Genomic DNA, 1153433 nt, shown 5'->3' with positions numbered 1-1153433 from the left:
GGTTTTGGTCAACCCCAAAGGTCCATAGACCGCACTTTGACGACTGCTATTATAGAAGGTAACTATTCCCTCACGAGGAATCCTTGATATTTGAAACAGAATGCTTAAGTAGATCACTGATTATGATTTTACGACCTTTTAAATAGAATTGTTGTTAGTTGCTCTTCAGTTGATTCCAGCCCCATGTGTGCAGAATAGAACTGTTCCATAGAGTTTTCAAGGCTGCGACCTTTTGGAAGCAGATCGCCAGGCCTGTCTTCTGGGGTGCTCTGAGTAGGTTCAAATCACCAACCTTTCAGGTTGTAGTCGAGTGCTTAACCACCTGTGCCACCCAGGGTTATGGTTGTTGTTGTTAGGTGTCGTAGGGTAGATTTTGAACTCATAGTGACCCCGTATGACACAGTAGAACTGCCCCATATGGTTTTCTAGGCTGCAGTCTTTATGGGAACAGATAGGTCTTTCTGCCTCAGAGTTGCTGGGTGTGTTCGAACCACCAACCTTTCAGTTAGTACTGAGCACTTAACTGTTGTGCCACCAGGACTCTTCATGAGGAAACAAATGCGTTAGTGCTAATTTAGCTTTTCTTTTTTTTTTTTTTAATGAATGTGCTTGAAAACAAACAGGGTCAAAAGGTCAAAAAATGGTTATTTTTACTTTTGTTTTCAAGTATGAACCAAAAAACAAAAACAAAAACCTCATTGCAATAGAGATGATTCCAACCCATGTGACCCTGTAGGACAGAGTAGAATTGGCCCATGGGGTTTCCAAGGAAGGTTTTAAGGAAGCAGACTGCCACATCTTCCTCCAGGGGAGTGACTGGTGGGTTTGAACTGCCGACCTTTCAGTTAGAAGCTGAGCACTTTAACCACTGTGCCACCAAGGCTCCTTTTAAGCATTAGAAGATCTATTAGTGGATAGGTTTGGGTTTTTTCCTCCTTTTTTTCTAAAAATTAATGACTTTATAGCAAAAATGAACTGTGAAAAGGATTTAGAGAGATCACCTTATGGATGGGAAGACAGAAGCCCCAGTGAGATGAGGGGACAGATCTGAAGTCACGCGGAAGTTAGCCAAGCTCCCAGGTTTCGGGTGCCTGCAGCAGGGTTCATTTCATCCCTCAGAGCAGCATCACAATACCCCTTTCACTTCTGAGCGGAGAATCCCAACGATCATACCAAATGCATTCAAACCAGAGTCAGCCTAAGAGGTAGAAGGAAAGCGTCTGCAAGAAAAGTACTTCATCTGCTATTCTCCTTTGAACAGTGTCACTTTTGTGGAAAGAAAGGGAAAACTGCAGAAAAGCTGAGCAGACCAAGAGAGGAGCAAGAGGCTTCACCTTTTTGCTTTTAACACTGAACTGCTTATGGGCAGGTTTATGAAGGCAGTCACACCAGTCGGCTTTTGTTGACTCCTTTTAAGATTGCTGTTAATGAAAGCGGTAAACGCAAAATCAAGCAGAAACATTTTGGTAAGTCCATTGGGCTAGTAAATATCAGACCCATGCATGGTCAAACATACTGTAGCGGACAGCTGAAACTGTTCTGAGAAATGCTTTGGCTCCAATGCAAGGAAAAAATTATAGTAATGCCTCCAATTTTTGACTTTCAACCTGCCTTCACATCATTTCATATCTGAAGCTCAGATCCACCCTGGGAAATCAGTAGGGTAGGTATTATTAGCCCCATTTTGCAGATGGGAAACTATTTTTAGGTAAGTAGGACAAGGTATTATTATCAGCCCCATTTTATGAATGAGGAGACTTATTTTACACAAGCAGTATGATATAAATAGTTGCTGGTGAGGACTTAAACTTGTAGCTGGCACATGAAATTATGGAAGCTATTTAAAACTGGAGAACAAGGGAACAGAGTGTGCAGTAGGCATAATCATGGGAATTACAGATTTATGGCACCTTTACGTTTATTACGCTTCCATAAACTGCTTCTAGGTAGGCTAGATTCTGGACCTCCAAGCCCTGGTATGCTAGACAATGATTGATAGGGTTGCCCCCTTGGACAACTCTCAGGGGCACCATTCACATGGAAGAGATCCTATTCCCATAGCATACGATGTGAATGGGGGGCGTCCCCTGGGATTGGCGAAATGGAGTCTATGTAGCCAGAGATACTACACAAGTACCACAGGCGTAAGTCAGACAAATCTCAAGGCCCATCGCAAATCCTACCTACTCCACAAAATCTTCTCCAACAATTTCTCCTGTTCTAACAGTCCACTGGGGCAACAGTCCATTAAGGAGCTTTGGTGGTGCAATGGTTAAGCCCTCAGCTTAAAAAGTTGGCAGTTCGAACCCACCCAGTAGCTATGTGGGAGAAAGACCTAGTGATCTGCTCCCGTAAAGATTATAGCTTAAGAAACCCTATGGGACAGTTCTACTCCATCACATTGGGTTACTATGAGTGCAAATATACTCAACAGCACCTCACAACAACAACATAGCCCATTATCTGCATTATATATCTTGGTATTTGTTTATATTCTATTTATAACTATATCATTTTATAGTATTCTTTTGTGCTTTGTTATAACTTGCATAAACCTTATAGCCTTCAAAAGATTGTAACTCTTTGAAAGGCAGAAGCCATGCTATTAACTGCTTTTTTATACTGCAAAGTTTCTTACGGATAGTGATAAGTACCAAAAAAAACCCAAACCAAACCCATTACCGTTGAATCGATTCCAACCCATAGCACCCTATAGGACAGAACAGAACTGCCCCTTAGGGTTTCCAAGGAGCGCCTGGTGGATTCAAACTGCTGACCTTTTGGTCAGCAGCCGTAGCTCTTAACCACTACACCACCAGGGTTTCCAGTGTTAAGTACATAAAAAAAATATATATATATAGTAGTCAATAATTCAATCGAATTTAGTCAATTTGCCTTCTACAATTTGAGTCATTTGGCATTATAAATGCAGTAAAAGTATAAAAAAAGTAAGTCTAGAAATATCAGTTCATTCATGAATAGTATTTCCCTGCGAACTTATATTTCATATACATAGTTTTAAAAAATTTTTTTGTAAATTTTATTTTTGTATGTAGTTTTTTTGGTGTTGTATCATTGTCTTAATCTTTGCCTTGATTTTGTGGATCATATGGACACGTTTGAATTCTGTTAATTAATGCTATTAAATTTCAAGAGCCAAAAATATTGATAGAGGAAATAGTCATTCAAAGCCATATCCAGCTTGCATTTTCTAAAGAAGGTAGTAGGCAGCTCATAATTCCAAATAGCTCATCTAAAAGTCAGGTCTTTAAGAAAGAGCCTAAATTAATTCAAAATACTTGAATTTTAAAACAAATAACTTTAAAAAAAATTACATTTTGGCGTGTTTTCGGTGAAAGTTTACACAGCAAATTAGATTCCCATTTAACAGTTTCTACACAAATTGTTCAGTGACGTTAGTTACATCTTTCACAATGTGTCAGAATTCTTTTTAATTGCGTTCTAGTTGTTCCATTTCCAGTACTCTAGTTTCTCTACCCCCTTGTCCTGTCATCTTTGCATTAGAGCAATTATTGACCTTTCTGTCTCATATAGATGGTTTTTTAACAGAGCACCGTACTCGTGGGTAACAGCCTTTATTTTCTGCACCAGTCTGTTATTTCAAAACAAATACATTTTAAAAAGTGAATCAGGGATTAAATTCAATTGCATGTGATAGAAACTTGACTACAACAGCAGTTTAACCAAATATTGTTTTATTGTTGTCAAATAACAAGAGTCTAGAATCAGGTAGGGTTGACAGATTTACCCAAAACCAAACCCAGTGCCATCGAGTTGATTCTGACTTGTAGAGACCCTATAGGACAGAGTAGAACTGCCCCATAGAGTTTCCAAGGAGTGCCTGGCAGATTCGAACTGCCAATCCTTTGGTTCATAGCCGTAGCACTTAACCACTACGCCACCAGTGTTTCCGATTTAGCAAATAAAAATGCAAGACACCGAGTTAAATTTGAATTGCAGATAAACAATGAATACTTTTTATTATAACTATGTCCCATGTACAAATTTATCTGGCAACCTTTGAAACAGGCTGGCCAGGGCTGGTGCAGCTGTTCAAGATTGCCTGCTAGCTCCGTCTAGCTTCCTACCCACCATCCATTTCTGTGTGGCTTTTGTCATCATTGGTTGCAAGATGGATTCTCTATATCTAAGCATCATATCCACGTTCCAGGCAGGAAGGGTGGCGAAAGAGAAATGGGAAAAGACTAAGAGGCCTAAGCCAGCTAAGACTGACCCTTGTAGTCAGGAAAACAGTAGTTTCTCTGAAATCTCCATCCAGTAGACTTCCGCTTACATTTTATCTGCCAGAACAATGTTGCATGGCCACCGTTGGCTGCCAAGGTGAACAGGTAGATGAGTATTTTTAATTGGATACTTTGCCAGTCTGAACAAACTGGGTTTTCATTCAGAAGGAAAGAGAGACGAGGAGACACAGGATAGGCCAACTTGCAAGATCTGATGAAAGGCAAAAGTAATTTTCAATGCCCATTTCAAATTTTATGTTGATCACATAAATATGCACTGTGAATTTGGTAGGTGAAAGAAACCCCAAAGATAGAACTTCCCAACGTTAATCTTAACTACCCTTAGAACCTTCTACCTTCCAGAGAAGTTGTTGCCCATAGTTCTAAGTATAGCCTTGATCCTAGAAATGAATGGGGAAAGCTAAAGATCTGCTGATTGTTATGACCCCAAAGTGGAAATGGGCTCCCCGAAATCATACATCAAAAAGACTGTTAGTGAGAAGGTATGTCTCTTGGCTAGATACCAATAATGCCTAAGTTAATTTGACAGAGCCCTGGTGGTGCAGTGGTTAAGAGCTCAGCTGCTAACTAAAAGATTGGCTCCTTGGAAACTCTATGAGGCAGTTCTATTCTGTTTTATAGGGTTGCTATAAGTCAGAATCAACTTGAAAGCAATGGGTTGGATTTAGGGTATAAAAGAAAATTTATTAAAAATATCGATGGTGAATCTCATCTCCACAGGCCAAAAGCTCCTGGACCTAAAGAAACCAATGCCCTCCTATCCTCATTTTACAATATAAATCTATTAGGCAAGAGGCCATTTACTAACACCGGACATCAGCACCTCTCTCTACCTTCTCGCAACAATTAGCATCACATTATCATCTTTTTTCTTGTGGAAATTGAAGAGGAAACCACTAAAAAATGGTACCCAATTGTAAGATTGTTTTTTCTCTTTAATAGCGGTCTTATGAACACTATTGGTTCTTTTTTGTTGTTGTTGTTCCCCCTAGTTAAACCATCAGGAGTTTCACAATTTTGATGGAACGTTTTCCATCAATAACAAAACCAGCGGTTCATCTATTTTGCCACCATCGAAAGCTGTATCATGAGGCAACATTAGCCGGTTTCCTTTTTCTATACCAGGAGGGAAGTATATGTAAAATGAGAATATAATTTCCACCATGATGAATACATTTCCAGTACTAGTACTATAAAGATCAATTCTCGAAGCAAAAGAGAGATAGAGTTTTGCTAAGCTTTCTTCAGCTTGTTTTGTTTTTACAACCTGGCTGCCTGTCTGTCTTTACTAAGGCAATACGTATTTGGTCTCGAGTTAAAATAAAAGATTTATGTCTAACTGAATAAGCAGGGGAATTATTTTGTCAGCGGGTACATTTCCTCCATTTTTGGTATGGGAGAGTTTTTACAAGCTCTCAAGAAGATATCATTCAGATAAGGTCACACCACATAGAAGTTTTGCTCATTGGATTAAAAATAGATCAGCTCAGTGACTCAGCAGGTAGCTTATTACAGTTGCCTCCTGAGACTATCCTAATTCTTCCTTGTAGTACATCACAGTGGAGTACTCATGTGGCTTTATTAGGATTAGCTTATTCAGCTCTTAGAAATAAGATCACAGTATATCTAGGACATTCTGTGAGGTACAACGGCACTGAGAGTATTATAGGTCAAATTCTGGTTAAGGATATGCAAGCACGTATTCAAAATAACAAGTTCCTTTTACAGAGAGTATATTATGGGTCAAATTCTGGTTAAGTCTATGTAAGCACATTTGCAAGTTAACAATTCAAGTTCTCTTACATAAATTTCCAGTAATATTACGGCTACATTGAAAATGCATAAGAGAACCAGGTTACAGAGAATACAGGACTCTGCTCTGATTTCTAGAGCAATGCGTGCATTTTTCTTCCATGAACCTTCCTACCTGACTGCCCCTCCCCCTGTCACGTGGGAAACCTCAGGGGGATCCTTAATGTGGCTCCCTTCTTTATTACCCACATTCAGGCAGTGGCCAAACATTTCTCCTCCATCTCCAGGACAATCAGTGATGGTCTTTCACACCAATGGAGTTGGTAGCTCTCCTGGAAGGAGCCATGAGGAGTAGAAGGCACGCTTTCCCCCTTCTCCCTCAGAAACCCCCGAAAAACAGTTGTCATGGAGTTGGCTCCAACTCCTGTAACCCCATGTGTGTCAGAGGAGAACTGCAGTCTGTAGGGCTTTCAGTGGATCTTCACACCTTTCTTCTGAGGTGCCCCTGGGTGGACTTGAGCCTCAAACCTTTTGGTGAGCAGCTGAGCACGTTAACCATTTGCACCACCCAGGGACTCCTCTCCAAAAACATCTCCCTCCAAATTGTTGGCAATCTTTAGGGCAACACCTTAAGCTAGTATCTCCCATCAGCATCTTAGTATATCCAGCATCTACCCGAAATGCCCTCTTGTACAATCATTGTATGGTAGGTGTTGGAGATACAAAGATGAATAAAATTAGGTCTTGACCCTTTATGAGCTTCATTTAGCTCCTGTTGGAAGGTTCCATCCAACTGTAAAATTATATGATTTATCAGATCCCTGAGTAAATAGACAGGTGAGTTGTGATGTGAGGAAAAGGAAAAAGAGGAAAGTGGGAAGGTGGGAGAATGTAAGCCTTGCCCTGGGAGTCAGCTGGGGCCACAGGTCTGGAGAAGAGAGGCTTCAGTGCTTGAGGGCCTTTGACGGTGGGAAAAATCAAGGCAAGGACTCTAAGAGGTGCAGAAAACAGGCTTCATTCTCATAAAAACTTGGCCTAGATCTAACCTTGGAAGTGCTGGTTGGTTCAGCCCATTTCTTTTTAGGTTGAGCCTAAGCAACAGTGGTTGCTGAGATTTACCTTTGGCAGGCAGTCTATTTTTCTTACACTGGTTTGTCCAATCACAACTCACAGCGACCCTAGAGGACAGAGTAGAACTGCCCCATAGGGTTTCCAAGGCTACCATCTTTACAGACTCAGACTGCCACATCTTTCTCTAATGGAGAGGCTGGTAGGTTCGAACTGCCAACCTTTCGGTTAGCAGCCCAGGGCTTAACCACTGCACCACCAGGGCTCCCCATTTTCCTTATAGGGTGGTTATTTTTCCTCTAGAACTACTAGATTTACCACCATCTCCCCACACGCCCTTTCATCTGGGGTCCTTGCATCCCTGATAAAGCTTGATTATCACTTGATATCACTTGATAATGAAAAATTAAGGAAAACTTAATTGATAAAGGCTAAAAGTGAGATTCTTGCTAATAATATTTGCATTTTAACACAGGAGCCTAGAATGCTCTTAAGAGTGTTCAAATCAGACAACTAAACTGCAATCCAAAGATGCAAACAGTTAATGCGCTCACTGCTAACCAAAAGGTTGGAGGTTCGAGTCCACCCAGACGTGCCTCAGAAGAAAGACCTGATGATCTACTGAAAAATCAGCCGTTGAAAACCATATGGAGCACAGTTCTACTCTGACACACATGGGGCCACCATGAGTCTGAACTGGCTTGATGAGAACTGGTGGTAAGGTTAACTTACAAGGTTATTCCTATTCAGTATTTCAAGTCTCTTTTAGAGTAATTTTACTTCTTTCACTTAAGGGTCAGTTACCCTTCTGAACGGCTTTTCATCCATTTTTTTTTTTTTTTTTTTTACAATAAATACTATTTTTCAGTCAATTATTAATTCAAATGAGAACACTTGAAAGAAGTATACTTCCTCTAGGAGTAGAGCAGAGTGTAAAAAAAATAAGTGGGTTGATAATTTTCTAAGCGTTATTTAAACGTTTATTAGCTAGCTTGTGAGCCAGTATCAAGGTAGCTTTGACTATATCCTCTATTCACATATTCCTTCTACACAGATCTTTCTAGATATCTAAATTTAATTTTTTTCCTCTCCTAAGATTATACTCTCTTTATATATAGTTAGCAATCTACTTTTAAGACCTAACAATATATCATTGATACATTTTACATCAGACGATATAGCTCAACTTCATTCTTTATGGGTATATGATATTTGGCAGGATGAGTGTGCCTTGATTTATTTACCCATTCCCTTATTGGGGAATATTAGATTATTTCCTATTTTTTGCTATTGTAAACCATGCTACTGTATGCCTTGGGGGAGCTTTTCTGTATTACATTTTCCAATGAGGAGCGTTTGAGAACATTTTCATACACACCCACAATGTATGAAGGTCATGTCCCTCCATAACATTGCCAACACACAATATTTTCAGTTATTCTAATTGCTGCCAGTTGTACAGACCAATAGTTCCTCCTAATTTTAGAAGTTTACATTTCTTTGATTCTTCGTGATTTAGACTCTTTTCATAGGTGTTTTGGTCATTTGTGTTTATTCTGTGAAATGGCTATTCATATCCTTTGCCTCTTTCCCCATATAATTTATCTGTCTATTTCTTGTTGATTATGTCAGATTCTCTATATAAGATATCATTGACAGGTTCTATACCCTTTAGCTGTATTTTTGAAATCTTTAGCTCCGTTGACTTTGGATCAGTTCTCACCCCCATAACTTTGCAACCTGCTTTTCATTTCCATTCTTTCCTGTTTTTCACCTCTTGGACTCATTTAGGGCAACCCTCTTATCAATTTCTACTGCCGATCTGACCCTTGGACTTCTCCCACTGAGAGCTGCAAAGAAGGAGAAAAATAGAGTGAGATTAAAGGAGGCAGAGATGGGGCACAAGGGAGGTGGTGCACAAGGCGGAGATTTCTTACCTCTGTGCCTTGTTCATGCTGCTTCCGTTTCTGGGCTTGCCCTTCCCCAGGCTGTGTGCCTGATAAACTTGTACTTCGCTTTCAGTGTTCAGCTTGGGCATCACTTCCTCTTTGAAGTCTTTTCTGGCCCTTGCACTTCCTCCTCCATCGACTTGGCCATTTGCTCCTTTGGCTAGCCTACTTTCTCTGTGCCTAGATTCATGGCACCCTGAACCCCTATTGCACCCAGACGTCAGCCTGAACTCCTTCACTTGCAAACTAACCTTCAACTAACATTCATCCTTCAAATATTTCCTAAAAGCCTACTCTCTACCAGGCACTGTACTAGGTACTGGGGATACGGTAGTGGGCAAAAGCAGACATGACCCCTACCCTCCGGAAGCTTACACTCTATCGGGGGAGACAGACATTTATAAAGCGAGCACCTCCCGTGCCACCTTAAACCTCATGCAACAAATGTAAGATTTTAACTCAGAAAAATACAATGAAGGAGAGGTACACTGTACTAAGAGAATACTAGAGGAATCTGGAAAAGCCACTCATTCATTCAACAAATGTATACTGACAGCCTACTATTTGCCAGGACCTATAACCTGGGTCATAGTCAGTGAATAAAATAGATGCAGATCTCACAGATCTTACAGGGTAATGGGGACGGTGGGGGAGATAGACACGAAACAAATAAATGCATATATCAGGCAGTAAAAACGGCTAAGAATAAAAATTAAGTAGGGGAGGGGGAGAGAAGGTGATTAAAAACCCAAAACCAAATCTGTTGCCATGGAGTCAGTTCCAACCCATGGCAACCCCATGAGTTTCAGAGTAGCACTATGCTCTATAAGGTTTTCAATGGCTGTGTGTGGCCCTTTGGAAATAAATTGCCAGGACTTTCTTCAAAGGCACCTCTGGGTGAATTCAAACCACCAATCTTTTTGTTAGTAGCTGAGTACTTAACTGTTTGCATCACGCAGGGACTTTGAGGGTAATGGTTGTTGTGTGCGATTGAGTCATTTTCAACTCATAATGACCACATGTGAGAGTAGAATTGCCCAGAGGGTTTACTAGGCTGCAATCTCTTTTTTTTTAGAATGGATATTTTATTGTATTGTAGTTTAAATGAGGGTTTACAGAGCAAATTAGTTTCTCATTAAGCAATTAATACACATATTGTTTTGTGATGTTGGTTGCCAGCCCCATGACATATCAACACTCTCCCCTTTTTGACCTTGGGTTCCCTGTTACCAGTTTTCCCAACCCTTCCTGTCTGCTCATCCTTGCCCCTGGGCTGGTGTGCCCATTTAGTCTTATTTTGTTTTATGGGCATATCTAATCTTTGGCTGAAGGGTGAACCTCAGGAGTGACTTCAGCACTGAGTTAAAAGGATGTCTGGGGGCCATACTCTTAGGGTTTCTCCAATCTTTATCAGACCAGTAAGTCTGATCTTTTTTTTTTCTTTTTTCGCGTTTGAATTTTGTTCTACATTTTTCTCCAGCTGTCTGGGATCCTCTATTGTGATCCCTGTCAGAGCAGTCAGTGGTGGTAGCTGGGCACCATCTAGTTGTGTTGGACTCAGCCTGGTAGAGGCTGTGGTGCTTGTGGTCTGTTAGTCCTTTGGACTAATCTTTCCCTTGTGTCTTTAGTTTTCTTCATTCTCCCTTGTTCCAGACAGGGTGAGACCAATGGGATACCTTACATGGCCACTTGCAAGCTTTTAAGGCCCGAGACGCTACTCACCGAAGCAGGATATAGAACATTTTCTTTATAAACTATGCTATGTCAATTGAGCTAGATGTTCCCCGAGATCATGGTCCCTGCTTTCACAGGCTTCAGTCTTTATGGGAGCAGATCACCAGTTCTTTTCCCCTGAGGAGCCACTGGGTGGGTTCAAATTGGCAACCTTTAGGTTAGCAGCTGAGTGTGATGGAGAAAGTGCTATTTTAGATAGGACAGGCAGGGAAAACCTCAATGAGAAGGTGCATTTGATCCAATACTTGGAAAGAAATGAAACAAACCCTTAGTCTGTGTCAGAAATAGCATTCTAAGCAAAGAAAACAGCAAGTAGAAAAGTCTGCAAGTATGCTTGTTGAGTTCACCCAATACCGAGGAGCCAAGTGTGACTGGAGCAGAGTGAGCAAGGGGCAGAGTAGCCAGAGAAGGTAAGAGGGGCCAATGCATGTAGAACTTTGAGGCTATGTTGCGTATAAACCTATTGCCATCGAGTCAATTCCTACTCATAGCAAGCCTATAGGACAAAGTAGAACTGCCTCATAGGGTTTCCAAGGGGCAGCTGGTGGATTCGAACTGCTGATCCTTTCAGTTAGAAGCCGAACTCTTAACCACTGTGCCACCAGGGCTCCATGATGCATATAATACATTGAATTATTTGACATCTATTCCTTCTCCTTCTGGTATGTCTTCCTGGATTGAAAAGGCTAGAAAAACTAAAAACCTAATTTCTCAGGTTCCTTGCAGCTTGGGTTCTAGTTGTCGTTTAGATTTCTGCAATCAGACATAGTCATGTAAAACTTGAATCTGGAACTGAGTTGAGTGGGGGGGAGAGGTGATGTGACAGCGTCAGGTTTGGTGGCCCAGATGGTAATAGAAACAATGGGCTCCAGCACCAATAGCTCTGGAGGTGGCTTTCTGATACTCAAGTCATAGCTGTGTTCCTAGAACCAACGGCTGTAGCAGTAGCTTCCTGGTCCCGGGGCCCCAGATTATTATTGAGGTAGTGTGATCCTGGAGCCAGTAGTTGGGAAAAATGGCTTCTTACCTCCCCAGCTCTTCATCGTGGCAACCCCTTAGTGGACCAATTCTGTGGTGTTGTCTGGAACTCTTTCCTAGAATCTGCACCACCAGCCCTTCGAGTAGCTTTGTAAGCACCTATTTCCCTGTATTATATTCCATTCTACTTACTAGCCACTTACTACCACTTACTAACAGAGTGGCCTGAGTTATCTGCAAACAAACCTCAGTGTATTCATAGGCAGTGGTAAGAATTCCAGGTTTTATTTAGTCAGAGGAAGACTTTAATGGAGGAAGCTTCTCTGAGGAAGTGATGTTTGAGCTGAGTTATAAAAGATACATACATGTAAGATAGAAGAAAGGAGGGAGAGTACCGTAGGTAGGGAATATAGCGTGTGCAAAGGCCCTGCTGTTTTAGCAGGGAGCTCGAAGAGAAATGAATGACTTCAAGAAGACTTACATGACTGGAGCATAGAGAGCGAGGGGGAGAGTGTTACACAATAATGCTGAGAAATAGGATGCAATTAGTAAGGTATATGATTTGAGTAGCAGCATCAGAACTTGTCTAACCTCAGGGGGGATAATGAGAATCACCATTCGCACGAAGTTGATTCCTGTGAGGAAGAGGTCAGACATACCTCCACTCTCCAACCTTTTTACCAGTTCTGACACCAGCCTTTTCTTTTTCTCTACTTTTCTTCTGAGTTTGATCATTCATTGCAATGGCCACACAGAACTCATAGACCATGCTTATGGTTAAGTGGTTTATTAAGAAAGTAACAGGTTATAACTCAGGATCAGGATCAGGATCAGGAAGCACGCAGGCAAAGTCTGGAAGGCTCCCCTGAAGAGGAGAGGACATGCTTTCCTTTTTCAGTGAAGGACAGATCCCTCAGCTCCTCTCCGCTATGTAAACAAGCAAGCCCTTTTCTCTGCTGTGCATGCCCCCTCTTAGCGGTACAGGCCTCCTCTCAGCCCCCTGAGGACAGGCCTCCTCTTGGCCCCCTGAGGACAGGCCCTCAGGACTGGCTCCTCTGACCCTCTGTGGACAGGCTATTTTTGGTCCTCTCAGACAGGCCTCTCTGCTGCGGGCTTCCCTGCCGTCAGCCTCTCCACTGCTAACTAACTCAGCTCACAGCCAGTGTAGTGGTTTCGTTCAACTCTCTCAGCTGCATTCCTAGCAGGTTTCTGTTGTCACCACTGACTCTGCTGCTGGGCCCCTTCTGGGACTGTTGCGGCTGGCTCTGTCACTGGGCCCCTTCCTGGCCTCTCATTGTCTTCAGTGTTACAGCCCTTGGCCCGTGTTACAGCCTTTGGCCCATGTTACAGCTCTTTTAGGAGGTTCCTCACCTCCTCTCTCTCCGCTTCTTCTCTCTCCTTGCCTCTTCGCCTTTTTTCCTTTCTGCTTCCTTCTTCTTCCATCTGCTTCCTGGCTGAAAAACCTCTGTGGGATTGACTGTATATGTCCACAAACTCCTTATCAATTTCAAGGTCTGGCTTCCCACCAGGGCCACGAATTGACCAATCCCTTCTCCGTAAGCCACAGACATTTCATTTGCATAGTCTATATTCACTTCATTTGCACAGTATATTGACCAACCCCCACAAGGTGCACACCAATCACAGGGCAGGCTGCAGCTCAGGACTTGATAAAAAGCATCAAACTAAGTTGTTCAAGGCTTACCCAGGAAATGTAACAAATCCTGTGCAGTAGAAAACGAGGGCAAAGTTAATTCCTCAAGGCTTAGGAGAAAAATCTCTCAAGCTGTTTTTCTAAAGAACCAAGGCAAAAGGCCACGTAAAGGAACTCATTTCACCACATAAATAAATGACGAGATTTTGGCCTAGCCATCACTAGCAAGTGATGAGAGAGATGTATTCTTGAGGTATTTTGACAAGACCTGGTGATGAACTAGACGTGCAGGTGAGGGAGAGAGAAGTGTTTAGGATAATTCCTTGGTTTTGAGTTTGCCAGCTAGATGGAGCATGGTGGCATTCATTGAGACAGAAATCCCTGGAAGAGAACCAGGTTAGATCCAAAAAGGAACTTTAGATTTACGTAACTAAGAATTCCAGGATGTCTTAGTTATTTAGTGCCGCTATAACAGAAGCAGGTGTTATTTCTCACAGTTTAGGAGGCTAGAAGTCTGAATTCAGGGTACCAGCTCTACGGGAAGGCTCTCTCTCTCTCTGTGTCCACTCTGGAAGAAGGTCCTTGGCAGTCATGTGGCATATATCTTATCCTCCGTTTGTGTTTGCTTGCTTGCTTGCTTAATCTGCTATTTTATGCCTCAGAAGTGATTGACTTAAAACCCACTCTACACTAATACTTCCTTATTAACATAACAGAGAAAACCCATTCTCAAATAAGATTATAACCACAGGTTTAGAGGTTAGAATTTGCAACACGTGCTTGGGGGTATACAATTCAGTCCGTAATACAGGCGGTAAATTTGGAATTTGCTTCAGGACTGACTGAATGAAGAGGCTCAAAGAATTACATCAGGACACTCTCTCTCTCCATTCCTAGGACAGGCTATCTCTCCACGTGGCAGGGACTAATGTTACCACATGTCCAAGAGAGTCTAACAGTTTGGTAACCTCAGTATACAGCTGAAAAGCTCAAGGTTTGCTTTCTGATTGGTCTGCCTTGGGTCACATGCCTATCTCTGAACCAATTATAACCAGAGAGATGGAGTCATTGATTGATCCAGCCTGGGTTATGGGCTCATCCCTTTGGTTTTGGAAGACATAGGAGCTGGGGAAAGTCAGTCCTACCTGAACCTCATGGAAAGGATCCCCACAACCTTTAAAAAAAAAAGGGGGGGGGGGGCTGTGTTACTGGGAGAAGTGGGAGGGAATGCTAGGCAGGCCATTAACAACTGATGTTCAGACCCATTGTTAATCTCTCACCCCTTGATGCTTAGCTCTTTAAGGAATGGCGCCATGTCTTACTTTATAGCATTAGTGTCTGACACAGTATTTGGTACTTAATAAGTGCTCAATGGAAACCCTGGTGGCATAGTGGTTAAGAGCTACAGCTGCTAACCAAAAGGTTGGCAGTTCAAGTCCACCAGGCACTCCTTGGAAGTTCTATGGGACAGTTCTACTTTGTCCTACAGGGTCACTATGAGTCGGAATTGACTTGACGACAATGGATTTGGTATGCGGTTTTAAGTGCTCAGCAAGTGCTTGTTGAATGAATGAAGAGTGAATGTATAAATATCATAAGCAAAATTCAGTGGTCACAAAAGCTGGAACAAGGAGTATAGAGTGTAACAGTAGGAAATATAACTGTAATGTCGTTAGGACCACATAGTAAGCAGTTGCCATCAAGTTGATCCCAACTCGTGGTGTGTCAGAATACAACTGTCCTCCATAGGGTTTTCAATGGCTGATTTTTTGGAAATGGATCACCAGGCTTTTCTTTTAATGAGCCTCTGGGTGGACTGTAACCACCAACCTTGCAGTTTGCAGCTAAGCTGGTTAATCATTCGCACTACCTAGGGACTCTCTGCCATCAAGTTGATTCCTACTCATAGCGACCCTATAGGTCAGAGTAGAACTGCCCCATAGGGTTTCGAAAGAGTGGTTGGTGGATTTGAACTGCCAACCTTTTGGTTAATGGCTGAGATCTTAACCACCAGGCCACCAGAGCTCAGGAAGTCTTAAAAGCTAAGCTGAGGAATTTGTGCAAACCACCAAAAGTTTATAGGCAGAGACATAATATGATTAATGCTACACCTTAGGAAGACTAAACCAGTGTCTGGAATGAATTGGTGTTGGGACCCCTAGTAGATGGGAAGATCTTTCTAATAGAAGGCTACAGCTGTCATTTAGGTTAGATCAGTGGTTCTCAGCCCAGGGAACGTTTGGCAATGCCTGGAGACATTTTTGGTTGTCATGACTTGGGAAGGGGAGGTTTGCTACTGGCATCTAGTGGGTAGAGGCCAAGATGCTGCTAAACATCCTACAGCGAACAGGGCAGCTCCCCACAATAAAGAGTTTTCCAGTCCAAAATGTCAAAATGTTGAGAAACCTTGGTTTAAAGGCAATTAGAATAAATGAGAAGGGAAAGAATGAGGCAGACATGAGAGGCATTGTGGAAGCAGAATAAACAGGATTTTGAAAACGACTAAATATATAGGGCAGGAAGAAGGGGGGACTAAAAAACTATTTCTAGGTTTAGAGCAGATAACTGGGAAAATGATGGTGTCAAGAACAGTAACAGAGTAGAAGGAGGACCAGATTTTAAGGGCAAGTGGTGAATATGTTTTGAGTTTGAAATGTCAACTATATACCTTAATGAAATTCCAGAAGTAATTGAAAATTTATGCTGAGACCAGAGGTGTAGCTTTTGGGAGATATTTGCATTGAGTTATTGGTTAAAGACTCCTTAGAAGCAAGAATGGCGAGACTTCGTCTCATTTACTTTGGACACGTTATCAGAAGATGTTCATCGCTGGAGAGGACGTTGACTTAGTTATCTAGCTGTGCTGTAATAGAAATGCCACAAGTGGGTGGCTTTAACAAAGGGAAATTTATTCTCTCACAGTCTAGGAGGCTAGAAGTCCAAATTCAGGGTGCCAGCTGCAGGGAAAAGCTTTCTCTGTCGGCTCTGAGGGAAGGTCCTTGTCATCAATCTTCCCCTGGTCTAGGATCTTCTCAGTGCAGGGACCCCAGGTCCAAAAGATGCACCCTTCTCCTGGTTCTTCATTCGTGGTGGCATGAGGTCCCCCTGTCTCTCTACTGGCTTCTCTCTTTTATATCTTAAAAGAGATTGACTCAAGAAACAACCTAATTGTAATGTATTGAATTGTGTCCCCCCAAAAATGTGTCAACTGATTAGGCCATGATTCCCAGAATTGTGTGGATGCCCTCCATTTTGTGATTGTAATTTTATGTTAAGAGGATTAGGGCGGGATTGTAATACCACTCTTAGGTCACCTCCCTGACCAGTGTAAAAGGAGTTCCCCTGGGGTGTGGCCTGCACCACCTTTTATCTCTCAAGAGATAAAAAGGAAAGGGAAGCAAGTAGAGAGTTGGGGACCTCATACCACCAAGAAAGAAGCACCGGGAGTAGACTTCGTCCTTTGGGGTTCCTGCATGAAGGAGCCCCTAGTCCGGGAGAACGTTGACGAGAAGGCCAACAGAGAGAATGTCTTCCCCTGGAGCTGATGCCCTGAATTAGGACTTTTAGCCTACTTTACTGTGAGGAAATAAATTCTCTTTATTAAAACCATTCACTCATGGTATTTCTGTTATAGCAGCACTAGATGACTAAAACACTAATCTTGTAGACTGAGTCCTGTCTCATTAACATAACTGCCTCTAATCCTGCCTCATTAACATCGTAGAGGTAAGATTTACAGCACTTAGGAAAATCACATCAGATGACAAAATGATGGACAACCACACAATACTGTGTATCCTGGCCCAGCCAAGTTGACACACATTTTGGGGGGACAGAACTCAATCCATAACAGACATCATGCTTGGTAAAGTAGAGGGTCAGCAGAAAGAGAGGGAGACCTTTGATGAGATGGATTAACACAGTGGCTGCAACAATGGGCTCAAATATAGCAAGGACCTGGCAATGTTTCGCTCTGTTGCACATAGGGTCGCTATGCGTAGAAGCCAACTCGATGGCACCTAACAACAACGTTGGTTAAAGAGAGGGGAGAAGAGAAAAATGGTGAAAAAAAGCAAAGAGGAGAAGAGGCCTGAGAACAGAGTTTTGAAAGACTTGGGAAAGAAATGCAAAAGTCTATTACTACAAGACTTAGTGACTTTTGAGGCCTCGGTGTCCCAGTGGTTAAGAGCTACCGAAATGTTGCAGTTCAAATTCATCAGCTGCTCCTTGGAAACTCTATGGAGCAGTTCTACTCTGTCCTTTAGGGTCACTATGGGTTGGAATCGACTTGACAACAATGGGTTCTAGTGACTTTTATAAAATCATATTAATTTTCAGACTATTTCTGCATGTTAGCAATTAATTCCTTCCCCTTCCCCTTCCCCATAAATCCAACACATTAATTAGACTACTTGGAAGTGAGTTCTTCCTCACTGTTTCTAAAGTCTTATTAAATCCATATCAAAGAGCCTCTTGTTCTCTTGTTTTTAAATAACTGTTTTATTAAATTCCTCAAATTCTATTATAAATCCTAAACATTCTCAAGCTTGACTCAATAGAACAGTATTTTTAAAACTTTCTTTTTCTTTTATTCTGTGACAATCTTTAGCATTTAAGAATCACTGAGAAATTACTTTCAAGGTAGGCGCTCTGCAATATTGTTAAGTAGGTTATTTGATTTTAGAGCAGAGCAAGCCTCCAGCTTTTTTGTTTTCCATAGGGGGGTGTGAGCATGAGAGTTTATATCCCAGCTCTGCCACTAGTAAGCTATGTGAACTTTAGTGGTTTTCTTTCTCCCTTTCTTTCATTTTTTAAGCTTTTTATTGAATTATACCATACCTACAAAAAGTTACACGAGTTTTGTCAGAGACTAACATAAACATTTAGCGTGATGGTTACCCACAGACCCATCCCAATATAATTTATCTCCCATTCCATCAGTATAAATTTGAAAGACTTCCTAGGCACAATTAAAAAATGTTACTGCTTTTTAAAAATTTTCCCAAATTTTTATTTTGAAAATTCCAAACCTACAAAAAGTTGAAAAATACTGCAACGAACTCATGTATAGTCTTCACCTAGGTTCATTCACCTACCATTAACGTTTTCAACATTCGCTGGCTTGCTCTTTCTCTCTCCTTCTCTACCTACCTTTATTTTTAACTAAACCATTTAAACGTAAGTTGTAGATAAGAACTGCCCCCATAGGGTTTCCAAGGAGTGGCTTGGTGGAGTCAAACTGCCGATATTTTCGTTAGCAGCCGAGCTCTTAACCACTGCGCCACTAGAGCAAAACATACACCAATTCAACCATTTCTATATTTACAATTCAGTGACACCGATTATATTTTTCAAGTTGTGCAACCATTCTCACCCTCCTTTTCTGAGTTGCTCCTCCCTCATTAACACAAACTCACTGCCCCGAAAGGTTCCTAGCTAGCCTTTCAAGTTGCCATTGTCACTTTGAGCCCATATAGATAGTTCTTAAAAGAGCTTAATGCTCAAGGCAGACATTTTTTACTAGTTAAACTGAACTGCTGTTTGATTTTAAGAAGACTTCAAGGGATATTTTTGGTATAAGGTTTAAAGATTATCTCAGGGCAATAGTTTAAGGGGTTCATCCATTCTCCATGGCTCCAGAAAGTCTGGAGTCCATGAGAATTTGCAATCCTGCTCTGCATTTCCTCCCTTCTGATCAGGATTCTTCTATAGCAACTTCAATCAAAAAGTTCAGTAATGGTAGCCAGGCACCATCCAGTTCTTCTGGTCTCATGGCCGTTGTTCGTGGAGGCAATTAGCCACATATTATGTATCCTCCTCTTATACCTGGATCTTGTTCTTCCTCTGTTGCTCCAGATAAATAGAGACCAATTGTCATGCCTTGGATGGCCGATTGCAAGCTTTTAAGAACCCAGGCAGCACACAATGAACTAGGAGATAGAACAGAAACTCTACATGCATTATTAGGCCAGTTAACTGGGATGTCCCATGAAACTATTGCCCTAAACCTCCAAACCAAGGAACCAAATCCCATGAGGTTTTTCGTTGTATATGAGCAGCCTCAGGGGCTACTGTTTTTGTTCTTATTATAAATGTATCTATAACACAATTTTTGCCAGTTCAACTTTTTACACGTGTACAGCATACTGATGGTAATTACAGTAATCAGTTGTGCAACCCTACCCTTCACCCAAACCAAACCCATTGCTGTCGAGTTGATTCTGACTCATAGCAACCCTAAAGGACAGAGTAGAACTGCCCCATAGGATTTCCAAGGCTGTAAATCTTTATGGAAGCAGACTGCCACATCTTTCTCCCACAGAACAGCTGGTGAGTTGGAACCGCCAACCTTTTGAATAGTTATTGAGTGCTTAATCACTGGGCCGCTGGCGTTCCTCCACCCTACCCTTAATCAATGCAATTTTTCCATCACCATTAACACACCTTTCCCTCCTGCACCTAGTAACCACTGATAAACTTTGGTCTCCATACCTTTGCCTTTCCTTGCCTTTTATTTAAGTGAGGTCATACAATGTTTGTCCTTTGTGTCTGACTTATTTTGTAATGTCTTCGAGCTCCATCCATATTTATCATGTATCAAGACTTTCTTCTACTGGCTGAGTAGTTTTTCACTGTATGTTTTATGGATTGAATTGTGTACCCCAAAAATTGTGTGTCAATTTGCATCCAAACACTTTGAGGGACAGAGTGGCTGGGTCTGGGGTATGGGGGCCATCGTTTCAGGGGACATATAGGTCAATTGGCAGAACAAAGTTTATTAAGAAAATGTTCTGCATCACTTTGGTGAGTGGCGTCTGGGGTCTTTTTAAAAGCCTGTGAGCAGCAATCTAAAATGCATCAATTGGTCCCATCCCACTTGGAGCAAAGGAGAATGAAGAAAACCAAAGACATAGTAAAATATTAGCCCAAGAGACTAAAGGGCCACATAAACCAGAGAATCCACCAGCATGAGACCAGAAGAACTAGATGGTACCTGGCTACCACCAATGATTTCCCTGACGGGGAACACAACAGAGTCCCGGATGGAGCGGGAGAAAAGTGTAGAGCAGAACTCAAATTCACGTAAAAAGACCAGGCTTAATGGTTTGACAGAGACTGGAGGAACTCCCAAATTTTAGTCCCCAGATGCTCTTTTAACCCAGAACTGAAAACATTCCCGAAGCACACTCTTCAGACAAAGATTAGACAGGACTGTAAAACAAAAAATAATACACGTGAGGATGATGCTTCTTAGTTCAATCAGATACAAGAGTCCAAAAGGGCAGCTTCTGTCTGGAGGCAGGATGAGAAGGCAGGAAGGGACAGAAACTGGTTGAACGGACACAGGGAACAGGGGGTGGAAAGAGGGAGTGTGCTGTCACATTGTGAGGGTTGCAAACTAATGTCACAAAACAATATGTGTATAAATTTTTGTAGGAGAAATTAACTTGAGCTGTAAACTTTCACCTAAAGCACCATAAAAAACAAAAACTCTGTCAGTTTTGCTAAGCCATGATTTCCACTTTTGTGTGGTTGTCCTCCATTTGGTAATCTGATGTAATCATCCTATGTGCTGTAAATCCTAACCTTTATGATGTTAATGAGGCAGGATTAGAGTCAATTATGTTAGTGAGGAAGGACACAATCTACAGAATTAGGTTGTACCTTGAGTCAATCTCTTTTGAGGTATGAAAGAGAGAACAGCGGAGAGAAGAGGGACCTCCTACCACCAAGAAAGAAGAGTACAGGATCAAAGTGTGTCCTTTGGACCCAGGGTCCCTACGCTGAGAAACTCCTAGGCGAGGGGGAAGATTGATGCCAAGACCTTTCCCCAGAGCTGAGAGGGAAAGAAAGCCTTCCCCTAGAGCTGGCTCCCTGAATTCGGACTTCTGGCTTCCTAAACTGTGTGAGAATAAATTTCTGTTTGTTAAAGCCATCCTCTTGTGGTATTTCTGTTATAGCAGCACGAGACAACTATAACTAATGTATATACCGTATTTTGCTTATCCATTCATTTGTTGGTGAGCATTTAGGTTGTTTCCACCTCTTGGCTATTATGAATAGTGCTGCAATGAACATCGGTGTACAAGTCTCTGTTCCAATCTCCACTTTCAAGTCTTTTGCATACATACCTAGGAGCAGGGGCAAATCAACTAGTAAGCAAGTTATACGCAGGCTTACTTGTGTTTACTTACTAATCTGTAGTGAACAATTTCACATGAGTTTCACCACGTGTTTGACCACAGTGAAAAACAGGTAAAGTTGTGCACAAATTAGCAATAAGCCTGTGCATACCATGCTTATTGGATAATCTATCCTTGCCTAGGAATGAAATTGCTGGGTCATATAGTAGTTCTATTTTTAGTTTTTTTTAGGGATCGCCACACTGCTTCCTCATGGCTGTACCATTTTGCATTCCCACCAGCAATGGATAAGGGTTCCCATGTCCCCACATGCTTGTCAACATTTGTTCTTTTCTTTTTTTTTTTGTCTTAGCTGTCTTAGTGGGAGTAATATGGTATCTCATTACGGATTTGATTTGCTTCTCTCTGATGGCTAATAACATTGAGCATTTTTTCAAGTGTTTGGTTGCCATTTGAATGTCCTCTTTGGTGATAGGTCTATTCAAGTCCTTTGCTCATTTTATGATTGAGTTGTCTTTTTGTTGTTAAGTTGTCCAAGTTTTATATATTTTTTAGTTATTAAATTTTTGTTGGGTTTATGGTTTTTGAAGATATTCTCCCAGTTGGTAGCTTGTCTTTTCACTTTTTTGGTATAGGCTTTTGATGAATAGAAGTTTTTAATTTTTATGAGGTCCTATTTATTTATTTTGTCTTTCCTGTTTGTGCTTTTGTTATTATATTAGATAATCCCTTGTTAAAAGCTAGACCTGACAATGTTGCTCCTGCATTTTCTTCTACAATTTTCATGGTTTTAGCTTGCATGTTTCGATCCTTAATCCATTTTGAAGTTTTTGTTGTGTGTGGTGTGAGGGATGGGTCCTGTTTCATTTTTATGCATGTGGAAATCCAAATTTCCCAGAATCATGTATTGAAGAGACTCTTCTTTCCCCATAGAATGGACTTCGCACTCTTCTCAAAAATCAGTTGACCATAGATGTTTGGGGTTATTTCTGGACCATCAATTTTATTCCATTGGACACGACACTAATATTTTTGAAGATTACAAGCAAGTTGTCTTGTAGAATGTCCCACAATACAGATTTGCCTGAGTGTTTCTTCCTGATTACTTTTAAGTTAAATATTTGGGCAAATACACTACACAGGTGATGTTGTATCCTTCAGGAGGCACACAGTGGGAATTTGTCCCCTTATTAGTGATATTAAGTTTGATTACTTAGTTAAGATGATGTCTGCCAGATTCTTCCTTTGTAAAAGTAGCTTTCCCCTTTTTAATTAATCCATGGGGTCATACTTTGAGACATTTAACTTGCCTTTTCCCCAACAACTATTTACCCAATAGTTGTAACATTCATCGATGACCCCTGTCTGTACTAATTATAATATTGGTGGTTGCAAAATGGTGATTATGTAAGTCTACCATTCTTTCCACATTTATTAGATGACACTTTTTTAAAATTTTAAACTAATTTATTTTGTTTTTGTTGTTGTTGAGAATATACACAGCAGAACATACACCAATTCAACAATTTCTACACATACAATTCAGTGACATTGATTACATTCTTCAAGTTGTGCACCCAATCTCACTCTCCTTTTCCAAATTGTTCCATAAACTTACTACCCCCTAAGATTTCCATCTAATCTTTCAGGTTGTTGTTGTCACCTTGATCTCATATAGATAGATCTAAAAAGAACACAATACCCAAAGGAAAAAACATTTTTTTATTAGTAAGCTAATCTATTGCTTGGTTTTAAGACTTCAGAGATATTTTTGGTATAAGGTTTAAGGTTTAGAGATTATCTCAGTGTAATAGTTTCGGGAGTTCATTCAGCCACCATGGGTCCAAAAAGGCTGAATTCTGTGAGAATTTGAAATTCTCTTCTGCATCTTCCCTCTTTTGATCAGGATTCTTCTATAGAATCTTTGATCAAAATGTTCAGTAATGGTAGTTGGGCACCATCCACTTCTGGTCTTATGGCCCAGGTGGCAGTTGTTCCTGGATGCAATTAGCCACACATTCCATTTCCTCCTCCTATTCATGACTCTTCTTGCTCCTTTGCCCCAGGCAAATAGAGACTAATTGTTGTAACTTGGATGGCCACTTGCAAGGTTTTAAGACCCCAGGCACTAAGCAACAAACTAGGAGGTAGAACAGAGGCACTAAACATGTTGTTAGGCCATTAACTGGAATGTCTCGTGAAACCATGACCCTAAACTTCCAACCCAAGAAACCAAATCACATCAAGTCTTTGGTTGTACATAAGCAGCCTGAACAGCTAGTCTTTTTTATTTTTTGTCATTGTAAATGTAACTACCACAAAGAACTTTTGCCAATTCAGGTTTTGACAGATGTACAATTCACTGAGATTAGCTGACATTCTTCTAAAAAAAGAGCTTTTATTTTCTCCATTCTCTTGTCTTTCTTTTTTTTTTTTTTTTAATTAGTATCACTAAAGACTCATGGACTTAAAAAAAAAAAGTTCAATATGTTTATTCCATTATAGTCTTTTTGATACACTGAATTTCCTCCCTTTGACTTATGGTGTTGGCAAAGAATATTGAACATACTATGGACTGCTAGAAGAGCCAACAAATCCATCTTGGAAGAAGTATAGCCAAAATGCTCCTTAGAGGCAAGGATGATGAGACTTCATCTCATGTACTTTAGAGATCTTAACAGGGGGGACAAGTGTCTGGAAAAGGACATCATGCTTGGTAAAGTAGAGGATGTCATGGATTGAATTGTGCCCCCCAAAGTATCTGTCCACTTGGCTAGGCCATGATTCCCTTATATGATTGTATAATTGTCTATCATTTTATCTTCTGATATGATTTCTCTATGTGTTGTAAATCCTATCACTATGATGCAATAAGATGGATTAGTGGCAGTTATACTGACGAGGTCTACAAGATCAGATAGTGTCTTAAGCCAATCTCTTTTGAGATATAAAAGACAGAAGCAAGCAGAGAGACATGGGGACCTCATACCACCAAGAAAGCAGTGCCGGGAGCAGAGTGTGTCCTTCGGACCTGAGGTTCCCGTGCTGAGATGCTCCCAGACCAAGGGAAGACTGATGCATCACAAGGCTCTTCCTCCAGAGCAGACACAGAGAGAAAGCCTTCCCCTGGACCTGGCACCATGAATTTGGACTTGCAGCCTACTAGACTATAAGAGAATAAATTTGTCTTTGTTAAAGCCATCCACTTGTGGTATTTCTGTTATACAGCACTGGATGACTAAGACAGAGGGTCATGGAAAAAGAGGACGATCCTTAACAAGATGGGTTGACACAGTGGCTGAAACAATGAGATCAAGCATAACAATGACTTTGAGTATGGTGCAGGACCGTGCAGTGTTTCATTCTGTTGTACACAGGATCTCTATGAGTTGGAACAAACTCTGTGACACCTGAGAACAACAACAAATTGTCCCAGTCTGAGCAGAGGGAGCCTCCTCAATCCTGTCCCTTTGCCTTTGAGCACTTGCTTGCTGGCACTATGAGATGCTCCGTGCTCACCCTGTACCTTCTCTGCCCCAGACTTGGAATGGGCCATTTCCCCAAGGAGCTCTGTTTTCTTTCAACGGGCAATGATGTTTAGAAACCAGGTTATGGACACTGTTATTGTTTGCTACTAGGACATCATTGCTTCTACCCCCTTTCAGTGGACAGCAAATATATATATGTACTAGAGCTATCCACTGAAAGGGACAAATCAGGGCAATTTATTATCAATTCTGTTCCTCTCTGTCCTACTTCTGTCCTGACACCAGCTGCACAAGCAGAACCTCTTCCTCTGGCCCTAACCACCTGGAGCCACGTCAGCCCTCACAGGTTAAAGGGCATAGTCCTCCAGATTGCTAAATCTGCCCAAGATCTCAGATGCCAGTTACTGCTGGGAGTCCCCGAGACAACCTCACTTCTGACCTGCTGGCTGTAAATTCTGGGTTTTCCCACTGCCCCTTCAGTATGCCAGCCATAAGCTTAGGGGTCCCTGGGGCTCCCCTTACTTCTGACCTGGTGGCTTTCACTACTCCCTTGAGTTCAATAATTTGCTAGAATGACTCACAGAGCTCATGGAAAGTGCTACACTTACAACTATAGTTTTATTATAGCAAAAAGGATACAAATCAACAGATGCAAAGGGTGAGGCCTGGAAGGGTTCCTAACGAGAAGTTGCCATGTCCCAAAGGACACACTGTCCTCCCACATGCACCGATGTCTGGAGCCTTTATTGGGAATGTCAAAAAAAAAAAATTTTTTTTTTTTTTTAAGGCCCCTCTATATCACAAGATGATCACAAGGTTTATATCACAAGATGATCACAAGGTTGATATCACTAGGTGTGGGTCAGGCCCCACCCAGCATGAGTCATAAGCTCCTGGGTGTGGCTGGAGTTGTCATCAAAGACACTACAACCACTGGGGAAAGTCCAAGGCTTTACAGGTTATCTCGAAGGAACCAAGCACAAAGTCCAAATTCTTTGGGTCAAGTTCACCCCTTACCCTCCATAGGGGGAATTTACAAGAGAGTGCTTATTGTCAGGAAATTCACTGCGTGGTTTTCTTAACCTCCCCGATTCACAGCTTCTATTTGTGAAATGAAAATAATTGTTTCCACCTCATAAGGTTGTTGTGTGAACCCACTGAAATAATATACCTATAATTACATAATTATATATAATAATATATATAAGGTACCTGGTGTATAGAAAACACTTAAGCTTTAGGCTACAAGTTCCCCCTTTCCCTCTCAGGCTACCACTGACCTCTTGGCCTCTGACATACTATTGTACCTAAAATTAGTCTACACTTAAGCATATACGATTAACAGTAGTTTTAATTGCGTCCCTCCAAGGTTTTTTCAAAAAAGGAATTGCGGCCTACACCAAAGGCGAATATCTGTTTGGAAGAATTTGTCAGCAAGGTGTGGTAGATTAGGGATTAAGAAAAGACTTTTTATACGAGTCTTCACACAAACAGATATATGCACACCCATGTTTATTGCAGCTCTGTTTACAATAGCAAAAAGCTGGAAGCAACCAAGGTGTCCATCAACGGATGAATGGTTAAATAAATTGTAGTATATTCACACAATGGAATACTACGCATCAATAAAGAACAGTGACAAATCTGTGAAACATTTCATAACATGGAGGAACCTGGAAGGCATTATGCTGAGCGAAATTAGAGGCAAAAGGACAAATATTGTATAAGACCACTATTATAAGATCTTGAGAAATAGTATAAACTGAGAAGAACACATACTTTTGTGGTTACGAGGGGGGGAGGGAGGGAGGGTGGGAGAGGGTTTTTTACTGATTAGTTAGTAGATAAGAACTACTTTAGGTGAGGGGAAGGACAATACTCAATACATGGAAGGTCAGCTCAACTGGACTGGACCAAAAGCAAAGAAGTTTCTGGGATAAACGGAATGCTTCAAAGGTCAGCGAAGCAAGGGCGGGGGTCTGGGGAACATGGTTTAACGGGACTTCTAAGTCAACTGGCAAAATAATTCTATTATGAAAACATTCTGCATCCCACTTTGAAATGTTGCGTCTGGGGTCTTAAATGCTAACAAGCGGCCATCTAAGATGCATCAATTGGTCTCAACCCACCTGGATCAAAGGAGAATGAAGAACACCAAGGTCACACGATAACTATGAGCCCAAGAGACAGAAAGGGCCACATGAACCAGAGACTTACATCATCCTGAGACCAGAAGAACTAGTTGGTGCCCGGCCACAACTGATGACTGCCCTGACAGGGAGCACAACAGAGAACCCCTGAGGGAGCAGGAGATCAGTGGGATGCAGACCCCAAGTTCTCACAAAAAGACCGTACTTAAAGGTCTGACTGAGGCTAGAGGAATATCGGTCGTCATGGTCCCCAAACCTTCTGTTGGCCCAGGACAGGAACCATTCCCGAAGACAACTCATCAGACATGGAAGGGACTGGACAGTGGGTAGGAGAGAGATGCTGATGAAGAGTGAGCTATTTGTAACAGGTGGACACTTGAGACTGTGTTGGCATCTCCTGTCTGGAGTGGGGATGGGAGGGTAGAAAGGGTTGGAAACTGGCAAAATTGTCACGAAAGGAGAGACTGGAAGGGCTGACTCATTAGGGGGAGAGTAAGTGGGAGTATGGAGTAAGGCATGTATAAACTTATATGTGACAGACTGACTTGATTTGTAAACGTTCACTTGAAGCTCAATAAAAATTAAAAAAAAAAAGAAAAGACATTTTAAATCAGAAAGTCATTGAGATAATGCTTAATATAGAAATATGATGTAAGTTTATCCTACTTCGACATTAATTTTTATTGGTATTTTCACTATTGCAAATCAAATGTACTCTCTCAGTGAAAGTGTCCCTGTATGAATCGGCATAGACTTAATGACAATGGATTTGTTTTTTTTTTTTTTTTTGGCTTATTTTCTTTTATACCCTCAAAGTTAAGAGAACCTCAGGAAATGGTGAGGGCCAGATGTCACAAACTGCCCTACCCAGACTATTGTTGGAAGGGCCCCCAAGCATTTGAAATGGTTGTAAACATTTAGAATGCAGGAAATTTCACAAGAAAATCCAGATTTTTTGCTACATTTGAGAAGGTCGAAGGCCTGAGGCGCTGGGCTTCATTAGCACATGGCTTCAATAGCACGCGGCCGACAGGCCCTGACTTCAGGGCTGCAGTGTACATGGTCTTCTTGGTCACCACCCCCACCTGTTCTCACTTATTTATTTTACAATCTGCCCTCTATCCCAAGGCATTTGCAACCCCTGATCTAAGTAGTGGATTTCTAACTTCAGTGTACTTAACTTTGGGGAATTTGTTTGAATCACCAATTCCTGGGCTCCAATCCCAGAGGGTCACTATAGGTCAGAATCGACTGGACGGCAATTTTTTTTTTTAAATCCCAGAGGTTCTTGCCCGGTATATAGAGATTGGGGTCCAGGAATCTGGGTTTTATTTAGAAGTCCTCCTTATTCTTCAAGAGGTAGTCAGAAAAGCGTACGAATTCCTAAATGTGACATGAGAGTCACCTGGAGAACTTTTAATATATATGTATAGATTCCTGGACCCATGTCTTAGTCATCTAGTGCTGCTATAACAGAAATACCACAAGTGGATGGCTTTAACAAAGAGAAATTTATATTTAAATTAAGATTATGTTTAAGTAGTCTGAAGTATTTCCAGAGAAATTGCCATTGGAGAGTCTGGCTTTGGCTAAGATAGAACAGATGCCTGTCCACTTCTACGAGAGGACTGGTTGTAGAAAAGGCTCACAGCCTCCCCTTTCAAATCTTGTTTTCTGACATCTGAAATTCTACTTTCAGCCCCTCAGTGTGAGGTTATCCTATCTGTTAAAGTGCAAACACCCCATAGGAAGCAGTTAGCATTGAATTGTTTCCAGTCAATGTTATCAAATCATTTCCTGGTTGGAAGAGGAGACTCTGAGGAGGGAAGGAGGTGGCTGGGCTACAGAAGCAGGGACAGTGGCAGAAGGTCACCAACAGAGGAGGAAAAGAGGGCTGAGCAGGAGGTTGGAGGCAGAGAGAGGTTTACTGACCGCTCAGGGCTCCTTTCAGCAGCATAGTCCAGGACAAACTATCAGGAATAAGAGCACAACATAGTTTACTCACTGCACAACCTTTCTGGAAAAAATTACTTGAGAATATGCCCCAGCAAAAGGAAAAAACAAAGGAGTCACACACAAAAAAAAAAGAAAAGCAAACTTACATTTCTTGTGATACAAGGAACAGTGATAAAACAAAACAAATACAGTAAAATACATTGTTAAATTAATACATTGTTGGAAATTTGTTTAAATTAATGAAATTGCTAAGAAACAAGTAGAGGCATAATGTAAAATGAAGTCTCATAACAATCTGGAACTAAAATGCTAGATGATTTTCACAAAATGTGGGGAGGGGTCAGGAAAAAGAAACAAAATCATGCCTAAAGGTCCAGCCTTGTTTGGGTGATTCTAGACATTAATTACCTTTGTTGATAGAAAAATCTGCTTAAATGCAAATGTTAAAAATATAAGACTAAAAAAAAAATAAATAAAGCTTATGAATTCATACACAAATTAAAAAAATGTATATATAAGACTAATGATAGAAATAGAATTTCAATTTCCAAACCACCAGAGAAGGGGGAACAGAAAATTTGATCAGTTCAACAAAAGGCAGAAATGGAAAAACAAGAAATTGTTAGAAATAGAAAGCATAAAATAAGATGGCAGGAACATGTCCAGACATAACAAAAATTGTTATAATTGTGAATGCGCTGTAAAACCAAAACTAAACCCATCACTATTGAGTTGATTCTGACTCATAGCAACCCTATAGGACAGAGTAGAACTGGCCCATAGGGTTTCCAAGGAGCAGCTGATGGATTCGAACTGCTGACTTTTGGTTGGCAGCCAAGCTCTTAACCACTGCGTCCCCAGGGCACCAAATCAGCTATACTACCCTATTAAAAGACAGACTCTCAGACTGGGTAAATAAATAAAACCAACTAATAAGATGTTTATAAGAAATACACTTAAATCAAATGACATAAAAATGTAAACATAATGGAATAGACAAAGGTAAACCAGGCAAACAGAAAAGAAAACTAGAATGGTAATATTACCATGAGATAGAAAAGAATTAAAGGATAGGGGAATTAAGTGGGACAGAGAGGGGTGTTTTATATTAATTGAAAAAAATCAACTAAGAAGATATAAAAACCAGTTTACCTCTGAACAAGAGAGCACCAAAACACATAAAGCAAAGTCTGGTGATATTGGCTATCTATTGGGATTTAAGAACAAGATACGAAAGAGCTGCTTGAAAGCCCTGCATGCAAAGCTGGGGAACTTCAACAAGTGGGATACACGTGGGACAGTTGGTGGTCATGGTGGTGGCGGTGGGGGTGGGGGTTTTAAATATCAACATCTAGAGGTCTTTTCACTGTGGAGATTTAACTTCTTCTGAGTTTCCTGCCTAGAGACTATAACCCTGACAATAGCATTTTGGAGTTGGGGGCCTCAAAGTTCAGTATGCAAACTCTTACTTCATTCTCTGCTTTCAGTACAGCTTACCCTTCTCACTATCCGGTTCCTGAGACCAGAGTCTTTCTGGTTCCATTTCTTCCAAAAGATTCTATTCCTGAGAATATTTGAGACCATGGGTTTTTAATAAGAGAAAGGAGTGTGCAGGGTGGTGCAAGGGGAAGACGAGCCTGGAGAAGGTGTGTAGTGATGTTAAAGGGACGTGGAGACATGGAGAGGTTTTCAGCAGCTGTCCTGAGTAGAAAATGATGGGCAGAGGGACCAATATCTGTGGTGGACATTTGTGTGTTGTAGTGTGTGAGAGACTGAATGTGTGTATGTGTGAGTAGGCATCCCCAATATTTGAAAAAAAAAAATCAAGCCTTGAATTGCAGTATTGAAGAATTCTACAGGGAAAATATTAAACGATGTAGGAAGCATCAAAAGAAGATGGAAGGAATACACAGAGTCACTGTACCAAAGAGAATTTGTTGGCATTCAACTACTTCAGGAGGTAGCATATGATCAGGAACCAATGGTACTGAAGGAAGAGGTCCAAGCCACCTGAAGGCATTGGTGAAAAACAAGGAATTGATGGGATACCAGTTGAGATGTTACAACAAACGAATGCCGCGCTGGAAGTGCTCACTCGTCTATGCCAAGAAATTTGGAAGACAGCTACCTGGCCAAACGACTGGAAGAGATCCATATTTATGCCCATTCCAAAGAAAGGTGATCCAACTGAATGTAAAAATTATCAAACAATATCATTAAGTTCACACGCAAGTAAGATTTTGCTGAAGATCATTCAAAAGCAGCTGCAGCAGTATATCGTCAGGGAACTGCCAGAAATTCAAGCTGGATTCAGAAGAGGACGTGGAACCAGGGATATCACTGCTGATGTCAGATGGATCCTAGTTGAAAGCAGAGAATACCAGAAAGACGTTTACCTGTCTTTTATTGACTCTGCAAAGGCATTTGACTGTGTGGATCATAACAAATTATGGATAACATTGCAAAGAATGGGAATTCCAGAACATTTGATTGTGCTCATGAAGAACCTGTACATAGATCAAGAGGCAGTGATTAGAACACAAGGGAATACTGCATGGTTTAAAGTCAGGAAAGGTATGCGTCAGGGTTGTATCATTTCACCATACTTATTCAATCTGTATGCTGAGCAAATAATCCGAGAAACTGGGCGATATGAAGAAGAAGGGGGCATCAAGTTTGGAGGAAGACTCATTAACAACCTGCATTATGCAGATGACACAACCTTGCTTGCTGAATGGGAAGAAGGCTTGAAGCACTGACTGATAAAGATTAAAGACCACAGCCTTCAATATGGATAACATTTCAACGTAAAGAAAACAAAAATTCTCACACCTGGACCAATAAACAACATCATGATAAACAGAGAGAAGATTGAAGTTGTCAAAGATTTCATTTTACTTGGACCCACAATCAACACCCATGGAAGCAGCAGTCAAGAAATCAAAAGACCCATTGCATTGGGCAAATCTGCTGCACAGGATGTCTTTAAAGTGTTAAAAACCAAAAATGTCACCTTGAAAAATAAGGTGCACTTGACCCAAGCCATGGTGTTTTCTTTTTTTAAATAATTTTTATTGAGCTTCAAGTGAACGTTTACAAATCAAGTCAGTCTGTCACGTATAAGCTTATATACACCTTACTCCATACTCCCACTTACTCTCCCCTAATGACTCAACGCTTCCAGTCTCTCCTTTCGTGACAATTTTGCCAGTTTCTAACCCTCTCTACCCTCCCATCTCCCCTCCAGACAGGAGATGCCAACACAGTCTCAAGTGTCCACCTGATACAAGTAGCTCACTCTTCATCAACATCTCTCTCCAACCCATTGTCCAGTCCCTTCCATGTCTGATGAGTTGTCTTCGGGAATGGTTCTTGTCCTGGGCCAACAGAAGGTTTGGGGACCATGACTGCCGGGATTCCTCTAGTCTCAGTCAGACCATTAAGTATGGTCTTTTTATGAGAACTTGGGGTCTGCATCCCACTGATCTCCTGCTCCCTCAGGGGTTCTCTGTTGTGCTCCCTGTCAGGGCAGTCATCAGTTGTGGCTGGACACCATCTAGTTCTTCTGGTCTCAGGATGATGTAAGTCTCTGGTTCATGTGGCCCTTTCTGTCTCTTGGGCTCATAGTTGTCGTGTGACCTTGGTGTTCTTCATTCTCCTTTGATCCAGGTGGGTTGAGACCAACTGATGCATCTTAGATGGCCGCTTGTTAGCATTTAAGACCCCAGATGCCACATTTCAAAGTAGGATGCAGAATGTTTTCATAATAGAATTATTTTGCCAGTTGACTTAGAAGTCCCCTTAAGCCATGGTCCCCAACCCCCCACCCTTGCTTCGCTGACCTTTGAAGCATTCAGTTTATCCCAGAAACTTCTTTGCTTTTGGTCCAGTCCATTTGAGCTGACCTTCTGTGTATGGAGTATTGTCCTTCCCCTCACCTAAAGTAGTTCTTATCTACTAACTAATCAGTAAAAAACCCTCTCCCACCCTCCCTCCCTCCCCCCCTCGTAACCACAAAAGTATGTGTTCTTCTCAGTTTATACTATTTCTCAAGATCTTATAATAGTGGTCTTATACAATATTTGTCGCCATGGTGTTTTCAATCACCTTACGTGCATGTGAAAGGCAGCCAATGAATAAGGAAAACCGAAGAAGAATTGACACCTTCAAATTATGGAATTGGTAAGGAATATTAAATATATGATGGACTGCCAAAAGAACGAACAAATCCATCTTGGAAGAAGTACAGCCAGAATGCTCCTTAGAAGCAAGGATGGTGAGACTACACCTTGCATACTTTAGACATGTTATCAGGAGGGATCAATCCCTGGAGAAAGACATCATGCTTGGTAAATTAGAGGGTCAGCAAAAAAGAGGAAGACCCTGAATGAGATAGACTAACACAGTGGCTGCAACAATGGGCTGAAGCATGACAATGATTGTGAGGACGGTGCAGGACCGGACAGTGTTTTGTTCTGTTGTGCATGGGGTTGCTGTGAGTTGGAACAGACTTGACGGCACCTAAAAAAAAAAAAAAAAAGACAACATATTTGAAAACTCTTCTTGGGGAAAATTCCGTTACAGAATCTGAAGGAGGACAGATAGTCTCCTTCCCCATTATCTGGAATCTAAAGATGAGCCTGTGACTCAGGCTGAACCAAATTTGGATACTCCTTCCCACAATTTTGAATTTTGAAGAAGAATGCAAAGATGCATGGGCCATGAAAGTTTATCCACTTCCAGCAATGCGGAGTCAGTGTTGCCTCGAGAGCATGACCAGTGGAGAGGCCATGAGAACATGTTGTGAACCCTACGTTGTGGTCTTGGTGGAGTTCTCACCTGTCCTAAAAAAAAATTTATTTATTTATTTTTTGCCCTCTGTAATTCCTGCCAGTTTTTTAAAGTATGGTTCATCAGCATTTTTTTTTAAGTTAGTTAACTACTCAATATTATTCCAATAAATTAGTTTCTTTTTGTTGTTGTTGTTGCTAGAATCGGTTTTTAACCAAAATTGGTTTCTGTTATTTTTCTACCAAGTACCATGACCCCTACAATGTGAGAAAGCACTGTAAAATTTCTGCCTTGCTCCATTAGGAAAACCTAGAGTGAAAATGAACATTATCTTCAGGGATTCTAGGGACCAGAATGTGGTTTTTTGAATGTTACTATAATATACTACACAAAACCTGATCCATGTGGAACCTCTAGATTTACTCAGGTTACACAGAGAGAGAGAAAAAAAAAAAAATCAGTATGTGTAACAGCCATGGCTCCTGGCTAAACTTACTTAGCTCAACCCCTCCTAGGCTTCATGGATAAATAATTACATACACCCATGGATCATTGTTACCAATTTGAGGTAAGACTGTGCGTTTGTGATGCTTAGCCATTATCATAATCAATAGGCGATGTAGGGAGATGAAACTAGTGACAGAGTACAACATTTTATCCAAATCCTAGCTACTAGATGCAGGTGACTTGGCTTGCTAAAGGCAGGTATTAGGCAACTTTGCTGGAATTTCAGGGTGATGCAAATTGTATTTGTTAATATAATAGCTGTGGGGATAGAAAATCTCAGTGATTTAATTTGTTACCCTTGACCTAAATAGTATGTCACCCACTTTTTATGCCTTTGGACCTCAGAGATAAGGCATTATTCAGGCATTTAGGGAAAACCTGGTGGCTTGGTGGTTAAGTGCTACAGCTGTTGAGCATGAGGTCAGCAGATCAAATCCACTAGGTGCTCCTTAGAAACTCTGTGGGGCAGTTCTACCCTGTCCTATAGAGTCACTAAGAGATGGAATCGACTCAACTGCAGTGGGCTTATTTATTATTATTATTTTTTTTGTTAACGCATTTAGCATCAAGGTAGGTCCCTTTTGAAATTCATGAAGCTCAGCAGACCAGAGTTGGAGCCTCATTGTCTTGTAGGTTGAATGTTTTATTAGGTGATGCTTCTTGGATATATTAGTTTTGTAAACTTTTGCCTTTTTTTCCTTTATTTCTGTGAGTTAAGGCTTGCAAGCACAATTATGGCTTTCCTGGGTGATAGTTAGGGAGCCCTGATGGGTTTGTTTTGGTTTTTCTGTGTCATGCTTAGAAAACCAGAGCTTCCCCATGTAATCTAATGGGAAGATGCCAGCAATAAGTTATCTACCTAGTTCTCAGTGGCATATTATCATACCACAGATCTGTGACACCAAAGTGCCACTCACCTCACTGGTGGATTATATTGTCAGATCATATTTCTCAAAATCCATGTTACCAACCAAAAATTTAAACACACTCAATTAGTAAGGATGCATTCCAATACTGAAAACACAAGCCATCAAAAAAAAAAAAAAAAAATTAAAACATAAAATAAATGTTTAGCAACAAAAGAGTTAATACAATAGAAATTTAATTTATCCCTCTGTTGAATTCCAACAGGTGCTTGGTAAAAGGCCTTCCATATGACAACTCAGGCTTCTAGGTGTTTTCCATTTTGTGGTCTGCCATCCTTTGGAGCCTTGGAGTCCTTTGCTTCTAGTGGCAGAAGGGAAAGATCATGCAGAAAGTATGTTTTTTGAATTGCATGGTTTATTGACTCAATTTTAAACACTTAGCAAGAAGCAAGAGGGAAAGAGATTGGGGCAGATTACCACACTTAAGATAAGGTGTCAGCAGAGTGGACAGATCATCGAATCCTGTGTTATGCACCAGCATTCATATGTCCTGTCTCTCTCTGCCTCATCAGTCTTCCCTGCTGATTGAGCAAAGAAGATCTGCAGGCGGAAGAAGCTGACACGTGCTGCCACTCTTAGACAGATGCAGAGGCAAGTACACCCGGCTGGTAGCTGTTGCTTACCAACAACTACACGGGAAGTTTTCCTGGACCAAGCTGGCCTACATTCCATTAGCCAGAACTCAGACCACACCTACCTGCAAAGGAAATTTACTGCATAGAAAACAGGGCCTGGCTGTGCGCCCAAAAAGAAAGTGACACAGGTTTTGTGACCAGCCAACCATTCTCTCCCACAGAGACTATAAGAGGCTTGGTAAACCCTGACTTGGGGCTATGTGCAATGCTGTGAGGAACTATGAATACTAGGGACATTGCAGTCACTAAACACCCCAACCCAGTGTTCTCTGTTGTCTTTGACTAGTTTGGGCTCACTGCTGCAAACTTTTACTTGCTTTTAAATATATGTTGATGAGGGCTAGATTTCACTGTGCCTCAAACTCAAACTCAAACTCTGCAGGATTACTTCAATAACTTAGAAGCATGGTCAACGTTAAAGACATCTGTAGATAGTCATCTAATTGCAGAGAATGTGTGATCAGTTTTATGAAGAAGCTGAGCTCAGCAAGTGTAAGCATGGAAGTCATTCTATTCTTCACCTACAGCTTCAGTTAAACTTCCCTTCACTGGGTAAAAACTCCGTCATTACATCCAGTTACTCCCAGGCAACAAAAGTCCTCCCGTCTTCTCTGGTCTAGGATTCCAGAAGTCTGAGTACCCAGTAGGAAAGCAAAACAGGTTGGATTAGCAGACAATTATTTTCCATCATGGGGGCTGTAAGGGGCTCAGTAAAACCTCCACCTGGGGTTTTATCTGAAATAAATTATTGAAAAACAATTTTTATTTTTAAATGTGTTGCTGACCAGCATATTATAAAGGAAACTACTGAGACCTAAAGTGAAGTGAAAGCAGGAATCCTAAGAGCAAAGTGAGCACCAAAGCTGGCTTGGCCCTAAGGCTTCTGAAGACCTTGGAGCTTCTGGAGACCTAAGCTTCCACTCTGATGACTGCACAGGGTTTGGGGGACAGGAGATAAACACCTAGAGAAGACCAAAGGTACAAGGCCTCAAAAAGCTAGGACCCTCAGGATCTCAAAAAGAAATAAACTCATCACTCAGGAGATATCAAGAAAACTTGCCTGTCTTGAACTTGACTCTGGGTGAAGGGAGTAAGATAGAAAAATCTCCCCTGAGAATTTATTAGTACAAGCTGCCCACCTCCCCACCCCCAGTAGATTTTCAGTCCAAAATCATGCTCCCTGTGACATCTGAATTCAGCCCCGCGACATCTGAAAACCTCAAATGATCATTTAATTTGGAGTGGTCCCAGGCTGGTAGTTCCCCCAGTTAACAGGCAGGAGCAAGTATTTGTCTTGTTCATAGGACTACAGTTGCATTCTGGACGTCAAAGAATTCCCACTGATAAAATTCTGAGACCAATGATTCAGCCCACAGTGAAAAACCTAACAACATGAGGGGATAAGACACTGTCAACAAGAATAAAACAGCAGTGTGCTTGTCCACCCCACAAAGACTTCAGGTATTGGCAATTATCAGACCCAAAATAAAATTACTATGTTTAATATATTAAAAGAAACAAAAGTAGCTTGAAAATCTGAGCGACAAACAAAAGACTACAAAAACGATTAAGCAGATGTGATCAAGAGCCAAACAGAATTTCTAGAAATGAAAATTTTAATAAGTGAAATGGAAAACTCAACGAGCAGATGAAACATCAAAATAGAAACAGCCGAAGAGAGAATCAGTGGAAGAATCCAGTCCAGGTTTATAATCACATAACACCAGTCTTGTTGAGGGCAATTTCGAAATTCCAGAAGAGTTCAAAGCTAAACCTCTCAGCTTCCTCAGCTCAGGCCTGCTTCTGACTTGAGGGCCTGCGGTGGGGGAGGCGGCTTGGTCAGCTGCTTCTCTCCTCCCACACTGCCTCCCCTACTTGCTAAGGGCAGTTTCTGACCTCTCTGTGGCTGTGCCAGGAGGAAAAGAGGATTAGAGGGAAAGGGAAACAGTCTTCTATGCCTAGTACTGTGTCATCTGGGGTCAGGATCCCTCTGGGTATGAAGAATATCCAGAGCTGGCTCTTTCTCTCCAGATTTTTCCCAGAAGTCCCCACATTTCCCTCCACATGCCCTGACTGAAGCTCCCTGAACACTTCTTCACTGGCTGTCTGCTTTTCATAACTCCAACTCCCTCAAACCTAGGCCTTTGGTGTTTTCTCCACCCCTTGGGGGTTAGGAGCAAGATTCCTTTCAGATGATCCTAGGTCAACCTCCTTTTGTAGGTTGCATTTGGTTTCCTGGGACATTGCTTTGCATTCTGTAAGTGAAAGACCAGCTGACGCTGAATGTGGCTCCAGAGGCAGGTGGAACTTCAACAATACACTCTCCAGCCTTCACACTTACTGAGGTTCAGACCCAAGTCCTTGTTCCTGAAACTCCAGGGGGAGCATATTCTGGGAGGTCTCCTTGAACATCTCTCATTTGGCTTAAGGTGAGAGGGACACACCCTCCTCTCTGGCCCCATGTAAAGGTTGGGGTAGGGGAAAGCACTTTCCAAAGAAATCCTCACTCTCCAGTCTTTTCTACATTGACCTCCTTATAGTTTTTTTCAAGGTCAATGGTGGGTTCATGAAAACCAGAAGTGTTTACACTCTCTTAGCGGGTCCAGAGTTACTGTGGGAATACTGGTTGCCCATTGTATTATTTTTATCTGGGGCGGGGGCCCAGATGAAACCAGACAGAGAGTTCCAGTTGTGCATCTTGTTTCATTTAATTTTATCTCAAATAATGAAATCATTATGTTTTCAAACAATGCAGAAAATGTGAATAAAATGCTACAATTTCTTTTACGTAAAAAACTCAAGGCTGAACATGTAAACCACGGAGAGATAGAAGATATTTACAGGGCATATTACAAAGGACTTATACTCAGAATATATAAAGAACTCCTATAAAGCAAAGAAAAATGGGCAAAATCTTGAACAGGCCCTTCACAAAAGAGGACATTCAAATGGACAATAAGCATAAAAACATGCTCTATAGCCTTAGTTATCAGGGCAATACAAATTAAAACCACAATGACATATACCATTACACACTCATCAGAATGGTTTAAAATTAAAGACAGAAAATATCAAGAGTTGCTGGGAATTTTCCGGTACCAGTAGGATGGGGTTGTAAACTAACAGAACCACAGTTGGAAAACTGCTTAGCAGTAGCTATTAAATCTAAACTTTTGAGCCAGCAATTTCATTCCTAGGTATTTACCCAATAGGGCATATATATGGTTACCTAAAAGATATGTTCATGAATGCTCATAGAAGCATTGTCTGTTACAGCCAAAAACTGGAGACAATCTAAATACCTATAAATAACAGGATGGATAAATAAATTGTGATGTATTCATAAAATGCAATACGATACAGGAATGGAAATGAATGAACTACCATTACATGCAATATGGATGAATCTCAAGTGAGTAAGAGAAGCCAGATATAAAAGTATTCACAATGTATGATTCCATTCATAGGAAGTTCAAAAACAGGCTCATCTAAGATGTTATAAGTCAGGAGAGTGATTCCCTTTGGGGAGAAGGGAAGGAACAGTGATTGGCAGGGTTGCTGGTGTCCAATTTTATGCCCTTTGTGGTGGTCATCAAGTGTGTTCACTTTGAAATAATTCTTTGAGCTATACACTTATGGGAAACCCTGTTGGTGTAGTGGTTAAGTGCTACGGCTGCTAACCAAAAGGTCAGTAGTTTGAATTCACCAGGCGTTCCTCAGAAACTCTAAGGGGCAGTTCTACTCTGTCCTATAGGGTTGGTATGAGTCAGAGCCGACTCAACGGCAACGGGCTTATACACTTATGATTTGTGTGTTTCTTATACACATTTTATACTTCAATAGAAAAATGAGTTTGTAAGGTCAAAACAAAAAACCAACACACATATACACACAAAACTCTGTATAAGAAGACAAAGACCAAACATGGGCCAGGAGTATGTAAAGAATACTGGTTTTAAGTCTGTGTCATATCCTTCTTAGATTTTTGACACTGAATAAATAATTTGATCTGAGTCTCAGTTTCTTCATCTATGAAGTAGGAAAGATATCATAATACTTTCTCAAGGGGATTGGTGTGAAGGACAAATGACAGAATGTGTGTAAAATTGCTTTGAAAACTTTAACAAGTGTCAGTTACAATAACTGACGTATATTGAAAGACCAAAAAAAAAAAAATTAAGACCAATTTTCCTTCATGAACGGTTCTCTTTCTAGAAATCATGTAACACTCAACTGAGAATCAGATAACAGAGGCCCCCCATACTATTTAATCCTCATGAGTCACCAACAGATGTACTGGATAGCCACACAGATACATGAATCTACAAGATAAATTTAGAAGCTTTTTATGGCAGCAAAATATTGGCATCCTAACGTGGCTGACTGTCTCAATGGGCAAGTATAGAAAAGACTCTTACTTTTAATCTGGATGTCTCACTTCCAACTATTTTGGTTACAAATAACAGAAACCAACTAAAGCTAACTTAAGCAAAAAAGAATGTGGAGATGTCACACAGAACTCAAAGTAAAGTAGCTGGGCTTCTGGGATCACAAACTATTTAGTCTTGAGGAGCCCAGGCAGAGCTTGCTCCCTTCTCTCAGCTCTGTGTCTTCAAGGATGTTTCATTCTTCTCTCACAACAGACTGGCTCTCTCTCCTTCTTTGGACACAGAATGGGGAAAAATGGCCCCTACACAGTTCTGAGTTGATAGTCTTTCCTCCCAAAAGACCAGCCTGGGATGCTGAGTAATTTCTCAGATTTCCAGGAGAAAACCAGTTTGGCCTGGCTTGGGAAGAGTGACTACCTCTGTCTGGCTAACTGGCCAGAGGTACAGTGTCATTTACTACAATGTGTCTGTCGGTGGCTCACCCCACTGGTCATAGAATGAAGTTCTCCTTCGTTCTAATTTGTTCCGGACAAGTATTGTGACCAATAGTTGTATCTTAAACGGCTGCTCACAAGTTTTTAAGACCCCAGGTGCTACTCATTAACTTAGAATGTAGGACGTTATCTTTATGAACTACGTTAAACCAGTAGACTGAGTTGTCTCGTAAGACTATGGTCCCAACACTTCAAACCCAGTAAACCAGTCCTGTAAGGTGTTTGATTATGTCTAGGAAGTATCCCTAGACATATGCCCCCTCTGTAAAATGGGTATTTTTCCTTCAATCTTTAGTATTTTCTTTAATTTTTCCACTTCAAAGATAATCAGTTATTTGCTTTTATTATTTATTTCAGGAAATTAGAATTGTATGTGTTATATACATCTTTAATTTTTGGGAATTAACTTATGTCATAGATTTATTGATTCATTAATAAGAATCCAGTAAGATAGTAAAGCTTGTTCAAAGTATATCTCTTTAATATTTTTTCTTTAATTGCAGTAAAATATATGTAACATAAATTTGCTATTTTAACCAGTTTTATATATACAATTTAGTGGCATTAATTATATTCACTGTATTGTGCAACCATCACCAGTATTTTCTTCTGAAACTTCTCCATTTCCCCAAGTAGAAACTCTGTGCCCATTAAGCAATAACTTCCCATTTCCCACTCCCACCCACTCCTGGTAACCACTAATAAGCTTTGGTCTCTATGCATTTGTCTATACTAGATATTGTGTAGAAGTGGACCAACCAAAAAAATCGGTGGTTCAAACCCACCACCAACTCTGCAGGAGAAAGACATGCCAATCTGCTTCCATAAAGATTACAGACTTGAAACCCCCATAGGGTGGGTCTACTCTGTCCTATAAGGTCACTATGAGTCAGAATCGGCTTGATGGCAGCAAGTTTAGTTTTGGGTTAGGTTTGGGGTCATCCAATATATGTTCTTTTCTGTCTGACATTTCATTAGAATAATGTTTTCTAGGTGTCATAGATTGAATTGTGTCCCCCTAAAATATCTGTCAATTTGGCTGGGTCATGATTCCCAGTATTATATGATTGTCTACCATTTTGTCATCTGATGTGATTTCCCTATGTGTTGTAAATCTTATCACTATGATGTAATGAGATGGATTAGTGAGTTATATTGATGAGATCTACAAGATTAGATAGTGTCTTAAGCTGATCTATTTTGAGATATAAAAGAGAGAAGCAAGCAGAGAAACAGGGGACCTCATACGACCAAGAAAGCACTACTGGGAGCAGAGTATGTCATTTGGACCCGAGATTCTGCACTGAGATGCTCCCAGACCAAGGCAAGACTGATGACAAGGACCTTCCCGCAGAGCCGACAGAGAGAGAAAGCCTTCCCCTGGAGCCGGCACCCTGAATTCGGACTTCTAGCCTACTGGACTGTGAGAGAATAAACTTCTTTGTTAAAGCCACACACTTGTGGTATTTCTGGTATAGCAGCACTAGATGACTAAGACACAAAGTTCATCCATGTCATGGTATGTATCAACTTCATTTCTCTTTACGGCTGAATAATATTCCATTGAATGGATATACCACCTTTTGTTTATCCATTATCTATTGATGGACACTTGACTTGTTTTCACCGTTTGGCTATTACGAATAACAATACAATGAACATTGGTGTACAAGTATCTGTTTGAGTTTCTGCTTTCAGTTCTGTTGGATATATACCTAGGAGTGGAATGACTTGGTTATATGGAAATCCTATGCTTAGCTTTTTGAGGAATCAACAAACTCTTTCCACAGTGGCTGTACCATATTACATTCCCATCATCAGTGGGTAAGGGTCCCAATTTTTCTGCATTCTTGCTGACACTTATTATTTTCTGTTTTTCTGATCATAGCCATCCTACTGGGCGTGAAGTGGTATTTCATTGTGGTTTTGATTTGAATTCCCCTAAAGATTAATGATGCTGAGTGTCTTTTCTTGCGCTTACTGTTTGTATATCTTCATTGAATAAATGTTTATCCAAGTCCTTTTCCTATTTTTAAATTAAATTGCTTGTCTTTTTATTGTTGAGTTGTAGGAATTTTTTATGTGTTTTGGATATTAAACTCTTATCATAAATACGGTTCCCAAATATTTTCCTGCATTTTATAGTTTGTTTCTTCACTGTCTTAATAAAGTTCTTCAATGCACAAAAGTTTTTAGTTTTGATGAAGTATAATTTATCTATCTCTTCTTTTGTTGCTTGAGATTTTGGTATCATACATAAGAATTCATTGTCAAAAATTAGGTCTTGAAGCATTATTCCCATATTTTATTCTAAAATTATATAGTTTTAGTTCTTATGCTTAGGCTATTAGTCCATTTTGAATTAATTTTCACATAAGGTGTGAAGTATGGGCTCAACTTCATTCTTTTACATGTGGAGATACAGTTGTCCCAACACCATTTATTGAAGAAACTATTTTTTCCTCATTGAGTGGACTTTGCATCTTTGTCAAAAATCAGTTGGCCATAGATATATAGGCTTATTTCTGACGTCTCAATTTCATTCCATTGATCTACATGTCTATCCTTATACTAGTATCAGATGGTTTTGATTACTACAGCTTTATATTACCTCTTGAAATTGGGAAGCGTGAGTCGTTCTACTTTGTTTTTCCTTCTCAAGACTGTTATGCCTATTTTGTGCCCCTTGCCATTTCATGTGGATTTTTTTTCTTATTTTCAGATTGTTCATTTCTTATATTTTAAAAAATAGTTCTACTAGAATGGTGTCCTTGCCTTCATGCAAGTAATTTGGTATTGTATTTTATTATTTTTAAATATCCCATTTTAAAGCTGTAATGCTGGTAGACGTATAATCTCAAGGACACTGAAAACAGTTTGATTAAAATACTCATTTAAAATAGTAACGATTTTGTCTTGTCATTTTTAAAAGTGATTTTTACAGGACATCTTACATAATAAGCTCAAAGTGAAGGTGCATGAATATTTCTTTCAAAAAACAACTCAAAATCCATAAATAACTTTCTTTTTTGCCATGAAAGCAGAAGAACTAGATGGTGCCCAGCTACCATTATTGAACACTTTGATCAAAGATTCTATAGAAGAATCATGATCAAAAGAGGAACAAAGCATTTCAAATTCTTATGGAATCCAGATTTTCTGGAGCAAGGGCTGGGTGAATCCCTAAAAGTATTGTTTGAAATAATCTTTAAAGCTTAAACCTTAATTCAAAAATATTCCCTGAATGCAACTGAAATAAAAAGGGTCATAAAAGAATATTAGGAAAAACTATACTCCAACAAATTTGAAAACCTAGAGGAAATGAATGAATTTCAAGAAACACACTACCTACCCAAACTAACACAAAATGATGTTGAAAATCTGAACAGACCCATAAAAGAGAAGAGATGGGAAAGGTAATTAAAAAAAAAAAAAAACTCCCAACGAGAAAAGCCCTGCCCCAGTTGGCTTCACTGGAGAATTCTACCAAACATTCAGAGAAGAGCTTACGCCGGCACTACTCAAACTATTTCAGAACATAAGAAAGGAAGCAATACTTCTGAATTCACTCTATGAAGCCAGCATAACCCTGATACCAAAACCAGGCAAAGACACCACAAAAAAAGAAAACTACAGACCAATAGCTTTCATGAATATAGATGAAAAAATTCTCAACAAAATTCCAGCCAATAGAATTCAGCATCATATCAAAAAAATAATACATCATGACCAAGTAAGATTCATACCAGGTACGTAAGGATGATTCAACTTTAGAAAATCAATCAACATAATCCACCACATAAATAAAAGGAAAGAAAAGAATCACATGATCATCTCAAGCGACACAGAAAAGGCACTCAACAAAGTCCAACAGCTATTCCTGATAAAAACTCTCAATAAAATAGGTGTAGAAGGGAAATATGTCAACGTAATAAAGGGTATCTATGCAAAACCAACAGCCAACATCATTCTTAATGGAGAGAGGCTTAAAATGTTCCCCTTGAGAACAGGAACAAGACAAGGATGCCCTTTATCACTACTCTTTTTTTTGACATTGTGCTGGAAGTTGAACCTAGAGCAATAAGGCAAGAAACAGAAACAAAGGGCATCCAAATTGGCAATGAAGAAGTAAAACTGTCCTTATTTGTGGAGGATATGACACTATACATAGAAAACCCAAAAGACTGGATGAGAAAACTACTGTAACTAATAGAAAGATTCAGCAAAGCAGCAGGATGTGAGATAAAAATACAAAAATCAGTTGGCTTCCTATACACCAATGGAGAGAATGATGAAAAGGAAATCAGGAAAACAATACCATTTATAATGTGGGTGGGTGTATTTATAAAAAAAAAAAAAAATTTTTTTTTTTGTTTTATTATAGCACCTAAGAAATAAAATAAAATTAGGAATAAATCTAACCAGGGATGTAAAAGACCTATACAAAGGAAACTACAAAACACTACTGCAAGAAACTACAAGAGATCTACATAAATGGAAGAACATACCACGTTCATGGATAGGTGGACTCAGCATTGTGAAAATGGCAATTCTACCCAAAGCAATTTACAAATGCAATGCAATACTGATCCAAATACCAATGACCTTCTTTAAAGAGATGAAAAAACCGATTATTAAATGTATGTGGAAAGGGGAGAGGTCCCAGATAAGTAAAGCACTACTGAAGAAGAATAAAGTAGGAGTACTCACAGTACCTGACCTCAGAACCTGCTATACAGCTATGGTAGTCAAAACAGCCTGGTACTGGTGCAACGACAGATGCATCAACCAGTGGAACAGAATTGAGAATCTGACGTAAATCCATCCACCTACAGTCACCTGATCTTTGACAAGGCCCTAAAGTCCACCAAATGGGGAAAAGACGGTCTTTTTAACAAATGGTGCTGGTGAAAATGACTGTCCATCTGCAAAAAAATGAAACAGGACCCATGCCTCACACCATACACAAAAACCAATTCAAAATGGATCAAAGATCTAAATATAAAGCCAAAAAGTATAAAGTTCATTGAAGAAAAAATAGGATCAACACTAGAGGACCCAATACACAGCATTAACAGGATACAAACCATATCCAACAACACACAAACTCCAGAAGATAAGCTAGATAACTGGTATCTTCTAAAAATTAAACACTTATGCTCATCAAAAGACTTCACCAAAAGAGTAAAAAGAGAAACTACAGACTGGGAAAAAAATTTTGGCTATTACAAAATCCGACAAAGGCCTAATCTCTAAAATCTACACAAAAATCCAACATCTCTACAACAAAAAGACAAATAATGCAATTAAAAAATGGACTAAGGAAATCAACAGACACTTCACCAAAGAAGACTTTCAAGCAGCCAACGGACGCATGAGGAAACGCTTGTGATCACTAGCCGTTAAGAAAAAAAAAAAATTAGAGAAAGGCAAATCAAAACCACAATGATGCAACCGTTTTGGAAACATTATAATGCTTCCTTAGAAAGCTAGAAATAGAAATACCATATGATCCAGCAATGCCACTCTTAGGAATATATCCTAGAGAAATAAGAGTTGTTGCATGAATAGACATATGCACGCCCATGTTCATTGCTGCACTGTTCACAATAGCAAAAAGATGGAAACAACCTAGATGCCCATCAACAGATGAATGGATAAACAAACTACGGAACATACACACAATGGAGTATTACACAATGATAAAAACAATGATGAATCTGTGAAGTATCTCATAACATGAATGAATCTGGAGGGCATCACGCTGAGTGAAATAAGTCAAACACAAAAGGACAAACACTGTGTGAGACCACTATTATAAAAACTCATGGAGAGGTTTACACACAAAAAGAAGCAATCTCTGATGGTTACGAGAGAGGGGAAGGGTGGGGATGGAAAAACGCTAAATACACAATAGACAAGACGAAACCTTGGTGAAGGGTAAGACAGTACACGATACTGGGGAAGCCAGCATAACTTGTACAAGACAAGGTCATGGAAGCTCCATAGACACATTCAAACTCTCCGAGGGACCAAATTGCTGGGCTAAGGGCTGTGGGGACCATGGTCTCGGGGAACACCTAGCTCAAGTGGCATAACATAGTTTATGAAGAAAATGTTCTACGTTCTAGTTTAATGAGTAGCATCTAGAGTCTAAAAGCCTATGAATGGCCACCTAAGATACTCCACTGGTCTCATTCCTTCGGAAGCAAGGGAGAATGAGGAAAACTAAAGACACAAGAGAAAGATTAGTCCAAAGGACTAATGGACCACAAGTACCACGGCCTTCACCAGACTGAGTCCAGTACAACTAGATGGTGCCCAGCTGCCACCACTGCCTGCTCTGACAGGGATCACAATAGAGGATCCCAGACAGACAGAGCTGGAGAAAAATGTAGAACAAAAGTCTAACTCACAAAGAGTGCCCCTGGACATTCTTTTAGCTCATTAATGAAGTCACTCCAGAGGTTCACCCTTCAGCCAAAGATTAGACAGGTCCATAAAATAAAACAAAACTAAAGGGAAACACCAGTCCAGGGGCAAGGACTGGGCGGGGAGGGGGGGGTCAGGAAAACTGGTAATAGGGAACCTAAGTTCAAGAAGGGAGAGTGTTGACATGTCGTGGGGTTGTTACGCAATGTCATAAAACAATACGTGTACTAACTGTTTAACGAGAAACTAATTCGTTCTATAAACCTTCATCTAAAATACAATTAAAAAAAGAAAAAAAATACATTCCCTGAAATTTTCTTAAAACCAAACAATAGTTTAGCTTAATTAGTAAAGAATGTCTGCCTTGAGCATCGTGCTCTTTTAAGATCTGCCTATAAGGGATAAAACTGACAACAGAAACTCAAAAGATTAGATAGGAAACTTAGGGGGCCATGACTTTATGTTAATGGAGGAGGAACAACTCAGAAAAAGAGGGTGAGAATGGTTGCACAACTTGAAGGATGTAATCAACGTCACTGAATTGTGCACGTAGAAACTGTTGAATTGGTGTATGTTCTGCTGCATATATTCTCAAAACAGCAATAAAACTAAAAGAAACTATTTTAAAAAACCCGAAAGCAAACCAAGGTAAATATAATGTAAAACCACAGCCTGGACTTTTTAATGTTTTGTAATTGATTTGGCAACAAAATTATACTTGGGAAAGTTTACCTCTCTGAAAAGCATGCCATTCTTTGGAAAAAAGAAAGGGGAGAAAAATTTAGGGGAAGAAAACCAGCATTTAATAAGTTTCTACTCTATGCTAGACATTTATGTAAATGTTGCATATTAATCTTTGCTTACTCCCTCAGAGTAGGTGTGCTCTCTTTCTTATGTTACAGAAAATAAACCTCATAGCAGCCAAGTAACTTGCCCAAGGGGTTGTAACTGGTGGTTGCTGGAACCCTTTCATTATCCCGTGAATTCACACTTTTGTCTTCACCCTGTACTGCCTGTTTTATTTGGAACCATATAAACTGATTAGGTTAAATCTGAAAATTTTATAGAAGCTCAGAACAGGAAGTTCTTTTCATAAACAAGGGAAACTGGAAAATGTTCTTTCTGCATTAAAATTGTGTTTCTACAACCATTTCGTTGAAAAGTCAATGTCTTAAGAAAAAAAAAAAGGAGGGACTGTTTTAGATTAAAAGTGTGTAAAGAAATATGAAATCCAAATGCAAAGCATGAAACTTTATTGGATCCTGGTCAGCAAAAGAAAAAAAAATATATATATATATATAATATATATATATATGACATTTTTGGGACCATTGGGGGAAAGTTGAATAAGGACAGGCTATTAGATGTCATTACGGAATTGTTATTAATTTGGGGGGTACAACAATGGTATTATAATTATGTAAGAGAAGGTCCTCATTCTTAGAGATGCATGCTAAAGTAGTCAGAGGTTAAGTGTTAAGGTTTCTACAACTTCCTTTCAAATGGCTCAGCAACAATTAAAACATGGATAGGCAGTTCACTGGAGAGTAATGAAACAAATATGGCAAAAGGAAAACAATTGTGGCCTCTAGGTGAAGGGATTACAGATGTTTATTGTCATTTTCTTTCAACTGCTGTGTATGAAAATGTTCGTAATAAAAAGTTTGAGGAAATAAATGTACCGTATAGATTTATGCTTAGCTTTTTTTTTTTGATGACACTGTAAAAATCATGGAAACTAAATAGATAAACTCTCCTACAAATTCCAATCAGTTCCTTTCAAAAGTGAGTGAGTTTCGGCTTTATAGGTTGTTACAAATTGAATTGTGACCCCCCAGAATGTGTGTGGACTTGGCTAGACCACGATTTCCAGGACTGTGTGGTTGTCCTCCATTTTGTGATCTAATGTAATATTCTATGTTTTGTAAATCCTAATCTCCATGATATTAGTGACACAAGATTAGAGGCAGTTAGATTCACAGGATTAGGTTGTATATTGAGTCAATCTCTTTTTAGATATAAAAGAGAGGAGTGAACAGAGAGGAGACAGCCCTCATTACCTCTAAGCAAGAAGAGCCAGGAGTGGAGCATATCCTCTGGACCTGGGATCCCTAAACTACAAAGACCCGATGCATACACTGCTCCCATAGCACATATGCATATATGGCTCGTAGAAATTCCTGAAAAGTTCAAGACAGACACTTTTGTTATCAGTGCTTCATCAGTACACGTATTCCTCATTTATTGACTATCTTGTTATCCAACATTTGGCATTTATGACAATAATAAAAAAAAACCCTACTATCTGATTATTTTGCACATTAACAGCTTACATCTGGTCGTAACAAACACTGAGGTACAAGGTGAGAGAAACACTGGCTGTGATGGTTAAGGTTGTGAGTCAATTTGGCTTGTCCATGATTCTCAGTGGTTTGGCAGTTATGTCATGATGTAATTTGGCAGTTATGTAATGATAAAATTTGGCAGTTATGTAATAATGTAGTCATCCTCCATTTTGTGTTCTCATGTGATCACCCTCCCTCTTTGCATAATGCCAATTTTAGATATAACGACCTGGTCTTTTGAATCTAACCATGTCGATAAGTGAGGAGTGGGTGTATTGTTTTAGGTTGGTCGTGGTTTGCAAAAGTTGCTGTTCTTACTGTCCATACTCAGTTAAGCTTAGTCATTATCAGTTCACTCCAGGGTTTTGTTACCATAAATATTATAAGCTGTGTGGTAGTATATATTTTCATCAGTAGTGTTTTAGTGTGAAATTTTCTGATATTTAGACTTTAAGATATGTACACATTATTCAAATATAAATAAGCCATACTAGAATTGCAAAACTAGATGCGTATGTAATCATCCCACATTCGCCCATACAGTGACACTTCACTGTTATCCCCAGTTCTTTTTCCATTGGAAAAGGAGAATGAGTAGTTAGGAAAGCAGATTGTTGTTGTTGTCGTCAGTTTGCATGGAGTCGGCTCTGACTCATGGCAACCTTATGTATAACAGAAAGAAACGATGCTTTGTCCTATGCCGCCTTCCCGGTTGTTGGTATATTTGAGTCCATTGATGTGGATATTATGCCAATCCATCTCATTGAGGGTTTCCCTTGTTTTTGCTGGCCTTCTACTTTACCAACCATGATGTGCTTTCCTAGTGATTGGTCTTTCCAAAGTAAGTGAGCGGAAGTCTCACCATTCTCGTTTCTAAGGAGCATACTGGTTGTATTTTTTCTAAGGCTGGTTTGTTCATTCTAGAATTTTTTTCGACCTGCCTAAAGCAACCATTGGCAAAAATAGTTTGAGGCCAATTGTTCCACTTCAATTACTATTAACAAATGCCTGTTTTTCCCCTTTTTTGACAAAATAGTGAAGTCTGAATTAGGAGGATAAGTTTGACAAATACTATGATCTGTTAAAATATTCATCTGTTTACAGTCGCCACTATAGTAGAAGATTATCTGAGAACCAAGACTCTGATGGCATCTGGACAACACAGTTTTTCTAAAAAAATTATTTTAACAATGAATAGTTTTAAAAAATCAAACCATTAGAAAATGTAAGAATTATTTGCTATAGTGATGGTTAGAAATGATGGTATCATCTACTTAGAATACAAAGGATGGCTTAATTTTTCTGAGTCACAATTGTTTAAAAGTGTTAAATTCTATTTTTTATCTGAACATACATAAATAAGTAAAAATATATAAATATTTTTCCTGTATTCATATATACGGATAAAATAGTAAAATATCTTTTTATTTATTATGCTTTTAGAATACCTAAACTTTAGAAAGTTCTTTGTTCTAGAATAGTCCACAAATGTCCAGGATGAGTGATCTCTCACTGCTCAAGGTAATCTGAACTTACGACTGTTTATACAGTTATGAAGATGGGCCTTAAGTGATGCTCTTGGTTTAAAACTGACAGACCAAGAGTGTTGTTGTTGTTGTTAGGCGCCATCAGGTTGGTTCCAACTCATAGCGACCCTATGCACAACAGAACGAAACACTGCCTGGTCCTGTGCCATCCTCACTATTGTTGCTATACAGGAGCCCATGGTTTCAGCCACTGTGTCAATCCATCTCATTGAAAGTCTCCTTTTTTGCTGGCCCCCTACTTTACCAAGCATGATGTCCTTCTTCAGGGAATACCGTTCCCTGATAACACGTCCAAAGTATATGAGACGAAGTCTCGCCATTCTTGCTTGTAAAGAGCATTCTGGCTGTATTTCCTCCGAGACAGATTTGTTTGTTCTCTGGCAGTCCATAGTATATTCAATATTCTTTGCCAACACCACAATTCAAAGGCATCAATTCTTCAGTCTTCCTTATTCATTGTCCAGCTTTCACATGCATGTGGAGCAGTTGAAAACCCTAAGCGCACCTTAGTCCTTAAAGTGACATCTCTGCTTTTTAACACTTTAGAGAGTTCTTTTGCAGCAGATTTGCACAATGCAATGCACTATATGATTTCTTGACTGCTGCTTCCATGGGCATTGATTGTGGATCCAAGTAAAATGAAATCCTGGACAACTTCAATATTTTCTGTTTCTCATGATGTTTATCACGTTTTCTCCATTTATCAAGAGTGTGTTTGGACCATATAATATTTCTTGAAAATTTGAATAAGTTCCCAACATTTAAAAGCTAGAAAATTTATATAAAAACCAGATTTTAGACCTCTTAAAAAAAAAAAAAAAGGAATGGTTTTGCCACATTGGGCCTACAATCACTGTTCAGTCGGAATCTGACTCAGATGGCTCTTTAGCTGGGTACCCATTATTTCTTCTCATTGATACTGAGGATGAATTGTCATTTAGTATCATGCTAGTATTGTACGATTGTTTTATATTTATCTGCTTTATTCATTTGCTTCCTGGCCTCTGTAGGCATATAAGCTTGTGAGTTCTAGAATAACTTACAGAAGCCCTGGAATGTTCATGGAATTTCATCTACTGTACCATCATGTAGTCTCAGTGCCATATAAAAATATGTTTTAGCTTCAGAATACTGCACCTATAGTTTTGAGAAAATCCAGTCAAATTTTAATTCTATTCATGTACAATTTCATTTGCTAGTTAATGATCATAGAAAAATATATTGCCTTAGCATTTCCCCAACTATGCTCTGAAGAACTTCGGAAGATTTTGCCTAGAGAACAAATGATTCTCTGGTCAATTAAGCTTGGGTAGGACTGAATAATAGAGTACTCTCTTGAAGATACTTAATATGTGGTAACATATTTAAGGCTCTGAGAAGCCCTAAAGCAACTTTGTTTAGTGCTTAATCAATAAACAAACTTATTGGACAGAGGAAGATTTCTTTCTCTGAAAATTTACTCCCTGAAAAATCTGCACTTGGGAATGCCTTATCCATCCATCCAGCCATCCATCCATTCAACTGTTCATCCACTCACTCAACAAATATTTATTGAGTGCCTACTATGTGCTATGTGCTGCATTCTGTAAAGAAGACAAAGATGACCATGACCAATACTTTCAGCTTATATGAGCCCTACATTTCTCATGAGGGCTATTTCAAGGCATTAGCTGCAATTCTTTTTTTTTTCTTTTTTGCCACTAATGGTAACTTTGATGATACAGAGGAAGAAAAGTTGGGAAGAAGCAGTGAAAAAATTCACTGGTATGGGAAATTATAAAGAAGGTTAAACCCGAATGGGGGAAATTATGATGCCTCGACAAAGGCAATAAACTTGAGTAAGATTTAAGAGAGAAGAAATTTGGTTTGTTGCAGTTAGGTGCTGTCAAATTGGTTCCAACTCACAGCTACCCTATATACAATAGAATGAAACACTGTCCGGTCCTGCACCATCCTCACAATCATTGTCATGCTTGAGCCCATTGTTGCAGCCACTGTGTCAATCCATTTCTTTGAGGGTCTTCCTCTTTTTCACTGACCCTCTACTTTACCAAACATGATGTTCTTCTCCAGGGACTGCTCCCTCCGGAAAACATGTCCAAAGTATGTGAGACGAAGTCTTTCCATTCTTGCCTCTAAGGAGCATCCTGGTTGTACTTCTTCCAAAACAGATTTTATTCATTCTTCGGACAGTCCATGGTATATTCAACACTCAACATTCACCAACACCATAATTCAAAGGCATCAGTTCTTCTTCAGCCTTCCATATTCATTGTCCTGCTTTTGTATGCATATAAGGTGACTGAGAACACCATGGCTTAGGTCAGGCGCCCCAAATTTGATTTGGGGCAGAGATAGCAAACAGGATGCTTTTGACTGCAAGTAATAGAAAATCCAACAACAACAATAACAACAAAAAGACATAATGTTAGAAGAAAAGTTAACTCAATGAGAAACTCAGGGGCAGAGTGGTTCCAGAGTTGTTTGAGTAGCCTGACAACATCATCGAGTAAGGTCCTTTTCATATTTCTACTCTTCCATGTATATTACAGTGCATTGATCTCTGTCCTCCAGCTTGCCGTTTCATGGTCCTAAGATGACTGCCACAGCTCCAAGCATCATATCTTTACAAAATAATAATAGCTAAAATTTATATAGCTAGACACTGTTCTAATCACTTTACATGTATTAACTGAAGTTCTCATAACAACCCTATGAGTTGGTTCTATTATCCCCATTTTATAGATGAGGTAACTGAGGTGCAAGGAAGTTAAGTAGCTTGTCTAGAGCAACCTAGCTAGTAAGCAGCATAAATGAGATACGACTGTATGCAATCTGGCTCTAAAAGAGGAAGAAAGTGGATTCCTTTATAAGAATAAGGAAAACTTCAGAAGTCCCCACCCTCAACAGATTTCCCCTCAAGTGTCATTTGCATCACATGCCTATTGTAAATGAATCACCCAAAAGGGAAAATGAAGTTACCACGCATAGCTCACACTACTCATGATTTCTGGGGCTGGGAAACAGCTTAGCCTTCCCCATGGCATGTGCCCCCCATACAGCAATTTACGTAAGCTTCTATAGCAGGACACAAGATTGAGGAGGGGAGGCTACCAGGAGGGCAACCAACAGCGTCTGCCACAGGCTGAAGTGCCATGGGACATTGGATGGACGAGACCAGTAAGCAACTGAGTACACATGAAACGATGAGGCTGGTCCTCCCATATTTGGGGCTCAGATGCATTGAAGCAGTAGTTGGAATAGTGAGACTCAGGTAGATGTTTCCAAGGAAGATGGCATGGAAATCAGAGAGCTAAAAACTGAACCTTAAAAAAACTGGTAGGGGGGATGGTTGAAGTGATAGAGGTGAAATGTTAAGAATTGGATGAGCCGTGTGATAGGCACATGCAGTTCGTTATGTAATACTACTGTCTCTACTTTTGTGTATGTCTGAAAATTTCTCTAACAAAAAGTTTAGAAAGAAAATAACCAACCATGGAGTCTTTGGAAACTCTCACTGTGAAGGAGCTACCTGTCCTTGCTCCCCATTGCTTCTGCAGCCTTATTACTCAACCTTTGCTTAAGGTTTAAATCCTATCCCATATTTTGGGACAAGTTCTGGCCCAGCAGGGACACAATAAAAAGTCCTAGGTTGGCCCCTCACTGGTTCTTTTCCCAGGCATTCTTGCTGCTGGTCTGCTCTGGCTGTTCTGCTGGGAAGTAAATGTGTCTCTGACTTCCTTTCCTATCACCGTTTCTGCTTGGCCCCGGAGCCTGAAGTTCTCAAATGTCTTAGTTTCCTAGGGCTGCCATAATAAAATCCAACATAAAGGGTGCCTTTAAAGAACAGAAATTTACTTTCTCACAGTTTTGGGGGTTCAAAGTCTGAAGTCAAGGTGTTGGCTGTAGGGGGCAGGTCCGTCTTTGTCTCTGTTAGCTTCTGGTAGCTGCTCACAATCCTTGGCCTTTCTGGGCTTATAGATGGATCTGTCTCCATTTTCACCTGGTGTCTTCACCCTGTGTGTATTTCTGTCTGGGTCTGTATTTCCATTTACAGGACACCACTCAAAAGGATTAGGTTTAGGACTCACCCTATACCAGTATGACCTCAATAACATAGCAAAAGCAAACCCTACTTCCAAACAGAATCACATTCAACAGGGGTTAGGACTTCAACATATATTTTGAGTGGGCAATTCAATCCATAATATCAACCCTGAGATCCAATTTTTTTGTGGTCTAATCTTGCCTCCAGATCAGTTATCTAACTGCTGAGGTCTCTGCTATTTGCCAGAAACATAAGGCCTTTATCTAAGGGATGTTAAATATGGACCTTATTATGAAACCTTCTAAACTAATAGAGCACAAGTCCTGCATGCCCCGTTCACCATGAATTTTTCGTTTTACAGTTTTCTCACAACTATATTCTTCATACTTGTTCTTAGAAAAATCAACCTGTGACTTTACTCCTACGTTCGTCTTCTTACGTTTGCTCATTCCGACAGTCGGTTTGCACTCTTAAGATCAGCATTCAATAGCAGCAGAAGAAAGAGTGTTCAGACAAGCAAACAGGAAAGGAGTGGTTGCAGATGTGGAAGGAAAATAAGGGAAAAGCAGTGCAATGTTTCCTTTAGGTTCCTGAAGCGTAAATAAACCACCATATCGCAGGAACAAATAGCAAGTCTACTAAGAAGCCAAAGATGAAGAGTTTGCAGAAATGTATGGTTTATTGTAAAAAGCAAACAAAACACAACTTAGTGGATGAAAATGCAGATGACCTTGGGAATAAATGCTAAACTGCTTATATAAATGATTGCTTTTAGAGTTTTCCACAGCCAAGCATATTTAAATATTCTGTTAGCTTTCCAGAATTTATAGTTGGGCGCCACATGAGAAGTTTTTCTAATACCACCTACTGTGTTGTAGACGTAATTTCAGCCATCTCATGGACATAACACTCATTTTAAAACACAAAGGCTGACCTGGCTCTGCGGCAGCCAGCTTTGGCCCCCAAGGCCTGCGGATTGCATGCAGGATGGTGATAGCTTGATCAACTTCCTCTCTTAGGAGGAAGTGGGGTTTGGGTTTGGGTCTAGCCTTAGGGTAGTGGCACTGAAGGAAGGGAAATCATCCAGTGAGTGACATGAAGGCCTACTAATTAAATTCAATAAATATTTATTGAACATCTACCATGTTCCATGCCTAATAGGAGAAATAATGTCCTTGAGGAACTGGAAATTACTGTCTAGAACAGGGGCTATTATTCTTCACCCCCTTTTTTGCCAAGGATCCCTTTGGTGGATCCTGTGGATTCCTTGTCAGAAAAATGTTTTTAAATACATAGAGTACATTAAGTAAAGTTCATAAGATTGCAAAGGAAACTAATTATATTGAAATACAATTATCAACCTATTAAACACATTTGTGATATAATAATGTATGTGCTTCTTTATTAATGTGTTAAACAAGATAGTGATCTAGTAATTCCTGTAATTTCAAAATAGTGATGAGTGTAAATGATATTTTGAGAGACCTGTAACAACTCTAATGCGATATGAAAATATGTTATCTATAAAAAAAAAAAAAAAATTTTTTTTTTTTTTTTCTATATTGGTGATAAAATCACCGGTACTGCTAATGCTACTGTGGTCTATCGTCTGCATATATATTTGAAAGAAATGCTAAATTTCAGGTAAAAAAAAAAGATGCTGTCCAGTAGATTCCACTCATGATAACCCATGTGTCAGAGCAGAACTGTACTCCATAGGGTTTTCAATGGCTGATTTTTCAGAAGCTTTTCTTTTTTTCTTAGGAGATAACCTCTGTGTGGACTTGAACTGTTAATCTTTGGGTTAGCAGTCAAGTGCTTAACCGTTTCCTCAACAAGTAGAGGTTAGCAAAAATAGATGAGCAATTTTTTCCCATTTGTCTTAGTTCTCTAGTGCCGTTATAAGAGAAAAACCACAAGTGGATGGCTTTAACAAACAGAAGTTTATTCTCTCACAGTTAAGGAGGCTAAAAGCCTGAATTCAGAGCACCAGCTCTAGGGGAAGTCTTCCTCTTTCTACTTGTTCTGGGGAAAGGTCCTTGTCCTCAATCTTCCCCTGGTCTAGGAGATTCTCAGTGCTGGGACTCCAGGTCCATAGGATGTGCTTCACTCCCAGCTCTTCTTTCTTGGTCCCATGAGGTCTCCCTCCTCTCTTCTCCTGTTTATATCTCAAAGGAGATTGACTCAATATACAATCTAATCCTGTTGATTGTGTCCACATTCATTAACATAACTGCCTCTAATCCTGCCTCATTAACATCATAGAAGTTAAGATTTACAACACGTAGGAAAATTACATCAGATCACAAAATGGAAGACAACCACACAATACTGGGAATCATGGCCTAACTGAGTTGACACACTTTTTGGGGGGACACAATTCAATCCATAATACCATCCAAGTTTATAATCCCCTGAATTTAATTTATAGATCCCTTCGGACTCTGTGCACCCCAAGCTAAGAACTTCCCATCGTGTGTTTATGCATGTGCAGAGGAAATAAAAAGTTGGAACAATAAAATTACCTAAATAATTAAAATATGAGGTAGAACAGGAGAAGTGATCTAGAATTGGAATAGCAAAGTGCTATCGAGATTCACAGAAACCCTGGTGGTGTAGTGATTAAGTGCTATGGCTGCTAACCAAAGGGTTAGCAGTTCGAATTCACCAGGTGCTCTTTGGAAACTCTAGGAGGCAGTTCTACTCTGTCGTATACAGTCGCTATGAGTTGGAATCGATTCAATGGCACTGGGTTTGGTTTTTGGTTTGATGGGGATTCACAAGACAGGACATCAGAAAAGGCTTAAAAGGAGGTAAAGGGGAAGAATAGGGAGTAGAGATAAGAAAGGCAGACATTTTCCTTCTGATTCATCTTTCACTTTCCATTTCCCTTCTTCCCACTTCATTAAAATGACTGAAACTGGTTTAGCTTTGGAGCTAGCCTTGGGTGGATTGTGATTTAGAGCACTTCTCAAGTGTTTGGGTCTGCGAAGTCCTTTACACTCTTTTATGAATTATTAAAGACCCCAAAGAGTCTTTGTTTATGTTTTTTATACCTATAAACATGTATTGTATTAGAAATTAAAACTGAGAAATTTTAATATATTCCTTAATTCATAAAATAACAATAATATACCCATTACATGTTCATATAAATAACTTTTTTTTTTTTTGGTGAAACATAACTGTATTTTCCAAACTAAAAATAAAGTAGTGAGGAAGGAGGCGTTGTTTACATTTTTGCAAATCTCTTTAATGTCTGGCTTAGTTGAAGACAGTTGGGGTCTCATATCCCATTTTTTACAATAGCTTATGTTATATAGCCTACTTAACAAAAAAGTTAAGTTCTACTGTCTACTTGTAAGAGAATGAGCTTGAAATAGGGAATGTTTTAGTATTATTGTGAAAATAGCTTTGATTTTGTGGACTCTCAGGGGTCTCCAGACCATACTTTGAGAACTGTTAATTTAGTGATCTCTTCTAAATATTTTTCTTCTTTCCTTTTGCAACTTGAAATTTCTTTAACTACAGAAAAAGATTAACTCTATAGTTAGAAATAAATGATTTAAAATTCAAATATATGTGTTCTGGATATCTCTTACTGTCCCTTCAAACGTCCGGCTGTCCCTCTACCCTTCTCCTTCCTGTTCTGTGACCTGTATGACAAGATCGACAGGCTCTCTAGCCTTCTGGCTTCCAGTGGGGTTTGGCAGTGGGTAGCAAAAGAGTGAAGGGAGGGAGGAGCGTGAGGTTGGGGTATTTATTGCACAGAGTTCTTGTCAGGGAACCTCTGAACGCCACACTATCTACAGGTTTCTGCAATCCTTTCCTCCCCTCATCCCTTCAGTAACAGGGGTGATAACATACGTCCCCTCCCCGCCCCCGTACTCTACTAGACCTTACAGTTTCTCTCTACCCCGCCTGCTCCTTTGTAAATGGCCCCTTTATTAGCCTCTTCAGAGTTTCCGTTTCCCACGGGACCCTGACTAATACAACCTGAGGGAGTTATATGACCTTAAAGATAAAGTTCAGTTAAAGTATTATCAATGGCATCAGGTCCTCTTGATTTTGGTGAAAGTTAGAAAGCTGCAAAGCCCTGGTGTCTCAGAGCCTAAGGTCATTAATGGCCCTGGAAATAGATGCCTGGGTGCATTAAAGACCTACTTGTCTCCTGATGGCTCAGTGGTTAAGTGTTCGGCTGCTAACCAAAAGGTCGACAGTTTGAATCCATCGGCCACTCCTTGGAAACCCTATGGGGCAGTTCTACTCTGTCCTATAGGGTTGCTGTGAGTTGGAATATACTAGACAGCAGTGGGTTTAGTTTTGGTTTTTGTGTCTGTAAAGAACTCATGATTTTGCTTCTGCTTGGGTTCATTTTCATTTGTGCGTGGAAAAAACAGAAACATAGCTGCAAAAGTATTATAAGTATCAGTGTGGCCATTTGGCTTGGTGGTTAAGTGCTATGGCTGCTAACCAAAGGGTTGGCAGATTGAATCCACCAGCGCTCCTTGGAAACTCTGTGGGGCAGTTCTACTCTGTCCTATAGGGTCGCTATGAGTCGGAATCGACTCGATGGCACTGGATTTGGTTTTTGGTTTTGTGGCCATTTGGCTGCTAACCCAACAGTTGGTGGTTTGAATCCACCCAGCAGCCCCATGGGAGAAAGACCTGGTGATCTGCTCCTGTAAAGATAACAGCCGAGAAAACCCTATGAGGTAGTTCTTGGATCCCCAGTGGCGCAGTGGTTAAGAGTTCGGTTGCTAACCGAAAGGTCAGCTGTTCGAATCCATCAGCTGCGCCTTGGAAAGCCTATGGGGCAGCTCTACTCTGTCCTATAGGATTGCTATGAGTCAGAATTGACTTGACAGCAGCAGGTGTTTTTTTTTTTTGGAACGTGGCCATGCTTCTGAACAGCAGATGGATCATGACTGGCTTAAGCCTGTGCTTCTCAAAGGGTGGTCCTCAGACCAGAAGCATCAGACTCAGTTGCGAATCTGTTAGAAATGCAAATTATTTGGCCCCATCTGGGATCTACTGAATCAGAAACTCTAGAGGTGGCCCCAGCAATCCATGTTTTAACAAGTTCTCCAGGTGCTTCTGATGCTTGGAGCAGTTCCAGAACCTCTGCTCTAAGCAACACATGACATCACAGTTCCCTAATTTCCTGGCCTCCCTTGCAGCTAGGGATGGTCATGCGATTCCCTCAAACTCTACTGCCTTGAACATACCTGAAACTGCAGCAACCATCCTGCAATCTAGGACAATAAGATAATTGTAGAAGCACAGACCGAGACATCGCACTGCTTGTCTCTAGACTTCCTGTTATATGGGAAAATGCCACTGTATAGGTTTTCTGTTAGAGGTAGCCAAAATATTTCTAATTAATATGACATTTTTTTAAAAAAGATTTTCCCCTACTCTATATTTTAAACATTACTTAAATATTGAAATAAGTAGTAACAAATAGGGAGCAGAGGGCAAAATTCTTATGGATTTTTAGGTAATTTTCAGCATGTGTGTCTGACTTCTTGTTAATACCAGGATATTCTGGGATAAAGAATTAGTCTTCTCAGTCCTAAGGGGTTTTCTTCACAAAAGGTTTGAGAGGCACTTTTAAGAGAAACTATGTTGTGATTTCATGAAAGTCCAGGTTGAACATTTCTGAGAAATTAGTAATGCTCAATTAATTTCACAGGCAAAGTGTCTACTATCTACCACAGTACCTAGCTCATGGTGGATGCTTAATGAATCTTCGTAGATTTTGTACTTGCGATTTTTTTTTTTAATGAGGAAAACAAGTTTATTAGTGGAACATCTGCAGTGGTTAAGAAGGGAGTGGATGAATCAGAATTTGAATTAGATTACTTGCAGTCTGACACTGAATCTCCTTGTAGTCAAGAGTGCAGTGATCTGTATGTCACAGGTACATAATATGTTGCATAAATAAATGAAATTTCTAGTATATGACATATAAACATTCAGATGCAACTATGACAGACATTGTATTAGGTGGTCTGATGTATGTACAATCTGCAATTAATCTTTGAAATAATTGTGTGAACTAGGTAACACTGTAGTATTTATGACCAGGTATGAGTTAAAAAAAAAAAAAAAAAACACCACCAGCAAAACTGGGGCATCCAAAGTTGTTGGTTAAAAAAGAGTTTTTTTTTTTTTTTTTTTGAAGAATATCAAGGTACTGTAGGCAACATGGGAAAAATGAGAACTTTGCCCTACAAATTATTTAGCATCGTTTCAATTTTAAATTACATATTGGTCAGTGGTTAGCATTGCTAAGAGCCTCTAAAGCTCTTCATCTGACTCTGGAGGAAGAAGGTGTTATGATCCCCATTTTACAGAAGAAGAAACCAAGGCTCAGAGAGGTTAGTTTCAAGCTTAAGCCACAAAGCTAGTTAGTAGCAGAGCCTACTATGATGGCATTCAATAATGTTTATGACTCATTATATGTTTTTGATGGTACTCCACAATAATAGATTAGAGTATCAATGATGGTACTCAGTAAACATTTATGATCAAGATGAATAAATAAGTGAAGCAAGCAGTTGAATAAAAATATTTTCAAGATTAGGTGAATAAATCAAGGAAGAAGGAGAGACAGAATATTTTGGGTAAGAATGAAGTGGTAGGTGTAAGAAATAGTCTCCAGTGGTTGAGAAAACAATGGGTTCATGGGAATAGGTGGGAGATTTAGCCTAGTGGTTCTCAAACTTTAGCACACCAGAGCCACCTGAAGGGCTTGTTAAAACACAGATGGAAATGATTCGGATTCAACAGGTCTGGGGTGAGGCTGAGAATTTGCACTTCTAACAGGTTCCCAGGTGATGGTGATGCTGCCGATCTTAGGACCACACTTTGAGAAAGCTATAAGGAGTAAGCCTGGAGGAGATGCAGAAGCTGCACTGTAGACTGAGCGTTGGGAGAGTAGATGGTTGGGATTGCAGCCTAGAGAAGAGAGAGGAGGGGGTGTGAAAGTCCAGGCCTATTTACATCCTTCCGCACCAGTTTTCCTTTCAGAGTTAGCATGGTTGATTTTGTTGGGCCTTCTTTAACGGTTTAGTGTTTTAATCAAATACAGCATATAACAAAGTTAAGCTAATTGGTCTCTGTTGTATTCTTAGCATCTAGAACTGTACTCAATATATCTTTTTGTTTTTAATGAATGAATTGAAAAAAATGAATGATATGCAATCATTAGTGTTCTGCATAGTAATTAAGCACAAACAGAAAATAGTCCCCCTAAATGACTGAGCTTTTTATTATTTTCAGATCAACCAAGGAAAAGGGAGAAGGAAATTAAGCAAGCCAAGAAACTACTCTGATGTCCTTATGAGGTTTCTTGGATTTGCAAGACAATGGTCCCCAGGTATTTCTACTTTTCTGATCTTTATCATAGTTCCAATTTGAAGTAGGGACCCCAGAGTTCCTTCCCTTTATGTAAGGTGTGTCAGTCAAAGGAGTGTGATTTAAGGAAATGTATTCTACAAGTCATTTAAGAAACATTTCCCGAGAACTATATGATCCAATGGAAACCCTGGTGGTATAGTGGTTAAGAGCTAAGGCTGACCAAAAGGTCGGCAGTTGGAATCCAGCAGGCGCTCCTTGGAAACTCTATGGGGCAGCTCTACTCTGTATAGGGTTGCAATGAGTCAGAATCGACTCGATGGCAAAGGGTTGGTTTTTTTGGTTTATATAATCCCATACTGATAACAAAGGCGTCAAGGGAAAGTGAGATGCATATGTTGTTTTTAGGTGTCATCCAGTGGGTTCCGACTCAAAGCGACAGTATACGGGCGAGTAGCACGGCCCCATAGGGTTTCCAAGGACTGGCTGGTGGATTCGAACTGCTTACCTTTTGGTTAGCAGCCGAGCTCTCAAACACTTTTCTTTTTCTTCTTTATTGTTTTTCATCTCAACATGAGAAAGGTAACATAGAAGTAGAAAAACTGAATTTTTGTTTAGGGTTGCCTCCGTTACCCAATGCCAAAACGGAAACCAAACCCACTGCCTTCGAGTCCATCCCAGATCATAGCAACCCTAAAGGACAGAGTAGAACTGCCCCATAGAGTTTCCAAGGCTGTAAATCTTTATGGGAGCAGACTGCCACATCTCTCTTCAGGTGGGGCAGCTGGTGGATTGGAACCACTCAATTTATGGTTAGCAGCCGAGCTCTGTAACCAGTGCGCCAAGAGGGCTCCTTTACCCCATGACAGAGAATCTCAAACATCGGTGTGCACAAAAATCATGTGGAGAACTAGTTAATAATTCATCGTTCTGAGCCTTGTCCCCAGAGTCCTTAATTTTGTAGGTATGACTAGGTGATTCCGGTGCTGGTCGTCTAGCCGCTACGATGTGAGAAATGCCATCCTTAGGCAAACTTTAAAAGTAGGTTAAAAAAATCTGAATTGGAATCAAGTCTTTATTTCTGCCATCCTCACCAGGCCTGGGCAATCGTCCTATTCCTAAATTTTCCCTTCTCCCCAAAAGGTTGACAGCCCCTAAACTGAATAGCAGCACTGTCTTGGGTCTTCGCTTACATCATCTGCCACAACAAATTTACACCGAAGTATGAATGAGGCTTAAATCTTTTTTCAGGTCACTTGCATTTTAAAAAGTGTATCCTAAAGTAAGTATTAGAATGCCTCCGTTTCATTTTAGTTTTCTATTTTGGGGCATTAACCTCGCAGCCCCTTCTAGTCTAATTCGATTGCTGGAGGAATCAAGTCCACTTCCTTAATCTGCCTGTTGAACTCCTGTCACTCATTCAAGACTCACCTTGTGTCTTCATGAAGCCTTCATCGGTAAACCTATCCACAGGGAATATCCTTTATGTCACCACCATCCCTTGCACATGTTTCAATTATAGAACCTCTCGTTTTGAATTGGGATTGCCTAATTTGTTTTTCTATCCCCGGTTCTACGTGCAGTGCCTGGCAATTAGCAGGTGCTCAAAACTGTGGAATGAACGAATGAACATCAGACACGAGGCCGGGAATTTTGTTTTGTTTTCATCAATGATGACTGAGAAACAAAACGCGGAAATGTCAAGGGCTAGATGCCAGGCAGTGAGGGCCTAAAAGGAATTTAAAAAGTCCCTAACAGCACAGAATCCTTCTGAAGGGACCACCTGTTCCGTTTTCTCACATGGCTTTTCGGCCATTTCTGACACCCTAATTTCCCGCCCACTCCTTCATTCTCTCGCCTTCTGGAGACAGGTCAGGCAGGTAGATCAGCTCAGCAGCTCTGATTGGTCCGCGATGATTTCATTGTTAAAGAACATCCGGGCTTTTTCCCCCCCGCAACACCTCCCCCAAAGCTTTGCGCTCCGAGTTTCCCACTCCCGTGTGCGCCCCACCCGTTGGTGAAAGCAAAACAACCGCCCCTCCCTAGAAGGCTTCTGGTCTTCGCCTGTGCTATCCCTTGCAGTCTCCACGCCTCAGAGAGGCGTTTATATCCCTCAATGAGGGCCGAGGAAGGTTTCGTTAGCCAATCACTAGCCATCTCCCTGCAATTCTGGTGAGATTAGGCCTCGGCACCTATAACTGGACAACCCATTGACTCTTTTATGGCACTTGCTTTACGCAAGGCTTATTGGTAAAACAAAATAAAGGGGCACGATCCTCGCAGACCAGGAAGGATCCGCACAGACTCTCCGGGTTTGACCGTTTTCGGAGACTAGCCAATCGCATTTCGGCTGCTTCCCCGCCTTTTGCGCGCTCATTTAAAAAAAGCCGGTGTGACGGACTTGGAAATTAGTTCAGTGACAGACACTTAGAGGGAGCCAATGACTGAGGGTTCGGTTCACCATTTAGACCAATAAGAAAAGGGAATTGCTAGGGTTCGGCCTTTGCGAGGCGGGACGCAGGCGGGTGTTTTTTTGATTGACGGAGGCCTCTACTTATGGGTGGTAGGGTGGGTTGGTCCAAGGCGTCCTGGAGACAGTGTATAGCAGAGGAGGGCTGAATGAAGTAAATGCTAATAAAAGGTTGGGTCTCGCTCAGTGGGCGGTGTTTGATGGATAGATGACCTTACCAATTGAAGGTGATCATTTGTGCCCAATGGGAGGTTAGGAAGTTAGAGGCGGGGCAGTGTGGGCGGGGAAAACTAAGTACCGAGGTGGAGAGGGCAGCCGAACTGGGCGGGAGATCGGTGATTGACAGGCCCTTCAGCAAACCCTGTACCGCGAGAAGACGCGCGGCCTCCCAATGGGTGGAAGCTGGGGGCGGGGCTCCCCGAGGGGCGGGGAAGAACGGGGTGCGGGGAGGGGGTTGCAGAAGGAGCTGAGCGGCTGCTGCTCAATGGCGGAAAAGCCGCCGGTGTTCTGACCGACTCGTCCCCCAAGCAGTTGCGGGGGAGTTTCCTGCCGGCGCGGCTGGAGTCTCTCTCTCAGGGTTCGGTGGCTGGAAAATGTTCCAGAGAGACGAGGCTGCGGCGGAGGAGGTGGCGGCGGCGGAATCGGCAACGGCGCTAGAGTGGAGAGAAGGCGGCGGCGGCGGCGTGAGGGGCCCGACGGTGTAAACAGCCCCGAAGGCGGCGGCGGAGGCGGCCGGGACCCCGAGGGGGCGGCGGCGGCTGAGGCAGGGTCGCGCCTCCGTTGGAAACCTGGGCTGAGAGCAGCAGGGGGGCCGTGCGCCGGGCGCGAGCGAGACGCCCTCGACCTCGCCTCCCTCCCTCGCCTCAGGTAAGGCCGCTCGGCGCCCGGGCGGAGGGCAGACGGCTCGCGGCACCCCGGAGGCCGGGGACCCCTTCGGGGAGCCGCCGAGCTGCGGTCGGGGCCTCTGACCCTGCGAGCCTCGCCCGTTTCCCCCGCCGCGGCGGAGGCAGGGGCCGCGCGCGGGACGGCGGCCTGGCTCCCGGGTAGGCCCCTTCCCCAGCCGCGGGCCGCCGCCGCTCGGCCGGGGACTGGGAGGCCCGGGGCGGCTGAGGAGTTGGCTCGGCCGCCTGCGGACACACGGCTGCTGCCCTCGCTCCGCCGCAGCCCGCGGGCATCGCCTTCCCGCCGGAGCAGCGGGGCTGCCGGGGCCGGGGCTCTTGCCTGCCTGGTGCCTGCTGGTTTGCAGACCCTGCCGCCTTCCTAGGGGTTTCCTCATCGGCTTCTGCCCCGGTCTGCGCTTCGCCTCACTTCCTTGTTAAATCTTCTCTCTCCTTCGTGTGTCTGTACGTCTCAACGTCTCCTTCCTCCTTGGTGGCTTTAAATCGTTTCTCTTTCTCTTTGGGTCAGACTCCGGGCTTTCCTTCCCTGCCTCCCCCAGCACCGTCCTCGTCGGATGTCATCCCTTTAATCAGTGAACTTAGATGGAAGTGGCCGTGACCTGACTGTCCATGACGGACGTAGCACCCCAAATCTGTCAGAGGCTCGTGACGAGCAGGCCGACCAGCTTCATAGGGCACAGCGGTTGCTTTAGTAATTTAACTGTGCTTACCGTCTTTAACAAAAAAAAAAAAAAGATTGTGTTATTAAAAGTAGAATGTGAAAGTCACACTGAAATAGTTTTGAAAGTGGAGGACTCAGTGAGGGTTGGAAAGTGTTATTTCTTCAGTTTTGAAGTTGCGTGACCTCTGGTGTCAGAATTAGCAGATCTAGAACGTTTGCCCATTAAATTTTGGCAAAAATGCTGCTCAAGCATTTGATAGCGGCCCAAATTCATCAGTATTCATTTTGGCCTAAAACCAGCTTGAGAACTTTTAAAAAGAAAACGTAGGAGCAACTAGAAAGCTGTTTTGGTGACGTCCCAGTGAAAGAGCTTTTAAAATAGGCTCCACATGTTTAACGTATCAAAATAAAGTTGGCAGGAGTCTTGTAAAAGGCTTGTTTGGGAATTTGAGTAGTCTTAGTGTTACGTAGCTATTTTGGGAAAAAAATTTTTTTTTTCTCAACGTTTACAACTCCTGTGATGTGAGCATTATTGCGGTTTTATGGTGGGATTAACACAGGAACTTACTTGAGCCGCCGCATGGATGCAGAGTGGTCGGTTGTTCAGTGTAGACAGTGTAAGTCACAGTATGTTCTAGGAGAGATGACCATCGACACTGAATGGTAATAGACATTTCATTTACTTTCTCTGTTGTGTAATAGCAAAGTTCCTATTGTTGGCCTACTTTTAAATAGAGCATTTCTCAATAAATAATGAGACAACTTATTCTAATTATTATAATAGTCTTTTCCAAGAGTACAGGTTTTTTTGTGTACTACAAGTTATATTATTACAATTTAAAGAAATGTTTTTCTGTAGGCCTCCCAAATGGGTACTGTGAGGTTTTAAAGAGAACTTTTAAGATTTAGTATTTAGAACAGATTTTTTAGTCAAAAGATTTTCTTTCAGGGATAATCCTGTTTTTCTGTGTGCTTCTGACCTTTCAATGCCGTCTTTGTCTTTTTGTTTTTTAATGGTCGTTTGTGTTTTTTTCTGCTCATTTGTTTTATTTCTCTTAGAGGGTTATCACAGTTTCTGCAGCAGTTCTTTATACTGTAGCATTAGTGTTATGGAGTAGTATTTTTATATGATTTTTCCTACTCCCTAGTTAAGATTTCCCCCATTTTTTGTACATTATCCTTTTCATTTGTTGATGTGGTGATTATTTTCTTAGAAGTGACCTGCAGCGCTTTCAACACCTGTTTTCTTACACTGGGTGTCTGATTTCCATGAAGACTCCAGGAATAGGTGAAAGCCTTTTCAGTTTGTTTGATAGACATGTCAGTAAGTACTGCTTTATGCCAGTAATTCACATGTTATAATTACTAAGTCCTTAAGATTACATCATCTGAAGAGATGGTGTAGTGACTAAATAGTGCTTCTAAGAGCAACTGATTCACAAGTTGACAAGGTCAGAAAAAACTGGCTCTTGTTGAAAGTTACAATATTTTCCTATAATGTACATTTTTTATAGTCTTTCGAATTAAAATGTGGTGCTGACTTGGAAGAGTCATTATGAGTCAGAATCGACTCAACGGCAACGGGTTTTTTTCAGTGTTTTGGCCAGGTAGTTGGATCAGTGTTACGATAATAGAAAAACCATTTACTAAATTCTTGATAATGTTACGAAGTTTTCCAAAAGTGTTGTCTATGTAGTTTCATTTCTCAGATTATTTGAAGATTTTGCAGTTTAGTCCTTAGTAGCATCTAGCAGCAAAAGGTTGGCAGTTCGAATCCACTAGCCACTCCTTGGAAGCCCTGTGGGGCAGTTCCTGCTCTCTCCTGTAAGGTGACTATGAGTCGGAATCTACTCAGTGGCAACATTTGTTTGTTTAGCACCCTAAGAAACAAATACCATATGGTCCTCATACCTATTTTTTAAAGTTTTCATTCACATTTCAGGGTGCTTTATTTCTTCCCTTCAATTTAATTTTAATAGCAGACACTTCGTTTCCAAATTGTGGTAAGTTGTGACACAGAAGAGTTTACACTCAGTTTTCATCTTTTTCTTTTACTACAGCTAACTTGTGAACACATCTGCAGTATCTTGTTATTGCGTGGTATAACATATCTTTTATGATGATATTTCTGGTAATAACTTGTTTAGCTTCAAGAATGCGGTAGCTCTGTAGCCAATTGTATTTTAATTAGACATACATTTAACATAGGGTGTAGCATTTAAAACATAGTTTACAAATTTAAAGATTTTTTTGACTTAATAAATAGTTTAATATTAACTTGCTAAAAATGGATTCAAAGTTTTCTTTTGAAGTATATGGAAATATTAAGATTATATTTATTGGCTTTAAAAATTTTCAAGTTACTTGAAAAATTAAACTTCTTGAAGGTTAGAAACATCACTAGTTGGAAAACTTGTTTTGCATCCTTGGGAATAAAAGATCTAGTAAAACATGTGATATTAGGGGAGAGTGGAAGATTTCTATTGAATATTAAGGAACTTGTTTTACTCTTAGACATGGGAACCGTTATTGGTGAGACTGTAGAAAGGATAAGACCTGTCTCTAGTATTGCTGCGGTTTTTATTTAGAATGGCTTCCACCTCAAAATAGGTTGTAAGTATAAAGTATATCTGTATAGTTGAAATATGAAAAACCTTTTCCTTCATGGGAAACTGTTTTTAAACGTGCTTTATGTTATCAGGTATAATTAAATTTGTAATGTAAAAGAAAATAAAACAAGTGAATAGGTTTTGTTTCATAAGGGGTACATACTTGAGAAGAAGCAGGTATGATAAGGGTGAAAAGAAAACCAACCCTATTGCCATTGGGTTGATTCCGACTCATAGTGACCCTGTAGAACAGAGTAGAACTGCCCCAAAGGGTTTCCAAGGCTGTAATCTTTACAGAAGCAGACTGCCACATCTTTGTCCCACGGAGTAGCTGGTGAGTTTGAACCACTGACCTTTTGGTTAGCAGCCAAGCGCTTAACCACTGTGCCACCAGAGCTCCTCTTGATAAGGCTAGTAGAGTCGTTTGTGAAATTCTGAAGGATTTCAAAAGAACTTTTAAGCTTGGCACAGTAGTTAAGAGTGTGGCTGCTAACCAGAAGATCAGCAGTTTGAATCCACCAGCTGCTCCTTGGAAACCCTACAGGGCAGTTTGACTCTGTCCTGTAGAGTCACTATGAGTTAGAATTGACTTGATGGCAGCATGTTTTTTTTTAAGCTCGAGAGTAATGTCACTGATTCTTAAATCTAATTGCATTTTATCTTGCTGTAAGTTTGTGAGAATGCTCCTAACACTGAGAAGGGATAATTAATAGATGTTCTTGTGAGTTGGAGCCATAGTGGCACAGTGGCTAAGAGCTTGACTGCTAACAAAAAGGTTGGCAGTTCAAATCCACCAGCCGCTCCTTGGAAATCCTATGGGGCACTTCTGCCTTGTCCTGTAGAGTCACTATGAGTCAGAATTGACTCAACGGCAGTGGGTCTTGTGAGTAGGCGTCTAGGAGTGTCCATGGGTGCTTAACCTATCTTAGCAAAAGGTTTTTCTTTTTCTTCTTCTGATTAACGTGGTCAGCTCTGAGTTAAGGGAACATAAGTGGCCCTTTTTAGTCCCTTCCAAGGAGGAAATAACCCAAAGCAACTCCAAATGACAGAATGAATGGGAGATCAAGTTTAGATATGGAAGACTTTGTTCTTTTTAAATTAATCTGGACTACCAACCCACTGAGAAGTAAACAACTCAATATAGTTAATAGCATTTAGTCTGTAGCTACCCAACCATTGTGCAAGGCACCATTCCCGGCTGGAATCTGAATAAAACAGACAAAATCCAGTCGGAATTGACGTGATAGCAATGGGTTTGGCTTTTCCTTTTTTTTTTTAAATAGAGCTTACCTTCTGATGGAAACCCTGGTGGTGTAGTGGTTAAGTGCTGTGGCTGCTAACCAAAGGGTCGGCAGTTCGAATCTGCCAGGTGCTCCTTGGAAATTATGGGGGCAGTTCTGCTCTGTCCTGTAGAGTCGCTATGAGTTGGAATTAACTTGACGGTACTGGGTTTGTTTTTTTTTTTTTTTGGTTCACCTTCTGATAACATACTCTGTTTTTCAAATTACATTACAGCTGTGCTTCCTTTGTGGATGGCTTAAAAAAAATTGAGTGGAATATCTGAGATGGGTGGTGTTTTCTATACTATGCTTAGAAGCTGTGATTGGAGTTTTACTATTTTTAACAAATGGAAGGGAAAAGTTTTTTTTAAAATTTTTTTTTTATAACTTGACAAAAACTGGAATATGAACAGAGATGAAAGAAAGAGGAGGAAATATGATAGCACCTGAGAGACACTGAGTTAAGATTGAAAGGTGAGCCAAAGAGAGAGAAGAGATCCCTACCTTAGATATGAGGGCATCTGGGAGCACTGGGTGTTTCCACTTACCATCCAACCCTAGGCAGATGGTTTCTAGAAGGGAGGGTAGGAGAAATGATAGGATCACAGGAGGGAGAACAGGAATTTTAGCTAAGTCTCCTGTAAGCAACTTGGGATGTGCCTGTAAAATATATCTTATCATTTGTGTTTGAAAAAGACCCAGCTGCTGTTTCTATTCTTACGTGAATAGAGCTGAAATGTTAGCGGTTGACCAGTAGTGCCTGCTAACACTGTTACTGATTCGTGACTGCTACCCTGGTGGCCTAGTGGTTGAGTGCTACAGCTGCTAACCAAAGGGTCGGCAGTTCACATCCACCAGGCGCTCCTTGGAAACTCTTTGGGGCAGTTCTACTCTGTCCTATAGGGTCGCTATGAGTCGGAATCGACTCGGTGGCACTGGGTTTGGTTTTTTGGGTTACTTCTATTCTCTGGTTATTTGACAACTCTGCTGAAAATGGCTGATGGAACCAGTACATCTGTTGATTTAATCGTGCCGTATTGGCCTGTACTCATCACCACTTCCCATGATACGATGTATTACTTGAAGTTGTGCCTTTGTTTTTTCTGCATGAGGTTGTCCTCTTACACTTAGATATGATGCAGGTGTTTAGTTTTCTGCTTTTTGTTCTGTGGCTTTCTTAGTGATGATCCAGTTTGTAAAGATGTATTTTCCAGAATTTGTACAAACATTACACACTTAAGCACTTAAGATGTATATAAGGTATCTTTGATCTTTTTGGCTTTTGGGTTTAACAGGTCCTTTGTTTTCATTTGAGAGTCACTGAACCAGAGTCTTATGTGATTCTGATTGCTGCTTTGACTAGAGATTTAAAAATTTTTTTAATTAAATTGCCGTATGTTTATTTCAGTGCCTCAGTATAAAATGATCATAGTTTCACCCATGACCTCAGAGACCTCATTTATTGCACTCGAATGGGCCTTCGGATTACTAATTTTACTTTTAATATATTTTTATAACTATTTCATCACTTTATCGGAATACTGATATGTAAGATAACATGAACTTTTTGAGTTTATTAAATTTAGTGCAGTAATTAAGACCAGATTCATTAAACTTTTCAACATCTGGCCATCTTTAAGTGCCTACAGTTTAGATTAAAAAATTTAAAAATCCTACAGAAACAATCTTACTTCTGTTTCTTAAATGATATCTCATAACTGGTTTTGTTTATATAATTAAAAAATTGATTAAAGCTTTCGTGGTTGTTGGCCCTAAATTTAAGGAAACTGAGTTTCTTTCTATCCAACTGTGCTGGAGTGCTTTGAAACAAAATGTAAAAATGAAATAACTTTTATCTAAATACGTGATAATTTTCAATTATACTTTCCTTTTTTTTTAATCTATAGCTGGTTTGGAAGTATTCGTGATGATTTAGATTGTATTACTGCTCTTATCCTGTATCTTGAATTTTTTTTCTCAGTGATAGGTTTGTTTTTTAGTTCAGGTGAATTTGCTCTTGTGTGCTTTTGGTTTGCATTGCTTTTCCTGCCTCTGCCTTTACTTTCTTGGCTTTAATTTAAATACAGGGTAGCCACCAACTCTGAAAACACAGGTTGATAAATAAGAATGGTTTATCGATGTCTTATTATAGGATATGTTAAAATACCATGTTAAAATAATGTCTGTTTTCAGACTTTATGACCACCTCATAGAATGAATTCATGTAGGTGTGTCTTTTTGTTCAGATTTATGTTATCATGGAGTCAAGTATAAGGCACATAAAACAAAAAAATCCAAACCCGTTGCTGTTGAGTTGATTCCGACTCATAGCAGCCCTATGGACCAGAGTAGAACTGCCCCATAGGGCTTCCAAGTGGTTAAGAGCTTGGCTGCTAACCAAAAGGTCAGCAGTTGGTATCTACCGGCCACTCCTTGGAAACCCTAGGGGGCAGTTCTACACTTCCCGCTAGGGTTGCTATGAGTTGGAATCGACTCGTTGGCAACCGGTTTGGTTTTTTGGATAGGACGCTCAGCACTGTTTGCTTATATGTGTTTATAAATGTATGTTTATACTTGGAGTAGGTTATTATGCTTCTGGAAAAAGCTTCAAAAGGAGTGTAGTGATGGGAGTGCATTGACTCTAAAGTCAGGCTGCTTAGACTTGAATCCCTACTCCACCACTCCATAGATAGGTAACTTAAAGTAAGTTCCTTAATGTTTCTAAATCTCTGTTTCCTCATTTGTAAAGTGAGGATGACGATACTGTATTTCATAAGGTTGTTGGATTGAGATAATCCCTGTAAAACTGTTTATGGGGCCTGGCACGCTATAACTGCTAACATTTATTAAGTGTTCTCTGTTACTGCTGCTGCTACTTAAATTTTGTGACTTACTTATTCCTTTAGGATTCAGTAGCCTTAATCTGTAATGTCACACTTTTCCTGATTTTGGGCAGAGAACTAACCTAATGATATCGTGAGGTCCTTTTGACTCTTAAAATCAGGAGTTCTGTTCTAAGTTTCTCATTTTCTCCAGCGTATAAGCCACTAAGGGCAACAGCTAAGTTAGTTTTATGTACCAACTTACCTGTGTATCTGTGTTGTAGTCTGTAAATATTTAATGAATTTCTTCATGGAAACGGCACCTTTTAGGGGGAGGAGAGGAGTGGGGGGAAAAAAGAATAGCAGTTTTAATTCCTTACGAAGGACTCGATGCTTAATTTGTTAAAGAGTTGATAAAATTTTTTCCATTTGTTTTTATTTAGTCAATAAAAATTGTCTACCAGCACTAGGCACTTTGAGGAACAAAGATTATTTGAGTCTGCCATCTGGGGAGTGAGGGTAATAAAACAGATACATGAATAATTATGCAGGTAAAAAGTAAAATATGCTAAAATGGAAGTATCCAAAACCATTGCTGTGTTGTCGATTCTGACTCATAGGGAAACTGTGGGATAGAGTTGAACTGCCCCATAGGGTTTTCAAGGTTGTAATTTTTTTTTTCAGTTGTGCTTTAAGTGAAAATTTACAATTGGTTAGTTTCTGATACAAAAATTTGTACACACATGGTTATGTGACCCTAGTTGCTCTCCCTACAACATAACAGCACACTTCTCTCCACCCCAGATTTCCCATCTCCATTTAACTGCCTCATGTCCTTTTTTACCTTTGCATCTCGCCTCTGGACAGGAGCTGCCCATTTAGTCTCATATGTCTATTTGAGCTAAGAAGCACTTTCTTCATGAGTATCGTTTTATATGTCTTATAGTCCAGTCTAATCTTTGTATGAAGAGTTGGCTTTGGGAATGGTTTCAGTTCTGGGCTAACAGAAATTCTGGGGGCCATGTCTTCCAGGGTCCTTCCAGTCTCAGTCAGACCATTAAGTCTGGTCTTTTTACTAGGATTTGAGTTCTGCACCCCACTTTTTTCCTGCTCTGTCAGGGCCTCTCTGTTGTGTTCCCTGTCGGGGCAGCCATTGGTGGTAGCTGGGCATCATCTAGTTCTGGTATCAAGCTAATGGGCTCTCTGGTTTATGTGGCCCTTTCTGTCTCTTGGGCTCATATTTTCCTTGTGTCTTTGGAGTTTTTCTTTCTCCTTTTCCTCCAGGTGGGTTGGGACCAATTGATGTATCTTAGATGGCTGGCTGCTCGCTAGCTTTTAACACCCCAGATGCCACTCGTCGAAGTGGGATGCAGAACATATTTTTAATAAACCTTGTTATGCCAGTTGACCTAGATGTCCCCTGAAGCCATGGTTCCCCAGATCCCCACCCCTGCTGCTCAGTCCCTCAGAGTGTTTGGTTGTATTCAGGAAACTTCTTAGCTTTTGGTTTATTCCAGTTGTGCTGACTTCCCCTGTGTTGTATGTTGTCCTTCCCTCTGCCTGAGGTAATTCTTACCTACTCTCTAGTTTTCTCTAGTTAGCGAATACCTGTCTACCTCGGTCCCCACCCTCATAACCACCAAAGAATGTTTTCTTTTGTGCTTAAACCACTTTTTGAGTTCTTATAATGGTGGTCTCATACGATAGTTGGCCTTTTGCGACTAATTTCACTTAGCATAATACCTTTCAGATTCATCCATGTTATGAGATGTTTCTCAGATTCATCATTGTTCTTTATTGTTGCATAGTATTCCATTGTGTGAATATACCATGATTTGTTTATCGATTCATTTGTTGATGGGCACCTAGGTTGTTTACATTTTTTTGCTATTGTGAACAGTTCTGCGATGAACATGGGTGTGCAGGTATCTATTTGTGTGATGGCTCTTAGGATATATTCCAAGGAATGGGATTGCTGGATTGTATGGTACTTCTATTTCTAGCTCTTTAAGGAAGTGCCAAATCAATTTCCGAAGTGGTTGTATCATCTTACATTCTCAACAGCAGTGTATAAGTGTTGCAGTCTCTCTACAACCTCTCCAACATTTACTATTTTGCGTTTTTTTTTGGATTAATGCTAGCCTTATTGGAGTGAGCTAAGGCGGTAATTTTTATGGAAGCAGACTGCCACATGTTTCTCCCAGTGAGCAGCTGGTGGGTTACAGCTGAGTGCTTTAACCACTGTACCAGCAATATTTTATATATTAAAAATTCTTCTAAAATACATAAAAATCAATCAGATGGTGGTGTAATTAATAAGAGTGTCTGATGTTTTAATTTTTGCCTGTTCTCAGTTTTAGAAATCAAATGGTTAAAAGACATCAGGGTCATGAACTTCAGGAGTGTTTCACTTGGATAAATTATGATATGTAACTCTGAAGACTTGGGGGGAGCTTTGGGACTAAAAATTTTTTTCGGAAGAGTGACGAGTATAATTTAGTAAACTAAATTAAAAATCATCTTATATTTTTCCTATTTATGAAAATTTTTAATCTTAAAAAACATTAGAAAGAAGAGTACACTGAGTATATACCCACCACCTAAATCAACAGTTTATATTTTTGCTATATTTTCTTCATCTATATAAATGTAACTCTTTGCTGAAGCATTTAAAAATATATGTATCATGTCACTTCACACCTAAATACTTAAGTATGAATCTCCAAAAATGACATTTTTCTTCTCTATACCTATGATATTATTAGCATATCTAACAAAATGAATAATTTCCTAATATTATCACTCCTTGGAAACCCTATGAGGCAGTTCTACTCTGTCCTGTAGGGTCGCTATGAGTCAGGATCGACTCAATGGCAATGGTTATTAATATCATCTAACCCTCAATTCATATTCACATTTCCCCAATGGTATTAAAAATGATTTCTGTAGCCCTTGCCCCCAACCAGGGTCCCGTGAAGGGTTATACGTTACATTGCATTTGTTATGTCTTAGTTTTCTTTCTTTTTTATTGTAAAGAGAGAAAGAGCGAGAGAGCACAACATTTGCCAATTCAGCGTTTTTCACATGTACCATTTAGTGATATCAATTATGTTAGTCGTGTTGTGCTACCGTCACCCATAATCCTTGCCAGATTTTCCATCACAGTAAACAGAAACCTGCTTCCCAAACAATGCTTCTTCCTTTTTCCCTTCCAGTCCTCGTAACCACTAATAGAACTTTGGTCTCTACGTTATTGTTGTTAGGTGCCGTCAAGTCAGTTCCGACTCACAGCAACCCTGTGTACAACAGAATGAAACATTGCCTGGTCCTGCACCATCCTCACAGTTGTTGCTATGTTTGAGCCCATTATTGCAGCCACTGTTAGTCCATCTCGTTGACGGTCTTCATCTCTTTTGCTGACGCTCTACCTTACCAAGCGTGATGTCCTTCTCCGGGGACTGATCCCTCCTGATAACATGTTCAAAGCATGTGAGACAAAGTCTCACCATCCTTGCTTCTAAGGAGCATTCTGGCTATACTTCTTCCAAGACAGATTGGTTCATTCTTCTGGCAGTCCATAATATATTCAGTATTCTTTGCCAAGACCATAATTCAAAGGCATCAATTCTTCTTCGTTGGTCTCTATACCGTTGCCTATTCTAGATATTTCATATCAGTGAGATCACATAATATTTGTCCTCTTGTGATCGACTCATTTCACTCAGTATAATGTTTTCAAGGTTCATCCATGTTGTGGCATGTATCAGGACTTCATTTCTCTTTATGGTCGAGTAGTAGTCCACTGTATGTATGTACCACATTTTGTTTGTCCGTTCATCTGTTGATGGGCATTTAGGTTGTTTCTACCTTTCAGTTATTGTAGTTAGTGCTGCAGTGAACATTGGTATACATGAGTCTGTGTCACAGCTTTCAAATCTCTTGGGTATATACCTAGAGTGGCATTGCTGGTTATATTGTTCTACATTTAACTTTTTGAGAAACCGCTAAAGTGTTTTCCACAGCATCTCATTTTTAAATTAAAACCCCTACTATTTTTTTTGAAGAGTGACTTTTTCCTTTTGAAGAGATGAGGCCAATTATCTTGTAGAACGTTGTCTTAGTTATCTTGTGCCATGGTAACAGAAATATCACAAGTGGATTGCTTAAGCAAACAAACTTATTTTCTCACAGTTCAGGAGGGTAGAAGTACAAAGTCAGGGCTCTGGCTCTAGGGGAAGGCTTTTGCTCTCTGTCACCTCTGGGGGAAGGTCTTGTCTTGTCACTTGCTGTTTCCTGGTTCCCTGGAGATCTCCATGTGGCTTGGCATCAGTCTTCCCTGATCTCTCCACTGCTTGCTTGTTGAATCTTTTATATCTCAAAAGAGATTGACTCAGGATACGCCCTATGCTAATCATGTCTCATTAACATAACGGGCAGCCCATTCCAAAATAAGGTTAGAATCACAGGCATAGAGGTTAGGATTTACAGCACATATTTTGGGGGGACATAATTCAATCCATAACACACGTCCTGTATTCTGAAGTTGCATAATTGTTTCTTTTAAGTCTTGTTTAAAATGTATTCTTTGTGTAAACCGTTAAGTTAGATCTAAAGACTTCGTTAAATTAAGGTTAAATATTTTGGCCAGGATACCTCACAGGTAATGTTGTTTCACGTTACATCGCATCAGGAGTTACAGGATGCCCCACTGTCACAGTATTAGTGGTGCTACGTTTGACCAACTGGGTTAAGGTGGTACTGCTAGATGTCTCTGTAGAGAAGGAACGCTTTCACCTTATGATTACCAGATAACCCATGACATGATATATTGTTACTATGCAAGTCAATTTCCCCTTCAAACTTTCACTTAATGGGTTTACTGACTTGTTTTTTAAAGATGGATCTAGACAGGGGTTAGCAGACTAGAGCCTATTGGCCTGTTGCCTGTTTTTGTGAATAAAGTTTTATTGGAACACAGCCACTCTTATCCATTTACATGTCGTCTATGGCTGCCTTACTGCCATTACAGCTGAGTTGAGTACTTGTGACAGAAACCATAGGGCCCCGCAAGGCCCAAAATATTTACTCTTTGGCTCTTTAAAGAATAATTTCCTTGACCTCTGATCTTGGATGTATGTTTTGCTCCCTTTTTCTCATTGTAATGGTATAAAATTGGTGTTTTTATAATTGTTTCTATGTAGCTTCTCCTGAACCCTGATGTTATTCAAGGTATATCTGCTTTTAACATGGTTAAAACTGTTTAGTTATTGCTTTGTTATGTTACAGAAGACGATAAAGTATACTGAGTTAATGCTATAAGTGGTATATAAAATCATGTGTTAAAAACAGAAATATCTCAGACATAAAGAGTTACGAAGAGTAATGAACACCACAGTACCCACTACTCATCTTAATTTAGGATCTCTAGAACATTACCAGTACAATTAAAGTCCTCTGTAATGTTCTTGGATTCCATCTCCCTGCCCCCCGCCACTGTTGTGAGTTTGTGCTTACTGCCTTTTATGTATGTATATATTTGCATGTGTGTATGTACATACATATACACACATACATATATATGCACATGTCTATGTGATCTCTGTATGTATCTGTCTCTAAATAACATTGTTTTAAGTGACTTTATACTTTGTTTACATGGTCCTATACTAACTAAATGTTTAATACAATTTGCTTTGTTTACTTAGCATGTTTTCACAGTTCTTCCTTTTTGATACTCTATTTCTTTTTTCCCTCCTGTTGCAAAGCATTCTATTGTGTGGTTATGATACAGTTTTTCTAGTCTCTTTTGGACAGACATCTGTATTACTTTTCTTATTATACACAATGGTGCTAAAACATAATTTTACATGTCTTATGCATTTTTTTTTTTATGCATATGTCCAAAAGCCTCTTTGGGGCACGTACCTAGGAGTATGGTTGCTGAATTATAGGCAGTTTCCATCTTGTGACCTACCTTGGGATTTCCAGAATTCTTTCCACAGTGGCTGTACCAGTTTATACTTCTGCTAGTGTTAGGTAGAAGCTGTAGTTGCTCTGTGTCAGTGCTAGCCAGTATAAATGTAATGTGGATCATGTATGTGTGTGATTTTAAATTTTCTAGTAGCCACATTAAAAAAGGCAAAAAAAAAACAGGTGAAATTAATTTTAGTGATATATTTTATTTAATCTAGTGTTGAAATGTAGTCGTTTTAATACCTCATCAGTACAGAATTAATGAGCTATTTTACATTCTTTTTTCCATATTAACTCTTTGAAATCCAGTGTTTATTTTCCACTCAGAGCAGCTCTCTGTTTGGACTAGCCACATTTCAAATGCCGCTGGGTTGGATAGCACAGCTCTAATGTTCTTGCTTACGTTTGGTATTGAGAGTCTTTCTTTTCCTAAGGAGGGAGACCTGGTATTTCGTTGTTGACTTTAATTTTGCATTCTTCTGTTACTAGTGAGGGTGAACATCTTTTCATATGTTTATTGGCTATTTGAATTTCTGCTTTTGAGTATTAACCGTTATCGATTGCCCTACTTTCTATTTCCCTGTTTTTTTCTTAATGACAAGATAAATTTTGTAGGCATAAATATGAATTTACTTTGTCATTAGAAAGCTGGTGTTTCTTTTTGTAAATGGTATTTGTTTTTAGGGGTTAATTAGATGGTGTGTCTGTAAAATGACATTAATTAAAAATTTTAATCTAAAATGAGTGCTAAAACAATCCCCAAAATAGTAGGATTGAATTGAATTCTTGAAAGGTTAGTACTTGAATGGTAATTTTGGGGGCAGGCGGGGCGGAGAAGGGTGGTTGCTTTAAGTTATAGTAAACAATCTCTTGACTATTTTCTTTTCCTCTATACATTCCTCCCTTTGCTCGGCTTAGTCTAGCTCCTTTCTTTAAGCCCAAGGACCTCTAGAGAGAGCTGGGCTGAAGGATTCTCGCATAGAGCCAAGAGGTGTTCTCAAAAAGGGCCGTGGGGCTAGACTGAGGTGGGGAGCTGGGGATGCTCTATGCGAGGTGTCTGTCTGCTCCAAATAGCCTCTGTCTGCTGTAAGTAGGTGTGATTGTCTTGGTCCTTTAAATATGAATCACCAAAGGTAAAATTGCTGGAAATGAAGCACTGCTTGGATTTCATACATGTTACAATAGATGATAGAGGTTAATCAGTGTTGCAGGAAATTTTTAGATCTTTGCCGATGTAAAATTTCTGGGAACATTGGAGTGACTGACTAGGATATCTTTTCTTGAGGAGATGTCTTTTAACTTAACATGTATCTTATTCAGTACCTGCTAGGAGCTAAGGGCACAAGCTAACGGTATGAGGGGATAACCAGTTGCCCTGGGTTGATTGTGACTCATGGCTACCCCACGTGTGTCTGAGTGGAACTGTGCCCCGTAGGATTTTCAATGTCCGATTTTTTGGAAGGGATATAAGGACAGCAAAAATATTAAAAAGAACATGGATAATTGTAGAGGAGCAGTGAGAGTGGGATAAAAGGTTAGAGATGGCATCAAGGAGGAGATGGAACATACAGATTTAGAATGCAGTGGTTGGATTTATATCAAAGAAAACTTATGGTTTTTAGCCTTGGTTATTAGATGCTGTTATTAACAAAAATGGGCAGATTGAGCTATGAGTGGTTTGGGTATAGAGATGAAAATTTTGAATATGTTTGAAGAAAAATCTAGAGCCACAAAAAAAATTTTTTTTTTTTTGAGAGCAGGCAAGTTTAATTTTAAAATCTAGATCAAAATTCCCACTATGGGTCCAAATCAACTCGACGGCAGTGGTTTTAGTGGGTTTAGATTAAAATTCATCTGAGAAGTCGGTATGTAATATGTAGATGATAGCTGAATCAATGAGATTGGATCAGAAGGCAGAGACTGTTTTGAGTTGAAGGCTAATTACTATTCAGAGGACTGCACCCTCCGCCCCCCTTGAATTTAGGAAGGGAATAAGGGTGAATGGTTGTGAGTACTTTGGAAGTCGTCGGCATAGTGTAAAGAGCTTTAGGAAGGGAGGAGTTATCAGTAGTGTGAGGTGCCACGAAGTAAGTACCTTATCTTGAGAAGCAAATTCTAGCAGACATCGGTGTCTGAGTTGTTTGGCCAGTCATAGTGATGATTTTTGTGCTGAACTGGCTGTACACTATGTTATGAGAAACCTTCTTCCTACACATGTTGGACATACAAGACCATGTTCCAAGGTAAAGTTAATTCACTTTTGTGGTTATTAGGACTGTGATTATGTATTAACCATATTTTAATGCAAATAGCACATACCTTCTCTAATTGTTTGCCAACCGGGCACCCCCACTCCCGCCCCAAGGTGTTTTTGTCAGTGTGTTGTGCTCATTTTTTTACAGCAGTGTTTAAAACAAATTGGCATGATGGCTCTTATGAAAATACCTTGCAGGGGGAGGGCGTGGTTGGCAACAAACATAGGAGGCATGTGTTATTTAGTAAAAGTACAATAGTCATGTTCTGTCTAATTTCACTAACTGCTGATAAACATAATACTAAAATGATTAGACATTCAAATCTACAGATAAATTTCCTCAAAAAGCCTTATGAAACCTCTGCTGTCTGATTCCTTTTTTTAAACAATTTTATTTATTTTGTTGTTGAGAATATACATAGCAAAACATACACCAATTCAGCAGTTTCTACATGTACCATTTCATGACATTGATTTCATGACATTGATTACATTCCTCGAGTTGTGTAACCATTCTCACCCTCCTTTTCTGAGTTATATCCCCCCCATTAACATTAATTCATTGCCCCCTAAGATTCCTGTATAATTCAAGTTGCTGTTGTCAGTTTGATCCCATATAGATAGTTCTTAAAAGAGCATAATGCTCAAGGCAGACGTTATTTACTAATTAAGCTAAACTATTGTTTGGTTTTAAGAAAACTTCAGGGGATATTTTTGGTTTAATGTTTAAAGATTACCTCGGGGCAATAGTTTCAGGTGTTTACCCAGCCTTCATGGCTCCAGGAGTCTGGAGTCCTTGAGAATTTGTAATTCTGTTCTGCATTTTCCCCCTTTTGATCAGGATTCTTCTATAGAATCTTTGATCAAAATGTTCAGTAGTGATAGCTGGGCACCATCTAGTTCTTCTGGTCTCATGGCCAAGGAGGCAGTTGTTCATGGAGGCGGTTAGCCACACATTCCATATCCTCCTCCTATTCCCGACTCTCCTTCCTCTGTTGCTCCATGTGAATAGAGACCAGTTGTTGTCCCTTGGATGGCAGCTTGCAATCTTTTAAGACCCCAGGTGCTATGAAATGAACTAGGGGGTAGAACAGAAGCGCTGAACAAATTATTAGACCAATTAACTGGGTGTTCCTCCAAATCCCATGAGGATTTTGGTTGTACATAGGTAGCCTCAGCAGCTACTTTTTGTTGTTGTCGTATGAATCTTAGTTTACTTTTTGTAATCAGGAGCTGTGTATTTGGTAGTGGGGAGAGGTCAGTGAACAACTAGAAGTCAAGCCACATATCCTTGGACCTACTTCATTCACACTGCTAATTGGAAAACTGCTGAGATTAGAGAGTGCAGTTATTTTCTTCCTGGGGTTCTTAGCTGATGTTAAAAAGGTGATCTCTGTGTATATGTTTGAAATCATTCATGTCAAGCAACCAAGCATAAAATCATGACAAAGTCCAGGGTAGCTCTAGCCCTCGTTTCATCATCTGGGTGGTCAGATACAAATAGGAACATGAAATACCTCTGATTTCAGCAACATTTCACTGAAAAAACTTAGTGTTGTGGCCAAGGGAAAAAAAAAAAAAAATCCACTATGGATAAGGGACACATGCGGGTAGCTAATGATACAGTCTTTACATAGGCCTAAACCAGTTTCTTTAGGCATTTACCTCAGTCTTGGTCCAAATTTACTTTTAAGATCCAAAGTTTAGAAAAGCCATGGAAGCAATTAAAAGGAACAAACTAATGCCAACATGGATGGATCTCAGAAGCATTATGCTAAGTGAAAGAAGCCAGACACAAAGGGGTACGAAGGGTCTGACTCCATTTACTTGAAATTCTAGAAAAGGCAAAACTGCTGGCAGAAAGCAGGTCAGTGGTTGCCTAAGTCTGGAGGGGGCTGGAGGGAGAATGACTTCAGAGGGGCACAAAGGAACTTTCTGAAGTGATGGAAATGGTCTGTATCTTGATTGTGCTGGTGGTTACACAGGTGTATACAATTGTCACAACTCATCAAACTATATACATAAAAGGGTGCATTTTATTGTATGTAAAAAGATAAAAGCTGGGGGGGGGTTTCAGCAACAGGGACAAATTGGACCAAGGATGGAACTCTGCAGATTGGGCTCACATCTTATAATCTGAGGTTTTTGTAGTGAATTGCTCTCTTTTTTAATAGTAGAGCTGCCTCACGCTGGTGATAACACCTTAATGTCTCTGCCAGGGAGTTATACCTAAGAGGGTGATCCAGACAAATGAAATGATTTTACTGCATTTGAAATTTAAGCACACGTGTGTGTATATGTATGTGTATGTGTATATGTATATGTATGTTTTGTTGTTAGGTGCCCATAGTGACCCTAACATACAACAACAAAATGCCGCCCTGTCCTGTGCCGTCCTCACAATTGTCACTGTTTTTGAGCTCACTCTTACAGCTACTGTATCAATCCATCTCTTCGAGGGTCTTCCTCTTTTTTGCTGACCCTCTGCTTTACCAAGCATGGTGTCCTTCTCCAGGGACTGGTCCCTCCTGATAACATGCGCAAAGTAACCGAGACAAAGTCTCACCATCTTTGCTTCCAAGGAGCATTCTGGCTGTACTTAACAAGACAGGTTTCTTCGTTCTTCTGGCAGTCTATGGTATATTCAGTGTTCTTCACAAACACCACAATTCAAGTGCATCAGTTCTTCATTCTTCCTTATTCATTGTCCAGCTTTTGCATGCATAAGAGGCAATTGAAAATACCCTGGCTTGGAATGTATGTAAATATAAGTATAAATATATTATCAACTAAAATGTTCTGATAATACCTAGTTAAATAAGCTTTGAGTTTCTTTTTCTGGTTGCAGAAATTGTTGAAAGGACTTGTGAAATGAACTTTTTGTTAAAAGAATATTTAAATGTAGTTGAGCCTAATCAGAGAAAGTCCAACATGATGTTATATCCCTTTGGGTAACCATTCTAAACATCAGATATTTTATTGTCTGTCAGTTTATATATGTGAAGTTGATCTTGGGACATAAACTGTCTTTTTTTCTGTTTGGATAAGTAATTTTATTAATATATTGGATTGTTATTATAGACTAAGGTATGATCTAGGGATTATAATGGTAATGATAGCTAATACTTTTTTTTTTTTTAATACTTTTTATCGTGCTTTAAGTGAAAGTTTACAAACCAAGTCAGTCTCTCACACAAAAACCCATATATACCTTGCTACACACTCCCAATTACTCTGTCCCTCCACTCTCTCTTTGTGTGTCCATTTCGCCAGCTTCTAACCCCCTCTATCCTCTCATCTCCCCTCCAGGCAGGAGTTGCCAACATAGACTCAAGTGTCCACCTGATCCAAGAAGCTCACTCCTGACCCGCATCCCTCTCCATCCCATTGTCCAGTACAATCCATGTCTGAAGAGTTGGCTTCGGGAATGGTTCCTGTCCTGGGCCAACAGAAGGTCTGGGGGCCATGACCACCAGGGTCCTTCTAGTCTCAGTCAGACCATTAAGTCTGATCCTATGAGAATTTGGGGTCTGGATCCCATTGCTCTCCTGCTCCCTCAGGGGTTCTCTGTTGTGTTCCCTGTCAGAGCAGTCATCAGTTGTAGCTGGGCACCATCTAGTTCTTCTGGTCTCAGGATGATGTAGTCTCTGGTTCATGTGGTCCTTTCTGTCTCTTGGGATAGCTAATACTTTTAAAGCACTTATTTTATACCAGTCGCTGACCTAAGCAGTTAACCTGTGCTGTCTCATTCAGTTACTCCTAGAAACTGCAATATAGGGGCTTTTATTATTCCCATCTTTAAAATGAATACATTGAGGCTTTGAAAAATTAAAAATTAGGCCAGGGTGATCCAGTAAGTGGTAGAGCTGGCATTTGAATCCAAGTCTTTTTCTTTTACTTTTTTAAAATTGTGGTTTTATAGGATACCCTGGTGGCATAGTAGTTAAATGCTATGGCTGCTAACCAAAGGGTCGGCAGTTCGAATCCGCCAGGCACTCCTTGGAAACCCTATGGGGCAGTTCTACTCTGTCCTGTAGGGTCACTGTGAGTCAGAATCGACTTAACAGCACTGGGTTTCGTTTTGGTTTTTATATAGATATATATGAATATATACATATAACAAAACATTTGTCATTTTGACCATTTTTATATGTACAATTCAGTGACATTAATTAAAGTTTATCAGGTCATGCAACCATCACCACTCTCCATTTCCAAATTTTTTCCTCACCTTTAACAAACTCAGTGCACCTTTAGCAATAACTACTTACTTCCCACTCCCATCTACTCCTGGTAACCGCTAATAAACTTGGGTCTTTATACATTTGACTATACTAGATATTTGTTATAAACGGGATCATACAGTATTTGTCCTTTTGTGTCTGACTTAATTAGTCAATGTTTTCAAGATTCTTCCATGTCATGGCACGTATCGACGTCATTTCTCTTCATGGCTGAATAATATTGAATGGATATATCACATTTTATTAATCCTCTCATCTGTTGATGGACACTTAGATTGTTTCTACCTTCTGGCTATTGTGAGTAATGCTGCAGTGAACATTGGCGTCAAGTGTCTCTTTGAGACCCTGCTTTCAAGACTTGTGTATATAGGCACTTGACTACTAACTGAAAGGTTGGTGGTTCAGACCTACCCAATGGCATCTAGAAAGAAGGCCTAGGAAGGCCTTATGACCTACTTCCAAAAGGTTACAGCCTTGAAAACCCTATGGAGTGCAGCTCTTTCTGCAATACATGGGTGGCCATGAGTAGGAATCAATTCTATGATAACAGGTCTTTTTTTTTTTTTTTTAGTAATTCTATGTTTAACTTTTTGAGGAACTGCCAGACTTTTTCACAGTGCATTACCATTTTACAGCCCTGCCAGCAACAGGTGGAGGTTCTTATTTCTCCACACTTTTTGCCAATACTTAAACTATTTTCCATTTTTCTGATAGTAGCCATCCTAGTGGGGATGAAGTGGTACCTCATTATGGTTTTGGCTTGCATTTTCCTAATGACTAATGACATTGAACATCTTTTCACATGCTTATTGGCCATTTGTATATCTTCTTTTGAGAAATGTCTATTCAGGTGCTTTGTGCATTTTTTTTTCATTGGGTCATCTTTTCGTTGTTGAGTTGTAGGAGTTCTTTATGTATTCTGGGTGGTTATTAAACCCTTATCTGATATATGGCTCCCAAATATTTTCTCCCATTCTGTAGCTTGTCTCTTGATTTTCTTGATAAAGTCCTTTGATGTACCAAAATTTTTAATTTTGATGAAGTCAAATTCATTTTGTCTTTTGTTGCTCGTGCTTTTGGTGACATATCTCAAAATCCGTTGTCCAAAACTAGATCCTGAAGCAATAGCCTTGTGTTTTGTTTTAGGAGTTTTATGGTTTTACTTCTTAACATTTAGGTCACTGATCCCTTTTGAGTTAATTTTCGTACATTATATGAGCTATGAGGAATGGATTCAACTTCGTTGTTTTGCGTCTGGAGGTCCAGTTGTCCCAGCATCATTTGTTGAAGAGATTTTTATTTATTTTTTATTTTTAATATTTTGTTCCTTTCCATCTTATGAGGCGTTATTGGTTGTGTTTTTTGTTCTTGTGCTCTTTTCTAGTTTTATTTTTTTTGTGAAATGATCGTTTGAATTTTTTCTTGAGTTCTTTAACTCTTTTCAGTTTTTGCTTGTTTACCTAATTTCTAAGTTTCTAGTTCAGATTTTTCTTTCGGAACTTGGTATTGCTTTCTTCATTTCTTTCTTTTGAAATATTAAGTTACAGATTCATCTGTTTAGTAGACTCCCCCTGCTTTCTTTGTAGGGACTTTATTTTCTCCCTCTTTTTTTTTTTCTTATAATTACTTTGTATAGCAAAAAACCGATTGCCATCGAGTCAATTCCAACTCATAGTGACCCCGTAGGACAGAGTAGAACTGCCCCATAGGGTTTCCAGGGAGTGGCTGAAGGGTTTGAACTGCATACCTTTTGGTTAGCAGCCATAGCTCTTAACCACTGTGCCACCAGGATTCCTACTTTGTATAGAATTAGAAAATATTTTCTGCTGCTCATTTTTATGGAAAATTAGTTTTCTTGAACTTTTAGGAAGCCCTATCTTTTGCAATTTGGATTCTCTTCCTAGTAGTTTCTCCTTAGAGTAGGGCTTTGTTTAGCAAGGGAGCTGTTATTTGTTAGTTTTTAGTTTATAGGACCCTGATGGCTGCAGTGCTATCAAACCTTATTGTTATGTGGTCCCCTTGCACTAACACACCAATTGGATCTTGCAAAATCCTCTCCCTGTTATTAAATTGGTCTGCTACCCTTTCTGGTGCTTAGCTGTTGATGATGTTTGGGTTTCTGTCATCTCAGGATCTGCAGGAGCTTGTTTGCTTTCTTTCTGCTGCTTCTTGCAGAGATACTGATACCACGTGGGTCTTGTAACTATTTGTGATGTGGGGGAAATACCTTGTCACCTGACCTAAACCCAACCCATTGCCGTCAAGTGGATTCCAACTCACAGCGACCCTACAGAACAGAGTAAAACTGCCTCGTAGGGCTTCCAAGGAATGGCTGGTGGATTCAAACTGCTGACCTCTTAGTTAGCAGCCAAACTCTTAACCAGTGCACCACCAGGGCTCCTAGTTGTGGTAAATATTGTACATCAGTCTTTGTTTTTTGGGGGGAATATTAAAAAACGGTAACTACCATGACCACCATTGTCTCAGAATTGTCCCTGTCTGCATGTTCTTAACCACTGTGTTTCCTGCCAGGTAATATGATGAAATCAGGCCATCTTCAGTGAAGAATATCCAAATTCTATCTTAGAATATCCTTTCCATGAGGTTCTGGAAGCCTCATGGAAATATCTGTGTAGAGTAGGATAAGTAAGATAAAATAACATGTAATTATTGGTTGAAGACTTGGCCTTCAGAATCAAGTACAGCTGGATATTGAAGATAAGTTTTACACAAATTAGGTGGGCATGAATGGCCTAGAACCAAAGGAGACCCAAGGGCCTGCTTTCTCCACTACCACCCCCTAAAAACCCAAAGTTAGTTTCTTTACCACTTAAGTATAACAAAGACCATATCTGCCAGCCCCAGAAGAAGGAGAAGTAGCCAGAGAGCTTTTTGAGCAGCTATGAGAGGCAGGCACTAGGCGATGGTGGTTGAGCCAGCTGGCTTTGGAATGAGACTGTATTAGTATCTTAGTTTCACTACTTAATAGCTGTGTCCTTGACAAGTTTGTTAACCTCTCTGTTTCGTCAGCAGTAAAATGGAGATTCTATCATTACCTTCTTCATAGGATTACTGTGAGGATCAAATGAGTTAATGCATGTAGATGTCTGCTGCTCTAATGATTATCTAGTGGTTATTTTCTGTGATAGGACATTGACTTATTACCAACATTTGACACAGTTAATTACTTCCAGCTCTGTAAAACTTTTTTTTTTTTGTCTTTAAGGGTACCACACTTTTGGTTTTCCTCTTACAACTTCAGTTGCTGTTTCTTATCTCCTTTATTACTGTTTTCTTATCATTTCCTGACCTTTCAGTTTTGGAGTGCTCTAGAGCTTATTTCTTCAACATCTTTTTTAATTACACGTACTCCTGTCTTCAGGGTTTAATTGCCACTAAATGCTCCCAAATTTATGTCTCCAGCTTTGATCTCTCTTCTGAACTCCAGGCTCCTATATCCAACTGCCTATGGTATCTCCACTTGGATGTCTAATACGTTATTTGTGTGAACCAGTCCAGAGAGACTAAGACCACCCACTTGTAACACCAGATTATGTAGTGGATAGTAGATACCACTCCACATACCAGTTGCGTCCTATGCAAATCACAGCTTCCCTTCTCTGTTCGGTTCAGACCCCAGCTGCCAACCCAGCCCTTTTCTGTCTCATCCCCAGCCACCTGAGGCTGGGTCAGCGGGCACTAGCCACAAGCTGGGGTATCCACGTGACTCCCTACACTTCAGATCAGCCAGCCGCCACTACTCCTTTGGGATGTTGGAACGACTCACAGAATTCGCAGAGAGCATACCATACTTACTCCAGATTTATTATAACCAAGAAGGATACAAATGGAGACACGCAAGATGAGGTCTGGGAGGGAGTCACAGTGCCAAGTTTCCAAGTCCCAAAGAGGGACGTGGTGCGTTCTCCGGTGCATGGCCACCAAACAGGAAGCTCCCTGAGCCTTTGTCTTCCAAAGCCTTTATTGGCCTCCTTATGTGGACGTGATAGGTTACATCATGCCTCTTGAGGTTTAGTCAGTATCAGGACCCTAGGTGATCCCTCTTGGGCTAGTCAGCCCCCACCATTGGCCTCAGGTGTTGGTCCGACTCTCAGGAACCAAGACCATAGGCCAGATGGCTTTCTGCAAGGGGATTCCACACATATTTTGGGAGGGACACAATTCAATCTATGATACATGTAGTTTAAAATTATATGCACATGGTAAAAAGGGTAGAGGCATATCATAATCTTGTAGAATTTGAAAAAACTCCATATGTGATGTTAAATTAATTCTTTCGTATGATGCCTTGCCACATGTTAAGAAATACTGATTTAAAATTTAATTAATGGTAATTTTACATTTCTGATATAGTCTGAATACATATTGGTCATGGATTGAATTATGTCCCCCCAAAAATGTGTGTATCAATTTGGCTGGGCCATGATTCCCGGTATTGTGTGATCTTCCTATATGTTGTAAACCCTGCCTCTATGATGTTAATAAGGGAGGATGGGGAGCAGATGTGTTAGTGAGGCAGGACTGAATCTATAAGATTGGATTGTGTCTTGAGGCAATCTCTTGAGACATAAAAGAAAGAAGCGAGCAGAGAGACAGGGGGACCTCATACCACCAAGAAGGCAGTGCTGAGAGCAGAGCATGTCCTTTGGACCAAGGGTCCCTATGCGACAAAGCCGCTAGTCTGGGGGAACATTGATGGGAAGGTCGACAGAGAGAGAAAGCCTTCCCCTGGAGCTGACACCCTGAATTTGGACTTTTAGTCTACTTTACTGTGAGAAAATAAACTTCTCTTTGTTAAAGCCATCCACTTGTGGTATTTCTGTTAAAGCAGCCCTAGGTGACTAAGGCGATATTCTTCACAGCTTAGATATGCATATAGTCCAAAATTTAGAACACAGTGTACACATCCAAACAGTGATGAACCAAAAAAAAAAAAAAAAAAACCCAAACCCACTGCCGTCGAGTTGATGCCAACTCATAGCTAGCCTGTAGGACAAAGTAGAACTGCCCCACAGAGTTTCCAAGGAGCGCCGGGTGGATTCGAACTCCTGACCTTTTGATGAGCAGTCGTAGCACTTAACCACTACGCCACCAGGGTTTCCCAAACAGTGGTAGTTTTTTAATTCCTTCCCAAACCCTTCAATAAGGAAAAGGTAGGTCATAAAATGGAAATAGCTTGTTCTGGGTTTGTTTGTAGTGAGATTTTGCTTTAACTGTATGTTTATTCTGAGAAAAAAAAAAAACTATCACTGTTTGTTAGTTTATTAATTTTCTCAGAATAAACATACAGCTAAAGCAAAATCTCACTACAAAACAAACCCAGAACAAGCTATTTCCATTTTATGACCTACCTTTTCCTTGTTGAAGGGTTTGGGAAGGAATTAAAAAGTGGAACTATTGCTCTGAACTTGAAATTCCTAGTTAATCTCCAGTACGCTGCTCCTGCGCAGGACCCCACGGATGCTATGTCTGCCTCATCCAGTTGAGTCGAGACACGGTGGCAATAGTGAAAGCCATTTTAATTATTTGAAGCTGTTTTAATTATTAAAGTAGATAGTAAACAGTAAATAACAGCTTTACAATGGAAAGTAGCTAGCAAACAACTAGCAATCAGTGTTCACTCTTAAATAACAGTTTCATGGTGAGAAATCGATGTTCACTCTCTCATCACTGGGAGGGCATGTCTAGGTACCGGGTTTTCTTTTTCTCACTCTGTGCCTCCTCTTGGCTGGCTCTGCCACCTGTCGCTGCTGGTCCAGCTCTCAAACAGCAGCATGGGACAGCCCCGAGCTGGTGTCATGACAGCTCTCCAAGCAGACCTGCTCTGAGGGCAACCCCTGCTTGGGCCCCTGTGCTCCGGGAGGGGTTTCTGCCGCTGCAGGGCCCACTCCTGGTCGCTTCTGCTTCTGGTGCTGTGGTAGCCCTAAGCGCATTATAGCTCTCAGCCCACTGCTCTCAGACAGCTCTGCTGCCACTTCTCTGGTCAATGGACTCCAGCTTCTGCTTTCTTCTGGCCTTTGCTGCTGTTCTCCCAGTTCTGCACTCTTACTGGGTATAGGGTTTCTGCTGTTAATGGTGCTGGTCTCTGCTGAAGTTTCCAGTCTTTTATGGCCTGGGCTGATGTCTCTACCCTGTGACAAGGATTGGGAAGGGAGTTCTTCAGCACAGAGCTTCCATGTCCCCAGGGGACGTACTCACCCCCTCCTCTGAGAGCGGAATGTTTGAACCTGCTAATCTAGGAAGCTCAGTGAGCCTCTGTCTTCCCAGGCTTTTATGGGCCTCATCATGGGCCTCATGAGGCTTAGTCAGCATCAGGCCCCCAGGTGATCCCTCTCAACTCACTGGCCTCAGGTGTGGTCCTACTTTAAGAACCAGGACCAACAGCCAAATTGTCCACTGCAAAGTGGTTCCATAGCTCACATTGAGCTATAGTGTGTAGCCTTTTGGGGCTTCTTTGAGTTTCCCAGCATATCAGTAACATTTCTTTATTAATGGAGTTGGGTGTGATCAATGCATAGATTTCCAACTATTATGATAAAAACTGTTAAGTATCAATTTAGTAATTATACAAACCCTTTTGAACCTTCCATATCAGTTACTATTTCAAATCCATATTCAAGTAAATGCTACTGATATTACCATTACCAGAATTTGGAAGAAGAGAAGACTGGATTTAGTTCTGAAAGCATTAGGAGTTTGAGAGTTAAGGAGGAGAGTCAAATGTTCTGTTTCTGTGAATTTAATGAGGGGGGAGCATGTTCATTTAAAACTAGTGTTTACTCTGTTGTCAGTTTGATCCCGTATAGATGGATCTTAAAAAGAGCACAGTGCTCAAGGCACACATTAATTTCCAGTTAGGCTAGTGTTTGGTTTTAAGGAGATTTCAGGGCATATTTTTTGTTTATGGTTTAAAGATTATCTCAGAGCAATAGTTCTAGGGGTTCATCCAGCCTCCCTGGCTCCAAAGTCTGGATTCCATGAGAATTTGAAATGTCTGCTAATTTCTTTTGTTTTTGTTGTTGTTCTCTGTTTCTGGAATACTTTCTGGTTGAATGTTGCTTTTCCTAAGTTGAACCTTGATGATGTTCACCCTTTCTTTGTATTTCTTGCACAGTCCGGGAGATTGATTTGACTAAAACTTCAAAAAAGTATCCAGCAAAGTTTTTTTGCAGGTATGAAAGGGCATTCATATGTTTAAATTGGAAGAGATATTTAATGTGTGTTCTGTTTTCATAGTTTCCTGCTCTTGTTTTATGGGAGGAAAATGAAATCTTTTTTAATCTCTGAGGATTCTGATTACTGATTTTTTAAATGTTGTCTTTTGTTGAAATTCCCCTTATGATAGGCTCCGCCCACCTTTCCTCCTGTGTAACATGGTCTTTGCCTTTTGCCTTCAGGCTGCTGGGTTTCCTCCTCATATGTCTGGCTATTCTTGGCCCTCCGTCCATACTTAATTATGAATAGAAAATTTGGCAGCTCTGCATTCTGGGAGGGTTAAATTTTGCTTTAGGGTGAGTGATCAGAGAAGTAGAATTTTTAAATGCTAGACTGGGGAGGGCTTTGGTCTGCCAACACCCACATTAGCTTCCTTAGTTCTGCCCAGAGAATTTTTTAAATTTTTTGAGAAAAGAACTTTTGGTTCTTTGGGGGGGGGGGTGGGAAGAGGTTTGGGGGCAAGAATCTGCATTTGGCTTTCTGTATATGGGATAGGTATGAGGGAAGGGGTAGGTTGACGGTTCTGCGTAACTTTCGGTAGCTGCCTCTGTTTCATTCCAACTTTTTACTCCTGCCAGTGTACTTGCTGTGTCTGAGTTCTGAAACTGGTCTAGGATGCCCTCCTTGGTTCTAATTTGCTACTTGTCTGTGCTAAACTGCTGATCCTTCCATTCTGTTTCATTAATTAGCGTAGCTCCATCTGCTTTACCTCTTCCAGAGGTTTTTGGTAGCTATAGCCCGTTGATGGTGTACCTCTTATCTCCCTCTTTTTGCTTCTAACTTTTCATTGTTGTGTATTTTATACCTTTCTAAAGATTCCTTTACTTACATTTTAATGGAGTCTTGGGAGAGATTTTTTTTTTTTTTGGGGGGGGGAGAGATTAGAGGTAAATGACTGTGTTCCATCTTTCTTAAATTGGAAACCCTTTTATTACGTGGGTTATGTTATATCAGTGTGGATGATTTTCATTTTAAATACTTCATAAAAGATTAAGCTACCCTAGCACATTTACTTGTATAGATTGTTATTTGACGAGTGTAAACGTGATTATCTTCAACGAACTCTTTGGATTTTGAGAAAAATGTTGAAATGTAAAAGTCTCATGTCTTATTTTCTGTAGCACTTTTGAAGCTTTTCTTCCCTTTGTTCCTATTTTTTTATTACTTTATTTTTGTTGTTGAGAATATGCACAGCAGAACATATACTATTTCAACAATTTCTACATGTACAATTCAGTGACATTGATTGCTTTTTTGAGATGTGCAGCCATTCTCGCCGTCCTTCTCCAAATTGTTCCCCCTCCATTAACGTAAACTCTCAGCCCCCTAAGTTACCTATCTAATCTTTTGAGTTGCTATTTTCAATTTGATCGCATATGAATAGATTTTAAAAGAGCACAGTGCTCAAGGCAGACATTCTTTGTTAGTTGAGCTAAATTATTGTTTGGTTTTAAGAAGACTTCAGAGGATATTTTTGGTTTAAGGTTTAAAGATTATCTCAGGACAATAGTTTTAGGGGTTTATCCAGCTGCTTTGACTCCAAAAGTCTGGATTCTGTGAAAACTTGAAACTCTCTTCTGCCTTTTCCCCCTTTTGATGAGGATTCTTCTGTAGAATCTTTGATCAAAATGCTTAGTAATGATAGCCAGGTACCATCTAGTTCTTCTAGTCTTATGGCCAAGGAGGCAGTTGTTCTTGGAGGCAATTAGCCACATATTCCATATCCTCCACCTATTTCTCGCTCTCCCTCTTCCCTTTTTGCTCCAGGTGAATAAAGACCAATTATTGTACCTTGGATGGCCTCTTGCCAATCTTTTAAGACCCCAGGCACTACACAACAAACTCTGAGGTAGAACAGAAGCACTAAACACAGTATTAGGCCAGTTCACTGGGATGTCCAATGAAACCATGACCCTAAACCTCCAAACCAAGGAACCATATCCTGTGAGGTATTTGGTTGTACCTAAGCAAACTAAGCAGCTTTTTTTTTTGGTTATTTTTGTAAGTGTATCTACCACACAACTTTTGCCAGTTCAGCTTTTTACAGGTTGTTGTACAACTTGCTGACAGCAATTACTTTAATCAGCTGTACAACCCTACCCTTAATGTGATTTTTCCATCACTGTACACCAAAACTCAGTACTCTGTGAGCAATAACCCTCCTTTACCCCTTTCTTCCTGCCCCTGGTAACCATTAATGAACTTTGGTTTCTATATTTTCGTGTTCTTGTCTTTTTATTTTGTTGTGTTTTTTTCATTTTTTAGTAATCTCAAAGAGCTCTCAGAAAATTTAGTAGGCAGATAAATTTAAATGAGTTGATCTTTTATTTGTAAGTGTTAGACCAGGCGTCTGTTAAAACAGAAGTGACATTTATTTTGGCTAAACAGTTTCTGCTCTACATATGTATTTACATAGCATTTTCACACTCCATAAATTGAACAGAGCAAGTGCCCATATTTTTGGGTTCACAAAGTTTTTACTGTAATATTTGTCAAGGAAATGGGTATTAATGACCATTAATAATAACAGAAGTTTGTGCAGAATTACTGTGTTGAATTGAAATTCTGTTGTGACATGAATTTTTGTACCAGTGCATGCAGCTTATTTGAATAGTCTTGCAGCATGAAAATTTAAGTTGAGTCTTGACGTAAGAATCCATGTACCTGTCACCAGTGTTTAACAGACATTAACATTTTGCCACGTTTGCTCCAAACTGCTCTCAAAAAGACAGAATATTACCAATGTTTCCTGAAATCTTTGTTTTGCAAATTTTATTTAAATGGCAACACTATGTATATATTTTCTAACTAGCTTTGTTCTTCAACATTGTTTTGGGGATTTATTCATGGTAACTGATATGTTTTGACTTCCTTAGAGTATTACATTGAATTAGCATCACTGTATACCTCTGTTTTTGTATGTATGAGGCTTTCTCTAGGGTAAATATTCTCTGACAACAATTCTGCTGAAAGTTTTGTGCATCTCCACTTTATCAGGTATTACCCTTGAGGTTTCTGAGGCTGTTCTGGTTTCCGATGATCTCCTATGACCTGTTTTTCTCCTCTGGAAATTTCAGGGCTTTATCTTATATCATCTCCCCATAAAACCCGCTGTCATCGAGTCAGTTCTAACTCATAATGACCGGTAGGACAGAGTAGAACTGCTCCGTTGGGTTTCCAAGGCTGAAATCTTTAGGGAAGCCGACTGCCACATCTTTTTCCCACGGGGCTGCTGGTGGGTTCTAACCACCAGCCTTTCGGTTAGCAGCTGACAGCTTCAACCACTACATCACCAGGGTGCCGTTATGTCACCACTGCTTTGAAATTTCAGTTATGGATTTTGTTGTGGGTCTACTTTGATCAATTTTGCTCAGCACTTTGAATGTTGAAACTCATGTTTTTTTTAGTTCTGGGAAACTTTCCTGAATCATTACTTTGATAAATTCCTTCTTTCGTTTTCCTCTTCTCTCTGGGATATCTGTTAGTTGGATATTGGGCACTGGAATGATTCTGAAATTTTCTTATTTTTATTCTCTTATTGAGTCTCTTTATTTTTTGGAGGAGGAAGGGTGGGAAATTCTAATTTTGGGTAGTTTTCCAACCTGATTTTCTAAACTTTTTTTGAATTTTAAAAATTGCTGTCATCATTTTTAATTTCTAAGTGCTTTCTTTGTTTCTCTGAATGTTCTTTTTTATAGCATCTTATTCTTATTTTCAGGCTCTGGTGACGCAGTGATTAAGGGCTTGGCTGCTAACCAAAAGGTTGGCTGTTGGAATCCACACCCCTTCCTTGGAAACCCTATGGGGCTGTTCTAGTCTATCCTATGGACTCGACTCCATGGCAACGAGTTCGGTTTTTTGGTTTGGTTTATTCTTATTTCATGAATACAAATACTCTTATTTCTCTTAGTAACAGTTTTTTTTTTTTCACTTTCTGCACTGTTTTTTTTTTTTTTCTGACACCTTTTCGTTTGTCTCTTTGATTTATTCTCTTTTTCATGTTAGACATTTTCTTTCAACCTCTGGTGATCCTGGGATGCCTATTCATACTTAAGTTTGGAGGCCTATGTGAATGGACAGGAACTGTCATTAAGTAGGATGATTGTGGAGGCCTGACCATTTTGTGGAGTGTTCCTGTGTGTTAGTACTCTGTAGGTATTTTCTCTGGGACTGTTGAATTTGCCCAGATTGAAATCTAACTGTTGCTTGCCTGAGGGTTGTAAGATTTCAGGGAGTTAAGTTGGGAAAGAAGGCTGAAGATTTCAGTATCTATTATGCAGATTTACAGCTTAATGCCCTGTTTTCAGTAAGGCTCTTTGCCCTTGCTCTCAGCTAAATCTGATGTCTCTAAATCCAGAACTATAGAGGTATAGTTCAACTTTTTCAGAGTCAACCTCCAGTCTTTTTAACGTATGTGGTGGTTTTAATACGTATAGCAAATTTTTTTTTTTAATTTTCTCTTTGAGAGGTGTGCTATATGTCCACTTCCCTTGTATCTTAACTAACTTTAATAGCTAGCTTGTAACCAATATGCAGCAGAAGTAACACTTTGTGACTCCTGAGGCCAGGTCAGAAGAGGCCATGTAGCATCTGCCAGCTTCCCTTGGGACATTCTCATTAAGGGAAATGAGCTGCCATGTAAGAAGTCTGACTATCCTGAGGTGGTCATGTTGTCGTAGGTGTTCTCAGCTGGATTCCCAGCCAGCTACCAGCATCGCCTACTACTGCAATTGAGCTTTTGCATGACTTACTGCCCAAGGCAATACTGTGTGCAATAAGAGAAACCGCAAGTGAGAGCTGCTGAGTTGAGCCCTTCCTGTATTGCAGAATCACAAAATCATGAGCAAAATATGATTGTTTCAAGCCACTAAATTTTGGGATAATTTATTATGTAGCAATAATGTAGTAACCGGAAATACCGGGGCAGGGTAGGGGAAAAGCAGTTGCCAAGCTGTCTTAAGAAGGTGAGGTGATGAGATCTGTAAACATACTTTCACTCACTTCTACTGTTTTCAGCCCTAGCCTGCACCCACAACTTCACAGGTGTTTGATGCTTCTAATTCCTGGGACTTTCCAAGGTACTGTGTCACAAATTGCCAGTTACCATTTGGGTATATGTTTTCCAATTCTGAAAATTGTTTTGACGTCTCATCTGCTGTCCTCTTCTCTTAGTCTTTGTTGTTTATAATTTTAATTTTTTTTAATACTTTTAGTGTGGTTTTGTAAGGGAGCAGAGAGGAATTCATGTGTTGAAGCACATGGGCACTGCTTTATACTTGGTTTTTCTCCTCCAAATTAAATATCCTTTGGAGTAAAGATTTGCCAAATGTTTTCTGTTTATGATATTTTGAGATATATTATCTACAACGCATGTTTATTTTGAGAAAAGGACATTTTGAAATTGTTTTTCATGTTAAAAGTGTACTTTTTTCTGATTATTTAGCAATGTGGGTTTACTCAGTAAATTTACCAGTGACTTTGAATATTTTTTTGTCAGTATTTGATAGTTTTTTAAAAGTTTCTTAGGGTCATTAAACAAACTGTAGTGTATCCAAAGGAATGAACTGTTGATACACACAACTTGGATGAATCTCCAGGGAATTACGCTAAATGAAAAAAAAACAGTCCCAAAAGATTGCATATTGCATGATTCCATTTATATAACATTTTAAAATAAGAAATGATAGATTAGTGGTTATCTGGGGTTAGGGAGAAGGTGAGGATAGGAAGGAAGTATGTATGGTGCATGGCTATAAAAAAACAACAGAAGTGATCCTTGTCGTGATGGGAATGTTCTGTCTTGACTGTCAATATCGATATCCTGGTTGTGATGTTGTGCTGTAGTTTTGCAACTTTATAGCTTCCCTATTTGGGGCAACTGGTTAGAGGAAACACAGTGTTATCTCTTAAAAATGTACGCAAATCTGTAATTATCTCAAAATTAAGAGTTTAATTAAAAAATACGATGCTGTAAAAATAGTTTCTTAGACATCTTTATTTCAAAATTCATTATTTAAAAATTATATTCTGGTTATTGAAGTTAATATGGAATCATGTAGAAAATTTGGAAGGTATAGGACAGCATCAAAAAGAAAATGAAAACCCACAACCTTGCCAATCAAAGATAACTAACTAGGAGCTCTGGTAATGCAGTGGTTAAGCATTTGGCTGCTAACCAAAAGGTTGGTGGTTTGAATCCACCAGCTGCACCGTGGGAGAAATATGTGGAGGTCTCTTCCATAAAGATTACAGCCCTAGAAAACTATGGGGCAGCTCTGTTCTGTCCTGTAGGGTTGATATGAGTCGGAATGGGCTTGACAGCAACAGGTTTGGTTTTCGTTTAAACTAGGGTTCTAAATAAGCAAATACCTATTCTGTGATAAACATTTTGCCAGTTTGCCTATTAATGTTCCAGTTACAGAGAGGTATATAAAATATATGGTTCTTTTTCTAAAAGATGAGTTTAGCAATTTATTGGCAAAGGTAAATAAACCAACAGGATACACTTTAGTTAAGTTTTATGGTTGGGTATAATTTCCATCTTCTATCTTATACTTGCCTTGCTCACCATTCCAGAGCCTATCGTGATACTAACAGCTTTCTTTTCATTAGTGTTTTTATATCTGTAGGTATTATCTACATCTATCTATATCTTTTTCCGTTTTATTACTTTTAACCTATATGTGTCTTTACATTTAAAAATGTCTTTCTTGTATGCAGCATATAGTTGGATCTTGCTTTTTTATCCAGACTGACAGTCTCTTCCATTTCATTCAGTTGTTTAGACTACTTATATTTAACATGATTGTTGATATGGTTAGGTTTAAATCCTCTTGCCTTTTTTTTCCTCCTCTCATCTGTGCTTGGTTCCTGTTTTTCTCTTTTTCTACCTTCTTTTGGATTAATGTAATTTTTTTATGTTTTTGTTTTATCTCCTTTGTTGACTTATTAGCTACAATTCTTTCTTTTAGTGCTTGCTTAAGGGTTTAAAGTACACATCTTTAATTTCTCCAGTTTACCGTCATGTGATATTTTCCCCCTTCACACAACGCATAAGAATTTTAGAAGAATACTCTTCCTTTTTCCTCTCCTGACCTTTGTGATATTGCTGTCATGTATTTTACTTACAGATATTTTAAAAGTCTTTTTTTCGCTTCTCTGCCTGCTTTTATGATTTTTCTATTTATCACTGGATTCTAACAATTTGATTATGATGTGCCTTGGTGTAGTTTTCTCCATGTTTCTTGTGATTGGGGCCTGAGTAGTTTCTTGGATCTATACATGTATGTTGTTGCTGTTTGGTAGTTGCCATTGAGTTGATTCTGACTCATGGTGACCCCATGTGTTCCAGAGTAGAACTCCTCCATAAGGTTTTCTTGGCTGTAATCTTAACGGAAAGAGATCATGAGGCCTTTTCCTCAGAGGTATGTCTTGCATCCAGTGCATTTTTCATTTTGTACAATGTAGTTTTTATATCTTGAAGTTTGCTATGAGTTCTTTTATATCTTCTGTGTATCTTACATGGAGCCCTGGTGGTGCAGTGGTTAAGAGCTTGGCTGCTAACCAGGAAGTGGGCAGTTCACATCCACCAGCTGCTCTTTGGAAAACCTATGGGGCAGTCCTACTCTGACCTATAGGGCTGCTTTGAGTCAGAACAGACTGGACGGCATTGGGTTTGGTTTTCTTTTTGGTGGGCTATGTATCTGCTTAATTTTTTGGTCATTTGGAATACAGCAGGAGTTGGGAAATTTCTTCTGTAAAGGGTCAGATACTAAATATTTTTGGCTTTATGGGCCATATTGCCTCTGTAGGGAATGCTCAGTTCTGCTGTGGCAGTGCCAATGCAGCCACGGACAATACGTAAGTGAACTTGCATGGCTATGCTGTAAGAAAACTTAATTTATAAAAATAGGCAGTGGGCTAAATTTGACAAATAAACTATAGTTTGCTGACCCCTAGAATACAATCGTAATAACTTTTTAATGTCCTTGCCTGCTTATTCTAACATGTGTATCATTTCTGGATTGGTTTTGGTTATTTGACTTTTTTATCTTTCCTTTGTTGTTAGCATGTGTATTTTTTTCTATAATTTAGACTTTTTATAGTCATTTTATTTCTCTAGTGATTTAGTGATTACCTTTATCACTATAATAAACTGAATTTCTATATCATAATGATACCTGAGAGATGAGATTAGTTACTTCTAATATTTCCCCACTTTATCTACTACCAGCTGGTTTTTATTCTTTGTTTCTCTAATAGCTTTAAACAAATCTGACCCTCTTCCTCTATGAAAGAAATTCACATGCTAATGCTACCTCTCAATTGCACTTCTTTGCTGTACCTTCTAGTGTTGCTATTTTACTTGTTAGTTATTTTACTTAATGGTGATTTGTGTTTACTGGCAGTTATTTGCTATTCATTTCTTGTTTAGCTGAAATTTTCCTATTATATTTTTCCAAAAGGGCCTAGGAGAATAAAATTGCATTTTTGTATGTTTGAAAGAATAAAAGTTTAGTTAAGAGAGAAAATACTTGTCACATTTTGCTTCCTTGAAGTCTTTGGCACTGCTCCACTTCCTTCTGCATCGCAGTTTAGGAAGACTGAGATTAGCCTGACGGATCTACTCCTCTTTTCCTCCTTTAAGTGACCTTATTTAGGTGGAGTGGAAGGACTGGAGGGATCGTATTCCCATGGGGTTCTTTATTTGCCTTTAAAGTCCAATAACTTGAATGCTTTTCCTTAACCAATACTGTAAATATGCTTTTCCTGAAGCCTTTTTAAGTGGCTGTATAATATTTCATCCTGTAGGTTGGGTTACCAACCTTGGCAGTATTGACATTTTGAACCATTACTTATTTGTTATGGAGACTGTCCAGTGCCTTGTAGGATGTTTGGCAGCATCCCTGGCCTCTACTGACTAGATTCCAGTAACAACCCCCTGCCCTCCGTTGTGACAGTCAGAATGTCTCCAGACATCGTGAAATGTCCCCTGAGGGTCAGCATAATCCCCAGTGGAGAACCACTGCTGTAGATTTGCTCCATTCTTCTATTGACGGGAATGCAAGTTATTTTTCAGTTTACGTAACACTGTAGTGAACGTTATTGTACTCAAAGGTTTTTCTTTTTTGATTTGCTATCATGGCAAATTACTGATTTCCAAATATAGACCCATTTCTCTATTCCTGTTTTGTTACAGAGGGTTATTTTTTAATATGCTGATAGAGTCTATTTGTTGGTATTTTTAATATTTTAAAATAAGCAATTTTGCATGCAATTTGGGTCATTTCTTTAAGATAACGTCTCAGTAATAGAATCACTAGGCCAACAATCCAAACCAAACCCATGGCCATCGAGTCGATTCCGATTCATAGTGACCTTACAGGACAGCACAGAACTGCGCCATAGGGTTTCCAAGGAGTGGCTGGTGGATTCAAACTGCTGACCTTTTGGTTAGCAGCCTGAACTCTTAATTATTATATCATCTTGGTAATTTTAGGATGTATTTCTAAGTCACTGTAGCCTGATTGCCAGAATCACAGATGCAGAGATTTTTCCATAGCCAGCCTAATCCTTGCTTTAGCCGACACTTGTGTTTGGAATGAGGTATCTACTTAACTGAGGCTTACCTCTGACTTTTAATTTTTTAAATAAACCTTTAATTTTAGAATAATTTTAGAGTTAAAGTTACAAAGATAGTACGGCGAGTTCCCACATTCTCCTTAACCAGTTTCCTCTAATGTTATCTATTTGTCAAAACTAAGAAACCAACCCTGGCACTATCTTATTAACTGAACTTGAGACTTTTTCAGGTCTCACCAGTTTTTCCAGTCATGTCCTTTTCCAGTCCCAGGATTCAAACCAGGACACCACACTGCATTTAGTATTCTCCTTGCCTTTGGAGCATCCAAACACTTATATAACTATTTTTGACTTTAAAAAAACAAACAAAAAAAAATGCATTAGACACTAAAACCTAGCATTTAAGGATGCGAGCTGTAGGCTGGTTTGCTTTTACTTGAACCTGACTTGCCACGTAAGTTGTATAGTCCGGATACACTAGGTGTCTCAGTTTTCTCAGCTGTAAAATGAGACTATTGTGTCGTTAACCTTACTAAGTTATTAGAGTTAAATAATATAGTGCATATTAATCTGTTAGCCATAGTGTCTGGCATCTAGAACTCATACATATGTGTGTGTGCGTGCAAACCCTAGGTATTATTATTTTACTTTTTTAGTCAAAAGAACAGCATACTAGTTTTCAGAAACCCTTGGGAAGAAATCTTCTCCATGGGCCTAAGACACCCTTGACACCACCTCCTCCTTTTGATAGGAAGCAGATGGGTTTGACAGATTGTGCTATTCTTAAGCAAGGCTTGCCAAGGTCTGTGTGCCACTTCTGAGAAATGGCGTGCCAACTGTAGTGAGAGAATTTTGCTGTGTCTGGATATCCTTTGTTGAAATTTTATGACTTTCTCTAAAGATTTTTGGTCAAAGCTCTCTTTGGGAATTGTTTCCTTTTTTGAAACTTGTTTTTCTAAAAGGTAGTATTTAAATGAGTTAATGTTTGTAATAGCACTTAAAATAGTACCTGGCACATAAGCACTATAGGAATATTTGCTTAGCCCTCTGTGTTCCAAATAAGATCAAAGAATATCCTGATCAGGTGTTATAATAGTGCAGAACTAAATGAAATGATAGGCGGTAGGAGGGCCATTAACTCTATCAGATTAGTCCCCTGGTTGTCTCTGCAGCACCTTGCTTTCACACCAAGTGTCTCTGCAGTCTGCCCCATCATGTTGTTGAGACAGCTGAAGATTCCTGCCTTTGAGCAAAGCGCTAGTGAAAGTTCGAGTCATACCTGGCATTTGTAATTATTAGGAAATAAAGGGAGAATAAAATTGTTTAAGCATTTTCTTTCTCTACATGTACTGCAATTTAAATTTCGTTGCAATTGAATGTATCCAAGTATGGTTGTTCAGGGAGAGGTGGTCATAATTTTGGTAGAACCAAGAGAGACAGCAGTAATTTTTTTTTTAAACTTCTTGTTATGGAAAATTTCAAATGTACACAAAGGGAGAGAGAATAGAATATTGAACTGCCATGCACCCATTACTCAATTTCAACAATTATTAACATAGACCCAATTAAAGATAGTATTTTTAAGTCTGGGTAAACGGCCATAACATTATTAGGCTTAACAGCAACCATTTTTATTTTTGTATGTTTTCTTTTATATGTGTAAATTTTACATTTTAAATAAGAGTACTGATATTTTTGTTTTTGTTGGTATTATGTTCTGCTATTTGCCTCTGCATATCTTTTTAAAAATCATAAGGGACAATGTTTATACAGCTTTTTACATTTTATTTTTCAGGTATTTAACTCTCCTGTCTGTATCTATCTTCCTTCTCTCCATCCTCCCAATCTATTTATATCAAACATTAATTAAAATTATGTAAATATGGTTTATGTATGAGTCATATAGAGTGCTAAGACCCTTTTTCCTTTCTCCCTAGTTAAAAATTGCCTTTTTTTTTTTTTTTTTTTTAACTCTTGTTTGTTCTTCCTTTTCCTGAATCGTCCGTTCTGGAGGGCAGCCTCTACCTACTTTATGTGGGACTGGTCACTAAGTAGGTCTGCTGCACAGGTGTCATCCATTCACCACCAACCTCAGAATCCCATTTGCTCCTGTTTTAAGTCCCTTGTCTTCCTCTTTCTTACACGCCAGTTTGGATGCGGCGTTCTCCTGTAACTGCTTAAGAAAGAGTGCTTTTTGAAGCCTTGCACACCTAAAAACTATTTATCCTTCTATTCATTTGATTGGTAGTTTGAATACAGAATTCTAGAATAGAAATAAATTTCCCTCAATCCTGAAGATATTATTCTGTTGTTTTCTGATTTCCCATATTGTTGAGAAATCTGGTGGCATTTTTATTCATATCCTTTGTATGTGATCTGTTTTTTCTCTGAAAGTTATTAGGATTTTTTTATTCCCAGGATGTTGAAATTTCACGATGAAATGCTTACATCTGGCTCTTTTTTTTAATTCATTATATTTTATAGTTCCTGAAATTCATGACTTTCTGGAAATTTCTTGAATTATTTTTGTTTTAGTTTGGTTTCTGTAGAGGAGAAAACCAGTGAGACGTATGGAGAGAAAGAGATCGAGATTTACTTCAAGGGATTTGCTCACACAATTGTGGGGCTGGCAGGTCCAAGATCCGTAGGTCAGGTAGCAGGTCAGAGACTTCGGCAGGCTTAGGTCCCAGGATCCATAGATCAGCAGCAGGCTGGACACTTCTGCAAGCTTATGTCCCAAGATATGTAGGTCAGGCAATGAGAAGAGTGCATGGGCAAAAGAGATAAAGCCTTGCCCTGGAACTGGTACCCTGAATTTGGACTTCTAGCTTCTTAAACTGTGAGAAAACAAATTTCGATTTGTTAAAGCCACCTACTTGTGGTATTTCTTTGATAGCAGCACTAAGAAACTAAGACAGAGTTTAGTACTGAGAAGTTGGGTAAATGTAGAAGGGGTTTTGGAATTGAATAATGAGTAGCATATGGAGGAATTTTGATGTGCTTGATAGTAAGGCCTTGGTTTTGTCTTGAAGAGACTGTTGGTAGAATGGTGGGCATTAAGGGCAATTCTAATGAGAAACAATTGAGAGCTATGGGTAAAGTGGCTGTTGCTGTGAAGAGAATGTGGCTAGAAATGTGGACGTTAAGTGTGCTTCTGGTGAGGCTTTAAAAGGAAATGGTGAGCATGTGATTGGACACTGGAGGGAAGACGATGCTTTTTAGGCAGTGGCAAAGAACTTGTGTGAATTACATTCTGATGTTTGGTGGAAGGTAGAACTTGTAAGTGATGAATTTGGCTGTTTGGCTGATGAGATTTCTAAGCAATATTTTAAAACAGGCAGTGTGGTTTCTCCTTGCCACTTAACAATAAAATGCGAGAGGAAAGAGACTTAAAATGAACTGTGCAAAAGGAAACCAGAACATAAAGATTTGGAAAATTCTCTTGTACAAAATAAAGAACTGTGCCCTGGAATAACTCACCAAGGCCTTGGCTACTCATACTCAGTCTTTTGTCCAAGAGATGAAGCCTGTGACTGATGGATCTAATTAATCACCACAACAGAGATTCTGTCAGCTTAGACTGAAAGGGACAGAGATGATACAAAATGAAGAAATGATGCCTAAGCCAAACCAGACCCACTGCGGTCGAGTTGTTTCTGACTCATAGCGACCCTATAGGACAGAGTAGAACTACCCCATAGAGTTTCCGAGGAGCGCCTGGCAGATTTGAACTGCCAGCCTCTTGGTTAGCAGCCGTAGCACTTAACCACTACCCCACCAGGGTTTCTGAAATGATGCCTGCTTCCTGGAATTCTACAGGCAGGAAATGGGCCAGTGGGGCAACATGGTTGCAAACATCTGTTCTGACATCAGAACTGTTGAAGGGACTGTGCTGGTCAGGGCTGCCTCCATTTCAAAGGTTGGAACCATTACTTTCCTTTAAAAAGGTAAAACCACCTCCTGAGACTCAATGACAACTAACAATAACAAATTTTAAAGAGTCAGATCTCCACCATCTGCCAGCACTAAGAAGTTAAGACAATTTTTTGATGATTTTCTCTTCTGTTTTTTTCTGGAATTGCTACTAGTTGAATCTTCTATTTTCTACATGGATTCTATAGTTTTCTTTTTCATTTTCTGTCTTTTACTTGTGTTTTTAATTCCAGTAGATAGTTATTTATGAAACATTTCTATGTCAGATAATTACTTCTGGAGTTTTTCTTGCCCTCTTATATATTTAACATATACATATAATAGTACATATCTTTGTGTATTTTGTGTACACCACCTGTGTATGTGCATATAGATAATGACATTTATATGCTTTAAAATGGAAAAGGCAGAAAATAGTATATAATGGAAAGTCTCTTTTTCATTCCAGTCTCCCAACCTCTTGATTTCTCTCTCTTCCAGCAAGTTTCCGGTTCTTATGTATACTTCAGAGATTATAAATTTTTGCTGCTTGTATTTATATGTTTGTACATATATACATATACGCACGCACACATATGTATATACTCATACACACACGTACTCCTCACTTATCGACATAGTTAGGTGCCAGAGACCATGTCATTATGCGAAAATGGAGGATGACCATATCAGATCACAAAATGGAGGATGACTACATCATTACATAACTGCCATCATAGCCAGTGTTATTCCAGCCTTACGTCTTGGTGTTCATTACTGACAGATGTGCATAGTTAATGTACAAAATAGTTGGATAGTAGATTTTTCACCTTTGTTGTAGATGCAGAATGTCAGGTGAGATAGTATGTGAGGAGTAGGTGTTATATATATATATATATATGTAAGCAAAACCATATATACTTTTGAAAAAATTTTTCTTTGAAAAATTGTAGGATATTATATTTCCACATCTTGTTTCTTCACTTAGCAATTTTTTATGAAACCGTTCCGTGTTAGTAGATGACTTCTTCATTCTCTTTTTTACTACTCTACAATATTTCATTGTTGGCAAGTATCGTTTTATCATTAAATATGTATCATAATTCATCCTAGTAAATAAAATAATCCATCTCCAATAAGGGATATTAAGATTGGTTGGTGTATTTTACTTTTGCCAACACTGCATAGTGAATAATCATTTCTTCCAGGCAGGAGTAAATCTGTAGGTGGATTCTTAGAATTTGGCTAAGAAGTATGTACAAATGTAATTTTGATAGATATTATCAAATTGTCTGTCACTGAAATTGTGCCAGGCTATACTGGTACCAGTAATACGAGTATTTTCTGCACGATCATGCCAAGAGTGTGATTTACCAAACCTTTGATCTTTACCAATCTGATATGTGAAAGATGATACCGCATTGTAATTTTCATTTCCATTTCCCTTTTGAATCTAAGATTGGACGTAGTTTACGATCCATTTGTGTTTTCTTTGTCCAGTTTTCTATAATAGTGGTCTTTTTCTTGCTGAATTATCGTTACTTGCCGTTGAGTCAGCTCCGTGACTTTATGTATAACAGAACAAAACTGCACTGCACGCTTAAAAAAATTTTTTTTTTGGTTGCCTTAAAAGCTGTCACTGGATCCCAAGTATCTACCAGACTACTGGCATGAGAATTCCACTCAGTGGCACCAAGTACTCTATGGGTGCTATGTCCATCCAGTATGGTCGAGCCGTACATACGAGACACTTACACAGTGTTGGCAGATGAAAGGCATTATTACTCATAGAAAGCAAACGATAACAGGAACAGATTGATGGTAAGCCAGCCACCCCCAACGTGTGCTCCACTTTGTGCTATAGGAGAGGGGCCCGCTTACGTCTCAGAGGGGACCTGCTTACTCTTCCCAAAAAACCGATGTCTGTTCTTAGATTGTTGGTCAGGCACGCTGTGGCTGAAGTGTCAGAAGGTGTGCTGTGTGTGGTGTAGGTGCTAGGTTCACCTCATCAGCTCAGATGTGGCATGGCTGCAGTCATTCTCTCTGTCTCTCGGTGGCCCCTTTCGCCTGGCTCTGCCCTCTTCACTGACTGGTCCAGCTCTCAACCAGCAGCTCTGGGCCAGCCCTGGGCCAGCCCCAGTTCTCAGAGCAAAAGTGTTTTGTGGGCGACCGCTGCACCAGGTCTCCCAGGCCTCTGCTGGCCTCACGCAGCCGCTCTGCTCTGCCACTGGGCCCCTCTCGGCCTCTCTTGGGCATTGGTGTTACTGGCTCAGTGTTCCTTTACGTATATACAGCTCTTTGATCTGGGTTTAGGAGATTCTCAGCTCAGGGAGCTCATGTCCAAAGGGTGCAGTCCCTTCCAGGCTCTTTTTATGAGGAGGTCCCTAAAACCGCTGTGGTATTGGCCATTTATATAGGAAAATTCCTTGCCAATTTCAGGGTAAGGGCTTTCCTACCAGGTTCGAACCTTGATCAGTCCTCATAGGCATCCTGCAAATCCAGGGTCAGAAAGGCCACATAAAGGATCCATTGCACCCCAGAAACGTTGCCCGGTCACATGCCGTCTTCACGTCCTTTGGTATGTTTGAGTGCATTGCGGTGACCATTTTGTCAGTCCATCTCACGGAGGGTTTTCCTTGTTTTGCTGACTCTACTTTACCATGCCTGATGTTCTTTTCTAGTGATCGGTCTTTCCTGGTGATGTGTCCAAAGTAAGCAAGCAGAAGTTTTGCCATCTTCACTTCTAAGGAAAACTCTGACTGTATTTCTTCTAAGACTGATTTGTTCATTTTTCTGTAAGTCCATAATATATTCAGTATTCTTTGCCAGCACCACTATTCAAAGGCATTAATTGTTCTGTCTTCCTTTTTCATTGTCCAATTTTCACATGTATGTGAGATGACTAAAAAAGACCGCAGCTGCTTTTTAACAACTTTAAAGATTTAAAGCAGTTTTTAAATAGGTTTTATTAAAAACTTTAAAGCAGATTTGTCCAGTGCAATACAATATTTGATTTCTTGACAGCTGTATCCGTGGACGTCAATGTTGATCCATGTAGAATGAAATTATTGACAGCTTCAGTTTTTTTCTCCATTTATTATGATGTTTATTGGTCCAGTTGTTACGATTTTTGTTTTCTTCATTTTCAGGCGTAAGCCGTGGTGAAGATTGTGGTCCTTGACCTTCCTCAGTGCTTCAAGTCCCGTTCACTTTCGGCAAGCAAGGTTGTGTCATCTATGTGTTGTGGGTTCTTAATGAGACTTCCTTCAGTCCCGATGCTGAGTTATTGATACAGTCCAGCTTCTCATTAGGGAAATTAGCTTGTGATCTGAAGTGCAACTCCTAGTTCTTTTCAAATAATGTGCTGTTGCTTTACTTGATACTTTTTTTTTTAATTAAACATATACATTTAAATAGTTTAAAGAAGCAGTTAGTTCTATAAGCTTTGTTAAGAAAAATTGAGTTCCCCAGAAGTAACCATTTTGAACTCTTACAGTTGATTCTTTTGGAATTTATCTTCACAAATTCAAATGATGTACTTCAACTGCTACTTCCTGATTTTTCAGTTTTGTTTGGGATAGGAAATATTTATTGATCTCCCATTATGCAAGTGAGATTTTGCTCTTTGTCTACACGTTCCTCCCCCCTAGCTTGCTGTCCGTCCTCACCCTTTCAAGATGGGATTACTTTTTAACTCTTGTATAACTTTTTGTTTTCTCTAAAGTTAATAACTTTTGTTCAATGTTTGATGTACTAGTCACTAATTCAATCCCAAAATATCCCCCTAGTCCAGACCAGTGCCATTCTTATTTTTGAGTTTTTGTACGAAAGCTTTTTCCGCCTCTGAAAGCTTATCAGCTCTTCTCCCTATTGCTGGTGTCCTGAAATTTTGGCTACTGTGCTTCGGTATATGTCTGTTTTCATCTGTCATGCTTGCCAAAGGGTGGGCCTTTTTAATCCTGAAACTTAGGCCCTTCACTTTGCGACTTTTCTTAAGATTATTTTTTGAAATTATTTTTTTGCTCTAGCTTGCCATGTATTTTGGCTTTTGAAGCTCCTGTGCTGCTCATCTCCCAGTTTACCATCTCTGTTTTGTACTCTAATATCTGGGAGTTTTTTTTTCAAATTTTATTTTCCCAACTTTCTCTTCTACAATTATATTTTTACTTTTCAAGAGCTCTTTTGTTCTCTGAATGTTCTTTTTTTCCTTTTCATAGCATCCTCTTATCTAATGGATTCAAAAACTTATCTTTCTGAAAGGACTTTTCGTGCTTGCTTTCTTCTTTACTCCCTTCTTTCCTTAAAAATTCTTCTCTTTCTCTTCCAGGAAGCCCTTTTCTGCTTGCTTTGGTCTCTGTCTTTGATATTAGGAAAATTCTTCCATGTCTGACCATGGACTACCCACCTATATTTAAAAAAAAAAAAATTTTTTTTTTTTTAGTTTTAAATTTTAAAGTGGGTATTAAATAGCTAATTGAAGCGCTGTGCCTGTCAGTGGGATTTGTTGGCCAGGGGGTTTACTACAGGGTGATTTAGCTGGGCCTCTTTTTTGGGGGAGGGAGGGGACCTCCAGTGTTAGTACTTTTCAATCTTTCACCTAGACCTGGTGAGATTCTCTCAACTCTTCTCATTTTTTGTTTGTTATTAGGTGCTGTTGAGTTGATACTTGACTCATAGCAACCCAGTATGATAGAGTAGAACTGTCCCGTATGATTTCCTAGGCTGTAATCTTTACTGAAGCAGATCACCAGGTCTTCCCTGTGGAGCCATTGGCAGGATTCAAACTGCCAACCTTTTGGTTAGTGTTTAACTATTGGGCCACCAGGGCCACCAGGGCTTCTTAGAGGGTATAAATCTGGTTTGCCAATATTTAGAGAGCTGAGTGCCTGAAAAGGATAGTATATGTAACAGTAAGTACATAAACTTAATTCCATATTTTAAGTTTAGCCTTTTGCCCTCATCTTTGCATGATGTTCACAGTTCAGAGGCCCTGTTTTACCTTCTTCAGAAAATAAGCCTTTAGGGAATAAAGGAGCAGCATTCATTTGTTGTCATTAGGTGCTGTCCAGTCAGTTCCGACCCATACTGACCCTGTATACAAGAGGGTGTGCCACTGTGTGCCCAGTCCTGTGCCATCTTCACAACCTTTTGCTGTGTTTGAGCCCGTTGTTGCAGCCACTGTGTCAGTCCATCTCGTTAAGCATCATCTTCTTTTTCTCTGACCCACTACTTTACCAAGTGTAATGTTCTTCTGTAGGGACTGGTGCCCTGCTGATAAATGTCCAGAGTACGTAGGATTGAAGTTGTGTCATCCTTGCTTCTAAGGAGCATTCTGGCTGTGCTTTTTTCAAAACAGATTTGTTTGTACTTCTGGCAGTCCCAGGTAGATTCAGTATTCTTCACCAGCACCAAATTCAAAAATATAAGTTCTTTAACCTTATTACGCATTCACTTAGCCAAGCTGAATTGCTGAGGTGAGTTGAGGGAGGGGAGATCTACTTTTTAAACAGACTTTCAATCTGCATTTAGCCCCAGTTTCACTTCCACTTCTAGAAAAAAAAACAGAGGTGCCCCTAAAAGCTGAGCCTTTTGGTGTGGTCAGGCAGTTTAAGCCAGGCTGCTTCTTGCTTTCCTCACAACTTGTTTAGTATTCCGCTAAGTCAGTTAGTACTGGTTCTTCTGCTTTCTGGCCTCCAAAATTCAGTTCTATTGTCTCCTCTCTCATTTTTATTTTTGAGGATTTAAATATTCCCTTTTTCATAGTGTACTGGGATTTTCAGACACATAAGAGACAAATACGTTCAGCCTTTCATTTTGACCGATGCATCTTTAGGTATTTTAGCTCATTTAGAGGTAAGCTTGGATTAGGTAAAACTTAAATGATTCTGGGCCTTTAGGTTGACTGTTTTTCTTCTGTTTTTGCTGTTAAGTTACTTGAGAATCTGATTTACTTTGATCCCCTCTAAGAAAAAATGTATATAATAGATAGGTAGGTAGGTAGATAGATGCCTTCGAGTCAACTCTGACTCATGGTGATCCCATGTACCACAGAATGAAAAGCTGGATTTTTGTTTAAGCCAAGGTTTACTTAAGCCAACGTCTCCCCTTAGGGAGATTCTACTCCTTATTCCCACTGCTCTCTAATACCTGCTTCAGGGAGGTGGAGAATATTCAGTTTTACCTTTGATACCTTATCTTGACATGGGCATGAGACTTTTTCCCCTTAATTTCAAGTAAGATATTTGAGACAAGGTAAGAATCTCTAAACTTTTTCGAAGGGTAGAGGACATCCAAAGGGAAGTAAACGTAAAGCATAGTAATCAAATACATAATATCATTTGTGCCTTGTATTCTGAGCATAGCTTCTTCATATAGTATAGCTCCTGGACTACCTGCATGTGGCGGATACCGTTTTAGCATCCATTGACCTAGATCTCATTCCTAGATGATCCCCCCCCCCGCCCGCAAGTCTTGATCTAAAAGAATAAAGTCCTTACACCACACTGAAGTGATGAGTTGTTTTTGCCTTAGGCCTTTGTCTTTCCAGTATGGTAGAAGGAATGTTCTTCCACCCCAGCTCTAGAGAAGTGTGGCCTTATGGTAAAGGCCAGATAGCAAATACCACATTTAGCGGGGAGGGAAGTGTTGCTTTGTTGAATCATATCACTCGATCTTTTTTTTTTTTTTTAATCATCAAACATTTATTCAGTACTTGTTTTGGCAGGGACCCAAACATAAATTACTATTTGGGAATACGTAGGGCATCCTCAGAGGGTCATCAGTTATGCAGAGTAGCATGTGCTGAGCGTTAATGGAGGATGAAGAAGTAAATGGTAATGACGTTCACTAGAAGGAACATCTGGAGAGGATTTCTGGAGAAGGTAAGACCTGAACCTGGCTCTTCAGGAAGGATATATCACTTAGCAGAGCTGGAAGATAGTTAAGGAGAGAGGGCATAGTTCAAAAAGAAATAAATGTGCACATCCTGCTAGACAAAAATAGTTCTTCTGTTGATTTTGGGTCACAGTAGCAGTTACTATAAATGCTTAGTACAATAAATTTTTTTTCACTTTTATATGTATAAGTGACTTCCTATTTTGAAAAATATCAAACTATTCTCTGATGACCTGTTGACTGTTTTCTACTGTGCTGTCAATTTAGTTCATAAATGAGATATATGGTTGGGCTTGATTGTAAACCGAGGGCAGTCTCATGGTGAGGATGCCCCACTCACGATGTGATTGGTGAGAATAAATCAGCCACATCTTTGCTGACAGAGGCAAGGGGCTTGAAACTGTAAGTTTAAATTCAAAATAAGTTTTTATTTTAAACAAGGCTTCATATTATTTTTGTTGTTCTTTTTCAGAGAATTTACTGTCATAGTCACAGTATTAACAGAATACACTATATTTAATGTTTTTAGGAAGAATAGACAATTTTTCCATTGAATTTTGGTCTTTTTTTTTTTTTTTTCTTTAAGTTGGAGATTAGCCTTTTATCTTCTCCAGCAACCAAGAACTTTAGATGAAATTCTATTGCCTAGATATGTTTCAGGGGAAAGAGAAAACATAGTTGCTTTCTAGTCTCTGTGATGTGGATCCATTTGACCTAAAGAGTAGAAATGAGTTTCTGAGGAAATTACTTAGCCTTTAAAAAATTGAGTGAGCTAAAGAAGGATTTAGGAATAAGGGAACCCGAAATGCTGCTTTATAGTCAGTTTTGCAAGTGTTTTAACAATCCAGTAGTGAGTGGTGTTAGTGTCTTCTGAATATGTACCTTTGTGTGTATTTGACCTTATTTTGGACATTGTAGCAGAATTTCAATTTTAGTATTTGTACCTTTTAGCTGTGTTTTGACTGCTCCCTCTTCAGAGTTAGCTTGTAAGCAAACTCGAGGATATCAGGGTTTTTTGTATGAAGGCCTGTTCTGGAGAAGAAGAGTTTAGACTGTAGAGACCTGTCTAAATTCTAGGGCCTCTAGAACTTTTCTTCCGGATTTGTTGTTCTCAAGGAAGAGCACAATTGTCCTCAGTTGGGTTTGCTTACTCTTAGGTTATGCTTGCCCAGGCAAGAAGGGAGTGAAATGTTGTTGAGTTCCCAAATCCGTGATTCCAAGATAAGTAGATAATGGACATCTCAGCAGGAAATAATGTTATTCTTAGAATATATTTCAGTACTAGTGCTTTGCCCCTCAAAACACATGTTAACAGCCAGATCCAATTAAGTGGAACCATGTAACTGTGCCTGTACTTTTCTAAGTCTTTGTATATGCTGCTTAATTCCTTCTTCTGCTCTCTCAGGTATCAGCTTGGTTTCTGCCTTTGAAAAAATTTTTAACTATGCAGGGCTTTTTTTGGCACCTCTTCTGGGCATACCTATACTTATTCCATGGTACGTCATATCACAGTGTGCTGTTATAACCTGTTTACTATTCTATGTCTTCCACCATAAGACTATGTAGTAGGTGCTCAGAAAATACTTGAATGAATGACTATTGTTATATGCATTTTTAATTTAATTGAAACATCAAAAGTATGTGTAATTTATTTTTGTGTTTTATGACACTGGTTATAAATGAAAAAAAAATTTTAAAAGAATTCAGTGCTATATGAACACTTGAAATCTTTTAAGTGATTTTTATAGTGTGATTGGGAGCTCCCTGGTTGGCACAAATGGTTTGTGCTCAACAACTAAACTAAAGGTTGATGGTTTGAACACCCCCCCCCCCCCAGTGACACCATGGAAGAAAAGCCTGGCGATCTGCTTCTGTAAAGATTACAGAGAAATCCTATGGAGCAGTTCTGCTCTGAAACACATGGGGTTATCATGAGTCTGAACTGACTTAAAGTAATCACTTAAAGTGATTTAAGTAAATTACTTAAATAAAAAATGGTCCTCAAGCTTTTCAGGTATAAAAAACCAAAACCAAACCCATTGCCGTTGAGTCGATTCTGACTTATAGCGATCCTATAGGACAGAGTAGAACTGCCCCATAGGGTTTCCAAGGCTGTAATCTTTACGGAAGCAGACTGCCACTTCCTGCTCCCACTTGCAGATATAAAAAAAAAACAAAAAAAACAAAACCCAAACCCGTTGCCATCGAGTTGATTCCAACTCATAGCGACCCTAGAGGACAGAGTAGAACTGCCTCCTGGGGTTTCTAAGGAGCGCCTGGTGAATTTGAACTGCCGACCTTTTGGTTAGCAGCCGAACTGAACTCTTAACCACTGTGCCACCAGGGTTTCCACTTTCAGATAAAAGGACCCCTGTTAAGGTATAATTTCTCAGATTGTTACTTCATAGTACAATTACTATATAATTTTTTTTTATTGATTAAAAGTAAATAGTAGGAAAGGAGGGCGAGAATGTTTTCACAACTCAGGTTAATCAATGTCACTGAATTGTACTTGTAGAAATTGTTGAATTGGCATATGTTCTGTGTATATTCTCAACAAAAACAAAAATAAATTATATATAAAAAAGTGAATAATAATATGCCCCTGTGTGTACAATAATGTGTTTTTCTTAAATAAGGCAATGGAAAAGGAGACACGTGTAGAGGACATTGTTTGTTCAGTCTTCAGACAATGCTTCCTGTGTACGTATTCTCAGCCTTGTAAAAACTCTGAAGCCCACAGAGTTGTATAGACCAGTGATCTCTAAAGTGGGTGTGCGGAACGATCTATTTGTGTTCATTTTAAAAACAACAACAACAACAAAAAACCCAGAACTTCTCTTTATTGTCTTTTGTCTTGGAAAAGGTGATTAAACTACTTTTAACATAGTAACTGACTTTGTCTTCTCCACCCTGGTAGTATGTCCAATGGTCTGGTAGAGTCTTCACTCCCTGATTTGTATTAATTGGTATATCATAGGAAACCCTGGTGGGGTAGCAGTTAAGAATTACAGCTGCTAACCAAAAGGCTGGCAGTTTGAATCCACCAGGCACTGCTTGGAAACCCTATGGGGGCAGTTCTACTCTGTCCTGTAGGGTCGCTGTGAGTCGGGCTATGAGTCGAGATCGACTGGACTACAACGGGTTTGGTATATCATATTGCAATTTACATGTGATTACATTGATTTTTAAATGATCTAATTTTAATTAAACTATCTTCAAAAAATGGATAAGTGACTGTAAAAGAGAATTATAAAATTCAGATTGAATGTAATTCTAATAAAGCACACATGGGTATACAACACAAAAAATGTTAGAATTGATAGGTCTCCTAATTCGAGTATGAGCTCTTATTATGGCATAAAAACTATGATATAAAAAAAATAGTCAGACCTAACAAATACGTCCTTGAGAAAATCTGAGGTTGTTAAGAAGACTGTTTGAAATAGGGGTCTGTATTTGCTATTAGAAGAACTGTAACCTTGCCTAAGTGTACTTGTATCTTGAAATAAAGCTAAATGATAGTAGGAAATCATAAAAAATTAGCAGAACACTTAAAAACTAAGCATTCTGCGGATAAAGAGTAACCTTTAGGAGTTTTTTCAGAGAGGTCTGATAAATCCATACAACTCTTACTCCAGTACTTTACAAAATTTCACTATGAATGTTTAGAAAGTCCTTTGAGGTTTCTCACTTAATAGTAAGACAAGAAAGCTGTACCTCTGGGAAAACCCTTGTTTTTCCCTACTTAGATCAAAATGACTGAAATAGTACATGAAACATATGGCAAAAAGTTAAAATGCATTCCTCCGTCAGCAAATGCCTTTGCAGTAGGCCTAGTAAACTTTGCTGATGTGAAGAAATCAGTGTCAGAACAGATAGACACAGTGTGGAAGATTTGCTTCGAGGCTGGTAAAAGTATAGGTATTTCTAACATACCTTACCCGGGGTGTTCATTCGCTCATTGTGTTTCAGTAATAAAGACTACTTTTTTGTGTGAATAGTAAAGCAAAGAGATGCTAGACAAATATTTATCACTAGAAAAGCAATTTTGATTTCAATACATGTTTTGGAAGTCTTTCTAAAATATGTTAGCATACTTGCCTCCTTTAGTATATTAAACAAGATGATGCACCGTTCTGAATATTCTCATTGTTCAGGCTCATATAAGATGAGGCTGGAGTTTATGTCAATCTTAGATTTATTGTTTAAGTGGAATTAAAAAAAAAATTCTTAACCAAGCTTATTATCTTGGCTTTTCTTTCTCCTAGAATAGTAGTTCTTAACCTTGGCTGGACCTTGAAATCACCAGAGATCCACTGCCGTCAAGTTGATTACGACTCAAAGTGACCCTATAGGACAGAGTGGAACTGCTCCACAGGGTATCCAAGGAGCACCTGGTGGATTTGAACTGCCAACCTGTTGGTTAGCAGCTGTAGCTCTTGACCACTATGCCACCAGCGTTTCTGAAATCATCAGAGGGGCTTTTAAAAAACTGCAGATATCTGTGTTCCGCTCTTAGAGATTCTGATTTGATTGTCTGGTGATTCTAAGGTACTAGGATTAAGAAACCACTGCGCTAAAAGAGGAAACCCTGGTGGCATGGTGGTTAAGTGCTACGGCTGCTAACTAAAGGGTCAGCAGTTCGAATCTACCAGGCGCTCCTTGGAAACTCTATGGGGCAGTTCTACTCTGTCCTATAGGGTCGCTATGAGTCGGAATCGACTTGACGGCACTGGGTTTTGGGTATGCTAAAAGAAAGATGCACGGGGAAAATTTCTTTTGTTTTGCATTTCAATAAATTAGGATGTTACTGTAATTAAGAGGTAATATATATTGAGATAGGAATTACTAGAGAGTAGGTGGAATATTGTAGGTACATATTGTATTGAATTTAAACATTTAACACCTACAATTTTTTTTTTTCTTTCAGATTCATTACTAAACATGGGTGCCTTTTTGGATAAGCCCAAAACTGAGAAACATAATGCTCACGGTGCTGGGAATGGTTTACGCTACGGCCTGAGTAGCATGCAAGGATGGAGAGTGGAAATGGAAGACGCCCACACAGCTGTCGTGGGTATTCCTCACGGCTTGGAAGACTGGTCATTTTTTGCTGTTTATGATGGTCATGCCGGATCCCGAGTGGCAAATTACTGCTCCACGCATTTATTAGAACACATTACTAATAATGAAGACTTTAGGGCAGCGGGAAAATCAGGATCTGCTTTTGAGCCTTCAGTGGAAAATGTCAAGAATGGTATCAGAACTGGCTTCTTGAAAATTGATGAATACATGCGTAACTTTTCAGACCTCAGAAATGGGATGGATAGGAGTGGTTCAACGGCAGTGGGAGTTATGATTTCTCCTAAACATATTTACTTTATCAACTGTGGTGATTCACGTGCTGTGCTGTATAGGAATGGACAAGTCTGCTTTTCTACCCAGGATCACAAACCTTGCAATCCAAGGGAGAAGGAGCGAATCCAAAATGCAGGAGGCAGTGTCATGATACAGCGTGTTAATGGTTCATTAGCAGTGTCTCGTGCTCTGGGGGACTATGATTACAAGTGTGTCGATGGCAAGGGCCCAACAGAACAACTTGTTTCTCCAGAGCCTGAGGTTTACGAAATTTTAAGAGCAGAAGAGGATGAATTTATCATCTTGGCTTGCGATGGGATCTGGGATGTTATGAGTAACGAGGAGCTCTGTGAATTTGTTAAATCTAGGCTTGAGGTATCTGATGACCTGGAAAATGTGTGCAATTGGGTAGTGGATACTTGTTTACATAAGGTATGTACATTTTTTTGTTATAATTAAAATGCCCTGTTGATTTTGAATAGCATGGGTAAGTAAAATAAACAATCTTAAATTTAAAAAGAATTTTAGGGTTTGATTAGGGAAGACCTGTATATTTTCATATACTTTCTTCCCCAGAATTGGTTTTGCTGTTTCCTGCCATCCCTGTTCTCCCAAACCTTCTATTTGAAAATTAAGTTTAATGAGATTGTAGCATTTTTCGTTACTTAAGTACTTAATGGTTTGTTGGTATTCAGAATTATGGAGTTTGATTTAATTCCTCGACATTGGCAATAGCCTTCTTGTGCCTCTTGGGAAGCAGTTTGTTAAAATATGTATATAGTAGAATTCTGTACTAGATATACTAAAAGATCAATAAAAAAAAGATCAATAGCCACATAAAATATTGCAAGATATGCCAGAAACCTAGGCTAAGTATAGTTTTGCAATTTAGTTCCGAGCTTCCTAGCAGCCAAGACAGAAACTAAAGTGAAAGCATGAGTCGTGTATTTCTCATTGTCTCAGAAAAGAAGCTTTTCCTGGCAATAAAATCTACAAGAGACTTACACGTGACACTGTGTGTAAGTAATATTATATGACATGGTGAGTAATATGTAGTACTTTTGTAGAAGATAGAAAAATTCTTTTCCTCTATAGATTTTTTTTTTTAATCATTAACAATGAAAAAAAAAAATGTAATATTGTGAAAAATTCCTGTGGAACATTGAATTTTCTATGAGTCTTGATACAGTGATAGAAAAAAAAAATGCAGAGTGATTTGCACTTGGCTTTTATGTGTTTAAAATATTCAGTTGTTTACAGTAGGTTTTCTGACAGCACCTGCTATGTAGCAGTCAATTAAAATTTGAGTTATTTGGCCGGTGCCTGGAGTGTGCAAGTGTTTTATGGCTCTAGTTGAAAAGATACCAAGGCAAAACTGACTTTTTGCTATATGAGTCTGACTTATCTATCCTGTGTAGATGGAGAACCATTCTGTTTTCCCATCAGGTGAGTTGCTTTGGAAGCTACAAGTATAGCCAAAAATGTTTCTCAAGAAGGATCTTTAAAAAATACCTGTTGCTTTCGAGTCGATTCCAACTCATAGCAACCCTATATGATGAGTAGAACTGCCCCATAAGGTTTCCAGGGAGTGGCTGGTGGATTCAAACTACCTACCGACCTTTGGTTAGCAGCCAGGCTGTTAACCGCTGTGCCACCTGGAGGATCTTTGAGTCTATGCAAATGTCCAGATTTCGATGAAGGATGTACTACTTCTCCATAGGTTGCAAAGAGAGAGCTTCAAATAGAGCAATTTAAGAGCTGGTGTTACCATTGGACAGCTTTTTTCCTGAAAGGTTCTCGTGATGGTACCTCTGGCTCCTCTTAATTTTTTTTTTTTCCCACAAGAGTACTGTATCCTTTTACTTCTCAGGATGAGTTAAGTACAGAAGTACTGATCGTTGTCAGTGATCAGATTGCAAGTGGTATTAGAAATTTCTTTCTCCTTGGACTCTAAATGAGATGATTCTGACTAGTAGCTTTTTGAGATGCAAGCAGACATAAGTTGTTTTGCCCGACTATCAAATGAAAACAGCATTTTCTCCCTTCCATTATAACAATATATGCTTGTTAAAAAAAAAAAAATACCGAAAATATAAAGAAACCCTCAAAATTATGCTACCCACTCAGGTTGGCTTTCATTGTTTTGGGGTGTATCTTTCCAGTCTTATCTGCCGGTAAACGTGTACTTTCTTTAAACATTGTGCTTGGTATTCTGCAACCAGCTTTTTCATTCAGCAGTAATTTTGTAGTGAGATCTCCATGTCTGTAAGTATTGATCTATATAACTTTACTTGGCTGCATTGCATTCTATAGAATTAATGACATTTAGTTTTGAGGGATGTGGGTATTGGTGATTCAGCGATAGAATTCTTACCGTCCACGCTGTAGACCAAGGTTCTCTTCTTGGCGGGCACACCTCATGCACAACCATCACCTGTCGGCGAAGGGGATTGCATCTCGCTCTGATGCTGAATGGGTTTCAGCAAAGCTTCAGACTGAGACAGAGTAGGAAGAAAAATCTGGCGAACTACTTCTGAAAATCAACCAGTGAAAACCGTATGTATCACAACGGTCAGATCCACAACCCATCATGGAGATGGTGCAGGACTTGGCAGCTTTTCGTTCTGTTGCTCAGGGGGTCGCCCGGAGTCTGGCTTGACTCATTGCAGTTAACAACAACAGTTTTGAGAGAATTGCCAAAAGCCTATTAGGTCTGTAATTTGGAGTAAGGAAACAAGTTTGTAAAGTAGACAAGTGGATGAGTTTTCAGGAATTTTGACCCCACCTCTCTGACTAGTATTTAAATGAATCTGGTGATGTATCTTCACTGGATAGCTTTATCAGTTTAAGGTGATTAAGTATTCACTGTTGATGGTGTTAAAAAGTTTTAGATAGAGTTTTGGCCTCTCTGAAATGAGGAATGATAGTGTCAGGGATAAGAGGTTGGGGCGCATGAATCATTCAGTTTTAGTGGGAGTGGGTCATCACAGCTCCTCTGGAAGAAGCTGCCTTCAAACTGTACCAGTTTTCAGAAGCTAGTTAGCTATTTTGTATAGAAGCATAACAGACTTAGGAATTCTTTAACCACTGAAAGTTACTTATGGAATTAAGCCTTTCTGTTTCTGCTTTTTTAATGCCATAATTTTGTCGTTTCAGTTGTTTATAAGATCAAGGGATAGCAATATTACAAACAGAATGTATTTAAAATAGAAGGTAATTAATTTTAATTCCATCTGAAAGATTGAATTAAAAAAAAAGATTTAAAAATCCACATAAAGCATTGAGCCCAGTGCTTTACACGTGGCTTTGCTCCGTAGATGTTAGCTGTTTAAGGGGAGAGAGAGGAGATCCAGTCCTTGAATAGGTGTTTTCTGATAGGAGATTTAAATGAAGTCTTAACGTTTTCTCACACTTCTAACACTTGTCAAGCCTTAGCAGTTTACAGAGCACTTTGATTGGTTAGTTTATGGAATCTTGGTAGACTGTGATAATCATCATGGTCATAATCACAACCATATTGATAAGTTAATGCTTTCTGTGAGCCAGAGGCTGTTCTCAGCACTTTGCACATAGTTTAACTCATTTAGTTTTTACAACAACCGTGCCAGGTATAGCCAGCATCATTATTGTTGATGATGATAATTTTTCAGATATGTAGTTTAACAATATTAAGCTGTAAGTATGGATGACTCTGGTTAAGTGTTGTCCTATTTAAGTATTTAACTCTAGAGGAGAATGGTCCCTAAGAAAGCAGCCTTCTCATTTTATTGCCAAATTCATGGTGTTTAATGCCAACTAACTTAAGGTTGTATAGAATATGTAATTGATATTTGCATAGCCCTTCATAGCTTGTAAATCATGCTCATATTTTTTTTCAAACCTTATGGTAACCTGAGCTGAAGAAAATGAACTTTTTTATTTCCAGTATGCCAGTAAGGAAATAGAGGGTGTTGGACATTAAAAGATAGCCCTAAGTTATGTACTTGGTGAGTGTGGAAGCTGAGACTAGAATCCAAGTTTTCTGATTCACACTTGGTATTTCTGTTACCAATGTTTCCCAGAAGAGTTTGCTAAAGAATCTTTTTTTTGGTCTGAATTTTTTTTTCCCCAAGGGAAACGTTAAGACTCTTCTTCTTCTTTTTTTTTTTTCAATTAGTATTTTTTGTAACAAATGCAAAGATGTTTGAAGTAAAGTTGTTAGTCTTTATTTTCCTCATTTCTAGTCTCATCCCCCTTAGGTAAGCACTATTAACAGTTTGCTCTGTGAACTTCCAAATGTTTTTCTATGTTTATTCAACATACATAAGCATAAAAATAGAGCTTTCTTTCAAGACTTTTTTTCTTTGCTTGCATTTTACAGAAATGGGTAGTACTGTGCATGTTACCATACCGCTTTGTTTTTCTTATGTAAATTGTAAGTCAAGTCAATATTTCTTTAATTTATTCTTTTAAAATACTGATTTCCCTGAATTTAGTTTATATACCAGCTATCAGAAGTTTATGTTAGAACATGAGCTAGTACTCAATAGTTAGGTAAAAACGAAGGAAAATAATGATTTCTTTTCCAAAGGTACTATCAATGCAGATTTTTGATAACAACATGGAAAATGTGCTTATATATCCTTCAGAAATAACTGTTTAGCTCTGAACTTAGGTCCTTTCCAATGTAATGTTCAGAAAATGTAATCTCAAGTAATGCGAAAGTAGACGTAGAATGGGGCGCGTTCAGTGTTTTGAGGTTGCAGAAGGACTGATATAAAGCAGTGCAGTGTAATGCAGAGGTTCCCAACCTTTCTTGGTTCGTAGAGCCCTTAGTATCTCAGTGTTTTCACAGCACTACTTGACCAAACTTAGTAAGTAGATCCAAACAACTTAATGAGTGTATATGTACCAACAAAATTATACATATACATTGAAGAAAAAATACATTTTTATTCATTCTTTTAAAACCCAATTATTAGTGGGACGTGTGCATCAGCTGGGCATTGCATACCTTCTCAAACCTTGGAATCATTGGACATCACCACCCTCATTTCCTGTTTCACAGTTGATTTTTGCGGGGACTTTTTATCACTGCAGCCCCCAGAGTCTCAGCTTTGCAAAGATATATCATTGAGAGGAATGTAGCATTATTTAATGTTGAAACTGTGAGTTACCTTGAGCTAGGTTGAGCCAGTTTGCAGTGTCCACAGATGTTGACTATCTCTGTGTTTCCCCTTCATTTAAAGTAGCCCCCCCTGCTTCTGCGAGTGTGCTGTGGTATCCCAGAGCTTCTTGGTGCACTTTTTGCACATTGAGTTTAGTGTTAAGAACATAGGCTCTGGAACCAGAAAGCTGGGTTTTAAGTTCTGGTATGCCACTTAGTGTGAATTTGGGCAAAGCCTCAGTTTCTTCATATTTATAAAATAGGGATGATGTCTTCCTCATGGGATTGTTGGGACCAAAGCTCTTGGTGAGTTTTTGAACAGTATCTGCTTTACAGACCTCCATAAATTTTAGTTCTGTTGATGGTAGTTATGAAACAAAGAGGTAAATTTATATAAAGGAGAAGAAATATGGGCTGAAAGAATAAGGTAATGGTGGGAGAAGTGAATATTCTTTGAAAAAAAGTAATTATAGTCTTCATCTTTTCATGGATGGGTGCAACTGGTCTATTCTTCACCTTGGCTGTTGCTTTGGTAATCGTAGTATATGCCAGGGAAAGTGTTAAAAATTTTTTTGACTTAAAAAAAATGAAGAATATTGGTGGTTCACTTAGCAGATATTCTTTTACTTACTGACCATGGCAGTTATGAAGATTGTGCTCACAACCTAGTACCTATGCTAAGACTTGGTTCTGTGGCGCTGGCTACTTTAACCTATCTATTAACGTTCTCATTCCTTAACATGGTACTGCTGTACTGGTGTCAAGTAGCCAGTCTTTAAATATTTGAATAACTGCTTTAGTTCTCCAAGATGTGTCTTTTGTTTTTAAAACATGTTCATTTAATTCTCGGGACTTAATGAAAAGTGTATACTCAATCATGCAAGGATGATTTGTCTCTAGAAGACAATACACACAAAGGGGAGGGCCTTTTAAAAGCATACTTTGTGTTTGAAGAAAATGACCTTTATATAGAATAGAAGGAGCATCACTGAAGTCACAAATGCCCAAGATATAAATGTGAGTTATTTCCTTTAGATATCTTGGCGAGGGGTGGGGAGGAGTAAACTTCTCGAAACTATCTTTTGGTTTATCTTCCAACTGGTTAGATCTGTATTCTATAACTTATAAAATCTAATGGAAATTTTATATATATATATATATATATATATATATATATATATATATATATATATATATATATATAATGAAATTGATGAAGTTTTCATGTTATTGTTACCGAAATAGAAAATGGTTAGGAAAAACTAGATATCTAAAAATCTATGGTGTTAATTCTGCTTATTAATGAAACTGCTTTTTAAAAAATCATTAGTGTTATAGTAATGCTTGACTCTTGAATAAGATCCATGGTACAGTTTTAAATTTTTGTTTGACCTGAACTTCTATGGTAAATGCCTGATTCCTGTGCCATATATTGAATCCTTTTTTGTTGTTCAAAACTATACATCTTCATACACTATTTTTAATATTAAGCCATTATGGACTTTTTGGTGGGTTTCATGAAAGAATGAGATTAGTTTGGCCCAGTTTGGAAATTCTGATTTTCCAGGTATTGGGAATCTGATTGTAGACTCATGACAGTTCTTCCTATCAAAACGCTAGAGTCTGTGGATAGAGATACTTCTTTTGAAGGCTTCTTAGACTTAACCTCTACTGTTTTCGAACTTTGCTCCATTGACCTAGGAGATGGTGGCAGAAGTCCTCCAAGGTCTGCCTGTCCTTTTGGCTGCATGCTGGATTGTTTAATATGGGTTCTGGAAAGGTGGCAAGTCTGAACCAAGCAGTGCCTGCCTAGATTAGGCCGAAATAACCGGGTGTGTCCTTGGCTTCTTTCACTGGCACTGGCAAACCCCACTATCAGACAAAATAGCCTACCCTCCTCATTGACACAGTTTTCAGGGGTGGTAAACAGAAAAAAAATATCTGGGGAAAAAAAATCACTGTTTTTAGAAACGTAAAGTAATATGCCTATAGAAAAGTAAGAAGAAGATGTTTTTAATTTATTGCTCATAGTCTCATGGTAATAGAGAAGTAATATACTGTGCTTCCTTTAACATAGATCATTTATGAGGGTGTGGTTTAAAAGACAGCAGGAAAATATATCCTTAAAAATCAGCATTTTTAATTGTTCTCTAAAGACCCTGAAACTCTTCGTGATTCTGTACAACAGCCTGAAGTCTTTTCTTTGAAAGTTATACATCTGACCACGGTTGTATCTCAGCCTCCTAAGTTAAATGGCACTGTTTGATGCTGCATCCTCAGAACAGCTTCAGACTGAATGTTTTCTTTGCTTATAGTTTCACAGTTTAACTCGAGTACTGTGCTGATCTGCATTTTTTAGCTGTGTCTGAGATTTCAGGAGAGTTGTGATGGCATTGTTCTGATATGAGCTGATTAGGTAGAAAAAATTTGCACATGTGTTTGGGAGGGTAATTGTTGGGCTTAAGCCACTTTGGGAATATAGGAATAAGATTTTGAGTGGGAACCAGTTTAGGAGGTTTAATATATGTGAAGCTTTCTTCATTTTTCAGGCTTTGGAATGGTGGTGGATAAGAAGAATAGCTACACAGAATAAAAAATCCAAAAATATAGATCTTCCCATACCTAGAGACTTTGTTCTTCAGACTGTGCTTAAAATTGTTCTTTGGAATAAAAATTGTGTTGAATGTATACGTTTTAGGTGATTAAATACACTATAATTGCTTAAGGTAATTAACTCTTTAGAAGTAAATAATGGAAAGTTGGTAGAATATAAAATATAATTTTTTCATTTTCCTTCTTCAATATACAGGGAAGTCGAGATAACATGAGTATTGTGCTAGTTTGCTTTTCAAATGCCCCCAAGGTCTCAGATGAAGCGATGAAAAAAGATTCAGAGTTGGATAAGCACTTGGAATCAAGGGTGGAAGGTAAGAAAGGAGCTTTTTATTTAGAAGGAAAGATAAGTATTCTTCCATGTTTATCAAATAATTCTTTTCTAATTTCCTTAGAAAAAATGCAATTAAGTATTCCAAAACAAAGCCTAATATCCACACATCTATCTCCCTAAGATTTACTACCACATCTGTAGGGATTTACCAACAGAGAGAAGATGTACGCGGATTAAACCAACCAAGAGAAACGATTTGAAAATAGTCTGTTAAAGCTTGTGTTTTTTTTTTTTCCCCCTTTCTTTTCCTGATTACATTCCTAGTAGTAAGAAGGGAAGATTCTAGTGGAACTTGCCTCAGGGTATCATAAGCACTAAGTGCTGTATTTCATTCTCCTTTCCCAAGTTAATCCTTAGAATTTATTGCCATATGTGTTTTCATCTTACTGATAGAGTTAGCATTTGTGTTGCCAGAGATTATTGATTTTGCTTTTTTTTTAAAACTGTTTTGCAGTAATTTCAAACTTTGCAGGAAAGTTGCAAAAATATTACAGAGAGCTTCCACGTACATGTACCTGAGTTACCCATTTGTTTACATTATACTTCATTTGACCTTTCGATGTGCTTTCTATTATATACACGTACACTCTGTTCCTATTACTAATGTTTTTTCTGAGCCAGTTGAGAGAACATTGCAGATATGATGCCTCACTATCCATTAATATTAGTCCCTTACGTAACTACAGTATGTCCATCAAAATTAGGAAATTCACATTGATACAGTATTACCATCTAATCCACAGACCCATCCAGATGTCCCCATTTGTCTCAGTACCGGCTTTAGAGGACCAGGATCCATCCAGTATCGTGCACTACATTTAGCTGTTATGCCTCTTTAGTCTCCTTCAGTTTGAAACAGTGCCATGGTCTTCTGTTGTCTTTACTGACTCACATTTTTCAAGAGTACAAGTTAGGGGCAGAAAAAAAGGTTACAGGTTAGTTACTTTGTAGAAATGTCCCTCAATTTGGGCTGGCTGATGTTGCCTTTTGATAAGATTCAGATTATACGTTGGCAAGAAAACCCCGGAAGTGATGCTTATTCTTACTGCATCATATTAGGAGGATACAATATTTACTTGTCATTAGTGGTAGTGTTAACTTTTATCACTTGGTTGAAATGTTGTCTTTCAGGCTCCTCCGTTGAAAAGTTAATAAGTATGTTGTAATTAATGTATTTATTTTGTGGAGAGATACTTGGAGATAATATTAGTAAACTATTCCTCATCTGATTTTCACCTACCAGTTTAGTATCCATTCATGATTTGTGCCTGAATCGGTTATTACTGGTGTAGTCATAGTGATTTTCTAGTTCAGTCTTTCCTTCTGTTTTTACTAGTTGGCATTTTATTGTATGAAAAAGTGTTCTCTTCAGCCCATTTATTTCTTCATATAAGCATGGACTCATAGATTCCTATTTTATTCAATGTGTTATAATCTGTTTTTATTTATTTTAATGTTCCTTTTGGTTAGTGAAAGCCCCTTTAAGTTTGCTCCAGTCTTTTTGACCAGTCCCCATCATTCTTTGAGCACTTCCTTACTTTCTGGTATAGTGAGTGTTCTGGGATTCATGTTGTATTTTCCCTGTTCCAATCCTTTAATTAGCCATTCCTCCTGATTACTTTCGGTTTAGTGGAGAATGGCACTTAGGAATTAGGATTTGGACATTGTGTGTGAATGGTATGTCTGTGTGCATTGCACATGCAGGCAACTGTAAGACTGCTAGGAATGAGGCATGGACATCCGCTCACATCAGCCATTCCAAGGGTGTGCTGCGTTTGTCAGTGATGGAGCTGGACACATGAGATACTTACACAGTTTTGGCAAAGTGAAAGCCATTATTATTATTTATAGAAAGCAAACAGTAAACAATAACAATGGATTCTGAAAGGCGAACTGCTTACCCTTCCCCAAATTACCCATGTCCATTGTTCTGTTGTTGGGCCAACGCATTGTGGTTCAGGTCAGATGCTGTGTTCATGTCACCACTGCCTCTGGCTACCACCACGCTGCCGGGAGGACTGCACAGCTCCCAAGGCTTCTGCACTGCCACTGACCCTCACTGGACCTTGCCTTACTGCCGGGAAGACCCTTGCACAGGATCTCCCCAACCTCTGCTACTCGGTCTTTCTAGGCTGCTGCCAGTGGCTCCTACCACACTACCCAGGTGTACGTGGTTCTCTCTCATGCCATCAGGCTTCCTGGTGCTGCGCTACCTGAGGGCCAGCTTAGTTCCCACCATACTGCCAGGGGGTGGGGGTGGAGCGTGTTGCACAGGGCACACTCAGGCCTCTGCCCTGCATGAGCAAGTGTTACAGCTCTTTAGCAGCAGGCAAACTTCCTGCATGGAGGTGCCCAGCTGTCTCTGTCTGGGCCAACAAGCTCGTAGCTGCTGTATCTGTCAGTGGGCGTACCAGCTCACCTCCACTGTCCCTCTCCATGGGCTGACAGTCCACTGCCTCTCCATTTTCTGTGTTGTAGCTCTCCCTTTTGGGTTTAGACGGTTCTCAGTACAGGGACTCGGGGTTCAAAGGGTGCACTCCACTCTAGACTCTTCTTAATGGTAGTGAGGTCCCCCTAGCTGGAGTACAAGGACCTCAGTCCTATTGGCTGTATTTTTATTTGCATAGTAAATCAACCAATTCCTTGCAAGGTTGTGACCCAGCAGTCAATTTTTGGAAGTTCCAAGACCACGGCTAGGAAGGTAATGTAAGAGTGATTGGTTGCACCACAGTGTGCTTTTGGGGTGTAATGCTCCCAGACTGTCTTAGGATAGAGGTATACACATACACATTTTTGTCCTTCCTTCTTTCATCATTTTATCTTTCGTATCAGTTGTTCCCGTCAATAACTCCAAGCCCATTCTAACACTACTGGGTCCGTTCCCTTTTCTCTCTTTTCATATTTGTAACTCCCTTCCACCGTGAGGAATCTGGCTTCTACTGACCAGTCAGACACTTCTAACCTGCTAACCCCTGGGCAGGTGCACTCCTTGCTTCATGTTGGCATTGATTGCCCATTGTTGGCTCTCATCTCCACTCCTAAAACTTTGCTTGCTGCGTTTGGGCTTGGACGCCCCATGCTGGGCCGTGCTGCTGTCACTGTCACCCCCTGCCTGACAGACTTACCTTGGGGGACCTTAGCTAATGGCTTTCCCACTACATTATTCAGGATTGAAGGAGGGAAGTGTTGGGGTTTCAATCACCATCTCATTTGTTTTCCGTATGTTTCATCTATTCTTGGATCCTTTTTTCTCCTTTCTTGCCTTCTTTTGGATTAATCCAATATTTTCTATTCCAGTTATCCCTGCGTTTGCTTATTAGTTGTATATTCTTTTGAAAATTCATTTATTGTTTACTCTGATAGGCTGAAAATACATGTGTTGTAATCTTGAGGCTCTGGAGAGTATGACGGGATCCTTGAATTAATACTACCTTTTGATTTTATGTGCACTGTTTTTTTTTAGAATTACTTTTACTTTTTATGAAGTTTTATCTGTCCAATTTTTGGTTTTGCTCTTTTTTAAAATTTTTTCCCTTGACGTCATGCTTACAAAGTTCTTTTCCTTCCCCAACTCAAGGTTATATATTGACCTATATTATCTCTTAACACTTTTATGACTTGATTATTTTTTATAGTAAATATATTTGAATAATATAAATTATGATTATAGTATAATAGGCTTATTGAATTTGGCCTATTAGAGTCATATTTTGGATATAGTAGCCAAGAAATTGTTGAGAGTTTTGAAATACAAAGATTTGCAATTTAAAAGGTGTAATGAACATTTTTTTTTTTTTTTTTTTAATGAACATAAGAAAACTCCATTCTTTTGCAAGTTTTGGGAGAAATTCATCTTTTCTAATTTTATGCTTATTCAGCTATGGATGCTAAACAAGGTGCTTAAAGCCTTTTTTTTTGGCCTGCAAATTCCTCAGCAATTTCCTGAACCAGTCCTACTTTTAGGGTGATGGGAAGATAAGGAAATATATGAAAACACCACGTTGGGGCACTCGCTTTCATGTTTCTAGGGTCATAATTAAGAGGAGTTGTTTATAGGAATTGTTAATAATAACACATTTTCTGATGATTTATAGTGTATTGGGGTGATGGATTGCTGGCCAAATTCTATCCAAAGGCAAGAAGATTTTTCTTATTGTCCTGCTTCCTCATTCATAAAGAAACTGGGTCGTTTTTATTTTGGGAAGAGTTTTCGAGTTTGGTTAATTACTTGTTATATGCTCTCAGCCAACTTGTCCAGCCTCTCAAGGCTCCAGTTTCTTTACTGTGAAATGAAGATAAAAACATGAACCATGCAAGTTGTTTTGATAAATAAACAGGATAATGTTTGTTAAGCACCTAGTACAGTGCCTAGCACACAAATACCCAACAAACCACAGTTGCTCTTAACTTCTGCAGACAGGCGTGGCCAAATTCAGTTCAACATGGCTTGTTACTATGTAACATTAATTTTCTCTTGTATAGTTTGTAATTTTCTCAAGTATATCTTATATGGCAGAGATGGCAAATATGTAGTATCCTGATCTTCTGTGCTCGATTATAATTATACAGTCAAAAGACTTCAATCCTTGACAAGGCAAAAAGGCAGCCACTGCAAATCAGTTTGAGCTGGCACTCAACATGTAACTTCCTTGTTATAAGACAGTGTTCTTTGAGCTCATTCTGTTTATTACGATCTTAAATCCTGTAACCCGACATTAAATTTTGAGGTAAAAGCATTCTGGTGCGTTGGGCAGGTCAGTGTCTGTTTTTAGTGGGGGTAGGCAGTTAGAGGAACTGTGGTGCTGCAGGCAGTAGTATTTACGACTCCATAACCCTGGAGGGCAGAGTAGAACTGCCTCATAGGGTTTCTAAGGCTGTAATCTTTATGGAAGCAGACTTTCTCTCCCACACCTTTTTCCCACAGAGCAGCTGGTGGGTTCAGACCACCTTTTGGTTAGCAGCCAAGTGCTTAACCACTGCACCACCGGGGCCCCTTTAAATAATCTAAATTGGTCAATTAGATATTTAATACTGTCTTCATATATTCCTTTATTCAGTGTTTGTTGAGCTTGTGTGTAATGAGGGACATAGCAGAAAACAAAATAAGTCCTTGATTTTGTGGCGTTTACATTCTAATAGAGACCAATAATGTAAAAATAATATATGTTATAATGACACATAGTAATGAATGCTGTGAAAAAAATAAAACAGGATAAGCAGACGGTAATAAGGAATGTTGGTCAGGAAGGCCTCTCTGTGAGGAAGGACATTTGAGCAGAGACCTGTATGTGGGAGAAAGTGGGTATCCGGGGGAGGAGCATTCGAAGCAAAAGGGGCAGCAGTGACTGAGGAGAGAATATGCGTAGCAAGCGTAGGGGGATTAGAATGAGCCCTGTACAAAAGTGGGAGAAGGTTAAGTAAGAGATTGCTAGGAAGCAGATCATGTACCGTTCTTTAGGCCAAAATGAGGACTTTGAGCTTCGTTCAAATTGTGATGGGAAGTCATCGGAAAATTTTGATTGCGAGAATAACTTGATCTGACTTTTTTCCAAACGACCTCTCTTAGTTTGTATGTGGAAAAGAGATTGTAAAGGGGGGACAAGAGAGGAATCCAAGAGACCAATTAGGAATCTTGAGTTAATACAGGTGGTAGATCATAATGGTGAATTGGACTAGAGTAGCACTAGTGGAGGGTTGTGAGAATTGGGCAGTCAAGTACTAAATTGCAGTGGTTTTGCTCCTGTACCCCCAGGGGACGTTTGGCAGTGTGTCACACCTGAGGAGTGCCACTGGCATCTAGTGAATTGGATGCTACTTAATGTCCTGCAGTGCACAGGACAGTCCCCACAACAAAGAATTGTCTGGCCCAAAATGTCAGTAGTGCCAAGGTTGAGAAACCCTGTGCTATACAGATACAAGTGTAAGATAGAAAAATTACAGTCCTGCCTTCATGAAGTTTGCAGTCTGTGATATACTAAACGTTGTGTATAATGGGAGTATAGAGCAGTGTGCCTACTGTAGGTCTGAATCAGAGAAGGGTTCCTTGCGAAAGTTAGGTTTAAAGTTGAAACCTGAAGGATGACTAGGTGTTAACCATATGAAGGAGAGTTGGTTGGATTGGAGTGAAGTGTTCCAAACCAACGGAAGAGGACATGTGAAGATCTAGAAGCTGGCAAGTCTTTGAATAGAGCCTCTGGAAATGTGGGAGTTAGGGGCAGGGGAGTGGTGAAAGTTGAGTGTAGAATAAGGACCATGTGACACATGGTAAACAGTTTTGACTTTGCATCTTAAGAGCTGCTTACTGTATTTTTTTTTTTTTGCAAATAACACACCCACACGTATAATGCCCAACATAACTCGCTTGGGAAAGTTCCATGGTTGGTAAAAAACATAAGACACATGTTATTTGTGTAAAAATACGGCGGGAACTGCTTTTTGTTTTGTTGTTGCCTTAAAAGCAAGTTGCCATTGTTTGAATTTGAGTTTGTCTTCACACATTGTTCAGATAACCATGCTTTAAAAATCTGTTTTCCATAAATTGTAAATAGAAAAGTGTAGGGGCTTTTTTGTTTGTTTTTGAGCATTAGCAGTGTTTTGATTTATTTTCCTTTTTTATTTTTAGTAAATTATTGTTGAACATAACCATTTAGTTACCATAGAAACCTATGAAAGTGATCTTTAATTTTCCCCCTTTTTCTTTATAATCCCTATCTACCCATTGCTTTTATTTTCTTGTAATTATAGTATAAATAGTTTTTGTATTTCCTTAAAATTAGATCAATGGTGTTTTTCTGTATAGCTGTATGTAGTCTGTTCTCTGGGATCACTTTTAGTGGTTGCAAACCATTTCACTCAGTGACTATATCAACATTTTCTTAACTGTCCCTCTATTTTTGGATATTTCTTTTGTTCCATTTTTACTTCTTTGAATAGTGCTGGAATGAACATATATATGTGCAAACAACTTTTTATGTTTTTCTTGTTTCTTGTGTGACTGTGGAATGTTTATTTTTACATTTTAGAATAAGTACCACCAACTTGTACCAATGTTTTTGCTTCTTTGTGGATACTGAGTTATCACATTAATTTAGGAATTTTTTTTTAACTTATAGAAATTATGGAGAAGTCTGGTGAAGAAGGAATGCCTGATCTTGCCCATGTCATGCGCATCTTATCTGCAGAAAATATCCCAAATTTGCCTCCTGGAGGAGGCCTTGCTGGCAAGTAAGTAGAACAAAGAGCTAATTTTGAGGTCATTTATAATTAGATAATCTTGGACATGAAAACTTAAATGAGAAGTACATCGATTCTCTAAAGATGAAATAGATTGATGGTTTTTCTACTAAAGTAGAGCTCTAAAACTTCATCCTAAAAAGATTTTTAGAAAAGGAATTATTTGTTGTATTCTCTGAGGATAAAGATCTTCTTTCCTTGTTAAATGAGAAGAAATAGATTTTGCAAGATCAAATTCTGAGCGAAATCTAGAAACTGTTCTCATGTAAGTATTTAATGTGGCAGTGACTTTTTGCTTGTAGTCAAGGTGAAGTATTATTTAAAATACTTATGAGTTTAATAATTATATGTACTTTAATAAAACTAAAACATAATTTTTTTTAGGCGCAACGTTATTGAAGCTGTTTATAGTAGACTGAATCCACACAGAGAAAATGACGGGGTAAGTTTTACTTTATTTCTTAAACATACTAAATAATTTTACAATACTAATATTAAATATGGATACATTCACATAATGAAATCTGTAATAAATTTTTACTGCTTTTAATGTTAAGTAATCACTTAAATTCTAAGGAAATGTTTTGAAATGGAGGTAGAAATATCGTCACTTTCTGGGCATCAGGTGACCTCAGTTGGGTTATCCTTATTTCCTCCCTGTATGTCTCTTTCCTTTTCTTTCTCCCTTAAATCTTAATTATAAGTCAAGAATATGCTTTTAAATATCTCAATTTCTTCTCCAGCTGGCTGCTACCATCAGTAGAAGTTAGTGATAGGAAATGAGTTAACTGTTTTAAAGACTAGAGCTTTCAGTGTCCCTGTGTGCCCAGTTGAATACCAAAGGTTAATTTCTTTCTGGTATTATTGAAATAAAAATATTTTCTAAAATTATTGTGAGTACGTGAGTAGTGAACTGAGGTCACCGTTTTTGTTGTCCTCTGCTGTGCTTCATCCCATCCCCTTGCCTTTATTAAGCGCTCCATCCCATCCCCTTGCCTTTATTACATGGCCCTTAGAAACCCTGATGAGCTGCCCAGCTGCACATCTGTGTAGGTTTTGTTCTAGTGGCAGTACTAGGAGACAATACAGTGGCTTTTTTTTTCTCTCTTTTTATTTATTGCCTTAAATTCCAAAGTCAGTAATTCAGTTAAGTTTTTCCTCTTAGAGGTTTCAAGTTTTTGGACCTCTGTAAATGAATAACTTAATTTTTAACATGTATGCTACAAAGCTTGAAGGGAGCAAAACTTAGTGATAGAATTCTATGAGAAGAAAGAGGCTCACCATCCAAGTCCTCAGCTCCTTTGGCAGCTTTTGAGAGAGATAGCAGCCACGGGGTAGAAATTATATATCATCTGAATTGCATTGTCTTCCAAGATGTGTTATTGCATAGCAATACCAAATAATTTTTTTTTTCTTAAGAACAAAAAAAAAAAAATATCCTGATGAAAAGGAAAATTTTTTAAGTAATACCGTTTTAGTGAGTTGAATAAAAGTGATACTGTATATTGCTAATAACTTCTGTCTTGGTCTGGAGCAGTGATTCTGAGTCTCTTGTGTCAGGTCCCTCACAATATTAGGAATTATATCCAAGGCTATGAAAATTAATTAAAAATAAATACATGATACATTCAGAGGACCCTAAGTCTCAAACAGTGGGATATTGATGTGACTGAAAAGGCGATGGTGACTTGGGAGATAAAATGAGGAGTGTTTTGCCTCTTCTGCTAGGTTATGGGTTCCACTTAGCATTCAGCACCACAGTTGGAGGAAATAAGATGAGAAGGTAGTTATTGAATGATTGTTAGTAATCCATTTCCTTATGTATTTCAAAATGCAACCCTATATCTCATTATACCTTGCTGAATTTCTTGGTTTCTCAAGAAAGTGGATTGCTTTTATACCAAATAAGATTTTGAAATTTTTTAATTACCCTAAATTTCTGTTTAACGTATATAGCAAGGATGACTTTTAAACTTTCTTTAATAGAAAATAATTACACATAGTAGCTACATGAACAGTGGATAAGTAGGCAACAGCACCATGAAAAGGAAGGAAAATGCTCAGGATATAAACTTGCCTAAATATTATTATATGGCTATATAAATTAAGGATATGTATACCTGTGTGTGTGTGAGTGTGTGTGTGTGTGTGTGTGTGTGTGTGTATGTATAATGGAGCCTTGGTGGAGTAATGGTTATGAGCTTGGCTGCTAACCAAAAATGGTTGGCAGTTCAAATCCCCCAGCTGCTCCTTAGAAACCCTATGGGCAGTTCTACTTTGTCATATAAGGTCACTATGAGTCAGAATCAACTTGATGGCAGTGGGTTTTTTAATATTTAATTACCTTTATATGTAAGCTTTGTATTAATGTCAGCAGTCGAGCATTGACAACCTACCATGTAGTGAATTGATGGAGGGAAGAGACTACAAAACATAGGACATATGGTCCCTCCTTACTCTCACTGCAGCTTACAGTGTGGTTGTAAACATAAGTTTAATAAAAATGCTCCACATAGTTTATTAAAGAACAGAAGAAATCAGAGAATGTAGAATGTGGCCCGTTGACATGTGAATTTACAGTGATCACTGTGCAAACTCAGCTAAAGAGGGAAAGGCTAGGAAAGATTTTCAGAGAAAAGATGGGAATTGAAGAGTAATGGAATGGTAGAGGAAAATGACATTTCAAGTGGATGGGAGAGGCAAGGACAAAGTATAAGATGTATTTGAAAGAACATCATTTTGGCTGGAGCAGAAAACTGCTGTGAAAAATAAGAATTTAGATTGCAGAAGTATTTGTGAAGAGACCGGAGAGATCTTTTGAACTTTAAAGCGAGAAACTGCTACATGTTTTGAACCTAAGAGTGACAGAATTGAAGCAGTATCTGTGGCATTTTAATGTTTAGAAACGTGCAGCATTAGAGAAATGCCGGAGGTCAAGTAGTTGTGAGATAATGCAGACATAAAACGACATGTTTATTATTATTATTTATTAGTAGAGAGATATGTAGATCAGAGACACTGCCCTATTTATTATAAAAAATGACTTTGGAGCACAGAATCCTACTCTGGGAAACGTTACTGAACTCCTTCAGTATAATCAGTGTCTGAGAAAGATGGTGAACTGTCATCACAAGTAGCAGAAATGTTCTTTAAAAAATGCTAAAGAAGCAGAAAGAATGAAGAAAAAAAACATTTAATTAAGCTCTTAGCTCTTAACTAGACTCACTATAGCAAGGAATTAGGCACAGATGTGCTCCATAAGTGCTCCTTGATTTTGTCAGCTCTGACAGTGCAGGAGGTGTTGCCAGGAAATAGAGTGGCAGGAGCTGATAGTTCACTTGTGGAATGGGAGGGACAGAAGTGTTGAAATGGAGAAGAGGAAAAAGTTGAGAAGTACAATAAAAATTAGGTAATGTTAACTTAGATATAAAACACAACAAAACAAAGCGATAGTCAGTGTTAATCAGAGATTTATTTAGAACCCTAAAACATCCACTTCATGTTGGAGGATAAATAGAGGTGGTTCTCCTATAAGTGCTTGTAAGTAATTAAATGAAATCGGGATTCATTCATTTTTCTTATATTTAAAACAAAATATTTTGGTTAATGAATGTATTTTTAAAAACTGAGTTGATTCAAGTTAGAAATTAACTCACTTTCAGTATATCCAGGAAATTCAGTATTTAGGGGACTCGTCTTAGTTGTTTTCACTAGGTTTGTTTTTTTTTCATTCGACTTTTGGGAATGTGTTCAGTTGTCTTAGTGCAGGCAATATCAGTAATTTCCCAACTTTTAAAATCAAAATGGAGAAGAATCTAGCAGAGATTCTTATTTCAGGAAGCTCTTGAATCCTCAGAAATTATTTGAAAATTTGTTCATGGGTATACCTTTGCATTCTTTAGTGATAAAGGGGTCTGTGACCCCAAAAGAATAATGGCCTGGAAACCTCCATCTACCATAAAATCTCCAGAAAAAAGTAAAAAGGTGTATTACTGTAAGTAGTTCTTACGTTAGGCAGGACTTTGAGAACACATTCCACTCCTTCTAAAATACTAGTGTGTGTTTTATAACGAGAATATAAATTCTGTGAAAACTGGGACTTCCTCAGATCGATTTATAGCTATAGTCCTAGCACCTGCAATGATGCTTTGCAGTGTATGGTGAGAGCTCAGTAAATATGTGTTAAATAAGAAATGCTTATCCATTTGCTAGTAGTTTTCTTAAAACTATCCTCAAGTCAGAATTAAAATAATTTAAGGCCGTTAATTGTTATGAAAGCTTGTATTTTTAGAGCTTTATGTTTTCCAGGCAACAATGTTAAGTTCTTCCCTCAAAGGAGACGCATAATGCTTTTGAATTAGTATACCACTCGTCAGTAACTGTGTAAGTAGATGATTTTCCATGGGAAAAAGAGGAACTTGTATTTATCCAGCTCTTGCTTGTGCCAAGCCCTTTATGTATATTATCACCTCAACACCCTTTACAGATGAAACTAAGAATCAGAGACATGAAGTAGGTTGCCCAGGTCACAAAGTTAAATCACTCAACCAGAATTTGAATACAGGTCAGGGTGACTCCAACACCTATTTTCTTTATACTGTTCAATGCTGCGTCACTAAGATGTTTAGAGATTATATACGTATCTGTACCCTATCTGTCTCTGCCATCCAAAACAGTTTTCCATTAATTTGTGAATCCCATGTTCAGTAGTCTTAGGATATACTGGTTTTGATGGAAAATTTTTTATAAAGTTGTTGAAACTAAATAATCAAGCCCACATCCTTATCAGTTGTTTTTCATTTAAATATAAAAAAAAAAATTTTTTTTTAATTTATACTAATCTAAAAAAGTTTTTTTTGGAGACATTGGATTTTTGAGAAGGGGAGGAAAGACAGGACAGATTGGACTCTTCTTAAGCTGGATATAATCTTCATATACTGTTTTCATTATTAGTGCAACATTATTAAATTGTATATATTTATTCTTTTTTATTTTTACTCCTAACAGATACATACAGTAGATACAGCTGCTTTTACATTTTTATACCACAGTTTTAGGACTGTGTGAATACTAGTTTTTATAAGTTGTTTTCACGTTTAGTTTTTATTCGCTTGTCAAAGCATTCTTATAGAGAAGACCTACACTGTGAACTTGCACTAACTTTAGTCACTGTTATTTAAGATATAATTTGGCGTACCACTTCTAACAGCTGTATGATCCTGACCGTTTCAATGATTGTCAAATTATTTTCAGATTCACTAAATTTTATACGATCCGGCGATCCTTGCAAATGACCTCTAATTTATTGGATTCTGCATGAATCATTAAGTGTCTCATGAAGTCATATATGAGAAGTTTTAGTTCTAAAAATTATTTTAAGCCGAAAGGCAGGACAGCAGTACTCCATAAAAAACACAATGCATATTTATATTAGCATTCCTTACTTTTTCTCCACTGGTTTAACTAACCATTTGCAGATTTTAGCTTATGTGGCAGCCATATTTAAAAAAAATTATTGCTACAAATAAATATTAACTGATTAAATTTGACTTTTTAAATGTACTTAAGCTGTGTTAGTATAGAGGATAATAGAAACTTTAGGACTTTTTCTCTAGTTTTTTATTTGTTTTTAATAATTTCTTTAGATTTATTTTTTAAATTTTTTGTTGTTGAGACTATACACAGCAAAACATATACCAATTCAACAGTTTCGACATGTACAGTGTAATGACATTGATTACTTTCTCTGAGTTGCGCAGTCATTCTTACTCTCCTCTTCTGAGTTGTTCCTCCCTCATTAACATAAATTTACTGCCCCTTAAGGTTCCCATATAATCTGTTCAAGTTGCTTTTGTGATTTTGATCTCATATAGTTTTTTTTTTTTTTGCAGATTTTATTTACTCATTTATTGTACTTTAAATGAAGGTTTACAGAGCAAATTAACTTCTCATTAAACAACACATGGACTGTTGTGTAACATTTGTTGCCAGTCCCACGCCGCATCAACACTCTCCCCCTCTTGACCTCAGGTTCCCCATTACCAGCTTTCCTGTTCCCTCCTGCCTTCTAGTCTTTGCCCTGGGCTGGTTGCCCGTTTAGTCTTGTTTTGTTATATGGGCCTGTGTAATTTTTGACTAAAGGGTGAACCTCAGGAGTGACTTCAGTACTGAGTTAAAAGGGTGTCTGGGGGCCATACTCTCTCAGGTTTTCTCCAGTCTGTGTCAGACCAGTAAGTCTGGTGTTTTTTTGTGAATTAGAATTTTATTCTACATTTTTCTCAAACTCCATCTGAGACCCTCTATTGTGATCCCTGTCAGAGCAGTTTGTGATGGTAGCCAAGCACCATATAGTCGTGCTGGACTCAGTCTGGTGGAGGCTATGGTAGTTGTGGCCCATTAGTCCTTTGGACTAATCTTTCCTTTGTGTCTTTGGTTTTCTTCATTCTTCCTTGCACCAGATGGGGTGGGACCAGTGGAGTATCTTAAATGGCTGTTTGCAAGCTTTTAAGACCCATGTTCATTGTACCATTGTTCGCAATAGCAAAAAGATGGAAACAACCTAAGTGCCCATCAACAGATGAATAGATAAACTATGGTACCTACACACAGTGGAATACTATGCAACAGTAAAGAACAATGATGAATCTGCAAAACAACACATGTAGATAGTTCTTAAAGGGGCATAGTGTTCAAGGCAGATCTTTTTTACTAGTTGAGCTAACCCACTGTTCAGTTTTAAAATGAATTCAGGGGATATTTTTGGTTTAAGGTTTGAAGATTATCTCAGGGCAATAGTTTCAGGGATTTGTTCACCTTCCATAGCTCCAGAAAGTCTAGCATCCATGAGAATTTGAAACTCTGTTCTGCATTTTTCCCGTTTTAATCAGGATTCTTCTATGGAATCTTCAGTCAAAGTGTTCAGTAATGGTAGCCAGACACCATCCAGTTCTCCTGGTCTCATGGCAAAGGAGGCAGTTGTTCATGGAGGCAATTAGCCACACATTCCATATCCTCCTGCTGTTCCTCATTCTTCCTTCTTCCTTTGTTGCTCCAGGTGAATAGAGACCAATGGTTGAACCTTGGAGGGTCGCTTGCAAGCTTTTAAAACCCGAGGCACTACACCAAGAACTAGGAGGCACTAAACACAATATTAGGCCAATTAACCGGGATGTCCCATGAAACCATGATCCTAAACTTCCAAACCAAGGAACCGAATCCCATGAGGTGTTTGGTTATACATAAGCAGCCTCAGCAGCTCCTCTTCTTTTTGTTTGTTACTGTAAATATATCTATCACAGAACTTCTACCAGTTCAGCTGTTTACAAGCGTACAGTTTATTGCCAGTGATTACAATAATTGGCTGTGCCACCCTACTTTTAATCGTGGCTATTTTCTATCACTGCTAACCCTCCTTTTCCCTCTCCCTCCTGCCCTGGTAACGCTAATAACCTTTTTCTCTATACTTTTGAGTTTTCTTGTCTTTTTATACAAGTGAGGTCATAATAATATTTGTCCTTTTGTGATTGGTGTATTTTGCACAACATAGTGACTTTAAGATCCATCCATATATTAGGACTTCATTCCTCCGACGGGCTGAGTGGTATTCCATTGTATGTATGCACCACGTTTTGTTCATCTGTTCATCTCTTGATGGATGTTTAGGTGGTTTCTACTTTTTGGCTATTGTGAATAGTGTTGCAGTGAACGTTGGTGTACACATCTCTTTTTGAGTTTCTGCTTTCAAGCCTTTTGGGTGTATACCTAGGAGTGGAATTGCTGGGTCATGTGGTAGTTGTATTCTTCAGTTTTTTTGAGGAACTGCCACACTGTTTTCCACAACGGCTGTACCATTTTGCATTCCCACCAGCAATAGATAAGGGTTCCAGTTTCCCCGCATCCTTGCCAACATTTGTTTTTTTATTTTTAATCTTAGCCGTCCTAGTGGGAGTAAAATGGTATCTCATTGTGGTTTTGGTTTGATGGCTAGTGATGCTGAACATCTTTTCATGTGTTTGATGGCCATTTGAATGTCCTACCCCTGTTTGGTGAAATGTCTATTCAAGTCCTTGGCCTATTTTATGATTGGATTATTTATCTTTTTGTTGTTAAGTTTCCTTAGATTTATTTTGAATAATTTTAAACACCCCATCTAATATGAATTTTATCAATATGACTAGTGTCCTATAATTTTATTAATGTTTACTATAGCAAGGAAATACATTACAGATACTCCAATATGAAATAATTTCTCAGTATAAAATAATTATTTCTTCAGTAAATGTCTATTTATATGGGGCACTTCTGTGAAAAAATGTTAGTACCATAAAAACCCATCGTCGCCGACAATAAAATTTAATTAAAAAAAAAAACCCATCGTCGTCGAGTTGATTCCGACTCATAGTAACCCTATAGGACAGAGTAGAACTACCTCATAGGGTTTCCAAGGAGCACCTGGTGAATTCAAACTGCTAACCTTTTGGTTAACAAACTCTTAACCACTACGCCACCAGGGTTTCCGTTAGTACCATAATGTATTCAAAAGAACGTTTGGATGGGCATCGATGTTAACTACACCTGCACACAGAAATCTGAGCTCTGACACCTTCTGAGCCTTGCCACTATGACAAATTACTAAAATCTCTCTGATCCTTAGTTTCGTCACTTATAAAATGTGGGTTGCGGTACCTATTTCATAGAGTACCGATTAGGATTAAAAAGGATTATATGTATAAAGCTCTGAGCACAAACAGTACTTTTCCTTTCGTAGGTGGTAGGAGAGTATAGAGAGGAATAGGAAATTATCTTCACTCTTTTGAGGAGTTTATGGTCTAATTGGAGAGACTTGTGAGCAGTAGGATGGTGGAATTGATTGCTATGATAGATGTGTAAACATGGTGTGCTGTATCACCTGTTTGAGTTCAAGTGAGAAATTTCAGCTAGAAAATAGGTTCCTCTTACTGGTATTAATGAATATCCATGAAATAGTTGTATCAACAACACTATTCTGAACAATCAAATGAAATGGCTGGGGAAGAAGTTCCATCGTCTGTCCCGCAAACATGAGGCAAAATAAAATTTTCCATAAGATAAAACAACTTCAATGTGAGATCTTTAGCAAAATTCCTTTTCAACTCACTGGCTCTGTGATGTCAGCCACTGTAAATCTACCCCTACTTGATTCATAATTTTGGTCTAAGTGTATTTTTTTAGTAAGTGTATGTTTAGAAAGCAGACACTTCTCCCTAACCACCACTACTACAGCACTTCACAGAAGTATAGATGGTTCCTGTAGTAATAAAGGTGTCAAATAGAGAGTGAGAGGTGCCTTCTCTATTGGGCCAGCCAAAATTTACTGAAATATAACTGTTGATCCAGCTTTATCAATAACCCCAAGCAAGTAGAGATATGCAATTTAGTTTATGTGTCAGTGGTTCTGATAAACAGATTTAAAAATAAATAAAGCTATGAAAAAGCAGCGTAGACTTGCTGAATATATAGGTCTTGGAGTGGAACTTTGCCGTCTGTATGTTTAAAAAGCTCCACTGGTGATTGTGATAGAAAACCACGGTTGATAACATTTCTCTCTGTGTAAGTCCACCTGCCCATTTGAAGCAGATTTTGTTGCAGTGTCCTAGAATTTTTTTCTTACGGGAGGGATTTTTTGTTCTTGCTTTTTATTAGGATTTTTTTTTCTTAAGGAATAGGTTTTTTGTTATTGTTTTTTTATTGATTTAGTTGGTGTTAGGCCCTCCATTAAAAGGTTTTTGCAGTGTATCATAAAGCAGAACATTTACTTCTAGAAGACCTGATTAAAGACTGGCAAGGTTTATGAATAGACTGCACTTATCTCATTGTTCATGTTAGCCCTTCCTGAATAGATAAAAATAAGAAATGTTATTTAGAAAAAATGTTTATTTAGTACAGGGGGAAAAGGTAAGGAAAAAGAATAAGAAAATTCTTAAACAGAGAGCACGTTATTACTGTTCTCCCTAGATAAATTCATGACTTGTGCAAATTTCATAAAGTTTTGTTTGTTTTTGGTCAGTTAACATGCTTATTGCAGAAAATTGGAAAATACAAAAAATACAAAGAAAATAAAACATTTATAACACTACTACCCACTATCACTGTTAATATTTTACTGTATTTCCTTTCTAGGCATTTTACGTACAAAATCCTAAAATGAACTGATACGCAGATATATACATACCCCCAAATCTCGTGTTTGTTATATGCAGTATATCACCTCTTTCTTTTTATCAAAAAGGGTACTTTTTTTTTTTTAGTATTCAGGTGCTCTCATTTTTCTAATAAACATTGCACTTTTTATGTGGCTACCTTTACCTATGTTGCAGAATAATAGGATTATTAATTATAGGATAATTACAGGATAATAGTCTCCAAAGGTGGTTAAGACTTTGTGTTAAAAAAAAAAAAAAAAGACTGCGTTAGGCCATCTAAATCATTAACTTTTTTTGTATTTTATTTTTCCAACATTTTATGTTGAAAACTTCTGAACATATACAAAAGTTGAAACGGTCATAGTGAACTGTCTACCTTCTATCTAGATTGAATAGTTGTTAACATTTGGCCAGATCACTTTATATAAATATATGTGCATGTGTATACACACTTTTTTCTTTTTTGGCTAAAGCGTTTTAAAGCTAATTGCAGACATCATCGTATTTCACCTATCGATTGGCATGCAGCTCTTTAGAAGGAGATAAGGACATTTTCCTGCATAACCATAATAAATTAATAGTAAATTTAATATCTAATTTCAAGACCCTGTTTCCTCAATTTTCCCTAGAATGAGTGTTCAAATTGCTATTTTGAACCATGGTCTAATCAGTTTGTTGTGTTTTTAGTCCGTCTTTAATCAAGCACCTTGCCCAGCCTCCCTTCTTCCTTGACACTAACTTTTCGAAGAGCCTGACCCAGTTTTTTATTGGACGTCCACATCCTAGATTCATATGATTGTTTCTTCATGGCATTCTTTAACGTGATCCTCTGTTCCCTGTTTTTTTTTTTTTACTGTAAACTGAGGCCTAGCTGTATTAGTTCATTAAAAATTTTGGGCCAGGATGCCGTACATGGCTCTGCACTTCACAGTGTATCCTGTCAGGAGGCACATAGTGTAAGATTATCTCATTTTTTTAGTCTATCAGCTGTGATCAGCTTGGATGATTAAAGCTTGTTCAAGATTAAATAACTACTATTAGATTTTCTAAAAATCAATCAAATATAAAAGGATCAAGGCATTTACTATTTATAACTTATTCTGATGTTTAAAATAATTTATCTTTATTATATCTAGAATTGCTTTTATTAAAATATTTGAAGACAAAAAAAATTTTTTATCCACAAAAGCTTTAAAATAGCCTAGAAAACTACCATTTAAATTTATATTGTTTTATATTTTTTATATCTCTTTTCCCAACTATCATTTAGCAGAAATGATTATGAAACTAAGATTGAGATGGCCTGCTTTTCTGTCTTTTTCCTATTGCTTCAAACACTAATTGCCTTTTCTACTAAACCATTACAGCCAATTATTATTTGAGTAATTTGGGTTTAGAAAATGCTTATGTTGCTGTTGAATTCTAAGAGAAGAGTAAATTTTAGACTAAACTTCAAATGAAAATATGAAAAAAGATGTAAACTAGTTAATGGTAATTTGTTTGCTAAAGTAACTTATTGAGTTATTACAATATAGGAATTTTATTAACTGACACAGGTAAGATTGGTTACTTATTTAATTAAATGTTCTCATGCTTCGAGTATATTACTCATAGTAGATAAATGAGTGTTTTGCTGTAATATGTTATGAAATACATGTGATATCCTAGTTTGTCTACTGACACTGGGGTCTTGAATCTTAAAAAAAGGCCTCCGATGAAGCAGAGGAAGGTGGATCACAGGGGAAATTGGTGGAAGCTCTCAGGCAAATGAGAATTAATCATAGGGGAAACTACCGACAACTTCTGGAGGAGATGCTGACTAGTTACAGGCTAGTTAAAGTAGAGGGAGAAGAAAGCCCTGCTGAACCAGCTGCTACAGCTTCTTCTTCGAACAGTGATGCTGGAAACCCAGTGACAATGCAGGAAAGCCATACTGAATCAAAAAGTGATCTTGCTGACTTAGAGAGCTCTAATGAAGATGCAGGGACAAAGATGAGTGATGAAAAAATATGACTTTCCTTTTTGGTAACATTTTTGTGATCCTTGATTTGATGGTTTTTACTTAGGAAGTATAATGTATGCATTTATATAACCGTTTTGTTATTTGAATCCTGGAAAACTAGTTTATTATATTCATATAGCCCTGTTTTTTTAAGAAGGCCTTCTTTGCATACATCTTTATCAGACAGTTTAAAATTAACTATTTATAGTACTTGGAATTTAATAAAATTATATATAATTTCATACTGTATGCCAGAAATTAGGCTACTATAGTTATTAAAGCCAGTTGTTAAATGAAATTCATACTAGAAAGGATTAGAGATTACTGATTAGAGAGTATATTATATTGTATAAAAAATTTGTTAATGTAGAATTATATTGCCTCACACATTACATATTAGTACACTCATAATTAACTTTGTAATAAATTTATGTTTCCTTTAAGTAATTTTGGTTCTTCAGAGAATGGCTGATGCTAGGCTGTGATTCCTTCAAGGATGACAATTTTGTGTTGTTGACTTGTTTATATTTTACATCTCTGTAGTTTCATTTTTAGAAGTTGGGAGATATTGGATGTGTGGTTATTTTTCCTTTCTCTGTATTCTTTATGAACAGTTTTTGAAAAACCTATGTATTATTCATACAGCTTTGGTTTGTATTATCTGTATAGCCTGACTACACACATCAAAATGTATGTCAATCAAGTGTTTAGAATGAAATGATAAGTGTTTAAGTCCAAATAAAGCATGTGATGTGGAATAATCTATGCATGTTGTACTTATTTTTAAGTTTTTTTTTTTTTTTTTAAACAACCAGGTTTGGTACATTGGGAAAATTGCCCCTTAGAAATTCATTTGTATTTATGTAGAATTTTGAAAACTTTTGACTTAGCATATTTCTTTAACTAAGAGGAAAGCTTTTATATAAAAATACAAAACTTACATTGATATTATTTAAATGCATACCCAAAGTAAACCTATTCCGTTTCTCCTCTGCTTTTGTGGGGATGATCACAGAACGTTAATTTTTAGGCAGTACGGACACACGTAAACGTTTGAGGCAGTTGCCACCACGAGCATTTTATTTTAGAGATTGCAGCATCATCAATTTTGCCGTAGGTATTCATCACTCACTAATAAATTAACTTTGTGGGTATTTTAAAAAGCGGCAGATTTGTTTTAGTTAAAATTGGAATGTTAAATACAGATGACTGTTAGTCACATGGGAAAATTTTTTTTAAACAACAATTTTGTGACTGTAGAACATGGATTCTTCATATTTATATCGTGTGTCTAAAGTTAAAGTGTACCATAATTTGAAACATACGTAGCTCCTATGACCTGCTTTTCCAAAGCCAGAATATTGTTAAGTGATTTAAGAAAGAGGAAGGCATTTGGTGGAGAGGGGAGAGTAAAACCAACCAGTTACCTGTATAGATAGATACATCTATACCCTCACAGTATACAGTATACACACCTCTCTGTAAAAGTGCCATTTGCAAACAAAGGAAGGTAATTTTGTTCCTCTAGTTTTGTTTTCTTTTGAAAGTCATTCCAGCCTGGAGGTAGTACAGGTAAATAATAACAACGTTCTTCCTTTTCTCTTCCTGTAGGGTGCTGGAGACCTAGAAGACCCATGGTAGCCTTATAAGCCTTCTAAAATGCTTTTGATTCTGAAAATTGGGGGAAAAAACTTTTAATCACAGTTTTCTTCAATACAAGGGAAAAATATTCTTGTGGATTCCCAACGTTTTGTGATACGAGCAGAAAATCATTAGCATTTCCCATCATTTGTTCATATTTGCGTTTTCTGATAATTGCCACTCGTAGCATTTCCTGTACTACAGTATTTTTGCCAGCCTCAGGCGTACAGGTTACATCTGTATTGAACTTTTGGCCCTAGAAACCCATGGAGTTATTTCACCACAGATCAACAAATGTGCCTGAGGCATGGGAATATAGCTAGCTGTACTCTGAAGATATGTTATTATTCTTATTTTTTTAAAAAACAAAACACACAGCATATAAGCATGTAAGAGTAAAGAGTTGTATGAGATGTTCCTTTTTCAGCTCACCAAGCTGGAAACCTTTTGCGGCTCTGTGGCTTGGAATTTCATTTGAGCAATTTACTATAGGATATATGTATTTATTATTAATTGTTATTTAATTTTTTCCAATTTTACCTGTATTACCAACTGGGTTCTCCAATAATGTTCAAATTGTATTGTTGCCTTGTTTCAAGATAAAGTGTATTTGGCAATAATAATATAAACCCTTATGAATTTTATGCATGTGTCTACCACATCCTTCAACTTTCACTAGAAAATCTTTTGAAACCAAATAGATTAATTTATGGCTATTTATAATTTGCCTTGACATCTCACTGCTGCAGATTTTTTAAAAGATGAAATTTGCCTTTATAATGTAAATTGTGATTTTGGTTTTACATGTGGGTTTCTATAGTTTTAATTTTTTCAGCTTTTAAGAGACAAACAAGTTTGTGTAATTTGGTATAATTTTTAATTGTACGTTATTTTAAAGGCTCAAAATACCACATTGAAATTCTTATAAATACAGTTAAAATGATCTATTTTAGGTCTAAGAAAATATTACAGAGGTATTTTCATGGGTTCAGTGACCTTTCATTTTATAACATTGGGCACGGTACAGAGTGGCTGTCACATAGGTACTTGACGATTTTTCCTTTAATTCTATTTTTACAATAACCTTGATTTCTTGAATTCCTTTGAGTTTTGCATGTATTAAATCCGATTGATGCAGAACACGAAGAGCAAAATATTTATTGAAAGAAGCAGTTGGGGTAGGAGAAACAATGAATGTATCCATTTGTACCTGGTTTACATGTTGTGAATGCTTCCTAAACATTTTTCTACATGTTTAAACTGTGTTGCAGCAGGATGTAATTGCCCTTGTGTGTGGTTAAAGTAATGAGTCATCATCTGGTCCTGTGTGAAATGGAATTCATGGTATTTTCTATAACATTTTTCTGAAGCTGTTTCCGGAGAGCCACACATTTGAATACAGACAGCTTTCCTGATCATTTGATTCATTTTGTGCACCGGATTTTTGGTCTAAAAGAAATTATTGCCACAATATATTTTATTTATTCTTTAGATTTTAGCTTTGTAAGTTAAAGTGCTTTACATGATGATGTTAAAAGCTATTTGTCCCTTTACTGGGTTTGGGGGGGTTGTTGAAAGATAGGGAATGAAGAATGCAAAATGGTTTATTGTTCATATTGTCTACTCTGCGCCAACCCTGTACTGATAGTACCTTTCCAGTATGATATTGTGATGTTTCATACAATGCAGTGAACATAACCAACTTGTTACCTAAATAAAGAATTGATAAAAACAGTGTGACATTTTACTATGTGGTATGATTTTCAAAAATAAAAATCTAGTTTCGAATGTTATTTTAAGCATTTTATATAGTTAACATACTGTGAGATTTTTTTATACAAAGCCGTGTAGACGAGTGACAACTTCAAGGATGAATTTGGTGGTACTAATTAACCCCTTCTCCACTCCAAAACATTTTTTACACCACTTTTTAAATACCTGTCTTTTTCAGGGTGATGAGTGTCTCTTGATATACAAGTAATTATTAATTAACAAAAGAAAAACCCATGTTCAGTGCTTACTAATCTGAATTTCCTAGCTAGGTGTCCTGAAGCATTTTGGTCTCAGGACCTGTTTATACTCTTAAAAATCGAGGACCCCAAAGAACTTCTGTTTACATGAGTTACACTATGGATATTTACTTTATTAGAAATTAAACATGAGAAATTTTACGCATCTGTTTTAATTCATTAAACATAATAAACCCATTACGTGTTAACATGGTTTATGAAAACAGTTATTTTTCACAACAAAAATTTAGTTGGAGAAGTGGCATTGGTTTACATTTTTATAAATCTCTTTGAACTGGATTCTCATGTCTGCTTCTGCGTTCAGTGTGTTGCGGTGTGGCACTTTGGTTGCGGTATACGAAGAAAATCTGGCCTCCCACAGATAAGTAATTGCAAAAGAGTACTTTAATAGCTTCAGGTAATTGCAGATATTCCTTTTTGATACAGTCTCAACAAGTACTGGCTTCTTGGAGATGAGTTGTGATGTGAAATCCGAAACCTTATCAATAGACTTCTTACTCTTCCATTAAAATTCATTGGTTTATCTCACATTTTGAGTGGAGTTTTTGCCTATGTGACATCCTGTGTCGGTCATTTGGGAAATACTGGTTCACTGAATTGCACAATACCTCTGAATATTGACACATGTTATATTGCACAATATTTTTTGTTAACAAGACTGATCTCATAGGGACAGTCTGAAGTATTGGGAACCTCAAGGTCACAGTGACAGATACAGAGTTTACAATTTTTCATTGTCCTCTGAAAGCTGAAATTTCATCATTGGCGACAAATACTGTCTGTTGTGTTCCTTAAGTGATAGGCTTACTTCATTTTAGAGAAAATGTCTGCTGAATAACCATAGTCTGTCAGCCATTCTTTCAAGTAAAAATGGCATTTCATGAAAAAAGCGGCTACTTCAACGTGCACATCCATAGCAAAGGTGCTCTCCTGGAGACAGCCGTCACACTAACGCGCAGCAGAACCTCTACTTCCCGTTTCATCCTATAGGATCTTAAAAAGATGTGTACTTCAGGGGAGTTGTTCGATGAAACTCGTTTTTAAGGCTTCATCAAGGACGTTGTTAAGAGAAGGTAGTTTTTTCTTTTTCCTTTGAGTGTGTGACTCACAATTTGGTGCCACCGCCTTGATTCATGCTTAAGTGCCAGCAGCTTTGCCCGCCATTTCTTTTGCACAACAAATGTCAACATGTTGAAAAAGAATTAAGTATTAGTGTTATTTTGAAAAGAGTTTTGACTTCCCAGACCCCCTGAATGGTTCCTGGGGGCCCCCAGACTCAGAACTGCTGCCCGAGTCCTTTTGGACAGCTTCATATAGTGTTCATTTATTCCAATGTTGTGTGTCCGGTATACCGATATAATAGTAAATGAACCAAGACGTACAGGTCTGACAAAACGTACTTGAGGGGATGGTGGGATGATCACGGAAACCTTGAAAGCCAGATAAGATGGAATCTTTAATATTGTACTTTTTTTCTTCTGGAACATGCCTGTGATGTGTTTCGACGTAGGAAACCACAATTTAAGGTTCAACTTCACAATTGAGTTTGATTTTCACATGGGATATATTAAATAAAATCACTTTACTATGACGGAGATGCCACATCAGGTTGGACCCATAGAGAGAGACACGACTGTGACTTTTTTTTTTAATGATAGTTAAGTAGATCAGAACTTTATGCTGATGTGGGTTTTTGTTTGTTTTTTTAACATTCAACAGGGTTGGGGAAAGGTTGTTGTTATTAGTTGTCATCGAGGTGGAGCCGACTCACGGCGACCTTATATGTCCCGTCCTGCACAAATTTCATGATTGCTGGTATGTTTGAGTTCATGCTGGAGCTGTTGTGTCAGTCCATCTCACTGAGGGTTTCTCGTGTTTTCGTTGGCCCTCTACTTTCCCAAGATGTCTTTTACTAGCAGTTGGTCTTTCCTTATGATGTGTCCAAAGTAAGTAGGTCAGAGTCTCACCATCCTCACTTCTAAGGAACGTTCTGGTTGTATTTTTTTCTGAGACCGATTTTTTCATTTCTCTGGCAGTCCATGGTATATTCAGTATTCTCGGCCAACACCATAGTTCGAATGCACCACTTTTTCTGTCTTCCTTTTTTATTAAGGACTCAATTTCTGTCACATGTAGTTGTTTTTTTGCCCAGTTATAAGGATCGGCAATTATAATACTTAAGGTATTTATTGAGTTTTTTGTTTTAAATATTTTTGAATAGCCAAAAGTGACTGCAACTCTAATTTCTTCTAAAGTCCTTGAGTCAGTTTTATGGGATTCTTTTGGGTTTGATTTATTTTCATAGTGCTGCAGACTCTCAGACCAGCTAACTAGACACTTAAATCCTCCTAAGAAACTGTCACAAAATTTAAAACCAAGATGAAGTTTGCCAGTATACAAACAAAGCATGAATACACCTATCTAAGTTTAGTTTGAGCTCTTTTAATAGTTAATGTGGTAGACATTAAATATCAAGTTGTATATTTTCTGGGATTTGTTTTTAAAATAATACCTCATTTTGATTGAAAAGCAAATAATTTAAGTAATAAATGCTTCTAGGTTTCTGCACCATTAGTTTATTAACCTGAGTACAGTTTATGGTCAGGAGTGAATGATTGCTTAATGCTAAGTGTAGAAGTACTTTGGGAGCTGTATTGCCATTGATAAAAAATAATGATGAACTGACCTTCTATGAAAATAACGATGCTGGCATGCTCCTCGAAACCTTTTTTCTAGCAAGGCATCAAAAGGCCTTTTAATAACAAGGGAAGTAGTATCAGTTGGGGAAAGATCTATGATAATGTTAGACTTAACATTTGAGGCAAACATTACAAAGAGCCTCACTAGTTTATATGCCAAGCCCTTCCAAACGGAGCTGCCTGAAATGTTTGATGAAATGAGACAATGTATAAACAAGGATTCTGATATTTATTTTGAACCTAGCTTTTGATCCCAAACCAACTAGTCATCCAAAAAATAAATGTGTGTGTTTTCTAAAACATTTAAATATGTACGCTGAAACCAGACCATCAAGATATGTTGCCTCAGTTAAACTGAGTTTTTATTTGGCTTCTGTCCTGAAACTAATCTAAGGGTGTCTGTCAAGTTTCATTTGCTGGCCAAATTTTACTCTTTCTTGTCTTGAATTTAAAGAGCCCTGGTGGCACAGTGGTTAAAGCAGCCGAGTGGTAACTGAAAGGCCGGCAGGTAGAAACCACCAGCAACTCCGCAGAATAAAGATGTGGCAGTCTGCGCCCCTCGAGCTTTACAGCCTGGGAAACCAAATGGGGTTCTTGTGAGTTAGAAGCGACTAGATGGCAGTGGGTTCAGTTGTCATGAATTTAGATTACATGTTTACAGTGACTTCTCAAATTCACATTTTCTCTTCCAAATTGCCTTTGTTTGTATTTTTTAATTAATCTGGTTTAAATAATTAGGGAAAATATTTGATGAAAGTGTCTTTTGGAATATATATTTTTTTTCATGTAGCTAAATAGTAATTCAGCAAATCATTTGCTTTTACAATTTGTAGTGGGCATATTTTATAACAGTGTGTGTTTAGTTAATTTTATGCTGAGTTAAGTAAATTTAATTAAACAGGTCATTTTTTTCTATTCAACTTTGGGGATTGTTCTGTAAACCAAAAAACAAAGTTAAGGGTTTATTTTTGTCCATTATTTTGGTTCTTTGTATGTTGCATCATGGTCTAGAAATAAGACAGTCTAGCTACTAATACAGAAAAAGTTGCTTTTTTAGGCAGTATCACCACTGTATCTCAGTTGTTGTTGGTCTTTCCTGGCTGTGGTATCTTTTTACCCTTACTTTCTGTTTCAGTTTATTCTACCTGATGAACGCTTCTGTTAGCTATATACATCATTTCACACTCAGATTCAACCAGTAGATATGTTCTTCTAATGCAGGGGTGAGGGGTGGATGGATAATCTTGGTGTTAGGAAGTTAGTATTATTTCTGCTAACTCATAATATTATTCTGAACTGTAGTAGGACACAAAAGAACCGTAATATATGTATGGGTAGAATCAGAGGTTTAGGATTACCTCTTTTCTCGACTAATAACCCCTGTCTATAATATAAACGGTGCCCTGGTGGCACAATGGGTAAACACTTGGCTGCTAACCGAAAGGTTGGAGGTTCGAACCCATCAGCTGCTCCTTGGGAGAAAGATGTGGTGGTCCGCTTACGTAAACATTACAGCCCAGGAAACCCTATGGGATAGTTCTGCTCTGCCTTACAGGGTTGCTACGAGTCAGAAATGACTCAAAGGCAACAGATTTGGGTTTAGTATAATGCAACAGTGATTTCTTAAGGGAGTAAATACGTACGACAAATGTCTTCTTTGATTCTTTCCATGTAGTATCTATAGTGAAAATACTCAGGCATGCATTTGAAGTGAAGACAACCAGTACAATTCAAGACTTATTCCAATTTGTGAGTCTGATACCTTCTTTCTGTCTCCTGGGTCCTTTGTACTTCTTTTTATTTGTGTAATCATTGTGAAGCGGTGGTTTTGCTTCATTCCTGAGTCTTGAAGGCAAGAAGTGCGGCTTATCGTGAACAAATTCCATTGTAACATGGAGTTTATTTTAATGAGATTTTGTCTATGAATAAGTGTCTTAGTGTAAAGCTATAGTGATGTTGTATCAAGCTTATTTTAAATACCTGTATTTAATATTTGGTATTAAAATTGATCTTAGGTAAGATGGTTATAATTATTAAAGCAGTTTGGTTCTATTGAATTGAAAGTTTATGGATTTAATTAATTCCTGGAGTTACAGGTTCTTTAGGAACCTACAAAACTTCATTAGAAGTTCAAAATTACCCATGTTGTTAGTTGCTGTCAAGTCAGTGCCAACTCATGGCTACTCATGTATAAGCTAACAGTTGAAGAATTTTATATAGTTCAGGCTTTTTCTCCTTCAAATTGTATATCAGAGGAAGTTGCTGGAGTACCAGTTCTCAACCTCCTATTACCCGGAGCAGTTCTGCATTTTTCTTTTTTATATGTTGGAGTTGCATCTAAGGTATCATTGGAATAAAGGTCCTTTGAAAAGTTTGAAAATCCCTAGGCTATAAGAGCATGTGTATGACTAGGCAAAAAAAACTAGGGCAGTTACTCTTCTCCAAGAATGGGAACAGTATGAGTAGACAGCGCAGCTCCTGCTGTGAACAATATTTACAGGTTTTTATTTGGTGATCTACCCAAGTTTGTGCTTTAGTTACATTTGGAATACCAGGAAGGGGAAATGGACTGAGGCAATAATCCAGATCAAATCCTTACCTACCATACGTGATCAATTACCGTCTCAGTTGCTTACACATGCACACCTACCCATCATGTTTGGTTGTTTTTTATTTTGGCAAGGGGTCTTACTGGGAGGGGAGAATGTTATTCCCAGCCTCAGGGTCCAACTTCGTAGCTCACATTATTACCACTTACACTTCCATCTTCCTTAGAACAAGTTGTTCTTGTTGTTAGAGGCCATTGAGGTGGTTTTGACTCATAGTGACCCTATATGTATAACAGAACAAAACACTGCCTGGTCCTGTGCCATCCTCACAGTCCTTGTTGCAACCACTGTCAGTCCGTCTCACTGAGGACCCTCCTCTTTTTCGCTGACCCTCTACCGAGCATGATGTCCTTCTTTAGGGACTGGTCCCTCCTGATAACATGTCCAAAGTGCGTGAGACAAAGTCTTGCCATCCTTGCTTCTAAGGAGCATTATGGCTGTACTTTTTCCAAGTTAGCAGTTAAACAAAGAAAAAATAAACTAGTACTTTATCATATGACTACACAATGTATTTATTTCCCCACTGAGGGACATTTAGGCTGTTTGCAACCTTTTACTATTACAAAAAAGAATGCTGCAATGCACATCCTGGCTTGTGCCCTGTCTTAGTTATCTAGTGCTGATATAATAGAAATATCACAGGTGGATGGCTTTAACAAACAAATTTATTTTCTCACAGGTTAGAAGGCTAGAAGTCCAAATTAAAAGCACCAGCTATAATGGAAGCCTTTCTCTGTTTGCTCTGGAGAAAGGTCCTTGTCTCTTCAGCTCCTGCTTCCTGGTTCCTTGTAGATCTCCACATGTCTTGGCATCTAACCCCATCTCTGCTTCTTAGCTTGCTAGTGTAATCTCTTTTATATCTAAAAAAATATTGATTCAACTAAGTGGGCGGCTCTTGCCCAGAGGCAAGATGAGATGGCAGAGAGGGACAGGAGCTGGTTGAATGGACACGAGAAATACAGGGTGGAGAGGAGGAGTGCTGTCAACTAGGGTCAAATAACAATGTGTGTATAAGTTTTTGTATGAGGAACTGACTTGAATTGTAAACTCACTTAAAGCACAATAAAAAATAAAAAGGTACTCAAGATACAGACTGTACTAACCCTGCCTCATTAACATAGCAAAGATAGCACATTCCCAAAGGGGATTATAACCATAGGCATAGAAGTTAAGATTTACAACATATTTTTTGGGTACACAATCCATAACATTCCACCCTACAGCCCCCCCAAATTTATGTCCTTGCCACATGCAAAACGCATCCACCCCATCACATCACCAGCTGCACATTAGATCAACTCCCAAGTCCTAAGTCTTATCTGAATCATCTCAATCAGATATGGGTGAGACTTTAGGTGTACTGCATCCTGGGGCACAACTCATCTGTGAACCTGTGAAATCTGCAAGTTACCTGCTCCCAGAGTGCAGCGGTAGGACAGGTACAAGGTAGACATTTCCATGAGAAACAGTAGGAACTGGAGGGGAAAAAAGGGATAACAGGTACCAAGCAAGTCCAAAACGTAGCAGAACACATAACATTAGGCTTGTAAATGATCCTCTCTTCTCTGAGACCATTAGGGAAATGGCATCTCCCTCCAGCCTCTGGGTGTTGACCACGCTCTGTAGATTCTGGGTGGAGGTCCTTCAGCCCAGTGCTTCAGCTCTGCCTTCCAGGCCCTCTGGGATGGCAACTCTGCTCCTTCCGCTTTAGGTGGCCCCATTCTCCTAGCCCATCTCAATGGTGATCTTGCCCCTGGCAGGCACTCTTTTTCTGCCTCTTTGTGTATGGCAGCCCCGCCCCCTCAGCTTTGGGCAGCAGCCCTATCCTGGTGGCACACCTTAATGGCAGCCCAACACTACTGAACCGAATTGGCAAAGATCCAACTCTTTGAAACCTAGGAGGCTGTGGCCCCACCCTTTGAGGTCCAAGAGACCATGTCCCCACCCTTTGAAACTGAGAAGGCCCTGCCTCCCATGGTCCTTCCAACAGTTCTACTGATCTCTGAGCTGCTCCAGGGGTGGTCCTTTTTTTGGAGGACAAGAGACGTAGCTCCTTTGGCCTGTTTCCTGCCTGTAGAATTCCAAGAGTCAGAGAGCATTCTTTCCCTTCCTCCTTTGTTCCCTTCAGTCTAAGGTAGTGGGTTTTCTGCTGCACTGTTTGGTTAGATCCATCAGTCACAGGTTTAACATCTGTAACAAAAGATTGTGTAGCCACATCCTTGGTAAACGTTCTAGGACATGTGTCCTTAGTTTGTACAACAGAATTTCCCAAATCTTTGTTTTGTTTTGATTTTTAAGTTCGTCTCTTTCCTCTCGCATTTTACTGTAAGCAGCAAGGAGAAACAATGCGACCCCTTTAAGATCTTGCTTAGAAATCTCCTTAGCCAGATATCCAAGTTCATCGGTTCCAAGTTCTACCTTCCACCAAACATTTGAACATAATTCAGACAAGTTCTTTGCACTGCATAAAAGGTATCACCCTTTTTCTACTGCCCAATCATGTGTTCATCACTTTCTTTTAAAGCCTTACTGGAAGAAGCATATTTAATGTCTACATTTATGGCAACATTCTGTTGCTGGTGCCATATATATTCTCTAAGATGGTAGACTTTATAACTCTCCTCACTCCCTTCTGGGCCCTCACTAGAATTGCCTTTGACGTCCATAATTCTGTCAGAAGTCTCTATCTTTAAGGCGGTCTAGGCTTTTACTACTTGGCCCCTTAAAACTTTTCCATGTACAAGTGTTTCTCTAGACCAGTATTTGCCTAGAAACAAAATTACTGGGTTATAGGATATGTTACAAAATACCCTATTATTATATCAACTTTATATTAAAGGCATGATATTAAAGGTGTAATATTTTACACTTCTGTAGTATATGGAAGTTCTTTTCCTCCTCCCCCATCCTCTATAACACATGTTACTGTAAGACTTTAAATTTGCCAGCCAGATGAGTGGGAAATAGTACCTCATTAATTTGCATTTCTGATTACATGTGAGGAGAAGATATTTTCCTATGTGTACCAGCCACTTGAGTTTCCTCATTTCTGAATCGAACGTTTATATCCTTTGCTCATTTTTCCGTTGAGTTTGTCTTTTTCTCATTTGTGATTTTTTATGTAGTTTGACTACTAATTAATTCTTTGGTAGTTAAATGTGTTGCAAAAACTTTGCAGTCTGTTTTTCATTTGGTTGGTTCCTTGATTTTTTTTTTTTACTTTGCTTATAGAATCTTGTTACTTACCAATATTTTCTTTATGGGTTGTGTTAGTTCTTTTTTTTAAGAAATCATTCCTGTTCCAAGTTCCTATGTTTTCTAATGCTTTCTTCCATTAGTTTTAAAATTTTCTTCCTACCTCACAAGCACGCATATTTAGGTTTTTAGTCCATCTTGAATTTACTGTTATATATATTATGAAGTCAGGACTCTGTTATTTTCATGCTGATACTTGTACTAACACCATGCCACTCCTGTCAAATACAAATTTCACACGTGTGATCCATTTCTAGTTTTTTAATTCTGTTGTATTTCTTCTTGTGTAACCTTATGCAAACATCCCACCATTTTAATTACTACAGCCTCAGAAGTGTTGATACCTGGTAGGCAAACATTGTCTTCATGATATATAAATCTGGTTCCTTTCAGTTATTGTTGTTGTGTGCCGTCGAGTAGATTCGACTCATAGCAGCCTGTGTGACAGAGTAGAACCGCCCCTTAGGGCTTCCAAGGCTGTAATCTTTATGGAAGCAGACTGCCACATCTTTGTCTGTGGAGCTGCTGGTGGATTTGAACTGCCAACCTTTCAGCTAGCAGCCGAGTGCTTAACCATTGTGCCTCCAGGACTCCTTTTATTTTTTAAAAAAACAATAACTTACATCCTTTCTAATTCTTAACCTGCATCCATTTTTACATCCAATAATGAAAATTCTTCCCCCCCATGATAATTTTGTATATTCCTGTTGCACATTTACTTTTTAAGCTGTAGTGTTGTACCACATCACTAGTTTTAGACTAATCTGTAACTCCCTTCCCTTTCCCACAAAGCTGAATCTGTAACAGCGCCATGGCAAGCTGTGTTGGAGCCTAAAGCAAAAAGACAATTTAGCAATAACAATTGTCTTTATTTAAAATTTCTTCTTTGTGGTTTTTTTGCTTTTTTTTTTTTTTTTTAATGCTATATCAAACTCTTGATTGCTGAGCTCTTTTCCTCCAGCTTAAATCTTGTCCCTAAAGCAAGTGCCTCTTTCACCTCACCCTAGTTTCTGCCGGTAAGTATGTGAATTCCTGGCCTTTGAGGTGACTCCCTGTCTTTAGACAGTTCTCTGATTTAAGGCAGTTGTTCCCAAGGAGGACTAACACCTTATCCTACTAGTATCTTATAGCATAAAACAGTTTTTTCCCCTCTTCAGCCAGCTTAGTGAAATGGAGGAAGGGTTGGGCCAAGAAAGGAGTTCTCTGCTCCAGCAGCAACTCAGTTGCTATTGGCCTTGCTGCCTTATGCTGGGAGCCATCTTTTAAAACTTTAAAAACATAATGCCAAGAGAAAGCAAGTTGCAAAAAAGATGCCATTCATGTAAAAATTTAAAGCCCCCAAATCTGTTCCAAAATGCACTTTTCCTGCTCACATTTTAATGTCTTTGACGTTGGGACGCATCTCAGATCAATGGCATCTTATCATGCCTGTTGGCTAGATGGCCATCATGGCATAGTTACACCAACTTGGTCATAGCTGTTTATATTTCAATTCCATAATTGGGATTTGTACATTGATGGGAGTATATGTGTTAAGATTTAATGCCGTTTAAAAGTGTCTTCAAACTCACTATGATTTAGCAAAGGACAAAAAGTTAGTGTTAGCAAAAAGCACAGAAACAGGGCAGCATAGTATAAGATTTTAAAAGAATGTCCAGATCATAAAAACCTGTTTCAATAAGTAAAATAATTCTAAATGTTGATCAAGCATTGTTTTATAGTTTAATTTGCAGCATTCTTTCTCAATGATGCATAAAAGAATGGTATATATAAGTAACCCACCCACCCACTGCCATCGAGTCGATTCCGACTCAGCGACCCTATAGGACAGAGTTGAACTGCCCATAGAGTTTCCAAGGAGTGCCTGGCGGATTTGAACTGCTGACCTCTTGGTTAGCAGCCATAACACTTAACCACTATGCCACCAGGGTTTCCATATAAGCAACAGTATCTTAGAATTGCTGAAGTATGATATGTGTAATTTATCTATATGCATAGAACATGCATAGAAATAGTTCACATTAAACTTAGGACAGTGGTTATTTCGGAGGTGTTGGGAGAAGTGAGATTTTTAAGAAAAGGGGTGGGGTAAAGAAGGCAAAATGTTAATATCTGTTGAATCGGGAGAGTAGGTAATGGTATCTGTCATATTTTCTGCAATGTTTTATATGTTTAAATTTTTCATAAAATTTTGAATTAAATGAATTTGGTGATTCTGAATTGCCTTCCATTAAGATGGTATGGCATAGTGGTTAAGTGCTACGGCTGCTAACCAAAAGGTCGGCAGTTCGAATCGGCCAGGCGCTCCTTGGGTACTCTATGGGGCAGTTCTACTCTGTCCTCTAGGGTCACTATGAGTCGGAATCGACTCGATGGCAGTGGGTAGTGGGTAAGATGGTATCAATTTATACTCCTGACAATATTAAAAAATACCCTTTTTTTCCTGTCTCACCAGTGTTGCACTTTGCCAATCTGATGAGCAAACTAGAATAACTTATGTTACTTTCTTTATTTAACTCCCCTGGTAGCACAGTAGTTAAGAGCTCAGCTGCTAAGCAAAAGGTCAGCAGTTCGAATCTACCAGCTGCTCCTTGGAAACCCTATGGGGTGGTTCTACTGTGTCCTATAGGGCTGCTATGAGTCAGAATTGACTCGATGGCAACAGATTTGGGGTTTTTTTTTTGGTATTTGATTATTAGTGAAACTGAACATTTTCTTCTTATTAATCGGCTAGTTATGTGTATTTTATTAAAGCCTGCCCATATACATTGCTTATTTTTCTATAGCACATTTATCTTTTCCTACTGATTTGTCAGAGCTCTTTAATATTTAGGAACTTAACTATTTTTTGTCACATTGTAATATAACGTATCACAAATTATTTTTCCCAATTCACTATTTCCCCTTCAATGTTTTGGGGTTTTTTATTGTTGTTGCTTGTTTTATTTTTCAGCAAATGATGTTGAGGTATGTGGGTAAGAACAAAGAGCAGCTAATCCTACTGAAATGACCTAATTCCTTAAAAAAAAGCCACAAACTCACATTGCAAATCTCTTCTCCCCAAATCTTTTATCGTGCTACTCTGTTTCTGTGCTTTTTGCTCACACAATAACTTTTTGTTTTTCTATTTACTGTGATTAGAGTGATACTAGAGAGGGCCCAGATGCTCTGATCTGAAGAGTATTATAGAGTTCTCCTTGGTTAACTGTACTTCCTTTTATCTTCCATATACCCTCCTAACATGGTGAGTTGTTCCATTTTACTTTTTTAAAACAATCGTGGTGAAATTTACATACAGTAAACTGCTAATATCTTTAAGTGTAAAATTTGGTGAGCTTTGAAAATTGTTCTGTTTCTTTACATTCAAAAGTTTTACAATTTTATCGTTTTCTTTAACAGCTTCAACTTTTAGTTGCATTCATAGTTTTTTTTCACATTTTGAGTAAATAAATATTCCCCCATGTTTCCTTTTACTACTTTGGTCTTGTATTTATAAATACCTAATACTACTGAAACTTACTTTGGGTATTACTGTGGGGCAAATGTCCAATGTAGTGCTTTCCTGTAATATTTCCAGTATCTCGTCACAATGGCTATTACATATGCCAGTCTTTTCTCGTTCATTTGAAATGCCCTTTTTAATGTATTCTTGTATATGCTTGCTTTTACATCAGCATTTTATTTCAACACTTTGTATTGGACATCAATATATTTTAATTTTAGAGTTTTATTATATATTTTATTGTCTGATAGGGAAAGTACTCCCTTATTACTCTACTTTTTCCAACATTGAATGTGTTTATTCTTCCAGATAAACTTTTTAATAATTTGGCCAAGATTTCCTTGCTAAATAAAAATCCTGTGAATATGTTGATTGAATTGTTAACATGTGTAGACTAAACCGGCAGTCATTGTTACCTTTGGCAGAGATAAGCTGCATTCCAGGAGCATGTTATGTCTTTCTATTATACTAGCCTTTATTATGTTCCCAGTAAAGTTTTGTAGTTTTGTCCATATGGTCTACACATTGCTTAAGTTAATCTCTTAGTTATTTTGTATTTTTTATTGCTGTTATTAATGGACTATTTTTCCCCCAATATGTTTTTAATTTATATCTTCAACCAAACCCATTGCCCTCAAGTTGATTCTGACTCATAGCGACCCCATAGGACAGAGTAGAGCTGCCCCGTGGGGTTTCCAAGACAGTAAATCTTTACAGAGGTAGAGCGCCATGGCTTTCTCCCACAGAGTGGCTGGTGGGTTTGAACCACCAACCTTTTGGTTAGCAGCCGAGTGCTTTAACCACTGTGCGTGCCACTAAAAAAAATGCCACTAGGGTCCCTCAATTTCTATATCCTGTAAAAAAAACTCGTTGCTATCTAGTTGATTCCAACTCGTAGTGACCCTATAGGACAGAGTAGACCTACCCCCTAGGATTTCCAAGGGGCGGCTGGTGGATTTGAACTGCTGACCTTTTAGTTAGCAGCCAAGCTCTTAATCACTGAGCCACCAGGGCTCCAATTTATACCAAACAAGCAAACAAACAAACAAACAAAAAACCCAAACCTGCTGCTGTCGAGCCGATTCAGACTCATAGTGACCCTGTAGGACAGAGTAGAACTGCCCCATAGGGTTTCCATGGAGCGACTGGTAGATTTGAACAGCTGACTTGTTGGTTAGCAGCTGTACCTCTCAACCTCTGCACCACCAGGGCTCCCCTCATAGCGACCAAACCTGTTGCTGTCGAGCCGATTCCAACTAATAGCAACCCTGTAGGACAGAGTAGAACTGCCCCATAGGGTTTCTAAGGAGCGGCTGGTGGATTTGAACTGCTGATATTTTGGTTAGCAGCCTAGCTCTTAACCACTGTCACCAGGGCTCCATGAAGGTATTTATTCACTTCCAAAAAAGTCCTTTCAATTTCTACCAATTCCACTAGATGGCAGGCTTGGGCATGTCCCTTTGTAAACCTGCTGAGAGCGCTGGGGACAAGAAAGGCTGGGACTTGGTAGACTTCCCAAGCCCGCAAAAGTGCAAGGACACAAAGGGTTTTTTTTTTTTTTTTTTGATTTGTTTGTTTTTTTAATATGTAAGAAAATAAACCCAACATTATGTAATGATACTATGAGAAGCCCTTTGGCGCAGTGGTTAAAGTGCTCGGCTGCCAAGCAAAATGTCGGCAGTTCAAACCCACCAGGCAATCCATGGGAAAAAAGACCTGGTGATCTGCTCCCATAGGAAACCCTGTGGGGCAGTTCTGCTCTGTCCTGTAGGGTTACTAGGAGTCAGCATCGGTTCTATGCCACGCAACACATCTGTGTGAACCTTTAGTCCTATAACTCACTAGTGGAGGTAGAGAAGAACTCACTGAATCCTTCAAAATCGTAGTTGCCTTGTCCATGTGCTAAACACCTGTGCCTTCTTGGCAGTGCTTTTGGTTTTATTCCAGCGACCCTTCCTGGTTAAAGAAGGCTTTAATCTGTCATTATGGTTTTCCTTCTCCCAAAAGCACATTTAAGTCAGAAGTTACTGGCTTTCTAAACATTTGCATATGAGCATCTTGTGACTCTGAGTTTTATGATTTCCAGATCTCTCCTGAAAGGAGGTGTGTACTGTTTATAGTTACTGTAAAGGGAAACATGTTTATAACGACTATTCCACATGAATGCAAATCCTGATAGCCCCTTGAATGAGATACTTTTTAGCTTAATTTTGGTGGCTTCAAAGACCTGTGGTTACAAATATGGAAGGTATTTGAATTTTTTTGTTTGAACAAGGAATTGGCTCAAGTATTTCTTATAGATACTGTCTTAGTCATCTAGTGCTGCTATAACAGAAAGACCACAGTAGATGGCTTTAACAAACAGAAATTTATTCTCTCACTGTCTAGTAGGCTACAGGTCCAAATTCAGGGCATCAGCTCCAGGGGAAGGCTTTCTCTCTCTGTTGGCTCTGGAGGAAAGTCCTTGTCGTCAGTCTTCCCTTGGTCTGGGAGCATCTCCGCACAGGAACCTCAGGTCCAAAGGACACACTCTCTCCTGGAGCTGCTTTCTTGGTGCTATGAGGATCCCAGCTCTCTTGAGAGATACAAGGTGGTGCAGGCCACACCCCAGAGAAACTCCCTTTACATTGGATCAGGGGTGTGGCCTGGTAAAGGTGTTACAGTCCCACCCTAATCCTCTTTAACACAAAATTACTATCACAAAATGGAGGACAACCACACAATACTGGGAATCATGGCCTAACCAAGCTGATACACACATTTTGGGAGGGGGACATAATTCAATCCATGACATACTTTTTTCCAGTAGCCAAAAAAAATACAAAACAAACCAAAAAACACTACTTAGCGCAAAGAATACAGCACCTGCGTAAGCTCCCCTAGTGTACCTTTCATTACATTTGTCAATCAATTGTTTCATAACCAGGGGGTAGTTAGTAGTAGTTGCTGGGTGCTGTCAAGTTGGTTCCGACTCATAGCAACTCTGTGTACAACAGAATTAAACACTGTCTGGTCCTGCACTATCCTCAGAGTTGTTGGTATGTTTGAGCCCATTGTTGCAGCCACTCTGTCAGTCCATCTCATTGAGGGTCATCCCCTCTGTTGCTGACCCTCTACCAAGCATGATATCCCTCTCCAGGGACTTGTCCCTCCTGAAAGCATGTCCAAAGTAAGTGCAACAGAGTCTCACCATCCTTGCTTCCAAGGAGCACTCCGGCTGTACTTCTTCCAAGACAGACTTGTTTATTCTTCTGGCGGCCCATGGTATATTCAGTATTCTTCACCAGCACCACAATTCAAAGGCATCAGTTCTTCGGTCTTCCTTATTCATTGTCCAGCTTTCATGTGCCTGTGAGGCAATTGAAAATATGATGGCTTGGGTCAGGTGCACCTTAGTCCTCAAAGTAATATTACTGCTTTTCAACACTTTAAAGAGGTCTTCTGCAGTAGATTTGCCCAGTGCAATACATGTTTGATTTCTTGACTGCTGCTTCCATGGGTGTTGATAACCAAAACCAAACCCAGTGCCGACGAGTCAATTCTGACTCATAGGTGTTGATAGGGAGTAGTGAACAGCTGTAATTGTACAGTCACTGTGTACATTCCCTTTCTGAGAGATGACATCTCCACTCGGAGACTGAAAAGTGCAAGGAAATATGGTAAGAAAAAGGGAGTACGTGCTTGGCCCTTGAGCATGGAGGTATGCCAAGGTTAATTCTCAATTTTTCGAAGAGAACTGATATAAATATTCGAGGGAGTGATGTAGCAAAAATCCTCAAGGATAGTAGGTCATCTGTTTTAGGGAAAGCCATGGAAAAGTTTCCTCATATTTTTGGATCTCTGGATAATTCTATGGTGTAGTTATGTGGAATAGCAAATTTCCTTAATGTGTTGCATGGGTATATTCATGTTTTGTTTAATCTCTGAGGATAAATATTGAAATAGATTTACCAGAATCTCAGCTATGTAGTGGTTATGTCCATAGCTTGCTTGAAGTGTACTAACACATTCCTTTAAAACAAAGTTGAATTTGGTTAGAATTAGGTTCATGCCATATGTTTCAGAATAATGAAGGGCAACCTAAATTTTTATCAATAAAACCCTAGATTAAATGCACCCAAAAGTTTAGCTACATAAAATTACTCTTTGAAAAGGAAAGAATTCCTTTTTCTTAATCCATGTTCATATATGTTATTTTAATATATGTTTTTAGCACTTTTGGGTTTTTCCAGGTAAGACAAGCATGATTCTGTCTGTTAAGGCAGAATTTTGCCTGTCGTAGTGTTACAGAGTGTACCATGCTACACTATCAAAATGTCCTTTGCCACTGGCTGAATGGACACGGAAAGAGAGAGTGGAGGGAAGGAGTGTGCTGTCTCATTAGGGGGAGAGCAATTAGGAGTATATAGCAAGGTGTACATAAATTTTTGTATGAGAGACTGACTTGATTTGTAAACATTCACTTAAAGCACAATAAAAAAAAAAAAACCTTTGCCATCAAAAATTTCTGTGTCAATGCTGATGGCTGTAACACTAGGGAAAAAAACAATAAACTACATTTTCTGGACTGATTTCACATCAGACATCAACATACACAGCTGTTTACTCATTTGAGGGATTAAACAGCACCCGATAAACTAAGCTCTTTGAAGGATTTGTAGTTTTACACCTCTAAAAGTTTTAATGTAGATGTCCTGAAGAATTGTCATGTGTATATTCTTCAAACATAGAGTAATAAATTTTATACCTGAACAAATCTTTAAGCGTATATTTATGAAATCTCAGAGTTGAAAAAAACTTAAATGCCAGATGGTCCTTTAGCAGCCTCTGGTCAACTGTGGAGCCCACTTCCAGCTTTGGTCAGCTCTGCCTGTCGTAACTGGTTCTCTCTGTTTTTACCCCCTCATTCGTCTTATTAACTTTTCGGACCAAACATTTAACCACAGCTTTTATGATGACTTCTAGTATCTTTTTTCTATCCCCAGTTATTTCCTCATCATACATCATGGCTTCAACTGTTTTTACCAAATAGGGCCCCTTTGTCCAAATGTGCTCTGGTTTTCTAGCTCTTTCTTAAAGTATACAACTCAGAACTGAACACTTAAAGATAGGAGAATTGTCCCGTCATTTTTTCTAGTTAATACTCTTCTATTCTTCTATTTAACACCCAAATACTGGACTAGTTTTTCTCACACCCACATGCTATTGTTTAAATCCTTTGAGGTTACTTCTGCTGCATTTAAGCAGTCATTCCCCACCCCACGCTTACGCAGTTGGTATTTCGTTTGTTTAACCTACTTTGAAGGACCTTCATTTACTCCAATTAAGTTTTCTTTTCTTAAGATTCATTAACCTTTTGAGATCTTTTTGGATTCATCTAAAATATACTCACTTTTTTCCATCACTCCCAAATTTGATATGCAAACTTCTACATTGATAAATACATTGAATGCACCAAGTCTGAGGACAAGTCCCTACAGTAGGCCTCAGAAACTTCTCTTCAGATTGGTGCAAAATTGACCAACCTATTAGGAGCCCCAGTGATGCAGTGGCTGAAGCGCTCGGCTGTGAACCCAAATGGCAGCACTTCAAACCCACCAGCTGTTTCACAGGAAAAAGATGTGGCAGCCTGCGGCTATAAAGATTGGAAGCCCTATGGGGCAGTTCTACCCTGTCCTATAGGGTTGCTATGAGTCAGAATCAACTCAAGGGCAGTGTGTTTGGTTTCTGTCTGTTAATCAAATTGGGTAAGAATTTCAGCAACTTACTGATCTACCTAGCAGCCCGTATCTCCAGGTTATCTACAGAGATATTTTGGGATTTTACACTGTTCAAGTGCTGCATTTTCCAAATGTGTCAGTCAAGGAACTCTCCCAGAAGTTTATGAGGTTAGTCCAACCTGCTCATTCTCTGTGATTGTTTTCTTTCAGAAGAGCTTAAACAACATTATCATTACAGCAAGGATCTATTCTCAAGCCTTTCCTGGGGTCATTATCAAGCTGTTGCCATCTTTTGTCTCTTCCAAAAATTGGAATGACTTTTACCCTTCTCTGTTCTTCTGGCCTGTCCCTCTTGGTACACTTTTGTGTAACTTAGAGTGGGCTGCTCAGAAATAGATTTTCTTGTTTCCCTTCAGCATAAAATAGGAAGCAAAGTTTTTATTGGCCCTACTTAACTCTTTTTTGGAGTTTTTACTTTGACCCTACTCCTATGGGTTCATGCAGATTTCTTGGGTTTGTTTTTGCTTGTGGCATTTCTTTTTTTTTTTTTTTTAATTGTGCTTTAGGTGAAATTTTACAGCTCAAGTTAATTTCTCATACCAAAATTTATACACATATTGTTATGTGACACTAGTTGTAATCCCTGTAATGTGACAGCACACTCCTCCTTTCCACACCGGGTTTCCCGTGTCCATCCAACCAGCTCCTGTCCCTTTCTGCTTTCTCATCGTGCCTCCAGACAGGAGCCACCCATTTGGTCTCGTGTATCTGCTTGAACTAAGAAGCACACTAGTCACAAGTATTACGTTTTATAGTCCAGTCTGATCTTTGTCTGAAGCGTGGACCTCGGGAATGGTTTCAGTTCTGGGTTAACAGAGTGTCCCGGGGCCGTGGCTTCGGGGGTTCCTGTAGTCAAATCACTAAGCCTGGTCTTTTTGTGTGAATTTGAGTTCTGCTACACACTTTTCTCTGGCTTCATCACGGGCTCTCTGTTGTGTTACCTTTCAGGGTGGTCATTCCTGGTAGCTGGGCACCATCTAGTTCTTGCATCATTTATGCATTTTAAAAATTCTGAGCTCATTACATTTTCTTCCTGTACAAACTGTTTTCTTGGTGATGGTTATGTGTATATATACGCACACACTTTTTTTTTAAGGTATGTCTCCCTTTTTTATCCTGTATGTATATTATACTTAAGTAGAAAAAGTATTTAAAAAAAAATCACAACTACGACTTGATCTATAACCTGAGGGCCCAGTGTAGCAGTGTGGATTATACAATGCAGAGCAGGACATTATCCAAGAGGACAAGCTGTCACAGCATCGACACTGTGGACTTAAATGTTACAGCAGTTTCCCAGCAAGTGGCAGGAAGGTGCATTTATTCTAATAAAATTGTTGTTATTAGGTGCCGTTGTGTTGGTTGCGATTCACAGTGACTGCATATACAACAGAATGAAACACTGCCGGTCCAGCACCACGCTCACAATCGTTATATTTGAGCCCATTGTTACAGCCACTGTGTCAGTCCATCTCTTTTTCACTGCCCCTCTACTTTACCAAGCATGATGTCCCTCTCCAGGGACTGGTCCCTCCTCCTATAAAATGTTCAAAGTACATGAGACGAAGTCTTGCCATCCTCACTTCTAAGGAGCATTCTGGCTGTACTTCCTCCAAGACAGACTTGTTTGTTCTTTTGACAGCCCACCTCTACTGATTTTAAACTGTACAGTATCCCCTTGTTCTGTTCAAACGACTGCCACTTGGTCTATGTACCGGTTCTACGTGAGCACAATTAAGTGTTCTGGAATTCCCATTCTTTGTCCGTAATTTCATATGATTTACGTAGTCAAATGCCTTTCTGTAGTCACTAAAACACCAGTAAACATCTTTCTGGCATCCTCTGCTTTCAGCCAGGATCCATCTGACATCGGCAATGATACCCCTGGTTCCATGTCCTCTTCTGCATCTGGCTTGAATTTCTGGCAGTTCCCTGTCGATATACTGCTGTAACCACTTTTTAATTATTTTCAGCATATTTTACTTGTATGTGATATTAATGATATTGCTCAATAATTTCGGCATTCTCTTGGCTCACCTTTCTGTGGAATAGGCATGCATATGGATCTCTTCCAGTCGGTTGGCCAGGTAGCTGTCCTCCAAATTTCTTGGCATAGATGAGTGAGCCCTTCCAGCATTGCATCCATTTGTTGAAACAACTCAATTGGTATTCTGTCCGTTCTTGAAGCCTTGTTTTTTTGCCAATTCCTTCAGTGCAGATTGGACTTCTTCCTTCAGTACTATTGATTCTTGATCATATGCTACCTCCTAAAACGGTTGAACATCAACCATTTCCTTTTGATACAGTGACTCTGTGTATTCTTATACTAAAATTAGTACAGTTATATCAAAACAAATGGAGGACAAGTGGAAATAAAGTCACTTGAAAAAAGTACTTTTTGGGGGATGCCATGTGGGCTGGCAGCACCTCTATGAGTCTTGAATTTGGTCTGCAAAAGGAGACTATGTAGCTTCTTTCTTTATATTCTTTACTGGTTTTTTATCTTCTTTCCCTTAAAAAATGTAAAGAGGCATTACTACAGGAGTGTGGTAGAGGAATTGAGTAGCATATAGGCACCCTTGGCTTTCTAGCCTGAGTTCAGACTTCTTAGAAGGGCTGCTCTCTGCCCTTTTCACTCTCGCTCACTTGTTCTAAATTACTGGGGCCCAAAAAATACCAAGTAAGAAAGAAACAGTGGAAAGGAAGGGAATACCCACATACAGATAGCTTTGTAAAACTCTGCAGATATGTATTTTATATAGTGTGCATATAGATACTACATTTATTTATATGCATTTCCATATGTATGTTAGTATGTTATACTTCAATGAAAATTTATTTTAAAAAGAACTTTGATGTAGTAACTTTTGTGTATTTATATTTGTATGAAGTTTCTTTTTATTAGCGCCTTGTCTTCGTCTGTATCCAACAAGCAGAAGGGGAAGAGCAAGAGAAAGGCATCCATGCCTAAAAGCCTCATCCTGAAGGTAGTGCACTTCACTTCTGTTCACATTTAATTGGTGAAAACTAGTCACATGGCTACACGGGGAGACATTTTTTTGACCTTAGAAATTGTAATCCCAGGTTGGATAGCTACCTCCCAGCTATAACTCAATTACTATGGAAGATATGAAGCACTACTTTGAGGACAACTGGCCATCTCTGTCATAGGCAGCTATTCTCCAAAGCAGTAAAACTGGGGTTCTGCTGTTTGGGAGAGGTATAGCATACATATTAAGACACTATGGACAGAGAAAACCAGCAATGATTTCAAACCCAAACTTCAACGATGAGATATGCTCAGACACCCACCAGAATTGCTAAAATTAAAAGTTGGCAATACCAGATGTTAGTGAGGGTATGTAACAACATCAGTGAGGGTAAAGTAAATGATACAACCACTTTGGAAAAAGTTCTGGGAGTTTCTTATAAAACTAAACATAAACCTTATGGCTCAGCAATTATACTGCTAGGTATTTACATAAGATAATTGAAAATATAAGTCCACAAAAAGACTTGTACAAGGATGTTCATAGCAGCTCTACTTATAATAGCCTCAAATGAGAAACAGCTCACATATCCATCAGCAGGAGAATGGATAAACTGGAATGATACAATAGACTGCTACTCATCAATAAGAAGGAAAGAACTACTGATACATGCAACAACATGTGTGTCTTAGTTTCTTAGTGCTACTGTAACCAAAAATACCACAAGTGGGTGGCTTTAAAGGACACAAATATATTTTCTCTCAGTTCTGGAATCTTAGAAGTCCAAAGGAGGATCTCAGCCATGTTGATTTCATCTGTGAGTCTCTCTCATAGTTTCTGCCAGCAATCCTTGGCATTCCTTTGCCACTTGTAGAGGCATCCGTGCCATCTTTCCCTGTGTGTGTCTGTGTCTATTCTGCTCTTTTTCGAAGACACCACTCTGAAGGGATTAGGTTTAGGACCCAACCTACTCTAGTGTGACCACATTAACATAAAAGAAAACTGGTATTTCCAAACAGGGTTACACTCAGAAGTACAGGGGTTAGGACTTCAACATAACTCTTTGGAGACAACTCATAACAATGAATAAATCTAAGAATATGCTGAGTTGAAGCCACATGCAAAAGAATGAAGTTGAACCCCTACCTCACACCATATGCAAAAATTAACTAAAATGGATCAAACACCTAAATTTAAGAGCTAGAATTATAAAACTCTTAGAAGAAAACATAGAAGTGAATCTTCATGACCTTAGATTTGGCAAAGGATTCTCAGATATGACATCAAAAGCACAAGCAACAAAAGAAAGAAAATAGCTAAATTGGACTTTATAAAAATTAAAAATTTTGTGCTTCTAAGGACACCATTAAGAAAGTGAAAAGACAACCCACAGAACGGGAAAAAAAATTACAAATTATATATCTGATAAGAGACTTGTATCTAGAACTTATAAAGAACTCTTACAACTCAGTCATAAAAAGACAAATAACCCAATTAAGAATGGGCAAAGTCTCTAAATAGATATTTCTCCAAGGAAAATATACAAATGGCCAATAAGCACATGGAAAGACTCTTGGCATCATTAGTCATCAGAAGAATGCAAATTAAAACCGCAATGAGATATCACTTTGCACCCACTAGAATGGCTAGAATAAAAAAAAAAGATAACAAGGTGAAAATGTGGAGAAATAGGAACCCTCATACACTGCTGGTGAGAACATAAAATGGTGCAGCCACTTTAGAAAACAGTCCGGCAGTTCCGCAAATGATTAAAAATAGAGTTATCATATGACCTAGCAATTCCATTCCTAGGTGTATATTCAAAGAACTGAAAACATGCTCATACACAAAAACTTTGACACAAATGTTTGTAGCAGCATTATTCATAATAGTCAGAAGGTGGAAACAACCTAAATGTCCATTAATGTACAAATGAATGAATAAAATGTGGTATAGCCATACAATGGAAATTGTTCAACTATAAAAAAAAAGAGATGCAGACCCCAAATTCTCATAAAAAGACCATACTTAATGGTCTGACTGAGACTAGAGGAATCCCGGTGGTCACGGCCCTCAAACCTGTTGGCCCAGGACAGGAACCATTCCCGAAGACAACTCATCAGACATGGAAGGGACTGGACAGTGGGTAGGAGAGAGATGCTGATGAAGAGTGAGCTAATTGTATCAGGTGGACACTTGAGACTGTGTTGGCATCTCCTGTCTGGAGGGGGGATGGGAGGATAGAGAGAGTTGGAAGCTGGCAAAATTGTCACGAGAGACTGGAAGGGCTGACTCATTAGGGGGAGAGCAAGTGGGAGTATGGAGTAAGGTGTATATAAACTTATATGTGACAGTCTGACTTGATTTGTAAACGTTTACTTGAAGCTCAATAAAAGTTAAAAAAAAAAAAAAAGAAATACTGATACATGCTACAACATGGATGAACCTGGAAAACATTATGCTAAATGAAAGAAGCCAGTCACGTAAGTCCACACGCAAGTCCCGTAAGTCCACATGTAAGTCATATAAGTCACATGACTCTGTTCATATGAAAGTCCAGAATTGGGAACTACAGAGAGACAGAAAGTAGATTAGCAGCTGCTTAAAGCAGGAAGGGTTGCAAGACAGCATTTCATTGTATTTGAATTTCACTTTAAAAGAAAAAAATTATAAACAAATATCAAACTATAATCATATGTACGCTGAGCAAATAATCCGAGAAGCTGGACTATATGAAGAACAGGGCTTCAGGATTGGTGGGAGGCTTATTAACAACTTATGTTATGCAAAAGACACAACCTTGCTTGCTGAAAGTGAAGCAGATGTGAAGCACTTACTGATGAAGATCGAAGACTGCAGCCTTCAGTGTGGATTACACCTCAACATGAAGAAAACAAAAATCCTCACAACTGGACAAATAAGCAACATCATGATAAACAGAGAAAAGATTGAAGTTTGCCAAGGATTTCATTTTACTCGAGTCTGCAATCAACACCCGTGGAAGCAGCAGTCAGGAAATCAAACAATGCATTGCATTGGGAAAATCTGCAAAAGACCTCTTTAAAACATTAAAAAGCAAAAATGTCACCTCAAAGACTGAAGTGTGCCTGATCCAGGCCATGGTGTTTTTAATCACCTCATACACATGCAAAAGCTGGACAGTGGATAAGGAAAACCAAAGATGAATTGATGCCTTTGAATTATGGTGTTAGCAAAGAATATTAAATATACCATGTACTGCCAAAAGAACAAATCTGTCTCGAAAGAAGTATAGCCATAACGCTCCTTAGAAGTGAGGATGGCGAGATTACATCTCATATACGTCAGACATGTTATCACAAGGGATCAGTCCCTGGAGAAGGACATCATGCTTGGTAAAGTAGAAGGTCAGAGAAAAAGAGGAAGATGCTGAAAGAGATGGACACAGTGGCTACAACGGGCTCAAACATGACGATGATTATGAGGATGATGCAGGACCAGGCAGTGTATCATTCTGTTATACGTAGGGTCACTATTAGTCAAAACTGACCTGACACCTAACTACAGCCATATGTTAAAATATTTAGAGGGAAATGTAATCTTATTTTCAATTTATTTTTAAATACAAAAATAAATAAGATGAATTAATGGATGAATAGAAGGCTGGATACTTGGGTACATATGTGATAAAGCAAGTATAATAAAAAATGTTTTTAGACATTGGACTATGGGCAGCATAGAAATGAGATTTTGAGTGAAGAGAAACTAATGAGGTGTACCCTATGACTGGATCAACTTACCGCCTGGAAGCAGTTTTCAGGCCACAACACAGGGAGTGAGAAACCAAACTGAACCTGGTAGTCTCGATGAGTTGAGGTGACAGATACCTAAATTTGGGGAGGCTGTGGTGCTAGAATTTACTGAGCAGAGTACCCCAGAGGAGGGAGCAACACAGAAAGAGAGGGCTTTAGAAAAGAAGAATGCTTCTCCCAAGACTTCAGCTGAGAACTGACCTGTTCATGTCACAGAAAACTACCTGAGACCTGGGAAACAACCACTGGAAGGGATAGGCAGAACAATTCCTGAGACTCACACATATCTAGGTATAGCTTGTGTTCCCACAAGCCAGAGTGAAACAATTTTACAATATATGGGCATCAAGTGGAACACTTAGAAGAATGTTGCCATATCTGTAAGACTAAATTAGCCTTGAACTACAGGCTCCCTGGACCCACCCTAACAAATCTTAAAACCAAATCTCAAAAAGGTGCAACTTAGCTGTCAGCCAGAACCAAATCCAACACTATTTAAAGGAATACAACATAAAATTCACAATGTCCCGCAGTCAGTAAAAAGCTACCAGGTGTGCAAAGATGCAGAAAAATATTATCTATAAGCAGGAGATAAGTCAGTCTGTAGAAACAGACTCAGGAGTGCTAAAGATGATGAAGCTAACATATAAGCTGACACAGCTATTATAAATATGATCTAAATGTTCAAGAAGGTAAAGGAAAACATGAAGCATAAGCATAATGAAAGAAGCACAAGCATAATGAAGAGAGAAATGGAAAATATAAAAAAATACACAAATGGGAATTCTAGAGACGAAAAGGTATCATCTAAAAAAAAAAAAAAGCCACTGGAAAGGCTTAGATACTATAGAACAAAAGACCACTGAACACAGAAAGAGAAATTATCCAAATGAAGCACCGAGAGAAAAGCTATAGCAAAAACAAACAAATGAACAGAACATTAGTAACCAGTGGGAAAATATCAAGTCATCTAACATATAGGTGACTGGAGCTTCAGAAGAAAAGATGGTGAAGTAATAACGGCTAATTTTTTTCAAAGTGGATGAAAACTATAAACCCTCAAATGCAAGAAGCTCGAAGAACCCCAAGCAGGATAAACATAAAGACCATACTAAATCACGTCATAATCAAGTTGCTAAAAACTAATGATAAAGAGAATATCTTAAAAACAGTCAAAGAAAAAAGGACAAATGTGTAGAGAAAGATAACAATGAGAGCAGAATTCTCATCAGAAGCTACGTAAACGCGAAGACAATGGAGAGACATCTTTAAAGTACTGGGGGGAAAAATGTCTGTTGGCCTGGAATTTATTACCCGGCAAAAATAATTTTCAGAAGTGAAGACAAAATACTTTTTCAGACAAACAAAAGCTTAGAGAATCTATTACCAGAAGATCTACCTTATAAAAAAAGTTAAAGGAAGTTCTTCAGGCAGAAGGAAAATGGTACTGCATAGAAGCTTATATCTAACACAAGAAAGAATATAACCACAATTGATAAATATATTATTAAATTAAAAAAACCCACTTGAAAATTTACTTTAAAGATAATTCACTGTTCAAAGCAAAATAATAATATACTGTGGGGTTTATGGCATCTGTAAACCTAACCTGTTGCAGTCGAGTCTATTCTAACTCATAGTGACCCTATAGGACAGAGTAGAACTGCTCCATAGAGTTTCCAAGGAGTGCCTGGTGGATTTGAACTGCCGACCTTTTGGTTAGCAGCCATAGGACTTAACCACTATGCCACCAGGGTTTCCACGGCATATATAGAGGTACAGTTTATGAAAACTATGACATAAAGGATAGGAAAGAGCTCATGGAAGTACAAGGTTCTCACACTATCCGTAAAGTGTTATAGTATTGTTTGAAGGAGGAGAATGATAAGGTAAAGATGTATACTGTAAAACCCAGAGCAACCAATTATTTAAAAAAAAAAAAAAAAGAGGTCTAGCTATAAAGGCATGTAATGGAGAAAAAATAAAACAATAAAAATAATCCAAAAGAAGTCAGAAAAAGAGAGGAAAAGGAACAGAGGAGGCACAACAAATAGAAAACAAATGGAAAGATAGTAGATTTGAAGTCAACCATATCAATGATTATATTAAATGTAAATGGTTTAAGAATTTCAATTACAAGACAGAGATTATCAGATTAGATTAAAAAGTAATACTCAACTATATGTTGTCTACAAAAAAACCTCTTTGAGTCTAAAGACAGGTGTGATTGTTAAGGTTGTGTGTCAACTTTTCTGGCCATGATTCTCAGTTATTTGACAGTTATGGTGTAGTTTGGCAGCTCTCTAATGATGTGATGACTTCCATAATGAGATTTGATATAATGTTATCACCTTCATGATGGGATCTGCTGTGAGTAGCCAATGAGCTGAAAGGGAGTTTCCTTAGGGGTGTGGTCTGCATCCAATATAGGTAGGCTTTCTGGCATGGCTTGGGGATTTTTGCTTGCTCTGGATCCTGCAGCTGGCTCCTGTTCGTCTGACCTCCAGTTCTTGGGATTTGAGCTAGCATCTTACCTGCTGTCTTGCCTGACAATCTTGAGATTCATCAGTCTCCACAGGCCATGAGCAAGATCCCTGCTGTCTGACCTGCAGGTCTTGGTTTGCCAACCCCTGTGGCCTGTGTAAATCAGAAGACGCCTCCAGTCTGGCCCATGGATGTGGACGTTCCAACCTCTACAACTGCACAAGCCATTTCCTTGATATAAATCTCTCTATACATACATTATATGCTTTACTGGTTTTGCTTCTCTAGAGGACTCATCCAAAGACAACAGGTTAAAAATAAAAAGTTGTTAAAAGATATACCATAAAAACACTAATCAAAAGAAAACTAGAGTGGTTAATCTCAGACAAGGCAGATTTTAGAACAAGGACTATTATCAAGGACAAAGAGGAACATTTCATAATGATTAAAAAAAGGTCAATTAATCAAGAGTTCGTAATAATAAATAAGCATGTATGTACCTAATAGCAGAGCATCAAAATACACAGGGAAAAAACAACTAAAAAGAGAATTGAATAAATCCACAGTTCTCTCAGTAATTGATAGGACAAGTAGACAATCAGTAAGGTTACAGAAGACTTAAACAACACTACAAACTAACTTAACTAAAATGGCATCTATAGAATACCAACAAAGCAGAATACATATTCTTTTCAAGTACACACAGAACATTCACCAAGGTAAATTATATTCTGTGCCTTAAAACAAGTCTAACTAAATTTAAGAGGGATTTAAATTATACAAGTTATGGTCTTTGACAATGATAGAATCAACCTGGAAAACAATAGCAGAAAGATACCTGGAAAATCCCTCAGGAACAGCACACTTCTAAACAACCCATGTGCCAAAGAATAACTTACAATATAAATTAGAAAATGTCTTGGAGTGAAAACCATGACATATCAAAATTTGTGGGCTACGGCTAAGGCAGTGTTTACAAGGAAATTTGTAGCTATAAACACTTAGAAAAGAAGTAAGGTCTCAAATTAATAATTTAACTTGCCAGCTTAAGGAATAAGTACAAGAAATGAAGGAAATAACAGGAGCAGAAATCAATGAAATAGAAAACAGAAAAATAATAGAGAAAAATCAACCAACCAAACTGAAAAGTGATTCTTTGAAAATATCAGCAAAATCATCAGGAAAAAACAAAAAAGACACAAGTTATCAGTATCAAAAATGAAAGGAACAATGTCACCACAGACGTTGTTGTTGCTACCTGCTATGGTGTTGGCCCCAGACTCATGGTGACCCTAGTGTAATGAAGCAAAATGCTACCTGGTTCCTACACCATCCCTTTGTGGATTTAACAGTTGTGATCCATAAGGTTTTCAATGGCTGATTTTCAAAATTAGATCACGAGGCCTTTCTTCCTAGCCTTAGTCTGCTGAAACCTGTTTAGCATTATAGGAACAACAATTGTATTTCTATATACTACGAACAAAAAATTAAAATTATAAAAACATTTACAATAGTATCAAAAGCCACGAAATACTTGCAGATAAATTAAACAAAATATGTGCAAGACCTGAATGCTGGAAACTACAATCTATTCTAAGAGCAATTAAAGAACAATTAAAGAAGACCTAAATAAATGGTTTGTCATGCTGTGATGGCTTGCGTGTTGCTGTGATGCTGGAAGTTATGCCATCGGTATTTCAGATACCAACAGGGTCACCCATTGTGGACAGATTTCAGTAGAGCTTCCAGAATAAGCTAGGAAGAAGGACTTGACAATCTACTTAAAAACATTTGTCCAGTGAAAACCCTATGAATAGCAGTGAAACATTGTCTGCTACAGTGCCAAAAGATCAGCCCCTCCGGTTGGAAGGCACTCAAAATATGAATAGGGAAAAAGCTGCCTCCTCAAAGTAGAGTTGTCCTTAATGATGTAGATGGAGTAAAGCTTTCAGGACCTTCATTTGCTGATGTGGCAGGACTCAAAATGAGAAGAAATAGCTGTAAGCATTCATTAATAATTGAAACATGGATGTACAAAGTATGAACCTAGGAAAATTCTAATGAATCAAAAATGAAATGAATAAAGATCGATATCCTAGGCATTAGTGAGCTGAAATGGGCTGGTATTGGCCATTTTGAATCAGACAATCACATGGTATACTTTACCAGGAATGACAAATTGAAGAGGAATGGCATCACATTCATCGTTAAAAATAACATTTCAAGATCTATACTGAAGTACGGATATCCATATGCCTACAAGAAGATCAGTTAATACAACTATCGTTTAAATTTATGTACCAACCACTAATGCCAAAGATGAAGAAATTGAAGATTTTTACCAACTTCTGAAGTGTGAAATTGATCAAACATGCAATCAAAATGCATTGATAATTACTGGTGATTGGAAAGTGAAAGTTGGAAACAAAGAAGAAGGATCAGGAGTTGGAAAATAAGGTCTTGGTGATAGAAATGACACCGGAGATTGCATGATAGAATTTTGTAAGACCAATGTCCTATTCATTGCAAATACCCTTTTTTCAACAACATAAATGGAAACTACACAGGGACCTCACCAGATGGTATACACAGGAATAAAATCGACTACATGTGTGAAAAGAGACAATGGAGTAGCTCAATATCACCAGTCAGAACAATGCCAGGGGCCAACTGCAGAACAGACCATCAATTGCTCATATGCAAGTTCAAGTCAAAGCTGAAGAAAATTAAAACAAGTCCAGGAGAGCCAAAGTACATGTCTTGGTTATCTAGCGTTGCTATGACAAAAATACTACAAGTGGATGGCATTAACAAAGAGAAATTTGTTCTCTCACAGTTCTGGTTTTTTCACAGTCTAGTAGGCTTAGTAGGCTACCAGTCCAAATTCAGGGCATCAGCTCCAGGGGAAGGCTTTCTCTCTCTGTTGGCTCTAGAAGAAGGTCCTTGTCATCAGCCTTCACCCAGTCTAGGAGTTTCTCAGTGGAGGGACCCCAGATCCAAAGGATATGCTATTCTCCTGGCTCTTGTTTCTTGGTTTTGTGAGGTCCCCCATTCTCTACTCACTTCCTGTTCCTTTTATCTCTTGTAAGATTAAAGGTGATGCAGGCCACGCCCCAGGGAAACTCTTTTTACATTGGATCAGGAATGTGACTTGAGTAAGGGTGTTATATTCCATTCTAATCCTCTTCAACATAATCTAATCTTACCTAATTAATCACGGGCAGAGATTAGGATTTACAATACATAGGAAAAGTATATTAATCACAAAGTGGAGGACAACCACACAATCCTAGGAATTATGGCTTAACCAAATTGACACATATTTTGGAGGGACACAATTCAATCCATGGCAGTATGACCTTGAGTATATCCCTACTGAATTTAGAGACTTTTCGTGAATAGATCTGATGCACTGAACACTAATGACCAAAGGCCAGACAAGTTGTGGGATGACATCAAGGACATCATACATGAAGAAAGCAAAAGGTCATTAAAAACACAGGAAATGGCTCCATATGCATGAGAAAGCTGCACAGTGAATAAGGAAGACTGAAGAATTGATGCCTTTGAATGACGGTGTTGTCAAAGAATATTGAATATACCATGGACTTCCAGAAGAATGAACACATCTGTCTTGGAAGAAGTACAGCCAGAGTATTCCTTAGAAGTGAGGATGATGAGACTTCATGTCACATGATATGGATGTTATCAGGAGGGACCAGTCCCTGGAGGATATCATGGTTGATAAAGTCAAGGGTCAGTGAAAAAAAGGAAGAACCTCAACGAGGTGGATTGACACAGTGGCTGCAACAATGACCTCAAACATAGCAATGATTGTGTGGATGGTGCAGGACCAGGCAATTTTTCATTCTGTAGTACATAGGGTCACTATGAGTTGGAACCAACCAGATGGCACCTAACAACAAGGAAATAAATGGAGAGTGATATATCATGTTCTTGGATTGGAGGGCTCAATTTTGTAAGATGCTAATTATTCCCAAATTGATTTACAGATTAAATGCAATTCTAGTAAATATTTTAGCAGTGATTTTTTTGTAGAATTTGACAATCTGTGTCTAAAATTTATATAGAAATGCAACTGACCTAGAATAGTCAAAGCAACTTCGATCAAGAAGGATAATGTTGGAGGATTCATACTGTCTGATTGCAAGACTTGCTATAAAGCTACAGTAATCAAGCCAGTGTAGTTTGATGTCAATCTGTGTATGTCAGTGGAACAGATTATTGATGAATTGGACTTCAATGAAATTAAAAACTTCTGTTCTCAAGAGAGAGCAGAGGTGGTTTAGTGGTAGACTTCTCACCTTCCAAGCAGGAGACCCTTGTTCGATTCCTGGCCAATGCCTATTCAGCATCACAGCAACACAAAAGTCTCCACCCATTTGTCCATGGAGAGCTCTGTGTTGCTGCCATGCCGAGTGGGTTTCCACAGAGCTTTCAGACTAAGACAGATGAGGAAGAGAGGTCTGGTGATCTATTTCCAAAAATCAGCCAATGGGAAAGCTAGGAATCACAGTGGTCAGATCTCGTTGTACCAGAGGACTCCATGAGTCAGGGACCGACTCGATGGCAGCTGACAACAACTCTGAAGAGACACTTGTTCAGAAAATGAGAACGAAAGCCTTAGGCAAAACACATCTGATAATGGTCTCACATTTAGAATACACAAAGAACCCTTACAACCCAATTATAAAAAGCAAATGACTCAATTAAAAATAGGTAAAAAAGTGAATGGGTATTTCACTAAGGAATATATATAAATGTAAGCAAGTAGTAAAGCTTAAAACCTTTAGTCTTTAAAGAAATGCAAATTGTAACACCACTATATATTCAGACTAAAGTTATAAAGACTGGGATCGCCAAGCCAGTGAGAGTGTGGAGCAAACAGAACCCTTATACATTGTTCATGGGAATATAAAAAGGTCCAGCTGCTTTAGAAAACACTTTGGCAGTTTCTTATAAACTTAAATATTTATAACCATATTACCCAGCAATTTCACTCCTTGGTATTTACCTCAGAGAAATGAAACCATGTCTATGCAAAAACCTGTGCGTGAATGTTCGCAATAGTCCCAAACTGGAAACAACCCAAAAATCCGTCAACTGGTGAATGGGTAAACCACATCCATGCAATGAATGCTACTCAGCAATAAAAACCAAAACCCAAACCCATTGCCGTCCAGTCAATTCTAACTCATAGCGACCCTATAGGACAGAGTAGAACTGCCCCACAGTGTTTCCAAGGAGCGCCTGGTGGATTCAAACTGCCAAACTTTTGGTTAGCAGCTGTAGCACTTAACCACTACGCCACCAGGGTTTCCACTCAGCAATAGAAAGGAAAAAAAAAAAAAAACACTAATTAATGCAACATCATGGGTGAATCTCAAAGCATTATGCTAAATGAAAGCAGCAGACACAAAAGATTACACACGTGTATGATTCCATTTTTATGAAATAGTAGAAAAGGCAAAATTATAGGGACAGAAAGCAAAGCAGTCTTTATGAGGGGCTGGATTTGGGATAGAGGATTGACTGCAAAGGGGCACGAGGGAAACTTTTGGGGTGTTGGAGCTATTCTGTATCATGATTTTGTTGGTGATTACATTACTGTATAAAAAAATTACTGTATACGTTTATCAAAACTCAATAATAAATTATACATTTAAAACTGGTGAGTTTTTACATATGTATTTACTACTTCAGGTTAAAAAAACCACTACCATCAACCCATTCTGACTCATAGCGACCCTACAGGATGGAGTAGAACTGTCCCCATAGGGTTTCCAAGGAGTGGCTGGTGGATTTAAACTACTGACTTTTTGGTTAGCAGCCAAGCTCTTTAACCACTTCATCACCAGGGCTCGGTAAGGTGATGAAAACACACACATAAAAAATGTTATTTTAGATGGTAGATTTATGAATATTCATTGTAAAATTCTATCAACTCTGCTTAATATTTTACATTTTTCATTTGAAAATATTCCAAATATGAACTTGGAATGAAAGTCACCAGAAAAGATGCTCCAAATTTTATGCCTTGAGTCACTTTTCACATGGGTGCCTCTTAATGACCTGTTCTAGGTAAATGGCATCAGGGATTTACTATTTATGTATTTACATGTGTAGGTATTAATTTGTTGTCTGATTAATTTAATTATTCAATGATTCTCCTGGGATGATGGTGGGGTTGGAACGAGGAGAAAAACTAGCATAAAATTATTTGCAAAATAATCCCCTTACATGAGCTGGATGTAAAGTGATCGAGGCCACTTAACTTCATAATCCCTATCTGCGGCTCTAGCCCAGCAATCGGGAAGACCTATTAATGAAACATAATTTTAAAATGTTGTAAAAGTAATTAATATTGAAACCCAGCTACAGAAGATGCACATGGCTGATTTTCTCTTCATAAGAACCATGGTTCCATAACCTTGTAGAACAGTCCCTTTTGCATGGCATCCCCACTAATGCAGCGTCGTCAAAACCAAACACACTTTCATTTGCTTCATTTAAGGATTAAAGTGCCTCCATTTTAACTGTGATTTTCATTTTGATATTGCCTCAACTTTAAAATAGTGGGATTCTACCTTTTAAGCCCCCCACATGTCTGTCAGTTTGTCATACTGTGGGGGCTTGTGTGTTGCTGTGATGCTGGAAGCTATCTATGCCACTGGAATTCAGATACCAGCAGGTCACCCATGGAGGACAGGTTTCAGCTGAGCTTCCAGACTAAGACAGAGTAGGAAGAAGTACCCGGCAGCCTACTTCTGAAAAGCATTAACCAGTGAAAACCTTATGAATAGCAGCAGAACATTGTCTGATATAGTGCTAGAAGATGAGCCCCCCAGGTTGGAAGGCACTCAAAAGATGACTGGGATAGAGCTGCCTCCTCAAAGTAGAGTCGATCTTAATGATGTGGATGGAGTAAAGCTTTCGGGGCCTTCATTTGCTGATGTGGCATGACTCAAAATGAGAAGAAACAGCTTTAAACATCCATTAATAATTGAAGCCTGAAATGTACAAAGTATGAATCCAGGAAAATTGGAAATCGTCAAAAATGAAATGCAATGCATAAACATCGATATCCTAGGCATTAATGAGCTGAAATGGACTGGTATTGGCCATTTTGAATCGGACAATCATATAGTCTACTATGCTGGGAATGACAACTCAAAGAGGAATGGTGTTGCATTGTTGTCAAAAAGAACATTTCAAGATCTATCCTGAAGCACAACGCTGTCAGTGATAGGATAATATCCATACGCCTACAAGGAAGAAGAGTTAATACGACTGTTGTTCAAATTTAATCACCAACCACTAAGGCCAAAGGTGAAGAAATAGAAGATTTTTATCAGCTGCTACAGTCTGAAATTGATCAAACATGCAATCAAGATGCATTGATAATTACTGGTGATTGGAATGTAAAAGTTGGAAACAAAGAAGAAGGATCAATAGTTGGAAGATATGGCCTTGCTGATAGAAACAATGATGAAGATCGAATGATAGAATTTTGCAAGACCAATGACTTCTTCATGGCAAATACCTTCTTTCACCAACATAAACGGCAACTATACACAGGGACCTCGCCAGATGGAGCACATAGGAATCAAATTGACTACATCTGTGGAAGACTACATCTGTGGAAAGAGACGGTGGAAAAGCTCAATATCATCAGTCAGAACAAGGTCAGTGGCCGACTGTGGAACAGACCATCGATTGCTCATATGCGAGTCCAAGCTGAAACTGAAGGAAATCAGAGCAAGCTCACGAGAGCCAAAATATGGCCTTGAGTATATCCCTCCTGAATTTAGAGACCATCTGAAGAATAGATTTGATGCACTGAACACTAGTGACCAAAGACTAGACAAGTTGTGGAATGACATCATACATGAAGAAAGCAAGAGGTCATTGAAAAGACACAAAAGAAAGCAAAGACCAAGATGGATGTCAGAGGAGACTCTGAAACTTGCTCTTGAACGTCGAGCAGCTAAAGCAAAAGGAAGAAATGATGAAGTAAAAGAACTGAACAGAAGATTTCAAAGGGCGGCTCGTGAAGACAAGAAAAGTATTATAATGATGTGCAAAGAGCTGGAGATGGAAAACCAAAAGGGAAGAACATGCTTGAAGTTTCTCAGGATGAAAGAACTGAGGAAAAATTCAAGCCTCGAGTTGCAATAGTGAAGGGTTCTATGCAGAAAATATTAAACAGTGCAGGAAGCATTGAAAGAAGATGGAAGGAATACACAAAGTCATTTTACCACAAAGAATTAGTCAACGTTCAACCATTTGAAGAGATAGCATATGATCAGGAACCAGTGGTGCTGAAGGAAGAAGTCCAAGCTGCTCTGAAGGCATTGGCGAAAAACAAGGCTCCAGGAATTGATGGAATATCAATTGAGATGTTTCAACAAATGGGTGCAGTGCTGGAGGTGCTCACTCATCTATGCCAAGAAATATGGAAGACAGCCTCCCAGCCAACTGACTGGAAGAGATCCATATTTATGCCTATTCCCAAGAAAGGTGATCCAACTGAATGTGGAAATTATAGAACAATATCATTAATATCACACACAAGCAAAATTTTGCTGAAGATCACTCAAGAACTGCTGCAGCAGTGTATAGACAGGGAACTGCCAGAAATTCAGGCTGGTTTTGGAAGAGGACGTGGAACCAGGGATATCACTGCTGATGTCAGATGGATCCTGGCTGAAAGCAGAAAATACCAGAAGGATGTTTACCTGTGTTTTATTGACTATGCAAAGGCATTCAACTGTGTGGAACATAACAAATTATGGATAACATTGCAAAGAATGGGAATTCCAGAACACTTAGTTGTGCTCATGAGGAATCTTTTCATAGAACAAGAGGCAGTTGTTCGGACAAAACAAGGGGATACTGATTGGTTTAAAGTCAGGAAAGGCGTGCATCAGGGTTGTATTCTTTCACCATACCTATTCAATCTGTATGCTGAGCAAATAGTACCAGAAGCTGGACTATATGAAGAATGGGGCATCAGGATTGGAGGAAGACTCGTTAACAACCTGCGTTATGCGGATGACACAACCTTGCTTGCTGAAAGTGAAGAGGACTTGAAGCACTAATGAAGATCAAAGACCACAGCCTTCAGTATGGGTTGCACCTCAACATAAAGAAAACAAAAATCCTCACAACTGGACCAATGAGCAACATCGAGATAAATGGAGAAAAGATTGAAGTTGCCAAGGATTTCATTTTACTTGGATCCACAATCAACAGCCATGGAAGCAGCAGTCAAGAAATCAAGAGATGCTTTGCATTGGGTAAATCTGCTGCTTCAAAGGACCTCTTTAAAGTGTTGAAGAGCAAAGATGTCACCTTGAAGACTAAGGTGCACCTGATCCAAGCCATGGTATTTTCAATCACATCATATGCATGTGAAAGCTGGACAATGAATAAGGAAGACCGAAGAAGAGTTGACGCCTTTGAATTGTGGTGTTGGTGAACAACATTGAATATATCATAGACTGCCAAAAGAATGAACAAATCTGTCTTAGAAGAAGTACAACCAGAATGCTCCTTAGAAGCAAGGATGGCGAGAGTGCATCTTACATACTTTGGATGTGTTGTCAGGAAGGATCAGTCCCTGGAGAGGGACATCATGCTTGGCAAAGTACAGGGTCAGCGGAAGAGAGGAAGACCCTCAACGAGGCGGATTGACACGGTGACTGCAGCAATGAGCTCAAGCGTTAACAACCATTGTAAGGATGGCTCAGGACTGGGCAGTGTTTCATTCTGTTGTACACAGAGTCACTATGAGTCGGAACTGACTCGACAGCAGCTAACAACAACAACAACAACCTTTTAAGCAAAGATTATTTACTGCCTTTTGAATAAAAGGTACATAGCTTTAGAGTGACATCCTTTGAGGCTTTTGGGGTGATAACTTATTGGAAATGATCCCTTTGTGTATTTGGTTGCTGACAAATTTTTCAATAAAGAAACGGGGTAAATATTTTAACTTTTGAGGGCCACATGGTCTCTCTCAGATCTGCTATTGTGGCAGTCATAGATAACACATAAATAAATGAAAGTGGCTCTGTTCCAATAAAACTTTATTTATAAAAACAGGTATTAGGCTGAATTTTGCCCATGGGCCAAAATTTGTTTACCCCACTTATGGACTATAAACATTACCCAAAATAAATATGCTACTCGTTATGAGAGAATGTATACTCAAACAACATAGGTACTATGAAAAGAAGTAATACTAAATGATAATGAAGTGTTCATCAGGAAGGCTTCATATCAGAAAACCAGGACATGCGTATTCTGGGGCTCTGTAGGATTAACTGATGTACAAAAGTCTCTAACTTTTGGTAAGTATAAAGATTTTTATCCAATATAGTTTATGAAATGTTTCACATGTTAGATGATGACTTTCGTTGATAATCGAAGTGTACTTCAGTTACAAATGTGAAGTTCAGACAGGAGGTTTCACTTTTAGTTTGTTTCTCCTTCTGTAAGATAATAACACTTTTTTATTTTTAGCAAGTAATCTAAGATGACTATTACTCTTGTTAAAACATTCCAACAAATCAAGCTCACTCCTTGTTCAGAATTTAGTTCCACAATTTTTTATTCTTGGTTTTAAGGAGTGGATAGGACACAACTTACATCAATAAGTAGAATTTATGCAATTTGTGACGCCCTTTGTATTTAGATCTTTTACCCTGATGTAAAGCAGTATTACCAATTAAGGACTTCCGTATTATCAGGTATGATTAGATGAACGTGGAAGAGCTAACGGTCCTTGCCCTCATGGTCTTATTGTTCATATTAAACAAATGTGTTTTAAAAGGTAGAAATAGAAGAAACAGAAACAAAAAGGATATTATGGCAGATATTATTATACTCTGCTGCTTCCAGTCTATTCCTACTCAGTGTTTACTGTCAAGGAGAGCTAATCTTTATTTCTTATTTAACGAGAAAACTTTCTAGTTGCCTCTTGGAGAAAATTACTTCCAAGCAGACCATTCTGGTTTTGTGAAGACTAATTTGGGAAGTTCTCTTTAGTTACGTCAATGTAATGAATAGACCCCATTGTCCTGAGAAATGGACCTTAATAATAATAGTAATTATTATAATCATAATATTAATAATATCAACTTTAATCAGTGACATAGGCCTTGATATGCAAAGCTCTTTACTGGAGAGGAAGCTGACCGATTTTTACGAGAGGGGAGCCTGTTACCACCGGTAGGTAGTTTTTATATGCTATTTTATTTAATCCTCATAACAAGCGTATGAAATAACTGTAAGAGATGGAAAGTTTGAGATCCAAAGAGGCTGAGTAACTTATCCAAGACCACACAGCTCCAAAGTTGCTGATCTGGAATTTAAACCCACATCTACCTGGCCCCAGGCCTGTACTTTTCCACCTCGCCATGCTGAGCCAAGACGAGTTACTATGGGATTGTAACTCCATCAGCAAAAGGTGGCAGAGAGCACTGGGCTGTGCTCCCAATGCATGAAACAACGAGCAAGTCATGTAGTTGTCTGCATCTTAGTTTCCTCACTTATAAACCGAAGGAATTAAGAAGCCCTGGTGACTCAATGGTTAAGCACTTGGCTGCTAACCAAAAGGTGAGCAGTTTGAACCCACCCAGCAGCTCCATGGAAGCACAGACCTGGCAATATGCTCCGGTAAAGACTAAACCAAACCTGTTGCCATCAAATCGATTCCGACTTATAGCGACCCTATAGGACAGAGTAGAACTGCCCCCATAGAGTTTCCAAGAAGCACCTGGTGGATTCGAACTGCCGACCTTTTGGGTTAGCAGCCGTAGCACTTAACCACTATGCCACCAGGGTTTCCCCCATGAAGATTACAGCCTGGGAAATCCTATGGGGCGGTTCTACTCTGTCCTATAGTGTTACTAACACAAAGTTAGAAAAAAAAAAGGACAAAGTCACTTTCCCATAAAGCTACAACTTATTTTACTTAAAGAACTATCCTTTGATCTAAAATTATGCTCTTTTTTTGGTGTCACATTGATCTTCGTATAATAAAAAGATATTGGGAGTAGATGGTAGATATTTTCTATTATCCTCACTGAGCAAAATAAAATGTTAGTGTTCTATTTTGGTTTCCAAAACTTTTGGGGGGGTGGATTTTTCTTTCCTATAAAACCCCAGAGTTTGGAAACCTTTGTTTTAGTTATATGCAAACTTTCTTGTTAGGTGCCATCGAGTCAGTTCCGACTCATAGTGACCCTATGTACAACAGAACGAAGTACAAATCGGCATGTTGAATATTGCTTGGGCCACAGATTTTTTTTAAATTAAAAAGTTGTTTTTTCCATTTAAAGAGTCTGGTCTAGAGATAAAGCCTAGTATAGAAATAAAGCTGAGATGTAACTGTACAAGCTTTTGTTAAGACCTCAGAAAGAGCAAAGAATCGGAGTGTTATTCAGTCCCATGAACCACAAAAAAATCAAACCCGTTTCCATGGAGTTGATTCCGACTCATAGTGACCCTATAGGACAGAGTAGAACTGCCCTATGGGGTTGCCAAGGCACGGCTGGTGGATTCGAAATGCCGATCTTTTGATTAGCAGCTACAGCTCTTAACCACTGCACCGCCAGGGCTCCTCAGTCACACAAAGGAGCCTTTGAAGAGATTATGGGTGTGTCGTACAGATCCTCTCAATCAAACATGGATTTGAATTGTCAACATTCAAGATTTGAGAAATTTTGCATATTAATACAGCTTTCCAGCTTCTCCAGAAAAATTAGACCTGGCAATACTGGTCCTGCGTTGTTACTGGAGCTGAGTGGCTGCTGCCCCAGTAGGCAGGGCATGAACCTTCTAGTTTACCACCATCCCCACCATTTACTATTTTTTTAGAATTACAGGGTATTTCCCAAATTATTCTTCACAAAACCAAAATGACCTGCTTGGAGGTAATTTTTCTCTGAGAGGCAGCTAGAAAGTTCTTTCACAAAATAAGAAATAAATATTAGTTCTCTTGGAGCGTAAACACTGAGTAAGAAGAGACTAGAAGCAGCAGCGGGATCTCAAGCAAGTGTAGTCCAGGGACCTAGGCATTGTTCTCAGCTGGGCGCTTGTTAGAAATGGAGACTCTCAGGCTAAATCTACCGAATCAGATCCTGCATTTTAACAGGATCTCTAGGAAATTTATATGCACATTCAAGTGTGGGAAGGCCTGCTTGAGATGATCTCCAAGGCTCTTTCACCAACATGATTTTGAATGTTGAACATGGGCAAAGCCCTGGTCTATTCACTGTGGTAATAGGTACAATTCTCAGTGTCCGGGAGAAGCAGACAGAATAAAACCATGTGTTAACGCAGTGAAACCTGTGAGAGCTCAATGGGGCAGCCCTGATTTTCCAGGTCTTGCAAGTTTTCTGCCTTTGATACAGTGCAGTCTTACAGTCTTCTCTCCCTCTCTATTAGTGGAAAATATTTGAATTTTCCTTCTCTTACAGGTTTCCACCTTACACAGATCCTGGTTTTCACAGGTTTTACTATATAACCACCATTAAAAGGATAAAGAGGACGTTCGTGGTTCAGTGGTAGAATTCTCACCTTCCATGTGTGCTTGGTAAAGTAGAAGGTCAGCAAAAAAGATGAAGACCCTTGACGAGATGGATGGACACAGTGACTGCAACAAGAGGCTCAAACGTAATGATTGTGAGGATGGTGTAAGACAAGGCAATGTTTCATTCTGTTGAACGATAGGGTTGCTATGAGCCTGAACCGACTCTATGGCACCTAACAACTACAACATGTAGGAGACCCGGATTAGATTCCAGGCCTATGCACCTGAAGTGCAGCCACCAAGACCTGTCTGTCAGTGTAGGCTTGCGTGTTGCTGTGATGCTGAACAGCTTTCAGCGGAACCTCCAGACTGAGATGGACTAGAGAAAAAGGCCTGGTGACCTACTTCCAAAGATCAGCCAATGAAAATGGATCACAGCAGTCTGATTCCATTGTGCATGGGGTCACCATGAGTTGGGGGCTGACCACTGCAGATGACAACAACAACACAAGGATGAATATACACATGAATAACGCAGACAAGAGTAGCAGGGGTTCTGGGAAGGGTATGTCAGAGTGGGCTGGAGTGATGGTGGTGGTGGGGTAAGGGAATAAAGGATGGAACTGGGCCTCAGAAAGAGGCAGGAACAAGTATCCAGACCAGGCATTCATAGTCTGCAGTGAGAAGACTGGCTGACTGACTGGAGCAGAGGACCTGATCTGGAGACGGTGATGGTTAAGATTGTGTGTCGCCTTGGCTGGGCTGTGATTCTTAGTATTTTGGCAGTTGTATAATGTTGTGATCACTTTCCTGTTGAAATTTGATATGTGATCACCCCCATGATGGAATCTGCTGAGTGGTACCAGTGGGGGTGGGGCCTGTGATGGCTCACGGCTCCCTCAGCCTTCATCTCTCTGCCTTCTGCCCCTACTTCCTTCCTGCTCGCCTTGCAAAAGTTGTTGGCTTGTTCCGGATCCAGCAGCTGTCTCTTGTCTGACTTCTGGTTCTTGGGACTTGAGCTAGCAGCTTACCTGTCCATCTTGGGATTCGCCGATCTTCCTGGCCTGCGAACAAGAGTCCCGCTCGCTGATCTGCCTGTCTTGGGTTCACCAGCCCCTGCAGTTTCAGGAGAAACATGGTGGTCTTGCCTGACGACCTTGGGGATTCCTTGACCATCACAACCTGTGAGCGGGATCCCTGCTTTTCCACCTGCACATCTTGGGTTCAACAGCTTCTGCGGCTCTGCGAATTGGGAAAGTACTCTATGCAGATCCAAGGACTTGGGATGTTTCAACCCCTTCAATTGCATGAGCTGTTTCCTTAATATAAATCTCTATATGTATATTTATATGCATTACTGGTTTTGCTTCTCTGGAGAACCCAGCCTAAGACAGAGATATTAAAAGAAACATTCGATTAGAAATGGTGTTTAGGCCTAGATTATAACTTAGACTCCTATTGTTGTTGTCTGTCATCTAGTCAACCTTGACTTGTAGCTACCCTATAAGACAGAGCAGAACTGTCCCATAGGGTTTGCAAGGCTGTAATTTTTATGAAAGCAGACTGCCACATCTTTTGCCTTTGAAGCAGCTGGTGGGCTTGAACTGCTGACCTTTCAGTTACCTTTTAATTCCAGCCCTTTTTCTCTCTATGCTTCAGTTAAGATAGTTTCCACTGCTAGTCATCAAATCCATTGATCATTTACTTTGAAGTGATTAATTTGTTGTTGAGCCCACCTAGAGATTTTTTTTGTATTGTATTTTATTTTCCATATCCAGAAGTTCCATTTGATTCTTTTTTATATCTTCCATTATACCACTCATGGTGTTCCTGTTTTTCTTTAAATCTTTGAGCATGTTTATAATAAAAAAAATTTTTTTTTTTTTTAGCTGTTTTTAAATTTGTGTTTGTGAATTCCATCATTTATATCATTTCTGGGTTTGTTTTTATGTATGGATTTCTTTCCTGAATTTGGATTACCTTTTGAAGCTTCTTTGCATGTCTAGTAATTTTTTATTGGATGCCAGGCATTGTGATGTTAAGTGTTGAGTGTTGGATTGGTTGTTTTCCTTTAAAAAATGTCATTTTGTTTTGGTTGATCTAACTAAGAAAAACTTTAGACCAAGTGTTAGAGGGACTGTCTGGATCCAGGAATTTCTGATTTGAATATAAAACTCTCATTCCTAGCTTCTTCATGATTCCCAAATTCAGGTATGCAGACAAAGGCCCCTCTAAGGATATTAACGACATGCATGCCTCACAGATTCTGTCTAAAAAAAAAAAATATATATATATATATATATATATTTAATGTATATATTGAGACTTCTAAGCAGCCTCAAAAGACCAGTTTCTAGAAAAGGACATCATGGTTGGTAAAGCAGAGGATCAGCAAAAATGAGGGGAACCCTCAATGAGATGAATTGACACAAGAGCCACAACAATGGACTCAAACATATCAATCATGAAGATGGCACAGGACCAGGCAATGTTTTGTTTAGTTATACGTAAGATTGCCATGAGTTGAAAGTGACTCGATGACAACTAACAACAACGACACTCATCTATTAGAATGGCTAAAATTAAACAGACTGAACGTAGCAAATGCTGGCAAGGGTGTGGAGGAACTGGAACTCTCGTACACTGCTGATGGTAATATAAAATGGTTCCTATTTCACTTCCTAATATAATTTTGGCAGTTTCTCAAAATGTTAAACATACACCTACCATATAAGATGTCACTTTGATGACTAAGGTGTGCCTGACCCAAGCCATGATCTTTTCAATCGCCTCATATGCATGCAAAAGCTGGACAATGAAAAAGGAAAACAGAAGAAGAATTGATGCATTTGAATTGTGGCATTGGTGAAGAATATACTGTAGACTGCCAGAAGAATAAACAAGTCAGCCTTAAAAGAAATACAACCAGAATACTCCTTAGAATGGAGAGATTTCAGTCCATTTACCTTGGGCACTTCATCAGGAAAGACCAGTCACTAGAAAAGCACATTATGATTGGTAAAGCAGGGGACCAACGAAAATGACAGAAGCCCTCAATGAGGCTGATTAACACAATAACTACAACCATGGGCTCAGACATACCAGTGATCGTTAAGATGGTACAGGACCTGATGGCACAGGGCTGGGCAACCTTTTATTCTGTTACACATAAGGTCACCGTGAGTCAGAGCTGACTTGATGGCAGCGAACAACAACAACCGTATGTTCCAGCCATTCTACTCCTAGGCATTCAGCCAAGAGAAGAGAAAGCTATGTCCTTACAAAGACTTGAATGTGAATGTTCACAGCGGTTTTATTTGTAATAGCCAATAACTGAAAAAGAAAACAGAAACAAATGCCTGCTTAAAAACTTTGGTATATCTTTGTATTGGAATACTACTCAGCAATAAAAAATAATGAACTATTGATATGCACAACGTGGATAAATCTCAAAATAATAATTATGTTTCATAAAAGAAACTAGACCAAAAAAAAAAAAAACAGTACATACTCTGTTATGATTCCATTTATATGAAATTCTAGAAAATGCAAACTAATCTATAGTAATTATCCTGGGGTTGCCTAGGAATGGAAGGCGGTTTTGGTGGTGCTGGGAAGGAGAATAGGAGAGAGAGATTTCAAAGGGGCAAGAGGAAACTTTTGAGGGTGATGGGCATGTTCATTATTTTAGTTGTGATGATGGTTTCATGGATCTATAACTTATTAAATTGCATACTTGAAATGTACTTTTAATACTATTTTTAAAAAGCCAAAAGCAAAAGAAACCCAACCATTTATTATTTTTCATGGTATGGTAGTTGTTGATTGGCTGGTTCTGTGGATCTGGGCTAGGCTCAGTTGATCTCAGCAGGGCTTGCTCCTGCATCTGTCGTCAGCTGGAGGGCTGGCTAGTCTAGAAAGACCCTGGCTGGGGAGACTCAGCACTCCTTCACATGTCTCCCACATCCCTCCGGCAGGTTAACCTGGGCATGCTGGTATGATGACGACGGGGGAGGTTCAAAAGAGAAGAGAAATGCACAAGTACTTTTGTTTAAGCCTTTGTTGGTGTCACATTTATTATTGTCCCATTGGCCAAAGCGGGTGACATGGCCAAGCCCAGATTCAGTCTGCCAAGGGGTTAAGAAGTTATGAGGGGAAACGGCATGGATACAGGAAGACCATTAACTGGGTTATTAGTGCAATTAATCTATAGTGCACCTTATCAAGTTTTTTATTCCATCAAGAAGGTGCTTTTATGTGATGACTTATCACGTGTTACATTCTTACATATAACTTAACATATCTTTTCATCTCTTATTGAATGTGATTTGGCTATTGATTTTGTATATTTGCATGAATTCTTTATATGTGCAGAATAGTAAGATTTTGTGGTGACATTTGTCACATTTTCATGTTCTGGTACGTTTCTTCTTTTGCTATTTGTTTTGTTTCATTTGGCTATAAAAAGTTTTAAAAATAGCCTCTATTTTTTTCAGTTGTTGTATGAATTTAACTTTCCTCTCTAGCTGGGATAAATCTATCCTTCCCCTTTCTTTCTCGTTAGAATGGTTTTAAAAAACACCTTACTGTGGTCTATATTTATAATGTTAACTCTGTAGCCAAATTACGTTTTACAGCTGAGGTAACAGCACCTTAGAGAAGCTGGCAAGTTTGTTTAAGATCATGCCGTGAGCAAATGGTGGAGGCAGGACTTGATTCTCGCTGAGGTCTTTGAACTTAAAATTCTACTCAGTACACAGTACCATGACAAGAACACATGGCTAAGAGAAATGATAAAAATCTACATTTTTGTGCAGAATGTACTTTCTATTTCCCCTCTCTCTACACCCATTCCCTCCCCCACAAAGGTTAGCATTAGGTTCATCCATCTTTATGTAAATATTTTTATTTTTAATAATATATCAGGCGCTGCACTAGATGCCGGGAACTTGAAGATGACTGTTATGGATCCTACCCACAGCTCACAGTGTCCGTGAATCAGTCTGGTGAACAGGTAAAAAATATGGAAAACCCTTCGGTTTGGAATCTTTACCAATCTGACAGATTATATGCCTCGGGTTTGCTGTTGAATGGGACTCTTTACGATGTGATGGCCTTGAAATTCGTCTTTTTTCCCCCTTGATTACTTTTATTCTCTGTTTCTTTATTTACATTTCAGTGAGTTTTCTGGCTCCTCCATTGTTCTGTCACCTGTTTCGTAGGTATTTCATCTGTGCTTTATTATCGGTTTTGAGTAACTCTCCTGAGATTTGAATTCGCTGAGGTAATTTATGTTTGTTATCTCGGATTCCTTATTCTGATCATCTGAGTAAGCTGTTAAAGCTTCCTTTGTGTTTTTGTTCCTTACTCATTTTTACAGACTGTCGTTGGTTTCCACAATTATTATTTCCTTTTTAATCCTGTTTAAAGTAAATAGTAGTTTGTACTTGCTTGGAATTCTTAGCTTTGTAGATATCTTCTCGGGCTTACTGCCAACTTTCTCTTCCTTTCCAAGCGCTTCAAAACTTGTTAATTGGATCTTGTGTTTTCCTTCTGCTTTTTAAATTTGCTTTTATATCTTTCGTTTAGGTATTAGTAAGGGGTGTTTGTGAATTTTAGGTGGCAGTTGTCAGGAGGAATCACCTTATACTGAACTCTTTATCACCTACCTGGAAGTTCTAGGTAGACTCCCAAATCAGGATACCCTAGCTTAGTTTTTTTTTTTCCAATTTCAAGAGCAATGCACATTTATTATAGAAAAATCAGAAAACCCAGAAAATTTAAAGAACAAAGTATCATCCATAATTTTACAGTCCGGAAATAAACACTCTAAACATATTTTTTAGTCAGGCTTTATATATATACATGAGTTTGTTTGTTTTTTTCCCACATAATTGGGATACTTTCTTCCATTCAACAGGAGACTTTTAAGAGCTGTTTTTCCTCTCAACACGTTGTGAAATGTTTTCCATGTCACTAAAAAGTCTTTGAGAATATGTTCAATAACTATCACAAGAATGTACAATAATTTATTAAGCTAGTCTCTTATCATTAAGCTCTTAGGTTGTTTTCAATGTTTGCTATTATAAATACCACTATAATTAATAAAACATTTTATACATAAATTTTTGGCTCCATCTCATTGAGATAGATTTTTGGAAGTGGATTATTGAATTAAAAGATATAACCTTTATTTATTACAAAAGTCACATATGCTGAGGACAAAAAATTTAGTCAGGGTAAAAGTGAAATGTAAAAGTCCAGTGACCCTCATCTTTATCCAGTTATTCTTAGTCTCCGGTCAACCACTAGTTGAAAATTTAATCTGCATGTATGACTGTGTGTGTCATTTTTTCTGCACAATTATGATTATACATACCGTTCTAAATTTTTTCCCACTTCACACTATATTTTGGACATTTTTTAAATCAGCCTAGACCAACGCATTCTGTAGTATACAGGTGGTATTCTACTGTGTGGATTTGACATAATTTATTTAAATGATTCCCCCATTGATGGATAGTTAGGTTGTTTCCAGTTTTGTTGCAGTGAATATCCTTACACCAGCAAGATAAATTTTTAGCAGTGAAACTTCTAGGTCAAAGGTTATGAGATTTACCATTTTGACATATACTCCCAAATTCTCCCACACAAAGGTTGTACTAGTTTACAGTCCTATCATGAGTTTATGAGAGTGCTGATTACCTGTATATTTTTTGACACTGAGTATTATCAAACTTGCTCATTTTTGCCAAAAAAAGCCTAAAAATGTTATATCCCTCTTATTTTGGTTTCTGTTTACTTTTGAGTGAAATTTGAATTTTGTGTTTTTAACCACTTGTATTTCTGATTATTTTTGTATTAATTTATAAATCAATTTCTATATTATGAAAAATAACTTGCCGTATGTCTTAAAATATTTTTTTCTAGTTTGTCATTTGTTGTCTTCTAGCTTTGTGGATTGTTCTGTTTGTTTTTAATTTGTGGAATCGAATTTTTTGATCTTTTCTTTCCTGGGATGTAGATTTTGTATTTTATTGGAAAGGCTTCCCAACTCTAAGATTATTTTTTTTAAGTAGATACATTTCTGTCTAGCATTTTACAGGTTTTATATTTTACTTTTATATCTGATCTGCATAGAACTTATTTTGGTATAAGGAATAAGGTAGGCTGTATAGCTTTATTATTTTTTCCCAATAGCTAGCCAGCTGTCCAGCACTTTTTCAATAATCATTTTCTCCCTGATTCAAAATGTTGCCTTTTCACATTCTAAAATTTCCTTATGTATACAAAAGAAAAAAAAAAAGCAAACTCATTGCCATTGAGTTGATTCCAACTCATAGCGACCCTATAGGACAGAGTAGAACTGTCCCATAGGGTTTCCAAGGAGCGCCTGGTGGATATGAACTGCCAACCTTTTGGTTAGCAGCCGTAGCCCTTAACCACTATGCCACCGAGGTTTCCGCCTTATGTATAGGGGTCCATTTTTGGTGACTCCAATCTATTCCATTGATCTTGTGGCCTATCTCTTCTTTACTATCAATTCCTTTTTTTGTTTTAAAATCTGGTAAGGCTAGCCCCATTTTATTACCTTGAAAAATGTTAAAGCTTATCATACACATTGCCAAATTGCTTTCTAGAATGATTACGTCAATTTGTACTGGATCCTTGCCAGCACTATTATCTTCTAAAAATTCTTTACAAATGTGATTGAAAATGCTTGTTTATTTGCCTGATATTTGTGCGTTTATTTGTGTGAATTATCTGCTTATTTTTTCCAAGTTTTCTACAGATATTTATGTTTTTAATTGATATTAAGAAATGATATATATGTGTCTAACAATATATTTTTGTTGTTGTGTGCCAACAACAACCTCCTCGCAACCTTATAGGATGGAGTAGAACTGCCCCCATAGGTTTTCCTAGGCTGTAATCAACTGTTTTAGGCTGCGTTCAGTAGAGAAGCAAAACTGTGGAAGGGTACATATAAATATATACATATATATATAGACAGAGAGAGATTTATTTCAAGGAAATGGCTCACACAATTGTGGAGGGTGACAAGTCCCAAATCCGTAGTTCACGTGGCAGGCAGGAGGTGCACATCCCAGGACCAGATGTCAGAGGATGACAAGGAGATCACCAGGCCTTTTTTCTCACAGATCAGCCAGGGGGTTTGAACCACCGATCTTTCAGTCAGCAACCCAGCGCTTAAACATTACGCGACCAGGGCTCTTTCAGTATATACATATCTTTAATGTTAAACATTTTTTTGGCATATTTATCACAAATATATTTCCCAGTTAGTCATATTTTTTCAATTAGTATGCTTTGTGATATAACAAATTCAAAAATTTTATTCTGTCAATTCAAGCAATCTTCTTTTGTAATTTCTTTTACTGTTCGAAAAGTCCTTCCTCCAGAGACCAGAGAGTTATCCCAGGTTATTTTTTAAAAGCTTCCAGTTTGTGTGCCCTGGAAGTTCAAAGTATTGTTGCTGTTATTGTTATTTTTCAATAAAATGTAAAGAAGCCTGGATGGAATGGTTCTGTCACGAAGGCATTTCGTGATGATGTAGTTTTTCTTTGCACTTACATGATTGCACATATAGAATTTAAGGTTTTATGATTAAAACTTGCTTTTATAATTTGAGAAATTGTAAAAATTATGGCTGCTTTTGCACCTTGTTTTTTCCCCAGATGGTAACTGAATTTCAAGAATCAGTTCCTATTGTGAAAATTACCACTCTGTGTTTGAGAGATAATGCAGCGTTGAGACACAAAAGTCAAATTTCTTTGCTTTTTAAATACACGATATACATAATAATGATGAGCGATGTCACCTGTTGGATGCTTTCAGTGAGCCAGGTGTTCAATTTTATTCATTAAAAAATTAATAATAACTTGGCCATGATCAAATAGCTCATTTGTCTCTACCATTGCTCCTAAGTTACTTTATAAAAAGTCAGTAATATTATGGACCCAGATAGCTTTCCTCATTTAAAAAAAAAAAAAAAAAGTTTTGTTATCTGGCAAATGATTCATGGGTGTGTATAAATGCCCCTGATTAAATGAAACCATAAATCATTTCAGGCTTTTAAGGCTTGGAGCCTTCTTAGGAAAGCACAGCTAATTTTCCTCAAGATTGCAAATATATTTTTCTCTTGTCAATGATTAAATGACTTGGCAATATTAAGCACAGTTTACCTATACAGTAAAGCACTTGAACATGCTAGACGTGGAATCTTTTTTCCCCCTCCAACCTTCTGAAAGTGCTTCCAAGAATAGGCAGCCACTTCCTTTTCTGAAAATAGGAAACAAGGCTGAAGGCACCTAGGGTAGAACTGAGATAACAGAAAAGCCTTGATAACAAAGAGCTGTGGTTCACTGCCTTCGGACCCTCTTCAGGCTGCTATATTGGCTTTTCTCTTGGATTTGAGGGAAGAGACCCTCAAAAACAAAACAAAAACCAAGCACCTTTGCCGTGCAAAATCCGGCATTTCTTTCTTTTTCTTATACCTTGCTGAAAAGAGATTTTTTTTAAAGCCCCTTTCACCTTTACTCTTTATTCCTTGGCTGGACTTTGTTATTTATAAACCAAGCAAAGCTAATTATACTACAAAGCAGTTTAGCAAGCCACCTTTCCACCTTTGTTACTTCAGGAAGGCACTCGGAAGGGACAAGACGTGAGACATGGCTAAGGATGAAGACAAGACAGACTCCCTCCAAATGAGTATGAAGGGATGCCAGACAAACAATGGGTTTGTCCAAAATGAAGACATCCTGGAGTGGGAGCCAGACCCAGGCAGCCCAGCAGACAACCTGCAGACCTGCGCCGCGGACACCTGCGCCGTGGACATCCATGGCCCCGAGGCACCTGTGAAGCCCTTCGCAGGGATGCCCAAGGAGGTGCTGCTCCAGTTCTCGGGCCAGGCCCGCTACCGGGTCCCCCGGGAGGTCTTCTTCTGGCTCACCGTGGCTTCGGTGGTCGTGCTCGTTGGCATCACTATAGCCATCATTGCCATCTCTCCAAAGTGCCTGGACTGGTGGCAGGTGGGACCCATGTACCAGATCTACCCGAGGTCTTTCAAGGACAGTGACAAGGATGGGAATGGAGATCTGAAAGGTGCGTGTGGGAAATCGCTCGATAAGGGAGGAAGGATGAGGATGGTTTATGGTTCTCTCATTCCCTGAAACCCAATTATGGCCTGAATTGTGTGGTAAGCACATTCTTCCATGACTCCTCAGGCCGAGATTCTCCTTGTTCACGATATTAAAAAAACCACTCAGCAGCACCCAGCAATTCTTCCCTATGATGAAGGCTATTTGCTGGAGGCCTTTGAGCCAAAAGAGTTGTTTGATTTACTCCCTACTAATGAGTTGGAATCCACTTGAGGGCAGCGGGTTTTGATTTAAGGGCATGTGCTTGTTTGCTGATTAATTCTAACTTCTGACATGGGACAGGTTTCCTCCTACAGTGGCTTCCTGCTTCTTTGCACTTTATAGTTGAATATCTTAGAGTGACAGTTTACTTTCTCAGTGTATGATGTGGCCAGTGTGGCAAGCTGAGAATTTATTAATAAATCAAGTGTAAATAATGTTTTAGAAAAAAGTTAAGCAATGTTTTAAAAAGTGTAGACTGGGCCTTTACAGGTCGTTGTTATTGTTAGCTGCTGTCCAGTCAGGCTCTGACTCATGGAGATCCCATGCACCATTCCCCTGATTGGTTGTAGGTCATACTGTTGTGCTCCATAGGATTTTCAGTGGCTGGTTTTCAGAAGTAAATTGCCAGGCCTTTCTTCTAAGTCTAAGTCATGAGAATCAAAAGGAAGGAAAAAAGGCATAGCAATGTGTTGGTCGCTATTTGAGTCAAGGATTATTTCAAACAGTATTCATACTAGTGGAAAAATAGATGTGAATGATTACAATTTTAAGTTAAGCTAATGATTTCCTGCTGAGTTATGTGAGGAGCGTCCTTATAATCTACCTTTCAAACTAAGACACTTTCAAGAGTGAAATTTTGCCAGACAGCAAGCATAAACTGGGACTGTGTCGGGCAGATGGGGACATAGATTCACCCTAGTTATGGGCAACAATATAGAAATAAATAAGTGGACTAACAAAGTAATTTTTAATAATTGATTTCAAGAAAGTAAAACAGGTGGTGATGGATGTGGGAAGTAGGGGTGGGATTAGTCCTGAAGCTGTTACAAATGGATTCTTGAAATCACTAACTTCGCTTAATAACAAATAAAAGGCTTTTCTTTTTCACGCTCCTATCATCTTCTCTTCTTATTTTTTTTAATCTTCCTACATCTTCAGTAAGTGAAATACCATCAGTCCTTCAAGGTGCATCTCAAGCCCATTTCCTTTACTAATCTTTACTTAACCTCCCTATTCAGAAAGGGCTCTCTCCTCCCCCTGCTTTATAGGACTTTCTTACCACCTGTAGCGCCCTTTGCTTTTCGCACACTACCCACAAAAAACCCTACTAAGAGCTTAGCAAAAATGATGCATTGAATAAGTAGAGCTATTGTTGCTGTTAGGTACCATTGAGTTGATTTCGACTCATAGTGACCCCATGTGACTGAGTAGAACTGCCCCATAGGGTTTTCTGGGCTGTAATTTTTATGGAAGCAGATCGCTAGGTCTTTTCTCCTGTGAAGCAGCTGGGTGGGTCTGAACCACCAACATTTTGGTTAGCAGCTGAGGAGCTCTTAACTGTTGCACCACCAGGGCTGTAAAACTCCTAAATCTGGAGATAGACTCCCCGCTTCCTGGCCCTCTCTTTGTAATCTTCTTCTAGATATACCTAAACTTCCAGTAAGCATAAGCATGGCCATTTCTAACCAGCTCTTCCATTTGTCTTTCCCGGTAACTTTTTCTTGAGAGCTTGGTTGCTATAATCAATAGGCGTTTTTCCTGTTTTGCTGTTACTGTTATCAGGAAACCACTCCAGGTTCTGGTTTGTTTTTGATGATTGCCTTCTGCCCCCTGGAGCCTGGGGCTGGGATCCCTTGTTTACTCTGGGACTGTCCAGCCCCTTTGTTTTTATCATCATATTCCTTTTCCGTATTCTTAAGATATCAGTATAGCTGTGCTGGCTTAAATGAAAGCCCTTTGTTGGCTGTCAACACTCTATGAAGTCCTGCGGTCACCCATATGGGGGAACTGGGGCCCAAAGAGGCCATAAATAAGCAGCCTGTTATAGAAGAGCCCAGATCTGAGTAGTTAGGTGACTTTGCAGTTTGGTCTCAGTGACCTCCAGCCTGCTGTGTGGCCTTTGCTTCTAGGAAGCCACAATGGGGATCACACAGGAAGTTAAAAGGAAGTGAACACTAGACTCAAGTCTCTGAGTCTGCATTTAGGACTCTGAACTAGAAGCAAAAACACCCTCTCTGCTAATTTTCCTGCAAGGCTCAAAGTACAGAGTTTCATTTCCATATCTCTCCTCAGCCACGTCTAGAATTCTCTTCTGTATAAATTCTTGGCTTTCTGTTTAAGTGCACAAGGAAAAAGGTCCAAATTTAGCTAGTTCAAAGCAGTCTGAACAACAAAAAAAGACCCCTCAAATTTTGGCAAGAATCTACCCTACCACCTCACCTCCTGTACTCCCTCCCCACACCCTACTCTCCATGCAAAATTTCTTACCCTTTTCTAGATACACCCTGTCTGTGTCTGCTCACTCAGTTTCCTTTGCTTTGAAACTTTTCTCTTTTCCCTCCATTGCCCACCTGCTCCTGTGACTTCCTCCATCCCTGTCCTCAGGGGCCACAGCCTCCAGCCTTCATCAGCAGTCTCTGCTCCACCCAGTCAAGGGCTAACACCTTGGTGCTCTTACGGCACTTTCTATAGCTCTTCTGTGGAAACCCTGGTGGCGGAGTGGTTAAGTGCTGGCAGTTTGAATCCACCAGGTGCTTCTTGGAAACTCTATGGGGCAGTTCTCCTCTGTCCTGTAGGGTCATTATGAGTTGGAACCAACTCCACGGCAGTGGGTTATGGCTCTTCTGTAGCCCTCTAGTCCTTCATATCCTGGTCCTGCTGCTTACACTTCCTAAACCAACATTGTCCAAAGGAAATACAATGCAAGCCAAATATGTAAAAAGAAACAGGTGAAGTTAATTTAAAAAATGTTTTGTTTAATCGAATACATCCAAAATATAATCATTTCAACATAGTTTTTTTTTTTTATATAAAAAATATTAAGGAAATATTTTACATCCTTTTTTACTACCGAACCAGTTGTCGTTGACTCCAACTCATGGTGACCCCGTGTGTGTCAGAGAAGAACTGTGCAATGACTGATTGTTTGGAAGTAGACCATATCAGGCCTTTCTTCTAAGGCACCTCTGGGTGGACTCGAACCACCAACCTTTCAGTTAGTAGCTGAGTGAGTTAACTATTTGCACCCCCCAGGGACTTCTCTTTGTATTGTTGCTGTTGTTGTGTGCCGTTGAGTCAATTCCAACTCACAGTGACCCTAGAAGACAGAGCAGAACTGGCCCATAGAGTTTCCAAGGTTGTAATCTTTACAGGAGCAGATTGCCACATCTTTCTCCTGCAGAGCAGGGGTGGATTCCAACCTAACTACTCAACCATTGCGCCACCAGGGCTCCTTTCTTTTGTACTGAAAACCAAACCCACTTCTGTCGAGTCGATTCCGACTCATAGCGACCCTGTGGAACAGAGTAGAACTGCCTTATGGGGTTTCCAAGGAGCACCTGATGAATTCGAACTGCCGACCTTTTGGTTAGCAGCCATAGCTCTTAACCACTGTGCCACCAGGGCACCTTCTTTTGTACAAGGCATTCAAAATTCTGTGTGTGTTTTGTACTTACAGCCCATTGCAATTCAGACTAGTCACACTTCAAGAGCTCAATAGCCATGTGTGGCTAGTGGCTGCTGTACTTAGACCCTGTGCCCAGTGAGGGCAGGGGCTGGGTGTGATTCTTTTTTTGTACCTTGACTCTTAGCCTAGCACCTGGCCTGGAATAGGTACTTAAAAACCATGTGTATAATAAATTAGTTTTGTAAGCCGCCATCTAAGATACTCCACTGGTCCCACCCTGTCTGGAGCAAGGGAGAATCAAAAAAACCCAAGACACAAGGGAAAGATTAGTCCAAAGGACTAATAGACCACAAGCACCACAGCCTCTACCAGACTGAGTCCAGCACAACTGGATGGTGCCTTGCTACCACCACCGACTGCTCTGACAGGGATCACAATAGAGGGTCCCAGACAGAGCTGGGGAAAAATGTAGACAAAATTCTAACTCACCAAAAAAAAAAAAAAAAAAATACTTACTGGCCTGACAGAGACTGGAGAAACTCCGAGAGTATGGCCCCGGAACACCCTTTAGCTCGGTAATGAAGTCACTCCTGAGGTTCACCCTTCAGACAAAGATTAGACAGGCCCAAAAAACAAAATGAGACTAAATGGGCACACCAACCGTGGGGCTAGGACGAGAAGGCAGGAGGGAACAGGAAAGCTGGTAATGGGGAACCCAAGGTTGAGAAGGAGAGAGTATTGACATGCTGTGGGGTTGGTAAAAAAAAAAAAAAAAAAAGAAGAAAAAAATACATTATACTGTAGTGTTGCTTTTAAATATAAAATTTGAACAAATCACTGATAGATTTTTTGAATGTTATATATCTATATTAAAAAGGAGCCCTGGTGGTGCAGTGGTTAAGCACTCAGCTCATAACCAAAAGGTCAGTGGTTTGAATCCACCAGCCAGTCTGTGGGAAAAAGATGGTGGCAGTCTGCTTCCATAAAGATTACAGCCTTGGGAACCCTATGGGGCAGTTCTACTCTGTCCTATAGGGTCTACAATGATTCGGAATTGACTCAACTGCAACGGGTTTTGTTATTTTGGTTTGATCTATGTTAAAGGTCAAAAGTTATTGCTAGAAGAATAATTCGATGTTATTTGTAGAGTTAGAACTTGCTATTTGAATTTTACTCAGTTCGAACAAAGTTCCACATATTTCTGGTTTCCATATAAATACCTCCGTCATGGACGTATTAGTTTTATTTTTAATCTTTCAGCCCTGGTGGCACAGTGGTTAAAAGCTTGGCTGCTAACCAAAAGGTTGGTGCTTTGAATCCACCAGCCACTCCTTGAAAACCCTAGGGGACAGTTCTATTCTGTCCTACAGGGTCGCTATGAGTTGGAATTGATGACAACGAATTTGGTTTTGGTTTAGTTTCATTAAGAAAACAAAAAAACTAGAGATTTATCCGTGGCCTTGACTTTTTTCTTCAGGTATTCAAGATAAACTGGACTACATCAGAGATTTAAATATAAAAACCGTTTGGATTACTTCATTTTATAAATCATCCCTTAAAGATTTCCGACATGGTGTTGAAGATTTCCAAGAAATTGACCCCATGTTTGGAACAATGGAAGAGTTTGAGAATCTGGTTGCAGCCATACATGATAAAGGTAAATTAAATGGTGGTCGGGGGGTGGGAGTTGAGAAAAGCACTTCTCCAAATGCTTATTTAAAGCTTTTTTTTTTTTTCTTAACTGTCAGGTATTGTTTTAACATAACCTTTTCCTAACGTTTGCAATGTTTTCATTTATAAGGCTTAAAATTAATCATTGATTTCATACCAAACCACACCAGTGATAAACATACTTGGTTTCAATTGAGTCGGAACTGGACGGAAAAATATACTGATTATTATATCTGGCATAACTGTACCCACATAAATGGTGTGACCACACCACCCAACAACTGGGTAAGTACAAAGAAAAAATGGGCAGATCTTAAGTGATTAGCCTGGTTGTTTATAAAGTCCTTTTAAGGTAAAAAAATTAATGGATATAGCTTATGGCAAAGGAAAAATTTCCCGGAGAAATAGAAATAAGATACCCAAGCCTCCTCATGTCATTTAGAGTTCTGCTTTCACTGTAGCACTGATGTGTTCTGGAAAATCAAAACCTATACTCTTCATTAGCCTCTCCTTTCCTCACCTCCCTCTCTGACCAGCTTAGATTCCATGTCCCATCAGTTCAATAACTGTCTTGCTACTCTCCGAATCCCTTTGCCTTTCTGACTTCTTGACCCCCCTGTCCAACAAAGCCCAACCACCCACCTTCTCTTTGCCTGACCCTTGGCATCTGAGCCACTGGAGACGTCACACATTCACTGTCCCCACCTGGACTCAGCCCTCCACTCTTGGGAATTTTACTAAATCCAACTTGTCTCTCTTCTCTCCAAGCTTCCTACCTGCCTCCTCCCCCATCTTATCATGTTCAGTAGCAAGCTCTACTTTACAGAGAAGAGAAGCTACCAAACCTGTCGCCGCCTTTCCTCCCCTCCCTCTTCCGACCCACTTCCTTTACAATAGAGCCCGCTGCCCTTCTGCGGAGGGTTGCCAGATGTCGCCAATAAAAATTCAGGATGCCTGGTTAAATCTGAATTTTACATAAACAGTGAATAAGTTTTAGTATAAAATATTGCATGGGCCATACTTTTACTAAACAAATGTTTCTTGTTTGTCTGAAATTCAGATTTACCTGGCTGTCCTGTATTTGATCTGGTACCTCTGGCCCCAGGCCAGTCTCCACACCTGCTCTAGTTCGAGCTCCAGCCTGCTTTCTGCAGAGCCTTTTACTCTGGGTCATCTCTCCCAACTCCAGTCCCTCTTCTTGCCCTTCTCCACAAACATTTAAACATGCTGACGCCAGGGCATCAACTTTTAAATGGTCCAAGGACACTCCAAATCAAGACATTTCAAAATGTGATCTTATCCCTCCAACCTCCTGTATCCAGCCCAGCAAACAGGCCATCGCCAGGTCTTTGGGAGTTATACCACTTTAATTTTTTTTCTCTCCAGTCCACCCATTTGTTAAAATAGTAGTGATGATAATAGCAAACATTTACTAACTGCTTACTATATGCCAGAATCTGTGCTGTGAGTTAGGTTTTAATCCCTATTTTACAGTTGAGCAGGCTAAGGCACAAAACCGTCAAGCACCTTGCCCAAAGTTACACAGCTAGTCAATGATGAAAGGTCTAAGAACTGGATCTACTAGTCAGTCCAGCTTCGTAGTCTGCTCTTAAAACTGTTGTCCATGCTCAAACCATGCCATTTCTTGCCTCTGTGACTGCAGCAGCTGTGTCTCTGGGCATCCAGCTTTCCCATTCTTCCATCAATTTACTGCTGTAGCCAAGGGTTTTTTTTTTTTAATGTATATTTGATGCATACAAAAATATATGTAATATGTGATGAATGGATCAGCACCTTGTGAGATAACCTACACCAGAATACTACTCAACAATAAAAATGAATGAACTATTGCTATACACAACGGTATGCATGAATCTGAAAATAATTTTGCAGAGTGAAAGAAGCCAGACAAAAGACAGTACATACTGAGTCCATTTATATGAAATTCTCGAAATGCAAGCTAATCTATACTGACAAGAAGCAATTAGTGGTTGTTTAGTGTTGAGGGGGGTGGGGAGAGGTGGGAGAAACAGATTACAAAGGGGCACGAGAACCCTTTTGGGGGGGATGGATACGTTCACTCTCTTGATTGTGGTAATGGTTTCACAAGTGTATACATATGCCAAAAGTCATCAAACTGTGCACTTTGTGTGTAGTTTATTGTATATCAATTGTATTTCAATAAAGCTGTTTAAAAATATATGTATATAAAAATATATGTATATCTAAGCTAGGAAAGATAAGAATATAGTGAGCACCAAATGAACTCACCTCCAAATTAAGAATTTGAGTGTTGCCAACACTGCTGAAATCACCTGGGGGCTCCTCCCATGCCTCCCCCACTACCTTGAATTTTGTCTTTCTCCAAGTCCTTGCTTTTATGTTTGGTTTATACCACATATGCTAGACATATTTTAACAATTTATTATGTCATTTCCCCTGTTTTGAACTTTATATGAGAAGTGTCACGCTATGCGGAGCCTTCCGTAATAGGATTTTTCACTCTTTGTTTCTAAGATTCATTCATGTAGTTTTGGGTAGCTATAGTCCATACATTTTCCCTGTTGTATAATATTTCATTGTGTGAGTGTTCCATGATTTATTTATCCATTCTTTGGTTGATGGACATTTGGGCTCTTTCCAGTTTTTTACTATTACTAACAATGCTGTAAGGAACACTCCGCTGTTAAATCTTTCTCCTGGGGCTTCTTTAAGGTAAATAACTAGGTATGGAATTGCTGGGTGTGGGATATTACATGTTCATCTCTACAAGGTAATGCCGAACTGATGTTCAAAGTGGCTATACCAATTTATGTCCCTCCAGCAGTATTTTTTAGCAGTATAAAAATTATATTCTCGTTGATTCCTGGTACTTCCTTTTTGCCATTCAATTGAATAGAATATAGTATCACAATGAAGTCCTGATTTTACCTTTATCTAGTTACTAATGATGTCAAAGATCTTTTCATGCCTTTATTGGCTTGTGCTTCCATTTCTGTGAAACACCTCTTTATGGTTTCTCTCCTTGATTTTCTTTTGGATTCTTTGTCCCTTGGGAGTTGCTTCATGGAGTTCATTTTATATTCTGGATACCAAGGCTTTGTTGATAGTACACACTGAAATACCTTAACCTGGTTTGTATCCAGGTGGGACACGCATGGAACTGGCCAGAGTGTTTCCTTTAAAAGCAGCAGTTGCTACTCAGCTTCAATCAGTTATTGCCATGTAGAAATGCGGGGCCAGTGTGACCATGTCTTCCAATTAAAAAAAAAAAAAAAGATTCATAGAAAATCCCTCAGTTTCATGCTTTGAAGGCCAGCGTAGCAGGGCAGGAGTCTGGGGACCATGGTTTCAGGGGACATCTAAGTCAATTGGCATAATAAAATCTATTAGGAAAACATCCTGCATCCCACTTTGAAGAGTGGCATCTGGGGTCTTAAACGCTAGCAAGCAGCCATCTAAGATTCATTAATTGGTCTCAACCCACCTGGATCAAAGGAGAATGAAGAACACCAAGGACACAAGGTGATTACGAGCCCAAGAGACAGAAAGGGCCACATGAACCAGAGACTACATCATCCTGAGACCAGAAGAACTAGATGGTACCTGGCTACAACCGATGTGTTCCTGAGAGGGAACACAACAGAGAACCTCTGAGGGAGCAGGAGAGCAGTGGGATGCAGGCCCTAAATTCTCATAAGACCAGACTTAATGGTCTGACTGAGACTGGAAGGACCCTGGTGGTCATGGTCCCCAGACCTTCTGTTGGCCTGAGACAGGAACCATTCCTGAAGCCAACTCTTCAGACATGGATTGGACTGGACAATGGGTTGGAGAGGGATGCTGGTGAGGAGTGAGCTTCTTGAATCAGGTGGACGCTTGAGACTATATTGGCATCTCCTGCCTGGAGGAGAGATGAGAGGGTGGAGGGGGTTAGAAACTGGCGAAATGGACATGAAAAGAGAAAGTGGAGGGAGAGAGCGGGCTGTCTCATTAGGGGGAAAGTAATTGGGAGTGTGTAGCAAGGTGTATATGGGTTTTTGTGTGAGAGACTGACTTGATTTGTAAACTTTCACTTAAAGCACAACAAAAATTATAAAAAAAAAAAATCCCTCAGTTTTAAAATGTTGCCCAGATACTGTCTTTAGCATGAAATAAGCAAAAGGCCTATGATGGAATCCCAAGGAAGTCTCAGATTTAAGGAACTGCAGAGGAGACTGAGGAGTGGCGACCAGAGACATGTGAGGACAAGCAGAAGTGCTGTGTCCAGAGCATAGGTGTGAGTGTAGAAAAAGAAACTCAGCAACAGTGTCAAACACCACAAAGAAACCATCACCAGGCCTTAGTTTAGTGGTTTTTATTCTACTACTATGGGTAGCAATACTTGAAGTTCCTAGATTTTTTTCCCTTTTTTTATTCCAGAGAATTAATAGAGTTTTAAACTTATTGTAATCACATTCTGAGGATACAGTTGAAATATTCATTCAATTTGGATTCAAGTTCCAAGACCAACAGAATGTATCTTTCTCCCAAATTGACCCTCCTTGGCTTTTCTTCACAAATGGGAGTCCAACACCAGGCAGGAAGCTCGAGAAAACACGTTAGGAACGTGTACTCCTTGAGTTGGCCTCGTCCTGATTTTGAGAGCACTGTTTTTGTCCATAACACATGATTGACTGCTGTGAACAAGATCTATGTACAAACATATCACAGCCAAGTTTGTGGGCCATCAGGCCAGCAGGTGGCATCTTGGGGGTTAGTTTAGCCTCGTGTTCTCCTTAGAAGGAACACTCTCAGGATTTATGCACCCTTCTTGCACGGGTCCAGGGACACTCATCCTTTCTTAGTGGGCAGTACCATCTCATGAAGAATGCTAAGTGACTGGTGTGCTGTTTTCTTTGTTTGCTAGTTAAGTGTATATGGGGACTCCAGTTGGCACTTTGATGAAGTGAGAAAGCAATGTTATTTTCACCAGTTTATGAAAGAGCAACCCGATTTGAATTTCCGCAATCCTGTCGTTCAAGAAGAAATAAAAGTGAGTATAAACACCCACACAGACTTCTCCATTACATGGAGTCTTAAGTGGTTATTTGAAACACTTCTTCATGTTGAAATATAAATGTGCAGGCAAAATCAAGTAGTGTAATTAAATTCCAGGATTAAGGCGTCTGACGCAAATATAGACACTTGGACATGTCGGCTCCTTCCTCAATCTCACCCAGAATAATCTCAGTGGGAGAGGGGCTGAAACCCCTGCTACCTTAGCTCCAAGTTGCCCCTCTGCCCCTGACAAGGGGCTGGTGCAGTGAAGTGGGTCTTTCCATGGGATCCAGGGTCTGGCTCTGTGTCCGGGCCAAGCCCGAACTCTGGCTGCTGCAGGCCTCTGGGGGAGTTACTTGGCTTTTCTGCATCTCAGATCCCTCACCTATGAAACATAGTTGATGGCAGTATGTATTTCATAGGGCTGTTTTGAAGGCTAAATGAAATAATCCTTGCATAACACTTCTTACTCATTCAGTATTCATTCAATAAATATTAACTTATTTCCTGCTCTGTGCCAGGCCCTGTTCTAAGCACTGGGAATGGAGCAGAGAATAAAAGAAGCCCTGCTCTCAAGGAGTTTCCAATATACTGAGGGAAAGGCTGACAATTGACTAAAAATATAGTAAGTCAGGTGGTGTTGAGTGCTAAAGGTGAGGGGTGTTGGATTGCCAGGGGGAAGTAGCTCTTTTGTACAGGAGGGGAGTTAAGAGGGACCCTGTGATGAGGTAGGTTGTTTGAATAAAGACTTGAACTTTGAAAGAGAACACGTGAATATCTGGGGGAAGAGAAGGTCAGGTAGAGGGAAAAGCAATTGCAAAAGTCTCTAAGCCACTCTGTGTTTTGTGCATTTGAGGACAAACATGGAGGATAGCCTATAGGGTTACCAGATTTAGCAAATAAAAATACAAGACATTCACTTAATTTGGATTTCAGATGAACAACGAATACTGCAATATTTGTGACATTCTCATACTAAAAATTATCATCGCTTATCTGAAATTCAGATTTCGCTAGGCGACCTGTGCTTTATCTGGCAATCCTGCTGGTGTGGCTAGAGGGAAACGAGGAGGAGAGTCAGGGAGCTGAGGTCTGAGAAGTAAGGGGTTATCGGGGACTTGAATACTATTGTGAGGAATACAGGCTGAGCCTCTAAAGACCTCTCTGTGCCTCTGTGGCTCTCGGGGGAGGAGATTGCTGGTGGTCCCAGTGGGAAGGAGAGAGGTGAGTAAGAGGCCACCACGGTAACCCAGGTGAGATCTGATGGGGCTTGTCCTATGTGGTGACATTTATTATACCTGACACATGATTCGTAGTAAATTTGAGCCATTGTCATTTTTCCCCTTCTTGTGGTACTGTGGCTATCAGGGACAAGAGTTCAGGTAATAGGGAGTGCTCTGAGGTGGGTAGGCAGGGAGGAGGGCTGAACAGAATAGAGCTGTGGGCTCATTTCTACAGTTCGTGATGCCAACCAAACAGAGAAGCTGCAGGCTGCCACTCCAGACTCACTAAGGACATCTGGGCCCCTTAGTTTGTTTTCTTGATTGCTTTTTAAAAAAACGACTTTATTGCAATGAAATTCACATACCATAAAATTAACCCTTTTACAGTGTACATTTCAGTGCTTTTTAGTATATTCAGAGTTGCGCAACTGTATCACAAGTTCCAGAACATTTTCGTCACTCCTCAAGAAACCCCCTACCCATTGGCTATCACTTCCCATGACCCCCTTCCTCCCCCCACCTTCCCCCAGCTCCCTGGCAACCGTTAATCTACCTTCTGTCTCTATGGATTTGCTTATTCCCGACATTTCATATAAATGGAATCGTACAAGATGTGACTTTTTGTGATGGCTTCTTTTACTTAGCATAATGTTTTCAAGATTCATCCATGTCATAGCATGTATCGGGACTTCATTTCTATTTATGGACAAATAAAATTTCGTTGTACAGGTATAAAAAAAAATTTTTTTTTAATTTTTTTTATTTACCCTTTTTCATCAATTGATGGCCACTTGGGGTTTTTCCACTCTTTGGCTTTTATGAACATAATGCTCTGAACTTTTGTATACAAGTTTTTGTGTGGCTATGTTTTCAATTTTCTTGGGTCTATACCTAGAATTGGAATTGCTGGGTGATATGGTAACTATGGAAACCCTGGTGGTGTAGTGGTTAAGTACTATTGCTGCTAACTCAAGGGTCAGCAGTTCGTAAACTGCCAGGCACTCCTTGGAAACTCTATGGGGCAGTTCTGCTCTGTCCTGTAGGGTCACTATGAGTTGGAATTGACTTGATGGCACTGGGTTTGGTTTTTGGTTTTGGATGGTAACTATGACTATTTGAGGAACTGCCAAACTTTTCTAAAGCAGCTGCACCATTTTACAGTTTCACCAGTAATGTATGAAGGTCCCATACATTATTTCCACATCCTCGCCAGCACTCGTTATGTCTTTTTGAGTATAGCCATCCTAGTGAGTGCGAAGTGTTCTCTTTTTGTGGCTTTGATTTTCATTTCCTGTGGCTAATGATGTTGAGTATCTTTATGTGTGCTTGTTGGCCATGTGTATGTCTTTTTTTTTGAATAATGTCTATTCAAATTCTTTGCCCAATTTTTAATTGGGTTATTTGTCTTTTTATTGTTGAGTTGTAAGAGTATACTCCAGACACATGATTTGTAAGTATTTTCTCCCGTTCTGTGATTTCTCATTTCACTTTCTTGATGGCGTCCTTTGAAGTACAAAAGTTTTCAATTTTGATAAAGTCCAGTTTATCTATTTTTTCTTTATTGCTAATGGTTTTAGTGTCATCTTTAAGAAACCATTGCCTAATCCAAGGTTATGAAGATTAACTCCTATGTTTTCTTTTAAGAATTTTATAGTTTTAGCTCTTACAATTAGCTCTCAGATCCTCTTGGCATTAATTTTTATATATGATGTGAGGTAGGGGCCCAACTTCCTTCTTTTGCATGTGGATATCCAGTTATCTCAGCATCATTTGTTAAAAAGACTATTCTTTCTGACCATAAATGTATGGGTTTATTTCTGGACTCTCAATTCTATTCCATTCATGTCTGTGTCAGTACCACAGTGTCTTGATTTATGTGGATTTGCAGTAAGTTTTTAAATTGGGAAGTGTTAAATCTTTCAACTTTATTCTTTCTCAAGATTGTGTTAGATGTTCTGAGGTCTGGCATTTTCGTATGAATTTTAGGCTCAGCTTGGCAATTTCTGCAAAGAAGCCAGCTAGGGTTTTGTTAGGATTGTTTGAATACGTGGATCTTTTGAGGGAGTATTGTCATCTTAATAATATTAAGTCTTCTGATCCATGACCTCAGACTATCTTTGTTTTTGTTTGTTGTTGCTATGTTTTGTATTTTTCAGTGCACAGGCTTGCACTTCTTTTGTTAAATTCATTCAGGCGCTCCTTGGAAACTCTATGGGGCAGTTCTACTCTGTCCTATAGGGTCACTATGAGTCAGAATCGACTTGACGGCACTGGGTTTTTATAGACTCCTTAGTCTTAAGACCGTTTTTACTGTGTATGTTTGATGTTCTCCAGAATTTAGATGAATTGCATTGGCATCTGTTATACAAGTAGGCACATTTGAGTCAGGTGGCTTTGTTTTGGGGGGTGAGGAGGAGACAAGGTCAGCAGACTAACTAAGGGTTGCTATAAACTTCACCAGTGAAGTTGTGGACTCTTCTCCATCACCAAAGACCATTTATACATCCACCCTCCCTACACACACACACACACTTATTAGGCACTTACTTTGTGCCAAGTGCTTTACCTGGATCATATCATATAACTCTTGGAACAAGCCTAACCTATGAGCTTTTATGACCATTTTACAGAGAAGGAAATGGATGCTTAGAGAGGTGAAGTGACCCACCTTGGGAGTGATAGAGCAAGATTCAAACCCAGGCGTTGGCACTCCAGAGTCCATACTCTTAATCACAACTCCACACCTGCTTTGAAGCAAACCGTTTCTCTCTCTGTGCTTCCCTTTTCCTGCACACTTTTTTAGGAAGTTTTCAGTTGGAAATTCATAAGTGTGCATTTAAACTAGGAGGTTTATCAGACTCCCTGTGGGAATGGTGATGGCTTGTCTAGAGATGTTTAGATAAGTGTGATAAATTTTGCCAAAATGTGCCAGGCAATAAATTAATTATTTTTTGACTAGCTCAACTGTTCCCCTACAGGCTTGCCAAAAGTGCAATGTGTGAATAGGAGCCTTATTTACTGGTCCCCCAGGATGGAATTGCTCTTGGGATAACTCATTAGACATTATTTGTAGGGCTGGTTTAGTAGATTTACTATTAGAAGTAAACATGGAAGACTTAGAAGCTGGGCGGGAAGGCTCTTTGCTCTTGGAAAGGGGTTTTCCGCATGAAGGAGACTTCTGATTCCTTCCTCCCCCCAGCAGTGCTTATCTGTGCAGTAGAGTTAAGCAGGTTAATAATTTGCCACCCAGAGAGTTTGGGCCGGAGGTGGCACATTTGGAATGATTCTTGCTCACCGAGCCTGAACTTCGACCTCTTTGCTCCCGTCAGATGTCAGTTCATCCGCACAGAGAAGACTGGGTCTTCTCTGCGGGGGGCGAGGCACACACAGGGCACCCAACACATGCCACCCTCCTCTCTCCTTCCTCTCCTCTCCTGAGCAGGGCTTGAGTGCTTTCAGCTGGAGAAGCCAGGAAGCGTTCTCGAAGGTGGGGGGGCTGGCATTTGTATAGATGTTTGTACTTTTCCAATCACTTTGGCTTTTACTTGCCTCCCAAATGCCTGATTTGACAAATGAGGAAATTGAGGCCCAGAGAGATGAAAGTGACCCAGTGGGCCTGCAGCCTAGCAGAAAAGAGACTCTGGGGAGCCTGACCCCTTGACTGGGACTCAGTGTGATCCTGGCCCCACCATGGGGGAATGATGAGCTCTGGGGTTCACGGCAGTTGGGGATGAGAACATGCTGTCCCAGAGCACAAGCGATGGCTCACCCCACCCCTACTAAGTATAGTATTGCTGGAGACAAATGTAATTAAAAATGTAATTCTCTCACTACTTCCTTTATAAACCGGCTTTGTGTTTAATGATAATAATTGCACCATTTATGAAGCAGCTCCTATATGCCTGATGCTTTATTATGAATCATTCATTTAGTAACATAATATGTATTGCAAGTTGACCATGTGCTAGGGATATGGTGGCTGGTAAATTACACACATAGTCCCTGAGCAGTGCAAATGGTTAATACGCTCAGCTCCTAACCAAAAGGTTAAAGTCCACACGGAGGCACCTCGGAAGAAAGGCCTGGCCATCCACTCCCAAAAGGTCACAACCATTGAAAGTCCTTTGGAGCAACAACTAGAACAGAATAACAAGAATGTTGACACAATGTGAAGAATTTAACCCATGTCACTGATCATCATGTCTAGAAAATACGGAACGACAGCAGGTTTTGCTGTGTTTATTTCCACACACACACAAAAAAAACAACTTTTGAAACACAATCCTACTCTGAGATACATGGGGTCACCATGAGTTGGAATCTACTCAAGGACAAATGGTTTGGTCTTTTGGTTAGGTTCGTTTAAAAATGAAATGGGTTAACATTTGTAAAGCACTTATATAAGTAATCGTTAAATTATCCATAAATGGACAGGTGAATAATGAATAAAAGGTGTAAGATAACCTCCCAGAGGAGCACTAACTTTTAAAGGCCCTTAAAGTAGACTGAAGAAGCCCTGCTGGCGTAATGGTTAAGCGGTCGGCTGCTAACCAGAAGGTTGGCAGTTCAAACCCACTTAGCTGCTCCTCTGGAGAAAGACCTGGTGATCTGCTTCCGTAAAGATTACAGCTAAGAAAACCCTATGGGGCCATTCTACTCTGCCACACGGGGTCACTGTGAGTTCAAATCGGCTTGACAGCACCCAACAACAGCAAGAAAGTATGCTGAGAGGGAGTGGCATGCCAGGAATGGGGTGTCATGGAGCTAAGGGTTATAAGTTTTTCCTGAAGAGAGAATAGTCAACAGTGTCAAACGTTTCAGAGAGGTTAGGTTACATAAAGAATAGAGTGCCAATTGACTCATTTAATCCTCACAGAAACCCTGCAAGGTGAGTATAAATTTATTGAAGAGGAAACCGAGGTTTAAGGAGGTCAAGCAGACAACCTAACTCATGCAGCTGGACAGTGGGGAGATGAGATGAGCCCCGGACGAGTCAGATTCCAAGGCCTGTGCTTCTTTCTCTATGCCCTGCTCCTGGGGGGGATAGCAAAAAATTTTACCTAGGATCTGAACACCAGTAGGGGCCGTTCTCTCTGCACTTTTGAAATATCCTATACTCTCTCATTCCTCCCTCAGGTGGACAACCTGGGGTTTGTGTCATTATCAAGAGGATCTCTTATATATCATCACATGTCAGAGCAGACCATTTCGACTTCCCAAACTTGCCGTTTTAGGTAAACAGGCCCAGCAGCTTTAGCTGTCTTAAAAGGACAGGCTTGTCTCCCGTGGTTTTGTGAATTTGGATATCGTTAATGTTGAATTGATTAGTTTCTTTTAAAAAATAATACATATTTTTTGTTGTTGTTGAGAATATGCACAGCAAAACGTAATACCAATTCAACAGTTTCCACATGTACATTTCAGTAACACCGATTACATTCTTCTAATTGTGCAACCATTCTCACCCCCTTTTCTGAGCTGTTCTTCCCTTATTAACATAAACTCACTGCTCCCTAAGATTCCTGTCTAATCTTTTGAGTTGCTGTTGTTGGTTTGATCCCATTATAGATAGATCTTAAAAGAGCCTAATGTTCAAGGCAGACATTGTTTACTAGTTAAGCTAAACTGTTGTTTGGATTTAAGATGACTTCAGAGTATATTTTGGTTTCAAGTTTAAAGATTATGACAGGGCAGTAGTTTCAGGGGTTCCTGAATCTAGATTCCATGAAAATTTGAAATTCTGTTCTGCATTTTCCCCCTTTTGATCAGACTCTTCTGTAGAATCTTTGATCAAAATGTTCAGTAATGGTAGCCAGGAACCATCCGGTTCTTCCGGTCTCCTGGCATAGGAGGCAGTTGTTCATGCAGGCAGTTAGCTACATATTCTATTTCCTCCTGTTTCCAACTCTCCTTCTTCTGCTGTTGCTCCAGTGAATAAAGACCAATCGTTGTACCTTAGATAGACACTTCCAAGTTTTTAAGACCCCAGGGGCCACACAAAGAACTAGGTGGTAGAACAGAAGCACTGAACACATTAGGCCAGTTAACTGGAATGTCCCACGAAACTGTGACCTTAAACCTCCAAACCTAGGAACCAAATCCCATGAAGTGTTTGGTTGTACACAAGCAGACTTAGCAGCTACTCTTTTTTTTAAAATCATTTTTGTAAATACGTCTGTCATACAACTTTTGCAAATGACTTCTTTTTGACTCAGGCAGCAGGTTGTTTAAGGAGAAAAGAATGAAAAGGTAGAAAAACCAGGACTGTGTGATGTTTTGGGAGATAGACAAGAATTGCGAACGCAGTGTTCTGTCCCCAGAGTCCCATTGTGCCCATGTGAGTCACCCAGACGTGGCACGACCAGGCTCTGTGCCCACTTCCACATCAGCACCCTGGGAGAGCTTCTTTGGAGTAAGAGGGGATTAGTGATTAAAATCTAGGCTTTCTTTGTCTTACCTGGCTGAGAGAATAAATAATGTGAAGCAAATATTTTTCAAGAGCAAACTTTGGATTATCTGGGTGAAAACCTCAGCATTTAAACTGACTCTCAGAAAATAACCATCCAGCTTTTTGTCCCATCAAACAATGGTATTGTCTCTACCTGGACTAAAGAGAAAACCCCTACCAAGCTCATAAACCTTCATTGGGGTATACGTTTCTCATCCTTTAATGTTGGGTCCATATTTAGCAATGCTGAGACCCAAAGTGAGTAAGGACCCCATGAAGGAAACGACTAGTTTTATTCTAGAAAATCAGTGTCCCAAAGCTTAGTGTTTATAACAGCGTGGTGTTTAATGGTTTTTCCACATTTTTATCACAGGCTATTTGGATGGTTTACAGCTATTTTCATCCTGCCTCCATCCAGTGTTCACTCTTGCAAAGAACAGTACCCTCTGGGGGTGGTCCAATTTGTTTGGGGGTCTGACAGCTTATAAAAATTAGAGGCCCTCCTTAAAATAAAAAGAGTACAGAATTAGGTATAGAAAAATAAGCATTTATTTAGAACAAGAAAAGAAGGGGATTTGGAAGGGGTCCATGCAAGCGAGGGACTCTGAAACTGAAGCTTGGTTAGCTCTGTGGAACGTCCACCTCTGTAGTCCCTGGGTGGTGCCAACAGCTAACACACTCCACTGAAAGGGTGGGGGTTCCATGGCCTGGTGATCCATTTCTAAAAAACCAACCATTGAGAACTCTATGAGGTGCAGTTCTACTCTGACGCTCATGGAATCTCCATGCGTTGGGGTCAGCTCAATGACAACTGGCTTAATTTGGCCTCTGGTGCCACCAAGATCGGGTTCTGCAAATGAGGCGTCTTTACGTGCCCCACCAGGCCCTGCCTGCTTAGGACCTAACAACTTCTCCAGCTGAATCTCCAACCAACTTCCTTCTCTCCTGGTGCTCTGACTTCTCCGAGGGCAAATCCTGCTGTTTTACGATCTTGTATTATCATGCTCCTCTTTTTCTTGAAAGCTTTTACCATTGCTGTGATGTAAGTATTTTTTATTACTATTTGATTGCCTAGCTGAAGATTCTAAAATCCTTGAGAACCAGGACTGTGTCTGTTGTATTTTGCCCATCATGGTAGTTCCAATGCTTAGCTAAATGCCTGGCACGTAGTAAGAACTCAAACATTGAAAGAAGGAATTTGGTAAGAAGTAAAGATCTTAGTATGAACAAATTTGTGGTTTTATGCCCCAAAGAAAATTCCACTGGGTAGAACCAGCTTAGGGTGATTTGGGCCAACCGTGTCTACTGTTTCCAGAATGGGCAGCCGCAAGTCCTGCTGTCATAGTTGAAAAGAATTTGTTCAAGCTTTGCCTTTCAAAATCTCTGCCTTACCTCATGGGAATTGACGTTGACAGCATTCAGCCTTGCATCCAGCTTATGGAAACCTTTGGGACCCTGGATTGCTTGCTTGCCCAGCACACCGTTGTCGTCAGTTGCTGCTGAGTTAGTTCTGACTCACAGGGACCCCCGACCCCCGACGTGCACAGAAGAATTGCTCCATAGGGCTTTCAAGGCTGTGACCTTCCGGAAGCAGATTGTTGGGCCTGAGACACCTCTGGGTGGATTTGAACTGCCAATGTTTTGGCTAACAGTCAAGCACTTAACCCTTTGTGCTACCCTGGGACTCCTCCCCAACACATTCCAAATCTTTGCTGTCAAGTCGACTCCACTTCATAGCGACTCATCGATTTGCAAATTCACATGTAGATACAAAAAAAAAAAAAAAAACACACTTCAAATCAAACAAGTGGTTTTGGGGATAGTTGCCATTTTGGATGACCTGTGCTCTGTTCCCCCACAGGTGAAATTTTGGCTGCTTAATGCTAGTATGTTCAGTTATAGGCGGTTCCGCTCTAACATGACAGACGTATTCCTGAAACACCTTCCACTCAGCAGAATCATGCAATAAAAATAACAAGGCTTATGAGAAAAAGAGATAGGGTTGCCAGATTACAATCAATCAATAACAATGCTCAGTTAAATTCAAATTTCTGATCAAAAGAATAATTTTTCCTACTTGGACGTCATTATACTAAAAAATTACATGTACTGTATACTGTGCTGTTGTTGTTAGGTGCCTCAATTTGATTTTCGGCTCATAGCGACCCTGTGTGACAGAGTAGATCTGCCCCCGTAGGGCTTTCTTGGCCGTAATTTATAAAAAACCCAAAACCCACTGCCACTGAGTCAAATCCAACTCATAGCCACACTATAGGACAGGGCAGAACTGCCCCACAGGGTTTCCAAGGCTTGTAAATCTTTACAGAAGCAGACTGCCACATCCTGTCCTGCAGAGCGGCTCGTGGGTTCGAACCGCTGACCTTTGGGTTAGCACACAAGAGCTTTAACAACTGCACTATTAGTGCTCCTTCTGTAATCTATGCTTATATTAAAAATTATTTGTTGTTGATCTGATACTCAATTTAACTGGGCACCTGGTATTTTATCTGGCAACCCTAAAAATAAGTGTAAAGGCAGCTCACTTCAAATCCTGTGCAACTTTGTAACCAAAGCACTAATAAAAATAATTGGTCCCTGGAGAGAGAATTTGGACAATTCAGGTGAGCAACTCAGTATGGCTGAAGACTTACACAGTGGATATTAAAAATGCAAAACCAAAAGCAAACAAAACCCACAATGGTACAGAAATGCTTGCAGCCCTTTAGGAAGAGCAGGGCTGGAGGGTGCTAAAATAATACAGGTATAGCAATGAAGCTGAAGGCTCTTGCCTTTCTTGATTAAGGTTCTAATGCCTTTGTACTCTCCCCTAACCCTCCTTGCCTAGGTAAGATCACCAACAACCAGTGTGACTTCTGTTTAAATCACATGTGGGCTTATTTACATCACAGAGATACCTGGTATAAAAAAAAAAAAAAAAATAGCAGAACCTTAATTGATGCAATTATTTTGCAATGGCTGGTCACTCCCAGGCTGGGTACCACTCCCCTGCCCACCCTGCCCCCCTGCCTGGAGCTTATTCTGAAGGGGCCTCCTCTTGGCAGGGTGACCCATCTTACAGGTTTTGGCAGTCTCAGGTAGGGATGAGCCCAGGGGAGAAAAGGGAGAGCCATTGTTCCTTCGCAGAGGCGCAGTGTGTGGTCAGGTGCAAGAGTAGCCCAGCTGGGAGGGGGCTGGTTGAGGGGGAAGCTGAGACCCAGGACCTCTGCTTTTCCTGGTCACCTGCGCCTCCTCATTCCCCCTGCCTCCATTCTTGGCTCATGCTGCCCTGGTTCCTGCTCTGATGAAATACCACCAGGCCATCCAGGCCAAGTTCAGGCTCTAACTCTTCCCCTTCTGACAGTGCCCACTCATGTTAATCTTGACCTTCTTGGAGCTCCTTCAGGCGGAGGAACCTCCAACGGTTGTGAAGTTGAACGAGGCATTGCCTTACACTATTAGGTAGCCCTCTCGTGGCTCAAGTGTTCCCAGTTGTTCTGTAAACTGTGGAAGCCAGGGAACGTTCTGTACTTCTGCAGTGTCCCTGCAGTATCACGTCTTGTTTGACTCATTCAGGCCCAATGCTTCATTCCTTCATTCCACAATTGGTTCATTAAGTTCCAGGTACATGAGGCAAGAGAAACAAATAACAGGGGTGGAAGGGCCCTTCATGACCTGAGTGCTTCCTGGTTTGATTTAAACTGAGGTGGCAGGTGTGAATATATGTGCTTTGTTCACGCTGCAATTGCCCACATTGCAAAAACCAGGTGAAAACTACTTCGTAAATGCTGCTTTAGGCTGATGACTCCTCAGCGTCTAGCCACAATCTCTGCCCTAAACTCCAGATTTAACAAACCAACAGCATAGTCAGGACTTAGACATTCAATCGATAACTCAAACTTAACGACCTCCTGCTCATCTCAGGGAGCGGCCCAGTCACACAGGCCTAGACCTAGGGATTAGCCTTAGCCCCTCCTTCTTTAACACCCACATCCACCCTCAGAACAGATTCAACATCTGCCCACTTCTCTCCACCTCCACCACTGTCTCCCATTCCAAGCCACTGTCACTTCTGGCCTCGACCAATGTGGTAGTCTCTTAACTGGGCCTCAATTCATTCTTCTTTTTATTTTGAAATAGCTTTATTGAGATATAATTCACATGCCATAAAATTCACCCTTTTATAGTGTACAACTCAATGTTTTTAGTAAATCTACAGGGTATGCAACCATGGTCACTACCTAACTTTAGAACATTTTTTATTACCCCCAAAAGAAGCTCTATATGCTTGAGCCATCATCCTCCAATGGCAACCACTAATCTTTTTATATAATTTCATATAAATGGAATCATACAACATGTGGTCTTTTGTGACTGGTTTCTTTCACTTAGTAAAATGTTTTCCAGGCTCATTCCCTTTTGTGGTTGAATAATACACCGTTGCATGGATACACCTCATTTAACTTTTCCACTCTTCAGTGGATGAACAACTGGGCCGTTTCCCCTTTTTGGCTATATGACTAATGCTGCTACGAGCATCCATGTACACGTTTTTGTGTAGACACAGGCTTTTGTTACTCTTGGGTATACCTAGGAGTGGGATTTCTGGGTCATATGGTAACTCTGTTTAACCTTTTGAGGAACAGCTAGACTATATAGTTTATTCTTTGTACATCAGATCTTTTCAATACAAATCAGACCACAGCTTTCCCATCAGGGGCTTTAAACCCTTCAGGGGCTTCTCATCACCCATACACAAAATCCAAGTCTTTTCCATTAACTACAAATCTCGACATGATGAGGCCAACCTCATCTCTTTCTACCCTTGTCTTTGCCTCACTAGCCACACTGCCCACCTCTTTTTATTCCACAGTTGATTTCCACAGCTATTCTCTCTGCCTAGAGAGCCCTTCTAACTGACCTTCTCATACCTCACTCTCTTATTTCTTATTTTCTCTGTTGCAATGTTACCTCCTCAATCCAATCCAGCTTCCCACCTTTCATTACCATATGCCATCACTCTCTGTCCCTTTACCCTGAGTTGTTTATCTACATGGTTCCTGTGCACAACCAGTTCCATAATTTTCATGGCCCCCTGCGAAATGAAAATGTGGGGCTCTTTGTTAAAAAAATTAGCAAGAATTTCAAGACAGTGAAGCAAAGGGCAGAGCGTTAAACCAAATGTGGGCCCGTCCCTTCTGAGCATGAGGCCCGTGCAACTGCACTGGTCACACACCCAAGAAGCTCTGCTCCTGTGATGCATGTGATGCATCTGTGATGACCGAACGTAAAGGAAATATGATTCCAACCCTCCTTTTCTTCTCCCATTTTCTCACACCCAGAAGCTGTCTCGTCATCACCCCTTCTATGTCTCTCACTTTTACTTCTCTCTCCCCAAAATCCTTCTCTGGAGGTCCCTAGTCTTTCGATCCACTTCCCCCTTCTAACCACTTCTTCAGAACAGCCATCATCTACTCACTCTTTGGATTCAACACTTTAAAACTTGGGGACAAGGGAGCCCAGAACATTTCTCTTTGTAGCAGATGGCACAGGGAGAGACTGAGCAGGCAACAACTAACTTTCCTCTAGCAAAGGTGGGTTGGAAGAGTGGGCCAAGAGGGGAGAGAAAGCCAGGGACATTCACACAATAATTTTGGTCCCCATCACACACCTTTGGAAGAACTCTATCATCAAAGAATAAAATAAAATGTAAAGGACTTGGGTTTTTAGGTTTAACTATTTTAGCATGGGAGCAATTTCTTTCTGAAGCTAAAACCAGTAGAATAGTGGCTTTTGGAATAATATACAGTAAATCTTTTATTAACTGAGTGTTTTCATGATTACACTTGCTTCTGAGTGTAACTGCCATGTCTTCACTGTTCTTCATTATTTGCTTTGTTGATGGTTCATTATTTCTGTTTTGTCTTGTGTTCCTTCCATATCACTCCCAACAGGAAATTCTTTATCACCTAAGCACTTCACCCCTCATTTGCCTTTCTGGTAAGGAATGAAATATTTAACTATCTAACAATTATTGTATCTCAGTTAGAGTGAACTTTTTAAGAATGAGTTGGGCCTGGGAGAGATACGATACTTTCTCAGTTTCTCCCGAGTCATATCTTTCAGTGTGATTTTATTCTTTTATTTTGAGTGGGTTCTCTAAACTTTGGAAACTTGCTCGTAACATCAATTACAAATGTAGCATTCTAAATTCAAATATGAATGAGACTAACCTTCAAAAATGAAGAAGAAATTAAAACATCCACAGATGAATAAAAGCTGAGGGAGTTCATTGTTAGTATGCCTGCCTATAGAAAATGTTAGAGAGTTCTTTGGGCTGAAACTTAGGGAGGCTAGATAGTAACTTGAAGTCACAGGAAGATATAAAGAACACTGATAAAAGTATCCACATAATATTATAAAATATAAAAGCCAATATTATTGTATTTTTAGTTTGTAACTTCTCTTTTTTCCTATGTGATTTAAAAGACAAATGCATAAAACAATAATTGTAAATCTATATTAATGGTCACACGATGTATGAAGATGTCATTTGTGACAATAACAACAAAAAAAGGGAGGAACAGAGCCATATAGGAGTAGAATTTTTGTATATTAGTGAAGTTAAGTTGATATTGATTCAAACTGAGTTGTTATAAGCTTAAGATATTAATTGTGGTCCCCAAACTAACCACTAAGAAAATAACCAGAAAACAAATAGAAAAGTTCATCTGTATGCTGTCTGTAAGAGACTCACTTTAGATCTAAAGACACAAAGAGGTAAAAGTAAAAGGATGGAAAAAGGTATTCCATGCAGATAGTAACCAAAAGAGAGCTGGGGTGTTTAGTGGTTATATTATTGTCAGAAAGATAGACTTTAAGTCAAAAAAGGTTACTAGAGAAAAAGACATTACGTATTGATAAGAGGGGAGTGTCAGTCCATCAAGAAGAAGATAAAGTGATTATAACCTATCAACAGAGCCCCAAAATGTATGAAGCAAAAACTAACAAAAATGGAGAAATAGTCACTTCTACAATAATAGTTGAAGACCTTAAAAGCCTGCTTTCAATAATGGATAAAACAACTAGACAGAAGGCCTACTAAGGAAATAGAGGACTTGAACAACACTATAAACCAATTAGACCTAACAGACATATACAAAACGTTCCGCCCAACAACAGCAGAACACACGTTCTTCTCGAGTGTGCAGGAACATTCTCCAGGCAAGGCCATGTGTTAGGCCACAAAGCAAGTCTCAAATTTAAAAAGATTAAAGTCATACAAAGTATCTCCTTTGACCACAGTAGACTGAAGCCAGAAATTAATAACAAAAGGAAAGGTGGAAAATTTACGAATTTGTGGAAATTAAACAATATATTCTTAAATAACCAATGAGTCAAAGGAGAAATCACAAGGAAAATTAGAAAATACTTTGAGACAAATGAAAACAAAAACAATATACCAAACTTACGGAATGCAGTGAAAGTAGGACTCAGAGGGAAATCTGTAGGTGTCCACCAACAAATTAGATTGTCTACCTGGATGAAATCAACAAATTTCCTAGAAACACAAATTTTTGGTAATAACTTATAACAAAGAGATTGAATCAGTAATAAAATGCTTCCCAATGGTAGCTTTACAGGCCCAGATAGCTTTACTGGTGAATTTTACCAAGAATTTAAAGAATTAACACTGATCCTTCTCAAACTCTTCAAACAGTAGAAGAGGAGGGAATACTTCCTAACTATTCTATGAGGCCAGCATTATTACCCTGATGGCAAAGCCAGACAAAGACATCACAAGAAAAAATTGTAGACCAATGTTCCTTATGAACACAGTTGCAAAAATCCTCAACAAAATACTAGCAAGCTGAATCCAGCAGCATATAAAAAGAATTATACACAATAACCAAGTAGGATTTATCCCAAGAATACAAGAGTGGTTCAACACAGAAATATCAATCAATGTAATACCCCACATTAATAGAAAGAGGGAAAGAAACCACACAATCGTCTCCACTGATGCAGAAAAAGCCTTTCACGAAATCCAACACTCTTTCTTTATGAAAACATTCAACAAACTAGAAATAGAAAAGAACTTCCTCATCATGATAAAGGGCATAAATGAAAAACCCACGGCAGTATGATATTCAGTGATGAAAGATTGAAAGCTTTCCCCGTAAAATCAAGACAAGAATGACTACTCTTGTCACTTCGATTCAGGATTGCACTGGAAGATCTAGCTAGAGCAATGAAATCAGGCAAGAAAAATAAAGGCTCCAAGTAGGAAAAGAAGAATTAAAACTATCTCTATTTACAGATGCCATAAACTTATATATAGAAAAATCCCTAACAACAACTATTAGAGCTAATAAATTCAGCAAAGTTGTAGGATAAAAAATCAACACAAAAATCAGTTGTATTTCTATACACTAGCAGTGAACGATACAAAAACAAAATTAAGAAAACAATTCCATTTATAGTAGCATCGAAACGAATAAAATGCATAGGAATAAATGTAACCAACGAGGTACAAGACTTATACACTGAAACTTTAAAACACTGCTGAAAGAAATTAAAAAACCCAACCCATTGTTGTCGAGTAGATTCTGACTCATAGTGACCTTATAGGGCAGAGTAGAACTGCGCCATAGAGTTTCCAAGGAGTGGCCGGTGGATTCAAACTGCCAGCCTTTTGGTTAGCAGCCACAGCTCTTAACCACTGCGCCACCAGTGCTCCAAATGGATGAGAAAAAAAGAAGTGGTATCTAATTGTGGTTTTAATTTGCATTTTCTTAGTGACTAACAATGCTAAACATCTTTTCATGTGCTTACTGACAATTTGTGTATCTTCTCAAGATAAATATCTATTTAAGTCCTTTTTTTTTTGAGTTGTTTCTTTTTGTTGTTGAGTTGTAGGATTTCTTTATATATTCTGGATATTAAACCCTTTTCCTATATGTAGTTCTCAAGTATTGTCTCCCATTCTATATGTAGGTTGTCTTTTCACTTTCTTGATAATGTCTTTTTTTTTTTTTTTCAACTTTGAAACAAAAGCTTTTAAAATGAGATGAATGATTCCGTCAGAGAAGGACAAAGGCAAAACAACTTAGTTAGCAAAAAATCTTTTCCAAAGTGTTTCTGGTAATAAAGAGGATATTCTTACAATGTTAAAAGGAAAATAACCAGGATATAAATTTATATATTTAGTATAATTTCAACAGAAAAAGAACTGGAGTGATTTAGTGCAACATGGGAACAGTGGTTATCAACAGATCCTAGAGTTAAGGTGATTTTAACTTTCTTCTTGGTACTTGTCAGTGTTTTCCAAAAATCCTCGAAATAATCCATGTTTCTTTTATCCTTTGTCATTATTTTGTTAGAAAACAGACAAAGATAGAAGTTCTTGCTCCTCCAAGGCAGTGGCCATGTGTTAGACAACCTACTGGGCTTAGTTCTATGCCAGATGAAAACATTCACTAAGTATAAATTGAATAATTATAGAAAGAAAATGATTGGGACTATCACTTTTTTTTCTTTCGTTGTTATTACTGTTGTTGCAAAATTGTATACCCCAATGAATTTCTTTTTCTTTACTATGGTTGTGCTGTGCTCACTGCTTCCACACTCAGAGCCATGTTTCCCATCACCGAAAGTAACAAGCCTCTAAGTTCTAAAGCATACTTACCCCTGCCCCTCTTCTCCTGGTAACCACCAATAAACATTGGTCTCTCTATATTTATCTGTTCTTGTCTTCTTATAAAAGAGGAACCATACAGTATTTGTCCTTATATGCTTGGTTTATTTCCTTTTATGCCCTCCAGGTCCATCCATGTTATGTTTCCGGAACTCATCATTGTTCTTTATGGTAGTATAGTATTCCATGTGCGTATACCACAATTTGCTTATCCATTCCTCTGTTGATGGGCATTTCAGTTGTTTCTGTGGTTTTGCTATTACGAATAAAGCTGCAATGAGCGTCCAAAAAACCAAACCTGTTGCCATTAGGTCGATTTGGACTCACAGAGACCTTACACGATGGATTAAAACTGCCCCATAGGGTTTCTAAGGAGCAACTGGTGAATTCGAACTACCACCCTTTTGGTTAGCAGCCAAGATCTTAACCTCTACACCACCAGGGCTGGTGGCACAGTGTTTAAAGTGCTCGGCTGCTAACTGAAAGATTGGTGGTTCGAACTTACCTAGTGGCTCACAGGAGAAAGATGTAGCAGTCTGCTTCCAGGCAGATTGCAGCCTAGAAAACCCTATGGGGCAGTTATACTGTGTCCTGTAGGGTTGCTAAGGAGTTTGCAATGAATGTAGGAGTGCATGTATCTGGTTGTGTCGGTTGTTTTGGGTCCCTACCTCACTCTTTTTGTGACTTGTTTTTTGAGTGTTTTGTGTCTTATTTATTATATTGATTTTTCTGTTTTTGTATTTGAGTACTTTCTGGTGATGAGCTTTTTTTTTTTTTAACTTTCTTCTTTTCTCCTGAGTGTTTCTTCTTAATGACTTCTTAGTGGTTACCACATGTTACTTTATATGACTTACAATTACTACAGTGTTTAGCATGTGAATGACTATTAACATACAACGTTAATATGATAGATCTATTCTTGATATGCTCCTTCCTCCCCCATTTCTGTTGGTGTGTCTCCACTAACATCAACATACAAACTATATTTGATAGGTTTAGTTTGTACTTGTTTCTTAATGTTCTGCCTTTCCCTTTGGAGTACTCCCTTGAGTAATACTTGCAAAGCTGGTCTGGTAGTGGCAAATTCCCAGAGATTCTGTTTGTTTGGGAATGTCTTGATTAGCCCTTTGTTTTTCAATGACAACTTTGCTGGGTAAAGTATTCTCATTTAGCAGTTGTTTTGGTTCAGTATTTTATATATGTCACTCCATTGTCTTCTGGCCTCTAGAGTTTCTGGGGAGAAATCCGCATTGATTCTCATGAAAGACACTTGGTACGTTAAATTGCATTTTTCTCCTGTCAAAATTCTCTCCTGTCTTTGGTTTTCAAGAATTATATTAAGGTATGTTGCACAGTTGATCTTTTTGCATCTCTTCTGATTGGGATTTGGGTAGCTTCCTGTATTTCCAGGCTTGGTTCTCTGCTCAGGCCTGGGAAATTCTCTCTAATTATCTCTTGGAAAATGGTTTCTATGCCTTTATTGTTGTCATGGTGCTTTGGGATTCTAGTGATTCTAATATTAGATTTTTTAATTGAATCCCACATTTCTTTTTGGGTTTGTTTGCTTTTCTTGGTTCTTTTATCTCATTTCTCTTGAGACTTGATAAGTTCAGTTATTTTGTCTTCTAATTCAAATATTTTGTCTTCTACTTGTTTGACTATTGTTGGTGTTTCTCTTACTTTTTCTAATTCAGATGTTTTATTCTTCAGTAGTTCTTTTTGGTTTTCTTTTATGTTTTCAGATTCCTTGTTGAATCTCTCATTTTGTTCCTCCATTTGCTTCCTAAACTCCACTAGTTTGTTTACTGTGTGTTTTTTGCTTTCCTTAAACATATTTAGCACCAAAAACCCATAGTCTGAAAATTATCAATTCTTTGTGTTATTCTGGCCTCCAGAGGAGAGATTTCCTCTTCTTCATGTTTTGTTTTTGAGTATTCCTTCTCTCGTGCTTTTGTGTTTTTTACTAGTTTTTGTTGAACTTGAGCTGTTTTGTTATCTTTTCTTTAAATTTTTTATTCTGTTGACCATGGGAAAATTTTCTGGTTGGGTGCCTTGGAGGGGAAGTGTCTAACTGTCCAGTTGCTAACCAAAAGGCTGGGGCCCACACCCAGCCACTCCATGGGAGAAAGATATAGCAGACCACTCTCCCCAAGATTCACAGGAACCCCAGGATGCAGTACACCTCAGCCCCCACAGGTTCCCTGTTGTATAGAATGTCTCGGCAGATTGGTATCTTCTCCTGTGAACCACTAGATGGCACTCTTATCCTTAGGTTCTTCTCCTTCCCACCCTGCCCCCTGGTCCCCCAGAACTGATTCAAGAGATCTTGGTTTCTGGACTTTAATGCATATGCAAAGGGGTGGGGGTCACTGGACACCTCAACTGTTACGTGCAGTGGGGATCGACTTTACTGTGGTGATAATAGTGAGGGTTTTTTAAGCCTTTCCTCACTGGTGCCCCTGCATGGGCACATCCACTACCCACAGTGTCTCACTGGGGGCTGTCTTCTCCTTGTCTGTTAGTCTAGACTGTTTCCCTCACTGTATTGCCCTTGAAGCCCATCCCAGACCTAGAGCCTGTTCATCTGGAGCTTCATTGAGGTTCACCAGTACTCTCACACAGCATTAAGGTCTTCTTTCACCCCCTCCCACTTGCATGGCCTGCAAACTCCCACAGCATATTTGTGCCACCTTAAAAACCATCTGGCTAGAGCTTCCTCAGATAAACTCCCTTTCTGTGTCCCTCCTTGGGGAGTCACCCAGTCCCATCCCCAAATGGCTGGGAGGAGCCTGTGCTCCTAGTGGGTAGGATCTCTCAGGTTCTGTGCTCATCCTGCTCCTCCTCTCTTCTGCTTCTGTACTCACTCCGATTCTTCAATTCTCCAGCTACCACCTAGGGTTTCAGATCTCAGTCTGTGCTTTTTTTTATCCTTTGTTCAGTGAGTTAGTTGCTGGAGGAGTAAATGGGGGTGTCCACTCACTTTGCCATCTTGCTCCACCTCTCTCCGATGGCCTTTTTTTTTTTTTGCAGAAATGGAAAAACTGAGCTTAAAATTCACTTGGAATTGCAAGGGACCCAAACAATATTGAAAAAGAAGGACAAAATTGGGGGATTCATACTTTTCCATTTCAAAATTTACCATAAAACTACCGTGCTTAAAACAGTATGATACTGGCATGAGGATAGCCATATAGACCAATGGAGTAGAACTGAAAGTCCAGATATAAACCCATATATCTATGGCCAATTGATTTTTGACCAGAGTGCCAACAGCATTTAATAAGAAAAGAATACTCTCTTCAACAAATGGTGCCAGGACCAGTGGATGTCCACTTGCAAAAGAATGAAGTTGGATCTTAGCACACACTGTGTACAAAAATTAACTCACAATGGATTGAATACCGAAACTGAAGTGCAGTGGTTAAGCGCTTGGCTGCTAACCAAAAGGTTGGTGATTCGAACCCATCAGCTGCTCTGTGGGAGAAAAGATCTGGTGATCTGCTCCTGTAAAGATTTCAGTCTGTCAGTGGACATCTAGGTCAATTGGCATAACATACTTCATAAATAAAATATTCTACATCCTACTTTGGTGAGTAGCATCTGGAGTCTTAAAAGCTTGCGAGTGACCACCTAAGATACATCTATTTGGTCTCATCACATTTAGAGCAAAGGAGAATGAAGAAAACCAAAGATACAAGGAAAATATCAGCCCAGAGGACTAACGGGCCACTTGAACCACAGCCTCCACCAGCCTGAGCCCAGAAGAACTAGATGGTGCCCGACTACCACCACTGACCTCTCTGACAAGGATCATAATAGAGGGTCCCAGACAGAGCGAGAAAAAAATGTAGAGCAAAATTCAAGTTCACAACTGTCAGACTTACTGGTATGACAGAAACTGGAGGAATCCCTGAGACCATGGCCCCTGGACACCTTGCTTACTGAGAATGGAAGCCACTCTCAAAGTCCACCGAAGATTAGACAGGACTATAAAACAAACAATAACACACGTGAGGAACACGTCTCTTAGTTCAATCAAGTATACAAGACCAAATGGGTAACACCTGCCCGAAAGCAAAGATGAGAAGGCAGGAAGGGACAGGAAAACTGGACAAATGGACACAGAGAACCCAGGGTGGAAAGGGAAAGGGGTAGAATGCTGACACATTGTGGGGATTGCAACCAATGCCACAAAACAACTCCTGTATAAATTTTTGAATGACAAACTAATTTGCACTATAAACTTTCACCTAAAACGCAATTAAAAAAATTTTTTTTCAGCCTAGGAAACCCTATGGGGCAGTTCTACTCTGTCATACAGGATTGCCATGAGTCGGAATTGACTCCATAGCACACAACAACAACAAAGCTATAAAACTTTTAAAAGGAAATATAGAGGTAAATCTTCATGATCTTGGATTTGTCAGTGGCTTCTTAGATGGGATACCAAATGCAGAGGTAACAAAAGAAAAGAGATAAATTGGACTTCCCAAAATGAAAAATGTTTGTGCAAAAAGGGTACTAACAAGAGAGTGGAAAGAAAACCCATAAAGTAGAAGAAAATACTTTCATATCATACACCTGATGAAGGTTTAGTATCTAGAATATATCAAGAACTTCTATGACTCAATAACAAAAAGACAAACAACTCAATTAAATAATGGGCAAAGAACTTAAATAGACCTTTCTCCAAAGAAGATATACAAATGGCCAATAAGCATATGAAAAGGTGTTCAACATAATCTGTCATTTGTTGTTGTTATTAGGTGCCGTCATTAGAGAAATGCAAATCAGAATCACAATTAGATACTACTTAATAAAAAATAATAATGAGAGAAAATGCCAAGTGTTGATGAGAACACGAAGAAACTGGAACACTCGCACCTTGTTGGTGGGAATGTAAGATGGCGTAGCCATGGTGGAAGAAGTTTGGAGGTTCCTCAACAAGTTAAACGTGGGATGGCCGTGTGATACAGCAATTGTACTATGCCCAAAAGAATTTAAAACAAGTGTTCAAACAGAAACTTGTCCACAAATGTTCTTTGCAGCAGTATTCACGATAACTAAAAGGTGGAAGCAACCCCACTGTTCACGGACAGGTGAATACATTATAAAGATGTAAGAATCTACACACAATGGACTGTTACTCAGTCATAAGAAGGAATGAAGTACTCATACATCCTACAACACGGATGAATCTTGAAAACATTATGCTGAGTGAAAGAAGCCAGATGCAAAAGGTCACAGTATGATTCCATTTATATGAAATATCAAGAATAAGCAAATTCATAGAGACAGAAAGCAGATGTATGGTTACCAGGGACTGGGGGGGACAGGGGGATGGGGAATGACTGCTTAATGGGCACAGGTTTATGTGGAGGGTGATGAAAATTGGCTGGAACTAGATAAAGGTGATGGATACACAACATTGTGAATGTACTTAATGCCACTACATTGTTCACCGTGGCTAAGATGACAAATTTTATGGATGAGATGTAGAAGTCTATAAATGCAGTTGTTGCTTTATACTAAGTTAGTCATGATACTAAGACACACCACACACACACACCCGTTGCCGTCGAGTCGATTCCGATTCATAGCGACCCTGTAAGACAGAGTAGAACTGCCCCATAGAGTTTCCAAGGGGCGCCTGGTGGATTTGAACTACTGACCTTTAGGTTAGCAGCTGTAGCACTTAACCACTACGCCACCAGGGTTTCCACTAAGACACTGTTGGGCTAAAGAGATAAAAATATACTATATGGACACTGTGCTTGTTTTGTATGTGGAGAAGATAAAAAGTCATTAACAGACAAAGCTTTTATTAAAAATTATGATAAAAATGTGTAGCTAATGTAACCAAGTCTTTTGCTTCTTTCTATTTAGAAAATTATACAGTACTGGCTCGAAAAGGGTGTCGATGGCTTTAGTTTCGATGCTGTTAAATTTCTTCTAGAAGCAAGAAGTCTGAGAAATGAGATCCAAGTGAATAAGAGCCAAAGTTCGGTAAAGTTTTGTTTTAAACTTTTTTTTTCTTCTTCCTCTGAAAATGTCATCGGATTGCTTTCTTTTTTAGCTTGAGATGAGGGATGAGCTCTGATCTGTCTATAGATTGAGCTTTGAACCATTTTCTTTAGGAAATACAGAGGAGATTGAAATGCGTACGCCCAGGTGCTTCCTTCCATAAGTTCCCTCCAGAGCGAGGGCTCCTTTGAAGAGTCCTTCAGATGACAAGGGTTCTGAGAACACGGACAGTGTGGACAACGAGAAGGACATCTACTCACTGTGATTTTACTATCTCTCTCAAACTGAGTTGAGGAGGCCTTAATTTCCAGACTCTTTTCTGGTCATTAAAGAATGCATAGATGGAAGAGAAGGGAACTCATATTTGTTTGTTTGTTTTTTTAATTGTGTGCTATGTGCTGTTTACTTATGATATTTCATTTAACCCTCTCTACATTTTGGGTTACATTCTATGAGACAGGTTTTATTATCCCCATTTAGCAAATCTTAGAGATGTTATCTTATCAGGGGTTAAAGAGATGCTAAGTAGAATTCCAAACCAAGCCTGTTTAGCTACAGAATTTGAGTTCTTTGTACTTCCACACCAGTGGTTCTTAACCTTTCCCCCATGTCACACATGGGAGATGATATTCACATGCCGGCCTATTTCTCTGGTTGTCCACGATTCTATATTCACTTTGTCTCCAAGGCCAAACTGATAGTAGTCCTAAAATGTGTTCCAAAATGATGGATTTATATATTCACACAGTGGGATTTTATACATCCGTCACAATAAATGAACTACAGTGACACACAACAGTATGGGTGGATCTTCACAATACAAGGTTTAGTGAAAAAAAAAATCCAAAAATATTACAATAGCATGACACCCTTTTTACAAAGTTAAGCAAATAAATGAATGCCACAGTTTATCACCAAGCTCCTGGCTTTTGGCCTGCATAGTAGATTCATGGGTGCATATAACTTCATTAAAACCGATGAGTTAATTAACTTACTAAAGAGAGGTCGGTTGTGCATGGGCCAATGATAAAAGTATATCATGAAATGAAGGTTGTGATTAAGCCAATTTTTTTTTGCGCAGGATTTCCACTAAAAAGGAAAATTGAAGGGAAAGACAGGTAATGTATTAGTCTATTGTGTCAAGGTAGTTCAAACCCACCCAGACGTGTCTCAGAAGAGAGGCCTGGTGATCTACTTCTGAAAGGTCACAGCCTTGAACACCTATAGAGCACAGTTCTACTCTGAGGTCCCCATGAGTTGGCACTGACTCAACGACAACTGGGTTGGTTTGGTTTATGTTTATATACATCATCCAATAGAATCAATAGAAAAGGAACCTTGCAATAGCCTTGGTAATTATAATGAGCTGCTGTCAGGCAGGCCTGAGTTTCCAGTCCTGACATGTGAAGTGATGGTAACTGTGCTGCTATGTTTCTAAAGGACACGGTCACACACTACTCAGAGCTGTACCATGACTTCACCACCACTCAGGTGGGAATGCATGACATTCTCCGGAGCTTCCGGCAGACTATGGACACCTACAGCACGGAGCCTGGGAGGTACAGGTAAGCATGCAACACGTTTACTCTTCCCAGCTGCTGTGTGTGATCTGTAGTTATCTTTTACAACCACTCGTTGTTGTTGGGTGCTGTTGAGTCAATTCCAACCCGTAGAGACCCCATGTTGCTGAGTAGAACTGCCCCATAGGATTCTTTTGGCGGTGATCTTTATGGAAGCAGATCGCCAGGTCTTTCTCCTACAGAGCTGCTGAGCGGGTTCGAGCCACCGACCTGTCGGCTAGCAGCTGAGCACTTTAATTGTTGCGCCACTACAACCAGTCATACTCAAGAGGCTAAAATTATGATTTAACAAGCCTGCAAAAATATAGTTTCCTACAGCTTAGGTAAAGAGCCCTGGTGGCACAGTGGTTAAGTGCTCGGCTGCTAACTAAAAGGTTGGCGGTTTGAACCCACCTGCGGAAGAAAGATGCGGCAGTCTGCTTCTGTGAGGATTACAGCCTTGAAAACCCTATGGGTCAGTTCTGCTCTGTCCTGTGGGGTCTCTATGAGTTGGAATCGACTCAATGGAGGTGGGTTTCATTTGGAGTATAGCTTGTATATGCCAGGATCTGGTATATTGTCTCATGTTTCTTCACTTTGTTAATTTTCAGCTTCCTTTTTTGTAAAATGGTACTAATCACAGTATTTACTTCGGGGTGGGGGTTGTGAAAACTAAATTATTTGAAAAGATAATGTATCAGGTAAATGCTAGCCATTAACTATTATTATTGTTATTGTTAATATCTGACCTTGTAGTGCCCTTGTACAGTATGAATGTAAATGGTTCAGCTAAATTGTCGGCGGAGCACAATGATTACAGACACAGTTTTAGGGTCACATGGGCCTGAGCTGCTGTCCTGCTCTACAGCTTCGTGACCTTGGCCTGGGTGGTTAACATAAACCTCAGTTTTCTCATTAAAGAAAAGATAATAATGATATCCCTGTAAGGCTATTTTGAAATTAAATGAGATAATGTAATAAAGCTCTTATTAAACAGTGCATGGCACATAATAAACACTCAATAAATTTAACTATGACTATGTTTATATCGAAGTCCCTAGGTGGCACAGATGGTTAAGTGCTCATCTGCTAACCGAAAGGCTGGTGGTTCCAACCCACCCAGAAGTGCCTCAGAAGAGAGGCCTGGTGACCTGCTTCTGAAAGGTCGCAGCCTTGAATACCTATAGAGCACAGCTCTACTCTGAGGTCCCCATGAGTTGGTAATGACTCAGCGATAACCGGGTTGGTTTGGTTTATGTTTATGTAGATCACCCGATAGAATCAATAGAAAAGGAGTTTAAGAAATTCTTCCCCACCTTAAAGTAGATGCTCTGATTAGTCTTCCCATTTTACAGATGAGGAAACTGAGCCTCTGAGCATGCAGGTAATGGTCACTCAAGTAGTAATTGCAGAGATGGGATTTGAGTAGAGGCAGTTGGGTTCCAGAGACTGTGCACTTATCCATTATTACGCTGCTTCAGTGGGGGCCATTTCAGGTGAATGTTTCCCCCAAAGAGTATTTGATTTTCAGTAATTGAGAGTGCACCCCAATAATAAGATGAAACTTTATAAGGACTCAAATTCACAGGGAAATTTTGCCGGGAGACTCCTCACCTTATATGCAGACATGTACTGTAAATTCCCAGAGGAGTGATGTGAATTGCTGAAGAAAGCCTTCGTGGAAGTTACTGAGGTGTTTTTTTTAGCTTTAATAAACTAGCTTCAAATTTTATTTATTGCGAGGTGACCTGTTTGCGATGTCTTTTTTTTTTTTCAATCGTATTGTGTTTTAGCTGAGAGTTTACAGCACACATTGGTTTTTCATTCAGAGATTTATACACATACTGTTTTGTGACATTGGTTGCAATCCCTACAAAGTGTCAGCACTCTCCCCCTTTGCCTTTTCACCCCAGGTTCCCTGCGTCCTTAAGTTCAGAAGTTACTGAGTTTTAAGCAGGTTTAGAAAGAAGAGAGCAATATTGATTGAGATCCAAACTTGCTTCTTAATTCTTAGGCATTCGACCTTGTATTGGGCCAGCCTTTGTATTTACTTCACAGAGAAATTGTCCAAGGGCCCAACGTGATGTTTCTTGGTCATCTGACTTGACATTCTTTCCAGCGAGCCCCAGCCTGATATGCTTACTAGTGTGTATCCAGCCCCCACATGCTGTGGGCCAGATATAAACAGCTGCGAGTGCTTTCCCAGCCTCCTCACAGACACTGAAGACATCAAACTCTTACAGGTTCATGGGGGCTGAAGCCAATGGGGAAAGTGTTGACAGGACCATGATGTACTACGGGCTGCCTTTTATCCAAGAAGCAGATTTTCCCTTCAACAGTTACCTCACCGAGCTAGACACTCCTGGGAACAGTCTATTTAATACAGTCATCATGTCCTGGATGGAAAACATGCCAGAAGGAAAATGGCCTAACTGGATGGTAAGTCCTCCTGCCCAGCTCGGCGTACCTTGTGCTGACGTGCTTGTTGAAGAGTCACCTCAAGAACGAGATGAATACTTGTCTCTAATGACCTTCAACTCCCCCTCCATCGATGGCTATTTAGTGAGCCAGGTGTGTCCCGGCTTCCCACCAGGTTCCTGTCATTAAGGGGGAGATGGTCCACTCAATTGAAGGAATGTTTAATGACGACTGGTGCTCCTTGGAAACCCTACGGGCAGTTCTCCTCTGTCCTAGAGCATTGTTATGAGCAAAAGGTTTGGTTTTTTGGTTATGGGTCTGTGCTTAGAATGCTAGGGGAGCATCTTGTGGGGAATAGATATCAAGCTATAATTCTTCTCCACATATCCCAGAGTTGATGATCTCAGTGGGAAGAAAGAGGATTTCGGATGTGGGTGGGTAAACAGCAACACAGAATATACATAAAACAGTGACAAAACACCCTTCTGTGGGGGAAGAATGTAGTGCAAACACATTTAAACTGCTGAGACTCTACCGTGCCCTTCAAGATGGAGGCTGAGTGCAACTTCCATGTTGACTGAGGAAGGCCTAACCTGTTTGAAGACTGATAATAGGTTGCTTAGTGAAGAATAAAAGATATAGAAAATATTACCTGTGGTAATAAACCAACCTTTTCACTTCCACGCCTTTCAAGGCTCCTTACCCTTATCTGATTTTTCTGTCTTTGGGATTGGAACTTTGGGTTAGGAAGGGGTTAGTACCTGACTCCTTAGTAAGATACCTGCATTCGTTTAGATATGGGTTCTGCTTAAGAGTCTCAAGGTAACAGCTTAAACAAGATGGAAGTTTCTTTCTCATATAAAAGACAAATCCCCTTTCTTTTGTATTAACCAAACCAGATGCCATCAAGTTGTTTCTGACTCACAGCGACCCCAGGTATCTCTCAGTGAACTGTGCTCCATGGGGTTTTCAATGGCTGATTTTTCAGAAGTAGATTGCCAGGTCTTCCTTCCAAGGCATCTCTGATGGACTCGAACCTCTAACATTCTGGTTAGCAGCCAAGTGTGTAAACTATTTGTACCACCCAGGGACTCCTCCCTTTATATTACAAGCCCTAAACTCCTGAAGAGGACAGTGGTGGTTTGGTGGTAGGATTCTCACCCTCCATGCAGGAGACCTGGGTTCGATTCCCTGCCAATGCATCTCAAGTGCAGCTACCAACTGTCTGACAGCGGAGGCTTGTGCGATGCTTGTGTTCAGCAGATACTGCCGAACAGGTTTCAGCAGAGTTTCCAACTAAGACAGCCTAGGAAGAAAGGCCTGGCAATCTACCTCTGAAGAAATTGGCCAGTGAAAATCCCATGGATCACTAGGATCCAGTCCTGTCATTCATGGGATTGCCGTGAGTCAGGGGCCAATTTGATGGCAGTGAACAGCAAAGTCCTGAACAACTCTTCAGTGTCTTGAATCTCCCGTTTCTCTGCATCTCTACCATCTTAGGCTGCTACTGTGATACCATGTCATTCTCTGATTCTCAGCTAAGTGATGCAACAGGAAGCCTTCTGGAAACCCCAGGGTCTACCTGTTATATGCTCCCACAGCACCCCTTCACTCCCTTCCCTAAAACCCCACACAGTTGGACACTGCCTGCTTTCCCTACTAGACTGTTAATTCCTTGAGGACAGGAGCATCCTAGCAGCCAGCATCGCGGCACCCAGCATGGTGCGCCTTCCCACTGGGTGCTCAGTGAAGACCATGGAAAGCATCAGGTGCTTGTTTGCTGGCAGTGCTGTGACTCTCATGTAGTTCAATGATTTACCAAAGACATGGCTTCTCATTGCAAGCTTTTGCATTAAAGGCTGCCCTCCTCCCAAATATCTATGCATTTGACCTGGGCCCTTTAAAGATGGGGAAATTTTGAGACAGTCTGCACAGATACTTGCCAGCTCTTGCTGCTGCTTGTTCCTTGATCAAAAGCTGAAAGAATAAAGATGGAAAAAATACCACATAGTCAAAAAATAGGATCTGTAAACCACAATTAAGCTTATTTTAATCTTTTCTGAAATGCTAATTGGCAGGAATGTGTGTTATTATTGACAGAGACTTCCTCAGGATGAAAGAGACTCAAATTTAAGACTTAAGATATTATCCCTAAATGAAGTTATACATACAGTCAAAGAGACACAGTGACAGAAATTCAAAACCAAAGGCATTCATCACACAACTTTAGATTTGTTCCCCTTTCCTGGATTATACAGCTATGGGGCACTATAAAAATGGGTGGGTAGCTGTTACAAATCCTATAAATTATCATATCAACAGAAATTTTTTTTGGTTGCAATTTTAATGTGCTGAAAGCTAAAACTAAAAGATTTAATTAGTTGAATATAAATATTAAAAATATACCTACTTAAAAAAAAACAGCTTAATTAAGATATGATTCACCCTTTTAAAGTATATAATTCAGTCTGTTTGTTTGTCTTTTTGTATATTCACAGAGTTCTACAATCATACCAATGTCAAATTTCATAACATTTTCATCACCCCAAAAAGAAACCCCTTACCCATTGGCAGTCACTCCCCATGGCCCACTCCCTTCCTGCCCCGAGCCCTTGGCAATCACCAGTGTACTTTCTGGCTCTATTGTTATGTTGTTAGCTCCTGTCAAGTTGGTTTGGACTCATACATACATACCCTAGGTATGGTTTTATAGGCCTGTCTAATCTTTGGCTGATAGGTGAATTCAGGAGTGGCTTCAGTTCTCAGCAGGGTGTCTGGGGCCAGTCTCAGTGGTTCCTTCAGTCTCTGTCAGACCAGTAAGTCTGGTCTTTTTTTTTTTCGTGTGAGTTTGAATTTTGTTTTACATTTTTCTCCCAGTCTGTCTGGGACCCTCTATTGTGATCCCAGTCAGAGCAGTTGGTGGAGGTAGCCAGGCACCATCTAGTTCTTCTGGGCTCAGGCTGGTGGAGGCTTCGGTTCATATGGTCCATTAGTCCTTTGACTGTTATTTTCCTTGTGTCATTGGTTTTCTTCATTTTCCTTTGGTGTGAATGTTATGGGACCAATAGATGCATTTTGGATGGCCACTTGCAAGCTTTTAAGACCCCAGACGCTACTCACCAAAGTAGGATGTAGAACATTTTCTTTATGAACTGTATTATGTCAGTTGACCTAGATGTCCCCCAAGACCATGGTCCCCAGCCCTCATAACTGGGTCCCTCAAGGTGTTTGGATATGTCTAGGAAGCTTCTATGACTTTACCCTAGTCAAGTTGTGCTGACTTCCCCAGTATTATGTAATGTCTCAACCATTACCAAAATTACCATTTATCTGCTATCTAGTTAGTGTTTTTCCCTCCCCATCCCTTCCCTCCCTCATAACCACCAAAGATTGTTTTTTTCTGTGTGTAAACCTTTTCTTGTGTTTTTATAATACTGGTGTCATACAATATTTGTCATTTTGTGATTGACTTATTCACTCAACGTGTTGCCCTCCAGATTCATCCATGCTGTGAGGTTTTTTGAGGATTCATCATTGTTCTTTGTTATGTAGTATTCCATCATGTGTATGTACCATAATTTGTTTATAGGTTCATCTGTTGATGGGCACTGTCATGGATTGAATTGTGTCCCCCAAAAATATGTGTCAATTTGGTTAGGCCATGATTCCCAGTATTGTGTGGTTGTCCTCCATTTTGTGATTGTAATTGTATGTTAAAGAGGATTAGGGTGGGATTGTAACACCCTTACCTAGGTCACATCCCAGATTCAAAGTAAAGGGAAAGGGAAGTGAGCAGAGAGCTGGGACCTCATACCCCCAAGAAAGCAGTGCCGGGAGCAGAGCAAGTCCTTTGGACCTGGGGTCCCTGCTCAGAGAAGCTACTAGTCCGGGGGAAGATTGATGAGAAAGCCGACAGAGACAGAAAGCCTTTCCTTGGAGCTGGTGCACTGAATTTGGACTTCTAGCTTACTAGACTGTGAGAAAATTAATTTCTCTTTGTTAAAGCCGTTCACTTGTGATATTTCTGTTATAGCAGCGCTAGATGACCAAGACAGGCACTTAGGTTGTTTTCATCTTTTTGCTATTGTGAATAATGCTGCAATGAACATGGGCGTACATATGCCTATTCGTGTGACGGTTCTTATTTCTCTAGGATATATTCCTAGGAGTAGGATTGCTGGATCTGATGGTACTTCTATTTCTAGCTTTTTGAGGAGGTGCCATATTGTTTTCCATGGTGGTTGTAGCATTTTACTTTTCCACCCGTAGTGCATCAGAGTTCCGACCTCCCCACAATCTCTCCAACATTTGTTATTTTCTGCTTTCTTGATTCGTGCCAGTAATGTTGGGGTGAGGTGATATTTCATTGTAATTTTGATTTGCATTTTTCTAAAGGCTAATGATCGCAAGCATTTCCTCATGTATCTGTTAGCTGCCTGAACATCTTCTTAGGTGAAATGTCTATTCCTATCCTTTGCCCATTTTTTAATTGGATTATTTGTCTTTTATTATTGAGGTATTGAAATATTCTGTAGATTTTAGAGATTAGCCTCTTGTTGGATATATCTTAGCCAAAATCTTCTTTCCAGTCTGTAGATTCTTTTTTACTCTTGGTGAAGTCTTTTGATGAATGTAAGTATTTAATTTTTAAGAGCTAGTTATCTAATTTATCTTCTGGCATTTGTGCATTGTTAGTTATGGCTTGTATTGAATTTATGCCATGTAGTAGGACCCCTAGCATTGTCCCTATTTTTTCTTCCATGGCTTTATCCTTTTAGGTTTTATATTTAGGTAGATTGTTTATATTTTTATTATTCGGTTTTAAGTGTTCTTTTTATAGTCTGGATATGTGATTTGCAAGTATTTTCTCCCATTCTATGTGTTGTCTTCTCACTTTGTTGATGGTTGATTTGTACTTTTAAGCACAAATGTTTTAATTTTGATGAAGTTCAATTTATTTATTTTTCTTCTGTTGCTTGTGCTTTTACTGTCATATTTGAGAAACCATCGCCCAATCTAGTTATCCCAGTACCATATGCTAAAAGGCTATTCTTTCCCCATTGACTTGTCTTGAACCCTTGTTGAAAATCAGTTGATCCTACATGTATGCTTAATTTCTGGACTCTCAATTCTGTTCCATTCGTCTATGTGCCTGTCTTTATGTCAGTACAACGTTGTCTTGCTTATAGCTTTGTAGTAAGTTTTGAAATTGGCAAGTGTGATTCCTCCAGTTTTTGTTCTTTTTTCAAGTTTGTTTCAGCTATTCTCAGCCCCTAGCATTTGCATTAGTTTAGATATATATGAATTTTAGGATTAGCTCATCAAATTCTGCAAAAAAGCCAGCAGGGATTTTGATAGGGATCGTGTTGAATCTGTAGATCACTTTGGTGAGTAATGCCCTTTTAACAATGTTAAATCTTCCAATCCAGGAACATGGGCTGTCTCTTCATTTATTTGGGTCTTTTTTAAATTTCTTTCAGCAACGATTGGTATTCTTCTTTCTTTTTTGTTTTTACAATAATTTGTACTTTTCAGTGTACTAGCTTTGCACTTGTTTTGTTAAATTTACTCCTAAGTATTTTATTCTTTTTGATATTATTATAAATGGAATTATTTTCTTAATTTTATTTTGAGATCGTTCATTCTTAGGGTACAGAAATACAATTGATTTTTGTGTATTGCTTTTGTATCCTGCAAATTCAGTGAACTTGTTTATTAGTTTCTAACAGTTTATTTTGGATTCCTTAGGATTTTTAACTGTAAGATCAAGTCATCTGTGAATATAGATGGTTTTACTTCTGTTCAATCTGGATTTCTTTTATTTTATTTTCTTGCCTAATTTCTCTGGCTAAAATCTCTAGTAAATGTTGAATACAAGTGGTAAGAGAAGACACTGTCTTATCACTGACCTTAGGGGGGAAGCATCTGGGCTTTCACTATTAAGTATATTGTTAGCTATGGGTTTTTTGTAGATACCGTTTATCAGATTGAGGAAATTCCCTTCTGGTCCTAGTTTGTTGTTTTTGTCATGAAAATGTATTGGGATTTGTCAAATGCTTTTTCTGTACCTTTTGAGATGATAATGTGGTTTTTGTCTTTTATTCTATTTACATGTTATATTACATTGATTGATATTTATATGTTGAACCAATCTTTAATTCCTGGGATAAACCGCACCTAGTGTCGGTGTATAATCTTATATACATGTGGTGCTGGCTTCTGTTTGATGGTTATTTTGTCTATATTCATAAAAGATATCGGTATGTAGTTCTGCTGTGATATTTTTGTCTGGTTTTGGTATTAGGGTAATACTGGCCTTAAAAAACGAGTTGGAAAGTGTTCCCTTCTCTTCTGTTTTTATATATATATATATATATATATATATATATTTTTTATTATACTTTAGATGAAGGTTTATAGAACAAACTAGCTTCTCATTAAACAATTAATACACACATTGTTTTGTGACACGGGTTGCCAACCCCACAACATGTCAACACTCTCCCCTTCATGACCTTGGGTTTTCTATTGCCGGCTTTCTTGTCCCCTCCTGCCTTCTTGTCCTTGTGCCTGGGCTGGTGTACCCATTTAGTCTTGTTTTGTTTTATGGGCCTGTGTAATCCTTGGCTGAAGGGTGAACCTCAGGAGTGACTTCACTACTGAGCTAAAAGCATGTCCAGGGGCAATACTCGGGATTTCTGCAGTCCCTGTTTGACCAGTAAGTCTGGTCTTTTTGTGTATGTGTGTGTGTGTGAGTTAGAACTTTGTGATCCCTGTCAGAGCAGTCAGTGGTGGTAGCAGGCACCATCTAGTTGTACTGGACTCGGTCTGGTGGAGGCCATGGTAGTTGTGGCCCATTAGTCTATCCCTTGTGTCTTTGGTGTTCTTCGTCCTCCCTTGCTTCAGACAGGATGAGACCAGTGGAGTATCATAGATGGCTGCTCACAAGCTTTTCAGACCCCAGACGCTACTCACCAAAGTAGAATGTAAAACATTTTCTTTATAAACCATACTATGCTAACTGAGCTAGATGTTCCTGGAGACCATGGTCCCCACAGCCCTCAGCCTAGCAATTTGGTCCCTCAGGGACTTTAGATGTAGCTATGGAGCTTCCATGAGCTTGCCTTGGACAAGTTGCGCTGGTTTCCCCAGTATTGTGTACTGTCTTGCCCTTCACCAAAGTTTCCACTTATCTATTGTCTATTTAGTGTTTTTCCATCCCAGTCCCTCCCCTCCCTCATAACCATCAAAGATGGTTTCTTTTTGTGTGTAAATCTTTTCATGAATTTTTATAGTAGTCATCTCATACAATATTTGTCCTTTTGTGATTGACTTATTTCACTGAGCATAATGCTGTCCGGATTCATCCATGTTGTGAGATGCCTTGCAGATTCATCATTGTTCTTTATCATTGTGTAGTACTCCATCGTGTGTATGTACCATAGTTTGTTTATCCCCTGATCTGTTGATGGGCATCTAGGTTGTTTCCATCTTTTTGCCATTGTGACCAATGCTGCAATGAACATGGGTGTGCATATGTCTATTCATGTGATGGCTCTTTTTTCTCTAGGATATATTCCTAGATGGGATTGCTGGATCATATGGTATTTCTATTTCTAGCTTCTTAAGGAAGTGCCATATTGTTTTCCAAAATGGTTGTACTATTTTGCCTTCCTACCAGCAGTGCATGAGAGCTCCAATCTCCCCACATCCTCTCCAAGATTTGTTATTTTCTGTTTTTTTGATTTGTGCCAGTAATGTGGGGGTGAGATGGCATCTCATTGTAATTTTGATTTGCATGTCTGTAATGGCTAGTGATCTTGAACATTTTCTCATGTGTCCGTTAGCCGCTTGAATATCTTCTTGGTGAAGTGTCTATTCATATCCTTTGCCCATTTTTTAATTGGATTATTTGTCTTTTTTTTTTTTTTTTGTAGAGGTGTTGGATTTTAGAAATTAGACCTTTGTTGGGTTTGTCATAGCCCCAATTTTTTTCCCAGTCTGTAGGTTCTCTTTTTACCCTTGGTGAAGTCTTTTGATGAGCATAAGTGTTTAATTTTTAGAAGATCCCAGTTATCGCTATGGGGACCATGGTCTTGGGGAACCTCTAGCTCAATTGACATAACATAGTTTGGTAAAGAAATTGTTCTACATTCTACTTTGGTGAGTAGCATCTGGGGCCTTAAAAGCCTGTGTGTGGCTATCTAAGATTCTCCACTGGTCTCACCCCTTCAGAAACAAGGGAGAATGAAGAAAACTGAAGACACAAGGCAAAGATTAGTCCAGAGCACTAATGGACCACAATTACCACAGCATCCACCAGACTGAATCCAGTACAAGGAGATGGTGCCCGGCTACCACCACTGACTGTTCTGACAGGGATCACAATTGAGGATCCTGGACAGAGCTGGAGAAAAGTGTAGAACAAAGTTCTAACTCACATGCTCAGAAAAAAGACCGGACTTCCTGGCCTGACAGAGATTGGAGAAACCCTGACAGTATGACCCTCCCTGCCCCAACACCCTTTTAGCTCAGTAATGAAGTCACTCTTGAGGCACACCAGCCCAGGGGCAAGGACTAGAATGCAGGAGGGAACAGGAAAGCTGGTAATAGGGGACCAAAGTTGAGAAGGGAGAGAATTGACATGTCATTGTGTTGTTAACCAATGTCGTAAAACAATATGTGTACTAAATGTTTAAGGAGAAGCTAGTTCTGTAAACCTTCATCTAAAGTACAATAAAAAAGAAAAAAAAAAAAAAAGAAGATCCCACTTATCTAGCTTATCTTCTGGACTTGTGTGTTGTTAGTTATGGTTTGTATCCTATTAGTGCTGTGTATTAGAGTCCTCTTCTATTTTTTAAAATTACTCTAGGGATTGCAGCCATAAATTTCCCTCTAAGCACTACTTTAGCTGTGTCCCATAGTTTTAGTACATTATGTTTCCATTTTCATCCATCTCAAAGTATTTTCTAATTTTTGTTGTAATGTCTGTGTGCACTTAAGCAGAAGGTATATTTTCCTGTTGGGCAACGTGTTCTATAGATGTCTGTTAGGTCTAATTGGTTAACAGTTGCTTTAGTCTTTTATTCCCTTGTTGCACTTCTACCTAGTTGTTTTATTCATTATCGAAAGTAGTATATTGAAGTCTCTAACTATTATTGTTGATTGCCTATTTCTCCTTTCAATTCTGTTAGTTTTTGCTTCATGCATTTTGAGGTTCTGTTGTTAGATGCATATATATTTATAATTTTTATGTCTTCCTGATCCATTGACTCTGTTATCATTATAAAATGTCCTTCTTTGTATTTAGGAACAGCTTTTGTCTTAAAGTCTATTTTGTCTGATATTAATATAGCCACTTTAGCTCTCTTCGTTTTGGGTACTGTTTGCATGGTATTACTTTTCCCATCCTCTTACTTTCAACCCGTTTGTGTCTTTGAATCTAAATGATGTGTTTTATAGACAGCATATAGCTGGATCATGTTTTGTTTTTATAATCCATTCTGTCTTTTAATTGAAGTGCGTAGTCCATTTACATTTAATGTAATTACCAGTAAGGTAAGACTTACATCTACCATTTTGGTATTTGTTTGCTGCATAACTCTTACCTTTTTTGTTCCTCTCTTCCTCTATTACAGTCTTCTTTTGTGTTAAATAGATATTTTCTAGCATACCATTTTAATTCCTTTTTTTTTTTACTGTATATTTTTTGTGTTTTTTCTTAGTTGGTACTCTGGAGATTACAATTAGCATATTAGTTTAAAACAATCTAGTTTGGATTAATACCAGCTTTATTTCAATCTAGTACAAAATTTTTGTTTCAATACAGTTCTGTCTCTCCCCACTTCTTTGTACTATTACTGTTATACACATTAATCTTTATACATTATTAGCCCATCAGTATAGTTTTATAAGCATTGATTTTTTTTTATGTAGCTGCCTTTTAAATCAGATAGAATTACAAACAATAATAAATTTATATTGTATTTTATATTTGCCTATTTATTTACATTTATTGATATAATTTATTTCTTCATGTGGATTCATGTTATTGTCTAGTGTCCCTTCATTTTTGCCAGAAGGACTCCCTTTTGTATTTCTATAGGGCAGGTCTACTAGCAAATAATTCTGTCTCTCTCAATCTTTTTTTTGAATCTGGGAATGTCTTAATTTTTCCCTTTTTTTTTTTTTTTGAAGGATAGTTTTGCTGGATATAAAAGTCTTTTTCTTTCAGCACTTTGAATATACCCTCCTGTCTTTTGCTTTTCATCTTTTCTCATGAGAAATCAGCTGTTAATCTTAGCGAGGATCCTTTGTATATGATGTGCTGCTTTTCTCTTGCTGCTTTCATGATTCTCTGTCTTTTGACCACTTTTTAAAATTGTGGTAAATACATGTGTATCAAAATATTTGCCATTTCAACATTTTTCACATGTACAATTTGGTGACATTGTGTTGATCATGTTGTGCAACCATTGCCATTATCCATTCTCAGATTTTTCCATCACCCTTAACAGAAGCTCAGCGTCTCCTAAGCAGTGATCCCTTTTTCCCCTTGATGCCTGATAACTTAGGTCTGCATGCACTTGCCTATTCTAGATATTTTATATAAGTGGAATCATACAACATTTGTCCTTTTTTGACTGACTTATTTCACTTAGCAAGATGTTTTCTAGGTTCATTCATGTTGCACCATTTACCAGAACTTTGTTTCTCTTTATGGATAAGTAATATTCCATTCTCTATACGTGACACATTTAGTATATCCATTCATCATTTGATGGAGATTTAGGTTGTTTCCATCTTTTGGCTATTGTGGATAGTGCTGCAATGAACATTGGTGTACATGTATCTGTTTGTGTTCCTGCTTTCAATCCTTTTGGTCATATACCTAAAAGTGGAATTGTTGGGTTGTATGGTAATTCTGTGTTTAACATTTTGAAGAACGCCAGACTGTTTTCCACAGTAGCTGTACCATCTTTTGACATGTGGGTGTGTCTTAGGTGTGGCTCTTTATCAATTTCTCCTGTTTGGAGTTTGTTGAGCTTCTTGGATGTACAGGTTAATGTTTTTCAACAAATTTGGGAAGCTTTGGGCTATTTTTTTTCTTCAAATATTCTTTCTGGCCCTTTCTTTCTCGACTGTCTTTCTAGGACTCTTGTTATGTGTATGTTGGTATGCTCGATGGTGTCCTGTAGGTTTCTGAGACTCTGCTCATTTTTCTTCATTCTTTTTTTTCTCTTCCTCAGGCTGATTAGTCTCTATTGACCTGTCTTCAAGTTCACTGATCCTTTCTTTTTCCAGTTCCAATCTGTTGAGCCCTTATAGTAAATTTTTCATTTCTATTATTGTACTTTCCAACTCTAAAATTTCTACTTGGTTCTTTTATATATATATTTTTTAATTTCTTTACTGATATTGTCTATTCGATGAGGCATTGTTCACATACTTTTTGAAAGTTTTTTAGGCATTGTTTCCTTTAGTTTTTTGAACATATTTATAATAGCTGATTGTCTAGTAAGTCCAATGTTTGGGCTTCTTCTGCAGCAATTTCTACTGAATGCTTTCTTTTTTTCTTGTCTATGAGCCATACTTTCCTGTTTCTTTTTATGTCTTGTAATTTATTGTTGAAAACTGGATAAGTACTATAATATAATGTGGCAACTCTGGAAATCATATTCTCCGCTCCCCAGAGCTAGTTGTTTGTTTAGTGACTTTCTTGGACTGATTTTTTAGTCTGTATATATATATATATATATATATATATATATATATATTTGTTGTGCAGGGCCATTGAATCTCTGGCTAGTTTAGTGGTAAGCTAATGATTGGAGATTTCCTTAGATGTCATGAACTAATAAGACTCTCAGTCTTTGCTATGGCAGGCAGTTTACAACTCTGCCTTAGTCTTCACTTCCTGCTTGCGTAGAGCCTCAATGTTAGCCAGAGGTGAGAGATTAGGGCTTTCTCAGGTCTTTTCTGGACATCACAGTCCTTAGCATGCACACAGCCTTGTGAACAAGTGTGGCCTTCTTGGTTCCCAGGAATATGTGGGAACTTTCAAAGCCCTTATGGGCATTTCGTTCTCCAGTTTTTCTTTTTAGCTTTTTGGTCAGACTGGTTGGACCTGATTGGTAACACCAGCTCAGGCAGGTGCGTTAAGCAATTGCCATTTATTGTTTTCTATAAATGCCCTGGGGATGGTGCTGTTTACCCAGAATCATCTCTAAGTCAGGTCAAATAAAGAGAAAGCTTTGAGAACGGAGCTTTTTAGCAAGTTGCCAGAAAGGTTATCCATAGTGATAGTTATCTAGGGATGGAGCATTTGGTGAGCTCTAAACCCATCTGGTCTCTCTAGTGGCTTCTAGGCTGCCGGTATTCACAGCTATTAGTTGGAAGGCTGTTGGTTTTTAAGGCTATCATGGTCTGAGAAAGGAGAATGGGACTAGGGCAAGTTAAAATGACACAAATTTTTTTTTTTTTTTTTACTGAGGTCCAGCTGTTTTTTTTTTTTAATTAAACACTCCTCAGATTGTTGTAAGCCTTTAGTTAATTTCCAGAGTTCCGAAAAATTGCATTTAAACTATTTATTTTATTATTTTTTTCTTTTTATTGTATTGTAGATGAAGGTTTACAGAATAAACTAGCTTCTCATTAAACAGTACACATATTATGACATTGGTTAACAACCCCACAACATGTCAACATCTCCCTTCTTGACCTTGGTTCCCTATTACCAGCTTTTCTGTCCCCTCCTGCCTTCTAGTCCTTGCCTCTGGGCTTGTGTACCCCTTTAGTCTAGTTTTGTTGTATGGGCCTGTCTAATCTTTGGCTGAAGGGTGAACATCAACAATGACTTCGTTACTGAGCTAAAAGTGTGTCTGGTGGCCATACTCTCAGAGTTTCTCCAATCTCTGTCAGGCCAGTCTTTTTTTTTTTTTTTTGGTGAGTTAGCATGTTGTTCTACATTTTTCTCCAGCTCTGTCCAGGACCCACTATTGTGATCCCTGTCAGAACAGTCAGTGTTGGTGGCCGGGCACCAACTCCTTGTACTGGACTCAGTCTGGTGGATGCCGTGGTAGTAGTGGTCCATTGGTCCTTAGGACTGCTCTTTGTCTTGTGTCTTCAGTTTTCTTTATCCTCCCTTGCTCCCGAAGGGGTGAGACCAGTGGAGTATCTTAGATGGTCACTCACAGGCTTTTAAGACTCTAGATGCTACTCACCAAAGTAGAATGTAGAACATTTTCTTTATAAACTATGTTATGCCAGTTGAGCTGGATGATCCCCAAGACCATGGTCCCCACAGCCCTCAGCGCAGCAATTCTGTCCCTTAGGGAATTTGGGTGTGTCTGTGGAGCTTTCATGACCTTGCCTTGTACAAGTTGTCCTGGCTTCCCCAGAATTGTGTACTGTCTTACCCTTCACCACAGTTCACTGTTTTCCCATTCCTACCCCTCCCCTCCCTTGTAACCATCAAAGATTGTTCCTTTTTGTGTGTAAACCTTTTCATGAGTTTTTACAGTAATGGTCTTATACAATATTTGTCCTTTTGTGATTGACTTATTTCACTTAGCATAATGCCCTCCAGAGTCATCCATGTTGTGAAATGCTTACCTGATTCATCATTGTTCTTTATGGTTGTGTAATACTCCGTTGTGTGTATGTACCATAGTTTGTTTATCCATTAATCTGTTGATGGTCATCTAGGTTGTTTCCATCTTTTTCCTATTGTGAACAATGCTGCAGTGAAAATGGGTGTGGATATGTCTATTCATGTGATGACTCTTATTTCTCTAGGGTTTTTTCCTGGGAGTGGGATTGCTGGATCATATGGTATTTCTATTTCTAGCTTTCTAAGGAAGTGCCGTATCGTTTTCCAAAATGGTTGTATCATTTTGCATTCCCACCAGCAGTGCGTAAGAGCTCTCATCTCTTTGCAGCCTCTTCAACATTTGTTATTTTCTTTTTTTTAATTTGTGCCAGTAATGCTGAGGGGAGATGGTATCTCACTGTGGTTTTGATGTGCATTTCTCTAATTGCTAGTGATCTTGAGCATTTCCTCATGAGTCTGTTAGCCACTTTAATATCTTTTTTGGTGAAGCACCTGTTCATTTCCTTTGCCCATGGAAAAAGTAGATTTTGACAGTTTTTGCCAGCATTCTCACTGATTTTATGGAGGAGCAGACTTTTAAAGACCCTTATTCCACCATTCTAGAGGTGCCCCCATACCACAAATTTTATAATGTAGTTTTGGCATTTTTTTTAATGTACTGAAAGTCTCAGAAATTATAGGTGACCACGACCTCTCTCAGCCTGTGAGAGGCCTTGACCCATGTCCATTGCTGTGAACTCACCACCTGTGGAAATGTTTCCTGATTTTAATTCTGAAACAGAAAGTGCTCTATGTCCAGAAGGCTTGAGGAATCATAGGGTTTCTTGTCAGATGCTCTCAAGAGAATGAGATGAATGAAAGAATATAGGCAAATTTTGACCTAATTATCTGCACATAAAAAGACATAGAAAGATACTATACAATAGTCTATAAAAATATAAGTGTAAAGATAGTATTAGTACATGAGGAACAAAACAAAACAACCTCTCATTTCCTGAATTGTAACAATCAAGTTCCCATTCTCAGACCCAAATTCAAAGGCTGGTTCTGCCTCATACCGTGAAGTTATGAAATTTCTCAGTTTATCATTTGTAACATGTAGATAATATCTGACAGCACTGTAGTGGAGAGAGAAATAACATATAATGTAAGTATGAAAGTCTTTTTTAAACATTCAAGTGCTGCGCTCAGCATACGCACACGAGATTGACTTACGGTGATATGGAAGGAGTCGTCAGGTGATGTAAATAAGCTTTTAAATAAAGACTATGTTTTCTAATGTAATATGTAATTAGAGGATTTAACATAGAAATATACTTACAGATTTATAAAGCATATTTCAGAATTTCCTTTTGGACTATGTAAATTTCTTTTTAACAAGTTGATTTATCTTTTACTATAAAATTTGTTCCGAATAGTTTTGAGAGTTAAAACAATAAAAAAAGGGGTACATCAGAAGTCTTTCTCCCACCTGTCTCTTCCATCTTGTTCCCTTGCCCTGATCTCTATAGAGCATTGTTGCATCTTTTCCTGTCAATATCCTTTTATCCAAATGTGAGCAAATATGAATATACACACTCACAAATTTGATCATATTTGGCACATCATTGTGAGGTAAGTTGTTATCACTACTTTGTAGGTGATCAGTGGCCAAGGCAGTAAATTGGTTACTTACATGGCAGGTGGCAGGCCTGGGGTTGAAATGCAGGCTTGCTGATACACGGCTACCTTGTTTGTCTATGTGGTGAACTTTTTGTTAAGTAAATCTTCCAGAAAACTGTGTATACAGCCATGTTCTTAAAAATTTCTGTCTTTCACATTAATCCAAGGAACACAAAATAATAAATGTTGGAGAGGCTGTGGAGAGATTGGGACACTTATACACTGCTGGTGGGAATGTAAAATGGTACAAGCACTTTAGAAATCGATTTGGCGCTTCCTTAAAAAGCTAGAAATAGAACTACCATACGATCCAGCAATCCCACTCCTTGGAATATATCCTAGAGAAATGAGCCTTTACATGAACAGATATATGCACACTCATGTTTATTGCAGCACTGTTTACAATAGCAAAAAGTTGGAAGCAACCAAGGTGCCCATCGACGGATGAATGGATAAATTATGGTATATTCACACAATGGAATACTACCCATCGATAAAGAACAGTGAGGAATCTGTGAAACATTTTATAATATGGAGGAACCTGGAAGGCATTATGCTGAGTGAAATCAGTCAGTTGCAAAAGGACAAATATTGTATAAGACCACTATTATAAGAACTTGAGAAATAGTTTAAACTGAGAAGAAAACATTCTTTTGTGGTTACGAGGGTGGGAGGGAGGGTGGGAGAGGAGTATTCACTAATTAGATACTAGATAAGAACTACTTTAGGTGAAGGGAAAGATGACACACAATACAGGGGAGGTCAGCACAACTGGACTAAACCAAAAACAAGTTTCCTGAATAAAATGAACGCTTCGAAGGCCAGTGTAGCAGGGGCAGGGGTTTGGGGAGCATGGTTCCAGGGGACATCTAAGTCAATTGGCATAATAAAATCTATTAAGAAAACATTCTGCATCCCTCTTTGAAGAGTGGCATCTGGGGTCTTAAATGCTAGCAAGTAGCCATCTAAGATGCATCAGTTGGTCTCAACCCACCTGGATCAAAGGAGAATGAACACCAAGGACACAAGGCAATTACAAGCCCAAGAGACAGAAAGGGCCACATGAACCAGAGACTTACATCACCCTGAGACCAGAAGAACTAGATGGTGCGTGGCTACAACTGATGACTGCCCTGACAGGAGAGCAGTGGGATGCAGACCCCAAATTCTCATAAAAAGACCAGACTTAATGGTCTGACTGAGAATGGAAGGACCCTGGTGGTCATGGCCCCCAGAACTTCTGTTGGCCCAGGACAGAAACCATTCCCAAAGCCAACCCTTCAGACATGGATTGGACAATGGGTTGGAGAGGGATGCTGGTGAGGAGTGGACACTTGAGACTATGTTGGCATCTCCTACCTGGAGGGGAAATGAGAGGGTGGAGGGGGTTAGAAGCTGGCGAAAAGGACACGAAAACAGAGAGTGGAGGGAGAGAGCGGGCTGTCTCATTAGGGGGAGAGTAATTGGGAGTATGTAGCAAGGTGTATGTAAGTTTTTGTGGGAGAGACTGCCTTGATTTGTAAACTTTCTCTGAAATCACAATAAAAATTAAAAAAAAAAAAAAATTTCTGCCTTTCAGACTGGTGGACCGGATAACTCTCGGTTGACTTCTCGTTTGGGGAAAGAATATGTCAACGTCATGAATATGCTCATTTTAACACTCCCCGGCACTCCCATAACTTACTATGGAGAAGAAATAGGAATGGAAAATATTTTAGCCACAAGTCTCGATGAAATCTACGATGCTGTAAGTTTAATACAACTTAGCCATGCACCACAGCTGTAAAACTAAGTACTTGTTTTTTTTTTTTGCAAATCAGAGAATTTATAATTTTTATTCCATTGCTGAAAATTTTGCTAACTTTGCTTTTCTTTCTTATTATTACATGGTAAGAATTGATAGCTTTCCTGGTAGTGGGAATATTAACCCACAACTGAATTTCTAGGGTAGAGGCCAGGAATCTGGATTCTAAAGATGCTTTCCTGCTGATTCTTGTACGTTCCAAAATTTGAGAACCAGCATTCTGAGTTCAGAATATTATTCGGTGCCCTCTCTCTGAAGGATGGAGGGTTAAGAACATTCGTCTCCTTAGTCTTGTCTTTCCTGAGCTAGATCTTATTTGACCATTGCAAAAAGACTCTTCTCTTCATGTTATCCAATGCAGCGTACAGCCTCAGACTTGAGTGGTTTTTTTGTTTGAGGCTATGGATCTCACAATTACGTTACTGGGTAGATGACTGATGTTGAATATTTCATTTGTATGGGTAGCTTCCAAGCGTATGAGATCCAATTTCCCTAATACGTGGTCAAGGCGAAACTTTTTCTATTTCAGCTCCTAAATTTGTGTGTGTGCACTCGTGCACAGCAACCAGGCTGGGTACATGTAGGCTGAAGTCAGGCTCCTTGTACAGTGTCTTAAATTCATCACCACTGTATCGTGGTTGAATGAGTAACCTGAGAAGAACTGGTAATGGCATATTCTGAAATTCTGCGTTATTTTTTAGGGAAAAAAGCAGCAAAGATTCCAAGCATGTATCTAAGCTCAGTTATTATAGTCTATTTAAACCCAAGATGTTATTAGGTATTTTCCAATTAAAAGTATGAAACTGGCTTCTTTATTGAATGTTAAGGTCTTTTCATTATGCATGCTATGAACACAAGCACTAGCTAACAGATAATAGGTAATTAAATAATTTTGAAGTGTATCAGGCCAAGTTACATTTAACAACCAGACTACTGTTTTCTTTTTATGGTCTCTTGACACAGAACACTCTTCTCTCAAAGTCACCAATGCAGTGGGACAACAGCTCAAATGCTGGATTTTCTGAAGGCAATCACACCTGGTTACCGATCAATTCAGATTACCACACTGTGAACGTTGATGTAAGTATCCATGAAAAATTTATGCCAATGCTAGACACATAAATGGGTTTCTGTACTGAGAACATATACTGTGTGTCTAAACCTTAACAGATACTCTTTGAATCACATAGATTTCTCTTGCAATTTTGTTTGCAAATCATGTTTTTGTGAAAATACAAACTGGCACACAGGTTTACCAATTGAAGCATCATGCAAAATATGCACTCTTCATTGAAATGACCCTTACTAAGACCTCTGAGCTACGAAGATGAAAATATGACAAAATCTTTTGGCAAGCCTAGCTACCCACTGCTCCCCTCTTCCCCTCAAAAGGAAAGGAGAGGGAGGAAGGAAAGGAGAAAATCAATCAATCCAGGGTCTTGTGCACTTGATGGAGAGGCTGTTTATCTGAAAAAAACTAAAGATACAAATGACCCCTAAAGGAGTAGTTCTGGAAAAGAATGGCCCTTTGGCTTTGCCTGTACTATTTTCTGTTCTTGTGGTAACCAAGTTTCAGCAAACAAATTTCTTAAGCAGAAATGCTGAAATTCCAGCCAAGTACTAAGTACATCCCCTTAAAAAAAAAAAAAAACTTAAGACCAGGAAAACAAAACAAAAAAAAAAGGCTTCAGGTGAGTACAGTGATTCCATTGTCATGCGATCATGAAAATTCCACTGGGAAACACAATCTAAGCTGATTTAGGGGAAGAGAAATTACTGGCATCACCTCAACCTGCTAAGTATTTCGAAAAACTCTCCAGGTTTTCTGATAGACTTCCACGTAAATCCTCCTATTGGTGCCGCAGTTCCCCGCCCCAGGCAGCACTGGGGATTTTTTTTCTTTTTTTTTTATGAGCTCATTGTTTTATACAGTTGTAAGTCCTTGACAGCACACAATATATATGTAACGCTTGTGTTTTGGAGTAAACACATCTGTTGAATCTCAGTATGTCCAAAATATTCTCATAGACCGATGTGAGTCGAATATGTAAGAAATCCTCATAAAAATGTGTCTCACCAAAGCTGAACAACGTACAGGCAGACTAAAATGTGCATTCCCTAGGCAAATGACAGTTACAAAAAGTTGGTGTGGAAATATTTAATAGCAGACAAAAGAGAATTCAATATGAAAAGCATTATATGAGACAAAGGCAATATCAAAAAACTGAGAAAAGAACATTCCACTAAAAATTATCAATCTATGCATCTAACAATAGCTTCAAAATATATAAAACAAATGCTCTGCGAAATGCAAGGAGAAACTGACAAATCCACAATGACAGAGAAAGACTTCAACACACTTCAAGTAGACAAAAATAAGAGCTAACACTGGGCACTTCTTATGTGAGCGGCACTCAAGTATGTACTTTACATGCATTATCTAAGGCTACAGAAAATATTAATAACAACTTTGACAAGTCATATACAGGTACCATAAATACCGCCGTAACTGATCAACACAGAATAAACATTCTTCCAGACATCCATTAGATACTCAATAAAGACCACACATTAGGCGCCCACCCACAATCACCACCCCCCCTCCCCCAGACACATGGCTGGCAAGAGTACAATGAAATGAACATTACCACTGGCTTGGCAACAGCTCTTCTGCAGAATAATGTGGCACTGTGTACCTGTCCATACTCTGACTTTTCTGTCTTTTTAAAAATTGTTTTTGTGATAATCTATTCAATAGAAATAATCCAAAATGTGTGTGTGGGGGGGTCACATTAAAAATACACAAAAATATTAGACATTTGCTGTTGAAATGGAAGGGAATTGTTAAGTATGGTATAAACATTTAGCAATATTATTGTTATTAAAATGACATTTATAGAGGGTACAGAACAGGGGAAATGCTTGCAAGTGTTAAGGGAGGAAAGAAAGAAAAATATAACACTAAATTATATTTTATAAAGCTGTAAAATAAACCCAAATCTCCTTTAATGGACATTACTTTTATGGCAAAAAAATCTGTAATTTCTTTTACTGTAGGCAGCTTTTTGCTTTGCATTCTTTTTTGCAACTTTTCTCCCTTCATTAGCTATGCAAGACATACATGGCTGAAGAAGTTACGTGATCTTTGCCAGCAGCAACCTACATATTATCCTACAGAGAACAGAAGCACGAACTCATCAGAAATTCTCAGAGTCCCTGGACACGTGGCTGCTTTTCAGCCAGGCATATGGCAGTATAAGATAGCACGAAGTGACTTCACTTAGGCAAGCTAAATATCCATCACCTCCGATATGGACATCTCGGGATTCCCCGTGGAGTCAGATTTGGTTCTGCAGCTGCTCTGGCTGAGGTGCAGCAGGGCGCCGCACACCGCAGTGGCTCCTGGACAAGCAGAAACCCCGATCTGCAACTTCCATCAGTATTGACCTAAATGATTCATATCTGTTTATGAACAGTTATAATTTGGTATTTATTTTAAGGGGCAAAATTTATGCACGGTTTTGGGGAAATAATTTCTTTATTAGATCCTAAATATATTTTTTAAAACATTCTTTGAATCAAACCCGTTAAACCCGTTGCCATCGATTCCGACTCACAGTGACCCTATAGGACTGAGTAGAACTGCCCCACAGAGTTTCCAAGGAATGTCTGGTGGATTTGAACTGGTGACCTTTTGGTTAGCAGCCACAGCACTTAACCACTATGCCACCGGGGTTTCCCCTTTGAATCAAACGTCTATGTAAATAACTTTTTTTTTTTTTTTCCAATAGGTCCAGAAGACTCAGTACAGGTCAGCTTTGAAGTTATATCAAACATTAGCTTCACTTCATGCCAACGAGCTGCTTCTCAGCAGGGGCTGGTTTTGCCATGTGGGGAGTGTGGGGGATGACAGCCAAGTCGTCGTGTACACAAGAGAGCTGGATGGCATCGACAGAGTCTTTACCATGGTTCTGAATTTTGGAGAATCAACATCCACGGTAAATCTAGCAGAAATGATTTCAGGACTTCCGGCTGCTGTGAGCGTAAGGTTAAGTACCAATTCAGCCTACAACGGCGGTACCGTTGAAACCAGTGCCATTGTGCTGGACAAGGGGGAAGGACTTATCCTTGAATACAAGACAGAGAATCCCCTTCACGGCCAAACGGCTCTCAGGGACAAGTGTTTTGTTTCCAGTCGGGCGTGCTACTCCAGTGGATTACACATATTACACAGCCTGTGTTAGGCACCTCTGTGAACCAGAGGCCAAGACGGGGCACACGTTTTTATGACGAGCATTCGCAGTAACTTCCACGTACAGCTTGCTGCTGGGTAACTGTTAGGAAGAATTGTCATGAATCTTAGCTATTTCTGTAGTGTGACTATGACCACTTTAGGAAAGGTTCTCAAATGTTGTTCAAGAATAATAAAATATTTAAAAGAAAATGATTGCTTGCAGAACTTGTAACTTCACCAAGATAGCATCAATAAGAGATGATCAGAACCACTTAGGAGCCCATATTATTTGAAAGATCTAATTGATTTTAATGTGAAGAATGTTATCTTTTTCCTTAAAATGCAGCCATAGAAACTAGAAGATGACCCACTGCTAGTGTCTAAAAACATTCAGGGTAAAGAGGCGGGGTGCTGATTTGTGAACTGTTCAAGAAAACCTTATTAAAACAGACAACGCAAAGCTGTTCTGACTGGAGGAGGCACCGAGAGCCCTGTTGTCACCAGTCCCTCCCTTGCTCCCTATTTCATGCCCTTTGAAGGGGCACCATTTGATCTGAAAGCCGCTTTCCTAGGCTAAGGGGCCTATGCTTAACGGATCGAACTGTACGAAAAAGCGAGAAGTCGACTAAGCACAATTTGGATGGAGAAGCAAATTTTTAGAAAATTATTGAATAACTGAAAAAAAAAATCTCACTTTTCCTAACCCAAGTGAAAGTAAGACTATGAAATATTTCAGTGTGTTTCCCATTCCCAGTTGAATGTGGCGCTTCAGATTTTTAAGTATTTCTTAAGATTCTCAAAAACGTTGGTGCTGTCAAGTCCAAGCTCTTCGTACAGGAATTTAATTTGGGCTGTAATCTAGAAGAAACACATTTAAAAATTAGATAGATGGCCTATGGGGTCAAACCCCAGTGTCTAAGTCTTTGTCTATCCATCTCCATTTAGCCCTCAGCCAGCCATTTATGGCCAGGGTACTTTTATTCAGGGCAGAGGCTCCCAACAGCTAATGTTCAATTCTTTTAAGAGAGCTCACTTATCAAGTACATGCCTTTTCTCTTGGTTGACTCGGTTTTCCTCCTTCGCTCCCCCCGGGTCTCAGACACAGGCCTGACAGTTAAGCAGCACTGCTGCCATAAACCCTGTTGCAACCCCTGAAATGTTAGGTACCACACATCCCTATTGGGGATCTGTCACCTGAAGGGGGCTTCATAACGTACCTTTCTGTGACAATCCTCAATCACATGATTGCCTCCAGGCTGAATGTCTAAAACAATATTGGGGACCTGATAACCTGCAACAGTTACATATAAAACAATCAGAAGGTCCCTGGTTCAAGACGGCCATACTCTACTAAAATAACAGTAAAAGAATAAAAGCATAAACCACAACCACCAAGAAAGGGGAGAGAGGACAAGCAGCAGAAGACACATTTCTGAAAAACGGAAAACAGGAGGATGACCAGTGACTGAGTGAACAGGAGAGAGGAGACTATAGCCCACAGAAAACTGTGGAGGAGGTTGAGACCTATGAGGCAGATGACTGGGCCTATGGAATGTCAGAGTCTTGGGACCTGGAGACACCAACTACAGCACAGTGGGTGGGAGTAAGACATGGACCTGAACACAAGACAGCTGTCTGAAAACTTGTACGTGGATCCCTTCCATCCCTGAGCCCAGAATGTCTTGGCATGCAGTTAAAAAGAGAGAATTCTTGTCCAGTGAAACTGAAAGAACTATCTGGAGAAAACTAAAGCAGCAGGTTTGAGGTACTGAGGCTCCAGTGGAAAAATCTTACACTGTTTTAAAGCTTTCCAAGAATAGTGGCGCAATGAACATTGTTCAATGAATGAATGTGAGATAGTACCATCTCCAAGTTTAATATTTATAATTTACTTTTTTCTAATTTGTGCTCTGCCTACCTGTCCTTTGAGGCAGTTGTAATTACTCTATATGCTGCAAGTGGGCAGTCAATACAGCGAAATCAACGATACGTCCTAACTCACGGGCCGATCATTTGGTTTGTAGCTAAACGATATCACTCTAAGCAGTGTGCTAAGGGTACCAGTTCATTAGCACGTTCCCTGCTTCTAGGCGGTCTCCTACCTTCGCCTTTGTCCTTAGCATGCTCTTTGATGGCTTCCTTGAGTTTCTCAGTATAGTTTACAATTCCTTTCAGAGGTACACGTTCATCGTTTTCATAAGCTGTGATGTGAATCGAAGGATAATGCTAAAGGAAAAGAGATGCACAGAGTTTACATTATTCCCTGTTGGTCCCTTTTCATCTTACAGATCATGGAAGGTAATTGCTGCCAATTTTTCCCCTAAGAGCTAGTTTTTCTCATTTGACATTCTTCAGAGATCCACAGCATCACAGTACCAGAATACTTGTTACTTAGAATAGTCTTTTTTCTTGAGCGCCCCTGACCTGATCTAATTTTGTAGCTAAGGCACAATAACTCTACTCCCCTGAGGTATTAAATGGAAAAACACAGAGTATGAGCCGAGATGCTGTTGAAAGAAGTTTGGGTATTACAGGTAGAAATATCCTAAAACCCAACTAATCCCTGCTTTAGCTCAAGTAAGTATCCTTCTGATGAACTTTCTGTGGATAGTATATCCTGTCTTTTACTACCTGAGGTTTAATATTTTGATAGGGGCAGTAACGTTTTATGTAATTCTTGTGTTTTTCATCAGATGAAGGGTTCCCCCATTCTTCTAATTCTTCCAAAGTCAGAGGAAGTGTAGTGTCCATCATGGTGTTGAGAACATCCAAGAAAGGTGCCTAAAAAAAGAGCCAAAGAAACTTAAACATTGACTAAGAAGGTGGTAAAATAAGTGTCAGAAAAACGTACTACTTCATGAATACACACGCCAACATGGGAGAAGAGAGCTCAGGGAGCCATGCTGATTCCCAGGAGCCGGACTAACTAACTACTCAGTCCTTAACCAGGGCCTGTGCTTCATAACTAGCTTTTATATGCTTAAGGAGCCCTGGGGGCACAGTGGTTAAAGTGCTTGGCTGCTAATCAAAAGGTTGGCGGTTGGATTCCGCCAGCTGCTCCACCGGTGGAAGGTGTGGCAGTCTTCTTCCTTAAAGACTGACAGCCTTGGAAACCCTAGAAGGCAGTTCTACTTCCCTCCTATAGGATTGCTATAAGTTGGAATCGACTCGATGGCGGTGGGTTTGGTTTTTTATGTGTTTAGAATCCTCAAATTACATTTATATGAGAAAGGGTTTATCTCCTAATTTCACAATTTTTTCAGATTGCTTTTCAGTCCTGTAATTTTTTTCTTATATAAAATGAATAAATCCTAATTGAAAAAAATCTAGAAAATATCCAAGTCAAAGAAAGAAAAAAACCACCCATTAGCCCGTGGGTGGTTGTTGGTGGGTGGTGTTGTTTTTCACTCACAGTGAACCCATGTGACAGAGCAGAACTGCCCAACAGGTTTCCGGGCTGTAATCTTTACGACAGCAGATCACTAGGTCTTTCTCCCACGGAGGAGCGGGGTGGGTTTGAATCGCCAACCTTTTGGTTAGCAGCTGAGTGCTTAACACCTGTGCCACCAGGGCTTCTCCACTAGTCCATAAACGGTGTTAGATAAAATTTAATAAAATAGAGGCTGCTCTTTCACTTTGCCTTATATTCCTCTGTTAACATGCTTTTTGGTTCTCCCTCATGTTAATGTTAACCTAATGGATGTCTGCCATTGTTTGTTGTTTGGACTGGACTCTTTGATTTGGAAAGTCCCCAACCTAATGAGACAGAGCCCGACACTTGCTGACACAGCGTTAAATGTCAAAGACTACCCTTCCCAGCTTTCCCTGCAGTTTGGGAGGTGCCGCATGGAGTAGGTCTGCCAGTCAGAGACAAGTGCTCCAAACTCTGAATGGGAAGTTCTCGATTCAAAGAAAGTAGGGACCAGAGAATTTATTCTGGCAACAGTGCTGCAGCTATGGCTAGGCTCTAGAAGCGGCAGTGGCAGTGTGAGATGTCTTGTGCTCAGTGGTGGCACTTCACTCGGCTGGTTTTATGATGTAGTTTGCACATGTTTCTGGCTGTGCATCCTCTAAGCCTGGCTGTATACCTAGCCTTACCGAACTTTGTTTTGAGTTGCTACTGAGTCAACTCTGACACATGGCAACCCCACATGTGCAGTACAGAACTGCTCCACAGGGTTTTCAAGGCTTTGACCTTTCAGAAGCAGATCACCAGGCCTGTCTTCCAAGGTGCCTGTGGGTAGGTTTGAATTGCCAACCTTTTGGCTAGTAGTGCTTCACTGTTTGCACCACCCAATAAATCCCTTTTCTTCTTAAGTTAGCCAGAGCTGGTGTTCGGTGCGCTTAACTAGGAACTCCGACTGATACAGGAATCCATATTGCTGGCCATTTGGGCTGTCTCCTGTTCTTCACTACTACAAACAACCTGGAAGAAACATCCTTACAGATACATTTCTGATTACTCTCCTTTGGCGAAATTCTCCAAGTATGATTTCTAAAGGTCAAAGGTTAATTCCATTTTTTTCTACTGTAAATAATTCTGCCATTATTATTTTTATGCACGAGGGTTTTTTTTTTTCTCTCCATCCTTAGTATTTCTATTTCTTTGTAATAGATTTACAAGAGTAGGATTATTCAAAACCGTTTCCTTAATAAAGACTCACAGTGTATATCCCTCTCCCTCAAAATAAAAAAACCTGAAAATGATTTCCTCTGTCCTATCTCAGGCACTACCTCCCACAGCAGCTAACCAGGAAGCAGGAGAATGAATGGTGGAGGTGACATCAGCTGCTATAATCTAACTTCATAATCTCAGACAGTGTTTTTAAAAAAGGATATTTCAATTAAAGTTTAGGAAATTACCAACAAAGATCATTAAGAGTGGAGAACCTAAAAATAGAGCCCCAAATCCAGGCCCGAAGTGTTGATGGGCAGTAGACTGTCCAACTGACAAAGATCAGAGGGTTCTGTGCATCCCAGAGCCACAGTATGCTCGACCTGACTTCCTGGAACTGTGAGTCACATGTGCTTCGTCTCTCTTCCTACCAGTGCTAAGTGTTCTTACAAGTGAAAAGCGATCCATGGGGTTAGTCATTAATATCTTTCAGTGGAAATCTTTAAAAATTAATAAAGAAAAATGTCAGGGAAGAATAAGTGAAGGGTAAAGAATTGGATTATGTAACTTTAGAAGTTGCACTGGCATTACAGCTGGGTTTTTTAAAAGCTTTGTTACACCCCAAGCCAGGTTAAAACTGTAAGAGAACATTTTTTCTTAGAGCGGCCTTTGGCTTCAAGCCTTCCCCTATATAAACAGTAGATTCCAGATGTACTCACCTCCAAAGTCACAGCTCTCAGGAGCCCTGGCTTAGAGTTACACAAGGCTCCCGCTAGCACCCCTCCAGCACTGAAAGCAGCCAGGGCTGTTAGGCTTGGCTGAGAAAAGCCTTGGCCATGAAGCGTCTTAATGCAAGCCTCTATGTCTGCAAGGCCATTGAGCTTTTTAGTTAGACGGCCATCAGCGTGCCACTGGAGGCCTAACTCACCACCACCCCTGAAATGAAAGGGCAAAAAAGTTTTAGTGGGGAAAATACATACATTAATAATGTAGATCAGGGTCAAAAAATGACAGCCTATGGGCCAAATCCATCCAGACGCCTGTTTTTGTATGGTCCTTGAGCTGAGGATTGTTTTTACATTTTTATACTCATTGCCACTGAGTTGATTCCAACTCATAGCGACCCTATAGGACAGAGTAGAACTGCCCCATAGGGTCTCCAAAGAGTGGCTGGCGGATTCGAACTGAGGTTGGGAGAAGAAAAAAAAAAACCCTACCACAAATAAGTGATAGAGCCCATATGTGGCCTGAAAGCCTACAATGTTTACTTTCTAGCCCTTTACAGAAAAAGTGTGCCAATTCCTGATATATGTAGCTAACCAAAAATTGATTTAACAAATATGTTTTGAGTGCCTGCCTACTATTGCTCATTGTGCTAAGTCCTTAAAAATATAAACGAGCGAAATTCCACTGCCCTGGAAAAGATTATCATTTCGTAGGGAAAGAAAACCAAGAAAGAGTGACCAAGCAATGTGGTCACTGCTTGTACTATTTCTAACACTCTAAAAATGAGTATATTTCAGGTATTACAGAAGCAGAGGAAAGAACAGCCAACTGTCAAGCTGGGGGCAGGTACACGAGTCAGGCTCATGAATGCCTAAGAGGGAGATGATACCTAAGCTGGGTCTGGAAGGGGGAATATGAGTTCCTTGAAGAGCAAGGAAAGGGAAGGCAACACGACGACGAAGAAGACACAGCATGTATGTGTGAGGGCACAGGGGTGAAAGAGATGCCATCTGAAAAGGAGGTAGTGAGGCCGGAGGTGTAGGCTGTGTATGGCTGGAGGGAGGGACATGTCTGGGGAAGTGACGATAGATGCTACCACAGGGGTCAGCCAGGCCATAAGGAGGCTGAACGCTACACTAAGAAATTTGGGTCTTATCGTGAAGACAGGGAAGGTGGTGAAGGACTTTAAGCAGGAACATAAAATAAAATCTGTGTTGCGGAAACAGTTCAAACACAAAGGAAGTTAGACTAGAAAAAAGAAGACCAGCTTTAAGAGGCTATTTTAGAAAAACCTAAACTCAGGTAGAGTTAAATGGAAATAGTAATGTTACTAAGTAACCACAGAGGCTGAGGCATCTACTCTGAAATCCCAATAACCTTTGCTTTCTGGATTAACCAGTCAACCACCAGCACAGGTTCAGACGTACATAAACTCCACAATACAAATGAGAACGTAAGCTCTTGCTCCCCAGTCCACTGTCACCCTAGACATCTGTCGCAAAGCCTACCACTCCTGTACCAGGTGCTGACTCACCGGACATGGCAATATGCTAATATCCATCCATCGTCAACCAACACCCGCCTCTCAGGTCGGAAATTCATTTTCAAATCCATTCCATAAGCTCCATACACGTGTACCAGGAGGGGTTTCCTCTGCAAGTCCTCAGAATCCGTTTTGTGGAAAACGGTCATTGGCACTAATTTTCCATCCTGGAAATGAAGAATTACTACATATGTAAAGAAGAGTCTTTAAAAACAGTTTTACCCCAAATTTAAATACAATGAAGTGCACTTTTTTTCCTTCTCTCTCTTCTGAGTATTGATGTTGAACACAAACTTCATTTAAGACAAAAGAATTATGGTCGCTACAAATGTCACGGTCCTTGTTTTTAGCTGTTTTGCTGACCTACAGTACTAAAACCATACCAAATCTATTGCCATTGAGTCGATTCTGACTCATGGCGACCCTGCAGGGCAGGGCAGAACTGCTCCTTAGGGTTTCCCAAGCTGTAGTCTTTACAGAAGCAGACTACCACACCTTTCGCCTGTAGAGCGGCTAGTGGGTTTTGAACCACTGACCCTTTGTTTAACTGTCTAGCGCTTAACCACTGTGCCACCAGGGTTCCTTCTGACCTAGATCACTAACTAAAAAAGAATGGCAAGATTCTGGCTTGAAAACGTTTTATTAAACACAGCTTTTCATGACAGCAAAGTGATTTTAAAGAGTTCTTCACCACCTGTTATTACTATAAATTTTTTCTTTTAGAACAAGCGAAAATATTTTTCAAGTTCAGAAGCTCTAGCAAAGCATTCTTCCTATGCCTAGGGCTAGAAACTGTCAATTTTCATCTTTGAATATTTACAGATATACTGACTGACGAAGTCTTAGCTCACTGTCCGTCTGCTTTAGTTAGGATTTTCAACCCTTGGAACCTGAAACTTCTTACTGCCCTTGTAACATCCACCCACATCTTCTTCAAGGCCTGTTTAACAGTAGTTTCTAAAAGTCTCAAAGTGGTTTAAGTAAATTACTTCATTACACTTATTTTTAGGGTATGTAACTATTCCCCAATTCAGCTCCAACACATTAACCCCCAAATGATTGAAACCAGGTACCATCTGGACATACAAAACCCAGACACCTTGAACTATTCCTGATCTTCCTTTGATAGAAAAAGGATGGAGAAGCTGGTTCTACCCCTGCTTAAAGAAACGAAACAAACAGCACCAGCTGACATTTATTTTGGGGCATTAGTTTTATATAAGGAAAATAATATAACCAAGTCCGATTTTTTCCATTCTCATTTTGAAAACTTCACTTCTAAGCAATAAATGGAGACGATGGAGTGTCCTCAGATAAAGCAAGCTTCCTTTCATTATTCTTTATGATATGCAACTTGTCATGACAGCGTAACTTAATTTTCACTTCTCAGTGTAGATTCACTCAAAAAACTTGATGTAAATTAATTCTAGAAAATAATCTTAGACTTTTCATTTCCCTGTTTCCTCCCCAACTTCAATTATACAATCAGAGAAAAACTTACTGGTTGAGAACTGGTGAAATGGAAGCGGTAAAGATGGCTGCAAGCCCTGCGAGGAGCTGGAACCCCAGCGGCCATGCAAAAGGGCCCGTGGAAAGTCACAGCAGCTTCCACCTAGCAGTTCCCAGGTAGCGCAAACCGTTAATGCACTTGGCTGCCAACCAAAAGGTTGGAGGTTCAAGTCTACCCAGAAGCATTTCAAAAGAAAAGCCTGGCAATCTACTTTTGAAAAATCAGCCACTGAAAACCCTATGAAGCAAAGTTCTACTCTGACCACATGAGGCTGCCGTGAGTCAAAGACAACTCAATGGCAACTGTTTTTTCTCTCCCTTCTTCCCTTAAGGCTTCTCTCCTTAAATCTCCAATAACTTGGCTTCATTATTCTTTCCATTTGGGGTACAATAATTATAAGATTTTGATAAGGCTGATATAATCCCGTATTTGTGAAACAAAACCTAAAAATGTACATGCTTGTTAACAAAAATAACCTGAACGGTGCTACACTAAATGGCTCACGATGATTATTTCTAGGGGTGCAGCAAATGAAACTGAAAAGTAGTATTTTAAACTTTATACATTTCTGCATTGGTTTATACATTTTTGCGCTGGTTCCAACAAGCATGTATTGCTTTCGTAATATTAAAATACTATTAATATTTGCTTAAAGATATTTAAAAAAAATCAATGAATTCAAAAAAAGAATTCGTAAGGGAAAAAAGGCACGTGGAAATTCACTGTCCGCACACGTGACGGTATCTGAGAATATGCTTATTTCAAAAAATTCTTTAAATTCAAGGCCACGATATATATACACAATTCTGCATATTGAGTATACCTGGAATACAGACATCTGTTGTTATTCCTTCTCTGCTTCTTCTTACTTACCCCCCAAATCTTCCCTCTTTTACTGTATACTTTGGCCATACTGGACTTCTTTAGACTTCTAGAATGCACCATTTCCCTCAGTTCAGGGCCTCTGCACAAATGATATCCTCATGCCCCCTTTCTAACTTAACCCGTACTCATCCTGGAAGTCTTCCCTGAGACATGACTTCCTCAGTGAGGCCTTCCCTGACCTCTCCAGACTAGGTAAGGTCCCTCTGCTATACACTCCATCACTGCACTTAGCACCTCTTTCTTTTGCAGGACTCAGGACACTAGTAATTACACCTTCAACAGCGGTCATCTTCCCTGCTAGATTTACACTCCATGAGGGCAGGGCTTAGTTCACTTTAGACAACTGCTTGCCATCTTCACAATTTTTGTCCTAACTGCATATCATCTTTGACCATTTACTTAATTTTTCCTTTAACTTTTTACTCAAATATAAACAACATGTGAAATTAAGAGCTTGGTGTGCTACTTATACATTTTCTAATGCGTGTTAAAATAAGTACATATTAAAGTTTAAAAAAAAAAACCTAAAAAAAAAAAAAATTAATGTGTTCCCTAAAGTCACTTTGGGGCCCTGGTGGCACAGTGGTTAAGTGACACGGCTGCTAACCAAAAGGCTGGCAGTTCAAATTCACCCGTCGCTCCTTGGAAACTCTACAGGGCAGTTCTACTCTGTCCTCTAGGGTCACTATGGGTCAGAATCGACTTGATGGCAACAGGTTTTAAAGGCATTGGGGTCTTACTGTGGTATACGAAATACACTGGAAAATACCTGGCAAACAATGTGTTTTCGGCAAATTTGTATTACATGTGGAGATTACAAAAACTTACCTTACTTTTGGCTTCTAGACGTAAAACACGACTAGTCTTGGTGATTGGGTCTTCGTGCCCAGTTTCCTCAAAAAGTTTGCCCTCTGCAAACTTATATGTGTAATATTTTGGGGGACGTATTGGAGAGCAAAGCTGAAAGGGGCAGTTCTTTGGGTCAGAATTTGTATCTATTATGAATCCACAGGCCCAGGGAGGGAGCTAAAGAGAGAAAACAGTTATTTTTACTCTTTATCTAGACTCTGAGTATCATTCATTACTTTCCTAAGTCTGCTCCAGACAAGACGATGTGGACAGTAAGTTTACTTTTATCCAAATAACACAATGTCTCAGTTAAGGATTACTTCATCACAATAAAATATATCTGAAGTAAAAAACAAACAAAAACTCCACATTAATGACCAATAAAATAAAGAAAAATTAAAGGAAAAGTTTATAACGATTGTAGGTTTATATGAAATCTCCTTTAACAAAAAAGTTTGAGGTACACCAAGGTCACACGATAACTAAGAGCCCAAGAGACAGATAGGGCCACATGAACCAGAGACCTACATCATCCTGAGACCAGAAGAACTAGTTGGTGCCCGGCCACAACCAATGACTGCCCTGACAGGGAGCACAACAGAGAACCCCAGAGGGAGCAGGAGATCAGTGGGATGCAGACCCCAAATTCTCACAAAAAGACCATACTTAATGGTCTGACTGAGACTAGAGGAATCCCGGCGGTCATGGTCCCCAAACCTTCTGTTGGGCCAGGACAGGAACCATTCCATCAAATATGAAAGGGAGTGGACAGTGGGTAAGAGAGAGATGCTGATGTAGAGTGAGCTATTTGTATCAAGTGGACACTTGAGTCTGTGTTGGCATCTCCTGTCTGGAGGGGGGATGGGAGGATAGAGAGAGTTGGAAGCTGGCAAAATTGTCATGAGAGACTGGAAGGGCTGACTCATTAGGGGGAGAGCAAGTGGGAGTACGGAGTAAGGTGTATATAAACTTATATGTGACAGTTTGACTTGATTTGTAAACTTTCACTTGAAGCTCAATAAAAGTTAATAAAAAAAAAAAGTTTGAGGTACAAACTTGGGCAATGTAGTAGCAAAACAGTTTAAGAATAAGCACAAATCAAATGGTAATTATGGAACCCAGAGACATCTCAAAGACCTCTGTTCTCATGGACCATGAAATCCCCCACGTGCTTTTTTCATAACTGACCCACAGGCCGTTCCTGATGCCGGGACAGCCACAGTGATGACTGTTATTATTCCAGGACTACGGACCCGCTCAGCAGCCTAAAGCATTCATAGTCTGCTTCTAACTTTAGCTCCCAGGCTAACCATTGTGCAGAACAAAACCCTTCCCGGCACATCCACCCTGAAAGACGCACAGCTATTACGCTTAAGATTCTTAACTTTAAGGAAAAGAATCAAAATTTATTCTCTTCGAGCAGCAGGGTCCAGCTTCAAGCCTTCCACTAACATCCCTCTTACACCTTTTAAAGAACTCTGGTAAGCAGGCTGACAGAGTGCTAGAAATGGTACTGAGGATTAGGACATTAAAAGAAAATTGCTTTCCTTTTCCTGAGTAATTGTAGGAACAGCAAATTCCTTAGAAAATCAGAGGTCTTGGTACAGCAATGTCGCTATGGGCACTATTCAAAAAGGGTAGCTAGGGGATGTGTGTGTCAGGAGTGCATCGTTTTACCTACAGAAACTACAGCCAAAGACCTTATGTTCACAGCAAATTTCTTCTAAGTAATCTAAGGAATCTGTTTTCCCGTAACACTGATAAAGACACATTTTTGCGAAGTCTCTCTAAAAGAGTTCCTAATTTATTCTCCTCAGATTGGGGATTATTTTAAGGGATAACTTGTCTATATACACACAAGCCATAACTGGAGAGAAACAAGTGGGCAATTGGGACCTTGGTGGGAAAAAAGTGAGAAGCCTGGCTATGAGCTGCGTAACCAGGCCTTGGAGTGAGGGCGCTAAGTTCCTCAGCCCACACAGGCACACAGTGTTCTGCCCTTTGGTGAGGCTTTCAGACAGCTTCTATGTGACCTATGTGGTAAGTTGTCTTAGCATGAGACCACGTAGTTCCAATAAATCAGCGAGGTTTTTGGGTGTATTTCTAAAACTCATGGGATTGAGGTTAAAGTTTCAATCCCAACAAAGAGTGTTCCAGGGCTATGGACTTTTTCCAAGTTTGTCCGGCTGATGCAAGAATAAGCTGATGTAGGAATAAGCATTAACTATCTTAAGGGTACCTGAAGATACACCTCCTACTGAGATAAGCCTGCAGTACCATCTGTGAATAATCATGGCCAACATCTGCGAATCCTAAGTTGGCCAGGTGACGTACCAGGCAGAAAAAGGGCTGAGCGTTAGCACTCTACTACCAACTACAGTCACGTCTTAATGATTCCGACATTATGTGTTGAAAGAAAACTGACTCAGGCATATGGACTCCTCCTCCAAATGAAACTGATGTTGGCGTGAATCGAAACATTTTCCAACTTCTTTAGACGTTAAATATCATAACTCTTTTTGTTGGGGAAAAAGATCACTCCCGGGAAATACTGATGACATGATGACCATGAACAGGAGGCAAGTATACGAAGGGTCTTACGTTCCTATTGCTGAGACTGAGTTTAAAAACTTCTGCTAGTCCAGTACACAGAAACACGCTGTAACCCACTCATGGCCTGGCTAATGTCCTGTGTGTGTGGCATGTTAATCAGTGTGATCCCGTTCATGAGAGACAGGGCTTGATCTATACGTCTCTTTAAGTAGCACCTGGTACATAATACTTAACTCGTTTTGATGATGACCCAGAATGCTATGTAGCACAAGGTGTAATGAGCCCTACAAGCTGGGAAGGGGCAGGGAATGAAGGGACAGAGGATATGGGATAAATTTAAAGACATGCTTGTTCTAGTGGAAGTTAAAACCACGGAAGAAGAGGCATATCTTAAAAGTAGAAATACTTACAAAAAAATTAAAGATCATTTTTACTTAGAAGTCAAATATTGTTAAACTCTACAGACATCCCTAATCCTCACTGACAGAGAACTCTGTTGTCATAAATACATTGCTAAAAACTACATATTCTCTCCCATCCTTATTGATACAGGTTGCAATAAGAACAGACGTCTGAATTTGGCATCAATTAGCAAGTGGAAAGAAACGGTTTGAACCCAGGAGATGAAAGCAATGAGGAAATCCCTAAAGTTAATCACTATCTTCATTTTACGACCTTTAGGACACCTATATCGTCTTCTTAGAGATGACACATTACATCTGATAATTGATTTTATGGAATAGCTGGAGATTTTTAGTGGTTTTTATTTATACTGCTATAACCAATCTCAAAACTAATCTCTCTCCTTGCTTCAGTCTACCCTAACGTGGCTGCCCATAGTGTCATAAAGTATACAGCTCAACTCCTCAAATCACGCCCCTGGCTCAAAAAAAGGGGCCCCTTTCTTCATAATCTATGCATAAATTCCTCACAAAGAACTTCAAATCATAGCTTCGTCCCCCAGAAATTCGTTTTGCTTCAATAAAACGAAATTATTAGCAGTTTCCCAAACATCTTCCGAACTTCTCCAGCTTAGAGCTGTTTTGTGGACTTTTTCATTCTAGAATTCCATCCCTCTCCCCGCCTGTCAAAATCCTAACTATCCTCTTTGGTAGAAATCTCAAATACTACTTACTCCATGAAAACTTCCCCAAGTCCTCTTGCTCTCCCTTGAGCCCCACAACACATTTTCTGGTTTTGATATCACATACTTACACCCACCTTATACGTAATCTTTGCATACTAGTCTCATCTCCCATGCTGTACCGTACCCTTCTCAAGGCCAGATATTTTGTCCTGCCATCTCGCCCCCGCCCCCAAAACGTCCAACACAGCACATATAGAAGGCGTTCAACAAACATCTACTGAATTCACTGGACTGCATTTTAGCGGCAGTTGTGACCATCCTGGAGCCAGGGAGGTCTAAGCAGTCTTTGCTGCTTGCTGGTCAATTGGCTCAATAACTCTTTCCACTAGCAAGCAAAGCAGCAGCAGATCCTCTTCCTTTCAGTGCCTCCTACTTCAACTCACATGCTAATGTTGCTTTAAAACTGTGCACTCACGTTGCCATCTCCTATTTCAGCAGAATCTTTCTTGGCCACAGTGAGTCAGCCTGCAGGGGAGGCGTGCCACCACCACCCACCCCTCTGTACCCTGTGGACACCACTGCATCCCCCTCGGATAAGGAAACTGGCAAACACAAGGTGATGCACATGCAAGCATACAGTGGCAGAAACAGTGGGCACAAACTGTCCCTACTGGGTTTGTGGGATGGGGGAGCAGCAGCCAGTGGCAGACACTAGGTGCCAGGTTGACTTGAGTTACCGAAAGTTGTTGTGGTATTAGATACACAGTTACATATGTAGACAGAAAACTCTAACAGCCCTTGACTCTACCTCTGAAGTCCATGTTACAAGACAGTATTTTAAGTAAAACTGCATTAAAAGCAAGGTTCCCCGAGCCCTTCTAAAATAAACCTCCTTAATCTGATACAGACCCAGATGCTCAATTCTATTTAAATTAAGTTCCTTTTAAGAAAAAGTACACCGCTATGATTCAAAGTTTAATACTGTGTTAAGATAAACTGCGGACGTATTTGCATTAACAGTATTGCCTTTTGAAAATTAAACATACCTTTAGAGACCGAACTGAATCATCAGCCAGACCAATGACATTGACATAAAGTAGATTGCTGTACTTCAGGAACAAAACACAATGATCCTTAAACATGTCCAAGTCTATGACTTTGGTATTTTTCTTCATTGTGAAAAATAAATCCCAATTCATAATGGCAGGACTATCAGCTGCTGTTCTCATTAGCTGTTAGAAGAAAGTTAGAAGAGGTAACCAAACACGAAGCTTAGAGAATCCAGAGACTAAACTACTCAAACCCAGCCCACAAATGCCCCTCTTCACTGTTATATGAACAGCTGAAGGAACTAACCCTGCATTGGGGTAAGTGTGACCAGCTCCACGCAAAAGAGCTCAAGCTAACCTGCTGGATGGTAAGAAAGTGGAGTCCCATGCCTCGCTGACAGCCAACCAACGAACATATACGACTACCAGCTGACTGCAGATGTGTTACTGAGTCTAGCTGACAAAAGTGGAAATGCTCAGCTGAGAAGAGTCCAAACTGCCAACTCACAAAATCATAAGTTTGTAAATTTGTTTTTCTAAGCCACTAAGGTTGGCTTCAATAACGGATATAATCACTTACTCACCTTTTCAGGCATGATTAAAATACATAGAGGCCTTGCCTCTACAGGAAGAGAAATGGGATTGATTATTCACAGGGAAGTAGCATCAATTTCTACACTTTCCCAGAAGCCTACAAAACGGCTCTCAGAACAAACGGTGTTGATAGAAGTGTGACATTCTCAACAGCCCACATGGGAGGGAACAAGGAGAATCCAGGATTACCTTGAACTCTGTAGGCTCACCAACGTTAGTGAGAATGTATAGTTCATCCTCTCTGTGTTCAATGTAGTAAAGGACACCAGCAATTCGCTTCTGGATAAGGACTGGTGGGTCCCAAGGGCTCAGGCCATCTATCAACCACACTTCAGAAGTGGTCTTGTTTATAATATTTATGGTGAGGAAGCGACTGTCTTTTGTGAGGTAAAGGAAAACAAAATAGCTATATAAAAAGAGACAGAAAATGGAACATGAAAATCCAGTAAATTTCAAATGCATGCTACCTTGTTAATAACTGTATCTCAGAGGTGATCAGTATACATGTTAATTTATAATGCAGACAGAAAATGAACACAGTCTCTTGGTGAATATTGCTTATAAATTAAGATGCTGGATATTGTTTTTTTCATTTTCCCCTCAAAAACATTCAAAATAATTTTTTCTCTAACATTTTATTATGAATATTTTCAAACATATGGAAAAGCTGAAAAGATAGTAAAGCCAAGGCCAGAGCCGTCAAATCGATTCTGACTTAAGTGAACACCAATATACCTACCACGTAAATTCTATTGCTGGTAACATTTTGCTTTATTTCCTTTATCACATATCTATGCACCCATCAACCCATTCTCCATTTTCAAATGGGGGTGTTTTAAGTCTTTAAAGTCCTTTTCAGCTCTGAGGCTTTATGAAATGAAGGGTTAGTTTTTTCTGTTTTGGGTATCAACTTCATCGTCATAGATACGGGTTTTAATTTCATTTTTCTTCTTGGAAAATTTATTCATACATTGTCCAAACTATACCATTAAACAAGAGCCCTGGTGGTGCAGCAATTAAGCACTTGGCTGATAACCTAAAGGGTGGTGGTGTGAACCCGCCAGCTGTTCCACCAGAGGAGGATGTGGCAGTCTGGTTCCATAAAGATTTACAGCCTTGGAGATCCTAAGGGGCAGTTCTACTCTGTCCTATAGGGTCACTATGAGTTGGGATCAACTCAATGCCAGTGGGTTTTGGACACTGTTATATGGCTTCTGAGGTGATAGGACCTTAGTGTTAAGGCAAAATCTGTTTTCTATAAATCATCTGGAAAAGTGTATCTGGGTTAAGAGTCAAGGGCTTTTAACAGACAAATTTACCGCCATTTCCTCCTAAGCATAGTCAAGTTGTACTGGAGATTACAGGGAATTAGAGACAAGAACTAGCCGTAAGGAGGAATTACTAAAGTGCTAGAGAAAGCAAATTTTAAAGACCAATGGACATCTTGGCTCAAAGCAACATAAAAATTAGGGAATCTACATGAAATGAGTAGAAAATTTTGTGCTGACACTGTAATGTTGTAGTTACAACTGACACGATATTTACTATTGCTGTATAGCATCTGTCAAATGTTTTTTTTTTTTTTTTGGTGAAAACATACCCAGAAAAACCTACCCCTGTTCCATATAGTTTCTAGACATAATGGCCAGTGACACTGGTCATATTCTTCACATTGTGTCGACATTCTTATTTCTGCTCTAGTTGTCTCACTTCCATCTAAACTCTCTGCCCCAGCCTTCTCACCTACGCTTTAAAATAGCTGCTGACCTTTTCATCTTATATAGATGCTTTTTTTTTTCTTTTAAGTAAGGTAATACTCAAGGGCAATCTTTACTCTTTGGGCTAAACTGTTACTTAGTTTAAAGGTGACTTCAGGAAACAGTTTCAACTCAAGGTCTGAAGAGTAACTCTGGGCCATAATCTCAGGGACTCCTCCATACTCAATAGCTCAAGGCTGGACTCCTCAAGAACTTGAAGTTCTGTTCCACGTTTTTCTCGCTTTTACTCAGGATTATGCTCCTGATCAAAGCGTTCCGCAGTGGTAGCCGGGCACCATCTAGTTCTTCTATTCTCAAGGTGGAGGAGGCAAACTCTGTTAAATGTTTAAATAACAACTCAGCATTTGCAATCTAATGACGTATGTGAATGCAACCAGACTCCGATTTTGAACACAAACAACAATAAAACAATGGTTATGGTCATTTTAACCTTTTTATACCTGGTTCCTGCCAAAATCAACATTTTAAGTCGACCAAGACCAGCACTTTAAAGATTTGATACTTACCCCATCTAAGGTTACTGTATTTTTTCACAAATAACACGTCCATATAAATAACGCGCCCACACACATAACGTCCCGCACAGCTCACTTATGAAGATGGGCGGGGGGAGGTGCGTGGTTGGAAAAAAGAACTTGTAAAACGTGTGTTACTTGTATAACAATACGGTAGCCAGGCCACAGAAAGAGAATCCAGCATAGCAGAACAGAGAGGGAGGGAGAGTGATTCTATTTAAAGAGAAATCTTCTTTTCCTCATATGACATCTGAGGCACTGTCTATGGTAAACTGTTATGCAAAGGCTTTTTAGAAACACAGGACACATTTAAGTAGTGGAAAGGAAATAATCGTCAGGTAACTTGGCCTCTATTCTTAGCTCTGCTACTAAATGACTATGTAACCTCAGGTAAGTCACTTAAATCCAAGCCTCAGCGTCTTCATTTATAAACCAGGTCAGCACTGTCCAAAAGAAGTATCATGTGAGTCATGTGTAATTTTTAAATTTTCCAGGAGGCACGTTAAAAAAATTAAAAAGAAATATATTTTATTTAATCTAATATACCTATAAAAACTTAAACCTGTAATCAATATAAAAATCATTCACAATGAGATATTTTATATCCCTTTTTTGGTACTAAGTCCTCAAATTCTGGTGTGTAGTTTACATTTACAGCACATCTTTGATCAGACTAACCACAATTCAAGGGCTCAACAGGCACGTGTGACTTAGGGGACCTTGCTTTGGGCAGTGCGGAATAAAATAATCTGTGATTTCTTCAAATTTTCACTGAAATAAATTTTTCAGAGCCAAAGATTAACAGTCAGGGCATGCTGGATGTTATAAAGGTTGTATTTTCAAAAGGTAGCTTTATATTTACAGAAAAAAATAATTTAAGATCAAATCAGAGCACAAAAAGCAAGTGTACAGTTCAAAAGTTACTGAGATATAGAATGTATACTCTGGATTAAAAAGATTAAAGCACATTATTCCAGTACCTTGGGTCTTTTTCTGTGTAAAAACGTTCATTGCGCTTGTTATCACCAAAAGTGGCTCGATACACATCATGACAGCGGAGGTTCCTCTGGAAGGTGTAGAACAAAACATCTTCCTCTTCTTCATCCTTTACCCATTCTAAAAGACAGTGACTGAAGAATTACACACAGCCACCTTCTCACAGTTTAAAAAAAAAAAAAAAGACACCACATACCCTATTTTCAAGTGCCAAAGAGAAGTGCAAATTTATCTCTGGAAATTCAATATAAGATAGGTTCAACTGTATCTAATCTGTGTTATGCATAAGCCAGAGAATTTTCCAGAGAATAAAATAATATTTCATTGATTCCAAGTTTTCAAGTAGTTAACAGCCTCAGGGTAATTAAGTTTCCAAAAAGAGCTGTATATTCAATATTTAGGAAAGACTTTGGCAAAGTCACATCTGCTTTCCGGATATGAATTCTTTTTAAACCTACAGCCTCTAAGTCTGAAAGAAATAACAGATATTTCTTTTCATGCCTAAATCTTTTCTGTGTGCCTTCAGGCCACAGGACATCTGAAGCTGCTTTCATGATGGTGCTTTCTTGATCTCACCAGAAGTTTTCACAGTTACACCATGACTGCCACCTGGCTGACGGTGACTGTAAGACATCATTATATAACATCCACCCTGATTTCAGAGGTTAAAATGCACAAAATGTATCAATTAGGCAGGGTATAATGTCGATTTATTGCAAAAGTATTTGGTTAAATGATGGGGAAAAGGTTATGATGTAATTTATATGCAAACATTTACTCTAAGTAATAAAATTTGCAAAGAATTACTGATCTAGCAAGATACCGTACGCTGTGCAGATCATGATCCTTTTAAAAACATGGACGTTATTTTACAATTAATCCATCCATTCCTATCCGTAGTTAAAGAACGCACGGTCTTCTGAATCAGAGGCTCACAGGGAGATGTGGAATCCAGAGGTAAGTGGATCAGGCACACGCCTTCTTATTCGCTCACACGACAACTAAAAAGGTTTCAAAAGTGGGGGCAATCCTCCTACCATTGCCTTTTCAACACTGAAGACTATTTTGGTTAGTGGCTTACCAAAACTGGACACATTTGGGAAAGAAGCTTCCATCACAGGCTGATCGCTCAGCTTCACGACTATACAGGTAGATGCTTCAGAATCCTCGGTTCTTATCTTGGCGGCCACATATTTTTCATCTGGAGCTACTCTGATACTGTCAATGAAGGGCTGGTCTAATTTAAGTTGCTCCATATTGAATAAAACTTCGTAATTATCATTGTCTGCTACATAGAGAAAAGTATAAAAGAGATAACTCACAAGATGCCCTTTAAATATTTACCAATTGTGTTTCATTGTTTTAAATTAGCATTCCTCTTCAGCAGCTGGAGTTGTACATGAACTAGCATTAGTTATTTAATACTGTCCCGTGCCAATATTCCGTATGACTCTGTGCATCAACTTAACGCTGTATTATTTGATACTATTGTAGTCCAGTATTTTTAGACCATACAGAACCGAGAAAGTAAGAGAATATAAATAACCTTGAATGATGTATGTAAAGTGCTTGGCATAGTACCTGAGACACACCAGAGGCTCCAAAATGCTGGTTCTTACCTCTATTCTCCCTACTGAAGCTAGTAAATGTAGCCATTAACTATACCTTAAGCAAGGCTAGATATTAAAAATTAGTCATTAAAAAAAGAAAATTTAGAAATAATCTTAAAAAAATATTTTCTATACCTAAGGAATTAATGTCATACTTCTTATGAAAAATGCAGAATCTGAAAAATCAGAGCATGTTAAAAGGAAAAACTGTGGTATACCTTCTTCATCTTTTGAACGAACCAAGCAGCAACCTTCTTGATAGTAAACGAAACCACCATGTTTAACCTGATAATGAAAAGAGACAAATGACTTATTTAATAATTGATTTAACAGAATTTAATTCGAATATAACTTTTTAATGGTCTGACTATTCAGTATGAAGGAGAAATGAAACCTCTTATAAAAAGCAGACTGGCTGAAGTATGTGAATGAACACATATGAAAAACAAAATGAACCACCTTTTACAACATAATGGTTAAGACACAGTTTTCATAGGTTCACATCACTGGAGGAATCTAATACATAAATGCAAGAGGGAATTAAGAAAAGGCATAACGAATCCATGTCATGACTGCACAAACCACGTTAGCTACATACTGGGAACATCTGGTGTCTCTATAATAGACTACAGCTCAGGAACTACTGATTTGACTCAACAGAGTTCAAGTGGCATCTTTAAAATAATCCAAAATGATTCAGAACGAATATTAGCAATCTAAGAACAGTGCTCTAGCCTAACACCTACACATTAAACGCAATTCATTGATATGATTTTACATGGCCTAATACTCATTTGTTATCTGCCAGTTAGTAGCCCAGGAGCCCTGGTGGCGCAGTGGTTAAAAAGCACCTGGCTGCTAACCAAAAAGTTCAAACTCACCAGCAGCTCCAGAGGAGAAAGGTGTGGCAGTCTGCTTCTGTGAAGACTGACAGACAGCCTTGGAAACCCTATAACGTAGCTCTACTCTGATCTATAGGGTCGCTATGAGTCAGAATTGACTCGACGGCAGTGGATATGGTTTTTGGCAGTTAGTGGCACAATTTAAATCTGGAATTCCTGGTTCTTATTAACCCACTGTTATTTCTGTTCTATGTATGCAACTTTCGTTTATAATCTGTGGTTCTATTTTCCAATCTTACTGAAAATTTTCAACATGTATGTTTAATCTATGTTTCAACTGAATATTTAAGACTGTGGCAACCATAAAATAGTTAAATAATTGGCTTTCATAGTATTACTACTTAAAATCAATCTTCTTTTATAAAAATGTGCAGACAGCAAATGAATTCTTTTCAGATAATAAAGAAATATGAATTAGTGCCACATGAATTTCTTAGAATTACTTAAGATTTTTTACAAAATCAGAACCCGTTGCTTCCAAAACCCGGAATTAATGTATTACACTCGGGCATTCATCCTAGTTTTGATCTTTACAATTTATTTTAAGGACTATACTTTCTCTTTGCTCTAAGTTTCTCAGCATATTTTTTAGGCCAAAAGCAGTACAAGTTTGATGTGGGCTTAGCTCTGCAAATCCCAAGGGATTTCATTTGCATCTTGACTGGCAAAAAAACTGGTAGTATCTGATTTTTCACAAAGCGACATGAAATATGTACCTCGGCATTGACGATTTCGTATTCTTCTTGTGGCTGTGTTTCTAATTTTGTTCTCACTTTTTCAAATGTATCCATGTTTCCTGAAGGGGATTTTTCGTTTTCTTGTTTAATAGGCGGAAGATCCTGGAAAAAGTTTTATCGGTGTAATCAAAATATTTCAAACTAGGGAAAAAAACCTTTGCTTCTTAAAAATGATTTTTTCCTTTTCGTGTAAGTACTACAATATTGGGTCTATACTTAAGGTCTATACTTAAAATAGTAAGTGCCTCACTGATCTCAAAGTTCTTTCCTAAGCTCATCGATAAAACAACCTCTTTTCAATTTAAAAATGTAAACAAAGAAAATAGGGTGGGTACTTAATGTCTGTACTGTAATTTTAGATGGATTACGTTCTTAAGATGGCCAAGTACTAAGCAGCTCTTTGGAATGTTCAGAAATACAGCGGGAAAGGTTTAGACAAAACCAAGCAGAAAAAGAAATCCTATTAACTTTGCATATTTAATAGTCAGGGGTGACAGGCAGAGAAAGAGAAAAAAACAGCCTACTGCGTTTTTACAAGTACTGCAATACTTTCTAAAAAGAGGGAGATGTCAAAGTCAGAGAAAGACACTATCTTTACCGATAAATATTCACTATTATTTGATTCACAGCAAGAATTATAAGAACTTTGTCCTAATTTACATCCTCATTAACCATAACTTTCTTCTCTTGGGATAAGTAGCCCCCAAAACAGAACAATTTATTAGATCAAAAGGTAAATGAATGCCTTACAAAAGAACTTCCTGTTCAGCTTCTTTAAGGAAAAAATAATGTATTCACCTTATGAAAGTAAGAAAAGAAAAAAATAAGGGAAAATTAATGAACATGATTGAACTATGGATGGAAGCTAAATAAGCATTCACTTGTCTTACTGGAAGTATCTAATAAGCTACGAGTTTAGTCATCTTCAGTGAGAATAAAAACACCGTATCAATCATTAAAATTTAGATAAGGCAAAACCTCAATTGTCAAATTAAGAAAAAGTGTTCAGTACTTCAACATCCTACTGGTGTGCCTTGTTCAAGCAAAAGAATTCTAAACAGCATTTTCAGAGTCAGCTCTCTGCCAAAGGTGACAACTGTACAGGGATTTGTGCCAGAGAGAGCACTAGGCCTTTGGTGAGGACCTCCAACAGCTGGCGACGATCTACTGCACAGACAAGTGTGCCCGTGACACTCTACCGATGCCACAGAAGTAAGCTATAAATATAGTCTATCTCACAAAGAGTTTACAATCTAAAATTAAACACAACAAGAATAAAATAGAAAACCACCATCACGGATTAAGTGAAAAAGCAATCATTTTCACAAAGCGTTTTCTTTCAGACTGTGATGCTTCATGATTTGGTTCAGATTCAAATTAGGTGCAATGGCTGTTCTGGTAGTCTCAAATATTCAGCCTCCATTTCAATCATATAATTAATTTTTTTAGCAATTATTTGAAGTTCAGGCTCCAGCTCCAAATACTGGTGGCTCGTGTTTATTTTTCACTCATTTTTTAGTATTTCTATAAACCAAAGGGTTGATCTTAAAGCAGTGAGCCAAAATATCTATATCAGTAATGCCCTAGCATTACCCAAAAGAAACATGAAATTACAAACCAGAGGATCACTGGAAATCTATCACGAAACTATTACAGAGCAATTAAAAAAAACCAAATTAGTTGCCCATCAAGTTGATTCCAACCCATGGCGACCCCATGTGTGTTACAGCAGAACTGTGCTCCACAGAGTTTTCAATGGCTGACTTTTTGGAAGGCCTTTCTTCCAAGGGCTGACATTAACCACCAATCTTTCAGTAAAGCTGTCTGCACCACCCAAGGATTCCAACAAAGCAATAGGAGCTGCCTTTTCATTTCCAGGTGTAGGCCTGCCTCTTTGGTAAGATCCATAAAACTTCTGAAGTAAAGATAGCTATGAAAGTACCTCTCTCTGCCATCCTGTAGCTCATGGCACTTTCTAGGTTAGAGAATGAGCAATACTTGTCCTCTTAGTTAAATTTACTTTACAGTCTTGATTAACTTTTTTCTGTCATAAATCCAAATAAATTGAGTTTATTTGAAACAAGATAATCCTGAAAGCAATATGATGCAAGTAGCTTTAAGATTTAAGAGCTTTAAAAATAATTCCTCGAAAGGAATTACTCTCAGGGAAACAGATTTCATCTAATATTAATAAAGTACTCCAAGTTTTTTTTTTTTTTTGGTCTCAACAACACCCACTGAGTGTTTTAAGCTTTCACTTCAGTCCCTGCTAGTATTATCAGTAGGTTACAAAGCTAAAACCTACCCATTTTAGCCAAGTATCTTAATACTTTAATAGTCTACTTGTTTCAAAGGCCTATGCTACCTAATTGAGCTGTGGTGAGGAAGGCTTTAACTTTACCCTAAATTTTAAGAAGGTTACACACACAGTATCACTCCATTAGTGGAAAAACTGATCACACCTGGCTACCTTTCAGGCAATCCGTCAAAAACTCATTTTGAGAATGAAAGCTGTCATAAAATAGGAGAAGGACAGAATATATAAACTTTATTAAGGCAAAAAAGTTGAACCCTAAAAACAGAAAAATGGTGACGTAGAAAGGCCCTGGACAAATGTATGTCACGACGGTGCCATTCCATTAATAAACGGCAAATTCCAAGTCTGGGTAGGGGGAGTACAAAGCAGGCTTGGGACAGCTTGTGCTGGAAGGCAAGGAAGTGCTCAAACATGAATGGAGATGTGTCAAAAGGACATTCGTCAGTTGGAAGGGGTTCCCACTGGCCACATTTGGGACAACTTGAGCATCAAAAACAATAATGACCATAACTGATTATAATACACTTTAAAAAAAATCCACAAGTAACCTGGTGGTTAAAGTGGTTGCCTGCTGACCAAAAGGTCAGCAGTTCGAAACTACCAGCAGCTCTGTGGGGAAAAGATGTGAGATTTACAGCCTTGGGAACCCCATGGGGTCACTATGACAGGGAAATGTCTCAACAGCAGTGGGTAATAACGATTAAAAAACAATTAAAAAAGCCAGAACCAGATAGAAATAAGAAGGACAAACAAAGTAAGGAAAGAGAAAACTCTTCTTCGCAGAATAATACCAGCTAACAAATGTAGGAAGGATAATAGAATTAGAAAATCACTGTTTAGCAACTCCCAACGAAACAACTGATTTGGATAAAGATCACTGGTGGTTGCTAAACTCATTAGATGAAAGAATGTTGGGTAATACAACATTTGCACAGTGCCAAAACTCTACGGCTTACTAACTAACTGCAAAGAGAATAACGCCCCATTAACAACGGAGAGAGCTAGCAGTTATTACCTTGATCAAAATTATTTACTACCTGTAATCTTGCCCAAAGAAAATTTATTAACTGCGGTATAAAGAATAGTACAGCCCTGGTGGCAGAGTAGTTAAGGAGCTCAGCTGCTAATCAAAAGGTCGGCAGTTCAAATCCACCGCCCGCTCCTTGGAAACCCTAGGGGGCAGTTCTACTCTGTCCTACAGGGTTGCTGTGAGTGAGAATTAACTTGAAGGCAACTTTTTTTTTTTAATACAATACACAACACTTACAATAAACAATCTACAGATACATGTTATTAATGGAGAATCTGAAATTCATGTTGAGTAAAAAAGCAAGTTATACAATTATACATACTTTATATTATTTATAAAATCAACTTTATTATATAAAGTTTCAAAACATGCAAAAAAACACTACATATTATCTGTGGATACAAATACATGTACAATTTCTATAAAAACGTCCATAGAAAGGTAGGTTACGGATAATGATTACCACTGGGCAGGTAAAGCAAGGTGATCGGGTGGGGTGGAGTGGTACATAGGAGTTTTCAAATTTTTTTAGTTAAGAAAAAAGTCACGTTGAGTCGTGGGTACATGGGCATTTGTATTATGGTATTCTCCATGACTTTGTATATATTTGTAATAATTTATAACAAAAGGCATGAAAAAAGAAAGGCACTGAGATCAGGTTACCTGGAGTCTAGTTCTGACTCCCCTAATTTTGTTAGGAAACCTTAGGCTCTGCGGCTTTGGTTTTCTTCATTTGTAAAAAAACAGATCACACACTTCCCAATTTCAAAACTTACTACAAAGCTACTTATTACCTGACAAGTAATCAAGATAGTGTGGTACTGGTGTAAGGCTACAGATATACAGATAGATCAATGTAATAGAATTGAGAGTCCAGAAATAAACCTTCACATTTACAGTTAATTGGTTTTTGAGAATGGTGCCAAGACAATTCAACGGGGAAAAAATTGTCTTTTCAACAAACGGTGCTGCGAACAGTGGATATTCACATGTAAAGAACGAAGGTGGACCCCTACACCTCACACCATATGCAAAAATGAGCTCAAAATGGATCAGAGACCTAAATAAAGTGCTCAGACTGGATAATTTCTGGGATGTTTTCAGCAATAAAATTTACGGTTACACGGAAAGAATAAATTCACTCATTGAACCATCATCCCACAAACATCTATTGCTTATCTATGATGTGGCAGGTGCCAGGCTAGGTGCTGGGAAGACAAAGATGCACATTAGAGAATTCCTGTCTTTAAGAACTTCCCAGTCTAATATAGGTGATACAAAAAGTTTAAGATGATGTAATAAGTAATCTCATTTGGGTAGATAATAATGTTATGCCTTCATCTACTACTTCTAGGTAGACAAATCTTCTCAAATTCCAGACTCATATATAAAAACAAGTGCCTACTGGAATCTCACCCACAGTAGGACAAACTGGAAATTGTCAAAAATGAAATGGAACACATAAACATCAATATCCTAGGCATTAGTGAGCTGAAATGGACTGGTATTGGCCATTTTGAATCGGACAATCATATAGTCTGCTATGCTGGGAATGACAACTCGAAGAGGAATGGTGTTGCATTCATCATCAAAAAGAACGTTTTAAGATCCATCCTGAAGTACAACGCTGTCAATGATAGGATAATATCAATACGCCTACAAGGAAGACCAGTTAATACGACTATTATTCAAATTTACGCACCAACCACTAGGGCCAAAGATGAAGAAATAGATTTTTATCAGCTGCTGCAGTCTGAAATTGATCGAACATGCAATCAAAACGCATTAGTAATTACTGGCGATTGGAATGCGAAAGTTGGAAACAAAGAAGAAGGATCAGTAGTTGCAAAATATGGCCTTGGTGACAGAAACAACGCCGGAGATCGAATGATAGAATTTTGCAAGACCAATGACTTCCTCATTGCAAATACTTTCTTTCACCAACATAAACGGCGACTATACACATGGACTTTTTTTTTTTTTTTATACACATGTACCTTGCCAGATGGAACACACAGAAATCAAACTGACTACATCTGTGGAAAGAGACGATGGAAAAGCTCAATATCATCAGTCAGAACAAGGCCAGGGGCCAACTGTGGAACAGACCATCAATTGCTCATATGCAAGTTCAAGCAGAAACGGAAGAAAATCACAACAAGTCCATGACAGCCAAAATATGACCTTGAGTATATCCCACCTGAATTTAGAGACCATCTGAAGAATAGATTTGACACATTGAACACCAGTGACCGAAGACCAGACGAGTTGTGGAATGACATCAAGGACATCACCCATGAAGAAAGCAAGAGGTCAATGAAAAGACAGGAAAGAAAGAAAAGACCAAGATGGATGTCAGAGGAGACTCTGAAACTTGCTCTTGAACGTCGAGCAGCTAAAGGAAAAGGAAGAATTGATGAAGTAAAAGAACTGAACAGAAGATTTCAAAGGGCCTCTCGAGAAGACAAAATAAAGTATTATAATGACACGTGCAAAGAGCTGGAGAAGCAAAACCAAAAGGGAAGAACATGCTCGGCGTTTCTCAAGCTGAAAGAACTGAAGAAAAAATTCAAGCCTCGAGTTGCAACAGTGAATGATTCCATGGGGAAAATATTAAATGATGCAGGAAGCATCAAAAAAAGATGAAAGATTGGTCGATATCCATTTCAAGAGGCAGCATATGATCAGGAACCAATGGTACCGAAGGAAGAAGTCCAAGGTGCTTTGAAGGCATTGGCGAAAAATAAGGCTCCAGGAATTGATGGAATATCAATTGAGATGTTTCAACAAACAGATGCAGCGCTGGAGGTGCTCACTCGTCTATGCCAAGAAATATGGAAGACAGCTTCCTGGCCAAGTGACTGGAAGAGATCCATATTTATGCCTATTCCCAAGAAAGGTGATCCAACCAAATGTGGAAATTATAGAACAATATCATTAATATCACATGCAAGCAAAATTCTGCTGAAGATCATTCAAAAATGGCTGCAGCCGTATATCGTCAGGGAACTGCCAGAAATTCAGGTCTGTTTCAGAAGAGGACATGGAACCAGAGGTATCATTGCTGATGTCAGATGGATCTGGCTGAAAGCAGAGAATATCAGAAGGATGTTTACCTGTGTTTTATTGATTACGCAAACGCATATGACTGTGTGGATCATAACAAACTATGGATAACACTGCAAAGAATGGGAATTCCAGAACACTTAATTGTGCTCATGAGGAGTCTTTACATAGATCAAGAGGCAGTTGTTCAGACAGAACAAGGGGATACTGATTGGTTTAAAGTCAGGCAAGGTGTGTGTCAGGGTTGTATTCTTTCACCATACCTATTTAATCTGTATGCTGAACAAATAATACGAGAAGCTGGACTATATGAAGAAGAACGGGGCATCAGAATTGGAGGAAGACTCATTAACAACCTGCGTTATGCAGATGACACAGCCTTGCTTGCTGAAGGTGAAGAGGACTTGAAGCACTTACTAATGAAGATCAAAGACCACAGACTTCAGTATGGATTACACCTCAACATAAAGAAAACAAAAATCCTCACAACTGGAGCAATGAGCAACATCATGATAAACAGAGAAGACTGAAGTTGTCAAGGATTTCATTTTATTTGGATCCACAATCAACAGCCATGGAAGCAGCAGTCAAGAAATCAAAAGACACATTGCATTGGGCAAATCTGCTACAAAGGACCTCTTCAAAGTGTTGAAGAGCAAAGATGTCACCCTGAAGACTAAGGTATGCCTGACCCAAGCCATGGTATTTTCAATCACATCATACGCATGTGAAAGCTGGACAATGAATAAGGAAGACCGAAGAAGAAATGATGCCTTTGAATTGTGGTGGTGGCGAAGAATATTGAATATACCATGGACTGCCAAAAGAACGAACAAATCTGTTTTAGAAGAAGTACAACCAGAATGTTCCTCAGAAGCAAAGGTGACGAGACTGTGTCTTACATACTTTGGACATGTTGTCAGGAAGGTTCAGTCCCTGGAGAAGGACAACATGCTTGGCAGAGTACAGGGTCAGCGGAAAAGTGGAAGACCCTCAACGAGGTGGATTGACACAGTGGCTGCAACAATGGGCTCAAGCATAACAACGATTGTAAGGATGGCTCAGGACCGAGCAGTGTTTCGTTCTGTTGTGCGCAAGGTCGCTATAGTCAGAACCAACTCGACAGCACCTAACAACAACAACATTGGAATCTCCACCTCAGCAGTGAGTTATACTTATTCCTTCTCCTTCCTCACCTTTAAAACCTGAGTAACAGTAAGGCCAGATGTGTGACTGTGAAATAACGATCTGAAACATAAAGATGATCTAGACCGTTTTGAAATCATTCGATTTTGTAAAGTTAATATGCTGCCTATTCCAATGAGGGAGATACCACCCTATAATCATGCATAGTAAGATTTTACAGCAAAGTAGTAAGTAAATAAAGATTATAATAGTCTTTTATGTCAGGCTTTGCAAAAAATAAATTAATTTAAAAAACTTGTTTGTAAGAGCCTTTTAAATTTTTGAATTCAAATAGATAAGGGATTATGACCCTATACTCTCTTTCCTTTCATTAGGATGTCTTAAATGAAATGCATCTCCCTGTGATTACCAAATACAATTGGTTCTCTCTGAAGCCTTCTCTTAGATCTTCTACTTCTCTCCATTCCCACAGCTGTGACCTTGGTTCAGGCTCTCATCCTCACTCATCTGAGCTGTTGACAAGGCTTCCTATTTCCAAACTATTCTCTGCAATTCTGCCTGATTGATTTTCTAAAATAAAAACCTCATTACACCTACATTTTTCAATGTCTTTCCATTGCTTCTAGGATGCAGTTCAAAATTCTAGCAAGATTTACAAAGCTACTTAAACGTGATCTGGCCCCCGCTTACTTCTTTTATCTCATCTTGAACCATTCTGGCTACACTACCTGTAGTGATGCCCACTCTGGATTTTACCCTCTTATACACGCTGCTCCGTCTGCCCAGTACAACCTCAGCCATACCCTGAGCCAACTCTTTTTTGTCCAGCTTAACTCCGTCCTTTTGTATTTTTGGACTTAGGTTTAGAATTATATTGCAATCCGCAGAATAGCACTCAGTATAAAACACAAGGACACTCATTCATTCACCAATATTTATTACCAAGTCATGGTCTGCCTCAAGCAGTGGGAATGCAAAGGTGAACAAGACAGATACAGACTCTGCTCTTAGGGAGTCCGCATTTCAGTTGGGAAGACAAAGCAAAAAAAAAGAAGGAAACTGAGAAATTACATAACTGTAGTAAAGCGGCAGAAAGGAAACAAGGGTAAGGTAATGAACAACAGAGTGAAGGCCAGCTACTTCGGTTGCCACGACCGGAAATGGGCCTTTCTCAGGGAATAACATTTAATCAAGACCTAAAATAGAAGGAGCTATATGTAGCAGGAGGAGCCCTGGTGGTACAATGGTTAAGCTTGGCAGCTAACCAAAAGTTTGGCAGTTCAAACCTACCTAAAGGCGTCATGGAAGAAAGACTGGGCAATCTGTCCTAGTAAAGATTACAGTCTAGAAAACCTTATGGGGCAGTTCTACTCTGTCACTTAGAGTCAGTGTGAATCAGAACTGACTCCATGGCACCTAAGAACAACACACAGTAGGGGTGAATAGTTAGGGAATTGCATGTAAAGGTGCTGAGATGGATGGGAAAGAGCTGTGTTCCTCTGTCTGAGAGATGGCCATGTGGCTTGATCAAAGTGAATGGAAAACAAAATGGCAAGAAATGAGATGGGGCCTAGATCTTGCAGGGCTTTGGGGGACATGATTAAGAACCTGGATTGTATGTTATTGTAATAAGATTTGGAAGGGTTTTAGTGAGTGGTGCAATTTAATTTATATTTTAAGATCACTCATCCTGTTACATGGAAAATGGGTTGGAGGGGAACAAGAGGGCAAGCAACAAGCCTGGTTGGGATGTTTTATCAGCAGTCCAGTCGGGCAATGACAGAACCCCAGACTAGAGTGATGACGGTGGAGATGGAGAAATGTGGACAGATTAAATACATATTCTGAAGGCTAGTGCACTGCTCCCCCAAGAGTATCATACAATCACCCATACCACCAGTGATACACATGCTTTGGGGTACCTAAGCATTTTATAGACAGAAGAGATCTAGTGCATCGAACCTGTCATTTACTGAATACTATCCTTTGGTTGAGACAAACTGATTAGAGTAAAATAATTAACAACAGCCTAGGTGGTATGGAGATACGGCAAAAATCACCAGTCTGGTTTAGGATATACTGTTAATGGATATGATGGCAGGGTAAAAGAACAGGAAGAACAAAAAAAATGATTTCCAGTGTTCTGGCTTGAACAACTGAGTACACAGCAATGAGATCAGGAAGAGCTGAGCTGAGGCTAATTGTAGACAGTTTGTTTGAGAAGTCAGTGTAATGTCCAACTGGAGACTATCAAGTAGGCAGCAGAATACTAAATTTGTAGCTCAGAGGACAGTCCGGCCTGATGATACTAACTGGTAGCGTAACTGAAATCCACAGGAATGTATAAAATTACTCAGGGAGAAATGAAGGAGAGAAAAAGGGCCAGGACCAAGCCCTGAGAAACCCTAATATTTAGAGGTTATTTAGAAGGCTGGCAAAGGAGGCTGAAGAGGATCGGACTGGAAGACAGGAGGGAAACTAGGAAAATGTACAGTCGAGAAGCCAAAAGAAAGGTGTTTCAAAAAGGAAATGGTCAAGTGTGTCCAAACTGCCAAGAAGGCCCTAAGAGGAAGAAAAAGGAATGTCCACTGGGCTGAAACATGCTGTCTCTGGTGACAGTGACAGAGGTTTCAATGGAGGGTTAAAGAGTAAACGGAATGTGAAGAAATAACCACATAATGAAGAAGCTGTGCCTACTAAGCCGTCCCTTACTATGGTTACGTATACTTACACACACACACACACGCACACACACACAGAATTACTGTGAGCATAAAATTTTTTCTTTCCTTTTTGGCCTTCCCAAATTTTCCTTTTTTCTTTTTCTTGTTCTTTCCTGACAAAGCTTTGAACCTGTTAGTAACAACCAGTGAGTCTTACTAACCGCTGATCTAGGGGTGCCCGTGAGGGGTGTCTGCCAGCCTGTTAGTCTTAACCAGTGACTCTTACTAACCGCTGATTTAGGAGTGCCCGTGAGGGGTATCTGCCAGCCTGTTAGTCTTAACCAGTGACTCTTACTAACCGCTGATTTAGGAGTGCCCGTGAGGGGTGTCTGCCAGCCTGTTAGTCTTAACCAGTGACTCTTACTAACCGCTGATTTAGGAGTGCCCGTGAGGGGTGTCTGCCAGCCTGTTAGTCTTAACCAGTGACTCTTACTAACCGCTGATTTAGGAGTGCCCGTGAGGGGTGTCCGCCAGCCTGTTAGTCTTAACCAGTGACTCTTACTAACCGCTGATTTAGGAGTGCCCGTGAGGGGTGTCCGCCAGCCTGTTAGTCTTAACCAGTGACTCTTACTAACCGCTGATTTAGGAGTGCCCGTGAGGGGTGTCTGCCAGCCTGTTAGTCTTAACCAGTAACTCTTACTAACCGCTGATTTAGGAGTGCCCGTGAGGGGTGTCTGCCAGCCTGTTAGTCTTAACCAGTGACTCTTACTAACCGCTGACTTAGGCGTGCCCGTGAGGGGTGTTTGCCAGCCTGTTAGTCTTAACCAGTGACTCTTACTAACCGCTAATTTAGGAGTGCCCGTGAGGGGTATCTGCCAGCCTGTTAGTCTTAAGCAGTGCCTCTTACTAACCGCTAATTTAGGAGTGCCCGTGAGGGGTGTCTGCCAGCCTGTTAGTCTTAACCAGTGACTCTTACTAACCGCTGACTTAGGAGTGCCCGTGAGGGGTGTCTGCCAGCCTGTTAGTCTTAACCAGCGACTCTTACTAACCGCTGATTTAGGAGTGCCCGTGAGGGGTATCTGCCAGCCTGTTAGTCTTAACCAGTGACTCTTACTAACCGCTGATTTAGGAGTGCCCTTGAGGGGTATTTGCCAGCCTGTTAGTCTTAACCAGTGACTCTTACTAACCGCTGATTTAGGAGTGCCCATGAGGGGTATCTGCCAGCCTGTTAGTCTTAACCAGTGACTCTTACTAACCGCTGACTTAGGAGTGCCCGTGAGGGGATATCTGCCAATCTGTCAGTCTCAACCTGTGACTCTTACTAACCGCTGATCTAGGAGTGCCCATGAGGGGTGTCTGCCAGCCTGTTAGTCTTAACCAGTGACTCTTACTAACCGCTGATTTAGGAGTGCCCGTCAGGGGTGTCTGCCAGCCTGTTAGTCTTAACCAGTGACTCTTACTAACCGCTGATTTAGGAGTGCCCGTGAGGGGTGTCTGCCAGCCTGTTAGTCTTAACCAGTGACTCTTACTAACCGCTGATTTAGGAGTACCCGTGAGGGGTGTCTGCCAGCCTGTTAGTCTTAACCAGTGACTCTTACTAACCGCTGATTTAGGAGTGCCCGTGAGGGGCGTCTGCCAGCCTGTCTGTCTTAGGAACTACTTCAAGAACTGCTAATCTGCATTGCAAAAACAGGCGACTGACACATGTTTAATCTCTTAACTTTTTCTATTTCTTAGGTTTTTTGTATCTTGTTCAAACTATTACTGTCAGTTTAGGAAAGGTTTTGTAGGCAGAGCAGAACAGGATAATGTGAAAGATCACCACATGTCCTAATAAAGAAATGTGATATCTGGCTCAATGCTAGTGTCTGAGTATCACTAGGTGGCTTGTGAGTGTAATGTAGTAAGTTCACCTTGCCATCTGGCTCGTGTATAATGGAAAGCTAAGGTGGACTTGTCAGTAAGAACTTCAGAACAGAATGACTTCAGCTCGGTTAAGGTCAGCAACACTTGATCACCAAGTATCTCCAGTTCCTGAATGCAGGTCTGCCATCAGGGGCAGGCTGGGAATGCCAGAGTCACCTGGGGACCCATAAAGACTCTGATCTGGCAGAACTGGTGTGGGATCCAGGAATCGGCATTTTTAAAAAGCTCCTTATTTTTTCAGTCAAGAACATTAGGGTTCTAATTAGCTCATGGGCACACTAGTCAGAGCTAGATCTCTTGCCTGCCAACATATCTATAGCATACACTGCCTTCTCTTGTTCTTAGGTTAACTTGTATAAATATGTTTTACTCTAAGTATAAAAAAGAACCCAGTGGCGTTGAGTCGATAAGTATATACGTTTTAATTTGCCTAAAGGCACGAATTACTTTTTCTACTTTATTGTACTGTAAGAGCAGACAAAGGGGGACTCAGTGGATGTTTTCAGAAGGAAATGTGTACTCTTGTGTACAGGTCTCTTCACAGTTGCAGCAGTATCTTTATAAAGCTTCCCCACGTCCCAGTGATCATAAAGGATAGAGACTACAGCTTTTAGGTCATCTCATTTCTCATAGAGGAAATGGGTGATATGTGACGTGTGAAAGCCAGACTACTTTATCAGGTAAATGAACTATTTTTCTTGGAGTCACCAAGTCAGGTTAAAGTTCCTAAGTGGTGGGAATCCATGAAAGAGAACTGAAACGTTGCTTCAGGGGCAAATGGAGGAAAAAATAATAGTCAATCTCCTGTTTAGGATATGAGCTATTCTCACAGCTGTCACTCCAATGATAATTCCTCCCTGCTATTTATAAACTAGGACTTAGGATAAAAGCACAAGGTACAAGATAAAACAAACCTGAGTTCTAATGTGTAGTTCACTGGGTAAAATTAAAAATTTTACGTGTTAAAGTAGGATTAGGCTGCAGAAATAAAAAAAGTAAAAACGAAATAAAAGGAAGGCATAAGGAAATTTTAAGTGGGTAAAGCAGGAATCAAAGCACCAAACTAAACCATGACACTAAAAACAGGAAAATGATTTCAAAGACTAAAATATAAAGGCGTAGGGACTAAAAGAGATCAAAAGCAAAAAAAAAAAAAAGAAAAACACACATACACACACAAAAATCCCCACAACAAACAAGTATAAGCTAAGAGATGAATAAAGATGAAATAAAAATGGGAAAAACTGAGTAAAATAAGATTTTAAAAAGAGGCAGCCAAACAGGCTTCAAAAACAACTACCAAAAAAGGATGCAACAAAACAATTAAAACCAGAAATTAAAATATCAAAATTAAAAAAAAAAAATGCTAAAACAGTGTAAAAATATCACCCTCCAATATAACTGGAGAAACCTAAGGAATGTAACAAGTAAAACATAGGGGAGGCATGTCAAAGAGGCAGCAGGGTAAGTAGATGGCTTAATCTCAAGTAAGTAGGATGGCCACATAACTGATCACCCTGCCCAAGACCTTTCTGAGAGGAAAGGGGGCACTATTAATAATTACACAGGGACAACAGGTGTAGACTGGGACTGCCCCAAGCAAACTGGAATGTGCGGTCACTCTACATATAAAGGCAATCAACTCCTCAAGGTTGAGGCCAAGGTCACGCCCACAGCTTAGGGCCTGGTAGAAGTACTACGGTCTGAGACTATCTTCCTGAAGGACTCAAGCGATCAAAAATGCACACCTTTTTTATTTTTAACAGCAAAATAACATACATGACCTTTACTGAAGTTTACTAATTTGGGATTCATAAAACTATTAGCATATTAGATTTTATTAAGAGCAATAATATGGTATTGTAGGAAATTTAGAAAGCTGAATTAAGCTTTGAAATGTACTGGCAGGCACACTAAGGCAAATCATTGTTTATAAATCTACATTTTTATATATTACATTAGAGCTGTGTGTGTATTACACTTACTTGACTACAGAATACTGAGTCTGAATGTTTCAAAAATCAAATAAGAATTACTGAGAAAACGAGTAACCTTGATGTGCCATCCCTCCTTAAGTTTTTAACTAAATCATCTTAATGACCTAAAAAGAGGTTAAGTTAAACAGTCCATACCTTAGAGGAGAAGCTCCGACTTGGGACGTGTCTTGCTAACTCTGTTATCTTGTTTTTATTCTGCAGACACTTGGTTACGTGACAGTTTCTCAATCTTATTCTACCATAACAATGATCAGCGAAGTGACAGTGATTCAAACGCTGTCTCTCCAAGCATTTCCCAAGGTGAGGAATACTATACTTCAGAGCCTGGAGAAATAATCGGGTCTTCTGCTGCATGATAGCAAAGTCCCTGGTTTATGCTCCCTTTGGGGCCGTCAGCACATGAACGATTTCATAGGTTTCGAATACACACAGTAGTGGGTTCTCAGAGCATCTAAGATTGCCAGTTCTTATCCCTCCCTTTCAGGGCCATGCACCCCTTAGGTTAAGAATTACTGCAGACAGCTGATAATTTAGGTTAAATAAACCTGAAAATGTGTACAAGTTAAAGTTTCATTCAAATCACACTCTCAGCCGATGTGACTTAAAAGTCTCATTTGTAAAATCAATCCTATCAGGCTCAAGCTATGCAGCACTGATTCTGGTACACAAAGGGCCAAACTAAAACAGAAAACAAAAAACAAAATGAAAATCTGCAAATAAGTACATAGACTTAATGGGGCATCTGAGGAACTCTGAGGGCTTTAAATGGCTTTGATCTTACATAATTCTGAGCATGACTTTGGTTATGTGTGTGGAGAGGATGAACTTAAAAAAGCCTAACTGCTTAATAAGGCTGGGGAGGAGGAAGAGGATGGCTAATATTTGTTGGGAGTTTGCTATGTGCCAGGTGCTTTTATTTAATTTAAACTTCATAAGGACTTGATAAAGTAGCTATTACTATGCTCATTTTTACAAGTGAGGAAACTGTAGCTCTGGCTGCTTGAAGCAACTGCTCCAGGTCACTTTTTAAAGACAGTAAGGACTATAGCAAAAAGTCCAATCTGGTTTGTTTCCAAATCTTAGATATAACAGACTATTAGACTGTAATATTAAAAATGTATGTGGCTCTTTAATTAAAAAAAAAAGGGGGGAGCATTTCAGGATGCACAGATAAAACGTGAGACCGTCTCAGGTTTCTGCTGGGCAGCTGGTTCTTATCAACCCTGATAGCTAGTAAGTAAGCCTCAGTTCAGGTCTTGGTTCTTGCAGTTACTACCTGTCCCTGGGCCTCAGTTTCTTCATCTGCAAAACTGAAAATAATAGCACCATTTACCTTATGAGATTGTTGCTGTAAGAATAAAATGTAACAAATTAGGTTAAGCCTTTAACACAGTGCCCGGCATGTAGCAACCATTCAATAAATGGTGGCTACTATTTCTGTTTTTTACTATTTCTGGGCACGTTACGCGCTGCTGCATGTCATCATGAGAGTCTTCCATAAAATGCCCCTCGGTATCAAAGAATACTGCGTCAGGCTTACAAGCGACCTCATCCGCTACGACGCCCCCCTCCTCCCCTTTATCTCCTATGTCGCAGCAAAATCATGGACAGATAGGGATGAGAAAGCAGCAGTAGAGATTAACCAAAAAAAAAAAAAAAGGCTCCGAATAACAGGGGCCTGCAAGCCTCTACATCACCATTACCTATCCCCGCAGCTCAGTCCCTTCATCTTCTATTCGCAGGAAGAAGACTGTAAGCAAAGCTAGGGATGGGGTGGAGTGGGTAAATGGGTTTCCAGGAGAATCTTTTTATTTTCCCTGTGAAACGATCTGAGTGCGAGAGGCAGTGGTACCAAGTACCACGCAATGAAGGGACAAAAAAAAAAAAAAATAGTAATAATAAATAGTGCTATGAGACCAAAAAACGAAGACCAAGGGACTGAAGGTGGCTGGGTGGCAGCAGGAAACCGAGAATGAAGAGACTCCCCCCCCCGACCCCAGCACCAACCCATACGTACGCAAATTGAAAGAGAAGTCCGGCTCTGGACACAGAAACGAGAGGAGGCAGGCCGGAGAACCCCAGCTTCTAGAAAGGAGCGCAAGCGACACCTCAGCCCCGTCCAGAAGGAGTCTGCGTCTGCAGCCCGCAGGACTGCAACCTACTCAGAGCCGCCCAGAGCTGGTTTGCAGCACGCCGTTCTACGTAACCCCACTCTAGCACGAGTGTTAAGCATTTTTCGCCATCTTTATTGTGGTCAAGAAAGGGTCTTTCTCCTCCTAGCGTCTATAACCATCAAGGAATGAACCTTTTGGTCCCTTTATAGTTTTCGGAGTTAAAGGTGAGACGAGAACAAAAAGAGGCAGCGTCGCACCAGCTCTGTTACAGCCCCTTCACCCTCCTCTCTGCCCTTACTCAAAATGGCCGCCAGAAAAATGCTGCAATGATGCGATCAGCGCGGTCCTGGTTGCCAAGGAGACGAGAATACCGGAAATGCGGAATTCGGGGAGGGCCAGCTAGCTGAGGCAGTGGGAGGGAGGCTGGGAGCCACAGGTCCTGAAAGGGAAGAAGTGGGCAGGTCCTGGTAGGGGAGACCTGTGGCGGCGGCAGCTCCGGTTACTGGCTGCTTCAGCGGGATGGAGCCGCAATTCGCGGACGTCGGGGTGGGCGAAGCTGAGCAAGTTGCAGGCGGGGGCCCGGCTAGCGGCAGTGCCGCTCGGGGGTCCGCAGTTTCGGCGACCTTGGCAGCCTCCCGCTGGAAGCTCCTTCGACAGGTAAGGGAGGACACGCTCACCTTACCTTTGCTTCTGGCCGGGGCTCTTTACCTTCAGCATCTTCGGGAGTTTCCTCAGTTTTGCCTGGAGCCACCTAAGAAGCACCCCCTTGCTTCACCTAAGCATCCGTTTCCTTTCCCCGTTTCTTTTCTTTTCTTTTTTAATCCTTATAAGGATAAACCAACTAAAAGGGAAGGATCAGGTGGGGCTGAGGGCAGCCATGGCTGAGTTCCTGGGAAAGTCAGATCGAAGTAGAAGATCCCTTTCTAGGTATTTGTCATCTGGGGGACTTTTCCCATTGCTTGTCAGTCTGATTGGTGGGACCACAGCTCCCCACCCTATACTGTCCTTCTTTCCTGCTTCTGTTTTGCTGCCTGCCTTAAGTTTCTTCTTGCCTCCTAACTCCCAATCCCATTCTACTTACCGACTCCAAGTCTGCACCCTCTGGCCCTAAGGCTGTTAAATACCCACGTGTTTGGATCTGTGAAGCTGCCGGGCCGCCTCGGATTCTTTGTACAACGAAGCATGACCCCAGTAGGAAAACCTGCCTCTGTGAAAGTTAAATGTTTAGCTTGTAGTTTGAAGTGATCAGAGAGATTTTTGGTACCTTACCTAGGTGGACTAGTCAGTGTGTGGGATTGTTAGTTTTTTGAATGATGGTATTTTCCGGTACTGCTACAGAGTTGGTGCTGTTGTTGATAGCCTCACTCGTGTGCGTGTTTTACTGAATTCTGATTTGTGATCGCTGACTCGATCACCTGATGGATCCCTGCTTGAAGTGAAGTCTGTTTATTGTTTTTACACATCAGTGTCACGCCTTTGCCCTAGGCTGCCGGCTGACAACTTACTTAAGGGAGCATTTTCTGTTTCTGACTATTAAGTTTGGAGAGGAGTTTCTGCCACGTTAGTTGAGGTTGTACCGTTTGTATTTGGGGAGCTAACTTTGCAGTTGTCCTAAGTCAGCTTTTCGTACAGTCGCCTTCTAGTGCTGTCATGATATAACTCATCAAAGTTAAGTAAGATTTCTTCGCTGATGTATTGACAGTCTTTTCAGGGCATTAATGATCTGGTTTTGCTATTGTTACAATTAGTACTATAGTGTAATCAAATGCATATTTTTATAGGTCACTATCACAGTAATTTTTTTTTATCACAGGGACTGTCTAGTGAAGTAAACAGATCAGTTAAAGTTCAATTATCAAAGTAGTAAATTAGGGCCTTAGATTAATCAAATCGTATTGAACAGTATCTATTGGGATACACACTACCCTTTTCTGCTGTTCTGTGACATAACTTCACACATAGCCGTGACGTTCTTAGTACAGTAATAACTCTAGCTGGCCAGCACTTTTGTTCATTCTGAATCTCCGTCTAAATCAGAACAGGGACAAGTGTCAGCTCTGGCTGCCATTTGAACTTTGTACAGTTTTTGACATTCTAATGCTTTGGGACACAAGTGCCCTCTGCTTAGTCGTCTTCTTCTTTTTTATAATTTATTTTATTTTGTTTTTGCCGTTAAGAATATATGTAGGGGAACATGCACCAATTCCACAATTTCTACACGTATAACTCAGTGATGTTCTTCACGTTGTGTAACTATTGTCACCCTCCTTTTCTGAATTGTTCCTCCCCTGTTAACATCAACTCACTGCCTCTCAGCTTGCTGTCTAGTCTTTTGAGCTGCTGTTGGCAATTTGATCCAATAGAACCAAAACCAAACCTGTTGCCGTCGAGTCAATTCTGTCTCATAGTGACCTTATGGGACAGAGTTTAACTGCCCCATAGGGCTCCAAGGAGCAGCTGGTGAATTTGAACTGCAGACTTTTTGTTAGCAGCACCAGGGTTCCTGTTTTCAATTTGATCCCATATAGATGGTTCTTAAAAGAGCACACTGCTCAGGCAGACATTCTTTACTAGTTATCTGCTTAGTCTTCTTACCTTCTTCTGTAGTTGGTGAACAACTGCCCATTCTTCAGACCTCTATTTCAGTCTTCTTTTATGTGATGTCTCCCCTAACTTCTCTGGGCTGAGGTAGACCCTCAGCTCACTCTACCAGTGAATGCTTTATCATACTGATTCATGATCATTTGATCAGAGTCTCTCTTTCTCACTAGGATGGGAGTTCTTCCTAGAAAAAGATCATGTTTTATCAATCGGTAGCCTTTACACTTAGCCCAGGGCCTTCCTGGCAGTTGACTGACATAAGCTGTGATTAGCTAATGGCTCTATGCTGCAGGTTTGGTCAGTTCTGCTGTAAATGTCTCACATCATCCTTGGACCAGTTGGCTGACGTGTTCTCATGGTGGTGGCAGAGGTGCAAGACAGCAAGCCAAACCAGAAACACATTTTAAGCCTCTGCTTGCAGCGTGTCTGCTAACATCCTATTGGCCAGTGTAAGACACTCGATCAAGTCCAAAGTCAAAGAGTAGTAATGTATACTCTCCTTGGAGGTAGAAAGAGATTATTATTTATAATAATCTAATATACCATGCATGTTAAACATTTGCAGGCTCTCAGTAAACGCATCCAGAATTGGAAAACTATGAGGAATCTAAGGAGTCCTAGAAAAAAATGATGCTGTCTTTTGCGGGCTGTCGTTCAAGCCAGCTGCTTCTCTCTGCTTGTTTTCTCCCTCACAATTCTGTCTTTCCACTAGCCCGTAGGCTCTGATGCTATCTCATGGCTCTTCTCTTTATGTGAACTGTTCGATGTTTTCTACGTTTTGTAGTTCACATTTTTGAGAGAAAACCTGGTTGATCCAGCTCATCGTTTGGTACAAGGTCTTATGATAAGTTGCTGACTTTTAAGTCTAGTGCCCACTTTGATCAGATAAACTCTAGAGGGCTGTAGATCAATATCCGTAGAGGCTCTTAATGTCGCTCTGTTTTCCTCTTTGTTTGGGTCTCATTAGCTGAGCAAAGAAGGCCATTGGCAACTACAGGCTTTTATTATCCCCCCAGCTTGTGATCCAAAAGAAATGACTTTTCCCCCTCAAGGTCCAAATTATTTCCTCCAAGGGACTCTGATAGACCAAGCTTGGACCAACTGCTGCGTCCAGGAGGATGAGGTATTTTGGCTCACCTGGGTCGTTAGCCCACCCTGTGGCATGGGAGGTAACCATCCCAGCAAAGTCAGTGTATTAGGGGGAGGGGGAAGGTTCTTAAAAGGAAGGGATGTGTGGCAGATGAGAAAGTGGCAGATGCGTGTTACTCACTTGCACACACATTCACAAACACCACAGAATGAAAAATCTTGCCCAGAAGTCTGAATACTTGGCTGAGGAATGTGATTAAGGGAGTATTTCACAGTATATTTTAAATGCAGAGCAAGATGCTATATGTTCGAGAATTCCAGAGCTTAAAGAGACAGCGTGATTTTTGGAGTAGAATTTAATAGACCTTGATTTTAGGCTCATGTCTGTCCTTAACTATTTGTATGACAGTGACCAACCTCTTTGGGCCTCAGTTGTCTCATTCGTAAATGAGGGAATGGGACTAAATTTCTTTATGACCTCTTCCAGCCATAATTATTTTAAGGTGAAATTATTTTCCAGGGCTAGAAATAACTTTATTTTCTATTTTCTAATCGTATTTTTTGTGTTTTCCTAACAAAGATCTTATACAGTTATTTTTAATATTTATAAGCAGATTGCCTAACTAGATAAATATGCAAAAAGTATATGCCAGTAAGATCATCGCAGCACTCTTTAGAGTATCAAAAACTAGAAGCAATCTAAAACACAGGATATAAACAGTATGGGTGTTGTTGTTGTAGTTACTGTGAGCCATTAAAATTTACTCATAGCTTTAAAAATTGATACTCGTAGCCGTTTGCCTATGTATGTATAGATGGGTGTTTAACAGTGTGTTCTCCCTGCCTGGTGGAATTTTGGGTGAGTTTTTGGCTCTCTTTTGTACTTAAAATTCTTTTACAGTGAACGTGATTATTTTCAAACCATTTTTTATCTATTCTAAAATGCACACTCTAACATTTTAAAACTGGGATATGTCATATGGCATGCTGTGGCCCATTGTCAGCCTATTCTATAAACCACCAGAGGGAAGAAAAACATGTTGCGTTTCATAGTCAATGGTGTCTTAGTACTTTAAGTGGGTAGATGTGTATGTAGCATACTTTGTTTTAGCTTTATTTATCCTTGACTTTGTTTTATATCCCTACCCTTGCTTTTCCTTTTTCTTTCTCATCACTTCTCATGAATGTTGCCTCGTAGTATTGCACATATTTGTAAACCACCTTTAACCCGAGTCTTGTGTAAACTGCGAATTTGGACAACTTATATTACTCTCTAAGCCTCAGTTTCCTCCTTATTAAATGGGAATAATAACACATACTTAGAGGGATTGCTTTGAGGATTGGAGATAATGTATGTGAAATGCTTAGCTCAGAGTCTGCCATATCAGATTCACAGTAACTCCCCCAAATTACTAGCAGTTATTATTATCATCGTTATGACTATTCCTGGTTACATTGAGTCCTCATTGGGATTTTTCTGGTTTAGCTTGGATGGTGGGCCCTTTCTCTTGCCAGAGATGGTAGACCTTTCCTCTTGTTTTCTTTCCCTCTTCTCATCCTGATTGTGAGGGAAAGGGCTATTGATCAGAACAAAGAGCATGTCACTCCACTCTAAGCTTTTGTGTGATGTTAAAGACCAGATCTTGTGTGATTCATCTTCTCCAGAAGTTTACCTTTGAGCATTCCACTGTGAAGAGGAAGGGTAGTTACCTGGCATCCCCCTTGGAATCAGAGGATCTAGCCACTCCCTTAAAGATTTTCAACCAATACTTCCGTGTTTAGCCTTACTTCTACATCCTGGCCTTCATAAGTACCTAGTGCTTGCAATAACAGTCTTCCTTGAGTGTGTTAGGACTTTGTTTTTGCTTGGCTTCCCCACTGCTGACACTTAGATTTCAGTTTTCTCCAACCTGTCAAATTTGTTGTTGTTGTTGTTGTTAGTTGCCATCAAGTTGGTTCTGACTCATAGCAACCCTGTGTACAGCAGAACAAAACGTTGCCTTGTCCTGTGCCGTCCTCACAATTGTTGCTACTTTTGAGCCCATTTTTGCAACCACTGTGTCAATCCATCTTGTTAAGAGTCTTCCTCTTTTTTGGCTGACCCTCTACTTTACCAAGCATGGTGTCCTTCTCCAGGACTGATCCCTCTGGATAACATGTCCAAAGTGTGTGAGACGAAGTCTTGCCATCCTCGCTTCTAGAGAGCATTCTGGCCGTACTTCTTCCAGGACAGATTTTTTGTTCTTTTGGCAGTCCATGGTATATTTGATATTCTTTGCCAGCCTCATACTTACCACTCATGATTTCCCCTCCCAGTCTCATTGTCCTTTCGGATTTTCTGTTTTTTACACATTAACTGGTATTTTAGTGGGGCGTTAGGAAGGATGGGAGATAATTGTATGTATTCTGTCTGCCTTGTTTTAACCAGAAGTTAGTTAACTATTTATTATCTACTCTGAGCAAGACACTTTCCATATAGCATATATTGAATTTTTTGATTTTCATGAAAGTTCTGCAATTGGTCTATTGTGTGCCAGGGACTGTATCAAAAGCTGCAAGTGTAGGCATTAATATTCTTGTCTTATAAGGGAAGAGATAGAGTTCAAAAGATGTAAAGGTTCTCACACTCACGTAACTATTGAGAGATAGGTTCTCCTCACTGCAATACCCATGCTAATTTTCTGAGTGACACTGCTTCTAGAAGAATATTGGTTATTAGGGTACCTGCATAGTTACACTCAATGTGGTGGTTAAGATTGTATGCCAGCTTGGCTAGGTCATGATTCTCAGTGGTTTGGCAATTATGATGTAGTTTGGCAGTTATGTAATGATGTAGTTAGTCATCCTCCATTTTGTGATCTGATATAGTCATTCCCCATTTTGTGATCTGATGTGAGCAGCCAATCAGCTGAAAAGGGTGTTTCCTTAGGGGTGTGGTCTACATCCAATATATATATGAGTGTTCTGGCAAAGCTTACTTGCACTGGATCCTGCAGCAGGCTTATCATCATCTGACCTCTGGTTCTTGGGACTTGAGTCAGTGTCCTGCTGTATTGCCTGCTACCAATCTTGGGGTTTGTCAGCCTCTGCAGCCTGCGAGCCAGTGGCCTACTGTCTGACTTGCTGATCTTGGGTTTGTCAGCCCCTGCAGCTGTGTGAGTCAGGAGAAGCCTCCAGCCTGATGCCTGACCCATGGACTTGGGACTTGCCAGCCTCTACGAACCTGTGAACCGTTCCCTTGAAATAATCTTTCTCTCTCTCTCTCTGGTTTTACTTCTCTAGAGAACCTAGCCTAAGACACTCAACTTAGTTGGTTCTGGAGTAAATAGACATTTCAGGTTTATAAATAAGTCTTTGCCTAGGACTTAATGCTTTTTTTTTCCTTTGGATATTTAATATTTTGATATGAACTTTTTTGTTACAGTACTGGTCTTTGATTAAATAGCTCATTGATCTAGGGGAGTGAGAAAATGCTTTGACTTTGAGCATTTTCCTTTACTCCAAATAATTTGATCTGAGTATTATACAATTAAATACATAGGGGTTGGAAGGAGATATTCTAAAAGTGGTCAATGATAAAGTTATACCTTGATGGGAGATTTGAGTATCTTTCCTGATAACAAAGCTATAAATATTATTGATGACCTTGAAATAACTTAATCTATTAACTAAAAAGAAATGCCAAAAGTAAATTTGACTTGATCTCCTGTTATAATTCTTTTTCCTGAATGTAGACTACATAAAGAAATATTTTATTATTTCCTTATTTCTTTCATTGAGTATCACCTTGTTGTCATATTGTGGATCATGAAATTTACTAAACTATAAAAGCTCCTTCCAGTATTATACATATGGTAACTTAAATAATTTTTTACCTTAGTGATTTATAGTTACCTTGACATCAGAATAATTTAATTAATATACAAAGCTATTTTTCTTTTTGGACTTTCATTGGACAAGATCCAGAACAATTTATAATATTTATGTTTTATACTTATTTGATTAATTTGTTTTTTCTTAAGAGTAAGCTCTGTTAAGCGGTTTGTTTACCTTTCTGATGACCATTAGATAATGGTAGAAGACGCTGATTTTGGTAAAGATTTTTAAAACAATTCATCTTTTCTTTTAATGAAAGTTTCAACTAAATCAAATAGGCAAACTTTTCTGATCTTCCATTTAAAAAACTGTTCTTTTAAACATTCTACGTAGTCCACAAATCTTAAACAGATATTTTCCTGTTAAACTATATTCATACTGGTGTGTTTTCTTGCTTGGTTCTAACCTCGGTTTGCCCTTCTCCGTGTAAAGTTTATGGCATTGTTAGGGTCAGGGTTCTTCAGGGTTCCTTTTCGGGCATTAGAAACCACTCTAGCCAATTAAACAGAAGGGGTTTAATGTAGTGAAGTAAGTGCTTATAAAATCATTGGAGAGATTGCAGGAGCAGGTCAAGAATCAGTTCTGGGACAACACGGAATCCCTGAATAGTACAAAGCTGGCCTGCCAAGGGAAATGCCACCTCTGCCTCACTGAAGAACCTGCAACTGGCCCCAGTGTTACATCACCTTAGCGGTGGTCCGGAAGCTGCCGTGACAACTGTGGGCTCCAGAAGCACAGCCTGCTTGCTGGATGTGTACCAGCAAAGGTGATGTCACTTGTGCTCTCAGTCCCCATTCAACTGGAGAGTGAACGGTGGGACCTCTGCTAAAGCTGTTGCAGGAGAACTAAATGTCTTTACAGCTATACTTACTGGCAAAAATTGGAGAAATGTGATCGCCACCTTCTTTCCTTCTTTCAAATCTCCTGTGAGTGCATCCGATTGGCTAACCCAGGATCACATTGGGAATCCGGCTGCTGGGAGTCTGGGAAATGGAGTTTCTAGCTTTTTAGCTCTAAAATATAGGAAAGTACCTGAGAAAAAAGTTAGAACCGATGTTTGATGCCAGTCTACTGTAATAGCCACATGCAGAGGTGTTTAGAGTTCAGCTTCTGGAGTCAGACTGCCTGGATTTATACTCCGGCTTCACTGCTTCCAAGCTCCCTGACAACGGGCAAATTACTTACCCTCCCTGTTCCTCAGTTTCATCCCCTCTGTAGTGGGTATCTATCCATAGCATTGTGTGAGGATCTAATAAAGAGATTGAGTAAGACTTACGTTAGTTCTTAGACATTTGGTGTAATTTACTGGTGAGCGGTCTGGGCCTGAAATTTTCTTTGTGGTAAGGTTTTTATTTATGGATTCATTAAAAAAAAAATAATTTAGAGCCATTTAGATTTTCTACTCTTTCTTGTGTCAATTTTGATAATTGTATTTTTCTAAGAATTTGTCCGTTTCATTTAAATTTTCAAAGTTTTTTTTTTTTCATAATATCCCCATACGATTATTTTTTAACATCTGTGGGAGAAAATATTGAAGTTGTCAAGGATTTCATTTTACTTGAATCCACAATCAGCACCCATGGAAGCAGCAGTCAAGAAATCAAACATATTGCATTGGGCAAAGCTGCTGCAAAAGGCTCCTTTAAAGTGTTCAAAAGCAAGGATGTCACGTTGAGGACGAAGGTGCACTTGGCCCAAGCCATGGTATTTTCAATTGCCTCATATGGATGTGAAAGCTGCAGAGTGAATAAGGAAGACTGAACAAAGAATTGATGCCTTTGAATTATGGTGTTTGCAAAGAACATTGACTATAACATGGACTACCGAAAGAACGAACAAATCTGTCTTGGAAAAAGTACAGCCAGAATGCTCCTTATAAGTGAGGATGGTGAGACTTTGTCTCACGTACTTTAGACGTGTTGTTAAGAGGGACCAGTCCCTGGAGAGGGACATTATGCTTAATGGAGCAGTTAATATGTTTAGTGGAATTACTGATAGATTTGTGTTTAAATCCACTATTTTTTTATGCTTTCAGTATGTCCAACTAACTTTGTATTCCCTTTTCTGCTTTTATTGCTGTCTTCCGGATTTATATTTTTTCTCAGAATTTCCCCCCTGTGATGGATTGAATTGTGTCCCTAAAAATATCTGTCAACTTGACTGGGCCGTGATTCCCAGTATTGTATGATTGTCCACCATTCTGTAATCTGATGTGATTTTCCTATGTGCTGTAAATCCGATTTCTATGATGTTGATGAGATGGGATTAGCGGCAGTTATGTTAATGTGGCAGGACTTAATCTACGAGATTAGATTGTGTCTTGAGCCAATCTCTTTTGAATATAAAAGAGAGTAGCGAGCAGAGAGACTTGGGGACCTCTTACCACCAAGAAAGCAGTGCTAGGAGCAGAGCTCATCCTTTGGACCTGAGGTTCTTGCACAGAGAAGCTCCTTGACCAGGGAAGATTGTCAGCTTCCCCGAGAGCTGACACAGAGAGGAAGCCTTCCCCTGGAGGTGGCACCCTGAATTTGGACTTCTAGCCTACTTGGCAGGGAGAGAATAAATTCTGTTTGTTAAAACCATCCACATGTAGTATTTCTGTTATAGCAGCACAAGATGACTAAGACACGCCCTTTAGAACTGAAGCTACACATTCTATTACTATATATTTTTTTTTAATTTCATTGTGCTTTAGGCGAAAGTTTACAGTGCAGATTATTTTCTTATTCAAAAATTTATACACACACAAATTGTTTTGTGACATTGGTTGCAATTCTGGCTTTGTTGTCAGCACTCTCCCCCTTTCCCTTTCCACCCTGGGTTCCCCACGTCCATTTGTGCAGTTTTCCAGCCTTCTCGTCTTTGCTTTTGGGCAGGTGTTGCCCATTTGGTTGCATATACTTGACTGACCTAAGAGGCATGTTCCTCACATATATTATTGTTGTTTTATAGGCCTGTCTAATATTTGGATGAAAGCTAGACTTTGAGAGTGACTTCAATTCTGAGTTAGCAGGGTGTCCAGGGGCCATGGTCTCAGGAGTTCCTCCAGTCTCTGTCAGACCAGTTAAGTCTGGTCTTTTTTTGTGTGTGTAAATTTAAGAGTTGTTCTATGTTTTTCTCCCACTCTCTGCGGGACCCTCAATCCCTGTCAGAGCAGTCGGGGGTGATGGTCAGGCACCATCTAGTTCTAGGTCTTGGCTTAGGCTGGTGGAGGCGGTGGTTCAAGAGGTCCATTAGTCCTTTGGACCAATATTTTCCTTGTGTCTTTGTTTTTCTTTCTCCTTTGCTCCAGACAGGGTAGGACCAATAGGTACATCTTAGGTGGCTGCTCACCAGCTTTTAAGACCCCAGGTGCTACTCACCAAAGCAGAATGTAGAACATTGACCTCAGTGTCCCACTAGACCATGGACCCCAGCGATTAGTCCCAGTAACACGATCCCTCAAGTTGTTCGGATGTGTATAGGAAGCTTCTATGACTTTGCCTTGGTCAGGTTGTGCTGACTTCCCCTACATTGTGTGTTGTCTATACCTTTACCAAAGTTAACACCTGTCCACTATCTAGTTGGAAACCCTGGTGGCATAGTGGTTAAGCGCTACAGCTGCTAACCAAAAGGTTGACAGTTCAAATCCACCAGGTACTCCTTGGAAACTCTATGGGGCAGTTCTGCTCTGACCTATGGGGTTGCTAGGAGTCGAAATCGACTCCACGGTAACAGGTTTGGTTTTTTGGTTTTTGGTACTATCTAGTTAGTGATTTCCTCTGTCCATGCTTCCCCTCCCTTGTAAACATAAAATATTTTTTTTCTTTTACTATTCTTTTTGTTAATAATGAAAATACAGGAACATTTACATCCTTTAACATCATAAACTACCTCCCAGTTTAGGGGGACAGTAAGTGGGAGTATAGAGTAAGGTGTGTATAAGCTTATATGTGACAGACTGACTTGATTTGTAAACTCTCACTTAAAGCACAATAAAAATTATTTTTTTTTTTTTAAAAAAAGACCAGACTTGTTGGCCTGACAGAGACTGGAGAAACCCCTAGAGTATGGCCCCTGGACACCCTTTTTAGTTCAGTAACAAAGTTATTCCTGAGGTTCATCTTTCAGCCAAAGATTAGATAGGCGCAGAAAACAAACCAGACTAAAGGGGCTCACCAGCCCAGGGGCAAGGACCTGAAGGCAGGAGGGGTCAGGAAAGCTGGTAATAGGGAACCCAAGGTCCAGAAGGGAGAGTGTTGACATACTGTGGAGTTGTTAACCAATGTCATAAAACAATATGTGTACTGTTTAGTGAGAGGCTAGTTTGTTCCGTAAACCTTCATGTAAAATACAATTAAAAAAAAAAGTGCATATAACTCCTAGGTGTCAGTCAGGTCGCTGCATGTACCTGTGGGTCAGTTTCTATCTTCTCAAATTTTTTTTGGTTGTTTTTGTTTGTGAGTTAGAGAGTGATTTGAAACGTTGTTCGTAGAAGTAATCTGAGGCCTAGGAGGAGTTTGCTTCTATTGGGCACTTGGAGATGTAGCAGCAATCTGTGATTACCTTTATTCAGTTCCAGAGATTGAGATGGTATGTAACTGGTCTACCTCCTATTCTTTCTTACTGGTAAGGGTAGAACCTTTCAGGGTCTTAACTCAAAGCATGTGAGATTAGCAGAGCCTTTCTCTGCCCCTGGCTTGGTAGGCTTTGACCTTTCTCTCCCTATCTCCATAGGGTGTTAAAACTGCTGCTTCTCTTCTGAGCTCTTTTAGAATTGACAAATGTCCCCAGCAGAAAAATGGTGGCAAAAGCCGAGCTCACTTCTGTAGATGGCCATCTTCTTTTAGCTATTAGACTGGTACATCTTCACTATCTTCTCTGCTTTTTGATGCCTTCAAGTAATGTTTGAAAATATTTTGCCCATCTCTTCTAGCTGTCTTCAGTAGGAGGGTTGGCCTGAATTATTTAATCTGTTATTATTGGAAGTGCGAGTCCCATACCATTTAAATTTTGAACACTTATCATGTGTTTATATAATATGACCATAATATTTGGTTTTATTTAAAAGGTTCTGAAGCAAAACCACCTGGATGATTGTCTCCGACGCATGTCAGTAAGAAGATTTGAATCATTTAATCTGTTCTCAGTAACAGAAGATGAAGAAGGGAAAACTGAAGAGGAGGTTGGTACATGGGTCCAGTACACAAGTGTCTTGTATCCTGAATACAGTGTCTTCTTAAGGTAACCATCATTCTAGTCATTTTTTAAAATTATTTTTCTCCAGTAGAAGAAAAACAGCCTAATCAGAATATCGTCATTCTATTGATTTTGCTGGAAAACCTGGTGGCGTAGTGGTTAAGTGCTATGGCTGCTAACCAAAGGGTTGGCAGTTCAAATCTGCCAGGCGCTCCTTGGAAACTCTGTGGGGCAGTTCTACTCTGTCCTATAGGGTCGCTATGAGTCGGAATCGACTTGACGGCACTGGGTTTGGTTTTGGTTCGGTTATTGATTTTGCAGGCAATCTTTATCAGAACTTAGGTTTTACAACTTGGTATTAGGATATCTTGCTGCTTTAACTGGGTATTGCTATATTGTCAGTACCAATGAAAAATTTCTCTTGACCATAGTGACATTTGAGATACCCCCAAACCCCTTGGCGTCGAGTCGATTCCGACTCATAGTGACCCTATAGGACAGGGTAGAACTGCCTCATAGAGTTTCCATGGAACGGCTGGTGGATTTGAACTGCTGACCTTTAGGTTAGCAGCCATAGCACTTAACCACTACGCCACCAGGGTTTCCATTTGAGATACAGTGGATTGTAAATCAAAGAATTCATTTAATCATTTGATCATGGCACAAAGTTCTTTTTGAGGCACAGAAGGCTGAAAGTGAAAACAGAGTTTTCCCACACTACTCTAAGCAGTAGTTATCTGAAAAATCAAGCTTTGGTGTTTTTCCCATTCTTTTCTTGTTACTTTCGGAACAGAATCGTAAGAATAAGGATAGGAGGAGAAAATTTTGCTAAAAACACTGATTTTGTGAGAAGCACGTGGACTTTTCTGGCTTTAAAAATCATTAGAAAAGAGGTAAGAGAGTTGCAGACTGCAGTAACAAGATGCCACGGTAGCTGAATTAATTTCCTATCACAGTTATGGCCTAGCATGTTGCAATATTTCTGTAGATGTAGAAGCCTGGTCTTTTTTTGTGAGTTAGAATTTTGTTCTACATTCTTCTCCAGCTGTGTCTGGAACCCTCTACTGTGATCCCTATCAGAGCAGTTGGTGGTGGTAGCCAGGCACCATCTAGTTGTGCTGGACTCAGTCTGGTGGAGGCAGTGGTAGATGTGGTCCATTAGTCCTTTGGACTAACCTTTCCTTTGTATCTTTAGTTTTCTTCATTCTCCCTTGCTCCCGAAGGGGTTAAACCAGTGGAATGTCCTAGATGGCCACTCAAAGGCTTTTAAGACCCCAGACGCTAGCCACCAGAGTAGACCGTAGAACATTTTCTTTATAAACTGTGTTATGCCAATTGAGCTAGATGTTCCTCGAGACCGTGGTCCCCACAGCACCAGCCCAGTAACTTAGTCCTTCACGGAGCTTGGATGTGTCTATGGAGCTTCCATAACCTTGCCTTATACGAGTTGTGCTGGCTTCCCCAGGATTGTGTAGTGTCTTATTCTTCACCAAAGTTACCACTTATCTCTTGTCTATTTAGTGGTTTGGCTTCCTTTTAAACTCTCATTTCAACTTCTTCGTACCTTTAGGCTTCAAATATTTCCTCTAGCAGCTTTTTTCCCTCTTCAAATAATCATCTGCCCCAAAGGCTTGCTTCTTAGTCCTTACCCTATAGGCTACTCTTGGGAAGAAACTCAGAGACCCTCAGTTTTAGGATAGCTTTAGGTGCTTATAAAAGAAATTGGTCGGCCTTGGGGAGAACATTCTGGCTATCGGTAATTAAAGCCTTGGAAAACAACTTAAAGCTTTGGAGTTTAGGAAAAAGATGGCATGAACCTTTAGTACTGTCGATATGCTGGCAAAAAGTTTGCATTGTCATATAGCATTAGTTACCAGTTACATGCCAAGACGAAGTTTGTAAGGTTGTAGTTTTGAAAAAGCTCCTTCTGGCATTTCTGTCTAACTACATGGTACAGGCAACACTTCGGCAAAACAATTGAACGATCAAAGACAGACAAGATCTTAGAGTTTACACTTAAAAAAAGGAGATGACGCAGTAAAGAAAGACTAGTTCTTAAGTTTGGACTAACAGAAGGCAACTTGAAGCCAAATAATCAAACTGAATCTTTTCACACCAGTATTCATGGCAATTTTTCTGTAATTATCACTGATTCTTACACTGTTGAAAACAGTGACTGTAACATTATTCTTTTATTATTTACCACCTTTTAGGGTTTCTAGACTTCATTTTCATCAGTATTTTAGAGGTATGGGATTAGTTTTCCTGTTTCCCTGCCCCCACCCAGGGTATACTTTCTGGTTCCTTGCTTTCAGAAATCATGTTCTGAAGAATGACAAAGTCTGTTTCAACAATACCTCTGAACGTCACACTTTCAATTTTGAATAATGCTTTTAATTTTTTCAACACACATTTCATGCCTATTATCTCGGTTTCTATTTTTTAGAAATATGTAACTTTTTGGAAAATGTATGCACTTTTTCTCTACTCCTGTCTCAGATTGAATTTCAGCTATTTAGCTTGTCCTGATTTGTGCGTGTGTGTGTGTGTGTGTGTGTATCTGCATGGGATAGAGGGGGAGGAAAGAGAAGGAGGGGGAGAAGGAGGAGGGAGAGGGAGTGGGGAGGGACTGAGAGTACACATAAGCAAGTGTGCAACAAAGATAATGTCCTTATTTAAATGATCAAGGCCATAAAGCAATTCTACTTTTAGGAGTTTATCTTAAGGAAATAATCAGAAATGGGCTTAATGATGTTTCCCAAGAATGTTCATTGAAATAATATATATATAATAGCACAAAGCTGGGACACTCTAAAAATCTAACATCAAGTGTTGGTTCAGTAAATTATGGTACATTGAACTACTTGACAGACATTAAGATTATGTTACTGGACAATACTTAACAATGTGGGAAATTTTTTATGTTAAATAATAAAACAAGTTTTAAAACAGCGTGGACAATGTGCTTTTGTTTATTTAATGAAAGGAATATGCGGATAGAATAAGATTTGAAGGCTATGTGCAAAAAATATTAACTGTGGATATCGCTGCATGTTAGGATTATGAACAGTTTTTTGTGTTTGTGTGTGTGTGCTTTTATGCATTTTTAGATTTTTCTTGAACCATATGTTGCTTTTATATTTAGGGAAAAGTTTTTTTTTTTTTAGTTCTATGCTGACCATTTTAATAGTATCTTGCATTTCAAATGTTACTTTGTGCCTTTTCTTCTCTTATCTCCCACGTACACTATAGTTTCCCATTATATTAGAGTGAATAGCCTCATCTATTCCTAGAACCTTGTGTGCACAGAGAAGTTACAGAATCATTTTATTATGATGACAAAGGTTTGGTTTGTGGTTGGTGACTTTGTTTGATTAGCTTATGATACTGTTAAGCTTCTTTGGCTGGTTGTGATCGCAGAGAACTTTATGCAGTCTCAGTCTGTCTCTCAAAGAACTGGGTCTCTATGGTGGAAATAAAAAGCTCATTTTTTCCGGAAATGCTAATACAGTTTACATGTATTCTGCTATTATATTTATTATTTATAATGACAAAATTCAAGTAGTGTTGATGCAAGCAAATTTTATTGTGAATTATTAATGGCTGTTAGAAACTATTTAACATCCTAAAGAACTACAGATGTAAGTTATGTGGGGGAGAACGTAAAAGAGTGTAGGTAGAGTAGCACCAGTTTTTCATCATCATTGGAAAAATAACTCAAACTCTGTAAACCTGTTGTTGACCATTGGGTCCATTCATATATGAAAAATAATATCTTTCATAAGTATTAATAAAGTGTCAGCAATCAAATTAAATACTTAAGGGGCTGTCAAGTGAAGAGGGAGTAGAATTAAAGGATGGCATAATTAAGATTAGTGGGGGAAAGTTGTAAAAACTCTGCCCACTAAGAGAACTGCCTGGAGATGGAATGCCTAGACCTTCAGATTGGTTAGTGCTTTGTGACTGAAGGTTTGAATTCGTCCCTTCTACAGAGTGATAGAGTGATTGTTTATCTTTCTTTTGACCTTGACATTCTTGAAGTGTTAGTTGTTGTTGGATTTTTTTTTTTCATTAGAAAGGTTAAGAATTTACCTCACCTTTATGTAACTGAAACAACAATGAAACGAACAATTTGTTAATACTTGAAAACGTAGGTTAATCATCAAGAACTGCCATTACATTTAATATTCAGAGGACTATGTTATTTCTTTTCCTTCTCCCTCTAGTGGGCAGGAAATGTTTTTAAAACATAACATTGGAAGGGTTTTTTAGTATCGGCTGTATACCAATGCACAGTCTCATCTTTTCTAAAATTTCAGAAATGTTAATGTTTCCGAATCATTGAAGAAAATGCTGTGTTCCTTTCTAGGCATCGTAATGGAGCCTTGAATGTTGAAGATGTTCTTACCAGCTTTGACAATACAGGAAATGTTTGTAAGTTATATGCTTAAAAAAAAATGTATAAAAATATATTTGGTGTTTTAAAAAGTGAACTTATAATTTTTTTCTCACTTCTGTTTATTGTACTTACCAATGTGTGGATGTATTAATATCAACATATTTAACTTTTTAAAGAAACTTACTGTCTTTAGTTGCAAAATAAGATGCACCTACTAAATGGCGTCAGGCAGTTTTTATACTTTGTAGTTGTGTGTGTGTGTGACAGAATGTAGGTCAGAAGGAACACTAGACTCTTCAGTACCTCCCTTTTGTGATTTGTTTCCATTTTCACTCTCTCAGTTCATCCAGCAGAGGGACTATCTCTTCCTCTTTGCTATGTTAAGGATGCTTACTTTTCCGATCCCTGCTTCTTCCCTCTTTCACTACGGAATAACCCCAGAACATGTTTCTTTGGTGCTAGTATTCTTTAACACAGGAGTGTTTTTGTTTTATGCAATATTACAGTATTATAAAATTTATTGACTTTTCATCTAAGCTTCAGATTAAATGGGGATAGGTTGCTGCACTGGTTATGTAATTTTAACCTATTGCTGTATTTATTATTTAATGGAGGTTTAATTCTTAGTTCAGTTCAACAGATTTTTTTTGTGTGCTGTGTTAGATACAAAGATGCATGCTGTATAGACAGTTTACAGAGACACATCACAGTTAATTATAAAATGATGTTATACAATGAAAGAAGTCAGCTAGGAATAGCTTTATGTCACTGAGTTGAACAACACACCATGATAGGAGTTGTGCACTCTTTCATATTCGGCTGCATAGGATATTTCTCTTAAGACAGTTAATTTTTAGTGAAAAATGACAATTTTAAATGTGAAAATAGTACTCAAATACTTTGTTCTCAAAGGAAAATTTAGAATTGTAAATATTTATTGTCTTAATATAAAATACTTTACTACCAATACTACTTTATCAAAACCCAAAACCCGTGCCCTTGAGTCCAACTCTTAGAGATCCTATAGGACAGAGTAGAATTGCCCGTAGAGTTTCCAAGGCTGTAAATCTTTATGGAAGCAGACTGCCCCATTTTTCTCCCATGGAGCGGCTTGTGGGTTCCAACTGCTGACCTTTCGTTTAGGAGCCGAGCACTTAACCACTGTGCCACCAGGGCTCCTTCACTTTATCAAATGCTCTCTAATTTTAGATCTACATAGAATAACGTTCAGTAATACTCAGGCAATAATTTTGTTCTTAGGTCCACATTATGCCAAACAATTGCATAGAAAAATATTTATGTATTTTTGTCACTAAGGAATCTATAAATGTCCTAAAATTATCCTAAAGTGCATAAAATTATGTAGGCTTCTTTATATGAATAGAGAGAGGTGTACTTTTTCATTTCTGTGCACAGGCAATTACTGAATTTTTTCCCACTTAGGCATAGCTCGTTTTTATTGGGAACCAGGGCAAGGACTGGACAAGGATGCTGACGGTGGTTGAGGAGACGTTCTCCTTTAGTTCTGGGGTTAAATGTCATTAAGTCAGGCTTATGCCGGCATAGTTTAGGAACATGATCCTAAAATGTAAAATGTAGAATTTTTGACTTAGTAATGTAAAAATCAAGCACTGCTCCCAGTGGCTCAGTATGAAATAGGGCCACTAGCTGGCAGCATTATGTAAAATAAAAACAATTTCCTAAAGGTCTGAGTCATTCCCTTAAACATGAATAACTGTCTTACCATGTCCTTCTCTAACACCCAGCAACTGGTCTCACACCCCAAGTTGTTGTTGCTTATTAAGAGTATTTTTTCACAGCTGTCTATTGTTTGGTAGAAAGGTTTCAGACTTTGGAATGAGGCCTGCCTACATTTGAATCTATCTTTAAAAGTCACCTTAAGCAACTTATGTCATCTCCATGAGCCTCCATTTTTTTTCACGTCTTAGGACTGGATATGATGTGTAAGAAGTATGTAACACACTGTAGTCCTTACATCTGACGCTCAGTAAATGCAAGCTTTTTGTTAATTATTACTGGTGATGGTTGTTGCTGTGTGCTGTCGAGTCAATTCTGACTCACAGGATAGCGACCCTGTAGGACAGAGTAGAATTGCCCCATAGGGTTTCCAAGGAGCAGCTGGTGGATTCGAACTGCCGACCTTTGGTGAGCAGCTGAGCTCTTTAACCATTGCGTCACCAGGGCTCCGTTACTGGTAATGCGTAACCCCAAAATGTCCTGCAGTTTTTTTCTGAGGAGGAAAATAATATTATTAAGGATTATTCTGAGGTTTTAAAATAAATTATTTTAATTGAACTAATTAAAACAAGGCCGGAAGAGTACTCAGGTCAAATTGTCAAGATGGTAATTTATTAAAATGACTTGTCATAAGTATGATATTAAAAACCTAGATGTATTGCCAAGCTGTAGAAGTGGTGGCAGAAATAAGGAAGACCTTTTAAAACATGTTTGGTATAATGTGTATATTTTACTGATTTTATTTTAAAAGAAAAATCTATACTGATGTTTCATTTAATGATAAATTGGTAAAGCTCTACTCCAATAAAGTAAATATTGATTATTACTCTTATGTAATCCGTGCCTGAAGTGATTCAGGGTTGCAAAGTGATGTTTTCACTTGATGCCCCAAGTTTTTGATTTTGACCTAATAGTGGTATTAGGTTGACTTTGTAACTAGGAACCCCAGCAGAGGGCGCCACAATCATTAGTCTATCTACAGCACAATGTAACTGGAATAAACAACCTGAACTACAACCATGAGCCTTCACCGCTTAAAACAGATAAAGATGTGTGTTTAAACGTTTCCATTTATCTCTAATATGTTCAACAGTTTGTTAATATGAGGGATAGATTTTCCTGGCTGATTTTTTGAGCGTATTTAGTTTTGTTTTAATACCGGTTTAATTTTTGTACTTCTTGCTTTAAATAAAGGAATACCTTTGGTCTTTTTAACCTTGATGTTTAGTGAAAGTTCTACACATGAGTATGAAGCTCTTCAGTGGCCACCATGGTACCAAACCAAAACCAAACCCAGTGCCGTGGAGTCCATTCCGACTCATAGCGACCCTATAGGACAGAGTAGAGCTGCCCCATAGAGTTTCCAAGGAGCGCCTGGTGGATTCAAACCGCGACTCTTTGGTTAGCAGCCGTAGCACTTAGCCACTACACCACCAGGGTTTTCGGCCACCGTGGTAGTATATTAAAAGATATTTGGAATTAGGAAAAAAAAAAAATTCTCACATCTATTTAGGGAGCTGATAGATGAAATTAGCCCTTTTTTTCAGGCATTAGTTTCTAGCTTAATATTACTTCCTGATGATAGAAAAAATAACAATAAAAATATTTGGTAATTACAAAAACCTGATGTATGTACATGTAACCTGAACCCATTTGCCGTCAAGTTGATTCTGACTCACAGCGACCCTATAGGACACAGTAGAACTGCGCCACTGGATTTCCAAGGAGGGGCTGGTGGATTTGAACTGCCTACCTTTTAGTTGGCAAATGTAGCACACTGTAGCTCATAACCATTGCGCCACCAGGGCCTTCTGTATGTATAGCAAACATAGTCATAGTTTAGTGGGACCATTGATGTCAATTTTAAGTTAATTTTAAAAATCAAGTAATGATTGTATTCAGTGTAAATTTCCAAAGATGAGAGGGTCCACCTTCCTGAAATACTTCATGATGAAACCAAAAAGTTATGGACAAATCTGTTTAATTTTTGAAAATAAATGGAACCTCTAAATAGTTTAATTCCTGATGTAATAGAAAATAAAATATTCTTTATATTTGCTTTTATTGTTTAGAAGTGTTGTGTGTTTTTAAATGCATACCCTGCTAAGTGTTTTATATTTTTGAGATATAGTCCTTTCACTGCTGGAATTCCTTTGAATATGTAGGAAGAAATTAAATTGAACCTCACACAGAATTAATCCTTTCTGTGTAATGATGCATTGCTGCACAGTTTATGATCACACCTTCTTATACATTTATATTGGTATTGTGAAAAACAAATTATTTTGAAAACCATGCTCCCTTTCTGCTGACCTTTACCTAGGGATTTCACTCATTGTTTCTACTAGTTGAGAACCTGCTTCCTTCTAAGGTATCCAGGCTGCTCTCTGGACAGGTTGTGCCTGCTGGCGACTCATCATGCTTGGAAAGAGACGCTGTCAGGCTACTCGGGGAAGAGCACAGGATGACATCGTTCACGCATGCGAGGTGCTAGCTGCTTCTGTGTTTCATGTAACATGCCACTCCATTAGATATCTTGGATAGCAAGGGAGTACTCTGTGAGCATTACAGCAGATCTTCTCCTGCTTCTGTCTTTTCCGGGGGCAGGAAGGGACTCCTTCCCAGCCAGCCTCTGACCTCTAGTCAAGAGAAGCCCCGCCACGCCTTGTGTCTTCCAAAGTCATGTACTCTTTTTCCAGAGTTGTCTCTTTCCTCTACTCAAATTGAATTTTTAAAATGAGATTCTCCTCAGGGCTTAATTTATCCAAATTTGGATATCATAGTCTACAGCATAATTACTTGGTATTTATAAAGTCTCATTGGGGATATAATAGCTTTATTTACGCTTTGTAGCGCAGCACGTGTTGTTTGGTAGCATGAACAGATCAGTTAATACTTCTTATATAATATATGCAATATAATGTGTATACGCCTTTAAAGGATAGCGAGTCAGTAGTTATTATATATCATTACAATAACCTAGTGTGATCAGGATTCTTGGCTTATGATACAGTTTAGGGAATGTATTGGTAAGACCCCTTGTGCCAGCCTTTGAATTTTTTTTTTCCTCCTGGCTGGGCTGTATGATAGGACCCTGTGGTAGCTGGTATTTCATGGTCTCACGGAGACACCGATAGATCCTCTGCCTGTTCTTTTGTGTCGCACACTGCTACATTTCTAGTAAAGCCTAGGGCTGCCTGGACTTTTAACGCACACAATGGTCTTCTGTTTCTGGATCCTTCTCAGTGGTCTGATAGGTAGCAAGACTGTTTTGTGAGGTATCCAAAGCTAATTTCTTTTGGGCTAGTAATCAAATATTACTTAAGGAAAGATTCTTGTTAAAATTAAAAAAATATATGTTTCCACTTTCTACCTGTGTTTGGGAAGGGTAAGGTAACACTTAGGTCTCCTAGCAAATATAGTCCAAATTTTTAGTTTTTCTGTATCGTGTTATTGTGTCACATAATTAGGGTCCATAATCTAGAGGAATTATCAAAGCTATAGGAATGTCAACTTGGATTTAAAAATAGTTTCCTCATTTCAAGTATATATTGCATATAATACATATGTAATGTGCATATGTGTGTGTACACACACTTAGTAGTTTGATTACAAAATGAGAAATTTGGGACATTTTCTTTGTGGGGTCATGGAAGGAGGATGGTAAGTTCAGGTTTTAGCTCTGCCAGTTAGTAGCTGTGTGATCACAGGCAAGTCTTTGAACAAATCTTAACTCCTTATGTAAAATTACATAAGAAACAAAAACTACCTTCAGTGTTGGGGAACATATCAGATAATGTAAAAGCAACATGTAAACTGTAAACCATATTTGCATTAGTTATTATTGTTAATATCATCTGTCTGACTTTTTCTTCTTGAACTTTTCCAATACCTTTAATATTGGGAGATAACACATGATAGGAAGTATTTCTGGGTGTGTGCCATGCTGTTTTAATATTTTTCATTACTTTGTTATGTGAAAACAGCACAACACAAAGCCACCCAATTAAAACAGTGCAGTACCAGTGCAGAAATACGCACACAAACCAATGCTTTCGAGTAGAGGGTTCAGACAGGCCTAAATATATGTGGAGATTTATCATATGATGAAGATGGCATTTCAGTAAGATAGGAAAGGATGGGTTCTTGCCTAAACAGTACTGGGACCATTGTCTAGGAATTCAGAAAAAAGTAATAAAGCTGACTCCCTCCTTTATACTATATACAAAAGTAAATTTAAATTGGGTTAAAAATTTAATGAAGTCATAATACTCCTAGATACTTCAGATTAATAATTTTATAATTGTGCTAAAAAAAGCAAAACCAAACCAAACCCATTGCTGTCAGGCCAATTCCGACTCATAGCAACTCTGTAGGACTGCCCCATAGGGTTTCCAAGGTGTGGCTGGTAGATTCGAACTGCCAGCCTTATGGTTAGTGGCCTAATGCTTAACCACTGCACCACTAGGTCTCCTCTGAGATCATAGGGCCTCAAAGACAGTGGGGAGCTTGTGGTATGCAGCACTGGCTTGAGATATGGCTCTTTACCCCTCTTGAGAATCACAGCGTACATGTAGCCTTTGATTCCTAGCTCTATGTTGGAGAACATTTCTGGAGGTTAGATTAGGCTGTGGAGGGTAATTTCCTCAGGCAAGTATCTTCAGCTGTCTGACTTCCTTATTCCACAGTTGTCAGGGCAATTTTTCTTATGGCACAATATTGGGTAAGCGTGTCTCTAAGCCACGAACAGAGTCCTTTCTGCTATGTCACATTTGTTAAGGAGCTCTGGTGCCACAGTGGTTAAGGCCTGGCTGCAAACCGAAAGGTGAGTTGTTTGAACCCCACCCAGTGAAAAGACCTGGGGATCTGCACTAGTAAAGATTAAAGCCTAGGAAACCCTATGGGACAGTTCTACTCTGTTCCATAGACTTACTATAGGAATCAACTTGCCGGCACACAACAATGCATTTGTTGTTACTATTTACTAGGGTAGAAACAATTAGAAGACAGACATTTAGAAGGTGACTCTTTTCAATTCATTACAAAAAAATGAATTGAAATAAGAAATTTTGAAGTTGGAATGGTTGTCTTTGATAATAGGAGTTTTTGCTATTGTGAGGAAAGGCTGAGATAAACTCTATAGTCCTTTTTAGATTCATAACATGTATTAATGATTTAATCAATGCAATAATTCTGGAAGGTAGCTCATGTCTTTGTCATAACCTTGCTGGTTTGTCCCTCCTTTAATATCTGAGAGGAACCCTGGTGGCACAGTGGTTAAGAGCTCAGTCTGGGCTGCTAACCAAAAGATCGACAGTTTGAATGCACCAACCACTCCTTGGAAACTCTATGGGGCAGTTCTGCTTTGTCCTATAGGGTTGCTATGAGTCAGGATGGACTCAATGGCAATGGGTGTTTTCAGAAACTCTGGCGGCATAGTGATTAAGAGCTATGGCTGCTAACCAAACTTTCAGCAGTTTGAATACACCAGCTGCTCCTTGGAAACCCTATGGGGCAGTTCTACTCTGTCCTATAGGGTCGCTATGAGTCAGAATTGACTCGACGGCAACAGATTTTTTTTTTTTAATGTCTGAAATGTTCCTAATTTAGGTGCCTCTAAGCTTTTTTTTTTTAAGCTTTAGCAGAAGATCTGTTTAGCAAGTTTTTTTTTCCTTCTCAGCCAGTACTGCGTACTCTGTTTTCTTTTAAATAGCTACCATTTCTTTTGCATCGCCTACAACATTTGCCATGAACTTTGTGAATATTATCCCATTTAATCCTCTTAGCAGCTTTGCAAGGGGTAAAGAAACTGATACTCGGAGAGGTAAGGCTAACTTGCCTAAAGATTCATATTTAGTAAGTGGTTGCACAGGAATTTATAACTAGTCTACTATATTTCTTGAAGCTAGCATTTCCCCAATATAATGAGAAATGAATTTTGAGAAGTTCAGGTAGAAATTGAAACTAAAAGTGGTAACTTGGAGTGCTAGGAAATAACTTTGCCAAATGGAAAAGCATTCTGTCCTGCGGATTGTGGCTCAGAGGAGATGATTAAGGGTCACTGGAAAATGGGTTCTCTAGGGTTTCTGAAAGGTAGTTGACAGTCTAATGGAGTAGAGATTTAGGGAGTGAAGGTGGATGAAAAAGAACGCATTTTCTTTTAATAGCTTTAAACCAGATGTGAGTTTTGTTGTATTTCAGGGTTTTTTTTAACGAAGTGCTTTTTGCAAAATAAGACAATAGTAATTGCGATCTGTGTTTTTACGTAGTCCTTTCTGTAAGGTACTCAACGTGTTTCTTAGTTCCCATAGTTATGGTGATGCTTAAAAATTGCTTACATAAACATAAGCCACAGAAAAATCTCAACCACAAGGGTATTCTTGTCTTTCAGAGGATTGTTTGGACAGTGGACAGCTTTTCCACAGAGGATTGTTGTAGATTTTTGGGCAAATTGTATCGTCTACGTATTGCACTACTCTTATGAGTGCTTGATGCTTGATGTGATCGTAATATTTGATGATGGAGTAGATTTAGTGTTTGTGTATATGTACCCTGTCTTTTTTATATTCTCCCCCGACCCTTCACCCTCCATCCACTCCCAGCCCTAAATCTGAACATTTACATTATATCCTGGGGAGGTAGGGACTGTTCACGGAAGGAATGGGGGAATTTTCAGATGATTTTATCTGTGTGTATGATTCTGAAAACATAGGTGTATTATGTAGATTGTAGATGCTTGACATGTTTACAACCCGTTTGTTCTAGTTTGCTGGGTAGGGGAAGTCTTCGCTCCTGGTGGTAAATTCATGGTTTGTCTGAGCCCTTTGCCCATCCAGGTTGCTAGAGGCCAGGCTTCTGTGTCATTGCCGTTTCCCAGGAGTCCCTGACAATTGGCATCATTTAGTATTAGACTGAAAGGTGTGGTAGAAAGCAGACTTACAACTTTAAAGAAATAAAGTATTGTTTTTATTTGTGGGGTAGTAAAAGAATGACAAATAGACTTTTGAGTAATGCTGGACTTTGGTTTTATTTTGATATTGGGCAGTTTGATCAATGAAATGGGCACTGGTTGGGCAACCATTATGTACAATTGAGAAATGACATGTATTTATGTAAACCACAGATTCTCTGCTTTTCCCCTAGATTCCTTTAAAAAAAAAAAACTTGTTAAAATAACATGGAATTGAAGAGGAAATTTATTCATATTGCCCTCTTTGAGCTTTCTCTCTTAAGTCCTACATATTTGTAGTTTATATTCTGCAATTTAACACTCAATTATGTACCATATTGTAGTAACGGTTCATCTTTTTTCCCCAAAATAAAATTTAACCCCTCTGATTGCAGGGACTACGTCTCTTACTTCTTCAGTATTTCTAAAGCCATGAACCCTGTGGGTCACTCTCAGAGGTATCAGTCTAAAGTCTATGCCACAAAAAGTATTTCAGATAACTTGAATCTTTTCTTTCTGTTGATTAAATGTCACAAGGGCCACACAGTCTTCAGTGATTGCTCTTAACATTTCCTTTTTTCCTTCTCCCATCCACTACCATTTTACATTGCTGCTGTGCCTGTATCTCTTCATTACAAAACAATCAAAAACTTCAGAAAAGTCTAACTCTTGAATTTATCATTACAGGAGTCTTGTCGTGTCCCTGTCCCTTCCCCGTCCCCCCCCATCCCCCGCCTTCTGACCCTCCTTCACAGTAGGACCTTCCTTGGAGGGTGTGAGCATGTAGGAGGCAGACTCAGGGGAGGGGGAAGGTCCGAAGGGTGACTCCATTGCCTTGCTTGTCTGGTTTGGTCCCAGTTTGTACCAATTTTTCTTAGAATAATTATTAGTAGTACCTCCTTTTACTCTCAAAAGCGTCCCGTTTTGAATAATAAATTATATGTCTATCTTTAGAAGACAAGGAAAGAAAAATTGGAAGTGTGCATTAATTATCTATATCCAGCCATAGCTTTTTATCCCACCATGGTACCTTGTACAAGACCTGACCCACGTGGCATTCAGTACGTATGTACTGATTTATTTGAATCTGTATTCACGCTCAAACGAATGCATTGATTTTGCACAAGTTTATTTGTATTTGATATATTATTCTGCACAACAAAAGGTAAATCTAGGCCTCAGTTTTAGAGGGCATATACCACGGGCCCCATAAACTAATAGATTTGGAGACTGAATTCAGAACACACACGTTTTGTTTAGCTAATGCGGTGACTTGGGGAAAAACACTGAATTACTGCCAAGATCTTAATATAAAGAAAAGTCATATAAAAACCTAGATTTCCATTTTCCCTTAGGGAAAAAAAAGATCAGCCCAAGTCTGAGCTCAAATGATAATCATTGTCCGCAGCTGAGCCAGGGTCTCTGTTTTGCTTCCATCCTCACCTTTCCACCCCTGGACGTTTGAATTTGCAGCCCCTGGTGTTTGGAAGCAGTTAAGGCATGCTTGCCTTTGCATATTTTTCAGATTTATTTAGTTACCTACTTAAGAGTCAACTCTGATTAGTCATTTTCTTTATCAAAGCTAATTAAATAAAATGCTTGTAAATTCTTTTGAAGGTAGGCCATTTTTTTTAATTCAACAGGTTAATCACTAACCTTTGGAAAATATTTTTTCCCTGTACTAGCTAAGGATGGCAACAACTACTAACAAATATTTATATTGTTCTATTTAATAAAAAATGAGCTGACAGTATTTAAAATATGTTTCAACGGCCAATATCTTTCAGAAAACATCTTTTTGAGAGTTAATCATTTGAGTTAAAATTGTGAAGTGTATTAAAAATGAAGTCGAAAACCAATATAAAACCAAAACCAAAAACTACAGGAGAAAAATTAAAATATTTGCGAGTATACGTATGTTTGTACATGCATGTGTATGTATGTGTGTGTATGAAATATATAGTTAACTTGACCTTCATCTGCTTCTTCTCATTTATTTATAGATTGGAAAAGAAAGAGCAATCTCAGCAAGTGTTTAAGTGACTGTTAGGTGCTGTCCTGCTTTTTCAATTCCCAAATGATTTCTCAGCTTTGACTGAACTACTAAAAAAAAAAAAAAAATTTTTTTTTTTTATACTACAAAGGAATAAATCATTCTTTCTACAGGTGTTCGAAGAAACTACTGTTGTGTTAAAATCTGGATAAATATCTCAGTGTCTGATGTATCCAGGTACCTGGATGATGTCTATGGACGCTGCCTTAAATTTCAACAGCAAATATCTTTTAAAAATAACTTCACTTCCTTCAAAAATGTTTGTCAGGACTTTAGAATGCCCGTATACCCATGTCAGTTGCCATTGCTTCCGCAATGAAGAATTCACCCTGATAACAAATTTTAGACTATTGTCAAGACAATGGCTTGGTGTACAGTAACTACATTAAATATCATTTTGATGGCATGAATACATTATCTCAGGACATGATTTTATATGTATATTTTTAAGACAACATAATTTCAGCTAAAATTATCTATATGTAGATCATGGATTTCATGGTATTAACGTGTTTTCTGAAGCCTTCAGACCTATTCCAGTTTGATCTCTCTAGGCCTGCTACGTACCTTTCATCTTGTGATCTCTCTTTTCTATCATCCTGGAAATTCTCTTCATCTTTCTTTTGTGTTGAATCTCATTTCTCAAATACCATAACTACTTCTTTTTTTTTTTTTTACTGCATTATTTTGGAAGATTATAAGTTCTGGTACCTCCCTGAGAAAATAAGCACACATTTTTTGAGAACTTGTGATACTTTGGTTGGATATACAATGATAGGATTTGAAATAATTTCCTCTTCAGAATTTTACAGCAATGATTTCTATCCTCTAGTGTTGCTTTTGAGAAGTCCAGTGCTATTCTAACTCTTATCCTTTCTATGAAAGTTGTGATTTCTGTTTGGAACTTGTTAGAATCTTTTCTTGTTCCCAATGTTCTAAATTTTTATGATACAATATCTTGCTGTGGCTCTATTTTCAACCATCGTGCTGGACCTTTGGTGGAAACTTTCAATTTAGAAAGTCATATTTTCAGTTCTGGAAAGTTTATTTGAATTATCTATTCAATGATATCCTCCTCTCTGTGTTTTATTTCTGGAAATTTGTTTTTTTTTGAACGTTGGCCCTCCTGGATGGCTTCTTTAATTATCTTTTCATCTTCTGTTTTACATCTTTTTTACTCTCAGGTATATTTCTACCACTTTATCTTTCAGCCTTTCTGTTGCAGTTTTCATGCTTTTGAATGTTCAAAATTTCTTTTTTCTTATCTTAGTATTTTTTTCCATAACATTCTTTTAATATTCCCTAAACGCATCTTTTAAATTATTGAGGCTATTGCTGAAAGTTTGTTTTTTTCTTCTCTCTTTGTTGACTGTTTCCTCCAAGTTACTTTTTTCTGTTTGTTTTCTTTCGTCTGTCTTTTATAGTAGAGGCTTTCATCAGATTTTTGGTGATCCTTAAAGGTTGTATGCTGCACAACCGATTTAAAGCTACAGTGATAATCCCAGCTTTTTGGTGACGGGTTTCAATGTGGGGTTATCTGGTTGCGTTGTTTCTTGAGGAACCCTGGATGTCCATGTTTTTAGGTATTTACTTTGGGCTGTTCAGTTTTCCAGAGAAAACTCTTCCGAGTGTTGCCCTTTGGGGAGAGTGTACCTTAGCTGCTAGCATTTTGGGAGGTGGGTGGGAAGAAGAGTCTCAACGTTCTGTTACTCAATCCCCTTTAAAATGTCATTTTACCTTCCCCAACACCACCCTCCCTGAACTGCACTGTTGTCCCCCAGTCTACTGACCCTCCGATTTTTTAGAAACTAAGCCAGAAGACACCTGATAGGTGGAGGAAGGTTAGTTGCCCAGTAGTTTGGAGTGGGAGATGCGATTTCAAGGTCTAACTGCTTCTTAAATAGATTTTCCCCAAATTCTTCTTTGTTTAGCCCAGCCTCAGCCTGAACCACAGAAATATAAATATGGTTGCTTCTTAGCTTCCCACTGCTGATTTAGGATTCAGCTTTTTGCTGTTATCTTCTTGTGCCTTTATGAACTCGCGTTTTGTTTTTAAATCCTTTTCGCTTTTCTTTTAATGGACTGTCAGGAGGGGAGTAAATGCTAATGTGTAGATGCAGTCTATTATCTTTAACTGGAAGTATACATATACATATATTCGCATACACCCATACTTCAATTTCACATAAATGCCATGAAAAATAATTTATCAAAATCTAAAAATTTTATTTAAGTAGACCACATATGGTTCTTGTCAAATTACACTAGAAAAGTATTTCCATTGAAATGTATTGAGATGAATCAGTAAGCTTTGCCCAAACATTATGAATTCTTTCTCCACTCATTCTGTTTGCTGAGTTCTTCTTGAACCTTCAGTATTTAACTCAAATGCTACTTCCTCTATAAAGCTTCTCCTGACCCTCCTAAGATGCAATTCAGTGGTCCTTCCTATGCTTACCTATAGACTTTAAAAATATACACTATTAAAACATATGACATTGTATTATACAACAACAACAACGACAACAAAAAAACAACATTGCTGTTGAGTCTATTTCAACTCATGTTGTTGTTATTGTTAGGTGCCGTCCAGTTGGTTCTGACTTATAGTGACTCTGTGTCTTACTGAGCGAGACACTGCCTGGTCTTTCTCCATGCTCACAGTCATCGTTATGCTTACCATATGGTTGTTTCTTAGCTTCTTGTTTCAACTCATAGTGACCCTTATAGTGTCTAAATCACTCACTAGACTCTAAGTTCATGAAGAGCAGGAGAGGTGTTTTGTTTGTCTTGTATGTATAGTGCCTGGCATATAGTGAATTCTCAATAAGTGCTTTTTGGATTAGGGAAGTTAATATTTAAAAATGGAAATCACACTTTAAGTAAATAAATTAGGATATGGTTATTTTTTAAAAGAATTGTTTAAAAAATATTTTAGAATCCCTTTAGATTTACATTTTATTACATGCTTCCCGCCCACCCCCCCGAACACATTTACATCTAGTCTCCCTTTTGCATATATGTATTCATATGTCTACATATATACACATTCTATATTGTTCCTCTTTAGTAGGGATGTTAATCATATTTAAAAAGAAATAAATGTTATTGTGTTACATATTGGTGATGTTTTTCCCTCCAGATACCTTTTTCTGGGAGACCTTTAAGTGGCTATTCACCTAGCTTTTTGATGAGTGCAATATCTTTTAAGCAGCTAGTTCCAAAATACATTCAAATAACATGCCCTGGTCCTTGTGAATTGCCATTTCTTTGCTTAAATTTTCCTCTCGGACCACCAGCAATCCCTTAAGTACTTTTCCTACCAGCTAATGCTAGCTTTTAAAAATCTACTTAATGTTACTCTTTTCTTTCCTTTTGTTGCCTCTGTCACTTAATATACCTCCGTGCCTGCCTGATATTGTTCTTTCTCAAGCTCTTTTTATGCTTTTAGGGTGATCTTTCCTAGTCTCTTTTTCGACTGTCTTAGATGCTTTGATTCTGGTGTTTCTCCATTGCAAAGGGCTTAGTGGGAGAAGGAAATGAGTATTCTGGATGGCTTTTTTATTTTTTTTAACTTGTCAAGCACAATATTTAAGAGAATACAAATGCTCCTGCTTATTATATAACTAGTATTCCACAAAGGATTTTGACAAACTTTTAGAGCAGTTCATGGAGGCAAATACTGAAATAGGATTTGTTTCAATTTCATAGATAAGGACAAAAAGGGAGCATTGAAGTTTGGCATTTGTCGAAGATGAGTGATGGGTAAATGGGAGTTCATTATTTTCTATTCCCTTTATTTTTTCTATATACATTAAAATGTTTCCAAATACGAAGTTTTCAAGAATTAGAGTATCATTTTCCATCCTTTTGACCCAGCAATCCCACTTTTTGGTATCTGCCTCAGCATACGCAGGCAAGGATGTTAATTACAGCCTCATTTGCACTGGGAAGTAAGTAAGCTGCAAACAGTCTGGCAGCTCTGTCCCCATCATTTACAGGATTGTTGGCTAAATTATGGTCTGTCCATACAATGGATTATTATGTAGCAATTAAAAAGAATGAGTTGAGTTATATGCTGTATTCTGAAGGGATGTCCAGGATGTATTGGTAGGTGAAAAGAAGCAAGTTGTCTATTTTATATAACGAGATGTCATTTTTATAAAATAACTGTGCGAATATGTAAAAAGCATATATATAATTGTCAGCATTGGGTACTTCAGGAAAGTGGGATCTAAAGGGGATGCAGTAGAGGAAAAATTAACTTTTTCTTTACTCATCTTTGTATTGTTTGTTTCAAGTATGTATTACTTACGGGGAAAATGTAATAAATACTTTTTTAAATAAATGTAAAGTATTTAAAAAGTGAGTATCACTTTATCTATGATAATAAAAATCTGTTTTTAAAGTTTAAGGGAAACGGAAAGTAATATAAATAGGAAACCAAATGATGAGTTAGATTATCATTTGTCTTCAGGAAGAAAAATAAACTAATGAATAACTCATGCCTAGCCCCATTGCCGTCAATCAGTTCTGACTCACAGCAATCCTATAGGACAGACTGGAACTGTCCCATAAGGTTTCCACAGAGACGCTGGTGGATGCGAACTGCCAACCTTTTGGTTAGCAGCTGAGCTCTTAACCACTGCACCATGAACTCTGACTTGATTCCCAAATTTTGAACAGAAATTGCTGAGTGACAATTAGAAGTCAGACTCTGGCCTTTTATATGTATTAATTCTGTAGCCCTTAAAAATTTGTGCCTAAAATGTAAGCATTTTTGTTATGGTAAAGGAGCCGATCGGTTTCATAAGATGCTCAATTTTCAACAGGCCACATATAACAAATAGCTGAGGCACCTCATTGCGATCAACATAAAATGTCATTGGCTGACTTAGGCAAAAGAGAAATGGATTGGAAGGGTATTCAGCAGAATTCAAGATTCACTTGACGATTGGGCGCTTCACTTTGTGCTTTGGTATGCCTCTAACTACATTTCCTGTTTAACCGTGAGAGCATTGCACTGAAACTTCCTAGCTAAGCACCTTGGAAATCTTGCATTATATCAGTTAAATTTAGTTAAGGCTTTTTGAAAAAACTAGCATTTTTAAAAAGGGAAACTTACGTAGTATCTAATTTTAAAGTTTTATTCTAATAAGTGGTGATTTTGAAATTATAACTTCTTTTGATTTCTTATAAAATATATACTCATTCAAATACTTATGGATAATCTCAACCTACGTATATTATTTTAGAATTGTTACCTTCGAATTTCTCTTATTAGTTGATCTGAACATCACACCAGTGTCTTTTTATGCATGTGTGTGTTTACAAGAGTTTTGGGGTCCTTCCTGGATTTATCTTTTCTGTTTCTTGTTTTAATGATAAATTTCCCAGGGAGATTGTATTGTAAATGCTTTTTAATGTTAGATTACAATTTTTTTACCTGTGCTATTCTTTGTAATTTTTGTCTACTTAACTGAAACATGCTGGCTTCACATTCTTATGATCCTTTTAAATCTGTGCAGCAAATTCTTCCAGAGATTTCTCGCCTATCTTTAGAATCAGCGTGTTAATTTTGGCCACATTTTTCAAATTATTTGTCTGTGTTGTACAATAGATTCTTCTAAGAGCCGTAACACCATTTTTATTATAATAATAAATGCTAGTTTAAATTAGTGTCTCATCCTGGGGAACCTAAAAATCTTCCTCTTGTACCAGATAGAGAATACACTTGTACTTATACAAGGGACTTTGTACTTATAATAAAATCTGGCTCCTTTTCCTCATTTGGGACCAAGTTTTTCACTTGTGGTGGTGGTGGGGATATAAATGGTGTGTCCAGGGCCAAGCTTTTCAAATGGCCCTTCTTCCTTCCCTCTTCTCCTTTTGTTGGGGCCAAGCTTGTGATCTGCATACTCAGAAGGGGGTGGGCTCATCTGAGGTTGAGTTTTCTGCTGTGCAGCTGGTAATTTGTTTGCATACCAAGGGGTGGAATGATTGAACAAATGTGTAAATGAATTGAGGATAATGAGAACCAAGTTTCTCAGTATCAGCAAAGTGAATTACAAATGTGGAAACGGGGAAGACTAGAATAAACCCTGTGGTGTTGGCTTGGAATCAGAAGTATTCACATGAACTCATTGTTTTTGATAGATAGTTATGGATGTGTGTGTATATACATGTATTTTCTGTCGGGGTCTGGTAGCCACGAGCACAGCTATCACTCAGATCTTTATTTCTAAATATCATTCTCCACTAAAAAGAACTAGGGCTCCCTGGAGAAAAGGGCAACTTTAGGGCTGGACATTTTATACCAGAAAGTAAGGAAGTTACCAAAGACTGATGGGCACATGCCCAAAGGACACAGGAGCTGGCTTGAAGGGGTTCCCATTGGTCAAGTCTGAGACAGTTGGAGCATCAAAATAAATAATGATAGAAACAGATTGTAACCCTTTGAGTAAGATAAGAATCCACCAGGCACAGTGGTTAAGAGCTACAGCTGCTAACCAAAAGGTGTCGGCAGTTCGAATCCACCAGCCTCTCCTTGGAAATCCTGTGGGGCAGTTCTGCTCTGTCCTTTAGGGTTGTTATGAGTTGGAATTGACTTGATGGCAAGGGGTTTTGTTTTTGTTTTTTGTAGTATTAATAAATATACAAACGGGGGGGGAGGCTCTACCTTATATTAGAATGTTATTTAATAAATCTAGAACAAGCACTAGATAAATCTGGAACCTTGGCAACAATGATATCTTGTCATCAGAGCCTTGAGGAAAATGGTACCTCTTGGAGGTGGGAGGTAGATTCAGGAAAAGCTTTTAAGAATGATGTCATGAATAATCTTCAGTGGGGCACTTGAACTAATAAGAGAACGACATACCATATTTAAATTTAAGTGTAAAATTGTGTGTACCATATTTAAATTTAAGTGTAAAAGTGTAAAATTTAAGTGTAAAATTGTGTGTACCTGGTATACTGGAATGACAGAACGAAGAGGCAAAAGCAGGAATTGAAGCTAAAACACTTGACTACAAGCCACGGTTCATCCGTTTCTTGTCAGGGTGGTCTTAGCCAAGTCACTTGCATTTCTGGCATCAACTTCACTTGGTTATACATTTTATGTATTGCTGGCTTTGATTTGCTAGTATTTTATTAAGGATTGTGCATGTGTGTGTTCATGAAGGATATTGGCCTGTATTTTTTTTTCACGTAATGTCTTTTTGCTTGGTTTTAGTTATCAGGGCAATGCTGGCCCCATGAGTTGCAACGTGTTTCCTAGAGTTTGTGTTGAATTATTTTTATTTTCTCCTTAAATGGTTGGTGGAATTCACTGCTGAAGTCATCTGGGCCTGGAGTTTTCTTTGTGAGAAGGCTTATAACAACAAATTTAATTTATTCCTTCTTGAGTGAGCTTTGGTAGTTTGCATCTTTCAAGAAATTTGTCCATCTCATCAAAGCCCATTTTTTTGGCCTAGCATTATTCGTACTATTCCCTTATTGAGACTTGTTTTATGGCCCATCCTGTATGGTCTATCTTGATGAATGTTCTGTGTGCATTTGTAAAGGTTTATCCTGCTGTTGTTGGATGGAATGTTCTATAGATGTCACTTTGGTCCAGTTGGTTGATAACGTTGTTCAAGTCTTCTCTACACCTTCTCCTCACTTACCGAATATGTCATTATCTGACATTTTACATTTGCAATAGTAAAAAAATCTACCATCAGACTATTTTGCACAATAATGATGAACAAATGACAGTAACAACCAGTAATGAACACCAAGGTGCAAGGCAAAAGTAGCGCTGGCTTTGATGGCTAAAGTTATTTGTCAGCTTGGCTAGGCCATGATTCTCAGTGTTTGGCAGTTATGTAATGATGTAATTTGGCAACTGTGTAATGATGTAATTTGGCAGTTTTGTAACAATGTAATTTGGCAGTTATGTAATAATATAGTCATCCTCCATTTTGTGATCCGATGTGGTCATCCTCCACCTTTGTGTAATACAGATTTCGTGTAACGTCCTGGTCTTTAAAACCTAACCATGTTGGTCAATGAGGAGAGGATGCATTCTTATTGCTTTTTCTGTGTAGTTGTTCTATCAGTTATTGAGAGAGGGTTGTTGAAGTCTTCAGCTATAATTGTGAATTCATTTATTTCTCCTTTCAGTTCTGTTAGCTTTTGCCTAATTTACTTTGAAGCTGTGTTGTTAGGTACATATACACTCACGCTTATTTTATCTTCTTGATGAATTAATCCTTTTATCATTGTGAAATGTCCCTCTTTATACAATAGAATATTCCTTGTTTTGAAGTCTAAAAATTGCTTGAGTGTCTATACAAATAGACATACTATTGTGATGTTAGTACAGACACTCAAGCCATTTTTTCTGTTTGGCTGCTTTTAAGATTTTCTCTTTATCACAGGTTTTTAGCAGCTTGATTATGAAGCCTTAGTGTGCTTTCCTTTAGGTTTACTCTGTTTGGGCTTGTTGAGCTTTTTGTATCTGTAGGTTTATAGTTTTCATCAAATTTGGGAAAAATTCCACCATATTTCTTCAGATATTTTTCTATTCAGGACTGCACTCCAACTATGTATGTGTTAGAATGCTCGATGTTGTTCCGAAGTTTACTGATAGCTTGCTTGTCCATTTTTTCCAGCCTTTTTTCTCTATGTGCTTAATTTTGGGTAGTTTCTATTGCTATGCCTTTAAGTTTGATGGTATTTTCTTCTGTAGTTTCTAATCTGCAGTTATTCACACTCAGGATATTTTTCATTTCAGATACTATATTTTTTATTTCTAGAAATTCCATTTGGAACTTTCATATACCTTCTACATGTCTCCTCATAATGCTCATGCTTTCCTCTACCTTCTTGAACATGGGAGCATATTTACTATAGCTGTTTTAACATCTGTGTCTGCTTGTCTCATCATCTCCGTCATTTCTGGTTCTATTGATTGATTTTTTTTTTTCTCCTGGTTATAGGTCATATGTTTCTGCTTCTTTGCATGCCCAGTGATCTTTTTTTATGAGAATGTCAGATAGTATGAATTTTATGCCTTTGCATGCTGGATTTTGTCATACTCCCTTACATTGTGTTAGATTTTGTTTCAACACAACTGGCATGTAGTAAGTTAATTAGAATCAGTTGGATCCTTTTGAGGCTTGCATTTAAGATCTGTTAGGGTGGGATCCATAAATAGCAGCCTTTAATTCTAGGGCTAATTTAGGCCCATTTCTAAGGCGATACCCTTCTGAAGAGCCTGGTCAATGTCCCATGTATTACAAGGTCTTTTCACTGTGGCTGGTGTCAGTATGAACTATTCTCAGACCTGTGTGAACCTTTGTAGTTGTTCTGCACACTCTTTTCTGGTGTGGTTTTTTTTTTTTTTTTTTTTTTTTACCCCCTCTGTCTTTGAACCGTTTCCTCTCATGTATCACAGATCATTTCCCAGCCAAAGATTTCATAAGACCCCTCTGCAGATTTCTAGAGCTCTCTTTCTCTGTGCAGCTACCTCCTCTCTGATAATTTTGTTGCACAGATTCAAGCTGCTTTGGCCTCCTCAAATGCTAATACCTGTCTCCTCAACTCAGCAAGACTGTTGAGTTCTGTTTGGGTCATGTTATGGTAAACTGTGTACGTAAGCATGTATACATGTACACATTCATGCAGATTATATTCTAAATCCCAAGCATCGTTCTAAGTATGTATTGTCTTACCTAGAGAATACCTTACCTAGGTTTGCATTTGACCACCCAGAGGCAACCATGACCTATTGGTCACGTCCAGTGGGACATTTCTTATATTCCTATGGCTCAGGAACATTTAAACTTTCATCAAATTAGGTATTGGCCCATTTTTATCTCCTTGTAATTTCACTTGAACCTTGGTTTGATTTTAAAAGTGTATGTTCAATGTAATTACAAATAGGTAGTTTGGAATTTTGTCAAATATTTACTTTTTCTTTTTTTGTCCCAGAACACACCTTAAAACTATTTTATATGACAAGGCTAGTAGGTACTCAGTGGCAGATTTGGGTGGCTAAATATTTAAAAGCACAAATAGACTTGTTCATGTTGTTGTAAAGCATAAGATTATACGTTACGTTTTACGGCTATAGCAATTTGCATAAAGTAATCCATGTGTAAAAATCACTTTTTTTTTTTTTCCTTTGTTGTCAAAATGCAAAGAAGTGATCTGATGAAGGTATATGTAAGGGGTTGGTTCGTTCATTCATTCATTCATTCATTCAATTCAATATTTACTTTGCTACTCTGGTAGATCCTGGCATATAAAGAAAAATAATATCTAGCCCCTGTTCTCATATGGTTTATAGTTTAATGGAGGAAGCAGTTGACTTGATGAATTATATAATGTCATGATCTTGTAACAGATGACTGAGAGAACCACCATGGAAGGACAGAGAAGAGCTGAGAATTGTGTATATTTCTGAGTACATTTTTTTTTTACATAGCTTTGGGGTTTTTTTTTTTGTCTTGTTTTTGTTTTATACAAAATTCTGTAATAAAGTCTGAAAGTGTTAGGCAGTGTGTTTCAGCAGTTTCTCCTCATGTGCTGTCAAAGAAGCGAGGATATAAGAAGCCAGGAATCCAGAAATAACCCGTATATCCTGACCAGTTTAAGTGATTCGTGTAGCGTGATCTGTGCCTGGGAATGTTTTCAGTCCCAGAAACAAGCGCATACCACTCAGATATCTGTACGTTTCATGAGCCTCTTTAGTTGATATATAAGGATTGAAGCGCATGAAAATGTGGGGGATCCTCTTAACAGCGAAAGCTGCAATCGAGTCTGAAGTTCCAAGTCTATCAAAGCTCGAGGCAGACTTTTAGGGACCATACTGTAATGTATTCAAAGCTGTATTTCAGTTGCCTACTCTTTAATATGCCAAAAGACTAGTACAGCAAGTTGGAGAAATAACTTCATAACAAGTGGAGGATTGCCGAAGCACGGAGTAATTGTCTGATACTAATGAGGCGGCAATATACCCAGAGATTAAAGCGAGTTTTAAGAGATTAAAACAGGAGCTGTGTTTAAGGATTAGGGAATTTTAGCTCATTCCCAGAAAATGAAGCAATTACTTTTTTGTGAAATGTATCATTATGTTAATTTTAAGAAGAAATTGATAGTTCCAAAGTACTAAAGAACTTTTGGCTCAGATACTCCTATTGGGGTTATACACCTTTACAAAGAAAACCTAGTTTTCTGAATACCTACCTTGAATATTGAGTTCTCAGGTTGTCTTTACCGTCAGACTCATTAGTTTCTACTTGTTGGAACTTCTGAAAGTAGAAAATTTTCTCTGTATGTAATAAAAATTGACAGCAGCAACTTGGAAAGGAGAGATGAGAAGCTTAAGTGGGCAATGAGATTGTGTTAACGATGGTGAAATAGTTTGGAAAAGTTTGTTGAGACAGGTGGTACAACTTGAAGAATGTAACCAGCGTCACTGAGTTGTGCATGTTGAAATCGTTGAAGTGGTATCCGTTTTATTGAGGATACTTTTACCAAAAAAATAAGTTAAAAAAAAAGTTTCACTAAATTTCAAAGACCGAAATCACAGAACAACTTTTTTCTGACCACAATCAAATTGAATCATAATCAATAATAAGAAGATAAAAAATCCCTGAATATGCGGGAATTAAAACATTATACTTTAACCCATGAATTATAGGGGGAAAGTATAAAATATTCTGAACTGAATTATAAAAAGATATATATATATATAAAATAAAAGTAGGAAATTGGATCGTTTTGTTTTAAAAAATGCTTCTCTTGTTTGAATGTAGTTTGCAATTCTCTGCAGATAGTTTGTGTACATAGTATTCCTGGGCATCCGGATTTGTCCATGATTTATGTAATATCCTGGCTGGAATTTCTTTCATTCATTTATCCGTTGATAGGTTACTGTGTGCCAAGTACTAGGGTAGGCACTGAGGATGTACAGGTTAAAAAGACTATCTTACCGAAAAGTCACATGTGGTTTTTGAAGTTTCTGAAAACTGAGACTCCAAGGAAACACACATTTTATACTCATAGTAGACATAATAGACTTTTTTAGATGATTTGAGTTTCAGCGTATTATTTCATTTTTCTGGATTTCAATTTTCTCATCTCTAGAGTGAATGCATTAGGGTTATACAAGCTGCACATTCTCTAATGTGATTTTATAAGATCCTTAATAGTCTTTCAGTGCCTCGCGATTTTGAGTATGTGTTAAAATTTAAAAAAATAAATCCTGGAGTAGCAGATAAATTTTTTGGAATTCACTTTTATTCATTAGCATATCCAATATGCTAATGAATGAAACCTTCGACAATGTAATATGGCTACCTTTCTGTTCTATATTGTATCCACCCCGGAACAGACTTCCCCCAAGTTTTTAAAATTTTAGTTCTATTTATTCAACTATTTCTTATTGTTTCTGCTAGGAGACTTTGTCTTTTTTAATTTTCATCATTTAAAATCATCTTTAATTTTTTTTTATCAACATCCTAACCTCTTCTTCAATTTCAGCTTACTCTTTTAATCTTGTTGCTTTCATTGTTGATATACTGCGCAGAGTGTCATTAATGTTATTAAGAAATTTTGACTTTGATTTGCCTGAAGCAAGAGAAGAAGAAAGAGAGTTAGGAGCAGGAAGATGAAATGTGTGGCTAATTGCCTTCATGAACGACTATCTCCTTTGCCAGGAGACCAGAAGAACTGGATGGTGCCTGGCTACCATTACTGAACATTTTGATCAAACATTCTGTAAAAGATTCCTGATCAAAAGGGATAAAATGCAGAACAGAATTTCAAATTCTCTTGGAATCCAGATTTTCTGGAGCCATGGAGGTTGCATGAATCCCTGAAACTATTGCCCTGAGATAATCTTTAAACCTTAAATAAAAAATATCCCCTCAAGTCTTCTTGAAACCAAACAATAGTTTAGCTTAACTAGTAAAGAATGTCTGCCTTGAATATTGTGCTCTTTTAAGAACCCTCTGTCTGTATGAGATCATATTGACAACAGCAACTTGAAATATCAGATAGGAATCTTAGGGGGCAGTGAGTTTATGTGAATGGGGGAGGAACAACGTGGAAAATGAGGGTGAGAATGGTTGCCCAACTCGAAGAATGTAATCAATGTCACCGAATTATACATGTAGTAATTGCTGAATTGACATATGTTCTGCTATGTCTGTTCTCAACAAGAAAAATAAAATAATATGTTAAAAAAAAAGCTTCGGTTTTGGATACATGGCAAAACAAGACTTACATGAGCATTCTTTTTAAAAATGCTTTGTTCAATAGAAGAGTAGATTCCTACCTTGTTGTAGTTTTGCTGGTTGGTGAAATACTGATATTTAATTGGGGAACTGAGATTCATGACTCCTAGACTTAATATAAAAAGAGACCCCTGCCATGTAACTTAAATCTCCTTTATTAGACAAGTGAGAGAATTGATTCTAGTATAGTGCAGTGGTTACAGATGCATGCTGTAGACCTACCTGACCTTGATTGGAATCCAGGCCCCACCACATCTTAGCTGTGTCACCTGAAGGAAACTGCTTGGCTTCTCTAAGCCTCAGTTTGCTCATTTGTTACATAAGGATAACGGCTGTTATTTCATAGAGCTGTCATGAGAATTAAATAAGACCGTGCTATAAAGTGCTCTGTCTGAGACCGCTCATTAAATTTTGACTGTTTCTATCTTACATTTAAACTCAAACGCTTAGTTTTTTTTTTTTTTTTTTTTAATTTCCCTCTCTATTAGATGACTAAGGAGCCCTAGTGGTGCAGTGGTTAAGTGCTTGGCTGCCAATCAAAAAGTCCGTGGTTTGAACCCACCATCTGCTCTGCAGGAGAAAGATACGGCAATTTGCTTCCATAAAGATTTACAGCCTTGGAAACCCAATGGGGCAGTTCTACCCCGTTCTGTAGGGTCGCTGTGATTTGGAATTGACTGGATAGCAGTAGGTTTGGTTTTTTGGTTTTGTTAGATGACTCTTTTGAATTAGTACCTTTCATGTAATTACTTAAAAATCCCCTAAAACTATTTTGACACTGAAGTTAAAAACAAACACTAACTGAAAAATAAGACTTTCAAAATACCTTAAAAGGGAGGCGGGGCCAAGATGGCGGACTAGGTGGACGCTACCGCGGATCCCTCTTGCAACAAAGACTCGGAATAACAAGGGAATCGATCACATACATAACAATCTACGAGCTCTGAACAAAAAGCACAGACTTAGAGACGGAAAACGAACAAATACGGGCAGACAGCGACCGTTTTCAGAACTAGGAGCCAGCGTACCAGGCAGGTGACCTTCGGAGCCCGATCTGGGGCAGAGCCCAGGGGGGCAGACAGCACAGAAGGGGGGCCCAGCCCTTCCCCCCCAAACCCATCCTGGGAGGAAGTCTAGGTGGTTGGCACGGGCGGCATAGCGGCGCAGCCGGAGGGAGAAGCACCCGGGAGGCAGTGACTGATCTGGGAGTGGGGAGAACAGCGTCCCAGCCGGGAAGCCGTCCCGCCGGGAGTTTGGCGGGAAGCGGGCGGGGTGCGAGCGGGGGTGAGGGGTCAGCTATATTTCCCTAAAGTGACCCTGGGGCGGGGCCCACACGTTCGTGCGGGGGGACGCACACCCAGTCTGCGCGTGTGGCGCGGCGCACCGGAGGGAGAAGTCCCCGGGAGGAAGTGACTGGTCTCGGAGTGGGGAAAGTAGCATCCCAGCCAGGGTGCCGTCCCGCTGGGATTTGGGCGCGCCTGCGGGCGGGGCATGAGCGCGGGGTCCAATTTTATTACCCTGAATTGACCCAGGGGGCAGGCCCACCTGGTCGTGCGGGTGATGCCCACCCAGTTCGCGCGAGAGGTGTGGCGCACCGGAAGGATAAGTCCCCGGGAGGAAGTGACTGGTCTCGGAGCGCGGAAAGCAGCGCCCCAACAGGGGAGCCATCCCGCTGGGATTTGGGTGCCCGCGCGGGCGGGGCGTGAACGCGGGGTCCAATTATATTCCCCTGAATTGACCCAGGGGGCGGGCCCACCTGGTCGTGCGGGTGACGCCCACCCAATTCGCGTGTGTGGTGCGGCGCTCCGGAAGGGGAAGTCCCCAGGAGGAAGTGACTGGTCCCAGAGCGGGGAAAGCAGCATCCCAGCTGGGAAGTTGTCCCACTGGGATTTGGGCGCGTGCGCCGGCGGGGCGTGACCGCGGGGCCCAATTATATTCGCCTGAATAGACCCTGGGGGCGGGACCACCCGTTCGAGCGGGAAACGCCCACCCAGTTCACGCGAGCAGTGCCGCCCACCGGAGGGAGAAGTCCCCGGGAGGAAGTGATTGGTCTCGGAGTGGGGAAAGCAGCGTCCCAGCCAGGGACCCGTCCCGCCCGGATTTTGGTGGATGGGGGCGGAGCGTGAACGCGGTGTTCAGCTCTATATTCTGTGGTGCTACACTCCTAGCTCTCTGATCCCTCCCCCACCCTCCCCAGGCGGCTCCATTAACATCCGAATACCCGGAGCCAGAGGGAGAATTCAGATAGGGATCTGACTGCATTTTTTTTAGCTGATTACCTGGAAAATCTAGTTTCCCAGTGATGGCTCGGAGACAGCAGTCCATATCAAACCACATAAAGAAACAGACCATGACAGCTTCTCCAACCCCCCAAACAAAAGAATCAAAATCTTTCCCAAATGAAGATACAATCCTGGAATTATCAGATACAGAATATAAAAAACTAATTTACAGAATGCTTAAAGATATCACAAATGAAATTAGGATAAATGCAGAAAAAGCCAAGGAACACACTGATAAAACTGTTGAAGAACTCAAAAAGATTATTCAAGAACATAGTGGAAAAATTAATAAGTTGCAAGAATCCATAGAGAGACAGCATGTAGAAATCCAAAAGATTAACAATAAATTACAGAATTTGACAACGCAATAGAAAGTCAGAGGAGCAGACTCGAGCAATTAGAATGTAGACTGGGACTTTTGGAGGACCAGGGAAACAACACCAACATAGCTGAAAAAAAATCAGATAAAAGAATTAAAAAAAATGAAGAAACCCTAAGAATCATGTGGGACTCTATCAAGAAGGATAACTTGCGAGTGATTGGAGTCCCAGAACAGGGAGGGGGGACAGAAAACACAGAGAAAATAGTTGAAGAACTCCTGACACAAAACTTCCCTGAGATCATGAAAGATGAAAGGATATCTATCCAAGATGCTCATCAAACCCCATTTAAGATTGATCCAAAAAGAAAAACACCAAGACATATTATCATCAAACTTGCCAAAACCGAAGACAAACAGAAAATTTTAAAAGCAGCCAGGGAGAAAAGAAAGGTTTCCTTCAAGGGAGAATCAATAAGAATAAGTTCAGAGTACTCAGCAGAAACCATGCAGACAAGAAGGGAATGGGACGACGTATACAGAGCACTGAAGGAGAAAAACTGCCAACCAAGGACCATATATCCAGCAAAACTCTCCCTGAAATATGAAGGAGAAATTAAGATATTTACAGATAAACACAAGTTTAGAGAATTTGCAAAAACTGAACCAAGACTGCAAGAAATGCTAAAGGAGATTGTTTGGCCAGATGACCAATAATATCAGTTACCAGCACAATACAAGGTCACAAAACAGAACATCCTGATATCAACGCAACTCAAATAGGGAAAGCACAAAAACAAACAAATTAAGACTAATTCTAAAAAAAAAATAAATAAACAAAATAATACACATAACAGGAAATCATGGAAATCAATAGATAAACGATCACAATAATCAAAAAGAGGGACTAAATATAGGAGGCATTGAACTGCCAGATGGAGAGTGATACAAGGCGATATAGAAGGATACAAGTTAGGTTTTTACTTAGAAAAATAGGGGTAAATAATAAGGTAACCACAAAAAGGAATATCAATTCCATAACTCAAGAAAAAAGCCAAGAAAAACGTAACGACTCAACAAACACAAAGTTAAACATTATGAAAATGAGGATCTCACAAGCTACTAAGAAAACGTCTCAGCACAAAAAAGCATGTGGAAAAATGAAATGGCCAACAACACACATGAAAAGGCATCAAAATGAGAGCACTAAAAACTTATTTATCTATAATTACGCTGAATGTAAATGGACTAAATGCACCAATAAAGAGACAGAGAGTCACGGACTGGATAAAGAAACACGATCCATCTATATGCTGCCTACAAGAGACACACCTTAGACTTAGAGACACAAACAAACTAAAACTCAAAGGATGGAAAAAAATATATCAAGCAAACAATAAGCAAAAAAGAAGAGGAGTAGCAATATTAATTTCTGATGAAATAGACTTTAGACTTAAATCCGCCACAAAGGATAAAGAAGGACACTATATAATGATAAAAGGGACAATTGATCAGGAAGACATAACCATATTAAATATTTACGCACCTAATGACAGGGCTGCAAGATACATAAATCAAATTTTAACAGAATTGAAAAGTGAGATAGACACCTCCACATTTATAGTAGGAGACTTCAACACACCACTTTCGGAGAAGGACAGGACATCCAGTAAGAAGCTCAATAGAGACACGGAAGACCTACTTACAACAATCAACCAACTTGACCTCATTGACTTATACAGAACTCTCCACCCAACTGCTGCAAAGTATACTTTTTTTTCTAGTGCACATGGAACATTCTCTACAATAGACCACATATTAGGTCATAAAACAAATCTTTGCAGAATCCAAAACATCGAAATATTACAAAGCATCTTCTCAGACCAAAGGCAATGAAGCTAGAAATCAATAACAGAAAAACTAGGGAAAAGAAATCAAATACTTGGAAAATGAACAATACCCTCCTGAAAAAAGACTGGGTTATAGAAGACATCAAGGAGGGAATAAGGAAATTCTTAGAAAGCAACGAGAATGAAAATACTTCCTATCAAAACCTCTGGGACACAGCAAAAGCAGTGCTCAGAGGCCAATTTATATTGATAAATGCACACATACAAAAAGAAGAAAGAGCCAAAAGCAGAGAACTGTCCCGACAACTTGAACAAATAGAAAGTGAGCAACAAAAGAACCCATCAGGCACCAGAAGAAAACAAATAATAAAAATTAGAGCTGAACTAAACGAATTAGAGAACAGAAAAACAATTGAAAGAATTAACAAAGCCAAAAGCTGGTTCTTTGAAAAAATTAACCAAATTGATAAACCATTGGCTAGACTGACTAAAGAAAAACAGGAAAGGAAACAAATAACCCGAATAAGAAACGAGAAGGACCACATCACAACAGAACCAAATGAAATTAAAAGAATCATTTCAGATTACTACGTAAAATTGTACTCTAACAAATTTGAAAACCTAGAAGAAATGGATAAATTCTTGGAACAATACTACCTTCCTAAACTAACACATTCAGAAGTAGAACAACTAAATAGACCCATAACAAAAAAAGAGATTGAAACGGTAATCAAAAAACTTCCAACAAAAAAAAGTCCTGGCCCAGACGGCTTCACTGCAGAGTTCTACCAAACCTTCAGAGAAGACTTAACACCATTACTATTGAAGGTATTTCAAAGCATAGAAAAAGACGGAATACTACCCAACTCATTCTATGAAGCTACCATCTCCCTGATACCAAAACCAGGTAAAGACATTACAAAAAAAGAAAATTTTAGACCTATATCCCTCATGAACATAGATGCAAAAATCCTCAACAAAATTCTAGCCAATAGAATCCAACAACACATCAAAAAAATAATTCACCCTGATCAAGTGGGATTTATACCAGGTATGCAAGGCTGGTTTAATATCAGAAAAACCATGAATGTAATCCATCACATAAATAAAACAAAAGATAAAAACCACATGATCTTATCAATAGATGCAGAAAAGGCATTTGACAAAGTTCAACACCCATTTATGATAAAAACTCTTACCAAAATAGGAACAGAAGGAAAATTCCTCAACATAATAAAGGGCATCTATGCAAAGCCAACAGCCAATATCACTCTAAATGGAGAGAACCTGAAAGCATTTCCCTTGAGAACGGGAACCAGACAAGGATGCCCTTTATCACCGCTCTTATTCAACATCGTACTTGAAGTCCTAGCCAGGGCAATTAGGCTAGACAAAGAAATAAAGGGTATCCAGATTGGTAAGGAGGAAGTAAAGCTATCACTATTTGCAGATGACATGATCGTAAACATGGAAAACCCTAAGGAATCCTCCAGAAAACTACTGAAACTAATAGAAGAGTTTGGCAGAGTCTCAGGTTATAAAATAAACATACAAAAATCACTTGGATTCCTCTACATCAACAAAAAGAACACCGAAGAGGAAATAACCAAATCAATACCATTCACAGTAGCCCCCAAGAAGATAAAATACTTAGGAATAAATCTTACCAAGGATGTAAAAGACCTATACAAAGAAAACTATAAAACTCTGCTACAAGAAATTCAAAAGGACATACTTAAGTGGAAAAACATACCTTGCTCATGGATAGGAAGACTTAACATAGTAAAAATGTCTATTCTACCAAAAGCCATCTATACATATAACGTACTTCCAATCCAAATCCCAATGTCATACTTTAAGGGGATAGAGAAACAAATCACTAATTTCATATGGAAGGGAAAGAACCCCTGGATAAGCAAAGCATTACTGAAAAAGAAGAAGAAAGTGGGAGGCCTCACCCTACCTGATTTGAGAACCTATTATATAGCTACATTAGTCAAAACAGCCTGGTACTGGTACAACAACAGGCACATAGACCAATGGAACAGAATTGAGAACCCAGATATAAATCCATGCACGTATGAGCAGCTGATATTTGACAAAGGACCAGTGTCAGTCAATTGGGGAAATAATAGTCTTTTTAACAAATGGTGCTGGCATACCTGGATATCCATTTGCAAAAGAATGAAACAGGACCCATACCCTCACACCATGCACAAAAACTAACTCCAAGTGGATCAAAGACCTAAACATAAAGACTAAAACAATAAAGATCATGGAAGAAAAAATAGGATCAACACTAGGAGCCCTAATACAGGGCATAAACAGAATACAAAACATTACCAAAAATGACGAAGAGAAACCAGATAACTGGGAGCTCCTAAAAATCAAACACCTATGCTCATCTAAAGACTTCACCAAAAGAGTAAAAAGACCACCTACAGACTGGGAAAGAATATTCAGCTATGACATCTAAGACCAGCGCCTGATCTCTAAAATCTACATGATTCTGTCAAAACTCAACCACAAAAAACAAACAACCCAATCAAGAAGTGGGCAAAGGATATGAACACACATTTCACCAAAGAAGATATTCAGGCAGCCAACAGATACATGAGAAAATGCTCCCGATCATTAGCCATTAGAGAAATGCAAATTAAAACTACGATGAGATTCCATCTCACACCAACTAGACTGGCATTAATCCAAAAAACACAAAATAATAAATGTTGGAGAGGCTACGGAGAGATTGGAACTCTCATACACTGCTGGTGGGATTGTAAAATGGTACAACCACTTTGGAAATCCATCTGGCGTTATCTTAAACAGTTAGAAATAGAACTACCATACAACCCAGAAATCCCACTCCTCGGAATATACCCTAGAGATACAAGAGCCTTCACACAAACAGATATATGCACACCCATGTTTATTGCAGCTCTATTTACAATAGCAAAAAGCTGGAAGCAACCAAGATGTCCGTCAACGGATGAATGGGTAAATAAATTGTGGTATATTCACACAATGGAATACTACGCATCGATAAAGAACAGTGACGAATCTCTGAAACATTTCATAACGTGGAGGAATCTGGAAGGCATTATGCTGAGCGAAATGAGTCAGTTGTAAAAGGACAAATATTGTATAAGACCACTATTATAAGATCTTGAGAAATAGAAAAAACGGAGAAGAACACATACTTATGTGGTTACAAAGGGGGGAGGGAGGGAGGGAGGGAGAGGGCTTTTTATTGATCAATCTGTAGATAAGAACTGCTTTGGGTGAAGGGAAAGACAACACTCAATACAAGGAAGGTCAGCCTAATTGGACTGGATTAAAAGCAAAGAGGTTTCCGGGATAAAATGAAAGCTTCAAAGGTCAGCGGAGCAGGGGCTGGGGTCTGGGGAACGTGGTTTGAGGGGACTTCTAAGTCAATGGGCAAAATAATTCTATTATGAAAACACTCTGCATCCCACTTTGAATTGTGGCGCCTGGGGTCCTAAATGCCAACAAGCGGCCATCTAAGATACATCAATTGGTCTCAACCCACCTGGAGCAAAGGCAAAGGAAGAACACCAAGGTCACACGACAACTAAGAACCCAAGAGACGGAAAGGGCCACATGAACCAGAGACCTACATTATCCTGAGACCAGAAGAACTAGTTGGTGCCTGGCCACAATCGATGTCTGCCCTGTCAGGGAGCACAACAGACAACTCCTGAGGGAGCAGGAGACCAATGGGATACAGACCCCAAATTCTCATGAAAAGACCATACCTAATGGTATGATTGCGAATAGAGGAATCCCAGAGACAATGCTCCCCAGAACTTCCGATGGCACAGGACAGGAACCATCCCCGAAGACAAATCATCAGGCATGAAAAGGACTGGTCAGTGGGGGGGGAGAGAGATGCTGATGAAGAGTGAGCAAATTAACTCAGGTGGACACTGGAGAGTGTGTTGGCAACTGTTGACTGGAGGGGGGATGGGAAGATAGAGAGAGAGGGAAGATTGCAAAATTGGCACGAAACGAGAGACTGTAAGGGCCGACTCAATAGGGGGAGAGCAAGTGGGAGAAGGGAGTAAGATGTATGTAAACCTACATGTGACAGACTGATTGGAATGGTAAATGTTCACTTGAAGCTTAATAATAAAAAAAAAATACCTTAAAAGTCTAATTTAAAAAGTAGTTTAAAAACAATTTAGGAAAACTAGTGGTGCTATCCATTCCATGAAGTTCTTTGGGGGCTTGTTAGAGCTACAGAATATTGATATAGTCTGTGGTGTTTTTCACTTTAGAGTAATCGTGTGCCTGGAATTCATAATGAACATTGCTTCTCAGCTTGATTTCTGCCTCATCTCAAAGCATAAATTTAAAGAAAAATAATAGGTGGCTATTTAGAGAAGAGCATTTTGACCTAACTGTGATCATAATCTTCTATTAGTAAAGAAATTAAGAAATGGATTCATGGGGAATAAATACCTTTATTGAAATGAAAATTGTAGCGCCCAACTCAAATCCACTGTGTGGTTCATTCAAAGAGCAGGTAAAAGAAAGATGATGGTTTAAAAGAGTTATAGTTAGAAAGGTGGAACCACTGTGGCGTTCCAAAAGACTTGATCTAATATTTGGTCAGTTGCACAGTTCACAAAATTTAGACCTCATTCAATATATTTCTGTGTGTGTCTGATTTATCCCTGATTGGGAACCGGGTATGGGAACCCAGTACAGGGTCATAGTGATATTTTGGTTTTTCAGGCACAGAATATTTAGGAGCCAGGCTTAGGGTGGCATTGTGTTGGTAGGCTTTTCCACTATTTGTTGGCAGGATAACTTAAATGACCCAACCTCCCCCCCGCCTGCCCCCCGCCATATGTCTCGGGCAACTCTGTTTTAGAGTAGTTAGCCAGAAGTGAGAGCCTACAGAGGAATATCAAGGCAATTTTTCTGGTTGTCCTCTAGGAAAGAAAATGTTTTCTACATGTATGAGTTATCTAAGGAGCCCTGATGGTGCAGTGTTAAGCACTTGGCTGCTACCTGGAAGGTCACTGGTTCAAATCTACAAGCTGTTCTTAGAGAGAAAGGTGTGGTAGTCTGCGTCTGTAAAGATTACATCCTTGGAAACTAGGGGACAGTTCTACTCTGAACTATAGGGTTGCTCTGAGTTGGAATCGACTGGACGGGAACTGGCTTTTTTATTGGTTATCTACTGCTACGTAACAAATTACCCCGAAGTTTAGCAGCTTAAAACAACACATGCTTATTATCTATAAATTCCTGATTCCTGAGAGTTAAGCATCTGGGAGTTGTTGATTCAGTTCTGGTGGTTCTGGCCCCGAGTCTCTCGCATGGTTGTAGTCAAGCTGTCAGCCAGGACTTCAGTCATCTAACGCTTGACTGGGACTGGAAAATCTACTTCCAAGCTCACCCGCATGGTTATTTGCAGACCTCAGTCCCTCACTGACTGTTGGCCATAGACTCCAGTTATTTACAACATGGGCCTCTCCATAGCGCTACTCACAGCATGGAAGCTTGTTTCCCCAGAGTGAGAGATATGAGAGAGAAAGCAGACTCCTAACTTTAAGTCTCTGAAAAAAAAAAAAAAAAAAAATTGAATTGTCTAACATTTATATTAAGCTAGGTAGAGGAGGTGAGTTTGAGTGAAGAAATTCTGGGTATCATGTTTATTTTAGATATTTTTCTGCTCATCAAATCATTTGAGTTACTAGAAGGTTTCATCATGTTGGGAAGAAGTATTTAGCAAGAGTACTTAATTTAAAGAAAATGACTTATGTGTGAATCTCCTCTCTTTATAGGGTTCATGTCCTATTTATTTTACATGAGTTGATACAGTCACCACCGAGAGTAATTGTCTCAGTTTGCTTTGCAAGATAGCTAGACTAGACATTTCATTTCATTTTTTGACAGTTACTAATCAGCCTTGCCAATCCTGTATTAATTAGCTATTCCCCTTATCTCCAGACTATGGTAACAGTGGTACAAACTGAGAGAATGACATGGATAAATTAGTGGTTATACTTTCTAACTTTGACCTTATTTTCTTTCACCTTTAAACTGGTCACTTGGCATTACGTATATGAATTTCTAATGTAAACAGAGAGAGCAAATTGTGTGTGTGTGTGTATATATGCATATGTGTGAAATCTATAATGAAATCACCGTTTAGAGAAGGAATTATACGTTTAAAGTCTTCAATTTTGTGAAAACAATGATTCCACGTTTCTTCAAGAGGCTGCCATAGAATGGAAATTGAAATCCCTGGGTGGGAAGTGTGCTCGAAATCATAGTATTCCTTTCAAAGTATTTTGCATCCCCTTATACATATATTCAGTACTTCATTTCTAACCGCTACACACCAAATCATGCTGTGATTCATAATACTGTGTTATGTTTTAAATTCAAATATTGTTTTTAAAGGGAAATTGCTACTAATATTGGCTAAGCTGCACATAATAGTTCAGTAAATGGTTGTAGGTTTGATTCTTCTCATGTCAATCTAAATTGAACTAATATTATTCAAAAACCTTTCAAGACATTGAATAATTATTTCAGTTAACTAAAATGCTTTACCAAATAATATTACTTATGAAGTATAGTTGAGTTTAGTGCATTTATTATAAAGAAAAAGCAATAGGTACATCTCTACATAATTAAATGTTAATAGATCAATTTTGAGTGCCCCTGTATTTGGAGAAAGTGAGGCAGTTCAATAACTTAACAGAATAATTCAATTATAGGTCACTGAAATTTTTGAGAAGTAATGTGTAAGACTTAGTTTGCTTTCTTTATTTGTTTAATTTTTTTAAAAAATCAACTTTATTAAAGTATAATTGACATCAATAAAATGCACCCATTTTAAGTGTACATTGTCATGAGTTTCGAAAATTTTGTACACTCACGTAACCACTGTTACAATCAAGATAAAGAGCAATTCCATCACCCTAAAAGACGTAAGTCTCTTTATTCCTTTTCCCAGTCAATTCACATTTCTCTATCCCAGGGAAGCACTTCATCTACTTTTTGTTGCTCTCGATTAGTCTTCTCATAAAAAAATATACTCTTATAGTATGTATTTTTTCTTTTCCCTCTAGCTTCTTTCACTTAGCATTTTTTAGATTAGTCCATGTTGTTGTGTATATCTGTTATTCATTTCATTTTTATTGCTGAGTAATATCGCTTTGTATGAATATTCCCAAGTTTATCTATTCATATGTCTTGATGGACATTTAGGTTGTTTCCAGTTTTTTGGGTTATTTGAATAAAACTTCTGTGAACATTTATGTACAAGTTTTTGTGTGGATATGTTTTCATTTCTCTTGGGTAAATATCTAGGAGTGGAATTGCTGGCTTGTATAAGCATATGTTTAACTTTTTAAGATATTACCAAACTGTTTTCCATAGTGGTTGTACCATTTTACATTGCTCCCAGCAATGTATGAGACTTTCAGTTGCTTCACTTCCTCATCAACAGTTGGTATTGTCAACCGTTTTAGCCATTCTACTGAGTTCCCCTCTACTGAGTATCTCGTTGTGATTTTATGATTATGATGCCGAGGATCATTTCATATGCTTATTAGCTATTTGTATATCTTTATATATGAAGTATACGTCAAACCTTGTGCTCATTTTTAAATTGAGTTGTTTGTCTTCCTATTAATAAGTTGTTCAGTATATACGCTGGATACAAGTCCTCCGTCAAATATATATTACTTTTTCATTTTCTTAGTGGCATCTTTCAAAGAGCAGTTTTAAATTTTCATAAAGTCCAATTTATTAACTTTTTCTTTTATGGTTCATGCTTTTTGTGTCCTATCTAAGAAATCTTTGCTTATCTTGAGGTCATGAAAAATATCTCCTATGTTGTCTTCTAGAAGTTATATAGTTTTGGCTCTTATGTTTTGGTTTATGGCCCATTTCTAGTTAATATTTATATATGGCATGAGATAGGGGCCAAAGTTCTTTAGTTTGTTTTTGCACAGGAATATTCAGTTGTTTTGGCACAATTTATTTAAAAGACTATTCTTCCTCCGCTAAATTACAGTTGCATCCTTTTTGAAAGTCAGTTGGCCGTATATGTATAGTCTGTCTTAACTCTGTATCCTGTTCCACTGATCTGTCACCATGCCAATACTATATGGTCTTAGTTATTGTAGCTTGGTGGTAAGTCTGGAAATTGGGTAATGTAAGTTTACCAAATTTGTTTTATCTTGTTTTTTCAAAATTGTTTTGGCTATTCTGAGTTCTTTGCATTTCCATATAAATTTTAGAATCAACTTGTCAATTTCTGCTAAGAAACCTACTAGAATTTTGATGAGCTGGTGCTGAATCTATAGATGGTTTGGGGAGAATTCATATTTTAACAACATTAAGTCATCCAATCCATGAACATGGTATGGCTTTCCCTTTATGTAGATATTCCTTAATTTAGCTAAAGAACATTTTCTAGTTTTTTTTTTATAAGTCGCATATGTTTTGTTAAATTTATTCTTAAATGTTGCACTTTAATATTTTAAATCTTTTTACATTTCAATTTTAAGATGTTTATTGCTAGAAATTGTTTTATTGTAATCAGGAAATACATCTTAAATATAATAAAATAAATTGATAGGAAAAGCCATCTTGATTAAAAGTAGATGGTATTGATGAGATCTGCAGATTTTGATCAAATCAAACAAATTTTGCCAGTTTTAAGTTGTCGTTAACTTAAAAATTGAAGATAATTTATTTTTTGAAGATAATTTTTAAGAGGTTAAATTTACCACCATTTTATGGTACATGCTTTTAATAGATACATTATTTTTGAATCTGTGTATATTGAATGTAATACCAGCTAACATATTTAAAATGAGGCTATTATTTATTTTTGTAACTTTTGTAATCAGTAACTCTGACTCTTAAGTACATTGTTGTTTTTAGCACATGTAGTATGAGCTCTTGATTTTTTTTTTCTTTTCTGCTATAAACCATATAATATGTTGGCCTGATCTCTTCCAAAGTAAATGAAAGTGTATAATTATAAAATACTGTAAGTTCTAACAAATCACTTCCGGGAACATACCAATATCTTCAATAATAGTAAATTCTGTACATATACTTGAATATAATGTTAGTAAATATCCCATGGTTACATATTAAGTCTAATAACAAAATTAGATTATATATGAAAATCATTAGTATAGCATCTAATAATGATAACTAAACGTTAGCTCCCCCTTCCTTTCCCTTATTAGACATTTTTAACCTGAAAATACCAAACCAGTTGCTGTGAAGTTGATCCCGACTCATAGTGACCCTATAGCACAGAGTAGAACTGACCCATAGCGTTTCCAAGGAGTGGCTGGTGGATTTGAACTGTTGACCTTTTGGTTAGCAGCCAAGCTCTTAACCACAGCACCACCAAACGAACAAACAAAAACACTGCACCACCAGTAGATCTTAAATGGATCTCTAGTCTTTAGTGAATGTATCTATATAAATAACAGCATGGTTTCATATAACAGTACTTGGTTTTTTAAAATTCTTTGCTATTTATATTTGAAGTCCGTTTCTAGAATTTGAGTGAATATAAAGAGCTGAGGATTGTCCCTTCAGTGTTTAATCTCTTACCTTGTATTAATTGGCCTTGATAGCTCATTGACTAAAAGCCTTTGAACCAAGCCCAGTATTGTCTGGACTCATTTTGATTTTAGCATACACTCTGCAAGGTAAACTAATAGCTCACAAATGTTCCTGTTTAATTTTAACTGATCGATTATTACTGTAACTGTCAACTTACTATGAGGACATTAGTATCGCTTTTTTTTTGCTTTAGTAAAAAAATCATCTGAACAAAAACTGCGTTTAAGTAACAGCTGGACTGGCCAAATGTATGGAGAGAGAATATTGAATCCCTTCCATGAGAGTTAAGGTGTTACCACATCAGAGTTTAGAAATGGTATATTTTAATTCCATAACGATTATAGAAATATTAATATATGGATAAAATGTATTACATTAGTTACTTATTTAAAAATAGAAATGTAGTTATTGCTTTTCCAGATAACACATTCTGATCGGGAAAAAAAAAAATCAGTGATACGAAAAATTGTAAAGTCTCCTTGAAAGCCTATTCTGTAGAGATAACTATTGTTAGCTAATGCCCAAACAACCCAAATGTTCTGTGTGGTGGAAAGAATCCATTATTCGCACTTGGCCCAAAGGGTTCAGTTGGTAGATTCCTCCAGCAAGACAGGGTTACGGCAATAGTGGTTACAAGAGACGATCTTCCGAAGCGGAAGGAAGGGACAGGGTCAGGCTGTGAGGTACCTGTATGTGTACAACATAAGGTAAGGAACATGCTGCTAGTTGGCTTTTATCATGCCTAGAAGGCGACACTCTTTTATATGAGAACTGTTACTAACACAAAATGTACCTTGGAAGAAAAATTTGTAGATTTGTAGAATAATAAATGCGTCACAGAATCAACAGAGGTATTTCTAAACAGATAGCAACTGATAAATAATCTTTGTCTACTATGGAATCCCTTTAGCAAGGGTTTATTAAAAAACATAGACATTCATTTGCTGGCCTCTGTTAGTCTAATGTGACAGTTTCGTTAGAGCCTCTTTTTCCATGTTTTACTGATGTTGAAACAGCTAGACACTTTTGTGAATGAGGAGGTCTATCCATTTCTGTTTTAGTTTTCTTACTGAATTTGTAAATCTTTCAAAAATTTCCAAGGCTTACATGCAGGTACATGAAATGAAAAAGAGATGTGTTCACTCCCATATGATTATGCAAGTCAAGTCTTACACCATTTTCTAATTAATGTTCATTATGGCTTTCATGATTTTTTCTTTTTTTAGTCAAGATCCAACTGGCACTTCTTCAGTTGTAAAAGGGGAAATAGATATGTAAGGAAAAGAATATAGAAAACCTGGGAGCAGTAAGGTCCACCCACGACATTGCCTGGGTTACTACGAGGCACTTGAAGGTAGTGTGGAGAATTGAGAGCTAAAAGCATATAATTAGATTTTAAAAAGATATTAATTCCATGAGGTGGTACCCAGGCCTATCATTCAGGGTAGATTAGCACCTGTATCATAGCCTGCATTCTGCTGGTAGAAACTTACCTTTTTTTTCCCCTTTGGATACAGTTTTTTAAAAAAATTGTCTAAGGGATTAATTGTCACCTCATTACCTTGGTTAATCACCTCCAGAGCTTTTTGCTATTATCCATCACAGTGGTTAAGAGGATCAAAAAGTGCTAAATCTGTATTTACAAAGAAAGTTGATGGTCAGCTGTTGCCTATGTCTGCTCTATATTTCCTTTGAACATGTGTGGGGTGGTAATGGTTAGAATTAAATATTTCTTGAAAAATAACTTTAAATGTGTCTGTAGGAGACATTCAATATCAAATAAATAAACCCATAGAAAATAGACCATCAATAGCTGAAATATATGACTAAAGTTTTCTCTGAACAGTTTAGAATACTCCCAATACATATAGTTCTTTTAAGCAGTTTTCTCAAAAGCTTTGAAGAAAGAAGGTTGCATTGTTTCAAAACTTTAAAAATTTTGGCAGTATGAAGAAATTTTGTTTCTGTGTTTGATAAGAATACCCATGACTTTCTTTCAAAGATAAATGATAAAAAATTGAAGTTATAAAATGAGAGTGCTCTCTCAGCTAAGAATATCTTTCTAGAAAGATATAAATGTAATCGCCCTTTGATAAATAAGCACATCTTCAAATTTCCTCAGTAACGTGTCACTGAAAAGCTTAAAAGATGACATTGCTACTCACAAATAATACAAAATGAGAAAAATGAAACAGATCAAGGATATTAGAGATGGATGAAAAAAATTACCTTGCTTTTTATTAGTTTGCTCATTTAATATTCATAATAGGTTTGTGGACTTTTTATTGTCTCAGTTGAAGTGTTTTTGCTTTGCTTTGAAAGCATTTTATTTATTTACTTGTTTTTTGTTATATCAAAACCAGAGGAAAAGCAAATGACTCAGTTGTATATATTTCTGGAATAACAGTAGTTAAGAATGTTTTAAAGATTTTGGGATCCTTTAGGCTCTCTGACTTTTCATTGTACCGTTTCTGTATCATCAATTTTTGGTTGCATAATTTTAGGACCTGACGTTGACTAGCTTGAGTAAAATGAAATTTACTGGAAGGATGTTGGTGGGCAATTCTCAGCATCTGTGGGGAAGGAAACCGGAAAACCGAGCGTGGGAAATGAACGGGAACTAAGGCAGCTGGGCCCAGGAACCTCTGCCCAGATGAGCCTGCAGGATGAGTCTAGTTCGGCCTCTGATTTCAGACACACACCACTGCTGCCACCACGGGATCCTAGATGCTGCCTCTGCTGTTGCTGCCGCTGCAAGCGATTGTCACCTGTGCCTGTACCTTCTCTTACTTCTTTAAGGTTCACAGTTCAGGATTGGTATATCCCATTGGCTGAGGGTGCCCAGGTGCAGCACCGAGTGAGAGTAGTCTAGAGTTTTAGGGTCATGAGGTGTGTTGTAGGAGGCCACCCTTACTTCTATTCCTTGGTTCCCAGGCTTGTGTATTTTGGCACAATTTTTATCTTTTAGGTCAGTGTCTTACTCCCATAAAGTATTGTCTCCCAGCTGACACTGTAATGGAGTTTTCAATTTGACCTTTCTAAGATGTGGACTTTATTTGGTAGAGGGACACATGTTGTTGTTGTTGTTAGTTGTTGAGTTGATTCTGACCCATAGCGACCTCATGCATGCAGAGTAGAACAGCTCCATAAGGTTTTCAAGGCTGTGACCTTTCGGAAGTAGATTGCCAGGCCTGTCTTCCAAGGCACCAATGGGTGGATTTGAACCACCAACCTTTGAGTGCTTAACTGTTTGTACCACCTAGGAACTGCAAAGGGATACGTGAAAACCCAAACCAATCCCAGTGCTGTCGAGTTGATTCCAACTCATGGTGACTCCATAGGGTTTTCAAGGCTGTAAATCTCTACGGAAGCAGACTGCCACATCTTTCTCCCATGGAGCTACTGGTGGTTTTCGAACCACTGACCTTTCAGTTAGCAGTCAATTGCTTTAACCACTTTGCTACCAGGCCTCCTTAAAGGGATACAGAGCAGCAGAGAATTCCCTGAGCTTTATACCATTTTCACTGTAAAGTGAGCTTCTTTTCTAGAATCAGTGTGATGTAGCATACCAAATGTCTGTTACACCTTCAGTCTCTTCTTTATATCCTCAACCTTTAGTAGTAATAAAAGTATCATAGTAAATTTTGCTAGCATTCCTAAAAAGGAATAGTGTTTCTTCTACTGGTTATTCTGGTTTTAATGAAATCATCCTAAGGATGATCCTAAATGTATGGACAAGTAATAGTATGCTCACATTAAGACTCAGTGACCTTTTAACACTCTTAGCTCAACTAGCATTTCAAATGTCAGTTCCCTAACTCCTTCCTTCCTCTGTTTTCCTGTCTTGCAGAGATACCATTTTGTGAAGAATACTGTAAGCGTAATTATGACACTGAATTGTAATTTTTGTTTTACATAGCTGTCTTCCCCACTGACTATGAACTCCTTTAGGGCAAGAAACATGCTTAATTTGTGTTTGTATTTTCTGCACCTAACATTCTGTTTGGGAAACAGTGAGGACTTAGTTTTTAAAATCAAAGTGACAGAAACATAGGGTTACAGTCAAATAGTTTGAAGGGCTTATAAAGAAGCTCAACCATTCATTTTGCTATCCTGTCCTACCCCTGTCTTACTTCTCGGAGGCCAACATTTTTAACTTTTCTAAGTATTTCTTCTCCCCACGCATCTGTCAGTTTGCTGTACTGTGGGGGAGAAGAAATATTTAGAAAAGTTAAAAATGTTGGCCTCTGAGAAGCAAGACAGGAGTAGGACAGGATAGCAAAGCAAACTATTGCATCTACAGTCAACACCCCTGGAAGCAGCAGTAAGGAAATCAAAAGACACATTGCATTGGGCAGATGGACTGGAAAAGACTCTTTAAAGTGTTGAAAAGCAAAGATGTCACCTTGAGGACTAAGGTGTGCCTGACCCAAGCCATGGTGTTTTCAATCGCCTCATATGCATGCGAAAGCTGGACAATGAATAAGGAAGACCAAAGAAGAATTGATGCCTTTGAATTGTGGTGTTGGCAAAGAATATTGAATACACCATGGACTGCCAAAACAATGAACAAATCTATATTGGAAGAAGTACAACCAGAATGTTCCTTAGAAGCAAGGGTGGTGAGACTTCATCTCACATACTTTGGACATGTTATTAGGAGGGATCAGTCCCTGGAGAAGGACATTATGCTTGGTAAAGTAGAGGGTCAGCGAAAAAGAGGAAGACTCAGCAAGATAGATTGACACAGTGGCTGCAACAGTGGGCTCAAGCATAACAGCAATTGTGAGGATGACACAGGATGGCTGTGATTAGGGTTGCTATGAGTCAGAACCAACTGATGGTAGCTAACGACGACGACAACAACAACAAATATTTCTTCTGGTAGTAGTTTCCACATTTCTTTTAAAAAATGCATATACTAACATATATATACGTATATATTTTTTTAATTGAGTTAAGTATATGCATAACAAAACATTTGTCATTTCGACACTCTTTTTCACGTATAATTTAGTGACATTAAGTTCATCATGTTGTGCAAACATCACCACTATCCATTTGCAGATTTTTCCATGGTCTTTAACGGAAGCTCAATGCCACCCAAGCAATGTCTCCCTCTTTCCCCCTTCCCACCATCACTAGAAACCACTAATAAACTTAGGTCTGTATGCTTTTGCCTATTTTAGATATTTCATGTAAATGGCTTCATACAATATTTGTCCTTTTGTGACTGACTTATTTCACTCAGCATAACGTGTTTAAGGTTCATCTAAGCTGTAGCATGTGTCCAAACTTCATTTCTTTTTATGGCTGAGTGATATTCCACTGTATGTATGTACCACATTTTGTTTACCCATTCATTTATATCCTAACATTTCTCAATTCATCAGTTTTAGACAGCTTGTTGACCATCCTCCAACAGCGGAGATTATACACCAAAGTCCTTGTTTTCTTCTTCCTGGGACCACAACTGAACTGTAATTTCCCAACTTCCCTTGCAGTTTGATGTAGCCCTGTGACTAAGGTCTAGCCAATTGAATGTGAGTAGAAGTGATACGTGCCATTTCTGAGCTATGGCTTTTAATGAGCGGACATGTCTTCTCTTCTCCCCTGCCACCAGAATAATACAGAAAATAATGAGGTCTCTAGAGGGTGGTAAAACCACAAAATAGAAGGAACCTGAGCCCATAAACCACTGCCTGAATTAAAGCAGCTCACTGACTAGTATTACGTGCTTTAAACTGTTACATGGGTGAGAAATGAACTTCTGTTGTATTTGATCTATTGTACTCTCTCGTGTCTGCAGCGACATTACCTGGTACACATATGCAGTCATTTCTCTGCTTTCTTTTTTATCTATTTATTTTTTATCTTTATCTTCTAGGCTTTCCAGAAAATTATTGATTTCTAAAATCTGATTCTTGTCCTGTATTTTTTTTCTTTTCATGCATTTTTTATTTATCCATGCAGTATCTTCTTGAATCTCTCTGAAGGTATCAGAACGATGATTTTTTAAAAAATCTGTTTCTTAAATTCTTCTATCTTTACCCAGCTTAATTTTTTGTTGTTGTTGTTTATTGTCTTGGTCTTTCTCTTTTACGTTTCAGCTTTTTGCTCAACCGTTTGTTGAGCCTTAGTTGTCCAGTTATGTATAAGAATGAGACAACAGAAACCACTTGAGAACCCTGTGGCCATGTGGGTAGGGCTTTACTTTACAGCGATCAGATGGAGAACCCCTAATGGCTGAATGGTGGGGTCTTTCCTCTGTGGGCTGTTCAGTTTACTTTTCTGTTGCGTAGACACATGACTATTAGGGGATCAACTACCCTGTATACAGACTTTTAGTTGGTCCCTCTTTTCAGCTCTGGTCTTATTCTTTGTATCTGGTACTTCCAAGCCTGGAACCTCTCTAGTTCTAATGGTACATTGTCTCCATTCTCTGTTTTATTGCCTCCACAGCCTCTCTCTAACTGTGGGTTGCCCTGCCTTGCTTCGCCAGTTGTCACTCTTCCGTCTGCTTCCCATCTTCTAGAAACCTACAGTAGTCTTTTGCCCTATCTTGTAAACGCCCTCTTTCTCTTTGCTATTGAGTACTTTTTAACTCCTCTATTTTCATTGTAGCAGAGCCTTTGGAGGGAGAGGAGGTAAACGTGTGCTCTCGTACCAAATTCTGCTGTGGACTCCTGCTGCACTTCCCTGGGTGAGCTTGTTGTGTGATTCTGTCAGCGCCACTGAAAAGGCTGAGGGTAGAAGAGGGATAACGCTCAGCTTACAGGGATTTGGTTTTTAAAAATTAGTGATATAGAACATTTTTTTTAAACCCTTTAATTAAAAGTACCCACTTTGATAAATAGTAAACGCTCATACCCTCCTGTTCAAAATTAGAACACATATAAAATCATGACTCAAAGTTCAGGCACAAAGTACTGCTTTGTCTCTAAACTGCACAGACCCCGTTAGAGATCTGATTCAGAATTTGCTCCCTACTCTCATCCCCTCCTATCCTTAGAGAATCACTCATTTAAAGACTAAATTGAATGTGATGGCCCTTGATTTAAAGAAATAAATGTTTAGTTACATCTAGTGTGAAAAATTCAGCATAAATTTCGGGGGAAGTTTTAAACAATATTTCTAGTCAAATGATAACTGCGGTATAAAAATAGGTAAAGGACACTTGCATTTCAATTTTTTAATGATCCTAGAAAGCTATCAGTTATTTATATATGTGTGTGTATACACACACATACATTGTAGTTATAAAAAAACATTGTAGTTATAGATACATTATATATTATATACACACACATATAAAAAAATTTTTTTTTCTGTTAAATCTGCTGATGTGCTATACAATCATCAGAGAAAATCCTGCCTTATGTATACATTCCTTTCTTTTGTACCTTTGTCTACCATAACTTAAATACCATTTTCGTTTTCAATGTTAGCTGCCTTCTGGGAACAGAAATGCTTTTTAAAAACCAACATCAAAAATTATTTTGCTTGAAGAATCTTTAATCCATTCTAACTGCTTTAAAACTAATTTTTTTTCTTTTATTACAGCTGTTGACTTTGATTTACTGTCTCTTTATTTGCTCTCTCCTTTTCTGTCCCCTTTATAAAGTTAACAGTCATAATAATGCTGACGTCAGCACCATATACCGGCTCTCATAAAAGGGAATTCAAGCTAAAGTTGATAAAGAATATAATACTTGTATTTTTATAATGACTTAAATAGAAATTCATATGAGTTATAAAAATAAAGAATAATTTAAAATAAAGGAAAACTATAAATAATGGCCAGATTTTAAAATGGATACAGCTCTGTCGTACTAAAAGGGTACATATGTCAAATGTAGCTAAGAAGAGACTAATGACCTGCCTATCTGGTATCTACTAACCATTGTTAGAACATCCGTTTTGCTGGAGAAGATTTGCTTACATTGTGAGAAGAAGAATATCATGACCAAAAGAAGAGAACATAGATTGCAAATTATCATAAAGGACATAAGGACGAGGTCATTACAGACTCTTTGATAGTTAATAGAGCAATCAGAAAACAATGACATTTGATATGAACTATTTTGATTACAGAGAAGCCTATACTCATTTTTACATTCATGTATCTACAAGAAAACGTTCAGGTTCATAAGATTGACCCGTCAATTACTCTTTTTTTTTTTTTGGAACATAAAATGAGTAAGTGGTATTACATTTTTCAAAGGGCAAAAGAATTGTTAAATCAAAAGCCATATGTATAAAATGAAGAGTATTTCAGGGAGACTGATTTAATTCCCTCTCTGGTTCTATCTAGGATTGAATCCATTAAGCAGGAAACTTAATAGCTTTGCCCAGGACTTGAAAAAACACAGGAATTATTTTACCAAGTAATTTGCTTTACAAGCACAATTTGAAATTATGGTAACCTGAAAATATAGTTTAAAATTTAAAAAAATAATAATAATGTTGGTACAAAATAGAATTAGGTAAAAAAAAAATTTTTTTAAAGCAAAGGTAAATCTGCATAATTGGTAGAGGAAAATCTACATAGTGGAAGTATTGCTTGACTGTAAGTAAAGAAAATATTATTTGAGTTTCAATACAAATATAACCTTGTAGTTATACCATTGAGAATGATTAGTTAGCTAGCAATTAAGGAAGTCTAATTACCTAACAATTAACAGTGTCTGGCTGTCCTGGAGGATTTTATCTTAACAATAAATAGATGCTTAGGTTTGTCCTACATTAACACTTGTTCAGTTTTTTTACGGAAGTCATGGCAAGGCGTGCAAGAAGACCTCAAGACATTCAGTTAGCATTGGAGAATCAGAATGAAAAATTACAGTGTTAGTTTAAATGTGAGAGTCCAAATCTGTAGACTTCAGGCTTTTACCTTTAACCAGTGGTCTCAGGAAGGAGACTTGACCACCCCTCGAACTCAGAGGAAGTGCCCCGTCGCTAGGGTCCAAGATCGGTTGTGGCCAGCAGTATCTCAGCATGCTTCTCAGTCTTCAAACAGACTTCGGCTTCTGTCTTCTCTGAAAATGAGCTAAAATCCATGGGTTTATATACCCTGTGCGTTGCCATGTTCAACTATAATTGGTATGTTTTATTGCCAGTTAAAGAATTGTTGTATGGCATATTTATGTTTTGTTAATTTATATTATGCTTTATTGCCAGTTAGGGAATTATTGTATGACATATTTATATTCTTGGTCACTGCATGTTTCAAGGCCAAGTTAATTAATTAAAAATTATGGGAATTGTTTAGTGACATATTTATGCTTTGTTAATTTATAGAAATTCGATTAATGTTACATTCCATTGTCACAGAATGCACGTGCATAGCCCAATTTCAAAACGTTATTTACAACCTACTTCACAAACTTCTGTTATCCATTTTCAAGGTTAGAACAACTTGCTAAGAACTTATAGTTAATGGTTAAAGAGTCCATTTCTAAGTTCAGAAATTCTCTATTTCTAACTTCACATTATAAGTAACTTAGACATAGGTGTTTAAAAGCTTATAGAAACATCAACACAGAGTAAAAAGTATTATAGAAGTATCCATGATAGTGACTTACACATATGTGTTTTAAGAACATCCCAGAATCAAGTGTGCTTTCAGAGCATACAGAAAGCATACATAACACTGGCAAAATATTCAGTGTGGGGGAAAATGCTACGCATTTATGTTAGTAGAGATTATACATTCACAAGATCAGTTGTCTGGTGAGACTAAAGAGTATTTGTGATTCAGGTAGTCAGATTACCACCAATCATCACCAGGTTGAGATACTTAAGGAAATTTTGGTGATGCGTTCCAGACATAGATGCCTAGGAAACAAATGAACTATACTTTGGCATAAAAATGTTGCCTAGAAAATACTAACAGCCAGGCTTCAACTATAAATTAACATGGAGCCCAAGAAGTCAACGAATAGTTACCACAAAATATACTAGATTTGTATTATGCCAAATGTGAGTAAAATATGATAGGGTTTATACCAAACCAAACCAAACCCACTGGCACTGAGTTGATTCCAACTCATAGCGACCCTATAGGACAGAGTAGAACTGCCCCGTAGATTTTCCAAGGAGCACCTGGTGGATTTGAACTGCCGACCTCTTGGTTAGCAGCTGTAGCACTTAACCACTACGCCACCAGGGTTTCTGATACAGTTTATAGATGAGGCTAATTTGCTTTGTAAATACAGTCCAAGATTTTCTTCCAGAATTCTTGCCTAAATACATGTAACCCAATTTTCTCAGGCTTCACACGAGTTTAGAGGTATGGAGTCACATTTAACCATACTAACTCTAATCACACTGGCTCTTTTAACTTCCTGCTGTTGCAGGACCTCAATCGTGCCCTTGAGATATTTCTGAGAGCCCCTAGGGGTATCACACATGCTCACACACAAGGCCTGTTCTACCTGGTATTCCTCTACCTGTCAGGAATTTTGGGCATCTTAGTTGCTCTTTCAAGTACTGTAGTCTCTTGATTGGTTCCTTCTGGGCTGTATGCTAGATAACTATATTGTGATGGTATAAACCACGTAGCAGGTGAGCATGCTTTTCTCTCTTTTGTATTTCTCTTTGTTAGAGGGTTCCAAAATAGTGCTGCTTGTGTCTCTGTTCTACAGAATCTTTCGTAAAATAGCTCTTTCAATTTTTTTTCAACATGGACATGAGCCCTTTGGAGGATGCTCAATAACCATTGTACTATATTCAGTTACTTCCCATCCAGAAACTCTTTACTGGGTCCCATCAGTGTGCCTGGTTTCTTCTTTCATACTTCTTTTTATTTGTCTGTTTACTTGGAGGGTGAATTTCTTCTCAGAAGTTTCCTCAGCAACCTCCTCAACTCCTCACACGTTTGCTGGCTCCATCTCACAAGACATGACAATAGCAGTCAGAACTTGAGTTCTTTCCCAAGAGGCTCCTCAGGATATAGGTTATATAGGTTCTAGAGGGCATTCTGCCCTTGTGATTGGACCAGATATAATTCCCTTCACTCCCTCCAGGAGGAAAAATTCTGTTAGCCCACAAAATGGCTGAGCCAGTCCTGTGTGCCTGTTCCCCCTGTTAAAGCCAATTTGGTTTTGTGCAATTTTGCTCTTATTTACTATCGTCTACTTAATTGTTTGTATTGGTTTCCCTTTCTCAAAATAGATCTAATGGCTTTGGCTGGCATAGGGGAGCCAGGAATTTGGGGGGGATATGGCTCCGGATGGAAGTTTGTCATGACTCTGTTAGTTTGTAAAATAATACAGACTTTCAATTTGTCATGACTCTGTTAGTTTGTAAAATAATACAGACTTTCAAGGATCTCAAAGCATGGATAGCAGATGAATAGGAGGTTACTCATCTTTGTGTAATTTGCCTTGTTTATGCCTCTTCTTTATTCACTGGGGCTTTGAGAGTGTTTTGAATCCAAGGGTTGGATTTGAATACAGGTTGTGAGAATCTTTGTCTCAGCCATGTAGAACATAAGGTTCAAGTCAAAGTACCTAAATTCTAATAGGGCCCTTTGAATCCTGCTACCAGAATGGGTCTTGTCAGATGGGTTCACCTGACCAGCCCCCAAAATACTTGAATCCCACTTAGACTCAAGCGAGCATCCCAACCATGCGAACTGTGCAGCTGACTTTGAATCCAGGTTAGCAATGTTCTAGTAAAAATGCTAGACTGATGTTCCACCAGAAATTATAACAAAGAATTTTATTGAAGGGAAAAGACAAATAAGATCATTTCGCAAAATGGAGGCTCACATGGGCACTCAAACAAAAGGCACCGTGTGCTCTGGTTTGCAGGGAGAGCAGTGAGGTATTTATCAGGCAGAGCAAACAAAGGCAAAATGGGGAAGGTACAGGGGAAGGAAGGAAAATTTACAAGGAATTGTCAGCATCAATTTCTAGCCTAACATCAAATCTCTTATTTCCCAATTCAGACTGACTAAGGCAATATTTCTAAAGCAAACCTGATGTGAGGGGTTAGTGATTGATCCTAGGCAGGTTCAACTCTAGGTGGAGTCCTTGAAATGTAAAAGTTGACCATTTGGTTGGAAAGGAGATTAAATCAGCTCCTAACTTGAAGCCTTTTAAAATGTAAACATTGCCCATCTGGCTAGGAGGGAGTACAGTTAGGGCCTAGGCAGTCACTGGCTGCAGTCACCGGCTGCATTGCCTAAGAGCTGTTAAAATAGCAGGATTATTTACTTGAGCTAAGGCCCAGATCTTTACACTGTGTGTCAAAAGCAAATAAAACTTTCACAGGAAGCCAATTTTGTCTTTAGTTGAAGGCAGAGGCAGGCTTCAAACCGACCTGTTGGGTAGCAGCTGAGCTCTTAACCATGGTGCCACCAGGGCTCCATAATTAGGTAGGCTCTTATTCTGATGATCTTGTTACAGGGCTTGTGGTAGATACCATGTAAGATATGTGTGTATGTGTATATGTAAAGATAAAATTCTCTAAATAATAAAGACAGTAATAAAGCACCAAAGGGAGAAGCTCTGTATAAAACATGAACATTGTTTTGGGAATTGTGACTTTATTATAACGGAGTGGGCTTTTAGCTATGAATGTTTGAGATGCCCCTGTTGTCAGATCAAATCAAAGTATTCCACCTAGAACAAAGGGACTCTTGGTGGAGCCGAAGGAATAACCTGCCTGTCATCGCTGACGTTACAAAGGAATCTGCTCAAATATATGATCTCCATCAAATGTAAAGTTAAGGTCTGGAATCACACCGTTCATTTTCTTTTTGTCCCCTTTAGCAGCCCTGAAGAGTTTTCACCAAATTACAAACTGGAGTCAGGTAATAATGTTTGTTTCTGAGCTTTCAGAGGAAGCTGTTTATTTTAGTAGGCAATTTTCATGTGTGATGAAGTGAAATGTTGAGAAGGCAGCCTCTCATCAGTGGAGAAACAATGCCTAAGAATTTAGCTAATGGCCCCCCTTCAGCGCAGAGAATAGATGGCAGCAATTGTCCTTGCAGACTAGACCCAGAGCTACTCGTTTGGCTGCTAGGTGTTAATGCAAATTTGTTCTTCAGCTCATTCAGCCCTGGGGCTCCCATCCTTTGATTTAATTAAATGTAATTGGTTACATTGCTCCTCCCAGGCCCCTGAGGTGTTTTTGTTTATTGCTTACTCTTTGCAGTAAAGCTTCAATTCATGGTACAAAATGCTGGATAAATAAGAGTCTTTCTTTCCTATGTTGGATCTGCAGGGAGGTTATTCTCTTCAAATAGTTTGCCTTTACTGTTAAAAGCAAATGACCAGTGAAATAAACTCATTGAGTGGCAAATGTTGCATATCCAGAAGCAAGGGATTAAGTAGGGTAAATGACATGAGATTAGGAAAAGATATGAAGTTGTAATGTTAAATTAGTAAAGATTTGCAAGAGTGTTGTAAGAGCTGTCAACACTGTAAATAAATAAGGCTTTAATAAGTAAGATTATTGTTGCTGTAGCATACTATTAAAAAAAGTAACTTTAAAACCCCGGTTATGAAACAGTCTGTAAATGCATTTTTTAATCATGCAGAAATCTCTTACTCATAAATATGCGAGTGACAATGTTGGGGACAAAAGCAAGAATGATACTGACTTAAATTAGGCCAGCATAATTAACCTCCTTTTTAATGACAGATTTTTTTTTTCCTTCTACATAAGTGTATGTTTTTTTCCTACTGAAGATATCTTAAATAACAGCTTTTTATGAAGTGATACATTTTTTCCTTTCAAGTTTTCGTTTTGAGAAATGGGATAGATTGTCTTTGTGTTAACTTCTGAGCAACAGCTCAGAAACTTAGGAAAATTAAAGAAATACCATTCAAAATCCAAAACCAAACCCATTGCTGCCACGTAGGTTCTGACGCAGTGACCCCATAGGACGGAGTAGAACTGCCCCATAGGGTTTCCAAGACTGCCACATCTTTCTCCCGCAGAGCGGCTGGTGGGTTCAAAACAGGGATCTGTTGGCTAGCACTGTAACCACTGAGCCAGCAGGGCATGTCTGGAAATACCATCAGCACCTCCCAATTCATCTCTAAGTACTGGACTGTATAAATGACATTTCCCCTTTTTGTCTCTGTCAGTTGGCTAAAATGGCTGAAAGTGGTATTGTATTATGGTGTTGCCTGGTTAGTTCCTTTATTGCTTTCTTTTTTTCCTGGTCTTTTTTACTGCTGAGGTATAAAATACTGCATCAGTGAGCTTTTCATTAATGCAACAGGCTTTCTAAGGAGCACTGATAGTGCAGTGGTTAAGCCGTGGGCTGTTAACGGGGAGGCCAGAGATTCCCACCCACCAGCCCCTCTGCAGAGAAAGATGTGGCAGTCTGTTTCCGTAAATGTTTACAGCCTCGGAAACTCTAAGGAGCAGTTCTAGTTCTACTCTCTTATAGGGTTGCTATGAGTCAAAATCAACTCCACGACAATGGGTTTAGGTAATAATAGGTAATAGGCTTTCTAAATCTTGCTGTGTCGTTGGCCTAACTCGTATCTCTTCTGATGAAAGAAAAGCAAAATCTGTGATAAGAACACAGGTTTTCTCAGTGCAATATAAAGCTTCAATTTCTCACAATAGGATTTTTAAAAAAAAATTTATAATTTTTTTTCATTGTGCTTTAGATGAAAATTTACAGAGCAAATTAGTTTCCCGTTCAGTAGTTTGTACATAAAGCGTTCCATAACCTTGATTCATTCCTCACAATGTGTCAGCACTCCCTTATTTCTGCTCTGGGATCCCTGTTTCTTTTCATCAGGATTTTCTACCCTTTTCTGCCTTCTCATCTTTGCTTCTGGGCAACTCTTGTCCTTTTGGTCTTGTATACTTGATTTTTCTAAGGAAAACATTCTTATTGGGCGTATTGTTTATTTTTATGGGCCTATCTATTGTTTTGGAAACACTGGTGGCATAGTGGTTAATTGCTACGGCTGCTAACCAAGAGGTCGGCAGTTCGAATCCACCTAGGCAGTCCTTGGAAACTCTATCAGGCAGTTCTACTCTGTCCTATAGGGTCGCTATGAGTCGGAATCAACTTGACAGAAATGGGTTTGGTTTTGGTTTTTGGTCTATTGTTTGGCTGAAAGGTGGTCTCCAGGAATGGCATCAGTTCTAGGTGTTTTAGGGCCATACTCTCAGGGATTCCTCCAGTAAGACCAAGTAAGTTTGGTCTTTTTTATGAATTTGATTTTTTGTTCTATATTTATTTCCCGCTGTGTCTGAAACCCTTTGTTGTGATCAATGTCAGAGCAGTCAGTAATGGTAGCCAGGCACCATGTAGCTCTTCTGGTCTTGGGGTCATATAGGCTGTGGTTCATGTGGTCCGTTAGTCCTTAAGACTGATTGCTCCCTTGAGTCTTTGGTTTTCTTAACTCTCCTTTGCCCTATATGAGAAGAGACCAGTAGTTGTGTCTTAGATAGCCACTGGAAAGCTTTTAAGACCCCAGATGCTACTCACCAAAGTTGGATGTAGAACATTGTCTTTATGAACTATGTCGTGCCAACTGATGTCCCGAGTCTGTGGTCCTTTGCCTTTGAGACAAGAACTTTATTCACAAGGCATTTGCTTATATCTAAGAAGTTTCTATGATGGTGCCCCTTGTGTGCTCTGTTGTCTGTATTAATATACATGCAGCACCTACAATGTGTATGTAGAAATATCCACAGCCAAACCTGTATCTGCAGGTGGGTGTGTTCACTTATACCCTCTCACACCTCTTTAGTATACCTGTCTACTGAGTATCCATTTATAAATTATCATTTAATACTGTTGTTGCAGAATTGTCTATGTTATAGCAATTTCCATAGTTGCCCTTTATTCCTTCGTTCCTCTCCTCTCAGTGTCTTCCTTTGCCTTGGTAACATTGTGCTGACTTCCCCCATATCGTGCATTGCATTTCCCTTCACCAATAGTAATGTATCTTCTATCTAGCTAGTAATTTTTCCTTTCTGCCCCCATCCCTGGTAACTATCAGAGATTTTTTTTTTTTCTGTGTGAAACCTTTTCTTGTTTTTTTTTTTTTTTATATCATAGTGGTCTCATAATATTTGTTCTTTTGTGATTGACTTATTTCACTCAGCTTAATGTCCTCCAAATTCATCCATGTTGTGAGATGTTTTGTTGTTAGTCTTTATCGTTGTGTAGTATTCCATTGCGTGTATGTACCACAGTTTTTTTTATCCGTTCATCTGTTGATGGGCACTTAGGTTGTTTCCATCTTTTTGCTGTTGAGAATAATGCTGCAATGAAATGGGTGCGTGTGTCTATTTGTATAACCAGTCTTATTTCTTTAGGGTATATACGTACGAGTAGGATTGCTAGGTCATGTGGTATTTCTATTTCTAGCTTTTTAAGGAATTGCGATAGCATTTTCCATAGTGGTTGTACCATTTTACATTCCCACCAGCAGTATTTAAGAATTCCAGTCTCCCTACAACCTCGCCAACTTTTGTTATTTTCTGTTTTTTTTTTTTTTTAATTATTGTTGGAGTGAGATGGTATCTCATTGTAGTTTTGATTTGTATCTTTCTAATGGCTAATGACTGCAAGTATTTCTTAATGTGTTTGTTAGCCACCTGAATGTCTTCTTTGGTGAAGTGTCTGTTCATGTCCTTTGCCCATTTTTAATCATATTGTTGTCTTTTTGTTGTTGAGGTGTTGAAGTAATCTATCAGTTTTAGAGATTAGACTCTTGTCAGATATGTTGTATCCAAAAAATTTTTCCCAGTCTGTTGGTTCCTTTTTTCTCTTTTGGAGAAGTCTTTTGATGAGCATAAGTGTTTAATTTTTAGGAGGTCCCATTTATCCAGTTTATCTTCTGCTGTTTATGTATTTTTAGTTATATTTGGTGTTCTTTTATGCCATATATTTGGGTTCCTAGTGTTGTCCCTCTTTTTTCTTCCATGATCTTTATTGTTTTAGGTTTTATATTTAGGTCCTTAATCCATTTTGAATTAGTTTTTGTGTATGGTGTGAGGTATGGGTCCTATTTCATTTTTCTACAGAAAGACATTGAGTTTTGCCAGCAACATTTGTTAAAGAGACTGTCTCTTTCATATTTAATGGACTTTGGTCCTTTGTCAAAGATCAGCTATCCACAAGTGGATAAGTTTATGTTTGTGTTCTCAATTCTGTTCCATAGGTCTATGTGTCTGTCATTGTACCGGTATTAGGCTGTTTTGACTATTATGGCTGTATAATAGATTCTGAGATCAGGTAGTATGAGGCCTCTTACTTTGTTCTTCTTGAATAATGCTTTTCTTATCCAGGCCCTCTTTCCTTTCCATGTAAAGTTGGTGATTAGTTTTCCATCTTATTAAAGAATGCCGTTGGAATTTGGATCGAGATTGCATTGTATCTATAGATTGCTTTGGGTATGACATTTTGACAATGTTGAGTCTTCCTATCTATAAGCACGTTATGTTTTTCTATTTATGTAGGTCTCTTTTGGTTTCTTGCTGTAGAGTTTTGTAGTTTTCTTTGTATAGGTCTTTTACATGTCCTGTTAGATTTATTCCTAAATATTTTATCTTTTGGGGGACTATTGTAAATGGTATTAATTTCCTGATTTCCTTTTTGAAGTTCTCTTTGTCAGTGTACCGGAATCCAGCTGATTTCTGTATGTTGATCTTGTATCCAGCTACTTTGCTGAATCCTTCTATTAGTTCCAGTAGATTTCTTGTGGAATCTTGAAGATTTTTTATGTATAGGATTATATCATCTGTGAATAGGGATACTTTTACTCTTTCGTTACCAATTTGCATGCCCTTTATTTCCTTTCCTTGTGTCATTGCTCTAGCTAGAACTTCCAGTACAATGTCTAATAAGAGTGATGATAAAGGGCATCCTTGTCTGGTTCTCATTCTCAAGGGGAATGCTTTTAGTCTCTCTCCCCTGAGAATAATGTCACCTATTGCTTTTGTATAAATGCCCATTATTATGTTGAAGAATTTCCCTTGTATTCCTATTTTGCTGAGAGTTTTTATCAGGAATAGGTATTGGACTTTTTCAAATGCCTTTTCTGTGTCAATTGAGATGATCGTGTGATTGTTTTGTTTTATTTATGTGGTGGAAAATGTTGATTAATTGTCTAATGTTGACCCATCTTTGCAAAACTGGTATGAATCCCACTTGGTCATGTGTGTTATTTTATGCTGTTGAGTTCTATTGGCTAGAATTGTTGTGAATTTTTGTGTCTATATTCATGAGGAATATTTGTCTGTAATTTTCTTTTTTGGTGGTATCTTTGCCTGGCTTTGGTATTAGGGTTATGCTGGCCTCATAGAATGAATTTGGGATATTTCTTCCTTTTCTTTGTTCTGAAATAATTTGAATAGTATTGGTGTGAGCTCTTCTCTGAATGTTTGGTAGAATTCTCCAGTGAATTTGTCCGGGCCAGGGCTTTGTTGTTGTTGTTGGAAGTGTTTTTTTATTTTTATTTTTTTATTACCTCTTCAATGTGTTCTTTTGTTATGGGTCTGTTTAGTTTTTCTAAGACAGTTTGTAGAAATTTGTCCATTGTCTCTAGGTTTTCAAATTTGAAGAAGAACAGTTTTTCATAGTATATCTGTTATGATCCTTTTTATTTCAGTTGGTTCTGTTGTAATGTCGCCCATCTCATTTCTTATTTATGTCATTAGCTGCTTCTCCTGCTTTTGTCAGTTTGGCCAGTGGTTTGTTGATTTTATTGACTCTTTCAAAGAACCAACTTCTAGTCTTGTTTATTCTTTCTTTTGTTTTTCTGTTCTGTTTCATTTATTTCTGCCCTAGTCTTTATTATTTTCTTTTTTTCTGGAGACTATGGGCTTCTTTTGCTGCTGTCTTTCTATTTGTTTGAATTGCAAGGTTAATGTTTTGATTTTAGCCTTTTCTTCTTTTTCGCGGGTGCGTTTATTGCTGTAAATTGACCTCTGAGCAATGCTTTTGCCATGTCCGAAAGGTTTTGGTTTGCTGTGTTTTCATTTGATTCTAGGAATTTTTTTTTTTTATTTCATCTTTGATTTCTTTTATTACGCAGTGATTTTTTATTTTATTAGTTTCCATGTATTTGATTTTTTTTTCCCCTTGCGCTTCCTGTCACTGATTTCTACTTTTATAGTGTGATCAGAGAAAATACTTTGTATAATTTCGATGTTTTGGGTTTTATTGAGGCTTGCTTTGTAGTCTAAAATGTTGTCTTAGGCGGGATTCTCTGGGAAGCAAAACCAGTGAAGCATATAAATATGTACATAGATTTATATCAAGGAAATGAATGGCTGACACAGTTGTAGAGGCTGGAAAGTCCATGGGTCAGGCTGGAGGCTTCTGATTCACATAGCTGCAGGGGCTGCTAAACCCAAAATCGGCAGGTCAGATAGCAGGCCTCTTGGTCACAGGCTTAAAAGGCTGACGCATCCCAGGATCAGCAGGTAAGCTGCTAGCTCAAGTCCCGAGAACTGAAGGTCAGATGAATAGGAGCTAGCTGCAGGATCCAGAGCAAGCAAAAGCCCGTGTCCTTGAGCCCCTGATGCAGTTGGCTGGGTGGAAGGGGGGATTGCATCTGGTCCCTGGGCCACCAGTGCTGGCAGCAAAGCAGAGAAGTGAATGCCGCCAGTTTGTGGGCCCTGGCTCAAGTGGCTGGGCTTATGACCAGGTGTTTGTTGATGGTCTGTGGGCCTTCAGGATGGGTGGGTGGGTGGGCAGAAGAGGGAATACTACCACTCTATGTGCTCCTGGTGTGGGTGGCTGGGCAGAGAAGTGGGCCCCACTGGATTGCAAGTCCCTGGCATGGTTGGGTGAGCAGAAGAGGGGATGCTGGTTGTCCACAGGCCCCTGGTGCAGGTGGCTAGGCGGGGAAGTGGGCACAGCCATTCTGTTGGCCCTGGTGCCGGTGGCTGGGTTGAAAGGCAGGCCGGCTGCCTGCCTGTGGGTCCCTGGCACTAGTGGCTGAGCACAGGGGTGGGCACTGCCAGTCTGTGCTCCCCAGCTCAGGGGGTGGAGCAGTGGTGGTTGCCTCCAGAAGACAATCGTCTGTGTGGGAGATGGAGGGGTGATGGATGAAGTGGGTGGGGAAGCTGCAGGTCCACGGGCCTCTAGCATGGGGACCTGGGGGGAGCGTAGTGGGCAAAGTGAGTGTAGTTAGGTTTCACAGAGCAGGGAGCACTTCTACCTGTCTCTGGACAGGGTGCAGAGTCGCTGCTACTTGGCTGCACCAGGTGATGGGGGTTGGCTGGGAATGCTGATTGCTTTGTGTCAATATGGCTGCGTTGTGCTGGTTCAGTTGGCAGGGTACCAGCAATCTGTATAAGTCCTGTGTCTGCAGTTTTTGTACAGTCTCTCCTTCCACTTCGCACTCGATCCGAAAATTCAGCCTTGCCATTGATGTTCAGGGTTCCAAAGTTGTCATCTATATCTGATTCACTTGTTTTCTCAGGTCTTTGTCGTAAAAAGGAGGGTATGAGGCATCTGACTATGCTGCCATTTTGGACCTCCTTCATAACAGGATTGTTTGGAGGAATTTCTTCCTAGGTTCCTCTCACAAGCTATTGCTGAAGTAGTGGGGTTTTAGGCTTCTTATGTCATGCTAGCAGAAGGTTCGGCCGTTCTTCTGGTGGATGCTCCTGATGAAAACCAAGTGGGTAATTAAAATAGAAAGCACTCCCCTTGGGAAGTGGGAAACTGGCCCAGATGTCAGGTCAGTGGTCAGTGTTCAGAGAAGAAATCAAGTACCATATTTACTTCTTGGAAATACTGTTTAAAAAGCTAGATTTTACTTTCAGAACGGGCTTTAGTTAGCCCCAGGGCTTCAAAGGGGTTCATTCCTGTTCAAACCCCTGCTGAGAATTTGCATCTCTAACAAGTTCCCAGGTGATGCTAATACTGCTGGTTAGGGACCAATTCTGAGAACCACTAGTAGAGCCCTGGTTTTCAGAATTTATTATACATAAAAATCACCTGGGGATTTGCTAAAATGTAGCTTCTGATTCAGTATCTCGGGGGTGGAAATGCAGCTTCTCAGCAGGGGTTTCAACTGGACCCAACCCGTGTGAAGCTCTGGTTAGCCTGCATCAGTTAAGGTGTGGCAGAAAAATCCAATTGTGGTCCTATGTCCAATAAGCTTGGATGGAAAGTACAGGTTTTCTTTGTCAGCTGGGTTCAGGACGATTTAACTCCTTGTTTAGTTTTTTTTTTTTTTTAGTTTAGAGGAAGGAGTCACAGTTCAAAATAACTCTCAATCCACATATAGGCAAAATAACATATTATTGTGTGGTGGATGCTGAGGACTTTTTTTTAAAACAGAAATGTAATGTTGTAGATGGAAGAGAGGGAAGTATTCCTGTTGTCTTTTAGATAAAGCCAGATACTCATCTCTTGTACTTGAGTGATTTTCCTCCCCGTGCTCTGGTAATAATAAGCCCATTGCCTGTCCCCTGACTGTGACTCTCCTGAATCCGCAGCTTTGATTGGAAACTCTCAACCCCTGACCGGCCTGGGAGCACTGATTACGGAGGCACCCCACACACTTCGCTCGTAAACATTTGGCAGATCAGAACGTGCTGAAAAGCGATGCCCCTGGCTCTCAGAAGAGGGTACTGGTGGGAGAAGAAATGGAACATTTTCCCTCTTGCAGCTGTCAGAGAGTGATTATGTCAAATGGGTTTTCAAGGAGCCACAAAGTAATTACAGGGTAACTTCTTGACATTATTTTCCAATGTTTGACTCAGCAGATGATGATGATTAATTGATGTGTATTATTTTATGGCTCTTTGAAACTTTGTTCGATACTTTAGATGGAGGTCTGGCGAAGTCTTCATTTAGACTAATTTAAACAAATTTGCCTTCAAGTTTAACATGTTAACTCGCCCTGCATAGAGACTCCGACGATTTCCGGAACTACTTTGGTCTTCTGGAGACTATGGTCGGGCTGCCTTATTCATGTAGATTATTTTTCTTTATCAAAGTAGTATTTTATTCTTTTACTAAGGTGTAAATGTTGATTACTGGGACTATTGTGAGAGTTAAATGAGTTAAATCATGAAGTGCTTAATACCTGGCACATTGGTAAATACACAGTCAATGTCAGCTGTATTAAAACATGACACAGTTATCATTAAACTTCAAAAAGGCATTTCTCTTTTATGCACTCTCTCTAGGAGTGTGGTCTGTTTAGCAGGGAGGATTGTGTGAACCTGCTCATTTTCTTCTGTAGTTAGGTGTGTTAAATTAGGGCTGGGCTATCTGTGGGTTTATATCTCTTTATTAATTTTAGTTTAATTTCAAATAGTTGGAAATATTTCACTGCAGGGGACTCAAAATCCATTTATATTTACGTGTCATTTTACAAGGGATATTTTATGCGTGAATATCTGTATTAATTCCCAGCAAATAATCAATTCAGGTAGACCAAAATCTGGACATTCATGACTAATGAAGTCAAAGTGAAGAAAGATTAATTTACAAAAATAAGTAATAGATACAGTGGCAATTTTATCATTTTACCGAGTTTATAAAATTTACATTTTTTTCCCCAAGGTTGTCAGTGATCTGAGAAGTGTTTAGTGATCTTAAGATTTTATAAGCTTATGTAGTAAAACATGTTTCATAGGCAGAATGTTTCTTATGAGAAAAATGAAGGTGTCTGATATTCTGAGAATTCATAACCCTCGATATTTAATATAACCCCAAAACCAAACCCATTGCGATCGAGTCAATTCAGACTCGTATAGATTAAAAAAAATTAAGTCTTAAGTTTCATTCCTGCCTTTGTTTCATATAAAATAATTTCTGTTTGCTGACTTCAAATTTTTCATGAAAAAATAATTCTACTCTCCATCCGAATGTCGTATGAATGGTTTGGTAGGGCATAAACACTAATATTTGATTAACTTTTGAAAGCAAAATATACTATTTTTATATAAATTATCCATCCAATTGCAAAGTAAATAAGCAGTGTGCATGCTTGAATATAGTTTATATAAATACAGTGCTTTTGAGTAAAAATTAAAAAAATATATTTTTCCAGTATCAATACTTAATTAAAAAGTATCCTTTCCATAAATTTAAGGGAAACATCTTAGAATCAAATATTTTGCCATAGTGGGACCCTGCCATGTCCTTTTTCACACCGAACACATTCATTTGCAAGGTGGTGTGTCCGTGTGCTGTGTGTGTATGTTTTGTAAATAAATGAAGTAGGTGTGCTGTTTATCGGCCATGCTGCTTCTGCCTGCTAACTATATATTTCGCCAACATTGCAGGTACAAAAGATGTTTAACCAGTTCAACTGAATAGTCCTGCTTTGTCTCTACATGTGTTTCACAAAGAAAAGATGCTGCTCTCATAGTAACAGAAGGGTGGCGATCTAGGGTTTGCAGTGCCATCTTTATTATGTGTATGCTGAATGAAAAGAAACCCAGTATTCAACTGTGTGCTCTGCTGTTGTGAGGGTTTTTTTTTGGTGTTGGTTGAGGTCTCCATTGATAGGATATTTTAGACTTTTAAAATACCATCTGTGTATAGGAAGCACAGGGGATGCAGCCAGCTGTCTGTTGAATTTAATATGCATATTGCACTGGGTTGTTTTTTTTGGATTGCAAATAACAAGTGGCTAGGCAGTAGATGTACCCTTTTGTAGGAATTTGTTGCTTCTAAGAGTAACAAGTCTTTGTCTTTCAATATTAACACATCTTAGGACATTTTGACTGAGGTTTGCTTTCCTTCTAAATAATGCTGTCATTGGCAGCCTGCTCTGTAGACCTCTCAGGAACCTATTAACTTGCCTGGTCGCTCTGCTTCCTCTCTCTACTCAAGCCCCAATACAGAATATTTTATTCTCTACCAGAATTATTATCTGGAGAAATTAAATGCCCAGTACTGTGCCAAATCCTAAGATTTGATGTATTTATTTCAATGATTGCAGTCATAGAAAATTGACATGGACTACTTATAAAAAGATTATGATACGTAACCAAAACCAAACCCATTGCCGTCGAGTCGATTTTGACTCAAAGCAACCCGATAGGACAGAGTAGAACTGCCCCATAGGGTTTTTGAGGAGCAGTTGGTGGATTCAAACCGCCGACCTTTTGGTTCGAAGCCCAAGCTCTTAACCACTGTGCCACCGGGGCCCCAGGCATCTCTATATTATTGTATAACTAACCCAGCTTAACAGTGTTTTCTTTATTTAAATTTTCTGCAGTTCTCGTGTTCCCTTGAATTTTTTTTTTTTTCTTGTGCTGTAGGGTCTTTGAGAATGGTACCCTGCTTCCTTTTCTCTCTATAAACTTGTTTAAACATATTGTTTTTATTTAGATGGTGAATAGATGTAAAATAATATTTCTAATATATGTAAAAGATAAAGATTAGCAGAGCAACATATACCCATGATCCACTACACTGAGTAAGTGGATTATCCAAAGCAGGAAGAAGGAGGTATATATATGGATAATTGAGGGGTAAGTGGATTATGTGTCCAACTGGGCTGAGCCCAGAAAAACCTTTCGTGGAAATTGATAATAGTCCCAAGTGCAGCTAGTGCAGCTGCCGCAAGGAGCATCCCCTTTCTTTGCACAAAGTTTTTGGTCATGGCAACTGGGCAGCAGGTTCTCAGGTAAAAACAATGGCTACAGGCTAGCTAGCCAACGCTTCAGACATTGAACAAAACGCAAGCACTCTCCATGTCATTCTACATATCCAGATGAGTGTTCAGTAAAAGCTCTTTGTTGTTTTGATGGTGACATAACTGTGTGGTAATTGTAATCCCTGTTTCTCTAGCTCTGGACTCTGTAAACTTTTTATATGTACATTTTTAATGCATACTCTAATTCCCTCAAGCCCTTGTTTCTTCCATCACATCTTATCCTAGCATTTCGCAGAGTTTTAAAGCAAAAAATAACATAGTTTAATTCATGTGCTTTATATTCTAGATTCATTCCAGGCTCATCTAGAGGTATCTGAAATTCTTGCTTTTCTATCGTGAATATTTCTAAGACCTATATATATTTGGACCTGAATTGCTTAACCCTTTTTTAATTTAAATTCCATGTTTAATAAGGTAAAGCAAGTTTTCATTCTTATTCTATTTTTTTTTCTTCTTTGTGTTCTTCTCTTGCATTTACTGAACACAAATGCAAGTTATTAACATTAGCTTCTATACAAAAATATTTAACCTAATTCAAGGAGGCCTCACTTTTTTAAAGTCGCACTTAGTTTAGATGCAATTTGAGTCTTTTTTTTTTTTTAACCAGAGGAATATATAGATATCTACAGAACTATAGATTTTACCACGTTTTCCCCATCCTCTCCTCTCACTGTTCCCTGCACGTCATGCCTTCTTCTCAGCTGACAGGAACTGTAAATCGTCACTTCTTTTGTGAGGCTTCTCCAGTGTCCTCTAGCAGAGCTGGTGGCTGGCTTCTCTGTGGCCAGAATACTCTATTCATACCTTAATTGTAACACTTGTCCTATTATAACTATATCTGCTTACTCATCAGTTTCCCTACCAGGCAGGACAGGGACTTTGTCTTATTCATTTTTCTCCCCAAGCTCAATAAACACAAACTTGTAGAATGAAGTGTGTCATGTCATGTGTCGTGTGTCGTGTGTCGTGTGTCGTGTGTCGTGTGTCGTGTGTCGTGTGTGTGTGTGTGTGTGTTAAAATTCATCAGAAGACACCCAGAGATGCTCTTAATCCCAGTCGTTTCAGGATATGGTGAATTTCAGCTATTCAGTGAAAGCGCTCCTCCCCGTTTTAGATGAAGATTGCTAATAGGTTTCCAACAAAAATGACAAACCTAGACTGCTAATTTGCTATTTACTGTTATGTTTGCATATATTAAAACAGAACCTCAAATGAAGACATTAGAGTAGGACGTTAATCACAATTTGAGGTCAAATCAATTAGAAAACATTGTAAGTAAGTTTGCCGTTTTTTCCAATTCCCATAATGGCATCATATTGTTTTTGGGGCATGTATGTTTTGGAAAATCAGCATCCTTAGGTTCTTTTGAATAACTGTACACCATCTAATGAATTTACATGCATAAATACTACTAATTCACATTTGTTTATTATTTTGCATTTCACTGCTATTTACTAACAGATTTCGAGACAATAGACAATTTTGTAACCTCCGTTTTATAAAAACACTAGTATTTTTGGTCCCTAGCAACCATTTAGTATGTAAATTAGGCATTCTCAGGCTTAATGTACTTCATTTTTATAAAACAAATACATCATTAATCTGATTAAGTTCTTGGATGGGAGTGCTGTCGTCAGATCATTGTGGATCATTTATTGTTGGGCACACATCCAAAAAAAATTCAAGCATGGCACTTACAGTCTAGGTTTAGGAGAATGGTTGAATCCTCCTAAATGACATTTTCCAGAAGAATAGAAAGGCACTGCTTACTTACAATTGCAAGCATTACCTGAAACTTAATGACGTTCTTATCCTTAATTGCAACTCAGTTTGATGATGATTCAGTGCCTGAAATTATGCCATGTTTTGCTCTGATGTTATAAAATGTGTAATGAAATAAAGGTGATCCAAGTGAATCAGAAATAGATTCTGGATTTCCAGTAGCGGCTTAATCACTATGTTCCTGGATTCAGAAGTTGCTTGACTGTCGTGGCTACTGTTTGGTTTGTCTTTTAGTTTTCAGTCAGATTTACTACTTAAGAATTGAGAATGTTTAAGATTAAGGTTAAAGAAAGTTCAAGGTGTTTTCATTCATATAGCAGAAGGACCTTTTTTAGAAGATTTAAAACAAAATTACTTGAATTCTACCTTCTTAGTTCAGTTTACGAAATTGTATATCTTTCTTTTGGAGATAGTCTTTAACGAACCTAAAACCAAACTAAAGCCACTGCCGTAGAGTTGATTCTGACTCATAGCGACCCCATAGGGTTTCCAAGGCTGTAAATACCTACGGAGGCAGACTGCCACCTCTTTCTGCCGTGGAGCTGGTGGTGGTTTCGAATCCCTGTCCTTTTGGTTAGGGAATGTCTACCATACTATGGTTTATTGAATGTCTACCATACTATCTCATTCATTTGCCCAGCAATCCTGTGAAGTTGTATGTTTATTCCCATTTTACAGATGATAAAGGCTCAGAGGGGTTAAGTGGCCAAGGACATACAGATAGCATGTGGTTAATCTGGAACGCAATCCGTTTCTCACTCCAAAGCTTTTGCCTCTTCAGATAGGGAGAGAAAGAAAGAGGACATGATGACTTATAAGGCCCATTCATTAGACCTGGATCTTTTCAGACAGAGGTCAGCAGACTTTACCCGTAAAGGACCAGATAATAAATACTTTAGGCTTTGAAGGCCACATAGGATGTTTATTGCATATTTTTGGTTTTAATGTTTATTTTTGCTGTGTAAAAACCGTTCTTAGCTAGAGGGCCATATAAAAACAGACCAAGGGTCAGATTTGGCCAAAAGTCCTTAGTTCGCCAGCCTCAGATTTAGGAGAATGTTAAAAAGTCCATATATGTTCTTAGGACTATATAATGTAAAATTATTCATATCCGTAATGATGAATTTTAAACATCAAGCAGATGAACAAGTTATGTTATTTATACCCTATTTAAGAAAACATGAAAGCCCGACATCTTAGATTTTCATCAATGAAATAAAAATAAAGTTTTGGTATTTATAGAGATGTTTTAGGTATTGGAAGACTCAACTTTTTGAAACTCATCATTCCCTAACAGATCAAATGAAAGGTTATGTTATAAGCGCATTTTGACAGTTACAGAATTTATAAAATGCCATTTCGATTTCATACGTGTGTTTAATTTTATTTAAAAATTATCTTACCTCCTTGATATTTGAGTTTTAACCATTCAGTCCCTATATTTTTGAGACGGCAGACTACTGACCCCCCCCCTCCTTTTTTTCCCTCACAGTAATTATCTTATTGAGGAATACCAAGGAATAGCTGAGAATATGGGTCTTTATCCTTCTAAGAAAAAAGCATCTCGTAACAGTGTTGTTGCTGTTATGTCCTGTGAAGTCTCTTCTGACTCAGTGACCCTATATGGCAGAGCGGAACTGCCCCATAGGGTTTCCTAGGCTGTAATCTTTTTGGGAGCAGATTCTCAGGTCTTTCTCCTGCAGAGCTGCTGATGGGTTCGAACCATCAACCTTTCGGTTAGCAGCCAAGCACTTAACCAGTGTGCCACCAGAGCTCTTTATTGTAACAGCAGGTGCCAGGTACCTGAGATTTTTGTTAATAGGCTAACATTTACCAAGATATGAATGTTTCTTTCTCCAACTCCTAAATTCATTAACAGTCTAGTTTCACCTAGCTAAAGAGACTTAGATTCCTGCTCTAGTTCCTTTCCTAAAGAGACCCCAAGCAAGGTCACTGGGTGTGTGCGTGGGGAGGTGGGGGGCAGTTATCCTGCTGCTGAGGCATGGGATATGGTGGGGGACTGGAACTGCCCAATCTATGGCAGGAAATTTGTTTTTATTTAACTTCCTTGTGTCCATGTTTTATGTTTCTTCAAGCCATTAGTAATTTTTTTCCCCCTTCAAAACCTCAGTATTGTTCTGGCCAGACTAAGAGGGGAAAAAGATATTTGTATCTCTTTTCAGACTGGAGACACTGAACTCCACCTAGATGTGTTTTATTGGTCTCTGTGCCATTTTTTAGTGCCATAGCTCAGTTGTCACACCTTTGCGTAGAATAAACTTACCCCTACTCCCAAACCCCCTTGGCTAACTGAGATAAGATGCTGGAAGACTGGCATGGCATCTCCTCAGCCCCTCCCTGAGCTAGGTTAAAAAGGTGCCCCTTTTTGTTCTATGTACCCCTCTACCATTTTGTTCACCAAATTGTTTATAATTATGCTCTGCATATTTTCCATTAGACTGGTAACTCTTTGAGCATAGGGACTGGAGCTGAATGAATGACTAATTAAAGGTAACCATACTTTCTTGGACCAACTGGCTTCATTTCCCTGAAGCTACCGTTCTTTTTTTCTAACTGCCTCTTGGAGCCCCAAATTGAAACCACTACCAGCTGTCGCTGAAGCATTAAAAACTCTCATTGGGGCCCAGTTTACTATACATTATTTCTTTATGCCTAGATCATCCTCTTACCTTCCTAATGACTTCATTCTGCAATTAACCCTCTCTTTCCTTCATTCTTCGGTTCTCCTGTATAGAATTATTCCATCAGCAAACAAACATGCTTTACTATGTCCTTTGTTAAAAATAAGTCTCATGTGACTCCATTTCCATTCTAACTACAGTTCCATTCCCCTGCCACCCACCTCTTTTTTGGGTTCCTTTTCATTGAAAAACTTCTAAGGTTGAATTGGTTCTAGTTGTTTTCCCTCTATTGGTGCTGAATTCAAGAAATGCTAATATGCTGACAGTACCTAGAACCATCTGAAAACCTTTCCAAGGCTCATAATTGCTATAGACCAGAAAGTGTCAGGAGCCAGCAACAAGGTTACCAAATGAAACACCTGAGGGTAAACATTTTCTAATTGGAGGCAAAGGTCTCATTGGTAGGCTCAAGCTTCCTATCTTTTCTGATAATGCCTCCATCGTATGCACCATCTTATGGTGCAGGTCAGAGTATGAGAACGAGGGGATGGTTGGAGGTGAAGGGGGCTGAACTGGCAGGAAATAGAAAAGGATTTTTGAATTGTATTATCAAAATGTACTCCTTTGAACTAGACTTCAGTTATTGGGTTCGTTCTTCCCATGATTCTAGTGAAACCCATGATTTCCTTGAGGTTTTCTCAGATTCTGAGTGTCTAAGATACCCCAGGGCCTCTGGGAAGTCATAGTTAGAGAGGATCTTGTTAGCAGTGAAGGAAAATATTATACTATTATTCTAATTTTTCGAATGAAGAAACTGACGTTCAGATTACCTCAAAGTCAAAAAATTAGAGACCTAGCCTAAAGCTACTTAATGCTAGTAAATGCCAATGCTGGGGTTTGACATTTCCCCACTGTTCTATCTACTTGTGAAATAATAAGCCGTCGGGTCTTAAGCTGCATTGTCCAATATGGTAGCCACTAGCCCCTTAGCTTTTAACTAAAATAAAATTAAGTTTAAGTATATTAAATTAAAAATTCATTTCCTTAGTTCACTAGCAATATTTCAACTGCTCAATAGCCACATTTGGCTAGTGGCTACCATATTGGACAGGACACATACAGAATATTTCTATCATAAAGATATATTAGACAAAGGCTGCTTCTAAGACAGTCATTTTCCTCAGAAGTATTCCAAACTCTTCAAATTCTATACTTTTGGAACTGATCCTAATTATAGAAACTGTTCCCTTACTTGCTTTTTCCCATAATCCATTTTGAATATCTTGGCATTATTTTTCGCAGAATTTCTTTTTTCCTTGGGGTAGTCAGACTTCTCCATTTAGTCTTTTTACCCTGTACTTTTCCTTTTCTCAAAAGGGGCTGTCTCACATTAGCCTTGTCACTTCCATTAATTTGAATTCCACATCATGAGATGCATGTTAGCATTACACTTTGTGCTTACGTTGTCAGTACCTCAGGGATTTACTTACTAGGTTATCTTCTCCCCTTTTATATAGGCTTTAGGTTCTATTTCCTTAAATTTTTGCTTTCGCTTATTTGCTTCCTCTTGAATATCAGACCATCTTTCTTGTATCTCAATACATGTTTATATTCAGATCTCTTTTTCATTTTGAGGTGCCTGGATACTTGAAGTTTATGCCTTTTGATTTGACTTACTGAAAAACAATTACTCTTTCTGTACATTATGAGTGTTTAGGATTAGAAAGTTCTTTGACCTTTAAACCATGACCAGTAATTTGCATAAATCATTGTTATTGGGTGATAAGATCCAGACTAAGTAACAAGTGGGTTATAAGATCAGAATGATGACTGTGAGGTTTTAATCCTCAGCTTTGTGTCATCCAGGCTTCCAAATAGAGGAGCCTTGAGAACTAAGAATCTATCTTTGCGTTCTCCCATGGTTCATGGCATGGGACCAAGCATATCATCTTCTTTACTCAATAAATATAGATGCTTAACTCTATGAAAGGAAACCCTGGTGGCATAATGGTTAAGAGCTACGGCTGCTAACCAAAAGGTGGCTGTTTGAATCCACTAGGTGCTCCTTGGAAACTCTCTGGGGCAGTTCAGCTCTGAAAAAGGCAGGTTGTAAGATTTATCATTTCTTGCTATTTTTTTCTCTTCTTTCTTTTCTTTAACACAACATGGAAAGAGTTAGTATTCTTTTGTATACCTTTTAAATTTAGTAAATTGATAGACATAATTCAAATTTAGAACATTCTAGGTCTTCTGCCTTATAAATTCTGTAGCCTCCAATTTCTGAAGAAGTTGATTTGGGGACTTACAGCTACAAACCATTCTTGCCTTTCTGTACCTATTGTATATTCAGCCACGGTTTTCTGTGCATTTTGACATGGGAACTTTTATACTTGAAATAACATAAAGGCAAGGAAAAATATCTTCCTTTATTTGGACTTCTGAGATCTAAGCTAAAGTTGTGATCCCCCCCCCCTTTTATTTTTTTAGCGACTTGCTGTGTACAACTGTATACAAGGTTGATAGGGGAGCAGAAGAGGTTGCCCCATAGCTCTTTAGAGATTAGATGTTGGGCTGGCCTTGAAGTTGGCCTGTGAGAAGCCGGGAGATTCCTCCTTGCTGAGTGGATGTGCTGGTAGCAACTTGGGAATAAAGAATATCAGCAGAATCTGACCTGAAAATTGATCTTTTCCCAAGGCAGACGCCAACCTGAGAAGGAACTGTGTGACCCAGCTTTTCCAGTTGCCTTGTAAAAGCAGCAGTGGCCCAAACAGAGGGCAGACCAGAAGCCAAATAACATTGGTTATAATTTCCCATAGAGTTGCTGTATTGTGTATATTTGTTCATTTTGCTTTGATTAGTCTAGGGCCAAGGTTTTCATGATTACGGCAACCTTGGAAACTCTTCGCAGAACAGACTTGGAACCTATGCCTTCTAGCCCCTCAGTGTCATGTCTTGCCACTAAGCCATACTGCATATCTCAACACTCCCTGAGCAGGTCAGACCCTCTGACAGCCCCTTGCAGTTCAGTATGATGTTACTTCTGCCTTGAAGATTCTTCTCTCAATTCTCTAACAAACTTATGCTCTCTTTCTATATACAACTGCGATGCCACCTTCTTGTTAAAGCCTTTCCAAGTTCCATCAGGCCAGTGGCTCCTTCCCTTTTACTCCCATAAAGTGCAGTGTTTATCCTTGTATTATAGCACTTGGCACGTTGTGTAACTACCACTCTGTGTTCGTCACCCCTCTGTCTGGCATGCTTCTGGGGCAGGGGTGGCTCTTCTATCCTCAACATCTAGCGCAGACCTTGACTTACAGCAGGCGCTCAATAAATGTTTGAATGAGTGACAGAACAAATGAATGGATAAATAGACCACCTCATGTTTGAAAAGTGCTTGTGTTCTTCCCACCACTCTTTTCTTTTGAGCTGCTTTTCTTTATCCTCTCGCCTACTACATGTTCATCTGTCCTACCTGGTAGATTTTAGAGCTCAGGAAACATGTGTTTGAAGGTTTAAAATATAGTGCTTCAAACTCCTTGGAGGAAAAGTCTATGAATAAATAATTAGACTCATTTCACATCAAAATCTAACGTGTGAAAAAATGTTCGCTATCATTTGGTGCTTTATTCACTTGTATGGTAATCTAATGGCATATCCATTGTTATCACTGAACTATACTGAAATATTTTACTCTCGGGACTTTTCATCTGGCAAAAGGAGGCTTTTTGAAAAAAAAAAAAAAAAAAAACATAGTTCCTGTCCCTGGTACGCCAAGGGGCAATTTATTAGTTTTGTAACGCGTGGGTTAATATTACCATGTTTTTTTTTTAAGTGAACATTACTTGAAAAATTCCTATTAAGATCACTGCAGCACGTATGTATATAAGTCCTGTCATCTTTGGGGTATGTAAATCAGGAATGTTGCTGAAGAACTACTTAGCATTTTCTTGGGGGTGATGTGCTTAGTTTTGGAATTTAATTGTAGGTTTTACATTTAAGCTGTTCAGTATTACTCTTATAAAGGTTCTATAAATTTCTTGCTTTGTAGTTTAACAGATTTAGTCACCACAGTTGAAGGCCTCCTCCTCATAATGAAGCCAGAAAAGAATAAAGGTTGATCACGCAGGGCTGGCTGGCTGTGACATTGAACAATAGAGCTTGACTTCTTCATGTCTGTTAAATTAGACTATGGGGTGTGCTTATCTGGCTGCAATGATATTGAATTGTAACGAGAAAATGTTATGTTGTACAGCTCTGCACTGGGGGTGTGCGTCTATTCTCACTTCATATGTATGGCAAAAGCTCTAAAACACCACTGAAGCTGCCTGGAGGGCTTTGGAGTCTAATGGCAGGGACTGGGCATAATGCTGAAACAAAAATCAATGAAGAAAAACTGCAAAAGCTTTTTAGTATCCTGTAAAGTTTTATCTATGGCCTTCTGTCTGTAAAGGGCTTAAGCAGCTCAGGAAGGGTATGCTGGAAAATTTCGATTTTGGAGAGGTCTTTGAGGAAGATAAAGGATATGACCTGAGGGTGAAATAAGAGGATATTAGGTTGCAGAGGTAGCAGATGTAGTCTCAACTTTTCTGCATTTGTACTTGATACAGTTTATCTCCCATCTCCAAATGCTGATGAAATGCCTACTACGTTCCCAACACCATGCTGTGTACTAAGGTTTGGAAAAACATGGGGTTTAATCCTGCCCTCCAGGAATTTAGTATCTATATTTGAGGAGGCAAAAATTAAATCCACGAAATAATTTCTCAGAATTGTTGAATGTATGAATGACAGTATTGTAAGCTGTCAAGATAATTTAAAATTTTGATTCTGTTATTATATGTATCATTCCCAGATGTGTCACATGAGCATTTGATAGGCACCCCCTTAAGTGAATGCTAAAAATATTGAAAAGTCAAAGGCAAAGATGTTAGGGGCAAGAAAGAGCTTGTTGTCTTCTGTTGAGTGCTACGTTATTTTCTAAACGTGTATATACCACCTATTTAATAATCTATTATAGAATTTTATCATGGATGTTAAGCTACTGTTAAAATTTTTTATTATATACTCATTTCCCTCTTCCAAAAAAGTCAAAATAGCATTTTCATGTTCTCGTTTCATTTTTCTCTCCTATTTGCCATGATTCCTCGTTGTGATTACTGAAAGAGGATGTCAGATACTATTTTTAAATTTAGTTAGCATGGTGGTATGCAAATTGCCCTGTCTAGAGATTAAACTCTCTTAAAACAGCTACTAGACCTTCCATTATCTCCTTATTTAATGCAGGTTGCGTTTCCTTCTTTATATTGTTGATCTCTCTCTTCCTGTTTGAAGACCTTTTTCTTCCTGGAGAAGACTGTAAAGTTGAGTCGTTGCCTACCTACTTCCATTTTCTCTCCCTTGGTCCTTAATAACAGAACTCAGGTTTCGCTTAGGGAAGGAATGTGCCTGGTGAAAATACTGTCTAGACTCTCTTACAGCTGTGGGTGGTCTTGTGATACATTCTGGCCAAGGAGATGTAAGGAGAAGTTGTTGGGTGGATTGTGATAGTTACCTGTTGCTGTGTAACAAATTACTCCAAAACTTGGAGGCTTTAAACAGCAATAAATGTTTATTATCTCACAATTTTTCTGGGTCAGTAACTCAAAAACAGCTCAGCAGGGTGGTTTTGACTCAGGATCTCTCGTGAGGTAGCAATCAAGTTGTTGGGTGGGCCAACAGTCATCTGAAGGCTTTACTAGGAGGACTGTTAACCACTATGTTTTACTGCTTTTCTATAATATTAAGGAGCCCTGGTTGAGCAGTGATTAAGCACTTGATTGCTAACCGGAAGGTCGGCAGTTGGAATCCACCAGCCGCTCCACAGGAAGAAGATGTGGCGATCTGCTTCCGTAAAGCTTACTGCCTTGGGAACCCTATAGGGTGGTTCTACTCTGTCCTGTAGGGTTGCTATGAGTCAGAATTGACCCAAAGGCCATGAGTTTTGGCAAGAAAGTAAAGCTAAAATGTGTAGAGCACTATTACAGGCCAAATGCAGCTATGAATTAGCTTCAAGATGTTGATTAGAATTAAGACCATATTAATGGTCCCCTTCACTGGTTCCTCTACTTTGAAATGTTACAATATTTAAAAGCCTCTCTCACACCTATAACTTGCTTTTTTTTTTTGTAAAGCCTTTATAATCTGTCTGAGAAAAACATTCTCCATCTGACTTAATAGCCATTGTATACTCTTGTACTTTGACATAAAGCAAACAAAAATGGTAGAGGATAATATAAAAAATTAAGTGCTAAATTGATGATCATTGAATGTAAGCCCATGCAAACAAATGCTACATACACAGGAATGAGAGAAATCAATGATGACTAGAGGCCAAAGAAAGAACAGGAGATAACAGAATGTCCATTATCATGTGTAGCTTTAGAGAAGAATTGATCTTGCTGGACTGAATAAGAGCTTAATATGCACAGATTTCTCTTACTTCAAGCAATATGTCTCATCCACAAATTGCTACCCATATGAATGTATTAAGATGCTGCTAAACATGGCATGTAACTAGCAGAGCTATGGGTTAGGATGGGGGATGGCGTGGGCCATCAGCAAGAGGAGATGATGGGCATATGAGGTCTTGCATGGCTTCCGGCATAGTAATAAGTAGCTTGTTCCTCATCTCATGCCGTTCTTTGCCTAGTGATGGAAAAGCCTAAAAATAGCCTTTTGCGGGGTATTAATCTCACAGGAGGTGATGTTTACCTGAAGAGAGAGGGTCTTGGCAATAACGATTATGTGGAGCTGATTCCTCTTCAGGTTTGGTTTGTGAATATTTGAGAAAAGTACAGTTTCTTGGTTGAAAGGTTGTAGGATCTCAATTCAACCAACAGATATTTATTGAATGTCAATTTTGTGTCAAGGTCAGTGGTGTTGATTCTTTATTCTCGGAGCCTCCTAGATTTGTTCTTTTCCTTATATTCTCATTTACTTCAACAGCCCAAGTTCAGACCAGGTGAGAGTAGTGGCCTACCTCCACCTCTGTCCTCCACTCCTCTGTGTACCCTGTAGTGCCGCATGTGGGATTAAATTCATACGTCTTTGTCCAGCATCGAGGCCTTTCATCAATCACAATTTTTGCCCTAAAGTTTATCTTCTGTCGTTGCCCAATGTAATCACTAGGTATGGTCACACCTGTGTCTTTACCTTCAGTGTCATACACACTGATGATTCTCACATCTTGGCTTTTACTTACCCCTTTTCCACTTAGCACTTATGAAGGGAGTCTGTACTTAATTACGTAGCTATTATTTATTTAATGCAACTCATATGCCTAACAATTTTATGTGGACAAAATTTTGGTACATCGAACCATTTAAGAATAAATGACCAATTCTAATTTATCTTCATTTAGAGTTGGATTTTTATTGAGTGGATATATGACACATCTATATATTATTTAGGAGCCCTGGTGGCACAGTAGTTAAGAGGTATGGCTGCTAACCAAAAGGTCAGTGGTTCGAATCCACCAGCTGCTCCTTGGAAACCCTATGGGGCAGTTCTACTCTGTCCTATAGGGTTTCTATGAGTCAGAATCAACTCAACACGAACAAGTTTGGTGTTTTTTTTTTTTTTTTGTATATATTATTTTGTTATAGAAATATGGAACCTCAGAATTGGAAAAAAAGGCTTAGAGTATACCTTCTTTCCCTAATTTTCAGATAAGAAAACTTAGAATCAGAGTAGTTTAGAGATTTGGTTAGGGCATTTGGCTAATATGTAGGAAGACTAGGACTAAAACCTGTATCTTCTAATTCATCATTGAATGTACTTTCCACTAGAGTAATTGATTTCTCTTCTCTGCTTTTTTTTATGTAACTCTTTGATAATATCCCTAAGGGCAAGAGTTGTATTTTCTATACAACTCCAAATATCTATAAATATCTATACCCCTCCAAATATCCATAACATTAGTGCCATACAGTGGTTTTGGATAAATCACCTGGGAAGAGATTGAATTACCATGTGAGGTATGTAAATGTACCAGTCATGTTGGAATAGGTAATGCTGTAATAACCAACAACTTACCCTAACCTCAGTGGCTTACAACACCGAAGTTATTTCTATGTTGCATGTTTATCTTGGGCTTGTTCTGGCTTGATTCCTTCATCATGTCGCCTTTTATCTGGGACCCAGGATGCTGATGCAGCTTCTGGAACAGTTGTGGCAGGTGGAAAAGAGACACAGCAAACTATGTACTGGATCTTAAAAGCTTCTGTTTTCATCTTATTGGCCAGAGCAATTTACATGGCCAAGCCCATTACCAGTAGGGTGGAAAAGTATAATGCTTCTCCAGGTTGTTGTTGTTAGGTCCCATTGAGTCAGTTCCGACTCATAGTGACGCTGTGTATAACAGAATGAAACACTGCCCCATCCTGTGCGATCCTCGTAATCGTTCTATGTTTGAGCCCATTGTTGCACCACTGTGTCAGTCCATCTCATTGAGGGTCGTCCTGTCTTTTCTTGACCCTCTGCTTCATCAAGCATGATTATCCTTCTCCAGGGACTGGTCCATCCACATAATATGTCCAAAGTACGTGAGAGAAAGTCTCACCGCCCTCGCTTCTAAGCAGCGTTCTGGCTATACTTTTTCCAAAACGGGTTTGCTCGTTCTTCTGGCAGTCCATGATATGTTCAATATTCTTTACTAAGACCATAATTCAAGTATATCAATTCTTCTTTGGTCTTCCTTATTCATCGTCCAGCTTTCACATGCATATGGGGCTATTGAAAACACCATGGCTTGGGTCAGGCACACCTTAGTCCTCAAGGTGACATCTTTCCTTTTTAACACTTTAAAGAGGTCTTTTGCTGCAGATTTGCTCAGTACAATACATAATTTGGTTCCTTGATTCCTGCTTCCGTACTGTTGATTGTGGATCCAAGAAAAATGAAATCCTTGACAACTTCAGTCTTTTCTCCATTTATCATGATATTGGTTATTGATCTAGTTGTGAGGATTTTTGTTTTTATGTTGAGGTGTAATCCATCTTGAAGGCTGTAGTCTAATCCATATTGAAGGCTGTAGTCTTTGATCTTCATAAGTAAGTGCTTCAAGTCCTCTTCACTTCCAGCGGGTAAGTTGGTGTCATCTGCATATTACAGGTTGTTAATAAGTCTTACTCCAATCCTGATGCCATGTTCTTCTTCATATAGTCCAGTTTCTTGGATTATTTGCTCAGCATATGGATTGAATAAATACGGTGAAAGGATACCACCCTGATGCGTACCTTTCCTGATTTTAAACCATGCAGCATACCCATGTTCTGTTTGAAAAACTGCCTCTTGGTCTATATACAGGTTCAGCATAAGCGCAATTAAGTGTTCTGGAATTCCCATTCCTCACAATGTTATCTGTAATTTTTTATTATCCACACAGTCAAATGCCTTTGCATAGTCAATAAAGCACAGGTAAACATCTTTCTGGTATTCTCTGCTTTCAGCCAAGATCCATCTGACATCAGCAATGATCTCCTTTGTTCTGCATCCTCTTCTGAATCTGGATTGAATTTCTGGCAGTTCCCTGTTGATGTGCTGCTGCACTCATTTTTGAATTATCTTCAGCATAATTTTACTTGGCATGTGATATTAATGATATTGTTCGATAATCTTCACATTCCGTTGGATCATCTTTCTTTGGAATGGGCACAAATATGGATCTCTTCCTTTCAGTTGGTCAGGTAGCTGTCTTCCAAATTTCTTGGCATAGACAAGGGAGCGCTTCCAGCATTGCTTCTGTTTGTTGAAACATCTCAATTGGTATTCTGTCGATTCCTGGAGCCTTGTTTTTTGCCAGTGCCTTCAGTGCAGCTTGAATTTCTTCCTTCAGTACCATCGGCTCTTAATCATATGCTGCCTCCTGAAATGACTGAACGTCAACCAATTCTTTTTGGTATAGTGACTCTGTGTATTTCTCCCATCTTCTTTGAAAGCTTCCTGGGTTGTTCAATTTTTTACCCATAGAATCCTTCAGTAGTACAACTCGAGGCTTGCATTTTTTCTTCAGTTCTTTCAACTTGAGAAATGGCAAGCGCGTTCTTCCCTTTTGGTTTTCTAACTTCAGGTCTTTGCACTGTTCATTATAATACTTTATTTTGCATTCTTACGCTGCCCTTTGAAATTTTCTTTTCAACTTTTATTTCATCATTTCTTCCTTTAGCTTTAGCTACTCTGTGTTCAAGAGCAAGTTTCACAGTCTCTTCTGACATCCATTTTGGTCTTTTCTTTCTCTCTTGTCTTTTTAATAGCTTTTTACTATCTTCATGTATGATATTCTCAATATCATCCCACAACTCGTCTGGTCTTTGGTCATTAGTGTTCAATGCATCAAGTCTATTCTTGAGATGGTCTCTAAATTCAGGTGGGATATACTCGAGGTTATATTTTGACTCTTGTAGACTTGTTTTAATTTTCTTCAGCTTCCACTTTAACTTGTATATGAGTAACTGATAGCCTGTTCTGCAGCTGGGGCCTGGCCTTATTCTGACTGATGATATCGAATTCTTCATTGTCTCTTTCTACGGATGTAGTCAATTTGATTCCTTTGTATTACTTCTGGCGAGGTCCATGTGTTTAGTCGTCATTCATGTTGTTAAAAAAGAAGTATTTCCAGTGAATTATTGTTGGTTTTGCAAACTTTATCATGGGATCTCCAGTGTCATTTCTATCACCAAGGCCATATTTTCCAACTACTGATTCTTCTTTGTTTCCAGCTTTTGCATTCCAATCACCAGTAATTGTCAATGAATCTTGATTGCATGTTTGATTAATTTCAAACTGCAGAAGTTGGTAAAGATCTTGAGTTTCTTCATTTTTGGCATTAGTGGTTGGTGCATAAATTTGAATAATAATCATTTTAACTGGCCCTCCTTGTAGACCTATGGATATTATCCTATCACTGACAGCATTGTATTTCAGAACAGATCTTGAGATGTTCTTCTTTGATAATGAGTGCCATGCTGTTTCTCTTCAATTTGTCAATCCTGGCATAGTAGACCATATTATTGTCTGATTCAAAATGGCCAATACAAGTCCACTTCTACTCACTAATGCCTCGAATATCAGTCTTCAAGCATTCCATTTCATTTTTGACAACTTCCCATTTTCCTTGCTTCATAGTTTATACATCCATATTCCAATTATTAATGAATGTTTGCAGCTGTTTCTGCTCATTTTAAGTTGTTCTGTTCAAAGCTCTTCTCTAGTTGTATTTTGAGTGCCTTCCAACCTGAGGGGCTCATCTTCTGGCACTGTATTAGACAGTGTTATACTGCTATACATAAGGTTTTCACTGGTCAATTTTTTCAGAAGTAGGTTGCCAGATCCTTCTTCCTTATCTCTCTTAGTCTGGAAGCTCCACTGAAACCTGTTCAGAATGTGTGACTCTGCTGGTATTTGAAATACCAACACGCAAGCCACCACAGTACAACAAACTGACAGACGAATGTAGGGACAGCAGATGTTTTTGAAAAATAATACTGAAAAAAAAATCTATCATGATCTCAGATGCAGAGTGTTGAGTAACTCATACTTTTCAGTTTGTGGCGTACTGTCATCATGACCTAAGCCATGGTGTTTTCAATTGCCTCATAGGCATGTGAAAAAACTGGACAATGAATAAGGAAGACCAGAGAAAATTTGATGCCCTTGAATTATGGTGTGGGTGAAGAATGTGAGATATACCCTGGACTGCCAGAAGGATGAACAAATCTGTCTTGGAAGAAGTACAGCCAGAATGTTCCTTGGAAGCAGGGATAGCGAGACTTCATCTCATGTCCTTTGGACATGTTATTAGGAGGGACCAGTCCCTGGAGAAAAGGACATCTTTCTTGGTAAAGTAGAGGGTCAGCGAAAGAGAGGAAGACCCTCAGTAAGATGGATTTACACATGGCTGCAACAATAGGCTCAAGTATAGCAACAATTGTGAGGATGGTGCAGGACCAGGCAGTGTTTCAGTCTTTTGTACGCAGGGTCACTGTGAGTCAGAACTGACCCTACCTCATCTAACTACATCATCATTGGTCCCTCTCTGGCCAGTTTTTTTTTTTTTTTTTACTTGTAAGTTTGTTGTTGAGTGTTCTCATAAAATGCATGCTGTTGTTTGGGGTATATATATTTTAGATTCATATAGATGGTATTATATAGAGAGCATATTCTGCTTCTTGATTTTTTTCTCTCAACATTATATTTAAGGATTTATGCACATTGCTGTATGTACAGCCAGTTTGTTGCATCTGATGAGTACATAGTATTTTATAATGAATATCCATCGTTCTTCACTTATCTCCTCCCCGAGGTTGCCTTTAGTTCTCTGCCACTATCAATGATGTTTTGTGGGAATTTCTTTGGAATATATACCCAGGAGTAGGATGTCTGGGTCATGGGGCATACATATATTTAATTTCACTAATTAAGTATTGCTCTGTGAACATTTTCACTAATTATTCAGATCTGTTAATTCTTTGTGTTGTTGGAGTTGAGCAAGTACACATTACATCTTGTAAATCAATGTTACTAACTGTAAATCAATCAAGTTCACTGAACTAAGAAACACATGTAACTGATGTAAGCTGCAATTCACATCTGTAAGGAGATATTTATTAATGTTACCTACAAGCATATGTTATAAGGTATTGTTCTCAGGTATTATCTGGTATTGCCATAAAACTTGATCAGTGAGTGGATAAACAAAATGCGGTCTATTCATTCAGTGGAATATTATTTGGCAACAAAAAGGGATGAAGTACTGACACATGGTACAACCTGAATGAGCCTCAAAAACATTATGCCAAGTGTGAAAAGCCAGTCACAAAAGACCACATATTATATGATACTATTTTTATTACATTTATATCATATGATACATATATTGTGTGAAACAGAACAGGCAAAGCTATAGAGACAGGAAGTCTCTATAGATTCAGTGGTTGCCTGGGGTTGAGGATTGGGGAGGATGGGCAGAAAGGGAGGTGACTGCTAACTGGGCTAACATTTTAGAGTGATGAAAAATGTTCTAGAATTGGTTGTGGTGATGGTTGCCCAACTCTGTTAATATGCTTAAGAGCACTGAATTATATGTATACTTTAAATGGGTGAACTTTACGGTTTATAAATTATATCTCAATGAAGCTGTTAAAAAACAATGGAAAATGAAACAAAACCTCAACCAGATCATTTTGCAAGAAACAGTTTGGAAGTGAGACCAAGGCTGACCCCTTAGTTTCCTTCTTTCCTTGTGGAAACACTAAGGGGAAGATTTTCTCCCTGCTGTGGGAAGCTGAACCTGAAGAACCAGGATAGTTTAGTCTCCACGGCACTATCTTCCAGTTATCTGAAAATGAACCCAGGCATGTTATTTTAGCTGACAATCTGCACTGATAGACACCCCCAACCCCAATCTTTTGTTTAATGGTTTACAACTATCTTCAGTCTATTTCTACTTGTATAACCCAATACCTGTTCCTTCCGAAATATCCAATTTCTGCTGTACCCTCAGTTTTTAAATCCAGTGATTAGAAGTCTTAGACATTTTTCTCTCTTTTCCTCATTTACCTTATGAATCTAACCTTTTATCATGTTATATCCTATCATCTTAAAATTATTTTTCTGGCAGGGCTTCCTTTTATTCATTAGACCTTACCCTGGCCAAAAGGAGAAAATAATTTCTTTCTTTAAAACTTTAGAGGTAATAGGATTAGAAGATTTCTGTTAATTATCTTATTCAAAAACAGCAAGAATTTTTTTTTTCCTTTAACAAGTATTAGCAAATATCTGGCATAAAATACCACTTTTGCGAGTAAGGGAATGTTGCTACTTTATGTTTCTTAATATATCTTAGGATGGGCTTTTCTACTGATAATCTTTCTCCTTTGGGGGACTGGAAAATTCAGTTTTCAATTTACTGATATCATTTCATAGTCATCGCAACATTTATTTTTGTCAAATAACTACCATAAAACTATGGTTGTGTTTAAGTAAAGTATCAAAATCTGTGATAACTAAGAGGGTGCTCAGGTGACTTGAATGCTTCAGCCTGAGACGGGTCAGCTTAGGGGTCAAGTTGTGAAGAGAAAGCCATCACACACACTTCATCAACACTGTGGAATGAGAGACCGATGCATTTACTGAGCAGTGGATTTCCAGTGAGCATATAAACTAATTGGTGGGTGAACATGCCCCAGGAGCAATGATTTTAAGGTCATAGCAGGCTCAGTGAATAATGCTGACTTACACTGTGTCTCACTGATAACTGATCTTACCAATGAGCAGTTTAGAGGCATTCAAGCCTGAACTCTCTTCCATGTGCCTTGAATGGCATGTCAGTGGTCACTGTTTTTGACATCCTTTATATTTGTCCAGTCAGCTCTAAATCTTTAGGTTGGGCTTCAGAGTACTCAGGAAAGAAAAGAGAGAAGCAATTATTTTCAGTCATTGAGTTTTGAAGATCTTAGCATTAATTATGCCAAACATTGTTGGTTCATCAACAAATAAAAACGTTAAAAGGGAATACTAAACATTCCAAACTTGCTTGAACATAGTTTATAATGATTAAGAATGTCTTGTGCACACTAACATTTTTTGGTACACTTTCATCCCTGCATTTTCATGTATAGTTTCAATGCTAATATCTTCAAATGAAGTTATTTTCAATGTTAGAGGATACTGAAAAGCATATTCACTTTTAATTAGTATACACTTTCTTATCATTTGAAAAGAAGGGACTATAAAGTGCAGTTCACTGTTTCTATGTGGAGCTCAGAACAATTTGGGGGTATGGAAAATATTTCAGTAAAACCAAAACACAGTGTTATAGCGCCAGTAATACTTTAAAAAAAAATTGAAATAAAAGTGGGCTTTGAGATTTGGGGATTTTTCTCCCTTACATCTTTAATTTATAAAAAATTATTTGAGCATTAAAAATGTGCTTTGCCTATTTTTCATCTGCTTGTGCTCTCTGACCTGTTGAAGTTTTGTAGGAAGTGCCCAATCAAAGGGTTTGAGGAAGCAGTATTGAACATTCTTTACAAGTGTTATCTGAGAAAAGGAAAGTTAGAGGCTAGACTGGTATTCTTGATTGTGACTAAAATTGCAAAGCTTATTTCCCATGTAAGTAACATAAGCGAAAGCAGAAAGGATGTAAATTCCCTAAATCTGCTGGAATCTGAAGTGTGTGTTAATAAGAAACTAATTTTAATTGAGCAAAAGAAACACATTTAGTTCCTAGAGAGAGTACCACGGGTGGTATTCTTTTGTTGAAGGAGAGATTTGGGTAGAATTGTGGTTTTTCATAACTTACCGGTATTATAATAGACACAATGTAGAATCGAATAGTCTGAGTTTCGGATACATCAATGATTAGAAAAATCCTGACCCTAATTCTAGTGGTGTAACTCAAAAACAAACTGAAAAGGTTTTTATTTCTTGGAGGTTCATATTCTTTCAAGTGACTGAGGAAATTTGTGCTACAGTTACTGTCACAGCCTTGCCTTGGAGATTAACATGTAATAATCAGTCATGATCTGATAAAGAATTTAGATTCAATTGTCTCTATTAAAACAAAGCAATGGATGGTTTTTAAAAAATGGAGGTTATCATTTATAAGACTCTGGTTGCAATCAAAAGCTGTAACTATCATCCTTTTAAGTTTATTATTCAGTAAAGCAGTATCCTCTTTTTGCTTATTTTTTATTGAATTCTTATAAAATATGCTTATCTCTTATTAAAACTGTTTTAGATGGATACATGGTACAATGAGCATGGTAGAATGTTAGTGATGGAATCTAGGTTGTGGATATTTGGGTGTTCTCTGTAAAATTCTTTCAAGTTTGCTGTATATTTGAAATTTTTTATAGTAAAATTTTGGGGAAAACCTTTTTATTTTGATTGGCACAGCCAATAGCCGAAAGAACTTTATTTTACTTAATTTAAGCATAACAGTACAAATAAAATATAATTTACATATTGATACTATCACACATGTAACTAGTAAGTAAAACACAAAACTGATTGTTAACTGTAAAGAATCAGTTTACACGTTATCTCATTCATATTTTACCTCTGCATACTTTAACTCATTCATATTTTGATTAGTGGTTTAAAAAGTTGATTTTGGACGTTTTTTAATATATCAAAACAATTACATCTAAAGTAAAATTTTAGCCTGATATCATCTGAAGAGACCTTTTCGTTTTCCATTTTGTTAAAGAGGCCATTATTAAATGAAGTGTTTGGAGAATTTTAGGAATAAAATGTAGATGTGTATCAGGACCTGTGTTAAGTTGAAATAGAATATATTTTCCTTCCATTTGTTTCTCTTCAGTGACCTCCAAGTGTGAAGAGCACTGAGACATGTTTATTAAGCGCCTGACAAAGCAGAGTGCTGATGAGCTGAGGTTTTAGAGATTTTTGTCCTTAAAGTAAATGAATACAACAGCTGCATCTTTCGCAGGCTTTCCTTACTTTTTTCAATCAGCTGTTTGCCTTACATGTTTCTGAAGTATTGATGACTCCCAGAAGCAATGTTGAAAGGTAATGTATGTGGCCTCTTCCTTTTTGGACAGATTTTTTTAAAATCAGCATTTCTGTTGTTTTTGCCCTGACATCTTTCTTGGCAAACTTGGCTCACAGAGTTTTAATCTTGCTGGGGAACTGAAATTTATTTTACCTTCACCAACATTGGAATCTATTATACTTTTGATATTTCAAGGTAGGAATCTGGAGATGGCTTTTTTTTTTTTTTTTTAAGTAAAATTTATTTTTAACCTGAGGAGTATTATGTCTTTTCACATGACCCTATGAGTAACCTGTGTTTATTAATAAAGCTAAAGATTAGAGAAAACAAAAAATCATTAACCTGGCCCTTGCATTCATTAGATATATTTACAAGTCATCTGTGATCAGTTGAGTTACTGTCTCTTTGACATCCTGTAGCAGTTTTACATGCCGGTGGGGGTTATGATATCATGCTGGGGGAGAACGGTTCGGCTGCAGGTTTTATGTGCCTTTTCGTAGTTGTTCATCAGTTAGTTCAAAAGATGTCTAATTGATTTACTATGCTAACCTATCAAAGCCTATATGCTGTAGAAATGATGCTTCCAGTTAACAACCTATCATGTATTCATGGGGGCGACAATGCCTGCTCACATATTGACAGTGTTATCTAATTTGGTGTGCCCTGTGTTATAATTCAATCATCTATTATTAAAAATAGATATGACTGGGGAGCGAAGCCACATATAAACCATAAACATAGATTGTGCCTGCTCACTTAAATTCACATATATATTCAATGAGTTTTTTTGTCTTACCTGCTATTAATGCTTGCACTAGTGAGTCATAAATGGAAAAGATGTATTAGCTTTAAGGTAAAATCAAATAGGTTTTGATTTAGTTCAAGTGAACCATCTCATTTAAAATTAGCCCAGGGGTCTTGTAAAGATGCAAGTAATCTAAACATAATAACGCACATTGCCCAATTGCTTCTGTGTGTGATACAGGTTCAGTGCTGTACTGCTTTGACAGCCCATTACTGAATGTAATGAACAGCTATTTTTAAACAGAAGAAATTCAAGTTGACAGCTTGGCAATGAAATTCAGCTAGTGGGATAATTTTTGTCATTTTTAGTATAGAGAATGGATTGAGTTTGGTTTAAGAAAATTTGTATCATGTAGCTTATAGGGCGAATGCTTTTATTAAAAGATAATTTTGTTGCCCATTTTTGAGGTAGATAGGTACTCTTAGAGCTTTTGGTGCATATTTTAATGAATTACTGAAATACCGTCTCTAGAACCTGGATTATTTAAAATCAAACTTCCCCTTTTTCTTTCCTGCCATGGGTGAAATATTCAGTCTAGTAAGATGCCTTTACGACTGACTATAAGAGGTGTTTTTCTATACTGCTGTTTAGTCTTTCAGAGTGTAAAGAAAGTAGCTTTTCAGAAATAAGGGAGTCTTTGGAAAGGAACATAAAGCTTGAGGCAGTTTTGTCTTAATGGAAATAAGAATCAGACAAAATAGCATGAAGGGAGAGGAAGAAAATATTTTAGAGAAATTTTTTTTTACCAGGAATAAGGAGATGATAATATCTAATTTTGACAATTTTTGGAAAAATAACGTGGAGAAACCTATTCTGCAAATCTTTACAGTATTTATTTTTTAAACTCATACTGTAAAAAATGATGAGGCACAGCAGAGTGAATTATTTCCTTTTTTTTCTGTTCACAGCAAAAGTTGTCTAAGAAATACAATCACTGTTTTTTCTAAGCCCAGCTATTTACTAGGACTTTTAAGATAGAGACCTTAGATTTAACATGGAGGATCTGGGTTGAATTTGGTCTGAATAAAGCAGCAATACAGTGTTTGTTTAGTAAACAATGAAATTTGGGTAAATTAAGTAAAAAAAAAAAATGAGAAGTATTTTACCTAATATTCAATCATGGTTCAGGCTCAAGCAATTAAAAAACCAAAAACCAAAAAAAACCTTTATAGCAGGGGTAGAAATCTAAAAATCGTCGGTATACCCTTCCCAAACCATTGGAAGAAGCCTCCATTTGTGAGTTTTCATTACCCTCACTGCTTGCAGAGCATCTGCTCTGAGTTTCTAAGGGGCTGGCCCCACTTGAGTGGTAGTTTTGCTTGGTGACTGTGCCTTTGCTTGGAAATCAGTTTTGGTAGCCCATAGACTTCTCTCTTCCTGATCTCTTCTCTATTTTACTTCTCTCTTGGAAGACATAATGGCCCCAAACATAACGTAGCAATGAATCTGTGTACAAGTCAAGCATTTTTGGAGAGGCTTTCATGTTCAGGTCACTACTGTACTCTTTAGAATTGCATTGTATCAATAAATCAAAAGAACTTCTTGACATGAAAGAATTGATGTAGCTCTATAAACATTTTATTTGAACTTTGAGAGTATATTGTTCATCTAACAGACTCTAGCTTATCTCTAGCAACAGTGCCATGAGTTTGTAGCCTGAACTTTGAGCTCTTGATTTTGTTATGAAGTGACCCTCTTCAAGTCCTGATTTACCTATGGATGGAGGACCTTGTATGAGGCAGAAGGGCATTATCACATTTGCCCTGCTTCTCTATGGCCTCATGGAGGCTAGTCTAAGTACCTGAAGGGCGTTTTCACTTTCTTGATCACTGAATAATTTGAGAAGGCACCCATGATGCCAAAACCAAGCTTAGACATACATTTTTTAGAAGGAGGCTTGTCTCTGAAGATGGGCAAGATGAAAGACATCACCAGTAAATCCACTGGATGCTCTGTGTATTATTTGGCTTCATTTTTCTTTCTACTCACACTTTAAGCTATTTTCAGGCCTGAGCAGTGCAGAGAAAGGGGAAGAAATTGTGTTGCCACGATACACTATAGAAGGCTTGAGGAAAATGTGATACGGCATTGAATTGCAAGATACTGAAAAGGCTTCCAACCCAATTATCATCCATCAGACCTGGAAGAATTTTAATGGGATCTGGTCCAATGAAACACACCTGTTGGAAAGTTCTTAAACTCTAGTGTCTTGAGTGTCTGTACTGTATTGTATGGTAGTTAAGAATATTCTGTCTGCCTGGGATTGAGTCTCAACCCCATCACTTACTAGCTGTGTAACTTTGAGCAAGTTATTTAACCACTTTGTGCCACAATTTCCTTATCTGTAAAATGACAAAACTCACACCTAACGCTTAGGGTTAGTATAGGGATCAAATGAGTCAATACATTTAAAATTCTTAGAACAATGTTTGGCCTGTAGAAAGCGCTTAATAAACATAATCTCTTTTTGTCGTTTCAAAATTCATCTTCCAATTCCATTTTGTAAATATGTTTTGTTAATTTCAGAATCCATTATATCTGCAGTGCACTATATTAAAGACCTGGGTTCTTCCTTGAAGATTAAAATTATCAGGAATCCTAACTTTGAAAAAGAAGTGAGAATTCACTTCAATTTGATTAATATTTATCAATCATAAGTGTTTAGCTGCATGGGATGGGATTTATAAAATACTGAAATCATAGCTTCTGTCCTTTTAATAAACTCCTTAGAATATGGGACATGCTATATGCTGTTATTTTTGTAACCTAAATGGTGACTTGAATCATTCAACTATTTGTTAAATGAAAGTCGGGTCAGTATACATCCTAATATATTAGGACACTTGACAAGTACAACTTGAATGAAAGGATATGGATCTTTATGTATAGATGTGTGTGTATGAAAACAGATATTCACTATTTTTACTGATGAAAGAGTTAAATTGTGATAGAAGAGTTTTAGGTTAGATATTCTTAGAAACATCCTAATATAGGGCTGGGAAATATTTTATTCCCATACTAAGAGATAAGGAGCCCTGGCGGCACAGTGGTTAAAAGGATGGCTGCTAACCAAAACGTCGGCCGTTGGAATCCACCAGCCACTTCTTGGAAACCCTATGGGGTAATTCTCCTCTATCCTATAGGGAGGGTTGCTATGAGTCAGAATTGACTCGAGGGCAATGGGTTTGGTTTTTGGTTTTAAGAGAGATAATAGAACTATATAATTTTAAAAGATATTGGTTGATACGTAACTGTATTTTGCTGTAGCCAATTTTGCTTATGTGGTAAATTTACCTGTGGAAATGGGATACATAAGAAAAATTAATATTTTGGCCAAGACAGCCTACCTGTCCTTGCCTTCATGATCTTGTATAATGGAGCAGAAATCCTCGTGGTAAATGCTTGTCTTTCCCTCTTTTTCTGGAAGACTAGTAATCAGTCATCCTACTTTAAGACTTACCTTTCACCAGCCCGTTCAGCTAGTGTCTGAGATGCTAACTCTAACTCATTCTAGCAAGCTTCTCTGCTACCTCATTAGAATGAATTCTATTTAAAATACTTAGTGAAGTACAGTATTCATATGCCTATTATTGTTTTGGGTTACAGTGCAGCAACAATTGAGATTTGCCATAAAGACAATTGAATGTGATTTATTTATAAACCCTGGTGGTGTAGTGGTTAAGAGCTACGGCTACTAACCAAAAGGTCACCAGTTCGAATCTACCAGGTGCTCCTTGGAAACCCCATGGGGCAGTTCTACTCTGTCCTATAGGGTTGCTCTGAGTCAGAATTGACTTGATGGCAATGGGTTTGTTTGTTTTTTTTTTTTAATGTTTTGAGTAGGTGGTACACTCATGTGATTCAAAGTTCAGAATGTCCAAAAAAGTATATAAGTCTCCGTCCCTCCGCTTCATCAACCCAGTTCCCCTCCTTGGAGGGGATCACAATGATCAGTTTCTTTTGTGTCCTTCCAAAGACATTTTATGCATGCAAATACAAACATATATATGGTTGAATATATTTTTGTGTACTGGAACAATAGAGATGACTTTCCTTTTGTTAATGTATCACTTTCTGCAAGGCCAGGAGATGATCATAAACTCCTGCTGAGAGTACCAACCTGCTTCAAGTTATACTTCTTAAAAGTGCATAGTGTATAAGAGTCTTTGAAAATAGAAACAAATAAGGAGAAAAAACAAAGATGAATTAGAGAGTCTCAGTAATTATTTTTATCTTTTGAAAATTCTGTTCCCAAGATCAAAATTCCTGATGCTACAAAGTTGAGATAGCTAGCTTCTGTATGACTTGATAAAGGATAGCCCAGTCTTCTTAGAAAAAAACCAGTGGACCCCAACATTCCCTTGGAAGCATGGAGGGAAGCCTGCCCAGTGGTAGATTAGAGTCAGGTTAATCTGGGTCTGAAGAACAGCATGAGATTTAGTGGCTTTGTGATCCTGAGTTACCTCATGAGACTGTAAACTAGGAGCAATCAAACCTTGTGGTGCATTTCAGAAGATTAAATGAGATAATGTAAGTGACATAGTACCTGAGAGAAGGTAGGTACTTGAAGGGGCTGCTTTCAGGGAGTTGTGGTGTTCAGTCTTACTGTCTTCTCAGGATTGAAAACAGCATTTAGGCGGAAGATTTTTTATGGTCATTCATCTTGTAAGGATGCAACTGGCAGAATATTTTTTAACCAAACAACAACGAGCTCTTGTGTAGTGCTTTCACAGTTTATGGAAGTGAACTTTCCATTCTCTTCAGTCTCCCTGAGAGAGATGAGAGAAATGGATGAAGGAGATGACAGATGAACACTTCTATAGCAATATTGAGGACTGTGTAGAACCACCCTATAGGGTTTCCAAGGAGTGGCTGGTGGATTCAAACTGCTGACCTTTTCGTTACCAGCGAGTTCTTAAGCACTACACAACCAGGGCTCCATAGTTATATCTGATAGATTAAGTTATTTGAAAGCTTTTGTTTTCTTCCTTTTCTCCGCAGTCGGAGTAGTAGGAGTGTCCCAGAGGCCACAGTGAGGGACACAAAGAGGAAGAATCTCAGTCTGGGTAATAATTTCCTGAGAATCAAAATAAGACAAATAACGAGGCAAAAAATATCACATCCTGAATTTTAAGTGACAGAAAAACAGATGGAAAATTCACCACCAACTCTGAGTCGTCATCACACTAACTCACTGTGGGATCTGGCCTAGTCACTGCACCTTTGTAGCTCTTATATTCCTTCTCAGCAAAAAACGGTCGGGAATAGTACCCTTTTCAGATTCCCTCAGAATTACAGCTCTAAGCACTATGTAAATTCATACAAAATAGTTTTGAAGACCACCTTTAGAATTTCAATAGTTATTGTATATTCAAAACAGCTACAGAAGCACTTTATTTTCATTTAAAAGATTTACAATTAAAGTGATTTTATGTATACTTCACATGCCTGATTATATACAAACCCATTACAGGGTTTATGCACACATTAAATCCCTCCTTATTATGGGGTTTTGTGCACATGAAATGCCTGGTTGTTACAGATTGTTGTTTTTCTTGTTACCATTAAATGGAACATTTCCCTAGGTGATGAAATGTGTTATTATTGGGAACATTTATTTTAGTGTGTGTTCGGTATTTTAAAAGAGAAAGGTATTTAAACAGCAAAGACGTAGCTGTTATGAAATTTATTTTTATAAATAGCTTTCAGCAGAAATCAGAGCATTGCTTTAAAATTACAGTTAAAAAAAATCGTTTAATCATCACACTCCTTGTTGGCTAATAGGGTACTAAGTGACTTTTTCCCCCTGCAATAGGGTGTTCTCCATATGCTCACTAAGTGGACCTAAAAGTACTAGTATATTTTATGTTAGCAAGCCTTGATTGCAAAGTGCTGAAAGTTCAGGGGGCATTGGTCTCCTTTTTCACAAATTCATTTAAGTACCAGTCTTGCTAGAGCTTTAACTGGGGCAGACAACCATACCAATGACTTGAGATAAAATGAAAATAATGGACTGAGCCCGGAGCTGGGGATGGTAGTTTCTGCTGAACGCACATCAATAAGCTTCGAGTGTGATTCTATGCTAATGTAAGCCTGATGGATCAGCTTTCTCTTTTAGCCTGGAGGACCATTAAGCTCTGGAAGCTGGGTCAAATGGATAGAGTCGGCAAATACAGCCCATTGGTTAGCAGCAGTAGTTAACTAACTGTGATTCCTAATGTGTGAAACTAACATTGCTTCAAAACCCTCCAGGATCAGGAAAGAGATAATAGATTCTGCTTTAATTTGCATTATCAAAGCTGCTCATTTTTCCACCTATGGATAATAAGAGGGGAAAAAACACAAAAACAAAACCCCCCTGTGATGACTTCCCTTATGTTGTTAATCTTGAATCACTGCAAACAATTTCCATAAAAATGTAAATAACTTGTTTCAAAAGAAGAGTATAATTGAAAGATTTTCTGTTATTTCTTTGATATTAAACTGCAGGCACAGTTACCCAGGCTAGGTAGTAAGGATCTTGGGGATATGAAATATAAAAAAAAAAAGTTTTATAAAAAATTGTGAGTCTTTTTAGTGATTTGATTCAAACACTAAAACTTTGTTGCCTGTGTTAAGACAGATTTCATTTAATGTGTGAGCTTTGAAATGGAAATTTTATACTTATGGCCAAAATGACAGGGCACTTGGTCATTTTCTCTTAAACAGGAGAAAATGAAATAATTTCTTTATAATAAAAATTAAAATAAAACAACACCAGAATATAAAGATCCAGTTTACATAGGCCTCTGGTGAAGAGTGTCTTCCACCCACATTCTCCAGTCTATTCCTTTTCTCCATTTTTGCACCTAAACATACTACAACCACTGGGTTTTTTTTTATACTACAACCTTGGAAAACGGTCCTGTTCTTGACTAATGATTATTTTCATATATAAATTTTGCAAGTTCTGAACTTTTTACGTGAGGATATCAGCTTTGCAGACTTATCAAAAACGTTTATTTCAAGTTCTATTGAATTCTCTTTTCTGTTGTTGTCGAGACTCTTCACTCATTTAAAAAATATTTCCATTGAGCACCCACGTATTTCTGGCACTGGTGGTGTGGGTGTTCTCTTGGAGGACACAGAATAGACAAGTAAACAAAGGCAAACTTCAATTTCAGAGAGTGATACGTTCTTTAAGGGGAGCTTCTTTAGTTGAGGAGGCCTGGTGGCACAGTGGTTAAGTGCTCAGCTGCTAACCCAAAGGTTGGGAGTTCGAGTCTACCAGCTGCTCCTTGGGGTGGCTCTACTCTGTCTTATAGGGTCGCTATGAGTCAGAATCGACTCAATGGCAGTGGGTTTTTTTTTTTTTTTCCTGGGAGTCTAGTCTGACCATGTTTCTGCCAAATAGACCCAGGTATCAGATATAATTCTATTTTTGCAACCACAGATATTTACTGACTGCCTCAAAGCTTTCTGAATATGAAGAAAAATGATAAGGAAACTTTTTATTGGAGAAAATTAAGTGCTTTTGTGTACCTTGTTGTGATGCAGACCAGCATCTCTGTGAAAACCCTAATGAAGTTCTGTAAGCATGCATTTGTTTTCTGAGTGCTTCGTGTGTGCCAGCTCTCTCCTAAGCACTTTACTTCTTTGTTAACTTTTTAAAACAGCTCTAAGAGAAGGTACTATTCGTTTTGCCAGGTGAAGGAACTGGGGCAAAGAATGTTAAATAACTTGCCCAAAGGTATATAGCTAGTAAATAGATGAGACAGGATTAAAACGTAGGCAGTTTGGCTCTAGGGTCAGTGTTCTTAATCACTATTGCTGTGTGGCAATGTGAAGGATATTGTTTAGCTGAAAATCGGTTGCTAGATAAAAATGCAGGTCCTAGCCTTCCATGCGGGAGCTCCAGGTTCAATTCCCAACGAATGCATCTCATGTTTGATGTTGCTATGGTGCTGAACAGGTTTCAGTAGAGCTTCTGGACTAAGACTAGGAAGAAAGGCCTGGTATTTACTTCAGAAAATCACAACAGTCCAATCCACATCCGATCGTGGGGATGGCTCAGGATCAGGCAGTATTTTGTTCTTTTGTGCATGGGGGTCAGCATGAGTTGGGGCTGACTCCAGGGTAGCTAACAACGACAATAACAAGGATAGGTTAAGGATAGGGCCAGAACTCCTTGGCCTGTGATTGGCTGTGGCTGGGTGCTTTGGTGCTCAGTTTGTTACCCTGACAGCCTGAGGTGTGTGTGATTTCTCAGTGGGTTGCATCAGAATGAACTCCGACTGTGTCCTTGAATAATACTTGCTACCCTTATGTTCTGAATGGGTTAATTCATTTCTGAAAGGTGAGCAGTTTTCTTCTAAAAGTGTGAATTGACTAATTGGTAGAATGTAATCTGACTCCCAAAATGTTTTTAGTGGAGTGTGGTAGCAGAGCCTTGCCTATCTTCTCTTCCAGTTGTGTTTCCTTTCTCCCGTTGTCTTTGGAGAAGACATCTAATAACATTACTCCAGAAGTATCAAATTGATATTAAATGAATGAATGACAGGCTTCTCATATTCCATAGTTTCTTCTTAGAAGATTAAAAACAAACAAACAAATTTTCTAAATATACTACAAAAAAAAAAAATTGCCATTGAGTCAATTCCAACTTTCCAACTCATAGGTGACCGTATAAGAGTAGAACTGCCCCATAGGGTTTCCAAGGAATGGCTGGCAAGTTGAACTGCTGACCCTTTGATTAGCAGCCAAGCCCTTAACCATTGTGCTACCAGGACAAATTTGAACAATAAAAGGATAAATGATAAAATAAAAATATTTTCATATTCTCATCCACCCAAAACAATCTATCTTATCATTGAAAGGCATTAATTCTTTGTTAACATTTTTATAAATATCCTTCTAGATAACTCTCTATGTATATATAGGCATTTATGTATGATTTTTAAATATATGAGTTTATATCATGCATATCATTCGGTAACCTGCATCTTTTCACTCAACAATACATCTTGGAGATTTTTTTTGGCAGTGAACTGTTTATGGCAGTGAACATTATATGAACATCATTATTTTTAATGAGTAAATAGCATTCTATTGTTTAGATTTAATTGATCTCTCTATATACATACATGCATGCATATAATTGCTAGATCAAAGATTTTTTATTATAGTATAATCTGGAAATTGAAGTTTAAAATTATATAATAACTTGGTAAAGCTCTTGTATGTATTGCTTATGAAATATCTTTGTGCAAGAAGAACATTACATGAGTGGATAAAATATGACTTAGGTATTTTAAAAAATGCTCCTCAGGTCTCTCAATCTATAGGTTTCTGTTTTGTTTTGTTCCCCAACTCCTTTTGTTTTTTTCCCCTTGCCGTTTGTTTGTTGAAGAAACTGAGTTGTTTTGTAGATTTTCCTACGGTGTTTGAATTTTGCCGATTACATCCCTACTTTAGCATTTAACATGAACCGCTGTCTTCTTGTCCCTGTAAACTGAGAGTTGGATCTAGAGATATGAGCTGATTCGTCTTCTCTTCCCTCTTCCTTCCTTTCTTTCCTTTTTTATTGCAAGGCTCTTTCATAGAGAGTGTTGCTCTCCTCTGCCAGGAAGCACACAATGCCTGGTTGAATGTCTTTGTGATATTCACAGCCACTGTTGAATAATGCCACCAGTCCCTATGCTAGTATGTTTTGGTGGTTATTCCAGTTCCTGCATCTGCATAACAAACTATCCCAAAACATAATGGCTTAACAACAACTTTTGTGTGTATCTCATAGGGTCTGCCGGTCAAGGATTCGGGCAGGGCTCAGCTGCTTCTCTTCTGCTCCTTCTGGTGTTGACTGAGGGTATTCAGTGGTACTCAGCTAGTGGGTGGTGTGATCTGGCTTCTCACATGTGCGATGCCTTGGTTGGAAGCTGGGAAGTTGAACTTAGCTGGGACTATTAGCCTCAGTGCCTACATGTGTTCTCTTTTTCGTGATGCTGCTCAGGCCAGTCAGACCTCTTACATAGTTGGTGGCATCCCCAAGAACAAGCATTCCAAGAGAACCAGGTGAAAACTGCACGGTCTTTTCTAGCATAGCCTCTGCAGTCTCACAGAATCACTTTCACAGCTTTCTATTGATTATAGTGGGTCTTAAGGTCAGATCAGATTCAAGGAGACTACATTTGCACCTAAATGGGGAAGGGTAAGGCTACATTGGATCATGTGGGATGGAAATCGTTGCAGTCATCTTTGGAAAATTCACACTTTGGCCACAGTTATCTAACGCTCATTTTCTAATAGTTTCCTCAGGGAAGAGTTCCCGGAACCATTACCCGCTGAGTTCTTAAACGTCTTTAACAGTTTGAAGTCTTTATATTTGAAAGTTATTTTGGCTAGGTATAAAATCATTAGCTTAGTTTTCACTGACTGTAGCAAATATGTTACTCATTGTTTTCTGGCATAAAACTTTACTACTGAAGTGGGATGACAATATGATTTTCTTTCCCTTATAAATAATTTGGTCAAAGAATACGTATTTGGAGTGTCCTTTCAATATGTAGTTTTATGTGTGTTTTTAAATTTCTGGAACATTTTCTTGGATTATAGTTTTAGCATTTGTTTTTGTCCTTTAGTTTTGTTTTCTGATTTAGGCACTCCTGTAATATGAATGTTAGATTTTCTTTGGGTCTTCTATACGTGTTACTTTGTTTCAGTCCTTATTATTTCTTTTCGACCTTAAGAAAAAAATTTCTTCTTTTCTGCTTTGTATTTATCGTAAGGCATCATAAGTTATGTTTTTATGCTTTTGTGCTCCTTCTGGTTTAGTTTTCATTTTTGGAAATTATTTTTTCCTTTTATTTCTAATTTTTTCTTGCATTTTATCACCTTATTTCTGCTTTCTAATCTGATTTATGTTCTTTAATATCTTTTATCATTTTCTTAATTTCTTTTAGTTTGTTTCAAAGTATTAGAGTTTCTATTTATTTTGTGGTCATGCCTTTCTGTCCTGCTTTTATTATCTGTAGATTTTGTTTTTCTCTCTCTCTACTAGGAACTTTCCATGGGATTCGACTGCAATATATATATATTTTTTTCTGTCTTTCAACTGCAGTATTTTCTGTGGCTCTTTTTTTTTTTTTATATAATTTTTATTGTGCTTTAAGTGAAAGTTTACAAATCAAGTCAGTCTCTCCCACAAAAACTTATATACACCTTGCTACACACTCCCAATTACTCTCCCCCTAATGAGACAGGCCGCTCCCTCCCTCCACTCTCTCTTTTCGTGTCCATTTCGCCAGCTTCTAACCCCCTCCACCCTCTCATTTCCCCTCCAGGTAGGAGATGCCATCATAGTCTCAAGTGTCCACCTGAGCCAAGAAGCTCACTCCTCACCAGCATCCCTCTCCAACCCATTGTCCAGTCCAATCCATGTCTGAAGAGTTGGCTTCGGGAATGGTTCCTCTGTGGCTCATTTTTATGTGAAAGTAGTTATTGTGAACATTTGGGCGAGAGGGTTGGGTTAGAATAACTTTTCTAGCTTCGTAGTTTAGAACTCTCAATTCTTTGTTAAAAAAAAAAAGAATTGCCTCATGCTTACGAGATTTTCTGGTTTTTCTCCTTCCCTTGGCTCTATTGCCCCATCCTTCTCAGTTTAGATCCCAGCCGTTTCTCTGCCATATGAGCAGTTGCAGGCCTTACTGAGAACCCCTTGCACTCTTACATTCAAATTGAAGTAGGCAACAGTCTTTCTCATTTTCTGTTGCTATTCTCAAATTAGGAGTCCTGATGGTGCAGTGGTTAAGAGCTACGGTTGCTTACCAAAAGGTCAGCAGTTCAAATCCACCAGTCACTCCTTGAAAACCCTATGGGGCAGTTCTACTCTGTCCTCTAGGGTTGCAATGGGTTGGAATCACCTTTATGGCAATGGGTTTAGTTTCAGGTTTTATTCTCAAAATGACCCTCTGTGTTTTCCAAGGAGTATCTGTTAACATTTTGAAGGTATTAATGGTTTGTCCCCATCTGTTTGTATTTTTTCATTCATGGAGCTACAATGTCAGTTAGCTTTGTTGTAGATGTGTGCATGAACTTCTAGGTTTTCTATTTAAAAAGTATGCCACTGCCAGTGCCATGATTTAAGGAACTAGTTGTTGAATTTGATGTATATTACTAAAGTGATGTCTAGAAAAAATTATTGCTATGTACATATAGTATATATAAGTATATATACATGTCTGTTTTTCCCTTTTCTCAACAACTTTAGGTATTATCTGCCTTTTGAAATTGTGAATTGACAAAAAGTAATACATTATTGAGTTTTTATTTACACTTTATTGATTACTGGTGGGGTTAACGTCTTTTCATGTGTTTATGTTCTATTCACATTTTTCTTTTGTGAGTTGTTCTTTTGTCCATTTCCCATTACTATGTTTATCTTTTTCTTATTGATTTATGAGAGCTCTTTGTATATTAGGGATATTAACCTTTTGTTTATCATGAATTATAAATGTTTCTTCCCACCTACTTGTCTTTCAGACTTAAAAAAATTGTTTTAAAATTTTATCTAGTTAAACGTGTTGATATTTTCCATGATGTGGCAATATTATATATTATTAAATTACTTTTGAAATGCTTTAAATCAGTAAAGTTCAAAGATCAACTAAAATATTGGTCTTGGAAATTCCTGAACCATTGAGGCTTAGAAAATTATAAAGAGAATTAAGGATGGGCAACAGCGTATATATACTTAAAGGTAATAAGCAATAACCAGAAGCAATTAGAGATCCTAGGTGAAGGCAATGATTAAAAGGTAACTGCAGGAACAGAGACATTATGGGATGATACACGTGGATAGAGTGCTTGTGGTACAGTGTATAGGCTTTTCAGGGGAGGTTAGCAAGGTAAATGGGTCTTCTTCTTAGCAGCCTTAACAGTGCTTTAGAGAGTATGCATACACATGCATACATGGTAGGTATTTGTTAGGTATTAGAGATCTTCAAAGCAAGGGGATCATTTGAGTGATTAAAGGAAGAAAATGAATATACATGGTTACTCTGGGTACCAAAAACTGTTGCCATCGAGTCGATTCTGACCTGTAGTGACCCTATAGGACAGAGTAGAACTGCCCCATAGAGTTTCAAAGGAGAGCCTGGTGGATCTGAACCGCTGACCTTTTAATTAGCAGCTGTACCATTTAACCACTACATTACCAGGGTTTCCTTACTCTGGGTAGCTATTATATTTTCACCTATATTTTTTAAAAGAACCCATTATAACAACCCTATGTGGTAGGTATTATTATCTCTATTTTTTAGGCATTAGGGAAAATTTCAGTCAAAACCATGCATGATCTCATTTTCATTTCGAATTACTAGGAGCATATGGTGGGCATATCAACAGTGTTTCAAATGAAAAAGCAAAATCGTTTATAGGTGGAAGAACCTTCTGAAGGCAAAGTAGTCTATGAACGCAGTCTCAGGGAACCATCTGCTCACCTACCTACGTCCTTTAGAATTTAAGCTCCAGGGCGCCCTACGAAACCTTTTCTTTGTTTCTTACCATGTAGTGTGTGGTGACTTAAATGTTATTGCACTGACTTTTATGTAAAATAGGATTAGTAAATCGCTGTTAAAAAAAAAGAATGGGATTACTTTGCTTGATGATATAAAGAAAAAGCTTCTTCATAATATATTTAAGATATCTAAATGCCTTTTGTCCTCAGGGTAGCACTGTAGTTCTTTGGTGCTTGAGTCGATATTGTAATTTAATGCTGCACCTACAAAGAAAATTACAGTTTTTAAACTGTTTATTCCAAGTGCTTTCAAAATGAAGACACAAAAGTGGTAAAAGTATGTTGTTGGGAAAAAAATGAAGTAGGAGATTGACAATTCTTTAAAGGTCAAGAACATTGCAAATTCAAATGATCCTACTCATTATCAATATGGGGTCCCCCGACAGGTTTTGCATATGGTAATATGTTCTTAAACTGCAACAGATAATGACTTTGTAGCTTTAACTGTTTATACTTTCTAGCTGCCGAATCCTTTTCTTGCTGTGAAGTGTGTTCACTTTATTGCATGGTGATATTAATGTATATTAAGAATATAAGTGAAATTTTAAACCCCGTCACAACGAGGTTTTTAATGCATTTTAATAGCAATTTTATTTGCTTTTTCAAATGCATTTTGAAGTTTTTAAATGACCTAATTTTATAAGATAAATTCTCTTGTAGAAAAAATGCTTAGCGTCACGTGTTCCATGTAACAGTTGCTCAAAAAAATTTTTTGGAATTGAATTATATCTACAGTTGCTAAATGGAACAAACACTTATTGTGTAACCCATAGACCTGGCGTCCTTAGGCAAGTCACTTAATTTCCCTGTCCTTCAGCTTCTTTGTCTGTGAAGTGGTCATAATACTCACAGGGCTGGTTTAAGATCAACACTTATGAATAAAAAACACCTAGCACATGATGCATGGTGGTTACCAACTATATTGTAGCTGTTATTATTGTCCCAGTGCTTATGACCCAAATAATAAAAGAAATTTTTTCTAAAATTACGTCCTATCAAAGGTTGTTCTGTGTCATAGACCCTGAGAAAGCATTATAGCGAAGGTATAGAATATTTAGGAAAATTTTAAAAATTATGTAAATGAAATTTGAAAAGCATCGTGGAAATGTGTTGCCATATACAATTATATCTATGTAGCCAGCTATCTAATAGCTATCTTTTTAAGACATGCAATGAAAGTCCAGATTGACATAGTTCATTAGTGAGTTAATGAGAGTTTAGAAATTTGACCTAATAAATACACATATACTTGGTAGTGGAGCAAACCCACCATGTTGTCATATTATTTGGAGAAGTTCAGGATTAGGGTGTACATATCATCTTCTCTGAGAGCCAAGGGGCATTTGTAGGACCAGTGGTATTTATTTCAGTACAGTAATGTTGTTTACGTGTGTGTATATTTAATATATATGTAATAAATTTGCTTAACTCTTATTAACAAATACAAACTCCTTTACAACTAGGTTTCCTTAACCTGGTTTGAAAATTGAAAAAATAAATAAATGAGATTGAGAAGCCTAAACTCTAATGATGCAATAAACAATTTTACGAATAGCTTGTATAGGTTTCAGGGAGCAAAAAAAATAAATGTCATAAAAACTCTACCAGCACTCATCTGCCTCTAAAGGATAGATTTAAGATAAAGCTCAGTCATCTAGAATTCTTAGGTCCTGCTGCATTTTTGCTTGAGCATATTTATCTTCTTCTCTTTCTCCACTTTGCCTAGCTGCCATTTCCCTGACTAAGGGATTAAAAGTTTATTGGAGCTTTTGACGGTAGCACAGAATAGTCATTTGAAGAAGACTGTGACAGACCAGACATGCAAAGACGTATAAAGAAAAAAATTCAGGTGATAGGCCTAAATTTAGGACTATCAGCGTATTCACGATGGTGGAGGTTTGGGCTAAGCCTTGTCACAGGTGAAAGCCAGTAGTGTGAGAGCACAGAATTAACCAGACACCTCACACAAAGAGAGGGGTAATACTTCCTCTACCTACAGTGCTAAATGGCAAATGCAGCCAATCTATGAGGCTGCTGTGACAATTTATTTCAATGGCCTTTAAAAAATGTAGATGCACCATAAATTTAACACATAAAATTAAAAGCAGTTAGTAAATATCTCAGAATATATGATTTTGTATATGTGACTAAAGACCTGAATGATACTGAGAAACAAACCCTAAGTGTTTTTTGACAGAACCATGATAAACATCTCAATATTTTGCTAAACTGTTCAATATTCACCTGTAAAATATTTCAGGAATAGTCAACATTTCAAATGCTTTTTCATAGCTTTGGATTTGGTATTGTTTTGTTTCATTGCTTTATCCAGAGCGTATATTTTTTTCTTGCCATTTGCTGTAATTACAGATAGAGGTTTGGAGGTTAGCATTTGCAATATCTTGCCGTCGAAGTCAATTCATCAGTTGATAGCAAGCCTACAGCAGTATAATGGAAAATATTTATTTATGTTTGTAGTACGACTGGTACTTGACTCTGACTAAATGGTTTTCTGTTAAAAGATTTCCTTTGGTATATAAACCTACTTTGTCTTGGCTTCCGAATATGCTGAAATCCTTTACTTCTGCCCTAGGTTATAACACTTTTTTTTATTTGTTCACATTTAAAATGCTGTCAAATCCTTAAGAGTAATAAATGCATTGGTTATTTTAATTAATTTGTGGGGACAGAGTAAAAACAAAGGGAAACTATTTTGTCATTCGATGGTTACAATAAAAGATATCAAAGGTAATTGGTTTTCTTTTCCAAGAAAATTTTGCTGGCATTTTTGGTACATGTTGCCATCCTGAACAACAAACATCTTTAAAAATGTATTTTACCTTGCTTAAAATTACTTGAGAATGCCACAAGAAAATGACAGTGTTACGGTTTTTTCATTATTAACAAAAAGCAAACCAAACCTGTTGCCATCTTGTCAGTTCCAACTGATGGCAATGCTATTGGTCAGAGTAGAACTGGCCCTGTAGGGTTTCCAAGGCTGTAAATCTTTACCGAAGCAGACTGCCACATCTTTCTCACATGGGGCGACTGGTGGATTCTACTGCCCATCTTTCAGTTAGCAGCCAAGCACTTTTAACCACTTCAGCACCAGGGCTCCTTTATTTTTATAGAGTTTTATAAATTCTGGGAAGGCTGGACTAATTGTGGTATCTTGCATTTTACACTCAATAAACGCTCTCCTTAATTTGGTCCCTTTGCCGTGAGTCTCAGCAGAGCACCTCTCTCTTTTGTGTCCTTGTTAGTGCAGCATGGCCCTGAGCGACACCAGATTAGCAACTGGGGAGCCACTTTGCCCAACGGTGTTTGTGGCAGGGAATTAGCAGAGTTCAAGGCAGTATTTTTTCTATCTCAAATCACCCAGCAACTTTAGATTCTGGCAGAAGTTGGGAGTTTATTTTAGAAAACAGGAAAAAGCTTTTAAACCAACATCTTTGAGGTACATCTGTAGCAAAAGTGAGGCCACCTGCTGTTAGGAAAAGTGCTTACACACTCAGCACATTTCTGTCCCCAATAGAGGGTACTGTTGAGTAAAACATCGCCATTATTGTTCAGCTCCTATAGGTGGCAGCAATTACTGCAATTTTGGAGCATAACAATGGCTTGATGTGCGAGTCTAAGAATAAAGCTGTCATGAACTCATGGGTTCTTTATACTGTAAGGGCTCTTCTTTGAAATGTGATACATGAGAAAATTACCATTAGTTTTTAGTTTCCTTTTTAAGATTTAAGTAGCTTATCTTTCTTATAAGTTCCATTTTGTATTTTAACTCTTTTTTTTTTTTTTACCCTAACAAGTGTTAAAAGCCATATTTCATGGTGTTACCTTATGAAGTATAAATCTTTAGGTATCTGAGGGAAAGACAGGATGGAAACTTTTTCCTTCTCTCCCCTTCCGCCCTGTTAGAATACTGATCCACTGTTAATTGTGACTCCCGCCCGCTGCAATTTGGGGAGGAAATCCTAGTTGCTCTACAGGCATAATTTTACTTATGTTCAGGAGGTGGAGTGTTTAACGGTTTGAGCATGGACATTCAGCTTCTAGAAGGCTTTGAACCAAATTGTAACACACCTCTAAAAGGGTGATTTTGTAACTGTCTTTAATAAACAGAAATTTTGAATATTATTGTGGTGTCCTGTGAGTCAACTCAGAACTAAGTACTCCCAGGAATGACTCAATCACTGTGCCTCCTAGGAGAAACAGAGCTCTTGTTAGTGTCGCCGGTCACTTGCTCTCCTACACACACACACACACACACCAACACACACGCGCACGCGCGCACACGCACACACACACCAACACACACACACGCGCACACACGCACACACACACCAAACTCTGCCACATTCATTCAACTTTGATGGTCGAAGTGAGTATTTAAAATTTGTTTTCCCCTGACAGTTGTTTTGTTGAATTCAGAAAGTTCCAAAATCCTAAGTGAAACTTTTATTTTGATTTAAGTCAAAATAGAGTCAGCCCTACCTCTGGAATGTTTAGGCAGAAATTCAGAGACTCGTATTGTTCAAATTAGCTATCCAGGAACTTGAAAATGATAATTTATTCAAATGAATTTGAAAATATGATTATCCTATCTTTCCTTTTTTTAATTCTAGAAAGAGTAGGTTCTTCTTATCCAGGTATAATTTGAGATAACAGAGAAGTAAATTAACTGCCGTATATAAATGTCCTAATATGTTTTCAAGGAAATAGGTTAAACTATTGTCCTTTTGCAGCTAATCTATTTTTTTAAGTAAATATACATTTTTTTTAACTCTATAGAATCTTAATTTTTGGAACAAATCTAATTCTATCAAGTAAATACATTATTGAACCCTATTTCGGATGAAAACATGCATATTTGTATCATTATACGTATCATACACGAACGTTTCTTGCAGATAAAGGAAACGTAGCTTATTGAGCTGTGGAACATTTGGGTCATAGAAGTACAAGATCTGTGCCTGGATCTCTCTGTCATCCACACATCATAGCATTTATTCAACCATGTGTTCAGAACGGTGCTTTTCAAAAAGAATGAGGAGTATCACAGATACCTCCAAATCCCATTTGCCGGATAGGAAAGGAAACAGAATTTAAAACACAGAATGGTTTGCTAGGAGCCTTCCGTCCTCTTAATAATTATATTGTGCATTGTTTGCTACTTAATACATCTTTGCTATTTTTAAAGCAGCTACTAGAAAGAAAAATACAGATCAATTTATTTTTTAATACTTTTAGTATAAGTTCATCTGAAATCTATTTTTGATGGCATAATGAAAATTTAATTATGTGCAAATATGCTTCTTTATCCTTGCTGTTGTCTTTAGCACTGGGGGGTTGGCGGGTATCCTGTCCTCTTTTTAAAAACGTTTCAGCTAGCTGCAAACCAAGATACCACAAGATAAATTCCATATTTTTTTCCGCAATTTCCTTCCAGAATCATGTTAAAATTAGCCCCAATTTACATAGTTTGTTACATAAATTGTAAGAATGATCACTTAGCTCTAGTTGGTAAATTTTGTAAATATTTGAATAAAGTGACCTATATCCTTCGGTGAATTTATATTGCAATTTAACAAAATACTCCTTAATGTTAAAGTTGACTTCACATTCTGTAAGGAAAATCTTTTTGATGAAAGAGAATGCTTCCCATGAATCAGATACTATGAATCCTTGGAGTTGTTTTTAGCAATGGAAATGTATGTAGGTTTAAAAAATAAAGTAAAAAATATTTTTGCCATCATAAATGCAGAAAAAGAAAATGAGATACTTGGTTAGGCTGGAATGGTTTAGATTTATTTAAACCCAAGTTTTAGTATTTCTTTTCAATTAAAATTTTTGCTGATCTATTTAGAAATTATTGTGTATTTTATTCTTCCATATTTAATATTAGTGAACTTTTATATTAGTAAGATAGTACTTACACGATGTTCACAGAAACTGTTAGTGTGTTTGAAAGGACAGGATGAGATTGACTGGCATATTTGGAAGGGAATTTTAGGGCTTAGAGACAATATAATAGACAAATAAGGAAAGACTTTCAAAAGACAGAGCACAGTGTCTGATATGTTTGAATTTGTGAAAGCGGCAGATACAACAAACCTTTGATTCTGTGTAATGGTTAGTCAGTGGAATTTTCTGTTTAAGTGATTATCCATATATCCATATTATACATGTGACCAGTTTTATAAGCATTAGAATATCATAAGATAAACTTAGCTTTAAACATATACTAAAAATAATCACTTTAAAAAAATATTGAGAAGGCCCATTCATTGGAACCTTTAGTCTAAATGATTTTCGTCATGAACATCTATTTCTGTTTTAAAGTCCTGCTTATGGGGAAAAAATAATTTCATAATAATTGACCTTTCTGGTCGCTTGGGCTTCAAACGAATGAGTATTTTTTAACATTAATTCTGTAAATTTAAGTAAGGGTATTTCCTTAAGGAACTCAAGTTATACAAGCATTTAGCTGAAAGACTATTATATAAACATAGTTCTAGTCTGCATAATATAATTTAACATACTAGGACCTGGTAGCATAGTGGTTAAGTGCTATGGCTGCTAACCAAAGGGTCAGCAGTTTGAATCCGCCAGGTGCTCCCTGGAAACTCTATGGGGCAGTTCTACTCTGTCCTATAGGGTCGTGATGAGTCGGAATCGACTCGACGGGCCTGGGTTTTAGGACCTTAAGCAATTTATGTGTCTGAGCAGCCTTCTACAAATTCCTGGAGCCTAGAAGTGATCTTATTCTTTATAGGAGGGCCCTGCTCTTTGCGCAGGCCTGAAACACAGTAGAGTCCACGTTGGGTGTTATTAAATGAGCAGGTTTCTTTCTGCAGAGGGGAGAACAATGATTGGAGAGGTAAACGGGTAACATAAAGAATCTAGGTATTGCTGCATATGGGGAAGAATTGCCTTTCCCTTCATGGAGTGCGTATTGTCTTCATGTGCATCTGGTCCATGATCCACAGAAGGGGCCTTCTTAGCTGCAGGAACATAAAATCATCTTTTCCCACAAAGTTATCATTTCCCACAAAGGCACCAGCTGTATCCTGGAGTATTATGAGTGCTCTCAGATCAAATCAACAAGTATATCTAATATGCATGCTGTGGACAAGACGTGTGCCTGGCACTGTATGAAAATACACTGCAGGCTTCTGTGACTGACATTTTCCCCTTCAAGCCTGACTGAGCAGCCCCGTCTGCTCTCACCTGAAGAGATACGTCACCCTCAGTCAGCATGGGAAGAACAAAGCTGGTCGTGTCATTGAGTCTCCTTAACATTTCAAGTCAACTTCCTATTCAACTGGAGTACTTTTTCTTAGTCTCTCTTTCTTATAGCCTTTCAGAGAAATAATGATGAGGTCTAATTAATTGCTCATGTTTTCAACCACAACTATTATCCTTTACTATTTTCAAAGTATAGGAATCGACCAGTTCCTGGCCTAAGGCCCTTACAGTCTAATGGTCTCTACTAGCCTTGAAGTCCTAATTAATACAATATATGGCACATAGACCAAACGCCAAACCCATTGCCATCGAGTTGATTCGGACTCATAGTGACCCTATAGGACAGAGAAGGACTGCCCCATTGGGTTTCCAAGGAGCGGCTGGTGGATTCGAACTGGCGACCTTTTGGTTAGCAGCTGAACACTTAGCCACTGTACCACAAGGACGCCATATGAAACATAGGCAGTATAATTGCTCTTTGATGTTTAGAAGGCTGTATGAGTAGTTATAATTAGCTGATGACACAACCCAAACTGGAACCCTGAATTCTTCTGATTTTATTTTTTTTCTCATTCAGCATTTTATGTTTTAATTTTATTGTGTTGATTTCTAACTTTAGACCATTGTACTTCTAACCTTTGCTTGTAAGTTGATTGTTAAGAACTCAAAACGCTAAAACATGTGAAAGCCACAGTGGAGCCAAAATTCTAAGGGAAAATAATGCTGTCTCTGTTCTTATAATAATAAAAAACAAAAACGGTTAATAGATTGGCTTACAAAATAGACAGTACCACCCGTGAGGAATATGCCCCCTTAAACAATCAACCATTTGAGACCAAATGGTCAGCATTTACCCAAAAGCAAAGACGAAGGCACAGAGGGGCAGGGAAGCTAGATTAATGAAAATAGAGTCAACAGAGTGGAAATAATGAGAATGCTGACAGATTGCCAAAATTGTAACCAGTGTCATGGAACAATTCGTACGAAAATTGTTAAATGGGAACCTCATTTGTTGTATAAACTTTCACCTAAAACACAATAAAATATTAAAAAAAAAACCCAAAGACAAAAATGATAATGAGAAATTATTCATTTAACAAAAAACTGATATTCAAGTAAAATTCAGAAGAGAAATAATCTCTGAAGACACTTTACATTCAAAAATCCTAATAATTTTATGATTCCCCTTTTATTCTTATAGGTGATATGAAGGGAACTTCTGAATATTCTCTGCGACTTTAGAAATACATGATGCCGGCAATTATCACAAATATACATTTCGAGAGAAGCCTAAATAATTGCCTCCTCTAAGTTGCCTCTGCAAAATCTAAGGGACTGAAGCAAGTTTCTAAGAATCAAGGGCTTGCTCCTCCAGCAGTGCCACAAGCTTTCAACCTGAAACACCTCATACCAATACCCAGTGCATTCTCTGGAGAAATCCGTGCCACTGATTACACAAAATTCTAATGGGTAGAAACATACTCCAGAGTGATCTGGGGTTACTGGGGGAGATGGAGGAGATACACTTAGCTGGGCAGAAACAAAAAGAGATATGTAGGACCAAAGGTTTTTTGGTGGAAACTGAGTCTCATATTTATGTGAAAATGCAAAGGAGCAGTAACAGTCAAGATAATCTCAAAGAAAAAGAAGAAAGTTGGAAGATTTACATTACCAGATATCAAGGCTTATTGTAAAACTACAGTAATTAAGAGAATGTGGTATTGGTATGAGGATTGATAAAAGTAATGGAACAGCATAGATTTCAAAAAATTGGCCCACATATATATGGAAACTTGACTTTATGACATAGGTGGCACTGCAGATCAATTGGGATGGATGATATTGTCAATAGAAGATTCTGAGCCTTATAAAAATCATGGCACCCTACCCCCCCACCTCACACCATACATAAATATCAATTCCAAGTAGATTGTGTATCCAAATGTGAAATATGAAACAGTAAAGCTTCTAAAAGAAATATGAAAAAAGAAGAGAACCTGAGATAGCCTTTTAACCTGGAACTGAAGCCACTCTTAGAGTTCACCTTTCAGCCAAATAATAGATTAGCCTATAAGATAACAATAATACCTGTGAGGAATGTGCTCCTTTAAGCAGTCAACTCTAGGAGACCGAACAGTCAACATTTACCCAAAAGCAAAGATAAGAAGGCAAGGAGGGCCAGGAAAACTGGATGGACACATTGTGGGGACTGTAACCAATGTTACTGAGCAATTTGTGTATGAATTGTTGAATGAAAATCTAATTCACAGTGTAAACTTTCATCTAACGCACAATAAAATGTTAAAAAAAATTACCAAAGCTGAACATACATGTACCCTGTTACTTGGCAATTCTACTCTTAGGTATAGTAGATCCTACAGAAATGTGTGTGTATATGTGAACCAAAAGACATATACAAGAATGTTCATAGTAGTCTTCATCATAGCTAAGAACTAGACTAATCCAATGTCCATCAACATTAGAATAGATATATTAATGGCCCTGGTGGCGCAGTGGTTAAAACCTATGGCTGCTAACCCAAAGGTTGGCAGTTCAAATCTACCAGCTGCTCTTTGCAAACTCTATGGGACAGTTCTGCTCTGTGTATAGGGTCACTATGAGTCTGAATTGACTCGACAGCAATGGGGTTTATTTTTATATATGTATATACAGGTATGTAAGTGTATTTACATAAAGGAATACTATAAAAGCAAGGAAAATGAATCAACTATTTCTACACACAACATCTTGGATGAATCTCACAGACATAATGCTGAGCAAAAGATGCCAGATTCTAAGTAATAATTATACAGCAGTATAATTCCATTTATGGTGTTAGAGTGCAGGATAATGGTTACATCTAGGGAGGAGAGAGAGGGACAAGGTATCTTCAGGGGCTGCTAATAATCCATTTCTTAAACTGGGTGGTGATTTCGTGTGTGTGTTCATTTTGTGATAATTCTTTCAGTGATGGTATTATTTCTTCACTTTTCTGTACGTATGTCATACTTAAGCAAAAAAGTTTAATAGAAAAGACAGGCGATAGGCATTTCTTTCAAGCTTTTCAAGCAGTGAGCAGGGGAAAAACAGGCTGGAAAATGGATAAGGAACTCTGGAAGGTTTTTCTGATTTGAGGGAGGTAGTTCACAAATGAGAAAAATACTATCTTTCGTGTAGCCACAAACTCCTAGCATGCACTGATGTTGTTCACAGAACGCTGCAGTGCCGCAAGGTTCTGTGGGCTGTCGTTACTTCCATGGGGCGGGGGGTGTTTATGCGCGAACGTTGTTAAAGATCAGGAGCTGTAGTCATAGAGCTTAAAGCTGTGGTTCTTTGACACGTGTTGCTCAGCATAGACCTCGCTTTCTCCAGAAAGTCTTCCCTGACCCCTCAGTTTGGGCTAACTGCTCTTGCTCTGTGCTTCCAGAGTACTGATCTTTGGCTTATTACTCAAGACACTGTAAGCTTCTTGCTGGAGTGTCTTTGTCTTGTTTATAATTCAAATCCTAGTGCCCAGCACAGGGCCTGGTACTGAATAAATGCATGAATAAATGTAAGTCGGATGTTCATGTATGAGGGGAGCTTGTGTTTAACTATTTTATGCATAGGTTTGATCTTTTGGAAACACATAATTCCCATTGACCCTGAAAATTAGGATGAGGGATTTGGGACTCTTTTTTCAGACACTTGCCTTTTGTTGTTAGAAAGTTTTAATGTAAAGTAGAAATTTGAGGCCTGGTGTTCCTGGTTCTAGAATAAATCCCTTTTCTCAAAGTTAACAGTGTGCTGTTCTTGAAAGTCTATGGTTACTCTATAAAAATGTGAAAGCAATTATTTTTTTCTGATACTGTAGAGCTTAGTGATATTTTGAAATTGCTCTTGAATCCGTTACAACTGAAAGAAGATCTTTATGGCAAAGTCATGACAGATAATAGTTTCAGAAATGTTTTGAGTTGTTGGTGTTTCCTTCATTATACAAAGTTGAGATATGAATTATAGTTATAATCCAATAGAGAAGCCAAGCTTGAATTTTGCATTTTTTCCATTGATATGTTTTCTGCCAATTTAGCTGTGTTTTTGAAAAATGAAGATTTGACATTGAAGTCGTAAGAACAGATGTCTGTGTCTTACCACAAGTATAAACTGTTTAATGACAATGCCAAAATCATAACTAGAGTGAAAACAAGTGAAATTCTTCCTTTTGTATTGATCGTTGTGTGAAGGCAATCGTAGCACAATCTGTGTCCTGGTGTAAGATATGTGAAATGGGTGCAAGTCCTCAAATTAATCATTTGTGTGTTCAGATGGATTGATAGAAGACCATGTTGTTGTTGTTGGGTGCTACCAGGTCAGTTCCAACTCAGAGTGGTGCTGTGTACGATAGAACGAAATACTGCCTGGTTCTGCACCACCCTCATAATCACTACTATGTTTGAGCCCATTTTTGCAGCTGCTGTGCCAGTCCATCTCGCTGAGGGTCTCCCTCTTTTTCGCTGACCTTGTCCTTTACCAAGCGTGATGCCCTTCAGGGATTGGTCCCTCCTGGTAACATGTCCAAAGTAGGGATGAAGTCTCACCATCCTCACTTCTAAGGAGCAGTCTGAGTGTACTTTTTCCAAGACATAGAAGACTATACCAAACCACACCTGCTGCCACGGAGTCAATTCCAAGGCTGTAAATCTCCACGGAAACAGACTCCCACATCTTTCTCCCTTGGAGCGGCTAGTGGGTTTGAACTGCCAACCCTAGTGGTTAGCAGCCGAGCTCTTTAACCACTGTGCCACCAGGGCTCCTTAGAAGACCATAACCTGATACCATCGAGTCGATTCTAACTCATAGTGTCCCTGTAGGACAGAGTAGAACTGCCCCACAGGGTTTCCAAGGAGTAGCTGGTGAATTTGAACTGCCGACCTTTTGGTTAGCAGCCTGAGCTCTTAACCACTGTGCCACCAGGACTCCAAGAAGACCATAATGCCCTTTAATTTAGAAATCCTCACTATTCTCAATACAGTGGCTCTCCCTGGGTTTCACTTGTCACCTTCTCTGAAGGCTTTGACATCACGTCTTCCTCAATAAAGTAATTCTGCTTCAGCCGGTAGGTTTTCATATTCATGGCCTACAGGCCAGATTCTAAATGCTCTCTGGTACTTTCCTTTTGTATCATGGCACACTTGGCTTTTGGATGACTTCTGCCTCATATTCACAGTAGCTTTGTAAAGGTTTCTATAGTACGTATGAGAGCTCTAAAAGTGAAGCTTTCCAGATGATTTTATGAGAAATATTTTAGACATGGAAGAATGGCATGAAATGTATTTCTCATACCAGTATTAATGGCGTTGTTGCTGTTGTTCGGTGCCATAGAGTCAACTCATAGCGACCATATAGGACAGAGGAGAACTGCCTCATAGGGTTTTTAATGAGCTGCTTGTAGGTTTGAACTGATGACCTTTTTGGTTAACAGCTGAGCTCTTGTCCACCACTCCACCTGGACTCCATTAATGGCATTAAAATGGCATTAGGTCTCCAAAAAACACATTTCTCCCCATATGTAACAGTCTTTTTTAATCTTTAGGGTGATTAAATGTATGAGTTTGCCAGTGTATAATTCAGTAATATTTGACTGTTATTTTAATAACTTATTTTAAAGGTGGTATCCAACTATGATGTTATAAAAGATGGAGTGAGGCCATTTTGAAAGCTCAGAGATATTTATTACAAATAGAAAATCTTAGTTTTATTAGGTGCATAAGTATTTCTTAATATCTCATATATTTTGGTTTGTTTTTCTAAATTTACATTGATTTCACTAGGTAGTGTTTTCTCATTTTGCTGAATTACTTAACTTTGGAAGTTTTTTTTACTCTTCCTGTGGTTCAGTTGTCTCCCAATTTATCTGTGGAATACTTTTTATATTATGATGTTATAGCAGAACTGCAAAATTAATTCATGAAATTTAACTGTGGGTTTTAGTGTTTGGATTAAAAGTGACAGGAATACACACTAACAAAAACTTTACAAATGAATTAATTGTGTGAAGTAGCAGTTGTGATTCTTATGCTTTTAAAAGTTTATAACAGAATAGGAAAAATAGTTGTATCAATTAAATGAATTGGGTCATTCTACAAGGAACAAGAAAAATCTAAGAAGACGTTTCAAAAGGCTTTCACTGAGAACAGTGTTTTTCTGTCTTACCACATGTTCACTTACTTTAAGGGCAATATTGCTTAGGTAGATCTGCATACCAGGTACACGATCTGGTCGTATTATTATAATTTGTTTTTGACGCAGAGAAACGTAACAATTCTTTTTCACGCAGATATGTTGTATGAAAAGAAAAAGAAAATGCAGGCTATTTTCCAATGGTTTGTTGCTCTTGAATCAGATTGTTTCTAAAAGTATTTAATTATTTAATTTCCAGCAGCTCACTTCTCATTTTTTTTTTTTTGTAGAAATTAAAGGCTCTATTTTCATTTTGAAGTATTTGATTTTTTGTTCAGTTGAGTTCAAATATTATTCTTTAGAACTGCAAGTTTTATTTAAGATTTCCTCTTTCAGCCCTAGATTCATGAGGAATAAGTTGTGTGGTATATTATACTATGTAGTAAGCTTTGACTAATAATATGAGTATATGATGCAATTATAAGGTAAGGTATATAACCTGTGGTAGGAGCCCAGAAGGAGCCCTGGTGGTGCAGTGGTTAAGAGCTCGGCTGCTAACCAAAATGTCGGCAACTAGAATCCACTAGCCACTCCTTGGAAACTCTACGGGGCAGTTCTACTCTGTCCTGTAGGGTCGCTATGAGTCCAAATTGACTTGACAACAATGAGTGTAGGAGCCTAGAAGAGACAAAATGCATCCATACAGCAGGCAAATACCAGTGCTGATCGTGCTTGATATGCAAGGCTATGCCATGGCTTCCTGCACTAGGATCTCAGGGACCTTCAGGAACTTTGGGGTATAGTTCTTTCTTAGAGAAAGATTATGTCATAATAATAACAATCACATAAATGTTTTCAGATGAGGTGATATAGCATAGTGATTTAAGAAAATGAACTCTGGAACCATATTGCTAATGGGCAAGTTACTTAAGCGCTCTGTACACAACTTCCTCAACTTAAAAAATGGAATTGTTATAAGGATTCATTGAAATAACATATTTCAGGTACATACAGCCATGCCTTGCACACAGTAAACACTATGTAAATGCTTGCCGTTATCATTATTGTTCAATATGTGTCTCATGCATATTTAAAAATTAAATTTCAGTTGAAAAATATTGCTTCCATTTAAAATTTTTTCCTTGGGTCCCATATTAATTAATAGCTCTCATGGCATGAGTGGTCTAACTTGTGTTCTAAGAGCAGTAATTTAGTAGCTGAACAATATTTTACTAGGTGAACAGTATTTTAGGTTTGTTTCTCCCAATTTCAGCCCAATAATTTAATAAGATCTAAATTCAGCTTCATTATCTCCTTTGTAAAAATGCTTAAAATTGAGCAAAATAGGAGGAGGTAGAGGAAGAGAAGAAAATGATGAAGTCACTTAGGAATGATAAGTGAAAGCAGAAAGAATGGCAGAGATTGTGACAAGATCTGAGCTAGTTCCAGTTTTTTTCCAGGGATAATTCTGGAGGCAGAGTGGGTGTGGTCCACTCTTGGGCAATAAGGAGTGTTGAGAATTTTTTTTTTAATGATAAATGGACTGAAAATTGAGCTGCTTTTTACCATTGCCAGCAATGTTTTAAAATGCCAGTAATAAAATATTTCCCTAGGGAGGTAACCTTCTCCTACCATGCCTTGACCCCTTGGTACACTTTTGGTTTCCAGTATGTTGAAAAAATGAAGAAAATGCCTAAACAGGGTTATAAATAAACATTGTGGAATACTTTAGATATTTTCACTTAGTAAATTAACTCTTTTAGCACAAAAAGCAATTTGAGCTATTCATAGGATAATTGTATAATTCCTGAAACTATCAATTCACAGTGCACTATAGGTGATACAGCCTGATAACGGGACAGAAATTGAAAGTGGTATGCCGATGGTCATCATCTTTCAGCCCTGTCAGTGTATCTTTTGTGACTCTCCATATGATCTCTTTTAGGTGTTCTTTGTGCCTCTGAAGCCTGGCTCATACACCTTTCCTGTTGCGGTGCTTTTACCCATTCCACCCTCCGCCCCCACTCAAACCCCAGCTCGTCCTGTTTCATTGGTAATTAATTACCTTAAAGGTACCTTGAGAGTAAAGCATTCTTTAAAACTATTAACAAATTTATAACAAATTTGGAGAACATGAAATTCAGAACATGCTTTCTTTTATCATTTTTTAATCAATAAAATGCCCAGACTTGGTCTACTAGGATTATTGCTTCATTTTAAATCCAGATTCCAGCTGACCAACTCTTTGAAATGCAAGGCCCCAGTTAGTAGTTTGAGTACTACACATGTGAGGCTGTTATCATCTAGATCTTAATTATGACTTTGTCGTTGACTTGATTTTGAAGGGCAGGGGGAAAAAGGCAGGAATAAGACATAAACCTCAGAAAGACTATATGAAGATTAATGAAATCATGTCTTTAAAGCATTCTTGTTTGTCTTCAGGACACTGGCATCTGAGAATAAAGGAGGCTGTTCACCACTATCTTCTAACATTTATTCGAACTGTTTACAGAAGCAGATCATATTGGAAAATAAAGATCAGTTTATGGTTAATAGTTTTATTTCTTCTTAAAATAGCTATCAGCTTCCATAATCTTATAAAATTTTTTTTTCATTTCCTATTTTTTGATGGTCAGTACTTGTATCCAACGCATGTAACATTACATTGTAAAGTTTCTAAGACTCTACATTTCTAAATGACTCCTATTTCCGGATAAGAATGACAATATAAGAATAAATGTGTTAGAAATTAAAAAAAAAACAAATCATGGCAGCAGTTTAACTGATGTGTAAATTTGATCAGCATAACTGAGAGCAAAGGCAACAGTTGACTATTTCAGTGACTCTTGACTCATCTTCCTTGGATCCAGTCTCCCCGCTGCTGTTTGTTGGTGGGTTGACCCTTCTTCAACCACTTAGTCCATTTTCAATGCCAATCAGTGATGATGATGTAATTCATTCACAAAATATTTTTTTATTTGATATTAATCAGCTGTCACAATGGAATACGGCTCTTTACAGAGTACATAAAGAAATGGTCTTTCCTGTACAACACTTGTCCTTATGGATTGTTATATCAGAACATGTTTCTTTGATTTGATTTATTAGGGCTAAGTTATCTGATCTTTTTGAGGCATACTGTGTTTTAAATTTTTTGCCACATTAAGCATTGAAACAAAAAACCAAGCCCGTTGCCATCGAATCGATTCCAACTCATACTGACCCTATAGGACAGAGTAGAACTGCCCTTTGGGGTTTCCAAGGTGCTGCTGGTGGATTCGACCTACCAGCTTTTTGGTTAATAGCCTAGCTATTAACCACTGTGCCACTAGGGCTCCACGTTAAGCAACGATCAACATAAAATAATGATTTTTACTTTGAGTCCTGAGTAGGTTACAGAAGAAAGTAACTAATGTCAGGCTTAAGAAACAAATACCTTTTAATATATTGTGTATTTAAAAACAGATAAAACTTTTTTATTTCTAAGTTTTAATTTTCAACTCCTCTTCCAACCACGTTTGAAAACCTCTCATTTTTGAGGCTAAACAATTCAAGAGCGTGTACTCTTTCTTTCATTTGTTTTGCAAAGCACAAATCAAACTATCAATAGTAAAATATGTATAGATATATATTTAATAATGATAATTTTTGCTTTTTTGTTGATGTTCTTCAATGAGATTTTTTTTCCCAGGGCAAGTTGAGGAGGACATTTTGACCACCTGATTTTTACCTGCTGTCATTGACTTTTCCTTTTAGAAGTGTGAGTAAGCTTTGACAGCTCTTTCTTTGGAAATTGATAGAAGAAAAAGCCTTCAGCAAAAAATATTTGTACTTGATTTTTAAGGGATAACGAAATTTCTTTGTTGTTTGTTTTTTGGAATTGTGTTAAAGAAAATTGTGAAATTGGAATGACTAAGTGCCTATTTTTGAAGGTTTTTACTTTGTTTATTTCCTTCATCAAAAAAAAAAAAAAAAAAAACAAGCAAACCAGTAACTGTTAACCCTCATTTATTTTTACTCTTCAAGTGACATTACTTTTAACTGGCTGCATTTGGATAATAAAAGCCGTGGATTTTAAACCACTTAGTAATTTGGTTTATTTTTTAACACAAATAACACCTTTTCATCCATTTTATATAAACTTCAAACAACGTATGTTTTAACTTACTGCCAAATAAGAAATGTGTTACATTAAACTGCATGTTGTTTGCTTGCGCATTGGAAATACCATTCATTTTATAGCAATTTTGAGTTATTTTTCTGTCACTTTGTATTCCTATTCAAAGAAACCCTCACTCAAAACAACTCCCTTAGGGTTTACTCCTGGATGTCAGTAGACATAAGCGAGAGGTACCTTATCCAACAAGCTTGGGTCACGGAAATGTCAAGTCTTGGTGACTTGCATTTATTATTATCCTTTGAATTGTGTCCCTGGAAATTTTCTGAGTAATATTTTAACATAGTTCCTTGATAGTTAGGTGGGCAAGAGAGAGATACCACTCCAGTTTTTTTCTTCCCTCTGTGTTTATAAAAAATTGAGATAAAAACTCTCATTTTCTAGATTTGGTCTAAAATTTTAAGATGTGAATTGCCAAGGGATAATGGTCATGTAGAACATGAAATGTTGATGACATAAAAGACTAGACCTAGGAAAGTATTGGATTGATTTTAAATGAATGAATGAAGTGAAACTTGGATGTCAGAGAAATTCTGAGCAACATAGATTTTATTGTGTTCTTGTTCTTACCTTTGGGGACCAGAGAGTTTTTTTGTTTGTTTGTTTTTGTTTTTTTGGTTGAGAATTGTGAGAATTAAAGTCACTGGACCAAGGGATTAGGAGACATAGATACTAATACCTATTTTGCCTCTAATTAGCTGTGTGACCTTGAGCAAAGCATTTTACCTTCTGAGCCGCAGGTGCTCAGGTTCTTTCTAACCATCAAAGTCTATGTTCTGATAGAGACAGTACAGGAGCACTCCAGGACGTGTTGGTAATCTGGGGGTGCCAGGGAGGTGACCTACTTAAATGCTACCTCAGATTTAGTCTGTTTGGGGAGCATAAAATATCTTGTGGAAAGAGAGTAATCAAACAGCTGATGATACGGATTTTTTTTTTCCTTTACATCACTTGTAAGCCGCAACAACTCAAATTTAGTAGCCATCATCAGAAAGTGGGTTCATATTTTCATCAGACAAAGGAAAAACCACATAACGGTTATATTGGCAGGTGTACCACTGTGTCATTATTAATCTTTTAATGGTAGTTTCTCTATTTCCCTACAATTTGAAAAGCTCATTAGTGAGTGATTCAATTTTTTTTTTTTTTAGTGCTTTGCAGCAGATGTTTCCCAGATGGTTATGTGGCAAGCTCTTTGGGAAGTGTATGAGGTGTTTTGTAGCCCAAGTGGCCAGTTTACCAATTTGGTCTCCATATTGCCTACTTGTCTCTCTTCCTCTTTACTTAAAATTGAAAAGCATCACAGGATAAGATGTGGAGGGACAATAGAAAACAGCTCTTCTGGAGCCTCTCTGTGGTTCTAAGACGGTAGTGCACTGAAAGTTCAGAAGGGATCACTTCTGGCAAAAACTTAGACATAATTTAAAAGTCCTTTTCCTTTAGACCTTAAATATACCAAGAGAATGTGTTTTCTTTTAAAAGACTACCGACTAGAGTTACCTGTTGTTGTTAGTTGTCATTGAGTCTCTTTTGACTCATGGCAACTCCAGGTATGCAGAATAGAACTGCTCCATAGGGTTTTCAAGGCCGTGATCTTTTGGAAGCAGATCGCCAGGCCTGTCTTCTAAGGCGCTTCTGGGTGCATTCAAGCCATCAACCTTTTGGCTAGTAGTGGAGCACTTAACTGTTTGTGCCACCCAGAGACTCCAACAGTTACCTAAAACATAGTAATGAGTAAAGGAAAAGGAGCTCCTTCATGACAGACAAGATTTAGATAAAATTCAGTCAGAAATGTAAAGAAAACATCCCCCAGGAAGCTTTTTAAATACCCACCCACCTCTGCTGGGCTAGGTGCTCCTCTGTGAAGTTCTTGCGATCAGTACTGTGTTTATCTCCGTCACTGCACTTAACACATCGTTACTAGATGGTGAGCTACTTGAAGGCAAGGATTGTCTCTTACCTGACTTAGTTTTCTCATCACACAGTAGTTGTTCAGAAATATCTATTGAATGAATGTTAGGTGTAGAGTGATGTTGGATAGACTCTGTGACTGGACCATGACATTTAGTGGTTTGGCAGTTTTGATGTAGTTTGGCAGTTATGTAATGATGTAGTCATCTTCCATTTTGTGATCTCATGTAATCATCCCCCATTTTATGATATAATGTGAATAACCTATCAGTTGAAAGGGTAGTTTCTTTGGGGGTATGGCCTGCATCCAACATATATATCAACGTTTTGGTAAAGCTCTCTTGCTCTAGACCCTGCATCCAGCTGATCATTATCTGACCTCCAGTTCTTGGGACTTGAGCCAGTGGCCTACTGTATTGCCTGCCAATCTTGGGATTTGACAGCCTCCACAGTCCATGAGCCAGTAGCCTGCTGTCTGAGCTGCTGATCTTGGGTTTGTCAGCCTTTGCAGCTACGTGAGTCAGGAGAAGCCTCCAGCCTAACACCTGACCCACACAGACTTGGGACTTCTCAGTCTCTACAACTGCATGAGATACTTTCTTGAGATAAATCTCTGCCTTTCTCTCTCTCTCTCCATATATGTTCTTCTCTAGTTTCACTTCTCTAGAGAACCCAGCCTTAGACAGACCCCAATTTCCATATCCATGTTGTTGTTGTTAAGTGCTGTGAGTCAGTTCCGACTCATAAGGACCCTATGTACAACAGAACAAAACACAGTCCAGTCCTGCACCATTTTCACAACCATTGCTATGTTTAAGCCCATTGTTGCAGCCACTGTGTCAAGCCATCTTGTTGAGGGTCTCCTTCTTTTTGGCTGACCCTCTACTTTACCAAGCATGATATCTTTCTTCAGGGACTGCATCCCTCTTGATAACATGTCCAAGGTATTTGAGATGAAGTCTCGCCACCTTCACTTCTAAGGAGCATTCTGTCTGTACTTCTTCCAAGATAGATTTGTTTGTTCTTCTGACAGTCCATGGTATATTCAATATTCTTTGCTGACACCATAATTCAAAGGCAATAATTCTTCCTCAGTCTTACTTAGTCATTGTCCAGCTTTGGTAGGCATATGAGGTGATTGAAAATACCATGGCTTGGGTCAGGTGCATCTTAGTCCTCAAAGTGACATCTAACACTTTAAAGAGGTATTTTGCAACCGATTTGCCCAATGCAATACATGGTTTGATTTCTTGACTGCTACTTCCATGGGCACATTTTGCTCAGCATACAGATGGAATAAATATGGTGAAAGGACACAGCCCTTACACACACCCTTCCTGACTTTTAACCGTGCAGTATCCCTTTGTTTTATTTGAACAACTTCCTGTTGTTCTGTGTGCAGACTCCTCAAGAGCACAGTTAAGCGTTGTGGGATTCCCGTTCTTTTAATGTTATCCATAATTTATTATGATCCGTGCAGTCCAATGCCTTTGCATAGTCAATAAAACAGAGGTGAAAAATCTTTCTGGTATTCTCTACTTTCAGCCAAGGTCCTTCTGACATCAGCAACGATATCCCTCATTTTCCAGATCCTTTTCTGAATCCAGCTTGAATTTCTGGCAGTTCCATGTTGATGTACTGCTGCAACAATTTTTGCGTTATGTTCAGGACAATTTTACTTGTGTGTGATATTAATGGTATCGTTTGATAATTTCCGCATTCTGCTGGGTCACCTTTCTGTGGAATGGGCACAAATATGGATCCAATCCAGTCGGTTGGCCAGGTAGCTGTTTTCCAAATTTCTTGGCATAAACGCATGAGCACCTCCAGTGCTGCCTGAATTTGTTGAAACATCTCAGTTGGTATTCCACCAATTCCTGGAGCCTTGTCCTTCACCGATACCTTCAATATAGCTTGGACTTCTTCCATCAGTACCAGTGGTTCTTTATCATATTGCTACCTCCTGAAATGGTTGAATGCCAACCAGTCCTTTTTGGTACAGTGACTCTGTGTATTCCTTCCAACTGCTTTTGATGCTTCCTGTGTTGTTCAATATTTTGTTTGTAGAATCCTTCAGTATTGCAACTCTAGGCTTGAATTTTTTCTTCAGTTCTTTCAGCTTGAGAAATGGTGAGCATGTTCTTCCCTTTTGGTTTTCTATCTCCAGGTGTTTGCACATTTCATTGTAATACTTTGTCTTCTCGAACTGCCCTTTGAAGCCTCCCGTTTAGCTCTTTTACTTTGTCATTTCTTCCATTCCCTTTAGCTTCCAGAACAAGTTTCGCAGTCTCTTCTGACATCCATTTTGGTCTTTCTTTCCTGTCTTTTTAATCACCTTTTGCTTTCTTCATGTATTTGTCCTTCCATATCCATCCAAAGTCAAAATGAGCAAAATATTTAAGTTTGGAAATAATCTCACTATGTTTTCATTAAGAAATTAATGCTTTTGGCAGTCTTCCAAAAGAGTTGGTGTTTATTGTTTTTGAGGACTGAGTAGAAGAAAGTACATATTAAAGGTTTTTTTTTGCTGCTAAAAAGATGTTTTTGACTCTTACTGACCCCATACCGTAGAGTAGAACTGCTCCATAGGGTTTTCGAGGCTGTAGTGTTTATGGATGTAGATCACCAGGACCTTCTCCCACGGAGCCATTGGGTGGATTCAGACTGCAGACAAATTCTTAACCATTGCGCCCCCCACCCAGGGCTTCTTATATTAGAGGTTACAATTTTAAAAATTAAATGTAAACTTTTAAAAATTAAAATTTTATTTTATAGATTTATAATAGGTAGAAAATGGTAAAAATTGTTGTTATTTTGAGTCTGGTAACTTGAATTTGCTTTTGGGATTTTTAAAAAGCCTTCGTAGTGTCAGTTTTGACACTATCCTTTGTTGGTAGCAGTTCTTACTACAAGTTACTATCCTGTTACATCAGCAAGGCGTATTGGACCCAGGTGGAAACACTCAGTCAGGCTTTATTCTTTATCAGCTGTCACAATGTAGTTCAAGTGGTGTAGATATTTCCCATCCCACATTAGTTGTAAGCAAACAAAGAAAGCCACCAGTGAACAGGACCAGGCAAAAGTTTTACTTGCATTCTATTGGCTGCTGTTGAATAGATTCAGTTTTACTTTCTGTTAATGATTAATTTGGATTTCTTTCACGTGTGATCACATGTTCTTGGGCAGAATCTCTTACTTTCTTCTATAACCTATTGTGTAGCGACTCAAAGTAATAAAAACAAATAATCTTACACTTCAAATTCAGCAAGTATATTTTCCTCCTGCCTTCAGGTTAAAGCCATGGTTCCACTGGGCCATAATCAAGTTTGTAATTTTTAAAAGCTTTTGAGGTTTTTCAGATTTCTGTTGTAAAAGTCCTCAGTACGATTTTACACTATCCTTTCTATTGACTGATCTAAAGATTCAACTGTTAATTTAACCAACAGTATTGTGTTTTTTCCTGTAGAATAAATCAAGGCTCTTTAAAGGAATTGATCTCGTACTGTCCTATAACAATGAAGAGTATTCAGGAGTCATATTTTTCAGACACTATTGCACAGTATTGTCAATATTTGCAGAGAAGAACAGCTGTTGTCTATTGAGTAAGGGTGAAAGGTAAACACACCCTACGGATTCAAAGAAGCACAGGCCCGCTCCTTTATTATGTATGTACAGGTGTAAGTAGAGCCTAGAGGAAAATATGGTTAGATTTTATATATATTTCATAGAGTAACAGCATTTTCCACTCTTGACTAATACAGCCTTTGGAGCCCACCCTTGGAGGTGACTTGTACATTGCCATATGCCCTGCAGGCACTCAGTCAATATTACCTGATGATGAGAGGTGAATAGCCTTGCTTTTCAGTTCTACAAATGACATAACCAAGCCTTTTAGGTCGATTTAATTAATATCTGGTGGTCTTCCACATCCCTAAGGGAACATGACTTTGGATTATCTCTCTTCATCATAGATAAATTTATAAAGTCACAAAACATATTGTCCCAGTTTGGGATTTGTGAAGTGGCATTGGAATGAATAATGGTAACCCATAGTAATGTAAATGCTTAGTTCTACTTGCCATTGAAGTCTACTGTGTAGGCATCCAGGGACTCTGATGTACTGATTTCCATGTAAATGAGAACCTTAGATGCCCCTGGCGGTATTATTTGTTGTATTATTAATGCAGCAGTGGACTGAGAAGCTTAGTGTCTGCCTGTGGCCAGAAGTATTTGCTAGCCAAAGACCTTTAGCCATTTTCAGGTTTAGGATTTTTCAACAGGAAGGGGGAGAACATCCCCATTTGTTATTTATAACTACAGTTTATTTATTATGATTTCTTTATTAAAAATGGTATGAAAATTAAAGCCAAGTACAGTTTTAAAGTCTCCAGGGTAAATTAGAGGGCTGGTTTCATACATCTCGAAAAATTACGGTTTTAAAATTTTATTAGCTAATTGCGTATTTCTCCTCAGTTAATTTTGAGGATGTTGACAAATGATTCAGCATCTCGGTTTTACTGGGAATTCTTTGTCTCTGTTTATTTTTTATAGTCAGAAAAATAAATGATATTGTATTTGACACTGTTCATTTTCTATAATTGGGTAAAGACATGGTATAATACTGGCCAAGAATAGAAAAAATACTTGAGAGAAGAAATAAAAAGTGGATGTGTATAGCTCAGTGTGGGAGATGAGATGGATTCAGGGAATTATTTCTTTCGTATTTAATATGTTTACTTAATTTTCCCCATGTATGCGTGGCAAAGGGTAAGAGTGTAACGAGGTCCTATTTTTGTGAAAAAAAAAATATATATATAGATGTAGAGAAAAATGTATATGAAAGTTGCACACCAAATTAGTAACAGCGATTACCTTTGAGGAACAGGCCTAGGGCAGGGCTGTAGGGCCTTTTATTGTTTATTTTATATATCTCTCTATATTTAAATTTATTTTGAAGAACATGCACTATATTATTCCTGCAATTAAAAAAAAAGGAGAGAGATACAGAGAGAACATGGAAGGCCAAAGACCAACAGAGAAGGGCGAGAAAGGAGAAGACTCTGGGCATCAGAACTGGATCCTGACATATAGATCAATTGAGATACTTGTCAACAGTGAGGGCAGGGTGGAGTCTTCTTGCCAGAAGAGAAATCTGAAGCCCTTGTTAGGGGTGAAGATGTGGGGCCTGTATGAGGAAGGGAGTGGAGTAGAACTCCAGAAGTGGAGTGGTGTGATGGCATAACATTGGAAAGGCGTGTGGTGATTTGTTGTGGAGATAGTTTGAAATAAAGACATCAGCAATCATGGGAGTGTAGTTAGGTTATAAGCATTTTGTGGCAAGAGTTTGACATTTGTTTCCTTTATGATAAATTTTTACTCTGGGAGCCCTTGGCAGTTTCAGTATTTGTCTCTATTGAGAGAGATCAGTCATAGTGAGCTTGACTTGCTGTTATTAATCAGAATATGAGCCACGCTTAACCTCTCTAGAACAGCTTTAATACAGTGACATGGCTTCGGGTTGTAAAGTTGGCCTGATTATAGGAACATTTAGAAATGTAGCTGCTCATTTTCCCAATTTTTGTGATGATCCATGTAAAATATTTTTAAATTGACTAATATGAGGTTAGGCTCTTACACCTAGAAATGGAAGTCTTAGAAGCTATTCATTAGCTATTGGAGTAGGTTGATTAGTCCTTTGCCAAGCTAGAGACCAGAACTACATTAATATACCTAGACAGAACATACATATACATTCTCTATCTAAGGTTGAGCTCTATATAGATAAATATAATTACCATTTAGGAGATGCTCTCTCTTTTGTTGTGTTTCTTTGGCAAAAGCTAGCAGTGCTGTTAGCAGTGGTTTTGATGATAAAATCCTGTATTTCAAGAGGTTGGCTGATTCAGCTGAACAACTGCTACCTCGGACAACTGGACCGACTACGAAGGGTCTGTTTTCTTGAGACCTGGAAAGCCGTTCTGTTTGCTAAACAAAGGAATTGTTGATTTCAGTGATTTAATTCCCCTTTTGGCTAAAGGCTGCTGAATGAAAACAGTGCTTTATTTGGGAAGGAATCTGTTGCTAAGGCAACTGATATCGCCTTAATTATTGGCCAATATTCCCATATGAGGTTGGTCTTTTTTGATTGTTGCAAATAACCAAATTGCCTTGAGCATTTTCAAGTCTTGAATTTGGTGGTAATGATGAGGAGTGGGGGAACATTTTCTCTGAAGCATATCATCAGAAATCTCTTATTTGAGTGGGCATAGTGAAGGTACTGTGGTGTGGGGGCAGGGAAATACAGGCAACTACATGGTAGTTACAAAATCTCCTGTGTTGTAAGAGAGCTTATTACTCAAGACCAGTTACAGCTTTGATTAATAACCTACGTTCAATCTTTTTTTTTAAATGGAATTCTCTGATGTCTATAAGAAAATATAATATCTATCATCGGTCATTTATCCTCAGGAATGGGCAGATTTAATGAGAAACGTGTAAGTATTATATGGGTGATTATGTTAACAAGGACTATCTGCAGAGCTGTCTGCAGCCATTTGTGTGCAGTTCTTTCCTTGAATGTGTCTAGTGGCACATATGCTGGCCTTGGAGCGTGCCCTCTTTCTGCCTGTGACTGCGTAGGATCATGTAAAAGACCTATGATTTCTTGACTTATGGAAACACAGTTGTTTGATCATTTAAAGTTAATTGAAGCTTTAAACGTAGTCAGGCTTAAGTTCTAGTGTATTCATATCATCTTAGTAATTGTTTTCCTCTAGTGTGAAGGGCATACTAAGAAATTAGTACACTCCTTAGAAAATGGGAGTTTGTCTTGAAAATTTTATTGTATTTCTTTTAAATACTTACTGTGGATCAGAGATCACACATTATCTTATGTCCTTACAACAAAATGGGAATTTACTGTTCTTTGGTGCTTGTCCTCTGACAAGCCTGGTGAGCGCTGATGAAATTGTTCTAATATTACTCAGGGTGTCCCAGGTCTTCCAGTTGAGTGAACGTGAGGTTCTGAAATGTGACTGTTCGTGCTTTTTGTGCTGTGGAACCATGTGGATTGTACAAGATTCTCATATGAAAGGCTTTTGGCACAATAAAAAATACTGGGTAAAACCTGTTTTGTGATACTTTGGGTGGTTATAGTTCTTACTCAGGCTTAGTCTTTCCACTTTTCATTCACAGGGATGACATTGGCTTTATACCTTGGGTTGAACTGAATATAAAAAGCTTTTTACTATGTATTGGAACAGTACTGCGTTGGATTTCATGTACATATTTATTATCTATTCTAGACATTGTAAAATTTCACTCTTCATTTTAAATAGCTTCAAGAAGTAAATACAAATAAGATTCACTTGAAGAAAATATTAAAATACATTAACAGGGACAGTAGCCTACATCACTGTTGACTAAAACATAAACATAAAGCCACGGAATGTAGGTTTAAAGTGGTTGCTGTCCCTACCTGTCTCTTCGACATCAATAATCTACTTATAAGTCGGTTTTGCAGTATCTGTTGAAGTTCTTCCGTTTAATGTTCAAAATTTTAGCACACAGTTAGCCATTAGACATTTGAATTAGCCTTTGAAAAAAAATAACTCTTTTGAACATTTGTCTTGTTGAAAATATGTCAGAGTCTGAACTACCAGACATTGTTCTTTGAAAAACATTTTTGTGCTTTATTTTTCAATTCCATACTATTTACAGATTTTTCAAAAGATATTTGTTTTATACATCCAGCATCTCAAATTACTTTTTCAGAATTATTATAGGAATTTTTTTTTCTAAGATTATACAAGGAGAATTTTATTCAGTATGTTGATTAGATCATGAAACTGGACCCAGGTTATTGTACATGTTAAATTCTATGCATATCAATCCATTAGTTTGTTTTGTCACTTAATAGTCAATTTTGTTTTCCAATAAAAACATAGCATTTCACTATTTTCTCAAATTTAGTGGAGATCGAAAATACAGTGAGAATATTTTGTTAGCATTTTCTTAGCTTTTTTTTGAAGTTGAATTTTTTTTTTTTTTATAATAACTTTTATTAAGCTTCAAGTGAACGTTTACAAATCCAATCAGTCTGTCACATATAAGTTTACATACATCTCACTCCCTACTCCCACTTACTCTCCCCGTCTTGAGTCAGCCCTTTCAGTCTCTCCTTTCTTGACAATTTTGCCGGCTTCCCTCTCTCTCTATCCTCCCATCCCCCCTCCAGACAAGAGTTGCCAACACAATCTCAAGTGTACACCTGATATAATTAGCTCACTCTTCATCAGCGTCTCTCTCCCACCCGCTGACCAGTCCCTTTCATGTCTGATGAGTTGTCTTCAGGGATGGTTCCTGTCCTGTGTCAACAGAAGGTCTGGAGAGCATGACCGCCGGGATTCCTCCAGTCTCAGTCAGACCATTAAGTTTGGTCTTCTTATGAGAATTTGGGGTCTGCATCCCACTGCTCTCCTGCTCCCTCAGGGGTCCTCTGCTGAGCTCCCTGTCAGGGCAGTCATCGATTGTGGCCGGGCACCAACTAGTTCTTCTGGTCTCAGGATGATGTAGGTCTCTGGTTCATGTGGCCCTTTCTGTCTCTTGGGCTCTTAGTTGTCATGTGGGCTTGGTGTTCTTCATTTTCCTTTGCTCCAGGTGGGTTGAGACCAATTGCTGCATCTTAGATGGCTGCTTGTTAGCATTTAAGACCCCAGACGCCACATTTCAAAGTGGGATGCAGAATGATTTCATAATAGAATTATTTTGCCAATTGACTTAGAAGTCCCCGCAAACCATGTTCCCCAGACCCCCGCGCTTGCTCCGCTGAGCTTTGAAGCATTCATTTTATCCCGGAAACTTCTTTGCTTTTGGTCCAGTCCAATTGAGCTGACCTTCCATGTATTGAGTGTTGTCTTTCCCTTCACCTAAAGCAGTTCTTATCTACTGATTAATCAATAAAAAAACCCTCTCCCACCCTCCCTCCCTCCCCCCCTCGTAACCACAAAAGTATGTGTTCTTCTCAGGTTTACTATTTCTCAAGATCTTATAATAGTGGTCTTATACAGTATTTGTCCTTTTGCCTCTGACTCATTTCGCTCAGCATAATGCCTTCCAGGTTCCTCCATGTTATGAAATGTTTCAGAGATTCGTCACTGTTCTTTATCGATGCGTAGTATTCCATTGTGTGAATATACCACAATTTATTTACCCATTCATCCGTTGATGGACACCTTGGTTGCTTCCAACTTTTTGCTATTGTAAACAGAGCTGCAATAAACATGGGTGTGCATATATCTGTTTGTATGAAGGCTCTTGTATCTCTAGGGTATATTCCTAGGAGTGGGATTTCTGGGTTGTATGGTAGTTCTATTTCTAACTGTTTAAGATAACGCCAGATAGATTTCCAAAGTGGTTGTACCATTTTACATTCCCACCAGCAGTGTATGAGAGTTCCAATCTCTCCGCATCCTCTCCAACATTTATTATTTTGTGTTTTTTGGATTAATGCCAGCCTTGCTGGTGTGAGATGGAATCTCATCGTAGTTTTAATTTGCATTTCTCTAATGGCTAATGATCGAGAGCATTTTCTCATGTATCTGTTGGCTGCCTGAATATCTTCTTTAGAGAAATGTGTGTTCATATCCTTTGCCCACTTCTTGATTGGGTTGTTTGTCTTTTTGTGGTTGAGTTTTGACAGAATCATGTAGATTTTAGAGATCAGGCGCTGGTCGGAGATGTCATAGCTGAAAATTCTTTCCCAATCTGTAGGTGGTCTTTTTACTCTTTTGGTGAAGTCTTTAGATGAGCATAGGTGTTTGATTTTTAGGAGCTCCCAATTATCGGGTTTCTCTTCATCATTTTTGGTAATGTTTTGTATTCTGTTTATACCTTGTATTAGGGCTCCTAGGGTTGTCCCAATTTTTTCTTCCATGATCTTTATCGTTTTAGTCTTTATGTTTAGGTCTTTGATCCACTTGGAGTTAGTTTTTGTGCATGGTGTGAGGTATGGGTCCTGTTTCATTTTTTTGCAAATGGATATCCAGTTATGCCAGCACCATTTGTTAAAAAGGCTGTCTTTTCCCCAGTTAATTGACACTGGTCCTTTGTCAAATATCAGCTGCTCATACGTGGATGGATCTATGTCTGGGTTCTCAATTCTGTTCCATTGGTCTATGTGTCTGTTGTTGTACCAATACCAGGCTGTTTTGACTACTGTGGCTGTATAATAGGTTCTGAAGTCAGGTAAGGTGAGGCCTCCCACTTTCTTCTTCTTTTTCAGTAGTGCTTTGCTTATCCGGGGCTTTTTTCCCTTCCATATGAAATTGGTGATTTGTTTCTCTATCCCCTTAAAATATGACATTGGAATTTGGATCGGAAGTGCGTTAAATGTATAGATGGCTTTTGGTAGAATAGACATTTTTACTATGTTAAGTCTTCCTATCCATGAGCAAGGTATGTTTTTCCACTTAAGTATGTCCTTTTGAATTTCTTGTAGTAGAGCTTTGTAGTTTTCTTTGTATAGGTCTTTTACATCCTTGGTAAGATTTATTCCTAAGTATCTTATCTTCTTGGGGGCTACCGTGAATGGTATTGATTTGGTTATTTCCTCTTCGGTGTTCTTTTTGTTGATGTAGAGGAATCCAAGTGATTTTTGTATGTTTATTTTATAACCTGAGACTCTGCCAAACTCTTCTATTAGTTTCAGTAGTTTTCTGGAGGATTCCTTAGGGTTTTCTGTGTATATAATCATGTCATCTGCAAATAGTGATAACTTTACTTCTTCCTTGCCAATCCGGATACCTTTTATTTCTTTGTCTAGCCTGATTGCCCTGGCTAAGACTTCCAACACGATGTTGAATAAGAGCGGTGATAAAGGGCATCCTTGTCTGGTTCCCGTTCTCAAGGGAAATGCTTTCAGGTTCTCTCCATTTAGAGTGATATTGGCTGTTGGCTTTGCATAGATGCCCTTTATTATGTTGAGGAATTTTCCTTCAATTCCTATTTTGGTAAGAGTTTTTATCATAAATGGGTGTTGGACTTTGTCAAATGCCTTTTCTGCATCAATTGATAAGATCATGTGGTTTTTGTCTTTTGTTTTATTTATGTGATGGATTACATTAATGGTTTTTCTGATATTAAACCAGCCTTGCATACCTGGTATAAATCCCACTTGATCAGGGTGAATTATTTTTTTGATGTGTTGTTGGATTCTATTGGCTAGAATTTTGTTGAGGATTTTTGCATCAATGTTCATGAGGGATATAGGTCTATAATTTTCTTTTTTTGTAATGTCTTTACCTGGTTTTGGTATCAGGGAGATGGTGGCTTCATAGAATGAGTTGGGTAGTATTCCGTCATTTTCTATGCTTTGGAATACCTTTAGTAGTAGTGGTGTTAACTCTTCTCTGAAAATTTGGTAGAACTCTGCAGTGAAGCCGTCCGGGCCAGGACTTTTTTTTGTTGGGAGTTTTTTGATTACCGTTTCAATCTCTTTTTTTGTTATGGGTCTATTTAGTTGTTCTGCTTCTGAATGTGTTAGTTTAGGTAGGTAGTGTTTTTCAAGGAATTCATCCATTTCTTCTAGGTTTTCAAATTTGTTAGAGTACAATTTTTCATAATAATCTGAAATGATTCTTTTAATTTCATTTGGTTCTGTTGTGATGTGGTCCTTCTCATTTCTTATTCGGGTTATTTGTTTCCTTTCCTGTATTTCTTTAGTCAGTCTAGCCAATGGTTTATCAATTTTGTTAATTTTTTCAAAGAACCAGCTTTTGGCTTTGTTAATTCTTTCAATTGTTTTTCTGTTCTCTAATTCATTTAGTTCAGCTCTAATTTTTATTATTTGTTTTCTTCTGGTGCCTGATGGATTCTTTTGTTGCTCACTTTCTATTTGTTCAAGTTGTAGGGACAGTTCTCTGATTTTGGCTCTTTCTTCTTTTTGTATGTGTGCATTTATTGATATAAATTGACCTCTGAGCACTGCTTTTGCTGTGTCCCAGTGAATTTTTTTTTAATATTTACTTTTTATTGTTGTTTGGGTGAAACTGTGCAGAGCGAATTAGTTTCCCATTCAACAATTTATACACATTTTGATTCATGACATTTGTTACAAACCTCTCAATGTGACAACACTCTATCCACTTCCTCCTGGGGTTTCCAGTTCCATTCACCCATCTTTCCTGCACCTGCCTGCCCTCTGAACTTTGTTCTTGGGCAAATGTTGCCCTTTTTTGGCCTTGTATGGTTGATTGTTCCGAGGAGCATCTATGCACAGGTGTTATCGTTCATTTTTTAGGCCTGTCTTATTGTCTGGCTGAAAGGTGATCTCCAGGAGTGGGTTTAGTTCCCGCCAGTCTCTATCAGACCAGTAAGTCTGGTCTTTTTTATGAATTTCAGTTTTGTTCTGCATTCTTCTGCCACTCTGTCCAGGATCTTCTATTGTGTTCTCGATCAGAGTGGTGGGTAATGGTAGATGGTCACCATCTAGTGCCAATTGATCTAGGTATTCCCAGAGACCATGGTCCTAAGCTCTCAAGCCCAGTGACTCAGTCCCTCAAGGTGTTTGGCTATGGCCAAGAAGTTTTCATAACTTTGCCTCCTGTGTGCTGTACCATATACATGGATATATTTGCAGCACATACAAATATCCTCTGCTAGACCTATATACTTGTAGGTGTTCTTCCATACGCCATCCCATACCTGTTCAGCTTACATATGCATCTACTCGTAAATTATTGTTTGGTATTACTGTTATTGCAGGGTTGTGTATGTAATGGCATTTGGTAAATACCTCCTAATGTCCCCCTTTTCCTTGGTTTTGTTGTGCTGACATTCCCCTTATTGTGTATTGCCTTTCTCTTCACCCAAGTTGATATGTGTCTCCTGTTAGTTAGTGGAAACCCTGGTGGCATAGTTTTTAAGAGCTAAAGGTCAGCAGTTCGAATCTACCAGGCACTCTTGGAAACCCTATGGGGCAGTTCTACTCTGTCCTATAGGGTCGGTATGAGTTGGAATCAACTCGACAGCAGTGGGTTTTTTTTGGTTTTGTTAGTTATTTTCCCTCCTTCCCGCTCCCATCCCTGCTGACCACCTAAGAATGTTTCTTTCTGTGTGTAAACCTTTTCTTAACTTTTTATATTAGTGATCCCATACAGTGTTTGTCCTTTTGTGATTGACTTATTTCACTCAGCATAATGTCCTCCAGGTTCATCTATGCTGTGAGATGTTTAATGGATTCATTGTCATTCTTTAACATTGCACAGTATTCCGTTGTATGTATGTACCCTAGTTTAATCCATTCATCCCTTGATGGGCACTTAGATTGTTTCCATCTTTTTGCTATTGTGAATAATACTGTGATGAACCTGGGTGTGCATATATCTATTGGTGTCATAGCTCTTATTTCTCTAAGATATATACCTAGTCGTGAAATTGCTGGATCATGTGGTATCTCTATTTCTAACTCTTTAAGGAAGGAGTGTTTTTATTATTTTACAATCCCACCAGCAGTATGTCAGAGTTCCAGTCCCCCCATATCCTCGCCAGCATTTATTGTTCTCTGTTTTTTTGTTCATTGCCGTTATTTTGGGGGTGAGATGATACCTCATTGTTATTTTGATTTGCATTGCTCTAAATGAGTCTAAATGAGTCGGAATCGACTCTATGGCAATGGGTTAATGGCTAATGATCATGAGCTTCTCTTCATGTATTTGTCAGCTGCCTGAATGTCTTCTTTGGTGAAGTGTCTGTTCATGTCCTTTACCCATTTTTTAATTGGATTGTTTGTCTTTTTGTTGTTGAGGTGTTGAAGTTTTCTATAAATTTTAGAGTTTAGCCCCTTAGTTTTTTTTTTTTTTTTAATCTTATACGTTTGTTTTGTCTTCTGGGGACTTATACTTAGTACTAACTTTCAATTTACATTATATATATTTATAGATTCAGTGTAAAATTATATACATACTTGATGAACCTTTACATATATAAAACAATGTTCTTTTTTCTTTCTGCCAAAGTTTTTTTTTTTAATCTAAGCTCAGTTAATTCTTTGATCGGTATCTTTGTTTTTAATCATGTGTGAGATCTTTTTTGAGAAAGGATTGACGTCCTTTTGCTACCAGCCACTTCTATTGCGTGAGATAGATCTGTTGACTGTGCATATGTATGTGTGTGCCCCTATATGCACCCCATCAGAGGATGTAAAAGGACAAAGGGAAAGATTCCATACAATTTCGAAACGGTTTACTTAAAACCAAACCCAGTGCCTTCGAGTGGATTCTGACTCATAGCGACCCTATAGGACAGAGCAGAACTCCCCCATAGAGTTTCCAAGGAGTGCCTGGCAGATTCGAACTGCCAACCCTTTGGTTAGCAGCCGTAGCCCTTAACCGCTATGCCACCAGGGTTTCCAGATTTAAAGTGCCGCATACTTCTAGTAGAACCTAAAACTATTATTTGGAGCAGTAATGAAGAAAGAGACTTGTAGAATTTAAGTTTCCTATCCCCTGGTCAATATGGCACACCTTATTCCATCTTTCTTGATGCTTTCTCCAATTGCTGAATAACCTGTACTTAAGCTTTAGCTCACCCAAGGACTTGGACAGATTGAAAAAAGCGGTTCTAGTCAGAAAATATTTATATAACACAGTCCACATTGGATGAATTAGGTCACGCATTAGAAAATGTAAAGATTATAGAAGGCTTGCCTCGGGCAAAGATCATCAAATACATATACACTGATCTTTTGTATTTTTCAATTTACCAGTTATACCTCATCATTAGAATTGTCTTTTCCTTCCCATCAACCCTGCCCAGTACTCTTATGTACCCTCTGACTGACCAGGATCCTCCTCTGTCACTCCCCGTGGCCTGCTTTCCTTCTCCTAGTCACCTTTTGCACTACATGCCTTTTTCTGTTTCTCATGTCCTTCCACCCTTTCCTCTTCCTTAAAAACACTCCAGTCCTTTATTTCACTTCTTCTGTATTCCAGTCTCTAGAAATTTAACCAGATGCACTAAATCACTGTTAAACTGATAAAAGATGATAATGTGTTTCTCTTTTCTGGTTGCCCATGTTAATTAGAATTTTAATTTACTTAGTTTTTTGGTGAAGAACCTTTCAAATCTTGGAGGCTGGACCTGGGTTTAGATACTATTATTGCAAGCCAGTTTCTTAGTTTTTTTTTTAAGGGAAAAGAATACTGATAGCCTAAAATGCATATCGACTTGTAAGATTTAATTATTTAAATATGAGATTTCATGTGTCCCTTTTTAAAAAATGATTTCAGGAGAAGGTAAAACTTTATTCAATAAGAAAATATAATCTAGTTCCCTATCATTAGCCACTTAAATTATTTAAATGAAAATATTGTATATTAATGGGATACACAATTTGGGGGGCTATAAAGCATTTCTTTTTTTATTCATCTGATTATTTCTAGTTTTTGTCATGATGACTGCTGATTTGCACTGCCCCATAATTCTCTGTCAAAGTTGGTTAGCATATCTCATATGTAGATACACGTTTGTTAAAATATGAAGGGCACATGTTTTATTCTGTTCATGTTATTTTTCTTATGAGAAATGCAACAAAAAAAGAACTGAAATCTGTGCATAAAAAGAATATTTTATTATTTAAAAAACTTCTTTCCCACAGTCTATATTTCTGTTTGTTAGTGAATGACCAAAATGTTTTTTCAGGTGTTTACTTGCCTTAGCCCACACACCTCAGGTCATTTAGGTTTGGCTCAGGAGCAAGCACTTGGAAATACTTCAGAGCTGCCGTTGATAGAAACTTTGTATATCAAAATCAATACTTGCAGGAGTATGACAAGAGAAAACAAGGCTAAAGAGCATGTAAAATATAAGATCGAGTACTTTTCCTAAGACATGTATGTTCTGTTGGGAAATCGGATTACCGTGAATGAAGCAACCTATTAGGACGCTAGGGTAATTTTAAGTTCTAAGGTATTGTGAAAAAATCAACAGTATCAGGCTTCAGAGGGAAAAGAGAAATTACAGCAGGCTTGAGATGTCAGAAAAGTTTTAGGCTGAACTTTGATGGACAGGTAAAAGAGAAGAGGACTTTTGAGATGACAATGTTAAAATACTCCTTTCAGAATTCTCAGCTCAAAGAACTGAGGAAAAGAGAGAGAAAGAGAGAGAGAGAAAAAAAAAAGAAGCTTTTGGGCTTCCTCGTTGGACCACACCAAGCCTGTCAAACCCAGTGGACTGGTACTTCCTATTTTTCGGCACCTTAGAGCTCATACATGTTACATTTAGTCAGTTCCATCCTTCCTGTGGTTCCCTGTCTTCCACCAATATCCTTCACAATAGGATACGCTGCCCATAGGACCCTAAGATTTAGTCCAAACTTAATTTAGGGCCCTACCTTTAGGTTCATAGGAGCCCTGGCAGCACAGTGGTTAAGCACTCAGTTGCTAACTGAAAGGTTGGCAGTTCAAATTCACCATTGCCTCTGTGGAAGAAGGATGTGATAATCTGTTTCTGTAAAGATTTACAGCCTTGAAAACCCTATGGGGCAGTTCTACCCTGTCCTACAGGGTCGGTATAAGTCAGAATAGACTCAATGGCAGTGGGTTTGGTGTTGGGTTTTTTAGGTTCGTTTAATAGGTATGGTGGTATTAATTCAGATTTCAGGTATTTATAAATGTTTTTACATTTATGTTGGACTCTTCTCAAAATTAGTTTTAAAAAAATTAGCTTACCTTTTGACTTCATAAAGGTAAATATTTGGCTTTTATGTGTTTGGTTTGTTTATTTAACAACCATTTAATGGATACTTTTATGTGTTTCTAATTTTTGGTTTAGGAGTTTGTTCAATTTCCTGTTGCTATACTTCTCGCTGTTGTTGTTAGGTGCCATTGAATCAGCCCCTACTCATGGCATCCTTATGTATAACAGAATAAAACATTGCCCAGTCTTGTACCATCTTCATAATCGTCCACTGTTGTGACTATTACGTCAATCCATCTCATTGATGGTTTCCTTCATTTTTGCTGACTTTAACAGCCATGATGTCCTTTTCTAGCAATTGGTCTTTCCTGATGACATGTCCAAAGTAAGCAAACTTGCCATCCTTACTTCTAAGGAGCATTCTGGTTGTATTTCTTTTAAAACTGATTTGTTCATTCCAGCATTCTTCACAAATATCACAATTGAAATGTATCAATTCTTCCTTCATCTTCCTTTTCCATTGTCCAGCTTTTGCATGCATATAAGGTGATTGAAAAGACCCTGGCTTGGGTCAGGTACACCTAGTCCTCAAAGTGACATCTTTGCTCTTTAGAATGTTAAAGATGGCTTTTGCTATAGATTTGCCCATTGCAACACATTGTTTGATTTCTTAACTGTTGCTTCAATAAATTAGATTGCCCTGGGACTGGGTAGAAAGCAGAGAGCAGTAGCTTAAGAACAGAGCCTTGGCAAACCATCAACGTTTAGGGAACAGACGGGGAAGATAACCTCAAGAAGAAGTCAGAGAGATGGGAGAGATTTAGTGGAGAGCATTGTCAGAGTAGCCAAGTGTACTTACCAGGGTACTTTGAGACTAAGCCGCAATAACAACAAAAATCACAAATAACTAAGAAACACTGAAATCTCAATGGCTAAACACAAGTAGTGTTTAGTGAATGTTTCAAGAGACAGATATGCTGATATGACACAACCTTGGTTACTGAAAGTGAAGAGGACTTGAAGCACTTACTGATGAAGATCAAAGACTACAGCCTTCAGTATGGACTACACCTCAATATATGTTGTTCTATATATATATATAAAAGAAAAATCCCATCATGATAAGCGGAAAAAATATTGAAGTTGTCAAATGATTTCATTTTACTTGGATCCACAATCAATGCCCATGGAAGCAGCAGTCAAGAAATCAAACAACATATTGCATTGGGCAAATCTGCTGCAAAAGATCTCTTTAGAGTTCTAAAGAGCAAAGATGTTACCTTGAGGACTACGGTGTGCCTGACCCAAGCCATGGTATTTTCAATCACCTCATATGCATGCTAATGCTGGACAATGAATAAGAAAGACCAAAGAAGAATTGATGCATTTGAATTATGGTGTTGGTGAAGAATGTTGAATATACCTTGGACTGCCAAAAGAACGAACAAACCTGTCTCGGAAGAAGTACAGCCAGAATGCTCCTTAGAAACGAGGGTGTATTTTGGATGCATTATCAGGAAGGACCAGTCTCTGAAGAAGGACATCGTGCTTGGTAAAGTAGAGGGTCAGCAAAAAAAAAACAAGACCCTCAACAAGATGTATTGATACAGTGGCTGCAACAATGGACTCAAGTATAGCAGTGATTGCGAGGATGGTGCAGGACTGGGCAGTGTTTTGTTCTATTGTACACAGGGTCACTATAGTCAGAACCAACTTGACAGCACCTAAAAACAACAAACACACACATAAAAATTATTTCTTTTCACTCAGAGTCCTGTACAAATCTGGATAATCACCTCCATCCTTTAGCTACACCGTCTGGAGCTTGTGGGTTTTAAGTTTGCCCTGGAAACATTGGAAGGTCTGAACTGCCTGGACCAGAGCTAGTCACGTGGTCCCAAGCTAAATGCAAAGGGAGGCTGGGAAGTTCGGAAGACTAGGGGAGCCCTTACAGTCTCTGTCTTATCTGGAAATGAATGAGTTTCAAAAAGTGGTGGATAGTCAGCTGTATCAACACAGTGGAGAGCTTCGTCTAAGGAAAGAACTCAACAGATTTTAAGAAATGTGATAATGTTTCAGATAGGGATGCCACTAATGTTTCCAGAACCATTTCTATTTCCAAAGGAGAATTCATGATACTTCCTTCCATTTAGTCTATGAGAGCATCTCTGGAAAATTTTGTTTTCCAAAATTCTTTTTGTTTTTCTAGTAAGCACCTCTGTTTTTCCTGTGATGCTTCTTGTTATGTCAGAGGGAGCTTTGTGAATAGAAGAAACAGGAGAGAGGGATGATCTTACCACTCAAATGGCAACCTGCTCTGCTCTGCTCTGCCCTGCTTAGACAATGGAAGGTGATTTCTAAGGTTAAAATTTTAGATTGTCACCATCTATCCTTCCTCCCCTATGGAACAGGTTTAAATGTGAAACCAGGAAAATGATCAATAAGATGATGGGAATTTTGTTTTTCTGCAGTGTAATAGTTATAATGTCCAATTTGTTTAAAAAACAGAATCTCTTATAAGGTAGCCAAAAGATTAGGTTATACTGAGGCTACATGCAATAGAAGAAACTAAGAGAAAATATCAGAGTCTATCACACGTAGTTAAGGGGTTAAGGGTAAGCGTTGTTTCTTGAAACTTTCCTTTCAATTACGTGTGTGTGTGTCTTTGTTCTTGATATAAAACACATTTCTAACTGCAGGTCATGGACAAAAAAAGTTGAAAAACAGTAGACTAGATATCTTGCTGGAAAGAGCTCAGCTGGTCAGTGAAGATGGCTCTTCGCTGACATGTCAAATGCCTTGGTGTTCTCTGGCCACTCTCTGACAACACATGTCTTGTCATCCTTCAGAGTCTGTCCACATGGCCTGGCCGTCTTTTCTGGTAGCATGGTGATTTCTGGGTAGTCATATCTCTTACATGGCAGCTGACTCCCAACAGTGAATGTTTTAAGAGACAGAAAGTGAAAGCTGTTAGAGCCTGGGCACAGAAAGTGATGCACAGTGTCACACTGTAATCTATTGTCAAAAGAGTCATAGAGCCTGCTAGATTCAAGGGAGGGGAAATAGACCCCACCTCTCATTGGGACCAATATCTAAGAATTTGAGGGGATCTTTAATGTGCTAGGAGTCCTGGTGGTGCAGTGGTTAAGAGCTACGCCTGCTAACCAAAAGGTTGGCAGTTCGAAACCACCAGCCACTCCTTGGAAGTTCTGCAGGGCCATTCTACTCTGTCCTATAGGGTCGCTATGAGTCAGAATCCACTCGACAGCAACCTCACCAGCCACTATTTTTTATTTTATCCATTTTGATGGGTGTGTAGCGGTATCTCATTGTGGTTTTAGTTTACATTTCCCTAATGACGTCGAAGATCTTTGCATGTGCTTGTTTGCAATCTGTATATCTTTGGCGAAATGTTTGTTCATGTCTTTTGCCCATTTTCTACCTGGGATTGTGTTTTTTTTTTACTGTTGAGTTTTAAGAATTCTTTACTTATTCTACGTACTAGTCTTTTGTTAAATAAGTGGTTTACAAATATTTTCTCCCAGCCTGTAGCTTATCTTTTCATCCTCTTGAGTCTTGAGTCTTCTGCAGGACAAAAATTTTTAATTTTGACAAGGTCTAATTTATCCATTTTTCTTTGTGGATGGTGGTTTTGGCATCAAGTCTAAGAACTCTTCTCCTGACCTTAAATCCTGAAAAATTTCTCTTATTTTTTTCGTAAAAGTTTTACATTTTACATTAAGTCTGTGATCCATTTTGAGTTAATTTTTGATATGAACTGTGAGGTTTTGGATGAGTTTTTTTTTTTTTTTTGCTGGTGGATGTACAATTGCTCCTTTAAGTTATTAAATATAGTTGCTTTTTAAATTTTGCTTATCTCTGTTAAATTAAGGAGAAGGAAAGAACTTTAATCTGTCCTTGGGCCAAGAATGAAGAGGGAGCAAAAAATGACCAGTCATTAAGTGGTAGTGATATAAAGGTGAAATATCTGAATAAGGAAGTTGGAATTCAAAGAGAAAGAGTTGAGGACAACTTGTACACTTCATTCCTTCTGCAGTATATATTTCTATTCAAGAATTTTTCTTACTTTTTTTTAGGGATGTGAGACACTTTTTCAGAGATATTTAGGTATAGTAAATTGTTCTCATTTGTTCCTGATTCTACTTGCGTTTTGACATTTGGGAGTAATAGGGGTTGGTTTTAGTCAATATCTGTGTAATTTGTTCTTTGTTTGTTGTGGTTGAAATTATGTTAAAATTATGATTGTGATCTGGTCAGGAATGAGCCCCAAGTCTCTCTGCAGGAAGACTGTACATACAGATACCCATACCCAGAATTTTCATGCTAATAGTGAATAACAAGATGAGATATTTCTCATAGTATAAATGTAGTTTAAAAAAAATCCATCTCGTTATGCCAAATTGGATTTCTGTAATAAGTATGCTTTACTGACTAATTTTCCTCCAAGATTAACTCTGCTTAAACCATTCTTGCTTTTTGTCATATTTCAAAATGTGTTAGCTAATATTACTTCAAATAATCAAGGTATCATTTTTATCTTGCAAATTTATGCTGATCAAAAAAAGTCTTCATTTGAAATGTTTATAAAAAATGACTATGTGACAGAACGGCAAACATACTCTTGAAAATGTTTTAATTTTAAAAGCTTTAATTTGAAAAGCTAGTACCCGCAAGAAAAGCATCACCTTCAATATTATTTACCTGTTCATTTTGGAATTCATAAAATTTGTTCTTTTTTGCAATTTGAATATGCAGATCTTTATCATCAGAAAGAAGGCCTGGCGGTGTAGTGGTTAAGCATTCAGCTGCTAGCCAAAAAGGTTGGCGGTTTGAACTTACCAGCCACTGGATGGGAGAAGGATGTGACAGCCTGGTTTACAGCCTTGGAAAACCTACAGGGCAGCTCTACTCTGTCCTGTAGGGTCGCTGTGAGTCAGAAGAATCAGCTCAGCAGGCAGTGGGTTTTATCATCAGAAAGGAAGAGAAAAAATGAAGGCAGTTTGGAGCTGAATAGAAGTTATTAATGAGCTTAGCTTTGACTAAAATGACAGATTAATGGCTAAATTTTCTTCTATAGAAAGTCTGTTAAAACTTCTAGCTTGCTTCAGTAAGTTCTTTTTGTCATTACAAATTGAAGGCAAAAGGCAAAGTAGTTTTAATTTCAATTTTGAAATTCAGTCCTTAAATCTTTGGTGACCTTCACTTGGAACCAGAACTGAAAGTACTTCTTTGGAGCAGTTTATTTCCTTATTTTTAATTTTATGGACACGAATATTATGTAACACAGTACATTTTCTTCTTTTTGTTGACTGCAAAAAAAAAAAAGCACTGACCCCAATTTGTGGCCTATCTCTAATTGATATACTATAACCATGTGGCGTGCCTCTTTTTTTGTACCTACCTTGACTTTATCTCAAAGGCCTGGCGATCTGCTTTTGTAAAGATTACAGCTAAGAAAACCCTGTGGAGCAGTTCTACTCTATAATACATGGGTCACCATGAGTCAGAATTGACTTGACAGCCATGGATTTAATTTTTTTGGTGTATTTTCTCTTTACCCTAATGTCTTCATCATTTTAGAAATCTTGTTGTAATAATAGTAAGAATAATAATAATAATTCACATTTATTTGTGTGCTTATTATAAGCACTCTACAGCAGTTAAACTTTAAGCTTAATATTTAACAACCCTTTGAGGTACTCTCATCATCCCGGTCTTACTGATGAAGTGTAGCACAGTGTTACTCAAAGTCTGCAGTGAGATAGGAAACTTGTACCAGAATTAAATCAACGTACTACGTCCTTCCTCGAGAAAATCATGCTATGAAAAAAATGTCAGCTGAACTGAACAGTGTGCTTACTGACAGTTGATTTACATTCTGATGCAAGAAACTTAACTAGTCAAAGACAGGTAACAGTTGTAGGACCTAATAGTGACAAAGTCAAGGGCAGAGCTCAGGCTAAATGTTCCTATGATCTAATTCTTCTTCTTTTTTAACTTCTAATTTTGAAATAATTTTAGACTTATAGAAAAGTTGCAGAAAGAGTCAAGTTTCCGAATACCCTTCCGTCAGCTTCCCTTATTGTTAACATCTTACATTACCACAGAATAATTATCCAAACCATGAAAATTAACATTGATACAGTACTACTGACCTACAGACCTTATTCACATTTCAGTTTTCCTGCTAATGTCCTTTTTCTAGTCAAGGATCCAATCCAGGACTGTATATTACATTTTAGTTGTCACGTTTCTTTGGTCTCTTCAAATCTGTGACTGTTCCTTAGCCTTCCCTGTCCCTTTCACAACTGTCTTAGTTATCTAGTGCTGCTATAACAGAAATACCACAAGTTGATGGCTTTAACAAACAGAATTTATTCTCTCACAGTTTAGGAGGCTAGAAGCCCAAATTCTGGTAGCCAGCTCCAGCAGAAGTCTTTCTCTCTCTGTTGGCTCTGGAGGAAGTTCCTTGTTGTCTATCTTCCCCAGGTCTAGAAGCTTCTCAGTGCAGGGACCCCTGGTCCAAAGAACATGCCCCACTCCTGGCTCTTCTTGCTTGGTGGTAATGAGGTCCCTATCCTCTCTGCTCACTTTTCTCTTTTGTATCTCAAAGAGATTGACTCAGAATATAGCCTAATCCTGTAGATTGTGTCCTGCCTCATTAATATAACTGCCTCTAATCCTGCCTCGTTAACATCATAGAGGTTAGGATTTACATCACACAGGACAATTACATCAGATCACAAAATGGAGGACAACCACACAATACTGGGAATCATGGCCTAGCCAAGTCGACACATTTTTGGGGGACACGATTTAATCCATAACGATGACCTTGACAATTTGGAGAGTACTAGTCAGTTATTTTATAGACTATCCCTTGAGCGTGTCTGATATTTTCTCATAGTTACACTGGGAGTGAAATTTTTGCTAGAATACCACAAAGTAATGTGCCCCTTCACAGTGCATCATATCATGGGTACATACTATCAGTGTAACTTACTACTGGCAATATTAACTTTGATCACTTGGCTAAGGTGGTTTCTTAGGCTTCTCCACTGTAAAGCTACTGGTTTTCCCTTTGTAATTAATAAGTATCTCATGGGCAAATACTTTAAACCAAAAAAAAACCCATTGCTATCAATTCCAAATCATAGTGACCCCATAGGACAGAGTAGAACTGCCCTATAGGGTTTCCAAGGAGCAACTAGTGGATTCGAACTGCCGACCTTTTGGTTAGCAGCTGAACTCTTAACCCCTGCACCACGAGGGCTCCAAGCAGATACTTTGAGGCTATGCAAATATCCTGTCTCTCATTATACTTCCCCTCTCTGATTTTAATATCTACCAATTCCATGGCCTTCCTTCATAATTATTACATTGTAAGTTGTCTCAAGGCAAAAAGACACTTCAACTGAGGGCCCAGAGATCTGCCTCCTAAACCCTCCTGGGGCTCTTGCTCCAGCTGTCCCCTCGTCCTGGACTGCTCTTCCCCCAGATAGCACTTGGCTGGCTCTCTCGCTTCAAGTCTTTGCACCAGTTTGACCTTCTCACTGAAACCTCCTCGATCATCCTGTTTAATAATACTGCAAACCACCCTCTCCAACCTCTTCACTCCGCCACCCACCCTCCTCGGCCCCCTTGTCTTGCTCGTCTTTTTCTTGTTTACATAGCACTTGTCTTTTGACATTACTACACAATTTGCTTTCTTAGACTGTGCTTCGTGTAGCTTCTTTCAATTTCAGACTTTAGAACAGTGTGATACAAAGGACAATATTCTGAGAACTTTCTCTGCTTGTGAACAGAGGAAGGAGTGCCCAGGGAAGTTGTTCTTACCCCCAGGCCTTTCTTAGGTCAGCCATCACTCCGTGGCAACTGTGCCACCATGTCCCAGGGAACTCAGATTCTAGGCTGGACTACCCTGCATGACAGAACCGTTCAAGGCTTGACCATTTCTGTGTAATTTTATATATCAAACAAAAATTCTTCCTGTTGATCTTTCTATGTTTTCTTTCCCCTCTTTGGGAAGGCACTATAGTGTAAGTGGTTAAAAACAGGGCCATAAAGTTACTCGCTCCTCCCCTAAACCAACACTTTGATTTTGGACAAATAAACCACTTTCCGTCTCATTTTCTTTATAAAATGAGGCTAGTAAATTCTAGGTTTGCTGTAGGGATGAAATAAGAAAACACACATGGAGGGCTTAGCATGGCACCTGGCATGTTGTGAGCACTCAGTGAGTGGCAGCTATTATTATCATTATCTAACTTTTATATATACATTTTAAACATGGAACAAAATTGTACTTTCATTTTTTTCTTTTTGACAGTATACCCCTTCTTTTGACCTACATGTACCTAAATTTGAAGAACATTCTTCCTACTCTTTCATTATAATAGCTTCTCAAGAGTTCTCTACCTTTTTGCACTGTCTCAGTTCCTGGGATATGATGTATATGAACTACAGTGAAAATAAGGTTTCTATGTTGGAAGGCCAATTGATTAAAGAAACTATAAAAGATAGCTATCCTGAAATTTATGTCCATGTAAAATTTTGAGAGGCACATCATATAGCCAATTTAAAATGGGTTTCATTATACTTGCTTAAAATTTAAAAAATTTTTTATTTTATTTGTATTTAATTTTTTTTTTTTAAGATAAATGCCAACAAACATGCTTCCTTCCTCAAAGCAAATAAAATAAATGTCAATATTCGTAAGATCTCCTAAGAGACTTGGAATGCTGTGATACACACTATTCCCTCATCTGCATGTGTGGAAAAAGTTCACAGAAAAATAAACAACTGTTCAGTTGCATTTAGTGTTAAAATATTATTCGCACATTCACAAGAAATCATGCATTTCGGGGGAATCAGAAAACATTCTGACGATTGCTCATGTGTTTATTTTCACGGTTGATGCTGGCCATTGGTCATTTCCAAGCCATGCGGGGAGACAAACGCCCTCCGGCAGCTCTTCTGTGTGGCCCACAACAGGCATCCAGCTCACCCAACTGTCAGGCCCTGCATGACTCCTACTGAGTTTAATGGGGGTGAAGAGAGGAGGACTGGAACATAGAAGTATGACCAGTATGTGCTCAGTGCATTAAGTCAGTAGTGACTCAATGATTGTTGTTGAGTGAATGAATGAAGACCTGATCAGGCTATTCCAGTGTCCACTATGACTGCTGGAAAGGTCAGAGCTAAATTCACTACTCAGTTGTGGCAACTAGGGCAGGTGTCTAATACATCTTATAGCTATTCTTAATTGTTTTCTAATTTTAATTATCCTGTTATGTGGATGTTTTAATACCATAAGCCCCCTCTCATATCTGGACTATGAGACTTAAAAAAGATTGGCTTCAAGTGTATGGTACTCACTCAAGGGGAGCGCCTATTGGGACTATGGACCAGTTCCAACGGTACCTTCTTCCAGTAGTGGCCCCCAGTGCTCTCCCTCTCCTCCTTCCTGGGTGGGAGCGCAGGGAAGAACATATTCTGATCACTGTGAACCTCAACTTATTCTGGGAGTAAAGAGCAGATATCATAAAAGCTGAGACAGATATTTCCCCCAGATTCAAGACCAAAACCAAAGAACCAAACCCGCTGCCATCGAGTCGATTCAGTTCTACTCTGCCCTGTAGGGTCGCTATGACAGATTCAAGACAGAAAAGATTAAAAAGAAACCCCTCAGCACTTAGAGAAATCAGAGGGTGAACGAACATGTAAAGGCCCCGGGAAAGCTTCACTAGAGGAGGTGAAGAAGCTGGATTAGTTGTCCAGGACTGGGACCACATCCAACACTTAATGTTTGTGCCAGGCGAGGTACCAAAAGTACTTTTGGCTGGACCTTGGCGTCTGACTAGATAGAGATGGTGACAGAAGTGAGCCTAGTGAAATGAAGCGTTTTTTTTGCGTAGCATGTCGTAGAGACCCAGAATGTCCAATTATTTCCGAGGTCTCTCCTCTCTAAGAACTAACCTGGCCTCATGCTGCCTTCCACTGAGGACGGGCGGACCTTGGTTTATAGAGTTGCTAGTTTGTACTAGGTAGAAAGGCAAAAGAGGGAGTACTGTACAGTTAGTCAAAGGTGTTTAATTCCAAAATGAAAGATGCCAAGATAATTAGAAAGCCAAAGGAAGAACTAATGAGGTTGTAAGTGCCATGAGAGCAGGCACCTTTTCTTTCTTATTCACTGCTTTGTCTCCTGTTCTGACACAGGGTAGATGTTCAGTGAATAGTTTTGAATGACTGTATTCACAGGAGAAGCTTCTGATAGTTTAAGGTCAATTATGCTGAAGGGCTATTGCTAGAACAAAGATATTTATGCCTAGATTTCTCTGCATATCCTTCCTGAACATTTTGAATTAATTATATATTAAAGGAATATGCTGGATAATCATAAATCATGGGATATCATTGCTATGACTCATGGGGTGGGACAAGGAATGGCTGAGTATATTTACAGGAGTAGGAACTATTGGGCGTGAGGACTGCACAGCCTCTGAGAAGTTGGGTAGCCTGTGTAGACTGCTCACTTATCTGTACAAGGCCAAGAGGGCAATAAAGCTGACCCAATGTATTTTTATGTCTCAATCTCTATGTAACTCTGAGGGGTGGGAGAAGGGAGTAGCCAGGGAAAGAAAAAGGTCCTAGGATTAATATCCTAACATCATCTGCAAAGATCATAAAGGAAAACAAAACCTCGATTCTGACTCATGGCAACCCCACGTGTGTTAGTGTAGAACTGGGCACCGTAGGATTTTTAATGGCTGAGTTTTTACAAGTAGGTGGCCAGATTTTTCTGCAGAGGCACCTCTGGTGGATTCGAACCTCCAATCTTTTGGTTGGCAGCTGAGCACATTTAACTGCTTGCAATGCTCAGGGACTCCCAAATATCATTCATAGCTAGAAGAAAATAGGACCTCACTTCGTGTTCACATTTCTACGAGAGGAAATTTGATTTGATTCTTCAGATACTGGTTCTGGTGTCAGAAAAGCTTTTTGGGAGAAAAGTTCTGGTCACTAGTAGAGGTTTTCCAGGGAGCTGGGAGGGGTTAGAAGGAACTTTGGGTTTTGAGTATAAAGAGACTTAGGACTTTGAGTCAAAATGCTCAGCACCTGACAAAAGTGGCCCTTCAGGATCTGGTGAGGGATGTCTGTAACCTCCATGGAACACAGTAGAACATGTGGAATTAGGGGAGGTAAATGACCAGTAAAACAGGCAATTAACTTACCTGTCAGTCACAGAGGTCTTACTTATCTCAAGGGAAAACCTGAAATTGAGGGACCTACTCTGTCCCATGAGTCAAAGACATGACCCTGAAAAATCGGGGGAATACTGTACCAATGACTGAGTCAGTGAGTTTGTGAGGGCAAACTGATTTGGGAGCGAAGATGGTCATTTTGGTTTTAGAAATTCTGAGTTTAAAGTGACAGCTTGAGATGTTGAAATGTGCAGTAGATCTCTGGGAAGAACAGATGGAGTCTTAACTGAGAAGACAAGTTAGGGGTAGTTGGCTCTGTTTTATTTTACGTCCAACACAACTGGGAAAGCACTGAACTAGGGATCCCAGGCTTAGCCTTTGGCTACATGGGTCTTTAGGCCCTTCGCCTGTGTGTAGCCCAACAGCATTACAACATGGATTACAAGACATGAAAGGATAAATAATAGCATAAAGCAGTGGCTGCTATTTATTAGAAACATCTAAAGAACATATATTTTTTTTTAAAGAACAAGAGTCAGAGATAAGCAAGTTTCCTTTGCTATTTTATTTTTCTTGAGAATTTCTCATTATTACCAAGGTTCTATCAGGAAATATATGCTCGAAGCCAAACAGAAATCTTTCATTGCTTACGGTGAAATGCACCAGGGTGACTGATGGGTGAAAAACAGAGCCTCATACGAAGCATCAAATGTGCCAGTAATCCTGCTCCACACCATTGCGGTTTACTTAAAATGTCTTTCACAGTTCTCGTTAGACTCATGCAGTAAATAAATTAAGTACCTTTCCCACTGGGAGTTTTTTAGAAACACTTAATGAAGTAAATGCCACAGTGTTAGGTCAGAGGGGAGCCATGGTATTGAATTATTTTTAGCATGCATTTCGAGTTTAATTTTTGTTGGTTCCTTTTGATCTGGGCTTGAGTCTTAGCCAAAAGCTACGGTTCAGGGGACAGAGAACATGGGTAAGGGAGAGATTTGGATTTAGCGTCTAGTGCACATAACCAAGGGAAGCCTCTTTTTTTTCTCAAAGGTTAAAAATTTTAGTTTGGAAAGATTGCCTCTCTAAATATCTAAATAGTTGTATTTGGGAGAATTAAAGAGACATACTGTTAACTCATCCCCCTTGAATGTTTGGAAAATTTCTACATTTAAGTCTAAATACATTGCTTTTCAGGAAAAGAATCCTAAAGGCACTATTTAAAAAATAAATCAGCATACTTAACAGTAATAAATTATTTTAAATATAATCTTTACGATTAAGAAAGCCCTTTGGGATCTTAAAGGGCCTTGAATCATCATTACGAGAGTCAATTACTATTACATCATAAATGTGCCTAAGTGTTTGTTAACTGAATTTCAGATTAATAGAATTCCTTAAAAAAAAAAAAAAAGCAAACAACTGTGACCACATCCTTTTAAATAACTAAAAGCAGTTGCTAAAGCAACCAAAAATAAATTAAAAAAAATATTTTTTTTTGAGTGAAAGCAGTACAGAAATGCACCACAGACAATGCGTTGTGTCTGGAAACCATCTGTGTCTGGAAGGAAGTCTACAAATGTGATTAGTATACTTTCTGAGTGATTTAAGAATTAATGAAATGCAAAACTAGATAAATGACAGCAATAATTTTCTACCACCAATGTGTTCAACAGGCTCTTGTAATTTTCCAGTGGTGTACTTTCGGGTGTCCAGTGTTTTATTCTGGAGAAAACAACAAAACCAAACCAAAAAGATGGCTTTCTTTTTGCACAGAACTCTGTGCACTGTCTCGACAGGAAGTGATGCTCCTCACTTGAACTTGCAGCCTATAGTGAGTGCTGTCTGGCCTTTTGTGGAAACCCTGGTGGTGTAGTGGTTAAGGAATACAGCCGCTAACTAAAAGGTTGGCAATTCGAATCTACCAGGCGCTCCTTGGAAACCCTATGGGGCAGTTCTACTCTGTCCTAGAGGGTCACTCCGAGTCGGACTCACCAGCAGCAGGTTTGGTTTTGATAGGTAATCAGAAAGTATTGAAAGGTGTAATGAGGAACAAAGTAGAAAAGACAGTATCCCAATTACAGGCCAAATGGGTACCCCTAAGAGAAAGATTTTGACAGCCATTAAATATCTCATCTCTCAAGGCCCTGATGCTACTGTGTGAGACCAATTTAGCTGGAAAGATCATCAACAATTAGGTGACACCTCCCTCACACCTATTACTGCGTTGAAATTTCACTGACATGAATAATGAAGGGTCTTGTTTGACATTTAACAGTTTAATTAATTTGTTTCCTAAAGTGAATGATGTTTTACACCATGATTTTTCAATACTCCATCTCTATACACTGAAACATTTTTTTCTGTGTTTTTCTTAGGGAAACCACTTAGTTTTCCTTTTCACGTAACAAATGATCTAGCCATCATGGCTCTGGTGCCAGCTGGTGTTTTGTGGAGTGGGGGTATGATTGGAAAAATTGGGAAAGTGCTATGGATCGTCCTCCACTCTTCAGTTTTGGAGGAGAGAGAATATAGAAGTATGGAAAAGGAAAAATAAAGCCCTTTTTTTTCTTCTTCTTTTTTGGGTTGTTGTTAGACAACGTACGAGTCTTCATTCACTCTGGTCATGGAGGATCATCAAGGGGCCATTCTGTGTAGTCATGCCTGTCATGTTGCATAACTATTTGCACTATTCCCCATATGTTACCAACTTTATTGGTTTCTGCACTCCTTCCAGGTGTATTGTATAGTAATGTGCTGTCTGCAGTGCTATTTTTGAAAATAAAACACATAATGTTTGCTAAAGGTCACTTCTAAAACAGCCGCTGTCAAAGTGGGAGGGATAACCCAGTGTGACAACAGAAAGCATGAGTCTACTATGTATTCTTAAAGGCAGAAATAGACTTTTGAAAAATTAGTCAACTCAATTATTTACTCTAATTGCCCCTATACAAACCTCACAATCCTCTACCTTAAACTACTCCCCTTTGCAAAGAGTTTTTAAAAATCAAAAGATATGTGGGAAAGCTACTTCTCTCCCACTCGAACCTGTGGAACATGGAAAGTAAATGATACCTGGGTGTACTCCAGAGGACACGTGTCCCGAACAGTCTGATGATGTACGTTTCTGATGGATGGAGTTTAGCTAGGTAGACATGGCCAGATGAAATCGACTGCGTGAGTGGGTATTGGTGACAAACATGAGTGGGAGAATGTCTTAGAACATGTCATGCTGAAGAGATGGCGCTGAAGTGCTGCAGGTTGAATACTGAAAGGGGAAAACAGGCTCCGACTCTGGGGGGAAGGTAGTCTCTTCCTGAGTTATCTATTCTTGTTTTATAATGGTGTTTAAAAAACGAAAAAGGAGCCCTTGTGGTGCTACGGCTTCCAACCAAATGGTACACAGCTTGAATCTACCAGGCACTCCTTGGAAACTCTTTGGGAAAGTTCTACTCTGTCCTGTAGGGTGGCTATGGGTCAGAATCGACTTGATGGCAATGGTTTGTTTGTTTGTTTGTTTGTTTGTTTGTTTTTTGTGCTGCAACAGTTAAGCACTTGGCTCCTAACCGAAAGGTTGATGGTTCAAACCCACCCAGCGACTATGCAGGAGAAAAGGTCTGGCAATCTGCTCCATAAAGATTACAGCCTAGGAAACCTTATGGAGCAGTTCTGCTTTGTCACATGGGGTTGCTATGAGTCTGAAACTGAACCGATAGCACCAAAACAACAGCAACAAAAAAGAGAAGCAGGTGCCACCATTTTTCTGAGCTGTTTTAGGACCAACTATGATGCAAGTGGTATGGAACTGATTTTTAACTATTAAACCTCTAGGATGGGTAAACTTTTAATACTATCACAAAGCACCACGAGATGCTTCAGCATGATAGAGTGCTAGGAAAGTTGAGGTTGCTGCATTGTGAATCTCAGACTTGTTAAAACTGTTCCAGACCCATGGTGAAATAGGTTGCTTCCTTCCACTGAAAGAAATTGAACTGTTCTTTTTTTCTCCTGTACATGTGTTTATAAATAAGCTGGGTCATAAACTCTTCCCTAGGGACATATTTGGAAGCAGAGATGTATGTTTGTAGAGAGTATTCTATGCATCACTTCAGTGTTTCTTTTTTCAAAACAGCTTGTTTACAGTTCTTTTTTTTTTATTATTGTACTTTAGATGAAGGTTTACAGAACAAACTAGCTTCTCATTAAACTATGATACACATATTGCTTTATGACATTGATTAACAACCCCACAACATGTCAACACTTTCCCTTCTTGACCTTGGGTTCCGTATTACGTGCTTTCCTGCCCCTCCTGCCTTCTGGTCCTTGCTCCTGGGCTGGTATGCCCCTTTAGTCTCGTTTTGTTTTATGGGCCTCTCTAATCTTTGGATGAAGGGTGAACCTCAGGAGTGACTTCATTACTGAGCTAAAAGGGTGTCCAGGGGGGCCATACCCTTGGGGTTTCTCCAGTCTCTGTCAGGCCAGTAAGTCTGGTCTTTTTTTGTCAGTTAGAATTTTGTGCTACATTTCTCTCCAGGTCTGTCTGGGACCCTCTATTGTGATCCCTGTCAGAGCAGTCAGTGGTGGTAGCCAGGCACCATCTAGTTGTACTGGACTCAGTCTGGTGGAGGCCATGGTAGTTGTGGTTCATTAGTCCTTTGGACTAGTCTTTTTCTTGTATCTTTAGTTTTCTTTATTCTCCCTTTCTCCCGAAGGGGTGAGACCAATGGAGCATCTTAGATGGCCACTCACAGGCTTTTAAGGCCCCAGACGCTACTCACCAAAGTAGAATGTAGAATATTTTCTTTATAAACTATGTTATGCCAATTGAACTAGATGTTCCCTGAGAAGATGGTCCACACAGCCCTCAGCCCAGTATTTCAGTCCTTCTGGGAGTTTGGATGTATCTATGGAGCTTCCATGACCTTGCCTTGTACAAGTTATGCTGGCTTCCCCAGTATTGTGTACTGTCTTACTCTTCCAAAGTTACCACTTATCTATTATCTGTTTAGTATTTTTCCATCCCGACCCCTCCCCACCCTTGTAGCCATCAAAGATTGTTTCTTTTTGTGCATAAACCTTTTCATGGTTTTTTATAGTAGTGGTCTCAGGCAATATTTGTCCTTTTGTGATTGATTTATTTCACTCAGCATAATGCCCTCCAGATTCATCCATGTTGTGAGATGCTTTGCAGATTCATCGTTGTGTAGTACACCGTTGTGTGTATGTACCATAGTTCGTTTATCCATTCATCTGTTGATGGGCATCTAGGTTATTCACATCTTTTGGTTTCCAGTTCTTAATTTTGAACCTGTATATAAATCATCACGATTTTCTCCTCCTCTGAACTGAAATGCCATCTAATAGATCAAAACTAATATTAATTTTTATTAAGAACTTTTTCTCTGTGTCTTAGTATGTGCATAACAAAGGGTTAAAAATAATTTCCTCAAGTTAACCACAAGCCTTGAGTGACTTCCTTCTACCACAAACACTACAGAAATAAAGGTTGAATCAGCACGGTGTGATTAAAAAAACAACAACAAAACTTTAGCGTAGGGCGCATGAGTTTTACATTGACTAAATACTTTTACTGTGTCCCAGGTACTGTGCTTAGGACTCAACACGCATTATCTGATTTGGTTCCAATGACCCAGTGAGGTAGTTACTATTATATTATCTTCATTTCATATACAAGAGGCAATTTTAATCAGTATGCAGTATTTCCTTTCATCAACACTCTATCATTAACTGTATCATTAATTGATTATTTTTTTATCATTATAGATGAGCTACTTAGACTTTTTGGGAAGCAGTTTCTTTATCTATTAAGTGATGGTCGTAGCACCTGCTCTTAGTTCAAATACAACATGATACAGTGGAAAAAACATTGAACGTAGAGGCCATAAGTATGATCCCATAACTGATTCTATTACTTATTAGCTATATAACCCTGGATTATTCACTTTGTCCTTCTACACTTGTTTCCTCTGCAGGTACCACGGGAATAATAATACCAGTGCAGCTTATCTCCAGAGGGTGCGTGAGGTCCAAACTGAAAGTGAGATAATGTAGGTGTATGTGCTTTTTGGTAAACTATATAGATCTACATTTACTTGATGCTCATCCAATTAGGAGGTATGGTTAAAAGCATTTCACACTTTATCTCACTTATGTCTCTCAACAACCTTATCTGATATGTAGTATTATTATCCCAATTTTGTTGATGAGGATACTGAGACATACAGCGGCTAGGCAACTTGCCTAGGGTTACACAGCTAATAAGTGGCAGATCCAAGTGATTTGAATTTAGTGATCTGTTTCCAGAGCCCATGCTGTCACCCACTTCTTACATAGCCTTCAATAAAGACAGAGTGTGTAGGAATAGCTTTTTCTAATTGAAATGAGTGGCTGAAGTAATGTGGGACTCCTTTAGAGGGAAGAAGAGGATGCTTAGGGAAGAAAAGGAAGGGAGGAAAGCCAAAGTCAGTGATTCTTGGGGTATGATTCCTCTCAGATGGGCTAGCTCAGTGGTCCACCACCCTTCCCCATGTTCTGTAGGGAACCTTGTTATGTAGCCCTTAGAAGGTCATCACTGAAGAGAGCCACTGGGGAGGTAACTTGTCCTCAGGTGAGCTGAGGACAGAAAAATGTTGAGAACCACTAGTAAATGTACCTTCTCTGTGTTTATTTCCTGTGTGTTATTCCCAAATCTCAGTAGAGTTATATTTGTTATTTGTTTCTATGGCTTCTAATCTTGTCTTAGCTGTGCTTTGAGAAGCAAGGGAAGCATTTTTTAGTTTTGAACCTAAACCAGAGTTTTTAAGAGGAAGCAGTTTCCACCAAGGCAGGGTGGGCATGGCAGCAGTATTGGGGGCAGGAGGTGTTACTCCTCATTATCTTTGTGATTAATAAAAAAAAAAAAAAAATGTGATTAATAAAGCACCCCAAATTTAATGATGTAAAACCATAATCACTTTATTATGCTCAGGGATTCTATGGGTCAGGAATTTTGGGAGGGTACAGTGAGGAGGGCTCTAGTTGTACTGGACTCAATCTGGTGGAGGCCGTGGTAACTGTGGTCCATGATTTCTGGGCTCTCCCAGTTAGGAAGACTGAAATGAAGGAGCTAAAACACCTGGGGCTGACAGTTTCATTTCCAAGATGGTTTCTTCACCCACGTGCTTGGCATCTGCTCTGGGATGACTTGAAGGCTAGCAAACTGGACTGCAAACCGGAACACTTACATGTGGCTTGGGCTTCTCACAGCATGGCATTCTGTGGGAGAACATCCAAAGAGGGAGCCTCTGGAAAGCAACCATTCCAAGAGGACAAGGCAGAAGCTATGGCCTTTTCTGACTCCACCTCGACAGCCACATAGCATTGCTTCCAAAGTAGTCATAAGCCTATCCAGATTCAAGAGGAGGACATGTAGATCTCACCTCATATCGTAGAATTTCAGGGTCATGTTTAAAAGCCAGCAGGATTTTCCCTGTACCCACGAATTACATATAGTCTCCCCTCAAGCAAAATACATTCAGGCTGTTCTCCTATGCTCCCTCTCTTGTACTTTATCTGCCCCTTACAGTCTAAACTAATACAAGTCCTTTAAAAACTTTGTAGGCTTACTATATATGAATTTTGCAATCCATTACAGTAGAGAAAGTAGAAGGAAAATGTGGCAGTCTGCTCCCATAAAAATTACATCCTTGGTATCTGGCATTTTCTTAAAAATTTAGAAATAGAACTACCATACAACCCAGAAATCCCACTCCTCAGAATATACCCTAGAGAAATAAGAGCCATTACACAAACAGATATATGCACACCCATGTTTATTGCAGCTCTGTTTACAATAGCAAAAAGCTGGAAGCAACCAAGGTGTCCATCAGCGGATGAATGGTTAAATAAATTATGGTATAGTCACACAAAATGGAATACTACGCATCTATAAAGAACAGTGAGGAATCTGTGAAACATTTCATAACATGGATGAACCTGGAAGGCATTATGCTGAGTGAAATCAGTCAGAGGCAAAAGGACAAATATTGTATAAGACCACTGTTATAAAATCTTGAGAAATAGTATAAACTGAGAAGAACACATACGTTTGTGGTTATGAGGGGGGGAGGGAGGGTGGGAGAGTGTTATTTACTGACTAGTTAGTAGATAAGAACTACTTTAGGTGAAGGGAAGGACAATACTCAATACATGGAACAGAAGGTCAGCTCAACTGGACTGGACCAAAAGCAAAGAAGTTTCCGGGATAAACTGAATGCTTCCAAGGTCAGCGGAGCAAGGCGGGGTTTGGGGACTATGGCTTAAGGGGACTTCTAAGTCAATTGGCAAAATAATTCTATTATGAAAACATTCTGCATCCCACTTTGAAATGTGGCATCTGGGGTCTTAAATGCTAACAAGTGGCCATCTAAGATGCATCAATTGGTCTCAACCCACCTGGATCAAAGGAGAATGAAGAACACCAAGGTCACACGATAACTATGAGCCCAAGAGACAGAAAGGGCCACATGAACCAGAGACTTACATCATCCTGAGACCAGAAGAACTAGTTGGTGCCCGGCCACAACTGATGACTGCCCTGACAGGGAGCACAACAGAGAACCCCTGAGGGAGCAGGAGATCAGTGGGTTGCAGACCCCAAATTCTCATAAAAAGACCAGACTTAATGGTCTGACTGAGACTAGAAGAATCCCAGCGGTCATGGTCCCCAAACCTTCTGTTGGCCCAGGACAGGAACCATTCCCGAAGACAACTCATCGGACATGGAAGGGACTGGACAATGGGTTGGAGAGAGATGCTGATGAAGAGTGAGCTACTTGTATTGGGTGGACACTTGGGTCTGTGTTGGCATCTCCTGTCTGGAGGGGAGATGGGAGGGTAGAGAGGGTTAGAAACTGGCAAAATCGTCATGAAAGGAGAGACTGGAAGGAGGGAGCGGGCTGACTCATTAGGGGGAGAGTAAGTGGGACTATGGAGTAAGGTGTATATAAGCCTGTATGTGACAGACTGACTTGATTCGTAAACTTTCACTTAAAGCACAATAAAAATTATTTAAAAAAAAATTACATCCTTGGAAACCCTATGGGGCAATTCTGCTCTGTCCTATAAGGTTGCTATGAATCGGAATTGATTTGGTGGCAATGGGTTTTTTACAGTAGAGAAGAGCCATACTCACTAATAAAGCCCTTCTCTCCCTTGTGACGATGCTATGAGACAACACCCTCAAGATCCTTAGCAGCCCTATTGTTTATAAGAGAAGGTCTTCTAGGCATAGCCTTAATATTTCTAGAAGTCCTTGTGTCTGTCTGAAAGAGTTGAAGATGCATCACTTTAAATCCTTTTGAGGTCTTAACAAAGGGTTTTACAGTCATAGCCTGGGCTTCATCTCTACCTTGAGATATTTTCTTGATAGCAACTTAGGTTTGATCTTTATGTGGAAGGCATTTCTTAATGTTATTTGGAAAGGCTTGAAATGAGAAACAGATTTAGTTTTTCAACGAGCAAATCCTAGCTTCTTTATAGTCCCTGGATGGTGCTCAGCTGCTAACTAAAAGGATGGGGATTCAAGGCACCTCAGAAGAAAGTCTGGTGGTCTACTTCTGAAAAATCAGCTATTGAAATCCCTGTGGAGCACAGTTCTGCTCTGACACCTGGGTAGCCATGTCAGAATCTACTCCACAGTGACTGGTTTTTGTTTTTTATTTCCTCTAAATTTTGCTTGAAAACTGAACAATTCATTCTTTAGTTTATATCTCTCCTCACATTAAATCATAGGCAGCAAGGAGAAGCCAGGTAGCACTTTTCAATATTCTGCCTGGAGATCTCCTTGGCTAGGTCATCAAATTCATTATGTACATTTCTTATTGTCCATGCTACCGCAGGTCACAGTATTGCCAAACTTTAAGTCACTTCATAGCAAGAGTCTTCTTTCCTCCAGATTCTGGTAACATCTTTCTTACATTCTTCCTTTAAGTTCTCAGTGTTAGCCTCTAGCACCCTGTTGCAAAACCAGTGCCATGGTTTTAGGTTTTGATACAGCAGCACCACACTTCCAATAATCAAATTTGTCCTAGTTGTCTTTTCTACATTAAAAAAATCATAGCAACTTCAGTGTTGTAAGACCACAACCCTTTTTATTATGCTCACAGATTCTTTGGGTCAAGAATTTAGGAAAGGAATAGCAGGGATGGTTCTCCTCTACTCCTTGATGTCTGGGGCCTCAGCTGTTTAAGACTTGAATGAGTGGAGGCTGGAAGATCCATTTCTAAAATGGTTTCTTTAACCATATGTCTGGTACCCTGGCTGGATTGACTCAAAGCCTAGCTTAATTGGGACTGTTGATGGGAGCACCTTTATGTGGCCTTTCTCTGTGGCTTGGGTTTCTCACAACATTATGGGTGGGTTCTGAGAAGGAGTGCCTTAAGAGGGGGCTTCCAGAGAGCAAGCATTCCAAGAGGATGAAGCAGAAGTTGTATATAACCTTTTCTGACGTAGCCTCGAAAGTGACATAGCATTACTTTCACCAAGCTCTGTTGGTTGAAGCACTCAGAGTCTTCAAGAATTGTGAGTCTGCCCAGACACAAGGGAAGTTGTTGTTAGGTGCCATCAAGTTGGTTCTGACTCATAGCAACCCTGTGTACAACAGAACGGAAAACTGTGCCATCCTCACAATCATTATGCTTGAGCCCGTTGTTGCAGTCACTGTGTCAATCCATCTTATTGAGGGTCTTCCTCTTTTCTGCTGACCTTCTACTTTGCCAAGCATGGTGTCCTTCTCTGGGGACTGATGCCTCCTGATAATATGTCCAAAGTATGTGAGACGAAGTCTAGCCATCCTCGCTTCTAAGGAGCATTCTGGCTGTACTTCTTCCAAGACAAATTTGTTCATTCTTTTCGCGATCCATGATATATTCAATATTCGTTGCCAAGACCATAATTCAAAGGCATCAACTCTTATTTGGTCTTCCTTATTCATTGCCCAGCTTTTGCATGCATATGAGGCGATCGAAAACACGATGGCTTAAGTCAGGCACCCCTTACTCTTTAAAGTCACATATTTGCTTTTTAACGCTTAAAGAGGTCTTTTGCAGTAGATTTGCCCAATGCATTGTGTCGTTTTATCTTGATTGCTGCTGTCATAGGTGTTGATTGTGGATCCAAGTAAAATGAAACTATTGACAACTTCAATCTTTTCTCCATTTATCATGATATTGCTTATTGGTCCAGTTGTGAGGATTTTTGTTTTCTTTATGTTGAGGTGCAATCCATACTGAAGGCTGTAGTCTTTGGTCTTTATCAGTAAGTATTTCAAGTCCTCTTTGCTTTCAGCAAGGAAGGCTGTGTCATTTGCATAATACAGGTTGTTAAGGAGTCTTCCTCCAATTCTGATGCCGTGTCCTTCATACAGTCCAGCTCCTCAGATTATTTGCTCAGCATACAGATTAAATAAATATGGTGAAATGATACAGTCCTGACGCATGCCTTTCCTGATTTTAAACCATGCAGTATCCCCTTGTTCTGTTCGAACAACTGCCTCTTGATCTATGTAGTTTCCTCATGAGCACAATTAAGTGTTCCAGAATTCCCATTCTTTGCAACGTTATCCATAATTTGTTATGATCCATACAGTAGAATGCCTTTGCATAGTCAATAAAACACAGGTAAACATCTCTCTGATATTCACTTCTTTCAGCCAAGATCCATCAGACATCAGTGATGATATCCCTCATTCCACATCCTCTTCTGAATCTGGCTTGAATTTCTGGCAGTTCCCTGTTGATGTACTGCTTTTGAATGATTTTCAGGAAAATTTTACTTGGATGTAATATTAATGATATTGTTCAATAATTTCTGCATTCTGTTGGATCACCTTTCTTTGGAATAGGCATAAATATGGATCTTTTCCAGTCAGTTGGCCAGGTAAGCTGTCTTCCAAATTTCTTGGCACAGAAGAATGAGTACTTCCAGCACCGTATCTGTTTGTTGTAACATCTGTAACGTTGGTATTCTGTCAACTCCTGGAGCCTTGTTTTTCACCAATGTCTTCAGTTCAGCTTGCACTTCTTCCTTCAGTACCATCAGTTCTCGATCATGTGCTACTTCCTGAAATGATTGAATGTCGACCAATTCTTTTTGGTCGACTGTGTATTCCTTCCATCTTCTTTTGATGCTTCCTGCATCGTTCGGTATTTTGCCCATAGAATCCTTTGATATTGTAACTTTAGTTTTGAATTTTCTCTTAAGTTCTTTCAGCTTGAGAAATGCCAAGTGTGTTCTTCCCTTTTGGTTTTCTAACTCTGGGTCTTTGCACATGTCATTATAATACTTTACTTTCTCTTCTTGAGCTGCTCTTTGAAATCTTCTGTTGAGTTATTTTACTTCATCGTTTGTTCTGTTCACTTTAGCTACTCAATGTTCAAGAGCAAGTTTCAGAGTCTCTTCTGACATCCATTTTGGTCTATTCTTTCATTCCTGTCTTTTTAATGACCTCTTGCTTTCTTCATGTATGATATCCTTGATGTCATCCCACACCTCTTCTGTTCTTCAGTCATTAGTGTTCAATGCTTCAAATCTATTCTTGAGATGGTCTCTAAATTCAGGTGGGATATACTCAAGTTTGTACTTTGGCTCTCGTGGACTTTTTCTAATTTTCTTCAGGTTCAACTTGAACTTGCACATGGACAATTGATGTTCTATTCTACTTTCAGCCCCTGGCCTTGTTCTGACTGATGATATTGAGCTTTTCCATCATCACTTTGCACAGATACAGTTGATTTTGTTCCTCCAAATTCCATCTGTTGAAGTCCACGTGTATAGTCATCATTTGTTGTTGAAAAATAGTATTTGCAACTAAAAAGTCGTTGACCTTGCACAATTCTATCATGCTATCTCCAGCATTGTTTCTGTCACCAAGGTCATATTTTCCAACTACCAATCCCTCTTTGTTTCCAACTTTCGTATTCCAATTACCAGTGATTATCAATACATCCTGATTGCATCTTCGATCACTTTCAGACTGCAAAAATTGGTAAAAATCTCCAATTCGTTCATCTTTGGCCTTAGTGGTTGGTGTATAAATTTGAATAATAGTTGTATTAACTGGTCTTCCTTATAGGCGTATGGATATTATTCTATCGCTGACAATGTTGTTCTTCAGGCTAGATCTTAAAATGTTCTTTTTGACAATTAATGTATCGCCATTCCTTTTCAATTTGTCATTCCCACCATAGTAGACCATGATTGTCTGATTCAAAATGGCCAATAGCAGTCCATTTCAGCTCACTAATGACTATGATATTAATGGGGGTTTATGTGTTCTCTTTCATTTTTACAATTTCCAATTTTCCTAGATCCATACTTCATACATTTCATGTTCCTATTATTAATGGATGTTTGCAACTGTTTCTTCTGATTTTGAGTCATGCCAAATCAGCAAGCGAAGGTCCCGAAAGCTTCGCTCCAACCACATCGTTAAGGTTGACTCTGCTTTAAGGAGGCAGCTCTTCCCTAGTCATCTTTTGGGTGCCTTCTAACCTGAGGGGCTCCTCTTCTAGCATTATAACAGTGTTCTGTTGCTATTCATAAGGTTTTCACTAGCTAATTCTTTTCGGAAGTAGATCACCGAGTCCTTATTTCTGGTCTGTCTTAGTCTGGAAGCTCAGCTCCACAGGTGACCTTGCTGATATTTGAGTACCGGTGGCATAGCTTCCAGGATCACAGCAACATGTATGCTACTACAGTACGACAAACTGACAGACGTGTAGGGGACAAGGGAAGGGGGCATAGAGTTCACCTCTTTGTGGGAAGAGATTTAAAAAAGTTTAGGGTTCCTTTTTGAAACCATCACCAAAATCCAGTTGCTGCTGAGTTGATGCTGACTTATGATGACCTCCTATGTGTCAAAGTAGAACTGTGCTCCATAGGGTTTTCAGTGGCTGATTTTTGAAATTAGACTGCCAGACCTTTCTTTCCAGGTGCCTCTGGGTGGACTTCAACTGTCAACCTTCCGGTTAACAGCTAAACAGTTTAACTGTTTGTGCCACCCACGGTGTCCAAAACCACCACCAGAAAACCTGTTGCCATTGAGTCAATTCTGACTCGTGGCTCATACAATCTGACTCTGTGGTCCATTAATTTCTCCCCAGTCCTTCATCCCACATCCAGGAGTTTCTCCTTCCGGGACCAACCTTGGAGATTTTAAGATGTTATTTTATTAAGGATAAGAGCATTTTATCCAAAGGTGATATTATTATTATTGTCTTACTGTTAGCTAATGATCTTCTCTTCCTTCTTGTTTTTCTCTTCTTCCTCTTCTTTCTTCTTCTCTTTTCCTCCACCTCCTCCTCCTTTCCCTCCCTCCTCCCTCTTCTTTATGTACACTGAGCATCCCTTAGTGTCTGTTTTCATTTTGCTGTTGTTGTTAGCGCTAAAGACAATGTGAAACCATAACATATTTCAAGCTGCAAAATCTGAAAAGAGGACAAGAACGCAATGGTGAAAATAAATAGAATAAAAAGCTAAATTGAATGTTAGAGAGCATTTTCATCCCATGAGTACACTGTATCAGTAAGAAGTAGACTTAACGGAAATTCTTATAAAACAATATATAGTCAGTTGTCTTAGCTTCCAGGGAGATAAAGTATGAGAAGCTCTTTGGACTCTCCAGTTCCCCAAGGGTAGTCAGTACACAGTATTTCTGTTACAAATGAAGAGAAGGAGACCGCTAACCTCACACAGATCTTCTTGCACTCTCAGTGGAAGTCACTTAAGGTATGAATGGAATTGGGCGAGGTGTATGGATCAGAAGACTCTGTGAATATTACATGAGTATAGAAAAAAAAATGTTTTAGTACCCACTCCCTGAGCTTTTAATCAGGTCAGTTGTCAATCATGCAGGCTAATGGAGGAGCATAAGGATATGTTGTCGTTAGGTGCCTTGGGGTTGGCTCTGACTCATGACAACCTTATGTGTAACAGAATGAAAGGTTACCCAGTCCTACCCCATCCTGTGCCATCTTCATGATCTTTTATATATTTGAGGCCATTGTTGAGGCTATTGTGTTAATCCATCTCATGAAGGGTTTTCCTCGTTTTCACTGACCCTCTACTTTACCAAACATGTTGCCCTCTTCTAGCAATTGGTCTTTAACATCATTGTTTTAGACTTTATGAAGATAATGCTTTGCTGCTTAATATTACTTGAACCCACACCAATTTATAGTGTAAGGACTAAACTAGGACCCACCTAGATAAAAAAATAAATCAAGTAAGTAATCAGTAATCAACTTAATATTTAAAACTTTAAACAGACAGCCCATGAAATGAACAATGACTTTGTAAAAAATGTGGGGAAATTTGAAGTTTGGAAATGAAATAGCTGAGTCAGGATGGCTCAAGTGAAATTGAACAAGAATTTTAAAATAGCATTTTTTTTGTAACTAAAATGTCTTGTCTCAGATTTACTCACAGAAATTCACAGTAATTCAAAGTGTCAGTGCAAATCTAATACCTTGAGGTCCTTGTGCCACATGCTCCCATTAACACCCATTACGTGTTCTACTCTGACACTTTGAAGACATTAATGTGATCACTTACATTGTCTACTTTCCCCGTCAGACTGGAAGCTCCATGGGGACGTTAGGTCTATCTTGTTTACATCTGTCTCCTCAACACCTGTACATATTTGGTTAATAAATGAACTAGACCCCCAGGGCTTGAGAATTCTACATATTACCTAGTCATTGCCACTCTGTGTTACTGAAAGAGTTCTTATTTTTGCAGTTAGCCATGCCTTACTTTATTCTCCAGAAATACTTTATATATCCTTCGGCAAGCACTTGTTTCAGTCTATTGAAACTATTTGCTTACTTACCTGTGTATGATCATAGACTGGAAACTCCTATGGCCATGTCCTATTCTTCATTAATCCACCAGTCCTGCCTCAGTGTTTGAAATTCAGCAAATGTTTGTGAAATGGCTAAGTGAACACAAGCAGTATCTGGTTTACTAACCAGATGCGTTCCTAAGCCTGTCTTTAAGTCAAATTTGTAGGTAAGTCGGAAAAGGTACATACAGTTTTTATTTAGCTTCAGTTAGTCAAATGTTTGTCTTAGTACAGTATATAGTATATATTTTACCTTTCTATGGATATAAAGGAAACCCTGGTGGCATAGTGATTAAGTGCTACTGCTGCTAACCAAAGGGTCGGCAGTTCGAATCCTCCAGGCGCTCCTTGGAAACTCTATTGGGCAGTTCTACTCTGTCCTATAGGGTCGCTATGAGTTGGAATCGAATCGATGGCACTGGGTTTGGCTTTTGGTTTTATGCATATAAAACACTTAAGAAACTCTCCCAAACTGTACAGTGTTTTCACGAGCATCACAAGGTAGGACATGTGTTCGTTATTATGAACCATTGTATTTAACTCATATTTTTAGTGTAATAGGCTTCATGGTAATCTGTTCTTAAGTATGAGTTGTCCATAAGTTGGACGTTTGTAACCCAGAAACTGCCTGTAAATGAATTTTTTTCTGCCTTTCTTCTAAACAATAGACATTATGTCTCCTAAGATCTTTTCTTTTTGCTTTAAGCAGTTTAAGAGCCTCTGCATGAGTGCAAAGTATCATGATAAAAATAACCAATTTAGCTTGTTAAACATCCCTTTGTGTTATTTTCATTAACTATTCATTTAAAACCTTTTATTTTATATAAGAATAAGTGAGATTAAGATATTCAGCATACATTAGTAGTTATGGTAATAGTAGTACTAGTAGTACTGGAAATATTTTTAGGCATTTATACAAATGTCTCAGTTAGATGACACAAAAATATATATATTATTAGAGTATTATTAAAACTGTCCATGTTTAGCTTGTTGGTGACAGAAATCCAACTGCAGCCATTCAAAATTGTCCTCTTAAATACTAAAAAGATATCTCCTCTTTTTGAAAAAATTATATTTATATCCATTTTTTAGCATTTATACTTTTATCAATTTTTTAGCATCCATCTATGTCATGTAATCTTTATCATAATCTTATTAGTTAGGACTTATTGTACTCATTTTATATATGAGAAGTTGAGAAAGGGAGAGAATAATTCATTTGTCTGAGACCAACAGCTTAATAAGTAGCAGAACTAGGATTCAAAACTGAGACTATCAAACCCCAGAGCCTGTAGTCTTAAGCAATCTGCCTCTTCCCCAAGATTGCAAAGTGAAATTTTGTCCCAGTATATTAAATACAAATAATCTTATGTAATTAATAGCTACTGCCAGTTTTTTTTTTTTTTTTTTTTTTGCCTTAGAAAATATATAATGCTAAGGACATGCACAGGTAATTTACTATTTTTTTTCTATATGTGAATATAAAACCCCCCCAATTTTTTTAAAATGACAGCTTTATTAAGATATAATTCACGTACCACACAGTTCACCCACTTAAAGTATATGATTCTTTGGTTTCTAGTATATTCACGGGGTTATGCTACCATTGCTACAACCAGTTTTGGAACTTTTTAAAAAATATTTTTTATTGTGCTTTAGGTGAAGGTTTACAGAATAAATTAGTTTCTCATTCAATAGTTTATACACAAATTGTTCTATGACATTGGTTTTTATCCCCATGATATGTCAGCACTCTCCCCATTACCACCCTGAGTTCTCAATTTCCATTTGCCTGGTTTTCCTGCCCCTTTCTGCCTTCTCATCTTTTCTTTTGGGCAACTGTTGCCCTTTTGGTCTCATATAGATGATTGTTCTAAGGAGCACTTTCCTCATGGGGGATATTTCTTTTATAGGTCTCTCTATTTGGCTGGAAGGTGATCTCCCAGAATGGTTCTAGTTCCAAGTTAGGAGGATGTCTAAGAGCCATAGTCTTAGGAGTTCCTGCAGTCTCTCTCAAGCCAGTAAATCTGGTCTTTTTAACGAATTTGAATTTTGTTCAACGTTTTTTTTCTCACTCTAACGGGGACTTTCTATTGTGATCCTGGTCCAATTTTGGAACATTTTTATCACTCCGAAAAGAGATCTCAAGCCTATTAGCAATCAATCCCGTTTCCTCCCAACCTCCCCACCCCCAGACCTAGGCAACCGCGTCAAATCTTTTCAATGACCTAAAATATTTTAAGATTATTTGTACTTGGAGACAATCATAAACCAAAAAACCAGACCCGTTGCTGTCGAGTCGATTCCAACTCATAGCGACCCTATAGGACAGAGCAGAACTACTGCATAGGGTTTCCAAGGAGCGGCTTGTAGATTTGAAATGCTGACCTTTTGGTTAGCGTCTAAACACTTAACCACTGCACCACCAGGGCTCCACAATCACAGAAAGTAAAAAAAAGCAGCAGTATTCTGATTTTGTGCAATATGTTCTTGAGTGTTTTATAATTCTTTTTAAAACTGTAAAATTATAGAAATTTACAGTAGAAAGGGGTTTAAACAAACAAACAAACAAAAAAACCATTGCCGTGGAGTCATTTCTGACTCATAGTGACCCTACAGGACAGAGTAGAACTGCCCCGCGGGGTGTCCAAGGAGAGCCTGGGGGTTCCAACGGCTGACCTTTTGGTTAGCAGCCATAGCACTTAACCACTATGCCACCAGGGTTTCAGAAAGGATTTAGATATTATTTATTGCAGCCATCCAGTTGGGAAGGATGTAGTAAGAATTGTTAGTCTCTTTAGCTGAATTTATTCTTTACTTTCATGCTGACTCTCATAGTTATAAGCATTTTCATTTATTGTAGTTTTTTTTCCCTTCTTACCACAAATGGTCATTTACAATTTACAGCTGGCCAGACAATAAATTTTAGAATTTAAAAATAAAAGCTTCCTTAGTTCTTATTTTATGTATAATTTAAAAAAAGATTGTAAGAGAATATTCCAAAACTACACAACTTTTTTTTACACAACAGTATAAGGCATTCCATTGCCACCCCCACAAATGAATTACTTCAAAACAACTCACGGACATCATATTTTATCCGTATGTATTTGAGTATATATTTTAAAAAGATACAGACTTAAAAAAAACTAATACACCATTATCATCCATTCTGTGGGAAAAGGATGTGGCAGTCTGCTTCATAAAGATTTACAGCCTTGGAAACCCTATGGTGCAGTTCCACATTGTCCTATAGGGTTGCTGTGGGTCAGAATCGACTTGATGTCAATGGTTTTTTTTTTTTTTTAACTCATTAGAAATTGCCAAAATTTTTTAATATCGTCAAATATCTAAACTGTTCACATTTCCTTAAATGTCTCCTGTTTGTTTGTTTTACTATCTATTTGATTGAATTAGGATGTAAACCAAGTCCACAGATTGCATATTGTCTCTTTGACTCTATAATTTTGTCTCCCTTATCTCCCCCTCCCCCTCCCCTTTAGGTCTTATTTGTTGTGGATACTGGGTTGTTGTTTCTCACATTCAAGTTTGCTCATTGTATGCTTGTGGTATTGTTTAATACGTTTTTCTCTTGTCAACTGGTAGTTAGCGCAAGAAATTTGGTCTGATTCAGGTTCATTGGGGGTGGGGGTGGGAATGTTTCATTGGTGGTACTGTGCTTTTTCATTTCAACAAAGTCTCTTATGGTCTCTGTTTTATGATGTTAAAAAGCCAAAACCTGTTGCCATCAAGTGGATTTCCAGCTGATAGCTACCCTGTAGGACACAGTGGAAATGCCCCTTAGGGTTTCCAAGGTGCTCCTGGTGGGTTCGATCTGCCGACCTCTTGGTTAGCAGCGGAGCTCTTAACCATTATGGCATTAAAATGGCATTAGTGGCCATTATTTCATTAGGGGTTTTCAAAATGGTGATATTCTAATGCATTTATTATTTTTTCATTTATAAGTTTGAATACTTCTATAAAGAGAAACTTTCCCATATTGGTAACCTGAAGTATAATTCATGCAGGAAAGACAGATTAAATGGTTGATATTTTTCCCCTGTGTTTACCAGTTTTCAGAATAAAGAATTGGTTCCAAACACTCCAGAGGAGACCGAAGAGGTTTTTTTTTTTTTTTTTTAGTATCATTATGAACTTACAGATTTTTACCGCATTTGATTGTTTCAATCTATTACAGTAAATTATTGGTGCTCAAACTTGAAAATGAACAGAAAATTTTTAAATTGCATCAGTTAAGGGTGATTACATTATAGATGGTTTCCCCATAGAACTATTTAAATAGTTGGCTTGCCTGTGTAGCTACATGTGCGTTCTCGGTTTACTAACAAGATTCGTTCCTAAGTCTGTCTTTAAGTCAAATTTGTAGGTAAGTCAGAACAGGTACATATGGTTCTTATTTAGCATCAATTAGGCTACTATTTGTCTAAGTACGGTATATAGTATATATTTTACCCTTTTTTATGTATATAAAGCATATAAAAGGAGCCCTAGTGGTGCAGTGGTTAAGAGCGTGGCTGCTAACCAAAAGGTTGGCAGTTCCAATCCCTCAGCCGCTCTTTGGAAACCCTTTGAGGCAGCTCTACTCTGTCCTGTAGCATTGCTATGAGTCAGAATCGAGTTGACAACGGATTTGGTTTTATGCATATGGAACACTTAAGATACACTTCCAAATCTCGCAGTGTTTTCCTGAGCATCACAAAGTAGTGTGTGTATTCATTATTAGGAACCACTGTTCTTAACTCAAATTTTTAATATACTAGACTTTATGGTTAGACTTTATGGTGGACTGTTGTTAGTACATTCCAGCTCTAAGTTGGACATTCCTAACCACGGGACTGCCCGTATATCTAAAACGTAAAGTGGGTTGAACCTGCCCAGGGGCTTTATGCATATATACTGTGAATCTCTAAAATTGTATATGATATCTTAAGATTTCATGTTCATATTTAACCTTTATAGAAGAGATCCCAAGTCATCTGCTTTGGGGTAGGGTTGTTCTGTGGTGGCAGCCATTTCATGGCTGCCTTTCTGGACCTTAAAAAAAACGAGCACAGCCTCCTTCGAATAAGTTGTTCAGCTCTGGTCACGGGAGGGTAGCCTGGCTAAGGCACAGTGATTTGTTAGGCTTGCCTGCATTTTCATAGTGTTCCTCTCAAGGAAATTTGTCCTAAGTGTCAAATTGCTGATTTTTCCAGTGACTGAAAGGTTTCACGGGGACCTCTGTTGTTATTTACATGTATATGGAGAAAATTGCAATCTGTGAGTAATTTGAGAAATTTCAACATTTTCAGCAGTAGTGATCTAGAAATTGAATGGGTTTCAGATACAATATTCCAGTGCAGTGCTGCATATATAATGTATGTGTAGCGAATGCTGAGGTCTTTTTCAAAACATTTACATTAAACCTGTCAGGTATTTATGAATAGCAAAAATTAATTTCCCCTAGTTCTGTCATCAGTTAGAGAAATGGATTTTAGCATAGAAGACTGTCAGTGTTTCCTGCATAACAGAGTGGCTCACTTCAATGTCACAGTATTACACCAGGTGGCCTTCTAAGAGTCAGCTTAATGTGATTTCAAATGATAGGGTAGAGAATGTGAGGGAAATTAAAATAGTATCATACTTATGATTTAAAAGCAAGTTAATTACAAGGGCTTGTTAATAAACAAAGAAAAATTCAGAATGTATTATCTGCTGCATAGCGTATCAATAACAAGTGTGAGGCTTTGAAAACAACAACAACAAAAAATCCACCACTATGTGACTTTGAGATGACTTAAAAATATTTAATTAAACTGTTGACAAATGTGCTAGTCTACTAATGGCCTTATGGCATTTTGAAAGAATTTTTAGATATCCATTTTAGCTCTTAAGGCAGTTCTAAAAGCATTGTTTAACTGAAAAGATTAGCTATATTGTTGACATTTTATCTAGAAAATCACTGTTGATGTGTTCGATGTGAATGATTCTAACACCCCTCTACTTTGTTGACAACGTTCAGGCAATACATTTTTCCCCAACTGGAGAATTTTTGTAGTTCTTCAAGGGACAAGGCACAGGCACTCTCACTGTTTAATTACTAAAATAAGACACATTTTATTTGATGAATGATTTGATATTTTTTGATGGCCATGGGTGCCATACTTTCCCCAATGCTTCTGTCTTATGTATTGGAGAAAAAGATAGAGATGGTGTTACTGCATTAAAAAAAAAAAAAATTAAATTCTAATTAAAGAAAAATCCTTCTGAAATTTTAACATGTAGAAAGTATGAAAAATGTTGACTATTTATTAACCTCTGACAATCTTAGAATATTTCCAGGTCTAGGTTTTTTTTTTTTTAATTATTATTAATAGCTTCAAAGTGTGATGGCCTTAGAGGAGACAAAAAATGAAAACAAGGACCTTCACCATTTTGCATTATCAGCTTACTGGGAGCACAATATAAGAATTAGTATAAAGAACAGGCTGATATTTTAAATACATGGCTTATGTAAATCTCATTTTCTAGTCATAAGACATACTGAGGATAGATTCTTCCCTCTCTGGATTAGTCTATTAGGTAGTTAATAAACCTATTCTTTTAAAGATTATTCTAAGGAATTTTAATAGCTTTTGTTCCACTCTGTTTTGGGTTAAGAATTAAGTCCAGTTCTTAACAGGCTTTCTTTTGAGTAACAGGTCCAACACAACAGGGTTACACGGAGTTCAGATCCTAGAAATATACGGCTCTACTTACACAATGTTTTATGTGGTTTTCCTTTTTAAAATTGCCCTGTTTAATATACCATGGAATAATTTGAGACTGTACAACCTCGTTATAAAGGATTTCTTTGTACAATCCAGCTGTTTTAAGGATCTTAAATGTGCTGGCTGACAGCCCACAACTAGCACTGCTGTGCTGATGTGGATACAAGGAGTTTCATTTGAATGAGAAAGACAGCCGACGTTACATTCAAACATAATTTTATCAGAGGCCATAGCATTGTTAGGTACAGGAGCTAGTGCTTAGGTCCCAGTCAGTATCCCTTTTCCCATCCGGCTTCCCATTTTATTTTATGATTATCGTTTATTAACATCATGTATATCTGTTTTATGCAAAATAAATAATAACACCAAGTCTCTTTGGTACAAATTGGCGTCTATTTTTTTGAGGTTTGCCCGTAAGATACCAGTTTTGATACACCTTTGAGTCCCATGGTGTTACGCTTGAGTCCTTAGTTACATACAGGCTCCCTTCAAGAAAAATAAACCAAACGCTCCCCGCCTCCCCGTCCTAGCTATATAATCTTTAATGAATTGCTTAAAGGAGTCCCTGGCTGGTGCCACTGGTTAAGCACTTGGCTACTAACTGAACGGTCAGAGGTTCGAACCCACCCAGAGGTGCCTTGGAAGACAGGGCTGGTGATCTGCTTCCATAGCCATTGAAAACCCCATGGAAAACACTCGTACTCGGAGACACATGGGGTTGCCATTAGTCGGAATCAACTCGATGGCAGGTGATTAAAAGTAGGACACAAATAGAATATATCTCATATGACTTTGTATGTTCAATGTGAACAAAAAGCATTTGTCTTAAAGCCTAGCACACAGTAAGCACTTAAATATTAGCTATTATTCTCAATAGTTTAGGAAACAGCAACTTGTCCTTTAGGCTTCAATATTACCCATCTTGGAATCTATCCTTTCCGCTCAGGTTTGGTGAGAAACTCTGACCTATTAGCCCTTCCTGACTTCTCTTTTCCTATCGTGTGTGTGTGTGTGTGTGTGTGTGTGAGTGTGAGTGTGTGTGTGTGAGTGCGTGCATGCTTTAGGTGAAAGTTTACAGTACTTAGTTTTTCTCATTCAAAAATTTATACACAAGTTGTTTTGTGGCATTGGTTGCAATTCCTGGGATGTGACAGCACTCTCCTACTTTCCACCCTGGCTTCCCCATGTCCATTCTCTAGTTTTCCTGTCCCTTCCTGTCTTCTCATCTTTGCTTTTGGGCAGGTGTTGCCCATTGTTCTCATATACTTGATTGAACTAAGAAGCACATTCTTCCGATGTGTTATTGTTTGTTTTCTAGGCCTGTCTAATCTTTGGTTGAAAGGTGGACCTCAGGAGTGGCTTCAGTTCTGAGTTAGCAGGGTGGCTGGGGGCCGTAGTTTCAGGAGTCCCTCCAGTCTCTGTCAGACCAGTAAGTCTGGTCTTTTTTTTTAATTTGAATTTCGTTCTACATTTTTCTCTTGCTCTGTCTGGGACCCTCTACTGTTATCTCTGTCAGAGCCATTGGTGGTGGTAGCTGGGCACCATCTAGTTCTTCTGGGCTCAAGCTGGTGGAAGCTGTGGTTCATGTGGTCCACTAGTGCTTGTGTCTTTGGTTTTCTTCATTCTCTTTTGCTCCAGACAGGATGGGACCCATAGGTATGTGTTGGATGGCCGCTCGCAAGCTTTTAAGGTCCCAGATGCTACTCATCAAAGTAGGATGTAGAACATTTTCTTTATGAATTATGTTATGCCAATTATATAGATGTCTCCCAAAACCATGATCCCCAGCCCTCAGCCCTAATAACTCAGTCCATCAAGGTGTTTGGATATGTCTAGCAACTTTCTGTGACTTTGCCCTGGTCAAGTTGTGCTGACTTCCCCCATATTATGTGTTGTCTTTACCTTCACCGAAGTTACCATTTGTCAACTGTCTAGTTAGTGATTTCTTTCCCCTTCTTACCCCTTCCCTCCCTTGTAACCATTAAAGATTGTTTTTCTCTGTGTGTAGACCTTTTCTTGGCTTTTTATAATAATCATCTCACACAATATTTGTCATTTTGTGATTGACTTATTTCACTCAGGATGACTTCTAGATTCCTCCATGTTGTAAGATGTTTCACAGATTCATCATTGTTCTTTTTATTTATTTATTATTGTGCTTTAGGTGACAGTTTACAGCTTAAGTTAATTTTTTTGTACAAAAATTTATACACATGTTGTTGTGACATTAGTTGCAATCCCTATAATGTGATAGCACACTCCACCTTTCCCACCTCAACTTTCCTGTGTCCATTCAGCCAGTTACTGTCCCTTCTCATCCTGCCTCCAGACAGGAGGAGCTCAACATTTTTTTTATTGTTGCATATTTAGTATTCCATTGTCTGTATATACCATAATTTGTTTATTCATTCATCTGTTGATGGACACTTAGATTTTTTCCATCATTTTGCTATAGTGAATAATGCTGTAATGAACATGGGTATGCATATGTCTATTTGTATAATGGCTGTTATTTCTCTAGGATATATTCCTAGGAGTGGGATTGCTGGATCATATGGTATTTCTATTTGTAGCTTTCTAAGGAGGTGCCATATCATTTTCCATAGTGGTTGTACCATTTTACATTACCACCAGCAGTGCATAAAGGAGTTCCATTCTCTCTGCAACCTCTCCAACATTTGTTATTTTCTGTTTTTTTTTTTTTTTTTTGGTTAGTGCCAGTAATGTCAGGGTGAGATTAAATCAAATGTTTTTAAGTACATTAAAAATGCAAACAAACATAATTTCTAACATTTGGGTTTTTTTTTTGTTTGTTTTATCACAGGGTTAAAATACTATGTCATAGTTCGAAGGCACCTTTTAGAGGAGGTTATGCATTGGAAAATAAAAGGCAGAAAGGATCTTTTTAGGAACTATTAAACTAAGTTCAAACAAATGTTGTTCCATAATAATTGAGGATTAGGACCCTTGATTCTATTTCTTTGTAGTGCTCTCCTATGTGCTATGTACAGTATGCAGTACATACATACGTTTTCTGACATGGCTGCTCAGGGATCTAGTGTCATTTTTATGAACATTTTAATCAATTAGTCACTGAAAATGCTGCTTTACGTTGTAGAGAGGGGCTAGCTATTTGTTTTTGAAGTGGTATTCTGGAACAATACAATGTCTTGTTCATCAAAGTTAGAATGCACAAATGTCTAAGAGATCCCAATTATTAATATTACCACATATAGATTATGTTGACAAGTACACTGGCATGTGAATTCAAAAGGAAGTAAACCCAATGATCTGTTGATCTAGAAGCAGAAAATAGTTAATAATATTGGAACCTTAGATTGGAAGGAATCCATAAATCCATTGGTCATAAGCAAACCGGGAAGAATGTAGTGAATGACAAGCTTTCCCAATCAAGATTCCTTCCTCTTTTAATCCTCTTTGGTGGAGTAAACTGCTAAACATTAATATAATATTTAGTAAATATTCATATTCAGGTATAAATGGTTAGAAGTTTGAGTAAGTTGCTTTAAAAAAAAAAAAACCCAGTTGCTGTCCAGTCGATTCTGACTCATGGTGACCCCATGTGTTGCAGAGTAGAACTAAGCAGATTGCCAGGCCTGTCTTCCAAGGTGCCTCTGAGTGGGTTTGAACCGCCCGTCTTTCTGTTAGTAGTTGAGTGCTTAACTGTTTGTGCCACTCAGAGACTTCTAAGTTACTTTTTGTAAGTGTATTATCTGTGAATTTATGGCTTATTTCCTAAATGGTCTGTTCCGTATTATATTCCTGGCTCCTGACTTGATAAGTATTATGAGTAAATCAGTATTCTCGTGAAAAATGCCATTGCACTCTATTTAAAACCTCAGGGTGCATGTGCTGTAACTAGAGTTTTAATTTTAAAAACAAAGTTTGAGTATTTGTTTGTGTGCTACAAACCGAAACCAAACCTGTTGAGGCTGAGTCAATTCCAACTCATAGCAACCCTGTATGACAGAGTGGAACTGCCCCATAGGGTTTCCAAGGCTGTGAATCTTTATGGAAGCAGACTACCACGTCTTTCTCCTGCAGAGCAGCTGGTGAATTCAAACCACTGACCTTTTGGTTAGCAGCTGAGCACTTAACAACTGTGCCGCCAGGGCTCCTTCTTTTATACTACAGAACGAGAAAAACCCGTTGCAGTGGAGTCGATTCTGACTCATAGCGACCCTGAAGTTGGGATATAGTTAGACCTGTGCCACAAACATTTATTAAGTTCCTGCTACATATTAGGTTCTGTATTTGCTGCATGATATGAACCTGGCAAATTGCCTGCCTTTATGGAGCTTAAAGGGGCCTTGTTGATGCAGTGGTTAAAGCACTTGGCTGGTAACCAAAAGGTCAGCAGTTCGAACCCACCAGCCACTCCACAGGAGAAAGATGCGACACACCTGCTTCTGTAAAGATTTACAGCCTTGGAAACCCTATGGGCGATTCTACTCTGCCCTATAGGGTCACTATGAGTTGGAATCGACTCAACAGCAGTGTGTTTTGCTTTGTTTATGGAGTTTGAAGTATACTGGAGAAAACTGGCGTGCAAATATACAATGACAATGAATAATAATGGGATGCATACTTTCCAAATGGAACACAAAAGGCAAATTTATTTCTCTACAGGGAAGGCATCACTATAAAGACACATTGGTAGCTTGGACAAAGAATGGGAGTAATGAAGTTGAAAATTTTATATAAGATTTATAAAGAATTTTGATTTTTTCCTAAAAATTAATCGAATGCCGTAATTAGCGTGAAATCTTGAGAAGCAGAGAACGTGGGCCGAAGCACATTATAGGAACGCGGCATTCAGGAAGGTGGAGTAGAGGAGAAAGACTATATTGTGAACAGACTTACAGTACTAACTTTATTTGAATCAGAGGAAGGGAAAGGATCAGAGAATTTACTCAATCTTATGTCATAAGGGAAGCCCTGGTGACACAGTGGTTAAGAGCTATGGCTGCTAACCAAAAGGTTGGCAGTTGAAATCCACCAGCTGCTTGTTGAAAACCCTATAGGGCAATTCTAGTCTGTTCTATAGGGTCGCTATGAGTTGGAATCAACTCGACGGCAATGAGTTTGTTTTTTTTTTTTTGGCTTTATGTCATAAGGAGAAAGCCTAAGAGCCTAATAGTATGGACTTTGGCTCTACCCAACATGAACCTCATGCAAATATCTCATCCTGGAAAAATTCACTCATTCAAGGATAAGTATAATTAAAAACGACAACAACAATGAGTAAGCAGGATTAATAGGAAAGACTACAAGAAAAATGAAGGAAAGAAACAAGAAAAACAAATGTCAAACAAACACCAGAAAAGAGCAGACTAGAGGCAGGAAAAAGGCAAGAAACCAAAACAAACAGAAAAAACCTTAACAATGTAGTTGTGCATAAAATAAGATCAGAAATTATAGAAATAAGAAATCAGGGAGGATATGGTGATTGAACTGGAAGAAATGAAATATGAGTTGGAAAGTCTCAGAAAAGAGGAAGGAATAAATAAAAAATATAAACTAAAAAACCAGTACAAAATGTAAAGTCATATTGGAAGAAGCAAAAAGGAAAATAGACATGTTGAAAGTACAGTCAGAGAAGAAGATAAAGAAAAGTAAGTAAAATGAAATAGAAATGAACAAATACTTAGAGACAAAATGATAGATACGGAAGACAGTCCAAAGTCATCCAATATACATATATTTGGTGTCTCTTCTCCCAAAAGAACAGAATAATTGTATAGTAAAACGTTTTGAGGCATTATATCGGTCATCGATTGCTGTATAACAAATTACCCCAAAATAGTTTTGAGGGTCTGGAATTTGGAAGTGGCTTACCTGGGTGATTCTAGCTCAAGGTCTGTCATGAGGTTGCAGTCAAGAGGCTGGCATTGGCCAGGGCTGCAATCATCTGAAGAGTTGACTAGGACTGGAAGACCCAACATGATTTACCCACATGACACAGATGACAGGCAGGAGGCCTCAGTTACTCCTCTTACAGGCCTTTTCAGGGGGTGTATGTCCAGAGGACGTGGTAGCTGGCTTCCCCCAGAGTAGTATTAAAATGTTAATTTTTTCCCCAGTCTCTCATCCCCTTATGCATGTTTTGTGTCTACTGTCTTGCCCTTCTCCTACCCAACCCCGCCCATTATAATGTAAACTCTTTGAGGATAGAGATTTTATGTCAGTACACATTAGATTTCTTTTATCATATTTTATATGTGTGTGTATATATGAACCCATAGCCATCAACTTGATTCTGACTCATAGCAACCCTATAGGACATAGTAGAACTGCCCCATAGAGTTTCCAAGGAGCACCTTGTGGATTCAAACTACTGACCTTTTGGTTAGCAGCTGTAGCACTTAACCACTCTGCCACCAGGGTTTCCATACAGTAGGTAATAATTAAATATTAATGGATGAATTAGTGGAGACTTCAAAATTTAGGAAAATATAGACGAATTGTCTTAGTTATCTAATGTTAGTGTAACAGAAATACCACAAGTGGGTGACTTTAACGGAAATTTTTTTTCTCACTGTTTAGGAGGCTGGAAGTCCAAATTCAAAGTGTTAGCTCCAGGGGAAGGCTTTCTACCTCTGTCAGCTGTGGAGGAAGACCATTGTCTCTTTTGAGCTTCTGTTCCTCGGGGATCTTCATGTGGCTTGGCCTCTGTCTTCCCCATCTCTGCTTCCTTGCTGCTTGCTTAATCTGCTCTTTTAAATCTCAAAAGGGATTGATTTAAAACATACCCTGCACTAATACTGCCTCATTAACATAACAAAGAAAACCCTATTCCAAAGTGGGATTAAAACCACAGGTATAGGAGTTAGGATTTACAACACATATTTTGGGGGGACACCATTCAACCCATAACACAAACCATTTAACTTTCAGACTTTAGGCTTTTTCAATTAGAGAGGGGAGAGTCAGAGGAGAAGAACATATGAGCAGGAACGTTCTTAGAGGGTCCCTTTTAGGAAATTACAACAAAAGGAAGGCAGAAATTAGAGGAGATAATAATAGTTCATTATTTCAGGATGATCATATAATTTATCAACCAAACTCGGATACTTTTTATTTCTATTAATAACATGCCAGAATAACAGGTATAGATCACAATGTCCTCCAAAAAGTGAGATCCATGATTACTTATTTTTTCTCACATCTTAGAGTTCCTGTGATATTTCCTTCCCTTTCTGTTAAGCTGTTTTCATCTTACAGAAAAGGACTCTAGTAATGACTGATGCTCTGTCTGCAGGCTACTTGGTCTCTGGGGTTTTCATTAGCTGTTTTTTTTACACACTAAGGTGATAAATATACTCTATATATTCTTATGACTTCTTTTCCCTGGGAATAGATTGGACTTTCTTTCAAAGTTGTCGTCTATCTAATCCTTAGTCCCCTTGCTGGGAAATGATCATTGTCTGTGATAACCTCCCCAGGGAAGTCCTTTGTGGACCATGTTTTCACACACACACACACACACACACACACACGTATGAATTATATATTTATGTACATATATACTTTTTTAAATTTTAACTGCAAATTTACAGAAAAGTTGCATACCCTTCACTTATGTACACTTCACTCATATACATCAATTATATTTTGACCCATTTATCATTCTCTCACTCTCCAATGTACATATTTTTAATTTACATGTATAATTTTTTTTTTTTTTCTCAGCCATTTGAGAGTAAGCTGCAGACATGGTATCCTTTTACCCTTAAGGACTTCAGTATGAATTTTCTAAGAACAAAGATACTCTCTTGTATAATCACAGTACAATTATCAAAATCAGGAAATTTAACATTGGTACAAACCTATTATCTAATCCACAGTCCATATTCAGATTTCATCAATTCACAATAGTATCCTTTTTATCTACTTTTCCCACTCCAATATCCGATCTAGGATTATTTATTTCATTTCCTTGTTATGTCCATTTAGTTCCTTTTAATCTGGAACAGTTCCTCAGCCTTTTTTTGTCGCTTTTGATCTTGACATTTTGAAGGATATAGTCAACTGTTTTGTAGAGTGTCCTTCAAAGTGGAGTTATCTTCTGTTTCCTCATGATCGGCTTCAGGTTATGTGTTTTTGGCAGGCATATCATGAAGTGAGGATATCCTTATCAGTGGTTCGTCCCATTATTGGTGACGTTGACGCTGATCGCTTAGTGATGACAAAAATGATGACTTTACCATTTTTCCTCTCTACAGTTACTGTTTTTCCTTTTGTGGGGAGACACTTTGAGACAATTTAAATATACTGTTCCTCATCATTCTTTCACCCACTGGTTTTAGCATCATTGATAAATCTTGCTTGAATCAATTATTATGATCATGGTTGCCAAATGATAATTGTTTACCTCCATCATTCCTTCTACATTTATTAATTGGCATTCTATTGTAAGGGAAAGCTTCCCCTTTCCCCCTCTTATGTATGTATTTATGTATATACGTGTATCCAAATGAAAACCCCACTGCTGTTGAGTCGATTTCAACTCATAGTGACCCTATAGGACAGAGTAGAACTGCCCCATAGGGTATCCAAGGAGCAACTGGTGGATTGAACTGCCTACCTTTGGGCTAGTGGCTGCTCTCTTTAACCCCTGGGCCACCAGGGCTCCATATATGTGTATATATGCACATATATATGGATGTATATATTTTAGTATGGGCTCATACATCTTATTGTTTGGGTTAAAATCTATTGCTTTCATTATTTATTCTGATGTTCAAATTGTCCCAGATTTGGCCAATGGAACCCCCTTCAAACTGACTCCTTTGTCCTTTTGACATATCTATATCATTCTTTGTACACTTTTTTACCTTCTGACACAACAAGGTATTCCAGGCTCATCCTGTACTTCTCTTACCCCAGCCGTGGAACCAGTCATTCCTCCAAAGAATACTTTTTCATTTTAGTGGAAAATCTGTTTAGAAACACAGCTACGGGTCTAGATGTGCTCGTGGCTACTAGGATGTTTTGCTTTGGGCCCTCTCAGGGGACAGAGCTAAAAACGTATAATTTATATATATACAAATATATATATAAATTTTAGCTCTATAAATTCGTATATATATTTATGAGCTCATACAGATGTCCCCAATTCCAATCCAACAACACAGTGTTTATTCTTGTTTTTCTCCTTTCTATATTTGCAACTCTCTCCTTGATAGTATAAAACCTGGCTCCTATTACACTCGACATACCTACTCATCTACTGAATCTAGACCATACAGAAAGTGGTTTCGTAATTGCTAACCCACAAACACTTGCAAAACACAAACCTATCAACTAAAGATCAGTATTTACTTACAGTTTTTGTCCACAGGGTTGCTGTGAGTCAGAATCGGCTCCATGGCAATGGGTTTGGGGTTTTTTGTCTTTAGACTGAGGATATAAAGTTAAAATATCGTGTCCAAGAGTTACTTGAATTAGTTCCCCACCACCATCACCTTGAATGTGGTTATGTTGGTTTTATGGTATTTCACTTTTTGTAGTATATAAAGCACTATCATGGTTCCAAAGGTCAAGATTTTATAAAAAGGCATACTCAGAGAAGTGCATTCTCTATTCATACCACCGCCCTTCCCTCCTATCCCCACCCACCCTTTCCAGGTAGCCTATCTCATTGGTCTCTGATTTATCTTTCCTGTATTTCTTTTGGAAACCCTGGTGGTGCAGTGGTTAAGAGCTACGGCTGCTAACCAAAGGGTCGGCAGTTTGAATCTGCCAGGTGCTCCTTGGAAACTCTATGGGGCAGTTCTACCCTGTCCTATAGGGTCGCTATGAGTCAGAATAGACTCGATGGCACTGGCTTTGGTTTTTTGTTTTTTGGTATTTATTTTGAAAAATTAAGCATATATTATATATACTTGCCTGTTTTATCTTTTTTCTTACACAAAAGGTACCATGCTATACATACTACTACACTTTGTTTTTTTTTAACTTAACGATATATCTCAGAAATAATTCCATAGCAGTTTATAGAGATATTTTTTCTAGACAAACTGTATTAACAATCTAATTAGTTCTATAAAAAATTGTTATTTTTATTGAGATTGTGTTAGATGTGTAAATTGAACTAAAGAGAACACATATCTTTATAAAGTTGAGTCCTTCTAGCCAAGAACAGGAGATGGCCTGCCATTTGTTCAAGTCTACTCTTGGGTTTTTCAGTAGTGTTTTAAAGTTTTTCCTATATTTTAAATTGCACAGTTTTTGTAAACTTTATCCGTATTTTATCTTCCTTGTTGTTATTGAAAATGGGCTTTCCTCTACCATGATATCCTTTAACTGGTGATCATGTGTGTACGAAAAGCTGTTAATATGGTTTTATACTCTGCTACCATACTGAATTCTTTAACTGTCTAAAAAAAAATCTTTATATCTATGTATCTCCCCATTGCCATTGAGTCGATTCCAACTCATAGCAACCCTAGAGGACAGAGTAGAATTGCCCCATAGGGTTTCTAAGGAGCGGCTGGTGAATCCGAACTGCCAACCATTTCTTTAGCAGCCAAGTTCTTAACCACTACGCCACCAGAGTTCCATATCTCTGTCTCTATCTATATATATATGGAGTAAGAATAAGTTAAGACTAAGACTATATGCTTACTAAGACTGTTGCTTTGGGACAGCTACTGAAATAGCCATACTTTTATCTCTGATTATAATCAGCTCAAACCTGAGTCTCCCCCGTATGCATGAATCATTCTCAGATACTGTTCGGTATCCAGAAGGTAGGTACGTAATTTCTTTCAAGTTATTTGGTGTATATTCACCAAACATAGGGCAGTCATAATGCCAAGTGTCTCTTACTAATTGGTAAATAGGGAACTGAAGTAGGAATGACCCATGGAAATTGTGTTGGCTTATATGTGATTTTTCCATGTTTTTGCTAATGTTTTGAAGCAATCAGGGGCAGGCTTTCTCCCAATTAAAGAGAAAATCTTAGCACCTTATGAAGACCTTAAGAAAAAAGCTGAAAATCTACACAAGTGCTTTCCTTTAGTGAAAATGGTGGTTTTAAGAATCTCTATTTCTTCCTCTATCATGAACCATCTGGTGTAGTTCCGAGTGCAGATGAAGACGCTACGAAGACATTCCTCCTGTATTGAAACAATAAATTAATAAAGGCTACACTCTGTATCATTCATACTTTTTAATGAAAATGATCTCTTTAGAATCAGATGCCCTTCCTGCCTATGTATAGAAGGAGAAGCATGAATCTCAGATTTAAGGCTACAAAGAGTTGGTTGATTGTGGGGCTCAGTGTAAATATCAGTACAGATTAACTATACTAGGGTTTTTACTAGGATTGTTATTATTTTCATTTATGCTCTGGTTAAAAAGTTTTGAGTGATCTGACCTTACCCTATTTTTTCTCATAAACCCTATTATTTTTTAGTGCGTAATTCTGTAAAGATTTTCAGGAAAGACTATGTGGTTGGTTTTATAAGGCAGCAAATCCTAACATTGACCAAATATTTACAGACCGTAGTTGATCTAAGGCGGTAATCAAGTGCTTTCTCTTAAAACTGTGTCCTCACTTATGAGAATTCAGAGTGCTGTTTTATTCTAGAGCCTGATTAATTAACTTTCATTATTTGTGGGCTGATGTGTTTTAAAATGAACATCAATGTCGGGTAATAATCTGGTCTAGTTAGCATTTACTGTACTTTCTGTTCAGAGGTTGGAGTATATTGGTCAAATCAAAGCTGAGAGGCCAAAATAGGCCAAATGAAGTTGATGAGATCCCATAACCTCCCTAAACTCAATCTATTACACTAGGTTAAAAAAAAATTGAAATAGATACGTTTTGGTCAAGACATAATGTTTTGTTTTGTTTTTTAATTTTAGTGGCCCCAAAAAAGGAGAGGTAAGAGAAAAGTTTCAATTTACGTGAAATACGTACCATGCTTGTTCCTAAAATAGTCAATAAGATTCTCTTCTTATTTAAAAGATGGTTTTATGATTACCTGGACATTTGGGAAATTTAGCACTTAATGTTAAGGGTTATTTATTCTATCGCTGGTTCAGAAATGCCTGTTTGTACCAATCAAGAGGGATTTCCAGCAGCTTGAGCCCTTTTTTTTTTTTTTTCCTTTTTAAGCTGGCAGAGTCAATGGTTAAAGGACAAAAATTCTAAATTGATTGAGTTACAAATGAATACGGTGTTAATGAAGCCAGGCCATTGTCTTTAAAGCGTAGTCGGTACATTGGAAGTCAGATTTCTCTCAACTGCCTAGGGCTGCAAACTGCTTCCTTATTAGCTTACTGGCTATAGGGAGATGTCATTGTTTGCGGCTGTAGCCAGGCTTTCTGTTAAAAATCACAGCATGAGGCTTAAACTGCTGCAACCATTATCCAGTGCTAACGTGTCACTAAAGGTCTGCTAATAGAACAAGAGGAAAAATATCAGTCTTTAATTTTAGAACAGCTGAGTAACCTGTAGCACCTGTTCATTTTCTCTTATCAACCCATTTAAAACAAGGCTTGAGTGATCCTTTGATGGGCAGGCTATAAGATCCTAATACCATTTTTTCCCCCCTTTCTCACTTTTTTCACCAGAGGAAAATTTCCGATTTAATTAAGAGCGAAGAAAAGAAAAAAGTAAACTATAAATAAATTTCTCTTCAAGTTTTGTTTAAAAGGCAGGATGATCTTGTGTAATCCATTGATGACTAGCCTAAGAATATTTTTGTTTAATTTTCTGAAATGCATTTTGTAAATAAGAGCTAATCCATGGTGATATACTACAGTGGTCAAAAGAGCAAATTTTCTGTAAGAGTGGAAACTCTTTTTTAGGCTTTAGATGACAACCAACTTACGTTTAAAAACTTACGTTTACCTATTCATATATAATAAACAGAATTAGAATGTAGCAGCTGCCAGCTTTCCCTTCTGCAGAGCTAAAGGCTCAGTCACAGTATGGGGCAAAATTAAAGAAGGCCTTGTGGCCTGCTCTTCCGAGAGAGAAGCAAAAGCAAGGTATGGCTCTGCACACCCCCATTAGCAATGCGAGCTCTAAAACCTTGCCGGGAATGGAAGACCAAATACTACATATTTAACCAATAAGCATACAGTAGTAAAAGCAACGTGCAATTTAGTATGCCTATCTTTTATTTAATTAAATTAAAAAATGAATTACTGCTCTGAACTTGTCACTTTCATCGGTGTAGAAAATATACAGATGAATAGTAATACGTGTACCCTGGTCTCCCTCGTGGACCTTGCCATCTAGTATTGGTTCTGTAGATAAAAAAAACACTTTTTTTTTTTTAGTACGCATATAGTTTTTGTTTGTTTTTACAGGTGAGGAAATTGAGACACAGGAAGGCTGTGACTTGCCTAAGACCACAAGATAAGGGTTCTAAGAACCCAGTGTACTGATTTCTAGTCTAGGGCTTAAAAAAAAAAATTATATACACACACACACACACACACACACATATATCAAGATGAAGTCACTAGAAGGGGTGGGGGAGTTATGAAGGCCCAGTTTTAATGGGCATCTGGTGAAATAATATGAGAATGGAGTAAAAATATGGAAGCATGTGGTTCAAATATTAATTCTAATGCTGCAAATCTAGATATAACTTAAGTATCTTCAAAAAGAGATGTCAGTAAAATAACAAATTACATCTTTTATATAAAGAGTTATCTTTTGTCTGTAACAATCATTGACATCTGGTCACATTCTTCCAAATTTGGGTATGGGAAATACCTTAGACTGCCTGGACACACACACACACACACTCACACACTCACACCTTTGTCCCAGCTATGACATTTAGCCCTAAAATCTCCTTCCTATCCCAAAGCTCCTCTTGTCCTTGTCCTGGGCATTCCAGTTTCCAGCATTTTCCTCAGTGGTCACTTGTGTGAGGCGTCTCTCCTGAGGTCTACATCAGAGCCGGCTCAGCCTCATTCTGCCATGACCATTTCCATCATCACAAGTACTTGATCTGTTTCACGTTTTATGCAATCAATAAATCCCATCCCTAACGAGTCCAGCAGGCCTTTGATTCCTGACCTGACATTTGCTAATGCTATTCCTGATGACCTGCCACGACGGATCTGCAGCACTGCACTCTGTGTTTGACAACACTCATAATATGAATCAATATTCAGCATTCAGTAAGTGAGCTGGGGAGTCATTTCAGTGCTGCAAAAGGCTGCACTGCCCCTGGGCAGCTGTCAGAAATAGGTAGTTATTAATAGTCCTCTCTTTTCACTTAGCATAGTCAGTAGGGCTCAGGCATGAAATGATTTAATCAGTTTATGATATCTGTGACAGAGAGCACTTAAACTGTAATCACAAAATTTAGGTAGAAGTGTCCCTGGGCTGTTGTAATGTTTTTCTCACTTAATTTTCCCTAATACCGATACAGTGCAGTGCACACGGAGAGACTGACCATACAACAAAATGATGCGTGACTTGGTGTTGCTTTCATTTCTCCCCTTTTCATGGGATTTTTCACTTCAAAACACAGACTGTAAATCCCCAAGGGTAAGCCAGGGTAAATCCCTTGGGTTGTCTTGCCTGACTGTGCAAAATATGCCTGGTGTTGAGGGGTCCTATGGATGGAGAAATGAGAACCTGATTGGGCAGAAGAGGCTCAAGCTCATGAGTCTCTCTCTCTCTGTTTCCCAAAGAAAATGTTAATGCCTGGAATTCAGAGGACATTACCACGGTATGAACGACTTCACTAGGACACTATGAGTAATCTTATCGGGTCCTTAGACAGCCACTAGGAAATTAGCTCAGCAGAATAAGAGTAAAGGCTATTCTAGGATGGTGGTTGGGAGGACAGTGCTTTGGCAGGGATTGGGAAGTTAGGAATTCAGGGTTGAAGTAAGAATAGTGAGTGAAGAACAGGGTAGATGAAAGGTTAACCTAAAACATGAAAGACAGCGAATGAAATCACTACAGGTATAATGGATAGAATAGATGGAACAAGATTGGTACAGTGATTAGGCCTTGGAGTCACAAAAGTCCAGGTTCAAATCCCACCTCTGCACCTCACTTTCTTAATTTGAAATAGTACCTACTTCAGAGAGTTGTTATGAGAATTAAGAGTTTATGTGAAATGTCCGGCACATCAGAGGTGTTCAGCAGGTATTCCCCTTCTCTCCTTCTCTCTTTCATTCCCTCTAAAAGCCTAAATTCGGATTAATTATAACACAACAGGGAGGACAATTTTAAACTGAAGTTCAGGTGGAAATGAATCATCTCCACGGCCATTCTGAAATGTCCTTCCTGCAGTACTGTCCCTGCCATTAGCATGCTTGACCATCAGATGCACACTGATCATTTCTTCTTTACCCATCACTCCTTGCTGTTGAGACATTTCTAACTCATAGCAACCCTATAGGACAGAGTAGAACTGCCCCATAGGGTTTGTAAGGAGCAGCTGGTGGATTGGAACTGCTGACCTTTCAGTTAGCAGCCAAATGCTTAACCACTGCACCACCACGGGGGGCGGGGGGGGGGAAGCCTTAGCTCAGGACATTATCCTGCAAATTTAAGGAACGTGGAAGAAAGGTGAAAGCATAGAACTACGCGTTTAGATTTGTGATTCTAACCTTAATTAATGTTTGCCCCCAAATGAGGTTAGTCCTTTCATTCAACAAATATTTACTTAGCACCCTACTGTGTGCTTCTTATGTGTTGGCATACTTTATGGGGACAACTAGCTCCAGTTCCCCTCCTGCCTCATTTCTGACTTTGGATATGACAGAATGAACGTTAGATAAACACATGCCACTTTTAGTTCCATTCTAGGGTTCGAGAATCCAGAGTCTTAAAAGCTCTACCATTGCCCAAGAGTCATTTCTCCCTAAGTGCTTTGGTTTGCACTGGTTCTTTGCCTTTTTTTCTAAGCTAGTAAGCCATGGACTTAGAAGAAATCACAAGCCCTGAGCACAGGTGTCTCCTGTGGTAGACAGAATTCTAAGATGGCCCCCAAGATTTCAGGCCCCTGATGTACACACATACCTAGTCTGAGTACTGCTGTGAAGGGATTTTGCAGATGTAGTTACGGTTACCTTAAGCAGTTGACCTTAAGGCAGAGAAATTAACCAGGTGGACCTGACCAAATTGTATGGATCCTTTAAATCTGGGTGTAGAGGTCAGAGATAGAAAAAGTCAGAGAATCAAAGCACCAGAAGAACCTGACAGCATCATTGGCGCGAAGATGGAGAGAGCCACATGGCAGAAGAATATGGGCAAACTGTAGGAGCTGAGAGTGGCTCCTGGATGACAGCCAGCAAGGAAATAGGGACCTTAGTCCCACAGATGAAAAGAACGGAATTCTGCCAACAAGAATGAGTTTGAAAGCAAGTTTTTCCCCAGAACCTCCAAGTGAGAACTTAGTCTGGCCAACATCTTGATTCAGCCTTCTGATGCCTTCAGCAGACAACCTAGCCATGCCTTGCTGAACTTCTGACCTACAGAACTATGAGCTAATAATTGGGTGCTATTTTAAGCAGCTAAATTCATGGTAATTTTTTACACAGCCATAAAAAAACCAACACTCTCTCTTTGGCTTTTGCCTTTTCTACGTTAGTTTCCTCCTTGGGCAGAAGAAAATATAATCTCCTTTTTCTTTTTTCACATTCTGTGTGAAAAGTTCTAAGTTCTTTTTTCTGTTGGAGAAAAATGTTTTCAGTTCTTTTGCCAAAAGAGATAATTGCAATTTTCTAAAGCTATTGAATAACTAAGGCTTTCTCACGTCAGTTTTACCAGCTCTGTCCACTTCTTTGGGTTCTCTTTGATGACTAATCACTCAGGCACCCCCAGAGGAATTCTCTCCCAGAGTACTACGATTATAGTTTTATGATTCTAAAAACACTGCAAATGTACTTTGAGTAGCAAACATAATTCACCCCAAGAGAAAAGAGGTGTCCTTCTCTCATGGTAGGAAGACTCAGTTTTTTCCTATTGAGCCACCTGCCATGACCTCATGAACTTCCCGTATATCTTAAAAACCTTTCTGGGTCAAGGATTATTATGCTTTTGCTTATTGGCTTAAGTATACCAAAAGCCTCAAACTTCAGTGAATCCATGTCTGATGTGATGTCCATCAACCCCACCTCCTCCAGGGCTTTCACCCTAGAAGGACAGAATGAACCTTCTTGAACTTTTTGAGCTCTGGTCATACTTTTTTGTCCCAGTCCCAGCTCTGCCATGTTAAAAGTCCTGGTCTTACGTGGAGAGCATTTTTATATCATCCTTCCCTGCCTAGATGTGATTAGCTTTACATTTGAGGGTGTTTAAAATATGAGATATTTATTTTGATCTGCCTCAACTGGAAGCAGCATTAGAACGTAGACAGGGAATGGGGGAGGGAGCTATATAGAAAGGGAGTATGGAGGTGTCATATTCACAGAAATGCCCTGCTAAAGACAATATCAGTACAGAGAACATCAGCATCTAAATTTTTAAGACTGACAGCTGTGTAAAAGTACATTCGCATACAAGCTGTATATATATGGAAAATTTTATATGGTAAACGATTGAAATCAATTATGGAATGTCTTGGAGGCTAGTGGCTCAGTGGTTAAGAGCTCAGCTGCTAACCAAACGGTCAGCAGTTCAAATCTACCAGCTGTCCTTGGAAACCCTATGGGGCAGTTCTACTCTGTCCTCTAGGGTCACCGTGAATTGGAATCAACTCGACGGCAACGGGTTTGGTTTGGTTTTTTGGTTTACTGTAAGGTTAACACTAAGCTGGACTCTTGGCAGAACACTGAACAGAGAGTGCTTGCAGGGTCCTCTTCCATCTTTTTTCTATCTGTATGTGGATATAGAAGTCAGAGTTACCAAATATCTGTTGAGCATCTAATCACTGTCTTCTGAACCAAAGGAGTTCCCTAAGAGCTTGCAATGTCAATTCTGTCATTCTGTCTCTTCCACTTGTCTTGTACATTGAGATTAAGTCCATGATGCATTGCCTCATACGTTGATTGAAGAGGCACTCAATGAATACTTGGTTAAAGTGAGGAGTGTTGCAAGACATAAACGGAACTGTGGGTGTTCTATTTATTCTCTATATAGCTTCACAGGGACTGCCAAGAATGGGGTAGAGGCTAAAGTTTTAAACTATCTTTTAGTGAATATCCATCTACCTACATTCCTGTATATATTATATGATAACTTGCAAGACCTGAAAGTCAATTATATTTGAAGGTACACAATCCTAGGTGGTGTTCCGGGGTTTAGGCAGAGTATGTGGCAGTAATCTAATCATGAGACTACATAGTCCTATTTAATTGGGGCAGAAACGCACATCTGCAAGACCTTTATTCCCTCTTAGATGGCTGAGACAAGGACCTGGATGCCGGGCTTTGCACAGTGCCATGCAGTTGGTGGGCATGCCTTATATGTCAAATTAATTGAATTCACAAGTTTACTCCAGAAGCCTGAGCACGAAGACCTTACGTCCCCATTGTCCAGGTGACTCTAAGCAGATAGCTTATGCGAAGTATTGGAAGGGCTGGAAGCTCTACAGTGAATCGTGGATGTGGCCCTTTGTGTCCCCCTAGCCATTACAGATGGGTCTTGAAGCTCCTTGGAGTTTTATGCATAAGAAAGAAAGATGTCAAATGTGCCTTCTTAAGTAGTTTTATCAGGGTCACATGTGATCTGTATTTAACATTCAGTTGCAAGAGAGAGTTCCCAACAAAAAGATGCTGGAACACAGCCAGTCCATTAGCATTGAGGCCATGCTTTCTTCAAAATATCCTAGCTGGGCTCTAAACCAAAGAATGCTTTTTAAATGGCAGCAGTGAACAAGGTTTGTTGAAATCTCCTGTCACTATAGATGAATTTGTATGGTAGCATAGAGATCATTATCAGCACAGAAAACTTTGGGACATCACAGGGAGGCACTGTGCTAAGTACTTCTGTGCTTGTTACTTCATTTAATCTTCACAACAGCCCTGGGTATCACATGATATTATTCCCACTTTACATAAGAGGAAACTGAGGCCTATAAAGAACTTTCCTTAATGGTATGTTAGCATGTATATCAGAACTTACTTTTTAAGTCAAGCTTACTCAGGACAAACTGTAATGAGTTTCTAACATACAGTGTGGGTATATGTTCACAGTGATACACATTGTTGTGTCTATACCAAAACCAACAACAAACCCGTTGCCGTCGCATCAATGCCGACTCATAGCAACCCTATAGGACAGAGTACAACTGCCCCATAGAGTTGCCAAGGAGCGGCTGGTGGATTCGAACTGCCGACCTTTTGGTAACTGTCAACCGCTTAACCACTGTGCCACCGGGGCTCCATTTTGTTTATAGTAATTACTATTTCTGAATCTTTTTGATGAAATTCAGAAGAACAAGTGAAAAGAACTCAAATTTTACATCTTTCTCATTAACAATCCATGCAGACTAAGGTAAGTCACTTACCTATCTAGGGCTTGACATTGTTCTCTAGAAACGGAGGATTTTACTTAGTGATCTTTACGGTTCATAACAACTCTAAAATTCTGGTATTCAAGGCAACTGGGATACTTCCGCACAAAATATTGTAGCAGTGCTCAGATTTTGTGTGAGGTCTGAGGCAACTACTTACCTTTATATTTTCATATTGAGCTCTTATTATGTGCTAGGAGTCATACTAAGCAATTTACATATATGATCTCATTTAATTTGCCCAACTCTCCTGCTGATGTTATTCCCATTTTATAGATGAGGAAACTGAGGCACAGAGAGACTAAGTAGTTTGTCCAAGACCACATAGTGTATGGTGAGATGTGAGAACAGGTTGGTTTGAGCACAAAGCCTATCTCTTAACTATCCCGTTATTTGGCCTTAGGTACAGAATACCTTTATGAGGTTCAGGCAGGGTCATGTTTCTCAAATAGCCAATCGATAAATTGGCAATGATTTTAGAAGAAAGGGATAAATATCTTAGAGGAAGGGACTAGGGGAGTTGGAAAGAAGGGAAGAGAAGACTGCTTTTTTAAGGCTACATTTTCCTTGTTGTGTGTTGTCAGGTGCCGTCAAGTCGATTGTGACTCATAGCGACCCCATATCACAGAGCAGAACTGCCCCAGAGGATTTCCTAGGATATAATCTGTATGGAAGCAGATCTCCAGGTCTTTCTCCTGCAAAGCTACTGACTGGGTTCGAACTGCCAGCCTTTTGGTTAGCAGCCGAGTGCTTAACCATTGTACCACCAGGGCTTCCTCTAAGGTGCCTCTGAGTGGGTTTGAACTGCCAACCTTTAGTTAGTAGCTGAGTGCTTCATTGTTTTCACCACTCCTGAGAGTGAAAGAGGCTGCTATTAATAATTATGCTAGGACAACAGGCATAAACCAGGACTGTCCCAGGCACAACAGGCCGTATAGTCATCCTGGGCTTTTAAACATAGGTTTGTGATTTTTAATTTGGTTGACAGGACAGAGGGTTTCAGACGTTTAGCCTAAAAATGAAAGTCCTCTTTAGAACTCATTCAGATTGAGTAAATCATCATGGTAGACATTTGATGGGCAACATCCACATGCCAGGTTCTGCTTGTCTTTAATAACCCATGGGGTAAAGTGATGCCCAGCCAAAGAGTTCCGAGTTAGAATGCTCCCCTGTCACAGAAATTAAATACTAACATGTGCTCTGATTTCAAGTTTCATGGCACATCAAAGTCTTTTGTTCAAAACTCTGTAGTATCTTCAGAAGTAGCAGGCACTATTCAAGTCCTTGTAATTGACCAATACAATACTATACTACTGGCACTTTGTTGACCATTGACCCAGGAGGTCACATGTGTAGACAGCACGCAAACCTTCTTCATTTTATACTCTGTTCTCTAACACAAATGCTGTGATTTGGTGGTAACTACCTGTAAGTACTCCTGATAAAAGGCAGGTTGATTTTTAACCTCCATTATGTGGTTTTATCCATTAAAAGGATAACAAAGGGTGAAACAGCTTTTTTATTTTTTAAATTTTTTGTAAGTTAGATGTGCACTCAGAGTGCTGTTTCCTCTCTATGGCTTACCGAAGTTGGATGGCAAGATACTCAACAGTTTTATCCTTTTTTCTTTCTATTCTTATAAATGGTACACTTATTCTCACAGCTCTGGTACTGTTTCTAACTGTAATTTTACACTAAAATAAAAGAATAATTTAACAAATGAAGGTAATGAGTGTACAATTTAAGACATCCCTCTTACAAAGTAGTTTTCATTTAATAGCAAATTGGTTTCTTTCATTGATTAGGTATTCTGGCTCTGTAAAACACAACATTTAAAAAAAAGAGATTCTAGGCGTTAATATGAAGTGACTTGCAAATAAAGAAGAACTCTAGCAAATCTTAAGAAATGAATAACCTGCTTATCTCTTTCAGAAATAAGTTTTAGAAATGTTTGCTTATCCCTTGTGATCTTGCTGCTACCTCATTCATCCATTGAACCAGTATTTAGTATTTGTATACTCAGTACCAGTTACTGGGATAAGCAAGAGACTTTCAAAAATAAATAAAATGCAATTTCAGCCTTCAAGAAATTGACTATTGTGGGGGAGATGGACAAGTGAGCAGAAAAATACAACAGTGTGTTAAACATTTTGATAAAGGCATGCAGTGGGTGGTGTAGGAACACAAAAGTCTTCCTAGTGGTTAAGTGTATGGAAGCTGGACTAAGACCACCTGGGTTTCGACCCTGGCTTTGTCACTTCTTTACTGTGTGGCATTCGACAAGTTACTTGACATTTTTTTTTTTTGTCTCGTTTATTCATCTGTAAAAATGAGGGTAATAACAGTACCTAACACATAGGGTTGTTATGAGGACTAAGTGAGTTAATATTTATATTTATGAGGACTAAGTGAGTTACAACCATTCCTAACACGTAGGAAGTGCTACGTTGGGGTGGGGGTGTCTGTTAAATAAGATAGTTAGAACAGATGAGTAGGAATTAATCAAATGAGGGGAGTTTGGGTTAGGGTGGGAGAATAGGGGCTGTTCCAGTAGAAGAAATCACATATATATATAAGGACTTTGTGGGAGTATGGTCCTGGAACTGCAGAACAGAGTGGAAAGGGGGCAGCAGTAAGAGAAGTTGGAGAGGTAAGCAAGAACCAGCTTACACAAAGTCTTGTTGAAAGCATGGCAATGGTTTACATTCACATTTTTTTAAAAGATTTTCATGGACAATAGATCACAAGTGGGGATAATCTGGAGGCAGGGAGGCCAGTTAGAGATTGTTGACATAGTTCAGATAAAAACATGGAGGACTTAAACTAAGGGTATTTTGGTAGTGGGAATGGAGTGAAAGGGAATTGATTAGAGAGAAGTTAAGAAAGTAGAAACTTTCTGGAGCCATGGAGGCTAGATAAACCCCTGAAATTATTGCCCTGAGATAATCTTTAAACCTTAAACCAAAAATATCCCCTGAAGTCTTCTTAAAACCAGACAATAGTTTAGCTTAAGCAGTAAAGAATATCCCCCTTGAGCATTGTGCTGTGTCTAGATCTATCTATACGGGATCAAATAGACAGCAGCAACTTGAAAGACTAGATAGGAAACTTAGGAGGCAGTGAGTTAATAGGGGAAGTACAACTCAGAAAAGGAGGGTGAGAAGGGTTGCACAACTCAAAGAATATAATCAATGTCAGCAGATTGTAAATGCTGAAACTGTTGAATTGGTGTGTTTTGCTGTGTATATTTTCAACAACAACAATAAAACAAATAAAGAAAAAGAGAAAATAGAGTTGTTAGGACTCGGTGGTTGAATGTGTAGAATAGGCAGCAAGGAGGAATCAGGTGTGACACCCCCCCACCCCCCACCAGGTTTCTGGCCTGTTTGATAGGTAACGCCAAAACAGGGAGTGGGGAAGGAGAGTGTGTTCAGTTTTAGGTATGTTTAACGTGTGGTGTCTGTGGGACAGCTAGAAGAGCTGCCCCAATACGCCCAAAAGGCCTTTGGCTGTTCAGAGGTCTGGAGGTCAAGAGAGAGGTCTCAGGTGGAAAAATGGACTTGGGAGCCTTCTTCAGTGAATGTGAGTTGAAGCCACGAGAATAGGTAAGAATGCTTAAGAACAGGAATAAGGAATAGAGCTTAAGATGGATTCTTGAACATCACTAATTTGAAGGGTGGGTAGTAGCAAAAAAAAAAAAGTGGAAATTAGACTAAGAAGTAATGCCAGAGACGAGGAGAACCAAGAAAAGGTGTTGTCATAGAAACCAAGGGAGGAGAACCTTTCAAGAGGGAGAGAGTGGTCAACCATGTCAAATCCTGCAGAGCTGTTGGGCAGGATAAGGACAGAGAAGTGTCCATTGAATTTAGCAACAAAGAGGTCATTATTGATTTTGGCCAGAGAGGCTTCCAGGGGGTAGTAAGGAGTGGCAGCCAGATTGTAGTGGGCTGAGGAGTGAATAGAAGGAAAGGAAGTCTAGCTTGTCTGTAAAGGAAAATCAAGACATGGGGTGGCAGAAAGGGGAGGGCAGGATTACGCCTGTCTGGGTCGTAGGTGGCATCTTCACTGCAAAGTAAAAGGCCATTAAAAAATAGATACACATTAGGAGGTTGTAACTTTATTTCAAGAAGAAAATGTACAAAAAATACTTTCCCTAAGCCCCTTAATGAATGCAACAGCATGCAAAAGTTAGTCTTTTTTGACTCTGGCTTATATGGTTTGCTCTGCCTCTTTTCAATGGAGGAAATGCCTTGTTTATAACATATCTAGACATAGAATTAGCTCAAAGTTCATTATAATGTGGTTTGCAAGTATTATCGGTCATAGAAATGTCCAGTAGAAGTGATAATAGTAATCGTTGGTATTGCATCCTCTTTCTGGCCCCAGCTCAGTCTCATTCTGAGAGAAGATAGCATTAAAAGGTAAACATTGAGTGTGTTCTGGGTTTGTTTCCGGTTTTTTTTTTTTTTTTGCTTGTGTTTAAGTGCCAGTGCATTTTCTCATTTGGGGAAACAAAACTAACACCAGAAACAAAGAGGAAGCAAAACCAAATGGTGCTGTTAAGGAACTTAATTTTGTGGTAGTGACTCTGAGAGCTATCCCGTTTTGAAGAAGGAGAGTATTAGTGGGATGGTCTGGCGGTGTTGCTCCTGACCTTGAGCTGACCTGCCGCAGCGCCTTAAGCAAGTCACTTGTTTTTACTCTCCCTTTCTCTCTCCCTCCCTTCAGCCCTTCCTTTTTTCCTTTCTTCCTTCCTGTGTATAAAATATAAACAATAACAATAATAATCATCTTTTTAGGACATGCGTGTAAAATTCATCCAGATAGAAACATTTCTAAATAGTGAAAAGGATGACTGCAGCTATTGTTCATTTGCTTGTTATCAGCAGGTGACCACTTTATGTAGAGACTGGGTTTTTTTTTAGGCACTATTTTTTTTTTTTTAATTGGTGGGGGGAGTCCTAGTGGCACAGTGGTTAAGAGCTATGGCTGCTAACCAAAAGGTAGGCAGTTCGAGTCCACCAGCCGCTCCTTGGAAACCCTATAGGTCAGTTCTACTCTGTCCTCTAGAGTCACTTGATGGCAGCGAGTTTGGTTTCTAATTGTTTTTTAGATTATGTGGAGAGATCATTTTTAAGGTACTTCTAACTCTTCTAGATTTTTCTCTCTAATGTTGCTGTTTTTAAAATATGAGGGAAGGACAAAGGAGGAAGTTTAAGAATTAGATTAGCCATTGCTGTCTGCTCTGTAGCAATTTAGGTTGCTCCCCCACATGTCAGTCAACTTAGAATACCTGTTCGCAAGACACAGGCATTACTGGAAACCGTGTGTGACGAGTTTTTCTCCTTGACGGGATCATCTCCAGTAGCATTGTCAGTTGTTTTTTTTTTTTTTTTTTTAAAGCTCTCTTGTGCTGTCCCATCTTCCTTGGTGCTTGCTAAGTTTAGGCTGTGGGGTGAGCCGACTGTATATATATGGAAGGATATAGGGAATATACTTTTATCTTCAGTTGTAGCCTCAAAGGATGTTTCCTCAGGCAGAAGCCAGCCTTCAATAGGCAAGGCTCGGAGAGACTCGTGATTAATTCCCAGGATTTACAACAGGTGATTCTTCAAAGACTTAGCCATCCAGGTCAAGAACTGTTTGATTAGAGGCACAACCTGGTGAGGGCGTTGCTCTGAATAGGAATATGCTTTTCACAGAATCAAGGAATGACGGTGTTGAAAGGGGCTGTACAGTTGCCTATTCTGGCTTCCCCGCAAGGCAGGAATCCCTTGTACAGCATTTCCGTCAGATTTAGGAGCATCTTCACTAAGTAAGAGGAAGTATACTCCTTTTGAGATAGTTCCCCTTGAGCTGTTAAAGGAGTGAGGAGGCGTCCCTTCTCACGAGCCTAAATGTGCCTCTCTGCTCTAAAACACGCTCTTTCCTCTGCTCTCCTGGTCACCACCCTGTTTTTATGAGAGTCCTTTAAGTATTTGGTGGCAACTCATGGCTTTTCTAAGTCTCTGTTTCTTCAGACTTTAAGAATTTCTATTTTGTGTAACCACTTTTTTTTAAACATGGCCTTGGGACTTTTCACTCTCTTCTAAATGCTATCGGATCTGTCATCCCTTCGTGAGACATGTCTTGCGCAGAGCTCAGCATAGCAGACGATTATCTCTGTGGATCTGGCCCCTCTATTACTTCTCTCACTGAAGCCTAATTGAGGAGTAGGTGAAGGAGTCTACCACAGTGCCTGAAATAGCAAAGGTACTCAGTAGATGTTGACTGAATTAGACTTACATAATTGGTCCATGATAAAGCACTTTATGGCTGTTGAAAACTACTTTCTTTTTCACTTGAACTGCTAGCAAACTAGGTCTGGTCTCTGATTTGAACATGGTACTTGATTTTTTATTGTTGTTGTTTGCCTCTTTTAAAATAAATAGCTTCTTTATATTTCTATCTGCTAGATATCATTTGAATACCATTGGTTTTAAGCTCATGTTTTAGCTAATCAAAATCAATTCAAATCCTTATTCATCATCCATGTTATTAACTAGCCCTTCCCACACTGGCTGTTGAAAAATGTGGTAAGTTTGCTTTTGAAGTCTCTTTCCAAGTTGTTAAAAAAAAATTTTGAATGAGCACACCATCTGAGAGGCTCCACTAGAACAAGTTGACATCTATCAGCTCTCTTGGCTGGTTGTTCTTGATCTTTTCCATAAGGATCTTCCTGAGCCTCAGTTAAATGCCTTCTCGAAATTAAGAGAGACTGTGGCATTCTCCTCAGGGATCCCTGGTGGCAAGGTGGTTAAGGCAATGGGCTGCTAACTCAAAGTTTGACGGTTTGAAACCACCAGCAGCTCCGCAGGAGAAAGATGTGGCAGTCTGCTTCTGTAGAGATTAACAGCCTTGGGGGTCTCTATGAGTTGGAATTGACTCAGTGGCAGTGGGTTTGGTTAGGTTTTGGTAGCGTTCTCCTAATGACAGCCTGATAAATCTGTCAAAATAGAAAAAAAAAAAAAGGGCATGAGGTGTGTTTGGCATACTTTTATTTATTAATACCTACAGTTTCTTTCTGGGGGTGAGTTATAATCTCTGGGTTCTAGTTCTGCCTACTCTAAAAATTTGAACAATGTCCCTGCTCATCTCCATTCTCCTGCCACCTCCCTTGTTCTTTGGGATGTCTCAAAGTTACTAATATTGGTTCTGTACACTTGCCCTCAAGTTCTTTCAGTTCCCTGGGGTGTAATTTGTCTAAGCTTGCAAACCTGAAGTCACTTAGTGTTTCTTCATGCTACTTTCTTACTATCTTACATCTTAGATGGGACTTTGAGTCCTTTTTTTTTTTTTTCTTTTTTTGATTCCTGTTCTATGCTTTCCAGAGCAAAAATCAGAGCAAAAAAAAAAGGAATTGATAAGTACTTCATTTTTCCTATCACCCTTATGCCATATACCCTAGACACTGGTTCTGTGACATTCTTGTTTATCTTTTTGTTCCAAACAACTTTTTTGCGATCTTTGTCATTTTTTTCTTTCTTCTTGCAAGCATTAGCATTTGGGAATTTAGCCTTTTTAACATTGTTTTATAGGTTCCTACCGCCCTTTAGAACCCCTTGTGGTGTAGTGGCTAAGACCTATGGCTGCTAACCAAAAAGGTCAGCAGTTTGAATCCACCAGGTACTCCTTGGAAACTCTATGGGTCTGTTCTACTCTGTCCTACAGGGTCACTACGAGTTGGAATAGACTCAACGGCAACGGGTTTGGTTTGTTTGGTTACCACCCTTCCAGCATAAGTTTGGCAAGGTGAAGCTCCTCATCACTATTACATCTTACCAAAATGTCAATTTCATGCCTAGATTTAGAAATGGATTATTTTTCTTTTCCATCTGGCTGGGTGGTTTATAGTCCCGCAAGACTACCATTGCTGTTTTCCTTTCTTAATGCCTTATTTAGTTTTTCCTTTTTTGTGTTAGATTTTCATTTAGATGAATAACTTTTTAACATATAATTTAATTATTACCAATCTCTAGGAATTGGTATATAGAATTTTAGCCTTCTCTTTCCTGTTATTTTCTCTTGAGATGACCTCGTGACCTCTCCCAATATAATTCTTCTGTTTGAGTCATACCTATAGTTCTGGTATTTAATTTCAAAGTATTACTTTTTTTTTTTAATTCACCTTTATTAATATTTCCATTTTCTCTTAATCAACTCAGTCAGTTTTCTGTCAAACATATTCAGCCCCCCTTCTCAGGAGGTACATTATATCCCTCATCAGGCATTTTTCAATCTGCTAGCTTAAGCTATAGACAGTAAGCAATGTATGGGTCTAGGGCACATGGCAACTTAGGCATTGATGAGCACCGTAAGATCTGGTCATATTGGGTCCCTTCACGCATTTGTGGTGGAGAAAGTAAAGTAGATATGATGCTGCTAAATGTACAAAGAGGTAGAATTGTCTGATGAGAGGCCTCAGGGCCGTGGATTAGTTGAGAAAAGTCTAGGAAATCACCAGGCAAGGACCAAGTAGGGAAGTGAACCCTGGACAAGGGCTGGAGAGTATAAGAGGGACTAACAGCCCAGCCTCCATACAGAGTAGTGGTGGTGGTGGCGGGGAGGTGAAGTTGCAGTGGTGCTGGAGGTACTTATTACAAGTGGTAAGGTTATACAGAATGACAATAAGCATTGAGTTGGTGCTTGGAAACTGAGTAGGAGATTTAGATAGGGGTGTTTACTGAGGGCTTTGTAACTTGCTACATAGCTACTGTCTTTCAGTCAAGAGTCCTCTGAAGCATTGAGCTAGTGAGGAGCTAACACCCCTCCATCCTTTCCCACTCCTCCTTGTGTTTTACGTTAGAATTTCAGATGCAGGGCGTTTGTACAACAAACTAATTCTGTTTTTCTTGACACTACCCACAGTCTCTGTCCTACTTTCTTTTCTAATCCATTTGCCTAAGAGTGTAATTAGAATTATTCAACAACAGTAGCATAACCATTAACAACAACAGTACTAACATTTCTGAGCTTCCATCCCATGCCGATTACAAGTATTGACTCATTTAATCCTCACAGCAGCCCTGTGAGGTAGGTACTGTTATTATTTCTGTTTTGCGGATGAGGAGACTGAGCTTAGAGAAGTTGGAGGACTAGTCCAAGGTCACCTAGCTAGTAAGCCAGAATGTGCACCTGTTTCTCCAAAGCTATGCTCTTAATATCATAGTTCAACCTGCCGAAGAGGACCAACAGAAACCCTGGTGGCGTAGTGGTTAAGTGCTACGGCTGCTAACCAAAGGGTCGGCAGTTCAGATCTGCCAGGCGCTCCTCAGAAACTCTATGGGGCAGTTCTACTCTGCTATATAGGGTCACTATGAGTCTGAATCAACTCGACGGCACTGGGTTTGGTTTGGGTTTTGGTGAGAGGACCAACATCTGTGAGCACTGACAGTTGTGGTGTCAGTGGTGGTACCTTGGATAACGTGATAACCAAGTATGCATATCACAGCTTACAAAGTTTTTTTTTTTCCTGTCAAAAAAATTACATCATTTGACCTAAACAACAATCCTGTGCATTAATTATTATTCCTGTTTTACAGAAGAGAAATATTGAATTAAACCACACAAATATTTCCCTTTATCGAATTTTAAAATACTTTTTTTTTCTTATCATAAAAATAATTCTATAATCCTACCACTTAGAATACCCACTTTTAATTCTTTGGGATGTATTTCCTACAGTTACATATCAAAATGTATACCCCCACTCCTCACTTACCAACATAGTTAGGTTCCAAAGACCAGGTTGTTATGTGAAAATCAACATTATGTGAAAATGGAGGTGACCACATCAGATCACAAAATGGAGGATGATCACATCATTGCATAACTGCCAAATTACATCATTACATATCTGTGAAATTCCATCATTACATAACTGCCAAACCACTGAGAATCATGACTCAGCCAAATTGACATATAACCTTAACCATCATAGCCAGCATTACTCTCGCCTCGCACCTCAGCATTCATTATTGCCAGATATATGTCGTTAATGCTCAAAATAATTGGATAGTAGATTTTTTATGATTGTCTTAAATGCAAAATGTCATAATGAGATAGCTAATAAGTGTGAAGTAGGTATATTTCTTTAAAGAAAAAAGATTATGCTACATGTACTGTTTTATAATCTGACTTTTTTTTTATTGTGCTTTAAGTAAAAGTTTACAAATCAAGTCAGTCTGTCATACAAAAACTTATACACACCTTGCTATGTACCCATAGCTATTCTCCCCCTAATGAAACAGCACACTCCTCCTTTCCTCCCTGTTTTCCCTGTGTCCATTCAACCAGCTCCTGTCCCCCTCTGCCTTCTCATCTTACCTCCAGGCAGGAGTTGCGCACATAGTCTCATGTGTCTACCTGAGCCAAGAAGCTCGCTCCTCACCAGTATCATTTTCTGTCTTATAGTCCAGTCCAATCCCTGTAATCTGACTTTTTTAACTTCAAAGTATACTGTAAACATTTTCAGTATGATTAAATATTTCTCTATAATATCATTTTGATATTTATATTCTTTTTCACTGTGTGGATATTTTCCTTTCTGCTCCTGATATTGTCTCATAGGTAAAAAAAAAAAAAAAAACTCAAATAAAGGTAATAATATAATTATATACATTGATGGGAAATCAGTGTTTTCACATTATTAATACATCAGAAGTTCGAAGTGTGTTAGTTGATTAGAACTTTGTTCAGAGTGAATAAAAGCCTACATTCCTATTACTTATCAGGATCATAACACTTTATGATCCTGATAAATAATAGGATATAATTGTAAAGCTTTGCCATGAAGTTGCTCAAGTTGGTTGACTTCTCTGGGCCTCGATCTCCCCTTCTTGAAAATGAAGCTATTACATGAAACGAGTTTTTGGTAGGATCTTGTAGTAGTATGGTGCCATTACTTCTATGCAAGTATTCACCATTATCTGTAAGCATCTTAGGAACTAAGCCACTTCACCAATTGCTCTTAGTGCTGTGTAAGATGGAATAATGATCCAGGAGGACTGTCCCAGGGCTATCCATTTTTTCCTCTCTATGTCTGCCTAGTATCAAAGCCATGTATCCTCTTTTCTTAACATCTTCTGCTAGAGTGTAGGTTCTTCACAGAAGGCAGCATCTTTCTTGTCTTTGTATCGCTTACATTTTCTAGCATAATACTGCTCAAGGAGACCCCTCCAAGTTCTTTAACTTTATATTCACCTAATGTGGCAGCGGTGGCATAATGGCAATGGCTTCAAACATCTTTTATTCATAAAAACTTAAACAAAAAAAGTAAAAGTCACTAACAAGGCAATGTGGCATATTAGAATTGGAGTAAGAAGATATAATTGTAAAGCTTTGCCATGAAGTTGCTCAAGTCGGTTGACTTCTCTGGGTCTCAGATGCCCCTTCTTGTAAATGAAGCTATTACATAAAATGTGTTTTTACCTGATTTTCAGAACTGATGTGTGAAGATTCTGTAAATTAATATTCCCTGAGCTTATATTTAAGAAAAAAAAATTTTTTTTTTTTTTACCTTACATAAAAAAGAAAGAAAATAGAAAAAGGTTCTTCAGGAATAAACAAATTCTAAACTCATTCTTCTGAAATTTGGCTGCATTAGAATAACCTGGAGCACTTTTAAAATGGGGGGTGGGATGCTTATTGCAGCCTTATTCACAATAACTCAAAATATGGAAACAACCCAAGTGTCCATCCACAGATGAATGGATAAAACAAATGTGATATATCTGTGCAATGGATATGTTGCAGTGGGATTAAAAGGAATGAAGTTCTGATACATGCTACAACATGGATGAACCTTAAAAACATTATGCTGAGTAAAATAAACCAGACACAGAAAGACAAATATTATATGATTCCACTTATATGAAATGGAGCCCTGGTGGAGCAGTGATCAAGAGCTCGGCTACTAACCAAAAGGTCAGCAGTTTGAATCCATCAGCCTCTCCTTGGAAACTATGGGGCAGTCCTACTCTGTCCTATAGGGTTGCTGTGAGTTGGAATTGATTCAACGGCAACAGGTTTGGTTTTTGATTTATATGAAATATCTAGAACAGGGAAGTGCGTAGAGACAGAAAGTAGATTAGCAGCTACCAGGGGCTGCAGGGGTGGGGGAGGGAACAGGCAGTTATTAATGAGTAGAGTTTCTGTTTGGGGTGATGAAATGAAAAAGTTTTGGAAATCTATCATGGTGATGGCTGCACAACATTGTGAATGTTATTGATACCACTGAAATGCACAATTAAAAGAGTTAAAATGGCAAACTTTGTTAAACGTATTTTACCACAATAAAATGAAAAAAAAAAAAAAAAATTGGTGCCGAGATCTCACCCCAGCGAATGTGATTTATCTGAGCCGGAATGTGACCTAGCTATGGAAATTTTTAAAAACTTCCCCAGTGATTCTAACATACGACAAAACCGCTTGTTTTAAAAGATCTCCCTAACGTCTTATTAATAAATGATCAATTGCTGGACATGCCACGAGTGTTACTATTTTAACCGTAAAATAAATAGGAAGGCTGGGGTCTCTAAAGCTGATGATCCTATTTCAGCACTTCGCAGAGAAGTGGTCTGTCCTACGGCAGCATGTGTTTGTGGGTGAATGCGCACGTGTGTATATGTATGTGGCTTGTAAACCTGTTGAGTAGATGGCGCTAAAAAGGAAATGAGGATTACAAATTATCTCCACCGGATGTTGGATATTTCACATCAATTAAACATTCGCAAAACTTAGTACTATGATCCACTCATAACCATTACAAGGCTGGCACATCTCCATATAGCAGGAGCCATTGCTGAGGCTATAGTACTACTCTGGCATGAATCATAATAAATGGGGATCCCCCTGGACATAATGAACAGTAATATAATTTGGTAGGTATTCTCCTGGCATGATGAAGCAGCAACCCAAATTGAGTTTCTAGATAAATTTTGGCATATGGGTCTTATTCCTTCAGAAAAAGAGCTTTTGTTGCTCTGGCTTTCTTCCAGAATTCTGCAGAAATCCACATGGTAGCTTATTGTTGTATTACAAAAAGGTACTACAGTATTTTTTTTTTTTTTTTTAAGAAAAAGAAAAATTGCTAAGTTCAATGAGTTGTTTGGGGCAGAATTTGGGATTTCTTTTCAGTCTGGCTGCTGAATCCTGTGTGAGCTATTTGACTCACGTAGGGGCAGTCTTAAAGGCCTGTGACCCACAAGGCCACTGTCGGGGCATCTAGTTGATGGTGGAATAATCAAATGGCTCTCTTCACCATAACAGCAAAACATGATGTTAACATCATTTTGAAAAGAATTTTTTTTTATATTCCATATTCCAGTCACTTTTTTTAATCACTTAATGTGACATTCTGCGGGTATATATCCTTTTTTTTTTTTAATTGTCCTTTAGGTGAAAGTTTACAGCTCGCGTTAATTTCTCATACAAAATTTTATACATATATTGTTATGTGATACTGGTTGCAATCCCTATAATGTGACAGCACACTCCCCCTTTCCCCCTCGGGTTTCCCGTGTCCATCCAACAAGCTTCTGTCACTTCCAGCCTTCTCATCCTGTTTCCAGACAGGAGCCGCCCATGTGGTCTCGTGTATCTGCTTGACCTAAGAAGAACACTCTTCATGAGTTTTATTTTATGTTTTATAGTCCAGTCTAATCTTTCTCTGAAGAGTGGGCTTTGGGAATGGTTTTCGTTCTGCGTTAACAGAGCATTTGGGGGCCATGGCCTCGGGGGTTCCCTCAGTCTCAGTCAGACCATGAAGTCTGGTCTTTTTACTAGAATTTGAGTTCGGCACCTCACTTTTCTCCTGCTCTGTCAGGGACTCTGTTGAGTTCCCTATCAGAGTGGTCATTGGTGGGTAGCCGGGCACCATCTAGTTCTTCTGGTCTCAGGCTGATGGAGTCCCTGGTTTTTGTGGCCCTTTTGTCTCTTGGGCTAATATTTTCCTTGGGTCTTTGGTGTTCTTCATTCTCCTTTGTTCCAGGTGGGTTGAGACCAATTGATGTATCCTAGATGGCTGCCCGCAACCTTTTAAGACCCCAGATGCCACTCATCAAATTGGGATGTAGAACATTTTCTTAATAAACTTTGTTATGCCAATTGACCTAGATGTACACTGAAACCATGGCTCCCAGACCCCAGCCTCAGCTACTCTGTCCCTCAGGTGTTTTGTTTTGTTCAGGAACATTCTTAGCTTTTGGTTTAGTCCAGTTGTGTTAACTTCCCCTGTATTGTATGTTGTCCTTCCCTTTGTCTAAGATGATTCTTGTCTACTATTTAGTTAGTGAATTCTTCTCTCCCTCTCTCCCCATCCTTGTAACCATCAAAGGATGTTTTCTTCTGTGTTTAAACCTTTTCATGAGTTCTCATAATAGTGAGCTTATACAATATTTGTCCTTTTGCAACTAATTTCACTCAGCATAATGCCCTCCAGATTCATCCATGTTGTCAGATGTCTTTTGAATTCTTCATTGTTCTTTTTCTTTGTATAGTATTCCATTGTGTGTCTGTTCCGTAATTTGTTTATCCATTCGTCTGTTGATGGGCACCTAGGTTGTTTCCATCTTTTTGCTGTTGTGAACAGTGCTGCAGTGAACATGGGTGTGCATATATCTATTTGTGTGAGGCTCTTATTTCTCTAGGATGTATTCCAAGGAGTAGGTTTGCTAGGTGGTATGGTACTTCTATTTCTAGCTTTTTAAGGAAGCGCCAAATCGATATCCAAAGTGGTTGTACCATTTTACATTCTCACCAGCAGTGCCTAAGTGTTCCAGTTTTTCCACCACCTCTCCATCATTTATTAGTTCGTGTTTTTTGGATTAGTGCCAGTCTTGTGGGGGTAAAGTGGTATCTCATTGTAGTTTTGATTTGCATTTTTCTAATGGCTAATGATTGTGGGCATTTCCTTAAGTATCTGTTAGCTGCCTGAATGTCTTCTTTGGTGAAATGTCTGTTCATATCCTTTGCCCATTTTTTAATTGGTTTATTTGTCTTTTTATTGCTGAGGTGTTGTAGTATCTTGTAGATTTTAGAGATTAGACCCTGATTGGATATGTCATAGCCAAAAATATTTTTCCCAGTGTGTAGGTTGTCTTTTTACTCTTTCAATGATGTCTTTTGATGAGCATAGGTGTTTGATTTTTAGGAGCTCCCAGTTATCTAGTTTCTCTTCTGGTGTTTGTGCATTGTTAGTTACATTTTGTATTCTGTTTATGCCACATATTAGGGTTCCTAGCATTGTCCCTATTTTTTCTTCCATGATCTTTATCGTTTCAGATTTTATATTTAGGCCTTCGATCCATTTTGAGTTTGTTTTTGTACATGGTGTGAGGGAGGGTCTTGTTTCATTTTTTTGCAGATGGATATCCAGTTATGCCAGCACCATTTGTCAAATATCAGCTGCTCATAGGTGGATGAATTTACATCTGGATTCTCAATTCCATTTCATTGGTCTCTGTATCCGTTGTACCAGTTCCAGGCTGTTTTGACTACCATGTCGGTATAATATGTTCTAAAACCAAGTAGAGTGAGGCCTCCCATTTTGTTCTTCTTCTTCAGTAATGTTTTACTTATCTGGGGCCTCTTCCCTTTCCATATGAAATTGGTGATTTATTTTTCCATCTCATTGATGATGTTAACATTGTTTTTGTGAAGAAAAAAAAAAATCAGCCATGAATAGCTGGTCAGGAAGTTATGGCAGAATCAAAACAAGTTGAGACCTTTCAACTGGCTGTCTGAGAACTCGGCTTGATATTTATGAGTGGATTCACAATTTGGTTTGGGGAATTGTGTAAGGATAATCAGTTAAAGGATGGTTTCAATACGCACACACACACAAATTAAGATAAACTGAAAACATAATGCAAAAACATCTTGGTTAGCTCTGTCTTTTATGCTTATAAAAAGGATGAAGATAATCCTTATATTAAGAGTCAGGTACTGATCTATAAGTATTTCTCAGGGAGACAAGGTTCTAAGGTTAAACACCTAGTGGTAGCAGAAAGCAGAATTAAAGTGTCATTGCAGAGCCAAATACAGAAGCTTGAGAGAGAAGAACAGCTCAGCCACCATAGGAAACTGTGGTCCAGAAGCAAATTCTGCTTATAGGAATTACCAGTTGTCTGAAAGCCTTCATCGCGGGTTTTAAGAATGTGAAACCTTGTGTTCTCAACATGGACTTACTGGGGTATGTGATGGATGAACAGAAATTTTAGCTCGTTTGTTTCCCTGTAGCCCTTTTAGTAGTACTGGGTTTGTTCAGCCTTGGATTTCCAAAGAACTCTCAGATTGTCCTAATTAACATTAATTCAGCCCTTTTGTCAGGCTTATGACATATGCAATCCAACCATCAGTCAGTGGCATATTAAAATGCTCTCCACAGGACCACAGACAGAGCTGTGGATCACCTCTGTGTACACATGATGTTTGCCTAGCAGGAATACTCGTATTTCTGCTCTAAGCTCTACACGGAGAAACAGCTATCAACTGTGATGGAAAAATTAGGTTCATTGGGGAAAGTCTTGAAATATCCAGCTTCTCTCCCATGTAAATCCTTTGTAATAGAGTAAGGAAAAGAATACAACACACATACACTTTTGAGTAAGTTTCCATGCAGGTACACTGATGGAAGTTGGGTCTCCTTTGGAGGAAGCTTAATTTAGGGCTCAGCTTGTTTTCTGGAAGGAAAAGATTGCTGTTAGAGACAGACATGGGAAAGGTGAGACCTGAAAGAAGATAAAAAGAGAAGCTTTCCCATGTCAGGTTTTTTCTGCAGTTATGCCTGTTGTCCTAGCATACCCAGCTGGCACTATTTGTCAGAATTCACAATTTGGGAGCCAGACCAGACAGGAACAGTGTTTCTTCAACAGCACAACCACAGAAGCTGATTTCAAAGTTGGCAGTCACTGCTCCCTGGATATAGAGTTATTCATTCTATGTCTTTATTAGGTCTTTATTAAGTACTTACTTGGCACTGGGGGAACCAGTGAATGAGACAAAATACCTTTCCTGCCCTTGAGGAGCCTACAAGCAAGCCAGGTAGACCAAGGGTAGTTAATCGTTTAATTTCAATTGTGATAAAGCTTGCTGTTAGAGCTTATATTCGGGAGCTCTAACTTTGCTGGAGGAGGGATGAGCTGATCAAGGAGCCCATCCCTGAGGAAATGATGATTAAATTTAAATCTAAAGGGTGCATTGGTGAAAGGCATGAGGGCAGTGTTCTGGACAGCAGGAAGGGCATGTGCAAAGTCCTTGAGGTCACAAGGGCTCGATTCTCAACAAATTAGAAGTCTAGAAAGGTCACCAAGGCTGGAGCAGGCAAGTGAAACAGGAGAGGAAGGAAAAGGGGCCAGATTGTACAGGGCTTTATGGGTCATGGCAACGGTGTTTTGTCTTTATCCTAAAAGCAACAAAGGGCGTGGAAGGGCATAAATGTGGGGACATGACATGCGCAGCCTGGTACTTTTAAAGAACCTCTGATTACAGATAGCTTAAAGGGCTGGGGCCAGAATGCGAGCATGGATTCTGGGAGGCCACAGGAAGGCTACTTGTAGAAGTCCAGATCTAGAAAACTAAAACCAAACCCATCACCATTGAGTCAATTCCAACTCATAGTGACACTCTAGGACAGAGTAGAGCTGCCCCATAGGGTTTCCAAGGCTGTAGTCTTTATGGAAGCAGACTGCCACATCTTTCTCTAGCAGAGCTGCTGGTGGGTTCAAAAAGCCGAACTTTTCAGTGGGTAGCCAAGCACCTTATCCACTGCGCCACCAGCGTTCCCAAGCCCAGACCAGAGACCTTGAACTGGGGATGGTAGTAGATGAGAGAAGTGGAAGCACTCAAGATGTATTTATGTGATAGAAGGGCACATCTTGGCTTAGATTCAATAGTGGTGGTAGAAATGCCAGTCTACAGGGAAGTCTCCAAATACCACCTGACTGCTCTGCCATCTTACCTTGGTTTCTAGATTGCGTGGGATAATATTAGACAAGTAGAGCCTCAAGCTAAGTCTCTGCCCTGAGAGACTCAGCCTCGTGAATAAAAATCATACTCTCCTGTGCTTTTTATTCATGGAACAATTGTACCTAGAGACAATAGGGAAACTATTAATAACTGGTGATAATATCATCTCATTGCTTCAAATAAGTGTTTTTCATTTTCTAAAGTTCTTAGTTTGGTTACTTGCAATATTTCTGCTTACATGCTAAAGGTCTATAAATCAAGATGCAAATATCATAGGCTTCTTACAGCTTATTATAGGAATGGCTGTTTTAAAGTTATTTCTCTAAATTTGCATATGTCATGGAATATATTCATTTCAAAGGATTCTGAGAATCATGTTCTTTTTTTTCCTATTTTAAAAATGGGGTTGGTTTAATAATCTTACATTCCCAACCTGTATACTATTACTATTATTACTGTCCCTCTGTAGTTCTGTAAAATCCCTTCCAACTCTAAAATTCCATGATTTTCCTTTTTTTCTGTTTTTGTTCTCTCTCATCTCCTCTCTGTTCTCAGTTCCCCCTCTGTCTTTCTTTGTAAGGGTGGTAACTGGCACCATAGATGTGTGTTAAAATGTTCAAGGAGTGTCATTATCAGGGGAGGTTAGAAGCTTGTGTCCCAAACACCCACCCATTACCACTGAGCCAATTCCAACTCATAGCAACCCTATAGGACAGAGTGGAACTGCCCCATAGAGTTTCCAAGGAGCACCTGGTAGATTTGGACTGCCGACCTTTTGGTTAGCAGCCGTAGCACTAAACAACTACGCCACCAGGGTTTCCACTTGCATCCCAGTTATGGCCAGTTCTCTTTCCTCAATTTCATCTCTGTTCATTAACTTGAAGTGCAGTCATCACTCATTTAGTCCTCAAATAAAATGCTCTCTGTAGCAAAGACAATTTTTCTCTGGTATAAGGCAAGATAGCATCTCAGCCAGATGATATGGATTTCATAACAATTGGCAGATTTTACTTGTGTGTGGAATTTTTATAGTTGTTGGTTACCTTTTTTTTTTTCCTAAGTTGCCATTTGGATCAGGGAGGATTTTATTTCTTAACTAGGATTATTCCTTTATCAAATATTAATTTAGAAGCATTTTTTCTCTAAATATCAAATTCATAGCAATGCTATGTAGTTAATTTTTTTCTTTTATCCTCATATGAGGTATTTCACAAAGCCAGGATAAATGTTTTTAAGGGAAAATGCCCATCTTGTAAGTAATATTTCCCCCAAATACAATGAGCCCCATTTAAGTGAATACCTGAAATAAAAAATAATCCTAATGATACATCTGATGTACTTTGTATCAGACCTATTGAGTTCCTTTAAACCCTATTATTTATTAATCAATGCCTGATTAATAAATAATCCCGTTACGTGAATAAAACCCCAGTGTACCAAATGGGGACATACAAAGCAATCATGATCAGACTTGTTATGGGAGAATGATAGACGAATAAATCTACTGTGCAATTAATTTAAGACTGAACTAAGATGAAATCCCTGTGGCAATACAAAATCTCCTAGAGGAATAGATTTATCATCTTTTAAACAGTTGCATTCTAGGAATTAAACAAAATACTATTATCTGAGGCCCATCATAACAGAGCTATTTATTGATTTATAAGGAAGAAGAAAGTTCCTTCTGTGCAGTCAAAGCTAAATAAATGTTTATTGTTATTGATACTAACCACAACAGGAGTAATGGATTATGGGAACAAATAATGCTGTTAGCTATGCTTATCTGCTTCTTCAAACTTGATCAAGGTTGTCTAATTTTAAAATAGTTGTGTAGAAAATTCTACTTTTTAAAAGGTTAATAAGTAAACCAACAAAAACAAGCCACAGGCTATTTTGAAAACATCTGTAGTACTGCATAATGTGGTCCCACTTAGGCTATGAAGCACAAATTTGGGGACCATGTTCTAAGAAGATCATCAGGGATTGGTAGAATATCAGAGTGCCCTTGCATATTTCAGCTTCAAAAGAAAGCCTACAGTATTTTGGTGCTGTTTGTATTTTACATAGGCACATATTGACACAAATAAAAACCATTATGAGCTAGAAGATAGATAATCTGAGGTTCGTGAGTGCTCAGATTCAGAGCATGGGAAGGCTTCAGGATTTTAGAATCAATAAACAAAACAATGTTCAATGCAATCTTTCTTTTGTTTTGGGAGAACTAGAGCTGATATGGAAACCCTGGCGGCGTAGTGGTTAAGAGCTATGGCTACTAACCAAAAGGCTGGCAAAGTTTAAATCCACCAGGTGCTCCTTGGAAACCATATGGGGCAGTTCTACTCTGTCCTATAGGGTCACTATGAGTTAGCATTGACTCCATGGCAATGGGTTTGGTATTTTTTTTTTAGAGCTGATATGGAGCCCTGGTGTTGCAGTGGTTAACAAGTACACAAGAGTCAATATATGACCTTCAGTGTATCCCACCTGGATTTAGAGAACATCTCAAGAATAGATTTAAAGCATTGAGCACTAATGACCAAAAACCAAACGAGTTGTGGTCTGACATCAAGGGCATCATATATGAAGAAAGCAAAAGGTCATTAAAAAGACAGGAAAAAAAGAAAGGCTCAAAATGGATGTCAGAAGAAACTCTGAAGCTTGCTCTTGAATGTAAAGTAGCTAAAGCAAAAGGAAGAAATAATGAAGTAAAAGCTGAACAGAAGACTTCAAAGGGCAACTTGAGAAGACAAAGTATTACAATGAGGTATGCAAAGACCTGGAGTTAGAAAACCAAAAGTGAAGAACACGCTCAGCATTTCTTGAGCCTGAAAGAACTGAAGAAAAAACTCAAGCCTTCAGTTATAATATTGAAGGACTCTACCAGGAAAATATTGAATAATGCAGGAAGCAGCAAAGGAAAATGGAAGGAATACAGAGAGTCACTGTACCAAAAAGAATTGGTCAGCGTTCAACCATTTCAGGAGATAGTATATAATCAAGAACTGATGGTACTGAAAGAAGTCCAAGCTGCACTGAGGGAAATGGTGAAAAACAAGGCTCCAGGAATTGTTGGAATGTCAGTTGAGATGTTTCGACAAACAATTGCAGCACTGGAAGTGTTACTTGTCTTTGCCAAGCAATTTGGAAGGCAGCTTCCTGGCCAACCAACTAGAAGAGATGCATATTTGTACCCATTCCAAAGAAAGGTGATCCAACAGAATGAGGAAGTTATTGAACAATATCATTAATATTGCATGCAAGTAAAATTTTGCTGAAGATTATTCAAAAGCAGTTGCAGCAGTACATCGACAGGGAACTGCCAGAAATTCAAGCTGGATTCAGAAGAGGACATGGAATGAGGGATATCATTGCTGATGTCAGATGGATCTTGGCTGAAAGCAGAGAATACCAGAAAAATGCTCACCTGTGTTTTATTGACTATGTAAAGGCATTTGACTGTGTGGATCATAACAAATTATGGATAACATTGCAAAGAATGTGCTCGTGAGGAAGCTGTACCCTAGACCAAGAGACAGTTGTTCAAACAGAACAAGGGAATACTGCATGGTTCAGTCTGGAAAGGTGTGCATCAGGGTAGTATCCTTTCACCATACTTATTCAATCTGTATGCTGAGCAAAAAATTCAAGAAGCTGTATGAAGAAGAGCACATCATTTTTGGAAGAAGACTCATTATCAACCATTTTGTATAGATGACACAGCCTTGCTTGCAGAAAGTGAAGAGGACTTGAAGCACTTACTGATGATGATCAAAGACCACAACCTTCAATATGGATTATACTTCAACATAAAGAAAAAAAAAAAAACAGTCCTCACAACTGGACCAATAAGCAACATCATGATAAATGGAGAAAAGATTGAATTTGTCCAGGATTTCATTTTGTGTGGATCCACAATCAACACCCATGGGAACAGAGGTCAGGAAATCAAAGAATGTGTTGCATTCAACAAAATTTCTCCAAAAGACCTCTTTAAATTAAGTGTTGAAAAGCAGATATGTCACTTTGAGGACTAAGATGCCCCTGACCCAAACCATGATATTTTCAGTCACCTCATATACATGTGAAAGCTAGACGCCTTTGAATTATGGTGTTGGTGAAGAATATTGATTATACCATGGACTGCCAGATGAATGACCAAACCTGTCTTAGAAGAAGTGTAGCCAGAATGTTCCTTAGAAGCAAGGATGACGAAACTTCATCTCACATACTTTGGACATGTTATCAGGAGGGATCAGTCCCTGGAGAAGGACACCATGCTTGGTAAAGAAGAGGGTCAGTGAAAAAGAGAAAGACTGTCAACAAGATGGATTGACACAGTGGCTGCAACAATGAGCTCAATCATAGCAACAATTGTGAGGATGGCACAAGATTGGACAGCATTTCATTCTGTTGTACATAGGGTTGCTATGATTCAGAACCGACTAGATGGCACCTAACAACAACAGATGAAGGGAAAGTATAACGGATGTTTAGCAAGTGGCCAGCTTAATCCACCCTGACTAAAATAAGGGAATCTGTTGCCGTCGAGTAACAGTAGGAAATAAAACATGGAGGGCCATGGAAGCTCATGCTACGCTTGTCATATAAGCTTCAAATTTTTCTCCCCATCTAGTTTTTCTCTTACTGTTCTTTATGGAGAAACCCTGGTTGCATAGTGGTTAAGTGCTATGGCTGCTGACCTAAAGGTCAGCAGTTCAAATCTGCCAGGCACTCCTTGGAAACTCTATGGGGCAGTTCTTCTCTGTCCTATAGGATCATTATGAGTCAGAATTGACTTGATGGCAATGGTATGGTTCTTTATGGTGTCTTCTGCTAAGGCTTCTGGCTCTTGTGTCTTCTTTGAAAAGGCTGTCTCTACCATCCAAAAACCAAACTCATAGCCGTTGAGTCGATTCTGACTTAGCAACCCTATAGGATAGAGTAGAACTGCCCCATAGGGTTTCCAAGGAGCCCCTGGTGGATTCGAACTGCTGACCTTTTGGTTTACAGCCCCAGCTCTAGAGTTCTTAACCGTTGCGCCGCCAGGGCGCCATACCATAAGATCGTAAAAATATTCTCTTAAACTTTCTTTAAATACTCTTATAATTTTTCCAACATTTGGTTCTGTAATCCCATCTGGAATTTAGTTTTGCATATATGAAGTATGATTCCAAATTGATTTTTTCTATATGCTCAGCCATTTGTTCAAACAAGTATATATTGAATAGTTGATCTTATCCTCACTGTTTTGAAATATAACCTTTATCATATATATATATGTTTGTGTCTATTATCATATACTCTATATGTGTGTCTATTTTTGTCTGCTCTAGTCTTTTTTACTGGTTTATTTGCCAGTTTCTGCTTTAATTACTATACATTTATAGTATGTTAATTTCTGGTAGGGCAGGTCACTCCTTCCTTATTCTTCTATTTAAATTTTTTCTGTACGATTCTTATTCATTTTTCGAGGTGAACAGTTGAATCTGCTTGTCAAGTAAAAATTTAAAAATCCAGTTATAATTTTGATCAAAACTGCATTGATTCATAGATTAATTTAGTAGCGAATTGCCATTATTACAATATTGAATTCTCCCATCTAAGAACATGGTATGACTCTCTATTTACTTAGGCCTTCTTTTATGTCTTCAATAATATTTTGTATTTTTCTTCACATAGGTCTTCCTGTTATTGTTAGATTTATTCTTACAAATATTCCTATAATTTTTGTGTCTATTTATTTTTCTCCATGGCTCCACGTAGCGTGAGACTCTTACAGGGCATTGTTCCGTATTCGTTTATTCATTCATTCATTTTTCAAAAAAATATGTTGTGTATCTATAAAGTATGCATGAGACTCTAAGGAAGCCCTTGGTAGCCATCTTCCTGGGGACTTGCTATACCCAGAACAGGGAGATCTGAGCATTCCTGTGGAGACATTGAACACAGAAGAGGCACAGGTGGTGGAGCAGATCCCAGAGAAGATGAGATCAAGAGCATAGATAGGAGAAGGGAGGGACAGAAGCAAAGGAAGACATAGGGAATGTGAAGCAAAGAGGTTGGACGTTATGGGACCTAGTGCCCAGTGACCTCAATAAAAAAGAAAAAAGATACATTTCAATAAATTGGGTAGCAGTCACCTGCTGAAAGTAAGGGAGCAGAGTGAGTTTGAATGGTGGAGAATATTTGTTGTGAGAAAAATAGAAAGCTTGTTGGATTACCTGAGAAGGTGCAGCCTGAGTGTGATCACTGGTCAAAGTCAATGTGATTTTGTGACTGACTTTGATAGCGCTTATCGACGATTGGAGAGATGAGGAGAATGTGTTGGTGAGATTATCCAGGCTTGAGGAGTAGCATGTTAGGATTAGTGAGGGAGGGGATCAGGTATAATACTGAGTGCACTGTTAAAGCTAGAGAGTGCTGATGATTTGCTCAGAAATAGCCTTACATTTACAGCTTTAAAAATGCAATTCAAAAGATAATCATTGACACATAAATACTCTCACAGCTTAAGCACTAATCATAGACAGACAAAAATATTGCAAAGTTTCTGTAGAAAAAAAAAAAGCCAAGTACTGTCATTAGACACTGGACCTGTTTCAAAGAGTTTATTTCTAAAAGATTTACTTTCTTGGACCATTTCTTAATACCATTTCTTCAAAGGTGTACGTTATTCAAGTCTGCAATGTCTTCTGTAAGCATTCTGGTTAAATGATTCCTCAGGGTGGGCAAATCGCTTTGATGTTGATTGTACCAGGGAAATGCCATGAATTTCAATTTTTTTTTTTAAAGGAAATATTTTTTTTACTTGTAGTATAAGTTTTGGGTTTTTATAAGTTTTAAGTCCACTAAATTATTCTTTTTAAACATATTATTTGCTTTAGGTGAAAGTTTGCATAGTACATTAGTTTCCCGTTCAATAATTCATACACATATTGTTCCGTGACATTGGTTGCTGTCCCTGCAATGTACCAGCATTCTCCCCATTTCCACTCTGGGGTCCTTGTTTCCATTTATCTGTTTCCCGTCCCCTTCTGGCCTTCTCACCTTTGCTTTTGGGCGAATGTTGCCCTTCTGGTATCATAGCTGATTGATCTAAGGAGCACATTCCTCACAGGTGTTATTGTTTATTTTATAGGCCTGTCCACTATTTGGCTGAATGGTGATCTCTGGGAGTGGCTTCAGTTCCATGTTAGAAGGGTGTCTAAGGGCTAGAGTCTTGGTGGTTCCTCCAGTCTCTATCAGACCAGTAAGTCTAGTCTTTGTTATGAATTTGAATTTTTTTCAACGTTTCTACCACCCTAAGTGGTCAGAGTGGTCAGTAGTTGTAGCCAGGCACCATCTAGTTCTTCTGGTCCCAGGCTAGTGGGGACTGTGGTTGCTTTGCTCATTAGACCTTTGGACTAATTGCTTCCTAGAGTCTTTGGTTTTCTCCACTCTCCTTTGCTCCAGATGGGAAGAGAGCAATAGTTGAATCTTAAATGGCTGCTCGAAAGCTTTTAAGACCTCGAGATGCTACTTACCACGGCAGGATGTAGAACAATATCTTTATGAACTCTGTTATGCCAATCGACCTCCATATTCCTGGAGACTATGGTCCTAAGCCTTAAATCTCAGTATTTCAGTCCTGTGAGGTATTTGGTTGTGTCTAAGGAGCTCCCATAACTGTATCGCCTATGTGCTCTATTATTTACATGAATTTACATGCAAAAAAATTTACATGAATTTACATGCAGTACATGTAGAAATATCCACAACCATACCTATTTATGAACATGGGTATACTCTCACACGACCGCCTACATCTATTTAGCATACATATCTATGGTGGCACAGTGGTTGAGAGCTTGGCTGCCAACCAAAAGGTCAGCAGTTTGAATCTCCCAACTGCTCCTTTGAAACCCTATGGGACAGCTCTATTCTGTCCTATAGGGTCGCTACGAGTTGGAATCAACTTGACAGCAATGAGTTTGGTTTTTTAGCTACTTGTAAATTATTGTTTGTTGTTACACGATTGTATATACTATAGTATTTACCATTGTTGTTGTTGATATCATTAGGTGGTCTAGTCGGTTCTGACTCATAGCGACCCTGTGAGCAACAGAACGAAACACTGACCAGTCCTGTGCCATCCTCACAATCTTTGCTATGTTCGAGCCCATCGTTGCAGCCACTATGTCAGTCCATCTCGTTGAGGGTCTTCCTCTTTTTCTCTGACCCTCTACATTACCAAGCATGATGTCATTTTCCAGGGACTGGCCCCTCCTGATAACATGTCCAAAGTACATGAGATGAAGTCTCACTATTCTTGCTTCTAAGAAGCATTCTGGCTGTATTTCTTCCAAGACAGATTTGTTCATTCTTCTGGCAGTCCATGCTATATTCACTATTCTTCACTAGTACCGTAATTCAAAGTCATCAATTCTTCTTGGATCTTTCTTATTTATTGTCCAGCATTAGCATGCATATGAGCTGATTGAAATTACCATGGCTTGGATCAGGAGCACCTTAGTCCTCAAAGTGACATTTTTGCTTTTGAACATTTTAAAGAGGACTTTTGCAGCAGATTTGCCTAATATAATACATTGTTTGGTTTCTTGACTGCTGCTTCCATGGGTGTTGATTGTGGATCCATGTAAAATGAAATCCTTGACAACTTCCATCTTTTCTCCGTTTATTATGATGTTGCTTCTTGGTCCAGTTGTGAGGATTTTTGTTTTCTTTATGTTGAGGTGTAATCCGTATTAAAGGCTGTCATCTTTAATCTTTACCAGTAAGTGCTTCAAGTCCTCTTCACTTTCAGCAAGCAAGGTTGTGTCACCTGCATATTGCAGGTTAATGAGCCTTACTCCAATCCTGATACCACATTTTTCTTCATATAATCCAGCTTCTTGGATTATTTGCTCAGCATACAGATTGAATAAGAAAGGTGAAAGGATACAACCCTGATGTACACCTTGCCTGCTTTTAAACCACACACTATCCCTTTGTTCTATTCAAACAACTGCTTCTTGATCTATGTACAGGTTCTGCATGAGCACAATCAAGCTTTCTGGAATTCCATTCTTTGCAACGTTGTCCATAATTTGTTATGATCCACATAGTCAAATGACTTTGCATAGTCAATAAAATACAGGTAAACATCTTTCTGCTATTCTCTGCTTTCAGCCAAGATCCATTTGACATCAGCAATGATATCCCTGGTTCCACATCGGCTTCTGAATCTGGCTTGAATTTCTGGCAATTCCCTGTCGGTGTACTGCTGCAACTGTTTTTGAATGATCTTCAGCAAAATTTTGCTTGCCTTTGATATTAGTTATACTGTTCGATAATTTCCTCACTCTGCTATATTACTTTTTTTTGGAATTGGCACAAATATGGATCTCTTCCAGTCCACTGGCCAGGAAACTATCTTCCAAATTTCTTGGCATAGACGATTAAGCATTTCCAGCATTGCATCTGTTTATTGAAACATCTCAGCTGGTATTCTGTCAATTCCTAGAGCCCTGTTTTTCACCAATACCTTCAGTACAGCTCGGACTTTTTCCCGTCAATACCTTCGGTTCTTGATTATGTGCCACCTCCTGAAATGGCTGAACATCATTTTTTTTTTGGGTACAGTGATGCCGTGTAGGAAATGCTGCCTGTTTCTGTGACATCCTTCACAATCATCATCATGCTGAAGCCCATTGCTGCAGCCACTGTGTCAGTTCATCTCACTGAGGGTCTTCCTCTTTTTCACTGATCCTCTATTTTACCAAGCATGATATCCTTCTTCAGGGACTGGTCCCTCCTGATAACAAGTGCAAAGTACGTGAGATGAAGTCTCGCCGTCCTTGCTTCTAACAAGTATTCTGGCTGTACTTCCGAGAGAGATTTAGTCATTCTTCTGGCAGTCCGTGTTATATTCAATATTCTTTACCAAAACCATAAATCAAAGTCATCAATTCTTCATGGAACTTTCTTATTCATTGTTCAGCTTTCACATGTATATGAGGGGATTTAAAATGCTATGGCTTGGGTCAGGAGCACCTTAGTCCTCAAAGTGACATCTTTGCTTTTGAACGTTTTAAAGAGGTCTTTTGCAGCAGATTCGCCTAATACAATGTTGTTTGATTTCTTGACTGCTGCTTCCATGGGCGTTGATTGTAGACCCATGTAAAATGAAATCCTTGACAACTTCACTCTTTGCTCTGTTGATCATGATGTTGCTTATTGGTCCGGTTGTGAGGATTTTTGTTTTCTTTATGTTGAGGCGTAATCCGTACAAAAGGCTGTCATCTTTGATCTTCATCAATAAGTGCTTCAAGTCCTCTTTGCTTTTAGCAAGCAAGGTTGTGTCATCTGCATATTGTAGGTTGTTAATGAATCTTCCTTCCATCCTGATGCCTCATTCTTCATATATTCCAGCTTCTTGGATTACTTGCTTGGCATACAGATTGCATAAGTATAGTGAAAGAATACAACCCTAACGAATGCTTTTCTGTCTTTAAATCACACAGTATCCCCTTGTTCTGTTCAAATGACTGCCTCTTGATCTAGGTACGGATTCCTCATGAACACAATTAAGTGTTCTGGGATTCACATTCTTCGCAATGTTATCCATAATTATTATGATCCACACAGTCGAATGCCTTTGTATAGTCAGTAAAACACAGGTAATCATCTTTATGGTATTTTCTGCTTTCGGTCAGGATCCATCTGACATCAGCACTGACATCCCTTGTTCCACATCCTTTTCTGACTCTGGCTTGAATTTCTGGCAGTTCCCTGCCGATGTAATGCTGCAACCACTTTCAAATGGTCTTTAGCAACATTTTACTTGTGTTTAATATTAATGATATTGTTTGATAATTTCCACATTCTGTTGGATCACCTTTCTTTGGAATAGGTGCAAATATGGATCTCTTCCAGTCGACTGGCCAAGTAGCTGTCTTCCAAATTCCTTGGCATAGATGAGTGAGTGCTTTGTTTTTCACCAATACCTTCAGTGCATCTTGGAGCTCTTCCTTCAGTACTATCGGTTCATCATAGGCTACCTCCTGAAATGGTTGAACATTGACCAAATCTTTTTGGTACAGTGACTCTGTGTATTCATTCCATCTTCTTTGGATGCTTCCTGGGTCATTCAGTATTTTCCCCGTAGAATCCTTCAGTATTGCAACTCAAGATTTGAATTTTTTCTTCAGTTCTTTCAGCTTAAGAAATACCAAGCATGTTCTTCACTTTTGGTTTTCTACATCCAGGCCTTTGCACAGTTCATTATAATACTTTGTCTTCTCAAGCTGCTCTTTCAAATCTTCCTTTCAGTTCTTTCACATGATCCTTTCTTCCTTTCACTTTAGCTACTCTATGTTCAAGAGCAAGTTTCAGAGTCTCTTCTGACACCCATTTTGGTCTATTCTTTCTTTCCTGTCTTTTTAATGACCTTTTGCTTTTTTCATGTATGATGTCCTTGATGTCACATTCCACAATTCTTCTGGACTTCAATCATTAGTTTTCAATGCGTTAGGATAGTCTCTAAATTCAGGTGGGATATACTCAAGGCCGTCCTTTTGATCTCGTGGGCTTGTTTTAGTTTTCTTCAGCTTCAACTTGGACTTGCATGTGAACACTTGATGGTCTACTCCACAGTCAGCCACTAGCCTTGTTCTGACTGATGATATTGAGCTACTGCATTGTCTCTGTCCACAATTTTATTCCTACATGTTCCATCCGGCAAGGTGCATGTATATATTTGCCGGATATGTTGTTGAAAAGGTATTTGCAGTGAGTAAGTCGTTGATCTTGCAAAACATGCAATCTCTGGCATTGTTTCTGTCTCCAAGGCCATATTTTCCAACTATTGATCCTTCTTCATTTCCAACTTTCACATTCCAATCACCAGTAATTATCAGTCTGTCTTGAATTTTTTTTTTTCTTGATTGCATGTTTGGTCAATTTCAGGCTACAGAAGTTGGTAAAAATCTTAATTTCTTTGTCTTTGGCATTAGTGGTTGGTGCGTAAATTTGAATAATTTTCATATTAAGTGGTCTTCTTTGTAGGCATGTAGATGTTATCCTATCACTGACAGTATTGTACTTCAGGATAGATCTTGAAATGTTCTTTTTGATGATGAATGTGATGCCGTTCCTCTTCAATTTGTCATTCCTGGCATAATAGACCATATGATTATCTAATTTGAAATGGCCAATACTAGTCCATTTTAGCTCACTGACTCCTCGGATATTGATCTTTATGCATTCCTTTTCATTTTTGATGACTTCCAATTTTCCTAGATTCATACTTTGTACATTCCATGTTTTGATTATGTATGTTTTCAGCTGTTTGTTCTTCTTTTGAGTCTTGCCACATCAGCAAATGAAGGTCCCAAAAGCTTGACTCCATCCACATCATTAAGGTCAACTGTACTTTGAGGAGGCAGCTCTCATCCAGTCATATTTTGAGTGCCTTCCAACCTGAGGGGTTCATCATCTGGCACTATATCAGACAATGTTCAGCTACTGTTTATAAGGTTTTCACTGGCCAATTTTTTTTTTTTCTAAGAATTAGATTACCAGGTCCTTCTTCCTAGTCTGTCTTATCTGGAAGCTCTGCTGAAACCTGTCCACCATGAGTGACCCTGCTGGCAGTTGAGATACTGGTGGCATACCTTCCAGCATCACAGCAACATGCAAGCCACCCAGTATGACAAAGTGACAGATGAGTAGTGGAGTATTTACCGTAATTGCCCTTTTTTTCTTGGGTACCTCTCAGTGCCTTCCTTTGCCTTGATTGTACTGTCTGACTTCCCCCGTATTGTGTATTGTCTTTCCTTTCACCAAAAGTAACACGTGTCTTCTATCTAGTTAGTGATTTCCACTCTCGGCCCCTCTCTTCCCTTGGTAACCATCAAATGACGTTTCTTTCTGTGTGTAAACCTTTTCTTGATTTTTCATAGTAGTAGTCTCCTACATTATTTGTCCTTTTGTGACTGACTTTATTTCACTCAGCATAATGTCCTCCAAAGTCATCCTTGTTGTAAGATATTTCACAGATTCATCATTATTCTTTATCATTGTGTAGTATTCTATCATGTGTATGTACCACAATTTGTTTATCCATTCATCACTGATGGGCACTTAGGTTGTTTCCATCTCCTTGCTATTGTGAATAATGCTGCAGTGAACGTGGGTGTACGTATGTCCATGTCATGGCTCTTATTTCTCTAGGGTATATACCCAGGAGTGGGATTGTTGTATCATATATTTCCATTTCTAGCTTGTTAAGAAAGCGCCATACCATTTTGCATAGTGGCTGTACCATTTTACATTCCCACTAGCAGCATATAAGAATTCCAGGCTCCCTACAACCTTGCCAGCATTTGTTGTTTCTGGTTTTTTTTTTTTTTTTTTGATCAGTATCGTTATTGCTGGGTGAGATGGTATCTCATTATAGTTTTGATTTCCATCTCTCTAATGGCTAATGGTTACAAGAATTTTTTCTTGTGTTAGCTGCCTGATTGTCTTCTTTGGTGAAGTACCTGTTCATGTCTTTTGCTCATGTTTTAATTGGATTTTGGTCTTTCTGTTGTTGAGGTCCAAATACTTTTTCAATACAAGTGAGTTATAATGATAAAAGTAATGAGATTTTTTGAATGTCTCATTTTTTATTACAGCTTTGTATAAATTCAGTATATGAATAATGCTTGAAGTTAAATTAACATTGTTCAGAAGGATATACCATAATATAAAGCACTTTAACATTTGTAATACAAAAGAGACCGATTGTCAAAGAAAATACCATTATATAATAATGAGTCTAATAATTTCATATGGAAATAATACTGTATTAATTTGATGTATTCACACTAACAGTGAACATGATATTTTAAATTTTGCTGTCACATAATTATGCTGCTACTTTATGAAATGTTATACTGTCACCTAGAAAAACCCTTCTTTGAGTGTAGATCTGTGATCTTCAGCTTTGGATGGCAGATTGTAATGTGTCACTGAAGTATTTTTAAGTAAAGAGGTGGGAACAACTCCTGGCTGAGTCATAAAGGTGAGGATTTTTTTCCCCCTGAAATTTCTGCCTAGAGCAAAGCTCTCAAGGATAACACTGGCCCTTAGCAAAGAACTGGAACTCCTTCCTCGTTCCACAGGCAAATTAGGTAATTAGGTGTGGTGATAGGCTTGGACTCACACCTCAAGGTTATGAGTTATGGTCTGTATAGTTGTATTAAAAAAAAAAAAAAGCATTCAAAGGGAAAATGAGAGCTAAAAGAATTTGAAGACCAAATAATTCTCTACCAGTCAGCAAACAGTGGCATAAATGGCTATACATGACTATTTGATACAAATCTCTTAACTCCTAAGTTGGTTATTATACCGTTTTAAGAAGAGTGTTCATATAAGAAAAGTGAATGCTTACATGAACACAACTGATTAAAAGAAAAGAGTTGATGGTTGGTGCTTTGGAATAAATAATGCCTGAAAGTTTATGTACTCATTGGTGGAAATGAAACCAAAATTTCAAGCTACATCTTTAACTGAAGTTTGCTAATATTTGAGGAAGTGGGTTGAAGTGAGGGTGGGATAGTGATATAAAGGAGAAGACATATTTCTCACCGTGATATTTTACAGCTGTCACTGGCAGTGTGTCTTCTTAAAACTGATATCAGCTACTATTTATACAGTTATAATTTCTGGTCAGATTAGGGTGGAAGGTTGTGGTACTCACGTATATAAAATAGTATAATAATGTTCCATTCTTTTTGGGACAAATTTGTTACATGAAATGTCAGATGAGTCATTTTGCTCATGTCAGATATTTGAAAGTAATGGAAAGATGCTAACGTGGAAGCCCAGTAATTCATGCGCTGGTGTAATGGAGCAAATGAAATGCAAAGCTCTTGTACAGGTCCAATTTCAGCACCAAATGCTTACCTGTCAGTCAGCAAAATTGTCCCTGAATAAAAATGAACCCCATCTGAGAGGCAAAGCATTTTAATATACATCACATTCTTTGACTCTATTGCGAGGTAGAAGCTACGTAGAAAGAAAGAGAATGCTGCTGAAAAAGACATTTAAAAGCAACCCCTGAGCCTGCTGAAAATCTTGCTCTCACTACTGCCCACAAAAGGTTTTGGGTTCGTGCTTTCTCTCCTGAGCTATTGACAAACTCTTTAGCATTGCTCCCCTCCCCTCAGTATCTTTTATCTACAGGGAAAGGCATCTGATTTACCCCAGACCAGGAGAGATTTGGCCACTCAGGGATGTGGACACCAAGTTTTAGACAGGTAACTTTATTGCTGTCTGGGTGCAGCTGGGGGATGTGTTTATGGAAGTGACAATTAAAAATGTGTGTCACACAAACCGGAAGTCAGACATACCCTCGTAGAAATGATTATTATGGCCCCAAGTGACTGCTGTTCTTTTTGAAAAGCCTTTCGTTTGGAATCTCTTCCCACCTTTCTGTATGAGCAAGCATCTTACGGAAATGAGGTGTCCTACTTTTCTTAGACCCAATTCCTTGTGGTTTTTAAAAAGCAAATGGGAAAGTTAAGAATTTGTGTGCTTCAGTGCCCACGCACCTAGGGCTTCTTGTACCTTTCGTCCAGGAGCATGGTTGGTTCTACCTTTGAAATGTCTGTTTTCCATTTCTGTGTTTTAAGACCCTAAGTGCTTATAGGAACCCAAGCAGCTATTGAAAACCAGTAATGACTAGTTCTTCTAAATGTTAATGACTGAGAATGAACTAGCAATCAGGGCTCAAAAATAAAATAAAATGTGCTGTATTAGAAACGATAATAATTAAATCAAACCAAGGTGCCCTATACTTATGACTGCAGTAATGCTTGAAAAATTATGAGTATGGAGAAAATTTACATAAATCCTCTTTAAATGATGTATGTGGGGAAAAAAAGAGAGAGAGAGAGAAAGAAAAACCTTGGTCAGAGGACTGAATTTATTTTAATCCCCTGATTGAAGTGGTCCTAGAAATAATCATACTTGTATCAATCTATATTGCATGACTTTTGTAAGATGTGAAAATAGTGTTTTTCACTAAATTGTCACTTATTATTTTTCATTTAGGGCCACTAACATAGAAAAATTTCTCAGCTACAGTGTCAAAAGAATAGGGACAATTTGATGTTTTCTTTGGATGCTGTTTGTTGATATCTAGACCACTGCAGCTTGATTGCCTAACATTAAACCTATAATAACATTGCAATCATAGCTGTATCATCATGAATGTTGTTATAATAGAAACAACATTTACACGGCTTCAGAATGGTAATTATCAAACTTTTTGTCATAAAGTGCTTATTTGCTAGCATTGATCTGCCCCGGTCAGTTGTTAGCTCTTCTCATCTGAGGTGTATTGATTGTATAATCAGTAGATAGAGGCTGTGGGCAGATGAAATTCAGTGTTGTTGGGCAAATTATCGACTGCTTGCCTGTTGACCTGGACCCCGCTGGTTGTACCTTAGATGCCGGTGGGATTATTACCCATTTCAGTGACTCAACTTTACAACAGAGCACTCTGTATTATTATAAAAGATAAATGCCATCCTGCTTGCTGGGGTGGTGCTTGACTACACAAATGTCGGAATAGAGCGAGTCTGAAAACTAGGCAGTACAAGTATATTTCAGATGAGATTAATGGGAGAAATTTTCAAGGACTTTACTCTTTCTGTATTTATCTCTTCATATGAATATAATGGTAAAAAGCCTGTGTGTATCTAGTTGATGATAACAATGACCTTACGTGTAAAAAACAAAATATGGCACTTTATCAAATACAAAGGGGTGGCCCATCAGTTAAGATGGTAGGACCGATATCCTTGGTTTGCCACTAGGAACACAGAGGCCTAAATTAATCTAAACACTGGGCTGAGGTCACACAGTCAATGAGCTACGGGGCTAGGAATTAAATCTATTTCCTCTGAAGGTAAGTTGTGTTTATTCTATTGTTCTGCCTAATTAGGTTATCAGACCTGACCATTAAATATGTGTGAGCTGAAAGATCTGAGGCTTCATCTAGATGAATTATATTAAAAAAAAAAAAAAAAAACCTCAATGTTATTTAAATAAATTATTGCATTGAGTAACCTTTGAGACTGTCACCTCTTAAATATTTACATTTCAAAAGCCAAGGTCTAATATTAGACTTTGTTTTTATTGTGCTTTAGGTGAAAGTTTATAGCTCAAGTTAATTTTTCATACAAAAATTTATACACATATTGTTATGTGATACTAGTTGCAATCCCAGTCACGTGACAGCACACTTCCCTTCTCCACCCCAGGCCTCCTGGGTCCATCCAACCAGCTCCTGTCCCCTCCTGACTTATCATCCTGCCTCCGGACAGGAGCTGCCCATTTGGTCTCGTGTATCTCCTTGAACTAAGAAGCACGCTCTTCACAAGCATTATTTTGTGTTTTATAGTCCAGTCCAATCTTTGTCTGAAGAGTGGGTAGGCTGTTTTTAAGAACAAATGATTTTATATAAAGGTTGTCCAAAGACCAATGTGAATTTTATAGATGGCGGCTGTTGTTTCAAGTCCAGATGTTTCTAGTAGGAAGTTTTGCTTGTTTGGGTAAATTCTTCAAAATTGTTTCCTTTGCCATTTCTTATTTTCCCTGGTCTGCCTTCTATTGTGCTTTGGGATCATTCCCATCTTAGATAACTATGGCATGACATCACACCTCAATACCTAGACTGGGTCTTTGAGACATTGTGTGGAAGCACAGAAAGAGATGTCCTTAGCCTATTTTGATATTCAAGTCACCCCACAAATATATTTTTAAACCCTGAAAGTGTTCACAATGGAATAGTCACCCTTTTTCTCTAAAAAGAAAAGGGCATATAAAGGTAATATCTGATTAGGAATGCAGTGCCATAAACATATTATGCTAACTACTGGAACTGATAATTCGAATCTCTTATTAGCAATATAGATGAAGGGACATTTTACACAGTTCTCCATCTCTGAATGCACCGGGTTGTGCCTGGTAAGCTGTCTCACTCTTTCCTTCTGCCAACTACTCGGCCATTGTATTATAAAGGTCGGTTGTTACCTGCTCATTGTATTTAAAGGCACGCTCACAGGAAGTAGTCCTACAAGCTTGGCCTTGGGTACTTGGTCTTCAGTTTTACAGCTGTTGAATCATGACTGTGAATGATTTTTTCCTCCTTGGAAACTATTTTATATTCTTACTTTTAAAAGACCAAATGACTGATCTCTTACCCAAAATATTGTGAGGGTAATGGGTGAAGTGTGAAAGTTACATGCAGAGGTGACTTGGAGTTGAGATATTTAGTAGTTTATAAATCTGTGAGCACCAAAGAAAACAGCTGTTTGAGTACCCCTTTTAACAGATTTCTTACCTAAACTAGGCAAATAGCTAAAAAATAACTCCCAGTTTCTGGAATTTCAGTCCTTTGAAGAGAAACCTGAATTTGTGTGCATATTCCTTTCCTGAAATACACACTGAATACCAGAGTAATAAGGAGCCCTGGTGGTGCAATGGTTAAACACTTGGCTGCTAACTGAAAGGGCTGCTGACCAAAAGGTCAGCAGTTCAAACTCACCAGCCGCTCTGTGGGAGAAAGATGTGACAGTCTGCTTCTGTAAAGGTTACAGCCATAGGAAAATCTATGGGGGCAGTTCTACTGTCTTGTAGTGTCACTATGAGTCAGAATTGACTCAAAGACAACAACCAGATTAATATTTAAAAGAAAGTAGTTAATTTTGTCAAAAATCCTAGTAGTCCTGACTTCTCCCAAAAAGCTGAGACACGTGTAATACCTGTATAGTTATTAATTATGTACTTACCCTGTTGTATTTTTAGCTCTTCGTGTCTAACTTATTCTAATATCTCCTGTATTGCTTAATATTATGCTTTGTATATAAAAGGAACTTAACAAATATTGATTGAAATGGACTGGACATCCATTCAGCAAGTATTTACTGAGCGCGTACTATGTATGAGGCACAATGGAAGGAATTAGATGTAGCAGTCAGTGAACAAGACACAGAATTCTTGCTCTCAAAGCGCTCCTGATGGGAGGGGTTGAGACAGACATTAAGCAACTAATTATATAAGTAATTAATATAATTGGCACTAATTATATGCCTAACAAAATTCAAGACATTGGAGGCTTTTCCAAGAACAAATAAGATCAATTTTATGTTGCTCTAATTTTTTTTTTATTACAGGAATCTTTTAAAATAAATTTTTTTGAGGTAAAATTTGCATAAAGTAAAATTCACAGATTGTAAATGTATTTCAACGAGTATGGTCAAGTGTATACACCCATATAAATGCATACAGCGTCCAGTTGATTTCTCCGTATAGAGAATCCATGAGTAGAACTGCCCTATAGGTCGAAACCTCCGGGCTGTTTCAAACTGCCAGCCTTTCGATTAGCAGTCGAACACTTAACCATTGCACTACCATGGCTCCTTATAGAACATTTGTGTCACCCCAAAATGCTTCCTTTGTGCCCTTTCCTAGTGAATCCCCAGGCCCCCAAGCCCCATCCCTAGGCCATTAGCCTCGTCTTTAGGCAACCACAGATCTTTCTATCACTATAAAAAAAACCAAAAAACCCGTTACCCTTGAGTCGATTCCGACTCATACCGACCCTGTAGGTTAGAGTTTCCAAGGAGCGACTGCCCCATAGAGTTTCCAAGGAGCGACTGGTGGATTTGAACTGCCGATCTTTTGGTTAGTAGCTGTAGCACTTAACCACTACACCACCAGGGTTTCTATACATTAGAGTTGTCTTTCTTAGCATTTCAGGTACAGGCAGTCCTCCGTTATAAACAAGATCCGTTTCTAAGTTTGTCTTTAAGTTAAAATTGAAGGTAAGCTGGAACAGATACATACAGTTCTTACTTAGCATCAGTTAGTCAAATGTTTATCTTAGTATATAATATATATTTTACTTTTCTATGCATATAAAGGAGCCCTGGTGGCATAGTGGTTAAGAGTTCGGCTGCTAACCAAAAGGTCAGCTGTTTGAATCCACCAGCTGCTCCTTGGAAACCCTATGTGGCAGCTCTACTGTGTCCTATCTAGTCGCTGAGTCAGAATCTACTTGAAGGTAATGGGTTTGGTATTAGTTCATGCATTTAAAACACTTAAGAAACACTTCCAAACTTGTAATGTTTTCATAAGTGTCCCAAAATAGTGGTTCATTATTACAAACTATTGTATTTAACTCAGATTTTTAATATAATAGGTTTTATGCAGTCCCTTCTTAAGTACGAGTTGTCCGTAACTTGGATGTTCATAAGCCAGGCACTGCCTGTCAATTAAATCATACAGCATTCATTCTGTGTCTGTCTGCTTTTGCTCAGCCTAGTGTTTTTTAGATTCACCCATGTTGTGTATATCAGTACTGTTTTCTAAGCTATGGTGTGTTCTAGGAAATTTAAGAAGTTTTGATTGATGGGAGAGGGAGGAGAGAAGAAGAATGAGAGGGAGAGACTGGGAGAAGAAAAGCAGATAGAGGTGTAGATGTAGGCTTGAGTTATAGTGTGCAGATTTGGGTATTGCTCTGTTACATGGCTGGACTTCAAAGGCAATGAAAGTATTTTTAATTAATGGAGGGTCAAATCAAATTTATGTTTTAGAAAGCTGCTGATGAATTTATGGTTGGTTGTGTATGTATTTGAGAGTTTATGCGAGGGTAATGTGACTCATGACTTGAGACTCAATCTTAGCTTTTTTCCTCTCTTTTCTCCATTTCTTAGAAATTTCACTGGCTCACTGACTTCATCCATTACCTCTGGGTGAATGACTTGGAAAGTTCCAGTCTTCACCTCTTAGTTATACTATATATTCCCAATCACTTGCTGGCATATTCTCTTAAATGCCCTATCTTTACCTACAAGCCAATATATCAAAAAGGAAAAAAAAAGAGCAGTCATCATTTCTGTTCACCTTCCTGCACTACCGTTTCCATAACTACTCTTCTAGTGCCGAAGCCAGAAGCCTTGGAATTATCTTTGCTTTATCGTCTTTATCTAATTTTTCACTTTGTTTGGGTTTGTTTGTTTGTTGTTTTTTTCCCTTTAAGAATATCTCTTGAGTTTGGTTTCTCTCACTTCTCACTACCACAGTTTCATCATCTTAACCTGCATTTCTGCACCAATTTCCTAGCTTGTTTCCCCACCACCCCCACCACCTCAATCTCTTCTCTCAATTTTCTCTGTGCCTGCCAGATAAATCCTCTGGTATCTCATTTTCTTTCTAACTCCTTTGAAAAGAAAAAAATCTAGCCCTGACTGAGGGCACTGTGGTAGGCACTTTCATATATTATCTCACTTAATTCTGTGATATAAGTGTCATTTAACCCCATTCTTACAATCAGCAAAAACTAAGGCTTCCTAAGAGCCAGAAAGGACCACATAAACCAGAGACTACATCAGCCTGAGACCAGAAGAACTAGACGGTGCCCAGCCACAACCGATGACTGCCCTGACAGGCAACTCAACAGAGAAACCCTGAGGGAGTAGGGGAGCAGTGGGATGCAGACCCCAGGTTCTCGTAAAAAGACCAGACTTAATGGTCAGACTGGGACTGGAGGGACTCCGGAGGCCATGGACCCCAGAACTTCTGTTAGCCCAGGGCAGGAACCATTCCCAAAGCCAACTCTTCAGACAGGGATTGGGCTGGAATAGGGGATGGAAAATGATACTGGTGAAGAACGAGCTTCTTGGATCAAGTGGACACATGAGACTATGTTGGCATCTCCTGTCCGGAGGGGAGATGAGAGGGCGGGGGGGGGGAGCGGGCCAGAAGCTACCCAAATGGATCCGAGGAGAGACAGTAGAGGGAAATACTGCACTATCTCATTAGAGGAAGAGCAATTAGGAGTGTCTAGCGATGTTTTTTTTTTTTAGCAAGGTGTAGGAAACCCTGGTGGCATAGTGGTTAAGTGCTATGGCTGCTAACCAAAGGGACGGCAGTTTGAATCCCCCGGGCACTCCTTGGAAACTCTATGGGGCAGTTCTACTCTGTCCTATAGGATCTCTATGAATCGGAATTGACTCAACGGCACTGCATTTGGTTTTTCATTTTAGCAAGGTGTATGTAAATTTTTATATGAGAGACTGACCTGATTTGTAAACTTTCACTTAAAGCACAATAAAAATTAATCTGAAAAAAGAACTAAGGCTTCCAACAGTAGAAGTAAAATTTGTTATTAGTTCTATCTATTCCAAAGTCCATAATCTTCCCTTTGTTCTGCTTTGCAAAAACCTACGGCCGGTCCCTCTGCTCAATGACATTAAGTCCCAACATTTCTGGTCTTCCAAAACCAAAAAACCAAACCCACTGCCATTGAGTCTATTCTGACCCATAGTAACAGTATAAGACAGAGTAGGACTGCCTCATACGGTTTCCAAGGCTGTAAATCTTTACAGAAGCAGACTGCCACGTCTTTCTCCCAGGGAGTGGCTGGTGGGTTCGAATTGCTGACCTTCTGGTTAGCACCCCAACACTTTAGACACTGCAGCACCAGGGCTCCTCTTCTAGTCTTCAAAGCCCTGCAAAATTTGTTCCTTTCCCTCAAACCGTGCCTTTTCATCTTACCCTACCCTTCTGGCTAAACTCTTATATTTCCAAATGTTTGGTATTAAGTCCCAACTCTTCCATTAGACATGTCATCTCAAAAACTCTGGAAGCTGCCAGTGAAGTTTTGTCTGTGGCTTTTCACATGTTGTTTTTCCTCTAGAGCTGCCTCACTTCTGCCTGGGCAGCACTCTGATTCTTAATACTGTCCCAAACTGAAGTTGGCTCAAGCAATTTTACAAGGCCTCACCAAACTTTAATTTGGGGATAAATTCAGAATTGAAAAGCAGAAAAAAATCTATTTCTAAAAAACAAAATTTAGCCCTAACTTCAGTTTGGGGAGTTAACGGACAAAAAATACAAGATTAACCACCCGTAAGATTAAAATTTAGAAAATTTCATTTTACAATAGAAATTAAGGAAACACAGGAAATTGTCCTCATCAAAATTTCTGTTAGATTCCTGCCTTCCTGAATGGGCTATGTAGACAGGTCTTGGTGGCTTGAGTATATGTCAGGAATCGGCTATACCGTAAAGCGTCAATGGGAATAGAACATTCCAAAAAGAAATAATAAAAAGGAAAGTAAACTTTTTTTCTTCACCTAATCAGCTTTGGTATCAACATAGGCTCCATGAGAGCAGTAAAAAAAGAAAGTTTGTGGAGAAAGAGTTGGCCTCTAACACCTTGTTAGCACTTTCCTAATACCTTGTTCTTACTCTTTGAGTAAACTCACTGCCAGAAGTCCTTGAGATTCCTGTATTTTTTTAATTAAGAATTTCAGACATTTGAGCAACAATTCTTCAGACTACACAGACAGCGTTGTCTAATTCAGAGCTGAGATATGCATATGAAAGAGAAAGACCTTTGGTTAAATGAGCAGTGAAGGTGAATGAGAATATGAAATTAAGGAAAAGTTAGAATTAACCATCTCTTTTTTTTTTTTTTTTTTTTTTAAGGAAATATCTTCTCATTGGGAATTTGTTAGAGAGCCTCACAAGGGTTGGGCAAGAATCTCTAGCACACTCGTATCTATATAAACCAAGAGAGAAAGAGCCCTTCATGATGCATGGATTAGAGAGCTAATTTTTAGAGAGGGGGCAATGACAGCAAAAAACCTTGCAATGCACCATCCCTCACCCCTCAAATGTCAGATCCTTGAGGACTAGGACTGTTTCTACTTTATCTTTCTCTCTCAGTATCTGGAGCCTTGCTTGGCACTTAGTAGGCCATCAGAGTGCCAGTACAGTGTAGTGAATAAGAGGTCAGGCTCTATAGTAAGGCAGTACTTTGCTGCAGTATTAGCCAACTTTTTACCTGTAATTTCATCCTCTGAGTCTCCGTTTCTTTGTGTGTAAAATGGAGATAATTATATTGTCTTACATCATAGGGTTGTGAGGATTGAAATACTGGTGTTCGTTGCAGCCTTATTCACAATAGCTAAAAGGTGGAAACAGCCTAAAATAAATGTTCATCAACAGGTGAATGAAATGGATAAACAAAATGGGGTACATACACACAATGGAATATTACTCAGCCATAAAGACAAATGAAGTCTTGATACATGTAACAACACGCATGAATCTTAAAAACATTATATTAAGTGAAATAAGTCAGTCACAAAAGGACAAATATTGTATGATCCCACTTACGAAATATCGAGAACAGCCAAGTGTATAAAGTTCAAAGTTTACTGGTGGTTATGAGACTCATTGCTTAGGGGACGTTGAGCTTCCGTTAAGGGTGATGGGAAAATTTGGAAATGGATTATGCTGATGGTTGGTTTAACAACATGCTGAATATAATTAATGTCACTAAACTGTATGAGTAAAAAATGTTAAAGTGGGAAATATTTTGTTCTATATTTACCACAATTAAAAAAAAAAAGCTAAGGGGTGTAAAGAATTTGGCAACATGCTTGGTACATAAATTCTCAATAAATATTAACTATTATTTTTTTTATTGATAGTTTGTGAAATGTTTAGTTAAGCTGACCTCAGATAATTGCTTAAAGTATCATCAGTGATGCTTGTATCTTACTTGAATATTTGATAAAGTGCATAACCTCACCCAATTATATTATGGGTTGAGATGCCCCTTCTTATCCTACCGCCCACAGAGTAAGAGGAAATACCCCATACTACCCATTGCCATCGAGTCGATTCTGACTCATGGTGACCCTATAGGACAGAGTAAAATTGCCCTGTAGGTATATTTTTACTTGTGAGCTGTACATATGTACTGGGGGAACTGGAATATTACCTTATATTCACTACATGTAAATAGTGTCAGCCCACACTAAAATCATTTTTATCCCCAAATGAAAGTCTAAGATAAAGACAAGTCCTACCTCTAGAAACATTGTTTCACTGATAATTTATGGATAAAATTAAATGCTCTGTAAATATGTGGAGTAGAATGCTGAACTCAGATGCATATTAAATTAAAATTGACCTGATATTGTACGTTGTGAAGCGCTTGTGGAACAAAACAATAATTTTTAGACTTCACATTCAAGTCAACAAATATTTATGAGCCTCTGCTAGACTGGAAGCATAGTATTCGATTCTAGAAGGCAATCAAAGATAAGTAAGATGGAGTTCCTTCCCTGGAGGCCCTGTGGTCTAAAGTGGAAAATTGGGTATCTGTATAAAATGATTAAAAAAAGAAAGAAAGAAAGAAACCAGCTAAGAAGGCTTGTTGATTAGAACAGAGCAGTTTTAGTGTCCAGCTTTTTAAAAGGGAGTGAATTATACCTCCTCTCAGCCAGTCAGGTTAATTTTGATACCTTTAAAGATTCCGTGCTAGATGAAATCATTGAATAATCAATTCGTCACCACATAGGAGAGCATCAGGCACTGAGTAGTCGCTATCTTGACTTCGCAAAGAGCAAATTGTACCAGATCAATTTAATTTCCTTCCTCAAGAGATTGACAGCTTATACAGACATTTAGGAAACAGGATATGTAATTTATCTGAACTTCAGTGAGGATTTTGATTCAGTCGCACACACATGACGTTTCAGCGTGAACTCGTAGGATGTGGTCCAGGCCAGACCACACTCCTGTAGGAAGAGGGCCTACTTCACTGACAGCTCAGGTTAGGAAAAAAGGGTTATCAAGGGCTGGATGCCAACACTGAATCTTATTCTACAAATGCATACCCAATTGCTGGTGTTATTCTGAGTGGCTCTCTGTGTCATGGATACAAAACTGAAGATGAACTCATGTTGACAGAGGAAACCATCTCTTGATCCAAATACTTGAAAGATTGTTATAGAATAAATGAAGTGATCTTAAACCATAAAAACAAACCATTATATTCTCTATGAAAACCTATAGGACCAAGTCCAAAATAACATGTCATGGTGATCATGGGCAGTACCAAAGACAGATAAAAGACGGGAGCAGCTTGGCTCTAAATACAACAAAAAAAGGGCAACCCAATCCATGTACAAATGAGCAACTGTGTGTTATGATTTATAAGCACCACGTAATACTAGGGTGTTGTAAAGTGAAATATGCTTTGCAGGCATGAAGGGCCCAGAAGTCATAACTCTGCTATCATCAGTTTTAATCACAACTCTCAGATTATTCTAATTTTACACTGCAGGAAAGCAAGAGGGTCCAGAAAAAAGCATTTTCGATATATAAGAAGAGGAATGTATGTTTAAGGTTCAGACTAGAGAAGTCAGACTATTGTTCAGATTGTATCAAGGCGTCATTTATTTCATAGCCGTTTATTGAGTAACAGGTAAATACCAGATTAAGTTTGTTGAACAATGGTTTGTTTTTAATTTTCACAGGGAAGAAAATAAGCTTAAGTATAGCCGGAGTTTGCTTAGGTAAAGGAAGAACTTTTTTTATTATTGAGGCTTTAAACAATGAAACATGTTAACAAAGAGATTCTGAAATATTTTTCCTTGAAAGTTGTTGGGAAACAGAATAAGCCTTTTGCCTGACATGGCAGTAGGTTGAAGGCTTTGGTTTAGTCCCGTGGTTCCCAAACCTGCCAGCGTCAGGTTTACCTGGTTAGGATATAAAACAAATAAACAAAAATCGCTTTGCTGAGGTATAATTGACCTGTTATACATTGCATAGGAGCCCCGGTAGCACAATGGTTAAGAGCTACAGCAAGCTATGGCTGCTAACCAAAAGGTCAGCAGTTCGAATCCACGAGCCTCTCCTTGGAAACCCTGTGAGGCACGTTTACTCTGTGCTGTAGGGTTGCTATGACTCAGAATCGACTCGATGGCAATGGGTACCGTATACGTTGCATGTATTTCAAGTATACAATTTGATAAGTTTTCACGTATGTATGCACCACTCACGAAACCACCATTACAATCAAGATAATGAACATATTCATCACCCCCAGTTTTCTTATGCTCATTTGTAATCTCTGGTCTGATCTCTCCCTTGACAACTATCATCCGCTTTCTGTTACTATAATTTTCATTTTCTAGAATTTTGTGCAAACAGAATCAATTTGTACTCTTTTCATCTGATTTCTTTCACCCAATGTAATTAAAGTATTTTTACACAAATAATGCGAGCCTTCTACGTTTGTTTGCCAACCTCTCCCTCCCCCCACGAGGTATTTTCATAAAAGCAGCTGTGCCAATTTTTTTACATGTTGCTGTAAAAAAAAAATTAGCATAGCACGCTTACAAAAATACCTGGCAGGGGCAGGAGGTGGTTGGCAAACAATTATAGGAGTGTGTTATTTGCGTAAAACACGGTTATTTTGAGATTCATCCATACTGTAGTGTTTTTAGTATTTCCTTCCTTCTATTGCTGAGTAGTATTCCATTGTATGGGTATATGCAGTTTGTGTATTCATTTACCCATGATGGACCTTTGGGTTTTTTCCAGTCTTTGGTCGTTACAAATAAAGCTATTATAAACATTCATATACAGGCCTTTGTACGCCCATATGCTTTTATTTATCTTGGGTAAACACCTGGGAGTGGAATGGATGAATTATATGGTAGGTACATGCTTAAATTTTTTTTTTTTAAATTATCAGCTGTTTTCCAGATTGGTTGTTCCATTTTATATTCCCATAAACAGTATAGGAGAGTTCTGCTAACAATTGATATGATGAGTCTTTTTAATTTTAGCTATTTTAATATATGTATAGTGGCAACTCATTGTGGTTTTATTTTGAACTTCCTAAATGACCACTGATGTTGAATATCTTTTCATGTACTTATTTGCCATTCATATAACTTCTTTGGTGAAGTGTCTTGATTTTTTGCACATTTTTTTAATTGAATCATTTATTTTCCTATAATTGAGTTTTGAAATCAAGTAGCATTAATCCTCCAACCCTGATCTTTTTAAAACATCTTTCGGGTATCCTAGGTCTTTTGCATTTCCATGTGAATTCTCAAATCATCTTGTCAATTTCTATGAATTTACCATAGAATTCTCTGTATAGATTATCAGGTTGTTTGTTAATAATTCAGTTTTATTCCTTCTTTTCTCATCAAGAGTGCCCTTTACTTCTTTTTCTTGCCCTACTACACGGGCTAATTGAATATAAATGCTAACAGTAGGTATCTGTATTCAGGAGGTATGTTAATCTGTAGTTGTCTCATAATGTCTTTGTCTGGCTTTTGTATGAGGGTAATACTGTTCTTATACAGTGTATTGAGAAATATTCTTTCTCTTCAATTTTCTGGAAGAGTTTAAGGAAAACTAGTATTATTCCTTCTTCAGTTTTTGGTAGAATTCACCAGTAAAGCCATCTGTCCTGGAGTTTTCTTGTGGGAAGGTTTTTAACTAAAAATTAATTTTTTTCGATAGGTAAGGGGCTATTCAGTTTATCCATTTCTTTTTGGGTGAGCTTTGGTGGTTTGTTTCTTTCAAGGAATTTGTCCATTCATCTGACTTGTTGAATATACCCACTGGCAAAATTGTTCATAATATTTATTTTTTATCCTTTGAATATCTAGAGAATCGGTAATGGTATTATTCCTTTTCACTCCTAATATTTGTAATTTGAAGCTTCTCGAATTAAAAGTTGCTTGATAGTGTTGTTCAGGTCTTCTTGTCCTTACTGATTTCCGTCTACTTGTTATTATCAATTATTAACATGTTGAAATCTATATAATGTAACTATAATTACAGATTTGTTTACATCCCCTTTTATTCTATCAGCTTTTATTTCATGTATTTTGAATCCCTGTTATCAGGTGCTTAAACATTTAGGATTGTTAAACCCTCTCAATGAATCCACCCCTTTCTTATTATGAAATGACTCTCTGTATCCCTGGTAGTAGTCTCGGCTCTGAAATCTACTTTGTCTTGTATTAATATAACCATTTCAGTTTTCTTTGGATAATATTGTTGTAGTTATTGTTAGGTGCTGTTGAGTAGGTTCTGACTCACAGCAGTCCCATGAACAACAGAATGAAACACCGCCTAGTCTGGCACCATCTTCACAATCATTGCTATGTTTGACCCCATTGTTGCAGCCACTGAGTCAATCCATCTCCTTGAGGGTCTTCCTCTTTTTTTGCCGACCCTCTGCTTTAGCGAACATGATGTCCTTCTCCAGAAACTGGTCTCTGCTGATGACATGTCCAAAGTACATGAGAGGAAGCCTCATCGTCCTCGCTTCTAAGGAGGATTCTGGCTATACTTCTTCCAAGACAGATTTGTTCGTTCTTCTGGTAGTCCGTGGAATATTCTATATTCTATGAATATTGAATATTCCACTGAACACCACAATTCAAAGGTATCAGTTTTCCTTTGGTCTTCCTTATTCACTGCCCAGCTTTCACACACATATAAGGTGATTGAAAATACCATGGCCTGGGTCAGACATACCTTAATACTCAAAGTGACATCTTTAATTTTTAACACTTTAAAGAGGACTTTTGCAGCAGATTTGTGCAACGAAATGCATTGTTTGATTTCTTGACTGCTTCTTCCACGGACATCAATTGTGGATCCAAGTAAAGCAAATTTGTTGACAACTTCAATCTTTTCTCTGTTTATCATGATGTTGCTTATTGGCCCAGTTATGAGGGTTTTTGTTTTCTTTATGTTAAGGCGCAATCCATACTGAAGGGTGTAGTCTTTGATCTACATCATTAAGTACTTCAAGTCCTCTTCACTTTCAGCAAGCATGGTTGTATCAACTGTGTATCACAGGTTGTTAATGAGTCTTCTTCTAATTCTGATGCCCCGTTCTTCTTCATATAGTCCAACTTCTCAGATTATTTGTTCAGCATACAGATTGATGCACACCTTTCCTGACTTAAACCACGCAATATCCCCTTGTTTTGTTGAAACTACTGCCTCTTGGTCTAGTTACAGGTTCTGCATGAACACAATTAAGTGTTCTGGATTCACATTCTTAGCAATGTTATCCATAATTTGTTGTGATCCACACAGTTGAATGCTTTTGCATAGTCAGTAAAACACAGTTAAAAGGACAAATATTGTATAAGACCACTATTATAAGATCTTGAGAAATAGTTTAAACTGAGAAGAACACATTCTTTTGTGGTTATGAGAGGAGGGAGGGAGGGAGGGCAGGAGAGGGTTATTTACTGATTAGATAGTAAATAAGAACTACTTTAGGTGAAGGGAAGGACAACACTCAATACAGGGGAGGTCAGCACCACTGGACTGGACCAAAAGCAAAGAAGTTTCTGGGATAAACTGAATTCTTCAAAGGTCAGCGGAGCAAGGGTGGGGGCTTGGGGACTATGGCTTCAGGGGACATCTAAGTCAATTGGCAAAATAAATTCTATTAAGAAAACATTCTGTATCCCACTTTGAAGTGTGGCATCTGGGGTCTTAAATGCTAACAAGCGGCCATTTAAGATGCATCAATTGGTCTCAACCCACCTGGATCAAAGCAGAATGAAGAACACCAAGGTCACAAGATAATTATGAGCCCAAGAGACAGAAAGAGCTACATGAGCTAGAGCCTTACATCATCCTGAGACCAGAAGAACTAGATGGTGCCTGGCCACAACCGATGACTGCCCTGACAGGGAGCACAACAGAGAACCCCTGAGGGAGCAGGAGAACCGTGGGATGCAGACCCCAAATTCTCATAAAAAGACCAGACTTAATGGTCTGACTGAGACTAGAAGAATCCCAGCGGTCATGGTCCCCAAACCTTCTGTTGGCCCAGAACAGGAACCATTCCCAAAACAACTCATCAGACATGGATTGGACTGGACATTGGGTTGGAGAGAGATGCCGATGAGGAGTGAGCTACTTGTATCAGGTGGACTCTTGAGACTGTGTTGGCATCTCCTATCTAGAGGGGAGATGGGAGGGTAGAGAGGGTTAGAAACTGGCAAAACGGTCACGAAAGGAGAGACTGGAAGGAGAAAGCGGACTGACTCATTAAGGGGAGAGTAAATGGGAGTATGTGGTAAGGTATATATAAGTTTATATGTGACAGACTGACTTGATTTGTAACCTTTCACTTAAAGCACAATAAAAATTATTATAAAAAAAAAACACACACACAGTTAAACATTTTTCTGGTATTCTCTGCTTTCAGCCAAGATCCATCTGATATCAGCAATGACATCTCTTGTTCAATATCCTCTTCTGAATCCAGTTTGAATTTCCAGCATTTCCCTGTCAATGCACTGCTGCAACCATTTTTGAATTGATAACAGGTTGTAACTTTTTCCATTCTTTTACTTTTAATCTATTTATGTCTTTATATTTAAGGAAACATATATCTGAGGCTTTCTTTTTCATTCAATCTGACAGTCTCTGCCTCTTAATTGGAGTGTTTTGGCTATTTATAGAGTTTTTTAAATCAACATCTTGCAATTCGTTTTGTATTTGTCCCATTTGTTCTTTGTGTCATTTTTTTTTCTTTTCTGCCTTTTTTGATTAATTGAATATTTTTATGATTCAAATTTTATCTCTGTTGTCTTTTTAGTTACAATTCTGTGTCCTATTATTTTAATGATTGTTTTAGCATTTATAGTATGTATCTTTGACTTATAACTGTCTACCTTCTGACAGTATTATACCCTTTAACATATAGTGGTATAAGATATAAGAACCTTACAATAGTATACTTTCATTTCCCACCTGTAGACCTTTGTGCTATTTTTGTCATACATTTTCTCTCTCTCTCTCTTTCTCTCTGTGTATGTTATAAAGCTTAAGCTTACCCTATATTTTTCTTGTACTTGTTTAAACATTCAGTTGTCTTTTAAAGATTTGAAAACTATAAACAATATATTCTATACTACATTTCCTGTGCTCCTCATTTTTTGTATTGGTATTTTCATCAGGCTTCTTTTTGCTTGAAGAACCTCCATTAATATTTCTTGCAGCATGGCTTTGCTGCTGATGAATTCTTTTCACTTTTGTACGTCTAGAAAAGTTTTTATTTCACCTTCCTTTTTGAGAGATATTTTCACTGGGTATAAAATTTTAGGTTGGCAATTTTTTGCTGTTGTTTTTTCTTACAATACTTTAAATATGTTGATCTATTCTCTTTGTGCTTACAATTTTTTGGCAGGAAGTATGCTGGCATCCTTATCTTTCTTCATCTGTACATAATGGGTCTTTCTTTGTACTATTTTAAGATTTTCTCTTTAAAATCTTAAAACTTAAAAAGTTTTGAGCTATTTGTTTATGAATTGTCATGTTGTAGTTTTCTTCATGTTTCTTGTGCTTGGGTTTTGTTGAGCTTCTGGGATCTGTGGGTATACAGTTTTCATCAAATTTGAAAAAAAAAAATTGCCATTTTCTTCAAATATTTTTTTCTGTCTCCTTTCTGTGTTCTTCTCTTTAGGGACTCCAGTTACATGTGTATTAGGCCACTTGAAGTTGTCCCATAGCTCATACATGTTCTTTTCAGTTTTTTAAATTCTATTTTCTTTACAGCTTTCATTTTGGAAAATTTCTGTTGCCATATACTCAAATTCTTTTATCGTTTCTTCTGTAATATCTAAACTGCTATTAATCCCAACCAGTGTGTTTTTCATCTCAGACTTTGTATTTTTCATCTCCAGATGTTTGATTTGCATCTTTTTCAATTTTCCGTGTCTCCAACTTAGTCTGTACCATCTTTCCTCTAGCTTTTAGGACATATGAAATAGTTATAATAACTGTTTAATGTCCTTTTTTGCTAATTCTACCAGCTGTGTCAGTCTTAATTTGTTGATTTTTTTCCTCCTCATTATAGGTCATATTTCCTGTGTTTTTGCATACCTGGTAATTTTTTATTGAATGACACATATTGTGGATTTTACCCTGTTTGTATTCCTATAAGTATTCTTGAGCTTTGTTTCGAGATGCAATCAAGTTACTTGGAAGCAGCTTGATCCTTTCAAGTCTTGTTTTTAAGATTTGTCAGATGGGAATAGATCAATGGTTAATGTAGGGGTAAATTTTTTGCTCTACTGAGGTAAGACTCTTTCATGTACTCTATCCAATGTTCCATGAATTATGAGGTCTTTCTCCTCAGGCTAGTAGAAACAGGCACAATTATCAGCTCTGCGTGAGTGTTCTCTCCTCTTCTCTATAATCCTTTCAGATGAGAATTTCCCTGGCCTTGGGTAGTTTTCTCACACGCAAGTGTTGATTAATACTCTGATGAATACTCAAAGAATGCCCTGTGCAGATCTTCTGGGTTCTCTCTGTGTGTAGCTCTATACTCTCTGGCACTCTGTCGTACAAACTCTAGTCTATCTGCTTTTCCCAGACTTTAGCTCCATCTTCTCAGCTCAGGAACTCTGCTGGGCTCCATCTAGGTTCTGTTTCCCTGCTCCACAGCCTAGAAACTCCCTTAAAGCATAAAGCAGTGAGCTGAGGCAATTGTTGAATTCGCTTCATTTTTTTCTGTCCTCAGGGATCACTGTTCTTTATGCCTGATGACGAGTGTCTTGAGTATTGCTCTTTCATTTATTTTATCTGATTTTTAGTTCTTCAGGTAGGGAATTAATGTTACTCCATCTTGATTGAACGCAAAAGTCTCCCTGGAAAACTTTTTAAATAGACAAATTCCTGAGCCCCACCACAGACTTACTGCATCTCAATCTGTGGTTGAATTCAGAGATTTGTTAGCAACAAGCTCCGCATCTGATTCCGCAGTACATCCACATTTTGGGATCACTGGTTAGATAAAATTTGATCTCTTAGAGTTCAATCCAATCATCAGAGCAGCTGGGAAAGTGACATTTCTCAAGAGGCAGTAGGGTCATGATCAGCCTGTGAGTCTCAGCTTTGAACCGCACTTGCACAATCACAGACCTGCATCAAGATGAAGCCTGCCTCAAGAAAATTCCCATGCAGGAAGTTGTTAGATGTCTATCTGTTGTAAGAGTTCTAAAGCTTACTCGGTAATTAGAATCAAGTGTATAGATTCCTTTCTATTTCCGTGTTGTTGTTGTTGTTGTTAGGTGCCAGTGAGTGGGTTCTGACTCATAGCAACCATGTCTGTGTACAATAGAATGAAACACTGCCTAGTCTTGCGCCATCTTCACAATTGTTGCTATGTTTGAGCCTATTGTTGTAGTCACTATATCAATCCATCTGGTTGAGGGTCTTCCACTTTTTTATTGACTCTCTACTTTACCAAACATGATGTCCTTCTCCAGGGACTGGTCTCTTCTGATAGCATGTCCAAAGTATGTGAGATAAAGTCTTGCCTTCCTTGCTTCTAAGGAGGATTTTGCATGTACTTCTTCCAAGATAGATGTGTTTGTTCTCCTGGCAGTCTATGGTATATTCATATACCATATTCCGTAGTTCTATTCCACAGTCAACAGAAAATTGAACACTTGATTCAAACTACCATGAAATCAAACTTTTTAGAGAAAATTATATTTTTAGAAGAAAAAATGAGTTGTCCCATGTTAGGTCTTTGCTCTGTTAAAGTTTAGAATGATTAAAATCATTTTCAGTAATTGTGAAATATTTCCTGATAAAAGTAACCTTATTTACTATGTAGTAGTTCCAAATTGCATACAAAAGCTGGTTTATAAATAAGGAAGACTGAAGAACTGATGCCTTTGAATTATGGTGTTGGCAAAGAATACAGAAGAATATACCGTGGACTGCCAGAAAAATGAACAAATCTGTCTCGGAAGAAGTACAGCCAGAGTGCTCCTTGGAAGCACGGATGGAGAGACTCTGTCTCACGTACTTTGGACATGTTATCTGGGGGGATCTGTCCCTGGAGAAGGACATCATGCTTGGTAAAGTAAAGCATTAGCGGAAAAGAGGAAGACCCTCAATGAGATGGATTGACACAGTGGCCACAACAATGGGCTCAAGCATAATAATGATTGTGAGGATAGTGCAGGACCGGGCAGTGTTTGGTTCTGTTGTGCATAGGGTCACTATGAGTTGGAACCAACTGGATGGCACCTAACAACAGTTTCAAATGAAGGAGCGCTTGTGGCCCAGTTGTTGAAGTGCTTGGCTGCTAACTGAAAGGTCAGCAGTTCAAACCCCCAGTGGCTTCGTGAAAGAAAAGACCTGAAGATCTGTTCCCGTAAAGATTACAGCCTAGGAAACCCTATGGGGCAGTTCTTCTCTGTCATATGTGTCACTTTGAGTCAGAATCGATTTGACAGCATACACATCAGTTTCAAATTAGTCATTTTCTTTTAGTTTACCAAATTTTTTTTTAATTTCATTGTGGTAAAATACATATAACATATAATTTGCCATTTTAACCATTTCTAAGTGTACATTTGAGGGGCATTAACAATGTTGTGTAACCATTACCACTACTTCCAAAAGTTTTTCATCATCCCAAACAGAAACTTTCCATCTATTAGGTAATAACTGCCCATTCCCTGCTTGTAGCCCCTGGTAACCTTTAATTTACTTTCAGTCTACATGAATTTGCCTATTCTAGGCATTTCATATAAGCAGAATCATACAATATTTTTTCTTTAGTGTCTTATTTCATTTAGCATAATATTTTAAAGCTTTATTTAAGTTGTAGCATGTATCAGAATTTCATTTGTCTCTATGGTTGAATCAGTCATATTCCATCGTATGTATATATCATGTATTTTAAATCTATTCACCTCTTTGCGGACACTTGATTGTTTCTGCCTTTTGGCTATTGTGATTAATACTGCAACGAACATTGCTTTTCAAGTATCTGTTTGAGTCTTTGTTTTTAATTCTTTTGGGTATATACCTAAGAGTAGGGGTGAACTTGACCAAAGCCATGGTATTTTCAATCACATCATATGCATGTGAAAGCTGGACAGTGAATAAGGAAGACCAAAAAAGAATTGATGCCTTTGAATTGTGGTGTTGGTGAAGAATATTGAATAACACAGACTTCCAAAGGAATGAACAAATCTGTCTTGGAAGAAGTACAACCAGAATGCTCCTTAGAAGCAAGGATGGCAAGACTGGGTCTTACATACTTTGGACATATTGTCGGGAGGGATCAGTCCCTGGAGAAGGATATCATGCTTGGCAAAGTACAGGGTCAGGGGAAAAGAGGAAGACCCTCAATGAAGTGGATTGACACAGTGGCTGCAACAATGAGCTCAAGCATAACAACGATTGTAAGGATGGTGCATGACCAGGCAGTGTTTGGTTCTGTTGTGCATAGGGTCTCTATAAGTCGGAACCAACTCGATGGCACCTAACAACAGCAACAGAGTTGCTGGGTCATATGGTAATTGTCGGTTTAACTTTTTGAAGAACTACCAAGCTGTGTTACATAGTGGCTGCACCATTTTACTTTCTCACCGGCAATGCACGAGGGTTCCAATTTCTCCGCATCCTGTCCAACACTTGCTATTTTCTATTTTTCTGGTAACAGCCATCCTAGTGGTTGTGAAGTGGTATCTCATTGTAGTTTTGATTTGCATTTCCCTAATGATTCAATGATGTTGAACATCTTTTCATATGCTTACTGACCATTTGTATATCTTCTTTGGTGAAATGTCTATTCAAGTCCTTTGCCCATTTTAAAATTGGGTTGCTTGTCTTTTTGTCGTAGAATTGTAAGAGTTCTTTATTCTGGATAGGAAACTGTTATCAAATATATGATTTGCAAATTTTTCTACCATTCTGTAGGTTGTGTTTTTTTTTTATTGCAGTTTTTTTTTTAATAACTTTTATTAAGCTTCAAGTGAACGTTTACAAATCCAATCAGTCTGTCACATATAAGTTTACATACATCTCACTCCCTACTCCCACTTACTCTCCCCCTCTTGAGTCAGCCCTTTCAGTCTCTCCTTTCTTGACAGTTTTGTCTGCTTCCCTCTTTCTCTATCCTCCCATCCCCCCTCCAGACAAGAGTTGCCAACACAATCTCAAGTGTCCACCTGATATAATTAGCTCACACTTCATCAGCGTCTCTCTCCCACCCGCTGACCAGTCCCTTTCATTTCTGATGAGTTGTCTTCGGGGATGGTTCCTGTCCTGTGTCAACAGAAGGTCTGGGGAGCATGGCCGCCGGGATTCCTCCAGTCTCAGTCAGACCATTAAGTTTGGTCTTTTTATGAGAATTTGGGGTCTGCATCCCACTGATCTCCTGCTCCCTCAGGGGTCCTCTGCTGTGCTCCCTGTCAGGGCAGTCATCGATTGTGGCCGGGCACCAACTAGTTCTTCTGGTCTCAGGATGATGTAGGTCTCTGGTTCATGTGGCCCTTTCTGTCTCTTGGGCTCTTAGTTGTCGTGTGGCCTTGGTGTTCTTCATTTTCCTTTGCTCCAGGTGGGTTGAGACCAATTGCTGAATCGTAGATGGCCGCTTGTTAGCATTTAAGACCCCAGACGCCACATTTCAAAGTGGGATGCAGAGTGATTTCATAATAGAATTATTTTGCCAATTGACTTAGAAGTCCCTGCAAACCATGTTCCCCAGACCCCCGCGCTTGCTCCGCTGACCTTTGAAGCATTCACTTTATCCCGGAAACTTCTTTGCTTTTGGTCCAGTCCAATTGAGCTGACCTTCCATGTATTGAGTGTTGTCTTTCCCTTCACCTAAAGCAGTTCTTATCTACTGATTAATCAATAAAAAACCCTCTCCCACCCTCCCTCCCTCCCCGCCTCGTAACCACAAAAGTATGTGTTCTTCTCAGGTTTACTATTTCTCAAGATCTTATAATAGTGGTCTTATACAATATTTGTCCTTTTGCCTCTGACTAATTTCGCTCAGCATAATGCCTTCCAGGTTCCTCCATGTTATGAAATGTTTCACAGATTCGTCACTGTTCTTTATCGATGCGTAGTATTCCATTGTGTGAATATACCACAATTTATTTACCCATTCATCCGTTGATGGACACCTTGGTTGCTTCCAACTTTTTGCTATTGTAAACAGAGCTGCAATAAACATGGGTGTGCATATATCTGTTTGTATGAAGGCTCTTGTATCTCTAGGGTATATTCCTAGGAGTGGGATTTCTGGGTTGTATGGTAGTTCTATTTCTAACTGTTTAAGATAACGCCAGATAGATTTCCAAAGTGGTTGTACCATTTTACATTCCCACCAGCAGTGTATGAGAGTTCCAATCTCTCCGCATCCTCTCCAACATTTATTATTTTGTGTTTTTTGGATTAATGCCAGCCTTGCTGGTGTGAGATGGAATCTCATCGTAGTTTTAATTTGCATTTCTCTAATGGCTAATGATCGAGAGCATTTTCTCATGTATCTGTTGGCTGCCTGAATATCTTCTTTGGTGAAATGTGTGTTCATATCCTTTGCCCACTTCTTGATTGGGTTGTTTGTCTTTTTGTGGTTGAGTTTTGACAGAATCATGTAGATTTTAGAGATCAGGCGCTGGTCGGAGATGTCATAGCTGAAAATTCTTTCCAAATCTGTAGGTGGTCTTTTTACTCTTTTGGTGAAGTCTTTAGATGAGCATAGGTGTTTGATTTTTAGGAGCTCCCAGTTATCGGGTTTCTCTTCATTATTTTTGGTAATGTTTTGTATTCTGTTTATACCTTGTATTAGGGCTCCTAGGGTTGACCCAATTTTTTCTTCCTTGATCTTTATCGTTTTAGTCTTTATGTTTAGGTCCTTGATCCACTTGGAGTTAGTTTTTGTCCATGGTGTGAGGTATGGGTCCTGTTTCATTTTTTTGCAAATGGATATCCAGTTATGCCAGCACCATTTGTTAAAAAGGCTATCTTTTCCCCAGTTAATTGACACTGGTCCTTTGTCAAATATCAGCTGCTCATACGTGGATGGATCTATGTCTGGGTTCTCAATTCTGTTCCATTGGTCTATGTGTCTCTTGTTGTACCAATACCAGGCTGTTTTGACTACTGTGGCTGTATAATAGGTTCTGAAGTCAGGTAAGGTGAGGCCTCCCACTTTCTTCTTCTTTTTCAGTAGTGCTTTGCTTATCCGGGGCTTCTTTCCCTTCCATATGAAATTGGTGATTTGTTTCTCTATCCCCTTAAAATATGACATTGGAATTTGGATCGGAAGTGCGTTAAATGTATAGATGGCTTTTGGCAGAATAGACATTTTTACTATGTTAAGTCTTCCTATCCATGAGCAAGGTATGTTTTTCCACTTAAGTATGTCCTTTTGAATTTCTTGTAGTAGAGCTTTGTAGTTTTCTTTGTATAGGTCTTTTACATCCTTGGTAAGACTTATTCCTAAGTATTTTATCTTCTTGGGGGCTACTGTGAATGATATTGATTTGGTTATTTCCTCTTCGGTGTTCTTTTTGTTGATGTAGAGGAATCCAAGTGATTTTTGTATGTTTATTTTATAACCTGAGACTCTGCCAAACTCTTCTATTAGTTTCAGTAGTTTTCTGGAGGATTCCTTAGGGTTTTCTGTGTATATAATCATGTCATCTGTAAATAGTGATAACTTTACTTCTTCCTTGCCAATCCGGATACCTTTTATTTCTTTGTCTAGCCTAATTGCCCTGGCTAAGACTTCCAACACGATGTTGAATAAGAGCGGTGATAAAGGGCATCCTTGTCTGGTTCCCGTTCTCAAAGGAAATGCTTTCAGGTTCTCTCCATTTAGAGTGATATTGGCTGTTGGCTTTGCATAGATGCCCTTTATTATGTTGAGGAATTTTCCTTCAATTCCTATTTTGGTAAGAGTTTTTATCATGAATGGGTGTTGGACTTTGTCAAATGCCTTTTCTGCATCTATTGATAAGATCATGTGGTTTTTGTCTTTTGTTTTATTTATGTGATGGATTACATTAATGGTTTTTCTGATATTAAACCAGCCTTGCATACCTGGTATAAATCCCACTTGATCAGGGTGAATTATTTTTTTGATGTGTTGTTGGATTCTATTGGCTAGAATTTTGTTGAGGATTTTTGCATCAATGTTCATGAGGGATATAGGTCTATAATTTTCTTTTTTTGTAATGTCTTTACCTGGTTTTGGTATCAGGGAGATGGTGGCTTCATAGAATGAGTTGGGTAGTATTCCGTCATTTTCTATGCTTTGGAATACCTTTAGTAGTAGTGGTGTTAACTCTTCTCTGAAAGTTTGGTAGAACTCTGCAGTGAAGCCGTCCGGGCCAGGGCTTTTTTTTGTTGGGAGTTTTTTGATTACCGTTTCAATCTCTTTTTTTGTTATGGGTCTATTTAGTTGTTCTACTTCTGAATGTGTTAGTTTAGGTAGGTAGTGTTTTTCCAGGAATTCATCCATTTCTTCTAGGTTTTCAAATTTGTTAGAGTACAATTTTTCATAATAATCTGAAATGATTCTTTTAATTTCATTTGGTTCTGTTGTGATGTGGTCCTTCTCACTTCTTATTCGGGTTATTTGTTTCCTTTCCTGTATTTCTTTAGTCAGTCTAGCCAATGGTTTATCAATTTTGTTAATTTTTTCAAAGAACCAGCTTTTGGCTTTGTTAATTCTTTCGATTGTTTTTCTGTTCTCTAATTCATTTAGTTCAGCTCTAATTTTTATTATTTGTTTTCTTCTGGTGCCTGATGGATTCTTTTGTTGCTCACTTTCTATTTGTTCAAGTTGTAGGGACAGTTCTTTGATTTTGGCTCTTTCTTCTTTTTGTATGTGTGCATTTATTGATATAAATTGACCTCTGAGCACTGCTTTTGCTGTGTCCCAGAGGTTTTGATAGGAAGTATTTTCATTCTCGTTGCTTTCTATGAATTTCCTTATTCCCTCCTTGATGTCTTCTATAACCCAGTCTTTTTTCAGGAGGGTATTGTTCAGTTTCCAAGTATTTGATTTCTTTTCCCTAGTTTTTCTGTTATTGATCTCTAGTTTTATTGCCTTGTGGTCTGAGAAGATGCTTTGTAATATTTCGATGTTTTGGACTCTGCAAAGGTTTGTTTTATGACCTAATATGTGGTCTATTCTAGAGAACGTTCCATGTGCGCTAGAAAAAAAAGTATATTTTGCAGCAATTGGGTGGAGAGTTCTGTATAAGTCAATGAGGTCAAGTTGGTTGATTGTTGTAATTAGATCTTCCGTGTCTCTGTTGAGCTTCTTACTGGATGTCCTGTCCTTCTCCGAAAGTGGTGTGTTGAAGTCTCCTACTGTAATTGTGGAGGTATCTATCTCGCTTTTCAATTCTGTAAGATTTGATTTATGTATCTTGCAGCCCTGTCATTGGGTGCGTAAATATTTAATATGGTTATGTCTTCCTGATCAATTGTCCCTTTTATCATTATATAGTGTCCTTCTTTATCCTTTGTGGTGGATTTAAGTCTAAAGTCTATTTTGTCAGAAATTAATATTGCTACTCCTCTTCTTTTTTGCTTATTGTTTGCTTGATATACTTTTTTCCATCCTTTGAGTTTTAGTTTGTTTGTGTCTCTAAGTCTAAGGTGTGTCTCTTGTAGGCAGCATATAGATGGATCGTGTTTCTTTATCCAGTCTGTGACTCTCTGTCTCTTTATTGGTGCATTTAGTCCATTTACACTCAGGGTAATTATAGATAAATAAGTTTTTAGTGCTGTCATTTTGATGCCTTTTTATGTGTGTTGTTGACAATTTCATTTTTCCACATACTTTTTTGTGCTGAGGTGTTTTTCTTAGTAAATTGTGAGATCCTAATTTTCATAGTGCTTGACTTTATGTTAGTTGAGTCGTTACGTTTTTCTTGCTTTTTATCTTGATTTATAGAGTTGTTATACCTTTTTGTGGTTACCTTATTATTTACCCCTATTTTTCTAAGTAAAAACCTAACTTGTATTGTTCTATATCGCCTTGTATCACTCTCCATATGGCAGTTCAATGCCTCCTGTATTTAGTCCCTCTTTTTGATTATTGTGATCTTTTACCTATTGACTTCCATGATTCCCTGTTATGTGTATTTTTTTTTAAATTAATCTTAATTTGTTTGTTTTTGTGATTTCCCTATTTGAGTTGATAGCAGGACGTTCTGTTTTGTGACCTTGTGTTGTGCTGATATCTGATATTATTGGTTCTCTGACCAAACAATATCCTTTAGTATTTCTTGTAGCTTTGGTTTGGTTTTTGCAAATTCTCTAAACTTGTGTTTGTCTGTAAATATCTTAATTTCACCTTTATATTTCAGAGAGAGTTTTGCTGGATATATGATCCTTGGCTGGCAGTTTTTCTCCTTCAGTGTTCTGTATATGTCATCCCATTCCCTTCTTGCCTGCATGGTTTCTGCTGAGTAGTCAGAACATATTCTTATTGATTCTCCCTTGAAGGAAACCTTTCTTTTCTCCCTGGCTGCTTTTAAAATTTTCTGTTTATCTTTGGTTTTGGTGAGTTTGATGATAATATGTCTTGGTGTTTTTCTTTTTGTATCAATCTTAAATGGGGTTCGATGAGCATCTTGGATAGCTATCCTTTCGTCTTTCATGATGTCAGGGAAGTTTTGTGTCAGGAGTTCTTCAACTATTTTCTCTGTGTTTTCTGTCCCCCCTCCCTGTTCTGGGACTCCAATCACCCGCAGGTTATCCTTCTTGATAGAGTCCCACATAATTCTTAGGGTTTCTTCATTTTTTTAAATTCTTTTATCTGATTTTTTTTTCAGCTATGTTGGTGTTGATTCCCTGGTCCTCCAGATGTCCCAGTCTGCATTCTAATTGCTCGAGTCTGCTCCTGTGACTTCCTAGTGCATTGTCTAATTCTGTTATTTTATTGTTAATCTTTTGGATTTCTACATGTTGTCTCTCTATGGATTCTTGCAACTTATTAATTTTTCCAGTATGTTCTTGAATAATCTTTTTGAGTTCTTCAACAGTTTTATCAATGTGTTCCTTGGCTTTTTCTGCAGTTATCCTAATTTCATTTGTGATATCATTAAGCATTCTGTAAATTAGTTTTTTATATTCTGTATCTGATAATTCCAAGATTGTATCTTCATTTGGGAAAGGTTTTGATTCTTTTGTTTGGGGGGTTGGAGAAGCTGTCATGGTCTGCTTCTTTAAGTGGTTTGATATGGATTGTTGTCTCCGAGCCATCACTGGGAAACTAGTTTTTCCAGAAAATCCGCTGCGTCCAGTCCAAATCCCTGCGGGACGGTTCCCCGGCTCGGATGCTGCTCTTTCTGCTCCAAGACCAGTCACTGCCTCCTGGGGACTTCTCCTACCGGCTGCGTCCCACGCCGCCCGTGGAACCGGCTGGTTCCCCTCCCGGGGTTAGTTCAGGGGGGTGGAGCAGGTCTCTGTGTTTGTGCCGTACCTGACTGGTGCGCTGGCTCCAGGCTCTGGAAACAATCGTTGCTTCCCTGTATTAGTTCGTTCTCCGTCTCTAAATCTGTGTTTGTTGTTCAGGGTTCGTAGATTGTTATGTATGTGATCAATTCACTTGTTTTTCCGTGTCTTTGTTGTAAGAGGGATCCGAGGTAGCGTCTGCCTAGTCCGCCATCTTAGCTCCGCCCAGGTTGTGTTTTTATTTTCTTAATAATGTCCTTTGGTGTACAAAAGTTTCTGTTTCTGTTTTTTGTTTTGTTGCTCATGCTTTTGGGGCCATGTTTTATAATCCTTTGCCAAATCCAGGGTCCTGAATATTTGTCCTTATCCTTTCTTTTAAGAGTTTTATAGTTTTAATTTTTATATTTAAGTCGTTGATCCATTTTGAGTTAATTTTTGTATACGGTGTGAGGTAGTGTTCGACTTCATTCTTCTGCATGTGGAAAACTTACTGTCCCCACACCATTTGTTGAGGAGACTATTCTTTCCCCCATTGAATGGTCTGGGTACCCTTGTTGAAAATCAACTGGCTGTAGCTGTATAGGTTTATTTATGGACTCTGAATTCTATTCTCTTGGTGTATATATCTGTCTTTGTGCCAACATCACACTGTTTTGATTACTATAGCTTTGTACTAAGTTTTGAAATTGGGAAGTATGAGTCCTTCAAATTGTTCTTTTTCAAGATTATATCAGCTATTTGAGGCCTCGTTTTCTCTTCTTGAGAACAGCTTTCTTTCTGGGCATGTCAGTATTGGTGGCAATTCCTTAAGTGCATATTAACTAACTGGTCGATTTATCTGTAATGTATTTGGTGGTCTGTGGTCTGACTGTTTTCACAAAGGTCCAGCTTTGACATAGGCTAGTTTACCTACCTGTTTAACCAGGCTCTGATCCTAGACAGGTGGTACTAATTTGTGGATAATAAAATTTCCATAACTCTCTGAATACTTTATTTTTGTTGACTAAATAAATATAGAATCTTTACCAAAAAATTTAATGCCTGTTGCAGTAAATCTGAAATCAATAATATCACCAGCCAGAGATAGCACCACCTTACATAGGAAGCATGTAGCTGACTAAGTAATTTGTTAATCCTAGCTCACATTTAGGTAAAAAATGGAAACATCATGTGGTATGTGGTATATAAGTGTACATGTTATAATTGCTCTAACCCAGAGGTTCTTAACCATTTTTTTGCCATGGGGCTCTCTGGTATCTGGTAATGCCCATGGATCCTTTCTCAAAATAATGTTTCACATGTATTAAATTAAAAATGTAGGAAAGAAAATAAACCAATTGCATAGAAATACAGTTATCAAAATATGTTTAAAACACAATCATGTATAGTAATATATGTGCCTCCTTATTAATGCAATAAAATAATAAGATACAGTTGCAGGCCTAATCACTATTGTAATATTTCATAAGAATGTGCTTTTAAATGACATTTCGAAATTACTGCAATGGCTGTAGTACTATACGAAAATATCATTGTTGATAGCCTCCTTTCATGATCGGAGGAAATCCTAAATTTCAGTAATGTGGTTAAAAAAAAAAAGTTTTTTTCTTCTAAGTTTATGAACCCCCTGAATTCTACCCATGAATCCTAAGAACCCCTGACTAGCTATGTTCATTTTTAATAAAAATTTAGTTTTTAATAACAAAAACCAAGTTATAAAAAATAAATTATATTAAGAGAATGAAAAGACATACCACAGGATAGGAGAAAGTATATGCAAAACACATATCTGATAAAAGACTCATGTATAAAATATGCAAAGAACTCTTAAAACTCAACAATAAGCAAACTAACAACTCAATTGCAAAATGGACAAAAGATCTCAACAGTCACCTCACCAAAGATATAGAGATATCAGATAAGCATATGAGAAGATGCTCAACATCACATGTCATTGAAAAAACACGATGCTGTTGAGTTTATTCTGACTCATAGCCACCATGTAGGATAGAGTAGAGCTGCCCCATAGGGCTTCCAAGAAGCGGCTTCCAAAGGAGCGACCTTTGGGTTAGCAGCCATAGCTTTTAAACACTTCACCACCAGAGCTCCAAAATATGTAATTAGGGATTTGCAAATTAAAACCACCATGAAATACCACTATACACTGACAATACCTAATGCTGAAGAGACTGTGTAGCAATCGGAATTCTCATTCATTGCTGGTGGGAATGCAAAGTGGTACAGCCACTTTGGAAGACAGTTAGGTAGTTTTTTACAAAGCTATGTGATCCAGCAATTATGCTTCTTAGGATTGACCCAAATAAATTGAAAACTCATATCCACACAAAAGCATGCACATGAATGTTTATAGCAGCTTTATTCATACCAAACCAAAAACCAAACCCAGTGCTGTCGAGTCGATTCCGACTCATAGTGACCCTATAGGACAGAGTAGAACTGCCCCATAGAGTTTCCAAGGAGCACCTGGTGGATTCGAACTGCTAACCCTTTGGTTAGGAGCCGTAGCACTTAACCACTATGCTACCAGGGTTTCCACTTTATTCATAATTGCCAAAAATTGGACACGAGCAAGATGTCCTTCAATAGGTGAATGGATAAACAAATAGTGGTACATCCATACAATGGAATATTATTCAGCAATAAAAATAAATGAGCATTAGGCTAGACAAAGAAATAAAGGGTATCCAGATTGGCAAGGAGGAAGTAAAGTTATCACTATTTGCAGATGACATGATCTTATACACAGAAAACCCTAAGGAATCCTCCAGAAAACTACTGAAACTAATAGAAGAGTTTGGCAGAGTCTCAGGTTATAAAATAAACATACAAAAATCACTTGGATTCCTCTACATCAACAAAAAGAACACCGAAGAGGAAATAACCAAATCAATATCATTCACAGTAGCCCCCAAGAAGATAAAATACTTAGGAATAAGTCTTACCAAGGATGTAAAAGACCTATACAAAGAAAACTACAAAGCTCTACTACAAGAAATTCAAAAGGACATACTTAAGTGGAAAAACATACCTTGCTCATGGATAGGAAGACTTAACATAGTAAAAATGTCTATTCTACCAAAAGCCATCTATACATATAACGCACTTCCGATCCAAATTCCAATGTCATATTTTAAGGGGATAGAGAAACAAATCACCAATTTCATATGGAAGGGAAAGAAGCCCCGGATAAGCAAAGCGCTATTGAAAAAGAAGAAGAAAGTGGGAGGCCTCACTCTACCTGATTTCAGAACCTATTATACAGCCACAGTAGTCAAAACAGCCTGGTACTGGTACAACAACAGGCACATAGACCAATGGAACAGAATTGAGAACCCAGATATAAATCCATCCACATATGAGCAGCTGATATTTGACAAAGGCCCAGTGTCAGTTAATTGGGGGAAAGATAGTCTTTTTAACAAATGGTGCTGGCATAACTGGATATCCATTTGCAAAAGAATGAAACAGGACCCATACCTCACACCATGCACAAAAACTAACTCCAAGTGGATCAAAGACCTAAACATAAAGACTAAAACGATAAAGATCATGGAAAAAAAATAGGGACAACCCTAGGAGCCGTAATACAAGGCATAAACAGAATACAAAACATTACCAAAAATAATGAAGAGAAACCCAATAACTGGGAGCTCCTGAAAATGAAACACCTGTGCTCATCTAAAGACTTCACCAAAAGAGTAAAAGACCACCTACAGACTGGGAAAGAATTTTCAGCTATGACATCTCCGACCAGCACCTGATCTCTAAAATCTACATGATTCTGTCAAAACTCAACCACAAAAAGACAAACAACCCAATCAAGAAGTGGGCAAAGGATATGAACACACATTTCACCAAAGAAGATATTCAGGCAGCCAACAGATACATGAGAAAATGCTCTCGATCATTAGCCATTAGAGAAATGCAAATTAAAACTATGATGAGATTCCATCTCACACCAACAAGGCTGGCATTAATCCAAAAAACACAAAATAATAAATGTTGGAGAGGCTGCAGAGAGATTGGAACTCCTATACACTGCTGATGGGAATGTGAAATGGTACAACCACTTTGGAAATCTATCTGGCGTTATCTTAAACAGTTAGAAATAGAACTACCATACAACCCAGAAAGCCCACTCCTCGGAATATACCCTAGAGATACAAGAGCCTTCATACAAACAGATATATGCACACCCATGTTTATTGCAGCACTGTTTACAATAGCAAAAAGCTGGAAGCAACCAAGGTGTCCGTCAACGGATGAATGGGTAAATAAATTGTGGTATATTCACACAATGGAATACTATGCATCGATAAAGAACAGTGACGAATCTGTGAAACATTTCATAACATGGAGGAACCTGGAAGGCATTATGCTGAGCGAAATTAATCAGAGGCAAAAGGACAAATATTGTATAAGACCACTATTATAAGATCTTGAGAAATAGTCAAAACTGAGAAGAACACATACTTTTGTGGTTACGAAGGGGGGAGGGAGGGAGGGAGGGAGAGGGTTTTTTATTGATTAATCAGTAGATAAGAACTGCTTTGGGTGAAGGGAAAGACAACACTCAATACATGGAAGATCAGCTCAATTGGACTGGACCAAAAGCAAAGAAGTTTCCGGGATAAAATGAATGCTTCAAAGGTCAGCGGAGCAGGGGCGGGGGTCTGGGGAACATGGTTTGAGGGGACTTCTAAGTCAATTGGCAAAATAATTCTATTATGAAAACATTCTGCATCCCACTTTGAAATGTGGCGTCTGGGGTCTTAAATGCTAACAAGAGGCCATCTAAGATACATCAATTGGTCTCAACCCACCTGGATCAAAGGAGAATGAAGAACACCAAGGTCACACGACAACTAGGAGCCCAAGAGACAGAAAAGGCCACATGAACCAGAGACCTACATCATCCTGAGACCAGAAGAACTAGTTGGTGCCCGGCCACAATCGATGTCTGCCCTGATAAGGAGCACAACAGAGAACTCCTGAGGGAACAGGAGATCAGTGGGATGCAGACCCCAAATTCTCATAAAAAGACCAAACTTAATGGTCTGACTGAGACTAGAGGAATCCCGGCGGCCATGCTCCACAGACCTTCTGTGGGCACAGGACAGGAATCATCCCCGAAGACAACTCATCAGACATGAAAGGGACTGGTCAGCGGGTGGGAGAGAGATGCTGATGAAGAGTGAGCTAATTATATCAGGTGGACACTTAAGAGTGTGTTGGCAACTCTTGTCTGGAGGGGGGATGGGAGGATAGAGAGAGAGGGAAGCTGGCAAAATTGTCACGAAAGGAGAGACTGAAAGGGCTGACTCAGTAGGGGAAGAGCAAGTGGGAGTACGGAGTAAGATGTATGTAAACTTATATGTGACAGGCTGATTGGATTTGTAAATGTTCACTTGAAGCTTTATAAAAGTTAATAAATAAATAAATAAATAAATGAGCTATCAAGCTAGAAAATACATGGAGGAAACTTAAATGCATATTGCTGCATGAAAGAAGCCACTCCGAAAAAGCTACATGACATTCTGGAAAAGGCAAAACTATAGAGACAGTCAATAAATCGGTAGTTACCAACGGTTCAGGCAGAGAGAGAGAGAAGGATGAATAGGTGGAGTGGAGCACAGGAGAGTTTTAGAACAGTGAAACTATTCTGTATGGTACTGTAACGGTGGATACATGACATTACATACTTGTCATGCTTTTTTTTTTTTTTTTGACATACTTTATGTCAAAACCCATAGAACTATACCACACAAAGAACGAACCCTCATGTAAACTACGGACTCAGTTAATAATAACGCATTAATATTGGTTCATCAATTGTAACAAATGACCTACACTAATTAATACAAGATGTTAACAATAGGGGAAACTGTGCTGGGCGAGAATGGGAACTTTCTGCTCAATTTTTTTATAAACCTAGAACTGTTCTAAAAATAATCTATTAATTAAAAAAATACATTATGAAGAAATATGAAGGGAAAAAAATGAGGTCCAGCTTCCTTGGGGAAGCGGTTGAAAGGCTTTATTCAACATTATGATATACATTTTTTTACATTCCATTACTTCCTGCTGGAATTAGCATTGTCCTCTTCAAGGAACCACTAATGAACAGCCTGACAAGTCTGACTTAATCATACAGCTTTTAATCCATGAAACCTATTTAGAAGGTTAGCACAAAATAGAAGTATAATGATATAAGGAAAGAATTATATACCACACTGAGCTCAGAAGAACCTAACTGGCAGCAAACTGGGAACCCTTAAAAATCAGAAATCGTGTGAGTCTCGCCTTAGAAACTTCCTGGTTAAAAGGCTCTGTCAGGTGGTGTGGCGAGATGGTAGTAAGGGGTTATAACAAGATAAAAAGAAGGAATTAATAAAGTCATGTTTTCCAAATATGAAGTCAGAAAAGGCACACCGTATTCACAGGTCTTCAGTAGCTATGCCAAACCTCCTATTCGCAAGTTGCTCACTGGCATTGCGTGATCAGATTGAGTAATTGTATGTGTCAGTAAAAAGCCATAATTACCTAAGAAAAATGTACGCATTTTCTCTGTGTAGGGTTCACCCATTTCGTGTGTCTTTAAAGTTTTGGCCAATTATAAATCTGTGAGAAATGTCAAGAGTAAAATAATATATATATATTTTGTGGTTCCTGACACATGCGGGTTCTTGATCATTGTTTACTTAACAATGAGCTTTTACATTTAAGATGGGGCAGTAAAAACACTTCTAGTGAGAATTGCCAGCTATGAGAAGCTTTGGGACTTTGTGAGAAACTACTGTTGTTCTCCATTTCTCGGACAATGTGACAGTAACTCATAGTTTATTTACAAACGAAAGTCACACTTCTTACTACCTGGCAGCTTTCAAAGCTAGATTATATCTGCCCTTGTCTGAAGGGCTCCAGAAACACTATTGTAAGATATTTTCTTCTGACCATCTGGCGCTTCTTAGGAACCAATCTCTCTCAACATTTAATAGCCACTGCACTGGTCACAGCTAATCCTTTCAATGAATGAGCTGGAAAATGCAGATACATCAATATCATATTCTTTTAGAGCCCATTTAATCCATGCCCTATTATTATTTCGTTTAATAGGGCCATTATCTTCTGTGGAAATGAAAAGTAATTTGTCAGAATCATTTCTTAAAATTTAAAGATCAATCTATGGAAATTTTTTTAAATAAAGGAAACCATATTTTTTTTTTTTTTTTTTAAGAATCTCAAACATACTCATTAAAAATCTCAGAAATGGGAAGCTAGGGAATAGATTCCACACAAATTTGTAGGTATTATTTTCGAACGTGGGTTCTAAAATGTTTACTCTAATAGCCAAGCTTGGGTTGGGAAGACAGTGTCCCTGAGAAGGAGTTTGTCTTAAGGTGTAGTTGATGCCTCATGAAGGTTAATAAAATGGCAATTTGTATGCATCTCTTATTGCTTAAGAAACTGGAAAAAGGCTGAGTCCAGTATGGAAATTTTATGAATTTTTGTTTGAAAAAAATTTGATGCTATATGGATTTTGAGTAATTAATGTTTTCTTTTTTAGTTTGCAAATTATGAATAAAAATCATGGAAGGTTTCTAAAATTCTCCTTTTAACCTATGTTCCCTTTCATGACAAACCCATATGGGTTGAAGAATTTTTGTTAGGTTACTACTTATTTTTATATTATGAAATTTACATTTCTCATTGAATTGATGTGAAAAAAAAAAAGACATCAACCCTCTTTTCAGCTTCAGAATTTAAAACTCTGCTCACAGTATTCCATTCCCACCCTCACCATTCCCCTGCATTCCACCACCATCACGAGACCAAGTTTTTGACAGAAACCTTCCCTCCTTAAATGTTTTGTGTTTTCGTACTTGGATACTTCATTTTGGGCAGATTTTCTCCCTGTTGTTTAGTTAAAATCCATACACACACACACACACAAGCTCTCCCTAGGTTAAAGGATGAAAGTGATTTGTATTCCCATAATTTTTTGGCATCAAAATTAATTTTTTAAAAAAATCTCTTTAGAGTGTTTTATGGTGATCATTGAGAAATCTTTTCTTTTTGCTTTCTGTCAAATGGGAATTACAACTACCCCAATTACAGTATAATGTTGAATAGACTCAGGAATTTTTGTAAGGTTTGTTTGGCAATTGAGCTCACTCACTCTGTAGATTACAGTCTCTCAGGACCATAAGCCTCCTTCTCTGATACTCTCTTTTCTTTTTTTAGTTACCAGCTTTCTGTCATATCTTAAATTGAGAGGAAATTGATATCCATGTCCAAATTAAGTACAACATCTGTCTGTGTTTTGATACTCTGAATATAAATACTAGCTATGCCGTTAACTTTTTTAAAGAAAGTCAAAACGTCAAGGGCTCAAGGGTTCACCAATGTAGTTTCCTTTCTTGGAGAGAGTATGTTTCCCAGAAGAGGAAAGCTAGTCTCTGCTCTAGCACCTAGTTACTTTTATTGTCAATATAATACTTCCGTGTAGCTAAACAAATTCTTTTCAGGTTCTACAAATTCTGTTCTCCTCGTGTCATTTTTTTTCTTGCCCTAAACCATTGAATGACTTTGTTAAAAAAAAAAGTTCCTTTCCAAACTAAAAGACTTAAACTCACAAGTAAACTTTCCCCCCATTCTTTTAGTTGCTTTTTAAGTTTTCCTAATTAAGTAGGACAGTTTAAAAACACACAAAGCTAAGAGGAAAAGAAAACCCATGATCTCGCGTACCGAGGTAATAACTTCGTGTGTGTCCTTTGATTCTTTTCTCTCTACATCTGTAGTTTTTAATTTGATTTTTTGCAAAAATTGTATTATACTGCACATACTATTTTTCTTTAATTTTTATTGTGCTTTAAGTGAAAGTTTGCAAATCAAGTTAGTCTCTCATACAAAAATTTATATACACCTACTTGCTCTCCCTCTAATGAGACAGCACACTCCTTCCCTCCACTCTCTATCTTCATGTTGATTCAGCCAGCTTCTGGTCCCCTCTGCCCTCTTATCTCCTCTCCAGACAGAGGCTGCCCACATAGTCTCATGTGTCTACTTGATCCAAGGAGCTCACTCTTCACCAGTATCATTTTCTATCCCATAGTCCTGTCCAATCCCTGTCTGAAGAGTTGGCTTTGGGAATGGTTCCTGTCTTGGGCTAACAGAAGGTCTGGGGACCGTGACCTCTGGGGTCCTTCTAGTTTTAGTCAGTCTGGTCTTTTTACAAGAATTTGAGGTCTGCATCCCACTGCTCTCCTGCTCCCTCAGGGGTTCTCTATTGTGTTCCCTGTCAGGGCAGTCATCAGGTGTAGCTGGGCACCATCTAGTTCTTCTGGTCTCAGGCTGATGTAGTCTCTGGCTTATGTACACACTATTTTGTACTTTGCTTTTTTCATACTTAGCAGCCACTTCTGATAATAAACACCCTTCCACCCATTATTTTTAATGACTATATAATATTCCATAATGTGAATGTACCATAAGTTACCCAGCCTATTTTTCCAACATTCTTTATTAAGAAAACAAATACAAAAAATTTGAAATAATTTTACACTGAGCACACATACATCCCCCTACCCGCACTTAGATTCTACAAGTGACATTTTATTATACTTGCTTTATCTCATATTTTTCCAACTAGGTGTCTCTCTATACGTCTATCAATCTACATGATTTTATTTTTAAAGAATGCATTTCAAGGTAAGTTTCAGCCATTAGTATATTTCTCTCTAAATATTTCAGCATTATTAACCAGATATCAATATTTACATAAAACCTGTGTTTTTAAAATTGTTTTACGTTTAAATTGTTGTCTAAGTTTTCATTCATTTTATTGGATCAGTTATATGTTGCCACATAGTAAAACATCCCAAAACATAGTGGGTTAAAACAACAAACATTTTATTTGATCATGGTTCTGTGAATTGGCAATGTAGGTTGAGCTTAGCTGGGTGGTTTTTCTGCTGGTCTCTACAGAGGTCATTCATGTAGCTACAGTTATTTGGCAGCTCTGCTGGGGCTGGATGATGCAAGATGGCCTCACTCAATACATTTCTACAATTGGAGTCACTTTGTATAAAGTTATACATACACATAACCAAATTGCCCTCTTTAATTATTTAAAATATGTTTCTTCTCACAGTTTCTCTTTGCATTTATAAAATACAAAATCGTTTTAATTCAGAGTAATTGTTTCAGATGCTGGCTGAATTCATTTGAGTGAATATTTATTGAATACCTATTGGCTAGACATTGAGAAGGATACAAAAGTAAGAATACAAGATATGGTCTTTGCTCTTCAAGAATCGATAATCTCGTTTAGAAGACACCACCAACACTTATAAAAGAGTCAATTTATATGACTCTGTGTGGTTGTCAAATTGCTTACCTCTTTCCTCTTTCTGAACTACAGGCTGTGTGTAATGACATGACTTCTATTAAATAGTCAGCAGATAATTACTTAGTGACTGCTGTTGCATTTTGGAGAAGGTCTGAGTGAAAATCCTCTAGATTAGGGAAGATTTTGTTAATGAGGCATGGGCCTTGATTTGGGCCTTGAATTAAGTACCATTTATAGAGTTTAAAGAAAAGTATATGGGTTTAGTAATCATTTACTTGAAATTTGTTTTACTTTATACTATTCAAAAATTTATGGCTAAAAATTAACTTCTTGTTTGTTATCATGACCACAATATATCATCTGCTAAAATATTTGTCTACTGAGCCCCTGGCCGGGATTGCCAAAGCACTTGTTTTGCTACCCCCGTTTTATTTTTGACCATCCTTTATCATACAAGATGTGGCTAGAGGGGAAACAACCAATTTTTGCAAGCACATTTAGAAATCCTTTTTTATCTGAAAACCCCTGTAGTCAGAGGATTCGGGGTTGGAAGACTCGCAACATGCTGGAGTGAATGTGGTTTGGGGATTATGTAGGCGTAAACAAACCTATGAAAACCTGTCTAAAAATTGTTTTACACACACTAAAATAGAATATTAATTTCAGCATCCTAAGTATGCATGAGTCAAAATCAACTCGATGGCAACAGGTTTGGGTTTTTGTTTGTTTGTTTGTTTAAGTATGCATATTAAGGTAGTTACAGTGAGATTCTGAGCAATTAGTATTCATTTACAATCCTTTGCTCTCCATCAACTTTTCAGGCTCTCCATCCTCCTTGATTTCAACTCTATGCTTATAAATTCAATTTGCCATGTTGCAAAGGCTTCTCAAACTGAGGTTTTTGTTTTGTTTTGTTTTATATTTTTGTTTTTCTGAGTGTAATTGTTGATCTTCCAGCAAATTTTATGATACAGAGTTGTTGAATTCTACCATATGATCCCCGCCATGGTCCCAGAGACAGAGAAAACTGGACATATAAACTATTTGTGGCTCATTTTGTTTAACTTATTTGCCTGAACAGGTATTTTTTCCCCCTTCATTATGGCTCGGTGGTTAAGAGCTATAGCTGCTAGCCAAAGGTCAGCAGTTCGAATCCACCAGTCGTTCCTTGGAAACCCTATGGGGCAGTTCTACTCTGCCCTGTAGGGTCACTATGAGTCAGAATTGACTGGATGGCATCAGGTTTGGTTTTTGTTTTTTTTCTTTCAGCATGAGCATTCCATCGCCTAAACTGAGTGCCTTCAGCCCCTGATAAACTTAGCTGCCTCATCTTAACATACACAAAGTATATTTCCAAGGCCCTGGTATACTTTTTCTCAGCTTCCTGTTCTTCTCCCAACAAATTCATGGTAGCAGTTCTCTTCTCCTCTGCTTTATTTCCCTTGTACCCTCCCATCCCTCCTTCTTAATTTTTTTGTGGTATAAACCACTAAACCCACTGCTGTCCAGTCAATTCTGACTCACAATGACTCTATAGGACAGAGTAGAACTGCCCCATAGAGTTTCCAAGGCGCACCTGGGGGATTTGAACTGCCACCTCTTGGTTAGTAGCTATAGCTCTTAATCAGTATGCCACCAGGGTTTCCTTTCGTGGTATAAACAAAAAAAAAACCACTGCCATCGAGTCGATTCCAACTCATAGCGACCATAGGGAGACTAAAATTCTCGAGGATGAAGAAGCCATAATTGAAATTGAATTTCACTTATGGGGGACTCAAGGTTGAGAAATGATTATCATGTCATAGCACTTATGCATATAGATGAGTGTTGCCCTCCTCAGGCTTGGTATGCTTAGCACAACCCTGCTGTTATTGCTCAGAGTATTTTTATTGTGATATGTAGCATGCTCTTTTGAACATACTTGGTGTTGGAAAATCTTCTTTCTTTAGGGACGGGTTTTGCTTTCTGAACCACCAGTTGCCCAGTGGGAATGAACTCATGGCTGGCTATTTACAACACGTATTGATGATTTTAGTTGGATGGAATGGTGCTGGGTGTATGTCTTTGTACGTATACACACATAGGTATACAATTACACATATATAAAGTAATAAGTCTAATTAAAATGTGGTCTATAAGGAGCCCTAGTGGTGTAGTGGTTAACTTGGCTGCTAAACAAAAGATTGGCAGTTCGAATCCACTAGCCGCTCCTTGGAAACCCTATGGAACAGCTCTACTCTGTCCTGTAGGGTCGCTATGAGTTGGAATTGACTCTACGGCAACAGGTTTGTTCTGTTCTGTTATCATTGGAAAAGCATAGTTTCCAAAGGTGATGTTGTGTTTGGGGATAACATTTTTTTTAAGAGTCAAAATGTCATAACTAAAAGAACCTGGGAAATACTTGGATACCCTGAGGAAACCACCGCAAAGAAAGGTAAAGTGATTTGTCTGAGGCCTCATGTCGGTGACTAAGAACCACTGAGATATCAGTTTCTCCCGCTATGATTCCACATCTTGTTTGTGTCTTAATTCCCTAACGTGAGAGTGAGTTCTGAGGAAATACAAAGTACAGAGTCTTGTAGTAGGTTCTTAAGAAATTATAACGTCAGTGATAGAAAACAGCCACTTTTAGGCATAGAGCATCTTTAAAATATTTTTAATAGCTCCAAATGCTATTGATAATTATAATTATCTGGTGGTGTGGTGGTTAAGTGCTACGGCTGCTAACCAAAGGGTCGGCAGTTCAAATCTGCCAGGCGCTCCTTGGAAACTCTATGGGGCAGTTCTACTCCGTCCTATAGGGCTGCTGTGAGTCGGAATCAACTCGAGAGCACTGGGTGTCTGGTTATAGGCAAATTTTCCTTTTAACCAGAAAAATATTAAAGGGTGTAAGATTTCCATGTAACTCATGGAACATTTTAAGAATTTGAAGCTATGCATAGCTTAATAGTTGCCATGAGTATTGTTCAAGTAAACTACTCCAGAAAAATCAAATTTTTTGTGTGTGTGTTTTATGTTTGGATTTACCTTCTCAAGCATATTTCTTTGACAAAATGTACTATGTACTACCTTCCCAAATATGAACTTTTAAAATAGCCCCTGAAGTATCAGCAAAGAGTGATCCTCGTTACTATCGTAAATTATCCGTATGAAATACCTACTTTGTTTTAGAAAGGAAGACAACTTGTGAGAAAATTAGATGATAATACATGATCAGAGAAATAGATGGGCTGAAAAAACGGCCTCTCAAAATGACAAATACTCTTTTTTGTTTAAATAACCTAGAAGATCAGTTTCTCTAACATGTACAGAGTCAAAAGTTCTTAGACTCTGATTCTCAGTCAATATTGGAAAGACTAGGGGGTAATGACATTCAAATTCCAGTCCACAGACGGGTACCAGTTTATGACAAGCAGCCTGTGACAAGATTTTAGCTTGTCAGTAGTGAAATGAGAAAAAGAAGGATTATGCAATAAGTTTATTACACAGCTAAATATATGCAGCTTTTTAGTGCTGAAATGTCATTTATGCAATGGTAGGGATAATAGATCTCTGCTGTTATTGTTTGCTTTTATAATGTTCATGCTTATTAGCACAGTTGGGATCCCCAAACTTTTTAAAAATTGAACCTCTCAGGGAATTACAAAAGTCTGGAAACCATTGTCTCAAAGGTCATCCAGTTCAATTGTGTACCCTTTTAGAATATAAAGTGCCAGTTATAGAACTTCAGTTATATTATGAAAGTGAAGTAAACTACTTAGGGGTTTCTTAATTTGACCCCCAAGATTACTCTGAGACTCTGGTCTTGTTTAGTTTATCTTTGATAGTTGACCACAACTGTTTCTAAGCCACGATTTCTTTCTTTCTTTTTTAATTTTCAGGACCGTCCTGAATCTTTCATTGAAGCTCAGCCTACTACATAAACTCTGAATTGTTTGTCAGTATTAGCAGCTCATAATTAAAATTGTGACCTGTCATGCAGCCCTTTTTACTGTTCTTATAACTGGTCTGTGGTTTCCAAAAGGTATTTTAGTAACAGTTCCTTTATGATCAGAAGGGACAGTTTGCTTCAATTGGAAATTCAGTCTGTGCAGACAGGCTGCAAATTCCCATGACGTGGCAGGCTCATCTGTCAAAGAATATTTTTTATTCCCATTTATCTCTTTGATTACATTCAGAATGCCTCAGTAATGCTGATGAGATCATTCTAACTCTTAAGAACACTCTCCTCATGCTTCCCATCATCTCCAAAAACATAAATACGTTTAATTCATCACAATGGAAATGGCGGAGGAGTCTCTATTTTTCTCTTTGGGAAGCGAATTTTGGAACAGGAGGCTGATATATGAATCTTTAAAAGTGTTTCAAAATAGGGAGTACCTGTGTTAATTACTTAACTGAACTCCTAGTTGCTTTTGCGTGTTTCACATGTGCGTATACTATGTATGGGATCTAGTATCAAGTCAGACAAAAGCTCCAGAAATTTACACAAAGAAGATATTTTCTGTTTATTGTCAATTCTACCTATAATTTATTGAAGGAAAAGAAAATATTATGAATTATTGATACATTTTTTAGTGAAATGTGGTGTTTTATTTGCCATAATGGGAATCAAAATAGGTAAACACTTGGCTGTGGTGATTTAAGTACAGAAATGTGTAATTGAGGTAATTAGATGTCTAATTGGCATTTTAAATGAAGGCTGTATTTGTGCATATGTAAAAAAAAAAAAATTTGTAAGGTAATTATAATTTGAAAATATTCTCATCTTGCACTCTCCATTTTATCAAATTATATTACTATATAGATACTCATATATACTCAGTATTTTTTCTTATTTAAAAAAACTTTTTATTATAAAGAATTTAAAACATTTACAAAAGTAAAGAGGAAAATGTAATGAACCCATCTTACCCATTGTCCAGTTCAATAATCAAAGCAAGACCAATTTGATTTCATTCGTATCTCCATTCACCACCCTCCCCTTACCACTGGATAATACCAAATCAAACCCCAGACATCTTACCATTTCATCCTTAAATACCTTCCTTCATAGATTGTATACCAATAATATGTCAAAAGAAACTATTCCCCTAATATCATCAAATACATAAAGAGCTCAAATTTCTCTTCCTCTGGATTGTCACATATTATTATTTCTTACAGTTCACTTGACTCTAGATCCAGATTCCACACATTGCATTTGGTTAATAGATTTCCTTACCTTCTCTCTTTTGTCTTCTTGCCAATCATTTGTCAAAGAAACTGGGTCATTTTTTTTCTATGGAGTTTTCCATATTCTGGATTTTGCTGATTGCACCCCCTCACGGGTGTTGTCTACCAGGTGCCTCTAGACTGTTAGTTTCAGTATTTTAAGATAATCTTCCATCTTTGCCTTTGAATATAAATCTCAACATGTCTTCATTTCTGTATTCAAGTAAAGCCCATTCCCTAAATCTAACATTTTCTGTCTTACCATACCAGCCAATTGCACAGACCCGTATTTTAGAAGAGAAAATTACTTAAAAGAACTTTCCCACTTGTTTCTAGACCTCAAAAACAGGATTAATCAACTAAGAATTTTGTTTATTCTTACTTGTGGGTAGCATAGAGTACTACTGAGGTGTACGAAGTCCATTTTAAGCCCTGGGGGTGATAGTCTTAGTGTGTGACTCCTTATATGGTCATAAATTCTTAATTAATAAGTGCTTGCCGACCATTGAGATTTTATAGAATTCATTTTCTGGAATGACAAAATTTCATCTGATGGACAAATTCCCTTCTCCTCCATCCTGTTCTGATTTGGTGTTTCTCTGCTTGCTGGGGAGGAATGGGAGAGAAAGGGCTCATTTCCAGAGGGGTGGACCAGAATCACCTATAGAGCTCTTAACCACCAGCCAGCCCTCCAGCCCCTTCTCCCCACCCCTGCTGAATTAAGAATTATTGTTGTAGCGAACCACTGTCACTGATGATGCCATTAAATATCGCTCAGCTGTGCTGAGGTGAAAAAAAAGCTGAGAGCCACTGTCAACAGCTTATGTATGTAGAACCCTCATGATAAAGTTGCTATATAAATTTGTAATGCACCTAGTTCACTTTCAGAGATACTCTATCTTAAGATTTTGACTGTCAAGAAAACAAAGAGGTCAAAATCAGTAATAGGCCTCTCTTCTACCACTAAGGAAACAGACTTATTGGGTATATGTATATATATATGTACACTAGCTGAAAGGTTGGAACTTTGAACATACCCAGTGGTACATCGGAAGACATGCCTGGTCATCTGTGTCCAAAAGGTCACAGCCTTGAAACTTGAAAACCCTATGGAGCAGTTCTACTCTGCACAAACGGAGTCGCTGTGAGTCAGAATCGACTATGGCAACTAACAACAACAAATGTGTATATATATATATATATATATATAACCTATTGTCATCGAGTCCTCTTACTTGAAGTGCTTACAGCCTTCAGTATGGATTACACCTCAACATAAAGAAAACAAAAAGCCTTACAACTGGACCAATAAGCAACACCATGATCAATGGAGAAAATATTGAAGTTGTCAAGGACCCACAATCAACACCCATGGAATCACAGTCAAGATACCAAACGATGCATTGCTTTGGGCAAATCTGCTGCAAAAGACCTCTTTAAAGTGTTAAAAAAAACAAAGATGTCACTTTAAGGACTAAGCTGCTCCTGACCCAAGCCGTGGTATTTTGCATCGCCTCATATGCATGTGAAAGCTGAACAGTGAATAAAGGTAGGCCAAAGAAGAATTGACACCTTTGAGTTACAGTATTGGCAAAGAATGTTGAATATACTGTGGACTGCCAGAAAAACAAACACATTTGTCTTGGAAATACACCCAGAATGCTCCTTAGAAGCGAGCATGGTGAGCCTTCATCTCACATACTTTGGACATATTATGGGGGGCCGGGGGGGTGGGCATGCCCTGGAGAAGGACATCATGCTTGGTAAAGTAGAGGGTCAGCTAAAAAGAGGAAGACCTTCAACGACATGGATCAACATGGTGGCTGCAACAGTGGGCTCAAGCATAACAACAATCATGAGGATGGCACAGAATAGGGCAGTGTTTCGTTCTGTTGTACATGGGGTCACTTTGAGGCTGTAACTCAAAACTGACTCGACGGCACCTAACAACACCTGCACCAAAACCAAAACCAAACCCATTGTCATCGAGTCAATTTCGACTCATAATGATCCTATAGGATAGTGTAGAACTGCCCCATTGGGTTTCCAAGGAGCAGCTGGTAGATTTGAACTGCTAACCTTTTGGTCGGCAGCTGTAGCTCATCATAGCTCTTAACCACTGTGCCACCAGGGCTCCAACAACAACTTTCAAATAAACTGTATATGTGCTGCCTCAATAAGGCCATATGAAATTTAAAAAATCTTTTATTTAACTTCTATGCTCTAGAATTGTGTTTGAAACCTAACAGGAAGCTGTTGTCATTAGAATGATCAAAAACTGATAATATTAGACAAAAGGAAAAGTTAACTCATGGGAGTGATCATTCAGAAAATAGAATAACCAACATGTATTGCTTCTTTATAGGAGAATAGCTGTCAAATGTGTTAACTGTAATTAAAGGTTTCCAGAAAATTTCTAATATGTTCCCTGCCAATCAATAAAGATAGCATGGCATTCATCATCATAGCTTTAGTTGTCAGAAATGATGTGTTTATTGACAAAATGCAGTACTTTGAAAAAGTAAAAAGGAGACTTAACTTTGAGGAAGTACTGATTATGGGAAGAATTTTAGTAGTAGTAATTTCCTCTTACTGTGAATAATATTATAGTTATATTTTTAGGACCAAATACTAATTTAGTGGTTGATCAGATTTGGAAGTACAATACCAAATGGCTTACTTGCAACTGGACCAGTCTACCAAAAACTCAATAGCATTGGTTAAGTGTAGACGAAAAGTTGATTCTGGAGTTCAAACTCAAAGTTAACTAAGCAACATGTTTATCGAGATCATTAAAAAACCAAACCAGTTGCCATCGAGTCAATTCCAACTCATGTCAACACCATCCATTGTGGAGTAGAACTGTACTCCATAGGGTTTGCGAAGCTGTGACCTTTTGGTAGCAGATCACCAGGTCTTTCTTTTCAGTTGCCTCTGGGTGGGCGTGAACTGCTAGCCTCTTGGTTAGTAGTCAAGCCCTTAACCATTTCGCCACCCAGGGACTCCATTGAGATCATTATAGAGATTCAAAAGTGATATTGAATTGATTTGATAATTAGTAAGACTATTTTGATTATTGCTGAGCTCACTTCTCACACTCTTCCTCCCCTTATCTCCCACACTCAGTAATTAACTTCGTTTTTTTTTTTTAGAGAGATGTACATGTGATAACCAAAACCAAACCTGTTGCTGTCCAGTCAATTCTGACTCATTGCAACCCTATAGGACAGAGTAGAACAGCCCCGTAGGATTTCCAAGGAGCAGCTGGTGGAGTCAAACTGCTGACCTTTTGGTTAGCAGCCGAGCTCTTAACCACTGCTCCACCAGGGCTCCACATACAATAAAACATACAATGTTTTGTCGATTTCTACATGTACACTTCAGTGACATTGATTATATTCTTCGAGTTGTGCAACCATTCTCACTATCTTTTCCCAAACAATCCCACCACCATTAACATACATTCAGTGCAGTCTAAGCAAAACCTACCACTTACTCGCTCCCCGCCGCCCCTGGTAATCGCTGATTAATTATGGCTTCTATATATTTTTTTCTATATATATTTAGAAAAAAAAAATTTTTTTTTATTTCATGTAGGTGATATCATACCGTATTTGTCCTTTTGTGTCTGACTTATTTCACCCAGTTAATGTCCTGTAGGTTCATCCATGTTGTGGCATGCATCAAGACTTCCACTGTATACTCCACTGTACGCATATACCACATTTTGTTAATCCATTCATCTGTTGATGGACATTTCTCTTGTTTCCACATTTGGCTGTTGTGGGTAGCGCTACAGTGAACATTAGTATGCATACATTTGTTTGCTTTACTGCTTTCAGGTTTTTTGAGTACGTGCCAAAGAGTGGAATTGATAGGTCATATAGTAGTTCTTCATAGTTTGTTTTTTTGCTATAGTAGTTCTTGGAGCCCTGGTGGTACAGTGGTTAAGCATTCAGCTGCTAACCAAAAGGTCCACAGTTCGAAACCACCAGCCGCTCCTCAGAAACCCTATTGGGCTGTTCTGCTCTGTCCTGTTGGATCACTATGAGTCAGAATCAACTCGACAGCGATGGGTTCTAGTAGTTCTACATTCACCTTTTTGAGGAACAGCCAAACTATCTTCCGCAATAGCTGTACCATTACTTCATTGTCTTTTAAAGCTTGAATCAAAGTTTTCTCTTTATATGAATAGGTCTTCTTTGCAATCTGCTATCTCTGCTGCTTGCATATAAATTTTTCTAGGCACGTTACGTGGCGTTAGGGGTAATGGTGACAGAAAAGATGGGTGGGTATAAGGATATAAAGAATCCATAGTTTTTTAAATTTATTAAAATCCTCAGGGAGACTGTTTAGGAGCAATATTTCCGTATTTGACATTATTTTAGTAACACAGCAGCGTCACTGATATGAAATTTTAACTCGTGCATTTGTTTTTTATTTATGCAATTAGCATTAGACTGTCTGCTGTAAACAGTGCAGCCTGCTGGTACATGGCCAAACAAACATACCAGTTGTTAAAATATTGAAATATTTCTACCCTGGTTGGTAAATAGCATGCTTGGGGCGCCATACCCCACTCCTCGTGCTCTGGAAGTAGCAGACCTTCTTCCAGAAACTTCCAGATCTCCCTGTGATCCAGCAAATAAAAGGAAAGAAAAAAAATCATGCACAACAGGGGGCTTTTAAGACTCTAATCTAGTACCAGGGACGGCATCCATCCTGGGCCACACCAGTTGTTAAAATATTTTTAATATCGCCTTTGGCTATACACAAGACACTAGCTTAACTCGGCAGGGAACAAACAGGTGAGTAATTCATACCCCTGCTCTCCAGGAGCTTACAGGTGAATCAGTAGCAACAATTACAACAAAGCCGACATTTATTGAATACTTAATAGAAGCTAGGCATTGTTCTAAACACTTTTCATATATTATTTCACTTAACCCTTATGATAACTTGTTGTTATTGTTAGGTGCTGTCAAGTTGGTTCCAACTCATAGCGACCCTATGTACAACAGAATGAAACACTGCCCAGTCCTGCGCCATCCTCACAATCGTCGTTATGCTTGAGCCCACTGTTGCAGCCACTGTGTCAATCCATCTCATTGAGGGTCTTCCTCTTTTTCACTGACATTCTACTTTACCAAGCATGATGTCCATCTCCAGGGGTTGATCCCTCCTAATAACATGTCCGGAGTATGTGATATGTAGTCTTGCCATCTTTGCTTCTAAGGAGCATTCTGGTTGTACTTCTCCTTAGGGGTTTATTTTCTGTTTTTTAAAGATGAAAAAACTGAAGCATAGAGTGATTAAGCAATTTTCCCAAGGTCCTACAAAAAAATAAATGGTGGGACTGTAATACATATCAGACTGTCTGACTCCTTAAAGGGCACTGGAAAATGCATTTAGAATTCTAACAGTCTCCAGCCATGTAATCCCCCTGGGCCTCAGGTCCAACATTTGTAGAAAGAGGAGAGTGGATTACATATCTCTAACAGTCTAAAAAATCTATGATTCTGTAGAGGTAGTAAGACAAATATAAGCATAATCGTAACCCAAAGCAGAATATGGAAAACCCTCTACAAAAGAGAAATGCAAAGTGTAATAGGGTCTATGCATAGTCTACTTCCAGAAAATGTGTAATGCTCTACTTTCTCCTATCTTTCCTTTCCAATTAAAATAATTCTGAGTGAGAAGATATCATAGATGTCTCCTTTAAAAAGAAAAAGCATTTGAACTAGATCTTGAAGGTGAAAAAATGGAAGAGAGGGCATTTTTGGCAAAGAGGACAGCATGGACAAGTGTTCCACAGGGAAGTGTGAGGTGGGTTTAGGGAAATGAGTGTCTCCTCTGTGCCGGGGACTGTTTTAAGTGGTAGGAACATAAAGTTAGCTAAAATATGGACCCTGTCTAGTAAGGATAATAGAGAAGTAAATGAACAATAGTAATATTGTGATGAAGAAAAGGGTGCATTGCAGTCATTCATCCGTTTAAAAAATATTTATTGAACACCTACTGCTTGCTGGGCTCATTCAAAATGCTGCAATATACCGGAGAACAAGATAGACCCAGCACCTCTGCCTTCATGTAGCCTATATTCTTATGGCCAGATAAGCAGAACATAAATAAAATATTTAAAAAAAAAATTTTTTTTTTTTTTATAGCACGTGATAAATGGCAGTAAGTGCAGTGGAGAAAAAAAAGGCAGGGAAGGGAACAGGATCTGCTAGAGTTGGAAAACATAGCTTACAACTTTAAATAGGGTAAGAAAAGCTCCACTGAGGAGGTATTTGAATAAAATGCTGAAAGCCATGAAGGGCCCAAGCTCTATGATTCTCTACAGTGGAAGAATGTTTCAGGCAGAACGAGTCCCAAATGCAAACTCCCTGAGGTGAAAGTCGCCTGGAACGTTCAAAGAACAGCAAGGAGACCAGATTGGAGTGGAGTGAGCAAGGGGCCAGTAGTACCAGACTGATGATGTAAAAGAAAGAGGGACAAATTGTTGGTGCATGTGGAGACACTCTGAGAGGTGATTCTGAAGAGGCTACAGGGACCAGATCATGAAAGGTCTTGCACATCATTTTAAGGAGCTGGATTTTATAGTGATGGCAGTGGGAAACCACTGAAGTGACATCTGGCTGTCATATGGGAGAATGAATTAGAAAGATGTAAGCCCAAAGTCAGGGAGACTGCTGGGGAGAAGGCAGCAATCAAGGTGAGAGATGATGAGCACCTGAACTAGAGCTGTGGCCAAGAGAATGGAGCAAAGTAGACAGATGAGAGGAAAAATCACCAGAACTTGGTGATTGCTTGGATGTGGCAACCAAGGTTAAATACTCCAGATAACTCCCAGGATGGATGATGCTGCTGCTAACTGAGAAAGACAAAGTTCTGGAGGTGTGTAGAGGAGATGATGAATATGGTTTGGGACCTACTATGTTTGAGGGGCAATGGGCATGGTCTGGACAAGGTATATAGATTGGGAGTCCTTACCAATAGATTAAGGAGATAATGTCCGCTTCAATTCTTGCCTGTATTTAAAAGTGCTTTCATGTATTTTTACAAACATGCCCTGGGATACCTAGTCACCTACTAACTTATTTTAGACTTTAAAAGAAAAAAAAATGGCTTTATCTGCCAAGCAGTAGCTTCCCATGGAAGATCCCTTGTAACTACTTTATTCATTTATTGTCTCTAATTCTAACATTCTATAACTCACATAATTTTTTTTTTTACTATTGTCATTTGATTTAGATGACTTCAAGCTTTTCTATCACAAGTCAGTGGATCATATATACATTAATAGAAGCAACCCTCGACAATATTTTCTTTTAATTCACCAGAAAAGGTGATGATTTCTTGATCACACGTGGTTATGTTTCTTGTCCTCAGCTCAACCTTGTTATAACTCAACATTTGAGCAAACTAAGATATCCTCTGAAATGAGTCACCTCATCCCAGGGTTCAACTGACATGAAGAATTACCTTATTTTGGTCGGAAAACCTTAATTAGATTAGGGTGGCCTTTCTGGACTTTGTGTGTTGCTGCACACAGTAGTAAAAACCTTAATCTATGCACATCACACGATTCAGGAGAAAACAAATGAAAGCAGAAAGGAACTCATGTTTCCGTATGCCGCTGCTTTGATGAAGACATTTCAAATAGAAACCAGAAAACCAGCAGGATAAAACTAAGGAGATAATAGCCAAGGAAGGGGAGAAGTGATTAATTCAGATCAGGACAAAGCTGCAGAGTTCAAAGAGACTATGATGAAATTATTAGGGGCTGTTGGAGGTGTAATCCATATCTCCTTGTCACATGTCTCCTGTGTGATAGTACTGCGAATGCCATGGGAGAAAATGAACGCCTCACAAAATAAATATGTTTAAACTTCATGAAAAATACCCGCGCAAGAGACTGATGTATGCACATTCAAAGGTGGACACGTTTGTCTCTACAGGGATCCTGGTCTGCTGCCTGGTGAGAGCAGCTGCCAATCAGAAAACCCGAAGTCACATTCTCCCAGAACCCTTTGATTAATACTGACCCATAATTGTGGCTCTGTAGAAGTTTTTATCTTATTCTATTTCTATCATGGCATTTGAAATACGATGATACATCTCAATTATTATCTTTGAGCTGAAAACAAAACCTATCCTAAACATACACTCCTAATGTAAGGGAAAAGGCCCAAGGCATGCTGTCTTCTGCACTAGGAAAAAAGTAAAAAAGGGTTGTGTAATCTTCTTTTTCTTAAATAAAACAAAACAAAGCCTTTACTAGCTGTATTTTTTAGTTGAATTATTTTGGAATTCTTTATTACTATAATACTTTTCAACATGGGAGGCTTGAGTGTGGGATATAAATATAAATGTTTCTCTAATTTTCCCCAAGAACTTATATCGCTCCCTGGGCTCAATGAGCTACATGCTTAACTTTGCAGTTACCTGGAGTTCCACATAGTCATAGTCTTAGCTGCTGCATGTGAGTAGGTGAGGGAAACCACTTAAATAAAAAAGGCTGTTGTGGCTTTAAAGAATGCAATGCGTTTTCCCCTGAAGGAAGCGTTCATGATTTTCTGCAGGACGGTAGATGACATGGGACAACGGGATTACTTTAGTTTGATTGAGGATTAAATGAATGTTAGAAATACCAATGCCTTGTCTGTACACAGGCTACAAATAAATAAATGTGTGATACTAAGATGCAAAAACGGGATAAAGGCAGTTTATATAAGAACCGAACATACCAGAAGCATACAAATATCAAACTTTTCTTTATTGGACTTCAAGGAAGCCTCATCTCAACTGTTCTTTTTATCTCTGTCCTGTTTCTCTTGTGCGATGCTTTATATATGCTTCTAATAGTTAAACTGCTTTTAATGGCTGGAGTTGCATTTAAAAGGGAAAAAAAAGGATGTTCTCTGCTTCAAGCAGCAGGTGTGTTTTTAATCTTTAATAGGTGACCTTCCCAAGTGCAAGCAGGCAAGCTGTTATTGATCAGAGCGGTTTTGTTGGGGAGCTCTCAGATTATTGAGTGACAAACTTTATTGAATTTGACTTAACAGAAGTCAGAAGACAGCTGAAGCATAAGAGCTGGCACTGCCATCAGAGTCATTTTACGACAGCCAGGGAGCAAAGCTCAGAGATGGATACTGAGCTCTTTGCTGGCCCTTGGAGATTAACTGAACAGCCTTCCTACCAATTCCCAAGCCTGTCAGCAGAACCAATTAGATTTTCAACCAGTAGACAAGAAGGGTGGCACTTGGGGACCTTTTTGCTTTAGGTCGAAGGCTTTTCAGACTGCGATGAGATGACATTGATGATGACACGTTGAGCATTGGTTGGTTTTAAGACAAGTTAAATTAGCAGTCTTGAAATGATTCCAACTGTCTCCTGGCTTCTCACTGTTGCCATATTCAGTGGATCCTGTCAGGAGCAAGTTGATGACTTAATAGTCTTTCTTGAGTGGATTTGAGCACTTTGGCTGTGTGTTTATGTGTAGTTGTCATGCTTAAAATATTCATATGAAGGTTTGAAATATTTATTTGAAGGCGCCTTCTGCAGAGTTCAGCAGTAAAGCTCTCAGTGCTTCTACCTACTCTGCTTTCTTTCTTCTTTTTGCTTCTCTAAGCAGTTATTTTGTACAACTACCTTTTATTCTATTGCATGTATAATTGATGGCAATGTTTCACATAGGTATTGATAACTTCATTTAAGATAAAGTTAAAGAGTGTTTTTGACATCCTGCTTCTCTCACAAACTGCTATAATTCAGATTTCCTTCTCATAATAGTTGTGGAACCACTGGGGATTAGGAAGGGCACCGATATGTTCATTCCATGACCTTCGATCCACGAAGACTGAGGTAGCTCTTAACGCAAGAGATATAAACACAAGGATGGAAACACGGATGTAATACAAATGCAATTAAGATTGTCATAAATGATGGAAGCACGATATCTTTGAGAAGCTTCATTTTTTGACCTTGAAAAAGTTATAGAGGGCACTTATTTAAGGTAATGAAAATATTATTACTTAAGTCTGTATTTGCACTTAAAGATTACTGAATAGTCTTAACATCTGTCAGCCACAGAAAATTATTATGGGTATACTTCTATATTATATAGGTAACTGAGATTTCAAATTTATAATAATTTGCAATTTTTTGTACTGAACTCTGGCATTTTTGTGACAGTGATTTTAGCTTATTGTGTTTTGGTAGTTGTGTATACATGTATGTATGCATCTGCGTATGTGTTTTTAGCAAAGTTCAATAATTTCTACTGTTATATCCTCGTGCTATCGATAATGGCAAATCCCTTAGAAAAGGTGAAAATTAAAATATTTTAGATGTACAAATTCATTCAGGTTAAAAGAGAATTCTTTTTGCTGAACTGGAATTAAAATGCTGTAGCTATCACACCCCAAGGAAACTCCCTTTACATTGGATCAGGATGTGACCTTAGTAAGGGTGTTACAATCCCACCCTAATCCTCTTTAACATAAAATTACAGTCACAAAATGGAGGACAACCACACAACACTGGGAATCATGGCCCAGCCAAATTGATACACACATTTTTGGGGGGACGTAATTCAATCCATGACAACCACTTACTTGTTCTCTTGAATTATTTTGAAGCAAACCCAAAATATCACATTATTTCATCCATAAATATTTCAGTATATATCTCTAATATATAACATAACCACTGTACCATTAACACATCTAAAAAGATTTAGTAATAATTTCTTAATATCATCATAGATTTAGTTTTCAGATGCTGTTGTTATCTAGAATTGCTAATGGTTAACCTTTTGATACATTTCTTTACTTTTTTCTAAATGCACATATTTTTTTCCCTCAAAATTATTATCATATTATCCTTTGATACTTACGCTTGACTGTTTCTATTCCGCCCAGCCATGACCCCATAGTTGGGGATTTCAGTACACTCTCATCAGTATCTTTAATTCTTTTACCCCCTGACCCTCTTTATGCTAACTTATCCAATCACCAAACCTACACACAGCTAACAGTTGGCTTTTCCAGCTGCTGGGTCACCAAATGCTACTGAAGAAAGATTCATAACTGTATTGATGATGCCATTACACATTTTTTATTTTCAGCCTTAGGTTGCCCCGTGGTACCACCTGGAGGCCGTTTTACCCATTCCCCATAGGTACTATATTAAATCCATTCCTCTTTCCTCAATTTCCCAACCTTGCCTCTAGCCATTAGTATCAGGAACAGTAGATGACTTCTGTTTGGACTTCCAAGTCTTTTTGTTGTTGTTAGGTGTTGTTGAGTTGATTTTCAACTAATAGTGACCCCATGTGACATAGTAGAACTGCCCCAGAGGGCTTTCTAGGCTGTAATCTTTACAGGAACAGATTGCCAGGTCTTTCTTCTGTGGAGCCTCTGGGTGGGTTCGAACTGCCAACCTTTCGGTTAGCAGCCAAGCACTTAACCATTGTGCCACCAGGGATCCTCCCCATTTCTCTAAGAAAAGACAATAGTCATGAGTTGTTTCAAACTTCCTTCCCTCATTCTAATTTAAACCTGTCTTTATTCATCTTTAATTCCTCCCCACTGGAGGTTCCTCTTTCCAACAAGATTAATGTTTAAGACCATGGACTCTGGAGCCATATTGCCTGGTTTAGAATTCAAGATCCACCCCTGGTTCGCACTGTGTTCTTGGGCAAGTTATTCAACTCCTCTGTGCTTCAGTTTCCTCATCCGTAAAATGAGAATTATAAGAGTTCTTGCCTTGTAGGTTTGCTAAGATGATGAAGTGGCTTGATATATGTAAAGTTCTTAGAACAGAGCCTGGCATATAAGGAAGCACAATGGATGTGTTATTGTTGTTATCTTTCCAAGGTTCTACCTGTGTTCCTGCCTCCACCACTGACTTACAGACTTGTACCTATAGTATCTCCTTCTCTTCTAGATTCTTCCCTTAATACACAGCTATTTTCCTCAGTTTTCAAAAATGTTCTTTTGTCCTTGTACTCCTGCCCAAACTTAGGTGTCTGACCCACTTGGGTTTGTGTTCCACAATTTACTGTTGTGTGACTTTGGTGAAGTGGCTTAACTCCTGTTCTTTAGTTGCCTCCTCTTTAAAATGAGAATAATGCTAGTACCTTCCTCCTAAGGTTTTTGTGAAAATTAAATGAGATAAGGCAAGCAAAACACTTAGAATGGTGACATTAAATAGACTGTTATTATTTTTATTTAATACAAAGTTTTACACCATTTGTAATCTCTGCTTTCCTTTCTTCATTTCCACTGATATTATCCTCATCAACTTTTTTTTTTTCTTTTTTCATTTTCATCTCTTGCTTAGGCAACTAGATCCCTTTTTCTAACATAGATAGGATTATGTCAGTCCTCTTTTTTGGAAACCTTGATGGCCCATGATTGCTCACAGAATAAATGTCCCAACTCTTTAGCATGGCATCTAAGCCACTTGACAAATGAATCTGTCTTTTTAGCTTCATCTCTTGAAGTTTCCCTCCTTCTTTCTCAAGCAATTGGTATAACAGCCCCCAACTAGTAGTCATTCCCCAGACATGCCATGTACTTTCATAGCACTTGGTATATACTCCATTATAGCAGTTATTGCCTTGTATGGAATTGTTTATACTCCCTGAAGACAGCAACCATGTCATACTCATGTCAGTTTCTTAGTGTCAAAAGAATACTTCAGTAGGTATTAGTAGGCGCTCGAATTTTTCTTGTGAGTAAAGAAAACTAAAACAAAAACAAAAACTTTCAAGTTATTCTTAATATGAGTTTTAACTCTTTATAGTTCAGGATACTGAAGCCAATGGCCACTTTATTTATACTTCCACTTCCCTTATATTAGTATACTATGGATGTGAATTCAGGAATCTTGAATTCAGACATGACACAAGAAATTGTCAATGGCATAAGGAAAGAGAATAATGAATATACATTTAGAATCTGGACGTACCTCAGGTTCAGAAGACTTGAATTCATAATCTAGATCCTTGGTCTATGATTTACATTATCCTCAGCATTCACTGAGTGTCTTCTATGTTTCCAGCATTGTTAAAGTCTAGGATACAACAGTAAACAAGATCTACCCTCAGACAGTTTACAATCTCATAGGAAGACAGAAAACTTTAAAAGTAAATAAATAATAAAATAATTATGGATTGTGATAAGTAATACAAGAGAAATGAACAAGAGGAGCCTTCTTTACATAGTGTGGTCTGGGAAGACCTCTCTGAGGAAGTGACACATCAGCTGAGATCTAAACAATGGGAAAGAGCCAGTCAAGAGAACAGCTGGGGAAAATGTATTCTAGAGAGGAAACTAGTGCAAATGCTCTGAAAGAAAATTGGTCTTTTTTCTGGGGTTGGGGTTGGGGGGCTGGTTAAGGCTGAAGTGTAGCAAGAAGGGTGAGACTGGCTCAAGATGAAGTTGGGGAAACAGACAGGGGTTGTAATCATATAAGGCCTTATAGGCCACAGTAAAGGATGTGGATTTTGTTTTAAGGGCAATGGGAGGCCACTGGACAGTTTTAACCGGAGGAATGACATGGTCTGATTTGTATCTTATAAAGATTACTCTTTTTGATCAGTGGAAAATAGATCTTTACAAGAGCAAGAAAGGAATAGAGAAAGATTGATAAAAGGCTATTGTATTATTCTAAATGAGAGATGATAGTGATTTGAATTAGGGTGGTAGCAGTACAATGGAATGAAATAGATGAATTCAAGGTGTATTTTGAAGATAAAAGTCAGTACACAGTACATGGTGATAGGTTGAATGTGAGGGTTGGTGAAGGAAGAACAAGAATCAAGTATGACTTATAAGTTACTGGCTTGAGCAATAGGGTAGATGGGAAGGTTATTTACTTAAGTTATTCTCTAGTAGAGTCAACAATCTCTAAGCAGAATAAGAAAAGATAAGGAATAACTCAAAGTCAACAATAAGGTTTATTGATTTTGGTTTCAAAATGGCTTTGGTTTCTCATTCCTCATACATAGTATGGTAGATGGTACAGGAAAACTTCTACCTGTTTGCATCTAGTGCCTTTTTTTTTTTACTTTTAAAAATCAACTTTATAGAAGTATAATTTGCATACAATAAAATGTACCCATTTTAAGCTTACATTTCAATGAGTTTTGATAAATGTATACCCTTTGCAACCAGTACTCCAATCAAGTTTTTAAAATGTTTCTATCATTCCAAAAAGTTCCTTTATGTCTCGTTGTGGTCAACGTCCACCCCCAGCTCCAGGAAACTACAGATCTGTATATTGTCATTTTAGATTAGTATTGCCTGTTCTGGAATCCCATATAAATGGAATTATACAGTATATGGAGCCCTGGTGGCACAGTGGTTAAGAGCTATGGCTAAACCAAAAATCAGCAGTTTGAATCTACTAGCTGCTCCTTGGTAACCCTATGGGGCAGTTCTACTCTGTCCTATAGGGTTGCTATGAGTCAGAATTAACAGCAATGTGTTTTTTTTTTTTTTTTTTTCTGGATACAGTACATAATCTTTTGTGGATGCCTTTTTTATCAACAACATTGTTTTTTTTGAAATTCATCCATGTTATATATATCAGTAATTAGGGTCTTTTTTATTTTGAAGTAGTATTCCCTGGTATGAGTATACCACCATAGTTTTTTCATCCATTTACATGTTGATAGATATTTGGGTTGTTTCCAGTTTGAGGCTATTATGGATTGAATTTTGTGTCCCCCCGCCCCCAAAATGTGTATCTTCTTGGCCAGGCCATGATTCCCAGTATTCTTTAATAGTCCACCATTTTGTTATCTGATGTGATTATCCTATGTGTTGTAAATCCTAACCTCTATGGTGTTAATAAGGCAGGATTGGAGGAAGTTATGTTAACGAGACAGGACTCAACCTACAGGGTTAGGTTGTATCTTGAGTCAATCTCTTTTGAGATATAAAAACGAGAAGTGAGCAGAGGTGCTAGGCACTTCATTTCCACAATGCATGAATAGCCAGGAGTGGGACAAATATTGTATAAGACCTCTACTATGAAAACTCATGAAAAGATTTGCACACAGGAAGAAACAATCTTTGATGGTTATGAGGGAGGATTGGGTAGGGAAGGAAAAACACTAAATAGACAATAGATAAGTGGTAACTTTGATGAAGGGTAAGACAGAACACAACACTGGGGAAGCCAGCACAACTTGATAAAGGTAAGGTTATGAAAGCTCCATAGACACATCCAAACTCCGAGAGACTGAATTACTGGGCTGGGGGCTGTGGGGACCATGGTCTCAGGGAACATCTAACTCAATTGGCATAACATAGTTTATAAAGAAAATGTTCTACGTTCTGCTTTGGTGAGTAGTGTCTGTGGTCTTAAAAGCCTGTGAGTGGCCATCTAAGATATTGTACTGGTGTCACCCCATCTGGAGGAAGGGAGAATGAAGAAAACCAAAGACACAAGGGAAGATTAGTCCAAAGGACTAAGGGACCACAACTACCACAGCCCCCACCGGACTGAGTCCAGCATAAGTAGATGGTGCCACCACTGCCTGCTCTGACAGGGATCACAATAGAGGGTCCCAGACAGAGCTGGAGAAAAATGTAGAATAAAATTCTAACAGAAAAAAAAAAGACCAGACTTACTGGCCTGACAGAGACTGGAGAAACCCTGAGAATATGGACCCAGACACCCTTTTAGCTCAATAATGAAATCACTCCTGAGGTTCACCCTTCAGCCAAAGATTAGACAGGCCCATGAAGCAAAACGAGACTAGGTGGGCACACCAGACCAGGAGCAAGGACGGGAAAGCAAGAGGGGACAGGAAAGCTGATAATGGGGAACCTAAGTTTGAGAAGGGGGAAGTGTTGACATGTCATGGGGTTGGCAACCAATGTCACCAAACAGTAAGTATGTTCATTATTTAATGAGAAGTTAGTTTGCTCTGTAAACCTTCATGGAAAGTACAATTTAAAAATTCTAACTCACGAAAAAAGACCAGACTTACTGGTCTGACAGAGACTGGAGAAACCCTTTTATGTGTATTAATTGTTTAATGAGAAACTAATTTGCTCTGTAAACCTTCATCTAAAGCACAATTAAAAAGAAAGAAAAAGAAGAAGAGCTGGGAGTGGAGCATGTCCTTTGGGCCTGGGGTCCGTATGCTGAGAAGCTCCTAGACCAGGGGAAAATTGATGACAAGGACTTTCCCCCCAGATTCAACGAGAGAGAGAAAGCCTTCCTTTCGAGCTGGTGTCCTGAATTTGGACTTCCAGCCTCCACTGTGAGAGCATAAATTTCCACTTGAGGTATTTCTGTTATAACAGCGCTAGATAACTAAAACAGAAGCTATTGTGACTATAAACCTGTTTGAGCATATGTATACAAGATTTTTTATGAACATAAGTTTCCGTTACTCTTGGGTAAAAATCTAGGAGCCCTTGGGTGGCACAAACAATTAAATGCCCTACCACTAGCTGAAAGGTTGGCAGTTTGAACCAACCCAGAGGTGCCTCAGAAGACAATCCTGGACATCCGCTTCCAAAAGATCACAGCCTTGAAAACCCGATGGAGCAGTTTTACTCTGCACGCACAAGGTTGCCGTGAGTCGAATGGCAACTAACAACAACAGAAGTGGTGAGAATGTCTTGTTTCTCTTCTTAAGGGAAAGTATCCAATCTTTCACCATTAATTATAATGTCAGTTACAGATTTTTCGTAGATGCCAGTTCTCAAAACGAGGAAGTCCCCTTTTATTCCTACTTTGTTGAGAGATTTTTGTCATGAAAGTATGTTGAATTTTGTCAAATTATTTTTCTGTATCAATTGAGATGATTTTCTCATTTATTCTGTTAATATGGTAAATTATACTGGTTTTCTAATGTTAGCTTAATCTTTCATCCTGGGGATAAACCCCATCTTGTCATAAGGTGTTATCCTTTTGGAATATTGTCAGTTGTGATTTGCTAGTATTTTGTTAAGAATCATTTCATCTATGTTCTTACTAGCCAAAATGGTTTCTATTTTTCTTGAAGTTTTGTTGTAGTTTCTTTGTCTCATTTTTATATCAGGGCTCTGCTGAATTCATAAAATGAGTTGGGAAGTACTCTTTCCGCTTCTCTTTTCTGAAAGAGTTTGCCTAATATTGATAGCAATTTTTCCCTAAATGATTGCTAAAATTAACCAGTGAAGCCATGTGGTCCTGGAATATTCTTAGTGAAAATGTTTTATTTACAGATTCAATTAATAGACATAGGGATCTTCATATTTTTTATTTCTTCTGTTATTTTTGACAATTTGTGTCTTTCAAGGAATTTGTCTATTATATGTCATTGGTCAAATTTATCAGCATAAACTTATATTATTCCCTTATTATCCTTTCAGTGCCTGTAGAATCTGTAGCAATGTCCCCTATTTCATTCCCAACATTGTTAATTCATATTTTATCTCTTTTTCCTTGACAATTTTACTGATTTTTTTCACCAAAGAGCTGGCTTTTGATTTCATTGATTTTCTCTATTATGTGTCTGTTTTTCTATTTCATTGCTTTTAACTTTTTTCTATATTATTTTCTTAATTCTAATTACTTTGAGTTGAATATGCTCTTCTTTTTCTAGCTTCTTTAGGTAGAAGTTTAGGTCACTGATTTTTAAATCTTTTTTTTTGTTTGTTTTTAATGTAAGCATTCAAAGCTGCAAATTTCCCTCTAAGCACTACGTATTTCACAAATTTTGATATATTTTAATTATCATTCAGCTAAAATATTTTTAAAGTTTTTCTTGCAATTGTTGTTGGCCTGTAAATTATTTATCATTGTGTTAATTAATTTCCAAAAATTTGGAGATTTTCCAGATCTATTTTGGTTCTTTATTTCTAACTGACTTTTAGTTTTATCAGAGGATAGATTCTGGATGATTTCACTCTTTTAAATTCCTGGAGACTTTTTTCCTGGCCCATCATATAATCCATGTTGGTGAATGTTCCATGTACAGTTGGAAAAAAAAAAAAAAGTGTATTCTGCCATTGTTTAATGTACTGTTCTACATTTGTAGTTAAATCAAGTTGATTGATAGTGTTATTCTTCTCTTCTATATTCTTATTAATTTCCGTCTACTTGTTCTATCAATTACTGAGAGAGGAGTGGTGAAATATGTGATTATAATTGCATATTTGTCTATTTTTCCTTTTATTTCTGTCAGTTTTGGCTTCATGTATTTTGAAGCTCTTGTATTAGTTGCATATACATGTGTGCTTATGCCTTTTTTATGAGTTGACCCCTTCATATTATGAAATATCCCTTTTTATCCTGGTAATAGTCCTTTTCTGAAGTGTTCTTTGTCTGATATTAATAGTCACTCCAACTTTCTTCTGATTAGTGCTTTCATGGTATATCTTTTCCCATCCTCTTACTTTTAACCTGTCTATGTCATCATATTTTATGTGAATTTCTTCTGGACAGTTGTATAGTTGGGTCTTGGATTTTGAGCAAGTCTTACAGTCTTTTTAATTGGAATGTTTAATTGGACTAGATTTAATTATTAACATGGTTGTGCATGAGTTTACGGTCTTGCTATTTGTTTTCTATTTGTCCCATTTGTTCTCTGTTCCTGCCTTCTTTTAGATTTATTATATTTTAGAATTCCATTTTCTCCACTATTAACTTACTAGTGATACCTCTTTGTTTAATTTTTAGTGGTTTCTCTAAGGCTTAAACTATATAGCTTTAGCATTTCATAATCACCTTCAAATAGTATTATACCATGTCACACACAATGTTAGAACCTTCAAGAATATACTTCTACTCCCTCCACACTCTCTCTTATGCTATTTTCATACATTTTGTTTCTACACATGTCATAATCCTCACAATTCATTGTATTCTTTTTTCTTTAAAGAGTTAATTATCTTTTAAAGCAACTTAAAAGCTAGAAAAAATGTTTGTATTTATCCACATATTTACCATTTCCAATGCCCTTCATTCTTTTATGAAGATCTGAGTTTCTACATAGTATCACTTTCTTTTACCTGAAGACCTTTTCTCATTTCTTGTTGTGCAGGTCTGCTAGCACATCTTTTATTTGTCAGGAAAAGTCTTTATTCTTCCATCATTATTGAAGTATACTTTCACTGCATACAGAATTTTAAGTGATGGCTTTTTTTTTTTTCTTTAATCCTTTCATCTGGATAAAGAATTTTGCGTTAGTGGAGTTTTTTCGTTACCATTTTACAAATGGCATTTCATTGTCCCCTGGTTCGTATAGTTTTGATGAGAAGTCAACGGTAATTCTTATATATGTTCTCTTGAATATACTATGTCTTTTTTCTTGGCTGATTCTAAGATTTTCTCTTTAATCACTGGTTTTTGATAATTTGATTATGATGTACCTTTGTGGGATTTTCTATGTGCCTATCCTATTTGGGGTTCACTAGCTTCATGTATCTGTGGGTTTATAATTTTCATCACACTTTTGGCTTATTATTTCTTTGAATATATTTCTACCCCTTACCTCTCTCCTCCTTTTGGGGAGCTTCAAGTACTTGCGTGTTGTCGTTGTTAGCTTCTATCAGGTCAGCCCCTGACTCATACTGCTTGATATTGTCCTGCATGGCAATGAGGCTCTGCTCTTTTATCTCTCTCCCTCTCTCATTCCTTTAGTTTGGTTGGTTTCTATTACTGTGCCTTTCGTTGACTAATCTTTTCATCTGCACTGTCTAATCTGATGTTAAGCCTATCTAGGGACTTTTTCATCTCAGGTATTATATTTTCGGATGTCTAGAAGTTCATTTGGTTCCTTTTTATAGTTTCCATTTCTGTCCTCATTATGTTTTTCTTTACTTCTTGGATATACTTTTAGTATCTTTTTATAACTTCTTGTCCTGCTAATTCATCTTTATGTTTCTGGATCCGTTTCTGATGAGTTTTCCTCCAACGTTAAGTCATATTTTTCTCCGGTTTTGCAAGGCTAGTAATTTTTTGTGGATGCAAGATTTTGTGAACAATATGTTGTTGAAGGTCTGAATTTCATTTTCTCTTGGTAGGCAATTAAGCTGCTTGTGGATCAGCTTGATTCTTTAAGGCTTGCTTTTTTAAGCTTTGTTGGGGCATGTCTAGGGTAGCCTTTACTTTGTAACTAATTTAGCCCTATTTTTACTAAGGCTTTACCTTTGAGATTTACACTGGATGCCTCTAGTATTCAATGGTGTCTCTTCACTGTGGCTAGTGAAACTGAAACATCTTCCAGCCTGGTGTTCTTTGCCTGGCTTCAAGGTGTCTCACTCTATAGAGCCACAGCTTAGTAACTGGTCAAAGATTCAAGGAGAACCCTTGGCAAATTTCTGAAGCATGACTGCCTCCTCTCTGATATTCTGCCCTCCAAATTCCAGCTACCTAAGCCTTCTCTAACTTCATCTCTACCTCCTCAATGCAGCATATCAGCCATTTTCTGTCTGGAGTGATCTTAAGGCTCATCTCATTTATTTCCCTCTTTTCAGAGATTTTAGTCCCGTGCTGCCTGTTGTCCAATAGCTGAAAACTGTTTTTGTCCAGTTTTCTAGTTGTCTATGATTGGATGTCAAGTCTGGTACCAGTTTTCACTCTTTGCTAGAAGTAGGAGCATCCCAATGCCTTTTAAAGATCAATAGCATATCGTCTTGAAACTCACTTATACATCATCCTACAGTGATTTGTTGAACACCTGAAATGTGCTAGATGCCATGCCAGGATTTGGTGAGACAGAGGAATAAATCTTGCTTTCTGTACTCAAGAAACTCACAGTCTGTTAGAGAAGACAAACATGTAATGTAAACAATTCCAAAAGTATATGGGAGTCCAAAATAGGGCAAACATAACTACATGGTGTGGAGGTAGAGGTGTTAGTGAAGAGATTTGCAGGTGTTCCTGAGGTTGGAGGATGGCAGAAGGAGCATTCCAAGCAGAGAGAGCAATACATACAAAGGTACAGAAGTATGAAATAGCACAGGGTGTTTATGAAGCTAGTTTCATTATCCAATCATTCATTTAATAAAAATACCTTGAGTGACTATTAGATGCTATGCAATGAGCTGAGTGTTGGGAATCCAAAATGTGAACAAGCTGTGTATGATTCCTGCCTCCTTAGAGTTTAGAGTCTAGCAGTGGGTACCTACATATAGGTAGTATTTGTGGGCGAGACGGCAGGAATAGCAGGTTGAGGGAAGATTGTGGCTGCCTTCAATGCTGCGCTAATGGGTTAGTTATTGTCCTAAAAGTCACTGGCCTCTAAATGTTTTTTGATTGTGCATCTCATCTGTAAAAAAAATTTCATATTTACTCCCAACATATGTGTATTTATTTATTTACGAACTATATACCTGTACTACTATGCTGATATATACATCATAAAGTGTACCAAAAAGGAGATGTGAATGGGGTAATGTAACTATAAATAGATGTTGTAGTATCCTCTTCCTGCGTTCCACGTTTTGTCTTACACATCATGGGTTCACATACCCCCTTTGTCGGCCAGCAGGCAATGGAAAGCTTTCAGGATTTTTTTTGCAGGAAAACAAAGTTGGTTAGAATCTGGTTTATAGATTCTGAGCGTGCATTTTATTGTAGTTGTACTGAATGATGCTGTTAAAAGCAGAGGAAAAGCTGGACTAATGTGATTCCTTCTATCTCCAGGATTGTATACCTGGGGCCACTCCTTAGAAGAGGGAAGAAATCTAATCTACTGCTGTTCATTTGTTACATTATCAAGACGCAGTACATTAGACTAGCCAAAATAACTTAAAGTAATAGAACATCCAAGGCCGAGATGGCATTCCCTGAGTTAGTGACATCCAACCATAACTTTGCACACAAGAGTCACAGTGCGTACAATCCAACCAAAGTTTCCTGTATAGATATTTTGGTGAGATAGGCCTAGCTTTCGTAGATAGGCTGTACTTTTTACATTAAAAAAAAAAAAAAAAAGTTGATTTGTATATGTAATTGCCTTCCAAATAAAGTGATAAATCTGACAGTATTTTAATCTGGAAAATTACTTTTTACTTCACTTTATTTCCGGAGTAGAAAAATAAAGACTGGGCATACTAGACAAGAAGCTGGAGCAAGCAAGAAGAACTAGGGAGTATCGGAGGTGGCAGAAATTAGTGGTTCAGACTACTAGGCAAACCGGAGTTGGGAGACTGAAGACAACAGGCCAGAATGAAAAGCCAGATGCTTTAGAAGGATAATAACAAGGAAGGCAGAATTACTAGAGTCAAGAGCTAGAGATTCTGCAAGAGCTTATAGAAAGGATCCAAAGAGCCAGTGCCAAGGAAAATCTTACTGACTAAAGAGATTGCTTGCTTAGATCCGGCAGATTCTCTATGCGACTTATGACTGAGCGGGAGCTGAAAAGGCTGACGGAAAGATTTTTTGGAAGTAGTCTCTGTGCCCCAAAGTTCTCCTCTTGGTGAAACATTTCTATTACTTATTTCAGAGCTCTCAACAGTTTTAAAAAATGTTATTTTATAGAATAAGGGAAAGAGTTTTTCCTAAATTGTGTGAGGATATATGGACCATCTCCAATTCCGACTCACAGCAACCCTACAGGACAGAGTAGAACTGCCCCATAGGATTTCCAAGGCTGTAAATCTTTGCAGAAGCAGACTACCACATCTTTTTCTCATGGAGCGGCTGCTGGGTACAAATCACCAACTTTTCAGGTAGCAGCCCAGTGCTTTAACCACTGTGCCACCAGGACTCCTATATATATATGTATATATACTTCCTATATAGCTTAAGAGCAAAAATATATAAGCTCCTTTAATGAATTGGGAAACTCTGCCCAGAAAATTTATTTCTGTCAATTAGGAAAGAATTCCAGGGGCAGTGGTAGTTCAGTAGTAGAATTCTCCCCTTCCACACTGGAGACCTAAACTTGATTCCCAGCTAATGCATCTCACTCACAGCCACATCTATTTGTCAGTGGGCTTGTGTGTTGCTATGATGCTCAACAGGTTTCAACAGAGCTTCCAGACTAAGATGGACTAGGAAGAAAGGTCTAGTGATCTACTTCTAAACGTCAGCCAGTGAAAACCCTACGGTTCAATTTGTAACCAACTTATCATGGGGATGATGCAGGATCAGGCAGCGTTGTGTTCCATTGTCCATGGGGACACCATGTGTCGGGGGCCCCCTTCACAGCAGTTAACAACAACAGCAGGCAAGAGTTCATCTGCCTTCTCCAACTTTTTTCCAGCTTTGAGTTTGTTCCCTGCCTAAATAATTGTTTTATAGCAAATGTGCCTTTCTCTTGCTCTGTTTTATCTAACCTATCTCAAACAACACTCGTCACATCTCTCCCAAAACAAAAGAACATTCTCTATTGTGAGTTCACTTGGCAGTAGACAGAGCAGCACTCCAAGTTGACAGGCATCGTGGCAGGTGAGAGGGGAAAATGGAGTTACCAAAGTATCTGACACACCGCTGCTGAAGCTGTCCTTAAGGCTGGTGGGTGTTCCCTCAAACCAAAATGGGCCATGGCCAGGGGCACCTGTCGACCAGTTAATGGCAGTCATTTATCTGTCATTCATGTTTCAGCTCAAATTATTGTAAAATACTTTGTTAGTTCAGAATGTGTTTGCTTAAGTCATTTCAGTAGTAATACTTTTCTCCAGGAGGCAATTAGGTATTCTTCATTTTACAGCTCTTGCATAAAAGCTGGGAAACTGCAATTGCACAAGCAAAATGCAGATAAACACCAGATTATCATATTAAAGTCCTTATTAGTCTGTCAGAAGAGGTTTTTTTTTTCCCCACTGAATACTTTTTGGTTTTTTATTATCCGCTTTTTTCTTTAGATCAGGATTTTTTCAATGTTAGGTTAGTTTTAAAGAAATCTTTCTGGTCTCTATTTTCATCAGAGAGCTAGTCTTTATTCTGTTCAATCCACCACCATGTCAACTTCAATATAAAGTAGCTCAAATAGCAAATTTCCCTTTTAAAATGGTAAAACATGTGTAACTGTTTTAATTTATTTTTCTGAGCTTTTTATCCACATGCTCTCTTTACTTCATGCCGTATTAAAAAAGGTAGACCTATTTCTACTGCAAATGGTTAATGGTGCTTGGCTGCCAACTGAAAGGTTAGAGGGTCAAGTCTACCCAGAGGTGCCTTGGAAGAAAGACCTGGCAATCTACTTTCAAAAAATCAGCCATTGAACAGCCTATGGAGCACAGTTCTACTCTGACACACATGGAATCGCCGTGAGCCAGAATCTACTCAATGACACCTGGTTTTTTTTTTTCCTGCTTAAGATTTGACTGCAGCGTTAAGAAGCCTATTTATTAATAATCCCAAACCAGAATGGCAGCAGTTATTTTAAAAAATACTAAGTCTTCTATTTATTTACAGTTTCTTTTTTTGTATTTGAAAAGCCACCAAATTATAAAGTGTTCCTAGATTTGCCTAGGTATTTTCGTGTGTAACTGTATGTATTTTCATTTCAACTATGATTTCATCTCTGGAAGTGAGAAACCATATCTGTGGTGGGCATTTCTCTTCTGTTTCTTTCAGAATTCAGGGCAGTGTTTTGAAATCTAGGCACTCAGTTAATATTGTTCAATTTCTATTGGAAATAGGATGTTTCTTCCAAGATTTGAGAAGGCACAGAATGGGCCTCCCTATGAAATCTAAAAGGCTACCTTCCCTCTATTGCAGTCATTATTGCAGGTTAAAAACAGGATGAAAGAAACTGAACTTACTTCAGTGTCTCATGAGGAATCACTGAGAAGTATAAAATGCTGCCATCTGTTTCACTGGAAAACTCCGCCAGTGAGAATCCAAGGCAAAAAAACTGTTGTGTTCTAATTCCTCACAGACAGAGTGTTTGTTGTCTTTCAAAGGGAGCTAAGACCTCTCAAGGGAAAGGAAATAAAATCATAGTGTGCAATATAATCTGTGATTTCTTTTTCCTTTGATAAAAAAAATTATGCGCATCTTGGCAGCTTGGCTGCCCGTTTATTAACAGTGTAAGTCCTCCCATGAGGAATGCTATTTGGTCCACTAGAAAAGGAGGCAAGGAGGAGACATGTTCCACTCTTCCAGATACCGTCTGATTAATTGCTTCTGACATCCCCTGACCTTTGCCTGCTCCAGCACATGTGATCATTGACAGAAGCCTGGGACTGCCAGTTTTGCTTTCTTAGCTGGCAGAAAGGTAGCACCGACACATTTGTAGCCCCTGGCAAGAGGAAGCCCTCAAGTGGTGGAGAATGTTATCTCTGGATTGTCTGTACTGTCAAGTTAGCTCCCCAAATGGTTTCTTCCACAGCCGTTTGGCTCTTTTCATTACACTCCTTTGGCTTTTTGTCATGGAGAAAATAAGAAACGAGAAAACTAAGACTAGTTGTTTGGTGTTTAAGAAATACTCCAATCAAAACTAGATAGGCTGGGTGTATGGACAAAGCTCATTTGCAACATTAACAAAGCTAATTCAGGTCAGAGTAAAACTGGTTGCCATCAAGTTGATTCCAACTCATGGCAACCCTTTGTGTGTCCGAGTACAATTGTGCTCCGTGGAACATTCCATGGCTGATTTTTTTAAATTGATAAGGCAACTTTCTTCTGGGGAACCTCTGGGTACACTTGAACTGCCAGCCTCTTGGTTAGCAGCTGAGGGCCATTAACTGATCACACCACCCAGGGACTCCTCAGGTTGGGGTATCTGACTGAAATGACTAGCAGGTAGGCAAGCACATAGTACATTGTGATCACCTGAACTCCCGGTAATAGAATGCCTGTGTGTAATCAAAGTAATAGATATAACCAGATTGTGGTTTGCCTGGTGCACAGAGAGCAAATACACCTAATCCTCACTTATGGAGCGTCTCATTAGCTGACATTTTGCATTTGTGACAATAGTAAAAAATCCACTGTTCAACTGTTTTGCACATTGACGACGTATGTCTGGCAGTGATGAATGCCGAGGTGCAAGGCAAGGGTAATGCTGGTTAAGGTTATGTGTCAACTTGGCTGAGCCATGATTCTCAGTGGTTTGGCAGTTATGCAATGATGTAGTCATCCTCCATTTTCATATAATGCTGATTTTCATATTATGATCTGGTCTTTGGAACTTAACCACGTCGACAAGTGAGGAATGGGTTTACCATCTTTCAGACTTTCTAAGGGGTTATATTCCATTCTTATGGACAGTTTAGCATAATGGTTAAAAGCACAGACACTAGAGCCAGACTGCATGGCTTTAAATTGCAACTTTGCCACTTCCTAGCTGGGTAACTGAGCCAATTACTTCTCAGTGCTTCAATTTTCTCATCTGTAAAATTGGGATAATAATGGTACCTGCTTCATAAGGTTGTAATGGGTTATAATAGATGACTCGATAGATGTAAAATCACTTAGACTAGTGCCTGACACATAGAAAGCACTCTACAAGTATAGTTGTAGCAGTGGTATGGTTTATGTATGACATAACTTGGCCTTAGGACAACTTTCAACACCAGTTCCTATCTTCTGCAGTTAAATATTTGGATACTGATGGTTTCCTGTTGTTGTTGTTGTTAGGTGCCATTGAGTCAGTTCCAACTCATAGCGACCCTCTGCACAGCAGAACAAAACACTGCCCGGTCCTGGGCCATCCTAAGGACACCAGCATAACCTAAAAGCACATAATACATTTGTAATTATTTGGGGTGGATTTGTGTTTTGTATGATCTGAACTACTTTCACCTTTCCTCCCTCTTGTTATCCCAGGGCTGGCATGTGGAGGTATTGCAGTCTTGGCTTTGTGCCATGCAGGAGCTGCCTACCAGGAACCCAGTGAGCACCCATTTCCCTCCTGCTTGAAAACTGAGCTTTCCTGGTGGAACACACATCCATCCCTCCACTTAATACCTGGGTTCTGAATATTCACATTAAACAACGGACAATTTAAAAGTCATTTTACTGTTGATGTGTCATCAAACAGGAATATGACTATCAATAATATGACTTTTGATAAAATGGAACAGAGATAGTACTTTAAATAGAAGCATCATAAGTGAAACGAACAGTGGTTCTTAATATTTTTAAAAATACTGCTTATAACAATGTAATATAAAGAAAAATCTCCTATGATTTCATTCCCTCTTTATCTTGAGTTTTGTTTTGAAAGATGCCATTATGAGTATCCAAGAGCCTGAACTCCTCTGCCTGTTCATTCCTACAGTATGTAGGAATGTAAGAAAATACACTTGTGAAGAAAATGGGCTTTGGAGTTATGTCGACTGGTGTGATATCCTGGCATAAGTACTCACTAGCTCTATGACTAAGAAGCCCTGGTGGCACAATGGTTAAGTGCTCAACAGCTAACCAAAAGATTGGTGGGTCAAACCCACCTAGTGGCTCCACAGGAGAAAGACCTGGCAATCTGCTTCCATAAAGATTAAAACAGCCTAGGAAATCCTATGAGGCAGTTCTGCTCCGTCACATGGGGTCGCTATGAGTCAGAATCAACTCAACGGCACCTAATACCAACAGCCCTATGACTAGGCAGTTACCTAATAACCTCTGTAAACCTCAGTTGTGAAGTGTTATGTTGTGAGGAAGTTAAATTAATAATATAAATAAAGCACACCACACAAATGCTTCTCACTAAATGTTAGCTGCTACTACTACTATTATTACCGCTAATATTAATTCCATTATTCAGCCCAAGTCTGTGTCCCTAACAGAATCACCAAGAAGTATGGTGAGGAGAGCATGGTTGCCCCCGTGACATTAATATTGAAAAGATTAGAGATATCCCCAAGCTTCCTTCGATAACCCAATATTGATCCATCAGGCATGAATTATCCCAAAGCCTTTTGGAACTTCTGAACATGTCCAGCCAGTGTCACCTCTTGGAGTAACGAGCTCCATAAGCCTAAGCCGTGATGCATAAAGCTGGCACGAGGTGATGGAGGGCTACCTTCTTTTTTTTTCTTTTTTTAATGTTGTAGATTTGGAAAACATACCACTTTTGATCTCCTTCAAACACACTGATAATGAATTCTATATGTTCTAGTTGTCCCCTTTATCTCATATGTTACCTTTCAACTCTAAAAAGTCTTTCCAATAATAGTATGAAAATATAAATATCTTCTTAAGTACCAACTTTCCCCCTAGTAAGACTACATTCAAGAGTAAAACTACTATCTTCCTCTAGATTCCAGCATGGCCAATATTCTTTTCTTCTAAGGTTAACCCTCTTAAGCTTCTTTCAAGGAATTATTGAGGAAAATGGTCTGATGAGACCCTTCACTCTAATCCCTTACTTTGGACAAAAATACCTTTCCATATATTTTAGAGCAGCAGGTCTTCTTGGCTGAGATGATCACATAGCCTTAGTCTTGTAAAAACAACCCCAGTCCTAAGCCAGGTGACTCAAAAAATGTACCTGACAATCATTTATTGTTGTTATGGAATCAAGTTATGTTGTTCAGAATTTTTATATTATATTTTTATCTGATCCGAGACATGAACCAAGGCTTTAGAATAGAAAAGCCATCTTTGAGCCAATATTAACTATAACTTTTCCTGGCATCTAAGGAGCCCTGATAACACAGTAGTTAAAGCACTCAGCTGCTAACCAAAAGGTTGGTGGTTCAAAACCACCAACTGCTCTGTGGGAGAAAGATGTGGCAGTCTGCTTCTGTAAAGATTGACAGCCTTGGAAACCCTTTGGGGCAGTTCTACTCTGTCTTATAGGGTCACTATGAGTCTGAATCAACTCAACTCAACAGCAATGAGTTTTGTCTGGCATCTACTGAGCTATACTTACCCATCTTGCCATCTGGCAGCCTGAAATTTGGGTGAAAGACTTAAGGGCCAACTATTCTTGAAGGCTTGTGTTGTTTTCAGGCATCTTACTTTAATAGTTCATGTTTTATCATGCATAGTATCATGATAATGATACACTATTTTGTATGTTTTCTGCCACCTATACAAAAATATAGCCCTGGCGGTTTAGTGGTTAAGAACTCGGTTTGAAACCTCCAGCCACTCCTTGGAAACCCTATGGGGCACTTCTACTCTGTCCTAAAGGGTCACCATGAGTTGGAATTGACTCAATAGCAACAGGTTTGGTTTGATTTTATACAAAAATAATTAAAGGAAAAGGGAAGATACTTTTGCCTTTGTTGGTTAAAAATCATCTTGAGTGCCAGTCTGAATAATACCCACGGGTGATACAGGCAGGCCTTGGAAATAGAGGGAAACAAATATAAAGGACATAAGGGTAGAAAGAAACTAAGGCGTAGAGCAAATAGGGGCTCATCTGGTGGGAAGGAATAAAGTGCCCTTTGAATTGTCTCAAGTGCTTCCTAGAGGCACTGGTGCCATAAGGCAGCTGCATGGAGTCTAAGCTGAGTGTCTTCCTGATCTTCACTGTTTCCTGGGGCTGAAAAGGGTACAGGCCTTTCATACACATTTGTTGTGATTTGGGGAATGAGCGCGATCTAGGTATTTGAAACGAAAACTGGTCTTAAGAAAGCATCCCTTCTGCTTGCCTGCATTGTGTGTCTGCAATTATGTGTGTGAATTTGTGAGAAGTGTCTGACCTTTCTACACAAAGTCCCTTGTTTGTGAAATAAGGCGTGCCCTGATCAGGGTGTTGGCAAGCCTGATAAATGTGTCTGAAGTACTCTGAGGGTAGGAATGCTGGGGTGGGGAAGGTGGGTTGGCAGCCTTGGGCACAGTCTTCCCAGAGCACAAAAGAAAGTGTGCTCTGCTGCTTTGAGGCTTAGAGGGACCTTGGTGAAGGACTTCATTCAGTGCCTAAAACAGTTCATTTTCTTTGCCTAAATAAACATAGAATACCCATGGATAACTCTCAAACAAAAGGCTCGTGTTGAGCATCTGCTGTGTTCATGACATGGTTGTAGGTCTATTGGGTCGTAAGGTAAGAATACCTAAGCCTTACTCTGAAGGCTTGGGTGGTAAAATGAGCAGAGGACGCAGGCTGGCAGAAAACACACATGGAATCCTATGGATGTAAATGACTATCATATATCAGTCAGCAACATGGCTTATTACTTTATCTTTGCTTACCATCTGTCTTAGTCGTCTAGTACTGCTATAGTAAAAATACCACAAGTGATGGCTTTAACAAAGACAAGTTTATTTTCTCAGAGTCAAGTAGGCTACAAGTCCAAATTCGGGGTGTCGGCTCCAGGGAAAATCTTCCTCTCTCTGTGGGCTCTGGAGGAAGGTCGTTGTGCATCAGTATTCTCTTGGTCTGGGAGGATCTCAGTGCAGGAACCTCAGGCCCAAAGGACTCACTTGGCTCCTGGTGCTGCTCTCCTGGTGGTATGAGGTCCACAACCCTCTGCTTGCTTCCCTTTCCTTTTATCTCTTGAGAGATAAAAGGTGGTGCAGGCTACACCCCAGGGAAACTCCCTTTACTTTGGATCAGGGATGTAACCTGGTAAGGGTGTTACCATCCCATCCTAATCCTCTTTAATATAAAATTACAATCACAAAATGGAGAACAACCACAGAATACTATAGCCAAACCAAGGGAGGACTTAATTCAATCCATGACACCATCCATCATACTTTTCAAAGCCCTTTCTCATGAGTATGTTGAAGTTTACAAATCTTAGGCTATTTAATATCCCTTAGAAACAATAGTGAAAAGAAGATATTTCAGTCAAGTAGATTTTGGGGCACTGTATAAGGCATAGAGAATGTGAGAGATGAGGGAGCTTAAATTACTGAGTGTACTCAGAAGTCAAAGACACATTATGAAGCAGTTACCAAATAATACCGGATGTAGAGTTATATGCTAATATAAGGAATGGACTCTATTGGAGTTATTCGAAGAGAAATATTGTTTTTAGAGAAGTGAGGGAGGGCTTGATGGAGGAAAGATAGCAGAGCTACTTCGTAAAAGACGGGTAGGAGATAGATGAGTAAAATTGAGATAAGTTTTCCAGCTAAAGGAAATAACTGTCATGGATTGAATTATGTCCCCCCAAAAATGTGTGTATCAATTTGGCTGGGCCATGATTTCTGGTATTGTGTGAGCTTCCTCTATGTTATAAATCCTGCCTCTATATGTTAATGAGGGAGGATGGGCAGCAGTAGCAGTAGCTTTCTTTGCTATGAAGAAATACATTTCTCTTTGTTAAAGCCATCCACTTGTGGTATTTCTGTTGTAGCAGCACTAGATGACTAAGACAATAGCTAACTCCCAAAATTGTTTTAGAATTTTTAATGGAGAAAGCCACCCATTCTTATCTACTACCTGTTGGGAAGGAATAAAATATTTCCAAAAGAATTTTTAAAATCATAGAAGTTTTATTTTGTATTTTTCTCAGAAAGAGTTAAAGATCCTTCTAGTTTAAAGTAACCTTTAGCCCTTCTGTTGTGATTCAGAACTGTATCTGCTTTTAAACATCCTTGTGACACTGTAGTCACACCTTTTTTCCATGAGCCTGCAAAGGTAAGATACTAATATCATACCTGAGATCGGTTAACATTTCCATGTTGTATAGATATGATTGATGGTAATACCACATGACAGAATAGACTAACTACAGATAGTGACAAAGCAATGAGTTAGTGGTATTGGTGAAATATTATCTCTGCCCGTTGCAGGAGAGTTGTAGCTCTCGTCTCACATAGTGAATACCCCTTGTGACAAAAGGGAGCGTCTTCATATTTTAAGGCAAAGCACAAATGTAGGCAGAGTTGTTTTTAACTGCCGCGATCATCTACATGACATTGTTTAACTGTTCATAGAGATCAAATGGTACGAGTGCAGAAGCATCTGAATCGCATCGCCAGCTGTCAGCGGAGAACGTCAGTCATTGTCAGTAAATCGCCCCCTTCGTGTCATGATGTAAGCTCTTTAATTTTAGGCCTGGAAAACTATGAAAGAAATACTGTGCAAATTTTACAAAAAAAAGAACTGTCCCGTTTAATACACTTTATATAGATGTAGGAAATAAAAATGGACCCCGCAACATGTAAGTCCGTACATTGATCCTATCAAGATACTCAGATGGGATGGGGGCCGTTCTTTAAGAAAGAATGTGTTCTTTAAAAAATTATCACATGTTTTCAAATTATGCGTTTACTTTTACCTATCTTAACACATGGAAGTTTTAATGTCATTTCCTTTCTCAGTCAGTTCCAAAGAGTCAAAAGCGGTTATCAACGCTGAAAAGGCTTTTTGTATTTTCTTCAAATATTGGAGCTATGTATGTGAACAACAAGGCTGATGAATTTGCTGTTTTATTTAGTTGACATTTTAATTCAAAACGTAAGCTGAAGTTTCTTTTCATTTCTTTACACTATTAATATTATTCTGGTTTTGGTTAGCTTGGGTAACACCATTCACTGGTGTCATTTTTGATAATTAGCCTTTTCTATCTTGGGGTTTTGGGTAAGCAAATAAACATTTTAAATATAATTGGTACAATTACTGTATGTGCATTGAACAACTTTATATTGAGCATCATGTCATGTCACATTTTTTGCTAGTGGTTTTTTTTTATGATTTTTTTAATTGTATGCAGTATTCTTCTGAAATATATAATTACCAGCTCAGCCCTGAGTTGGAGAAGCAAGAATTCTGTCGTTCCCTCAAACAGACTTCTATTGAAAGATATAGAAAAGCTCGCTTTCTTCTAACAGTCTTTCTCTGGCGACAGAAGTAGTTCATGTCTGAATGTGAACGTTATTTTTACATCTAGTGCAATACCAGCATCACATCGGTTTCATAGGAGTCCAGGCAAATGGTCCAAGCTTAATCCACTTTTTTTCAAAGATGGTATGAAATTCTATAATGGTTTTGAAGGTCACCTCAGTAGAAGGGCACAATGTGGGCTGGTTCGTGTTGCAGGTGAAAGAACAGTAACGACCAATGGGTCTGTACCATCAGCTCTCTAGCTGGAAGGTGAAAGCCACATGAAAAGACTATTAGGGAGAATACTTCTCCTGGCACAAACTAGAAAGTTGGAGGCAGGGGTGGAGGGGCGGAAGGTGGTGGTGATTAGGAGGTCAAGAGCAAAAACCAGAGGACGCAAGGCAACCATTAGCTCAGTATTAACTTCTAACCCTGGTCCAGCTTTCATGACATCAGTTAATATGGAGAATTTTTAAGATGACAGATTTGCTCCAGCCCTACCTTTTCTCAAATGCTAGGCGGCATCATATTCAGGCCACAAATAAACCACAGCATAGAGGCACAGGACAAGGACTAGAGTAAAAGGGAGCAGGAGACGGAGAAAATAATATAGCCGTTGGCCCCAGGAAGTTTAGGAGAAGCTTTGGAATGGTTAAACAAAAGTGTTAAACAAAAACCAAGGTGAGTGGGAAAAGATCCTTCACACAATCCATTAGCCAAAAAAAAAAAAATCTAAAAGGAGTTAAAATGGAGATTCAGTTGAAAAGAGAAAAAACATTTTGCACTCCTTACTACTCCTCTCTTCCAAAGGGTAGGAAGACTGACTGGGACAAAGGACAGTGCATTACTGAAGGGCTAGAAAAAGAAACTATCTTTACTCAGTGTCAGACTGTTCTGTTATACAGCATTGTAAACCTTATGGCAACACTTGTGACTATTATAACCCTCCATGTGTTCCCATTGCGTGTTTAAGATTTTTTTCTACTTTAAAAAGAGATTGAGAACCAGGCTGAAAAGAAAACTGATTGTAGAATAGTTAGAAGTCTTCATGCTGATGAACATCAGTCGTGATATTACATTCTGCCTAAAGTAGGATGATACCTTCGGAGGCATCAGAGCAAAAAGCAGATCATGGGGAAGCTCTGAGCAGTCTAACATTTCCAGTTTGTGTGAGAATATGGGTTCCATCTACCAAAGGGTGTGATTCAGTTCAGATTAGTTCTGACTGTCATGGATTTCTGCTTTGTTTTTTCGTGTGCCTGTAACCTTACAAAGTTAGGTGTTGCCAGAAGTTATTTTTTTCCTAAGACAATATTAAATTCTATAATGGTTCTGAAGGTCACCTCACTAGAATGGCTACTTCACCTGTCTCACAACCTTATAGAAAAATAGAGACTGAGGGAAAGAGAACAGCACCAAATTTCCAATAATCCCATCTAGGGATTTCTGAAGCTGAATCTGGTGCTGACTGCAATAATCCCCAGCACCCAGAAACTCTGGTGCCGTCGAGTCGATTCTGATCCCCGGTAGATAAGTTCAAGTCATCACTACCTAGATCTGTGAAGTCCTGTAAGAATCCCTACCCCAAGTCTGTGTGTTAAGCTAGCCTAGAACCTTTCCATGGGACACGTTCTATCTTTTTTTTTTTCTAAAACCATGGAATATCAGTTGTTGTTAGGTACCGTCAAGTCACTTTCAACTCATAGTGACCCCATGTGTCTTAGTTATCTAGTGCTGCTGTAACAGAAATACCACAAGTGGGTGGCTTTAACAAACAGAAATTTATTTTCCAACAGTTTAGGAGAGTAGAAGTCTGAATTCAGGGTGCTGGCTCTAGGGGAAGGCTTTCTTTCTCTTTTTAGCTTCTGCTTCCTGGTTCCTTGGAGATCTCCATGTGTCTTGGCATCTATTTTACCCCTTCTATGTTTTAATCTCTTTTATATCTGTAAATTGACTCAAGATACACCCTACACTAATCCTGCCTCATTAACAAAGAAACCCATTCCCAAATGGAATTATAACCACAGGCATAGAGGCTAGGATTTACAGCACATGTTTTTGAGGGATATAATTCAACGCATAACACCATGTGACAGAGCAGAACTGCCCCATAGGGCTTTCTAGATTGTAATCTTTATGGGAACAGAGTGCCAGGTCTTTCTCCTGCAGAGCTGCTGGGTGGGTTTGAACTCCCAACCCTTCAGTTAGCAGCTAACCATTTAACTGTTGTGCCACCAGGAATCTCAATAACCTTACATTTATTGTAACTGGAAGGAACTTTATTCAAATTTCCTTAAATGAAGCCAACACCAAAGGCCAAGTTTCCTTAATAAAGCCGAAGACTTTAGAGATACTAGGTTCTTGGGGAAGGTATAGTTGTGCTTTTTAAAAAGCTCTGTATTGTCTCTTATTGGCACACTACGTGGATGGTTAGTGTTGTAGACAAAAGAAGGGTGAGGACCAAAGAGTCTGTAGTATCAGCTCTCCAACTGAAAAGTGAGAGTCACATGAAAAGATTATCAGGGAAAATATCTTCTCTGGTTACTTTCCTTACAAATGGCATATTTTAAAAATATTTCTCAATTTTTTTTTTAATACTTAATCACAATGAAAAGTTTACCTGCACTTATCAAACTGCTGCTTCATGCCTCTTACTGTAAAAGTAAATGATATTTGCAGTTAGGTTTTAGGCCAAGAGGATGTATTACAGCTTTTACCTTGATAGAAAGAGTCCAAGCACTAGGGTCAGACAGACCTGAGTCTGAGCGCCACAGCTGCATTTTACAAGCACAGCTGACCTTGAACAAACGGCTCATCTCTCACAGTGTTATATTCTTCATCTATCAAAAGGAGAAAATCATACTAGCTCAAATGTTGTTTAGAGCTTTAAACTAAATAATACATACATATACATGTTTTTGTTGTCAGGTGCGTTGAGTTGGTTCTGAATCATAGTGACCCCATGCACAACAGAATGAAATGTTGCCAGGTCCTGCGCCATCCTCACACCCATTGCTATGTTTGAACCCATTGTCGCAGCCACTGTGTCAGTTCATCTTGTTAAGGGTCTTCCTCTTTTTTTGCTGACCCTCTTTTTTACCAAGTATGATGTCCTTCTCCAGGGGCTGGTCTCCCCTGATATTATGTCCAAAGTATGTGAGATAGTCTCACCATCCTCGCTTCCAAGGAGCACTCTGGCCATACTTCTTCCAAGACAGACTTCTTCATTCTCCTGACAGTCCATGGTATATTCAATATTCTTTGCCATCACCATAACTCAGATGCGTCAGTGCTTCCTCGATCTTCCTTATTCATTGTCCAGCTTTTGCACTCATATGAGGCGATTGAAAATACCATGGCTTGGGTCAGGTGCACCTTAGTCCTTAAAGTGACATCTTTGCTTATTAACACTTTAAAGAGGTCTTTTGCAGCATATTTGCTCAATGCAATGCATTGTTGATTGTGGAACCAAGTAAAATGAAATCCTTGACAACTTCAATATTTTCTCTGTTTATCATGGTGTTGGTTATTGGTCCAGTTGTGAGGATTTTTGTTTTCTTTATGTTGAAGTGTAATCCATACTGAAGGCTGTAGTCTTTGATCTTCATCAGTGAGTGCTTCATGTCCTCTTGCTTTCAGCAAGTAAGGTTGTGTCATCCGTGTATCGCAGGTTGTTAATGAGTCTTATTCCAATCCTGATGCCACGTTCTTCTTCATATAGTCCAGCTTCTTGGATAATTTGCTCAGCATACAGATTGACTAAGTATGGTGAAAAGATACAACCCTAATGCATATCCTCCCTGATTTTAAACCACTCAGCATCCCTTTGTTCCGTTCAAGTGGCTACTTCTTGATCTATGTACAGTTTCCACATAAGCACAATTAAGTATTCTGAAATTCTCATACTTCTCAATGTTATCCATAATTTATTATGATCTACACAATTGAATACCTTTGCATAGTCTGTAAAACACAGGTAATCATCTTTCTGGTATTCTCTGCTTTCAGCCAAGATCCATCTGACATCAGCAATGATATCCCTCATTCCACAACCTCTTCTGAATCCAGCTTGAATTTCTGGCAGTTCCCTGTCGATGTACTGCTGCAATTGTTTCTGAATTATCTTCAGCAAAATTTTACTTGCATATGATATTAATAATATTATTTGATAACTTCCGCATTCTCTTGGATCACCCTTCCTTGTAATGGGCATGAATATGGATCTCTTCCAGTCAGTTGGCCAGATAGCTTTCTTCCAAATTTCTTGACATTGCTGAATGAACACTTCCAGCATTGCATTTGTTTGTTGAAGCATCTCAGTTGGTATTCTGCAAATTCCTGGAGGCTTGTTTTTTTCCAGTGCCTTCAGTGCAGCTTGAACTTCTTCCTTTCAGTACTATGGGTTCTTGACTGTATATGTACTAGTATGCGTATACACCCAACACAGTGCCTGACTCAATAGATAGTGATTTTCTTCCTTCCTTTTTATTCATTCCACTGACATTATTAAGAACTACTCAGTGCCAAACACTTTACTAGACACTGGATATTGGAAAAAGCAGATAATCCAGCCCCCTAGGAACTCTTAATACAGTGTGGAAAGTGCTGCTACCGAGCAACATACAAAGGACCACGTTAGCACAAAGGAGGATGCAGTCTCTTTTACCTGAAAAATTGAAGGAAACTACATTGAGGTGGTAGATGGACTGGGTTTTAAAGGGATGAGTAGGTGGAAAAAGGAAGAAAGATAAAGTCATAGACTCAGGAGAGATCAGTTCAGTTGAGGCTAAATCATATTGTTTAGGTAGAGAAGTAGCATAGGGTGCATCTGAGAAGTGATGTTTGCACCTTGGATGCCATGGATTTTCAAATAGTGAAGTGACATGGCCAGGTTCATACTTAGAAATCTCCCTCCATCAGACACATGGAGGACAGACAACAAGGAAGCCCAGCAAGAGGGAGGCTCTTGCCTGACCCCAGAGCAGAGGCTGAGACCTGAGCTAAGGCAGGAGAGATGGGAATGGGAAGAGGAGAGTAGGTGGTCGAGAGTCAGAGGCAGAGTCTGTAGAGCTTGGTGACTGGTTAGGTGTGGTTGGATGAGAAGGATGTGGGAGTCATAGATGACAGCAACTTGGTGGATAGTGATGACATTAGTTTTTGTTACAAAGAGAATATAGGAAGGAGGCAGACTATGAGGGGAAGATGAGTTCAGTTTTGAACTAGTTAAATTTGAGGAATTTAGGATACACTGGTAGAGATGTCTTATAATCAACTGGAAGCTTTTGCTTAGGGCTAGAGACATAGCTTTGGCCCTCACTGATGTATAAATCATAGTCAAATCTTTGAGAAAGAATGTCTTTATTCAGGGAAAGTGTATGCATTGAGAAAGACAGAATCCTGGGAAGCACACCTAGGAGACCAGCAGAGAAAGAAGAGGAGATTGACATGGTAACACCTAAAAGGTGAGAGGACTACACGTCTGGAACAAAAGAGAATGAAGGAAACCAAGGTCTCAAAGGAGAAACTAGTCCACAGGACTCAGAGCCCATGTGAACCATGGCCTCATCTAGACTGAGACCAGAAGAACTAGATGGTGCCCAGCTACTACTACCGGCTGTTTTGAACAGGGACACAGCAGAAGATCCTGGATAGAAAGGGAGAAAAATGTAGAACAAAACTCAAATTCCTAAAAAAAGGCCAGACTTACTGGACCCATAGAGACTAGAGGAACCCCAGAGACTAACGCTCTAATTTACCTTTTGAATTTGGAACTGAAGCCACTCCCAATGGCCACCTTTCATCTAAATAATAGACTGGCTTATAAAATAAACAATATCACCAGTGAATACTGTGTCCCCTTAAGTAATCAACTATAAGGGACCCAATGGTCACCATTTACCCTAAAACAAAGATGAGAAGCTAAGGGGCAAGGAAGCTAGATTAATGGAAACAGAAAAAGAATGAAAACGTTGACACCTTGTGAAGACTATAACCAATGTCATGGAGCAAGCTATGTAAAAATTGTTAAAATGGAAACTAATTTGCTATGTAAACTTTCACCTCAAACACAATATTAAAAATAAATAAATAAAAGGTGAGAGGAGAATCAGGGGATTATCTCAGATGTAAAGGAGAGGGGACTTCTAAGCTAGAAGGAGTAGAGAGCAACGTCAAGGGCTGCAAACAATTCAAGAAGAAAGAAGACTAAAAAGTGGCCGTTGGATCTGTCCTGTGGGAGATTATTGGTGATCTTAGGAAGAGGTGTTTGGGCAGAAGTGAGGGTAGAAAGCATTCCTTTGAGTGAATTAGGAAGTTCAGGCAGCTGTGTGATAGCTGAGCCAATGTGAGCTGTCTTTAGAAACATCTTTAAGAAATCATGGAGCATGGAAGAGATGCCCCAACTCTAGAAATGGACAAATGCCTTTTCAATTTTTGACAGCTTAAATTTCACAGCCCTTCCCAGGGCCTTAGAAGGGGCCTGTGCTTGTGAAGGCCTTGAAGCTTAAGTGTCATTTAACCAGTTGCCATTGAGTTGACACAACTCATGGCAATCTCATGTGTGTCGCAGTAGAACTGTGCTCCATAGGATTTTCAATCCCTGATTTTTTCAGAAGTAGATCACCAAGTCTTTCGTCTGAGGTGCCCCTGGGTGGATTCGACCCTCCAGCCTTTCTGTTAGCAGAGCCAAGCATGTGAACCATTTGTATCACGTAAGGTTCATTTGCTTCAGGATAAGTCCAGCTCCATTTGAGAGAATTAGATCCATATCTGCTTAGTACAGTGGTTCAAGTGCAGTTCTGGAGATAGATCTGTGTTCATAACTGGATTTAACCTCTTTCTAGCTGTAGAACTTTAATTAGAGTTACTTAATCTCTTTGGGCTTTAGTTTTCTCATCTGTAAAATAAAAATAGTAAAAGCAACTCTTTCATAGAATCGTTGTAAAGATTAAATCAGACAGTACCCCCAAAACCCTTAGGACATTACCTGGCACATCGAAAGTATTGAGGAAATGGTAGCCACAATGGTAATTTTATTATTTATTTTTATATCATTTATTAATTACCATACTCATAGATGCTGAAGAGAGGGTTGTAGCATTGTGTGTTACTACTGTCTTAAGTCCTCTTCTATTTAGTTTTTTAAAATAATGACTTAATAAAAAAAAAATATTCAGGCATTCCCATGAAATAGACAATGAGAAAATTCTTTGGTGGACAGAATCAGAATCCCAGATTAGACAGTGCAGCTAAGGGCTAAATATAATAAGATTAAGTTTAAGAACTATAAATGTGAAGTCTGAAATTAGCTGCTCCGGAACTGACTGTCCTAGTACAGGATAAGTATGATACAGTTTCACAGCAACGTTGGTAAATATATTTAGGGGGTTTGGGTGACTGTGCAAGCGAAAGATGCTTTCGTAGGTACATTAATCCAAGTATTAATCTCACAATCCTCCTTTGCTACTTCACTACTTTGCCTGGGTTAGATCACTCTTACAGCATTGTCTTCAGTTCTGAGGGCCACACCTTAAGAGAGATACTGATAAGGACTTTTCCAGGTTGCTTTATTTGAGTAGTTGTTGTTGTTGTTATGTGCCACCGAGTCCATTCGGACTTACAGTGACCCTGTGCACAGCAGAACAAAACACTGCCCAGTCCTGCACCATCCTCACATTGTTGCTATGCTTGAGCCCATTATTGCAGCCACTGTGTCATTCCATCTCTTTGAGGGTCTTCCTCTTTTTCGCTGACCCTCTACTTTACCAAACATGATGTCCTTCTCCAGGGACTGATCCCTTCTGAGAACACGTCCAAAATATGTGAAATGTAGTCTCGCCATCCTTGCTTCTAAGGAACCTTCTGTCTCTACTTCTTCCAAGACAGATTTGTTCGTTCTTTTGGCAGTCCACGGCATATTCAATATTCTGCGCCAGCACCACAATTCAAAGGCATCAATTCTTCTTCGGACTTTCTTATTCATTGCTCAGCTTTCGCATGTATATGAGGCGATTGAAAACACCATAGTAGGGTCAGGCATACCTTAGTCCTCAAAGTGACATGCCACATGGATTTATTACTGGGAGACAAGGAGGCAACAAAACTAGATGCTTTTTCGGTCTGTATGTGAACTAAATAACAGATGTGCGGTGATCAATCACTGACAGACTTTGAAGGAAGTGATGTGATTAGTCACTGATGATAATACACTTGTGTTATTCATACAGTGAAACCTGTGAGAGCCAAGACTCAACGAGACTGCCTTGTTTTTCCAGGTCTCACAAGCTTTCCATTTTGACAGGGTGTAGTCTCACCGCTTTTCCATCACTCATTTTAGTGGGCAATATTTGAATTTTCCTTCTCTGACAGGCTTCCACTTTATTGGTTCTGGCTTTCACAGGTTATACTGTATAGTGATTTGTGACCCAATGAACTAGCAGAGAAGTATATACTTTATGAAATTACTCGTGGTTAGCATACTGTGGTAACTGAAACTTGAACTGTGTTGCTGGGGGATTGGTGTTATTTAAGTAAACTGCAGTAACTGAAATTTATGCGTATCAGAGCCATGAAAAACAAAGATTGCCTGTACAAAAATGTTTGCTACACCATTGTTTGTAATAGGCAAATATGGAGACAAACAGCTTGAATAAAGACATCGTTAGTAAATGTTAACAACACATTCACACTATGCTACTGTTAAAAAGAATGAAGTAAATCGCATATGATTGACATGGAAGAATATCCATGACATATTGTTGAGTGAAAAAAAACTAGTTGTAGAACATTATGTATAGTATAATCCCATGTATATAAAAAATAAATGTTTATATATTTCAATTTATATATGATAGAAAAAGCTCTGGAAGGCCCACCTAATTATCAGCAACTGTTAGTCCTAAAGAGTAAGAATTGGAGACTGGGGTTTGGTGATGGGAAGACTTTCATGATTTACACTCATACTCTATACCATTTTTTTTTTTTCCATAAACGCATGGTACTTGTGTTAATTTTCCAAATGAAAATTAAAAATTTTAAATCTGATTTGAAGAATAATTTAAAATATTTAGCTTATCCAAATACTATCCCTAGGAGAACATGACCGTAGTCTTTAAATGTTTGAAGGGCTGCCATTGGCAGAAGGACTAGACTTGTTATGAAATATATCAAAGGGTAGAAATAGGACCAATGGGTGCAATAAAAAGACAAAACTTGAAACTATAAAAAAATAATTTCTAAGGACCTGATGGAGTAGGCCTGGAGTCATTTTAGATGACACCAGTTTTCATGACCATACTTTATGTATGGCGCCCTGCTGACAGAACCCAGCCCCTTCCCCGTACTTTGTTGTGAGGGGCTTTCATGAGAGTTTGGAATCAATCTACCATATTTTTATACAAATTACATGGACGGTCTATGTTTATTTGCCAGCCGCACTCCCCCTACCAGGTGTTTTCATAAGCACCATGAAAATACCTCGCAGTGGTGGGGAGGGAGGATGCGGTTGGCAAACAAACATAGAATGCACGCTTTGTTTGCTTAAAGAGTACTTCAGCACAATGTGTATAGGAGTTAAAAGCAGGGCTGTAGAGTCAGACTGCCTGAGTCTAACCCCTGTACTACCATTGCTTACTAACCTTGGGTGTGTTCCTTAACCTTTCTAGGTCTCAGCTTTCACATCTGTGAAATGAAGTAATAAAAATAACACTACCTTCGAGAGCAGTGGTATCTTCAAGGTGGGATTAGGATTGCTTCCTACCTTCCCCCAGCATAATTTTCGTCATCTTGCTCCCCTTGTTGTTAGTGGCCTTGGGTCCAATCCGACTCATGGCCACCCCATGTATACAGAGTAGAACTGTTTTGTAGGAGTTTCAAGGCTGTGACCTTTCAGAAACAGACCACCAGGTTTGTCTTCCGAGGCACTTCTGGGTGGGTTTGAACTGCCAACTTTTCAGCTAGTAGTCCAGCACTTAACCGTCTTACTCCCCTAAAAACCCTAGATCTCCCTAAATAAATATTCAGTCTAGTTGTATGTACATGTCTATGTATTTGCATTGCACATGCGCACAGGCTGTGCCTCAAACTTCCAGGCAGCCATTAGACTGCTAAGGATGAGACCCATACCCACTGGCACCAACCATCCCATGGGTGCTACACTCGCCTGTGATCGAACCGGATACCCAAGACACACAGTGTTGGCAAAGTGAAAGCCATAATTATTATTTATAGGAAGTAAACATTAAACAATAGCAACAGATTTTCATGGGGAAACACCCTTCCCCAAATTACACATGTCCATTTTTAGGTCACTGGGCAGGCATGCCATGGTTCAGGTCAGATGCTGTGTTCATGTCATCACTGCTTCCAGCTACCACCACGCTGCCCAGGGGCCTGCACAGCTCCTGAGGCTTCTGCTCTCCCACTGGGTCTTGCTGGCCCTTGCTCCCAGCTGGAAGACCCCTGCACAGGATCTCCTGAGTCTCTGCTGCTGGGCCCTTCTAAGCCTCTGCCACTGGCCCCTGTTACACTATCTGGGCTGACCTGCAGGGCACTCTTGCCACCATACTCTCTGGGCCCCTGCTTCCCAGTTGGGGAGGTGTGCAACCCCTCCACAGGGCACACTCAGGCCTCTCTTGCCCTGTATAAGCAAATATTACAGCTCTTTTAGCTCTGCCAGCAGCCCTCCTGCCCAAAGGTGCTCAGTTCTTGCTCCGTGGGCCAGGCGGGCACACCACGGCTGTCTCTCTCCGTCTTTGGCATTTAGTTTTTCTTCTGGGTCTAAGAGGCTCTGAACACAGGGACCCTGGGTCCTTGGTCCAAAAGATGCACTCTGCTCCACACTCCTCTTCTTGATGGTAGTGAGTTCAGCTTCACCTCTTGGGGTTAGCCCTGATAAGCCTAGCAGGATGACAAAACTGACCAATCCCCTTGGTAGGCCTCAGTCACCTTATTTACATAGTAAACTGTCCAATCTCTGCAAGAGTTTTACTCACCTTATTTGTAAAGTCTCACCCAACCATTTTGTGGAAGTCACAAGACCATGGCTAGAAAGGCCATATGCAAGCAATTCATTGCACCACACCAAGTGAAAAACAGTAGGCCAGCCAGGCAAACACAGTTTTCAGACAGGTATGTTAGTCTTCCACTTCTAACCAAATTGTTACTTCCAACCCTTTCTAGAAATTCGTTTAGAGCCACCATTGTCTCAGAGGGTTGTTGAGAGGATTACATGAGACAATTAATGTAAAAGTTTTACCACAATGCCTAGCACATAGTAAATATTCAGTGAAATAAAATTATACACACATTTATATCCCCCTAACTCATAATGTTATTGTAAGTTAGATGATCCTTTAAAGGTTCTGGGAGTACATCTGTCAAGTTTTCCTTTCGGTGAGTGGAAAAAAATGGTTTTATAATTAAAGCCTGGCACACTCTTGGTGCCCTTGGGCCCCATTTCCTTCCAGTTCCCTTGTTTTAAGATGATAAAACAGGGACTCTACACTCAGGGAGCTAGCTCCTAGTTAGAAGGAAGATATTCAGACAGTGGCAATATGATGTGATATGGATTAAAATAAAGGTACGTAACTGATATAAATGGAGCAAGAAGAGAGGTGTGCTGAAATCTGGGGAAGCTGGAAAAGCTTCATAAAGGAGGAATGCCCTGAGTTGAAACTTGAAGGGAAGACCAGAGTCTGCTGGTAGAAATTCTCTCTAGCAGGACACGTGATGCCACTGCTTGATGTTCGATGTGCAGTTTCCCATCACTGCTTGTGAAACTGAAATGACAATAAGCTTGGCTTCTCTGTTTCCCAACATCTGTCTGTAGTAACAGAAAACCCCAGAAGTAATGATTGAAACAAGTTAGGGCTGTAGGATCTGATGACAGGCTCTATCTTCCTGCTCCACCATCCTTACCACATGACTTTCATTCTCAGGGTCAGATGGGCAGCTACCATCAGACCAAAGCCTTCTCCTTGTGGGGCTTTGTATTTTTATCAGGAAGTGAAGTTCTTCCAAAAATTTACCGTGTATATCTCATTAAACAGAATGATGTCACCCAGCCGCCAGTTAGAAGGGAGGCTGAACAAGGCAAGGAAAAGGGAGACTGTGAATGGCATTTGGTAGCCAATTTACAGTATCTGCCGCACCAAGAAATACATTTTCATCAGTAGTAGGTGGTTTGATCTTGTTTTTTATAATTGTTGCCATTGTATTTAGTGTATAAATAAGAAATGCTGTACTTCCAAGTTATATTTGTGAAACTGAAATGACAATAAGCTAGGTTTTATAATGGATGTTTAGAAGCCTCTTTTTTTTTTGGAAGTGTCCTTTCCTATTCCTTAATGTTGACAGATATTAAACTGCATTTTTTAAAAATATTTATTGTGCTTTAAGTAAAAGTTTACAAATCAAGTCAGCCTCTCATACAAAAAGTTTTTCATGTTGTTATGCCCTCCCAGCTGCTCTCCTCTTAATGAGACAGCACACTCCTCCTCTCCTCCCTGTGTTCCCCGTGTCCATTCAACCAGCTCCTGTCCCCCTCTTCTCATCTCACCTCCAGACAGGAGTTGCCCACATAGTCTCATGTGTTTCCTTGAGCCAAGAAGCTCACTTATCACCAGTATCATTACCTATCTTATAGTCCTATCCAATCCCTGTCTGTAGAGTTGGCTTTAGGAATGATTCCAACCTTGGGCTATCAAAGGGCCCGGGGACCATGACCGTCAGGGTCTCTCTGGTCTCAGTCAGACCATTAAGCCTGGTCTTTGTATGAGAATTTGAGATCGGCATCTCACTGTTCTCCTGCTTCATCAGGGCCTCTCTGTTGTGTTCCTTGGTCGGGGCAGTGATCGGTGGTAGCTGGGCACCATCTAGCTCTTCCGGTCTCAGTAAAAGCCTCTTTTTATTTCTGGTTTGAAATACAATTGTTTTGATTATAAACTGTGGCAACATGAAAGATTACTTGATAAAAGTATTCAAATAACGGTTAGAAAGTTAAAGAGGAAAAATCATTAAAAAATCCATACCTAATTTTTTTTTAATATGTATGTTAAAACAAATTACAATTAGGTTAAAGAGTTAAATATTTCATAACCCGCAAAAAAATCAAAGAGTCTTGTCTTTGGAATCTCTTTAAGCATTTATAAGAAACAGTAGAGATCATAGAGGAAAAGATTAATAAGTTCTATCTATATAAAAATATATGTAAAATCTTTTTGTGCAAGACAAAACCTGATAGAAAAATGACAGACTGGAAAACTGCAGCGAATAATTCAGACAAATAGTTAATATAAACATGAACAACGTGTTACATAAACAATTCATACAACTTCTAACACCCCAATAGATAGATGGCCTAAGGGTGTGAACAGACAATATATAAAAATGCCATGTGTTTGTCAAGCAAACATATGGGGTAATGTTTAAAAAAAAAAAAGTAATCATTAAAAAGTACACTTTAAACTGCAGTACGCTGATACATTATTACATTCCTGATGGTGATATAAATTGATAAATCCCTTTGGAAAGAACCTTGGCAAATACATCCAGAGCCCTAAAAATGTTCAGGCAATGAATATTTCTGGAAACTTAGCCTAATAGTCCAAAAGAAGGAGAAAGCTGTGTTTGTAAAGCTATTAATTACAGAATTATTTGTAATAGGGAAAAATTGGGGGCAATCTGTCTGAGAGTAGAATGGTTGACAGAATTACGATGCAGCCTCTTGTTCAAATACTCAGCCATCAAAAGTATAACACTGAACCCCAGTACCCCAGTGTCCTCAGTTGCAAATACTTAGGCTTTAAACTTAAAATGTGTGTTTTTTTTTAAGTGGTATATATGATTAAACTGGAGCCCTCATGGCACAGTGGTTAAGCTGCTCAGCTGCTAACCAAAAGGTCAGCGATTCAATCAAACCCACCAATCACTCTGCAGGTGAAAGATGTGGCAGTCTGCTTCCATAACGATTACAGCCTTGGAAACTCAATGGGGCAGTTCTGCTCTGTCCTATAGGGTTGCTTTGAGTTGGAATTGAGTCGAAAGCAACGGGCTGGGTTTTGGGTTATGTATGATTGCAAGGAGCCCTGGTGGTACTACACTTAAGCACTCAGCTAGTAGCCAAAAGGTCTGTGGTTCGAACCCACTAGCTGCTCCAAGGAAGAAAGATCTGGCAATCTGCTCCTGTAAAGATTACAGCCTTGGAAACCTTATAGGGTAGTTCTACTTTGTCATAGAGGGTCACCGTGAGTTGGAATCGACTGGACAGCAAGGATTTTTATGATTGCAATTATGTAAAAACTAAACAGCGTGGAAAAAGTCAGCAACAGTGACAGTAGAACATGGGCAGAAGGCGTTAGAGAGCGTGGAGTTGTTTTAAGGTGATAAGATTATGAGTTATTTCTCTCATAATTTTCCAAACTTTTTTACAATTTAAAAAATATTTAAACATATTCAACTTACTATTTGATTTAAAATCATCCTGTACTTCTTGCATGTTAATGAAACCATTAGAAGCAAAGGAGAATTTAATGAGCTTTCTTGGGTTCGTAGTGGGGACTGCACACAGTAGTATTGTAAATCATACCATATGTTTTTCTTTCATAACTATGTCTGGTACTAAGTGGTAGCATTATTCCAATAGGAAAAAGTAACATTTGAAGAAAACTTTTTAATGTATGTGCATGGTACGATTAATGGCGATCTTTTTGGACTGGAGAAGTAATTATTTTAATCCCATCTCATCATTCCCTTTAATTTTGGTTTCATGGCTGAGATTTTAAAGCCACGTTTTCCAAGCAAATAACTTACCTATAGGCTGGAGAAGAATACTTTTCCTCTCATCATGATGAATGATCTCTCCTGACTTTGTATGTAAGACTTAATTGTGTGGGTTTAATGCCAGGCGATCAATGCAGTTGATACTATTTTAGCAATCTCTTTATTTGCATTCTTGTAAAGCAGATTTGCTTCTCCCCTATCAGAGGCAGAGTTCATAAGAACTGCAAAAACCTGGTTATTAGCCCTGCTTCCTGTTCGCGATGAGGGAGGCGCACCGAGGCTTGCCCAACTGCACACTATCCCTGAGGGAACACAGGTACAGACTCTCTTTGGGGGTGTGAGAAATAACCAGGAATGACAACCCCTCTGGGCCCTCCACTGCCAAGGCATGATTAGATTATTCCTCTATGGTTGACTAAGCTTTGAATTCACTAGGCTGACTTCACTATCTGAAGATTCAAGTTGGATAGTAGTGCATCTCACCTGCCCCCACTTCCAAAATAATACACAAGCATATGTGTACAAGCATGCATGAGCACACACACACATACACAAGATTATATGTGAAACAACCTAACTTAAGAGAAAAGAAGGGGTCTGGTGGGGTAGGTGCAAAAGTGATGATGGAAAAGAGTTAATCACTGTCTCCAAAGTACGCTAGACAATGGGGATCCATGCAAGGCAGTGCTGGAAAATTGACATCTATTGGCTCCCTAGTGAAACACAGCCCACCCTCGGTTATGCAGGGGCCAATCATCCAAAGTGTGGGTTAGCCAGGCCACATGCTTCTCCTCCTTTGCCATCTGGCTGGTTGCCTGCTTCCCTTCTTATTAACTGGGAAAATACTCAGAATACCTCAGTCCATTTCTACCGAACTGCTTCCTTTCCCTGTATCAAACCTTCTTAATTCAGTGCTTACTCAGTGTACAATATGCTGATCAATGTTACTGAAATCTGGTCACTTGGCATGTTCTGATTCCTCACAGGACACAGGGGCTAGTTTCCAATGCACAGTCTTGTGCTTGTTGATCCTTGCTTCGTAAGAGTACTTTAGTCATCTCTTGTATTTATGATTTACCACTTCAACGAGCAAGTGAGTTCCTTTAAGGCAAGGAACACCTCCTTTGGCTTTAATATCCTCTTCAACTGGCCCAGAGTGCTACTCTTCACAAGCTGGGTGTGGGACAAGTACTGTTCATCATCAGTTCAGCCAGGTAAGTCACGAGAAGTCATAATAGTATGGAGTAGTACGTAGAAATGCCATTTGCTATAAAAATGAACCAGAAGAGAATCCTAGACGTTAGAATTAGAGGAACATCAGAGAGCATTTTACTTCGGTGATAAGGCAACATGGGCCCAGAGAAGTAAAGTAACTTGTCTTGGGTGGCCCAGAGTATTTCTAGCAGAGCCAGAACTAGAATTCAGGTCTCTTACAGCTCATTTCTTTTATATTGCAGGTTTCTAAGTGTTATTTAGAAGTGGAGGTATCCAGAAAGCCAGCAGAAAAAGAATGGCTTAGATTAGATTGCGCGGTGGAGGAGGAGCCTTGCATATTAGTAACACGTAACCAAGACTAAAGAAAACTTTTAATCCCCCTTTTGTATAAATTAATATTTTTAAGTTATAGATATTATAGGAAAAGAGCAATTATTTGGAGTTATTCATTTTAAAGATTGATCTGTAACCAAAATTTGAAAAAAATTCATCCAGGTGTCTTGAACAAAACTGACCCATGGTAGGAACTCAATCAATATTTGTTGAATCAAAGGATAAACCTAAAACTTTCTCATTTTCTAAGGACTGGGAGTATTCTTTAGTGTCAGTATTATTAAGCCCATTTATGAAAAATTTTTGAGTCTTTCTCTGAGTCAAAAGTCTCTTGGTTTTGCCATGTATTTTAATTGACCCTGGACAAATAGGTCAGCCACAAATTACAGTGAACTTATTAAGCACCTGTTTGTGATATCATAAACTACCAGAGAAAGCTAGTGCCCTGTCACTTACAAATGAAATGTCCATTGAATATTTAATGATCTCAGCCTGAACATTTCATATATGTTCAATGTCCATTTCCAAAGTGAATCTCAGATTAGATTTTCCATTCCAGTAAGGCGGGGAGGATATAATTTTTCAGAGTATTTAGGTTTAGAATTTTCTAATTCGTGAAACTTTCCATGAAGGCAAATTAATTTACATTGCTTTCTTTAAATTTTTTTTATATTACTCAAATAATTCATATTCATTATAAAAAAATTAGAAAAGACAGGTAATCATAAAGAAGAAAAAAAATCTACCATTACCCCGGAGTCAATGATTAACTGTTAGTAATACCCTTCTAGACCTTATTTCTAAGCATATTTTAAAAATCAAACACTACACATTGTTTTCAAACTGATTTTCTTTTTCCACATCTCGTGAATATTTCTCACTATCAACAAATATTTCTAGGAACAATTCTTCATAGTTGCAGAGTATTCCAATATGTACATGTCTCATAATTTGCTTAACTAATCCCTTGTTTATGGATATTTAGGTTATTTCACATTTTTCGCTATTATAGGGAATGCTGTGATGAACTTCCTTATTTATATATCTTGACTTATGTTCAATGATATTCTTAGAATGGATTCTTAGGAGTACAATTACTGAATTAAAAATATACTCCATTTTCTGCCTTACACAATATTGTACACCATCATGGGAAAGCCAGCACAACTTGACCAAGGCAAGGTCATGGAAGCTCCATAGACACACCCAAACTCCCTGAGGGACCGAATTACTGGGCTGAGGGCTTTGGGAACCATGGTCTTGGGTGTACATCTAGCTCAATAGGCATAACATAGTTTATAAAGAAAATGTTCTACATTCCACTTTGGAGAGTAGCATCAGGGGCCTTAAAAACTTGTAAACTGCCATTTAAGATACTCCATTGATGTCACCCCATTGGGAGCAAAGGAGAATGAAGAAAACTAAAGATACAAGGGAAAGATTAGTCCAAAGGACTAATGGACCACAACTAGCACAGCCTCCACCAGACTGAGTCCAGTACAACTAGATGGTGCCTGGCTACCACCACTGACTACTCTGACAGGGATCACAGTAGAGGGTCCTGAAAAGAGCTGGAGGAAAATGTAGAACAAAATTCTAACTCACAAAAATGACCAGACTTACTGGTCTGACAGAGACTAGATGAACCCCGAGCGTATGGCTCCTGACACCCTTTTAGCCCAGTAATGAAGTCACTTCTGAAGTTCACCTTTCAACCAAAGATTAAACAGGCCCATAAAACAAAACGAGACTAAAGGAGCACACTAGCCCAGAGGTGAGGACTAGAAGTCAGGAGGGGACGTGAAAGCTGGTAATAGGAAACCCAGGTTTGAGAAGGAAGAGTGTTGACATGTCGTGGGTTTGGTAACCAGTGTCACAAAACTATATGTGTACTCGCTAAATCTTCATCTAAAGTACAAAAAACTCAGTTTTAAGGGTGGAAAATGTTAATTTTTAGGTGCCAAAAATATTACCTTAATATAGACTTTGAAATCCTAATTTTAGAAACTTAAGATTAAGATGTTCTTAGAGACTTAGTACTTAATTTTGATTCTTCATGTCAATGATAAATTTTTTATTTTACATTAGTTCAATGGTATTAGACAAATGACAAATTCTCAAGCACATTGTTTTAGATGATTTTTAGATATTTAAATGCTTTAAATGGTGATGTTCTCTTAGTAGTAGTAGTTGTCGTTGTTAGGTGCCATCGAGTAAGTTCTGACTCATAGCAACCCTATTCAACAGAGTAGAACTGCCCCTTACAGTTTCCAAGGAGTGGCAGGTGGATTTGAACTGCTGACCTTTTGGTTAGCAGTGGAGCTTTTAACCACTATGCCATAATAATAATAAATCATGCTGATTGGCTTTCTCCTCATTATTTTCCAAGCCTGGACGCTTTGTTTGGCTGGTTGACAGGAAGCAGTATCTTGCTGGAGGCAAAGTGTCATTGGACCATGCGCTAATCTTTTTTCCCCTCTGACTTTACCCATTTCCAGGCTGATTATATAAACAAAAGGTGTTGCCTTTTTAATTAAGTGAAAGTGACACATTACAGGTGCTTTTCAGCAATCTGAACTTATCTCCTAAATAATTTGTATTATCTATACCCAAATGAGAATAGGATTGTTCAGGCAAGGCCACTCCAGACAAGTACGTAAAGTAAGGGGCAGGAGAGTCTTCCCAGTTTTGCATGCAATGGGATGCTTGAGCCGAGCTGTCAATTAGGACAAGAGGAAACACAAGGGAAAGCAGGGGAGAGAGGCCATGCTTACTGAGCTTGTTCAACTTGATGACATGATGGTTTTCATGATAAAGCCTGCAGTAACCTTTATCTTTTTATGCTTAAGTTAATGGCCTTGGAATCTGGCAAAACCAGCAGGCCTCATTTATCACGTGGCAAACATCAGCCTCTTCTGGTACAATTTTGTGTGTGTGTGTGTGCTAACTAAGAGACATAAAATTAAAAATAGACCGAAATGGTTTTCCATCTCAGTTTTATTGATTTAAGTGGAGGGGAAGGCAGGCAAATATTAGTTTATTTTAAGTGATATTATGGAGAAAATAAGGAGCCCTGGTGGTTCCATGGTATAATGGTGAGTGAGCACTCTGGACTCTGAATCCATCGATCTGAGTTCCAGTTTTGGTGGGACCTTAGTGTTCGGAGCCATGGTTGTGCAGTGGTTAAGCCTTTGGTGGCTAACCACAAAATGTTGGCAGTTCGAATCTACCAGCCATTCCTTGGAAACCCTATGGGGCAGTTCTACCCTATCCCGTAGGATCACTATGATTCAGAATTGACTCAACTGCAACAGGTGTTTTAGTGGGTGGAACAAATGTTTAAGCATTGGACTGCTACCCAAAAAGTTGGCAATTCAAACCCAGCCAGCAGCTCCAGACCTGGTGATCTGCTCCCATAAAGATTACAGCCTAAGAAACCCTATGGGTCAGTTCTACTCTGTCACGTTGGGTCACTATGAGTGGAAATCAACTCAACGGCGTCTACCAAGAACAACAACATGGAGAAAATAATCTGTTAATGAACAAAGAGAGATTAGAGCAATGTGAAAACACTAAAAACTATTTTTGTGGAATGAGTTCTTTCTAAAGCATTGTAGTATATGTATATGTACACATATGCTTAGAGAAGTATAATTATAAGAATGATTTCCAGTTCCCTACAAGTGGTTTTTTCGCTTGAGGAAAGTTGATGTGAAATATTTTCATTTGTCTTTTTGTGCAGCTGTGATGGAAGACATGAATGTGTGTTTTCCTGAATTATTCACTCATTCACAGAACAATTAATTTAAATCGTATGAGAAACTTTTCTCAAAAGGAATTATTATTTTTTTCAAAAAAAAAAAAAGCTGAACAACAACAATGACACCTCTAAAGGTATGTCTGGAAGGCGCTTGCTTATTATCACTAAGAGTGGGTAATGAATGTAGACTCGGAGACATTACAACTTTTCTTAAAAAGAAGTTTTATTCTGGGGAAAAAAGAAGCTGAACAAAAGCAATAGTTCCTCTGTAGGTGTCTCTGGAAGTCCTGTGCTTAACAATAAGAGTTGATAATAAATGTAAATTCCCGGACTTCGTTGCCCATGGCTGCGTGACAGCAGTGAGATGAATTACAGAACGCAAATGGCTGTTGAAATCAAGGGGAGCTATTTCTCCCCTCTCCATTCCACGAGGACAATCTCTCTGAGTTTCACCGAGCTCTCTCCGAAATCCATTATGCGCTCTAATTATTATGCTAAAGATGGCCTCCAGAAAAGACCTTTTTTTTTTTTTTGCCACTAAGCCTCCTCCCCCTCCCTCATCATTAACCCCCAAAATAAGAAAGAAAAATTTAAAAGAATCAGAGTGGACAAAAAAAGAAATTCCTCTTTTAGATGATATAAAACACTTAATTTTCTTGTTATTAGGTGCCATCAAGTCAATTTCAACTCATAGTGACCTCATATGACAGGGTAGGATTGCCCCATAGGGTTTTCTAGGCTGTAATCTTTATGGAGGGGCCCTGGTGGTACAGTGGTTAAGAGCTATGACTGCTACCCAGAATGTCAGCAGTTTATATCCACCAGCCGCTCCTTGGAAACTCTATGGGGGCAGTTCTACTGTGTCCTATAGGGTCACTATGAGTTGGGATTGACTTGACTGCAACGGGTTTGGTTTTATTTTTGGGTTTAATATTTACGGAGGCAGATTGCTGGGTGGGCTCAAGCCACCAGCCTTCTGCCTAGCAGCCGAGCACTTGGCTGTTGTGCCACCAGGGCTTCCTCACTTTATAGCCAAACAATTTGATCACTTTCAAATGCACTGGATAAATGGTTTTCTGTCACAGCAAGCAGGAAGGTGAGCATCTATTATACTAATGCCACAAATGGTCCTCAGGACCCATTGAAACATTTTTGACCAGTTATTATCAGAAACCCTGGTGGCATAGTGGTTAAGTGCTATGGCTGCTAACCAAAGGGTCAGCAGTTTGAATTTGCCAGGTGCCCCTTGGAAGCTCTGTGGGGCAGTTCTACTCTGTCCTATAGGGTCACTATTAGTCAGAATGGAGTTTTTTGTTTGCTTGTTTGTTTAGTTTCAGAAAAAAAAAAAAATACAAAGCTGAAGTGATTTTGACAGCGTCATGACATCCAGTTGGGTAACAATGTATTTGACAGGTTGACTCTTTCAGATACCTGATCCTATAAGGTCATCCTGTAGTAGAGGTCAGGACCTCTCCGAGTAGCGTTTTAGAGGAAGACTCAGTCTCCTTCTGTGTTTTGAGGCTTCTGGTACATCAAAGAACTGAAGAAATGACAAAAGAGGATTGCAGAAATTGTTGATTTGTTTTGCAGGTGTACATGTAACAAATCAATGATTTAAACATGCACACACAAAATGCAATGACTTCATGTCTAATCTAACTCCTTTGGAGAGACTTTTAAAAGTCTTAAAGTTGAGGCCCTTCATGAATATCATGAATCTGAAATCCGGACCAAAAATAACTCCTCTACCCTCCCTATGTAAGGATCGGACAGATTAGAAAATTGGTTACATATGCCCTCAAGATATTTCTGGCCATGCTTTACGCTTTATAATGCGTAAGTTTGAAACTTAAACCAAGTCCTTCAGCACATGAATAGGTGAACATGGAGTTTTTTTTCTGAACAAGTCATGCCCCTGACGACAGGTGTTCCTGGAATCACTTCTGAAAAGTACATGACCACTTCATTAAATTAGGAAAGCAAGTCTATTTCCATTGTTCAAAGTACATCTGTGTTAACTACGTGCTTACTACTCTGCAGATCCTTATTTCAGTAACATGGAATAAACGACTCTAGTGGATTCTCAAGCATTTTTACTAACCAAAGAAAGAAAATGAACTTGGACCCTTTAGAGTCAGAGACCAAAATAGCATAGCAAACTCAGCATTTCTTTGAGGTCTTAGGTTTTTGTTTTAAAATTCATATAAATATTGCATTCCTGTCTATATTCTGTTTGATCTCATATATCTTATTGAACTAAGAAACATGTTCCCCACATGTATTATTTTTTGTTTTATAGTCCTGTCTAACTTTTGTCTGAAGAGTGGGCTTTGGGAGTGGCTTCAGTTCTAGGTTAACAGAGGATCTGGGAGCCATAGTTTCAGGGGTTCCTCCAGTCTCTGTCTGACCGTTAAGTCTGGTCTTTTTACATGAACTTGAATTCTGTGCTACATTTTTCTCCTGCTCTGTCTAGGACTCTGTTGTGTTCCCTTTTGGGATAGTCATTGGTGGTAGCCAGACCCATCTCGTTCTTCTGGTCTCAGGCTGATGGGTCAGGTCTTTCTTCATAGTCCGTCTTAGTCTGAAAGCTCCACTGACACCTGTTCAGCATCATAGCAACATGCAAGCCTCCACTGATGGATGTTGGCTGCACTTGAGGTGCATTGGCTGGGAATCGAACCTGGGTCTTCCACATGGAAGCTGAGAATTCTACCCCCGAACCACCACTGCCCTCTAAAACACCTATATCATTCATTGTATTCAGGGTGATTCTACATATAGGTACTAGCATCTGACTACTTCCTTCAGTCTTCTAGTGTTGTTGAGCATGAGTATCTACATATTAATATATGCATTATTTATTATGAATTATTTTCATAATAATGTTTAGGCATTAAAAAGATTTTTGTATATAGGTGATATTTTAGAATTTCATTTTAGGAGCACAAGGGAAAGCGCAAAATAGTTTTTACAAAAAAGTGGCATTTGTTGTGTTAGAAGCTCAGCTGGCTGTGTGTTAGAGCTGCCTCTTTGCACAGTTTCCTGCCAACCCTCTGAGGAATTTATTTACAAAAATGTGATTTCCTGTGAAATTACTGTTAGGTGCTGTTGAGTGAATTCTGACTCACTGCAGCCCCATGTGACAGAATAAAACTGCCCCATAGGCAGGGACGGATTACTCAATAAGCATGGTAGACATGGGCTTAATTGTGCTTACTTACTCATCCATGGTACACAAAGTGAAATTGTGCACTGTTGTTGTTATTGTTAGGTGCCGTAGAGTTGGTTCTGACTCATAGTGGCCCTATGCACAACAGAACGAAACACTGTGCGGTTCTGTGCCACCCCCACAATCATTGTTATGCTTGAGCTCATTGTTACAGTTACTGTGTCAATCCACCTCGCTGAGCGTCCTCCTCTTTTTCACTGACCCTCTGCTTTACCAAGCGTGATGTCCTTCTCCAGGGACTGATCCCTCCTGACAACATGTCCAAAGTATGTAAGACGTAGTCTTGCCATCCTTGCTTCTAAGGAGCATTCTGGTTGTACTTCTTCCAAGACGGATTTGTTCATTCTTCTGGCAGTCCATGGTGTATTCAATATTCTTTGCCAACACCACAAATTCAAAGGCATCAGTTCTTCTTCAGTCTTCCTTATTCATTGTCCAGCTTTTACACGCATATGATGTGATTGAAAATACCATGGTTTGGGTCAGGCGCACCTTAGTCTTCAAGGTGGCATCTTTGCTTTTCAACACTTTAAAGAGGTCCTTTGCAGCAGATTTACCCAATGCAATGGCTGCTGCTTCCATGGCTGTTGATTGTGGATCCAAGTAAAATGAAATCCTTGACAACTTCAGTCTTTTCTCCGTTTATCATGATGTTGCTCATTGGTCCAGTTGTGAGGATTTTTGTTTTCTTTATGTTGAGGTGCAGTGCATACTGAAGGCTGTGGCCTTTGATCTTCATCAGTAAGTGGTTCAAGTCTTTTTCACTTTCAGCAAGCAAGGTTGTATCATCTGCATAACGCAGGTTGTTAATGAGTCTTCCTCCAGTCTTGATGCCCCGTTCTTCTTCATTTAGTCCGGCTTCTCGGATTATTTGCTCAGCATACAGGTAGAATAGATATGGTGACAGGATACAACCCCGACGCACACCTTTCCTGACTTTAAACCAATCAGTATCCCCTTGTTCTGTCTGAACAACTACCTCTTGATCTATGTCAAGCTTCCTCAGAAGCACAAATAAGTTTCTGGAATTTCCATTGTTCGCAATGTTATCCATAATTTGTTATGATCCACACAGTTGAGTGCTTTTTCATAGTCAATAAAATACAGGTAAACATCCTTCTGGTATTCTCTGCTTTCAGCCAGGATCCATCTGACATCAGCAGTGATATCCCTGGTTCCATGTCCTCTTCTGAAACCGGCCTGAATTTCTGGCAGTTCCCTGTTGATATACTGCTGCAGCCGTTTTTGGATGATCTTCAGCAAAATTTTGCTTGTGTGTGATATTAATGATATTGTATAATTTCCACATTCGGTTGGATCATCTTTCTTGGGAATAGGCATAAATATGGATCTCTTCCAGTCAGTTGGCCAGGAAGCTGTCTTCCATATTTCTTGGCGTAGACAAGTGAGCACCTCCAGCGCTGCATCCATTTGTTGAAAGATCTCAGTTGATATTCCATCAATTCCTGGAACCTTGTTTTTCGCCAGTGACTTCAGAGCAGCTTAGACTTCTTCCTTCAGTACCATCGGTTCCTGATCATATGCCACCTCTTGAAATGGTTGAACATCGACTAATTCTTTTTGGTATAATGACTCTGTATATTCCTTCCATCTTCTTTTGGTGCTTCATGCATCATTTAATATTTTCCCCATAGAATCCTTCACTATTGCAACTTGAGGCTTAAATTTTTTCTTCAGTTTGTTCAGCTTGAGAAACGCCAAGCGTGTTCCTCCCTTTTGGTTTTCCATCTCCAGCTCTTTGCACATGTCATCATAATACTTTACTTTGTCTTCTCAAGCCCCCCTTTGAAATCTTCTGTTCAGTTCTTTTACTTCATCATTTCTTCCTTTTGCTTTAGATGCTCGACAAAGTGAAATTGTGCACTGTAGACTAGTAAACAGGCACAATTAAGGCAGTGTGTGTCTTGGTTACTAAAAGCCGGTACAGACCGTGTCTGCTGGTTAATCGGCCCCTGCACAGAGTTTTCGTCACTACAGTCTTTATAGAAGCAGATCACCCGGTCTTTCTCTGGAGGAGCCACCGAAAGGGTTTGAACTGCCTGTCTTTTCGTGAGCAGCCCAGCGCTTAACCGTTTGTACCACGAGGGCTCTTTAATATGAAGGCTTTGACAGGATTAGGAAGATGTCTAAGGTGCATACTCTGAAGTGAGACAGACTTTAATTCACATCTTGGTTTTGATACTTATATCTGATGACCTCAACAGTCTATTTACCTTCTAGTAGACTCTGTGTCCTCAATTATGAAATAAAATAACTTTTGAAACTCCTTCAACAAGGTTACTATTGCTTTTGTTCCCCTCCTCACTCTTGAGGAAAAGAGTTTCATGACAGATTACTGTCTTCAGAATCCCGGTCCTGGAGAAAGAGTATGCATTCTAAAGAGCTAGTCTGTTTCTTTCTAGACAGTGGGCACCATTTCATTCATGCCATTTTACTCTTTACTTTGGCTGCTAGGGAACATGGAGCTAACTACACATGCTCGATTGTTGTGGCTGTCCTAAAATTAAAAAAAAAAAAAACCAAACCCATTGTGTCAAGTGGACAGTGACTCACAGTGACCCTATAGGGCACTATAGGGTAGAACTGCCCCATAGGTTTCCAGGGAGCGGCTGGTGGATTCAAACTGCCAACCTTTTGGTTAGCAGCCATAGCTCTTAACCTCTATGCCATCAGAGTTTACTTTCCACAATTAGGGCTTCTTAATACAGTTTGCCCCCTTCATTCCCTCCTCTATACTACCCCTTACTACTAAATTTTGGCCTTTCATCCTCTATTGTCCATTGTTGGTCTTCCTGTGTTTTTACTGTAAGTTGACTCAAATTGTTTTGAAAGTAAGTGGGAAATAAATAAGAAATAATAAGGCACCAGTTTCTTTCTGGCACTTTATAGTAGTTTTGCTTTGTTTTTTAAATAAGTGGCTAAGTTCCTTTTTCCTTTAATATACAGTGTCTGTTCATGACGGAGGATACCTGTGGTGTGGTGGTTAAGAGCATGGTTGCTAACCAAAAGGTCAGCAGTTTGAATCCACCAGCTGCTTCTTGGAAACTCTGTGGGGCAGTTCTACTCTGTCGTATAGGGTTGCTGTGAGTTGGAATCCACTCAACAGCAGTGGGTTTGGTTTGGTCTTTTGGTTCATGATAGTATCAGTCAGATTTTTATTGTATCACTTACTTGGGAAAATATGACAGTACCGAGGATGACATTTTATTCAAAATACCCATCTATAGTTAGTTCAAGGAGCCCTGGTGATGCAGTGGTTAAGAGCTGTGGCTGCTAACCAAAACGTTGGCAGTTTGAATCCACTAACCACTCTTTGGAAACCCCAGTGGGACAGCTCTACTCTCTCCTATAGGGTCCCTATGAGCCAGAATCCACTCAATGGCAATGGGTTAGTTAGTTCAATGTAAATTATTTTAGTTCTGTTTTCTTAGCAAAAATCTTAAGAATAACCATCATTACTGTATCTCACCATATGTTACTAAAGAACAGTGGTTCTCAAAAATTTTGGTCTCAGAACCCCTTTGCACTCTTAAAAATTATTGAGGCCTGAAAGAGCTTTTGTTTATGTGAGTTCTATCTGTCAATATTTATGATATTAGAAAGTAAAACTGAGAAATTTTAAAAATATTTACTTATTTATTTAAAATAACAATATGAAAACCATGATATGTTAACATAACACTTTTATGATAAATATATTTTCCAAAATAACAACATCCACCCAAAAAATTTTTTAGCCAGAAGAGTGACATTGTTTTTGCAAAACTTTTAAATATCTGTCTTAATGGAAGACAGCTGTATTCTCATATCTGCTTCTGCATTCAGTCTGTTGTACTATCATATGCCATGTAGCCTCATGAGAGAATAACAATGAAAAAGGCAAATAGGTATTATTATTATTAAAATAGCTTAGATGTTACAGACCTCCTGTAAGGGTCTCAGAGACCCTCAGGGAACCTGGACCATGCTTTGAGAACTGCTGCTATAGATATAAACCCAAAACCATTGCTGTCAAGTTGATTCCAACTCATCACGACCCTAAAGGACAGAGTAGAACTGCCCCATCGGGTTTCCAAGGAGCTCCTGGTGGATTCAAACTGCCGACATTTTGGTTAGCGGCCACAGCTCTTAACCGCTATGCCACCAGGGTTTCCGCTGTAGAATATAGCCAATGAAAATGACAGTATAAGAACTAGGAATAAAGTTGACACACATTTTAATTTTTAGTGTTTTCAGTGAGCTACTAAGTGTTTAAAAAACGTGCCTCTTGCCCTTAGCCCAGACTTTACAGAAACATTAAGGTAAAACAGTGGTTTACAGGAATGTTTGGATTTTTTAATTCAAGATCGGGTCCATGTATCTCAAAACTCACAGCAATTTATGAAATCAATGATATGTTTTTGGCAATAGATTTTTTAAAATACAGATATTGAACAGGGGTGACCTTTTTAGTTGTAGCATACAGGTTTTTTTTACCTTCCCAATCTATAACAGTAAAGCTAGTTTTATTAAACCATTATTTTTATTCGTATGTGTTGCTTGTTATATCGTCTTTATGTTATTCAACAACTAGAGTAGAGCAAATCGATTTCTCTTATTCCTGCCATGAGGTAGTTCGTAGTGAAAGGTAGATGTCTTGCCTAATTTGCAGAGTGGCATTAAGTTCAGAATGAGTTAGCACAGAAGAACAACACATTTTATTTTATTTTATTCTATTTAATTTTATTTTTCTTTATTTAGGTAATAACAAAAATAGTTTTGAGCAGCCTTTAAGCCTTGATATTAAAAAATTGCTATAAGGATACCTAAGCTTTGCTTTCAAACATTGTGATGGAATCTCACAGAGTTTTCTAATTCCCGTGGTTATTTGGGTTTTTTTTTGTTTTTCTTTCCATGAAAGAAAGGATCTTAAACATTCAACCATTTCAACAGGAGAGAATGGAGGCTGCCTACATATAACCTTCCCAACAGTGACATTAGAATTAATTTTGGGCTGTATTGAAGTGGCAGAGGTGATAAACAGAGTTTTTGCTTATGAAACATAATCTAAATTTCTTTAGGATTTGGATGGGCTGTGGCAAAATAAGAAAAGTCAAAAAGTGTCAACTACCGCCTGCAAAGACCAGCAGTACTCCCTGCTAGGCCCTGTGAATCACCTTCATATCACCAAAGCCAAACCAAACGCGATGTCATCGAGTTGATCCCAACTCATAGTGACCTTATAGCCACCCTGTTGAACAGAGTAGAACTGCCCCATAGGGTTTCCAAGGAGCGCCTGGTAGATTCGAACTGCCAACCTTTTGGTTAGCAGCCATAGCTCTTAACCACTATGCCATCAGGGTTTCCCTGCGTATTACAGCACCATAGTTTTGTTTTTTAATTTTTATTGTGCTTTAAATGAAAGTTTACAAATCAAGTCAGTCTCTCATACAAAAATTTATACACACCTTGCTATATACTCCTAGCTGCTCTCCCCCTAATGAGACAGCACACTCCTTCCTCCACTCTCCCTTTTCCTGTCCATTCGGCCAGCTTCTGACCTCCTCTGCCCTCTCATCTCCCCTCCAGACAGGAGCTGCCCACATAGTCTCCTGTGTCTACTGGATCCAAGAAGCTCACTCTTCACCAGTATCATTTTCTATCCCATTGTCCAGTCCAATCCCTGTGAAGAGTTTGCTTTGGGAATGGTTCCTGTCTTGGACTAACAGAAGGTCTGGGGACCACTAGGGCCCCTCTAGCCTCAGTCAGACCATTAAGTCTGGTCTTTTTACTAAAATTTGGAGTCTGCATCCCAGCACCATATTTTTTGTGGAAAATCTGATTATGCTTTTGCCTAGAAAATGCCTTGCATGTATCTCTTACTTTCCCAAAGTTTTTGAAAACTGTCATTTCAGTAGCATAGGCTTTCAAGATTGAAAAGAGTTTTAAAGATGATCTATGTGGTTGTTCCAGCTTAGCCTGAATACTCCCAACAATAGAGACCTCTTTTCGATTCCTAAGGCATATTCTTGTGATTTCGGACAACTCCAATTATTAGAAACCTCTTTCCCGACTTGACCTGAGACATGTTTCCCTGGCGCTTCCATCCAAGCTGGAATTAACCAGACAATACCGTTTTCCACACTATAGCACTTCCAGTGAAGATAATGGCCGTGTCTCCCTTTTGCATCTGCGTAAGGCTTCTCTTCTCCAGACTCAACTCAATTCTTTATCTGAAAATCTTGTCAGCCCCTTTCCTACCTTTATTCTGTCTCCTGTTGCCCTGCTCCAGTTTTCAGTGCCCATCTTAAAAGTAGGATACCCAGAATAGAACTCAGCACTCTGGATGGTGAATGACCATTTTAGAGGAGAGTGGGGACCATTGTTCCCTTGTTGCCATTAATGGAGACAAAGATCTTCTAGCTTCTTTGGCAGTTGAATCACATGGACTCATACCATTGCTTACTATAAATGCAAAATATGAGTCTTAGTGACATTAACTACTGTTAAGCTATGTTTTCCTCATCTTGGCATTTGTGCAACTAGACATGAACACTCAAAACTCAATCCGTTTAGGTTGAGAGGAAGGTGATTGTCTTAGTTATCTAGTGCTGCTATAACAGAAATACCACAAGTGGAAGGTTTCAACAAAGAGAAATTTATTTCTTCACAGTAAAGCAGGCTAAAAGTCCAAATGCAAGGTGGCAGCTCCAGGGGAAGTCTTTCTCTCTCTGTTGGCCTTCTCATTAATCTTGCTGCACAGACTAGGAGCCTCTCTGCATAGGATCCCCAGGTCCAAATGACATGCTCTGCTCCTAGCACTGCTTTCTTGGTGGTATGAGGTCCCCTTGTCTTTCTGCTTGCTTCTATCTTAAGATATTGGCTCAAGACACAATCTAATCCTGTATGTTGAGTCCTGCCTCACTAACACAACTGCTGCCCATCCTCCCTCATTAACATCATAGAGGCAGGATTTACAACATACAGGAAAATCACACAATACCAAAAATCATGGCCCAGCCCAATTGATACACACATTTTGGAAGGACATAATTCAATCCATGACAGTGGTCATTTTTTCGGGGGGAGGCATTGGGGGTTAACTTTTTATTTCTATATAATATTAAGCCTACAGAAAGATTTTTTTAATACTTCAAAGGATTCCCATATATCCTTTGCCTAGATTCACCAATTGTTAACATTTTACCCCATTTGCTTTATTATCTTCTAGATAGATTGATATACAGATATAGATACAGTTATGTATTAATTTTTTCGTGAGTAATTTGGAGTAAATTTCAGACATCATGCCTCTTCACTCTAAATATTTCAGTGTGTATTTACCAAGAACAAGGACATAGTTACAAAATCAGGAAATTTAACATTGATATAATACTATTATTTAATCCATAGTCCAAATTCAAATTTCACCAATTATTCTTTATACCTATTTTTGGGCGGGGAGGGGACTATGTCCAAGGTCCAATCCAGGGTCATGCATTTCACTAAGGTACCAGCTAGGTTTCTTCTCCTTAGAAGAGATGTCCTTATGCTTCAGAAATTAGATGGTAACTGTGGAGATTTCCTTAGGCCTTTGCCCATAATTGCCATGTCATTGATTCGCAAACATTCAACTACCATCTTCAGGCAAAAGAAAATTAAATGATCTGTTAATCTTTGAGCTTCCTCATCCATCAGATATCTCAATGTAGATGTTAGAGGGTAATAACTTTCTAAAGGTTCTTCAATCTCTCTGCTCACGTTCGTTTTCATAAGCTTTTCATTCAATGAAACTTTCTTTTCCTTGATGCATGATCGTTAGGTTGGTCTTTCTTCTTGCTCCCAGGCATATCATGAGCATTGTTGCCCCCATGTTTATACTCATGGGGATTTGCTTGCTGTGAATCGTATCCTTCACCCTCGCTAGTCATCGAAACTCCAAATACCATCTTGTTCATGAATGTTTCCATTCATTCATGTAACAAATGTATATTGATCACCTTCTACGTGACAGGCATTTTTCTTAGGGGTTGAGTGTAGAGCAATGAGCACAACAGACAAATATCTTTCTTTTATGAAGCTTATATTCTAGTGAGGGGAGGCAGTCAATAAATAAGATAAATAAAATTTACAGTAAGTTAGATGGTGATAACGCTAAAGATAAAAAAAAAAATGGGCAAGGGATATAAGGAGTGGTGGCGGGAAGTGCAGTGTAAGGAGGATGGCCAGGGAAGGTCATGCATATCATTTTTGTTGTTGTTAGATGCCATCGAGCCGGTTCCAACTATAGTGACCTCACATACAACAGAACAAAACACTATCCAGTCCTGCATCATCCTCACAATCGTTGCTCTGTTTGAGCCCATTGTTGCAGCCGCTATGTCAGTCTATCTCAAGACAGTCTTCCTCTTTTTCACTGACTCTCTATTTAACCAAGCATGATGTCCTTCTCCAGGAATTGGTCCCTCCTGACAACATGTTCAAAGTATGTGAGATGTAATCTCACCATCCTCGCTTCTAAGGAGCATCTTGGCTGTACTTCTTCTAAGACAGATTTGTTTGTTCTTGTGGCAGCCCATGGTATTTTCAACATTCTTCACCAACACCATAATTCAAAGGTGTCCATTCTTCTTTGGTCTTCCTTATTCATTGTCTAGCTTTTGCATGCCTATGAGGCGATTGAAAATTCCATGCCTTGGGTCAGGCACACCTTAGTCCTCAAAGTGACACCTTTGCTTTTTAACACTTTAAAGAGGTCCTATATGTCACTACTGCCCCAAAACCTCTGAACTCTGTTTTCTCTAAATTCTTCAGTCCGTAAATAGTTTATCTCAATCAAGCAATTGGGTCCTAATTTTTTCATTATAGGCTGTTTATTAAAAATAGAAGCATACATAATATGGGCTCTGAAATTAGAGACATAGTTTTGAGTCTGGATTCAGTTGCCAAGTGAACCTGGATAAATTCTGTTGTTGTTGTTGTTGATTGTGACTCATGGCAACCCCATGTGTGCAGAATAGAGCTTTTCCCTGTGGTATTCAAGGCTGGGATCTTTCAGAAGCAGAAAGCCAGGTCTGTCTTCCAAGGTGCCTCTGGGTGGGTTTGAACTGCCAACCTTCTGGCTAGTAGTTGAGCACTTAACCATTTGTACCACCCAGGGACTCCTGGAAAAATTATATAACCTCTTCAAGGCTATAATTTTGTGATCTAATTTAAACTCATTCTCTACCTTCCCCTAAGGGACCATGTTGACTAATTTCATCTTGACTCATATCCCTATTTACCTCCATCACCAGCGGAAGACCAAGCCTCCCAAGTCATTGTCACTTGGTTTCTTATTCCCGTCTAGCTCTAGCTTGAGGACATTGGTTCTCTCATCAGCTGTCCCAGAAATTGGAGGTTGTTTCTCTTCATCCTTCCTAACACTCCTCCACATTGCCACTGTCTACTTACTCCATATTGCCACTTTTCACCCATCTGTCCCCCTTCTTCATCAAAAACTGTAGCTCTTTTGAAGCACATGTTGTTATTATCCGCTGATCTCTCAGTCATGTCCCCTTATTCGCTGAAGATTTTAGAACTTGGCTCATTATCTTCCTCTTTGTCATTATTCTCAAAGTCTTCAACATCCAGGTAGATGATCTATCCCTAGTTTATCTATTCTTCAATCTCATCTCCTCTGTAGTTCTTTTCCTCCACACCATCTTAGCTACCAACTCCTGTAGTCATACCCTAAACCTTATCATCACCAATAACTGCCCTACTTCTGAAATCTCCAGTGCAAGCATCCCATTTCCTGATCCCCACCTTCTTCTCCTACAGCTCAATCACTGTGCTCGCTTCACTCCAACAATGTGCAGTTTCTTTCTCCACCCCTTTGACTCTGTATACTTTTCATTGTCTATGACTCCCTACCCCCTCCAAAAGAAAAGCTGATTCTCATTTCTCTTCTTACCTATTTATGTTCCATGTCCCTCACTGTCTAATTTATCCTGGACATACCTCCTTCACATTCCTTCCTTTCTTGTCAACAAACTCACCTACCCCTAATTAAATTTGGGGCCTGCACCTGAGCAGCTGAACATGGTAATCAACCATGATGACTGCCTGCTTTGAATTTATGGCCACAGATCTCAAACAAGCACTTGAGAAATCCTGCTACGTTTCCCTGGTCTTATCAAACCTCCAACATTTTGTTTCCTGTCATTTATAACTGATAACCTGACCGATATGTCAACTGAGAAAATAGAAGCAGTTCCATTAGAGCTACTTCATCTTGTCATGAGCGAGTCCACCTGCCCACCTGTGTTCTCTTCCTTCCCTTTGGTACAAGTGGGTGAACTGCTCTGCTCCTTTCTGAAGCTAGCCACTCCACTTAAGTTCTGAAGCCCTGCTCTCCTCACCAGCTTAAGTATTTGGCTCCCACAATTATTCTCTTTCCCTCATTACCAAATGCCCTCCTCTGCTGATTGACTCCCATTAGCATAAAAAAAAAAAGCATGTGGCAATATCACTTATTTTAAGAAAAAGGGAAAGAAAAAAAGACCTCTCTTGACTCCATAGCCCCCTCTAGCTTCTTATTTCTCTGCTCCCCTTCACAATCAAAACGCCTCAGAAGAACTGTCCCTACTGTTCTCCTACCTGAGGCTTTGGTGATTCAGTGTAGCATTCTCGCCTCCCATGAGCAAGACCTGAGTTTGATTCCCAGCCAGTGCACCTCACGTGCAGCCACCACCCACCTGCCAGAGGAGGCTTAGGTGTTGCGGTGATGCCGCGCAGACTCCAGCAGAGCTTCCAGGCTAATATAGACTAGGAAGAAAGGCCTGGGGATCTACTTCTGAAAATCAGCCAGTGATAACCCTCTGGATCAGACTACTCCAATCCCCAGCCAATTGTGGGGATGCCACAGGACCCGGAAGCTTTTCATTCTGTCGTCCCCATGAGTTGGGGGGCTGACTCCACGGCAGCTAACAAACCTCACCTCTGATTCACTCCTATTGCGCTTTTTTACATTTTAAGTTTAAAATGCTTATAAAAAAGAGCATATCCAATGTGTATGTGTACTTTAAAGAGAAATAAAGTTGCCACCTGAAATAGAATGTTACTGGTATTTTTAACACCAACTCTGCGTCCTTCCTCAAGCACATGACCCTCCCACCACTGTTGAAGTAACCACTACCCTGAATTTTGTGCCATCATTTTCTTGCCTTTCTTTAGTTTTATCATATATGCATAATCCCTAAATAAAATTTGCTTTGCTTGTTTTTTAACTTTATTCCAATGAAATCTTAGTATGTATTCTTCTATGACTTTTGGCACTTATCTTAGATTTTTAAGAAATGTTATCCATATCATGGGCAGTTTATTCATGTTCACTGCAATGTAGTATTCTGCTGCATGATCATATAACAGTTTAGCTTTGTATTTTACTATTGGTAGACACTTGGGTCATTTCTGGATTTTTTGCTGTTGCAGATGGGTAGTAGGGATACAGAATAAAATTTAAATAAAAACAGTTAAATCTTCCTTCTAGTTTATTTAGGTCAGGGTTTCTCAACAGTGACACTATTAACTTATAGGGCCAGATAATTCTTTGTTGTGAGGAGCTTCCCTGTGCTTCTGTTCACTAGAAGTACCTTCCCAACCCAATCGTGACAACCGAAAATGTCTCCAGATGTTGTCCAATGTTCCTGGGGGCAAAATTGCCTGTAGTTGAGAACCACTAATTTAGAGACATCTTATGCTTAGCTTGAGTTTTCACGTATTTTTTGTTTGGTTGGGGGTGTGTGTGTGTGTGTATGAGAGAGAGAAATATCATCCACATGTTTGGACCTTTAAGTTTCAACTCCCAAACATTTTTAGCTGTTTCCATTTCTTTCAGTCCTGTGTCTCTTGGATTTTGCAGCTAAAGGGGGAGGAGGGGTGACCTTTTCATGATTATTCTTCACTGATCCTCAGCCCCATTTCTCCAAGACAAAAGACAGCTCCCACCAAACACACGGAGGCAGACACCAAGACAGACTTGAGATTCTTTTCCTGTCCTCCTGCAAGTATTAATCTCACCATAGGATGGTGATAGTTACTGTGATTAATATACTTTTAACTGTGATGCGATTGTAAAGAAAATCGTGCCAAAATTGCTAGAGCTAAAACTTGACCTGGCCTGACAGGATGATGAAAACTCAATAACATTCTCCCTGACCTGCCCCACCCCCCACGCTCCCCAAATACTCTTGCTTGTTAATGAGTAAGAGTAGTTTAAGCTGCAATTATTTCCTCTTACACTGACTGTCCTTTTCACCCTGATTACTCTTTGGATGTATAATGGGGAGATAGCTGCTTGCAGGCTAGCAAGGAGGTCTGGTGAATGGCAGCAATACACACTTACTCGGAAAGAGTGCATTCCACTCTGAGAACAACCTGCCCAAACTGAATGCAGCCTGCAAGTGGAGTGGGTAGAGCTTTTACAATTTGGATTTGAAATGCCACTTTTCTAGTTTCCATGGCTAAACCAGTAAATAATTTTGTGGGTTTTCTTTTTTTCCCCCAGCTGCTTTTAGCTTGACATTTGCTGAGCCGCTCTTGAGCTGGCTTCTGCAGAACAGGCAGCCATTTGTACCATTAGGCCACTGCTCCTTTTGAGTTGAGCTCAGGGACCTTCTTTGGTTCAATCTCTTTTTACACGAGCAGAGTGCCTATTCATTCAGAGGGAACACCATGACACAGCCGGAGAGGATGCCTCGGAGTACAGAGGGCATCGTGTCTATGTTTCCCAATTTCAGAAACTCATGGTTGCTTCATGTGCTAGCCTATCAACCAAACTCTGGGTTACTGGCTACTTTTGTACATTTATATAGTTGTTGTTATTGTTAACTGAGATAAATAATAAGAACCCTGAAGCTTTGTAAGATCTACAAGGTACCTTGTGAGTCATCTTCCCCGCCTCCAAAAAAAAAAAAAAAAAAAAGACTAAATAATAACTATGCTTTGTATAGTTTGAGAGTTAGATGAATTCTATTTGTAGCCACAATTTTTAAAAAGTAATTGTCCTTGTAAATAGATATTTCATAGCCCTAAAGAAGAATCAATGCCTTTGAATTATGGTGTTGGCAAAGAATATTGAATATACTGCCAGAAGAATGAACAAATCTGTCTTGGAAGAAGTACAGCCAGGATGCTCCTTAGAAGTGAGGATGGCAAGACTTCATCTCACGTACTTTGGGCATGTTATCAGGAGGGACCAGTCCCTGGAGAAGGACATCATACTTGGTAAAGTAGAAGATCAGTGAAAAAGAAGAATACCCTCAATGAGATGGATTGACACAATGGCTGCAACAATGGGCTGAAGCATAGCAATGAGAGTGAGGATGGCACGGGAGTGGGCAGGATTTTGTTCTGTTACTCATAGGGTCACTATGAGTTGGAACTGACTCATGATACCTAACAACAATAACAACAAAAATCAAAATAAACCAGCATCTCAGTTATCTGTAGCTTTCTCTTATAGCATCCAAGACACTTGGAACAGCATTGAAACAAGGAATAATGATCTCAACTGATTTTATGTTTCTTTGTAGAGGACAGAGCACCTACTTGTATATGATCTTGTTCGATTTTTTCTTTTTTTTTCAAAATGGCACCATGGGCAAAAACAGCCAAGTTCCTAAAAATTATGCCTGGTCAATGTGATTGGTTGGTTTGCCAATCAAAAGGATAAGGGGGCTTCTGATTAAATGGTGGTAGCTATGAAAACCAAGTTACTTGCTGCAAAACCTAGAAACATCAGAGAAGGACATATACACGAGCTTGGCAAGATAAGAGGGAAGGAAAGGGGGAAGCAGAAGGAATAGGAAGGGGGACAGAAGGACAATGGAGGTCTTTAGAAAGGGAAGCAAAGACTTAAAAAATGATGTGAGAAAATGAGAGCATGAGTTACAAAGAAATTGAGAAAGAGACTATTTGTTCTGGCAGGAGGCCAATAGCTATCTGAGTAGCCTCGGGTCAAGCACCCCTCGAGGCACCAAGAGCTAGACAATCCAATGCCTGGTTGGCTCCAGGCACCTCAGAGCTCCTTCTGCCAGCCCAGCACAGTAACTGATCTTCATAATGAATCCCCTTCATAATGGATGAAGAAAAGTTTGAATCATGTTTGCTACTCTTTGGTAAAACATTTAAACACCAAAATCTTAAGTGTTACCTTGAGAAAAAAAAAAAGTTAACTGAATTTTCCCAGTAATGGAGAGCTATGTGGAAGCATTCTCTGGCAGGACTCCCTAAATTTGACATTACTGTCCTAGATGTATGGTCCCTGGGTGGTGCGAACGGTTTCCATTATAATCCACCCAGTGGTACTGTGGAAGAAAAGCCTGGTGATCTACTTCTGTAAGATTACAGCCATTAAAAACACTATGGAGTAGCTGACTCAATAGTAGCTAACAACAGCAACAACAACATCAAACCAAAAAAATAAATAAAAATACAGAAATAGAGTGGATACTGAGACTGATAATAGGGCTGCAGCTGTCATTCGCAGCCCATGAATTAATCTTTCTGTGTGTTCACAAAATTGTTTAATTTTTCCTCATTGATTAAGTGACACAAATTTGAATGTGAAATAAATAAACAAATTAAAAAAACACTGTGGAGTGCAGTTCTGCTGTGACACACATGGGTTGCCATGAGTTAGAATTGACTCCAAGGCGATGGGTTTGTTTTTTTGTTGTTATTGTTTTGTTTTGCTTTTTTTGGTATCCTGGATTTAGGGACTTTCTGGGCGGCACAAACGATTGAGTACTCAGCTACTAACTGAAAGTTTGATGGTTTGAATCCACCCAGAGGCACCTCAGAAGAAGGCCTGGAGATCTACTTTCGAAAGGTGATAGCCGTTGAAAACCCTATGCACAGTTCTACTGTGAAACCCACGGAGTCGCCATGAGCTGGAATTGACTCAAGGGCAGCTGGTTGGTATCCTGGCTTTACCAGGATAAACAGAAGGGAAAAAATTATCCTGGTAAACCCAGGATACCTCATTACTCTACTGTGCTGTACATAAAAGTCACTAAAATATAGTCTACTGGTTACTTTTTGAACTATTTAAAGTGGAGGGAAAGGTTGATAATCCAAAATGGTATATAAGCTACTGTGATTTACTTTACATTTGTATGTATTTGTATTTTGATACTTTACACTTACTCCTTTGTATTGTAATGATCTGTTTACGCCTCTGTCTCTTCTGTTAGACTATTGGCACCTTGACCTCAGGGACCACCATGTCACTATCCAAAAACCAGAGGACAATCTCTGAGACATAGTTGGTGTTCAATAAATGTTCAATAAATGTAGTTGCATTGATGGAGAAGTAGGTATATCTGACATCAGAAAGCACTGTGAACAAAGTAATGAAAAGACATTCAGTAACATCTGGAAAGCTTAACTGCTCATCTCTCAGAGTGGTAGGAAGCCCCCAACCTCAACCAAAGTGCCCTGCTGTAAATCTTTCCCCACAACAACGGAAGTGGTTAAGTGCTCAGGTGTCAAAACGCTACCCTGCTGGGCCGCAGGCTGCATACAAAGTTATATTACATTGAGTTTGAAATGCTAACAAAGCAAGTAATTAAGCTGAGTAAGTGCTAACTTGCTTGAAAGCAAGATTTGAAGCTGATAAACCAAAATGCTGATAATTAAGAGTTGATTATACAGCTTTGTTGTTTCTCTACCCTGCTAACAGCCTCTCATTCTTGGCATGTAATGATGTCTTCACCACAAGGGGGAAAAAAAAAACAACCCTCAGTCTTCTTCACTTCTTCTCTCCCATCCTGAGTAAGGTGTGACTCCCTCCTTTCCTAAACGAAATCTTCCACCTGTGGTCTTAATCCCATTCTCTCCTATCTCTCGCATCTTTTACCTCTCTGTCCTCAGTAATTTCTTCACTTCTGTTTGCAAACATGCTCAGGGGTTACCTCCTTTAAAGAAATAGGAAAAAAAGAACAGAAAAAGGCAACCAGTAACTGAGAGTGTGAGAATCTTTCTTTATTCTCCCCTTCTTTTAAGCCTCTACCGCCTTTCTCCCCTGCATTCCTTAACCTCTTGGAAAAGGATAATTTCTTGCTTCCTCACCTTGATTGCCAATTACTTCCTATTCCCTTAAACTCTCTTTATGGTTCCAACACTCTAATGAAGCTCTTTCAGAAGTTATCAATATATTGTTGTCCAATCCCACAGTCTTCATTTTCCTTGATCTCCACAGCAAGTTGCATTGTTGACTTGCCCTTTTCTAGAAATTAATCCTTTTGTGACTTCCCTGAGAGTTTAGCCTTCTGGTTTTCTTCTGGAGTCTCTCATTTTTGTTCTGTCTCGTCCTCCCTTTCTTCTTTCTGTTTTTATTTTCTCCCTTTCTGGTAAGAGAAGAGAAGAAAGAAACTGAAGTTTAATGACTTTTTTTTTAATTTCATTGTGCTTTAGGAGAAAGTTTATAACGCAAACTAGTTTCTCATTCAAAAATTTATATGCAAATTATTTTGTGATATTCGTTGCCATCCCCACATTGTGTCGGCACTCTCCCCCTTTCCCTGTGTCCAGTTGTCCAGTTTCCCTGTCCCTTCCTATCTTCTCGTCTTTGCTTTGGGGCAAGTGTTGCCCATTTGGTCTCGTATACTTGATTTATTGACATTTAAAATGAATAATATGCAAATAAACAATATGTTTTCAAACATCATCTCCTTTCATCATCATATCAACCTTAGGATATAAATGTTATTATCTCCATTGTGTAAATAGTCAAACAGTGGTTCATTCAAGGTCACACAGCTAATAAGTAACTTCTTTTCCTTTTCCCTGTGGGGAAGCATTCTCCTAGATTCTATCCTTAGCCTTATTTCCTCTCACAATTTCAGTTATAATCTCCATGTGGAGGTTTCTCAAACTTATATCCTAAATTTAACCTTGGGCTGAATCTGGTTTCAGATTTCCAGTAGATCCACCAGAGTATCTCTTCAATACCTTTGACTCACCAGTAACAAAAATAAGCCCGTCATCATTTCACCTTCAAAATAGGGTTGTTCTTCTGACAACCTATTGTTAAGGACACCACAGATTTCCCAGTTACGTGGACCCTAAACATCTGAGTCATCTTTGAGCCTCTTTCTCCCACACCTCCCAAATTCAGTAAGTTATAAAGCCTGTCAGTTGTGCTTTCTAGTGCTTTTAATACCTGTTCCAGCATTGCTCTCCCTATAGAAGAGGTCCTGTAGTGAGGTGGATCCAAGGCTTGGGCTGGGCTCAAACTCCAGCTAGGCCACGTGCTGGCTGGGGTGAGGGGGTCTGAGCAAGTCGCCTGAGTGACTGACTGAGCCTCAGTTTCCTCATCTGTGATAGAGAGCCTACTGTGCAAAGTATTTTGATTATTAAATAAATTAATATTTATAAATAGCCCAGCACGGTACCCAGCCTTTAGTAGGTACTAAGAAAATTGTCATTCTTTCTTCTTTCTTTTTTAAATTGTCTTTCTACCTCTCGAGTTCACTAGCCTTCTTCCCTCTAATAAGGATTTTTCTCCCTCAGAATTTGGTCGCTTGCAGGAAACAAACCACTGTATTTAGCATTATTTTCTTTTACAGTGCCTTTGATTCTGTATACCAGTCAGAGGACAGTGATCGTACTCAGGGTTGACCCTGCAGGTTCGTGTTTGGGATTTGATTTGACATTTAGAATTCCTAAAAAATCTTGGAGGGCATTTCCATCTCCTGAACCACCTCATCAAAAGGGCCTTAATCAAAACATTTGTAACCTGCGACATTTATCGAGCCAACCCTCGTTTTCAAAAGAACTACTATGAAATCAGTGAAGTGACCATCCTATGATTAAGAGCAGTTGGAGGGATTAATGGAAAGGTGGAATGCACTTATTGGTAACTTTATTTTGAATGAGTTAAGAGTTTCGACTGGGATAAGTTAACAACCCCCCTACCTCCAACCCCTCCCACGCACACAGAAGTACTATTTGGGAAGAAAACAGATGAACTTGTGTATTTTCAGGGGAAGGGACACATGGGTAGAAGGTTGTCTTCAGTTCGTGGAATAAGGGCATGCAGGCAAATTAAATTCCAACTTCCTCATCAGCAGTCTGCATGCCAGGGAGCTGTCCAGAGTAGCCAGCCCACGTCCAGCTGCATTGAAGACAGAAATTCCATGTATGGATTCTGCGCTAACTGTGTTCTTTACCTAGTTAGGTTGCTGAGTCTCAGAAAACCCATTACCAAACCAAAAGCAAATAGATAAAAATCCTTGTGAGTGTTTGGAGAAAGGTTCTAATAACAGCTAGGCATGGAAAAATTAGACTTGTGGTAGAGCACTTCAGGATGATCCTTTAACATTTTGGAGGAGTAAGTAAATATGAAGTGAGAACAGGGACGCTGTTAGTCCCCCATTTTGTATTGGACATCCAGGTATAGCCACATGTATGGTCCTCTAAACCCTACGGAGCACTCCCTGAGATTGCTGCAAAGCCTACCTGCTATCATGCGATCACGTGGCAGCTTGCTTATCAGTGAACAGCATGACTACCCTTGGGCCTATACTCCAGTTTCGAGCTAATGGTTCAGGCAGGTCTAAGATGTCCAATCTATGCAAGCACTTCGGTTGGATTCATTATTCCCGTCTCTTTCTTGAAGTACATAATCAAATTCATAAGATGGATTGCTTGGGTGTTCTCATTTTTCTTTCCCACAGCAGGCTTTACTCAGCAAATACCGACAACACTTCTCAATGGGTCACAGCAGTTTATGAGCTACTTCTGACGTTTTGTGCTTGTTTTATTTTTCTCTCATGAGGAAGACTGTAAGTGTGAGTGTTTGTATATTGTCTTCGGAGAGTTTTCTTCTCCTGAGAGCTTCCTTTCCTATCTCTTCTCAGCCTTTCTCTTGGGAGCCCTAAAAGATGGCTGTCTCCGGTATTTCATGTTCATGTTTTGTGGAAATGGTGGATTTTGCTCCTTACCCTTTATTAAATATCTTGTATCAAATCCCTTTTCTCTCATTCTGCTTGAGAATTTTGGCTCCCTGGTTTCTGCTACGAGTTGAAACCCCCCGGGAATCCAGTAGCAGACTATTTTTTTAAGTTGACTTGACCCTAATAGAACCTTGGTAGCTTCCCCCTTCCATTATTTTATGAACTGGATCCCTCAAACTCTTCTGAATAAACCATCTGGCTTCCTCTAAGCTGGCCATTAGAATTGGGTTATGGATCTCAGGCTGAAAGTATCTCAAAAAATTGAACTCAAGCTTTTTTTTTTTTTGTGGAGAGGTGGCGAATAAACTCATTAAGGCTATTTTAACTGTGTATTTGAATATTCTCTTTTGTCCCCTGCCCCAGCATCCTAACACAATAAAATTAAATTTCTCAAATGTGGCTCAAAATTTGGCAATTACCACATTTCGTATGGAACTTCTGCCACACTCTCAGCCATCCATCCCTCTCCTTCTTCCACTCTGTGCACAGGCCTGAAAGCAGAGGGTTCAAGAATAAGAGTGTTACTAGAATGAAGGGAACCAGTCTTTGAACTTGAGAGGGAAGGATATGTAAAGTGACCAACACTCTGATTACCAGTCAGGCTTCTAGATGGCCTATTAATGGAGCAATGCCTTACCCACGAGGGGAAAGAAATGCCATTAGTATTATACTTGAGGCACAGGAGTTCCTATTTAAGAAAAAAGTAAATGCATAGCATGCGCCATGTCAGAAAACTAATTTTAATGTTAACAATGAGTTGAGCAGGCTCGTAGCGAGGAAAAAATATTCCAGCCATCATTGCCTTCCACAAATAAGTTGTTGGAAGTAAATGAGATGTGCTATTTCAGTACCAATTTAGCAATAGCTCCGCTCTCTTATCAGCAACATGCACAGTTAGCCCTGGCAGAATGCAAGCCACTCTTGTCTGTGAATAAGCATCAGGCTGACTGTGCAGGATGATAATTGCCCGGCCCGCACTTCCTCTGGCAACTCCTGATCTCTGCTAAGTGGTTAGTAAAACACGTTTTTGAAGGAATGTCAAGCACTTCTGAAATTTTGAAGGACTTAGTTTTTTGATTGTTCCTCTCCGTATATTTAAGTGTAAGGAAACTTCGTGCAAAGCCATCCCACCGCCGCCATTACCCCTAGCAAATGTCTTCGATCGCAGGGTGCCAGTGTGTCTGTGCTGGGCATTTTTTAATCAGTTGTGCTTTCTTCTGTGTTATACTCTGACACTGGCCGGATGTGTCGGGATATCAAGTGGCCAACTTCAAATGGATGGCAAATTCACTAAAGTGAAAATGAGTGTGATAGGTGCCTCATTTCCCCCCACCGTGTATGTAAAACTGACTTTTAAAGTGTTTAGTGGATAATGGATCATGTAAGGTCAGTACTAGCCATGGTGGCCATGGCTATTATTTTCCCTTTTCATGGGAGGGTGCTCAGCAAAATGAGATTGTCACACTCTTTTTTTGAGAGGACAGCGACAGACGGTTAAAAGCCTTTTCGTGTAAGGATGTTATTTCATAAAGACACCAGCACTGGATTATCCCCTTCACTTTAAACTTCTGCCAGCTTGTACAAAGAGATAAAACAAAATAGCCCTGGTCCCAGGGGTGGGGAAGTGCTGGCCAGCTCAGCCTGGGTCCACAAGCTTTCATTTTGATTAGTCACATGTGAGGAAGATTCACTTAGGCTGAGAGGTAAATTTAATACCAGTTATGCCCATGCTGTTCATATCACAACCATTTTCACATAATGCCACTTAATTCCCTAAGAAGCAGAAAGGTAAATCGGTGTCCGGCCAGCCAAGGTGTCACAATGCATTAAGACCAGGGCTCGCTGCAGGGGATAATGGTTCTGATTGCTGTTGACTCATGTCTTCACCAACTGTCTCATGTAAAATAAGTGACATTTAAAAGACATCAAGATGTGAGAAGAGGGAAGGGAGAGAAAAAGAGAGAGAGAGAGGAGGGTAAAAAGTAGGCGCCGGTAAACTTGCCACCTAAGCGTGCGGTTGCTTTTCCACCCTAAGTGGTAGGAAATGATAACGCGACATGCCATGGGCGACCTGCGCTAGGCTTTTAACTTCCTGTCTTGTGTTTTTAGAGGGAAAAATCTGTAAAATTGCTTCTGGGAACTGCTCCAACATGTTATCATTTATTTCCAATTTTTTTTTTTTTAACTTTTATTCTTTTGCCCTGGGATATCAGTCTATTCATCTCTTTAAAAGCTTTAGGCTGAATCAAGTTAGGCGGAGGTAGACCACAAGAGGCAGTCTACTTTCTGAAGGCCCATTTATGTCTATTTTTATAAAGAGAATCAAATTCCCGTTTACAGTAAGCATATGCTCCAGTTGACATCTGTTTCTAAGACCTGGATGCTTTGTTTGCGTGACAGTCGCCAATAAATGGCCTTGTTTTAAGTCTGCTCACTGAGTTGTGTGTGGGTTGTTCACCTGGGGATTTTAGTTACGGCTGATCCCCTACCGCTCATAGCTGATAGGAAAAAGGGGGAAAATCCGAGAAGCCCAGTCCTATTTATTAATGCAGATTTTAACATTCTCAATGAACCACTTATCCAGTGTGATTCGGGAACCAAATCCTTATTTGCTCAGGCAGAGGAGGGGGTGTTCTTCAAAGTGCTGAATTAAAGCTTCGGCTTTTGGCGGGGAGTAGAGGGGTGGACAGGGAGGAGAAAAAGAGAGGAAGGAGACAGAGCAAGGCCCTTTCTTTGGCCAGTCTCTGATAATTCTGAGTTCAATGAGATTGAATCTTTTAACAGGACCTCATCAACCAAGCTTCTCTTTAGTGAATTTATTGAAAACTAACAGTATCAACCGTAGGCCTTTGGTGCACAGTCTTCATGATTCTTAGTCCCTACTACTTAAATCTCACTTCAGAGTCTGAGAGTACAGGGTTGTGTTTCCTTCAGTCATTGGGTTTTGTTTCATTTTAAAGTCTATCTTGTTCCACAGGCCTGGGAAATAGGCGGAATATTCAAATACTTCAAAATGGACATGTGACTGTCTGTAGGATTGTTACTGCTAATTAAAGACGTTGCTGTCTGTGCTAAGCTGCTTCACATACAAAGCTAATCCCAGATCTCCAGGAGTCTGCCCGTTCTTTCCCTGCCCCCTGAAATCCATGCCAGCAGTTAAAAATATTAAAAGTCCGAGGATGAGGGTCCCTGTGGCCTAGAAGGTAAACTTGATTAATGGAAGCTTTTCTTTAATCTGCATTTTCACAGAGAGGAGATCTAGCTTTAATGTTTTTGAAAATACAGTGTTCGCTGACTGTAACATACTCAACTTTTTCCTGTGAATTATTGTATAATCTTCAGGAATCGTTTATGAAATATGTAACATTTTTTCAAGGGGATTTACATATCAACGTTTCCTCGTGGAACCAACAACAGTAGCATGAAATGTATCTACTCCATTTACTCTTACCCAATGCTCCTACTTTCTTTTTCCCTTTAATTTTTATATATGGTAAAAATTTCATTGAGGAGAGATTTTAGATGACAGGGCTGTAATTTTAAACCCAATAGAAGAGGTGTAAGCAATTTGAGCTTAGCTGAAGCATAATCTTAGGTTGTCAAGAAGAAACCCACTCTCCCTATGCTAATCAATCAGTGTATCAACCAACCAATCATCTCTTCAGCTTAGCATATATCCTAAGGTTTGATATATCTATTAACTGCCCATCATGCAGCCAGTCTTGGGATGATGAGATTCCCCCTATCTTGGCATTTGGCGGAGTTCTCACAGCCTCAGATAAATACCAAAGTGGAGATTTCAGTCCTTTTCCTGAGTGCGCAGACAACCCAGAAATGGTGCAAATGTTCTTACAAGAGAATACACAAGAAATTACATTTCTCACACTATGGTGTGTGTGAAAATTGTATATATTACCTGATTGGCCCTCCCTAGACACAACAATGCAAAATAAAATCGCTCTTTTATTATGATTGGAATGCTGGTAATCAAAAGAATTGTTGGAATGTGCCACGAACTCTTAGTTGCAAGACCAATTACATGGTAGACATTTGAATAACCAAGAATAACAACCGTTTAGATGATCGATGTCCTGAAAACAAATAGAAACCCAATTATAGAAAGCAAGACACATGATGATTGTAATTCTGGGGAAAGGGGTCACTATTTGTGAAGATTGTATGTTGCTGCCTGGCCTAATTTCAGAGGTTCTGATATTAGGTGGGCTGCAGCTGAATGCCTCTCTGGCCTCTTCCACCAGCCAGTGTGTGGGGGCATGGTCTGGGGGCCGTGAGTGTTTCTGTGATACTGTTTATTGAGCAACAGAAACCAAAGAGGGCTTAAATTTAATTGCTAAGAATCTGTGAATATTCTGATACTGGAAGCAATATGATTCATTTCTTCAAACATTGATTTCCACCTGGGGGGCTAAAATCTCTCCAGAAGTAATGATGCAAACATAAATCATGATGTTTTCTCAACACTACTGTTCAAGTCCCTCACTCTGAAAAGAAAACTGAGGTGAGGCATCAGGGAGCTAAGGCTCTAGTCCCAGTGCAGCCTCTAACTAATTATGGGCTAACCAAGTCCGTTAAATATTTCGGTCTTCCTTTCTTCATTTATTGGGGCCTGGTGGCACAGTGGTTAAGAGCTCAGCTGCTAACCAAGAGGTCAGCAGTTCGAATCCACCAGCCACTCCTTGGAAACCCTATGGGGCAGTTCCACTGTGTCCTATAGGGTTGCTATGAGTCGGAATCGACTCAATGGCAATGAGTTTGGGTTTGGATTTCTTCATATATAAACTGAAATTTCCCTGGAGCACCCATGAAAAATACCTAGTTTCGTGATACGTAAACATGTTCATATTCTTTTATGACACGTGATCATTATGACAATTATGACACATATGAACATAGCCTTCTACTATAATTATTTGCTCAGGCGGAACCTTACAGGTTCTGCAGGGCAACATAAACAGATGAAAAATGTCTTCTTGCCTAAATAAAACACTCTGGGTTTGAAGGCACTGTTTCAATCATTTGTTGAGGTGGGACCAAGGAGGAAGAGGATGGCGTTCACAATAACATGAACTCTTTGCTGCTGGAGAGAGGAGAAAATCTGTTTTCTGTCCCCAGAAGTCCAGCATGAGTCTAGAGAGTCCATGATGACTTTTCTGCTCTCAATAACTCAGCGCGTGCACTTTGCTCTCAACTTAAGAACACCTGTGTGTCCTGGTGTGAAAGGGCTGATAACAATATAACAACTCTAGAATTTTTGTATTTTTCCCAACAGAAGGATAATTGTGGAGTCAAGTTCAGAGAAATAGTTCAGTTTAAAAAGAGTATTTGGAAGGCCCTTCTTGGGGAGCGGTGATTCTCAGAGAAAATTCTTTGCTATGTGAGTCTAGCTTACAAGTTTTATCATAGCAAAAAGAAGGAGACAATAATAATAATAAATTAAAAAAAGCCACACAGAGAATCATTTTCTCTATCTCAAGTCACTCAAAGGACCCATTCTGGGCCTCATTCCAGGCTCCTATGATTAGAGACCTGCATGTTTGTAAATATCCACAGATAAGCCCCAGATATGAACACCCGTGACACAGGCTTTGCTGAAGGAGGCAGAAGGATCAATTTAGAGAAAGATGGCATATTGAATGTGGCATCTTTGTTGCTGGCCTAGAAGCTTGTAAGCACGCATCTTTCAGGCCCAGGACAGCCTTACTCCCCAGAGGATCTAACCTGTCTTCTGACCATAATTGTCCCTACCAGCTCTGCAGATTGTGGATACAGATAAGAAAGCCAGTGAAAGTGGATTGAGTGAGATTAGAAACTCATCCACACACAAATTGACCTGGGATTGCATTTACAGGGAGAATCGGGTCCTGAGTAGATACAACATATAAAGCTCAGCAAATAGATCTTGCCAAAGGAGAGAGATTCTTTTTTGTTGTTGTTAGTTCCAGGGTTAGAACACAGCATGCTAAGAGCACAACATGCCTTCACATGCACCATGTAAACATACCAAAAAGAAGTGACAGAAGCAGTGAGCTTTCTGCCCTCAAGGAGTTTATGCTCAAAGGCGATACAAAGAAACAGATCAGCATATGTTTATGAAATCTTAATGGTGGTATCAGCAACAGTCTCTTTATCAGAGTATGATTAGTTTTTGCCTTTTAAAAGAAAAGTTTGCTTTTCTGTTATGAATTCTTTAAACAGAAAAGGGGGGCTAAAACTGGGGTGAAAAAGAGTATAGTAAAAAGTCAGAGAGAAGATGGCATGAATAGAGAGAGAAATGAAGGAATCAATGGAGAGAAGAAAGTAGTAGACAAAGTTAGGGGCCCTGTTGGGGCTATTGCTGGGCCGTGTATGTCCTGTGGGCCCAGTCCACATTTTAGGGAGGGGGTTCTTTCAGCTTACAGTGTCTTGGGCCTGGAGAAGGAGTATTGACCCAAGGTGCCAAAGGCCTGCTACCAGGGGTGAGTCCATTTGGAGAGAACCTCCCCAAAGGCATCTTTCCCAACTTGCTGTTGGAGAGACCACCCTTAATCAGTACATAGCCTATGTGTCTCTACAGGATTCTGGAAGCACTGTGTCCTGCCATTAAAGGGTGGAGCAGAGGAATGAAGGAAGTGGGCTCTGAGGGGAGAGGGCAAAATAGTGAATGCTTTATAAATGCTCTAAATGGGTGAAAAATAATGACGTTCTTCCACAAGACTGGTTATGAGGTCCATATCACAGTGTGATCTGAAAGTATTAATTGAATAGAGGCAATTGAAATTTCTACGTGAATGATTTAGAAATTATATTCTGCCCAGTCCAACAATGGAGTAGAGAACCAAGGCTGTACTTGGCTACTCTGTATTTACGCATTCTCTTAATGGGGTCTTTTTTTTTTTTTTTTTAAACCCTGAGGTGTATGCCTTTTGTGTCCTGTTTGAACTCTTAAATCTTCTATGAATTTCTTTGGGGTAGCTTAAGAAGAAGGAAGAAAATTAAGAGGAGGAAAGATATCATAGATGTTACTATTGTCCTTCAGGTTCTGTTTGTGACTTTCTGGCAGACACCTTCAACAACCCTCATCTTGAATAGTAACCCTTCCATTAACAGCAAACCCTTGAGTTCAGTTAACAGTGACGTACCCATGTCAGTTGCTTAGTTTTGACAAATGTAAGATGTTAACAACAGAAGAAATTTGGTGAGAGATTTTTGGGGACTCTGCACTATCTTTGCAACTTTTCTGGAATCTAATAGTATTCCAAAATAAGTTCTTTTTTTTTTAATGTATATGTGTGTGAAAGAAACATGTTTAAATCAAGAAAGCCCTTGGCTCCTCATCTATGGAGGCATTTTCTCAACATTTTTGCAAATGAATGCTCGATTATTTTGATATCCTGAGAAGCTGCTAGTTAATACTACGTTCACTATACCATCAGACAGGTTCCTAGTTGATCAGGTTGAGATACACATGTATCCCATGTTGAATCAGAAAAGTAGGAGGATTTAGAATGATCTGACTTCTTGGAATGCCACCCAGCACTAAAATAAAATAATCTCTTAGCTTGTTTGCTAACCAAACAAGGTTGTTTGCGTACCGTATCACACTCTAAGTTGGTTTAAAGTTTGTATTTTCCGGTAGGCTTGCTATGTGGTGTGTGTGTGATCCTGTAAAAGCATCTAACGGTTACTGTAAAATTAGAGGCTGTCCAAACAAAACTTAAAATCCTCAAACTTTCTCTCCAAAGTGTAATAATTCTGGGTGATACCAGTAAACAGTTTGACATGTGTTTAAACATGATTCAATTTTTTTTTATTAGATCGTCTTTTCTTAAAGGTGTGTCTAATGAAGTGTGTGACTGTATAATAGAGGAGACAGTGCTTGATTTTTAATTTTTATGTTAAATAGTTTCCACTGTGTTCCATGCCCATTTGAATTTTTTAAATAAAAAGGTAATTGAGAAATGCGTGTTTGTATCACTATGCTTATCACATTGTTTTACTTCTGCGTTTATGCTTTTGTATCCATCTTTCCCCTGAAGCAGTGAACTGTTTGAGAGTAGGAACCACGGCCCCAGTCCCTAGCCCAGTGCCGTATACAGTACAGACTCGGTGAATATTGGTATGGATGAATGAATGGATGGAACCACATCCAAATGAATTACTTCCATTTTGAAGGGAACCAAACAACTGCCTCTTGATATGCTGTCTTCACTGCCCTTGTTTTAAGATGGTCTCACATTTGGACTGGTTTTTATCATTGCTATCGTTCAGCTCTGTATATTAACCTTTCAAATCTGTAAAAAAAAAAAAAAAAAAAGTATTTAAAAGAAGCAGAAATGGTTAGTGCCTCAAAACCTATTATAATGCATTTTCAAATATGTCAGACACATCTTTGTTAAAATTAAACCAGGGATTGGTTTTGAGCGAATAGCCCTATATCCTTACAGGTGCTGTGGATGCGTGCATCTAAGCTGCTTATTATATTGATGGGTTTTGCTGCTCTGCAGCAAATGAAAACAGGCAGCTGCTTCCTCCATGAAAGCAAAAAGCAGCCTGAGTTTTTATTAACCGAGTGTTCATTTCTTCTATTGCCAAAATTCTTACACAAAACAAAAGAGCAGTTTTAGCACATTATTGCTTAACTGGACATGAACAACTGACAGCAAGTGATAAGCCCGTCTGCTTTTCACAACTGGTAATCATTTTTGGAATAGATGTTTTAATATAGTTGAATATAAATTCTGTAATTTACATCTACAATGGTACGTAAATTTATAGATCCAGTTTGTTGCAGTAGAATGGAAGCTACAATCACAAAAGGCTTTTCCCAGTGTTGTTTAATTTTTAATGACTGTTTGAAAAACTGGGGAAGGAAAATGAAATCAAATTCATTTCGTTTTAAAAGAAAAAAAAGGGGGGAGTGTTAAAGACAATCGTACGAGTCGGCTGGAGCCATTTGTAGATGGCCCTGACAGAGCAAGATGGCTGTGTTTACAGTCAGGACGTGCTCAGTGCTACATTTCCATATTAGCTGCAGTGAGCTGCCCAAGTCTGTACAGCAAAAGAAACTTCTGGAGAGCAGATCGTCCTGTTTCCTTCGTATCAATGAATAACGACGAGTGGGAAGATGGGAAGGACAGAGCCCTGGCCATTTTGCACAGCTGAGATTCTCAGCCAGCTCTCATACTTTTCTTTCTTTTTTTTTTTTTTTTTTAGCAACGTGAACATCCTACGTTTACTCTGAGATGGAATAGCAGAGAAGGGTTTGTTTAAAGTGGGTTTAAAGTGAACCTCAGTGAGATGCTTTATTTACCAAGTCAGTTTGCTGAGCGGTGTTTTATCTTTTGGAACTTGCGAACGGCAATTCCTGTTGTAGGAAAAGTCCTTCTCCTCCTCCTCACCACCTCCCCATGTGGAAATCTCTCTTTTTCTCAAAGCCTCAGATGGGGAACTTGGCCTGGAAACAGTTTTGAAACGCTGAGACGTGCACCTTCCAAACGACACTGCTAAATTAGTGCTGATACCTAACAAGCCTGATGTCAGGACCGTTTGATGAATGTACCCTGGTTTTGCACCTGTAACATGCACCAGCTGAATACTGTTTGTTCTTCAGGGGAGCTTTCATGAATGTGCAGAACATGCACGCCACGTGGAACACATGGCCGTTCAATTTGTTTGGAATCCAGCCACAGTGTTTACCTAGAAGTGAGATAAGATTGGACTCGAAGGCAGGAAGCTGCTTTACAAATCAAATTCGTAAATCATAGTTAATTCAGGGGAGGAGCCTTGCTCTTCTTATTTTGGTGTGCCATGTAACAAGTATATGTCTGTTACATGACAGTGGCTCAGTACTTAAAATAAGGGGCCAGAACAGTGATTTGTAATACTTTCTTCTTTGCTCCACTGCATTGGTTCTGCTAGCTAGACTACTGTGGTTGGGGTCGGCCCCAGGATGATCAGGTTAGCAAGAGCATGATACATTATTGCTCTTACATGATTTCTCAAGACACAACCCAGTTCTACTTTAAAAGGAAAAAAGATGATTCACTAAAGTGCTGGCCTGATCACCCCAGCCCTGAAGACACTCAAGTACAGCAAGACGTTGCGAAGGTACTACTTGGAATAAAGCTGTCAGCGAAAGCCTTTCTTTCTTGCATGCTCTCCCTCTCTCTTTCTTTGGGAAGGATATGCTATGTTTCTGGAGAAACTTAGGCCATTTTTTTCCTCCTCCTAGGAGCTCTCTAAGGAGCCCTGGTGGTGCAATGGTTAAGCACTCAGCTGCTAACCAGAAGGTTGGTGGTTGGAACGCACCCAGTGGATCTGTGGGAAAAAGACCTAGCAATCTGCTTCCATAAAGATTACAGCCTAGGAAGCCCTATGGGGCAATTCTACTGTGTCACGTGGGGTCACTATGAGTAGGCAGCACCTAAAAACAAAGCAGCTGTCTGGCATGATTGTCCAAGTCCATCTGGATTCTTCTCATTTTCTGGTGTCTCTCTGCCCAATGGAGAGGGAGTATTTTCTCATCTAGGCGGTGAGAGCTCACATCACATTTCTCTCTGTGCTTTGAAACCTTGGGAAAATTCCTTCTTTTCAAAAGGTAGTTTGCTACCCTGGGGAAGAGGGAATAAGTTTGAGGCTAAAAAAAAAAAAAATACAGCACACATCTGAGAAGTGTGCTCAATATTGGAGAGGGGAATCGTACTTAAGGAGGTTGTCTGTTATTAATACACTTTCTCTTCACTCATTGACTATCTTGTTATGCAACATTTCACATTTATGACAACAGTAAAAAAGCTACTATCCGACAATTTTGTGCATTAGCATACATCTGGCAGTAATGCACACCGAGGTGGGAGGCGAGAGTAACATTGGCTGGATGGTTAAGGTTAGGTTGTGTGTCAACTTGGCTGGGCCATGATCTCAGTGGTTTGGCAGTTATGTAACGATGTAGCCATCCTCCATTTTGTGATCTGATGTGGTCATCCTCCATGTTTGCATAATGCCGATTTTCACATAATGACCTGGTCTTTGGAACCTAACCATGTGAGAAAAGTGAGGAGAAGATGTATGCTGAATTAACTAAATTAAAGGCTATTACATGATAATATATAGATGCAGAGCAGTTCCTTTCTGAAATCGTGAGATTTAATTAACAAAGGCAGTTCTAAGTCAATTAATATAGATGTGTAAATGAAGATTTGAATTCTGGGACCATTTTGAATCCCATCTATAATATTTCTTAGAAGAGGCTTAAGAATGAGTTATAATATAACTAAACGTTTTTATTGTGGTAAATATATATACAACAAAAACATTTGCCAATTCAACAATTTTATGTACAATTCAGTGACATTGATTACATTCATCATGTTACACAAACATAACCACTGTCCTTTTCTAAATTATCCCACCACCATTAACATGAACTAGAAACCCTCATGGTGTACTGATTAAGTGCTATGGCTGCTAATCAAAAGGTCAGCCTTTCGAATCTACCAGGCGCTCCTTGGAAACTCTGTGGGGCAGTTCTACTCTGTTCTGTAAGGTCGCTATGAGTCAGAATTGACTTGATGGCAATAGTTTTTTTTTGTTGTTTTTTTTTTTTCATTTTTATTGTGCTGTAAGTGAAAGGTTACAAATCAAGTCAGTCACTCTTACAAAAACTTATGTACACCTTGCTATGTACTCCTAGTTGCTCTCTCCCTAATGAAACAGCACACTCCTTCTCTCCACTATTTTCGTATCCATTCGGCCAGTGTCTGACCCTCTCTGCCCTCCCATCTCCCCGCCAGACAAGAGCTACCCACATAGTCTCATGTGTTTACTTGAGCCAAGAAGCTCACTCCTCACCAGTATCGTTTTGTATCCCATAGTCCAGTCCAATCCCTGTCTGAAGAGTTGGCTTTAGAATGATTCCTATCTTGGGCTAACAGAAGGTCTGGGGACCATGACCTCCGGGGTCCTTCTAGTCTTAGTCAGACCATTAAGTCTGGTCTTTTTATGAGAATTTGAGGTCTGCATCCCACTGCTCTCCTGCTCCCTCAGGGGTTCTCTGTTGTGTTCCCTGTCAGGGCAGTCATCAGTTGTAGCTGGGCACCATATAGTTCTTCTGGCCTCAGGCTGATGTAGTCTCTGGTTTATGTGGCCCTTTCTGTCTCTTGGGCTCATAATTACCTTGTGCCTTTGATGTTTTTCATTCTCCTTTGCTCCAGGTGGATTGAGAACAATTGATGCATCTTAGATGGCTGCTTGCTAGAGTTTAAGACTCTAGACGCCACTCTTCAAAGTGGGATGCAGAATGTTTTCTTAATAGATTTTATTATGCCAGTTGACCTAGATGTCCCTTGAAACCATGGTCCCCAAACCCCCACCCCTGCTACGCTGGCCTTCGAAGTGTTCAGTTTATTCAGGAAACTTCTTTGTTTTTGGTTTAGTCCAGTTGTGGTGACTTCTCCTGTATTGTGTGTTATCTTTCCCTTCACCTAAAGTAGTTCTTGTCTACTATCTAATTAGTGAATACCCCTCTCCCCCCCTCCACTCTCATAACCATCAAAGAATATTTTCTTCTCTGTTTAAACTATTTCTCAAGTTCTTATAATAGTGGTCTCATACAATATTTGTCGTTTTGCAACTAACTAATTTCACTTAGCATAATGCCTTCCAGATTCCTCCATGTTATGAGATGTTTCATGGATTCATCATTGTTCTGTATCGGTGCGTAGTATTCCACTGTGTGAATATATCCATTCATCTGTTGATGGGCACCTTGGTTGCTTCCATCTTTTTGCTATTGTAAACAGTGCTTCAAGGAACATGGGTGTGTATGTATCTGTTCGTGTAAAGGCTCTTATTTCTTTAGGCTATATTCCAAGGAGTGAGATTGCTGGATCCTATGGTAAGTCTATTTCTAGCTTTTTAAGGAAGTGCCAAATCAATTTTCAAAGTGGTTGTACCATTTTATATTCCCATCAGCAGTGTGTAAGTATTCCAGTCTCTCCAAGACCTCTCAAATATTTATTATTTTGTGTTTTTTGGATTAATGCCAGCCTTGTTGGAGTGAGAGGGAATCTCATTGTAGTTTTGATTTGGATTTCTCTAATGGCTAATGATCGTGAGCATTTCCTCACGTATCTGTTAGCTACCTGAACGTCTTCTTTAGTGAAGTACCTGTTCATATCCCTTGCCCATTTTTTAATTGGGTTATTTGTCTTTTTGTTGTTGAGTTTTTGCAGTATCACGTAGATTTTAGAGATCAGATGCTAATCGGAAATGTCATAGCTAAAAACTTTTTCCCGGTCTGTAAGTAATCTTTTCATTCTTTTGGTGAAGTCTTTGGATGAGCACAGGTGTTTGATTTTTAGGAGCTCCCAGTTATCCAGTTTCCCTCCTGGTGTTTGTGGGTTGTTATTAATGTTTTGTATACTGTTTATGCCATGTATTAGGGCCCTAGTGTTATCCCTATTTTGTCTTCCATGATCTTTATCATTTCAGATTTTACATTTAGGTCTTTGATCCATTTTGAGTTCATTTTTGTGCATGGTGTGAGGTATGGGTCTTGTTTCATTTTTTTGCAAATGGATATCCAGTTATGCCAGCACCATTTGTTAAAAAGAATGCCTTTTCCCCATTTAACAGACTTTGGGCCTTTGTCAAATATCAGCTGCTCATATGTGGTTGGATTTATATCTGGATTCTCAATTCTGTTTCATTGGTCTATGCCTCTGTTCTTGTACCAGTACCAGGGTGTTTTGACTACTGTGGCGGTATGATAGGTTCTAAAATCAGGTAGAGTGAGGCCTCCCACCTTTTTTCTTCTTTTTCAGTAATGCTTTACTTACCCAGGGCCTCTTTCCCTTCCATGTGAAGTTGGTGATTTGCTTCTCTGTCTCATTAAAAATGTCGTTGGAATTTGGATCAGAACTGCATTGTATCTATAGGTGGCTTTTGGTAGAATAGATGTTTTTACAATATTAAGTCTTCTATCCATGAGCAAGGTATGTTTTTCCACTTATGTAGATCTCTTTTGGTTTCTTGCAGTAATGTCTTGTAGTTTTCTTTGTATAGGTCTTTTACGTCTCTGGTAAGATTTATTCCTAAGTATTTTATCTTCTCGGGGAATAATGTAAATGGTATTGATTTGGTGACTTCCTCTTCAATGTTCTTTTTGTTGGTGTAGAGGAATCCAACTGATTTTTGTATGTTTATCTTGTATCCTGATACTGTGCTGAGCTCTTCTATTAGTTTCAGTAGTTTTCTTAAGGATTCTTTAGGGTTTTCTGTGTATAAGATCATGTCATCTGCAAATAGAGATACTTTTACTTCTTCCTTACCAATCTGGATGCCCTTTATTTCTTTATCTAGTCTAATTGCTCTGGCTAGGACCTCCAGCACAATGTTGATAAGAGTGGTGATAAAGGGCATCCTTGTCTGGCTCCCAGTCTCAAGAGGAATGCTTTCAGACTGTCTCCATTTTGGATGATGTTGGCTGTTGGCTTTGTATAAATGCCCTTTATTGTGTTGAAAGATGGCAACAGGTTTGGTTTTGGTTTTTTATTAACAGAAACTTAGTACCCTCTAAGCAATGAATCCACCTTTTCCCCTCCCACCCAACCCTGTTAAGCATTAATAAACTTTAGTCTCTGTATATTTGCCTATTTCATGTAAGTGGAATCATACAATATTTGTTTCTTTGTGATTGACTTATTTCACTCATCACATTTTCAAGGTCCATCCATGTTGTCGCATGTATCAGGACTTCACTTCTCTTTATGGATAAGTAATATTCCATTGTGTGTATATACCACATTTGGTTTATGCATTCATCTGTGGATGGACATTTAGGTTGTTTTCACCTTTTGCCTATTGTGCACATTATTGCAATGAACATTAGTGTACAAGTTTCTGTTTGGGTTCCTGCTTTCAGTTCTTGTGAGGATATACTCAGGATCAGGATTCCTGGGTTATCTGGTAGTTCTATGTTTAACTTTTTGAGGAACCACCACCAAACTGTTTTCCACAGTGGTTATACCATTTTGCATTCGCACCAGCAATGGATAAAGGTTCCAATTTCTCCACATCTTGCCAACTCCTGTTATTTTATTTTAAGCATAGCCATCCTAGTGGTGGTGAAATGAAGTCTTATTGTGGTTTTGATTTGTAGCTCACTAATGACGTTGAGAATCTATTCATGTGCTTGTTGGCCATTTGTAGATCCTCTTTGGTGAAATGTCTCTTCAAGTCCTTTGCCCATTTTTTGACTAGGCTCTTTGTCTTTTTGCTATTTAGTTGTAGGAGTTCTTCATATATTATGAATATTAAATCCTTATCAGATATATGGTTCCAAAATTTTTCTTCTGTTTTGTAGATTGTCTCTTCACTTTGTTGATAAAGTCCTTTGATGCACAAAAGTTTTTAATCTTGACGTAGTCCAGTTTATCTGTTTTGTTTTTTGCTGCTTGTGTTTTTAGTGTGATATCTAAGAATCCATTGTCGAATAAAAAGTTTTAACCAATATAATTTCTTTAAAATGTCAAAGGCCTAGAGACAGCCAATGTTATAACTCCTGTTCAGAAACGCACCAATGTAATGATCTATAGCCATTGGATTTAGATTTGAAAGAGATTTTAGAGTTAGAGATCAATTGAAACTTTCCATTTATTCTTAAAGAACCCAAGTATGATTTGTCCAAAGTTCCAAAATTAGTTATTGGCAGAGTTAACAAACTAGAACTACCATAGTCTCATGGGACATCTCAGTCACCTGGTATATTTCACAAAGTTCACGATCTGCATCTTAGTGAAGTGAGTAGTGTCTGGGGTCTTAAAAGCCTGTGAGCAGCCATCTAAGATAAAATTATTGATCTCTACTCAACAGGAGTTAGAAGGTAACCAGAATGTCAGGGAAGAAAAAAATATATAAGCCTGATAGCCTACTCGAGACATGGCCTCATCCGCCCTGAGACTAGAAGAACTAGATGGTGCCCTGTTACCTCCACTGAGCTTTCTGACCACGATCACAATAGATGATCCCAGATGGAATTGGAGAAAAATGTAAAACAAAACTCAGATTCTTAAAAAAGGCCAGACTAATTGGACCAGTTGAGACTAGAGGACTCCCTGAGACCATCACCCAGAGATACTCTCTAAACCTTGAACTGAAACTATCCATTGTGGTAAACTTTTAATAAAATAGCAGAGTGGCACACAAAATAAAGGATATTACCTATAAAAATGGTGCTCTGTTAACAAACCATCTGTATGAGACCAGAAGGTCAACATTTACTCTAAAGCAAAGATGAGAAGATAAAGGAGCAGGGAGACTAGAGTACTAGAAACGGAAGAGCCAGAATACAATTAAAGAGAATGTTGACACATTGTGAAAAATGTAATTAATGTCATTGAGCAATTTCTGTAAACTTGAACAATTTGTCAAATGGGAACTTAACTTGTTGTGTAAACTTTCACCAAAAACACAATAAAATATTATTTTTAAAAAACAGAGAGGGAGAACTAGAACCTAGTTCTCTTGATTCCAGGACCAGCTACCAGGATTGGGGCAATATACTGTAATGATTAAAAGACTAGGCTCTGGAAACAGAGTATGAGACTCAACTCCTGGCTATGCCACTTAAGGTCTCTGTGCTTCTGTGTACCTAGGTGCCCCTTCACTGGTCAGAATGATAGTACATATCTGATAGGGCTCTTTTAAGGATAAATGAGAAGCACAAAATCTGCCAAGTAGTAAGTGTTCAATAAGTAATGCTGATAATAATAATAATATTAATAAAAAAAAATAGCAACCAACAATAGAGTACTTACTAGGTATTCTTCTCATTCATGTAATCCTCACATCTATACTATGAGGTAGATAGTATTATTACTTCCAGATGAGAGAATTGCAGCAAGGAGAGGTTCAGTGACTTGCTAAGGCCACGAAGCTAATAAGTGTCAGAGCTGACTTCGAGTTCAAGTCCTCACCATCATGCAGTGCCATTAGAGCTGTGCAGCGACGGTGGTCACTGCAGTGTGTTCCTTTTTCTCAGTGATGCTTCAGCATCCTTCCTGGACTATCTCTGTTTCACACCTCTCAGTCAGTTGTTTTCGGAGTGTGGGCTCTAAAGCTGACCATCAGGCCCAAGGGCAGGGCTCTGTCCTCACATCAGGCAGAGCTGGGCTCCTTTCATCTTCCCCTTACCTTACAGTCATCAGATTATTAGGTATCCAAATTAAACTTTAAATGAAAAAAATCTTTAATGCATTTTTAATAAAATCACAACCATAAACTGACCATCTAGTAATCCTAGAAGAATTTGTTGGAAAAAGAGTCCATGAATGTTAAATTCCTGCTTGTTGAAAGACTTGGTTAATTTTTTGTACTCTTTCACCTCTCCTCCGTCCACGTTCTCATCAGCTGCTGTTCTCTTAGTGCATTTGACTTCTCCAGGAACAGGGGGAAAGTGATTCATTTGGACCCTTGTTTTTATAGTCTAGGGGAAGAAGTATATATAGCACCAAGATTAAAAACAAGGGCTCTAGAGTCAGATTTCTGTTGGTGTTGTTGTGTGCGGTCAAGTTGATTGGACTCATAGTGACCCCATGTGACAGAGTAGAACTGCCCCAGAGGGTCTCCTAGGCTGTAATCTTTAAGGGAGCAGATCAGCAGGTCTTCTCTCCCACAGAGCGGCTGGTGGGTTCCAACCGCTGACCTTTTGGTTAGCAGTCAAGCACATAGCTATTGTGCCGCCAGGGCTCCTTAGAACCAGATTACCTGAGTTCTAATCCCAGCTCTTCAATGAAATATCTGTGTGATTTGGGGAAGATTACTTAACCTCTATGCCTCAAATTCCTCATCTACCTCATAGCACCTGGGCAGCAGTCAGCATTCAATAAATGTTAGAAAGTCACAGAGCAAGCTTCTCCTTGTTCACCGTTCTGGGCTACGCAGCTATCTCCCTGTACCCTGATGTACCCGTGTTCTCTGTGATCTGAATCCACCAACGTGGGGTGGCCTGCACTTAATACACCAGCCTCACCTTATCTGTGGCTTCTCTTTCTGCGGTTTCCAGTTACCCATGGTCAACCACGGTTGGAAAATGTTAAATGAGTACGTAACATGATGAAATCTAATGCCGTCCCATGCCATCATTCAAATAACGTTTGTTACAGTATATTTGTTATAAATGTTCTAATTTTATTATTAGTTATTGTTGTTAATCTCTTACTCTGCTTAATTTATAAATTAAACTTTATCATAGGTTTATGATAAAGGTCGGCAGTGGGTTTGGTTTTTGATGTGCGTATAGGACAAAAAAAAATTTTTTTTCCTATAAAAAAATTTTATTTTTATAGGACAAATTGTAGCATGTGTGTATATATCTATAGATATTTGTTGTTGTTAGGTGCCATCAAGTCACTTCCAACTCATAGCGACCCTATCTATGTACAACAGAATGAAACACTGCCCCATCCTGCATCATGCTCGTGATGGTTATTATACCTGAGCCCAAGTCACCATCAGCTCTCACCTAGATAATTGTATTAGCCGCCTACCTAATCTCCCCTGCCTCTTCTTGCTCCTTTTCCAACTATTCTGTTTGGAGTAGCCAGAATTATCTTCTAAAATGTAAATCTGATCATGCCACTGTGCTGCTTAAAACATTTATTTTAAAATATGTCACAGCCCTGGCAGCACAAAAGGCTAAGTGCTTGGCTACTAAGTGAAAAGTTGGTGGTTCGAACCCACCCAGAGGGGCCTTGGAGGAAAGACCTGGTGATCTGTTTCCAAAAGGTTACAGCCATGAAAACTCTATGGAGCACAGTTCTACTCTGAAAGACATGAGGGCCCCATGAGTCAGAACGGACTCAGTGGCAGCTGGTACCTGGTTATTTTAAAGCACAATTTAAAGTTCTTGACATGGCCTTTGTGCCTGAGGCACCTGGCCTCCAGCCACCCCTCCAGTCTCATCTGGTGCTACTCTCTTCCTCTCTCATTTATCTGCAGCTCCACTGGCCTTATTTCCATTCCTAAAACGGTAAGCTCTTCTCCTCTTCAAAGCTTTATTTCATGGGGTTCCCTTTCTGTGGACCACTCTTTCTACTTCTACCCTTCTTTCTCCTGCGCTTGGCTCCTCTTCTGGGTCTTAGCTTAAATACCATTTATGCAGTGAAGTGTTCCCTCATAGATGCCTCCTATCTTTCCTCAGTCAGGTCAGCTCCTCCATGATATCCTCTCATAAGTACCTTCTATTTTTCCTATATATCATTTATCAAAATTATAATTAGGCACATTATTTGGTAGTTATTTATTTAAAGTCTTCTTCCTCAACTAAAATGTTAGGGACCATGCTGTCTCATTCCCCGCTGATGCACAGGGCCTGAAACATAGTAGATGCACAATAAATATTTGTGGAGTGTTCTGTAGTTCTCTTACGGATTTCACTTTAGGTCTGCATGTCAGTGACAAAGCAGAACGTGAGATGGGTTTAAAGAAAATGAGACAGACTGCAAATACTGAAAATGGTCCAAGAGGATTACCTACCCGTTCTAGCATGAGCAGCTTTTCATTTTAGAAACACCCAGCAATGCATTTCTTCTTCCAGAAGCTTCAACCACTTAGCTTGGAATATGCTGTCCTCTCCACTTGAGTCTTCTATCTGAGAGAGGCCTTAAGTCTGACTTCCGCATGATGGACACGCTCATTTAGCTTGAGGAGGGCAGAGAACGGTGCAGCTTGGGTGTGGTGTTACATGTGTTTTCATCATGGGCAAGTAGAAGCAATTAGGGCAAGAGAAGAACCAGCTGTTCTGCCTGCTGCATGCTGCCTGTTCAAAGGCTTAGGACTTTCCTCTAAGATAGAACTATGAGGAAGCAGAAAGCTCTCAGATGGAAGTGATCTAAAAAACCCTATGCTTAGCTTGAGACTCCCATCTCTTAACCCCCACAAATAGTCACTCAAGTTCAGGATTTACTTAGCCTTCAGGTCAATAATGAAAATGTTGTTTTCACGTTGGCCACAGAATGTGGCATTAAAAATAATTCTAAACCAGCTACTTCACTAACAACAATAGCAAAAAAGTGGGTGCATACATTAAATAGATCACATTGCCAACTTTCCCCCTCGCTATTATAACATAGGAGTCCCTGGACGGTGTAAACAGTAAAGCACTTGACAACTAACCAAAAGATTGTTGGTTCAAACCTACCTAGAGGCACCTTGGCAGAAAGCCCTGGTGATCTCTTTCCAAAAGGTCACAATCTTGAGAGCCCTATGGAGCAAGGTCCTACTCTGCACACATGAGGTCGCCATGAGTTGCAGTTGACTTGATGGCAACTGGTTTAGTTTTTTTATTGTAACATAGGCAGCTAGTTTTCCATATTTTCACGTTGGCTAACTATGGTTTCCTGAAGTCTAGCAAGTTCAGTGGGCCCAGCTCTCACAGAAGCGTCTGAGCAGGGAACTAAGCCTTTGATCGAAAGAAAGCAGGATGAAACCACATACCCATAGAAACACAAGTAGAATATAGTATTCTTCTCTTTCTAAGTAGAATTCTTGTTTTGCTAATGCTTTTATGGAGGCCCAATGGATGGAGATCTTTTCTCCTATGAGATAAACACATTTGAATTATACAGAAGCAGTAAGGAATAGGAAGCTATGTGTCTTGGAATGATTTTTAAAGGAGTCCCTTAATTCATGACATGTGTTTTAGAGAACAAGTTATCTAGAATAAACCGTTGATTAAAATGCTTTGTGATGCTTCTTTTGGGCCAGTTATTCACTCTAAATGCCACTTCAGGCATTTTGCTCTGCCCCATGTGGTGATGGCAAGAATGTTCCAGAAATACCTTTGACTGATTGATAAAGCCTTGCAAAGTTATTAACGGAGCATAAAAATCTCAGGTCCTCACCATTAGTGTCTTTGGCTTGTATGTTCTTCTAAAAATATTTCTCATCATTTTTTTCAATGAGTTTCCCTCTTTTCCACGAAGCCCTGCTAGTTATTCTCTTTCTGAAGTGTGTACTGAAATCCTACCACTCAGAGCTTAAAGTTTCTGTGCTAAAATGTACTCTGTGCAAGGTAAGTATGCTTACTGTAGGTTTTGGATTCCAGAACTGCCCCACGAGCAGCTATTTTCAGAAGGCCGTACGTCTCTGGGTTTCAGGTAAAGATGGAGATTAAGCACATGTACTTAATTTAGTATCTACCACCAGCTACCGTTGAGTCAGTTCCAACTCAGGGTGACCCCGTGTGTGTCCGAGTAGAACTGGGCTCCGCAGGGTTTTCAATGACTGATTTTTCAGAAGCAGATCACCACGTCTTTCCTCTGAGGTGCCTCGGAGTGGACTGGAAGCTCCAAATTTTCTGTTAGCAGCTGAATGTGTTAACCGTTTGTACCACCCAAGGACTCCATCTAATTTAATACCCTCCAGAAACACCACTAACCCACTCTCTAACTGGGTGTTTTAAAGGCATAAACCCACAAGGATGAGAGACTGGGAGAGTATATAACATAACTTCGAAAGCAAGAAAGAAAATAAATGAGAAATCACTGACTTTGCCAATGTAAGAAAGCTGAATTCCAAGCCAGCAGTTGGGAAAGTTGAGAACCAACCCAATTTATATTTCTGAAACCACAAAAGGCTTGGAAATTGGTGTCACCAGGTACTTTTAAAAGTAAGATTTAAAGGGGCTAACCTAAAGAGAATTAATAGGAAGTTGTTTTTTTGTTTAAGAAGCAGTTATATCCCCATTTCAGGCTACTCTCCTAATAGAAGATTGAAGATTTATTCTCTGGAGATGGTTACACTGGGGGTTTTTGAATTGGGGGACACTAGGCACAGTTGAAATCAGAGAGTGTACCAAAAGTAGGGGGGAAGGATTAAGTGAGTATATGCAGACTGAATGCTGAGACACACTCCCCCCACACACAATCCATTCCTAGCCTTCTTCACCTCCACTCAGCTTTTTATCTTCCTATAGTTACATTTAAGCAAACAAGGAATTATTAGATATCTGAGGAAAGCTGTTTAATGTGACAGATACCAAAACTCAAAAAAAAAAAAAAAAGACTATGTAAAGAAAGGAAAATTTAAATCAAACTTTGATTAATATCCTCAAAGAATTTAAAAAGATACTACATTCATGAAACAGGAATGGGATACTCTAAAAAAAATTCAGAGAATCACCACCAACAAAAACAGCATAAATGAAAAGAACACTGGAAGTATTGGGAGATAAAGTTGAGGAAATCTCCAAGACAACAGAAAGAAAGAAAAGTAATGATGAGAGAGATAGAAAGCAGGAGAGAAAAGGTAAGAAAACTAGAGGGTGATTTCAGGAGACGCAGCATCCAAATAATAAGAGTTTTAGAGAAAGAGAAGAGAGAAAAATGGAAGGAAGGAAATAATCAGTGAAATAATTCAAGAAACTTCCCAAGAACTGAAGAACATGGAGTTTCCATATTAAAATTACTCACTGAGTCATGCAAGGTCTCAAATATTTATCTCCCACACACTCCTTCTCCAGAAGCTACTGGAGAATGTGCTGCACTAAAATAAGGGAGTAAATCAAGAAAGAGGAAGTTATAGGATTGTCATGGATTGGATTATGTTCCCCCCTCCCCCCAAATGTATGTATCAACTGGGCTGGGCCATGATTCCTGGTATTGTGTGATTTTCCTATGTGTTATAAATCCTGCCTCTACGATGTTAATGAGGGAGGATGGGGGGCAATTGTGTTAGTGAGGCAGGACTTAACCTACAAGACTGGATTGTGTCTTGAGGCAATGTCTTGAGATATAAAAGAGAGAAGTGAGCAGAGAGACAGGGGGACCTCATACCACCAAGAAGGCAGTGCTGGGAGCAGAATGCATCCTTTGAACCCGGGATCCCTGCATAGAGAAGCTCCTAGTCTGGGAAACATTGACGGGAAAGCCAACAGAGAGAGAAAGCCTTCCCCTGGAGCTGACACCCTGAATTTGGACTTTTAGCCTACTTTACTGTGAGGAAGGAAACCCTGGTGGCGTAGTGGTTAAGTGCTACGGCTGCTAACCAAAGGGTCAGCAGTTTGAATCCACCAGGCGCTCCTTGGAAACTCTATGGGGCAGCTCTACTCTGTCCTATAGGGTCGCTATGAGTCGGAATTGACGGCTCGGGGTTTGGTTTTCTTTGGTTTACTGTGAGGAAATGAATTTCTCTTTGTTAAAGCCATCCAGTTGTGGTATTTCTGTTATAACAGCACTAGATGACTAAGACAAGGATATAGGAAACAAGAGATTCAATATAGGAGAGGGGCAGAGGGAAGCCTGGGAAGGTAGTGGAAATTGATTCCAGGATATCACTGTGCACTAGGCATAGAGGGCCTTCAGTCCAGCTAAGCCAGGTCAGAAGGTACCAGAAGAAATGATGTGAATGAATGTCCCGAAAGGAGAATTATACAACATGGCAAAGTTTGGGATTTAATAAAAGCCTTAGCAAAAAGGGGGAAGGGGAAGACAATTATAAACTCCAGGGAAAACAAAAACTTATACACAGAAGAAAAAGAAATCATTGTTTATTGCATAACTCCATTTTATTTCATGATCATCATCGATACAGTGATATTGATCTTACCAAAGTTACAATGTATCTGCCTTAGGAAGATGGAGGGGAGAGGAGATAAGGAGTGTCATTCATAGGTGTGATGTGGAGAGGGAAGTAGAGAAAAAAGCACAAAATGTTTCTCTCCCGTAGTGGGTGTCAGGGTGTGAATAGATTTTGCCAAAAGCAGAAAAATCAAGAAGTAGCAATACAAACATATTATGTAGCAATATAGAGGTAATTACCAGAAGACTCAGCTAAGAGCTGAAAGCAAAAGGTCGTGTAAGGAAGGAGAAAGTAGGGAGCAGGGGCTGGTTTCTGCTGTGTCTTAACTGTCCCCGTAGAACTCAATGACTCTTTAAACTATGTGTACGTATAACTTCTTTGAAAATAAAAACTCAGTGGGAACCCCAGTGGCATAGTTTTTAAGAGCTACGGCTGCTAACCAAAAGGTCAGCAGTTCGAATCCACCAGGCACTCCTTGGAAACCATATGGGCAGTTCAGCTCTGTCCTATAGGGTCGCTATGAGTTGGAATTGACTGACGGCAATGGCTTTGTTGGTTTGTTTGTTTTTTATATTTCCAAAGTGAGATAACTTTTTAAAATTACAACTTTCTTGAGATATAATTCACATACCATACGATCCACCCAGTGGCTTGTAGTTTTGCAACCATCACCATAAACAACTTTAGAACATTTTCATGACCCCAAAAAGAAACTCCATACTCATTAGCAGTCACTTCCCATTTCCCCTCAACCTTCCCAGCCCTAGACAACCACCAGCCTACTTTCTGTCTTGATGGGTTCGCCTATTCTGGACATTTCAGATAAATGGAATCATACAATCCTTTGTGACTGGCTTCTTTCATTTAACATAATAATTTCAAGTTCCATCCATGTTGGGCATGTATCAGTATTTCATTTCTTTTTCCTGATAATTAATATTCCATTGCATTTTTCTTATCCATTCATCAGTTGATGAACACTGGGTTGTTTCTACTTTTTGACTACCATGAATAATGCTGCTAAGATCGTTTGAATACAAGTTTTAGTGTGGACATATGTTTTTATATCTTTTAGATATATACCTAGGAATGGAATTGCTGAGTCACGTGGTAACTCTATGTTTAACTTTTTAAGAAACTTCCAGGGTGTTTTACAAAGTGGCCGTACCATTTTACTTCCCACCAGCAGTGCGTGAGGGTTCCAGTTTCTCCACATTCTCACCAACGTTTCTTATTATCTTTTGATTATGGCCATCCTACTGGGTATGGATTATACTTTAACATAAAGAAAACAAAAATCCTCACAACTTGACCAATAAGCAATATCGTCACAGAGGAAAAATTGAAGTTGTCAAGGATTTCATTTTACTTGGATCCACAATCAACGCCCATGGAAGCAGCAGTCAAAAAATCAAACGACGTATTGCATTGGACAAATCTGCTGCAAAAGACCTCTTTAAAGTGCTAAAAAGCAAAGATGTCACCTTGAGGACTGAGGTGTCCCTGACCCAAGCTATGGTATTTTCAATCACTGTATATGCATGTGAAAGCTGGACAATGGATAAGGAAGATCGAAGAAGAATTGATGCCTTTAAATTACGGTGTTGGCAAAGAATATTGAATATACCACGCACTGCCAGAAAGGTGAGCAAATCTGTCTCGGAAGAAGTACAGCCAGAATGCTCCTTAGAAGCAGGGATGGCGAGACTTGTCTCACACACTCTGGACATGTTATCAGGAGAGACCTATCCCTGGAGAAGGACATCATGTTTGGTAGAGTAGGGGGTCAGTGAAAAAGAGGAAGACCTTCAACCAGATTGATTGAAACAATGGCTGCAACAGTGAACTCGAATATGGCAACAATCGTGAGGATGGCGCAAGGCCAGGCGGTGTTTCATTCTGTTGTACATAGGGTTGCGATGAGTTGGAACTGACTTGATGGCACCTAACAACAGCAACAACAGGGGTATGAAGTAATATTACGGTTTTGATTTGCATTGAAATAACTTTTCTTGAACTTAATACCCAGTGCAAAAATAAAATTGACAAAGCCCCATCTTTGAGGAAATGAACACTCTTACCGTGGTGTAGCTTGGTACAAATTTTATGGAGAAGTTTTGTAGTGTATATAAAAATGTAAAATTTGCTTATCCTTTAATCAGATATCCTATGTCTAGGTATTTGACCTAAGGAGAAAATATATGGGGAAAGATGTATCTTCATTGCACCACTCTTTACAACCTCATAATATCAAAAAATTAGAAACCAAAATATCTATTGTGGGGAACCTGGTTAAGTAAATTATGGTGCAAACATGGAATACTTAGGCAGTCATTAAAAATAATGATGCAGGTATATTTTTATTGTCATGCAAAGCTACTCACCACATACTGACTGGGGCAAAATCAGATTACACCTTCTCCATACTTATCAAGTATCTTGTTATCTGACTTTTCACATTTACAGTAGTAAAAAATCTACTATCTTGTGCTATCTACTGTTCTGTGCATTAACGATGTGAGTCTGGCAGTAATGAATGCTGAGGTGCAAGGTAAGTGTAATGCTGGCTTCGATGGTTAAGATTATGTGTCAAGTTGGCTGGGCCACGGTTCTCAGTGGTTTGGCAGTTATGTAATGATGTAATTTGGCAATTAGGTAACTATCCTCCATTTTGTGGTCTGCTGTGGCCATCGTCCATTTTCATATAACACCGATTTCCCATAATGACCTGGTCTTTGGATCCTAACCATGTCGATAAGTAAGGAGAGGGTGTATTGAGTATTTGCATGATAAGATCCCATCTGTGTAAAATCCTTTATGCCTAGAAATATCTTTGTAATGATGTTGTCCAAAATGTTAACAGTAGCCTCTATCTTAGTGGTGGAATTTTAGGTAATTTTTTTTTTTTTACTTCATTCTTTTAATTTTTTTTTTTTGTATTTAATTTATTTTAAAAAATCAACTTATGTAATTTTTTTGAGAAAATTATAGAATTCTTTTTAAAAGACAATGCATGTTGAGGTCACATTTTTGTACTTAACCAAGGCTTAAATTTTAGTAAAATACTCTTCCACATTATTACTTTTCAAAACCTCAAAACCATCTACTAAAGCCGTAAAGACATTCATCATTATGGTTATTATATCCACTTGATGTAGAACACTGTGTTACACTCTTCCTTCAGGGAATTTATTAGGTACTTTTTAGTTTTATAGAGTTCTTTTTGTGTGGAGGTATGCCAGGTATTCGGATTTTGGAGGCATGCCAAAGCTCGTGGATAGGAGGAGGTCAAAATGGTTCTCCGTATGTTCTAGTTGCTGAGATAATTATTTTGGGCTCGTGTTTTCTCTCTTCAACTCTTCCATCTCCCTTTCAGGGGAACAAAAATAACAGTGATTGTCAACATCAACAGTAACAGTTAATTTTCTTTTTGTTTGAGCTCGTTAGGAGTTAGGAATTATTCTAAACATATTGCATGTATATTATTAATTTAATACTCACAATAATTTTGTGAGATTGATACTATTATCATATTTTACAGATGAGGAGCCTGAGGTACAGAGAGGTTAAATAACCTGTCTAAGATCACTCAGCTAGGGAACGGCAGAGCTGGGACTGGAGCCCAATAAGCCTAAATCAAAGTACCTCTGGTTCACTGCCTCCCTGACTTTCCTTCTGAATCTAATTCCAAACCTTTCTTGCTGGTTTTTCTTGTTTTTTCCCCAAGCTGTCATTTCTACCAGAAATGCCGCAAAGGTTGGAGTAATGAGTACACCTGATTAGACTTCTCTGTAGGAAACATTCAATGAAGTAAACTCTTTGCTTATTCATGTATCTACCCGTCGAATCTGGGGATTTTACTTACCATTTTAACATCTTCTTCTCTGAAATGTTTGGTTTTTCTATTCCTTGAAGTTGAAAATGCATCTTTCGGGGGCGTGGGGGGCAGGTAATAAACCTTTCAGGTGTTTTTACACCAAGACCCATCGGCAGAATGCTTAGTGCTAAGGCCGAGAACATTTGTTGCTCTTTCTCAGGAATGCATGATATTCTCAACCTTGACCAGTGGAGACTGCCTGGTGGGCTGATCTTTTGGTCTGACCACTTGGGAAAAACATCGTTTTTATAACCCTAGTTTATGCAGCGCCCTGGTGGAGCCGTGGTTAAGCACTTGGCTGCTAACGGAAATGTCAGCAGTTGGAACCCACCAGCCACTCTGCAAGAGAAAGATGTGGCTGTCTGCTCCCATAATGATGACTGCCTTGGAAACCCTGTGGGGCAGTTCTACTCTGTGCTGTAGGGTCACTATGAGTCCGAATCGACTTTACAGCAACAGGTTTTGTTTTGTTTTTGGTTTTTGGTATAGTTTATTCTGATTATAGGCGTAATACATGATCATTGTACAAGTTTTGGAAAATATAAAAAGGCATAAACAAAAAAATTAAAAGCACTCATAATCCTACCATCTCGTGATAATCTCTAGAAACTACAGTTTCCAAATAGGTTTGTCTTCTCCTTAAGCAATTCATATCCATTCATGAAGACCATGTAAATGTTCTAAATAGATGAGTTGTGGGTGACAAGTTTAAAAAATGCCCCTTCGTGGAATTTCATGCACTAGGATTATTGTGAAAGTCAAAGATGTGCCAAAGTTGATGAAATTAAAATTTCTTGATTTTATGCTTCAATTTGACTTTTTTTGTTGAAGAAAGGAAATAATTTTGCATATTAAAAACATTAGTATGGATTCAACCCAAAAGGCATTACGTTAGTGGTTTTATTTGTTTCTGCAAGTGATTTTTTTTTTCATTTAGTTTTACCTAACATGGGCTGAATACATAGTAGGTCTTCATCTGGTGCCTAGTAATTGGCTGAAAAGGTTCATATACTGCAAGATTAAGATCTACCTGAAATATTATTCGAGCTTAACTTTTGGTATTTGTAATTTTGGTTGTCATGGTTTTTGCTGTGATTGAAATTCAGTAAAATTTAGTTAGGGTCGCTTAGGATTTTCCTGGGGAAAAAGGGTTATACATCTCTCGAGTATAAAACAACAGCGACAGGAGAAATGGAGATGGTATGAAATATAAGAAGTAATGTGAAGTTTGTTTCAAGTTGAATTACCTTGAACTCAATATTATTTTTACAAGCCATTTCTTAAGAGAAGGACTTCTATAATCAAAAGGTCTATCCTCTTGTATTTTCTAGGCATCTGGCCGTCTGAAGAAGTCTTAGCTTACTATACCCTCAAGCACAAGGATATATTCAGGTACAGAGCTACATTTAAAAATACTTTTTAACCCATTATGAGTATTGTGTCTGCAGATTAAAGAGCCCTGTGATTGCGTTCAGAAACCCTGGTGGCATAGTGGTTAAGTGCTACGGCTACTAACCAAAGGGTCGCAGTTCAAATCCACCAGGCGCTCCTTGGAAATTCTATGGGGCAGTTCTACTCTGTCCTATAGGGTCACTATGAGTCAGAATCGACTCGACGGCACTGGGTTTGGTTTTGTTTTGGTTTATGATTGCATTCTTCAAATTAAGTTGTTTAAAAAAAAGAAGAAGAAGAAGGATGGAGGAAAAGAAAGAAGAAAATGTTCACAGTGCAAACATGTTGCTTCTGAAAAAGAAATCTGAATTGCCTTTGGGTACTAATATTGCACGGCAAGCTTTTTGCTATATGTCAAAGGCTTTTGATTTCCACTCAAGGCATTTTGTTTCCCTTTGATTTGGGGGAAACAAAAGTGAAGCTCCAATCAATCCTTACTGATTGTGAAGGTAAAAAAAAAAAAAACAATAAAGATGTTCTTTAAACTTCTGCTAGCAAAGTCACTACAAAATATTTGATAAACAAATACCCCACAGCTATTATTTAAAGGTGCCATCCCACCCTTGGTTTTAAAGGTATGTTTATGTACCTAACAACTTGTATTTATAAAATATAAATTACTATTACAGATTCATGCTACAGAAATAAATGTTTTCAACTGTTAGTGTGCATTATAGATCAAGCCCCTGAATGGAATTTAGGGGGAAAAAAGAAACTCCTTTTTTATTTGAAAACTCTCAAGATGTTTGGTAGACCCAGAAAATACAGGTTTTTTATTTTAATTCTCATTTTATAAAAGTCATCCAATGTATAAAAAAATGTATACCTCCTGAATAACCTCCTGAATAGCGCATTATAATTCCAGATGAGCCATTAAGGGCCATGGTGTGTGTTTTAACAATAGGTATTTAAAGTTGGGTCAATAGTAATGTATAATAATATGTATTTTTTGAAGCTCCGCGGGTCCATATTTACCAACCAGTCTATAATTGTTATGAATAACTAAATACTCATTAAGTGCATTTCAAAATATGAATATCCTTGCTTGGCTTCTGCCCCGCACTCCCCCCCACCCTTTTTTTTTTTAGTCCTGCTTTTTTCTCCTCCTGAGAGAAGAAACTTCCCAAACTTCGAATAAGAAACAACCTTCAGAGCCTAAGCATATAAAATAAGAACAGAGCAATTTTGAATTTAGGCTGCAGACCTGCCCTGGAAGGCTGGCGTTTGCTCGTCTCACCGGGCTTCAGCTTGGCTGGAGCTCCAGTCAGTGAGCTGTGGGCCAGGGTGAGAACGCCCCACGTTGAGGGCTGATATTCAGGCACAAAGGGGAAGGTAAGCGCAGAGTGCCACGCCAGACTGTCAGCCTTCACTCTGAGCCGCTTTACTTTTGAGAGGCGAAGTCAGAGCCCAGTCATTACGTTAGCCTGGGTTTGCTGGCTTAACCATATCCTGCGCCTGCCTTGTTTATTCACTGTGTTGTATTGGGGTCAATTGTGATTTAAGTGTTAATTGCTAAATGCTCTTTGCTGTGATTGTGCTTTGTGAAGGTGTTTCAGCTTTCCAAAATGCTTAAGTTTGTTTTAGAATTAAAAAAAAAAAATTCAAGATTGCATTTATTTGCATGTGTGTGTTGTGTGTATGTGACTATAATATAGCTATATACACACTCATATATATTCTTCATTTACTTGTCTAACTGTTTTTGAAGGAATGAATGTGGATTAACACTGTTATCCTCCCTAACAATTATCTTTCGCTACTCTAGCTAGTTTAGTTCTAAAAGACAGCGCCATTGACAAGGGAAAAAAAGGGAACCTTCTCAGATTTTTCAGCTCAGTGGTAGTAATGTTGCAGTGAACACTAATGAGGGAACCCCCACTGGTTTGCCTGCTTTGTGACTTTTCTATTTCATAATTATTTTTAAAACGCAAAACGACATGAGGTAGCCTAGTCGTGTCCCTACAACTTCCTGGTAGCGCCGTTCTTACTGCAGATGGCAGTTTGTTCTTGTAACATAGATATCTCTCTGACCATTTTCATCTAATTTGTATGGGTTCTATCATTTCTTTTCTCTCTTTCAGAGACCTTGCTGTGTGTGAGCTAGGGGGTGGCATGACATGCTTGGCTGGGCTCATGGTAGGTCTTTTCTCAATTCCAATCCCATTCAGAGGGAGGAACAAAAGGAAAAACGTTCCAGGGCCTCCAACTGCTGGGTCAGAGAACCGTCAACAGCATCAGCTGCGGTCAAGCTGCCGGGTCTTCAGAGACCTTCTAGATTGACTTACTTTCGGATCATATTGATTTTATGGTTGCCTCGATGAGCAGAAACATTTTACCTCAGTGTAGTCAATATCGCTTGTTGTGACATTCCAGGCCTCGCACAGTCTTTCTTTGCCTTAGCAAAAGCTTTTTTTTTTTTCAGATTATAGTCCCATTTGCTAAGATACAGGAATAGCCTGGCGAATCACAGTTGGAGCACCATGATATAGCTGCTAATGTTTTGCCTGCATTATTACACCAACAAACATGATCCAGAGCGCTCAGTAATTAGATTCTTTTGAATTAGATTGGCCATTCAGGAACGTCGTTCCCCATTCTCTGGGTTCTGAGTCATGTATTCAGGAGATATTATGTAGCAGCACAGTGCATTAGACAAGTTTTTATGTCTCTACAAATAAAAGCATATTGTTACACTGATTGGCATTTGACAAACCTGTCGCTCTTATACAATGTGTCGAGGTTACAGCCCAATGTGCGAGCATGTCAAAGCTCACAAAAAAATTACCCTCACAAAGCCATCTGCCTGCAATGCAAAGTTATATGAAGGGCATCAGGCAGTCAGACAGAAGCAAGCTGAAAGGCAGAGTGACAGCCTTGTATGATGGCTCTACTAGATAAACAGAAGCCCACAAATGAAAGCCTCTCAGAATACCATCATCCGCTGTCACAATGCAATTACCGAACAGAATGATAGCAAGATAGAGGCTCCCGCAAATGGAATGATAAAAGTATTGACTGATTTGATTGAATGATTAAAATAATGCAGACATAAAATGAAAAAAGATTGAAGATTGTTACAGAGAAATAGGTGAGGAAGCATGATACTGAAGGCTTGTCACTCCTGTCTTCACTTCCACACAGACAAGCATATTTGCTCATTGTTTGCTGTGCTCTCTCTCTCTCTCTTTTTTTTTTCAGGTTGCTATATCTGCAGATGTCAAAGAAGTTCTGTTAACTGATGGGAATGAAAAGGCCATCAGAAGTATCCTTATTCAGATAGAAAATGGGTTTGTTGTGCTCATTCCTTTTTCCTGGCTGAGTAACAATTGATATAAAGAAAGACAGCATGGGGTATTAAAAAAGAGTTTCCCCCTCACCATAAGTAATTAAGAAGAAGTAGAAATATATGGAATTTGTTGCATAAAACTACATTTTTTTTTTCCCTAGTCAATTCTCATTAAAGGGGCCTACGTTTTGTGGGCCACGCAAGGCATAAGAAATTATTTCAGTCATCATTTTCATGCATTGCAATTTGTTGGTATAAAATAAATGGTTTAATATGTATTGTATTGGATAATGCTTGCAAAAACTAACTTCCGGCTTGGTTTCCCATATTATCTGTTATGCATGTGATATTGTATCTACCAGGTAGTGTTGTAGGTACTTGAATGGCTACATCCCCCACTGGAAACAGCTATCTGTTTTTCATATTTCTTTTCATTTAGGATTATAAAACCTATCCCCCCCCCGCCCCCGCTTTGTGATTACAGTTCAGTCTCGACCCCATTATGTTGGATTATGCTTTACTAAGATATACGCAGAGATCATGGAAATGGAACTGTGAATAAGAACCCAAGGCCATCGAGTCCATTCCGACTCATAGCGACCCTATAGGACAGAGTAGAACTGCCCCATAGAGTTTCCGAGGAGCGCCTGGCGGATATGAACTGCCGACCTCTTGGTTAGCAGCCGCAGCACTTAACCACTAAGCCACCAGGGTAATTAAGAAAGCAAGCATAATTTGTGGCTACTTTAGCAATCGAGCTGATGCATTAGAAATTGAAATGGGAAAGTGGAGGATGTTTGTTTGGGGTTTTTTGATGTGCCTTCGATTTACATTATGAAGTAGGCTGTCGACTGACTTGAATTTTAGCCCCCCAAAATGCCAAGGCAGTTGTGATTTGTGTGGCCTCTGACATACAATCTATCTTGGGTTTTCTTTTTCTGACTCTCCTATGTAGTTCTTTGCAAATAAAATTTGCAGCAGCCCCATCAGGCTGCTCCAACAGGAGAAAGGAGGTTGGAGAAGCACAGTAGCTAATATTGTTCAGCGGCACTTGTGTGTGCCACGGAGCCCCACCCAGCTAATTGCCTGACAGACTTGAAAAAAATTCAGGGAGGAAAAACAGCCAATCACAAGCTTGGCCTCTCACACAAGGGAAAGAGATCACAAAAGGTGCTTCCTTTTTTAAAAGGCAGGATTTTAATCATGATCTCGAGACTGTCGCAAGTTTTTCAAAATATTCCTGCAGATGAACCGATGTTGTTCCCTTCTCTCTGCTTTGTTCTGAGTTACTCCTGCACTGTATCATTTCCTTGTGCTCCTCCTCCACGTGGCAGGGGGAAAACAGAGAGCAAGAGGAAGTCAGGTACGCCTGCACGGCTCAAAGGGAGGCTTGGGGGTGAGAAAAAAGGCAGGGTTATTGGGCAAGAGAAGGCCACTTTGGCCACCAAAACTTTCAGATTGGACCCAGTAGCCTGAGGTTTTTCTCAGGTCAGCGGGTGTCTTACTTAATAGCCACAGAAACCAATTAGAACTTTTATCAAACTATGGGAAGCATCCATAGTCAGTATGGAAATTTCATTGCACTAAAATGACTGTTGAGCCAAACTACAGAGCTCCCAAAGACAGGAAGAAACGCTAATGTCATTAATGAATACACGTTTGCTTTAAACAGCCAAGATGCTGTGCCAGCTCTTGAAATCAGAGAGGAAAATCTCAGATTCTGTATTCACTCTGCTGGCCTTTCAAAGAAATGATTGGTACAGCCCCCTCCCAAGAAAATGGATTTTTAACATTTGGTCCTCAGAAGCTCAGCCTTGAGAGTGCTTTATTGTGCTGGGTTTTACAATGGGTTTAATATAGCGGGGTGCCAAAGGGCAGGAGGGGAAGAACTTTACAATGTAGATAAAGTAGGTCCTTTCAGGCTGCAGACCAAAACTGGTAGTGCGTTTTATTTCATCTCTTAGGACTTTCCTGATGGAGCTCAGTTTTTATCAGGCGGTTGTTCTATGTTTGCGTGCCTTTTTTCTGTTGTAACTAGATCTCATTTTTTTAATTAAGAGAAAAAAGCCTGCCTACAGCCTTAAAAACTAGCAATGTGTTTTTCCTGCTTTTAATACTGTTATTCTTGACTTGCTAACGGAGCTTATAATTGACATTCGTCGTAATCTGTTTTCTTGAGTAGCGTTAATACAAATGGAATTTTTTTTTCTATTTGTATGCCCACTTTCTGTAAGAATAACTAATTCGCTGATTCACACATTGTTGATGCGTATAGATAGAAACAAACTCATTTAAAAATTACTGTTTACATCTTTCCTTTAAAATTTTAGGAAGCCTAAATTATATAGCAGTTGTAGGATATTATCCAAAAATTACTTTCTAAAAAGTAAAAGTGGATGTCAACAAAAAAAAAGAGGGGAAACATTGCCAGAAACCAGAAAAATCTCTAAGCAAAGCTGCTAATTATTCTTAATGGGCAAGATGAGCACATTAAGAAACAAATGACTACATCAGTGAAATGTAATTGAAAATCGACCTGGCAGTCGTACATCACATCTGAGTGTTGGCCTGTATGTTAGTCTTGTCATTTAAAAAATTAGTTTTGTTGTTCTTGGCATCTGAATTTAATGAATCCAACTGAGTCTTACTTCCTAGCCTCTTAAGCTTGTAAGATTCTGATTTTGACCTTTTTTTTTTTTTTAAGGCATTTTCTGATATTTTCTTTTTATCTTCTCTGTTATTGTTATTTTTTCATATGTGAGGCGATAGTGGATAAATTCTGAATCTTTATGCCATAGAAGCATATCAGCCAGTTGTGAGGTTATTTATCATCTCCATAAAATGTTCCCGATGGATTGGCTATGTCTTGCAGAGCCCCTCTTGACTCTGGAAAGCTAGATGTTGAGCTGAAATTTATTAAACAGAGATAGAAAAGAGATTACTAAGACTTGACGTATAAATGATTGTTGTAAGTCCTAAATATTTTCTCAGACTTATGGGTAGTTTTCCTTCAAGGAGCCCTGGTGGTGCAATGGTGAAAGCACTCAGCTGCTAACCAAAAGGTCAGTGTTTCGAACCCACCAGCTGCTCTGAGATTTTCTTTGGTCCTTAAAATGCATTGCTGGGTCTAACCCAGGAGTGTCTTAGAGCCCTCCTACCTGGCAGCTACCTTTCACCAATGACACCATTTTATCTGTACCCTGAGAGAACAAAGGATAGATTTGAAACTGGGATCCTTTGGTTCATCCAGTTCTCAAATTTACCCTAAAACAGTACGAAACATGTTCGCTTTGCTTTGGCACTGCCCTTTAAAGAAAGGAATCCCCAAGTGTCCACAGATGATCACCACTGAAAAAGGGTCTGTAGCTGGTGATGACAATGAAGTACAAATAAGGGAGGGAATTCCTATGCCGAGTTATTATGGGTGCTATACCTCTTCCAAAATATAATGAATAAAAGTACACCTGAAGGTGAGTGGTCCCTTTGTGGTTACAATCACTAATTCACTCAGTGCAAGCACGCTGCCTTGCCCCAAGCTTAGTGAGCATCAAGTGTGTTGTCTGCAAAATATCCCAGTGCTCCGTGGTCCGTTTATTTGTGCTCATCCCCACAGTAAGCACAGTCTGGGGTCATGATCTGGAGCTCAGAATTCTCCCCAAAATTGGTAAATCTCTTGTACTTTTAGGAGGCGACACCCCTGCCTTAGCATTATCTTATCTGACAGAATCCGTGACTTGAGTAATGCATGAATTAAGCTTCATGTGGACCATGTACCTTATGCTGTGGATGGTTCAGAACTTGGAAAACCCAGGCCAGCACCCTGTTTCCAGGCATGTCCTCCAATAGTGATGCCAGCTGTTCTTATGTCTACTAGATGAGCCATAAATGAACTCCCTGTGCCTTGCATTGAGTAGGAGCTCAACAAATATCTTTTAAAGTTAATTTGCACCATTTCAGGCGCTAAATATGTGTTAGTGGACAAGGCAGGCATGGTCCCTGTTCTCGTGTAGCTGACATTCCAGAGAGGGAATTGGTTAGCAACTGTTATGGATCAGTCATTGCCAATTGTGAAAATGTCATTTTGATGTCTATCCCTAAACCATTGAGTAAGGAATAAAAAAACCAAACCCACTGCCATCAAGTCGATTCTGGCTCATGGTGATCTATAGCAACTCTATAGAACAACGTAGAACTGCCCCATAGGGTTTCCAAAGCTATAATCTTTATGGAAGCAGATTGCCACATCTTGCTCCCAAAGAGTGGCAGGTGGGTTCGAACTGATAACCTTTTGGTTAGCAGCCAAGCCCTTAACCACTGTGCCACCAAGGCTCCTTGAGTAAGGAATAAACCTAAACCAAACTCATTGCTATCAAGTTGATTCCAACTCATAGCGACCCCATAGGCATCACTTTGGATGTAGAGTTGTAAGTGTACCTTTAAGAAGTTTTTGTATCTCCAAAAGTGATTTTGTTATCCAGAAACCAAGCGTTTAGTCTAAAACATATCTCTGAATTTATAACAAGTAATTGAAAACAGAGACTTTGCCTTGGCCAGATCACGTTATACACGTGAAAGACTTTGGGAAACTCGGGGGCAGAAGTCCTCTGATTCCGTCCAGGTATTTAAGTTCTACAGTATAAATATTCATATAGTTCTGAGCAGCAGGCAAAGAAAATAAAGCTTAACTGCCAAACCTCTATCCCACCAAAGCCTTTGCCTGAACTATTAAAAAAAAAAGATAATAAATTAACATGCATTAGGCTAACTGAAAGGTCTGTGGTTCAAATTCACAATGGGTCTTCAGGAGAAAAGACTGGCAATCTGCTCCCATAAAGATTACAGCCTAGGAAACCCTATGGGGCAGTCCTCTACTCTGTCACATGGGGTCACTATGAGTCTAATCAACTCGATGGCACACAACAGCAACAAAGAACCTACTATGTGCCAGACACGTTGTATGTGATACTCCACCAAGCCTTACAACAACCCTCTAAAATGTGTGTTATTGTTCCTATTTTAGAGATGTAGCTCACAGAGATTAATTGACCCAAGGTCAGTCACACAGTTACTGGAAGAATCCAGACTAGAAGCCAGGTTCATTTGACTTCAAAGCTTATGTGTTTTTTTTCCCTCACCGAACCATCCTGTTTCACCAAAAACTAGAATGATTTGGTTAGCGTCGTCTCGTATTTCCTCGGCACCCTCTGGAAGAAGAGGCCTCCTGTCCATAAATGAAACAGTCAGTGTTAACAGAGTTCACAGTACTGCCGTATCATCCTCTTGATTCATTTGAGTCATAAGCACATTTAAGAAGACTTCGTAAACTTAGGGGCCCTGTTGGCACAGTAGTTAAGAGCTCAGCTGCTAACCACAAGGTTGGCAGTTCGAATCCACCAGCTGCACCTTGGAAACCCTATGGGGCAGTTCTACTCTGTCCCATAGGGTAGCTATGTGTTGGAACCAACTCGATGGCAACAAGTTTTATAAACTTAAATTAGCAAATATTGCAACAGCAAACGGTTTCCAAAATGTTTGGAGATCAAAATGAATAGGATTTATATTATAATCGCATAGTTTCATTCCCTCACTATTGATGCTATAATGAAAATAAACCCAGAACATTATGTTATTATTTTTAAAATAATTTCTTGCTTAAAGAATGGTACGAACTCTCAGAGTGTATATGCAGCTACTGGTAAAAGATAACAATACTAATTGCAGAGGAAGCTTATATTTTAAAGACTACTTTCTACATACACATATTAAGCTGCCTAACAGAATTTGTGCTTAAATGACCATTACTAGTTTCAGTTTAAATGACTGTTACTACAACATCTTTTCAATAGTATGTATACAAAAATATATATTTTTTTTTAAGAATAAAAATCAGCTGAAACAAAATTGACATAGAGTCTCACCCCTGAACTGTGCTTTATTTAAGAAGAAAATCTAGAATCCTGGTTTCCTTTTAGCCACAAGCACATACCCTGTAGCTCTCAAAATCCAGCTGCCCAGACAAGGGGATTGGAGGTGACTGCTTTGTATCCATTTAATCAGAAATCACATTAAGGTTTCTTTGCACCCAGCACCTCCCACTGAAGTCTTGGAGAAGCTGGGTGCAGTTCAGAGAACACGATTTGGTCCATCATGTTGAACACCATCCCGGACATATTGACTCAATTTGATTGGATGTCTTTTATTTCCCTGAGAGTGACAGAGAAGAATGATAAAATCTATTATTGGACACCCTGCCATCTGGAAGAACCACCTCAAAATCTGACCTAAAGTAAATGACAGGGAGGGGGGTAAACGATCAGAATATACCTATTAAAGTGATATTTTTAAAACATGGCTATTGTCATGTTTTCTCCTTGCACTTGTTTTAATATAAAAAAACACCCTCCTAAACCACAAAATATATTTCCTGCCTAGTTCTAAAAATAAAGTAGCTAAATACTGCTGTGATTTTTTTTCATTAAAAAAAATTACCTCTGGAATATAAGAATATATGCTTGCTTCAGCCTGACCACCTGGAGTCACAGGATCATAAATCATATGAAAGTATACAGTGTTAAGATGTTTACTAAAAATTATTAATAGGTTTCCTGAGTTATATAATTTAACTTCCCTGTGACTATTTTATAAAAAGTATTACCTCCACTAACAAAATAATATGTTTTGCTTGATAGATTAGTCATGTACTCATACAGCGCTACAGGTGTACCGCGTACATTATGGCGTGTGACTGGGTACCATGGAAACGCTGAGCCGGGTGTGGCCGGAGTGTGGGGGAGCTGAATCAGACACAGTTGTCAGTTGACGCTCTATTAATTTTGTTCTCCTCAGAATAAAGATGTCAGCTGTCCTTTTCTGCAAGACATTTCATTTAGAAGACTTTCCTGAAATACTTTCTTCCTGAAATAGACAGAACTGTAGGTCGATTGTGTCATTTTAGTTAATCAAAACAAGTAGGCAAATTAGTCTCTTTTATTTTTGTAATGAATGTAATTTAACGGTATTTAATTTGCATACAGGAGAAAGTTCACCCAGAAAAAAAAAAAAAAAAGTCTACATTATAGCACTTCTGTAAACCTCAACAAAGCCCTTCATTAGGAGACCTAATTGATTTTTCCTACCCACTCCTGGGGGAAGAAAGCTATCACAGTACCTGCTTATTCACTCAGAGAAGAAGTGGGTGTGCCTAGTGGTTCAAGCCGAGATTTGGGTTAAAAAGTCCTGTGGCTCTGCTCTTGTGGGGAGACCTTGGCCAATGCTTGCTTTGAGCACTCAGGAAATCTACTTTTCTGAGCAATAGGAGAACATCGCTTGTCTGCTTGGTTTCCTCCCCATGGGCCCAATTTAGTTCAGCTTGCAGCCTTCACTGGAATTATTTTATTGCTTGTTTATTTAAACCTACCTTATTCCAAAAGAGGGATTTTGAGGCTTCTTACAGTGACACAGAATGTGCCATATAAAAAAGAAAATTTATACCGTATAAACTTTAAAATGAGGGCAAGTGAAAATTAAAAAGCCGGGAAAATATGAAACCAAGAATAGAGGCCAGTACAGAAAATACGAACCATGGGAGCTCTTGTGGTTGTAAGAGGTAGGTCATACATTTGTCTCTGAGCTACACAGGGGCCAGAACAAAGAGGGGAAAAGGAAGTTACACGATTTATGGTGTTCAGAAGTTGAAGCAAAAACAGTTGATCTGAAGTCCAGCTTTTCCTGACATGATTTCTCTCACAGGGCCTCATGAAGATGGCACTGTATGATATAATGGGCCAACTCCTCAACAACATCTTTTCAATAAACATGGCTCGTTGGTACAAGACCTTACATTCCTACAGATGGCCAAAGGCTACAGCATAGGTCTGTACAGGCAGTTCTTCAAGGGGCCTTCCATTGGATTGACTTTCTTCTTCGGTAATTTATTTTCTCTCAAGGATTCTCTAAGCTTTTCTCCATCTTCTTCTTCTCATTTCTTCCCATTTCTCTCCCTGCTGCTCACGCCCACCCTCCCTACTAGCATTTAGAAGATCGGAAATACTTCCATTTGAAACATCTCCAAAAACTGCCATTGGCCTCCCCACTGACTGAAAGAGGCTTGCCTTTGGACACATGACTTTTAAGTGAGTGGGGCATGGTACCTACAAACAGTCACCTCCCCACAGCCAGCACCCACAACCCTGGCCTTGCTATGATGTCACCTGAATATGCATTTCACAGGTAACAAAACTGAGCCCAGGGAAGTAAAATAGCTTGCCCATGGTAGGTAATTCAGCAGCATTTGGTGGAAGAGCCAGGGTTAGATGCTTCTCCTCCTGTCTCATACCCCACAGCTCTTCCCTTTTCACCATGCCGATCCCGTGTGCAAGAAGATTACCATGTTTGTAGGTCTTTTTTTGCTTTGTTTTTCAAAGCAGTTGATAATCACTGCAAAAGCTTTCTTAACCATGTCCAATAGATGTGAGAGACATCATCACAAGGAATCAGAAGGCTGGTGTGTTTAAGACTCGGAAGATATCGAGCCGGTAAGATACCTTTCTACATTAAAACATACTCCAGTTGAAGTTATTTTTCTTGGTATCATAGATGATTGTCAAAAATAATCATAGCTAATGTTTATTGAGCACTTACTATGCTCCAGGCTCTGTTCTAAGCACTTTATAGGTATTATCTCAGTTAAGGCTCATAAGAACTCTATGTGGCAGGTACTTTCATTATCCTCAGTTAATAGATAAGGAAACTGGAGGTAAGTATATTAAATACTCAGTTGGGAATGATTTAAGACCTGAGATCGTACAGTATGAGGTTGGAAGAGGTCCAGCCATAGGCCTTGCGACTGTCTCTATTTCGGTGGTTCTTAGCCCAGGGGGATTTTGGCAGTGTCTGGAGATATTGTGGAAACCTTGTTGGCACAGTGGTTAAGAGCTATAGCTGCTAACCAAAAGGTCAGCCGTTCAAATCTACCAGTTGCTCCTTGGAGACCATATGGGGCAGCTCTACTGTGTCCTGTAGGATTACTATGAGCCGGAATCAACTCAACAGCAATGGGTTTGGGGTTTTGTTTTGTTTTGTTTTGCTGGTTGGAGATATTGTTGGCTTTTATAACTGCAGGAGGGTGGTGGTACTACCTGCATGTAGTAGGTAGAGGCCAGGGATGCTGTTAAACACCCTACAATGCACAGGGAAGCCTCCCACAACAATGAATTATCTGGCCCAAAATGTCAATAGGGCTGAAATCAAGAACCTGTGCTCTTCCCGTGATTTAAAAATAGCCTGAGTATCCATTCCCTCTGAGATTCTGTTAATTCGTACTCAACCTAGGAGAAACACTTACCCTCAGCACAGACAATGGTGCTTTCTGTTGTGCTGCTTTTGTTTTTGCCCTGTTGGGATGGACATAAAAGAATGAGTAGTTTTCACATAAAATATCTTTATTTTTTTTCTTTTATGTGTTTAACCACAGGCATTAGTAGAAGAAAATTTCGATTTTTTAATTATTTTATTTACTTCTCACTGTTCATCTGCCATCCTTTGATATTTTGAGCCTTACCTATGTTCAGGACACTCCCCTTACCCTAACTGCCCAGTTTGGGGTTAGAAGAAAAAAAAAAGATGAACAGCTATTGTGCTTAAAAACTAAAACTATTGTCAGACTGGGATAAGGCTATAGAATAAAAAATAGTGATGATTTTTTCTTCTCTTACATTAGTGAGTGAATACAATGAAGTGTCTATTGCATTTGAATGTTCAGAGGAGCCTGATGGCACGGGGGCAGTGTGCTCTGCGTTTCTCACATAAATGAACAAGCCAGTTCTGCCCCCCAGCAAACCTGCAGTGGTCCTGAGAAAGAGCAGGGCCTGCCCTCACCTGCGTCCTTCATTCTCAGGACAGGTCTTATTCAACAAAGCAGACCGCCAGACCCTGCTGGCGAGGACTTCCCTTTTGCCTGTGATTTTCAACCTGGTCTTTTAGTTATCAATCAAAACCGCATTTTCCATGTGGTCCTCATTTACATTTATTTAATGCTTAAGGTCATTCGTGACCATTTGAGTGTACTTCAGCATATGGAATGAGGGAATAATAGATTGCAGCTTCACGCTGTGAAGAGAGATTGTGTTTTTAGGAGACAGAATGTTGTTTACTGGGTGTTAATAATCACTAATTAATAAACATATCTAGACTTCTAAAATGTTGCATTTCGAGGAAGCAAAATGTCAAGTGTTTCACTTATGGAGTAGAAGAGTATTTTCTAGCATCTCTGCCTAAAATACTTAAGTTACACAAAGAAGCAAAATGTCCTTGTTCAACACAGAACGTATCCAAAATGCTTAATACATGGCCTTTGCTTCTGTCGTTGTGTTCTCGAAACTGCGATTTCTCAACACGTTGTTCTGATAGTGTACCTGGATATATCGCCTATATGTCAGTCATCGTACAGCAATCTCCAGGTTAAGGGGGTTTTCTGTCTTTATCTCATATTAATTGTGGTCAGTTTCTTCTCTTTAAACCACTGCAAGCTTTTTTGTCCAAAGTCTACTGAAGCACTTGCCCAGAACACAGGTGGATGAGTCAGCCCTTGAAATGCCTTTATCTTACATTAAGGAGCTACTTGACCACTTAACCTTCAAGAAGCTAAAAGGAGACTGCTGTCTAGTGATGTCATAATCATCCTTCCTCTTCTATCCTCTGCTTTTCCAGCCATAACCAGCACAAGGTGATGAAAGCATTAGCAATAAAATTAGAAATAAAAGGAAACTGTTCACAAAAGAGCTCAAATGTAGTCCAATGTTCTTTTTCAGTGCCTCAATGCATCTGCAGAATTTCTCCTCCAAATTGGAGGTGTAGAATAACAGCAGCGACAGATAACTGAGAGCTATTTACCATAGCTACAAAGCCCACACGTGAGCCAAATATTTCTGCTATTAAAAAGCGCTTCAAAGCTTGACATGAAGTTTGTAACAGCTGAACGTCTCCTGTGACTTCATTTGTGGAGAAGATGTAAAAGCAGAAAGGGAAGTCGTGATACGAGAACTGTGAACCTAGGAAATGGTGTTTTAAAAAGAACAGGAGCTGCTCAGAATTCTGACTGGCACCCCCAAACGCCCACTGCTCTCATAATGTTCTCAGTAACTCTCAAATCCCTCGTGATGCCAACCCCTTCCTACCTCTCAGACAGGGCAGACTCAGGTTTTGTGGGGCATGAAACTTATATGAGGGAACTCTTCATAAAGATGAATTCAATTGTAGCTTACTTTGGCAATACTTACAGAAACATATGACCCATGTGGACACTTGGGGCTCCACACAGGGCCTTGGAAGGGACCTCTGTAGGTGAGGTGACCTGATGCTTCAGTGTCATTAGCTTCTTAGTAAACCCTCCTCTGCTTTCATAACCATTACCATCCTTGCCAAGAACACATTTCCTCCCTTACATCCCAAACTTTCTTGCTTCCTCTATTGCATTTGAATCCCAGTCCTGATCGTCGCTAGATGTAGAAGACATGTTTATGAAATCCTGGAAGGTTTAATCCTGGCCAATATCTAGGATCCACATATATGCAGCATCATACCCATTACACCCCAAAGATCTTAATACAATCATTCCATGGTTTATTCGTTTGTCCATCCAGCCATCCATTTGACTAATATGTCCAAAGTACTCTGCCTCTGAGAACCTGTAGTTATCAGAGGAACTCTTGAACAAAGGAAACCGTGCTACTAAATATAGCTAGAGATTGGTGAAAGAGCAAGGATATTTACAGAATCTCAATTGCTGGGTTTGTCTGAAGCTGTCTTCAAAATTGTGACTCTTTAATAAAGAATCATTTGAAGCTTTTGATGTCTCCATATTTCCAGGTCTTCCAGAATTAGTGGATGGCGTCACTCTCTGCTTATTAGTTAAAAGTTACAGTTTAAAAACGTCAATTAAATCTTCCTTGCTGGGATGTTAAAAGCGAGTTTCTACTTAAGAAAAGAGTTATCTTTGTGTGAAAATTGCTAGTGACATTTAGACCTATGACTTTTATTATTCTTCGATAAACTATTAATTTTAGTAAACTATGGAATTTACTGGAGTCTCTGAGTGGTGCAGTTTACACGCTCAGCTGCAAACCCAAAGGTTGGAAGTTTGTGCCCACATAGATATACCTTGGAAGAAAGACCTGCTGATCTACATCCAAAAAACTCTAAGGAGGACAGTTCTACTCCGATACACGTGGGGTCTCCATGAGTTGGAATCAACTAAATGGCAATTGGTTTCTGGTTTATGAAACTTACTACAGCTTTTAACACTTTGTTATAACTCAAATTTTACCTATCTATGGGCCCACAAACCCTGGTGGTGCAGTGGTTAAGAGCTGGTCTGCTAACCTAAAGGTTGGTGGTTCAAATCCACCAGCCGCTCCATGGAAAATGTATGGGGCAGTTCTTCTCTGTCCTGTAGGGTCGCTATGAGTCGGAATTGATTCAAGTGCAACAGCTCTGGTTTTTGGTTTGGGGATGGGTCCACAGGACTGGCTTTTGGTCCCATTACCCTACTGTTTTTTAAGATTTATGCCTTCTCTGAGGCTCAGTTTCCTTTAGAGCTTAAATTGGGGATGTGGAAAATGATTGAAAAGTGCTCATGCCAACCAAGTAGGATCCAATTGCTGATTTCCCAGGTCTTCTGCAGTCTGGCTTCACTTTCCTCATCCAATCTGGCCTCCACTGCTCCCCACTACACACCGCTCTTTCGTCACCCAGGCCTGTTCACTCTGCTCTTAAACACATTTGATCTTTCCCATCTCAGGTCTTTGGTAGTCCTGTTCCCCATCTCTTCGTGCATCTAAATCTTTCCTTCTAGGATGACTCAATTACCATTTCCTCCTGCTGTCTCAGATTACTTCAGCCTATCCTAATCTTTTCTTTCTCTTAACTTCTATTGGCCTTAGAACAGTACCACAGTTTAACATGCCATATTCTTATTGTTCAAAGCATGGTGGCTTTGTTTCCATGTTCGTTCATCCATTGGGTCATTCATTTGTTGGACAAGTATTTTGGTCACCTGCTGTTTGCCAAGTACTATTTAGGTGCTGAAGATATAGTGATGAACAAGACTAAGAAAGTCCATGCCTTCCTGGAGTTTACATTCTATAGTGAGGGAGACAGATAATTTTATGGAGGCAAAGATTCTGTTTAACATATTTTTAAATTTCCCTGAAGCAATTTATCCCTGATATATGAAAGCTTTTAAGATTTGTATTTGGAGTAAATTTTGAAAGACATGAAACTGTAAGGCTTATGGAACCAAACAATTTTTAGTAGAAGAGTTTATATATCAGATAACTGACTTTCATTTCAGGCATGGACATGCAGTGTCTGTAGACAAACTGACAGTGTGAGTAGGCATTTATCTGTCCTTTGTCAGGTTGAAGAGGAAGGTTAGTGGAAGGTAACTGAGATAAGGAAGCCGGGCGCTCTTTAAGGAATTTTCTGATCAAATATACCTGTTGGTAAGTTTTGCTAGAAATACGGTAACAGAATCTTGAGAACCACAGAGAATTCCAGAAACGCCACAGTTCTGTTTCCTTCCGTTACTATCTGGGATATGAGAAAATGAAATTGCTATGTATACTCTCTATTATAACAACATTGTTGATTTGCTTGACAAGTTTATAGAAGGGCTCATGTCTCTAAAATTTAGTGTTTTGCAATATAGAAGCCAACTCCCACAGGAATGTTATCTAATTTTAGATACTTTGATGAAGAACTCTCTTTTTTGTACACGTACTCCTCACTTATCAACATGGTTAGATTCTAAAGACCAGGTTGTTATGTGAATATTGTCATTATGTGAAAATGGAGGATGTCTACATCAGATCACAAAATGGAGGATGACTACATCATTATATAACTGCCAAATTACCTCGTTACATAACTGCCAAACCACTGAGAATCACCACCCAGACAAGTTGACGCATAACCTTAACCATCACAGCCAGCATTACTCTCTCCTCACACTTTGATGTTCGTTACTGCCAGATGTATGTCATTAATGTGCAAAATAGTCAGATAGTAGATTTTTTGTTATTGTCATAAATGTGAAATGTCGGATGACAAGATAGTTGATAAGTGAGGAGTAAGTGTATTAAAATAAGCCAGATTTTAAGTTTCGGAGATGTGCTACTTTTGCAATCCATAGGGTTTTCATTGGCAGATTTTCAGAAGCAGATTACCAGGCCTTACTTCCTAGTCTGTCTTACTTTGGAAGCTCCGCTGAAACCTGTTCAGCATCATAGCAGCGCGCAAGCCTCCACTGACAGACAGGTGGTAGCCGTGCATGGGATGCACTGGCCAGGAATCCAACCGGATCTCTGGCATGAAAGGTGAAAATTTTGCTACTGAACCTCCAGTGGTCTCTGTGTTGTTTTAGGGGCCCTCTTAAACCACAGCAAATGGAAAATTAAGGTTTTGGCTTCTAAGATAACATGATATTGACTCTTTCGACATGCCAATTCCTGCTGTTTACCAAGGTCAAAATCTTACTACCAAAAATAGGCTAGGTTCTATATTGATGGAACAGGCCTGCATGTAAGAATTCTCTGGAAATGTCTTCTGATTTTTAAGAGAAAAATCCTTCTTTCATAGAGTTTTATATCACAGAAGTTACGTATCAAATAGCGTTCTTGTTTCCGAAGGAGTTGTTAGGTGTTGTCGAGCGGGTTCTGACTCATAGCGACCCCATGTACAACAGAATGAAGCACTGTCTGGTCGTGTGCCATCCTCACAATTGTTGTTGTGCTTGAGCTCGTTGTTGCCGCCATTGTGTTAGTCCATCTCGTTGAGGGTCTTCCCTTTTTTGCTGACCCTCTACTTTACCAAGAATGATGTCCTTCTCCAGGGTCTGGTCCCTTCTGATAACATGTCCAAGGTATACGAGTTGAAGTCTCGCCATCCTTGCTTCTAAAGAGCATTCTGGCTGTACTGCTCCCAAGATAGATTTGTTCATTCTTCTGACAGTCCGTGGTATATTCAATATTCTTCGTCAACACCATAATTCAAAGGCATCAATTCTTCTTTGGTCTTCTTTACTCATTGTCCAGCTTTCGCACGCATATCAGGCGACTGAAAACACCATGGCTTAGGTCAGGGGCACCTTAGTCCTTAGAGTGACTCCAAAGGAGCACTTGGCTTAAAAATGGACAAGGGCAATCTTAAGATTTTCTAGAGTATGGCTACATAACAATCCATTGCTAAACCATGATTGATATTTTTTTTACTTTAATAATGAGCATTAGTTTGTTCTCAGAATTTTGCTATTACCAACAATGCTTCAATGAACACATCTGTATACAAATTTTACATTTGCAAATATGTCTACGGAACAAATTTTCAGAGGTAGATTTTGTCTATTCATACGCCCCTACCAAACTGTATAAAGAACTGTAGCTTTGTAATGTCTCTTCGTTTCAGTTAAGACTAGGCCTTTGCCGTTATTTTTTCTCTAAAATTTCCTAAAATTCTGTTGATATTTTTATTATATTGGCATTTTCATTATGATTGAAGTAAATTTACAAATTTATTTACTGACTTGACGTTTTTATCACTGAGTCTTCCTGTTTTTATTTTTACTTTAGTTTTCTTTTTAAGTTTTTTTTTTTTTTTAGGTGTTTCAGTAGCACTTTAAATTTTCTTTCATTTCTCTTGTTTATTTTTAGAAACTTCTTTATTTTTTGTTTCTCTTATAAATGGGATCTTTTCATTTTCTTACTGGTTGTTATTTGTATGTAAAAAAAAGCTACAAGGTAAATGTTAACTAGCCACCTCAATGAGTAATTATTGTTCTAACAGTTTGCCAGTTTACCCTCTTGGGTTTTCTAATAATCACATCAAAGCAAAAACGATGACAATTTTGCTTTCTTTCCAATTTTTATACCTCTTTTTTCTTTTATATAATTTCATTGTTTTGAATTTTCAGAATGATATTAAATAATGGGCTTTTCAATTCTGACTTCGTTGGGAATCCCAAATGTCCCGCCATTGACTTCTGAGTTGCAATATATATTTTTTATCTTGTTATGGAATTTTTTATTGGTCCATATTTTTTAAGAGATTTTATCCTAGAGAAATGTGGAACTTTAGCAGATGCCTTTTCAGCATTTATGGAGATGATCACTTGCTTTTGTCACTTCACCTATTACTGTGACAAGTCATAAATACAGGTTTCCTAATATTAACATCTGTGTGCTCCTGCTATGAACCCCAATTGGTCATGGTGTTGTAATAATTCTTTTAACATGCTGCTATATTCTAATAACGTGTGATCTGATTTTTTTAACAGCTTTATTGAGATGTAATTCACACACCAAACCATTCAGCCATTAAAGTGTACAATTCAGTGGCTGTTAGTGTCTTCACAGAGTTGTGCAACCATCACCGCATCAATTTTAGAACATTTTCATCACCCCAAAAAGAAACCCTGAACCCAATAGCAGTCACTCCCCATAACCCATAACCCTATTTTCCTCCCTCCCCCCAGAGCTAGGAAGCCACTAATCTACTTTCTTTTTCTCTGGATTTGCCTGTTCTGGACAATTCATATACATGAAATTGTATATAATATGCGATCTTCTGTATCAAGCTTTTTCTACTTAGTATAGTGTTTTCAAGATTCATCCATGTTACAGCATATATCACTACTTCATTCCTTTTTGTGAATGAATAATATTCCATGGTACAAATATACCAAACCAAACTCACTGGTGTCAAGTTGATTCTGATTCATAGCGATCCTATAGGACAGAGTAGAGCTGCCCCATAAGGTCTCCAAGGCTATAAACCTTTATGGAAGCAGGCTGCCACATCTTTCTCCCGTGGGGTGGCTGGTGGGTTTGAACCGCCGACATTTCATTTAGCAACTGAGCAGTTTAACCACTGTGCCACCAAGACTCTTGTATGAATAGACTGTATTTTATTTATCTTTTCCTCACTGATGAGTACTGGGTTGTTTCCACCTTGGCTATTATGAACAATACTGCTATGAACATCCGTGTACTAGTTTTTGTGTGAACACGTATTTGCATATATCTTGGGTATATGTGGTCATATGGTAATTCTATGTTTAACCTTTTGAGGAACTTCCAGACTGTTTTCCAAAGCAGCTGCGCCATTTTACATTCCCACCAGCAGTAGGTGATATTATCTGGGCTTTTTGCATTGATATTCATTAGTAAAATTGGACCACAGTGTTCTTTTAGTATGCAATCTTTGTCAGATTCAATATCACTGATACGCTGGCATCTTAAAAGAAGTTGAAGGCTTTTCTTATCTCTTGAACCACCTCTTATATGGGTCACCCTAACTTGCTACTGTAATGCTGGATAAAAACAATTTTTACCCCTTAATTTGTAAGTGATCGTTTCAGTTGTCAAAAAGTAGTGAAATTCGTGTATTAAAATGCACAGTGCTTAAATATATCATAAGTTTGGGGAAAAAAGAAGAAAAAGAAATGAAAACACCAAAAAGCAATGGTTAATTTTGTGATTTCCTGTCAAAAGGCACATGGTTGTAAATTCCAATCCATTAGTTCTAACTTTTTTGTTGTCTCTTTGTTTTGCTACCATGTAAGTTAATCAGCTGCCATAATCACAGAATCAAAAGTATTTGAGATGGAAAATATAATCAGTAAAATAATTAGCACCTTTCATTCCAAGATCTGAAAACCCTTTACCAGTTTTCCTTACCCGGTGTAGAATATATTGATCACCAACATGAGAGAGTCCAAATGTTAGACAAAGCTGTCTTCCCTTTGGACTCCAAAATAATTTTTATTTTAGATAACTTACGGACAAAAACACAGAGCCAAAGTGTGGCATCAGCTTTAAAGTCTGTCCAGAAACACGTAAGCGACAAGCTGGTGCAATGGTACTCGAGGTTTAGCTTCAGAATTACCTGGAAGACTTGTTACAACACAGATTGTTGCTCCCACCTCCACGTCCAGAGACCGAGGGCTAGCCCTGAATTTTTGTGTTTCTAACAGGTTGTCAGAAACCCTGGTAACATAATGGTTAAGAGCTATGGCTGCTAACCAAAAGGTCAGGAATTCGAATCCACCAGATGCTCCTTGGAAGCTCTATGGGGCAATTCTACTCTGTCCTATAGGGTCGCTATGAGTCAGAATCGATTCGATGGCAATGGGTCGGGAACAGGTTGTCGGGTGACACTGATGCTGTTGGTCTGGAGACCACACTTAGGGAACCGCTGAAATAGAGCTCTCTGAGTTTTCATTAAACTGTAATTTTTCATTGCTTTAAAGTGGTCCAGATTTCTATCCATTAAAAGAGCCCCATACACACATATAATCTGTTTATTTTATAGACATTGTGTACTTACAATGAGCCCTGGTGGCACAGTGGTTAAATTGCTCGGCTGCTAACCAAAAGGTCAGCAGTTCAAACCCACCAGCCACTCTGCGGGAGAAAGATGTGTTAGTCTCCTTCTGTAAGATTTACAGCCTTGGAAACCTTATGGGGACTTGACGGCAGTGGGTTTAAGGTTTTTGGAAGTACTTACCAAGAAAGGAAAGGACATAACTTAGAGTCAGTTCTTGTTAATCTTGTAGTTCTTCTGAGGTTTAAAAAAAAATCATTTAGGCCCAACTTTACGGAGGAGCCCTGGAAATCCTATGGAGCAGGTCTACTCTGTCCTATAGAGTCACTGTGATTCAGAATTGACTCGACAGCTATGGGTGGGTAATGAGTTTACTTCCTCTGGTCTGTCTCCAAGCCTTAGATTTAGTCAGGAAATGTACATTAATTTTATTTCAGGATAAAAACAAGAAAGTTGGTCAGGTAATCTGTTTCATGCAATTCATATAGATGAAACCCTGTTTGGTTACTTGGCGCTGTTGCTCCCTTCCCTTAGCAATGCAAAGGGGACAGTTGTTATGGCCATTGTTCCTTCTCTGTAATAGCACCCTCTTTAAAATTCCTCTTTTGAAAAGAACTATCTGTATGGGATCAAATCGAGAGCAGCAACTGGAAAGGTTAGATAGGAAGGGGCCAGTGAGTTTATGTTAATAGAGGAGGAACGATTCGGAAAAAGGAGGGTGAGAATGGTTGCACAACTTGAAGAATATAATCAAAGTCACTGAATTGAACTTGTAGAAATTGTTGCACTGGTATATGTGCTGCTGTGTGTATTTTCAACAAAAAATACAATAAATTATTATTATTTTTAATTCTCTTTTGAAAATAAATTTGATGAGTGGAACTGAAGTCTAGACCTATGGTTAAGTTGTATTCTAACCCCAAACCCATACAGGTAGAGATCTTCTGGAACCAGGTGTTCCAAAGTGGTCCATGACTCATCCTCATTGGAATCACCTGTGGTGTTTGTTGAAAAAACATTGATTCCCAAGCTTCACCTCAACCTTGCTGAATCAGATTCCCTGGGGTTGAGGCTCATAAATCTGACAGTTTAACAACCTCCTCAGGTGATTTTAATATATCTGGGCCACAGACTACACCTTGATAAGCCCTGCTCAGTTTGGTGCACCAACTGAAAGCACAAAGGTGAATCTGTGGATATCCTGTTTGCCCTTAAAACCAAAAAATCCAAACCCGTTGCCATCGAGGTTATTCCGACTCATAGTGACCCTATAGGATAGAGTAGAGCTGCCCCATAGGGTTTCCAAGGAGCAGCTGGTGGGTTCAAACTGCCGAACTTTTGGTTAGCAGCTAAGCTCTTAAACACTGCGCCACCGGGTCTCCATTAGGAGAGGTATTTTTTACCTTCCATGTAAGGGCTTTATTCTTCACTTTGGCCTCTGAATTGCTGTGGTGTCCTCTAGGTGGTGGAAAGGGAAAAGTTACACAAATACAAGAACGATTCTGATTGATTCCTTGTCCACCTCACAGCCTTTAGTTTTACATTCTTTAAATAAGGACATGGAATTAATTTTGTTAATGAAAAACACTCTTTGCCTAAAATATTTCACCAAGTTAGCCACTGTTCTAGTCCAATTTGTTCAGTTCAATGCAACAAAATGTGAATTTAGTGTCTATTATGTGTGCAGCACTGTGATGAGCTCTCTAGGGGTTACAAAGAGGAATAAGTGGAGGCTTCTGCCTTTTTTTTTTTTTTGCAAGAAACTCAGAGGAGAAATAGACACCCACCTACGCAGATACAAGACAGGGTCTGCTCTAGTTGAGTTAATCATGCTATGTGAGTGAAAAGAAAAGATCACCCAATTCTAGGGTCTGCAAAAGCCTCAAGAAGGGGTAGTCCTTGAGCTGTGTTTTAGCAAATGAAATTCAAGGAAGGAAGCAGTTCAAAGTGGGCATTGCCGATGTACAGAGCAAAGGGAAAGTAATCAAAGACATAGAAGTAGAGAAGATGTATTCAGGCAAAGTGAGTTATCTGATGTGATGAGCAGGGGGAAGCTAGAGGCAGAAGACCAGTTAAGAAGCCATCGTATTGAGGAGGAGAGGGGGTAAATGGGATAGAACACATGATGGGACTCCTGAGGTGTCAGGCAAAGTTCCATTTCTTGATTGAGGTGGTGGATACAAGGGTGTTTGCCTCCTAATAATTCGTTAAGCCATAAGTTTGTTTTGTGTGGTTTTCTGCCTCTGTGTTTTATTTTATTATAAAAAGGTTTTTTATTAAAAAAAAAAAAAGCCATCCCCTTGTGACCATAATCTCATGGGATAACTCAGTCAATTGGCATAACATAGTTCACAAAGATAATGTTCTACATCCTAGTTTGGGAAGTAGCGTTTGAGGTCTTAAAAGCTTACAAGCAGCCACCTAAGATACAACTATTGTTCTCGTCCCGTCTGGAGCAAAAGTGAATGAAGGAAACCAAAGAGTCAAAAAAGAAACTAGTCCACAGGACTAATAGCCCACACAAACCATAGCCTCTTCTAGCCTGAGACCAGAAAAACTAGATGGTACCTGGCTTTCACTACTGACCCTTCTGACCAAGGACAAAATAGAAGGTCCCCGATAGAATGGGAGAAAAATGTAGCACAAAACTCAAATTCCTAAAAAAAGACCAGACTTACTGAACTGTTAGAGACTAGAGGAACTCCCAAGACTGTCGCCCTAAGATACCCTTTTAACTCGGAACTGAAGGGACTACTGGAGCTCACCTTTCAGCCAAATAATAGATAGGCCTATAAAATAAACAATACCACCTGTGAAGAACGTGCTCCCTTAAACAATCAACTATATGAGACCAAACAGTCAACATTTACCCAAAAGCAAAGATGAGAAGGTAAAGAGAGGCAGGAAAGCTCAATAAATGAAAACAGAATAAACAGAATGGAAATAATGAGAATGCTAACACATTGCAAAAATTGTAACCAATATCACAGAACAATTTGTATAAAAATTGTTAAATAGAAACCTAATTTGCTGTGTAAACTTTTGCCTAACACACAATAAAATATTAAAAAAAAAAAAAAAGAAGCCATCTTAGTGGTTCCAGAGAGTGGGAAAGAAGTAGTCCAGCCCTGAATGAGAGTAGAAAATATTGAGCAAGTTGGTAACAGTTCTCAGTGACTGTATGTAGAATATAAAGAAAAGAAGGAAGAAGTGAGAAAGATTTCTGAGGTTTGGGGCCTAGGCAGTTGAGATGATGGTGACACGTGCTGATATAGTGACCACAAAAGTGTGTTTGGGGAAAAGGGCAGGATGGGTGATGCTTTCAGTTTGGGACATGCTAAGTTCAAGGTAGCTGCAGAACATCTTTGTGATGATACCTAGCAAGAGTTTAGGAACAGAAGTTCAAATTTCAGGAGTGTGTTTTGCTAGAAGAAGATTTGGAGATCAAAATCAAGGGATAAGAGCAGAACTACAGATTTTGGGAAGTCAGAAGAGAAGATGGCCAAACTCAAAAAACACCTACATTTCAGGAGCAATAAAAGGGGCGAATAAGAGATACTGAGAAGGACTGGAGAGCAGGATGGATGGATTGGGTGGTGTGGATAATACCACTCATTCCTGGAAGCAGGTCCTGGAGGGAATTTCAGTGAGAGGGTGATCAACAGCATCAGTTGCTGCAGATTGCTGAAGGTCAAGCAGATTGATGAGCAATTCCAGTGACTCTTGCGAGAAAGGTCACATGGCAAGGGCGGATAAAGCAATGAGCATAGCCTACCTCTGCAAGAACGCTGGTGGCAAAGGGAAAGAGTGATGTATTATCCATACGGACAGGAAGCAGACTTGGGGGATGATTTGAGTACGTTGTCTCTGCAGGCCAATACAGCCAAGGAAGAAGAAATAACTGAAGATATGAAAAGGAGGATATGTGATGGGGTAAGCGCCTAGAAAGGAGCCCTGGTGGCACAGTGATGAAGCATTTGGCTGCTGATCGAAAGGTCAGCTGTTTGAACCCACCAGCCACTCTACGGGAGAAAAATGTGGTAGTCTGCTTCTGTAAAGATTATAGCCTTGGAAACCCTATGGGACAGTTCTACTCTGTCCTGTAGGGTCTGTGAGTTGGAACAGGTTTGAGGGGTGTCATGGAATGAATTATGCCCCCTCAAAAATGTGTGTATCAGTTGGGCTGGGCCATGATTCCCGGTATTGTGTGATTTTCCTATACGTTGTAAATCCTGCCTCTATGATGTTAAGGAGAGAGGATGGGCAGCAGTTGTGTTAGTGAGGCAGGACAACCCACAGGATTGGATAGTATCTAAGACAATCTCTTGAGATATAAAAGATAGATGCAAGCAGAGAGACGGGGGACCTCATACCACCAAGAAAGCAGTGCCAAGAGCAGAGCGTGTCCTTTGGACTCAGGGTCCCTGCGCAGAGAAGCTCCTAGTCTCGGGGAAGATGGATGAGAAGGCCGACAGAGAAAGAAACCTTCCCCTGGAGCTGACACTCTGAATTTGGACTTTTAGCCTACTTTGCTGTGAGAAAATAAATTTCTTTTTGTTAAAGCCATCCACTTTAGGTATTTCTGTTATAGCAGCACTAGATGACTAACACAAGGGCCTAGAGCAGTGCTTCTAGAAGTGTGGCCCTTATACCATCAGCATCACTTGGGACTGTGTTTGAAATGCAGATTCTCAGGACCCACCCCAGGCACACTGAGTCAGAAATTCTGGGGTTAACAAACTGTCCTGATGATTCTGAGGCATGCTCAAGTTTGAAAACCACTGACAAAGAGGAAAGAGTGGTTTTATCCAGCCCACGTAAGGAGATTCTCCGTGAAAAGAAGTGCAAGCCTATTTCCTTCAGACAAGGGGAAAGGAGAAAAAGATGATATCAGATAGCCTCAGGCTCTCAGTAAGGTCATCTGCTGACAATAAAACCTGGGATGTTTTGGAAGCTTAAAACATGGAAACATCCTTGCGTCCAAACCCTTGCCTCTCTTTTAGCCTTTGTGGAAGATGACTGCCTCCGTACTCATTTCCAGTCCAGTGTTTACTCCGTTATCGGTACTTTACTTACATACAGCGTCTGTAATTCTGTTGCATCACTGGAGTGTCTTGTCATCCAAATAAGACTTTATGTTCCCTTTGGTTATGATAATTTTGTTACCCTAGAATCGTGTCCTGTTTGTGCAACCCTTCACAGCATCCAGTGAGGTGCTCAACGCTTTATAGATGGACTGACTCACAAGTTAGGAACTAAACAGATTGGTATTCCCTCTTTCTCAGTTTTTAGTTCTAGATTTAGGTGATGTCCTCTTCCCCAAATGTCCGAAATACTTTATTATAGATGTTTCTAGTAGATGACCTTTTAAAATTCTAAAAACTATAAGGGAAAATGGAAGAAATGGAAGGGTAAGTAGCAAATAGAGAATAGTTTAAAAGGAGAAAAATGATTCCTCAATTTAGGTATCGGTAAGGAGTCCTCTGTAAGGGTGAACTATGCCAACATGCCCACTGCGACCCTATAGGACAGAGCAGAACTGCCCCATAGGGTCTCCAAGGAGTGGCTGGTGGATTTGAACTGCCAACATTTTGGTTAGTACCTGAGCTTTTAACCACTGCACCATCAAGGCTCCATGCCAACATAGACTTTGAGAAATGAGATGAAAGAAACTAGGAAAGACTACTAGAGTTTACTGCAAAGACAACTTCCGCCTTTCCTACCACTAGTGAGATACCTTGTTTTTGAACAATACTAAGTTCATTACACTTAGCAAGCATGATCAAGAATTGTATTAGTACTCTTTCACAAATATATAAGAAATGTCCTTCTTGAAAGCTGAGTTAAAAACTGGCCCATAAACTACAGTTAAGGGGTCTGCAAATAGAATGGTAAATACGGAAATATTAACCGTAGGAGAATGAGAAATGTTCTACACATCTATATGGAGAGTTATCTGTGATCACCACAATGAAATACAAATGAGGTTGAACCTGTCTGACATGAGGTTTTATTACAAACTTGAAACACAGACTTTCTTTTTGAGAAATGGTTTTGCTGTGAGTTTTGAATCACCAGGTAGGAATCGTATTGTCGTATGTCCACACAGTGGATGGATAAAAATTGACTTGGTTTTGTGTTCCAGGTTGAAACCCCAAATTCAAGACCAGAATGATGAGACAGGAGTTGGTGCTAGAGTAAAGGAAGGGAAACTAACCTTTATTGAGCACCTATAGTGTGCTTCTGGAAACCTTGGTGGTGTAGTAGTTAAGAGCTACGGCTGCTAACCAAAAGGTTGGCAGTTCAATTCCACCAGGTGCTCCTTGGAAACTCTGTGGGGCAGTTCTACTCTGTCCTATAGGATCGTCATGAGTCAGAATCGACTCAGCGGCAACCGATTTGGTTTGGTGCGCTTCCAAATACTCTATTTCATTCAGTTCTTAATCAAGCCTACAATCTAACAATTACTGTCTATTTTCAGACAATGATATTTATAATTGATGGAGCTAGTATATGAACTCAGCTATTTAGCTGCAAAGCCTTTGCATTCTTTCTGCTATACTACACTTGTTAAACTTGTCAGGTTTGTAGCTATTAAGATTTTTCTAAAGCATGAGGAGTTCATAATGATTATTGACTTTATAATATTTTTATCTGTAAACTTGTACTTTACTTTGTAACAAATTTCAAAGGGAAATAAGGATTTTGACGTCATGATGAGATAAAATGAAGACAAGATAATTTTTACCTTGGTGTCAATATAATCACAAGCAACATGTTGACATGATTTGAGTGTTTGGCAGGGCTATCCTTTAACATTTTCCCTATGAGTGTTATGCCTTAGGTTGAAAACTTATATAGGTCAGAGGTCTCACTGGGTGTATACCCAAAACCCGCTGCCCTCAAGTCGATTCCAACTGATAGCGACCCTATAGGACAGAGTAGAACTGCCCTGTAGAATTTCCAAGGAGCGCCTGGTGGATTCGAACTGCTGACATTTTGGTTAGCAGCTGTAGCATTTTAACTGCTACGCCACCAGGGTTTCCCACTGTGTGTATACATAAAATATACATACACATATATATGTGTATATGTATATATGTTGTTATGTGCCATCGGGGCGATTCCAACTCATAGCAGCCCTATGCACAACGGAACGAAACACTGCCTGGTCCTGCACCATGCTCACAATTGTTGATATGCTTGAGCCCATCGTTGCAGCCACTGTGTCAGTCCATCTCGTTGAGGGTCTTCCTCTTTTTCGCTGACCCTATACTTTACTAAGCATGATGTCCGTCTCCGGGGACTGATCCCTCCTGATAACATGTCCAAAGTATGTGAGATGAAGTCTCACCGTCCTTGTTGCTAAGGAGCATTCTGGTTGTACTTCTTCCAAGACAGACTGGTTCGTTCTTTTGGCAGTTCACGCTATATTCAATATTCTTCACCAGCTTTTTTTCACCAGCACCACAATTCAAAGGTGTCAATTCTTCTTCGGTCTTCCTTATTCATTGTCCAGCTTTCACATGCATATGAGGCGATTGAAAACACCATGGCTTGGGTCAAGCCCACCTTAGTCCTCAAGGTGACATCTTTGCTTTTTTAACACTTTAAAGAGATCTCTTGCGGACGATTTGCCCAATACAATGTGTCTTTTGATTTCTTGACTGTTGCTTCCATGGGTGTTGATTATGGATCCAATAAAATGAAATCCTTAACAACCTCAATCTTTTCTCCATTTATCATGATGTTGCTTATTGGTCCAGTTGTGAGGATTTTTGTTTTCTTTATGTTGAGGTGTAATCCATACTGAAGGCTGTGGTCTTTGATCTTCATCAGTAAGTGCTTCAAGTCCTCTTCACTTTCAGCAAGTAAGGTTGTGTCATCTGCATAACACAGGTTGTTAATGAGTCTTCTTCCTATCCTGATGCCCCGTTCTTCTTCATATAGTCCAGCTTTTTGGATTATTTGCTCAGCATACAGATTGAATAGGTATAGTGAAAAGATACAACCCTGACACACACCTTTCCTGACTTTAAACCATGCAGTATCCCCTTGTTTTGTTCAAACGACTGCCTCTTGATCCATGTACAGATTTCTCATGAGCACAATTAAGTGTTCGGGAATTCCCGTTCTCCACAATGTTATCCATAATTTGTTAGGATCCACACAGTTGCACACCTTAGCATAGTCAGTAAAACTCAGGTAAGCATCTTTCTGGTATTCTCTGCTTTCAACCAGGATCCATCTGACATCAGCAATGATATCCCTGGTTCCACATCCTCTTCTAAATCCGGCGTAAATTTCTGGCTGTTTCCTGTTGATATACAGCTGCAGCCGCTTTTGAATGCTCTTCAGCAATATTTTGCTTGCATGTGATATTAATGATATTGTTTGATAATTTCCTCATTCAGTTGGATCACCTTTCCTGGGTGCAGTCAGTTGGCCAGGTAGCTGTCTTCCAAATTTCTTGGCATAGAAGAATGAATACTTCCAGTGCTGCATCCATTTGTTGAAACATCTCAATTGGTATTCTGTCAATTCCTGGAGCCTTGTTTTTCGCCAATGCCTTCAGTGCAGCTTGGTCTTTTTCCTTCAGTACCATCGGTTCCTGATCATATGTTACTTCCTGAAATGGTTGAACGTCGACCAGTTCTTTTTGGTATAGTGACTCTGTGTATTTCCTCCATCTTCTTTTGATGCTTCCTGTGCCCTTTAATATTTTCCCCATAGAATCTTTCACCGTTGCAACTTGAGGCTTGAATTTTTTCTCCAGTTCTTTCAGCTTGAGAAATGCTGAGTGTGTTCTTCCCTTTTGGTTTTCTATCTCCAGGTCTTTGCACATGTCATCATAATACTTTACTTTGTCTTCTCAAGCCACCCTTTGAAATCTTCTGTTCCCTTTTTTACTTCATCGTATTTTCCTTTTGCTTTAGCTATTAGATGTTCATATTAGATGTTCAAGAGCAACGTTCAGAGTCTCTTCTGACATCCATTTAGGTGTTTTCTTTCTCTCCTGTCTTTTTAGTGACCTCTTGCTTTCTTCACATACGATGTCATTCTACAACTCATCTGGTCTTTGATCATTAGTGTTCAACACGTCAAATCTGTTCTTGAGATGGTCTCTAATTTCAGGTGGGATATGCTTAAGGTGGCTCTCGTGGACTTGTTCTAATTTTCTTCAGTTTCAACTTGAACTTGCATATGCGTAACTGATGGTCTGATGTGCGGTCTGCCCCTGGTCTTGTTCTGACTGATGATATTGAGCTTTTCCATAGTCTCTTTCCACAGATGTAGTAGATATGATTCCTGTGTCTTCCACTTGGGACGGTCCATGTGTAAGTCACAATTTATATTGGTGAAAAAAATGTATTTGCAATGAAGAAGTCGTTGGTCTTGCAAAATTCAATGATGTGATGTCCAGCATCATTTCTATCACCAAGGCCGTATTTTCCAACTACTGATCCTTCTTTGTTTCCAACTTTCGCATTCCAATCACCAGTAATTATCAGTGCATCCTGATTGCATGTTCAATCAATTTCAGCCTGCAGAAGCTGGTAAAAATCTTCAATTTCTTTATCTTTGGCCTTAGTGGTTAGTGCATAAATTTGAATAATAGTTGTATTAACTGGTCTTTCTTGTAGGTGTGTGAATATTATCCTATCACTGGTAGCACTGTACTTCAGGACAGATCTTGAAATGTTCTTTTTGGCGTTAAATGCAACACTGCTCCTTTTCAAGTTGTCATTCCCAGTGTAGTAGACCATATGATTGTCTGATTCCAAATGGCCAATACCAGTCCGTTTCAGCTCGCTAATGCCTAGGATATCGATGTTTATGCGTTCCATTTCATTTTTGATGATTTCCAGTTTTCCTAGATTCATACTTCATACATTCCAGGTTCTGATTTTTAATGGATGTTTGCAGCTGTTCTCATTTTGAGCCACACACATAATATATACATGCACATATATGTGGGTATGTATCCTGTACTTTCAGAAACTTTTTCTTTTTTAGCTTTGTTGAGGTAAAATTGATATTCAGTAAACTGTATGTATAATTTGATACGCTTTAAATTTTGCATACACCCTTGAAACTATCACCACAATCAGGATAGTGAACATATCCGTCACTCCCAAAAGTTTCCCCTTTGTAATCCCTCCTTTCTGGCTCCTCCCCTTCCCCAGGAAACCACTGATCTGCTTTCTGTCGCCACTATAGATTAATTTGTATTTTCTAGCATTTTAAATAAATGGAATTGTACTGTATGTGCTTTTTTAGTCAATGTCCTTTTAGTCAGCAAAATTATTTTGAAAGTCACCCGTGTTGTTGCATGTATCAATGGTCCATTACTTTTTATTCCTGAGTAGCATTTCATTGTATGGATATACCACAATTTGTTTATTCAGTCACCCATTGATGGACTTTTGGATGGTTTCCAGTTTTTTACTATTAGAAATAAAGCTGTCATGAACATTTACGTCCAAGCCTTTGTATGGACATATGCTCTCATTTCTTGAGGTAAATACCTAAGAGTGGAATGGCTGGATCACATAGTAGACATATGTTTAACTTTCGAAAGAAACCATAGAACTATTTCCCAAAGTGGCCGTACCATTTTACATTCCCATCAGCAGTGCTGGAAAGTTCCACGTCCTCCTCACTAGTGCTCAATATGGTTAATCTTTTTAATTATAGCCATTCCAGTAGGCATGTAGTAGTATCTCATTGGGGCTTTAATTTGCATTTGTTGAATGACTAAAGATGTTCGGTATCTTTTCATGTGCTTATTTGCTATTTATGTACAGGCATACCTCAGAGATATTGTGGGTTCAGTTCCAGACCACTGCAATAAAGCAAATATGGCAATAAAGCAAGTCACATAAATCTTTTGGTTTCCCAGTGCATATAAAAGTTATGTTTACTGTAGTCTATTAAGGGTGCAATAGCATTATGTCTGAAAAAACAATGTACATACCTTAATTTAAAAATACTTTATTGCTAAAAAATGCTAACCATCATCTGAGCCTTCAGCAAGTTGTGGTCTTTTTGCTGGTGAAGGTTCTTGCCTCGATCTTGATGGCTGCTGACTGATCAGGATGGTGGTTGCTGAAGATTAGGGTAGCTGCGGCAATTTCTTAAAAGAAGGTAACAATGAAATTTGTCACCTTGATTGACTTTCACAAAAGATTTCTCTGTAGCATGAGATGCTGTTTGATAGCATTTTTCCCACAGTAGAACTTCTTTCAAATTGGAGCCAATCCTCTCAAACCCCACCACTGCTTTATCAACTAAGTTTATGTAATATTTTACATCCTTTGTTGTCATTCACAGTGTTCACAGAATCTTCACCAGGAGTAGATATTGTCTCAAGAAACTACTTTCTTTGCTCATCTATAAGAAGCAGCTCCTTATCCATTAAAGTTTTATCATGAGATTGCAACAATTCACTCGTTCAGGCTCCACCTCTAATTTTAGTTCTCTTACAGTTTCTACCACATCTGCCATTACTTCCTCCACGGAAGTCTTGAATCCCTCAAAGTCATCCATGAGGGTTGGAATCAACTTCCTCCAAACTCCTGTTAATGTTGGTATTTTGACCTCCTCCCATGAATCACAAATGTTCTTAATGGCATCTGGATGGTGAATCCTTTCCAGAAGGTTTTCAATTTACTTTGTCAAGATCTATCAGAGGAATCGCTACCTATGGCAGCTGTAAAAAACCAAAGGTGTTGCCATCGAGTTGATTCCGACTCATAGCGACCCTACAGGACAGAGTAGAACTGCCCCACAGAGTTTCCAAGGAGCGCCTGGCGGATTCAAACTGCTGACCTTTTGGTTGGTAGCTGTACCACTTAGCCACTATGCCGCCAGGGTTCCCATGGCAGCTATAGCCTTATGAAATGTATTTCTTAAACAATAAGACTTGAAAGTCAAAATTACTCCTTGATCCATGGGCTGCAGAATGGCTGTTGTGTTAGCAGGCGTGAAAACAACATTAATCCCCTTGTACATCTCCATCAGAGCTCTTGGGTGCCCAGGTGCATTGTCAACGAGCAGTAATATTTTGAAAGGAATCTTTTTTTTTTTTTTTTCTCCAAGCAGTGGATCTCAACAGTGTGCTTAAAATATTCAGTAAACCCATGTTGTAAACAGATGTGCTGTCATCCAGCCTTTGTTGTTCCATTTATAGAGTACAGACAGAGTAGATTTAGCATAATTCTTAAGAGCCCTAGGATTTTCGGAATGGTAAATGAGCAGTGTAGAGGGTCAAAGTGAAGAAGAGGAAGACTCTCAATGAGATGGATTGGCACAGTGGCTGCAACAATGGGCTCAAGCATAACAATTGTGAGAATGGCAAAGGACCAGGCAGTGTTTTGTTCCATTGTACGTGGGTCACTATGAGTTGAAACTGACTCGAGGGCACCGACGAACAACAACAAATGAGCACTGGCTTCAACTTAAAGTCACTGGCTGCATTAGCCCCTAACAAGAGAGTCAGCTTGTCCTTAGGAGCCTTGCAGCCAAGCACTGACTTTTCCTCTGCAGCTATGAAAGTCCTAAATGGCGTCTTCTTGCAATATGAAGCTGTTTCATTTCCGCTGAAAATCTGTGGTTTATCTTCTGGATAACTTCCTGCAGCTTCTACATTACCACTAGCTGCTTCACTTTGCCCTTTTATGTCATGCAGATGGCTTCTTTCCTTAGACCTCATGAACCAACCTCTGCTAGCTTCAAACTTTTCTTCTGCAATTTCCTCACCTCTCTCAGCCTTCATAGAATTGAAGAGAGTTAGGGCTTTCCTCCGGGTTAGGTCTTAACTTAAGGGAATGTTGTGGCTGGTTTGATCTTCTGTCCAGACCTTTAAAACTTTCTTCATATCCACAATAAGGCTATTTCATTTTCTTATCATTCATGTGTTCACTGGAATAGCATTTTTAATTTCCTTCAAGAGCTATTTTTTTGATTCACAACTTGGCTAACCATTTGGTGCAAGAAGCCAAGCTTGCAGCTTATCTCCTCTTTTGATATGCCTTCCTCATTAAGCTTAATCATTTCTAGCTTTTGATTTAAAGTGAGAGACACGTGACTCTTTCTCTTGAACACTTAGAGGCCATTGTAGGGTTATCAATTGGCCTAATTTCAATAATATTGCTGTGTCTCAGGGGATAGGGAGGCCCAAGGAGAGAAGGAGAGACTGGGAAACAGCCAGTCAGTGAAGCAGTCAGAACATACACAACATTTATTGATTAAGTTGACCATCTTATATGGGCGTGGTTCGTGGCACCCCAACACAATTACAATAGTAACATCAAAGATCACTGATCACAGATCACCATAACAGCTATAGTAATAATGAAAAAGTTTGGAATATTGCAAGAATTACCAAAATGGGACACGTGCTGTTGGAAAAAATGGCGACAATGCAGAGTTGCCATAAACCTTCAATTTGTAAAAAATGGAATATCTGTGAAGTGCAATGCCTGTGTCTTCTTTGGTGAAGCATCAGTTTAAATGCTTTGCCCATTTTTGTTTTTTAATTGGGTTGTTTGTTTTCTTATTATTAACATACTCTGAGAGGTCTTTAAACGTTCTGAATATAAGTCCTTTATCATATACATGCTTTGCAAATATTTTCCCTCAGTCTGTGGCTTGTCTTTTCATCCTTCTAACGGTGTCTTTCAAAGTGCAGAAGTTTTTAATTTTGATGAAGTCTAATTTATCAGTTTGTTCTTTTATGGATCATGGTTCTTATGTCATATCTAAGAAATCTTCGCTCAATTCAAGGTTACAGAGATTTTCTCTTGAATTTTTGTCTAGAAGTTTTATAGTTTCAGGTTTTACATTTTGGTTTACAATCCATTTTGAATTAATTTTTGTATCTGGTATGAGATACAGACTGAATTTAATTTTTTTTTTTTTTTTTTTGCATATGGATATGCAATTAACTCCAACACCATTTGTGGAAAATGTTATCCTTTCTCCACTGAATTGCCTCTGTACTTTTCTCAAAAATCAGTTGTTCCTATATGTGGGGTCAATATCTGAATTCTCTATTCTGTTCCATTGAGCTACTTATCTGTCTTGATGCCAGCACCACACTGACTTGATCACTGTAGCATTATAAGTCTTGAATCAGGTGGCATGACCCTCCAACTTTGTTCTTCTTTTCCAAAGTTATTTTGGTTTTTCTGGATTTGAATCAGTTTGTAAATTTCTAAAAAAAAGAAGAAAGAAACTTTCTGGGATTTTGATTGAGATTGCGTTTTATCCATAGATTAATTTTGGAAGAATTGCCGTCTTAACATTATTGAGTTTTCTTACCCATTAACAAGGTGTGTAACCTTTATCCCTAAGTATTTCATAATTTGTAATGCTATTTGCCTTAGTTTCTTAGTGCTGCTCTAACAGAAATACCAGAAGTGGGTGGCTTTAATGAACAGAATTTAATTTTCTCACAGTTTAGGAGGCTAGAAGTCTGAATGAATTCAGGGCACCAGTTCTAGGGGAAGGCTTTCTTTCTCAGCTCTGGGGGAAGGTCCTTGTCTCTTTTCAGGTTCTGTTCTTTAATTTCCTTGGTGATCTTCATGCTGCCTAGCATCTATCTTACCTCATCTATGCTTCCTTTCTTCTGTGTTTGATCTGCTCTTTTATATCTCAGATAGTGACTAGCTTAAGACATACCCTACACTGACACGGCCTCATTAACATAACAAAGAAATCCCTATTTCCAAATGTATCCACAGGTATAAGGGTGAGGATTTAAAATACATCATTTTGAAGGGACACAATTCATTCCATAACACTGTTGTAAATGGTTTTTTAAAAATTCCAATTTCCAGTTGTTTGTTGCTTCGATAAAGAAATGCAATTAGTTTTTGTATATTGGTATTATATTCCATAATCTTGCCATAGTCATTTTTTAGTTGTAGCTTTTTTGTAGATCCCATTGGATAGTCTACATAGGTGATCATGTTGTCCGCTAATAAAAACAATTTTACTTCTTCCTTTGCAATCTGGATACCCTTTCTTTTTGTTGCACTGGCTAGAACATCTAGTACAACATCAAATGGAAGTAGTAAGAGACAACACCCTTTTCTTGTTCCCGATGTTAGGGGGAAAGCATCTAGTCTTTCATCATTTAGTATGATATTAGCTGTAGGTTTTTCATAGATGCTTTTTATCAGGTTGAGGAAGTGCCCTTCTAGTCATAGATTGCTGAGAGTTTTTATCAGATATAGATGTTGAACTTTGTCATTTGCATTTTCTGTGTCTTTCGAGATGACCATATTGTTTTTCTGTTTTAGTTTGTTAATATGGTGAATTACATCGATTGATTTTTGAGTGTTAAACCAATCTGGCATTCCTAGGATAAGCCTCATTTAATCATGATGCATTTTCTTTTTTATATATTGTTAGATTAATTTGGCAAAATTTTGTTGAGGGTGTTTGTATCTGTGTTTCATGTGGGATATTAAATTGAAGTTTTCTTTCTTACGATGTCTTCGTCTGATGTTAGTATCAGAGTAATAGTTGGCCTCCAGTAATGAATTGCAAAGCAGTGCCTCTTCTTCAATTTCCTGGAAGATTTGAGTAGAATTGGTATTATTTCTTCCTTAAGTGTTGGGTAGAATTCACCAGCAAATCTGTCTGTGCCTGGAGTTTTCTTTGTGGTAAAGTTTTCATCTACAAATTAAATTTTATTAAGTAGATACAGTGCTATTCAGAAGTTATCTATCTCTGCTTGAGTGGGCTTTGATAGCTTGAGTTTCAAGCATTTATCCATTTCATCTAAGTTGTCAAATTTATTGACCATTCTTCATAATATTTCCTTGTTATTTTTTTTATACTCATAGTATCTGTAGAACCTGTAGTGATACTATACTTTCGTTCATGATATTGGTGATTTATGTCTTCTCCCTCTTATTTCTGATCAATCTGGTTAGAAGTTTATCAATTTTATTGATTTTCTCAAAGGGCCAGAGTTTGGATTCATTGATTTTTATTATTTCATTGATTTCAATATTTTTCCATTTTCTATTTCATTTGTTTCTGCTTAAATCTTTGTTACTTCCTTTCTTCTGGTTATGTTGTGTTTAACTTAGACTTCTTGTTCATTTAGCTGGAAGCTTAGTTCATTGATTTGGGACTTTTTTTTTTTTCCCTAAAACAGGCATTTAGTGCTATTAATTTCCCTCTAAGTACTCTCACAAATTTTGATATGTTGTATATTCATTTTCATTCAGTTCAAAATACTTTCCAGTTTCTATTTTGGTTTCCTCATTGGCTCACGACTTATTTAGAAGTGTATTATTTATTTTCTAAGTATTTGGGAGATTTTCCAGATTATTAATTTGTAATTTAACTTCATTGAGGTCAAAGCACTTTTTTTTTTTTTTTTAATATGGCTTGAATCCTTTTAAATTTACTGAATTTATTTTGTGACCCATAATAGGTATATCTTGGCAAATGCTCTGTATCTATTCAAAAAGAATGTATATTCTCCTATTTTGGAATGGAGTGTTCTGTAAATGTCAATGAAGTCAAGCTGATTGATAGTATTGCTAAAGCCACCTTAGCCTTATTTATTTTCTGTCTACTTCTCCTATCAATTATTGGAGGAGGAGCACTGAAATCTCTGACTATAATTGTGGTTTTGTCTATTTTTTCTTTCAGACCTATCTGTTTTTGCTTTATGTATTTTAAAGCTCTGTTATTTGTTGCATAATTATTTAGGATTATTATGTCTACTTCGTGAATTGATCCTTTAACATTATGAAATGATCTTCTTTGTCCCTGGTAATATTCTTTCTTCTAAAATCTACTATATCTGATGCTAATATAGCCACTCCAACTTTGTCTTGACTGGTGTTAGCTTGGTATATCTTTTTCTGTGTTTTTATTTTTAACTCACTTGTGTCTTGATATGTAAAATGCACTCATTGCATATACTTGGGTCTTGCTATCCAATCTGATACTCCTTGCCTTTTAATTGGGGTGTTCAGGCTATTTTCATTTAATGCAATTATTGATATGGTTAGATTTAAATCTGTCATACTGCTATTTGTTTTCTGTTTATCCCATCTGTTCTTTATTCTCCTTTCTTCCTTCTTTTGAATAAAATGAGTATATTTTATTATTTATTCTATCTCCTTTGTTGACTTATGGAGTCCTGCTGGGCAGTGGGTAAAAGCTGCAGGTGCTAACCGAAAGGTCAGCAGTTCCAATCCACCAGCCACTCCTTGGAAAATGTATGGGGCAGTTCTACACTGTCCTATAGGGTCACTAAAAGTTGGAATCCATTCAACGGCAACAGGCTTGGGTTTTTTGTTGTTGTTGTTGACTTATTAGCTATAACTCTTCATTTTGTTATTTTAGTAGTTGCTTTAGGTTTTATAGTATAGATCTTTATCATAACCTACCTTTGAATGAGATTATACCACTTTATGTAGAGTGTAAGAACCTTCCAATAGTATGTTTCCATTTTCCCTTTTCTGGTATTTGTACTATTGTTGTCATATATTTTACTTATGCATATGTTATAAGCCCCATAATACTTGTTATTTTGTTTAACCAGTTAATTATGTTTCAGAGAGATTTAAATAATAAGAAAAATGTCTTGCGTATTTACCTTGTAATCATCGTATCCTGTGCTCATCGTTCCTTTGTGTAGACCCATATTTTCCTTCTGCCTGAAGGACTTCCTTTAACATTTCTTGTAGTGCAGATCTGCTGGGATGAATTCTTTCAGCTTTTGTATGTCAGAAAACATTTTTTCACCTTCTTTCTTGAAAGACTTATTTGGGTATGCAATTCTAGATTGACAGGTTGTTTGTTTTTTCTTTCAGTACTGTAAAGATGTTACTCCACTGTTTTCTGACTTGCAGTTTTTCCAGTGATAAATAGGTTGTCATCCTTGTCTTTGTTTCTCTGTACATAACCATTTTTTTCCTCTTATTGCTTTTAAGATTTTTTGTTTATCACTGCTCTTGAGCAGTTTAATTATTATGTACCTTATAGTTTTCTTCATGTTTTTTGTGCTTTGTGGTTGGTTGGAATTATTGTATCTGTGGAAACCTGTTAAGTTTTAATTAAATTTGGAATATTTTCAGCCATGTTTCTTCAAATATGTTTTTCTGTCTCCTCCTCTCTCTTATCCTTCAGGAACTCTAGTTGCCCATATATTACTTAAAGTAGTTTCAGAGCTGATTAATCCTCTTTTTATTTATTTATTTATTTGTATTCTTTTTTCTCTGTGTATTTCATTTTTGATAGTTTTTCTATTGCTATATCTTCAAGTTCACTAATCTTTTCTTCTCTAGTATTTAATCTGCTGTTAATACCATCTGATTATTTTTCTCTCAGATATTGTAGCTGACATCTCTGGGAGCTTAAATTGGGTCTTTTATTCTTTAACCTCCCATGTCTCTACTTGACTTTTTGAATCTATAGAATACCATTACAATGACTGCTGTTGTTGTCATTGATGATAATGATGACTGTTTTAATGTCCTTGTCTGCTAATTCTAATACCTGTGGAAACCCTGGTGGCATAGCGCTTAACTGCTACGGCTGCTAACCAAAGGGTCGGCAGTTCGAATCCACCAGGCACTCCTTGGAAACTCTACGGGGCAGTTCTACTCTGTCCTGTAGGGTCGCTATGAGTCAGAATCAACTCGATGGCACTGGTTTGGTTTTTTTTTGGGGGGGGGGCTTGGTGTCAGTTTTAGATCGGATTTAAAATTTTCTCGTTATGGTTTGTATTATTTTGATTCTTTGTATGTCTGCTAATCTTTAATTAGATGCCAGACATTTTTAATTTTACCTTGTTAGGATCAGAATGTGTTCGTATTCCTGTAAATATTCTTGAGCTTTGTTCAGGAGCCGTTAAGTTACTTCGAAATAGTTTGATCTTTTTGGGTTTTGCTTTTAAGATTGATTAGTTATAACCAGAACAGCATTTATTCTAGGGCTAATTACTCCCCACTACTGAGACAAGACCCTTCTGAGGACTCTACCAGATGCTTTGTGAATCACGAGGTTTTCTAAGTCTGGCTGCTGGGAACAGCCACTAGTCCTGACCCTGTGTGAGTACTGGGCCCAGTCCCCTTCACTCCTCTCAGATGGATGATTCTTTTCCCAACCTCGAGTAGTTTTCTCACCCACATGTGCCAACCAGTACTCCGTGGAGTACTCCAGGGGGAGTACTCCATCTGCAGATCTTGGAAGTTCCTTCTCTGTACAGCTCTCCCCTCTTCATCTGGGGAACTGTAGATGTCTTGGTTTCCTTGAACTTTCAGCTCTAGCTCCTCAACTCAGGGAGTCCACCTAGTTCCACCTCAGTTACCCTTCCCTACACTGTAGCCTGGAAAGTCTCTCACTGGAGAAAGTTGGGGTAATGTTAGAGCTCACTTTGTTTCCCCTCTCTCAGGGACCACTGTCCTTTGTTGCCAATGTTCAATGCCTTGAAAAGTGTTGTTTTATATATATATATTGTCCAATTTTTTAAAATTGTTCCATCTTTGCTGAGAGAAGAAGTCCTAGGAAAGTATTTTAAGTGGCCTCCGTATCTAGTAATCTATATATTCTATTCATAGAACAGCATAATTATAGGAATCTCTATGTCTTGCATACCTTCTATGTGCCAGGCAGTGTACATTCATACACAATTCATTCACATAATAAATATTTATAGAGCAGCTACCGTGTACTAGGGATGGTTCTAGGCATTGGAAATACATGATTATACGAAACAAATAAAAAATAAGTATGCCTATGGAGTCGGAATCAACGGCAACGGGTAAAGATTATGGTGTTTACACACTAATAGAGAAGAGAGTAAACTAAATTAATGATTCAGTTATATGTAAAAAACCAAACCAAACTAATTGCCATCAAGTTGATTCCAACTCATAGAGACCCTTTAGGACAGAGTAGAACTGCCCCATAGGGCTTCCAAGGAGCAGCTGGTGGATTTGAACTGCCAACCTTTTGGTTAATAGCTGTGCTCTTAACCACTGCGCCACCAGGGTTATGTAGCACATTAAAGAAAGAAAAAGTTATTGAGGAGTTGATTCTGACTCATAGCAACCTCGGGTGTGTCAGAGTAGAATTGTGCTCTGTAAGGTTTTCAGTGGCTGATTTTTTGAAAGTAGATATTAGGCCTTTCTTCCAAGGCACCTCTGGGTAGACTCAAACTGCCAACTTTTTGGTTAGGAGTTGACCATGTTAACCGTTTGTGCCACTCAGGCACTCCATATAGCACATTAAAGGGTAACAAGTACTATAGAAAAAAATGGCAAAATAAGGAGGTTCATGAGGACTGGGATGGAAAGGGAATGGTTGCAATTTTAAATAGGATGGTTATAGGAGGCCTTTCTCAGAAGGTAAGTCTTGTGAGCAAAAACTTGGAGGTGAGGGAGTGAGTCATAGGGACATCTGGAGGATAAGCATCCTAGACAGAGGGAGCAGCTAGTATAAAGGGCCCAGGGCAGAAGCATGCATGGTGTATTCAAGAAATCATAAGAAGGCCAGTGATTCTAGAGCAGAGAGAACAAGGGGGAGAGTAATAGGAGGTGAGGTCAGATTGTATAAGATCATGGTAAAGACTTTGGCTTTTACTCTGAGTGAAAAGAGTTGTTACAGGGTATTAAATAGAGAAGATGTGATATATGCTTTGAGTGGATCACTCTGGCTACTCCCTTGAGCATTGTAGAGTGGAAGCAAAGAATTAGAAGACTATGAAATAGTTCAAATAAGAGATGATGGCATCTTAGACCAGGATGGGAGCAGTGGAAGTGGAGAGAAGTGGTTGGATTTTGATATATTTCAAAGGTAGAACTAACAGCATTTCATGCCATATTTTATGTGGGGTGGGGTGTTAGAGAAAGAATAGTTAGGGATGTATTCAAGGTTTTCGGTCTGAGCAACTAGAAAGATGGAATTACCATTGACTGAGGTGAAAAAGATCGCAAATAAAGTGGATTTTGGAAAAAGTGATCATAAATTCAATTTGAGCATGTTAACGTTGTGATGTCTATTAGATGTGCAACTGGAAATATTAAAGTAGGAAGTTGGATGTATGAATCTGGAGTTCATGGGAGAAGTCTGTTAGGTCAAGTAAGATAAAAACTAAGAACTGACCTGAATTTAGCAACCTGGAAATCATTGGTGAGTTTGAAAAGAACATTTTTTTGTGGGATAATGATGATAAAAGTCTGAAGTGGATTTAAAGGCACATGGGAGGAGAGAAATTGGAAACAAAGAGTTGAGACAACTTTCTAAAGGATTTTGGCTGCAAACAGGGAGTAGGGAGATGGGCAATAGCTAGAGTGGAAAGCAGAGTCAAGAGAGGATATTTTAAGACGGGGAAAATAACTACATGTTTGAACACTGATGGAAATGATCCAGTAGAAAGGAAAAAACTGATAATATAGAGAAGGAAGAATTGCCAGAGCCATGTCCTAGAGTAGCTGAAAAGGGATGAATCGAGGCCATATGCAGAGGAACTGGCTTTAGACAGGAGTTCATCTATGATAACAGGCAGACAGAGTGTGTAGGTGCCAACACTGTTAGGAGCTTAAGTATGGTGGTGGGAGTTTATAGAAGTTCTCATCTGATTGCTGTAATTTTGACAGTGAAGCAGGAAGCAAGATCATCAGCTGAAAGTGAGAATGTAGAAGGAGGTGTTAGAATTTTGAAAACAGAGAAGGTACAAACTAATGACCTAGGAGAGTGGGAGAGTAAGTGGACAAGGGAAATGTAAGTATAATTGCCAGGCACAGAGCAAGCGGAGAGCTGAATTTAACACATATGAAGAAGTAGGCAGGATAACAGAGTTGAGGGTGTATGCAAGACAGTAATTATTGGCCAAGGAATTCAATATGGGCAAAGAGGGAAGGTAAACACTAGTGAAGAGAGAATAACACAGTGATAGGATCAGTGGATCATAGGCCATTGGGACTGAAGAATGGTTGTAATCACACCTACAGAAGGGGTAATCTGTGAAGATAGGAGAAGGCGGTCAGCGAGTGGATTGGGGTGCAGCTATTGGTAAAGACAAGGTCCAGAACAGAGCTACTCAATGAGCAGACCATGTACAGGTGCCAGTCTGTGAACTGTCTGTCCCCAGTGAAGCAAACTCAGAAACTGAAAGTAAATGTGGAGAAACACTGCTATGACATATAAGCACATGATCAGTGGACTCGTATTTGAATGTCTTCATTTTTTAAATCTCATTTTTCTATGAATTATTATTGTATTTTATAAAAGCATTGGCCTACAACAGATCAAATACAAACAACAAAACTATGATCCTTTCCACGGCTGAAGCACTGCTCCAGCGTGACCATTCATGAGAATAGCTGAGGAGGGGGGAGAGCAAGATCATCGGAAGGAAGGAGTTTAAGGAACTGAGAGGCCCCAGGGTTGGAAGGGCCAGCTCCTTGAATACTGAAATCACCATCATCTCTAACCTTCCAAGGTAGAAGGCCACCTGGTTGCATGACCTTAGGGGCCGCCATTCTCACCGTATGTTATGTGAACAGTACAACTCCAAAATACAGCCTGAATGGTGCCCCTAATGTGTTCAAATGGGTGGCCATTTTTATCCCCATTTTACAGGTGAGAAAACAAACTTGAAGGTTAAGTCGTTGCCCAAGTTCACACAGCTAGTAGGGAGGGAACCAAGATCCGAACCTAGGTTAGTCTGTTGCTCCAATGCCATATACACTCTGTCAACAACACCACGCCCTCTCTATCACATGCTTATGGTTGTGGGAACAATATAGCCCTACGCCTTGTGAGAGCTGGGGAAAAATGCCTCTGGGAATGTGTTGTGCCTTACGTGACCAAGCTGAGCATTTCAACTTCTTTTGGAATTACGACTTGTTAAAAAGGCTGCGGTAATCCACAGCCAATTGCTGCCTAGACCCTGGTCTCTTCAGTTTGTCTTTGTTGCACCAAGAAGCTGAAGCACCTCAGGAATCCAATATCCAACACCACCACAGACTTTCCAGCACTTTCTGTTCTTGTACTTCAGTAATTACCACCATCACCAGTTGCCATAAGTCGATTCCAATTCATGGTGACCCCGTGCGTGTCAGAGTGTAACTGTGCACCACAGAGTTCTCAACGGCCGACTTTTCAGAAGTAGATTAACAGGCCTTTCTTTCAAGGCACCTCTGGGTGGGCTTGAGCCTCCAACCTTTTGGTTAGTACCTAAGCATGTAAGCCATTTGCATCACTGAATTATAAGTGTACTAAAAGCATCTTCTTAATAATTGCTCTTGGAATGGTAAGATTATGAGTAATTTTAATGTGTTTCTCTGTTTCCCAAAATTTGTGTGGTAAACACATTAGTTTTACGATCTAAGAGAGTCTAGTATAGATCTGTATGTTAAACTACCTTGTTCACGTCAGAAACTCTTCAAGACGCCTTGCCTCTGATGAGGGCGGAGCAGGCTGCTGTCCCATTGTGTGAGGCCTAGCTGCACTGGAAGCCTCGGTGTTTCCAGAAATTTGGTGTTGGTTGTTCCCTACCCTCCCCAACTGTGTAGAGTTTCTAAGGAATCCAAAGCAAGCCTTAATTCCTTCAAGATTTCTTACTTTCCTCTGGGAAGACTTCCTCAGTGCTCCGAGACTGTGTACTTCCAGCGCACATAGGATGCTGCATTGGAATGACTTGTGTAAGTGTCTGTATGGCCTGCTGAAGGAGCCTTGGTGACGTAGTGGTTAAGCGCTCAGCTGCTAACTCAAAGGTTGGCAGTTCTAATCCACCAGTCCTTATGAGGGAGAAAGATGTGGCAGTTTTCTCTGGTAAAGATTACCAAAAAAAAAAAAACTCATTACCATTCAGTCGATTCAATTCCAACTCATAGCAACCCTACCGGACAGAGTAGAACTACCGGGTAGGGTTTCCAAGGAACAGCCATTGGATTCACGCTGCCGACCTTTTGGCTAGCAGCTGACCCCCTAACCGCTATACCACCAGGGCTCCTCGCAAAGATTACAGCCTTGGAAACCTTGTGAGTTAGTTCTACCCTGCCCTGTAGGGTCACTATGAGTCAGAATTGACTTGATGGCAATGGTGTGTGGCCTGCCGGGCTGCCGCCCTGAAGGCACCGTCGTGATACAGCGCAGGGCCTGGCACATAGTAGGTGCTCAGTACAAATAAGTTAAATGAGCTCATGAGCAACAGACGCGCAGTCTGCCCAGGCATTTTCATGGCGATGTGTGTTGTCTTTCCACCTTAAGAAATTCACGAGCTCTGATGTGCGTTAATGTATACGCACATTTTGCATATACTTTTTGTACTTATTAAAAGAAGACTTATTTTCACATTCAAACATGTGACTTTTCACTCAAGGAAGATGAAGAGAAATAAAGAATTCAGCAGGGTAAGTTAACTGTAACTGGACAGGGTAGACTCGGATCGCTCAATTTAGCTTTAAGTAACAAAACAGAAAATAAGAGCAGAATTTTGGTTTGAAAAACAGTGCTATAAATCATGGTTTTGGCATGATGGAGAGAGGAATCATTAAAACACATTAATGTAAAATGCTAATCATCACAGTTCTTAATTGAAAGTGACTTGAAATCTCTGTTGGCTTCATAAATATGACTGGAGTTTTCAAATAGATGTTATTAATGATTGTTATTAATGTAAAGTTTAAAACACCCTCTTTTGGAGACTAAGTGTTAGAATGGGTGAAATTTGGTCATATTTTAAAATATGCCTATAAACTGAGAACTACCAAATGAAAATTGGCTGTTCTTTTATTCTCTTTCTCCATCTTGCTAAATTGCTCATTTCATAAGTAAGAAATGCAACTGACATGCCCGGCAGGCTGGATATACACTAAATCTCACATGGTTTATTTTTATAAATTTGTATTCCAGTCAGATGGGAAATACTTCGATTTCAATATTATCTCATTGGTCTTAAGCGTCTAGAGTCATTCTAACAACTATGGTAAAGATATTTCTCCCGAGCTTGCCTACAAAAACCTACAAAAACTAACACAAGCTTAACTATTGTATTTAAATAGAGAATTCTTCTTTTAGATTTGAAGACTAAGTAAAATATAGAACAGTTTTTTCTTATTATGCCTTTTGAAATAATTTGTATATATCTTTTAAGTGATTTCAAATGCCACAAAAAATAATGTTAATAGCTCGAAATCAAAAGTTAAAAAAAAACCTGAGTATAATTTTTAAAATCTTTTTTCCTCAAGCGTTTTACGATGGGATAACGAGACAGATGTCTCTCAACTGGAAGGACATTTTGACATTGTTATGTGTGCTGACTGGTAAGTACATAAAAATCATAAAACTGTTAGAAAAAAAATAGCTTTGCTAGAGTAATTGGGCTGTGCTGCTTCGCTGATGGCTAAGCAAAGTCAACAAATGAAGCACAAAGCCACCTTAACCTCAGCAAATTAATATTCATCTCAATGTGACAGTTATAAGGTAGTCTTCTATCACACAGTAACTTCTACCACATTATTTCCCAAAGATTGATTTTGAGAAGCATTTCCATTTTCTGGAATTGCCTCTCTTTCATGCTTGATGTATCAGTAAATGGACGACTTAGGCAAATTGCAAATAATTATGGCTCAGAGAGGAATAGTCTGGAGAAAAAGGAGTTTATCAACACAAACAGCTCAATTAGCTTACTTCTTTGGAAAGATCTGACTATTGACATAAGGGAACATATATGTGTGTACACACGCTCATCTGCACTCCAGCAAATAAACATGGCTATGGAATGTCTTTGAAGACATGTCTTTTCTTAAAAATGTATGTTTGCTACCTAATATTTTCAGTGTCTTCAGTTATGATACTTAATTATCCATAAAACAAAAATGATAGAATTATGTTTTTATTCTTATGCAAATAATAGTCTTGAAATCTGTCAGATGCCTGCTTTTTAAAAAATAATTTACATTAGATATTAGTCTTCTCTTTTAACCCAATCTATTTATTTGTTAATGCAAGTCTGATCCTAAGTTATAGGATAACTGTGCTTCAGACCTTAATAATGATTTCAACTGATTTATGTATTTTCTTTCCACGTGTTGAATAATAATCGTTTCATCATGTGGGAAATGTTGACAGTTGACAAGTACTCTCCATATTGTTAGGAGGACGATCTTATTCATAGTTTCATCTTGATGGTTCTTATGACACCCTCGATATGAATACGTGGGTGCAGATTCTAGGGAAGTTCTATTACATTGTTAAGCCCAATTGTCAGATCCAGAACCCAGGCACTTTCCCCAAGGAGAGTCAAATGAATGGAATTGAATTTTTCACGAAGGAAACTTTTTATTTTAAAAAGATTTTCAATGGGTAACTTTTCCACCAAAGTCAATGAAATTAAATTCTTCTAAAAACTACTCGACAAGAAGTAAATGTTTTGTTTTTAGCTGAGATTTTCTCTTGCTTCCTGGCTCTTTCAGCCTCTTTGCACTGAGTTTCAGAAAACCTTGTTGCAAATACAGGCAAAATGTAGTTTTCTGACGCATCATTGATATTATGCTTCATTGTGACATCCCTCATCTAATCAAAAATAAGGAGCTAAAACCTCACCATATGATTTGAGCAAGTAATTTAGTAAATGCCTTTCCTCACCAAATCTGAGAAAGGAGCCTCCAGGTCTCATTGCACAGATGAAGATAATGCTGGCAGGATTAGATCAGATTAAGCATGAAAGTCAGATCAGAGAGCACCAGAAGGAAGGAAGGAGGGCAGTATCTTCTGGAGGTTTAGGCAAGGGTCGAACACGAATGGGCTCCCGATTATGTGGGGAAAGTCAGGTCTGGCCAAGAGATTTAGAGTTATTTGTCCTTCACACAAATATCAAAACAGCCTGGCTCTGTCATATCTGGTATTATGGTCACTCACACCATGTCATCCTATTTGTACCAGAGAGACAAGCAGAGGAAGTAAGATTTAAGCTCTTTTCTGATTAATGTTCTCAGTCACGTTAAAAATAGCCACACAACATGTTTGAAAATAGTCTTTTTTTTTTTTTCTCTTTTCCCCTAGCCAACAACAGGGTCACGTCCAACTGAAATACATAATGCATACTCAGTTTAAGGCTTTCATTAAAAATACATAACATAATACAATTTTACATGTATACACACACACACACACAGAGAGCTGTGTGAGAATTTATGGATACAAACAAAGTAAGTTTTATAAATGGCTTTTCTATGCATGAATTGTTGAGTTTGTTTGTTTTTCCCGGTGTTTTAAGTGCCAGAAAGTCAGTCTGTTTATCATTTCCTGTTGGTAAATGTGAAACATTAAGCTACTGTCACTGCTATTTTTTTTGGAAAGAAATGCTTGGGTAATGGCCTCTGTCCATATTCACAGGGATGGGTAAGCTGGTTAGAAACTTAGAAAGCAAAGTAATGTTTATAATACGCTCGTTGTGCCTAGAGCAATGAAATGCAGGATTTCACGAGTGCTTTGTGTCCTGTTGGCTCACCGTTTCTCTGTCAGAGTCGCGGCATGGTTGCTGCTTCCAGGGGCAGGCAGGCTGACCATGCTACGTTCTTTTTTTTTTTTAAGACTGTCACAGAAGAGCAAAAGAAAGCTCTCTTAAAACACCACCTCAAGACGAAACCTCAGATACTCTGTGCCAGAAATAGGTGCCACACATACATAAAAAAAAAAAATTTTTTTTTTTTTTTTAGATCAGGTTTAATCTCACACCATCCTTTAGTCATTGACAGTCAATAAGATCTGGATTAGGCGACAGGAATATGAAGGAAGAGTCTGAGTTCAGATACCAGGTACATGGAGATTAAATTCTTCTTGAAGCATTTCCAGCAAGGGTGGCATTGTCTGATTCTCTGAATAACTAACCAGCGGTGCTGCTTGATCCCATTTACATGAAAACAAGCTGTATTCACAAACCTATTCCAGACCTTTTTTTTTTTTATTCCAGACCCACATTGTGGTTCAAGTAAAATGTACATGGTTACAACAAGCGGTGGTATGTTTATGTTCTTAAATCATTCGTATATTCATATATTTACATTCAAACATTCATAAACCTGTGGGCAGTGAGGGAAAGAACTGATTTATCAGAAGAGACAGTCTCTTGGTTCACATCTACATTTCAGAGCTCAACTAAATTATAAAATAAAGAGGGCTAGCAGTGAAAGCTGGCCATTATGTCCCCGTTCAGCATTTTTGATAATGAAAAATCGTTTCGTGGTTCAAGAGTTCCTAAATAACTTGTAAAATGTCAACTTTGAAATAAGCAGAAGGAAAAGTCAAGTACAACCACACCTGCAAAAGGATGCTGTTGACAAACATCAAAATATTAGAAATATTTCGCCACAGGTGTAGGAAAAAAAGCCTGCTTATTAAGTCCTTCAATGGACTTGTTTAAATTTGAATTTAATATACAGATTCCTTTCTGCTGGTACACAGTCCAGCCCGGTCCTTGGCACGCTTCGAACAGCGAGTGATGGTCGATTTTAAGCCTGCCTTTCCAGACTCCTGTTCAATCACAGTAAAATCTCAGGGTCTGGAAGTGAGCTGTTTGTTATCCAATGAACGCTTTCATTCAGTGTTTGACGGCTCTCCAGTTCATTGTAGCTCTGCAAAAATAGAAATGTCTCTGTACGTTTGGGTGCTTAAAGGCTGGGAAGCACCTCTGAAATGCCACCCATAACCTGGCCCATTGAGGTATGCAGGACCGTCAGCACAACCGCACACAGGTGGCTGGAGACTTTGGAAGAAATAGGGGAAAATACGTCGGCCTGTAGCACCCCACTTTGTTTGCTGTCTCAGTGTTTTCACCCTGGCTATACGTTGGATTGTTTCTTTTTTCCATCCTTTTTACTTTATTCTAAATGATGAGAAAAGTTTAATTTTAAAGCTGTTTTGTGAAAATGTTATTTTCTTTCTCAAAGCAGAAATGCTATAGGCTGTAGAATTTCTTTGTTTTCTTTCGGATGCTGTGATCATAATGAAAACACCAGAACCCATTGCCATCGAGTAGATTCTGACTCATAGGGTAGAACTGCACCGTAGGTCATCCAAGGAGCACCTGTTGGATTTGAACCACTGACCTTTTGGTTAGCAGTCATAGCTCTTAACCACTATGCTGTCAGGGTTTCCGCTGTAATTATGGGCAACTCTAAATCACAACTCACAGAACTCTACACCTGAAAAGCTCTTTAACCCAAACGCAGTCAACCCTTCCAACTCACACCTGAGGAGATTCAGTCCCAAAAATGATATACACAAATTGCCCAGGAATTCACAACTAAAGGGGTAGAACCCAAGTAAGATTAAAACCCAGCGTCAGTCCCAACTCCCACAGCAATCGGCTGGCAAACGTTGAAAGAGGTCATTCCACTGCCGAAAGTTAAGTCTAAAACAGAGACTTTAACTCAGCACGTTGCACCTTGCAAATTACATGGGGGTCTTCCTTTCTGTGGATACTGACAGAAGACCTGCCTCCTTGTTCTCTGTGAGAATTAATTTCCCAGTGAGAGGAATCATGGATGCTCTGTGCTCTGCATAAAACTCTGAGTCTAAGGGAGGCGATGAAAATGGTCCAGCACCTTTCCTTTGTCCTAAAACCTGCGCTTCAGATCGGTGGAATGAAGCTAGAGTTGATTCCACAAGTGAATTACATAGAGCGTTGTGAGAGTGCATGTGTGCGCATGTGTGTGTTAATGGCCAAACTATACTGACTGCGGTGTCGCGCTGCATTTTGCTCAGTAACTGGAGGGAGAGTTGAAATGGTATCTCCATACCAATCACTGACCCACTCAGCCTTTTTAAATAGATCCACTTAAGCTACTGCTGTTCTCTGAGCCCATTAGGACTTATTGAAGGGGTGAATTTTCAGGAGATTATATATGGCTCCCACTAAAGCACACTGAAATTGCTCATAGGATGTTTCCTACAAATTGTTATAAATTCTGCTTCAGAGCTGAGTAGAAGAGTGAGCTTGCTTAGAATAAAGATCTATTAGAGAACCACGAGAGTTGGTTATGGGAGATTTGATTTGGAGTGATGGAGTAGATAGGATTACCCTTCAAATAACAACGTTTGGAGTGGGTGCCGTGTCTTAAACTGCATTTTCCAGTGAGCTGTGATGTTAGTATCTTTGTCATCACTGCCAATGTTAAATAGAGAGAGTATTTGATACAGCATGTTTGTAAGGTCAGCTTTCAAGGTGCTGTTTATTTTTTCTAATGATCTTACTTGCTCTTAGGATGCACAGGTATAAACTGAACAGTGTGCTTTGCTTAATGCTGTGTATCCAAAAGCTAGGACTCTTATAGGCCTGAGTAACAGCTATTTTCCCCGAGTGATAGCCTCCTTAAAAAAAAAAAAAAAAAAGGCATAATTATTAAAATTCAAGGTACTATTACCCTGCTTAAAAATAAAGTGGATAGTCCTACAGAGCAAACTTTTAAAAAGACTTAGTTACCATGTGATTCTTTTCTTATCAGTCCTTAATGGTTATTAATCACTGTTTAACATGACTTAATGATGAATCTTTATAGAGTTTGAATTAGATACATTGTGTGCACCAAGATTTAATTGTATAGTTTTATGGAAAGATACCAACGTCCTCCCATGAGCCACAACCAGGTAATTCTGAGTGATATTCTTAGATAGAATGGGATAAGGTTCCCATTCTAGACATGGTTTCTAGCTCATCTGAACAGAATTCTTTTTTCCATTGCTCAAAGCATCCTTCCATAAAAAAAAAAAAAAAAAAAACCTTCCACTGAACATATCATGGTGACCAAAGAAAACCAAGCCCTGATTTCTTGGAGACTTCTCATTAAATGCTCTTCCAGCTCCTTGTTGCCAAAAAGGGAGTCAATCGGATGAGAAACGAGCCCTGTCCAGTTGATACATCCTACCTAAATGTTGATTCATCCTTAACAAGCGTACCTATAAGCCATTTTAGGATTATTGAAAGTAACCCCCTAAGTGCCTCAATTTCAAGAACTGTCTTGATCAATCAGTCAGGCAGTAAGTGAATATCCATGGAGCTCTGCCTATGTGTGTATACTATGCTGGGGCTAGTGGTGCATAAATGAATACAGAACAGAAGCTCCTTGAGGATGGGAACTTTGTCTTATTTATAGCTTATCTCCAGTGCCTAAAACAGTACCTAGCATGTAGTAGGTGCTCCACAAATATTTTTCAACTAACATGTATTATTAATTTGACGCTCTCAACAGCCACATAGGTGGGCCTTTATGGACAAGGAAACCAAGGCCTCATTGAAGTGACTTGCCCAAAGTCACATAGCAAAAAAGTCAGAGCCAGTGCACTATTAAACGTTGAACTACACTCTTCTCTTGTCTGAAGTGTAGCTCCACACAGCAGCCCCCCTGAAGGAGGACAATAGCCCTCCTACTGACAGCTGATAGTCACCCCGAGTTTGGACAAGGGTAAGGCAGGGCCCTGGCATAGGTGGCACTTACTGATGCTATGTGAAGAGTAGGGAGGCAAAATCAGAGGGGCCCACAGCAACTTGTAGCATTAGAAATGGGAACAGGGGCCTTGCTTAGGCCCTGATGGGATGGCTGATGCATAGGCTGCCGGGTATTCTAGCCTAAGTTGTGAGGAGCCACCCACAAGAGGGGAATTCCAAGTTGTAAATGGTAGGGTCTTCCACATTACTCTCCAAATAAATGCATTTGGAATTGTGGTATGGACTAAGATGCTGTCATGAATTGAATTGCATCTCCCCAAAATATGTGTTCATCTGGCTAGGCTATGATTCCCAGTATTGTCTAGTTGTCCTTTATTTTGTGATCCTATGTAATTTTCCTATGTGTTATAAAACCTAACCTCTATGATGTTAATGAGGCAGGACACAATCTACAGGATTAGGTTGTATCTTGAGTTAATCTCTTGAGATAGAGAAGAGAGCAGAGAGGAGAGGGATGTCCTACCACCAAGAAAGAAGAGATGGGAAAAGAGCATATCCTTTGGACCCAGGGTCCCTGTGCTGAGCAGCTTCTAGACTAGGGGAAGATTGGTGACAAGGACCTTCCCCCAGAACCAACAGAGAAAGAAAGCCTTCCCCTGGAGCTGGCACCCTGAATTCGGACTTCTAGCCTCCTAAACTGTGAGATAATATATTTATCTTTGTTAGCAATACACTTGTGGTATTTCTGTTATAGCAGCACTAGATAACTAAGACAGATTTCTTTTCAAAAACAGTTCTGCTTTCCCTGCTTTTTTCTAAAACTGTCATTGTGAATTTTTATTACATGGAAGATAGTCTTTTTTTTTTTTTTTTTTTGCTTTGCTTTGCAAAAGCACAGCCTAGAGGTAATCACTCTAAAGCTGAAGATCTATGTGTCACCCTTGTTAAGCCTTGACTACCTCTGTGCCACTGCTCATCTTCTATGACTTCTAGCCTTCCAGGAATCCATCATGGTCTACCATGTTCTCAGCCCTTTTCCAAGTGTGGAAGAGGTGAAGAAACATAAGAGCTGCTTCTTGCCTTCAAGTTTAGAGTCTGGGTGGGAGGTAATTCTGGAACATAAGACCTGGAAGAACATTCAAATGCTCTACTGTGTGATACTGAACTTGGAGAACAAAGAGGTCACCATGAACTGAAGGAACCAAGGAAGGCTTTCTAGACAAACCTTGCCTACCTCCAGCCATCTAACGACCTGCTTCTCCTACCTAAATCTGTCTGTCACCTGCCCCTCTTCCACTCATTACTTTGTGTTTAGGAGTAATTGGAATCAAGTGTGAGAGACAGTATGGCGCACAGACCCTGAAGCCAAACCGCGTAGACGTGAACCCCAGCTTTGCCACTCAGCAGTTGTGTGACTCTGAGCCAGTTACTGAACTTCTCTATGCCTCAGTCTCCTTAGCTGTAAAAAATGAATAATAGTAATAACTACCTCATAGGGAATAACATGAGGATTAAATGAGCTAATCCGTGAAAAACTCCTAGAAGGATGCTTGCACCTAGTACAGAGCTCAATAAGTATTAACTGTTTTGTTATTAAGAAGCCTGAATGGAGAGTTAATATACATCTATTTAGAGTAAGAAAACGAGTTTAAAACTCATGCATTAAAAAAAAAAACATAAGCACTCAGCTGCTAACCAAAAGATCAGCAGTTCGAACCCACCAGCCACTCCATGAGAGGAAGATGTGGCAGTCTGCTTCTGTAAAGATTACAACCTTGGAAACCCTATGGGGCAGTTCTACTCTGTCCTATAGGGTTGATAGGAATTGGAGTCGACTCAATGGTAATGAGTTGTTGGCTTTGTAATTAAAATTTGTGTTGGTCTCTGACATTTATGTCTAATCTATATACACTTGTACCTGGCTCGTGATAGTGTAAGCTCCAGAAGGACAGGTTGTACCTCATCTCCGTTACCTTTTCCCCCTGTTTAATGCTGTTGGAGTCCCATGACTTTGGCAACCAGATATCCTGGATTTTCCAGGACTGTTCAGATTTCACAGACTCAGCTCCATTTTCTGAGCTCCAAACTTCATAATTATCAGAGTTATGAGTATCCTAATATGGAATTCAGAAGAAAAGTGGTTCCATCCAATGGGTGGTGACAGACTTTAGCAAATTTGTTTTCACTTGACAGAGTGCTCTGGGGCCTTCTCTAGATGCTGTAAGACTCACATGGTATTTGACAGCTAACTCTTCACCACCTAGTACCAAGTAAACCAAACTCAGAGATCTAAGACCTGTAAGTCTCAGATAAGGAAACTCTATCCCAAGATTCCAAGACGAGGCCTGGAAGACAGAGTCAGAATAACCCAACCAAAAGTTGACAGAGCAAAAGCAGAAATTCTCCAAAGGCCAGAGGGGGAAAATGAAAAACCACAGTTAACTGGGGGGAAAATGAACATACAGGTCAATGGGAAAAAATCCAGAGCAGCCATGGTTTCTGTTTTGCAACGCCTAAGCCTGTTTTTTGTTTTTGGAGCCTGTTTTTTTGTTTTTGGAGCCATTTACTCCTAGGTCACTAGGTGAGTCTAACCTCAGTGTGATTCCTAGTCACCAGAACTGCTACCACCTGAGACCTGTTGTGTGGTTTGAGTGTGATGGGTCTTGGGGTTTGTTTTGGGGGGGAGGCAGCCTCAAAGCACCCTCTGTGGGAAGAGGGCCAGGTCTATGAGCCTGGGCTCTGATGACCAGAAGTGCCGGGAGTACTTCATCTCACCAGATGGTTTCCCCCACACAGCGGTTTAGAAATTGTCCCTTCAGCATTTACACGTGCCCAGTCATGTGTGAATCCTGGCCCCTTGCATGTTGACAACTTGGCTTTAGTTAGATAACACAATATCTTTTCTGTTTTTTTTTTTTTTTCAATGGGACACTTGAATGGAAGGAAACAATTTCTCTTTTTTAGCTTTGGGTAAACATGTGTAATTAGCCTTGTACTTATCTCCATTAGTATCATTAGAATTGAAAACCCAGTTTAATCTGGATTCTGCTCTCTTCTCAATGTCAGCCTGTTTCTGGACCAGTACAGAGCCAGCCTTGTTGATGCAATAAAGAGATTACTCCAGCCCAGGGTAAGTATGTTTCTATTTTCTCCCTAACACTGGCTTCAGAATAATTAGTTTGTGCACAAAGATGGAGAGAGTAATGGAATGGCAGGATTAATGTCATGTAATACTTTAATACTTATTATGTCCAACTTCAATTGGGCCTTCTGATCTATCAGATTCTTCCCTAATCATAACTAGGAAACTTCTTACCCTTGGCCTTCTGATAAGAAACACAGTGGGTAGTAAAATGGATAAAACCGCTTCAAAGATACTGTGAGGTTATTTTTATCAAAGCATTTCTTGAGTCTTTTCCTTTGATAAAAATATCTCCATATTAAAGTAGAAGTATGATATTGAAAGTTTTCTGTTGACTTCTGTCATTTTTAATCCCTTCAATGGGTGCCTTTATCAATGGGTATTTATTTATTGAGAAAGAATTTTTTTTCCTTTTTATTTCTGTTTATGTTCAAGTAAAAGAACTTTAGATTAATCTGTATATTAAAAGTTCTATGCTTGAAAAGGAAGCCATTATTTACATATTATAAACATTAGGTCACAATGAAGCCAAGCATGGCATAAAATATTGTGCACATTTTTACATTTATATATCCATTTATGCCTGTGAGTAAATTACAGAGTTTGTATCCACTCTTATTTTGTTGGGCTGTTAGACTAAGCTAGGAGGTCCTGCAGCCTAAATGGAGAGTTAATATACATCTATTTAAAGTAAGAAAACGAGTTTAAAGCTCATGCATTTAAAAAAAAAAAAATCTTATAAGTATATAAGACTCTTGCTGTGTTATAGGAATTTAAAAGAAGTTAACATATTAATGTAATCTAAGGCATGAATTCACATTTATCTGAGAAAAGTCTGCAAAGATAGGCAGGTAGGTAGGTAGATAGACAGACAGACAGATACATAGATAAACAAGCAGATAGGTAGGTAGGTAGGCAGATAGGTAGATAGATGAGATAGATAATAGATACTTATACAAGCAGATAGATAGGTAGGTAGGTGGATAGGTAGATAGGCAGGCGGGCAGACGGACAGAAGGATAGATAGATTGATAGATAATAGATACATATACAAGCAGATAGGTAGGTAGGTGGGTAGGTAGATAGGTAGGTAAATTGGATGGATGGATGGATGGATGGATGGATGGATGGATGGATGGATGGATGGATGGATGGATGGATGGATGGATGGATGGATGGATGGATGGATGGATGGATGGATGGATGGATGGATGGATGGATGGATGGATGGATGGATGGATGGATGGATGGATGGGTGGGTGGGTGGGTGGGTGGGTGGATGGATGGATGATAGATTGATAGATGATAGATATACAAGCAGATAGGTATGTAGGTAGGTAGGTGGGTAGATAGGTAGGTAGATAGATGATAGAGAGATAGGTAGGTAGATAGGTAGATAGAGGTAGGTAGATAGGTAGGTGGGTAGATAGGTAGATATGTGTATACATGTACATATAAAAGTATTTTCTGAAGTTTTGTTTCTAAAATCTTTTTTACAAAGAAAGCTTGCTGTCATCTTCTGACCTTTGCAAGACTTACAGACTAACACCTTACAATCTTTCTTTTCTATCTTCTTCACACTGAAGCTTCCCAGAGCAATTTGATAATCACCCTTTGCTTTACACTGTTGCTTCTTATTTTGTTATGTCTGTATAGCTCAGAGACTTTACACAGGCCTCTCAGAGGAATAACCACAGCTTTGCAAGTGGTAATCAATTAAGTTAAATTGGCCTCAGTTCCCCCTGCAATGTGGGTAGTAGGCCTTGAGGTAGGGAAGGGGCATGCTCCAAGCTATTGACAGCTGCTGCCATGGCTGTGTGAGCAGCCCAAGTTGAGGGTAGAAAAAGGAACTTGGGGCCTCTTCATCCCCACCCTGGAAGGAGCCCTGGTGGTGCATTGCTTAAAGCATTTGGCTGCTAACCAAAAAGTTTGGCAGTTCGAACTCAACAGCTGTTCCACGAGAGAAAGATGTGACACTCTGCTTCCGTAAAGATTTACAGCCTTGGAAACCCTAGGGGCAGTTCTACTCTGTCCTATAGGGTCACTATGAGTCGGAATGGACTCCATGGCAGTGGGTTAGTGGGTTCATCCCCCCGCCACCCCCTCCCTCTCCCACCCTACTCTAACCCCCAAACCCCCAGTTAACCTTGAGTGATTCTTATGAGCATTTGGAAGTTCAGGGTTTTCAGGGAGGCCGCTGGGATTCTTGGAAGGAAAGGCCTGTCTGAAAATGTATCTACCTAGATACAATGCTTTCAAGGACTCCTGGATCTCACACTGCACAAACAGCACTTCACTCTCGCCAACACCCCTTCAAAGCCTATTTGTGGCGGATACTCTCTGCTCTGCAGAGGATTCGCTTGATTTACAATAGAAAACTGCCCAAGCTATGAATAGACCTAAATGCAGATTGGACTGGAGTCTCCAGCAGCAATCCCGTACCCTCTATTAAACCCTGAACCACACCCTACCCCTGTCTGAAGAGCAGCTCCACAGAGTAGCCCCCTCTGAAGATAAACAGCAGCCCTCCTACTGACAGCTGATACTCACCCTGAGCTCCTACAAGGGTGGGACAGGGCCCTGCAGTGGGTGGCACTTACTGATGCTATCTATGTGACGAGCAGGGAGTGAAATTTCGACTGGCCCACAGGAACCTGCAGTGTTAGAAATGAGAGCAGGAGCCTTGCTTTGGCCCTGATGGGATGGCTGATGCACAGGCTGCCAGGTGTTCTAGCCTAAGGTGTGAGGGGCCACCCACGTGAGGGGGAAATCCAAGTTAGAGATGGTAGCACCAAAATGACCACCCAGGAATCTCATCCTCGTGCAGAGGTCTGGGGAGCCAGGACATTTGGACTCCCTGGGCTTCTACCCAGATGGACCTTGGCAGTGAACAGCACAGTCCACATCCTGTGCTAGTGGGCAGGAAGAGTTCCACACCTTGGTGGGAACTAGAGGGAAAACTGGACCCTCTCCTTTTTAAATCTCAGTGCTGGCTGTCCTGCTTCCAAAGGACCTCCCTTGGCTGAGTATAGAAGCCACAGTCCAAGACTAATACCATGTTAAAGATTTTATGACATTATAGTTAGAGCTGGTTTTAATGTTCTCTTGAGCCCAGCTGCTCCTCCATGATTTTGTGGCCCCAGTACTGAAGGTGGCACAAGAGGCCCAAAAGAAACGACATGGAGGACTGCACTGGGGGGGTCCTGTGTTCTCAGTAATTCAAGGCTCAGCAAATTCAGTGCAAAACACAGTGGATGAGGTCTCAGGGCGTTCAGCAAAACCCACACTTCAGCCAAATGCCTTAAATTCAGAGAAGGACGCCAGTTTCTGAAGATGAGGTATAGTGGGTGGAAAGAGTCAGAAAAAAACTGCATACAAGACTCAAGTCTCCTCTTAATGACCACTTGCCTCTCTGAGCCTGAGTTTCCTCACCTGTAAAAAGGCAGAAATGATTCCTACCTTGGGCATTGGGTAAGACCTACGCAAGATGCCTAGCACAGCGCCTGGCATACAGGGGGTGTTCCATAATGATAGCTAGTTCTAGTTTACTGCTGTATCAGCTCGTCCAGGTTAGTATACGTGAGACACTGGCCTGGCTAATGGGAGGCCTGAACTCCAGGCCCAGTTTAGCACTAACAGACTCTGGCATCGCTTCTCTCTTGCCTGGCTTCCTGTAGTAAGGGGAAAGTAAGGGAATCCACCCAGGCTCTGTAGGGTTCTGTCAGCTCTAAAATCCTCAGTCCTTCTTCCGGAGAGAAGATATATTTGTTCCCTGGAGGCAGAAAGCTTAGGTTCCAATCTGGGCTCTGCCATTTACTAGATCTATCTCTAAGCTTCAGTTTCACGTCTAGAAAATGGGGAGTGAACAAGCTTTGAGCACATGCTTGGCTTGAATAATCACTAGCTCTTGTTACCTTGCAGAAAAACTAAAGAGGCTTTCTGACCATTGTGAATACTGAGTATAGGGGACTCTGTGTACACATCTTCCTTGGAGTAATGCTGTTGGGAGGGGGAATATATACCATTTTCTTGAGCTGGACTTTGAATGTTTCTGCACACACCTGGGGCACACGGCATCTTCCCTACACATGTGTCCTGAACACCTGCAGCAGGCCCTCCACTGGACCCGAGAGGACCGTCTACCGTTTTTACTCCAAACAGCTCCCACAAGAGGACAAGAGAGATTACTGCTGGATGGCAAGAATGAAACCATGGCAACATGAAGGTTCAGGTGTCAAGCTGTGGGAAGAGAATCAGTTCTGCCCTTGTTGGGAAGTGGGTCTGTGACTTCTGTTGTTGTTGTTGTTGTGTACTGTTGAGTCTATTCTGACTCATAGTGATCCTATGTGACAGAGTAGAGCTGTCCAATAGGGTATCCATGGCAGATATTTTTATGTAGAACAGCTGGTGGGTTTGAACTGCTGACATTTTGGTTAACAGCCGAGCGCTGTGCCACCAGGGCTCCTTCCCTTGATTTCTAAGTCAGGTAAATCACCTGTCTGGGGCCCGAGGGTCCAGATGCAAGGAAAGGAGAGAGAGGGGAGGAATTTCTCTGCTTTTCAGCTTTTATAATGGGGCCGTGAATGAGGGGAGACAGGCCTCTGGAGAGAGCTTAGCCACCAGGGCGGCCCTAGCTTGGCCCAGGGGTGATGTCAAATCACAAGACCAAGCTTTGGTCCTCAACCAGACAGACACCTGTGCCTGGAAAGATCTTCACAGGAAGCCTCAAATGTCAGCAGGAAATGTCTGTCACCTGCCCAAAATGGAAGCTTTCCTCAACTTGCTGGCCTAAAGGAACTGTCAAGACAGTTGAATCCCACCAGAAAAACCATAAGGGACTCTAGCAAACTTAACAGAGAAAAAGAATAGAATTGATATTAAAAAGGGAATGAAATCGGCAACTTTTACACATTCCGAGAAGCAACCCCTCCCCCTTATTTTCCCTCCAGCAATGGCTTCTTGTTGCTGATGGTTGATAGGGTGACCCCTGTTGACCTGTTCCTTAAAGTCCACAACAACAGCAATGTCTGATATCAGAGGACCCAAATGTAATTTAAAGACAGCCACAGCAGTCTGCAAGTTGAACTTTAGTCCAGAAATGACAACCAACAAGTGGTATCTCCTAATAGTCCCCAGAAATGGCTTTGGGTACAGGGAGGGGTGCCAAGGCAGCTAGACAGTGTGGCTTTACTTAGCCAGGACCACAAGGAGGTAGATGGAGATGCAATACTGACAGCTCTCCAGCTAGTTATTGCTGCTGAGCAATTGTCAAGAATTCAAAAATATCACTGTGGAATTCATTTAACCTGCTTCAGAACCCAGCCCTCACCTACTGCTGGATTCCTGGAGACCCGCCTGTGTCTAAACACTGGAAATGTAAATCACAGACTCTCATTTTTGAGGAGCGACTTCTTTTTCCTGACAGATTTCCTCATCTGTTTTTTGTTTTTTTTAATCTAACATCTCTATACACATCTGTACATACATCTGTTTTTACTTGTCTCAGGGAAATTGCCTTCTGAGTGTGGGCTCAGCGCATGAGCTGACAGGGTGCTAAAGAACGCCTGGGTTCCTTGCTGCTGGCCAGCTCTGAGGCCCAGCGAATCCTTACCCATTCTCTGGGAAAAGCTGTGTTCAGCCATATCTCGGTCAGCGAGCTGTAGGAGTGCTCTTGAAACATCAATTGTAGGAATACAGTGCCCCAGATGGCTTCAAGACCCTCAGAGCCCAGAACCCAATCACAAGGAGCTCTTTTCTAAAGCCCACCTAGGTACTTCAGCATGTGCAGTGCTGGGTGCCCAGGAGAGCATACCAAGACATGAGGTGCAGTCTCTGCCCTCAAGGAATCTATCACCTGATTGTGGAGATGCAGCTGATACATGCGTGGAACGACAGGGGACGGAGGAAAATGGCAGATCACAGGCCACTGCTTGGTCACATATGGTCTGGTGCTCTTTGTATATGTTTTGTGAATCTTTCTAATTTACACCTTCAACAAAACGTGAGACACTCAAGGGTTTGGACTCTGTCTTTAGTCAGCAAACATTTATTGAGCAACTACTATCTGCCTGGCACTGTGCTGATGACTGTAGGGGTAAAAAAAAAAAAACAGTTGCTGTTGAGTGGATTCCCACTCATAGTGACCCTAAAGGACAGAGTAGAACTGCCCCATTGGATTTCCAAGGAATACCTGGTGGATTCGAACTGCCGACCTTGTGGTTAGCAGCCATAGCTCTTAACCACTACACCACCAAGGTTTAGGGGTATAAATATGGATCAGGAGCACTGTGAGGATCTCATAGCCTAGCAGGGTGGATTCACACATTAGTTACTAGGGATTACAGTGCAACATGGTGGGTTCTGGAAAAGAGGTAACCACAATGGAAAGAGAGAGACTGCCTGAGTAAGTTAGGGAAGGTTTCCCTAAAGGCAGTGGTATTTGAATCTGGCCTTGAATAGTAAGAACAGCATGCTAAGCCTCAGAGGAAAGGGTCAAGAAGATAGCATCCCTCCAAGACAGAACAGTGCTCACATGTGTGGAGTGCAAAAAAGCATGTGTGTTTGGGGACCAACAAGAAATTTCTCTGGCTGGAGTGTAAGAGTGTGCAGTTTGGGGGTTAGAATCAAGGAGGAGCAGGAGATGAGGTTAAAGAGTTGGGGGTACCAGTTTACGAAAGGCCTAGAACACCACGATGAGGAGACTGGGCCTTATCATGTGTATAGTGGAGAGTTGAAGGTTTTCAAGCAGGGCCGTGATGTGGTCACATGTGGATTCTAGAAAGATCATTCTGGCCACAGCATAAAGGCTGGAATGGAGTAAAGGAGAGCCAGAAAATGGCACAACTCCTCAGAGGTCCAGCCTAGACCAACTTCTACCTGGATGTTGAGTTAGGAGTTGGCAAAGACCTGAAGACAGAGAAGAGGGAACTGAATGGACATTTACTGGGGGCGTCTTTCAGCAAACATTTACTGAGTGTCTCTCAGATGCCAAGCACTGTGATAAGGAACTGGGGCTAGAGTAAGATACAACATAATCCTGCTCTGAAGGAGATCACAGTCCTGCGGGAGAGACAAGCACATGAGCAATTGTCTGACGGTGTTAAGGGTAGAGGTACGGGTGACCCATGGAAGCAGGGGGTGGGAGTGCCTAAGTCGGGGAGGAAGCACTGTATGAGGCCAGGAGAGGTCAGCAAAGGCATTACAGAGTTGGTGGGGTCTAAGCTGGGTTCTGAAGGTTGAGTTAAGAGTTCACCACGCAGGCAATGAACTGGAAGTAAGAGAGGCATTCCACACAAACAGAATATTTGCATGTTTGAAGATATAGGAAGACATGAAAGAGCATATCAGGGGACTGTAATTAGATTGGTCTGACTAGAACCCAAGGTGAGTATGCGGAAGCAGCAGATACAGACATGGGTCACGTCATGTTGGGCTTTGCCTGCCATGCCAAGAGGGTGGGACCTATGCCAGTTTTTTCAAACTCTTCCTTAAATGGTAGAACCCTTTGGTCAAAAAATTTTTAGCCAGCATCCCAATTTTAGAACAGTTAAAAGTGAAGTGGCTTTAGCTAAATTGGAGGTGAGAAAACTCAAGCCTGGTCTCTCTTGGTCTCCCTTTTACCCCTCCATGTCGCCCTGAAGCAACTCAGAGCATAGCTTGAGAACCACCTGTGGCAAGTGACAGCGACAGGGTGGTGGGGCGGGGGAGCTACCATTGAAGCGTTTTAGCAAGAAATGCCATGGTCGCCAGGTTTCCAGCTTCAGTTTGAAAGTGATGGGTATAGAAGTGCTTGGTACGTAGTAGGCACTCAGCTTTTGTATCTGAGTGTGTGTATGACTATGTGTGATGGGTAATGATCTGGGAACAGTAGGGATACGGGGCCAAGGATATTGAGTTCCATATTTAGACAGAATGAGTTTAAGGTGCTCTTCAGAACATGCCCATGGAGAAGTCTAGTAGGTACTTGAAAATATGGGTGTGGAACCTGGACAATGGTGAATGCTGAAATTGAACACTTGAGAATTATTGACATGTAAGTGGTAGTTGAAGTCCTAGACTTGGGGACAATTGCCTGGTGTTGTACAGAACATGAAGGAAAAGTAGGCAGAGTCCTGGGGACCACTGACAATGAAGGGACAGGTGGGAGAAGAAAAGCCAGGGAAGAAGTCTGAGAGAAATGGTAGGGAAGCAGAAGGCAAAGGCAGTGTCTCAGAAACTGGTAAAAAAATGCTTAGAAAATAAGCATATGTTTAAACATGTAATCGGTATTTAATAGTCGGCTGCCTGGAAATGAAAAAGGAATAAAGGCATTTTGTTGGCATAGCATATTCATTTTAAAATAAATCTGAAGCATACATATTTCTTCTAGAAGCACATGCCCTTACTATATTACTATAGGAGTGTAGATTATTCTAGCAAAATGACAACTGAGCTCACGACATGAAAATGTCATTGCTGTTTTATGGAATTTCTCCTCTCTCCAGAGGTAACCAAATTCTCTCAAATTTCTGCTCATCAGTCAAAATTTTACATCCAATTGAGCGTTCATTCTGACTTTAATCCGTGGCCATGAATGCTCCGAAAGTTGTGCTTTGGTAAATTGAAAATTATTTTTCTAAAATGATGGACTAAATATGAAATCTAGATCCTTTTCCTTGATGGGATTTTTGCAGCCTAAATTGTAGGGCATATTCCTCAGATTGTCAGACGAAGTGTCCTGCGCCATTGGCGCTAGTGGGCGGGCTTGTAAAACCACCCATTACAGGTGGACGCTGGCGCCCAGGATCGCTCACAGGTGTTTACTGAATGAATGGATGCTGTACTATGTCCCCCCCCCAAATATTAATACCCATCTCAAAACCATTTAAAACTCATAACTGAGTGACTAGAGATTAAAATCACTGCTCCCTTTTACTCTCGTGAGTACAGTAGTTTGTGTACCAAATGGTGACCCCAGAAATCCCATCTTAGCCAGTGACTCTGTACAAACTTCTTGGAGAAAATCTTTTCCAAAAATAAGTAAATGAACAATAGAATGTGGCCTTTAAACTCCCAAAGACTTGTGTTTTTCAGATAATTCAACATCTGGATTGGGTTTATTCTCTCAGCACACATTTATTGAGTGCCTACTATATGCTTGGCACCGAGAGGAGACAGCGAATTAAACGTTGGAAGAGCCCGTTGTCATGGAGCATAGGTAACAGCTGGAGGAGGCGGGCAATAGCAAATAAGGGTATGATGTGTGTCAGTAGTGAGAACTGCCAAGAACAAAAATAAAGCGAGAGAGGGGTGCAGAGTGATGGTGGAGGGGTGCTGTTTTAGGTAGGGTAGTTTGAGGACAGGTAAGCAGAGACCTGAAGGAAGAAAGAGAAGTCTGGCGGGAGAGTGCTGCCTCGTGGATAGTAACAGTCTCTTACAGCTCACCCCACTCAACGGGGAGCAGATATGTGCTTTGTGAATGCAAACATCAGCCCAACCAAGAAACCCGTAGTCCTGTAAACATTTGTGATCCATAGCATAGACAATAGCTGTTAAAAATCGACTCCTCCGTTGTAACTGCAAGACCATTTTTACAGGTGACTTTAAAATAAAACAGCTTGGACTATTCAAAGCTCCAGAAAGACAACCAGCTCTTAGAAGTGACTAAAATGACCTACTGGTATTCCCTTTTTTTTTTTTTTTTATGGAGACTTTTGCTCCCCTGTGGAGACCAGGTATTATACCTAGTTTCACATCAAAATGAATTTTTGCTGCTAAGTTTGAATAGCAATTAATATTGGAAAAGCTGACAGGACCTTAAGTGTAGTGGCATGATTGTCACTGTTATAATTATGTGCCCGAGTGTGTCCATGTCTGTGTAAACACGCTATGAAAACACACTTGATGTCCAGGACAGTGTTAACAGTGTTTTTTCTTGCAGGTAAGTGGGGGAGAAAGGAGGGGAGGGAGAGAGAACTGATTGCATTTTTATAGCACTGTTAGGTGGTGTGGGTTTTTCTCATTTTACATCTGTATAACCTTGTTCTTCAAATTACTTTCCCATCAATCACTTCATTTAGTCCTCAAAACTTGCTGGTTAAAAACAAAGAAACAACTAAACAAACAAAAAGAAAACCAGGGCAGGCTTTATTCTTCCCATTTGATGGATGAGAAAACTCAACGGGTCAGCTAAGATGACTTAAGGTTCTTACCTATAAAGTGGGGAGATTGGACCACATCATCTCCAAGGTCCTTTCTAGCTCAACAGTTCTATGATTTTTTTTTTTTTCCTTTTTCTGATTTTCCTGAGTTGACACAGCTGCTTAATGGTGGAGACACCCTTGAAGTCCAGAAGGCTTTCCACCACACAGTTCCTCCTTATGCTCCTAGCAGCCTTCTCTGCATGTGTAAAATGTAATGCCTGCCTTACAAGGTTGAGGGAATTAAAGGGGCAGGGGTTTGTGAAGCACCTAGCACAGTGGTAGCTATTATTATTATTATCGTCATTATTACTAACAAGGAGACCATGTAGTGTAGTGGAAGGAGCACTGGCATTGTATTCAGGTAGATAAGCTTCGTATCATTTACAGTTGTGTCACCTTGGGTCAATTATTCAACCTCTCAGCTTCCACCCTGTATGATGAAGTTGATACCTACATCACAGGGCGGTTCAAAGATTAAAGACTGTGATGTATATGGAGCACCTAGCCCAACATCTGACACATCCCAGATGCTCAGTAAATGGTTGGCAGGTGTGGATGATAAACCACCTTTCATAAGAAACTGAGATATATTTTCACGGTTGCCTCAAAACCTGAAGCGTCATTTCGTACAGGTGAAGTGTAACCTTGAAATAAACTGGAGCACATAGGTATCATTACAAAAAGAGAAAAAGAAGAAGGTTCTGAGTTTGGCTAGTCTGTGCACATGTGGGACGGGGAGGGAAAGTCCACATGTACCCAGCGGTTAGATCATTGTGGAGTTTCGTGTTGGATGGTCTTCTGAAATCAAGTATGTATATTTGATTCAAGTTCTCCCATTCTGCCTACTGCAGCAATCTCCTAAGACTGTGTGGTTTATTTAGAAAGACCTATTTACTCTCATTAGACCACTTTCTTTGAAAAGCAGTCGTTTGAGTACTATGAGGAGCTGTTTTGCTGTAGCAATGGCCATTATGAGAGGTTCAGTGAAGTGGAAAACCAAGCTCCTGTAGCTTGTCTTGGACAGCATGGTTCCGAAAAGGCTGGCGGCTGTACTGAAACGTGACAACCCTCCATTAGGGATGGTGGTTACTTGTCTCTTTGAGGATCCCTTGGTGTTGAGTTTTCAGGGTACGACAAACTAACATTTACAGGCATCTCTTGCCACATACTCTAAAGCTGTGCTCTGCTTGGATCTGTCAGCAGCTGCTAAGGAGTCACAAGGTGGGTGGTTCTGCCCTGGACCGGGTACCCTAAAATCCAGTCAGAGCTTTAAACCAACCAGTGGACTCCAGAGAGGTGTGTACAGAACACCAGCTTCCAGTCACATTTTTTTTATTGTTGTGTGCGTTATTTGAAAAGGATGAAACAGCAACTGGCCATTTGAATGTGAAATATATATTTCCTTATTTGATGTACATCTCTCCATGAAGTGAATCCCTAGACTGTACGGATGCCTCAAGAACCACTGTGCTTTTCTACCTGAGCACAGGACACTAAATGCCTTGACCAACGTCTGTTATGTGTGGTTGACTTCCAGTTTTTAAATGTCTGTCTGCATTTCCTTTTTAATGTTCTAGGGGAAAGCAATGGTGTTTGCCCCACGCCGAGGGAATACCGTAAACCAGTTTTGCAATCTAGCTGAAAAAGCGGGTTTCTCTATCCAAAGACATGAAAATTATGATGAACACATTTCAGACTTCCACTCCAAGGTTAGTTTTCTGCTTGCGTTAGATAATACTTTAATCCGAGCTGCATTTTGAAGAGATCATGGTCTTTTGGGCAGGTAACCTAAATATTTGATTAAAGTACTCCTTAGGTGTTCCGCTTCTGACTGGCTATTTGTGTCTGATTATTTTGCGTGGGAAAGCCATCTTTTATCTTTGCATGTCTGGGAGGATTTTACAGAAGCCATCCTTGTTTACTCCCTTCTCTAAAACAAAGTAATCTTTTCATTCATAACGGACTAATTCGTAGGAGGCAGGGGAGGTGGTGTAGAACGATCGAGAAACCAGTATTTATATTTTAATGAAAAACCTTCAGGTTTTAAGGAGGTTAACCGCTTAGCTGTACTCAAATAAATAGAAGGTGAATGTCTAATTGTATCATGTTGGACTGTAAATCTTTTATCTCTGCTTGCTTTATGGCTGGGTCACTTGGCAGTTTGAGACTGTTAAATCTCATACAGAATTTCACAGTTGTGGGGTTATATGTCAGATCAAGGCGCTACAAGATTTAGGTCAAAAGCACTTATCTGAGAGTGATTTCTAAGCTTGCTTACATAAAGCGATGTCATCAGCCTTTTTATTATTTAGAGGTGTAGAGCAATATAGGACACCGAGAGGCAAGCGTTCCACTGAAAACTTTTTCGGCATCTCACATTTGTTAATGCATGTCACAGTTACTAGTGTACCATGTATTCTGTAATTTTGTGCCTTCCAGAAATCTCCCTTTGCTGAGCTAATCTGACCTTGGCAGGAGACTGTGACTTGTCATGATCTTGCAAGTTGCAACTGCAGAAAAGTAAAGGCCCCACCAGAATTTATTTTCTCCTGGGAAAATGTTAATGGCATTCTTTATTGCCCAGGATTGTGATGCAACGGAGAAGTGTGTTGACCATTGAAAAGTTACAGGCAAAACGGATCTGATCTTCTAAGCGAGAGAGGAAATTCTCATCTTCTGGGAATATGTTCATTTCTTTGGGTCTTCAGGGTTCCAGTTAGCCCCTGGGGGGACACATGGTGCTTTATGAACTGAAAGAGTTAAATCACTGTCTCTCACAGGTGGATTCTGGCCCATTGCTTACAATCAGAAAAGTAAATATAGAATGGCATGATATTCAAAGCTTACCTGCTTCTCTTTGTAAACTCTTCCCTAGAAAAAAAGGACTGGCTCTCAGGGCTTTACCTGGTGGGAGGAAGGGTCTCTCCTGGCCCCCTGGGCTCCTCCATCCCAAGGGATAACATGGCCCTCTGTTCAGGGTCAGGCTGGAGCTCCAGGGATCAGCTGATGGCCGCTTCAATGTCCTGCCATTCACTTTCTCCCTAAAACAACAAATACTTTCAGTTGCTCAGCCACAGCTCAGGAGAGCAAAGGCCTGGGTTGTCCCACCAGCAGACGTTCAGCCTTGTGCCTGATAGCCTGGGTCTCCTCCCTGCAAGGTCTGAAGTGCCTTGGGACTCGTGAGGCATTCCAGCCTTTGTCTAGAACTTTCCATAGCCAGCCCCTAGTGGACAACAACTTTGCCTTTTTACTTCCAACTTTGTACTCCACCCTGCTAAGCCTAGAGCATGGCCATAAATTGCTAAACACACCATTTTATTTGTGTTGTGCACATTACTCACAGGTACTACTCCAGAAATAATCACTGACAGATTCATTATTGGGCACATTGATTATTCCCACAAAAATAAATTTCCTTAAATAGCTAAGTGCCCTTAGTTTGTAATCTCTTCATAATTGCTTACAAGTCAAAGTCTACACCTTATAAATTGGGCTAAGAAATAGGTCTCTCTCAGTTATTTCCTTAGTGTGTGTGTGGTGGGGGGAAGTTTAGCCTGCTCCTTTCTCAGGCTAGTGGAATATTCTGTAGAGTTGGGGCACCCTGGGTAAAAGGTATGGCTCCTAAGTGTGCACCCACAATATATATTTTTAGTATTTTCAAGAGTAGAATGGCGCAGTGGTTAAGAGTTTGTCTGCTAGTCAAAAGGTCTGCAGTTGGACTCCATCAGCTGCTCCTTGGAAGCCCAATGGGACAGATCTACTCTGTCCTATAGGGTTGCTATGAGTCGGAATCTACTCCAGAGCAATGGGTTTGGAGTTTGAGTTCAGAGCTATTTCACGGGGGTTGCTATTCTGCTTCTAGCAAAAGCGCCCAGGCTTTCCTGCCCCAGCAGCAGAGGTGACTGCGCTGGCTGCCCAGAGCCTGGCCCCAGAGACCCAACCCCAGCTCGCAGGTGGAGGGCTCCTTTGCAGGAAGGGTGTCCTGAAAAGATCATCCCATCGGCGCAGTGGTGAGCAAAGCTGGAGGGAGTGAGGAGGGTCCAGCTCCTGACCAGGCCCCTGCGCACTCCACCGGGGCCCAGCGCGGAGGCAGCGCCCGCACCAGGTCCCCTGCGGCCCCGCCCGGGGACCCAGGGGACGCAGAGAGGCCCGCCGCACCGCCCGGAACCTCCACCCCGGCGTCTTTTGTTTGCCGTGTGCTAATTGCCAAGGCTTAAAAGTTTTCCATCTTGAGCAGCAATCGGCTTTCTTCGTCTCCATCTCTGGGCAAAGCCCCAGCGTCCCTGGGCCCAGCCTGCGCCCCGATGGAGGAGCGGCGTTTTCCTTCGGGCTGCGTGTTATCCTCTTAGCCCTACAGTGTTGGACTAGAGCGTAACCAGCTGGAGGACTGTAAAACGACTGATAATGCTGCTCCTTTCCGCTGTCCCGTCTTAATCTTGTTACACAAATGGTTGTGAAGAGATTCATGAATTTTAATTTTGCCCTCTACCTTCCTGCCTCACGTCACTCACACACAGCTGCCTTCTCGGCCCGAGCTTTTCACCCCTCCTGTTACAACAGGGGGAAAAAATGAGTTACAATCTTGGCAGTCAGTGCAAGGTAAAAAAAAAACTACAGATTTAGGCAACCACCCATGAAGCTGATTAAGTGATCAGGAGGAATGGCTTTGCCTCTTAAACTTTTCACCTCTCATTGTTAACTGTGAAATTTTACTTCCGTTAAAAAGCAAGCCTGTAATCAAAACGGTGCCATTCTGCACTTTTCTGCCAGTGTCTTTGTTCAACTGTGCCCACCCCAGGCAACCAGCGCTTAGGAACCAGGCAGCCAAAGGTGTAGTAGTTTTTGTTTTTTTCTGTTCATCCAGGCAACAGGAATTGAAATAAAATTCTTCCCTCTCCTCTCCAACCTCTTGGTCCTCTCCAGGCTAGGGAATCAAACGCAGTGCTTGATGGTGTGGCTCCAAACCTTTAGGATATTAAGACAGCAAATTGTTCAGTAAGGCAGAATGACAGAGAGATGACAGTTGGCTTGAAATTAGTTGATAAAAGTACTCTCATTCATGCAAATAGTCTTTAACCCATAATTTGACAGGCCATGTTTCTTTTCCTTTATTTTATTTTATTTTTTCACTTTTGCAAAACCACTGGAGTGTTTGTGTTCTCTATTTTTGTAGTCAGTAGTGAAAACAGGCTTGGGCTTGGCTGGGAAGTCAGTACATTGCGTTAAAAGCTCGGCCATATTGCATTTCTGCTTATCTATTCAAAATACCACATTACAAGTGGCTGGTGCTTATAAGCTGTGTGGTGTGCTGTTGATAATTGTGGATACTGTAAAGGGTAAACAGTCTGAACTCGGCTCCCGCTGCTGCTGTTTGCACCGTAAGGCTGAGCGTGTTACATCCAATTATGAAGTAAAGCATAATGCTACTAATAGCAGCTATATAATTTAGTTCGGTCCTCAAAGACCCTGTTTTAACCTACAAAATTGAAAAATTGTTTTATTCACAATTTGCTGTGTTCATTTTTCCCAAGGTGCTTTATTATTTCTTTAAATTATAATTATTAATTGGGCAAAGAAGTATAGCCTTGGTAAATGGAATTATTTTTCAACCACATAACATTCCCCCATCGAAGCAAGTATTTCCTAACAGCTTTGTGTGTGTTCAAGTGCCTTCACATAACAGACTTGATTCAGAAGGGACCTGGTGGTGGGCTGTGGCATTGCCTCGAAGGTCTGTCAGCTTTTCCCCGTTACCATTAACAGGAAGGGCTCACAGTCAAGACGGGGCTGGCCCCTGGCCCCTTCCAGCAATGAAGCCTCTGCTTTGGCCTCCAGAGGTCAGCCTAGAATCCAAGTTAAAAGTGGTTTCTAACCCATATTTACAAAAGAATTATTTATCCGCCATATTACCTCAGGGACTTTCTAAAGAGCTCATTTGAGTCTGTATATGAGTACATTGTGAGTGAGGAGGTCAGCTGACTCACGCTGAGGAATCAACTTTCCCTGATCTCCAATCCCTGAGGAAAGAATTTAGCTAGCTCAGCCCCTTCTGCCATCTATAAAATATTTCAGTGAGCTCCCTCTATCGCTAGGGCAACTACCAACTAAGGTATTTACAGTTAGTAGGTCCCCAGTTAGTGGGTTTGAATCAGGAGGTTGTAAAGCCATTTTCTCTGCTTTTTTTCCCCCAGATAAAAGAGTGATGTTGAGGGACTTAGGATTAACAGGGTCGCTACTTTGGTGGCAACAAAAATCCATGAGGATCTTTCTAAATAGACAACTAATCATCTGTAAACAGAGCCAACGCCAGCTAAGAAAAGAGAATGAGGTTACTTCAGTGATTGCCCCACACCAGCTCTGAGGAAAGTGAATTAGAAAATAAAGACTGAGTTAGCTTTGTGTTCCCCGTTGGAAGAGGAAAAGCGGGGTCATTGCTCCTGTCCTTAATAGTGAGGACACGTCAGTTTGGGAATGTGATTTCGAAGGAACACTTTGAGAATACTCACGTTAACATGCCCCAAACCGACTAACCCATAAAGCTGTGACGTGGGAGCCATTTATTTAGCTTGGGGTGGGGGGATGCTTGTCCCATTTGAAACAATATATAAAGGAATTGGGTCCATGTACAATTAAAAGAAATAGTTATTTCCAATCCTTAGAAATTAAAAAAAAAAGTGAATTAACAAATGGCTCAAAAACACTAACTTCAAAAATAACAATTTCTCTTTGTAATTTGCCGTTTGCTAAATAAAGGTGACTGTCAAAATTACTCTAACCAAACGAGGAAAAGTGTCACTTTAGATTTGAGGGCTCTGGTTGACTTTTAAAACCTGTCATGAAAAGCTCCTCAGAACTTCACCTGAGCAGTATATCAAATGTTGCTGCCCTGATGGTTGGACTGTGTTCTCCTCAGAGGAAAGAAATTTTGAATGGTATTTCATAACTATTCAAATGGCTAAGAAGCAGCTGGAAAGCCATCAAAATGTCTTAGGCCCCACAAACCGATTCCTTGTGCCCAGGTGTTGCCAGGGCCTCCACACAGTTGCTGATCTGAAATGCTTGCCTGCCCGAATACTGGGGTGCCAGCAGGGCAGAGGGGCCTGAGAGCAGAAACTCTGTGCCAAATGACTGGCCTGCTGAAGTGAATGGGTTCCTAGCTTTCTCTTCCGTGAGGTGCCTCACAGCTCAGAGAGGTCACAAATGCAGTTTAGGTATTTATGAAAAAACAAAACAAAAACAAACCCTATCCCACACCAAAAAAAAAAGTTCCCTTCCTGTTGCACAATATTGTAATATCAACACCACTAAGAATCATTTGGAGTTGCTGCCTTTGAGATTTTTCCCCCAAAAACAATGTAAGTAAAAAAGTTGTCACTGTGCTCAAAATTAATTGACAGGTAAAATTTCATAATCTAAATCCCCGACTTTATTTTTCTATTATTCTTTTCAGTTGAAAAAGGAAAACCAGGACGTATATGAAGAAAACCTTCATTACCCACTTCTGCTTATTTTAACCAAAAATGGATAGGAGATTAAGCTCCTCGAGAGAAGACGGAAACACCAAGCTCACAATGGAAGATTTTTCACCTAAACAGAAACCTGTACTGAGTATTATATTCAACAAGCCGCTGGCTCCTGGGTTTGAAAGCCCCTAGGACTCGGGCCCCCACCCCTCAGCAACAGGGTGGGTTATGGGGTCCACTTGTCTTCGCCCACGTTGTTCCCCAGCCGTCCTCACCCGCCTCCCGCCATCCCCCTTTCCTCAGCCTGCTTGTTGCTTTCTTGCACCAAACCTTTGTTGTGTCCTTAAAAATGTATAAGCAGTCTGTCTGAGATTTGAATTCGACCTGTGAGTAACCTAAATATTTCTCCCTCTTATTGACACAGAATTTGTTTTGACCTTCCCCCCTCCTTTTTTTTTTTAATTTACCTCTTTGTCCTATTTTTGGTGGTGGTAGTTTTTAATCTGTAAAACACAGCCAACATCCTGATTCTTTCCTGGCTAAAAAAATAAAACACATCTTGCCAATCTCCCTCAAATTAATTGTATTAAATCTACCATCTCTTTCTCATTCTTTTTTCCTGTTTTAAACAGGATGTTTTTTCCCCCCCAATAGATGTATGAGAAATGACTACATCAGCCCCAAGCTTCATAAACTGACCGTTTGTCCCCTGGACACAATAGTGTGGCCAGCCCTCTGCTCCTCCTCTCTAATTATGTGTGATTAGTCTCAGTGTGTTGTGTCAAGGAGGGGGAGTGTGCTGAGTGCTTATTATCTGTTTAGGTACAAGAAGAGCACATTTAGGCTCCATGAATGAAAAGTGAGCCTTTATCAGGGCTCAAATCTAACTGCTGCTATTCTCCAGGCTTCTTTCAAAACAGGTCCTTCCCAGAGAAATTTTGAACCCATGGTTGACAAACTAGATTGCAGCCAGGGGGATTTTTTTTTTTTAACTCAATCACACAATTATCTTATTTAAAATAAGTATATATTGTTATTCACGGTGATTCAAGTGGACAGTAAACATTTAATAGGCAAAAAAAAAATTTTTTTTCTTTTTTTTTACCTAGGATTAAAAGAGAATGACTTTTCTGCAGGGAACCCAAGCATATTCTTGTCTAGTGCATCCATGAGATGCTTTAATGCCTTTTGTGGAAATGCAGATGTTTATCTGTAAGGAATCATCTGTGCCCACTTTAGCAGTAACGTCATTAGCAGGTTAGCTCTATAGCCTCGGATCTTTCATAGAGGCAAAGCCTGTATTTCGTGGGATACAATTAAAGAGGTGGGAGACTAGGGACGAAGCCTTTTGCATGTTAAACAAACTTAGCTGTCATAAAAACAGCGACTCTCAAATGTCTTCTCTGCTCACTTCTATCATCAAACAAATTTTTCACCATCAGTTTGCATGTCCTTGTATTCACCACTTTTTCTGCTCCATTAGAACACCTAGATGGATCTCGGAAGGCATAGGTCAAGTCGCAGTTAGATCATACATTTCTTTCTCACAAAAACTTGAATTGCAATGCCAAGTGATGGGCTAACATCACAATAACAGCAATTTATTCCTCTTTGGATAAAACAGCAGTCTATTCTCCGTGCTAGATAAAGACCAGGGCAATGCAAACCAGCCATTTAGCTGAGTAGTTCAGCTAGTGGCAGCTCTCCTTTGGCGACTGTATCAGGTTGCACACTGGCTTCATATTTTCTTGTTTAAAAATTAGAATCTGGAATGTTTTAAAAGGCAGGACAGGTAGTTCTGTTTATACTGGTGAAGATACAGCAAAAATTTTCTTCTGTAAAACCTGCAACTAAATTTGCCAGACAAAGGAAATCCATGGCTGTAGTTAACACCTAAGATGGTCTATTCTTTTTTTTTTTCTTCTTCTTTTAAAATATACAACAGCAGACCATGAGAATATTCCATTTTTCCTCGTGAAAATACATGAGTTGCCAAGAACTCAGTTTGCATTTGTGTGTTATGGGTGTAGAAATCTAGTGTTTTACTTCTCTGGAGAGAAATTGTGTCTTAAAAAATAAACTAATAATGTGGTATTTTTTAAATCATGGAAATGAAGTTGTACAGTTACCTGATTGAGACAGGGTTTTGGAATTCAGCTATTTTTACCAAGTCATGTCTAGGAAAGAAATCTGCTGATTGTGTGATTAAAACCTTAGAGAATCTCCTGTAAAATGCTAAGGGTTTCATAGATCTTCTCTTGATGGCATCATCACCTGGAAATAGCTCTAATTCAGGCTCTTTGGAAGTTTATAAGAAGCTAATGTCGTGGCTGATTGAATAACTGAAAAGTGCTATTTCTTTTTTTTTTTCACATTTTAATGAAATGTGAATATTGAGAAGAAGAAATCCTGGTGGCTTTAAAAAGTTTATACGTTTACATTCCATGTGAACTTTGTGATTAAGAATTGTTTTTATGCAATTGCCGTCTATGCACCATTCCTTAATCGTCTAATAATTGTGTATGTGTTTATTTCAAAGGGAAGCCCACGTGCTTATGTAGTCTTAAGAATTATGATATGCCTTTTCCCTGTGTATCTGTATCTTCTGATACCCTTTGTCAGGCTAAGTCGATTTGGTTGGATGTAAGAACATTTCTAATATCATCCGTGGTCGATTCTAATGCTATGTTATGAACAGCCACATACGAATTGGTTATAAGAAATATATTTTATTTTATAGCAAGACATAGGCTGTGAATCAGGATAAAAGTGCTAGAAAAGACTACCTAAGAGGTTGATGCTATTTTGTATAAATTGTGTATTTTGTTGGCTTTTTGACTGAGCATGAAAATGTAACTTCCATTAGGGAAGGGTAATTTAGGTGCTCAGTATTCAGCAGAAAACTTGTCGGGGCCATAAAAGCTTTTCTGGCTGGTTCCTCGGGTGTTTGCCAGAAGAGCTGCCCGCCCCTTGCTGATTTTCCCTTTGGCTTCAGGAGGGCTGAATTTATCACCGCATACCTGTTGAATCCATTTGGGGGATCCAGCAGTTAACTGAGTGAATGGAAGGATTAGTGGCCCTCTGGAGCCCTGTTTCAACAGCCAGGTGTCTGTTCTAAACTAGTTAACTGCTTTTGACAGTTGAAGAACCTGGTTTATTACCATAGGCAGGAGGTTTTCTTCTTTCTTTCTTTTTTTTTCTTCCCCACTCCCCACGACCCAAGTGGGGCATGCCTTCTGCTAAGGGTTAGGGTTTGTTTTTTTTTTTTCCCTTAGGAATGGATGGTCCCCTTCCTTCAAGCCAGCTTCCACAGAGTTTGTCTTTGTGCTTAGTCAGCATTTGACTTGTTTCCAATCTATACCAGGCAATTCACTGGCATTGTCTGGCAGGATCCTTTCAGGGGCTCTGGGGGAAAGGCAGGATGCCCACACAGGGGGCAGAATCAAAGCCTGTGTAGACACACACACATACATACTCACAGGGAAGCTGCTGTTTAGATCCTAGATCTGGGTTCCAGTTCCCAGATTCCAGGTATCCCCTCCCCCAGGTCAAAATCATCTGAGTTCAGAGGGTCTGAAACATGGTGATGAGCTAGAGTATACCCCACAGAGGAAAGACAGATTTGAAAGTCAGACTGGCTCTCCTTAGATACTGAATTTAGACGGAGGGTGGATATGTTTTCCTGGAGGATGCTTTCCAGGTTTGGAAGGACCCAGTTGGTGTTTAACGGAGCTCATTAAGGCTGAAATGCCACTTTTAATTCTCAGATTCCCTTTTACTCAGAGAGGTTGCTGCCCAGGCAGTGACTAAATGCTCACTGTGTTCTCTGTCCTGGAAGCCTGTGCTTTCGGAGTCCCTGTTTTGCCTTTTTTTTTTTTTTTTTTGGTCCCCCTGACTTTTCAATTAATATATTTTTTAATAGATAAAACAGATCATACTGTGACTTTTAAAATGTCAACAAGCTGGTAAACAGAACTGTAATAAAACGGCTAATAGGAGATTCAATAGTTAATAGCGGGCCTGAAGTGTGAGCAAATACGGTAGCTGTATATTGGAAACCAGGCAAGTGAAGATGGCTTTAGTATTGCAAACTGAGGAAGAAAATTGTTTTTAATTAGCACCTTTCTAAGAACTGCTGATTAATACTGTTTTGTTTGGTGAAAAGCTTTCAGCTGAGTAATTTGTAAGCCATTACAACAGTTTTGTTAGAGCGGGACTCCTGTTGTTAAACACAAACAGCAGATGATAATGGTGGAAGATGAGTTTGTCATGTAACAATTTACCTTATTGAAAGAAGCTTTATATAAAACCCAATACAGTAGGTACCAGCAGAAATCACATATTTTAAATCCTTCCAAAATTGTGGCGTGCCATGCTTGCAGGTTTTTTTTTTTTTTCAGGGCCTAGAAGCAGATTTTATATCATTTATAAAATTATATACACAATTTAAAGGTGGTACGGACAGACCGCTGTCTCAGCAGCGGTTTACGTCAGAGCAGTAAAGTGGCTGTGTATTCAAACCCTTTCTAACTACACAAAAGCAGGTTGGAAAATGGAAGCCTAATTAAGTAATGTTACTCAGATACAAATTTGCATTGGGACTGGGTATAGGAAAATAAGAATTGGTGTTGCTGACTTCGGTGGGTTTATCACACACGGGATCTTAAAAAACAAAAAAACTCTCTTTCTCAAGGGAAGTTTAATTAACCTTTTTTTTTCCGCCAGGGAGTGTTTTGAGCAACCAGGGAAAACAGTCCACATTCAATAAGACCTAACCAGGGAATAAGAGTCTGTTTTTCAGTGAACACCCACCAAACAGATATTGCGCTAGCCAGAAGCATGGGAACTTTTTTAAAAAAAATAAAATGCAGTGCTAAAGCATATTTGCATTAAAATATTACATGAACCAATGCTGATAAGGACTGTAAATTACTGGAGTGGCGTAATACAGCATGAGATTTTTTTTTTTTTTTTTAAGACAGGCCTTTGGGGTAATAACAAGGGTTGAGGCTCACGGCAGTGCCAAATAAGCTTTAGACAGCATAATAGTCTCCAAAGAAAGCCAGAGAGCACTAATGTGAAGGAAGAGCTGTCCACCACATGCAGCAAAAATCACCAAAGGTCATTTTATGGTAGCAATTGTGACATAAAATTGGTGGTCATGCTACATGTCTAATACGCAGCCCAGCTTTATAAATGCTGGGCCCCTAGCGATGGCTGTCATTAAGTGCTTTCATCATAATAAACTTTAAACTGTTGGCTTTATGAATCGCCAGCTAGCTTCAGCTGTTCGTTGGATGGAGCTTGCAGCGCCTTAAGTGTGACAAGACCTATTAGGAATTGCAACCATGTTTCAAGCCTACTTGGCTTTCCCACTCCTGGGGTGATTGCTGTCTATTAAACGGCCTCTGGGTAGATTTTCCTCCAGCAATCTCTGATCAAGAGCTTTTTTGGGCTTTGACCTGCATTTCCTTCAAGACTTTCTCTGAGGAGTTTTATAAGAGCAAAACTCCAGAGGATTTATAGCCACTTCTGATTAATACCTTCGCAGTTTTTCCAGCAACTCTCCCACTGCTGCATAGAGAAAAGCTTTCATTGTTCTCGAGGTGCTTATTTGTGACCTTTTGCTTCCTGATTCCCTCTAACGTGTGCTCTCAGTGAAATCCTCGGGGTGGAACCGAGACAGTCGGTGAAGTTGTTACAGCTGGAGAGACAGGGAGGGAAAGAGGGAGGCTTTTCTATTTTGAAAGAATTGCCTGCAGAGCAGCCTGGCCCGGCTCATTTAAATGCCCGCTGTGACGTCAGCCGCCACCCGCCCGCCCGCGGTACCCAGCGCATCCTTAATAAGCCCTGGGTGTAAACTGAGCCGACACACAAAGATTTCATGATTCGAATTACACTTTCATTAACCTTTAGCATGGGAAGTCTTTTCGTTTCTGTAAATCCTACAGTGGTTTACCGTCTGTCCCACTGATGGGAATAATAGATGTTTGGTGCCTCGCTTTAAAAAAAAAAAAAAAAACCAGGGTATTTCATTTACAAGGGCTAAATACATATTTCCAGAAGCCTGGTGGCGCAGCGGTTAAGCGCTCCGCTGTTAATCGAAAGGTCGGCGGTTCCAACCGACCAGCCGCCTCCACTGGGAGAAAGAGGTGGCAGTCTGCTTCCAGAAAGATTACAGCCTGGGAGACCCTATGGGGGACGGCTCTACTCTGTCCTCTAGGGTCGCCATGAGTCGGAATGGACTCGATGGCAAGAGGGAAATCTGTGTTTCAGGCTCACTTCGCAAGAACTTTAAACACTTCTTGTTGCCTTTTCAAACTTGGAGGTCGTCCTCCCCCCACCCCTCCCAGCTGTCTTCTGCTTGACTGAGGTGTTTTGGAGATGGTAAAAGCTTTCAATGTCTAAGTCCCTGTCTTAATACTCTTAGTCTTTCTTTTAAGCTAAATAAGGTCCTCAAGAGCGTTAAGGGAATGTCTCAGGTGTGGACCATTACACAATTAAATGACCAGCCCCCAGAAGGATTGGATTAGCGCTCAGCGCAGAGTCTGAATGGCAGGGGCTCTGGCCGCGGATGGTGAGGGGCTGCCCACCTCGTGGTCTCAGTCACAAGCTTGTCCTGCGGCATAAAGTATTGCAGGCTCCACTCTTCCTTCTGGGGAGCAGGTTTCCGTGGCTGTCGGGGTGAACAGGACAACCAGGAGAGAATGTGTCAAGCCCAAGGGAGAAGGAGAGGTGGAGGACCTGGGGCTTTTCGCTTACAAAGGCCAAGCCGCCAGCCAAGGGTGGGCAAGTGCAAGGGATGGGGGCGGGGCGGGCTGCGGAATGCCCTAGAACAAAGGCGCCTCCAGGGGCCTGTGCACAGGTCACCTGCCGCCTCCAGGGCAGATTACGGAGGACGGAGAGGGCATTTGGAGGAAATGGCGCTGGGCTTCTCTGGGAAATCAATTCGTCCCACCCTTACTAGGGCATTTTGCCCTCCCTCTTTGGGCGTCCAAGGCAAATATAATTCCAGGTCTCTCAAACGCAGCTATCCACAGGCTCCTGTTTGAAGAGGCCGCACCTTGCCTTTCCTGTGCGCCTCAATAGCTCATGGCCTCTGAGGCTCTTTCTGCAACGTCCTGCTTCCCTTTTTTCCTTCTGCGGGCTCCCCCGCCCCTCTCTACCCAGCCTTCCTTCATAATTAGGCTGAAAGTGGAACTTTCCCCCACTCCCTTACTTTGAGATTTCTTTTTTCCCAGTGACCTGGGCTGCACTTTGCCCCTGCTCCCTGCCTGCCAATCTCTGCAGGGTTAGGGCCTCCCTGGCTCCATTCTTCCAGGATCCCCCTCCTCAAGACTCCCGGAGGCCCAGCCTCCCAGAATCTGATCTCCTTCCAACACAGAAGCCCCCTGCGGAGGGAGGAAGAGGTCTCCTCAGAATGAATGACGGGGTAAGGAGGTTTTTAATTTGTCTGGAGCTCGGAGAGCAATGCCTCAGGGCAGCGTCTCTCCCTCACCTCGTTTGGCAGCCCCTCTGCTGCTGGGACCAGAGAGCTCTGCCTCCCCAGTGGGATTTGTCACCTCACCACCCTAGCCCTGGTCCATGGTGGAAATCTGGCCCAGGGATCTGAAAATGTTGGTTTGTTATGTGAAATTCACCTATTCAATCTATAAGTGCACTACTTTGTAAATTAAATTCTAATAATTTGATAGTTTGCAGCCCACCAATGTGAGAAAAGTGGAAGTTCAGCATGATGTTTCTGTCAGAAAGGGAGCCCAGTCCATCACTGCCTTGATCTGCAACAGAGCTGTCTGATGGCCAAGCTCTCCTTGATCTTGGGAGAATGTCATCGCGCTGTTCTCAACACAGAAGACAGAAATTTAAAAGCTTTACCCACCTGACCTCTGGGCTCACCTCCACGTGCATTAGCCTACATTTTCCTTCACAGGCTTCATTTTTAGGAGGAGAGGCCACAGGCCTGACTTGGCCTGTGTTTTGCGCGGAAGGCTCTCTCTCTTTTTAATCTATCCCAAATCACTTAAATAATCAGCATGATGCCAAAAGAGAATAAGACTAAAGCAGCTCACAGCTTCTGAGTTGTCCAAGGTCTTCCCTCTCTTTACAGGTCCTCCTTGGTCAGACCACTTCAGGCCTGTAAGACCTGAGCCCCAGGACCTGAATTGGTTGACAAAGGTCTCAGGGTCTCTGGCTTATATTCCCCCTGGCTGTTAGTGTTTCCTTCCCTTCACAGCCAGGTGCTACTTCTGCGGCATCCCCTTAGCCCCTCCCCCCAACAAATTAGGTAAACCATCAGATGGTTATAGTGTTCTTAATATGAATATGATACTGAAGGGTTGTATCTAGCTCTGCTGCTCTGGTAGATTGAGAGAAAAAAATGGCAACGATCTTTTGCAGCTCCTCTCATCAAGAATTGGTTTTCTCATCAAGAAGTAGGTTCTTTTTCTCTACTCCTTGAATCTGAGCTCTGTCAGAGACTTGCTTTGGCCCATGAAACATTAGTAAATGTGAGTATAGGTAGAGCTTGGAAAGTCACTTACACATTGGGGTTTGGCCAATGCTTTGGAAGCCAGCTACCCTGTGAAAGAACCCAGGCTATCCTGCTAGGTACTGGGGACATGTGGCCCAGTCATCACCATTATTCCAGCCATGTGAGTGAAAGCATCCAGGACCAAACAGCCTCTGGCAGACCTAGCTACTGACTGTAGCAGCATGAGTGAACCAGTTAAGACCAGCAGAAGAAACACCCAGCTGAGCCAAGCTCAAATTGCCTATTCACAGAATTGTGAGCTAATAAATGGCTATTATTTTAAGCAACTAAGTTTTGGGATTGGGGTGTGTTACACAGCCATGGATAACTAATACAGGCCTTAATCTCTTGTCTCTAAGGTACTTTTCTGCATCCTTAAGTGTACCTTGAGATACCAAAACTCTTGCCTAAAATATGTTGAATTCCATAAAGACTAACATTTTGAAAACATAAAAATAGTGTGCAGATCCCACAGGCCTCACTCAGTCCTCTGAAAACCAGCCTATTGCCAAGGCAAATCACTCTCAGGGAAGCCAGAAAAACCATTGCGGGAGAAAGAACAATGGACTAGTAATCAGAATGCCTTGATTCTACCTATTATACCGACACGGTAGTCAAAACAGCCTGGTACTAGTACAACAGATACACAGACCAATGGAACAGAATTGAGAATCCAGACATAAATCCAACCACATATGAGCAGCTGATATTTGACAAAGACCCAAAATCTGTTAAATGGGGAAAAGACAGTCTCTTTAACAAATGGTGCTGCCATAACTGGATATCCATTTGCAAAAAAATGAAACAAGACCCATACCTCACACCATGCACAAAAACGAGCTCAAAATGCATCGAAGACCTAAATATAAAATCTAAAAGGATAAAGATCATGGAAGAAAAAATAGGAACAATGCTAGGAGCCCTAATACATGGCATGAACAGTATACAAAACATTACTAACAATCCACAAACACCAGAAGAGAAACTAGATAACTGGGAGCTTCTAAAAATCAAACACCTATGCTCATCCAAAGACTTCACCAAAAGAGTAAAAAGATTACCTGCAGACTGGGGAAAAGTTTTTAGCTATGACATTTCCTATCAGCATCTGATCTCTACAATTTACATGATACTGCAAAAACTCCAGAAAGACAAATAACCCAATTAAAAAATGGGAAAAGGATATGAACAGGCACTTCACTAAAGAAGACATTCAGGCGGCTAACAGATACATGAGAAAACGCTCATGATCATTCGCCGTTAGAGAAATGCAAACCAAAACTACAATGAGATTCCATCTCACTCCAACAAGGCTGGCACTAACCCAAAAAACACAAGATAATAAATGTTGGAGAGGTTGTAGAGGGTCTGGAACGCTTACACACTGCTGGTGGGAATGTAAAATGGTACAACCACTTTGGAAATCAATTTGGCACTCCCTTAAAAAGCTAGAAATTGAACTACCATATGATCCAGCAATCCCACTCCTTGGAATATATACTAGAGAAATAAGAGCCTTTACATGAATAGATATACACACACCCATGTTCATTGCAGCACTGTTTACAATGGCAAAAAGATGGAAGCAACCAAGGTGCCCATCAATGCATGAATGGCTAAATAAATTATGGTATATTTACATAACGGAATACTATGCATGGATAAAAAATAAGGACGAATCCATGAAACATTTCATAACATGGAGGAATCTGGAAGGCATTATGCTGAGTGAAATTATTTGCAAAAGGACAAATATTGCATGAGACCACTATTATAAGAACTCAAGAAATAGTTTAAACACAGAAGAAAATATTCTTTGATGGTTATGAGGATGGGGAGGGAGGGAGAGGGGTATTCACTAATTAGGTAGTAGACTAGAACTCTTTTAGGTGAAGGGAAAGACAACACTCAATACAGGAGAGGTCAGCACAACTGGACTAAACCAAAAGCAAAGAAATTTCCGGAATAAACCAAACACTTTGAAGCCCAGAGTAGCAGGGGCAGGGATCTGGGAGCCATGGTTTCGGGGGACATCTAGGTCAGTTGGCATAATAAAATCTCTTAGGAAAACATTCTGCATCCCACTTTGGAGAGTGGCATCTGGGGTCTTAAATGCTAGCAAGCGGCATCAAAGATGCATAAATTGGTCCTAAACCACCTGGAGCAAAGGAGAATGAAGAACATCAAAGACACAGGTAACTATGAACCCAAGAGACAGAAAGGGTCACATGAAACAGAGACTACTTTAGTCTGAGGCCAGAAGAACTAGATGGTGCCTAGCTACACCCGATGACTGCCTTGACAGGGAACACAACAGAGAATCCCTGAGGGAGGAGGAGAGCAGTGGGATGCAGACCTCAAATTCTCATAAAAAGACCAGACTTAATGATCTGACTGAGACTAGAAGCACTCCGGAGTTCATGGTCCCCAGACCTTCTGTTAACCCTAGACTGGAACCATTCCCAAAGCCAACTCTTCAGACAGGGATTGGACTGGACTATAAGATAGAAAATGATACTGTTGAGGAGTGAGCTTCTTGGCTCAAGTAGCACATGTGACTTTGTGAGCAGCTTCTGTCTGGAGGGGAGATGAGAAGGCAGATGGGGACAGAAGCTGGCTGAATGGACATGGGGAATACAGGGTAGAGAGAAGGAGTGTGCTGTCTCACTGGGGGAGAGGAACTAGGAGTACATAGCAAAAAAAAAAAACATAGCAAGGTGTATATAAATTTCTGTATGAGAGACTGACTTGATTTGTAAACTTTCACTTAAAGCACAATTTGAAAAAAAAATTCAGTTGAAGATGTGGTTGGTCAACCTAAAGGTTTGAAACTCACTGAATTAAAGCTCGTTCCTTCCAATTACTTGCCTTATCCAACCCCACCTGTAAGTTCTGGGATATATAGAGGTGTTGGAGGGCGAACCATAGAAAGGATGGAACCTCATACACTTCCACTTTTAACGTCACAGTCTGCAAGCTTATGGGCACTTGGCCATGGAGGTCTTTGTGTCCTAATGTCTCTTGGCTCCCCAGACTGGCCCTGCCTAGCATCTTATCCTCTCAGGGAAGAAGGGGGCCATGGCTAGATAGGACCAGACTGTAGGAGGAGAGGCTCATTTCTATTTGTTTTGTGAATATAACCTGGAGCCTTACATTCACACCCTTTTTCTAGGCATCCAGTATTGCGGCAAAATGTCTGCTCTTAGGGATACTCAGCGGAAGACCCAAGGAGGTCAGAAGCTGGCCTCTGTCACGGTCATGGTGTTCCATGGAGCTTACTAGAGTCAGGGCAAGTAATCACTTGTGTGGTAAGATTTAAAGAGCACAAGATTTAAAGAGCACAGGAAAACTCTTAGTTGGGGAAAAATGGGTTATTGATACTTGAAATTCTACCAACAAAACAGCTTACCCTCAGCTCAAGGCAGGGATTGCTGTTAAAAGGAGGCTCCCTTGGGAGAGGTAATACTCTCATGATTCTTGGTGTGTAACAAAGGTGTGCAAAAAGGCCTGAGTGGGGAATGGCATGAGTAGAGGACACTGGGAATCTGGAGGAAGTAAAGAGCCCCAAGAAGTGGGGAAAGGAACCGAAACAGGAGACTCCAAGTGTCAAAAAACCACTTGTCAGCTTTCCAGTGTTATTTGGGTCAGGAGTGTGGCCCCCATTCAGCACTGCACACAGCTGACTGCATGTGTTCTCTGTGCACAGAAGTAGAATGAGGCAGGGGGGTTCTGCTAGCACAGTGCTTATTACTGAGGATGGGAGCCAGGATGTGTCCTCCAGCCAGACGGATCCATGGAACAGGACTGGCAAAGGGTTGTTGGAGTTCAAAAGAAGGAGCACTTACTTCATGGAAGAGGAGGCAGCATTTGAAGTAGGCCCTGAAAGTCAAGGAAGTGGAAGGGGAAGACCTCCTCGGGGCATGAAGGTCATGAGCCAAGACTCAGAGGAGATTGCAGGAATGTTTGGTTAAGTGAAGTAAAGATTCATTCATTCGCTCATCTCACAGACATGCATTGAAGGCCCAACGGGTGCCACACACTCAAGGACAACAGTGAACAAGGTTCCTGATCTCATAGAGTGGCATTCTAGTTGGGGGAGAAAGCCATAAACATGTAAACAAATTAAAAAAAAAAAAAAAGATTGGTTCAAATTGCGATAAGTGCAGTGAAGATAATAAAACATGCTTACATGTTAGAGAGTGACTGGACTTCCTGTAGATATGAAGTCAAGGAAGGCCTGTCTAAGGAAGCAGCATTTTAGTTGAAACCTAAGTGACAAGAAAGATCCAACCTTTGAGGACTGAAGAGAAGAGCATTCCAGACAGAGGCAACAGCAAGTGGAAAGGCCAGGGGACAGGAGAAAACCTGGAAAGCCAGGGTGGGTGGAGCACAGTGAGCCAGCAGAGTGTAGTACCGGTACAGGCCTGACTGATCCCGCAGGACCTTGTAGGCCATGGGGGCAGGTTGGGCTTTATTTCTGTGGGAAGCTACTGGAGGATCCTAAGAAGAAGAATGACATGGTCTGTTTAGAAGATCGCTCCGGCTGCTGTGAGGAGAATTGGGGGTGGGGGTGGGGTGCAAGAGTGAAAGTAGGAGATTGTCTTACTCATCTAGTGCTGCTATAACAGAAATACCACAAGCGGATGGCTTTAACAAAGAGAAGTTTATTCTCTCACGGTCCAGTAGGTTAGAAGTCTGAATTCAGGGCGCCGGCTCCAGGAGAAGGCTTTCTCTTTCTGTTGGCTTTGGAGGAAGGTCCTTGTCATCAGTCTTCCCTTGGTCTGGGAGCATCTCAGCTCAGGATACTCAGGTCCAAAGGATGCACTCTGCTCCTGGCGCTGCTTTCTTGGTGGTATGAGGTCCCCCCCTCTGCTTGCACATCCCTTTTCCATTTTATCTCTTGACAAAATGGAAACTCCCTTTACATTAGATTAGGGATGTGACCTGGGTAAGGGTGGTATTACAATCCCACCCTAATCCTCTTAACATAAAATTACAATCACAAAATGGAGGACAACCACACAATACTGGGAATCATAGCCTAACCAAGTTGTTGCTGTTAGGTGCCATCAAGTCAGTTCCGACTCATAGCAACCCTATGCACAACAGAATGAAACACTGCCCGGTCCTGCGCCATCCTTACAATCGTTGTTATGCTTGAGCCCATTGTTGCAGCCACTGTGTCAATCCACCTCGATGAGTGTCTTCCTCTTTTCCGCTGACCCTGTACTCTGCCAAGCATGATGTCCTTTTCCAGGGACTGTCCCTCCTGACAACATGTTCAAAGTATGTAAGACGCAGTCTCGCCATCCTTGCCTCTAAGTAGCATTCTGGCTGCACTTCCAAGACAGATTTTTTCATTCTTTTGGCAGTCCCTGGTATATTCAATATTCTTCACCAACACCACAATTCAAAGGCATCAATTCTTCTTCAGTCTTCCTTATTCATTGTCCAGCTTTCACATGCATATGATGTGATTGAAAATACTATGGCCTGGGTCAGGTGCACCTTAGTCTTCAGGGTGACATCTTTGCTCTTCAACACTTTGAAGAGGTCCTTTGCAGCAGATTTGCCCAATGCAATGTGTCTTTTGATTTCTTGACTGCTGCTTCCATGGCTGTTGATTGTGGATCCAAGTAAAATGAAATCCTTGACAACATCAGTCTTTTCTCCATTTATCATGATGTTGCTCATTGGTCCTGTTGTGAGGACTTTTGTTTTCTTTATGTTGAGGTGCAGTCCATAGTGAGGGCTGTGGTCTTTGATCTTCATCAGTAAGTGCTTCAAATCCTCTTCACTTTCAGCAAGCAAGGTTGTATCATCTGCATAACGCAGGTTGTTAATGAGTCTTCCTCCAATCCTGATGCCCCGTTCTTCTTCATATAGTCCAGCTGCTCGTGTTATTTGTTCAGCATACAGATTAAATAGGTATGGGGAAAGAATACAACCCTGATGCACGCCTTTCCTGACTTTAAACCAAGCAGCATCCCCTTGTTCTGTGCAAACAACTGCCTCTTGATCTATGTAAAGGTTCCTCATGAGCACAATTAATGTTCTGGAATTCCCATTCTTCACAGTGTTCTCCATAGTTTGTTATGATCCACATAGTCGAAAGCCTTTGCATAGTTAATAAAACACAGGTAAACCTCCTTCTGGTATTCTCTGCTTTCAGCCAGGATCCATCTGACATCAGCAATGATATCCCTGGTTCCATGTCCTCTTCTGAAACCGGCCAGAATTTCTGGCAATTCCCTGTCGATATACTGCTGCAGACATTTTTGAATGATCTTCAGCAAAATTTTGCTTGCGTGTGATATTAATGATATTGTTCTATAATTTCCACATTCGGTTGGATCACTTTCTTGGGAATAGGCATAAATATGGATCTCTTCCAGTCAGTTGGCCAGGAAGCTGTCTTCCGTATTTCTTGGCATAGACGAGTGAGCACTGCCAGTGCTGCATCTGTTTGTTGAAACATCTCAGTTGATATTCCATCAATTCCTGGAGCCTTGTTTTTTGCCACTGCCTTCAGAGCAGCTTGGACTTCTTCGTCAGCACCATCAGTTCCTGATCATATGCCACCTCTTGAAATGGTTGAATATTGACTAATTCTTTTTGGTATAATGACTGTGTATTCCTTCCATCTTCTTTTGATGCTTCCTGCATCGTTTAATATTTTCCCCATGGAATCCTTCACTATTGCAACTTGAGGCTTCAATTTTTTCTTCAATTCTTTCAGCTTGAGAAGTGCCGAGCATGTTCTTCCCTTTTGGTTTTCCATCTCCAGCTCTTTGCACATGTCATTGTAATACTTTACTTTGTCTTCTTTAGAGGCCTTTTGAAATCTTCTGTTCAGTTCTTTTACTTCAATTCTTCCTTTTGCTTTACCTGCTCGACACTCAAGAGCACGTTTCAGAGTCTCCTCTGACATCCATCTTGGTCTTTTCTTTCTTTCCTGTCTTTTCAGTGACCTCTTGCTTTTTTCATGTATAATCTCCTTGATGTCATTCCACAACTGTCTGGTCTTCAGTCACTAGTGCTCAATGTGTCAAATCTATTCTTGAGATGGTCTCTAAATTCAGGTGGGATATACTCAAGGTCATATTTTGGCTCTCATGGACTTGCTCTGATTTTCTTCAGTTTCAGCTTGAACTTGCATATGAGCAATTGATGATCCGTTCCACAGTTGGCCCCTGGCCTTGTTCTGACTGATGATATTGAGCTTTTCCATCGTCCCTTTCCACAGATGTAGTCAATTTGATTTCTGTGTGTTCCATCTGGCGAGGTCCATGTGTATAGTCACTGTTTATGTTGGTGAAAGAAGGTATTTGCAATGAAGAAGTCGTTGGTCTTGCAAAATTATATCATTTGATCCCCAGCATTGTTTCTATCACCAAGGCCATATTTTGCAACTACTGATCCTTCTTCTTTGTTTTCAACTTTTGCATTCTAATCACCACTAATTATCAATGCATCTTGATTGCATGTTCGATCAATTTCAGACTGCAGCAGCTGATAAAAATCTTCTATTCATTTTTGGCCCTAGCAGTTGGTGTATAAATTTGAAAAATAGTCACATTAACTGGTCTTCCTTGTAGTAATATGGATATTATCCTATCACTGACAGCATTGTACTTCAGGATAGATCTTGAAACGTTCTTTTTGACGATGAATGCAACACCATTCCTCTTTGAGTTGTCATTCCCAGCATAGTAGACCACGTGATTGTCCAATTCAAAATGGCCAATACCAGTCCATTTCAGCTCAGTAATGCCTAGGATATCGATGTTTATGTGTTCCATTTCATTTTTGACGATTTCCAATTTTCCTAGATTCATACTTCATACATTCCAGGTTCCAATTATTAATGGATGTTTGCAGCTGTTTCTTCTCATTTTAAGTCGTGCCACATCAGCTTTACTCCATCCCCATCATTAAGGTCGACTCTACTTTGAGGAGGCAGCTCTTCCCCAGTCATCTTTTGCGTGCCTTCCAACCTGGGGGGCTCATCTTCCAGCACTATATCAGACAGTGTTCTGCTGGTATTCATAAGGTTTTCACTGACTAATGCTTTTCAGAAATAGACTGCCAGGTCCTTCTTCCTAGTCTGTCTTAGCCTGGAAGCTTAGCCGAAACCTGTCCTCTATGGGTGACCCTGCTGATATCTGAATACTGGTGGCATAGCTCCCAGCATCACAGCAACATGCAAGCCCCCACAGTACGACAAACTGACAGACATTTGGGGGCCTAACCAAGTAGACACATATTTTTCAGGACACAGTTCAATCCATGACATTCCACCCTTTGGCAACCCAAAAATTCATATCCTTGCAACATGCAAAATATATTCACCCCATCATATCATAGCAAAGGCCTTAACTCCAAGTCCAGAACCCCAAAATTCCTCTTCGTCATGAAATCTAGAATACAAGTTGTTTGCTTCCAAAGGTACAATGGCAGGACAGGCACAGGCTAGGTAGCAATACCTTGTAGGGTTGGGGCAATGTTCTCCAGGAGGCTGTATATGCTCTAAACCAGCATCCAATATATGATGCTGTTTCTCCCATACCCAGGACTCATGGGCCCAGGAATCAAGGGGTAGAAATGGAAGTGGCACTACTCACTATTGCCCCTAGTGACCCACTTGCAAGATTTTTGCTTCCTGTCCCTGCAACCTTATGCTCTGCAGGCCTAGAGGTCTTAGTTCCAAAAGGAGGAATGCTCCCACCTGGAAACACATCACTGATTCCATTGAACTGGAGTCTAAGAATGCTACCTGGCCACTTTGGGCTCCTTATGCCTCTGGATCAATAGGCAAAGAAGGGAGTTAGCATACTGGTTCGTGTGATTGATCTAGTTATGAAGAGGAAATCAAATTGATATTACATAATGGAGGTAAAGAAGAGTATGTCTGGAATGCAGGAGATCCCTTAGGGCGTCTCTTACTACTGCCATGTCCTGTGGTTAAAGTCAGTGGAAAACTACAACAACCCAATTCTGACTTGACTACTAATGGCCCAGAATGAAAGTCTGGGTCACCCCACCACGCAAAGAACCACAACCAGCTGAGGTGCTTACTGAGGGAAAGGGTATACGGAATGGGTGGTGGAAGAAGGTAGTTCTAAATACCAGTTACGGCCACAGGACCAGTTGCAGAAACGAGGACTGTAATTGTTATGAGTATTTCTGCTTTATATGTGTGCATCAGATAGTTTTGTTTTCTTCACATAAAATATAAGATGTAAACAGGGCTAGTGCATTTTCAGTTGTACGTGTGTTAGTTGTATCATGTTAGGCACAAGTATGACTTTTTAATTGTGTTTATTCAGAGATTATGCATGGTTTGGGAAGATGTGTACAGATGCCAAGTTGACAAGGGGTGGACTGTGATGGTTAAAATTGTATGTCAATTTGGCTGGGCCATGATACTCAGTGTTTTGGCAATTGTATAATGTGATCACTTCCCTGTTGAATTCTGATATGTGATCACCCCCATGATGGAATCTGCTGAGTGGTACTGGTGGGGGTGAGGCCTGTGGCAGCTCACCACACCCTCAGCCTTCATCTCTCTGCCTTCTGCCACCTACTTCCTTCCTGCTTGCCTTGCCAAAGTTGTTGGCTTGTTCTGGATCCAGCAGCTGTCTCTTGTCTGACCTCCAGTTCTTGGGACTTGAGCTAGCAGCTTACCTGTCCTTCTTGGGATCCATCGATCTTCACAGCCTACAAGCAAGAGTCCTGCTGCCCAACCTGCTGATCTTGGGTTCGCCAGACCCTGCAGCTATGTGAATCAGGAGAAACCTTGCGGTCTTGCCTGCCAACTGTGGGGATTCTTTGACCTTCGCAGCCTGTGAGCTAGAGCCCTGCTCTCTGACACGCTGATCTTGGGTTCACCAACTCCTGCAGTTCCATGAATTGGGAAAAGCCTCTATCCTGATCCAAGGACTTGGGACATTCCAACCTCTACTGTCGCCAGAGCTGTTTCCTTGATATAAATCTCTCTCTATATATTTATACACTTTACTGGTTTTCCTTCTCTAGAGAACCCAGACTAAGAGACCCAGTGAGAGGCTCTAACAGGTGTTCAGGTGGAGGTAATGCAGGAGGGGAAGAGAACACAGGGAGCCAAGTGAGGACCATCTATCCAGCTGAGAGGGCTGAACTTCACAGGGAGCAGTGAGGATACTGCTGACCCAACCTGACCCAATCCCACCTTTTAAAAGAACTGAAGAGAAAGTGCTCCTGAAATGGAGGTTGTGGCCATGGAAGCAGAGTCCCAGGTCCCCTTTGGTGTGTGTCAACTGCAGGACTTTATCTATGGCTTTGCCGGGGCTCTGGGGCACCAGCCTGTCCATTCGGATGGACCAGTGCCAATGAGGGTGAGGTGGTTCCTCAGTCACTGAGACCGCCCAGCACCTGGCAATAGTGGGCATTTGGTATGTTTGGATGGATGGAAGGGAAGGCCGGGGGGAGGTGGCCAGACAAGAGCTGGCCCAGGATGTCTCTCTGGCCCCACCTCTACCCTTTTTCAGAGCTGCATGCAGTAATTGGCAGAAGTGTCACAAGCCTCCCAACAGAAGCTCTAAAAGATGTCTTCAGAGGTTACATTTCCTACTATCATGAGGCCACGTAAAGGACAGAAAACCCCAGCTGAGGACTGGAAAGACCCAAAGGGAAACCCAGTAGCAGCTGCTCACATTCATTGAATGCTTACTGTGTGCTTGGCAGTTTGCTAAGCTCTTTACATGTATTCATTCTTTTAATCTTCACAACAGCCCTGTGATGTTGCTGCTGTTAATATTCCCCTTATTACAGATGGGAGACCTGACTGATAATCAAAAGGCTAGTGGTTTGAGCCCACCCAGAGGTGCATTAGAAGAAAAGCCTGGAGATCTACTCCAAAAGGTCACAGGCATGAAAACCCTATGGAGCACAGTTTACTTTGACACACATGGGGTTGTCAGAATCAACTTGAAGGCAATTGTTTTTATTACAGATAAGGAAAATGAGGCTCAGAGAGGGGAAATGACTTGCCCAAGGAGAGACCAGCTGACTGGCTGATGATCTCGTCCCTGGCACCATTTTTGCTGAGCAAATTATGTACCAGAAGAACCCTGGCCACCCTGCCTGTGACTCCCTTGCTCAGAGAAAGTCTCAACTAGAAAGAAGGTTGATAGGTTAATCTGAGTACAACAGAAAGGAAGGGGTGACATCACCAGTTCTTGGTGTTAGACTGGTAGAGTTGTTCAAGCAAATGAACAGGTGAGAGCTGGGTCTGAGTAAAGAGCCCTTAACATTGTGGCGGTGATGCTTATGAGTTGGCCAGATGCCAGAGAGTCCACTCCACCAGATGCAGAAACATCTGAGCCACAGCCATAGATAGATTGGGGGTCAGCCACCTGTCTAAAGTTGTGTGCCAAGCCTTCATTCCCTGCCTCACACATGGTGCACACCCCCCCTCCCCCCCACACACACAGGGTTGGCCTGAGAAGGAGCTTTCCCTGAACTTTAGACTTCTGGTCTCCCAGGACCTCAGGTGGTAGGTGACGGTTCCATGGTCCTGGAGGATGTGCTACTAACATCACCTTAGACGCTACCTTGCCTTGAGATTTGGTTGTCAGCCCCTGGAATGAATGTTGGAGACTTGGTTAGAATTTCTGAGGTGCTATCAAGCACTCTGGGGCCCTGTGGCACAGTGGTTGAGAGCTATGGCTGCTAACCAAAAAGTCGACAGTTCGAATCCACCAGCTGCTGTTGGAAACCCTATGGGGCAGTTCTACTCTGTTCTGTAGGGTCACTATGAGTCAGAATCAACCCAACAGCAATGGGTTTGGCTATCAAGCACTCTGGCCACACTAGCTACTCCCACATGGGGTCACTGTGGCCTCTTCAATTTGGGCTCAAGGGCCACCAGGACAGCAATGCCAGAAGACATTCCTTCTCAGTGTTCTATTCCCTTTCTCATTGGCAAGGTAGAAACCAGGTTTTTGACAGAGAACTCAAGCGTGTCAGTATGATTCACCCCCTTATGGGTGTAATTAAGCTGCTTCTGTTCATCTCCACTCTATGTAAAGACTATAAAAATTAGAGAAAAGAGAAAAAATAAGGACAGAGCCAGCACACAAACACGTTAGGATTGATTACCATCTTTGGGAAAACAGAACAAAAGAAGCAAGGGGTAAAAAGGAGACCAAGAATTAGCTGACGTCCTCTGAGTAGGGACAAGAAAACTGTACAAATGATCCGAGAGGGGATTATTCTTGGGTAATTCTGACTCTCAGTGCTGACGAGCCCACACACAACTCCATCTCACAGGTGCCTGTTGCCTGGCTGCCTGGTTGCCAGGTAGAGGAGGAAGATACAGAAAATTATGTTCCCTTACAGGGCATTTGACGTCACCATAGGCATTTTTTTTTTTTTTTAATCAGGCATATTTAGACATTTTTTTCTTTTAGAGATTTTCTTTAAAGAAACAAAAGGGGGAATCTGGGCTGAGTTTGAGGCAGTGCACAGTTCTCAGAGGACTTTGGGTTGTGGTCACGGGTGGGCAGCCCCCATCCTAAAGGCCTCTGTTACTTACAAGCTCACAACAGATAGACCTTAACTGGTTGCTTATGTGATCAGCACCCACTTCTGGAACCTTTTTTTTTTTTTTTTTAGCTTAGGGCTAAATAGCATTTTCTAATGTCGATTGAATATGAACGATTTAGATTTTTCCACCTTTGGTGCTGGTAGCAACAGCTGCTAACCTGACATCAACAACTCCTCCTCGGTAAATCTTCCTCAGATTTGCTGCCAGAGGTCTTTGGGAAGGGGCCGAAGGGAGAGAGGTGTTTACTCAGCTCCTACCACCCCAAATTAAATATTCAAATTGGGTTTGTTCTGAGGCATTGTGAAGGCTTGAGCTTTAATTTAATGGAAATGGCATTGTCCCCGGAATAAAGGTTTCATTAGGCAAGCCCACAAACTTTTCCCATTATCCTCTGGAGGAAACAATCTGGGTGACAGCCTACCCGTCATAATCCCCCGCTTCAGATTTATGGTGACAAAAGACTCTTAATACAGAAAATGTTCGGGGGGAGGAGAAACACTTCCCAAACAAGGAGTCTCTCCCTTCCAGGGCAGGTAACAAAGGGTCAGGAGGAATTTGGTGGAGGCCTTCTGGCCACCTGCCGATTAAGCCTGTGGTCAGTAGATTAACTGCAGCTCTGATTGAGTGTTTAGAAAGGCAAGTTACATGGCAGAGCAAACAAAATTCAGACTGTGCTTTACACATGGTAATCCCAAATTTAATAAGGGCCTCACCACTGGAAAGCCGGAGCAGAAAGGTAGCTGAGATGTGGGGGGCTATTGTTCCCAGCCAGGGACACTGCCATTGGTCATCAGGCCAGCCTCTGGGCCCACCCCCCAGGGTCTGCGGCTACAGTTGAGAAAATCCCTTCTTGTCCCTTAGGTGAGTCTGCTGCTTTCCTTTCCTCCAGGCTTTAAGGGTCTTCTCCAGACACAAGTCACAACTTTGCCTGTCCCCAACGGTCACTGCAGAAGGCCATATGAGCCTCAAGCACTGTAGGCTGTACCAGATCAGGCCCCCTGACCATTGGGTTCTCCATGGGTGGAGCTGAGCCTTCAGACAAGAGGCTGTGGGAAGCCTGTGACACAGACCTGGGGCAATGCTGAGGAGGACCTGTGTTTTTGTGCCGAGATAGAGATCAGACCTTAAAGGTGGGGCATGTGTGGGGTTGCACTTCGGACGTGTGTGAGTTATTCCTCAAACTATAATTAGCTGAAGGCCTGTTTCTTTTTTGGTCATCTTCTTGACTAGTTATTCATTCAACAGATATTTATTGAGCACCTACTATGCACCAGCCACTATGCTTAAGTGCATGGGACAGCAAAGCAGACAAATACCAGATATAGTCCTGCTCCACAAATATGACAAACTGAGATAAGTGCTATAAAGGAGAGAAAAACTGTTCCATGAGCCCACAACTGAGGAACTTGACTGAGTCAGGGGAGAAAAGAAGGCTTTTCTGAGGAAGTGATACTGAAGCTGAGATCTGAAGGGTGAGTGGGGCTAAGTCCGGCTGAGAGTCAGGCTGAGGGTGGGAGTGGATGGACAGGAGTGAGGGACGGAGGGGTCAGCCAGCTGTATTTCTGGCCCTGTGCTGAGGGAGAGGATGGTGCATACACGGAAACAGGCCTCCCTTATCCGACTTCCTTGGGACCACAAACCTGCGCAAAGAGAAATTGGGAAAAACCAGGCCCTAGTTTATTGGCTTGCTTACTTTGGACACGTCATCAGGAAAGACAAATTGGTAGAGAAGGACATCATGTTTGGTAAAGCAGAGGGCCAGTGAAAACAAAGGAAGCCCCCAACGAGATGGATTGGCACGACAGCCGCAACAATGGACTCAAGCCTACCAAAGGTCATGAAGATGGCGCAGGACTTAGCAACGTTTCATTCTGAGTTGGAGCTAACTCAACAGCAACTAGCAGTAATAGTTCATGTGCACCATTATAAGAGAGAGGGTGATGAGAGGCCAAAACTCTGAAAACAACACCTTCCTGAGGAGACACTATGTCTTACGGCCACCAAGCTGCTGAAAGAAAGAGCAATTAAAATTGAAAAAAAAAAAAAGTAAAGGAAAATATTCTGAATTTCTTTTTCGGTTCAAGACGGTGAACCCAGCACATACATTTGCCTCCCATTCTTTGAGAAATTTTGCTGAAATAAAGTTTTCGAATTCGAAAATGACATAAATCCACAATATTAAAGACAGGAGAAAGAAGGCCACCAACAGATAAGAGATTTAAACAAGTTTCTGAAATATAGAAAGTATGGTATCAGTTATTGGAGTAAGAACCACTGAAGAAAGCCTACATAGAGTGCTCTATGAGGGGGCGACATAGGAGGTGAGAGCCAGTTCCGGGAACCTCAGAAAAGTTCAAGGAAACCCATTCTGGAAAGGTATGTACACAATTTACAGTAAATCCATGCCTTCTACCAGTCCTTTTGTATTCTATCAACATCAAGAGACAACCAAGGAGGTGTATGAGAAGAATGAGGAGAACCCTCAGCATGAAAGAAATATACAAAAATAAATAAGCAGAAAAATCTCTGGGGAAATAATTCAGGAAACAGGAGATAACTTTTCATTTTTTAAGAAATCTCAGACAGGGTCAGGAAAATATCGAGAACAAGAATGAGTTCTTGAAAATTAAAAATGCAGTTTTTGAAATAAACTATTCAGTAGAAGAACTAAAAAGTTGTTGAAAATTCCCAAAGCATAGAACAGAAAGAGGCAGAAAATATGACAGAAAAAAAAAAAAAACATAGAGAGCCAACCCAATATTCAACTAATAGGAATACTAGAAAGAAACAACAGAAAAATTAAAAGGAGAAGAATTATCAAAGAAAGTACAGAAGGGAATTTCCCAGGGCTGAAGAAATAGACCTAACATTAAAAGGGCCACTGAGTGAAAAAGACCCTTTACTAGATATAACCTAGTAAAATTTCAAAATACTAAGTATAAAGAATGTATTATATAAGTATTCAAAGAAAGGATCAGGTCACCTACGAATAAACAGCAGTCAGAATGGCATCAGACTTCTCCTTACCAACACTAGATGACAGAAGATAATGGAATAATATTTTCCAAATTTTGATGAAAAAGTATTTTTAGTCTAGACTCCTATACTCAAACATAAGACTTCAGAACGTTTATCTCCAACATGCCCTTTCTTAGTAAGTTACTTGGGGTTATAGTGCAGCAAAACTAGGACGTAGATGGAAAAAGGAAGAGAATCTGGGCATGCACAGCTACCACCTGTCCATCAGTGGAGGCTTGCATTGCTGTGATGCTGAGAAGGTTTCAGAGGGTCTTCTAGATTAAGACAAACTAGGAAGAAAGTCCTGGTGAGCTGCTTCCAAAAATCAGCCAGTGAAAATCCTGTGGATCACAAAATCCTGTGGATCACAAAATCCTGTGGATCACAATGGTCTGATCCACCGCCAATCATGGGAATGGCACAGGACAAAGCAGCACTTTATCCCATTGTGCATGGGGTCACCATGAGTCGGGGGCTGACTCTACAGCCGCTGCTACCAACAACAACAACCTAGGAGGGCAGTAAAAGGAAGCCTCAAGATAACAGTTTTGCAGTAGCCTGGAGAGCAACTACCCCATATTGGAACAGGATCACAGAAGACTCCAGGGAAGAAGGAAAAAGGAGGTTCTCAATAGATTTGAAAATATAAGTGATAGATTTAAAAGAAGAATATGATAAAAGCAAGTAATACAAGAAAAAAAAAAAGGCAAGTGGAAACTTCAAGGTGGAAAATGGTCAAGAAAATCAAGATCTGAATATGAAGCAAACTAAAAGTAACATGATGTTACGCAAATGGTAACCTGTTGACGTCAAGTCGATTCTGCCTCATAGCGACCCTATAGGACAAGGTAGAACTGCCCCATAGGGTTTCCAAGGAGCGGCTAGTGGATTTGAACTGCCAACCTTTTGGTTAGTAGCTAAACTCTTAACCACTATGCTACAAGGACTCCTAAGCAAACGGTAGAAGATACGAAATAAGAAACCAATTGACTTGTTGCTAGAAACATCCTCCTTTGAAAGGCTCAGGGATCGTAACAGTGGACTTATAGAGCAGGAAGTGTAATTCTAATATTGCTACTATCATTAGACAATAATCATATAATTTCTTATTAGGTGCCTTCAGGTTGATTCTGACTCATAGTGACCCTATGTGCAACAGAAGGAAACACTGCCCAGTCCTGCACCATCTTCACAATTGTTGCTGTTTGAGTCCATTGTTGCAGCCACGGTGTCAGTCCGTATCATTTATGGTCTTCCTCTTTTTCACTAACCCTCTACTTTACCAAACATGATGCCCTTCTCTAGGGACCTGTCCCTTCTGATAACATGCCCAAAGTACATGAGACAAAGTCTCACCATCTTTGCTTCTAAGGAGCATTCTGGCTGCACTTCTTCCAAGACAGGATGGTTCTTCTTCTGGCAGTCCATGGTATATTTAATATTTTTGGCCAACACCATCATTCAAAGACATCAATTCTTCTTCAGTCTTCCTTATTCATTATCCAGGTTTTGCATGCTTATGAAACCCCCCAAAAGACTCGTTGCCATCAAGTCGATTCCAACTCATAGCAAGCCTATAGGACACAGTAGAACTGCCCCACAGGTGGATTCAAACTGCTGACCTTTTGGTTAGCTGCTGAACACTTAGCCACTATACTAAGAGGCAATTGAAAATACCATGGATTTTGTCAGGCACACCTCAGTTCTCAAAGTGCCATCTTTGCTTTTCAACAGATTAAAAAGGTCTTTTGCAGCAGATTTGCCCAATGCAATATGTTGTTTGATTTCTTGACTGCTGCTTCCATGGGTATTGATTGTGGATCCAAGTAAAATGAAATCCTTGACAACATCAATGTTTTCTCTGTTTATCAGGATGTTGCTTATTGGTCCAGTTGCGAGGATTTTTGTTTTCTTTATATTGAGGTTCAATCCATACTGAAGGCTATAGTCTTTGATCTTCATCACTAAGTGTTTCAAGTCTTCCTCACTTTCAGCAAGCGAGATTGTATCATCTACATATCACAGGTTGTTTGTGAGTCTTCCTCCAATCCTTATGCCACATTCTTCTTCATATAGTCCAGAGGCTCAAATTATTTACTCAGCACACAGATTGAATAAGTATGGTGAAAGGATACAACTCTGACACATACCTTTCCTGATTTTAAACCACTCGGTATCCCCTTGTTCTGTCCGAACAACTGCCTCTTGATCTATGTATTGTTTCCCCATGAGCACAATTAAGTGTTCTGGAATTCCCATTCTTTACAATGTTATCCATAATTTGTTATGGTCCACACAGTCAAATGCCTTTGCATAGTCAATAAAACACAGGTAAACATCTTTCTGGGATTCTCTGCTTATCTGACACTAGCAATGATATCCTTTGTTCCACATCCTCTTCTGAATCTGGCTCAAATTTCTGGCAGTTCCCTGTTGATACACTGCTGCAACCATTTTTTAGTTATCTTCAGCAAAATTTTACTTGTGTGTGATATTAATGATATTGTTTGATAAATTTCCATGTTCTGTGGGATCACTTTTCTTCGAAATTGAGCACAAATACGGATCTCTTCTAGTGGGTTGACCGGGTAGCTGTCTCCAAATTTCTTGGCATTAACAAGTGAGTGCTTCCAGCTTCACATTCATTTGCTGAAACACCTCAGTTGGTATTCCGTCAATTCCTGGGGCTTTGTTTTCCTCCAATGCTTTCTTCCTTCAGTACCATCAGTTCTTGACCATACGCTACCTCCTGAAATGGTTGAACATCGACCAAGTCTTTTTGGTACAGTGAGTCTGTGCATTCCTTCTTTTTTCTTTTGATGCTTCTTGGTGTAGTTCAATATTTGGCTTATCTTCCAGCACTGTATCAGTCTTCTGCTGCCATTCCTAAGCTTTTCACTGGCCAGTTTTTTAGAAGTAGATTGCAGGTCCTTCTTCCTAGCCTATCTTAGTCTAGAAGCTCTGCTGAAGCCTGTCCACCGGGTTTCAAATATCACCCTGCTGGTATTTGAAGTACTGGTAGAATAGCTTCCAGAATCTCAGCAACACACAAGCCACCACAGTATGACAATCTAACAATCAGTTCAATTATAACGATAATAACAACAATAAAGTAACTATGACCAGTTTTCCATTTTAAGAGTTAACCTTAGACAAAGCTTGGAAGACTAGGTTGTATGGTGGACAATGTAAATGTAAAAGTATAGTGGCAGAAGGTAGGACATTGAAAGGGGAAGAAAACATACAGGAAAGGGTAGGATACAAGTAAAAGTATTCTCAACTTATAAAGTGGGTAGTCAAGAGGCACTGCTGAAAGCTGATGGATTAATAAGCATAGGCTGAAGCATTTTATTAACATTACAAAGCAAACAGTAAAAGAATGGGAAATAATATAAGTAGTGAATGCTGAAATTCTTTCACGCTGGGAATTCTACAGAAGTGACTGTCTAAAAGGTCGGTAAATGAAGAAATAGAGACATAGGTACATTAGGGTTGTAATGTATATAACTCTGTGCATTACATGGGGGAACTACCTACGGTTGCCAGATAAAATACAATATTATGCAATATTTGGGACATATTCATTCATTATGTATTTTTTCCTCTGCAATTCAAATTTAACTGGGCATCTGTTTTGTTTTTTTTTCCCCTAAATCTGACAACCAGAAGAACTAAAAACCAAACAGATCAAAGAGGTTGCCTCTGAGCAGTGAGCTGAGAGTTGGAGAAGCAGTAGCATTATTATCACAAGTGCATATGTACAATTTGATCTGTAACTGTGTGTGCGGGGTATTTCCATAAGCATAAAAAAATGCTTCCAATGTGTTCAGTGCATATAATAAATCAATCCCTTTATTTTGAATATGTATAGAAAGAGACATACAATTTTCTTAACAGCAAATCAGTGTTGCCCTGCCCCACTCAATAAATATTAAATAAGTATTTAAAGAACTTTGGTTTGGGAGAATTCCATATTGTAAGTCTGTCAGGCACCTAGATGTCTTGGATACTTGGACCAAGTATGTGCCAGATGCCGAGGGGCTCCTATCCTTTAAAAACTTGGAATTTAGTTGAAGAGTTCTTGTCGTTAGGTGCTGTCAAGTTGCTTCCAACTCATAGCGACCCTATGTACAACAGAATGAAACACTGTCTAGTCCTGTGCCATCCTCACAATTGTTGTTATGCTTAAGCCCATTGTTGCAGCCACTGTGTCAGTCCATGTCGTTGAGGGATTTCCTCTTTTTGGTGACCCTCTACTTTATGAGGAACCTGTACATAGACTAAGAGGCAGTCATTCAAACAGAACAAGGGGACACTGCGTGGTTTAAAGTCAAGAAAGTTGTGTGTCAGGGTTGTATCCTTTCACCTTACTTATTCAGTCTGTATGCTGAGAAAATAATTCAAGAAGATGGACTATATGAAGAAGAACATGGCATCAGGATTGGAAGAAGACTCATTAACAACTTGGGATATACAGATGACACAACCTTGCTTGCTGAAAGTGAAAGGACTTGAAGCACTTACTGATGAAGATCAAAGACCACAGCCTTCAGTATGGATTACACCTCAACATAAAGAAAACAAAAATCCTCACAACTCGACCAATGAACAACATGATAAACAGAGAAAACACTGACATCATTTTACTTGGATCCACAATCGACGCCCGTGAAACCAGGAGTCAAGAAATCAAATGACATATTGCATTGGGCAAATATACTACAAAAGACCTTTTTAAAATGTTAAAAAGCAAAGATGTCAGTTTGAGGACTAAGGTGCACCTGATCCAAGCCTTGGTATTTTCAGTCATTTCATGTGCGTGCGAAAACTGGACAATGAATAAGAAAGGCTGAAAAAGAACTGAAACTTTTGAGTTGTGCATTGGTGAAGAATATTGAATATACCATGGACTGCCAGAAGAATGAACAAATCTCTCTTAGAAGAAATACAGCCAGAATTCTCCTTAGAAGGAAGGATGGCAAGACTTTGTCTGATGTACTTTGGACATGTTATCAGGAGGGATCAGTCCCTGGAGAAGGACATCATGCTTGGAAAAGTAGAGCTAGTTGAAGAGACAAGATATATATTGTGTGCATCACAGCTAGCCTTGTAAGGAAGCAGTAATAGAAGCCAAATGATGAAAAAGGTTGTGGGTTCCTTGAAAAGTTAAACATAAAACTACCCTATGACCCAGCAATCCCACACCTGGGTATATACCAGAAGAATTGAAAGCAGCAACATGAACAGACACATGTACACCAATGTTCATTGCAGTGCTATCCACAATAGCCAAAAGGTAGAAACAACCTAATGCCCGTCAACAGATGAATGGATAAACAAAATGTGGTACATACATAAAATACAATGGAATAATACTCGGCCACAAAGAGAAATGAAGCCCTGATACATGCTACAACAAGGATAAACCTTGAAAACATTATGCTGAGTGAAAGAAGTCAATCACAAAAGGACAAATATTATTTGATCTCACTCACATGAAATAGGCAAATGTATAAAAACCAAGGTTTATTATTGGCTCCAGGGGTAGGAAGGAGAGGGTGGGGGGGGGTCGTTATTTAGGGGGCACTGGCATCAGGATTGGAGAAAGACTCATTAACAACCTGTGTTATGCAGATGACACAACCTTGCTTGCTGAAAGTGAAGAGGACTTGACGCACTTACTGGTGCAGATCAAAGACTACAGCCTTCAGTATGGATTACACCTCAACATAAAGAAAACAAAAATCCTCACAACTGGACCAATAAGCCATGTCATGATAAACGGAGAAAAGATTGAAGTTGTCAAGGATTTCATTTTACTTGGATCCGCAATCGACACCCCTGGAAGCATCAGTCAAGAAATCAAAAGACACATTGCATTGGGCAAATCTGCTTCAAAGGACCTCTTTAAAGTGTTGAAAAGTAAAGATGTCACCTTGAAGACTAAGGTGCGCCTGGCCCAAGCCATGGTATTTTCAGGTGCATCATATGCATGTGTAAGCTGAACAATGAATAAGGAAGACCGAAGAAGAATTGATGCCTTTGAATTGTGGTGTTGGCGAAGAATATTGAATATACCATGGACTGCCAAAAGAATGAACAAATCTGTCTTGGAAGAAGTACAACCAGAATGCTCCTTAGAAGCAAGGATGGCGAGGCTGCATCTTACATACTTTGGACATGTTGTCAGGAGGGATCAGTCCCTGGAGAAGGACATCATGATTGGCAAAGTACAGGGTCAGTGGAAAAGAGGAAGACCCTCAGTGAGGTGGATTGACACAGTGGCTGCAACAATGGGCTCAAGCATAACAATGATTGTGAGGATGGCACAGGACAGGGCAGTGCTTTGTTCTGTGGTACACAGGGTGGCTATGAGTTGGAACCGACTCAACGGCACCTAACAACAACAAGCTTCTATCAATGGTGGGAAATCATTTGGAAATGGACAGTGGTGAAGGTTGTACAACATGACGCACATAATCGATGTCACTGAATTGTACGAGTAAAAATTGTTGAATTAACAAACGTTTTGTTATATATACTTCTACCACAATAAAACAATTTTTAAAATAAGTAGTGGGTGCTAAATTCTTCAGGGACTTAGCTGAGGAGGCAGACTGGAGGCAGGGCAAGTGATACAGATGGAATTTAAAGGAGGAAGAGTTGGATTTGGGAAAGGAAGTGGCAGGAATTCCAGTGCCTGCTTTTAAAGTCTCTGTTTGAAAGTATACCTTAGCAGAGGAGCTAGTGTCTGCCCTCCAGACACCCCAAAGAACACCACAGAATCACTCTTCTATTGTAGGTCCCCAAACTTTAGAAGAGCTACCCAACCAGTTGTTGAATATCTAAGAACCCTTCCAAAAGGATGAATCAATGGTCCAAAGACAATTGGGAACCACTGCCCTGGTTGGCTCCAGTCAAACCCTGGGCCAAAGACTCTCAACCTCCATGGGCTGGGGTCAAAGTTTAGGCTTTGTTCAGATCCTGATTTGAAAGACCATCTGTAAAAGTCTACTTATGAGACAAATGAGGAAATTTGAACAGCGGCTCAGTATTTGATGTCATTTTTTTATAGTGATAGTGTCACTATATTGAGGTGTGATAACAGAATTACGGTTATGTTTTCAAAAGTCTTTATCTTTTAGAAATATACCTGAAATACTTAGGGATGAAATGGTACGCTGTCTGAGATTTGCTTTAGTATAATCCAGTAGAGTCGTGGCGATAGGGAATGGGGAAAGGTGAAACAGTATGGTCTCTGAAATGATATTAGTTGAAGCTGGTTGATAGGAACTTGGGGGTTCATTATAACCTCTCCAGTATATGTTTGGAAACCCTGGTGGCGTAGTGGTTAAGTGCTACGGCTGCTAACCAAAGGGTCGGCAGTTTGAATCCACCAGGTGCTCCTTGGAAACTCTGTGGGGCAGTTCTACTCTGTCCTATAGGGTCGCTATGAGTTGGAATTGACTCGATGGCACTGGGTTTTGTTTTTTTTTAGTATTTGTTTGCAATTTTCAATAATAAAAATCCTTGCTGAATATTCTTTGTTCTCTCTAGAAAACCAAACCCATTGCCATAGAGTCGATTCCAGCTCATAGTGACCCTATAGGACAGAGCAGAACTGCCTCAAATGGTTTCCAGGGAGCAGCTAGTAGATTCAAACTGCCGACCTTTTAGTTGAGTTCTTAACCACTGTGCCACCAGTAATCCCTTAGATTTATTTAATGGTCCCTGAGTAGCACAAATGGTTAAACGGTCAACTACTAGCCGAAAGGTTGGTGGTTCAAACCCCCTCCCAGAGGCTTGTCAGAAGACAGTCCTGGTGACCTGCTTCCAAAAGGTCACAGCCTTGAAAACTTTACGGAGCAGTTCGACCCGGGACACGTGGAGTTGTAATGAGTATGAGTTGACTCAACGGCAAATAACGATAACAGATTTCTTTAACATGTCTGGTTTACATTTGTATCAAATAGCTCTTTTGATCTCTACAATACCCCAGCTGAGCAGTTGGGAAATTTTACTGATGAGGAAATAGAGAGGGACAAAGGCCCATGGAAACTTTAACTTGGAGAGAACTTCTTTTCTGGTCTTTCATGAATGTAGGTGGCAGGAAATGCCCCTTTGCTCATGGCTTGCAAAAGATTTTACCTTTTTGAGTATTCAGTAACTACTTCTAGGACGCCCTTCGTTCATTTATTCAGCATATATGTTGAACATCTGCCATTTATAACACCTTGAGGGAGTGGCAGGGATATTTTTCCCACTTCCAGTTCCTCAGCTAATTTTCTAAAATCAGAGGGGATGTTTCTCCCCAAATCTTAAGACCTTTTAACTGGAAAATCCCTAAACTAGAGATGTAGAAACCACAGGTGGGGCATACCCACCCCCAGTACCCAAGAGCTTTTTGGCCCATCCCTGGAGACCAAATCATAGAACGGGGCCTCCAGTGATTCAGCTCACGGCAATTCTTGTCCTTCCCTCTAGGGAAAGAGTCAGCAAATCAGGGAACCCCTGCTTGGAATGAGGGCAACTTCCCCATGATCTTTGCTGGAGAACCTCCAAACCAGAAGCCTAAGCACCCCCAATGCCTGCCACTGTCTTCCATGAGTCAGTGACCCTATTGCTAGAGGGCAGCGAAAGCTCCAGGATCTGGAGCCTAGGTAACCTGGTAAGCAGCTGTTGCAATGACCCTAACTTCTCCTTAGCTACCCTCCCTTCCTTAGGATGCTGGACTCTTCCTTCAACTAGGTAACCCTCTCCAAACCCCACAGACACACCTCTCCAGGTGTCTCTCTTGGTCAGCCTACTGTCAACCAGGCATTTTGTGCTTCCTCTTCACCATTCAGCATCTCATATTACCCTTTTTCCTCCCTTCTCCCCATAGGAGAGAAGCAGCCATTGCTCAAGTCTCTAGGGAGCACCACTGTGAAGATGACCCTCAATCATTCCTTAGTTTGTTCAGCAAGAGTTGGTACCAAGTATTATGGGCTAAATGCTGAGGTAGTCAATTTTCTTGTTCTGGCCTTCCCCAGCCTATTTTCCTCCAGCTTCTCTTTCTCTCTCTCTCCCTCAGTCAGTACTTCCCCTCTGCCCCTCAGACTTGCCAATGATTTCAGTGTACCCTCTCCTCAGGACTCACTCCAGAAGACGCTTCACTGCCTGAGGGGACTGCCCTCAGAGTCCTCTACAACCGGTGGGCTCTGGCCCTCTTCCCAGCCATGCTTCAGTCCCTTATCTAGCCCTTGTCTTTTCCTTGAGCTTTGGGTAACTCACTGAGTAGGGACAGCCACGTCCTTGTCAGGGCCTCTCCGCTGTTCATGCTGCTTTTCCTGTATTCTGCATTTTAAATTTGAGGTGGATTTATTGAGCATTTACCATGTGCCGGGAACTATTTACTTAAGTGCATTGTTTCATTTATTATCTTAGGCTTAGTGAGGTTAAGGGACTTGCCTGGGATTTAAACCAAGGCAGCCTATCTCCAGATAGAGCTGAAGGCTTGGTAAAATGAGTAATAAAACCAAAACCAAACCTGTTGCCACTGAGTCAATTCCAACTCATAGTGACCCTATAGGACAGGGTAGAACAGCCCCATAGGGTTTCCAAGGAGCAGCTGGTGGATTTGAACTGCCAACCTTTCAATTAGCAGCCAAGCTTTTAACACTGCGCCACCAGGGCTCCAAAATGAGTAGTAATTATATTATAAATAGAACTACCACTGGGCGTAAAGAGAGCTAAACTCTATTCTGAGCCCTGCCATCAAACAGATACATGATATTGGGCAAGTCATTCTCTGAGCTTCACTTTTATCATCTTAAAAATGTGAGTGGGAGAGGTAGGGATAATAACACAGTCTTTCATGGGAAGCAGTATAAGCACAGTGATTAAGTATGTGGGCTCCAGTGCCAGGTTGCCTGGATTCAAATGCTAATTAGGGCATTTGTGAACTATGTGACCGTGACCAAATTGCTTAATGGCCTTATGTCTCAGTTTCCTCATCTGTAAAATGGGTATAATGATAACAGTATCTATCTAATCAAGTTGTGGTGAGGACTAATTGGTACATGTCAACACTGTCTGGCATATAAGTGACATGAGCCATTATTAGTATCTTTTTCAGTATTACTAATGGTCTCTTTCATCAAAATTCTATGATTTAAGGATGTACTAGAACTTTTAGCACCATTGTTAATGTAGCCAAGATATTTATGTTTAGGAATTAGGAGCTAAGGGTTCTTGTCTTTAATGATAAGAACAATCCCTCCACTTACTTGTATAGTAATTCATTCCTTTTAAAACTCATACACATATCTTCTTATATTTTCCGTTGCCATCTAGTCGATGCTGACTGACAGCGACCCTATAGGACAGAATAGAACTGCCCCATAGGGTTTCCAAGGGGTACCTGGTGGATTCGAGCTGCCGACTTTTTGGTTAGCAGCTGTAGCTCTTAACCACTACACCACCAGGGTTTCCCTTCTTGTATTCGGACCTCGTAAGTCTGGGAAATTGATAATAAACCCATACATCTCAACAGTCCTTCACACTGATCAACGCATTTGAACCTACATCAGCTTATTTTGTCCTCCCTTCCGCCATGAGGCAGGCAGGATAAGGAAATCTTCACTCAGAGGTAGTAGGTGACCTGCTCAAGGTCACACAGTGGTGGTAGCAGAGCCAGCAATGAAAGATCTAGATTCCCAATCTAGAAATCTTGCCAAAAGGAAACCTCTCTGTATTCTGCAAAGTGCTTTGGGCTTACACATGTGTTGGGTACCCATAAAACTGAACCCAGAACTTGGTGTGGAATCCCCCAGGTGGCAAAAAGACCTCCTCCCTCATTACCAAGGACATAACCGGTCTCTGTAATGAAATTCTCTTCTTCCTGTGATCGTAGGTATCTAGGTTCACTGCTACTTCAGAGGGCGAGAAAGGAGAGGGCCCTGGCGTCAGAGAGGCTCAAGTTCTTATCCCCACTCTGCACTTGACTAGCTTTGTGACCTTGGGAAAAATCACTTACTGCACTCTGGAAACCCTTCTCAAAAATGGGGATAAGCATAACCACACTGCAGGGGAGCTGTCAGAATTAGTAATAACATATATAGATGTCAAATAGGCATTCAAAAGATGGTAGCTTTAAAAAAAAAAAACAAAAAACAAAACTCCTTTCTCCAAAAGGCCAGTATGGCCGCCAGACTCAGCTTCTGGTTTCCCTTCTGTTTCTCAAGGATGCTGACAGGCAGCAGGGAAAGCAGACAGGTGACCTTAAATCAGAAAACATATATTCTCACCTTGGGCACCTGCTGTTTTTAATGACTAAATTTTTTTCCTGATACAGCCACCATTTAGCAAATACCAGGGCTAGTTATTAATTTAAAAACATGTTCAGCCTGTGCTTACAGAAACTGCCATTTCTCCCCTTGGGAATGAGTTTTTAGTTATGTTTTTAAAATTAGCTGGCGCTTGAATTTCATTTTCTATCCAAGCTTTGCTGTTATCTGTAAGGTCACAGAAACACGTAGGCCACGGACAGTCCAATCCCAGATATTAGGCTCTTGGAATTAAAAACCGAAATAAGTAAATAAAGAGAGACTGTCCAGGGATTTTTTGCAGGAGAAAGCTGGTCCCCAGTGTGATGCAGAAGCCAGGTTTCCTCCTTATGTGGCTCTTCCCTTTCATGTTGAGAGGAAGGGCTGAGGAAGAAGAGGAGGAAGAGAAGGGGAAAGGCCTGTGACCTATATCCTCAAGGTCAGTTTCTTCTCAGCTCAGCAACAGGAAAGAATCAGAATGCATTCTGGAGGAAAGAAGAAAAAACCCATGTGCTGATTGTCCTCTAAGCCATTCCAATCACAGGCTCGCAGTTAAAATACTGCTCACCTACCGCGTTTCCAACTGGGCCATCTACCTTTTTCGCTGGCGGGGTCAGGCCCAGTCAGGCCTGATGAGGCTCCGCCACAGGCCTGGCTACACCTGTTTATCACCGAGTCACTTCATTTCCCTTCCCCTCCTCCCTGCTTGAAAAGGAGCCTTAATTAAACCGGTAAACAAGCCGGCTCCCATTCTAAATCAGAGCTGCAGGCAACGGAGAGATAACTTGGGCTCCAGAGAAGAGGGATTTTCACTTAATTTATGGAATCCATCGTCACTCTCTCTCCGAGCAGCCAGCTCCCCGCTTAACGGGGAAATTGAAGCAGACAGCCTTTGTCTAAACACTTCTTTTGCCCAGAATATCTTAATTTTTCTATTTGAATGTTTAATAAGGTTTGGGGTGCTTCTTCGTCTTCTTTTTCATTTTAACGGTGCAGACGTTTGGGTGTTACCACTTGGCTGGTGGCTCTGGGCGCCCGTCCTCCAGGGGCGCTGAGGGAAGGCCCAGGCTGCTTCAAGCTGGGCCCTGAGAGCCGGCGAAAGAGGCAGGCTGCGGTTAGGGAGAAATCTGGGGGACCCCGAAGCCAGAGCAGCCCAGAATCTCTTTGCCCACAGGCACCGCCCTTTCCTCTCTTATTTTTCCAAACAGCAGCCGTGCCTGCAGGCGCCCGGGGAAGGCGGCCCCAGCCTCAGGCGCTCGCTTTCTTTCTCTCCCACCTCTGGGAGCCCCCGGGGCGGGATGCCGGGCCGCTCCCTGACCACCCCGAGCGGGTTCAGCCGCGGCCGCGTCTTGGGGGAGCCCCCAGTTTCGGTCAAAGGGCCGGGCCACGACTAATTTCCGGCCACCGCAGCGAGAACGCGGCGCTGCCTAATTAATTTCTCCAAGAAGGGGCTTGTGTGTGTTTGATTCCCAACTGATAGCTGGAATTCCTGGTTGAAGTGGGAAACACATGGAAATTGTAGTTTTCATCAAATTATAGACAGTCCAAGAAAAAAGCCTCTGTAAATCTTTGTCATTTCCTATGTAAACCTTCGTCAAAAAACCCAGGAAGGTCTTATACATATTTCAAGTCAGCCGGCTTTTCGGGGTGGCGTATCCAGTAATCATGTTGACAAATTAATGGTAGAGAATTAGTTGTACATTAAAGATTGAAATTATATTATGCAGCACATTGTCATAAAGTGATATAAAACAATAGGAAAATAAATGTAAATTAATTCAAGCTACTGACATGTAAAACACCAGACTGACATCTGTACACTGAACAACTTGCTCAGCCGCGGGGGTTCAGCGCCGAAGGCGAACGTCCTTCCCCCCAAAACGCGGGGCGGAGGCCGGGCAGGTCCGGGGGAGGCGCGGACGGCGCCCGTAGGGGCGGCCCCTTCTCCCGGGCGGCTCGGCGTGCCAAGGGTTAAGTGGCGCCAGTAACCGCTCTCCGCCGGCTCCCCTCCCAGTGGTGATTTTCAGGCCCACCCGAGCAGCCCTAGAAAGTTCTCAATTCGACGAGGCTGGAGCATTTCAGGGGCCGAGCTCCTTAGAAAGCTGCAGGGCCCCCCCGAGGCCTATGTGCGGGGAGGGGGCGGCCTGCCCCGTTCTGGACCCACTAATTATAAGGATTCGGTTTCCCCGGTATGAAGGAATGCATTACCTGCCGCAAAGGAGGCACGGACTCTCAGGAAGGCCCCGAGAGGCAGCTGAATGCCCCAGTGAATTCAAGGCCCATCCCTAGGTTTATACCCACAGCCCCAGCCCATGCTGAGAGACTAATCGCTGGGCCATTGTCAGGGCTGTTGTCCAATCAGCCCCTGAATAGCAAAACTTCACAATGCCGAGTATGAATTAGAGGGGAACAAACGTGGATGCAGACTTTTTTTTGCAACAATACCTAACTGAGCCTTTCAGACAGGACAACGGATGCACAAAAGCAGGACGGAAATTGGAGTAACTTTTGGAGGCCCTTGCGGCTCCCCCGGCAATGAGCGTCAGCTCCATAATGGCGGCTCCGGCCTCCTCTATCAAACCCCCTCTTTGTGTGTGTGTGGCGGGGGGGTGTGAGATGGTGCAATTGTTTTGGGGGTGGGGGAAAACTATCATAAAAATTGGGTATTTTTGTTTTCCTGGTCTTGGAAACGGTGGCTGTCTGTTGAACACGGCCAAATAGGTTTGTCTCCTTTTTATGTGAATTGCAGATTTGGTCATTATTTAGTCCACCGTTAAGTCCCGACAGGGCCCCCTCCCTCCTCCTGGCCACCCCCAAAAGAGCAGAATAGCTTCTTGAGCTATACAAATGTCAGGTCTCTGTTTTAAAATTTAGCTATGTTTACCCAACAGAATGGAATTCATTACTGGGTAAAAGTGGTTCCATTTTCTGATCTTTTTATTCAAAATGTTGAGAGTATCAAAAAGCTCATTTGAAGGTCACAGGTTTGTGTATCTGTTCTCTTAAGTGTTTTAGAAATTCATATGGAGGACACAAAAGGTGGAAATGTGAAAACATACTGTTCATTGTTTATCCTAACCTTGCCATGGTTATTAGATAAATGAGGGGTGGGGTGGGGGGATGGCATTAAAAGCCATTGTGAACTGGGATTTTTTTTTTTCCCCCTGAAGACTGTTAATTTTAGCCCTTGATCTGTAAAGGTCAATTTCTAATTCTTTTTACTGTGCAGTTTATATAACTTCTGCATTTCAAGTCTATAAAAAGCTTTTGCAGACTTTCATAATGTAAGTAGCAATTTATTTCATTACCGCTTGAATTTTTTATGTAATTCCTATGGACGTTTTGATGAAATTGTCAGGCTTAAAAGCCGTAGTGCTTTTCATGGGGGGCGGGGGGTGTGGACTTTTTCTTGTTTTTGCTCCGATCCATTCTTGCTGGATAATTTAAAATTAGGAAGATTAATCAGTTCAGTGATTTAAAAGACCAGACTTTAGTGGGAACAAGGACTGAGACAAAACCATTTTATTTATTTATTTTTATTAGTAAATGATTTAAAAGGCCTTTTCAACTAGTTATCTGAAGCCAATATTTAACTGTTACTTATTCCACGAAAATAAAATAAATGTTGTATCTTTTGTTAAAAGAACTTTCCAGCCTGAATCTCCTCGCTCCGTCCCATGCTAATTGCAGCTTACATTATATAAATGGCTTTGTAAAGAAAACTATAACTCCGAGCCTTGAAAGTTGCGTGTTTCTATTTGCTCAAACTTGATGCACTTGTTTGAAGAGGGTCATTGCAGGGAAAGCTGTGTAGCCTTGTAAGAATGTCCTGGATAACAAGCTTAAACAGAACCTTTTGTTGTGCCTAGTATTCTCAGGACTCAAAATGAGGCCTCCTTTTTCTAACTGCAGGCTGAAGTGGTTCATTACTGCTGTTTCCTCCGCCAGGCCAGGGCCCAACCATTCCCACTACTGAAGGTCTGTAACTTCCTTAAAAAGGAAGAAGGAAAACATGGCCCAGAAAGGTCTTGTTAGCACTTCCTATGTGAAATTAGCAGCTTTCTAAAAGGTACAACTCCAATTACCTCACATTGTGGAGGCGAGCACAAACTCAACAATATGCACTGCCTAGCGAGTGACATTCTGTCTTTCTAGAGTTACTTCCCTAATTAGGAATGAAGAAGCTCTATTCTGCTGAGGGCATCTATTTACAGTGGCCACAATGCTTTAACTTGAGCATCCTTCTCAAAGACCAGTGTTAAAAAACACAAGTGCTCTTTTCGCCGAGCTGGCTATGGTGAGGCGACACATTCCTAACAGTTACGCCCTCAGGAAAAAAAAAAAAAAAAAGTGTAGCCGCTGTGGCAGTATTGTTAACACTTCAGGATTCGTTTTCCACAATAACGCCCCTGCCCAGAGAGCCCTGGGAATTACATTGGACAATGGGGAGGCATTCTTAGGAGGGTCTAATGATGGAATAAAAAGAAAAATATTTATTGCTTTTGACAGTTCCACAAGGGGCAAAAATCCTTGTCGTAGCTAAAGTTTCCCTAGCTGTTGGAGGAAGGCGGCTCACGGGACTCAAACAGTTCCAATTCCTTTGTTAGCAGGGCCAAGCTGAGAAATTAAAGATTAAGTTCATTAAGGTAAGATAATTGTGTGGAGGCATTGTTGTTGATACAGGTGGAGCGATGGGGGCTGGGGTGGGAATCCCGTTTACATGTAGGGACGACCCATTAAATAGGCTTAACAGACGTACAATGCAAATATGTTTATTATTTGCCTGATGGCTGACCTATGATTTTACTGTTTCATTAGTCAACAGGCCCCCAAAGGAAGGGCAGGGCTCCCTGCCGGGAACCAGGTGGAAGAGAAGGCAAAGCAGTCTTCAGCGAGGGAAGGTTCAGTCCTGTGGGCCCAGGACAAAGGTTGGCCTGCACTATTCCTCACCTCTGTCCCCGCCTCTAAGTTCCTTCCTGCCCCCAGCCCTACCTGAGAGGACCAGCCCTCCTTGGCTGGGGAGAGGGGATGAAGATCTCCCACCTGAGGTGTGTCTTTGGGTCTTTCTGGACGTTGACTGGAGAGGTTTAGGCAGAAGAGCACATTGGATGCCCTTTTTAAAGGAGGCATCTTGCTCTCTCAGAAGGATCCGGTGATTTGAGTTTTTAACCTGAGAGCTTTTCAAAACACTTTTCTTCCCCATGGTTACTTAACCTCCTCAGAAAGTGACTACTGTGGAAATCCCGGCTGCCTATCTTTTAATTCTTTCTTCTGAAAAAACAAACCAGACATGATGCTCCCCTCTACTCCCCAGCCTATCCTACACACAGATACACCCTCTCTGTTTTGTTGCTGCAAGCTAAGTTTGTCTTTGTTAGGAAGAGTTTCTCTCCGCCTCCTCCCCATTTTGGAGACCCATAAGTACTAAGAACTTAAAAAAAAAAAAAATTAAGGCAGTATAGTTGAATTCTTGCGGGCAAATCCATCCTTGGGATTTATCTAAAAGGAGAAAGTAGAGAGAGAGGTGCCCAGATTGTGGTCCAACGGCTGAGAATGTATCTTGGGCAGGTCTGAGGAGAGAGGCCTGTGTTTACTTTTGGTGGGGTCAGTAGTTCGTCATCTCTGGTGCTTCCACTCATTTTTCTATTTCTGGTGGGGAGTTGAGGAAAAGCAGTTCAAGTTGGTGATGTTTTTTCCTGAAAGAGAAGCGCTTGTTTATTTGCGTGATAGGGTCAGGGACTACACAAAAAATCACCTGCTTTCTGTTCTTTTCCCTCTTGCCCTCCTTCCAGCCCCCCATCTGAGGAAAATGAACAGTGTCATAATGATTTTGGTAAATAGAATTCTTTTTAAAACCACCTGACCATGGGAAGGCATTCTGAGAAGACCCTGGGATTTAGTTAGTATTGGTGTGTGGAAAAAGACTCAGTTTTAGAGATTAAAAAAATATATATATGTATACAATCACAGGGTAAGAAGATGTTTAGGAGTTAAGAATAAACATGTTTTGATTCATTCAGTCATGTTGCTGTGCTTGCTATTTTCTTTGAAGGAAAGGTTACATAGGATTGTTGAATTCCTTTCTCCTGCCAGGCGTCTATAATGTATGATGAAATGGAGAGTCCTTTAGTTATTCTCATAGATTATATCAAAGAAGCTTTCAAATAAAGCATTTTCAGTATAATGGGCTTATGGGTTTGGGCAGAACTTGAAATAATTCCAAAGTAAGCAAGCAACATTTACCAGACTTCTCGGGGGTTTCTCTCCTCTTGTGCTTATGTCAGGATTTCTTTTTATTTATTTCTATCAAGTGTCCTTTGTCCATAAGAATGTTGAATAGACTTCTTTCAAAAGTTATCAGGGACCGGTCTGATAAATCAGACGAGAAATTAGGAACATCTGAGTTATTTTCTAAAATGGGTTAATGAAGAGACGAGGATTTGCATTTTCTTTTAAAGACCAGATGAGCAAGTAAAACAGACGAGAGAAGAAGGCTCCTGGGCTGTCACATTATAGTTTATCAGAAAGCAGAAAGGAAAATTTGATACAAACAAGATTCCAAGTTGCGGTTTAGTGGAATGTGCTAACTTTTTGAGAACAAGCGTGCAATCCCTGGCCTTTTACAGCTACAAAGCTAGTTTGAAAACCTTGTACAGTGTCCTAAGGAACGTTTGTGTGCCCTAAACGGCCCTTTAGCAGAAAAATGAAAAGCCGTTTGGTTCATAATCCAAAAAGAAAACTTTGATTCCTAAACTGGTAGAAAGGACGTTTATATTTTCAACCCCACTGAACTGAGATGGTTAAAAACCTTTTCACCAAGAGGCTTTTCTTTATTGCTTTAAAAAAAAAAAAAAAAAAAAAGGTTGTCATCACTTTGTCATAAAAGGAGGGAGCCTGGTTTTGGAAAGTATAAATTTGAGGTCCTCAGAAATATCACCTTGAATTTGGAGTTGTGATTAAAGTTGCTAAAAGGAGGGGAGAGGAGGGAAAGTGGGTCTTCTCACACTTGAAATATTTCTGACGAAGAAGAAACCCAGAAACTTCTCTGCCTTCAGTTCCCGGCAAGTCCGAGCTCCATCCTGCCCTTAGCAGTGATGGGGGCCATGGGGGTGTGGGAACCGCCAACAGGAGCGGCTGGGAGAGTTCTGAAAAGCCCTATGAACACTCTTCACGAAGCCATGGACACTTTCAGTACTTCAGGTTATTTGCATCACAATTTCTGGAAATCTGTTGGAACTTTTAAATTTTATTTATGTAGTAGTGATTTTTTTTTAAAGCTTCCTACTCATAAAAAATGTTTACAGGTGCTTTTTTACATTATAGTTGATATGAAAATATGAGAATATACCATGTTGAATTTTAATGAAAGCTATTAGGTTGCTATTCCTTGGTCTTTGCAGTTTTTTTTTTAGTTTAAGGTGAAATTTATATAACATAAAATCAACCATTTTAAAGTGTACGACTCAGTGGCATTTAGCAGGTTCACAATGTTGTGTGTGCACTTTGTTTTGTAATTATAATCTCTCTCTGTTGCGAAATCACTGGTAAGTCTCTGCAGAATAGTTATTGAATACTAACATCCATTCAACAAACATGTATTGAGCAAATTGTTACAAAGGTGGCACTATGCTAAGTCCTGGAGGGTGTTATAAAGATGAAAAGGGACTGTCGTGCCCTCAAGAATTTTTTTTTTTTTTAGTCTAGAAGGAGAACTAAAATGTGTTAAAGGCATCAACAACTTTAGTCAGGAAATACTTATTGATTTTATTAATAACCTGTATTAAGCCACACAGAGTTTCAGCATTCTAAAACATCACGGTAACACTGAATATTTCTAAGCCGCACCAGCCAGGATAATTAGACTACAAAGGGATGCAAATATTTGCTGTGCTCTTTTTCTTAGAGTGATTTTACTTTCTCTGGCATGAAAACATTCCAAAGTTCTTAAAACTTGTAATATGGAAGTTGAGTTTTGTTCAGTCGTGTTCACTTTGATGGGCGTTTAATTTGTTTGGGTAGGGCTATTATTTCCATGTGAAGTTTTCTGTGTGGCTTTTCAGCAAATTTCAGTTTCTGTGGCTAGAAAAAGTGACGAAGAGGGGACTGAGGTAGTCAATGGGGATGTAGATTGCTCAACTTTGCTGGAAAAACACGTCTGTTTCACAGGAGACTTCACGGCAAAGGGTGGTTTCAAGGCAAACGCTCAGCACACTAGCTAAATGGCTAAGAATTTAGCGTGATGAAACCAAGCATGAGTTTAGCCAAAACTAGATTTTAAAGATTAAAATCGTTTAATGTAAAAAAAGAAAGCATGCTCCATCTCTTAAAATATTTCTCTTTCTCTGATGAAAAATATTCTTTCTTCAAATACATTTGTATCTGGATCACAATGATGGTGATGACGATGATGATGGTTTTGAGGTGAGAGAGTTGGCACCCAGTAAATGTGACAAAGAACTTGCCTCAATACGGGTGGGTTTTGTAACTTTGTGCAGTCAGTTAGTGAAGGGTCTTCTTTGGCCTAGAATGCAGGAAAAATAGAGCAAACCAACAAATAGTAATTGAGTCCCCTTTCAGCAAAGCCTATGTCTAGCTGCGTTTTGGGAAAGAGCATAGTTTTGGGAGCTGATTGCTGTGGGTTCCAATCCTAGTTCTGCCACTTCCTAGTTGTGTCCCTTCTAGCAAGTTACTTATCTGCTCTGAGCCTTGATTTTCTCATCTGTAAAACAGGTACAATAACAGCTACCTTGCATGGCCCCCTGTGACAGCGCTGGAATGATGCTAATCACACCCACTGTGCTCAATAAATCAGCAACTACTAGGACAAACACACACGTCAGTCCTCTTTTCCATGCCTTTCAACCACAGAACAAACAAAGCATGACGTTCTACCAAGGGAAAACAAAGTACCTTTCGGTGTGAATTTTGCAAATAATAAAACATCAAGTTAATCTATCGTAGAGTGTGTGACTTCTGGGGAGGCAGATTTTAAAGCTGACTATGGAGGGAGGGAGGGAGCTGCAGAATTAATATTTTGAATGGGAATGACTAGAACCTGTAGCTTTGACTGTTAAATGTCATCATCTCTGGCTGCCGTTGAAATCTCACAAATACCACCTGAAAAGTGATTTCAATTTGCCATCGGCCTGGAACCATCAATTTATGCCTGAAATATGTCAAAATATTGGGTTATCTAAGATGATAAAAATTATTGGAATCTCCATGTTTAATTAAAATACTATTCCACTGTCATCTTACATGATCTCTATACAGAATTTTGTATTTGCTGTTAAGATATTTTATTAGTAAATGAAAATCCTGCTGCTTAGCCATTGTGTTTATGCTAATTTAAGAAAGGTGACAGTCTGCCAGGGGTTGGAACAGGTGACCACTTCATCAGGAGAGTGTCTCTTAGAGTTGAAGGAGTAATTGCAAGGGAGCCAGAAAGACCACCCTGTCTAAAATCCTCCCTAGCCTGCTCCCTGAAGTTCAAAAATCTTTTAACAATAGATCTGGCTGAAATACAAATGGTCTTGGGAAAAGGAACATTATAAAGTTTCAGTTCACAAAAAGGTGTAAAATGCCTGATACCCAGCCCTTTTCTGAGAAAGGAAGTGAGAGGCTTGAGGAGTGCAATGTGAGAGAAAGAAATCTATCTTCAGTAAATTTGTAGTTTTGCCAAAGTTGATCATGAGTCAGAGGAAAACTTGGTTCCTTCTTTTGGGGGGATCCTGAAACTTTGCCCTTAAAGGACTGATATCCTCTCTGCTTTTTTGCCAAGGGGTGACTGGGCACTACAGCCATGGCTGTTGACTCAAGGGTCTGCACTCTGGGCCCTTGGAAGGGCGTTGGGGTAATTACAAGGGTTCTCATTTGGTGTGACCACCATCCAGGTTGGATTCAGCCCATCCTGCCTGAGTTACTCTGCCTAATCAACCCTCCCATTGACTAAACTTCAGGGCTTGGGGGATGTCTCCTTCACACTGCCCGCTTCCCTCCATCTTAGTCACCTTGGCCCTAACCATGCCCTGCACACACCTTCTGGCTCTGCCTCCCTCGGTGAGGTGTTCCTCTGACTCCTTCAGACCCACATCCTCTGGATTCACTTCTCCCTATGATTTGCCTTCTCCCTCCCAGGCCAGTGCTTGCTAGGTGGTGGTTCCATAATGGACACCTTCCACTGACTTCCCACTGAAGATGTGGTCCCAGGGCCTTCTCTGGGTAATAATCGTTTTTATAACCAAAAACTGAAACCGAACCTGTTGTGGTAGAGTCGATTCTCACTCATAGTGACCCTATAGGACAGAGTAGAACTGCCCCAAAGGTTTTTCAAGGAGTGGTGGTGGATTTGAACTGCCGATTTTTTGGTTAGCAGCCATAGCACTTAACCACTACACCACCAGGGTTTCCATCGTTTTTATAGTGAATGATAATTCACATTTGTATGATATTTTATGGTTTACCAAGTGCTGACTGTTCCATCAGCTTCTCAGAGCAAATATTAATGCCATCTTTCTTCTGGTGAAGAAAACGAGGCTCGGAGAGCTTCAGTGACTTCATCAGGGTCACTCATTACATTGATGGGGACTTCGGCCCCCAAACAAACTTTTATGGCTCTACTGCCCATGGGCTTTCTTACGTTGCATGCTACTTCTCCACAGTGTTCCTCACTGCTTTATCCTCAGTAGTAGGGCTCTTAAGTCATCGTGGTTATGAATGTGTCTTAACCCCTTGTCAGATGGTCAGCCTTGAGGACAGGGGCTGTGCCATGATTATCTTCGTCTTTCCCATGGTGTTTGGTGTCCGGTACATGATAAAACCAAACCTAACCAATTGCAGTCAAGTCGGTTCTGACTCATGGTGACCCCATGTATTTCTGAGTAGAACTGTGGCTGTACTAGGGTTTTCAATGGTTGCCATCTTTCAGAAGTAGATCATCAGGACTATCTTCTGAGGTGCCTCTGGGTGGATTCAGACGGCCAAGTGGTAGGTTAGTAGCCAAGCGCTTAACTGTTTTTGCCACGCAGACCCTCAATAAATGCTGATTGGATGAATCAGTGAATGAATGGGTTCTTGGTGGAGCAGGCAGTGAAAAGAGGGAAGCCTCACAACAAACACATGGCCAAGACAGCCTCATGGCCCCTCTCTGTTCTGTCCCAGGTGGGCGGCTGGTGTCTCTGCGCTTGTGGTGACCTATGCCCCCTTGCTCATCTGAAATGTCATTTCTTGCTCCTATTTCTCAAGCCCTGGGCATCTCAACTCATGACCTGCTGCATGCTATTTTGATGGCCACTTTGCTTCTCTGCCTCCTCAACTGGGCTGTCGGTTCCTAATATTAGGCACTAGGTCTGTTACTCCAGCACCAAGCATAGTGCTGGCACAGAGTAGGTGGTCAGAACGTATTTACTGGCTGAATGAATCTTGAAATGAATGGGGCTCAGCACCGCTCCTCTTCACCTGCCCGCGTACTGCTGGGAGGGTTGTCAGATAGAAGACAGGACCCCAGTTAAGTGTGAATTTCACATAAGCAACAAATAATTTTCTTTAGTGTAATACATGTGTATACTAAGAAGTCATTCACTGTTTATCTGAAATTCAAATTTAACTGGGCATCCTGTATTTTTATATACTAAGTTGGCAACCCTAATCACTAGGTACTTCGTATTACTTAGTGTCACATCATCAAAATCCTCAGAAATGCTGAGGGAAGAGTAGGAAGTTGGTTTTCCAGACCTGAATTGTTCACTACTTTTTAATCTTAAAAATGTAAATGAGAGATATTTTATTATTTTCCTAAAAGGAAAATAGTCCCACATTGCAACAATTTAATTCCCACCTAAAATTGCAGCTATTTCTGCCTCTGCTCTGGGGTCAAAATAGCTCGTGTCCACTCTTGCCTAGGCTAATCTGGCACCCAAGCCGTTCGCTCTGGGGACGCTCCTGCCTGTGACCATTTGGAGCATTCCCCTCAGACTGACACACAGGGGACCACGCTCACTTGCAGGCCAAACCACTCTCATGTGAGATTTAATTGATCGCATTCATATTTCTGGAAGTTCTTCTAGGCTTGACTATTCTATAATCCAGAACTTGCTGGCCCAAGATTTAGGAGCCTGACTTGGTTTTCCTATAAACCTGATTTTAACTGTGGGACTGGCAGGGTGGTATCTGCTGGGATTGGGGAACTGGGTGATAGGGGCTGATGCCAGACTAGTGTAGGTGGGGGGTGTCTGGGCAAACCCAGAGGGGAAATGACAATCTCTCGTTTGATGTTTACTCGGGTGGTTATCCTCCTAAATACTGAGTTATAACACCCCCTGCTGCTTTCTAACTCACCTAGTTTAATCTGGCCAGGATCCAATTATTTATGCATCTGCTGATTTGGGGATTATTCTTTTTCAAACATTAGCTTTTCAGAGTTAGAAACAGGTGGGCTGATGAAAAGCCACCAAGTTGGAGGGGGCTGGGGTGGGCAGGAGGTGGTGTGGCTCTCCCAGAGCCTTGTGAATAGTGGGCATTGTGAATGGAGGGACTAAGAGCATAGACCCGGTGGGGACTGGGGCTATTGAGCAGCTCAAAGGCACCTTCAGAAAATTGGGGTTTCACCCAGACAATGACGAGGTGGGAGAAGGACAGTGAGGGCATATAACCCAGGGATGCCTGAGCTGCTTAACATCTAAACGTAGCACCTTGAATTTAGGAAGCCCTGGGGCTAATGGATTGAAAGGCTGTGTCTTTCTAGAGCCTCAGTTAGCCCAGGCTCAAAGTGTGGAGAGCAATCTTCACTACCAGCTCTCCGGGATGAGGGGAGGATGCAGCAGGGCTTCTGAGAGGTCCTAGAGCTCTGCATACTTAGGAAGGCAGCTATCACCCAAAGTCAAGTTGGAATAGGTCCAAAGTGAGCAGGGCTGAGGATGGCCCTCCAGAGGCGCTTGTGGGGTGGGGGAGGCTGAAATGTACCCTGGTGCCATGCAGGTTGAGTTATTCTTTGAAAGCTCTACTCTGCTCTGGAATAAACCCAGAAACCCAACCCAGTGCAGGAAATGGAATTTGCCTCCTAACTTCCTAAAATCCCAACTTCACTCTGGCTGTCGCTCATATGAAGGGACCTGGTGGGAAGTGGCTGACATGGGGAAATCGGCCTGTCCTGTGGGACTTGTCACAAAATCTAAAAACTTCCCAAACCCTGAGGCTCAGGCTGAAATAGAAGACCCCTTGGGGATCTCATTGCTTGCTGTCCGCATCCCCCCCGCCACCTCTGAAGGGAGGAGCCATGTGGGGTAAAGTAGCCCCAGGGTGTGTTTTAGAATACATGACTGAAAAAAATCATTTTGCTATCAGGAGACCTGAAATGAGGCCTACAGATATGTCATCCTCTGATTACAGCCACTTATGGGATTATACAGAAGGCTTGACGTGTGAGCTGCCTGCTGGCCATCAAGGTAACAAGGAAGAAGCCAAGAAGAGGTGGGAAGGGGGATTAGAAGAGACGTGAGGGTTCAGGGTTGGTGGTGAGTGCTAAGCCCTGAACCCCTTGCCCCATCAGGAAGGACTTCCTGGTGGCGTAGAGAAACCATCTAGAGACTCCTGAACCCTTAGGAAGGGCCAACAGATGGAAGGATCCCAACCATCGAAAGCTTGAATCTAAAAGTCATCATCTGCACCTTTTCTAGACCTTGGGGTCCCCTCCTGGGCAGGAACCTCTTGGACCAGATCAATAAGATTTGATTATTTTGGGAGAATCTAAGAAATCAAATGATGGGGTTTAATACTTCTCTATTTTCATGTTCATTCCAAGTTGGTACCATGGGTAGGTTTGCTGGGAATGGTAGTTTGGGGGCTTTGTTGATGACACATGGGGCAGAAAGAGCTAGATTTGTCATTGAAGGGAGGTACTATGAGCATGCCAAGACTGTGGCTGGGGAGCCTCCTGCATGAGGTGAGGAGAGAACTTTTAGAGCAGTGCTGAGAGCAGAATCAGAGATGGCGCAAGGAGGCAGGGTGGAGGGAGTGTATGGGCCTTTCTTCCTGAGGTTCCTTCCCCATTCCCCTTAGCCTGGGCCTGTCTCCTGGGTCCCTCTGTTCCTTGCTGTTTGCGTGTAGATGATGTGGGGATGGCCAGAGGGGAGCCAGCATCCTGGCCTCTTATATAATCCAATAATTGGCTATAATCTGTATATGAAATATTTGGAGATCTGCCTCCCCATTAACTTCTACACGAACATCTCCACGTACAGGCCTTTGGGCCAAATTCTCCTCTCGTGTTTTGAAGCTCCTATCATAACTTCAGCTCTACCAAAGATTTTTGTAATTGCCATACCCCAATTGTTACATTTTTAACTTACCATAAAAAAAAAATCCATATCCAAAGGGAAGACCCTCCGTTGGTGTCTTCTGAGTAAGCACGTGGACAAAGTTCTTAAAAGCGATGGAAAGTGTGTCTGTTAGGCATAGTATGCCCGTACCCGATGTGACCAGAAGAAGGTCTTGAGAGAAATCCTGGGCATGGAGGTAAAATGTTGGGGGTGGAATTCGCATTCTAGGTGTGAAACTATAGCAATGCCTCTGGTTGTCATGGAGACAGCACACGGAGGTTGTTTAGACGTGGGAGGGCTGAGGTGCGAGGCCTGATACTTTTTCTAGGAGGGAGCAACAATGAGCCAAGGACAGGTGTGTGTGTGTGAAGAGCCTGGTTTGGAGCTTCTGGGAGTCCAGCCCTTTCTCTGTGTGTTGGCCTCGAAGCCTTGCTCAGAACCATCTGCTCTAAGGGTGGGAAACTATTCAAGGAGAGGATAGAGGAAAAGAGTGAGAATAAGAGGCGCTAGGGACTCTCTCAGGTGTTCAGTGCTGGTGATGCTACACAAAGAAAGCTTTTCAGCCCCTTAAGGGCTCCCCAGGGCAGGAGGAAGCAGCCTGAAGCAGGACAGGCCCCCTTGGAGATTTGATTCGGGCTGGAATTGTGTGTTGAGTGTGAGGGTACATCCTTGTGCTCGGGTGTTCTATTCATTCAGGTAGGGCTGGCTTGGCAGGACTGCTAGACTAGGGGGTTATATATCTGGTGTGTTTTGGGGCCACTCTGTCCCCACATATCCCTCGAGCACTTGCCAACTGGCCTGAAAGCCCACCATTTGAATTCCATGCCTTTGGCTTAAGCACAACCCTCTTGGGGCTCTTCCTTTCAGTAGCAGGTGCTCCTACGGGGACCTCACATTGCGTCACTGCAACGTCACTGTGGACTTGTTTGTCAAATGCTTTGGGAGGATCGGATTAGCCCAGAGCCTCAGGGAGCTGAGTTAGAGAGGGTAGAGGGGATGCTGAAAGAGGAGACTCCCTGGCTGGTGTAGACAGTTAATGCATTTGGCTGCTAACTAAAAGGTTGAAGGTTCAAATCCATCCAGAGGCACCTCGAAAGAAAGGCCTGGTGATCTACTTCTGAAAAATCAGCCAGAGAAAACTCTATGGAGCACGGTTCTACTCTGACACAGAAGGGGGAATCAGGAGTCAGAGTCAACTCAGTGGCCACCGGTTTTTTGCCTAAAGAGAAGGACGGAGCAGTCAGAGGTAGGATGTTCCAAAGTCCAACTTTTTAGTGCTCTCAATTTTCCCTGGCACCTCAGGGGTCGTCTGATCATTAGCTTGGACACGACATTTACAGCACTTCCTACAATTCCCTGCTCCTCCTTTTTCCTGCCAGGCTTGCCTTGCTCTCTCAGAAGGTTGACGGGTGGGTGCCCAGAGAAGAGGCAGTTCCTATGCTAGATGCTGGTTTTAGATCCCAGCCACTAGGAGGTGAAGAAGAATGCTGCCCTGGTGCCCATTTCTAGTTGCTGCTGCTTATCTGCCCCTGCCCTGGACCCGAGGTGCCCCATGAGGGGCTGCCCGATCAAATACAGGACGCCCACCTCAGTCCGAATTTTAGATAACAGTGATTTTCCAGTATCTGTCTGTCCCATACATTGCATGAAATGAGACCTACTTATTCATTACATATATAAAATTCAGATTTAACTGGAGAGCCTGTATTTTTGTTTGCTAAATTTGGCGACCCTACCTGTGAGCAGCTGGGGATTCCAGGGTGCTATCTTCTCTTCCTTCAACATTGGGCTTCCAAAAGGATAAATAAAAATCATTGCATTCTCTCATTCTTTCTGTCTCACTCTCTGGGCAAGAACAGGAGTTTTAGAGTCAGACACAGGCACGCCTGCGTCTAATCCTGATCCAGTATTTATTAGTTGCATGATCCTGGGAAACTGACTTTACCTCTTTGAGCCTAAAGTCTCTCAGGTAAGGTGGTGGTGGGGTTGGCTACCATCGAGATGGCTCCAACTCACAGTGACACCATGTACAATGGAACAAAATGCTGCCCTATCCTGCGCCATCCCACTATCAGGTTGTAGATTGGACTGTGGTGATCCAGAGATTTTCATTTGCTGATTTTTCAGAAGTAGACCAGGCCTTTCTTCCCAGTCCGTTTTGTCTAGAAGCTCCACTGACACATGTGCAGTGTCACAGCAACACACAAACGTCCACTGACAGATGGGTAGTGGCTGTACATGAGGTGTCTCGGTAGGGAATTGAACCAGGGTTTCCCATATGGAAGGTGAGGATTCTACCACTGAACCACTCTTGTGCCCCAATTAAAGCGGGCGTGATATGCCTCATGAAGCTGCTGCAAGGATTAAATAAGGTAATATATAGAAAGGACCAAAAATAAAGATGTCACCTTGAAGATTAAGGTGAGCCTGACCCAAGCCATGGTATTTTCAGTCGCATCATATACATGTGAAAGCTGGACAATGAATAAGGAAGACCAAAGAATAGTTGATGCCTTTGAATTGTGGTGTTGGCGAAGAATATTGAATATACCATGGACTGCCAGAAGAACGAACAAATCTGTCTTGGAAGAAGCACAACCAGAATGCTCCTTAGAAGCAAGGATGGCGAGACTGTGTCTTACATACTTTGGACATGTTGTCAGGAGGGATCAGTCCCTGGAAAAGGACATCATGCTTGGTAAAGTACAGGGTCAGCGGAAGAGAGGAAGACCGTCAATCAGGTGGATTGACCCAGTGGCTGCAACAATGGGCTCAAGCAAAACAATGATTGTAAGGATGGTGCAGGACTGGGCAGTGTTTCATTCTGTTGTGCACAGGGTCTCTATGAGTCGGAACCAACTCAACGGCACCTAACAACAACAATGGAAAGGACCAAGAACAGGGCCTGACATCATAAAACTGGCTCACTGCTTTTGAGCTGTCAGCTCAGCCTTCAAACCCAGGCATTTTTGTACACAGGTTCTGTCTGTTTTCAGCCCCATTCCAACCCAAGTGCACGCCCTGGAGCCTCTTCATGTACTGAAAGAATCCACTCACATGACAGTATTTGTGAGCAGTGTAGATTTTACTTAGGAGAAACAAAAGTGGGAAGTAGTAACATACACCCCACAACCAACTAAAAAATCTTGTGAGATATTTTTCCCCTCCAACATTACTCTTTGAGGTTCTTTTTTCTTTCTTTTCTTTTTTGGAGGATTACAGCCACTTAATTTTTATTCTTAGTCTACATCTTACAAACTGAATAAATATTGAAAATCAAATTTAACAATCTGTTGGTAAAGGAAAGAATTAGTTCTTGGTTTTTATCTTTTATAGTTTATTTTTTGTTGTTTGTTGTTGAGAATATACACAGCAAAACATACACCAATCCAACAGTTTCTACGTGTACAATTCAGTGACATTGATTACATTCTTCAAGTTGTGCAACAATTTTCATCTTCCTTTTCTGAGTTGTTCCTCCACCATTTACATAAACTCACTGCCCCCTAAGTTTCTTACCTAACCTTCTGGGTTGCTATTGTCAGTTGATCCCATACAGATAGATCTTAAAAGAGCACAACGCTCAAGGCAGACATTCTTACTAGTTAAAGTGAACTATTGTTTGGTTTTAAGACTTTAGGGAGATATTTTTGGCTTAAGGTTTAAAGATGATCTCAGGGCAATAGTTCTGGAGGTTCACCCAGCCTCCATGGTTCAAAAGGCTGGATTCCGTGGCAATTCGAAATTCTGTTCTGCTTTTTCCCCCTTTTGACCAGGATTCTGCTATGGAATCTTAGATCAAAACGTTCGATAATGGTAGCCAGCACAATCCAGTTCTGGCTTCATCGCAGAGGAGGCAGGTGTTCATGCAGGCAATTAGCCACACATTCCATTTCCTCCTTCTTTTCCTGATTTTTTTTTTTCCTCTGTTCCTCCAGGTGAGTAGAGACCAATTGTTGTGCCTTGGACGGCAGCTTACAAGCTTTAAGAAACCAGGCACTATGCAACAAACTAGGAGGTTGAACAGAAGTACTAAACAGGTTATTAGACCAGTCAACTGGGATGTCCCATGTAACCATGACCCTAAACCTCCAAACCAAGGAACCAAATCCCATGAGGTATTTGGTTGTGCACAAGCTGCCTTAGCAGCTACTCTTTTTCGTTGTTGTAAATATATCACACAATTTTTGCCAGTTCAGATTTTTACAGGTACAGAGCTTATTGACGGCAATACATTAATCAGCTGTGCAGCTCCACCCTTAATCAATATGATATTTCCATCACCATAAACTGAAACTCAATACTCCATAAGCAATAACCTCCCCTTTTTCCCCCTCCCTCTCATCCGTGGTAACCACTAATGAATTTTGGTCTCCATACATTTACCTTTTCTTGTCTTTTTATGTAAGTAAAGACATAATATTTGTCATTTTGTGATTGAGTTATTTCACTCAGCGTAATGTCTTCCAGCTCCATCCATATTGTAGCATGTGTCAAGACTTCACTTCTCTTATTGGCTGTGTAGTATTCCGTTGTGTGTATGTACCACGTTTTGTTTATCCATTCATTCATGGATGGGTATTATGAATAGCGGTGCAGTGAACATTGGTGTACAAGTGTACAAGTATCTGAGTCTCTGCTTCCAAGGAGTGGAATTGTTGGGTTATATAATAGTTCTATTTTTAGTTCCTTGAGGAATCGATACACTGTTTTCCACAATGGCTGTACCATTTTGCATTCCCACCACAAATGGATAACGGCTTCAATTTCCCCACATCCCCTCCAACATTTATTATTTTCTGTTTTTATCTTAGTCATCCTAGTGGGAGTGGAATGGTACCTTACTGTGATTTTAACTTGCATCTCTGTTGGCTAATGACTTTGAACATCTTTTCATGTGTTTGGTGGCCATTTGAAAGTCTCCTTTGGTAAAATGTCTATTCAAGTCATTTGCCCATTTTATGATTGGATTATTTGTCTTTTTTGTTGTTAAGTTGTCAAAGTTTTATATATTTTTTGGTTATTAGATTCTTATTTTGGATATATGAGATATTCTCCCATTGGTAGCTTGTTTTTCCACTTTTTTTTTTAATGAACAAAGTTTTAAATTTTTATGAGGTCCCATTTATTTATTATTTTGTCTTTTTCACTTTGTGCTTCTGGTGTTACATTACACAATCCATTGTTAAAAGCTAGGTCTGACAGCATTGCCCCTGCATTTTCTTCTAAGAACTCTGTGGTTTTAATTTTCACATTTAGGTCCATTTTGAGTTTGTTTTTGTGTAGGGTGTGAAGCATGGATCCTGTTTCATTTTTCTGCATGTGAAAATCAAATTTTCCCAACATCATTTATTGAAGAAACCCTTTTTTCCCCATCAAAAGCACATAGCATACATGTCAAAAATGAGTTGACCATAGATGTATGGGTTTATTTTTGGACTCTCAATTCTATTCCATTGTTCTGTGTGTCTGTTGTTATACCAATACCAGACTGTTTTGATTACTGTGGCTGTAAAATATGTTTTAAAATCAGGAAGTACGAGTCCTCCTGCTTTGTTCTTCTCTTTCAACACTGCTTTAGTTATTTGTGACCATTGCTTTTTTTTTATCACTTTTTTTATTTTTATATAATAGACTTTATTTTTTAGTGCAGTTTTAAATTTACAGAAAAATTGTTCAGAAATTACAAAGAGTTCCCATATATCTCTCTCCCCCCTGCACATTCTTTCCCCTATTATTAACATCTGGCATTCCCGTGATACTTTGTTTTACAATTGATGGACCAATATTGATACATTATCACTAACTCAAGTCCATGGCTTACATTAGGGCTCACTGTTTGTGTTGCACAGTCCTATGGGCTTTGACAAATGTGTAATGTTACATGTCTTCTCCTTTCCACATTTGGTGGGCAGCCACTCTTCCCCTAGCCTCTCAGTGGTGACGCCAGTCGCTCAATTTGTTGTCCACAGCAGATCGACAACCATTCTTTGCACTCGGGCATTCCTTTCCTGCCTCCTTTCTCTGTTGTTTAACACAGTATTTCCTCCAAGCAGACACAGCGCTCTCCCCAAGAAGTCTGGGGAACACTACCTTCTGCTCATCCATCCTATATGCGCTAGGGCGTATGGTGTACAATTACTTTACATTTTACAGCAACCCTGTGGGGTATACACTGTTAGTGTTCCCATTCACTGGTGAGGAAACAGGCTTAGAAAGGTTTAAGGAACAGCCCATTATATTTAAAGAACCCCTGTAAATCAATAAGGAAATGATAAACAATCCAATAAATAAATGTAAGGATTACAGATAAATACCTATTATATATTTCTCTAAAATATGCCCTAATTAAACTTAGACATTTTGGGAAAAGAAAGGAAAGATTACTTAACTCATTCGAGGTTACCCAGCTTGGAAGAGGCAGAGGTTGGATTTGAACTCGGACTGTCTGACCCCAGAGATAAACTCTTAACCACACATTCTGTCTCTCTTAATTTCTGATGTTAATGTTCAATAAATGGTCCTTCTCTTTCTGTCTGTCACAGGAGTTTACAAATAAGGATTGATGTGAGTTCTTTGGACCCAGCGTTCCCTTCAGGGACTCCGGCTATCAGGCAGTTTGGTTCAGCCAGTCTTTGGTCCTGTCTACTACTGTCCTGGGTTAGCTACAAGAGAGGACTCTGATCTGCTCCCAGGAACTCACTGACACCCATGGGGTTCATCAGAAAGCAATTTAGTATGACTGGAAAACTGAATATGACATGAAAACCCAAGACACAAGGGCAAGATTAGTCCAAAGGACTAATGGACCACAACTACCACAGCCTCCACCAGACTGAGTCCAGCACAACTAGATGGTACCTGGCTACCACCACTGACTGCTTTGACAGGGATCTCAATGGAGGGTCCTGGACAGAACTGTAGAAAACTGTAGAACAAAATTCTAACTCACAAAAAAAGACCAGACTTCCTGGCCTGACAGAGACTAGAGAAACACTGACAGTATGGTCCCCCGACACCCCTTTAGCTCAGTAATGAAGTCACTCCTGAGGTTCACCCTTTAGCCAAAGATTAGCCAGGTCCATAAAACAAAACCAGACTAAATGGGCACACCAGCCCAGGGGCAAGGACTAGAAGGCAGGAGGGGACAGAAAAGCTTGTGATTGGGAACCCAGGATCGAGAAGGGAGAATGTTGACATGTCATGAGGTTGGTAACAAATATCACAAAACAATACATATACTAACTGTTTAGTGAGAAGCTAGTTTGTTCTGTAAACCTTCATCTAAAGTACAATAATTAAAAAAAAACTGAATATGATGCAATGCCTAAATATAGCCTTGACATCTCAAGACAGTGGCCTGGGGTCAAGTGGAGAGCTGCGGCTCCATGTAAATCCTTTCAGATTTGTGGGCCCCCTCAAGTTCTAAAATTTTTGTTTTCTGAGTCCTTGTTGAATGAGAATATTCTTCCACTCTTTCTCTCCCCCTCAAAATGGCACCCACTAACCATCCTGTTATCTTTCCCCTCTCAGAAAGGGGGGGAGCCAAAAGGCTTAGAAAGAAGATCCTGCAGGTGCAAGCAGACCGGGGTGTGGTGTACACAGCAAATCACTTGCCCACCACCCCAACCTCCCAGAACGTGACAGCAAGGCTCAGAGGAGCCAGGGTTCTCAGTCTTGCCCCCAACTTCCTCAGCTCTTGTGGTCCTCTCACCTCCCGAAAGTCCTTGTTGGTCTGCCTTCTTCATCCTACCCATCCTTTAAGGCCTGGTTTAAAGCCCACCTCTAACAGGAAGCCTGTCCAAGTCCCCAGGCCACCATCTTGCCTCCAGTGTTTGTTATCCAGCATTCCCATAGACGTCTGGCATGCTGCTTTCTTAGTTACCTTTCGCCTGTTGGTTTGATCTCCATAAGGCTGTGAGTGATTGAGCTCACTTTCCCATGATACCTAGCACAGTGCCAGGCACACAGGAAGTATTCAATAAGTGTTTGTGAATGAATTAATGAATGAATGAACAAATGAAGCATATATGAAGATGCTTCCTGAGTCTGTTCCATAGGAAGGAGAGCACCCCAAGTTAGGTCAAGTCAGCATTGTCCTCCCACCCCACTGTGGCATCAGAGGAGACCTCAGACACCCTCCCCACTGGGGAGGGGCTGCTTGCCTGGTCCCTGATTGGGGGGGCAGCTGTAAAGAGAGAGGGAGGGGCAGTGGCCAGACTGGTTATGGATGAAGTAGGCCCAGGGGTCACCGTAGGGCACTTTGGCACTGGTCTCTCCTCATTATATTTTTGTTTATTTTTCTGTTTTTGCCGAATTATCTCAGATAATGCCCCACGCTGGCTAAGAAAAGTGAAAACAGCTGAAGAAAAACTAAAGCAAAAGAGAAAAACAAGGAAAAGAGGGTAAACAATGACAGAGTTCACCTTTCGCTAGCCTGCGAAGTCCTCAGTTGGGAAATGAAGTTAAGACACAAAAGCTTTGCAACAGCAACATTATGGGGAAAGGCATGAGAGGGAAGCCGAGTAGCCATTAAAGCAATTAAGAAAAGATTAAGGTCGCTTGTGGTGGAGAGAGAGAGAGACCCATTAATCAATAAGCCAGAAATCACAGCAGGCTACAAAATTATAGAACGAGGCAAACTGGAGAACACAAGGCTCACCTCAACCAAGATGCCTGAGTAACTCAAAGGAGAAACACTATATTCATTTCTTAGGCTGAGGGGGTGAAGGAAGTAGTTCTCAGAGGAACCCTTTCCTTTTAATCAGCTAATGGGGACATCCTGATGTGGGGGCGAGGCCCACATTGATTCCAAAGCACATGCTAAAGCATTTTGTCTAAAGGAGAACTCGAAGTGGTGCGCAATACCAACGTAGAAGGTACTGGAATGGAGGGAGCCCCATAGTGAAAATCTGCCCTAAATCTGTGGTAACAGTACTAGGAAGATTCTTAAGACTCCCTGAGATAGGTTATGGTATTGTTGACTAATACTCGCTGGTCCTTCCAGGGAAAGACCATACACCGCTGCCCCCTGGACCATAGCCTTGGCCACGTGACTTTCTTTGGCCAATGAAATGGATGCCACTTTCCAGCAGGAAATTTAAGACATAGCACATGGCTTGCCATGTGCTTTTTGCCCTCTGCGGCAACAGCCTGGCATGGGTCTAGATGCTGTTTCCTCAGTCTAGGTCCCAAAGTAAAGCCAAGGTGGGGAAAGGCCTCTTGACCACCAGAGGACATGCATCATGAGCAAGAAATATACTTTGTTGTTTTACATCACTGAGAAAGGGACCTTGGTTGGCACCACAACCCGTCCTCATTGATACAGCACCTTGCACCTCATCACTTCTGCATGAAACCTTCATTGGCTCCCTATTTCTTACAGGACAAATCCTGAACTCTTAGTCCTCCCATCAAGCCCTTCCTCCTTGTCATTCCATCTTTAATTCCACCTCTCTCCTCCTGTGTCCCACAGTCTTTCCTCAGTATGCCCCACATATACCTAGACACATTGCACTGGGAAAATCTGCTGCACAAGATGTCACCTTGAGGACTAAGGTGCACCTGAGCCAAGCCATGTTGTTTTCAATTGCCTCATATGCATGTGAAAGCTGGACAATGAATAAGGAAGACCAAAGAATTGATGCCTTTGAATTGTGGTGTTGGTGAAGAATATTGAATATACCATGGACTGCCAAAAGAACGAACAAATCTGTCTTCGAAGAAGTACAACCAGAATGCTCCTTAGAAGCAAGGATGGCGAGACCATGTCTCACATACTTTAAACATGTTATCAGGAGGGATCAGTTCCTGGAGAAAGACATCATGCTTGGTAGAGGGTCAGTGAAAAAAAGGAAGACCCTCAACGAGATGGATTGACACAGTGGCTACAACAATGGGCTCAAGCATGTCAACAATTGTGAGGATGACGCAGGACTGGGCAGTGTTTTGTTCTGTTGTGCATGGGGTCTCCATGAGTTGGCACCAACTTGACGCACCTAACAACAACCACAACCTACCTAGTTGGGCAAGTTTTGGTGAAAAAGGTCTCCTGGGTTCAGAGATCTGAATTGCTTGGGTCTTTGATCGTGGTCTTTCTGACACCTCCTCTCCTAAGTCATTTTTAGTCACCCCCAGTTCAAAGCCATCTCTGGACCACTCTGGTTTATGATCTGTGCCATTCAAATGACACTTATTTTTATTTACCCAATGCATATGTTGTTCTTATTAAGTGCTAGGCACTGTTCTAAGAGCTTTACATATATTAACGCATTTAATTCTCGCACTGCCCTACAAGCTAGGGGCTAGTATTCCCATTTTACCGCTGAGCAAATGGAGGTGGAAAGAAGTTAAGGAAACTCATAAAGCTAGGAAGTGCAGAGTAGGGATTCAATCCCAGGCAGTTGAGCTCCGTGCTTTTATCCTCTACAGCATGCTGCCCCGCTGCTTCTGCACGGTGTCATAGGTGACTTGGTCTCATCTTTCCAACAAGGTTATAGAGCCCTGGCAGGAGGGGCTCCTTATAGACCTCTTTTATTTTTCCTAGCGTTTAGCCCCATAGCTGGCCCACTAGCTCCTGCCAATATTTGTAAATTGATTAAAAATCCAGTAGATCGTTTTACCCATTCCTCTTTCTTCATGTAGAATAGAAGCAAAGCCATCTTAGGGAAAAAAAAAAAAATCTTCAGAACAAATGCCTGTTACATTACAGGGGAAGCTTCCTGATGTCTAACTCAAGTCTCTCCTGCTGCAACATCAGCTTGTTTTCCTCTATTTTAGGCTTCCATGAAGATGGGTAGCAGATGTCCAGTTCTTCCCTGTGATGATGTTGGATGTCATTGAGTTGATTCTGACTCATAGCAACCCTATATGACAGAGTGAACTGCCCCCATAGGGTTTCCCAAGCTGTAATCTTTATGGGAGCAGATTGCTAGGTCTTTTTTCCCGTGGAGCCACCAGTGGGCTTGAACTGCTGACCTTTTGGTTATAAGCTGAGCGCTTATTCATTGCGCCATCAGGGCTCCTTCTCTCTAAGTATTATATGAGAAGATCATTATTTTATTAACTCCTAACTTATTTAAACTCTGCTTTATTACAAAAAGGATATAAAGTGGCTAATAAAGGTCCATCAAATGCATATGTAGAGTGGAAAAGGATTGCCAAAACGTGTTGTTGTTGTTAGGTGCCATTGTATGGTTCTGCCTCATAGCAACCCTACGTACAATAGAACAAAACACTGCCCGGTCCTGCACCATCCTCACAGTTGTTGCTATGTTTGAGTCCATTGCTGCAGCCATTGTGTCAATCCATCTTGTGGAGAGTCTTCCTTTTTTTCGCTGACCCTCTACTTCACCAAGCAAGATGTCCTTCTCCAGGGACTGGTCCCTCCTGATAACATGTCCAAACTACATGAGACAAAATCCCACCATCCTTGCTTCCAAGGAACACTCTGGCTGTACTTCTCCCGAGACAGACTTGTTCATTCTTCTGGCAGTCCATGGTATAGTCAACATTCTTTGCCAACACCATAACTCAATGGCATCAATGCTTCTTAGGTTTTCCTACTGTTGGGCCAAAACGTACCATTACATAAAAAGCACGTTGTAGAATACTGCATGCTGTGCACCTAGGGCCTACTTCATTTCTAAAATTCACACCCAAAAATAAGCCCGGCCACAAATTTCTACAAGTAAATATAAATATTAATTTTTTAAAAAAGAAAGATCTGAACCAAATTTAAGATAGCGGTTGCTGCTTGAGTTGGGGGCTTGGAAATAGTCCTAGAGAGAAATAGTGGGCATTTTGATTCTATCTGTAATGCTTTCTTTCTTTTAGTTAAAAAGGACTTGAAGCCAATACAAGAAAATATTAACGGTTGTCAATTTTACATGTCAGACAACAGGGATAGCATTATTTTATGTATTTTTCAGAATTTAAAAGATTTCTCAAATTAAAAAAGGGACATAACCAAAACCCAAACCAAACCCAGTGCCGTAGAGTCGATTCCGACTCATAGCGACCCTATGGGACAGAGTAGAACTGCCCCATAGAGTTTCCAAGGAGCGCCTGGCAAATTTGAACTGCTGACCCTTTGGTTAGCAGCCGTAGCACTTAACCACTGCACCACCAGGGTTTCCAAAAAAATTAGTGCTAAAAAATAGGGACAAGAAATGGCAAAAGATTTGGAATAATACCTCAAAGTTGCATTTACTTGTTCTAAAAAAAGTCACTAATTTGTCTTTCAGCTGTCTAACAGAAAATATAAAGAAAGAGGCCAGGTCAGTTAGTTGTATCATCCATGATGTCATAAGTGTCCCCAAAGTGAAAATAGACCCAGCTATCCCGGTACTAGGAATCTCAGAAGCAGAATGCAAGGGGTTTTCAGCCAGCAAGGGGTCAGGTGAGGGAGGCAGTGTGTATGTGTGTGTGTGTGTGTGTATGTGTGCGCGCACATGTGTGTATGTGTTGGGGGAGAATGGTATTTCTGATGAAGCTGCATTTGTGTACCTAAGGAGGCTCTGTGGTGCAGTGGCTAGACCACTTGGCTGCTAAACTGAAAGATCAGTGGTTTGAACCCACCAGCTGCTCCGAAGGAGAAAGATGTGGCAATCTGTTTCCATAAAGATTACAGCTTTGGGAACTCTATGAGGCACTTCTACTCTGTCTTATAGGGTCACTATGAGTTGGAATCAACTTGATGGCAGTGAGTTTGGTTTAGTTTAGTTTAGTTTTTTTTTTAACTATTTTATTGTGTTCTAGGTGAAAATTCACAGCACAAATTAGTTTCTCATTCAAAAACTTATACACAAATTGTTTTGTGATATTGGTTGCAATCCCTGCTATGTGTCAGCACTCTCCCCCTTTCCCTTTCCATCCACTGTTCCTCGTGTCCATTTGTCCAGCTTTCCTGTTGCTTCCTGTCTTCTCATCTTTGCTTCTGGGCAGTGTTGATTGAACTAAGAGGCGTGTTCCTCACTTGTGTTATTGTTTGTTTTAAAGGCCTGTCTAATCATTGGCTGAAAGGTGGACTTTGGGAGTGGCTTCAGTTCTGAAGGGTGTCCGGGACTGTGGTCTCAGGGGTTCCTCCAGTCTCTGTCAGACCCATAAGTCTGGTCTTTTATTTTTTGTGAATTTGAATTTTGTACTACATTTTTTCTTCCACTCTGTCTGGAACCCTCTGTTTTGATCCCTGTCAGAGCAGTCAGTGGTAGTAACCAGGTACCATCTTGTTCTTCTGGGCTCAGGCTGCTAGATGATCTGGTTCATTAGTCCTTTGGACTAATTTTTCCTTGTGTCTTTGGTTTTTTTCATTCTCCTTTGTTCCAGATGGAATGGGACCAGTAGATGTATCTTAGATGGCTACTCACAAGCTTTTAAGACCCCAGATGCCACTCACCAAAGGTTGGTTTTAATTTTACCTGAACTTGTTCATCAGAAAGACTCAGCAAATGATGTCAAGAAGAAGTACACAAGAGAAAAGGACGTTTTTGGTAAAGAATATGACAAATGTAATTTTGCAACAACACGACAACGAACAAAATATGTGTGTGTGGTTATACAAATATGTATATAGGCATATATTTGTATGGATATGAATATGCGGGTACATATGTGTACACAGATAGATGAATCTATGGGCATATATACATACAGATATGTATGCGCATGCATGTATATCCATGTTTATAATAAACCACACAAGGGACACAGTTACAGATACTTCTTAGACATAAAAAAACTCCTTGTGAGATTGGTTTTCTGGGTTTGGAGGCTTAGGACCATAGTCTCATGGGACAACTCAGTTAATTAGCAAAATTAGTTCACGAATTGTGTGTTCTACATTCCAATGTGGTGAGTAGTATCTGGGGTCTTAAAAGCTTTGGAGAGGTCATCTAAGATACAACTATTGGTCTCTACTCTGCCAGAACAAGAGAGAAAGAAGGAAACCAAAGACTCGGAAGAAACTAGTCTACAGGACTGATGGCATACATGAACTATGACCTCATCTACCCTGAGACCAGAAGAACTAGATGGTGCCCGGCTACCATTACCAACTGTTCTGATTAGGGCCACAATATGGATCCTGATAGAATGAGAGAAAAATGTGGAACAGAACTCAAATTCTTAAAAAGTCCAGACTCACAGGACCATTAGAGACTAGAAGTCTCTCTGAGACTACCACCCTGAGGTACTCTTTAAACCTTAAACTGAAATTATCCCTTGAGGTCACCTTTTAGCTAAATAAGAGATTGGCTTATGAAATAAAGAATATCTTCCACGAGTAATGAGCTGCTTTAAAAAATCGTCTATATGAGACCAACTAGTCAAAAATTACTCTAAAGCAAAGACGAGCAGGTAAGGCGGCAGGGAAACTAGAGTGCTGGAAATGGTACAACCGGAACAAGATGAATGAGAATAATGACACATTATGAACAATGTAACCAATATCACAGAATAATTTGTGTAGAAATTGTTAAATGGGAACCAAATTTACTGTGTAAACTTTCACCTTCAACACAATAAAATATTATTTAAAAAAGAAAGAAAGACTCGGATGGGGGCCACCGCTTAGTTCTACTGCTGTGTGGTACAATTAACAGAATCCCCATGACAGCCTGGCCACCGATCAACGACCACTTTTTTACATGGCGTCAGGACAAGGCCAGTTCATAAAGCAGTTTTGCCCGGAGCCTGCTCCAGGGCAGACCCCCAGCTCGCTGCTGAGCTATCCTGGCCCAGGGGTGTGTTTTCAAGCCCCTCGAAGAGTAAGGAGACTGTGCATCCTTAAAGCAAATAAATGCAAAGTCTCCCACCCCTTGGTTGAGCTTGTGGCCAATACGGGGAGGTGGTGAGATGGGGATTAGGCTGCCTGACAGGTACTTGGGAGGTCACCAGTGTCCTTTCCCCTTGTGAGGTAACAGAGCAGTCACGTTGGGAACAGGCTCGTCTGCTCCCTTGAGGAAGCTGAGGAAAGTGGAGACTTGCCTCTGTAGCTGGCCTTCCCACCTGGCGTTGGCTCCAGCACACAAACGCATGGTGTTACAGGCACCCAGGTGGACTCCAGAGAGCGTGCCAAACAGTCTAGCCTGAAAAAGGCTTAAGGCAGGTGTAACCAGATAGCCCCTTCCCCCACTCTGCCAACACAGAATTTAATACTGTTTGTCCAGACTGCCCATGCTTCCGGGTGTGCCCTCTGGATGCACTGCTTGGGAATGTGCTCCACAGCAACCCCGTGGGTGAAGCTGACATTGCATAGTTGGTTAATGTTGCTTTCAGAAGAGTCGCTCTATGTCATTGCCTAATTGTGCGGACGGTAGTGGGTCAGTGGTAGAATTCTCGCTTTCCATATGGGAGACCCAGGTTCAATTACCAACCAATGCACTGTCATATGCAACTACCACCTGTCTGTCAGTGGTAGATTGCCTTTTGCTATGATGCTGAACAGGTTTCAGTAGAGTTGCCAGACTAAGACAAACTAGGAAGAAAGGCCTGGTGATCAGACTAGTGAAAACCCAGTGGATCACAATGATCATAGAGACGGTACAGGACGGGGCAGCATTTCCTCCCACTATGATGGGGTCACCATGAGTCAGGGCCAAATCCACAGCAGTTAACAACAACATGGCCATAATTAGCAAAGAGAACCAGTTGCCTCTTCAGGCCTCCCTGGTGTAATATTATGCAATAAGATTTATTCCCTAAAATGCTATACTTCAGAGCAAGGGTTTTGGAGCCAGAATCCAGCCCCACCACTTACACTAGATGACAAATTAGTTAAACTTGCTAAGCTTCCTGATATGGAAAATAGAGGTAATATTAACAAGCCACTTGCTTCACTGCTTTGTGGAAAAAATGCATCAGTGCTAATCGGAAACATTAGTTGCTGTTATTACTATTTATATGGGTGATGGTGGCATTTCTACCATTAAGTTCTTCCTACTGCCTTCTGTCCTCTGGATAAAGCTCAATCCCTTGGTGACTTGTTCACAAGTCCTTGAAATGCTTGAATTGATTTGCTACTGAAAGACAAGTTGTTCCACCTTTTCATGGCAACACCATAACCCACGTATTATGCTTCAGTTGGTGCCTCAGTAGTCTCCGCTGTCAGATGGTTTCTGGGGTTCTGGGGTGTGTGTCTTTGAGTGGTGCTGGGGGTGAGAGAGTAACAGGGCCAGGACCCTTGGCCCTGAGCTGGCTTCTGGGAAGTGCACTCCCTTCTCCCTTCCACTCCTCACTCACCCTGCCATCTCCAAGGGAGAGTGAAAATTGGGATTCAGCTAATCCTGAGAAATGGGCCTTGAGAAACCTTCTCTCAAGTTTTGCCTGTGAGCTAAGAAGGGAGGGTTTTTGCATTGGTCAAGTTGTGTGGAATGAGACAAGCGAATTTCTGAGGTGATAAGAGAGAATCGGGGGCCTCTACAAGGAGGAAAATGAAAAGGCCTGCTGGCTGCCATTGCTGGGGAGAGCACCCAGGGAGCAGGGCTAAGCTCCCTTCCACGCACAGCTGGTCGGCCCTCATTTGCATGCCGGCACTGAGGGCCTCTGGGAGCCACACTTTATGGATTATCTGGAGCTAAGGGTAATCCTGAAATTCATGAACACAGGCTCCAGGAATAAAAGAGAGATGGAAGTTGGGTGGGTAGGGAAACAGGCGCTGAGTACCAGGTGAGCAAATAATACTCACATTCTAGTGCAAAGATTCTCAAACTTTTTGATGTCTTAAAAATTATTAAGAAAAAACAAATTATTGAGGACCCAAACTAACTTATTTATGTGGGTTTATGTGAGTTATATATATAGTGATATTGACTGTATTAGAAATTAAAGTTGAGAAACGTTTGAAATATTCACTTGTTAATTTATTTTAAAATAGCCATAATAAACCCTTATATGTTAGCATAAATAGCATATCTTAATAAAAAAAAATATTTTCCAAAGGGGAAGAAAACAAAAAAATTAGTGAGAAGAGTGTCATTGTTTTGAATTTTTGCGTATCTCTTTAATGTCTGGCTTATCGAAGACAGCTAGCTTCATGTATCTACTTCCACATTCAGTCTGTTATGACATCACACATCATGTAGCCTCTGGAAAACTCCAGTGTATATCCCTGAAAGAAAGAGTGAAAAAGGCAGCTAACGTCTTAGCAGTATTATGAGAAAGTCCCTGGGTGGTGTGAATGGTTTGTGCTCAACTACTAAACTTTAGGTTTGAACCCACCCAGAGTCTCTGTGGAAGAATGGCCTGGTGAATTGTCTATACCCTGTAAAGATTAGAGCCAAGAAAACCTTACGGAGCTCAGTTCTACTCTGTAACACTTGGGGTCGCCATGAGTAGGAATAGACTGCAAAGGGTAGGGATTTGGTTTTATTATTATGAGAATCATTTTGACCTCAGGGGATCCCCCGCAAAGAATCTCAGAGACCCCCTAGAGGCCTCTGAACCACACACACCTTGAGAACTGCCATTCTAGTGAACACTGGAAATAGCTATCCTAAGATTAGGAGTCTGTGGGTGGCGTGAATGGTCAAGCACTCCAATCCTAACTAAAAGGTTGGCGGTTTGAATGCACCCAGAGGAGCCTCAGAAGACAGACCTGGCAATCTGCTTCCAAGAGGTCACAGCCTTGAAAACCCCATGGAGCAGTTCTTCTCTGCAAACATGGGGTCGCTATGATTTGGACTCAATGGTAACTAACAACAACAATCTTAAGATTCCAAAAGCTTCTTTTAACTTTAGATCTTCCCTGTGTTTATTCCTTTCTAACCCTAGTCTGTATCCTAGAATTTTCATGAATTAACCCTACCATGTGCCAAGTACTGTGCTGAGTGCTAGAGACACAAAGAAAAAAAAGTCAAGGCCCCTGACCGGCAGGGAAGGGGGACGAGCAACCCCCAGGGACAGCGAGAGAAGCACAGTCACCTCGGGCTCGGATAACTTTGCAGCCAGCCTGTGCCAAGCGCTGGGGGCCCAAGTGAAGGAACAGCAAGGACATCCATATCTAGGGATGGACACAAGAGAGACATGACATAGATAAAGAGCCAACAAGTACTGCTCTGATGAAGTGCTGCCGTAGGTTGAAATGGTCAGAGAACTCTTTATGGACATTGCTGACAGTTGCCACGGTGTTGACTCCAACTGGTTTAAAGGCCTCACATGGTCTTCCCAGCGCCTCCCAGCATAAGGGAAGCCCCTGAGGCTTAGATGAGCCATGGTGAATGTGGAAGACCTGAAGGAGACTGGCCTGAGGGATGAGGGCATGGTGGGAGGGAAGGGACAAGTGAACCCAAAGGGAACAAAGGATGGGGCCTGGGGAGGGGCTCATTATTCCCACAGCCTGCATGGGCCTGTCTGCTTCCTTAAGAGTAGGATCTGGGCTGTGTGGATTGGCAGAACCTCACTGGTACCTCTTAGTACGAGAGCTCCCCAGATCCCACTCTGCCGTTGAAATCTGCGTGGTGAGTGCTCTAAGGACTGGAGACAGAGCATGAGGTTGGGCTCCTCGCTCCTGGGTTCTATCTGGGGTTTCCTCACCTCCTTCTGGGCCCAGTTAGCACACTCCTCTTGCTGCTCCTTTTTTGGGGGGAGACGGGGAGTGGGTAACACTCATGGAAGGCCAGGAGACGGGCTCATGTTGTCACGAGGCCAGACACGTGTTCCTAAATGCCTGCAAATAAGGGAGATTTTTGTAATGGAGTCCTGTTTCCATGTTGACTCAGATTAAGATTTAAGAGACAATGGGCTCTTGACAACAGAGCTCAGGTCTCTCTGCTTACCCTCTTGCTCCCCATCCTCTCTGTGACCACACTTGACCTCACTGGTCTCCTTTTACTCACCTGTCAAATGAGAGGCTGGGGCCAGGTGACTGCGTCCCAAATGCCAGTCCATTGAACCAGCCTCAGCAGGACCATCTTTGTAAAAATACAGACGACTGGGCCCTGGCCTGTGGAGATTCTGATTCAGTGGGTCTGGGATGGGCCCTGGAACGTGACACTTTGCACAAGTTCTCCAGCTCAGTCAGGTTTGGGAACTGGAATAAGATGGTATCTAAGATATTTTTTGTTGCTGTTGTTTAGTTGTTCCGGTATATGGCTTGGAGGTGTATAAATCAATCCTTAAATGTGTCAGCAAAACTCTATATTTACAGAGAGCTTTCAGAAGAAACTTCTGTGAAGCAAAGAATCTTTGGGTAATTTTAATAATCAGTTTGTGACATATCTAGTTGGTAAATTGGGATTTCTATTTGGTTTTCCTAATTAGGTTTTCCCGGGCTGCTTTTATCAAGAGGGTCCTGTCTGTTTTCGTTTTTCTGAGATGTAATAACACTCAAGTGTTCTTGCCCTGAGAGACAAATTTAGCATCCCAGACTTTGAGTATATTCCTGACCAGGCTAAATAGACTTTCTACCATGGAGCTGCCAAATAAACAGATGGGTGGGTGGAAAGACAGACAGATGAACTGGACCAGGGATATGGATGGTCCCAGATTTTCAGCGTGGAGAGAACAAGGCCAGTGGTAAAGGAATGGCATTTGGCATTTAGGGCACCTGCAGTGGGAGGCATGAAGGGGCCACTGGAGAATGCCAGCAAAGGTAGTTTAAGGAAATGAAATCCAGGTGGAGAAACAAGAGGCTTTCAACCATTTGTCCAGGAGCCAACTCCGCCTAAGTTGAGAAGTAACAATGCTGGTTGGGATTTTGTAGCACCCCCAGATGAAGCTCTAAGCACAGAGGTGGCCTTATTTTGACCCTCCCTGTGCGCTATGGAGGGAGAGGGATCATATTAACACTGGACTCAAGGGCACACTTGGCAAAGGGGATGTCTTGCCTGCGTTTCTGAGTTAATTGGTAGCAGGGCCAATTCTAGAACCCAGATAGCTGAGTCCAGCACCTCATTCATCAAACCACGTGCCTCAGTTTCCTTACCAGTAAAACAGAGACAGTAGTGTAGTCTATTTCGAGGGCTGAAGATTTTTTTCTTTTTGACCAGCTCTGAAACCGAGACCAGAGATGCTGAGAGCTTACCTAAGCTCACACAGCTAGTACTCAAGCTCCTGGTTTCTGCGCCCAAGGCCAGTATTGTTTTCACTTCCCTGGATGGTTATGAGAGAAAAAAAGAAAAGGAAATGAGCCACTTGGACAAGAATAATCTTTGTCTTTTCTAGCTCTGGAGTTCAGCAAATTTTGCTCAAAGTCTGTTAAATGGGAGCGTTCTTTGCCATAATGTTCTAAGTGAAGAGTTTGCTACATGTTCTACAGAGAAGGCAGCTCTGCTCTGTGGCTCTTCCACCACATTATTCTATGTGACGTTGCTAACAACGACAGCACTTGCCAAGGATGTGTCTGGAAAAAACTTGAAAACTTCTCTATAATGAGAAAATAACCAGAAAGCGAAATGCTTGCTTGCGCTGGTAAGACTGTGAGCCTTTCCTTCAGCGTCGTTTTGTTTCTCTTTCTGCTGCTTCATCCTCATGCCCCAAGAGCCAGGCAAAACCCCTGGGTGGAGAGGAGGAGCCCTATCAGGCTCCTTCACATCTCCTGGTACAAGGCACCCTGAGTATCATCCTATCAAATGAGTAGTCGGTGGTACATAAAGGAGCAAAATAGCATATTCTAAGAATAATCAGATCAGGCAAGGGGAAGGGGATTAAGGAATTAGGAGCAAACAGGAGTGGATGGAGAGCCTCAGAAGGCTGGAATGAAGCTGATTGAAAATCCATTCTCCATAAATCAACAGCCTTCTCTGCAGAGGCTCAAGTCTGTGTAGACAATAGTATGCAGATTGGCGGGAAAGCTACCCTCCTCAGAAGCCAGAGGCAGATGCTGTTTTTTTGTGGAACTAGATAAGAAAGAGCAGCATAAAGGGAGAAATAGATCAACATAACAGTGGGGGCCATTTGCTTTTCTACGTCTTTCCACTTTCTTCAGGTTCTGTGGTCTCTGATTAGCTCTGTGGCTTGCTGGGTGATTTAACAGATTTTTTTTTTTCTTTTCTAAATGTACTGCCAAGGAAGCTCCAAACTTCCAATAAGCCTGCCACAGAAAGCCAGCTGGGACCCAAGGGGGGAGCCACAAGGGTGTTTGTCAAAGCTCAGCTCTCTAGGGAAGCTGCTGAGATTTGTGTTAGCAATTCTCTCTTTCCAGATGCTTCCTGTTACAGGTCTGCCAGGCCTGACTTACCCCCGAAGGCAATGGGACTTTGGCCAGAGGACTCAGGGATGGAGAGAGGGGGGCACAACCTGGTGGGAGGTAGTAACAATGGTCTGAGATTTGTGCACTCTTAGGAGCTGGAATCCCCGGAGAAGGGCCAGCCTGTGTCTGGGGAGGTCCACGGTCATTGGGACAAGTTCCTGTAGGACTCGCTTGTTATCTTGTCCATCAGCTTGTGTTTCAAAGAAGACTCAGGCCCAGAGGAGAGCCATGACTTGCTGTCTTAGCCAATGTTGTCTAGAAACAGAACTAGCGAGACAGAGAGAGAGACTGATTTACTTCAAGGAATTGGCTCCACGATTGTGGGGACTGGCAAGTTGAAAATCCATACAACAGGGGGTAGGCTGGAGACTCCTGCCAGCTTGCATCCCAAGATCCCTAGGTCAGGTGATACAGTGCAGAGTGAAGAGAGAGAATGAGCTCTGCAAAAATATCTATTTATTGTCTGGAAGGCAAACACATCCTAAGAAAAGTTCCTTTTCAAATTGATTGATTGATTACATTACAATAGATTGCATTATGGAAGGTCATGTCATTATACTACATTACATTACAGCAACTAGACTAATGTTTGGCCAAACCACTGGGAACCATAGCCTGGCCAAGTTGACACATGAAATTAACCATCACACTTGCTAAGGTCCCATACCTGCTTGGGGGTTAGACCAGTTCCCCTGTCCACCTCTGCCTCCTCCATACATCAGTGAATCTTCAACTACTGTTACTTGGTCGAGCAGAGGAGGAGCCAAGCATTGCCATAAGTATGGGGAAATGGACCCTCTCATATGCTGCTGTAGAAGTATAAACTGGTAATTTTGATGGAAGCTAATTTTGCAATACACAGCAAAAGCCTTAAACCAGTATTAATATATTCACTTTGTCCTAGCAATTGCATTTCTAGGAATATGTTCTCAGAAAATAATCAAATAGTGCTCACAGATTATGTACATCAGTACTTACTGCAGTATTGCTTACAGTAGAAGCTGAACGTTGGAAAAACCCTGAACATCCACTGATGGGGCTGGTTAATAAACAAGGGTGCAGCCATGCCTCAGAGTCGCGTGCAATCATCAAAATGGAGCTGCAGATCACATGGACACATAGTCACAATATGTTGTTAGATTTTAAATGGCAGGTTACAAAACAGCATTAGGGCATTGCGTAATATGATTCCTTTTTTTTTTTTAATTTTTTTAAAAATTTAAATAAACGTCACACATATACATGAAAACCATCTAAAAGGATATATATCAATATGTTGACGGTGGCCAGACAGAATGGTGGGGTTTCAGATGGTTGTTTTTCTTTTTGCTTATTTATACTTTCTAAATTGTACATTGTCGTTGTCATTAATTGCCACCGAGTTAGCTCCAACTCATGGTGACCTTACATATAACAGAATGAAAAGTTGCCCAGTCCTGTGCCATCTTCATGATGTTTGGAACATCTGAGTCCATGGTTGTGGTTGTGGTGCTAATCCATCTCATTGAGGGTTTCCCTTGTTTTCACTGATGCTCTGCTTTACCAGACATGATGTCCTTTTCTAGTGATTGGTCTTTCCTGATGACACGTCCAAAATAAGCAAGCTGAAGTCTTGCCATCTTTGCTTCTAAGGAGCATTCTGGTTGTATTTCTGATTTGTTCATGAAATCTTTTTTAAGGATAAATTTAGGAAAACTGGGTCCGCAGCCTCCAGGTGAGTCAGAGATGGGTCTAGTACCAGCCACAGTCTAGTTAGGCTGTTTCTCATTGTCGAATGCACCTACACAGAGTGGACTTCCTGGAAAATCAGCAGGGACACAATGGTGTTAACATAGCACAGAGAGCTCCAGTAGAGGGTTCAGCCCAATTCTAGAGGGCCCTCAGAGCTTATTCAGGGTCTCAGAGCCCTCTTGCTCTTTCCCCTAGAAAGGGAAAAAGTCCGCCAAGGCAGGGGCCCTGAAATCACTTGCCCCACTGCCTTCAGGGCAAACCCTCCCAGACTGTCATCAAGCCACCCAGGTGATGAGTAGGGGGAATGTGAGAAGAGGAGGTGGGAGAAAGAGAATAAATCCGATAATCTAAATGTGTCTGATGTTAATGAGAAAAGGTTTTGATGAAGCAAACAAATATTTTTAAGAAGTTTTTTAATACAAAACCAAAATAAAACATTTTTATCCCTGTGCAGTTCAACTCTGCCCTATAGGGTCGCTATGAGTTGGAATTGACTTGGATGGTGGTGGGTTTGTTTTGTGTGCATGTGTGCACGTCTCTTACCTTTCTTATTCTTCCATCAAGGAATAGTCAAGACAGAGGTCTCTAACGCGTCTGATCTTCTTACTTGTGATAATTTAGGTAACATACACATTAAAATCATTAGTAAGACTAATTTATGGCTACCTTCCATAAATTGCACATTTAGATTCTGGATCTCCTATGCATATTGGAGTAAATGCCTCCTTCCTCTCCAAGGTTCTGATGGTTGAATAGCAGCCCAAGTGAGTAACAAAGTACAACTTTATTGTCTCTGAGCCAACGCTCAATGCCCCCATGCAGGGCTCTGGTAAACGCAGGGCTAGAGAACATGACTTAGGCTTCAGGTCAAAGTGGCAACTGCTAACTACTCCTTTTCTCCGTATCTCTGCTTATTTTATCCCTAGAACCTAAGGATGCAGTGTTAGGAAAGGCCAATTTGAAGTACATTTGCTAGAGAAAAAAGAGTAAGACAAAACAGTGAAAGTGTCTACATGCCCCAGTGCCCACCTGATAGACTGGCTGGGCTGACCACTCCTCACACCTAGGTTGATTCGAGGCAGGTAGTAAACGAGGAAGGGGGCAAAGTGTGCATAAATCTTTTATGCACCTTGACTGTTAGGTTTTAACAGTCACCCTCCTCCTGTGGGGATAGAAAAACCTACGCAGTGGAGCATGCACTCTTCCTCCAACACTCATCCAGGTGGGGAAGAGGGGTGAGAGTAGGAGTTAGAAACGTGGGGAAAAGAAGTGTCCATTCTCACCAGCAATGCCATGCCCAATGGTAAAGAAAGAGCCAAAGTTGGCTTTGAGACATGACCTGATTCGTCTTCTGCCTTGGGTTGAACTATTCCTAATCTCTGCTGTTCTGAGATCCACCTGCCTTGACTTAGAGAGACCCTCCCAAGGTCTTCTTCATGCCTGTAGAACAGCCCTGCCTTATCTCCCCATCTCCCTAGACTGACACTTAATAAGTATAGGAGCTCTGAAATTTCTTCCTGGGAGTACTCCTCCCAACCCACCCAAAGCCTCCCTGAAGGAGAGAGTGGTCCTTGGTTGCCAATCCTGTCCATCTCCTGAAGAAAGGGGAAGCTGGGCCAGAGGGCTGAGCTTTTGTCCCCAACACTAAATTTCAGAAATGACTTGCCCACTCTCACCTTTAGAAAATGAGGCAGAGTGGGAGATGAAGTCAATATCCCTAGCACCAACCAGGGGGTTCTCTCGTATTTCAGAATATGGCCTTCATTAATAAATGACTCCAGATGACATGTCTTGGAGTTCTCTCCTCTTTTCTGGGAACTAAGTTTCTGTCATAGGCCCTCTGAAGGAGTCAGTTTAGAAGGCCGTGATTAGTCTTAAGCTATCCTACCTTCCCTCCAGTTAAAGCTGATTGGTCTAAGGGTGGGCACCTGCCTTAAGAAGCTTATACAAGCTGGTGAGCTCAATCAGAATCTCCCTTGTGTATTCAAACTAAGAGTACTTGGTAGTGGGCATTTGAGATAAAGGCCTCAGTGAATGGTAGTTGGAGTCAATGCCAGGGCAAACTGAAGACACATGGAAGCCAAACTGCAAGGTAGGGGTATTCAGAGGAAGCAGAACAAGATGGTCTACAAAGAGAATAAAGCAGACCAGGAGAGAGAGGCCAAGGATGAGAAAAAATGAGAGAAGGGGAAAGAAAGAGGGAAAAAGTCACAGAGAGAAAGAAAGACAATTTGGTGGCAGTCTGCAGCTTCCTCATTAACAGCTTCAGATTCCAAGAGGCAAAAGATGCTCCTGTATCCTTTTAGGAATCATCCTTTTAAGCTGAATTTCTGTTTCTTGCAACCATTGAGCTCTGGTTCAAACTACGACCCTGTCCTTTGTGGCAGGATGGGGCAGTTTGAGCGGTTTGGAATCTGCCCTTGAACATGCCCCGTTGAATGGAACAGGCGCTTGTGGGACAGAGCCAGTTGCAAGCACTAATTGAAATCAGAGGCAGGTTATACATGGAAATCTGGACAAACGAGCAGTTGGCACCTGAAAAGAGAATTGGCAGAGAGCTGGGTCCCTCGCTAAGAGACAAGAAAGGGCAAGAAGGGGGAAGGGAACTGGCAAAGTCAAAGCAGGGGTCTAGTTCTGGAAATACTGGACAAGGACTCATCCAAATGGATCCCATGACCAGAACTGGGGGCCAAGATCTTGGGCCTTGTTCTTTAAAGGTTCTGACAGAAAAAGAGCATCTTTAAAAAAAACAATGAAGAACTTTTTTTTAAGTGTCTCCAAAGACCCCACACAATTTGTCTTTATTTAAATGTGTAGCTATTGCTAAACCCTTTTCTGCAAGATTTGGAGGACCATGAAATAGCAGGACTCCATTTCCAAAGTGCCTGGAGCCACTATCTCACTCCACAAACATGTCATCCTGTTTATTTCTGGAAAAAGCTCTCTAAGAGTTCTTACTGACACTGCCCACTGAGGAGTAATTTGGGGCACCAAAGGGTGGGAAGTAGGGGACTGAAAACCCATTCTGAAGAGACAGGGAAGGGCAGAAGGCAGATCGCAAGTGACCCAGCACATGCTCCCTTGTCCCATCAGATTTCACTGATAAGACACAAAATCAAAGATAAAATTATTAAAAATTTCAAGACAACAACTGCAGAGCATTAAACACCAAGTGTGAGGTCCTTCTGAGTGAGGGATGCTGTGGAGTTGCACTGGTCACATGTCCATGAAGCCTCCCTGCCTGAATCTTAAATGTCACCTACGGCCCATCCCCTCCAAGTCCTCTTCTGTTACCTGTCCCTCTCCAAAACGGTCTTCCTCTCAGCAGATAAACATGCTCAGGCGTCTCCCGTGTTCTTGCTCTCTCTCTGTCACTCGCGCGCACACACACTCATGCACACATATCACATCCTCCCTTGATTCTTTTTTTTTTTTTTAATTTTTATTGTCCTTTAAATGAAAGTTTACAAATCAAGTCAGTCTCTCATACAAAAATTTGCTATACACTCTTAGTTGCTCTCCATCTAATGAGACAGCACACTCCTCCCCTCCACTCTATTTTTGTGTCCATTCCGCCAGCTTCTGACCCCCTCTGCCCTCTCATCTCCCCTCCGGACAGGAGCTGCCCACGTAGTCTCATGTGTCTACTTGATCGAAGAATCTCACTCTTCATTGGTATCATTTTCTACCCCATAGTCCTGTCCAATCCCTGTCTGAAGAGTTGGCTTTGGGAATGGTTCCTGTCTTGGGTTAACAGAAGGTCTGGGGACCATGACCTCCAGGGTCCTTCTAGTCTTACCAGACCATTAAGTCTGGTCTTTTTACAAGTATTTGAGGTCTGCATCCCATTGCTCTCCTGCTTCCTCAGGGGTTCTCTGTTGTGTTCCCTGTCAGGGCAGTCATTGGTTGTAGCTGGGTAGCATCTAGTTCTTCCGATCTCAGGCTGAGGCAGTCTCTGGTTTATGTGGCCCTTTCTGTCTCTTGGGCTCATAATTACCTCGTGTCTTTGGTGTTCTTCATTCTCCTTTGCTCCAGTTGGGTTGAGACCAATTTTTGCATCTTAGATGGCTACTTGCTAGCGTTTAAGACCCCAGACACCACTCCCCAAAGTGGGATGCAGAATCTTTTCTTAAAAGATTTTATTATGTCAATTGACTTATATGTCCCCTGAAATCATGGTCCCCAAACTCCCACCACTGCTACACTGCCCTTTGAAGTGTTCAGTTTATTCAGAAAACTTCTTTGCTTTTGGTTTAGTCCAGTTGTGCTGACCTCTCCTGTATTGTGTGTTGTCTTTCCGTTCACTTAAAATAGTTCTTATCTACTATCTAATTAGTGAAAACCCCTCTCCCTCCCTTCCTCCCCACTCTTGTAACAATCAAAGAATATTTTTTTCTGTTTAAACTTTTTTTTTAATTCTTATAATATTTGTCCTTTTGCAACTGACTAATTTCACTCAGCACAATGCCTTCCAGATTCCTCCATGTTAGGAAATGTTTCACGGTTTCATCATTATTCTTTATCAAAGCATAGTATTCCATTGTGTGAATATACCATAATTTATTTATCCATTCATCCGTTGATGGGCACCTTGGTTGCTTTCATCTTTTTGCTATTGTAAACAGTGCTGCAGTGAACATGGGTGTGCATATAACTGTTCATGCAAAGGATATATTCCAAGGAGTGGGATTGCTGGATTTCTAGTTTTTTAAGAAAGCACCAAATCGATTTCCAAAGTGGTTGTGCCATTTTACATTCCCACCAGCAGTGTATAAGTGTTCCATTCTCTCTACAACCTCTCCAACATTTATTATTTTTTGTTTTTTCTATTAATACCAGCCTTGTTGGAGTGAGATGGAATCTCATTGTAGTTTTGACCTGCATTCTCTAATGGCTAATGATCATGAGCATTTCCTCATGTATCTCTTAGCTACCTGAATGTCTTCTTTAGTGAAGTGCCTGTTCATATCCCTTGCCCATTTTTTAATTGGGTTGTCTTTTTGTAATTGCGTTTTTGCAGTATCATGTAGATTTTAGAGATCAGACGCTGATCAGAAATGTCATAGCTAAAAATTTTTCCCCAGTCTGTAGGTAATCTTTTTACTCTTTTGGTGAAGTCCTTGGATGAGCGTATCCTCCCTTGATTCTTAACTGCCTCTGGCTATTTGTTTCCTTTCCTCATAGTCAAGCTTCTTGAAAGAACTGTCTACAACATTTGCTCTCTTCACTTCCTCAGCACCCACTTCCACTGACTCCTTTCTCCATGGCAACCTACTTCCCACTTTCACTCTCCCCCTACCTCCACTGAAATACACTAGACTTCCTGCCAAATCTCAAGTCATAGCCCAACTGTCCTCGTCCCATGTTGCCATCTCTCCTCTTAGAAACTCTCTTCTGGCTTCCTGCCTTCTTTTCTGTCCACTTCATAATAGTCTTGTGTGTTGAGTCTCCTTCTACCTCTCACCTCTTAATCTTTACTGTTCCCTTAGTTTTTTAACTCTCTTCCCCATCCAATCTATACACTCTTCCTGGTAAATCTCACATAAGGCTACAGCTTCAGCTTTCTCTGAGAACACTAACTAAAAAAACTCAGTGCTGTCAAATCGATTCCGACTCATAGCAACCCTAGAGGACAAACTAGAACTGCCCCATAGTCTGAGAACACTAATGACTCACAAATCTATTTCCCATCCCAGATCCATGACTAGAGCACCAGACCTGTATAACATACTCTTTCATGTGTATTTGCACCTGGATATCCCACAAGGGGAGCCCTGGTGGTGCACTGGTTAAGAACTTGGCTGCTAACCAAACGGTCGGCAATTCAAATCCACCAGCTGCTCCTTGGGAACCCTATGGAGCAGTTCTACACTGTCCTATAGAGTTGCTATGAGTCAAAATCAACTTGACAGCATTAGGTTTTGGTCTGGTCCCACAAGGACTTCAAATCCTATTAAGTATCTCTCACCAAACCTGAATGTCCTCTTGTATTCCCTATCTCTGTGCAGCCCAGTCACCTAGACATAAAATAGGTATTCATCCTTGACTCATAGCTCCTCCAGCCCAACTATTTATGATAACTCTACTTTCTCACCTCTCCAACACCTCAATTATCTCCCCACTTCCAATCTTCTCCCTCAGTCTCTCCCCCCAAATTCTGCTAAACTGGTCACACAAAATTCCAAATCCAAATTCAACCACATCACTGCTCTGTTCACCAGAAGGACAAAGCTCTAGGTCCTCTGCTTGGTAGACAAGCCTCATCATCACCTACCCCTGCCCACATCTCTAGCCTTGTCTTTGCCATCCCCTGGGAACACAGTGTGGCAGCCCAACTGAATCTCCAGAGCTCCTACACACTCTCCCTTGCTCCTGGGCCCTGTACAAGTTTTTTCTGTTCCTCTGAACATCATTCCCAATCCTCCCTCATCACATACTTCCTACAATTTGCCCTACACCCAAAACACCATGACACCAGGTGAATGTCTACTCATTTTCAAAGCACTACCTTCTTGTCAATGCTTTTGCTCAATCCTCAGAGAGACCTAGGTTCTCAGTCACAAGCTCTTGTTCTATTAACTTTAGAACACTTACCAAACAGGTGGTATAATTGTTCACATGTCCTTTTCCTCGAAACAATGAGTGCTTTTTGGGGGAAGAGAATATTATTAATTTTTGTAGCCATAGTGCCAAACACAGTACCTGGCTCCTAGTAGTCCCTCCATATGTATCTGATGAAAGAGTCATAGAATCAGGGAGGAAGCGCAGTTAGAAGAGTTGACGCTGGTCTAACAACAAGTGGGGACTTGATCTGACTTTCTGCAAGTCGACCTGCTATGGAGCAGTCTTGGTCCTAGTCAGAGGCTGAGCTTGCAGGAAAAGCTTCATTGAGGGGGTTGGGGGGGTGAATACTACGGAGGGCCTGGAAGATTTCATAGTGCAGACAGGTGAATACAGGTAACTATGAACCTTCTTTAAGCCAAGGAGCATCCATGACCACTTACAATATGGGCAGCCAAAGGCCTCAGATGATTAGGTTGAGCTGGTGAGAGGTCATGGAGGTGACCAGCTGGAAATGGAAAGAGAGGCATGTACGCATTTGCATTTATTTACATGAAAGTGCTGAGGGAGCCTTTGCTTCATTAACATGGTACCAAAACTGCTAGTTATAACACTGGGTCAGATAAATAGCTTATACAAAAAGCCATATGTATAGACCTTTGTTTTCCTAACTGTTTGTCTCCCTCTTTTTATTCATTTGCTCCCTGGACCCTATGTTTTAAAACATACTGTCTGTCAGACAAATGGCCTTTTAAAGAACTATTTTTCCATTGTTATTAGAGTCACAGAACCATGAGTTGGAATTGACTCGATGGCGACTAACAACAACAAAAGCTACCCACTTTGTGATATTATATCCTTCCTAGAAAACGAAGACATATGCCTTCCATTCAACTGCACCTACCCATTTCTCCCCTGATAAAGTATAAAATTCTCTTGTCCAAGGTCCCTCTTCTGATGCTCTGGGCCTTTTCCCCCAACAAGAGATACAAGAAATGGCCAAGGCTGTGCTAGAGAGTAAAGAAAAAGAATCCAAAAAAAGCTGTGGTTGAGCTCTCTTCACACCCCCAGGAGCCAGGGTACAGCAGAGATGGAGCAGGCTGCCATCTCATCTTCTCTGCACTGGCTTGAAGAAGAAAATTGCATAATTATATGTTTGGATGCTTCCATAGGCACACAAGATTAATTCCTTGGCAGACCACTGTTCCCAGCAATGGGGAGAAGTTCCCGAAGTCTTCCTGCCTTGTGGTTGGTGCTTGTCATTTGGACATTCCCTGGCCCTGGGCTCCCCTCTGTTGTGTGCCTGCCTGTTCAGGCCTGCCTTTTCTCTGCTGCCTAGCACAGCCTGTCAGCTTGCCTAGGCTGGGCCTCACAGGGGTGGGGGAGGGCAGGTTTTCTGAAGAACAGGGAAACACCTTTGGTCAAGGAGCTAATGAGGCCTGAGTGCCACTTTCTGGAAGACAGAAAGCACCAAATAGGAGGCAGGTACCCTGGGCTCTCACATGAACTGTCTATGTATCCCGAGAATTCACTTAACTAGGTCTGGGGCCTCAGTTTCTCCACCCAGGCTCATATACCCTGAATAAATGCCATCCTCCTGCTACTTGATCTTTTCACTTCAGCAATTGAACATGGCTGGAGAAAAGCACACGGCCATGCCTACTGGCTTCACCTTCAATTTATGACCCCAAATCTCAAGTGGGTACTCAGCACTGTCCAGAAACTCTAACATATTCCCTGTCCCTTCTTTGAGATGAGTATTTCCTATCACGTCCTCTCTCCCCAAGCCTCCAACCTCTTCCTCTCCTTCATTCCTCTCAGCTAATACAATACTCCTTTTATTTTACATCAAAAGAGAACCATGTTTTTATCCTTCACCAGATCAACCAACCCACCTACATCCACATAATGTGCTCTGCCTCACACCCCCTTATCTCAGCATTTGAGGCTGACCCTCAACAAGGGTGACCAAATATCTTAATTTGCTTAGGACTGAGGGGTTTCCTGGGAGGTGGGACTTTCAGTGAAAAACCTGGGAATATCTTGGGCAAAAAATGATGAGTTGGTGTCCCTAACCCTCCAGTGTATACTGGATCTCCCACCCTCCACCCCGTATACTTGGGAACTCTGTTCCTGTAATTGTGTCCTTTTTCTTGATCACCATTTTTTCTTTCTCTTCTGGTTGAATCTCACCAGCACATAATCATCCGTAAATTTGGCCTTTTTTAAAAAATCCTCCCTAGGCCTCACTATCCCCTCACCTACTGCCCCATTGTTCTGCTTGCCTTTGTAGCTAAGCTGGCCGTTGGCCAGATTCATCCATAAGCAATGTCTCCCTCCATACCTGGGCATCCCTACATCCACCATTCTACACAAATGGCTTCATGGCATGGCCCTTTACACTGACTCATAATGTGAGCCAAAGCTCCACATGACAAATCTGAGAGTGCCAAAGGCTTGATGTATTGGGATTTGTTATGGGTTGCATTGTGTCCCCCAAAATTTGTGTTGAAGTTTCAACCCCTGGTATCTGTGAACATAACCTTATTTATTTTCATTTTGTTTTGTTTTAATTGTGCATTAGATGGAGATTTACAGCGCAAACTAGTTCCCATTAAACAGTTAGTATACACATTGTTTTGTGACATGTGTTGCCAACCCCATAATGTGCCAACACTCTCCCATTCTCGACCTTGGATTCCCCACAACCAACTTTCCTGTCACTTCCTGCATTCTTGTCCTTGACCCTGGGCTGGTGTGCCCATTTAGTCTCATTTTGTTTTATGGGCCTGTCTAATCTTTGGCTGAAGGCTGAACCTCAAGGGTGACCTCCGTACTGAGTTAAAAGGGTGTCGGGGGGTATGCTCCCGGGATTTCTCCAGTCTCTGTCAGACCAGTAAGTCTGGTCTTTTTTTGTGAGTTAGAATTTTGTTCTATATTTTTCTCTAGCTCTGCCCAGGATGCTGTTATTGTAATCCCTGTCAGAGCAGTCGGTGGTGGTAGCCGGGCACCATCTAGTTGTGCTAGACTCAGTCTGGTAGAGACTATCAGTTGAGGCCCATTAGTCTTTTGGACTAATCTTTCCCTTGTGTCTTTGGTTTTCTTCATTCTCCCTTGCTCCAGATGGGGTGACACCAGTAGAGTATCTTAGATGGCCACTCACAAGCTTTTAAGACCTCAGACACTACTCACCAAAGTAGGATGTAGAACATTTTCTTTATAAACTATGTTATGCAATTGAGCTAGATGTCCACTGTGACCATGGTCCCCAGCCCTCAGTCTAGTAATTTGATTCCTCAGGCAGTTTGGATGTGTCTATGGAGCTTCCATGACCTTGCCTTGGTCAAGTTGTGCTGACTTCCCCAGTATTGTGTACTGCATGACCTTATTTGGAAATAATCTTTGAAGATGTTATCAGTTAAACTAACATGAGGTCATACTGGAGTAGGGTGGGTCCTAACCCAATCTGAATGGTGTCCTTAGTAAAGAGGAGAAGACACACAGAGAGACAGAGGAATGATGGCCAAGGGAAGATGCTTCTGTAAGCCAAAGAACTCCTGGGGTTATAAGAAGCTGGGAGAGGTAAGATAGGATCTTTCCTAGAGACTTCAAAGAGAACATAGCCCTGATGACACCTTAAATTTGGACTCTTAGCCTCCAGAACTCTGAGACAATAAATCTCTGTTGTTTAAAGCCACCTACTTTGTGGCATTCTGTTACACAGTCCGAGGATCTAAGACAGGGTTATTTGGTTATGTGTGGGTCCCTCTTCCTCACCTCCCACCACGAGCTCCTTGACATCAGGAACCTTGCTTTACTCATCTTTGCATCCGCAGTATCTAGAACATTGCAGGGACATAGTAGGAGCACAATTAGTGTTGAGTGAAGGAATAACTAAGCACATAAATGAATCTTAGGCTCAGCTCATGTCCCTCCTCCACAAAGACTCTGCTGACCACTTTGGCCACATAGGCCTCGCCCTCCTCTGAAATTCCAATGCATTTCTTGCCTGAACTAGGTAGGCGACACTTAGCCACATTTCATGTGACATTTCCCCCTTTTACTGCGTGCTATAGGGTCGTTATGAGTCAGAATCGACTCAACGGCAGCAGGTTTGGGTTTGGTTTTTGGTGTGTCCATTCATCTCCTGTAGTAACTTCCTAGGTGTTACTCTTGACCCTGCCCTGTATAGCTCATTCATTCCTTGTAGGCAGCCTATGCCCTCTGCAGCATCGACAGCATTAAATGAGTATGTACTGAAAGCATTAGTCATTTGGTATGGATTATGGGTGAGGCGTTAGTGGTTCAGTAGTGGAATTCTCACCTTCCATGCAGGAGTCCTGGGTTCAATTCCCAGACAATGTTCCTTATGCACAGCCACCATTCATCTGTCAGTGGAGGCTTGCATGTTCCTGTGGTGCTGAACAGGTTTCGGTGGAGCTGGAAGACTAAGAAGAGCTAGGAATAGAGGCATGGCGATCTACTTCCCAAAATCAGCCGATGAAAACTTTATGGATCACAAGGGCCTGATCCACAACTGATCTTGAGGTAACGCAGCATTGGGCAACGTTTTGTTCTGTTTATGCCTGGGGTCGCCATGAGTCTATGAGGTATTTGATTAGAACACTCTCCCAGATGCTGCGGGCCATTCAGACAAAAGACATGGCTTCCTTCTTCTAGGAAATGGCACAATTAAAGAATGCAGGATTAAATAAAATAATAACAGAATCTATTGCTACCTGGTAGGATCCCCCTTGCCCCCCAGCCCTTGTGTTTCAGCTACTCCCTGGCTTAGGAAAGCAGGTGTTTTGGATGCTGGCAAGAGCCCGCAGCCAGAGATGAAAAACAGTTGAGCAATGCTAGGGAGATGGATTCATCCAGGTTGCCAGGCATGGTTGGGAAAAAATAAACCTGGTCCCAGATACGTCACCTGGATGGACTTGTTTTTAGAGCGTAGCCCCTGGAAAGTCTCTTCCATGTGCATTTGGAATGTTTGGTCTTAGTATAACAGGAGGTTTTCCACCAGAGACATTCCAGTGTCTGCTCAGTTCGGTTGATTGTCTCTGATTTTGTTCTCCTAAACACCCCCCTTCCAGGCCTGCAGCCCTCACATCCCTCCCACCTTCAGTCTTCAAAGGAAAACCCACCAAGTCACTTGAGTGCCAGTCCCTGCAGCTCTTTAACCCTCCCCTTCCACAGCCTCCATTTTCTCCTCCCCTGGAAGGGCACCTGCAGCCGCAGCAGAAGCTTGGAAGTCAATTTACGTGGCTGGTGCAAGCATTTTAGCATACTGAGTGGTCCCAATATTTAAATATCTGTGATATAGGAAGCATGGAGAACATTAAAACCATTTTCTCCCGGCTGATCGCAAGAGCGGACATGCACACAGTCCCTGCTGTCCTGCCCGGGTACAAAACTGCTGGCCTAATCATACTGCCTATGTAAAGTACTTCTCCCCCCTTCTCTAGTCTGGCTTTAGGTTGCATTTACTGTAAACATAGATGTATTTTGGGGTGCAGTTGGATTGAGTTTATTGTTTATGTAAATCTCTCCGAATGTGACATAGCAAGATAGCTTCCTATGTTGGGTTGATCCACATTTTAGGCCAACAGCCAAAGTATTTTATCTTTTCTTTCATTATAGTGATCTTCCAATTAGCCGTGGTCTGTAATACCCTGATTTTGGTGGCAGTGGTTTGGACAGGATTGTTTGATAGTTCTGCTCGAGAGGCAAAATAAGGGGCCTTATTATGGAAGTGCAGAGGTTGGGCGGGAGCGGAGTTCTGTTGCAAAGTTTGCCGATAAGGGGAAAACCGGCCCTTAAGCATCCATTCTGTTCTGTATATTAACACTTCTAATCTGCACTGCTGATAAAACTGCAAGCCATTTGCCTTTGGAGGAATTAGTTCTGCCTCACTTGTGTAACCAGGCGATGGTGATTAACCTTTAAACTGTCCAATATTCCCAGCAGCCTCCTGTTCCGGATTAGAAACTATTTAGTTATGACCAACTAAATTAACAACACTCCCTCCTCTGAAGAATGAGATTTGGAAGGTGGATGCATTTTAAGGTGGAATTGTGTTTTGAATTGGTGATCCATCCTTCTAAGGTGTTTATGCCCTCATCATTACAGTTTGGGCTGCCACGCTGGGGATGGGAGGTTTTGAGGAGCCTGGATTTAGCTGGGGGCTGGAGGTGGGTGAGAGTGGAGAGGGACCAGTTGTCCTGGTTGGCTTTGCAGCTCTGAGGTTTTGTGAGCACAAGGGAAACCTGTCTTAGGTTTAGATTTCCTTCCCTGTTTTCTTCCAAAGTTCAAAGGGGACTTCAGCCCTTCTGCCAGACCTATGTGATGCTCACAGTGGGACTAAGCAGTTATATGTAACGGGAAGATTAAGGAATAAATAAAGTAGCTCCCTGTCCACCCTACTCCCAATGCTAGAATGTCAGAAAATGATGCTAACTAACTTTCATGTTCCAGACAGAGGGACCTGCCCACTGCAGCTGCAGCCGTTCTCACAATCCTGGTTCAGCCTTCTCCTCTCTGCCCATTTCAAATGAGTAATTTATCAGTGGAAACATACCCTCAGTCATGAGGGCCAGGCAATTATGTAATAGTGTCATGTCTTAAATTCCCCATTGGTTGGTCTTCCCTGGTAACAAATAAAATGGAACACCACCCCTCACCACCACCACCCCACCACCACCCAATCCTGGTAGCAACCTTTTCTATTTTACTGGTTTCATATTAGCTGCCCCCTTAAAAACTGCTAATCTAGATACTGCGCTAGCTGGGTGTCAGTCAAGCCGCAGTCCATGGCAAAGCCTTCTTCATATACCAATTTAAATCATTCATGGTCTTTTCTTTGGCGTTATTCAAAAGATCATAATAATTTTCTTGTGCCCACAGCACAAAAAAATCAATTATTTCTCCACAAAGACTTGAAAGTACTTAGCGAGTGCAGCAAGAAAAGCTGAGGGTGATATCAAATTGAAATTGCACTCATTACATACAACACAATTAGTTGCCACTAGCCTGGCCGGGCTTTAATTCTGAATGGCATATCTTTATTATTACAGAAACAAGCATGCAAATGGCATTGTTCAGGATTTGCCGAACTCAATAGGATATAGTGCTGTGTGTTTGGTGGCCACTGTCACTCACGCTGCTGTGGATGCGAGATAATGTGGGTGTTTGAATTAATGAAGGGAGCAGGCAACATCATAAGTGACACCCAAATAAAAGAAATAGGTACATGATATTTGTAATTATTCTACTTGTGTTTTGGTTGTAAATACTTGCGCGTTTTGTTTTTTAATCAAAGAATTAATTGCATTTTAATAAGGCATTATGATTTGCAGAGCTTTAGTTAATTAAAACTTGTAGTATATAATCATGAAGTGATGCTGAGATTTTCTAAAGATCACCAATATGTTTAGAATATGTATAATTTTTCTGTTACGCCATTGCAACCTCCTCCCTGCCCCCCGTCCCCTTCTCCTGGGTCCCTCTCCCACCAATGGAACACATGGATGACTTACACGAAATGGTGGTGAATTGACAATTCCAGGTAGATTTCCCTAAGTGGCAACTAGAACCCAATTCAGGTTATTGAACAAATTCAGAAGACTCTGAACAGCACTCATGTGATAAACTGTGGCAGAAACTTTCTTGTTGACACTTGCCTCCCTGTTAATCCTCCTGAGACACAGCACTGTAGAGGTTTGGGGAGCTAATGAGCGTCTCAGAGCGCAACCACGGAGATGGTAGATCCGGGTGAGGTGGTGCCATCAAGCGTTAGACCTTGGTTGACGCTCTGGGGCTGGGACAAAATCCCAAAGGAGTCACTGGTCCCCAATCTGGTCCCCTGTGATACACAAGCACTTATGTGGGTGAGATGGGGGTGGGGAGAGGGAATGCTGAAAGTCAAGGGAGTTTGGAATCCCCGAATGTTAACACATGAGTAATTCACAGTGGAATCCAGCCCAGAGTCATGTAATCGCATTTCCTGTAGGTGTGTATTATGTGAAGACTGATGGATTAATTGCTAGATAGATGGAATAGAGCTAAGGTAAAACATTATTAAAAAGTTTTAAAATCTTAATGTAACATTTTGAAGTTTGCTTTGGGAATTTTTTTTTTTTTTTTAATTTCACTCTCCTAGTTTTCCATCCTCTCTGAGATCAGGAGTCTTATTTGTCTTTGCAGAAGGAGGGATCCATTTGGTGAGAACTTAGGGAGACTTCTGTTAAGGCTGTGTGGCACTGGGAGGGGCAGATGGATGTGGGAGCTGGTGGCTAGGCCTCATGTGACCAGTGGCATGACGGATGAGGTGACTTCAAAGGCTGGACTCCAGTTACCCTTTGGGACCTACATTGTCTGGGCACCCAAAGGCTACTTTGTCCCTCCCTCAAAACATCCAGACACTGCAGTGAGGGATGTCAAGAATCTCCAGTCCCCCCAAAACAAAATGAAGAAGGGTGAAGAGATGAAGAAGGGAAGAGAGTTTGGGGAGATTGGAAAAGGATCCTGGGATATTCATCCCCCAAACCTGGTTTTCTAGGATACCCACAAGCGTGCTGTAAGTAGGATGGCCCAAAGCTGATTGAAAATCTAGTATTATTAGAATGGTCATGGGTTCCTATTTTAACTCTGAAAACCTAGAGCTTGAAAAGCTGGTTCATTCAAAGCTTGCTAAAATATTTGCTCAGCAGCACAATGGTGTGTGATGGAAAATAAACTCTTGTGGGCTTGCTTCATCCTATCTGCCACGGCCTGCAGCAGGGAAAGAATGAGGGAAGGTCAGTCAATTATGTGTGGTAATCACCGTAAGCATATTATCTGAGACACAGATGTCTTCTATGACCCCACACGACATGGCTATTAACCTCGGAGCAATATAAAAATGGAGTGGGCTCGGGGGGAGGAGTGTAGGTAAACCAGACTTTCTATCTAGCCTTGTCCGTGGGCTCAGAAAAAAAGTTCTGGACATGAAGACTGTTTTCAGGAAGCTGTCCAACAAGCTGACCCCTGCTCACCGAGGCCAGGCCCTCTCCCCCTCCTTCCCCAAGACCTTTCTGTAGGCCTGGTCATGTGGATGAGTCCTTGCCTCATCTGAAAATGAGACTGACAAATTGACTTGGGAGATATCTCGGACACACAATGCCCCTGAAAAGCTACTTTCTGTTTACCAGAGAAAAGGAGAGAGGGAAAAGCAATTTGGGCATTTGTGTGCGTGTTTAAATAAGTTCACCTCCAGCCTTGGCTGTTCTTGGAGCGGGAGGACAATGAGGTCACCAGGCATGGCAAGGGGGCCCAACTAGGTTACCCAGGAGACTGGGAGTCAGCATTGTTATACCTAATGAACTTCTGTCCCCATATCTAGCCCTGACTCTGGGGTCTTTCTGGAGAAGTTAGGGCCATAGGCTGGCACAAGGCTGCACACAGGGTGATGTTCCATGAAGGCTGTTGAGGCTAATTGCTCCAGATGCACATTCATGTAGGTAAGTGCCTGCCCGTGAAAGGCTAGGCACTTGGGTTTCAAAACCAAATAAGTGCGGTTCCTGCCCTCCAGGAGCTTACAGTCTATCAAGGTGGAAGTGGGAGAAAGTCTTTGTAATGGTTGATTTTATATGTCAACTTAGCTAGGCTATAGTGCTCCATTGTTTGGTCAAACACTAGTCTAGTTGCTGTTATAAAGTAGTTGTGTGCAATTAAATCAGTTAGCCTCAAGTAAAGCAGATTACCTTCCATAATGTAGGTGGGCCTGAATCAAACAGTTGAAGGCCTTAAGAGCAAAAAAGAGGTTTCCTTAGGATGTATTCTGCCTCCAGACTATAAATAGATATTTTTCTTACTCTTCACTCCTTCCACTGCCTGATCTACAGATTTTGAGACAAAAGCCTGCAGCCTTTTGCCTGACCTGTGGATCTTGGACTTGCCAGCCTCCTACAATTGCCTGAGCAAATTTCTTGAAGTAACTTTTTCTCCCTCTCTCTCTCCTGTTCTGTCTCTCTCTGGAACCTTGACTAAGACAGCCTTGAACACAAATGATTGTAAAGAATGTGATACAGATGCTAGAATAGGCCTGTGTAAAGTGTTCGTAGAAACAAAGAAGAGACTGGCTAGTTCTATCCAAGGCACTGGAAATGAAACTTGAACTGAGACATATAAGCTGATGATAATAACAATTATCTCTTTTGAGAACTTCCTGGGATCGGGGCACTGTCCTAGGCATGTTCCTTGCGTGCTGTTAATTCTCACAACAACTCTGCCAGCAACACTGGAACAATCGGGAACTTGAGACTCAGCGTGGTAAAGCTGCTTGCCTGAGGGTTCACAGCTGGTTAGTAGTAGACCTGAGGTTAGAATCCAGCCCCCTCTGACTGCAAAGTCAAACCCCACTAAAAAGAAACATGTATTTCCTGCTAGGAGCCCTGGTGGCACAGTGGTTAAGCACTCAGCTGCTAACTGAAAGGTCAGCAGTTCAAACCCACCAGGAGCTGCACGGGAGAAAGATGTGGCAGTCTGCTTCTGCAAAGATTACAGCCTTGGAAGCAGCCCTGTGGGGCAGTTCTACTCTGTCCTATAGGGTCGCTTTGAGTTGGAATCGACTCAACACCAATGGATTTAGTTTTTATTTGTCTGCTGGAAAAGAAGAAACAGCATTTCAGATGAAAAGAAAAGTGTAAGCAAGGGCAGAAAGCATATCCCAAGACATGCAGGGACAGCTGGGGACAAGAGCAGAAGGAGGTACATGAGCAGGAGGCCAGAGAGGTGGGCAGACCCAGGTCATGGGTGGCCTGGTGGCCCACATCAAGCAGTTTGGTCAAGTCCTGTCAGCAACAGAAGGGCAATGTGGTCAGATGTGCATTTCTGAAAGATTTCTCTTAGAGTTGTGGAGCAAATGAACTGGGGGTGACTGAAGATTAGAGACCCGAAACCTGTTAGCAAACTATTGAAGCAAGTCCAGGTGCAGGAAGTGTAGCATGGTGATGATGGAGAAGAAGGGATGGTTGTCTCAGGTGCTAAAGAGGGGCCAGGAGGACTTGGAACCTGAAGGGACACGGCAGTGAGGGCAAGGGAAGAGCTGAGCACCACCTCCTGAATTCCTCACACCGACCCTTACTGTAGTCACCACTTTCCGAAAAAAGAAATTGAGTTTCAGAAAAATGAAGTCTCTCGCCCGAAGTCAAAGAGTTTGTATTTTGTCTGAGTCAGGTTTTGAACCAAGTCTCTGGCCCCAAAGCTGAGGCTCTCACCCACTCCACTCCACTCCACTGTGGCTCATAAAAAGGGGCAGAGAGGGGACAGCAAATTATTCCTTTAGGACCCTTTAATACGTACTTACCTGGCCTTCCACATATCTCCTTCCTTTTTCCCTTTCCCTAACGTTCTTCAATGAAAAAGAAGTTGAGCAGCGTGTTATCAAAATCCCAGGGGTGACCCCAAGTACTTTTACATTTTAAAGCCTTTAGGAGAAGGTGATCATGCCAGCAGAACTGCAGGAGAGATGATGTAATATATTTAAGAAAACTTGAAAAAGCTGAATCTGACAGGTATTAATGACATGTGTTTTAGTCAGTATGACATGATGATGGTGAGCATGACTTATAAATGACCTTATTAACTATTATTTTACAAAGTTGGAGCAGACACCGTTGGGTGTCTTCTCAGCATCCTCTCTACCACCCTCACCCTCCTAAGCGAGCTGATTTTTGTTCAGTTGTCTACCCTCCTCCGTGTGGCCTTCTGCTTCAGGGGAAGCAGGCCTTGGCTGCCCAAAGGGCAAATCCTGATTGGTCTGAGCTAGTCATATGGGCCCCTTAGGCATGTGCCCATAAAGCGCGGGTAAATGTTCTAGGGCATTCTGGGGAATGTTTCCTTTTCTTCCAAGGAAACTCTCTCTACCTTACTACCCTCAGAAGCAATGGTCTCTTCACCCTCATAATTTGTCATGTCCAGATGTGATGTCGCCAACAACAGTAGCCATCCTGCGACCATGAGTGGAGGCAGTCTGAGGACACAGATGCACACTCAGCAATGGCAGACCAGAGAGATAGAAAGACTCTTGGTCTTTGGTGATGTTGTTGCTGCGTCACCGAACAAGCAAGTTATGCTTTTAAATTTCCCTGTTGTGCAAGTAGAGCCCTGGTGGGCAGTGGTTAAAAGCTTGGCTGCTAACCAAAAGGTCGGCAGTTCAAAGCCACCAGCCTCTGCTTAGAAACCCTACTGGGCTGTTCTACTCTGTCCTATAGGGTTGCTAAGAATTGAAATCAACTGAACGGCAATTTTTTTTTTTTTTAACTGTGCAAGTGACTTGCACTTTCTGATACTTGCAGCTGAATGCATCCCAAATTTGAAACCATCAAACCAAGTTATAGATTTTGTCTTGCCACCGTTGATGCCCTCGTGTAACGGTTAAGGGCACAGACCCTGGAGCCCAAGTTTGAATCCTCGCTCTGCCACTCACTAGCTATATGAACACAGATAATTTGCTTACCTCTCTTTGCTTCAATTTTTTTATCTGTAAAATGTAGATAATAATATTCCCTCCCACATAGGGTTGCTGGAAGATTAAATGAGTGGTTACGTATAAAACACTTAAAAGAGTGCCTAGTACACAGCAGGTATTGTTATTATTGTTAATATTAGCTATGAGCAGTCAGCAGTTTCAACAGCTTTTCTTGAATGCTGTACGCGAGTTTATCCTACACCCAGCCAGCCACTAATAGATAGAAGATCTAGACTGGTCCAACTCCTATCCTCCACCCTCACCCAGCCATTGTTGCTCTGCTTGGAATAAAAAGTCTAGGCTTTCTCCAGGCCTTCTCAGTCTTTCTCTTGCTTGGTCTTCCTGCTCCCATCTGAGCAACATGTCTAACTGCTGCTTGTTCCCTGCTCAGCTCTACAAGGGCCAGCTCTAGGGTCCCAGGACCGAAGGTCTCAAGTTAGCTGGTACCTTGGGCAAGAAGACCAAAGTGGGAAGTCAGTCAGCCTCATCACCCTCCACAAATCCTGGGCTCCAAGAGGGAGGTGATCTGGACAGCATAGACAAGAAAGAATAAAGTAAACCTGAATCTTTGGGAATCTGAGGAGATGTGATACAGACAGGACCTATGGCCAAACTGGGGGAGGGACCAGCAGCACAGAAAGCACCAGGTACTAGGACTGGAACCGGGAGAAGGTGCAGACCTAGACTCACTTGCTTGGCCCTCAGCAGTTAGAGAAGGAATATAGTAGCCGTCACTCCAAAACCCATTCTTGTCCCTGTACAGGAGCTTTTGCTCAGCTAAGGAAGAAGAACAGAGTAAGAAGGCCTTCCAAAAGGGTAGAGGGTACAAGTCAAAGCAGTGACTTTAGCTATAGAGAGAGTTCTGTCTCTCTCTCTCTCTCTGTGTAGCAGGAAAGTGTCTTAATTTCCCTATCTGCATGGAGGGGATAAGAAAATACCCATTCTTCTTACCTTACAAGGATTTTGTCAACAAGAGAAATCATGTATTAAAAAGACCTTTAAAAAAGAATACAGCCTTCAAGGTAAATAGCTATTGGTGTGCATTTTCAAGATGTTGTTTGGACTCAACCCCATAGTGACAGAAGGAAATTTGCCCTCTTGGTGTGATGAGGACACAATCCTGGAGAAGCCACACTTGGCTGTCAGGGGAGGGATACACAAAAAGGGGAAGGTAAGCAGGCCTAGACTCGGATTTCCCCTCCATCTCCTTTACAGAAATGTTTGTGTCAGCAGGGTAGACCCTGGAGTGTCAGCTTGGACTGTCACCCAGTTGGATAGGAGGGAAAGAAGAGTCCATTCTTATGGGGGGAAGGGGAGTTGGAAGCCACTGGAAGCAGGGAGGCTGCCTGATAAACTTATGTTTGGTGGAGGGACAGGGAGAAGATAAAAGATTAAAAAATGTAATAGAAGATTTGCTTACACTTCTTGGAATGGTAATTAAATTTTATTTATAGTTATGGAAAATTTGGGGAAGTGAGGAAAAGCAATTTAAATGCAGAGTTTTCACAGGGCAACTGAAAATGGCTTGCTTTAACGGTGTCTCTGAAGGTTAACAGTGTGGCAGGGAGGTCAGACTGAAGTGCATATGATAAGTGACAAGTGTTAACATGGCAACTCATGTATTTAAAATTACTCTGAGCTTTATCAAATGTTTCCTCTCAAAAAGAAACTATCCTGGAAGGAAAGATTAACTGAGAAAAGAGTATTACTGTAATGTTTCCACAATGACCAGGAGGAGGCGAAGGGGGTTCTGTAATATAGGCGAAATGGTGATAAATATAAATAGGTTGTTATGTTATTAACAGTAATGAAGCCAAAATATTTGAATACTCATCAGGAGGAAAAGCAAGTAAATGTCTCCTTTCTTCATATTCTTTCTTGTCTTCGTTAGCCAAGTAGCTTCTTGGTCCACCCATGGAGCAGAATACAGATTTAAAGAAAGTGCTTATTAGCCTGTGCCCCCAGAGAGCTAACTACCCATAGGCAGGTGGCTTTGGCAGTTAAGAGGAATCCATAGTTTTCTCTGAAATCCCCCAACCTCCACTCCCCTCACCTGGTCTCTGTCTCTCACAGGACTTCTCTGGAGGAAATGGTAAGATGGGAAATTGAGTAAGGCAGAATCCTCCCCGCAAACCAGCCGAGCCAATCGCACAAAGGCAAAGTCACTTTTAAAGAAGGTCATGGACTTTGCCACCATCTTTTCCGCATAGCCGAAACTGTCTCCATCTTACTGGAGCGAAACCTCAACTGGTTGAACGGAACAATAGAAGCAGCCTCATTACAGTTAAAACAAATCAGGGATGGTGTTTTTCATCATTATCATTCAATTGCGTTCTGGAATAATTGGCCAACACAATGAGACAAAAAAGGAAAAACGAAATTCTCATTATTTGTATATGATGTGGTTGTTTACCTGGAGAAGAAAAATAAGAGAATTAACTGAAAAACTATTACAAGTCAGTAATGTGGTTAGTACAAAATTAATATAAAGTAATTGGTTGGTTGTTCTTGTTTGCCATTGACTTGATTCCAAGTCATGCCAGCCCTATAGGATGAGTAGAACTGCCTCATAGAGTTTCTAAGTCTGTAAATCTTTACAGAAGCATACTGCCACATCTTTCTCCTGCAGAGCAGGTGGTAGGTTTACAAACTGCCAACCTTTCAGTTAGCAGATGAGTACTTTAAACACTGCACCATCAGGGTTTCTTTAAGAAATCCATAGCCCTCCTAAATAAAAGGAGTATCCAGTTAGAAGAGATAATGGAAGGACAGATGCTTAGAAATAAATTGTGCAAGGAATGTTTAAGAGCTAGATCATTTAAAATGCTACTGAATGACGACATAAACCAAAAAAGACTGGATCAAAAGAAACCATATTCTTATGCAGAAAGATTCAACATCAAAAAGATGTTGTTGTTGTTGTTAGTTGGCAATGAGTTGGCTCCAACTCACGGCAACCCTATGTACCACATAATAAAATGTCACCCAGTCCTGTGCCATCTTTATGATCATTGGCATGTTTAAGTCCATTGTTGAGGTCATTGTGCAGTGCCTTCCAACCTTGGAGGCTCATCTTTCAGCAAGACGTCCAACAATATTCTGTTGTAATCCACAGAGTTTTCATCAGCTAATTTTCAGAAATAACTCGCCAGGCCTCTCTTCCTAGTCTGTCTTAGTCTGAAAGCTCCACTAAAACCTTCCTACCATAGGTGACCCTGCTGGTATTTGAAATAATTTCCAGCATCACAGCAATACATGAGTCACCACAGTATAAAAAATTGGTAGATAAAGATGTTAATATTTCCTAAATTAATCTATAAATCCCAATAAGATCTTTATTTTTGTAAGGGAAATGACAAATTAGACTAAATTTAGCTGACACTAAATTTCAACTTGGAAAAATAAACAACCAAGAATAGCCAGAAAATTTCTAGGAAAGAGGCATCATGAGGGCCCAGCCAGATGTTAAAAAGCATGATAAAGCTACAAAATTAAAGTTGTGTGTTACAGGCACAAGGATAAAAAAAAAATCAGTGGAACTATGTGGAACTACAGATAAAAGTTCATTTGTATCTCTATCTCAGATTTTACACCAAAAGGGACTCCAGATGGATCAATGATATAAACATTAAAAACAAACTTTAAAAAGCAAGAAGGAAACTCTGGAAGGTATTTTAACGATCCCAGAGAAAGCACCTCCAGGAATGCCGTAACACCTAGAAACCATAAAAACGAAGATTGATTAATTATATAAAAAATAAAGTTTATGCCTGGGGAAAAATACCATAAACAATGTCAAAAGAAAACAAACAAACAAAAAAACCACAAGCAAACAGAAAACTGGGGAGAAAACATTTGCAACTTATAGCACCTATTAACATAAAAGCTTCTATAAGTCAGAAAGAAGTCCAACTAAAAAAAAAGAAAATACAAAATCGCTTTTAAAAGTGAAAAGTGCCTAACCCCTCTAATAACAAGAGAAACATGAAATAAAAGTACAATGAAGCCCATTTTCACCCATCAAATAGGAAAGAATTTTAAATGTGCTGGAGAAGGTGTGTGGAAGTAGAAACTTCACATTGCTGATGGGAGTAAAAATTAACGTAATCTTCGTGAAGAGCAATTTGGCAATGTCTGTCAAAAGTACAAATGGATATCAGCTTTGACTCAGGGATTTAGCATTTAGGAATTCATTCTACTGATTTATTTGTACATGTATTTACAAGAATATTTATTTAAGTATATTTATAATAGTGAAAAATAGAAAACAACCTAAATGTTCATCAATACGACGTTGTTAGGTGCCATCAAGTCAATTCCGACTCATAGTGACCCTATGTACAATAGAGAAAAACACTGCCTGGTCCTGTGCCATCCTCACAACATTGTTATGTTTGAGCCCATTGTCACAGCCACTATGTCAATCCGTCTCGTGGATGGTCTTCCCTTGACGAAGGTCTTTTTCGCTGACCCTCTACGTTACCAAGCACTGTGTGCTTCTCCAGGGACTGGTCCCTCCTGATAACATGTCCAAAGTACATGAGACGAACTCTTACCATTTTCACTTCCAAGGAGCATTTTGGCTGTATTTCTTCCAAGACAGACTTGTTCGTTCTTCTGGAAGCCTGTGGTATTTTCCATATTCTTTGCCAACACCATAATTCAAAGGCATCAATTCTTCCTTGGTCTTCCTTGTTCATTGTCCAGCTTTCCCACACATATGAGGCGATTGAAAATACCATGGCTTGGATCAGGCACACCTTAGTCCTCAAAATGACATCTTTCCTTTTCAACACTTCAAAAAGATTTTTTGCAGAGATTTTCCCATTGCAGTAAGTCTTTTGATTTCTTGAGGTCTGCTTCCATAGACATTGATTGTGATCCTAATAAAATGAAATACTTTGACAAATTCAATGTATTCTCCATTTATCATGATGTTGCTTATTGGTCCAGTCATGAGGATTTTTGTTTTCTTTATGTTAAGGTGTTATCCATACTGAAGGCCGTAGTCTTCAATCTTCGTAAGTAAGCACTCCAAGTCTTCTTGGCTTTCAGCAAGCGAGATTGTGCCATCTGCAAGTTTGTTAATGAATCTTCCTCTGATCCTGATGCTGCATTCCTCTTCATACAGTCCAGCTTCTCAGATTATTTGCTCAGCATACAGATTGAATAAGTATGGTGAAAGGATACTAGCCTGACGCACACCTTTCCTGATTTTAAACCACACCGTATCCCCTTATTCTGTTAGAATGGCTGCCTCTTGGTCTAAGTACAGGTTCCTCATGAGCACAACTAAGTGTTCTGGAATTCCCATTCTTCTCAATGTTATCTACAATTTCTTATGATCCACACAGTCTAATGCCTTTGCATAGTCAATAAAACACAGGTAAACATCTGTTCTGGTGTTCTCTGCTTTCAGTCAAGATCCATCTGACATCAGCACCGACATCTCTCGTTCCACATCCTCTCCTGAATCCAGCTTGAACTTCTGGCAGCTCCTTGTGTACTGCTGCAGCCATTTTTGTATGATCTTTAGCAAAATTTTACTTCGTGTGATATGAATGATATTGTTCAATAATTTCCCCATTCTGTTGGATCAGCTTTCTTTGGAATGGGCACAAATATAGATACTGCTTGGCCAGGTAGCCGTCTTCCAAATTTCTTGGCATAGACGAGTTAGCACCTCCAACGCTGCGTCTACTTGTTGAAGCATCTCAATTGGTATTCCGTCAATTCCTGGAGCCTTGTTTTTCACCAGTGCCTTCAGTGGAACTTGGATTTCCTCTCTCAATACCATTGGTTCTTGATCATGTGCTACATTCTGAAACAGCTGAACACTGCCCAGTTATTTTTGGTACAGTGACTCTGTGCATTCCTTCCATCTTCTTTTGATGCTTCCTGCGTCATTCAATATTTTGCCCATAAGGTGTTTCAAAATTGCAACTCAAGGCTTGAATTTTTTCTTCAGTTCTTGCAGCTTGAAAAATGCCAAGAGTGTTCTTCGCTTTTGGTTTTCTAACTCCAGGTCTTTGCACATTTCCTTACAATATGACATTGGTTAAATAAATCATTGTGCTTAGGTGTAGCGTGATGGAACAATCTCTAAGATATATTTGGAAATGAAAAAAAGAGCAAAATTCAACAACATGGTTGAATCCCAAAAATACAATACTGAGCGAAAAAGTAAGACACTAAAGAATACGTATGACATGATTCCATTCATATAAAGTTTAAAGAACAAGCAAATTAAACTTTATTGTTTAGAGATGTATGCGGAGGAGGTGAAACTATAGAAAAATACAAAGGAATGAATATCACAAGAAAACAAAATAATGGCTCCCTCTGCAGGGAAGGGGGAATGTATGATTGTTGCTGTTTGGTGCTGTCGAAACGATTTTGATAAGGGCCCCATGTGACAGGGTAGAACTGCCCCTTAGGATTTTCTAGTAATCTTTATGGGAGCAGATCCCCAGGTCTTTCTCCTGCAGATCTGCTGGGTGGATTAGAACTGCCAGCCTTTCAGTTAGCAGCCCAGCACTTAACCTTTGCGCCACCAGGGCCCCTTAGGAGGGACAGACAGGAAGCTTCTGGAGCACTGTAATGTTCCATTTCTTGATCTGGGTGGTGGTTACACAGATGTATACTTTATAACTACTAATTAAACTCTGCATATATACTTTGTGCATTTTATATGTGTACGTTATTTCCCCCAATGCTTTTTTTTTTTATTGACCTTTAGGCGAAGGTTTACAGAACTAGCTTCTCATTATACAGTTAGTACACATATTGTTTTATGACATTGGCTAACAACTCTACGACATGTCAACACTCTCCCTTCTTGACCTTGAGTTCCCTATTACCAGCTACCCTGTCGCCTCCTACCTTCTAGTCCTTTCCCCTGGGCTGGCATGCCCATTTAGTCTTGTTGTGTCCTATGGGCCTGTCTAATCTCTGACTGAAAGGTAAACTTCATTACTGAGCTAAAAGTGTGTTCAGGGGCCAAACTCTTGGGGTTTCTCCACTCCGTCAGGCCAGTAAATCTAGTGTTTTTCGTGTGCATGAGTTAGATTTTTTTTTTTTTTATGAGTTAGAATTTTGTTCTACAGTTTTCTCCAGCTCCGTCCAGAACCCTCTATTGTGATCCCTGTCAGAGCAGTCAGTGGTGGTAGCCAGGTACCATCTAGTTGTACTGGACTCAGACTGGTGGAGGGTTATAGAAGTTGTGGTCCGTTAGTCCCTTAGACTAATCTTTCCCTTGTATGTTTAGTTTTCTTCATTCTCCCTTGCTCCCAAAGAGGTGGGACCAGTGGAGTATCTTAGATGGCCACTCACAGGCTTTTAAGACCCCAGGCGCTACTCACCAAAGTAGTATGTAGAACATTTGGTTTATAAACTATGTTGTGCCAATTAAGCTAGATGTTCCCTGAGACCATGGTCTCCATAGCTCCCATCCCAGTAATTCAGTCCCTCAGGGAGTTCGAATGTGTCTATGGAGTTTTCATGACCTTGCCTTGTACAAGTTGTACTAGCTTCCCCAGTATCGTGTACTGTCTTACCCTTGACGGAAGTTATCACTTATGCATTATCTATTTAGTGTTTTTCCATCCTATCCTCTACCCTCCCTTGAAACCATCAAAGATTGTTTCTTTTTGTGTGTAAACCATTTCATGAGTTTTTATAGTAGTGGTCTCATGCAATATTTGCCCTTTTGTGATTGACTTACTTCACTCAGCATAATGCCCTCCAGACCATCCATGTTGTGAGATGCTTCGCAGATTCATCATTGTTCTTTACCATTGTGTAGCACACATTGTGTGTATGTGCACACAGATGTTTGTTTATCAATTCATCTGTTGATGGACATCTAGGTTGTCTCCATCTTTTTGCTACTGTGAACAATGCTGCAACGAACATGGGTGTGCATATGTCTATTCTCTAAGATATATTCCTAGGAGTAGGATTGCTGGGCCCCCAATACAGTTTTTGTTTTCATAAAAGCCAAGAGCAGAACTATGTGTATAGTATGATACCATTCATTTTCAAAAATAAGGTACACATGCGTGCTTATATAAGCATAAAAATTGCTCTGAAAGGAGAGGGACAAAACTGATAGCAGTGTTGGTCTCTGGGGCGCTGGGTTGCTGGAGGACAGTGATGAGAAGGAGATCTATGTTTCACTGTGTACACCTTGATGCCTTTTGAAAGTTTAACATGTGCATGCATTACCCTTTCAAAAATAAAATATTTTAAAGCATTGGATAACCTTAAAAATGGTGACCAAACTAAACATAGGTTAAAAAAAAACTTATAGATTCTTAGGAAAGGGAACTTAAAACCTAATGTACCCAGGTTTTAGGAAAAATAACCACAAAAACAATTAAGCTAATGGTTAGGGTGTTGCAGAGAACAGAATCCACTCTAGCAAGCTTAGCTAGAAAGGGATTTCTTATAGGACATTAAGTAGCTCACAGAATCATTGCACTAAATAAACAGACTCTGGGTTGAACTTTCAGGAACAATTCCCAAAGCCACACTGAATTAAACCACCATGATAGCTGCTGCCTCTTACATGATCAGGAGCCACCATAATCAGGAAGTTGCCACTATGATTTGCACCAATAAAATGAAACGCCCTGCACCCTGCCTCTGCACCCCTTGAGACTAGAGACCAGACCCTGGGTCCAATGCTGAGGCTGCCACAGAAAGCAAACACCTACACAACTGTACTTACCAGTGCATTCTGGCATAGCCTCCGCCTCACTGCTCCTTCCAGATTTCACATGAATGCAACCTATTAGCAGAACTAAATCATAGCTGGAACCATGGATGCAGGGAGCCTGGGAAATATGCCTAACACACTAAGTTGGTACCACTACAATAGAGGAATTTTGCAATATCTTATAAAGTTAAAATTGCACCTACCCTAGGACAAAGTGATTCCACTTCAAAGAAAATAGTCTAAAGAAACACTCGCACATTTGCACAAGGAAGCATGCACAAAAAACTTTACTCCGAAAGTACTTGTAATAGTGAAAAAAACGGACACAACCTAAACCTGTAAAAAAAAAAAAAACCTGTAAGCAAGTGATAAATTCCAAACTCAGCTTGTGATTGCCTCAGGAGAAGGAGAGGGGATGGGGTCACCGAGGGGTACACAGGTCTCTTTAGGTGACCTATGATGCTTTATTTCTTCACAACGATCTGAGGCAAACATGGCAAAATGGTAACGTTGGATGAAGCTGAATAGTAAGTACAGTGATGACGGTATTATTATTCTATTGACAGGGGAATGGATTGTGACATGTTTATTCAATCGATAAAACTTGTTGCCAGTGAGTCTATTCCAACTCACAGTGGCCTTACAGAACAGAGTAGAACTGTCACATAGGGTTTCCAAGGGTATAATTTTTACAGAAGCAGACTGCCATGTCTTTCTCCCACAGAGCGGCTGGTGGGTTCAAACTGCTGACCTTTCGGTTAGCAGCTGAGTACTTAACTACTGCGCCACCAGGGCTCCTGATTCAATGGATATTACATAGCAATTAAAGATATGTGTGTTAGGAGAGCAGTGGGATGCAGACCCCAAATTCTTATAAAAAGATCAGACTTAATGGTCTGAGTGAGACTAGAAGGACCCCGGTGATCGTGGTCCCCAGACCTTCTGTTAGCCCAAGACAGGAACCATTCCCAAAGCCAGCTCTTCAGACAGGGATTGGACTGGACCATGGGATAGAAAATGATACTGGTGAAGAGTGAGCTTCTCGGAACAAGTAGACACAGGAGACTATGTGGGCAGCTCCTGTCTGGAGGGGAAATGGGAGGGCAGAGGAGGTCAGAAGCTGGCCGAATGGACTAGAAAAGAGAGAGTGGAGGGAAGGAGTGTGCTGTCTCATTAGGGGGAGAGCAATTAGGAATATATAGCAAGGTGTGTATAAATTTTTATATGAGAGACTGACTTGATTATTAATAAAAATTAAAAAAAGATATGTGTGTTCAAATAAATAAATCCCAAAATAATAATACTGAAAAAAGCAAGTTGCAGAGTTATACATACAATAGGATATCATTTATATTAAGATTTTAAAAACCACAAAGCAACACGATATATTGGTCATGGAGACATGTATCTGTAGCATGGATAGAAGTGATAAATTCCAAACTCAGCTTGTGATTGCCTCAGGAGAGGGAGAGGGGATGGAGTCACCGAGGGGTACACAGGTCTCTTCAGGTGACTTATGATGCTTTATTTCTTCAAAACGATCTGAGGCAAACATGGCAAAATGGTAACGTTGGATGAAGCTGAATAGTAAGTACAGTGATGATGGTATTATTCTGTACAACTATGTCTCTGTTTTAAATACTTCATAAGAAAAAATTTAAGAATTTTATAGTCATTAAAATAGTAAAAATACAATACACAGTTTGGAAACTAGCAGAAAAAACAAGAGTGGGGATAAAGGAAACTTCATCAATCTAAACAGAAAAAAAAAAAACAGAAAAGGAGCAGAAAAAAAAAGAAGCCAAGGAAAAACATGAATAAAAGAACACAGCAGAAGTAATTCCACATGTCAGTAAGCATCATAAATGTAAATGGGCTAAACCCAAGTATAACAAGCCTATTACACTATATTTTTAAAATACAGGTATGTCCTCTGTACAAGTATACTCCAAACCAAAATGTCAGAAATATTGAAACCAAATGGATGCCAAAATGTATACAAGGCAAATACTAACCAAAATAGTTATTTATAGCAGGCAAAATATAATTCAAGGCAAAAAAGCATAACTAGAGATAAAGTAGAACTTTCCCTTAGGAAAAGAATAATTCACAAATAAGGTATAATTACCCTGAAATTTGTATGTGCCTAACAAGATAGCCTGAAAACATACAAAGTAATGATACTGACATAAGTATCATTTAAAAAATAGAAAAATCCAAACTTACAGTGAGAGATTTTAGTGGATAGCTTTAACAAAGAGGAATTTATTTTCTTCCAGTCAAGTAGGCTACAAGCCCAAATTCAGGGTGCCAGCTCCAGGGGAAGGCTTTCTCTCTCTGTTGGCTCTGGAGGAAGGTCCTTGTCATCAGTCTTCCCTTGGTCGGGGAGCACCTCAGCGCAGGAACCTCAGGTCCAAAGGACACGCTCTGCTCCCAGCACTGCTTTCTGGGTGGTATGAGGTCCACCTGTCTCTCTGCGCTCTTCTCTTTTATATCTCAAAAGAAATTCACTTAAGACACTATCTACTCTTGTAGATCTCATCAATATAACTGCCACTAATCCATCTTTTTACATCATGGTGATAGGGTTTACAACACATAGGGAAATCATATCAGATGATAAAGTGATAGACAATCATACAATACTATGAATCATGGCATAGCCAAGTGGACAGATATTTTGGGGGGTACACATCCAGTCCATGACAGGGGGTAAAAGGGATGTACCTACAGATGCAGTAAAAATTTCACAGGCATACAATAATCTGTAGACAACTTTATGCCAACAAATTTGAAAGCTTAGATAAATGGATAATTATAAAAATTGATTCAAGGAAAATGGATCACTTTAAGGGACCTGTAATCATTATTAGACAAACTGAATCAAGACTTAAGTCCATTCCTGAAACAAATTATTTCAGAGAATAGAAAATTAGGGAAAGTTAATGAATTTTTATGAAACTAGTTTAACCTCGGTAGTAAACCTGGACAAGAATAGTATGATAATAAACAGTTGTATGTTAATCTGATTCATGAACACAGATGCAAAATACAATTAAATCCAGAAGTATTTAAAAGCAATAATATATCTTGACCAAGTATGATTTAAGGAGCCCTGGTAGTGGAGTGGTTAAGTGCTTGGCTGCTGACCAAAGTGTCGGTGGTAGGAACCCAAAAGCTGCTCCATGGGCGGAAGGTGTGGCAGTCGGCTTCTGTAAAGATTACAGCCTTGGAAACTCTATGGGCAGTTAGTGCTACTCTGTCGTGTAGTGTCCGACTATGAGTCAGAATCAACTCGATGGCAAGAGGTTTGGAATTTTTTGAGTTTTTTTTTTGGAAGTCTGCCTTTATTCCAGGAATGTAAGTATCACAGAGTGCCAGAAGGTATTTCAATGTGATTCACCATTTGTCAGATTAAAAAAGAAAAAATAATAATGATCATCTCAAATAGATGCAGAGAATACTTGATAAAATTCAATACTCATTTATAACTTAAAAAAGGAAAGAAAAAGAAAATGCTTAGCTAACTAGAAAGAGAGCTCTTTTAATCTGAAAAAGGAAATTATCCTAAAATCTCTAGTAACATTGTACTTAATGTTTAAAGTTTATCATGATTTCATTTCAAGAGGGCTATTTCTAACTTTTTATAAATTAATACCAAACCAAACCCACTGCCATGGAGTCGATTCTGACTCATAGCAACCCTAAAGGACAGAGGAGAACCACCCCATAGAATTTCCAAAGCGGTAAATCTTTACGGAAGCAGGCTGCCACATCTTTCTCCCATAAAGCAGCTGGTGGGTTCGAACTGCCAACCTTTCAGTTAGCAGCCGAGCGCTTAACCACTGAACCACCAGGCCTCCTATAAATTAATAAATGTGATCAATTTAGTCAAGAATAAGATATGGATGACCACGGGCACTCTTCTTATACGACACTGTACTCAAGGTTCTAGAAAATCTAATAACACAAGGGAAAAAAATGAAAGAAAGAGAAAAAAATTATTACTTGCAGACAACATAATTACCTCTATAGACAACCCAAAGAAACTAAACTCTTAGAACTAATCAGAGGATTTGGCGAGGTTGTTGTGTACAACATCGACGTACAAAAATTAGCCCAAAGCAGAATGCTAGATCTTTCTCCTGCAGAGCAGCTGACGGGTTTGAACCACAGACCTTTCAGTTAGCAGCCAAGTGCTTTGACCACTGCACCATCAGGGCTCCAGTAGCCCTTCTAGACACCAATAATAACTTACTAGGCAAGATTCAATATTCGATGCAATTTCTAACAAAGTTTCAATAAGAATTTTTATAGAACCAGACTGTAAGAGTCATACATAAAAGTAAAGATTCATAAGTAGCCAAGATAAATCTGAGACAGAAGAAGAAGGGATTTGCTCCATGAGCTATCAAGGCGTATTATGAAGTTGGCCAATTCACCAAAAGCCAATTTGTCAAGTGACCAATTCTTTGAATGGCCAGTTTGCCAAAAGCCAATTTGCTGAAGGATTAATTACACAAATGACTGATTCACAGTAATTACCAGATTTACTGAGTAACCCCACAAATGTGTTTCAAGAATGTTTCAAGAAATACTCTTCTTGACTTTAGTTATAAGAATTATAATCAAGAATATATTCAACATATTAAATCCAGTCAAGGATATATTCAATACTCTATACTTCAAGGGCATATTCTTCGTGAACATAATCAACAACTTCGTAATAATAGAGTTTTCATTAATATGTGCTTATAAGCAACATATCTAAGATTAAATATATACATGAATATATTCAGGACTATTATATTAAATATATTCAGGAATATAGTTTTCATAATTTTAGCTTTTGGAAAATTAAGCATTCATTTAAATACTATAAGAAAAATAATTTAGAATATATGTGCGTGTATAATCTATGAATATAGTTTAGAGAAAAAATATTGTGTTTCAATATATTCAAGAGGGCTATTTCTAATTTTTTTTTATTAACTTTTATTGAGCTTCAAGTGAACGTTTACAAATCAAGTCAGACTGTCACATATAAGTTTATATACATCTTACTCCTTACTCCTACTTGCTCTCCCCCTAATGAGTCAGCCCTTCCAGTCTCTCCTTTCGTGACATTTTTGCCAGCTTCCAACTCTCTCTATCCTCCCATCCCCGCTCCAGACAGGAGATACCAACACAGACTCAGGTGTCCACCTGATACAATTAGCTCACTCTTCATCAGCATCTCTCTCCTACCCACTGTCCAGTCCCTTTCATGTCTGATGAGTTGTCTTGGGAATGGTTCCTGTCCTGTGCCAACAGAAGGTTTGGGGACCATGACCGCCGGGATTCCTCTAGTCTCAGTCAGACCATTAAGTATGGTCTTTTTGTGAGAATTTGGGGTCTGCATCCCACTGTTCTCCTGCTCCCTCAGGGGTTCTCTGTTGTGCTCCCTGTCAGGGCAGTCATCGATTGTGGCCAGGCACCAACTAGTTCTTCTGGTCTCAGGATGATGTAGGTCTCTGGTTCATGTGGCCCTTTCTGTCTCTTGGGCTCTTAGTTATCGTGTGGCCTTGGTGTTCTTCATTCTCCTTTGCTCCAGGTGGGTTGAGACCAATTGATGCATCTTAGTTGGCCGCTTGTTAGCATTTAAGACCCCAGACACCACATTTCAAAGTGGGATGCAGAATGTTTTCATAATAGAATTATTTTGCCAATTGACTTAGAAGTCCCCTTAAACCATGGTCCCCAAACCCCCGCCCTTGCTCCGCTGCCCTTTGAAGCATTCAGTTTATCCCGGAAACTTCTTTGCTTTTGGTCCAGTCCAGTTGAGCTGACCTTCCATGTATTGAGTATTGTCCTTCCCTTCACCTAAAGCAGTTCTTAGCTATTAATTAATCAGTAAAACACCCTCTGCCACCCTCCCTCCCTCCCCCCCCCGTAACCACAAAAGTATGTGTTCTTCTCAGTTTATACTATTTCTCAAGATCTTATAATAGTGGTCTTATACAATATTTGTCCTTTTGCCTCTGACTGATTTCGCTCAGCATAATGCCTTCCAGGTTCCTCCATGTTATGAAATGTTTCACAGATTCGTCACTGTTCTTTATCGATGAGTAGTATTCCATTGTGTGAATATACCACAATTTATTTAACCATTCATCCGTTGATGGACATCTTGGTTGCTTCCAGCTTTTTGCTATTGTAAACAGAGCTGCAATAAACATGGGTGTGCATATATCTGTTTGTGTGAAGGCTCTTATTTCTCTAGGGTATATTCCGAGGAGTGGGATTTCTGGGTTGTATGGTAGTTCTATTTCTAACTGTTTAAGGTAGCGCCAGATAGATTTCCAAAGTGGTTGTACCATTTTACATTCCCACCAGCAGTGTGTAAGAGTTCCAATCTCTCCGCAGCCTCTCCAACATTTATTATTTTGTGTTTTTTGGATTAATGCCAGCCTTGTTGGAGTGAGATGGAATCTCATCGTAGTTTTAATTTGCATTATTATTTTTTTTAATGGCTAATGATCGAGAGCATTTTCTCATGTATCTGTTAGCTGCCTGAATATCTTCTTCAGTGAAGTGTGTGTTCATATCCTTTGCCCACTTCTTGATTGAGTTGTTTGTCTTGTTGTGGTTGAGTTTTGACAGAATCAGATAGATTTTAGAGACCAGGTGGTGGTCTGAGATGTCATAGCTGAAAATTCTTTCCCAGTCTGTAGGTGGTCTTTTTACTCTTTTGGTGAAGTCTTTAGATGAGCATAGGTGTTTGATTTTTAGGAGCTCCCAGTTATCGGGTTTCTCTTCATCATTTTTGGTAATGTTTTGTATTCTGTTTATGCCTTGTATTAGGGCTTCTAAGGTTGTCCCTATTTTTTCTTCCATGATCTTTATCGTTTTAGTCTTTATGTTTAGGTCTTTGATCCACTTGGAGTTAGTTTTTGTGCATGGTGTGAGGTATGGGTCCTGTTTCATTTTTTTGCAAATGGATATCCAGTTATGCCAGCACCACTTGTTAAAAAGACTATCTTTTCCCCAATTAACTGACACTGGGCCTTTGTCAAATATCAGCTGCTCATATGTGGATGGATTTATATCTGGGTTCTCAATTCTGTTCCACTGCTCTATGTGTCTGTCGTTGTACCAGTACCAGGCTGTTTTGACTACTGTAGCTGTATAATAGGTTCTGAAATCAGGTAGAGTGAGGCCTCCCACTTTCTTCTTCTTTTTCAGTAATGCTTTGCTTATCCGAGGCTTCTTTCCCCTCCATATGAAGTTGGTGATTTGTTTCTCTATCACCTTAAAAAATGACATTGGAATTTGGATCAGAAGTGCATTGTATGTATAGATGGCTTTTGGTAGAATAGACATTTTTACTATGTTAAGTCTTCCTATCCATGAGCAAGGTATGTTTTTCCACTTAAGTATGTCCTTTTGAATTTTTTGTAGTAGAGCTTTGTAGTTTTCTCTGTATAGGTCTTTTACATCCTTGGTAAGATTTATTCCTAAGTATTTTATCTTCTTGGGGGCTACTGTGAATGGTGTTGATTTGGTTATTTCCTCTTCGATGTTCTTTTTGTTGATGTAGAGGAATCCAAGTGATTTTTGTATGTTTATCTTATAACCTGAGACTCTGCCAAACTCTTCTATTAGTTTCAGTAGTTTTCTGGAGGATTCTGCGTATAAGATCATGTCATCTGCAAATAGAGATAATTTTACTTCCTCTTTGCCAATCCGGATACCCTTTATTCCTTTGTCTAGCCTAATTGCTCTGGCTAGGACTTCTAGCACAATGTTGAATAAGAGCGGTGATAAAGGGCATCCTTGTCTGGTTCCCGTTCTCAAGGGAAATGCTTTCAGGCTCTCTCCATTTAGAGTGATGTTGGCTGTTGGTTGGCTTTGCATAGATGCCCTTTATTATGTTGAGGAATTTTCCTTCAATTCCTATTTTGGTGAGAGTTTTTATCATAAATGGGTGTTGGACTTTGTCAAATGCCTTTTCTGCATCAATTGATAAGATCATGTGGTTTTTGTCTTTTGTTTTATTTATATGGTGGATTACATTAATGGTTTTTCTAATATTAAACCAGCCTTGCATACCTGGTATAAATCTCACTTGGTCGTGGTGAATTATTTTTTTGATATGTTGTTGAATTCTATTGGCTAGAATTTTGTTGAGGATTTTTGCATCAATGTTCATGAGGGATATAGGTCTGTAATTTTCTTTTTTTTGTGGTGTCTTTACCTGGTTTTGGTATCAGGGAGATGGTGGCTTCATAGAATGAGTTGGGTAGTATTCCGTCATTTTCTATGCTTTGAAATACCTTTAGTAGTAGTGGTGTTATCTCTTCTCTGAAAGTTTGGTAGAACTCTGCAATATAGCCATTCGGGCCTGGGCTTTTTTTTGTTGGAAGTTTTTTGATTACCGTTTCAATCTCTTTTTTTGTTATGGGTCTATTTAGTTGTTCTACTTCTGATTGTGTTAGTTTAGGTAGGTAGTGTTTTTCCAGGAATTCATCCATTTCTTCTAGGTTTGCAAATTTGTTAGGGTACAATTTTTTGTAATAATCTGATATGATTCTTTTAATTTCAGTTGGGTCTGTTGTGATGTGGCCTTTCTCATTTCTTATTCGAGTTATTTGTTTCCTTTCCTGTATTTCTTTAGTCAGTCTAGCCAATGGCTTATCAATTTTGTTAATTTTTTCAAAGAACCAGCTTTTGGCTTTGTTAATTCTTTCAATTGTTTTTCTGGTCTCTAATTCATTTAGTTCAGCTCTAATTTTTATTATTTGTTTTCTTCTGGTGCTTGATGGATTCTTTTGTTGCTCGCTTTCTATTTGTTCAAGTTGTAGGGACGGTTCTCTGATTTTGGCTCTTTCTTCTTTTTGTATGTGTGTATTTATCAATATAAATTGGCCTCTGAGCACTGCTTTTGCTGTGTCCCAGATGTTTTGATAGGAAGTGTTTTCATTCTCGTTGCATTCTATCAATTTCCTTATTCCCTCCTTGATGTCTTCTATAACCCAGTCTTTTTTCAGGAGGGTATTGTTCAGTTTCCAAGTATTTGATTTCTTTTCCCTAGTTTTTCTGTTATTGATTTCTAGTTTTATTGCCTTGTGGTCTGAGAAGATGCTTTGTAATATTTCGATGTTTTGGATTCTGCAAGGGTTTGTTTTATGACCTAATATGTGGTCTATTCTGGAGAACGTTCCATGTGTGCTAGAAAAAAAAGTATACTTTGCAGCAGTTGGGTGGAGTGTTCTGTATAAGTCAATGAGGTCAAGTTGGTTGATTGAAGCAATTAGATCTTCCGTGTCTCTATTGAGCTTCTTACTGGATGTCTTGTCCTTCTCCAAAAGTGGTGTGTTGAAGTCTCCTACTATAATTGTGGAGGTGTCTATCTCACTTTTCAGTCCTGTTAAAATTTGATTTATGTATCTTGCAGCCCTGTCACTGGGTGCATAAATATTTAATATGGTTATATCTTCCTGATCAATTGTCCCTTTTATCATTATGTAGTGTCCTTCTTTATCCTTTGTGGTGGATTTAAGTTTAAAGTCTGTTTTGTCAGAAATTAATATTGCTACTCCTCTTCTTTTTTGCTTATTGTTTGCTTGATATATTTTTTTCCATCCTTTGAGTTTTAGTTTGTTTGTGTCTCTAAGTCTAAGGTGTGTCTCTTGTAGGTAGCATATAGACAGATCGTGTTTCTTTAACCAGTCCGAGACTCTCTGTCTCTTTATTGGTGCATTTAGTCCATTTACATTCAGCGTAATTATAGATAAGTAAGTGTTCAGTGTTGTCATTTTGATGCTTTTTTATGTGCGTTGTTGACAATTTCATTTTTCCACTTACTTTTTTGTGCTGAGACGTTTTTCTTTGTAAATTGTGAGATCCTCATTTTCTTAGTATTTGACTTTATGTTTGTTGAGTCGTTACGTTTTTCTTGGCTTTTATTTTGAGTTATGGAGTTGTTATACCTCTTTGTGGTTACCTTAATATTTACCCCTATTTTTCTAAGTAAAAACCTAACTTGTATTGTCCTATATCGCTTTGTATCCCTCTCCATATGGCAGTTCTACGCCACCTGTATTTAGTCCCTCTTTTTGATTATTGTGATCTTTTACATATTGACTTCAATGATTCCCTGTTTTGAGCATTTTTTTTTTTAATTAATCTTAATTTGTTTTTGTGATTTCCCTGTTTGAGTTGATATCAGGATGTTCTGTTCTGTGACCTTGTGTTGTGCTGGTATCTGATATTATTGGTTTTCTGACCAAACAATTTCCTCTAGTATTTCTTGTAGCTTTGGTTTGGTTTTTGCAAATTCTCTAAGCTTGTGTTTCTCTGTAAATATCTTAATTTCGCCTTCATATTTCAGAGAGAGTTTTGCTGGATATATGATCCTTGGCTGGCAGTTTTTCTCCTTCAGTGCTCTGTATATGTCATCCCATTGCCTTCTTGCCTGCATGGTTTCTGCTGAGTAGTCTGAACTTATTCTTATTGATTCTCCCTTGAAGGAGACCTTTCTTTTATCCCTGGCTGCTTTTAAAATTTTCTCTTTATCTTTGGTTTTGGCAAGTTTGATGATAATATGTCTTGGTGTTTTTCTTTTTGGATCAATCTTAAATGGGGTTCGATGAGCATCTTGGATAGATATCCTTTCGTCTTTCATGATGTCAGGGAAGTTTTCTGTCAGCAGATCTTCAATTATTTTCTCTGTGTTTTCTGTCCTCCCTCCCTGTTCTGGGACTCCAATCACACGCAAGTTATCCTTCTTGATAGAGTCCCACATGATTCTTAGGGTTTCTTCATTTTTTTTAATTCCTTTATCTGATTTTTTTTCAGCTATGTTGGTATTAATTCCCTGGTCCTCCAGATGTCCCAGTCTGCATTCTAATTGCTCAAGTCTGCTCCTCTGACTTCCTATTGCATTGTCTAATTTTGTAATTTTATTGTTAATCTTTTGGATTTCTGCATGCTGTCTCTCTATGGATTCTTGCAACTTATTGATTTTTCCACTATGTTCTTGAATAATCTTTTTGAGTTCTTCAACTGTTTTATCAGTGTGTTCCTTGGCTTTTTCTGCAGTTTGCCTTATTTCATTTCTGAGGTCATCCCTGATGTCTTGAAGCATTCTGTCAATTAGTTTTTTATATTCTGTATCTGATAATTCCAGGATTGTATCTTCATTTGGGAAAGATTTTGATTCTTTTGTTTGGGGGGTTGTAGAAGCTGTCACGGTCTGCTTCTTTATGTGGTTTGATATCGACTGCTGTCTCCGAGCCATCACTAAGATATAGTAGTGATTTATTCTATAATTGCTCACTGAGTCTTATCTTGTTTTGTTTTCTTTCAATATACGTGGATAGGCTACTAGATTGTGCTGTCTTGTTTGTTGTAGCCCTTGACTTACTTATGACCTATTATCAGCTGGTTTGGGCTGTTCCAGATATATATGCCTGAGCCTATTCACTATTCTTGAGTAGAATCTGATTTTGGGTCATCAAGTGTGTGCTGCACCCTAACACCTATCCACCTCGAGAAGTAGTGGTGATAGTTGTGTGCACCAGATTCTATTAGCAGCTGGGGTTCACACTCCGGGGGGGCAGGATGCTGACAGGCTTCCCCCAAGTGTCAGTGAGGTAGGTGTGTCTCTATTCCTATAGCACCTTGGTGGGAGGGCTCTGCAGCTGTACCTTAGGCCCCCAATGCAAGTACCTCTACTGATTGGTAGGTGTCACCCTCCTTAGACCCCTAAGGCATGAGGCTAGGTGGTCTGGCGGGAGCTTCAGCCCTCAGTTCCCTGTTGTGGGTCAGTTAGGGCTCTGTTGAATAAGCAGAGATATCAGACCTGGGGAACTTGTTTTTCCCGTAAATCCGCTAAAAAAATGCAGTCAGATCCCTATCAGAACTGCCTTTGCATTATAACAGCCACCTTGTTCCCTGTAAGGATGAAAGCCCCAGATTTGGATCATATATGCTTGGCTGGAGCTGGTTCTGTGTTTTTAGTCCAATTAGGGAAGGATTTTTGGTCCTTGGGTTTTTTTGTGGTTGCTTCTCTCAGGCCAGAAGAATGGGTTAGGAAAAGACCAAAAAAAAAAAAAAAAAAAAGGAAAAGCGAAGCCGCGGAGCTGGAGCTGTTCTCCCTCTGGCTCAGGAAATTCCAATGTTAATGAAGCCGCCTGGAAAGGGGAGGGGAGGGTTCAGAAAAACAGCAGAGAGTAGCACCCTGGAATATAGCCAAAGTTGCTTATCTTGCTTGGGATGACTATTTTATCTGCGATCCCCAAGGGGCGTGTCGCCTGTGTGTGCTGGCTGTGTGGAGATTGTCCCCGAGGGTCTGGCCCGCTGAAGCCGCGGTCAGATCCTCCGCTGCCAGTCCAAAGCCCAGCGTCAAGGTTCCCCTGCTGGGACGCTCCACTCCTGGCTCCAAAATCAGTCGCTGCCTCCCGGAGATTTCTCTTCCCGCCAGCTGCGTCACCGCGCCGCCCCGCGGACTGGCTGGGCCCCCTCCCGGGGTTAGTTCAGGGGAGTAGGGCTGTGCCCCGTGTTTGCGCCATGACCAGATGCCGCGTTCAGCTCCCCTGTGCCCAGTCCAAAGCCCGGCGCCAAGGTTCCCTGGCTGGGATGCTGCACTCCCAGCTCCAAAACCAGTCACTGCCTCCCAGGGACTTCTCCTCCCACCAGCCGCGTGGCTGCGCCACTGCACCGACCGGCTAGCTCCCCTCCCGGGGTCAGTTCAGGGGGCTAGGGCTGCACCCCGTGTTTGCGCCGTCACAGATGTTGTGTTCAGCTCCCCTGCGCCCAGTCCTAAGCCCGGCGCCAAGGTTACCTGACTGGGACGCTGGCTCCCGGCTCCAAAAATAGTCGATGCTTCCCGTAGTTGTTCGTTCTCCGTCTCTGTCACTCAGGTCAACTCTTTAAATCTGTGTTTGTTGTTCAGGGTTCATAGATTGTCATGTATGTGATCGATTCACTTGTTTTTCCGAGTCTTTGTTGCAAGAGGGATCCAAGGTAGCGTCTACCTAGTCAGCCATCTTGGCCCCGCCTCTCTAATTTTTTATAAGTTAATAAATGTGATAAATTTAGCAAATTGGACTTTAGGTGGCTTGACTTTAAAAAACTAATTTTCATAGATGTAAAAAATTATATATTGTGTGATTCTATTTATATGAAATACCTAGAAAAACCAATTTATAAGGACAAAAAGCAGATCAGTTGTTGCCTAGGGGATTGTCATATTGGGGATTAACTGTGAAATGGTACGAAGGAAATTTTGGGGGTGATAGAAATGTTTTAAAACTGGATTGTGGCAATGACTGCACAACTCTCTACATTTATTAAAATCAATGTACACTTGCAATGGGTGAATTTTGTGGTATGTAAATTATAACTCAATAAAGCTATTAAAAATGGAAAATTGGCTTTCAGTACACTGCTAACAAATTAACCTAGAACTATTATTATAAAAATATAGTAATTAAGACAGTACAGGAGTAGATGGAAAGAACACTGGAGTAGAATAGAAGGCTCAAAAACAGAGTCAAACATGTGTAGGATCTTGATATATTATAGAAGTACTACAGAAGAATAAGTGGGGAAAGAATGAATTAGTCAAGTAAATGGTCTTGGACCACTTGGGTAACCGTATAACCAAGTCCCATTGCTGTTGAGTCGATCCTGATTCATAGCGACCCTTTGGATAGAGGAGAACTTCCCCCATAGAGTTTCCAAGGATTTCATTCATTCCAAGGTGGACTTGAACTGCTGACCTTTTTGGTTATCAGCCGAGCTCTTAACTACTGCACCACCAGGGCTCTGGGTAACTATAGAAAAAGTAAAATAAAATTGGATATGTATATTATACCACATACAAAATTAAATTTCAGATTTATTAAAGAATGAGCTATTAAAAATTAAACTTTAAGCTTATTTGAAGAAACATAGAAAAATATGACTCCAAGGTAAAGAATGACTTCTTTAAAAGACACACACACAGATCGCAAAGAAAAAGACTGAAAAAAGTGACATACAAATGGAAAATTTGGGTGGAGCAAAAGACAACATATACAAAATTAACAGGCAAGCAACAGACTGGGAGAGGATATTTACTTCATGCATAACAGTAAAAAGTTTGCCATTCAGAATAAAGAACTGCAAACTACCAAATAGAGAACTGGAAAATCATGCAAGACGAAACCTGAATACCCTAAAAACACATTTTAGAAGGCTCAGCTTCATTACAATCAAGGCAAAGATAATTAAAATCACAATCAGAGATCATTTTACACACAAGATTAGCAGAAAATAAGTTCCAATTGTTGACAATGATATGGAGAAATAGGAACTCTAACACAATGCTGGTGGGACTGTAAATTGTATAGCCACTTTGGAGATCAGCTTGGCAATGTATCTCGTAAAATGTGCATATCCAATGCCCTAGTAGCTCCATCTCTAGTTAAACTCCCTAGAAGCACACTCATACATGTGTTCAGGGAGATGTTACAAAAATGTTTATTCCAGCATTGTTTGTAATAGCAAAAAAAAAAAAAAATTGAAACAATGCAAATGTCTACTGGTAGGAAAAAGGATCAATAAATTGTGCTATGTTTATTCAACAAACTACTTACTGGAAAGGGGTTTAAATGAATGGACTGTATTTACATGTATTAACATGGATAGATCATGTGGAAGGAAAAAGAATTGCAGAAACTTACAAGCATATGATTTCACTAAATTAAAAATTTTTTAAATACAATATTGCTTGCACCCGCATGTATATGTAGTAAATGTTCATTTCAGCATTGTTTGTAATAGCAAAAAAATTAGAAGCAATGCAAATGTCTACTGGTAGGAAAAAGGATCAATAGATTGTGCTATATTTATTCAACAAACTACTATAAAGGAGTTTAAATGAATGGACTGTATTTAAACGTGTCAACATGGATAGATCCGGAAAAATGTAGAAGGCAAAAGAATTGCAGAAATTTACAAGCAGAAGATTCCATTAAAGTAAAATTTTTAAAAATATGGTATTGCTTGCACCCACATATATGTAGTAAAAAAATACAATTGTTTATGGATACTCTGTCAGTCAGAGGAAACCCTGGTGGTATAGCGTTTAAGAGCTACGGCTGCTAACCAAAAGGTAGGCAGTTTGATTCTACCAGGTGCTTCTTGGAAACCCTATGGGACAGTTCTACTCTGTCCTATAGGGTCGCTATGAGTTGGAATTGACTCAACAGCAACGGGTTTGGTTTTGGTTTTGTCAGTTAGAATTTTTTGAATGTAAGTAACAGAAATCTCAGCACAAAATGGCTGAAATGAAGAGATTTGTAATCTCAGCATAACAAAAATCTAGAAGTAGGGCAATCCCAAGGTATTTAATTTAGCAATTTAAGTATGTTATCAAGGACTTAGTTTCTCCATCTTTTCATTCATTCAACAATTCTGTGTTCTCCTCAACCTAACTCCTCTCTTAGACGCAATATGGCTACCACAATCGCAGGCACCACGTTCAACAACATCCAATGCAAGAGGACCACTTCTTTCTTGTACTTTTTTATTATAAAGCAAGTATCTCTTAACCAGACCACTCAGTAGACTTCCCTCATATCTCCATTGTCCAGAATTGGACAATATCCTTTCCCAAACCAATTATAACAAGGGAAATGGAACCACCATGACTGGTTTAGATCATTGAGTCATGTGGGGGAGAAGGTGAACACCAGAACTAATCCAGGGCTCTGCATAAAAGAAAAAGAAAGCTCGTTGTATAGGAAATTTTATCAGTCAGGGTTTAGGAAACAAAATCCACTTTGAGCCATTTGATACAAGGAATTAGGTATTTATGAAATCTCTAGAGGGCTGGAAGATCAGGCCATGGGTTGAACCTCTGAGAATAACTCCTAGAACTCCATAGTCTAGTTGCTACTACCCCTAACACAAAAAGTGAGGCAGTGTATCAGGAGGCCACCAGGGAGCTATTGAGTTCCACACACAGCCGTAGCTGTGATCTAAGGATCAGGAAGCTTATATGTGGAAGTCACCACCACAGTCACAACTGCCTAGACATTGGACATAATCAAGCTGCACCACCTTTGCCAATGTCTTCCAATACTCTCCACCCCCAATAGATACTCAGCCATGGCATCTCCATAACCTTGCTTGCCAGCAGAATAGAGCCCCAAACAACTGCCTCACTACTGTCTTCTAATGTCACTTTAAGTATGTCTAATAGATGGAACGTAATTTTCATCAGAACCCTAACTGCAAGAGAACTTTGGAAATTGAGTTTTTAACTTTCCAGTCTCTACAATACAGGAAGTTATGCTAGAAGGATTTGAGAATGAAAACTATGTATCTATTTACTAGTCCTTCACAGAAGCAAATAATGTCTACTACAGTCTACCCCTTTTAGCTACTCACGCATTCAATTAAAAAACCAAAACTCCATATACATGAAATGCATTAATCCCCTTTACAAGAAAGAGACAACAAAATCTCATTCAGTTACAAAATTCTTGTCCATCAGGTCCCAATATGGTGCCATAGTTCAGTATCCTTTCGGGGAGGAGGGGTTGAAAGACATTTGCAAAGGTGGTGGCAGGAGGGCTGGAGGAACAGACCTGAACTCTGTCTAATGTCCAGGAAGTAGCAACTACGGTCCAATGATAAAGGAATAAAATATATTCTCCATCTCCAAAACAATGAAAATAGAATAAAGACTCTCATTCGGAAAAGGAAAACAGGCAAGTCATCATTAATCCATGATCCACACCATATATATTCTTCTGGACTCCCAGGTTTTCTGCCTGTTTGCTTCCAGTGAGCTTCATGGGCCCATAATCATCAACCAAAATCTTGTCTGGACACAATCTATGATTCTGAGAATCCTTGCCTCCTAGCCATGCCCAGTCTCTGTCCTTTGATCTATCAGCCCCTGCCTTAATGCAATTCTAAAAAGCCTGGCATGTAAAAGGCCAGTTTGTCAGGACAAGACTTGGGAAATGCCTGAAGCTCCAGTGTTTCTCTTGCTCAGTCTCCCTCTTTTCTCTGCTTTAGGACTACCTTTAGCCATCTATTTCTTGTAGGACTTTACCAAAATCAGTAAGAAGTAGCCAACACACATACCATAGTCTCAATACTATACTATAGTCTCAATAAGTATATGACCTATGTGCCAAGGACTAGCAGGGGACACTTGTTTTGAATCAAGGATCCCCAGCTTCCTAGCCTCCTCTGTCCTACCATCTTCACTCACCAATTCCACATTGTAGAGTTTGATACTTCCAGCACCCACTTCCTGGTAAAAAATCAAGGGAGATAATCTTTGAAAAGGCCGACACCACACACACACACACACACACACACAGTCTAAAAACATTAACTGGATACAAACCAAATTCATTAGAGTGGTTGTCTATGGGGTGGATGAGCTTGGGGAACAACATAGGGGAATCTGTGTTATCTATAAAATTCATCTCATTCTAAAAAGATCTGGATAAAAATGATAAAATGTTAATATATTGTCCTGTTTTGGATGACTTGTATGTAGGCATTTGTTATTGTATTACCCTCTGTGCCTTTAAGTTTGTTTGTTTTTAAGACTCCAGAAAGGGGATAGGGAAGTGTCTATGACCCATAGATGAAAACCCAGCAAAGTTATCAATCTGGCACAATGGCACGGAGCTGGCAACTAAGAAGTTCTCAAGTGAAAGCCATACTTGGATCAAAGCATCCCCAGCACATGTTCTCAGTCCTGTGCTTTGTCCATCTAAATTGTAGTCACCTTTCCAGGTCTTGCTGAAGTCCCACTCCTCCAGGGAGACTTCCCTTACTATTCAGAACACCAAAAGCCACTACTCACTAACGTGTAGGTAATTTTTTACTTTGTGTGCTTTAGATGATTCAAAGCAGTGAAGTCCAAAGCCCACCAGGGCTGCTATGGATTCACAAGGACTGCAGGGTGCAGACATGGTCTTGATTAGCCTGAGAACACTTGGGAAGGTCTGACTTTTTACATGCCCCCATCAGTGAGGAGGTCCAGAGCCTCCCTATCTCTGCCCAAACCCCACTTCCATTAGTAGGAGATGGCCTTAAATGTCACCCTGACTGACAGTGTGCAGCTGGCAGAAACGAGCCCATTTGCCACAATTCAGCAGGTCCAGCTCTCAACTTGGATGAGCCCCACCCCCTCCGAACGCATTTTCCTTTTGTGTGATATATGTAAAACATTCCTAATGTGAGAATCCTCAGAGAGAGCTCACACGGTCCATCTAAGTGTTTTATAAAGAATCAAGCTCTTACCTTTTAAAATTACACCAGGGTTGTATTGTTCAAATATGTAAGACTGAGTACTCCAGAGAGCGGCAACAACAGGATACAATGCACTAATTTTACCCCACTTCGACTTAGAAAATATAATCGGTACTTACAAAAATTGTAAATACTAAAGAATCAAAGAATAGGATTATTCTAAAATACGGCACTAATACATCAAGCAAAATAGCTTTTGCTAGTCTTAACTGAAGGCCATTATCTATCAGAGAAGATACACCTCTGGCCTTGATAATGTAAAGAAACACAAATGACTAAAGAAGCGTGCCAGTATTTCTGGGAGGGGAAAGAGAGGCAAGAGTCTATAACAAAATAAGAAACTTGGAAAAAGTGAGTGATTCAACAAGACAGATAAACAGCCTCAAGCATGCCCCAAAGAGGGCAAACTCTGCCTGGTTCAATTGCCTTAGTTTTCACGGAGTCAACATCCCTTGCCTCTCAGAACTGCTACAGCTGTCACCCAATTCCAAAACCAGTTGCCACTGAGTCAACTCCCACTCATGGGGGCCCCATGTGTGTCAGAGTAGAGCTGTGCTCCATAGGGTTTTCAATGGCTGGTTTTTCGAAAAGCAGATCACCAGGCCTTTCTTTTAAGCCATCTCTTGAGCCTCCGACCTTTCTGTTAGAAGCCAAGTGCGTTCACCATAAGTACCACCCAGGTCTCTAACATGCAGTCCAGGACTGTCTTATTTACCTGTTGGTTGTGGTATCCAATCATTTCAGGTATTTCCCAGACTAAAATATGATCCCCTTAGGGAAGAAACTGTGCCCTATATTTCTCTCCTACACCAACTCTCATCATCCTACTTCCCAGCTCATAAACCGAGCACACCCCGGCCCACACAGCAGATGGGTGCTCAGGAGCCATGAGCTTCAGGATATAGTCCACTCTCTCCCTCTTTTCTCTCCCTGCCTGTGATAAATAGAAAGTATTTTGAGACAATCCGCCACGCAGTCCTTGTGGAGAGTAGCCATGTTGTCTTCCTGAAGGTCATAAGAGATAAGTAGGAGAGATTCAACTACAACAATGGACTCAAACATACCAATGATCATTAAGATGGCACAGGACCAGGCAATGTTTCCTTATGTTATACATATGGTCATGTGAGTGGGAGCCAACCTGTCGGCAGCTAATGACAATTTGATTACAGGGACCAAAATTGGTGGGGAGTTTGGGCACAAGCATGGTGAAAAATGTCTACAATCTCTTTGTTGGAGATATAGAATAGGTTGTTGGGTAATGACCAAGCAATGTCCGTATCTTCTTCATTGGTGTCCCCACTTCTTATGGGTACCTGATCTTTACAGGCCTACCCAATGGCCACCAAGTCTGTCCCCCTGCTCCTGAATATTACCATTCCCGTAAATAATTCCAAGAATACAAAGTGGAGGACTGGTTCTGGTGGAAATCATTGTACTCTTTGTGTTTTTTATCTTTTGGGTGATTCTCAGTAACCAAAAAAACCAAAACCAAACCCAGTGCCATCAAGTCGATTCTGACTCATAGCGACCCTATAGGACAGAGTAGAACTGCCCCATAGGGTTTCCAAGGAGTGCCTGGTGGATTGGAACTGCCGACCCTTTGGTTAGCAGCTGTAGCACTTAACCACTATGCCACCAGGGTTTCCATGATTCTTAGTAAGAAGGAAAAAATGAGTAGAGGAAATTTCCATTTCATATTACATATATATATACTCTGTGGGGCAGTTCTACTCTGTCCCATAGGGTCGCTATGAGTCGGAATTGACTCGACAGCAACGGGTTATATATATACACACATTAGAGCATTCCGCTAGTATTTTTGCTCTCTAGACCAAATCCAGATTGTTTTTATCTATGGGCACTATAGATACAATCCTAGGGTATTTTTTCCCCAAGTACAATCCTAGGGATTTTTTCCCCTAAGAACCTATGAAAATGTTTAAGACCTTAAAACATATTTATTGACTCTTAAATGTAAAAGAAAACCACAAAATCAAAATTAATATATGCTAGATTAAATATCTACACTATGTCATGTTTTCCATTTGTCATTGTTAAATTCATTCTTCATAAAAACATCATATTTGAAAATAAATTTTTAAATTAGGTTTTGCCCCTTCTCAAAATTCCTTGGTAGGTATCATATGGCCAGAAAATAATTGTCTATTGTGATTTAAATAAGTTAAACCCCAAAAAACCCGTTGCCATCAAGTTGATTCCGACTCATAGCAACCCTATAGGACAGAGTAGAACGCCCCATAGAATTTCCAAGGAGCACCTGGTGGATTTGAACTGCCAACCTTTTGGTTAGCAGCTGTAGCACTTAACCACTACACCACCAGGGTTTCCTTAAATGAGTTACTCTTAGCCAAATAATTGTAAATGCAAAGTTTCAAACTATAATAAACATTTTGAGAAAAATACTTTGTATGCAAAATGCACACATTTGTCTAGTGTGTGAATGCATTTTAATACATTAGATATGATGTGAGTGAGCTCCAAATTAAGATGATGGCTTTAGAATGGCCAGTGATTCTAGTTTTACGTCTACAAAAAAATTTATATCTCAGTTCTTCTAAAAGACTCAGTTTCGCTTTGCTTTTAAAATAAATCTAGACGTTATATTTATGGAGCCCGTATCATTGATTTGGGTACTTGATCACTTCCGCTCTGGGTTGTTTCTTAACTAACTTGTGTGTTTCTCATCTTTTCTCCAAGAAAGACGGTAAGCTTCTGGAGGTACAGTGAGCAATTTCTCCTCTTTCATGAGTTACAGGGCTGGAGATAGCACTGAACACTTAGTTGGTATTCAATAAACGTCACCAATGGAGTGAACGAACATGTGAGTAAGTGACAGAAACCTTAATGAGACATTTGATTCGAAGCTGTGCAGGACAAAACACTTTTTTATGGGGAAAATCAAATGTCTATAATTGATTACAATGGAGGTGCCCTGGGTGAGGTGGTGGAGGAACCAATGCCCCTCTGCTTCTCAATGAGGCCTCCCTAACCTGTTCCAGACTAAAAGAGAATCTCTCTCAGGATCAAATTCCTCCTGAGAAATACATGTGACTCTTCCTGCCTAAAGGGCGCTTCTGCTTGTCTACTTCCATCTGTGTCACAGGAGTAAGGAGTTTAGCACAAATCATAAGATAGTCCCTTTTCCAGGACAAAAAATTCCCATCCATTTTCTTTTCCTCTTGGTGCCCATCCTCAAATCATTAATGGTCATCATGCTTCTCCAAACTCCTTCCCTGGTTCTCACCATCCGTTTGTATTCTGGGATCCAAATAAGGCCACAAATTGAGACTAGAACGGAGCCCATGACTTGAAATTGAGTGGTTTGGATACAAATCCTAGCTCAGACACCAGTTGTGTGTCCTTGGACAAGTTACTTAACTTCTCTGATCCTCAGTTCCCTCCTTTGTAAAATGGAGTTGATAATACAAAGTTCATATGGTGTGGATTAAGTGACATAAAGTACTTGAAAACACTTAGCACACAGTGGATGCTCAATACATGTTTGAATGTCTTGATGTAACTTAGTTATTTCTTCTGTTTCTGGTTCTCCTGCTTTCTACTGTCCCCTCTGGTTCCTCATGATTCCTGCTGAGCACACTGTTAGTCAGTGGTCATTTCATCAACTACTATGTATACTTTTGAAACATGTATTTACATATTTGGTCATATATTCATTGCCACCTTACAGAAAGAATTTGGGGTGGTTTTTTTTTTTCAGATTTTTTCCATTTTCCAAAGAACTCCTAGTGAACAAGCTGTAAGATTAACTTGTCTGACTTGGAAACATGCTGTCCTTGCCTTGTCAGTCACTCTCAATGGAGTCCTCCTTTTCTTCTCTGTTTCAGAAGTGACATAATAGCAGATATGCATGAGTTCTCTAGAGAACAATGAGGGACTTCACAGAGCTCAATTTGAGAGAATACACAAGTGTTCTTGTTATAGAGTGATATTCCCGTGACACTTGTAAGTGGGAAATGAACTGGACACCGGATGAAGTGAGGGAAGTTTGAGGAGAGAGAAACGTGCTTCCAAAGGGAACAAAACAAAAGTGCCTCCAGCCAGGCAGAACTGGGCAGGGAACTCTGTGGATGGAATGTGCAAGGCTAATTAACCACCTACCCTCTGCATCTACCACCAGCCACCACTGTAGGTGATGACTTTGAACTCCCAGGGCAAGATTAGTTTACTGGAACTTCCTTTTCTTTTCTTTTTTTCTCCTACTTCTTTTCTTTTTATTTTTATTGGGGGGTGAGAGAGAGGCTAATGAGGCCCTCACTCCTTGACATCTCTAGTAGCTTTCTAGGGGTCACTATTTCTTTCTTCATTTAGCAAATACGTATTGGGTAATGAATGTATAAATTAGGCAGATCCTGGTTCACGCAAAAATCCTGGTTCAAGGGTGACAAATTGATTGCTTGAGGACTTGAAGGGAAACTCTTCCTTCTACAATTGGACTTGTTCATTTTCTTTTTCTCCTTTAGACACTATGGTGAATAAAGAAAAAGCACAATATGGCCTTTATCCTTAAGGAGCAAATTTTCTATTTGGAGAGGTCAAGACATTGATAAGAAACAGTTTTTTTGGTGGGGGGGGGGCAACATGATGTGTAGGTTCCAAAACGAAAGTATTATTTCACAAGTGACACTAAACACCTGAGGAAGAAGTACAGCTAATAAGTACTGTAAAGGCTAAGAAAGGCCAAAATTTGTTGTATAAGCCAGGGTTCAGAACAGGAAATAGAAAGCACTCCAGCAGGAAGGAATTTAATGAAAGGAATTAGGTGTTTAAAGGAAGTAGGTTATAGACTTCCAGGAATGACTCCCAAAGCATCAAAGATCCAACCTACCTAGGGAGCTGCTAAGAGCTACTACCACTGAGGCCGTAACTGTTGAAGAAAAGAACCCATCACAGCTACTACTGCTGTAACCATATTTGGACATCTAGGAAGATGGAGAGTGGACACCGAAACACTGCTGCAGAGAAACTTCACATATTCACAATCAGTGATTGACACCAGAAACAGAAAAATACATAGCAAGATACCTCCACCTTATACTTCCAACTTCAAAATCTTGTGTGACCAAGGTCACACGATAACTATGAGCCCAAGAGACAGAAAGGGCCACAGGAACTAGAGACTTACATCATCCTGAGACCAGAAGAACTAGATGGTGCCCAGCCACAACCGATGACTGCCCTGACAGGGAGCACAACAGAGAACCCCTGAGGGAGCAGGAGAACAGTGGGATGCAGACCCCAAATTCTCATAAAAAGACCAGACTTAATGGTCTGACTGAGACTAGAGGAATCCCGGTGGTCATGGTCCCCAAACCTTCTGTTGGCACAGGACAGGAACCATTCCCGAAGACAACTCATCAGACATGGAAGGGACTGGACAGTGGGTTGGAGAGAGATGCTGATGAAGAGTGAGCTACTTGTATCAGGTGGACACTTGAGACTGTGTTGGCATCTCCTGTCTGGAGGGGAGGTGGGAGGGTAGAGAGGGTTAGAAACTGGCAAAATTGTCACGAAAGGAGAGACTGGAAGAGCTGACTCATTAGGGGGAGAATAAGTGGGAGTATGGAGTAAGGTGTATATAAGCTTATATGTGACAGACTGACTTGATTTGTAAACGTTCACTTAAAGCTCAATAAAAATAATAAAAAAAAATCTTGTGTGATTCTAATTAGCAGAGCAATTCAATTTCAAATCTTATTTAAGTCTATTTAACTAGGCAAGACCTAATTCAAATCCAGGACTCTAGCTGCAAGAAGATTTCAGAAATGTAACTTTCAACTTTCTAATCTCTCCAAATAAAAAATAAAAAACCCATTGCCGTCGAGCTGATTTCAACTCATAGAGACCCTATATACATATATATCTAAAAAAAAAAAAAAAACCTGTTGCCTTCAAGCCTATTCCAACTCATAGTGACCCTATAGGAAAGAGTAGAACTGCCCCATAGAGTTTCCAAGGAGTGCCTGGTGGATTTGAAATGCTGGCCTTTTGGTTAGCAGCCATAGCACCTAACCACTACACCACCAGTGTAACCACTTCCTCCAAACACAAGGAAGAAGAAAGAGAGGTTGAGTGAGCCAATTCAGAGTATCCAGTACATCAGTATACCCAGGTCTCATGGAAAGATGGGTTTTGAAATAGACCTTGCAAATGTGTAGGGTTTGTTTAAGAGGGAAACTTTCAAGGAAAAGAATTTCTGGTAGATGAAGAGGAAAAATGAGCAGAGGATAATAAGAATAGCTTAATCGGACTAGACTGGAATGAACATACTGAGAAGGCATAGGGTAGGTAGGAGTTTAGAGGTCTATTTAGAGGATACTGAACTTGATCCTATAGACAGTGGGGAGACACTGAAATCTTTAGGCAAGGAAGGAAGATCAAAGAAGGTAAGTTAATGTTACCATTCCTATTATCTTAATCAATAAATACCTGTTGAATGGTGATTTACCCTTCAACATTTCCCCACTACTTAAAATCTAACAGTAGGTTTCCACTGTGATAATCACTGATACGATTTCCCTAGTTTAATATTTTTAGAATCAGTATGTAATCTGGGATATAAAGATGGGTACTGTCTGCATTTGAATTATGGTGTTGGCGAAGAATATTGAACATGCCATGACTACCAGAAGAACAAACAAATTTGTCTTGGAAAAAGTACAGCCAGAATGCTCCTTAGAAGCAAGCATGGTGAACTTCATCTCACCTACTTTGGACATGTTATCAGGAGGAACCAGTCCCTGGAGAAGGAAATCATGCTTAGTAAAGCAGAGGGCTGGCAAAAAAGTAGAAGACCCTCAAAGAGATGGATTGACACAGCTGCAACAATGGACTCAAACACAGCAACAATTATGAGGATGGTGCAGGACTGGCAAATGTTTCCTTCTGTTGTTCATAGGGTCAGTATGAGTGGGAACAAACTCGACAGAACCTAACAACAAATATTTTTAAAAGCTGGAGTAAAATTATTTCTACCATAGAATTCTATACCTAGCCAAACTATCAATCAAGCATAAGCATAGAATAAAGATATTTTCATTTCTACAAGAGCTCAAATAATTCACCTCCCCTTAATCTTGCATATTTTTTTTCCATGAAGCTTCTGAAGGAGTAAACTGAGAGGAAAACATTGGATGCCAGCAACAGGGAATCTCATACAAGAGATAAACTGAGGAAATCACTGGGATAATCATTAGAAAGATCTCAGGACCACACCTGTGCAGTGACCTAAGGAATAACCCAACCAGATAGAAGCAGGATGATAGAAGGCTGTGGAATGTAAGCCTCTAGGGAAAAAAATAAATTGATAAAATTCCTAATATTTTGAAAATACTGAGAGAAAGTTTACATCTTAGGATATTTGGGGATGAATTAGTGATAAAAGAGAAAACTAAGCAAAAAGAGAGAGAAGACAAATAAAGGAAATATAAGAAATGAAATATAACCTTAGGATACATATAGCTTCACAGTAAATAGTTTCATAATCATAGTAATAAAAATACTGAATATTGACTTTATCAAAAATTATGTTAAAACTACACTGTGAGCATGGCATGGGGGTGGGGGAGGCACAGAGTGTTGGTAGAGTGGGAGCAGGTGTGAATGGGGGAATGGGAAGAGGTGTAAGACAGCCAAATCCTCGTCTTCCTAAGTAGGAAGGAAGTGGACAATGTCTAAAGTTGGAAAATGTAGAAATAACAGCATAAACATATTATTTAGATACATGGAAGTAAAGAATAGAAGAAGCTGTTAAAAACTTTGAAGTTGTTGCCTCTGGGGAACGTGAAAAGGAAGGTGTGAGTGAGCCTTGTGGAATTACACTTTTGACTTTTAAACTGTGTACCTGTACAACTTTGATAAAAAATAGTTTTTACAAGCATCCACAGTAAATACTCAAGCTTGTTCACAATTTTCCAGTCACCAAATCCCCTCAAATTCTCAGAACCAAATCATCTACTAGTTACTAACTACTTGCTGGCCATTTATGTCAGACCACACAGCCTCTCACTGGCAAATGGGTGGCTCAAATCCTGTGGGAATTCTGTGTTTGCTGCAAAATCTGAAGCTTCTGTAAACTCTTAAAAATAGTACTATTACCAATGGCCTCAGGTATTCATGCGCAGCCAAGAGAAGACAAAAATGGCGTGGAGGAAGCCTATAGTGGTTGCAGATCTAGTAGCAGGTCTTTAAGAGCTGCTTGGGTCATGATACACTCTAGTCAGGGGCAAAGCAACTTCAGCACATTGTAAATGTGGGAGAAACAAAGATATCACACAAATAAATTTGGCTGTAGCACTTCAAATTATGCATGCCATCCCTTCAGAGCAGGTTGAAAGCATAATGGATAATTCCTCAAGGAAATCAATAAATAGAGCTGTTTCTAGGAGAAAAATCAGAAAAAAAAAACACCATTGTATTTTCAAACCTTCCCCTGGCTGTGTTCTATCTCACCAACTTCCCTAGGGCTGTGTGGCTTTTGGAAGTGGGGGAGATAATCATTACTGTTCATGGGGGGTGGGAGGGAGTATTTATTCAATAGCAGAAACTTAGAGAGTGTTTCATTTTCTGTGCTCCCAGTTACTAATATACTAAGTGCCCTGGAAAATTCTCTTCATGATTTTCTTTTTTCCTTTCTAAGCAGCATAAAGCTCCAGTAGAAGGCAAAGACATTTCCTTGTCTGAATTACTGCCACCATGAAATAGATTGAAAAATATATATATATCATTTTATATCAACCAGTAGCATCCCAGTCCACAGAGGGGTGTCTCCTAAAGCCATCAAGATAGTATCAGGGTATTAATCATTTCTGGAACAGTGAGAGCCTCAACACCAGCCAGCACCCACAAAGGCTACAACCCCAGGGCCAGCTGCAGCCGCCATGACAGATGCCTACTCAGGATTCAATCTTGGAGCTCTGTGGCAGACAGCACATGCTGGCTGGCTCCTGCTATTTGGCTAAAGGGATGCTGTGGATGAGCAGGCCCTGCCCTCCCCACTCCAAAGCCCAAGACTCACAAAGTGCTGATCATTGCTAACTAACAGGAAGACTGAGAACAGCAAGAGGGGAGGGGTGGGATTGCAGCAAACACACCCACACACAGTCTGAGCGTGCACTAAATAAAATCAAAAACCAAACTTGTTGCTGTCGAGTTGATTCCGACTCATAGCGACCCTATAGGACAGAGTAGAACTGCCCCATATAGTTTTCAAGGAGCGCCTGGTGGATTCTGATTGCCGACCTTTTGGTTAGCAGCCATAGCTTTTAACTACTACACCACCAGCGTTTCCGTGCACTAAATATACATAGTCAAATACTCCCCTTTGCACCTATGTGGGGACACATACTTAAATAATTCAGGCTGGCTCCATGTGAACCTGTCCAACATAGCGGTTCAAATCACAGCTTTAGAATGAGACCGAATTCACCTGTCATTTACAAGTGTGGCCTCAGCAAGTTACCTAACTTCTCTACGCCTCTGTTTTCTCACCAATAAATGAGGGTACCCACCTCAGACTGTTTTTTAAAGATCAAATGAAGAATAGGTTTACACAGAGAAGGAAATATTTTTTGAAGATTACAGGGGATGGAGGGGAGGGAGGGAGAACCACTAACTATAAAAAAACTATAGTAGACACGTGTTAATTCTGGTGAAGGGAAAAGCAATACACAATATGGGGGAAGTCAGCACAGTGTGACCAAGGCAAAGGAAAACACTGAGAGGTATCCAAGAATAAAGGGTAACTTATGATATATGCAATCCTGCAACAATAGTAATAACAAACTATAATTTGTGAGTGGATATGTAGGTAGATGATGATGTTATTGTTGTTGTTAGGTGGTGTTGATTCAGTTCCAACTCCTAGCAACCCAAAGTACAACAGAACAAAACACAGCCCAATCCTGTGCCATCCTCATCACCATTGCTATGTTTCAGCCCATTGTTGCAGCCACTGTGTTAATCCATCCCCTCAAGGGTCTTCTTCTTCTTCAATGACCCTCTACCTTACCAAGCATAATGTTCTTCTCCAGGGACTGGTCCCTTCTGATAACGTGTCCAAAGTACATGAGACAAAGTCTCGCCATGCTTGCTTCCAAGGAGCACTCTGGCTGTCATCTTCCAAGACAGACTTGTTCATTCCTCTGGAAGTCCATGGTATATTCAGTATTCATCAACAACACCATAATTCAAAGGCATCAGTTCTTCCTCAGTCTTCCTTATTCATCGTCCAGCTTTCCCATGCATATGAGGTGATGGAAAACACCATGGCTTGGGTCAGGCATACCTTAGTCCTCAAAGTGATATCTTTGCTTTTCAACACTTGAAGGAAGTCTTTTGCACCGCTTTGCCCAATTGAGCATGTCATCTAATTTCCTGAGTACTGCTTCAATGGGCGTTGATTGCGGAACCAAGTAAAATGAAATCCTTGGCAACTTCAATATTTTCTGCATTTATCATGATGTTGCTTATTGGTCCAGTTTTGAGGATTTTTGTTTTCTTTATGTTGCGGTGTAATCCATACTGAAGTCTTTGATCTTCATCTGTACATGCCTCAAGTCCTCTTCACTTTCAGCAAGCAAGGTTGTGTCATCTGTATATTGCAGGTTGTTAACGAGACTTCCTCTGATACTGATGCTGAATTCTTCTTCATATAGTCCAGCTTCTCCAATTATTTGCTCAGCATACAGATAGAATAAGTATGGTGAAAGGATACAACCCTGACACACATCTTTCCTGATTTTAAATTATGCAGCGTCCCTTGATCTGTTTAAACAACTGCCTCTTGGTCTATGTACAGGTTCCTCATGAGCACAATTAAGTGTTGGAATTTCCATGCCTCGAAATGTTATCCATAATTTCTTATGATACAGACAGTCGAATGGCTTTGCACAGTAAATAAAACACAGGTAAACATCTTTCTGGTATTCTCTGCGTTCAGTCAAAATCCATCTGACATCAGCAACGATATCCCTCTTTCCTTGCCCTCTTCTGACTTGAATTTCTGGCAGTCCCCTGTTGATGCACTGCTGCAACTGTTTTTTAATTATCTTTAGCAAAATTTTACTTGGGTATAATATTAATGATACTGTTTGGTAAATTTTCTGCATTTTGTTGGATCATTTTTCCTTGGAATGGGCATAAATATGGATCTCTTCCAGTCAGTTGGTCAGGTAGCTGTCTTCCAAATTTCTTGGCAAAGACGAGTGAGCACCTCCAGGGCTGCATTTATTTGTTGAAGCATCTCAGTTGATATTCCGTCAATTCCTGGAGCCTTGTTTCACCAGTGCCCCAGTGCAGCTTGGACTTCTCCCATCAGTACCATTGGTTCTTGATCTTATGTTACCTGCTGAAATGGTTGAATGTCGACCAATTCTTTTTGGTACAGTGATTCTGTGTATTTCTTCCATCTTCTTTTAATGCTTCCTGTGTCACTCAGTATTTTGCCCATAAGATCCTTGAGGGTTAAATTTTTTCTTCAGTTCTTTCAGCTTGAGAAATGCTGAGTGTGTTCTTCCCTTTTGGTTTTCTAACTCCAGGTCTTTGCACGTTTCATTATAATACTTTACTTTGTCTTCTCAAGCCACCCTTTAAGTCTTTTGTTCCGTTCTTCTACTTCATCATTTCTCCCGTTTGCTTTAGCTACTCCATGTTCAAAAGCAAGTTTCAGAGTCTCCTCTGACATCCATTTTGATCTTTCTTTCCATCTTTTTAAGGAGCTTTTGTGTTCTTCATGTATGATGTCCTTCCACAACTCGTCTGGTCTTCAGTCATTAGTGTTCAAAGTATGACATCTATTACTGTGATGGTCTCTAAATTCAGGTAGGATATACTCAAGGTCATATTATGGTTCTTGTGGACTTGTTTTAATTTTCTATAGCTTCAACTTAAACTTGCATATGAGCAACTGATGGTCTGCTCCGCAGTTGGCCCCGGCCTTGTTCTGACTGATGATATTGAGATTTTCCATCATCCCTTTTCACAGATATCATCGATTTGATTCCTGTGTTTTCTATCGGGCGAGGTCCATGTTTATAGTTGCCATTTATGTGGTTGAAAAAGGTATTTGCAATGAATAAGTCTTTGGTCTTGCAAAATTCTATCATGCGATCTCTGGCGTTGTTTCTATCACCAAGGCCATATTTTCCAACTGCAAATCCTTCTTCTTTGTTTCCAACTTTTGCATTCCAATCACCAGTAATTATCAATGCATCTCGATTGCATGTTTGATCAATTTCAGACTGCAGCAGTTGGTTAAAATCTTCAATTTCCTCATCTTTGGCATGAGTGGTTGGAGTGTAAATTTGAATGATAACCACAGGTAGATATGTATGCTAAATAGGTGTAGGAAGTCCTATGGTAGTACACCCTCGTGCGTACATAGGTATAGTTGTGGATATTTCTACATACATATTTGCGTGTGCTGCATGTATATGCATATATATAACAAAGCACATAGGGGACACAGTTATGGAAACTTCTTATACTAACCAAACACCTCGTGGGACTGAGCAATCAGGCTTGAAGGCTAAGGACCATAGTCTCTAGGAACATCTGGGTCAACTGGCATAATATAGTTCATAAAGATAATGCTCTACATCCTAGATCACTGAGTAGCATCTGGGGTCTTAAAAGCTTTTGAATTGCCAACTAAGATGTAGCTATTGGTCTTTTCCGGTTTGAAGCAAAGGAGAGTGAATAAAACCAAAGACTTAAGGACGCAGCTAGTCTAAAGGACTAATGGCCCACATGAACTACAGCCTCCTCTAGCCTGAGACCAGAAGATGGTGCCCAGCTACCATTATCAACCGCTCTGACCAGGAATACAGTAGAAGGTACTGGTTAGAAAGGAAGAAAAATATAGAACAAAAATCAGATTCATGAAAAAGACCAGACTTACTGGGCTGATAAGAGACTGGAGGAACCCCTGTGACTATTGGCCTAAGATACCCTTCTAACGTGGACCTGAAGACACTCCTGGAGGTCACCTTTTAGCCAAAAAATACAATGGCCTATAAAATTAACAATAACACCCACGAGGAATGTGCTTTTCAGAATTATCAACTATACAAGACCAAAAGGGCAACACTTGCCCAAAAGCAAAGATGCAAAGGCAGAGAGGGGCAGGGAAACCAGATGAATGGAATCAAGGAACCCATGTTGAAAATGTGTAGAGTCCTGACATATTGCAGGGATTGCAACCAATGTCACAGAACAATTTGTGTATCAGTTATTGAATGGGAAACTCATCTACTACGTAAACTTTCAGCTAAAGCACAATAAAATGTTCAAAAAAAAAAAAAAGATCAAAGTGTAAAGTGTTCTGTCCAGCCCAGTGCCTTGCATATTAAAAAAAAAAAAAAATCCATTAGTGTTAGCTATTGCTATCAATAATAAAACTGAAACTTACAAAGGAGAACATTTAGTCAGTGGTTGATAAATGTTTGTTATTGATGGTGACAATCATTGAGGACCACAGAATATTTTGAAAACCTTCAGGGGCAGGGGGCTCCTAGGACATTTAAGTATCTATTTTCAGAGCACTCAGTATTGCTGATGTCAGATGTATCTTGGCTGAAAGCAGAGAACACTAGAAAGATGTTTACCTGCGTTTTATTGACTATGCAAAGATATTCAACTATGTTATCATAATAAATTATGGATAACATTGTGAAGAATAGGAATTCCAGAACACTTGATTGTGCTCATGAGGAACCTGTACAAAGACCAAGAAGCAGTTGTTCGAATAGAATAAGGGGATACTATCTGGTTTAAAGTCAGGAAAGGTGTGCATCAGGATTGTATCCTTTTACCATATTTATTCAATCTGTATGCTAAGCAAATAATCAACAAAGATTATGAAGAAGAACTTGGCATCAGGATTAGAGGAAGACTCACTAACAACCTGCAATATACAGATAACACAACCTTGGTTGCTGAAAGTAAAAGGTACTTGAAGCATGTACTGATGAAGATCAAAGACTACAGCCTTCAGTATTGATTACACCACAACATAAAACAAAAATCCTCACAGCTGGACCAATAAGCAACATCATGATAAATGGAGAAAATATTGAAGTTGTCAAAGATTTCATTTTACTTGGCTCCACAATCAACGCCCATGGAATCAGCACTCAAGAAATTAAACGATGCACTAAATTGGGCAAATCTGCTGTAAAAGACTTCTTTCAAGTGTCGAAAAGCAAAGATGTCACTTTGAGGACTAAAGTGTGCCTGGCCCAAGCCATGGTGTTTTCAGTCACCTCAGATGCATGGGAAATCTAGACACTGAATAAGGAAGACTGAAGAAAAATTGATGCCTTTGAATTATGGTGCTGGCAAACAATATTGAATACTCCATGGACTTCTAGAAGAATGAACAAGACTGCCTTGGAAGACATACAGCCAGAGTGCCCCTTGGAAGGAAGGATGGTGAGACTTTGTCTCATGTACTTTGGACAGGTTTTCAGGAGGGCCCAGTCCCCGGAGAAGGACATCATCCTTGGTAAGGAAGAGGATCAGCAAAAAAGAGGAAGACCCTCAATGAGATTGATTGACACAGTGGCTGCAACAATGGGCACAATCGAAAATAACAACGATTGTGAGGATGACGCAGGACTGGGCAGTGTTACATAGGGTCACAATGAGTCAGAACCAACTCGATAGCCCCTAAGAACAACAAGCCTCTTGCAGAAAGGTTACAGCTGTGAGGTAGAGAGAGGTTCCATAGGAAATTAAACAGATTAACTCTGAGAAGATAAGGTATAGTTTTGTGGAGAAATAGAATTTGCTTTATAAAAATTCCTTCTATGCCCAGCTCTAGGAGCATGTCAGAGAGTTCAATATGAAGTACCATACGTACACAATGCAGCCATTCAGTGGTCTGTGATCTACCTGACGGTACCTTTCTCCTGTAAATAATAGTTTGGCAGCAAAAAGTCACACTAATGGGTCTCTTAGGTGGCTGCGATAAGTCCTTCCTTCATTGTGGTTAGTGCCCTTCCACTGTCTGTTTTCACCATTTCCTGTCATTCTCCAAGAGCCTGCCTGCCAGCAGCTTCGAGTGAGAAATGGGCCAAGCAGGGGAGTATCTGATTGTGCTGTTTCTTTCTTCTTGGGAAAGGCCCTCAGCACCCCACTCTCCCTGCCTCACAAAGCCCCAGGGAAGATTCTGAAAGCACCCCCAGTTCCCCCAGAGCCTGTGCCATGGCTCCCTGGGGTAGCGCCCTCTTGCGTGTCTGAGCAGCGGTGTGTGGCTGGAGGGAGCCCAGGGGCCAGTGGTGCAGGATGAGGGATTTTCCTTTTGGTCTCAGCCAACAAAACAGGCTTTAAAGAGTCCAGGCAGCCCCTGGGAGGAGATGGTTTTTACCAACTTTCCAGGCTTGTGTACTTCCTGAAGCTTTTCTCATCCTTTATAATCACTGGATCTGTACACCCTCCACTCTGTATAGGGTGGTCCCATTTTACATAGGCAGAGATGAGGGTTATGTGAAGTGAGGTGATACAAACTAGCTAAGGTTGTGCCAGCTTTCAACCTCTTGCTCAGAGGTTTCTCCACCACATGGTACCAAGATACATAACCATACTCGTTCCCATCAAAGGCACCTCTGGCAAGTCTGGGCTGGGAGTGTACAGTCTACCAGGTGCAAGAGAACACACATATATTAAAGGATAACTGACCACTTATTGCTCAACAAATACCTGTTGAGCTAAGGACCTCAGACGAATGGTCTGTCACTGGGTACACAGCGTGGGGTAAAGCAGAGCCACTGTCTGCACTCAGGAGCTTATACTCTAAATTATCCAAAGAAGGCAAGATAGCCAGGTGCTGGAAGAGGGACTGGACACTGGGCATTACAGAAGCACAGAAGACAGGCTTACACTGAAGCTGGGAGTGGTCAGGCTTCGAGAGGCAAAATGTAGTTTGAACAGAGCTTTGAAGAGTAGCTCCCTGGAAAGAAGCCTCCAGGGGATTCCAGGTGAGGAGAAGACCAGTGGGTGTGGTTCCTTTCAGCAACCAGATCAATATCCGGACTGGAAGGAAGAAGTAGATGACAAGTAAGAAAGGGTAGTTGGGGCCAGGCTGCTGAGGGCCGTGGGGAACAGCTACGATCTCTGTGGTCTTGTAGGCAGTGAGGGGCTTTGTAATTTGTGAGCAAGGGAGTGGAGCAGGTGCAGTGACAGGAAGGTGATGGGGCAGGGAGTCCAGATACCAGATGGACAGCCATAGGCAGGAGCTGATGAGGACCTGGCCAAGGGCCATGGCAGAACCGAGGAAAAGGAGGACAGATGGAGAGGTGAGTTTATGCTTAGGGGTGAAGAGCAGGGCTTTGACATCGGCTGGGCTTGGGAGTGACTCTGGCTTAATTACTTACCTCTCTGGACCTCGGAAGTTGTACCTAAAATACAGATAATAGAGGTACCTTGGAGCCCTGGTGGTGCAGTGGTTAAGAGCTTGGCTGCTAACCAGAAGGTCCACAGCTGGCATCCACCAGCTGCTCCTTGGAAACTCTATGGGGCAGTTCCGCTCTGTCCTGTAGGGTCACTACAGAATAGACTTGACAGCAATGGGTGGGGTTTTTTTTTTTTTTTTTTTGCCTCACAGAGCTGCTGTGAGGTTTACACGGGACAAAGCAGGCAAAGTGCTTAGAACAGTGCCTGGCATATATGTTCCTACTCTTGCTAGTGGTTTTTTTTTAATGTAGCGGCAAAGGAGAGGAAGGAGCTAATGAATGACATCTCACCAAGTCTGTGAGACTGAGGGGAGCCGACTGGGGGCAAAGATGGCGGCCTCAATGTGCCCTGTGGGGAGGTGGGGTGAGAGGGCATGTCCCACAGGCCCGAGGCCTTGGTGGTGTCTCTGAAGAGCAGGAGCCCCTCCTGGCTACTCTAGCAGATCTTTCTCCTTTCCTCTCCTTGCCCCAAATGCCTCCAACTTCTAGAAATCAGGCCTCCTCCCAAAAGGAAATGAACAAACAGCTTCTTGGGCTGGGGGAAATGGGGGGTGGGGGTGGGAGTCGTCGAATTCTTCACAGAAAGACTCCATCTTTTCTTGTTCTTTCTCCTGTGCAGCGCTGCGGGGGTGGGCAGGGAGGAAGGGGGTCTGGAACCAGGAACCGCCTCCCCAAGACAGGCCCACGGCACAGCGCCGCGCTCAGAGGCAGCTGGAGCGCCAGGCCAAGGGCTTTCCCTGTGAGAATCAGTTTCAAATATGAGGTTGATTTTATTTTCCCCCGTTGCAATTAACTGAGAAAAATATTTCAAAGCTGTATAATTAAAGGCCGGCATTTTATTAGGGTTTAAAATAGTCGCTATGAAATTTGCTCCTGCCACTGGTAATTACAACGTACATCTTAATATCCCCCTGCTTGCCAGGCCCGAGATAACAGCGCTGTGTGCGCTGCATTTGGCTCCACGGAGAAGGTAAAATCCTTATCTTATCTCCATCTGCACACAACAACCAGCCTCTCTTCCAATTCAACCCTAATCTTCTTAGTAAATAATACTGATATTTTTCACCATAACAAAATGGAGCTGGTGCCAGATTCTCACTGATAACACCTCTCGTTTACACATCAGTCTCTGTCAAAATCTGCCTGGTTTTTCTTAATCTCTTTAACTTATCTTAAAAAAAAAAATACTTTTTTACGTTTGGCCATAGTAACTTCTTTTCTACCAAATAATAATATTATAAAGAAATCACTTTGCCTACAGCTGACTCATGGAGCAGATACTCAGCCTCCTCATTTCCTTCATGAATGGAAATTGTTCAGCTCCTCAATTTTCCTCCAAGTTCCAGGCCACACCCGGTGAGTTGTTCCCAGGCAGGCCCTGAGCCATCCTTGTATCTTGCAGGGGTTCAGCTTGGTCCAGGGCAGGCATGCTTCCTCTATATTTTCATTGTCCTGGCTAAAGTGGGTTTTCCCAACCCCAACTCCATCCATCTCCCACTCCAACTGCCCAGGGAAAACAGAAGATTCAGCAAACCCTCTCCAGCCTGTGAACCACCCCCCACCCCCCACCCCAACACACATACACAGTACCACAAGCTTCCCTCCAAGCCCCATCTTGGCAGAAACTGGGACCAACTGCCTTCTCCTGTACCTTTCAGTGGAGTTTCAGAATTGTCACACAGCCCAGGGGAGGAAAAACAGACAAGTACTCACCACATGCGTAGCAGGTATTTATTGAGCACCTACTGTTTGCCCATTTCCAGTTTGGCCTGGCAGGGATTCCTGAGATGAGAAAGCACGGTGCAGCCCTCTGGGAGTATATCATGTATGCAGTGGGCCCTTTTCCAGGCAGGAAGAAAACATCCAGTGTGGGAGCATTGGGGTTTAAGAGATTAAAGATGCTGTAGGAAAAACAGGATTGGGACAAGGAGGTTGAACATGAACCACTGGTAGCCTTTTGAGTATGTATGTAATCGCTGAGATTAAATAGAAGACTGTTACAAAGACACTATCAATAACATTTTACACGGTTCAAATTAACGATCACAGGCACTGCACTGGGCGATTCCAATTTCCACTTTTAGTTGCCTTGTTCACTAGAAACTTTCTGTGATTTCCCTCTCCCATGGTTTCCATAATATGCTTGTAAATTTGCCTTGCTTTGTTGCAGATAATACACACCAAAGGGCCTTTATATTCTATGTCTGCTCCTCCTTCCAAATAGCCAATGTGTTCCCATTCTATGACTCGCCAGCCAATGGCAGCTGCCTCCTTCTCTCTCCGGGGCCTTGACTCCCCTGGATGAAGGTTCTTCTGCCTTCCCCCAAACCCCAAGGAATCCAGAGGCTTGAGACAGTAAAGGCTGGGGTGCCCTCTGTGTAGCCATTTCTTGACCCCTACATGGCTCCTAAATACCGAGGATTGTAGAATGCAGACTCGGTCTGTGGTAACGCCTTGCAAAACACATGGCATCAGCTGATCCAGCCCCGGTATCTCCCGTTCTCTCCACACAAGCTTCAGGAGTGCAGCCCTGCAGCCGTGTTTATTCTCATTATCTTCCTTTGTCTTTCCCAAGGCAGTCCTGTAAACCCTTCCTTTTTTTTTTTTTTTCTCTCATTCATGCATCTCTCATGCCCATTTTATTCCCAATACCAACCCACCCAACCCCAAAGAGGTAGAAAAATATAGTTGTTAAAATCATGGGCTTTGGCATCAGACAGACCTAGAGTTTAGTCCTAGCCTTGTCACTTGCTGCTGGGGGACATCCCTAACAAGGAAAGAACCTCACTGTGCCTCCTGGCAGATAATCCGAAGAACTGACACATAGCCCTTTCCAGATTCATGTGTTTATTCAGGGAAACTTAACTGACACGGGCAAGCAGCTGCTCTCCAGTGGCGGCTGGCTGGAGTATTTTCCGCAACCACCTAGCAAGGGACCCAAGCTTTTATACCATTCCAGTTGGGACCAAGGCTCATTGTTTTTCTCCCATGTCCTTGGGTAGTCAGTGTTCCCCACGTCCAGGCCCATATGTTTTCCTTCTCGTTGCTAAGACATTCTTCGGCCTTGGCCGCTGGCCCAGTCATGCCACTCCTGACCTTGTACCTTAGCCTGAGTCCATCCCAAGTTCATCCCAGCATGCTTTGGGGAAGAGCAAAGCTGATTCCATTATGGAGGGGATGCATATAGCTGAATAGCATTACCCTACACTAGCTACCTGTGTGTCTTTGGCTAAGTTACTTAACCCCTCTGGGTCTCAGTTTCTGTATCTGTAAAATGGACAAAATAATAGAACCTTTTTTTTTTTTTTTTATCTCGTAGGAAGGATGCAAGGTGTTTTTCTAATCTGATTTAAGAACCTATGGAAAGAACCTGGATCAGGGTAAAGGCTTAATAAATGATAGCTAGAGTTAATAATTGTATTAAATAGAACTCAACGAAGGGAGGTAGCAATAATGTCCTTCGCTGGGAATCTGTTCAGAGTCAAGAAACATTGGTTAGAGCTAGTCATAGAATACCACAGAAACCCCAGGCAAGTTCTATAAAGAGGCCTCTTGGCATTTTGGTTTGGGGACACCTTCAGAAACTCAGTGTTTGCTGGACACACTGACCTCTTGGGAACAGTTTGAAGGGCACAGACATCAGCTCAAAAAACACCTTTCCACCCCAGTTAATAATAATAAAGACAAAAGTGCAAAATTCATTTTTTAAAGTGAAGTTCATCCTAATTATGCAAAAAAAAAAAAAAAAGCCATTGCCATCAAGTCAATTCTGACTCATTTTGCTAAGAGGTCCATTTAACCAAGAGCTTGTCTACAAAGCCTTCCAAGATCTCAGGGCTGCTGTTTACATTACCCTAGCAAGCAATTTTTGTGCAAAACCAACTAAACAAAGATGGATCTCCATGCCAAGCCAGCTCCCTTCCCTATCTTCACAAGACGCACCTCCTCCAGTCAGCCACCGTGGGGTTCCACCTGCTCCTGACAGTGCCCCTTCTAGGATTTCCCTCTCCTCCTAGGTACAGGCACATGATTTAAGCAGTAGATAATCCAATACTGTCAGTCATTCACTGGCAGGTTTGTTTGGACGTGTTGTTGTTAGGTGCCATAAAGTCAGTTCCAACTCATAACAACCCTAGGTACAACAGAATGAAACGCTGCCCAGTCCTGAGCCATCCTCACAATTGTTGCTATGTTTGAGCTCATTGTTGCAAACACTGTGTCAATCCATTTCTTTGAGGGTCTTCCACTTTTTTGCTGACCCTCTACTATACCAAGCATGATGTCCTTCTCCAGGGACTGGTCCCTCCTGATAACATGTCCAAAGTACGTGAGATGAAGGCTCGCCATCCTTGCTTTTGGACATGTACCCAAACCAAAACCCAAACCCAGTGCCGCTGAGTCGATTCCAACTGATAGCAACCCTATAGGACAGAGTAGAACCACCCTATAGAGTTTCCAAGGAGCACCTGGCGCCTTTGAACTGCTGCCCCTTTGGTGAGCAGCCATAGCACTTAACCACTACGCCACCAGCGTTTCCTTTGGACATGTAGTAAGTGCTTATTCTGTGCCAGGCACTATGCTAGACTCTCTACATATTATTATCTCATTTAGCTCAGCAGGGTGGATAGGAGATTAAATGAGATAAAATATATTATCCCCATTTTACAGATAAGAAAACTGAAGCTCAAGAAGGTTAATTAATTTGCCCAAGGCTGTGGGGCTAGTAATTGGTGGAGTCAAACTGACAAGCAAGTTCAAAGCCAGTTTATTGCAGCAAAGACGGAGCCTATATGTGAGGGCTGGAAAAGAAAAAAGGATTCAAACAAGTAAAAGTAAGCAAACAAAAACCTAGTCAAAAAGACAACATTGTGTACTTTCAGAATTACTTTTAACCACAAAACTACTCAAAGGAACCAAAGGCTTGCTTTATTTTTATTTATTTTCAAGGAAAAATCTCTTCAGGCCACCCAGGCCATGAGAAGCTTACAGCAAGGAGAACCCTGGTAACATTTTGAGAGCCTCTTAGTGGGGCCCACCTGCCGGGGAAAAAAAAACTTCCTCCCTGACGGCAGCCTCTTCTCCAAGCTGCTGCCACCTGGGCCTCCCCAAACAGCATTTTCCATCTTGTCTTGCCCACATGTAAAGACCCCATATGGTTCCTTCACTGTCACTTCAAGACCTCACTCCTTAGCCTGGGGTTCAGAGAGCCCTCCCCTTGAAGAAAGACCTGGCAATCTATTTCCAAAAAAATTAGTCATTGAAAACCCTATGGACCCAAAGCTCACCCCTTCAGCCAAAGATTAGACAGGTCTAGAAAGCAAACAATAACACACGTGAGGAACGTGCTTCTTAGTTCAAGCATGTAGATGAGACCAAATGGGCAATACCTGTCCAAAAGCAATGACAAGAAGGCAAGAAGGGACAAGAAAAATGGACAGATGGAAATGGGGAACCCGGGGTGGGAAAGGGGAGAGTGTTGGCACAATGCAGGAACTGCAAGCAATGTCACAAAGCAATTTGTGTATAAATTGTTGAATGAGAAACTAATTTGCTCTGTAAACTTTCACCTAAAGCACAATTAAAAAAAAAAAAAGAAGAAGAAGAAGAAGAAAGAAAACTTTATGGAACAGTTCTACTCTGACATTTATGGGGTACCATGAGGCAACTGGTTTGGTTTAGCACCTCACTTGTCTTACAAACAAAATGGATCACCAAAGGAGCAGATAGCCCAACAGACTTGTCCCTGATATCACCAAACCCAGACTGGGTGTACGAAGAGGCAGACCAACATGGGGATGCAGGCCCACCAGCTCTGGGGAGCTGCATTTTCAGATGGAAAGATGGGATGCAGCTGGGTCAGAATTGTATCCCACCTGCTGGAGCGCAGTCCTGGGGCATTGCTGCTGGCTTCCTCAGGCAGTGGAGCAGTATGACTGCCTCCTCAATAGAAGCTCAGGCTGAGGATGCTACCCACGGCCGCCATCCTTGCCTTGACGCTGGTTGTCCTAGTGTCTCTTTCTGACACATTCTCATCCCTCAGTCTGCTTTCTCCCTTTTTGTCTCTCTCTCCTCTGTGTGAGTATTTATGGGAGAGAGGAAAGAGCCATGTAACGGTGTTGAAAATGGATGTTCTGTTTTATTTGGGAAAGGAACCCTGGTGGCTCAGTGGTTAAGTGCTCCACTACTACCAAAAATTTGGTCGATTCAAACCACCAGCGACTCCACAAGAGAGAAGACCTGGTAATCTGCTCTCGTAACAGATTACAGCCTAGGAAACCCTATGGGGCAGTTCTACTCTGTCTCATTGGGTCACTGTGAGTCGGAATCCACTCAATGGCATGTATTATCTGGGAGGTTCTTTAACCTTCCTACGAAAAAGGCCCAGCCCTCTTAAACGCCAGGAGGCTGCCTACGGAAGCTCTCCCAAGGCCGGATAGAGCAATTCTGAGAAAATTAATTAAAAGTAAACTGCCGTCACCAGGGCATTAAGTGCCTCTATTAATTCCCTTCCCTTCTCAATTATCCACCCTGGAAGAAAGCCCATTTTATCGAGCCCCAGTTACCATAAATAGGCACCACCGTCGGCCTGATTGCTGGTGCCGGCAGGGTATGCACTGGGCCTGGGTAGGAACTCTGCCTCCAGAGCCTTGCAAATCTTTCCAGTGACTGGAAACGCCTGGCGTCCTTCAGGATCAGAAGCACAGAAATACTGGCTGCCGGGCAACCTCCATGCTCAGCCCCGCTCTCCCTCTGCTCACTTCCTTCCTCCGCAAACCTCTCACCACCTCAAATTTAGTCCACACTCGAGTGTTTTGCACTTGCTGTTACTACTACTGGAGCCCTGGCGCAGTGGTTAAGAGCTCGGCTGCTAACCAAAAGGTCAGCAGTTCAAATCCACCAGCCGCTCCTCGGAGACCCTGTGAGGCAATTCTACTCTGTCCTATAGGGTCTCTATGAGTCGGAATTGACTAAATGGCAACGGTTTTGGTTACTACTGCTTCTGTTTCCTCCTACTTCATGTGGTTACATTTTATTCACTAAACTAGTGATAATAACGATAATAAAAAACCAGTGGCCATTGGGTTGATTCTGACTTGTGGCAACCCAATGTGTGTCAGCGTAGAACTTCGCTTCATAGGGTTTTCAATGGCTGATTCTTCAGAAGGAGATCATCAGACATTTCTTGGCAGGTGTCTTTGGGGAGACTTAAACCACCAACATTTTGGTTAACTATTTGCACCACCCATGGATGCCTAATAATAATGAACATTTATTAAGTGACTCTTAAGGCCAGACGTTGTGTTTAGCCCTTCATATATAATCTCATTTGATCTTCGAACAACCTAGAAAGTGAATTATTAGATTCTCATTTTACAAATGAGAGAACTAAAGCTTGGAGAAGTTAACTTCTGACCACCACGCTACACCTTCATCCCACCTCCTCTGCAGGATCCAAGCCTGCCTTCTTCCCTCGCCCCCACCCAGGGCTCTGTACATCACACTCACTTGGTAAATGCCACTAACCAGCAGCCATACCGTGGGTCTCCCGTCCAGGGGGCACCAGGCCCAGGGTCACAGATGTTGAGATATGTCTTCTCTCCTCGGAATGCTGAGCCTCCACAGCCCTCTGACCAATACCTGTCTCTTGTGCTTGCCTGCAGCAAGTTTTGAAATTATTGTTATTAGTTGCCAGCGAGTCAGCCCCTGACTCATGGTGACCTAAGGTACAGTGGCATGAAGCAGCACCATCCTCTTGATTGATTGTGGATCATTGGCTGGCTTTCAGAAGTAGGTCACCAGGCATTTCTTCCGAGACTGTCTTAATCTGGAAGCTCTGCTGCAACCCGTTGGGCATCGCAGCAACACGCAGACCACTGCTGACAGGTGGCTGCGCTGGAGATACGTTGGCTGGGAATTAAACTCGGGTCTTGCACACGGAAGGCAAGAATTCTACCACCGAACCACGCCTGCCCCCTTAGTTTCAGGATAGGGAGGATTATAGGCTAATGAGACTGGGGTCAGATGTGCCTGGAAAGCAGACATGCAAGAAGCACTTTCCCTAATTTGAGGCAGAAAAATGGCTGCAGTGATTGATGTTTTGTAGGGAACAGCTGCAGCAGCCCCAGTCTGCGAATGCTGGTGAGGGTGCTGGGGACGCTCTCGAAGGCAAGGGTGAAACCTCCCGGGCGCTGCTTTCCCTGCCAACTACGGACCTGCCCTACACGTGGCAGACTTAATTGGACCCTCGTTTATTATTGTAATGAGGATCCCTTTTCTAATGTGTTTTTTCTAGCCCTCATGTGGGCTAGAAAATTATTTTTCTCACTTGACTTTTTTTTTGCCTGTGAAATGTTTTGGATAAATATGCAGTTGAAATGGCTTGTTACTGACTGTGTACATTTTCAGTTGAATGAAAAGTCAAGAAATACAGCATTTCACATGTAAAATATTCTGTTAATGTTATATAATTTGGCTGCAGAGTATCATTTTGTTTTTATGAAAGTGTTTGGTGAAACCCTCAGGAATAGCAGATGGCTAACACGTCGTAATTACCGGTTTCTAAATATCACTTATATCATACCGATCCATTCATACAAGTGCAACCACATTAAATGTATATTTAAAAAAAAAAAAAGACAATATGTAATATGAGTGCTTGAAACAACAGCAGGACTTAGGTAAAATGAGGAACGCGTCTAAGGTGTAAGTGGTTCTAGGGACCCCATCTCGGCCAGTGCAGCCCCCTCCCCATCACAGCCACGTTGCCCTCTGCTCTGGGTGTTCACAGGAAGCTGGATACAAAGCTGGATGGGAACAGCTGGCCAGGGCGGGAATGTGAGGAGGGATGTTGCCTGGAGGTCACCACTTGAGCAGATGTTTTAAATTCCCTGCTTGGAAGCTGATGTTTAGGGTGAGCCACGGCTGCTGTTCTCAGCATAATTTCTATTTGGCTGTGAGTCAGTGAGGACTCGAGAGCCCGGGATGGAACCTGAGTTGTTCCAACAATGAAGCGGTCTGCAGGCTATGAGTCACGTGTGTGTTCTCCATGGGCAGTGTAGTCCACAGCTGATTTTCATTCCCCAAACCACTCCCCTGAAGAACATGGACCTTCCAGCTTATATACCCTTCCCTGTCACTATGTTCCCAGAGGGGGAAGTCCCAGTCCATGTGGCACAACTAACTACCCCTATGGGAAAGCCAAACTGCTGTGTATACGCCACCCCCACTGCCATCCAGTCGATTTTGACTCATAGTGACCCTATATGACAGAGTAGAAGTGCCCCAAAGGGTTTCCAAGGGTGTAAATCTTCACGGAAGCAGACTGCCATATTTGTCTCCCTTGGAGCAGCCGGTGGGTTCAAACCACTGACCTTTCAGTTTGCAGCCAAGCACTGTAATCACTGCGCCACCAGGGGTCTTCTACTGTATACAGTAAGTGCTTAATTAATAGTGCTGCCTCCCAGTCACAGCTAGAAAGCATTTCAAAGCTACATCGAAGTGGTTGTAGATTGCTTGCTGGTTTAGAATCAGTATAACCTAGGGTGACAAATAGATTGTAACTCTTGGACCAATTCAGATCCATGAGGCCGGGGGGTAGGGGTGCTTTTGGGAGCACCATCTTGAAGAAACTAAAGCTAAGTCCCAATCTGAGTACAGAGGTGCTATAATCAATTAGTGATGTCTGCCATGGACATGGCCGAGGGAACAGCAGCTTTTTTTTTTTTTTTTTTTCATAACAGATAATCCAACTTTACTCATCCTTAGATCTCACCTCAATTGTCACTTCCTCAAACCTCACCTCGATCGTCACTTCCTCCAAAAGCCTGCCCCACCTTCTCAGCAACGTAGCATAGGGTTTGAGAGCACAGGCTCTGGAGCCACACTGACAGGGTTCTTTGAGTTCTTACCCTACCACTTACTAGCTTTGTGACCTTGGGCAAATCAGGTAATATCTTTGTGCTACAGTTTCCTCATCTTTAAAATGGGACCAATAATAGTACCCACCTCACTGAATTATTGTGAATATTAAATAAGTTGATACATTAATATCACAACAGTGTTGGACACAGAGTTAAGTCTTCCTTATGACTTAGTTTAGTGAGCTGTGGATTATTTCCAGGAGAGTTCAGGTCCCACTGTTACTTGTTATCCTTAATTAGGAGAGTTATGAATAAGGAAGACTGAAGAACTAATAAAGAAGAAGAAATGATGCATTTAAACTACAGTGTTAGTGAAGACTATTGAATATACCATGGACTGCCAGAAGAACAAACACATCTGTCTTGGAAGAAGTACAGCCAGAATGCTCCTTAAAAGCGAGGATGGCGAGACTTCATCTCACATGCTTTGGACATGTTATCAGGAGGTACCAGTCCCTGAAGAAGGGCATCATGCTTAGTAAAGTACAAGGTCAGTGAAAAAGAGGAAGACCTTCAGCGAGATGGCTTGACACAGTGGCTCCAGGAATGGGCTCAAACACAGCAATGATTTTGAGGGTGGCTCAGGACCAGGGCAGTGTTTCATTCTGTTGTACACGGGGTCACTGAGTTGGAACTGACTCGAAGGCACCTAAGAATAACAACCTCTCTCCTTAAAACTAACACAAATGTATTTTTACATTTGTAGTGTATTTGGGGAATGTCTGCTTCTCTCATTACTGTATACCCAGCGTCTGGCACCTAGTGGGGTGTTCAGTAAATAGATGACCTCCCGGGCTGTTGGCTTATTCTGCATGGAGGAAAGAACTGATGGCTTCTAGGGGCACCCTACAATCTTCTCCAAATGATTTCCTGCTCCAATTCATGGCTGTGCCAACATTGCTGCCAGAGAAAAAGAGAGTTGGTGGAGGAAGGACATAGGAGAAGACAAAGAAGAGGAGGAGGAGGGAGAATTTGAAGAAGTGAGAGAAAAAATAGGACAAAGAGGGAGGGCACTGGAGAAAAAAGAAGGAGACCTGCCTGGCTACCGCCACTGACTGCTCTGACAGGGATCAATAGAGGGTCCTGGACAGAGCTGGAGAAAAATGTAGAACAAAATTCTAACTCAAAAAGAAAGACCAGACTTTGCTGGCCTGACAGAGACTGGAGAAACCCTGACACTATGGCCCCCGGACACGCTTTCAGCTCAGAAATGAGGCCACTCCTGAGGTTCACCCTCCAGCCAAAGACTGAACAGGCCCACGGAACAAAACAAGACTAAAGGGACGCACCAGCCCTGGGGCAGGGACTAGAAGGCAGAAAGGGAGAGGAAAGCTGGTAATAGGGAGCCCAGGGTTGAGAAGGGAGAGTGCTGACATGTCGTGGGGTTGTTAACCAACGTCATAGAACGATGTGTGTGCTAACTGATGAGAAACTAGTTTGTTCTGTAACCCTTCATCTAAAGTACAATTAAAAAAAGAAAGAAAGAAAATAATACTATGTAGCATTCTGAATAGGATTCAGTAAATGATACAGTAACAGGAATAAAGAGATTTATGACACTGCATTAAAAATCAAAAAGAAAAAAGAGGGAGGCCTCCTTTAAAAATGTGGGAAATAGATAGGATGAGAAAATTAAATAAGTGAGGATCAGAGGGGAAAGGAATGGAGGGAAGTTACCAAAACACTGAAGGCAGGTAAGCATGTTGATGAAGCTGGGGGTTATCAATTCAGGGAACAACACACCCCGGAAGCCTCAAGCTGACTGAGACTCCCTGTGGCCTTGGGACAGGTTCCCTGTGGAGGGACCTACTCAGAGGCTAAGAGTTTTAACTGTGGACTTAACTGCCAGAGTTTTGAATCCTGACTCCCCACATGCTGTCTGAGTGACTTTTGGCAAGCCAGTTTTCTGAGCCTTGAGTTCCTCACCTGGAAACCTGTGATAAAAAGTACCTATCTCACAAAATCGTTGTATTATTGAGATAACCCATGTAAAATTTTAAAAGTTGTTGGCACACAATAAGCTCTCAATAAATAATAACCATTGTTACCAGAAATGGCAGGTGGACTTGAGGGTCTCTAGCCAATGCTCCTCTGCTCTATGGTTTTGTCACCAGCTAGAAGCTAGGGAGTACTGAGCTTGGAGCAGCAGAGTTTGGCTCACGTTGGCGTTGTTTTACTGAGGAGCCCTCTGTGCGGTCCTTAGGGATACAGAAAAGGCACCAGAGGCCATTTGGGGCCCTTGATAGGCCCTGAAGCCCATTCTTAGCATCTGCCTCCCTGGTGACTCTGGCCCTTCAAGAGAGCAAGTCCCCACCTCCAAAGTGGGAGATGAGGACTAGATGCTGTGAACTGATTGTCAGACAGAGAGGAGCCAAGGAGAAGGACAGAAACAGGCTCAGGGTTAGAAAGCCTAGGTTCTGGCCCCAGCTCCTCCATAGTCCCACAGTGGGACCTTGGGAAAACCTCTGACCCTCTCCCAGCCCGTTCTGCACTTTTTTTAGATGGGAAAAATAATGCCTGCTCTAACCTTTCTCATGAAGTCCCTGGGTGGTGAAGCCGGTTAATTTACTCGGCTGCTCACTGAAAGCTTGGAGGTTCAAGTCCACCCTGAGGAGCCTTGGAAGAATAGCTTGGTGATCTACTTCCAAAAAGTCAGCCACTGAAAATTCTATGGAGTACAGTTCTACTCTGACACGCATGGGGTCGCCATGAACCAGAATCAACTTGAAGGCAACTGTAAAAAAAAAAAAAAAAAAATGCCTTTCTTGCGAGATCACAAGAAACATTTTGAAAATAGCAGGGTTCACTCAAATGCCCAAAGATTTTATTATTGAGATAATTATTTCTTCTCAAAAAGATAATAAAATTTCAAGCCAGGATATAAAGTTGTTCTGGGGACTCTCTCTCTCTCTCTCTCTGTGATATTGGAAAAACAATAAGAGGTGGAGGGAGTAAACTCTCAGGGGAGACATGCTCAGGTCAAAGGGGGTGGCCGGATGGTCTGTAGATGGTGCAACTGGATTGAACCTTTGCCCCTCTCTGAACTTCCTCCTTTAGGGACTGGACAGGAAGGGAAGATCCTGAAATATCGTAAGAATGGTGTTTCTCATTCCTCTCCAGTCCCAACAAAAAGCCGGGAAATTGTACAAGGGCACGTTTTAGTTCAAAGGCCTCAAGTCCAAAGAGCAGAGTAAGTTCAGCTGGAGTCAAGAACCAAGGCTTTGAATGCTCAAATGGCCTTGGCCTAGGCCTATGAGTCTTCCCAGACCCTTCTGTTTCTGAGAAGGCTTCTCTTGGCTCTGACCTATTGAATCTGGGCTGCTAATATTTTGGTTGGCTCAGTTGTCAGTCAAAACAGAAAACAGTGGTTGATAGGTGAACAACTTGTTTCAATATAAAGCTATATGAATATCTTCATTCAACAACTATTTATGTTACATACTGTAGAATTCTAGATGCTGATGATTGAAGAATATTGAATATACCATGGACTGCCAGAAGAAAGAACAAATCTCTCTTGGAGGAAGTAGAGCCAGAATGCTCCTTAGAAGCAAAGATGGTGAGACGTCATCTCACTTACTTTGGACATGTTTCAGGTGGGACTAGTCCCTGGAGAAGGACATCAAGGTAAAATAGAGGGTCAGTGGAAAAGAGGAAGACCCTCAACAAGATGGGTTGACACTGTGGCTGCAACAATGGGCTCAAACATAGCAGTGACTGTGAGGATGGTGCAGAACTGGGCAAAGTTTAATTCCGTTATATATATAAGGTCACTATGAGTCGAAATCGATTCAATGGCACCTAATAATATCGACAACGACTGAATGCGTATTAACGAGAATCTTGGGCTTCTCTCAGAGTTTATTCTCAAGTGGCCACAATAAAATCTTTTTTTGAAATGTGAAAGCACAGAATCACAGGGACTGTTTAGCTATATTAAATTTATTCTATTTCCAAATTACTTTTCAGAAGGGAACAATATTTATTTATGATTCAGCACTATAGACGTTTCCCTCATGTGCCCTCCTAGTCAACGGTGCCCCCACCCCACCAAAAGGTAATCTCTGTCACCACAGATTCATTCTGCCTGTTCTTGGCCTTTATACAAATAGAATCACATAGCATGTACTCATTTGTGTTTGACATCTTTCACTCAAAAAAATGTTGTTGGCTATATCAGTAATTGGTTCTATCTTATTGATGTGTAATATTCCATTGTATGAATATAGCACTATCTATACTAGCCAAGAAAACCCTGGTGGCTTACTGGTTGAGAGCTCAGCTGTTAACCAAAAAGGTCGGCAGTTCGAATCTACTAGGTGCTCCTTAGAAACCCTACAGGGCACTTCTACCCTGTCCCGTAGGGTCGCTATGAGTCGGAATTGCCTCGATGGCAGTGCATCTGGTTTTTTCGTTTCATACTAGCTGAAAGGAGCCCTGGTGGCACAGGTGGTTAAATGCTCCGCTACTGACCAAAAGGTCGGTGGTTCAAACCCATCAGCTGATCCTAAGGAGAAAGATGTGGTCTGTTCAGTAAAGATTACAACCCTGTCGGGCAGTTCTATTCTGTCCTCTAGGGTCACTGTGAGTCAAAATCAACTCAAAGGCAAGGGTTATACTAGCTGAAAGGTTGATGGTTCAAATCCATCTAGAGGCACCTTAGGAGAAAGGCCTGGTGATCCGCTTCTGAAAGATCACAGCCTTGAAAACCCTGTGGAGCATTTCTACTCTGTACACTTGGGGTTGCCACGAGTCAGAATTGACTCAACGGTAACGAACACCACCAACGTTTACCCCTTCTACTATTGGTGGACATCTGGGTTGTTTCCATTTTGGGACTATTATGAATAAAGGTGCTATGAATACTCTTGTACATGTCTTTTTGTTAACATAAGTACTCATTTCTGTCAGGAACATACTTATATAATTTTAATTTTACCAAGGTGAAATGAGTCTTTCTGGGCACTTGGTTCCAACAAAGCCTATACTAACTGAAGGCAAATACCTTTGGATTCCACTAGTTTTGCAATCAAGCAGCTGAGCAGCCATTCAGCTCAAAGACTTTCCATGTTGTCTTCTGTTCTGTTCTACATGGCTGAAACTACAACTGAATTTTCTCAGGGGTAATTGTGTCCACAATATACTCAGAAAAAGTCTAGCACACAGTCATGTTCAGAATTCTTAGTCTATATGATACACTAGACTAACAGCAATTTAAAAATCAGAGTAAAAGTCATTTTTTACATCAAGATCCAGCTGGCCTGGTAAAACCAACTTTAGAAGGTGGCCCCCAAAATTCTGAGCAGATGAAAGAAGGGTCTGAAGAAAACCTAAACTGGTATAGGTAGAGATCCAGGGAGGGAGCAAAGGTAAAAGACGTAGTAGAACTTCTACTGCCCTGAAGCAGGGCTCTCATTTTCACTTGCAATTCTTTCTTATTTTTTTCTGTTTTATTATTATTAATTGAATTCATTACGGTCACTGTACTGAACAGACAGCTTCCCAAGGGCAGGGAGCTCATAGGGTACTCAATGTGCCTGTAGTATCTGGTCTGAAGCACCCAGCATGACTTGATATAGAAAATATTTCATTATTAATTATGGACATGTCATTGTGCCTTTCTTAGGCTGGGTTCTCTAGAGAAGCAAAACCAATAAAGCATATAAATATATATATAGAGAGAGATTTATATCAAGGAAATGGCTCACATGGTTGTAGGGGCTGGAACGTCCCAAGTCCATAGGTCAGGCTGGAGGCTTCTCCTGATTCTCGTAGCCACAGGAGCTGGCAAACGTAAGATCAGCAAGTCAGAAAGCAGGGCCCTGGCTCACAAGCAGAGAAAACCGACAAATCCCAAGATCAGCAGGCAAAACAGCAGGTAAGCTGCTAGTTCAAGTCCTAAACACTTGCAGCCAGACTAACAGGAGACAGCTGCAAGATCCATAGTGAGCAAAAGCCCATGAGCCTTGCCAGAAAGCCACCTATATTGGATGCAGACCACACCCCCAAGGAAATTCCCTTTTAACTGATTGGCTACTCACAGAAGATCCCGTCATGGATATGATCACATTATATCAAATCTCATCATGGAGGTGATCACATCATTATACGACTGCCAAACTACATCATAACTTTCAAACCACTAAGAATCATGACCGAGCCAAGTTGACACACAACCTTAGCCATTACAGTGCCCTTCTCCTCTAATAGTAAGAAGAGAAAGTTTGGACCAAGGTTTAAAATGCAAGTAAGAGTAGTAGTGGAAGCAAATATCTCTTACTGAGTGTTGGTCATTGTGCTGAGTATCTCACATGGCTTATCTCGAGTCTGTTCCCCCCATTATACAGATGTGGAAACTAAGTCTCAGAAAGGCTGAGTAACTTGCCCAGGATCAAACCATTAGTGATTAAGCAGTGCCAGGATTCAGAATCAGGAATGCCTGGCTATAAAACTCAATCTCTACCTCATGCTACAACCTTCTGTTTTTATTTGCTTCCTCATACATTATGCCATTTGATTTTCACCACAAACAAACAAAAAACCACAAACAAAAAAAGCTGGTAAGTGGCAGAGCCAAGATTCAAACCCAGGCTGCCTGATAGCAAGGCTAGCTCTCTTTCCACTATGTCATAGCTACTTTCCATTGGAAACCTTCTCCCAAAGTCTCTAGAACAAGTCTTGTTCCAACGTAATGCTTTTGATGGCAATTCAAGTTGCCCAGAAAGTGAGGAGAGGAATTACTTTCTTTGGGAGGATAGGTTTCTTTAGAACACTCCAGGCTCCCAGCTGTTTTCAAGGCTGGTGGACAGTGGTTCCACTTGGGCCAAGGAGAACAGAGTAGTGACATAACCACAGGAAGCAGGCTGGGGAGTAAATGAGGGGATCAAAAGAACAGACTTCCTTCCCTCAAGGGAGAGGTGAAACTGGTAAGAAAACAGTCCAGAGTATGTGTATTGCCACCTCTCCACCCCACTCCCACCCCAATCAAAAATGGTTCCTCTGGCACACTGCTCTGTTCTCATCCTTTGAAAGATATTATGCGCTGCTCATTGAAAGGTACACACTCTTTGAAAAGTACAATGTTCCATACAAACGGAGGGTGGTGGTGCCGTTATTGTTATCATGATTATTTCTGCAGGAGAAGAGAAGTGGCCAGGGAGGCTGAAGTTCCTTCCCCAGCCCCATCCCTCCTGCTGCGTCTGCTAACTGATCAGCAGGATGTCTCTGCTAGGTGTCAATAGAAGAATCCGACCAGAAGTATTGTCTGAGGACATCATGAATAACGCAGGCAGAATGATTCAGAAAGAAATCAATGGTCCTAAAAATAGCAAAGAGACATTCCCAGAATAAAGTCTTAATAGGAAAAAGGGGGTTGAATGATGTGTTTTATTGTAGAAAGTCAAGTGTTTTTAAAATGTCTATATAGAAAGATGAGTGATTAGCTTATAAAAAGCGGATTAAAGGCCTAGTGACATCCAGATTGAAGTGCTCCTGGACTCCAGTCTGGGGCAGGACCCACTGGAAAGAACTTATCTTTCTCTTGTTAGCTGCAACTTCTTCCTAGGAAGAAGGAAAGAAGAAACATGCATCCACAGTAGCGTTCATTGGCACGCACACACACACACCTGTTCTAGTTTTGATTGTTGGGTTCATTGGGTTGTGTTCTGTTGAATTGTGTGGATTTGGTTGGGTTTTACTAAATTGTATAAACTAATACCTTAGTTCCCTGAGATGTTCCTAGGTAGCAGCTCACTGGAGCAAGGTTGGAAGGAAAGAGATGAAAGACAGGCCTTTGGGAGGTGTAGGGATCTGAGGACCAGGTGGACCTCAGAAGCCCTGCAGTCAAACTTGGTCAACTTTGCAGTTTTGTCCAGAGTGATGGAAGTGTTCAGAGGACATACTGCCACCTCCCTAAGTAATATCCTTGGCAGAGTTACAAAAAACAACTCTTGCCGTAAAGTCAATCCTGACTCACAGCGACCCTGTAGAGCAGAGTAGAACTGCACCATAGGGTTTCCAAGGAGCAGCTGGTGGATTTGAACTGCCAGCCTTTTGGTTAGCAACCATAGCTCTTAACCACCACACCACCAGGGCTTCTAACCTTGACATTGATCCAGAAGGGTCTAAGAGGAGGCAAGGAAGGCCCAGAGACAGGATTCCCTAAATCCACGTTTGCGTAAGCCTTATTGTGCCAGCCAAGTCGAGTTCCTTAAAAGCAAGGGCCATTGTTTTCTTATTCTTCTGCCATCCCCACAGCACCTTCAATAGAACTAGGCACAGACAAAATAGGTTTGTAATATTTACCCGTTGCTCGATGTCCATATTCCTCCAAATGACAGCAGGGGTCCTGGATTTCTAAGGAGGATACCTGGTACATTAGAGATAGCCAGGTAACAATGTCTACTAGGTGGTGGGTGCTAGGTGGGAATCCATCTTGATTCCTTGGGAGTCAGGAGGAAGAGATGGTTAAAAAATACCTGTATGCCAGATACTATCCCAAGTCATCTGTTCACATTATTTATTTCTCGCAACAATCCTATGAGCTAGTCATGATCTCCATTTGTAGATAAGGAAACTGAGACCGAGAAAACTCATCATTTGACCCAGATTTCAGAGCTGCTGGGGTCCCTGAGTGGCATAAACAGTTACGCATTGGGCTACTAACCAAAAAGTTGGCAGCTCAAACCCACCCAGAGGTGCCTCAAAAGAAAAGTCTTGCGATCTGCTTCCAAAAGATCACAGCCATGAAAACCCCTGTGGAGCATAGTTGTAGTCTGATACACATAGGGCTGCCATGAATTGAAATCAACTTGATGGCAACTGGTTTGGCTTTGGTTTAGGTTTCCAGGGCTGCTAAGACAGGAGCGGGTTTTTTTGTTTTTGTTTTTAGGTGGTACAACCAAGATTTAACCTGGCTGTACCTGGCTCCAAACGTAGACCTTTTCTATGCCATTTCCTGCAGGTGTGCCTGGTTGAGAAAGAAAGGAATCTCAAATTTAACACTAAAAAAAAAGGACATTAGGGTGCCACGTATCAGTGGAAAACTGTGTTTCTGTGTTATGAAGCCAGGTATGTTTCTGCTCAGTAAGCCTGGCAGATGGTGGCCATCAGACAAGATGTCCAGAAACTCTGTGATCTCAATTTTCAATTCAGCCTCCCAAAACCAGACTCAGCCATGAGCAGTGATGGGCAGTCTGACCCTGACTCCTGTGCACATGCCTCCAATTATTCATATGTTAGACTTGGTGTGTGATTAATGTGCAGATTCGCTGCCAGGGCTGCAAAATTAAAGCCAGTCATCATCCCTGCAAGTGAACACTGAGTTGCAGGCCCGGCCCGGTTTTACCCACCCTCAGTGGGTAGCAGACAAACAGATTTGGTGAGATTGACTCTACCCACTGCACAGGGAGCTCAGAAAACGGTAGTCCTAGGCCAGGCCCTGATGATTGATTGGAAGGCAATTCAGTCAGGGAAGCTTAGGACCTTTGAGTGGTGCTTCTAGGAAGCTATACTCCCTCTTCCCTGGAATGAATAAAAGACTGTATCACTTCTTCTGCAGCCATGTTGTGGCCAAGAGAGAAGATAGCCTATGACCCATGCCAATACACAGAGGAGTAGATGAGAAAGGCAAGCAGAGAAATGGAGTCAAAGCCCTAACCAAACTGCACTAAAGCCCACTCCCTCTAGGCTTTATATGAGCCAAGAAATCTAAGCCATTTTTTAAACTAGTTTTCTTTCCTTTTTTTTTTTTCCTACTTGCAATCAACTACATCCTAAGTGATATATACCTGTTATCCTGAGCACTTTCTTCTGGGTTTCATCTGAAGGGGGGTCATTTCTGGATGCCAATATTAGAGGAAGAAGCACACCAATCCTGTGGGAAAATGGAAAAAGAGAGGATGGGCTAGAGCAGGAGGGGAGAGGATTCCCTCTCTATGTTACTGTGAACTGAAAAGAATGCAGTGGGAGTGGAAGTAGGTGGAGTGGAGCCTGTCACCTGGAATGGCCTGGAGCCCAGGTGTAGGGAGGCCAGGCAAGGTGTCTGTGAAGCAGTGCTGATCTTCAAGGCTAGAGTACAGTGTTCTTAAGACAGCCAGAGGGAAGTGAACAAAAAAGCCAGGCTGGCTGTTTTAATTCTGTATACTTTCTCTGTTTGTTTCTCTCTTGCCCTTTCTTCAAATTTACTGAAGTCTTTGGAATGGTCCTGCCTGTCTCAACCAAGCTAAGGTGTAGAGCATGAAGATACATGGTGAATCGCACTCAGCAGCCATTCCTATTTCTTCCTTCCTAAAAAAAAAAAAAATCTGGAGAGGCTGGAAAACCAAAATCTATAGATGTCTTTGCAGCTGAGGTTGTGGATGTCAATTTCATTCTGCCAATTATATGCACTTTCATAAGATTTGGAAGGGAAAGTGGGGGGCAGGGGAAGGGGGGACGTCCCTTCCTTTGACTGTTGCTTCTGGCAAGAACTGTCATGGAAATATTAGGATTTCTGCAGCAGATCCCCAGCATCCAAGAGTGAAAGCTGAGTGGCAGCTGTGGTGGTGGTGGCTCCCTGATTCCTGGGTCACATCTGACTCTGGAATTTCTCTTGAATTCTGTGCCTCCCTGATGATGTCAGACGCAGCAGCTCCCCTGGAAGGTTGGTTCTGTGATGTTGTCTTAGAAGTCTGTCCCACAACCCTTCCAATGGTTTTATAAGCACCCTGGATTAAATACCTTTCTGCTTAAAATACATAAAGTGGCTTACGTTTCCTGCAACACAGTTCTGTGTAATCAAGGGAACAATGGTGAATACATTGTTCCTGCTTCAGAAAGTGTTGAAGGGCAAAAGTATTCCTCAAGGGTGTCCTCCATGGATTCAGTGGGGCCAAATTGGTGTTGCAAGGTCAGCCAGCAGATTCTTCTTCCTGGACTAACCTGTGGAAGTCTGGACTCTGTTCACTAAGCATAACTGTGTTCTCTTACATAAAATAACGACATCATGTTACACACACTGGGGTTTAAGTGGCACTTCCCCTGGATCTCCTCAATTGGCCAACACAATCTTATGACTGAGACACAAGTAAGAAGTAAACCTGACATAATAATCCCCATTTTATCAATTAAGACATCAATGTTCAGAGACTACGATCCAAGAGACCCTGACAAATGTCTCCCCAGGACTTCAAAATGTCAGACCTGTCAGCACCTGCAATTCCACCGTTAGAGACTTTCCCTGCATAAGCACTGATCTCTATAGACACTCCTTTTAAAGTCAAGGTCTCTAGGATCAAGGGTCATATACTGAGTTCCTAATATGCCACTACCAGTGAGTTGATGACCTTGTTCCTGGTAGAAGGGTTGTGGCATCATAGAAGCGCTTGATGCCTACAGAGTGGGGGATGGGGACTGACTTTGAGAAAGCACTTGTGAGAAGGATGGACAAATGCCAATTGGATATCCCTTGGCTGTCAAAGCTTTTCTAATGGCCAACCCTGCTGTCACATGTCTTTTCTCTTTGGGATGGAAGAAGAAAGATCACAGATCTGTTGTAGGGACAGCCATTGCAGCTGGAGGCATGAGGGGTGGGTTTGAGAGTGAAGCTGGCATAGGTGCCAGTCTGCTTCCTTCACCAGGAATCTTGGCAGGATAGCCCCAAGAAAGCCCTGTGTGGTCCGGGCCCTGCCAGGCACCCTGGAGCTAGAGCTGCAAAATTACCAGACTTGTTAAAGAGGCAACCGCTAGGGTAGATTTACTTTATCAGCAGTTTATTGGACAATTTCCCTAGGCTCAGACAAGGATATCAATACGAGCAGCCTTGCCCATCCCAGGCAGGCCTCACTCTTCCTGCAAAATGCAAATGAGTGGTGTTTGCCGTTGCTCAGTGGCACCGCAGCCTCTGCCTCCTACAAGCGTGGCTGACAAGGAGGACTCCCAGTAGCCAGCCCAATGCCAGCCAGGAGACACGAACCCGGGAAGACACAACCCCAGAACACATTGCCATTTTGAAGCCAGCTGAAATTTCATTACCCCTCGACATCATATTTTCCAGAGGGAGGACCTGGACTCAGGGATGGCTCACAACGGAATTTGATAGGAAGATGTGACACCTCACCTTAAATTCTTTCGCTGCATTTCTGAAGTTGACGGGAACGTCGGGAAGTGAGGCTGATAAAGTCCGCTGTTCCCTGCACGGGGACTAATCAGACATGAAGTCTTGGCAAGAGATAACCAGGTTACGGGAGAGCCAGAATGACATCGCATCAACTCCATTTCAGCTCCTGTAGACACCAGTGCCTATCACCGCTCTAGGTGCCTGGCATCCTCCACACACAAGAGGTATTTTCAGACAAGGATGTCTGTCCCCCCTTCACCCTGTAGCTGTCACTCTGAGGTATGCTGGGAACACATTTGTCACTACGTGTAAAGGCACACACACTAAAGGGCAGCCACTCTGGAGGTGAAGCCTGCCTTGTCCTGTCCCCCTCCTCTGCCCCCACATTTGTAGCAGAGCCCTTGCCCTGGGCATTGGAGAGGGGGTGGTAAAGGTGTGTCTTCCCCAGCCCACCCCCAGAGAATAGGCCAGGGCTTCCCATCTTAAGAGTGGTTCACCTCAATAAGAGTAGCAAATAATTTATTCACTTCAGGAGTAAGTGGTTGGCATACAACCCTTACCGCTGGTTTGTGGAGATAATTGATTTCATATCCTTTAAGGATGGGGAAAGAAACAAATGACAACCAGAGCAGGTTTGGAGGCAATTGTGAAAGCCATATCAGTTTAATTATAGCTCCATCTTTAGCTGACATGGGTTCTTTCCTCTTCAAATTAAAATATCCAAGCAACTTGAAATGACAGTGATGAATTTTTCATGTTCTGCTCCCTACCTTGCATCCTAGCTCAGGGCACTGTTAGGAGCACACTTCGAGCTTTTTTTCAATAGATAGTTAACGTGACATGCAAGAGTCGTCTGCGTGACACAGATAACTCGGGGGAGCAGCACAAAGTAAATGAGATGCGTTAGTGTCTGGATGGGAACTGAAGATAGAAGTTCTCAGAACTTCTTGTTTAATTTGTAGAAACGGATTTCCCTCCTGTGCTGAAGATTTCAAAATAGACATCATATTCCAAGGAGGAGATGGTCCCACTCCGGGTACTAATATCAATATGTAAAAGAAAATCATTAACTAGCTGTACCTCTCAGCAGCACCAATTATATGTCAACAAGCTAACTGAGGTGATAAAACAAACTCTTAGTGGAAATTTAATTACTAGCCATTGAGATTTGGGCAAGGACTGGGGATTCTAGATTCATTACTCTGGCACCGGAGGCTGCTGGAAGCAACCAGCCGCCCGGAACGAACATTTTTAATAGGTGTTTTCCTTCCCTCTAAAAATCAGCCCACCAAAGGCCATTCGGAAACTTTTCTAATTCAGTTCCTTGGGGGTAGCAAGGGCAACATGGGATGGAGGCTTGAAAAAAAGGAACAGAAAATTTTTCTGTGTCTAGCCACCTGTCTGGTCTACCTGGGGGATGACTGGGGGCTGGTGGAGTCATTTTGTAAGTGATCTCTGGTCATTTAATTATGCCAGATTCCTGGCCAATGGCCGCTGTTCAAGCTGGCACAATTTGTCATTTGTATTATGATATAAAGCAGAATTCCACCCTCTGGGAAGCAAACTAAGCTTGTTTCTTTCTCCACACACCCTGTCTGTGCCAGGCTAGCTGCCCCTAGTGGTGGCTTCTCTGCAGGAACTCCATGCTCTCATTCCTCTTGTCCCTACCACCTTCCTTCACCCCCAGGCATGAGTCCTGGCACAGTGTCTGACTTATAAGAGTTGTCCAATAAAAGGTTTGTGATATCAGAAAAAGACCAGATTTACTGGTCTGACAGAGACTGGAGAAACCCCAGACACCTTTTACCTCAGTAATAGTCACTCCTGGAGGCCCATCAGCCAGAGATGAGACAGGCCCATAAAACAAAATGAGACTAAAGGGGCACACCAGCCCAGGGGCAAGGACCAGCAGGCAGGAGGGGACAGGAAAGCTGGTAATAGGGAGCCCAAGGTTGAGAAGGGAGAGTGTTGACACGTCGTGGGGTTGTTTATCAATGTCATAAAACAATGTGTGTACTATTTACTGAGAGGCTAGTTCTGTAAACCTTCATCTAAAGTACGATTAAAAAAAAAGATATTAAAAGGTTTGTGGTGTGATGGATGTCAGTGTGACCCAGATGTCACATGAGAGCCTTCTTGCTCCGATGTCTAGGTGAAAACGGCATAGAACCACACCCTTTCCACAGCCTGCGGAAGTCCAAGACGCTCTGCGGATTTTTGCGGAGGGCGTCTTATCTTCTCACGGCTGCTTCAGCCTTTAAGGACTTGCCAGGAATGAGACTCAGGTACCTTTCTGTTTTCCAAAGGAAAACATTACTCACACTAAGCATTTTGAGTTAGGTTGCCTTGCACAAAATTGGGGGTCATAAAATTGTACATTGGAGGGGCCATAGGCATCAGCCCTCTGCCAACTTGCCTCTTCACTCTCGTGCTGCTTCGTCTCCCCTTTTCTGAAAGCCTTGTTGTTGGTAGGGGTCGTCAAGTCATTTCTGACTCATAGCAATCCTGTGTACAACAAAATGAAACACTGCTCAGTCCTGCACCATCCTCACAATCATTGCTATACTTGAGCTCATCGTCGTAGCCACTGGGTCAATCTATCTCATCAATGATCTTCCTCTTTTTTGCTGACCCTCTACCTTACCAAGCATGATGTCCTTCTCCAGGGACTGGTCCCTCCTGATAACATGCCCAAAGTACGTGAGATGAAGTCTCGCCATCCTTCCTTCCAGGGAGCACTCTGGCAGTACTTCTTCCAAGACAGATCTGTTTGTTCTTCTGACAGTCCATGGTATATTCAGTATTCTTCACCAACACCACAATTCAAAGGCATCAGTTCTTCAGCCTTCCTTATTCATTGTCCAGGTTTCACATACATATGAGGTAATTGAAAATATCAAGGCTTTGGTCAGGCACAGGTTAGTCTCAAAGTAACATCTTTGCTTTTCAACACTTCAAAGAGGTCTTTTGCAGCATTTGCCCAATGTAATATGTCATCTGATTTCTTGAGTGCTGCTTCTATGGGCGTTGATTGTAAATCCAAGTAAGATGAGACCATTTATCATGATGTTGCGTATTGGTCCAGTTGTGAGAATTTTTGTTTTCTTTATGTTGAGGTGTAATCCATAGTGAAGGCTGTAGTCTTTGATCTTCATCAGTAAATGCTTCAAGTCCTCTTCACTTTCTCAAGCAAGGTTGTTTCATCTTCATACCGCGGGTTGTTAATGAGTCTTCCTTCAATCCTGAGGCCACGTTCTTCTTCATATAATCCAGCTTCTCAGATTATTTGCTCAGTATACAGACTGAATAATTATGGTGAAAGGATACAATCCTAATGCACGCCTTTCCTGATTTTAAACCACAGAGTATCCCCTTGGTTTGTTCCAACGGCTGCCTCTTGGCCTATGTACAGGTTCCTCACGAGCACAATTAAGTGCTCTGGAATTCCCATTTTTTGCAATGTTATCCATAATTTGTTATGATCCACACAGTCGAATGCCTTTGCATAGTCAATAAAAAACACAGGTAAACATCTCTCTAGTATTCTCTGCTTTTAGCCAAGATCCATTTGACATCAGCACTGATATCCCTTGTTCCATGTCCTCTTCTGAATTGGGCTTGAATTTCTGGCAGTTCTCAGTCAATGTACTGCTACAACCATTTTTGAATTATCTTCAACAAAAATTTACTTGGGTGTAATATTAATGACATTGTTTGATAACGTCCACATTCTTTTGGATCACCTTTCTTGGAATGGGCACAAATATGGATCTCTTCTAGTCGATTGGCTGGGTAGCTGTCTTCCAAATTCCTTGACATAGAAGAGTGAGTGCTTTCAGTATTGCATCCCTTTGTTGGAATGTCTCAATTGATATTTCATCAATTCCTGGAGCCTTGTTTTTCACTAATGTCTTCAGCGCAGCTTGGACCTCTTCCTTCAGTACTATCATTCTTGATTATATTCTACCTCCTGAAATGGATGAACACTGACCAGTTCTTTTTAGTACAGTGACTTTGTGTATTCCTTCCATCTTCTTTTTTTTTTATTAACTGTTATTGAGCTTCAAGTGAACGTTTACAAATCAAGTCAGTCTGTCACATTTCCATCTTCTTTTGATGCTTCCTGCGTCATTCAATATTTTGCCCGTAGAAGCCTTCAATATTGCAGCTCAAGGCTTGAATTTTTCTTCAGTTCTTTCTTCTTGAAAAATGCCGAACATGTTCTTCCCCTTTGGTTTTCTAACTCCAGGTCTTTGCACATTTCATTATAATACTGTACTTTGTCTTCTAGAGTTGCTCTTTTAAATCTTCTGTTCAGCTCTTTTACTTCATTATTTCTTCCATTTGCTTTAGGTACTGTATGTTCAAGAGCAAGTTTCAGAGTCTATTCTGACATCCATTTTGGTCTTTTCTTCCTTTCCTGTCTTTTTAATGAGCTTTTGTGTTCTTCATGTATGATCTCCTTAATGTTATCCCACAACTCATCTGGTTTTCAGTCATTAGTGTTCAGTCCATCGAATCTATTGTTGAGATGGTCTCCAAATTCAGGTGGGATATACTCAAGGTCATATTTTGGTTCTCATGGACTTGTTTTAATTGTCTTCAGCTTCAACTTAAACTTGCATATGAGCAATGGATGGTCTGTCACTCAGTGGGCCCCTGGCCATGTTCTGAGTGATGATATTGAGCTTTTCCATCATCTCTTTCTATAGATGTTGTCAGTTTGATTCCTATGTTTCCCATCTGGTGAGGTACACATGTCTGGTCAACATTCATATTGTTGAAAAAGGCATTTGAAAGCCTGGGGAGCTCTAAATTCTCCTCCTTCCATCATGCAGAAGAATGGGTTGGGTGGAGGTGGTAAGGTGAACAGCTCTCCCAATTTGGCTGGGCTGAGGAGTTTAGAACTTTCAGTGTTAAAACTGGGACAACTATCTGGATAATTGGTCACCTTAGAAATGACTGTCCCAGTGCAGATAGTGTGGGCTATTGAGGAAATGGCATCTTCCCCTCCTTGTTATACTAGAGTCTCCTACTCTCGCTCACCTGGAAAAAGTTCCTTATAGATCATTGTTCTCAACATTAGCTGCACCTTAGCATCCCCTGGGGGAGCTTTAAAAAATCTCAATGTCCAGGCCACATCCCAGAACAACTGAGTCAGGATCCCTCAGGGTAGGGCCTAGGCAGCCCTGCTTTTTAAAATTTCTCTTGTGATTCCAATGTGCACCAAGGTTGAGAACCAGAGCACAGGAGAAGGGATTTCAAGAGGCTCTTAAGATTGGGCTCCCTTTGGAGTGTCTATTCAGCCTGGACTATCTTAGAAGCCCCAAAGGAGTCCTTGTTTTGGTAAAACAAATGATGTCAAAATGTGTTGTGTTTCCATCTGAATCTACTGACCGCTTTTTTTCCCAGCCTCAATAAAACAGCTACACTGATTTTGTCCCTCCTTAAGGAAAAAAATCTTTTTTTTTTTTTTTTTTTAAGGAAAAAAATCTTAGGCTTGCAACTTTCTTGGCAGGTGGCTAGAGTGGATTGACATTTTAGGCAATTCAAATGCAAATGACATGCAACCCCGAGGCTCCACCACCAAAGAGGACTTTTTGTTAAGAGAGGTGATGGCTGGACTCAAAATAAATGCTTAGCTACCTGGGTGACCTTGAGCAAGTCCAGGTAACTCTCTGTTCCCCACCTGCAAACCAAGGCTAAATAATCTTGTCAGTCCCATTCTCCTCAGGACTTCTGAGTTCCTAGGAATTGAGATCCCTGACTCAGACTTTTTAAGCAGAGAGAAATGTCTGCTTTTGTATATCTGTTTCTGAAAACTGGACTGATGCATCTAATGCTACTATGGATATAAATACCAAGAGCAGTTTCTGGTCAAGTCAGTTGAGTCTGTGGCTCTGGGTAGAGACTGTGAGTCTCTCAAACTCTCTGTGCCTCAGTTTCCTCATCTGATACATTAGGATGCCCACATGGAGATGGGGGATGGGAAGAAAGGCTGTGATGGGGATAAAACTGTCTTTTGCATGTTAATTCCACAGACATTTGTTGCATCCTTTTTAGTGTCTTTTTTTTTTTTTAGTGTCTTAGTCATCTAGGGCTACTATAACAGCAATATCATGGGTGGATGGCTTTAACAAAGGAAAGTTTTTTCTCTCACAATGCAGTAGGCTAGAAGTCCAAATTCAGTCATCAGCTCCAGGGAAAGGCTTACTCTCTCTGCTGGCTCTGGAGAAAGGTCCTTGTCACCGGTCTTCCCTTGGTCTAGGAGCTTCTCAGCCCAGGAACCTCAGGTGCAAAGGACATGCCCTGCTCCCAGCACTGCAAAAAAAAAAAAAAATTTTTGTTTTTTTTTATGAGGTTCCCAGCTCTCTGCTGGCTTCCCTTTTCTTTTTATCTCTTGAGAGATAAAAGGTGGTGCAGACCACACCCCAGGGAAACTCCCTTTACATCGGATCAGGGATGCGACCTGGTAAGGGTGTTACAATCCCACCCTAATCCTCTTTAACATAAAATTACAATCACAAAATGAAGAACAACCACAGAACACTTGGCATAACCTATTTGACACACACATTTTGGGGGGACATAATTCAATCCACGACACTTAGTACATAGACAAACATGAATAAGAAATGGGTCCTGTGCTCTGACAGGGATCACAATAGAGGGTCTGGACAGAACGGGAGAAAAATGTAGAACAAAAAATCAAATTAACAAAAATGACCATACTTACTGGTCTGACAGAGACTAGGGGTACCCCTGAGACTATGGCCCTAAGACATCCTTCTGACCTAGAACTGAAGCCGTTCCAGGAGACCACCTTTCAGCCAAATAATAGATAGGCCTGTAGAATAAACAGTAACACCCAAGAGGGCTGTGTTCCTTAGAACAAGCAATAATACGAGATCAAAAGGACAACATTTGCCCAAAAGCAAAGATGAGAAGGCAAGAAGGGGTAGAAAAAACAGATGAAAGAAAACAGGGGACCCAGGGCGGAAATGGGGAGAGTGCTGACATATGGTGGGGAATGCAAACAATGTCATGGAATACTTCAAGTACAAACTATCGAATGGGAACTTTCACCTAAAGCACTGTTAAAAAAAGAAGAAAAGAAATGGGTCCTGTCTTCAAGGAGGTTACAGTCTAGTAGCTGTCTAGTAATTGCTGTCACAGGGCTCTGTACAGGGAGTGTATTATATAAAGTTAAGAGATAGTGGTATCGTTGAATTTAATCCAGGGGAGTAGAATAGAAGGATTTAGCATTTGCTGCCTTGATAGCATCACTTAAAATAGGAAATATTTAATATTTCCTAATAGGGCATTGGTGGTTCAGTGATAGAATTCTCACCTTTCATGCAGAAGACCAGGGTTCAATTCCCAGCCACGGCACTTCATTCGCAGCCCCCACCTCTCTGTCAGTGGAGGCGTGTGTGTTGCTATGATGCTGATCAGACTTCAGCGGGGCTGCCAGGCTAATACAGACGAAGAAGAAAGGCCCAGTGATCCACCATATTTTTATGAAAATAATCACGCCTTCTATGTTTGTTTGCCAACCACTGCCGCTAAGCCAGTTTTTTTATTTTTTTTCCCCAAATGTAGAAGGCACACGTTATTTGTGTTAAAATATGGTATTTATTAAAAACTCTATGGATCACAATGGTTTGAACCAAAACCGATCACCGGGATGGCACAGGCCTGGGTAGCGTTTCATTTCATTGTGCATGGGGCCACCGTGAGTCAGAGACCGACTCTCCAGCAGCAACAGCAAATGTCTAAAGAACCTGGCGCCTCTTTGCTGGCTTAGTCCATAAGCACGTCTTTATCACTTAGCAACTCTCCACTGGGGCCCACAGTTGAAGGTGTCTACAATGGCGACTGACATTGTTGTGTCCACTTCACAGATGGGCAATCTGAGACCAGAAAGGAAGCAAGGGTGGTAGCCAGGGAGGAGAGCTCCAGAGGGAAGTTCTAATGTCCCAGGCCACCATCCTTGTTTACATTTCTGTGCTGCAGAAGAGACCATCCTCTTCCTCAACCTCTTTTTCCAATCCCGAGAGACCACAGGCCCGTAGCACTAAGTTTTTGCGTTTGCTTGCTTCCCCTCTTCCTACAATAACCTTCCTTCAATAATCTGCCTCTTTTTGACACTCAGAAACCCTGGTAGTGTAGTGGTGAAGTGCTATGGCTGCTAACCAAGAGGTCAGCAGTCTGAACCCTCCAGGTGTTGCTTGGAAACTCTGTAGGGTCGCTATGAGTTGGAATCAACTCAACAGCAGTGGGTTTGTTTTGGTTTGGTTTGGTTTTGATTTCTTGACACTCAGGCAGCTTCTTGATATTCGGGTCTCAGCACAAATATCACCTGTCAAGAGAGCTCTTTCTGGCCACCCAAGCTAAGTTAGTCTCGCGGGCTTTTCTCTATCGAATCATTCTGGTTTTTTGTCTCCATAGCATGCACCACGATCGGATATTATCTTGTTCATTTATTTGTAGTCTTCTTCACCTACTAAAATGGAACCTCCATGAGATTAGGGCTTTGTCTCATTCACTGCTGTATCCCCTATGCCTAGAATGGGGGCTGGTACATAATAGATGCTCAATAAATATTTGTTGGATGAATTAATATGTTTGCACTCTGTCTGAGATACCAATGAATGGATGCCTAGCACAAAAAGAATGGAAACACGTCCCAGCTTGTACGACAAGGCAAGTCAGCTGCTGTCTCTGTGTTTCGGCTTCCTTGGCTGTAAGGTCAGGTAGCGACACCCACCAAAGGACCTGAGAATAGAGGTGGGGAGAACTAAATGAGAAAATGGTGGCGAAAGTACTTTGACAAGTGAAAATGCGTGTTAAGTGGGAGATGTTATTATCTTCCACCATCTGCTTTACTTTAATCTCTTTTTCCTCCACCAGTGGACCTATTGATTGTACCTTGCTGGAGGAAGCTCTCACCGTCTAATTACTGCCCCGCTCAGCCTGTCACCATGTCCTCTGCAGTCAGCACGTCCTGACACTGACCACTGATGCCACAGCCCCTTTGCAGATCATCTGGGGCTGGCGCTCTCTGCTCAGCACAGAGCGGGCAGGCCTCCTCGGCTGTGGGAGGTGGTAGGGGCTGCTCTCCTCTCACCGGAGCCTGGAGTCCCAGGTAGGCAGGCAGCCCAGCTGGGGAAGAACAAGGACATAGATGCTCCTGCAGCCAAAGGTAGCGAGAATGTAATTCACCCTGGAGCCCGGGGCCTGCAGCCAGGCCGGGACGTATCCCACCATTATACATAGTTCTGAGCGTTCTCAGACCGTGGCTTCCAAGAGAATGATCCCTGCAGATTTTTTTCTGGCCTAGGAGAGAATATTGCTGTAGGTGGAGGTAGTATGGGTGGACTGAGGCTAAATCATTTCTAATGCTGGGCAGTAATAAGTCCTTACCCTAAAATTGAAGATCCCTGGGTGGCAAGCAGTTTGTGTTCGACTACTAACCTAAAGGCTGGCAGTTCGAACCCACCCAGTGGTGCTGTGAAAGGCCTGGTGACCTGCTTCCAAAAACATGATGGCCAAAAAACCCCTATGAAGCACAGTTCTACTGTCTAGCAGATGGGGTTGCCATGGGTCAAAGTCAACTCAATAGCAATGGGGCTGCTTTTTTGGTTTTGGGGATTTTTGTTGTTGTTACATTTAAATAGTAAAAAAATTGCTCAATCTCCAGGGTATTTTCATGCGTAGTGGTTAAGTGCTACGGCTGCTAACCAAAGGGCAGGCAGTTCGAGTCCACCAGGCGCTCCTTGGAAACTCTATGGGGCAGTTCTACTCTGTCCTATAGGGTCACTATGAGTCGGAATCGACTCGATGGCACTGGGTTTACCTCACTTGACCCACACGACCCTCTCGTGGTCAGTATTCCTTTTTTGTAAGGATGGGATGTGTGGTCTTCAGAACTGAGAGATGTGCCTTTTCCAAGTTCACACAGCCAGGTGGTGGCAGAGGGGAATTAGAACACAGGTCTCCTAACTCTCAGTCTAGGCTGACAGCCTCGCCCCTCACAGGAACGGCACTGGCTGCAGGCAAGTAACAAACAGCGCTTGAGAAAATTCCCAAAAGCTTTCGTTGTTAGTTGCTGTCAAGTTAGCTCCGACTCATGACAACCTTATGTATAACAGAACACAATGTTGCCCAGTCCTGCGCCATCTTCATGATCATTGGTATGTTTGAGTCCATAGATCCGTAGGGTTTTTACTGGCTAATTTTCAGAAATAGATCACCAGGCCTTTGTACCCAGCCTGTCTTAGTCTGGAAGCGTTGCTGAAACCTTGCTAGTCTTTGAAATGGCATAGCTACCAGCGACATAGCAACACACAAGCCACCACAGTACAACTAACTGACAGATGGGTTGTTGTTGTTGTTAGGTGCCGTTACATCGGTTCCAACTCATAGTGACCCTAAAGGACAGAGTAGAACTGCCCCATAGGGTTTCCAAGGAACGCCTGGTAGATTCAAACTGCTGACCTTTTTTTGGTTAGGAGCCGTAGCCCTTAACCACTACGCCACCAGGGTTTCCGACAGGTGAGTGGTGGTCCCAAAAGGTATCAGGAGTTTAAAAGTGCCCTTAAAGAATGAAATACTTTTTTCAGACATTTAACAGGCAATGGCACATATATGGTCCAGCTACATTTTCCGCCCCGGAGGTTTATTGACAGGCATTTGAGCCTTTTTAGTACATTCTGGCGTCATGGCGGATACTGGTGCAATTGCCTAAAAAAACAAGGAAGTTGATCTGCCCCACATTTGAGCGTTGAGAGCCATTTGTATGAGGCGATGCTTCCTGGAGGAGTGATTATGTGAAACTTTTGTGTCTTTTCGCTTCTGTACAGCGAGATAAGGCTTGCAAGTATGTTTACTAATTCCTTTGTGTTATTGGGAAGGTACGGCTACTGGCATTCGGAAATCTTCAAGTAAATGAGTTATTTTTGGTATGAAAACAGTTGATGATGCACTTCCTGGGCCATGGCACCAATATGTACCACGCACGCAATCTGCTTCATGGAAGGAACATGGGGCCAATATGGCCCCACTTGGGTTAGTCATCTCCCTGATGACACCTTTTAAAAAGTGCTCACCTCCCTAAAAACAGTTTGTGATGTACTTCCTGGGCCGTGGGACTGATGTGTACAGCATTTGTGATGTAGTTCATGGAACATGGGACCTATATGGCAGCTTGCAATTGGCACCCCACTTTTTCAATAATAAAAAAACTACCAACAATGAAAAAAAAAAGAAATTAAATACTTTTTTTAGCCAGCAAATGGAGATGTGCTGAAAAACACATGCCAGTTTTCTGTCATTTAGAAGAAAGAAAAAGAATATATAAGCAAATAAAAAAAGCACGGGATATTTTTTAAAATCCTTGAATAAACCACAATTTAGTCTTGAATTCAACATCTCAGGAGATAACTGAATTAGGTAACTCCCAGGCTAAGCAAGTGCCACGTAGAAGGTGCTGGGGGGATGCCTGCTAAATAAACATTGACCTAAATTATAAATAGCTGGTGCTAGTTTTCTTCATTCATCTTAATGAAAAAGAAAACATGCATTTATCAGATACAGATTCAGAAAATGTTCTAATACTGGTAAGCAGCTTTCCTCTTCTGTTTAAAAGATTCTTCTCATATATTATCTCAACTGATTCTCAAACAGCCCTTGGAAATAGATGATTTTATAAATGAGAAGACTGAGGTTGGGACAGAACAAGTGTTTGCCCAAGGTCAGAAAGATAGGATGTCTCCATGACTTTCTAGCAGACATCTTGATCAACCTTCTCAATGAAAACTCAAAATTCTGAATAAAATTAAAAAATCATTTTTAAAATGTACTGATGAGTTGGAAGGAAATCAAGGAATACCCGCAGCCCCAAAACTAGATGAAGGTGAAAATTCAGAGAAACAAGTAGAGCACTGAAGTTGGCATTGACCTTGAGGTAAACTTTGATTTCAGTTTCACAGCTTCATAGGTAAAGGGGAAAAGGAGAAAAGGCCCAGTGCTTACCAAAGGTGGGGAAGACAGCAGATACCTGCCATGCATAAAGCTGAGACCCCAAATTGCTGCACCTTTGGTGTAAAGATGAATGAGAAATCGACCTAACTCCACTCCTGCCACAGGCACTACAAGAAAAATTACACGTATCAAACTTCGACACTAAATCACCCAAAACCAAACCCATTGTGTTGAGTCAATTCTGACTAATAGCGACCCTATAGGATACAGTACAACTGCCCCATAGGGTTTCCAAGGAGTTGCTGGTGAATTCAAACTGCCAACCTTTCGGTTAACAACTGAGCTCTTAACCACCGTAGCACCAGGACTTGACACTAAATGTTGTTGTTGTTCCAAAACCCAGTGTTGTTGTTGTTAGGTGCCGTCAAATAGGTTCTGACTTATAGTGAGCCTGTTTGCAACAGAATAAAACACTGCCTGGTACTGCGCCATTGTCATGATCATTTTTATTTTATTTTATGCTCATTGTCCCAGCCACTGTGTCAATCCATCTCGTTGATGGTCTTCCTCTTTTTCACTGACCCTCCACTTTACCAAGCATGATGTCGTTCTCCAGAGACTGATCCCTCCTGATAATAAGTCCAAAGTATGTGAGAGGTAGTCTCACCATCCTCACTTCTAAGGAATATTCTGGTTGTACTTCTGCCAAGACAGATTTGTTCATTCTTCTGGCAGTCCATGGTATATTCAGTATTCTTTACCAACACCATAATTCAAAGACATCATTTCTTCTTCGGTCTTCCTTATTCCTCATCCAGCTTTCACATGCATGTGAGGCAATTGAAGACACCATGGCTTGGGTCAGGGACACTTAGTCTTCAAGGTGAATCTTTGCTTTTCAACACTTCAAAGAGATCTTTTGCAGCAGATTTGCCCAATACAATGTGTCTTTTGATTTCTTGACTGCTGCTTCTATGGCCATTTATTGTAGATCCAAGTGAAATGAAATCCTTGACTACTTCAATATTTTATCTGTTTATCATGATGTTGCTTATTGGTCCAGTTGTGAGAATTTTTGTTTTCTTTATGTTCAGGTATAATCCATACTGAAGAGTGTGATCTCTTCAAGTTCTCTTCACTTTCAGCAAGCAAGGTTGTGTCATTTGCATATCGCAGGTTGTTAATGAGTCTTCCTCCAATCTTGATGCCACATTCTTCTCCATATAGTTCAGCTTCTCAGATTATTTGCTCAGCATACAGATTGAATAATTATGGTGAAAGGATACAACCTTGATGCACAATTTTCCCGACTTTAAACCACACAGTATCCCCATGTTCTAATCAAATGACTTCCTCTTGATCTATATACAGGTTTCTCATGAGCACAATTAAGTACTCTGGAATTCCCACTCTTCCCAATGTTATCCATAATTTGTTATGATTCACTCAGTCGAATTCCTTTGCATAGTCAATAAAACACAGGTAAACACCATTCTGGTATTCTCTGCTTTCAGCCGGATCCATCTGACATTAGCAATGATATCCCCTGTTCCATGTCCTTTTCTGAATCTGGCTTGAATTTCTGGCAGTTCTCTGTCAATATACCACCGCAGCCACTTTTGAATGATCTTCAGCAAAATTTTACTTGCATGCGATATTAATGATACTGTTTGATAATTTCTGCATTTGGTTGGATCACCTTTCTTGGGAATAGGCATAAATATGGATCTCTTCCAGTTGGGGGGCAAGGTAGCTATCTTCCAAATTTCTTGGCATAGACAAATGAGCACTTCCAGGGGAGGATAATCATTCTGAAAATTTATAGCCATAAACCAGCTCTTCCATAGATTTGTACCTCAAATTCAGACTCACTGGGTGGTTCTAGAAGTCTCAAGTTAAGAAATAGAGAAAGTTGATCTGAGTTAGTAGTGGCCCCTGTTTCCTGGGAATCCAAACCTCAAAGAATTCCCGTAGAAAAAGTTTCAATGACATAAACGTACAGTCAAAAATCCCAAACTATTCAGAGAAGCAAGGCATCATGAGTAAGACACAGCAGACAGCAGAACTGGACCCATGAGAACGTCAGATATTGAAATTGTCAGATATAAATATAAAACAAAGGAAATGATTGAAAGTATGTCTAAGAAGTAAGAGACTATAGAAAAGCCCAAGCAGATTGGAAAAGATTTCAAATAATACTTTTAAAAATGAATATACATATAATGTTTGGAATAAAAAACCCAATAGATGACATCAACAGCAGATTAGACATAACTGAAAAGAGATTAGTGGACTAAAAAATATCCATAATGCAGCTCAGAAACACAAAGAGAAAGAAACCTTAAGAGACATGTAGGATAAAGTGAGTATGTCTTACAAACATCTCAAGAAAATTAGAGAGGAGAGGAAGAATAGAGCAGAGGTAATGTTTGAAAACTTACGAATTTTTTAGAACCAATCCACAGATCCTGAAAGCCCCAAAAATAAATCCCAAGTGGGAAAAAATAAAACTAGATGCCAGAGTGGGTCCTATATTTGGTATGACTTACAGAGATAGCTGGGTACTCAAACTTTGTTCAGGTTCCACAAGTTTGAGGCCAAGCTTCTTGTTGTTGTTAGGTTCTGACTCATAACAACCCTACGTACAAGAGATCGAAACAATGCCCAGTCGTATGCCATCTTTACAATTGTTATGCTTGAACCCATTGTTGCAGCCACTGTATCAATCTATTTTGTGGAAGGCCTTCCTCTTTTTTGCTGACCTTCTCCTTTACCAAGCATAATGTCCTTCTCCAGGGACTGGTCTCTCCTGATGACAAGTTCAAAATATGTGAGACTTAGTCTTGCCATCCTTGCTTCTAAGGAGCATTTTGGGTATACTCCCAACTGATACCTTTGAATTATGATGCAGATGAATATTGAATATACCATGGACTGCTAGAAGAATGAACAAACCTATCTTGGAAGAAGTACCAGGCACATACATACATATATAATTGCTTATCCTTTCAACCAAAAAGATATATTATTTCCACTTTAAAAAGAAAACAAGAGATTCAGAGAGATTAAGCCACTTGCCTAAAGACACACAGCTAATGAGTTGGTGGGGCTGAGAGTCAAGCTCAAGTCCATCCGGATCCAAACTCCACATTCTTTCAGTTGCACCAACTTGGCCAAAGCTGGGGCTATGCCATAAGCCAGGAGAAGATTGGGTCACATAAGGCAGAGCCACTGGGGTTTGGCTGGGCCATTGGCTGTTAGAGGTCCCCAAGAGAAGGCCCTCAATCAGGTGGGAGCTGAATCTGATGGTCTGCTCAGCTCCAGGCCTCCCTGTGTGGGGGAGACAGTGCTCTTGACTAATACACATCAGGCTGCCAGCTTCAGTTTGTATTTTTACAGTCTACTAATTAGGCCATTTTAACTAATTTGTTTGCATTTTGTATGAGCAAGTTGGGCTTTTGGATTGACTAATGTAATTGCAACTGGTTTCTGCCAAATACAAATTACTCTGTCTGGTGCGGGCTAGAGAGAAAAGCAAATATTTAATAGACATCAATACCCTTGCAGCTTTGTAGAGGAGCCTTTTTTCCCCTATGTAAAGCTGAAATAATTTCTCTAGCACCTGAATGAACTTTCATGTTAGGGAATTACTTTTTAATCTGTTTTTTTTAATGAGGCAAATGCTTTCGTGGCTCTGTTGGGGTTTATCTCTGATCCATTTTCCCCTAAACTCAGAAAATTCACAAGGCTTTTCTGTTTCCAGCTTAGCTTCCCACAATCCCTTTCTGCTTCGGCCGCTCCAGCCACCACCAATCAGTTTATATCACAGATTGTCAAAACAAGAAGGGACCTGACAGATTGCCTAGTTCAATGGTTCTCATAGTGTTTCCCTGCACCAGCAGCATCAGCATCACCTGGGAACTTGCTAGGAGACAAATTCTCAGAAACTCAGCGTGGAGCCCAGCAAAGTGTTCTAACCAGCCTCCAGGTAATTCTGCTGCACACTAATCTTTGAGAACCATTGATCTAGTCTAACCATCTCATTTTATAGATGAGGAAACTGAGGCCCAGAAAGATCCTATGCCTCCAGTCGGGGCACAGTGCCTGGATTATGGTAAGCATGCAGTCAGTGTCTGCTGAATGAATGAACGATGGAATAAATGTGCCAAAAACTTTGTTAAGAAAAAAAGTCTCTTAATTCTTAGTGTACCAATGAGTTTTCTGGCTCTGGGGAAGGATGTAGAAATAGAGGAAAGACTACTTCTTGGCTCTTGCTTTGAGAGAGGGGGAAAATCCGGGCTTGAAACATTCTATCCAGTAGTCCATCCTTTAGGGGGATGGCAGCCCTACTCCCACAGTCTTGCTCCCAAGCCATGGGTTGACCTGGCTCATCTATCTCCAGCCCAAATCCCATTAGGAATTGTTTCCTTTGTTTCCATTGATCCCAATGTTCTCTGAGACCACCCGTCTGGGTGTTTGATTCCCTGAGCAAAAGTCTCAGCTAAGCTAGTGAATGGCGAGAAGCAAGTTGAGATCTGATTCATGAAAAGGGAGAGTTTCTAAGGAAAGGATTCTTGGAAGGTGGGTCCTGTGAAGCCAAAAAAAAAAAAAAAAAAAGTCCCGGTTCTCAGAAGCCTCTTGAAGACCTATGAAGCCCTGCTGCCCAGATATGAACCCTCTGTTCCCTTGACCTCCCAAGCCCAGCTCTCTCGCCTTCTAGGAAATGAGAACAAGGGGAAAGCAAACAGTGTCTATGAGTTTTCAGACAAACAACGGAATCTCCCAGGGCCATGAGAAACAGGCTTCCAGAGAGATTTCCTGGGCTCTCAACTCTGCTAAATTACCTCTCAACTAACCAAGCAGCTATTATGTACTAGGCCATGTGGATTCAGTCACTCCAGGGGTTTATATTCTTCTAACCTCAAGTTCAAATGGTTTCCATGATGTAAAGCTGCTTGAGTCCCTTGCCTTTGCCTGTTGATATGCCTCATAAAGTTACAGAAGGAGAATGCAATCTTCTCAACCCTCATCTCACTTGTCCTACCTCCCTTGGATAGTCAATACCTGCATGCTTTGAAATCGACTCAGCGGCAACGGGCTTGGCTTGGCTTGGGCTGAGACCTATCCTCAGGAAAAGAATCTGATAAACTCATTTACTTATAGGTAGTAACGACTAGTAAGAGCTGCCAACTCCATCGCCATAGAAGATGGAGGCTAAAGATTTCATTTCCTAGTGCTAGCTATTATTTCCTAATTTGTAGTAGACTATCTAACCCACAAGGAGTCATTGGGTAGTACAAAAAATAAATATGCTCGGCTACTAAACCAAAAGGTTGGAAGTTCAAGTCTACCCAGAGGCATCTCAGAAGAAAGGCTAGCGATATACTTCCAAAAAATCAGCCATTGAAAACTCTGTGGAGCACAGTTCTACTGTGACACACATGGGGTCACCATGAGTCGGAGTTGACTCGATGGCAACCGTTTGTTAACCCACAACCTTCTTTTCTGAGAATGGGTCCCACCTAAAGGAAGGATCTAGCCCTCTGGGGCCAACTACTGAGCCAATAGGCTAAACAGACTCTCCTTCCAGAGAGTTTGGAATTGCCCTGTAGAGAAAAGGGTTTGTGTCTCCTGGTTACCCAAAGTGAGGAAAAATAGTTTCAGAATCTGAGGAGGCCTTGGTCTGCTATGCATACAAAGAAGCAGAGAATGCCAATCCACAGGGAGGAATGAATGAAGCAGAGGCAAGAGTGAATGAGGCTGAGAGTGAGGCAGAGAATGGTCGTCTCTCTCCCGAAACCACTCCTGCTCCTGGTTCCACACCTTTCTGAGGAGACTACTCCAGCTATTTGGCTCCCTGAAGCACTCTTGTGTTCTTAAACTAAGGTCCCCTTGTTTAATGATCCTAGCTGGACTCTGCCTGTTACTTGTAACCAAAAGGGACCTGACCAAGACATTCTTTGAATTCCTCACAGAGCTAGGTACCATGCACGTGTCCAGTGATTCTTTCTGGAATGAATGAATGATGCTGAGCCCAGTTGTTCCCAAATGCCACTCCTCTGACCCATACCTGACTGACTGCAAATGAATTACCTGGGGTGCTTGTTGAACCAAGACTCACCCCTGGAGATTTTGATTTATTCTACCGTTGGGCCCTATGACTTGGGTTTTTATCATGCTCCCTAGAGCTTCCCAGCGGAGGGCTGAGGAGGCAGCTGGTTATCCCTGCAGACAGAGTCTTATCTTGTGTGTTCTATAGTTAAAGAGCTATATTGTGAACACTAATTTTATTAACAAATAATTATTAGGCACTTACAAGGGGAAAGGCAATGTTCTAGATGCTAAGAATATACAAGACAGACAAGGTCCCTGCTTCCATGTGCTTGATGGAAAATAAATAAATGAAGAAGCTAATTTCTGTGAGAAGCACTGTGAAAAAAATAAAACAGGGTGATGTAATGGAGTGATTTTAGGAGCCAGGTTAGCTGGGTTCCTCAAGGAAAGCCACTCTAAGAAGGCGACATTGGAGCTAATACAACAGGAAGGAGCCAGTTTTGGAAATGTGAGGGGGAGCATTCCAGGCAGAGGGAACAGCCTGTGCAAAGGCCTTACGGCAGGAGTGGACTGGGCACGTTCAGAAAAGGGCCAGAGGCCTGTGTGGCTGGACTGTGTGTATGAGCGAAGGGGAGAGTGATACTTGAAGAAGTCTGAGGAGAAAGGGGATGTCAGATCATGCAGGGTCTTAGGCCAGGCCAAGGAGTTTGGAGTTGAGCCAAAGTGGAAGGGAGGAGAGAACTCACCTTCTGTAGTTGTCCAGGCAATGGACCCTGGCTATTTGCCCATGATTGCAGCAGTTGAGGTGAAGATAAATGGGAGGGTCCAATATCCTCTGAGGTGGACCCAAAGGGACCTGCTAGCGGACTGAATGTGGTGGATGAGAGAAAGAGAGATTAATAATGATCCCAGGGATTTTGGCCTGAGAAACTGGGTAAATGGCATTACCAAGATGCAGAAAACAGAGAGAAGAAGGGTGGGGCAGGGGAATCCAGTGTTCCTTTGTAGAACACTAAGCTTGAACTACCCATGAGACATTAAGATTGACAAGTCTAGTAGCTAATGGGATAAGTGAGCCTGGAGCTCAGAGGAGGGAGATCACGCTGGGCATCATCAGCATAAAAAAAAAAAAAAAGCATTGCCACCGAGTCAATTCCAACTCATGGTGACCCCAAGTGTTGCAGAGTAAAACTGTGCTCCATGGAGTTTTGAAGGCTGTGAACTTTCAGAAGCAGCTCACCAGGCCTTTCTTTCAAGGTGCCTCTGGGTGTGTTCAAACCACCAACCTTCCAGTTAGTGGTCAAGCAGTTAACTTGAGCTCTCCATCAGCATATAGGTGGTGTTTAATGAAAACATTAAGACTGGTTGAGAATACCCAAGAAGGCAGAGAATGGAAGAGGCCCGAGGACTGAGCCCTGGGGCACCCCAACATTAGTGTCCAACAGGGGAGAAATCATCAAAGGAGGAGGCTAAGGAGGAGCAGTCAGGAAGTCAGGAGGAAAGCCAGGAGCATAGAGAACAACCAAAGCCAAGAGAAGGAACAAGAGAAGTGTTTCAAGGAGAGCACGATCTGCTGGCCCCAGTACTGCTGAGAGGCTGAGTGAGCTCAGGACAGAGATATGACCTTGGGTTTGGCCCTATGGAGGTAACTGGTGTCCTTGAGAAAAGCAAATTCAGTGTAGTGGTGGCGGGGGGAGGGAGACCGTGACAACAGGATCCTTAGATCTTTGGAATTGTTTTTTGATGAAGTTGGGCAGGTAAATGGGGCACTAACTGATAACTGGAAGGATCGACAAGTTCAAGGGACAGATGCTTTGCAATGGTGGCTTGGTTCGTTTGTTTTTACTGAAACATGTTGATACTGATGGTAAAGATCAGCACAAGCTCCTATGTGTGTACCAGGCCTCCAGGCCCTATCATCTTCTGTTGGATGCAATTGGCAAAGACCCTGGGAGTATTTACTGCTCCTACTGATATGACCATTCCCAGGCCTCTTCACCCCTGCATGCCGCCTAAGGTGACAGACCCTCGGGGAGACTCTCACCCACCCCCCAGACTGCACACCACTTTGAGCTACAGTAGATATTGGGGCCATCTGGGGGCCCCAGCCCTTCCATGCTGGAAGAGTCTTTGTGGAGAGACTTTCACAACTGAATTCCATAATGTCTACACATTTTTGCCAATTTGCTCATTGTCAGAATTCAAGGTTCCCAGTCCATTTCTCAGACCTTATCCAATCCAGCTCTGTACCTCCTGATCTAACTCAGGCTCCACCCACCTCTCCCTGCCCTCCCAAACCCTTGGATTTGGGCACATTGGACCGTGTGTCAGAAATCAGCACAGCTCCTATACCTTCAATGGCTCTCCTGAATGCTCTTTTCCTCTTTTTTTTTTTAATTGAGGTAAAATTCACATAACATAAAATTAACCATTTTACAGCATACAATTCAGTGGCATTTAGTACATTCACAGTGTTACACAAACATCACCTAGTTACAAAACATTTTCATCACCCCAAAGGAGACCTCACACCCATTCAGCAATCACTCCCCAGATCCTCTCCCCCCGGCCTCTGGCAACCACCAGTCTGCTTTCTGCCTTTATGGATTTACCTATTCTAGATATTTTATATAAATGGAATCAAACAACATGTGACTTTTTTCCTCTCTTCTTACCTTAACTGAAACCCACTCTCCCTGAGGACTCACCTCCCAGCCCTCTCAGGGTGTGTGTTGCTTTTCCTCCTGCAGGTCGTATACCACTGACTCTGGAGACAAGATGGAGTCCTTCTTGTGCCCATTGCTACTTTCTCCTCCTTCAAAACCCCAGCTGCTTTGACAGCTTTGTCATCACACTGTATCAGGGAATATCACACTACATCAGTTTTTTGCCCTTGTTGCTATCTTCTTAGTCAGCTCCCATTCATTGAAGATACTAGCCCTAACTCACTCCCCTCCTCTCTACACCATTGCCTGTCACCAATTTGGGTGACTGTAGGTGGTTTGTCCATGTCTTGACTTCCCTGACTTCCTCATTTTCAAGGATCCTTTTCTTCACACCATCTTAGTCTCTTCCTCCCATGGTCATACCCTGTTTTGTTGTTGTTAATTGCCACTGAGTTGGCTCTGACTCATAGAGACCTTACGTGTAACAGAATGAAATGTTGCCTGGTCCTGCACCACCTTCATGAACATTGGTATGTTTCAGTCCATTGTTGTGGCTATTGTGTCAACCCACCTCACTGAGGGTTTCCCTTATTTTTGCTGACCCTCTACTTTACCAAACATAATGTTCTTTTCCAGCCCTTGGTCTTTTCTAATAACACGTCCAAAGTAAGCAAGCAGAAATCTTGCCATCCTTGCTTCTAAGGAGCACTTTGGTTGTCCCTAGACCTTGCTATTACCAGGATTGCCCCACCTCTGGAATTTGGGCATCAAGTACCCACTCTCTGACTTCTTGTCTTTCCACCTCTCTTATTCACCAAAAATGCTTTGTCATCATTGAGACCTCCAGTCCATTGGTTGACCTCACCAATTTTTCCATGGTCTATCATTTTTCCCATTCCTTATTATTGTCCTCAGCTATTTAGATTCATGACCCATCATTAGTTCATTGCCTCTCTCTCCATTCATCACACTTGCTTGGCAAACCCCAATCATGGTTAAACCAAATCACTGCCTGTCATGGATTGAGTTGTGTCCCCCCCCCCAACAAATGTGTCAACTTGACGAGGCCATGGTTCCTACTGTTGTGTGTTTGTCCGCCATTTGACATCTGATGTGATTTTCCTGTGTTGTAAATCCTACCTCTATGATGTTAATGAGGCAGGATTATAGACAGTTACGTTAATGAGGCAGGACTCAATCTATAAGATCAGGTTATGTCTTAAATCAATCTCTTTTGAGATACGAAAGAGAGGAGCAAGCAGAGAGACAGGGAGACCTCATTACCACAAACCAAGAAGAACCAGGAACATGTGTCCCTTGGATCCATGCAGCTCCTAACTGGGAATGATTGATGACAAGGACCTTCCCCCAGAGCTGACAGAGACAGAAAGTCTTCCACTGGAGGTGGCACCCTGAATTCAGACTTCTAGCCTACTAAACTGTGAGAGAATAAATTTCTCTTTGTTGAAGCCATCCACTTTAACGAAGTGGTATTTCTGTTATAGCAGCACGAGATGACTAAGACACTCCCCTATTCTGTGCTTACACTGGAGCCAATGAACACTGATGGAGAACATCACACCCCTGTGCTCACCACCTTCCTTTTAAATTCATGATCACAGCACTGTCCAGTCCGCTAATAAATATGATCATTTCCCCACTCTCTACGATTTCTCCTTTTTCATTCAGTGTCCAATATCCCCAAAATTTTGGCTTATGACTTTGCTTCACACTTCATTAAGATAGAGCTAATAGAAGCTGTCCACCACCCATCTGTCAGTTTGTTGTACTGTGATGGCTTGCATGTTGCTGTAATGCTGGAAGCTATGCCACCAGTATTTCAAATACCAGCAGGGGTCACTCATGGTGGATAGGTTTCAACAGAGCTTCCAGACTAAGACAGACTAGGAAGAAAGGCCCAGAGAGCTCCTTCCAAAAATTAGCCAATGAAAACTCTATGGGTCACAACAGAATATTGTCTGATATAGTGCTAGATGATGAGCCCTCTAGGTTGGAAGGTATTCAAAATACATAGTAGCCGCAACAGTGTGCTTGAGCATACCAGTGATTGTGAAAATAGCACAAGGCTGGGCAACATTTTGTTCTGTTGTTTGTACATGGGGTCACCTTGAGTCAAAGCCCACTAGACAGCAACAAACAACAATGGAAGCTATCAATGGGAACTCCTTTTTCCCACCCGCCTGCACCTGTGCTCATACTCTGCCTTCCTGCCTGTTACAATGGATGAAGTGCTCCCTCTTATCAAAACCCAGTCCTTCGCTTGGGCTCCAGAATCCATTGCCTATTCCCTTCTCAAGGATTTTGCTCCCACAACCCTTCCCTCTAGCTCAAGTCACGTCAGTTTCTCCATCTTTGCTGGATTGTTCTCATCAACATACAAATATCCTCAATAATCTAGAACAGGGATCAGCAAACTCTTTTTGTTAAAGGGCCAGATAATATGTTAGGCTTTGTGGGTCATGTGGTCTCTGTCGCAACTACTCAGCTTTGCTGTTGTGTTGGGAAAGCAGACAGAGACAAGATGTAAACAAATGGGTGTGGCTGTGTTCCAGCAAGACTTTATTTACAAAAACAAGTGACACACAAAGTTGGCCTGTGAGCCATAGTTTACCTTACCCAGAATAATATACAACCTCTTACTGGGCAAACAGAGGTCTGCTCCATCAATAAAATTATTATGGGACTTCAGCTATGAGGCATAGTGATGATGGTGGGCCTCCATTCTGATTGCTGTCAAGTCAAACTATAGGACAGTGCAGAACTGCCCCATAGGGTCTCCTGGGCTGTAATCTTTACAGAAGCAAACTGTCACATCTTTCTCCTGCTGAGCGGCTGGTGGGTTTGAACCATCAACCATTCAGTTAGCAGCCCAGCACTTAACCGCCACCCCACCAGGGCCCCTTATGGTGGTGGTGGTGGCGGGGGTGGGTGGTGGGTGGTGGTAGAAAACAGCGAGTAAAAAATGAGCCAAAGGGCATACAGCAAAGAAGAGCCTGGAAGATGAAGCCACAGGACAGAGATACAGATACCATCTGTGAAATGTTATTTGATCTGATTCAGGTTTGGAGCCTAGGAGCTCACTCAGGGCATCCTGCCCCTGAGCAGTGGTACAAGAAAGATGGCATGGGGGAGACTAAAGAAGAGAAAAATTTTCCTGGAGTGCTCAGGGGAGATCAACCTGGCCAGGAAGAGACTGGAATTAGGGTAAGTAGATTCAGGCTAAAGTATATCTCTCCTATACTCAACAACTTGGACTCTGCCTGTCCTCTCTGTCCCTGTCATTCCCAAGCAATTATTTAGCACATTTACCTTTCCTTTCACTAAGGAAGTGTAGTAGATTTGCCCAGTAGACACTGGTGAGCCTACTATACAACCATGGCTAAGACTTGGCCCCTTACCACAAAGATGTTATAGAAAAGAGTCTAAGTACTTGATAGCAGGAGGTGTTGCGGGACTGGGGGCAAGGAAGAGGTTCCCGGAGGAGATGATGTCTGAGGGAGCTTGAAGGACAAGGAGGAAAAGGAGTAGAAGTTTCTAGCAGAGAGACCAGCACAAGCAAAGGCAAGGAATTGTGCAGATGGCCAAAGAAGGCATTGTTCTAGCCCGACTCTGCAGAGGCAGACAGGTAGAGAAGTCCTGCATACAGACTGTTGACCTCAGCCGTAGCCCTGGAGATGCCTTTGGAGGGTGTCAAGAGGCAGCAAACTGACACCATTCACGGTGGCTATGGTTTCACCAAGCAGAAAACACACTTGACCAAAGGGCCTTCAGTGAAGCCCTGAAATGATTAAATAAAAAGAAGAATATCTAGAATTTATAAGAATGTCTAAAAAAGCCACCTCGCATTGATTATTCCATGCAGACTGTAATTACGGATTAAAATGAAGGCTGTTTTATTTGTCAGGTGAGAAAACTGGATGCCAGGTGCCCTTACAATTTCTTGGGTTCTGAAAGATGCCCCTCTGATCTCCACTTCCCACTCTTCCAAAGTGGCAGCATATTGCCCACTCCCCCCCAGCCCTGCACATACATACACATACATGCACACTACACCCTATGTCAGTGTACCCAGTAGTCACCGATCTCATCTCAGGTCTAACATCCCACCCAGGTATTGTTTTAATTGACCGGTGAGAGACAAGGGACTCTCCATTAATTTTGGCAAGAACTGTTCAAGCATTTTTTATATATACAAATAATGGGAAAATTGAAGAGCCAATAATAAAAATCAGACGTGGCTATTTGATTTTTTTGCCCTTTATATCTCAAAACAGAAACCCTGGTGGCTCAATGGTTAAGTGGTTGGCTGCTAACCCAAAGTTCGGCAGTTCAAACCCACCAGCCACTGAACAGGAGAAAGATGTGACAGTCTGCTTCCATAAAAGATCACTACCCAGGAAACCCTATGAGGCAGTTCTACTCTGTCCTACAGGGTTGCTATGAGTTGGAATCAACTCAGCAGCACCAGGAATATCTCAAAACAGCGTACAGGCGTATACAAAGCAGCCATGCAAATAGACATACCGTTTTCTTCAAATATCACCCCTGTGCTTCCTTTTTTAATGGGTTCCAAAAATACGCCATATTTTCCCTCCTCAGCTATCTGGTTTAATTATCTTCCCTGCCGGGTTACATGGACAATTGATACAGCTTCCCTTCTTTCTCTGATATGTGTCCTGACTACCAAGAGCAAATTGACCCAGGCATACCAGGGCCTGAGTCAGCCTAGTATCCATCCCACCCAAAGTAGTTAACCTGGGATCCTCTGCCCTCTGCCCTTGCTGGGCAGGCATTTAGCAAGTGTCTACACTCTTTCTGTCCCACCATGCCTGGCCACTGGGGGCACAACTGATTTCCCCTCTTTATCCTAACTACCTATTGCCATTGAGTTGATTCTGTCTCATGGTGACCCCATGTGTGTTTGAGTAGAATTGTGCTCCATAGGGTTTTCAGTGGCTGATTTCGCAGAAGTAGATCTCCAGGTCTTCTTTCCAAAGCACCTTTGGGTAGATTAGAGGTTCCAACCTTTCAGTTAGCAGCTGCGCTAAACATTTGTACCACACAGGAACTCCTAAGGTGTGGAAAAAGGCAAAATTCTTAACTCATTTCTGGCATTACTGGAATATTTCAAAAAGAGCTCAATACAGAGGCAAAATAAATACAAAAATGTAGAAATGGAAGAGTTTACAGAAATTAGATTGTTGAGACTCTTTGTAGCCAAAGACCTGCTACTCATTGGAGGGGTTCCAGAGGGCTGGGAGCCAGAAGGGGCAGTTACTCAACCCAAAATATAGGGGGCTAAATCTAAAGGAGAAGAGCCAAAGGCAGTATTAGGGGAAAAAAGAAAAGAAAAAAAAAGTTTAAACACTGGGAGGTGCCCAAACCAAGGAACTAGAAACAGATAACAAAATTAGAGTTTAGGTGGGGCTCAAAAGTCTAGAAGTAAAACCAAAACAACCCAATATTTAGCATCTGGCCAAAGGTTAACCTGGGTGGCACAATTTTTGGGTGGTATACATTCTTCTCCTTGGCTTCAGGATACCCCATCTCCCAACCCCTTTGACCTTCGAACACTGATTGTAGAATCAATGTTAATTGATTATGGTGCTTTCACTGGGGCACATCTCAGACACATGTCAGTCAGTAAATTCTCCCTTGACTACAGTGGGCAAGAACTGATTCTCTTTTGGGGCACAGTCCAAGGGCCAGAGACCCCTTAAAAAGGGTAGAACTTCAATAATCAGGCAATATTCCAGCCACCCCCTTGAGAGTGGCCAGGTGGACAGGCATGCAGACAGGGGAGGAAAATGGCAGGCTTTGCTGGTGGTGGCATGAAACTCCCAGCCATGTGGAAGAACAACCACGCATCTGAAAAGGGATGGCTAGAGAGACAGGAGAAAGAGCCCTTCTAGCCCGACACCTCAGATGCCTCTAAGCCATGCCATTATGGCTAACTTTTAGGGGCCAGGATTTATGAATCAGACTCAGGTGTATTTGGGAGGGCGCAATCCTAGTGATTTTGAGTCTAGGAGGGAAAATATAAAGCTAATATGGAGAAGACTGAGTGTACAAATGGATCACAAACCTGCATTCAGGACTAGTAGGGGCTAGGATAGACAGTCACCCACTTAATTAGAGTAACAGATTGCTCATAAGTAGCATGTTCTCTAAGTAAGAAAGGAAGTAGCAATATATGGAATAAGAAGGAGAATAATAAAAAAAAAGTATGAGCTGATATCAGATGCTTTCTCCTTGGTTTCTGCTTGCCCAGGTCTGACTGGTGTAACTTATAATTAGTCTCTGCTTGCAGATGTATGGTTCCAAAGACTTGTGGATTAAGGAGAAACTCTAGAATTTCTCAGTACCTGACAAGTTGCAACGTGAAAAGCTACACTTAGTCCATTAAAGATTTTTCACAGTGACATTTGAGTGCAGCTCAAGAAATGTGCCACCTTGCCATTTATCATTTTCAGGGCACGGGTGTCGGAAAGGAGGTTGCTATGAAGAACAAAACAAAATGGATTGCATGCATAGAGGTGAGCTGGAGAACACTGATAAATGTACTCCACTGAATGTCAGCAAATGTCACTTGAGAAGCCATTTGCAGCTACCATAACAGCCTCCCCACCCCAACAAAGAGTAGCAAAAACAGGCAAAATGAACTGGGCGTCTTTGCTTTCGCATGAATAAGCAATCAGCCCGCTCGCTCAGAAGTTACACCAGAAAGTAGTTAAACTTGATAGAAGGAACTTTTTCAACCCTGCTGATGCATACTATAGAGAAGGCTAGAGACCTTCTGAGAACATCAGCGCTGTGGCTCCAGGCAGGGCTTAATAACGGCTTCTGTCCCAGAGGGATGGCTTCCTTTTGTCTGGCTGTCTCTGAGGCATGCTCTCGGGGTTCTTCCTGTCCCCCTGCTTGCTGCTTCCACTGATTCTGAGGACTCCTTCCTTTCTAATCCATACTCTCTTGTACTGGGATCCAGAAGTGGCTGAAGCTGTGACCTGGGTACCAGGACCAGAGGAAGAAGCCCTCATGTGCCCTTGATCCGGGTTTCTAGGCTCTCACTCCAGATAAGGCCTTTGAATGTGTGTCCTGGTTAATTTGGAATTTTGGGTAATGGACTTCCTAGCTTCATTCTTGGTGACCTGGCCAAAGCTTTACCTATGTGATCTAGGTGTTCTGGAAGATGGGGCCAAGTGTTCTTCAGAATTCAGCTTTGGTCAAGATGTCCTGTCTTCCTCCTCAGCTTGGTGGGTCTCTGTACTTCGCTGCAGAGAAGTAAATGGAAAAAAAGATCATGTTCTCAGACAAGCTCTCCAGGGAAATGTGAGACTGATTAAAATAACATTCCAGCCCCTCTTCATTTCTAATCTCTGGGGCCTCTTCTTCCCCCTCAACACATATGCACAGGTCATTCAATACTTTTTTCCTCCTTTGCACCAAGAGACTTACAGAGCAGTCTGAATTTGCCTGGCCTTGTAAACACACCACACACAAGCATGCATGCACACACACACACACTCATACAAGCACACTGCCCACACAAATTGAGGTCAGTTCAGCTTTCACTGGAGAGATGCTCCCATACAAGAAGCCCATTGTTGAATGTACATCCTATACTCTGTCCCTGAATGTGCTAATGGACAGTCTTCCCTCTTCACTCTCTTCCACCATATGTTTAGCCTATGTACATTGGAACTGAACATATTTTGCAACCAGGAAAAGATGGGCTCCTGGGGAATCGAGCTTCCCTCAGATGAACTCAGAGGGCCAGTACGTGGTGGAGGGGTTGGAGGTTGGCTGCTCTTCAGCCACACTCCTTGCAGTCTTTCATAATCTTGGTGTTTCCTCCTTTTGAATTAAGTGCTTCCGGTGGAAGGGCCTTTTCTTGGGTCTTGGAAACTCAAAAGACATCTGTTTATTATTGAAATTGACTCAACTTTTTGACTTTCGTGCTTAGTTTGGGAAGAAGCAGTGGTTTATACAGGGAAGGGAAAAAAAGAAAGAACAAAGCCCTGATCCTTGGAGGGGGAGTGGAGGTGAGGGCAAAGTGAGAAGACCCTGCAGGCAACTTGAGATATGAGATGTCCTGCTCCAGGTTGGGTCCATAACACTGCCTTGGCCCCACTCTCCTCACCAAGACACTTTCTGAAGAGCACATCTCGGCCATGTCCTGGTGCAGATTGTGTGTCCCAGGCTCAAAGGCCTTCTCACACATAAAAATGCATTCTGAAGAAAGGACAGTATGGCTGTCGATGTCCTCTCTTGCCAGTATTATTTCTTTTCCTGGTCTTTAAGATTTGTCTCTGAAAGCTCAAACAAATAAGCACCTGTTCCCAAAGGAGAAGAAACACTGTTCATAATTGGTTAATACCACCTGCATGTAAATATCACCATGCTGCAATGCAGGAAGGCAGAGGTCTGTAGAGACCCACCTTCCTCTGGCTTTGTCTTTAAAGAACAGAAACAAAAAGCCTTGTCTTATAGGCAAGGGGAGCCAACATGGTTTCTTTATCCCTCAGATGAGAAAAAGCGAGGCCAAGTTGGGTGAGCTAATTTATCCATCCGCTAAGCTTTCTTAAGCAGTGGCAGTACCAGGTTTCCATTTCTAGTCCAGAGACCTTTTTCCGTGGACTCTTCCTGGCTCTGTGTATAAAAACCTAGCAAGACCCCTTTGACCATTTGCATTCTGGGATGTTTTGAATAAAACATTAAATTGGTACCATTAGAGGGAGGTTTGCTAAAAATACAAAACTCCTTAGAATTGCAATAATCCCCTCATTCTTGCAAGAATGTGGACAGGACAACAATGCAGGCAGCATAGAGAAGTCTTCTCTGAGTAAGAACCTTCAGCCGCTGTGTGGTATCAGCGGGCATCATTTTGTCAGCTCTAGATGTCATTGGCAGCCTCAAACTGAGCTCCCTCGCCCACTGAGGGGGAAGAGAAACAAGGGAATTTCAGGTTAGCATAGCCTGCTCAGGGCAAGGCAAGACATCCTAAGGAGGAATGTTTAGGGGAACATATTATCAGACTTCAAAATAATTTTATTCCTTTGTTCATTTAAATAAATACTTTTAAATGTCTACCTTATGTCAGACCTGTCATTATATCTTAATTGGCTACCAGTTTTGTTTACATGTCATACCCTTCACCATTCCTCTTCTCCCACAATGAATCATACTCATCCTTCACGGCTCAGTTCAAACCCCACCTCCTCTAGGAAGCCTTCTCAGATCTCTCCTATGCTTCCTTCCTGTGTGTTCCCAGCCAAGACACCCAGAAAACCGCACTGTTCTGTGCTGACCTGACCTGTATTTATCTCTCTCCTCCAACAAGTGTTAGCTCCCTGAGAAAAGGGTCTCTGTCTTACCCATCTCTATATCACTGAGATCTTCCCTAATCTGCTTTCTGAAATGGAATTTAAGACAGCTGGAAGTAGGGTTATCTCTCCCCCACATTGAGATTTAAGCCACCTTGGTTTAAATATGGAAACCCTGGTGGCGTAGTAGTTAAGTGCTATGGCTGCTAACTAAAGGGTCGGCAGTTCGAATCCACCAGGCGCTCCTTGGAAACTCTATGGGCAATTCTACTCTGTCCTATAGGGTCGCTATGAGTCAGAATTGACTAGACAGCACTGGTTTTTTTTTGTTTTTTTTTTTTTTGGTTTAAATATATGGGAAACAGCCTTCTCCTCCTAGACTGTTGGTGTATCTGGGTTCAGTATACAATGAAGGGGGAAATGCAAACAAAGCAGAAGCGAGTGGGTAACCCATCTCCTGGATTAATGGGGGCACTGGATTAATGGAGACAAAAATCAGACTGGGTAGTTTGGGGTGAGGAAGAGGAGCCATAGGGTCCCTATGAGTTGGGATCAATTCTACGGCATTGGGTTTGGTTTTTGGTATTTAAGAAGGGCTAAATTATTCAAATAATTATGTAGACCCAGCCTTTGGTAGCAAGCATCACTCTTTTTGATCCACTTAGATATTTAAAGCCACTTTCCACATGTCTGTATTAAATACACTTTAGAGACTTGGGAGATACAACGGGATATACATGGAGAAAGTTCAGTTTTTGTTTTTTGTTTTTTTTTCCTAGAGCTGATAGCATTGAGGTTCCCAAGTTTGTTAATACAGCAACTTCCACTATTTCGAGGCAGGAAAAGTTTGCAGTGTAAAAACCACTGCCCTTCCCTCCTGTGTCTCTGCCCAGGTAGTCACAGGGGAGAGAATACCTACCTCCCCCCCCTCACACACACACACACACACACCTCAGTGCTGGCTTTACCGTTGAAAATGAAAATTTGTCCTGGGAGCTGCTGCTGCTAATGAAGGCTTTCGCTGAGTTTCTTTTTCAAATCAGAGATTCGTAGATTCTCTTCCTTCCTCCTGATACCTGTTTTCATATGGACCTTTCATTGAAGCACTTTTCTTAGAAATGTTGTATCTTTTTAATGCCAAGAGTCCCCCAAGCTGGCAGAATATATGGCGTCCAAGTTAAACGTCAGGCCGAAAGAACCTGGGCTCCCAGTCCTTTCTTAAATGCACAGAGTTTAACAAGCTTATATACCCTTTTTTTCCTCCCCTGTTGGGTACTTAAAAATAAATCTCACCTAACATTTTCTTTTTAACATTATGCAAAAAGGAGTTGGAAAAACTCAATGGCAATGGGTTTGTTTTTTAATCATTGTAAACATTTTGCTTCAGTCCCTTTAAAATGTATGTGTTCTTCTGCCCAACAGGGGGAAAAAATGCCCTCAATTTGAAGAAGAAAAATATGTTTAAAGTTGCTAAATGTAAGAATGGTTGAAAAGTTTTCCCCCCTCAAATCAGCATTCAGGAAAAAAAAATAATATGTTTATCTATTCACTTCTGGTGTTAGACCAGTTACTGCTCAAAGGTAAAGGTTTTCGAAGGGACACAAATCTGTATCTGCTTGTTTCTAAAATGAATATGGGTGTGTTCACTGGAGCCCTTGAGATTTCCTACTAGGGGAATCCGCCTTGGGAGAAGTACCCTGTCTGCGGAGCTTTTAAGGAAATTTTAATACCCAAACAAAAGCAACATTACCATTGCCATCTTCTTCCACCCCCTGATGAAAAATAATTAATAATTTGCATATGCTCCCAGCTCAAATTAAAGACAAAGAGCCCCTCACAGGCTGAGGTTACTGCGCAGCGTTCTGAAGGCGGCAGAGCCCCAGCCTGGCCTGTCTTGCCTCCAAGTGAATAGCATTAAGCTTGATAACTAAAAATAGAGGTTCTGGGCCCTTTGGCCCATTGGCAGCGTAGAATCGTGTTTCCCCAATCAGAAACATCTCCCAATCTCCCCATGAGCTTCAAGGCAAAAAGACCATGTAGTTTCAAGGGGGGGAAAATACGTATATACTTTGCCCTTTTTTATTTTAATGGCCAAACATTGTAATGCTAGCTAAATAGAAATTCTTGTCTGTTAATAGGTTCCTTTAGTTTGTAATAAATAGGAATGCTAATGACTAAAATTTGGTATTTCGTATGCATTAGCTTTTGTGAGCTTTTCTTTACAGTCCTCATTGACATGCAATATGGCAAGCTTCCTTTGAAACATATTTATAAAATAACTACAGTATAATTAAACCAACAAAGCCATCTTTTAAGTAAGCTTAATAGCTCGGGTTTCCCCCTCCCCACTCGGGAAAATTTTATTTTAAAAGGAAAAAGAGTTATGCTTCAATCCCACTGTATGTTTTATTCTGTGCATCTAATATTTCCTTTATGTCTACGATCTCTGCATAGCTAATTCTTTGTGACAACTGTGATTATTAATAAACTGCTCGTGAAAGATATGCTTCATAGCTTCTTCAACAAGAATAATGTTTTTTTTGTTAATGGAAATTGTAACATATCTTGACAGATACAATGTATAAGATGTGTTTTTTTTTCTTAATTGTTAATATTTCTGAGTTGAATACACAAGGAGCAGACCAACAGATATGGCAGGTAATAATCAGAGTCGATGCTATTTTATACAATGTAACTAAAAATATTTTAATGATATAAAAGCAATAGATAAATAAAAGCAATTATGTTTAATTTTGCTTTTGACGTGCCAGCAATTTGGGGTGGCTGTTACTGTTGTTGCCGGTGTTCTTTAAAAAAGGAGGAAACTCGGAGCGCAGAGTGATCGGCACAGAGGCGACTCAGCCTGCCTGCCTGCCTGCCTGCCGCCGCCGCCGCCGCCAAGGTCCCGCCAGCCGCTGTCTCCGCTCTCCGCGCGGTCAGCGTTCGGGGGCGCAGGGCGCGGCTGAATGCCAATTAGGGACGCACAGTGGCTCAAGTTCACCGAGTTTTCAGCTGCTGTGCAAACCGAGCGGTTGAAGACCATGCTGTTTCCCAAAAGGAAAAACTCGAAAGCCACCAGCCGCGGGCCCGGGACTCCTGGGGTCGCCTGGCTGCGTCCAGGCCTCGGGACTGTCAGCCCTCCCGCTCAGCCCCAGCGCCCGGCTCCCGCGGTGCAGCAACGCGGTCCTCCCTGCCCGACCCCCGCGCGGAGAATAAACACAGTTGACATCGCGGTTATAATCTTTATTTAAAACTGTTTCCAAGGTGACAAATTACCGCGCCTGGTATGCAACAGGTTCCTCCGAAGCGGTATCATTACAGATTAACCGGAATGTGCAGGATTAGAATAAAAGCATAAGGGATTAGGTAAAAGGGGGGACGCGCGAGAAATACCGCCCGAGCGCATCTGCACTGCGAGTCTGCGGGTGGAGACCGCGTAGACGCGTGTGCCCCGGGCTGCGGCGCCGCCGCGCTGGTTCCCGCTGCTCCCGCCCGGCCCGGAGCGGTCAGGGGCAGCGGCTCGGGAAGGGCCGGTGCGGCCGGGAGCTGCGGGGCGAGGCTTCCTGGGCGCCGGGAGCTGGGGATGAGGCCCCCGGGCCCGGGACAGCGAGGGCCCGGGAGGCCGCGGAAGAGCTGGCAGGCTACCTCCGGGCTGGGGCCGCGGGCAGCGCCGCTCCGGGGACACGGTCCCGCCGCCGAGCGAAGCGCCCGGGCTGCGGAGAGGGGCCAGCGCGTCCAGCCGGGGCCAGGGCTCATCCGCGCTGCCAGGACTGCAGTCCAGGCCCGACAGGGCCCCTGGCGCGTCCTGGTCTAGCCGCCTCGCCGCCGCCCCTCGGTGCCTCCGGGAGTGGCTGGGCAGCGCCCAGGCCGCCCGCACCCTCGCGAGCCCAGGCTCGGGCCTTCGCCTCCCGCCGAGGCCACGCGCCTCCGTACGCCAGGCGGGTCTCTGCGCCCCAGGCTCAAGGCAGAGCCGCGCCCCTTCGGCCTCAGCCCGCTCCCTGCGGGGCCACAGCTGCTGCTGACCCCGGCGGACCGCGGGCCTGCCCTGGCCACCGCCCCGGCCACTGCCAGCCCGAGGGCCGCGCGCGTGTCGCGGTGGAAAACAAACAGGGCCCGGGCGCCGGGACGGAAGAGCGCCGTGCCGCCAGAACGCCGAACAAAGGCCTCTGGGGACACGTCACCCCGCGGTGACCCCGGGCCGCCCTGCTCAGCCGCGGCCTCCGGGCCTTTCCTTCCGCGGAGTCGCTCCGGAGCTCCGGGCCTCGCCCGCCGCCAGGCCGGACTCTCCTCCTGGGCACGAAGGGCGAGGGACAGCTCGGCCAGCGGCTAAGCCTCACCCGGCTACGACAGCCAGAGAGGCGAGGTTGAGGGGCGACTCCGCCAGGGGCGCCTCAGTCGAGAGACGGGCGGAGCCCGGGGCGCGCAGGAGCCCCAGCGCTGCCAGCAGCCCGGCAGGGGCCCAACGGGCTCCCAAGTGGACGGAAGTGGGCGACCAACATAGCCACGGCTCCTGCGTCTAAGAGAAGAGCCCCGGCTGAGGAGGCGGCGGGAGAGGACGTGGCAAACAGCTGTTGCTCATACATATTTCATTATACAATCAGATAATGTGTCCCACCACCTTCTCAATTATTCACAGATAAACATTTTCAAGACGTTTTGACATCTGTCTTAGTGCCTGCTATTAATTTAGTAATCACTGTAGTTTCAGATGTATGGGATTTCGCCGTCGGAGCACCTCCTCTCCGGCGCGCGGGCCCAGTGTGGGGCTGCGGCTGGAAGCCGGGCCCTCGGGGGTGAAGACACCTTTGGAGGCGACACGGCCTTTCTAGCGCGTTGACACTGTTGATGGAAGGGATTTAAAAAGGTATCTGGTTATTTTATTGTAATGTTGAAAGTGATGTCCCCTCCCCCAGCAGGATCTCCTCCCCCTCCTTTTTCGCCCCAGTTCTGTTTTTTTTTTCTGGACCAGACAACAAGTTTCAGCCCTTTGCTCGGGGCAGCAGGAATGGTTAGCTTCTAAATAGGGGGTTTCTGCTGAGGAAGGCTGGGCAACTCTAGTCGGCTCATTCTGGGAGAGAAGAGACAGAGAAAACCCAGACAATGTGCTAAGAATTCCTTATAGCAAAGCAAACAAGCAAAAAAAAAAAAAAAAAAAAAACAAGGTACCCCACTCAAGCGGTTACAAGCTTTGGAAGTCTTGCCCCCAGCCCTGTGGCCCTGGGCAGAGGTGACAAGGGTGTTGGGAAAAGACAGAGAAAAATAAATTGGCTCCAGTAACTGCACACAGGCGATGTGGGGCTCTGAAGAAACGAACTGCTTTTCTCGTTGAGTGATAAGTGTTGCAATGGCAGAACTACGGACATGCAAACCGGTTTGAAAATCGGTCATGCAAATTTCAAGTCTGGGGAATCTTGTAGAATTGGTAAGTAAGAGCAAACGCTTCCAACTCTGAAACGTTGATTATGATTTATCACTGGAAAGGTTCTGGCTAAACTACCCCCAAAAAAGAGGGAGGGAAATACCGGAAGGTGGATGAGTTTGCCTCTGCGTTCTGCACCTCTTGGCTACAGGGATTGGAAGTCACACATCAGGTTTGGGACTGATGTTCTCCTTATTCAGGCTGTCTCTTTTAGTTGAAGTCTGTTTCTGTGGTGCCCCAGCAGGTGACCTCTCATTCGGGAATGAGGAAAAACAAACCTGGGGAAAGAAAAACGGCCTCGGGAGAAACTGCCCTTACAACGAAGATTGACTCTAAAGCGATTTTCACTTGTTCAAAACATCTACAATCACAACCTCTTGCTAAAATTGCCAGGAATTAAGGGTATCCTCAAAAAAATTTTTTCGGGGGGTGGTGGAGGGAGGAAGGGCACAGTGTTTGTCTCCAAAAGGGAAGAAATGCTTCCCTACCCACACCTCACTCCTTTCTAGGACAACTACATCCTAGAGGTGCTAGATCCTTCTTTAAATGCTGACATGCCTGTCCTTCCACAGCATTTTTTTGGGTGGCTCATCTCTTCTTCAACGGACCTCCCGTCATGTGCCCCTTAGAGGGTGGTCATCCGACTTGCTGGCCCAGAAAGTTTTTTGTTTTTTTGTCTGAATGAATCTTCCCAACTTGCTCTCTACTTTCAGAGGACAGGGAGGCTCAGAGGGGGGCTCAAAAGAAAGAAAGTTGGGGAGGGGGGTGAAGCAGAAGGGAGGACACCATTGCTCCCGTGTTCCTGCCTCTTCTGCATGAAAAGTTGATGTGGCCACTGTCTCAGGGTGAACCGTGCTGGCACTGGACAGGGCAAATGGAGCTGGCACCGAAAAAAAAGCCTTGTACCCTCGCTGGGCCTTGTCCTCCAGCCACTGTGAAAATTCCTCTCTGCAACCCCCACACCCCAGCCCAGCTGACTGGGACACAAAGCTCTGCCCCATCCAGAAGCAAGGGGTGAGAACTGTCCAACCTTCCACAAAGAAAAAGAGTTTAGTAAAGCAAATAATTCACTTTAAAGTGTTCTTTTGGTGTTTATTTGATATGCAAGGGATTGGGATGGAAGTGGGGAAGGTGGAAGGAGATGGAACTGTGTTAAGGGTTCTTTTTAAGACTAAATTTAGGATAAGAGGGGTGAAAGGGGCAAAGTAAAGGCCCTCTGGCTTCTTGAAACCTGATTAGGGCTCACCGTTCCCATTAGAAGTCTCCGAGCAGTGAGCAAGGGGCGCATCTACACTCACCACCCAACCCCTCATTAAGAACCAATCTCCTAAGCCAATAATAATAACACATTGGTAATGATAATAAATAATCGCGGTCAAAATAAATCTTTCCTAGATTTGCCCTCTTCTGGGTGTCTCCAGCCAAACTGAGAGGAAGGCGAAAGAGTTGGCTGTGGGGGAGATAAGGCGTTTTTTCTAGTTGCCAGGACTTTACCTGAAACCTTCACTCAGTCTACTCAATAAACTTTGTCCCCTGGGAGCCGACCTTCCTCTAGCACCAAGCCCTGGGCTCAGAGGCCGGTATCCTCTTTTGGCCCATTCTGCCAGTGTGCGGTTTCCTGTAAGTCGGCCCGTGTGGCTGAGGGTCACTCCGCGCGGGCACTGCAGCTTTTGTCAGCATCTGGACACCTGCCTGTGTACCCGTGCCTTCGAACAATTTTTGCCTGTGGACACTGCTTTATCCCTCAAATTCTGCATGAACATGCGCTGGTGTTCCTCTAATTTACCCTGTGTTGCGTGCATGTTCGCCTGCACACTGAGGTAACTCGGCTGGAGTCCGAGCTCGGACGTACCCGACTCTCTAGATCTGCGTAAGGCAGGAGAGATGAGCAAGCGCAAGGGCGAGGCTTTGGATGGAGAGCGACGTTGCTAAGGCTTCCCGAACCCAAGGCCCTTTAGGCGTCTCTTAGACCTTTATTTGCCCAACTTTTTTCTTAACCCCCCAAGAGAGGGCAAGGAGGCCCTCCGGAGATCCAGCGCCTCACACCCTTCAGAAATGGAGGGGCTAGCCTCTGGGACTTCTCCAGGTGGATTGTGGCCGGGCCGAATAGGCGGGTTAGGATCACAGGTCCCCTCCCGGCTCATAGCCGCACCTCCCACCCTGGCCACCCCGCGGCCTAGTGCGCCCTGGGCCCTGGGGAAGGTGCCGGGCCCAAGATCAAAGTCAAGGGGCCTCGGTACGAACCACTCCCGCATTTGGGGGCAAAACCCTCCACCGCCTCCGGGAGTAGCCTTATTTGTAACTGGGAACCGGCCTGGGCCCGCCCCCTCGGCCCCTCCTCCCGCCCCCATCTTGGCGCACCCAGCTAAGCGCGCTGCCGGAGCTCGCGTCTTGGCCACTCCAAAGCACCCCCGGAGCACGCCATCCTTTAGAGCCCCTGGAGCAGCTTAGGCTCCTGGAGCTGGGAGGAAAGGGATCAAGAGTGTGGTCTGCAGAGTCCCGGGGCGTTCCTGAATTGTATTTCCCAGGCAGTAGTCGCCTAGTGGGCCGACTCGCCTTCGGGTCTCTGAGGTCTGCAGGAGCGCCGGCCTCCGGCGTGGGAGGGGGGGCGCACATGTTCGCGTGCTACCACAAGTATTTCCCTGCGGGATTATGCCGGGATTTGTGCGTTCCTGGGATCCTGTAGATATGTTTTCTTGTGAGTATGAGAAAAATGCGGACTTTTGGCTAACTTCAGGTCAGTCTGCTCATAAAAAAAAAAATAAAAGGCAAGTTTTAATCCTTCGGCCATTCTGTCTGTCCTGCGCATTTGTACAAATGAGGCCACTTCTTCCTCTCTCCTGTAGCCTCCCAGGGCGGGCCAAAGGGCCATGGCCCGAGGGCCCTGAAGACTGGCAGGTTGAGGCCCCTCATGTGCACCCAGGCGTTCTGATCCGAAGGCCCACACTGCCCGGGTCACACACCAGGGTCGGGCAGGAAAACCTGTGTGGGTAAGAAGGACCCGGACGGCTGCCCCCACACGGAAGGCAGGGTGAAGCCCTAACCTGGGCGTGTTGGAACCGTGGGCCTGGCATCTCTGGCCGGCCCAGTCTGGGATCCAGATTGGCGGCAGCGGGGGACGGGGAGATGGCGAGGGAGTAGAGTTGATTCTGGACGGAGGAGGAGACGGAAAGAGGGAAGAAGAAACAAGAATGGGAGGGGATGGGTGAGGCTGGGCTGAGGACGGACTTGGGGCTGTCTCAGAGAGCGCCGGCTTTTCGCCCTGCTGGTGCGTCGGGCTGTGCTGTGGCTCCCCCCACCACCGCCCGGGAAAATAAAGCTAATGATGTAGTAATTTCGAAGGGGGTGAGGGGCTGGGCAAGAAGAAGAACGGAGGATGGGGGCACTCGCGCCCCAAGAGTGAAGACAAACAGCTGTGGAGGCGCTGCCCGCGGCTCAGGCTTCCCAACAGGTTAGATAGACCGGGATCCAACCGGCATTTCTCAGTAAAGGGTGGGGGGAAGGCAGCGAGAGGGAGAGAGCGCCTCACAAGAGGACAGAGGGAGGGTGGGAAAGAAAGATACGAGCCAGAGAGCGCGCCGCGCGGGTTAAAAAGAGGCACTTACGCTTCCTAATGAATATTTATCCGCCGCTGCTTCCTGCTCCCGACTTCCCTTACCTTTCGGCAGGTAAGATCCTCCCTGCGCCCCAGCCCCGGTTGCCCTCCCGGCTCCCCTAGTCATTCGTGGGGCGCCGGCGGCCAGGCGCGAGGGCTTTTTGGCAGCCAGGCGTGGGTGGGGGGGGAGGTGGGAGGTCGTCTCCGCTCTGCGCTAGGCTTGGGCGCCGGGTGTCTGACCCCACACGGCCAAAGACTGTGCTGGCCATGGTCGCTGGACCGCAAGTGTGGGCTACCTATGTGGGGTGGGTGTGAGTGCGGGTGTAAAAGTGTGTGCGCGTGTGAGCGAGTGCGGGTGTGTGCCTGCGAGCGCGCGCGCGCCCCTCAGGGTTTCCCGCGCGCTCTGGGGACATTTTCCGACTTTCCACTGGGGCGCCCTGGATTTCTTGCCTTCGCTTTTCTCTGCCTCCCTCCTCCGCCCTCCCTGGCCCCTTTCATCCTCCCCCTCCAGCCCCATGCGGGCCACCGAGAAGCTCTTCTGCCGGCTATTGTAAGGCTGGCGGGCTCCCCCGGGCCAGATCCCGGGTCTCTCATAAAAAAGGGTGAATAGTTCGGTTTCCGCCGAAAACCCCCACACAAAGGCCTCGCGGCCTCGGCATCCCCCGCCCCCCTTCCCACCTGCTTCGCTTGGGTGGCGCCGCTGCGCGCTCCCCCTCCCACGCCCCCACCCCCTGCAGCCACTTGGACCTTGGGGCGCCAGGGCCTATACCTAGGAGCTTAGGATGATGGGGCCCGGGGCACCGGGAGGAGCTTCGCGGGGGTCGCCGCCAGCGGTCCTGGGCTGGAACCCGGAGCCCAGAGACCCGGAGGGAGAGAATGCCGCATCCCCCTCCCTCATTCCGCCAGCGCTCGCAGGAGGAGCTCTAGGAACTTGGGCCGACCACAGGGGAAAGAGGGAGGGGAAAGGGAAGAGGGTCGGGGAGGGGCTGAGGACGCAGCCAGAATTTCTTTAAGCCGACTTACCCCGGCACCTGTTGAGAATCCATTTGTGGTCGGTCGGCTCCAGAGCTGCGCGGGGTGGGACACAAACCCCAAACCCGAAGTTGGAAAAAGAAAAATCTGTGGCTGTTCGTGCCCGAGGCAGTCCGCCAGGCTCGCAGCTCGGCGCCGGGGCCAGGCGGCTGTGGACCCCACAGCGACTTTGCCAGGCTTCCCCGCCGCCCTAGCGCCCCCTCATCCCACGCCTCCTCGGCTTGGAGACCCAGGGCTCCGAGTCCACGGACTAGGCGCTCAGGGCCCAGCTCCAGCAGCTCGACTTAAGCCGCGACAGGCTTTCTAAGCCGTGCTCAGAAGTCAAGAGCAGGGGCAACGCGGTCTCCGCACGGCCTTTCATGCCACGGCTGCTCCTTATTCTTGTGCTTCGGCCTCTCCGGGCGCCCCCGGACAAAGCCTCGGAGCCCGGCCGCTCACTTCCCGCTAAATCCCCTTCGGGGTCAGTGCGCCACCGGCACCGGGCCGCCCGCCTCTCCTGCCAGCCGTGTGGCTCTTAAAGAGATGCACCCCCCCTCCGCCCTGCGCGCTCCCCGACCCTCTCCTCCCCGCCCCTCTCCTCCGGATCTAGCCCCCCACGCCGACGCCCGAGGCCCCTGCTGCCCTGGCCGTTGCCCGCGGGCTTCCAGCCCCCTCCCCTCGCCTCCTCCCCTGAGCAATCGGTGGGCTTGCCCACAGGGCCACAGGGCTGAATTCTACCCTCAGCCTCAAGTCCCCTTGCTCTCCAACAGCGCCCACCCTCCCTTTCGCGCTCTTACATTTGCCCTTTGGGAGGGTCACCCTCAGGACACTTTCTTTGCCCAGCATGGAGATGATCCCTAGAGATTGTCAGTTTGGGCTTGACTTAAGGGTCTTGGGATGGGGAAGGGGGCAGGGCATGGCTGTGGAGCTGAGGGAGAGGAATGGAAGGAGAGGACCAGATGGATTTAGAAGGCTCTGCTTTGGGCAGAGGGTGAGGGAAGGCTGGCTGCATCCCATTCCACAGAGGCAGTTATCCCCAGTGGGGTCCTGCAGTTACGAACCTGGCCAGGCCTTAGTGTGTCTGAGAGATTGTGAGCATGCGGGGGAGATGCCCAGAAGGCCCTGAATATGCACCTGGGAACAGCCTGCTTCCCAAGTCCATTGCAGCCGTCCCCCAAGAGGTAACCCTTAAGATCCTAAGTTCCCTGTGGGCAAAGAGGGAAGGAGAGAGGACCCTGAGCTCCAGATGTCCAGGTGAAGGGCAGCGGAGGAGAGGGGTCAGAGGCAGAGGGAAGGAAATCTCTGCAGCACCATTTCTAACAGAGTTCCTTATATTTGTTGGCTCACCACATCAGCTGCCCCACTGAAAAAAGGTGGTAGACAGCTTTGACTCTCCTTCCTTCCCGAGCCCTCCTCTCTCAGCCTCTCCCTGGGGTCTGTAGTAGTCCCAGTCTCCTTAGCAGCCAGACAGCCCCCGCACAGGGTGGCCCTACCTAGGTGTGTTCTTCCTCATTGGAACTGGAAGCATGGCTGAAGGGAAACCAGAGAAGGGCTGGTTCTCTGGGGGATTGGGGGGGGATAGGCTGTGGTACCCTGTCTTCTCTAGTGCCAGCTGTCCTAACTTTTGTCAGTTCTTGGAATCTGTGGGTAGTGTTGGCAGTGATAGTTTGGGGAGCCCAGCCTGCCCCCTCCCTAAATCCAAGCCTTCTGGCTGTCAGGAAAGGATCTCCATGAAGAAGTGTGTGGCCTTCTGGGCAATGGAGACCAAAGAAACGGGAGGGAGGGCAAAGGGATGGAAAGCTGACCTCCCCCTGGCACCCACCCTCTGCCGCCCAACATTAGATGTGTTGCATCTTTAAGGAACTGGGGAGACTAAATGATTTCTAATTGGCCCTCTGGAGAGCTTGGCAGTGCATTCCAAGGGGACAGAATCTGAGTCAGTAAAAGCTCCCCCCCCACCCCCCCCACGCCACCCCACCCCACCCCACCCCACCCCAGCCTCATAGGGCTCATATCTTCCAAGTTTCCTGCCTGGGTCGCCAAGCCAGCTAGGTCGGGTTTGTGCCCACCCTCTTGGGCCTAACAGTGGGAGGTGCTGTGGTCCAAGACGGAGCCAAACTTCTCTTGTTTGAGAATGTGGGGGGCGGAGGGGCCTTTAGCTAGGGACGGGGCTCATTAGGCAGAGCGGGGTGCCTTGAGGTGCCCGCCGCCGACCCCGGAGGCCGCCTTTGAGCCGAGGGGACGGCTTCATTAAGCGGCGCTAACAAGGCGTACAAATGCAGGGCTCGGCAGCTTTCTTGCAATGCCGGTGCCTTAGCAGGGCGCCCGGCTAATGAGGGTCACTCAAAGGGGCTGATCAAATATTCAAATTTCCCGGCACGCCGGGAACTTTTATGCAAGGCGAAAGTTGAGGCAACTGAGCTGTGTTTACTATCCCGGGTGACAATTGCTCGGAGCTCCAGTCCCCGGAGGCTAAGGCGGGGGGCGGGGGCACCGGGAGGGAGCAGTTGTTGTTGTTGTTGTTGTTTTTCATTCAAAGGAAAGTAATCAGGGTCCTTGAAGGGCTTCGCAGTCTCCTCGCAAGCGTGCTGCGCTCCCCTGCGCCCTCCCTGGCCGCCGGCGCCAAGCGCCTCAGTTTGCAGCCTGCGGGGAGGCCCAGACTGCGGCCACCGGGTCCGAAGTCCTGCGGGCCGGAAGGGGCCTTGCACCCCAGGGCAAACCTTCCCCTGACCGGGCCGGGTTGGTGCAAGCAGAGTGGGTACAGCGGCCGGGGCCTCTGGGCCCTCCTGTCCCAGAGGCCTACACACTCCTTGGCTTAGGAAACCAGGAGAATGGGGCAGGGGGTGTCTCTCAGGCACTCCTCCTGGGAGTACTGGAACTTTCCCAGGGCTGAGGGTGGAGAGTGACATTTGTAAATAAAGGCCCAGTAGTTCGTGGTACCCAAGGACAGCTTCCAGCCTAAACGCCTTCTCTTCTCCCCGCACCACTTGAACGCTGCCCTTCTGGTCGCCGGGGCGGGGACTGAAGCCGGGAGGGTGGTGGAAATTTTGTTCTGTTCAGGTGACCTCGGCCTGTACCCGCTCCAGGTCCCAGATCCCGAAGTCTGAGCAGCCAACGGGCAGAGGCGACTCAGAGTCCCCGCGGCTGACCTCCCCACCCCATCTCCGCGTTCTGAAGGACCCACGGTCCAGGCGTCACCCCGCGCGCCCGCAATGCCCGACGCCTGGGCTTCCCAACAGCGGGGAAGGCAGCCTGGGCCCCTGATCCCGAGGCCCTCTGCTCCTGCACTCTCAAAGCCCAGCGCCTGGGAGTTTCAGGAAGGGAAGCTCTAGTGCCCCAGCTCCTCCAACTCACACACACACACACACACACACGCAACCTCAGCACCTCTAGACCGAGACCCGCGAAGCCCGAGCCCCCAGTCGGGCCGGGAGCCAGTGCGGCGCTGCTCCCCGGGACCAGCCGCCCCGTCTCCTCCCTCGCTCTCCGGACTCTCAACTTACGGGCTCCGCGCGGAGGACGTGGTGCTCTGGACCCGAGAGGAGAGATGCCGGCGGCCGCCGGGCGGCGAGGCGGGCCGGGCGGGGCGTCGTGGAGCTGCGCTGAGCCGGGAGCCGCTGCCAGCCTGGGGCTGCAGCCCCCCGCGCCCGGCCGGGTCCCGACGCACAAAGCTGCGCGCCCCGCCGCCTCCCTCCGCCCGGCTTTGCGCTCCCAAGCCGCGGCCGCCACCCGAGCGGGCGGGGTGCGGCGGGTTGCCAGACTCGGGAACTGAGGCTGGGGGGCGGCGGTGTCGCCGTGAGAAGTCCCAGCCCCACTTCCCTCCATTCTCACCGAGTGGCTCCGGTTTTCGATTTCAGCGCTTTTGGCGTAGCCCGCGGCACCTGCCCGACCTCGCTCGGCTGGCCAGGCAGCCGCGGGGAAAGGCCGGGTCGCCTCCACCGGGAGGCAGGGGTGGCGGCGATGGGGAGGGGACTAGCCAGGTTCACCCGCCCGCCCGGCGCCTGGGTCCCGGGCTCCGGGGGATGCAGTTTCGGGGTCACGAGCTGCTTTCAAAAAGTTGAACACAATATTCGGAAACCCACCCGTAGGAATTCTTCCCCCCCCCCCACGCGGCACAATACCACTCCCCTCCCCTTCTTCATTCCTTCCTCCCCCGCTTCCTCCTCCTGCCCCTTCCCCTTCCCACCCCTCAGCCTATAATCCGTCTCTGAGGAGAGAAAGGGATCGGGAAGAAAAGATGAAGTGTGTGTTTTTGTGTCCCAACCTTTGGGTTCTTTCTGGGCCCTCGGTGACCGGCCTCCCACAGCTTCCGAGCTGAGCAGAAAAGGGCTCAGGGCCAGGAGGAAGAAATATGGAGAGGAGAGACCCCAAAGTGGGGCTTGGCTGGTCTTTCCTTGGGGGAATAATTCCCGTTCGAGTCAACGGGCTAATGACCCGAGAACCTCGGCTGCCTCGGGCTGGGTGGGCTGGCCCCGGCCCCCTGCCCACCCCCTAGCCGCCCTGCCGCCTTGGAGCCTCCAGGGTGGCGGGCTTGCTCTCCTCGGCCCAGGAGGCCTGGCGCTGCGGGAGTGTGGGCCTAAGCAGAGCCTGAGGTCAGGGTTTGGGGACTGGTTCCCTGGCAGCCCCAGTCACGTTAGGTTTCCCATTTACATTCTCTCTCTCTCTCCGCCCTCATTGAGATCTCCTAAATGTTGTGGACCCGGCGCCTCGCCCCCAGATCTGCATCGGAATGCAGAAAAGATTTAAAAAAAAAAAAAAGTTTTGAATTTCTCAATGATTTTTCTTCTAGAAAGGCAGCTTAGGATAATTATTTCAGTTTTATTGAGGGCAGATTAGCTGAAGTCTGGACGCTGAGTTTCAATACACGTTGTACACGGGCCGACAATGTGGGCATTGTTGGCTACTGTGTGTGAATCCATTCAAAATATACACTTTTTAACACCAAACCGAGTCCTGTCTAAATATACCCAGTGCTCGGGGGGAAAGACGTCTCTGACCCGGACAAATCTGCGTAAATCACACTTCCATAGCTACAGAAGCTTCACAAAGCCGAGGCCGGCTCAAGATGCTGATTACATCTTCTTAGAAGCCACATAGCTAAGAATAAAATACCCAGGCCCGGCCTGGGCCTGGCGGTGCTCAGAAGGAGGCCACTCTTCCGGGTGGGTTTGGGGCTTGGGACGGTACCTTTCCTAGAGAAATTAACGAGTCTTTTTTCCCCCCTTCTTTATAAAATAAGCAAGCAAGCAGTTTTCAGGCCTTGCCCGCTTCTTCAGGGCCGGCCTCCAAACTTTGGTGTCCTTCTGGGCTGGCAGGTAGTATTGGGCGGCGGGGGCAGCGGGCATCTCGCGCTCCCCAGGGTCCAGAGGCTTCCCTGGCTCCGCGGCCTCCTCAGCTCCTAGGAAAGGCGGCTGGCTGAAGTCTGGGGGGAAACAAAGACGCGGGTTGCATTTTAAGACGGAGTAAAGTGTACAGTTATTTCGACTGTTGTTATTTTAAAATACTAAGTGATGGGGAGGGGATCTTGGCCCCTTGGCTAGGGGCAGAATAAAGAGAAGCCGGAAGGCCTGCAGTGGGAGCTGGGGTGAGTGTGGCCGGCAGTGCTGACCCACGCGGGTGGAGCGGCCTCTAGCACCCTGGGTCCTAGGCTCGCGTTCCCCGGAGGGCAGAGGGTGCCAGAAACCCTTCGGAATCCCGGATCCCAGACACCGCGGCCCGCAGAACCCGGGTCGATGCGCGGGGGCCCCAGGATCTCATCTGTCCTTTCTTCCACGCCACTATTAGGGCTCACATAGTCATGAAAGAGGCGGCCTGATGTGCACACCGTGTGCAAGGCGTACCCGCTAGGCTGGCTCTCGGCCTCTCCTTGAGGGCTGGTCCTCTGGCCCGAGCGGGAGTGTGGAGTCTCTCGCTCCCCAACAAAATCCTCCCTGTAATTGCTCATCCCATTCAATAACTTTGTGCCCACGGCATTTTGGATTTCTGGAACAACTTCTTTGGAGAAGTGGAAACAAGGGGCTCAGAGACAGTGAGAAAGGCCGAGAGAGAGAAAGAGAGAGAGAGAGAGAGAAGTGGCGAGATTAAGAGTTGCAAAGATTTAAAAAAAAAAAAAAATTCCCTTTCTCCGCCTTCACCCTCCTCCCTCCGGCTCCCCCTCCCCCTCCCTCTAGCTAAGTGGTAAAACCGTCCTTACGTTCTCGGTATTGATTGGCAGGGCTGACAGTGATTGGCAGCGGTTGCCGTGGCAACGCCACAACGACACGCCGCAGACCAATAGAAAAGCGAAACAAAATGTTTCAATGCTGCACTCACTGTGGATTTAGGGGAGATATTATGAGGCTGTTGTCATTAGGGCGATTGCTGTGGGATCGCTGAATCTTGACTCGGCGGTGGTTGGCTCTCGCTCGGCTCCCTCTCCCCCTCTCCCTCTCGGTCTCGGGCTCTCTGCGCGCGCGCACCGGGCCGCTCTCCTGCCTCCCTCTCTATGTGGCTGCGCGGGTGTGTGTGTGTGTGGATGTGTGCGGGGTGTGGGTGTCCCTTACGCCCTTCCTCCTCCCCCTCCTCCTCCTCCTCCTCCTGCTTCCCCCTCCTTTCCCTCTCCTCCTCCCCCCTCTCCTCTCCCTCCTCCTGGTCCTCATCCCCCCTCTCCTCCTCTTCCTCCCCTCTCTCTTCCTCTCCCTGAATTTTCTCCTCTCCTCTCAGGTCAGTCCATGGTATTCCGCTCCCCCCTAGACCTCTATTCCTCCCACTTCTTGTTGCCAAACTTCACCGATTCTCACCACCGCTCCCTACTTCTGGCGAGTAGCGGCGGCGGGCACAGTGCGGGAGCCGGCGGCGGCGCGGGAGGCGGCGGCGGCGGCGGCGGCGGGAACGGTGCGGGCGGCGGCGGTGCTGGCGGAGCAGGCGGCGGCGGCGGCGGCGGCTCCAGGGCCCCCCCGGAAGAGTTGTCCATGTTCCAGCTGCCCACCCTCAACTTCTCGCCGGAGCAGGTGGCCAGCGTCTGCGAGACGCTGGAGGAGACGGGCGACATCGAGCGGCTGGGCCGCTTCCTCTGGTCACTGCCCGTGGCCCCCGGAGCGTGCGAGGCCATTAACAAGCATGAGTCGATCCTGCGCGCGCGCGCCGTGGTCGCCTTCCACACGGGCAACTTCCGCGACCTCTACCACATCCTGGAGAACCACAAGTTCACCAAGGAGTCTCACGGCAAGCTGCAGGCCATGTGGCTCGAGGCGCACTACCAGGAGGCCGAGAAGCTGCGCGGCCGCCCGCTCGGCCCGGTGGACAAGTACCGCGTGCGCAAGAAGTTCCCGCTGCCGCGCACCATCTGGGACGGCGAGCAGAAGACGCATTGCTTCAAGGAGCGGACTCGGAGCCTGCTGCGGGAGTGGTACCTGCAGGACCCGTACCCCAACCCCAGCAAGAAACGCGAACTGGCGCAGGCCACCGGCCTCACTCCCACACAAGTAGGCAACTGGTTTAAGAACCGGCGGCAGCGCGACCGCGCCGCGGCGGCCAAGAACAGGTCAGTTGGTGGGCCCCGTGTCCCGGCTACCGCCTCCGGACGCCGGGGAGGGAGAGACGGGCTGAAATCGGGGCGGGCGCGGGATGGTGGGGGGCGGCCGCCAAGTGCCCGCAAAGCCTGGACCTCCCGGGCAGCTGGAGAAAGTTTCCGCTAGCCCCGGCGCGGAGGAGGGGCGGGCCTTGGGTTTATTGATTGCTTTGCTCGAGAGGGGCTTTCCTCAGGGAACAGGGTGTGTGTGTGCCGCCCCCAGTGCCCACAGCCCTTGGTCCCTGGCCCTGAGAGCCTCCAGCCCTGCTCTGCACCCGCGCCTGCCTCCTCAGCCCCGGCCTCAGCTCTTCCAGAGCCTAGAGACAAGGAGGGAAGAAAAGCGCTCCTTGCCATCTGGCTCTGATGACTGCTCCTTATTTCCACGCATTGCAAAAACTTAGGAGAAATCCACGAAATGTGAGAAAGAGGAATCTGAACCAGGTCTCTGTCACCAAGGAAAGAGGCCGGCGGCCGCCGCGCAGCTCGCCTTTTTCTCGCAGCGTTGCACTCGGCTGGCTGGGAGCAGGAGAGCCAGGCTGGGAGTAGAGGAGAGGCCTAGTGTCTGTGTGTGTACGTGTGCGTGTGCAAGTACTCGCCCTTCGGCCCGAGCCCAGGAGCAGCCTTTTGGTTCGCTCAGGTGGGGAGGAGCTGGATCAGCCCGGCTGCTGGCGAGTTGGCCACAAAGTCCTAAAGTTGTACTGGCTTGACGGTCAGTGGAGCTGGGCCTAAGGGAAAAGTGGGGAGAAAAAGAACTAGAGGGAAAGATAGGGAAGGAGGAAAGAGAGGGGAGAGAAGGGTGAAGGAAGGGAGGAAGTTGGGTGAAAGCGCTCATATGGAACCCGTGTCGCTGCCCAGCCAGGGAAGGCAGCGGTCAGGCCTGCAGGGTGCTGGGCCCTAGCTGCTGACAGCAGCCAGGAGCTGGGTGCTGGGTGCTGGGTTTGAGCTGTGGAGTGAGCGAGTGTGTTTGGGCCCTGGTGGCCCAGGCCTGAACCCACGACCCTCTGCCCCTGCCCGTGAAGGCCACTTTTCGCCTGACGGGGGGAGCGTGGGCGGTCAGGTGCAGGCCTTCTTGAGGGAAGAACTCAGAGACACTCGGTTCAGCCAGCCCCAGCAGGCTAGGAAAAGCCGCAGCCAGAGACCGCTCCACCCTCGCTCCTCTTCTCGCCTTCCCCTTCTCCTTCTCCCGCTTCTGTCTACCTTCTCGTTCCCCACTTTTCTGCTCTCGGCTTTGGGTTTTTTTTTTTTTCTTCTTCCCCGCTCCTGCGCTCCGCCCAGGACTGCAGAGAGCGATGCCGGCGGTGTATACCCCGGAGATGCGGCCGGTGACCAACCCGCAGCTCTGATGAGCGTTTAGGGTGACAGGGGCAGGAGGCACTGCGGGAACCCCGTCCACTCCTGGTGCAGCGGACAGTCTGAAGAGCCCCAGAGGCAGGGGAGGAGAAGCGCCCTGTCCCTCCCTGAAGTCTGCTCTCCCAGGGCGCCCAGGCCTCCCCAGCTCGGCCGGCCAAGGATTCTACCTCTCCTTGGGGAGCCTTGGGAAGCTCCGGAGAGCCCTGGGGAGAGGAGCCAAGAGCCAAGCCCTGGGCCGGGGAGGTTCTGAGGCACTCCAGAGCAGCCGGGAGCCAGGAGGCGGGGATGAGGGTACACGGTGGAGTAGGGGGCGGTGGCTAGGGACGCGGGATGGGGGAGGCCGGGGGAGCGCCTGCGGCTGCAGGCCTGGCTCCCGGAGGCGCGGGCGCGGGGAGGCGGCTTGGCGCAGCCGGGTGTCGGGACTGCTGTGTCAGGGCGGGCGCCGCTCTCTGTCTCCTGCAGGCTGCAGCACCAGGCCATCGGGCCGAGCGGCATGCGCTCGCTGGCTGAGCCCGGCTGCCCCACGCACGGCTCGGCCGAGTCGCCGTCCACGGCGGCCAGCCCGACCACCAGCGTGTCCAGCCTGACGGAGCGCGCGGACACCGGCACCTCCATCCTCTCGGTAACCTCCAGCGATTCGGAATGTGATGTATGATAGCCGAGGCCGCCCTTCTCCCCCTCCTCCCCTCCTCATTCCCCTCCTCCTCCTCCTCCTCCTCGGCCCTCCTCCTCATCCTCTTCTTCCTCCTCCATCCCCTGAACAAATTGAAATCAGGATACACAACCATAGACACACACAAAACACACACAATGCACACTCCCATGCCAGCCAAAAATATATAAAAACCAAGAAAAAATAACAAATTAACCGCAAACCATCAAAACCCCCCACCACCATCTACCACCAAGGCCACCCCAAAGGACCGCGACGTCAACAGACAGTCACAAACGCTGATGTTGCGGGCAGGAAACGTAAAAGAAGTGACAATTGTATACTTTCTAGGACAAGCACGGCTTCTCCTTTCGGTTCCCACGGACCCGGCACCCCGCCTGCATGACGATTTATTTGTATCTGGGAAAATATTCTCTCTAGTTTAAAACGATTTTAAAAGAGTCGACTATACAAAAACCGACCGCCACCACGACGACAAGACGACAAAAACAAAACAGAGAAAAGTAAAATCGCCATCTTCGTTCAGAATTTGTACAAAAAAAAAAAAAAAGGAACTCCTTCGAGAGGGAAATAGCAAATGTTTCTTACCTTTTGTTGCTCTCTCTCTCACTCTCTTTTTTCCTCTCTGGCTCTCTTTCTTTCTCTTTCTTCTGTTTTTAAGTCCAAGTATGGGTCAAACAAGATGCAATCTTCTGTTTTTTGTTCAGCAGACAATCATTTTCTTCCTAAGCACCTTTTTCTCTCCACTTCTGTCACTGCCTGTGTGGGTACTGGTTATAAATGTGGAAAAAAGAATAGTTATGACTGTAACAGATTTTTATTTTTATTTCAAAATTTTATATGAATTATGTATATCTTAATGATCGGTCATTTTCCCAGTTTGTAATATATGTGTAGAAATTGCCTGTATATGATACTGCCTTCTCTCCTCTCCTTTCTCTTTCTTTCTCTCTTCTCCCTATTTCTTCCCCCCTTCCAGCTCACCTGTCTCTTTCCTTTTTGGGGTTCACCTCCCACTGGGTGTTCCTGGCGTGGACTTGGCGGTCACCGCTGGGGAGATGGGCTGGGTTAGGAAGAGGGACCCCATCGCTAGCGAAAGCCGAGTGTGAGACCGTAGTATTCTTATGCAAAAGCTATTTCAAGTATTTCTTAGCTGCTTTGGAGGTATCTCTCACTCCCCATAGGGCGCTTTTACTGTTATCCTAACTGCGTGTTTATCTATATGTAAAAACTTTCTAAAGCAAATACAGTATTCTCCATTTTCTTATCACTCCCAGACTGGTGTTTTTGTCCACTCTCAGCCCCCAGCCCCGGAACGCAGCGGCCTGGCCTGGGCCTCCCCTCCCGATCGGCCGCCTGAGCTCAGGCAGCCTTGTAAGGCCGGGTCTGAGCTTTTTCGACCTGGGGAGGAAGGGGTGGAGGTAAAGGGCCCTTAGGAAAAGAGCCAAAGCCAATTCCTGAGCAAAGAGGCCGAGAGGGCCCAGGCCAGTCTCTTCCCCGCGAGGTGCCAGGCCGAGCACCCCGCCGCGCGACCCTCCGGGCTTTGCAGCCTGCCGCCGCCCCCAGTGGGTCCTTGAGCTGTGTTTGGCGTCTTACCGTGGTTGTTGGTTTGTTTTTTAAAAGGGGAAATACACAATGTCGCCTAACCGAAGCTTCCATCCTGAGCAGAGCTAACAGGCTTTGCCTACTAGGCGGGAGGAGGGAGGCAGAAGAAGCCAGGGTGGGGAGGACAGGGGACCCAGTAGGGAGGTAGTTTGAGCAGTTTAGGGCCAGGAATCAGGATGGACCCCCCTCGGCACCGGCACCGATTGTGTCAACGTCTGAGCGGCTGACTGTGCGACTGGCCTTGTGCCTCTCCGGCTCTCTCCCTGAAAATTTCTTCCTACCTTTTGGGATCAAACAATCTCATGAGCCTCCAGGACATTGCAAGTTGGTTTACACTTTAAAACAAACTGCCCCAAATCATTGCCTCTTGCTAACCAGGTCCTGGCTGGCCCCAGGCCTCCCCCACCCACGTGGCCCGACGTTCCCTGGGATGGCGTGACTGGTGGCGCCTCTGCCGCTCTGGGCCAGGGCGGCCTGCGCCTGAGGAGGAGCCAGCCGAAGAGGTAATTTCAGAAAACTTGCCTTCACTTGAAAGTCCAATTTCCAAAGAGAGGAGGATTAGGAAGAAACGTGCCTGGAATTTCTCGCCCTTTTCCAAACTAATTTTGACTTCCGATTTCCTTTTGTCTCCATACCTGGTAGCGCCATGGGGTTTAGGCAAGCAGTCTGGGTAGAGGGGCAGCCAGGCACGGAAGTGCCCTGGGCACTCAGGTTGGGCCTTGAACGCCCAGGGGCGCATCTGCCTGATGAGAAAGGTTCCCACTCTGCATCCTTCCTTAGCACCAGGGTGTCCATCAGACCTTGCAGGCTTCCAAGTCCTTCTGTGGCCTTGCACGCAGTGTCAGAATTTGCGACTGTCACCACCCAGAAGACACGATGCCAAGCTCAGGCAGCACTGACCCAGGTGGTAGGAGTTTGGGGAAGGGTCTGCCTGGCTTCTGCTCAGCGTGAGCCTCTATTCTGGTACACAGAATGTCTGGGACGAAGGACTCTGTCACCTACCCTCTGTTTTAGGTGGCCTGTCATGTATGTAACCCAGAGCTTGGGCCTGGAAATCCAAAGAAAGGTCTGCATCAGGGAGTGTGGAGGGTGTGGATGGACCCCTACCCAATCAACTAACCCTAATTGGTGGGTGGACGGAAAGGGGTGGCACCGTTGGTGATTCCTGGAAGGGCCTAGGCTGGTGACACCAGAGAGCAGGTGCCTTTTTGTCTGGGACAAACCAGTGGAGTTATAATGCTTCTTTCTCTCAATGTACCCAGCAGAGAAAGCAAACGGGGGCATCCAGTGCAGACACCAGGAGATCAAACCCTACAGCAGACTTTAGCTCTGGGGGCGCAGGCCCTGTTGGGCTTCCCCAGCCTGTAGTTGGTCTTTCTTGCTGTTATCTATTAGTCTCTCTCATCTATATTTCTATCCAGCTTTGCATAAATACCAATATGCTACTCTCTGCACTTCCTGACCTTACCTACAGATTCCCCACAGGAGGGGCAAGTGTGCTTGTCGTGGGTGGTGTCTGTGTGTGCAATTTTGAATGCTGGGTCTCCACCAGGTGGTCAAGGACTGCGTACAAAGAGATATGTGTATAATGTTTGGTCTAAGTGTGTGTTGGGTGCCGTGGTGTGTGCCCAGTGTATGTTTGCATGCATATTGCCTATAGCGAGGCCTTTGTGTGTGGCTTGGGTAGTTGATATGTATGTAGGTCTGCAAGCGGCATATGTCAGAGAGGCTCCAGTCCATCCACAGGATGTCATGTGAGCAGTGGACGTATGTCTGGTGGGTCACAGTTCTGGCTTGAACATGTTTGGGCCCTCTTGTTCTAGTCAGCCCACAGACATGATGTACAAACAGCTCACCCCGAATAGGTCTTCCTGTTCCTTTAGGGCAGGAGGGTCACAATGGCTGTTCTTTGAACTGAGGACAGAAGGAGAGGGTCAGGGCTTTCAGCTTCCCCAGTCTACCCTTTACCCTGACACAGTAAGGAATTTCCAGTGGATTTGGCCCCTACCCCTTTAAACATTGAACTGGGGGAAAAGAGGCCTTTTACCACTGCCTGCTGATTCTCTTTCTGGATCCCTCAAAGCCATGGCCAAGGCCTCTTTTGCCAAATTCACCAGCCATCCCAATGCACCACAGTAAGCGTGCTAGGGACAGCTCCAGTAGAGCATGAGGGCAAGGTAGGCTGAAACCCCACTTCCGGAAAATCCGTCTCAGCTGCTGTGCACAGTCCCCATGGCCTGGGAATGTTGAGGATTGTGCTTCTTTGGCCTGGGGTGTGTATGCACGAAAGTGTGCTCTTGCGTGGGTCTCCTGTGCCCTGGTCAGGCCCGGTAAGCAGGCCTCAGTATTTAACCATGCATCACGTCTGTCCAGGTATTGCAGCAGCCAGTGGGCTGGCTCCTCTCCTCCTGGTGTACCAGAGGGTATGCACCCGCTCCCCAGTGTGCACCTCCGCCCTGTGCCCCTGTGTGCAGTGCTGTTCTGCCTGGCCCGCTTTGGCTCCGGGCCTTGCCTGTGTGCATTGGCCTCTGTGTACCTGGGCTGCCTACTCTAGAGTATAAGGTGATTGAGGAACACCTGTCATTCTGGGGTATTCTTCTTGCCCTTGTTTCCCGCGAAGAAAAACAATGACAAACCAGGGTTTGCACTGGAAACCTGAATAGGCAGAATGGGGTGCAAAGTCCTCGCCCCTAGAAGCAGCCTGCCTCAGGGAGACTAGGCCAATCTTCCCCTTCCGGACAGCTCACCTCTCCCTCCTCACCCTCCTTCCTCCACCCTACCCCCAAATCAGGCCCTGCATCCCAACCCGGCCCCTCTTCCTGCCCCCTTTTTCGGATCCTGGGGATGCTACTGCCAGTACCAAAGTAGTTGACTGTCCAGGGCTAGATGCACAGCTGATTAATATGAAATGACCCGGAAGCTGCCTTGGCGCAGGGCGGGGATGCAGATCAGCAGTGAGGTTGGAGGCACAGGAAGGAGCCTGGCTGGTCCGGCGGGGATGGGGGCTGGAACATTGGGGCCAGCCAGGCCTGGTGAGGCTTTGGGCCTGGGGGCAGGTTTGGTGAAGCCGCGCAAAGGCTAGGCCCTGGCCTAGGCTCCCCAGGTGGGATGGAACATGAACCCTAGCCTGGGCTGTGGCGACGTAGTGCGGCTCCCAGCTTCGGAAACAGAACCGGACAGCCTGGCACATTTTGGGCCAGCCCATCTCCCAGATCGCCCGAGCTCGCTGCTTAGTCCCGGGCCTGTGGCGCATTGGGCGCGCTCCGACTCTCTGAGCAGGGCACGTCCCAGTGTCTTTCCCCTCTCCCTGTCTTCCTTTGCCTCCGTGACCGTCTTGTCCCCGCCTAGGCCTTTGTGTGGCTGTCACCTGGAGCGCCGGCTGCCGCCTCGGGTGCTTTCCCGGGCCCTCCCACTGCCCTCTGCCCCCCCGCCCCCACCCTCCCCAGCGCTCGGGCTGAGACGCCCGGCCCGCCGAGACGTGCGCCCTCCAGGTCCTCGCTCTCAGGCCCCCTCAGCGTCCCACGCCCGGGCCTTTTCCGGCCCCAGCTGAGCTGAGCCTCCTCCGCCCTAGTGAGCCGGCCGCGGCGGCCGTCTGGCCCGAGGGCGGGCGGGAGAGGGCGGGAGGGAGCCAGGGAGGAGGGGGCAGTGCTAGCCGGGCTCCGATTTCTCCGGTCAGCTGAGCACAACTTTCCATTCGAGTGTATTCATGCAGCGGCTGATTGCGCTCCGCTGGGCCGGGCTGGGCTCGGCGGGAGCGGGCGGGCACAGCCAGGCTGACAGACTACACACACACACACACACACACACACACACACACTCAATTCATCTACAAAAATCTACCCCTCTCACATCCACACTCCCTCACCCCCAAGCCATTTTATCATAAACACAGTTTAGCCCTTTGCTTTGCACAGCCACCTGCTCTGAAGCAGGTCCCCAAGGCCCAGGGCCCTCCGGCCCTGGACAACACAGGGCGTGCCTTTCTGATCTAACCGTTAGGGGTTCCACACTGGCCCTCAGGCGCACAAAACAAGAAGGCTTCATCCTCCTTCTCCCCTGCAAGCACGCTCTCCAGAATGCACACTCTCTCCAAACCTGCACAGATGCACACACAAGCATGTCTACCATCACAATTGCACCTCTGACAGCTGCCCAGGTCCCCACTGTCATAGAAACACAGGTCGGCATAAGACGGCATTAGCACCAATAAACATTTAGGGCAGAACCTGTTCTATCCAGGGGGCTGGGGCTCACCAAAAGTTCACACACAAGAAAGGGAGCAAATGAACAATAAATACAGGCGGAGCAAATACAGCAATAAACGCACCACCCAGTCACCAACACATACACACAGAAGATACGCACGCAGAGAGGAAACCTCCAGACCCACATAAGCCAACCCAAAATAGACTAGAAATGCCACCCAGAGGCATCCCAGTCGCCAAACACACTGCCTGGCTGCAAGCACTCAGAGGTCGCCTGTTTGCCCAACTCAGCAATGCCAGCACACACACACACCCACACCCACACACCGGGCTATGGCTCCAGAGAAGACAGGTAGAGAACTAGATAAACACCTTCAGAGAAACATGCCTAATGGTGGAAGTGGTCAGGTGGAGAACAGGACTCCACTTTATAATCCCACCCCCCCCCAAATGCCCAGGGTGTACTGTTTTAGAGAGTAGGAAGGGAGAGGGGAGTAAATAAGAGCGAGAGAAATCATGAAGAGGGAGAAAGACAAGAAGGGAAGGAGGAGAGAAGAGAGGGGAGTGAAACAGAAAAGTGTGGAGAAACAACGACAACCAAGAGGAGACAGGGAAAGGACTGGAGCCGGAAGGACTAGCGAGAAAACGGGAAGCAGCTGATGGGGGAGGGGGCGCCACAGTCAGCAGGAGAACAATTTAATCTCCCAGAAACCACGTAGGGGAGCTGGCAGACTCGTGTGAGAGGCAGCCTGGGCCCCCAGAGTGCCCACTCCTCTGGTGTGCTGGGAAATCCAGGGAGCTTCCTCTGCTCAAAAAGGCCCACCCAGGAAAACCCCGCCTTCACAAGTCACTGCTCCCTGTTCTCGGCGCAGCGGCTTCCCTCATGGGGTGCACACTCAGAGACCAGATGCCTGCCCCATGTGACTCCATTCACATGATACACACAGCCACCGCCTACACACATGCACACACATGCACACGCCTCCCGCACAGGGGTGAGCCCTCCACAGCCCAGGAACATAAGCTCATCTCCACTCCTAGCAGTCTCGCCCCACTTTGCACAAATCGGCCCATGACTTTCAGCTAGTCACACAGGCTCCTTTTGGGGGGAAAAAAGGGGCCTTTCAGCTGCAGGAGTCTAACCCTTCGGATACCGAGGGCGGTCAAGAAGGTGCTGGCAAGAAAGGAAAACACCCAGCAAGTCATATGGGATGTACCAGCTTCTCAGGCTGTGCCCACATCCGGGCCTCGCCAGACTTGGCCCGCAGCTCGCAGCGGAGGAGGCCCTTCTGTGGGTGGATGGAAATGGCTGTGGGGCTGGAGCAGCTACAGCCCAGGCAAGCGCATGCATTCTCCCCTTCCAAAGGTGGGGCTTGGGGTGAGTTTCAGGGAGTATCCTCAGACTTCTGGAGGTGAAGGCAGGAGGGTGTTTGCAATCTAGGGACCTAAGGGAAGGAAGGTCTCAACGGTGGAGACAAGACCCAGAGGTGAAGGGGAGCCCGCCTGTTCTCTGAGGATCAATGCGGGGACCTTGGAACTGGGCCTGAGAGGACGCGGACGCGGCTCTGTGGGTGTGTGCCTCCTTCCGTCCCGACGCTGCCTCCCGGCTTCCGCGGCGGGCTTTCTCGCTGGGCCTTTGTCCCCACTTCTCTGGCTCTGTCTTTCTTCTTTCGGGCCGCTGGGAGGCGCTGTGCCCGAAGCCCCGGCCTCTCCCAGCCTAAAGCTCTGGTCCTCCTGCCGCACCACCCATCCCTGCGCACTCCTGGATCCTGCCAGTGCTGGGTCGCCCAAGGCGATGGACCGGCCTGCGGCTGGGGACGACCTGGAGCGCTTCCAGGACGGCAATGGCTTTAATTTGTTGGATTTTGAGATGAATATTTACCATCATAACGAATTTGCGGCCGTTATTAAACAGAAATTCTTAGCAGGGCTCCATAAGGATGGAACGCGCTGCTGGTTGGCGGCGTGCGCGCCTCTGGCTCTGCAGTTCCGGAGGGGCGCCCCCGCCTCAGGCCCGCGCCCACCTCTTCTCCGACGCCCTGGCGCTCCAGGCCAGGAGGGACTGGGAGAAGGGTGTGACGCACAGACGACGGACAAATGTACGCACGGCCTACAGAGTCTGGGCCAGGGTAACCACTGCCTCCTTCAACGATCTGAGCTGGAAGCGGCCCGATTACACAGGAAGGGGAAACTGACGCTCAGAGTGAATCCAGGAGCGGATTACCTAATAGGCCAGGTAAGCACGGTGTTTACCTTGCTTACCAGATAGATCATCTGTAGCGAACACTTTCACGTTTTTTCACCACATCAAAGATTCTTCTTCTAGGTATGGCTGGCTCTGTCTCTCTCCCAACCCCCAGCACCTTCCTACAGAATCAAAGCCTCTTTCATATTTACAATCCGTGACAGAGAGGGATTACCCAGTAAGCGAGGTATCTTACTTTGATGTGGTGAAACCCAGACGATATCGTTCACTACAGATCAGTAAGAAAGCAGGAATCAACCCTGCGTACCTTGCTTATAGCGTAATCCCACCCTGATTAGAGGCCATGACTTGGCCACTGTCACACAGCAGCCTCTACCTTCACCCCCGCCACACCTGCGCACTTGGTGCTCCCTTCCAATCTTCCTCATCCTTGCGCAACCAACAGCCGCGTCAATACTTTCCTGAGACCCTTGGTTGGGTGCGCACGAAGTGGCGAATTCGAGAGAAGGGAGTGGGGTACGGCGGGGAGCAGCCGGCCCCAGGCTCTGCCTGCCTGGACGCGCCTTCTCTCACTTGGGCTCTGCACGGATGTAGCCCGTCCAGGGACGCGCCTCCTACGCGCCGCCTGCTGGGAAGCGACTGGAGAGACGCGCGAGGAGCGTTCCACAAGCCCAGAAGATAAGCGGGATCTCAGTGTGCTTCTCTCTCCTCTTGCAGAGTGGACAGGGCTCTGCTTCAACCACCAGCGAGCGCTTCCCAGCGGGATGGGACCCCACTGTGTGTATGTGAGTGTGTGTATACATGTGAACATCGTGTGCGGATTCCTGTGAGATGCAAGAGAAATATTTACCTTGTTTCCGTGCCACTCCACCTGCAGAAGTGCCTGGAGGGGCATTGTCAAAAGTCATGCACGCTTGTGGGTATGAGGCATCCAGCTTGGTCCAAAAATACCAACTGAGCTCTCTAAGAATTGAGCAGGGAGGAACAAACCCAGTTAATCTCTGGCCCCTGTACTCAAATTGCTCACAGTCCAGTCAGTTCATTACTTAAAAAAACAAACAAACAAAAAAACCCCACGGAGTTGCACGCAGAATGCCCAGAGGAATGGCTACGTCAGATTAATTACAACATGGGGAGGGGGGAAGGGAGTAGGGGCTGGAAAGGTTTTTCTGAAGACATGAAGACAGAGCTTTTGACCCAGAAGATGAATCGGGTTGAGCAGAGGAGATTCCAGGCGGAAAGGCAGTAGGGAAGGCACGGAGGAGGCGCTGCTTCCGCTTACGCAGCATGTAGTGTGGATGGCACCTGAGACGAAGCTGGTAATTGGGTCTCAGAAAGGGGAGAGTGGGGTCAGTTACAAGGTCAGGCAAGTTGTGCGGCTTAGATCCCATGGGCCCTGGGGAGCCAAACAAGGCTTTATGAAGAGCTTGAGTGGTCATATCCAGAGCTCTGTTTAAGGACTTTGGCTGGAGGAAGTGACGCTCTAGACACGAAGGCCTGTTAGGAGGCTATTCCAATGGGCAGGCGAAAAATAAAGAGGCGTTGGTTTCCAAGGAGGAATGGCCAGGACGTAATGACCATTTGGAGACCTAGCTACCTGGTGACTTGATTTCAGGGTCTGTTCCCTTATCATAGGCAGGGACGGATTAGCCAGTAAACATGGTAGGCACCGGCAAAATTGTGTATATTTACTAATCCGTAGTGCACAATTTCACCGCATGAAGTGAAAACCAGGCGAAATTGTGCAGTACAGATTAGGAAGTAAACACGATTAAGACCGTGCACACCTTGCTTATCGGGTAATCCGTCCCTGGCTCTGTGACTTGGCCCCAGACCCCACCCTCTGACCCTGGTCCCCCCCGAAGCTTCATAGTCTTCAGCCTCTCCTAAGGCTCTCACGCGCTCTTTAAAAGGGGGCTGTCAGTGGACTCCGTGAGCCAGCCAGATTGGTGCCCCCTGTTCTGAAACCCGTGGATTACTCCCAACCTGAGCTGAGAGCCCGGTGCGGCCAGTCTCCTTCCAGGCCCAGCCCTGTCTGCCTTAGGTCCACTGGCGCAGTAACGTCCTCTCCCGCAGAGCACTGGGCTAAGCGAGGAAGGCGAGGGGCGCAAGATTGTGCGCAACGTCTGTGAGGCCAGCATTCCGCAAACCACTTCCGGGGGTCCTCCTCTCACCCGCTCCGGGTGTCAAGACAGCCCAGAGCAGGACAGTCAGGAAGTCTTTCCAGGCTGCGCCAGGACTTCGAAGCGGAGGAGGCGTCAGCTTCAGGGTCGCGAGCTCCTTATTGGACAAGCGAGGGTTTAGAGACCCAGCGAAATGAAGCGGAAGTCAAACTCAGGTCTCTCCCCCGTCCCCCCACCTCCTGCCACCCCCGCCACGTCCCGGCTTCCTTCCATGGCTCCTCGAGGCCTCTCGCATCTCCATCTGGTCCTCGTGAGCACGAAGAGCGAGCACGGAGGGTGTATGTGACCCGACCTGTTTGTGCGGGTGGGTGTCAGCGTGCATGGCCTTGGTGTGATTCCATGCCTGTACGTGTCTAGTGCATGTCTGGGTGTGCGTGACAGGTGCCAGGGAAAACGACTGTTGTTAGTTGCGTTGCCTTTATTCTGACTCATGGCAAACCCATGTGTGCGGAGTGGAACTGCTGCACAGTGTTTTCAAGGTTGTGAGCTTTCGGAAGCAGATCGCCAGGCCTGTCTTCCGTGGTGCCTGCGCTGGGTTTAAACCACCAACCCTTTGGCTAGTAGCGGAGAGGCTAGAACCTAGCTTAACTGTTTGCGCCACCCAGGAAGCCTAAGGAGCAGATCAGTGAAGCCAAAGTTTTCAGATTGGCTGTCAGGTGCTGAGCTGTGAGTAGCAACGAAGGTTTGTGGGTAAGGATGAAGGCAGGCCAGGGCTCTGTTCCCGCCGAAGAGTTCAGATGTGACCCCAGATACGGAGCTAACAGTGAGGCAGGACAATGGACCCGGTTCCCCGCGGATGAGCGGGAAGGGGACAGCGCAGAGGAGGGAAGCCGGGTCCGGACATCCAGAATTCATGCGGCCCTTGGGAAATTTTCAGGCACCACTTGAGAAACATTTTTTATGAGCTGGAGACTTCCCTGTAGCCTCCGGGCACCCGAAGAGCCTGACCCGGAGGAGGCTGAGCCCTAACCCCGCCAAATGCCCCTCAGCTCTAGCTGTGCGCACCCACGTGACAAGCAAAACCAGATCTGGGGCAGGAGGCAGCGCGAGGTGCGCGGCCATTGGCGGGTTTTTGCTGCCACCTCGCGGCCGCAGCGCGCAGCGCCCCAGACATCTGCGCCGCGGGCTTTGGCTGTGCTGTTGCATGCGGGTTTTCACGCTGCAGGCCCCATCCTTTTTGGCTCACTCTTTCCCAGCACCTCCTTCCCCAGGATAACCTCCTTTTCTTAAAGGCGTCTGCAGAGACTGTCTCCTATCGAAGCTCAGAGTTCTGCATCTGTAGAACCCTCCGCCTTGGCCTGTGTGATTTGGGCTCCCCTTTCCAGCTCCTTTCTCTTTATGATTTGACTCTGAAGCTGCCCACCTGGACTTACCACAGTGTCTCATGCTAAGTCTTCACTTCTCCCGCAGTATTAACTTCCGCATTTGCCGATGCCTCAGGGTCTCCTACAGATGGAACGCGGGGCTCTGCTTTCGCAATGGCAGCCTGTCTAAACGGAAGCCAGGGGGACCTAGCACCCGCGCATCCTGCTTACAACAGCTTGCTGAGTGCCTGCTGTGTGCCGGCCCACTGGGTTACACATCGGGGACAGCGAAATGACTAACCCCGACCTGCCCTTGTGCTCACAGTTTAGTGGAGGCAGAAAAATGCAAACATACAGATTATAATTTAAATGGCCATGGGTGTATGGAAATATGAACAGAGAGGGAACCCAGAGGAGAGCTTTGGGGGGTTGATCTTAATGGACAAGTCTGCGTTTTCCAGCCTGGTGAGGAGGGAAGGGCAATGCGGAGGCTGGGAAGAGCAAGTCCAAAAAGATCTCTGAAGGGGTATTAGGTGCTGAGAAGGACCACTGTTTTCTTGGGGACTGTCTTCATCTGATGTTGAAGACATTGCCTCCCTCTGACCAGGGCAGCCAGCTTAGGCTAGGGAATTTAATAGGATGATAAAATGTCAGAGGCAAAAAGAACCTTTGGGATCATTCCTTTCCCGCATTTAAAGAGGTAAGGAAACTGAGACTCAGAATGCTAAGCCTCTGGCCTTAAGTACACAGCTAGTTAGGTCGCCCCTAACTATTGGGTCGCTATGAGTCGGAACCGACTCAACAGCAATGGGTTGTTTTTGGGGGGGAGTTTAACTCTATAGAATCCACAGTGGTGCCTAAGGGAGGCTGGGCTCCACTGATGGATACCTTCAAGGAGAGGTTGGTGGTGGCAGGGAGGAGGTGTGGGAAGCCATCACAGGCTCTTTCCTTTCCTCAGCTGTAGTTGTCCTTGCCTGGTTCTCTCTTAAGCGTTATAAATACTGACCCCCATGCTCTTATCTGCAGATTACAAATTCAAAAGGCTCTCAAGACTGAAAGGGTTGTGTTGTTGTTGTTTGGTAAGTTTCCTGCCAAAGTCATTTGGCAGGAAAATCTGACCTAAACTGATGCAAAGCAATTTCTAGTCTTTATTTACCCCATTTGGCATGGGTACCAGCTGTTGCAGTGCAGGGTTATGAAGGTGTTTGATTACAGGTACTGCCCCAGGCCCAGTCAGGGGGTATTATGTAATATATCATACATGCACCATTATATGACCCTTTCAGAAATCTCCAAGGCTATGCTCCACCAGCCCAAGGCTTGGGGAAAAGGACTGTAGACCTGTGTTAGATTGTGTTTGTACTGTGTGATGATAAAGAGAAGTTGAGAGGAGTTGGAATTTAAATACTGTAAGTCGATGAACAACAAAAGGTAAAGTCCACAGGAAGGGTGGGTCAAGTTGGCTATGGGACAGGGTCACAGAGCCAGCTCAGAGCTGCCAGTGCCATCCTGGAGGGCCCCAGAGGCTAGGGTCTTGGTTTCTACACAAGCTGGAGAAAGCAGATGAATCGTAGCTCCTGGCATTCCAGGTGAGAGAAGGAGTCTCAGGGCCCTCTGGGAAAATTTATCTTTCTGGTGTCTTCCTGTCATCCAGTCAGATGGAGGATTTGCCTAGGCTCCTGTCTCCCAACACCCCTTCTTCTTCCCCACACGTCCAGGCCCAGTGCAGCTTTATACTGGACATTTTATGGTGAGCTGAGCTGGCTGGTTCCCAGGCCAAGTCTAGTCCACAGCAAACTGACTGGCATCTCATGAGGTTCCAGGTTTATCTTCAAAGAGGGTGGAGATCCATGGGAGGTTGCCCAGGGTTTCTGTGGCCATCTGCGCCAATCTCCAGTACATGACTGCTCCCCTGGTCAACATGGGGGAGGTGGGTTGGGTGATGTTCAGACCTGGTTGGCTGCAGGGCCCTGTGGCTGTGGTCTTACAGATGAGCCCCCATATATCCTTGAACCCCATGAGCACGGACTCCATCCTGCTTCTCTTCTGTGATCGGAAGCCAGAGGTTCTCTCTCTGCTCCCTGGCTGGGGCACCAGCTGGGATGCTCAGAGCTGGAAAACAGAGTGGGCTGGGGCAGAGGGGTCAGTGTTAGGATGAAGGCCTAGAATGGACTCGAGTCTGGGTCTTTTTTCTTCTCATCCTTAGTCCAGGAACTTTAGGTCTGAAGGTGATACTTGCTGCCTTAGTCCAGGCCCTTTGGGGGACCAACCTTAGTGAGCTTTGGCCAATGGACACCACCTCCCCAACAACAACAATGACAACAAAAGAACTCTTCCTTCTAAATGAGGAAGGGATTCAAAGGATGGAGGCGGAGGAGGAAAACCAAAACCCGATGTCGATGCCGTTGAGTCAACTTTGACTCATAGTGACCCTATAGAACAGAGTAGAACTGCCCTATAGAGCTTCCAAGGAGCACCTGGTGGATTCAAACCGCCGACCTTTTGGCACCATGCCACCAGGGTTTCCTATGACTTGAAAGGTTATTTTTTAAAAAATTTATTATTATTTTTTGCAAAATACATGTAACATAAAATTTATCATTTTAACCATTTTAAAGTGTACAATTCAGCAGAATTTGGTACATACACAATGTTGTCAACTGCTACCACTATCTAGTTCCAGCATGTTTTCATCATCCCCAAAAGAAACTTGTACCCATCAAGCAGTCACGCCCCATTTCTTCCCAAATGCCCCCGCCCCTGGCAACCATTCATCTACTTTTTGTCACTATGGATTTACCTTTTCTGGATATTTCATATAAATGGAATCATACGAAATACGACCTTTCATGTCTGGCTTCTTTTAATCAGTGTTATGTTTTCAAGCTTCACCCATGTTGTAGCATATATCAGTACTTCATTCCTTTTTATGGGTGGATAGCATTACAAATGTGGACATGCCAAGTTTTTGTTTATCCAGGCATCTGTTGTTGAAAGGGAGTTGTTAAGATGACTTCCCAGGAGGAGTGGAGGCAAAGAGAAGGACAAGCTGGGCCCCAAGCACTGGGCCACCCAGGCCTGCCGGTGACTGGATTTTAGCTATAGAAGGAGAAGTCACGTGGACCAGGTATACTTGGCCTACCTCCACCCCTCCTCAAAGACACCCTGTTGTGAAGCGTTCATCACTGGAGAACTGGAAGGAGCTGCCTGCCCTGTTCCTTCCCCGTGGACTTCCCCACCCCTGTTCTCTACTCCTGCTTCAATCTTCCTTCCACTGCTGAGTCAATGGAAAGGTGTGGCCTTCACCTTTGCCACCAGACTCCCAGAGAACCTAAGAGTTCATTCTGCCTGGCCTTACAGTGTTTTGGGTGCCAGACTTGCTTCTGGGACTAGACAGGGAGCAGAGCTTGATTCAAGAAGCTTCAAAGTTGGAACCAAAAAGGATCCCTTTCAAGACAGCCTGTCATTCAGCAGAGATTAGATCTGCGATGAAACTGCTCATTTTTGATGGCTGTCCTGATGCCAGCAGACACTTGACACCTTTCTCCAGACCGAGGGAAGCACTTGGCTCCACCCCTCCAGGTCAGGCTGGGGACAGCCAGGTGCCCACTACTCTCACCTCTGGATCCCCAGGGGAGAAGTTCATCTCTATAATAAAGCCACAGGTAAGTACTGGACATTTTTAAACCTTTACCTGAGAGAGAGACAGCCCCAAAGGGAGAAAGAAAATGAGCACTTATTGAATGCTTCCTAGGCGTCAGGAGTGTCCTAGGTTCTTCCCCCTTGTTATTTCTTTTTATCCTCAAGGCATCCTGGGAGACAAGGATTTTCAGCTCCATTTTCCAGTTGAGGAAATTGAAAGGCTGAGAGGCTTGTAGAGTTGACTGCTACTCCTATCTATCACCCCGAAGTCCCCTTTCAATAGGGTAAGGAGTTCCACAACAGACCTTCCCCCCTTCCTTCTCCTGGGAGGTTGGAGCGACTATGGGCCTGATGGTGGGTAGGCGTCCTTTGTAGAGGAGAGGATGGGGACCCTGAGCTCTGGTGGATGCTCCGAAAAAGCCCGGCTTGAGGAAAACCCCGGGTAGCACCTTTCCCTGAGGCTCCATCAGAATGATGACACGGCCCCTCATCTCTCCAGGGGAGGCTGCTGTCTCCCCAACAGGACTTACAGCTTTTGCCTCTGCAGTAGAACTTCCTGCCTGCCCCTCCTTGAGAACTTGAGCTGTGTTGTTTTCCATGTTTATTTAAAATCTTATAACACTAAAGCCTTGTAGTGATAGGAGGCTAGAACTGCACTCCCTGAAACTTCTGGGCCCCTGAGTCATGGGGGAACAGTTTAGAGACAGGGTGGGGCCGGTAACCTGAGCTGGGAAGACTGCTTGGATACTCGAGTCAAGGCTGGCCTTCTTGGCCGGCCTACACAGAAGCAGAGCCTTTGACTGAACAGGAACCCTGCAGGTCAGCCAAAAGGGAAGTGGGGGGTTCCAAAGCAGCAGGTGGGGCAAGCTGCAGAGCAGTGCAGAGAGCGCGGGGTAAATGCATCACCCTATGGAGACACCCTGACCACCAGAGAGCCTAAGAGCACATTCTGCCTGGCTCATTTGGCTGCAAGGGTGATCTCCCAGACTAGACGGGGGGCAGGGCTGTATTGAACGCATATCTGGATTTCCCACAGCACCCAACACAAAGCCTGGCGCCCACCTATTGAATTAGTGAGTGAGGGAGTGAATAAGCACCATCTCTCAGCCAGCCTGCCAGGAAACATGCTTAGCGAAGTCAACAGGTGACTCAGGTAGGACATACGGTACCTGGAACCATAGAACAAGTTGCTGTCGAGTCGGCCCCAACTCGAGATGACCCCATGTGTGTCAGAGTAGGACCGTGCTCCTTAGGGTTTTCAATAGCTGATTTTTTGGGAAGTAGATTGCCAGACCTTTCTTCCAAGGCACCTCTGGGTGGACTCAAACCTCCAACCTATTGGTTGGCAGTCGACCACGTTAATGGTTTAGACCACTCAGGGACTGCGTAGAGATCTCCTAAATGGGTGGAGGTGGGGACTGCCTGCTCAGGGCGGGATACCTGCAGCCAACATGAAGACTCTCTGGGGTCAGAGGAAAGAAGCAACCAGGGGGCTTGCAAGGGGGAGAGGGTGAGACACACCTGGGAGAATGGCTAAAAGGCTTGTGCAAGTGAGTGTGGTAGGGGAGACAGTGAGGACAGTGGTCCTGGACGTAATGTCACACTGAAATATCTGGAATTGAGACTTAGAACATCCTTAAAAGACCCCCAACGAAACCCACTGCTGTCCAGTTGATTCCAACTCACAGTGACTCTACAGGACACAGCAGAACTGCCCCATAGGGTTTCCAAGGCTGCAGATATTTACGGAAGCGGACTGCTACATCTTTCTCCCTTGGAGTGGCTGGTGGGTTTGAACCACCTTTGGGTTAGCAGCCAAGCGCTACCAGCGCTTGGGTCATTTTGGCTCTTCCCTGGCTCTTTCTCCACCTCTTATATTTTAATGAACTTTAGAACAGCCTTCCTATCTCTCCCTGCTTCGTCCATTTGAACACATCTTCACATCCATTTATCTTACTGTACAGACAGGCAAAACAGCCATGCTCGGATTGACATCCCATTTTCGTCACATAGATGTGTGGGCCAAGCTGGCTTCCTATGGTAATTTAATGCGTGCACCCCAGAATACCAGGTGAGGTGATGGAATTTATGAGGAAAAACAAGAAAAAGAAGAATTCACTGTGTCTCCCAGCACATTAGTGCAAAACCACCATGTGTCCACACACCCTGGTGGCAGGCACACCTGTTCCCATTGAATGAACCTAGAGTTGGAACCCATAGTTTTTGTTGGTCAGTATCTCTTGGAAAAAGATCCTACATATATGCACATGTTTAGTTTGATTTTCAGAGGAGGGTACATTCCTGCCGTATTTGGGTTTGCAGCTCATGTGTGAGTAGTCTTTTCAGAGCAATGCTGACCCACAGAGGTCAGAGATGTTAGGGACATCTGCGTTTGGAATCCCAGTTCTTCTGCGTCATGGCCCTGTAATCTTGAGCTTCCCAACTCTGGTCTCCTCATCTGTAAAATGGGTAGAGTAACACATGTCTTGCCAGGTTTGATGGGAGATTAATGGAATAATGGATATTTCAAGTGCCTGGCACACAATGGCTGCTCAGTACTGTCTAGAGAGAGAACCCAGGTGGGATGGTGGTGGCTGGAATGGGGGTCAAATGAGCAGATGGGAAGCTGGGAGGATCTGTCTCCAGCCCATAGGCTCCTCCTGCCTGGCCACCTGGTAGATGCTGGGCCCAGCCTAGCCTCTGATTTTGGGCCAGCCCTGCCTTCATCTCCTTCCTTCTGTTTCTGAGTCAGATGCCCCCAGGGACCCCTTCAGGCTGCTGGCACCACACCAAGCCTCCTAAGCACTGATTCTACACTCTATGATACAGACAAAAGTGAGAAGCTTTGCAGATTTGCAGCGGACACGGCCTGGGTCTCTGCTTCAGAAGCCGCCTCATCTTTGCTCCCTTTAGTATCTTCCTTGGCCATTTGGTTCTGTATTTTCTAATGCCAAAGGGATAAGGGCAGGTATGGTGCCCACCCTCTGCTTGTGGCACAGCCTGGCCTCATTTCCCCCATTCCTGCTGCCTTTCCTTTTTATCCATCTCTCTCCTGTCACAGGATAGACACTCGTCACTGGCTTCTCCAGCATCTGCCTTCTCAAGGTGTCTGCTTCCATCATGTCTGCTGCTTGCCCTGGGCTCCAGGTATCAGTTTCCATATTAGAGATGAGAAAGAGGAGGCAGAGAGATGGGAAGACACTTTCCCAAGACTGAGCACCAAAGCAATGTCAGGGCCAGGGCAGGTGTTCTCCTGCTGAAGGCCCCAGGGAAACCTAGGAGACCTGTGAAGGAGGCCCAGTCCCTGGTACCCTGCTAAGACCCTTTGTAGCTTCTAGGGCAGTGTTTTTCAAACTCACCTGACCATTAGGGGCACTGAGGATCTTGTCAAACATCCTCAACCCTGGATCCTTCATGAGCCGGAATCTCCAGGTGAGTCTTATGAACAGACTAGGTTGGAAAACCTTGCTCAGGACCTTGGTACTCAAAGTAGTGTCCCAGGAGCATCAGCATCACCTGGGACTTGCTAGAAATGCAATCTCAGGTGCCACCCCACAGGCATTTTAATGAGATTTCCAGGTGATCAGTCAGCACCAGGGTATCTCTGGTTTTGCAGTTCCTCAAGGCAACATTGTGTAGGAGAACAAAACAATCAGACCTTGTAACCTGGGTCGTGCCATTTCACCAATCTGAGTTCTCACTTTCCTTCTCTATAAACGGGTGGTAGAGCCACCAGCTGTGGTGATCAGATTTGATGCTCCTAGTGTCTGGCCCCTGCCCTTAGCTGTGACTCCTTAGGACTGCCCATCCTGTCTGTCTTCTTATAGGTGCTGGCCTTCCCACCCTGCTGCAGTGTCCAGCCTGACTCCCTGAAGGTGAGGCTCCTTGGCTCCTGCAGGTAAACTCCTGAAGGAGCTGGTCAGCCTCCGGGCCACGCTCACAGCTCTTCCCTCCCACCTACATCTCGGGCCATGGAAACCTGAGGTCCCATCACTCAATGGACAGCCACTGCAGGAGAACTGGGAGAATAATCAGACAGTGCACGGTTGCCAGAGGGATAGACCACGGCTGGGGCCTCAGCCCAGAGTGACCGTGCTGGTTCTCAGGAGCAGCTCACGGGAAATTGGTCTGGGTGATGGGCAGGCCTTTTGAGAGGTGCTTGGGGCTGGAGGGTGGCTGGACTGGGGCCAGCAGCTGGAACGTCACAGGGGTGAGGAAGAGTCCCTGGAGCCCAAGGCGTATGTGAATAGAAGTACTGTTATGCCACCAGGCAAGGTATTTCCCAATGAGTTGGAGTGAATAATAGATGAGAATAAGATGGGGTCACTGTCAACTCCCCAGAGCCTGCAGCATATCCCGGTTGCAGCCAATTCCTCCTCTCTTAAGATTGGTCCACAGAGCTGCCCCCGGTGTGTCTCTGGAGCCCATCAGTCTGCCCCCCGAAAAAAACAAAACAAAAAACTCTGTGGCCATCGAGTCAATTCCAACAGATGGCAACCCCGTATGTTACCTTAGTCACCCTATACTCATGATGGCTCTGTGTCTTAGCATCTCTAGGGAAGCCTTCTTCAATTTTATATTCTGTCCTGTTTGTTCCCACAAAAGTTCTCTTGTGTGTCAGACCACGTGTCCCATTTTTTTGTTGCAGAAAATACGATCGTTGTATTTCTGTTACTTCACTGAGTTTTATTTTGTAGCAGGCAGAGGAAGGGCGTAATCACTGAAAGTTTGGCAGACCCTGCTTTCCAGCTCGTTATCGTTTCCTATCGTGTCCCTCGGGTTGCAAATATTATTCAATCTACAATAATCATTTATGTACGCTTCCAATTGGGGACTCTGAGTTATACTGATTGGATCCCCATGCCACAACCAGCCCAGAATTCTTTCCGGGGGTGGGGGTGTGCTTCACAGCTTTCTGGGATACCACCCTACTTCCTCCCAACTGGATGCTTTAATGGGTCACCGCTGAAAAGGCCAGACATCCTTTCTCTGTGACCTGAATCAAGTGGGGCTTGGAAAAGCATTCTTTCAAACATTCTCACAAAGATCTAAAACAAGTTTTCAAAAATCATGACTTCAACACCCATAAACTTAAACTATGTGAGAAATTGAATGAGGCAATTAGACCATCTGACCTCAGTGCGGGATACTGAGGTCCTGGGAGATCTGGGTCAACTGTATGGTCCCAAACCTTGGGAGTGCCATCCCAGGACCTTGTTATAGGTTTCCTTTTGGCCCTAGGCCTGGGTACCTTTGTCACTGCTGGAATCTGCAGAGGCGTGTCCTAGGACTCAGGTGCCACTGGCTTTGCTCCAGGAGCCTCGACTTCCTTAGGAGGGCCCATTTCTCTTTTCTAGAGGCATAGTCCAATTTTTCTTTCAGGTCTGGCTGGCCCTTCCCAGGAGATTTGATGCTCCTGGCTACTTCCTCTTTTCCCTCCCCTTCCTTCTTTCCTTTGTCTTTTCCCAAATCTCCACCATTTTCATCTCCTCTTCTTCCCCTTTTCTGGCGCTTCCCTCACCTGCCTTTCTTGAGAGCCCTGCCCTCTGCTCCCTCTTTCGGGGCCTGAGAACTGAGCGGCAGGCCCTGTGGGCAGGTGGAGGAGCCAGCACCCCAGGTCCCTCCCCTCCCTGCCTGTGTCTGCCTCCCTGCCTGGCTCAGTGGGGCTCTCAGCCGCCTGGGCAGATGCAGTCACTCCCGCATTGTTTTCCGTCCTTAAGCGGTGCAGCTGCCGCACTGATTGCCACCAGCAGGGGGTCGGGGCCGTGCTCACGCTCCTCCTGCCGATTAGGAGGCAGCCCGGGGCGGGTGTTCCGGAGGAGCCGAATGAGCTAAGGCCGTGTTGAGCCTTCTTTCAGGAATTTTAAACACTAGTTAAAGGCTTTGCCTTGTCTCACTTCAGTACGCATCACGCTCCAGTTACTGCTTGGAACCGCGGGGGCATCAGCCCGGGCAGCACTTATCAATATTTTAGCAATAGAAAGACAAATGATGTTGAAACAGTGAACTGTACTTCCATCTGTTCAAACCGAAATGTTCAAAAGCACAGCTCAGGAAATGAAATACTTCCTCCCCAGATGCCTCAGAAGCAGCGATAGCCATGGGCCTGGCCTTTGCCCCTGCCTCAGTTTCTCCTTCATCTCTTTTCTCACTCAGTTCCCAGTGTCCATACCTTATGGGCAAAGTCTAAGGAGCCTGACATTAACTAGGCTTGTTTACAAAGCAGGGGTGGTGTCCCTTCAAAGGATCTGAGAATGACCCTCCTCTTGTTGAATGCCTCACCCATCAATTGACAGATAAAAGCAGAGCCAAAGGCGATCTGTCCGTTTTGGTGTCAGGGGACCATCATCCCCATCCCCCTGCACTGGCCTAGGTCAGCATCTGCAGATGGTCCTTCTTTCAAGAAGCTGACAGTCAGCTGTGACAGTCACATGGGCACCCAAGGATGGCTGGTGAGACGTGAAAAGGAACACACAGACCAGAAGTATAACTAGTGTGTCAATCCTGTAAACAAATAAAGCATTTCTGTTAATGCTCATTTCCCCTGGAGTAAAACAGAATTCATTGGCAAGAAAGAACTTTGAGGAATATTGGCATTTGATTGTCTCAAAGGATATGAGAAGTTTCTAGGACATGGTAAAGCGGGGTGGCTGTCATGTTCTCTGAAACTAGGCATCTAAGATGATTCAGCAGCCTCCAAGAGAAGACAGCCCATGTGGTAAGTCCACCAGCTGGGCCCCCAAGAGGCCGGAGCTTCACCAGACTCAAGGAATATAGAACGCTCAACCCTTGTTCTTAGCCCCAAAGCCAAATGAGGAACTATTTCTTCATTTTCCCCAGACTGACTTGTTCTTCAACTTGTTCTCCCCTTGAAGCCACCTGTGATATTCACTTTAATTTGATTCATCTACAGAAAAAGGGGGTGTGTGGGGGAAGGGCATGTGGGAAGAGGTAGACCCAGAGTCTGCAGCCCCAGAATCACCCTACTAAGGAGGGTTATGTGGGCTGGTCTGAACCTGGGGGTTTAGAGTATGTACTTTTTTTCTGGCACCAACTGAGGAATAACTTAGATATTCTTCACCTTGGTCCCAATCCTCCAAGCCAGGCTGATAACTTACATCCAGGGAACATTTTCTCCAAGTGCAGCAGCGGAGTAGGGCCCATGCCTGTCACAGGAGATGATGGACTGGAAAAGCCAGCGAACCCACTGATTTCATCCAACCCTCTGCTTGCAAACAAGCCAGCCGCATGCCAGCCCAGCTGGAGAAGGACCAGCTTCCTAAGTCTTCAGAGATGGGCTCTTCCTCCTCAGCCTTTGAAGTCAGAACAGGGGACAGAGGAGGGAAAGACATATAGGAATATTTGAACCAAATACACATGTGCTAAATGGCACCACAAATAATTAATCTTTGAAAATAAATCTGGCATACCGATGAGTCAGAGATCAAGGTCATTGCTGACACACCTAGAGAAGAAAGCTCTTTGCAAGCATCTGTGCCTGGTTAAGGCTGGTGGGGAGTGCCTGGCCCTGCAGGAATCTGTGGGGCTGCCTGGTTGAAGTAATTGTGCTGACTTATTACATAAACTGAAAATGTAATAGGCTTACCTCTATCAAGGAGGAGCACTTTTTAGCTTCATTGTCTCTGTAAGACTCAGGATTAATGTCACAACGTATGGAAAGACCCAGCCTCTCCCCTCCCACCTTTTGACCATAGAAGGTAGCGTTGGTAAGGGGGTGGCATAGGAGGCACTTTGGAACACTTACGAAGCAAGTTCAGACAAGGTCACAGTGAGCCGTGGTCTAGGTGGGGTTCACCCCCTGTCATCCCCACGCACATTGTCCAATAAGGAACTAGGGAGTACTCTAAAGAAGAGCTGGTGAAAGATAGAAGGCATAGGGAGACAGTGAGTTGGCTGTGGCCAACATCTGTGAGCCAGAGTTGGAAGACAGCATGAATTAAGACAAAAGCCAAAGTTTAGTGACTCTTTACACCTCACTGGGCACTGTCCAAGGTACTTTACGTGCATTATTTCTCACAGATGCTCCAAGGTATAAATGTTATTAACGCATTAGACTAATGAGAAAACTGAGGGTCAGGGAGGTTAAGTGACATGTCAAATGATATGCTCAACACCTCTGAGATAGTGAATGGCACACGTGGAACTGGGATGGGAACTTGTACATCTCCAAAGCTCATGCTCCCTTTTACACCACATGTTGCATGCACCTCCAACGTCAAGGGGCTGGGCAGGAGGTGGGAGGTGAGGGGAGCAGGCAGGGAGCAGGACAGAGCTTCCTGGAGGCCAGAAGGGAGGCATCAGAGTGCAGAAGAATTGTGCCTGCAAGGTTACTGAGATGTGGCTGGCCCACAGCCTGGTAAATCTGAAAGTGCAAAATAAGTGGCCTTTTCTTCACCAGGGGTCGGAAACCAGAGGAATCCCCAAGAGAGTGAAGAGAGCTGCAGAGTGAGTACAGGTTGTCCTGAATTAGAGGTGCAAGCTCAGAGCCCAAACCAAAACAGACCAACATACAGAGCCCAGACGGGGGACTGCTGAGCTTCCAGCATTCCTGGGGCTCCGTGTGAGTGTAGGCAGCACTGACAGGGATGAAAACACGTGGTGAGGGGGGCAAGTCAGTTCCTTATTTCACAGACAGACTAATGCTGTTAGGATGCCGAGCTATTTACAGTGCAGGAGACTGAACAAATGCAAAGATTCTTTAAATAGTGACTCTCTGCAGAGTCTCACACCCATTGCAACAGAACTTCCTTTGCGCCTGCCTGATGTATGCAAAGCCTGTGACAAAGGGATTCCAGGTTGGAATGGAGAGACCAGGGTCCAACCAGCAACACGTCTGCAGAAATGACAGAGAGAAACAAGAACTGAAGTTTGGAGAGAGGGTTGGAGGGCCTCTTTTGACGTCTCAGAATAGAGAGTCACACAGTTACTTCAGAAACCACGGTTCAAAGTACAGATGCATGCAGAAATGGACACTACAAGCCTCTCAGTCCTGAGGCTGGGCCTCCTGAGGGCCTGAGAAAAGCTGCCCCACCAGGCCTTGTGGAGACTGGAGAGTGAGTTGTTCAGAAACCAGAAGGCGGTTCAGGAATGAAGCCTTCTCTAGACTCAAGCTTGTGTAGCTGCCCCCTTAGCAGGTGGGGTTGGTTGGTGTTCGTGCTCCAGCTCCACCACTAACATCATCAGATCGTGTTTTCTGTAGGCACTAGCGTCACAGGGTCTAGGATCTGTGACGGCTTTTCAGATCTTGAAAATACAGTCTGGCTCCAAAATATGAAAAGAAAGCTACAAAAATCACAATGAGTAATATTTTATTAATATATTCAAAGTTGGTTGATTTAATATTTATAAAATATTTGAAATCAAACTGCAAGCTAGGGTCCCACCTTTCCCAAGATTCCCCAAATGTGCCCAATATATCCCACCATGCATTAAGTGTGTGAATATCATCTAGACAGGGAATTTTAATCAGGAAATTTAATTTGGATGCAGGAACATTTTAGTATGTTTGACGTGAAGCCTCTGAAGCTCTTCAAACTGGCCTGAAGGAGACTTGGCGTATGTTAGTCAATTCAACAGTAGTTGTTGAGCACCTACTGTGTGCCAGGCCCTATTCTGGGAACTTGGGCTACATCACCGGGCCAAAACAGTCAAAGATCTTTGTCCTCATGTTGGGGGACAGGGACAATAAAAAGGATGATAAGTAAAACACATAGTGTGTTAGAAGGTAATAAGGGCTAGAGGAAAAATTGAAAGTAGGGCAAGACAAGGAGACCAGAAGGGTTGGTGTGAGGGCGAGTTGTAGCCAAAAATAAGGTAGCTAGCACAGGCCACTGTGAGAAGGTAAGATCTGAACAGACTTGAAGGAAGTGAGCCAAGTTAACACCTGAAAGAAAAGCATTCCAAGAAGAGAGAACAGCCAGGGAGAGGGCCTGAAGCCTTGTTTGGTATGTTTGGGGGACCACAAGGAGGCCAATGTGACTTGAGGGGGAGCATTTGCAGAGGGAGTCTCAGAAGGTGATGAAGGGGGAGGGTGCAGGCCATTGTAAAGAACTGACTTGCACGTGGGGGAAATGGGAGCCTAGAAGGGTTTTGAGCAACTGGAAGGCTGGAGATGCCTTTCAGAGACCAGGAAGGCTGAGGGTGACATGTCTGGGGCTGGGGTTGGGGGCAATAAAGAGTTCAGTTTGGATGCGTTGAATCTGAGCACCTACAATACATCCAGGTAGAGAGGTTGAGTGAGCAGTTGGGTATATGAGTAAGAGTTTGAGAGAGCGGTCTGGGCTGGGCTGGAGCTGTTGGTGTATTATACATAGATGGTGTTTAAGGCCATGTGACTGGGTGGCCTCAGTAAGGGAGAGAGTGTAGATAGAGAACAGGAAAGGAACGAGCCTGGAGCCTTGGGCATCCCAACTTTTCAGATCAGGGAGAAGAGGAGAAACCAGCAAAAGAGTCTGAGAAAGAGTGAGCAGGGAGCTAGAAGGAAAACCAAGAGAGGGTTGTCTTGAAGCCAAAGAAGGGTATCAAGGAAGAGGGCTATTGTGGTGAACATAGAGTAATACACGTGCAGAATTTAACAGAGCTTGGCACATATCAGGGACTCGGCAATGATATTTAGATCATTGATGAGTAAATGAGTAGCGTTCTGTGAGGAATCCCTAGGTGGTGCAAACAATTATGTGCTTGGCTGTGAACCGACAGGTTGGTAGTTCAAATCCACCGAAAGGCACCTCAGAAGAAAGGCCTGATGATCTGCTTCTGAAAGATCATAGCCATGAAAACCCTACGGAGCACAGTTCTACTCTGACACACATTTGGTTGCCATGAGCCAGAATCGACTTAACGGCAAGTGGTTTGGTTGGTGGCTTTAGTATTCTGTGATCACTGGGGAAAGAAGGAAGGTGGAAAGCCAGGTAAAGAAATGAGATCATCATTTCTTAATCATATCATTGTTGATAAGGACCAACTATCAATCAGAACATAAAGGAGGGCATCCTTGTTTAGAACCACCAGATTAAAGCAATTTTGCCCTTTCTGTTAGCCCTCAGGACTCATGAGAAATGGGCCCCCAGGTTGAAGAATAGGGAGTCCTCTTTCTCTCATCTCCTGTTACACCCCACTGCTGCGGGACCTGCAACCAGAGCATAACCCTGTTCCTCCTTGTAGCTGTGCCCCAGCTTGGGCTCTCAAAATGACTCCTAGACCTCCTTTGACCTTTGCCCCTGGCCTGCTGGTGTGGTATCCTGGCAAGCCTACCCACAGAGAAGTGACTGGGGACAGAGTATCCTCTGAGGTGATTGCTCACTTGGGTTGCTTTGTTGTCTCTGCTTGTCACCAAGAGAAAATAGCCCCTGTTGGGTTCTCTAAACATGGATTAACTACCCAAACTGGTGCAGACATAGCAAAGCAGCTGAGACAAGGCAGGGACTTGGGAAAGGCACTAAGGGGATGATGGGAAAGGCACTAAGGGGGCGATGGGAAAGGGCCCCAGGAGAGTCACCGATTCCCCTACTGAGGCAGCCCCTGGAGCTTGGCTGGTGCATGATTTAAACTGGGCTGAGGAGCGGTGGCTCATGGGGCCATTTTTTGGACTCGGGCAAGTGGATAAAAGATCAGGCAGTTTACTAGCTTTCCCATGAGGCTGTATCTCTCCCACCCACATGTCCTTCGTAGCTTAGCACCAAACCAAAAACCAACCAACCAACCAACCACCACCACCAACAACAAAAACAACTGGCTGCTGTTGAGCTGATTCTGACTCATAGTGATCCTAGAGGACAGAGTGGACCTGCCCCATAGGGTTTCCAAGGCTGTAATCTTTTTTTTGTTGTTGTTGAGAGTTTTTTGATTACTTTTTCAATCTCTTCTTTTGCTGTGGGTCTATTTAGTTGTTCTACCTCTTTCTGTGGCTGTAATCTTTACGGAAGCAGACTGCCACAACTTTCTCCCACAGAGCAGCTAGTGGGTTCCAACCTCAGACCTTTCAGGTAGCGGCCAAGTGCTTAACCATTGTACCACCAGGGCTCCTTATGTAGCTAGCAAGTGCTAAGTAAATGTTCAGTGTGGGACGCTCTTGAGCCCAGGTGGGCCCAGACCCTCTCACTGCCACCTCCTCCTTAACCCTGCAGAGCAAAAAATCCAGCAGGGGCAGTGACTTTCCTTCCCAGCTTTTGCTCTTGAGCCCGTTCATTTATTATGGAATCTTGTGTCTTTACTAAAAGTGACTCTCAGAGTCAAGGGGCCTTGACAGGTAAGAATCTGTGTCCCTTACAAGTCTTGGAGGTGGCTGATGTGCAACTCGATTTGGGAACCTCAAGTGTGCACAGACCTTCTTGCCCTTGGAAGTGCTACCTGGCATTTTCAGTGTTTGTGCTTAGGCCAAATGGGCTCCCAGGTGGGATAGGGAGAAGGGTAGGGGAGTGTTCCAGAAAATTCTCAAAAATATTTCCCCACCTAACCTGCAATGGAAACCCTGGTGGGATGGTGGTTAAGAGCTATGGTTGCTAACCAGAAGGTCGGCAGTTTGAATCCACCAGGAGTTCCTTGGAAACTCTGTGGGGCAGGTAGTTCTGCTCTATCCTACAGGGTCGCTATGAATCAGAATCGACTTGATGGCAACTGGTTTTTAACCTGCCAGTCCTACCTTAATTCCCACCATGGAGCATCATCCAAGCCCTTGGGCTACATGTTGCCTTCTCCAGAACCTCTTAACAATGCAGCTCACTGGAGAGTCCCTGTCATCTGCTGAGGGCAAAGATGGCTCACTTCATTTGGCCCAGGATTCGCCCTGTCTGTGTCATGGGCTGCACCCCTGTACTTGAGACCCACCCACGGTCCAGCCCAGGGCCACCATCTCTTAGATTCTGAAGAAGCCTTTTGAGAGTATGAGATGACATTTCCCATCTCTCTGCTCCCGGCCTCCTGCCCACCTCCTATCCAGCCCAGCGTTTAAGGCAAAGGTACAGGGAGCCAGACTGTCTGCCCCACCCAGCACTGTTGCCAGGGAGTGTCTGGGAACAGCTTTGCTGTCCTGCCCCTGTGCCAGGTACCAGGATGAAAGGAAACCCCAGAATGGCAGTTTGGGATTATCTAGTGCCCTGGGCTAGGTAGGCTCCCTGTGAGGATTAGTGGCTTTCTCTGAAAAAGCCTCAGCCACTCTTCAGACAATACCTCTTCTTCTGGGGACTTCTGCCCACTCTCCTAACCATGCAGCAAGCTCTGAACCTACAGAGGACAGCTCACCTTGGAACACCCCTGGAGATGGGGAACTCACCGTCTCTCAACATAGCCCAAGCCAGCTCTGGTTTTTCCAGAAAGTTCTTCCTTGTAGTGACTCAGAAGCAGTCTCCTGTTGTTTTCTCCTTGGGCATGGTGCACCCTTTTGAGGCCACCCAAGTTTGCTGCTCCTTCGAGGGGCAGTGATGGCACCCACTAAACCTGTCTATGTACAATAAGTGGAGCTTTGGTGTCACAGTGGTAAAGAGCATGGTTGCTAACCAAAAAGCCAGCCATTTGAATCCACCAGCTGCTCCCTGGAAACCCTATGGGGCAGTTCTACTCTGTCCTATAGGGTCACTATGAGTCAGAATCTACATTCAACAGTAACAGGTTTGGGTTTTTTATGTACAAAAAGAATGTTTGCTCTGAGTCTGTCCTCAGGAATTCTGAAGCTGCCACTGCCCACAGGACTCCCCTTTAGACAGTGGAGGTTCCTCCCTAGTAAGAAGGTACTTTCTAGATTGCTGCCCTCAGCAAGCTTCCCACTCCTCCTCCTCTTCCTCCTGCTGCTCCCTGCTGCCCCCCTCAGCCAGCAGCCAGCTCCATTTTCCATTCAGCTGTCACTCCAGCCAAGGTTATGTAGCTCTGTGCCAGGACTTTGAACCGACTAGGTCTGGTTCGACCCCCTGCTGAGAATTTGCATTTCCACCCCAGATACACTGAATCAAAGTCTACATTTTAAGAAGATCCCTAGGTGTTAGGTATATGTAAGAATCACCTGGGGCAAAACATTGTAGAAGAAGAACAAAACAGGAGGCCTCGCGCTACCTAATACAGCCTGGTACTGGGACAATGACAGACACATAGACCAATGGAACAGAATTGGAGCCCTGGTGGCACAGTGGTTAAACAGCCAAAAGGTTGGCAGTTCGAATCCACCAGCTGCTCCTTGGAAACCCTGTGGGGCAGTTCTACTCTGTCCTATAGGGTCACTATGAGTGAAATCGACTCAACAGCAATGGGTTTGGTTTTTTTGGCTTATGGATAGCTGATCTTCAACAAAGGGCCAAAGTCCATTAAATGGGGAAAAGAAAGTCTCTTTAACAAATGGTGCTGGCAAAACTGGATGTTTATGTGTACAAAAATGAAACAGGACCCATATCTCACACCATACACAAAAACTAACTCAAAATGGATCAAAGACTTGAATATAAGACCCAAAACTATAAAGATCATGGAAGAAAAAATAGGGACAACACTAGGAGCCCTAATATATGGCATAGAATACTAAAAAAATATGGCATAGAATACTAAACATAACTGAAAATGCACAAATAGCAGAAGATGAACTAGATAAACGGGAACCTCCTAAAAATTCAACACTTATACTCATCGAAAGACTTCTCCAAAAGAGTAAAAAGAGAACCTACAGATTGGGAGAAATTTTTTGGCTATAACATATTTGACAAGGGTCTAACTTTTAAAATTTTTGGAAAACTTCAACACCTCAACAACAAAAAGACAAACAATTCAATTAAAAAAATGAGCAAAGGATATGAACAGACACTTCACCAAAGAAGGCATTCAGGTGGCTAACAAACACATGAGGAAATGGTTGAGATCAAAAAAAGCCATTAGAGAGATGCAAATCAAAACTTCAGTGAGATACCATCTCACCCTGACAATAACGGCATTAATAAAAAACAAGATAACAAATGTTGAGGAGGTTGTGGGGAGGTTGTCAGACGCTCCTGGTGGGAATGTAAAATGGTTCAACCACTCTGGAAAATGGTGTGGCACTTCCTTAAAAAGCTAGAAATAGAAATACCATATCATCTGGCAATCCCACTCTTAGGTATATACCCTAAGGAAATGAGAGCTGTGACACAAATAGACATATGCACACTCATGTTCATTGCAGCATTATTCACAATAGCAAAAAGATGGAAACAATCTAAGTGCCAATCAACGGGTGAATGAAAAAACAAACTGGTACACACACACAATGAAATATGTCTGTCTTAGTTATCTAGTGCTACTATAACATAAAACACCACAAGTGGATGGCTTTAACAAAGAGAAATTTATTTCCTCACAGTAAAGGAAGCTAAAAGTCCAAATTCAGGGTGTCAGTTCCAGGGGAAGTCTTTCTCTCTCTGTTGGCTCTGAAGAAAGGTCTTTCTCATCAATCTTCCAAGGACTACGAGCTCTCCTCACAGGAACTCCAGTTTAAAGGAAACGCTCTGTCCCCAGCACAGCTTTCTTGGTGGCGTGAGGTCCCCTCTGTCTACCTGCTTGCTTCTCTCTTTTATATCCCAAAAGAAATTTGCTCAAAACAAAAACCAATCTTGTAGATTGAGTCCTGCCTCATGAACATAACTTCTGCCTATCCCCAACTCAATAACATCATACGGGCAGGATTTACAACATAAAGGAAAATCATATCAGATGACTAAATGGTGGACAATCACACAATATTGGGAATCATGACCTAGCCAAATTAATACGCACATTTTTTGAGGACACAATTCAACACATGACATTTACACAATGATAAAGAATAACAGTGAATCCGAGAAACATCTCACAACATGGATTAATTTGGAGGACATTATACTGACTGAAATAAGTCAACCATAAAAGGGCAAATATTGTATGAAACTGTTATTAAAAAAAAAAGAGGTTTACACATACAAAAAAAAAAAAATTCTTCTGTGGTTACCAGGATGGGAGGGGGAGGAAGGGAAAAGAAGACATATGTTAACATTGGCGAAGGGAAAGAATGTACAATATGGGGGAAGTCAGCCCAACATGACCAAAGCAAAGAAAGATACTGAGAGGAATGCAAGAACAAAGGGCAACTATAGTAATTACTGGAGCCCTGGTGGCACAGTGGCTAAAAGCATGGCTGCTAACCAAAAGGTCAACAGTTTGAATCCTGCAGCCGCTCCTTGGAAGCTCTATGGAGCAGTTCTACTCTGTCCTATAGGGTCACTATGAGTCAGAATCTAGACTCGACGGCAACGGGTTTCGTTTGTTTTCTTTTGGTATAGTAACCACCATAACATAAATAGTCCTGTGACAGTAGTATTAACAGACAATAATTTATGTATGGATAAACAGGTAGATAGGTATGCTGAAGAGGTGTGGGAGTGTGTAAGGGAGCACACCCACCTGCAGATGTAGGTTTGCTTGTGGGTATTTCTACATACATAATTGTAGGTACTGCATGTATCCTAATAAAGGACAATAGAGCACACAAGGGGCACAGTCATGGAAGCTTCTTAGACATAATCAAACACCTCACAGGATGAATTTCCTAGGCTCAAGGGCAAAGGACCATAGACTCGGAGGACATCTGTGTCAATAGGCACAACATTGTTCATAAGGACAATGCTCTACATCCTACTTTGGTAAGTAGTATCTGGGGTCTTAAAAGCTTGCGAGCCACCATCTAATATACAACTATTGGTCTCTTCCCATCTGGGAGCAAAGGAGGGTGAAGAAAACTAAAGATTCAAGGGAGCGATTAGTCCAAAGGACTTACACAACCCCAAGACCAGAACTAGATGGTGCTCAGCTACCAATACCAATGGCTCTGCCTGGGATCACAACAGAGGGTCCTGGACAGAGCAGGAGAAAAATGTAGAACAAAAAATTAAATTCACAAAAACAGCCATACTCACTGGTCTGACAGAGACTGGTTGAACCCCCAAAGCTATGGCCCTCAGACACTTTTCTGACCTGGAACTGAAGCTATTCCGGGAGACCACTTTCAGCCAAATACTAGTCCCATAAAATAAACAATAACACCCGAGAGGAACGTGCTCCTTAGAACAATCAATTATATGAGATCGAAAGGGCAGTATTTGCCCAAAAGCAAAGATGAGAAGGCAGGAAAGTGTAGAAAATCCAACGAAAGGAAACGGGGAACCCAGGGTGGAAATAGAACTGACACGTTGTGGGGAATGCAAACAACGTCCTGGAACACTGTATGTACAAATTATTGAATGGGAAACTAATTTGCTCTATAGACTTTCACCTAAAGAACAATAAAACATTAAAAAAAAAAAAAAAGAATCGCCTAGGGTTCTTGTTAAATTGTAGATTCTGATTCACTATATCTGGGGTGGAAAGGCAAATTCTCAGTAATGGGTCAAACTGAAACGAACCGGTTTGAAGCCACGCTCTGTGCCTCTTCTCCACCCCTCATCATGCCCCTGCCCCTTTGCTTAGCCCTGAGTGGGCCTGCTGGATATTCTCCTCACAGTCTCTGACACTTTGGATCCTCTCACTCATGTTGATGTTCCCAGCAAGTGCTTGTCCTGGGACTCCTTCCCCTGAGCCCTACTAGTACCTCCTTCCCATTAGCACAAGTCCTAGGCACAGCCACCACCCCAGCCACTGGTGGAGCATGGACGGGTAGCTATGTAAGGAGCCTGGATCTTAGTCCTTTTTTGTATCTACCCTGGCTCAGTGATAGGTACTTGTTGGGCACCCACTCAGTATCTGTGAAATAGATGGATGAAGAGTGGCGGCTGCTGCCTTCTGCATCCAGGTACTTGCAGGCCCTGTAGTAGGGCAATGTGAGAGCTGGTGCTGCACTTAGTGATGCTCCTTAGGGAGCCTACAAGGGACCATTATGTGGGCTTTGCACACTGAGTGACCTGGGTTCAAGTCCAAGTTCAGCCATTTGGAAAATGAGGCCAATCCCTGCTCTTCAAAGTTATTACGATTCTTGGAGATAATGCTGAGGTTCAATAAAAGCCCCCCAAACCAAACCTACTGCCGTCGAGTTGATTCCGACTCGTAGCAACCCTATGGAACAGAGTAGAACTGCCCCATAGAGTATCCAAGGAGCGCCTGGCGGATTCGAACTGCTGAACTCTTGGTTAGCAGCTGTAGCACTAAAGCACCACGCCACCAGGGTTTCCTGAGGTTCAATAAATTGTGATCATTGCTATCGTTACTGTCATTTCGCTTTTTTTATGCTATTGACCTAGCATATGTGTGTGGGTGTTTGTGGTAGGTGTGTCGGTAGCTGCCTTAGCCTCCCCTGGGGAGATGGAGTGGAGGCCTAAACATTTAAACCCAGCCTCTCAGGGACCGGTACACCAGGCTTTTTAGACTTGGTCTTCAAGAACACAGCTGTGTTCCTCTGGGAAGTGATCCACTGCAGTTGAAATCATCCTGGGCTCCTGGGAAGTGTAATTGAGGCTGGGAGCTTCCTGTGCCAAGGCTCGATTCCATTCTCTTGGCTCTGAGTGTCCCTGGGATCTGTATCCTAAGCTAGAACTGCGTCCCTCCACCCCAGCAACACACAAGACTCGCTCCTCTATCTTTTCCACCTTCTCTTTGGGTGATCTCCCCACCCACCCCCCCCGTTGTCTCCCATCTTTGTCCTCCCTGCCTCCCCCAATCAGAACCTTCACAAGGACTCTGATGAGTCTGTGTGACACCAACCAGGGAGTCTGACATTTTGCAAGGGATAGTGTCTTAACACAAAGCAAGGAGTCTGTAATGGAGGGTTGTCAGGCATTAGCAATGGGCAGAAGAGATTTGGGGTGAAGAGCTCTTCTCAAGTCATGACTTTTAACAGCCACCTGTTCTGACAGACTCAGAGGCTCTAGGTTAGGCAGGTATAAGGTCATTTAGTCCACTCTCTCTTCCAATCCCAAATCCTCTTGACCCCACCAAGCCTCTTCCTGAGCACCTCCAATGAGGGAGAACTCACCTCCATCCAAACCAGCCCATTGTCATCTCTGGATTCTTCTCTGGACAGTTTTTCTTCCCCAAGTCAACCATAGAACCCTCCATGGGTCCATTATCTACCCCTCGGGCCTCCTCAGGATGAGTCAGCTCCCTTTTCTACAAGTGCAACAGCCCTTTAAGTACTGAAGTTCACCACCCCACTGCCCAGAGGCATTCCCCTTTCCAGGGTGAATATCCTGGCTTTTGAAACATTTCATTCTAGAACTCTTCACCCTAGAACCCCTTTTGGCCCAAGAGGTCCAATGCCCACACCCAGCCATAGGATCTCAGTCCAGCAGCAGCCACAGGGACCTGATTTTCCTGGGACCACTTGGCCCAGCTCCAGTCCTAGTCCCTGAGTGCCAACTATTGCTGAGCCAGGTTCTGTGTGGCAGGCTTTTTTACATGGGCTATCCCATTTAATATCTTAGTCCCACCTTACGGATGAGGAAACCAAGGCTGAGAGAAGTTAAGTGACTGAGATTATAGAATTCTTGGCAAAAAATCTGGATAACAAGAACCACTGCAAACTCACTTTTCAAGCAACCGCAGTGGCTGCTCCCCTATCAGCTCAGATTGGGGGTTGAAGAAGGTGGGAGAAGGTGGTTCTTATATTCTCAGAGCAGCCTAAGGAGCTTTCTAAGATTTGGGGGGAGGGTAGTAAGGGGGAGTCACAGCATTTCAGAGGGAAGCTGCTGGGCTGTGAGCAGGACCCTGGCTGGTGTGGCTCTAAGCAGCCCTAGGCCTGGCCCACCCCCTTTCCCAGACCCTGTGGGCACCCTGCTCCCAGACTGGCCCCACAGGGATCCAGCTGTCTGCGTTGCTGCCTGGCTCTTGGCTCTATTTCCAGTTTGCCTGGGGTTTGCCCTTTTGACCTGGTCTGGGGCCAGGAAAGCTCAGGAAAAGTCAGAGGTAAGGTATGATGGGGTCTTCCATCACCTACACCCACTGTACACTGCTTCGTGGGGGTGGAGGTGGAAGCGGATGCCAGCATCTTGGGCTTGGTTATTGAACCCATAGAGTTATCAGGAGAAAGAGCAAAAGGAGGGGAGATTTTGAAGCTCCTCTTTGCTCCTCTTCCCTTCACCTCCTCCTCCGTGCCCCTCAGAAATGAGTTAGGGTACTGGGCAAAGACATGTCATTTCCCAGTCAAGTAACAAGAGGGGCTGAGGTGGGTCAGAGGAGCACTATCTTTTTTCCCTGCTTGTTGGTGGCAACATACCCTTGGCCAGTGAGGGGGGCATGGGCTTGCAGCCCAGGCCTGCTTGTAACTCAGACTTTGACTCTTACGGGTGCTCTTGATTCTTTCTTACTAGAGAGACAGTTTCTCACCATATGAGTTGCTAAATCTTGGAGTCAGCTGGGAGGGGGCCAGCAAAGGGGCCTTCGGGTGTCACTAAGGGGAACAGGGGTTGCGGACCACACTGCGTGACACCGTCAGGGGGAGTGACACCAAAATGACTGTCTATAAAACTTTTGTGCAGTGTTTCAGCAGAAATCTATTGTTTTTTTTAAAAAAGATATCCTTGCAGTTAGTTATAATAACAAAGACGGTTTTTGTAAGACCAGCTTGCATGTATCAGTATACCTACAAGGCTAAAACTCTAGGCTAACTTACATTTTGAGACTTCTAATGTGCTCCATTGAGAGCTGTCATTATTACGCAATTACAATGATGCTTTGAATCACGTGGTTTCGTCTGCACACGCTGCAAGCATATACTGTTGTTTTTGTTGTGGCCAGTGTTTTTAGAGTTGCAGGTTTTGTCAAAATTTCTGCTGTTTCAGCTACAATCTTGTGGTAGGTGGTATTTGTGACCTACATCAATAACTTTTTTGAGAATAAAGTAGTAATTAAATGAAAAGGAGTGATATACAGGAATTACAATTTGTGTAACATTAGCACAAAAACCATTACTAAGGATTCTGTATGGTCTGGTATGGGAGGAGGTGCGTGTGTGTGTGTGTTGGGGGGGCAAAACCATGAGTTACCCCACTGGGTGACACCAACCCTAGTGATGCTCCTTGGGCCACCCAGCCCACGCTGGTTCTTGGCCCTGTGGCTAAGCTGGAGTTGAAGAAGGCTCCCTCCTGCAGGATCAGGCCTGGCTCAGTGGGGCAGCACAGTGGAGTTTGGCTGTAGAGTGGTGTGTGATCCCGGGCTTGTTACTCTCCCCTTAGTTTCCATTTTCCTATCTGTAAAACAAGGGCAATCATTCCTACCTTGCGGTTTGTTATGAGGGTTAAGTAAACAAGCAAAACACTTAGCAAGTTCCTGGCACTTAGTAGATGCTGAATCGGTGCAGCTCGCTATTGTAGTAACTGTCATCATCATTATTATTATAATGATCATAATTATGGTTTTTGCCCTGGCTTCTGGGTACATACTTCACTTGGAATGTCTTGGGGAGGCCCTGGGAAGCACGAGCTGTTGTGTGGCTGCCTTCTACCTCTCCCTGTTGCTAACATCCTGGCTGATTATTTTTCCTCATACTTTGTGGCAAGGCTGCTTCTCCTCCTGAATCTCCAGTTTGGTTAAAATATGTGGAGTTGCCCTGGTATTCTCCCTCTCCCTCCACCCACCATGTTCACCCCTGAGCATTCCACCCCTGAGGCCCGCCTGTCCCCCTCCAGGAGGACACCGTTACTTGCTCACCAGCACCTGTGGTATTCTTGCGTAAGTCCAGAGCAGCACTTATTCAATGTTCTGTATTTTTTTTTTTTTTACAAGTCTCTCACTCTTGAACTGGATGGCCTAAGGATTATGTCTTCTGTTTCTTTGTAAGGCAGGAATCAAGCATGGATAAATAGATGGGAAAGAGGATGTGGAGAAGCACTGTGGGTCTTGGGCTAGCAACATAGCCATCATTCTATCTGGACTTCAATGGCCCCTCTTCGGGGTGATTAGAACGAATCCTCCATCACTCCTTCTAGAGCGAGCGCTAAGGAGCAGCCACCCCTTCCTTCTACCAGGATGTGTTGATCCCAGACCCAGAAAGGTTAGGTGACTTGCCTAAGGACACTGAGCAAATAAAAGGATTAACATATCTGAATGCAGGACATTTAGGTGTCGACGCTGCCAGTTCCTCCCAGTTCTTAAACAAAGCTTCAGTGTGTTTCTCTGGCTCCACCCAAAATGGGTGGGTGGATTGCATTGGGGGGCGATGCAGCAGTCTGGGGGCTGTATTCAAAGCCACAGGTTTGGGGACTTGTCTCAACACACACAGAAGAGTGGAAGAAAAAAAAAAAAATCAAAGCCAGTCCAGACAATTTCTAACTAAGAAGTATGCTAGAAAGATTTGAATTGTTCTAGGAAGACTAGCTTTGTGAAACCATCTTTTTCCTCTGACAGGCACTAATGCCTCTGTTCAGGCAACAATCAGTAGCAACCCTGGCCCTCGTGACCTTCACTGGAGACACAGGGCTTCTCCTAGCTGGACACATTGGGGGAGCCGCTCACTGCTGCACAGAACTGCGTATCCATTAAAAAACAAACAAACAGAAAAACCATTGCTGTAGAGTTGCTTCTGACTCACAGTGACCCTACAGGACAGGGTAGAGCTGCCCGATAGGGTTTTCAAGGAGTAGCTGGTGGCTTTGAACTGCCAACCTTTTGGTTACCAGCACTGTGCCACCAGAGCTCCTGGGTATCCACAGGGAGGGAGAATTAGGGTTGAGCAAGGTTAGGTAAGGTGGAAACGGAAGGAGGAGTGTGGCCAGGCTGAAATGACAAGGATTGACAGGGGAGCAGAGGGAGGGTGCTACTGTGGGGCCATTGGAGCAAGGGTAGGTGTAAGTGATAATGACAGGCATTAACTTAAGCACCCAGTGTATGCCAACCTCCATGCAAGGTAGACGTTACACTCCTTTTACAGAGGAAGAGATTGAGATTCAGGGAGGTTGAATGAATCGTTCGAACTCACAGCAGCAGAATTGACACTGAAATCCAGCTCTCTCTGACTCTAGAGCCCAGGTTCTTTCTTCTACACCACATAAAGAACTTTGGGTGAGTAGTGTCTCAGGTCTTAAAAGCTTGTGAGCAGCCATCTAAGCTACTCCACTGGTCTCACTCTGTGTGGAGCAAGGGAGAGTGAAGACAACCAAAGACACAAGGGAAAGATTAGCCCAAAAGACTCACAGACCACAGCTACCACAGCCTCTACCAGGCTGAGACCAACACAACTAGATGGTGCTCAGTTACCACCACCAGCTGCTCTGACAGGGATCACAATACAGGGTCCTGGACTGGGCTGGAGAAAACTGTAGAACAAAATTCTAATTCACAGAAAAAACAAGACTTGCTGATCTGACAGAGATTGGAGGAATCCCAAAAGTATGGCACCTGGACACACTTTCAACTCAGTACTTACGTCACTCCTGAGGTTCACCCTTCAGCCAAAGGTTAGACAGGCCTGTAAAACAAAATGAGACTAAAGCGGCACACCAGCCCAGGGGCAAGAATGAGAAGGCTGGAGGGGACAAGAAAGCTGGTAACGGGGAACCCAAGGTTGAGAAGGGAAGTGTTGACATGTTGTGGGATTGGCAAACAATGTCACAAGACAATAAAAAAAAAAAAAAGAAACTAATTTGCCCTGTAAACCTTCACCTAAAGTACAATTTAAAAAAAAAAAGAACTTTGGGTTTTGATCTGGGGACTACAGTGACAAGATATGTTCACCTAGAGAAAGGATAAAGAAGGGCCTCATGATAGAGGGCATAGCTCCCAACTCCTGCTTTTACAATCACACACACACACACACATACAAATGCACACACAGGCCCATCCCTTCAACTGGCTGGGAAGGGAAGACTTGAGTCAAGAGACCAGGCTCACCTCCTCACCAGTGAGTGGATGGCTTCCCCCTTTCTGTGCTCTATAAAATTATGACCACATCACACCTCCTAAAGAGAGTGTATCACTCACTTAATAAACCATATGGTTCCTCATGGAAGTTAGAAGTATATTAAATATTAGCATTATCCATGGTATTGCCACTGCTCGTTCCAAACTGAGCTGGTGGTATTTTAAGAAGTCTGACCTAATCCTGGTATTAACACACAGGGAGCGAGTTGGCTTTTCCAGCTCCATTAGTCATCATAATGCTAACAAGCTGGTCACTTGTCCATCCCCCCACTGCCTCTAGGCCACCAATCAACATCACTTCTCAAATTTTCCCTTGAAGGAAACTCTGAATTCTTGAAGATTAATCTCATGCTATTAAATAGGAGTTCTCAATCTTTTTTGTGCCATGGGCTCCACCTCCCTTCCCCTTCCCTGGGCAGCCTGATGAAGCCCATGGACCCCTTCTCAGAATAATATTTTCAAACGCATGAGTGAAAATACATAGGAAGCGAGAAGAATCCAATTACTTGGAAGTACGTTTATCAAAATATTTTTTAAAAGCGTTGATATAGTAACGTATCTGCTTCTCCCTTGATGGATTAAATAATAAGACCTACTAGCAGGACTAATAACCACTGGAGTTTCAAAGGAGTGATGAGCGTAGACAATATTTTAAGATGCCTGCTACAACTGTAATGGGATTTAAAAATATCTGTTAAAACTGCTAATACTACTGTGGTTTGTTGCCTACATTCATAATTAAAGACAAAAGTAAATATTAGTTTGAGGTTAGTGAAGATAAAGTTGTAAGTATTTTTCCCAACCAAGCTCACAAACCCCTTTGAGTTCTATCCAATAATCTCTTATGTGTGGCGGTCTGTGGACCTTTGTTGTATTTTTTCATCTAACTTAATTTTTTATTATTGTACTTTAGATGAAAGTTTACGGAACAAACTAGCTACTCATTAAACGATTAGTGCATATATTGTTTTATGACATTGGTTAACAACCCCAAGACCTGTCAACACTCTCCCCTTCTCAACTTTGGGTTCCCTACTACCAGCTTTCCTGTCCCCTCCTGCCTTCTAGTCCTTGCCCCTGGTTTGGTGTACCCCTTTAGTCTCATTTTGTTTTATGGGTCTGCCTAATCTTTGGCTGAAAGGTGAACCTCAGGAGTGGCTTCATTGCTGAGTTATAAGGGTGTCCAGGGGCCACATTCTTGGGATTTCTTCAGTCTCTGTCAGGCCAGGAAGTTCGGTCTTTTTTTTGTCAGTTAGAATTTTGTTCTACATTTTTCTCCAGCTCTGTCTGGAACCCTGTATTGTGATCCCAGTCAGGGCAGTTGGTGATGGTAGCTGGGCACCATCTAGTTGTACTGGACTTGGTCTGGTAGCGACTGTGGTAGTTGTGGTCCATGAGTCCTTTGAACTAATCTTTCCCTGTGTCTTTGGAAAAACCTTTGTTTTAGAGCAGTGTTTCTCAAAGCGCGGTCCCAGGACCAACAATATTAGTCTCACCTAGGTCCCTGGGTGGTACAAACAGTTTAACATGCTGGGCTGCTAAACTAAAGGCTGGAGGCTCTAGTTTACCCAAGGCACCTTGGGAGAAAGGCCTGGTGCCCTGCTTCCAGAAAATCAGCCATTGAAAACCCTTTAGAGCAGAGTTCTACTCTGACACCTATGGAGTCACCATGAGTCAGAGTTAAGCTGATGGCAACTCGTTAAGGAATCAGTTAAAAATGTAAATTCTCAGTCTCCCCACCTCAGCTTTACTGAATCAGACGCTCTGGGCATGGGGCCGGCAATCTGTTTTAACACGCCCTCCTGACAATTCAGGTGTATGTTCAAGTTTCAACCATTGTCTTAGACGTCGGTGGGGCACAGTTTCTGAGGTAGAACACATCACCAAGATGACCCCTTGCCCCAAAAGTCCTAGAGAATGCTCTAGTGTCCATTTTTCCTCTCTGCTTCCCTCAGGCTAACCCTGAGGTGAAACAGTGGCTCCGAGGTAGAAGCCTGAGGTCCTTGTTATCGCATAATGAAGTGCTACAAAGCCACTTCTGTCACAAGTGGAGAATAAAATACAGCTGCAGGAACAGTGGTTAAGGATTTACTCCTTTATGTACATAAAAAACAATTGGCCTTCTAATTATCTCCATAAAAGTAAGAAAACTTTCCTGGCTTATTAGCACCTTTATTCGCACTAGGAAATAATTAGACACCCTTAATAGCTTTCTAATGATCCCTAAAGGAGGGAGCCATTTTTAAGGCACCTGCCTGCCATTATGGCATCATTAGGGAGCCTTTCAGACGCAGTCCACACAGAACTGGGTGCCAGCAAATTCATTGTTGGGAAGGATTTTGGACCTCAGTCAGCTAGTGTCCCACAAAGCCGCTCCATCTCTGCCCAGCTCTGCCTCTTCCCCCAGCGCCTCAGCAGCGTTGGTCCCTGAAGCCTCTGGGGAGAGGAGTCTCACCAGGGTAAGCTGGCAAGGAGGGCTGCTCCTCTGAAGACAGAGGAACTTCCAGAGACCCCATCTCTCCTCTGGCCCTACCTTCGTAAGGGACCTAGAGCATTTTCATCGTGTTACAGTCTCAGGAAAGACTGCCAGGCTTATAACATCAATTCTCAGACCCCAAAGTGCAGGCTTGGAAAAGCTGCAGGTATATTGATAAGCAGTACAGTGGCTTCTCACCTGGCTGGGTCATGGCTCACCTGCAGGTCTTGCAGGTCTGGAGAGTTGAGCTTTATTGCTGAGTTTTAAGGAGGCAGAAACATAAATGGAGATCCTGAGTTTCTCCAGCAGGTGGCACTATAACTTTACCTTTAGTCCCTCCATCACCAGGGAAGGCATCTCTGAGCATTAGCAAACCAGGGGTGTGAGTTGGCTGTTAAACCTGGCTCTCCTCTCCTCAGTGTTGATGGCTTTCTTTGAGATCTTTTGGGACCCACATCTTTTCTCCAACTAACCTCCATTCCACTTGCTTCCCAAGATCCTCAATTTGTCTGTATCGTTAACTGACCATTACAAACAGTCTCTTACAAACTTGTCAGAAATACTTACTGGTTGGCCTTCCAAGGCCTTCTTAGGAAGAATTTGGGCAACTCATAATTATGATCTTTATCACCCTAAAATTCTGGGGCTGTCCCCCAAACACCCTCACCCTCCCCTTAGAGATCTGCCACCCAGATCTGGATCTTCTAAAATCAACCTATGTTTCCAACCTAATAATGAGATGGTTTGTCTGGCTGGCGCTCTCACCTCTCAGAGGCTAGGGGAAGCAAGAAGGAGAACACTATTCTGGATTGAACTCTGAGCAGTCTTCGGCAAGATGAAATCCTGCCCAATGAGATTGGGAGCATATCGTTTTGTACATGTTTCTGCCTTACTACGTGAAGCAAGGCTGAGTCTCTTTCAATAGAATCTCAGAGTTAAAAGATCCTTGGTTGCCACCTAATTCAGTTGCTCACCCCTTGAAGGAATCCCTCCTGCAATGGGACAGCCTGGTGGAAATGGAGTCCCTTTGAGTTTACCGGTGGTGTTCATATCTCTTTAATGCCACATAGTCCCTGGGTGGTCCAAATGGTTAACGTGTTCGGCTGCTAACCACAAGGTTGGCAGTTCCAAGGAAAGGCCTGGTGGTCTACCAAAAAATCAGTCATCGAAAACCCTGTGGAGCCCAGTTCTACCCTGACGTCCATATCAGGTGGAAATGTGTCACCGGCTGTACCCAAGATCCTCCGAGGGAAGAGGGCATGTTCCCTAACAGAATTCTCCATGGGACCCTTACTCAATCTTCTGAGTTCTTCATGTTACAGAAGTATTTGAGTTTATGGGTTCAGGGATTACCATAATGAAATTACTCATCCCCAAATGAATAAGAAGCTTAAAAAGATTTTTGGAAACAGTCTTTAGATTGAAAAATCACAATTAATGAAAACAAAACACGGAAAAAATGGCAGAACTGGCATTTCTTCGGTTCTCGGTTTGAATACTTTGTCTGCCGTGTTATCGTGTAAAAGCAGTGATATCCTAAACAGGTCAGGTAAGGTCAGACAAAAAAAAAAAAAAATTGAAATTATCAAGACTATTTGAAATGTTAATTTGTATTATTTGGAAACCCTGGTGGCATAGTGGTTAAGTGCTACAGCTGCTAACCAAAGGGTTGGCAGTTCGAATCCGCCAGGTGCTCCTTGGAAACTCTGTGGGGCAGTTCTACTCTGTCCTATAGGGTCCCTATGAGTTGAAATCGACTTGACTGCACTGGGTTTGGTTTGGTTTGGCTTATTGTCATTGATGTACTGTTAAAAACTAAGGTATTGCAAAAATGTTGTACTTAATTTCATACCTCACCCAGTTTTAATTTTGTTTTGTGTATGTTTTATTGCATACATAATATAGTATACTATGTACTTAAAATGGAAACTCTGGCGGCATAGCGGTTAAGTGCTACGGCTGCTAACCAAAAGATTGGCAGTTCAAATCCACCAGGTGCTCCTTGGACATTCTATGGGGCAGCTCTAGTCTGTCCTATCGGGTCACTATGAGTTGGAATCGACTTGATGGCAATGGGTTTGGTTTTCCTTTTTTTTTACATACTTAAAATACCCATATTCAGCATGCTGAAATATTTTCTTCTGACATAGTATATGAACAAAAAAGTTTGGACACCAGTGGAATATATATCACAGACATCTATCTCTTTTGAATTGCCAACTTTTTGGTTAGCAGCTGAGCTCTTAACCACTGTGCCACCAGGCCTCCTCCATTACTCTGCCAGATGTTCATTGAGCATGTCCTATATGCAAGTACTATACTATGTACTAAAGATACAAAAATAAGTAAGGTCTTTGCCTTCATGGATTCTGGAAGGAAAGATATAAAACAACAACAACAAAAAAAATAGGTGGGATAAAGTGCCATGACAGGTTGTGGGACACTGAGGAGCAGGTCATTTCTACCTGGGGGAGACAATTAGGCAAGACTTCACAGAGGAAGCGACAGATTTGGGGTCAGAACGACATCCTTACCTCTCATACTTGCCCTCTTGCTCCACCTCTTCTCTGGAACTTCTCCAGCTCTGTTGGGGCTTCCTCTGAGCACAGTGACCAATTACGGACATCTACTATTACCTGTTTCCAAAGAGTCAATTACCACTCATAGCGACCCTACAGGACAGAGTAGAACTGCCCCACAGGGTTTCCAAGGAGAGCCTGGTAGATTCGAACCACCGACCTTTTGGTTAGCAGCTGAGATCTTAACCACTGCGCCACCAGGGCTCCAATTATGCACATAGTACCCAGAAAGCGGGGGAGGAGAATATTTCTAATCCCCATCCTGGTGAGACCTGGAGCTAGACCATGCACCCTGTGAGGGCAGGGTCCACATCTTGCACACATTTGCAAACCGGCCCCAGGTATGATGCCTGGCACGTCATAGGCTTTTGGTTAAGGTGTGCAATTGAATCATTGCAATCCTCCATCAGCTCATTAGTTAATGTCTTTGGAGAATAGTTAACAATGACTCCTGCACCTTCACCTTCAGCTCCCCAGCCTGCACGTTTAGGTCATTATCCATCCTCGGTTGGTTATTCCCTTTGCCTTTAGTCCACCTGTGGCTTCATGAGATCTTCCTGAATTTGCTCCCATCCTCTTGGTTCTTTGCTCCCAGAGCACAGTGTCATCTGTAAATCTAGAGATTTCACCATGATTTGCCAGATCACGTATAATTTAGATAAAAAATAATTTGGCTACTGACCCTACAGACTGGATGGGGGATAAAGTCAACTCTCTCTGTCATCCAATAGATCATCACTTCCCATAGCTATGAAGGACCAACCGTGGATTTTTTTTTTTTTTCTCTTCTTTTGCTTCTGGTTTCTTCCTGAGAGTGCCATCCTCAGAAAATCCTGAACTAAAGGTGAGAACACCTCTGGAAGCCTCCTGAATCCAGACCTGAGTGGCTGGGATCTTTCTTCATCCTGGTACTTGGGTTATGCTGCCATTTATCTTCTCATATACCCTCTGATGGGGACAACATGCGTGGGAAAACTAGGCGTTACAACTTCTCAGCTAAGTCCAGTTCATTGCCTCAGGAAATACTTTGAACTGGGTCATGTAATTTTTTTGTAACTTAATAAAATAGAAATTGTCATTCTTCACACCCTACTCCAGGAAAAAGTTGATAGAATAAATCCAAATTACACATGTAAAAGGACCAAAGGGTTCCAGGAAAAAAAGATTATGCCCTTTGCACTTGAAAAGTTAGTTTTTAAGTTAGAGTTAGAGACAATTGCATGTGCCAGGAAACCCAACAGTTTAGAAGCTGAAATAAGACAGGAATTTGTCTTTTACATAGATGAAGTCTGGAGTAGGAAGTCTGGGGCTAGAACAGCTACTCCAAGGTCACATGAGACTCAAACTCCTTCTGTCTGGCTGCTCCATCAACTTTACCATGCTGTCTCATGATCCAATATAGCTATGCAAGTTCCAGCCATTGCATCTGTATTCCTATTAGCAGAAAGGAAGAAAGGAGAAGAAAGGGTGCTTCTTCTTCCTTTAAGAACACTTCCAGAAAGTTGCATATACCACTTCCAATTATATTCATTAGCCAAACTTAGTTACATGGTACAGCTAGCTGCAAGGGAAGCTGGAAAATGTAGTCTTTGTTCTGGGCAGCCCCAAACCCAGTTACAATTTGCAGGTTCTATTGTGAAAAAAGATGCAGACGCTGAATAAAGGAGGACAATAGCAGTCTATGGCCAAGTGTGAAGGTACACTCCATTACTAGAAAAGAAATGGTGCCGATACACACAGTCATGGATTGAATTGTGTGCCCCAAAAATATGTGTTGACTTGATTAGGCCATGATTTCCAGTATTGTGTGGTTGTCCTCCATTTTGTGATTTTCCTATGTGTTATAAATCATAATCTCTGCCTGTGGTTAAAGAGGATTAAGGTGGGATGTAACACCCTTGCTTAGGTCACATCCCTGATCCAATGTACAGGGAGTTTCCCTGGGGCGTGGCCTGCACCACCTTTTATCTTAATAACAAGAGATAAAAGGAAAGGGAGGCAAGCAGAGAGTTGGGGACCTCATACCACCAAGAAAGCAGGGCCAGGAGCAGAGCATGTCCTTTAACCTGGGGTTCCTGCATGGAGAAGCTTCTAGTCCCGGGGAAGATTGGTGAGGAGGATCTTCCTCCAGAGCCAACAGAGGTAGAAAGCCTTCCCCTGGAGCTGACACCCTGAATTTGCACTTCTAGCCTACTTTACTATGAGGAAATACATTTCTCTTTGTTAAAGTCATCCACTTGTGGTATTTCTGTTATAGCAGCGCTAGATGACTAAGAGACACACAAAATACAAAGGAGTATGAAAATTCTTCCTCTGTTTTTCTTGGGCTATCTAATCAGTCGATGTTGAATTAACTTTTATTCTCTTGCCTCTCCTGTACCATGGGCCCCTTCATCATTTTACCCTCCGGCCTTTCCCCTAAAGTCTTAACTCTTAGCCTCCTGATACAGCTGTCAGTCATCAGCCCAGCGTAGAGGATGAAGGAAGACAGCCTCTCCCAGCTCAGCCTCAGAGGGCATAGCAACAAAACAAACAGACCCATCTGTTGCTAGTACTGATTTCTTCTTAGAGCACAGTTTCCATGCATACTGTGATCACTGAATCTCTGTCACATTTCTCTGTCTCTTCAAAGACCCTCTTCTAGCTTCCTGACTTGGAAATACTGGCCCCCTCTTCACTCAGTTATTGAGAGGATAAATACCCTTGTGTAGGTTTCCCAAGTCCTCTTTGGGAAGCAATGCCCCAATTTCCTTTAGTGAGATTACACATCATATTGTATCTGACTATAGTGCATTCCAGAAGTCGATAGAATATTTATAAATAATGGAGGTGGCTGTGGAAACATTGACCAGGAGGGTGCCAGGCTTGAAAGTGGCTGACAGGGACCAGAGCTAAGAATTCAAGTGCCTTGTTCTAGGATAAAATTCCTTGTTTTCCGTTGGTATGTTTGTGGGGAGCCACCCCTAGAAGTCAGCAGAGGTTCGGCCTGGGTTAATTGAACCCCTAGCTTTGAAGACAGGAAGGGTAGAATAAAGATAGGTAGAATAAAGATCCCACAAGACTGAGGCTAGTGAAGTGTAGTATCAGTTAGGATAATTTTGGTTCCAAGTAACAGAAAATCCAATAATTAGGGCATTCATTAGTTTACATACATAGAATGTCCAGAGGTGGGACACCTTTCAAGTGTGGTTGAATCAGGGCCAGAACTTGGTTTCTCTGTAATTCTTAAAAGTTTTCCCTCCTCCATGTGTTGACCTCACTCTCAGGCTCTCTTCCCTCACAGTCACAAAATGGCCACAGCAGTTACGGATCAGAACTTTTTATCACTCAGTCCCAATGGAGAGAGAAAGCAGCCTTCTCTTCCGTTATTGAACATAGGAATGTGTCCTGCACACGTCTATGGTTAAACAAAATTAACCAATCATGATGGCGTGCAGAATACCATGTTGGCATTGGCCTGGGTTACATGGTCATTCTTTAACCAATAACTGTGACAAGAGGGGTGAGATTATGCCGACTGTATTAAGACAATCAGGACCCTCCTCTAAACCTGAGGATGGGGTCAAAAACCAAAAAACCAAACCCAATGCCATCAAGTCAATTCCAGCTCATAGCAACACTATGGGACAGAGTAGAACTGCCCCATGGGGTTTTTGTGGAGCAATTGGTAGATTCGAGCTACAGACCTTTGGGTTACAGCCATAGCTCTTAACCACTATGCCGCCAGGGCTCCTGAGGATGGGGTCAGTCCCACCCAGATCACATGGCTGCTATGCAAGGAGGGAGAGGTGGGTCCGCAAAGGAAAATTGGGGTATTGTTAGGAAGAGAGAAGGGGACAATGAATGGCATCTGGTGAAAATGTCCCTACCAGGATACCTTACTTCTGGGTTCTTCCAGATTCAAGGGACTGTTAAGAGGGGGAGGGAAGAAATCCACACAAGCAACTGAACCAATGTGGTAACCTATGATCATTAAGGTTGTAGGTCAACATGGCCGGGCCATTATTCTCAGTGGTTTCACAGTAATGATGTAGTTTGGCAGTTGTATAATGATGCGATCACTTCCATGATGAGATTTGATATAATGTGATCACCTCCATGATAGTATCTCCTGAACAAGAGCCCTGCTGTCTGACCTGCTGATCTTGGATTCACCAGCTCCTGTGGCTACATGAATCAGGAGAAGCCTCCAGCCTGACCCACAGACTTGGGACATTCCAACCTCTATAGCCCCATTAGCCATTTCCTTGATATAAATCATATATATATATATATATGTATATATATATACACATACACACACACATAGATATACATATACACACATATATATGGAAACACTGGTGATGTAGCGGTTGAGAGCTATGGCTGCTAATCAAAAGGTTGGCAGCTTGAATCCACCAGGTGGTCCTTGGAAACCCTACGGGGCAGTTCTACTCTGTCCTACAGGATGGCTATGAGTCGGAATTGACTCGACAGCAACAGGTTTGGTTATATATATATATATATGAGCCCTGGTGGTATAGTGGTTAAGAATTTGGCTGCTAAGGAAAAGGTCAGCAATTCAAATCCACCAGCCGCTCCTTGGAAACTCTATGGGATGGTTTTACTCTGTCTTACAGGGTCACTTTCAGTTAGAATCAACTCGACAGCAAAGGGTTTATATATATATATATATACATACACACACACATATATATATGCTTTACTGGATTTTATTCTCTAGAGAACCCAGCTTAAGACATAACCTGAGGCATCTGTAGGGATCTAGATTAGAGGGTAGAGCCAGGTGGACAGAGAACCAAGGTGAAGAAAACAGGGAATTACAGAAGGAGTTTTGAGTAAAATCCTATTTGAAGTTCTGGCAAAGTAGTAGCTGTGTTATGAGAACGAGTAGAATTTATTGTCCCAGCTGAGTCAGTGTCAAGCCCAGAGTTGGGCCTTGGAACCATCAGGATAGTCTTAATCACCAAGAAAATGTATAGAGGGATAGAGTCAGGTTCTGTGGAACAGGACTAGACCTCTAAGGTCAACACTACCTCATGTTCACCTCTATATTTTATGATGCTAAAGAAGACGACGTTCCTTTGCAACTGCCCTGAGGTCTGGGACTGTGGCAACCCCAATTTAGGGGAACTGAGACTTGCTTAGTAATGACTCCAGGGGTTTCTGGGCTTCCTGGTGTCCATTCTATCCCACTCCTTCTCCTCCTGTAGTTTCCTTTCTTTTATTCTTCCCAATTCATCTTCTATTTTCCATTTTCTATTGTCTCTCCCTTTCCTCCTCTTCTCTCCTCCTATTCTAGTCTCTTTATTTCTTCTCATTCTCTTTTTTCCTCCTCTGCCTCCATGTTCTGTCCACTCCATCTTTTTCTTTCTTCTTCCTTCCTTCCAAACAGCTGTTTGGCTTTTCAAAAGCAACTCTAAATTGATTTAATGATTGAAATTACTGAGTTACCAGGGTGTAAATTATTTAGGCTATCCCTTTTCATATGGTTTGAGATTGATATAAAATGATTATAGAATGTGGAGGAAAGAGGAGACTAACAAAGCCAGAGAGGCCAGGGCCACCTATGCTAGGACCACTACATTTGGGCAAACCACCTCACCTCTCTGAGTCTTAGCTTTCTCAACAGAAAAGTGAGCAGATGAATTAGGTAGTTTTCAGAGTCCTTTTAAGATATTTGGGAAAGGAGTATGGGTGCTAGTCTCTCTGAATATAACCCTGAGTTTTTCAGGAAGGAGTGGTGTCTCTAATTGTGGGGGTGCTAATTGACAGCTCAAGATAATGACCAAACTGAATCCCATGGCCTCTGGTAGGAGAGTCATAGTTTTGTAAAATAGAATTCACTGCAAAACAGGCTATTTGGATATTTTTTGAGGATATTGTCTTAAAGCAAAACTCACCTTATCTGGGAATGTTTTAATTTTGCCTTCATTTTTAGTTTTAATTTTTTTATTAATATAATTTATTTTTTTACAGTTGTTTTAGGTTTACAGAAAAATTGAACAGAAAATACAGAGAGTTCCCATATACTCTCTCCCCACTACACACAGAGTTTATCCTATTATTAAGGTCTTAGTCATATAGTGCTGCTATAACAGAAATATAGCATAAGTGGATGGCTTCAACAAACAGAAGTTTATTCTCTCACAGCCTAGTAGGCTAGAAGTCCAAATTCAGGGTGTCAGCTCCAGGGGAAGGCTTTCTCTCTCTGTCGACTCTGGAGGAAGGTCTTTATCATCAATATTCCCCCGGACTAGGAGCTTCTCAGCACAGCAACTGTGGGTCCAAAGGACTCGCTTTTCTCCTGGTACTACTTTCTTGATATGAGGTCCCCCATCTCTTTCCCTCATGCCTTTTTTCAGGCCAAATTTCCATCCCAGGGGTTGTAGATTGTGCATAACCTACACAAGCACTTCTTCAGGACAAATAACCAAACCTGCTGGCATCGAGTCAATTCTGACTCATAGTGACTGTCTTAAGCTGAGTTCTCTAGAGAAGCAAAACCAGTAAAGCATATAGATATATATACAGAGAGATCTATATCAAGGAAATGGCTTATGTGGTTGTAGAGGGTGAAACATTCCAAGTCTACAGATCAGGATAGAGGCTTCTCCTGATACACGTAGCCACAGGAGTTGGCGAACCCAAGATGGGCAGGTCAGTGAGCAAGGCTCTTGCTCACAGGCTGGGAAGATCGAAGAATCCCAAGATCTGCAGGCAAGACCACCTGCTAGCTCAAGTCCCAAGAACAGAGGTCAGATGAACAGGAGCCAGCTGCAGGATTCAGAGGTAGCAAAAGCCCCTGAGCCATGCCAGAATGTCCACTTATATTGGATGCAGGTTATATGCCCAAGGAAACTCCTTTTCAACTGAGTGGCTACTCATAGAAGATCCCATCATGGAGGTGATCATATTATATCAAATCTCATCATGGAAGTGATCACAACATCATACGACTGCCAAACCACTGAAAATCATGGCCCAGCCAAGTTGACACACCACCTTAACCATCACTATTAATATCTTGCATTAATGTGATATATTTGCATCAATTAATGAACTAATATTGATGCATTATTAACAACTAAAGTGCATAGTTTACATGAGGGTTCTCTCTATGTGTTGTACAGTTCTACAGGTTTTGACAAATGCATAATGTCCTGTATCCACTGTTACAATATTATAGAGAGTAGTTTCATTGCCTTAAAATGTCCTATGTGCTACCTATTCATCCCTCCATTCCCTCACCCTGAATTCCTGGCAAGTATTGGTACTTTCACTGTCTTTATACTTTTGCCTGTCTTCCTTCATTTTCAAAGAACAATTTTTCCAGATATAGAATTTTAGTTGGCAGAGTTGTTGTTTCCCTTTCAGTACTTTGAATATGTCATCCCACTTCCTTTTGGCCTCCATGGTTTCTGATGAGAATCAGCTGTTTACCTTATTGAGGCTCCATTGTACATGATGAGTCACTTCTCTCTTGCTTCTTTTGAAATTCTCTTCATCTTTGAATTTTAATAATTTAATTATAATATATCTTGGTGTGGATCTCTTCGAATTTATCTTGGAGTTTGCTGGGATTCTTGGATGTTTAGTGTTTTTCATCAAATCTGGGAAGATTTTGATCATTATTCCTTCAAATATTTTTTCTGCCCCTTTCTCTTTGTTCTGGGACTGCTTTTGGCCTATATGCAAGTTGGTACACTTGGTAGTGTCCCACAGGTCTCTTAGGCTCTGCTTATTTTTCTTCATTCTTTTTTCTTTCTGTTCCTCAGCTTGGAAAATCTCAATCAAACTATCTTCAAGTTTGCTGATTCCTTTCTTCTGCCAGCTCAAACCTGCTGTTGAGCTACTCTAGCTAGTGTATTTTTCATCTCAGCTAATGTGATTTTCAAAGTCAGAGTTTCTATTTGTTTTTTGTTTTTTTTTTTATGATTTGTCTTTCTTTGTTCATGTTATCTATTTGGTGAGACATTGTTCTCATGCTTTCTTTTAATTTTTAGACATGGTTTCTTTTAGCTCTTTGAACATATTTAAAATAGCTGATTTAAAATCTTTCTCTAGTAAGTTCAGTATCTGGGCTTCTCTGCAAGGACGGTTTCTCCTGACTGCTTTTTTCCTGTGCACGAACCATACTTTCTTGTTTCTCCGTATGCCTCATATTTTTTCCATTGGAAACTGGACATTATTAACATTATAAAGTGGCAACTCCGGAATTCAGAGTTTAGACCCTCCCCTGGGTTTTCTCTTGTTGCAGTTGCTGTTGGTTTGGTGACTTTTCTGAACTAATTTAGTAATGTCTGTATTGTCATGTGTGCTATTAAAGTCTCTGTTCTATTAGTTAATTGGTAAGCTAATGATTGGAAAGATATTTTTTTAAACACTTGGGACCAAAACAAGACAAAACAGAAAACTCCCAGGCTTTGCGGAGGAGATCTTTGTGTGTGTTGGACCATGCCTTCCACACTCGACCAGGAAGTTTACAACTCCGCTTTACCCTTTACTTCCTGATTGTGCAGAGCCTCAAGGTCAGCCAGAGCTTAGGGCCTTCTCAGGTCTTTCCCGAGCATCCACACAGCCCTGGCATACACATGGACTTCTGGGTTCCCAGGAATATGTGAGAGCTTTTCAAGGCCTTTACTCCCCAAAACATCTCACGTCCCAGCTTTTCTTCCCAGCCTTTCACCCAAAGTTTTCTGGTTAGTCTATTGTTTCCCGAACTGTTATCCATTGCCTCAGTCAGTAGAGACTAAAATATTTGCCTGTAAATGTTTTTGGCAAATGCCATCTCGTCCCCTGGGTAGTAGCTTTAGTGCAAGGTGAGTTCCAGTCAGGCAGGTGAGATAAAGATAACCCTTTAGAACAAGTTTTTCAGGGAGCCAGCAGACAGAAGAACTAAGAACAATTTGCGAATGAGGTATATTATTCTCTTCCCGTACTGATTCCAGAAATGCAGGCTGTTATTTTTGAGGTTACTGCTGAGTTGCAGAGTGGAGCACTAGGGTAAGTTAAAATGTCACAAAACTGACTGCTCTTACCAAGATTTCCTTGAATAAACTCTTGAATAAACCATTTCTTTGAATAAACTCTCTCTGGGTTGCTGCAAGCTTTTAGTTAATTCTGAAAAAGATGTTTCGGACTTTTTTTGTCAATTTTTTTCTTTGCTTTATGAAGGGGCAGGCTTTTGCAGTTCCTTACTCCACCATTTTCACTGTGGGTTTTTCCACTTTAAAATCCTAGCACAACAGCTCAACGACAGTAGGTTCAAATACATGTCTTCCAACCCAGTGTCTAGTGAAATAGAATGAGTATTACCAAAATTAACTTGCCTTCTAAAAGAGCAGCGCTAACAATCCTCGTGGAAACCCTGGTGGCATAGTGGTTAAGAGCTACAGCTGCTAACCAAAAGGTTGGCAGTTCAAATCCACTGGGTGTTCCTTGGAAACTCTATGGGGCAGTTCTACTCTGTCCTATAGGGTCGCTATGAGTCAGAATTGACTCAACAGCAACAGATTTTTCTTTTTCTTTTTTTAACAATGCTTGTATCCATAAGATCTTTTTCAAGGTCTTTTTTTCCAAAGATTTCAGGCTATTTTCCACTCTGCTCAGCTTTCCTCTGTCACCACTATGGGGTAAGAGGTTATGAATAGTCCTCTCTCCCTTTATTGTCAGGGGGACTGAAATTTAGAGAGTCGTGCTGACTTGTACAGGGCCACACAGGAAGGTAGGGATAGAGGTGAGATTCTTACCCAGATTTCCTCTCTTCCCATGGAATGATGCTGGGGAGATGTGTGCAGGTTTGTCTATGGGGGTGAACCAGCATCTCTTCTCAATTATTTTCAAGTGCTGGCCTCAGTTGATGTCTTCCTACTCCTTCCTCCTTTTCTGCGCCCCCTTCCACTACCTCCACACATGGTGAAGAAAAGAATTCTTAGGGTTCTTGAACAGGCTGCCACCCTCCCTGGTTTCTAGGGAGAGAGCAGTCTCTCTGGAAGAACTAGTTCTAGAAAAGTCTACTCTTTGGGAGTTCTCTGCTGCCTGCTGAGGTCTGTCCCAGAGAATCACATTATATTAGAGCTGGAGAGAATGACCTCTTGCTACACAAATGAGGACACAGATACAATCACCTGTCTATGTCAGGGATTCTGTGCCTAACATATGCATCACGTTTATCTAGCTTATTAATTAGGCCCTTGTGTTCCAGGGGAAACCCTGGTGACATAGTGGTTAAGTGCTACGGCTGCTAACCAAAGGGTCGGCAGTTCAAATCCACCAGGGGCTCCTTGGAAACTCTATTGGGCAGTTCTACTCTGTCCTATAGGGTCGCTATGAGTTGGAATCGACTCAACGGCACTGGGTTTGTTTGGTTTTGTTCCAGGGGCACATAGAATACACTGCGAATGGTGCCTACTGGGGTGGGCGAAGCTGCAGAACTAAGTTAGCAAAACTGAACTGCTGTAACAAACAGATTCCAAAACATGGCTCAAACACACAGAAAGTTTATTTTTCTCCTATTTAATCTAGAGCAGCTCCTCCAGGCTGGGGTGGGTGAGGGGGTGCAGCGCTCTACTCCATGTAGTCATTTTATAAACTCAAACTAATGGTAGCTCTGCCATCTTCAAGCATGACCTCCAAGGTGAGGTTGGTCATTGCCATCCTAGCCTCTCGGAAGGGAGAAAGAGCACAGGAAGCACATACAAGACATTTTATAGGCTAGGCCTGGAAGCAGCCCACAACATGTCCGTATGCCTTTGGAAAGAACCTGATCATAAGGCCACACCTAACAGTGCTGAGCAGGTAGAGGTGTTCAGTAAACATTTACTGAATGATTGGATAGTACATGAGTAGGCGAATAAATGAACAAATACTTAAGTAAATAAATGAAAAAAATGGAGTCATTTCTCATGGGTAAACAGCTAGGTAAATAACATTTTCTGCAACACTTGTGTTCTGTTAGCAGTGAAAGAGGTTTCAGATTCCCCCAATGTTTCTACATGCTCCCAGAAAACATCTCCATATGAATGCATGAGGAATAACTAATAATGGTCCCACTAAAAGTAAACCTACTCTTTGGAACTCTAGAACTACATTATATATATCTGGTGCGATACTGTTATTGGTGTGATTTTTAGTTTTACAAATTGATTAGCTATGGGTTTTGGTTAACAAATTGTCTTCTTTTTTTTTTTAACAAAATGTTTGCTTTTTTGTTTTCACTTTGCTGTTGTTTTTGTTGTTCTTGTTCCTTTTATAGAAACACAGAACATCAGTATGGAACCTTGGAGACCACCGAGTCCAACTCTCTCTAAGATGCAGCATCCCCTAGTGTCCATTCTCTCCTTCTTCCTCAGCAGTAGAACTACCAGATTTTAGTTGTACCTGGCTGTTTTGAGCAAAACCTACATTTACATCCTTCTTGGCAGTGCAGTGTGACCATATGACTACCTTCTGGCCAATGGGATGCTGTATGGCAGCTTCTAGGGATCTATCCTAAGAGACAGTGTACATATGGCTTTTACCTTCATTCCTTTCTCCATCCTGCTGCCATCTTGGGTCATGAGTTGAGGCCATAAAACAAAACAGGAGGATCTTGACTTTGTACCAGTCTTATATTACCTACTTTGACTTCAGTGTGTGGCAGAAATAATCTTCTATCTTGTTTAAACTACTCTTTTTTTTTTTTTTTTGGTCACTTGCAGCTGTACTTTACCGTAATTAATAAACCATACAAAAAGTGAGGGGCCCGAGGCCCAGAAAAATGAAGTGACTTGTGATCTACAACATAGGAGTTGTACTCCATATGTATTTTTCACTACAGAAAGCTATAATAAACCTCCAAAATCTATAACAGTAAAAATAACAACAATAATAAATATAGGTGCATAGAATAAGGAAAATATACAGAACAAAGATTTCGCTACTCTAGAATCACTGAGGACTAACTGGGCTGGCACTGATAACCCTTCACACAGCTCATTAAATCCTTTTACTGAGTTTTTTTTTTTTTTGTCACACAGATAGTTTATATTTCCCAGCTTCTTTTGCAGCTGGGTTGGCCATATGACTAAGTTCCATTGGATAGAATGGATCCAAGCCTGGTCCCCCAAACTTTCCATCTAGCAACTGAATACAAAGGACTCCAAGGACCTAGGCAAGGGTAGAGCCCCTGACAGAAGGAGCTTGGGTCCTTGAATCACACCATGGGAAAGCACCAACTGACCAGAACTCCCCTCTCCCCCCTCCCCGGACTGTTACATAGGTGAGAAATAAGCTTACGTTTTGGAATTTATGTGATACACCAATTTATAAGACAGTCTTTTCCTACTCTTTTCTTCTGCTTCATGTGGGTTGGAAGTTGGCCTGTGTTGCGTAGACATTGAGTCTGAGAGAGATTTTGGGTGACGCAACCACCAGATGTAGTGGGATTTATAGTCTTTTCTGGTCTCTGGTTTGGCGCTCAACATCTACCAGTTGCTTCTGGGTGATGTGGCACTACCTGTTCGATCCATTCCTAGATCTTCCTGGTTCCTGGTCTCTAGGTACTGCCCGATGATCTGCCTAACCCCTGAGACTGTGCTTTGGCTCCAGCCGCTGTGGCCTATCACCTCCTTCATGCTTCCTCTGAAGACTTGTCTTTGCTCTTACCCTGTTGCCCTCTCCACCCACTCACACTGCTCTTTCCTATTAATATTATTTGCCTTCAGGGTAAGTACTGAATCTACTCCTTTAAAGACTAATAAGTGAGTGATAAAGTAAATCTTGACTTCTTCATCTAAGGCTCCAAACTAACATAGGGTCTAGCCTTTCAGAGTAAACAAAAGTCTTGAATCTCTTCCTTCTGGTCACCACCCACAAAATGCCTATTCACCTTCTGGGGAAATCTCTGTCTCCCAACTCATTTGCCTAGAGCTATAACTGATAGGTCCTGAGCCCAATGAGAAAACAAGCTCTAGTTTCCACTCGGTTGGTGGGTAGTTTCCACTCTGCCCACTTCCTCAAGCCCCTCTTGTATGGAAGCGGCCTGCCTGAAGAGGCCTGTTTCAAGCATTTCTGTTAGTTATTTCAGGGGCATATTGCTCTGATTTCGGGGTATATTTCCTTTATGTCTCTGTAGTAGCATCCAGACCTCTATTATGGTTGTCTTTTCCTGCATCCTTTCCCCAAACCCACTGAAACACAAACAACCTCTACTCTTTGGGCTGGTTTAGCATCTGCTGTTTCCCCAAGTGGGGCAGTTCTACTCTGTGCTATAGGGTCCCTATGAGTCTGAATCGACTCGCAGACAATGGGTTTAGTTTTTTTTTTTTTTTATTTCCCCAAGACTGTACAAGTTACCTCCTCTAACTCTAGATCTCAGGGAGGTCACACAAAACAATGCCCTGAGTCTCATTTCCTCAGCTGTCAAATGGATAAGAATTACTCTCCTGCCCACCCAATGAAATTGTGAATATTAAACAGTCAGAAGTCTGGGAAATCGTTGACACTCTGCAAAGTACCATGTAAATGCAAGGAACTTTTTCTATTACTTTGCCTTCAGAAATTGTTCAGCTTCACTTTCTCTGCCTTTCTAATTCCCCTCAGTTAGTTCCACCGTTTCTGCCCCCCCCCCCCAGGTCCCCTCCACCAAGGCCCTAGTGGCTTCTCTCGAAAGCAGAAGGGAGGAGTGACTCACACTTTCCTGGTTGGATTCCATAAGTCCCCCCTCCCGCCACCACTAGCTCACTTCCTTAGCCTTGGAAGTGACCTCCCTCATCAGTTCAGGTGTCTCGGGGGCGGCTTTCCAGGGTCCCCGATCGCTCTGCCTCCGAACAATAGAGTTTTTCATACACTCTGTCTTGAAACTGACAGAATCACTTAGCTCGGGTGGAATCCGAGCCCCTGTACCACCAACGATTCCACCGCCAGAGAAGAGGACTAAGCTTTCCAGCGGGGCCTAAATACCTGAGCCCGGGCTGTTCTGTTCTTTGGAGAGCAGCATCTGGGCTACCCCCAACCGCCTCCCGGCGCCCCAGCGATAAACCGGTGTTAATGGGATGACGCCTTAATACAATCCACCCCCAGGGGGCAGACTGACTCCTAGACTGAGCGCCCTGGCCCCGGCTGGCTAGTGCCGGATTTATGTGGGGCGCCCCCTCCCCCAGGCAAGGGTCTCAGGAAGGAGGGCGAGGAGGGAGGCATCAGCAGGCCGACCCTGGGGCCCCAAGGGTCCATCTTGGCTCTGGAATAACCGGCACTGATGCATGTGTCAAGCCTACATCCGAGAGGGCGAGTGAGGCACAGTAATTATCCGAATTGTTGCGGAGATAAACTCTCTCGCGGGATGTAACCCGGTGCCTGAGGCAGCCAGCTCGGCTGCAGCCGCTCCGCCTTGCACCAGCCGTCGTTCTACGTGTCGCTTCGGCCTGGCGCTGCGGAGAGCCGCCCGGCACACCGGGAGTCCCCCCAAGAGCCCCGGGACCAGGGGCCCTCCGATCCCCGCACTGCAGCGCGCATCCGGGCAGGAACGTGCGCTTCGCCTCGCGGACACCACGTCCGAATGCTGGCCCTGCCGCTGTAACGCCTGTGCCTCTTAACAAGTTCCTGAACCCGGCGTCTCAGTTTCATCAGCCCATAACAATAGCGTCCTTGTCTGGCTGATTGGAGCATTAAACAGATTCTCAATTAAATAGATACCAGGTGTGGAAAGTGTCTGACACGTAGGAGCATTCCAGAAACGGTAGTTACGACTTAGGGGACCCAGGGCAAGTTACCGGGTAACTCTGCCAATAGCGAGCTTTGAGCGAGGGAGAGCGCTTAGGCCCTTGAAAAAGCCTGGAAGGCAGGGTCTTGAAGGCGGGCAGCTCTGCGAGCCCGCCCTGGCTGCTGCTTTTGCCTTCTGACTGGTCACTCTTTATATGGGACCTCAGGCGGCTGAAGTCCGACTCCTCGGCCCGCCAGCTGAGACGGCGATCCGCGGCGGGACCCTGGAAGCCCCAAGGGCGGCTGGACCGGCCTGGGTGCTCTGGACCGGCAGACGTGAAGTCCCTTGGCCCAGGATGGCTACCGGAGATGACAAGTTGCAGGTGGCGTGTGCCAAGCGTCCTGGTTCCCAGGCCTCTGTCTTGCGCCCTACTGCCTGCTCAAAAGGCTCGAGGGAATAATAGGGCTGTAGGGCTCCGCGGCCCCCGGCTCGTCTGCTCGCCTGCCCCGAAGCTCCGAGCCACCCAGAGCAGCATGCGGGCCACTTCCCCCCAGAGAGCTGACGGCGTCGGGGCAGGCGAGGGCTGCGGCCAGAGCAGAGCGCGGGCAGGACTGCCGAGGCCTTGGGAGCCGGGGTCAGGGGGAACGGCGGATCCTGCCTCGCAGACAGCTTAGTCGCGGGCCGGGAACACGCTATTCAGGGAGAGAGGGCGCGCTTGGCACTCCTTAAGCTGGGTCGCTGGTAGTTGGCGATTTCGCCCTGGCAGGAGCAAGGGGCTGTAAGCGTCCTAAAGAAGGCTGCTCGTGCGTTTCCGCCCCTGTGCCTGCTTCACGTGTTTGTTGGTCCCTCCAAGAAAGGAACTTTTGGGGCAACCAGGGGCAATTCTCGGCCTCGTGAGGCAGGCCTTCTTCCGGCCCAGCCACAAGGTCTTACCGAGGCCCTCTCGACTGAGCGGCGGCCCGGAGCAGTCGTCCGCCTGATGTTGAGATTGTGGAGAAGAGAAGTGGAAAACCCACGCCATTAGAGTGCATCCAGGCTCTTCCTTTCCACTCCGATTCCACCCCGTAACCCAGGAGAAACCCGCGGAATTTCGAGGAGGCCAGCGAGGTGGTGCGTGGGACCTTGGCCCTGACATCAGGTCGCGAGGCCGTTCGGGAATAGGCTGGGTTCAGCCGCCGGGGCCCCCGCCTTGGAGATCCGAGATGCTCTTCCGCTTGCCCTCCTCGGGCTGCTGCAAGCAGCTGCTTCCGGAATTGCCACCTCCCCGCGCCTGGTTAGGTCCAGGGGCCGCGAGCGAGAGGCTGGTCCTTCTCCAGCCCCAGGCGCAGCCACTTAAGAGCCAGAGCGCTCAGGCGTAGCCTGACTCTCCCGAGTGCCTTGGGCGCGCACGAGCCACCCTCACACTCCGAAGGCGTACGCTGGCCATTTAAACCCAAGGGTCGGTTATTTCACCCCCTCGCGCACACACATACTCATGCCTTCTCACTTCTCCTCCCAGGACATCCTGAAGCCCTTGCGGCCTGGCCTCCTCCTCCCTAGGCAGCCTTGAGCGCTGCCCCGGGGGACCGAAGCCACCGCGCGGGGGTGGGGAACACCAATGGAAGGAAGGGGTACAGTTGCAAGCCCAAACCCTCCCTTGCCGTTTCCCACCTGCCTCTCAACACAAAACATATTCTCATTTCTTCCTTCCAGAGCCCCGGTGGCGTCCGGTCGGAGGTGGGCGCTGGTGGGGTAACCGAGACTGAATCCCCGGTGCCCTGACTCCAGCGCCCCCAGCCGGCTGGTCCCTGCTTTTCTCGGGGGCCAGAACGGTATTTCCCACAAGGACTGGGGGAGGGGGGTAACCAAGGACTGCATAGCCCTGTGTCCTTTCCCCAGATCTGATGAACCTTTCCTTGTGCTGGCAGCAATCGCCAGATGCGGCTGCTCTAAGGACTCAGGAGTCCCAGGCTCCCTGCAGCCTGACCGGAGTCCAGGCGGGGAGATAGACCCAGATGCACTGCGCGTCCCTACCCTCCCGCTGCCCTCTGTATCCGTTGCCCTTCTGTCAATTCCGACTCATAGCGACTCTATAGCCCTCGGTTTTTACTCCTCTAAGCAGAGCCGGTCGGCCGACCGTTCCCAAGGCTGCAGCCTCGCTGACCGCGTGGGCACCGGACCTGGCTGGGGATAAATGAACGGCGGCTGGTTGCAAACGCGGCCAGGGGAGCAGTTCCGTCCATCCCTTAGGGTTGCCGTGAAACCATCCGTGGTTGTGGCGGCTGCCGCCGGGGAGTGACGAGCCACTGGGAACCGTGCTCAGTCGACGCCGACCGGGAGTGGCTGCCTTCCCACCAGGCAACATCTGTGCGAAAATTACTTTCTAGTCCATTTGGAGTGTGCTCCTCGCGACCTCAGCTGCTCTCCGGGTCTAGCTAAGTGTGGAATGGATTGGCTTGTATAGATTTATGCGGTGAGCCAGAAGCTCCTCGGGTTTATTTTCAGAACTTCTATATAGTTTTTCTCTATTTAAATAATATTTTCGAGGTTAGCTTTCCAAGGGAGAGAAAAGAAGTCTGCAACAGCTAACACTGCTATCCCCTGATTCGCTTTACGGAATAAAGCACTGGGCACGGCACCTCGCCCCCTGCTGGCGGGTGAAAGCTCCGGGCAAACTCCTGCGGTCTCACCTGGGCGGACCGAGAGAAGGTGCTTCGAGTGGGATCCCTGACCCGCCGCTCCCTGGCCTGAGACCATCTCTTTCCCTGGGACCCAGGGCTGGGCCCGAGCCCTTCAGGGTAAGCCGCGCTGGAAGGCCGGGGCCCTAGCCCCAGCAGGGCGATGAGCTGGGACTGGCTACTCTCAGAGGCATCCATGTGGGGGCGTACATTTGTGTGTTTCTGAGAAGGTGTGTGTGTGTATGTGCGTGCACACATGCAGAAGGGGGCTCATTGGTGCAAGTATCTGGCATATATATCCATATCCAGGTGAGAGTGTTTATCTCGCCTGAGCACATGCGTCCTACAAAAAATGGTTGAGGGTTTGTGTGTACTTTCTCCTGTGTGTGTGGTGTGCGTGTGATTGTGAACATGTGTGTGTGAGAGTCTGTTTCCCTGTGTGGCTGGTGTGTGTGAGCAGGTGAGTTTTGGTGCTAATTACTGTGCCTGCCACCTAACAGATTCTCAAAAATCGTGAATCGAATTAATGTTAAACCTGTATGTTCCTCTCTCTGTGAAAGTTGGCAAAGACTCTGTTTGCCTCTGAGTGAGGCTGGAAAGTGGAGGAGGGTAGGGATGATGCAGGATACAGGGGCTCTTGTGTTTCTCTCCCCCACTCCAAGTAAATGCAGGGAAGAGTGGGCTCTGTCACTGCGCGCCTGACTCCGCTGACTCCAGTGGCATCACGCGTCACAAGAGACTTTCCGGACACTCAGGCAGTAGCCAATTCTTTGCCCCGCCTGTCGGTGGAGGTCGGGTCGCTCAGGCCCTACAAGCACATAACAGGTCCCGGAAGGGCCCAGTGATCCCCTGAGAGCAGGGCTGCCGAAGCCATGGGCGCTCGGCTTTGCCCCAGGCAGAGGGCTCCACCCTCTGCGGGCAGACTCAGCCTTCCGGTGATTCCCTTGACCTCCAGTCCTACACCGAGCCAAGGCCAAGACGAAGGCTTACGTGCCCAGCTAGCCCTCCCAGCTGCCCGCATCAAAGCACAAGAGTTGTAGGTGACTGCTGATGTTACGACAGAGGGAACGGCCCGAGACGTTCGGGAGCCTGAACAACGCGGTGCTGGAAGGGCGCTTCAGCCCCTCCATCCTTGCGTATGGGGGGAGGGCGCAGGTCTGGCCCGCTGCGTCCTGGTTTTGAGGAGGGACATGTTCAGTACCTACAGCCATCGAGACCTGAGATCAAAAAGCCTCAACTTCCTTGCGGAGCCCAGCCCGCTCCGCATCTGCCCGGGCCAGCTTAGACGGGTCGCTTAATAGGGGGCTAGGGGTGAATCCCCCAAAGGGGTTAATTTACAGCCTCAGAGGCACCTAGTCGCCCAGGGAAGCGCGCGGGCATCGCACTCATCCCCGTGGGTCGGCCTAATTCGCTGAGCTGCGGCGCCCGCTTGCTTGTTCCCATCTAGAAAACGCACGCTCACTCTCACCCGGGCCTAGTTGACTCTCCTTAGAGTCCCCATCCCACCCCTTCAGCTCTATTCCAAATCTACAGAAGAACGGGGTGCAGATTTCTGAGTTTGGAGACCTTTGCTCCAAGGCCCACGCACTTCCGGGGCTGCACGCCTCTGCACCTCATCCCTGGGGCGAGCAGATTTGCCCAGTGCGTCGCGCCCGATTTGGGGGGGGGTGGTCTTCCCCCACAGCCAAAGAGCCAGCCCGTCAGGAAACTGCCGCCACTCGATTTTTCCCCAGCCTCGACTCTGCAAACATACGTACCCGCGCCCTGCACACAGCCTCTCATCCCAAACCCGAGCACCTCCAGGTGAAGAAGGAGCTGGGCGAGGGCACTGCACGGTAGCTGGTGGCGGGAAGGAGTCCCCAAGAAGAGCCGACCACCCCTCCCTGTTTCTGCGGGGAGCTTCGCGGACAAGGAGAAAGGGACAGAGGGCTTCTGGGGAGAAAGTTTCAGAGTTCGCAGTCCCTCCACCCTGCGACTAATCCATATGGTGTGTATGAGAGGGTGTCTCCCAGTTTTGGGGACTCAGGGGGACATGGATACCCAGAACAGCACCCCTGGGGTGTCAAGCCCCTTTAGGGAAATCAGACACTGCGGCACTCGCGGCCCGAGGGCCTTGTGGCATATATCCATATATATATTTAGGATTTCTAATTTTATTATAAAATAAAAGCAGGAATATTTCCCGAAGAACATTCACAAGAGAGCATAACAAGGAGATGGCAAGTCCGCGGCTCCGGGGCACACTGCGCGGGGTGCGCTGTGGCCTCAGTTCCCGGGGGGAAGAGGGGCGAGCAGCGTGGCTGGGCCTCGCGGAGAGAGAGGCGCGAGTGGCGAGGAGGCGCTCCGGCGCTGCCGCAGCGCAGCCTTTTCTTTCACTTAAGTTACTAGGCGCAAAGCTGACACCTGCGGCCTCCGCTGACCCCGAAGGAGGACCGCTGGAGACGGTCTGGGTTCTTCAGCTCTTCCCGCTCCCACTCCAACCCGGGAAAGCGAGGGGGGTAGTGGGGCGCAAAGAGACTGCCGAACACTGGGAGAAAGACGGAGTGGCACAGACCGAGGGGGCCGGATACAGAGTGCAGAGACTGACGAGGAAGAGAAAGAGATAGAGAAATGGAAACCTTGTAAGAGATGGCAAATCAGAAATCTAGAGTGAAACAGAGAGAAATAGGGGAAAGCAAGCAAGAAGGGGAGAAAGGGCAGGGAGACAGAGGGAGAAGAGAAGGGAACGGAAAGGTAGGGCAGGGAAGGGAAGAGGCACGACAAGAAAAGGCAGAGAAGGGGAATGAAGATGTATAATTTATTCTCTTCCCTGGTTTCAAGACCTAGCCTCAGCCGCCAAAGAATCTCAAAAACCAACTTGTTGAATATGAATCCCCAACAAGGACCAAACCGGACTGCCATCTGCCCTGCCGAGGCCGGCAGCTTGCCCATTGAGCGTGCGGGTTCTTCAGTACCTGGTGGGGCCGCCGGCGCGGGGCGCCCTCCGGACACCGCCTTTCTCAGTCTTCCAGACTCAAGCCCGGAGGGCGCGCGCGGGGAGGCGGGCGGGGCTCTAGGAGCCCAGGTCCACGAGGTTGGCCGACATGGGGTTGAGGATGGAGTCCTGCAAGCCGTGGTGATGCTGCAGTGGGTCCGCGCCGCCTCCGCCCGGCACGGGCACTGGCACCGCGCTGGGGCCCGGGGGGTGGCCTAGGCTGTGCAGGGACGGCAGCCCCGGTGGTGGCGGCGGGCTGAGCAGCAGCGCGGGGCTGGACGACGAGTGGTCTGGCGTTCCCGACGGCGTCTTTTCGTCCTCCGAGCTGCCTAGCACCGACTTGCCGCTGCCGTTCAGCGAGGAAGCCAGAGGATTGTGGCTGTTGGAGTTGGAGTTCTCGCTGTTCTCCCTGCAAGTGCAGGAGCAAAGCAGCCGGGTCAGGGGAAACCGAGGCCGCTCAGCGCCGCCTCACCCGGGGCCAGAGCCTGCGCCTGCCTCAGACTGTCTCCTGGCGCTGCCTGCCGGTGTTTTCGGTTTCTACCATTTTCTCGGCCAGCTTCCGCCTGGCCTCGGGTTCTCTCGTTCTTTCTGCCAGTTCTCACAACACTTGATTCCTCCCTCTTGTCCCTCCCCCTCTATCTTTACTTCTGGGCTGGTCATGCTCTCATTAATGTCTTTTGCGCTATTTCTGTGTGTGTGCTCCTAAATTTCTTTCTAACTCAACTCTGGGCGCACAGCGCGGGGTGGCAGGGCCCAGCTCCAGTGGAGTTACGGGTAGCAGGGAGGGAGAGATGATAACTGGATTTTCAGATCACTGTCAAATCCTCAGGCTGGGTTTGCTGTGTGGAAGTAGTGCTAGGAGGGTGAGGGACCTTGGTCCCAGGCTGAGGGACCCAGGATTGGGAATCATTTTGTACTGAGGAAGGGAAATGTCGGCCGGGGGGCAGGCTCCTGGGGCTGAGTTCTTTTGTCCTAGCCCACACCTGACAGGCCCTTTGAGGACTCTCCTTGCTGGGCCTAGGGACAAGGCCCCAAGGATGGAGGCAGAAACTTCAGCTGGGGGCCAGGGGCTGGAGGCTTGGAGGGCAGGCTCTGGAGAAGGGAGCGGATTGCTAATCCTGGCCCAGACTTCTCTGCCATAACCAGAAACTCAGGAGTGCTGCAACCCTCACCTGGGGCCTGGCCTGAGAACCCAGTTTACAGAAGTCTGGAAGCATGCCAGTCTGGGTGGAGGGGGAGCATCAGCAGAGAGAGCTCACCTCCTGCCCTGCCTTTGATTGACAGAGCCTGCCCAGAATTGGGGATTTGATTCTTTTATCAACTTCCCCAAAGCCCTTTTCTTCAGACTTTCCTGCAAGGAGAGTTTCTGCATGGCTAGTTTCAGGGCCCTTCCCACTGTGGATACCCCATTCTTATGGTCTCAGAGATTAGGACCCAGCCTGAAGCCCCCTCTCCCTGCCCTCCTTTGCTGGCTGGAGAGATCTGCTGCCATTGTTCATCACCCCTATCTCTGACCCCTATCATCCAGACTCTGGGCTGCACGCGCCCCACACCACCAACCCCAGGTGTCCTGATTTACTGTTACTTTCAGGCTGGATTTTGTTTCCACAGCCAGTTTGTCGTCCATTCTTCCCTCCAGATTTGGGATTCTGAGGGGTCATAGGGCAGGTGCCCGGTAGGGCCTAATGGTCAACCCTCATGCCAGTTCTGGAAGTCTTGGTTTTCCTGAGGACATGCAACTCCCAGCCCTTCTGCTGCTCTTTGGCACATCCCAGAAAGTGGAAGTCCCACAGACCTACCTGAGGAGAGGGGTGAAGAGCCCGGCTAGCCAGGGAAGGGCTGCTGGGTCCAGTAAGGCAGAAAATGGGGGCATGTATTTCTCTGTTTCTCAGGGTTGACGCTTCCTCCCCTATAGCCTTTTGCCTCCTGATTCCTTCTACGCGGGATCAAGAACTCACTCTCTTAACTCCCATATCTGGGCAAGGAAAATTCTTTTTCAGGTCTCTCCACATCCAGGTCATATCAAAGAAGTTCCAATCCCAGTCCTGTCCCTAATCTCCCTTTGGTCTGGAGCTGAGTAAGGGAGTGCTGGTAAATTCGGACGGCCAGCCTGAAATCTGCAAGACCGCTATGTCCTAGATGTAAACTCTCCGTCCTTCGGAGGTCGACCAGGCCCTGCGCACCGTGTCCCCCTCCAGGGGATCCAGGTCCACTGTCCTGCCCTCGTCCTGAAACTCGCTGTTTGTCCACAAGCAACCAGGGAGCAGCTGACAACTTCTCGATTGCCTTGTCCGCTTTGGACAAATCCCTGCTCGCCAGGCTCCGGCACAGCCTCAGCGCCATCAGGGTAAGGCCGGTTTAGGCCTCTTCCGGGGTTGGGCAAGCGCCCCGGGACCCCCTCCCTCGAGCCCAGTGGTGCCGGCGCCAAAGTTCTACTTACTCGTACCTTTCCTTGGCCTCGGCCGCCCGATCGCGCTGCCGCCGGTTCTTAAACCAGTTGCTGACCTGCGTGGTGGTGAGGCCGGTAGCCTCAGCCAGCTCGCGCTTCTCGCGGGGTGAAGGGTAGGGGTTGTGCGCGTACCACTCACGCAGAACACTGCGACTCTTTTCCTTGAAGCAGTAGCTGGTCTCCTCGCCGTCCCAGATGGAGCGCGGCAGCGGGAACTTGCGGCGCACGCGGTATTTGCCCACAGCGCCCAGGGGCCGGCCGCGCAGCTTCTCGGCCTCGATATAGTGCGCCTTGAGCCACAGCTGCTGCAGCTTGGCGTGGTTGTGCGGCGAAAACTGGTGGCTCTCCAGGATCTTGTAGAGCTCTCGGAAATTGCCGCGGTGGAAGGCCACCACGGCCTTGGCCTTGAGTACGCTTTCATTCTTGTGGAGGTGCTCGCAGGCAGGGAGCGACCACAGGAAGCGGCCCAGCCGCTCGATGTTGCCGCCCTGCTGCAGCACCTCGCATACGCACGCCACTTGCTCCTGCGTGAAGCCGAAGGTGGGCAGCATGGACATGGTGCCGGCTGCGCCCCCGCCCGCCCGAGCGCGCCTTCACCGCGCCGCGCGGCCCCGCATGGGCGCCTCCTCCGCCAGCCGTCCAAGCCGAGGAGGCGGGCGGGGCGGGCCCCCTGGCTCCGCGCGGGCTCAGAGCGAGCCCCGGGTCACTGCCGGGCGTCCCCGCGCCGGCCGCGGGGCCCGCGCTCCCCTGCGCGCCTCGCCCGCGCCCTCGCCCAAGCCGCGGGGCCGCCCGGGGCGCTGCTCAGCATGCTCCGGGGCTGCCTGCCCGCCCGCCTCTCCCCAGTTCGCTTCTCCCTTCTCCCTCCGGTCTAGCTCGCTTGCTGCTTTTTTAATAATATTATTCTAAGCAGGCATGAGGCGCGGCGGCCCGCGCCCTGATTGGTCCGGTTATCTGACCCGGGGCCTGCCCGCGCCAGACAATAGTCGGAGTCAAATTATTCGCCATGGAGACGCTGTCAGTCACTAGTAACCCGAGCCCCGGCGGGCCGGGAGGCTCCCCCTGGCCGGCTAGGCTGACAGACCGTCCCGCTCCGCGCAAAGTGAAGGGCGGCCCGAGACAGGAGCCGGAGGCTCTCCAAGACCTTGGGAGGCGGAGAGTGGCCGGGCAGGGGCGGTGGCGGTGGTGATTGACGGGGCGGACGCCCAAAGAGCAAGGAAGAGGAGGGCTCAGGAGGGGGGAAGTGGGAACGCTCAGAGAAGAAAAGGGGAGGATTGAGGTGGGGAGGGAAGAGGGGAGAAGAGAGGGTCTAGGGCTGTTGAAGGGGTGTCTGGGAGGAAGGGGAGGAAGAGAGGCATGGAGGAAGCCTCGAGGGGGAAGCGACTGTGCGTAGCTTTTCGCAAGGGGAGGCGCTGCAGCCTTGTCCTGGTCCCGCCGGGTCTACCCCACCCCCACCCCAGGTCACCGCGCCCGTCTCGGCATAGATTCTACCCAGGAGCTGGCTAGTGGGATGGGAGAGTTTGGAGCAGCTCGGGCGCCCCTCAAAGACCTAGCTTTTCCAGCTGACAGCGCCCTACCCCCATCTTAGCTACCCGGGACCTGAGCAGTCCTCCAGGGGAAGCGGAAGGGAGGAGGTGAGAGAAGTGGGAAAGGTTTGGCAGTGGTCGCAGGCGCAGGCGGACGCCTGAGAATCTACTTCCCGGAGATCTTCCGCATTTTCTCCCACTCCCGGCCTGGCCATCTGCCCCGCGGCCAGTACCGCCCCGGCTCGGTGCTCACTGCTCCTTGCCGGGCGGGGACTCAGAATTAACCCCGCTGGTCCCAAGACCCGAGAATCTCCCCGGCTGTTCGGTGTGGCCTCTGGAGAAGTTGATTCCAGCCGGCAGCAGCGACGCAGAACCGGGGAAAAGCGCAGACGGGTAGTCTGCCCACGGGGAGGCGAGGTCAGCGGGCCCAGGACGGCGCTTCCCCCGTGGGTGGTCCGGGAGGGGAGAGTGGAGGCTGAGCAGACTCCTGCCTTGAGACCTCCCCGCTCCACCTCAGCTCAGGCTCCTGGCCACTTCAGTCCGAGAGCCCAGTCGCTGAGCTCCAGAGTAAGGGATTTAAAAAAGAGGTCCTGATATTGGCTTCTTTGTCGTGGCTGGTAAAACGCGGTGCTGGGTCTCTGGGAGACAGGCGCTTGGACGAGCGGAAGGTGGGAAGCTGGGGGGTTGGGTGCTGTTTCTACGGTTTTGAAAAGCCTTGCACTTCCCGAACTCGTTCTTTCCATTTCCGTTTCCCCTCTTCGCTCCCATTTGCCCCGGGCTGGGAACCCACTCCGTATCCAGTGCTCTTCTCAGTGCCACTTTTCGCCCGCTGCAGGCGCAGAAGCAGGGACCCCAGCCGGCGCAGAGTCTTGGCTCCGCCCCAGCCTTGGGCTGCTGAACCCGAATGAAGGCCACATTTCTTCTTTTCCCGCCTCTTTAAACTTTCTCAGGAATTTGTGCTGGGAGCACTGGAATGGGAGTCCAGAGCCCTGGGTTCAAGCTTGAGCTTTCCTTGGTGTCTATGGGCAAGACACATATTTACCCCTTTAAGTGTCCGTTTCCTTATCAGCAAGATTTCCAAAGTGTTTTTCCCTGCCCCAGCGTTCTGAATATCATCTGGGCAGTGTCCCAGGGACAGGGAATGGAACCCTGGCAACCCCGCCCCCAAGGCGTTTAGTTTCTGGGGGCCTGAACTGGTTTTGGAAACCCTGGTGGTGTAGTGGTTAAGTGCTACAGCTGCTAACCAAAATGTCCGCAGTTCAAATCCACCAGGCGCTCCTTGGAAACTCTATGGGGTAGTTCTATGACCTATAGGGTCGTTATGAGTCGGGATCAGCTTGACGGCCATGGGTTTGGTTTTGGAACTGGTTTTGAAGCTACAGGGCTGTTTCTCTTCTGTCAAAGAAGGGTCCAAGCCAGTGCCCAGGACAGCTGTCTCTGGAAGTCTAGATGGCAGCAGGAGACTTCTGGCTGTGGGCTAGGAAGAGCCCTCTGCATCCTGCGTGCTGCTGCACAAGGAAGACCCTAGAGCCAAGCTCAGAGGTCCCCAACGCGTGAGGAAGAATTTACTCCAGGCAGCGCTGAGGTTTGGAACCCATCCTTCTGATCTCTAAAAAAGGACAACCTCCCCTTTCCTAGATTTCTTCTTCAGCCACATGGTTGAGGAGAGCTTCTGTATGGCAGGCTGGTCTGGGCTTTGGCCAGGGCTGTGGCAAAAGCACCTTGGTCTGGGGCAGGAGAGTGGGATAGAGTAGTGACTTCCTGGTGTGAAACTTTGGGCCACTTGCTAGTCTTCTCTGCCTTGTCCTCTCCCACTATTAGAAGAGGCTTGAGTGATCTCTCAAGTCCCTGCTGGTTCTGGGCTGGGGTGAATCCTAACCTTGAAATCTGAGCTACAGCCTTCGGTGAATGCAGTACTCCCTTGCACAGACACCGGATGCTTGGAGCTGCAAGACTGAATTTTCCTCATGCCTAGGTCTTGCCCACATTCTGCAAACGTGGGTTTTCCGGGGCTCCAGGCTCGCTGCCCCTCCCAGCACTGCCCTCTTTGCAGCCCCTGGGCCCTAAGCCTGAGAGTCTGCCCTGCCGGGAGTAGAGACAGCAGTAAGGACAGAACAGACGTGTGTGCCACGTGAGATGTCATTACAGAACAAGCACAGAAATGCTGTGGCACCATTGCCCGATGCACATATGTGTGCCCATATGCCACTGGTCAAACTCCTTCCCCCATATTTATAGGAACCTGGTTCTAGCAGGTCTAGGCTGGAACTTCTCAGCAGCCGCAGTTGGGTGCCTGCCCTAAAAAGGCTACAAGCTGAGCTGGGGTCTCTTCACACTCCCACCAACCTCCCTGCCTGGTGCCCTCCTTGATCAGCAGTCTTTGACAAGACAGGGCACTTGGAAGCCCTAGGGTGAGGATTTGATAGATACCAGCCTGACCCTAAGACAGTCTCAGCCCTGAGTCCCAGCACTCAGAGCAGCTGCTGGTGAGGTTTGCAAGTGTCAGGCGCCTCAGGTCTACCCCAGCCGGGTCTCTGGAATCTCAGCGCCGTTTCCCAAGATCTTCATCGAAAAGGCCCACCCTTTGCTGTTCCATCCTGCATGAATAGAGGAGCTCCATCGCTGGGGAGGAGAATCCTTTTGTGCACCTGTGGGAAATTCGGGCTTCCTTGAAATATCTCCTTTCATCTCCAGGACGTTATGGAAGTGCACTGGGACCTGAGTCTCTGGAAGGCAGCAGCCCAGTGGGTGGGTGTGCCTCAGGCAGCTCAGGCTGACAGATCGCCTTTGGTTAGGGACAGTCTGTGTTTGGAGTTGGGCAGGAAGTTCCCCAGGATCGGGCCCAAGGCTCCCAGTCGACCGGCTCCCATCGCCCAGCCCAGGACGGGCACACCGCCCAACCGCAGGACTTTTGGGGAAAGAGAGAAAGCCGCCCCGGCCTCCTCAGGGCTTCCCGGACTTTGGGTTGGGACTATTTCGGAAAAAAAGGGCGGGATCTAGAGAGAAGAAGTTGCTCGCTGGCAGTTTCCAACTGCGGCAGACGGGAAGGCCTGCGTTCTGGGCAAACACTCCTTTGGGCTTTTTTTTTTTTAGGACTGAGGGAGGAAGAGAAGGGACTGGGGCCTGGTGCCAAACCAGACGATAAGGAGCATTGCTTTCTTTTTTTTTATTTAAATTTTTATTTTTCCAGCCTAAAAAGGCTGCAGAACTCCCCTAGGCAGCCTCAAGCCCTCCGCGAAGTTCAGCACCCGGGGCTCAGAGTGCTGGGATGACGCGACCCAGAGGCCCCAGTCCGCCTTCCCGCAGCAGCGAGTGCCAGACCCCGGGGTGGGCCGGGCGCGGTTCCCGGACAACCCCGAGCCCTGGCTTCCCGCCGCACACTCGCGGGGACCGGCTGCCCGCCTTGGGCCTCGCGTGGCGCCCCCCCAGCTGCCCGGCCACTGGGCGCACCCGCAGTCGGTCCGTTATGTCGCGTCCAGGAGGACGCACTGGAGGGTTTGCAAACTCGGCCTCCACGGCTTTTCGGTTTTGCCTAAAGTTTGGGACAGGTTACAGCGCGGGAATTCCGCTCCCACGGATTCTCCGTTTCAGAAAATGGGCCCCGCGGCCCCCTGAGCCCGGGTAGGGTTGCCAGGCGCTGGGCTCGGGGTGGCCACACTTGCGAAACAGAACTGGGGCGTCGCCGACGCTGCACGTGCCTGGGGCGGTCACAGGCCGCAGGAGCCAGAGCAGCTGGGTGGGGAGGCAGTAAGGTCCCCTGGGGCCACCGTGGGTCAGAGGCCGCTGCGCCCCTCGGCCCTGCCGGCCTTCTCCTTCTGACCCACGTGGCTGCCAGGAAGGTCCGTACAAGAAAACGGTTTGGAGGCCGCGGGCTCGCAGGGGATCTCGTTCAAACGAAAAGAGCGAGAACTGGCTCTCGGGCCCCGCGTGGAGGCCGGGAGAATCGACAGCTCGGCCAGAGGCTGCCCAGGGGCTGAGCGCGAGATCGGTGGGTTCGCAGGCCCGGGGCGCAGTCCTGCTGCCTGTGACGCTTGGTCCCCGCCCGCGGCCACGCCTCAGTCCTGGAGGCCTTCCTACCAGCCGCTTTCCCTCCGGGGCCTGCAGGGGAAGCCAATGGGGCCCTTCCCGGAGAGGGGGCGGGCGTGGCGGGTCCAGCATTTGGGCGAGGGCGCCAGGCTCACGGCTTTCAGCTCAGGAAAGCGAAGAACAGCACGCCGGACTGTTTTTTTTCACCCCGGAGGGGGTATAGAGGGCTTGCGAATCCCGGTCCTGCCTTCTGCCAGGCCTGCACGCGAGTGCCCCCACGCGGCAGGTCCCAGAATTGGGGCCGGTGGGTTGGTGCACAGTTTCCTTGTGATCCCTGCGGAAGAGCGAGAGGGCGCGGTAGGAAGTACCCACGCGCTAACCCGCTCTGTGACCTGGCAGAGAGGGCACAAGAAATGGGGTGCTTTTGTGAAGCGCGCCGTTCCCTCGGAGGCAGACACTCACACAAGCCCGGAGGCGCAATGGGTTGTCAGGCAGGGTCAGATCACACAAACCCACTGTCCTGGAGTCGATTCCGACTCAAACCGACCCTACAGAACAGGGCTGTCATCTTTACGGGATCGGACTGCCACATCTTTCTCCCGCTGAGCAGCTGGTGGGTGCAAACCGTCCACCTTTGGGTTAGCAGCCGAGCAACAGGGCTCCTTCCTTGGGGACAGACTCCTACTTTTCTCCATTGCGTGTCCCCCTGGAGCATCTGGTTCTGCCTTGCGCGTGGTAGGCACCGAGTAAATGTGTTGAATGACCAATGGATTTTGCTTGACAGCAAGAACTGGGTAGTGGCCAGGCCAAAAGGAGAATGGCCTTCTTTCTGCTCTTTTCTCCTCTTCTCCCAACCCCCTTCCTGCCCTCCCAATTTCGCTGTAATGGGAAGTTTCGCAGGGCCCTGTGATGCATTCCCCCAAACAGAAGGGCTGGGGGCTGGGGTCTTTGTAGGGCCCAAGAAGCTATGCTGTGTTCTTAGAAACCCCAGGTCTCTGCCGACAGCATTACCAAGTTCCCATGGGTTGCAGGAAAGAAAGTTTTCTAAGTAGAGTTGTTTTAATTTTGCTGGTCCTGGTGTCTTTAGTTGCGTTTCCTTAGTTACTTTACTTAAAAAAAAAAAAAAATCCTCAGTGGGCAATGGGTAGATTAGGTTACCTGTAAGAAGTGACTTTTTTTTCCTTCTTTCCATTACCTGTGAGAAACTCTATCTGGGAAAAGGGATTCCTGGCATGTCACTTCTCTCTCATGCAATATCTGTTTTTATTACCATTAATTACAATGCATCAGCCCCACTTATCACTGATATCCTTTCCCCTGGCTGGTGACTGCTCTTGGCTCCCCTGATTTGGGTAGCTTCTGGGCAGAGAGCACTCCCACCCAGCCATGGGGGGCAGCCACACCGGGATTTCACCTGAGTTCTACATTTTAAAAGGAAGCTGGAAAAAGGCAGCATTGTTCTTAACTTGGAAATCCAATCCTTAGTTGTCTCTGTGAATTAAGGCTAAAATCCAGAGGCTGTTTCTTATAGAAGAATGTACGCTAATTAATTTATGCGTAGTACTGTGAGAATGCTTTAATGAAGTAGGTAGAAAGAAGATACGGTCCTGCCGGGTTGGGCAGATAGCCCAGGGGAACCTATGCATGAGGCTGCTGTGGAGGGACCAGGTCAAAGGCAGCCTCAAATAGATGTCCTCTGGTAGTACAGTGGCATTCTTGTTTGTGGGGACAGGTATGGTAGCACCTCCAGCAATTACCACCAACAACCGTTCTAATATAGTCAGACTATTAGCAAATGCTTACACATGGGAAAGATGGGGTCGATGGAGCAGAGCACGTGGAATGCTTTGGTGTTGGACAGGCCTGGGTCCTTGACCTAGACCCACCACTTCACTAAGTCACTCAATCTTTAAAAAAAGAAAAAAAAAAAAAAGATGGTGCTTTAGGTGAAAGTTTACAGCTCAAGTTATCTTATTCAAAAATGTATACACTCATTGTTTTGTGACATTGGTTACAATCCCCACAATGTGACAGCATGCTCCCCCTTTCCAATCCAGGTTCCCTGTGTCCATTCATGCAGTTCCTGTCCCTCCCTGCTTTCTCGTCTTGCTTTTGGACAGGAGTTGCCATTTGGTCTCATATATTCATTGAACTAAGAAGCATGTTCCTCACATGTGTTATTTTTTTGTTTTATAGGCCGGTTTAATCTTTGTCTGAAAAATGGACTTTGGGAGTGATTTCAGTTCTGAGTTAGCAGAGTATCTGGGGGGGTCATAGTCTCAGAGGTTCCTCCAGTCTCTGTCAAACCAGTAAGTCTGGTCTTTTTGTGAATTCGAATTCTGTTCAACATTTTTCTCTTGTTCTGTCTGGGACTCTCCGTTGTGACCTCTGTCATTGTGGTCGGTGGTGGTAGACGGTGGTGGTAGACGTCTAATCCTTCTGGGCTCAGGATAGTGGAGTCTCTAGTTCATCTGGTCCTTTAGTCCTTGTGTCTTTGGTTTCCTTCATTCTCCTTTGCTCTGGAAGGGATGGGACCAATAGATGTATTTTAGATGGCAGCTTACAAGCTTTTAAGACCCCAGATGCTACTCACCAAAGTGGGATGCAGAACGTTTTCTTTATGAACTATGTTATACCAGCTGACCTAGATGTTCCCCAAGACTATGGTCCCCAGCTCCTAGCCCCAGCAACACAGTCCCTCCAAGTGTTTGGATGTGTCTGGGAAACTTCTACGCTTTTGCTTTGGTCCAGTTGTGCTGACTTCCCCTATGACACTTGCCTACTGTCTAGTTAGTGATTTCCCCTCACCCTTCCTCCCTACCTTTGTAACCATCAAATAGTTTTTTCTTCTGTGTGTAAGCCTTTTTTTGAGTTCCTATAATAGTGGTCTCATACAATATTTGCTCTTTTGTGACTGACTTATTTCACTCAACATAATGCTGTCCAGATTCATTCATGCTGTGAGATGTTTCTTGGATTCATCATTTTCTTTATCCTTGTGTAGTATTCCATTGTATGTACCATGATTTGTTTATCCATTTATCTGTCGATGGGCACTTAAGTTGTTTTGATCTTTTTGCTATTGCAAATAGTGCTGCAATGAACAGGGGTCTATTTATGTGACAGCTCTTATTTCTCTAGGTAGTGGGATTGGAGATCATATGGTATTTCTATTTCCAGCTTTTTAAGGAAGTGCCATATCATTTTCTAAAGTGGTTGTACCATTTTACATTCCCACTAGCAGTGCATAAAAGCTCCAATCTCCCTGTAACCTCTCCAACATTTGTGTTTTTTGGATTAGTGCCAGTATTGTTGGGGTAAGATGGTACCTCATTGTAGTTTTGATTTGGATTTCTCTAATGGCTAATGATCATGAGCATTTCCTATATGTCTGTTGGCTGCCTGAATGTCTTCTTTGGTGAAATGCCTGTTCACATCCTTTGTCCATTTTTAATTGGATTATTTGTCTTTTTGTTATTGAGGTGTGGAAGTATTTTGTAGATTTTAGAGATTAGACCCTTGCCAGATACTCGTAGCCAAAAATTTTGTCCAGTTTGTAGCCTCTCTTTTTACTCTTTTGGTGAAGTCTTTTGATGAGCATAAGTGCTTAATTTTTAGGAGCTCCCAGTTATCTATTTTCTCTTCTGGTATTTGTGCATTGTTAGCTATGGTTTGTATAATATTTATGCCATGTATTAAGGCCCAAGTCACTCAATTTTGAAGCCTTATTTTACTCATTTGTGAAATGGGGTTAATAACCTAATGCTTGACGCATAGTAGGCATTCAACTACTGGTTGTTAAATTGAATACGGTTGCTTTGGGGGAGTACAAATAAAGTGTATGAAGCTTCTGGTTCATGATGGGTGCTCAATAATTGAGACTTATTCACTGCCTATTATAACCCAGTGCCGTCGATTAGGGCTGTGATATGATTGTCTAGGTAGTTGCATATGATTAGTGTTATTTCAGAACACACCTGGCTTAAGTGTCAAAAGGCAGCTTTAGTTTCCAGGTAACATATGTTATCAAGCTCTGGCCTGGGCTTGGCACTGTGGGAAATGCTGAGAAATGTGACTCAAGGTTCTTGGGAGCAGTCAGAAAGACAGAAACTCTTAGAACTTGAGATCTCCTTGGTCTATGCCTTTCACTATCCACAGCAGCATTGGAAAGGGTATGGGCTTTGGGGTCAGAATATCTAGGGTAATTCCTTCCTCTGCCATTTAGTAACAGTGTGACCAAAAGCATGTGACTTATTCTTATAGAGTAAGTTTCCCAGTTGGAAGCAGGCATAACAAACACCTTGCTCCCAGCATTTTAAGAAGAGGAAATGAGCTAAAGTATGTGAGAAGGCTGGATCCCAGTTTGGGGACCAATGAGAGAACTTCAGCTGTCACAATGTTTTGCATTATCTGATGGTGTTTCCAGGACTTTGGTCTCATTAGGAGAATTCTCAGAAAGCAAAAGACAGCTGCATACAAGCATGAAATTGCATATTCCTACGGTGTTAAACCAAGTCTTTTCTGTCTGTTGTGTTTGCTCCCAGGTCTGAGCACAAAGCAGGAATCATATTGAAAGTCTGGAGGAATATGCATTTCCCACTTCCCTTCCCAGCTCCTTCTTCATTAGCCCCCTGCACCTGGAAATAAAGCCAGGTGTATCCGTTATAATAAAAATAGCTTCCATTAATAGAGTATCTTCTATGCATAAGGCAGTATGCTAATTTATAGTGGGTACAGTAGCCCTAGAAAGTAAGTATAGACGACGAAGAATTGATGCATTCAAATTGTGGTGTTGGCAAAGAATATAGATATACCACGGACTGTCAGAGAATGAAACAACCTGTGTTGGAGGAAGTATGGCCAGAATGCTCCTTCGAAATAAGGATGGTGAGACTTCTTCTTGATTACTTTGGACATGTCATCAGGAAGGACCAATTGCAGGAGAAAGACATCATGCTTGGTAAAGTAGAGGGTCAGCAAAAAAAGGTGGAGACCCTCAGTGAGGTGGATTGACACAGTGACTGCAACAGTGGGCTCCAACATAACAATGATTGTGAGGATGGTGCAGGACTGGACAAGGTTTTGTTCTGTTATACATAGGTTGTTATGAGTTGGAGCTGACTTCATGGCACCTAACAACAACAGATGAGAAGACAAGCTCAGAGATGTTAGAAAGCTTGATCAAGGTCATAGAGCTGGTAAGATACCTCTGGAATTTCAGTCCTTAATGCCAAAACTCATGCTATGCACCATATGCCTTACTGCTGTTAGTTCCTGTAATAGAAAAATAATAGCAACTATTTACTGAATGCCTATTAAGTGCCAGGCATTGTGCTATCTCAAGTAATCTCTGCACAGCTCTATGAGGTGAATGTAATTAACAGCTCCATCTTACAGATGATGAAGCTGAGGTTCAGAGAGGATAAATTTAAGTAACTTGTCCAAGGTCCAGCAGCTGTGGCAGATCTGGGTTTTGAACCCAGGCTCTTTGGCTGCAGATCCATGTTCTGACCTATTTCACTAGGACTGGCCCTTCTACCAAGCTCTGCTCCCCACCCCCAGGCCTCCTCTTTCTCTCTGAGCTCTGCTTCCCAGATGCTTCCAGCTTTCAGTGGTTGATATTTCCTGCGGGTATTAGGAAGAAGGTGGTTCTAGGTTTTAGGAAAAGCCATCCCTGCCCTCTTCAAGTCTCAGCCTCCAGGCCCTGGGTTTGTGGCCTTTAGTCCTGGTCAACCTTTGCCTTCCCTGGTCCTGCCTCAGGGCAGGAGCCCATGTGACCAGGGCGAGCTGTGTAATAGCAGCCTCACCCTTCATCTGGTGATGTCTGGGTGGAATCACGGCACTGCTAACTTGGTATTTATTAAGCCTGGGGTGAACCTGGGGGATCAGAGAATTAAAATATCATAGTCAAGGTACTTTGAGGCTTAAGTCACAGAAATCCACTTGGACTAAGAGAAGAAACAAAATAATACATTTATTATAAGGATTCAGGGGTAGCTCACAGATTCAAAGGCAGTGAACACCATTGTCCTTAAGAGGGGTGGAACCAGAAACTGCAAAATAGAAAATAAGGCAGCCACTTACTCACCCTCTGGGTGGTGAAATGGTCTCCTTTCTCTGCCTGCCTCTGAGCAGCTTTGTTCTTCTTCCCCTGAAGAGCGGCTTTCCCTGTTTCCGCTCCTTTCAAGACTGGTCTAGTCTGTAACACGTCCTGTTCAGGCACTCAGGAGATACTCTAAAATCTGTCTCTCTGAGACAATCTTATTGGCTCATGGGCTGGGTGATTCCTACTCCAATTGGTGCTGTTTAGGGTGGGAGGGACTAGATGGCCCATTGCCCAATCAGCAGGGACTGTGAGCCCAGACAGGGAGGAATGGGGGTGGTTTGTAGGGCTACTGTTCTAGACTGCTACAGAATGTGAAAGTCCACCACAATATCTGCTACATAAGAGGCATTAAACAAATACTAGCTTCCTTCCCTTCCCCTTCCTCCTCAGTTCCCGATGTTGGTGACTTTTCCAGTTCATCCATCACAAAGCAGCCAGAGCCACCAGTTTAGAGCACAGATATGCACTCCTCTGTTTAAGTTGCTCTGGTAGCATTGGTTGACGTCAGGATAAAATTTAGACTCCTTAGCAGGACTTAAGAGATCCTTTGTCATTAGACTCTGCACATTTGTCTGGCTTATCTCTCCACACTGCCCACCTCTTCCTCAGGGCACCAGCCATCCTGAGTAATTTACAGTTCACTGAAGCCCTGGTGGAAACCCTGGTGGTGTAGTGGTTAAGAGCTCCAGCTGCTAACCAAAAGGTGAGCAGTTTGAATCCATCAGGCGCTCCTTGGAAACCCTATGGAACAGTTCTAAGCTGTCCTTATAGGGTCAGTATGAGTTGGAATTGATACAATGGCAATGGAATTTGTTTTTCTGGACTGTTTCACTGGGCTTGGCCATGTGATATGCTTTGACCAATGAAATGTGAGTAGATGAGCCAAAGATTTTAGAGACATTGCAAGTTGCCACCAGGACTCTTTACCCTCATATCCCAGGTAGGTGAATGAAAAGAAACATGGAGCAGAGCCCCAAATGGAAGCACAGTCATAGCTGACACGCCGCTTGCATTTAATATGAGTGAGGAAGAATGCATGTAAATTTCTGAGATTTGGAGTTTGGTTGTTTCTACAGCAAAGCCGAATAATATATTTCCCTCTTTCACCTTATATCTCCATCCGTGCTATTCTTTCTCCCTGTAACCTCTCCATCCATTCCCAACCTTCTTATCCTTCAGGACTCAGATACTTTCTCTGGGAAACTTTCCTGACCTTGTTCTGCCAGGTTTGTGGGCCTGTGTGGTCTTGGTCCAGTTCCCACATCACCTTGTCCTGTGCTTCTACCCATCATTACACTTATCTCATGGTACTATAATCCCTTGATTTTTTATCCGATTTCACTAGCAGACTGTGAGTTCCTTGAGTCTACCTACCACAGGTTAGCATGTTAAGTCCTCAAAAAATTTTTATTGATAAATTAATTAATTCACTAGTGTAAGTAGTCTTCTACTTTTGTGTGGCAGATTCTGTTTTCTAAAGATGGCCACAACGATATCTTCCATCCCATATGCGCTTCTTTTAATGCGACTTTGATACTCCTCCCATTGAGAGGTGGGGGCAGTCTATGTTCCTTCCCCTTAAATTTGGGTGGGTTTGTGACGATAGCAGAAGTGATACAATGTGACTTCTGAGGTTATGTTATAAAAGGCAGTACACCTTCTGTGTGGTATCTTGGGACACTTGCTCTTGGAAGCAGCCACCATCCTGTAAGGAAACCAACGAGCCCATGGTGAGGCCCTCCAGCCCTGGCGAAGCTCCTAAGCAACAACCAGCACAAATTTGTTAGCCATGTCAGTGAGCCATCTTGAAAGTGGATCTTCCAGTTCTAGTCAAGTTGTCCCAGCTGATGCCACATGGAGCAGAGGCAAGCCATCCCTGCCAACCTCTGCTCAAATTGAAGATTTATGAGTAAAATAAATGACTGCTATTGTTTTAAGCCACTAAATTTCGGAGTGATTGTTACACAGTGGTTTAGTTTCCTAGAGTTGACATAACAAATTACCACAAATTAGGTGAGTTAAAACAACAAAATTTTTTTCTCTCACATTTCTGGAGGTTAGTAGTCCAAAATTAAGGTGTTGGTTAGGCAGGCCCATGCTCCCTCTGAAGGCTCTAGGGAAGAATATTTTTTTTTTACCTCTTCCTAGCTTCTGGTACCTCCTGGCAATCTTTGGCATTGCTTGGTTTGTAGACACATCATCTCAGTCTCTGGCTCCATCTTCTCTGGTCTTCTTCGCTCTGTATGTGTGTGTTCTCCCTTTGGCTTATCACGACTGCTGTCATTGGGTTTAGGGCCCACCCTAATCCAGTGTGACCTCATCTTAACTTAATTGATTACATTTGCAAAGACTTTATTTCCAAATAAGCTCACATTCTGAGGTTCTGGGTCGTGGGGGGACACTATTCAACTCACTACAGCCTGCCCTCTGGCAGGCTATGAATTCATATCCTTCACATGTGCCAGAATACATTCATCCTATCCCAACATCCCTAAAAGTCTTAATCCATTCCAGCATCAACTCTAAGTCCAAAATCTCATGTAAACATCATTGACTCAGAAAGTTCCAAGTATCGTCATCTAAATTAGGTACGGTTGAGACTCTGGGTGTGGTTCATTCTGGGGCAAAATTCCTCTCCATCTGTGGACCTGTGAAACTAGAAAACAAGTCATCTGCTTTGAAAATACAATGATGGGACAGGCATAGGATAGATATTCCCATTTCCAATAGGGAGAAAGTGAAAGTAATAAAGGGGTCACTGATCCCAAGCAAGTCTGAAACCAAAGAGAGTAAATTCCATTAGGTTTCACGGCCTGAAAATAATCCTCTGAGGCTTGATGCTCTATCCACTGGGCCTTTGAACAGTAAAGGTAGGCTGCCTCCTTGTCCCTAGAGTCATTCTTCATTTTTCTTGGTTGGTAACACGTGTTTACAGCAGAGTACCTCTATCAGACTGCAGAATTTGGGAATCCAACAATGTTCTTTCATTTTTTTCAGTCTCTGTACCTTGTAGGCCATGTGAAGATGGAGGCAGAGATTGGAAAAATGCATCCACAAGCCAAGGAATGCCCAGAATTGTTGGGAGCCACTGGAAGCTAGGAGGAGGCAAGGAAGGATTCTTCCTGAGAGCATTCTGAGAGAGCATGGCCCTGCTGAACCCTTGATTTCAGACTTACAGCCTCCAGGACCAGGAGAGAATAAATTCCTTTAGTTTCAAGCCACCCAGTTTGCAGTAATTTGTTGTAGCAGTCATAGGAAACACATACGGAATTTGGTCCCAGAAAGTGGAGTGCTGCTGCAACAAATACCTAAAAATGTGGAAATTGCTTTGAAAAAGAGTAATGGGTAGAGGCCAGAAGAATTTTGAGGTGCATGATAGAAAAAGCTTAGGTTGCCTTAAAGAGAAGGTTCATGCAAATATGAATTTTAAAGATGATTCTGGTGAGGGCTCAGAAAGAAGTGAGAGCACAGTAGAGAAAGCTTCTATCGTTTTAGAGAAGACATGTATCGTCATGAGTAGAATGTTGCTGTAAATATGAACATTAAAGGTGCTTCTGGTAAGGCCTTAGAAGGAAATGAGAAACATGTTGTTGTAAACTGGAGGAAAGATGATCCTTGTTATGAAGTGGCAGAAAACTTGGATGGATTGAATTCTGCTATTGGGTAGAGAGCAGAACTTGTAAGCGATGAACTGGGATGTTTAGGTGAGGAGATTTCCAAACAAAGTGTTGAAGGCATGTCCTAGTTTCTCTTTGCTGCTTATAGTAAAATGTGAGAGGGAAGACATAAGTTAAGGGAGAAGCTATTAAGCATACACAAGCCAGCACTTGATGATTTGGGAGGTTCTTGGCCTCTCCAGATTGCTAAAATTAGGAAATTTTGGGAAAGCGGGTTGGGGATCGTCTACAAGTCAAGGAACTCAAGGAATGCCCAGGACTACTGCAGAGCGTGCTTTCTCAACCTGCTTTCTCAAAGTTTATCTGGAGAGAACACCATGAGTGTGCCTGGACAAATTTTGCTGCAGAGATTAGACGTGTGACTCATTGCCTTAGCTTCCTAGTGCCTCCATAACAGAAATACCACAAGTGAGTGACTTTAAAGAACAGAAATTTATTTTCGTGCTGCTGTGGAGGCTAAAAGTCCAAATCCCAGGGTCTTGGCCATGTAGATTTCTTTCTTGCAGGTAGTCTGGGCATTCCTTGAGTTCCTTTACTTGTAGACAATCCTCAAATGGCTTCCGTCATCCCCCCATGGGTGCATATCTCTGTCTAATCTTCTCTTTTTATAACTCGGAAGTGATTAGATTTAGAACCCACTCTTCCTCGGTATGATTTAATTAACATAACAAAGACAATCCTATTTCCAAACAGGATGACATCCATAGGTATAGGGGTTAGGACTCCAACACATATTTTTTGGGACACAATTTAATCCATAGCACGTATGGATCCAATCAACCTTCTCAGCAGAAGCCAGGGTTAGTGATGTGGTTATCCAAACAATCTGTGGAGAACCGTTGTTTATAATGGCAAGGATCCACTTGACATAGCCGGGATATCCACAAAGACCCAACCGGAACAATTCCCCAACCCCAATGTAACTTCACTCTTTTCCCTGGTTTATGTTACTCAGGCTCAAGCCTTCCCAGGGACTGCTTAAATGAAGGCAACATCTTAGGTTCTTCGTCTATAAATGGGGTGATATTAAGGGCTACCTCATGAGGTTATTGTGGAGTCTAAACACGACTATATTCATGAACTGTGTTTGGTAAACTCTCAATATTCCTACAAGCTTATTCTTCCAGAATTAAAGCCAGCTAAGAAGCACTTACAGAGTGGACATAAGAGCTGCAGCCACAAACAAATCTTGCTAAGTTCCTCCCATGCCTTCTCTTGTTATATTTAATTTATCCAGTGTAGCATCCTATGATGGTAAAGATTGTGTGTCAACTTGGCTGGGCCATGATTCTCAGTGTTTTGGCAGTTGTATAATGTTGTGATCACTTCCCTGTTGAGATTTGATATGTGATCAACCCCAAGATGGGATCTGCTATGGTACTGGCAGGGATGGGGCCTGTGGTGGCTCACTGCCCCCTCAGCCTTCATCTCTCCGCCCTCCACTGCCTGGCTCTTCCTGTTCAACTTACCAGGGCTTTTGCTTGTTCTAGATCCTGCAGCTGGCTCCTATTCATCTGAACTCCAGTTTTGGGGGCTTGAACTAGCAGCTTACCTGTGGTCTGGCCTGCCGATCTTGAAATTCATCAGTCTTCACACTCTGCAATAGCCCTGCTCTCCAGCCTGCTGATCCTGGGTTCACCAGCGTGTGTGGCTACGTGAATCAGTAGAATCCTCTTTCCTTTCTCATGGACTTGAGATGTTACAGCCTCTAAAAACTGTGTGAGCCATTTCCTTGATATGAATCTCTCTCTCTTTCTCTCTCTCTATACACTTTACTGGTTTTGCTTCTCTAGAGAACACACTGTAAGACACATAATAAGATCTGTTTCCCTAAAACAGATTTTTTTCATGGCACCCTCTCATCCAGGCCCTTCCGTGACCCCTGATGTCTACCACACAGAAATTAGTTCTCATACCCTAGTTAGTATCCCAGGCTCCCCAGGCTGGTCAACTCACTGCTACAGGATTAGTCCCTGCTGCTGCTCATGGGACTGTCCACTCTAGTCAGATGATTTCCTCCCTTGTTTTGGGGCCTGTTGTGTTGTCCCCACCCTGGGCCTTTGCGCCTGTTCTTTCTTTGCCTAGAAAGCCCAGGTTGAAGTTAACTCCTCCGTAGATACATCCCGCAGGATGTTTTCTCTCCCCTGCTTGCACGTTCACAGGATACAACATCTGCATGGCTTCATTTAACGTGAGCCCTGTACCATGGTCTGAGTGATTGCTTCTGTAGGTCCTCTGCCCTGTTGAAGGACCAACCTGTGCTATTTCCTGTGTCTTCCCATCCCCACAGACGGCACTGTGCTTTTCTGCCCAGCACTTAGCACTTAGCTGGGCACACGGTAGATGCTCAGTAGATTTTGGGGGGCCTGGATTGCATTGAAAAATAAAAATAAAACCTTTGAACTTTGGAGGAAAGTGAAGACTGCTTAGGCCACAGGTGTCCTGGGCATGTTTCATCAAGACTCGCCCTGTGCTGAGCAAGCATCAGTTAGTGAGGGTTTCTGGGAGCCTTGGAACTCTCACGTTGATCTGGGGCAGGGGACTGAAGGTGGGCAACTTAATTCACCTACCTACCCGTTGCACTGTTGGCAGAATGCTTTGTGCAGCACTCTCTAATCCTATTAATTAAAACGCAATAAAATTGTTTTGATATTTTATTTCATATTTTGCAAAAAAGGCATATCATCTATAGTAGGCTGAATATTGGCCCCCAAGGATATCAGATCCTAATCCCTCGAACCTATAATTGTGACTATATGGTATAGTTTTTGAGATGTGATTAAGTTAATAATCTTTGTGATGGAGAGATTATCGATTATCCAGGTAGACCTATGATGCAATCACATGTATCCTTATAAGAGGACAGAGGGATATTTTATCACACACAGAGGAGAAGGCAATGTAAATACAGAGGCAGAGATATTGGATCAATGCAGTCACAAGCCAAGGAATGCCAGCAGTCACCAGAAGCTGAAAGAGGCAAATATTCTTCCCTAGAGCCTCCAGAGGAAGTGCACAGCCTTGCTGACACCTTGATTTTGATCCAGGGAAACTGATTTTTCTGGCCTCCGGAACTGTGGGAGAATAAATTTCCGTTGTTTTAAGCTGCCAAGTTTGTGGTACTTTGTTATAGCAGCCACCAGAAACTAACACATCATCTAGTGGGACACAGCCTTTGGATGATTTATAAGGGGACGCAGCCCTCACTCTGTCCCAGGTGAGGGCTGAATACTGGAGACTTTACAAGTAGCAGAGCACCCATTAGAGCTGGCATGATTTGGGTCCTTGAAGGTGCTCTCCTAAACTTCTTATTACACTACCATCATTATTTCAGACTCCATGAACTAAGTTTGCTCCAGGACTGATGCACATTGGCCAATGTCAATATTCAACCCTTGAGCATGATACCTTCACATGTTCTCAGAGATCATGGGTCTTTGCCTATTTCTCTCTCTCACACATGCCCACATGTTGTCATGTTCCATGGAGGCATGTCAGGACAGGAAATCATATAATGTAGGGGGCATTCTTCCAGCTATATGGGGCACAGTCCTTCAGTATTTCACCAGAAGTTTAGGTCCTTCTGTGGGTGGGTCTGCAATGAGCTATAAACTGACTGTGCAGTCACCTTTACCCATCGTCATGGAACTTAAGCCTCCCACCTCCCAATGCTTTCAGCATCTGATTAATACCTGTAGAGCATCTAATTAGAACTTTTGACTCCCAGTAGCTTGAACCACTAGCCAGCATATTTCTTCCTCAAAGAACGTGCATGGTAACTTTCTACACAGAACATACAAGTAAACATATATTGTTTTTAAATAAGTTAAATAATGTTAAAGAGTAAACAGTAAATAGCCTAATGTGGCTGCAGGATGAGGGTTTACTGTGTTTGGCTGAGGCTGTAAAGGGAGATGGCCAGGGCCAGGGCTAGCACTAGGGGCAGACCTAGGGAAAAGGTGCCGTGGGTGAAACAGATGTATTTATAGAACAGATTTAGACTGTGAAAGCCATGAGTATTTCATAAGATGAGATTTCCTCATGGGAAAGGCTTAAATTAAGCCCACAAGATTATCAAGTGGTACATTTTGTGGCCTCAGCAAGACTTTAATTTAGGGTCTATCGTGTTCCCCCAAAATATCTGTCAACTTGTCTGGGCCATGATTCCCAGTATTGTGTGATTGTCCACCATTTTGTCATCTGATGTGATTTTCCTATGTGTTGTAAATCCTATCTCTATGATGTTGATGAGATGGGATTAGCAGCAGTTATGTTGGTGAGGCAGGACTCAATCTACAAGATTAGGCTGTGTCTTAAGCCAATCTCTTTCGAGATATAAAGAGAGAAGTCAGCAGAGAGACATGGGGACCTCATACCATCAAGAAAGCAATGCTGGGAGCAGAGTGCATCCTTTGTATCTGAGGTCCCTGCTCAGAGAAGCTCCTAGACCACAGGAAGATTGATGACAAGGACCTTCCTCCAGAGTTGACAGAGAGAGAAAGCCTTCCCTTGGAGCTGGCACCCTGAATTTGGACTTCTATCCCACTAGACTGTGACATTCAAACATCTGTTTTAAGAATCCTCTTGTGGTATTTCTGTTATAGTAGCGCTAGATAACCAAGACAGGGTCCTTGTTTGAAGGTGGTTATATGGAGGGACTTACACATGCACACACGTATGAATAATGAACAGGAATGTATATGTACACATACATAAGTAAAGGTACGTTTAGGCAAATACCGTATTTTTCTGCAAATAACACGCCCAAGCATATATCACACGACATAGCTTGATTATAAAAATAGCGAAGGGGGGTTGTGTGGTTGGCAAAAAATGTATAACGTGTGTGTTGTTTGTGTAAAAATATGGTACATGTCCCCACATACACATATGGACACACATAAATACATATATACTAATAATACATAAGAAATGATGGATATACCTGTTCATAGTCACATGCAGAAATAACTCTTGAAGTCGTGGGGAGCAGTTCATCCTCAGTGCACCATATATCTCTGGCCCACTCCCAAGCTAATCCTTTCTAAGGGAGGTTAGTCACAATTGTAGTCATGGTTTTGGGGGAGGGAGACTTAGGTGTAAGAGGGGTAAAGGTTAAAACCAGAAAATGTAAATAAATTCAGTTACTGAGCTTTCCCCCCTCTGAGATGTGAGCATTCTGAACTGGAAAAATGTGTGTGTTCCAATGCATTATAAACTTTGTGGCTGCTGTGGCACGTGGCTGGGGCTGGGCCATTCTTTTTTTTTTTTTTTTTTATTGTACTTTAGATGAAGGTTTACAGAACAAACTAGCTTCTCATTAAACATCAGTATACATATTGTTTTATGACATTGGTTAACAACCCCACGACATGTGAACACTCTCCCTTCTCAACCTCGGGTTCCCTATTACCAGCATTCCTGTCCCCTCCTGCTTTCTAGTACTTGCAGGGGTGGTCCATTCTTAAAGGCTCTGTAGCTTCTACTAGCTTTTTTCTAGCTCATATTTGGTCTGAGAAGTTTCCGGAAGGTCAATGTAATCCACATCAATACTGACAATGCCCTCCAGCAGTTCAGTGCAATTCAAACTCAACCCATCCCAGCCAATGCAATGAACATGTTTATTTTCCTAAAATATTAAGTGGATATTTCAAGTGCCTAGTGGATAAGTGCTACGGCTGCTAACTTAAAGGTCAGCAGTTCAAATCCGCCAGGCGCTCCTTGCAAACTGTATGGGGCAGTTCTACTCTGTCCTATAGGGTCGCTATGAGTCGGAATTGACTCGACGGCAATGGTATGGTAGTCTATGTCCAACTCTGTGCTAGCTCTGTCAGGGGGAGAAGAGAAGACACTATTCTACCCTTTAGAAGCTTACAGACTAGCTGGGTAACAAAACCAGCCCGTGTGAAGCAGAAGAAAAGATCACCCACCTCTACTTTTCACCATAAGTCATAGTGGACATGGAGGGCAGGAGAAAGGAATCATTATGTGCCTGATGGGCGAGGAAGGGAGAATTAGGAGAGAAGAAGAAGTATCAAGGGGGGCAAACTGAAGTCTGGAAGAGCCCGGGCCTGAGGGTGGGGCTCTGAGGCCGAAAGGCGCTGGCGAGAGCAGGAGGAAATTATGCTCATTTCTTCTTTTTTCTCAACTCGGAGACCAGCGACATCTCTACCTTAAGTTTGTCTCCGACCAAGGGTCAGATGAAGGAGGAAACCCCAGGGTCCCTCTGTTTAAGACTGAAGGCCCCATGATGGTCAGGGGCCATGGCTGTCCTCTTCATCCTGGGGTCTCCTGAGCCTGGCTTGGTGCCAGACATGTAGCGTCTCTGCCTCCATTCTTCCACACAATTTTCCACAGCAGCCATGGTGATATTTAAAATGTGTCATGTTACTTCAGTGTGTAAAATTCTCCAGTGCTCCCCACTTTACCCAGAACAAATTCCTTACTTTAACCTGTAAGAACTTCTAAATCCTGCTCATACCTCACACTTCATCTCATACTCTTCCTTTGTCTCCTCACTCATCTGCTCCAGCTGCCCTGGTTTCCTTTGGGTTCTCAAACATTCAAAGCTTGCTCTCATCTCTGGAACTTTACCTTTGCTACCTCCCCACCCCCACATATATTTATATATATATGTGTGTGCTTGTGTATATGTACATATGTATGTATAGATGCATATGTACATATGCATTCAACTGTGTGGATCACAACAAGTTGTGGAGAACATTGCGAAGAATAGGAATTCCAGAACACTTAACTGTGCTCATGCAGAACCTGTACATAGACCAAGAGGCGTCATTCGAACAGAGCAAGGGGATATTGTGTGGTTTAAAATCAGGAAAGGTGTGCATTAGGGTTGTATCTTTCACCATACTTATTCAATCTGAATGCTGGGCAAATAATCAGAGAAGCTGGACTATATGAAGAATAACATGGCATCAGGATTAGAGGGAAGCTCATTAACAATCTGCAGATGACACAACTTTGCTTACTGAAAACAAAGAAGACTTGAAGCACTTACTGATGAAGATCAAAGACTACAGCCTTCCATAAAGATTATACCAAAACATAAAGAAAATTCTCAGAGCAGGAACAATAAGCAACATCATAATGGAGAAAATATTGAAGTTGTCAAAGATTTCGTTTTACTTGGATCCATAATCAACGCCTATGGAAGCAGCAGTCAAGAAATCAAATAACATATTGCATTGGGCAAATCAGTTGCAAAAGACCTCTTTAAAGGATTAAAAAGGGAAGATATTACTTTGAGGACTAAGGTGCACTTGACCCAAGCCATGGTATTTTTAATCACCTCTTATGTATGGGAAAGCTGAGGTCTTCAAATTACAGTATTGGTGAAGAATATTGAATACACTGCAGACTGCCAGAAGAACGAAGAAGTCTGTCTTGGAAGAAATACAGCCTTGGAAGTGAGAATGGTGAGAATTCATCTTACATACTTTGGATATGTTATTAGGAGGGATCAGTCACTGGAGAAGGACATTATGCTTGATAAGTTAGAGGGTCAGTGAAAAAAAGGAAGACCCTCAATGAGACGGATTGACATAGTGGCTCCAACAAAGGTTTCAAACATAGTGACGATCGTGTGGATGGTGCAGGACTGGGTGGTGTTTTGTTCTGTTGTGCACAGGGTCACTATGAGTCAGAACCAAATCTATGGCACCTAACAATAACAACAACAACAAAAGATACATTGTAGACCTAACTCCTGGTACCTGTGAAGGTGACCTGGCTTGGAAATAGGGTCTTTGAAGATGTAATGAAGTTAAGACGAAGTCATGCTTGATTAGGTTGGGCTCTAATCCAATATGACTAGGGTCCTTATGAAGAGAAGGACACAGAGGCAAACACACACAAAGAATGTCACATGATGATGGGGGCAGAGATTGAACTGATATGTCTACCAGTCCAGGATTGCCAGCAACACCATAAAGTACAAGAAGGCATGGAACAGACTGTCCCCTAGAGCCTTCAAGGAAAGCAACACTTTGATTTCAGATTTCTAACCTCCATTACCATGAGAGAATACATTGCTGTTGTCTTAACCCTTTAAAGCTCCAATTTTTTCGTGTTTTGAATTTTTTGATGATGGTATGTGTTTTCAGCAGTGGAGTGCATGCTTACTAATTGAGTGTGTTCAAATTTTTGGTTTGGAACATAGATTTTGAAAATTTCATGTAGGCATGTATTTTCCTACAAAACATTGGCAGTAGCCTGGCACAATGTTTAGTGGGCTCTGTCTGTCCCAAGGATCTTTGGAGGTTAATGCTCTCCATTTTGGTTTTTCAAATATGACACACACACACAAAACCAAACCCACCAGGGCTCCCTAACCATCACACAGAAAGCCATAAATATGCTTATGAGGATTATCTAGCTATACAAAAGCCAAGAGACAAAATTTTCACCCAATCACACTTCCTGGATGCACTGTCTCATACCTAAGCCCTCTACCTTAGTGAATTTTCACCAAAGAAAGTTTCTTTCATTTTTCACCATTACACAAGCCCCCACTGGAGGGCAGCATGTACTTTTAGTGGGACAAACACCCTCCCAAGAAACCTGAGTGCCCCAAAATTGTTTGTGGGTACATTCTGTCACAAGAAGTATAAAAGGATTAAGCTACCCAGTTTGTGGTAATTTGTTTCAGCAGCTCTAGGAAACTGACACAAGTGGGTATTATTATTAGGCCCATTTTACAGATTATAAAATGGGTACTTGTGGTGCAGGGAGGTTAAATTGTTGATGTGGCAGAGGAGGGGTTTGAACCAAGGTCTCCTTGCAGAGTTTGGGCATGTAAGCACTAAAGCCCATGTGAAATCATGCAAAAGGGAGAAAGGGGACTCACAGACCTGCCCAGTCACCAGTGGGTGAATCCATGCCTGAGTGCTGCATGGTCCCGAGGCGGACAACTGAGTTGGGATGCAAGGACAGGCCAATGTAATAACACTTCATTGGTATTTTATTCCAGTGATGGCCAGGGCAGGAGGGGAACTGCCTCCTTGAAAGGGTTGGTTCATTCTGGTAGAGGTTCATTTCTGACTGCCCCCCGCTGTGCCGGAGTTGGGTAGTGGCAGAGGAGGATATTTTCACAAGGATGAACTGTTCTTGAATGCTTCCTGCTGCCGCACAGGTCTCCCTTCGACCGGCCACAGGGCTGTTATCTTATACCTTCCTTGGCTTCCAGACATATTCAAATGAGAATAAAGCCCCTTTATGAAGAGCCCCTGGCTTTCAGGAAGGAGTTGGGCCGTTAAGTAGGAGTAGGCAGAGCTGATATCCACTTCCTGCCAGCCCTGTGAGGGCTGATGAAAAGCATTTGATTTAATTCCTCATATAATTTTTTTGGTGTGTCTGGAAGCATGCTGGGCACTAAGTTTGGGGTAGGAAAACGTCAGACTTTTGCCTAAAATCCCACCATTGAGTGGTTATTTAGTCATCCTGTGAAAACACTAACCAGGGGTCTGTGAACTTCCAAGGGAAAGCTTACAAGCTTACATCTTCCTCCCCACCCCCGCTACTAACCTCTAAGTGAAATTTAACATTTCCTTCAGGAATGTAGGTAATAGCCTCAGCAGTATTAGCAATACCTATGACTCCTGTACCAGTATGTACAGATATTTTCACGTCACATCACGGTTGATGCAGGTTCCTTGAAATATTTATGCTCACCACTATTTAGAAATTATGGTAGCTGTTAGATCTTCTAGATCTTACAATTCAAAAATGTGAATAAAGATGCACATGTTACCATGCCATATTTAAAATTCTTTTTGTGACTATTTCAATATAATGGGTTTCTTTTTAGCTATGAGTATCTTATTTTACGCATTCAAAAGTAATTATTTTGAGAAGGAGTCTACAGGCTTCCCTAGATGCCAAAGGTTCCCATGTCCCAAAAACTGGTTAAGGAGTCCTGTGGAATTGATGTGTATTTAGGGGTTCTCCCTTTAGTATAGAATTGCGGCTGTTTTAAGGAATGGTTAATTCTTCATCTTTCACCTGCTCAGAGAGGCCCTGGACAGACATCAGGGACAGAGAGAGGCAACCTGGGCAACCCTAAGAGGTTTTGAACTATTTGGTTCTCAATTTTTCCATCTATAAAATGGGGTAGCCAATTCCATCAACAGGAGGTGCTCTTTCCCCATTCCTAACAGGTTAGGTGGTTGGCAGAGCTGTTCACACTTCAAGTGCTGGACTTGGCGTAGCTGGGCGCTGTGCCTGGCTCGGTGGCTCCACAAAGGCCACTGGACCCTCTGCACTTCCTGCACACCAGCATGCAAACAGCTTTTCCCATTTGGGTTCCAAGACGCTGAGTCATTCACCAGCTCAGAAGAGCAGCTTTTGTTGTTTAACAAAGAGGTCCCTCCCCAAACCCTTCCCCAGTTCTCTAGCCCTCATCCCAATTCCAGTTCAGAGGGGTTGCCTCCAGGGTAACTGTGGAGACGGTAAGATGGGGGCTATATGGGGAAAGGTTTCTAGGAAGAAAGCTTGGTGTCAGAGTTTCTTAGAGGTAAGCCCAGGCCAACCTTTCGTCCTGGGGGCCCTTGTGCTTATTTTGTTCAGATCTGATGTCCTGTCTGAAGTCTTTATTGGGCATCCATTGTGTGCCCAGCCACATGCTCGAGTCTACAGGAACTCTGAAGGGGATAACAGCTTGACAACCTGTTGACCTGATTACTTTGATGGTCCCTGACCTGACCATTTAGCTGGGGTGGGGGAGACAAATCTGGCTCACTGGATACAGCACACCTTACAGAGTATGTGCTCAGTGCTCAGGGGTGTGCCACAGGCTACAGGGCTGGAAGGCTCTTGAAGGAGGGGCCTGGAGTAAACACCCAGGGCTGGATGGAGGGAGAGAACTTGAAGAAGAGGGCATTTCAGGAAGGGGTGTCAGAGCAGGAATGGTTTTGATTGATTTTGATGGTTTCAGTGGTGGTGGGGCACTGTGATGGACTGACCAGTTTTGAAATAAGAGGCAAATACTAGAGCAGTGTGGAGTGGGAGGGTAGGATACAGGTTATGGAAAACTGGATAGCCACTAAAGATTGTTGTGTAGGAGAATGTCTGATTAGAGCTACTTCTGGCTGTGTTGCAGGCTTGCAGAGAGGGGCAGGACTCCAGCTTCTGAGTCCAGGCCCTAACTTATTCTTAAGTTATTGCTCTTCTGTCTTTCTAAGTGTAGTAACCATCCATCCACCCATCCATCTATGCATGCATCCGTCTATGCATGCGTCCATCCATCCGTCCGTCCGTCCGTCCATCCATCCGTCCCTTCTCTCATCCTCCACACCCTACCTGGAATGAGAGCCCCACCACTGGGGCAGAGACTTTGTTGTTTTATTCTCTGCTGTATTCTTAATTTCTAGCACAATTCCTGGCACTGAGTAAATGTGGTTGTTGTTAGTTTTCACCGAGTTAGCTCTGATTCATGGGGACCCTGTGTACAACAGAATGAAATGTTGCCTGGTCCTGCGTCATCTTCACAATCACTGGTATGCTCGAATCCATTGTTGTGGCCACTGTTTCTTTTGAGAGCCTTCTACCCTATAGTTCTCCTCTTCCAGAACTGTATCAGACCATATTTTGATGCGACCCATAGGGTTTTCATTGGCTAATTGTCAAAAGTAGATCACCAGGTCTTCCTTCCTCATCTGTTTTAGTCTGGAAGCTCCACTGAAACCTGTCCATCATGGGTGACCCTGCTGGTATTTGAAATATCAGTGGTATAGCTCTGAGCATCAGGGCAACAGGCAAGACACCACAGTACGACGAACTGACAGATGGGTGGTAGATTCAATAAATAGATCCTCAATAAATACTTGTTGAACATATTCTCTCACCAAGCATTCACTTACTCATTCACTCGGTGGGCAGGATGCTCCCGTCCATTCAGCCTTGCTCATCATTGGAGCCACATAAGACTATTTGGGGGGAGGTCCAGAATGTCTCCTTGCTATCCCAACAGAGCTGTGGGAAGTCCGTTTCACCTCCAGTTTAGCTAAAAGCCTAGGATTGCAAGAAAGGAGGCCCGAGTCTCCCAGATCAGCAAACACAAGGTGTGTGGCCTTGGACTCTAGCATTCTCTCTGTTTCCTGGCCAGTGCAATGATGAGCTCAGGCCAGGAGATCTTTGAGGTTCTTTGGCTTCTGGCAGGCCAGGATTCCATAACCCATGCCACTGTCAGTCAAGTGAAACCATGTTAAAAAACTGCTTGAATTCAATCAGAGGGACGTTTCCCCGGAGTCAATGATTTAGGATATGTTCTCAGCAACACAGAGCCCCTGCAGGTGAGCAGTTAACATTCCTCAGCCCTAGAATGGGATTCTCCTCTGGCTGTCCCAGTATGCATTACTCCACTTAGAACTGGGGGGATCCAGGAGTTCTTGGAAAGAGACTTAATTCCTCTGTGAATGAGTTACTTTCCTGATTAAGTCACTTAATAAATGACCACATCAAGTTGCCTGAAGCAATGCATTTCTTAAGAGGACCTAAATCACTTTTCATTTTCAGGGCTGTGTGTTTTCTTTTTGCAGCCTGGAGCTGCTGTGCCCAACCTGCCATCTGAGAAACATTTCTTTAAGGTGTCAAAAGGACATGTCATGGATTTGGAATGAGGGCTAAATTAAAAGGCCTTACAATATGTAGTTATATAAATAGTGAGCTATTCCAGGCTGTTTCCAGTATAAACTACTCATTTGGCAGCCTTCTCAAGCAGAAACACACTATGCAGTGGGACGCTTGCCTGACATTTACACCCCTAAATGCATATACAAGCAAAAGCAACCACACACGCACACATCCACACAAGTGCACACATGCACACACATACCCACCAACATACACTCATACACATATACACACACATACCCACACACTTGTACTTACTCATACATGAACACATACCTATCAACATACGTGCACTTAAACACACAGTCAGAAAGGGAAGTATAGGATCCACTGAACCTGATATACCAGTTTAGCCACAATGGATTCTGTTGGCAGAGAAAGGTGGAAAGACTGATGACAGATAACATGGCACCCTTGTGTTCATGCCTGCTTCTAAAAATGGCCCTGGGCTCTGTTCCCTCACCTCTTGAAAGAGGCATGGACTCTTTGATGAAGAACTCATAACGTATTATATTTCCTTAACTCAGAAGTGAGAAGAATCTTTGAGTGATTTGATCCAACTGTCTCAATTTTAAGATGAGGTAATCAATGCCCCGAGAAGTCTAGGGACTTGCCCAAAGACACACAGGCAGCAAAAGCCAGAGCGAGTATCGGGACCCAGCTTTCCTGGTTCTTTCTACCACTTAGCCTATGCACCAAGATTTAGCTGGCATTATTTGTTCTAGTGAGTGAAGTGGCTGTCCTTGTTACTTTGGCTTCTGCTCTGCCTGGAAGCTGGGCTGATGGGCATCTTCCCCCACAGCTGTTGGTATCTTACCCCAGCCTCAGGCACACAGCAAGAGTATTGTCGTAGCTGGCCTCTAAAATGGGCCCTCATCAACTATGCCTTCCAGAACTCACAACCCTATGTTGTCCCTCCTGCATTGCATCTGGCCTGACCCTTTTAATCATTAGAATACAGTGGATGTGACACTGTGTGACTTCTGAGGTTAGGTCACCAAAAAGCCTTGCAGCTTCTGCCTTGGACTCTTGAAACATGCAATCTGGGGAAAGCCAGCCACTTTGTAAGAAGTACCACTGCTGTGAGACCTTCATATTGCGAAGAAGCCCAAACCAGCCATGTAGAGAGAAGTTGTGGCAGGAGAGATGCCCAGCCATGCCCCAGCCGTTCCAACCATCCCAGCCCATGTATGGCCCAGAAGTGTGTGAAGACGCCATTTTGGATGCCCAGCTAGTCAAGCTTCCAGGTGACTGAAGCTTCTGCTGCCATCTGAGGGCAAAAAAAGGTGAGAACTGCCCAGCTGAGCCCAATCAACCCACAGAGTCACGAGAAATAAAAATAAATTTTTGTGTTAAGCCACTATGTTTTGGAGTGTTTGTTACACGGCAACAGGTAACTGGAATGGGCACACGCCATGGTTTCATCCATCAGGGCCCCTTTACCCCTTCCTTTGTCCCCTGTCTCCCTATCCCTCACTCTGAAGTTATCCCACCTCAGATAAGCCACAAGGCAGATAATTGAGAGCAGACTGCCTTGGCTACTGATTTCACTCCAGGGAGAAAACAAGCGCTTGCTGCCAGCTGAGAAGTCCCAGCTGCTCACAGCATGTGCTGAGGCGAGGGCTCCGGAGAGGCAGATGATGGCTTTGCTTCTACTTCATGCCTTTAATAGGCCATTTCTAATACCTGCCAGGAGTTTTCAGATATTTTGCTGTTCTCATTTCTGTTCTTTTTTTTTAATTTAGCCTCAAGGCTTGTTTTTTCTTTTCATTAAAAAAATCACCCTTTTTTCCAGTTAAGCTCTCACTGGGTGGGAGAGCCCAGCTAGCCCTTCCAAAACAAATGAAGATGACAGAGCTCGTGGGCCAAACTCAGCTCTGCTCTCCAGCCCAGGAATGAGCAACCCCCAAGGAAGAAAACCACCAAAACCCTCCTGGGCCCTTTTCCTAAACTCAGCGACAAGGTCAGTCAACCTCCTGGCCCTGTGGGGCTGAGGGACCATCTGGGCTGAATGGATCAGGAGTTGACCTCCGGAAAACCTGGGGGATGAGAGGGCAAAGGTGGTTTTCCAGGAAACTAGACCCAAACAAAACAAACAGTTTCTGGGCACCCACCGCTGCCAGGTGTTGAGCTGGATGCTTTCCTATTGGGTATTTAACTGGAAATTTCCTTACATCAGGGAGCTCTGGGCCCTGGATTTACCTCAGGCTGGGCTCTAGAGTGCAGCGATCATTCGCTCTCCCCTTGGGGTTCATCCCAGTCTCTCTGAGGTGCCTTCCAGCCCTGTCCATGGGAAAACTGAGGTTCAGAGAGACCACTTGGCCAGCTGAGGGGTACTTCTCCTGCTTTCATTCCTGTGTGACCTATAGTAAGGTTGCCAGGTTTAGCAAATATAAATACAAAATGCCCAGTTAAATTAGAATTTCAGATAAACAATAAATAATTTTTAACATAAATATATCCCATACATTATTTGGGACATACTTACATTAAAATTTATTCATTGTTTACTTGATGTTCTAATTTAATTGGGTGTCCTATATTTTGTCTGGGAAGCCCAACCTATAGGGCTCTGAGTAATTCCTCATTTGACTGAAGGGGACTATTGTAGGAGAAAAAAAATTGAAAGTAACTGATTTAGATCAGCCCGCTTAGTATATTATTTTCCAGAAAAACCCAGAGAAGGAAAGTGACTTTCCCAGGCTTAGCCAGTATCGAGTCAAAACTGGTGGCCTATCAGCTCAAATGCCACCTTCTCAATGAGTCTTTCGCTCATCACCCACAACTTCGCCCCTGGGGACCTTCACTGTTTTATCTGTCTCTTTTTTTATATTATATGTTTTATTTACTTATTTAATTTATTGTCTCGCTTTGTATACTATAATGTAAGCTCCATCACCGAAAAACCCAAACCTGTTGCCATCGAGTCCATTCTGAACTCGCAGTGACCCTACAGTCCAGTTCACACCCCATCACCAAAAAACCCAAACCTGTTGCCATCGAGTCCGTTCTGAACTCACAGTGACCCTACAGTCCAGTTCACACCCCATCACCAAAAAACCCAAACCTGTTGCCATTGAGTCCATTCTGAACTCACAGTGACCCTACAGTCCAGTTCACCTATACTAGCTTGTTCTCTTCACCAGCTGAAGCCCTACCTATTTTCCTCACAAACTACCTGCTAGGAAATGAGCCTTGCCCAAGTGAGTACTGATTTTCTCTTATTGATAGTGACAGCAGCCTGATATCTTAAGATGAAACTTTGACTCTATTTTTTTGAGAAATTGTAGAGCATTTTTAGACAATGAAGAGACCTTTATTATAGCTCTGATGTGTTATCCCTGATACTTCCTTGATTCCTGAATGTCTTCCTTGTGTGTGTGCGCGCACGTGCGTGTGAGTGTGCATGAGTGCGTGCTTGTGTGAATGCGTTGCTCAACTCATTCTACCTCTTTAAGAAGTAACTCTTCTTTCTCCTAGGTTTGTGATTTTGCCTCTGATACAGAATCACTGTGACTTCTGGGTCAAATTTTTATTGGCCTCAATTTACTTTTCCAAAAAATGAGGCTTCTAATTCTACCTTATACCAGTGTTGTAAGAGTGCGAATGAGGTAATACATGAGTGATAACTTTGGGAAAATTTATTAGGTATTAGTCCAACAAATATGGTAGTGTTTATCGTAAGAAAGTTTGAGGTCGCTAACAAAAGACACAAGTCACACACCCAATGCTTTACTCACACAGAAAAGAGACAGAGACTCAGCTTCAATCATGGACATTGGTCTCCCAGGGCCAATGAGAGACCCCTTGCCCCCTCGCCGCCAGTGCAGGAAGACTGCTCTGATAAGGAGGAGGCACTAGTACAGGGAGAGAGAGAGACCCAATTCCCAGCCTCAAATCAGAGAATGTTCTGGGCTCAAGGCCCAGAGGGGCCTCAGAAGAAAGCAGGGCTTCAAACCAGTTCATTCTAGTTTGAATTCCTGCTGAGAACTTGCATTTCCACCTGAGATATACTGAATCATGATCTACGGTTCAACAAGACACTCTGGTGATTCTCATGTATGATAAATTTTGAGAACCACTGCTCTACCAGTGGTTCTCAGAATTGTTCCCTAACCAGCAGCATCAGCATTGACTGGAAACTTGTTGGAAATGTAAATTCTCAGCAGAGGTTTGAACCAGGATGAACCTGGTTTGAGGCCCTGCTCAGAGGTGGTGGGAGGGGTGGGGTCTAAGCTAGGGCTCAGGTTCCTTTTCCCCCCATCTTGCCACCTACACGCATACGGGAGTTAATGTTGTTGGGTGAATATGAAAATGGGTCTCAAGTAGTCATGAGCTTTTTGAGTCTATTGTTTTGGGGAGTTTAGCAGCTGTTGGGAGTCCCTGGGTGATGCAAGTGCTTATGTTCAGCTGCTTACTGAAAGGTCGGTGGTTCTAGTTGACCCAGAGGCACCTTAGAAGGCAGGACTAGTGATCTCACCTACCTCTGAAAAATCAGCCATTGAAAACCCTGTGGAGCGCATTTCTACTCTGACACACATGGGGTTGCCATGGATTGAAGTTGACTCAATGGCAACAGGTTAGCATCCCCTGAGGGGCCTGGGATCTACAAAACAGTGAATCTTTAGGGAATTTGGTAAAGGTTTCTGGGGGAGGGAGGGAAATTCTGGAATTTACTTACTCTTTTGCCATGACCTTGGGCAGACTTAGGATACTTGGCTTTCAGGAGCCTCCAGCCCTTACTCAGTGGATGAGAGTCTTGGGAGGTGGTGGTGGGTGGGATGGGGAGGTGGGGGGGTGGCTGTGCTCCCAGCACAACTGAGGTAATGAAGGATCAAGCAGCTGGTAGCTTACCTCACCACTGTAGGGCAGAAGGGTCAGGGAGGTTCACTGGGAAGGAGTCCAGGTAGCCTTCATCCACAGATGAAGCCAAAGGAGCAGAGAGGGAAAAGGACTTGCCCAAGGTTACACAGCTGGCAACTGGCTAGCAGGACTAGATCCCAGGTTTACTAATTTGCAGCCCAAGGAGATCCCCACCTCCCTCCCTTAGCCTCCTCTCCTGGGCTCAATGAAAACAGCAGCAGCATTTCACTTTTATTGAGTCCTGACTGGTGCCAGCCTTAGTGCTAAGCACATTACATACATTATTTCACGTATAATTCTAACAGCTTTATAAGGTGGATACAACTTATTATTTCCATTTAATAGATGAAATGGGGACTCAGAGAGATGAAGTCTCTTGTTCAGAGGCTCAGGGATGGATTACCCAATAAGCAAGGTACGCATGGGCTTGCTTGTGCGCTACAGATTAGCAAGTAAACACAACGTAAGCCTGTGTGTACCCTGCTTACTGTAAGCCTATAGGTACCTTGCTTAGTGGCTAATCCAACTCTGCCAGAGTCACACAGTTAGGACGCTGCAGAGAAAGAATGAAAAGCCCCCACATCTAACTCACTCTCGTGGGTAAGGCTTCACCTTAGGGGCAGGCCTGAGAATTCCACATTTGTTTTCTCTTCGGCCTAACAACCTAGCTGCGCCTTTGTAGGAGTTGCCCCAATTCTAGCCTCATTGGCTTAACATGAAAACAGATGCCACCTCAGCCTTGCAGTCCAGGGGTCCTGATTTATTTTAACGATTCCACTCATTGGTAGCTTTGTTAATATTTCTCTCAAGGTCTGGATTGCAAAGTTTATAAAGAATTGTACTCCTAATGGAAACATGTTGTGAAATTACAGGTGAGAGTCGGTTAATTATCTTTTCTTTCCAAATGGAAATTGACCTTAATTGTGAAATATTAATCCACATATTTTATGCATTATTACAAAACCCCCATTTTTGACACGTACAGCAAGGAAAGCAGGCCTGCGGTTACATAATTGTTTTTAATTTAAGTGCATCAGTTAATTATTGCTTGCAAAAAAAAAAAAATCAAGATTTCTCAGGAAACTTACAATTACAATCAATTTAAATGTAAGCTACATTAATACGGTGACAAGTCCAATAATAAAACCTAAGTGATTGCAGGGAAGTGCTGAACAGATGTGTGAGTAGGTGCACAGGCCTTGGGGTTGAGTGTCAGATCATGTCGGAAAGTGGAGCAGTCAAAGACCCCTATTCCTGGGAACCAGCCCCAGACCCCAGCCTCCAGCTTTAGCTCTAGCTCTCAGCACCCAGCCCTTAGCTTCCAGCCTCAGCACTCAGCTCCCAGCCTCTAGCCTCCAGCCTCCAGCCCTAGTACTCAGCTCCCAGCCTCTAGCCTCCAGCCTCCATCCCCCAGCCTCCCGCTCTAACTGCAGACCCAGCTTTTAGTCCTAGACCCCAGGCCCAGCCCCCAGCCTCCAGTTGCATCCCCAGCCCCAGCCTGCAGCCTCCGTTCCCCACCCAAGTGTCTAGCCCCAGCCGTTTCTGCAGGGTTGTGTAGCTGGCTCCCTGAAATGGGCCACAGACATATCTCTTTACATTTTGATTATTATACAGCACACACATCTGGCACTGATATCCTCATTTATTTCCTAGCTATCAAACAGAGTTATTTCCCAGCTCCGAGAAAGTGAGTACCTCTCAAACTGTGGTTAAAGTCCAAAACGGTCAAAGAGGTCCAAGGAACCCAGTGGAACAGAGAAGACACTGGCCAGCAAGGGTCCAGAGAGGTCACTGGACCATGCTCCTTCTCTTCTCCCTTCTTCTTGGCCCTGCTCCCACGTTCCCTCCCAGATAACCCATCAACGCATCACCCAGCAGGTACCAGGTAGGAGAATGAGCCCCGCACAGAGGACACGGAGGGGTGGGGGGACTTCCGACTCCGCTGTTTTCTAGTCAGCTGTATGGCCTTGGGCAAGTCCATTTAACCTCTTTAAGCCTCAATTTTTCTGTGTGTCAAATGGGTAATTGTGGCAATTTTAAAACAGGTTGGGCAGATTTTTTGACACCCTTGTCATTGAGAGGTGGGATCTATGCCCCTTACCCTTGGACCTGGCCAACCCGTAGTGACTCACTTGTAAACAATAGAATGCAGCAGAGATGCTGAACAACTTCCAAGACTAGATCAGAAAAGGCCACATAGATTTTGCCTGGGTCTTCTGGGATACTCACTTTTTAAAGATTTTTTTTTTTTTAATTGTGATGAAAACATGTATAACAAAACATTTGCCAATTCAACAATTTGTACGTGTATAATTTAGCGACACTGATTACATTCATCATATAGCCCAGCAATTACCATGATCCTTTTCCAACTATTTCACCACTACCTGCTGGCGCAGTGGTTAAGGTCAGCAGTCTGAATCTACCAGCCACTCCTGGGAAACCCTATAGGGCAGTTCTGCTCTGTCCTATAAGGTCCCTGTGAGTCAGAATTGACTTGATGGCAGCGGGTTTAGTTTTGGTTAATAGAAACTCAGATGGGACACTCACTTCCAGAGTTTTGAGCCTCCACGTAAGAAGTTCAACTGCCTTGAGGCTGCCGTGCTGTGTAAGGAAGCCCAAGTCATGTGGAGAGGGTGCTTGTAAGTGTTCTGGCTAACAACCAGCATCAAACACCAGATGACTCCGGCCTTCAGCTGAGGCCCCAGACATCAAGTGGCAGAGACAGGAGTATAGTGTCTCCCTTGCCAAATTTGCAGAGTTGTTGTGAGGAGCAAATGGAATAATGCACACAAAAGCCTTTCATGAAGGCTATATCCAAATAGTTGTTTTTGTGGTTATTTTTATTACCGTGTTCAGTCCTGTGCTAGGTTATATAAGGAGTATATAAGAAATTGAGAAAATAAGGCATCTGCTCTCATTTTAGTTGACAGAGAGAAGACCAAGAAACAGAAAATGACAGCAAATAGTACAGAATATGATTAAAATGGTAAAGTGTGAGCCCAGATTAAGAGTTGTAAGTATTTACAGGAGTGTAATAGTGCGGGCGTGGGGGTGGGGGTGTGGCCAGAAGAGCCAAGGAAGACTTCTCAGAAAATGGAGGCCATAATTTAAAGGAGGAGAGATTTGGGTTTTGCAGAGGAGCTAAAGAGGGTGGGCTGGGCATGGGGAACCATTTGTGCAAAGCATACAGAAAGTAGTCTTGTGAAGACGATGTACACAGGAAAGGACTGGAGGCAGAGGGAGCCTGCTTGGTAAGATTGGATGGGTTCAGACAGGCCCCAATCATGAGGCCCGAATGCCAGCCAGGAGCCAGTAAGGTGTTCATGTGTTTTCTGAATCCCCCTGAGGAGGAGGATTCATGGCCTCTCTTGGTCTCTCCTTCCAACATTGTTGTTGACCTTCTTGGAAGCAGGGAAGGAGCTGCCTGACTCACGATGGCCCTTCTGCTCTGGGAACGTCCTACCTTCCCTGTCCCCAGGGTCTTTGTGTCTGCTTCTGTCCCTTATTCCCTGGCCAGAGTTGACTGGTTTAGGTTGTACACCTGACCAAGATGGGCCAATCTGATTTTTTTTGTCCTAACAGTTTTGTAGTCCTTGGGTAGCGCAAACTGCTTGCACCCAACTACTAACATAAAGGTTGGCGGTTTGAACCCACCCAGTAGTATGTGGGAAAAAGGCCTGGGGATATGCTTCTGTGAAGGTTACAGCCAAGAAAATCATACGGAAGAGTTCCACTCTGTAACACATGGGGTCACCATGCATTGGATTCAATGGTAACGAGTTAATTAATTTATATTTTGGTTAAGAGTTCTGCAACTTTGAACCACAGGAGATGGGAGTTGGTGCCAAAAGTCCTGGAGAGAAGGCCCACCAAACCTGCTGCTCAAGCCCCCAGCTGCTCTGCTTCCTGCTTGCCTGGGGTGTAGCTTCCATCAGATTCTCAGAGCTTATCTAGAAATCTTCCAATAAATACTAACCCCGCTCCTTACCTCTTAAGTATGTATGTATATATGTGTTTATGGCCAGTCATTGTTGGTATCTGGTGCTGACCACAATAACTTTAACAAATACTTTAACAAATGCTTTGTTAAAGTGTGGCTTAGTGGTGGTGCAGGGGCAAAGCTTGCATCTGAATCTTACCTTCACCACACACTGGCTCTGTGACCTTGGGTGGGTCACTTCCTATGAGCCTCATTCTCCTCACCAGAATGAGGAAAATAAGACCACATGTATAGATTTATTGTGAGGATTTTATGGGATCATTTATGCCTGGCATATGTTATGCACTGAAAGAGACTCAGCTACTGTCACTATTATTATTATAAATCTGAGCTTAAAGAGTTTGAAGCAGGTCTGCCTGGTACTATGAGCTCCGACTTACCATGCTTTGTGCAGCACACAGAGGACAAAGGGCTATGCTGATCTTTGAAGTCGTCTTTTGACATTCAGTGGAAAGCACTTGACCCCTGACAGCAGGTTAACTTATAGAACAAAGTCCTAGGCTTGGTGTCCATTCATGATGATCCAGCTCTTTATATCACAAAGGGAGGTCATGTGGGCTGGTTAGCACCATTGGTTGGAGCCAAGCTTGAGATGATGAGGTCAAGATTTGGGGCCCATTCTCCATATGGACAGGAGAATACTTTTCCAGGTCACGGGCTGCATCCTTACTCTAGCCAGCCAGTTGGTCATCCAGTGGCCCAGGATAGAGTGTGCACTACTCCACGTAGCTTATCACCACTGCTGGAAATGATTCAGAGGGTGTGACCCCAGCTGAGTGTGATGCGAGGATTGCAAGCAGGCCAGAATACCAAGTACTGAGGTGTCTGGGGCATCATGCTTAGAAACAGCGTTAAGAGAATCCTGCCTTCTGTAATAATATAAAACTGCACATTAAGTTTAGTTCTAGAAAGAGATTCTCGAGATGGGAGGAACACTTGAGGCCAAGTGGCCCTTGTCTGTCAGCTTGAGCCATTCCTAGGGCTCTCCCCACCTTGATTCCCACTGCTCCTACCTTGCTGACCCCAGGACCAGGGGCTGCTTTTTAATGCTTCAGATGAACTGGACATAAATGCTTCTCCTTAAGTCCCCTTAGCTCAGCTATGGCAGCAGGAATTTCTCAAAAGACTTCTGTAAATCTTAAGGGAAGGCAAAAGGGAAACAAACCCAGAAAGTAAAGAAAGTAAAAACCAGGCTGGCTTCAATAGGACAGGGACCTTCTGTCTTTCTCATTTCCAGGAGGCTCACAAGGAGAGATTTGTTTCTCCACTCTCACCCTAAAGAGTTGGAACACCTCTGCAGGCCTCTTGCTGGCTTTCCTTCATAGCTTCTGGTCATTCTCCAGGTGACGGGCACCAGCTCACCATGCGGATCCAGGAATGCCCTCCCATATGTCTAGCCCTCCTTGGTTCTGGACAGAATGCTTCAGGCTCTCCCTTCATCTGTGAGACCCGAGGGGCCCGAGGAAGAACCTCAGCTTTTCAGAGGAGGCCCCATCTTCTGCAAACAGGAAGCAGCTCTACCTCTGGGCAAATTCAAAGATGAGGTAGCATCTACACAGTGTTACCCACCAATATGTTGAAGGGGTATTTTCTCACAAAGGTTTGAGACACATGCTTTTTTTCACAGGTGAGAAAATGAAAATTCATAAAGAGGTTAAATGACATGCCCAAGGTCAGTGATTGATGCTTAAGTCAATTCATGAAGAAGCCAGGCTTCTTCTCTTTTTATACACAGACCATATTGTGTTGTTTCATGCCTTCCTTCCCTACTCCTCTCTCTCCTTTCCTTTCCTCCCTGAGAATTCACTATGGCAGGACCAAAGTAGCTGAAGTTGCCATGATTTACAGATGGAAGAAATGCTTACACAAAGTCAGTGGACACTCAAAAAGTACTGATTGAGTTGCATTGACAGGAGTTGTTGATAATTGTAGTGATAATAATGAAACGAAACAAGCCACCATAAAGAAGAAAAAAAAAGCTCTCTCTGAAAAGGGATAAACAGAGCAGTGATTTAGAATCCAGTGGCTTTGTAGATCCAGGGTGATTTTTCCCTGGATTACATTTTGACTCCTGCGTGGGCTTCCGTAGGGGGATATACCTATTTCACGAGTATGGGGGATAATGTAACAATTAACATTATACGTTTTTCTTCAAAGGTGCTGCAATCGAATAACTAAAATCAGTGTAGATTTAGTGTGAGAAGCTGGGGAAACATGGCCATAAGAATAGCATTCATATTTAATTGATTTAAATGACAGCCTCAAATACAATGCGATTAAAAAAAATACAACAAACATGTGGTGGAGTTTAGACCATCTGGGTCTGTTTAAATTGCTCTTGTTTTTCAAGATCAAGGGTATTATTGATAAAAACAAAAATCTTTGTAATCACTAAATTTAATCCAACTAACGATGATGAGAGGACCGTTGTAAACATGAAACATAACTTGGGAACTAAATCTTACATATTTTCCTAGTTGGGAAAGGCATGTTTTCAGTCATTTGTGAAGGAGAATGCTGCAGAACCAGCAAGGCAGGGCTTATGGACTAATCAGTTGCCAGAGAGACCCCCAACCAGCTGGCGCGTCAGTAAGACGGAACTATTAGCCACAGCAGAACTGAGCTGCAGTAGGGAATTACCTTTGGTCTCATACAGTCCATAGGAGGGACGGAAGCAAGTGTGCCTTTGGTGGGGAAGAAATTGAAAATTGGTAGAAGAAAAAAATGTCTCCTGGGGAGAAACATTGCCTAAGAACAAAGTAAAAATGAACTTGCCTTTGCTTGGCTTCAGCAACTCAAGTTTTAAAATTTGTCGTTTTTTTGATTCCTTGGGGGAACTTGCTTCATTAAATTTCAATTTAATTCAACACATATTTATTGAGTGCCTGTAGAATGTGAGGTGCTAGGCGCCACGGGGATTATAACATGGTAATGCATGAGAAAGGGAACAGACCCTACTCCAGAAGAACCATCTGAGGGATGGCCTCTTTGGGCTGTCCACTCTGGATGTCACCATGGTGACAACATAGCTGGTCATCTTTACCTCTGCCTTACCTCCCATTCCTGTACCTGATAGCTCACACGCATATGTATTTTTGCCCTAGTCAAGGTATCATCCCTTAATAAAATGCAAAAGAATTCTTGGGACTTTATAAAGACATCAAAGGAGAAGATCCAAACGCATGGAATGCAATAAATACACAATTTATTAAACGGCTGACTTAAGCGCATGAGTAGAAACAGTAAATTACATATCCTGGACATACATGACTGCAGACAGGTGCCGACAGTTGATTACTGACTGCTCCAAGCTCAGTATTGGTATAACCAGGTGCCTGCGGCAGAATTCTGTCCTGGTTTCGTGTCTCCCTCCAACACACTTCTGTATCGCATGATGGTGTTCCTCGTTGACCCCCTCTTTCCTTGAATTCAAGGCAATATCATATCGCAAAACTTTCTTGTTGTTGATGCCTCTACTTTTCCAAGTTCAGTCTTTTAAACAATATTCACCACAGTGTTGGCAAAGAATACTGAATATACACCATGGACTTCCAGAGAACGAACAAATCAGTCTTAGAAGAAATACAACTGAAGTGTTCTTCAGAAGCTAGGATAGTGAAACTTTGTCTTGCTTACTTTGGACACATCAGGAAAGATCAATCTCTAGAGAAGGACATCATGTTTGGTAAAGTAGAGGGTCAGTGAGAATGAGAGGAAACCCTCAATAAGATGGATTGACACAATACCCTCAAGAATGGGCTCAAATATATCAAAGATTATGGAGATGGCGCAGGACTGGGCAATGTTTTGTTTTGTTATACACAAGGTCTCCATGAGTCAGAGCCCACTCAACACCTACTAACAACAACAACTGTGTTTGTTTCTACTTCATTAGCTATCCATCTTACCACTATGAGGATCCGTGAACTACTTAACTGCTGGAGATGATATGGCTCTCTGAATATGCTAAAAGAGTTTAGAAATGCTTCCTAGAATGGGCTTTCGATGACCTCTTTTGAAACATTGTCTTCCTATGAGAAGAAAAAAAATCCATCAACTCAATAGAAAAACAGGAAAAGTATATTAACAGAAATTCACAGAAGAAATTAATTGAACATAAATTAAAAATGGTCAAAGCTTATAAAAGATGCTCAGTCTCTCCAGCAACAAGTAAATGAAATTGATGATAGTTTTTTGTCTTTTTTAAAAATTTTCCTGTCAGCTTATGAAAGATGAGAAATATTGGTAATACCCAGTTTGGTGTGGGAAAACAGACAATTTCATTCTGGGGATGGAAGGGCAAATTGGCACAACACTTTTGGAGAACAACTTGGCATTGTCTACAAAAATTAGAATGCCCATACACTTTGAAACAGAAATTCCAAGGATAGGTATTCATTCTATGGAAATGTTCATACAATTGTGGAAGACTTAGATACACTCATTACATTCTTTAAAATAATATAAATTGCAAGCAGCCACAAACTACTAAATTAAAAAAACAAATTGCCCATCAGTATGTATTCTTCAATCCTTTTTTTTTTTTTTTTTGAGAAAGAGCAAATTTTGTTTTCATGTACATAGATCATTCTGGAAGGATGTGTAGTGTTTATCTTTTCATCTTTAGGGAGGGAAGATTTATGGAGCATGTTCACTTTTCCCTGCAGAGATTTCTGCCTTATTTGAATCTTTTATTTTTCTAAACAAAGAACCTGTCTTATTTCTAAAATCAGAAAATCCACAAATAATAAGAATTATTATAATTTTTAAATAAAGGTTTACTGGGGCTGCTATGAGAGGGTATAGAGAACATCCTGGATCTTGGTAGGAAACAGCAACTTTCAGGCTATTTCCCAGTATCCTTTTCTTCACTGCTCAGAGGTTTTATCTCTGGGTCATGTTCTGTCCTCCATCATCACAACCATTGTCCTGTGCCTCATTCCAAACCCCATAGTGAAGGCTGAGGGTAAATATTACCTGCTTGCTGTCCTCTGGTGTTCAGTTGTTTAATTTCCACTCTACATGGGCCTTCTTGCATTTTCTCTCCATCCCCACTCCGAGCTGCTTCTGACGTGGCGGACTATCTGCTCAAGTTTTCCTCAAACATCTACCCTTCCTCTTTGACCTTCCTTCCTTTCCTGTCAAACCCAACAGGCAAGTTCTGGGCAACAACTGGTACTTCTGTTCATGCTCTTCTCATTAAGATGCTCTCCTTTCCCTTAGCTTCCTCTTGTCTCCCTCGGCTCAGTTCACTTGCATGTTCTCCTTCTTCCTGACAGTTTCATGGCTCCCTCACCTCTTTCCCTCCTCTCATTTGCCCTGGTTAGTTCTTGTCTGCCATACAACATACCATTTTCTTCCTCGGTTCCCCTTCTCTGTAGGTGACTTCCTCATCCAGATCCTTGGTCTGCCCTCTTTATAACCCAAACCCACATTTCCAATTGTTTGGTAGATGTCTTCCCCGGAAGTCCTCAAACTGGTATTGCCACAAATTCAACACACCAAAAAGGCCACAGAAAGAGAATCTGATAGGAATAGCTCATCTTTTGGATTGGCTGCCCTATAGCCAGGTGTGTGTCCCTAGTCCTATCAGCTCTTCCAGGGCTTGAGAAGAGGGAAACGTGGGCCATTAAATAAAACACATGGCTACTTAAAAAAAGGGTACCCATAATGCAGGGGTGGCAGGCATTCTGAGGCTGGTTGATCCAGTTTAGGGCTATCGTCCAGTGTTGTCTCCTACTGCAGCTTTGGGTACCAGAAGCCTAAGTAAATGTCAGAATGGTCAAGAGAGAGAATATCCTAGTTGTCGGAAATATCTGTTCTCTCACAAAATTGCCCTCCCACTCCCCAACACATGCTCACCAGACAGTGAGAGCATTTCCTGACATTAGATGTCAGGAGGATGGACAAGCTGGAAGGAAATCAGCAAACAAAGCTGTCCTAATACTAGTGTAGGAAATGCTGTGAACTTTGTAAGTGAGAGCATAGATCTTCACTAGGAAGATCACAGGGAAAGAAAAAGTGAAGATAGACTGAATAGAGAACTTGATACCCAGCCAATGCAGAGGATGAAATAAACCAGGCCCTCAAGATGCTGAAACGAGAATCTAATAAAAAAGCAATTGATGTAATCAAGAGTAACTGCAGATTTAGATGTGAGAATGAACTTAAAAGTGTTGAGTATTGATTCTCTAACACCAGTACAGAGTTTGCCCACAAAGAAGACACCATACTAATCTTTCCATTCACAACTTCAAGTGAATTTCATAAATTGCCAACAGATTTGTCTTTTCTGCAGTACTGGAACTTTCTCATGGTGTATACATAAAGGCATTTTCAAAGAAAAAAGGAAGCTATAGATTAATATTTGTTCTGTGTTTAGAAGCTACTATAAAATCCTTCTTTTCTTCCACCCCTTTTCTTTCCTTCCTTCTCTTCTTCCTTCCTCCAATATTTATGCACATCTCTTTTATACAAGGTACAGTGTGAACAAATAAAGCTTATTGTTCAACAGTATGAGAAATACAAATACACACAAAAATACACAAGATCTAACATTTATTAAATAATTGCTATGTGCTAAGTGGAAACCCTGGTAGGGTAGAGGTCAGCAGTTTGAATCCGCCAGGCGCTCCTTGGAAACTCTATGGGGCAGTTCTAGTCTGTTCTATAGGGTCACTATGAGTTGGAATCGACTCGATGGCAGTGGGTTTTTTTTTTTTTATGTGCCAAGTACCTGATGTGCTAAGCACCTTACACATATCAACTAACCCTCTCAACAGCTTTAAAAGGTAAACCAAAAGCTCCTGTTGAGTCAAAAACCATATGGGGCAGTTCTACTCTGTCCTATAGGGTCATTATGAGTTGGAATCGACTCGATGACACCCAACAACAAAATTATCCCCAATGTGACATCAAGAAACTGAAACACAGGTAGTTCAGTAACTTTCTCCAGGTCACACAGTTAGAAAATTGGAAAACAAAGTAAATGTCTACAGTGCTAGAGGGAAAGACATGTAGGTCACTCGGGCCATCACAGGATGTGGAAGAAGAGAAGCTCAGGGAAGGGAGAAAGAGAAGGAAGTGTCTGCCTGTCAGCCCACAGCTGGTCCCCTTCCCCCAGGGCAGTTTTCTGGGTGGAGAAGTTTGAGGGGGAAAGAAGGACGGACTGGAGGGTCAAGTACAGTCTGAGATTTTTAAGGAACGTGGAAGCAGCTGTTGGGGAGAGCACTGGAGGCAAAAGTCCTGGATTTAAATCCTGGCCTTACCGCTTTATAGCTGCTTGACTTTGGGCAAGTCTTTTCCTTCCCCCCCCCCACCCCACAGTTGTGCAGATCAACTGAGGATGCATTTTGTACATAGTGAAGTGCCATTCAAATATTTGAATGAAATGGTCATGGCCAGGCGGGACATGATTTGAGCAAAGCTCATTTCTATGGCAGTGGCTGGCCCTTGCTCTGTACCTGTCTTAGTCTAGCGCTGCTATAACAGGAATACCACAAATGGATAGTTTTAGCAAAGAGAAATTTATTCTCTCACAGTCTAGGAGGCTAGAAGTCCAAAGTCAGGGTGTCAGGGCTGGGGAAAGACTCTTTCTTTCTTTGTCGGCTCTGAGGGAAGATCCTCATCATCAATCTTCCCCTGGTCTAGGAGCTTCTAGATGAGAAACCTTGGGCCCAAAGGAAGTGCTCTACTCGTGGTGCTGCTTTCTTGGTGGTATGAGGTCTCCCTGTCTCTGCTTGCTTCTCTCCCTCTCTTTTTTAATCTCAAAAGAGATTGACTTAATATACAACCTCAACTTGTAGACTGAGTCCTGCCTCATTAAAACATAACTGTCTCTTACTGTGTCTCACTAACATCATAGAGGTAGGATTTACAACACTTAAGATAATCACATCAGATGACAAAATGGTGGACAATCACACAATACTAGGAATGATGGCCCAGCCCAGCTGACACACATTCTTGGGGGACATAATTAAATCCATAACAGTATCCAAGCACAACCCTGGGCTCATAGCCTTCAACCAAAATGTGTTTTTGTGTGTTGACCTGGTGCTTTCAGCAGAAATGAGTCCTAATAAGGACATGGGCTCTGGATCAGTCTCCCTGAGGAGCACTCAAAAAGAGAAAAGCTAATGGCCTCTCTTGGGAGAATTTGCTCTGGGCTTGCTCCTCCCTGGGCAATAGTTCCTGGAAGACCAAAGCACTGTCAGCTACCTTAGAGGAGACCCAGGAGGAATTTCTGCCTTTGACAGTCTACCTGAGCACTTCATGATGGCCACTGGTGGAGGAAGCTGAGACCCAGATTTGGCACATTTTGTGGTTTGGTGGGAGAAGGGGCTCTGTGCTCCCCATCAATCTCAGACTGAAGTTGAAGAGTTCAAAGACTCCCTTGACTCTGCAGCTTGACTTGTGGCTTACCTCAAACACGTGTACACACTCTCCTCCAACTGGAAGAGTTCTTGGGGGGGAGAATTTTTTTTTTTTTAAGAAAATATAGCAGGTATTCATCTCAGTCTACAAATTCAGATACACCCAAATCACTTTATTTATATGTTTTCTTTAAATCATTTAATTCCAACTTAAAGCTCTCATCCAGTGGGCTGGTGGGAAATTCAGTCATTAGTGGGTCCACCTCCACCTGGGTGGCATCAGAATCTGGAAAGTTTATGTGTAGCCTGGAAAGGAGTAAGGGCATCTAATTCTGGGTGAATCAAACTCCAGGCCTGAGTGTTTCCTTGAAGTCTGATGGCATGGGCGAGGGGTCTTTGCTGGGGCAGGGGCTCTCTCAGTCTTCCCCCTGGGGTCTTGCCACCTTCCCAGGATGCTGTCCTGAGCTGTGAGGACCTGCCTGCTCCTGCAAGACTCATCATGGCCTGTTTTATCCATTAGATACTATGGATTCCATGCTTTGAGCTCAAAAGCTCTTCAAGGGCACTGAAAATATCTGCTCATTGGCAGAAAATCCATGGGCTCTAAAATATGAAAAAAGAATTGCAAAACTGACAAGAATAAATGTTTACCTAGGTGTTCGCAAAATCTAGCGTCATGTTATCTTCATTGACTGCTAAACTTAATGCTCATGAACACTTCAAAGTTCATTTGAAAACAATTTGCTAGCTATTCTCACTTTATAAGAATTCCTGAGTATAATAATGTTTGCCAAGAAGTCACCCTGGGTCAGAAAAAGGATTAAGGCAACACAAGAGAACAACTCTGGAATATCCAAGAAGAGACAGTCACAATATATAGGGTTTCTAAGACAGGGCTTCTAAAGCTTATGAATATAGTAAAAACCATTGACCTGTATGCTTTTAAAGGGTGAATTTTATGGTATGTGAATTATATCTTAATTAAAAAAAAAATGATACAATTAAGAGAGGAGGGTGCCATGGCTGGTTCCAGTTGTTGGGGGAGATTTCCTGTGTTATGTGGGTCATCTGGGGGTCTCATTAAAATGCAGATTCTGGCTCAGTAAGTCTGGAGCGGAACTAAGAGTCTGCTTTTCGAAAAAAGCTCCCAGGTGAGGCCTGGCTGATGCTGATGGTCCCCAGACCACACTTTGAGTAGGGAAGCTCTGAAGCACTCCTTTCATTTATTGCTTCTTGTTCAAGAACTTCTAGTACACTCAGGGTAAAAAGTCCAGAGTCCTCTGGCCCCAGATATTGATACCTAGGTACTGACTTCTCTCCCAGTAGGCTCCCACTGACCTCCCCTGTACAGACCATGTTATTCAAGCTCTCAGGCCTTTGTTCAGGCCCTTTCTCTGCCTGTAATGCCTTCCTTTCAAATCTCTGCCAGAAGAGATTCCACCTACCCTTCAGCATTCAACTGAACTGCTGCTTCCTCCATGAACATCCTCCAACCTCTCCAAGCCAGTTTTGCTTCCTTCTTTCCCTGAATCAAGTTTTTGCAACCCTCAGTTTGGCTCTGATTTTATACTCTCTTGTGTTATCAACTTACTCGTTTGAAGGCGTCTGTCTGGTTTCTCCAACTAGGCTGGAAGGCCCTGGTGGACGTAGTGAACGTTTCCCACTTTTTCTACAGTCTAGACTTCGCTCTGCCATTCATTAGCCACATGACCTTGGGCAAATCACTTCATTTCTCTAAGCCTTGGGTCCTCATTTGTAAAATGAGGAGTTGAACTAACTTAGACATTGCTGAACGCCTGTCTGCCCCTAAAATTCTTTGGTTCCATATGGCTCTGACCTCCCCACATTGCCTAGGACATGGTTGTCATCCAAGAACACACCTAGTGGATCTAATTAAATTGAAATTTTAAGCAAGGAAAGGCTATATGTCCCCAGAGAGGTCCTGAATGAACAGCCCAGGGATAATACAACAAATTATGTTGGAGGAGAGACTCTTTCTTCCTGTGCCTTCCCTGCTTTTCTGAGGCCTCTGCTCTGCGTTGGGAATTTGCCATGTCTTCTCAGCACTAGGCGCTTCCGCCCTTCCACTCTTTACCATGTCCACAGAGAAAATAAAATAAAATTAGGGGAAATGCATGTCCAGGGGTCTGAGAGGGAAAGAAGGAAGGAAAGTAGGGGTAGGGTAGGGAGGAAGACCAGTGGGACCTGAGGTCATAATCTGGAGGGGCCAGACTTCTCAAAAATCATCTATCATGGCATCCCAGCCACCAAAAGATGTGAATAAATTAAGACGGTAATTCCATCTCAGATTTGCAGTGCTGTCAGTCGTCCTTCCAAGCTTGGCTCTCACGGTGTGTGATGTCGCCCACATGCATTGATGGAATTAGAGCCCTAATTTATTTATGGTCGGGGATATGCTATTCCTTACGGCATTGCAATTGTCTTGATTTTATAGGCTGCTTGAAGCAATTTAATATGGTTAGATCTCTCAGAGGATGCATACCGACAGAAACTCAACAAGCGAGGCTGGGAGGCTGGAGGTACCACAGGTATCCCACTTCACAGACAGCCAGTTGCCCAGGGCCATGGAAGGCCTGCCAAAAACCAGATTCAGATTTTTATGTTCCTTAGGGGCCGTCTTCCTCAGGAAGCAAGAACTTCCCCAGTGTGGTAATCTGGAGCAGTCCCAGTGGGGGTATTCCATTCAAGAGACCCTGACCAAAGAATCTTGCAGGGAGTGGGGAGTGGGGAGTGGGGGAAGCCCGAGCGGGATCAAAGAGGATCAGATTTCAAGAGGATAATTAGTCCACACTCAGAGTTGAAGCGGGACTTTGGTCAAACGATTCTAGGCTATGTCTGGAGAGACCTAGAACATCATACAGTGTGGAGTAGTGTGAAGGTCTGGAGTCAGGAGTCCTGGGTGGGAGTCTTGGCTCTGACATCTGGTTTGTCCTGGACAATTCACATAACTAAAGTTCAGCTCCCTTACATGTCAAATGTAAATATTATTTATCTCAGAAGGTTGTTGAGATGATCAAATGGCAATGTAGGTAAAGTGCTTGGTAAGCTCTGAGTGTTAGCTCCAACCTGAGGAGGCCACATGTGGGTGACTCACTTGTAGGACAATCTCTCCTCCGGAAGCTCTTGAACTCCTAAGGGAATCAAATCTCAGGACAGCAAACTTCCCTAGGGGTATCCTGGGTCCCTAACCCTTTGACCAATAATCATTATGAATGCTGACCGAGTCCCTTCTTGCTGAAGACTTCTTCAGGAAACATTGCTGGTGGCCTTGAGTTCTTTATTGAACAAGAGTCCCTTCTCCATTTTAAGTTCTCCTCTCACCCCTCTTCTGTAGGAAAAATACAAATGATTTGTTTACTTAATGGTTTTATACCCTAACGTGTCTTTCTTGAGTGCATTAGTAAGCCCTTATCGTATCCTGGAGCAACATACTTACTCTTACTAGGTTCTAAGCTTCTACAGTATTCTGTGGTCTCATTTTGAGGGAGAATTAGCTAGGTGCAGAAAGGAGCTGTACAGGTAAGAACTATATGACTCTCTATTTCCTAAGGTATTTAAAGAAATAGTCAAATGAAACATTAACAAATAAGTCAAGATTACATAGGGGGCAGTGATTAAGCGCTCAGCTGCTAGCCGAAAGGTTGGCAATTCAAACCCAGAAGCCACTCCAGCGGAGAAAGATGTGGCAGTCTGCTTCCGTACAGATTACAGCTTTGGGAGCCCTATGGGGCTGTCCTACCCTGTCCTATAGGGTTGCTATGACTCAGAGTGGACTTGACGGCAATGGGTTTGGTTTGGGTTTGAAATGTAAACCTTAGCGTTTTCTGCAATTTCTTCACCTATGGAATGAGGAATTTTGACCAAATGACTTTGACATCCATGTCCAGTTAATAACATCCCATAATTCTGTAGTTTATTTCATCATTGGTAAATACATTGCAAAGGGTCCACTACCCTTAAAAACCAAAAAACCTTAGCAGACACCATTCATTAATCCCAGGGCTATTCTCCTGGGGCTCTGAGCCTCTCATCTTTCTTAGCATAATGCTTCAACCAATCCCTTCCAAATCGTGTTGGCATATGAGAGAGAAAGCCTATTTACTACCCAGGTTTACTCTTTCAGTCATCAGGCTATTGTTGAATATTCTTCCTCTTTTATTATTTAAAGAAGTTTTTTTAAAAAAATTTTCCCACCATCCTTATTCCCTTTGTTCTCACAGTGACAATTCCCAGATGAAGCAGTGAGGAGAGGCACCTGAAATATTATTATTAATGCAATAATACTAATAACCACTGCCATTTAGTGGAGGGCCCGCTCTGTGCCAGGCACAGTCTGTCCCTGATCTTACCCATCCTGACAACAAAGCTTCTAGGTAGTTGTTATTTTTTCCATCTTACAGATCAGGAAGCTGAGACTCAGAGGAGTTGAATCACTTGCTCAGGGTCACACAGCATATTAGGTGGCAGAGCTGAGAGTCTCTTTTGAAGCCCTTGGTGGTTAAGACTTTGACAGGTAGAAATAGAGGGGATAGGGCAGAAAAGGTCTCTGAAAAAGGAAATTAGATAACCTTCTAAAAGTATTGTAATTAACATGCAGATGATCCACACATAATGAGATAAGGGGAAAAAAAAAAGGGGGAAGGTGAGTGTATAGGGAGACAGGCCCATTTGAAAAGAGACCCATGCATCACGAGCAGAGAGCCATGGAAGGTCAGCTAGCGCTCACCTGGGCCAAGTAGAAGAGGCCACGAATTCATCTGATAACTTCTGCAGCCTGGGGAGTCCTGAGCTTCAGTTGCTGCAATCATGCTATAGAAGGGGTCTGGTCTCAGCGCTGGGCACATGTGCTGCCTCCTTGGGGAAAACTTGGGGGACTGGCAACATCTGGGTGTGGGTTCCAGGGTGGGAAGAAGGATTGCATTGCTTCACGGCCAGAGCAGAGAGCAGAGAGTGGACAGGTTGGGAAAGCCTAAGAGGCCCACCTAGGAGGTGCTAGATGAGGTAGGCAGCTCATCTCGGCTTCTATTTGGAGGGGTTGGTGACGTCCTGGAGGAGCCAGGGATGTTCCAGCTTTAGCAATGCCATTCTCTGATCTCACTGGATCAGGGGCTGAGAGGTGTCTCACTCAGTGGCCCCTGTGAAGTTCAGCTGCTATGAGGAGAAACAGTGAGTTGGGTGAGCAGGCCAGGCTGAGCCAAGTCAGTGAGAGGTGCAGGTTGTATTCTGCAAAATAATTTCCTTCTGAGTGGGAAATGACTGAACAGAACAACCCAGTAAGGTCCTCTTAACAACAGCCTGGGTGGGGAGGGGACACCGTGAGGAGGGAGCAGAGAAACTGGAAGCAAATTCCAAACATGATGTCAACTGAATTTCAGGACCTTCTGGATGAGGGAGGGGAAGGCTCACAAATAGCTCCAGTTTTGGAATGTTTGGTGGAGTGATGGCTGGTCCTCTTCTCTGAGGAAGATAAAGGTAACAGGTTTACTTTTCAGTGAGACACTTGACAGGACACCGTGATGGTGAGAACATTTGCTCACTGAGCACTCCACCCTGGCCAAGTCACTGAGGGGCTGGCCGCCACTCTCCCTGGAGAAGAACACACATAGATTTTTTTTCCAGGTGGATCTCAGTCCTCTAGATGGACCTCAGCCCCAAGTCCCTCTTGACCTGGACATGGGAATGCGGCAGAGGTTGGGTCCACCTTCTTCCCTGTCCATCCACTCATAGTCCCCCCATGATTCTTGGGCCCAGGCCCACCCTTCCTGAGGAGCTCTGGCCAGGTAGACCCACCTGTGGGACTAGCCCTCTGAAGGCTCCCTAAATGTTCAGGTTTTTGGTTTGACTCTGCCATATAATTCCTGTGCTTCGTCCCTCTGCTCACTCATTTGGCATTCATTGAGCATGTACTGTGTGTCCTGTTAGGCCCTGTGGGAGAAACGAAGTGGGCATGGTTGTGTTATACCAGAGAAGAGCTGCCAGACTGATCTCTATAAACCAAAGTCAGATCAAGTCACTCCTGGGTTACAAACCCTTCACTGATCCTCCATCTCACTCAGAGTAAAAGCTGACGTCCTTACAGCAGTCGCAAGGCTTTCCCTGATGTGACTACCCCTGACCTGCGTTCCCTCCTGACCTCACCTCCACCTCTCTTCCTCTTGCTCACTCTGCTTAGTCCATTCGGCTTCCTTGCTGTTCCTGCAACCCACCAGGCACTCTCTGGCCTAGGGGCCTTTGCACCTGCTGTTCCCTCTCCAGGAATGCTCTTTCTCTGGAAAGCCACATCATTCATTCTCTCACTTCCTCCAAGTCCTTGCATTAACGTCACCTTCCTAGAAGGCCTTCCCAACCGCCGTTTTCAAAAAAGCCTCCCCAATACTGCCTATGTTATAACAACTCCTTTCCTGCTTTATTTTTCTCCCCCGGACTCGTCATCGTATGACACGCTATATATTTTACTTATTGTCTGCCTTGTACCACTAGATATAAGCCACATGACTACAGGATTTTTGTCTGTTTTTGTTTCCAAGTATTTCCCCAGAGCCTAGAACTGTGCCTGGCACATAAGTAGCCCTCAATACATTTTTATTGAGCTGGAAGACCTGGGTTCTGATCTTGGATGAGGCATTAACCCACGATGTGGTGTTGGGCTAATCGTTTCCCATCCCTGGAGCTCAGTTTGCTGATTTTTAAATGAGACACTTGGAATACAACCTTCCTTCAAACTCTAAATCCCATCCATCTGTGAGAAGACACATATAGTCCTTGTCTTCCAGAAATTTAGAGTCTAAATAAGGAGGCTGAAGGCATAAGATATCAGTGTGCAAATACGTTACACAGACAGTGAATGTGGAGAGAAGGGGTGACCTGGGGAGACGGGCTAAGGCTTCAGGAAGTCTGAGCTGGGGCTTGGGGCCAGGCTGAGATGAACTGAAGTCCTCTGACAGGTACCCTGCTTGGATACTGGCTGTGGTTGTGAAACTCCTTCCCAGGCTCACAGCTGCCCTATGCTTTCCCCACTCTTACAGTGGGGCCAGGGGCTAGATTGGGAGGCTGGGGAGAGAGTGGCAGTTGCAGAGACCTACTCCTTGTAAGCCTGGATGGTTCTGCCTCTTTAGGCAGCAAAGACGCCGACCTGCAGGCCCCGAGAGGGACCTCGGCCGCATCTTGAACTCATTTTGCAGCACAAGGGAGTCTGGTTTTATGTCACAGTCCAAGGCACGTGTTTACTCAGCTTCTCTGCTCCCCGGCTCAGGGAAAGATAACTGAACTTGATGGATAACCACTAATTGGATCATTACCTTCATTTTGAAATGATTGCCCCTAGTCACTGGGGGCATTCACTTGGAACTGGGGCCTCCAAGCTGGCTGAAGGCAGGCATACAACAGAGGATGGTGCGGACCCCAGCAGGACTGGCCTCCCTGGGAGCACAAGGGCTCACACCTGTGCTCCTGTAGAATCATCCCCTCCACCAAGCCTTCCCCACTCCCCACTCTGTCCTGGGCTTCCTGTGCCCAGTCAGCCACAGAGCACTTCAGCTCACACTGCTGCCTGCCCCCGCTGCAGTGCTCTCTCCTTCCTGTTCCTAGCGCTCCCCAGAGAACGCCAGTTCCCACCAACCCCTCCTCTCTCCCTTCCTGAGCCCCCCACCCACCCATGCACCCCCTCCCCTGTTCTCTGATTGTTTGATGGGCATATCCTTTACTTCTCCAGACAGGGTCCTTGAAGACAGGTCAAACCCTCTTCTTTCAGGCAACCCTTGTGTTGCTGGCACTGGGCTGGGCACATAGTGGTGCCTTGTTGGTTGATTGATGTTAGAGGGCAGGAGGGAAGGGCCGGAAGTGAGAGCAATTGATTCCAGCTGAGGATAGAGGGAGGTAGGCGCAGGCAGAGGGTAATGGATGACTGGAGAGGTGGGGCAGGGAGGGTCAGCTGCTCTGGAGGAGCTCCCGCCCCCTGCCCTTGTGGCTCTGACCTGAGAGCCTGGGTTAAAAAAAAATAGTTTACAGAAGTAATCCCTCCGAGAGTGATTAAATAAATTACCATAGCTCCTGAGAAGAAATATTACAGCTATTAAAAGCGCTTTGAAGAATATTTAATGACATAGGGAAATGTTCACACTAAGTGAGTTTTAAAAAAGTTACTAAAGAGAATGTACAGTATGACTCCATTCAAAAATTTTGTTAAAATATACATGTTGAATAACAGTAGCTGACATTTATTGAGCTCTTACCGCATGGCCTACATTGTGCTGTGGGCTTCACATGTGTTATCTTCCTGTAATCTTCATATCAATCCTAGAAGCTATTAAAAAAAGAAAACAAACCAAACCCATTGCTGTCGAGTGGATTCCAACTCATAGTGACCCTACAGAACAGAGTAGAACTGCCCCATAGGGTTTCCAAGGAGCGCCTAGGTGGATTCAAAATGCCAACCTTTTGCTTAGCAGTTGAGCTCTTAACCACTGTGCCACCAGGGCTCGTAGCAGCTTTTATTGTCCCCATTTTACAAATATGGAAACTGAAGCACAGAAGTGAAGTAGCTCTCTCATGGTCATACAGCTGTGTATGCATAGGAGAAAAGACTAGAAAGAAACACAGTACAATGCTCACAGTGATCAGCTCAGGGTGGTGGGATTATGGGTGATTTTAATTTTCTTCTGTGTGCTCTTAAAACCATTTCCCAAAACTTTCCTAATGGACATGAACTGCTTTTGTAATCAGAAAAACAGAACACACACACATATAATTTTAAAATTTAAATAATGTTCTTTACCACAATAAAAAAAAGTTACACAATGTCCTATTTAGGCATCACTTATAGTGTACGTGGAAACCCTGGTGGCATAGTAGTTAAGAGCTACAGCTGCTAACCAAGAGGTCGGCAGTTCAGATCCACCAGGCGCTCCTTGGAAACTCTATGGGGCAGTTCTACTGTGTCCTATAGAGTCGCTATGAGTCAGAATCGACTTGATGGCAGTGGGCTTTGGATAGTGTATCCTGCCCAGAGGGCCTTCAGACAGGGGAGTCAGGTAAAAACTGCCTGAAAACCATGTTCTGGGAGAGTAGTTGGAGGTCTGTTATGTGGAAGATGGATCAGCTGTGTTTGGTGTGTCCCCAGAAGAGAAGGGAGGTCAACTACGGCTCCATAGGAGGAAGAATCACTTCCTGAACCTGCTGGGATGGGGAGGGTGCCTTTGTCACTCGAAATAATTGAGAAGGGGCTGGGGGACCAGCTTCCTTGGATACTGGAGAGGGGCTGTCACACCAGGATGACCTTCAATTCTCACAGCCTATGAATAGCACCAGCCTGGGAATGAACTCTAGGGTTTTCCTTGGCCAGATGTCTGGGCAGAGAGTCCAGAGGCTTGGGGGCTGCTCTTTCGCCTTCTCCAGGAGAAGGTAGGTGGAGCTGGGTGCCCTATTGTCCAGGTACCCCTCCAAATATCCTTAAAAGGATATGGACCACAGCCACCCCTCCCAGCTCCTTTTCGAAATGCATGCATGTGCTCCATGTGCTAAAGCGTCTGTAGCCTGCCCAAGTTCAAGTTTTCCATTTCCCACAATGAAACCAAATCTTCTGGAGAAAGATCGCATCAACGCAGTAACACTGTCATCCTGCAGAGAATGACCCATGTAGGCTTGGGGTAGGGGGCCTGTTCTTGCCTTCTGTGGCCTCCTGGGGTGAGTAAATCTGGCCAACCTGTATGTGGAGGTGGGGAATGAGGAGGACTGTCACCTGACTGAGCTCTTCAGAGAGTCCACTTATAGTTTCCCAGGTATCTCCCTGACCACTGAAAAAGGACACTGGGGTGCAAAATTCAAGCCAACATCATTTCTTTATCTCACAGTGCCCAGTGTTGGTGTTTGGTGTTGATCTTGGTGTTTGGTAATAAATTAATCAACCTGTCTTTATTGCCTGATAATTGTGTATCCAGACGTGTGTGTGCATGCACGTGTATGTGTGTACTTTTTGGGGGGGCAAAGCACGAAGAGAAGACATGGCCCTGCGCTCTGGAAGCAAGACCATCACGGGAGGAAACTGTTTACAGAAAACCTGAAAAGCTGGATGCTATGTCTGTTTAGAGGAGACAAGAGTTGCTTGTCTGCCTGGAAGAGCTGGTGCAAGAGGCAGCATGTGGCTGTCTACATGCAGTAAAATAGCCTTTTACACCACATTTTAAAAGAGGTATTGAGTGTCCTTAGACGTGGAATGATTTGATATGAAAATTCTGATGCAAACTTGAACCATGGCCATATTAGCCAACCCCTCTAGCTGTGTCACTCCTCCTCCTCCCCCTCCTCCTCCTCCCTTATTGTTTTCTCCCCGCTGTCCTCATTGTAAACCTATGGGGAAGACACTACTCTTATTCTGCCCAGTTCACAGAATTGGTTTTCTTTTGGGGGCGGAGGGGATGGGAAGGGAGAAGGGCGGGGACAGCATTCACTGATATTGAGCATCTAGTATGATTAAGCTTTGGGGTAGGCACCACCTGGGAGACGGAAGGTGAGTGAGACTCATGGAGCTCATGAACGACACTGCAGAGCCACATGGCTGAATGCAATGGAGTACAGGATCTGAGATGGGGAGAGTCAAGAGGGCACCAAGCCTCCACATCTGAGTGGCTCTGGGTGCTGTGAGCAGAGGTAGGGACTCCGAGAGGCAGGGGAGGAGTACAAGGGGATGATTTGGGAGGAAGGTGGGCCAGTGTTTGCCTGGCCTGGCTTTGAGGGTGAGCAAGCACCACCCGTAGGTAGGCACAGCAAGGCAGCAATCAAGACCATGGTCTAAGTCCCTGGACTCTCGACCGAACTTTCTCACTGATCTTGGCACAGTCTGGCCAGGTGAGGCATGCTGCTTGCACTCCCCACCTCATAGCCTGACTTCTGACTTGTTCTTTGTTCTTCCTTGCCCCATCCTTCCCAGAAATCTGTATCCCCTCCTTGTCCCCCCAGGGGGCTTCACTGGTCATTTACTCCTGGGCTCCATGGACAACATCCAGAATGAGAAAGTACTCAAGAACATCTACCCAGGTGGTCCTGAACCCAGAGTGAGGCTCTGTGGCCTAACCTGGTGGCGGACAGCTCTCTCTCCCCACTGAGAAGTTGCCCATAGGCATAAAGAGGACCTGTTCTAGAATGTTCCAGCCTAACCGGGTCTGAAATTGCTGGCTTCTCTGGCCTACTCGATGTATCCTGATCCTGAGCAGTGCCAGGTGGCTGCTCCTCATCTCCGCTGGAGACAAGCCTGTCCTCCTTGGATCCCAGGCTTTCTCCCCTGTACTGGCGCTGCTCTTCACCTTTCCTCAGGAGCCTGGGGCCCAGCGGGAGGCAACAAACTTCTTGTATAGGCTGCAGGTTCCTCTCTTGACTTTTAGTCACACTGCATGGATTTTGTTGATGCCTCCTCTGAATTCAAAAAGAGCCCTGGTGGCACAGTGGTTAAGTTCTTGACTGCTAACTGAAAGGTCAGTGGTTTGAACCCACCAGCTACTCCATGGGAGCAAGATGTGGCAGCCTGCTTCTGTAAAGATTATAGCTTGGAAACCCCATGGGGCAGTTCTATTCTGTCCTACAGAGTCATTAAGAGTTGCAATCGATTTGGTGGCAACGGGTTTTGAGCCTATGAACTCACCAGCTTCTTTTAGCTGCAGGGAACCAGCCAGATAAAGATCCCACAGTCTCCTTCAGGCAACTCAGCTCCCCTCTTTTAAGTGGTCCCTCTTACTTTCCTCTGTGGGACTGATTCTAATTCTTGTCCAAAGCAAGACCCTCACCTACGTCTTTAATTTTTTGTCTCACCAAGTGCTGGCCAAGGAGGCAACTGCGATCTTGTTGTTTCCCTACCACACAAAGTACCTTCAGCTTTTCTCCTTCCTTCTCCCAGCTCTTTCTTGGTATTCATCTGGAGAAGGGAAGGGAAAACAATATTTACTGAGCACCCACTGCATATTAGACAATGAACTGGATGTTTTACAATTTTTTTTCCCATGGAGGTCTCTCAATATCCCCCCTACCTGGGTGTTATACTTACCCTACAGAGAAGGAAACTGAGGATCAGACAGGTTAGCTCAGTTGCCCAAGCTCTTCCAGTTGGTGAGGCTGAACACAGTTTTAGAAACTAATCTCTCTGACTCCAGAGCCTCTGCTGGTTTCCTACACCTTACTCCACTCTAAGAAGAATGTCTCGTTTTTCCTGGACTGAAGCCAGTAGACTCCTTCAGAACCTACTGGTTCCTTGTCTTTGGGTTTGATGCAGATCTAGTTAAGAGGCTATTGCATGAGTCCATCTGTGAGCCACCTCACAATAGAGACCAACAGGGGAGGGAACAGTTCGTTCTTCTGGTGGCCACCAGAGAAGGCTTTGTGGAGGCAGAAGTGTGACAGAGAGCAGAAACTGGAACTGTAGGATAAAGAGCTAATCTGAGCTAATTACATGTTGTGCACTTAAAAGCACCTGGTATGATAAGACATGGTGTCTGTTACAAGTAGGTGCTCAATTAATGTCAGTAAAAGAACACCAAAGAAAGCAAAATGTCTTGAAATCAACTGAAACCAGCCTATTGCATACAAACCACCGTAAATTTGCTGGATACAAGTTTTAGGCAAGTGCACCGTTAACTAAATTGGTTTGAGTGAATTGTTAGAGGCATATACATCTAGCGCAATAGGGAAACTCAGCCTTTGGTCTCAGACTTCCCGGGTTCTCACTTTGGCTCTGCTGCTTCCTAGTTCGTGTGAACGTGGGCAAGTCATTTCATCTCTCTGAGTCTTGGTTCTCTCCTCTGTAAAATGGTGATAATAAATGCCTCTCACCTTACAGTCTTGTAAAGACGAAATGGCAAATAATTTAAAAGTGCTTTGAAAACTGCAAGCCAAGTGTTACGGATTGATCGTGTCCCCCAAAATGTGTATCAACTTGCCTAGGCCATGATTCCCAGTATTGTGTTGTTGTCCACAATTTTGTGATCTGATATGATTTTTCTGTGTATTGTAAATCCTACCTCTATGGTGTTAATAAGACAGATTAGAGGCAGTTATCTTAATGAGACAGGACTCAATCACCAGGATTGGGTTGTATCTTGAGTCAATCTCTTTTGAGATACAAAAGAGAGAATCCAGCACAGAGGAGAAGGATCTCATTACCACCAAGCAAGAAGAGCCAGGAGTGGAGCATATCCATTGGACCTGGGGTGCCTACACTGAGAAGCTCCTAGACCAGAGGAAGATTCATGACAAGTACGTTCCCCCCGAGCTGACAGAGAAAGAAAGTCTTCCCCTGGTGCTGGCACCCTGAATTCAGACTTCTAGCCTCCTAAACTGTGAGGGAATAAATTTCTCTTTGTTAAAGCCATCCACTTGTGTTATTTCTGTTATAGCAGCACTAGAAAACTAACATTCATTATATGAATATATAGTATTATTATTGTTACTACTATTATTATTATTATTGACAGGTCAGTCTCTACTGTCATACTCAGTTGGGCCTATGAGTCTTTGATCATGGTCTCTTCACCCACTTGGAAGCCCTTCTATGTTACTTATGATTAGGTTTGGACACAAGTAACAAAAAATCTAAAATGGCAGTGGCTTGTTTCTCTTTCATGTAATAGTCTTGGGGCAGTCCAGGGCTGGTATGGGGTCCATACCCAGGATCCTTCCATTTTGTTGCTCAGTTGTGCCTGGTTGCCATTCCCAAGATCACTTTAGGGCCCAAGATAGCTGCTGGAATTTCAAACATTACAACTACATTTCAGCAAGGAGGAAGGAAAGAAAGAGGAGAGGCTTTCTGTCTTTAAGGATACTCTCTGAGAGCTGCATATGCCACTTTTTTATACATCTCATTGGCTAGAAGTTACTCACATGGACACATCTATCTTCTAGAGAAACTGGCCGATGTGGTTTCTGTTCTGGGTGGCCATGTGCCCAGTTAAAAATCAGAAGAAGAGAGGAATATTTGGGGAGAGCTAGTATCTCTACCATTCCCTTTGCTTTCTCTCCATGGATCTATATTTCATTCTTCAAGATCAAGCCAAGTTCTTCTGTAAAATAAGGAGTTTATATTAAGGCAAAGGACACATCATTAGGAAAGACTAATCACTAGAAAAAGATATCATGTTTGGTACAGGGTCCACAAAAATGAAAGAAACTTTCAATTTGCAGATTGACACAATGACCACAACAATGGACTCAAACAGACTGTCTTAGTTATCTAGTGCTGCTATAACAGAAATACTGCAAGTGGATGGCTTTAACAAACAGAAGTTTATTCTCTCACAGTCTCCCAGTCTTCCAGACTAGGAGGCTAGAAATCTAAATGCAGGGTGCCAGCTTCAGGGGAAGACTTTCTTTTCCTGTCAGCTTTGGGGGAAGGTACTTGCCATGAATCTTCTCCTGGTCTAGGAGCTTCTCAGTGCAGGGACCCCAGATCCAGAGAGCATGCTCCACTCCTGGCTCTTCTTGCTTGGTGGTAATGAAGTCCCTCTCCTCTCTGCTGGATTCTCTCTTTTATTTCTCAGAAGAGATTGACTCAAGATACAACCTAATCCTGTAGATTGTATCCTGCCTCATTAACATAACTGCCTCCAATCCTGTCTCATTAACATCACAGAGGTTAGGACTTATAATACATAAGAAAATTACATCAGTTCACAACATGGAGGACAACCACGCAATACTGGGAATCATAGCCTAGCTAAGCTGATGCACATTTTGGGGGCACCCAATACAATCCATAATACCTCCCACCCATCATGAAGATGTCACAGGACCAGGCATGCTTGGTTCTGTTATACATAAGATCACCATGAGTCGGAGTTGACTCTGATGACAACTATCAACAACAACATCAGGGAAATACACAGCTAGTACAGGGTACACTTTCTTTATGCCAGGCAGTGAGTTAAATGCTCTATATGGGTTATCTCAGTTAATTTGCACCATAGCCCTAAAGGCTAGGCACGATCATTGTCTCAGTGGTGTAGATAAAGAAATATAAAGTGTCTCGTGGCTCAGAGAGATGAAGTGTCCCAGGTTAGGTTCCCCAGGAAGCAAATTCTGAGACGGGGATTAGCAATGAATGGGCTGGTATCTTTCAGAGAGTGCTCTTGGAAGGGGTCGATTGTCCAAAAGGCAAGGGAAACACAGTGCTTCTCTTGCTTACCAGATCATCTGTAGTGAACAATTTCACATTTTTTCACCACATCAAAGATCCTTCTAGGTATGGCTGGTATCTCTCTCTCTCCCAACCCCACAACACTTTCCTGCAGAATCCAAGACTTTCCTCACCCAAATTTACAATCCCTCACAGGGGTAGATGACTGGGTGATGAAACCCATGTGAAATTTTTCACTACAGATGATCTGGTAGGCAAGGTAAGCACTGTGCTTACCTTGCCTATTGCATAATCAGCGCCTGGCTCTTGGGGGTCAATGCTGAGAAGGGCGGGGATAAAGCAGGGCTGGGCAGAAGGAAAAGATGAGCTGAGATGTCGTCATGGTGAAGGGTCTCAGCTGACTCCACAGGGAGCTGTGGAGCTGGGCTGGCCCTCCAGAGTTGTTTCAAGTTGGGAGGGGAGAAGGCTTTTAGACCCCTATGGTGGTCACTCATTGAATCCAGGCTGCCCCAGGAAGGGGGTGTGACCTTGAGCAAATCACTCCTCAGTTGAGACAATCCCTGTCGGGGGCTGACAGCTGAGGGCTTTGTGCTGATCAGAGTTCCCCACATAAAGTCACTTGCATGAGCTCACACTAAATCGCAAGGAACAGAGACAGGACTAGAATCACGCAGGACATCTGACTCCAGCTGTTGGGCTTTTCCTGGTGCTCTGTGGCTTGGAGTGGTTAAAGGGTTGCATGGGCATAGCTAGCAAGCAAAGTCCACATTTCAAGCACCCTCACTGTAGACTAGGCTGACTTGCCAGACTGCCTCCTTAGGGTCGCTGCTGGTGCTTTCTCCTGGGAGCCATACCTGCCAGGTTCCTACACACCTTGTTCTTTCTTCTCTCTAAAACCCTGCCAGTTGACAGTAGTCTGGCTGGACTGTTTCAAGTCACTCAACCAAATTAACCAAACCAAAAACCAAACCCGTTGCTGTCGAGTCAATTCTAACGCCTAGCGATCCTATAGTACAGGGTAGAACTGCCCCATAGAGTTTCCAAGGAGCACCTGGTGGATTCAAACTGCCGTCAGGGCTTCTTAGTGCTTGTTAAAAGCCTCCTAGGGGCTCCACGCTCCACCCTGGGAGTGGGATTCTGAAGACTTGGTCCTGCCTGTAAGCACTTGCAGTCGATTGGAGAGCCAGGTTACTCACCCGCTGAGACACTGGTGCTGGCACAGGCAGAGGTGCAGTGTGCCCTGGGAGTCCTGACTGTGAGTGCTGGGGGCTCAGAGAAGGGACGGTCACCAGGCCCAGGTCAGGAGACCTGTGCTAACACCTCCCCTACTCCACCCATCAGTGGCTCCAAAGGCTAGGGCCATATTTTCTCCTTTTCTTCTAGAACTCATCAAGTGTTCATTCTGTGATGGAATTTTTGCACCTTAGAACTGAGGAAGACAGTCAAGTTTCTCATCTCAGAGATGAGAAACAAATGCCCAGAAGTAGCATGGTCTGCCCAAAGTGATGCAGCCAGGAGGCAGTGGCATGGCTGGATTGAAAACCTGGTTTTCTGGCTCCAGGTTCATCCCCTACCTGGAGGTGCCAGGCTGAATGAGGGCAAGAGGACTGGACTCAGACCCCAGCTGGTCCCTGCATTCTGGTTTTCTCAGCAAAGCGCTCAGTCACAGCGGTCACAAAGAAGAAAGAAACAACACATACGATTGGCAATACCAGCCTCGTGGAACACCCCAGAACTCTATAACCGATTTTCCCCAGGCCCAGCTGCCTCCTTGCTAGTCCAAAGTGGTTGCCCCATGGGATGAGGGGGAGGTGAGTGCAAAAATTCTTTCTATTTTGGGCTTCACACCTGGGACTTCAAACAATGGTGAGCCGGCTAACAAGATTTAGGAATGATTCAGTGGGAAGCCAGGGTGTAATAAGCTTTACCCGGACAGTTCAATACGAAGAAAGCTTTTGCCCACCGCCCAAGAGACTTCCTGATACACTGAAGCCTGCATCTTCCCCCCGAAACATCTTCACTCCATGAAGCCATAAAACAGTCTGGCCTAAGTTACTGAACTTCTTTGAAGTCCTAGAGAGGCCCATAAATAAGGTAGGTACTTTGGAAGGGGGGGTTCATTTGGAGGGATCCCCACACAACTCTTTCATAGCCATGTTGATTTGTAGCGGCCTCTAAGTCAATTTCCTGGGGTTCATAAATCTTCATTCAAGCAAAACTAAAATGTCATCAGTATTTATTTGATGCATTTCTCACCACTCCATAGAAAAAGAAAAGAAAGGAAAAAAAAAAAAAAGTCAGCATTCTCACCCGCCACCCTGGAACAGGCATGGGACAGGGCGGCTCCTGGCTCCTCACGACCATTTAGTCGAAAACCATAAACCCCGGTAACAAATGTACCATTTCATGGTCAGCAAGAGTGGTAACTGTCACTGGAGAAATAAAACTGAATTATTGTTTCCAGTTTCAAAAGAACAGCAACAAGTATAAAAAAAACTGTGTGTGATCCCTGTCCTCTTCCCCTCAGACACCTGCGGCCATCTAATGTTTCACTGGGTCCTGCCACATAAACGCATAGCTTCACTCACTAATCCATATGGCTCCAGAAACCACCGTTACATGAGAGCTTAAACTGATGGGGCCCGGCAGCCCAGGGCAGCTTAATCTTTTTTAATTCAAATCGACTGAGTCCCATGTGGCCCAGAGATGATACCCTATATGCTGCAATCAGACTGACCTAGACTTCTCCTGCTCTAAATGATTAATGAAACTGCCTCCCAGTTTGTTTCTATGGCGATGGGAAACCCGACCCGGACAGAGGAATCTGCCATTCACCGGGAGCGGAACGGAAAGGGGGGCGCTGGGGACGCTGGCTGCTGGTGCGGAAGGGAAGATGCCCAGATGCTTGGGGAACCTCCCCCAGGCCCACTGCGGTGGGCTCCCAAAGTGGAGGGGGGAGGAGAGGAAGAAAGTGGCTCTTACAACGTTTGAACCCAACCCCCCTTCAGGCTTGTTTTTCCCCCACAAAGAATCCCAAAGGTCTTAAGTATTCCCAAAGCAAATGATGGAAGAAGGATTGAGGAAAGACAGCAGTTGACTCACATTTGGCTTCTTAACAGAAATAAATGGATACATAAAAAATATAAAATCAAATCATGAATTCTTTGAGTCCCTCTTTAGAAGGAATGGTTTAGCGCACTATGAACATTATGCAACCAGCTGGGTACCTCACGTTACCTGTTTGCTCTCTGGCTCTGTGTGGTTTGAATTGTTTTTCTTCCTCATTTGAAAATAGGTCATATTTGGATTTCACAAGGCAAAACTTTGTTGTCTGAACCGGCCGAGGCAGGTGGAGTGGGGCTTAGGGGGTATTAGATGCTGCCGATGGAGAAGCATCTATGAGTGGTTTACATTAACGGGCACCTGCAGCTGCCCACCTGGCGGGACAATTGGGCCATGCTTCAGGATGAAGCCCAGCCCAGCTTTCCGGTCAGAGCCCTCAAACCCTGTACCCCAGTTCCCTGAAATCTCCAACCTCTGAGAGGTCTCATAGCAGACAGCACCAAAGGACATACCTTGTCATTTAAAAATGAGACGCGATCAATGTGGCTGTTGAATGAGGTATCATGATGAGCAAAGTTTTCATGGCATCATTCCATTTCTTTCATTCTGCCCCAGCTGTCCCCCCACCTCTCTTCACATGGTCACTGGCTACCTGCTTAAACTCACAGTTCCCTGCACATGAGCATTTGTCCATGGGTGGCGCAAACAGTTATATGCTCCAGGGGTGTAGCGAGGTGACAAGCGCCCGGGGACAATCTCTAAGTTTGAGCCCCCCTTCCCCACCTTGCCTTGTCTGGTGCCCCCTGGGACTTGCACCCAGGGGCAAATGCCCCTCTGACAAGCTCAGCTGCTAACTGAAAGGTTGGAAGTTCGAGTCCACCCAGAGGTGCCTCAGAAGAAAGGCCTGGCAATCTACCACTACAGAAAAACAACCACTGAAAACCCCTGTGGAGCACAGTTCTGCTCTGACACACGTGGGGTTGCCATGAGTTGGAATCAACTTAATGGCCGCTGGTGGTGGTGGTGGATTCCCGACAGAAGAAATTCCAAATTATAATACGACATGCAAGGCTCTCCAAGATTTCTCCCCACCTCCCATTCCAACTTTACTCATCCTCACCTACTGACCGTGATTGCCCACTTCTCTGCCTTTGCTCTCACTCTGCCCTCTCTCTGGAATGTCCTCCCATCTCCTCCCTGGTCCCCAAGGCCCAGCTCCAATGCCATCTCAGCACACAGGCATCCCAGCTCCTCAGTCACAGCTTCTCATCTCTGTCTCTTCCCCCACGCTGGGCCTTTTATAATATGTCCCAGGCTCTGCCTAGCATGATGTCAGATCTTGTTCCCACTCATAGAGCTTGACATACAGCGTATGCTCAACCCTTGTTTGTTACATTGAATTTCTTCTGCCAATGCTGCTGCTTGGTCCCGGGCCCAATTGACTGCTGACTGCGAGGCTCATCTGGTCACTGTATCTATTGCCCCCAAGGCAGTCACCGCTGGCTGACCCTGGGTAAGAAAAGGCTTCCGGACCTCAGCAAACAGTCAGGAATGCTTTTGAGAGAGCAACCAGTAACTAAAAAAAAAAAAACCAAACCCGTTGCTGTCTAGTTGATTCTGACTCATACAGACCCTATAAAACAGAGCAGAACTGCCCCATAGGGTTTCCAAGGAGCATCTGGTGGATTCAAACCGCTGACCTTTTGGTTAGCAGCTGTAATTCGCAACCACTAAGCCATCAGGGTTTCCAACCAGTAACTAACTACTCCTGCTCAATTCTAAGCCCCTTTTCCGTCCATCTGGCCCAAGTTTTGCAGAAGTTTCTCCAAATTGAAACCTTCCCTGTTGAAGGTCCAAGTTGGTCCCAACCAGGGCTGAATGCTATTTGAAAGCTCTGTCTGAACCCAGCCTCCTTCCGCCACTCTGTGGAGACTTGGTCCTGCTGACCGCAGCTGGCTAGGGCACACCTACCTGTCAGGCAGTGCCCCCTCCGGTCTTGGCAGGGGAAGGAGAACCTGAGTAAGAAAGAGCCTCAGCCAGCCTCTCCCCTATCCATTCGAGGTTTTTGCAAGCCACCCGCTGGTTAACAATCCCTTGGCCTTATCTGACTCTACCACTGAGGGGGATCTCATTTCCTCTGAAGACATAGGTGGCAAAGCTTGGGTGTGGAGCCCTGGCGGGGAAAGAGCAGTGTTCAGATGCCTAGGACAGATACTTGGGTGATCAGAGTCATTAACAAAGAGTGACTGTCTCTCCTGCTAAGCGTTAAACCTCAGTTACATCCCCAGCATAGTTTCCAATTTACCACATTACAGACCCAACTTCCTGTCCAGGAGTCCTGCCTCCCCTGAGTACAGAGCTCAGAGAACACTCTTCACTCATGCCTCCCAGCCTCCGCTTCCTTGTTTGCTAAATGGGCAAGGTCACGATCTCCAAGTCTTCATAACGCTTGCTGTGAGGTAAAGAATACTCTTCCCTGCTCTCCTTTACCTGTCTCTTGCTCGACTCCCCCTTTAAATCCAAATGTTACTTGCCATGGCTGTACATTTTTAAACCACGTTTTATTTTGAGGGTTCAGGAAAGTTCCATCACCTCCATTTGGAAGTTCCTCCCTGGACGCTGTAGCCCTCCAGTAGGGATAGCTGAGTGGCCGGAGCTGAGGCGTGTGAGCAGGGCAGAAGACACCACAGGGAGGGGGAAGTGAAGCCATGAATATTTAGACAAGGAGAGAGTGGAATTCAATCTGACACTGATATGCAGGAGGGTTGGATTGATAGCAATAACCTAAAATTAGAAACAGTCTATTGTGGGAGCTTGGGGACAGTGGTGGTTCACTGGCAGAATTCTCACCCTCCATGTGGGAGACCAGGGTTCCATTCCCAGCCAACGCACCTCACGTAGAGCCACCACCTGTCTGTCAGTGGAGGTTTGCGTGGTGTTATGATGCCGAACAGGTTCCAGTGGAGCTTCCAGACTAAAATGGACTAGGAAGAAAGGCCTGGTGCTCTGTTTCTGAAAATCAGCCAATGAAAACCCTATGGATCACAGCGGTCTGATCCGTTAGCTCATATAGGGATGGCACAGGACCGGGTTTGGTTTCATTCCATTGGGCATGGGGTTGGCAAGAGTCAGGGAGGGGGGTGTGACTCAACAGCCACTAACAACAACAACAGCAACCTGGAAGGCTAGAGCTCAGGCTCTAGAGACAGGCTGGGTTGAAAACCCTGGACTTGCCGCTTGCCAGCTGAGCAAGTGTAATGTCAGTGTAACTCTTACAGCTTGCCAGTAACCTTAGGCAAGTGACTTAACCTCTCTGTGTCCCAGCTTCCTCATCTGCAAAGTAGAGATAATAATAGTATCCTGAAGGAGATTGATTCATGCAACAGTGCTTGGCACATGGTAAATAGTAGCTGCAGTTGTAATTGAATACAGATCGACATTGTGTCCTTCCTAGAGGCTGCCGGGGTCTTTCTTTCTCATGTATTTCCTTTTGCTCCTTTCCTACGTCTGCCGCCCCGCCCTCCCCCATACCTTTTTATTTCCTTTGGAGCAAAGGAAGGTCCAATAGAACCAACAGAAATATAATGCAAGCCACCTAGGCAATTAAAACTTTTCTAGAAGTCCTATTAACAAAGTTAAAAGAAAAGAGGTGAAATTAATTTTAATAATGTATTTCATTTAATATCCAAAAGATGGCCGTGTCAACATGCAATCAGTACAAAAGTTTGTGAAAGAAAAATTTTACTTTTGTGGTTGCATACTAAGCTTCGAAAACCAATCTGCACTTTACCTTTACAGCACACCTCAGTTCAAATGTCAAATTGCCCCTCGCCCCGGAAATATTTAGATTTCACAAAATATACAGATCTGTATTTAGATTTCACAAAATTTACAGCTGAAAAAGTAGATCCGCTTACCCGTGTTGCTCCAAACAACTAGATTCGGCTTTCCAGTAACTGAATCCATTATCAGGTTTTAAATGAAACTAACTAAAATGGAAGGAAAATGCAGCTCTGCAGATGCACTAGCCACATTTCCGGTGTGCTCGGTAGCTGCACTTCCGGTGTGCTCGGTAGCCACACGTGGCTGCTGCATGAGACACGGAGAAACTAGAAGTTGCTCAAACATGAAAAACAGCATCTGATTGTAGGACTCTCCTGTAGGAAGAATTTACTGAAACAAAGATTCTGGCAACATCCCGAGCTTGTCCCTGACGGTGGGAGTTGTTGGGGGGTAGGGGTGGGGAGGGTGGAAAAAATACCTACCAATACTCACCATCTACCAGGCGCTGTTCTAGGTGCCAGGGATGCAGAGTGAGTTCATGGGAAAGAAGGGGACAAATCCAAGAATTTACTGGGATTCCTTTCATCAAAATTAGTCCTACAAGCCTAGCTGCTGAGAGATGGACTGAAGGACAGTAACCCCACCACTTGGCATTTCTCTATTATGAGGGGCCTTACTGCCCACCATCTCCTTTGGGTCTTCACAGCAGTTGAGACTTAGGGAGGGCTCAAGGACGCTAAGTGAATTGCTCATATCCAAACCCAACCCAACCCACTGCCGTGGAGTCGATTCCAACTCATAGCGACCTTATAGGACAGAGTAGAACTGCCCCATAGAGTTTCCAAGGAGGGCCTGGAGGATTTGAACTGCCAACCTTTTGGTCAGCAGCTGTAGCATTTAACCACTACGAATTGCTCATAGCCGCCAGCATGTGTGAGTCAGAGCTAGGGTAAAAGGCAGGACTTCTGAGTCCAGATGCAGGCTCTGTTGCTTGCTCTTTTCACTCAAGATAGATGGCTGGAAGGCCATTATGGGAGGGCCTCATATTGTATGATCTGTAACAATGGGGAGGTATATAGGGGAGCTAAACAACCTCACCACCGCTCATCCCTCAGTTGGTCGTACTGTGGTAGCTTGTGTGTTGCTATGATGCTGGAAGTTATGCCACTGGTATTTCAGATACCAGCATGATCACCTATGGTGGCAGAGCTTCCAGACTAAAACAGACTAGGAAGAAAGGCCTGATGATCTACTTCCAAAAATTAGCCAAGGAAAACCCTACGGATCGCAACAGGACATTATCTGATACGGTGCTGGAAGATAGGCCCCTAGTTTGGAAGGCACAAAACACGGTGGCTGCATCAGTAGACTCCAGCATACCAACAATTGTGAAGATGGTGCAGTATGGGCAACGTTTTGTTCTTCTATACGTAGGGTCGCCACGAGTCACAGCAGGCTTGATGGCAACTAACAATGAACAACTCAGCTGGCCAGCGGGGGCCCCCTGTCTGTGATGTCACCTTGATATAGTGCCATCTGGGAAGCAGAAGATCCGACTCTTGGCTCACTTTGTTCCTGTGGTGGAAGAGCCAATGACGGGAAACAAGAAGAATAAAAACTGGAGGGAAAACCAACAAGTGGGGCTCCTCCAGGTGCTCCTGCAAAAGCACTCCTGGTGTCCCATGCTCTCCCTCCTTTCACCCTCCCCACACCTGTCACCGCCCTCCCCAGGCAAAAGCACTCCTGGTGTCCCATGCTCTCCCTCCTTTCACCCTCCCCACACCTGTCACCGCCCTCCCCAGGCACACCCTTGAGAGATGTGCGTTCTGGGCACGGCTATTGACAGGAGCAGCTTTGGCTTACCCAGTGTTGTGCTGGGGGGAGGGGGCGACAAAGGGTGAGGAAATGTGGCCCAGACCTGAGGGACATGGCACAAGAAAATGGTCATCAGGTTCCTATTCATCAGTACAGTGCATGGTAAATATCTGTGGATAAATGAGTGAAAGGCACACGGTGTCTGCAGGGACCCCAGATTTTCTGTATAAGAACCTTAAGCAGATTCTCTTAAATTCTCTAACTGCCCAGAGGTTTCCGCACATCCCATTCAGGGACGGATTACCCAATAAGTAAGGTATCAATGAAACAAGGGCACCAGTTGTCCAAAGCAAAGACCCATAGACGCCAAGCAGACAGGACACAAGGAAAAGCGAGCGCCACAGTGGAAGGGAACTGGCAGGGCAATAAATGAAATGGATATCATTTTATAAATTTTGTATCCGATAACAATAATATTTTCCTTTTCATTTCAGACCAATCAGGTATAACTTTGCATTCAGTTGTCTATTGTCGATCACAGAAGAACATGCCACTGGCACTATAATCACGTGACCCCTGACGTATCTAGTCCTGCTCAAAGTGAACCAAACAGATGTCAGATTGAGTGTACCTTTGTATCTGTATCATGCTGTTGGCCATCTCTCCTACCTCATCAGGTATCAGCGGTAGTCCAAAGAGCCGTGAAGATGCAGCAACAAAGGACAGAAAGTGAGTGTGCCAGTATTAAAGTATTATTTCAAGATGAAAAACACTCATGGAGATCTGTAAAGGGCCGGCCAACAAACATCTTATAACAAACAAATGAAATTATTTGTAATTTCCTTGTAAGTACTATTTCTCTTGAATATATCAGACCTGAAGAATAAAATTACATGTTCCAAATAATTTTTTTATGTACTAATTTTTAAATAGAAATTTTGTGTTAAAGTCTGAAATCAAAAGTAAATTTTATTTAATTTTTTTTCTTGTTTTATAAATTTTACTTATTTTCAATTATTCAAATTTACTGGCTACGATAGAATCAAATTTTAAAAAGCGACAATTTTATATTCACCTAAAATGAAAGGGCAACAACTAAGTGGAACTCAAAAACGAGAGCTCGCAGAAGATAAAAAGAAAAGCGTTTGTGAATCCCTAAAGACAATTCCAAAATAACTTCCTTTTTAAAATGTAATGAGTCAGAAGAGGCTTCTGTTGAATGCTTGCGTTTAGTGGGTGCAAATTTTTGTACTCGTACCGCTGGTGTTGAAATTACTAACATGAATATACAATTCCTTACTGTGTTAAAAAAAAAAAAGACGTAGAAAGTAAAATCATTTTAGAATCTGAAATTGTTGCATCTACAGACCCCATAAATAACAGAAATACAAATCTTGCTTTGTGGAATAATTTTTCTTCCAATAATGTAAATTATTGGATTGAAAGAGGGCTAAGTGATTATAAACATCACAGTGGACCATTTGAAAATTCTTGTCAAAAATTTCTGGATGGTATACAGACAGGATTCTGTAGTCACAGTGTATTTCCGGGGTGCAAAGTTAATGATGAAAATTATAGGAGGGAGCGGCTACTGTATTCTCTGTATATTGTTTTGTTTGCAAACTCTTCAGTCCTAAATCATTTTTTCCTTTGCAATGTATTAAAACCCAATTTGTTTATTTAAAAAGCATATTAGAGACCATTAATTATGTGAAATAAGATATAACTATAATATAAAAAAAAATTTTTTTTTTTTTATAATGTGAAGAGGCACTTTTTTTTTTTTTTAAGTCAAAGCATATTAACAAGGTAATTTCTCCAATGGAATAGTCATGAGTTTTTCAGATCCTTGAACAAAGAGTAAGGATGCGACCTAGGGTTGTGGTAAAAGGAATTCGTGAAAAGAAAAGAGAATAGACCAGAACTTAAGCGTGGTATAATGGCTCATTTGGAGTGGTAGAGAAGTAGGTAAAATATTAGACTTGGGAGTCATTATGGCTTGAAATCCAATCCTGGTTCTGCCATTCAGCAGCAGCATGACATTGGTCATATTATTTTGCCTTTTTCCACTTAGTTTTCTCATCTCTGAAATTACAACAATAGCTTTTATTACTGTTGTTAGATGAATGAGCCTGGCAACTTCATACCCATTGCCACTGAGTCAATTCCGACCCATAATGACCCTACAGCAGGGAGTAGAACTGCCCCATAGGATTTCCAAGGCTGTAATCTTTTTTTTTTTTTTAATTTTTATTGTGCTTTAAGTGAAAGTTTACACATCAAGTCAGTCTGTCATACAAAACCTTATATACACCTTGCTATATACTCCTAGTTGCTCTATCCCTAATGAGACAACACATTTCTTCTCTCTACCCTGTGTTTCTGTGTGCATTCAGCCATCTTCTGTCCCCCTCGGCCTTCACGTCTCCCCTCCAGACAGGAGCTGCACACATAGTCTCATGTGTCTACTTGATCCAAGAAGCCCACTCCTCACCAGTATCATTTTCTGTCTTATAGGCCAGTCCAATCCCTGTCTGAAGAGTTGGCTTCAGTCCTAAATCATTTAATTGTAGATTTTCTATGAATGAATTTAGCAATTGGTACAACTCTTGAATATGATTGATAAGCATGAAAGCAGCCCAATTGAGAGATTTGTTATATTTAAACTGAAGAGATGGTTTTGGCTTAACTCATAAACTGGTAACACAAATTAATCAAAAACATCAGTATTGGAAAGCCATTTTGTAACACATCGTTGCTGTCCTTATAACAATCGCTGAATATGGACTGTCTTTTCGAGAAGTGAAGTGTTTCGGTCCCCACAAAATGTTAAATTTTGGAGTTTACTTGAACTTGTTCCTCAGTTTGATCCATTTTTAGCAGGTCACATCTCAAAACATGGTAACATAGAAAAGAACAACCCATCATATATGTCTAAAACAGTGTGTGAAGAATTAATAAACTTAATAAGTGATAAAGCTTGATTAACTATTTTCAGTGAAATAAAAATACCTTGATATTTCAATTTGTAGATTCCATTCCTGATCTTTCTCATACATATCAGCTAAGTATTGTTTTAGGATACGCATCCCCAACAGATGGAAAACCTGTTGAGCGATTTATCACATTTACTAGCTTAAAAAGTCATACCAGTGAAGAAATTGCAGACCAAGTGCTTCACTAAGTGAAGTTTACAAAATTGATTTTTCTAAGTGCGGAGGCCAGACCTATGACAATGCTTCCAATGTGTCCGGGCATTATAAAGACATGCCACAGAAAATTGTAGAACGTAATGAACGTGCTGTTTTCATACTACCTGCTGCACTTTCACTTGATCTCGTAGGATGTAGTGCAGTAGACCATTGTCCAGAAGTAGTTGATTTTTTTCTCCTGTTCAGTTACTCTACACATTTTTTGCTGCCTCTACTCACCAATTGGCAGTTTTGAAAACATATTCAGGCAATGATTGAGTATTAAAATATCTTTCTAATACATGCGGGGTAGCACATGCTGTAGCAACCAGTGCAATCCTGGAATCATACTCTCAGATTCTAGAGGCCTTAGAAAATATTGCTGAAGACCAGACACAGAAAGGAGACACCAAAAGAGAAGTTGAAAATATCGCCAATAAAACTCAAGCACTAGAATATGTATTTTTGTTGGTTATGTGGAATAATATATTGCAACATTTTCATCAGGTGAGTCAAGCTCTCCAAGATTCGGAAGTAAATTTAAAGGCATGCACAGATCTCTACCAGTTATTAACAGGGTATTTACAGAGTTTAAGAGAAGTTTTTGAAAATTTTGAAAACACAACAAAACAAATACTGCCAAATGCTGATTATCAAAGAGTTCACCATCGTAGAAGCGTTCGAAAGAAACAAGTAAATGATGGAAGTGCTCCAGAAGGATTATTTCATGCCGGAGATCAATTTCACATAAGCACACACTATGCCATCATTGACACACTTGAATCTTGCATGATAAGAAAGGTGAAAGTGTATAAAATTCTTTCAAACAGATTTTTCTTCTTACACAAGGTGGATGTACCTGATGAAGAGTGCATAAAGGCAACAAAGGAATTAATGCAGGCTTATCCTGATGACTTAAATACAAACCTTTATGGAAAAGTGCAATGATTTCATTTTAACATGAGAACTAAGTTTAAGTATTCAGGATAGACAAATTTTACTCATGTAGGCAGGTATGACTCCATACCCAAACCCACAGCCATCGAGTCGATTCCGACTCATAGCGACCCTACAGGACAGAGTAGAACTGCCCCATTGAGCTTCCAAGGAGCGTCTGGTGGATTTGAACTGCCGACCTCTTGGTTAGCAGCCGTAGTACTTAACCACTATGCCACCAGGGTTTCCATGAATCCATAAGAGACGATAAAATACAATGCATATTTCCCAATGTTGAAGTTGCTTTAAGCATATTCCTAACTTTAACGATCACAAACCGCACAAGAGAACACTCATTTTCATCCCTCAGCGTTCAACAATGATTCAAGGAAGACTTGATTCATTACCCTTATTATGTATGGAAATAGATGTTGTTCAGTAGCTTAATTGTGAAGAAATCATTGAAGGATTTGTAAGAGGGAAGAATAGAAAGAAATGTTTTTAATTATAACATGTTAGAGATGAAAGATCTATCTAAAAACAAAATATAGCAATTTGTTGTAATATTTTTCTGGTCACTAAATTTTTTATGACATCTTTTCATTGGTTCACTTATAATTATAACATTTATTATGAAACAAGCATCAAAATTGAGGTATGAGCTATGTAAAGCAAAACGGGTGAAAGTCAATTTTTCGTTGTGGGAGAGCAACAGAATTTTACATTGATTGTTGAAACAACTAAGTTCACTGACACATTTTCTTTGTTGTAGCATATGTGGAATATTCTTTTTGTAGAAGATGTGGTATATAGTAAAAATCTTAGTACCTTACATATCCGCTAAAAATTTTATAACCCAATTCATCTCATTCTGCTAAAATGGCATTCGCTGCTTTGGCGTTCAGTTGCTAATTTTAGCATTGTTGTTGTGTGCTGTTGAGTTGGTCCTGACTCATAGAGACCCCACGTGACAGAGTAGAACTTTCCCATAGGGTTTCCTAGGTTGTGATCTTTACAAGAGCAGATCACCAGGTCTTTTCTTCCATGGAGCCTCTGGCGGGTTCAAACTGCTGACCTTTCTATTAGCACATGAGCGCTTAACCACTGCACAACCAGGGCTCCTTGCTAACATTATAGTGGCATTTAAAAAGAAGTTACATTATGCATAGCTAAGACACACACAAACACATACACATATACACCTGTTGCCGTTGAGCCAATTCTGACTCATAGTGACACTATAGGACAGAGTAGAACTGCCCCATAGGGTTTCCAAGGAGCAGCTGGTGGATTCAAACAACCGACCTTTTGACTACTAGCTGAGCTCTTTACCACTGCACCACCAGGGCTTCTATATATATACATATGTATATATGTATATACATATATATATATATCCCGTTGCTGTTGAGTCAATTCTGACTCATAGCGAGCCTATAGGGCAGAGTAGAACTGCCCTATAAAGTTTCCAAGGAGTGCCTGGTGGATTTGAACTGCCACACTTTTGGTCAGCAGCTGTAGCATTTAACCACTACGCCACCAGGGTTTCCATATATATATGTGTGTATATATATGTATATATAATTCACATATATCATTCGAATGTATGAGTAAGCTGAAGAGGGGGCACCACAGATTACCAGTGTTTAGGGCTCTCACTGCCTTAATCCAGCCCTGATCCCACCCCAATGGGTGAGGGTCTCTGAGCCAGGCAAGAACACTGTCACTTTGCTTTCAAGAGAATTGGTCCTGGTTTTGCTGGTCCCACAGAAGATGTCTGACTCCAGCTTCTCTATTCATGGTAGGCCCAGCCTTTCCTCCTGAGTTTGGACAACAAAGGCCTCTCTCTGCCTCTCTGACCTGGGAGTTAATTCGAGAAGAATAGTCCCTTCAGGGTTCACCCACTGACTCAGAGAACACAGCAAAGTTGGACGCTGGATCCCAAACAGGCTGTGTGACTCTCAGCAAATCAGGCTAACTTTCTGGGCTTCAGTTGATTTGTCTAACAAAGGAGGATGTTAACATTTTTACTAGCCACACCAAAGGGCTATTGTGGGGGTCAAATGAGATAATACACAGTACACCATCATAAATAGTGAGACAGTGTTCCACAAGCACAGTGAATTATTTTAATTAATAAAATTACACCCTCTCTGTCAGTGTCTCACAGTAGGAAACTGTGTTACTCAAGTACAACCTGGTATTAGTTTAATATTTCATTGCTAAATTAAAGCATTTCTGTTATTTTGTTTGATGTTACTGAGGGGATTTTAATTAAGGGTGAAAAAAAAAAAGATTGACAAAGTTCATAGAATAACTCAAAGATGGAGTTTGGAGAATCTAGATGGTTCAGAAAGTAAGGCGTGTTCTGTCTAGGAACAGAGTGTTCTTGTAAGAATAATTTCAAATATAAGATCAGCACAAAGCCAATTCCTATGAGGCAGAAGTCAAACATATCCCAGATTTCCACATTCTCCAAGCTGCTGTACTTCTCCGTCTCTGACACTGGCCACTTTCCCTCCCCGCAGCACTCTTTTCTCCCCCTATTTGGGTTTGGCAATTTGCTTCAACGTCTCACAGAGCTCACAAGCTGGTACTTACAGTTAAGTGGCTTATTAACGAGGAACAGGGTACCACTTGGGATCAGGATCAACAAGCTACAACTCAGGATCAGGGTCAGGAAGCATGTAGGCAAAGTGCCCCTTCTTCAGGGCTGGACAATTCTCTCAGCTCCTTTTAGCCACGCAGACCTCTTCTCCACCCTATGAAGACAGGTTGCTTTGGCCCTGTCATCTGTCACGACCAACTCATTGCTGGGCTCCTTTTGGGCCTCTTGATGACTTCAATGTTACAGCCCTTTATCCATGATACAGCTCTTGTAGGAGGTTCCTTGCCTCCTCTCTCTCTGCTTCTTTTCTCTTCTTTCTTCTTGCTGCTTCTCTTCTTGCTTCTTTTTGTCTGAAAAACCTCTGTGAGATTGGCTGCTTATACACACAACTCCTTGCCAATTTCAAGGTATAGTCTTTCCCAGCTGGGGCCCATAAACTGGCCAATCCCCTGTAGGTAGGCCACAGACACTTCATTGGCATAGTAAGCTACAACTCACTTCATTTGCATAGTAGGCTACAACTCACCTCATTTGCATAGCCTATTTACCAATCCTTGCAAGGTGAATACCACTCATAGGGCAGGCTACAGCCTAGGACCAGATAAAAAGCATCAAACCAAGTTGTTTACAGCTTACCCAGGAAATGTCAATCAACCCGGCAAAAGTAACAAACCCTCTAAGGTAGAAAACTAGGGCAAGGGTAACCCCTCAGGGCTTAGGGGCAAAATCTCTCAAGCTGTTTTTTCAAAGAACCAAGGTAAAAGGCCACATAAAAGAACTCATTTTACCACCGTTCCTGAAGGAGGATGCAAGGAACAGTTTAGAATGAATACACAAACAAAAAATCCCCACCCATTGCTGACTCATGGCATCCTATGTGTTACAGAGTAGAACTGCTCCATGGGTTTTGTGGGCTGTAATCTTTACTGGAGCAGATCTCCAAGCCTTTGGGTGGGTTTGAATCTCTAACATTTAGGCTAGTAGTTGAGTGCAAACCATTTGGGCCACCCAGGGACCTACAGGGATTTTATGCAGAGAACAGGATTGACTCTTCTCATGAACATCGAGGTCTGCAGCAGCAACAGAAATGGGGTTGGGGCTAAGATGCAATGTGGAAACTTTTAGGGTAAAGATGGGAAATGTCTCTGAACAGTCTGGAGGGGCTCGAGTCCCAGAGAAACAGTCCCTCCAGCCCAGGCCTGGCTAGCTCACCCAGGCCTGTGGCTTCCAGGAGAGACTAAGCAGAGGGGAGCTAAGGAGAAAGCCACCCTTGAGATCAAGTGAAGGGGAGCCCCTTCCTCAGGGTCCTGAGGGATCCCCACTACCCTCAGGAGGCCTGGAGCCTGCCACGGTGCAAACTAGGGACCCAGTCACATTAGATTTGAAGGAATGGAGCATGTCTCAGGTAGGTGCTCAGAGGACATTTCTGGGTTGCATGGTGCTGATCTGCATGAAGCAACAAATGAGATGGGCTAGGGAAAACTACTTTTGTCTTTTGGGGTTTAAGCATACAGACTAAGGAGCCAGATTGTCCAGGTCTAAATCCTGGTTTGCCACTTACATAAAGTGACTTAATTTTCATCGTGTTTCCTCGTCTGTATGGGGGTGTCTTAATCATCTAGTGCTATAACAGAAATACCACAAGTGGATGGCTTTAACAAAGAGAAGTTTATTTCCTCACAGTAAAGTAGGCTGAGAGTCCAAATTCAGGGCGTCAGCTCCCAGGGAAGGCTTTCTCTCTCTGTCGGCCTTCTCATCAATCTTCCCCCCTATTAGGAGCTTCTCTACGCAGGGACCCCAGGTCCAAAGGACACCCTCTGCTCCCATCACTGCTTTCTTGGTGGTATGAGATCCCCCTCTCTGCTCACTTCCCTTTTCTTTTTATCTCTTGAGAGGTAAAAAGTGGTGCGGGCCACACCCCAGGAAAACTCCTTTTACATTGGATTAGGGTAAGGTTATTACAATCCCACCTAATCCTCTTTAACATAAAATTACAATCACAAAATAGAGGACAACCACACAGTACTGGGAATCATGGCCTAACCAGGTTGATACACTTTTTTTGGGGAACACAATTCAATCCATGATGGGGTCATAATAATAGTACCTCCATCAAAGGGCTGTTAATGAGGATAAAATAAGTTAGAATAGTGGCTGGCATTATAATATGTTTGTGAAAGAAATAAAATTCCGCTAAGTCCCTGGGTGGTGCAAACAGTTTATGCACTCGCCTACCAGCTGAAAAATCGGGGGTTCGAGTCCACTTAGAGGTCCACTTAGAGGTGCTTTGGAGGAAAGGACTGGCAATCTACTTTAGAAAAACCCTACGGAGCACAGTTCTTCTCTCTGCCACATATGGGGCTGCCATGAGTTGGAGTCAACTCGATTGGCAACTGGTTTTGAGGGCATTGGTGGTACAATGGTAGAATTCTTGCCTTCCATGCGGGAGCCCCAGTTCGATTCCTGACTAATTCATCTGTCATGCACAACCACCACCCATTGTGAGTGGAGACTTGTGTGTTATAAAGCTGAGCGGACTAAGACAGACTAGGAAGAAAGGCTGGGCAATCTACTTCCAAATATCAGCCAATGAAAACTCTATGGATCACAATGGTCAGACACAACTGATCATGGGGATGGTGCAGGACTGGGCAGCTTTTCATTCCACTGTTCATGGGATTGCCCAGTGGCATCACTGGGAGAATATGGGGGGTGTGGATCGCACCAGGTGACACTGTTAGAGGTGGTGACACCAAAAAGCTGCCTATAAAAATATCCCTGTAGTTAGTTATAATAACAAAAACATTTTTCATAAGCCCAGCTTACATGTGTTGCTACACCTACAAGGCTAACACTCTGTGGTAATTTACTTTTTGAACTTTCTAATGCCCTCCGGGCAAAGCTGTCATTATTAGCCAATTACAGTGATGCTTTGAACCGCATGGCTTCATCTGCGTGCACTACAAGCATGCGCCATTGTTTTTGTTGAGGCTGGTATCTTTATAGTCGTTGATTTTGTCAAATTTTCTGGTGTTTTAGCTACAATATTGTGGTCATTGGTATTTGTGAACCTGTATCAATAACTTTGTAGAAAATGAAGTAGTAATTAAGGGAAAAGAAGGAGTGATATACGGGAATCAGGATTTACGAGTAGTTTATCAGTACAGAGAACATTACTGAGGATTCTGTACGGTCTGGTACGGGAGGAGGTCCATGGTGGGGGGGAGGTCAACACTATGAGTTATCACTCTGGGTGACACCAACTCTCGTGACACCACTGGGATCTCCATGAGTCAGGGCCGATTCCACGACAGCTGTCAACAAAAGGGACTACTGATTATTTGATTCACGGCACTATCCCCAGCCTCTAGTTGGCATTTGATATGTATCTGTAGAATGAAGAAGTCTTCTCAAGGAGAGCCTTGTAAACAGAAGGCATATTTTGATAATCCGCAAAAGGCATGTACTCTGTAGCAATTGCTGATCTGTGTCTTGGTGGTGACGGGGGTGTGAGTAGTGGCGGTAGCGTCAGGATCACTGCAGAACTTTTACTTTGCTGAATGAGGGGTGAGGCTGAGCCCATCACAGGCAATCTTTCTCTCATCTTCAGCCCACTGCTCTTGGTGTTCCCCCCACATGTTATTGAATGTTTAAGGGCCGCCAGTTTCAAGGAGTGCCCAATGATGAGGCTGCTCAGGATGCCCGAGTCTCTTACGACTCTTCCTCCTAGCTTCCTCCACCTTCTGGTGAGCCCTGGGGAGTGGCAGAGCCTATCGGGCCATGAGGGAGACTAGAACTGGGAGTCCAGCTATGTCAGACAAAGGCTCCTTCTGGAAAGTTAGTCTCCAATGAGAATGTTCCAGAAACACGGGCCATTCTCTCAAGGATGTGGGAGTTGACGCCACACTGAACATTCTCCACCCACCTCCCATCATGTTTGGAGGGGTCCTGGACAATGATGGAGGAAGGGGTTGAGTAGAAGAAAGAAGGAAAATATATCTGCCATCTTCTTGTCTCTGGCCTCCTATAATTCCTAAGAGGCAGCAGCCTCCCAAACGTGTCCCCCCCACACCCCTCCCTCCTCCCTATACCAGGCGGGCAAACTAATCTGATTGAAGCTCTATTTTGATAACACAGTTGGTGAGGGCCTGCCGTGGGCAAGGCACTGTGCTCTGAGCTGGCAATGCAGCTCACAGTTTAATGGGAAGACCAGCACCCCATTGCCTCTGGCTAGTGTTGGAGGCCTGTGGCTTCCCCTTGCCCACTGTGCCCTTGGCTTTCTTCCCCCTACACAAAGCCCCCTTCCCCTCCTTCTGACAGATTCCCCTTTTCACTGTCCTCAACATAAGCCTTGTGATGTGTTTTGGCTCTAGATCATAGCTGACTTCATTCCCCCTTCCTGGAATGACATTCCTACTCCTAAATACCTACCTAGATCCTATCTGTCTGTCAAGGCTCTCCTTCTCCAAGTAGCCTTCCAGCCCATGGTAATCTCCTTCTCCGTACATCTGTACCTGTTGCAGTCTACACCCCGGTGTTGGTGGCTAGTTTGGAGCTGCGTGGATGGCAGTGTCATTTAACGTCTCACATTCATGGTTTGTCTCGAAGTCCCCTTGAGAGCTGAGATGTCTCATTTATGCCTCTGGGATCCCCACACTGGCTCCCATGCCGTCCTCTCTCCCTGCCTCCCTCCAGCACCCTGGCACACAGGAGGTGCTCAGGATATCCCTGCTGCTGGCCAGATTTGCCTTCCCAACCTGGGCAGGAGAGCAGCCAGTATTATAAAGCTTGGGATTCCTTCCTGCCCAGGTGCTGAAGTGTCCACCTAGAGTCACTGAGTGCACTGTTATGTCTCACACAACGCAGGCCACTGTGGGAACATTCGTGGAAAAGTGCTGGTAATTGTTCTGGACCCCACCTTGAGCTCTCTGACCTTGGGCCGCTAGCTGTCCTGATCTGAGTGGACAGGACAAAAGGCTTTACTCCTTCAGTTAAATCTTCATTCACCTGTGGGATTCTTTTGCTATTGTGCCAATTAACAATCATAATAATGATAGTAGTGAGCGTCATTCATATTTACAGGAATGAGCACTTACCCCTGTGCTGGACACTGTGACAAGTGCTCCACCTGGTCATATCATTTAAAACAACCCATTGAGGGCGGCACACTTATAAAGGCTGGGGTGAGTTAAGTGCTAAGTGGTTGAGTGGCCACACTTTGGTGTTGGGTCCCCAGGGTTCACCATTGCCAGCTGTGTGGCTTTTGGGGAGTTTCTTAGTCTAGCTGTAAAATGGGGATAACAAATGTCTTGGGGTTCCTGTGAGGCCTGGAGGGCTGGTATATGTAAAGGACTAGAAATGCTCATAGAAAATTTTCGAGCTCATTTAACCGTTGTTATTATTGGTCCCCATTTTATAGATAAGGAGACTGAATTATACAGGACTTAGGCAGCTTACCCAAAGTCCCAGAGTCAGTAAGTGATATGTTATGATTTGAATGCAGTCTGACTCTTGCTCATGATCATGACCGGGCACTACACTGCACTGACTGAAAGTATATTCAACTCCTTTTCCCCGGGCACCATGAAGGGCAGTGTGCAACTCGTTATCTCATTTCATCTTCCCAGTAATCCTAGGAAGTGAATTTATCTCCCAGACAGTGCTGGGCCTGGGAGCATCTGCAGGCCCGTCCATCCAGGGTTTCATGGTTATGGGGGTGCAGGGAACTGCCCCAACATATCTATCCGTGGAGTACTGCGCCAGAAGGGCAGGCTGCCTCCCTCATGGGGAGACAGGGGTCTCAGGGATGACATAGGAGGGGCATCAACACTGCTTGGAGAATAAGAAACCTTTTCCTGGAACAGAAGTTCTTCTAAAACGATAGTAAACTTGATGAGAACAGGGATTTTTGTCTGTTTTGTTCCCTACTGTACACCAGCTCTTATACAGTGTCTCAAACATCCTGTTGCCGTCTAGTCAAGGTGCTTAATAAATGTTGATTGAATAAATGAAAAGCAATCTCTAAATTGTGTCTCAGGCAGAGACAAGGGTGTGTGCAAAAGCCCAGAGGTATGCTGGGGCAAAGGGGCTGTAAAACAGGCTGAAAATTCTCTAGAGCACTGAGAATAGTGCCCTGATGCAGGTGAGCGCTCCTTCTGGCCGGGCAAGGTGGGAAGGCTCACAGCGATCCAGTCCAGCCTGAGCAAGGGTAGTAGTCCACCTAGGGGCCTGGGATGGAAGTCTAGGGATTAATGAAGAGGACTGTCCTTGTACCCCTCAGGTACCAGCTGAGATGGTGACAGGAAGCAGATGGACAGAGGAGACCCATGGGTGGTGGCGAAAACAAAACAAAACTCAGTTGCTGTTGAGTTGATTCCGACTCACGGTGACCCCGGGGGTGTCCAAGTAGAACTGTGCTCCATGGGGTTTTCAATGGCTGATCTTTCAGAAGTAGATCACTGGGCCTTTCTTCCGAGGTACCTCTGGGTGAACTTGAACCTCCAATGTCTTGCTTAACAGCTGAGCATATTAACCATTTGTGCCACCCAGGGACTCCTCTGACCAGTGAAGCTGCTCTGGAGTGGCAGAAGAAGGGCGTGTATTAAATATTATAAATATTAACGAGAAGTTCAGGGAAATACGAGGGGAGCTCATAGTAGCAAGTGATAAGCATCGAATGGATATAAATCTTCTCTGGCAGTGCCATTGGCTGAGAGAAACTCATCTCAATAAGCGTTTCTTGATTGATTATTGGAAAATGGTTAAAACCAAAACAAAACTCAGCTGCCGTCGAGTCAGTTCCTACTCATGGTGACCCCACGTGTGTCCGAGTAGAACTGTGCTCCATAGGGTTTTCAACGGCTGATCTTTAAGGAGTAGATCGACAGGACTTTCTTTTAAGCACCTCTGGGTGAACTTGAACCTCCAACGTTTCACTTAGCAGCTGAGCATGTTAACTGTTTGCACCACCCAGGGACTCCTTTGACCAGTGAGGCTGCTCTGGAGTGGTGGGAGAAGGGAGTATTCTTCCCTGGCTACCACCTGCATTCTCAAGCCTGGTGGCTCCAGCCCTGAAATGGAAATGCCTTTGGCATCCTTCATGGGGTGGGGGTGGGGGAATGTTAGGGTCCTACAGTCCTATAGAGATTATAGGATTCCAGTCTCCCACCCACAGCCTTTCTCTAGCAAAGGAGAACCCTTGAGTGTCCCTGAGCCCATGAGCTGAGTCACAGCTCACTCTCCAGGGCAGCTGGGGAAGAGAAGTGCACAGCTGAGACAGTCAAACAGTCTTAATAAGCCTTAGGGGGAAAACTGGAAGTGGCATTATGTCATCCAGCTAACAAAAAGCCTGGAAACCAATTTCAGTAAATAGTACTAATTATCGATCAATCAATAAGCATGGTCCAGCACCTTCTGTGTGCCAAGACACTGTCACAACCCATTACCTGTTGCCGTTGAGTTGATATCGACTCAGAGTAGGACAGAGTAGAACTGCCCCACATGGTTTTTAAGGAGCGCCTGGTGGATTTGAACTGCACACCTTTTGGTTAACGGCCTGAGCCCTTAACCATTGTGCCGTCAAGGCTCCAGACACTGTCATAGGACCTGTGAAAGGGAAAGACCCAAGAGAAGGGATGGGAAACTCATATTTGGCAAACATCTTCTATGTCCCAGGCAGTTTTCAGGTCATTTTTGTCAAGCGGTGAGGTGGAATTAATATTCTAATTTTTAAAGGAGGAAACTAACAGTCAATGAATTTAGGGAACTTGTTCAAGGTCCTCCAGCTAATTAGTGGTGCCACCAGGATTTGAAAGAAGTCAGTCACCCCAAGCCTCCTCTCCCTACCTGTCAAAGCTGCAAACAAAACACAATAGAAGGAGGCGTTGTGTCAAGAGCACAGGATGGAAGTTCTGGAATCCTTTCTGGACCGGACCTTGCCACTCACTTAATGGGTGACCTTAGACAAACCACTTACATTCCCTGTGGCTCTGTTTTTTTTTATCTGCACAGTGGAAAAAATAGAAATATCCCCTAAGGTTCCAGCTTAAGCGTTCTGTGGTGGGGACATAATTAAAGATGGTGTCACCTGTTGCTTATCAAATGAGGGCAACATATAATACACTGTACAACCCACCAGTGGTGGAGACCTTTAGGATGGGTCTCTGAGGACTGGAAGGCTAACCTACTGGGCAGGTTGCATAAGAGAATTCCAGGGAGGTAGATTTTGAGGACGCTTGGGCTATTATAGTCAATCTGGGAGGTTTAGGAGCACTAAACATATCCTCAAGCACCGAGCTTCCTAAATCCCCGGGTTTCCCACCACTGCCAACACTGATTTTATTTCTCGTGGACATGGGACCCAGCCCTTCGCCCCTGCTCCCGCCCAGCCCTGACCTAGCCCCTGCTGTACACGTGGGCTGCAGTTCTCCACCCCAGACTACAGAGAGGTTGGTTCCAGTAAGTAGCCTTGTCAGAGCTCATCTGTACTCCCTGGGTGAAAGCTGTTTTCTTTTAGAAAACAGATGTTGGTGACAATAAAGTCTGAAGGGAAGACTGCAATATAAGTGGATTTTTAAATCACTTCTACTTAGAGGAATCCACAGGAGATGCCTTAAAAAATATAGCCTCCTACATGATTCCATGGATGGAAAGGCTCAGCTACACTGGCTTTAACATCCTTACAAAGAAGCACCTCAAAGCACATTTCCAGGTGAAAAGCGATGAAAATCTTTTTCCCCCACTCCATTAGACCTTAATTTCTATCAAGGGAATTCCCTTGTTTTTTCCTTTTCCTTTATATAACTTAGAAACAAACAAAAAAAGCAAGTAGTTTATTTTAATAATGAGAAGTTAGAGAAGCAAAAAAAGTAAATGATTTTATTTTTGTACTTAAGTATTTTTAAAATACCCCTATTTTATTAGTATTAAATTAATATTAATAATTATTAAATTAAATCATATCAATCATTAATATGATTAAAAGTACACACACACACAAAAGATAATCAGAAAAAAGTCTCCTCTCACCTCGTTCCCCAGCCGCACTCCCCTTCAGAGGTACGTTCTCAAAAATAAACAAATACATGCCACCCATTATTTTTCCCTTTTTACATATCATACTATAGACACTGCTCTATGCCATTTTTTTTTCCCTTAGCAATATATCCTGGAGATCATTTTTTTCATTTTATAAAGTGTTTTCTCATTGTTTTCCCACCCATGTAGTGTTTCGTTGCAATTTATTTAACAAGTTCCCTCCCTACTGATGGATATTTGTGTTGTTTTCACTCTGTTCCTATTATAAAAAAGGTTGCTGTAGTCTTTGCACCTAGTATAGCGCCTGGACAAAGCAGGTGCTCAATAAATATTTGTTGGCCGAAAGAACGAAGTATTATGAAGAGAAAGACAGGGGAGAGAAGTACCTGAGAAGGAAAATTGGAGCTTAGGGGGCAACCACTTTAGACTGGGTGGGCAGAGAGAGCTTTTCTGAGTTGAAGATATTTAAACCGAGCCACAAGGACCAGAGGGAGCCAGCCCTGTGAGCTGTGTGGGAAGGAGTTGCCCAGGTAGATAATGGAGTGTAAGGGTGCCCCAGAGGTGGAAGAAAATTTGCAGCAAGTAAGGCAGAGGCAGGCATGACGGGGGTTGCAAAGGGGGATGTCAGCTGGTTGTGGAGAACTTGTAGCGCGTGTTAAGAATTCATGCAAGCTGCAATGCAAAAAGATTGAAGTTGTCAAGGATTTCATTTTACTTGGATCCACAATCAACAGCCATGGAAGCAGCAGTCAAGAAATCAAAAGATGCATTGCATTGGGCAAATCTGCTGCAAAGGACCTCTTCAAAGTGTTGAAGAGCAAAGATGTCACCTTGAAGACTAAGGTGCGCCTGACCCAAGCCATGGTATTTGCAATAGCATCATATGCACGTGAAAGCTGGACAACAAATAAGGAAGACCGAAGAAGAGTTGACGCCTTTGAATTGTGGTGTTGGCGAAGAATATTAAATATACCATGGGCTGCCAAAAGAACGAACAAATCTGTCTTAGAAGAAGTACAACCAGAATGCTCCTTAGAGGCAAGGATGGCGAGACTACGTCGTACATACTTTGGACATGTTGTCAGGAGGGATCAGTCCCTGGAGAAGGACATCATGCTTGGCAGAGTACAGGGTCAGCGGAAAAGAGGAAGACCCTCAACTAGGTGGACTGACACAGTGGCTGCAACAATGGGCTCAAGCATAACAACGATTGTAAAGATGGCTCAGGGCAGGGCAGTGTTTCGTTCTGTTGTGCATAGGGTCGCTATGAGTCGGAACTGACTTGACGGCACCTAACAACAACAGCAGTGCAAAAACTTTCAATGGCTTTAAGCAGGGGAATAAAATGTTTTTTTTAAATACCTCTTTACATTTCTAAAGGATCTTCCTGACAACTGTATAAGAGCAGATTGGAATGGACAAGTGGGTAAATAAGAAGATCCTTAGAGAGCTTACTGCAAGTGTCATGGCAAGTGATGGTGTGGCCTGAACTGGGGGTGGTGCTGGGGAAGATGGGAATGCGATCTATTTTGGAGGTAGACTTGGACAGGACTCAATTATGGATCCAGTGTGGGAAGTTAGAGAAAGAAGAGAACTTTAAGAATGGACTCCCAGGTTTATCCCTGGGAATGACTGCAGCCTGAACATACTTGAGGCGAGAGGAGAGGACACTGTTTAAGAGATGGGGAAGGCTGTGGGAGGCGGGGTGACGGTGTGTATATGAGTCTGCAGTAGTTTTTAAGGGTAGGGGTGAGTCAGGCTGCCTATTCTAGCCCTCTTTGCCAGGTCATCTATGGGAGACTGGGCAAGTGACCTAACCTCTGTGCCCCAGTATCCTCATCTGAAAAGGAATGATAATAATAATTCTTTCCTAAGTTTTTATGAGCATTAATTGAGATAATCTGCATAAAGTGCTTACAATAGTGTCTGTCAGGGCCATGTGAAGACAAAAACAGAGATTGGAGTGATGCATCCATAAGCCAAGGCACCAAGGCTTGCTAGGAACCATCAGAAGCTAGAAGAGGCAAGAAAGGGTTCTCCCCCTGGAGCCTTCAGACAGAGCATGGCCCTTCCAACATGTTGATTTTGTATTTCTGGCCTCCAAAACTGTGAGAGAATAGATTTCTATTGTTTTAAACAAAGTTCCCCCCGCCCCACCCATAAACAGTATCTGTCATATAGTTAAACCAAACCTAACCAGTTGCTGTCCAGTGGATTCCAATCCATAATGACCCTAGAGGACCAAGTAGAACTGCTCCATAAGGTTTCCAAGGAGTGGCTGGTGGATTTGAACTGCCAGCCTTTTGGTTAACAGCCATAATCTTAACCACTGCTCTACCACCAGCCTCATATAGTCATATAGTTATGTACCCAATAAAATTTAGCTACGTTCTTTATCCACTTCTACATCCCAATTTTAAATGGCTGGATAGTACTCTATTTTATGAATAAATTGTTTACCCAAATCCCCATTTGGATGTTTCCAATGCTGCAGCTTAGTAATCATAGTATAGTGGTTAAGAGCCCAGATTCAGAAGCTGAACTGCCGAGGTTCAAAGCCTGACCCAATCACTTACTACATGTGTAATCCTGGACAAATTAGTTTTCCTGTCTGTGCCTCAGTTTCCTCTTCTCTAAAATGAGGATGACAATAACACTTATCTCAGACTGATGCTTTAAGAATTCAATGAGTTAATACAGCTAGACATATATTAAAACAATGCCTGGCACGTATTAAGGTCCACATAAGCATTTGCTTTTAAGATTATGTGCCAACAGTCTTTTAAGCACATTATATGTTGTTTGTTGTTGTTAGGTGCTGTGGAGTCAGTTCTGACTCACAGCGACCCTATGCACAACAGAACAAAACACTGCCCTGCCCTGAGCCATCCTTACAATCATTGTTATGCTTGAGCTCGTTGTTGCAGCCACTGTGTCAATCCACCTCATTGAGGGTCTTCCTCTTTTCTGTTGACCCTGTACTCTGCCAAGCATGATGTCCTTCTCCAGGGACTGATCCCTACTGACAACATGTCCAAAGTATGTAAGACGCAGTCTCGCCATTCTTGCCTCTAAGGAGCATTCTGGCTGCACTTCTTCCAGGACAGATTTGTTCATTCTTTTGGCAGTCCATGGGATATTCACTATTCTTCACCAACACCACAATTCAAAGGCGTCAACTCTTCTTGGTCTTCCTTATTCGTTGTCCAGCTTTCACATGCATATGATGTGATTGCAAATACCATGACTTGGGTCAGGCGCACCTTAGTCTTCAAGGTGACATCTTTGCTCTTCAACACTTTGGAGAGGTCCTTTGCAGCAGATTTGCCCAATGCAATGCATCTTTTGATTTCTTGACTGCTGCTTCCATGGCTGTTGATTGTGGATCCAAGTAAAATGAAATCCTTGACAACTTCAATCTTTTCTCCGTTTATCGTGATGTTGCTCATTGGTCCAGTTATGAGGATTTTTGTTTTCTTTATGTTGAGGTGCAGTCCATACTGAAGGCTGTGGTCTTTGATCTTCATTAGTAAGTGCTTCATGTCCTCTTCACTTTCAGCAAGCAAGGTTGTGTCATCTGCATAATGCAGGTTGTTAACGAGTCTTCCTCCAACCCTGATACCCCGTTCTTCTTCGTATAGTCCAGCTTCTTGTATTATTTGTTCAGCATACAGATTAAATAGGTATGGTGAAAGAATACAACCCTGACGCACGTCTTTCCTGACTTTAAACCAATCAGTATCCCCTTGTTCTGTCTGAACAACTTCCTCTTGATCTATGTAAAGGTTCTTCATAAACACAACTAAATGTTCTGGAATTCCCATTCTTTGCAATGTTATCCATAGTTTGTTATGATCCACACAGTTGAATGCCTTTGCATAGTCAATAAAACACAGGTAAACATCCTTCTGGTATTCTCTGCTTTCAGCCAAGATCCATCTGACATTAGCGATGATATCCCTGGTTCCATGTCCTCTTCTGAAACCAGCCTGAATTTCTGGCAGTTCCCTGTTGATATACTGCTGCAGCTGTTTTTGAATGATCTTCAGCAAAATTTTGCTTGCGTGTGATATTAATGATATTGTCCTATAATTTCCACATTCGGTTGGATCACCTTTCTTGGGAATAGGCATAAATATGGATCTCTTCCAGTCAGTTGGCCAGGAAGCTATCCTCCATATTTCTTGGTATAGATGAGTGAACACCTCTAGCACTGCATCTGTTTGTTGAAACATCTCAATTGATATTCCATCAATTCCTGGAGCCTTGTTTTTCTACAATGCCTTCAGAGCAGCTTGGACTTCTTCCTTCGGTACCATCGGTTCCTGATCGTATGCCACCTTTTGAAATGGTTGAATATTGACCAGTTCTTTTTGGTATAATGACTCTGTGTATTCCTTCCATCTTCTTTTGATGCTTCCTGCATCATTTAATATTTTCTCTGTGGAATCCTTCACCACTGCACATTATATAGATTTCCTTAATTAATATTTATAACATCTCTGTGAAGTTGCGTTCCTAGGTGCTGTAGAGTCAATTTCGACTCATAGCGAACCCATGTGATACAGAACTGCCCCATAGGATTTTCTTGGCTGTAATCTTTACAGGAGCAGATTGCCAGGTCTTTCTCCCGTAGAGTCGCTTGGTGAGTTGGAACGGACAACCTTTCAATTAGCAGCTGAACTCTTAACCATTGTACCACCAAGGTACTATTATCATCTCAATGTTACAGATGAGAAAATTTGAACCTAGACTCCAGAGATTCTGCTTGTAACAACTACTGTCAATGAGAAGACCTTCAAAGAGATGGATTGACATAGTGGCTGCAACAATGGGCTCAAGCATAACAACGATTGTGAGGATGACACAGGACCGGGCAGTGTTTCATTCTGTTGTACACAGGGTCGCTATGAGTTGGAACCAACTCTACAGCACCTAATAACAACTACAATTTAATGGCTATTAAAGTCCATCTTTGCTCAATGGTTTAATGGCAATTTATGTTTATCTTTGCTCACCTGGGAAGCCCTGGTGGCGCAGTGGTTAAGTGCTATAGCTGTTAACCAAGAGGTTGGCAGTTTGAATCTGGCAGGTGCTACTTGGAAACTCTACGGGGCAGTTCTACTTTGGGGTCGTTATGAGTCAGAATCGACTTGACAGCAGTGGGTTTGGTTTTTGGTGGTTTTGCTCACCTGTACAACTATTTCCCTGGGATATTCTAAGACATGGAATTTCATGATTTAAAAAAGTTATTTTTAAGGTCTTTGTTATAGATTTTTTCCTGAAAAACTTTTTTTTCCAAACTCCTAAGTGTTACATACTTTTTGATCTTTGTTGATCTCATAGGAAAAAAAAAAAAAGCTTCATATTTTTCTTCTTATTTATTTTTGGTAAGTGGTAATTTCATCTCTCAAAAATTGTTCACATCCAGACCATTTTTATACCAGGGCATCATTTTGAAAGGACTTTTCATTTATTAAGAATATTAACTGTATGGACTGACTGAGACTAGAAGGACCCCAAAGGTCATTGTCCCCAGACCTTCTGTTAGCCCAAGACAGGAACCATTCCCAAAGCTAACTCTTCAGACAGGGATTGGATTGGACTGTGGGGTAGAAAATGATACTGGTGAAGAGTGAGCTTCTTGGATCAAGTAGATATATGAGACTATGTGGGCAGCTCCTGTCTGGAGAACAGATGAGAGGAAAGAGGGGGGCAGAAGCTGGCCAAATGGAAACGAAAAGAGAGAGTGGAGGAAGGAGTGTGCTGTCTCATTAGAGGGAGAGGAACTAGGAGTACATAGCAAGGTGTATACAAATTTTTGTATGAAAGACTGACTTGATTTGTAAACTTTCACTTAAAGCACAATAAAAATTAAAAAAAAATTAACTCTTTTTCTCACATGTACATGGCAAGTAATTCTTGCCCAATTTTCGTTTTCCTCATGGTAATTTTTGTCATAAAGAAGTTTGGCATTTTCATTTTTTTCCCTTTATAATTTCTTAGAGTCACACCTAGAAGGTCCTTTGCACACCAGGACTATAGGAGTGTTCTTTTTTTTTTTTTTTTTTTGTGGGTTGTTCCCTTTATCATTAAGTGGTTCATATTAATACTGCTATACCAGCTTTCTTTTGGTTAGTGTTCACAGGATACATTTTTCCATTTCTTAATTGCAATCTTTTTGTGTCCTTATGTTTTAGAATGCCCCTTGTAAATAGCAAGTGTCTTGCTTTTGGTTTTTTATTTATTCTAATATTCTCTATACTACAGATTCTATAATAGGCAATTGTACTATAATAAAAACAAACAAATAAACAAAAAAACCCATTGCCGTCGAGTCGATTCTGACTCGTAGTGACCCTATAATAGGAAAGTTTAATCTAATTGCATTGACTATGTTTACAGATACTATGGGACTATTTTATGACATTATTTTGCATTTTTTGTTTGCTATACTTTTTTTTGTTTCCAGAAACCGTGGTGCTGTAGTGGTTAAGTGCTACGGCTGCTAACCAAAAGGGTCGGCAGTTCGAATCCGCCAGGCACTCCTTGAAAACTCTGTGGGGCAGTTCTACTCTGTACTGTAGGGTCTCTATGAGTCGGAATCGACTCGACTGCACTGGGTTTGGTTTTTGGTTTTGGTATACTTCTTTTTCTTCTTTTCCACGCCACGTTTTTGGTAACGGATTGAATGAGTTTTCTTTGTTCTTCTCTTGATCTCTATTACTTTGAAGTTATATGTTCTATTTCTATTTTTTAGCAATTGCTCTTAAATTTTTAACATGCTTAATTAACTCAACAAATTCTCTCTTCCTTCCAAGCAAGATTAACCTGTTGCTGTCCAGTCCATTCCAACTCATAGTGACCCCATAGGACAGAGTAGAACTGCCCCATAGGGTTTTCAAGGAGCGCTTGGTGGATTCAAACTGCCGACCTTTTGGTTAGCAGCTGTAGCTCTTAACCACTAGGCTACCAGGGTTTCCCAAGCAAGATTAGAATCTTAAATGTGTTAATTCCAAACTACCTCTCCTGAATTACCTATGATAATACCGTCAATAAACTAACTTAAAAAAAAAAAAAACTTTCCCTCTCTGATCATTTCCTTAAACAACATTCAGGGAGGACTTCCAGCTATGGTCTTCTCAGGAGATTGGCAACCTCTTCCCAAAAAATAACTATGAAGCCAGACAAAATTGTCAAAAATAGCCATTTTGGCACTCTGGAAACTAATGGAGGCATACAACAATCTAAGAAACCTTCATGCATGAAAACTCACTGGACTTAGAGTAAGGACAGTGGAAATCTGTGGCATTGTAGCGTGGTGCTCCTCTCCTCCCCCAGCTCAGCTGATGTCAGGTTTGCCAGGGCAGGGAGGCCAGGAAGGTGAACAGTTTGTCTGCTAGAATCAAAGACAAAATAAACAAACAAACAAACAAACAAATAAATAAATAAACCCAACCCATTGCCATCAAGTTGATTCCAACTCATAGAGACCCTGTAGGACAGGTTTGGAAACCTACCACATAGGGTTTCCAAATAGTGGCTGGTAGATTTGAACTGCCGACCTTTTGATTAGCAGCCAAGGTCTTGGTTTGAAGCAGTGGAAGTGACGATCTCAGGGGCAGGGGAGCAGGTGAGGCCAATAGCTCTTTCACTCAACATATCTGTGAGATTTGTCCACATTGTTTCACTTATCAGTAATTCATACTTATTTATTGCTTCACTGTATTCCATCATTTCTGTATGTAGATATGTGTATATGTTCTAGTGTACATATACTAAACATACATACACATATATTCCACAGTTCATCAACTTATTAATCTACTCTCCTGTTGGGCATTTGGGTTGTTCCTAAGTTTTTAGCTATTATGCATAAGCTACCATGAAAATTTTTGCTCATGTCTTTTGTCAACATATATACATTTTTCTGTTGCGTGTACACCTAGGTGTGGATTTGCTGGGTCCTACCTTAAGAGATACTACCAAATAATATTCAAAAGTGGTTCTACCATTTTACATTCCCACTATCAGTGTTTGAGAGATCCAGTTGTTTCACATCCTCACCAACTTTTGTTATTGTCAGTCTTTTTAATTTTAGTCATTCTGGGGAATGCATAATGACATCTTATTATGGTTTTTATTCGAATTTCCCTGATAAGTACCAATGGTCAGCACCTTTTCATATGCTTATTGGCCATTTGGGTATCATCCTTTTGAATGACAGTTCAATATTTTTGCACATTTTCAAATTGGGTTGCTTGACTTTTCTTATTGATTTGTAGGAATTCTTCATATATTCCAGGTATGAGTCCTTTGTCACATCTGGACAAAGATTTTTGCCTGAGACTTTACTTTTTATTCTCTTAATGATGTCTGTTGGTGAACAAAAGTCCTCAATTTGAAAGAATTTAATTAATCAGTTATTTTTCATTTAGGCTTACTGTTTTTTTGTGTCCTATATAAGAAATATTTGCTTAACCCAAGATCATGAAGATATTTTCCTGTACTTGCTTCTAGAAATCTTATCATTATAACTTTCACATGTAAATCTGTCATCTGCCTCAAATTAATTTCTGTGAGGTAGAGGTTCACTTAATTTTTTTCCCCCATGTGAATATGTCAAGTTTCAGCACCACTTACTGGAAAGATAACTCTTTCCTCCACTAATTACATTGGCGCTGCCCTTGTGAGTCAGGTGACCACGTATGTGAGTCTTTCTGTACACTATTTTGTGACATTGATATCCTTATCTATCCTTTCACCAATGCAACTCTGTCTTAATTACAGCGGCCTTGTTATTTTTGTAGGACTTGAAGGCTAGTAGTGTAAATTCTTCAATTTTGTCAAGATTATCTTAGCTCTCGAAGTCCTTTGAATTTCCTTATAAATTTACGATCAACTCCATTTCAATAAATATTAATCTTTTGGGATTTTGAGGTCTCATAGAACTTATATATCAGCTTGAGGATAATTAATATCATAATAACATTGAGTCTTCCAATCTATGAACATTATTTGCCTCTTGTTTATTTAGGTCTTCTTTAATTTCTCTCAGTACAGTTTTTATTGTTCTTTCAGTATACTTAGTCTTGCACATATTTTGTTGAACTTATCACTAAGTATTTCAAATTTTTTGATGTCACTGTAATGGCATAGGGTTTTAACATTTTTATTTTCCATTGTGGCTATTTTATAGTGCCAGCACTACTTGCCATTGAGTTAATTCTGATTTATGGCAATCCCATGTGTTTCAGAGTAGAACTGTGCCCCATAGGGCTTTCAGTGGCTGATCTTTTAAAAATAAATTGCCAGTCTTTTTCTGAGATGTCTTGAGGTGTATTTGAACCACCAACCTTTCAGTTAGCCAAGCACTTAACCATTTGCCACACTCAGGGACTCTGACTATTTTACAGAAATCTAATTTTATAGATTGACTTTGTATTAATTAGTTTATTAGGTTTAATAGTTGGTAGATTCTTTTTGGTTTTTCTACATATAAAATTATGGCATTTGCAAGTAAAGACAATTTTACTTCTTTTTCACTTTTTATGTCTCATTTATTTTTTCTTTTAAAAGAAAATATTCTCTCTCCAGACTGAAGTACACAAGTTAAGTTATAGATAAAGTGAGTTATAAAAAGTATCTAGACAAGGAAGGCTTATTTGGAAAGAATACTGGAAAATTTGACTGAAACAATTATCTGAATATGATTTCTCACTGAATGCCCCTGTTTACATGCACAAAATTTAAAAGTTTACATGCGCAAAAATGTATATAACACACATGCATAATAAATATGCATATCAGCAACAACATAGTGAATCATTGTCATAGAAAATGCAAGAAAATCTTGCCTGTAGGAAAGTTTTTGTCAAATCACAACAAAATCGTCAACAGCTTGAATGCAGAGGTCTCAAAACAGACTTCGCTTATGTCAAGCTTTTTTGGGAATTTTTGGAAAGGAATTTCTCCTGTATTTATTCCTCTAAGCACGTATAACATAAGAGCAGGGTCTGTATCTTCAGTGCCTACTATGTACTCAGACAATTATGTGTTCAGTGGATGGTTCTTGAATGAGAGGACACATGAATAAACAAGAGTGAATGACTGGAATTTTGGATGAGAGAGCTCAGCCTCAATCTTCGGTTTTCTTTGGCCATTCACCCTATTGAGCTTTGAATTTATTTGCTATTTTCTGTTTGATGTCCAAATAATCTGGTTATCACTCATAACTTGGTTTCTTTAAAGAGATATACCCACCTTTGACAGCCTTTTCCATGATGACCACAATAGTTTCTTTCTCTAATCCCACTTCAATCACACTTCTCACTGGGTTGATAATGGAGAAATAGTAAAGTAGGAAAAGTGGCTGTTGGACTGAATTTGACTTTTTTTTACTTGAATTTGTTTGCGTGGATCTTTGTGTGAACACTGTATAGTCACAGCCTTGGAAGACGTATTTGTTGCACAGCTTCAATTCGCCACCCATCAGCTCTGGAAGGAAATTAAAAATGGCTCCCGATTCATTGTCCCTCCATCTATTTGAGGCAGGTGCTTCCACCCTCAGTCCACACTCAACACTCATGCCCATATCTACCACCCCTACCTTACACATAACTTATTCACTTACCTATGTTTACGTCCATCTCCATAGACAACTCCCCAAGTCTCCAAGGTATCCAGCAAGGTGCTTTGCAAAAAGTAGGATCTCAGAAAAACATTTACTTAGATGCATCAAAAAAAAAAAAAAAAATGAAGAAATGGGGATGGGGCAGAAATCAAAGATGGAGACACAACTAATATATACTGTGTGTTACAACCTGCAAGGTATAACCCAACCCAACCTGTTGCCGTTGAGTCAATTCTGACTCATAGAGACCCTATGGGACAGAGTAGAACTGTTTCCAAGGAGCGGCTGGTAGATTCGAACTGCCGACCTTTTGGTTAGCAGCTGTATACTATATTAAATTACATTCAGTTGCTTTCCATTATTACGGCTCTTGGCTTAAAATGGTTTTTAGAGTGGCATTAGAAATTCCTACTTCGGTTTAATCACAGTGTTTAGTTTTTTCTCAGAAAGCACCTTATTTATTTAATGTCACAATACGAAAATCATTCCATTCTGCAGTGTTCAATAAACAGGAAAAAAAAAAAAAAAGCCCAACATCTATATTAAATTGTTGCTAACAAAGTAAACATTTCTCATGGTATTTTTTCTGAGTTGATTAAGCGCCAGTCTATTTAAAAGTGTTTCTGGAGCCTGAGAAGGCTCCCCTCTGTACACACAACTATTCAGTGAGAATGTTTTTCCTACCACTTGATTACAATTTGGCAGTAGTCTCTGAATAATTTACAAATTTTAAATTTCTGTGCCCCAAACACACATGTGTTTGTAGCTAAACAGACTTGAAAGAATATGCAAATTGCACTCTTATGTCAAAAATGAGTGAATGCAGCTTCATGGAGAAAAAAAGCTTCCTGTCATCCTCATGCTTTTGTTTAGACTAATCTGTGTGCTGTCGGCCCCACATCAGACTGCATCAACATTTTCTTTGGGATATTAGACGTAAATGTTTATGGCTGCAGACAGCCTAGGAGGGATTGGCACTTATTAAAAATGACCCTGGAGAATTTTCTTTGGTTTTGACCTAAGTATCACAGGGAAACCTCTAATGGAACAAGGCTGCCAGGTAGGAGAAAATGAGCCTTGCAGAAGGGCATCGGGGTACCCAGGTGCTCTCAAGTGAGAAGCCACATCCAAGAACACAGTAAGAAGATTGGGTCTGGAGAACTGGGTGAAGCCAGTGTCCTCTCAGTGTGGAAGATAATGCTGGTGCTGACTGGAAATGTCTCGCCCTGAGGCCAGGAGTCCCAGAATCACCCCTCTGCTAAAAAAAAAAAAAAAAAAAGTTTCACATTTTAAAGAGTCCTCAGAGAACAAGATACCATATTTGCGTTTCATTCCATCTTCAGTTATGGGAGCCAAGTCTTGGTCTATTATCAAGATGAGACAACCTCTTTTACCACAGTCAGTTTCATTCATGGAATGAGGTGGGTCCCAGAGTCCACTTTGCCTTCACCAAGGGCAGGAACTTGTTTTTGAAGTTGAGCCTAAAGATGTCTAGGCTTTCCTCCAAAAATTCTGAGAATCTTATCCCTAGCATCTCAGACACTGAGGACATGGTTCTAGCCCTTACCATTTCAGCTGAAATGAATCCAAGATTAACTATACAACAGACCAGTAAGTTCTCTTAATCATTGTGTAATCATTGACTTCTTTCTTTTACCCTAGACTTCCTGAAATCCAGGGAATGTCATCCCACTCTCAATGGTCTTCCATCTTTGGTCACACCACTATAACAGCTTTCACCATAATCACTTGGTTTCTATCCTGTATCTGGCTACTTATGTCTCCTTTACAGATTTATTTCCCTCTACACAGATTTTAAAAGGTGAGAGACCAAAAACCACATGAGCATCTCAAAAATGAAGAAAAAGCATTTGACAAAATCCAATACTCAACACTTAACAAAATACAATACTCCAACACTCAACAGACTAAAAATAGAAGGAAACTTTTTCAACTTGATAAAGGCAATATAAAATGAATACAGATTTTGGTATTTGCTGTTACAAATACCTAAAAATGTGGAAGTGGTTTTGGAATTGGGCAATAAGCAGAAACTGGGAGAAATTTGAAGAACATGAGAGAAAAAGCCTTGAACAGATTGTTAGTAGAAATATTGATGATAATGACTCTACTAATAAGGCCCTAGAAGGAAGTAAGTAGCATGGCTAAGAAAACAAATCATCTTAGAGAATACCTAAAACATTATGAGCAGACAATTAGTAGAAATATGGGTGTTAAAGGCGCTGCTTGGTGAGGGCTCAGAAGGAAATGAGGAACACGTTATTGAAAACTGGAGAAAAGGGAATCCTTGTTCTATAGTGGTAGAAAGCTTAGCAGAATTTTTTTCCCCTGTAGTTAAGTGGAAAGCAGAACTGATAAATGATGAGGTTCGACATTTAGCTGAGATTTCCAAGCAAGGTGCTGAAGATATGATATAATTTCTTCTTGTTGATTATGGTAAAATGCAAGAAAAAAGAGATAAACTGAGGGAGTAATCTTTTCTTTTTGAGTACCCAGGACTTAAAGATTTGGGAAATTCTTGGCTTATCCAGACTGCAAATGACTCTAAAATTAAGATACTCACTCTCAGGAAAGCTATTTTATAGAAAAAGCTGAGGGTATTGCTGTACAACTTTTTCATAATACCTCAGAAAAACAAAAGAGTCAGAGAATTAAGTTACATAAAAGACTCTTTGAATAAATTACACGTATGTGACATAGATCCCTTTAGGTATCTCAAAAGTCAAAAATAGAGATGAGGTTATTTAGGAAAGAACTGTGGGGCCTTTTGTATAATGGAATGAATCTCTGTGACATACACCAGAGACCCACAAGGTTCTTAAGAATGTTATACCAATGTAAATACAGACAGTGTGGACTGCAAGGGATAAAAGGGTATGAAATAAAAGAAAGTGGTTGGGGTCCCCCAAATTCTACAGGCAGAAAACAGGCTGATAAAACTACTCAGCTGCAAATACATGCTACCTTTCATGAAAGGAAGGATCACTCAAAGGGTGGAATCTCAGGCACAGAGGATGGAGCCATGGGCCCAGAGGTCAGAGCTGAGGGCCCCAGAAGATTATTTTCAGACCTTGAAATGTAATGGAGTTTTCCTGGCTTGATTTCAAAATTGTTTGGGACCAGTAACTCCTTTTTCCCTTCCATCTTCTCTGCTTTTGGACCAGAATTTATGCCTGTCATGCCTTCGTATTTCGGGAGCATATAACTTGTTCCTTTAGTGTCATTGGTCCACAGATGGAGAAGAATGATCTCCAGGGTGGATTATACTGTGTTTCTTAGTTTCTTAGTGCTGCTGTAACAGAAATACCATAAGTAGGTGGCTTTAAAGAACAGAAATTAATCTTCTCACAGTTTAGAGGCTAGAAGTCTGAATTCAGGGCATTAGCTACTGGAGGTAGGCCTCTCTTTCCATCGGCTCTAGGGAAATATCCTTGTCTCTCTCAGCATTCCTTCTTGGCAGTCTTCACGTGGCATGGCATCTGTCTTTCTCCATTTGTGTTTGTTTGTCTCTGTGTCTATGTTGCCCCTTATCACTCAGAAGTGGTTAGGTTTAGGACACATCCTACACTGATGTGACCTTATTAACATAACAAAGAAAACTTTAGTCCCCAATAAGATTACATTCACAGGCATAGAAGTTAAGATTCCAACTCATATTTAGGGGCCACACAATTTAATCTATAACACCATTGTTGTTGTTGTGTGCTGAGTCAATTTTGACTCATAGCGACTCGATGTGACAGAGTAGAACTGCCTCACAGAGTTTTCTTGACTGTAATCTTTATGGAAGCAGATTGCCAGGTCTTCCTCCTGGGGAGCTTCTGGGTGTGCTTGAACTGCCAACATTTCAGTTATTAGCCAAATGTTTAACCATTGCACTACCAGGGCTCCTTCCATGACACCAAGTCTCACCCATATGTAATTTAAGATGAAGAAATTTTGAAATGATGAGATATAGATGAGATTTTGGACTTGTTGATGTTATAATGAGTTGAGACTTTTGGGGACTTTGGGATGAGGTGAATGTATTTTGCATGTGGAACAGATATGAGTCTTTGGGGGTCAGAATCTTTGGTAGGGCAGACACCTCCAAAGGTGTCCACATCCCAATCCCTGAAACCTGTGAAAATGTTACCTTACATAGTAAAACGGACTTTGCAGGTGTCATCAAGCTTAAGAAACTCAAGATGGACCCAATCTAATTACCTGAATCCTTGAAAGTAGAAAACCTTTCCTGCTGTAGTGAGTCAGAGGGAGACGTGGCTACGCAAGAAAGGTGACAGAGATGCAATACTGCTGGCTTTGAAGATGGAGGAAGTGGGCAGGAGCCAAGGCTGTTAGAGGCAAAACAATGTTAGAGACAAGAGAATTGATTCTCCTCTAGAGCCCCTAGAACAGAACACAATCCTGCCAACACCTTGATTTTAGCCCAGAGAGGCCCATGTTGGACTTCTAATCTACAGACTGTGAGATAATAAATTGCTGTGGCTGTAAGGCTCCAAGTTTGGGGTAATTAGATATAGCTGCAATAGGAAACTAGTATAGTCATCTACAAACACAAAAAAGCTTACAACTAACATCAACTTAATGGTGAAAGACTGAGTGCTTTCTCTTTAAGATCCGTAACAAGATAAGAATGTCCATTCTTGCCACTTTTATTTACCATTGTACTGGAGGTTCTAGTCAGGTGGATTAGGCAATAAAAAAAAAAAGGCATCCCGATTGGAAAGAAAACAATAAATGAAACTAGCTCTATTCACGGGTGACATGATATTATACATAGAACTTGCTAGTTGAACTAATAAATGACTTCAGCATGTTTGCAGGGTACAAGATCAATGTACAAACATTAATTTATTTTTATACAGTAGCAATGAACAGTCTGAAAATAAAATTAAGAAAAGAATTTCACTCACAACAACATAAAAAAGAATAAAATTTAACAAAATAAGTGCAAGACATGTACACTGAAAACTATGAAACCAGTAAAAGAAATTAGGAGAGGGCTAAATAAATGGAAAGACTTCCCATGTTCACATACTAAAAGACTTTATACCATTAAGATGGCGATACTCCTCAAACTGATCTATAGATTGAATGCAATTTCTAACAAAATCCCAGCTGGCTTCTTTGCAGAAATTAACAAGGTTATCTTAAAATTCAAGTGGAAATTCAAGGGGCCCAGAATAGCCAAAACAATCTTGAAAAAGAAAAACAAACTTGGAGGGCTTACATTATCTGATCTCAAAACTTGCTACAAAGCTACAGTAATAAAGACTGTGTGGCTTTGGCATGGAGCCCTGGTGGTGCAGTGGTTAAGAGCTACAGCTGCTAACCAAAAGGTCGGCAGTTTGAATTCACCAGCTGCTCCTTGGGAACCCTATGAGGGCAGCTCTACTCTGTCCTGTAAGGACTCTCTCAGTCAGAATTCGGCTTGATGACAGCGGGTTTGGTTTTTTTTTTTTTTTGGTATTGGCATAAGGATAGACATCTAGATTAATGGAATAAAATTGAGAGTCCATTGGTCTAATCCCTGTTGTTGCTAGTTGCTGTCAAGTCAATTCCGACTCATGGTGACTCATGTGTAAAAAAAAAAACAAAAAAACAAACCCAGTGCCATCGAGTCGATTCCGACTCATAGCAACCCTATAGGACAGAGTAGAATTGCCCCACGGAGCTTCCAAGGAGCGCCTGGCAGATTCGAACTGCTGACCCTTTGGTTAGCAGTCATAGCATTTAACCACCAGGCCACCAGGGTTTGTGCAGAGTGGAATTGCTCCATAGGGTTTTCAAGGCTGTGACCTTTTGGAAGCAGGTTGCCAGGCCTGTCTTCTAAGGTTTGGTTGGCTGGGTTCGAACCGGCAACCTTTCAGCTAGTAGTTGAGTACTTATCCATTTGGGCAACCCAGGGACTTCCCTATATTATATGTGTTTTATATATATGTGTGTGTGTGTGTGTGTGTGTGTGTGTGTGTGATTTCAGGCTTCTGAACAGTATTGCTCTTCAGTTAAGCATAAAAAAAAAAAGTAGTTTCTCTCTGGGATAGGCTTCAGGCTCACTGGCGTGTGGGTTTTGCTTTTGGAAACAGTAGCCTTCAGTAGAAAACATACCATTTACCTGCTGTGCATATTTCCTACCAAGGAAAGGAAAGTTAAGGAAACAAAATGTATCCGGAGCCTGAACTTCAGTGAGTCTTCCTTCCAAGAGGCACCACAGAGATTATTCCGCTATGACTGCTGACCTTCCTTGGAAGATTCTGAAAACACACACCTGCAAATGGGAAGGCCATGCTTCCTGAGTGTCTGCTGAGTGACGCTGACGATTTTATGGTGGTGACAATGGGACAAGAGCATCCCTCACAGGTGGAAAAGCAGAGGCTGCCTCGTGTAGCTCTCCCATGCTTGCAGTAATAAACCCTGTATGATGGGGTCCTGCTATTTCACACACCACATATACCTTCTCATTCTATTTTGGGGCACCCTTTGGCCTTATTCTGCTCTCCCTGAGAGAGGGGTTCAACAGTGATCTCACAGCACTGCGTGTGGTCATCAGAGGCTTAGGAGTCAAAGTCCTCTTGCTGTTTGCAATTTTCTTCCCCCACTTGTAAAGGCCAGATTTCAGTTGAGTGATTGTAATCATTCGTTGGGTGTGTGTTGAGTGCCTACATGGACCACATCTGGGGCTCATGTACTTATACTCAGTGTTGGACGGTGGGGGTCACCCGCAAGAACCATCTGTGCTCTAAGATGCCTCTGGTCAATTGGATTTAACTTAAAGGCAGTCTAAGCCACTCTGTATATTCGCCCCAAAGCATAACCTACTCAGCCCTGCAGGGACATTACAGGTATGCTGCCAGAACTTACAGTTTCGTCCTTCTTCCCAAAGCTTTGCTGCAGAAACCTTAGACCAGGGGTCAAGAGGGAGAGGTATGAAGGACCACATTTTGGAGAAGAACCATTTTCTTCTCCTTTGACAAGGATCGGCGGGCGTCCGGTTGAGTACGATGCATCTGACCTTGACCTTTGCTCTTTCTTTCTCTCTGAGTCCTGGTTGTCCCACAGCGGCTGCCTGCACACTGCCTAAACCTTATGCTTTTCATGTGGTCTAACCCACAGTGCTAGCAACCAATAAAGACAAACCCAGCAGTTAAGAGCATGGGTTTAGGAGTCACACGGACTTGTCTTTGAATATTATGTGGCCTGGGACAAGTTACTCAGCTTTTCTGAAGCTCTGTTTTCTCACTGGGAAAACTGGGATAATAATACCAACTACCTCGCAGGGTAGATGGAAGAATAAATGAGCTAACGTAGGTAAAACAGAGTGTGAGGGGCAAATGGGTCATCCAATACATGTTAGTTACTACCATCATCATCATCATAATTGTATTCATCAGTACCTTTTAGTTAGGTGACAGAAGCCCAACTCAAATTAATTCAAACAAAGAAAGAAGATATTTTGAGTTAATTGACTGAGAAGTCCAGGCATAGGCTGGATCTGGAGGTTCAACAATGTCATCTGTGCCCCATCTCTCTCTCCAAATCTCTCTCTGTCTTCCTCTCCCTTGGCTTCTCCCTCCAGCAGGTGGGCAAAAGGACAAATGGAGGACCCTAGCCTGTGGAAGCCCGCCCATTCTCTTCTGTGTGTACACATGTAGCCACTCCAGCCCCTGCGTCTAAGCTCCATCCACAAACTCACCTCCCAGCAAACAGCCACTTCTTGTCCGCCCCTCGCCCTCAGGAAGGAAGACCTGGGAGAAGAGGCCTCCACTGGCCCTGGAAGGAGACTCAGGGCTGTTTGGGCAGGGAATCTTAGGTTCCTGAGTACCCGGAGTGTCATCAAAAGTAGAAGTAGAAAGATGCAGGTTCCAGGTGGGTATATTCCTTTGGTCCTATAGACTCGTCAGCCCATGGGGAAGGGCAGGGCTGGACAAGGGCCAGAGCTGGGCCTTTGAACATGCAGAGGCCTAGGTTGCCAGGTATAAGCGAGGTGCTGCCTTAACTGGTATGTATTTATATAGTGATTACTGCAAGACGGTCTAATAACAATGCAAGACAGGATATGATTGTGTCAGAGGTTTTGGAGAAGACAGGGATCACTGCCAGCAGGATAGGGTTCATTGAGGAGGGGGCCTCCGAGGATGGGAAGATCAGGATAGATCCAGGACAGACAGAAGGGCATTCCAGATGAGGAGAGCAACAGGGACAGAAGCCATGAGGTCAGATTGGGTCTGCTGTGTGTCAGGGCAATGGGGAGCCCAGCCTAGTGGGACAGAGGTGTGTACTGGGAGAAACAGGAGAAGGTTCTACAGAGCCTGGTGAATGCACTTAGGAGATCTCTACGACCTCCTCCAGATCCAAGCCTGCAGGACTAGGGAGTCTTCGCAAGTTTAAGTAGAGGATGGTGGGTTGACAAGCTGGTTGAGAAGCTGGACCTGGTGTGGGTGGCCAAAGGGCTCAGAACCTGAAAAGAGAGGCTGTTGGTGAGCTCTGGGCCAATGGATGAGGGACCATTGAGGGCCAACCACTGTGAGGATGTTGAACAGGGAGTGGTGGGATGCTTATACACAGTCAATGGAAGAGGCTAAGCTGACGGAAGTGGCCAAATCCAGGTCTGAGGTCACCTGGAAAGACCAAAGTGCCTACACTGAGTGAGCTGCACACAGTGTGTTGCCAAATTGAACTGCTGGCGCAGATTGGATGGGCATGTGTTCAATCCTATTTGGTGGTTAAGATGACCAAGTTAACCGCACCAAGTGTTTGTTTTTCACTTTGTTCAAGTCCTCTGATAGGCAAATTAAATTCAGCAGGCCCGCATGACCTGGCCTGGCCAGAGTTACCACCCACTGGGTGTTCTGTGGGTAGAGCTGGCGCCTCGGACTCAGGCTGCCGCGTTGGTGAAGTTTTTGTGGCCAGGACTGAGGGTTTTTTCCTGGCTGGCTGTGCTGCATGGTTTGTAGGTTCCTGTCTGTTGGCCAGGGGGGAATGCATACTTGAACACATTTGTCAAGTGGGCTTCCAGTCCTGGCCTGTGCTAACCAGCTTCTCCTATGAGAAAGGGGAACCGCAGGCACCCGGCCAGCCTCATGACTGGAGCTGTGATGCCAACAGGCCCAGACAGAGCCCTTCAGAGCCTTGGCTCCTAGACCATGGGGGTACCCAGAGGGGCCCAAGGGAATTCCCAGGTGTCAAAAAGTCATGTAAGATCATGTGATCCACCCTTAGCCTTTAAGCTGCACAATTTACAATTATGTGCTGTCAATCAACTCATAAGTGATAATGGAACACTTGTTAAGAATTCTTCCCCTCTCTGAAGGAGACCCAGTTTCAATTCTCTACCAGTGCACTGCATGCGCGGCCACTACCCATCTGTCCCTGGAGGCTTGTGTGTTAGTATAATGCTGCAGAGATTTCAGCAGCTTCCAGGCTAAAACAGATTAGGAAGAAAGACCCAGTGATCTGCTTCAGAAACTCAGTCCATGAAAACCCTATGGATCATAATGGTTTACTCCACAAGCCATCACGGGGATGGCGCAGGACTGGGCAGCGTTTGGTTCCGTTCATCGTGCGTGGAGTTGCCATGAGTCAGGGACCGACTCAATGGCAGCTAACCATAACAGCAACACTATGTACCCTGAATTGTCTTGAGTGCCATGTGGGGTACAGGAGGGATCCAAGTGATTTCCAAAGAGCCCAGGATTTGGTCTTGGAAGACTTTGGTTCAATCCCAGTTCTACCACTTACTGGTAACATAGACTTTAAGAAGTTTTCTTAATATCCCTTATCCTCAGTTTTCTCATCTATAAACCGGACATAGAAACAGAATCTACCAGGGAATGTTAGGGTGAGAAATAAGCAAGATTATCTATAATGATGCGTCATAAACAGACAGATGCTTATTCTAGTCTAACATACGGAAGCTAATATAGTTTCTAATTTTACAATATTTATTTTTAGCCATAAAATTCCTTCTGGTTCTGAAATTAAATGAGCCTGTGAATTTTTTTTTTTCCTGTTTCCAAGAAATCTATAACTGATCTGGAGAGATAAAACTAACATCCTTGTATGACAGTCATGAATACAAGACAGAAATTATATGACATGTTATGAAACTGAGTACCTGAGCCCATTTGGCATTTTCTCAGATTTGGTCCAAATTGGTTTGGTCATTTTTTTCCTTTCTTATTTCCACTTCTCTGGAAATATTTGTTTTCCCCTTAGAGCTTGAATGTGACCTATGTGGAGTTCCATATGGCTGGGAAATAGTCAGCAGTCACTGTTCTCCCAGCCCCTGTTTAAAGATGGGCAGCCAGGACCCAGGAGGTGATGAACAGCACTGCAAAGTTTGCACCATCAGGAAGTGGTAGAATGGAGACCGGACCTCAGGACTTCTGGCTCTCCCCTGTGCACTCTGCTGCTCTCCAACCTGGATCATCCCAGTGTGCAAGGTCTGGGTACCTGAAGGGGGACCACTGGCTCCTTACCCGCTTATTGCAGGCCTCTCCTTGCTTTCCCTCTCTGGGGCAGTCCCTCGCATTTCCCCAGAAAAGCAAAAGTTTCCAACTTTGTAAATACTAGTTTTGGAGTTACAAAAAAAAAAAAAAAAAAAAATGGAACAATGGGAATTTTAAGTAGGAAACAGGTGGAGAGACAGGTAAACCACTCCACTCTCCTATCCCCAAGCAGGATGTACTCCACTCTAACCTTAGGCCTTCCAGGTCCACACAACCCTCATCTTGAGCAGTGACCCACACCACAGTTTCTGCTGCGTTCCGTGTAATCTCTGACCCGAAGACAGCAGACAGCACGATTCAGGGGATTTTATAAAATGCCTAATTCTGACCTGTGGGCCAGGAAGGATAGGGTAGTGGGGCCGTCAGAGAAGTTGTGGCAATAAGAGAACCTTCTGGAGTGCTTGACGGTAGTACTGGGAGTCCAGGTAGAGGGGAATGGCTGTCACCTCCCTGGGAGCTGAGCCCTGGAGTACTTTCCTTGGCTTTGCCATTTCCATCTTTGGCAGGAACTGCTAATCCTTGACTTCCTGAAAATAACTTCTTTATCCGGGACCCAATCACCAGGAAACCTCATTTCATTGGGCTACTATTTCTTCCAGTCCTGTATGGTAATTGATTTTCCTAACAATGTCCCTGAGGCCCTGCAACACCCTGGAATGCCTTCTGAATCATGGAGGGAGCATGCGGTTGTGTTGAGCTTAGTTTTCATGTGAAGTGAGTCTTCCTGTCTTCCTCGAAAGCATGGTATAAATGGCAACGCTCACGGGAACTACTTAAATGTTTTGGAGAAACAAGAGGCACCGGTCTATGATATGACAGTATGGCCTGGTCATTTCAGCTACTTTTGGGCATCCGTGCATTCCCGTTACTCCGTGTGTAATGCTCAGCTTTGTTTGGGCCTGTCTATCATGTTTGGTGTTTGTTATCTGGGGACCGATAACTCCCATTTTTTGCTTATCCTGTTTTCCTCATTTGACTGCAAACTCCTCAAGGGTGATGAACATTTCTCATCTTTCTTCTGCCTCCCAACACACTCTTGGCTGCAGTCACCCGGGAAATAAATCCTGGCTGCTCAGCTCGCCGCAGGGCCCAGCCTAGCCGGAAAGCTTCCTGTTTTCTGCAGACATTTGTCATCTACAGAAACATAAAACAGTCCCCCAAAAGTGATCTACCCTTAAGCCCAAGTTTCCTAATTACTTCGGCCCTTCCCTCCAGAACTCAATTTGTCAGTAGTTCTCTCAAGAAGAGTTATCCACTCCACAGTTTCTGTCTGCTCTCCTCGCATACTGCCTTAATGAACTATCTGCCTCCGGGGACAGGAGCTGGCAGATGGAATGAGGGGAAAGAGCTGGGAGGGCAGAGGCAATGAAGAAACACTGGCTGTGACATGACAGAAGGCAAAGACGTGGCATTGCCCTCTTTCCATTGTCCCTACAACGTAAGGTGTTTGAGGGCAGCAACCTTACATGTCCACTTAAACTTTATATTCTAGCACAGTGCTTGGCTTCAATAAATATTTGCTGAAAGAATGAGATTTGGGCTCCCAAGCCCGTTTAACCGTTAATGAGATCTACGGATTTTTCCTCACCTATAAACTGAGGAGATGCGTGCTATAGTTCATGTACACTGCTGTATAATATTCCATTATATCCCACTGGATAAATCTCAGAAACACAATGTTAAGTCGGAAAGAAAAGTAAGTTATAGAAGATGACATGCAATATTAAGAATAATTTTTCAAAGTTTAACAAGAAGCAAAAGTAAGTAATATGCTGTTTAGCGATTCATAGTATATCAGTCAGCTACGGCCTTAACAACGCTGCATAAAAAACTACCCCAAAACTCAGTAGTTTGAAGCATCTATGTATTCTTACTCAAGCATCTGAGGATGGCTGGTCTAGGCTCCAACTTCAGATTGGGTCCAGGTCGGCTCCACGTGCCTCTGATCCTCCTTGGACCAGCAGGCCACCCGGAGCACATTCTTCTCATGGCAGAGGCAGAAACATAAGAGGGAAAGGCAAAAACATATAATGCCTCTTAAGGTCCAGGCTAAGAACTGGCACACCATAGCTGCCTATGACGTTCTATTGGCCAAAGCAAATCTAGAATCGCTGGGCTGGGGAACTTGCTCCACCTCTAATGGGAGGAACTGCAAAGTCACATGTCACAGAGTAACTAAAGAACTGGAAAAAACAATGCAATCTACTGCAAAGTCATAGGTAAGCTATAAAAATAATCAAGCGAACAATGAACACAAAATTCAGGGTAGTAGTTACGTTCTGTGGAGGTTAGGGAAAAGAACAGAAGGAGCATTCATTGTCTTGGTAATAGCCTAGTTCTCAGATCGAGTGGTAGATTCACAGGTTTGATTATTATGCTTCATAATTTACATATATGTTATTTTGTCTATATCCAATGCCATCTAATAAAAACAATAAGTTTAAATAAATAAACGAGGCTTGTGATCCACTGATATGAGAGGCTCCTTCCAGTGTTAAAGTTTTATGCTCTTCGCTTCTGAGGTCAATGGGAGCTGAGAGCCTTGCTTTGGGGAAGGAAAGCATCTGTACGCTCAACAGTAATCCCGGCCACCCAGTTCTCAGGTTAAGAAAGAGAAATCGGTTGACTCTGTTTCTCCCCAGGACCAGACCTGCACTAGGCACAGTGGGGAAGGTGAGAAGATATGCCCCCTACTCTTGGGCTATGGAGCCCTGGTGGTGTTCAAATCCACCAGCCGCTCCTTGGAAACTGTATGGGGCAGTTCTACTCTATCCTATAGGGTCACTATAAGTTGGAATCAACTCGATGGCAACGGGTTCTTGGGCTATGGAAAATCCATAGAAAACAACGTGGATTGCAGCTGCGAGATAGGGGAGAGAACCCAGATTTTGACTTTAGGCTAACTTGGCCTCAAACTTCAACTGAGATACTGACCAGCTGTGTGACCTTGGGGAAGTTACTCAACCTTTCTGAATCTATTTCCTCATCCATCAAGAAGACAACCCTACCTTAGCAACCTCAGAGGGTTGCTACGGACCCTTGAAGAGGTGAGTTTCTATTTGTTTTCTGATGTTCAGCAGAGAGGCACTGTGGCACATTGTTGTTAGCTGCTGTTGAGTTGGCTCCAACTCATGGCCACCTCACATACAGCAGAACCAAACATTGTCTGGTCCTGTACCATTTTCATGATTGTTGGCATGTGCAAGTTCATTGTTGCAGCCACGGTGTATCCTGAGTGCCTTCCAACCTAGGGGCTCATCTTCCAGCACTATATCCGATAATTATGTGGTGATCCATAGGGTTCTCACTAGCTAAACTTCAGAAGTAAATCCCCAAGCCTTTTTTCCTACTGTCTTAGTCAGGAGTCTCCAATGAAACATATCCACCATGGGTGACCCTGCTGGTATTTGAAATACCGGTGGCATAGCTCCTAGCATCATAGCAACATATAAGCCACCATAGCACGACAAACTGACAAACGAGTGGTGGCTGACAGATGGGGTGTGGCATTGTGTGTTACAATGTCCTATACCTTTGTTTGAATCTCACCTGTGCAGCTTATAGGGATGAGGCCTCACATAGCAGTCTAACTTTTCCAAGTCTCCGTTGCCTTCTGTAATGTGGTGCTACTAATATACTAATATTTTTCCTCCAAAGCTGTGTTGGATGGTTTAAGTTAGATAATAAGTACGATGTACCTGACACATATAGGGGGGAATAACAAATGCTAATCCCTTCCCCCTCCAGCTTCCAGCCTCTGCATAACGTTTTCCTGACGGCAGCACAAAGAAGGTAGGGGAAAGAGGTCAAGTTCACAGCCACGTGTCTTAAGGAGAAGGTGGATATGGATGCTGAATCCCAACTTCCTTGGTTCAAATGGCAAGAGGTGTCTCAGGTGTGGGTACTGGGGGGAAGGGTGGGTAAGAAGGGATTATGTTTTCCATTACCCAAACATCTCCAATTTCAGCCTCCAATTTGGGGAAGCAAAATCATTTTGGCCCCCCACACAGTATCTGTCTCTGGAACTGATTATCTGCTTTGTTAAGTTCAGAGGCATTCTGATAAGGATAATTGAATTAGGCTTCTCAGGACTCCTACAAGCAGACGCTCCACCACAGTAGGGGGTCCTGCTGGCCAGCCCCCCTTGCAGGCAGGCTGTCCCCACTACTCCCCTGTGGAGCGTGCCCTCCTGGGTTCATAGTGCCTTGGACTTTGCCTTTGAAGATCTTTGCATGGCAGGGCAGCCTCTCTACCCTCTGGAGACCCTTCATCCTCCCCTGGGGTCCTGCTTTGAATCTGTTCTCAGACCCGCTTTGGAGGCCTCTGGGAGGGAGAGGGGCAAGAAGCCTTCCCTTGAGGCAGAGGAATTTCTGGAGGTCAAGGAAATGCCTGCTCAGGGACAAAAGAGAAGGAGGTCAAGGTTCAAATGATGTTGACCTAAATTTTTCCCAATTCCAGAGGGCTTCTCTCTCAGGAGAACTTGCCCGCTCACAATCTTGGCAGGTCTGTGCCTACCTGAAATGTCAGAAGTCCAGTCATTTGGGGATATTACTAGGACAGCAACCACTCAAGTTTTCAAAAATCTTTAGGCTGCAAAGAGTTATTTAGCTCTCTAAATGTGTGCGGACCCACCTTCATTTCTTGTGCCTCCACCATGGTCTCTCTGCCCCCACACTCTCCTCTTCTTGTGACCCAGCACTGAGAAAATCATAAGGCCTGTTTGCCTGCATACCTCTTACGGGTTGTTCTTCCTCCCATTAGCCTAGAGTCCCATGGACACTCAGGACAAAGAGGGTGGCAGAGCAGAGGGCCTCTGCAGGGTTCCCTACAAGGCTCAGCTCAATTTCTTTCAGTTCCAGGAATTAGTCAACCCCATCCCACTGCACCACCACCCTACCGACCCCCTCCTGAGGAGCCCACTGAGCTTCCACCTTTATTAGAAGCAAAAATGATATAAGTTGTAGAGACCACTAGAACAGATCCAGTTTCAAATCCTGGCTCTGGAACTTAGTACCTGTGTCTCTTCAGCAACTACCTTTGGGAAGTTAGTAACCTGGGAGGATTGGCAATAACACAGGAGTTTCCGAAATTTCTCACTTCATGGGATCTTTAATATCTCAGTAGTTTTTTCAGTGTTGTTGTTAGGTGCTGTCGAGTCTGTTCTGACTCATAGCAACCCTATGTACAACAGAAAGAAACACTGCCAAGTCCTGCGCTGTCCTTACAATTGTTGTTATGCTTGTGCCCATTGTTGCAGCCCCTGTGTCAGCCTGTCTTCTTGAGGGTCTTTCTCTCTTTGTCTGACCATCTACTTTACCAAGCATGATGCCCTTCTCCAAGGACTTGTCTCTCCTGATAACATGTCCAAAGTATGTGAAACGAAGTCTTGCCATCCTTGCTTCTAAGGATCATTCTTGCCATACTTCTTCCAAGACAGATTTGCTAGTTCTTCTGGCAGTCCATGGTATGTCCAATATTCTTCACCAACGCCATAATTCAAAGGTATCAATTCTTTTTTAGTCTTCTTTATTCATCGTCCAGCTTTCGCATGCACATGAGGCATGGCTTGGGTCAGGGGGACCTTAGTCCTTAAAGAGACATCTTTGCCTTTTAACCCTTTAAAGAGGTCTTTTTTTTGCAGCAGATTTGCCCAATGCAACTTGTCGTCTGATTTCTTGACTGCTGCTTCCATGAGCGTTGATTATGGATGTAAGGATTCAGTGTCCTTAGGTCTCAAGAAAACCTAACAGTTCCATTTATTAAGAATTTAGGTCTAAACAACTTCTTAAGTATTTATGTCCTGATAAAATAATACATACAAACTGAAAGAAAAAATAATAATACTTTTATTTCATTCTTAAGTAGCAACAATTACTTGTTATTGGGGCATATACACCTGCTGGACACCGAACAACTTCTCAAGCCTTGGAATCAGGTTGGGCGCTGTTGCCCCCATCTCCTGCTCCACAATTGATTTTCATATGGCACTTGTTTTTTTTTTTTAAACCACAGCAACCACCAAAAGAACCCAGCCCCTAGAAGATATGACATCATTGCAAGGAATGTAGCATGATCTAATGTTGAACCTGTGAATGATCTCAAGTGAGTAGTTCACACAGTGTCTAACAGATGTTGAATATCACTGTTTCCCCAACATTTTAAAATAACGCACAATGGCTCTATGAGTTTGCTGAGGCATCCCAGGGGGCCTTACTGCACAGTGTGAGAGCTGTAATAGTGATGTTTGAAAAGAACCTAACATATTGTAGATGCTTACCAAATAGTAGTTATTATTTCTTCACTTTGAACTTTCAGAGTCAACTGGTGGTTGACTTATGACTGAACTGTCATGCCATCAGACCAGACTACAATCTCATTAGGGGATATCTAATCCACATAAGTATGTTCTGTGACTGGCACACAAAAAGTATCCAATAAATGTTTCATGATCAGGTGGATAAATGGATGCCTTTTGCATCATTCACATGCTGGTTCATCTATACTTCCTTCTGTTCATGAATGGATCATCCATCCATCTATGCATTCAATCAGCAGCAAAAAGTTGGCTCTGTAGTCAGCTAGAGCTGACTCCTAACTCGTGCCCCACATTAGTGAATGGTGTTGGTTCTTCCCCCCGCTTCTTGCCTATCCCATGTTGCCTTGAAGAACCAGCTCTGGAATCGTTCTCTCATGTAGGTAGCTTGTTTCCTCAGTCTCAGCAAATTCCTCAAGGACAGAGACACATCTAATTCACCCAGGAATTCTCACACATTTTCTGACTTGCAATGAGCACAAATAAATATTTGCTGAATGAATGATTTTATTTATGCTATGGCTCTATAGGAAACCCTGGTGGCGTAGTGGTTAGGTGCTATGGCTGCTAACCAAAAGGTCAGCAGTTCAAATCCACCAGGTGCTTCTTGGAAACTCTATGAGGCAGTTCTACTCTGTTCTATAGGGTCGCTATGAGTTGGAATCAACTCGAAAGCAGTGGGTGGTTTTTTTTTTTTTTTTTTTTTTTTTTAATGGCTCTATATACAAACCAACTTCCACGTTTTGATCAACTTGTCCAGTGACTGTCAATTACAAAACTGGCTACGGGTGACCAGTCAATACAGCCTTATGGTTTGCAGAAGGAAGGTGGAATCAGGATGACCGCAGCAGTCAGTGAGGGCTTCACTGAGGGGGGCGGGGTTAGACTGGGCATTGAATGGTGGGCAGGATTCAGAAATGCCAAAGGAAGAGGGAGGACATTTAGGATTGGGATGATGGGGCATAGCATGAGAAATGGCCTGGGGGAGGAGCGGGGCCTGGTGTGTGAGGCAAAAGTTTCAGCTGGGTGGAGAAAGAATGAGATAGAGTCGTGAGGAGTTAAGTTGGGTAAGAAATTTCTAAGATCTTGAAAGCTAAGAAGAAACATTTTAAAATGTGAACATTAGCAGTTGAGTGGAAAGTGTACCACAGAGTTGGTTGTATAAAGGTGATTGCACCATATTGAATCACTTTACCTAGGAAAGGGGGACATGGAGTGGAGGGGAAATTAAAATAATATGCCCTGTTAAAGGAGAGGTCCAAAGGAAAACATTTCACTTGGGTCTAACTGGCCACAGGTCTGATGCCTTTCTATCCCCCCTACACAAGTAAATAGCTCAAGGGTAGGCTGCCCGCCAGCATAAACCTTTGTGTGGAAAATACCACCAGTGTGGCCATGGAAAATGCCCTTTCACTGACCATAATTATACAGAACATGTGCAAATAAAAGCTGAAAGAAAACACTTTTGCAGAGGTGTATTTTTTCTGCTCTTATTTTGACAGAGTGGAAGAGAAATTCACAGACCATTTTCTCATTCCCCCAGTTGGGACAGAATTTTCCCAGCTACCCACATTTATGGACAGCTTTTTCAGTCCTGGGATGTTGAGGGGGAGGCCACAGAAACCACTGCCTTGTTTAGCTTTGCCCAACTTAAAAGGTTTTATCTTATTCAACCAAAGGGAGATGGGAGAAGTTGGGGGTATTTGAAACATGATCTCTACCTTTTAAGGTTTACTTCAGTGGAGGGTAACTCTTCTCTGTTTTCAGCTCCTCCCTGGGGTTCCCATCAGAGACAAACTCTAACTCTGAAGAAGTCCAGGGCATAACAAATATCACCTAGAGAGCACTCTCCAAGCAATGAGTTGGCAGATTTCATTCCTTCAAGTTTTGCATCTGCCCTTCCATTCATGAATTACTTGGCCCCATTAGGACTGGACTCCAAAGTGTTAGTAAAGCACAAAGGGCAAAGGAGAGACAGTTGCTTTGGTCCAGCTCTGAGCTGCAAGAAGAAGAGATACATTCAATGTCCCTGCAGTTGTTGAGGTTTTTTTCAGGGGCATACGTTCATTGGAGCTGGAATTGGGCCAACAACTGCAACGCTAGGAAAAAACCAAGGCAGCCTGGGACTTACCTTCTCTTCCAACATCTCTTTTCCTGTCTGCCTACCTCTTCCACTCTCCTCTCTGCTTGCTCATAGTTTCTGTCTCCTTATTACTTTACCTTGTACATGGCACCTCGTGACTGCCAGCTCCTTTGACTTGATGGCAGCTCTCTATCCAATGTTTGGCCTCCATCCCAATGCTAGATGGCTGTTTCTTTGTATCCTGAGAGCAATATAACTGGCCCAAGTGGTCTCAATTTTTCTTTTGGGGAAAGATCCAGTGCCCTCATTAACCCATGAACTTTTATTGTGTACCCATCCCTTGGTGCCATCAGTTGAGGGGTGAGCGCAATAAAGGTTGTGCCACCTAAGAGTAGAGGTTATGGTGTGAGTTGTGGTGTGAACAAGGCAGGCAACAATCAATTAACATCTCTAATATATTAGTCATTCTAAACATCATTGGTGGGCAAGGTTATTACCGGGACTGTACAGATAATCTGCATTAGTTTAACTAACATTTGTTTTAAATATAAAAAAAAATTATGGAAAGAAAAAAAACATGGTCATGAGTACCAGGTGACTATGATATAGTTTAAGGCGACGGCACTGGGTTTTTGGGTTAGATATATTTGTACCCAGTGATACCCAAATAACCTGTTAGTATAAACAGCTCACTTTAACTCTTCAGTGTTATGTTGGGAAAATCCCATATTCCATGAAAAAAAAAAAAATTGATTCAATTGCCTGTTCGAATTTTTCAAAAAATTGCTTTTTAAGCATAACTTTTTCTGGGTCATAACAAATTATGGATAACATTGTGAAGAATGGGACTTTCAGAACACTTAATTGTGCTCACGAAGAACCTGTACACGGACCAAGAGGCCGTCATTTGAACAGAACAAGGGGATACTGTGAGGTTTGAAATCAGGAAGGGTATGAGTCAGGGTTGTATCCTTTCAATCCCTGGTGGTGTAGTCGTTAAGTGCTACAGCTGCTAACCAAAGGGTCAGCAGTTCAAATCCCCCAGGTGTGCCTTGGAAACTCTATGGGGCAGTTCTACTCTGTCCTATAGGGTTGCTATGAGTCGGAATAGACTCGACAGCACTGGGTTTGGTTTTTTTTTTTTTTTTGGCTTATTCAATCTGTATGTTGAACAAATAATTTGAGAAGCTGGACTATATGGAGAAGAATGTGGCATCAGGATTGGAGGAAGACTCATTAACAACCTGTGTTATGCAGATGACACAGCCTTGGTTACTGAAAGAGAAGAAGGCTTGAAGCACTTACTGCTGAAGATCAAAGACCACAGTCTTCAGTATGGATTAGACCTCAACATAAAGACAACAAAGTCCTCACAACTGGACCAATAAGCAACATCATGATAAATGGAGAAAAGAATGAAGTTGTCAAGGATTTCATTTTACTTAGATCCACAGTCAACACCCGTGGAAGTAGCAGTGAATTAATCAAATAATGTTTTGCATTACGCAAATCTGCTACAAAAGAACTTGCTAAAGTGTTAAAAAGCTAAGATGTCACTTTGAGGACTAAGGTGCACCTGACTCAAACCATGATATTTTCATTCACTTCATATGCATGCAAAAGCTGGACAATGAATAAAGAAGGCTGAAGAAGAATTGATGCCTTTGAATTATGGTGTTGGTGAAGAATATTGAATATACCATGGACTATCAGAAGAATGAACAAATCTGTCTTGGAGGAAGTACAGCCAGAGTGCTCCTTGGAGGTGAAGATGGCAAGACTTCATTTCACATGTTATCAGGAGGGACCAGTCCCTGAGAAGGACGCCATGCTAAGTAAAGTAGAGGGTCAGTGAAAAAGAGGAAGACCCTCAACAAGACAAATTGACACAGCGACTTCAACAATGGGCTCAAACATAGCAACAACTGTGAGGATGATGCAGGACTGGGCAGTGTTTCGCTCTGTTGCATGTAGGGTTATTATGAGTTGGAACTGATTTGATGGCACCAAGCAAAAAAGTTCATTTCTTTCAAGTAAAAATCCAGAGCAACGCAGTGTCTTTGCTCCACAAAATCCTCAGGGGCTCAGATTCTTCCCAGCTAATTCCCAAGGGTGGTCCTCCTCCTCCTGATGCAGGATAGAGTTCCACCTGTCATATCACTGTTACCAGCAGTAGGAAGGAGTAAGAGGGGAGAAGTAGCAATGGGCTCACGCCAGCTATCTCTAAAAGAAGGTCTTTAGAAGCTCCTGCATGAACGTCTGCTTGTATCCCATTGGTCAGAACTTAGCCACATGGCCTCAGCTAACTACAAGAGAGGCTGAGAAATTTAGTCTTTTTTTGGATGGCCATTTTCCAGCTAAATTCTCTATCGTTATGGAAAAAGGGGAGAAGAGATATTGGGGGAAAACCAGCAGTTTGTATCAAATTAGGGATCAGCAGCTTCTACTCTGAGCCAGACTAAAATCTCTGAAGGCAAGAACTGTGTTTATATTGCTCATCAGTGTATCTCAGCTGGTACAATAATGGAAGCCAATGAATATTTGTCGAGTGAATAAAGAACACAATCAATGAGCAGAGAGGATTGAAACGACTTAGAATCTTAGACTAGAACAGGGTCAGCAAAGGGCCAGAGAAGAAGTATTTTCAGCTTTGTGGGCTGTTTGGTCTCTGTCGCAACTACTTTACCATGCAACTGTCGGTGAAGCTGCCACAGGCAATATGTTAAACAAATGGGCATGGCCAGATTTGACCTGTGGGCAGTAGTTTGCCAACAATTGGACTAGAATATCAGAGCTAGGAAGTCTCTAACCTCTCATTTTATATGAAACTAGTATTAACTGAACAAGAATTGAATAAATTTATTGAATAAAGTTAAGAATTGAAGAAGTTAATTGAATAGAGTTAAATGAATAAGGAAGAGGTTGAAAAAATGAAAGCCCTATTCTAATGTGAAGTGCTATGCATCCACAAAGTGGATGAATTTGCTTTTCTTTCCTATCCTCCCATCCCTCTCTTTCTACCCATTAAAGCAAAACAAAACAAAACAAAACAAAAAACCGGTTGCCATTGATTTGATTCCAACTTATGGTGACCCCACTTGTGTCAGAGTGGAACTGTGCTTCCTAGGATTTTCAATGGCTGATTTTTCAGAAGTAGATTGTCAGGCCTTTCTTCTCTGAGTAAACTTGAACCTCCAGTCTTTGGGTTAGGAGCTGAGTGTGTTAACTGTTTGCATCACCCAGGGACTCCTTCTATTTAGCCTTTGCCAAATGCCTACCTGGGGCCAGGGCTACACCAGGCTTACTTGTCCATCTTCTTTATCTAACTCCACACGACTTGCTGTCCTGCCAGGAGAATCCTGATTGTCTAAATGGCTCATGTCTTCTCACCTCCCACACTCACCTCCAGTTCACAATTACACTCTTGGGGCCAACAGTGGTTTACTAATTACATCTTCATCATTAACCCCGCCATGAAGCCCAGAGGCAGAAATCAGCTCACACACTGTGCTCCAGGCCCACTGTTACCCCCCGTGTGAAGAAATGTACACAGAGACCCTCAAAATTGGTGTTAAAAGCACATAAACCTCTTGGGTTGTTGAGATTCTACCCCAAGGAGGGTGTGTGTGTAATATCACTAAAAGCAGGTATGATGGATAAAAATGAATGATGGCTCCTTCCCAACATAAACCGAGCTGCTCATCCCTCAGGGTTGTTTATAAATAGAGGAGAGTCCATTTGTTCAGGATCCCGGGGACAAGCCGGCACTCCATTTAGATAATGACCACATTTCGTGCCCAGCCATCACTCTCCAGGTTGCAAGGTGGCGATTAATCAAACAGTGTTTTGGTTTCTCCCGATACACATCTAGTCCTTCCGGTTTAGAGTGAGCTGAAGATGGCTTCCACAGTTTACAGAACAGCCCCGGCCAGTACATTAGAAGGCAGCGGGATGAAGGCTTTGCAGAGGACCTATCTGGATAGACATTCCAGTTGGAATTTTGAGCTGGGAACAGCTGCACGGGTGGAGATTCCATAAAGTTAGTCTGGGTGTTGGTCTGGCCTTTTGGGGCATCACTGGTGTGTTAAGCTCAAACTGAGCAAGCGAATACTTGTCACTAAGATAGAGACACCTTGAGTTGAAGGAGCACCAAACTTGGAATAATTGGGAGGCATTGTTTTTGATAAGGTAATTAATTATTCAGGTATAGACGAAGGGGAAGACAGTCTCTCCCCTGGCCTCGTCACCTCCATCAGCAGGAGTAATGTGGGGCCCCTGCGTTCTTGTGCTCTTGCACCGCACTACTCACAGCCTCTTGACTACATTCTGCCTTGCAGACCATCAGAGCTTATTGCATCAGGCCCTGTATTCCTGTTTACGTCAATCACCACAAGAAGCCCAGGACTCCCAGATCATCCTTTATCCCTTGACCTCCAGGCAGCTCCATGAAACTCATAATCTTAACCTATCTCCCACTCCATCCAATTCCCATAACTCAGCCTCTCCCTGAATGTACCCTTTGCCTTCTGCTCTAACAGATTGCTGTCTTCCCTAAGGATGAAGTTTCCTCTGCAGCCTTCTCAAGTGGGAGCTGTTTCTTCCTCCCCATACATCAAGCCATTGGGTCTGGAGCTGGGGTAGAGGCCTTCCCTAATCCTCAGTGGTGCTTGGAGGACCATTCTCCTTCCTTTCTCTCTAAAATGCCTACTTTGAAGCAGATACCATCAGCCTATAGGTCCTGCAATAGCATCTTGTTCCAGCGTCTACAGATCCCTGGCTCACTGCACTGTCTCCCAAGCTAAAAAAAAAAAAAAAAAGCTATCCTGTTATAATTCTTGGTGATTTCAATGTCCATGAAGATGATCCTCCCAACATTCAGCTTCTCATTTCCTGGACCACCTCTTTTCCAGTGATCCTGTCCTCCCCCTTCTCACAGCCACTCACATCTTCTAACCTTTCCTTTTATTTCAGCCTCCCACTCTAGCATCACCACCTGCTGTCTTGTAGTCCATCCCTATAGTACCTGGACCCAACAGTCCTTTGACCCAGGGCTCCCATGTGCAGTGGTGCTTTTTGCGTGCTGCACAAAAGTACTTGGCTAAGGGGGTAAGTGGGCCCTGAAATGCAGCCCAAGCTCCAGGAATGATGCCAGGAACCCTGGCTTGTGGCTTCTCCAGCTATGGAAAGGCATGGCTTTTTCTTTGTACAATTGTGGGATTATACTACCCAGAGGGAAAGCCTTCATCTAATTTTTTCAAGACACTCCATGGGCTAGAGCCAGTCCCACTGAAATCTACAATTCATTGCTTTCACCACCCTTCCAATGTCCCTCATCCCTCATGACCTTTCTTCCTTTCCCAGCGTAGAGTCCATGTGCTGTGATTACAATTCCCCCTATGCATACACTCTCAGCTCTCTGGCCCCTTTCTCCACTCATTGTATTTTTGGCAGAATCACAATCTGGTTTTTGTTTGTTTTGTTTCAAATGTTTCATTTTACAGGTAAGTTAATTTGAACAACAACAAAAAAATGGGGAGCCAGCTCACGGAACAGGTAGATAGTAACCTAGTCCACTTTAATCAAGAGCTCACGAAATAAATTCAGTATTTTGCAAGTAACAGTATTGTTGCCATGATAGTGATTTGTATAGGATCATCATAATTTTATTTAATGCCATTTGTTTTCCTTCAGGAATTAGATACTTGGAAGGTTTAGATATAAGAGATTTATCACATTTTTTAATTATGGAATTTTTTCATAACAAAATAACGTATTCACATAATTTCTAGTTCTGAAAAAGTAAGATACATGTAATCTATTTTTTAAATTTAACAAAATTTGTCAATTTTAGCCATTTTAAGTGTCCAATTCAGTGACATTAGTTATAGTCACCATGTCATGTTCACAGTCCTGTTAAGATAAAACCATCTATCTACTTCATGCCTGTATCCATGCATGCAACTAAGCAAGGCTAGAGTGAAACACACATTTCACATTCACATTCATGACCTCTAACCTCAAAACCCATTGCCGTGGAGACAATTCCGACTCATAGAGACCCTATAAGACAGAGTAGAACTGCCCCATAGGGCTTCCAAGGAGTGGTTGGTGGATTCAAACTGCTGGAATTTTGGTTAGCACCCAAGCTCTTAACCACTGCACCACCAGGGCTCCTGTCTCTAACCTCAAGTGGACCCTTAGTTCTGCCTGGTAATTCTTTATACTTCTCTAGTCCATTCATATTGGTCTAGGGACCAATCATATGGTCTGCTACTCTGGGGATGACGAATTGAAGAGGAATGGTGTTGCATTCATCATCATCAAAAAGAACATTTCAAGATCTATCCTGAAGTACAATGCTTCCTACAAGGAAGACCAGTTAAAATGACTATTATTCAAATTAGATACCAACTACTAAGGCCAAAGATGAAGAAATTGAAGGTTTTTTACCAACTTTTGCAGTCTGAAATTGATCAATTTCAGTCATGCAATCAAGATGCATTGGTAATTACTGGTGATTGGAATATGAAAGACGGAAAAAAGGAAGAAGGATTGGTAGTTGGAAAATATGGCCCTGGTGATAGAAATGACACTGGAGATTGCATGATAAAATTTAGCAAGATCAATGACTTCTGCATTGCAAATAACTTTTTTCAACAACATAAATGGTGACTATACACACTGATGGAATACACAGGAATCTGATTGACTACATTTGTGGAAAGAGACAATGGAAAAGCTCAATATCATCAGTCAGAACAAGGCCAGGAGCAGACTACAGAATAGACCACGAATTGTTTATATGCAAGTTTAAGTTGAAGTGGAGAAAATTAGAACAAGTTCAAGAGAGCCAAAGTACAACCTTGAGCGTATCTTACCTAAATTTAGAAACCATCTCTATCATAGATTTGATGCATTAAGCACTAATGACAGAAGACCAGAAGAGTTGTGGAATGACATCAAGAACATCATACAAGAAGAAAGCAAGAGGTCATTAAAAAGACAGGAAAGAAAGAAAAGGCCAAAATGGATGTCAGAAGAGACTCTGAAACTTGCTCTTGAATGTTGAGTAGCTAAAGTGAACTGAAGAAGTGATGAAGTAAAAGAGCTGAACAGAAGATTTCAAAGGGCAGCTTGAGAAGACAAATTAAAGTATTATAATGAAATGTGCAAAGATCTGGAGTTAGAAAAAAAAAGTGTGGGGGAGGGGACTTTCTTAGCATTTCTCCGGCTGAAAGAACTGAAGAAAAAAATTCAAGCCTTGAGTTGCAATAGTGAAGGATTCTATGGGCAAAATATTTAATGATGCAGGAAGCATCAAAAGAAGATGGAAGGAATACACAGAGTCACTATGCCAAAAAGAATAGGTTGACATTCAACCGTTTCAGGAGGTAGCATACGATTAAGAACCGATGGTTCTGAGTAAAGAAGTCCACGCTGTACAGAAGGCATTGGTGAAAAACAAGGCTCCAGGAATTGACTGAATACCAATTCAGATGTTTCAACAAACAGATGCAGTGCTAGAAGTACTCACTTGTCCATGCCAAGAAATTTGGAAGATAGCCACCTGGCCAACTGGCTGGAAGAGATCCATATTTATGCCTATTCCAAAGAAAGGTGATTGCACTGAACGCAGAAATTATCGAAAAATATCATTAATATCACACACAAGTAAAATTTTGCTGAAGATCCTCCAAAAGCGGTTGCAGCAGTACATCAACAGGGAACTGCCAGAAATTCAAGCTGGATTCAAAAGAGGATGGAAACCAGGGATGTCATTGCTGATGTCAGATGGATTCTGGCTGTAAGCAGAGAATGCCAGAAAGATGTTTGCCCGTGTTTTATTGACTATGCAAAAGCATTCTACTGTGTGGATCATAACAAACTATGGATAACATTGCAAAGAAAGAGAATTCCAGAACACTTAATTGTGCTCCTGAAGAACCAGTACATAGATCAAAAGGTAGTCTT

At 41.2% G+C, this 1153433-nt stretch overlaps 7 protein-coding genes across 13 annotated transcripts; 4 read left to right on the top strand and 3 right to left on the bottom strand.

Annotated features, from left to right (window-relative positions):
* The first annotated feature begins 65881 nt into the window (after positions 1-65881).
* Positions 65882-152184, top strand: PPM1B (protein phosphatase, Mg2+/Mn2+ dependent 1B). Of its 5 annotated transcripts, none has more exons than XM_049870167.1 (7): positions 65883-65971; positions 109726-109800; positions 118404-119263; positions 126787-126904; positions 134037-134148; positions 134542-134599; positions 146046-147105. In XM_049870167.1, the coding sequence occupies exons 3-7, from the start codon at positions 118418-118420 to the stop codon at positions 146349-146351; spliced, it is 1440 nt and encodes a 479-aa protein (XP_049726124.1). In that variant the 5' UTR covers positions 65883-65971; positions 109726-109800; positions 118404-118417; the 3' UTR covers positions 146352-147105. The 5 variants fall into 5 exon arrangements, with proteins under 5 accessions (XP_049726127.1, XP_049726123.1, XP_049726126.1 ...); XM_049870168.1 differs by lacking the exon at positions 65883-65971 and adding an exon at positions 107717-109371; XM_049870170.1 differs by lacking the exons at positions 109726-109800; positions 146046-147105 and adding an exon at positions 147952-152184 and having other exon boundaries at positions 65882-65971.
* Positions 152185-195507: 43323 nt separating this feature from the next.
* Positions 195508-259869, top strand: SLC3A1 (solute carrier family 3 member 1). The gene is made up of 11 exons (XM_049870344.1): positions 195508-195696; positions 200344-200807; positions 205948-206127; positions 206272-206426; positions 211051-211176; positions 234433-234552; positions 236011-236135; positions 238373-238568; positions 255401-255568; positions 256589-256705; positions 259417-259869. Exons 2-11 carry the CDS (start codon positions 200375-200377, stop codon positions 259867-259869), a joined length of 2073 nt encoding a protein of 690 aa, XP_049726301.1. The 5' UTR covers positions 195508-195696; positions 200344-200374.
* A 170-nt stretch (positions 259870-260039) lies between these two features.
* On the bottom strand, positions 260040-298276 carry PREPL (prolyl endopeptidase like). 2 transcript variants are annotated; one of them, XM_049870341.1, is made up of 15 exons: positions 297971-298276; positions 296089-296631; positions 281788-281910; positions 280388-280454; positions 279641-279847; positions 278544-278679; positions 275460-275676; positions 274674-274859; positions 269967-270164; positions 266735-266910; positions 265194-265410; positions 262491-262640; positions 261962-262085; positions 261077-261150; positions 260040-260717 (listed from the first exon to the last, which is right to left on the bottom strand). In XM_049870341.1, exons 2-15 carry the CDS (start codon positions 296305-296307, stop codon positions 260628-260630), a joined length of 2184 nt encoding a protein of 727 aa, XP_049726298.1. In that variant the 5' UTR covers positions 296308-296631; positions 297971-298276; the 3' UTR covers positions 260040-260627. The 2 variants fall into 2 exon arrangements, with proteins under 2 accessions (XP_049726298.1, XP_049726300.1); XM_049870343.1 differs by lacking the exon at positions 296089-296631 and having other exon boundaries at positions 297971-298273.
* A 244-nt stretch (positions 298277-298520) lies between these two features.
* CAMKMT (calmodulin-lysine N-methyltransferase) lies at positions 298521-757909 on the top strand. The gene is made up of 11 exons (XM_049870491.1): positions 298521-298724; positions 310684-310856; positions 315181-315245; positions 683359-683419; positions 685561-685615; positions 686678-686741; positions 695233-695299; positions 730376-730450; positions 739642-739705; positions 751476-751607; positions 757349-757909. Exons 1-11 carry the CDS (start codon positions 298587-298589, stop codon positions 757424-757426), a joined length of 972 nt encoding a protein of 323 aa, XP_049726448.1. The 5' UTR covers positions 298521-298586; the 3' UTR covers positions 757427-757909.
* Positions 757910-944269: 186360 nt separating this feature from the next.
* LOC126067922 (collagen alpha-1(I) chain-like) lies at positions 944270-952734 on the bottom strand. The gene is made up of 10 exons (XM_049870157.1): positions 952675-952734; positions 952165-952544; positions 951819-951984; positions 949435-949524; positions 949037-949215; positions 948876-948989; positions 948093-948763; positions 947776-947952; positions 947571-947714; positions 944270-944310 (listed from the first exon to the last, which is right to left on the bottom strand). The coding sequence occupies exons 1-10, from the start codon at positions 952732-952734 to the stop codon at positions 944270-944272; spliced, it is 2022 nt and encodes a 673-aa protein (XP_049726114.1).
* Positions 952735-961434: 8700 nt separating this feature from the next.
* Positions 961435-964278, top strand: SIX3 (SIX homeobox 3). The gene is made up of 2 exons (XM_049870490.1): positions 961435-962246; positions 964086-964278. The coding sequence occupies exons 1-2, from the start codon at positions 961435-961437 to the stop codon at positions 964276-964278; spliced, it is 1005 nt and encodes a 334-aa protein (XP_049726447.1).
* Positions 964279-1027812: 63534 nt separating this feature from the next.
* On the bottom strand, positions 1027813-1031766 carry SIX2 (SIX homeobox 2). Of its 2 annotated transcripts, none has more exons than XM_049870493.1 (2): positions 1031104-1031766; positions 1027813-1029072 (listed from the first exon to the last, which is right to left on the bottom strand). In XM_049870493.1, the coding sequence occupies exons 1-2, from the start codon at positions 1031667-1031669 to the stop codon at positions 1028742-1028744; spliced, it is 897 nt and encodes a 298-aa protein (XP_049726450.1). In that variant the 5' UTR covers positions 1031670-1031766; the 3' UTR covers positions 1027813-1028741. The 2 variants fall into 2 exon arrangements, with proteins under 2 accessions (XP_049726450.1, XP_049726451.1); XM_049870494.1 differs by having other exon boundaries at positions 1031110-1031766.
* Between the last annotated feature and the right edge of the window lie 121667 nt (positions 1031767-1153433).

Source organism: Elephas maximus, chromosome 26, assembly GCF_024166365.1.
Source record: "Elephas maximus indicus isolate mEleMax1 chromosome 26, mEleMax1 primary haplotype, whole genome shotgun sequence".
Taxonomy (NCBI): Eukaryota; Metazoa; Chordata; class Mammalia; order Proboscidea; family Elephantidae; genus Elephas; species Elephas maximus.
This window is presented reverse-complemented; position numbering and strand designations above follow the sequence as displayed.

Coding starts and splice junctions, on each gene's coding strand:
- SIX2 (XM_049870493.1), bottom strand. CDS start 1,031,669: ATGTCCATGCTGCCCACCTTCGGCTTCACGCAGGAGCAAGTGGCGTGC. Junction 1,029,073..1,031,103: donor GAGGCCAAGGAAAGGTACGA/GTAAGTAGAACT, acceptor CTGCACTTGCAG/GGAGAACAGCGAGAACTCCA.
- SLC3A1 (XM_049870344.1), top strand. CDS start 200,375: ATGGCTAAGGATGAAGACAAGACAGACTCCCTCCAAATGAGTATGAAG. Junction 206,128..206,271: donor TGCAGCCATACATGATAAAG/GTAAATTAAATG, acceptor TTCATTTATAAG/GCTTAAAATTAATCATTGAT. Junction 255,569..256,588: donor TCGATGAAATCTACGATGCT/GTAAGTTTAATA, acceptor CTCTTGACACAG/AACACTCTTCTCTCAAAGTC.
- LOC126067922 (XM_049870157.1), bottom strand. CDS start 952,734: ATGTGCGCCCCCCCTCCCACGCCGGAGGCCGGCGCTCCTGCAGACCTC. Junction 951,985..952,164: donor AGCCCCTCCATTTCTGAAGG/GTGTGAGGCGCT, acceptor TGCCTTACGCAG/ATCTAGAGAGTCGGGTACGT. Junction 948,990..949,036: donor TCTCTGGCTGTCGTAGCCGG/GTGAGGCTTAGC, acceptor CTTCGTGCCCAG/GAGGAGAGTCCGGCCTGGCG.
- PPM1B (XM_049870166.1), top strand. CDS start 118,418: ATGGGTGCCTTTTTGGATAAGCCCAAAACTGAGAAACATAATGCTCAC. Junction 134,149..134,541: donor GGAGGAGGCCTTGCTGGCAA/GTAAGTAGAACA, acceptor AATTTTTTTTAG/GCGCAACGTTATTGAAGCTG. Junction 134,600..146,045: donor CACACAGAGAAAATGACGGG/GTAAGTTTTACT, acceptor TCTTAAAAAAAG/GCCTCCGATGAAGCAGAGGA.
- CAMKMT (XM_049870491.1), top strand. CDS start 298,587: ATGGAGCCGCAATTCGCGGACGTCGGGGTGGGCGAAGCTGAGCAAGTT. Junction 685,616..686,677: donor CATGCTTGGCTGGGCTCATG/GTAGGTCTTTTC, acceptor TTTTTTTTTCAG/GTTGCTATATCTGCAGATGT. Junction 739,706..751,475: donor AGAGATTACTCCAGCCCAGG/GTAAGTATGTTT, acceptor TTAATGTTCTAG/GGGAAAGCAATGGTGTTTGC.
- SIX3 (XM_049870490.1), top strand. CDS start 961,435: ATGGTATTCCGCTCCCCCCTAGACCTCTATTCCTCCCACTTCTTGTTG. Junction 962,247..964,085: donor GCCGCGGCGGCCAAGAACAG/GTCAGTTGGTGG, acceptor TGTCTCCTGCAG/GCTGCAGCACCAGGCCATCG.
- PREPL (XM_049870341.1), bottom strand. CDS start 296,307: ATGCAGCAGAAGACCCGATTATTTCTCCAGGCTCTGAAGTATAGTATT. Junction 270,165..274,673: donor ATTCAGTTCGGTCTCTAAAG/GTATGTTTAATT, acceptor TTCTCTCTTTAG/CTCCCTCCCTGGGCCTGTGG. Junction 266,911..269,966: donor GTCTAGAAGCCAAAAGTAAG/GTAAGTTTTTGT, acceptor CTTCATTTCCAG/GATGGAAAATTAGTGCCAAT.